The sequence below is a fragment of the Ammospiza nelsoni genome, chromosome 1, assembly GCF_027579445.1.
Source record: "Ammospiza nelsoni isolate bAmmNel1 chromosome 1, bAmmNel1.pri, whole genome shotgun sequence".
Lineage (NCBI taxonomy): Eukaryota > Metazoa > Chordata > Aves > Passeriformes > Passerellidae > Ammospiza > Ammospiza nelsoni.
This window is the reverse complement of record NC_080633.1, coordinates 88,949,069-90,102,501: the sequence shown is the minus strand read 5'-3', so window position 1 is coordinate 90,102,501 and position 1,153,433 is coordinate 88,949,069. Positions and strand designations below refer to the sequence as shown.

General features: G+C 39.5%; 15 protein-coding genes and 2 long non-coding RNA genes across 31 annotated transcripts; 10 read left to right on the top strand and 7 right to left on the bottom strand.

Annotated features, from left to right (window-relative positions):
• Positions 1-123,042: 123,042 nt before the first annotated feature.
• IRX4 (iroquois homeobox 4) lies at positions 123,043-131,706 on the top strand. The gene is made up of 6 exons (XM_059482339.1): positions 123,043-123,115; positions 127,352-127,510; positions 128,451-128,702; positions 129,295-129,401; positions 130,309-130,631; positions 130,822-131,706. Exons 2-6 carry the CDS (start codon positions 127,466-127,468, stop codon positions 131,586-131,588), a joined length of 1,494 nt encoding a protein of 497 aa, XP_059338322.1. The 5' UTR covers positions 123,043-123,115; positions 127,352-127,465; the 3' UTR covers positions 131,589-131,706.
• Positions 131,707-189,157: 57,451 nt separating this feature from the next.
• NDUFS6 (NADH:ubiquinone oxidoreductase subunit S6) lies at positions 189,158-196,231 on the bottom strand. Its single transcript, XM_059487335.1, has 4 exons — positions 196,015-196,231; positions 194,998-195,051; positions 190,378-190,500; positions 189,158-189,304 (listed from the first exon to the last, which is right to left on the bottom strand). Exons 1-4 carry the CDS (start codon positions 196,144-196,146, stop codon positions 189,239-189,241), a joined length of 375 nt encoding a protein of 124 aa, XP_059343318.1. The 5' UTR covers positions 196,147-196,231; the 3' UTR covers positions 189,158-189,238.
• MRPL36 (mitochondrial ribosomal protein L36) lies at positions 196,226-197,073 on the top strand. Its single transcript, XM_059487349.1, has 2 exons — positions 196,226-196,272; positions 196,392-197,073. The coding sequence occupies exon 2, from the start codon at positions 196,402-196,404 to the stop codon at positions 196,717-196,719; it is 318 nt and encodes a 105-aa protein (XP_059343332.1). The 5' UTR covers positions 196,226-196,272; positions 196,392-196,401; the 3' UTR covers positions 196,720-197,073.
• A 109,069-nt stretch (positions 197,074-306,142) lies between these two features.
• LPCAT1 (lysophosphatidylcholine acyltransferase 1) lies at positions 306,143-371,862 on the top strand. The gene is made up of 14 exons (XM_059487322.1): positions 306,143-306,484; positions 312,044-312,186; positions 313,641-313,855; positions 323,432-323,544; positions 324,898-324,958; positions 327,345-327,403; positions 332,132-332,166; positions 334,651-334,705; positions 338,561-338,643; positions 349,200-349,325; positions 354,978-355,131; positions 355,981-356,079; positions 360,003-360,141; positions 364,409-371,862. The coding sequence occupies exons 1-14, from the start codon at positions 306,368-306,370 to the stop codon at positions 364,591-364,593; spliced, it is 1,584 nt and encodes a 527-aa protein (XP_059343305.1). The 5' UTR covers positions 306,143-306,367; the 3' UTR covers positions 364,594-371,862.
• A 1,954-nt stretch (positions 371,863-373,816) lies between these two features.
• LOC132082906 (uncharacterized) lies at positions 373,817-377,010 on the bottom strand. The gene is made up of 2 exons (XR_009419892.1): positions 376,938-377,010; positions 373,817-376,588 (listed from the first exon to the last, which is right to left on the bottom strand). It is a non-coding gene; the product is annotated as an uncharacterized LOC132082906 (long non-coding RNA).
• Positions 377,011-379,446: 2,436 nt separating this feature from the next.
• Positions 379,447-405,918, top strand: CLPTM1L (CLPTM1 like). Its single transcript, XM_059489145.1, has 17 exons — positions 379,447-379,647; positions 380,507-380,607; positions 381,950-382,139; positions 382,913-383,055; positions 384,965-385,043; positions 388,849-388,966; positions 390,356-390,450; positions 392,010-392,094; positions 393,452-393,555; positions 394,907-394,972; positions 395,993-396,043; positions 396,661-396,743; positions 398,526-398,560; positions 398,850-398,905; positions 398,988-399,032; positions 402,319-402,434; positions 403,651-405,918. The coding sequence occupies exons 1-17, from the start codon at positions 379,465-379,467 to the stop codon at positions 403,727-403,729; spliced, it is 1,629 nt and encodes a 542-aa protein (XP_059345128.1). The 5' UTR covers positions 379,447-379,464; the 3' UTR covers positions 403,730-405,918.
• TERT (telomerase reverse transcriptase) lies at positions 403,929-442,878 on the top strand. Of its 2 annotated transcripts, none has more exons than XM_059489131.1 (16): positions 403,929-404,165; positions 415,147-417,028; positions 419,267-419,462; positions 423,646-423,835; positions 425,143-425,325; positions 426,705-426,866; positions 427,260-427,355; positions 429,295-429,380; positions 431,206-431,319; positions 433,042-433,113; positions 434,888-435,073; positions 436,266-436,392; positions 436,684-436,745; positions 438,138-438,262; positions 438,610-438,747; positions 442,464-442,878. In XM_059489131.1, exons 2-16 carry the CDS (start codon positions 415,267-415,269, stop codon positions 442,565-442,567), a joined length of 3,603 nt encoding a protein of 1,200 aa, XP_059345114.1. In that variant the 5' UTR covers positions 403,929-404,165; positions 415,147-415,266; the 3' UTR covers positions 442,568-442,878. The 2 variants fall into 2 exon arrangements, with proteins under 2 accessions (XP_059345114.1, XP_059345107.1); XM_059489124.1 differs by lacking the exon at positions 403,929-404,165 and adding an exon at positions 413,724-414,163.
• A 3,497-nt stretch (positions 442,879-446,375) lies between these two features.
• LOC132082125 (sodium-dependent neutral amino acid transporter B(0)AT3-like) lies at positions 446,376-470,667 on the bottom strand. Of its 2 annotated transcripts, XM_059486222.1 has the most exons (13): positions 470,502-470,619; positions 466,346-466,433; positions 461,537-461,677; positions 459,806-459,943; positions 458,623-458,804; positions 458,108-458,218; positions 453,207-453,319; positions 452,763-452,891; positions 451,989-452,145; positions 450,515-450,719; positions 448,774-448,933; positions 448,143-448,305; positions 446,376-447,062 (listed from the first exon to the last, which is right to left on the bottom strand). In XM_059486222.1, the coding sequence occupies exons 4-13, from the start codon at positions 459,927-459,929 to the stop codon at positions 446,850-446,852; spliced, it is 1,557 nt and encodes a 518-aa protein (XP_059342205.1). In that variant the 5' UTR covers positions 459,930-459,943; positions 461,537-461,677; positions 466,346-466,433; positions 470,502-470,619; the 3' UTR covers positions 446,376-446,849. The 2 variants fall into 2 exon arrangements, with proteins under 2 accessions (XP_059342205.1, XP_059342197.1); XM_059486214.1 differs by lacking the exon at positions 466,346-466,433 and having other exon boundaries at positions 470,502-470,667.
• A 2,364-nt stretch (positions 470,668-473,031) lies between these two features.
• On the bottom strand, positions 473,032-494,316 carry SLC6A19 (solute carrier family 6 member 19). The gene is made up of 12 exons (XM_059473738.1): positions 494,056-494,316; positions 485,674-485,814; positions 484,087-484,224; positions 482,990-483,171; positions 482,119-482,229; positions 481,238-481,350; positions 478,664-478,792; positions 477,769-477,925; positions 477,427-477,631; positions 476,688-476,847; positions 474,293-474,455; positions 473,032-473,730 (listed from the first exon to the last, which is right to left on the bottom strand). Exons 1-12 carry the CDS (start codon positions 494,255-494,257, stop codon positions 473,524-473,526), a joined length of 1,908 nt encoding a protein of 635 aa, XP_059329721.1. The 5' UTR covers positions 494,258-494,316; the 3' UTR covers positions 473,032-473,523.
• Positions 494,317-502,958: 8,642 nt separating this feature from the next.
• Positions 502,959-508,679, bottom strand: CCDC127 (coiled-coil domain containing 127). The gene is made up of 3 exons (XM_059489149.1): positions 508,205-508,679; positions 507,770-507,898; positions 502,959-506,530 (listed from the first exon to the last, which is right to left on the bottom strand). Exons 2-3 carry the CDS (start codon positions 507,888-507,890, stop codon positions 505,857-505,859), a joined length of 795 nt encoding a protein of 264 aa, XP_059345132.1. The 5' UTR covers positions 507,891-507,898; positions 508,205-508,679; the 3' UTR covers positions 502,959-505,856.
• Positions 508,680-508,723: 44 nt separating this feature from the next.
• On the top strand, positions 508,724-523,895 carry SDHA (succinate dehydrogenase complex flavoprotein subunit A). The gene is made up of 15 exons (XM_059489036.1): positions 508,724-508,846; positions 511,531-511,617; positions 511,898-512,059; positions 512,827-512,970; positions 513,101-513,265; positions 514,318-514,466; positions 515,725-515,849; positions 518,072-518,240; positions 518,808-519,003; positions 519,802-519,973; positions 521,287-521,405; positions 521,776-521,887; positions 522,451-522,581; positions 523,104-523,217; positions 523,552-523,895. The coding sequence occupies exons 1-15, from the start codon at positions 508,778-508,780 to the stop codon at positions 523,636-523,638; spliced, it is 2,001 nt and encodes a 666-aa protein (XP_059345019.1). The 5' UTR covers positions 508,724-508,777; the 3' UTR covers positions 523,639-523,895.
• A 1,299-nt stretch (positions 523,896-525,194) lies between these two features.
• Positions 525,195-541,169, top strand: FH (fumarate hydratase). Its single transcript, XM_059466033.1, has 10 exons — positions 525,195-525,414; positions 531,822-531,956; positions 532,687-532,797; positions 534,244-534,420; positions 535,213-535,395; positions 536,357-536,522; positions 538,293-538,496; positions 539,735-539,862; positions 540,279-540,432; positions 540,966-541,169. The coding sequence occupies exons 1-10, from the start codon at positions 525,286-525,288 to the stop codon at positions 541,106-541,108; spliced, it is 1,530 nt and encodes a 509-aa protein (XP_059322016.1). The 5' UTR covers positions 525,195-525,285; the 3' UTR covers positions 541,109-541,169.
• Positions 541,170-542,432: 1,263 nt separating this feature from the next.
• On the top strand, positions 542,433-551,878 carry CHMP5 (charged multivesicular body protein 5). Its single transcript, XM_059466045.1, has 8 exons — positions 542,433-542,656; positions 546,516-546,620; positions 547,359-547,405; positions 548,995-549,088; positions 549,172-549,243; positions 550,152-550,260; positions 550,639-550,751; positions 551,286-551,878. The coding sequence occupies exons 1-8, from the start codon at positions 542,588-542,590 to the stop codon at positions 551,334-551,336; spliced, it is 660 nt and encodes a 219-aa protein (XP_059322028.1). The 5' UTR covers positions 542,433-542,587; the 3' UTR covers positions 551,337-551,878.
• Positions 551,879-551,983: 105 nt separating this feature from the next.
• Positions 551,984-569,047, top strand: BAG1 (BAG cochaperone 1). 2 transcript variants are annotated; one of them, XM_059466057.1, is made up of 7 exons: positions 551,987-552,211; positions 556,010-556,138; positions 556,273-556,355; positions 557,066-557,179; positions 557,657-557,764; positions 563,207-563,269; positions 565,670-569,047. In XM_059466057.1, the coding sequence occupies exons 1-7, from the start codon at positions 552,169-552,171 to the stop codon at positions 565,757-565,759; spliced, it is 630 nt and encodes a 209-aa protein (XP_059322040.1). In that variant the 5' UTR covers positions 551,987-552,168; the 3' UTR covers positions 565,760-569,047. The 2 variants fall into 2 exon arrangements, with proteins under 2 accessions (XP_059322048.1, XP_059322040.1); XM_059466065.1 differs by lacking the exon at positions 557,066-557,179 and having other exon boundaries at positions 551,984-552,211.
• A 1,150-nt stretch (positions 569,048-570,197) lies between these two features.
• On the top strand, positions 570,198-581,373 carry ZNF830 (zinc finger protein 830). The gene is made up of 10 exons (XM_059487838.1): positions 570,198-570,320; positions 570,413-570,512; positions 571,553-571,673; positions 572,248-572,281; positions 573,470-573,681; positions 574,046-574,136; positions 574,806-574,869; positions 577,851-577,931; positions 579,241-579,317; positions 581,049-581,373. The coding sequence occupies exons 1-10, from the start codon at positions 570,199-570,201 to the stop codon at positions 581,230-581,232; spliced, it is 1,086 nt and encodes a 361-aa protein (XP_059343821.1). The 5' UTR covers position 570,198; the 3' UTR covers positions 581,233-581,373.
• LOC132082512 (poly(rC)-binding protein 3-like) lies at positions 576,689-1,072,795 on the bottom strand. 12 transcript variants are annotated; one of them, XM_059487243.1, is made up of 17 exons: positions 1,072,370-1,072,795; positions 987,432-987,571; positions 968,276-968,413; positions 874,877-874,933; positions 747,544-747,629; positions 637,462-637,612; positions 624,788-624,811; positions 624,660-624,692; positions 621,802-621,918; positions 615,784-615,915; positions 612,984-613,112; positions 612,028-612,171; positions 607,324-607,380; positions 606,764-606,839; positions 604,935-604,987; positions 596,548-596,717; positions 594,868-595,288 (listed from the first exon to the last, which is right to left on the bottom strand). In XM_059487243.1, the coding sequence occupies exons 6-17, from the start codon at positions 637,537-637,539 to the stop codon at positions 595,192-595,194; spliced, it is 1,110 nt and encodes a 369-aa protein (XP_059343226.1). In that variant the 5' UTR covers positions 637,540-637,612; positions 747,544-747,629; positions 874,877-874,933; positions 968,276-968,413; positions 987,432-987,571; positions 1,072,370-1,072,795; the 3' UTR covers positions 594,868-595,191. The 12 variants fall into 12 exon arrangements, with proteins under 12 accessions (XP_059343617.1, XP_059343700.1, XP_059343226.1 ...); XM_059486931.1 differs by lacking the exon at positions 987,432-987,571; XM_059487391.1 differs by lacking the exons at positions 968,276-968,413; positions 987,432-987,571; positions 1,072,370-1,072,795 and adding exons at positions 788,233-788,268; positions 957,892-957,952.
• A 34,579-nt stretch (positions 1,072,796-1,107,374) lies between these two features.
• On the bottom strand, positions 1,107,375-1,114,395 carry LOC132082349 (uncharacterized). The gene is made up of 3 exons (XR_009419790.1): positions 1,114,232-1,114,395; positions 1,109,333-1,109,479; positions 1,107,375-1,107,765 (listed from the first exon to the last, which is right to left on the bottom strand). It is a non-coding gene; the product is annotated as an uncharacterized LOC132082349 (long non-coding RNA).
• Positions 1,114,396-1,153,433: the final 39,038 nt, after the last annotated feature.

Here is a 1,153,433-nt window from a genome sequence, read left to right as displayed (position 1 = left end):
AAATAAGGTCAGAGGGACTCTTACTTCAAATATTGTGTCCCGTGGAACAGAAGCCCTTAAATGCAGTTCCCCTTATTTGTATTCCCAAAGCCTGTTTGGCAAAATCATTTTAGAAAGGCATTTAACATTGATTTGAAGAATTTATAAGGTGTACAAATCATCAAATCCACTGGTAAACTGTGCTAGTACATCCATGTCCTCACTGTTACAAATTACCACTAATTTCTTGTTCAAATTTGGGTACCTTTAACTTCCTACCAATAATCTTTTCTTTCTTAAATTACAGAGGCAAGAATATTCTCACCATAAAGGCATTTGGGCATTATAATCACAGCACTTTAAAATCTTCTTTTTCTAAAAAGGGAGAGATTAAATTCCTTAAAACTCTCATTATAACTTGTATTTCTCAGCGCAAGAGTTACTTTTGTGGCTCCTTTTATCAATACTTTTAACCCTTTGCAATTCTGGAGCTGCAAGGGGTTGTTACTCACATGGATGTGGTTTGCACCTGTGACCATCTGGAGATGAACTGATGTCATTTCCCCGATTCACAAGACTTCAGCACCTTTCATGCTACTGCCAGTACCAGGCATACCCATGGCTACATGCCATGGAATGTGTGCCAGGTACAAACTAACACTGAACCACAAATCTGTGATTCAGTATTAGTTTGCACTGTAAAAACATTATGTTGATGTTTTTAGCAAATGTTGATATTCTTTAAATTGGACATGCTGCTTTCATTTGCTTGGCCTCGTTTTTATTATCGTGCTTTTATTTCCATTGAATGAGAAGCAGTGCCAAAAAAAGAAGAAAATAAACTGTGTTTCATCTTTGAAGGATGGTCACAAGAGTCTTGTTTAGGAAAAAAACGATAGTAGAAGTAGCAGACCAGTTCTAGGCATCACTGGCAAGGTAAGCAGCAGCCTTGATTTTCAATACCTACACTTCACCAGCTGCCAGCATGCTAAAAGAATTATGAACTTTCAAATACTCCTGAATTTTATATGTACATTCTTTTCTGCGATAGGATTTTTGTTTTCTTTTCCCATCTTTTCAGTCTCTGAAAGGGTTATTCAAGAATAATAAATGCAATGCAAAGAAATATGTATAATTTTATACAAAATTATTTGTTACTACATCTCTGAATAGTCAGAAAATCTATTAAAATAGGGGCTGTAATTAAACTCTTTTTCTTACAGTAGCTTCCCCTTTGCAAACTTCCCAAGTTTAAAACACATCCATGCCATGACCCACACCAGCAGAACACTTGTTCCTGAGGTCCCCTTCTCATGGGACACTTCCAATTACTGAAGAAAAGTGAAGTGCATCATAGCCAAAGTTTTCATAGCTTTCAGCACAGTGAAGCAGCTGCCTGAGCTGTGAATCCTTCTCATAGCATGGGCAACCCCCAGTTCCACCACTGAATTAGAACCCCTTCATGATGGGGACACAGCACACAATTTGAAACATAGTCTGATTAAAATGCCAGTATTTGAGAAGGCTTACAACTAATTTTATTTGCTTGGCACAGAACCACAGAATGGAAAATGCCTTTCCACGGTCTCTTCATGAAAAAGCAGCTCAGTGGTAAACAATATTTCAGAAGCAGAATCTGTGTCTTTCCTGTTTGTTTTAATTTTTAAAAGCCAAATAAAATTGTCTTGAAGTGAGGGCTATTAAGGCCAACCTTTAGCAACTTAAATGCTCTGATAGTCCCTAGAACTTTTAGGAAAAAGGGGGATGGTGCTAAATGCACTGTGCACCGGAGAAATACAAACCACTGGATTAAGTGAGCAAGACTTTTGGATAAACACCTACATTGATAAATTATATGAGCAGGAAATAACAAGTCTTGCTGAAAATACACCTTTTCCAATATACGCTGGTTTGTTCTTGTTCGTCAGGCCTCCCAAACATACAAAAGTTGTTTATTTGGATATTGTATGTGCTATTTACTACCTGGACTTCTGAATTCAAGCCCACAGTTTAAGCCTATGGAGTCATGGAAAAATTCCACCAAGAGCTCTAACTCTGGATTCCTTGTACTTATCTTTGCATTTTTATGAAAACATCTAGACCTCAAAAAACATTCCATGTAACCATACTTCTTAGACATAAACAAAATCCTATCTACTATTTTAGCAAGAAATTGCCCTTCCTATTATTTTCCTTAGAAATCTCTTTCCTACTCTGACCTCTAATGATTAAAGCAAATGCTTTCCTTCCTTCCACTTTCCTGCAAAAATTAAGAGAATTCTTTCTGAACAAAAACCAAATAAATTAAAACAATCCCTAATCATTCTTAAAGAGCTTACAAAAACCACAATTATGAAGGTGCAATTCAAGGTTTCTATATGACAACTTTATCTTATTTATCTGACTAGAAACAATTTAAAATTACATTTATGTTCAAAATTCTTGGGGGAAAAAACCACACTCCACTGATTTCATAATTTAATGTTTTATTTTTCCATTTCAAGTGTGTGATTTAGAACATGGCAGCTATACAGAATATTTCACGGGAGACTACATCTTTACTCTCTTCCTGAATGTCCTGGTTTTGGCTGGGATAATGTTAGTAAAACTGAGTGCCTGTTCCAACTCATCCAGTACTTCCCTCCTTCAGAGTCTCCTGCCTGGCTCACTTTTCCCTATCTGCTGACATAACATCAGTATTGAATGACAACAACCAAAACATTCATGACAAACTTATCTTGCTCAGCCTGTGCAGCCATTTGTCTGTTTTAGAGACAAGTTACTCTTATGAAAATCTAACATGAGCACAACATGCCTGCTGGCATTTTTCCTTTGCACCAGCACATCATAGGAGCATAACAAGGCTCATCCATCATCTGCACTAACCATGGACTGAGGTGAAAGGTCAGGAGTCAGGGACTGGAGAAAGTCAACTGCAAGGGGACAGAAGGCATGCTGATAGGTAAAAGACTGTATCACTGTCATCTATGGCAGCAGTGATTGACAAAGACAATATTGTTTAGTAATACATAACAATTATCCATTTATTTCACATTTTCCTTTTGCTCTTCACAGCTGGGGAGATGCAATATCTTCTGCTGAAAGTTCATGAGAGACTTTTATGATTTCTGCCATGTCTGTAGTGCACAGCATCTGCTCAGCTTTTAGAGGTGACCCCTCAGTGAGAGGCTCATAATTTTACGTTCCAGGTTCAGTCATTTTGCCCTACACAGATAAGATTTCTTATTCCTCTAGAGGGCTCAAGAAAGTAATGTGAAAGAAAATGGTCTTGCAACTGTCAGATGTTCCTGATAGCTTTGTTCTGGAGATTTTTCTCTGCAGGGATGTTCTTTTTAAAAACCCATCATTATGCTAAGACTTCCTTAAATACCACAAGCTTTACAAAATAAGCCTCTCTCTCTCTCTGAGCAGGGCTTCTCTTTCACTCCCAGCTATCCATTCTAGAATCTCAGCAACGGTTTTCCAGTTTCTAAGACAATTATTTTCCATTATTCTAAATCTCTTATGAATCATAAGATGTGACAGCCTAACCAGTAAAAAATCACGCTGCAGTTTTTTTAATTTCATTTTTCCACAAAATTAAGAAGCAAAGTAACAGTATATTTGGGATTATTTTAAGAAGAGAGAGATGTTCAGACAATTGCATGTCCTTCTCACTCAAAAAAATTTATGTTGTAAAAGCAGTAAACAGTAATATAAAGAAAGTTTCCTAAATTACTTGGCCTTCCTTTCAATGCTTCACAGTCCAATGAGCAAAGGATAAGACCACTGATCTCAGAGGAGTATTTTAGGAAAACATCCCTACAAAACATTTGCAGAAATATGGTAGCCTGGATCTAAAGGAAACAGTCTCCATGTCTTAAATTTCTGATAAAGATAAAAATAGAACCAGAATCTGCGACTGTCTTTTGAAAAGCCCAGGTTGAAATGTAAATGTCTTCAAAATTTAAATGTCCTTCAAGAAATAATCAGGGTTTAATCCTTGAAGGGATCTCTTAACCAGTCAGCCTGACTTATTTTAACATTCATTATGTACCTTTCAACTATTCTGTGCTAGACTGAAAAACTTTATCTTAGCTAAAGAGCTGTTTGCCCAACAATTGCAGAGACTTTTGCCCTAGGACTTGCCAAGATGTGTGAGGTGAAGAAGCCCCTGTCCAACCCACAGGACATATCAGTGCTTGCCCCTCCTCGCTGTGTGGTAGCAGCTTCCAGGGAGCCTCACTCATTGTGCTTTCCAGCCAGAATGAAGAGCTCTTCCACAGCTGGCATCTTTTTTCACCTCAGAAATACTTACATGCAGCAATCAAGTTACTGCAACCCTTTGTTTTTCCTTCTCTCAGCCTAACAGCTGGAGGTTTCTAAGTCTGCCTTTCAAAGGCCTTTACATCATCTTTGCAGCTCATTTACGCACTGGCCCCACATTTAAAATATGATCACAGCCAGACTGTGGGGAACAGAACCATATTTAGCTTCTCAATATCTGTCTCGCTGACTTGGTTTAAAGAGGTAAAAATCACCTACTTATTGATCCTCTGTGCTCATGCCTAAGGATCACATTAGCCATTTTGTCAGCACAGCACTGAACTCAGTAGTTGAAAATAATGCTGCAAAAATGCTGTTAATGTTCCAGTATGACACAGTTTATAGACAGAAATTATGTCACCTATTATATGAATGTCAAAAATATCACTTTCCTTTTTCAGTATTCCAGCCCAGAATTAATTGGAGGTCCAGAACCAAGAAGGTGAAAGTATACACAGTACAGAGTGCTAGTCTTTCTTTCAGTCACAGCCTTTCAATGTTTTAGATGCATGTCTTCATTTTTACAAAAAGATAAATATTTATTCTTTCATAATTTTCCATCCTGTTTTATTCTGTTTCAAATAGGATTTATTCTAGCAGAACTACCATACAGTCTTGGAAATGGTCAAATCACCAGAAAGTTATTAATCTTAGGTGTATACAGCAGGAAAACTCAGTATAAAAGATAAAGAGTAACTTCAGGATTTTAGTCTTTAGTGGAACATTCTTTTTATGTGCCCAGATGCTCAAATCTTACATCAGCCAGGACATTAAACTCCCAGAAGGCAGCAGAGTAAAGGTTCATGTGAAAAAGCATTTGGCTGCTGAAGGAGACACTCCATAAAACTATTAATCCTCAAGAAGGACAACCGAGCTTACACTGAGAGTGAAATATGTGCAATTGAGGGTGCTACCCATTTCATTATTGATTACTAAATGACCCAACACGCAATCTGCTGCAAGGAAGCAATGGTTCCACTCTTCTCCATCACCTGTTTCTTAATGCTGAAGTTCTGAGGCCTCAGATTTTCACATCATACTCATGCTGCTTTTTCTTAAGGATTTCTGGGTTTTGTTTTTGCAGGTACATTAAGTCAAGACTATTTAAATGACAATGCCTGACTATGAAACCCTAGAGAAAAAAAAAAAGGGGGGGGAGAAAAGCGCCAACAAAAAAAAAACCTTGCACCAAAACAAACCTACCACTCATTTAGAAATATTTTTTATTAGCAACTGTATAATGCATTTAGGTATTTTTAAAATCAGCATGAGCCTTCCTTCTGAATTCAAACTTCCCCATGCTGGGAACAGCCCAGAACCCTTTCTTCTTCTGAGAAAGGCTCTTTATTACTCATCAGGCATAGCAAAATCTAATGTCAGCATAAGGCTGGGAGGTTTTTCTCTTGTTGCTAAACTCGAGGTAGCTGCAGGAGCCGATGAGGCATGCTCAGAGCACACTTAGCCATTCTGCCTCCTCAGGGAGCTTAAAGCTGCCCAGAGAGTAAGATCTTAGACTGCTGAGACCAAATGTGTAAAATAAGGGCAGAAATATTAACTTAGGAAATAGCTCAAATCTTCTTCCTCCTTTTATCTAAAAAAGTTGTCATTTTCTTTTGATCACAACAGAAATTCCAGGCTCATTCACACCATTTAATGCTAATCCCTGCAAGACCATGGATTTCTTAGCTGTCCTTCTGACTACATAAGTAAAATTTTCTGTTCAAATACTATTAAGCTTAGAGTCTTGAGTTTCTCTAACTCTACTCTCAATTACCTATTCACTTCTGGTTGTACAGTAAGGTCATCCAGATGACTCAAGCTGCTTCAAGCACAGTGTTTTTAGCACCTCAGAAAAATCTCACTAGGCACTTATATGTCTACCAAAAATATGTTTTGGTGTTTTAAATCTGTCCTTTAATGAAGTCTCTAGGTAATATCTGGGCTTCATTAAGTGCTTAATAAATAGGTACCTTTGAGAAAACAGTATTTTGACATAATCTGTAAATGGAGTTATTGGAATCCATGTATAAAAGTGGAATTATAATGCAATTTTATTGATGGAAGTAATATAAAGATATTTTTCCTAATTCAGTTTCAGATTTACAACATTTGGTTTGTTTAACAGAAAAACCATACTTTTAAGGTGTTAACTGAATTTTACATTTCTCTTTATCTGGCTTTCACAATGACTCTCTATTTAGAAATGTGGCTTCCCTACAAGGACAGTACAAACATCTGACCTCCACAGATTCACTTACAGTGAGAATTGCTGGGTTTTCAAGCCCAAATAACTGTCAATTCTTATGTATTGATGGTGTGCTTCAAACAGTGACTAAAGAACAAGAAGTGGGCCCTTGTTCGCAAAGGGATAAAATCTATGACTCAGCAGCAGAAAACTGACAGTTTAGATATACAGAGAAACACAGAAAGACAATGAAACCTTGGTTTGTGTGATTTATCAGTTAAATAACACAATGTGGAAAGGTAGATGGGAACCAAGTAAAAGAAAATCCTGCTTTTATCAAAGACTTCCAGTGTCCAAACTGTAAGCAAGTCATGCACCCTCCACCTGTTCAAATGAGACATTGAAGTTATTGGTTTGTCATAAATTTGTTTTCACTTGACTGCAATTTGGCTTTGCAAGGTTACTTCTGATTCCTACTCCAAAAACTTAAAAGTTCATAGATTTGCAGGGGCAAAGATCCTGTGTCAAACTACTAACACATGACATTATGTCAGATTACTTAAAATATTTTGGAACAGCAACTGCCAAGTATTTGAAGGCTAAATTCCATTAGTGATCTGACTCAGAAGAACCTTTCTGTTTCCCTGATGTGGGCCTGTGGCCTCCTGACATATTTCCAAGTTCTTTTCCAAGGTGTGCTTTCTCTCAATATTTTCTGAAATCTCTAAGTCTCCATTTGATGTGGAAAATAATGTCTAGGTAACCCCTCTGTGAATCCTGTGACATTTCAGTACTGTCCTTGGTTAGCAGTTACCTGGTTTTGTTTTGCAATGAAGGATAAAGTCAGCAAAGTCTAACAGGATATACTATTAGATCAAATTACATAGCACCAACTATACAAATAAACTCTTTGTCTCAACATTTGGTTGCTCTTTTCAGTTGACAATGGGGTTAGTAAGACCACTCCATATGTAAATCTGTCTCTGTGCAACTGCCAACCACACACTTCACCAGGTTTTAGCATTCTTCAGACTTTCTGATAAGCCTTAATTTAGATTTCTTTATGCTACACTTTGTCTGATGTGTCACTTAATGCAACATTTTTTCCTAAGAAAAAAAAGCAAAGACAAAAAAAGCCCCAACCTTGCTTGGCAACAAAGAAATAGAATCAAAGAATATTTCAAGTTGGAAGGGGCTCATAAGGACCATAGACGTAGATATTCCTATGGATTTTGAATCTACATCTACAGTCTCCTTTGGCAGGGAACACCATGGATTTCTGCATCTGTAACAGAATGCATTACATAGCTTTAAATATTCTGTATTTGATCCTATAATATTCTAAACATTTTTAAATACTCTTATCTGGTAATAAAATCATACATAATAAAACAGCATCAAACTCTACTTTGGTCTACTCTATCTCTCTATTATAAAGTATTAAATATTAAACAATTTAGATAAGAGAAAGATGAAAAAGAGGTACTCTTCCTATCATAACTTAGCATTAATATTTCATTAAAGTCCAGATGTGACATATTATTAAATAGTGACATTTTTCTTCAGGAGTTTTTCTTCTTATCACTGCATTTTTAAATAATTATACTAAATTTTTTTTTTTATATGAACTGTTTAAATTTTGAAATAGAAAAGTTAAAGGATTCTGTATTTTTATGAACTGCACAAGACTGAACCATGGCCAAAATCACTGTATTTGACAGATTCCAAATATTTTATTTTTTCAATTACTTATTGGAAATTTAGGGTAACACTGAATGGCATTCTCTTCTACTTTGCAAGAAGAACTATATTTTGCCACAAAGGTGTAAAACTTCCAAATACAAATCTGCTCAAAACACAAGGAATGAGTCGTCATTTTATCTAGGGATCTGAATGAGAGAAAGGCAGAAAGGCACTCTTTCATTCAAATGTTGGGGAGATTTTTTTTTTTTTTCAAAATATATGACAATAAACAAATAAATTCAGTTATCAAGGGTTTATTTCCTTCCAATTGCTGAGCATGCCCTTCCTACTTCTCCTAGCTAAAGTTATTGCCACCAGGTTTTCCACAGGCTTTTGGTGAGTGTGCAAAGCATGGATGGATGGATGGCTTTTATTTTTTCTCCTAAATACATGATCTGTAGCCTGTTCCCACCTCTATTTATATCACCATGAGCTCTTTCCATTCTATACTTGTTAGTTCCAAGGCTGTGCTAATGTTCTGTTGAGATGCTTTGTGTCCTGTTACTCACATATGCTTTAGCCAATGCGACTCCAGCACTTAATTGCTGTTTTATCCTCTCAGGCCAGGAACTATTCAAAAAATAAGAATTTAATTAAGTTGTAGCTGAAATTTTATCTCACTTAAGTGCATTATAGTTTATATGTACTTTCTTCATCCTAAGGCTGGTTCTTAATAACTCTAGCCTGACAGTAAATAATGCAGCAATTGCTTGCATCACTTTCAGTGTATTGTGTAGGAAAGGCAAGTGACCCTTGGAGCCTGTACTATTCTGCTGAGATAAATGCACAGTGAAATAGCTCGCAACACATCACAGACACACAAAGAAGAGAAGAGTTGGTAAGACAGGTACGTGTATCACATAGCACAACAAAGACAAGGTTGAGATTAGTGATGATGTGCTTATCATCCCTGGGCAGTGTACATCCTTGCAGTTGATGATCAGGAGCTTTTGGGTACACACACATCATACAATAAAAAATATTTCAAACTTCATGGCAGAGAATCATGGCATCATCAATGCTGGAAGAGACCTGCAAGACCATCCAATGTGACTGTCACCCAGCACCACCACTGTAACCCCTAAACCACATCACCCAGCACCACACCCTGATGCCTCTTAAACACATGTAATGATGGTGACTTCACCACTTCCCTGGGAAACTTATTCCCATGCCTGACCACTCTTACAGTGATTTTTTTTTCCTACTATCTTATCTCCTCTGTCTCTGCTTGACAAGAGGTCATTTCCTCTTGTCCTCTCACTGCAGTCACAACAGAAGAGGCCAGCCCTGCCTCTCCACAGCCCTCTTTCAGGGAGCTGCAGAGAGCAGTAAGGTCCCCCCTGAGCAATTCCTTTTGCAGGCTAAACAACCCCAGATCCTCATCTGCTCCTCATAAGGCTTGTTTTCTAGAGCCTCCATGAGCATTGTTGCCATTATCTGGACATGCTCTGGTCCCCTCAATGTCCTTTTTAAAGTGAGGGCTCAAAACTGAATGTAGTTCTTGAGCTATTGCCTGACCAATTCTACAAATAGGGAGACTTTTTTTCCTTCAGGGTAAAAAATGCATTTGTTTTTGCTGCCACTGTCCACTGCCTTGGTCATAAATGCTTGACTCACACTGTCAGGCCCTGTTCACACACATATGCACACATAACCTTGGCACATAAAAGCTCATGGACTGTAAATACAGTAGGTCGCTAAAGAAAAAAAAACCAACACAAAACAAACAAACAACGACCAAAAAAAAGACAGGAAAAGAGCAATTGGAAAGATTATCAGTAACAGATTTGTGTTATCCCATCCTAAAAAAGTTCTTCTAAGAAAGTGGGAAGCACTTGTTAGTAGATAAACAAACTGAATGGGATAGGTAGTGAGATTTTTCATCTTGTTCCCTTTGTTTATTCAAGTGAGAAAAAAAAAGATCAATATTCATGAAGGTAAAAGCACAAATATCATTGGGGCAGGATTACCACAAGCACTGCAATTTCATACCAATTACTTTCTACACAGACAAAGTGTAAAATTAGTTTTAGCTACTTTTGCTCTCTGTGGCCACATCAAACAAAGCCACAGAAGTTGTTTGCTTTCTTATGTGCTCATTAATAACAGACATTGATCAGCCTAATTGCAAGTGCACATTTATATATCACTGCTGAAGTTATTTATCTCTGAAAAAGGTATTCACCTTTTCCATTAAGTTATTAAGTCACAATTGTTTTCAAGAACATTTCACAAGGGCTTCCATAAAATTACAGTATTTAGAAAGAATGCTGCTTGACATCTCCCATGTAATTGTTTTCTGTAGAAGACAGTAATTAAAGATCAACTCCACAAAACTAAAAATGTATTATAATCCATAAAACTTATTCATCATAATGTGGACCTGTGATAGAGTTTATATTGCCCAGGAAACATTTTTGTATATAAACACAGGAGAATCTATCACTTTCATAACTCATCATCATGTCACTGAATTATAGTGCTCAGCTTTTGTACAAGATGGAGTTAATCAGCATCCTTAATTGACTGTCAGAGGGGAATCTTTCTTTTCTTCACTTTATTTTCATGTACATCACAGACAGCAGGGGAACTGCTGCCCTTGTCATTTAGTCAGACACAAGTTCACAGGTAAGCTTAACTAAGTCTGCCAAATTGATTCACTCCCTGGTTTGCTGGAATGAACTAATACCATAGCCAACTTCAACACACACAACATAATTTATCCCTAAATTCCAATATGAAACAAACTGACCTGATCCCTTGAGAGACAAACAGATACATATGAGACACAGACAATATGATTATGAACCATGTCACACTACAATCTGCTAAGACGGTCTTTCAGCACTATTCTTGCAACTTCATAAACCCCAAAATACCTCATAAAAACAGAATATCCCCTTGCTGGCATAGTGTAAAATCCCAGTCCCTGATGAGTTGACTAATAAAAATTGATTACAAAAATAACAACAAACAAACAAAAATAACCATGTCAAATGGCAAACCCAAAGCAGTATTTGGGGTGGTAGAGTATACGAACTTGATAAACATCTGCAGGGAACTGAGCTGAAATTTTGATACCAGAAAGGCACCATGGCAAAGAAACAGGGGAATTGTCTGTCAGCTTGGAGCTGCCAGCTCCCAAAGAAGCACCAAGAAATGCAACTTCAAAGTGAAAGATATAAAATCTCTGTAAAAGTGGTTACCAGTAGCATTCTGAAGCAGCCACACACATGTGCCTGCAATAACTGGAGCTCCACAGCATCACTAGCCAGGAAGCAGCAAAAGAGTCTTTCGTGTTCCCTGACCCTGGCAATTGTATATTTTGGGGTTTTACCTCAATATTGCTTTCAGTCCATTTACCACTGTTAACATTACCTCACGGCTCAAAGAATCTCTGAAGATCAAGACAGAAACACCTTCAAGTCCCCAGAGCAGTTCTCTGCTAGTGCAGACTTTTAAACCTACAGCAAACCACCTGTATGTACCTCACCTTCATGCTCTTGGCAGTTTCTGCCATGGCCAGTCCTTGTCTCCAGTGAAGGAGATCACTACCCTGGCTGTGGGTGTCCTCTGCTTGTGTAAACACCTGCAAACAATGGTGTCCTTGTCTAAACTGACCAGGAGACAAAGCAGTGCAGAAGGTACTAAAAGGGAGGCCTCTCTTCAGCAGCATAGGTTTCACAATCCTCCACAATGGACCATCAGTGGGAGCCAGAGATGTCTAAAGAGTTGCTGCAGCTGTGCAAAGCTTGGTGCTTTGTACACCACTGATGAGCTTCCTTGGGATGGCACTTTCCTAAAAACTAACATAACACTGAAAAAGACAGGCAGTCTATTTGCAGTTTGCAGGGCATACCAAATGATTTTCAGAGGCTTATGTTATAGGCTTGATCTTCTGACTCCTAAGATGACTGTGTAGAGCAGCAGATTATACATGCATATCCCTCCTGGTATATTCTTGCCCTTTATGAATTATTTTCTGATCATAAGGCTACAGAATTAAAAGACAGACTGTACAATTTTAGTTGACCTTTTATATCTTCTGTATGTTTGAGCAATCTTAATGTTATTCTCCAATAACTCACATTTAATATTCTCAAATTACATTTCAGAGGATTTATTTTTATTTTTCTTATTAAAAGGAGAGGTTTAAAAAGTTTCAGAATTTAAGTAATTTGTGAGTCTTCCTTAATTTAATCATTTTACTGATTGCTAATAGAACTCCTGCAGAACTGGGTTTTGCCATAAAGTTTATGAATTATCTTTTAGATTTCCTTTAATCTTTTACTTACCGCCTTTGCCCACCTCAATTCTTCTTTGCTTGCCTTATTTTATTCTTTACTTTCTCCATTATTATTTAGTTCATTCCTACATTGCCATTGAAACAAATATAAATGCATCATTTCAAACTTTTGAGAAGATCTTCCTGAAATCCTTTTCCTTGTTGAGGACATCCAGTTTACTGAACATTGAGACTTACCACATTGTTTACATTGAGACTACCTTTGAAGTCACTGACATTAGGGGTGTATGGCTGCTGCCAAATAGAAGCAACAAGCCCTGTTTTGGAGACCTTAGGTAAAGGTCTGGAAGAGATCTGAACTCTGGAGACCAACAGGAAAGCAGCTGTGAAGGCATCAGAACTGGCAATGAAATCAGTGGATTAGTTGTAATAGATTATCCAGACTGTCTAAAACCTATTTCCCATTTATGTATGGGTTGAATAAACAATATTATAGGTAAAATATGTAAAAAATATTATTATTTCTTACAACTCCATGTGATGATTTTTAAGTCCAAACAACCTGTCAAACAAACAAGCCACTTTTATATCTGAAATTGAAGCACCATTTTTTGAGCTAACTACAAATCTAACACAACTGCTTAGTCAGAAAAAGTCTACTACTTGTACACAAAACGAAATGCTTTCTCATCCCTTCAGTTACAGACTGAAAAAAATCCCAGTATCCCATATAGTTTCCCTATAACCTTTTAGAGAAAGCTCTAGCAAAAGTGAAAAGTTAAATTTTCTGACCGTTCAATGTACTATAATCTTCAGCCTCCTTCATGAGTTGTTGTAGTCAATGCCTGGACCTACATTCTGTCTGTTTCAAGCCCCAGCTGGAAAGAAGACTGGAAATACTTTGTCAGCTCTGAACCACTGGAGAAATCCACTACAAATAAAAAATTTTCCACCAGGATTTTTGTTTATTTACTTTCCATCCCGCTTACAGGTTTTTCATTCCTTGGGAGCAACATGAAGCCACTGGATCATGTCAGTTAATCATGCCACAATATACCTAATACTTTTAAGTATAAAAATAGAAAAAAATCTAATCTTTCTCATCTCTGCCTCCCCTTCAAATGGCCCAGAACCAACACTTCATCAGTCCTTCTTAAAGCATCATAAAGTGAAATTTAAAAGGCCAAATCTACTGTTTTTCCTTTCCTGTCAAGTTAATGCTGAGAGTTTGATACAGTATTATTTTTTCTTTATCTAATTTCTAGCAAGTGCCTTTCCTCAAAGAAAGAAAGATTTGGGATATATATTCAACAAAAATTAATTCCTCAGGAAAATGGCTTAGACCAGATGTCTGTGAGCTGTTAGCCACATGTTGCCAGTTGAGCCTTTTGTTGTCATAAGCTACACACAATTCTTCCAAGTATCGTTCCTTCCTTCTAGTATCACCAACTAATCTGATTGAAAGACCAGACAGTAGGTTCCAAATCCCCAGATGGGGACTGCCTGTAGCTGTTAATAATTTTCACACCAGGAAAAAATAAAAAGCTCTTTTCATGTTAAGGGTGTTTTATTTTATTTTTAAAAAGATACCTCAGATCCACATCTTTCCACATACTCATTCAAACCACTTGCAAACATTCTTGCACATTTTCACAGTCTGTTGCCAAAATATCTAAAACCAACAGCATCAAATTACCTCCCCATCTTTTAGATTTTCAGACTCACACTTTTTTTTGGCTAGTGTGATGGCTGAGGAAATTGCAAGGTGCTAAAACAATCAGATAAAACAAAACAGACCATTACCTCCTCTTACTGGCATATCCTGCTCTCCTTATGGAACTTTCATATTTGAATAATGATAGAATTGGCTGCCTTCTAACCACCTCTATTATAAAGCCAATGTACTTACAAGAATGGAATTAGATGGGAAAAATAAATAGGAAATATCTTGAACAAACATAAACCTTCAGCCAGAGGGAGCCTGAGCTAAAACACCACATCCAAAATGAACTTTCTCATGCAACTTTCTCTAAACTCCTAACGTTTGCACTGAGCTGTATATGTTTTTCAGCTATATACAGTATCTAAATATAATACACTTACATAAGCCTTTTCAATTTTACTGAATTCATTTATCTATTAAAATTGAAATCTCAACACAAAAAATGTAGATTTTTTTCCCTCCAACAAGCACTCTTTTTTTTTCCTTGCCATATCACAGGACTGGAATATTTGAGACTTCTAATCTGTCTCCACAGAACTGATGTCAAAGTATAGTGCAGCCTAATTTTAAAAAACAGAAATTATAGAAAATCTCCCTTCCCAAACTTCAGCAGCTGAGCACTGAGGACCATCATAAGGCAAAATGTTATAGGTTATTTTTCCCTTGCTATCTCTGAAAATGCAACAACATGTAAAATGTGTTATCTTTCCCATTAATGCAAAATGAAATGTGGTTTTGCATGCTGTCTTATAGAGATCTGCAAAACAGGAAATGATTTCTTGATGGGTACAATGGCAATCAGAAGCATCAACTGTGTTACTATACAACATGGAAGTTATCTTTTATCTTAGAAAGCTGCATTTGCTTGAGTTGAAGCATATTCATTGACCTGGAGGCCTGTCAGGAATTATATCATACCTAGAGAAACTCAGTAAGATCAAAGATTATTTTCCATAGTCCATTTAAATTTCCACCTCCCCTACATCTTCATGCTCTTTGTTCAAAGCCAAAACTTCACAGATAAATTTGCACCTCCTTTTCCAAATTCTTTTTCCACATACCTGTATTTCTCTGTGCAGACAGAAATTAAAGGATTTAAAAATTCTGAGTATTTCCACTTAACCACGAAATTTACAACCCTAACTTTAAAACAGTTCTATTCCTCTACTGTTTGCAGTTCCAAATCCTTTGCTGTTTCCAATCAAATTTACAAATGCTTTCAGAATGGTTGTTCTTTAGGGAGCATATCATATCCTCCAGGTTCAAGAATGATCCATCTCCCCCTGCAGGAAGTCAGGCAAAGATTGCAGGAGACCCATGTGGTTAAACAAGGAGCTCCTGACTAAACTTAAACAAGAAAAGGAGCCATGCAAGGGAAGGATGCAGGCTCAGGTCACACAGGAGAAATATGTAGGTACTGAACACCCAAGGACATGATTAGGAAAGCCAAAGCCCACCTGAAGGCAAATCTAGTGAGGGACATGAAAGGCAGTAAGAAGGGCTTCCAACAGCACAAGAGACCTACCAACAGGAAAAGGACTCACAGGTGAAAAAGCAGGACTGACACTGAGTGGGGCAGGGAACCCAGTGACAATGGACATGATTAAAGGCCAAGGTGCTTCACCTAGAACTTCATTAATAAGACTTCCTTCAGGAACCCCTGGACTGAGTCTAATGAAGGGGCATGAAGACTGGAGCATATAAAAATGCTTGAGAAAGCTAGAGCTGTCCAGTATACGACAGAGAAGGCTGACAGTAATCTTAGCAATATGTGTGAAAAGGTAGAAATAAAGATGATGGAGTCAGACTCAGTCATATTCAGTGGCATGGTAAGAGACAAGGGGCACAAACTGTAATAGAAGAAATTTCATTTTAACATCAGACAAAAAATTCATTATTCAAGCACTGGAACAGGCTGCCCAGAGGTGTTATGGAGTTTCCATCCTTGGAAATATTAGAAACTTAACTGGGCACAGTCCTGAGCAACTTGCTTTAGCTGCCCATGCTTTGTGCATGACTGGTGGAATAGGCCATCTCCTGAGGCCCTTCCAAACTCAGTGATACTATGATTCCAGAAAGGGCTATAAATCATGCATCACAAGTACCTCAAAAATAAAAGCTAGGAACTTCAAACATTTGATTTGAAAATGTGTTTCATTTCAAAATGTTGTCTTATGTGACCACATAAGACAGATGTCAGCAGTGGAAAAGCAGTCTCTGAAAGATTTTTTTTCAAAGGGACAAAAGAATCTAGCATTTTGTTCTGCTACACAAAATCTCATTATTCAATAAAGATCTGAACAACTCATGGAACTTAAATAGTAATTATTCAGTGATGTAAATAGTCACTAACAGTCATCAAAAGGTAATGATTTTGTGTGTTATAAACCTTGATGCCTTTCAATACTTTGTAGATGGTCTGGAATTAAGTAAAAACTGACTCATAACCAGATTTGTAAATCCACCAGAGTCTGCATATTAAGTAAGGTAGACAGGGAAACTGTGCAGAGGGATCTGGAAATTAATTTAGCAAGTTTAAGCCCATTCTTACAGCCATACCTTAATACAGCCAAAGAGACACAGAAGCAAGGAATACCTGTTTGAATTTTACTGAAGGACTCTATCCAGTAAAATAGTGACTTCATCCCTTATGACTCCTAAATAATTGTCAAACTGTGAACAAAAACTTCCAGCCCAGTTCTGCCACCCAAAATAAAGGCTACTGTGCATGTGTGTAAACAGAAGAACAGTATGTGAGAATACCAAGATACATTTTACCTCTTAGCGTCCTTGATGAGAACTACAGTGAAGATACTGTAATTCTACTCTCGGAAATAATATGTAATTATATATAGACAGAGGAAGCACAGAAGTGATTTAGACTAAACAAAGCCTCATGTTAATTTCAAGAACTGCATTGGCTTAGTTTACCAAAAGATTGAGATTTTGAGTGAATGACTGTTTTCATTGAAACAAGCAGTTTAAAAGGGTGTTTGGTGGAGAAGAATAAAAGCAGAACCGTAAGTGATCACTAGCACTAAACAAATTCAAATAGAATTAAGTTATCATTTTTTAACAATGAGAAAGAATATTGAATCACCTCTTATAGGTTTGAAATTTAGCTTACCTACACTTCTGAAAAAGTAGGATAGATTATGAGTTGTTAAGCCCTATGCATGTAATGATCTAGGAGTTTGCTACCTTGCCATCTGGAACTAAATGATCTAATGGTCCTTTCTAAGATCAATTACTTTGTGGAAGTATCAAAACAGTCACATTTAATTAAAATGCAATTTATCCTTCTCAAAACTTAAGTTCATTATAAGGACACCTGTGTGACATGATTTAAATCTGAGGGAAAAAAGCAGGTAATCAGTATCCCCATGATCCAGTATCCTCATTTTAAGGCATATCCTCCAATAAAAGCTGAACACTGACCAGCAGTCTATGGCAGTATAAAACATTTCCTATATTTTTTCTATGCTCCCTGATTGCTCAGACAGAATTTGCTAATGTAAGTTTTACACTTCTACTGATCTGCAGAATATTTATAGACTCCTGATATTTTTCCAATCAGAAGCATGCAATTTTAAAAAAGACATAGCAATTATCTATTAACCAGTATTAAAAGTCTTGTGAATAAAAATATTTCAATTTATATGTTTCTTATTCCAATTTAGCTGGTTTAATTACATTTCAGTGAAAGGACCATGTTATTCCTTTTACCCTCTACACTGTCTCCACTACAAGAAAGCATCTGTATAGAGGTGGACATCGTTTTACACTGCACTGAGTTCAGCAGCATGCAGGTGGCCACAGTCCCTTCCCCTCTGGTGTGTAGGGCCTCAGGGCACATATTAAAGTTTAGCTCTTCATTCTGCAAATGACTGGGGAGCAGATGATCACTAAGAGAGAAAGAGCAGAGCTGAGAGAACAGTGGATTTCTGCTGAGAGAATGAACATTAAACCTGACCAAGCAAAACAAGAAACTCATCTTGTCAGTAGCAGATATGTTTGTTTTCTCCTCAATAATATGGGAAAAAAAAGATACTTCCATTTTGGAACAAACCAAAATGTTTCATTTTCCCCGGCAAGAAACATTTTATTTTTACCGCAGGTGTTGCTAAAGCAAGCAAAGCAATGGATTGGAGAGTTAGAGTTAAGGCACAAAACCAAGATGGGAGATGTCTCTTTTTGTCTTCAGAAGCCCTGGGTTTAAACCAGCCAACTCATTGCATGCAACAAAGGTACTTAATTGCTCTCCTCCTGAGGAGATCTGAACTCAGTAACTGCTCTCTGCAGAATGCCTGAAACACAAACCCCTTAGTAATTCTGCTGGGATGTTCTGCTGCTTTTCCTCTTTAAACTATTCTAATCTGAAATATCTATTGAAACAACAAGAGAAAAACATTCTGTATCTTCTTGCCATGTTCAGAGTCAAGAAGCCTGGCAAAAGCACATTTTATTTAATGCATGAGATCTAACCAATTGGCTGTAGTTTACAAGAGTTTCTACACTGCCCAACAACCATTTCCAAAAACCTCTTGCAAAGGCAGCTTGAGGAATTTTACTTTTATCTTTCTTCCTCAATAAAACATTAAATAACTCACTATCTAACCCTCTGAGACTTCCTGTGATACTATCACACAGAGGTAAGTTACTGTTCCATCTCCATTTCAGAAAACGACACCCTAAAATAGTTGCGGAGAATTGTTTCTAACCTGTAGGTCTCCTCCTAGCCCAATGACACCCTACCCACTACATCTATTTTCTAACATTTTCTTGATCAAAATGGCTGGTTGAGTGGCTACGAATTCATCTCCTGCTGAATGCAGAGCAGAAAATATCTACTTCTCTGCAGTACATGCTGATAGGTAAGAAATTATGTGTTTTCCAACACAGTGTTTAAAACTATATCTGTTTCTCCAATACTAGCTGAATCATTCAGTTCTGTAACATTATAGCACAGCATTGTTTTTATGAATTATAGGTCTCTCCTGAACACCAAAATGCTGAAGTTTTCATTTTGCTCTGCCAAGATACACCTGCAGCTCAAATACAACAATCTAACTCTGCAGACATGCATATTTTCAGTTTTCTGAGCTAAACAAAAAAGCAAATCAAGCTTTGTTTTGTCCACCTGTGGCTGAAATACAATGTTGACTGGACCCCGCGTACCTCTTCAGCTCCAGGAGGGGCTTTACTCTCTTCACAATCCTGGGGTGGAATAGCTGTATGCACACTTGGCTGAATTTAACAGCCTCATCTCCCAATAGGAGCTATTATTAAATTAAACAAGGGCTAGTCCAAATGGATTTGGTTTTTGGTGACCTTTTTAGTGACAGTATGTTCAGGGAGGGCTTCCTCAGAGGAGTGAAAGAACAGATGGGCAGCCAAGGCTAGCAACTCTGTTCATTTTACTGTGTGGGCTATTTTTCCCCCTGCACTCCCCAGATGTATTTTCCTGCTTTATTTTTTGCCTGTGGTGTTAATACATTTTAGAGCATTGTTTATACATATATTCTTATGGTCCAAGACCTAACAGCACAATAATAACACTGTTTATCTGAAGCCTTTTTAAAGCAAGATTGAGCCTTACAAGAAGCGATATTAGACATGACAGTGTGTAAGTTTCCTTCATTCACTTCAGCTTAGGGCTCTGCCTCGTGAAAGCCTCTTTTCTGTAGCCTCTAAACTTTTGTTCTAAATCAAAATTCAGTATACATGCCTTGGTGCTCACTCCAGGACTAACTTTTTATCACTCCTGATTGTGGAATGCATTGGATGCCAATGATAACTAATGGAGCACTCTGAAGAAACAATGTTTTCCAAACAGATTGCTGAAAACATACAGATGTTTGTACAACACCTCTTTCTCCCAGGACGCTTACCAGACATCTATCACTGCATCGAGAAAAATTTAAAAAACAAAATAAAACACAAACAAACAACAAAAAAACTGGTCTCAAGCATTGCCTACCAGATAGCTCTAACTGCAGTACTGAAAATAATTTTCTTTACATAAATAGTTCTTAAGGATATATGAATCCAAAAACCATTTTTTCATGTGAGGGTTTTTTCCAACCTTACAGAGAACAGTAACTGCACTCACACTATGGATTATTTCCCCTAGACCCTGCAGAACAAGAGGGTTATCACACTCTGCTGTAGGATACATATCATGACAGAATTGAAGGAATTTATCTTTTGTGCATGTTAAAACTTCCTTTCTCTTTCCAGGATGGAAATATTTCCTCATGTGTCTTCAAATGTTCTTATTCTTCCAGCTATTACCCCCTCCTGTTGAAAAGAGTTTGCCATTATTTTACTTATGCTAACATCTTTTCAAGCTAATCCATTTACATATTTTCACACAGTTATTGCATATTCAAATTGCTTTTCTTCACATACGGTTGTTTTTACCACATTCCCTTAGAATATTATGTTCAGAATCCTGTGTCCTGAAGTGTATCCATCTTCCTTTGCTACATCTTTCTTCTGTTTCAATGCTTGTCCTTGGCCTCATTGTGGCTTATGTCACAAGGCTCAATTCATCTAAAAATAAAAAAAAAAAGAGAAAAAAAAATCCCATCTGATATCAGATTACTATCATATTATTATCCATTTTCTTTATCAGGAATTATTTTAATCTAGCAGTGCTGTTGGCATATTCACGTGAGTTTTGAGGTCTTGTAAGCTCTTGCAACTTGCTCTCGCAAAAAGCTTGCAAAAAAGCTCTTGATACAATTCTACCCCAATTCTTATCTCTTCTCAGCCTGTGTGCACTTTTTTTTGTCTTCCAGACACCAACATTCTTTCATCCTTGCAGTATTTTGGATCCTCCATCATGAATGGCAGGATCAGAGGACAATATCTGCACTCCACATATCTATGCCTAAACCTGCTTCCTTCATAGGAAAAAGTCACTTTTGTCAAGTATAGTCCTGAGCAACACAGTAGCACATTTTTTGATATTCTGATTTCACATTTTGCCTATTAATTAATCACAAAACGGGGGGGGAAATGAAAAGGAAAAGGAAAAACAGGAAGGAGGAGGGGGGAAGAGAAAGAGAAGAAAAGAAAGAGAAGAAAGAGAGAAGAAAGAAAGAGAGAAGAAAGAAAGAGAGAAGAAAGAAAGAGAGAAGAAAGAAAGAGAGAAGAAAGAAAGAGAGAAGAAAGAAAGAGAGAAGAAAGAAAGAGAGAAGAAAGAAAGAGAGAAGAAAGAAAGAGAGAAGAAAGAAAGAGAGAAGAAAGAAAGAGAGAAGAAAGAAAGAGAGAAGAAAGAAAGAGAGAAGAAAGAAAGAGAGAAGAAAGAAAGAGAGAAGAAAGAAAGAGAGAAGAAAGAAAGAGAGAAGAAAGAAAGAGAGAAGAAAGAAAGAGAGAAGAAAGAAAGAGAGAAGAAAGAAAGAGAGAAGAAAGAAAGAGAGAAGAAAGAAAGAGAGAAGAAAGAAAGAGAGAAGAAAGAAAGAGAGAAGAAAGAAAGAGAGAAGAAAGAGAGAAGAAAGAAAGAGAGAAGAAAGAGAGAAGAAAGAGAAAATGCCTCTTCAGTCACATCTGAGGCAAACAAGTTCATATTTATTTTCTTCTCTTTTCAGTTCTAAAATGAAAACTCAGATACTTCATTCTTACATCATCCCAATCTCTTTTTCCTTTCTTTTCAACTGCTTTTTCTCATTTGGTAATATTCTTTTTAATTTGAGAAACTAGCATTCCATACTATATTCACAATGATTTTACATGATGAATTTGCAAAGTGGCATAATGAGGTTCAGATTTGTTCTCTGTTCCTTTCACAATAATTCATAATATTCTATCTGATTTTTGACTGCCACTCAGCACTGCTCTCCTGTTTCCATAAGGATATCTATTACCACTCAGAATGAGATTTAGGGCTGTAATAGTCAACTCACAACCCATACAAGAATACATCAAATTAGGACCATTCTTTCCTTGTCGTGCCCCTTCCCCCACTCCCAAGGGCATAATTATCTATTAATCTACATTGAATTTAATCAGCTGTTTTATCATAGCATTCTTGGATTGCTTTGCAGCTCTTTATCATGAGTAGATGGTACCACGAGCAAACTGTAGCCTCAGTATTCTTTCTTCTTCTGATCATTTAGGAATATGCTAAAGAACATATTGCAGCACAGAATAGTTGACTGTGTTGGCAAATTGTATTCATTGTGACAAATGATGGCTTACCGTAGTTTATAATCCACTGCTAGTCCATATGAAAACCTTCCCTGTTATCTCATGGTCTCTTAGTTCATAGAAGATTCTTGCAAGAAATCACGATAAACTGCTTTTGGAAATACATTTACTTAATCCAGAAATAACTGTCAGACCTGATTTTCTTGTTTTGTTTTTTTTTTAACAGAAGATTAATCCTTATCCCAATATATGTTTTCTACTTTTCCATCTAATATGTACATTCTTCGAAAAAGTTTTCTCTAGCTTACCTAATAGTGAATTTACTTGCATGTAAATTCACAACATGCTTTAGCTGTTTCATCTCCAAGTTTCTTTAAAGCTCCTAAGTGAATGTCATCTCTGTCTGTAGATGTATCTTTTCTTATTTGTCCGTTTGGTCAGAAACTTCATCCATCCAAATAATTAGATTTCAAAAAGATTCATCAATAAACAGATTTGAGAAAGATCCTCCAACATTTTTCCCTATCAAAAAGCATTACCATTTGAAAAATCTCAACTAGTTCTTCCTAAATGTACACTAAAAGTTTCAAGGCACAAGTAGTAACACACAGGATCATGATTACATCATCCTTGAAAACAACAAGTAATTTGTCAATTCAAAATATCCAAGTAGTTCAATAAAAAAAAAATAGTGCAAAATGAGTGCAGATGAGTGACCACATCTTCTGGTCACAACTCCAACTCCAAGAAAGGAATGGTTAGGTAAAGGCAATTAGACTTTATTGAAGGATGATGATTATCCCTGAATTGCAGTAGGATAAGGATACCAGGTAATGAAAGAGTGGGATCTTTATTATCATTCGGTGGGACACCTGGAAAACACACACAAAATGAGCTCATAAGGGCTCAGAAGTCAACTGATGATGTTAGAGACAATATGTCTTTTGGAACAAAGGGGAAGAAAGGAACATCTCTATGAAACCTTCAGTTGTAAACCAGAACAAGAAGTGAAAAACATTGCTTGCTGGGGATAACTGCCAATAGAAGAAAAAGACAAGGAGAACTTAAAGGACTATAGTAACTTGTGACTATGAAACAGAACAGAAAAGGAGGTTTGATGCCCCAGAGGAAAAAAAAGTAAAAAAATAAGGGTAGCATGAAGGAACAAAATACATGCTAGCTCTGAAATAAGACAACAAGAATATCAGGTATTGGCAACTCAAGGAGAATCAAGTCAGTAAAAAGGAACACAAAAAGAAAAAAGAAGGGACATTCAGAGTTCCAGATGGAATTAAAAATTACACTCATAAGTAAAGGCTGGAGAATCACAGAAACATGTGGAGAGGCAGGTAGTATTGGTTTAATCTTCATCTGGGCTTAAAATCACAAGAGCAGGCCTGTGAGATCACAGCCTCCTTGCTACTTGCTACTATCTCCTCATGGAAAGGGATCAAAAAACCAAAATGGCATCATGTCTGTTACTAGCCATGTGGACCTGCAACTGGAAAGCATCACAAGGAACCTGAGAAATAGTTACAACACCTCAAAACCAGTACTGCCCAATTCCTACTGGGAAAAAAATATAGAGGACTAACTCTTTCAGGGAATACTTTCAGACAAATAGATATTTGTGTGAACTTCAGGGGCATCAAGCCACAAGAGGAGTAAAATTTCTATTAAGAGATTGGACTAACCAATAGTTAAATGATGAGTGGAATAAGAAGCATCTGGAGTGTTTGACTGTTGAGGTGCATTTATTGAAGGAAGTAACTTGTCAAGAGATAAATTTGACTTGAACATTCCAGGGAATACCTGCCTAGGATCAAAGCTGACACAACTGTTAAGAAGAGCTTCAAACTAAGAAATTATAGATCTCCAAACACTAGAGGAAGGAAAAAATATAGGCTAAATGAGAATCAAGGCATGGATTAAGTAATCCTGTAGTAACAGAAGAACATATGGTAAAGAAAAAGAATTGACTGTGAACAGCAATCAAGTAAAAGAAGATGACATGCCTGAGTCTGCTCTATAAAATAATGGAGTAAGAAGCAAACCTGATGTGTAAAGCTTTCTCAACACAATAGAAGATCTCAAACTACATTTATAGGATGTAAAAAAAAAAAGTTAAGGAAAAAAATAAGCTTTACAACACAGAATTCGGGACTGGAGCACAGATATAGAAGGGCAGATACCATTCAGGAAAATAACACTAAAGATGATAGCTGTGGGGCACTCACTAAGCTATAGGGCATTATGAAGGAAACACTTTTTATGACATCCACGGTCAGATATAATCTTGGATAATGATCACTGGAACATCATTGGAAACTGAAATACTATTTGCTATTGTGACAGGAGACAAACTTCCTGACAAAGACTAGAACTAACCACATTTTCAGGCAATGATTGCAGTGCAGGTGACTCACTATGGGATGTTACAACCAACAAACATGCATAACAAATACCCAGAGCTAACAAAAACTTACACTGCTTAAATTTTATTTTGCCATATAATGAAGACTTAAATTTTTAAAATTGAAAGCTGAGTTAGTATAAATTAAAGGGCGAAAATAATAGTTTCATAATGCAACTATAAACTTCAGTCAACCTAGGGGCCTCTTAAGGGAACCCAAATGAACTAAGGAATTTAGGCACTGAAGTATCTTTCAAAGATAGTAGGATACATAGGGAACAGAATTCCAGACAGATAGAGCAGAGTCCCAATCTAATTATATGAAGAAATGTTACAAAGTAGGCTATCAACTACAACTGAAGAGCTGAAAAATGCTGCAAGGAATATGAGGGTCATTTAACCTCAACAATAACATGGAAATTGAATGGAACTTGCCAACTTTTTTCCTGGCACAGTACAGCAAAGTAGAGCCAAAAATTAATAAAAGGAAAAGGAAAAGGAAAAGGAAAAGGAAAAGGAAAAGGAAAAAACGAGAAAGGGAGAAAGGCATATCATGATTTGGTGAGTTTGAAAAAAAAAGGTTATATAAATTGGGCCAGGAGCTGAATTAGTGCTTTGCATCTGTTTTCAAAGAGACTTCGATGACAGACTATGAAGATTGCCATGGATAGCAAGAGGAATACAGAACAGAAATTATCACAAATGAGGTAAAAGTACCAAAAATTCAAAGCACTATTATACCCTGGGTACCACTGGGAAAAAGTTTTACTTTATTTAAAGTATTTACCAACAAATACGATAAGAAGGAGGTTGCAACCTCTCCCTTTTTTTCCTCATCTGAGGATGATATTGCTGGCAAAACATAAGAAAAGGTTTGAAAAAGACTCAAGAGGTTGAGCTCTGATTTTCAGGCGGCAGAGTATCTCAGATCCTTGCCTTTGCAAGACAGTTCTGGCAACTTTTTTGCCACTCCATAAACTCCACAAGGAATTGGACATGTCAGTCCACACTAAGTGTGGCTTTCCATCACCGCATGGAAATACAGGTGCAAAAATATTTGGGATATTGACAATTCAGCAGCTTCAGGATCACCTTTCACTCATGCTTTCACCTACAGGCATGCTTCAAACCTAAGTTATGCTGCTGAAAAATTGACTACAATCTGCGCTGTGACTTAGCAGTGATCTTCAGGCAGATCTTTTAAAACAGCACAGCTCTGCCAACAAACAAAATACATAAATAACAAAAAACTCTGAAGCTATCAACAAGAATATACCCAAACCTAATGACAGGACAAACTGAGGAAATGTTCAAGAATTTCAGGAAGCCATACCTTCTAAACACCTCATTCCACTAATGGTCCAACACTGCTGATAGGCAGCACCACTGGTGGCATCTGACCATGCACTCAAGGCACAATAACCCAGAGGCTTAAGCAGCAGAAGTGAGTGCAGAAGTTTCCATGGTGAAGAAATGGGATGAAAGGGCAAACAGGAAAAAACTCATCATTTTATTTCATTTCCTGTTCTTAGGAAGTTTCTAAGCTCATGCCATCTGGGTTTCAATCTTTCAGGTACAGGCTGTAACTGGTATGATGTCACACAAATTAGCCACATTTAAGTTAATTTTCATACTTTTTTATCAAAATGGCATCTATATATCCATGTGGTAATACTTACATTGGCATACTCTGCAGTGCAGCCAGTGAACAGGCTGAGCCACAGCAGGGTTCTAATTTCAGTTTAAATGGATCTCTAAGCACCTCTTCAGCATATCTATACATCAGTTTATGTAATTTTGAGTATTTCTAAGAAAAAAATAAGCTATTTCACATTCTATTTTCCTGTAGAACTCTAACCAAACCTGCCACTTGCCCTTGCAAGCCTGGATATACATGTTAAAGACTCAGGAAGTGGTCATCCTGATGAAGAATTCTGGCTTATAAAGAAGGTCTTAATTAGGGGCACAAACTAGCCTGTAAACAAAATTTCAACCACTTGCATACACAACCTGTGTAATGAGATCAGAGTTCATGCCTTATTGCACAAATAACATTTTTATTACACTAAAACAGTATAATACTACTTCTTTTGTAAAGTACACCTATTACATAGTGAAGTCATTTAAACTACAGGCAACAAATACCTGAATAAATGCTCTGCAAATAGCATGAATATCATGTTGTCAAATATCATCATTTTTCCTGATTTGGAAAATGATCCCACTAAACTTATGTTTTGGTTCCTCTCACTTTAATCATGCCCAATATTTACAACTTGTAAAATTACACTTACTACTTTCTATAAGTGTGTGTGTGCGTGTGTGTGTGTGTATGTATGCACATTAATGTATATTTTAGCAGAATTTAACAAACACTTCATTTTCTTAACATATCTAAATCATTTTTACAATATGCAGTACAAAGTACAAAAGAACTGGTATTGCACTATTTCTTTAGGCTAGATTCTCAATGGAATCAACAGGGATTTTTAATTAAGCAAACAGTAACACATCATATAACAAAAGCATAACATGGATCAACCATTGAGGGTAAACTGCTCCTAACTTCATTCTCTGGAGCTGAGCTCTTTAATTTTACACTGATCTCTGCTAGTCCCAGTACTCCATAGCTCCTCATTCTTACCCTGTACTAGAACTCTGAATTCTTACAGAATCTGCTCAACATATACACCAAATATTTATGAAATGCTTCATTAACCAGTATTTCTCTCACAACATAGTCCTCAGGGAGCTTTAAATTTCAACACGGAATAAATAGCAGTGAAAGGACGTCACATTTGATTTCTATATATGATGGATATGTTACAAATTTCTTAGAATGATTTTTTATTTTAGATCTTGATTCTGCCAAGAAGACAAAAACAGACAAAATAGGCACATAACCCAGTGATAAATATTTATTGCAGCTATATTTTATCCTGAAAGAGAGAATCACCATTTTTGCAGTCAGTTTTCAGAGCCACTTTTATATCTGTATTATCAGTTAGAATAACAAAAAACTTTCTGATCTCACTTACAGCAGTCACTTCAGTCCCAGATCCAGAAATTAAAGGTGGCCTGCTGCCAAGTGGGAAGTCCTGCATACCTTCCTAGTCCTCAGCCATGCTTATATACGATCTGCCTTGCCCAGGTGTTCATACAGCTGCAGTGTGAATCAGATCAGGGTCTGATCTCATCTGTTTTCCTCTCAGGTTACTTTTCCCTCAGGTTGCTACAGAATCAGCTCACAGTATTGCTACCTGAAGACTTTTGCCAGCAGAAGGGATGGGACAGAGCTGTATGCAAGAGAAGGCCTGGGTCTAAGAGACAAAACCACATCTAGTATTAGCAGCATGTACTTCAGTCATCTAAGAGTGATTATAGACACTTCTTACTCTAAGGTACTCCGTGACACTTTTCACAACCACACCATTAGATCCCTGTCTCAGTAATTACTATATTAATAGCTATTTAATCTTTAGTTCATGCAATCAGAAAAAGATTCTTATCGCACACAAAGTCGTTTTGTAGTGCCAAAGACAAAAAAGCAGTTACAGCACTTCTCTCAAAGCACAGGGTGATATTCAGTAACTGCAGACTGTGGCACGATGTACTGGACCCACATGTAGCCTATTCCCCACCTTTCTGAAGGTGACAGAATCATCTCTGTGAGACCCTCTGACTTGTATGTGCACCCACAGATGCTGAAAAAACACAACAAGCTCCAGCTGCTGAATCCACTGGCATCAGGACTGAGACACACAGAAAAGGATGCATGTGCACACACAGAGAAACACACAGTACAAAGTAACACTTATGCAGCAGTATGTAACTGCTGCACTTCTACAGTATTCTGAATTTACCCTATTTGTGTATTTATGAAATTATGCTCTCCTTATCAATAAAACTCTATTCCAGAAGTGTATCTTTATTGCATGAATATGTGTGTAAATACAAAATACATATAGAGGCTATATATCTATCCAGCATCTCAGCACAGAGATCTTTACATCACACACACACACACACACACACTCACAAACTTATTTTTCTTCAATATGCTACCCAAACATCTCTTAATTTAGCAAAGGATAAAAATTTTATTCAAAGTTTTAAACCTCATTAAAAAAAAGTATTATTCTTTTACAAAAAATAGCGTTGAGATATTGATTTTAAATACCATAAAAATAAAACTTAGATCTAGTTTACTTTCCATAGATATGAGAGACTGAAATGTTAATGATTCAAACAATCAGCCACTTAAAAAAGCAGCAGGATGTTTTACTGAGACCAGGTTTGAATTCCCCCAACCTAAGGAGAGACTGTGTGTTGGAAAAACCTCTGATCTGCATAAGACAGAGGGGCTGCACACCCAAGGCCAGAGGATGACCATGACAAACCAACCTCTGTTTAGCAACAAGCAGGGGTTTGAGCCAGATAAGAAAGAAGGCTGATAACAAGCAAATCCTTCTAGGTGGGATAGTGCTTTTTATCTTGCCAATGTCCTCCCTTACAAGCTGGCTCAGGTGAGTAAACTCCCCCTCCTATTCATACATGAAGGTGTTCATCTCTTCTGATGAGGCATGACTGGCCCAACTACCCTGATGTGAGAGGCAGCTGTCATGTCTTGGAGAGTGTCACAAACCATCAAAGACCCCCAAAGTGCCCCCAGACTTGTTTCTGGGGCCTTCCACCTGAGGACTGTGCATGATCCACAGCGTTTCAGCAAAGTGTTGAATTTGCCCCTAGGGGAGGTACCAGGGTCAGAACTCCCCAGTGACAGAACTCCCCAGGACAGGAAGCTATGTCACTCCCCAGAAGACAAAATAACTTCAAATACCAATACGAACAACTTCAGTTGCCAACACAGAGCTCACACATTAAAAGGCCATGAGCAACCATCCTATCCCAGGTCTGGCTGCAGAGGCAGCTGACTACAGCAGATAATTCTGCAATACCTGGGAGGAGGTACCACGGGCTCAGCCAGTTCAGGAGAACCTATCAATCTTCACTGTCTCCAAACTGAACATGCCTCATTCAAGGCTGAGATTCTCCCTTCTTTCTCACGGGACTGCATTGAATTAGCTACCTCTTGCAGATGGTCACTTTAGTGAAGATTGATTTTAAAAAACCACATTAATGACATCTGCCTCCTAGGTGTGATTTGTCCAAAACAGCCAAATTTGTCTCTCCACAGATGACAATTTCCTTGACTTTTCTCTTAATGCTAGAGCTGTTAACCGTCCAATTTGTTTCTTTTTTGTGCCATTATCTTCCTAGTTTTGCTCTGCTTCTGAGAATAACCTGACCTTTTATTTTCCTTTCTATGTCTTCCTTTATCTGAAATAAAGAACAATTTTTAAAAGCTGCTATCTTACTATATTTCTTATTTTTCATGCAGAATGGAAAATTATGTATGTCCTTACAAATCATGTATTCAACTGTTTATACAGAGTCTGCTTAAAAAAGCATTGAGAGGGTTATGCAGTGTATTTTCTAAGGACTATAATTGGTCCTTGGAACAAATTTCAGCATCTCTGAAGTGATTCACACACACTAGACTCAAGGAATAAACATCGTGATAAAAAGCACATAACATATTTCAGATCACATTTGCATAAAGAAAGTCATTAATCAATCACAATTCATAGAAGATACTAGTATCCCTATGTAAGAGGCAAACAGAAGTCTGGTTATATTCAATCATGACATAACCATGGAAACTCCTTTTCAGTTGCACCAATAAGCATGCTAATCAATAACTAATAATTCCTAGTTCTTAAAACAATTATTTAAACTATAGTAAAATCCAAACTTTTTGATTTTGTCAAGAAGTCTCTAACTATGCAAATTATATCTTCTGTTTTTCTTTTAAACATATGTCTTCTGGTATCTCTTTTCTCAGACTTTACATTTATTTTTTCTTATATCTTTTATTGTGAATTGTAATAAATACTTAACCACCACTCATTGTCAAATCTATTAGTATTCAGACAGCCATCTCAGGTGCCCTAGTATTACATATGTTGGCTCCACGTGGGCCCTTGCACCTTAATTTAAGGTCATAGACAGCTTCACTTGAACTTTATAACTGGTGTTGGGTTCTGGCTGCTGCAATTTTATTTGCTGCAGCCACAGCCAAACTCATCAGTTACTTAAAGTGATCAAATCCCATTTGTGCTACAGAACCTGCAACCATACAGACTTTCAAAGAATATATGAGTACACCTACTGCAGACCAGCACCTTCTATCCAACTTCAAGAAAAACCCAGCCATTAACTTTGCCCCACACTTCACCAGTGCCACATCTCTGTCTGACGTCCATGTCAGATGCCATGACATCATCACCCTGCAGATTTTTCAGCTGGCCAGGGGTCCAAGGATTGCTGATTCCAAGGAGCCAAATGCAGACAGTGACTTAGTCGCAAAGATTCCTTATACTCCTTAGACTTACCCAATACTCAGTGGCGCGTTTACTTCTATTTTTATAGAGCTCAGATTTTCTGTTTGAGCCATTGATCTTGTTAGCCTTTTTGTTTGTTTCAAGACCATCCAAGCTCATGAATGCAAGAATCTGTTTTGAAACCCAAGGAGGCCAACACAGATGGTTTTAACCGTGTCAGTGTCAAGTCACATTCAAATGGATTTCCTTCTCCTTGCACAAAAGCAGCTATTTTTAAAAACTGTAAAACTGCACACATCTGGGAGTGCTTACAGTACTAGTAATCCCTATATAGTATATGTTGTCATCGCTAGTAGGAATTCCCTCTTCCTTGACCACAGGCCAAAAGAACACAACTTTTTGAAGCAGCTCCAGTTTATGTGGGCTTAATTTCAGATTTTTGGCCATACACTTATCACAGATTATTCGTAATGTTTCAGTTCTGAAAGTATCTGCTACACAACATAGTCACCATACTATGCCATAAATACAGAGACAAGTATGAATACAGACCCTGTATTCTTTATTACCCTACCTGTTTCAGCTCGTGCTGAAGACACAAACTACAATGAGCAGTCAGAGATAGTGAACCTCCATATTTTTGACAGATTTTCAATAACCTCCATCAACTCTCTGTGATAGCGTTACTTGGTCAGAGCACTACTGAGTGGTTCAGTATGCATCAGAAAACAACTTAGGCTAACTCCATTCATTACATCTATGTTGGCTTTTTTGGTCCCTTTAGAAAATTTTAGCAACTTTCTAGAACAAGAGTTTCTTGCTCCCTTTTGTGCTTTTTTCCTAGTCCCCTTTCTAACACATTCATAGTTTCATTCTATGCAGCAACCCTCCCATTTGTTGAGTATTTGCTAGTTTTGCTATTTAACAAAACTGTCAGGAAGTTTCTATTTCAAGGAATTCTGCTAATTTCATCCCATTAAGAAAGGTTCAAGACAAGACTAAACAAATCCCTCCACTTTACTGAGCTCCCACTCATTATGTCTAGCTGCCATTATGGTTTCTATCCCTGGAGCCAGGAAACAAATTCAGTGAAAGAAACAACTTTGAAAGCATACTGCTCTCCTGCAATTTACCCCACCTAGCCCACACCTGCATGAGGAACTCACATGAAACTTCAGGATGTTTTTTCTGACACTTATTAAGAAGTTATTTGTCATACAGGAGTCCAAGCTAACTATGTTTTCAGCCCTTGTATTTTCACTTTCCAGCTTTCTCATCAAATTTTACAGGTAAAACAGCCAGGCTGAGTTAGCTCAGTCTTGGTTAAATGCATGTTATCAACTACCACCCAACTGATTTCAATGAGTTAGAAGGATTTACATTGTGTCAGGAAGCAGCAAGTGCCGGCTGCTCCCTGAGGTGGTGCAAACCCCAAGGTGAGGATGACACAGTACAGGCAGTGCCTTGCAGTGACCACAGCAGTGTCCCACATCTGAACCCAGGACACAGATCACACAGGGAACAGGGCCCTCTGGTGGTCCCAGAGATGGCAAAATGATGAACCAGGTCCAGAGACCATCCAGGCTCTCCAGCCTGTACAAGAGATAGAAGTGGAAATGAGGTTAAAGACACAGGTCTAAAGTCAACCCAGACAACAGACACGACAGAAGACAGGCAACAAAGAACATCTAAAGGCATCCATTTGGGAGACAAACTACCTACAACACAGGTCTGAGGTCTCTCCAGGAGTTAGGGTCACACCAGTAATCCCAAACTGGAGCTGAAGGGAGGTTTCTGGGTCCATGGACATCGTTGTGGACCCATGGAGCCTGCTTAGGGCAGTCAAAGCCTATTGGAGCTCTCAGAGTCCTGATCTTTTGCAGTTTCTATTTATTTCCTACATGTTTACTCCTTCAATTTCATTTTTATCACATCTACTACTAGGTTTCCTTGCCCAGTCACCATGCCAATGCACTTTATAGCCAGACCTGTGTTATTGCTCTCCAGCTGTCTAGACCAGACCTAAAACTTTAGGTGTATCCTTGCAATTTTATTTGCTGCTTCTTTTTTATATCCTTCCATTCCTCCAACAACTGAATAACTTTTCATATCTGACACTTGTGAATGTCGGCTTTACCCAAATTTACAAGTATGTTTTTTGTGTCCAGGTCATTGTTTTCTTTTTTGTTTTTTTTTTTTTTTTGCACAAAAAGGCCAAATAACTGGGTTTGGGTTTTTTTACTCCTTCATTTGTATAATAGTATGATTTGATTGCTCTCTGAGCTTCAACTGAAGCTCCTTTCTGGTTAGTGGCAGCACATTAGCCATTTGCTACCATGACTGCTCCAGCTTGGTCCCACAGGAACAGAGATCATCAGTTTTCACCTTGGAAACTGGATCCTGTTTGAAGCACCTGCACAGGATCCGCTCACTAAGAAGCTGACATTTATCTATCTGTAGGTTGGCTCTATTACAAGTCACAGATGAGGAGCTCACAATTTGTTTAATTAGGAACAAACATGTAAAGTAAAATGGCATGAATTAATATCTTTTATCTCAGGCTCAAGTCTTTTACAGACCTTTGCTGCAAATGTTTATGAAAAACTAGCCTTCCCATTTAGACTTATGGCAATTACCAATTTTTCTTTCACATGTCCTTATTCGCCTCAAAGTCAATTTAGCAAACCAGCCATCTTGAAACTTCCTGAAAATGCTTTTGACTTGCATGTAAGTCTCAGGTTTAGGTGTACCACTGCAAAAGAATTTAAGCCATTTACATGCCTCCTACATTCAAGACTGGAAACAAAAATGTCAGTAAAGCTCCACCTGACTCACTACAATAATTTAGTAGAAAATAAAGACAACAATCCCAGAATTCATGTCACATAGTTGTGAACCTATTCATAAGGCTTAGACTAATATTTTAGTATTTCCACAATTCATGTTCATCGTTTGAAAACACAGATTTGTAGAATGGTTTGGGTTGCAAGAGGCATTAGAGATCATGTAGTTCCAACCTGACTGCCATGGGCAGGGTCACCTTTCACTAGACCAGGTGGCCCAAAGCTTCATCCAACCTGGCCTTCAACACTTCCAGGGACAGGTTGTCTGGGCAACTGTCTCAGCATATTCACAGTAAAAAATTTCATTGCTACATCCATAAATCTCTCCTCATTTAGCTTAAAACCCTTCCTCCTTGCCCTATCACTATTTCCCTGTGCAAGAAGTCACCCTCTCTCTCATTTAAGCCCCTTTAGATGTGTTAACTACACTCCAAGCTGGAAGACTGAGCTGTGATTGCAACTCGTGCCTTTATGACGCTCCTTTCCCACAGGTGTCTGAGAACCCTCATTTCTCCTCCCTCTCCACACAAACCTCCAGGACAAACCCTTTTAAAAACCATCTCAGTTGCCCTCTCAGGGGTTCAAAGCCACCATCAGTGCTGCCTAGCGGGCGGCTCTGAAGGCCAAGATCTTTACCTGTGGATTTATTTACAGCGGGCTGGGGGGGCTCTCCGGGGTTAGTGCCAGCCTCCCTCACGCCCTCCTTCCATCCCCTCTCCACTCACCCCGGGAGCAGCACAAGCAGGCGGTGCCGGCAGGAGCCGCTCCCGGCCCCGCTCCCGGCCCCGCTCCCGGCCCCGCTCCCGGCCCCGCTCCCGGCCCCGCTCCCGGCCCCGCTCCCGGCCCCGCTCCCGGCCCCGCTCCCGGCCCCGCTCCCGGCCCCGCTCCCGGCCCCGCTCCCGGCCCCGCTCCCGGCGGCCAGCGGAGGGCGCCCGCCCCGCTTCCCTCCCTTCCGGCCAGCCGGGCTCGGTGCCGGGGCCGGGCCGCGGGCGGCGGCGGGCCGTGGGGGTGAGGGGGTGGCAGGGCATTCCCCGGCCCCGGCCGCCGCCTCGTCCCGCCGGCCAGGCCGCCGCCGCTAGGGAGAAGGGGCGAGGGCAGCGCCGTGTCGCCCCCCGGGGCTCCGGGTCCCGCTTCCCGGGGCGGCCCGAGAGGCAGCGAGCCGCCGGCCTCGCCCGGTGCTCGGCACAGGCGGGCGTCGTTCGCAGCTTCGCGTCCCCCTTTTTTCCTTCCCCCCACTCCCCTCTGTCTTTTTTTTTTTTAAACCAAGAATGCCCCCGTACTTTATTTGGTAATTTAACTGCATATGATTTAAATCAATATAAAATTCAAATACTTTTGTGCCACCTGTTGGATTTTGCCACTAATTGCACGTAGCTGGAAGTGCTACATGTGCTGCTGTGTTCATCCTGGGAAGTGTTGCCCTTAGTGCCACCGGGTGCCCTTACGAAAATACTACTTTGTTTGTTATTTTGAAATATTTTCTCTCTGGGCACGTAGATAGAGCTGGCTTTTTCCTTATAAAAATCTAGCCTATAAATTACAGACTTCATTCAATGAAAGCACTGCATGATGCAGTGTTGGAGTCAGGGTGACTTTTGTGATAATGCAGCAATAATTATTTGGGAATTTTATTAGCAGAGGAACTCCAATCTGAAGGCCTGGGAGGCAGAAATGGCTGGTTCTACATACACAAAGCCATAAATGCAGTTGGCAGTATCCATGGCTCAGGAAAGAGAGGAGTACTCCAGGCCTGTGCTTTCCTCATGCGTGTGAATACGCAAACAAGCACCAGCACTACTGCTCAGACTATCAATCATGGGCAGTCACACAACACAAAGCATGCCAAGTGTTATACAGCTGAGACTCTCTCAAAAAATAATTTTGTCTGACCCTTCTTCAATAGCTGTCAAGTCGTAATGTCAGGACACATTTTGTCATATAAGAATAAGCTGATTTCATTTCACATTGCAGTGGACAGATACATTCATTATAGAGCAATATTTTTTAGAATGACCAGGGATAAATGATAAGTAGGTAAACGATACATTCCTATAAGAACCGGGAAATTAACCAATGACTTTATCTGGATTTCACAGGATGAGAAAATTTATGACCTCTGGGTTATCAGCTGCCTTACTTATTATTCCTTATCTGCCTGTAATCACACCACAGACACCTTAGAGTTCTTTGAGATCAAGAGGTGGAGAAGCAAGTGGAGAAATGCCTGGAGAAGGAGAGGCCACTTGCTCTTCTTCCCAGTTGTAACTGCAAAAAACTGGATGTGGGAGTCTCCATGATGACCCTTCCTTGCAGCGGCTGCTTCTCATGACTGCTGAGTTACAGCCATCTCTTCAACAGATAGGTAAGTCCATTAGAACCAAGAAATATTCTTCCATGCCAACACCAGAAATAAGTAAAGCCCCAAAATTGCTTAATTTGCCTCCATTTATATTTCCTTATATTATTTTCCCATTTTTAAGCAGAAGATATGCAGAACAATGCATAAAATGCATAAAACTGGGAATTGTCACTGGTTTTGGTTTTACATACAACTATCTCTTCGGTATGTATGTTTCCATAGTGTACTCTGCTTTTATGTTAAAATGCAAAAGTTTAGAAAGATATGAAGTATTGTTTAATGAAAATATAAATGCTTTCTAAATTTTTTGTGCTGTTTACCCCATTTAAGGAGAAAAACTACAAAACTAGATTACAAAATTAATAAATTATGTCAGGATGTAGTGTGTACAATACAGTATCTCAGTGCTGACATCTGTCAGTCTGATTCAGAGAAGGCTTTAGTGATATATTTGTATAAGTCTTCTATTAGCAAAGAGTGTCTTTAAACTGTTTCAATTGACCCCAATTTTATTGACTTTGGTTTTTGTAATAATCCTTCTTCAAAATCTTCTGTGGTGTTATGAGAACAGTTTTCCACTGTTCAAACAGTCATAAATGCCCACAAAATTTACAAGATGACAGAAGAACACACCAATTGAAATTAAAGTGTTTACGCACCACACCAGTACTTTCCTCTTGGCAAGTGCCTAAGTGACTTCACAAGATGCAAATCAGTGCACATTACATATTACACATTGTCTTTTTAGACCAGTCTGTAGGCAACATGAGCACATCCTGGGGCCCCAACACTATAGCTGGTTTTTTGTTCAGTTTCTACAGGCTCATAAATAGCATCTCAGGCTTTAGCTCCTAATGTGGTAAAAAAAAAAAAAAAAAAAGTGATGGCTTGCAATAAACTAATAAACTGAAGTCCAGTTATTTAAAAAATGCCCAACTGACTTCTTTGCTTTCATTCCCATCAACTTCTCTGTCATGTGGATTGTATTAATTATTTCTTGTGAATTTATTTCTATTTATTCAAACAAGCCAAGAGGCAAGAAAAGCAGTCTTATACTATTTAAGATCTTTCCTACAAGAAAAAAAAAAAGTTTAAAATAAGTAATTGCAGTTCCCATTTAGCTAGTACTTTTAAAACCAATTGTAAATAAGTTGATGAAATCTCTTGTGCAGTGGAATTTAAGGAGCATTTCTTGGACTGAAGGAGTCAGTAAAAGTTTAGTCATTGCAAACCAAAATCCAAACAGAAATACATTAGTTAAAGAGTAAAGAGTGATTTTTCTAATCCTCTTTCTTAATAAGCGTGAGTAGATTTCTTTGATGCAGACAAGGTTAGGAGATAAACACTTGGCCTGGTATTGATACCAATCCTTTTTTAAGGATTGAGGGAAGAACTATCAAAGAAATAAAAGTGGCACCCTACAGTAATGTCAGAGACCTGCAGAAGTCATGACACATATGATGCCTCAGCTGCATAAAGTCCCAAGGAATGCAAATGCAGACATTCAGTGGGAGTGAGGGAGGCCAGGAGGGAGGGAGGGAGGGAGTCTTTCACTCACTGGCTGATCCCTTTGCAATTTCAGCTGCAGAATGAGGTAGCCCTTTCTTGTGACAGATGTGCCTGGAGGCGAGCCCAGAGAAGGAAATCTTGCACTGAAAGAGGAGGAAGGGAGAAAAGAAGGAGGAACGTTAATGGTTCTCCTTCAACCAGGAGAACCATAAGGACTAATCTAGGAAGCCATCTTAGTTGGGAAATGGTTCCCCTAGCCTCTTTTTCCTGGCAAAGAGCTTAACACTACCTAGGTGGTGACTTCAATCAATAGACATCCTTTCCAATTCTTCCATGACTTTTATTGCTGTGCTATGATTTCTCAGCTCATAACATAATTTTAGTTTTAATGCCTTTATTTTAAAGTCCACTTGGAAGGGAGTAAAGTTCCTTTGTTCTGTTCCTCTACATTGCAAAAGCCCTATGCTTTTCTCTCTTCCTTTTCATTTTTTTACTCTTCTTCCTTATCTTATATTCCTTTGGTTACCCCAGGAGCACCAGTTTTGTTGATCTCTGTGATACATTATTCAATCTGTTCCTTGCTTGTAAAGTAGATATAAAAATAGGCTAATTATGGGGGCAGAAGAGTTGAAAACATAGAAGACTAATACTTATTTCCTGGAATACCAAGAATTACAACTACAATTCAGGCTTAATTTTGCCTGGAGAAATGGTTCTGCAATGACTTCAAACAGGCTGTAAAATATTTTCAGTAGATGTGGAAATATACTAATGTGGGCAGGTTTGGAGAAATGTACACAGACCTTGCAGAAACATATGAAATGTTTTCCTGGTTCATAAGGGATGCATTTTAGGTGATGGTCTCTGTGTTTCAATAACTGTGGGAGGAAACCTGACATTAGAAAGTGCATTCATCTTCCTGGATAAAAGAGAAGATCAACTTCCCAGAAACTTTTGTCATGGAGTCAGTTCTTACACAATGATGTATAATGCTAAATAAATCATTTTTTGAATTACAAATTGAGAATCCGTCACCCTGGATAAATGTTATTCATCGGGGGAGGGCAGGGAAGAATCACTTAAGAATAATTGTGTACAAGTATTCAGAAGAGAATCTGATTTGTCACTCCCATATTGAAGTGCCAATGCAAAAGTTGTTGCCAGCTTTTAAACTCTCTCCTTTAGCTTTCAAGTAATATGTGTATGGTTAAAAGCCAGTTAGAGAATGGTGGTGTGATTTGGTGATGTTAGGCAAATGGCACAGTTTAAAGTTTTGTTAAAATCTGCTCTCTTTACAGACTTAGATAAGGCCTTTATTTGTTTTAGTCAGACTTTGCTGACCTATTCAGCATAGTTACCAGACTGATATTAACAAGATTCAATGTGCAAAAGTAATGCCATAACTTTGAATTTTGCAACACGGTCTCTTCAAGGTAAGTTCTTTTTCAGCTGCTTAAAAGGTACGGTGACCGACTCCACATTCAAGCAAAAGCTGTGCTCTCGTGCCAAAAAATGTGACCATATCGTCCATCACTGCCCTAGGTACCTTTAAGCTAAGGTTGTATTCGTCTCTCCAGTTCACACAAGCAGAATTTATCTACAAGTGTCAGCAGGAAACACTCAATTTACCTGACAAATCATAAAACAATATTTTATGTTGTAAAGAAACTTTGGACTCTGCCAATGTGCTAGTCAATAGGTATGTATGATGCATCATCAAACAAATATTTCAGTGCATGGGGAAAAAATAAATCTGGGTTCAGCCCACATGCCAATCAATCAAAGATTGCCTGAAGAATCATGGAACACATTTGGAGACAAGTAAAAAATTTCTAGGCTCTGCCAGGATGCTGGTCCAATCAATCACGGTGTGGCTGATGAATCATGAAACACACTCCGCAGCATGTCAGCACACATACGTGGTTGGCACAGTTCTCATCATCCCGAGTTTGTCTTGCAGTTAAATTGACTGAAGGTGAGTTATAGGACTGTTGTTTCTCCCACCTACTGACCTCTGCAACCAGCCACTCTTAAATCCTCTTGCCCTGCACTTCGTTAAAAGTGCAGATTCAAGACGAAGGTTCAACACAAGAGCAAACATGGTTTCGATGTCAGACGAGTTGTTAACATGCTGCTGAAAGCTGTTTAACACATATTTTGACAACAGAACAGACACCTACAAGGGTGTTATTCTCTTCAAAGTTTGCTGTGCTGTTTACATGGAAATTTAATTTAAAACATAATAAATATGTAATAAATTGCACAATATTAAAAAAAAAGATAAAAAAGTAAATCTAGACTTTTTAGTCACTGTCCCATTGGCAATCTTTTTACCTAAAGAATTGCTAGCTTTACTGGCATTCATTCATCAGGTGAAGGTGGGAGGGCACTATGGGACTGTGATAATTTTGTCTCCTCTCTCAGCCAAAGTTGTTCAGCATAAAATATTTCTCCTATGTAACAGTTCAACCTTTTACAACTTACATCAAAGTCATCCATGCGAAATTAACATTGTCTACAAGTTCTTCTCCCTTGTCTTGTGATTAACCCCCATTACAAATATTTTAATAGTGTGCTGCAAAGCATTTTCCCTGATTACATTAATATTCTTCTTGTGTGATATTCTCCACTTAAGATTTCTGAGTTTAAAAATGTAGTTTTGAAGAAGCAAGTTTTTTACTGAATCCCAGCTCTTGCAGAAATATGCTCTTGCAGAGGATCCTCGTTGTATCCCTCTATGTAATATTATTTAAAAGCACAATTTTCTAGACCAAGGCAGAACTTAACCACAAGAGTAGGAATAACACTTCCATAAAAGACAGTGTCAGTCACATTTCAAAAAGTAAATAGGAGCAAAGAAAAACCCCATACTCACACTGCATTTTTCCATAGTAAGCAAGGCCATGTGATGAAATAGTAACAGTTTCTAGCAGGTATTTCATCAGAAGGTGTTCCATTTTTATATTGAAAAGGAACAACCTGGGCCCTGATTCCACCTGAGTATGCTGATCAGTACTTTATGGACTCTTTAACATCATCATTGTCATAATCATCATTTTAATAAACAGATTTCTGGAACTTTCCTAATAATTCTTCAGCTTTCATGCAGCACAGCATGTACAAATGTCATAACACAGCATTCAGAAATATCCCAAACTGTGAGAATTTTAATTTTTAATTAAAATTCTCTTGTTCTACCACATATAACATTATAATCAATTTGATATAAAGAAGTTTGATTCCATATGACAACAGACAGATAAACCATTACTAATTTCAGAGGAGTATATAAAGAAAAATATTTTTTAATAAAAACCTCAATTACCAACTAAGCAAAAATTTGAATTACATTTTATGTAACTTCTGTTACTTCTTAATACCCATTTATAATTTATTTTCTTTTTTTCTAATGGTTATTAGATCTCTATTCTTATTCTGAAATTAAAAATTTTGGTAGTGACAGGACAACAAGCCATTTAAGTTGCAAAATGTTCTATTTGGAAAAATATAATATGCAAGAATTATAGTGTTACACCTTAAGTGTAAGAGGATAGCTATAATCAGTTCCCTTTGATATAAAGGTGGTGGTAAGCATGGTGCAAGATTACAGCTATGAATAATATAATACTACTGGAGGAAGTGCTGGGAAAGGATCATAGGTTCTGAAAAAAATATGCATGTATATATATTCATTTCCATGTATATTCTGAACACAAGTGTATATATGTCAGACGGTTCATCTTTTAAGGAATCAAAGGATAGCTGATACCATTCTTTATAAAAATCAACTCTTTTCACCATTAGAGTGTGCCTAAAATTTGCACATCCAGTCTCATCTCAATTTAAAAATGTGCTGAGAGGAATAAATAACAATGATAAATAAATAATTAATGGACAACTTACATAAAAAATACTACTTTTGATTCTACAGGTTTAACTTCACTTTTCACTTTTTGGAAAAGTGTATTAAAAATATATTCTTCCCATGCTATGCTGGTAATATCAGTCAGATAATTAAATAATACAAATCACCAGGGCTATGTCCATTGACATTATCAAAGGATACAACCATTTATATCCATTATTTTGAAGAACAAGTACTTTTCCTACTGTGGTCAGTAAATGCCCATTTCTTTATTTCAAGGTGAGTTGTGCCACATTGTCAGCCTTGTTTACTTATGCTTCACTGAATTAGGCTGAGGAGGATGCAGAAAAAATGACTATAATATTTATGAAATAAAGACCTCGTCCAGTTCTCTCCAGGATAAAAATATGCTTTAAAGACATCTGCCAACTTCAGAAACACATTGATTTGCCAGCCAGTGCTTGTTAGAGCCACCACTGAGAAATAAACAACAAAACTTGGAAAAGTGAATCCTTCCCAAACCCAAATGTTGCAAGGCTTATTGTATACAGATGCTGGATTATTCCAGCAAATGTGTGCCAGATATGCACAGCTGTCTTTCTGTCACTTTTGATCCACCTCAGTATGTCTCCCCTGCTAGTTTTGTCCGTACCTTGTTGAAGGTGTAAGAAGGGAAAGAGTTCATTTCTCATTTCAAAACTTTCACTTCTCTAGTATCCATCCCCCTCATATTTCTGTGGGGCTTTTATGTGTCAGTTACGTGGAGGCCACAAATGGATGAGAAGGTGTTCCAACACTGATTGGATATAAAAACTCTTATCTGAGTTGCCCATGAAATAGAGGCCTGAATCAATAATAAGGTAGAGGTGCTGGTCCATCTTCTAAAAAAGCTAAATACTGATAATTTTCACTTAACTGCCTGAAGCTTATGATTTAAAGGCTTGTTTTCTTTGCTGATAGCCCCAAGCCATGCCCAGTTTCTCTGCAGACAAAAGGATAAGAGATGTGGTGACAAGCACACACCCCTTTTATGAATCAGAGAAACAGTGCTCTTCTTGTTCCCTAGGCAGTTGAAACCTGAGCCACAGTTTTACAGCTTAGCACTTACCAGCTGGCTTTCACGTGAAAGGCTTTTAAAATATATGCATACGTTCATGCACACACATGCACAGAGTAAGACATTTTTGATTCTGATGACAGTTACAGAAATATAGAAAAAGTTGTCTCTAAATCATGTTTTTTGTTGCAACTGAGGCTCTTTCTATCTTCTCCTGTGCACCTTGGACAGGAGGAACAGATTGTGCCTCTAGACTTTTCATTAATCTTTTATGTATTTGAAGGCTAATGTCATATCCCCGTTCAGATGTTTCTTCTTTAGGATAAATTACTCCCAGGTTGTTCAACTTCTCATAGCTGATGTTTCCAAGTAGCCCAGGCTGGATATTTTGCTCTTGCTATTACTTGGAGCATGTTGATAGAACAGAAGGTTTACTTGTGTATCTTGGCATGGCATTTCCATGTTTTATCATCTCAGTGAGGAGTTTGCCTTTCTTTGTTTGTCTGGCAATGCTTCCTACCCAGTTCACCCAACAGTCCTATACTTGGTGGAGGGGATGAATTCTCAGCTGTCAGCCTAGATTGAAAACGGGGAATCTGACACATTGAGTTTTCTCTGCTTTGTAGATTTATTTGGACAAAATATTGAAATTGAGTCACTCTAGCTTTGTAGAAACTTGTATCTGAACAAGTCATCCAGTAACCCTTTGTGGTAATGGCAATAAAAGGAAAGAGGCGATTTATTATTGCAAATACATAAGATTCTGTATGCATTGAGACCTTCTCAACTAAGCAACTTAACTATGCACATGGATAATTCTCAACAGCAATTGAGAAGTAGAACTTTCTGTAAAGGAATATAGCATGCCTTTGGGAAGAGAAAGTTGTTTTGTCATGGCAGATGCAGGGAATAGAAATAACAAATGGATGCACGTAGGAACCAAAATTTTGGTGTTTCTGGGTTGGATACTGATATGTGAGAAAGAGGAAGAAGCAGAGAAGGGAGGAGAAAGTGGAGCAAATTGAGTGGAAAGGAACCAAAATAAAAGGAAAAGAAAAGCAGAGGAAGAGACGTGTGGAGAGGGAAAGGCAAACACAAATCCATGTCTAAATTATATAAAGAAAAGCCAGTGAAATAAAGTTGAATTAGTTTTGTCTACCTTCAGGAAACAAAAAATTATACTGGAGAAGCATTGCTTGGAATTATACTGAAAACACGCTGTTGCAAGTCACTTTTATTCTTCATGGGGAAACAAACCAAATAAATGTATTACAGAAAGACTTTTGTACTTGTTCATCTTGAAATATCCCAGAACAACATTCTACATTATGATGTATCTTTTTCAAGATGTCTTAAGCAAATGTTTTAAGTGTTTCTTACTCAAACTAGTCCTTAAGTAAATTAAAACAGTAGAAAAATATATGAAACCATTGTAAAAATTGTTTCAAGTTCTATGCTTTTATTACTTTAAACACCTTACCTGAAGGTTTTTTTATATTCTTCTCATGCACAGAAGAAATTGGCCCAAGAAAAGAAACATTCCTGGATAATGGGAAGCAACATGTGTGCATTTCTAAAAGCAGAGAAACTCTTTGAACATCTTCCAAAAAAATCCAAGTATATGCACACATTCTTCCAGCTGAAAGGAGAACCAACACTTGCTGTCCTCTTACACATTGCTTCATTTTATCTTTTGTATTTATACAACTACTGCTTATATCCTGCAGTCGAACTATTAAGAATAGTTTTGGCTGCATGCTCTTCCTCCCCACCCCCTCCCTGGTAGATCTTAAGGAGGAATTTTATCTCAGGGGAGAAGAAAGAAATTTATTTTTAGGTAATCCTTTCAGATGGGAAAAAGGGCCCTGCTCATTATAACATATCATAATCATACAGTCTTCTACCTTGCCTTCTGCTTCAGCCCTTGAAAGTGGAAAGCAACAAGAAAGAGAACACTACCTTCCACCTTCCACCCTGCTCCCCGCTCTTGGTGTTGCTCACATCTGGAGAAGTTGGAAGGAATAGCTTAAAGAACAAGGAGATATGAATTACAAAAAAAAAAAAAAAGGAAAAGAGATAGAAAGCAACTACTGCTCTCCTTTCTCCTTTGCTTCTGCAGTCATTTCACACTCACAGTCTCTCACTCAGTGAATGTGAATGTGAATGTGAATGACTCTTGGAAATTAATGCCAAGGTGTTACCTCTCGACAATAAGTTGTATGTCCTTCCTCATATCAAATTATTTAAATTAAATTATCCTCATATTAGCTGGTAAAGTGTAACATTGGGCCACAGTTTAAGGAAAGAAATTTTGTGACATTTGAAGTAATCAGAACCAAGCTCAGAAGTATCCAAAGAAAGGGGAGCTACTTCAACCTAAATAAAGCATGAAATTGAACAAGAAGTAGTTCTACTGAGAATGGGCAGTAAGGGGCCAGATGATGGAAGCCATGCTCACGTGGCTCCAAAACTTAATCTTGTGTCCCACTGTTTAGGATATTTAGGATGCAAATATTCCTTATAAACATGTTAAGGAGTCAAGAGAGTAGTGAAACTTTATTAGTAAGCTAAGTAAGTAATTCATGGAACAGAGAGCTTCAGAAACAGCACAGTCTGCTTTTCTCTTCATGCCTGTTATTATTTCAGCCTAATGAATGAGGAAGGCAAGCCAAGGACCAAGACCTGAAATGGCTCACTTTTACTTCCTCTGCATTTTGCCTCTGCATTCTAGAAGTGTTTTTCTAGTGTTATGAACTGGCAATGCAAAAAAGTGATACTCATGGAAAGCAACATGGTACATATCATGTACATTGACAGTGGTGGTTGGAAATTGGAAAGGTAATGAGGAAAGGTGAGAGGGAATTTGGAAAGTCAGTGAGCAGTATCTCATAAACAAATTTAGTCAGTGTTGCCAAAGAGACCAACCAAATGTGGTTTTGTTTATTGTGGGGCAAGGATCTAAGTTTTTTAAAAAGCACATATAACTGCACAGAAAATTCCAGAAGAATTAAATATCGCTTGTATCATGCGTGAAACCACTCTTTCCTTGGAAAATGCAGTAGATCTGCAAAATGTATAGAAAATCCCTCTTTTTGTACTCAACAGCAGACTCAACTTGAACCTAACCTGGTATGTAGAAATAGACCTAAGCCTACAAAGCCCTCTATCTTACTAGCTGAATTCTGTCTGGTGAGTTGCTCTGCATTTTGATTTTCAGAAACACCCACATATCCATTTCTCCTCTAAATAGAGGATGAGACAACAAATGGGTCATGTGTCATTGAAGGGGTCAACCTAGTGGTGTTCTAATGTCCTGAAATAAATCACCTTATAAAGCAGAGACTCCTCACAGAGAACTCTCTGTCAGCTTTCCTAGTTAAATGAGATGCTGACAGACACTGTAGGCTTTCATGTAGATGGTCTCATTAAGGGAAAAAAGCAGTCTTTGATGATATTCAGTCACAATCTAATTTACTATTTTGTTTGCTTATTACAAATTATTTTTATTTCCTTGCATGAAGTCAGAAATGTAATTCAAGGCAATATGGTTTTATATGTTTGCTCCAAGTGTGAACAAAGCCTCATATACTCATTCAGAAAATAATTCTATAAGAACCTGTATGAGCAAATACATCATTTTATGTACAACTTCTGTTTGGGAGGTGAATTCTTTAGAAAATCAAGTGTTCTTCCAACATGGTTAGGCAACTCTCACACTTTCCAGTGTTTTGGACAGAGCCTAGAACAAAAATATTTATTTCATCTCTGCCATTAGCGTGGGAATTGATTGACAAGGAGCATTGCTAAGGCCAAAAAATTAACAGGCAGGTATGCCAGAGAGAATGAAAAGAGAGGAGCTTGAGCATCATCTTTCACTCATTCCAAGTCTCACCTGCCCACTGGTGTGGAGAGCTGGCAGCAGCTCTTTCACTGATCTTCCTCTGAACCACAAATCTGCTATCAAGTTGCCCAGTTGGAAAGAAGGGGTTGCACCAGTCCCTTCTAGAAACAATCCAATACACCAAACAAGTTGGATTTCAGTTTTGAGAATTTTCTGGTTGCTGTTATTGACTTGTTACCATTAAACTACTACATTCAACTTTTTTCTAAACATGGACATGTTTTGAAGCAAAAAATAAACATTACAGCCCTCATTTCCTTGTGAATAAAATAACCTTTATGCTGAGGTTACCAGAATCATTTAGGTAAAACAGACACATCAGAACAGACCCATGTTCTGTTTAATCCAGTATTGCTTGCCAAGAGTGCTAGTACAGGACAAGCAAAGTGGGATTTAACAGTCTCTTCCATAAAACTGTCCAAACACCATTCAAGCCGCGTGAACTTTTAGCACTCACAGTGTTCTCTATCAGGGAAATCCACTCTTTAATTTAGTGTTAGGGAAACTACAGCCTCTTGTCATCTGCTTTGCACTTACCAGTTGGTGGTTTTTACTCCTAGGTTTTATAGAGAAGGAAAACAGAGGACAGGCAGTTCCCCTTCTATCCTCTTAATGGCACTCAGCATTTAGGCCTCTGTTGTGCACCCCTCAGACATCTCTCCAGACATCTCTCTGCTCTGTGGTTCCTGTGTGACTCAGAGCCATCCCAGACTTTTGATTGTCCTTTTTGCCCTTGTCTGAGCCCCTTGCAGTTCTATCATTTTATTTTTGAGATGGAGCAACTAGAAGTACACAGTGTGTTCAAGCTCTACATGCCTCAGGGATTCATCACCATCAGGTGGTGGCAGAGTAATGTTAGTCTTCTCTTCTGTTTTATATTGCTTTCCTTAAAATCCCTAACATTCAATTTCTTCTTCTCTGCTTTTTTCTTTTTCTTTTTTCCTACTGAATGGCTGTGTTACCTCCATCTTTTCAGAGCACAAAACCTTTGTTTCTAGGTGGTAATGATTAGCTCCTGATACATGCAAAATTAGGATTCTTCTACCATGTACATTATTTTATGTACATCTATGCTAATTAGCATCTCTATTTTGTAATTCAGTTCTGTGAGATACTTCTACACCTCTCTTACAGCTAACTTTCCCTTTTCACTGCCATAAATTATCAGCAACAAACTGTCACCAAAGTGTGACCTTTTCTAGATCGCTTATAAGTTGAACAGCATCAACCACACCTCAGTTGCAACTGTGTTCATTCTGAAGTCATCAAGTTTCAAGCCTGAAATTTTATCAAGTCTGTCTTTGTTTATCTTTATTCTTTACCGTACATGAATTAGTTCTAGCTTAAAGAGGCAGGTTGTCAGGTGTGAAAGCAGGCACTGACAAGCCCAATCTTCATTCTTTTGGGATTCCTACAGGCATCACTTTTCGGTCTGGGAGGTCAAAAGACAAAGGCACCTGCAGTGAAGCAAGAAACAAAGTTGAGAAACCATCCGGGGAGATAGACAGCAAGAGATAATGACTTAGAGGAGTGGGACACTGAAAGAGAAGAAAACCTGGACATAGCCTGGAACTGCATGGACCATCAGAATTTCAATTCCAGAAAATGGCAAAGGGGAGGTAGGGAAACAAAAACAAAGAGATAGAGAGAGTCTCCAGAAAGATGCTCAGTACCAAAGAACAGAAGAGAAAATCATCCTCCAGAAGCAGAAGAAAAATCAGGTAAGGAAAGGAGGGTTTAGTTTAAAGGACAACTGCCCCCAGTATTTCCACTCAAAACAGTAAAGGATGCTATTTTAAAAAATTTTTAATAAGACAATGTGAGAGAAAAGTGGAGACCTACAGGGTATAAAATCACCAATATTCTATTTGCCATTATAACCTGACAGAAATCTCACATCAACTGACAATGGCTTTGGTAGAAACTGCAGAACAAATGTGTGTGTAGCTCAGCAGTGCTGTAAATTTGTGAAAATAATCTGCAAGTAAACAGCCTGTAAAAGAAAATGGTAACAATCTTTACTAAATCATCTCCAAAGGGAATTGCTCATGCTGCATGTACAGACACTGCTTTATAAGGCAGTACTTGTTAGATAACAGTTTTCTCAGCAAGACCCAATGGATAGAAGATGTAATTGACACTGTCAAAAAAACCTGTTGCCACATTTCTAAACACAGCAGTTGTTCACAAAGCACTGAAATCTGTGCATCTCACAAAACCTCCCTCTGATTTGTAAAATTTGCTCACAAACATTATGCTGATGTTTAAAGTCTTGTTCTTAATGCAGAGCTGTCTCCAAATTGCAGATGAGAAAATCATTTAAGAGATGGCAAACTCCAAGTTGGAGCATGCTTCACATTTTGGTTTTTGTTTCTTGTTAGCTGAATTGATATTTCTTGGCTAGTATTTTTATCTGATTAATTACCAGTGAGCATCAGAGTGATAACTCTAAAGCCTTTGCATCATTCACTGTACAGAGGGTTGTGCCAGAAAAAAACAAGATTTCCAATTATGAGCTGCCAAATTCCTTTAGCCTTGTTACAGGAGATCCACTCAGAATGACAAATTAATTCATTTTCATTGCCAATCTAGTCATTGTCATCTCCACTGAGACTGTCAATAACTGCCAATTGTGATGCTGAAAATTGTGATATTTTATGAGGCAGTTGGCTTGCTTGCTGGTGTCAAGGGATAGGAAGTAGATTTGTCAAATTCACATTGAATTTTTGCCCTACAGAACTGGTAAAATCTTACACCCAAGGAAGACTTTCATGTCTAAATATTGAACAATGATCCCAAAAAATGGATCTTGAGAATTGGAAATAACTCTCCAAGAAATAAAAATATGTCTTTTAGAGGTCAAAACTCTCAGGATAACATTATAAAATCACTGACAAAAAAATATGCTGTGATAAATTTTTGCAAAGAAGATTTATAAAACAAAATTCTTTAACTGCATGAATTAAAAAAGAAAGAGTCAGGAAAAAACCCAAGAAACAATAAGAAGTAGGTGAATAGGAATGGAGTAACAATGAGATGGAGATTAAAGATACCTGAGATATGGTGCTCAAACTAAATCAATAGTCTCCATTAGTTTCTCAAAACTTATGGAGTTAGCAATGTGGGGGATGGTGAGTGAAAATGGCGTCTGTGGAAATAGAAATTAATTCATTTTTAGTGGAAGAAAGGTTGTCATATTTAGATGGGGGCAAGAGTGGGGAATAAACAATAATTAACTTGATAATCTCCATCCCGGTGTTCTGAGAACATTGATACTCACAATAGCTTTTACAGTGTCACAATGAGTTTGATACTTTATCATCTGATTGAATTACAGTGTATGCAATGCATGCAATGTCTGCATTTAAGCAGAAAGGGGGAAAGAAGTGCTCAGACAAGTTTGTGTCTTGTCATACATTATATCATTATACCCTAGACATTAGGACTGAGTTTGAAGTAATTAGTAATTAATAAAATGAAGATTGAATAGAAAAGGAGATAGAGTGCAATATGGATTTAGCATATTAGACTGTGGCAAAGCTACAGTCTTTAATCTGGGGTATAATGCTTTAAAAAAGAGAATGGGAATGAAACATACCATGGTTACTCAAATTGCTATAAAGTGGCTGGCCCAGCTCAAGAGGGGAAATTATTATTTAAATGGAAAATGGGAATGATGTCCAGAAAAACTATAAATGGAGAAAAGTAGTAGGTGAAAGAAAGACATCAATGAGTGGTACTGAAAGAGGATGTATGTGGCTAAAGTGAGCATTAGAGTAAGACTTTCTTATGGATTGGTTCTAGGATACTTTTCTATTTATTCAGCATTTTTATTCATTGTCTTGTCACAAGAAGCAGAAGTGAGATAATTAGATGTACCAGTAACAAAATATGGGGAAGAACTGTCAATAAAGAGAAGAATTGTGAGTTTCCGTAGGAAGTATTTTAATATAATCAGATGGAATTCAATAGGGGAGAGTCAGAGCAAGGCACTTAATAACTAAGACAAAGCATTTCTACTAGGACCTGGTTATTTAAAAATAAGTGAGAAGCAGAAATACCTGTGTCTATGAGGGAATCACACTGATCTGCTCAGGAACATGACGCAGTTGTATCAAAGAGAAATGCAACCACCAGGTGTTCTGGTACTAATGATCTTTAGTGATGAATGACTATTGATAAAGGCAATGGGAAGCAAATGTTTGTCAAAACAGAGATGTTTCAGGCAAAAGTGACTAGAATTTTTTGGTGAAATTAGGTTTGGCTAGCGAATTTCCACCCAGCTTCAGCAGTGCCACAGTCCTGAATTGTCAAAAACATTCTCTCTTGGGTTATCTCTCAGCTTCTTCCTGGTACTTTTAAGTGACTTGAGATAAATGGCATCCTGTACCCAGTGGCCAGCTGATGGGATGTTTTCATTTTCCAAAGCACTCTCAGTAGCTTCATTTTTGATTGTCTTTTTGACTGCCATAGTTGCCAATACTTTTATTAGCAAGCACAAGCTGCCAGTTCTGCATCTGGGCAATTTCTACATTTCTTTCTTACCCCTTTTCTGAAGCGTTGTAGCATATGATGCTCTGAACAGCTGGGCCTGCTTGGAAAGAGCACAATATCTAGGTATTTTTTTAATTCCCAAATGTTTGTAATCAAGTACTAATGTGAAGATGGATCAAAGATTGACAGGACTTCCAGCACAAAATTTTCCTGTAGCTCAGCTCAGTAGGTCCATGGGCTTCCTTCAGACCTTTTGACATGGTCATTTCCATAATGGCTCTTGGAATGTCTGGAGCTGTATCTCAGAAGACGATAGGAACTCAATAGAGGAGGTTTCAGTCCCCAGTGCCTTCATTTTTCTTGCATTTGGCATTCTTGCTATCTGCCTAAAGATAAGCACAGTATTCTCTGAAGAGTGTCTTAGAGTAAAAGCGACCAAAACTCCGAAATCCACTTCCATGAGAAAGATCTCCCGCATCCCAGACACTTTATGCAAGACTGACAATGCATTGTAGTTCAGGGCTCTAATGCAAAATACATTGTGGTAGGGCAGAAAGGAGATTTTCTTTTCCTCAAGGAAAAATTAAAAGTTCTCTTTTTCCTATTACTTGAACAATATGGAATGTAGAGCCATCCTAACTCCTGTGAGTTCTTTGTGCTTACCTAGAATCTGAGGCAGCCTCTCAGGCAATCTCCAAGGCTGGGTGAGCCTTAGAAGCTCCCTGGAAACACAGGGATAACCCTCCCACCTCAAAGTCCTTGGATAAGACCCTGAAAGCTGTGGCAGCACCTTTACTGACAGGGCAGACACTCCAATTCACAGTAGACTCAAGTTCTCTGCCTTCCCTCTGAAGGGTTTGAATGAAGTATTGTCTGGAGGTGGTGGATTTTTCAGCCTCAAGAGGGTCATCAGTGGCTCAAAAGTCAGGCATCTGTTTAATAAGCCTTTGTCTTCAACCTCACAAAAGCATTTCAACAGGATAATTTACCAAAGCCTGGCTTGATTTTGTTGAATTGGTTTTAAAACATTTTATTTTAAAAAATCCTAGGATTTTTATTGCCTGTAGGCAGCATCTCTTCCAAAACATAGATAACACTGATAATATGAAGATATGTTAAAATTCATATAATAATATGAATGGCTACTCATAGAACTGACTTTGTAACAGTACCTGTGAAATTATGTGCCACAAGTTGTCAGAGTTGCTCTGCAAAGTTTAAAGGGAAAAACCCATTCTTAACATAAGCAGCAAAATTTTTTTCCCCTGAATAAATCAGGTAGCCCCCTGCACGCATGTGCAATGTTTTATATCTATTGCCATTACAGTGCTTAGCAGTTTGGGTTCAGTGCAGATCCCTGGCTTATCTCTAACCTCTGTTTATCTCTCATCTTGGCTATGCAAAGATTAGTTTCTGTGAACATTGAGATGGATCATCTCTGCAGACTGCTAGCTTCTTGTCGCCAACTCCTTGCTTCACAAAGGCTGAACTTTAGAAATTTTGTTGGCCTTTTTCCATCTCAAGTTCCTTCACTCACAGTCTGTCTTCCTAAAAGATATTTCGTGCTCTGTCAGGATCCTGGACAACAGAGCTGCTTTTCTCTCGCACTGAAGAGGATCTGCTTGGCTGGCACTGCTCGCTGCCTAGCAGTGGGAGACGATATTGTGTGTCTCACGTATGGAGCTGTCTCTAATTAACCAAATGTCTGTGGTTCCAAAGATAAATGTGGGTGCTGGGAGCCTCAGCTCTATGATATAAGTCTGTGTGCCATCTTCAGCATCTTGGTTCTGGGCTGAAGGAAAATGTTTTTCTAATTTCGCGTTCTCGGTGGAGTTTCAATGCTTGTCAAGCAAGAAGAGTGTTTTGTCAGTTGTCCTAGTATTTCATTATTTCTCACAAAAGTTTCTCACTCTTTTCTCAACAAGAGAGTCAAAAGCTTTACCTTTATAATCACATCTGTATTTCCCAATATCAAGATAATTATATATGCTAAATATCTCTGCCTGGGAGACAAGTATACTTTGTCACTGAACTTCATGCTAATGGACAAATTCGTTCAAAATTTAAAGCCTGTTTTCCTGTTCAACTCTCACTTTTTTTGCTGTCCCAAATCCTCATTATCAACCAGTATTTCACATGACAGTGAGAACTGCATGTTTCAGCTAACTGAACCAATGTACAGATTTATTGAGGTAAGAACTCACAGCCCTACACACTTCTATGTGGATCATCATACATTTCTGTGTGTAACAAAAGGCCATATCTAAACACACACATCATTATCAAGCTGTGGAAAAGTGGGTCAAGACAATCATATGGGACAAGGACAAACTGATGCATCAGTCAGTTAATTAACATTCAGCATTGAGGTGTATTTTCCCATCATTTTGTTTCACTAGGACTCTGACATTCCTCAGTACAAATGCATTTATCCTGCAGAATAACTTTTCCATCATTTGGAAATCCGAACTCATTGCTTCAGCTACTGATCCATTCAACACATTTCTTGTTTAGTGCACCTTTGTCTGCCCATTCAGGTACCTTCCTCCTCCTTTCTGTCCAGCCCTCTGCTGCAGTTGTCACCAAGGCCATGGAGGCAGAGAACAGCCAAAGGCTTACACCACTGGGTATCACATTCCCATTTTCTGAAAAATCCCTTCACCCAGAATTTTTCTCCTGGGAAGCTGAGAAGCTTTAGAGAAAAATGAAAACAATAATTATCTCATTGTCTTCTCCTCTGTTTTTTTTCATGAAAAATGTGTTTGGAGATGGTTTTCCAACAGGTGATTGTTTCATTGGTTTCTGGTGTGAGTGTTTTGACCCACTGGCCAATTGGGGCCAAGCTGTGTTGAGACTCTGGACAGAGTTACAAGTTTTCATTATTATCCTTTTAGCCTTCTGTAAGTATCCTTTCTGTATTCATAAATATAGTTTAGTGCAGTATTCTTTAATATAATATAGTATCATAAAATAATAAATTGGCCTTCTGAGAACATGGAGTCAGCTTCCTCCATCTGGGGGCAATGCAAATACAGCAACTGAGGCCTCTGCATCCCGCTTGAGGGCAGGATCAGGACTAAGAATGTACATGGGGGCAGCTGAGCTATGACCCTATTTGCCCCTTTTGTACTTCACATAGGACAAAGAGGGTGCCTCTAATGGAGAGTTGAGCATTATAGCATCTCAAAGGTCATTCATTAAATATTTCCTTGTAGGCATCTTTCAGCACCACTACTGGGGTGTTTTTGAAAGGCTATAGCACAGCTTTCTGTAGATTGGTAAATTACAACTGAACTGAAGGATCATAGAGAGAGCAATGCCAAAAAGCTTGATGAGAACAGCTATACATAGTAGAGTAAGGGATTCATAATATTCCATTGAAGATACCATATGTCCTTCCAACAGCTAGTCATCTTTAATAAAAGAATTTAAAACAAGAATAGTTCTCAGTGTTAGTCTGCCAGATTAAGTGAGAACCTTCATTGTGAGAACAGCATTTTTAAAACATTCAGAATAGGAAGGAAAATAATACAGTGCTATTATAAAAACTAGCAATAACAGGAGCTAAGAAAAAATTCTTAATTATTAATTTTGTCCTAGGAACAGTTCTTATGAAGTGTTAATAATACCTTTGAGCTAAAGAGAGGACTGAGAAAAAATGCTGCATGTCTAACTGCGCATGTGATATCAAAAATTATTCTATCTTTATCATTTCAAAATGCCAGATTCATCAAACTGAAATCATTTTCCAGAGGTGTTTTAATTGCAGAATGTTTTCCTTTCGAATTGGGATTAAATTTTTGATCCAAATGAGAAAGACAAGCAGAAACTATTCCCCAAGTGACTGTTGAACTGGGACGTGGAAGCCACAGGTGCAAGTTCCTGTCTGTATCAGACAGAAGGAATTTCACTGTGGAGCAAGTATTTCATTTCACATGAGTGCCTCCAGTATTGCTATTCTGAGAATAACTCTTTTTTTATGTTTTACATCAAGGGAAAAAGTGTTTCAAACTCTCTTGTTCTTTTTCAATATGGAATGAACACAAATTTCAAAATCTCCCACTTCTGTTTTTTTTCCCTGAACTTGATTTCTCATTTTTCAACTAGCTCTACAATCACATGGTCCATCTTATATTTTACTGCCAATCTTACACATGTCATAAACAGAGTCTCCAGCTACAGAATGAATTATTTATATGAAGGGAGTGAATCCCAGAACATTGCAAGTTTCCTGCATGAATACTTTTGTGCCTCTCATTTGTCACACACTTCATCCCATATTTGGCTCTTGTCAGATTGAGAGCAAAGGCCACAGAGTTGCTGCCCCAATAGGTGCATCTTCTCTTCCCCTTTTTTTTTCAGAGCCCAGAGGACATAAAAATATGACACTGCTATACTAGGATTGCTTTAATACCCCCTTTGTGTCTGCCCTCTCCCTGTGCTTGAGGGGAAGTAGGGAAGATGGAAAGATTTGTTCTCTCTTAATGTCTTTGCTCATGGGTAGGGTAACTTCTGGCACATCACCCACATCTGCCTGAACATCATGCTATGGTTTGTAAAGGTGCTATGTGGACACAGAGACAGTAAGTGGAATAGCTTTTACATTTTCCACAACTTCTATGCATTTTATTTCTATAAATGGGAAGGGGATTTTTTTACAATTTAATAACATTTTACTGTTTGTCGTTAAAAGTCTTTTCATTCTTAGTCCTATAAAATTATCTGATTTAGCGCTCAGAGTGCTCATGAGGTGTGTGGCTTGCAGAAAGACCCCAAGGTGTCGGTTCTTCGTTGCACAGAAAGACAATATGTCTGAATTATCCCTTTTGAATTGCAGCATTCTCTTCCAGAACTGCAAATCTGGAAGGGTCTGTAGAGAACAGGAAAACCTGTGAGCTATAAAAAGAGTTCCTAATGAAAAGCAGCGGAACTGCAGAAAACAATCTTGGAAGATAAATACCAATTATGGAGGGTACCTCCTTTCAGCAACACCAGGAACAAAGCAATATAACCTACACACAGAGGAGAAATAAATCTAACTTTAATTAGGTCAGAAGTTCATGTGTCTGTAATAATGAGCTTCGCAGACGCTGCTGCCTCTTATGTTCTACCCCTGCTGCACCCCAGCTCCAGGATGTGGCTCCAGGTTTTAGATGTGTCTCACCAGGAGCTCCACAACCTGTTGCCTGCAATGGCCCTGGTGCATCTCTAGAAGGCTTTGAGTGCTTTTTCTGCCTTAGCTGGCAGGAGCAAAGCCTTCTGGGATAATTAGTGCTGCTTCAATTGGACAGGTAGCGGATGGGAAATAAACAGGTTCAAGAGCTCAGGGGACATCCGTGTTGCTGTAGGCAGGGAGGCAGTGGAAAATAAATATAGCTAAGCAGTTGGAAAAATATTTATTTATTTATGCTCCTTTCCTTTTGAGATGTGAGATGAGGACCAGCCCCAATATGAACTAATTTTTTTTCCTAAGCAGTTGCCAGCTCTCTCCAGCCCTTGAAAATCGCATCCCACGTAAGTCCATGGCACAGTGATGACCCATTTGGAAATGCTTTTCCTTATTGTTAACTGTGAAAGGAGATAATTTGTTACATAAATAATGAATTAGATGTGTATTAATTTAGAACTGCTTGTCTGAATGGCTTGCAAAGCAGCTGTGTGATTTTAGGCAGTCATATGCTGTCAATTAACAACTTATTCTAAGCCAAATCTGTGTAAGCTTATTATGTGCATCACACAGTGTGGAATTTCTTCATAGGTTTTACTAATTCTAGCTGTATACTATTGGCTGCATAGTAGTTTTAAACTGCTAAAGATTAGTCAAAATCCCAGTTAAATTACTGACGGGCAGAGGGAACTTCCAGTTGCATTCCAGCCGTTAATCTGCTAGTGATACTTTTCATGTTCCTGAGAAGTTGGGAGACCTCATTAAAATCCCCAGGTTTTCTTTATAGAAAACTTAATACAAGCCCAGAAAGGCAACATTCAGACTGAATATTCATAATACATTACCAATATTTTATTCAGTTAAGGGAGGGATCTTTTAAGATCATAGTTAGACAAGCAACATGACTTATACTTACAAGCCTGATTGCTATCTGTCTTTCCAAAAGAAGTATGCCCCAAAATTTCAAAATATTGATCTTGTATCTGTAGAGAAGTTGGAAATATCAAGGAGAACTAATTTTTTTAAATGTGCTTAGAAGAGATTTCTTGAAACCTCTGACAATTTTCTTTTATTTTTAAGTGTATTGTATATGAAAACAATAATTCCATATTTTGATCATTCTGATCCTATAAAATAGCAAGACTTTTAATCAGTCTTGAGGGCTGCCTCTCAGCAGTAAAATTATTGATAGCCTCTCTTAGCAATGCAAATTTTCTCTACTCAATATTTCTGAAAGGATAGCCCCAAACTTCATCTTAGTATTTGCAATATACAGCACTGTAGAGTTTGAACTGAAGTACACAAGGATGATCATATCTGGGTTTCTGCAAAACTGTTTCTACTCTAAGAATGTGGTCATTGCTAAGGAAAAAAAAAAAAAAAAAAAAAAAAAAAGACAAGCTTTTATGTAAACTTCAGGGCCTTTTTTTGCCACAAAACTTTGGCCCAAGCTTGTGGAGCTTTAAGCATTTTCACAGGAAGAATTCCTTGAGCTGTGTACCAAGTCCTTAATGAAATCACTTATACTGAAACTTGTTCCACTAGAAAAATGATGCAAAAGTTTGGTTATGAGTCAGGCAAAACTCAAGTGCATCAAACCTGTGTATTCCTGTGTTTTCCAGTGTCATGGCTCCCCAGCTTCTCACTCACTCACATCATCTGGGCACCTGACCCACAGTTAAGCAGCAGAATGAAAAGCTTTGTGTCATTGCTAGGAAATGCATCCTATTGTAAAGAAATTTTAGAAGTTTCCCTATTAGCAAAATTCTGCTTCTCCCCCCAGTGGAAGGAAGCTCTGTCTTCCATTCAACACTTTCTGAATATGCCCAGTCCTGACTGCTTAACTCTTCATCTTGATGCTCTTTACTTTCTCCATTCCCTCTCTTCTCCATCTCAGGTTTTTCTTCTATTACCTATCCAGCTCCATTTTTCTCTCCAAAAAATCTATCAACTCCTTCAGAGACAAATCAAAATCTTCAGCCCCAAAATTCAGTGTTTCTCCTGTCCAAACACATGGAGAAAAAGAATATTCCTCTCAAACAAACATTTTAAAAAAATAGAATAGAAAAGCCTGCATAAAAGTTTAATCAAAATGTCTTTGAGATACAGCTGCCTGCAGACCAATTTAGTCAACAAACTTAGTTTATTTAGTGCCAAATTTGGTGCCAATGTGACCACTCTGGTCGCTTCCTTAGTAGAGTAATTCAGCTGCAGTTAAGTGGGCAAAATTGCCGATAACATGATATAAGAGTAAACAGAACTGCCATAAAACTGAGGCAACAATTTTTAAATTTTATAAAAGTATTTTCTTGTGCAGAAAATGTTTCACATACAGTTTCCCTTGGACTGATATAACATCGACACCAAGACCTTAGAGCCAGACAGACAAATACTGAAATGATTTCTACATAGAGTGTGAACATCCAATTACTTCAGACAGAATTCAGATCAAGACTTCAGTGACTATTACCCGATCTATCAGAGTCAGACTAGGATACAACTTTCTTAACAGCAAATCATTTCATAATTTTCCATAACAGAACTTTCTGAACCTTCTGCTGAACCGTTTGGCCATTCGTATAGATACATAGAAAAGGTAGTAACTAAAATAATATTATTATTTATTTTACTGTAACCAAAAGAAGCAGCCTCATATTAGATCACAGGTGGATATTTCATGTATGTTAGGAAAAATCCCAAAGATTCATCATGACTTTTTCAAGTCAAATTCTTCTTCGTAACTAAAATGAGCTACTCATGCATTGGATTTTTTTCTTTCTGCATCCTTCTTTTCCCAGTTTGCATTTTCTGCCTCTCCCTGCCTCTACCTGTCTAGTATAAGCACATACTCTACTTCTCCCCTCAAACTGGCAAATTTTGATTCCTCAGCTAAGTTTCTCTAGTAAGCAAAGCAGCCAGTAGAATTAATAACATTTCATAGCATTTCTTTTTAATTCATTCTGTTGCTTAATTTGCTTATATGATTCTGCAGCTGAAGAAAAGGGATAAAATGTCAGACTATTGTACAGATCCAAACCAGCCCCTTTGAACTGTGATTTTACAGCAGAAGCATCAAAGAAGAATTGCTACTCCAAGGCTTTTTATCAATAGAAACTGTAAGAAAGAAATGATAAAAGAACATATTCACATTCTTACCTCAATTTCCCATTCTAACTTCAGGAAGCTCCTATTGAATTTGATGCTGTAGGATTAAGCCTTTGGGCCCAGATCCTCAAAGGTACTTAAATGTTGCAAAGCTAACTTTTATTCCTCCTGTGACCTCATGGATTTCTCAACCCAAATACAACTTCCCAGGCAATGAGTATTAAGAGTGATTTTTTTCTTTCCTTACTGAAAAAAAAAAAAAAAACCCAAACTCAGAAATCACCAGAGCAAGGATCTGCTTAAATTAGCCGTGTCTGAAGAGCAGACAAGTGGGACTAGACAGTCACCTGCCTCTGCAGTGGCTCAGATTGACCTACATAGCATTCACCTCCACCTATTTTCTGGTTATTTTGGTGTGCGAGGGATGATTGATGTCTATACATATGTAAGAATGATTGACATGCCCCATCTGACTCCTAAGCAAACAGGAGGAGTTAGAATGGAAGAGGATGGGAAGAAATGAGTAGAATAGAATAGAATAGAATAGAATAGAATAGAATAGAATAGAATAGAATAGAATAGAATAGAATAGAATAGAATAGAATAGAATAGAATAGAATAGAATAGCTGTCAGTTGGAAGGGACCTACAATGATCAGCTAGTCAAACTGCCTGACCAGGGCCAATTCACCTGGGTGATTTGATGCAGGCATGTTGATTTTAGAGCTAACTTACTTAGTTGTTGCATATCTGTCCACAGAGTTGCACTGTTCAATGCAGCCCCACCAGGTCTCCTGTGGAGGCCATCCCACTGTCTACAAATCACGATGTGTACATTGCAAGAGAGCAGACGGCCCATGATTAGACACTTCACTTGACCAGTAGGAAGGTGACACTCAAGCCCTTGCCTTGGAGATTAAAATTTGATCCAACCTAAAAGCCAAGTTTGGGCTGAGGCAGGGATCTCAGCCACTGTTAATGCTCAGGTTGACCTCAGCATTTAGGCTGCAGAGTGTCTGGTCACTGATCAGCCACCTACAGGGTTTAAACACCCATCCTGTCCAGTGGCAGCTTGCCAGAGATTTTGGGCATTTCACTGGGCTGTGTGTGCATGGGGACACTGAAGAAATACCTTTGGGGATTTGGGCCTCAGTTTCACTAACCTGGAGTACTTGTTTTCTGTCTCCAGTCTCCCGTGATAATTCAAGGGCAGGACACTCTTGTCTTGAGTGTGGACACACATCATCATGATGGAGACTGTGGGTTACCATCATCATCCTTGTTGGGGTAGGGCAGGACATCAGCCCTCAGTCCCTCACTCTCCCCTGCCCTTGCAGAGCACTTGCTTCTCTGGCTTCCTGGTGTGAGACATGAAATAGTGGAACCAAGTAGCATTGCAGCTGCAGAGGGATAAAGGATTTCCAGCTGTACCTAACCTGCTGCTGCCTCAGATTCCCTCCCCAGCTGCATTTGTCAGGCCCACCATCTTTCACTGTGCTCCATCACCTCTCACCCTTCTCTGTCACTCCATTTTTATGGAAATTCATTAATAAAAGGAAGACAGTTATATTTATAATGTAAAGCATGCTGGAATACTTAATCTTTCACTTCATTTTTTTTCAAGTGTGCCTTACTCAGACGTGGACTGATAAGACGACAAGTGCTAAAACAATCTGTGAAATGATGCATGGACTTTTAAGCAAATTAATAAGTGCCTTGGAGCAAAGATATATAAAATCACAGAAAAACCTGACTCTTTTCATAGGAGATATATCCTTGAAATACTGTTTTATCTGGTTAATTAGAGTTAGGGGGTGGAAACACTGGCTTTCTCGAGATTAAAGAGAAAACTTAAAATATTCAGATGGGAATTTGTTTTATATAATCTACTACATACACACTTAAATATGAAAGTTTGATCCTTTAATATTTAACCAATGGACAGTCCACCGAGACATCTCTTTCATTTCCACTGGGGTCCTGGTACAAGCACCAGCTAGTTTTAATAGACATCGCACATTTTAAAAAAAATAGGTGCAGTTAAGACACAGTTCAGCTAAGAGCCATGGGGCACAATATGTTGCATGGGTCAAAAGCGCACGTCCTAGAGGAACTAGTGAACTAGAACAGTGTCTTTGTTATTAATCCGGAAATTGCATTTTTAGAACATATATTGCTGACTATATAAGTCTCCTTTTTTTTTTCTTTTCTTACAGTAATTTCTTTTTTCACATGAACAGAGCAAACATCTCTCTTTGTTCCTTATAAAGATTTTTTAACTTTTCTGTTCCAGCTAGCCAGTAACAATCCCCTATGCATCTTAACATTTATGTTTATGCAGGCTACAAATGTCTGTGCTCATACCCATGCCAGACATCCTTAATACACACTTCCATCTGCCAGCGACCTGCCCGTGACCTTCTTCAGAAATGAAAGGTAACTTGGCTAGCTCTATTTCTGGTCCTTCTGAAAAAGGATTGTCAGGTCAAATTGTGACAGTTTAAGTGTGATGTCTGATATTGACTGCTGTCCAGCAGGGACTGTAAGCGCTGCGTCTCCCACTTCATTCAGGACCTTACTATTGACTTGCACTATCGTCTTAAGGTTAGTCTTTTATCTCCCATGCTTCCAGGCAAAGAAATAAGTGGCACTGGAGCAAACTGCTGCACTGCAGCCCTGGGACACTGCTCTTGTGGAGCTAGTGGCTGCATGACTTTAATACCCACAATTTAGATGACCACTCCACAATGTGTCAGAGACAGCTGTAATTACTATTAAAGCATGTTTCTGTAGCTCAATTTTAAGTAAAATAACTTTTCCAATATACCTATTTCTCTGTGTATCTCTGTTTGTGTGTGTATACCTTGGACAAAATGGGACAACTTCTTTAAAAGAGAAGTCCTTGTACAATAAGGCAAGACAGTAAGAGAGATACTAAAAATCAAGAAAACAAAGCAACAAAAATCTAAAAATACACTGTTGGATGCCTTTTCTAACTGTATGTTATTGCTAAAATATACATTATTATAGTATATAACATATATTATTTCTCCTTTTTCTTCCCCTTTCCACCCTCCAGGCTAATCAAACCATTTTCCTAATGCCATATTTGTGCTTGCCAATCCCTTCCCAGAGCAGTGCATATTGTCATGGTTATTTCACTTCCAGCTCCAATTTTTTACGTAAAAACTAAATGTGGGACATTAAGATATTTGAAGTGGTCCTTCTAATGGAGTAAAACGTGAAAGAACTTGCAGATGCAGAGGATCTCTGCTGGTTACTGCCCAGGGTCAATAGCAAAAGTAGAGAGAGGAAAAACATCTTTACACACTTATCTTTCTGCCTTTTATTTTAGTGGATCTTCCACATAAATAAAACAACTGGATTTAAAAACTGAGTCCTTCTAGAATGACAGAATTTGTTTTGGTCTTTTCTTTGATACAATTCAGCTGAACAGTGGAATACTGGAATACCAGACTCTTCAAAATACATAAGTTATTTCTAATTCATAAATGTCTTCTGAATAGACACCAATTGAAAAATAGTTTGTAAATCAGCTGCACTACTATTTCTATTGAATTTAATTGGAATTATTTTTATTTGGACTGCAGATACAGCTTCAATTTAAGTGGGTGACATTGCACCATCTGCCATATTTTATCCCAGGATAAAAACATATTATTTAATTTTTCCTGTCCACTTTCCAGGTACAGTTTCTCACTTAGATTATTCCATAGCTGGTATTTTCTCTCCTCTCCTTCTCTCAACATGAAACTCTACCCAAGCCTTGAGGAAATCTGTGCTGAAACAAATAAATCAAATGTGATTTTTTTTTTTTTTTAATCTGGATTTTAGCAAAAGAAAAGTTGAAAACTCCTGCCTCATTCCACAAATGAAAACTTTGTTCAGTGTTGGCTTAGAATAGCTCAATCTTGTTCAAAAAGATTAGCAACAATGGGTTTTCAGTTTTTACAATGTTAATCCATGATTAATCTAAACATATTTTAATGCTCCTTGAAGCACAGTATTATTTTCCTAATCCCAAGTTTGCCTCATTGATCCCATCCTTGCTTATTTTTCCCACAACGATGCAATTTATTCAAGATTGTAGCTAAATTATTTATATTTAAATCAGAAATTTATGATGATAATGATAATGAATGTAGCTATAAGAGTCAGTAAGATAGAACGGTAGACCTCTTTCCAGGCCTCCAAACATCACCATCACCCAGAAAAAGTATTGAGAGCTAAAGTGTTGCTGTGATAATTTTCTACTTCCTTGGGATTCTTGAGTATTTACAGATGCTGTACATATGCCATTTCTTATTAGTGAGGAGAAACACGGTTACCAAGAGTTCATAAGGTACCAGTTAAAAGTTTTGCTCACTAATGTGCCATATGTAAAAAAGAACAGTATTTCAGAATGATGCAGAGATTTTCTTGCATTTTGAATTATGCCAGGATATTTCCAAGAATACATGGTCTTTAAATACTTTTTCATTTCTTAATGAAGCCTAGTTTCTATTTCTGAGTAGACCTCATTATCTGAAACAGTAATGGAAAAGAATGTGATAGTCACAAAATATACCTTCAGGTTCACAAAGTATCTCTAGAAATAAAATGTTTTCTCATTATTTTTTTAACATTTAAGACCTATATTAAAAAACAAATGTATGTTAATGCTAAGGGTTTATTCATGGCTCCTGTTCAAAATTAAAAAGTTTAAATGTGTTTGTTAAATGTCTCCTATGGCTGATGCCTCCTAATATCTGCAACATCCACCAAAACCACTGTGAAGGTCAGGACACAGGCACTGTTTAGTTTCTGTTTTTAATGTACAGGTTGTAAGCAAAATCAGCCTCATGAGAAGAGCTGAAAGTTTCAGAGATTTTACTTTGCATTAAATTTTCAGTGGTCCTCAGTAAAAACAAATCATATTCTTATCTGTTAATGTTCCTGCTTCCAGACTGCACTCCTTTCCATACTGCACTCCTTTACCATAAGTTATCTTTATTGCTGCTAAAGGCTTTATACTCCCCAACAATATTTAGGGAACCCAAAACATATTTTTTAACCTTTCTGTGTAAATGTAATACCTGTTCTACCCACCACTGCTCCTCCAGTGACTGTACAGATTGTTTTAGCAGGCAAGATGTTTTGCAGGCAGGATGATTTGGCAAGATACTGTCCTCCAAGATTGAGCACAGCCGTGCTCCCTGTGGCCCCAGGTGGCTCTCCAGTGCCATGGTCAGATGGATAGGAAGGAGCTCCTGGCTTTGGGGTGACTGGAGCAGGCAGATGCCCAGGCTGCTCTTCCCTTCCCAGGACAAGTGGCAGCATCCTCACACTCCATCTGGTCTGTCACCAGTTTGCTCCGTGTCAGAGTCTGGCATCTCTGTGACTGACATTTCCCTCCTTTGCCCATGGACCATGTCAGAGTTGTCATACCACAACAAACCTCCAGTGACACTTGAGTCAGGACACCTGATAGGAAAAAAAATGCTGCCTACATGGAGTAATACCCCATATCCCACCTACATGGAGTAATACCCCATCTCCCACTGGTGAGGACTCCTCACTTTTCTGGGGACTTTTTACACTGAGGTGAACAAGGACACCTCTGTACATCTGCTCATATTCAGGGAGAGGAGTAACCCTCAGGGAGCTGTAATACCCTCCCCCAAGGCTAACAGTGGTTGTGGGAATGCTCTGGAGTTTCCATTCCCTGCAGGAACAAGGAGGGTGGGGATGCAAACCAAACTGCAACAAGCCAGGCAGAGCGCGGGCAGATGGATCTTCTCTTTGTATATCCAGAAAGGTCATGCTCACTCCCAGTTATCCCAATAAACACATCAGCTTTCCAATCCATAGAAGAGAAATTCCAGCCAAGACATTTTAGAGCTGATCAAATTAAATTTGAGGGTATAAGAGGTTCAGAGGTTTTAGAAATAGAATACATTATTTACAACCAGAAGTATTTATTATTCAAACCATTCTATCAATGCTAAAAGAATATTTAATAGCTAATGTATTAAATCCATATTTTATGAATAGTCAGATAATTTTGATTTCTTTTTTCCTTTTGTCAACTCGTTTAAGTGCCATGATGAGAAATAGCTTATTAAGTTCATGTCACAGATAAGACTTCTATTTTCTCTTCACAGCTTGGAAGCATGCCAAAATAAAAATGAATAAAGAATATTTTTCATACCTTAACGCTTTTATTCTTAAGGCTTAATGTAGTGTTTGTGAAAATTAAAAGTAAAAATATGTTTAATATTTAATTACTGCATTCAAAGTTCATATCTTGTTTGGCCATTGAGAAGGTAAAAATCTATTCCACTCTAATATCAGCTGTAAATGTGAGCAGAACTGCCAATATTATCAACTTCAAAAAAAATTTGTTAAATATGTGAATGATCAAATCTTTGCTGTCCTGAAAAGAAGAAGTAGCAACTATTTCACATATCAAAAGAATCTTGTAGGAGATTAGAAATCACAGAAATACCAAATAGAAATAGAACGCAATAATCTGAAATTATAAACTGGATATGCTTTTTGAAATGCTTTACACATTTCACAAAACAATGCACAGAACCATAGAATGGTTTGGGTTGGAAGAGACCTAAATGATCATCTAATTCCAACCTCTCTGTCATGGGCAGGGACACCTTTCACCAGACCAGGTTGCTCAGAGCCACACCCAGCCTGGTGTTGAACGCCTCTGGTGATGGGGCAGCCACAACTTCTCTGGGCAACCTCACCAGCATCACAGTAAAGAATTTCTTCCTAGCACCTAATCTAAACCTGCCTTCCTTCACCTTAAGGTCATTTACCCCTTGTCCTGTCTCTTCAAACTCTTTTAATAAGTCCCTCTCCAGCCTTCATGTAGGCCCCCTTTAGGTAGTGGAAGGTTCTTTAGGTTCTCCTTGGAACCTTTCCTTCTCCAGATTGAATGTCCCCATCTCAAACAGTAAGAACAGTAAGAACAGTAAGAACAGTAAGAACTGGGGCTGCAATATTTTCCTGTTTCTATATACTGCAGCATCTGTTTTGTTTGTTTCTTTTTATGCTCTCTTACAACACTTGTTTTCTCTTTTTCTTTTATTTGATTTATTGCACTCACCACTTTCAATTTTCACTTTCATTTTTGTACTAATATGTGAAAAATTTGCGACTGCAGTGTCTTTAGCCTGTCTTTTCTTCTGAAACAGACAGGATGCAGCTTGTCCTGCCAAGTGGACCTAAAGTTTATTAAATATGTTGTATATATAATATATGTACTATGAGATAAAGTTCTCTTTGTTGTTGCAACAAATAGTGCTTACTTATTCCAGGAACCATTTTATTAATAGTTCTCAGCCTGATTGAGCATAATGGTTCAAGGAGTTAGCAAGTGAGTATTCTGTGAGCAACATTTACTGTGTTTTGTTAAAGAGTGCAAGAGGGCTGTCAAAAGGAAAGAAAACTATTTTTCTTGCTTTCTTTTTCTTACTCTGGGGACCCTCTGGAGGAAGAACACAAAATGCTTCTGCGACATGATGGGGAACTGACATGGAAACCTGCAGAAGGAGAAAGGATTTGGCACAAGGATGGAGCCTTGTGTTCAGAAGAAAGCAGACCTCCCTCTGGCATTATGGAAAGAAAAAGGTTTTCCTAAGCAAGGAGCTTGACCAAATTAAGGTCCATTGACTATTCCTGATCTGAAAGACAATTGAAGGGATCACCTTGCACTGTATGGGCATGACAGGCAGGAGAAAATGAATTCAGATATTTGTGTTCAAGACTTATTTAGTATGTGTTAACTGACAGATCCATGATCTCCCTCTACAAAGAATTATGTTTTTCTAGTGAAGCAAATTTGTTCTCTGATAAAATCTGTCTTTAGAGCCAGGGAGATATTTAGTGCCCCTGAATGACTCATTGAGGAAAGGGTGAGATTTCCCACAGTCCAAGGTTTCTGGCCAGTCCAAGGTTTGGCATGTATAGTTCTGCGTTTATTCCCTGCAAATTGTTTGCCTGCAGTTAAACCTGGATATAATTTTGCACCTTACACCTTACTTCTGAACAAACAAAAAGTTGGACAGCAGCATGTCTGACATGCCTGTGATGATCTGTATGGTTTGAACTATAGCACAGCTTGTGGTGGAAAAAGGTGATGTGAGTGACATAATTCTGGTAAGCTATGTTATTTATCAAAAGGTACTTTTAAAAAAAATTTTATGTAGATTACACCAAAAAGGATGGCTGTTACTCATTTAGACTGTCACAGCACTTACTTTTACTCATCTACCCACCTGCATAAAACCAGCAAAATTTATCTGATGTTATTTGCATCAGACCCCCAAATTACAATATTTCTTACTTCAGACCTGAAAAATATTGACCAAACTCGAGGTTAAACTGGAGAAAGATATAGGATCCCACCTCATTCCTAAGCCCATTTTGTGAATGACTACTTACAGGTATGTCAGGAAGCCCTGTTCATGGGGAGGAAGCAGCCTTGGGCAAACATAGTCATATTTGGGGTTCAGGTTTGTTTCTGCTTATGTTAAACAGAAACAAACAATATTAAACACATTATGAGGTTGCTCCAAATTTGATGAAATGATTGAGTTCAAACTGAGTATTTTACCCTCTTTTAGCAAGCCACAAGACTCAGTATCATATGCAAATTTTGCATGCATATCTTACATGCTTTTCTTAGTAGATTTTCTTCCAGAAAGTTGATCAAATTGCATGGGTCACACAGAGCTGAAGAATCAACTGGGAGTCAGTAGTCCTTCATACTTCCATAAATATGTAAAAAAAAGCAAACTTTTAATGTGGAAGAATACATGCTCAAAGGCTCATAGTAACAGCTCTTACTGAAAACATTATGCTGCACCAGTACAGTTGCTTTTATCAATTGGATTTTTGCCCTCTTAAAAAAAAATACACTAGAACTCCACTCTAATATTTTTGAGGACAATTAACATCCACCAAGAGGATTTTTAGCATTTTCAGTTCTGTCCTTTTCTTCCATGTGCACAAGGTTCAGTGTATCACCACCACCAGGAGGATGGTCAGTCCTATCCCTGGCTTTGGTGGCTCTCTATTAGGGCATTGTGGGACTAGGTGCATTGTTCTGATGGCCATCACAGCATCAGAAATCTCCCAGATGACTCTCCATCACGTCCCTGTGCACCTGGAGGGCACTCTGCCTTGTGCCTCTGCTGGACAACCAGCATGAAGAGCATATGGTAGTTTGTAATTTTCTTATTTATATTTGCTGTTGTTTATATTCATGCTTATTTCTTATTTTACTTTTTAAATTTTTTTATACCAGTTACCATATTAATGTTACTTTAGTTTATTGAGGTTGCTTTAGTTTATTTATTGCCCCACTGCATAAAGTACTTGCAGAAAACCTTTCTGAATTCTACCAAGAAAAGAATAATAAACCAATATTTGCTGGTACATGCAGTTTCTAATATAGGCTGGTCAGTGCAGAAAATATATGTAATAGGTGATAAAATCCTTTGATTCTGCATTTCTGAGGTTTTTCAATCTGCAAGTTGTCTTTTGTCCTTTGCAAGACTGTTGCTGCAAAAAGGATGCATGCATACATGTTTCCTGTATTCTTTTTAATAAAATATGTCAGAACAGGAGATGATTGGTATAAGGTTGCCCTGCCAATTTACACATATCTTGGACAAAATATTTTCCAGCCAGAGCTGTTTAGGGCTCCTATTGTTTGTTACTGTACCCTGGTGGAAATACACATCTGTTTGTGCACATTTGTAGTTACCAGTCAGTATCTGTTTCTCTGCTGTTACAGGATGTTTTGATGCGATATTTTTCATAATCTGGATGAGTCAATGCTGTTTCAATCAGAGCCAAGAAGTGTATCCTTTTTTTGAAGAGTATCTTTTCCTATAATATTTATTCTCTAGTTCTCATTTAATTGCACACAATTTCCTCAAAGCTTTTTCTATGCTTGAAGTGTCTTTCCACCTAAGATATGCCTTGCACCTATGATGCATTCAAAATAACTAAATTAATGTAAGTTCTTATCATTTTGGTTGATTCATTTGTTCAGCATACACTAATTTAACTGCTACCATTATATTTCAAGAATTTATGTTATAGTAAGGCACAAATATTTCTAAAGAAACCCTGACATTTTACAAACCTACATGCTTCTAGACTTACAAAGAAATTACAAAACCATCACAAACACTACTAGAAAATACTCTGCTATAGATTTCTACTACTTTGTTCACTCCTAAACGTTCTGTGGACCATGTTCAGCAATAAATAACTACTGAGACTATCTGTTCTTTTCTGATTGAAATTGTGTAGAGCTCTAATTTTAGGAAGTGCATTTGGCTGTGTTAGACTAGTATAAAACCAAGCAGTGCATGACTAGCATTCTGAAAGACACTGATAATAGTGGCTCCAGTATAATACAGCCATCACGTGACGTCCAAAACATACAGTCATTCACAAAATACATGTCTAGGATTTGGCTATTGTGTTCAGACTATAGTTGCAAGTCCCCTCAGAACAAGGTCAGGTTTGTAGAGTATGAGAGATCTCCTCTGTCATCTGGCCAGTTTATCAAGCAGAGGATGTTATTTTTACTGCATTTGCCACAGGTTCTGCTGAAATCAATGACAATTATACCTGAAGTCAAGGAACAGACTGTTCCCATAGTATTTATGAATCATGATGGAAAGAAATGAGCAGTATGCACTGCAATTGCCAGCTCTTATACCTGAACCAGAGCAAAAGCCTTGTCACCAAGAAATGTCACTGCTGGGACAATAAAAAGGATCATGCATGAGACTGCAGAGCATTGCGGCATTTTGCACTCTGTAAGTAATTCAGAAGGATGTTGAAAAATATCCACAAAAGATAAATATCTTAAAAAGAGATTCAGAAAATTTTCAGCCAAGAATTCCACAAGAATTAGCTGAAAGGACCTGCCGGCTGATACTAATCTCTAGTACAGCTTGCAATAGCAGAAAGACTTCAGATACCTAGAGAGCATTAATTTTGTGAAAGTTTTCAATAGAAGGGCAAGCAGATGACCTGCATAACCGAAGACCAGAAATCCTGGTATTAATTCAGGAAAGATTAATGAAAAAGTCATGTAGGAATTACATCCCAAAGTATTAAAGGATACATTAATACTGCCACCAGTCATCAGAGCATGTCTTGTCCAAAAAATTACTTAATTATTTGAGGATAACAGATCACAAACTAGTTTCAAAAATTTGAGTATCACCTATAGCAGAAGGTATTTCTAGTAGGGTCCTTATTTAGCCTAAAGTTAGTCAACATTTTAACCAAATTTGTAGCTGTCACCCATCCAGCTGAATAGCAAATGGAACTGAGATGAGGGCAGGCCAGATATCCTGCTGAATTCTAAAGTCAGTCATCTGCTGCCCATACAGGCTGGGGGATCATGGAATTGAGAACAGCCCTGCAGAGAATTTAGGGGTGCTGGTGGATGAAAAACTGGACATGAGCCAAGAGTGTGTGCTTGCAGCACAGGAAGACAACCACATCCTGGGCTACATCAGAGGGAGCATGGCCAGCAGGTCAAGGGAGGTGAGCCTTCCCAGCTACTCTGCCCCACCTTTACTGCCTCCAGGTCTGGGGTCCTCAGCACAGGAAAGACAGGGATCTGTTAGAGCATGTCCAGAGGAGGCCATGAAGGTGATACAGGGGCTGGAGCACCTCTCCTGCCAAAACAGATTGGGAGCAGGGGCTGCTCACTCTGGAGAAGAGAAGGCTCCAGGGAGACCTTAGAGCACCTTCCAGCATTTAACAGGGACCTACAAGAGAGCTGAGGACAAAACGTTGAGCAGGGCCTGTTGAGAATGAAATGAGTAATGGTTTTAGACTAAAAGAAGTTCCATTTAGACTATATGTAAGGAAGAAAGTTTTAGAATGACAATGAAAAAACACTGGAACTAGTTTCTCAGAGAGATGTCCGGGAAGGGAAGGGAAGGGAAGGGAAGGGAAGGGAAGGGAAGGGAAGGGAAGGGAAGGGAAGGGAAGGGAAGGGAAGGGAAGGGAAGGGAAGGGAAGGGAAGGGAAGGGAAGGGAAGGGAAGGGAAGGGAAGGGAAGGGAAGGGAAGGGAAGGGAAGGGAAGGGAAGGGAAGGGAAGGGAAGGGAAGGGAAGGGAAGGGAAGGGAAGGGAAGGGAAGGGAAGGGAAGGGAAGGGAAGGGAAGGGAAGGGAAGGGAAGGGAAGGGAAGGGAAGGGAAGGGAAGGGAAGGGAAGGGAAGGAGAAAAGAAAAGAAAAGAAAAGAAAAGAAAAGAAAAGAAAAGAAAAGAAAAGAAAAGAAAAGAAAAGAAAAGAAAAGAAAAGAAAAGAAAAGAAAAGAAAAGAAAAGAAAAGAAAAGAAAAGGAAAAGGAAAGAAAAGAAAAGAAAAGGAAAAAGAAAACCCAGCAGATGAAAGCCAAGCACAAGGAAATTCAAAAGGGAATATGCTCTAGCTGTTAACTGCAAGAATGATTAATCCCTGGAGCAAGGACCAATGGACACCCAGTTTCCCCACATCTTTATTCCTCCACATAAAGATTTAAAGCTTTTCTGTAAGAGCTACATAAGTCAGATGTAACATAAGCACTAATTAATAGCAAGTTGTTAACCTCATTACAGAGGTAGGTGCTCATGTTACACAGATCAGACCAGATGATTCTTGCTGTCCTTCAGTCCTACAAGTTCATGTAAAGAAATGAACTGCTCTTGCTCCAACTCAGCTTTGGTGAGTTACTGACGTGTGGGTGTTCGGTGGCTCCTTCCTTCTCACAGAAAGCGCACTGCTGCAGTGACCATGCATGGATCACATGCAAATCCTGTGCCATCTCCTTGCTCTGAGGTGCAGACCACGATGGTCCTGATTTAAAGCAAGATCAAAAAATGGTCATTAGGAACTTAATGTAAAATATTTTAATTGTAAACGCAATTAAATGCAATTTCTGCAATGTGTTTGCTCAGTCTGTTCTGCGGCTGTCACTTAAGTAGTTCAGAACATCCAGCACAGCATTATTTTTCTTTTGTATGCAAAACCCTTGTAATATAGCCCATGATGTGACCTGCTGGCAAAATAACTGTGATTTCATGGAAGATATTGTAGAATTTGGTACAGGGGAAAAGAGCCAGCATGAAGAATGTCTTTTTAACTCCCAGGTAGAACTAATGATGACTGACTGTCAGGAAAGAAGTATGAAGATATATAATTATTGGCTGGCATGCCTCAGGCATCACCCAGGTGTTAACAATACATAAAGGCTGGGCATGCAAGGACTAACCTCCTCCAAAGGTTCTTTGGTATCTATCTCCCAAATATTTTAATATGTTATTTGCTTCACTGTATTGTTGAACTAGCAACAATTGGTTAAAACAGGATAGTAACAAGAAGCACACATGCACATAGGGATTTTTTTTGTCAGATATTATGAATTCACACCCAAGATAATTCAAGTTATTACCGGAATTGTACCAAAAAAAAGTGTCCCTGCCAAACTACTGGTGAGTGGTTCCTAAAAGCAATTCTTCTGCTTTAGTAGCACCACTCAAATGAGCAAATGTTTGCTTACATTACAGAAAGTATGCAATAATTTCTTCCTTTTACATGAAGACACAACAGAAATTGAACATCAGATCCTTTAATTGTGGTTAAATTCTGATTTAATTGGATATTCATTGCTCAAGTGTCTTAAAAGTTCTAGTTCTCCAAAAAGGAAGTTGAAAGCTTTCACTGTAAAATTGTTACTCAAGTACTTTATGAACAGCCGGTGGTGACTAGCTGCAGAACTGCAGCCATAAATTTACAGACGTTCTGTAGTCTGAAAGTTAATCACCCGGATTATTCAATTTATGCTTACAAATAATAATGCAATAGGAGAAATCTGGATCAGTTTCTAAATGATTCATAAACATGGATGGAAAATTTAATCCCAGTAACTACCTGACGAGCTCTGACACACACAAACACCCACAGACTGGCACACAATGCGAAACAGTTCATGCGGTTGCAAAAGAGTTTCCGTTTATTCCTCGCTTTGCAAACTTAAATCTTTCAAAAACTTTTCAGTCCAATAATTTCTGATGCTTGCTCTTCAATGGGTTCATGGTATTTTTTGGTCTAGGATTTGGTTCTTTAGAAAAGTCTTTTAAAAATACATAGCTGCTTTGAAATAAAAATAAGTGAAAACATATTTTTTGCATCATTAATAAAATAATATGTGGAAAGGAAGTTGTCCTATTTCCTTTAAGGCCTGAAGCCAAAGAAATATTTAACTTTAAAATGTCAGCTTAGCAATAAAATATTTCTCCATATGCATGGTGGGCTTCTCAGAAATATTTGGTTAAGGGCATTACTCACTTCAGACTGATAGTTACTTCAAAGGTTTTCACTGAGGCCCTACAGGTACATTTGGACAGTGGTGAGCTTCACCTTGCATAAATCTTTAGTTAAGTACACAGAGAAATGCCAAGTCCAATTAATTACTCCAGCATGGTCAAGGTAATTTTTCAAATGCTTCAAAAACACAGGAGTCATCCAAGAGCCCTTCATCTTCTAAGTTCATCATCTTCTGCAAACAAGGCTGTCCTGAGACCTACGGGGCTAAGCGCTTGAAGGCGTCACAGCCTTTATTCCTTTTCTCCCACTGCCAACTGAGCAAAGCAATGTTTCTTTCCTTTCTTTACCCTTACTTTAATTGAGCCAGTCTAGTGAAATTCCTGTGTTGAGCCCAAAGGGCTGCTGGGGATGTGGCTGAGCTGAACAGGCACCATGCATGAGGAGGTGCAGTTGGGCATTGACAGCAGCACAGCCTTGGTGTGGCTCTGCACCTGGGCTAAATGCTGTCACTTCTGTTTGCACGGATATACCGCTCCCAGGTCTGGACCCATATGGCCAGATCCCTGGTCCCTAAGGAAGATCATAACTCCACATGCATCATTTCAGTACAGCATGGCTGGATCATCTCAGCATGCATCCAGACGTGTGCACTGCATAAGGAATGTTAGCCAAGCCAGCCTGTGACTCACCAGAAGAGTGGAGATGGGGGTAGCTTCCTGCTCATGCCTACAGATACCAAGTAGAATTCTGCCCCAGGTGCTCTATTTTTCCTCACACACCATCTTTAACCCCTGCAGCACATATGACTTGCCAGATGAAATCTGACATGTAGAAAACAACTTTACAAGAAACAATGTCCTATATGTTCTGCTGATGGAGAGGCACGATATTCCTCTGAATGTTCCTTAAGTCTTCAGATCAGATATTTTTTGAAGTTTCACTGTTCAAAAATGGAATTTAATCTGCAAATTCATTTACCACTTCCATTTCCAAGTAATGGCCTATTTGAAAATGTAATTCCTATGTATGTCATCACAAAAGTGAATTTTTGGAAGAATACATTAATTTGTTCAAGTCTCACATAGATCATGCATCAGTTAGTTCAAAAGTGTTCTCACTTTATTTTAGAGAATTGATGAATTCTGCTTTCTGAAGGAGCTTTGTCTCATAATAAGAGCTGATTCTGAAGCATATAATCCTTTCTGTAATGATCTAACTATGAAATCTCCAACATCCTTAACTACAAGTTTTATGTTTCAACCAAATTTTCTGTAAGTACTTCTGTAGCTGGCTCTATTTGTCAATGTTTATTTCATATTTTCTACCAAATATTTTATTGTAACAAGATGCAGAGGTCACACCAATTTCCTTTACTATTTTTTATTTTGTGACTATCAAAGCTTGCTTTCAGGCACAGACCTTACATGTAATGTGATTGAGAAGTACCAGACTCTTACTGTTAGAGTCACACTATGCCCTGTTTCTTTTTCTTGTTGAATTTTAATGCGTATAAGTGCCTTGGATTAGATTGGTCTTTGAGTTTCATTCAACATAATAAATTTTTGGCTGGTAGTTTACGCTTAAAATCATAGCTCTTAGATACAGCTTAACCACATGACCTTTAACTCTCTTTCCTCAGGTCTGTTCGTGCCACCCATGCACCCTAAGGCACCAGTGTCTGTTGCAACTCCTTAATTGCTGTCACTCCCTTGCCTGTTTCTTCATTCTCTCTTCTACTTTCCCCCTTTTGCACCCCAGAAGGGGTGTGGTGCATTTCTGCAGCAAAACGTCTTCAGAAACAGTGCTTCTTGGCATTTCCAGAATGGGTTGCAAATGTGCAGTGCCAGATTTCATTCCCCTGTAACTCACCAATCACCCTTGCCGTGTTTTTAATCCCAGCTGGAGATTAAGCATCACGCAGCCTCTCACTTAACCTCCCCCTTTTCCCACCACCTCTGTGGAACAGGGAGGAGAATCAAAGTAAAACATGTGTGTTAAGAACAGTCTAATAATTGAAAATAAAATAAAATAAAATAATCATTGTTGATGATAATGGTGATGATGACAGCGATGATGACAACGATGACGACGACGATGACAACGATGATGATGATGATGATGATGATGTGATGATAATAACAACTGATGCACAATGTTATTGCGCACCCCCTCCTGACCAATACCAGACCCCCCTTCCCAAAACTTTGTCCACCCTTCCAGGCAGATGTGCTATGGTGTGGAATATCCCTTTAGTCAGTTCCAGTCATTGTCTCAAATGTGTTCCCTCCCATGTTTATGTGGGTTGGGTTTATTTAATGTACCTCCCCGCTGGCATGTGACAAGGGACAAAAGTCCTTGACTTAGGATAAACATGACAAAGCAAAAACACCAAAATGTCAGTGTGTTATCAGCACCATTCTCATTCCAAATCCAAAACACAGTGCTGAAACAGCTACTGAGGAGAAATGAACTCCACACTAACTGAAAAGAGGACAGCCCCACATCACCTCAGCTCTTTGTTCTGCACCCCTTCAGCCACAAATGTGAAACTTAGCCACGACTGAGAATGCCTCCAGCAGTCATAAAGGCAAGGGGAGGCAATTATGTTTTCCCAGAGTGTGAGCAGCAGCAGAAGGAGCTCATCCTACAGGTGTTCAGTGCTTCACACGTGGGGAGCGCCTCTGGCTCTCGGTGTATCCCCCACTTGACAGCTGGTGTCGAAACCCAGGGTAGCACAAGCCTGCAGAGAACAGAGGTGGGCAAACTGAGAAGAAGCTCACGGCTTTTGCGTGCCTGTAAGGGGCGAGACAGCCTGTGGTACACCAAATCTCTGCAGGTGCTTTCTCTGAGGGCCAGCTAAATTGAACCATTACAGAGCTGCCACAGGCAAAGAACACAAAATTGGGCAGTTAGCACAGTTCAGCTGACACGTGTTAACTTGCTAGGCTGTCTGTGTAAGACCAAATGTTTTCTTTACCTTGCAGGGCACTTTTACTACACATCAAAAATTACCTTGCATCATCTAAATTATCAGACTTAACATTAAAAAATAATTAACCCAAAACACATTTGTTACAAATTTTCACACTGTTTACTTGTCTATAACAGAATAAAGGAAAGCATTCGTGGAATATATTTGGGATCATGATCTCTGCTGTCTGTGGTGAGGACAAACTAAGGTTTAAGAAATTTATTACAGAAAAGAAAGAGAGAGCAGGAATACAGTGTAGTGGCAGCTGCAGCACTGTGCCCAGATGGCTCCTGCATCAAGTGAGGGATGTAGTCATGCTGCAGAAACCTCTGTAGCCCAGCAGAACCATCATGATCCCATCAGGTCTCTTCAAGAAAAAACACTTCTTTTCACTGTACAAATTCAGCATCACTACTTAGCAATCATGTCTCTCCAGGGATGGCACACATGAAAAAATACTCCTGGTATTTCCCCACCATGGAAATCTTGGGAAACAACCCATTTCAAGTAATTTAAGACCCGAGGCCACATCAGCAATAGCCCACTGAGTTTTACAGTGCCAGATCAATAGGATATGGAGTACCCAGAAGCACGACTGCTGTGATAGAATGAACCATCACCCAAGTTAATTTGCCTTGTTTCTCAGAGGTTTGGCTCTGGATGATCATCTTCTTTACCCCTGTTTATCAGAGGCTGTTTCAAAGATGCTTCAAGAATGCTATCTCTGGCAGCCCAGTGCCAGCCCTTTGAGGATTTATGAAATGAGGGTCATGATTTCTGCATCTATTAATAACAAAATGAGCAACTAGCATAAGACAAAGCCTACTGATTCCAAATTATGTTCATTAATCTTTCTGCATTAATCACCCTGCTGCATGCTGCACCTTGTAAAGCTTGTATATCTTTTTGTAACTAGCCTCAGATCCCTTTGTAGTAGTCCAGGCTGGATAGGAAAAAGGCATAAATGACAATGTAACTGCTTTGTAATCCATTTATTCCATTTGTTAATTTGTCATCATGCTAAGTAGCAGCAAAACGATGTTTTTCAAATGCCACATGACTGCAACACATCAATCATGACTAGACACAGGACACACAAATATGCTTTAGGATGCTGACTTCACTGCTCTGCTGCTTAGCCTCTGGTTTGGTTGGTTGGTTATTTGTTTGTTTTGTTAATGGGTGTTGACTAAAAGATTATTTTTTTTTTTAATCAGGCTATGTTTTGCATTGCTGGGAAAGTCTGGGTGGAGTTTTTGGTCCTCTCCAAACATTTTTCATTTCCAGAATTTCAGAAAAATAAATAATACACACATGCAAAAATAATTAGATGGATTAAAAGACAAAAGGTTTTTTTTTCCAGTTGTGCGCAATCATTTCAGGACAACTCAAATGGCTGTATAGAAAGTATATTTTCCAAAATTTCTTTCCTATTAAAGCAGTTTATGGTTTTAATAAGGAGTAGAAAGAACCTGTAAATAATCTTATAATTTCAAGGGATGCAATTTTAATACTAATTTTCCAGAATTTTAATTAATTAGGTAGTTTAAATTTCTTTATTTATTCATTACAGTTTCATACTTTACCTCACAGTTTGGGGTGAGAGGTATTTGAAGCCTTAGGGGAACAAGTTGCAACACAATCCTACTCAAACCACACAGACCAAGTTTCCTGAAGAAATGCATTTCATTGTCTGGTCCCTACTTACATTCATAATTACCACTAGAATAAACAAGAGTTAAATAAAGCTACTGTGGGTTTAAGTATTTGGCCATTATAAAAAAAAGGGATGAAACTGTCCAGACATAAATTGTGGCTGTTGGCATTCTTTGCCTTCCTAATCCTTCCTGCTCAGCTCACATGTCTAAAGCTAGCAGGCATTTAATGGCTATGAAATGTGTTTTTCCTTCTCATGCCTCCTTCTCCAGAAGAGGGGTTCAGATTTGTCTTGCTTTGGATTCATCAGTGCATTTAATAAGCGTTAATTTATGCACTGCCTTCTCATGTTGGCGTGATGGCAAAAGGAGGAGGGTATTCAGAGCCTGGAACACAGATTTCAAGCTGAGAAATTCCAGCTGAGATTCACAAACAATCGCTCGGGGCAGTGCAAGATCCACTGCAGTGAGATGGGGCACTGCAGCGTGCTTGCAGCAGGAGCCAGCTGCCGGGTCCAGGTAGGGTGGGCAAGCAGGCAGGGTCACCAGGCCAGCCTTTGCATGGGCACAAAGGGCTGCATTTCACAGCTTCTGTTCATGTTTAGACTGTATAATATAATAATAATAATAATAATAATAATAATAATAATAATAATAATAATAATAATAATAATAATAATAATAATAATAATAAATCTGATGTGAGCCAAAGTACCTGATAACTCAGTGTCTGAGAAAAACGAGGCTGGTGTGTTGGTGCTTAATGTTGTCCTGTCCAATCATCAAGCATGTCATAAATGTTCAAAATGGGAAGTTCTTCTAGCTCTGCCCAGCTCTTCTTGCCCACTGCTGGTCTTGTTGCTTTCAGTTTTCTTTCAGGCATTATGACCCATATTCCAGGCTATGCTTTAGACTCTGGAGAGTTACAATCTGGATCGCTACGGAGATGCATAGGGAACTTCAGAGGTGTTTTGAAAACATTTAAAATATGGTTTGCAAATTCAAATTAAGGTTGTTGTGGGATGTGTCACATGGCATCTCTACAGAAGAGATGCAGCAACTTAAATTGCAGACAAAAGCCTTGGGGAAGCAATTGTTCTCTTAAGTGATTAAGGACTGAAACATTTTTTTTTCCAGAAGCCTTGCAGCAAATGCTAAGCTTGCCAAGAACACTAGCCAACAGCTTGTTTTGAGCAGACAGAAGTCATGGCAGGAATTTTCAAGTCTTGCCAAAACTCTCATAACTGTAAGTCTGATAATCAGATGTACCCACAGGTGAGAAAGCATTCTCACAATGCCTTGTAAGAATCTTTTCCTGTTCAATTTGCTCTTGATACACAATGGCTAGATTTTTGCAGTCAGACAGGGTGTTTTCCCAGCTTCTAACTGATACCCTTAATTCCTGTATGGATCCATCTCCTGTTCAGATCTGTGGAAGCAGCCTCGTTTGCACAGCATTTGTACAGTTTTGCTTGTGCTGAAAATGCTTCTCAGGAAATTGAGACTGTTTCACTGCCGAGTTCACCAACCTTCAACACCATGTATTATGAATCATAAAATATTAATCTTGAGCCTTTAACAGCATAAATAAGAATCTTGTTTAAACAAGAACAAACAATCACCACACAGTTATGCTGCTGTGAATTAATTTCCCATTACTTTGATGGTGTCAGATTTCCTGGATACTTTCTTGCTAATTCTTGAACTTTCAGAAATTAAAATCACAGTAAAAGAGTATAAGAGCATAATTCTGTTTTCATTTTCATGATAGACATGCAGATATTACCCAAATGCCTAGATTTCAAGTTTACTTCAGTATTTATTAACTGACACTAAATAATTACATGCTTCTAACTAATTGCTCTATTTATTTAACTAATAACTTGAAATAATTTCAATATTTCTCTAATTTTAAGCATTACCTAAAACAGCAATAGCAAAATAAAAGTGAAGGGACTCTTTTAGCCAGCAAAATACATAACAAAAGGAAATGAATTAAATTTAAAAGGCATCAGACTTTTAACACCTCTGCTAAGCATCAAATCCAGAGAAATAATAAATAATGCACTATAGCTCATGTTAATTCTAACATTATTCATTCATGAATGAACAGGAATAGGTTGCAAACTCAATAATGGCACTTTTCAAGTATATCCTGGTAATGTAAAAACTGTGTTGGCATTTTGGGTTGATTTTTTTTTCCATAAAATGCAGGTATCATAAAACAATGTGCAGGGAACTAACTGGCAGGATGGAGGGCACCTAAAATAGAGTGATGGAGTTTTTTAGTGAAAGCATGTGGGGGAAAAAAACCCCTGTATTTTCTACAAGTTTGAATTCCCAAAAGAGAGAGTGACAGTATCTTTATATTAGGTCACATTCAAACCCAGCACAATTTCAAGCAAGAAATATGGACATGACATAAGATGTTTCCAAGCATTTAATAAAGGGGATGCTGGTGACATAATTTTTAAATGAGTAGGTTGTCTCTCCTTTTTTGTTAACAGAATTGTGATCCACTCTCAGAAGGGTATATATAGAATGCTAAAATTGTAAAATCCCAAGAATTCTAAAATGTTTAGTCACTTGGCTGCATCTTCAACATGAGCAGCATTTACATGAAACCAAAAGATCTATTTACTGAATGGGTTATGATGAACAGTGAAGCTAAAATATGAGGTTTGGAGCATTTTAAAAAGTCTTTCCTATTTCTTTCCATTCTAATTAGGTCGATTGAGGTTGGGGTTGTGTTTTTTTTAACTGTATAGAATTTTTTTGTTAAACTATTGACAACCTTATAAGGTTAGAAGTCCTTATTTTGTCCCCCAGTTATTACAACATTATTACATGAATAAGAATTGAACTTTCTTTCTCAGTAACGTATTTCCCTGACCAAACAGCTGTTGTAAAGAGAAGAAATAAAATGTACATGCATGAGCATACAAAACCCCTACTCATATCCCACTATACTATCATTCTATTTTCTTTTACCAATATATTTCTAGGTTCTTACATTTTCAGGACATGTGTTCAACACCTATGCAAAATATAAATAAAAAGGAACAGTAAGAAGAAAAATAATTGTGGTCTAGACACTTCCATGGCTAAACACAATTTCATTTGAAAGACTTAATTAATAGACCTTCAATTAAGCAACATGCAAAATAGTTATTCAGTAATTTCCAATGTGAGGTTTGCATACACCTGTGTGTCTACAGGTTCATAATTGGAAAGTGCATGTTCATCTACAGCTACTCTTAAGTCTAGTTCAATAAAATTTGAATTATTTTATATATCCACATTCCTGTTAAAAAAAAAAAGTAAATTTAGCAAAACTAAGGAGATTATTTCTTTGAGCAAAAGTGAATTGTCACTTTTGTTATAGAAAATGCTATTATTGGAAAATGTCACACTAAGCACAGAAAAGTAAGCCCATTTTATGGTAACTTAGTTTATATTTGAAGTTCATTATAGCAGTTTTCATATCTTATAAGGGGTTCTGTCATTTCTAAACTGTGTGATTTAATGGCCTAGAAGATTTAAAACATTTATTTAGGCAGAATAAACATTCGTATTTTACAGAAAATGGTGTTCCAGTTCACAGAGAAGTAGAAATTCAACTTGAGCATATAAAAATCACTTTTGGTAGCTGTAATTTAACTTTACAAAAATTAGCATATAAAATTTTATTCAGACGAGAAAAATCCTAAATTTTATGTTCTGGTGCAGTAAACCACAGGCTGACAAATATCTTTGAGTTGCTCAAAAATTACTGTGGTTTATAGTTTTTTTTTTACTCAACCTGAGTGCAGTAAGGCTACATGCTCTGTCTGGAGAAAAGAAGAATGGGGCTTTAGTGTGAAAGATGAGTCTGGTGAATACTTTTGTGAAATAATAAAAATAAATATGTCAGCTTGTCATTAAAAGAAATAGGTTGTCATTCTTTGTATATTAGTCCTGCCTGCAACCCAGGGTTACCTACTGTGTATAAATAGGTTTGCTAGATAACCTGGTTTCCTGTTTCTTTCTAAAAACATTTGGAGCAATTTGCTCATTTGTAACTCTTGTTAGGTGAAAAGTTTGGGGTTGCATTGTTTCCCTTAAAATCTGTACATTTTATATAATAGAGGAGAGTCTATTTTAATTCTGGTTTATCCTGATACTATCAGTCAGAAAAGTAATAACAGTGCAGGAATAGCTGAAGTGTTGGGAGAACTTCATAGCAGAACTAGAAGGAGCCTAATGAGCACATATATAAAAGGAAAAAACACATTAACAAAACCAGAGAAGGGTCGGTGGTCACAAGAGCCACAGAATTGTTGGATACACTGTAGGCTTCTCCTGAAGCCTAATATAAATGTCTCTATTATAGCATACACCTTACAGTGACACTGGTCCCTTTGTTCCTAAATACAACCTTGTGTAAAGATGGAGCACTGTAATTAAAGAAAATAACTAAAGTAAATTACTATTTACAACAACTCGAAGTAATACAGTGCTTATTTTTTAAAATGTGCCTGGCTCGGGTGACTTTATTTAATCATGCTTTCAAATATTTCTGACACAGACATCTATAGGTTTGATGTGCTTGTAAGAGATGTTTTGAGAGCTTGCTTCCTGCCTTTGCTCATGGCAGACAGGGAAACTTAATAAATTGAGGACATCCATTGAAATTATCACTTTCTCCTCTACATGGCCAAACAGGCGAGATATATCTCATCCAATTTCCAAAGCCAAGACAAAAGAAGGAAAGACGACAAGCCCCCATAATGAAAGCACTGAAAGGTGTTTATTTTTGGGTACTGTGTCCCAACCCTGGGACTCTGTCCCTGATGAGATCTCTGTGTGAAAAGGCACAGTGCAGCTTTCAGGCTGCAGCCGTACCTTCTGGTACGCTGGAAGAAGGTAGATTTTGATGCCTCAGTGACCAGATCTCTTTCCAAGTAGTTTGCTAAATTCCCACTGGCTAGGAACAGCAAAGCTGGAAGTGCACTAGATGGAAACCTGGGGCTGTGATAATTGTACAAAGGCCTGCTGAGATTTTCCTGACTGCTTCCAGTAAAAGAAAAGAGTCCCCTACTAGCAGCGGTAAGTCCCACAAGAAGGAACAGTACAGTATGTTCACTCATAAATGAATAACACTTATTTTATAACATGAAGTTATAGATCCAGGTGCCCTAATGGAAGGAGGGCTTAAGAAAATACATCACAGGGTAAAAAACTTGCCATTTCCCTCTCAGATATGGCTTGACTTACAGCCCTGCTATTTGTCTAAAAGAAAGGGTGTTCTGTAAGCAATTAGAATCAGGGAGATTGTTTTATTTATTTTACATTATAACTGATGCAAGCAGGATTCTATGAATTTAGTCTTTTTTGTTTCCACAATCTGGAAAAAAGGAAATCAGCTTAAAGGGATTGTGATTGACCAAAAAAGGTAGGAAATTACATTCCTGTGGCAGGAGATTAGGAAGGAAATCCTGAGCGACCAGATTTTGATCTTCCTTACACCTTTCTGTCATTGTGTAATCATCCCAAGAACAGGTATAATACTAACTATTAAGTGATAAATCCAAGTAACTTCCTGATTTTTTTTTTAGAGTTTTCATTTTTAAAGACTGTGTAACAATGCTGAAATAACATTTTCAACAAAAATGCTGAAACCCTTTGACCATTACCTGACTTCGCAAACATTTCCGCAGCAGTGGAGAATCATCTGAAATCCCAGGAGCACAGAAGTAAAAAGCTACTGGAGGTGAAAAGCTGTGCAGAGCTAGCTGTGGGGATTCAAGGCACAGCACTGGTTAACCAGGAAATGCCACAAGAATGAATTGTTTCTGTGCTCATAGAGTGCCTGATTTTGAGCCTGCCGAGCATTAGACAAAGCAGAACTGCAGCTGTAAGTTAGTCTGCACTTAGAGTGTTGCTCCAAGATGAAGGTTGAAAAACATACCATAAAAATGTTTTATGAATTCTCAAACTATCAAGCTTACTGTCACACAGGTAGTGGGAAAAACTCTGGAAAAGGGAGGAATTGAACCATTCTGTGTTCTATCAACATAGTTCAAGTACCCCTGTCTTAGGGTAAAGAAGGAAACAGAAAGTCGTGATGTCTTTTCTAAGGCAAAAACCTGCACCTGGACTAAAGAATCATTTATTCTTGCATCACCTTCCTTAGAGTATCTACCTGAGAAAGGCCATGTGAACAATGTACAGGTGTGTTATGTTCTCCCTACTTGCTCTCCGTGCAATTTCTGCTACTGATTTTGAAGGAGGATGAGGAAAATTAAATATCCAGAGTGAACCTCACCACAGGATCTGTAGTTTTGCTTGCCCTTGGCTGCAGAAGAACCCTCAGCCTTGAATAGATGGAAGTGAACAGGGAGAAAGGTGCCATCCATAGCAGCTGAACACTGCAGGGTGATGGTGGAGCAGAACAAGTGTAGGGAGGTGATCACAAGTGTGGGGAGATTAACCACTGAGAGTTTAAATCTGATGAGTAGGAGCAGGTGTCTTTAGAGTAACACATAAACTGGACATTTGAAGAATTAAATGAGTGACTGGAAGAGATTGTCAGTAATCTTGGATGACTGCAGAGCTGCCATGTCTTCCCTGAAAAGCAGCAGGTCAAATGCAATGCAATGGTGCTGGTTAGCAAGAGGCTGGAAAGGGAGAACCAAGCATCAGGAAGAGCTCTGGGGTAAAAGGTGGGGTTGGCTGCATACGGAATAAATGTGATACTGAAACTTTGTCCAGTTCTGCCTGTGCCCCAGACATGAAGTGCTGTATTTTGACCACTCTTATCTGTGCATCTTGGAGGGAAGGGGCAATTAAAAATATTTTTTTATAATACTTTATCTATCTGTAGGCTACTTAGAAGAAATTAGAGATAATAATAAAAATTTTACCTAAAAAATTATTTTGGCTAACATTTATTTTCAGAATAAAATTCCTGGCACAGGGGAAAGCCATCACATATAAGCCCTTCAGGATCCAAGATTGCTAATTACTGGCACAGATCTCCAGCTAGTGTATCCTTTAGCATCCTCCTCTCGGAGTCACTTAAAATATTTTATAAGAAACACAATATAATGCTGTAAAGCATAATTATTTTAGGCATATTTGATTTTGACTATGCTTCCTCTTCCTGACCTATCATTAATCAGGAACCTTTGCTTCCACAAAACTTTACTTTCTATACCTATGCCTTTCTTTTATTATTAAAAGACATGAGAACCATGAAAGCAACTTCATAGAAAATCTTCTTTTGCTACTAAAACATAATCAAACTATTTTCACTTTTTATGAAGAAATTCTTACTGTTCACCTACACAGTCAGTCAGTGAAAGGCTAATTTTAAACTCCTGAGATATTGACAAATAAAGTGACATATTCACGTTTGGATAATAAGAGCCAGTAGTGGTAATCAGTCTTTCAAATAGCTTTTTCAGAAACATTTTCATTCAAAATATTTTTATCTCTCTCTGAGAAAGGTGGAATGATTATAACTAATAAGCCTGCATTTCATACAAATCATTAAGCAATTAGAAAGTGGATGAAAATAATTCCCTTCTCAGAAGAACTCAGCACATGAAAGGAATAGCTTGGAAAAACCTTTTGGATTATTTCTAAAATCATCTTAAATTTCTATATGATAAACAGCATTATGTGCTTTTGATACTTTTTGAAGAAAGGGAAAACAATAAAAGCCATTCAGACTGAAAGTATATTTTGATATTCAGTCCTAGAAGCATGTAGTGAGTTCTGTAAATCAGGATTTAAGGTGTTCTGATCTAAATAAAACACAAACATTAATATCACATTTTGGTTTTTTTTATGAAGGCAGAAGACTGATGAAGGACAAGAGCTGCAGCAATGAGCCTCTAGGAGAAAACTCAATGGAAAAGGGAATAGCAAGGATTGACTGATTTCTAGTAAGAAGTCAGCTCCAGCTGGACACCTCTGTGATGAGAGAGATGATTTTAAAGGGTCCAAAAGGCAGAGAAGTCCAGGGGATGGCAAAGGAGACAGTAACTGTACTGATGATGGGACACAGAGGGAAACCGATAGCCATGGGAGGGCCCAGGAGAGGACAGCTATCAGAGACAGGGAAACTGGGGGGATAGGTGGTGAGGATCAAACAAAAAAACACTGAGTTCCTGTGGAGGAAGAAAACTAAAAAACTGCATTAAAAAGTCTCAGGTGGTCAGAAGGCCTGGGAAGTGGCAGTGAGAGTTGCAGATCCGTGTTTGGTCAAGGAGGAGAAGGAGCACTCCAGCACCGAACAGCAGTGGAGAGGAGCAAGGCAGCATGAGGCATTGTACCCCCACCTGCCTCTGCCCTGTGGAAACCCAGGGCACCAGGAATATTTCTCTGTCTGCTCTGGGGTGCCCTGACCCCCAGGGGAACACTGACTTTGACCTCATTCATGGAGAAAGTTTCCTAAATTTTAAGATAGTCTAGAATCCACTAAATTGTGAAGCAGGTTGGAGAGAGTAGTATAGGTATATCACATAGGTGTGAAATTTAGGTTTTGGGATTTTTAGTATGTTGTGGATGGAAGCAAGATGGAGGGCACAGAGTGTCATCCTGGGCTTCTTCTTCATGCTGCTTCTTCTTCCTCCTTCTTCATGGGTTTGGGTGGCATTTTGTGGAAAAATCCACATTGTGGGCTTTTAGGGATCAGTTATTAAGTTAAAAGGGGAAATAATCTGGTGTCAGTTCTTAATTGGATAGCTTAACTTTAAAAGACCTTGTAACAAAAGATTATTAGCCATTTTTGCGGTGCTTTTCCAGCACTCTCAGCCTGGTGTGGACAGCGTGCAAAACTCTAGATAAGATAATGATAAACAAGAACATGAAGACTGAAAAAATCCAGTGTGTCTCTCTTTCCTGACACAAGACCACTCCAGGAGGGTCTCCCCAGGATAGGGGAGGCCCCTGGGAGGACTCAGCCTGAGTCCCAGAAGTCAGAGGATGGACAGGTACCCTGGCATGCCCCGGTCGATCCCTGTGCCAAGAGGGGAATCCCTGTACCCAGCACTGGGTGAGCCAGCCAGAGTGGGCAGGGAAAGGCAAAACAGCTCCATGCAGGGCCTGGCAGTGGAGTGGAGGGTGCTCCACGAGCCCTTCCAGGAGGGTCATTTCTGAGGAGAAGCCAAAGAACGCATCAAGGCAATTGATGTGCAATGATAGCCAGTGTTTTGTTCAGGGCATCAACCTTAGCTGTGGCTGAGCCTGGGAGGAGGAAAATGAAAGCAAGAAAAGAATATGAATTATTAATATTCCTGCATTATTGTGCTTAGAAAGCAATAGACAGGGAGCTGGATGGAAGGGATAGGCCTTACAATGGGGAAGCTGAGGGTTAAATGCACCTCAAAAAAGTTGAGGTGGAGAGGTGGAATTTTATTGTTATTCTTACAGCTCTGGTTCTATTCTATTCTATTCTATTCTATTCTATTCTATTCTATTCTATTTTATTCTATTCTCACAGCCCCAATAATCACTGATCCTGATCAGGAAGAAAAATGTAGAAGTCAAATGCTATGGAACTGAAGGCTACAATTTAAATTTAAATTACATCAGAAACACAACAGAGACTTCTTTTGTCTGGAACATTTTGATCTGTGGCAGCCACAACAGCTAAGAATTTATTCAGACTTAGTTGATCTACCTCCTGGTATTTTGCCATTTGTGATTTGATTTTCCTTGTGTGCATTTAATAATAGCTTAAACGCCAAATTGTTTTTACCTGCCTTCCTGACACTTGAGTGCAACCACTGCTTTTGAACACTGTTCAGCAGCCTTTGCATTTCTGTGTGCCTCTGTATAAACTCACCATCTGCAGTACTGAGACACTCTTAACAAATAGCACACTGCTGTTTCAGCCAGCCTGGGACTCGCAGGCCATCAGTGGGAACTGGGCAGCCACCACATACAAACAGGAATTCTTGAGAAAGCAAGGCACTTGACAAGCCTGCTTGCCTGCCTGCCTGACTGTTGTTTGGCATTCTAAACATGGGCTGTGGAGAGGAAATATGCCCCTCTGTTTCTCCAGAGAATTTCTGTGGCAGTAGCTTCCTCTGCTCACTGTGCAGCAACTTTTCACATAAGTGAAAAAAAAAAAAAGGAATGCAATTTATAATATATGTTTTTCACAATAACTAGTAATACGATCAATAACTGGCAATAGAAATGTTCTGCTAGTGGCAAGGAACATTTTATGGTCTCAGCTCCATCAGCTGACATTACTGAGAAATATACGCCATGGTTTCCTTCACAAGACAAACAATATTGCAGCAACAAATTCTTTGTGTTTCTTACAGGCTTGTTGTAATCTTTATTTCCTTTCACATTTTATTTCATAGGATATAAACATATGCTTTGTCCCATCCTGCGGCACATCTACAAAATTTAACATTTTAATTTATGTTTCTGCTGAATCACTCCAGTCCAAACTTGCTAATGATGCTTAGGGGGTGTCTTAAGGAAGAGATATTTGCTCCCAGCAATATTCTGTAAATCTAATTCCTCTCTGGACATTAGAGTCTAGCATTAGAACCACAAATAATTGCTTTTGTCTTTCACATGGGTAAAATCAGAGGTCTGAGGACTCAATCACAATGTCTGATGCCAAATATTCCTACAGAAAATGGGTTTGCCTCAGGCAGTCAGTGCCCAGACAACACAGAATCTTGTAGAGATGAGCCCAGAACTGCTTTAGGAAATAAGGGGGCATGTGATCCCCAGACAACCTAGGTAATAGGCTTCCTTTAAAACATTCTGCCCATGGTCTCCAGGTCAGTTCAAATAAAGTTTATAGAGGCAAAGGTCTGGAAGTTACCTCAGGAGGCCATCTCGTCCAGTCTCATTCCCTAAAATCTACTACATTTATGTTATTCTTGAGAAATATTGTCTAGGCATTGGCACCTTCATCACTGGAGGTCTTTACACACAACCAATTTATTCCTCTGTCTTTACCACAAGGAAACAAGTTTTAACCTGTGCCTTATATATACCTTTGTGAATTTTAAACCCATTACTCCCTGAATTACCCACCACAAATTAAAAAAGGTGTTTTGTTTTGGTTTTTTTTCAATGTTCCTTTAGTCTTGCCAGAAGCTTTTTGTATATTTGAATCCTGTTACGCTTCTGTTCACCCCCAACTCCCAGGCCAGTACATGCTGTGGACCAAACATTTGGGTTTCATCCCTTTTGTGGACCTGGCTGAAACACCACAGACCTCTGTCAGTTTGCAAGATGGTTTTCTTTTGTGGGAGTGGAGGCACCTAGGTGTTGACAGAAGGCAAGGGGGAAGGATGTGACTTTCCCACGCAGCCCACAAAGGCCAAGGTCTGCAGCCAAACCCTGGGGTGGAGGAAGGACTTTCTGATTCCCACCATGACCAAATGTGACCTGCAAGAACACACCCCAAAGGCACCATCACACAAATTGCTCTGGCAAGATCTGTATTTTATTAAATAAATGCTACTTCTAGATGCTATTGAGGGAAAATAATAGTTTTGTCCCTCATTCATTAAATAAGGTTTCCTTTGTCCAGTTCACTGTGGCAATCACAACGGCTACACGCAAATGAGTCTGACTCATCCACCTGGCATTAAAAAATAAAATAAAATAAAATAAAATAAAATAAAATAAAATAAAATAAAATAAAATAAATAGACCAAACCATAGCTTGTTTTCCTGCATTGGTTTTCTTTCATTCCCATTACCTGAATTCAGCTGACATAAGGAGAACAGAAGGGCTCCCAGGCTGGAAAAGGGGCCTGCTCCTTTCAGTGCTGCCAGGATACTGGATTGACTCCAGAGACAAAGAGCAACATCTCAGAGGCTCTTCCCCTGTTTGATGGGGAGATAACAAGTGCCAGATAGGGCAGGGCACCTCATAAAGCACAGGTCTATATATCAGTGGCCATTCAGAAGTCAGGGCCTTGGTGCTGGGTGTCCCAGCCCAGAGCTTCAGTGGACAGGAATCCTTTAGCTGGACTGAACCTGGAATCCAAAGAAGCATTGATGTCCCTCAGCACAGCTGACTTCAATGAAAACTACAAATAGTTTTGTGAATCTTATTTCCCTCTCTGCTTACAGCCTGTCTATTTGACACTGAGGGCTTTTTTAGTAGTTTTGTTGAAGGAGTACCAAACAGTTGAATAGCAGCCACTGCTGACATGAAGAGGGGAGCCCAGATTTGGTATATACACACAAAATTTTAATTACGAAATTTTTGCCATATACACTGATTATCTAAGGGAATTATTACCAAGCACATGCAAACAGATCAAGGGAACCAGCACTTGAGCAACAAGTGATTGTTGATCTTTTAATGCTGAGAGGAATTATATTAAAATATTTCCCAGGAGGTTAAGCATGATGGAAAGTGGATGGACTGAAAGGAAATTGGAGTTCTGTCATTTTTGCATGATGATTTTGAACCAAAAATATAAGTAAGAATGTACAGATTGAAAAGTTGCAATAGGAGACAAGTAACAGAATTTTTTGTGAGTGTTTATTGTTGACTATGTTATTGCGACACAATTCTTTTCAATGCCATATGCAAACCATGCATGACTGATAGAAATTAGATCTGATTACTCTTGTGTTTCTGGAACTTATCTCAATCTTATTTGGTTCATGAATAATAGGTCCAAATATGTGGAAAAAAAAAAGTTATTTCTTCAATAAATTCTGTTGTTTCTCTAGAAAAAGTACTCCAGCTATTAATAGGTACAGCTACTTTTTAGATACCAAGGACTTCTGATGAAACATACAGTCCATACATGGAACAAGGCTCTGGAAGTATTCCATTACATACACAGTCATTAATTACATACTTTACATTGTTGTTATAAGACAAATACTAGGAAAGCAAGAGCAAAGATATTGTTGGAAACCAGGCATCCAAAGAAGTGCTGAAAAAAATCCCATGTGATTGTCTGTACGTAGATACATAGCATTACAGCTATAAGCATTAATTCCTGCTAAAAGGAAAATTCCAAATTATTTGTGTAGTGTCTAGTTTTATACACAGCCTTTCTGAAACTATATCCCTTTCAACTTGCTCCAATAAGTTAGAAAGGTGAGAATGAATAGAAATTTTTACTTTTGAACAAATATACTCTCAATAGTCTCTCTTTTATAACTCCTCAAAATATGCTTGTCCTTCTGAATGTTTTTTAATCTTACATTTTGCTAAACTCAGTAAGAAACACTTGTACATGCTGAACATCTTCACAGCTTTCATCATTTTTGTTTCAAGGGAGGAGCATGATGGAGTGTTGTAACTGTCACTGGAAGAGAAAAATAGAGTAAGAAAATAAACATAAATCTGAAATATTCATATAGGTTAATATACTAGAGCAAAAGAATACCTGTCTCAGGCTTCTAAGCCCTTTGCCTTCACTTAAAATGCAATAGAGGAAGTGTATCAGCAGAGACAAAATACTGGCCTCCCTTTTAGACATGGAAATTTTTTCAGATGAAATAAGTAAAACAACAATAACAAAAATAATCAACCTTGTTTTCTATAATCAAAGAAAAACTGTATCTCACTAACAGTGAAAGACTATTTTCTCAATACGTTCTCAAAAACAGTTGATTCTTTCCTTTTTTTTTTCTCTTTTTTTTTTCAAAGGTTAGTTTTAAACTAACTGGCATTGAGGTTCAGAAATATCTAAGGGTTGAATTTCCCTGTGCACCTGTTTGCAAGGTCCATTTTGGTTATCCTGAAACTCTAAGGGGCATGTCCATCCTCTTTCTAGGTAATTACACTTAATAAGTTTTGTGCTCTTTTATTTTTATTCAGTAAGACCCTCATTTAAAATAATCACCTAGATCCAGCTATCTCTAAATAAATGAATTACAGAACTTATACTTGCCAATATAATGCTGCAGAAAACTAGAAGCCTTACTTGCAAAAAGGACTTGCATTGGACGCTGCTGCTACAAAAGGATCAGAATGATACATCAACACATTTTTCTACAAAATTATGACTAAATTATTGGAGCAGAACGCAAAATGTTACTTACAAGCCCCATGAGTGTTGCACACACACAACCCCAGGAAAAAAAGTTAAGATTAAGACCAGAAGTAGCAGCAAAGTCTGATATTCTCTGTTGCATGCTATTTACTCATCAGCATTCTTGAATGCTGAAAATAAATACCACCAGCATGAGTTATTACCCAAATAACTATAATTGGCAACTGATGTTTCTCATCACAATTTATATTTTGTCCCAATGCTCATGAAGAACTTCAATGTCCCAGCAAGGACAACAGCTCTTTCTCCTTCATCTCAGAGGTAACTTCATGATGCACTTGAAAACCTCTTCCAGGCATCTCCACATGTAATCTGCCAGATCTCCCTAACCTGCTATTAGAAACTCACCAAATCTTACCACCAGTCCCTTAACCTTATTCCATTGTGGCTTTCAGCACAGAGATGCCACCACTACATCAATTCATAGATTTTGAGGCTGCAACTCATCGCTGAACTACTCTGATATCTTGTGAATGAGAATGTATGTCACAAACCACATTTGAAACCAGTGGCTCCCTATGGAGAGAATAAATCAAGATTAAGCATTGGACAAGTGGCTCAGTCTCTACACCAGATTGTTCTCCTCGTGATTATTTACCATTCAGTTAATCTTTCAGCAGTGATCTCATGTGAGCTTTACAATCACTGAGACATGTTACACCATGCTGAGCCTGGTGTCTGCACAAGACCATGAGAAGCACCTACACTCCAAGACAGCTTTCCATTGACAGCTTCCTGCATTACCTGTCAGCCAGAAAGATCTTAATCTATTGAACATGTGTTTTATTGACATTGTATTGTGACAGGAGTTTTTAAAGTTAGAACAGCATGCTGTACAGAGTCAAATGGCTTTTAAATGCCTAGGTACCTCACACCTATTTGTTTATCCACCGTATTTATCATCATCAAAGAGTAGAAGCAAGTTTCATTAACAAAGATCAATTTTGCAAGCAACAATTCTGGCCAGTATTAATTTTATGCTGAATGTTTTGTTTATTTAGGAATAAATAAATGTAAACACCACAAGATGTTCTCATAATTTGCCACAGCATGAAACCCACCCTATCATTTCCCAGCTCTTGTCACATGTCCTCTCACCTTCTCAGAGTTACAAGAGGGACGCTCTTTTTCCTGGAACTTTTGCTATTTTTCTAAAATTTTTTACAAGCAAACACTGCTGAGGGCACATAATTTCTCTTCTCACTTTTTCAGGTCACTTGCATGTCAGATTGGAAAATCTGAGAGAGGTGTGATTTAGGTTTTGGTTTCTTATTTTGTAGACAGAATTTGACTTTATAAATTACAAATCACAGTATGTACCACAGCACACCATCATTTCTGCTGTAGTCTATCTGAGAAACTAAGCCAATTTTCAGAGCAAAATTTTTTTGGTTTAGCAAATCATGGGGAATAATTGAAAGCAAAAGCATGAACTGCTTCTGTATGTAAGGTCATCTGGCACAGCATCTGTTGAGAGGGAAAAATGTCCACTCTTCCAGTAAAGCAAAGGAACTGAGCAAAACAGGTCACTATTGGATTTCTTCTCATTCTCTGGGACGAGGAAGCAGTGCAACAAGGATAAATCTGTTCCTGTCACAAAATAAGCCTTTTTTTTAACATGTATGGGAAAATATAACCAAACAAGTTTTATTTGCTTACAAATTATTTCTCTTCCCTGCATTTTACATGAGTCTTACATAATTTTTTCTCATCTGCAAAATCTCTGGTTACATAAGTTGAACTTTAGAATTGAGGCAGACCAGCTAAAATAAAGAAACTTTTGCAAGAGAAATAGTGAAATACCTGCACAATTGGACCAGTGTAGTTAGTAATTAATTTTTATCTTCACTCACAAAACAAGAAGGAAGGATAGTATTATGTTAATAAGTTAATACAGAGGAGTTTCTAAATTCTAGAATTATGATTCTATGCTGCTGCTCAACCTTTAATTACCTGAATCTCTTTTTTTTACTCAGTTTTCACAGTTTTCTATATGAAAACAGTTTCAACATGGAAAACAAAGATTATCTGAAAACATTGAAATGACTCCTTTTTATTTTTAAAGAAATCAAATTTTGTGAATAAAATTATCTCAAAATCTCTGCTACCCTTATTTCCTTTGAAAGGACTCTATTTGGGAAAACGTTGGCTATTGTTTACAGAAGACTCAATTCACTATAGCAACAATTAGCATGAGAGCATTGAAATCCAACTGTGATATACTTTCTCTATGAGCAATACATTTCTACTAATCAGCCATTATAGCAGCTGATATTTTCCACTGCAAATTCTCACAATACATCCCAATTTGGTTTTTGTGTCCTTAAACTGAATTCATACCCAGCCTTTTACTTGACAGAAAAGGACTCTCAGAGACTATATTTGGCAAGAAACAGTTCAAGTCTCTGACTGATTCATTAAGGTTTCAAATGAAATCTTTTCAAGAGGAAGCATGGCTTTCATAAAGATCTGTCATTCAGTAGATGCAATTTTTAACATCAAGTCAGTTTCAGAATATGAAAGCTCAATATGCAAAAGGAGCTCCCAACCATTTTCAGTTTCACCAGTTTTAGAGAAAATATATTATTAACATGAAAAACATTAGTACCAATGCATATTTTCAAAAGCTAGAACAATTCCCAGATTTCATTTTGCAATACCTTTTCCAATAAAGTATATTGTTCAAATGTATTTTTAAAAAGAAGCGAGGACCAATTCAAAAGGTTCCTTTTCTCTCCATGAACAAAAAATGCAAAACAAATACCATTTGTAATCAGGACTTGTAGTCCTAAGAATGTCTCTATTAATGAGCAGACAGACCTGCCATGCATGAAATGCAGACAGTCCAAATCCAGAGATGCACACCTTCTGACAAAGAACTACGGCAATGTCTTTGTTATTGTCTTTGAGCTTGCAAAATCACCCAGTTTCAAGAATTTCCTATACATATTATAAGTGATGCTATTTTCAGAAAAATTACATATGTTCTGTTATTAAACTTTAAATTTTGGATGTCTTGAAAGCAAATAAATATATTTTCCTCTTTCTCTGAGAAAAGAATTTTTTTAAAAAGACTAGAAGAAAATTGTAAACCTTATTTAGGTTCCTTGGATTTAATTTTTTCTGATTTCATGGGGGGAGGGAGGGGAGAATCCCACTAGCAGTGGTAATTGCATAAATGCTATAGAAAAAAAAAGGAATGGATGAATAAAATAATTCAAGCAGTGACGTTTACTACCTGGACCAGATTAGTTTGCTGCAAATCTAATTTGCATGAGATACCATTAAAAATAGGGGGAAATGTAGCTTATGCCCAGAACAGCTTATAAATGTATAGCTCAACTAAAAGTAAAACTGTGTGAATAAATGGAAATAAGGAAATTATAATTTATGGACTTCATATTAAAAAAGAAGTAATTTTGAAGATGTTACTTTTCATCTTCATTTAATTTTCTTTCTTGGATTACTTCTAAAGTGTGGAAGTTTACCTCTTCCAGCATGATGATCTAAGCACCTTGTGGGCACATATTTTGATCTATTATAAAGTTCTATGCCCTTTATTAGAAATTAAAGTGTTATTATGAACAATCTCAATAGCAGCAAAATCTCAACACCTCTAAGAGATCAACCAAGGTGTACTTCTGATGCTCTTATAAGATTACTTATTCATCATGCTTCTATTGAATACAATAAAAAATAAGGTGCATTATGTTAGAAAGCATTTTATTGTCTTCTTCTGTATCTCATTTTATGCCTAAACTAGTAAATGGACTTCTTTCTAATGACATTGCCATGTTATTATCAAAGTGCATATTGTACTGCCCAAGATGAAAGCAGCATGTTTGGAAATCCAATTACAAATTCTTTCAATCAAAAATACTGTGAATGCATTTGAATATTTTTTGACCTAAAAGAATTAAAACTACAGGTATACTATGTATTTAACATGTAGCCTTTTTTTTCAACTTTCCATTTATTTCTAGGTTCATCTGAAAACACAGCAAAGTCAAATTCAAGTAACTCTGGCAGTTTTGAACATAACATTACTTTTCCACAATAGAAAAAAACTACACACTTTTTGCATATGGTGCCCATGAATAAAACACTCGAGACACTAACTGTTCAATCCAGAAATTGAAATTTATCTCCTCTTGTCAGGGTTCCTGGCTCTGTATTGCACAAATCGAATAAGAAAAGGAATAAAAGAAGGGAGGCATGAAGGAGGCTTGCTCTTCTTCAAATGCCAACATGCAAAATTAAATCTGAAGTGAACACCTATTTGAGGAAGTAAAGGTGTAACAGTAACCATTTCAACAGCTAAAGTTTCAGGCTCAGGTGATGGCCATATCACTGTTTTCAGTCCTAGAGAAAAGCTACAACCTTCCACCTGCCAGCCCTGCCAAAACCAAGCAGGATGGACAGACAGGCCATGCTCTTCTCCTTACCAGTAACAATGCTGCTGCAAGCCAGATCAGTCTCTCAGTTGCATTTCTTCAGCCCTCCAAAATGCTTTCTATTAGATTCTTGGTAATACCCTTGAGTAATTTTGTGCTATCACATTAAAAGGGAAAGAAAACTCTTGGTCATGAAGATGGTAGCAGCAGACTGTCCTTTCACTTTTCTATTCCTACTCAAACTGGGCATAAAATAAGGCATTTTAGTCAGGATTCACATGACCTACTTTACAAGGATCTGAGCCCTTAGAGGTACAGATTTTTCTCCTCTAAAAGAAGCCAGAGATGAGGACTGCAAATGTCTACAAGAATACCACCCCATTTGCCTCTGATGATATTCAAGAAGGATGATTCCTACTTAAGGAGTCTTAAAGGTTTATAAGAAACAGACAAATCATAAAAAGCTAACACCCAAATCTGTAAAGATCATTAGTTACAGCATGGAGCAGGCAGGAGGAAGAAGGAGGCAAATAAATGCTGTTTTGCAGACATTGAGATTTTCAGAGACTCCAGAGGAATTCTTCATCCAACGGACTCCACAAAAAAATTACTGGTTGCTGTTAGATGGTTTCTTCAGCCCAAGTCCCATCATGGGCAAGGCACATGAAGAGGATATGACAGACAGAAGTACATGCCTCACTCTGAAAAATTTGATTTCTGGAGAAAATGAGGGAATTGGACCACCAACTCCTCAACAATCTGAAAATCCATGAAGTTCAACCAGGATATTGACTAGAAAGATGAATCCACATTTTGCTATCTAAAATAATTAAAAAAAAAAAAAATCAACAACAAAAAATCAACCTCTTTAAGAACAGGGCATAGTTGCTTACATTTAGGATAGCTTTCCAGGCTGCAAATCCTTCATGAAATATCTGCCAATTCTTCTGACCACAAAGCCAAGAGAAAACTTCAGACCCTCTGTGTTTTATGCCCTCAGCACTGGCATCCTGAGAAATTTCCTTTTTGCTTCAGTGGAACAGTTTTTAACTGCTCCCACTAAGATTTTTATCTAAGGCAGGTGTAGACTTCTTTGCCTGATCTGCAAGGAAGACAATGGAGCATCCAGGCTACGAGAGCTCTCTGGTTCCTCCAGCTGTGGTTTACCTCAACTTCCTCAACTGCTCCACAGCTCACAACTTACCTGGTTTGTCATGATCCTTCCTGAGAGTACCTAATCCAGATAACTGTCTGCCACAGATGCTATCATCTCACTACTCACTAGCATAAATTAATTTGTTAAAACAACACTGACCATTCCATTAAACCCGGGGGCACCTCCCTGTTCACCATATTCCATCAGAGAAACATGCTATTTTTACAGTCAGTTTAGCTGATTTCCAAGCCAAGCAGTGTAGTTTCCGTAGCAGAACTAGTTTATCTCTTTAGCAGTTCATAAGGGGTTTTTCAAAATCCAAGGAAAAAACAACTGCACTTGATGTGTGAAATCTACACATCAGAATCTGAAAATTCCTTTTAAAATAAAAATATAGATACATTTAAAAACCATGCAGTGTAAATGAATTCTTGCTTTCTCCAAAAAGCAGTATCATAAATTTTTCTTTCCCTTTACCCACTACCAGTAGGTGCAAAGGAACCCTGTAAGTCAACAGAACCAATGTTTAATTAACATAAAATGAGCTATTATGTTGCACACATCTCCAAGATTTTTCTCTCAATGTCTGCTTCCTTCTGGACATAAAAGCCAGCTACACAGCTGACAGAAAATGATGTTTGGATGGACCATTTGTGTCAGACCTGAAATTTTCTACCTAGTACAATGTTTTCTTGAAAATTGCCACACCTGGCTGTGGGGCTTGGTCTGTTCTTTAAGAAGAAGGATGAAAGACATAGCTGTAACATGGTGTCATAGCTCCCTTATGGAACAGACACAGCATCAATGCATTCAGCAATTTTTCAAGTCACCATATCTCAGAAATTAAAAGTAGAAAATAAGAATTGACAAACACAATTAGACATTCAGAAACAATCCCATGTTCTTCTTGAACAAGCTCATTAAGACCTTCAAAAACAATCCAAGCTCTGCTGAGGGCAGTGATGTCAGTGAGTTGCAAAAACTTAATTCCAGCACCTTTTGTGAATTATGTTTTTAAAGTATTTCATAAACACAGAATTCCTTAAATGTTGTGTGGCAGTAATGCCATTCTGACACTAGCTGTATTTGGGAGATATTAGGATTAAACATTTCTACTATTTTTCAGTATCTGAGCAACAGAACCAGTAAAGCATCATTGGCTCCACTAGAGAGAGCTCTTGTGCTAACATAATTATATTAATAAACATAATTACTTATTTGAAATCAGTGGAATTATCCATGGAGGAAGATGTGTTGTTGCACACACACAAGAAGAGTGTGGCCAGTGTTCCTCTGACTTACCAAATACATGCTGCACTATGTTCCCTTTGTGCTCACCTTTGGGAAGTGTTCCTGTATAGATTTTTTTTCATTTGCATGAAAACCTTTCTACATTACTCTGGCTACTCTGGTTCTGAGAAAAAAAAATCCCAAAGCACAAACTCCAGCCCAGTACCAAATTATGTCCTCCTAACAGGAGTTTGCAGCATTATTGACTTGGAGGCCAGTGCTCAGGGAAAATTCAGGTATTTCTGAGTTGTTAGAGTGACTGTAATCCTATTGAAATTCCACTGAGAATAAGCATGGAATGGGGCATAATTGGGTACAATATGCTGAGGTGGGTCCTGCAAAGCCCTCAGTACACTTGTGGCACACAGGACTGAGAACCCCACATTGGGTTGTTTCAAGGAAAAACACACAGAATGTTATCACTGAAGGAGTAGGAAGAGATTAGGAAAGTTTTGACCTAATCCCAGTGGGGTTTAGATTTTAGCTATAATCACTCATCTGTCCTAATCCTACAAAGTGGCTTAATACAGAAGGATGGAAGAACTACTGGAGCATGCACAAAAGGTACAGAGAAGACTATTGATTGAAGGAACTAAGCTTCCTTTTCTACTCTGTTTCCCACTGCAATTGCTGTATCTAGGTTTATGCTTTCAAATCTTATTTTCTTTGTTGAAAATGTGCAGAATTGTTTTGCTATTTTTAATGTATATTTTTGGAACAATAAAAATGGAATTGTATTCTTACTTACCTGAAATATCCTGACTTCAGTAATAATTGGTGGAGTACTAGATCTGAGACTGAACATACGTGGTGTAAAAATCAAAAAATTTTGAATAGATTATACAGTGCACCAAAAGTCTATCTGAGTGTCTCCAATAAATCTGTAACTTTTTGATCAATAAGAGAGCACTGTTCTATCAAAGGAAGCATTAAATTACCAGCGCACTGTATTCCCCCAACCCCCACCTTCATCAGTGCTTCCCTGTTCTCACTTGCTGAATATCTTGGAGTTGAAAGGCTCCTTAACCCCTGGCATCCCACTCGCTCTGTTATTTGTTCAGCTCCTGCTTACAGCGATGAAGACTTTGGGGAGTCATCATATCACAAGCCTGTCCTCAAACTTAAATACACAAGTGCTTTGGGTATCCTATTTCCAATCGAATCTACTGTGTTTCCCTAGTAGGTACAATCACTGTAAAACAAGCTCTCTTACTACTTTTTTTTTTTAAAGGAGTCATTAGAGATTTCTTTAGTGCATTGGCATAAAATAAAAATTTATTTGGCTGATTGCTTCTGCTCATGTCTCCTCTTTTAAGAAGCATTAGCATCACAAATATATCAGTCCAGTACCATATACATTGTATATATCAGTCCAGTACCTTTAAATTTATGATTTGCAATCTAGTATGCAAAAACAGAGGGCTTTTTCTGGCTCCACAAATGAAGGTAAGAGAATGCGACAGTAAATCACTTACATAAAATTATTCAATAATTCAATAATTACTAATACTTTTAGATTGCTCTGTAAGAAATTTTCCACAAGTATCCACTGATATTCAACATTTATTTATGTTCCTGAAATATATATCACAGTGTCTTTCATCCAGATTAATTTGACATGTTCTACTAACTTAGAGATCAGAAAAGAGAAACCAAAGTCCTTTTCTTTATGTTGCTACTGTGCACTAAGCTGCATAATCTTGTTGTCACGTGAAATTAGCAGCAAAGAGCCCTGTGCAAAACAAACACTGACATGTCCTGTACATGTGCTGAAGTAAGACAGCTACCTAATTACAAAAAAAAAAACAGGTCATGTATCCCCAGCTACTATGCATAGCTAAGACGTTCAGGTAATTCCTCCTTCACAAGGTTGCTTTGTTGACAGCTGTTACACAGCCAGAATTTGTTACTTTCTTATTTAACATAAGAGTTTTTCTCTTTAATACCTTTAAGTGTTAAACAAGTTACATAAAATAGTAATATTAAATGCAACCTGAAGTAGAGCTTCCGACAGAGCGTTACCCACCTGAGAGCCAAACATGAGAAACTGCCAGCATATCATTCAACAGCTGGGTTAGTCCTTCATTTCCCAGTCCTAACAAACTGTTCCATGAAACTGCATGATAAAGGATTGCAACCTACATAATGATTCAGTGCTTGCGAATGCACTGACAAAGAGGGCAAACCAATAACAAAATACATTCAAAGGCAACTACCATTTTCTTTAGACACCCCAAATAGGGATTTCCCTTGTGTCCTGAGTGTTTAATTCCTCAGCGCTACCTCAAACTTCAGTACAAGAATCAAATGCTGGTACAAAGAGAGCAGTCAGTGCGCTTGCTAAACTGAGGTAGAGCAGCTAATGTTGTTCCAAAGCCACTGAAGAAAAATGCTGATACCACATTTGATAAAAGTGACAGTACTCGACCTCTTCCAGAACTTTGTAACACTGTCATCCTTTATTGAAGATAAAAGTGGGAGCAAAGCACAATACAGAATATTAACGTGTCAATTCTCTCAGCTTCAGACAATAAAACATTTTGTTCTAAGGCTTAAGCTTTTTGGTTTGTTTTTACATTGTGAATTACAGTTTATCTTGGTTCTGTCATCTTTTTGAAGTGTGGTTTTATGACCAGCCAGTAAGGCTGAGCTGTTAACTTCAGCTTTCCTGATAATGTGTTGTTATGGAGCGGCTGTTCACGAGTTAGGCAAATAGATTTAGTCCTCAGAGAAAATAGCTAATTGACTTCACTGCATGTCACGTAGATGGTAAAATTTATCAAATCATATTTCACTAAAATTTACTTGAAAATAAGCAAGTGGTTTTACTGTTGTTTTTTCTCTCCATCTGTCCTCAAATTTTTAGCAAAACTTTATTTTGCCATGGCAGCTAGTGACAGTGGAAAGTTATTTTACCTAAACATTACATGTACTAAATTCTGAGATTCACACTTATATTTTGATTCTTAAAATATCAGGATATTTTAAAAGTAAAGATCTATTTATAATGTGAACTAGATACAAAAAGAGAAAAGCTATTGGAAAGATTTGCTGAAGCATTTCTGTATTTAAATGTTCATCAAACTGTTAAAAATAAATCTTCATTTCTTTTGAGTGTGAGTACTGTGAGCATGCCATGTCATCTCTAATGGAAAAGTCAGGTCATTTACTCAGGTATGATGCACTTACTACTGAAAAAAACATGATGATTTGTCTCTTTTTATTACATATTATTCAGATAATGCTAAATAATTAAGGTATTTAGAATCATGGAACTTGAGACATTACCAAAATAAACAGAGATGGTAATAGGAAGGGATTTGGAATACTTTCACTTAGTTTTTTTACTACCCCAAAACATTTCCCAGAAGTTGGAAAAATGAAAATCATTTTCAAAACTGTAAAAATCTCATTGAGTTAAACACTAAAATGTTACCATGTTATTCTAAGATCGCTGTAAGAGAAAATACATTTTAATTGCAGATCAGAATTAATTTCCGCATCCTTTATTAGCTGAGGGTTTTTTATAATCTGTAGATGACTTTATGATTTAACTACAGAAATTACCTTGTCATAGAAAGATTAAATGAAACACACAGCTGAGGCAGGTTGAGCTGTGGACTCTGAAGCATCACTTTGGGTGTTTACAGTGGGTGTCTGCACATAAGCCAGGTGTGGGGGAGGCTCAGCTTCCCCGAAATTGGAGGAGATTTTGCCAACAGGGTTGGTAGCACACGGAGCCCCAGAGCAGGTTCCTGCTACCAACACCTGCCCTGCCCAGTGGGGCACAACTCTCCCCACAAGCTGTGCTAGATCTGTCAGACCTTTTGGATGGCAACTGAGATGACAGTGAGTGAAATGAACAAGTCCCAGAGCCCCGAGGATTCTGACAAGACTTAGATTCCCACTCACATGTGAGCATCTCCACTATCAATGCTTCTGCTGAATCTGGAGCTGAATCCCACCCAGCCTCACCCGGCACACGTACCACAGCTTTTCTTAGAAGGAATCCTCCCTTAACTTAAGCTTTTAATCACTAAACTGCTTCACAAACTGAACTCTTCATATACCTGCTTTATTTTCTCTTCTCACTTTCATTATATTACTTATAATTGTATCTTCTTAACCCACATGGATTTCCTGAAGTAGAAAACCTTCAGCCACTATATTCTATTTGTATACTGCTCTCTCCTTCCACCTTTCCTTGTATACTGCTCTCTCCTCTCTCCTTTCCTCTGCAGTCACCTCTTGACAAAGTTGTGTATGCCTCACTTTTATACTTTGTCCCAACAAACCAATTTTGTCTCCCATTGTTTCCATCTGGATTATTTTTGCTGTTCCCTAAGTTTTTCTCCCAGGGTCTTTTTAGTAATATGAAATTCAGAACTGAAAGAATATCAGCTGCCACCAACAAAGCTGTGTAAAATATTGTTTGTACCTGGGAACTCTTCCAGGGCAGAAAACAAAATGCAGGAATTAGAACTGACAAAAGTTACTGATAGTAACTGATGTGCCAACTGTATTACAACCACCTGAATCTTTTTCTTTCTAAATGGGTGGGGTGTATAAGAAAGCAATTTTCTTCCTAAAAAAACAAGAATGGATTACCTGAAATGTGACTTCTATCTACTTTCCACAGAAAATCCATTAATTAATCTTTAATATGTTCAGAGATAATTTTCCCAGTTTTACTCAGTTTTGTTTACTCTCATAAACTGAATTCTCTGTCATGGCAAAAAGAGAGTCTTCAATCACTGTCCCACTAAAGTGGGACAAGGTAGAAATTTAAAAGCTTGTAAATAATTTAGAAACTGAAGCAAAAATGCAGAAATTAATATGACATTACCACTATTTCAACACAGGGACATGCAAACAGATGCTTTGTGGATTTTTAGAAATTGCCTGATCTCTGATGCTTTCCATAGGAATTCATAAGCTTCAAGCTTCTGAAACCCACAGCAGTATGAATAGCCCCATGAGGCAATTTAGAGTGCCACTTTCTGCATCAAAAGGCTGCTACTTCAAAAATAGAGATTCTCTGCTATTTGAATATGTAAAATAAGATACTTTGACCAAATTCCTTTTTTTTAAAGTTATATTTTCCTAAGATGTAACCATCTTACCTCTGAAATAACTATTACTGCTATTACTATTAATATTAGTCCAGAGCTAAACCTGGCATTTCTAAATAAGAATATTGCAGTGAAATCCATCTAAAGCCACATTTTTAAATTTATTCTCAGAATAAAATAGCACTTATTGGAGCTTTATTATCAAATGCTCTCCTTGCTCTTGTCAATGATTTGCAAATCTACTTCTATGTGAATTAAGACTGTTTTTCACCTGTGTGCTGAATTATCTTTCCTATATGAGACACAGTTTTTCCAAGACACATTCCTGCATTTGATACCTGCAGATACATTTTATTTCAAACAGAAGAGGTACAATCAGCATTTTCTCTCTAAAGACATTTTCATTTTGGCATTAATATTCCCCTTTAGCTCAGAATAACCAGAGTCTGCAACTTCCTTCTATTTAAGACAAACCTGGAACAAGAAATTACCTCTAGATTTTATTTAGCAATAATTTCTAATTTCAAAAATACCAGCTAAAGGTTATTTTTACAGGCAGTAACCCAGGAAGCAGGTTAACATTTTGGCTTTGTGATTTTCTCTGTACTGTGCTCCTCACATAAACAATAGAGCTAATATTGGAACTCTTTTAAATATGCAGGGAAATGATTAATTAATGTGTCTATTAATTATTTGGGAAAAGGTGAAGTCCAAGGTGGCATATTCACAGATGTCAAAATAATTTAGGTTACTGAAAACCAGGAAGAACTGTGTGGAATTCCAGAGGCACTTTAAAAGACAGACAACTGTGCTGCCTGACTGCAGTTAGAACTCTGTGTTAACAAAGGCATGTTAATGTACAGTGGGAGGTAAAACATTCAATATGATTTGAGCTGACGATACACCTTCATGAGCTCTAAGTGAATTGCAATCATTTGGGAGTGGAGCACAGGAGACATTGAGTCATTGTTGGCATCTCCTTTAATATAATTATTAACTGTTTGGGGGACTGACTTTTAAAATGTATTTAAAAATTAGGTTAAAATAATCCCTGAAAAAATTATACAATGCCATCAATTAGATTAGTTGGGCTTGCATTTAATGCTCATAAAACATTTCATTCCCTTTCTCATCTCTGTAATTTATTCACCTTTTTAACATCTGTTTTAAAATTTCATTGGAAGATCTTCCAAGCAAGAGCTCTTCCGTGTTTGCACAGCACAGAGGATACAGCACAAAGGAACCTAATGCAGCCTGGAATCTTTTGGACACCAACACACCACAAATTAATGCATACCACTGAGAACCAGTCATTTGTTTTCATTTTGAATGTTGTTCTTAGGTCTAACCACTTCATTTGAAACAAATAATAAAGTGGAACTGGAAGGTGTTCAGAGAATGTAAATGCTACTATAATATAAGATTTTCATTAAATGAGGGTGGCTGAGGACCAGGATCCTTTCCTTTGGACAGGAAACATGTAAGAGACCAATAAAATAATACATGCAAAGCAAGAGCAACTTGTGAACTCTTGTTCATCTCCTCATTGCAACAAAAAAAAAAAAAAAAAAAAACAGCACAAAAAACCCCAATAAAATGGAAGGCATATTGATGACCTAGAAATGGGATTTCATCCTTTCCTTGTGTGAAGGGAAGCAGAAGAACTCACTGTGATAGATACAGTTTAACCCAACAGATCAGAAATGAACAGGATGGAAGAGGGGTGTTCAATTGCCCGAAGATGGCACAAAGAGACATTTAACATGATCTAACAGTATCCAAAGAGTGGCAAATATGACAGAAAACCCACAGGAGACATGTACTGTGCTGAAAGCAGATGAAAACCAGCAGGGACACTAAGGACATTTCCACAGAGTAAAAATTCCTTAAGGAGAGACATCATTATTCAGTGTATTAACCAACAGGTGTCTGACTAAAATTAGAATAGACAATTACCTTCAAAGAAGCTTGTTCTTAAAGCTTGCATTGATAGGTAGTGGCCAGTGCCATGAACAATTTGTTCATGAAGAAGCATAGTGCTCTTATATATGATTTCCTGGGGTTTCCCTAAGACCCTGATATAGGTTCCCTTAAATCCATCTAGAGTTTCTGTTTATCATACCTCATGATATAATTCTGCCCAAATTGTAATCAGAAAAGTAGAAAGTTATTTTTCCAAATGGGAACTGAACCTGATGTTGCCATCAAGGATCTGAGTGCAGAACTTTTCTCAAAACCTACTCTGTCTCATAACATTTTTCGTTGTTATTTTTCAAGAATAATTTTGGATATGGTTTAGTGTCCTTCATTACACATAGAGACATCTCTTTCTTGAAAAATGGTATCTCAAATTCTTATTCCCCAGTCTTATTGTGAGTTGAATAATAGGAGTGACAGGTTTTTTTCCTTACAAACTCTACATGGTCAGAAGCCTGATCAGAATTTATTGTGATTATCAAGTCACTCATAACAGCAGGGCAGAGTGAAAGAACATGCCTGTAAATAGAGCCTCCTCAATGGGTGCATAAGCAGCCAGGAAAAGAAGTGGTAATTTTAGGCCTGAGAATTTTCTCCCTGGATTTGCCACTCAGTCATGTTGGTAATGAGCAATGTATTCTGCATTCAAGCTACACATGCACCTAGTCTATTTTATTTTTGCACACAAAGCCTGCCTTTAGCCCAACTGTACCAGAGTCTTTAAAAGAGATGGAAAATCCTTTCAGAAACTCATTTAGGGAAGATCACTGGACACTACTGCAACAGAAGGAAGAATGGCATTTTCTGTCTTGGGAAGTGTGGCAGCTTTGAGATTTAACATGACCTCAGTCTAGCCTGTGTTGTCTTAAAGGGAAATATATTACCACCCTGATTTGTCCTGATACAGTAATCTCCATTCTTTTGTCACTAGATCCTGAGTGTACTTTTCCAGTGAATGCCAGCAGGCAAGAATCACAGCATGAAATCAGCATGTGGCAAGTTCAAAACAAGGAAAAGATAATACTTCAATCAGTGAGCACACAAGTGTTGGAACTCCTGGCCACGGGATTGCTGAAATTCAGAGCAAGTCAAAAGGAATCAGGAGTCAATGCAAAGGGGAAAAAAAAAATCAGAGCCCACTAAATATAGAGGTGTTACCTTTATCAAAGATCCTGATCTGAGGATAGTTGTAGCCTGAGAGAATTTCACTATATTTCTTCCCTGGTGCTATATTTTAGCACAGGCATCCTCTCTGAGGCTCTTTGAAACAAACCTTTGATGTCAACTTATGGCCTTAATATTTATTTGTAAAACACTTAATTTTCAAAGCTGGTCAGGATGTTAAAGTAAGCACAAGTTTCAAGCAAAATAATTTCATGCATATTTTCCAAAAAAATGTATTTCATGAAAATATTTTACCACATGTGGTCAGTATTCCCTTTGTTTCCCTTTTGTTATCAACATTTCCTCTTTTTTCTTTTCTATCTATAACCTTTTCTACTTTCATTTGTCATTGATCTTTTCCTTATTACTCACATAGTAAATCTTTCATTGTTTGTACAAGCCTACGTGCAGGCAGGCCTTGAACTCTGAAGTTCTGTAGGCATCTCAATTTGCATAGCAAAAGATTGATGATGACAAAATGTGATGTCATATTGGTTTTTTTCCAACTGCTTTTATACAAAAGTTTTGAGGAAAAAAAATGTTTCAATTGAAAAGTAACAAGAAAAAGAGTCATTTAATAACCATCATTAAATAGTGTCTCAGCACTATTCTTACTGTTTGGTAACAGAATATCCAAATTTAAGGAGAAATGGCAAGCATTGCTTACACAGAGAAAGCGCAGCAGTGAATTTTACCCTGTCTTGCAATGGGAAAATCCATCTCAATATCTAAGGGAAGGGCAGATAAGGTCTTACAGATATAAATCCTTGCTCTTAAGAAGACTAAAAAACTGTTCTCAGTGATGGGGAACAATCTCCCAAACAGATACATTTTTTATTGAAAATTTGCAGCAATTTCTGTAAAAGGGTTGTACATGATTTAGACCCCAGGGATGAAAACAATTTTCACCCAGTTTTATGAAGCTACAAACTAAAATCATGATTATAAAACATTTCAAGAAATAAAAAAAGTAAAAAAAAATTCAAAATCTTGATTTGTCATTGTACAAATCTAAAGTGAATCAATATGCTGAATTCTGCGTCCAGGTCTGATTCTGCTCTCCATCTCAAAAAGATGGAAAATTAACAGGGCAAGGTGAAAGAAACACCAATTAGATACAATGGAGAAGTGGGAACTTTCGGGGCACTTCCCTGGGGATGGGCTGAGGCTGAGCAGGATGTCAGCCCACACAGCAGGGTCAGGCCCAGTGACAGTTCTGGTTAGAACTTCACCATCTTCGACCCAGAGAGTCCCTGAACCACAGACCTCTGGAAGCTGTAAATTCCTGCTATCTGTTCTGTTCATAAACACTCAGCAGTCAATATCTGCCACTACTGAAGACAGGGACAGCCCAGACCAGCCATCCTTACACTATATTCTTACAATGAAAAAAGATGGAGAAGGGATGGAAGTTGAGCACATGACTCAATGCCTTGGCTGGAAATGGCATCAGCTGGACTACACATCAGGCAGAGAAACCAGAATCATTTTAACTAGCCTGTCTGTTTTCCAGATGGAAAAGGCTGCCTTTATCTGGCCCTGGTGCAGTAAAATGTTATTTTTGCGTATTTTTAATGCTGAAGTAGTCAGTTGGTTTAACCAGGGCAAGGTGATTAACTAGAGTGTGAAAAGGTACAAGAAAGGGAAAAAGAGCTTCTTAAGTTGTATAATGAAGTTATCCATCACGTTGCCACATAGGACAGCTCCTCTACACCTCAGTATAAAAATTGGCTGGCTCTAGAGAGATGATTTTACTTGAAGGTAAACAAATTAGTAACTTACTAAGATGACTGTAAGTCGTTTCCACAGAATCACAGAGCTACTTTTCTATGGAAATAATTATTTACAACTAATTTAGTCTCTCATAATCTCCTCCTGATTTTCAAAGTCCATTTTTAAAAAATCACGGCTTATTCTTAGTAGCTAAATTACAGTTCCATGGTCAGGAGACAGGGGGTACAAATGACTCCAACATAGCTCCTTGTCCATCCAAAACTTTCTTCTAACCAAAAGGTCTAAACCAAATATCTGGCCCAAAGAACCTCTAGTTATGGAACCAGAAAGGGATGTAAAATAGGAAATGGGACGTAATGACAACAAGATGGTTAGCAGGCACCTCCTTTTTCAAAAATTTATCTTACCTTTCTTATCTCAAAACACCCACAAGTCATGCCATTCCCATTGTCTAAAGCAGGCATATAAAAAAATAAAATCCTTCGCATTAAGCTAACAGAGCAATGAGCAGCAAGGCAGCCGTAAAGAAAACAAATATCCTCTTTATGTAATTAGAAAATTTATTTTCTGTAATATTAGAAACATTTTCATGAGTATAAATCCGTATTCCTCAAAGAGAATGTGTATGTTTATACTTTAGCAGCCACCTCTTAAAAGGCTTCACAAGACTTTTCACTGGGAGAGAAAAGAAATTCAACCAAAATATTCTGAAGCAATGATGCAATAGAAGTGGTCCAGAACTGTTGCTAGGAAAAGTGAAGGAAGGAAGCCCAGAAAACAGTTGCCAAAGCAGCCTGTTCAAATGACTGCAAGAGTCTTGGAATAAAGACTTACAAAGAAGGGACAAACACCGCTGACCCGAAAGGGGATGGTAAAAAAGAGAAGGTTAGTCTGATGTTCTTCAAGATTGTAGGGAATCCACAAGCCCTGATGAAAAGAAAGTCTTGATTGTAGGGTCTGTTTCAACAGCCAGAGAAGGCAAGTTACACTGATAAAAATACTCAGCATCACAAGGGGGAAGGTGTTCTTCCTATCATAATAGACAGACAAGTTTTGGGGACTGTTTATGTCACCCAATGAACAGGGAATTAGTGCCAAAATCTCTGTGGAAAACTTATCAAAATTTTATTGAACAACTTTCTGCCTTTGGTGGCAGCAGCTCTGGGCAAGATAATAAGTCCTAATCCACTGGAACTGAATGTTCTCCATTCACAAAGGAACATATGTCTGTCCTAGTCCTCAGGCAGATTTTTAGGAGCCAAATATTCTCAGTGCTAAAATTTTATAAAATACAGATGCCCTCTGATATTGATATTGGTATTGATAATGAGAATTTACAAAGAGCAATATTCACATTTATTTGGATATAAAGTTATTCAAAGGGTTTTTTTTCTCTTGCAATTTTAAAGCAAAGTACATTCTTGATTTTTGCAAAAGCATTCTAATGCAATTATTAATAAACTAGCAAAAGTTGAAATAGTGTTGTGAAAATTACACACGCTGTAACATAATCCATAACAGAGTATACAAGAAGAACATTAAAGAAGCAGCCCAAGGAATCATAATTTTTCTACATAAAGAAACTGGAATCTGTAGAATGGCATATCTGTGTCTACAGAAATAAAAATCTAATGGTCACAGACTACATAACCAAATAATAGATAACAATGCCTGGGTCAGCAATTGAGAGGAAGCCTCTGTCTAATTTATAAAAATCATGGATCAAAGAATATGAGTTCAAAGGAAAGCAGGACAAAGTTTCTTTTGTCTGGTCTGCTTGCCTACAGTCCATACTACTAGGATTTATTAAACAAACAAACAAACAAACAAACAAAAAACTTAAATTGCAGTAAGCATTCAAGAGGTTTTCTCAACCTCCCTTCTAGGAATTCTCTGTTATCTCTGACATGTGTGAATAGATCTTTGTCTAAAGCATTGGCCTTGAGTAAACAACAAAGATTCAGAGAATGTAATGATAGAGGGACCAAATGTTAGACAAAAACTCAATTTCTGGTTTTTGGTCTTTAGTCAGGTGCATATCATTAACCTAATCTAATTTGCTACTGGACACTTACAGGTGCAGAAGAATTTTTTTCTTCTGTCTACATACTAGGTATTTATAATTTTTGAAGCATTTGCAACAATGTCCGGTTTTAGTAACTGCAACCAGGTTTGCTTTCAATTTAGGGCAGGTTTCTTTCAGTTTAGGGCAGACTGTACTTTCAAAGAATGAATATAATTTTCTGAGCATTTCCATAAAAGATTAACTCATTTAAATTTCTTTTAAGTCTGTTGCATTCTAAAACTTTTAGATCAGTGTATTCAAGGACTGAGAAGAAAAATAGTCTTTCTTTTATATATATTTCTCTTATATCTAATTCCTCAATTATTTCTGGATTTCAGAATAAAGAAATCTTCTGCCACACAGCTCTCCAGTCTACCTTTCTTTTGTCTCTTTTCAGACCCTACAGATACTTACAGACAGCTCAATATAACTGTAGAAAATCGGGATGCATTTAGTGAAAAGTTCCCTGAAAGGACGAGTTCAGGTCTACCTCTACTCTAAAGGTTTCCAATATGCTAAAAGAAAAAAAGAAATTACTGTAGAATTTCTAACTTGGAATTAAAATCTGAATGGCTTGACTGAGGGACATTATTAGCATATGTTCAATCAGACTCACAGAAGACTTGAGTTCAGGTTCCTCTCCTGCTCCTTAAGACCTAAATTTTACACGACTTGCTCTGTTTTACCTGCAACAGGGAAGAATTACAAGAGGTTTTTGTGCTTCTATATCTACTGGCTTACCAAATCTTACCTTAATTTTGTATTTGTTAAATCTCTAAATAAAATTGCCTTCCTAAACATCACTTATGCATCTCTTTCTGCAAATACAGGCATAAGGAAATGAGTTCCATCCCTTGACAGATAAAAGATTTAAGAGCTTTCTCCAAAAATGCTACCTAGTCAAAGAGATGCTGAGCATCATCTGTGACTTACCAGAGTGGAAGCTGCTGTTGCTCAGAAACCCTGGTAAACTTCCGTGGGTTCCTAAATGTGTGTTTTGACTCCTGGTTTGGTTCAACAGCTAAAGAAAGAATTAACGCTGACAGATTCCCAAAGAGATATTGCTGCCAGAAGGGCAATTTCCTCTAGGCTGGTTAACAGCAGTCCAAATAAATCTGCCTTCAATGGAAATTTTAAAAACGAGACCATGAGTTCTGTGTTGAGGTAACTATCCTCAATAATCTTGGCAGTCAAGAAAGGAGAAAGAACAGGGGAATCTGGAAGAAACATGGGAACGGCTATTCTGAAACAGAACTACAGTATATCCATCAAGTGTCCTGTTTCTAACATTGACTGGTACCATCTGCTGCAGAGGAAGGCTAAAAAACCCTCTCGTAAACCAGCTTGAGTTCATCAGTTGGCTTGTGCCCCAAGATGGATTTTGTTTTTACAAATCTTGTGGGTTGATAAAGTAAGAAGATCCTGGGCATTTTATTTACCTGTAGAACTGCCCTTCTCTGGAATCCTGGAAAAGCCAGACTGCTAATTATATGTTTAAAAGTGTTTTGGGACAGGCCACGTAATTTTACTCATTTCATCCATTGCTAACTCCATGAAGTTCCACCTGGTAGAGGAAACAAGACCAAATTTGTTACATGCACAGGACCTGTACCACTCACACAGATCTATACACTGCTAACACAAACCTTTACTTCCAAGGAAAAGAAAAATATTAGACTTCCATGGGACCTTTGATGGGATTCAGCTGCACTGGCACATGGTTTCTGCAGTGCACATGTAAAAAAGAAAAAAGTGTTTGGTGGGAATGTCCTAGGACTTCATCTGTCTTGCTATTTTTTACCATAAACCTTTTTCTTATCAACTTCTGGGAAACATCTTCAAAGTTTTATTTCAGCAAAGCTTCTATATTAGGCTGCTTTAAGTTCCCTCTAGCATTTACTCTGTAGTGTCATCCCTAGTTGGGAATGCCGTCATTTGCTTGAAGGTAAGTTCTTTGAACTTGATTTTGAAGATAAACAATATTCTTCTCACTCAGCTTTCCAAAGCACTTCAAAATAGCTTCCAGATCTAAAGTAATGAACAATTACTATCCTTAGCGGAATTCACTAATTGCATGATTCATATATAACACAAGAAACATTCTTTATTTGTATTGCTAAAACTGACTTTCTTTTTCTCCCTCTATCTATAAAATATTCAATTTTAAATTGTACTATTCAACAAATTTTCCTAGGTGTGTGGACTTCTATACAAATAACAAAACAATAGAAAGTGGAATTCAAAATTTTAAAAAATAATTGTCCTGTTTCTCAGTGAGTTTCATGTGGATTTTTAGTGCAATCAAGGCAAGACAAGAGGAAGCCTGTATGGCTCAATGAAAGAAAGAAATGAAAGGACAAGAGAATTGGGACTGGACTCCTAAACTGCAGTTTAATGGCTGTATTTTTATAAATTCATAAATTCCCCTCTGCCTATGTCTTTTGGTAATTCTGAAGCACCTTCGCAAAGCTGATCTGAGTGTGTTTAAGTTCTCTAAACTGCAGGCGATCAGTTCTGGGGATTGTTATCTACCAAGCCACAGCACTTTGTAGTTCCAGAGAAAAAATGGTGGGTGAGAGAACCTTATACATTTATCAGTGATTACTGAAGCTAGGATCCTTTAAAGTAAATACATTTCATTAAGTAGGCGCAAAAAAATTTCCTTTGGTTTTGTTACTTCTTCTACAAAGAGGTCAACTACTACAGTCACATGACTCTCAATTTGCTCGAAAAAAAAAGCTGTTTATGTCACCCAAAGCTGTTTATGTCCTGACATATCTCAAGGAGAGTCATAACACAGACCAGAACAACAAGCTGCCCTCCCAATCTTCCCGTGACCCTTTCTGATTCCAGGATTGACTGCGGTTCCTCCGTCTGCTTTTTCCCACCAGTGTAATTCACATAAAATACTTTAAATAGGAAAAAATATGGTTTGTAAGAGCTACTTACATTTATGGAGTCTACAGCATCTATCTATAGCTTTTTCATTTTCAGATCTTCTCATGTTTTACTCCATTGTGCTTTCTGTTTCAAATCTTTTATGTTTCATGAAAGAGCAGTCAGGGATTGATGTTTCCAGCAAATCCTCCTACAAATGCTTGGCAAGCCTAGAAAGCACCGTCTGAGGCCCAGGAGCTGACAGAGTTAGGAGATCTTGCTGTACACATCGATGTAAGGTGGCTATCTGACTTTGGGAAAGAAAATCTGATCAAAAACTGCAAGCTGACAACAGTCAAACAGGGAACAAATAAAATAGATTTGGCCATTCAAGGTTTTAATAGTGAATTAAAGCTAGAAGTGACAGCGGGCAAAAAAGCAAGAAATCAGCTGAGCTCCCACTTTTGAGCCTGGGCAAGCCCCAGGGTGCCTGCACTTTGGTAATGGGAGGGACAGATTTTCTCACGCTTGTCCACTCTGACTTCTTCATTTGGCTGACCACGAGCAGCTGGCACAGGCACCTGGCCAGGCTGGTAATTGTCATCCCTTCATACTTGTGCAGCTTGGAGCATCTGGAAATGCCTGCAGTGCCACGGGCTGTCAGTGACCTCTGTCTCCGTTGTGTCGCCTCAGGTGAGTGTTCCTCCAGGTGATGCACAGCAGCTGCAGTGCCCAGCTCCACCAATGCACTCCTGGCTCTGCTACATCCCCAAGCATGCTGGGTTTGAGTGTGGTACTGACATTTCCTTGGTTCCTGGATAAGGAACCAAGTGCAGTGCTTGTCCTACTCTGCTCTGCTTCCAGCTGAAAAGCTGGGCTGGCATAGGAACAGAGCACATTGGGGAGCCTTGTGCAAGGCCTAAATGTCAAGCAGGACACGCTCTCCGGGGACACATGTGTGGCTGCAGGTGTCTGCTCTTTGTCTTTCACCTCCCACAGCTGCCTCTGGATATGGGCAAAGGGAGGAATCTGAGTCATCCTCCCAAAGCAGGCTCTTCCTTCAACATTAATGAGGATTTTGCAGAAATCCCTTGTCTCCCACTGTCTGCATCTTTAGGACTGAGCTCTACCTGCTATGAAATCAGATGTTTGGGAGAGGAGGAGGAGGAGGAGGAATGTTAACTGGAAAAGACAATGCAGAGGAAACAGTGCCTTGCAACAAACATGATTTCATTTCATATCTTGTCTGCAGAGGCTCTTGCGAACCTAAAAAGTAGACATATGAGCATACCTTTTCCTTTGTGAACCATATTCAACCTTGTTTGACAGGTATTTGCAATGAAATTATTCTACTTTCTAGACAAGTTATCCCAGGTTTACCCAGCTTTAATCTTAAGCCAATATTCTGACTTGTTTTAACTTCATCTCTTCTGTATGACTGCCACCATTTCACCACAGGTTAAAAAAAAAAAAAAAAAAAAAGGAAAGTGTTCAAGCATTTATTGAGTTTCAAAACAGGAGGGAGAAGAGGGAGAAATGTAGGGTTTCTCCACAATTTCTCAGATTTTGTGGAGTTATATTCGTTAATCCTTGTGTTCCTAATCAGACAAACTGCCCTTTTGAGATAAGTAACCTTAACTATTTGGGAAAAAAATCTTTTGACTGCAAAGTCTCCAGAGAAGAAAAGTTCCAAAATACTTCTTAACAGTAGTTTGAGTAATTGGTGGAGCAAACATTTAACAGCGAGTTCAGGCTTTTTTATGTAGAATTGACTTTAACCTGGCTGCAAATCACACGTGATAATTTGGTGGATGCGTCTGTTACAATTGTTATGGGTATTTGCTGTCAAAATAAACCTATCAGGCTGACTCTATGGCCTGCCGTTCCTGATTAAAATGGTTTTTACTGTTCTATTACTCTGATGAAGCAGAGTTCTTTGATGAGACCTGAGTTTTGTGGGTGGTTTTAGTGTTGTGTTATGTTTATCACAGTTTTAAAATTACTGTTACACTACACATGTATTGTCAGTGACTGTATTTTTTTCAGCTGCAATCTGCTGTGGATGTTTCCAAGGCTCAGTGATCCTCCCAGCCACCTCACACCTGCAGGGTGGGGAATTACTGCATGGAGCTATAGAAAATAGTTACATGGTCATGACTTAACAAAAATATTAAATGCTCAAAAATTCCAATGATGTTTATGATTTCAAATGCTCAAGGAAAAGAAACAAAAGGGATATAGATACATTTATCCCTACTGTCATTTTTTTTATTGTCTCAGTTTAAAGTGTTTTAAACATGGAGAAAATGTTAATGTGCTACTAACAAAATTATCAGTGAGTATTGTAAGTAAATACCCATTGGAAAATATTGCAATTAGTCTTTAGTAGAGTGTTTTCAGTCTTCTCATCAAATATAGCTCTGCCAAGCAGTACAGACACTTCTCTACATGATTTCTCTCTGTGTACATGCAAGTGTACAGACATAGATGTACATGAATGCACATGTGTGCGTAGTTCTGGTTTCTAAACTTATTTCTAAACTTTCTGCACTAATAAATAATACATGTGTAGTTTACTGTGACACAAGTTTATAACAAACAATAATTTTGCAAAGGTTAGAAGTTAACCCTTATCTCCATGGTACAATGACCATGGCTCTGTGATCTATTTTCAAAGCTGGGTGCATGGTGGAGATACAGAGCAGAAGGAGGAGCCCTCCTGCAGAACAGAGCACCTCTGCCAAAAAAAAATTGGCTGGTAACAACCTCAGCCTCTACATATTTCTTAACACTTTCCTGCTGTTGAGTCACACTGCATTATAAAATCACCTTGCAAATCAGAAAATGGTGATTGTTTAAACACTTCTACTTTATGACAACCTCAGATGCTCATGAACTACAGGCCAAATGTCAATGTATTTACTCATGGAGGTAGATCCCACTGAGCATTAGCTGGCATCCTGCGTCAGAGGGTTGCCCGCAAAAGCTGAAGGCATGCCATAACAGCTTGAGATCTTCAGCACCTTGCAAAGCCATGTGGGTGTTCAGGGTACTGTGATTAATCCTAGGAGCAGGAACAAAAAGGAAAAAAAAAAGAACAGATTTGGCCCATAATCAGAGAGCCAGTTAGGTGCACACAGCTGTGCACAATACAGATTGCAGGGTGTCACTGCTGCTATTGAATTCAATAGAAAACTGCTTACTGGCCTAACAAGGACAGATTTAATCCTAGACCCTGAAATATCTCCACAAACCAGTTAATTTTCAGTATAAAATGTCTAAATGTATGCTTTATCAAGCCACTTTTATGTTTCGCTGGCCCCTTTATCTTGTGTCAACCAAAAATTCATAATACCAATTTTGACTGAAGGCTGGCTTTAATTACAATTTCTTTTACAGGTCTCAACTGCTTTTTGTGTCCTGGGAAATGAGAGCAATTCTTTCTATCATATTCAGAAAGAAAATGAAAAGGTTGGTAAATGTATAAGTAATTTTAACTGATTCATTGATCTGAATACTTTTAAAGTAATACAGTAAGTATTTCTGTCACACTTTGAAGTTAAGCTTGGAGCTCAGTTACATCCCTTAGGGTTATTTTATAGCCATTAAGAATGTGTACCTTTTATCTGGTGCCTTCAATTAATTGAATTTCAAAAATATTCTCAAATGTTTTTAGAAAATCATTTAGTACCTGGAGGACATTCCTGTGTGATTTATTGTTACAGTAATTAAAAGCAGTGAGTATTACACTGGTCACTGTTGGAACTCCTGTCTGCCTTTGGCTATATTTTGGTTTAAGTTAAAACATATAGTACACTTGAGAGACTTGTGAAGGGAGGTAAGAAAAAAATTAATTCTTTTCAGATTGCTTCAGAATTTTGGCACACTTAGAAATAACCTCTTAAAGTGATCACAGTGATATTTACATGATAATTGTATGCAAGCACAATTAAACTTCTATATTAAACAATTAAATAGTGCTTTTCCTGCTATGGTGAATTATTCCTGACTACCCATATTAGTATTCTGTAGTTCTAATCATTGCCATAAATAATTTTCAGTTTTAGACATTCTGCTCTGAAGCCATTATTAAGAACTCTCAGGAAGAGTTAAAACAGCTAATGAAAATAATTAGCAGGGAAAAAAATGATGGTTCATCCTGCATTGAAAGATAACCCTAACTGAAAACTACAAACGCTGCCTTAATTGCATCTTTGTTTTCTGAGGCACTCACAGCTCTGTTCTGTGATCCCTTTTGTGCAAGAAGTGGCGGCTCACGAGCAGTTTTGTACCTGCAGTTTTGCAGAACTCCTCACTCACAGGAAGATCCATGGATTTACACCCCTGGCCCACGTCTCTTCGCTTGCGAAACACAGAGGAAGGAGCTTATTGCCGTGCTCCTTCCCTGGAGCCCCACCTCAGCAGCACGGCTCACCTGGCCAAAGTCTGCAGCAAACACTCTGTGCAGGAAGGAGAACTTGGTGCCACTGACTCACTTGGTGTCTTCTGCCTTTTCAGCATCTTCCAAGAGGCTTGGTTCTGCTTCTAAGTCTATGAAATTATGGTCTTTTCCTACTAAAAAATAATCCTCTCCACCCATCCAAATACTGAGCCCACTAAAACATCTTCAGCTATTTCTCTAAGCGCATCAATTTTTTTTTCTAACACAAAATAAATATATTTTCAAAATCATGGGCTCACAAATGGAATTACAGTAATATTTGCTTACAAAATTCCTTAAAACATAATCTCAAACCTACATCTTTGTGTATTCCAAAAGACGCTCAGATGGCCATACAGGATCTGAAAATAAATGTGGTTTATTAGCTTAGGCATGCATTTATGAATAAAAGTTTAGTTGCACAGATTCTGGCCAATACAGGCCAGTACCAGATAAACATTTCACATTCTAACATACGCACTGAAGTCATTGTTCAAAGTAATAACCTATCCTTTTAATAAACCATCCCCGTTACACAGAAATGCCTAAAGGTTTTCTAGTGCACATCAGTCTTTTGAACATCACATAATGAATTTAATGTGAGAAAAGGAAAAGAAATGTACCTGTATGGATCCCTGCAAATTAAGACAAACCTTGCTGCTCTGAGGCTACCACATAACTTGGCACCATATAACCAGATGAGGACAAAAATAGTTTGAGTGAAAATCTGATTTCTATCCGTGTATTTACTACATTCTGAATTATATTGGCTTTCCTGTGAAATTATTCCAGTTAAGTAAATTATCTCAGAGGTTTCATGATTAAGCTAATGTATTTCTAGGACCTTCATAGTGAACATGAGTTATGATACATGCATTAGTATATTATTCCTTGACTAGGTGTGATTTAGTAACCTCCACAGGAAAATAAAAGCCAAAAAAATAAGAGATCAAGCTGCTGTTTTCTCCCATCTGGTATCTCAGAAAGTAGGTCTTCAAAATAAAGCGATAGTGCCATATGAATTGAAACTGAAAATTATATTATATTCCCTTTCTGAATGGAAATATGTGGTGCTATCACCAGTGCTGTTTGTCTAATGACATGGAAAATTAAGGGTTATGACCACTTGCTATCATTTAATAATGGCCTTTTCACAGCAGAGAGGGCATTGCTCTAGCTACAGAAATGGGAAAGAATGCCAAAGAATGCGAGGATAGACAGGACCAACAGCATTGCTACAGTGAAAAGAGCACCTTTTAATAGTTGAAACATTAAAAATGGTTGAAACCTTAGCATTATTTGTCATTTAAACAAAAATAAAAAAGGAGAAAGACAACCTAACAACATTATGAACAGCATTAAGCAAGATCTACAAATGCACCTCTGGCCTTGCATTCTGGCCCATGGTTTTTGGGAGTGCTGCCCAAAAGCTTTTGCTCTTGTTGCAAGCATCTTCCCAGATTTATCAGTGGCCAGTGCTCCCTCAGTGTCCATCATGTCACTATGGTTGACCTGCCTGCACGTCTGCTGGGATTCCAGCTCCACTTAGCCTGGCTGCCCTCCTGCCTGGCTAGATCAGTTTCTGACAGAAAGCCACCGAGCTTTCTGCTACCTAGGTCAGAGTGGCAATGGATGGCAATTTCCGAGATGTGCAGGTCGACGTGAGCAAATTGGAAAAGACAGACTCGAGTCTGCTCACTTCCTTTAAGCATCACTGGAATAATTAAAAATGTTGATCTCGTGGACCTGAGGTTGTTATATTACAAAAGACTCATATTAATGTACTGTTACTGGTTGTAGTTGTTAATATAAAAGATTACTCTTTGAACGATGCCTCCTGCCCTCGAACATCATATTTCAGGGCAGGGAGGCAGCTGAATCCAGCAACCCCCAGCACCTCACCGCCGGAGTTTTCCCGCTGTAACTCGGGAAAAGCGGGGGCGGCCTCTGTCCGAGCACTCGGCGCTGGGACAGGGAAAGGTTTGGAGAACAGACAGGTCCCGGTCCCCTCAAAGCACACTAGGGCCGAAGGGCGGGTGTCACCTCCATGCGGCGGATGGTGCCACCCCGCCTGCAGAGCACGGGCTCGGCCGGACGGGGTCCGGGGGCGGCGGGGCTCCCCGGCACAGGCGGGCGCTGCCCCGGGGCAGCCGGCCGGGCTCAGAGGCAGCCCGGGGGTAGCACAGAGGGACAGGGCCCCGGGGCACGGGAGGGAAAGTCCAGAGCCGCAGGGCCGGGACTGGGACGGCGCACAGGGCTCCTGCGCTCCCGGGGGCATGGCAGAGCCCTCGTCCCGCCGGAGGAGAGGCAGCCTGGGCCGGCAACCGGGGCATCCACGTCCCTGTGGGTTTGTTACTTCGCTTTAAAATGCAAAGGCTCGTGGCACGATTGGCTTTCTGTTTACAAGCGCAGAGGGGGAGAAGGCTCACCTTTTCTTTCTCCGTGTGGCTTCCCCACATTTAAAGCTGCAAGGGCAGTCCGAGGAGGGAGAAAGGGGAAAGAGAAGAGGATTTCCCGGTTTCAGCATTCATCAGATTTACCTTGTCACTGCACTACAAGGTGCAGCGTGTGTCTAACATTACGAGCACGGGGCCATGCAAATGACACAGGCGTGAAAGAGCCCTGGCAAGAATAAATCTGTCGATGTACAGATGTTCCCTATTAACGTTACTGTTCAGCCTTGGTGGTTACTGTGGGAAGACACCGGATTAAAAATTCCTATTGCCACCCCACCTCTGCTGAACCTTTCTCCCCACACCTCTTTGTCTTCGCTTAATTAGGTAGGATATAATACTCTCTTTTTCTCCTCCTCTGTCTTATTGAGACGTCTGCCCAGGCTCACGCCTTTAAACAGGAATGATATTGATCCCTCCTCCCCCTTCTGTCAATCCCGATTTGTCCCTTTTCCTGCTGAACAAACAATTAAGAAAAGAAAGTACGGGGCGCGCGGTGGAACTTGTCATGCACGGGCTCCCGGGGGGATCCCGCGGCCCCGGACACCGGGCCCGAGCCCGGCTCTGACGGAGGGTGGCGGGAGGCTGCGCACCGGGAAAGGCATTTCGAATTGGGAGCTCGCCGCCCGTTCGCCCAGCCTCGGGCCCGTGTAACTTCTCCTCGGGAGAGAGCGGCAGCCCCGGGCTGAGGCCGGGCGGGACGGACGGCCGGACGGGCACGGCAGGACGGAGAGGACAAGCGGGAACAAGCGTTCCTGCCCCGACCTGCTTTCGGCTGTCCCCGCTCCCCGCTCGGCCGCCCCCAGCTCCGCCCGGAGGGAGCCCCCGGTGCCCGGGCAGCCTCTGCGGGGCTGGCAGGGCGGGCAGGGCGGCGCAGCCCGCCTCGGGGGCGCTGCAGGGAGAGGGTCCCCGGTGCCGCGCCGCCCCCCTGCCCCCTCCCCGCGGCTGGGCCAGGCAGTCCCCGGCAGCTCCGCGTTGCCCGGCTCCGCCGCGCTGCCCCCGGGCTATGAATAAAGCCGAGGCGGCCGCGGGGACAGGTACAGGTGCCCGTCTCCTGTGCGCAGGGCTACGCCGACGTCCCAGCCCGCCTCCTCCAGCGGGAGGGAAACAAAGACGGCGAGAGAGGCAGGGAGAGTTGCCTGTAAGTTTAGCACCTTTCAGTCGTGACTCGCGGAGATAAATGATAGTTTGGAGGTGCGCGCAGTTAATCACCGCCACGGCTGCCGTACAGCGTGTGCAACCCGCAGATCATTAGGTTAAATGGAGGACATTCGTGTCCTTCCAGAATCAATGCAATTATTGCTGGCAACAAGGACAACAATTGGAGTGGCAGCACTAATTTTACTAACCTGCTATTAATTATGGTGTCCCCCACGCCCCAGACGGCGTTTATAACCCGCGGAAGCAAGCGGGGCTGGCTGCTTCTGCTTTAAAACGGGAAAAGTTGGAAGTGGAATGCCTGGTCGCGTTGGAAAGTGTTAATCAGTGGGAAAGAGTGTGATCGGTGGAACTATTCACTTGAGCGTCACTCTGGTGCAGGGGGTTAGTGAAGTGGCGGCGGCGCCTGGGGACCGAAGGCTCCGTGCCGCGCCGCGCAGGTACCGCGCACTGAGACATGTCTGCGTTAGCTCCCCGCAGCTCCCTGCCGCGCCAGCCAGCGCTCGCCAGAGGAGACAAGCCCTGCCATGGCACAGCCATCGCTACCAGGTTTTAGCCGAAGCCTGGCGTGATCGCAGGTAAAAAATTTCTTCCTTTAGTGGTGATGCCTGTGAGTGTGTGTGTGTGTGTTTGTGTCTCTATGGAAGCGGCGGGTGGAGGGGAGCGGTGGGGCTTACCCCCCCCCCCCCCGCCCCCCTTCTCCTTCGGAGCCTGCTTTAGCAGCAAGGCAGCTGAAACCGAACTGCTGGAGGGAAGAGAAACTATCCGTGATGAATCATTTGGCTTTGTGCAATCTTTACCTAGGACAGAGGGTAAATGTATTTTAACATGCGTGTGTTATTTCTTGGGAAGGGGGTGTGGATATGATATTCAGCGAGCACTAAGGTAAGGTACTGAGACAAACTTTCTGGATTTTAAGGCAAACTTTAAAAAATAGAATTTGACCTTGCAAGCAGGAAAGTTTTACCTTAGCAGGGAAGTAAGTTGAAGCTGTTGGCTGCCAGAGAGCTCCAAGGTGGTGGCGTCTAAATGCCTGCGGATCTGCAGCACTGGGGGTACAGGAGCTGGGAAAGGAAGTCTTATACAATCTTGCTTTGCTAGTGAAGGCGTAGTTGCAATGCTCTGCACTGAGCAGGTAAATGTGAGCATGCTGTAGGGTCCATCTATTGCCACAGAGCAGCTGCCCAGGTCGCAGCATTTACTTCTCTTGCTGAAAAGTTTTGTGTGTGTCTGTGTGTGTGTGTGTAGGTGTCCATGTAAGAGAGAGAGAGAGAGAATGAGAATGCTGGCTCTAGCTCTTAAGTGTGAAAAGTTAATAAATACAAAGAACAGAATGAGCATGTGAGGCCTTTCTGCTTTAATCTAGATTGTTTGCCAAGAGGATTGAAGATTTACAAAATTAAAGCATTCAAATGGATAGCTTTGAACAAACTGATTTTACATGTAGTTGTAAACTGAGTAAATTAATTAGCAGTGCCTTCTTATGCAACTGTTCTGTTGGTCATCATGGCTCTGCCAATCCCAAGCCATGGCATGGGTTTGTGCAGGTCGGAAGCATTGCCTCCTCGATTCAGAGTGCAGGAGGTGCAGTTACACCTCAAATTGGCTCAGGGAAAATAAAAACAATCATGTTTACTGCCAATAGCAAGTTTCGGGGAGCTAACCTACGTTAAAATGCTGTAGGCTGCCCACGGTTCCATGTCAGATTCCAAATGGGCAACACGTAGATCTTCACAGCATTTATCAGGTGGTGTCAATGTTGCTTTAAGTCTGTAGCATGAAAACAAAGCAAAGTCGACTGGAAGAGCTCGCTAGAGTCTGTTTAGCCCATAAGCAAATTCCGTTGCTGAAATATTTCCAGGAGTGGCAATAACCCCTCCAAAAGAGAAGGCGATGAAAATGCAGATAGTAAGTGTAGCTGCATTAACTGCCTCTAGATCATGTCCCTGAAGACGTCCATCAAAGCCTGAGTCCTGAAGAGGTTCTGTTTTACCTGCTGTGGCCTGTTCCAGCATCACACTCTTTCATTCTCATTCCATGTTTTTACAATAAAACTTGTATGAGCATTGGCTCCAGGTACTCAGAGGAAAAGCTCATAACCCTGGGAGAGAGACCTGGATGGGCTTTGGATGGGAAATACCTGCTCGCCGGAGCAGGCTGGTTCTGAGCAGAGGGGAACTCTCCAGAGTTTCCTATTGATCGTGATGGGTTTCCTTGCTCAAACTTTGGAGAAAGCTGTGTGTGTTTCTTTCTCAAAAGCTGTTAACTGCATTGTACAGGAAAGGGGCTTTAACGAGGATCAATTTTTATTGCACAGCAAAGACTTGCATTTTCCAAATGCTTAAGGATATAGCCCACAGCATTAAGCGTCTTTGCTTGGATTTGAACAGTTACCTTGTTTATGTGCAAGAACCACAAAGGTTATTTTAAATCATTGTGGGGCTTAATGCATGTTTGTGCTCTGGCACCAAAAATTCAAGATGAAATATAATTGTGTTGAGTTTCTTATCAACAAAGGGCCATTATTTGTAGACTGTAAGTGAAACAACACATCAGCATTGGGGGAGAACGTAATGTCAGCTTTCAGCATTTAAGGTTATTAAGTTTTTTTGTCGCTTTTTCTTTTTGTTTGTTTGTTTTGGTGGGGGTTTTTTAATGACTGCTTTCTAGGGAATACAGATTGGAACTGACACAAAGCTGACCGGGGGTAAAGTAATAGAGCAGGCAGGCTGCAAAGAAAAATGACAAATAATTATCATGATTAATACAGGAAAGTTCAGTGCAAAAATGGGCACCAGAGTATTTGCATGGTGCAGTGAAAGACAACTGTGATATATAAATAGACAAGGACTATAAATATTGAATTTCTCCTTGTATTTTAAAGTTTAATAGACTCATCTAAATATCAAAACCTGTAGTGCACTGTGGCCACTGCGGAGTTGACATCTGCAGTGGAAAAAAGAAATAAAAACTAAAAACAATAAAAACACCAAAAAACCCTCAACTCCAGGACATTTCCCAAACTGTAGCCTGGAAAACTGGGAGGACTTCTTCAGGCAGTTCTCCAGATCTCCCAGCTAATTATAGTGCTTTACACCGAGCCGCTCTTGAGATAAGTGCAACTATTTTCTTCCCTAGCACCGGTGAGTTTTATTCCGGAGCTTAAACAAACATCCCCCAGCGCAATGGGCACAGGAGGCAGAGGGAGCAGCACGGAACGCTGCGTGCAGACCATTGTGTAAACACTGGGTGTCTTTTCTTCCCAAACAATGCAATGGTCCATCAGCACTCCGCACCAGAAGGAAGCTGCTGGTAAAGAGTGGCTAAAAAGTATGATTATACCTTGGCAGCACCCGGATATAGTGCAGGAGGAGGGATAGTGAAGCCCTTCTATAAAAGAAACCCAATGGCAAAGTTATTAATATTCTCAGAAATAAAAAGGAATTCACATTTCAGGTGAGGAAAGAAAAAGCTCTTTCTTCCCATCCAAAAATCAATACAGAATTCCAAACCGATTATTTATGTCATTTGATTCCCTTTCTTTATACGTTTCTCCCGGCTACAGATACTGAGCTGTCAGGATAATTTGCATGTACTGTATCTGATATCTTTTATTTGCAAACACTCTAAAGCGCCATAAAACGCCTCTCGTTGTAGTCTAACTCGATCTGAGGACTAGTATTTTCATCTGTAAATTAAAGCAATTACGCAGCAGATATTATATTATGTGTACTGTGGTCTCCAGATAGTCATCAATCACCCTCAATCGAGCTGTCAGTGTGGGCAGATTCGTTTCTGGGAGGCAGTCTTCCAGCTGGGGAGAAGAAGAGAATATCATCATTAATTAGAGTGTGACCCTGGGGCTATTCACATGTCTGAACCCAGGAATCTCTCTGAGCAAGTCTGCACACCATGGAGCAGCGTTCGGCTGCACCAGCAGCGCAGCTTCAGCCTCGGAGCTGCCTCCTCCGCCTCCTCCGTCCAGCCGGGGGCTGCCTGCTCGCCCTGCCTCGGCGGCAGCGGCCGTCGGGGAGAGCCGCTGGGGCTGCCAGCACCTTCCCCCCTGGCCCGCTCCCTCCGAGCCTGCGGCAGGGGGGGATCGCTGCCTGCTCGTGTAGGGGGGTCCCAGACCCCCAGAGGGTAGGCAGGCTGATGGCAGCCGTGGGATGGGTCGGGAAGGAGGGCGTGTTGGAAGTTAGAGATGGGATCAAAGTCTTTTTAACGTGAAAAGTCACATCTTTTCCATCATTCCCCCGAAGACGCTTGTAGGGTTTTCTACCTGTAATCACACGCCTGGAATAAAAGCCGAAAAGAAAAGGAGGCTTGCTTATCATGTGCTTTATTGTCAGCGTTAGCGCTAATTTTAACTGTTGATTAAATCTTAAATGAAGACTCAGTCGTGTGTCCCTTCATATGTCTTGTTTGTAATTGAGACTAATTATTACTGTGGGGTGGGAAGAAGCAGCTGCTCATTAATTAATTTCTAATTAAAAGTGCTTACTAGCCTTTCAGAGACTAAGGAGGGTGGGGAAAATAGCTGATACAACATTGATCCTTCAGATTAAAAACATCCATTTCCTTCCCTTGCCCGCAGAAATATATGTGTTGCAAGCAGGCGTTGCCGCCACCGAAGAGCTTCCCAAACTTTCCTCCCCTGTTAGATAGGCTGAAGGCGATGCTGGAGAGTCTATTTTCCATGCCAGGGGAAAGATTCCCGAAAATAAAATGAGCGTTAAACTTACAGGCAGGTTAATTTCAGTAGGTTTTGCGTGACGTCAGAGGTCTCGGCTCTTTTAAAACAACGTGCTTGTGAGCTGATGCATTTGTATCACTTTTCTTCTTCCCACCTTGTATTTTTCCGTGGGTGCAAAGTATTTGTTTTTGCCGTCACGTCTGCCAGCCTTGGAGCCTACATGTAACAATTATTTCTGTGTCGTAGCTGTAGCGGGGAAGGTGCTAAAATCGCCGTACATATTTAAAAAGAAAAAAAAAAAGTTTAAGTTTTCATGTAAATAAATTAAATGTGGTTTTCTGCTTCGTCCTATAAGCATCTAGGGACCTGTGGTTACCAATCAATTGGTACAACAGAGCAGAGCCAGGCTGCAATAGCGTGCAGATCAGACGCCTCGCCTTGTTTCTAGATAACTGGGAGCCTCTGTACCATGTCCTATCCTCAGTTTGGCTACCCTTACTCCTCTGCACCCCAGGTAAGACTTTTTGCCTGCCAACGTTAATTGATTGAATTTCAGTCCTTATCGATGCCTTCCGTCCGGGATGAGGGCTGCAGGGATCCTCTCCGCCTGCGGTAGCGGCAAAGCAGATGCTGTTCCGCAGCTTTACAAGGCACCCAAGTTCTGTGTCGGGCACCAGTTTTAAAATGGGACGAAACACGCGGGATTCGGGGTGTTTGGGGGTGATAAAGACGCGTGGGAGATGATTACAGAGATGAGAGAGGTGAGAAGGGGAGCTGGAGATCCCCAACCCCCACCCGCACCTCGCCCCCCCTCCCGTTTGTTTTTTTTTTTTCCTTTCACGATTAAATTCACAGTTTATCAATTAAACATGGATGTACAGAGGTCCGGCCCGTAGAAAAAGAATGGGATATTCTAAACCAGCAGGTTAATAACAGATGCGTGCGTGGCTGCTACAAATCTGCAGTCAAAATAAATATGCATGAATGACTTCGAAAAAAAGGGTTTAAAAACGCAGATGGGGATCATTGTGCTGCAAGAGGAGAAAACGGTGTAAACCCCAGTCTTGTGAAAACACCCCAGGAAAAGTTAGCTTTTAAATGCAGAGGGCCTGAGGAATGTATTATAGAGGATTAAACATCCACAGTCACGGGGCGTTTGGTTGTTGTTGTTGTTGTGGAGTCGTTCTAAAAAACTCATAAAATACTTGCACCTCTGCGCTTCTGCAGAGCGTTTCTATCACGATTGAAGTAAAATACTCCAGAGGAGGCAGGAGGGCGGGCGACACCCCAAAGCTACGACCTGATTTTGGGAAAAAAAAAAACCCCAAAACCAAACCGAACCCAAACAAAACCCTACCAAACCCACACAATCCAAAAGCAACCGACCCCAAACTTGGTTGCACTTTGGGAAGTTCCCCCCACCCCGCCCTCAGCGCCGCTCTCTTTCCCTGCAGTTCCTGATGAGCACCAACTCCCTGACGACCTGCTGCGAGTCCAGCAGCCGCACGCTGGCGGAGACGGGGGCGGCCGCCTCGGCGCAGACGCCCGTGTACTGCCCGGTGTACGAGAGCCGCCTGCTCGCCACCGCCCGCCACGAGCTCAACTCCGCCGCCGCCCTGGGCGTCTACGGCGGGCCCTACGCCGGGCCCCAGGGCTATGGAAACTACGTGACCTACGGGACAGAGGCTCCCGCCTTCTACTCCCTGGTAAGCCGCCCGGGAGATGCTCGCTCCCTCCCTCCCTCCCGGGCCCCGGGGGCGGCTGGGCGGGACCCCCTCCCCGGGCGGGGGCAGCCCCGGGCGCTTCTCCTGCGCCCCGCCGCGCCCCGGGCCCAGCCCCGCGGTCAGCAGCTGCGCCTGCCCGGCGCTCGCCCCTCACGGTAACGCAATTAAAAGTCGCGCCTGAAGAGCTGCCGAGGGCCCGTCCGGGCGGGCAGTTCAGGGCGACCCATACCCAGGCTTGCAAAAAAAAAAAAAAAAGATGCGGTCTTCCCACACAGCCTTTTTTTTTATTTTCCTTTTTTTTTTTCTTTGCCTCTTTTTTTTCCCCTTGCACCGTAACAGCGCGAGTTAATGTCCCTATTGATGTCGCTGGGCGCCGTGGCCGAGGGGCCCCCGCGAAGGTCCGGTCGGGCCGCGGGGCGGGGGAGCCGGGCAGGGGTGCCGGGGGAGCCGGGCGGGGGAGCCGGGCAGGGGTGCCGGGGGCTGAGGGCGGCGGTGCCGAGCGCGGTCCGGGCTGTGCCGGTGCCGGGGCCTGAGGGCGGCGGGGCCTGAGGGCGGCGGGCGGCGTCTCTTGCAGAACAGTTTGGAGGCGAAGGACGGGAGCGGCTCTGCGCATGCGGGCATCGCCCCCGCGGCTGCCTACTACCCCTACGATCACACCCTCAGCCAGTACCAGTACGACAGGTAAGCGCCGTGCCCAGCCCGGCCCCGCTCGCTGCCCCCGGCCCCGCCACCCCCGCCCGCCAACCCCGCCCCGCTCCGCCAGCCTGCCCGCTCGCCTCTCAGCATCTCCCGGCCCCAGCCGTGTCGCCTCCCCTTTCCCGCACCCACGCGGGGTCCTCCGCCCCCCGGGCGGGCGGTAGCGCGGGGGGCAATCCCTCTTTACCGGGGCCGTAATTATCTTTCCGTGCGCGGAGTCAGGCTTGGGCATCCCGTGTATATTTATTAGTTTTAAAGCAGCGCAAACCCCCTTACACGCCGCTCCCAGCTCAGAGGCCCATTGGGCGCCAGTGACCTTTCCTGGAGGATGTGCATTAAATATTCAGTCGCAGCCCAGTGTCATCTGCGTTAGGTTCCTACAATTTCAGGAACAAAAGGGTAAAGGAGATTACTAATAAAAGGAGTAAGAGGAAATATATTTCTATTAACACTTATGCCCAGGGGTCACCCCGATGAATTTTGTTTGGGGAGGACTAATAAAACGAGAGGAAAGTGGTATTTCTCTGAGTTCGCAAGCTGCTAGGATTTTCCTGCTGTCCGAAATGTTGACATTGACTTTACAGCAAATAAAAGCAGACGATTCCTTCCCTCTTTCTGCCACCACCGCCAAGGCAGAGTGGAAATTTGCACTGCCCGCTGCTGCTGCTGGTTGAACCCTTCCTTCTTGCTGAATTTTCTAGGCTGGTCTCCCTCATAAAGCTGAGCTGTCCCCATTCCTCTTAAAACCGAGCTGTCCTCATCCATCTCCCCCCTCTCCGGTCCAGCTGCCCTCCTGGGGTGCCGCAGGCAAGCGGCGGGGCCGGGGCTGTGGGCAGGTGCGCGAGGGGCGACAGCGAGCTGTCACATCCCGGGGGCTCCCCTGTGCCCGCAGGTACGGGACGATGGACGGCGGGACGCGGAGGAAAAACGCCACCCGAGAGACGACCAGCACGCTGAAGGCCTGGCTGCAGGAGCACCGCAAGAACCCCTACCCCACCAAGGGCGAGAAGATCATGCTGGCCATCATCACCAAGATGACCCTCACCCAGGTCTCCACCTGGTTCGCCAACGCCCGCCGGCGGCTCAAGAAGGAGAACAAGATGACCTGGCCGCCGCGGAACAAGTGCTCTGACGAGAAGCGGCCCTACGAGGAAGAGGAGGAGGAGGAGGAGGAGGGTTCGCAGGAAGAGGCGATGAAGAGCGGGAAAGCCGAGGGTACCCTGCTAAAACCAGGCACTTAGCGGTGCGGCCGCGGGGGCTCGGCCGGCAGCTCGCCCCCGGGGCGGGCCTCGCTGGTGGGGGCGGCCGCGGGCCTCGCTGGTGGGGGCGGCCGCGGGGCAGTGCGGCGCCGACAGTGACCGTGTGTCTTGTTTTTGCTGTCCCTTCCCCCGCCCCCGCCCCGCAGAACCCACGGGCAAGGAGGAGAAGGAGCTGGAGCTCAGCGACCTGGAGGACTTGGACGCCGCCGAGTCGGAGAGCTCGGAGTGCGAGCTGCGGCGGCCCTTCCCGCACCCGCTCCCGCACCCGCACCCGCTCCCGCTCCCGGGCGGCAGCCTCCCGCCGCGGCCCGCCGAGCTCCCCGCCAAGATGCCGCCGCCCGCCGCCGCCGGGGAGGAGGAGGAGGAGGAGGAGGCGGCGGCAGAGCGAGCGCGGAGCTGCCTGAAGACGGCGGCGGAGGAGTGCGGCCCCGACCCGCTGGGCGCTCGGCAGCGCGGCTGCGAGTCCAAGATGTGCTTCCAGCAGGGGCAGCAGCTGCTGGAGGCGAAGCCCAGGATTTGGTCCCTGGCGCACACCGCCACCTCCCTCAACCAGGCCGAGTACCCTTCCTGCATGCTGAAACGGCCCGGGGGCTCGGCCGCCGCCGCCGCTCCCGCCCCGGTCAGCGTCATGGACAGGCACCAGGATTCGCCGGTGACCAACCTCAGGAACTGGGTGGACGGGGTGTTTCACGACCCCCTGTTCAGGCACAGTACTTTAAACCAAGCCCTGAGCAACACAACAGTTTCCTGGGCTACCACCAAAGGAGCCATTCTGGAAACGGGCGCCTTGGGACGCGCGGTGGGGAACGGCGCCAATGTGCTCAAGGGGCAGCTCTCAAACCTGGCCCACCATGACTCAAACAAAGAGTTTCTGGCGTTTCCCAAATCAGGAAGCAAAATGTTTTGTTCCTAACAGGCCCGCCGAGGGGCAAAGGACTTTCTAACGCTTGAAGAGTCAGCTACACTGAAAAGAGACTTGCAAGAGTTTAAATTTAAAAATAAAAACTTTTTCTTCCTTTTTTTTTTTTTTTAAACACAAACAACATAAACGAGGATTTAAAGTTCAGTTTGCTCAGTTCAACGGAAAGACTTTGCTCATTCCTGTTCTGAACATTTTCTCCTGGCTGCGACTTTAAGGGATCAATGTCGTGAAAGTTATTTAATTCCATGTCCAAAAAGCACGTACTATAGTGTAGACCTACTTAAAAAGTTTACATCCGAAAGTTTACAAACGGGAAATTTTAATTCAGATTTAATTTAAGGCATGCCGACATTAGTTGTAAAGACTTCTCGAGAGTTTTTCCTCCTGATTTCCTTGTTAGCATATAATTCACAAACAGCACTTCTACTAAGTTTACACCTACTGCACAAATTTATCTTGACAAAAAAAAATATGTTAAAGGGTATGCTCACTCCAATAAATTGTCTGTTTCAGAGGTAACACAAGTGGTGGCGTTTTGCATTGGGCAACAAACAACTTCTATGTTTCAAATTCCCCCTCGGAGCCGACTCCGGTAATTCCAAGGACTGTCAACAGGCTGCCGGGAGAGGGGAAGAGAGGCTCGGCGCAGCGCGGCCGCGGGACTGAGGACGGAGCCCGGGGATGCTGGGATGCGCTCCGCGGGGCAGCGCCGGGCCCCGGCCGCGTCCCGGGCCGGCAGCGGGGGCTCCGGCTCCCTTCCGAGGCCCGGCGGGGCGGGAGCATCCCTCGCTTCCCCCTCCCCTCCTTCCCGAGCTGCGGGCGGGCGGGGGTCGGCCCCCAAGGGCCGGGCTCTGCCGCGGCGTCGCCTCCGCCGTGCGCGGAGCAATTGATTCACATGGAAAATTTGATCTTTTAAAGAACCGTTTTAGCTTTCCAGCTCCTCTGCCAGTGCGGAGAATCGCTGATCCGCCATGAATATTTCAGCACTTCAGTACAGATGCTTTACCGTTTTGACATTAAATAGAGTGCAGCCAACAAAAAGAGAGAGGGAGGAAGAGCGCTCTCGACGTGTGATTCAGGAGCACTCGCAGCCAATTTACCGCTTAGATAACAGGCGCTTAAAAGATTTCCTTTCCTTCCCCGGAATGGGAACAAACTTGACTGATCCCCGGACCGGGAGACAGGGAGAACTGCTGGAAAAGGAACTGCGAGGCAACAATAGATACCGGCTTACCCGGGCCGGCCCAAAACCCCTGAGCCTGGGCGCCCGGTGCGACGATGAACCGAGAGCACCCGAAGGACCAAACTGACATCGGCACAGGCAGAAGAGCTTTCCTTGCCTCCCAGCATTCTCGCCCATCCCACCCCAGCGGCTCCCCGTCGGTCCGCCCCTCTTCACAATAAATAAATAAGATTACAATAAAGGGGGGAAATATACAAAGACAACTATAAACGCAACCGAGAAAACACTCAGCCAAAATATAACATACTCCAGCCTGCGAAGTTTCTAGCGAGACCTGTTAGTGCAAGGACTGAATAAAGGAATCCAGGTGCGGAGATCAGATCAAGCCCTTCCCCTCTCTGCGAGCAGCCGTAATTGGATTGTATCCAGTCATATTCCCTGTCATTGTATTGACTTTCGCTCTCTTGGATGATATTATCGAGATCACTGAACCCCTCTGCTGATCTGGCTGTCAAAAGGCTCAGACAGGAGCCCCCGGCCTGGAAAACGTGCATCAGCCGAGATAATTTGAAGTGAAATTTTCATTTTGACAGTAAACCCCTCAATTTCTAAAGGCTCTGCACCCGGAGAGCTCGGTGGCAGGGGGAGGCTTTACAGAAAGCCCACGTCTTAAACTGAAAAGGGCAAAAGAACTCGAATTAGTTGTAATAGATAAAAGGGCAAAAATAAAGAGTCAAGGGTACTTGACAGTAATAGCGAAAGTGGAGTCTCGGGGGAGCCGCGATCTCAGCTAAAGGCTGGGCCGGCAGGAATTTTAATGCAGCCGGGGCGGCCGGCGAGCTTTGCCTCTGAAACCCTTTAGACAAAGCAAATTATTTTCAGCCAAACTAAAGAGACGGGGATGAGGGAGAGGGAAGGGGAGGAAGGCGAGCGTTCGGGCTGCCCTCAGACCATTGGTAGAGCCAAGCGGGATGGGGCACAAAGCCCTCAGAGTGCTGCGCGGGGGATGTTAAAGCGGGGAGGTTTGCCTGTGCCAGCCTTGCTGGATGTGCAGGGACTGGAGGGGACACGGGGGCTCCCGGTGGGCTTCGGTTTCCATGCGACAGAGGCTCTGTGGAGTGGAAGGGAACTCCATTTTTTCTCCTAACACAGAGACAGCCGAGTGTGTGTGTGGGTTCTGTGTGTCTGCCTGCAAGGAGAGGTCTCGTCCAACGAGCAGCCAAAAATGCCTCTCAGCCTGAAAAGCTCCCTGACTTTGAGGAGTGCCGGTCCCCGCCGGCCTCCCTGGGCTGGCTCTCGGCGGGTGACCCCGCAAGCCACAAAAGTCATTTTACAAGTCATTGCTGGCCGGATTTGGCTGGGTGCAGGATTCAGTTCGGACATCCCGCTGTTTGGGAGGCAACACTCTCCCTCTCCCCCCACTCCTTCCCTCCTCTGGACTTAAAAAGAAGGTGATAACACTGTGGGCAAAACACAGGCGCACTGAAATACCATAAGCCCAAAGAAAAACGGATCAACACTTTATCCCTTCATTTTCGTGTTATAGTTGTTATAAAACAAGTTTGAGTAAGTTTATGACCGCTGTATAACAAGAGCAGGGCTCTCTGTACCAGGGAGCAGGCTGTATCTCGGGTCTGGTAAATCTGTGTGTGCTCACACCAAAACATTGCTCATTCCTGAGAGGAGACGTGCCAGTTAAGGGGGAGGCAAAAAGTTTCTTGCTTTAATACACAAACCTTTTGATTTAGATCAGCCATGAAATGCAGAGGTCTTTCAAAAGGGTTGGGGTTCTTGTTGTTTGGTTGTTTTGATTTTTTTTAAATATGGACAAAAAAATGTGAGAAATTAATTTTGCCATTTGATTCAATAGCACAAGTCAAAGATCAGGTTCTGCTGCTTTAGAGGAAGCTGCAGGGCTGAAAGGGAAAGCCATGCAGCTCGTATGTCTGTACAAAGCAGAAATATAAAGGCAGGCTGAGAATATAAAGGCAGGCTGAGAAAGAAGGAGGAGGGGAAAAAATCATAGAGAAACGTCTTGAAACTGAGAGACTCTAAATCATTCAGCCATGGCAAATTCAAACACACAAAGGAGGGGATGCTAAATTAACAGTGCTTTTTACATAGAGCCCAAATAAAACTGTAATCAGCGACGCGTTACTTTTCATTAAGCGAGTTTGACAGGAGCATATTCAGCCTCGACAAGGGAACAGGAGCAAAGAAATATACGGCTCTCCCAGCCCGAGTCATAAGATAATTCCTTAAGCTCCATTAACAACTCTTAGCCGCAGGAAATGGGCTCCCTGAAAACATCTCCAAATCTAAAAGCTTTATCGACCTCTCAAACCTCTGCTGATGGTTCTATTTTTTTAAAAAAACTTAGAGGCGAGACGTCCAGCAAGGTAATAGACTTTGACACAACACCTTCTTAACTAGAGAGAGAGAGGCAGAGAAAACGAGACCTTAAATGATATTTAAAAGGCAGCCAATTAAGATTTAAAATGATTGTCTCCTGAGATCATGCATGCGATTTATGTCATCTACTTTTTTTTCCCAGACATGCATGCAAAATTGCAATGGGGCATATTGCCTGATCCTTAAATGATGATGATGATGGTAATAATACCAATAATAATAATAATAATAGAAGAAACAGTAACAATTAACAATCTGCAGCTATCGCACGTAATTGCATATGATGATCCAGGAAAGGACTTGTGTTTAGATAACCCAATTACAGAGCACCTTGCAACAGCCAGCTTATTTATAGGTGTCTAATTAAAAGACAAATAGATGAAATTATTCACACATTATCCACTAATGTCCAGGAGCACATTTCTTTTCATCCTGAGTGAATATTTGACTATTAAATTCACATAATTAATTTGCAGTTAAGCAACCCAGTGTAGCAGCTCCTTCCCACTGGCCACACTAAGATTTTTTGTCCAAGAAGATTTTGTCTTGACAGGACTGACTATATATTTTTAAGATATAATGGTTCAGAAGGAGACTCTGACTTACTACAGTCTTTTTGCTACACGTTTGCCTTTTCCATTTAAATCTGACCTTCAAATAATATGAAGGCTTGCATGTGTGAAAGTGTATCCAGTTAAATGCCAAGAAAAGAGTTAATGCTCACATTGTACCATTTCATGCAGAAATTCTGTGAAATGCAAGAAAATATTATAACTTGCTGGTTTTGTGAGAGATCAGAAATTGTTTCAATGAGTGGGACTTCTAGATGAATGAGGTGAAAAAGCATCGTTCAAACACCACTGTGTTTTGGCCAAAGGTCAAAGTGTTTTGGTCCCCACTTAGATTAAGTTAGTTCAGTCTATGAAGCAATGAGCTTGGACCTGAGTCCTGTGTCTCTTGAGGGTTGAGCATGTAACTTAATCCTTTTAAAAAGTGAAGAATGAAGGAATGTTAATGGTCAAATTATACATTTTTATTTGTGTGGTAAAAAAATTAGTAATTGTGCTTGTTCTTAAAGAGGAAGCTATTTTTAATAGAATAGCTAATGGTCAAAGCACCAGCCCTGAAATGTGACATCTGGCATGTTTCAACTCACATTTAATGTCAAAAAGTCTATGAGGTGCTTAGGATTTTTGGGAAGCGCTCTCTTCATCCTCCTTGTGAAATGGCATCACAGCAGGTAATAATCCTCAGTTTTTAGACTCCCCCAAAAAGCCACCTTAAAATACACACTAGCTGTATGTGTTTGGAGAAGTTTAATACATAAATCATTGGTCTCCTGTACCATATGAGTATACAGCAAAACCTGAATTTGGCTTAGAACTTGAAGACACATTTAAGACATAACATGAAGAACCAAGGGATGAGGAAATGTTTGGGAGCAATTCAAAAGAAAATTATAGTAATTGCTTCCTAGTGTGCCCCCACTCCAATGAGAAATGGGACTGTTTTCAGGGAGGAAAGAAAGAAGCCTCTGTGCGACCTGGAGAGAGTGCATATATGCAAGCCCTGCTGGTATCCTGCTTCCCACAGTGGGGAATGTGGTCTGGGCATGAGAACAGTGATTGACCTACTTACAGCGCTCAAGAGCTATTTCTTGTCCATCCCAGTTTAAGGAAAGCATGAAAATGAAAGAAATATCTTGAAGGAAAGTGTTCTCTTAATGTTTTTGGGGTTTTCCCCAGACATTAAAAAAAATCTTTTATTCATTTATTTGGCTACATAAAAGTGAGGGCATAAAAATGTTTCTCTTCTCAGTTTTACCTCCATTTCCTTTCTCCAAATCAGCATGTCATTATTTAAATTTTGAAATGGGTTTCAGTAGTAGTTGGTAAGTATTTTTTCAGTGGTTTATGTGGAATCATAATCAGGTTATTTTTCAAAGACTGCCTCAGAAATCTTTCTGAAACACTGCAAAGAATGATCGTGGCAATGAAATGGAACCAAGGAAGCACCTACTTTCAACAGTATTTCTTTAATTTATACTACTCCTATAGAATGCCAAAAATCAAACAATTAAAAAATATGTACTTGACATTTCATCAGATATTTTTCTTATGTGCATTGTATTGTGAAACAGAATTGAAACATTTGCTAGAAATATAGAACAAAGCTGAATAACCAACACCTTATCTGTCATGACAGAAGAAGTGCTTCATCAAAGGCTAATGTGTGTCCTAAAGTTCTGCTCTCTATCATGGTATCTATTGATACTGGGCTTTAACGACCTGAGAAGTCACTCAGAATAAGTTCTACTCTCCTCAGTATGAAGGTGCTCAGCTAACAAACAGATTCACTATATCAGTAATTTTGCCAAGGGGAAAATTACTGGAAAGGTAGAACAGTGCTCAGGGAACAAGCTGAGGTAGAACACTTCTATGGTACAAGAAATGAATAAAGAGGGAGGTGATTGGGAATCCTTTGTGAGTGCGATTCCTTCCTTCCTTCCTTCCTTCCTTCCTTCCTTCCTTCCTTCCTTCCTTCCTTCCTTCCTTCCTTCCTTCCTTCCTTCCTTCCTTCCTTCCTTCCTTCCTTCCTTCCTTCCTTCCTTCCTTCCTTCCTTCCTTCCTTCCTTCCTTCCTTCCTTCCTTCCTTCCTTCCTTCCTTCCTTCCTTCCTTCCTTCCTTCCTTCCTTCCTTCCTTCCTTCCTTCCTTCCTTCCTTCCTTCCTTCCTTCCTTCCTTCCTTCCTTCCTTCCTTCCTTCCTTCCTTCCTTCCTTCCTTCCTTCCTTCCTTCCTTCCTTCCTTCCTTCCTTCCTTCCTTCCTTCCTTCCTTCCTTCCTTCCTTCCTTCCTTCCTTCCTTCCTTCCTTCCTTCCTTCCTTCCTTCCTTCCTTCCTTCCTTCCTTCCTTCCTTCCTTCCTTCCTTCCTTCCTTCCTTCCTTCCTTCCTTCCTTCCTTCCTTCCTTCCTTCCTTCCTTCCTTCCTTCCTTCCTTCCTTCCTTCCTTCCTTCCTTCCTTCCTTCCTTCCTTCCTTCCTTCCTTCCTTCCTTCCTTCCTTCCTTCCTTCCTTCCTTCCTTCCTTCCTTCCTTCCTTCCTTCCTTCCTTCCTTCCTTCCTTCCTTCCTTCCTTCCTTCCTTCCTTCCTTCCTTCCTTCCTTCCTTCCTTCCTTCCTTCCTTCCTTCCTTCCTTCCTTCCTTCCTTCCTTCCTTCCTTCCTTCCTTCCTTCCTTCCTTCCTTCCTTCCTTCCTTCCTTCCTTCCTTCCTTCCTTCCTTCCTTCCTTCCTTCCTTCCTTCCTTCCTTCCTTCCTTCCTTCCTTCCTTCCTTCCTTCCTTCCTTCCTTCCTTCCTTCCTTCCTTCCTTCCTTCCTTCCCTCCTTCCCTCCTTCCCTCCTTCCCTCCTTCCCTCCTGAAGGTATATAGATCACTCCCTCCTTCCCTCCTGAAGGTATATAGATCACAGTATGATATTTTTTTCCTCTGTCCTGGTTAGATTATAGCTCACATGAACACTGTATGTGAAGATGATCTCACATATGTCAGCCCTCATGACACTGAGCTTTGGTAGCCTTGTGAACAGAATACTTTTCTTTTGAGCCTTCATGCCATTAGGTTACCCTCTTTTTGGACATACCATCATTTTCTCCCCAACCTTGTGACACAAGTGGCAGAAAAATCACAGGATCACAGAATATTCTGAGTTGTAAGGAATCCACAAGGGTCTTGAAGTCCAACTCTTAAGTGAATGACCCACACAGGGATTGAAGCCACACTCTTTGTGGCACCATACTCCAACCAATAAAGCAAAGGAGATAGGAGCTGGGAGATGTCATCTTTTAGTCCAATGTCAAATATGTGATAAAGTATTGATAGCATTATGTTTTGGAGTCTTATTTACCACAAATTCCTGTATACGTGACTTAATTCTTTGGTTACAGCCTTCAGAGAGAAACAAGTAGAAACCAACTCATTTAAAGGAACAATCTCATAATCTTACAGGTAAAGGTAAACTAGATCTGAACTAGCCTGGACAATCTTGTAGTTTGTTTACCACAGGCAGGTTTGGCACACTGTAGCTGAAATAAATAACAACAACAACAACAAAAATGTATCCATGTTGATTTCACTGGGGAAGTAAGGTGAGAAAGTCCCACCATGCCAGAAGGCTGGAGGAAAAGGAACAGGGGATGGGAAATTATTGTGATAGGAATTGGAGGGGTTTAAAATCCATTTTTCAACCCAGTACTGATTTCTGCCTTCATTTACATCAGATTTAGTCAACTTTAACTCAGACTAGCTTCATTGGAGCTTCTCCATATTTATGATAACATGTCAGACAACAGGAGGGATCCTTGTATGTGAAGGGTAAATTTGGGGGTTAACAACACTCACAAAGCACATAAGTGGAACCTCACAGTACGTAACAGGTTTAGATTAAGGATTTTAGATATATAAATGGAGTGCTTCCATGAATCTGGCCAGTTCATGTTATGTTACTTCTGTATTAAATTGAAGCAAATGGAATAAACAGATATGGAGGCCAGAAGTCAGATTCTCAAACTTATTTCCAGGTTTAGTGTCAAACATTCCCACTAAGCCCCTTTCCTCTGACAGTGACACAATAGAGAGAAACATCAAGAGTTTTCATCTTCCCATCTGAGGAAGCCTCTCTTGGTTGACAGAACTGCTCTTTTCCCCTCTGCTGCCACACAACCTAGTCTGTAAAAGGTCTTCAAACACAACTATGCTCTTGCTTTGCACAAATCTTTGCTGTTGCTCTTCCTTTTCTTGAATTTTCCTTTTTTAGGAGAAGTGATGAAAAAGGAAGAAAAATCAGGTAGGAAAAAATGTCCTTCACTTGAACCTGTACTCACAGATGCAAACTTGTGCCTACCACTGTGCATGGGAGGCATTGTCTGTACTGGGCTGAATTCTGCAATTTTGAGCAACTGTGTAAAACAAAGGTAATCCTGGAAACAGCCACAACACATCAATTTCACACATTCACTACATTTAATGAAAAAAACTTTGCCAAGATCCTAAAGTAAGACTTTTGAATTGAAATGAAGGACATACAACACTCAAATTATAATGTACTAACAAAAAATTAGCAAGAAAAAGAGCCAATTTTGCAAGTAGACTGAAGAGAACTTAAAATACTCATCTGACTCTGAGAAATGAGCCCTGTTCCATGGTAAGAGCAAAACAAAAGGGCACAAACACCAAATCCTGATCCCAAATCAATGGATGAGCAAGATGCACACCATATTTCATCTTATTCTGTTGTGAATCTCCATTACAAAACAGAAAAAGCTGAAAAGCAAACAAGCAAGAGAGAAACTGAGTTGTACATCAAGAAAATAAAATTTCCTAGTTGCTGGAAGTGACTGCTAGAAAACTGGGAGAATGGGACTGCCCACATACAGTATGAATTGGAAGAAAGAAAACAATAAGCAGATAATGCTTCAGCCTCTTGAAACATATCCACCAGTGCTTCCTGCAGACACCAAATCTTGCTTTTAGAAAGGCTTTAATTAACTCTTTAATTATTCCTTCATGCCATCCTTCTCCAGTTGATAACAATTAAAAAAATATGATATATACAGAACATGATTTGTGTAGAACTAATTTACAGCTGCCACTATTTCAAAAGTATAGTTTCTTAATCCTGAAGATTAAGAAGATAACTGAGCCAAAGATATCACTGAAAATGCCCAGTTTTTAATTCAGACAAACAGTACTATAATATCAGTCTGAAACGGACTATGCATGGGAGAATCAGCCTATTTACTTACTGTTCTCTCTGATCAGCCTCGTAAAGAGATGATTTGGGCTGAATTTTAGCCCTGTGCTCTGCCTTTCAGGGTAATCTCCCAAGCTGAGTACAGATACATCAATATCCCAACCCTCTGCAAACATCCCAAGCTCTTCACAACCTAACTTCAGGCCTAGATGTCGAAGAATGAAAAATGTTACTCTTGAGTGTGAGGGACCCACGGGGTGGGGACAGTGTGATGTGTCTTGAAGTCTCCTCAGTTCTGCTGCCAGGATTGCTAGAGAAAGGATGCTGCCAATTCTTGACAGACTGTGAGCAACTGCTGACATTCTCCTCTCTCAAATCCCCATGGTAGGGCACATAGGGACAGAGTGGATCAGAGACATTTCATTTTGTGATGCATCACTTTCAGGAGAGTGGTGAAATGCAATGTTCTGCTCACTGGAGGCATGTTCCCAAATTTTATACAAAGTCAGCTGAGCGCAGGAAGGGGTTCTGCGGACCAAGAAATAACAGCAGCTGGTTTTTCCCAGTGCATGGCTGCTGTGTGAGGCTATGGGCATGGGAGAGGTACAGATGAAGAAGGATCCTTGCAAAGACAGCTGCAGAGAATCTTCCATTGGGCATACTTCATTTCAGCTGCAATGCCCCTGGGGATGTTATTTTTAAGCAGCTGGCACTGTAGATGGCCAGGAGAATAGGATGGGAAACATTGTAACAGAGCTGTGATAGCTGCTGTCACTGAGGCAGCTGACTGGTAGAGAGATAGCTCTACAAATAGGACAACATGAAGAAGAAGATGCAAGGAAGTGTTTTATTTTCATTCCATTGCCTTTAACTACTATAAATTCTTCAGGCAATGAGATGTAAGGAGACAAGAGTCTGAGCCTTCCTCTTGACTTATCCTGATTAATGCTCTGCCAGAAGGAAGTAATATACTAATTGTTTGTGATCCAAAAAAGGATAAGTTCCTGACTTTGCATATATTTCCAAAACTGAGTTAGATAAAGCAGTCTTAAAGACAGGCTTTGGCACATTTCTCACCAGTGAGACGTGTTGAACTGAAGAGGGATGTGTGGCCATGATTATTGCATCAAGCTTCCAAAAAGGATGCCTCCTTCCTCAAAGCCAGAGCAAAGAGACTGAATCCACTCCACATGAAGGTTCAAGTGTGTGATAAAAACTGAAGGTACTTTAGTGTGTACCCCACATCACCAAATCTTTTTGTGGCAACAGTAAGACTAATTTAAGACTGAATACGTTCCGTGGCTACACTCTGAAAAGAACACAATATATGCTGTTAATCAGTAACACATTATCTAACAGCTTCAGCAATGACAGGCTGCCACATGTGTTGGGGCTTTTGATTAAAGGCTGGGCAATTCTCTGAGAAATGGGAGTTAATCACTTTGGACCAGTTTGCTACCTTCATTTCAGAGCTGTTTCTGCAGCACATTTCACTCTATGGGGTTGTTGAACTGCAAAGTGGTTAAGCAGGTTCTTTATCCTTCTAGATCTGGGCCTCGACACTTGCATAAATAATACTGATGGAAAAGCATTGCTCAGGCCAGTCTAGGGCATCCCATTCCTCCTTTCTTCCTCTGCAAGGTCCTGAAGATCCTGGTTGAAGAAACTGGCAATTACAAAGACCGTATTGATTTTAAATTTGCTTTAAAAGCCTGGAAGCTCGGTATCTTGGTCCTCTTGAATGCTGATTTCTCCCATGTTTTGTACCTGCCACTAGGTTTTGGCCCTGCCCCTTTGAAGTGCACAGGAAGAAACAAGTATCACAGAATCTGCTTTCTCTCACTGTGACACATCATACATGTAATTTGCTTTAACTGAACTGGACTGAACTTTTTTACCAGGCAGATACATAAATGCCAATCATGATCTTTGTTGTTTAGTGCAGTTTGACAATATTAAGACTACAGGTTAGGAAAGAAGTGAGCAAGTAATTCAGGGTGCGATTGTTGTGCTCTAGGAAGCTGCATGATAATTCATGCATAGTATTTTGTATAACCTTGTCTAGTTTAAGTGAAATCAATTTTTTTATTACCACAATTATTCTCATTGTTTATATAAAGAAAAAAACCCTACTTGAATTGTGTCAGATATTAATATATCTCTGAATATCTCTCAGCATGAACATAAGTGAAAAAGGAAATGTTTCTGATGGGCATACTTCTGATTTTTGTTCTCGTTCTTTTAAAATAAATATTTGGGCTAGTTCCCTAACAGATACATGACAGCAAAAGCTAAATTAAATAAACTGCATAAGCTGCATACTTTAGCTTTAATAAAATTCAGTACATTTCATTTATTTTTAATAAATTTAAGTATGGCATAAGATAAAAATTATCTGTATACTTTAATACATATGGACAGACATATATATTTACAAACCTTGCTTAAATAGTCTTCTCATTTCTTCTTGTTTTCAAAGGCCGCAAAGGATTCAAATGACATATGGCAAGAGTTCTTTTAAGGTAGTCATACAAGAAAAACTAAGCAGATGGAAATACCTGGTCATTAACTATAAAATCAAACTACCCAGTGAGTCTGTTGTGAACACCCAGTCTATTCTGAAATGGGGTTTTATTCTTCCTAATCTGCATATTGTGTTTTCCCTTTTAAAGGAAATGTACACATTGAGTCATAAAGTTTATTTTGAAAACCGGGTTGGAGTAAAAAATCCTATTTATAAGTTTAGGATCAGGTACTTAAAAATAATTATTTTTCTATTAGCAACTTCCAAAGTTATAATTGGAATACAATTTAAATTCAGCCACAGTAGTACCACCTAAAAGTAAGATATCAGCTAATTCAACTGAAAGTTGAGGCTCTCACTTTTCACAGTTGATATACTTGCTTCCAATTTTTGATTTCTTTGAGTATGTAAAACAGTTTTTAAAAGCAGATGGGCTTTTATGCTGTCATTTTTAGCAATTTTTCATTCATTACTGCTTGTGTTTTAATTATTAGCACAATTCATATATCGTAATGGTTTTAAACACTGTGGGAAAGAAAGTAAAACTAAAAAAGTCTTAAATACTTTAATTATAAACCCAGTAAGTACAGTAAAAGTTCACAGAATTTTCACATGAAAGCAATTTTACAGTGGACCAGTAATATCTTGGACTCCACTATTATAATTTAAGGGATTGGTGATGCAATTCTGACCAAAATTCTTAAGGATTATTTATTCTTTAGACCTTTTCAAGTGTACAAGTGATTCATAATTAACCTATTTGTCACAACAAGTTTGATTTCCAAAGCCAGGAACTCAGAAATTGCCTGCAGTTTTGGTAGGAGTTTTGCTGAGCTCTGCAACCCCAGCTTCATAGGATGATGCAGCCCTGGGTAGCCAGACTGTGGTTTTGGTTCTACAGAACAAAAATCCTCGATAAAACATTCTTTGAAATCCTGGCCCAAAATTTTATACATACAGCTTGACAAGCTAGAGTACAGGAGTTTGGGAATCCCAGGAACATGAGCACCCTGAAAAATTTACAGAAATCAGCTGGAACCTCATATATTGTTGACTTTTCATTACAGATATTTTGTTATTTGACAGTTACATACCGTACATAATTAATTTGGTTCTTTTCCCCATAATGTGCATGACCTGACTGTAATTTTCACAAATTGGATCATTTTTCACAATTATTAATCATATCATTTATGTGAACAAATGTCAGGTTATGGTTTGTCTTCAAATGCAGAGCTGCATCTTCAGCTTTATCATGCAAACCCATAACCCTGGCCTCTTCTCTGCATACTCTTTATAAATAGGAGCAAAGCAAAAAATATTTCAAAGGCTTTGGAATTTTAAGAGAATGCAGAGAATGCTTTAAGCAGAAAAAGGCAGTAGACACAGGAAAATTAGGCCAGCTTGTGCTTTTCCTGTTATTATCTCCAAAACTTTCCTTTTTCAAAGGATTGTGTTTGATTACACTCATAGGCAGAAGATTAAGAAATAGTTTTTGTGGTTTTTTAACACATCAAAGTCAACAGAAATACAGGATTTTAAACATTTCAAAAATCCTGGGTTTCTTTGCAGTAACTAAAGTGTCTCATCCTAAGCCAAAGGATGTGGTTTACTGACTAATCTTAGATTCTTATTTTTAAAATTTCAAGTTTCTCATTGTGCCCCTCAGAGAATTTATTCCTGCATAATGAGAAGAGCAGGGAAACTACCTGAAGACAAGTGAAAAAATAAGCTGTTTCTCCTAATCAACTTCAACTTACTCTACAGCCAGTGGACAGAAATGCCTCCTATGGCAGGTCCTCTGATCTGCAGTATCCATGACGGGTTAGAGGAATCCTGAATTCTTGCTGTGAGTTTAGGAAAGTACTTTCCAGGGCTTTCCTATTCACTGGCTGTTGCTTCATTCTAACATGCTGGTCTGTCTCAATACAGATCTGTTTATTGAAACTCTTTTTAGCAACACTCAGAAGGAAGTCCCAGGAGCTGAGCTGGACAGGAGACCTCAGCAGAATTGCTGCCACTGAAGTTTTGTCTGAGCTGAAGGCTTGTGCCTTCACTCTCCCAGCCCCAGTGCCTTTACTACCGACAGCAAGGGATTGCTGCCGCAGATCTTGACTCCTTCCTTGCTTGTTCAGATTTCCTTCAAGGGCAGAATAGGGTGGACAGAAGAAACAGGGATTGTCTTGGCATTCAGGTGTGGTCCCCTGACATGGCTGCCAGGACACATCCCCTATGGGTAACCCAGCCTGGCTGGAGCTTCCTCCCAAGCTGTTCCAGCAGCACTCTCAAACTTGTCTTAATCCAAACACAGAGCTCTCAGCACTGCTTCAAATAAAATACCTAAGTATGAAATAATCTGGACACGTGGTGGCCATTTCTCTGTCTCTCCCTGAACAGCACTCTCTGTTGAGCTGGTTTGTGCCTTTTGATCTGGACTTTCCCCAAAGCAATAGTTAAGAGGGAGCAGCATTAATCTTCACAAGTAAAGCCAGGAGCTAAATACCTCTCACACCCGTTGAAATAAGGGAGACATTGCTAGCATACCTCTCCACCCTGCAAGGCTGCTATCAGCATCCTGCAATCCTAACAGGCGTGCTGCTACTGCTTCCCTTTCCTGCTAGCCTGCAACTGGGGTGGCTGCTCAGGCTGTGTGATACAGCCCTTGCTTTGATACCACACTAAAGGTTTCAAAGTGGAACATGCCACAGAATTAGGAAGGGTGAATTGGCTTGCTTTCATGAATCATAATCTTCTCTTTCTTCTTCTCCCTCCTTTCCCATGCCCCTTATCGCTCATCCTAGCTCTGGACTGGCACTGTTCCCACTAGGTATGCTGCTGTTCTTTCTTCTGTCAGTTCCTCACTGTTACTGTTCTACCTCCTCTTATATCCAGAGAAACTTCCCTGCCTGAACCTCATTTGCAGCTGCTCTTATTTCCCCCCAGATTCCATTCACTCATAACAGTGGTAGCTGTAAATAGCTCCTCAAAGCTGAGTGGCTTCTTAAGCAAGTAATTTCCTTTAAATGGCCCTACAATAAAGAAAAAAAAAAAAATCTATGTTTTTACTGTTCAGTACCTGAGGAAAAGGGGTGTTTTGAACCTGACATGAGGACAGATGAAGGCAAGCAATGATAAGCAGAAAAAGCTGATACCAGCTCCTGACTGGCCATGCTCCCTTGTGACAGCTTCATGCCTCCTACTCCTCCAGAGTGTGAACAGCTGCCCACTGCTGCTTATTGTCCACAGGCTGCATTTGATCTGCACACATCTGTGCACTGAGGCTTTGGGAGATTGGCCAGAGCTTGTTGGGGGCATCTCTGAATGTGAGGAGACAACTTCATTGACCCTTGGGTTCTAGACTTGGCCCTTAAGGCACATTGTCCTGGTGTGTTGGCTGCCTTGTAACTCTGCTGAAATGCAGGGTTTGTTTGTGAGGTCAGTCCAAAAGGAACAGAAGTTAGCTGAATGCTGCACAGTAATGAGCAAAAGCTGAGAGCAAAAGGCAGTACCAGGACCAAGTCAGGTTAACTACCAGGGATTTTTACTTTGCAAACAGAAAGCTGTAGGAACCCCAGAGCAGAAACAGTGACAGGATGGCTCCTGTGACAGGAACAATGCAGAGACTTGCAAAGCTGGCAGGAATATTTGCTGTCAAGAGAAGCCTGAAATTACAGCTCATTGGCCACTAAGGAGAGCAGCTCTATCAGATCTTCAGGAAAAGGGTCTCTGCACAGAGGGCTGTGATGGATCTGCCCTGACCACTTCCTCTAATTGCTTCTGGTGCTCTGCTTAAACAGCAGTGCTGTCATTTGGAATGGCTGATAGAAGGAAGACCTCAAGTTCAAATGTAGCCAGGGGTTTTATATAAAACAAGGGCTGAGCCTACCCCCATCCTTCAGGTGCAACAGAAGGAGCAACCAAACCTTTGTTAGGCAGTGGAAGGACAAGGAGCAGAAGGCACAGTGCCCCAGCCTCTTCTCCCACTTTTGCAGGGAGATAGAAGGGTGTTGCTCTAACTCAGCTGTCTCTGTGGGTCAAAATACAGAGGCCAAGGGTGCTCTGGCATCAGCTAATTTAGTCCACCAAAACAGTGGAAAGGTAACCCATGGGGGAAAAAAGGGTTTTTTCCTTTTTTAGTGAGATGATGTGTATCAGCACAGGAACCAAAAAGAGCAGACACTGGAAGATGAGTCAGGGGAGGAAGAACAGGGGAAAGAGGTTAAGAAGCCAGGATGGGGGATACCAGATTTCCTCCTTTTGCCTGCAGTAGGACATTGTGGGCCCAACTGCCTGTGAAGCTAAAGCCTTGGGGTGAAGTTACACATTCTTTCAAGCTGAAAGAATTGTTCACTGACACAAGAAGGGAATTTCCCAGCTTCAAAGCTCCAACATCTTTGTGAGATCCTGCCACATTGTTGTTTGTAACCCTTCTACTCCTTTCCTTCAGGTTTTTTTATGGAAGACATATTTTCAGAAGTCAGACCAGAATGAATTTAGTAATACAGACTTTCAGAAAAGGGTCTTGTGGATGGGGTAACCTTGTGCAACTGGGGTTATTAATGACTTAATAATTTTGCCCTGCTTGCTTTGCTATGAACAGACACACTAACAGAAGATCATAGAATCATAAAAGAAGACCAATAGGAGAAAGTGTAAGGGAGCTAGCAGGACTTTCAAAGGTATGCTGGTTTTATAATTCAAATAGAGGCAGAGACCTCTTGTACCATCACCTGCCAGTGATGATACAAGGTAGGAATCATAGAAACATCATCAAGGTCCCTAGGACATCTCTTTGTGTATAAACCTGGATCTGATTTTTGCAGTTTGGGTATCTGTCTACATTTCACTGCTTTGCAAAGGTCTTTATGGTCTTAATCTGAAAAGTAATGAAGCATCAGAAACACCTGTTCTTATTCCATAAAATGCAGTCCATGGCTGTGTTCTTGTTCCGCTGCTGAGTTCCCAGCACAGGGAGGGAGCTGGTTGTAGTTTCCTGGTTATCTGAGTCAGCTGCTGCAATGTATATACACCAGATGACAATCATCCCACAAGAGACTGTTCCCCAAGCTAAGAATAGCTGGAGAAGTGAAAAGAGGGGACTATAAGGGAGGAAAGCTGTCCCAGTGTCTGCACTGAATGGACCAGGTTGCAGCTTGTACAGCTTTATCATAATTAATAACAAAAGTGATAGGGACAAGGGGCCTGTAATCTTGGCAGCCCTTCAGCATCTGATCAGCTTCATTTGATATCTTCAAGTAACCCAGATCTAAAGCACTAGAGCAATCAGGCTCCTGTCAGAGGTGGAAGAGGGTGTTTCTGAGTCTGATCAGAATAAAAAGTTTGTCTCCTTGGAATAATGTCAAGTAAACCCACCGATTTCTGGATAGGAAGAACCCACCTCACCCTTGGGAATGGGCTCACAACAAAGGCTTACATTGCACACCAAGACCCTTGGAATAACCTCTTATTTCCAGGGACAAAAGGGACAGAGTTTGGGACTTTTGCCCACACAGGAGCTTTCCTGCTACCATCTCTCACCAGCAACAGGAGATGCCTCCTCCTTTGCCAGCTGAACAGCACAAGCTCTGCCAGCACAGACCACCCCATGGCACTGGGTGGCCGATAGCTGCTCCTCCTGCTCCCACACGTTTTTCTCTGTTTCAGCTGCAGGACTACCTGCTAAAAGCTTTTAAAAACCTGAAGCAAATACACATTTACATCCAGGAAGCTGTTTGATAAGCATCCCTTGTTTTCTCTTGATATCTTTTCCTGTGTAACTTTCTCAGTAAAGCAACATGCACCACATTCAACATTTTGAGTCACACCTGTAAATAGTTCTTTCCTCTGTATACTTTAGATAGTATGAACGCTATGCTTAGTTGCTAGTGAGAATTGTCATTGGAGTACCTGGGCAAGACAAAAGACAACAAGTTAGAAATAGTAAACTTGCCGAGTCTGATTTTCCATTTACTAAAATAGGTTTGCATGGCCAAAGTCTTCTTTGAGCTCCATTTTCAATGTGTAATCATTGTGTGACACATAAAAACTAATTTTCTTCTTTATCATTCTCAAGTTACTGGATGATACCCAAACACTTAACAGGAGTATGGCAAGGCCTTCTATCCCACCTCTTCATTCCAAGGTAACAAAGCCCGTAATTTCATACTGAGGTGCAATTGAGGTACAGCTACTGGAGGCTTTCTAATCCATAGCCACCTTGAATTTATTTCTACACCAGTAGTATTAGCTGTAGAATAATTTTACATATGGTTATATACCTTCTAAACTGTCCAAAGTTGCAATGTCTGTCCTGGGGAAACTTCTGCCTTTTTACAGGATATTCTTACTGAATTGCTTGTGAAACATGTGATGTGGCTCTTTAATACTTACCAAACAAAAAAGCATTTCATAGCATTCTCACTAAAGAGGAGTTGTTTTCTACAAAAGGCACAGGAAAGAAGCCTGAATAAAGACTTTGGAGAATGAGAAAAACAGGCAAAATATCTTTTGAATTACGGAAACGCTTAGCTCTGAGTATAAATTCAGGTCTGTGGCAATTTTTAAGCCTCCTCTTTAGAGGCTTGAGGAGTTATGGCTTGGGTTATGTTGCCAGTGATCCCAAAGACCTGGACTGGCCTTCTTGCAGTAGGTCAAAATATGTCCTTTGTATGCATTTGAAGTTGGAAACCTCTTTTTCTTTCAAAATGACTCATTTCTATCCAAAAGCAATAGTAACAGATAATCTAGGTTTCACTTTTACGGCAGCATTATGATTCATATCCTTGTATATCTATTCTATGTGTATGTTTTGTTAAATAACCTCAGTAATTTAGGCATGAAACAATACACTTTCTGTTCCTTAGTAATAGCAGTGATACTATTTTTCAATCCTATTCTGATTTGATGGCAACAGGCTCTTGTGTTCTTCCTGCTAGCAGTCAGCTAGACTATTCAATTTGTATCCACTTGAAAAAGTTAATATTTGTGCCTAATATGATCACTGTACTATCATATATAAATAGACTGTCACAGTCATTTCTCAGGAAAGCATGAAGACTGCAGGCAACATCTGCCAACATATTTCTCCTTCTGAAAGTGAATTCTTTATTACTCACTGGAATTTACTCATGAGATCAGTGATACACATGAATTAAAATCCCTGGCACATGTGTTTATGATAATTTTTATTCGACTTCACTCATAACTCAGACATCACTGTTCTTTTCAACAGTGCATTATATTTTCTTTTCCATTTTCTTTTCTTGATTTGGTTTACTTTTCACAGGTTTCCAGATTTGTCATGTTCCATGTGGAAAGTAAATATCAGGATTTCTTTATCCTGTCTTGGAATTGCTCAGGTGACTCATTAAGATGAGAGCACACTCATTTTCTCAGAGGGAGGAAGACCACATTCTAGTTTTGATGTTTCCAGCATGAAAATCTCAAAGTGCCATTAACAGCGCTTCCGAGCTCAAAAGCAAGAACTATTAACAAAATTTTGACATTTTTGTGTTTCCTTTTGACAATTTCCTATTTAATTGATCATTAAGGCAGAGATCACACTTGTGCTCTGTCCTTGTCCCTCACAGACACACATCTCTTTACAGCACAGCTCCCCACAAGACACACACACACAGAATCTCTTCAAGGCTCCTCAATCCCTAAAAACCCCCACACTGTATGAACCATCAGCCCTGGGAAAGAAGGAATTGCCTTGCCCTCCATGTGGCAGCTGTTGCATTGGAGGGAGCAGATGGACCTGGCAAGTCCACTTGGGTTCTCCATCTACTTCAGTGGGTCAAGGTGGATGCAGTGCTGCAGGGAACCAACATTAAAGTCTTAAACAAGCACAGGAGCACGGGCTGGGGCCCTGGCATGGCCCAGTGTCAGACAAGGAGCCTATGCTGTGGCTTGCAGGATGCTCCTGAGCATGTAAACCCTCAAGGATAAAGGAGGGAAGGTGATCTCTTTCTTACACCTGGTTGTAGGTTTTCAGCACGAGTCAGACACAGGATCAAAAAATTAGATTTTTTCATTTTTTGCAGGTTACAATCCTACCTTTCAAGAGAAGGTTATATTCTTCAGACCCTTTTTGTGCCCAGGCTATAGCTTTCACAACATTCTCCTTGAGGAGAGGTAAAATTGTTACTGTGCTTTACCCATCTAAGGGAAAACCTCAAGGATTAATGGCACAAAATTAGCTTTCTAGCACTTTTAATTTGCATCACGGTATATTCATGATTTAAAGTTCACGGACACATAGAGAGCTGTGACAAGTGTCATGTCTGAGCGTGGCTCTGGTGCCACTGTCAACCAAGCTAGTTTGCAGTGGTAAGGATATGGCCCTGTGTTTTGCATGCATTTGAGTTATTTTTCACATGGAAGCTTCCTTTTATAAATATTGGCAGGTCCACACAAAATGCACAGAAAATACATACACAGAAACCAGCACGCACACATCCAGATGAGTAAATTTCCCAAATAACTAAAATCTCCTGCTCCTTTTAGAAAATCATCACTACACACGAATAGTATGTTTTGCACACTCAGTGATTCTAAAATATCAGGTTAATGTGCTGTGTGCTTTATCTATTACTGTGGTTTTAACAAATAGATTATTTTCACCATTTTTGTTAAAACAACACAAACCTGGTTTCTTCGAAGTCTGCAATTTTTACATTTGGAAGTAAACATCCCTTAAAAACAATCATCTTCTGCAATAACCTTATATCATCTTACTCCTCAGTGGGATGAATTGCTCATGCAGCTGGCAGCATTTAGCTTTATGTTTGCATAGCCAGTGATGTGCCCAGGTTTCATAATGCTGTGAATACCAAAGCATAAAACCGCTTTTCAAAAGCAAATTCATAAATGCACTCATGCATACCTTTTTGAGTTATGAGGTGGCTGCAGATTTGGCAGTGCTGACTTGATGCAGTTTTGACAGGTTAGGTTAAAGGATTAAGTCTAGTCTGTCTTCACTTTGCCCTGGCTCTGACACACTCTAAAAAAAGTTGCAGGCTGGCTCTGTGCCTAGTATGACCTCTACATCTCCTCAGAGTGACAACACTTCCCTTTAAGGCTCTCCAAAGGTCAAGGCAGATAACTTGTTGAGTCTTCCAGATACTTTCTTATCTGTGGCTCTTCCTCCTAACCTCACACAGTGGAAGAAATATGCAAAACCTTGGAGGAAAACAAATCAGGCTTCATGAGGAATAACCAGCAGTAGATCAAATATTTCTATCAACCCTTTCTTTATTATACAACCCTTATTTACAACAAACATCTGAGATCACAGGTCACTAAAATCAGATGTGTGTTCCATAAAAAGAGATCTCAGTGCCCATCTTCTTTTTGCCCTGGTAATTTGCAATTAAAGCAACTTTCAAGCACTTAAAAAGAGAGAGCTGGGGAAATAATGATATGATGACAGAAGAGTACACTCCAGCAAAAAAAGCCTGTGGTATTTGTTTAACAACTGTTCACCTTTGAGAAAAAAATAATGTGAACAAATACGGATGATAAGCTCAGCCCTTTATTCTGGCATTATGCCAAAGACTTTTACAGAGAAGTGTTGGTGTATGCAAGATTCACTGAGGTTAATAGATTTTAAAAACCAGAATACCATCTGTTTTTCTCTATGATCTATCAATTTAATTTCATCTAGTATTGTGTTGTGTTTAAAGGCTTGTGACTGACTGCAAAATATCACTTAGGAAGGAGAATAAAACCTCAACATTCAGTTTTGATGTACAAGTTAAAATTAAAAAAATAAATAGTCTTTCTATATGCAGTGTTATCACCTTATATTCTGATTACTGGAATGAGTATTTTTGTCTTCTGAAGTGCCTTACTGAAAGGAAATACTTCTGGTAGTTAGAGAACTACATAAGGGCACATTCATCTCTTGAGTATGATTCTTTATGAGAAATTAAAAACTTTAAGCTTCCTGTTGGTTTGGTTGCAAAGTGGAATTTTCTGTCTGTAAAATCATTCCCATAGCACTAGTGTTCCTTGTCTGAGCACTCAGTGAGATTTTAAAATCTTTTTTGAAGAATAGATACCAGACTGCATTTTGGCAACGGTGTCAATACTTTGTGGACAGACAGAACACAGCTCTCTTCCCTTGTTCCATGATTTCTTGTTTGTAAATCCACAGACTTACACTAATCCTCTTGGCTGTAGCGCCAGATGAGAAAACATTGCCACTGAAAAAGTATTATTACCTTGCCAGACTCAGTGCTTCTCAAAGTATTCCCTCCCTAATGTTAAATATTCAAATTTTTTTTCCTGTGTGGGGGTCTTACATTTGGCTATATTAAAATATGTCATTTTTTCCCTAGTTTGTTAAGCAATTAAGAGGATCATGTACAGACAAACCAGCTTCATGAATTTTTTATCAGAGGTTCTGTTTCTGTGGCACCTGCAAACCTTATCAACAATTCTTTTATACTTCTTGTATGCTTTTTTAAATGATTTGTGGCTTCACTAGAGCAAGAGCTGGTCTGTGTGAGGCCTCAGTGGAAGCATACTTGATTATGATACTTTGGTAATTACTCTGTTGGATATTTATCATTCACATATCACATATCATATCGTCTCATGATAGTGAGAAATTTGCGTAGTAATATGTGAAAAACTGTACAGATATTCAGCCTGAACAGAATAATAAAGGAACCTTTAATCAGCTCATCATCTCTTAAGAAAGGAAATGAGGCCAGCAAAAACTGCTTAATGTTAAAATAAAATTAAGTCAGCTGAAAGGAATTGTAATCTCATCCTTTATTTTTCATATCAGTTATCCTATTATTTCGATAAACTCCATGTCATCTTTACAGGTTTATTGTAATGATCATTTTAAAGTACAAATTTACCTGCCATCCTTTAGAATTTCCCTGCCATTCTGAAATTTTAAAATGCTACCAGGAACAACCTTCAAAATTATTTGAAAACACTTGGATTTAAATGACAAAGATTCCTTTGTAAAAAGCCCTCATGATGGATGCTTAATTTGTTTCTGAAGCTCATTTATTTCTGACAATGCAAATGACTTTGTGACCAGGGATTTTTTCCATTACAGAGCATCTGAAGTAAGAAGTTATAAATCCAACTTAGAACACAACTATAAGCCCAGCTACTGACACATGGAATCCCTCATATTTTTGTTTGAATTTCAAACACATGACTTCAGACTCAGGTCAGTTTGGGGCTGGGTTTCAGTCCCTTTATAGAAGTGCAAGGAGAGGGGGAAGGAGTGAATACTGTGAGGCTCACCATCTGAGGTTTTGGTTGCTTTGTTTATTTCTGTAAGTATTGCCAAACACAATGGTTGCTTCATGGGCTGAAGGAGTGTGAGGATAAGAAGGAGTCAGCCAGGGCAGGGGCTGGGACAAGAATGCCCAACTTCCTGCAGTGCAGGGACACAGGTGTGCCCTGCTCCCAGCAAGTGTGAGCTCCATGCTGCCACAACGGGCTCCACAGCAAGGGGTGCAACCCAAAAAGCCCAACATCTGCATGTTAAAATGCAAAGAGGGTAGATTTAGATTCCATATTAGGAAGAGATTCGCAGTGACCCTGGCACAAGTTGCTCAGAGAAGTGGTGGACATCCCACCCCTAGAAGGGTGTACTTTACTAAACATGTACCAAATACAGCAATGTATGCAGACTGTCCTCGCAGTGGACAGCTCTTTCTTCCTTGAGTACATGTTGGAGCCATTACCAGCAGGTACATTGATGTTTAGCAAAGTACTGGGGCTCAATACCATATATTCTGCTTGTCAGTCTACACCCAGGAAGATTCAGAGCATGAGATTTAAATTTTCTTTCTAAGGAGTTTATACATCCTTAAATCTAATTATCCTATGAACCCGAAAAACAGTTTGGTGAACTTAAGTACCCATCAATTATGATGCAGGAGTAGCTTTAAGCAGGCTAATTTCTACATGGAGTTGTTATCCAGCATGGATTGCTGAGAGTAAAGAGGACAATGGTTCAACAAGGAATAAAAATGAATTTCATGTTTTAACATTAGAAAGAGTAAATAAGATCATGTATTAATTAAATAAAAGACTAAACAGGACAAACCTTTGGAGCAACAGACATAACATTTAAGAATAAAATCAACATGGCAGGGTAAAGGTCGGAGAAGATCAAGTAAGACGCTAATAGTTGTGCTTTTTCCATTTTCTTATCGATCAATATTATGTTTTTCCCAGTGAAAATGCAACAGTAGAGTTATTGCTGACCTTTTTCTCACCCTTCCATTGTGTATAAAATCACAGCAAAATAACAAACAACTTCATAAGCTGCAGAATTTTTGAGTCAAAAAGCCTATGTCCAAAAACTAATTGTTTAAATGATGCACAGTAAAAAAATGCTCTTTCCATGGGAAGAAGTAATCTACCTCTCTCCTAATTACACATGTGAAAAACTTTGTGCCAGCTTAAAAGTCAATAGGTAAATATTTTTGGGGGGAAAATTCAGCAATACACTTTGCCAGCACTTTAAATAATTGACAGGTCAAATACACTTTCAGCAACAATAATAGGAATTAAGTATATGTTTCAATAAGAACTAAGGACCTATATATTTCACTTATTATAATATGGGGGTTTTTCCTGATGCTTAATTCCTCCATCTCACTTTAATGTAGCATGGATCAAAATTCTGTTTATTAACAATGATTACTCATATTGCCCTTTACAAACTAAGAATAAGCTTTTGTAAGAACTTTACATTACTTACTAATAAGGACATGGATGGCCGCAGTGAGCAATTCAATCAGAAAATTGTATGTTCTGTTCCAGCAAAATGACACTTTCCATTTTCTGCCTCTGCCACTGCCACCAGGAAGAATGACACAGAAACTGAGGCAAAGAAAAAGAGAATTTTTAAAAAATAGAAAGAAATAATTTACAGTGATTTCAGTTAATTCAGAATAATACAGTGAGTGCTTTATCCCATTTAATATTTTATTTTAATCAGTTAAGATTAGGAGCAGAATAAAAGTTTACATACGTAAAGCTGAACTGATTTGGGAGTGTCAGAAAAACACAGAGATATTATGACATACCATAACCACAAAGTTTCTTTCAAGTGAAAGAAGAAATGCTTATATTTTTCTACTGTAAATTGTATCTGCAGATTCTGTAGATATAATAAAAATAGCTGATTTATTGAAAAATATTCACAATTCTCCTTTCAAATATAGATACTGAAAACACCATCAGAAGATAACAAATGCCTAGTAAAAAGTTTATTCTCATTTCCAGTGTGCAGGTAGTGAAGATATAATTACTTTACATAAGAATTAGATGATCACAGGATTATCTACATACAAATGTATCTTGGTAAACCACACGGTCTGGTGGTCAATGATACAGTAAGGATATGTTTTGTTGCAGAAGGTTTTACACTCACTAGCTGTCCCTTTATGTGACGTACAGGGTGTGGTGACTTCTGTAGACAAAGGAAGCCTCTTTGTCTTCATAATAATTATAGCTGCTTTCCTAATTAAAAGCCACCAAAGAATAGTAGCATATAAGGTAATTCAAGAATCCATTAAAATCTCAATATTACATGTTAGATTTCAAAATCTGAACAGAGGCTACAACACAGTGAAGACCTATCATATACACATAAAAAATGCTTTGTGGGAGATTGGAAACCTTGACAGCTATCACAGCTTTCTCTTGAACCGTGATATTGTTGAAATTTACTCTGAAGCCATGACCTATAAAGATATGAGATTATTCGGGAATTTCTGCTTTTGTTTAGACAAGCAGGTTGCAGCCAAACTTGTTTTTACGAAGGTACTTGAAAATGAAGCCTCACAGTATTCTATGAGTATTTTCAAAACACAGATGGCAAATGCAGAGACTCCAGATGCATTATTTATTACCAAGTCTCATAATTCATTTAATGATGTAATTGTTTTACAAGCCTGGGTCGTCGTTTGTGAATATCTGAGTGTAGTGACATAGAAATTAACCTAATAAAATGCCACTATAGTGCTTTACTGTGCCACAGCAATTACTGTAGGCAGTACACAGCTCTGCCTTGCTATCTTCCTCTTCGTTATCCTTGCCTTCCACACTAAACTGAGACTAATGCTCCTTGAAGTTACAGAGAACACCATCCAACAAGAGAGATGTGTTCTTTTCTAGCTATTAGCCCAGTCATTACAACATTTCCTCAAAACACTGGACACCCACTGGAAATGCTCAAACTCTGGAACTCCAGACAGGTTCTAGCAAAAGCTGTGCAGAAAAGAAGAAATCTCAGTACATTAAAACACTGTGATGGAGACATGGGAAAATGCAGAACCTTCCGTACTACTTTTCTGCTATTTCTTGCTGTACATTTAGAGCTTCAACCCACGTGGTTATGGGGTAGTAACAATCTCTAACAATTGCTACTACCCCATAACAAGTAAAAGCTGAATTGAGAAGCATGTCACAGTTTTCTATCTGGTGAGACACTGGCTTTGAGCAGGATATTGCTGTAGGATATTAGTGTTAGGATTATCAAATTCCCACGGGAACTTTGCCCGGTCTCGGAAAGGCTGATGTTTAGGGACACTCCTCCCAGGGTGCCATGGCTTTGGAACAAGAACACTTGCCTTTTTACTGGCCAAGACATGCAAAAAGGCATTTCCTTAGTAAGGAACTACCATATTTCTATTGCAGAAGAGGATCTTTGGATGCCATAATACTGCATGGCTTGCAGCTCACCCTGCTTCTTCTCCCCTGCCTCTTCACACATCTTTTGGAGGGGTTTTAACTTTCATTCTTTTTCTTCTTCCTTCCTAATTTCTTCATGCAGGTCTCTTCTCTGTTCCTGTGTTCTTCTCATTCTGCTTGATTGTCTCTCAAGCTGCCATTGTTTTCATCCATTCCCTACCCTTTTTCCCTCAGCTTGCCTTAATTTTATCGTGAATGTGATGATACACATCTAAATTTAGATGTATCTCCAACTTGGCACACATATTCCTTTATTCAAATTGCTTGATGTCTCCCATAATTTTCTGTGGGACTTGGACTCCAGAAGGTCTCTTTGGCAGTGGCTGAATTTTCATGCATGTTTAGGTGACACTACAAATGTTGCCTGCCTGGCTAAAGATGGATTGGAGCTCCTTTTTTTTTCTGCCTGAAAGGACTCTTGGAAAGACAACTGTATTTGAGGCCTGCACAAAAGCAGCAGAACAGACAGTACATTAGAGAAAATGTTTTTCTAAGTGGAAGAAAACCATGAGTGAGGGAAAGCTATGTCACAAGATATTTGAGAAACAGAACCTCAATAACAATAGCAAAGACCAGGGATTGTCTGCTTCTGTGTTTCTCAAAGATGTGACAGTCGGACCAGGAGTCTTGACAGGACATGGGCAGTGATCAAGGAATTGACCTGCAGTGACAGGACAGTGCAAGGCAGAGCATCACTAAGCCTGTGAAGCTTAGAGAGATACGAGTCGACCCAGCTGGGAGACACCAGCTTACTTTCAATGCTGATTTTTCATCCTTCATATTAATTAGATTTGTGAATACAGTCGAAGGGGATATGAGGACTGTGCTGTTAAAAAGTCTGGGCCTTAACCAAACTATTCATTTATTTAGTGGCCCTATATTAGCTTTTCACATTTGCTCTTTTTTTTTCTGTTTTTTGGTATTTTTATAGGTATGAGGGGGGTTTTTTTCCAATAGATATGTGATTTTATATTTTCGTGCAACTCCCATCACTTAACAGAGAAATGCCTGCCTATGAAGATCACTAGGAGATTCAAATTCCTCAGATTCTGAAGAGAGTAGGGCTTTACTGGGACTCTGAACCAAATTTTATTTTGAAAAGGATCTCTTAAAGTAATTGAGAACTCCAGCTCTTCTTACTGCTGGTAGTTTCTGTCAGAAGGTTAGAAAGAGGCAAGTTACAAAGTGTGTCTTGTATTTAAACCCTAAGAATAAAGAATAACATCTTCTATATGGGAGAGGGAGGAAGGGGAAAAAATTAAAAAAATAAAAAGCATCTTCCAAGAGCAGAAAATGCAACGTGGCTGTTTGAGCAAGAAATCTAGCACAGTTGCTGTGAGCCCATCAATCAGTGGCTGAGATGAACCCATTTGTAAAAGTTAATAGAGCAAAGTATAATGAAAGACAAATTGGTGTTATTAGTCTAAAGTTTATGGTTCAATTAAACTAATAATATGCAGTAAAGCAAAAAGAATAATTAGAAACTATGATAAATATACATGGGATTGTAAAAATATGACAAAGCTTTACATATTTTGTTCTTTTTGAATACAGTATCTTTTTGATAACTTTATACACAGTTGCCCTAGGGCATACAAGGAAACTGCAACAGTAAGATTTAAAACAGATAATTACTTGAAGCCAAATAGTATTAAATATGCAACATAAAATTTACAGAAGTTATCCTGGGAGCTGAACCAATTTGAGATTTTAAAAAATAAAAGGACAATTTAAATTTGTTTCATGATATTACTTGTTTATCTGCTTTATAAATAGATAAACTATAAATATTTTATCGCTAAGCATTATTATTCTGTTCTCTGAACCCTCTAATATTTACAAAATACATACAATGAGCTGCTCTATTCTACCATGAACCAAGCCTTCTACGTCCTCCGTACTTCTCTTTGTGGAAATGAATAAAGGAAAAAGATCCTTTGTCAAGCACTCAGCGCTGTCCCTCCCTCCTTGCAGGGAAGGGAAGACCAGGAAAACTCAAACCATCTTTTCCCAGAAAGAAAGGAAGACCAGGAAGACCAGGAAAACTCAAACCATCTTTTCCCCAGAAAACCAATCAGAGTTTGGAAGCCAGGGCAGGAGATTGGTTTCCTGCTTAAAGTGGCTGCTCCCCTGACAGCCCTAACCCCAGAAATATCCAGAGAGCTGATGGGATCCCACCAAGCCTTTTGTCTCTGCCAGGCTTTCCAGCATGGCCCTGTACCCTGCAGCACCCTGATGACCTGGGGGTGCAGGGCTCTGCTCTGCACAGCAATGATCTCCTTGCTCAGGTGAACAATTGTCCCTTGCACACACATGTACCTCCAGCAGCAGGGCAGGCTGGGGGCTACAGCCACAAGCACAGCCTCTACAGGCATGGCTGGAACCAGCAGGAGCAGCTGGAGGTGTGACTTAGAGAACGAGAAACTGTATAAATATCAGCCCAATCCATGTTACGCGCAGCCTCTCAGCTTCAAATTTACCGTACAATTTTAAAATATTTTTATTTTTAAAAAATAAAATTTGAAGTTTAAATTTGAAGTTAAAATTTGAGTTTATTGGGATGCCAGCCAGGTATTTTGGCCACTGAATGATGGATGGGGAATTTGCATGAGGAGAATATCAAAGGCAAATCCTACAAAAAAAATCCCAGTTTAAAAAACCCCTACATTTAATCTATACCTGACTCAACTTGCAGATGGTGAAACATCATTTCCAGTACAACACTGGAAAATGGCTGCAGGAGGAAAGTGGAAATTAAGACAGTAAATGTTTCAGGTTCATAAGAGGACAGAGATCAGTTTTGAAATGTGGTGTGAATGCTCCTGGGGGATTTTGTTAAGTAGACAAAGAAAATAAATAGAATTTTAGTACAGTAAAGCAATTACATCAATTTTAAAAGCCTCCAAATACCAATAACAAACTATTTACTCAAAATTTTATGAAAAAAAACCCCAAGCAAGCCGAAACCTGTTCAACAAAATATTGTGGTATCTTTTATAGGCTTTGAAAGGACTGTCATATCATCTTCTCAGAGAAGTTAAATTTCATACACCCTTAATCAATCAAATACCTTTTCTCAAGCCCCAGGGCTGTGACATTTCAGTCAATCAAAGGCAGAGGACAGCAGAGACCACGACACTTCCAGGATGGGAACCTGATTAGATGTGTATGCAACAAAAGCTCTGTTCCCCTCACAGCAAGGAAACAGTATTGTATTTCAAGAAATGCCATCCAGCTTCAGTAGGATCTCTGGATGTTTGTGTCAACAAGATTGTAATCCCCTACTGCCAGACCTATTTTCCACTATGAAATTCCTTTTACCAGTGATCAGGTTACATCTTGATCTTCTTTCAAACAAGCTGAGCAAGATGAGCTATGAATGCCTCATACCGCAGGGCCAGAATATTTTGATCTCACATAGCCAAATAATTTGAAAGAAAATGTCCTAAAAAAAAAGTTTCACACTGTTTCACAGAAAAACCTACATAAAAAATACAGCTTCCATGAAAATTGACTTAGACTAGATATGTTTTACTGTAGTTTAGCCTAGAAAGAGGTGAAAGATTGAGGTTCTTACCTTTATTCAGCATTTCCATTTTCTTGCCTTGCAGTTGGATACATTAATTAATTATTTGAAACAACTTGATTCCTACATATTTATTTTTAATGTTTATTATTTGAACTTTTAACATAGCTTAGGCAAAGGTATTTCTACCCATAAAGTAACACTTACCTACTGCAATAATTGATTCAAATATTGTCTTACTCAAACTTCTAATTTCCACCTATGATTGATTACTGAAATACAAGAAGATGTTTGGGTATTTCCCCCCTTCCTATTAATTGAAAGACTTGCAAATTTGCAAAGAGTTTCCTACAATAATTTCAATTAAAACAGAGCAAATAGTCTCCACCTAGCAACCCAATAAATGCTTTATTATCTTCCTTCTTGCTAAATCTCTGGGGAAAGATCCTCAAATAAAACTGATGCGTTCCTAGTGAGAGTTGTTGTTCCCCTTCTTCCCTCACTCATACAGTTTGCAGATTACATCCCAGTTCTCTGGAATTTTCAATGTTCAAAATTCAAAGTCTTTTGAATGTTGTCACTAATTTTCACAACCTCATTATAAGGCTGAATTGGCTGAACACAATGCCCAGTCAGGACTGGCACAATCAAAGATCTGACAGTGAGAAAACTTTAACCAGCTTTTCCCTCCTCCTCCTCTCTGCAGCATTAGCACAGCAGGACAGCTTAAGGAGCACATATTTGAGATGACACTTGTCACTCTTTCCAAGACGAGGCAAACCACTTTTCATGCCAGCTTTGGTCTAAGCGGTGACGGTCACTTCAGACACCAACGTGAGAAAGAAAAGGAAGGAAAAAATGAAAAGTGATTTCTTTGTCTGCTTATGCTTGGAAAACACAGAAAATTGAGACTTGACCTTTCCCAGGATCACCTTTGCTGGAGAATCACTAAAAATAATGCAGAAGTAAGATAATGTGAGCCATAGACATGTGGAAAGTGGAAAACTGAGCCTGGAGAGAGGGAGTGACACTGAAACAGTTTTTTCCTGCAGAAAGAACAGTCTGTGGTCTTCCTCTGAATTAATTTATTTTAATGAGGTTTTGATTCTGCCTTGGAAGATCTCTTCCTCTTCCCAAATTTCTTCTTGGGAGAATCCACACACCATTCCAAGATCAGGCCTCTGTTGCCTTTGTTAGGATAATTTGGCTATTAGAAGATAAAATAGACAGGAGAAGAGATTAAGTTTTCCTGCTGGTAACTATCAATTCCTTTAGAACTTTTGCAGAGAGCATTACTGAATGGAGAGAAAAGTTTCCTGTTAGGTGAGCTTTTATTTTCATTTAAGGGAGTCAAAATTACAATGCTCTACCCTTGGTCATCTGGGACAACACAGGCACACCTAGGTTGTCTGGAAGAAACCTGAAAATTCACAGCTATCTCGTCCAGGTCTCTGGTTCTATCCCCACTGCCAGTCAGAGCTAAGAAAGCTCCTGAGACTTCTTTGGGGATCTCTGAGAGGCCTGAAATTGCCTCATGCTACACGGAGTTCTCCACCAAATTCTTGTAGGGCCAGTTCCACCTTCTGTTTTCTCAGCAGGGGGAGGACTCACAGGTAGCTGGAGAGACCAGGGCTCAGTGATGCCTTTTCCTCAGCCACCAGGAAGCTTCCTGAATGCCAGGCTTGGAGCTATTCTGGAGCAAAACCAGCCTGAGCTCATATTTATAAAAGGGGTCAAAATCTGAATGGTAGTACCATCAAATCTGGATTAGGACACACAGAAGTTGTGAGTGTGACAGCCCAGTTTTGCTGTCAGAGGGTGGGCAGAAAAGAATTCTTTGATTGTATTAAATGGCTGCTTGGTTATTTAAAATTTTTCTTTAAGCAGAAGTTTTAAGTCATGCCTCCCCTCTTCTTGCCAAGTGTCCCAACCCATAGATTCAGGAATATGCCCAGGTCACACACCATTTCCATCTGATCCAGCAGACATCTTTTTTTCCCAATTCAAAGCATCAGGGCATAAATGGGAAGATATGGGATGCACCCCCTCTGTTCAAGGGAGCACCAGCCTCCTGCTGGAGGCCCTCAGGTGCCTACTTCTATTTTCTACAGGTAGAGGAAGCATGTCACGCCAGATGCCCTAAAGATTCTGTCCCCAGTCACACCAAAAACTGTCAGAAAATCCTAGCTTGGACTAGAGTAAAAGGAGTGTTTGATGGACAAAGAAAACTCCAGTGCATTTGCACAGTCTGTCTCCTGACAGGTCCCTGCTTTATGCTTTCCCCTCTGTGGCAGGAGGCTCAGGGACCTGCCCGACCTAGGACACAGCCAAACTGGAGATGTGGCTCAGGACTGCATTGTACCGCCAGAAGAAACAGAATTCCAGCCAAGGCTGAAATGCTTTGCAGCCGTGGAAAGTCGGTCACTGATTTCCAAATCAGCAAATATCCTGAAGTCTTTGGGAAGCCTGGGAAAACATCACAGCCTGGTATTCCTGAAGTGACCATGAAATTAAATCAGCTGAGGGAAAGAGCGGGCATGTCTTGAAGCCAGGCAAAAAAATATATTTAGTAGGGCTAATCTTCATACTGTCCTGCATTTCACTCCTTGTTCCTTTCCTGCATTTCAGCCAGAATCCAGGTCTGTACAATCTTTTCAAACAAGCCACAAATAATTTTCCCTCTTAAATTTGTAGCAACATCATTTTACAGCACACCAAGAATTTTCTGAGTTTTTTAACACTATCACAATACCTCACTTTTAATTACTTGAACAAAAAGCTTTCAAGTCCATCAGAGTGCCTTTCAAGGCCTGCACAGATATTAACTGATTCCATAACCAATTACCTACATTTTCCTTTACTTATTGCAAATGTGACCTTTTGTTAGAATTTGATTGCGAGTTTCCTGCTGTGAGTATATAACTATCTGTGCGTCTGAGAATGGCTACCCTCCACTCATGTGATGACTGCTGTTAATTTTAATACACTTTGATGGCTAGAGAACAAATAAGTGTCTGTGACACAGAGCAGAGACGTTTGAAGGTGGATGAACTACCACTTTAATGAGTAGAAATCAGCAAGTAAAGGGGCCTTCCAGTGACAAACCAGAAGACCTTCAACCTAAGCAAAGTATTTTTCAGTCTGGAGGGCATTTTAAAAATGCTTCTTTCTGTGGAGGTGGCATAACAAAACACGCCATAAAAATGACACAGATTATAGAAAAGAAGAATGCATAAATAAATGCATTCCAGAGATCATCTATTTTTCTTATACATTAAACTACATGGGAGAAAATATTTTAGTGGAATTATTGTAGTTATATGTTTTTGTTACCTGTTGATAGTAATTCTCTGAGATGTGAAACAAGAAAAATAAGACCACGTTTATAGACCATTTTATTTTTTCCATAGTGGCACTGCATTCATCTTGTTTGTATTAATGTTTGGGGTTTTTTTGTTCAATCTAAAGACAATCTTCAGGCTAGAAGGAAAATACACTAACACTTTTTTTTTGAGTCCAGAGGAGACCAAGAACCAAAATTAGGAACCTGGAAGGATTTCCTTGCAAGATAAGATTAAAAAATGTTACTTACCCTAAGTAATAATAAAGGTCAAACATTAATTCTTTATAAATATTTGAATACTATGAATCCTTAGGAATGAGAGAAATTAATTAACAATATGTAAAGGAGTACTGGGATGTTAGAAAGCTTGTAAATACAAAAATATGAAAATTTGATTATCTATTGTAAGGAAAAAATATACAAATTATTAAAAGTAAATGAATAAAAAATACTGTCTGCTTATGTAAAATGATATTGCACTAAAGTTTGACTCTTCAAGCTCCATTCTTTTCCATACTGTTATTTCCCCTAAAAATGCACAACACAATTGCACACAGAGGTTCCCTTGTGTAAAATCAGGAGACAAACAGAAAAGCCTTGCACGAGGCTGTTTTTTTCTTCCTTTTCTGTACAATAATGAGAAAAACTTCAGCTTTATATGAGGACTTAAGGCCCTCTATAGCATTTTAGTTTCACAGCCTATAGCTGACTTCTTTTCTGCAATCACTCTTAATTAAATAAGCAGAGATGGGGAATTGCCTTTGCAAAATACTTCTTACTATAAAAGTATTTTTCAGTGACAATATTTTGTGTCAATATCTTAAAATTTTTGTCTGAAATTGTCCATATAGAGTCAGATCATCTTATCCTACTTGCTAGAAAAGAAAGTTTCTTCTAAGAAGACACGGGTTATTCCAAGAGTCAGATGAGCAAAATGATTATGATGCTTATTCAAGCCCCTCCATCCAGTGATGGTGCCAGGAGATGCACTCCTGTAGCTGGCATTCTTCTCAGAAGGTAGGAAAAAGCTCTTGGTCTCATTCCCATCATGACTAGTTCATCCTTGATAAGGTAAATTTTAATGATCACAGAATGACAGTGTCATAAGGTTGGAAGAGACCTTTAAGATCATTGAGTCCAACCCAGCCCTAACACCTCAACTAAACCATGGCACTGAGTGCCTCATCCAATCTTCTTTTAAACACATCCATAGATGGTGACTCCACCACCCCCCCTGGGCAGACTATTCCAGTAATTTATCACTCTTTCTGTAAAAAAATTTTCCTAATATCCAAACCTATATTTCCCTTAGTGCAGTTTAGGACTGTGTCCTCTCATTCTGTCATTTGCTGCCTGGAGAAAGAGCCCCCACCTGACCACAACCACCCTTCAGGCAGTTGAAGAGTGATAAGGTCATCTCTGAGTCTCCTTTTCTCCAGGCTGAACACCCCCAGCTCCCACAGGGCTTGTGTTCCAAGCCCCTCACCAACCTCCTTGCCTCCTCTGGACGTGCTCAAATGTCTCAATGTCCTTCCCAAACTGAGGGCCCAGAACTTGACACAGCACTCAAGGTGTGGCCTCACCAGTGCTGAGTACAGGGGAAGGATGACCTCCCTGCTCCTGCTGGCCACACCGTTCCTGACACAGGCCAGGATGCCCTTGGCCTTCTTGGCCACCTGGGCACACTGCTGGCTTATATTCAATCGACTGTCAACCAGCACCCCCAGGTCCCTTTCCACCTGAGCACTGTCCAGCCACACCATTCCTAGCTTGTATCGTTGCAAGGGGTTATTGTGGCCGAAGTGCAGGACTCAGCACTTGGACTTATTGAACTTCATCCCATTAGATTCTGCCCATCCATCCAACCGTTCCAAGTCCCTCTGCAAAGCCCTCTGTCCCTCTAACAGATCAACACACATTCCCAGCTTAGTGTCATCTGCAAATTTACTGATGAAAGACTCAACACCCTCACCCAAGTCGTCAATAAAGATATCGAACAGAACTGGCCCCAGCACAGACCCTCAAGGGGCACCACTGGCGAGCTGCCACCAGCTGGATGCAGCACCATTCACCACCACCCTCTGGGCCCGGCCATCCAGCCAGTTTCTAACCCAGCACAGAGTGCTCCTGTCCAAGCCATGGGCTGCCAGCTTTTCCAGGAGTGTGCTGTGGGAGACAGGGTCAAAGGCCTTGCTGAAATTCAAATAGACAACATCCATAGCCTTTCCTGCATCCACCAGGGGGATTCAATTGGTCATAAAAGGAGCCCAGGTTGGTTAAACACGACCTACCCCTCCTAAACCCCTGCTGGCTGGGTCTGATACCCTGGCCACCCTGTAAGTGCTGTGTGAGGACACTCAATATAAACTGCTCCATTGCCTTACTGGGTACTGAGGGCAGGCTAAGTGGCCTATAATTACCAGGATCCTCCTTCCCATCCTTTTTGTGAATGGGCATCACACTGGCCAGCTTCCAGTCATCTGGAATCTCACCAGTGAGCCAGGACTGTTGGAAAATGATGGGGAGTGGCTTCAAAAGTTCATCTGCCAGCTCTCTCATCACCCTGGAATGGATTCCATCTGGTCCCATAGATTTATGAACATCTGTCTCAGAAGCTCTCTGACTGCCTCCTCCTGAGTAACAGGGGGACCAATCTGCTCCCTGACACCATCTAACAACCCAGGAGGACACTTGCCCTGAGAACAAGCCATCTTCTCACTAAAAAGAGAGGTGAAGAAGGCACTAAGCACTTCTGCCTTCTCCTCATCTGCAGTTACTAAGCTCCCTCTCACATACAGTAGAGAACAAAGGTTGGTCTTATCCTTCCTTTTGCCATTAATATAGTTGTAAAAACATAATTTTGGCAGTCCCATAGTTGACTGGATATTGTACTGTTGGCACATGCCATCAACACAATCATCCAAAATTCACAGTGCTGGTCCCTTTTTTTTGCTTTTGCTTTTGGTTCTGTGCAGGTCACTGGGAGAAGGTTTTCTTTGTCCCATTACCTGAGTTGTTCCATGGTTGGTAGCCAGCTGGCCCTTCTACTCTTCTAATGCCAGAAGTCAAAAACTTGCCATGATGCCATCTCTAACTCACACCAACCTTTTATTCTTCTGAACCCTGGGAGTGGTTAGCAGTAATCCACACTCTGCCATTGTTCTCTTGCCAACTTCTCAATGAGTTTCCTAAGCCTCCTGCTTAAATTTTGTGTTAGAAAACCTTTTTCCAAGGCATTAATAAATACTCTCTTTCCTTTAGAGTGCCAGACTGGAGCCCTCTGTATATGTGGTGCACCTGTGGCTTTTTTCCTGGAAAAGAAATCCAGTTTCCAAAGGGCTGTATTAGCTAGAGGGCAGGCAGGGATTGAGCTGTCAGAGCTGTACTGATCATAGGACAGCACTTGAGTGTAATGTCATTGCCAGCCAGTGTCCAGACTTGGCTTTCTCCTGCAGAGCAACTAGCTGGCTCACTGCACAGCATTTTGGAACACAGACTGACAGCCAAGCGTTGAAAATGATGCTGAGAAAGACAGGCGAGGTTTGTGCTCATCAGTATCCTCAGACTGGAACAAGCTCCTCAGCCAACAGACTCAGTCAGAAGAGATCTGGCACACAAGCCTGAAGGCCTGGGTGGCATCTCCAAGAGGAACCACTGGTAACAAGTAGTTCCACACAACTTCTCAAAAAATCAGTGTTCAATCCATGTTCACACTGAATAGAAGCAGAGCACTTACTAGAGCACTGCTCACAGAAAGGCTCAGTCAGTCTTGCCTTTTTGTATCAGTGTGACCTGCAATTTTTGTCCCTGATTCTCCGTATTAGTGAACCAAGCAGGAGGGAGGAAATGCTAATATTACAATGGGTATATTTTTTAATAAAATGTAATTGATATCCAGATATATGTCAGTCAAGGTCAGACACCCAGACTGTGAAATCCAGTGAGACAGCAAATCTTACCAAATCTGATTATATTAAGGGCAAAGAGCATCTCAAATATAACGCAATCAAGATGAATTAAAAATCAGAACAATATAAGATGCAAAGCTGCATATCTTTGAAAACAGAAACTGCTTGTTACCTTCACACATTGTATTACACAACACCTTGCAGAATGTTCCTAGTCTGTATCTATCTCCATTACAAACTTCTCTGTGTTGTTTTTGTCTTATTATTTTTCAATGGGAAGTTATCAATACATTTCAGTCATTTTTGATATTTTAGAACTGAATTTGCTGGGGATTTTTTACTACATCATAACCTTCCAAAATTAATCACAAAAATATTGATAAAACCACTAAGAAAGATATTAATAGCAAATAAAACTACTACAAATTTCCAACAGACACCTCTTAAAATTCAGCCAGTCTTTGCAAATCATGTCTTAAAAGGTGTACTGTAGACTGTGAGGTTACTTTTAAGCAATAAAAAGGAAAGAGTGATATTTTGTATCAGTGAAAAACTGGACCAGCTACTCCATGACAAGGGCGTTCAAAATTATTTTTTTGTCCTTCATTTTGCAAGATCAGAGCAATTTTAGCTATTGAGGAGATTGAGACAGATTTTCAGATTACTAGTCACTGGTCTTGCTGGTGAAGCAGAATGACAAGACAAACTCAAACGCTAGAGAGACCAACTTTGCGAGATGGACAGGATGGGTGCCATTCAGTTGCATAAACATTGTCACCTCAAGCTTTCTGGGATGCCATGGGCAGCCTGCAGGTGGCTGGCAGGTCTGAGGAAGGAGTTTAGGGAGATCTGCTCCCTTGCAAACCAGTAGGAGGCCAGACAAGTTTGAAATGTCAGAGCCAACACCAAAAATGATACTTGGCCTTCCCGTTTCAGCAATTGAATCTCCCTCTCCTTGAGTATTCCTTAGCTTGACCTCCTTGTAGGGCCTGGGGCTGTAGTTTGCCTTTCACTCCATTCCTAACAGAAAATCGAGTTTCTCCAGAGACTTCACTGAAACTGAACCTTACCCAAGAAGATTTTGATTCCCCAGTCTTTTATGTGGGAAAGGACCAAGAAGATTTTATCTCTGTTTTCCTTCTTCCTCTTTAGGAGTTCATATAAATTATTGAATGTACTACTTGTGTCCTCACACCTCACTTCTGGCCACCTTGGCAGAACACAAAGGAGCCTATTCTGGAGAGGTGAGTGCTTACTAAAAATTCTCATTCTCTTTTCAAATTAAATGCCTAAGACCTGTGACCCATCACAAAACTAAATAAAAACTACTGAAATCTTTTCTGTCTTCTAGATTTGTTCAGTAGTGAGTGCTTGCAAAAGGTGAAAGATCTGCTCTGAGAGACCTATTAATGTGGAAACAGGGGGCTCAGTCCAGTTCTCCTACTAGCCAGAAGACTGCCTGCAGCACAAAACCAGTAGTACTGCAGGTGCAGCCTACCCAGGCTTGACAGAGCTGTTCCATCTCATGTTAGTAATTAAATATTCATTGGAGCATGGACCAGAACCTGACTCTCCCACTTCCCAGGTGATAGCCCTAATTATATGCCTATGTCATCAATCTCTGTCTCTGCTGTAATGAATTGTCATTATTTGTATATACTGGAAGAGTTTTAACAGGAGATAGCTCTCCTCCCTCTGCCCCTCCCCTCTGAATATCTGACAGCCAAGAGGCCACAGTACTCTTTCTGGCAGAGATGAAGAGACAGGTTCAAGTCTTCTCTGAATTGCACAGAGAATCTGAGAAGAGGTGCATGGGGAATAGCCACAATCACTGCAAGGTAGTCCTCGAAGACTCTTCCTTGGGCTAAGCTGAGGGAAACTAATTCTGGTAGGAATTCAACTGAGGTCATTAAGAAGAAGGATCCTGACTGGGTTGGCTGTGGGTATGTGTTTAGGCATGCCCATTAGACACTGAACTAGGGCTTCAACATCCCTGCTGCTTCCTAAAGACGAGAGCTGTGCACCAAAAAGAATACGTGGATGCTTAAGTCTTTTCATACACCTAACACTTATTATCTACAGGATTACCTGCAGAGGTATACAGTGCCTCAAATAACCTTCTAATGAAAGACAATATCAATAATCAATATAGTGGCTCTGTGCTCCTCTCCTTTCAGGTGTCATTACACAGTCCTTGCCACTGACTTGAACAACATAAAGATTTCACATTAAGACTCACACAAAAGATCCTTCAGACTCTGTAATCACATATTGCCTCTCCAGGGCATTTTCTACAATGCAATACCATATTTTCATATCCATTACTCACATTCTCCATAATACTCTCAGCACTAACACTGCTGAAATTACTTGTGCAGGCTTTAAACAGGCTGGTTATACTGCACTAAGCAGGTGTTTCCCCAGAGTTTTCCATTGCTAGATCCTTCCTGAAATGCAGTGCAGGAGAATTCATTTATCACAAGTTAAGAGTCTGTTAATGCTTACCTTTTCTTTAGGAAAACAAATGAGATTAGAACAGATAAACTTAGCACTATTTATAATAGACTCCCTAGTTCTGTTCACCCTCTGTGTGTGCAGAATTACTAACTCTACATCTAGAAAAGCTTTTTCTATTAAACCCTGGTAAAAAGAGAGCATGGAATTTTTTTTTTTTACATGACAGCTTTACACATTAACCTCTTTAATATTGTAGCCTCTCTCTTCAGAGTCTGAGTGCTTTGCCAAGCCAAGCTGCAGCAGGGGCAAGGGCAGTGCCCACATGACTGGGAGAGGCATGGGGCTCAAGATGAGCTTTTCCCCTTGCACACCTGATCCCATGCTGAGGCATGATGCTTCTTGCCCCAGCACACAGTACCCAGCACAAGGCTCCAACTCGCCAGCTGCTGCATGGAGTCACAGATCCCCTTCAGTGACCCACATCTGCCTCCTGCGACCAAGATGCCAAGGAGAAATGGCAATGTAGTGCTGTGCATAACCAGTCTCCCGTGCTGCTGCAAGGACTAGGAGGTGGAGACTCCTGCGCTCTTATCCCCCTCTGTAAATCTGTACCTGCAAATATTGACAAAATTCTACCACAGAAAACATGTCCATAGCTAATCCATGCTTATACCATCTGCCTTTGGTCCTTCCCCATTGCATCTGTCGTTTGTTTTAAAAGCAATTACTGTGTAAGGCAGCAGCTATGAAAACATCGCTTTCTAAAATCCATTCAAAACAGTAATTTTGAAAATGTTCCCATGCAAATTTTTTGCATACCTGTTGTGCTTTTGCTGACAGCAATTACAACAGTGTCACCACAGTGAGTTGTTTAGAATTACTCTTAATTTCACCTTAACAGAGTAGCAGTAGAACCAGACTTTCTGAATCAAGCTCTAACACACTCAGAGGGAGAAAAACACTGAAGGCAAAACTGAATACTTGCTTTGTTAGTGGGAGCATTGAAATAATATGCCCTCATCCCAGCATAGTCTTTGTGAAGCCAAAGTGAAACGTGCAGCAGGACAGTGTACAGTGATTCATAAGGTCCCGTGGGACCAGGGAGAAAGTTTCACTGGCAGCTGGCTGTGAGGGAAGGAATGGCACATTGCTAGAACTTGGATCACACCATCTCTACAGCAGGAAACACAGAAAAAGCAGAGAACATCTATTAGGGCTCAAGTGTGCTTTATGAAATACAGCTACAAGCAGTATTGATTTTATCTCCTTTAATCTATATAGGAGAAATAGAACTTTACCTCTGCTTATAATTGCTTTAATAATTAAGAAACTAAAAGCTTAGCTGTGATCTCCCATATATAAGTAAGAAAACATAATGAAAATATAGGAAGGAAAAGGGAATGGAAAAATGTTGGCTGAACATCTCTCTTTGCTACTGCACAGAACATACCAGTATATGTGCCTTATCACATTATTATTATTGTGGTGGCTTGCCATGCCATCTAGCAGGGACTCAGGGAACTACGAGTTCTGGGGAAGAACTGAAAAGGCAACACAAAAACAAGACCAGGAAAAAAGTTGTGGAATATATATTTTTGAAGAGTAAATATAAGCGTTTGCATTTTCCAATAAAACAGCTTCTGAATGAAGAGTAGTTTCTACAAAAAAGAACTTCTGTCTCTAATTCTTTGATACTTATTGAGCACTACCACAAGTGCATTATACATTGTGTGCGAAAATATTTTTCTTTCACCGTTAAACATCTCATGTTTGCTCATTTTTTCTAAGATTAACAATGAAAATCTGCAGCTAGCTTTCCATACATAATGTGTTTAATCTCTGGTGTGTTCATTTTCTTAATCCCTTCTCTGATTTTTGCTTCTGCTTCTGTGAGTTGAACCCCACATGCTAGTAGACCAATACTGAGACTAAACTGAAAGTGGTCTGAGAACATCACTGATGACCCCATGCACCACACACCAACCTCTGTCCAATGTAGTTGTACTTTACTGCACACTGGCATGCAAAAATGACTTGTTAGCTTTCTCTTTTTTTAAAGGGCTAATGTGCCTGCTTTTAGAGTTAAAAAAAAAAATTTCATCCAAGAAATTACTAATCCTCACCAGATATGCCAAATCAAAACAGCACATTAGTGCAAACTTCATTAATTCAGGTTCCTGCTTGAAGGCTGTATTCTATACTGCATGAACAAAATCATATTTCTGTCCTCTTTTTAAGCATTTTATGAAACAGTAAGTTTGAATGAAATTTTATTTGCTCTTAGTGTAAAGCTACAGCTTTCTACCACTTAGCCACACAGAAAAAGCCTTTCCAAACCTTTATATACACCAATACTATGTTTGCCCCAAGGAATTCTTAAAAGGACATGAGAATGTCTGTACTGCTGTCCCTCTAACTCTCACTGAGAGATCGAGCCTCTTAGAATTTTTACAGGCATTGATAACTTCCACATTTCTCCTTCATTTTCCCTCCCTCTTCCTCAACTTCTACTGCATCTATCTTCCTTCTCTAGCATGAATGCCTCACACTCCAGCACCTTTTAACCCATACGCCTTTTCTCCTCACTTTAGCAGTTTCCTTTTGCTTTCTCACTTGTAGCACACAGCAGATCCTACCAAAATGTGGTTTTCACCTCCCTTGCAAACAGATGGACTTTGACTCCATTCTCCTGATTGGAGCTGTCAGTATCACCACCATCCCCACCACAGACAGTTCAAAGAAAAAATTAGGACAGGTGAAGATCTGCTGTTGACTTCATCATTGTACTTCCTCCAGGCCCCTCATCCAGAAGAATGGAGTGATGGGGAGACAGGGACATAAGCTGTGGATACAAAACCAAACACATCAGTGCAGCTCCACCCAGCCCTGTTGCTGGCCATGCACCTATTTCTTCTTGGTCTCCCTGTGAACACAGGGGAATCAGTTCCTCTGGTGTGCAACACATGTGGCATGTTGGTACCTGGCAGAGCCCATATGTGCAGTGACACCTCTCGACAGACCATCCAGAAATGCCAGGGTCTCTCCCATCCTTACACTGGATCTGTGGTCTCCTGGTTGCCAGAGGTTCCCATTTGAAAATGGATGCACGGGAATTACAGATAAGAACTTTGGTCATGGCAACACTCTCCAACAGACAGAGATGTATGACTTTTTTCCCCTGGTACTGGAGGAGCTCTGATAGACATGGTGGAGAAGTGGAATCCAGTTTTGCAGTCACCATTGACCCTTTGAGTACAAGGGCAATCTATAAATCCTACTACCCATCTGCCCCAGGATACTCATCTCCCACTGGGCTGTACCACCTTCACACTCTGCTACCTGCTCTCCTGCCATTACAAGTTACAGTGGCATTATAGACAATATCCTGGTTGGAAATTGGTGTCTCAGAGTCTGAGACTGCACCAACACCACCAGGACTCCCTCTACTAGCTGCATTTTTCCACTGAAAAAAACAGTCATTTTCTTCTAAATCCTAAAGTACATTTGTAGAAACTGGTTTTGGTCTAGGGGTGAAACCAAGACTCATAAAGAATTTTCACCCTTTTCTTTCATGATGCAGTCCAACAGGTCAGCGTATGTCCAGGCTGATATTTCCTGGCAAAGAAACAATGCCCGTTGCCACCTCAGATAATTACAGTGTCAGGCACTGTCAGGAGGCCTTTGCTGGCATCCATATGCTCTTTATGTGCTTCAGGCTTTTTAGCCTTTTTCCAATCCCTTTGTTTTCAGCTATCTTCCATAACAACCAGCTGATTGTCTTCTTCTGTAGCCCTGTCATGTCCTCTCCCACTCATCTTTCATCTAGGCCAAAGAGTCAATCTGTTTAGTTTTGCTTCCTGCGGAACATGTGTACCAATGATCAGTGCTGCTGTGAGATGCCTTGGTACAGGGCTCTGCAGAACGTTCAAGTTTATACAGGATCAAAACTGAACTGAACACAGCGAGGGGGAAAAAATCTGTTCAGTGCTACTAATTACAAAGATATGGCAGCAGGAATTTGCTAAGCTGAGTGAGTGAAGCATCACTACATGCAGCCTAGCATCTCTCTTGTGCATCCACCATTCCCAGCTGTGAGAAACAGGTTGCTAGGTCTTTGGCATGTCCCATCCAGGCAGTTCCTACGTTTTTATGTCTTAGTCCTTATTTTCCCCAGTTTTATTACATCATCTTTTCAGAGGGCAATGGGAAGTAACAATAGTTATTGTCAGTATTCCAGAGACAAGTGCATCCATTTTATATGGAGTCACAATGATATTTCAGTTTTCCCTCTCAGTCCCTAATTAATCCTTTTCAGATTTTCTTACTAAACATCACTAAGCACATAATTAAATTTTTAACAGAATTATCTGCCAAGTTCTTCCTTGAATATGTTCTCCCTTTGTTTGCATTAATTTTTATTTACCAATATTGAATTCCTAAACCATTTTACAATTCTGTTAATATGTACTTTGAAATTATTCTGTGAGTCTTAACCCTGCCCTCAATAATTTTGTATCACATTGTTTTTCACAATAGTTTTAACCTTCTTTTCTGGACGTTGCATGCGTACACTGAGCACAATTACAGAATCCTGATGTATCCTGCCACAAAAGTTGATCTCTTAAAAAAAGAACTTTTCCCTCATCCCCTAGACAATTATTAGTATACTAGAAGACCACAAAACAAATTCAGCAGTCCAGAGGCCTGCACAAGCAGTTGGAAGAGGACACAGCTGGGACATGGCCAACCCCAACTAACCAAAGGGATATCCCACAGCAAATGTGGTCATGCTCCACATACAAAGTGGGTGGAATGAGGAGGAACGGGGGAGATTTGGAGCAATGATGTTCTGTGTTTTCAAGTAACTGTGACACGTGAGAAGGCCTGGGGATTGCTGAACACCTGCCTGACTGTGGGAAATGGTGAATGAATGCCTTGTTTTCTTTCCTGGAGTGTGCAGCTTTTGCTTTCACTATTAAACTCTCTTTATCTCAACTCATGAGTTTCCTCACTTTTAGTCTTTTGATTCTCTCCCCCATCCTGTTGGAGTGTATGTCTGGCTCCCTACTGGTGGCCAAGCCTCTGACCCTTCACCACTGAACAATAAACAACAAATGGAAAAAAATGTTTTCACCTTCTTTTCTCTGGCACTTTGGGAACTTCTGCATTCCCATGTCTCCTCCCGACTCTCTCTTTGAAGAGGAGGAGGAGGGTCTTTCTGAAAAATTTGCATTTCCAAACCCACCTTTGTGCTTTGGTAGTGGTTTCAGACTGCAACATCAATAAGTTGATCATAGTTTCTTAAATGGAGTAAAATTATCATCAGAAAATCCATGGAAACCTAGGAAACTCTTGTTTCCAAAGACATTTATCTATTAAGAGGTCCGGCTAGTAGTTTTTAAAAATAAACCTGGTTGCATAGGAAAAGGATGCAATGCAGAGGGATTTTGACCGCCTTGAGAAATAGGTCACTGAACCTAATGAGGTTAAACAAGGCCATGAGCAGTCTTTCACTCATGTGGCTGCAATCACCAGTATCAGCACAGGCTGAGAGATGAATGGACTGCAAGTAGAGCCGAATAGAAGGATGTAGGGATACTGGTGGATATAAAATTTCATATGAGCCAGCAACGAGCTCTTGCATCCCAAAATCACAACCATGTCCTGGGCTGCATAAAAAGTAGTGTGGCCAGAGGTCAAGGGAGGTGGCTCTCCCCTTTATCCCACTCTCAAGAAAACCCATCTGAGGTACTGCATCCATTTCTGCAGTCCCAAGTACAGGGAGCCTGTTGGGGTGGGTCCAGAGGGGAGTCAGGAAAATGACCAGTGGGCTGAAACACCTGTCTGGTGAAGACAGGCTGAGAGAGACAGGCTGTTCAGCATGGAGAAGAGAAGGATCTGGAGAGACCTTATTGTGGCCTTAGAATACTGTAAGGGGGCTTTTAGGGAGATGATATAGATAGATAGATAGATAGATAGATAGATAGATAGATAGATAGATAGATAGATAGATAGATAGATAGATAGACAGACAGACAGACAGACAGACGGACAGTTAGTTTTTATCAGAGCCTGTAGTGAAAGACAAGGGCAAATGGTTTCAAATTTAAAGAGGGTAGACTTAGAAAGATATAAGTAAGAAAATTTTAATGATTGCATTGCTTTGACACCAGAACATGTTGCCCGCAGAAGTTGTGAATTCCCCATACCTAGAAATGTTCAAGGCCAGGTTGGATGGGGCTGATCTAGTGGAAGACCTTCCTGACCTTTGAGGGAGGATTGAAACTAAATGATCTTTAAAGATTCTTTTCCATCCAAGCCATCCTATGATTCCATGACTAGAATCACTAAAATAGCAAACAGATTAATAAGAGGGGACACATAATCAACCACATCAACTTGCATGCGAATGACAATGTCAAGAGGCTGTTACTGAGAAGTGAAATACTCAAAAGAGCAATTCCACTGCTGCTCACAACCAGCTTTCCACACCTGCATGTTTTTACTCTGGAGTCTAAATAAGGCAAGATTAATGTGGAAAAAATTGTACATGACCATGCAATTCAGAATCCAAATGCAGACCCAAAAAAGACAGGAAGCATATGCAGATGATTGAAGGCTCTAGATTCTGAGTGCTTCAGAAGATTACAAAAGACACATTTTTCTAATATGATTCTTAAATATATATATATCCTTAAAATTGATTTGCTTGTTTGAACTTTAAAAAGAACACCATTAAAACTTGACAGTACTCCGTAGAACTGCAGCAGCAGAAGCCACTACCTCAAGTTCTACTACAGTGACATGTCAGCATTTTCAGCACAGAGGTAGCCACTGCAGCTGCAGCTTTGGCTGCTGTAGCAGCAGCTGTTACTCCCTTGGCAGTAGTACAACTTGGGTTCTTCAGATGTTCATTGGATTATGACAGACTGGATATCCCTAAGAAGGGCAAATGAAAGGGGAAGCTTACCACTGTATAGGAAGAAAAATTTCCAGGCAACTAAAAAGGCACTTCTACAACAAAAAGCATTTCAACGTGAAAAATATCCAAAGCTTTATTTCACATACACAGTAACAGCATGTCATTTTCAGATGAATATTTAAAATTCATCTCTAAAATCTCAAGAAATAGCTATCTCAAAATACAGGTTATTGATCAATTCTTCTTGGCAAAGTTTATACAGAAGATCTATCAGGAGCTATCACAACAAGGCAGTCAAGACACAAAAATGGAAAACACAATCTCCCAAAAATACAACTTTTCCCCATAAAATGTGTGCAGATTGAGGAAGTCACTATTGCAAGACACTACTCTTTGGTCTTAGCAAGTTTCAAGGAAAATACAGAAACAAAAAAGGACCTATAGCTTTAAATAATAGTTAAATAAAAAACACTAGGTATAAGATAATGATCTTATTCTTTAACATGGATTTAAGTCATGATTAATAAAGTCTTGTGGGATGAGGGGCACTGATCATCCCTACACAGCACCTAAATAGTTTCACACCTTCTGCTACTAATTGGAGTTACTGCTATGGAAAGGACACAGGAAGGGAAATCTCTGAGGCTTCTGCTTTGGGTTCAGCTTTTGGGGTTTTTGGTTTTTTTTAAGGCTATGCAAAATGCTCAGGAAGATCAGGTTCCAGGCAGCCTGCCTGTTTCAGTAGTTTCAGTAGACAATGCAAAAGGAGAGCAGTTGACATCACAAGTGTCCAGTCCTAGAAAGGAATGATGGGTCTTTGAACAAATATGACTTTTCACACCCAACACTTAAATTCTTTAACAAGCCTCATGCATTATGTAACCAAGATTGAGAACTACAGATCAACCTTTCTGTGTGCCATTATTTGTTATTGGGGGGATGTGGGGGTGGTAAAAGTGCCTCGACAGTAACTGAGGTACTACTGCCAAGAAAATTAAAGCACCTGTCAAATAGTTTTTGTGGAAATAAGAAAATAATTCTCTCCCACTTAAAAATTCACTACAGGTCCACAAACTGGTATTTTCATCTACTTGTACTCATGGTCTGTTCAGAAGGTATATCTTTGGATGTGCGTGTGTGGAAGAGGTCATAACATTACATTCTGTTTTGTTTCATTTAAACCAAGTAAACTCACATGGGGGCAGTTATAATGTAAGATTAGAACAAATTCTGGTTTTGAGATGCTTTGAAGATAATAAAACTTTGGAAGCAGTTTTCAAGAAATATTTTACACCTGAGCAGACACGGCAACACTGCATGAAGTTCTCAGTAGGAGCTTTTGGTAGTGGTACACCAATTACAGAAATCTTCAGTAAACAATTTGTCCTGTGAAAGAATTTACCCAGGAAGTGATGTTAAGGATAGGTAATGAAAAATTTATATACAGAAAGAGCATAAACATGTCCAGAGAGTATCAGAAAGAAGATAAGACACAAAGGAAGATTTGGTTAACAATGAACATTAAGGGCAACGACAAGCAGTTCTACAGCTATACTGGAAAAAAAACAGAAAGTAAAAGGATGTTTTGACTCATCTGTAGATTCACAGTTAAGACTTTCTGTCCAAGATTTTATTATTAAAAGGAACTAGTTAATACACCATCTCTTTTAAGCAGAAGGTTAGAAATGTATAGATTCCAAGAAGACCAGATACCTCTGGTCTTCTTGGAACCTATACATTTCAAATTGCTTCTGGTTCTGGTTTGGTCAGGCTTTTAAATGTAAATGGGAGGCTTCCTTCAGTACTTGAGAGGATGGTTTGTGCCTTAAGGGCAAGGAGTACAAGAGGAGAGCAGCAGTCCTCTCTGCCTCTAGCAGCTGCCTGATTCCTCTCCCATTCACTGGGTAACAGATCACAAAATGCTAATAAATGAGTTCCATTTTGCTTGGCCAATTATAAAACATAAGCTGGAAAAGAGTTACTAAACAGATACTTGCTATTGACACTTTATGTATGTGTTGCTGGGATTCATTGGTTTCACATCCTTCTGTTAGATGTCTATTTAATCTGTTTTGTTCTGCTTATATCAGAATCTTGCAGAGAGGGACTGTTAACAGTGATTTTTTTGATCACAGCCCAAGACACTACTACCCTTGAAACTGTCATTTTTTCTACATCTGCACAAAACTACAGTATAGTTAAGAATAGATTTTTTTTGGGCAAATTCTATCTAAATTAAGTGTTTATTTTCACTGTCCATTTTTTTTCTCTTCTGATAATGAAATTTAAAAGATATATGGAGAATGAATGCAATTATCCTTCTAGGAAGTTCTGAGGCATTTCATTTTTAAACAGAGTTCCCATGTTCTTCTATTTGTACATGAATTGAATGATTTCTAAAAACTCCTCTATGAAACATATATAAATATTTTCCATATTACAAAAAATAATTAAAAAAAAAAAAAAACAGACCAAAGTTTTCTGCCTCTGAATTTCCCTCTTTTCCCCAAATGTTCAGTAGCTCTCATCTTTGCTTCACTACATCTTTCCCATTAAGTCCTACTGCTTCTAATTCTCCTTTGTTTCTGCTTTTATGTCACTTACCAGTGGCTCATGTCAAAACTTAAGTGCTTTTAAAGTGTAGCAGATTATAATGAGGTACAGATTATCTGATTTAAAACACTTTTTCTTTGTTGCCATTGTAAATGCCCACATAAATATACAGAAGGTGAAAAGGAGCCATAGATGTACATAGAAGATGTATATATCTGTACGTTTCTCATATACCCAGACACGCATACATGTTTTTCTTGGCATTTTGTATTCAAAAGTAATAAAGTTGGACAGAAAATATTTCACAGGTGACCTGCTGCCAAGAAGAATTTGAATTATTTTCGGTCATTTTGAGTTATAGGGTCTCAAGATAAAAGAAAAGAACATTAAGAATAAGCCATTAAGTCACTTAACCAAACAGTCCTAAAGGAGTTTCCTGCTAAAGTGAACCACATTTCACTGTCCCTCTACCTGCTGTAATGAATGATACATGAAGCACTTCAGATGGTACCATGGGGTTCAGAGTGATGAGCTGACAGTGTGACTTTCCTTGGCTTCAGTGGCAAGCCATCAAAAGGAAGTATTAAATCATTGTGGGTTTCTTTTTTCCTCCCAAATTTTCCAACTGTCTAATACACCCATGCATATTTTTACTCAAATGACACGAGGCTCTGTTCGCTTACCTTTCATAATGAAGTACTGCCTCATATTTGCTCTGTAACTAATTTAAGATTTTCCAACATGGAATGGTATCCATATATCTTGCAAAAAGACCTTAAAGACCTGTTTAGTGAAATCCTTGTGTAATGAATACAACTCGGTGAGGACTGTACAGAAAGCAAAAAGTAGGGATGAAAAGGGGAAATAATCTAAGCATATCTCTCACACAGACTAGTTTGGTTTCATTGCAGACACGTCAGTTCTAATTCCTAAATTGTATTAAGTAGTTGTAAAAGGAAGGAAGAAAGGAATTTTTTTCTATACTTCTTTTAACCAAAGCACTGATGCCTGTGCCCATTATTTCAAAGTTTGCACCACCATCTCCTTGTATTACTGCAAGGGTGTTCTAACTGTAGGGAAGAAGCCATGTCCATCCTTCTGCTAACATTTTGACACCAACTAATCAACTCAGCAGAAATTCATGCCCTCAGAAGAAAACAAGCAGACAGAAAAAAGGCAGATGCTAGCTTAAGAGTCTAATTGCAAAGAAAAAAAAAAGACACAGAAAGTTACTATTGTTCTGAAGCTTTCAGCACTTTTCAGTCAGTTAACAACTTTAGTTAAGAGCCTGCTTTAAGAGCAGACCAAGGCATTGATATATAAAATCATACCAGAAGAACTGAAACAAAATATTAAAACCAGAAAAAAATAGGGAATGAAGAAAATATATAAATTTATCACAACTTATAGAAGATAGAATATCGGGAAAAATTTATACTGTAATATGTAAGGCTCATAAATGTTGAGTGTTTTAGGAAAAGTACTATGCTGTTGTGTATTTCTATTATTGGGTGAAATTAGGAATAGGCAGGTGGCAGATTACAAAAAGTTGTTCCAAATGAGGAAATTCTTCTCAAACAAGGATGTTTCTCATTAGACAAGGCCTGACATCAAGCAAAACTGAATTTCCCAGAATTAGAAAGAAATACAAAACTGTGTGTGGTTATGCAAATATTTTCAGAGGAATGTAAAAGACAGAGATAGAACTGCTTACAAAGTGATTTGAACCACTCAGCTGAGCAAACTCAAGCTCAATGAAATCTCATACCCACAAGTGAAAGGTCACACAGTAAGGAACAAACGAGCATCCAGAACAAATCTGCAGCACACGAGACACAGCAGACAACCAAGTCTGCGTAAGTTTCCAACACTACACTATCCAAGAAGGTGAATGCATTCCCTTGAATAAAAAGGGGGTTCCCTCTCTGCTATTTTATTTCTGCCTGCAGCAGCAATGTTCTTAATGCTAAGTTATTATATTCACTGTTGCTAGCAATATTTTAATGGGTTGAAAAATTGCTGAGGGTTGAGTCACAAAATAAGTAAAAACTTGTTCTGCGCATCTTAGCAAAAGTAAACCAAGGTTTATACACAGGACACAGTGTACAAAAAACTTCATAGAGGTAAATTAACAGATGCCAAACACTCTTTTAATGGAGCAGGAAACAGCCAGAATAAGCAGCAAGATGGTGCCATCAACAGCATCTTTAAATATTGTTGTATTAAATATATTTCTTGCAGTTTTCTGAATGCTCACCTGTGTTCCAAGAGGTAAGATCTATCAATGGAGGTAACAGGGAATGCTCTTCAGCCAATGATTCTCAAAGTTATCCAGTCCTGCAGGTCTAAAAGTCTATACTGGTATTATATACCTAATATCCTTTCCATTTATCATTGGAACAAAACATATTTCACCACTGTTTAATATAAATATCAGCTCTTTTCCAACCCATTGGACATAATTAGTTAAATATTTTCTCTCTTTTGAAAATGTCTGGGGTTTCTATCACCTTAATGCAACCACTATCAAAGATCATTGCTTGGGGTGTTTTAAGGCTTTTTTTTAGGGGGGGAAGAGGGGAGAGGAAGTGTTGGGAATTTATTTTTTGTTTTTAATATGCTTTAAAAATCCTTTCAATTGTTCTTAGCATTAAAAAATACTGATGTTTTACTGATAAGTACAAATTTTCCTAACATTGTCTCAGGATTGTCAAAAATGTCTGAATCTGATGTCTAATTTATGCTAATTGGCATAAAAATCAGACATTTCATGATTAAACAGTAAACATTTTATTCCATGGCTATTCTTGAGGAAGATGTTATTATCCAGCATGGGAATTGCTTCATCAAAGCCATGGAAAATGTGAGAAGCCACTGGAATCCAGAGTTGCATTCAAATGGGTAAGCAAAACTTAGAAAAGGACAAGTCTCTTCAATCCAGAATCTGGTATAAGCATCAAGAGCACCACAAAAGCAACACTGCCAAAAATAAAATTACAATAAAACTTTGGACTTCAGTTTGAATGGAAACAATCCTTATACATTTTCATCCCAAAAGGTAGTGCAGATTTCACACATGTTCTCTTAAATGAGAAAGTGAGAACAGATCTGAAGTCCTCTAATTATCCATGTCCTGAAGCACTGACTTTTTTAATTTTAGTTTTTTCAGCTTTGTTAGACATTGAGTAGATGATGACAATTCTTAATTATGATTAATATCAGGATTTGAAGTTTGGTCTTTTTCCACATTACTACAAAGCCAAATATTATTTTGCATCAGCAAAGTTCAAGTCCCCACCACTCAGACCACTAGAATACTTTTTGTGGCAAAAAAAAGTTCAAGTCCTTCTTGAATCTTATTCAGAAAAAGGTCTGGAAAGCATTTTTAACAGCACCACTGTTGAATGGAACCACTATCTCTGGCCTGAGACATCCTTCATTTCAAAGACTGAGAATGGACCACTGCAAGGATATAATTACCTTTGGAACACAGTCCATAATGGTTTTCAGATTCTAGTCTTGTTTCAATTAATACGCATTTTAGAAAATATCAAGCTTAAAAAGAGACTCCGAAATGCTTCAGAATTTACTGCAATGTTTGGTAAATCCCAAACTGTGAAGCCTCCTTTCCCTGGTCTGAATCTACTTGTCTATAGCTTCCAGCTACTAGAGCTCATCATTTTTAGCCAGACTAAAGATCCCATTATCAAGGTTTTGTTCCCTGTATTTGTACTGGTAGACCCTGATCAAGTCATTCTCTTAACCTCATTTATAAGGAAATGCAAAGACAAAGCTTGTTAGATCTTTCACTACACAATACATTTTCTACTCTTTTAATTAGTACCATGGCTTTCTCTGAACACTCTCTAACTTAGCCATATTAATTAATGAACCACAGATTTCAAACTGGACTTGGTATTCAAGTAACAAATGCACTCATGTAAAATTCAAAAAGATGTTCCTGCTGAACACATCTCTATTTATCCCTCCCAAGTTCATAAAAGTTATTTAAGACATGGAATTGGGCTGGAAATTCACAGCATTTGATGAGCAACAAAATCCCCCAGTCAAACGCAGCAGTCAGTATTTCCTGCAACCTGAAGTTATTAGGGCTGCTACTCACACAGGATAAATTGCAAATCAGGCTGATACAATTATCACTTCAAAGAAATACATTTTTTACAATAAATATGGACAGCATTTCATTTTTGAAACACATTCAGCTTTGTGCTAGTCTTGGCTAAGTGGCAGTGAACAGAATCACTGCTGAATCCTCTCCCTTAACAATGCTTCAACCTTTCAATCCTCAGCAAACCATCAGTAGCTATTACATGGTTTTTTTAGGACACTCCTAAGAAGCTAAGTGCCATAGGACTGAGAAAGGATGCCATGAGGGGGCCAAAAAGAATGTATCCCTTCACCAAGGAGTCTCATTTCACACTGACAGTTACACACCTAAGAATTATCTACCCTTTAACACATGTAGAATATGTGAAGTGTTACTTATTGATTACACAAGACTTGCCTTTCTGAATCAAAATATGGACTACTAACTCTAATACTCAAATAAATCAGAGGATATTACATTTACACTTTATCAACCACTTTTCCTAATTTCATCAAAAATACATCATGCTAACTTGACATGGTCTGGCTTTCCTATAACTCATGTTGATTGGCACTAATTATACAACACTTCTTTAATTCATTATTAATTAGGTCCCTTATTATTTTGCCCAGAAGTGATGTCAAACTGACAGACATGTAATTATCCAGGTCATGCCTTTTACCCTCTTTGAATGTTGGCACATTAGCCATTTTTGTGCTCTTCCTCCAGTACTTCAAATCTTATAAAAAAATCAGCATTAATGCTCCAGGAAGCTCATTGGTCAGCCCTGTTGAAATTCATTATCTGAGCATTCCAATTTAAAAATGGCTAAATTTAGCTGCTACTAAAGAGCAACCCCTTGAGTGCCTATTACTGGAAATTACTGCATTGACTTCCTATTATACAATTACATAATATAACACATAGTATTAGATTTACATACATCTTTTCATTTGCCAATCTTTTTACACCACTTTACAATTCCACCACATCCCTCTCATGTTAGACCAACACATCTGCTTGATTCTAAAGGAAATTCAGTGCTCCATATTTGCCTTAGTTTTGCCTACTATCAGCCTTCTGTTCTCATTTTCCTTTAACCATTTACAATGTACATTACTTAACCATATACAGCTCTCCTAGCTGTTCACCAAACATGGGGATAAGTTTTTAACCCATGTTGCCTCTTTTAGCGCTGGCTCTAAGCCAACAAGTATTGCCTCTCAAAACAATGTGCACTAGCAGGGAACACATTACAATGACAACAATGTGGATATTACAGAAGCAAACATTTCTATTGCTATTACAGCATGCTGTATTTTGTCTGATACTTACAAGAGCATTAAATAAAAAGGGCAAGTACTAATGGCAGGTCAGAGGGTGAGAAATTTAGGGATACTATTTGCTGATTTGGAGAAGAGTTTTACAAGAGCAACTTCTAGAGCACAAGCAGATGCCATGCAAATGAAAAATTTTAGAAAAAGTGCTTTTACGTATTGTGCCATAGTCATAATAATGATTTGTGCTCTTGTAAACAGAACGTGCCTCGTTAATACATTTTAGTTAATTTTTAATTAGAGGACAGAGAGCTACCAAGTAATGTGGGGAAAAATATGGATGGTCCTTATTTATTTTGGGAGTTTCAATACATAGTGACTTTCACTTTAATAAATGCAGCAATAAAGGGGGAAAAAAACCTATCTGGTTTTACTAGGAAAACAAGATGAACTTGAGACCGTTATCATGTGTTGGTACTTTCCATTCCCCTAGTGACAGAGTATAAACTATGGTTTGTACTCCACTAATCAAAGACTGTAGTTCCAGCCTGGGATAAATTATTTATGAGGAACAAAACAGTGACTAACAGAATCTAAGTCTGAAAGTTTTATTCCATATAGCTTTCATGTCTGAATTTGTGGCCTAAGAACTGCAAAGCTGCTTTGATACTTACCTGGTTTAGTCCACCCTTACTTTGATATGATGTGTTCTGGTCTATCCTCACAGGTCCATTTCCACATGCATCTGCTTGGTGCAACCAGTAAAGTTTAGTTCTTGCTTTCCCCCTCTTCTTTTTCCTGCAAATCAAGGCTGGCCTTTCCACAGGTATGTGGATGGCATAGTTCAAAGTGCAAGACTTCATATAAACAATCATTCCCACGTAGATACATGAACCTAGCACACAGGAACTGATATGAAGCAAAGTCTGAAGTCTTCCTATGGAGATCACTGCAGCAAAGCAGAGGCCATCAGGGTGTCAAGAGCTTCACACAGCACAAGTACTTCAGGGAGAACATCCAAGAACAGCATTCCATAGTTCAGACCAGTGGGATGGGATTTGTCTGGGTCCTCAGCAGATGCCGCACCAATTTAAACATTGTTAATTTATTATGAGCAGCAGTGATCCAAGCAGATATATTATTCATTAGAACATCAAATGTCCAAGGAAGAGGACTGTATACAATTATTTGTTTCAGGTCTCTTTGAAGAGATGATTGCACCATGAGAGAACTCTGCCAGCCAAAATACCCTACAAACTAGTAGAGAGCCAGAGTAAAATGCAACCAGATTTATGCTTCAAGAGGGACACTGATAGTTCAAGCATAAGATTTATCAGAAGACTGTTCATAACATCCCATTTATGCTGTTGACAGATCATTTGCATAAGATTGCAAATTACTGGGTTTCATGGAAGGTTCTGTTGCCATCTTTGTATGTGCTCAGGCGCTACTCTAAATACAACATATGTTAACTTGGCCACTGCACTAACTTTACAAAATGACAGCCTTTGTAACAGAGCCCGGCCTTATAGAAAGGTCATGCTCAGTAACCTACACTGCACAAGAATGTATAACTCTAATTAGTTCTTCTAGGTCATTACAAAGAATAAATTGACGGCCAGACGATCACTGAAACCAGCAGCAATGGAAAGGAGAAAAAGTGAGGGGAAGACTAAGGGGAAAGAGACAGAAAGAGATAAAGCTTTTCTAGGTGTAGTGAATGAAAAAAGAGGAGGGGTGTCCATGCAATTACTTACATGCAATACAGCCTCTATACAAATGACTTCTACAGACAGAACCATTCAGACCTTTCTATAAGCCTGAGTTGGTCCATCTTCATCTATATATTGACACAAGCAAGTTAAGCAGCTTTAGGCCCACGTGATTTGGTTCAACTTGATACAACCACATCAATCTAACTATGTAAACTGCAGGTTTAGAATCCTACCCTGTTAAACTTTAGACAAGCAGCAAGTACTCACTAGGACCATGCCCCACCACCAGCATTTAAACAAAAAGTAATTTACTGACAACAGATTAAAATGCTTTGTGAAGCAAACCCAAACTCAGACCCTTCTGCTCTAGACAGAGGCCCTGTTTGAAAGCCATGCTCACATGATGGAATGCTACCTAAGTGAAATTAAGCAAGTGGGTAGATATGTCCCACAACCAGCCTCACGCAGCCTAGGCAGATGCTCTCAGTGTCAAATTACATGCATTAAAGAAGCAGAAGCTACCATCTGTAATGGAGCAATGCCTGCTTTGAGTCTGACAAGACCCAGTTCCTACAGAGGCTTTGGGTGTGAATCCCAATCAGAACAGATACACTCTTGCCCCTTCAAATGAAGGGCATATGGTTTTGTCCTCACCTTTCACATGTGCCAGCTTGGATAGCTCTCCAGCTCACACTGATTACCATTCCAGGCATTGGTGGCTTCTTTTAAACAGGTCACAAGAGCAGCTACTTAATTCAGGGCTGACAATCTTGCCTCCAGGAGTGAGTGCTGTAATGCTGAGTATCATAAAATCTTTGTATTTCCATTTGTGAATCTAGCTCTAGATACTGGACCATGAACCAATTAGGAGTGTCACACAGTGACAAAAGACAAACACCTAGGATAATTAATCACCCAGTAAACAATTACAGCTCATTCAGTGTTGAAAAGAATACATATCTACCCAGTACACACCAAACTTATCTACAGCCAAACACCAATTCTAAGCTGCAAGAAGCCTGCCAGACATGAAAACTAAATTCAGTACAAAGCAGATATTGTAATACCATTCAGCTCTCAAATACCTGACAAGCTGGGTTTTAAAAATGTACAGACTGGACTTTCCATAGTTAAGATAAACACAAATCTTGGCTTTCTAAATATATTGTTTATTTATAGTTGAACATTAACATCGGAACAGAAATCTGCAAGCACACAGGGATGATCATTCAGTGATGCTTCTGTTTAAACTGAAGTCCACAGTATCCACATGTTCCGGTCTTTGTCTCTTTGTCCTGCAAAAATATAAAAATACAAAAGCTCCAGTTTCGCTTTATAAAATTACAATTTTTCTCTTATTTATTTGTGCCATCTTAAAACCAATCAATATTGCCAAAGTACAGATTTTAGTCTTTTTTGAAACACTGGAAGCAAATATTCTTCAAGGGTATGGTACATGTCAAACGAATCAACATAAAAAGATCAGGAGTGTGCTACAGAAGTTAAGGCTGAAGTGTTTCCTAAGTGTTACAAATCAGAACCTCCAAACATTTGACTTTGGATAAAGTAAAATGAATTATTACAAAATTATTACTTTGTTCAAAATAGAAATGCTTATGATTCTAATTAGGAGTCATAACAACACTGACACTTAAGGACACCAGCCCTTCCCCACCATTCTTCCAGGCATTACGAAAAAGTTTAGGTGAGCAAAGATTTTAAAACATCTGCAATCAGGCTCTACCTGAGAACAGGACCTAAGCAACAGCTCATCAATTAAGGTCATAGGACAGTAGCCTCAATATTTTTACTCTCTAGAACAAGAATACACTGGAAATTATCACTGCTGTCAACAGGAGGATAAGACAACATTTATTCTTCATTCTCTGGCCATGACTGAAATATCTAGTCTTCAGAACTACCAAGATTCCCAAAGACTGAAAGAGGATTTGGTTTGTTTGGTTTTCTTCCTTCTTTTTCCCTTGAACTTGCAAGATTGAAAATAAACTATATTCCTGAAAATACTGCAAATGTATGGTCAAACTACATGGTGGCATTTAAATAATTAGAGTTCCAAAATGCAGCAAGGATGTTAATTTTTACTCTCAGTGGTTGCTCTTACTATTTCACCTGATTTAGTTTAAAAAATGTACTGTCCTACTAAACAAACTAAAATTTCAAAAAGGAATCTCTATAACTTCAAATGGAAGCCCTCTAACTCTTCTGACTTATATCAGGCACCAAATAAAACGAGCACCTCAGGTGGTTACTCATTTTATTTTGTTAAACTAGCATTCAAAAAACCAGATAACCTTACAAAAAAAGAATGCACAGGCAAAACATGCTACATGCAGAATAATGACATTACCAAGTTGATGTATACTTTGGGATGTCCCAAAGCTCCACCACCACCATCGCATGAGATCACTCTGCTTTCAACTTGACTCACAGGCTGCTCTGCTATCAAATCAATTGCAAAATTCTTGTTCACCTGTAAGGAAAAGAGGGAAACTTTCAGATACCATCCCCACTCAAACAGAAAGCAACTGCTATCTGCTGCCTCCTCAGGCAGTTCCACTACAGCCTTTTTGAAAAATTCCTGTTTAGGGTTCCTCCCAACTCCTCCACCATCTCTAAGGCTCTGCTATAAGCCAGATCAAGGAACTATACACTAAACTCTGCAAAAGTAATCTCTTTCCCCTGATATATAGACCACATCAGTGCTCAGGTTTCAATAGATTCAGCAGAGAGGTGAGCAGGAACAAGCAGACAAGAACAGAACATATTTAGCCAATACTGTATTCTGCTTTAGTGACTACATGATAAAATTGCAGAAGAATCTCTGCTGATAAACTCAAAAATAATAGTGAGACAAGTAAGGTCAGGCGTGAGATAAAACAACTGCTGGTAATTTAGAGTCGCTAGCCATGTACCTTATTCTATCACTGCAGAGGAATCTCATGAAAACATGAATGTGGTGCATAACAACAGTCAGAAAGACAAATTGTTTAGCATCAGAAAAAAGGAAAAACCTCTAAATGCCACTACTCCACTCTGTAAATCCATCATACACACTTCCTGAATATCCACATCAATGACAAGTAGGGCTTCTTCCTAGAGCACACCTGCATGGCCTGGAAAACATAACCGTGTCTGGGCAGGCTGGTGACACAGCAGCTTGTCCCTCAGCAGGACCTACAGCAAGCCATCCCTCTCCAAGTGTGCACTGAGGAGACAACTACTGCTACAATTCAGGAAGAGGTATTTCAGGAGGGCCACCTTTTTCAAAGGCATATATATGCATGAATATCAAATAATATGCACAAAGGAGGCAGTATCTACTGCTCTGTGTATAAACATGCTGGTATTGGAATAAAGACGCAATTCTTGGGAAAAAATGGCTATGTGTCCATTACATAAATCCCTAGGAACTACAATGGTGTTTTTATAGAATCCTAATATGTAACAACTTAGCATCTTCCAGCCAAGCCTCCCATTAAGTCTCTGCATTTTTTGGTAATGGAAAAGTCAGTTTTGTCAACCAAGAATTTATCCTTACCAGAAGAAGATGATAGCTAAAAAAAGTTAGAAAAAAAATTAGGTTCTGGGACTGAAAGAAAATGGAAACATCAAGAACCCCACTGTCTCGGGCTGCGTCTACAAGTCATGTAATTTTCACCAAACAGCAAGAACTTTTACTGCTGTTCTTAATAACACTCAAAATTGTGCATCCTTCATTTTGTGCTAAAGGAGGAGGGAGATAAAGCCATTATACACCTTTGTTTCAAGATCAGAAGCAAGAACTCCACTCATCCCAGCACTTCTTAACCACAAAAGGTACTTGTGGGGAAAGAGAGAAGTAAAGACCTCTCATCTACCCTATAGCTAAGACTTGTCTGTGGTTCAGCCTACTAAACAAGACACAGTCTAGGAATTCACCAGGAAAACACTCCACAAATAAGGCAAAGTGGTTGCAGTTAAAACATAACCCTTTGACTAAAGCACAGCAGCACTCAGCAGGAAGAGGCTGATTCCCTCAACACATCCAGATGTGCCTTGCTCCAAGCATAAATCAATGGGCTATTTTTTTCCTGACAGAGTGGCAATTTGGCAATTTTGTTGCTGCTTCTTCCCATCTATGCATCTGTGCCAGTCCATGGTCTGGGAAACCAAAGAGATAAAACCAAACTTGGATTTGATCTCACTCCAAAGATGTAGAGGGAAGACAGGAGAAAATATTTAAAACAGATGAGCACTGAGGTGAGTCCTCCTCACACCTTCAGCTGCTGCACCAGCCCAATAGAAAGGGCAGAGCTGAAGTGGGAATAGCAGTGTTGAAATAGTTCCTGCTCTACCTTAGGGATTACAGAAAGGCAGGATGACTTGGTTGGACTGTGGCAGATGCAGTTTAGCAGTTGTCATGATCACTTTTTGTTGTCATCTTATTGCAGGGATTCCATACTGTTGTCTCCTATCACAAACGTTTCATGTCTTCTCAATGTTTCCTCACACACAGCTCCTCAGAGCACTGACTCTTTCTTCTTCACAAAGCAGCCAACTGAGTCCAGGTCCCTTCTCACCCAGCCACCCCACTCTTTTATAGCATCTTCTTCTCACTGGTTACAGCTGTGGCCTGTTAAAGTCAGGCCTGCTCCTAATCTTTGATAATTGGCCCAGCTGCAACTCCTGGTAAGATTACTTTCTACACTATCTTTATTTTCTTATATTCTGTCCTCCTACAAGTTTTCTCACAGCTTCCTGCTTTAGGCCCTTGCCAGAAGCACTAATCCCCGGGTCTCCACAGAGAACCAATGATTTTAGCTAAAGCACATGGATGTCACTAACAGTTAGGTAGGTAGATCAGAAGGGACAATAAGCACATACTCTAGGCCATGCCCCTGGGCACACAAGCCCAGACACCCCGACTGGGGGAGAGTCCAGAGGCTGTGTCCCCCCAAAGAGGAAAGCCAACATGGCTGGAATGGGCTGATCCCAAGCAGGACTCAACCACCTGGACCTACTGATGGCAAAGGGAAGAAGCGACCGAGAAAGAACAGTCACTAAGACAGCTTCTGCTTCAGAAACATGACAACATTCAGACTACAGACACTGTCAACCCTAATAATGGCAGCTGAAACACACTGTGGGATTGTGGGGGGATAGAATATAAGCAAAAAAAAAGATAGTGCAGAAAGTAATCTTATCCCTAAGGAGTTGCAGCTGGGCCAATTAGCAAAGATTAGGGGCAGGCCTCACTTTAACAGGCCACAGCTGTAAGCAATGAGAAGAAGATGCTATAAAAGAGTGGGGTGGCTGGGTGAGAAGGGAACTGGAGTCAGTTGGCTGCTTTGTGAAGAAGAGTTAGTACTCTGAGGAGCTGCCCACAAGTAACACCAAGAAGGTATGAAACTTCTGTGATAAGGAGACAACAGCATGGCTCCCCTGTAATAAGATGACAACATGGGATAATGGCAAAGCCAAAGCCCCTAGAGAGAGATCCTCTTAATAGGCACAGACCATTTAAAGTATTTAATGAGGAAGTTTGTCCCAATTTCACCATTAAAACTTGCTCAGCAGACTCAGAGCTTGGCTTTTGCTGGAGAAGGAAGAACTGGGCTGAACTGAAAACCTGGGATGTTCCACCCCACATAAAGCCTGAAATTACCTGATGGCAAGGGCATGTTAGAGGGACCACTGCCCCATGGAGAATTAGGATTAAGGAGCATTTCCTACAAAGTTACAGAAGCAGCAGAGATGCTGGCAGTATACTTGGGAGAGACCTACTTTCCCAACTATCCTCCCTGAAGTAAGCTAATTCAGCATTTTAAGTGACATTTTCATTTAATTATTTCACATGTAGAATCCCCACTTTTGCCACACAGCATGAGTTAAATTGTGTCTATCACACAGTGAGGTAAACTCAATATGAAACCTCAGAAATTAGTGTAATTAGTTTAGGTTAATTTAGGAAAAGAATAATTATGCAAAATTACTTTAAAAATCTACCACATCTTACATTTAATGTCTCTGCTGAACATAAACATTTAAAGCATTAACACTAGGGCACTATTCAAAAGCTCAGGCATTGAGCAATACATTTTAGCTGAAATAATTCTATAATTTCTATCCCAAAGGCAAGCAGATCCCTCCTGGAGCTGTGCTGCTTGATCATTAGAGAAAACTCAGTGCTAAAGAACTTTTCATACAGTGGGTATGTGAAATTTTAAGCAGCAGCAACAGGGCCATTTTTACAGCACTGCACTTGGATGATGCTGGTATTACTACACTTTGCATTTCAGGCTTCATTATTTCAGAATAGTCTGTGTTTTACTTTTATTTGTTTCATCACTCTTTCAGTAAATGCTTCTCAGGCTCATTAAAAATGTAATTTAGGTAAAGATCAGAATTTTAACTACACAGAAGCAAACTGAGCTTCAAAACAGATATAAACAGATGAACAATTCAGCAGAGTATTTAATGATGTGATTTTTTTGAATATAAATGTGCTAAAAACATACAACTTCTTAAAACACATGCTTAAAACAAAAACTGTTTCAAGTTTAAGATGTTCAAATGCCTAAAACTCTAACAGCCTAAATGCAAGCACTTAGCAAATGTAGAGCAAGTCTTGAGTTTTTCAAGTTTAGCAAAAGCAGGGAGGTAAGGTAGAAGCAACCATAAGTTGCCTTAAAAAAATTTTTCATCATAGTGAAAAAAAACTCCACTGAAACCCCAAATCCAAACCAATTTGGTTTTGGTAGGGCTTGTTTGGGGGCTTTTTTGGTTTTGTTGGGTGTTTTTTTTTTTTTTTTTTTTTTGCTCATTGGTTGGTTGGCTTTGGTTGTGGAGCTTGGATTTAGTCGGTTTCTTGTTTGTTGGGGTTTTTGGGGCTTTTTAATGACAATGAGGTTGAGGACATCACTATCAGGTAAAGAAAAAAAAACCATAAACTACCTCCTTTCCCATGAAAAATAGTAGAATGAGTTACCTCCTTTTGTCGTCCAACAAATCTAACTCTTCTATAATCCTTCTCCTCATATACCTGGAATGTAAAATAAACTTGATCTTATTTACAGAGCAACATCTATAAACATAGAACACAAAGACTTAGAAAATAAAAAAACTGACATATAGAAAACTGAAATAAAGAAAATAAACTGAATTGCACAATGGAAAGTACAACAGACAAGGAAACTGGTGGTGTCGGGGCTGGCATGAAAGCCAGTAAACAGAAGAGCCTGATCACAGAGATGAACACAAATGTATTATTTATAACGCTGCTCCTGGATCACACTCAGGTGGTGAACTAAACTGGGAAATTCAGGTTTTGTATTTATTTCTGTTCCGCTAAGTAACCACAGTGCCAGCTTTCCCAAGTCAGCTCCACCTGCCATCCTCTCTCCCATCTCAAGGCACTACACCAGCCTCAGCTTCTCCATTGGAAAAGAGGTAACGTGGAGTTTGACACAAGGGTGCCCCCCCATCTGCCAACCCTTCGGCCGGGTCACAAGCCGCATTCGGACCGGAACGCTCGGTAATGGCCAATGACCATTGGTTGATCCTGATCAACGGGGGTTTTTTTTTGTTTTTGTTTTCTTCCGAAACAGCGCGCACCTCCTGTATACGGATCACCCAGGAGCAAGAATTCCCACTGTGCGCGTTGAACGGAGAATCACAGAATAAATCAGCTTGGAAAAGCCGTCTGACATGATCAAACCCAACCAGTGACAGAACGCCACAATGTCAAGCAGACCGCGGCACTAAGCGCCACATCCAGCCATTTCCTGAACACCTCCAGGGACGGAAGCGCCACCGCCTCCCGGGGCGGCCGATTCCAGTACCTAACCACTGTTTACGGCAAGAAATCCCTCTCGGTGTCCACCCTAAGCCTCCTCGTTACGTTACATCACATTACACCAGCGCGCTGCCCGCGGCCCCGGAGGGACGCGCCCGCCGCCCTCCCGGCGCAGCGGAAGGGGGGCAGCACCGGGCCCCGCGCGCTCACCTGCCCGGTGTGCGTCACCAGCTCGCCGGTGTCGGAGGCCCGCACACCGTAGGGCCGGGCGGCAGTGGCGGCGGCCAGCAGCGGGCGGCTCCGCGGCAGCAGCCAGCGGAAGGTCGCGGCGGGCGCCGCCATCTTCGCGCCGCCCACGTGACTCCCGGGGGGGCGGGCGCGGGCCTGGCCCTGCCCCGGTTCCTGTCCGCGCTTCCGGCGGCGGGAGGGACGCGTGGCCGCGGGCGGGGAGCGGCGCTTTCCGCGGGGGTGAGCGGGCAGCGGTGTCCTCAGCGGGGCGGGTGTCCTCGTCGGTGGGGGTGGTGGCGGGAGAGGAGGAGGGGAGCGGCAGCGGTGCGTGTGTCCTGACCGGCGCGCTGTCCCCGCAGGTTGCCGAGCATGCTGTCCCTCCTGGTCAGGGCCGCCGCCACGGCCGCCCCGCTGCGCTCGCTGTGCCGCTCGTCCCTGTGCTCGCTGGCCCCGTGGGGACGCGCGGCGGGGCTGCCCGCGGCCTGCCCGAGCTGGGCCCCGCCGCCGTGGCGGGCGCCCCGCGGGCTGCTGGCCGTGCCGCCGCCGCCCGGCCCGCCGCCGGCCGCCGGGCTGAAGACGAAGACGGCGCTGAGGAGGCGCTGCAAGGACTGCTACATCGTGCGGCGGCGCGGGCGGCTCTACGTGTGCTGCAAGAGCAACCCCCGGCACAAGCAGCGCAAGGGGTAGCGCCGGCCGGAGCCCGCAGCGCGCTGAGCTGGCGCCGGGCCCGGAGCCCCCGCGGTCACCGGGAGCTGGCAGCTGGGGACACGAGTCCCGAATCGTGACAGTGTGTCATCTGTGGAGCACCGAGAGCGAGGTGCGGTCTTGACGGCCCTTGCCGGAATTTCAGGCCTTGGATGCGGAGAACTGAAGTGGGAAACAACAGGCTTCAGGATCTCTTGTCGTCGTCTTAATCGTGAAGCCTTAAAATCACCGCGCTGTTAAATTAGGAAGGGTGAAGCTGGATCACTGGACTCTAAGGTGTATTTGGGTTTAATTAAGCAAAATGAAAATAAACTCCATTGATTTTCATTACTATAACACACTGCGGTCTTTTTCTTGAACACCCTTCCCCCCGCCAAGATGTTGATAACAGAACCGATAGTTTCAAACTCAGGTGGGCAATTTCAGATTCCATCTAACTTGCCTTAAGATTCTGCCAAGCTTTAGGCTCACTCTATTAGATTGGTGAGGCATAAGAATATTTTTCTTTTCTTGTGTCCCTTGAAAGAGCTCTCTCCTAAGAGGTGTGGAGAGAATGACTGAGAGCAGTAATGCCTCAGAGGTCATAGAGCCAGGCTAGACATTGAATGCAAACTAGTGGATTGGTATCCATTAATTAATTAGAGCCAAAATTACTTCAGTCACCAGTGGTATTCCTACACTTCTCAATATGACTCTGCTTGAGGCAGGAGTTTTAGATCATCCTCTGAACTGCAAGTTCTTAGCAAATGGTGCGAAACTAAACTTTCGGAGATCTGTCCTGTTACAGCTACAGGTTTGCCAGAGTACTGTGAGAAAGTGTCCCTGACTTGAAAGAGGTGAAATTGGTTGAGCGCTGTATTTGAAGTTGCTGTAACATTGGATAGTATGATGACTTGAAGACCTTTTCTGCCCAGTTATAATTCCACAATTTTACATTAACTTTTATAATTTATATATTTTTGCTTAGTGCTTGTAGACAATGAGACTCTAAGCCTGTGAAGCTGTGGCTAAGCATTCCAGAGGCAATAATTGTTGGTTTTCCATTGGTTGGGTGGTTTGTCTTTTCACTCATCTATCTCATCACTGGAAATGAGGATTTGGAGAGAGAGGAGCCAGGTTAGTTAACATACACATCCATCTTAGGGGGCATTCAAATGAATTCATGGCAGTGGGAGGAAGGAGAACAGGCTGGCTTCATCTAACTAGAGAGACAGATTGACTCAAAATGTGTAAGGCTCCTCAAAATCAAAAGACCCTTGAAGTAGTGGAAAACTTGCTGTACTTTGAAAGGTTTGATTGAAATTTGGATGCTCATGAAAAAGAACTTCTACCTTCTAAATACCTGTAGCCCTGTAGCTTGTGGATGAAAGTAAAATGTAAGCAGAGAAATTTCTTGGAAATATTTTACACTTTAAACGTGCTTTGACAGTTTAGCTGTCTTAGGAACTGAAGATTTTAAAAGCTCTGATTCTCATTGTTAATGGTAGACATTTGTAGGTGTGTGCTGTGCGTTTTGTTCCAGCAGAAGAAAAGGCCTGTGTGCTGTGAATCTCTGTGATACCTTGTGAGTTTAGCTGTTAGTACACCTTTAAAGTAAACAGCACATGACCAAAAAAACCAGTGTTTTCCAGGCCTACCCACTTTTCCAGTGGAGAGTAAGGACTGACCTGTGGATTGGGCATGAGATGAAGTGAGGGTCTGTTCGTTGGTTGGGATTTTTAGGAAAGAGAGTTGGCAGGTGCTCTTACAGCCTCACAAGCAGTTCATCCAACCCCTTGGTTCAGTCAGAAAAAGGCAGCTCACTGGTACACAGCAAACTGTGCTGGTGGGTTGCTGAGGAGGTACCCAAACATTTAAGGGCTCTCCTAAAGGAGCAGTGTCAGAGACACCTGCAAGTATGAATTGCCAGGTCGAGGAGCAACAGTCATTACCTGGGAAGACTTTCTGAATTCAGAGGTGTGTGGGACCCTGAGACAAGTTCACTCTGCCAGGCTGGTGTGAAATACGGTCTGCACTCAGAAATGGAGTGAAATGTAGGGCTAGGATTACTGTGCAGCAGAGAGAGGCACAAGTTACTGTTTTCATCTCCCCCTTTGGCCTGAAACAAGCTTTTATACAGTGTTGACTCAGCATCTTATTTCCTCAACTTACAATGAGGAAAAAATTTTTCTTAATTAAACCCTTTGAATGTAAGGCTGCTGGTCAGAAACTTGAGATGTGAAGTAATTTGAATTAAAATGTTTATTATGGCTGTAAACAGTTCATGTGTCATTGTCTGAACAGTCAGTTTGAGGTACCTGGCGTGGAACGTTCACGGCCATCACTGAAACAGCATATTTGGTTGTGCTCAATAGGTTTTGGAAAGAGGATTATAGGATTAGAAACTAGGAGGTTCTGAATTGTAATTGTACTCTGCCACTGACTTGCTATGTAATCTTGAAAAGGTAATTTTGCCTTTGTCTCAATTTTTCCATCTGTTAGGCAGGAGTATTGAATCTCACACTTGTAAGCACTTTTTTTTTTAGTTAATGTCTACAAACTGTTACAGAGGTGTTCTAAAAAAATCAGATTCTATAGCTTTCTGTAATTTGAATGACATGAGAAAAGTGACTGTAGCTGGGGGTGATGCATGATTATTTTAGGTTTGTTTACAGCAACTGCAAAATGAGCAGGTGAAATAATTCAGCCAGTAGCCTTGTGGTTGATAGCCACGGATTCAAGTCCTTCATTACAGACCTTCTGAATGTTGTGCTCTACCTCAACAGCTGTTGGCAAAGGAGGGGGTACACAACAACCACTGAAATTGCCCAGGCCAAAAATTTAGTCCTGGAATACTAAAAATACCAATCTATGTTAGTTCCTTAATTGTATGTGTTTTAATTTTTATTTCTCCCCCTGGAGGCTGAAAGGGAGGGGAATAATAAGGAGAACACAGCCAGAACATAAAGTGTTTTAGGGAGGAAAATAGTACCCAATAACACAGGAAGAAGAATCCATACACTGAAGACTGAAATAAGACTCAGGTTCAAATTACATTTTTAGCTTTTGGCTTCCTACTGCTTACATATCTAGGTTACCCCCTCCAGAAAATCTTCATTCTTTAAATCCCCACAGTGGAGTGGGAATGTGACACCTGATGTCTCTTGAGACTGTCTCCATTGTACAATTATGAAAATCATTTGCAGTTGTGAGTGACTGAACTTGCTTAACTCCTCAAAACTGTTCTAGGGAATAAGATTGTCAGATTCCTGATATGCAACAGGTAGAGATGTATTTAGGTCAACTACAGGATAAATCTTGGAGCTCATGTATATTAATGACTGTCAGACTTTGTCTGTGGTTGTGTGGATGGGAATTACAGTATTGGTTGCTGAATTCAGGACAATAGCTGTTCAAAAATGACAGGTGAGGGAGAAGTCTTTAGGAATCACAGTGCTGAGAAGCCGTGTCTGCTCGGATGGAGGCAGTACACCCTGAGGTTAGCTGATGGACAGGTGACTGTTCCAGATTCTGACACCACCACAGTCGGTTTCCTGCACTCAGTTAAAATAACAGCTATTTTTGAGTAATGTAGACACCACATTGTTCTTCCAATTATTCTATTATACCATCCACAAAAGAAAAAACAAGAAAGAGCGATATTTCAGAGCAATTGCTAATGCATTTGCCAAATATGAACAGTTGGATTTTTTTTGATTATTTATAGAGATGAAGTAGGTAAAATTAAAAAACAAAAATAAAACTATAAAACAAAAATAAAACTATAAAACAAAAATGTAAATAGTCTTCAACAATGAAAAAGAAAGTAAGAAGCCAGTCTGTTTTCTCCTCTTTGTTTAACAGTGCAAACAGATACAACATACTACTGCAGGCACTTATCTTCTGTGTAACACCAAGGTCCCGTCATGGTTTTAGTGAGCTCCATGCACTGAAACTGATTTATGTTGATCTGCAGCATCACCCTATTGCAAAGTTCTGAATCAGCAAGTGTGGACACACCTTGATACACACTGCTGAAAACTATCAAATTTTTTTAAAATGGAAGTTAAGGATAAAGTAATCCCAGTCAGTTTAATAAAACTGATTCTACATTTAAATACTTGCATTCTTTCTATTACGGCTCACCAGATTATTAATTTGGAGCTTGAAATCTGTGCCAGTTTGTCCCCAGAGGCTGAGAAGGGGCTGAATTCTTTCCAACTAGCTGGGACAGTTTACCTCACCACACCTGTGTTGGGGCATGCTCTCACCTGTCCAGTGACCTCTGCTTTCCAGGACTGAATTTATCTTCCTGTAGGAATAGGTGAGCTGCCCATGAAGCTGTTATTGAACTGTCACACTTTACAGCCCAGTTTATTTAGGTAAGTGGTGGTGTTTTACTTCTATACCTCTGGGAGATAAACTGCAGCAGTTTCGTTATTGCTCTGTATCCCACTCGTAGTGGAGGCAGCAATCTTTATAAGAGCTTCATCACAGTGAAGACACTGAGCCTGATCTAAAAATGATGAAAGTTGGTACAGAGAGAATATTGGCACCCAAGATGAAGCTGTCACTTGCTGGAGTTATCCACCTGCCTCCAGGAATGAAAAATTTGCCATTTCATCTAGAAGTTTGTGCATCAGTCTTTGAAATCGGTTGTCTGTAAATATGAATAAACTGTTGAAAACAAGGAGTATTTTTCAAGAAGCCCCCTGTCCTTATGTGCCACATTGTGCAAGAAGGAATAAAAAGTGAACTTTGCAAAGTCATTTGATCTAAAAATACATTGATTCCATTTAGTAGTTGAAAGTACGCAAAAGAACAGTCAGGGAATAATGCAAGTCTCTGTTGTACATGATTAAAGATTGATAATGAACAGTGCCTAAATGAGGAAAAGACTGGGAGCAAGCAGTCCCAGAGTCTACACAGTTTTAAAAGGGATTCATACTAGGAGGCTAATATTTATAAAAGGGATATCTAAAATAGGTCACTTTCATGGCTTTAGATAAGAATTTTTGCAGCTACATTGTGTGCCATGTACTTCAATTTTGATTGCTCATCTAGCTATTAAACAAGTTGGTTTTATGTCATCTGGTCATTCATCCTGATCACCACTTGTGTAGTCACAGAGAAAAGGAACTTATTTGATGTATTTAAATGAATGAGAATACAGTAAATATGAAATGGTGACCTGGGACTTGATCTGTCAGCTTCAGAAGTCTGTTCTACCAGAGGTAGGACATGAATCCTAAAACATGGCTGCAGTCAGAGACCACAGTTCTGGAGTTGGATAGATGAGTAGTGGAGAGATGAGCAGCCAGTCACACACCTATGACTATGTCATAAAATAGCATTACTTCACTGTTAAAAGGTGAGCGTGTTTGCTTTAATTTGCCGTTACCAAATTTTGTTAAGCCTTTCATTCTTAGCTTCCTCTATTTTTCCTTCAAAAGGCAGTCACTAAATATGAGTAACCCTTTTAATATTTTTTTACAATAATCAGATATATATATCATCTTTCTCAGTGTAAAATATTTTGTCTAACCTTTGGATATTTCTGTCCCCTGTACCCTCCTCTCATTTCTTTTTAAAAATATGGACACAGGAGCTATAGGTAGAATCTACCTTAGTGATGCTGCGTGCTGAGGTTAAAATGCCCCTGAATTTTGTTCTCAGTAATCTTCTGCTTCCTTCATTTGAAGATCATGTCATTACTTTGGATTTTGGTGAAGAATTTGTTTGCTGACAGTTTTTTATGACCTGTAAAGGATTTACATTGCTTAATACTTCCCCTCTGCTTAACACAACCCTCTCTTCTGCAGGTGTAGTTGCAATGTCTGATTTCTAGATGTATGACTTTGCACTTGAAGGTAACAAAATGAAAAATGGTTCAGTGTGTTAAACAGCACAAAATTTTACCCATTGCTCCATTATCATTATTACTACTTTCCTGATTTTTTTTAACCTGAACTTATGGATGTTTGGTCTACATAACACCCAAATCACTCATAAGAAAAACCCAGGGTATCTATCATTGCTTTAATACCCCTGAAACCACAGTGAAAGACATTCAGATTTCATGGTGGTTCCCATTTGCAGTTGTGTTTTGGCATATTTCTCAAGCAGTTGTGAATTCATATATGTAAATCATCATTTAGGGTCTCTTTAACCATGGTATAGCTGTGCTCTCTCCAGGCATGGAAAGGTGCTGCCTTGAGGAGTATGGTCACAGTCAGCTCTAGCACACTTTGGTCACTGAATGGTGATCAATGATAAAGTCATGAAAGCAGTGCATAAACTCCAACTCCCTGTTATACAGGCAACTACTTAATATTATTTAAACAAATACATTAAATTCTGCATTGAATATTGTGTCTTCTCCTAAAAGGACTCTTCAAACAGTCTAGGACTTCCCTTCTCTTCCTAATCTTCAAACTCCAGCTCTACATTTGTTCACAACTTGTTTATACTTACGCCAAAATTATCTTTTCTGTTAAATAGTGCTTGTGTTCCTAGAGAATTTACTTGCTTGATATTTATTTCTAGGTAGATCCCATGTCTTTCCTCAAATCTTTGTTTTCCTAAGCTGAGCAAGTATTTCTAGTATTTTCTAATGAAGCAGATTTTCTGCTCCTCTCATCATCCTAATAACACTTTTGTGTAATGCTTGAATTTGTAAGAAAGGTAATATATGTTATTGATCGCTGATATTGTTAGAAAAAAATAAGAAAGCTTTTGAGTAGGCAAGGCATTCTCACATATGCCAAAGCTTACCAGCTTTTTTTCCAACTGTCTCAATTGTCTTTTAAAATATATTGCCTTTGCCTACAAGCATTCCCTCTACTACATTCTTGGAGATTTTTGTCTACACCACACACCTTTTGAGTTAATCTTTCCTGAAATATTTTACATAATTCAGTCCTCCCAAATATTTTTGTGTTTGCCACTATGGCAGATGAATGTCTAGCTTATGTTTCTTGGAAACATACCTCACACTACTTATTTCAGGATTGCCTTTGAACAACTCACTGGCCATTGGAGTGACTTTGAGGAACAAGATGCCATGGATATGTCCTCCTCAGAACACAGCCTGTCAGAGGTCTTCCCACAGAAGAGGCAATAAGGAGGGAATAAGATGGGAGCTGAGATGTGTGAAACCTGTCCAGTATTCATGCTTGTGCAGAGCAGCTGATCTAAGGGCTTGGAGAGCCCCTCAAGGACACACACACTGCATTTGTAATACCACTTTGAGTGAAGAGGATTTCCTTCCCAAAAATCTTGTTCTCAGCTCCAAATAATAGATGATCCTGCCAAAATCACATAAAAGTTAGATGTCTCATCAAGATGAATGGTATGCTTTCTGGGATACCAAGTGTATTTTTACCAAGCAGTCTATTTTTAGCACTTTCTTAAGAAATTTTGTGCAGGTTTGTATATGTGAAGGTTTGACTGGACTCACCAATCTTCCTATTTTTTAATAAACCACCATAAAGTAGAATTTATTTACATAATGCAATGATCCATGAAGGTTACCATAACATCAAGGGACCATATTAACCGCTTGAATGGAATTCATTAGAAATTAACTACCACTTAAATTAATTTTCCCACATTCACAAGGCTGTAATGGTGGAAAAAGGAACCGTCCATCAGTGTGTACTGACAGGAGAGCTGTCACTGCTTTTATTTATAGGTGAATACATTAACCCATGAAGCAGCCTTTTCAGACAAAATCTTGAGCTTCTGTACAAATCAGCTGCTTCAGAAGACTTTCAATAAGTATCCCAGCCTCAGTTAAACAGGAACATACACTGCTTAATGCTTTTGCTGCTGGCTATATGTATTGCAGCCTTTTCTTAAGCACAACAGAAAAATTTGCTCATAAAAAATGTAAACTTCACACAGTATGTAATGTATTTTCAATGAATAATATTATTGGTTAGATCAAGTTATAGTGATATTATCAGTATTGGTAAAACTATACGAACAAAAGATCATCCATTGGTTCTTTGTCTTTTGCAGCTTATTACCTGGTTTGAATTTTTTAACTCCATTAAAAGTGATTATATGTACAGGTCTTCAAACTGTAGGATGAAAGCAAATGAGACTTTTACTCATATGAGATCTAGATATATTTTGGGCAAATTTACTGTAGTGCATTGTGGTAATCATTTGCATAAACTATGACAGGAAAGAGCTTTGTGTAACCTGTTAGATGACCCTAATTGTCACAAAACAATACAGCAAAAGAGGTATCTTTTGTATATATAAACATCATAGCTGAAATTATCTCAGGACAACTTCCTGTACAGTTTAATCCAAATAATTTTTTTCATGTGTAATTGTAGCTCAGTTGAAAGCTAGCCCTTACCAACCAATCAACAACATTTTGTATTTTAATAGTGTAAGTTCAATAAGAAAGGATTGTTAGCTTTAAAAAACATCCCCTTAAGTATTAAAATAACTAAATAAAACAAGTTTCACATCATTCTCTCTTGGGTACTACATTATGTAATAAACAGTGGTAACACAACACCAGATGATCCTGTGTGCCAGCAGTGGTGCTCACTGAAATGTTACAGTCTCACTGCTGTCCAGAAAGAGAAAATACAGAGGTTACAGTGAACCTCACAGCATTCTGAACACTTTCTCAAAAGCTCCTCCATGATTTCCTAGCAGTGTGAAAGGAAGTTTCAAACACAGGTTCTCATATGGGCAATTCGCAGGACAAGTGGCCTTTCCAGGTATTTCTGTGAGTTTACTGCCGTTTTCAGACACTTGACAGGCATAGAAAATATACAGGCTTTTTCTGGGTTACCCACAATTCCCTCAAAGGGAACTGAAGGCTGCCCTGATACTCCAGTGATAAAATTACATGCTCTTACTTTTTATGTTGTCCCCTCTGAACAGATTATTTTCAACAGCTTCTCAGAGGTATTGAGATGTTATACGCTTAGGGCTAAAAATATAAACTCTGTAAGTGAAGAGAAAATACTTTACAAGCTTAGCTGTCTGATAGTGTATGTAGTTTTCCATTCCAGTTATTTAAATATGGCTATATTATCATGTTCAGCTATGCTGAATTAAAATATCAGTGTTGGTATTACCAAAAGAGTCTATGGTTGCAGTTAGGTCAGCCTCAGACTGTTGTCACATATCTTAACAAAAAAAATTTGTGTTCACCTTTTTTTATAGTTATACTTTAACTTGCTAAACGGAAAATCTGGAAGTACTTCTACCAATGTCTTGGGATGCTATTTGTTTGCAATATAGATAAGTGATTCTCAGATGTTCCCACGGCAGCCTGAGGAGAGCTGGTAGCTGGCAGCAGATTAACCACTCTCCTTCAAAAGTAGCAACTGTCACCGGTACAAATTATGATTTATTTATTATTTAATGGATTTAGAGCATTTAAAATTCTTGCAAACACTATTTTGTTTAATTCTTCCACATTTTATGTGGCACTGCTTTTTAGTTTGTCTGATTTGTACACACTAATGTGCACACATAGTGGATAATGGGAATGAGTCAGACTAACTAGAAAATCATGCCATTTTACTTAGTTCTCATTGGGGACTACGGTTAGTTTGGTTAATTGATACAATATTGACTAGGTAATGACTCTCACTTCTGTCAACATTTTTACATTTGTTAAATTCCCCTGCCTGATTCTGCTTTTCTGCTATATTTCCTTTTAAAATTTAAACATCTTAAAAAAGGCTCTTCTCAATTAATGCATTTCATGATTGAGGAACACTGAAATTAACTTTTAGCGAATTAAATTTTTACGAGTATTTGCTATTGTCGACAGTAGTAAAAACTTCTGTTTCAGCCACATCAATAATTAATTTAGAAGCACATGCCTGAAATACTTCCCCACATGCAAAGGAGTTGTTATTCTCCCACAGCTTCCCTCACAGTCATCCTGGTGACTCCCTTGGCACTAGTACGCCATTATTTTGTTGGCAGCATTTTGATTTCTGCATGGTTATGATTAACCTGTACAATGTGTTCCTCTTAATGCAAAGCTGTTTTCTTATCCTTCAATTCTACAAACTGGAAAAAGCATATAGCCGCAGGCCACACAGAATAATACCAGTGTCAAGCTTTAAAAAACATATTTGTTTTGTGTCCTCTAAGGACAAATGATAGACATGTAAAAATGTTTTCTCTGTTTCTCTTTCATGGAATACTTACTTTAGAATTAACTTCTGTCACAGAAAACATAATTTGAAGCATCTACTTTATATGATTTCTGAACATTTCTGCTATAAAGAGGAAAATAGTACATTGTGTATGACATGTGCGATTACAAGGTTATAGAAACTCTTTATGTTTCTCTAGTTGTTGTGGTTTCCCCTTAAGAAAGCTTGTCACAGAAACATAAGAGCATCCTTCCTTCAGAAGAGGCAAGTATATAGTACTATAGTACTTGATAGAAGCAGTAATTAATGTAATTTTTAATTGCTTTACAATACTTTAAATTTTCACCTTCTGAAGCACTCAGTGTTCTTCATGCAATCCAGTCATGCGTCTGTTTTGAAATAGGTCAGAGGAGAAAAGATATTTTTATGATACATTCTTAAGTGTTCTGATGATTACATGTACTGTAACCCATTTCTTCATAAACCCATTCTGTCTTTAATTTTGCCCTCTTTAAGTTACAATCACCCCAGTGTCCTTTTATTCATAAAGATTGTTCTTTTACGTACTTTCTCTGTCTTACCTATTTGTTAATTCTGTTTCTCTGTGATATCAAGCATACTTCATTTCATGCTTCATTGTCCAGGTTTTAGTTTCAGCTCGAGTATATTAAATGTTCCCACCCTTTTGCTCCATATTTTATGGTCAACAGTACAGAAGTGTTAAAAGCCTTTCCTGAGCAAAGAGAAAGATGAGTCTTCTTAATGTGGAATTCTCTTCCTTCAGAAACTTTGTTGACCCCAAATCTTATGACTCCAGTGTCAAGAAAAATAAAACTCATTCAAAGCAAAAAGTATTTCAGAAACACATTTCTGAAGTAAAAATAGTAGAAATTTTCCCTTTTCTCTCTATTTCATTCCTGGTAAAATAAAGAAAGAACCTGTATATTAAATTTTTTATTTGAAAAAGCAGAAAGTTAACTATATGATTTTTGCTAAAGTCTACATGTTGTTAGGCATTTTATGTATCCGTGGTTTTGATAACAAAATGTGTTACTTTATTAGATTAAAGACTACTTTTTCTTTACAATCCTTATTTGGTGGCTCAGTTGTCATAGTGAACCTGATCATAGAAAAAGATTTCCAGGACTGAGGAATTTCTGATAATAAAAATGAGTTAGGTTGGAAAGAATCACAGATGTGGTCAGGTTGGAAGTGACCACAGTGGGTCATTTGGTCCAACCTCCCTGCTCCAACAGCGTCATCTTAAGCACATGGCACAGGATTGTGTCCAGACTGTTCAGTTCTTGAATTTCTTCTATAAGGGGGACTCCACACCCTCTCTCATCAGCCTGTTTCAGTGCTCAGTAACCCTCACAGTGAAGAGGTTATTCTTCACATTGCAGTAAAACATCCTGTGTGTTGGTTTCTGCCCATTTTATTGCTGACACCACCAAGAGCCTGGCTGCATCCTCTTGACACTCTCCCTTCAGATACTTCTAGACATCAGTGAGGTCCCCTCTCTGTTCTCTTCTTGAGGCTGAACAGGCCACGTTCCCTCAGCCTTTCCTCATAAGAGAGATGCTCTTTTAATCACCTTTGTTGCCCTCCTCTGGACCCACTTCAGGAACTCCATGTCTCTCTTGTCCTGAGGAGCCCAGAACTGGACACAGCACTCCAGACGTGGCCCCACTAGAGCTGAGGAGAGGGGCAGGATGACTTCATTTGATCTGCTGAAAATTCTCTTCCAAATTCATCCCAGGAAACCATTGGCTCTCTTGGCCACCAGGACACACTGCTGGGTCATGGACAACTTTTTGCCAAGGCCCCCAGGTCCTTCACCACAGAGCTGCTTTCCAGGGTAAGCCCCCAAATTTATTGAATTTCAGACAGTTCCTCTCTACCCATCTCCACCCTGTTGAGGTCCCTCTGAAGGGCTGCCCAGCCCCCTGGGGTGTCACCCTCTCCTCCCAGCTCTGTGTCGCCAGGGAACTTGCTGAGCAGGCCTCTGCCCCTTCCTCTGAGTCACTGATGAACATGTTAACACTGGCTCCAGTGTTGAACCTTGGGGGACACCACAAGTGACAGGCCTCCAACGCGACCCTGTGCCACTGATTACAACCCTTTGTGATGTGCCATTCAGGCAATTTTCAATCCACCTCCCTGTCCACTCATCCAGTCCGCACTTCCTGAGTCTGCCTACGGGGATGCTGGGAGAGACAAGTGTTTACAGCTTTGCTGAAGTCAAGGTAGACAATAACCACTGCTCTCTCCTCATCCATTCAGGAAGTTGTTTCATCACAGAAGTCAATTAGTCAAGCACATTTTACCTTTATAGAATCCATGTTAACTGCTCCTGATCACCTTTTTGTCAGCCATGAGGATGGAGATTGCCTTTAGAATGAGGCACACCATCATCTTTCTAGGGATTGAGATTAGGCTGACAGGCTCCTAGTTCCCTGGGTCCTGTTTCTTGCTCTTTTTGAAAACTGGAGTGACATTTGATGTCTTCCAGTTCTCAGGCACAACCTCTGATCATCATGACCTTTCACAGATTATTGTGAGCAGCCTCTCTACAATCCCAATAAGTCAATTAAAGATCTTGGAAGCAGCATGGATCATCAAAATAGTGGTAAAGACAGTACAAGTTTGACCTGAATGGATCACATCCCACAAACTGGATCCACACTGTAGTGACCTGACTTCTCTATGCTCTTAAATGTCATGCCAAGAAGCCACATATGGCAGCCAGTCAGTTCATGAAGGCTCGGCTTCAACTGCAGGGTGAGCACAGCCCACCTCCTTGGGAGGAGGAATGGGCAAAATAGAGAGGAATTAGCCAGGACATGAAGAGCTCAGAACTGGAGAGCCACGGTCAGCGCCCTGAAGAGGATCTCCAAGCCTTGAGAAGGAAGTTGTCATTTCAGGTAGTTCTGGTCACGTTGTGTCACTGAGCAACCAAGAGCCAGCAGTGAGAGTCCTTCTTGAAAGCTCACTCTTCACAAGGACTACAGCAATGGGCCAGCTTGGCCTGGTTGATCTCACCATGGTGTGTGGCAGAGGGCACAGTAGCCTCAGCTGTTGTATAGAATAATTCTTTCCCTGGTGTCATTAGAGCACAGGCATCCATGGGCCAGTGCCCTACCACATGCTTTTGGGATCCAAGAACTCCTCTGTGCTGGTCCTAGCCAAGGAGACACCGAGAGGAACAGCACAGCATCCCTCTGCACTGGTGGTATCTCCACGGACCTGTCTGCCAGGGAGAAGCCTCCTGCAGCTGATCTAAAGACCTCTGGAAGGTGTACTTGTCAGGGCAGTTCCAAAGGATCCTGCATATTTTCTTCCTGGAGTGGAATTACAAGAAATTTTTGAAAGTATTTGACACATTTGTATTTCAATTAAATGTAAAATTCCAGCAGGTATTATTGAAATACTGTCATCTGAGTTTTGTGAAGCATGCTGGAAAACAATGACAAAGCAGTTAAACAAAGAAAGGAAAATGAAGAATCCCAACAGGTATTGACTTAAAGAGAGAGAAAAGTTGATAATGACAAAAGTGAGGATAAAAAAAAAAACAACAGTGTTAAAAAAAAAAACTAAAATAAAACTATTTTAATACAGCAGATTAAAAAAAGCAAACCAGCTGTATGGATCACAGTTCGCAGTTGAAATGCTTTGAACAAGACTGTAGAAAATGTAGATTTTATCTTTATTTTGCCATGTGAACTAATTGCTTCAGAATTAAAAGAAAGTGGTAAAAAGGAAAGATTATTCTGTCTGTAACAGTTAGCCTTATTAACATATCAGCTACTCCTGCTTTGGTTTAATGGAATATCAAACAGGTTGTGCTCCCCCTTGCAGCCATGGAGGTGCTGATTGCTGCACGGCCAAGGCCTTCGGCTTCTCTGCAGCACCCTCATGAGGAATAACCACAGGTGTCTTTCCTACTGTTCAACAGCTGCATTTGAATGTGCATTAAAAATCTGAATAATTCATCAATGAACAAAACTGGGCAGGTTCATCAATTCATCAATGAACAAAATTGGGCTAATTTCTGGGCAGGTTCAAAGATTATATATGTACACACACATATATGTATACACTTTTAAAAATTCCTAGGTCAAAACCTCTCTACATAATATATTAATTATTTAAAGCCAAACTTAAACTTTTTAGCACACTTTCCTTCCTGCATACATGCTTGAAAATTCTTATGAATAAAAAGATGAGGTTTCACTGAAAGGTCAGCAATGGATCTCCATTATTTTGGGAGATATTTGGGAGATTCAGCAACTATGAAATTGAAGGAAATAGTTTATTATATTTATGACTGCCCTTAGAAAAGTATAATTTATAATGGAATTTCTTTACAGATCTACTACTTCATATGGGCTACTCCACTGTTTGCTCTCCAGACGTTTTAGTTCACTTAGACAGGAAGTATATCACCCAATCTGGATGCAAAGTATGAGTTACTCCCCCTTAATAAAAGGGCTTTTGTGGGATCTCAGCACCTCAGGACTGAGGTGCAGAGGGACCGAGAACACCCTTGGGGGGCTCGGGAGTCCTGGAATATTGCCAGAAGTGTCTGGTGGCTGGACTTTGATCCTACACAGGAGATGACACCTGTATGAGGATGGGAGGAATTCACTGGGGTAAATGGTGAAGGGATAAGTTAATTAGAGTGTAAGACACAGGGTTTAGGATTTCTGTACAGGGGGGTCTAAAGAAGTAAGATGGAGGAATTGGGGCGTGTCCTGTTCTTCTTCTTCTTCTTCTCGGCCTCCATCTTCTGTGGTGATGTTGGCACTTTGGGATTGGTTATTACTAAAAGTGCACTGGTTAATAAGGGTAAAAGGTATTGGGGAAAAATGATAAATATTATATACGTAACTTTGAGTATAAAGATAGGTGACCGCCCCGGGGGCTCGCAGTGTGCTCATAGCTGGCTGCTGTGCAGACCTCTGTCGGGCCAAGAGAAATTCTTTTAGATAAACAATTAATAAACACCGAGACCAAGAAAAGATCTGGAGCCTCTTCTCATCCTTTGAAGCACGGGTTGTCCAAGGCCACCCCGGGCCTTTCCAGGTCACCTAAACAGCCGAGAAACCGACAGGCTTTGAGCTTCGTTATGATGTTTCTGTCATTTGTAAAGTGACCTACATGGGACACTTCATAGTTTCTACTTGGACCAGCACACTGTGAGGTGTGACAGGCTTTTCAGCAGTGATGGTCACAGGCAAATGCCTGCTGATGATCATCATCCGTCAGTGGCCCTTAAAATACCCCTTATTTGGAGGCACAGTAATCTTTGTTGGGGACCCAAGGAGCTCAGAACCCAAAAATACCTTAAAGCCTAACTCACACATCTGCTGAATGCATGAGCAAAAGAAAATTGGGGAAGTGCTTAGGTGGTGTTTTCATTTGGCTTTTATGTGATTGCAGTGGGTCAGTTAGTAATTTTAGAGAATAAACAAGATGACAACTGCTTAGCAGCAGAAGGCAGAAAGAAAGAACTCATCAGTGCTGCCATACTCCCACTCCCGTCGTGCCCGTTCACATTATCTCAGTCACACACCGTAATTGGAAGTTAAGGCAGCAGTTCTTCTGTGCACAGCATAAAGATATACAAATAACAAGCATTAAATAAGAAACATCGCACCACATCAAGATTAACAAAAGTAATAATGCTGACCTTGCTAGCACTCAAGTCTTTTCAACCGCAAATAATCTTCCATCCTGACAGGGAAGAGCAAGACACCTAATCCTCTAGCATGTTCATGATAGAAGGATTGCCACTCCTTCCCAATTCATCATTATCAGAGACAGTTCCCTTACACTCAAAAAGGTTGTTCCTAAGGCCTTTGTCAGCTGAGACTTCCGTTGTACAGAAATGAGCCAGCTAGAGGTCTCTTAACTTTGATCCAATAATAACCCTTGCACTTGAGATCTAGCATTTCCCATTTGCTCAAATGCTTCTTAAATGCTTATTGGGTGCCCTTGCCCCAGTATCTAAAAGAAAAAAAATCTAAATATGATTGAGGATTTCTATTGATCAAAACCAATGTCTGTTTGCATTTTTTGTAAACACAGTTTGGGTAGGCTTTAGCACTGTATGAAGATTAATGACCCTTAGAGGAGTCCTGCAGATTTCATTTGTATTCTCCACACTATGTTTTCACACTTTCAGAGAGCATTGCTGAACTTCTGAACCTCTTTGTCAACCTTGTTAATTTGACAGTGATTTACATCTCTCTTAATTCATACTGGAATATCTTCAGCTGTAGCTGTTTGCTAGTTTTTCCACTCAGGAGGGAAAATCCTGGACTCCTTGCCTCAGCACAAGCTGTCGACACATCTAGCTGAGGAAATGACCTGACTAAGAGCACCCATTTTTTCAGCCCATGTTGGTACCCAGGAGTGTGTGTGTAAGAGAAGTTAGGTGCACTGTATATTGTTTCCATTTCTCACTTAGACCTAGAGCTGCAAAATCTTTCTTTTCCTCCCTGAAAGAAGAAGAAAAAAGATTGTCCTTTACAGAGAAGTGTACATGTACAATCAGATGAGATAGTCAACAGTATTTATATCTCTATTCATGTCTTTTTTTTATATGATGACTAGAAAAAACACTGGAAATTCAAGGCTATGCCTGATGAAATTATTGCAAAAGCTGACACAGTTACACTTGTGGTTAAAATTATTCAGTATACTCTGACAACATACACAAACGGCAGTCAGCACCTTAATTCTGCCAAGTTCTGCTTGCTTTTACCTGTAGGTACTGACAGTGTCTGTGGAAGGACAGGCTGCTAAACCAGCAAGCTGCAGAATCATTTGCAACTGCTGCAAACTTTGCTGAACTGCTTTTCATATTGGAGAAAAAGCTGTAGCAGGGACTGACTGCCTCATAAGGCACCACCAATTTTACAGAAGCAATGTTAGATGGTGTGATCTACTACAATATTGACATTTTTTTAAAAATTTAGATATGCTCCTTTAGATATTATTAAATTCTTTCACATTTTTTGTCCTTAATCCAGTGTATCTAAATGTATTTTTCTTTCTTTTCAGAGACTATCAGCGTATATACTTTCCCTTCCCACATACTTTTCCAGGTGGTAGGAGAACATCTGGAGAGGCATAAGCTGTGGACAAGGATTTTGGCATTTCAGTTTCTATCTATACTAATCTATGGCACCTAGAGGCCTGTAGACTTCCATGAAGTTTGTCCTTAGAAATTACTGTGCCTAAATGCTTACGAGGATAAGAACTGAGGATGCACCTGTGTGAAATAATTATATGAACTTCAATTATATCTATATCTAGGGCAAACTATGCGTATATCTAGGAGGGGGGTGTTGATATTTAAGTTTGCTATTATAGATCTGCCACCAAGCTCAGTAAAGATCCTTTGATGGGAAAAGATCAGCAGTAAGTTTGATAGAGGCAACAACAGTCTAAACTTCTAAGTCTATACTTTAAGACTGAAAATGAGAATTGCAGTCATTTTACTGACAGTCTCCCCACAAAGGAACATAAAATTACTTCTGAGTTTTTATATTTTTTCCAGTTGAATTTTCACAACAGAGAAAATTCAGGTAGTACTACTACTGAGACTGTCACATAAAATTCATGGTGTGGTTCACAAAAGTGCCTTGGAAACTGAGAATAAGGAAAGGACTATGGTTTGGATAAGGACATCACCTTTGTAAGGTAATAATTCTTATTCTTTGAAGGAAGTTGCTATGTTTTAATGAAGACTTTTTGATAATGAGAATGTTTGTTGAAAGGAAACTGGTTTCCATATAGACTACTGTCTTTAGTAGTAGTCTTTACACTGTCTCTTACCTAGAACAAGAGTTGTTTAAGTTAAGTTTCTGTGAGACGTAGGCTTACTAGCACTGTTAATAATTATATGAATTGTAACAGAAAAGTAAATTTTCATGGAATACACTTTCCGTGCCTGGATTTTTTTTTAAATTCTATTGATTGTCTAAGTGAAAATTATAAATACTCCTACATATTTTTTCTTTAGTCACTGGAAGGGACTTGTACATAGAGGGCTTAGCTACATTTTCATATCCTTATACTATAAAATAATTCATTCTTTAATAAACGCTTTTTCAAAAAAAAACAAAATCCACAAAAGCATTAGGAGTTTCATGTGCTGTATGTATTATCAAAACTGTAAATGTATGTGAAGTTGCTTACACTTAGCAGTTTATGCCTTAGCAAACTTTGCAGGATATTGAGCATAGAGAATACTGCAATTTTGGTTTTATTTTAAAAATTATGGACTTTCATATTAGTCTTAATCAAGCATTGCACAAAATCAGCAACAATTTGAATTAAGAAGTTAGATATCAGAACAGAATCTCTGTAAGAACCCTTTTCATCAATAGGAATCTGAAGACATTGTCTGGTATGCAAAGAATAACAGAGTTATTCCTTTGTTGATTTTATTTATACTTTTTTTTCAATTTGCCAGAAAAAGAATCCTAGCTTCAGAGAGACTGCAAAATAGCATAAGTACCTATTACTAGAAACTGTGGAAATTTAAATAGCAAAGCAAAAATACTCATCATTTTAGGAAGTTTCTTTGCATACTTTCAGGGAGAGGTGAAAGGCACATCCTCAAATCGAAAACAAAAATCAAGGTTTCCAATCAAAATCAAAGATCAAATCATTATTATTCTAATTTTAATGCATCTCATCAGCTAAAGCCAAGGATGGATATAAAATGCTAAAATTGGAGACAACACTGTAGAAAAGGCAGAAGGTTCAGCATGTATTTGTTACCTTGTCTAGCAGGTGGGGCATCCCAGCCTGCCTATGGTTAGTGTGGAGACCCCTACAATGTGTCCTTCTTTAAGCTCCTCCCTATTTCTCCCACTAGCCCGATGAATTTTTTTTGGGGGGGGGTAGGTTGCCAGACCACTAAAATAGGGAAGTATGTACGTCAGTCTTGCACTAAATGTTGATTTAAATCCTCCTCAGCCACTGCAAGTACTGAACCCAACTTCTATATTCTGAGTAAATGTTCTATTTACCAGATTAAGAAAAGGTCTATAACCAGGCAGGAATTTTTCTCAAATGTGGCTTCTTTTTGTTTCACTGTGTTTTAAGTGGATGTAGCTGTATTTTTGGCTGCCAAACCCAGTCTACGAGAGGCCCCAAGACTGCTGCTGACCAACCATGTGATATGGACAGAGAAACAGATAATTTCAGTCTTGCTTCAGCATGGGCATAAACAAGCAGAGGAGGAACAGAGAAGTCCATCCTGCCAGAAGCTGCAGAAGACTCTCTGCTCCTCTGAATTTTCTGAGTCATAGACAGAGGCATCAAGGAAGTTTCATTGCTTCAAGAATGAAGGACGCCTGAGCAGTTTTTGGGATTGCAGCTTGACTTGTGATCTAACACCTCTTCCCATCTTCCATCCTCCTTGTGTGAGTGACCCAAGCCAGCAAAGCTCTGGGTGCTGGAACTAACCCTGTTACACTGAGTCATTCACAGTACAGCTGCTGTGGCCAACAGACAAGGCAGTGCCCCTCCATCAAATGGTTTTCAAATCAAATGATTTTCTTTTCCCTTCTAGAGGTTTTGAACTATACAGATGAAAGTCTTGCACAGGAAGTAAGTCCCCATTTTAAAACAAGCCTGCAATATTATTTGCCTGCAAAGAAACAAAGGTTACATGTTTCAAAAGTTTGCACAGTAAGTACTTACAAGCTGCACATTGTTTTTCATTACCAATGATTTGTTTTCTTGCAGAACAACTTCTTCTAAAATATTAAACACAGTCAAAGTGACTAATGCATTTTTTTAATCTAAGAACTGCTCAATTAAAAATTTACAAGGCACGCAATTTTGATTTCTGCCGACAATAGTCAAAACTTGTGTATAAAGATTAATTACTTATAAAGTAAAACACATCTTTTAAAAACTGACATTAAAATTGCATCTGCACTGTATGTTGGATTTTATTCTACTCTCTCTGAGCAAAGGACTTCGGATGGACTTTTGGTAAAGTTTTATACTGCTGATAGAAATGCACTGTCTGAATTGAGCAGTTTTCAAACAAGCTGAAACTGAGAAGCGAACCATATCTTCTTGTGCTTTTGGTCCTGATACATTCGTTATACCCCATAGCTATCCAACTAAACAATATTAAAAATACATGGAATTTTAAATTACATTATATTATAGTGAATTATAATCTTACATCAAAGGATACTCATGTTTCAGCTAAAATTAGACAACTTCATTAAAATAATCTTCAAAAATATTTGTGGTTTTTTTAACACTAACATTTAGTACTGACTCTACATGATTGAGGTTTCTAATGACAGTAAAATATATATTTCTTTTACTATACCAAGACTGCCCTCTAGAGTCTCATTGGGCCAAATTAACCTCTCCAGAGTATCTTTGAAGTGTACATATTTTTACAGGGCCCATTATGCAGTGCTGCAATTTGAATGATACAATGGCTGCTTGAAAAAAGTAGGTAATGCAGTTTCATGACAAAGATGCAATTTTTTTCACTTATTGTGAGCTCTGATAACTCATTTCAAAAAATAAATACCTGTAAGCTCTTTGCTGCACAAATTTCTCATTTTAATTGAGTTGTAAAATATTAGAAAAATTATGAAAAAGAGACTAGTTTTAATGTCTTCCTAAAACCACATGAGAAATGAGTTTTTCTTTAAAAGATGTCAGAGGGAATGCATGCAGAGGAACTGAATTAGGCTGGTACTTGTTCTTCCTTTGCAAGTCTTAAAAGGCAGTGCTTCTCCCCTCTGAGGCTTGGATTAAGCTTCCACTGGAGCCAATGGCAAAGCCTAAGTAATCAAGGAAACAGAATTATTGCACTGATTGCCAGAAGCGTTTGTATTCAGTTGTTAAATTAATAATGGGTATCTGGTTCAATAAACAGTTGTGTTTCCCATTAAATTGTAGCTGTAGTGCTGCTTCTTATTACTTACCAATATATTATGCAAAAAAGGCAAGGGAAAGAGTACAAATGGGAGGGAAACAGACCCACACAATAAGGTTTTACATTAAATGATGCAATGAAACAAAGTTTTAGTGCACATTTTCAACCACACATCACCTCATATTACTAGAACAGAGGCTCATTTTCAGATTAAAGGAATATAATTTTTAATTACAAGTGTAATTTAAATTAAAGAACATAAAATATTTTGTTTTTCTTCTCTCAAAGAATGCAATTTTCACTTATTTTGCTGGTTCCTTGCTCCCAGTAGGAATGGCTTGTTCAAATCAGATTGCATTTTGTATTTTTTTATATATTCTGGGGCAAGTCAGGAATAAATAGCCTCATCAAGGTGACAGAAATTGGCTTCATTGGTTTCAGATAAAGTCAAAAGGATTTGGCCCCCCATTGATATTTTCTAGAATCTGTATTCATTCAATAATGTTTTTCTTTACTCTCATCATTCTATAGGAAGCAACAATAAAAAAAAAATCAGTCAGGATCACAATAAATGACACAGAACTAGAAACTGATTTTTTTTTACTACAGTTTCACTGAGAATAAACTCCAGTTCTGTGTTCTATGATCCCAAGTTCTGGAAATGTAACTGCATTTGTATTTTTCTTACCAGGGAATAAGTCCATTTTCTTGTGAGGAGCTGTGCAGTTATTCTTGATAATTGTGACTGCCGTGTGAAGAGTTACAGCCTATCCTTTAGGACATCTAGGGCCAGTTTCACATAGCATGCACAGAGCAAGCAGCAGGAACACTGCACACACAGAACACACAAGTCTTGTCTTTGTTTGAGTAGGTTGCAGGCAATCAGGGAAATATTTCCTTAGTGAAACAAAGCAATAACTTACAAACATTGTGTTACACATCATAGATCTAAACTGAAAAAATATGCCTACCAAGTAAAGTTTTTTTTGTTTCAAGGAAAGGATTGGAGTTTAATCTGACAGCCACTGCCCTCAATGGAACTCTGTCCGTTGAGATGAGTTGGCTTCTTACTCATCCCTTCTTATCCTCTGTATATTGAAATAGCAAGAATCAATTTAGACCATCTCCTAAACACATCTACACAATCTAATGATCACCAAATACCAGATGAAGAATAAAAACGCTTCAGACATTTTTCTGTTATTGCGGAATACTATTTTTAATGCCACTTTCCTCCTAGGGTAAGGGTTAGGGTTACCCCTAGGGTTAGTGTCTCCAAAACCACAGAGCCCACAGCTCCAGGCACACCGCACCTGCCAAAGGCATCCCAAGGGGAAATGCAAACCTGCCTATTTCCCTTGGCAATAATGGGGAAACATTCTACATTTTTCATTATCTCTTTTACATTGGAATAATTTTCCTTTTTTATTTTTATTTATTTTTTTTTTAATTTGGATCCTCTTATTCTGACTATGCCTTGAAAATACTTGCAGTCATTCCTAACACCAAGATATGCTTCTATCTTTTAGGGAGTATTGATTTTTTAAATCCTCTAATTTTGTTGCCTTCAGGCTGACATTTTTCACTATTAGGCCACTTTTTCACTAAAACAGAAACATAGAAAAAAGATGCATTTTAAGTAAAATAGCTTACTACTGATTTATCTGAGAGTCACATCAGAGATTTTTCTCCACCTAGCCCTATTAGAACTATTATTTCAAAAAGAATAAAAGAATAGATTATTTATTGGATTTGGGTGCTAAACAAAAGAGTTGCTGTATTTGCACTGTTTAGGAAGAGATGAGGCATTTATATAACCAGCTGCACACACGAAGGATGTGAGCCAGAGCTTGCACTTGACTGAAGAGCATCATAACCATTAACCTACAATTTGCTTCGAGGCATCGCTTTCCCCATGTCCCCATCTGGAGATGTTCCACTTTGTCTGAAACCACTGTGATAAAGAGTGAGCTTGTGACAATGACTCCACTGCTTGATATTGATGTTGCTCACCTGCAGAGTGGAACTATAGTGTTTATGGCATTCTCACCACACTACAAAAATGTCTGATTATGCTAGGAAAGGAAATATTGTAAAGAGAAGAAATCAGGAATTTGTCCTTTCATCACTTTCCAAATATTCCCTCTCCCAGTGATTAAAATAGTTTTTAAGGCCTAGAATTGTCTTTCCTCCCCACAGTAAGAGAAGGGACTTGTGTGAACCAATTGTTGCCAAAGTGAACCACTGAACCACTGAAGATGGGGCGTCCATGGACCTTTCCATGCTCTCTGGTGCTGATGCAGAACCAAGAGGACATGTCTGCACTGTCCCTTGCACTGGCGTTAATGCAAGCAGGTGAATAGCCAGTTCCAACTGAAAGCTTAGAAAATCACTGATTAAGTTTTGGTGGCAAACCAGCTTTCAGAAAAGGATAGCCCCTGCACATGCGAAAGGGTAGAAGGGAATGTATGACATATGGCCGAGTGGAGGAAGGTACAGTAGCCCTCAGAGATGGCAGCTTTGGTATGATAGTGCCTGACAATAATATTTTAAGAATCAATAGCTTGTGGTTGGTATAAGAGAGGATCTAGTTCCCGTTCTTCAAAATTTTTGCCCACAAACAGTCTTCTAATCTCATATTTCCAAACTGAGATTAATAATTTGCCTCAAAAAAAAATGCTGACAATTCCAATGTCTTCAAAGTAATGTTTAGACTACACTAAAAATTTAACCAGAAATTTCAGCTAGAAATTAAACTGAAGGTTTGGTACCTGTGAAGAAACTGCACCAAAATAGTTTTCAAATAGGGAATTCATACATTTCCCCATATTATAAGCACTTGCCCCCACACTCTTCAAGATTTATTAGATTTGTTTTAGCTATTTCTTCAGGAAGTAGAGGAAAAGAAGAGGAAAATAACTTGAACACAAGGAATAGAATCTTAGTTAATTTCTGACAAAACTTTCATTCTTCTACTTATTTTCTCTTTCCCTTAACCAAACATGTTTCTTTGGCCCTACCAAATTCATCCTCTCCCTCTGACAGCTATTATATGTGTAAGAACTGTGTTGCCTCTTTTAGAAGGAATTTTTTTCTCAGTGTTGTGTGACTGGCAAGCAAATTCCACTTCATCTCTAGTTAGCTTTTTAAGTTGCAAAAAAAAAAATCTTATTTCCAATCCTGAATCCCCACAGTACAATAAAGGAAGAATCACACCATTTAAAATTTCTAAACATATAATGGTAAAGGTGTCATCATATTTAAGCTGGTGGACAACACTCAATTTCTGTGGCTTCATGTGTGGGTATATTCATTCCAAAAGATATCCATAGAGCTAAATTAAGAAAAAAAAAGGTCCATGCAATTTTTCCCCTTCAGTCTCATTTTCTTACTCTTGCTACATAACATTATAGTCAGGTAAGGATTAAAGATGCAATGTTCCTTCTGTGATGCAGAACAAGAGTGCTCTACTTAATCTGAAGTTGATTCTGAATTTTGGATGAATTCATCACACATAGCTATTAAGGGCACCACACCATCCTTCCTGCTGTGATAAAAATGAAACCAAAGTACAACCTGAATTCTTGTCCCTGTGTGGCAGATGAGTCATGCTGGTTCCCAGAACAGGAGATGCATGTGGAAGCCTGTCTCTGGAAGCAATGACATGAGCTGCATTGCGCTGTGAAGTCTGCACCAGCGGTGCTGGAATTAAGGCAGATCTTGGAGTGATTTGGGCTTATACATTTGAAATTAGTTTTTCAAAAGTAGCTTAAAAGAGCCCTTTAGAAACTCTTCAGGTTCTGAGACATTCTGTTGAGCGAGCATGGTCTCATTCTGAATTTACACAGTGTCCCCTGTATATCTTGAAATTGCCCAGAACATCCTTCAGGCCTTCTTTAGGGACCTTTCTGAATTCTTCCCATACTTTTTGCATTTCTTGTCCTGTTATTTGCTGTATCCCAGAGGATGTGCTGCTTACCCTCCTTAGCAGTTTTTCACAGCTGATATCAACTCCATAGTCCCCACAACTTCTCACAATACCTTCATTGTGTGAAAAGCAAAAAATCCTGAGACTGTTGTTTCTCCTGGTGCTTTTCCACAGGCTTTAGAACTAAGAGTGTCCCAGGCCTGTCTATACTAAATACAGAAACAGCTTCATCACCCACAGCTGGCCCCAGAGCTCCTCCTTCCTACCCAATGTATGTCTGTACTAAATACTTCCATCTGATATCACATTTGTGCTCCCCAGTTCAGTCTTAACTTTGGTCTTTCTTCATAGGGAACAAATTTCTTCTACTACAAACCACTCCAAAAGAAAAAATACATTCATAAGCTGCCATGGCAGAAAGCGTGGCAGGTAATGCCTTTGGTAATAAATGCACTCTTTTTATCCTTATTCCCAGCCTGGGAAAAAAATCTACTTTTTTCCCCTCAATAATTGCAGATGCTCATACTCCTAGAAACACAGGGAAAGGTGCATATAAATGCTGTCCTGTAGACATAATAGTGCTGATAAAGATCTTAAATACAGTTCAGTGAAACATAAGACTAGGACCTTCCTTGCGTCCTGGCTCTTGATATCACAAAAATTGTATCCTAAAACTGATTTAATAAATGTATTTGGTTTAACTTCAAAGTTAAGTCTTTTTAACTGCAATTACTTCCCTGGAAGAACTAGAATAGTGCTTAGGAATCTCATAATTTCAGATCTAAATGCATTTACAATCTTTTTATCTCTATTTCTTCTTATGCCAACACTGCCTTTTAATTAAAAAAGTTATTTCCCCTCACTGTGTTTACACACTTGATATATTTATAGATTGCAATTATAGCCTACTCCATACTACAGTCTGCTCATACAAACAAGTCACTCTTCTGCAGTATCCTTTCCATAAATATGGGTTCTCTGGATCTCTGGTCTTGCTAGCCTCTCTGTGCACCTGATGCCAATTCAGTCCATTGCTTCTGAGCAAAAAGAAACACCTCCACTGCAAAGCCAAACAACATCTAAATCCAATATTGGTAGCCCTTCTCCATCTCTCTTGCCCACCCCTGTAGTATTCTGGAAATCTTTGATATTGATGGAGCTGTTGACTTTGTGCCAGTATCTTCTAAATAACTCCACCACAATTTTGATGCTCAATCAAGAAAATATTTAAAAGGATTGACTCAAAATTTCATGAGCCTTACTAGTAACATCTCAACTTTATATTTCAACCTCTGCCTTTCAGTCCTTACTACCTGTTCCTGTCTTTGCTCAACTATTTCCCTTCCTTCCTACCCTCCTTACACTTTCTCCAGTAAATCCCATTTTTCTCGATTTTGATTGAGGGCACTTCTTCAGGCCCACTGGTGCAAATCAAATTGACAAAATCTACTCCCTCTGTCAGCCCAACAAGACTGGCTTTTATTTGTTCTTACTGCACTTTGCCTAAATTTCTTTTTTCTTTCAATACTTGATCATCTTTCCTTTCAAAAATATTATATAACCTTGAGGTTCCAAGGCCTGCAACAATTTTTATCACATTTCCCTTTTCCAACTCCAGTTCCTACCCCAATGTTGTTCTCATCTGATTGCAAGACTGTTGAAAAATCTTTCCTGCGGTGTTTGAACTGGACATTCCCTTGCCAGCTCTTTGAGATTGTTTGATTTTCCCCAGCTGGAATTCAATAACATTTCTTGAGTGTTACTCCTGTCTCAGTTGAGATATTTCTGTTTCAATAATCTTATTAAAATTTTCCTTTATTTTGCCCCTAATAAAGCATCACATTATTTGAAACTGCATCAAAGTATTCACTTAATTTTGACACTAAACTGAAAATGCCTTCCATCTAGAGGTCAAATAGTCATGGTGTAGCAGATTTACATCTTCTTTAGTCTTTGTCATTTGTCATGCTGTTCTCTGCAAGATCTACTTCACATTGAGTCTCTTCCTGTTGTTAACATCCTCCTTGGAGTTCATCCAGTTAGCTCTGAAGTCCTTCTCCACAGTTTTTTTTATTGACACGAGACAAATTTTAGTAACATCAGCATCTTTGGTTTAATGCTGAAGGCTCTGGGATTTCATTCTACATGGATTCAGGATCCAGTTCTCTTTATTTATTCAGGTTTACCTTCTTACATAGCTATAGGTCTTTTCATATTTAGCCTTACATTTAGCTAATGCTGAATTTACTTGTGATCACTAAACTAAGTTTTCTTTCTATTTTCCATTTCACTTAAATGTCTTTATCATTAACCAAAATTAAGCTTAAAATGGTAACATGCCCTGTTTTAGCAGTGAAACTTTGGTTGAATAAATAATTTGCTTCTATATAATATGGAATATCTGAGTCATACCATACCTCTGACAGTTTATTTAGCAATTTCTATATTTTTGTGTCTCCTACAAAACTGTTCAAACCTGTTTCATCTCTCATCTGTATCATGTTCTTGTTCCTGAACATCTGAAATCACCACTGCTATGTTGCATCAGGACTTACACTACAGCAGAAGTGAGCAGATACTGTGCTTCAGTAAAAAAATCTTATTAAAATGCAAACACGTGTTTAATTTGCAAATGTAACCAGTAATGCTTTTTAAAAGATTCCTACTTCAGCTGCATAAAAATAACAGAAATCTTCAACTTTATCAACTCTATCAATCTCAGAAATTACAAGGCTATAGGGAACTATATGACGAACGAGTTTCTCCCCCTTCACCTCTATAACACATAAAGTGCTGACTCTCTCTCAAGATGTTTCCCATGCAACAACAGAATATTTTTACAGAATCTGCAAATTTTGCATGTGAAGATGGAGAATCCATTGCTTTCCATGGTAACTTGAATTTGCCTATTTTTAACTTGAATTTTTTAATACAGAATTATACACAGGATTTTTCAAAATCCTCTACTATTGGATATTTTCTCTTTTCTACCACACTGTCTTCATATCACTTTTCAGCCTTCTTTTTGATAAACTAATTGTGTGTTTAAAATTTCATATTTTACTGGTCTTGTATTTGACTGTCCTCAGTTTCCACACACAGTTTCGAAAATATGGACAGTTCTAGTGAGGACAATAATTTGGAAGGGTCTTAGTGACACTCCCATTTCTAATGCAATTTGCTCTTCTCCTATTCATTTATACTGAACACCCTTATTAATTGTTTTGCTTTTTTTCTGGAAGATTCATAGGAGATTAGCAAATAATTACCATTATTGGCAAATGTGTCACAGGGGAGCGCTGGAGTTGTCAGCTCACCCAGATAAAATGAGTGATGTTATTTCAGCCTTGTCCTCAGACAAAACACAAAATATCAGTCACAAATGGTGCTGCTGTGCTGTGCCCCACGCTGATCCAGATTCTCTCAGGTTTTTTTCAAATTGGTGAATGCACACACACCCATAACATGCAGAATTTTAGATGCACACACAAGCACAGATGTTACTGCTGCCTTGGGGGAGGGAAGAGCAGAGTGGCAGGGTGAATAGGGAGGGATTGTCTCTCTCTGTAGTACAGCCTGAGAGTAGAGTTAAACATTAGATTAAAGAATTAGAGATTGAAGCCCCCTGCTGCTTGGCTGCACTACTGACTAACCTTAGAAAAGAAACATTAATGTGGTCCCTGATAGGTGACTCACCTGAATGAAGGGAAAATGCTGTGACAGTAACAGCTAGTGAGTGTGAGTCAAGATTAATATTGCAGGATGAGATGCCTACTTTCCTGAATTTATAATTGCATAGCAATGAAAATATAATATTATAATTGTCAGATACTCTGCTTTTCCTGACTTGGTCTTGCTATAATTTTCAATGGTCACAATTTGTTTGAAATTGAAGTTCAAGAAATGCAAAACTCAAATGTCAATGGAGTTTCAAGCTATCCTGCTACTAACACTATGTGAACTGTAATTTTAAGAACACAGTAGGTAAAGAATAGCAGAATAATCCTACCAGAAAGCCATTAATCTAATGACTCCGACCAGCAGAATATCACTTCCAGATATACCAATTTCTGTTAAACAAAAACTTTTAAAAGAGAACTACTACTGGCTTGTGAGAAGACAGCATTTTGAGAAGAGAGTTTAACAGGGTAAAATTATCCATATATGCAATAGTGCTTAATCCTTTTGCAAGAAAACTTTATTTGCCTCATGGATTTTTTATTGACCTACGGTTTTTGTTTCAAAGACCACAAGCTCTGTATACTTTTTAGTACTTAAAACATTGTATTTCCATGTTCTGGACACTACAGAATGGTCTCTAAAGGGCTTCATTTTAGTCTCTAAATGCACTCATGCAGCCTCAGGTTTTTCAGGGGCAAAGAATTGAAGTTCACTGAAGAGCCCTTTGAAGTTTGGGTGGAATATCGCTGTTCCAGCAGTTAAGTGATGCATGGCACCTTCATCATTTTGCAGCTGTTGGAAAATCTCAGAAACAATAATGTTTTTGTCTGCTGCACTTTTCTATGTTTTCAAAGAAGCAACATGACTTACCTTATGTTTAACTGCAAAGTATAAGTGCAGCCTGTAACAAATAAATGTAAGCGGTGTAGGCTGGAGCCCTGGGACACATATTACTTATACATATCTTGTTGGTAACAGAACATAAATACTTCACTAAAGTCTCCATTTGTAATTTGTGCTGAACGTTTCTGAACATATGAAATATGAATTACATTTTGTAATGGCCCTTTGTGTTGAGGTCTAGCGGGAAAATATTGTTCTCCATGAGACAAAGTAAATTGCAATGATTCCTGAAGGGACTTGACTTTTGTACAAGAAAATACATTTAATCTGACATAGTTACTCTAATGATCTCTCATGTTATCTTTTATTGAACACAAAATGAGGTACAGCCATCAAAGTTTAGCATGCTACTGAGTGCACCATCATTAGAATACCAATATGGGGCTAAAGGGAATTTACTTAGTTCTACACTCTTTTAGGGGCTCACAAGTTCAGTGCAGTGCTCTGTGCCACCTGGTATTTAAGGGAGGGAGGCTTGCAAATTGTGGGTTTAGAAACATGCACTCAAAAGAAGTTAGAAGCAGTCATTCTGCCTTCACGTGTGTGAGGCATCAAGGGACCTTTTGAGAGGAGAGGGGTAAGAGGGGAACGATCACTGACTTCAGCTACGTACCAGGACATGCCAGAGCAGGCCAGAGGTGGCCAGCAAAAGAATGATGGCAACAGGCTTGAGAGAAGGAAAATCCCAATTAGATATTAGGAAAGCTATTGCCCAGGGAGGCAATGGGATTTCCTTCTTTGGGGCATCCTCCAAACTCAACCAGAAAAGGCCAGATACAACATGGCCAAACTTCAGACCTAGATCTCCCTTCACCCCTGGTCTGAGCAAGGGCTTGGGCCAAATGCCACCAGAGGTGCTTACTGACCCACCTGATTGCATAATTCTATGACCTTATTTTATGAGAATGTATCTATTATGTAAAACCCTATTTCATCTATAAAATGGAGTATTTTTATCCATGAAAGAAGAATATTAATACAATACAGTTCCGTGTGAAGAATAGAAAATTGCTATTGTCTTGTATTAGAAATATGACTAATAATAATTTTTAAAAGTTAAAATTAGCCTCCAGCTAGTTATATAAGACTGAATCAACTTCAGCATAGGGTTATATTAGCTTTTTAAAATTTTAAAGATATTCTTAATATACAAATGATTGTTATACATAAAATTTATAACTATTTTGCTATGTCCATGATAGCTCTTTGTGCATCTGATTGCTTTTTCTAATCTCAGCATAGGATGAGACAGCACTGTGGAGAAATGGCAAGGTGGGAGGAGAATTTAAATGTACGTAATTGAAGCCTGCTAAGATGACACTTTGGAGACTTTTGGTTCTTTTTTCAGTTGGGTTTGGTCTGTATTTCTGCATAAAGAGGGATAAGACATTGTTCTTTTTTAAATATCTTATTTGCAAAGCTTTTACCAACAACATTTTTTTACATAGAAATATCACTCCAACATCAAAGCAAGCTCGGAAGAAACAGCTGCTCCCTGTACATTGATTTTAGTCAAAATAACACAAAGTGTTCCTGATACTTGTAAAGGCCTCTTGCAAAGCCCAGCATCACATACTTGATAGTATACAGTTTCTCTCTAGGATTTTGATGTTTGAAAAAAGATTTGGGAAACTGTCTGGCCTCCAGTGATATCCATCATAACATTAAAGATTAATCTCAGTTCAGTAGTGATACTGTAATTCAGAGTCCAGCAAATGTTTGTGGCATTCATGTAAAAATACCTGTGCCTTCACACATTTGACTTTATTTCATATATGACACCAGCAATTAAGTATTTCAAGTACATAGTACTTGCTTGTTTTCATTATTATCGCCTTTCAAATGTTAACTATACTCTCATCCTTAACTTTTCATGAATGTGGTTTGGGGATAAGATTGGTTTGGGGTCTTTATTTTCATTCTGGAAGATGAGGACATGAATAAAGTAAAATTTTCAAGCACAGAATTTGTAACTTGTGCAAGACTCTGCCTTACTCAGCTTAGACCTTCAGAGAAGTTGGGAATAGATAAAAACTTGTCCTACGTAGATTGACATCTCTTTTTGTAGTAGTTTCTTATTCTTAGTTATTTTAAAGCTACTGAAGAATATAAAATATTTGAACATTGAATCTAAATATGCAGGAAGCAGGTGTATAATTTAAAGGGCAGTACTTAATTGAGGAGATGCACAACTCTTACTCAGTTCTGGGTTTTAGTATAAATATATTCTCTGGAGAAGATTAAGGAAGGTCAGAAATATTTCTATCTATATTGCTGTCACTTTTCATTAAAAAGCTGTTTGTATACTCTTTGCAACATTATCTTGGATTACTTAACTTAATTAAATGCTGTTATTTCTTAATCAGAAAGCAAAAGTGGGAGTTTTGCATATTTTAAAAAGAAATTAAGACATAGAATTCTGGTAATTTTTAAATGCTATTTCTTGGAAGAATTTTACTCATAAAAGTGCTCATTAATAATTTTCTGACCTTTTAATATAAATTGCAATTGTCATGGAGTCACATTATTGTAGCATCCTGTAATGATGCTTCCCCCAAATATTTCCCTGGTATCTTATCCGTAGCTTTGGGAGCTAGAAGTCATTAATTTTTTTACTTTATAGTCCCTGTGAGATTTTTCTTTTGTGACTTTGTCTGAAACTCTTTTGAACCTGTACAAAATTTTGGCATTTACAACATCAATCCATTTACACCACATGGCAATCAGGCCAGCAAACCTCAGCATCTGCCTGGTAACTGACTGCAGAATTCATTTGAAAGTTGAATAGGTTGTCTTTTCACATGATGATCATGAACCATTTACTCCCATGGTCAGCTCAAAAAATATTCTTCTTTCTCATAAGTAATGAGATAAAATTAAAATGCTATTAAATTGATAGTTTTATAAGTATTTAATGCAATTTGACAACCAAAAATACTATTCAAACTCAAATACCATTCAAACTTTAACCCTAACAGCCTAACAGTACAGGCAGGACAATGTTTGTAGGAATAACATAGACAAATTAACCTAGACCCCCTGTTCTAACAAATGGTGTTACAAAGCTTACCCTGCCAACTGAACTAAGGATAATCTAAAATTTTGCAGCTCAGGTCACCTCTAGAAATGTTTTTGTAGCATCTTGTTTGTCTCCTATTTTAAAACTCGACAGATTTTTCTGCCAATAAAGTGTAATAAAGAAAAGTAATAAATAAAATATTTCTTTTACCAAGAGTAAAATGAAGCATAGCTGCATTTGAAACACGTGAAAGGGAATCCAGAGGACTTTTAGGGTTTTTTGTCATGCCTTTGTAAATAGAAATAGAAATAAAAGTTTGTTATCTATCACACACCATGCAGCAAAAATCTCACAGATCTTGAAGTGCCTCTTGCCACAGAAGATATTAATTATCCACCAGAGATTTCACCAGAATAATCCCTATTTCTCAGCCTGGCCTAATTTAGCAGTCCCTCTCCTTGTCCCTAAAGCATATATACACTCAGCTTCACTTACATGTCAGATTATGTAACTCAGATTAGGCATTAAGCATATGTTTAAACCATTGGGGACTTTATTTAAGCAACTAGTGAAAAAGGCTGGCATCATAATGCTAGAATTCATTTTAACAGAACAGCTGAGAAGCAAGAATTCCAGCTAGGTAGTATGAAAGAAAATTGATACCATTAAGTCCAAATACCATCAGAAAACTATAATTAATCAGTAATAAATTAGTTCTGCTGTTTTGAACTACAAGATCAGGAGTGCAATTAAAAAGAAAATAAACAAAAATATATATTTAAATATTAACATTGGGTTTAAACTAGAAAATTTATTTACTAAGGAAGATAGATATACTAAGAATGTATCAATTAATGTTTTATTGCAATCTGGTTTCAGGCCATAAATTTATAATTTTAACTATCCAACAGTGACAAAAGAAATCCCAGTAACAGTTATAAATCTGTTTCTATCAGTTAACAGAATTTGGAAAAGTTGGTAAATAGTCAGTGGTTTTATTTTAAGAGCAGAAAATAAATACCGATCAAATTTTTGAGTTATTTCCTTATTTTTAACTTTATCTAGAGACAACATTAAAAATAGTATCTACTGAACTTAATCATTAAATCAGCAACTCTGCATAATTTTCACATAGAATTTCAAGGCACTTCCTGGAAAGCCATTACTGACATTATTTTAATAACTGTAAAAGGTGCTGAAACTGTAACAAGAGTGCTGGGAATGAACATAAAGCTGCCCTTGTGTCATTATTTTTAAAGGGAATTGTAATGAGCAGACTAATAGTCAATGGCTGGTTAATGGAGGGGTAATGAAAACATCAAGCAAATTAAATACCAAAATAAGCAGAAAGATTCAATTTGCAATTTAACTTCTTTGGGGAGTTTCAAGACACGTTAACTACTAGAAAAGAGAACTTCTGATTAAATATCACAGGCACAGAACATAGTTGGGTCTCTAGATATTTGGTAATAACTAACATTTCTACAGATGTTCTTCTCTTTCCCCCCACCGAATTCTACTAACAGACTGCAAGGTAGCTGTTCTTGCAAAGGGAAGGATTTGAGCTGAAAACACTTCCAAAATTGTTCTTTTTTCAAACAGGCAAAAAGTAGTGCAAAGTGATGCGCTGTCTTATTGTACCTAATTTTTTCTTATTTCTCTATTTATGATGTTCATATAGAAAATATGCTTCCAAAATTATTGAGATTAATATTGTTCTGTTGCAACACCTCTTTTTTTCTTTTTTTCTTTTTTTTTTTTTTTATTTGAGCTGAAAGAAATATTAGGCTGCCTTAAAATTCAGTTATGTTATTTGGGAGTAATGCAAAAAATGCTTTAATTTTGGAGGAAAACTGAAAAAAATGTACAGAATTTTTAGATTACAGAAATATCATAAAGAAGGAAAACAACTAAGAATTTCATCCCAGTGCTGCCACTGGTAGCAGGGTTGCTATAGACAAGCATTTTTTTGAGCTCCGCCTACTGAGTTATGCATTTAAATCCAAAAGTTTTGACCATCACTTTCCCTTATTGCTAACAGAAACTTTAAAACAATATTGCAAATATTAACAGAATATGAATTTATCTCAAGAAACCAGTGTGACTTGTTCAACAAGATATTTGCAATGTCTGCCCACCCTGAATCATATCAGGCATGTGGCTCATGGGGTTCAGTTCAGCTGCAGAAGTGTTCAACAGAGTAAGAATTTGCTTATTCTTTGTGATAAATATGTATTCTGCCCGTCTGTTGTCTGGCAAAACACACAGAGGATGGATAACATTGCATGTAAATGCTTAATGACAAGTGCCAGGATTAATGTGACCAGGCCTGGCAGGGAGATAGACCTACTTGCTGCATATTCTGCTAATGGATCAAAAGAAGAATTGTACTTGCACAACGAGTTGCAGCAGAGGTTAATATATCTTGTAGGGAAAGACAAGATCCCAATCTCCTAACAACAGCTCATAGGAAAAATCCCTCTTCAGCTCTTCCTAGGACAATTATATCTAGAATCTAATTGTTGGGGTTTGCTTTAGTTCAAAATATAACATGGCTGTCTATATGGTTTGCAAGCAGTTCCTTGTTCAACAGAAATATCACTGTTCTATTAATTGCATCTCATAAAAATCAATGTTAACTGTACTGTGCATTTATATGTACAAGAATGTTTTCTTTTATGATTTGACTTGTTTACGAGAAGCCTTCATATGCTTTGTGTGAAAGAGGTGGGGTTTGGTTTCTTTTTAATTTTTTCTTTATTATTTTACTTTTTAAAGAATGATTATTCAATATTTTAATATAAATATAATTATAATTTTTTTTTCACCTTAACTTTTTATTCAGGAGATGATCCATTTCGGTGAGAGAGAACACTTTTTACATTTAAAATTTATTGACAGATTCTTTATGGGAAACAAACCCTGCTAAGAAAAAGGCATATTGAGCTCATGCCAAATCTTTCTGTCTCTTTCTACCTCGCTCACCCCAGAGGAAGGATGAGAAAGAGTGGCATCCTGCCATGGCCATGCACAGAGGTTTCACTCAGGAGGGGCAGATGGAAAATATCACCTTCCTGAAGGGAGAAGGCCTGTAAGGATGGGGATGAGCTGTGCAGGGTTGAGGCTGTTAGCATGGATTTTGGGACATTTACTGCCTTTGAGCATGCTCACGCCTTCTTGCTGCTGTGCTCAGTGCCCTCAGCTCTGTGTCACAGCCTGCTTTTCCCACATGCCCTGTGCCAGGCTGAGCTCAGGAAAATACTGACACTCCATCTTTTGTCTTCACCCATCCTGGAGGTTACTGTCCCACAAAAATTACTCTGAAGGACATATCTGGGCAGCTGGCAGCCTCCTGGCAAGGAAGGTCTGTCTGTCTGTCTGTCTGTCAGGAGAGGAACTTTCAGGATGCATTGCAGGGATGTACTGGACCTCCAAACACCAGACTGCCCCCATAGGCTGTAGCCAGGCTTCATGAACCAGCTAACAGAGCAAGACAGAGATGGGCAGGCCGAGGTGCCATGCCCCTGGGAGTCAGCCCTACACAGCCTAGACACTTCTTGTTATGTCAATTCACTTTCCCTTCTTTGTCCCCTGGACTATAACATCCTTCTGGCCTGACGCCACTGACTTCCCCAGATTAAAACTACTCCACCAATGCTGGTGTTAACTGCTCTTTATTTGAACACTTCTCCTCTGCTCCTTTCAGTTTCAGGACCATCCATGAACTCACAACCCTCTAGCCCAATTCTTTTCTGTCATGGCATTTGTCAGCCAGTTATGTTCTGCTGGCATTTGCTGGCACAAGTGTACTCCAGCATGTTCCTGTGACACTCTTTCAGGAGCTCACATGGCTGACCAAAGGCTGCATTTTCTTGTGGCCTGATGAAGCTTTTTTACTGCTGGAGCTCTCTGAGAGATAGCATCTGCTTTCTCCACAGCTGAGTGATGGCAGCCCTGCTCTTCAGAGGAGAACCAGCCATCACCTTCAGCTTCTCTGGTCTACCCAGCTGGCAGAGGGAGCCCCTGTTAGATAACTGAGGATTTGGTCACTGTATATTGTAAACAGTTCTGCAAGCCCTGGTGCTGTCAGATTGCTCTACCACTTTCCTGTACAGAGCAGGATGCACAGAGAGTTGCACTTAGGCAACAGGATGGAAATTTATCCTGGAAGGAGGCCCATTGGCACCGCTCACAATATCCTCAGCAGCTACCAGATATTCAGCATTTCCAGAAGGATTCTTAAGTTGCTACCACTGAATATTCCCCTTTCACAGCAACCACATTTTGATCCAATCTCTCACATTATGAGAACACACATGAACATTTCTCCCCACACAAGAGGAAGGCTGTGCCAAGAGACATTCCACTCATAAGAACATCTGCAGAGGTTCAGACCAAAGGCCCTTTTCATCCTGCATTGTGTTTCTAACTGTGGGTCTCTCTCTGGGTGCTTAGAGAAAAAACATCAAAGGAAAGCATGGAGCAGTATCTCTCTACAGTATCTCTCACCTTCAACTTTCAATAATTTGCAGAACAAGTCTATTTAATCTCTTCTTGTACAGGAATCGTTCCTTATTTCAGATCCCCCTCCCGTTCTCCACACATTTTCTAAGTTTTTAATATTCCCTTTTTTTTTTTTTTTTTTTTTTTTTTTTTTTTTTTTTTTTTTTTTTTTTTATGAAGAGGGCCAGAGCTGCGCACACTGTCCCTGGGTACAGCAATGTTTCATATAATGACATGATAATGCTTTCTATGTTATTCTCTATTTCTGTCTCAACAGAAATACTACTTGTCTCTTGATGACAGCTAAGTGCTGAGCACGTGTTTCCAGAAATCTTACCAAAAATCCTTCTCTCACTAATACATATTCAAAACATAAGCAAGAACCTCCTCCCCTCAAAAAAAAACCCTCAGGCAAAACAAAAACCTTTATAATTTGTGTAATTATAAAGGTGCAAATGTTGTTTTTGCCAAAGAATAAAAGGAAAGCCTTGCACAATACACTCCTTACAATACAAACAAGTTCATATTCTTTCTGGAAATTTTTTTCTGGCCGTTCTAATGTTGAGTGAATTCATTATCTCCATCTACTGACCTCTAAGTCTTAAGGATTCAAGACGTCATTCTAGATATTTCCAGTGCATTTTCCTCTGTGCACTTCCTGCTCACACTCGCAACTTACTGAAGTGAAAGTCCAATTATTCAAGAAAGACCCTTAGTTGATGTTCTGTGCACATGTATTATTAGGGGTGCTGGTATTAACTCCATACTTATGACTTTCCATTAAAGAAATATTCAAAAACCTTTTCTTGAGAACTCAAAAAATCCCAGTGTTTGCAAGACACCTTCTTTGTAATTGCACAACTGAGGTAGGGAAGATGGTTTTGGAATAGGTCAATGTAATTAAATCCAATTGGAATAGGTCAATGTAATTGACCAATGTAATTAAATCCAGTTTTGAATGACTATGAAATACCAAAAAATTATCAGTCAAAATTATCAGTGACTTTGAACAGATTGATAGGTAAATCAATCAACAAGGTAAATATATATACATACATACATCTATACATACATACATACATAAATACATACACACACATATATATATGTACATACACACACACTCATACATATATGCATGTATAAAAATGTCTTGTTACTCAGATGAGCATAACTGTGAGAACAGGCAGAGATTCATATTTGTGGCTCCAAGTGAACTCAGAGCATCCCCTGTATTGTATTTGCATGGTGCCCCTATGAAGAAAGGAGTGATGAATCTGACTCCATGTTCTCAGAAGGCTAATTTATTATTTTAAGATACTATATTATATTAAAGAATATTATACTAGTCTAAAGACTATTATACTATACTATACTAAAGAATACAGAAAGGATACTTACAGAAGGCTAAAAAGATAATAATGAAAACCCGTACTCTTTCCAGAGTCCCAGAGACACAGCTTGACCCTGATTGGCCAATGAGTGAAAACAAGTCACACCAGAATCCAATGAAACAATCACCTGATGGTAAACAATCTCCAAACACATTCCACATGAGTGAAACACAGGAGAAGCAAATGAGGTATGAATTGTTTTGTTTTTTCTCTGAGGCTTCTCAGCTTCACAGGAGAAAAATCCTGAGCAAAGGGATTTTTCAGAGAATATGAATGCACACTCCTGTACCTCCTCTGCATCTTGGTGATGTCATGGGAAGTGGATTGAAGGGCAGTCTTGAAACTCAATTGAGGACAACAGCATTTATCAGTGTTTTCAAGCCCAAGCTGACTAGCCTCTTTGCACAATTATGAAACATCCAGGGAAGCCTGGTAAGCAGAGGACAACCATGAAAAAAACTGCATAAAACAGGTAAGATATTACTCATCATATGTTTTTCTGATCAATGAAAATTAAGGAAGGTAATTGCTCAGCTCTGTAAACTAGATGTGTAAGGTGCGACATTAGTTGTAAATTAGTATGTTTTGTATGGTTAGGGATGCAAAGTATCTTGATGAAGTATTCTACCTCCACTAACTTTGACTTCAGACACAGAGAGACTGCTGTGATTATGGTCTTCTCCATGCCAAAGAACCAGGCAGAGGACCAGCTCTTATGGTTTCACACTCTGAAATTCTATGGCAAACAGACGTGAGCCTCTTTGCCTTTTGGACTCAGCTTAGATTTGTCTGCAAATATGGACAGTTTAGATGAATCTTTGGCCAAAGATTTCCAGCATAATATAGCTCCTCATCTGCACCAGAAATTTATCCAGTGGGAGATTCATCCAGTAAAGATAATTTAAAGAGCTCAGCCAGAGAAGGTGATGACTATACAGTCTGTGGCTATGTGAGTCTGCCTTATCTTCATTTTATGAGACCTTAAGATATGACTATGACAATGACTCTTTCTGGAGAGAGGTCTCACTCCTTCCTCCATCCACTCCTTGTTCCTCTAAAATACCAACCACTCTTACTTGCTGTCTGTATATTTTCCATTTAAACAAAAAGGAAAATAAAATAAAAATATACTTATTCTACCTTCAGTCAAAAGCTGTTTATGTTTTGCTGCACAATTATGTTTGTCTCTCTTCAAGGTCCCATATTTCTGCCTTGACAAATAAGACTGCTCTGAACTAGAAAGGCTTTACAGAACAGGTTAACTCTCATGGAAAATATCCTATTAGGACCTCCATCTACAGTATACAAAAGCAGTAGAAAATTCAGCAAATCATTTAGAAAGTACATAAAAAAACCCTTAGTCTAGGCTTGGCCAGGAGTCTGGAATGATGAATATCAAAATTCTCTAAGATTACCATAAGGAAATACTGAAGCCACCTGAGCATCATGTAAATTCACACAGTTTTTGTCCCAATATTTACATAATGTTTGGGTCCAAATCAGCATAATCAAGGTGTGTGTGTAATCAAGAGGGGTGTGGATTTGCAAACTAACAGAACACCAGCTGCCAAAAGCCACAGAAGATTGGACACTTCAGTGTTCTTTTTCTGACCTTCAGTTTAAACTTCTGTGTAACTCACTGTCATTACATCTACCCTGCTTGTAAAGTATGGGTAGATAGGAAGAGAAGCTGGCACAGGAGACCTGATTTTCTTGAGACCTCAACCCAGTGCAGAACCATCATTGTACAGATAGGGACACTATGAGCCTTAACTTTAAACAAGTACATTTCTCTTCCTCATGCTGTGGAGAATAAATTCAATTTGTCCTCGACTCACCCTAGAGGTTCAAAAACTGAAGTGGTAGTGAACTCCTGATTTCTCTTTCATCCAACCCCTTACTTTTTTTAAGCCAAAGTCATTATTTTTGAGCAAGCCAACTCATTATTTTGGATTTTTCTTGTTAACACCATATCACAAAAGGGCTTGATAAGGAGCCTTTAGGAACTGAGTAGAAAACATCCCCAAAATAACAGCAGCAACAGCAGGAGGAACCAAAGCAGTTCCACAGAAATTAGCGGGATGGTAGAGGGCAATTGCTAGGAATCATAGGAAAAAATAATAGAATATGCTGAGTTGGAAGGAACCCAAGGGGATCATTGAAGTCCAGCTCCTGGCCCTGCACAGGACACCCCAAGAGTCACACCATGTGCCTGAGAGCAGTGCCCAAACACTTCTTGAACTTTGTCAGGCTGGGGCTGTGACCATTCCTCTGGGAAGCCTGTTCAGCGTCCAGCCACACTCTGGGTGAAGAACCTTTTTCTAATATCCAACCTAAACCTCTCCTGACAGAGCTTCAGGTTATTCTGCTGAGTCCTGCCACTGTCACCTAGAGAAGAGGTCAGTGCCTGCCTCTCCTCTTCCTCTCACAAGTTGCAGACTGCACTGAGGTCTCCCTTCAGTCTCCTCCAGGCTGGACAGACCAAGTGACCTCAGCTGCTCCTCACACGGCTTCCCCTCAAGGCCCCTCACCACCCTTGTTGCTTTCCTTTGGGTGTTCTTCAATAGCCTAATGGCTTTTTATATTGTGGTGCCCAACATATAACGGTTGAGTTTTCCTTTTCTCCTTCTGTATGAGACTATATTCCTAGAAGTGGGATCATGCATTACAATTTGACCCATGGAGACCAGATCACCTTCTCAGATATCCTGAATGGACACAATATCCAGGGTGACAATTCACAGTGTCACAGGTTACAGATCCTTTTAGGGCTCTGAAATTTAAACAAAGATCGCACCACATTAAAATGTCAATTAAATCTTTGTGATCCAACTTGAGATGAAGAATTCTTTAATAAAAGCAGATTTCCACTCAAGAAAATAAGAAACTTTTAAAATTTTCCAGGGTTTTTTTGTTTGTTTGTTTTTTCAAGTCACTATTTCCATTTAATTGATGGAAAAAATTTTCTTATCAGAATTGAGTTACTTTTGCCAAATTTTTCATTTTAAATGCAATTTTTTCCAAAATCACATGTAAAGATTCCAGACAGATGTACTAATTTGGTTTTTTGTCTGTGATAATGTTTATTGGTTCTAACTACATTGCTGTAAGCATTGTTCACACTCAGAAATAACAGTGCTCTCCCCAGGCTGCTCTTCAGCTCCCCCCTTTGCTCACCTCCGCTCGTGATCATCCTGTGGAGACCACAGCAAAGCAGCCCTCCAAGACTATCCAGCACTGTCACAGTGAGACTGGGCAATAACAAGAGCAAAATGTGAGAGGAGCAAAATATCCAAGATTCTCCTTATCGTTTAGCTTCAAACATTCAAAGAGACTTCTTAGAAAGCTTAAAAAAAGGGATGAGAAATACCCCAAGGTAAAACTTGGTAGCAAGAATCTCTAGATTATTTCTTTTTCTGACAAAATGAATGATTTAGTGAAACATAAAACGTGTGAACCCAGCTCAAGTCTTTGGGAAGAAGTATTCAAAACTCAATCAGGCTTGGTGCAGACCAACAGAGAGAAAGAATTGTAAGAAAACCACACCATGATAATCACAGTTATCATACTGAGGACTGGACCCAAAAGACCTAAGAAGTAAAGCTGAAGTTAAGGTTTTGAGACTCATCAATCAATCAAAGGCCAGGTTCCAACCCATACTGCATTTGGGAGATCCTCAGTTGAATTTTCTGAGGTATGGCTAGGTTTTATGACAGTATTGGAATGATGTCTGCTGCTGAAGAGGCCAGCACAGCCCAGAGTCTGTCCTTTGTTGGTGATCTTCTCCCACCTTGATCTTCTCAAGGCAGAAGAGCACAAGACTTTACTGTAATGCATAGGTCAGGGAAGAAACAAAACTGCTGTTCAAAGGAACCAGGAAGCTTTATCCATAAAAAAGTGATACCTCAAAGGAGACAGCAGCCCTCTGCAACTTTAAAGGACTACATTTGGGTGGTGAACAAAACAGTCTGACAAAAAATAGTAAGCAAAAGCTGGAGGAAAATTACTTATTCATAGTTTTGTTACTATTCCTTAGATGCTTACATTCAGAGACATCAGGCAAAACACCTGTTCTCACCTGAAGTATTCTGATTAAACAAATTATTTCTGATTATGTAAGCAGTCTCTTTATAAGGTAGGGAAGACTGGGAGAAAATTTTCCCAGCTGGAGGAAATGGCAGAATTAGGGAAATTTGATGTGAAGCTTAGAAGTTTCCTGAGTCCTGAGAGGCCATTGAGAGATTAAAGCTAATTGCTTTGGCATACAATATTCACTTTATTAAATTCAGATGACTGGAGAGAGAAAATCTGGGGTTTGATACCTACATTCAACCAAAGAAATGTCTTAAGAAAGGGACAGCAGCCAGATTTAAAGGAAACAAAGTAAAAACAGCCATCCTGTACATGTAAAAATTCTGATGAGCCTGGCAAATAAAAAAAAAAAAAAAAAGAATGAAAGAAAAAAGTCCAATACATTCTCCCTTGCATTTGTTTAGTTGAAGCAAATTCCCTAAGCATAGCTTGAAAATGTGAAATGGTTAAGAACTCCATTATCATTCATGCTTCAGCAACTTCATTATGTACACAGGTCGAGTCTTTTACAGGCTAAAAGTGCAATTCTGATCCTTGCTGCATGCCATCTATAACGTAGCCTTGCTGAAATACCAATAACACTAACATCTGTCTTGTGCAATGTTAAAAGGGAAAAAAAAGGGGGAAAGATTCCCATAGATAAAATGCACATGAGGATGACAATAAAGGAATATACAGAAAGCTATGACAGACAAATTTTATTAATGGCTCGACCATATGCATTCGGGGCATAATTAACTATTCACAGGTGAAATTAGCAGATAGGAGTGTCTGTCGTGAGCAAATTGAATAGGCCCTGATTATATCAATAGTTTTCAACCAGTGTCCCTGGTTATCAAACTATCAAATAAATTTGTCCACTCTCTCCTTCTCTGGGAGGAGGGGATTAGAAGGAAGGGAGAACTTTAATTATCCGGCCACGGTATATGGCAGGTCATTAATAAAACCTAGTTATCTGGCTGCAGGTTTTATAGTTTTACTGTTATCTATCTTTTATCTAAATAAACATTTGGAAAATGTCCTTAAAATTACTGGAGATACTTTGCCACTTCTCCACCAGATATTTGAAAATGAAACTTCTGAATTTTACTATACGATGCATGGCGCCACCTCAAAGGCTCCCACATTCTTCCTCCTACCTCTATAATGGAATTACAGAGTTTGGCTGTACATACATTGATGGATCTAACCAACCTGCAAATGCAGATAAGGGTAAAATCACTTGATGGGTTAGTTCTCCTTAATGTATATTTACTCAGCCTTTATGTTATGTATGCATTTTTTACTTTCATGCCACATATATCAATGACAAATGTAAGAATTGAAAAGCCAGTAATAACATAAAAGAACAGCTTTTTTTTTTTTTTTGTCTGTGGTGCAATTGCCAGAGACGTTATCTCTGCATTTGAATAAGGAATAGTACGAAATTAACATTTTTGGGGTCCTGGTCCTGATTCTGTTCAATGTACATCCAATTTCTAAACTCAAATGGACTTATATGATACAATAGAGGCTTCCAATAATAAAAGCCTCACACTTCATTTACACTGTATTTTTCCACAAGTGGTATAATGATTGTCATAAAGGAATGTGGATGTTTATTTTATATGCATTTATACAATATTAGTACTGAAATGACCCATGCAAAAGTGTTTCTTTGGAGGAAAACCAACTCATAGATACATATTCCAATCTGACAATTTTCAGTATCTTCTCTTCTGTCTACAGGATATATTTTTTTGTTTTAAAATTACATATTTTCTTTTCCTATTGACCTTCAGATATGTGATGATCATAGCTTTCTATTAATTAAGACATATCTTTGTTATCCAGTAACTTAAGAGGGGGTACGTATCCCAATTTATTCCAGTTTGGGTTGAGGGGGGTTTTTTGGTTGGGTGGTTTGGGGTTTTTTTGCATGTATGATCTTTCATAATTTTGGGAACATTTTTCTACAATTTAAGCTTTTAAGCTTAAAAAAAAGCTTTTAAGTTTAAAAACAAAAGAATCTCAATCAAATAAAGGGTTGGTGAAAGCAACGTAATTCCCATTTTCAAAAACTGTAAGCCTCAAGCACAGAATTATTAATTCTGATGAGTGTTCTCCATGTGACCAGGAGCAAAGTGACATAGGGCCCACTGCTGGGATGGGAAATGAAAGGAAATTTGTTGTACTGAAGTTCCTTTAGAAGTAGATTAGGATTGCAGAAAACCCCTATGTAAATGTTTCATTAGACAGAGGGGAAAAAATGGTGAGACTATTTTATGATTTTACAATTACACCAATGAAACTCCCTTCAATACAATAGAATTACTCCTGATTTAAAGAGTAAAATTATTGACAGAGGAGTGAAAATCTCTCTTCCTGATTAATTTTTGTAGTGACAAAACCTTGTGATCACAGCAAGCCCAAATTACTTTGGTAGGAGCAGAAGAGAGGATCTACTTGAAGAAGTCAACCTCTTCTTTTCAAGTAGAACTTGGTAGAGGATTTATATCCTTTTTTCCAGGTGACATCTAATGGTTTCTACTTAACATCTAAAATACAGACAAATAAAGATTATCATTACATTTGGAGCTAATATCGTTTCGTTGAAGTCAGAGAAATTATCAACTTAGCCCTTTGGGAGTTTTTTTATCTACATATTAAAGAAATGCAGAAATTTGAAAAAGTACATGTCTGTCACAAAAGAAATTGCAAAAGCATCCACCAGTAAACTAATAATTAATTATCTGCAATTTCTAAAAAATAAGTTTCTGTTCAGATGTAATAATCTTTTAATTCTGTGTTGGTAGAGGTAAATTAATCCTATTCCTTTACTTTTTAAAAGACATTAACCCAAAATATGTCTTTCAATAGTGATTGTATCTGGGAATTCACCTTTATATCAGTTTTTTTTTTAATTATGCATTAGTATTACTTTTCTATTTTTTTCTCTATTAACTGTATAATATAAGCAAAAATTCCCTTCTTTTGCAATTACAGTTGCTCCATTTTCCTTACATTGAGCTTTGGTGGTCATATAATTAAAAAGTGGTGCTTTGCACCGGCAGTATTGCACATGGTGAAAAATGGTAGCTATTTCCACACTTCACAGATCCAGCTGCTATGAGCATTAAAAATTACTTAAAACACAAATTTATCGCATCGTGATTACAATGAATTGTGTTGTTATATATTAATTGAATTGTAAATTGCTGTTTTAAATTAAAACACAGCTTATTAGGAATGGCAAGAGAATAATAAGAGATGAAGTAATGTTTCATGTAATTGCCAAAATAAAATAAAAAATCTGAAGAGACAGAGGAAAAAGTATGTTCCAGACAACTACCTCTTGTGAAAAATTGCCCTGGAGCTATTGATGGACTGTGTATTTCAGTGTCTTCAGTGAATAACTGCCTTTAGTCTCAGAACTTAAGGAACTTTTGCAGAAAAATAATATTATTAGCAATAATAATAAACCTGGAGAGGAAATAGCTGCAGATAAAATACTGTTTTTACAAACATGTTTTTTTTCCCATACAAGTTGCATCTCTATTGAAAAAAAAAAAAAAAAACAGAATGACTGGATGGCAGATACAGCTATGGAGGAAGTTAGGAAGATTATAGGAAAGTGGGTAAGAAATACCAGCAGAGGTAAGGAAAACACATGAAGTAATCCAAGAAGAATATGACAAAAAAGAGTGTCCAAAGAACAGCTAAGCTGGGGAAGGGGCTGGAGCAAATATCTTATGAGTGGCTGAGGGAGCTGGGGTTGTTAAACCTAGAGAAAAGGAGACTCCGTGCTTTATCCCTCCCTACAACTACAGGAAATGCTGCAGCAAGGTGTGGGTTGGCTTCTTCTCCAAAGTAACAAGAGATAGAACAAGAGGAAATGGTCCCAGGTTATGCCAGGCAAGGTTTAGATTGGACATTGGTTTTTGTTTTTATTTTTCTCAATGTAAGAATTATCAAGCACTGGAAAGGGCTGCCCAGGGAAGTGGTTGAGCCACCCTCCCCAGAGGTATTGAAAAGAGATGTAGATGTGGTGCTTAGGGACAGGGCATTGGTAGACCTAGCAGTACTGGGTTTGTAGCTGGACTCAGTGGGGCTCTTAAGGGTCTTTTCCAACCTGAATGATTCTTTGCTTCTGTACATGCTGTAAACGTGGGGAAAAGAGAGACCCAAATCAGTAAAATTCAAAAAGAGTGTCAGTGAAGTACCTTTTTATTAGGAAACATAAAAACAGACAACTAGACTAAGCTCAAATATGACATATTGCTATACAAATCTAAGGCAAGTGAGGGAGATGAACCAGGACTGACAAACTTTAAACAATGTGGTAGAAGAAATGCCAGTAGGCTCTTGTAATTAGCTGGATATAGCTCAAGTTAGCTTGTGAACAAGTGACAGTCCAAGTTTAAAGTGTAGAGTTAATAAGGCAAAGTCAATAAATATATAATTAATTATCATATACCTAAGGAATTTAATTCCACGTCTTTTTAAAATCATATAGTATTGAACTATATTACAAGTAACCTATCAGCATGGTCATGAAAATTGATGTGTTATGGAAGGTTAGGAGAGTTCTAAAGGAGATAACCTAGAAATAATTTATGAGTTCACTTGCTTCTCTGCAAACTGGATTAATTGTGTAAGTAGCATGATGTCTTCTGAATTTTGGACACAAAGCAATGACTTGTTCTTGGTGCTTAGTCATAGAATGAACAAGACAGAAAAAGGCCACATAAGGTATTCAAATTCAAAATCCCAAAGAGCAAACAAGCCTCAGAATTCCAGAAAATAAGAAGGCTTTTAAAAAGGAACTTAAAACAATCTTCTAAAGAGACAATTTGCAATAGATAGCTATTCCCATCTCTGGAAGTGTTGAAGACCAGGTTGGATGAGGGTTTAAGCAACCTCATCAAGTTGTTCCTGGCCATGGCAAGGTGTTTGGACTTAAATGAACTTCAAGGTTGCTTCCACACCAAGCCATTCTATGAGTCTATGATTCTATATTTTTTTGAGAACATCATATTAGAATTCTACTGTAAAAAAGGAAAATATCAAAAAACTTGAAAACCGTTAACATGCTTTTCAAGTAGAAACTTCTAGCTTCCTCATCATGAGCAGGTACATCTTTTCCTAGACCAGGTTGCTCAAGGCCCCATCCAACATGAAATTGAACACTTCCAGGGATATGGCATCCACAACTAATCTGGGAAACTTGTTCTAGTGCCTCAAGACCCCCATCAGAAAAAACTTTCTTCCTTATGTCCAATCTAAATCTACCCTCTTTCAGTTGAAAACCACTCCCCTTTGTTCTGCCACTACAAGCAGTGTCTTGCGTGCCACTCCCAGTGAGCAGAGCAAGGATGCCCTTGTGCTTGAAGATCCAATCATTCTGTGTGCCTGTGGTTGCATATAAACCTGGACCTGATTTTGACAATTCCTGTAGAAAATCCCCAGATAAATGTGCCTTCCTGAGCTACTGCTGCAGGAGGGCTGCAGTATGAAAGCATGTCCCAACAACAAAAGCATGAGGAGTTTGGCTCTGTGGGCTTGGCTTGATCAAAAATCAGGCATGCCATAAGGTTTGCAGACATAGATCAAAGAGCAACAGCATTTAGGTAGCTCTTTGTCTCCATTGTGACTTAATTGGAAACAGGGCTGATGGGGACAAAGCCTGCTTGGAAGGCAGGCACACATTGATGGAAACTCCTCCAGAGTGCCAGGACCTTGTTAACCCCAGATTGAGACTGCAAAAGACTTCCCAGTGTTATGTAGCTCATGTCCCCTTACACAGCTCTGTTTGTCCTATTTCATCAAGTGTAAAAAAATAAGACACTAAAGTGAAGGTAAACTCTTATTGCCTCCTTGACAGTCTTTCTTTGCAGTGTTAGAAAGTTGAGTGTTGAAATATAATTGCAGAGACAAGGCAAAGTGACATTGTGGCTTTTTAGGAGTCGAGATTCCCAGTCCAGGTACTTGTGATTCAGTGTTTTGGAGAAACTGAAAATCAATACTAAGATTCCTGGGGTGGCAAATGCTCTTCTCCTATAGAGACACAGACCAGACTACACCTTCAATAGTTGCAGGACTGCTATGAGTGGTACCTTTCAGTATCTAAGTGTTTGCCACAGTACCTCACTTCTGTGATGATGAAGCCTACACAGAAGTGGGCTTGATTCTCACACGCTAGAGTCTGCCATGGTAGCTGTGAGACAACTCAGTTGCCTTTTGGGCAGGGTTCTAAGATACACACTGGTACAGAGAGTGCAGAGCAATGACATCCTCCCTCTGAGCCAAATAAAGCAATCTCGTTTTTACTAAGAAGAGCCATGGTGATTTCTTGTCCATTTCAGCCAGAAATAAGGATCCAGATGGCTCTCAGCCACTGAGCAGCACTCCTTAACACCAGGGTGGGACATTCTTTTTTATTATTGGAGGAGTTTCATGACACTCACTTAATGAGGTACAACAGCTTTACAATGCAAACATTTTACCCTGGAGTCCTCTGGGTTTTGAAGGTCACCTGACTGTTCAATTTACCATGATGTAATCACAGCCAATGTCCTGCCAGTCATAAGCAGGAAGACAGAATTAAAGTGATTTAGTGACACACACTTTGTCCTCCTGTTTAAATATATTGCTCAGGATCCTGCTAGGACTCTGATATGAATCTCTGAACACTTGGTCTCTGGGTTATTGTTCCATAGAGATGGCTTTTTGAGTGGGCAGTACCTCAGGACAGCAGAGAAAATCCTTCATATTGAGTCTTCTCACTGACTCCATAGAAACAGTTTTTTCCCCAGAGCTGCTGCTGTGTTTCATTTGTGCCAGATGATCAGTGTCCTCAGAAATTTTATAGGTAAATCTGAGCTGTCACATGCTGCAGGTGGAAAAGAGTTTCACTTTCCACTGACTCAGGAAATACTCACTTATATAACCTCTCATTCATCATTATCTAAAACCTCCTAGAGCCCCACATTTCTCTGCCATGATGGAATCTGGCAGGATAATTAGGTTTACCCATGCAAAGACCCCTGGCAGTGTGGGTTCCCTCTGCCTGATCTCAGCCTTCCTTAGGGAGCCCATTAAGAACAGCTCAACACCAGTAATGTCGATATCAGGGGGTGCTGCAAAACCAGTCATTCATACGTGTTCCAAGCATTAAACTTTCACAGGGGTGTCTAGGTTTGATGCTGTTTTCAATCAGTCAGGCTTCTGCTCACCTGCACACTTTAAAATCCAGTTACAGATAAAGGAGAGACTATTTTAATTCCCTTTAAGATGACTGTTCATCTGTTGAAAAAGAAACTTTTAAAGGTTCAAGACTTTATAGAGATCAATAACATCCTGCCCTCTACCCCCCCAAAAAAAAAACCCAAACAAAATAAATAAATAAAAATCAAACTAAATCAAAATCTAGACATAAAAGCTATCTTAGACAAGAAAGTGATACTGAGATGTGGTTGTCTTTATGAATATTCATTAGCTATCCTCCTTCCCACTCCTTCAGAGTCCTTATATACTAATGGGAGTTGCATTTTTGCAGTTTATGAGTCTTCCTAAGCACAGGAAGCATTAGAACCATCCATCATCCCTTATATTTTGTGCTACTTCTTCAATAAAAAAGATAGTGCTTTAGATTTTAAATCCTTCATGGAATTGATTGTTTGTTTTACTGTTCCTCTTACTTGACAATGCTCTAGCCTTTTTTGCCATTTTTTTTCCAAAAGCACTGCTTTACTAAACCCCTTTGGCTTAAGCGTCTTTTTTATGCCATTTCACACAAAAATCTTTAAAACAAGAAATGTCTAGTTGTTTACTGAAATAAAAAAAGATTTTGTGTAGTACTAGCTGTGTTTTTACACTTTTTAGTATAGAATAAATACTGGAGATTCCAGTAAAGGGTGTTGATATCAAAAATTCTGGTCAAGGAATAATTGTGAAACGAGATTGTGTCTTTACAAAAAAATTAGTGGCATCAATGCATTATATGACATAGGAGGCATTTGTGTTGATGTTAATGGGATTTTAAAACATTTTTCTCCTAATCTTTTAAAAGTTAGGTCATCTTTGTTTAGTTCACCTTTTTCCAATCAGTTAGTCTAAAGACCAAGCCAAGTCACTTAATTCTTTTAATTCTTGTTGTCTACTAATGTTTGGTTTTGGAACCAGAATCAAAGGATATACATTAAAGATGCCCTATCAAAGACATTCCAAATAAATTAATAGTTTAAGTTTCTATATTTTTTCACCAGAGTATATATCTAGCTCTGTAATCACACAAGTGCACAAAGTGATGGTTCTATAGCAGATTTTTAGAACAGAGCTACTTTCAAGGACAGCACTATTATTGTCAGAATATGGCTTCATAATTTTAGGGGACTTACACTCAGCTGTACTACTCAAAACCAGGATTCTCTGCATTATGAGACGAACAGGAAAAGAATGAAAAAAGGTAATTTGCCAAGCCAAATCTTTTTTAAATATTAATTTAAATATGAATGTATTATATAAGGCCCTGGTGAGATCCTAAACAAATTATTATATGTATTTCTGACCACTCAATGGGGGGAAAAATAGTGGTTAAAAAACATAAACATTTAAACACATAAAAGTGCAAAAAAGATCAAGAAAGATGGTAAATTGAGCAGGCACCCTAGAGTACAAAAGGAAATACAAAAGAAATTGTCTTATTTAGCCTGGAAAAATGGAAGGCAAGAGGAGTTAAGACTGTGCTGTATAAATTCAGCAGGTGGATATATGCCACAGAAGGAAATGAGCTATTTAAGAAAAAGATAACGTTGGCAAAGAACAAATTAGTATAAACCAGTCATGAATAAAATTAGACTGGAAATTAGAAAAAGATTTCTAAGTATCAGAGAAGCAAGGTTCTGGAACAGCCCTCTAATAGGAGTTGTGGAGGACAAAACACCTATATAATGTTAGAAAAGAGTTTGAAATAAATGTTAATAGAGGTATCTTGTGTAGTTGTCTGCAGTTTGGAGGACTCTCTCAGTGACCTGTCAATTTTCTGCCAGCTTTATCCTGTGTGGCTAAATTATCTGCTGCAAGGTCAGGAGGAAATCTGGGTAGATCTTGGTTCCTCTAGATCAAAGGTCAGCATTGCCAACTTGTAATTTTCCTTTTTGTTCCATTACAGCTTTAGTTTTAAAGCTTCCTGTTACAGAGGCTCCAAAGTCATTTGGGATCTTCCTTCCTTTCCTGGAGAGAAGAAAAAGAAGATGATTGTTTCTAGCCTTTCTGATTGCAGAGGAGAATTTAAAATCTACATGTATTTTAAAAGCTTAACAAAGCATGGGACTACAAAACACCTAATATTCTTTAGCTAATCTTACAGTTTGGGGCTATAAAAAATTTCTCATCGACATTCAAATCCAGCTTCCTTCCCAGAACAGTTACTCTCTTCAATAATTTATAGAATGCTCTGAACTTATTTTCCCCCCAACACAGAAAACCCTCTGTGAACCACTCAAACTACGGCCCCTCATCCTCTCCCACAGAAAGGAATGAGCTCTGAGATTTATTTTGGTGGTACAGGTGTCACCTGTGTCACTATGTTCATCCTTTAAGGTAGCTCATTGACAGTTTAAACCAAAGGAAAAGACAATTTTAGGGACAGTCTATGAGGAAGTTTAGAATCATAGAATGGTTCATCCATTAAGGATCATCTAGTTCCGATCCCCCCCACCATGGGCAGGAACACTTCCCACAAGACCATCCAGGCTGCAAAAATTTGAACCATTCCTTCTTATTTTGTTACTGGGCAGGGAGGGAAAAGACACCACTTCCTCAGCAGCTCTCTGGTGGCACAGTCTCCACTCTGGGGGCACCACACTGCAAAGGGTCCCGTGTCACTGGAAGCCACTGGAAGCCTCGTGGCTGCACTGAACAAGCCAGGGATGTTTCTGATTGGGTTGCTGGGTCAGCCAGCTTCCAGCCACTCTCCTGAGCGCTGGCTGTTCTCAGGTCAAATCCACTGGAGTCACAGGCACCTTTGTTCCTCCACCTTAGACAAGGGGCTTCCTGATAATGCATCTGGGATTATGTGTTTTTTACAAAGTCCTTCAGCCATATGGATCTTCTCAGGTTACATATTTTTCCTCTCAATAGTGAGACAGAATTTGAGATAAGCCATGTTAGTCAACTGTTTTTCTTCCTAGCATCCACAACACATTTTCAGCAAGTTAGAAACACAGTGACTTGCACTGTAGCAAATCTTCCATGGCTGCTTGGTCTTGCTAGTTGGAAAGACTGCGTATAAGTTTGGTATAATGGTCAGTGCTGGGGTGTAATATCTGAGGTGTTGTCTACCCAGCAGAACTCCACCATGTGTCTTGCCTAGTTACCATGATTGACCTCAGCTATATTTTTAATTCAGTGTTGTCCCAGCACAGATGATGGAGCCTCTATTGTTCCAGCACCCCAGCCACAGATGGAGATGTGCTATGAATTTCAGTAAATGCAGAATGCCTTACAGTTCTGGGGTAAATCCTTCAGCAGATTCACTCTTGGCATTCTGGGGAAAAAAAAAAACAACCAATTTTCCATAAATAATGTCTCCAGAGGTCGAGTATTTTACAGATTGTTAGCAATTCCATGCTACAGCTTTGCCTCTCTAGTCACCTGGTTTCAAGCACAATCTCACCCCTGAAAAACAGGGAAGTGCCACTGCTTTCCTCTGCCAGTGAACTCAGGCAGCAAGTCTGGAAAGAAAGAAAATCAGCTACCCTTTGAACATTTTGAACTGTGTACCTTTGCAGTTCGAAAGGGATTCTTCCCAGTTGTTTTCAAAGCTTTGTCATCTCTGTGATTCCCATGCCATGCTGTCATCCTTTTAAAGACACTTACATAAAACTTACCTGCACAGTTCTATCTGTAAAAACAGCACTTATTCAGGGAGAAGATGGTGAAAAATAGACTTGCACAGAAAAAGAATAGGTAAAAATAGAAGTAACAGTGGTTTTAATATTATATTATGAGGATAAATAATAAAGTATTTTTAAAGACTACTATTAGAAAATTGTCATATGGTTATACCACCTATTAAGGAAATTCTCCCACTCCTAATTAGAATGAAAAACAGTAGAGCAAGAGGACTACTGCTACTAAACTGGAATCCTTCAATAACTGGAACTGACATTCAAACAACTAAATTAAAATGGAGCTTTGACTCTGGTGACCAACAAATGAAGGACAAAATAGATTGAAATATAACATTAATAGAAACTATATTTAATTAATAATAAATAATAGCACATATATAAAAAATTAAAATACTTCAAAAAAATTTCAAATATCTACAGCAGGGAGCTTACCAGAGAATCACCTTTCAATAAAAGCACTCAGAAAATGAGGTTGGAACAAGAAGAAAATATATTCTTTGCTTCAGTGTTCATTGTCAAAAAAAAGAATGGTGTGACAGCATGACAACCTTTCTTTTCAGGAAACATGCAAGAGGAGTACCCTTACTCTGAAGGAACTTAGAAAAGATTTCTGGTAAATCAATGAAATAACTAATTAAAGGTTGTCAGTGGTAGACAGTATTCACTGCAGAGGTCTAAGAAAATTTAAACATGATTATATTGTCCTATCTGTGATGCAATAAACTGTGCTTAAATTTACCTCAGTATCAGAGAAATGAAAGATGACAAACATGGCATCAGGTTTTAGAAAGGATTCCAGGTTGATCCAAGAAACAGCAGGCAACACTTGTACAAGAAGAATTGCAAGGTACAAAAAACTAGAATTGGCAAATACATTGATAAAAGCACTGCAAAGTGAAAGGCTCCACCCTTGCAAAGACAAGCCATGGAATCTGCATTTGGTGGAGTTCCTTGAAGGAGCAAAACTCCTGAGATTAGGGCTATCTTGAGGACACAGGGATTGAGATTTCAAAAATATTGTTGTCAAAGTCCTGTTGTCAAAGTTTGTCAGAGATCTAACTGGTCAGATTTAATGCACTGGACCATTTTGAGAGGTAGCTCAGAGTCCTCAGCAGCACAAAGAGCTTTGAATGTTGCAAGCCACCACAGCTGTCTGGTCAGCTTTGGATGACATTTTCCCCAGGCACTGAGGCCTCAGATGTTCCCTGTAACTGAACCCAAACCCTTCACCTTCTCTTCTCCAGATCTTCCTCTTCCTCTGAAAGGTGGGCTCAATAGACCTTTGGAAAACAGAAGACATGGGTGTCACAAAGATTTTTAAAAATTCTCTCTTTACTTCTGCCTATCTCTGGCACTGGTAGAAGAAATTTGGTAGTGTTCCTTCCTCCAGTGCCCCAGCTGTAGCAGGTCTCTGTTGCTGGAGTGATGTTGGATTTGTTCCCAAATGGGCAGGCACAAGAGCAGGGTGCACACACTGGGAGCTTTTACTGCCCTAGCAAGTCTGCTGGCAAGACACTACCACTACCACCTCTGCGAGGATTAAATCCAAAACCTAAACCCACCAGAGCAGCTGTGATGATGGCTCATCATAGGACAAAATGAGTGCAGGTAATGTGCTGGTTCTTGCAGCTCTTGAAAATTGCAACAGGAGAGCAATTTTGCAATGACAAAAGTACACTCAAGGTGATGAGGTGATGAGCTGGTTTTTGCAAGGAGCTAGTGAATGTATTTAGAACTGTAAAGGGTCTGCTAAAAATTGTCTTCCAGAAACATTTATTGTAGCCAGTTTTGTGAGGAAGATGAATCATTCCCTTATTGCCACATTTAAATATACATGTTGAATGGTGGTGGAGGGGAATTTCAGAAAAAACACCAAAAAATTAAGGCCTGCCACCATTCCACATTTGCTTCACGTCCAGAAGTACTGGAGTTGCAGGGTTGAGAATGTACCAGCTGTGATAGGAAGAGAGTGAAGGGAGAGCAGTTTACATCCCTCCACTGAAAGCTGCTAGAACAAGGCTCCTTCTACAGGGCTATGAGAAACCCTGATGAAGGATCTGCCTTTTCCAAGGAACACTAGTCCTGATGACAAGTGCCTTACCAAAGTGTTAAGGGCTGTATACAGGAGCTGTAGGCAGGGAAAAGTCTTCCTTTATGATTCCTTTTGTTTTTCTCCTTCTCCTTCTCCTCCTCCTTCTTCTCCTTCTCCTATGTGAATTGCAGTACTCTGTGAGCAGCAGGTGTTTCATCTGACAAAGGCCCACCACTTTGTTCTGCTGTTCACATTTTTTCTGTGTACTTTCTATTTGGTGAGGCAATATCTGTTCCACTCTAGTTGGCTTTCCAAATTTTGCTTTCATTGGTGCTCTCTCATAGACAGTTCTCTGATGTGTACCTGAACAGATAAAATGGTTAAATGTGGCCAAATCATTTCAAGAGAAAGCATCCTCCTGATCTGCATGTGATACAAATCAGTCTTTCTACAGTTTAATGTGTTAGAATGATAATACTGCAAGATAAATCATCCATATATTATTAGGAGAGAGGTAAAGAGCATCCAGTCTTTCTATCCATGTTCTATCCAGGATTCATGTCACTTATCAGTGCATTCCCACCCTGGAATCTGCATTCCTTCTTTATCAGCTGTTCATTCTTCTGCTGCAAATCAGCAAATACCACATAAGGAAAAAAGCCCTGATGATTTGATAAAAGATGCCTTGTACAAAGTGTAACAGTAACCCAAATTTTTCTACAGTATCATTTGTACCTGAGCAGCCAAACCTCTGGTTAAAATATTCATACTCACAAATCACCTCACTACTTTTTCTAGTGTGTTTCTGAATTAGAGTTTTATCTCCTACAATCCCCTACAGCAATACACTCTAAATTATGTGTTATGAAAAAAGCTTTCATTTATTTTAAATTCTTATTAATAACTTAGTTTGGTTGTCAATGGGTTACTTGGATGTGATAAACCAATAGGTTTTCCCTGTTATTTTTTGTTATGTCTTCTGTTGTCTAAGCCTAGGAAGCCTAGTTTATTTTTGTCTCCCTTCACGTGAAAGCTGTTCTAAACCACTGATTTGGCTTGTTACATTTCTCTGGAGTATTTCTGGGTCTCCTGGATCAGCTCCAGTATGTTTTTGTTGCCACCTTCCTGCTCTTGGGAACTCATGCTCTTAAAAGCAAAAGGAAGATGATACAGTCATCTCATATAATTTTATTCTGTAACCACAATCCCAAAGGATTCTAAAAGCAACTTTGAAAAATACCCACAGGCTCAGCAAGTCTTGACCACATGGCTCCCAAGTGTTGCTGAAGGCAAAACTAAGGAACCTCCTGGGTATTCTCAGCAGTAGCTGAAAGGCAGCTTCCTCCCAGTCCTCCAGCATTTCTAGTATTTTACTGCGCTTAAAAATGAGAATTCTGATAGATCAGTTAACAGGCCTGAAAGTCTGACCTTATCCAAAGGAAAATAAAGGACTGACTGAAACGTTCTTTTGATAAAGATATTTTAAAAGTATGCTGCTCTGAACAAATTTGCTCCAGCTCCCAGTGCCATTCTTGCACCTCTTTGTTAAAAATTATCATTAATTTTTATGTTTTAGTTGTTGCTATGTGCCATCTTTGTGAGTTCTGTTACATCACCATAGGTGAATTAAAAGCATTGTTTAAAACTGTGCTGGTTGAGGATACTCTGTGACGTCCTGTTCCAGATATCTTTTCCTATTCAGAATTTGTCAAATTCAAGAACAAGGAGTCAGCTGTGAAATCTGATCACAGACACAAACACTTAACAATATTTGAGACATGGCTTTGGTCTGGACTCCTCTTCCATGTGAAAAACTGTCTGGGGAGCCGTGGTCTGCAGTAAACCATTTTGGGTGGGAGGATGGTGAGGAGCCTTCAACCACCAGAGTTCCTGGCAAGACATCTCTCAGCAGTTTGATTCCCAGAGAGGTGGCAACAGCCTCCCAAGCTCCAGGCTCGGTGTGTGCCAGGGATTTCTTGGCTGCTGTGGCTTTAGCAGAATTCACATAAGGTAACTCACCAACCAGTGGTTAAACCCAGTGGCAGATACTAATAGCAGCAGCCTCTTTCCATTTCTCAAGTCCATTTTAAATTAATAAGAATGTTCCCCTTCTGTTTTTCATCCACAAAGAGACCCCCTTCGCATATTAATTTAATGTTAAATTGATGGATTAAATTATACCAAGCTCAAAATCAATTCTGCACATATTCATTAGAACGGACTAAATCCCTTAGTAAGGATAAAGCACAGAAAATGCATTTAGAGACACTGATAAGTCCAGGTCCATTATATGTCATTTTAAACAAAGAGCAAAAAAAAGGCCCTTTGGAGACGCTCTATCAGCTATTAAACAGAGACATTGCATGCACAGGGAGATTGATGATTAGCATTTCCATTCTCAGGACGGCTCTCCCTGGGCTGATGATAACAAGTAAATGCCTCTTCATGTCTTTGTCACAGTTCACAGAGAAGCAGATGCCCAGACTAAGCTTTTCTCCTTTGTCTTTCCTCTTGTGCAATCAGTTAACAAGTGCAAAAGCACAAGAGTATCTGCTGTTTGCTGGAATTCTTTGATCTCTGGTAGGATCAGGTGGCAATTTTACATATTTTTCTTTTTCTTTCTCATACTGGCCATTGCTGTTGCAAAAGCCCCCCTGAGTGTAAGCCCAATTACACCACTCACTAGGATGGGAGGTTTCTCATTTGGTGACATGGGACAGACCATCTTTCACATGGCTGCTGTCCAGGAGAACCCTTCTGGTCTACAATATCAAAGCCCAAGCTCTAGACTCTCTTTAGGTTATTTTTGGCATTCCAACACTCAGCTTTGAACCTGAATCCAGATCTCATAGATGTCCTGTTTCTAAAAAGGAATAATCTAAATCCAAATTCTCTAAAACCAAGAATTTCAGAAACTTGCGCTCACCTACATCTGCACCTAAGATATGTCATCAATTTCTGCTGTAACAAGATTGGGATTTTTCTTGACACTTTGCTTCTTTCTGAAGACAGCATCTACCACAGAAGAAATGTTGTTCTTTAAATGAGTACTAGGCTTGTTTGAGGGAAAAACCTTCATTTTCCAGATGGCTGGGTAGAAGCAGCTATCTAGACTGCTTAGGAAGGGCAGTTCTGCCTTTCTTTCGTTTGGCACCTAGAAGTGCTCTCACTCAATGAATGGAGGGGGAGGAACAGCACCCCAAGGTTCATTGGAGTCCTGAGCTGGGCATTTTCCAGATACAATCCCTATGGACTACTCTGCCTTGGGATGAGCTGTAGAGGTGGAGAACAGAGCCTGTTAGAACAGATCTGTTAGGCACAAGTAAATCAAAAGCAGGCAGGACTATCTCATGAAGAGAAGAGGGAAAGGGAAAGATAAAGTAATAGGTTTGGAAACAATTATATTTATTTTTCACTTCACTTTTTTTTTTTTTCAATTTCAAGCTCAGATTCACAACATTTGATGTCATGAAATTAACATAGCTTTACCTATAGTCCAGATCATTATTCTAGTCCCTGAAGCTTCTCCACAATAGGAGGCTGAGGATCATTACTAGAGGTATAATATCTGCTCTCTATTAATATTTTTTAGTTTAGTCTGCAATGATTTCTAACTCAAAAGTTAAGAAATTATACTGTTGCTATGTAGAAATGGAAAAGAATTATAATCAAAGTATGACAACATTCCTAAAATCCCGTATGTTTTCAGAATGTCTATAAATTCAATGGATTTGATCCCATTTCACAGATACTGAAGGTCATAGTGATCAGCCTTTCAGCTCATTCTTCGTAAAAACAGATTTGACAGGAAAAGGCACAGAGTATTGTGTGCCTTATATCAAGTAACAAAGTAGTTACAGATACCTTCTAATTTTATGCGTGATATGTTAAATTTCTGTAAGAAAAGGCACAACAACTTTTTGACTACTGGGCCACTTTCTGGAAAATTGTGTGGTATGCCCAGAGTTGACCATTACATTAGGTGAAATATCAAAATTGCTAACACAATTTTATGCCTAATCCCTGCTGTGGGAAGTGAAATTGTGACAGATGGTTGCTGTACTCATTACCCCTTTATTCAAAATGAGTAATGATTCACCATTAAATCCCACTAAAAAGAATGTATCTATTCTTGTAACAAGGTTTATTCAGTGTAACCAAAGAATCTGGTCTTTATTTTGTCAAGAGCTTTACATTTCAAATCCATAAAGTTGAGCTAATAGTACTCATTTACCTTTGCACCCAAGGCTGGGGACGACTTGAATACAAAACATTTTTTCCTGTGGTAAACATAATTGCCTGTCTTTTTTATAGAAACATATTATAGGGCATATTAAGTTTGTTGTTAGGTAGTGAAGATCCCTCTTCTAGGCCTGGGTCTAATGTTAATTTGTTATGAAATAAGATGTAAGTTTCTAAATTTGACCTCAGTGAAAGAAAAAAAGTGAACTTCTGTCTTACAGCTAAAAATTTATCTATAAATTCTTATAGCTAGGAAAATTCAGCATAGATTTTTATAGGCTGGGAAATGCTCATTCAAAAATATTATTTGTGACAAAGACAGGAAAAATAAACTTATTTCCATAAAAAATCCAGTAGATCACAGGGTTTCATGGCATGTCTGGCTTTATTGAATTGAAATGTTAATGAAGAAAAAAAATCAGTTTCTTTTTCTATTGAGAAAAAAACATATTTTATAATATGTAAAGCACATTTGGAACTTTCCAATTTTTTATTTTGAGAATTGGCTAAAAGCTAATTCACACATAGTTCATGCTGTGTTGCCATAATATTTAATACTTCTATTAATTATTTTTTATCAATTGAAGTATAGTGGGAAAGCAATTACTTTTGCTAGAGGGTTAAACTTTGATTTACAAGCAATAGCTACTTCTGATTTTATGTCTTGCCATAAATATTTCAGTGTTTATTCTCAGTGGGTAAATATATAATCTTTTTCTAAACATACAGGCTTTGTGGCTACGTTATAAGGGCTGTTAATCACTTGGAACCAGGTGTGGTTAAACAATTGCTGTATAAAAAAAGTTTGAGTAGAAAAATTTTCTTTCCAGAAACCAACTGGAAGCAGACACATCAAATCTTAAATGGTGTAGGAGAGGGGAGGTTTTTATTGTTAGGATTATTAGTAAGTACCTGGTTCATTTTTTTTACTAGATATGTTCGTTTTAAATTTAGTATCTACTTTGAAAACAAGTAGATCAATGAGTCACAGGAATTGAAAAAACAATCCCCTTCCTCCCACAAACTTGGTGCTGAAGAGGCATCAGTTTGTTTATTCAGAAAGAGTAGTATTTCATGAGCAGATATTTCATCTGAAAGGAACAGATTGTGCATTTTCAATTCCAGAAATCAGATCAATATTCAATGTGTACAACGGAGTGTATCTTCAGATATTCTATTTGAAAACATTGTGGGTTGATTCACAAGGGCCCTGGGATGCTGAGTGCTGCAGCATTTAGCTTCCAGGCAGTTTTGCCTAGTGAAGCTCTCAGCTGTGAACTAGGCAGGACCAGGTTCTTTGCAGAAAACACAGTCAAACTAAAGAGTCTGGGAATGGGATTTGCAAAAACCAGCACACCACACAAGAAGCTACTGTTGCTGAGGGAGGCAATGCTGGTAGGAAGACCATAGGTTAAGTCCTATTCCTCACAGGATTCTTGATGTTTGTCTCCAGTTGGTGTTCATAACCAAGACCTTTCTCCTGGAATTAGGCACTGAGGCTTTCTTCCAAGCATTGAGGGTGGTGTGGCCCTTACCTTCACAACAAAGAAGTGGCAGAGCTAATATTGCAATATCCCCTTCTTCTCTGCTCCATTTCCCTTCCCTCTCTCAGTTATTCTAGTATGCTTATGGTTAAATTATCTTCCATGATCAATGTAAGCCAGGTTCAAGCCTCTCTTCACAGGGATATGTCCAAGTCCAAGTTAGTTTATATGAGCCTGGCTAGCACATGTCATGAGCAGAGCATGTCTCACTTATAAATCTTGGTGGCATCCCAAGCACCACCAAGAAGTTTGGGGTGGCTTGCTTACCTGTGCACATCACTCACATTTCTGGTGATGCAGAGTCTGCTATTCAGCCCAAGCAGGTAACATGATTTTAATCCCCTACCTGTTTTTCACTCTGAGCTCAGTTAATTCCAGTTTTCTTTCATCTACCTAAAGCTAAATGCAGACATGAATATTTATGGATATATTTATGGATATTTGGCTAATGTGGTAATTTTGTCATGCTTTAATGCAATAAGTACCCAGTCACTCATTAATGAAAACAGTGTTTGTTCTTGTCTTCATGTTGTGGATTAGAGGAGGATGGTTGGCTCTTGCCACACTCAGTGGTCAAACACCATATCAATAAAATCCCAACTCTTTCATATATTTACACCTTTAATAATACCAAGTAATCATGTATTTGAGAGGTTTTCGTTGAGAATTCAACATTTTATTGAAAAATAACTGAGACAACTGTACTTGCATCCTCTGTTGAGGTGGAAGCTTCTACTTCTTAGTGTAAATAGAACACCTGCACCTTTCAATCACTTCTGAGCAATTTAACACTGAAATAAATAAACATTTCTTTTCTAAAGTTTCTTCTTTTTCCTTCAGGCTTGTCATGTGATGGTAGGTGTGTTGAATGATGATTTATTGATCAACACTTAGGTCCGGCAATGCCTTGGGCGCATGGTTACCTTGGAACATTCTTAGGAGTTCAGCTGGAGTCTGCAAGACTGCTTGCAGTCAGTAGAGTGACTGCAAAATTGGTGTCCTTGGTGTGATTTGCAAATCCTTATCTTCTTTCAGCTTTGGTCCTAGTTTTTCCTCCTATAACTTCACCAATAATCTTCATGAGAAACTGGTCCCATTTCACCAATTTTATGTAAAGCAGTCATAGAACTGGAGAACTGAAGAACTTAGCCCAACACATACTCTTTCATCAAGCAAGTGAGCTTCTAAAAAGTTAGTTTGAGTGTAAGATTATTCGGCAGGTCATCTGAATCAAGATTTGGGAACAAAATATTAAGACGCTGCTTTTGATTAAAAAAATAGATTAGTCTATGGGTCATGTAAACATTTTATACTATGAAGATACATATGCAAAAAGGCCCTACACTCCTAATACACTTAAGACCTTACACTTAATATACTTAAGACTAGCCCAGCCTCTCACAGGAAAGGGAGCATAGAGGAGATTATCTTGAGATCATCTCCTGTGATGATCAGTGAATCCTAATGCAGTGTTCCTCTTTGTTATTTGAAATGTCTATTTACAGACATTTCCCCCTACACAAACACCTCAGTCATAACTCAAATCTGGGAAAGTCTAACAGTAAATTTTCCCACCAATATTTAATTTTTGCATTGGATTTTTCCATGTTTTATAAGTAATGTGATTCTATATGCAGTGGGAGAGGCAGGCAATACTTATGAGCACATTAGCCTCAATCCCTTTCCTGATAGTTGTTATATTGATCCCACTAGACAGTCCTTGAGATCCACACATTAGTTTTGCTGGTTTTTTTCTGATATTCTAAGGTCTATGGGAGGTAAACAGTGTAACATTGCTTAACAAAAGCATTCTAAACAAAATTCATGATGTTAGTGCTGAAAAGTTCAAGTTAGGTGTTGAACACTTGCTACCTCTACTGCCTTCCTCTTTCACTCCTATATTTTCAGCAATGTCATGCTGCTTGATACAGATCTCTCTTCTAACACACTCTACAATAATTTATTTTTTATCCAACAGGTGTCTAACATAAAACATATACACTATCAAAGGAAAAGCTAACAAATTCCAGGACTTCCTGCTTCCAGCCAGATGCCCTAACTTCCAGGGTATGAAATCTCTTCCTGCCATTCAACTTAACTTTCTGGAAGACAATGTCCCAGCACCAATGGGAGTGGATGACTGTGCTCTACAGACATATGGGATGAAGGTCTGGGCACACTGCTGACATGCAGAGGAATTATAGTTAGGCCAGGAGATCATCTCAATCCTAGTCTGATGCAAAAAATAGTGATTATTTTTCCCCTGGGACAATGCTTGCACTTTGGTGCTTTGGTGATTCACTGTTTTTTGAATGTACTCGGATCAACACAGGACCATTACATCCAAATGCCATCCAGGTTGTCAGTGATACAAGACAGCTTCCATGTTTGCAGGACCACAGCAGGCTTCATCATTCTCCTAGTCCCTGGAGCTGTCTCCTCATCAAGCTTGTGTGACCTTGGATTCCCAAAATTGTGCCCTTCCTTCACCATGTGGCTTCCCTACTAAAGACATTCAGCTGGCCCGTCAAGGTCTTTGCTTGAGGCTCCCTCTCTTCTGGCTTTCCCTTGAATAAGTTTCAGCAGCCAAAGTGAAGAAGCAATAAGGGTTTCTGCCTCTTTCTTGCGGGACAGCTCAATGATTGGTGATGAAATAAGCTCCTTCTTCTCCCTAAAACCTTTTGGCTCCACATCTCATGACTCTGAGATGAGCGCTGCCCCCACAGGTCTCTGTGCTGTGTGACTGGGGGAGCACACCTGCTTGAGACAAAATAGAGGGAAGGAAAAATGGACAGATGGAGTCAGTGATGCAGCCCATCAGTTGTAGGGTCACATCTGGGAAAGAGGAGAGAGTTTCCATTCTTTGCTCCAGAGTTTATACATGCCATTTGTGCAAGGTAGATGTAGATTAGACAGCTGATTCAGTTATTGTGGCCCAAATTAGTACCCAGTACTCACTTTTATACATGAATGCCACATCATTCCTTTCAGAGTCATATGTGTCCTGGCTCAATTAAGTCCTGAAAAAGTCAAAGAATTATGGAGCAGCCCTGGTTAGAAGGGACTTTCACAGCTCATCTAGTCCAACCTTTCAGAGGAAAAGGAGCATAGAGAAGGTTTATCTAGCACCCTGACCAACTACATCTTGAAAACCTCCAACCATGGGGACTCAACCAAACCCCTCTGCTGAAGGCAAGTCACTTTAACAGGAACCAGTTAACAAGACAGAGCTGATAGGATGAGTGGGAGAACTAAATTCCTGGAAGAGGGAGAAAAGCAAGTGAGGGCTCCCCTGAGCTTCTGGATGCAAGCAGTATCTCCCCCACCAGTCATAGTCACAAAAAAAGGAGTTACCCAGCTTGGAGGACAGTATCTGCTTTATTTTCTTGCTCTCAGTTTTTAAATTTTGTTTATTTATAGGAGCAGAGTCCCACTTGCCCTCGCACTAGAGCAGCTCTCATGCAGTGGGATGTGGCAGGGAGAAGAGGGGTAGGACTGACGCAGGACCCAGCACAGCAGAAGGTTGGTGAAGGAAGCAGGATGGCAGCTGGGCATGTCCCAGAGACAGCCCTTTCCAGCGTCTGGAAGGGCCTGATTGAAATTTTCTGCCCTTCATAAAGCCACCACATTGACTGAAACAAGGACTGGAGACTGAGATTGCTGCTGCAAAGACACACTGGAAATTCTTCCTCATCCTTGTATTTCTGTTCAGCTGTAACAAAGGAGTAGAGAGGAGGTCCCCCTTTGGTTGGTGTTTGAATTTAATTTCCCTCCTTGTGTAAAAAATCTATAATGCCTTGAACCATTGAAGCTTTCTAACATTTCCTGGCAATATTCTAATACTTATTAGAATTAGAATGATCTATTACATAGACTTCTGGCAAGTACCTGAGTATTTAGACCTTAACAGGATTTGGGATCATTAGACTTTGCATTGGGAAGAAGCATGGAACCCATCTTCATTTGTGATGATTTCAGAAGCAAGATATATTAATTTTCTGCTGTGTTTCTTTCCCCATTTCTATGCTGGTGATTTACATGATGGATTTATTAATCTAAAAATGCATTTAAAACCAGCTTATATTACAGTAAATCATACAACATTTCTGAGAGTGTGTTTAGTTTCAGATCTGTGATTTTTTTTATCTTTTGAAACTCATTCACATTTATTGGCCCACACTTTCAAGTCCATTTTTGACTGATGCAACTCCAAATTTCCAAAAGCAGGATAACCATCAATTGATTCTGACAGTTCATTTCCTGATTCAATCCTGACTGTAATCATACTGATTTGATGCATCACTTGTTGGCAGGAACATGATTCAGTATTCAATCATAATGCAGTGTTTTGATGAAAAGTTCTCCACACATATATAAAATATAATTGTAGTACAATGTATTTAACTGCCCATTGCTGTTGCAAGCATATGTTATCCCAGGATTTCTCCCAGGAACACTACCCAGACATACTGAATGATAATAACTGCCACTAAATCAGGACAGAGTTAACATCACTGTCACTTAATGTGGATTAATTTAACTGTGCTAATGCATGTAAAAAAATAATTAACCATAAGTTCAATATGTAGAAAACCTATGTTTTAGCCTTTACAACAGATCAGTTAAATAAAGATAAATTTTGTAAAGTTCACTCATTTTTCAATAGACCTCAGAGAAGGGATTTCTGAGGTTCACTTTACAAGGAGAGCCCATGAGCATCAGTCTGAAATTTTTGTTCATCTTGGGGATGAAAACATTCATGAGGTTTTGTAACAATCTTTACCTGCATAGACAAATTCCTTGTCTTTTATTTTCACTATCTATGAATACGTATTTGCGAGAGACTTTATGAGAAACAATTAAAAAGTAGTGCTTGGGGATATTGGTTACAAAGATGTAGAGTAGCTGAGAGTGTGAAAATAGGACATACTATTCACATAGTTCTGTTTCTGAAAAATATTCTGTACAATAACAATATCTTCAGCAATGCAGTGTGAAAGTTTATACAGCCCATGATGAACATTTTGATATTCACTAGTTTTGAGGGTCTTAATTTACAGTAACATTTTTCCCGGCATAAAGAGCAAACAAACTAGATACATGTATAAAGCTAGCTTATGTCTCCTCAGTGTTGGTATTGCATGTAGAAATTTTTGCAGTGTTGATATTGCATGTAGAAATCTTTGCCAATTAATCTCTTCTTTGGCAGTCTATGGGGCTGCATTTTCAGCTGGAGCATGCTACTCACTTTGCCTCAGTGTAAGATCAAGCCCTGCATATTTTATTTAGGAAAAAAAATTATGAAGAGAATTATGTTAATAAATGTTGAAGAGACTGGAGGAAGATGTATTAGGGGTTGAAAAAGCAGAGCTAATGAGGTTTGACAGGTTAACTTTCCTGGAATTTGCCTAGGGTATCCCCTCAAGAAGTAGATGATTTCAAAATCAACATCCTTGAATGAGCTTTTGCATGAGCTTTACCTTTCTCCTCCTAAGTGTTACAGGGGGAAAAAAGTTAAGTGTCTGTAAAAGCAAATAAAGAGAAATTTTAAGGGAAGATAAAGAGATCCAACAGCACGATCCCAGGGGAGATGTGAAAGGAGAGCACAAATGAATTTTTCTGTAGGCAAATGGAAGAGAAATTTTGTCTGGCTTAACTAGCAGTGGGTATAGCTGGTACTCATAAGAATAGCATGGTGCCAGCTTGTCTATAGCTATCAGTACATATATATTGCAGTCAGTATGAATGTGACAGCCAGGGAGTGCCCTGTGGTGGAAAGAAACCTAAGCCAGCTGCAAACTAGTTAGCTTAGTAGCAGCAGGCATCTATTGTGACAGAACAGACATGGATAGAGTCTGCAAAACCAACATTGCAGGGAGGGAAAATTACCCTGAAATCTAAAATAACCATAGAAATTAAAACTTAATAGAAATTTAAATGGAAATTGTGCCTGCTGTTAAGGAGAACTGAACAATTCAAGGTAGCTGTCGGTCTCAAGATTCTGTGGACCCTAATAGCCTAGAAATGTTTTGGTGCTGGCCACCAGCTGTCAGCAGATGGATCTGGCTGAGAACTCCTATGTGAGAAATACATGAAGATATTTGCAGAGATACTGGGCTGGCAAAAGTTGAACAGCTTTCACATCTACTTGTTCTGCTTTGTAGCACTGCAGTATCAGTTAACTTGCAGTAGGCAAGTTAACCAGCTGTGTCCCATCTCTCAATCATTTGCATCCATTGCAGGAAGTGAGTTAATATGCAGAATCCTGTTAAAATAATTCATCAACCTGAAATCAAAAGCTCAACACAGTCTCAGAAATAATAAGACATGCTTCAGTTTAATATAAATTGCACTTAGCTGCATTGAAAACTTCATAATCACCTAATTTAAAGCACAGCAACACAGGGGGAAAATCTTTCTAGACAGCTATTTAGACTGGTTTTCTCTGACATTAGCAGAGATGGAAACTGATGGAATGGATCTAAATGCCTCCTTCCAAGCCACTGACTCTAATGAACATCCCAAATCCACTTCCAACTAAGCACCTTCCTGTTATAATATTGAATTACATTTCAGTCATTTTTTATAAAAGATGAGAAATTTAATTGAGGCATTTTATCACTGCAGTACACTATCTTATCAAAAGAAGTTATTAAAACCATAGTGCAGTCTGCTCCAGTAGAAGATTTTGAAAAATTAGAAATTTTGGAGCATCTGAAATCTGGAGAGCCCTTGAGAGTCCTCCTCCAGCACAAAATCTGCTGCTCCTAAGACCAGCCTGGGATTGCTGCTTGGGAATTCTGCTGTATCATTAGGTTTGCAAATACAAGGAGGGTTAGCAAAAGGGAAGTTTAAATGCTTTCCAAGCTGCTTTTGTGTGTGAGATATAATTTAAAATCTTTTGTCACAAGTTCGTTTTAAGAGTGGCAGCATCATTCTGAATCTACCCAGTTTTTTTAGAAAGGATTCATCAGTAATTTTCAAGTTCTACATTTGCCCACCCAGCTTGCTGGCAACATCAGATCATTTTTTTTAAATCCTATCACAACTTTTATAGAACATTTTTTCCCCCTTTGCTTCAGGAAACAGTCACAGAAGTAACAATTAAAGTGCATTGATTGATCAAAACTGGTTTGTGGCAAGTCAATTACAGGCCCAAACAAGTATATCTATTCCAGTCACCTTCAGATCAGCGCTCAGGCTAAATCACCCAGGCAGTCACTTCCAGGGGTATACACTGTGTGCAAACTGTTATCTGACTGGCAAAGGCTGCTGTGCTGTGAACCCTGAAGCCCCTTTAAAAATGAGCCCTTAAAAAATCCCCACACCTGTGTTCATGGCCTGCAGTAAGACTAAAGCACAAATTAAATGCTCCTTCAAATAGAATGGCTTTTCAGCAAGCTGTATTGGTAGATCCTTTAGGGTCTGGGAAGACACAATGCTAACAGCCCTTCCATTGCTCTTGATGAGAAATAATAGAGGAAGGCATTATTTGACAACAGGCAGTCACTGTCTCCTGGAGAAAAACAGAAGGGCAGAGGAAGAAATGGAGGAGGAAAGCTTTCCTGGCTGTCCAGCTACTTCCATATAGCTCCTCCAAACCAAATTGTGCTGAAATACTTTATTTGGAGTTTTCTTGCAAGTTGGATGGCTGTATTTGAGGGTCTGTGCAGCTTCTATTTTGTTTTGGGGTTCTGCTCTGCAGAACAACTTGCAGTCAATTTATCAAGCATAATACGCAACACAAAGGCTGGGATATTCTAGTTTATCTGCCACGTAATTAGTGCCTTACTAACTATCACATGGTGGTTTTCTATCCCAAGCATCACTTACAGGCATGTGAAAGATATTTTGGCCCCAAATCTATAAGACTATCAGTAGTTGGGGGGGAACAAGCCAGAACTTGGGCTGTGACACTGACAGTGTAATGTATGTATTGCAATGATGGGGAAAAGGCTTATCTGGGATATTTTCCCACACCAGGAAGATGTAACTGGATGTATATGCAAAGCTGGGCACACACATGTATTTCCCACAAATATATGTATTAGCAATATTTACATGTAAAGATAAAAAATATCTCTAGCAGTCACATAAAACATTATTGCCTATGTTCCCAAACACTTGTCTGTGTGGGCCAAATTATTCTTTAACTCTTTTAGTCCAGTGAGTGTGTGTCATTTGAAATGAAAAAAAAAAATCCCAAACTATTATATTTCTTAGCAACATATCTATAAAAAGTATTCAAATAAAGATTTGTACAAAAAGTAATCCTAGGAAACCTAAAAAGTCTGGTTTGAATATTACTATGAAAGTTAATATTCTTAAAGTTAATAAAGTTAATATTCCATAGGAATATTCCTATGAAAGTTATTATTTGTACCATTTTTTTCTGACATTGTTTTGTAACATTCTAGTGAGTGATCTGAATTGTTGTGTTGAAAATATTACAAAAAGTGCATTAGAAAATCTACAGCCTATTTTTTCTTTACCTTTTAGGAATTAATACTAAAATATAAAATGGACTTTTTTTGTCTTTAAAAAATTAAAACTTTAATTGCTGTACATAAACAGAATTCCTAAATAAAAAAAGTCAGATGAGCTACGTTTAACTCTGTTTATGCCTCTTTCAGAAAATGAAGATTGTTGAATCAGGAGCATCTTTTAGCTACCATCTCTAAGGTAGCTGCTCTTAAAAATAAAGGAAAAAAATTAGTCTTTTTAGCCATAATGCATTCCTATTCTCCACTGGCATCCATCTAACAGACAAAACTGGTCCTTCAGCAGTCCCTCAGTTTAACACCGGTACGGACTGGGAGCAGTGAAATTATCGTCCCCATTTCCCAAAGCAAGAGCTCCACCATTTGTTGGCCGGCAGCAGTGCATCCTTCCGCACGCTGCCAAGGGCGAGACAAGGAGAGGGAGGCCGAGGTTTGCCGGGCAGGGTGACATGTCAGAAGCGATGCACATCCTCGTTTGCTAGCCTTGCCTTGGCAATAAACAGAGAGATGCAGAATTCCTGCTCCCAAGATGCCGTCACTGCAGGACAGTCTCATTTTTCACAGTGCTGACAAATGGGGATGCAAAAGTCTGAAGAGGAGGAGAAGGGTGCTAAGATTTGTGCATGGCTAAGCAGCACATGGTTCAAGAAAGAATCAACACCATCCTTGCCTGGCACCAAGTGAGTGGAACCATGCTGTCACACAGGGACAGGCTGCTGGCACCGCCGTGCCTGAGGTACCATGGGACATACAGAGACCAGTGCCAATGGGAATATCCCAGTTCTATGGCATTTTGAAGTTTCCTGTTTTCAGCTAGGGTAGATTTGTTTTCTTCTCAGTAGCTATTACAGTGCTATTTTGGGGGTTTGGAATGAGAATGGTGTTGATAACACATTGATGTTTTGGTTTTTTGCTAAGTCATGTTTGTCCTAAGTCAAGGACTTTTTTCCTTGTCTCATGCCAGTGACGAGGTAAATTAATTTAAAAAAAAACCCAGCCCTAGCTGTGAGGGAGCATATCTGGGACAGATGACCTGAACTGACCCAATTTACTTTATTTTCAATTATGAAACTGTTCTTACCTCAACATACAAGTTTTACTTCAATTTTCCTCCCCATGCCACCAGGGTGGGCAGAGGGGGAAGAAAGGGTGGGTTAAGCAAGTGGCTGTGTGGTGTTTTGTCTTCAGCTGGGTTTAAAACATGACAGTTCTTTTTGGCATCCAGTGTGGGGCCTGAAGGGTTGAGATAAGGACAGATCCAACCAGAGTGTGTTAAAAGAAAATTGTTACAAACATTCACTCCATTGGTTTAACAGCTGCTACTTACAATTTGGACTTATTTTCTCTCATACTCACAGCATTTTGTTTGTATTAACCAGTCAATTATACTTTATTTGCATTAGGGGTTCTCTGTGGTGTATTTTGTAGGACGGGCTTATGATGTGACAGTGTGTCTGTTTGGGACACCAGTCTGGGTTATGTATTCAGTATTGCAGGCACCTTTGTGCTTTGGGAGTCATCTACTCAAAACAGTTAATAATCACACCTTTGGCTTTTTCTCCTCAGAGAAACAACCCACAGGGGAGACAACTTCCTATCTTTTTCTCTTCTCCTTTTCTACTTCCTTGTTCTCCAGGCTGATTACTGTAGTCAAGAAGTTTAAAGATTTTCAATATCTTTTGGCTACCCTTGAAACCAAACATGTTGTTCTTGAAACCAGAACAAGTGTCTGTATCGAGCAAAAATTAAAAGCCAGCAGATGTTTCTGATTTTTTTTTTCTTTACAAGTCCATTCGGACTTTAATAAAATGTCCAGGTTGCAGAAACTGAAATCTATGATGTTTTAAGTAGAAATAAGCAGAAATCTGGTGTTGCACTGTTTCCAAGAAGAGTGAACTCAGGATAGGATCAGAGAATGGCTTGAGTTGGGAGGAACCTCAAAGATCATCTAGTTCCACTCTCTCCTGCCGTGAGCTTGGACACCTTTCACTAGACCAGTTTGCTCCAAGTCCCACACACCCTGGCCTTGAATTCTTTTAGGGTTGGGGCATCCACAAATCCTCTGGACAACCTGTTCCAGTGGCTTACCACCCACACAGTAAACAGACTCATATAATGTAAAATTAGTCTCCCTGGGGTAGTAAATGTGACTGAAAAATAACACGCAAATGCCAGGTTAGGCTTTGAGCAGTTTTCCAAAGTCCTGACAATGTTATAATTACCAAACTACAGATTTTGTAAATGAAATGGTTGCTTTTGAGACATAAGGAAGAAATTCATTCCAGAATAGAGGACCCAAAGTGCACTTTCTACCTTTCCACAGTGTTTCCAGGTCTTGTGCATCTGTATTTCAGGACCCTACATTTATAACTTTGTACTTTCATGGCAGAGCAGGAGTTGCTGCAGTGATCTCCTCAGACAGCTCCAGCACCAGGCACCGTCACTGCAGTCACTCACAAATCCAGAAATTTGACCAACTAACAAAACTGTGATGTTTACCAGGCCTGAGTCACACTACAGGAGTCACAGGTTTTCATGCCCTCAGTAGCTTTTCCTTTTGTACACCAAACATACTCCTATCCATCTTAGACACTGCAGGTGTGCATAGAGCTCTGTGCATATTACTGTGTAAGGATAGATACCATAATCTACTTAGAGATCATGGCTTACCTCAGGTATTGCATGTTATATGCAACAGGAGATGTTATTCGAGTCAATCCTCAAATAAAGACCACAAGCACCTTGAGTCATGTCTATTTATAAAGCCCAGATTTATTTACAGGGGTGAGGGGCTGCTTGAGCCTGGCAGCACTGGTGGCTGCTGCCCCCAGGCTCCAGCTGCCTGTGCTGTGACTGAGGTCACAGTGCCAAGGGAATCCCCACTCTGGCCAGGATTGTGTCCTTTTCCAGGTGACAGTCTCCCTTGAGACATGAATAAATAATTAATTTATTCATTCTTCTTATGACATTGAAAGCATGTCTGAAGCCCCATGAATGAGAGATTCAAAAAGAGTATTTTCAAATTCAGAATAAAGCCCAAAAAATTGTGCTGCTTTTGGAAATCTGCTCCTCCTCCAGTGAGAAGCTGAAGAAACTCCAAAGAATTGCACAAGTTTTTCAAAGAAAATTAATGAGAATACTCCTACTGAACTATCTGCTCCATAATTTATAAAATGAGAAATGCTTTCTTTGGGCATTGAGTTATGAAACAAAATTAAAATATCAATATAATCACAAAAGATTGTAATACATTACTAATTCAGAAACTTTAATAATACTCTATAAAGGAGACAAGTGTGATTAGCTTAAGAGTGCTTACAGGTTTCTAAATTTTTAAAATAATAGTAACTCCTGTGATAAGAATGGAAAAAAACTCTTCACATTTTAAAGGGCGTGCCAAGGCTTCCTGGAATCCTGGAAAGGTTTCTAGATGCCAACAGCTTTTGAATCTGTGTGGGGCACCTAAATTGTTTTACCATTCTGGTGAGGAAATATATAGCAATATCATCCTAGATTTCTCATTTGGACCTTCAAGCACAGTATTCTGCATTTTTTATACATGGTGAAGATTCAGAATTGCTCTCACAAGACTGGCAGGTCACTTAAACTTGCATAATACAATATCAGAACAATGCATTTATTACCATAACTTACTAATAAATAAATCAGAATATTTCTGGAGTCAAATTTTGTTATGCTTTTTTTTCCTCTTGGGAGAAGGAGAAGGGTGGAATGTCACACTGTGTGACAAATGAAAATGACCTGAGCCCTTGTGTTTTTATGATCTGTCAATATCTTTCTGGTAATAAGACGCCCATAACTGAACACAGCATTGCAAGAGCATGTTTTGCATCCTAAAACCACATAAAGAAAGATTATTATCTTCCTGCTCCAATCCAGGATGATAGGGTGCCTGGTGGATGCAACCCAAAACCACATTGACCTTTCTTTCACAGGCACAACATATTGGAAGCTCATGTCTAATTTGTTACTTACTCTCCCTTGGGATTTTTAAAATTGGACTGGAAAAGGTACAAGGAAAACTATGAGTCTCACTTCAGCAAATGGATGGAATTTTTATTTCAGAAAATAGTTTCCATTCTGGTTTCTCTTATCTTTCATTGTTGTTTCAAAGCAACAATTTTACAAATATAAATCCACACTGAATAACTAATTATTCTATTCCAGTGGATTACTTTATATGACCCAAATCCTGATTGCTTTGGTAATTAATATGAGGGGAGCCTTAGAATCAAAGTTACAAGTCCAGTGCATGTAGCAACCAGGAGCTGGCTGAAGGCTTGCAATAAATACAGAGGTAAGATGTAAGGAGTGAGTAAATAATATTTCAGTAATCACAATTTCTATTAAGTATGTAGGTTTTTTAAATCACAAATTAATTAAGGAGACAAGTAAGATAATTAAAGAGACTGTATTTTTATAAATTTAACCAGCTGAAAGCTTTTATTCAAATGAGTGTTCATCTCTATTAACTCCTCTTGCTGAACCCTGAGTGTTCAAGGACACGAGACGGTCCCCTTGTTTAATGTTAGGGGAGCCGGTGCCCTAACTTTGTGTCCCTGAAGGCAGTGTGTAATGCAGCTGGAATGCTAATGGGTGACATGCTGCAGGAAAAAGGAAGCAGGTTATCATATTTGGGACATCGACAACTCAAAGTGTTGGGTGATACTGAACAACAATAGTCACTCGACTAACATGATAGCATTAGAAAAGCCAAGTCCTGACCTGTAACTAAGATATGTCATGCTCAGAAAGTGGATTAGGTTCAAGATGAAATGTCCTGAATACAAAAAGAAAAGCTCCCAAACAACAAGATTCAGGGTAGGCACTATAAATATGGAATGATGAACCAATCTTATCTCTGCAGTTACAAACGCAGCTCTGCAATGGTCAGTCCATCTCCCTTCTTACTGGTGGTGTTGTCCATACCTTCCTCTGAGGAAACAGAAAATAAAAGGCACACTTCTACAAAGTATGTAAAGCTGCCAGGTGTTGGTTTCAAGCATTTGTGTGCAGACAAAGAGGAGAGCAGAAGCAGAGGCAAGCCCCTGTGAGCAGCACCCAGCAGGGCAGGAGCGCGCTGGGACACGGACAGGGCAGCACAGAGCAGCTGGCAGAGCTCAGTGCCCGTGAGCTCAGAGCTGCCGCCTCCTCCGGGAGCAACTCCCCACTGAAGGGACTAAAGAAAGCTCTGGGAAGGAAACAGCTGCAGTGACCCATCTGCCCCTTGTTGTACCTGGGAATTTAGAGCTCTGTGACCATCCTCTGAAGATACCACCAATGTACAAGAGTGTGCTAGACACACCTTAGATTGCAATTGGCTTTTTAATATTGATCATCCATAAAGAAACTGCACAAGCATTAGAACACAAAAGAATACATATTTTAACAGAACAAAATTCCAGTTTGGGGTTTTCTAGTATGATCTTTTTATTTTCTTTTTTTTTTTTTTTTTGTTTTTGTGAGATAATTCATTGTCCCACAGAGTCAGACTAGTGTCACTCTGTGTGTACGTGTGTGTATGTGTATGTGTGTGTTCCCTTTTAGTTGGTTTTATTTTAGTCTTCTAACTTCATAATAAGTATAAGGAAAGGAGCAGGACACAGATAATATGAGCAAAGCTCTATCAGGAACCTGTGATTTCAAGGTCTGTGCTAGTCTCACACTGCCTTAAGCTTTCATGTTTGAACAGCTAGGAACAAGAGTATTTGATCACACACTTCAGAAGAGCATTTTGAGGCTAAATCCATTGCATTCTCTAATATTTTGAGAAGTCTAAAAATATACATACAGAAGTTATAATGGCTCTAGGCTAATGTACTTTATATGTATAATATGGATACAACAGTTCCTTTTTCATGAGACAGGAGTCCAGATTTTTAGTTGTTTTACAACAAAAGGTTTTTACTTCATCACGGAACATGCACACACCTTTTATGCTACCTATGCTAGCATTGATCCCGACTTCAACCACACTAGCACCTGCTTCACATGTCTGTCGCACAGGGCTGAAATGCACAGCAGCAATGACTACTTTGTGCAATGACTACTTTGTGCAATGACTACTTTGTGCAATGACTACTTTTTACTATGACTAATTATCATTAGACCTCAGCAGTCATTAATGGGAAAATAGTCAAACATTTACTGTTCTCCCAGTAAAGTGAAAGAAGAATCACTTCTAAGTCTGATACTAATTAACATAGTCATATGCTTAAAAAAGAAAATCAACAATGACAAAACTGTGGTGACAGCTTGGCAGTGTGATAGGTGATACTGAGGACCAGCCAGTTGCACAGTAATCCAGATTGCTTGGCAGGATCATAAAACTCAGCACTGGCAAGTTTTTGGAATTGCCTTCTAGCATGTTCCCCACTCCCAAACCAAAATTAGAGATGCTTGTGTCAAATTCATAGAATTTTGCATAGTCTGAATCTAAATACCTCCCAAGAGAGAGATTTACTGGCACACTGGGAGAATCTCTTCCACAGTTTCACCATCCTTAGGGCACAGAAGCTTCTTCTAGTGTCTCAGCTGAGTCTTCTGATGGACAATCGGATTGGTAATTCCTCAGCAGTGCTCCATGTGCCTGCTATCTTCCCTCTAGCCACCTTTATCTTATTTAACAGTTGCTAGCCAAATTTAATGCTGCATTCTTTACTTCAGGCTACCCCTCTTTGTTCAGATTTCCTTCCTTCACTGAGGACTTTTTCCAGACCTATGATCATTTCCGGTTTCTTTCCTCAGTTTTTCATTGCTCTTATGATTTCAAACTGTGCCTGCCTTCATAGCCCTCTCCTCCTCGCTCTTTCTTCCATGCCCACAAATATATTCTTTATCCCATACTCTAGGTCCCTTATAAAAATACTGAGCAGCTGTAGACACAAAGTGGGTTCTGTCTGTTTTGACAGTGCTATCAGTTGTAAAAAATCTTTGAGCATACTTTTCTGAAGAATTTCCAAACTGCAGTTTGTCCAGAATGCTCTTCCCTATCTCAGCTGTCATTGCATGACATGAGGCAGCAACCAATGCCACCAGCTGCTGCTCATCTGTGCAAGAGATTTCTCATCTTGCTGAAGAAATTCAGTAAATTACCACAAATTCTTTCTGACGAATCTACACTGTTTGTAACTAATTTTATTGCTTTAATAGGGGGGTTCACAGGTATTGGTACCAATGCTTTTCTTTCTGTAATTCATTTCCCTGGGCCAGGGAGGGGCTGTGGGGAGCTGGAGTCTGGCCTGGGTCCTGAGCAGGCTGGGAGAGCTGCAGGGGGCTGAGCAGGGAAATCCAGGGCTGGCTGTGCTCTCATGTCCCTGACAGTTTCCTTACTTTGTTTGACATTAGGGAAAATCTTATCATTTGGCCACATCGGACTCTTCTCCGAGGTAAGCAACAGGACAAGACAAAAGGAACTCAAATTACATCAGGGAGGTTTACATTGCATATTAGGAAAATTTCTTCACTGAAAGACTTGTCAATCACTGAAGCAGGCTGCCCAGGGAAGTGGTTAAATCACCATGACTGGAAGTGCTCAAAAAACATTTGGATTAGGCACATTTTAAGTGAATTCATAATGCAGCAAGTTGCTCCAGAGCAGCTAAGTATGGTAGTGAGTAATTGTTTCTTTGTTAACTGCAGCAAACAGCCTTATGCCTAATAAATCTAAGAGAACAGAAAAAGTCACAGTGCTCAGTTACAGCAAGAGATTAGCCCCCACTCCAGAGGCACCACATCCTGCCCAGTCACCCAGATCCAGCCCTGCTCCCCAGCTCAGTCATGCTCTGTCATTTGGTCATGATTTATTTACCCAGAGTGTTAAGTTGTCCTGGCATTTCCACAAGAACTTGTAATGGATATGTAGCTGGCAGAGAGCATGTGTACACAGCACAGCACAGAGCGTTGTCAGAGATACCCATCTGCCTGGGAGGGAGCCAGCACACCTATGTGGAGCAGCAGAGCTCTCTGCAAAAATACAAACCTGAATTCCCCGGCCACATTCAAGCACAGAAGCGAATTAGCTCAGCTCAGCACTGCACATGCACAGCTCACATCTCCCAGCCAAGCAGGATCAGGGCCAGCAAAGAGATCTGTGTGTTGATCTGTGCTGTGCAAGGCTGGCATTCCCCACAGAGGTGGCTGCGCTGCCTTCTCCTCCTGGTGGCAAAACCAACTCTTCCCTCAGCATCTTCTGTACAGCAAATGCAGGAATACCATCTGCTCTTTCCTCCCCTTGTTCTTCCTGAGCACTGGCTACAGCCAAGATGACCTTTGTCAGAAAATACTTATCATACTATTTATGTCTTGAATTGTTGACATACCTTGTCAAACAATGGATTTACATCCTGCCTAGTTGATGTATGAAGTCCAAACCTGATTTATAAGTCATGCCTCTTTGCTACCACATTCATTTAAGGGTCACTGAGCTGATTTATGGCTTGAGATTTGGAATGATAAATCACAACTGCATTCTGCATTTCCTGTACCTGATTTTTAATCCAGCACTTTTCACTTCCATTATAATATTTGCTCTGCTAACTTGCCTGTACAAATAGTGAAAAGATGCCCTGTTTAACAAGCTAGAGCTCCAGGGAATACTTTGCAATGCTCAGGCACCTTTAGCACCGCCAGGCTCATCAGGCCAGGAAAACTATTCTAGTCCCTGTATAACCACATCACACACAATCCCCCCATGAACTATTCTGCAGCCTAACTCAAACCAACATATTTGAGGCTGGTGTGGTCTGAAACACAGTTTTTATAGGTGTCTGCTTGTGTCTGACAATGCAAACAGGCAGCATCCATTCATAAAGGCTCAATACACATACTCTCAGATTTGGGATTATACAACAAAAAGGCTGTGAAACCAGGAGAGCATGGGCTGGGAGGGCAGATTGGGCTGAGTGCTGAGAGAGAGTCCAGCAAAGCAGGTCTCACAGGGAAAGGCTAGCAAGCCCAGTTGGGCACAGGGAAAGAGTATTAACAGAATCCCAAAAAGATGGCAAGGTGCTAAATGCAGGAGTTTTCCACAAGAAGATGGTCAGACAACCAATACTACCCATACAGCACACTTCAAACCTTAAAAGTGTGAATTACCATCTGCATATTTTGGCTGGTCCTTCTGTTCATGAGTATCTCATGATATTAACAGAGATGGAATAAGTAGTAAAGTTAAAGAGAAAATAGAAAAAGAAGTGCTTGCTGCCAACTCAGGTGCAGTTAACTTCCCTAAATTTTCTATTTAAAACAGATGCAGAGTTCAGCATGTTACTGGAGGAGACGTTTTTGATAGCACAGTATCTCTTGGGAATTAGGAGACGAAACCCAGACGTATTTGTATATGATTATTTGTATATTATTGCTATATATATTAACAGAGATTTATTCTGCTGTTGTACCATGAGTCTCTATACTGGTCAGGTGTGTTCATTCAGGAAAAATAGCTTGTGTCACTAATTTTTGGCTTTGTCACCTATAATTCAGAAAAATATGATAGATTTTAACACCTGCAGATTACAAAATCCGGTTCAACTACAACAGCTCACGTTCATAGGAAAGGAAAGCTCTCTCGCTGGTTCCAGTAACAACTGGGTGTTTCTTCACACAAAGTATAAAAATGTAAACACAGATGAGAACTGCCAAAGTCCTACAGGGAGGTGCCTACGCCCTGTTCCCTTTGCTCCCTCTGTGCTTGGCACATCACAGGGCCCACAGCTATCCTCTTACAGGAGGTGTTGTGACCCAGTCCTGGGGATTGATGCAGCACAGTAAGACAAGTCACAAAAAAATCTTTAAAGAATATATATTCATCTCTTTCTTTGGATCATGTGACTAAACCAGATGTAGAGGTACTGACCAAAAAATAAGAAGGGTCAAAGGCTTCTGTTCCAAAAAGCAAAATGATTGCCAAAAGAACATTATTGTCACCATTTACGTTGTGACTGACATTTCTATTCCTGCTGGGCATTTCTGTGAATGCTTAATTCATCTGTTGAGTGTCACAAGTTCAGAAATAAGACAGGTTGCATGTGACATGCAATAGCATTCTATATGTCTCTGTCATGCACATAAAAAAATAAGGAAGTTGTTTTAAGAGCACTGCAGGACCAAAGGAAAAGCTGCAGAAGTTACTTCAGGGCCATACTGAGGCTTTTCAGCAGAAACCAACCAGTGCATTCAAAGGTGGACAGAGGAATCAAGGGACTTCAATACACAAAAAGCCTCTGTGTGTAGCATGTTTGCATGAGGGATTCCCACCTAAGGCAAACATCTGTTTAACATCTTTATGGATTATTTGGACAGGGCAATTGAGTAAGTTCACAGATGAAACAAAGCTGAGTGGGAGTGTTGAAGTGTTGAAGGTGGAAGGTCTCCACAGACAGACCTCCACAGAAGGTCTCCCCATTAACAAACTATTGATGGGCTGAGAAAAATGGCATGAGGTTCAATAAAGTAAAATGCCATGTCCTGCACTTTGGTTACAACAACCCTGGCAGCACTACAGGCTTCAGGAACAGCAGCTTGAGAACTGCTCAGCAGAAAGGGACTTGGAGGTGCTGGTTAACAGCCAGCTGGATATGAGCCAGATGGGTGGCCAAGAAGGCCAATGGCATCCTGGCCTGTATCAAGAATAGTGGGGCCAGCAGGACCAGGGGAGAGATTTTGCCCCTGTACTTGGCACTGATGAGGCCCCACCTTGAATACAGTGTCCAGTTTTGGCCCCTCACTTCAAAAAGGACCCTGAGGTGCTGAACTGTGCTCGGAGAAAAGCAATTGAGAGGGTGAAGGGTCTGGAAAACATGTCTTATGAGGGAACTGAGCTGAGGGAGCCAGGATTAGTCTGGAGAAAAGGAGGATCAAGGGGGAACTCATTGCCCCCTCTAACTACCTGAAAGGAAGTTGTAGTGAGGTGGGGCCAGGCTCTTCTGCCATGTCTCAAGAGGAAGGATGAGAGAAAATGGCATTAAGTTGCACCAGCAGAGGTTCAGATTAGATATTTTAAAAAAACCTTTAGTGGACTGAGTGGTTAGGCATTGGAGTAGGTTGCCCAGGAAGGTGTGAAATCACTGTCTTGGGAAGTATCCAAAAGGCATCTGGATGTGGCATTCGGGGATATAATTTATGGTTCTGCTATGATGGCAGCTGGACTAGATGATCTTGAAGATCTCTTCCAACCCTGATGATTCTGTGATTCTGTAATTGCCAAGGAGGGGATTTCCAGACTAGAGGAAGAAGATCTAAAGCAGAAGCAGCACAGACTTGGGCAATTCCCTTGATTGCAGCAAAACCAATATTTTATAATTCTGTTTCTGAAACGGTGTTTGGGAATTTTTCTGGTAGGTATTGACAAAAGGCTGAATGGTTTGAATGAGAAAAGGATTTTAAAGAAATCTTCCTCTCATTCATTTCTCAGCTACCATTTCAGATTTCTTTTATTTAGGTGCAGATGGCAGTACTTGTAGGTGAGGAATGGTACTGACATCAGATTAAGGGTTGTGAGAGGCTTGTAACTAACTGAAGCAGATGTTTAAAGTCTTTTAAGAGTAGTTATTCTGTCAGAATAAATGTATTCTTTAATAATCACATTAATAAATGTTATTATCTACTCTCCATTTATACAATCACAGTTTGAGAAGTTCCAAGTAGAACTTAAGGAGTTGTTGTTCCCTGGGAAACATACATTTGCATGGATCTAAGATTTTTTTAAAGAAACCATTATCCAACATGCTGTTTAGTTACCAATAGTGCTGAAAAGGTGCCTGTGGTTGAATAAATCCAGCTGCAAACAGGTTGCAAAACAATGTTTTTCTTCTTTGGGAGCTACCTGTAAGGATTTATTTTGTGTCACCCTGACACAGAGGAAAAAAAATAGAATTTTAAGGTAATTTCCTCTGTCCCTAAAAATCAGAGGAAAAGTAGGAAACAGATATTTAAAAACAAATAAATTGCAGCCATTAATATTTTCAAAACCAATAATTTAAAATTACTCTTTGCATCTATTCAGGGCTACTTGCAGCTGCTATGACCTATGGGCAGGTTAGCTCTTCTCTCAGATTTGTGGCAACCAGCAGAGAGAAAATGGGTTATCCCTATGCTTTGACACAGTATTTTTCTGCTATATAGACATGCCTCAGAAATAAAATTGTTCCAGGTGTTCTGCTGAAGGTATTTAACTCTCAGTATCCAGAGACAATGACTGCTTGCATTACTGAATGTCGCTGTGTGGAATTTTAGGTGTTGGTCACTAGAGCAGAGAAATGGACACACTCTCAGTAACACTCAGTTCATTTCCTTGGCAAACCAAGGTTAGTGTCCTTGTTTGGAGATATTCCATCCTCTTGTGTGAATCCAGCAGGATGCAAACTATAGGCAGTTATACTCACAACAATCTCCAGGCCTGCTTTGGAGTTTGCTTGCCTGCCAAAGCTGGAAGATCTCAGTTAAAATATTTTTCTTCACTGCTGGCTGACAAGATCACAGCAGCCCTTCCTATCTACTGGCTGTAGAGTGAGGTGGTAATTAAAGAAACCAAAGCACTAATATTTGCCATAGAGGTTGCATCATTAGCCACAATTACACTTGTATTTCCTGAGAAGGCACCTGAACCTCTGAAAGTTAGAAAACTGTGCAGACAGCGCTGCCAGACTGGGACTTTCTATTTTCAATGTAAGAAACGGGCAAGCACTTAGCTTTTCCTTGTTCCAAGTGCAAATCCTTTTCTCTGCAGGTCCCAAGCTGCTTTCATTCACCTGTCCTACCCAGATGGGCAGTGTTGCTTTGCAGTTTCACCCAGTGCAGTCTGTGGTTGTTTGCTGTGCTCAGTACTGATGGCGGGACTGAATCAACCAAAGCCTTGAGGTACAACTGCTCCACATAACTCTGAAGGGAGCAAACCAGAAGATACCATCTGCCTCCAGCTTTTAAAGAGGGATTTATTAGAATTCAGCATATTAGTGCAGAGTAACTTTTCAGGTAGAGAAATGTTATTAAGGGAATGATGTAAATTCACAAGTATTTAAACAGGTCTCTTGTTCCCTGAAGCATTGCAGGGAAGATCCCTCTCTCCACCCTGCTTCCTGCCTCACCCTGTCCCTCTGTCCACCTGCTCTGCCCTCGGGGCAGAAGCCATCTCCCCTCCTTGTTTAACAGAACCACCATGGGAAGCACAGGCTGTCCCAAACTGCTCCATGCAGCAGCAGCACAAGCCAAACAACAAATGCTCTGAGAAGCAATGTGGTCCTCATCTCTCAGTGACACCTGACTGTTAGCTGACATTTTTATAAATAAGACCTGTCTTTTCTGAAACATAAATATTCCCAAGGAGGGATTAAAGGAGGACTGAAAGAAACATTTCCAACCTTGAACCACTTCCTCCTCCAGCAGTCCTATGAGTTCACCAGGGTCTTGCTTCAGCAAAATTAATCTGCCTCAGTGAAAGTACAAAGTGCCAGCAGCAGGACAAGAAACCTCACTGGCAGACCTGGCCAGCCTGCACAAACTCCTGAAGAAGCTCATCTCCATGGGATTTCTCAGTGCCATACACTTTTTTTTCCAATCAGATCAAAATGTTGCTTGGTTTTGCACCAAGCATAGCATCAGGAAGCTTTTCTAACTTCTCAGAAGACCACGAAAGGACATGTTCAGCACACTAAATCCTTGCAATATATCAGATGGCTTATCTGCGGGTATCTCCTGTTCAGCTTCCAATTTCTTGCTCAGTGCCAGACTTAGATAAACCTTTCCACTCATCATTGTTGCTGTTAAAAGGTTAAGTCTTTAGCTCATATCAGCCTGCTGACTGCTTGCCATCTGACTTAATGTGGCCACTGACATGGGGGCTTTAAATCCACAATGTGTCTGCAGCCTGTAAACCATGGTTAAGCTGACATATTGGTCTTCCAACAACCAAGAATTCATTGGGAGGAAATTCCACTGTTATTTAGTACGTGTGCATATCTGTAATGACAAGTTCTTCTTTAACAAGTAACAAATAACCCATTTTTTAAATGTACAAATCAGAAGGGTTGTAACAGAGACAAAGAATAAGGCAATAGTGATGAGTCATCCCAGAGACAAATAAACCAGATTTTCTATAAGTGAGTATGTGCAACTTCTCCTGAATGACTTCCATGTCCTGTACTGTACAGGTCAGAAGGGCAAGAGAGCTGAAAAGTAACAGTAACTTTACAGTAACTGCAAATTGGGCATTTTCCAACCTGTGCACAGCAAGCCAGAACTATACTTCTAATCATTTTGGCATGTGAATTTACTGATTTACCCTGACAACCTGCATTTCCCTGGGGAATGCAAGCTTGGAAATATTCTTTTTGTACCATTTCATAACTCTGCCAAGTCTGAATTCAATTTGGTAAGACAAAAAGAAAGTACCAAACTTAGAAGTTCTCATCATGTGTCTGTGCTCCATCTGCATGAGTCTGTGGTCTCGCAACTGCAAGAATTTGGGCAGTGGTTGCGCATTTGCTCTGTGTTGGGAGACTGAGTGAATGGATGTGTGTGTTTACATGTGGTGGCCCCCTGGCTGGCTATCTAGGTCTGTCTGGGAAGGGAGGGACTTTTTAATAAGCTTTCTGATTAGCAAAAACCTGAGGGATGGTGTAGCTGTGTGGAAGTGTCCTTGCAATGATTCAGGATTTTCATGGTACAGGAAGCTACATCAAAGCCTTCTTCATTCCTGGTGGGCATGAGTGGGGAGGAATGTGGAGAATTGGCCTTCTGCAAGTGGACAAAGTGTTGACAAAGAGTATGTATATTCTGCACAAGGCACCAAAGAACCAGTGCCCTGGAGCAAACCAAGCAGTAAAACATGTCAGAATAAGGAGCAGGCAGCTGCTTGGGCAGCAACACACAGTTAGTGGGAATACAGCTTCACTGAGCTGTGGGTCAGGACCTTAAAAAAAGGTCTAATGACTAAAACAAGTGACACAGGTAAAACCACCACAAAAAACTCTAGATGAAGAGATTTGGTTCTATCACCCAGCCACAAGGCTGCAGAGTGTTTCATAAGAAAACATAAGACACCTCAGGCAGTGACTCTACCTGAAACACCTTGTTTTCTCTTTCAGAGTATGAAGAATCACATGTATATTTATGGATATGAAGGATCAGGTGGTATCTTTCAAATACAAGTCCTTTCTGGGGTATGGAAGTGTAGATTACAGATCGCTCTTGAACTGTTATTTCTGGGTCTGGAAAAATAACCTTACCCAAGCAAAATAAGTCTCGCAAGACAGGAAGTAAAGAAGGAGAGAAAAACATAACTTCAAAAGGTGGTGATGTGGTGCTTGTAAAAGAAGAGGGGGAATGTGTGAATCTGAAGGAGTCTTAGAGAGTGACTCAAAAGAAAAATTATTTTCCTAGAAAAAGTAGACACCATGTAGAATTTATATGGGAAAAGGATGTGTTTCTATCACAGCATTGGATAATCATCTGTCTTTGTTTATTACTGTTAAGTAGGGGAGAATGCACTGGCAACTAATAATGTATTCAGTGCCTGAAACATGATCAAGCAACAGAGTTAATCCCAAGTTAAAATTTAATAATAACCTTTTTCCCCAAAAATCTGGATGAAAGTGCTTGATCTGAGTATATGTAGGAGTATATTTTCAAACAATTGTTTGGAGATCTGGGAAGCTTGGTTGCCATGCACTTAATGCAGGGAATATAGCAGATTCATAAGGAAACCCTGGAGCAAAACAGTTAATAATGTCATGTAAACATTTTCCATGCAGAGGTCACACATAACTGACACACAGCACTGCCGATTTGATAAAACACTTTTGTAGACTAAAACAACATAAGCCAGCCTGTCACTCATTTGAGCCTTAGCCTCAAGGCTTATTTAAGATATAGAAATGAAAACGAAGTGTGCTTTTCTCATACTCTCTCCTGTTTCTCTTCCACTGGTGCTGGAAGGACCAGTAGAAGCTCAGTACATGTTGGAGGAAATTGTGGTGCCTATTGGTGAATGACACTGCTATTTGTACTCTATGCCCTACATGACCCAATCAATTCCTTGTTGCAATAAACACCACTGCCTGGCTAAAAAACTTAACCTCAGAAATACTGAACCCAAAACAAATGTCATTTGAACTGAATTGGCTTTTTTTTTGTTTGTTTTTTCATTAAAATTGTTCATAAGATTCCATTTCCTGAGGCAAACAAAGGGCAATAGAAGCAGAGATACTGCTAAACATAATCCTTGATGATTTTATGTTGAAACATCAGTGCTTGGCTACACCCATACATCTTAATTGTGCTGCTATACTCAAACATTGAAATTAACAATTACAACCAGGAACCCATAAATATCAAACTTTATTTAAAAAGCCTACCTTCTATGTTTATCTTTATTGTATTGCTACCTATCAGGCACTCTACACCAGATCAGGATTTAGAACTCAAGAGTTTGCACCTGAACTTAGAATTTTGATTGATTTGACAGCAGACTACTCCTGTCTCCTCATGTCTCTTGTAAAAAATACCTGTTCCCTGAGGGAAATATTGTGCCATTGAAGTTAGCTATCTGGCTGAAGAGTTTCTTCGCTGTGGCTGCTATAATCAGCTTCTCAGGATGCTTTTTCTGATTCAACATTATTACAGAGATAATAATAAAATATTACTGAACTTGAATGTGGCTGAGACTTAAACAAGAGTATTTTTCTTACTTTTTGCTGTCATGGGAATCTAAAAAGGTTGAGAACTCTCCCCTTGATATCATCTTGCAGACTGGTTGTCTAACCTACATCAGTGAAGAAAGCCACAGAGATGGCTGGCTGATTTGTGAGCAAAATAAACATTTTGTCAGCCTCCTCCAGCTGCCTGAAGGACCATGAGCCCAAAAGACAATGTTAGGTGTCAGTTCTAGAAAGCTAAAAAAGTGCCAAAACCTTGCCAGAGAGAATAAAGCATATAATGAAAACTGTTAGAAAATTATAGCTGAAGCTGGGTAGTGCACAGAACCCATAATTCTGTGGGACTAATCCTGGAATAGCAGGCGTATTCCCAGAGACACAAGAAGGATGTGCAAGGGCTGCCTACACTAACGCCACTAAGAAGGGAGCAATGCCTACACCAGAAAAAAACTCTTATAAGGTAGTAAGACCTGCTATAAGTTGAGTCAACTCCCTCTCCAGATGAACACTCAGCAATATTTGTGTCAGTGAAGGAAATCCCATCATAGGACTGAAAGAAATACCCTGAACATTTGACAGTCAGTGAAAATATTAGATTACATTGATGCAGATGAAATAGTCTCTGCAAGGAGGAGGTATGTGCATAAATGGCACGCACAAAGATTTTGGTTTTTTGGTGAAAGCTTCTAGAGAAAGTGTATTTGTATGCTATATCAGGAGACTGATGATTCCTAATACAGTTTTTTATTGTATGTTTCAGTCTGTGCTAGTTGCTTTGTCATCTGTTGCATTACATCATGAGGACTTTCATAATTTATTTAATGAAAATAAGGAACAATGAGCAAGTATGCTCCATTGTAGAGCTCGGTGATTCTCAGAAAGAAACACCATTAAAAAGTCTTGAAAAATGAGGAAATTTGTGCTAATGTATTTTGAAAAAGAGTACATTTGTCAGTGATGCCAGTTACTGAAAGACAAAGGCTGGATAAACAACTTTTCTTTATAGACATAATGTTTTATCTCAGACAAAGATTATATTGCTTTTATAGTCAAAGGACATTAGAATGGCAAGATATGTAATCATCATTCTTTACTAGACCAACTCATATTTGAAAAAAAAGTTAGTTTTTTGGTCACGGAGGGCTCTTGTGTACATAAAACCTTGTCTTTATTTTCCATTGCTTGATAGCAATGTGAATATACACATTAGGAAAAACACAACAATGCAGTTTCTTCAATTTTAGGCTCTTTGAAATCTGTATGTGAAAAGTCTCAGGCAAAAAAAAAAAAAAAAAAAAGGAGGAGGCTTTTTTTTGCCATCCTTATCACTGCTACAAACATTGTGGTTTACTCTAGGCTGTCAGTTCATTTTGGTCTTGGGGGTAGATCCAAGTGAGTGGTCTGAATCCACTTTGGAACAGGATTTGATATCATTGTAAAAATTTGTCATGACAATGGATTAGCCTTCACTTTGGCATGCATGATGAAATCATATTTGTGTTGTGCATAGAGCAGTGTGATTTTGAGTGGGGACTTCCTTACAAAAATGTAGAATCCCACACTCACAAATTTTATATCTTGGCGACTCTTTATAGGGTGAACAAATCCAATTTCTGGTACCAATGACTATTTTGGACAAAAAGGACAGAGAAATTAGCCTTATACTTTATTGCAACACATTGATTTTGTCCAATTTCAATCTGCATTGAATTTCATTATATTTTTATTAGTACTAGCATTAAGTATAACTATAAAAACAAGCTTTGTCCTGAAAGATTTCTGTTTAGTAATGCACATAATTTTAAGTAAAAAATCACTAGAGATGTCATTATTCACATTAGACTGGTTGTAAAGCCACTAAATGATGGTTGTCCAAACATAATTACTAATGAGGACTTGTTGATAATAAGTGTTTTCCCGATAAACTCTCTCAGGGATTAGCTGCCAGTATAATGTTCCTCAACACTCCCATGTCAGTTCTGAAGGAAAATGCAGGTGATTATAACTGGGCAAGGAGCTCCAAGATCAACCAGCAGTGAAAAGGAGCAGTCATTTGCACAGTGGGGACAATTGCTGGGTCAGAGGGTGGAACAAGGAGAAAAGGGCTGTGTTTAAACTGGGAATGTGTTCTCCACAGATTTGTATGTATCTCTTAGCCCTGATCACATTTGTGGCTGCTTGGAGCTCTCCCAAGCAGAAGGCCAGGACAGACTTCTTGGCTTTCTCCTTCAGCAGTCACCACCGTGGTCAGCCTGCAGGAATGGTGTGGGCAGCAAGGGGAAGGGTGGCAGCCTGGAGAGTGGCCCTGGGTATGCACCAAAGGGATGGGCTGAAGGAAAAAAAGCTGCTGCTGAGGATGTGAAACACTGATACCTTTTTTCTTCTTTATTGTCACTTCCATCTCAACCTCAAGGCCCAATATTTCCAAGACATCTAAAATTAGCAACACTTTTCCTTGCTGGTGGTCTCAAATCTCAAAGGAGGATGTATGAAGAGGACAGAGACTTTTCCAACACCCTCACAAGGGGAAGTGGAGAGGCAGGTGCTGCTGATCTGTTCACTCTTGTGACAGGACTCAAAGGAACAGCATGAAATTGGGTCAGGGGAAGTGTGGTTTGGATATCAGGAAAAGGTTCTTCACCCAGAGGTGGATGCACACTGGAACAGGCTCCCCAGGGAAGTGGTCGCAGCCCCAGCCTGACAGAGTTCAAGAAGTGTTTGGACACTGCACTAAGGCACATGGTGTGATTCTTGGGGTGTCCTGTGCAGGGCCAGGAGTTGGACTAAATGAACCTGACAGGTCCCTTCTAGCTCAGAATATTCTGTGATTTTAGTAAGATTTTAGGGCAGAGCTATCAGTAACCAAATGATGTCAAAACAGCAACACTCAAGTCCACCTTGAAAGAATAATGAGACTTTTAAATCCTTAGCTGGTAATATTATAGCATATTGTGGCTATATCACAGTGATTTAAAACATTAGAAATATGTGTAATTATACTATACAAAGAAGTTAAAAAAAAATACACAAGCAAAACCAAAAAACCCCACATATTAAAAAAAACCAAAAACAAACAAAACCCAAAAACCAAACCAAACCAAACAAACAAACAAACAAAAAAAAACACACACACAAAAATATTGCAACATTTTAAATAGGGGTTGTTTTAATGTAATTTTGTATGATGTTTTGGCAAAAAAAAAAAAAAAAGTTATTTTTACTCATGCAAATGATGAAATTCTACAATGGTTTTCCAGAAAAAGAAACCTGTAAACATATAAAAGTTCAAAGTTAAAAGAAACAACAAATATTTTAAGCCAAGAATGAAAGTAGATACAGTATAATTTTGTTTGCTGTTGATAATCATCAAAGATCTCCACTTTGCACAAAATCATTTGGTATCAGGGAATGGGGCTCTGAGGAGCAATTGAAATCAAGTATGCTTCACTAACAGCAATTAACAGCATGCAAGGTGCAGTAGCTGCTGCAGTGAAACAGGGTTAAGCAAAATGAAGGAACTCACTGCATTACTTTGAGAAAGATTCCACTTTCTTTTAAGCCTTATGTAAATCTGTGATTACTTCTGTCACTTTTGTGAAGTCCCTATGGCCACTGAAGGCCAATGTCTTTTATCAGAATTCACTTCTCATGTATATTAACCTAATGCTCATTTTCAGAATTACTCTTACCAAAATAAGCAGTAACTGACTGCATACGAGAAGGTTTGTGCATGTGACTGTTCCATGTATTGTTTTTCCTGTGTATAAATGAAAGTTAAAATCTACAGAAAGGGGGTCTTTTGCAGGTACTTATTTACATTTGTTAATAAATGTCTCTCAATACTAAAATACTTTTTATTTCTGAGAAGACACAAGGTCAGACATCCAATGGAAATATGTTTGCTAACAGACCACATAGAACAGGATAAACATTTAATTATGTAATTTTGAAACTCCAAGAGAATCAGCAAAGCTATAATTTGTCACATTATTTTGAATACTTCACACTAAACTATTTGATTATATAAATGCATGTTGACTCTCATGTTAAAGGCATTTTTTCTTTTGAGCAAAAAAAGACAATTTTTTTCTCTAGGCATTGGAGGGTGGAAATTTTTCTGGGGAACCAATATTGCTTTAGCAAAACCCACCACTTTACAAAACACTGCAGGAGATTCTACTGGGAACTAGTTTTGTTTGTCAAAAGACTAAAGTATTTCCATCTGCCTTCAGCCAGTGAGAAGTTATCCTAGGAATTATTTTATAGGAGACTGAATTGGAAATGATAGAACTGTTTGCTAAGGAACATATAACCTATAATTGATTTTACTCCCCTCAGTTTGAATAATACTTTCCTCTATCTAAAATGTATGAGCACATTTACATCTGTGGCTCATTTTAGCACAAAACTACATTAAAGCTTCTCTCTGGAAATGAGCTGGAGTCTGCCCACATTGTTTACTGTCTTATCCTCCTTCTTCAAATATTAAATCAGTACCACAATCAATTTTAAACTATTAAGTTATAGACTTTGGTATTCTTGATGGATTGTTCGGTCATCCTGCTCAAAAGTGGCGCACAAAACCAAAAAATAAATAGACATGATAAGTAAAAAAGTTGCGATATAGTTATGCAAATATGCTGGTGGGAGATGTGCTCAGTTATCCGTTATCCATAGGCTTTTTCAAATTTGTAATCATGGCTGACATATACAAGTCATAGAAAACTCTAATGAAGATTATAATCTGAATTATATGTGCTAGTTTCTAGATTATTTTTTTTTTAGCATTTTGGAATTATTACTGATCCAACATGTTTTTGGAGGTTCACATTTGGCACATGAAAGACCTGGCCTCACAATAATGAAGAACTGCTTTTTCTCAAAAAAAAGGCACTGTGTGCAATCCCCTTGAGTTCCCAGTCTTATCCAAAAAAGATGTATGAAGTTCATTTGTGGAGAGAAGAATGATGTTACTGTGCCCTGTACTGCTTGCAGATCCTGTTTCTTACATACTGCTGAAGATGATTAGGGTTACTCTAACAAAGAAATTAATAATTAATACAAGTTAATGGCAGAGTGGAGAGAAGAAAAAAGAAACAAATAACCCCATAAAAATGAACCCACAAAACCCCAAACACATGAGTTCAGTACTAAGGTTCTCAATAAAACATTACATGTCTTGACTGAGCAGTCCTGCTCAGAATTCTGAATGCACAAACACTGTCACAGAACAGTGGGTTCAGTATTACCACGAGATGCATCTGCAGCATGCATGGAAGTACTGCACCTTGCAAAAAAGGTGACTTGTTTGTGCTGGTGCCAACAAAGACCAGGGAGATCTGTTACCTGTGAGAAAGAGACCTCAAACTGAATTGAGAGCAGAAAACATTTTATAAGATATCCTTAAAATGGATAGTAAAGAATCACAAGGACCACACTTCCTTCTAATCAAAGAAATGCAATGAGAGTATTGCACTGTCATTAGTAGGGCATGTGCAGATGCTTCAAAAAGGTTCAAAAATATTCATGAACAGCAAATGTCTCTAAGAATAGAGAGAGAAAGACTTTAAGACCTCAATCACTATAACATAACAGAAGACTGAGAGGTGATTACACAGTATAATCATCTCTATGAAGGAAAAATACTAATACAAGAATTAAGAAGTTTTTGAAACCAGCGGTGCAAAGTGCAACTTTCAACAACAAGGTTGAAAGCTAAAACTTGTCATCCCCATTATTAAACAGGCAGAATATTTTAAAGGGGAGAGTAGTTTACCTCTGAAAAATGGTAATAGAGGAAGTAGCTGATTATCCATCTCTCATGGTCTTCAAATTAACTATTCAAATTAACCATATCTTGGGCTGCATCTAAAGTAACATGGGCAGCAAGGGAAGGGAGGTGATATTCCCCCCTGTTCCACTCTCCTGGGATCCCACCTAAGTACTGAGTACTCTGGGGCCCTTAGCAGAGTAAAGACATGGACCTCTTGGAGAGAGTCCAGAGGAGGGTCATGAAGATGACCAGAGGGCTGGAAAACCCCTGTGGTGGAGTCAGGCTGAGAGAGTTGGGGCTAGTCAGCCTGGAGAAGGGAAGGCTTTGGGGACACCTTATAGAACCTTTCAGTGCCTATAGGTGGCCTACAAGAAAGCTGGAGACAGGGTTTTTACAGGGGCATGGACTGACAGAACAGGAGGGAATGGCTTTATGCTGGAAGGTTAAAGATTAGATATTCGGGAAAAATTCTTTACTCTGAGGGTTGTGAGGCACTGGCACAGGTTGCCCAGAGAAGCTGTGGATGTCCCATCCCTGGAGGTGCTGGGTGCCAGGCTGGATGGAGCTTTGAGCAATCTCTTGTAGTGGAAGGTGTCCCTGCCCATGGCAGGGAGGCTGGAACTGAATGACCTTTAAAGTCCCTTCTAATCCAAGCCCTTCTACAGTTCTATCCTGCACTGAATCACAAAGGAAGTGCAGCTTCCTAATGAAGTAATTATAAGGAAAATGTTAACAGGTACCAAACAGGCTTCTTCTTGTAATATCACTCTGGGAAATGACCAGACTGTTTCAGGTGAAAATCAAACATGCACAAACATGGAATCAGTTTGAAGCAAGCTCCTTAAAGGGAAAGGTTTGCAAGGCTGTAGACAAATTAAATTAAGCTTTAATTATAAGTAGCAGTAAGATCTCATTTTTTTCAAACAACCTTTGGGTCTGCCTGGTCTTCTGTATGGAAGGTTAGGCAAAAACAACCTTCATATCTCAGTACTAAGCAAAATTATTAACAGTATCTAATCATTGCTAAAGTGACTGCTTTCAAATATACACAGAATTAGTGGAGCTTCTGGGTCATATTCAAACATATTTCTATTTCTGCTTGATTACAATTTAAAAAACAAGAAGATTTTAGATTAAAGAAAACATTTTGTGTTTCATGAGGACACTAACCTTTTAAAAATGCCACATAGCTTTAAGAAAACTACCTGCTGTATATCTTAGGCCAAAAGCATTCTGAAAGATAATGCAATAATAGAGATTGAGAACATATTTTTAAATAGTAAAAATATACTTGGTTGTGAGAGTTCACAAGTTTTTGAAAACTTTTTTTTCAAATATTTTTCATCAGTTTTGTATAGAGGTAAAGTGCACAGTAGCCTTTACCTGTAAAACACAGAAATAGTCCTTAACCATGCCAAACATACCCACATGCAGTTAGAAATGTGCACTCATACACATGGATAACATGCAAGTAACAGAGTTTGGCTTCATGCTTGCAAATTGCATTTTTTCTTCCCTTCCCTCCCCTAAAATTCAACTGCTGTAATGAAAGCCTTATTAGATTTTCTACTTATTATTAACCTGGAGACCCTCCAGCCTCCTCCCTACTCTCCTTCTTATTCGTTTTTAAACTTCTGACCCGATGCAATCTGCCTGCAGGGGCAAATACAGTTATCTCCTTCTAAATTAAAATTGTAACTCATTTGGTACAGTTTACACAAGGCCTCAGCTTTGACACATGCAATTACTATGAACATAGGAGGAACATGATTGCTGAGAGCCACCAGAAATAGAGTTTAATCAGAAAACATGGAGTTGTTCCAACAGATTTGTAATTTCACCACTTGCTATTCTTTTATGTTCCTGAGTGTTCAGATAATTAGATACACTATTTTTTTGCTTCCCAAGAGGCCAGCGAAAGCAAAATTCCTTCTTTTACATTAACAAGATGAAATTATAATACACAAAATCTATAACTTTTCTGTTGAAATGACAAATTCATACAACGTTAATTTTAGTACTTACAAAATGTTACAAATAATTTGTTCTGTAGTATCAGTGTGTATCACAAAATGTAGACTTAGGTGAATTAATCACCCATTCAGATGGATTGCCCAGTCAATCAGCTTTTACTCACATAAGGACCCCGAGGTAGCTCCCTTTGCCTCTCCTAAAAGGCAGGGTTTTTTAAAAAGTCTTTCAAATATAAATTTCATATTTCGTGCCACTATTAGGGAAGGATCCTCTGAGGTAGCGGATCAGACTGCAGATCCATTTTAAAAAATGGAGATATTGGGAAGCAGATTCATAGCTCCCACTGATCTCTGTGCCTCCAACTCCTCTCTGAAAAAGGGATTTTTAGTATATTTGATCAAGTTTAGTGAAATATAGACATGAATTAGCAATGAGACATCACTCAATGTAATTAGAAAGGAAGATGCAGACTTCAACAATATGTTGAGTGCCTTGCATGATGGAACCACATTCTTTCAAGAATAGGGCTGTTCATGACTCAATTGCTTTTACAAATAAAAGCATCTGAGCAGTAAATATAAATGAATAGACAAGTGCAACATTGCAGGGTTTCGGGGTCCTTTTACTGGGGTCTGAACATTCATCTTAATAATACTTTAATATCAAATTCCCCAGGCTGATGGATGGGCCTCTGGGAGGACTGTAGGTCAAGTAGGGAATAAGGTTACAGAAAAGGGCTGCAAAAATACTTCAGGTAAAGAAAATGCATGGCTGATGATGTGCTCTGCAGTACAAATGTGGTCCTGCAGCTCTGGCTGTTTTTTCAAGAGGCCACCTGCTTTCTATTTCTCCTTTTATGTTAGCCATTAATTTTGCTGCCACAGGCACAATTCATACTTACAAGGTTGGAGGCTCAGACAAAAGCAGCTGCTGTTTCAAATAGCACTGCTCCATTCCCAAGACAGCCAACTCAGCTGCAACAACATCAATGACATGGATTCACCAAATTCACCAAAAGATAGACTTTCCCCATCCTTAGCACACTCTTTCATGCTGCATACATAACAGCAAAGCAAACCCATAAGGCTGGAAGGAAACAAATTGTAGTTAAGGAAGGTTTATGGAAAGAAAGAGTCTGGAAGAGCAACAGAGAAGCAAAGCAAAAAAAAAAAAAAAAAAAGAAGAAAAGGATTTTACAAATACTGGTGATGAGGTTTCCAGCCTATCTCAAGCAAACTTCTTGGTATAGAAGCTTTCTTGGTTACTGAAAACCTAACTTATTTGATAGTAGCAGTTGCCCAATTTTTAAAGAGATGGCAAAATAGGGAAATGTTCTATCATCCTGCTTGTTTAAGTGTGGGATGTGCCATTGGCACACACTGCCTTTCTGGCAGCCTGTGCACACCCAGCCCCCTCCCCAGGACCCCACACTCAGCAGCCTCTGTGGGAGAAAGCAAAGCACCTGCAGAGTTCTCTCAGGCCTTAAAGAGTTTTTGACCTGAAACAGCCCTGGGCAATCTGTGCTTTTCTGTTTAAAGCCCATTTGGTTTCGTCTCAGCCCATTCTGAGAAAATCCAGTCTGGGGATCCCTGCACCACATTTTCAAAGCTGAAAATGCAAGCAATGCAAGTCAAAGCATCCCAATACTATCACAGGCACTGCTCTTGAATTGCATTGATGTTGATACAAGGAGGCAGGAGCCTGCAGCCAGCAGCAGGATCAGGGAAGAAGAGGAGGAGAGAAAAGGAGCACAGTAGCCCCAAGCAGTCTGCCTTTTGTTGCAGATAAGAAAACACCCCCTGAAATCTGGAATTTAACCATGCCATTGTACACCAAGGAGAGTTAGAGCTTGGGAGCAGCCCTCCACTAACATGTGGGAACAGCAAGGGCTCACAGTGAATGGTTTTGCAACATCCTGAATGGAAAAGAGACTGATTGTTCCCTGTCTTGTCCATTACAGAAGCAAAAGCCAAAAAATTTATTTAGTAGCAGCCATGCTCAAAACAAACAAAAGGAAGTGGCTCACCACATGGCAGATGGAGAGATGAGAAACTCCTCAACTCAGAGGCTGCAGCTTCAGGAAGTGTGATAGGCCTCTAAGAGAGTCTGCAGGAGGATTTAAAAAGTCCTAAGTGTTGCAAAAGAGACCACAGCAGATTCAAGAAATACCCTCAGCTGGGAAAGTTTTAGAAGGGAAGTATTTTATAGATTTGTTTTTATTGCTCCCAAGCCACAGGCTTTTGGACACTGTTGGAGACAGGATAATGGATTAGTTAGCCCATGATTTGTACCAATCTAGCCACTCCTCTGCTCTTAAGTTTTATATGTCCTACCAGCTTACAGTTAGCAGCAGCTGGGATATTTGATGGCTGCAGCTAAACTGATGAGTTTGACAGCCACATCAGGCTTATCCTCCAAAAGTATGCTTAATCTCATTTTTTAACCTGTTTCTGATCTCCATATTATCTTGCAACAATAATCTTAAACTCTGTTTAGAAACTGTGGATAAAGGCACATCATCTTTGTTACTTTTAATAGGTCACTTGGCACCTTCATTGAAAGTGCTCTACTAACCACATTATGAGAAAACAGTAAAAAATTGGGAGATCTTTACCATACGTTCATACAGATCTTTTCTAGCCTGAAGCAGTTCATCTACTTATTTTCATCCCTCAGTGCAAAATTATTTTCATAAAGTGTTAGAAAGAACATATTTTAGGAGGTAGTTTTGAGAGTTTAATGTCAACATTTACTATAGATAAAGCATAGGAATTTAAAGGATGTTTATTTCTATAGATAATTTTCAATTCCTATTATGGTCTTCTGTTGTGCTGATTTTTCATGGAATACAGACTCTACCCTTGTACCAGACTCTTCTGCACCCCTCTGTCACAGTTCAGATATTTACAGGCACATGAGCTGACTCTGAGGGAACTGTGAGGACACTGAGTACTGTAATATGAACATGAAAACATCAAACACTAAGTATAGCAATGGAATTATCCACAGCACTTAAAGGAAAGGACTGTCTAAAGTGATATTATATTCTTATGATGGCCATGGAAATTGATAGTAACAGTGGCTCAACAGGAATAAGGATAAAATAGAAACATTTTTGTAGTTCATTTGATTTGTGATGTTAAACCTAAACTTCTCTGCTGGGCTTGTAGACAGAGACAAAAGCAAGTGTATATACGTCAAATGTAAAGACAAAATATCTGCTGTCCTGGAAGAACAGGTTTATTTGCTGGAGCAGCACAGCTTTCCGCTAGATGGTGCTCCTAGCCTTGGGAAAGCCATAAACAGGTTCATACCTGCTGCACTGTGTGGGGAGGAACAAGTTGTTTCATGAGCTGGTGAACCAACAAATGCAAAGTGGCATCTTGCAGATCTCAATCCACATTTCTAGAGCCCTAGGCAGCAGTAATTTTGTCCTTTCTTCATACTTGCTAAGGACTCACAAGCATATTTTCCATTTCATGCTCATGTTCCAGTCTTCTCATCACAGAGACTGCCCCAGTCTTCACCCACAAAAATTCACAAAGCCTGTAAAGATGCCTCTAAAACATTTTCTGCAAAGCAGGTTTGTGCAGAAACCACATCTCTCAGAAAGCTGCTTTAGGAAAAAATATCTATATGCACATATTATGCAAGCTCTTTATCTGATCATCTTCATTCTTACTGCTATTCTTTTTATCTCCTCCATTATTTCCTTAAGGGTTACCATCTTCTTCATTTTTGACAGGTAAAAAAATAAAATAAAATCCTAAATAATGCTCTTGACATACAGTCACTGCTATTCCACTGGCAGATTGTATAGATCCACATCACCTCTCCTTGCCCACCAACGGCATTAATTTTTTTGACTTGGGCAACACTTAGAGATACCTTCTCCTGTATTCTCTTCCATCTGGTAGTAGAGCAGCCATTTCATCAGCCCCCTCAGAATAGCAACATATCTAAAAGGATGTTGAAATACTGGAGACTTTTCAGAGATGAGTTGCTGAAATGATCAAAGACAGGAAAAAAGTACCTCCTAGTGAGGGATTCAAAAAGTTCAAATCTGTCCACTTTAAAAGTGTTTAAGTACAATCACTTCCCAAGGTAGGAAAAGAAAGTTAACAATTAGTACAGAATCAAAAATACAGACATAGTTCAGTCCAAGTTAGCACTGGTGTGCAGCAGAGTTGGGTTCATGTGCATCATAAGATGAAGAAGCTAAAACTGAGCAGAGTATGAAGCCTTCCCAAAGAGAGTTGTGGGTTGTGGTTGGTTTTGGTTTGGGATTTTTTGTTTGTTTGTTTGTTTGTTTGTTGGTTGGTTGGTTTTTTGCTTGGGTTTTTTTCTCCTTGCAAGTACTGCCTGTCTTTGGTTCAAACCAGCTTCCTCTGGTGGGTGGAACAGCCCAGCAGCTGGCAGCACCATCACAATTTTTGCGTCAGAAACATACTGCCACAGTCCACTAAAGTGAGATTTCTATTCAGGATGCAAGATTTTCCTGTGACATCTGGAAAATCACCATTTACAATTGCTGTCACTGGAACACTGCTGATAAACCAGCTGTTGTGACAGTAGTCCACACTGCCATCATGAAGGAGCAGTCCACAGTGCTGCAATGCTTTTGGAAAGACCACATGGTCATGTGGGCTTCTGGTGACATTCATGTATCCAATACACTGAGTGCACTCATGGAAAGAAATATTCCTCTGTTGTTTGATAGAGTTACAGAGAAGTCTAGTTACAGTAAGACTGGTTTATCACTCTTAATAGAGAAAGACAGTTTGTTTTCCTCCCTAGGCTTCAAACCCCTTCAATAATTACTTTGCTTAGAAGAGAGAAATGGCTGACCATGGCCCTAGGCAGATCAACAGGGAAATCTGTACTGACAGGCAAATGAGAAATATGAGGCTGAGTCTGACAGATCCATTTAACCTTTCCTGGATGAGCAAGACATAGAGAAGAAACAGAGAGACAGAGCTGCTGGAAGTTTGAACTGCAGATGTCCCTTCTGTGAAACTCTGTGACTGATGGGGGAAGCCCACTTTGCCTTATCATGTAGAGCCTTGACTCCGTGCTAGAGACTGCCCACCTCTGCACCTGGAAATGATTCCTTAAAGGAAATCATCATGGACAATGAGTGCAGAGAACACTACCCAAAATAAGAATATCTACACATTCTCTCCCAGATTGATGGCCCTCACTATTAAGTATCGCCTCCTTCGCCTGCCTTTTCCTGCCCCATGCCCCAATGCTACCTTGTAGAGCACCTGGTAGAGCAAGGAGAAGTGATAGCAGTGGTCAGAGGGTCCTGATGTTCCTTTCCACCACATGTCCCTCACAGAAATAGGCTGCATTCTCCTGTCCTATGGAACAGAAGTGGCATTGAAACCACTGTTACAGTGCTATATTTCTGATTGCAGAGATGGCAATAAAACACCTTGCATTGTGGCAAACAGGGGTGTCTTATGTTCACCTCTTCTCAAAGGGGTTTTGAGACAGCTTTGGTCTCTATTTCAGAGCAGAAGCCCTTGGACTCATTCCATTACTTACAAAGGCATCGGGCTCTCTGATGTGTCTTCTTCCACCAGACATACACTTGTTGGATTGACTGACCCTGGTTTGAAGAACCTGTGATGAAAATATGGCATAAGCCTACCACACGTTACTGAAGCTGAAAGTGCTCTCAAGGGTCTCTCAAGGCAGCCTCCCCCCATGACTACCAGGTCAGTGTGGGTGGGTTTGCAGCCTCCTTGATGACTGCTGCCAGCTCACTGGAATTGGCACTTACTTGAAACCCATCCAAGAAGGACATATATGCACTGTGTTACCCTTTCTGGAATCTCCTCCTTTCAGGAGTTTACACATGCAGATGTAGAATTCAGCTCCTTCATTCATTGCTAAAGAATAACACTACCCCAACCTAAACGGTAATGGAGGAAAACCAGTTTTGATTTGGTTATCAAAAGCTGCACACTCCATGACTTAAGATGAAACATGGCTGAATAGAAAGACTGGCTACAAAATTTACCAATAAAATAAGTGCCTACTGTACAAATTGTCAAAATTGTATTTACTGCAAACTACAGTGAAGCTGACCCTCTTTGGATTCTTTTCTTTAAGGAAAGAGCCTTAAGCAGCAGTCTTGAGTGAAGAGTAACATGCCAGTGTAACAGAGGTTTGGGGATTTCACAGAAGAGCACAAGACATTGTGGGTTAATTGACCTGTATCTTTTGAAAGGAGATATGAAATTATAGTTCTTGTATGTGGTCTGTGGCAAAAAATTACCTGCATGCAACCAGTTCCTATATGGTAAATTATGTGAGACCAAGGACTGAAAATACAGTGTATGCATCTCTGTGCATGAATAGATATAAATTGTTGTTGTTGTTGTTACATTACTGTTTAGTATCTTTTTATAAATATGATGCCGTTGCAAAGCTTCAAGCTTCTGCTGACCTGAACAGGAGAATACTGAGCTATATTTCTTGCAAGTCATAGAATAAGCCAATAACTAAAAATTTGACATTTATCACAAGAGAGAGAGCCAAGCCAAGAGAGTGCCCATGGACTGTGGATTCTAGCATGGTTCAGTTTTGGAAAGCAGTATAAAAGATTCTCTTCATCATGTCAGATATCAGAAGGCAGTAAGTTAATGGTTCAAAAGAGACACAAGTAGGGGCATAAACTTTTCTCAAGCTTTCTGAAAAATCCCAAAGAGTAGTTAAAAAGGAGGAGAAAAAATGCTTTACACAATAGCAGCAGCGTATCTGAAGAAAAAGGTGTTTTCTGAGAAACCTCCATTCCCTGACTTTCACAAACACTTCGCGTGACAAAAACAGTCTCACACATGCTACAGATAGTGAATTTGAGATTTTTAGGGCAGATGAGCCTTGAAACATATTGCAGCTTGGCTACCTGTCACACTTTGCTTTTTGTCTGCGATACTGCAACCATTGCCCAAGTCCCTGGCTGCTGGTAGATTTTCTGTGTAGTTCATTAGTTTAACTCACTAGTCAAAGAGGTGAGGTCCACTTCTGGAGCAATGGCTATTCAGGCAGAACACCACATGATGCCTAAAGTGATCTCTGTAACTTCTGCCCCCAAATCCCAGACAGCGACTTTTGCATGAACTTCCAATTCCATTATGGAAAATGAAAATATTTACTACAACAACTAATCTGAGAAATGTAAGCATCTGAAAGGAAACCTTTGAATGTTAAATTTATTTTTTCACTAGTCTTTTCCCAAATCTGCTCTTCTCCAAATTAATTTCAATCTGGATGCTTTCAGCTTTCTTCCAGTCACTGGATCTTGTTATGATATTGTTTTCTGCAGGGTTAGAGTCATCTACCATTGGAAATCTCCTTAAGTGCCTGTAATTATGAATCCTACAGGATACATCAGACTTCAATTTTCTCACCAGCCAGGCTTTTTTTCCAGACCACAGAATATTCTTTTGTTTTCTGGCTCAAATCTCACTTAAACACTAGCATCATTTATGAAGCTGTAATCCTCTGGTACCAATCTCACTCAAGCTGCAAAGGAATGTCCCATGCTCAATCCAAACAGGAGGGCCATGTCAATACATGCTTGTGACATGAGTTGGAGCCTGAACATTGTGTAGGGAGGATCAGCTGATTCTGAGCTGTTGATCTCCTTGCTCTCTTAATAAATTCACCATCTCTGAATACTGTTTCCCTTCTCTCTGGCTCACTGTGATGTGAGCCACAGAATTACAGCACATGAATCAACGGACACAGATAGGGCTGCAGCCACCACACAGGCAATGCAACTACCTCTGCGTCCTGGGGGCAGCATGTGAGGAGCTCTGTATTGGTAGCAAGGCACAGGAGCAATAATCTTCCCTTGGCAAATCCTCTGCTGCCTGACCTGTGATTACTGCTGGTTGTGGGTGGAGTTGTGTGAAGTCACACAGAAGAGCTTAATGTCTTTAAGACATTTTGTTTAACAGGCGCCGCTCTGTGGACCATCACTATGACTATTTTTCTCTGCCGCTGAGTAGATTTTCTAACATCTATCCATCTTTATCAAAGTTCTGGGAAAACGGTCTGATCCAGCCAGCAATAGCACACTAGAAATGAATCAGAAGTCACTAGCAGGGAGCTCCTGCAAACTGAAAACTGGATACTTAGTGCCATCTTTTTCCACTTTATACAACAGACATTAAAAAAAAAAATCAATTACCTTTTGGCAAAAGCCAATGAAAAGTGTTAAAATCTAATCTATACAATATTAGTATAGAACAGGACTGTGCAATTTACAACTGAATCATTTCAAGCGACTTTTACTACTTCACAGGGTTTAAGCTTTCACATCAAATTAATGCACTCTGTATAGCCAACCTTACTGTTTTTCATCATGGCTCACTGTTGTAAAATATTTCTTTTGAAATGTTACTAACACAAAATGTTCTATTCAGATAATCATCCTTTTATTGGCTAGATGATCTTGAATTTAAGAAAAGCTGTAGAAAAGTTAGGCACAATATTAACTAACCACTCTCTTCTCCAGCACCAAGAAATTGTTCATAGCATGTGGAACAGCAAAGTAATTCTGAGCTCACAGAAGAGCCTATCTAAATTTAACTGCTGTATCATGGTAATGAGAGATAAAATGCCCTGCATCCACAAACAGATGGTGCTAGCCCACATTAATAAACTCACTGGAGAACTTAATATGCTTAGATTTAGATAGGTTATTCCACTGGATGACGCAGTCCATGACGCATCCTAAGGCAATGTATCTGTATTTGGCAGTTCTTCATCATCCTACTTGGTTCTCCAGGCTACACTGTCTGCTGTCCCTGTGTCCTGTCCTGCCTCTGGGCTATCCTCACTTGCAGACATACAGGTGCAGCCTTTTGTGGTTCTTAATCGTGGAAGCCAAAAACACTCACTGTGGCACAGCCATATTTTGTATTTTTACTGGATTTTTACTGACTCCATGGAAGATCTGTGCATCCATCAGTATTTGGAGAGCAGTTAGTGCAGCCCTGCTCTCCTCAGCAACATCCACACACACACTCCTTTCCCCAGCACAGCAAAGGGAATATACAGGTATGAAAGATGTGGATGCCTGTTTCTGCCCTGCCCTGCTCCATCTGAGGCCTGCAGCTGCCAGGGATCTGGCAGGGGCAGGGGCATGAGCTGGGCATAAGGCTGCTGGCACCACTGTGACTCCCATATGGGCTTCTTATGGCTTCAGGCTGTGATTCTGCCTTCCTAAAATCCAAGGAAACAGATTGAATCTGGGCATTTTTGCCCAGGGATCTTCTGGCAGCTCATCCTATTTGCACTTCCAAAAGCATAAAATGTTTGTATATTATGCTTTGCATATCTAGCCACTGTTATTAGCTTATAGTAAATAGATATTTAAAACATATTAAATATCACACTATTTCAGAAAAATTAAGAATTCATGTGATTGGAAAACAGTATTGAATGCAATTGGATTGTGGTACTAATTTCATGAAGGCTGCTTCTGGTGGTATCATTTATGTGAATTTGATTCATCTTATCAGCAATCTCTATTCCTATTTGTGATGTGAATAATGAACAAAGCTTCCAAAAATAAATCTTTGGATACCATTTTCCTCCTCTTCTGAATAATGTTAATGTAATACTCCTTCAATAAACATTGCCTAATACTAAACTTCTGTAAATAAGTACAATAACTTAGAAATGAGAAATCATAGGAAGTGGGTGGAAGAGAACAAGTGCAAACTACAGTTCAAATGTGTTGGAATTCAAAAGGTATTTTCATAAGATATTGCAATATTTGCACAAAGACACAAGTGGAGTACTCAGAAAACTTTAGATGTTCCTATCTACTTCGTATAATGTGACCTGGAAGAGAGGAAGCATTTACTCTGTGTCCTAACCTGCAGAAATTATCATGACAGTCATTGAGCTTTAGCTGCTATATACCTGGGCATGGGATTTACACGGGGGCAGAGAAATACTCCTTCTTTTGAGTACAACTGCATCTGTAGAATTTGGTGAGCATGTATAGTCTACTTGCAAATGACTGAGAAGGCACAGATAAGAAGTTAAGGATTTCATTCCCTACCTTCCAAGATTATCTTATATCAAGGGCATACTTTTTCATTTCCTGAGTATTGCACTTTCCTGACAGAACTACAGACATAAAATGGTTTTAGCCAAGACATTGAGAGAGAGAAGAGGGAGAAGGTATATGAGCATGAGAAAGAAATGAACACATATATAGAGGGCTACAATGATAGTGAAGCACTGAAAATATTTGCTACTTCATTTTGCTCCTAATTCCCTTTATCTGGACTCTGTTTTCAACTTTCTACACCTTGTTTGTGCAGCTGTTTACAAGGATGTGGTTTTCCAAGTAAGAACTGAGAGAAGTTCAGTCTAGATCTAAACCATCCCTAAAACCCAAATATTTTAAATGTCTCTGAGATATTATCAGAACTAGTATGGACTCCTTTTTCTGTGTTTCAGTTTAAAAAACTAAGAGAGAAATAAAATACATGGGACAAACTGGGATACTATTGATCAATTGATCAAGTATGAGGCAGATCTTAAATTGCACAGCAATTTGCTCCACAGTCTTAAATCAGCCTTTGAGTGAGGTGAGCAGAGCTCCTGCTGACCAAAATTTATTTTCCTCCACGGGGAAAGGATGAAATCAGCACACACTGCACCTTAAATTCCCTCACTCTCATGGGACTGGGTATTTCCAGTAGTGTGCAGGGGCAGGTTTGTCCACCAAGTGTGGAGAACTCAGCACCTGGCAGTCTGTGACACCCAGAACATCAGCCTGCTCCTGCCCCTCTACTGAGAGGCCATCATTGGAGGGGATCTAAAGAGTTTCTTTGCCATGCTGAAGCCAAGGTCATGTGTGAAATATAATACTGCGAATCCTGAGGTAAAACATGGGTATTAAGAAAACAATTATTTCTTGAAAATTCTGAATTATGTTAAGCTATGTTTCCTAATAATTTCTGAATGAGGGAGGTCTTTTTCTTTTTTTTAACTATCAAAGCAAGAAACTGCTCTTCTTCCCATAGACCTGCCACTAACTCCAGCCATTCCTTTTCTGATTCAAGAAAGTCAGCTGGATTCTGTTTCTTCACAAAGCAGAAGAAAAATGTTCATGCATTTTCATTGCAAAAATTTGTACTACTTCTAGTAATTCAACATTAATTTTTCCCTTCACAAAATACTTTTTTTATCAAATATCTTTTAAACCTTTCCAAGTTTAAACATAAAACAGATTTATGATGAAAGCCATAAGGGAAAAAATAAGAAAGACAAACACCCCTACAGAACATGTGAAATCAACTGTAGAAAAATTGTTTTAAGGGTGGAAGTGTACCAGAATCATGCTTGAATAGGTATCAGCTGATTCTACCAAATGGCCATCAAGGTCAAGGATCATCATAAAAATCAAAGCAAGGACTTTTCCTAGGCAATAATTTTTTTAAAAAATTTTGAAATAAAGTTCAGAGCTGCGGTCAGTGTATTTGCTTTTTATGAACACCTCTTTGATTTATCTTCGAGAAAACCACTTCAGTTTAGCTGTTAAATATTGAATACTCATTTTCCTACTTCAAGGTTCACAAAAGCAGATTTCATAATATTTGTATGCTTTTTATGCATGAGTCCTCTTATTTATACAGCTCCTTATAAATCACATAAATTAATGACTGAAAGGACCAATTAGAGCTTTTTCAGGGTGGAATGGCTCTTAGATGGTTTTGCAGTCTCATTTCAATGGTTTCAGGTTCCACAGTTTCCCTGAGGAGATTATTTGAGAGTTACTGCAATTTGTTCTCACGATAGTCAGCTTCAACATTTCCTTTTCCAATTCACAATACACTTACATCCAACATAATGTATCACACCTCTTGTGCTGCAAGGTAGATTCCATAAATCCTGCAATAAATTCATCACCTCTCCTTATGCCCCTATAAGCCTGCATTACTGAGTTATGTAGCACATGCCAGCCTTGAAAGCAACAGCACAGTTATGCCTCTTTAGTGATTTGCACAAAAAAGTAGCAATCAAACTCCAATACTACAGACATACTTTATTCAAGCATAAAATTAAATCACAAAAATTATCCAGATTTTTTAAAATAATTCTATGGTTCTGTGTATTATAAGTATAAATTTCTGCCCCTTTTTTGTGCATGCTTGAAGAGTCTTAAGCTCATCTTCCTAGGGTCATATAATAAAATTCCAGGAACAAGTTTTTTATCATGTGTCTCTGGAAGGATTCAAATAAATTTTCCAGTTCACTACCAAGTAAGCAGTGCTGTTGTGTGTGGCTGACTCTGCCCTGCCATGAAGGCTGGTCCCTTCACCCCTCTCTTTATCACGTGCCAAACTGGTTTGCTTCCAGATTCCTAGCCTGCCTTTCCCATTCAAGTCCTGCCATGGGATTGCCCCTCTTCCGGGGCTCATGCTCAGTTCCTTTGCTGCTCAGATTTTATTACACAAGAAACAGAGCTTACATTCATCTTTTTACAATTTCAGATTAAAGGGACTACAGAGAGAGGGAAACACATTCCTGCAAGTTTAAGACTGCTAGGTTGTACATTTTTTAAGTTATCTGTCTGCAGTTATACTGATCAAATCAGAATTTTGAAGAAAACAAATGAGAACCAGAAACTTAACATCCTAGTAGTTCATGTATGTACATATTCCATGAATTGTAATTTGATAACCACTTCCTAGCTTGTTTTAGAGGCTATATTATCCCTACTGAACAAGTGAGTTCTGTAAAACTACAAAGTCTCCTGGAAACTCTGTCAGGTGTTAATGTGCTAATTAGAAAATAATTGACTAAACCCATGAAAGCAGTAATAAAAAGTTAGAATACTGCTCATTCACTCAGTAATACAGAACAAGTGCTCTAATAGCAAAGGTTTAAGAGCCAAAGGACCAGACAGGTGCCTAACACTTTATTAGGGTTTATAACTGAGGAAGATGCTACAAATACCAAAAGTGAACATGAATAATAATAATAAATCATTTTTGGAAGCTGGCTTTAGAAAACAAATAAAAGACAACCAGCAGAAATGGAGAAGCCTGATTACATCTCACAGCTGAACCCATTCCAATACCCTCATTGTGTCCTACACCTACCAGACGGGGAAGAAGAGCGTGCACTGGAGCGCTCTGACGGGCCATGTGCTGGGAGCCAGAGGCCACCAGCTCCTCCCTGCTGACCTGCAGGACAGCTCTTACTGCCTGAAGAGCCTCAAGAGCCCTGAGGGAAGCTGCACTGAACTCCCTGGCTACGTGGCATGTGGGTCCTGTTAGAGTCTCTCCTTCGTTCTGCAAAAAATCTGTCATTCATTACTGAAACCAGCCCCATATGGCTGAACCAGCAACCGGCTTGAAGTTACTGGAGAGGGAAAAAAGATGAGGGCAGCCAAATTGTTTGGAATGCAGCTAAAATACTTCAGAGAGTGTAAGGTTAAAAGGGATCATCGGATCACATACTCTGACCACAGGCCACTAAGTCTTACTACCAATCCCAATCTGAGCCAAGGAGCTTGTTTTTGATTAAAACCATTACGTTTGCATTACATTATCTCAGTTCCTGGCCACTGATTTTTTTTTTGTTTCTCTTCTACCATTCTAAAAAGCTTTAGCACAGCAAATCTTGCAGATCTTTTTGACAAATTGATAATGGGTTCAGAACGTAATCATTATAAGAGTTTTTCTCGAGTACTACAATGTTCTGCCAGGTCTTTCCTGCACCACTTGATGTTTAATGTCAAGAGCCACACACCTTGTTCTACTCTCAGTTCCCATTAATACACACTGTAATGCTGGTAGTACATCCAACAGTCAGACTGGACACGCCGTACCTTATCCAAAACAGCTTGCTTGGCATAATTTTTAGACAATTTTTTCTAAGACATAAGCTCTCATTCCAGAGGCATGGCTTGTATTCCTGGAAAATTTGGCAGTAAATTTGGCCTGCATATTTGGCTGTTTGAAAGTGTTAATTTTATTAAGCAGTCCAGATGACATTGCAGTTGCTCTCACAGTAGTTTACTAAGTTACCATTTAGCACATCCACAGATTTCATTAACAGTGACTTGATCTTGGGTCTCTGATAAAAATCTTGAAAATGCTGAGGCTGCAGAAACTTGCACACCCCCAAAACCACGAAGACCAGCCTCTGAAAACTCTTCTGATCTTTCATAAGTTCATAACTATTTCTCTATTTAACACATTGACCATTCAACAGCATTAGTCATTAGAAGTACATAGGGTATTAACCAAAAGACTCAGAGACCATTTTGCAGTTCTAAGCCTACTAGACTAAAAACAGAAGCCATGATGTTTCTGCAATTACTTTTATCAATTTACCTGTGTTACTGAATAAGGCTATCAGAATTGTTTTATAAGCCGAGGTGATCGAGGTGATTGACACTAAGGATATCTTACTCATCCCTTTATTAGGAGATAAACTTATCTCTCTTGTTTCTTATGTTTTGCCTGTGGTTTATGTTAAAACAGTAAAGAACAGTACAGGACACCCAGCTTGATTTTTTGAAAATGGACAGAACACGAACGATTTTCTTTACTTCTTAATAACTTACTTTTCATTTTAAGATTAAACCCCAAACTTAGCTACTTCCTCAGCCAACTCTGTCAAGATCCCACGGTGCAAATTAGCCAGACTTCATTAAAAACTCTCTAGGTTTGCTTGGAACAGAGCTTTCCCCACGGACCGCACAAACTCCAGCCGCGTGATGCCAGCAGCACCCCTGGCTTCTCCCAGCTAGGGCGGCGGTGCCCACCCAGCCCCACCGCCTGGCGCTCCGTTACAGCCGCGGCACCTCACACCATCTCCAGCCCGGAGCGCTCCCCTTTTCCTCTGAATCCCCCCTCGGCTGCCGTACGCCCAGCGGAGCCCCCGTTCGGGGTTCCAGCGAGGTGCCAGCACCTGCGCGGCGCTGCCGGCAGCTCCCCGGGGCCGCGCCCGCCTCACTGCCCCCCCAGCCGCGGGGGATGCGAGGCGGGCGGCGCCCCTCATGCGGCCGGGCGGGGCCGCGCTCCCGGCATGCCCGAGGGGGACGCTCCGAGGGTGGGTAGGTGGGCGGAGGGAAGGAGGGCGGGAGAGTGCGCGCCCACCCCGCCGCCGGCGCTGCTTCCCATTCCCAGGCGCTTCCCATTCCCACCCGACGCGGAAACCGGCGCGCAGCCGAGCCGCTGCTGCCGGCGCTCAGGGCGCATGCGCGGCCGGCCGGGAGGGCGGGGGCCGGCGTTCAGCGGGGAGCGCTCCGGCCGCCGGTGCCGCCCGCACTCCGCGCTCCCGCCCGCCGCCGCTACCCGGGACCGGCGGCCACCTCCGCGCAGAGCCCGCGCTGTTCCCGTGTCCTCCCGTCGTCCTGCCCCGCTATGAAGTTGAGCAGCCGCGGCCGGGGATGCTGCGCGGGCGGCAGCCGGGAGCGAGGGCCGCCGCCTCGGAGCCCCTTCGTGCACCAGCTGCGCTTCAGCCCCCTGCAGAAAGCCAGGGTAGGGGCGTGCGGCCGCCGGGCCGCCCTTCCTCACCGCCGCCGCCTTCCGCGCGTCCCCCGCGGCGCACCGGCTGCCGGGCCGCGTCCTGCGGCGGGCGGGGGCTCCGCTCCAGCCGGCGGCGCTTTGTGAGCCCGGAGCCGGGCAGCGGGCGGTGCTGGGCGTGTGCGAGGCGGCGGCCGGGGGCGGCCGTGCCCGGGCCGGGTGGGAGGGAGGGAGGGAGTCTGGGGGCGGCCGTGATGCTCGAGTGCGGGGCGTGCGCCTCAACTTGTGCTCCCATGCCTCCTTCAAAGGAAAAAAAAAAAAAAGCTGCTGGTGTTTTTTTTTGTTTTGGGGGTCTTTTTATGGGCTTTCTTGGCGTTTTGAGATTTGGGAAATTTTTTTCGGTTTTTCTGGTTTTCGGGGGTTTTTTTGTGTTGTGTTTTTTTGGTTTTTTTGTTTTGGTTTTTTTTTTTTTTTTAATGGGGGACGGAGGAGCAGCCCTGAGGAGCCGCTCTTTTTTAGTGTTAAGTCAAGGTTTATATTAACCTGGGCCGAGGCATCCCGGTGCGGCTGAAGTTTTGCCCCTGGATAAATAGTCCCTGCGGCGTAATTTAGGTATTGTATTGTGCAGGTAGCGGTGAGACTACGGGAGGCGGTATTAAAATGCAAATTTGCAGTTGCGTGGCGTTTTATTTCATTGTTTAGTTTTAGGGTTTTTTTTTCTCCCCTCCGTGCCTCTGCCTCGCCTCGCACCTCGGTGAGCAGTAAGTGGTTGGGAATTCAGAGGGCATGGCCCTTGTCTTAGGCTTTCGGTAAGATCTGGGTCACTGGCTGGAGGAAGAAATACCGTCAGAGGCTCACCTAATGAGGGAATGTGGCCATTTCTGCCACTTCCATCACTGTAATGCTTCATAATGCTGCTGTTTTGGGTGTCTGACAGACAGCCTTCAGTACCTGTTAACATTGGAAATGGTGATTCACTAATATTAAACCTCTTGGGTCAAGGCGCTTTAGATCCAGCTTTGATTTGCATTTGAATGAAGTTCGTTGCTGCATTGCCCTGTTGCTGCCCAGATGCTTAACACAGGATATGTATGGCCTGACTTAAAAAACATCAGAATGCGCCTCATTTTTCGGACAGCCAAGGAATTTATAGTATACTCAAGCAGAAAAGGTTTTCACTTCTTATTAAGTTGCCCAGTATGTATTCAGTGGTTGCTCATTAATTGTTGCTTGAACTGGAAAAGGGAGAAAAGGTTTGTGTCATCTACTTAATTTAGTTTTTATCTAGAGCTTCCTCAATAAATTGCATAGTTGCAAAGATTTCCTGTTCTTTCCAAACCATACTTTGTTCCTAAAGTCATGATTAATGCAGTTAATGAGGTAAAAGTCTTTCAGGGAGCAGAGAGAAGCAGAGATAGCACATGTTCATAGGGACTAGGATTGTCTCCAGTTATAACAACTAATGTCGTTTTCTGCTTGGCTATTTATAAAAAATTTTAAAAATACTGCTGGGAGAGGAGAGCAGACTCTGTTTGACAGTTTTTGCAGTATTGAGTCTCACAGGAGCTGCTAGCATTGCTAATATTAGTCCTGACAGACCTTGAGGTGCTGCGTCAGGGAAGTGTCTGGCTGTAGAGCACACCTGCTTTCTGTGTGGGCTGCCCTGTTCCTAGGTGTGAGATGTGAGCTTTGCCAATGGATTTCAAGGATTTGTTGTTTTCAGTGAAGATGAGGAGATGTGTTTAAGCTGCTGTAGTTTGTCACAGTGCACAGGCCAAAGGAGCAGCCTCCTCACCAGACTGTATCTCACTTGCTTTTTAAGCGAGCAGTCTGTCACTGACATACAGCAGCACAGAGTTCTTTAACCCAACCTCCCTTCAGTCTTACTGTTGCAGTTTTATGCAGGAAAAAGTCCATAAGCTGGAATACAGAACTGTGGTAGATTTTTTCCTTTGGCTTAGTCATGCTTTTCCAGCCTCTTCACTGATTAAAAGTTGTGCTTGAGGCAGAAGCTGTTAAAGCAGAGCTGTGGAACCGCTCCACTTGAGAAGAAGTGCTCCCCAGGTGAATTACAGAAGTGACAATTCTCCTCTGAACAGCCTTGGGAGAGCCACGGACGTCTCGGTGTGAACTATTGCAGCTGAACTCACTTCCTGTTCAGCTGCAGGCATACATTGTGTCACAGGCTTTTCTGTGTGTCCTGAGAACCTAACGGGGTTCCTGGGATTGCACAGGCTATCGAGGAAGGTTAGGAATGTAGCTACACAAAGTAGGGAGCCCGGGGGACTGGGAGACAAGGCTGCTTTGTCCCATGGTCTGGTGTCTGTTGCTGATGGTGTGCCAGATAGCCCCATTATCTTCGCTACAACCTCTTCCTGCACTCTTCTTCGAGAGGTTAGATTAGCTTTTTTATTCATCAGTGCCGCTCAGAAGTAGATGCTTTTTAGCATGTCCCAGCCTGAGACTGTGGAAGGGAAAGAAAGGTAGAAAGTGAGAGGGTAAATAACCACGAGGAGAAAGAGCAATCCTTCTGACCATCAAGGAGCTGTTCAAGTCATCTTTCATTGACTTCAGAAAAACTGGGAGATTACAAGAGCATAAAAGCAGTAAGGCTGTTTCAGAACAGTCTCATCTGTAGAAATTATGGCTATTTTACTCTGATCTGAGGGTAACAGTAGGGGTTATTCTTGAAGCTACCTGATTTCAGTACTATAATAAAAATATTCTTTCTGTGAGAAAGACAGACATGATTTTATTAACCATGGATTTTATTCATACTAACATTTTCTGGGCACCTGTCACGTAAGTCCAAGCCCTTGATTCTTGTTACCACTGCAGAGCAGGCAGAAGCATTACTGGAGCTGTCAGTAAGCATCTGTAGCTTTTTTCCCTGCTGCTTCAAAACACAATACAGTGCCATTTTCCTTTCTTCCAGTGTTTCTGGCCCTTTTATTTCACCAGTACTGGTGTTCATTTGGTGCCTTGGTGAGCTGATTTGGCTCATTAAACCAGCATATCATTGTGTTTTTGTGTTCTGATTATTTTCTTTTGCTGGGATGGCTGTGTTTTTTCTCACTAATGAGCTATATTGGCTCATTGGTGGCTCACATAAGTGCTAGAGCTGACTCAGGGGGAGGATTGAGGAGAGAGTGAGCAGGACCACTCTTTCACAGCAGCGATCTGTTAGATTGGCTTAGCTGCACAGGAAAATATATCCTGCTGTATTTATCTCTGTGGATGTGTCTGCTGGGGAACTTGCAGAGAGGGGAAGTGGGTAGTGAGAGAATGCTTGAGGGATTAATTCCTAGCTCCTGCACTGCCACCTTTGGCGAGTTGAGCTATAGGGTGATAATAGTGAGGAAGTGTAAGATGTAATTTTTATCTGATAAGTGTAAAAGAAAAATCAAAACATCTACTGTGTCAAATAGTATTTCCTTTCTCAGTGTTGTGACTGCTACTTTGTAGCAAGTCATGGAAATTTTGTTGGGAATAAACTGGTTTTAGTGATGTTTCTTATGGTATTGGTAATTTCCAAGTTGCATTTTTTTTAGCTTCCCTGTGCATGAGAGCTATGATACTGGTTTTCAAGATAGGAAACAGACTTAAGAAGTAGAAACAAGGGTACTCTGTGATTCTCTTGCTCAGTGCTTAGATACATAGCACCAGATATTTTGGAGAACTTGAAACTTGAATTCAAATTTTGTGCCTTCATTGTGAGGTCATACTTAAATCTGAATGCAGTCTCTCTAAACAAGGGGAACATATGATACCTATTTAGTTTAAGTGACTTGCCTTACATCAGATTTAAGCCCGTCTGATGGAAGAATGGAGATCAGTTTCCCAGGGCAGCCTTCCATTACAAGCTGTGCATAGGTCTTTCACAGTATGCACTGCAGTTTCTGAAAAACTCATTTGGATGCTGTCGACCAGCAAATGTTAAATAAGCTGTAGTCAACCCCCTCTTGAGATTTCTTTAGTCATGAGCTGAGCCCTTCAAAGTACAATTCTGGATGGACCTTTAGGGGTATTTAAATGTATCTCAAAACACAGGTGTTCACACATTACTTGTTACCAAACAGACTTCGTAATTTCAATGGAAGACATGTCTCTATGAACATCCCAAATATGTAGGAATGTGATCACCAAAATAGTGTCCACATAAGGTCAGAGCCAGAGTGTATTTCTCCTGCATTCTGATCTCTGACAGTGGCCAGTGGGGACAGGATCTTCTCCTCCTTTGTCTGACACTGACACTTGCTGTACATGGGTTTTACAGGATAGAAGCTTTCTTACCTGGGAAGGTGTCTGAATGTAGATACAGACTGAGCTACTTTTCACATGTTAGCACCTTTCTTGATTCCTAACCTTCTTCAGGAGGTAGACATACTTTTCTCTTCAGCCAAATTTCTTGTGTGAGCAGGTACTGAACTACTGCCTGCTAAAAAGAGGCTGGTGTCACAGCCAGACCCTGTACATTTGCTTTTGCTGGCCATTACTATCCCTGCTGTCTCTGGAAGACCAAGAGGCCTTTTCTGCACATTTATGCCATCTTCTATGGCATTATGGATGTAACTTCTGCTTTCATTCTGTGATATGGCACTAAAATGATCATTGGTACAGAGAGTCAAGGGATGGAATACCTCACTGCCAGTCACCTGCCATTCACATTTGCCCTGAGCTAGGAGAAGACTTGGAGGAGTGGGAGGGAAGGGGTATGAATCCCAAAGGTCTGTGTCCTCACCTGCATTTTACTTCTCTTATTTCTTAGTGGCTGGTCCTTCTCATTTTAGAAACTTAGAAGGCAGCTGCTCTCATCTCCAGAATGCTCCTTTATTTGCTGACAGGCATGGTGGTCTTGTCTGTGGATGCAGAGTTGTGTGAGTTGGTGTAACTTTGATGCTTATCTGACCATTGTAGTGTGTGAAGTTTTACTGGTTCATCTGGGAAACTAGCCTATCTAAGAAAAAAGAATTCCTTTTTCTGTCAGTTCTGCAAACTAAAGCAGAGTCTACATAGGGACTGGAATCCTCTTCTGGAGAGTGAGATTGTGGTTGTTATGAGACGATGGTGCCAGTCTGAACCAGCACTGTAAAATCCAACTGCAGTGGGCTGGTAGCTTAGGGCTTGAAAGTGGTATCTTGGGCTTTTCTCCTGCTGTGTGTTCCCTGCACCTACCCTAGATTTACAGATTTGTGCACCTACAGAGCGAGTTGGTTGTTGAGCTGTTTTGGGAAGTGAGAGGAAGTGGAGAGTGAGCTGCATGATGACTAGATCTGCATTGGGGAAGAGAAGAATGTGAGTTAATCTTTCCAGAGCAGCCTGGAGATGCATCAGATTAAGCACAGAGGCAGCACCTTATGCATTGTTACTCATCCTTGCCCAGCTATTGTGATATTGAAAAGTGTGCTTTTTTTAACCTTATCTGGCATATCTGGAATTAAATGGTATTCTGCTGTTTCTACCATTAGATATTTTTTAGTTAAGAAATGGTATCAGTTTCTAGGAATCACTGACCTTTTCAGTCTGAAATTATGTTGGAATAATGTTTTTATTATTATTATTTTTATTTTGCAGATTGCCTTCATGACCTTGACTCTGTTTCCTATCCGACTCTTTTTTGCTGCTTTTATGATGTTGCTGGCCTGGCCTTTTGCGTTCATTGCTTCGATGGGATCTGACGAGCAAGAGCTTGAAAAGCCCCTCTCCTGGTGGCGAAAGTGAGTCACTGGTGTGGTGAGATACTGAGAGGATCATTATAAAGTTCAGCAGTTCAGAATAGAGGGGGTGGGAAATACCTTTTACCTGTCTCAGAGATCTACTCTTCTCTTCAAAAGAATAATATAAAAATTATTAAACACTCTGCTCAGAAATGCCTCAACTCTTTGATTTGCCAGGAATTACACTGGTAAACTCTGGCTTCTTATCTTTATTGAGGAGGTAGTGTGAAGCTTTATTGTGGCATCTTCCATTGCATTTATTCCTCTAATGTCAACTTCTGGTTATGAAGATTGACTCTGTGGAATGTGCCCAGATTTCATATTCTGAATTGTTGTTTTAAACTGCTTCACCCCACTGTCTTCTACCCTGTCATGAATTGACAAAACTTGTGTTGATTCCCTGAGGGCTTGCCCATACTTTGGTGCTTATTGAAAGTCTGTGGTTGCTTTGATATTGCAGTGCTAATTTAGGTAGTCTTCCCATCCATGAAAACTGCCATTTGAGGAGTAGAAAAGGAGGGACATAGCACCTTTTCTATAGACAACTTTAAAATTAGGAGCTGGCATTAGCATGAAGGAAGCTGATTGTTTTTTGCATCACAGGAGGGAAGGAGGTTGAGAACCACTTTACATTTCATTTGGAGTGATATCAATACAATAACTAATGGAATAATTGGCTGCCTTCAGTCTTGCATACAGTTATTTTGAATCTTTTTAGATTCTCCTTCCTTATTTATTCCAATTTTCAGTGTTACCCTGCTCTCCAGCCTCCAATCCCTGTAAGTGTTACAATTTGTGGTATTCAGTTTTTGTACTCTGTTGATTCAAAGTTTCTCTTTTCATGACTGTCATATAGTTTAAAAAGCCAAACAAAACTCCACAAAAAAACCTTCTCCACCCCAGCAAAAAAAAAAAAATCCACAAAAAACAAAAATCCAAGTCACTTCAGGAGAAGATGACGAAAGGGAAGAAAGTAAAATATTTCCAGAGCTCTCATATGTATCCTGTAGGCCTCCCTGTATTTGAGACTTTTTTCCCTACATTTGTCCTGTTTTGCTTGGGTAAACTTGAAACCAAGAACCAGGGTAAGTGCATTCTGGCAATATCCTAATAGCATATTTTGGGACTGAATTTATTAGAGTTTTTTAGAAAACCTTATTAGGCATTGTGTAGAAAAAACTTAAATCATAGTCCGAATTGAAATTAATGATGAACTAAATGATGATCTTGGAGACTAGAATGAATTAGTGTTCAGGTATAAATGAAGCTGAACAGCATCTTACCTAAAAAGTGGTTTTAAATCAGCTGAGAAAGAGAAGAACAAAGTATGTGCAGTGCTCCAGCTCTGTTTTAAGTATTATATCCTATCTGAACTTTTATAATGTATGTCATTTTTAATTTGATTATTTAAGGTGTTCCTGTGGCAACATAACTGTTTTCCCAACTCTTTACAGGATAGTGGATATTTTGCTGAAGGCAATAATGAGAATGATGTGGCTTGCTGGTGGATTCCACTGGATAAATGTAAAAGGCAGACGGGCATTGCCAGCAGAAGCAGCAATATTAACGGTGGCTCCCCACTCTTCCTACTTTGATGCCATTCCAGTGACCATGACCTTCGCCTCCATTGTGATGAAGGCAGAAAGCAAAGATATTCCTGTTTGGGGAAGTAAGTGGGTAGATACTTCATTTTTCAAGAACAAATTAAAAAAGATTGCTTAGGAAGTTCACTGGATGTGTATGAGAAGGAATGAAACAGAAAGGAAAATTTGGTATAATATATGGTGAGAATTGTTTTTCTAACTGGTCAACTGTGAATGCCAATAGAAAAAATTGGGGCAGGAGGGGAATGTTGTTTTTCCACTTTCTCTGAAGTCAAATCCCATCGAAACTCATGGTTTAATTTGCAGTGAACTTGTAGCATTTTAAGACCTTCCAGATGGAAAAGCAAATTAGGATGGGGCTATGGAAGCAAAGACTTATGCTAGAGAGAAAGTCTACCAAGACTTGGTGCCAGCTGGGGTGCCCTCCCAGAAATGTGTTTTAGGAATGTGGTCTGCTCTGAACACTACCCTGCCTTGAGGGAGTGCTGCTAATCCTTTACACATCACTAAGTTTGTTTCAGGCAGAGTGTGAGAGATGAGCACAAGAGCAGATTGGTGTGCACTTGGGTTTAGTCATTACAAAAGCAGATGCCTGAGTCAGTAGTGCTTGAATACTATCTTTGGAATTATTCATATATGTTCTCACAAATATTTGAGGGACACCTGTGATTTTTGGTGCAGTTGTGACAGGCAAAAATTGTGTAATCTTGTGGGCTTGTGGACTTCTAACCAAAGTCTGTGTGGGAGCATTTTGGAGAAACCCAGCATCTTGTGTCTAGTGACCAGCAAAGTTCAAAGAATATCCCTGTGTCTCATTATGTAGATTTTTATTGGTAATATGAAAGTGACAAAAGATTTTACTTCAACCATGGGTAGGACTCTTAAATGTAAAAGTCTAAACAAAAGCTTTGAGCTCCTTTGCAACTAAGAGGAATCAGGCTATTGGTGCTGACATCCTTCTAAAATTTAATTTGACAGTGTGTTTTTACATTGTCACATTCAAAACCAGAAGCTGAGACATGGCCACAAAGGGTGAGTGGTTGGCTATGGAAGTTTGATTTATGGAATTTTGTCATAAAAGGGTCTGCCTGTATGAGGTAAAATTCAGGCCAGATCCGTAGTTGCATCTTAATTTCATTGAATATATTACTAATGGCATTTAGAAAATTGTGGCAGTTAAAAATCTATGTAAAAATGAATAGATGCTTTGGAAAAAAAAGGAAAAGGGTGCAGGCAGGCATGTGTTTCTGAAAACAAGTGTATGCAAACAACACTGTGTGAAAACAAAAAGAAACTGAACTCCCTTGTTCAGTACTGAAAGAAGATACTGTTGTGAGACAGTATGTTGGCAGTCTTGTACAGCACAGGTGTATCCAGGCCAGCTTGGGCTTTAGGAGCAGTCCAGACATAGAAGCAGGGGCTGATTTATCTTCTTAGGTGACTCAGTTGACTGTTTAATAATTGCTGGCTCAGCAAAATAAAAGTGGTCTGTGTGGAGCTCCCTTTGATTTGAAGGTGGTCTGTCTGGAGGACCCAAATTAAATGGGGTAACTCCAGTCCATGTTGTGCTACTGCAATGGGATGAAAAGGCAGAATGGCATTTGACAGTGCTATGATGACTACTGAAGTATCCCACATATTAGAGTCAGTGGGAACCAGGAGAATCTGTAGGGATATGGAGATTGTAGTTCCCCTGAAGGTAGCACAAATAATGTGTATTAAGAAGATCAAATTGTTTTCTAAATATCTAATTTAATTTTGAGGTGACTTTTACAGCATTCCATTGAAAGTCTACACTGCCTACAATACATTTTAAAAGTTATTCACTTCATTTAGTTCATGTGTGAGTACAACCAGTTACAGAAAAAGAGAACATGTAGTGATTTGATGGAATATTACTGGAATGTACAGTGCAGTCATACAAGTGAATGTTTTGTCTTGTATAGCTGCATTTGCTTTATGCTGTGCAACCACAGAAGTTATGTAGTCACTTGTGAAGTGTTCACAAAAATGCCACAGAAGTGAGGCATACCAAAAGTCATAACTGGGATTGAGAGTTCAAAAACCATTTTTGTTTTTAGGGGTGGACTTTTATATGAGTAACATTAATTACAGTAGTTTGTGTTCTTTAGGTAAATGGACCTTAATGGAGAGGTAGTAATACTATATTGATTAGTTTGGCTTGAAAACTAATTCCAGTGAAACTGATTTTTTTTAAATCTCTTTTACTGCTTTGAGAAGTTTTCTGTGAAGCAGATAGTGCTGACTATCCTCTCAGTTGATTAGTATTGTAATCCGAATGTTATTAACACTTCTCTACATGCACACACATAAAAAAATACATTTCATGTTATTGGACCACTGATATTTCTCTTGTTCTTATGTGATAATATGCTCATGTTTTTGTTGGATTGCCTGGTGAATTGTCAACACTCTAGGCATTGATCCAGAATTATCCCAGAGAGGTCAGAATCATATTACGTGTTCTTTAGTTTTGTAAGTCCTGCAAGCTTGGTATACCATCTTCAGTAAGGTTTTGGATGTTCCTAAACTTGTTATCTCTTGAGTCTTGTGAATGGCTGTTCTGAATCTTCTGGGAAGCTTTGAATAAAGTAAATTCATTTAAGTATCTGAGCAGACTTAAATATTTAAAAAATTAAAGTGGCAGAGGGAATTTAAAGGATTAATTTCCAAGGATGAGGACTTTGGGTGAAGAGTACATCCTCATCCTGTATATTCAAGTATGATATAAATAAATGGCTTTTTGATGTAATGACAGTGTTTATTAAGACATTGTACACTGTATACCAGAGGGATCAGGTGCTTTAGCAGGCGCAAAATGATCTGATTGCTAAATGGTTACTAAGATTGGTTCTGCACGCATTTTAATAGGTTTCTGGAACAGCTGCCTATATTATTGTACTCTTAGTTAGTCATGGAATATTAAGCTTCTGATCCACTTGAAAGTCCAGATGACTAAAAGCCTGTTCTTTATGGGATTGGAAGTACTCCACAACTGTATTTGTGTATGAGGGTTTTATTGCTGTCTAACTTGAAGGCAGCTCTCCTGGTTTGTAAAGTCCAATTTCAGAAGCAGACTTGTGTCTTGTGACTCTTACAGATATCTTCATCCTTTTAAGGAAAACAAAGAAAACCAGATTTAAAAATGCCCTTTGGTTCTAGGAGAAGAGTTGTGAACTCTTCAGTCAGTGGTCAGTAGTGAAGAAAATTATCCATTTGGCACACACACAAGGTTAACAAACTCTGGGGAGGAACTGCTTGCCCAAATATAAACAGTATTTCAATGATCATAAAAAAAAAACACCCAGTATCTGGAAGTAGAGAATGCCAAACAGATGGAATATGTCATGATGCTGAAGGAAGATGAATGTTTCTATACAATGACTTGCCAGAGTTTTGGTAGATTGGAGATGTAAACTTTGCTGGAACACTTCAGTCTTACGGTGGGAAAATGGCATGTAGGATTCTGTTATACCTTACATGGTCTGAAGAAGTCAGATCAATTTATCAGTACAGATCCTTAAACATCCCTGTTTTGTCTGCTGAATCCCACTTCAATTCAGTACAAGGTTTGTGCATAAATTTTGGATAGTTCACTGTCTTATTTTTGGCAGTTAAAGCAATCTGGATGAAAGTAGTTTTTCATTGCTGCAGTGATTGGTCCTGCTGCAGAGATGCTTCAGTAAGAAGGACAAGGAATTTATCAGTAAATATGAATTGATGGAGACTTGTGACCACTTTTATGATTTGAGCATTTTCAGTGGCCTGAACTTTTAGAAACTAAAAATAAGTGAAAAGTTAATTTAAACTTTAGGCAACTTCTCAATATCTCTAACACCACTCTCTGAAAGAGAGGGAATTGGTACCTGTGAAATGTACAGGATGATATGTTACCTTAAGTTTATAAAGGGGAAGGAGGTAATTTGTGTTTGGCAGAACACAGCAGAGCTACAGAGAAAGGGAGAATCATACAGTGCTATAAAACTATCAGTTCTGTTGTAGATGGTTTTTTCTGCACCTAGTAAACTCATGAAATTTTGTTCAAGCTCATTTTTTGAAAGTGCATTATAGGCCTTTCTCAAGCATCATGACTAAAAGATGAGAATGAAAGTAATTCAGGGGAAAGCATTTATGCTTGGGTAGCTGGCTATGTTTTCATCTCAAAACTTAAAAGGTGCCAAATTACCCACCAGCCTTGTTGTGCAACCTAATCCTTTAGTCCTGCATCCGAAGTGTCTCCCCACCCCTTCCGTACAACACAAGGAAGAGAACTGTGGTAACCCCATAGTTCTTCTGTGAGAATCCCACATTTAAACACTTAGGAGATTAACTAAAACAGTCCTTAAACTCTTTATGGAAAAATCTGTTCTAAGGTGAAGGCATTACAGATTTCTTCTCTTTTATACACTGTAAATCAGGGGCTTGAACGCTGAGGTCACCAGGATGAATGCCAGCATCCTATGCTGTGTTGGCGTTGTAGCCTGCCTTGAGTACACACTTGAGCTCCCCATTTCTGAACAGCATCTTGAAGTTGTTGCCAAACTTATCCATTTCATCTTCTCCTTTAAAACCCTCTGTTTCAAAATTCAATGTTTTCTTCAGACTGGGGGCACCCAGATGGTCCTGCAAGATTTCAGTCTCACAGAAGCTGTCTCAGAGAGATTTAAAATACTTGCATTGTCACCTGTGTGTTATAGGTATGTGTTTATCATTTGCCTTGGAGTCCTGGAAAATTCTGTAAAAATTCCTTCTCATTTAAACTGCTACTGGAATGCTTTTAAACCACCACCATTAATATCATTTTTTGAAGGTACAAACTGCAGTATATAGGAAACCCTCAAACCAATACTGCTGCCTGCCTTAAATACTTTTTAGATTGGCAGCAGAAAGCTAAAACATTAAATCATGTCCTCATAGAGGCGTTGTAGGTGTCTCTGAGATAAAAAAGAAGTCTTTGTCCCTCAAGGAGTCCTTAAAGGAAGTGGGTCACGTTTTGAAAGACCAACCCATATACCACAACTTCTTCTGTTAAAGCTAAAGAGGACACCAATTATTTACTTCCCACTGCTGACCTTTCCTTGTCCTATAGGCTGCATTGTTTCCTGCCTTTCTCTTTGGAAGCAGGGAGAAGAACTTTCCCATTAAATGCTGCCTCCCATTCATTAGTGCCGTGAATACTTGGCATGCCTGCAGTCAGGTGGTCCATCTGCTAAGCATTTAGTCAGACTTGGACACGTTTTCTTCACATACATTTATCTTCAGTTGTTGATTCAGACTTGAGTCAAATAAGAATATATATTAGATGTAAGTCTGTATATAAAATAACATACTACCACCAGCTTTACAAATCTCTTACAGAGTATCATGACTATAATAACCCTTCTTTTGTAAGAACAATGTAATTCCTAGTGCAAAAGATCCTAATTTTGGTTGAATTAAGCTTTGTGCATTGATACACTTTTTTGTATTTGGTGTGTGTTATGTTTCTTGAGTTTTTCCATTTTTGAGGTCTCTGTCTGTATGCACAGGAAGTAATTGTAAGAAAACCTTAATGATTTTCTTCCCCAATAACTTTCAGAATACTTTTGAGCTTCTTACAGATTTCTTTTCTTCTTTTCTCTACAGAAAAGAGCAGTTTTCATATAAGATGTTACTTCATTAGAAAAGTTGTGAGTTTGGAACTTTGTGGGCATGTAGAGCTTTTCAACCTTTATCCTCCATGGGTTTTTTACCCCTAAATACAGAATGCACAGCATGGTGACTGCTGTTAGAAAAATAACTGTATTTTTTCCATACTAGAGAAAAGCTGTGGCGTAAATACTGTAAGTGGATATCCCACTGCAGGCCACTTGTACAGCTTACCTCCAATGTTAAAAGCAAGCAGAGCCAGTTGTGCTGCCTCTGAAGGATTCTCTTGGAGTGTCAGGGGAATGTAGTGGTGGGGTTTTGTGTTGTTTGGGAGAGAGACGAAGTAAAAGCCTCAACTTCAGCATTCTCTGCTTTTGCAGCTGTCACTTTGTTTATTGCTGATTCTACAGTGGTGAGAATGTAACTGCCCACTCAAAAATGTGTGTATGGATACATTTAGAAGAACTGTATGTAGTGCCCCGTGTCTGTTCCATAGCTTTGTGTGTTCTCTGGTGCCTTGTGGAACCAGTGGCGATGTTGCCGGTATAAATGGTTTGCTACAGTACTTTCTGCTGTTGTGTGTTATACAGCACTTTGTGTCTTGAATTGAAACAAGGTTTCCTCATGCATACCTGCCTGTAAAGAGACATGGGAAATAATTTTTTCCCTGGTGTTGTCCCAAGAAGTTTAAAGACACCGACTGTATGTGTTCAGCTTATCAGGAAGAATGATAGGTTTTGCTTATGCATTGAGCTGGTGCTGAAATTGATTGCATGGGAGTCCTGAAATCAGTTGGAGCTGCCACCCTGCTATTAATTAAAGCAATACTGAGGTTTTGCAGGCTCTCTTTAAAAAGACTGTTTCAAGCAACTTTCAGTTGGTTAGAATGTCTGTGGCATTCTGGCTGCCCTGAGAGGCAGAGGTTTTAATGATTTACTGGCAGCACTATTTAAATTGCATATTAAATTCCTGGCTAAGAAGGTAGAATACAGCATGTCAATGTCCTCAGGACTCCTTGTATGATCTGAAATTGGGAATGAGAGGAACTAGATGAAATGGGACTGACATGCTAGAGAAAAAGCTGGAATAATGGCACTCACAAGATCAGTTTTGTGAATTGATGGATTCTCTGTCATTGCCGACTAGATTTGATAATTCGAGGGTGGTTTTAATGGAGCAAGAGGAGCTGGGCAAGCACATTTTTCAGAATCTCTGAACACTTGAGAGGTGTGGTCTTCACTATCTGGTTACAGCCAGTCTTGGACAGTTAAATAGCTGAGCAGAGAAGGATATGATTATGTTCTGTCTATTGAACATGTTGCAGAGTTCTACTTGTTTCCTTTAGTTGCTCAGCGTGCCAGCTGTCTGAAGCATTTTCTGCTTTCACTTCTGGCCTGACTTTGCCCTAGTCCTGCCTATTCCTTGCATCACACACTACCTTAGGTACTGTCTCCCTGTATTTCAACTTGACTTCTGACCACAGTCTCATCTTGGCTGCCTATTTGGTATGTTTTTCAGCTTCTCTTTACAGACCTTTGGCCCTGCTCCGGACTTTCTTGCACAGGTCAACTTGGTACAGCCTTTGAATTTTCAGATTTGTGATGAAAATATATGGTGAAAATAAAGGTCTGTGTAGCCTTGTGCTCTGTTTTGAGAACTGGTTAAGAAAAGTAAAACTTAGCCTACCCTTGGTGTGTATTTTCAGCTTTTTACTGATGACTGAGAGTTTCAAGTTCACTTAAAGTGTTGGACTTAACCACTAAGGGCCTGGTAGCTGGTGTCTCGCAGGATCTTCAGTTTCTGTTTAATATTAAAACAAGAATTCTGTCAGCATTTTTAGTCCAGTGTATAAGAAAGTAAGGCTTAATGTAACTACCTTCATAGGCTAGTTCAACAGGCAGGACAAATCCATAGGAAGCTCTCAGTTGCCTCTGCCTTTCAGCATACCAGAGTAATTTTCCTTTGCACGGGGGTGTGTTGCTGTTTGTGGTGCTGGTTATTTGTAAGATAGCTCACCTCGTGTTCCTCTGGAGCTTAGTAACATTACAGTAGCTTGTTTTTGGGGAGGTTGTAGCAGTAAAGCTCCCAAGTTTGCCCATCTTGCCTGTACAGTTCTCAGATACTGATGACATCAGTGTAGTCTGATGTTTTCTGTCACATTGCCCGAAGAAAAATCTGTCTGCTTGCTTAATTTCATGCATCATAAATAAGACCCTGCTTGCAGCATGTCCTCAGAAAAGAGCCTGGGAGTTCTGGAATTATCTTATTCATTCTTTGGCCTGAAGTAACCTAATTTCTGTCATTTGGGCCTAATGTAAAAGAAACTTCCAAGTCAAGGCTGGAGATGTTTGATCTTTTGCTTTCCTTTACTTTATGTTTTTGCTATGGAGCAGTAAATTGCAAAAGTGGGGCAAACTTAGGAGTAGGATCACTAAGAAGAAAACAATTATGATACCAAGTATGGTTTCCCTTGTTGCTTGTTCTGTGTTTGTGGGGGTTTTTCCCCCTATTCTTTGTGTGTTAGTCTTTTTGTGGTTTATTTTGGGGCTTCTTTGTTTTTACCTCACCTTGACAGTAACCCCAGCTGGCCAAAGATGATCTTTGCCAAGCATTGTTCTATAGATATTGTCTAACAACAGGCATGTAGGAAAAATACAAGAGTAAGGTAACTTTCCTGATACACTGTCTCCTGAGCTGTGACAACTTAGGGGATAAAAGTAATATTTCAGAGGCTGGCTGAATGTTTGGGAACTTGCTGTAAGGTTTTACAGATTAGTTTCTCAGAACCTTCAGAACTGAAGAATTTCGGTGAGTTAGTGGCTAAATTTCCAGTGGGATAACACCATAACCAGCAGCTTTTGCTGAATACAGGGCTGTAATTCCTTACACTGTTTTTTTTCTTCACACTTTAAGCACTGGCTGATCCGTTAATGTAGCAAGTCTATCCCTGACAAAAGCAGATTATACAGTGTCAGTGAACTCTTCTCACAGTGGCTGGAAAAATGAAAACTGTGTTTAAGGCAAGTAGAATAGCTGATGTTTTAGTGACTCTTGAACCTTCAAGTAAGATTACATGATAAAAAAATTAAGAGGTTTTGGAAGACAACCTGCTTAAATAAAGTTCTGAAGCACTATATTTGAAGATGCTACTCTTATAGTGCATTTGGACACTGCAAAAGGGCTGTATGGGCTTTTTATTATTTTGAAAGTATTCTTTGGTGTCTTTGTGACAAACGTCCATGGAGTGTATCTTGTGGACTGATTTCTGATTTTTTGCTTGTGTTTATTTTGTGTCTGGCTACATACAAGAGGTTTCCCACTGAGCTAGAAAGAGCATGTCTGAGATCTAATTAATCTGCTATGAGGAACAGGCAAACAAGTGACAACTGAGAAAATGAGCATGCCTTTTCTGTTGACACTGATTCTTCACAAAAAATAACATCAGTGTATATAATATCCTGGGTGCTGTACCTTTAGTGGAGCTGAGCTTACATAGAAGACAAAAGCTCTAAAGAGAGAGACAGTTTGACTGTCAGGATGTCTTTTACAAGCACTTAGGTAGCAGAGAGATTCCTGCTGCTTTGCTGGTTTGGGAGTGGATATAGACTTTCTGATTTTTTGTGGAGAGAGGAAATGGCCTATTGAAAGCCACAGCTGCATTGTTGCAGAAAGCTGCATAATATGTACCATCATGTTTTACATGATCTGTGTTGTATGTATAGATCTATTAAAAACTGCAACATGCCAAAATTTTGAAAAAATTCTGTTTTCCTCAGAGAAACTTATGAAAATACTTCAATGAAGCTGCAATAATTCAGCTGAGTATTCAGTTTCGCAGAGTAATATAGTTATGTTCTTCTAACAAAAATTTTAGTCTAGAGGACTAATTGGTGGTGGGGTGGGAATGGGGATGTATGAAGGGAGTGGGGGATCTTTTTCCAACAAAGGGAAAATAAAGGCTGGTCCTTGTTTTTGTTTTCCCTCCTCTTCAGCTCTGATCAAATATATCCGGCCAGTATTTGTATCTCGGTCAGACCAGGATTCTCGCAGGAAAACTGTTGAAGAGATAAAGAGGCGTGCCCAGTCTGATGGTAAATGGCCACAGGTACTGTATTCTGCTGCTCTCTGAGATGCTATTTGGCATTTCTAGGCTTTGGATATGCATTTTGCTTTCTTCCTTGTGGGTGGCTTTAGGTGGTTTGGGGTGGTGTGTGTGTGTGAAATTTCCCCTGCCCCCTCTTTCTAAAAGATAAAATGTAAGATTCTCATGTATCTCTTACTGCCTTGTGTTTTGAGGGAAACTGGGTGAGTACATGGCTAGACAGCTCTTAGCTGGTACTAAATGGACAGACCACAGCAGATGAGGAAGTCCTCTAAGAGGAAAAAAATGAAGTGCTCAGCCGAATACCTGGGAAAGTACTGTGTGTTCTTGCCCCTTGCAAGATTTTGGCATTGCCATTATTGAAGATGCTGGGCAAGGCAGCCCAAAAAAATTTGGATGTTCCAATAACCACCTCTGTTAAAACACATGATGAAAACCTGGACAGAACAAGTGGCTCGGGGCTTTTTTCTGCACCTTAAATGTGGCTATTTATAATGTGCCTTGAAAGAGAGCAATGGGAAGGAAAGGATGATGTAGAAGATCTCAGATTCCCAGAAGCATGTGATTATTTTGCAAATTTGAAGCATTCCGGTGTTTTTTGGGTTTTTTTGAGATTAGGACGCTATATTTTTTATGGGACTGTTGCTGCTAACAGTGGGTATACCTCTGCTTACTGGACTGCAAAAATGTTATAAACAGCTACAAACAATGTGGCAGGTGATTTATAGCTTTTGCATTGTGACTTTGATCATTAGATTTCAAAGCAAGCTAGGACAGAGTGGGCAATAAAACTAGTAATGTTAGTCCTAGTATGGATGGGGGAGGGGGGTTTGGGGAGGGCTTTGTTTGTTTTTCTACTTTCTTCTGATGAATTGGTTCAACATGAGTGTTTGTGCTCTTTTTTTTTAGAATTCTGTTCAGGTATTTTCAGTCTCTGTCATTTGGGCATCTGTGCACATGCCAAGTAATAGCAAAGAGAAAATAACTCTTTTCTTAGCCTGTAGGCCAGAGTTTTGTTCTGTTACACTACAGACTATGATACTTTTTCTAGCACCAAAATCTTCAGTGAAAATACTCATACTTAACAAGTGTTTCTGGTCATTGTCAGTGTTCCAATAAATAGAATTATTATTGGAGGGCAAAAAAGAGGCAAAATCACAGATGAAGAAAAATGTTTTTCCTATTAGGTAGAACTTTACTTGACATCTTCAGCAACATTTTTTTTACTCTAACTGAACTGTTTTTCCCTGAGAACATTTTTGCTGTAATCAGTTAATAACAGCTTTGAAAATATGTATTTGTAAATAAATTCACATTGAAATAGTTCTTAAAAGTCAACTTTTTTTTTACTTCAAGATAATGATTTTCCCAGAGGGCACTTGCACAAACCGATCCTGTCTAATTACATTCAAACCTGGTAGGTATTATGCTCATTTCTCTGTTCTCTACAGAATGTCCTTGTATCTTCATTTTCTGAAATACCAGTTGCATTTTAATTTGCTTGCTGTTGCAGAAGTTGAGTTAAAAACCTTGCAGTGGGGTGAAATTGGAATATAAATTTTGATGCTACAGGAAGATTGTAATTCTACTGTTGATCAAAACAGTTTCAATCATTCAGGTTTTTTCTTGGCTTCTGAGATGCATATGAACTGGAGGAATAATGTTTCTTCCTGGATCTGTGTTTGTGTCTTTTTGCTTTTGTTTTTTTCCCTTGCCCCCTCCATTTCCTATTTTGGGTCTGTCATGCAGCATTTAGATACTCCTGCTACCTTAAGCTTTGTAGTGTACCTATTTCAGGCTGCCTAGCATTTGTTGCTGTGTTGTATCTGGCTGATCCCTCTCTAACTCTTCTGTGGAGTTGCATTCTGGTGAAAAGTGCGTGAAAATGTTTCCCATGTAACACTGTTACACAGGCTGCCATTTTTTACATAACATCAATGTTCTAAGCTCTTTTCAGTAGGATCACCCTTTTAGTTTATCAGATTAGTAGAGGGTGTAACACTGAACATTGATGCAGCTGTAAATTGCATTTTGTGGAGGGACAAATGCCAGTACTGCAGTAAACCACTAATCTTTAATGTAAACTTGCCTTTGTCACCTAGGTAGGGAGATGGTCAGTGAAGAAGCTTCAGTGAGCAAGGCAGCTGTGAATGTGTTTTTGGACCTCTTAGTTTTCTGCCTAGTTTTTAGTCTTACTGTGTGTTTTGTGTTTTGTTTGGCTTGCAATTTAAATATCACTTAGAATATCATGCAGTGAGTCAGCACTGTGGTTCCTTGCACTGATTCATTTGGCTGAAGGTATCTCAGACTTTTCTCTCAGCTCTTACCTTTTTAGATGACAGAATGGTGATTAGGGAAACACCTACTTCTGTAGCTCTTTGCTCTCCTTCTGTCTCCACCTGAATCCTGACCATGCTTTGAAAGCTGGCCTGAATCCTCCTTGTGAAGCCCTGATTTCCTGCCCTCCCTCTGTGCCATAGAAATTCCAGACACCATGTATGTCATCCTTACATTCTCACTCTATCTTCCTCTGCTCTGGTCTGGTACATGCTGCTGTCTGCCTCTTGACTGTCTCACTTTTACTACTGAAACTTGCATCTGTATCCATGCACTCTTCCAGAAATCCTTTGCTTCAAAATTCCTCACTTATATCATGTTACATCATGTTACTTTAGGTCTGTATTCAAGTTATTTCTATCAGGATGCCTTTCTGCATTCTGGTAACATGGCCTATGCTCCTTACTCTTACTGTACATTTTCTTGGTTTTGTGTTTGTGTTTAAATGGTAGTGTTGTCATCTACCACTCAGCTTTTGTCAGCTTTGGATTATTTCAAAAGTGGCTTAGACTGTTCTTTGAGAACGAGCAGAAGGTACTGCTGGCCTCCAAATCTCTTAAGGATTCTATACAGACCACCTTAATTTAAAGATGTTTATACTCCATAAACAATTATTCCTTTAAAGTTTCAACAGTTATTTTGTAAAGCAAACGTTATGCTGAAAATACAGTGTACTTCAATTATTCAGTTCTTCATTTTAATTGGAATATTAGGGAGACTGTCGTAAATTGTCAAGAATAACATAATTTGAGTGAAACTCTTAATTTCTTCATGAGAGAAAGAGATGTTAAGAGAAGTCTTGGGCAAGATACTTATTACCCTATCTTTTTATTAGAAACCAAGAAAATGCTTAGCAAATGACGTAGAACTTGTGCTGCTTATTTATCAGAACTGTAATTTTCCCATGGAGTGAAGCAATGCTTCTGAATAATAGCTCTAGTTCAATATAGCTCTAGTTCAATTTGTAACTATTAGTTTTCCCATAGCTACAGAATAGAAGTGACAATAATTCTGTTATTTCAGAGATGACAAATTGCTTATAAATTATTGTTGTTCAGATAAAAATAGAAAGCTTCTTTTATATAAGAAAGCCCAAGGTCTTTACCAAAAATATTGTTGACCACAGGGAATAAATGAATTTAACCATCTTGTGCATGCTCATATTTTTTATATTCATTTGTTGAGCTGAATTTGGTACTAAGCTTTGACTTGTTTAAATAACAATATGTGTAAGTGGTAGAGGATAATTTAGATAATGTAAGCAAACATTTTTAATTAGAGGATATACATTATCATTCTCCAGGGTTTGCTTTTTTGATTACTTTTGAGGCTACTTTCAGATCCTGTTTTTTCACCATCAACTACTTCCTATCAGTCTGTTAGTTGTATAGTTTTTTCTTGCTGCAGTAAATTTCATCTCTACCAAATGCACTGTAAATTAATTATGTATTGTATGTGCCTTCTAGGAGCGTTTATTCCTGGGGTTCCTGTGCAGCCAGTGGTTTTACGTTATCCAAACAAACTGGTGAGTTCAGCTTGCAGTGTCCTTGCAATTCAGGGCATTTTCATTGAAGTGCATTATGCAACCTTTAAGGTTTAAAAATTAAAAAATCATTGCTAAGTTATTGTTCGTTAAGCATTTATTCATTAAGCCTCAAGCCATATTAGGGAGTTTTAACTGAGACAGTTTAAATGTTTCTGCTTTGAAAGTTGTTCAGGTTGTTACAAGAAGTACTTGCCAAATGATGAGACAAATGGCAATTTCTGTCCAGGGTCTGTGTTCCTAAGTGCTCCCTGTTCCTGCAGTGTTTGCTGGAGAGTTTTCCTAATGTCATTTATTGCTGGAAGATGTTTTTTCATCTCCTGCCTTTGGGGGTGTTAGTCATGAATTACTGTGACTGCATGAATGGTGTAGGATGATGTGTTGAGGACCTCTGCACCTTTATAAAATCTCATCTTGTCCATTTTACATTCACCATGCCCTTGGCTAAGCAATTAGCCAGTTTGGACTAGTCTTCCAATTTAAATTATGTTCAGGTAAAATGCAGATTATTGAAAGTTTATTTACAATAAATGAAGTTTGTCCCCTCTGAAGTGGAAGTTACTTAGGGAGAGTATGAAGAGTGTCAGAAGTAAAATAAGGACCTGGTCTCTTTTAGTGATGCATGTCACATCAGAAGATCTCTGACTAGTCCATTAAAAACCCCTTGTTCTAAGGAAAGATTTTGTTTCTTCTTGGTACCTGAGTAGGTTACAAATATTTCCATCCACTGTTCTTTCTGTCATTTACTGATGAAACATAAAACATATGCTTGATTTAAAAAAAAGAATCCAAGCAAAGTTAATATACACAGACCACTATTTGCTCTTGGCTGAGTCAAGATGGAATGGCAATCAAATAGTTTGCAGTAACAAACCCAAAAATTATCGTGGCAGATGCTGTGACAAGAGTAGCAGCCTGATATGCTTACATAGTATCAAGTGCATTGTAGCAGGCTGCCTGGGATTTTTCATTACGTAATTGTTGTATTTTCAGGAAGAAAGATTCTTTTCTAAAAATAGTTTGAAGTTTTGATGGCACTGCCATTTAAAATGGCAAACATGCTCATGGCTTATGTCATATTAATATGCCTTGTAACTTTTTGTTAATGTTAAGCCCACAGCAATATAAAGCTATCAAATGTTAATTTGTAAATATCTTCAAAATCCAGGTGCATACTGAAATGTCATTATTGCCTGTAGTACATAATATTCAATGTTTGTAATCTGATAGTGAATGTTCCTAACACTTTACTAACAGAAATTTGTGAGCTTCTAACGTTGAAGTAAAACAATATAAATGTAAATGAAAATTTTTATTTTTATGTTACTGCAAAAATGTCAAAAGAAATTCTAACTATTTATATAGATATCCATTGTGAGCTGGCATGACTTTGTATATGGGACTTAAGTTTTTCCTACTACTTTTGCTTGCTGTAAAACACTTTGTTTTCAGTGCCCGAGTCATTTAGCTTCCTATGATCTAGTTCCTAGAGACCTTCCAGAGGTCTAAGCATTAATGACAGGAGTGATAATTGGTATTACTGCTTTATTTTTACGTTAGCTTGGGGGTTGCAGAAGAGTTGCATCAGAGTTAGAAGGAGGAGAGGCAGAAGGAATATGATGCGGTACACAAAGGTGAGGTTTATTTTGGTTAGGAATATGGAATTAGATTGTTTTGTTTCAGTTATTGAGCTATTCTTATCTCAACCTACAAGGCAAGACTTACTTTTTTTCCCAATTCTCCTGCCCACCCTGGGGGAGGAGGAGTGAGTGAGCAGCAGCTGTGTGGTACTTAGTTGCCAGCTGGGATTAAACCACAACACATGTAAGAACAGAGTAGGGAATGAGAATTGGTTTTCATACGCAAAGATGACATTTTTAGCAAACTTTAAATCTCTCTGGCTTTCTACTTGTTGCCTTGGTTGACTGATGCATATTATAATTTTAGATTTAAAAAGGAACTTCTTAAGATCTTTGCTTAGCCAGTGAACTCCAGATATACCTTGTGTGCAGTCACCCCACTGTGTTTTGCTTGAAGTGCCTGCTCTGATCTGTGCTCAGAGCTTTGAGTTCCACAGTATGGATGAGAACAGTCTTGGATTTGAGTGCACCTGGCTGTTTTGAGAGGTTTTTGGAGATCAGAGCCTGGGGTGAATGTAGGGTTGCACTCTGGAATGTTTATTTCATTGTAGTCTGTTGAAGAGCTAGGGAAAGCAGTGGGCTGTTCTGCAGTGGGCTGAAACTTGGCAAAAGTGAAGAAGTAAATTCAGGGGGTTTTTGCTAGCAAATAAATCTAGTTCTGGTTGCTGTGAAGAGCTCTGTTTTTATATTTTTTATAGAGTTGCTCCCTGAATAGCAGTCATCTTGGGGCTTGTGACTGTTTGTATTAGATGACATCTCTGGTCCTGTATCAGTGATTTTTAGTAGTAATATTTTAATGCATTTCTCTTCTTGATGCATGAGCAGAAAGAACTTTTAAGGCTTAAAATGTTGTTTAGGCCTGACATTCCAAATTTTGCTGCTGGTTGTCTAGATTGGTAATATTTTAGGGATTAGATGCCTGAGAGGTATTACCTGTATTCTAGTTAGAATAAATGCTCTAATGTCTTCACCCATAGGTTCTCTACTGCAATCTTTTTTACAATTTTTTACTTCTTTCCCTTGTTTCTTCATTTGACTTTTCTGTCAGAGTGCTGTTACTTATGAAATGATGAAAATATATAAACTATATACCTGTTTAGATATCACAGAGCCCTTTAAAATGCATTTTATTTCCATATGCCTTCCATGAATAACTGTGCTATTTGATAAGCAGTTTAGCAGCAGCTCTTTTACAGTTTTGGTATATCAGGGTAAACTGAACCTGTAAAAACACAGCCAGTCTCCTGTTTAAGGTTGGCATATGATTCTCAATATCTTCATGTGTCAAATACAAATTCTATGGAAGATGGCTCTTCTGCCTGTTTCCTCCCATGCTGAGGGGAAGTAACAGAGGGGAGAACATTCAAGGTCAGGTTGGATGGAGCTCTGGCCAACAGGATGTAGTTGAAGATGTCCCTGCTCATTGCAGGGGAGTTGGAATAGATAGCCTTAAAAGGTCCCTTCCAACCAAGCTATTGTATCATTTTATGTACTTCCACACAATTTCAAGTATTCATTACTTGGATACAGTATTTTCAAAGAATGCTGTCAAAGGGAATGTTGTCCAGAAGCGCAAGCTGGTAGCTGTGGTAAATATAAAAGGTAAGTTAGTTATGTAAGGAAAATCCTACTTCCCTTTGTATGTTTTTATCATAAAGATATTGGTTATGCTGGTAGAAGTCTCTTATAACATGGATCTGCCTCTTGCAGATCAGAATCCCTTTTTCCCCTAGCCATTGCCCTGGCCATTATCCCTGATGCATCCTGATGCTTCAACGAAAAAAAGCATGCCTGTCAACTATGACATTTTCATTGGGAATTTCTTGCAGGACTGTTGATGGCTTACTTGAGTTTGACTTGCCAGCTAGCCAGCACGAGGCTGCATTCTGAAAATACCTGTGCCCTGTTCAATGACCCAGACACTTTCATGGAGATCACATTTTTCTTTATCTCACTCTGTGCCTTTGCAATTTAGAGAGCTGGATTGGAGATGTGTAGTGCCTGGTGCTCTATAAGGCAAATTAGTCTCTAGATAAGTTATCAGCTATCTACACTGGTTTCTCATGGTTTGTAATGAAAGTTCCTTGTGGGAAAAAGACAAAACCCATAATACATTTACTTGCAGCATTATCAGAGACATCAAAATAGCCAGAAACTGTGTAACAGTAAAACTACCCACATTATAGTTCTAAAATATTACTACATGGAGGTGTGGTTTTTTTAATGCAGATTAATTGATTGCTACAGATAGATTCATCCTTTATTGTATTTTGTTTGATTGAAAATAATTGTTTAATGTCAAGTTTTAAATTTTTAGTGGATCTTTATGATGTGCTGACCCTATTCTCTAAGCTGTTGTTCTATCATTAATCACGTTTTTCACCTTTTATGGATAAGTTTGTTTCCTTTTATTTTTACTTTAGGTGGCTCTAAATGGTAGTTAAAACTTGAGTTAACTTGTTTTTTTTCATGGTCATGGCACATGTGATCACCTGAAATCTCTAGAATGGGTTTGGATGGTAGCATAAAACTGAACTGGAACATGTTCAGTAGGTTGAAAAAATATTTTTCTGATCAGGTTTTTCAGAAACCTGAATTTAATGTGTCTTCTTGTCTTTACAATAATGACTTGAACTCTTTTTCCAAGTTAGAACAGAACTAATTTTTAGGTTTTAGGTCCTTTTTTGTACATTTAAATCACATCTCTTAAGTACTGCAGTCTTTTTCCTGTGCCGATCTTGATATTAGTTAAAAATGGGATGATTTTTACCGTCATGTTCCTACCTGTTATATATTGCTTTACAGGTCTATGTTCCCTTTTTTGCTATTTGCATCTTGTTCACTTCTTTTACTGTGATTTGTCCTCTCTTAGTGCTTCACACAGTGTTCATTTTGGCCATATAGCTGTATAAAAGATGGGCTGATCCCTAACAGGGTTAAGAACTTTTGCAAAGAGAGCATAGAAGTTTCCATGAAAGTTTCTTAGTAATATATTGTCAGCTATGCTGTGTGCAGTGTAAAAAGTTGAATGCACAATAATTAATTGCAAATGTCACACTTCTTTTCATAGGACACAATCACATGGACATGGCAGGGGCCAGGAGCGTAAGTGGTTGATGTTTTATTGCTTTTATCATTGCTTTCGTCACTTCGTGTTTATTTATATGACTTATATGCATATATAGTCAACCAGTTGCTGGTTATTTGATTATTTTTTGAGATTAATTTGTCTTTTATCTATTATTCTCTAATTATACTAATAGTCATTAAGCAGAATCCAGGTGTAAATATTGTACTTCAGCTGCTATGATTCTCTTGGTTTGCAGAAAGAATTTTAGGTTTTTATTTGAAATTTTTTTTAACCAATTGCCTGAAGTAAAACAACTTGCTTCTGCTTTACGCTTGCAAGTTGATTTGGTATCTTACTGTATAAAATCTATGGCTGTTGGTTAAAATTGTTCTACTCTCACAAATATAGTTGACTCACTCAAAAAATTTGGAGATACTGTTTCCATTATCTTGTCTGAATATAATTTCAACCTTTTTTTTAAACAAAATGTTGTTCTAGAGGTTTTTTAGCAAATTCATGCGATATAAGATATTTAAAAAGGCAGTTCTTGCTTGTTTAAAAAAAAGGTTAAACTTTATTTTCTCATTGGGATGTGAATAAAAATTCCAAAATGTTTAGATCAAGAGGAAAACAGCAAATTTTAAACCCTAATTAAAGGAGTGTTGCCTTCTGTGGTTAATGCTTTGTATTGTTTTGAATGTCCTATGTGACATCCTATATTTCAGTAATAATGAGGAAACCATGGGAATTAGCCAAGATTCAAGTAATCTAGAATTTTGTCAATTAAGTTTTGCACTTAGGAACCAGGTCTAATTAAGGACGTGATTTTGGGACTTGAGGAAGTCATCGCTCACTTGCAAAGGTTCAGCTTACAAATGGCTTGTCACTTTGGATGTAGATGAGTCCATGGTTGTGTATAATGTAAACAGACACTGCAGCATTTGCTGCATAAAGGGATTTCTGTTCTCGTGAGCTCCTGCCTCTTCCCTTGCATTTGCACTGCAATTCATGTGAAAAAGTAACTCAGCCATAGAGGAGAAAGGTGAGCAGCTTACTTCCACCTTCGTATCCTAACTGAGGACTCAAGAACACAGAGGAAGACAGAAGAAACCTGTACGTGTCTTGCCTCAGCTCACTGTAGTGTCTAGAAAACCCTTATTCCGAAGTGTTGATCTCTTCTAATGAAGTTAAATTAAATTAAAGCTGAATCAGAATCTGCAGCAGCATGTGATGTTATGCAAATTGACTGGGTCAGTTTAAATTACAGCTTGGCTTAATTAGAATTAATTCTCCTGGGGACCTAAAATGTATTTGTGATGTCTTAGCAGAAAATGCTGTTAAAACTGATAACAGGCTTCCTTTTCTCAGCAAACATATCTTTATGTTTTGGCCTACACTAAAACAGAAATCTGGAAATGTTTCTGTATCTAGGAGTATTCTGTTTGTTTAAAAGTGCTGTAGCCTGTCAGATGGATTGAAAACTTGTCACATGCAAATTTAGTCATTGAAAGTAATGTTTTTACTGCCTTGGCAGTGTTCAGAACAGATCAACTGAGTCTACTTTGATAGCAAAGAATGACCATAGTTGAGCTAGATACAGATTCTGTCTGTTTTAAATTTTCATTTAAATTCAGTGTTCAATCTTTGAGGATTACAGAGATGGCAGAGAGAAAAGTTTACTTGTAACTTATTGGGGGTTTTTAATGCTCTTGAACAAGGACCTAGAAACCAGACTTTCGTGTTTCTCTCAGGAACATAAACTTCAAATTACTCCATTGTTGTTCCTGACTCTTTTCTTTGCCTTGATGTGTTGGAAGCTCAATAAGAAGAAAGCAGGGGGGAAATGTTTTGCAGCCCTACATGGGTGTATTACAAAATGAGTAGGGTTTTGCTCCCGGGGCTGCACTTTATCTGTGTAAGAGGATTTTGGCCTGCCATCCCCTCACAATGATTGACTACTCTAACTACCTAGATACTGTATGAAAATGTGGCTACTTGACACTGCTCCTTAATTTAGGTTTACTAAATCCTTTCCTGGATTTGAACCTTAATGCTTTCTAAGGTCAAGTTGATTCCAGTTATCTTGTATCTTAGGCTATTAAAACACACATACTGCATTTCATTAACAGACTTTGGAAGTATAATGAACTTTGATTCCAAACTGAGGTAATGATAAAATCTCAGTGGTTGCATAATTAATCTTGCCAGCTCTGTGCTGAATACTGCATTTTCTAAAACAGACTTACTCCTCTTTTAACATGTTATGCATATATTACCTTTCACTGTTTGTCTTCCTGTTTTTGAGTATTTTTTAAGATGCCAATTCAGTGTAAACTTTTGTTCCACCTTACAGAATGTAATATATAGAAGTACTTTCAAAGGCCTTTTCTGTTAATTTTTATCTGAATATGATTATACTACAAGTAGGATGCTATGTGAAGACTTTGGAGCATAATGTATTAAAGTTTCACTATATATTTTTTTTTTCTCCATCCTTCCCTATCTTTTTCCCCTTTTAGGTTTGAAATTCTGTGGCTTACTTTATGCCAATTTCACAATTCTGTGGAAATCGAGGTCAGTAAAAAAACCTCCAATGTATTCTGACCAGTTGTAGAATACATAATATTGTACATAATTCTGCAGTAAAAGTTTGTATTCATAACTTGTGTGTTTGTGAAAACAGGTTAAGATACTACTTGTATTTTATACAAATGGCTTCTGTATCTGAAAATACAGTCTAAAAATGGAATAGCAAAATACAATTTTCCTGTTGGCATAAGACTTTTTTTTTTAGTGATTTGAATTGAGTAGATAAATTTCTAGCTCACTTTAAAAAGTTTTTTGTGAACAAATTTCTTGTCTTCTAATGGCCTGATTGCTCTTTCAAGTAGTGTACCAGCTTTGTATGTTAGACATTCAAGTGTGTGAATGCTGATGTATGAACTAAGAAATGACTTGTAGAGAAAAATTGGAGGTAGTTTCTTACAGGCCATATAAGTTATTGAATGTCTGGCTAATTTTTTTATTAGGCTGCACAGTTCAGAATGTGAAATAGGAAAACACAGAAAATCTATCTATATTCTTAACTTTATTTTGAGGAAAATACTGTAATTTTGAAGCTGAACACTATTGTAGTGAAAACATGGAAACAATTATAGCCTTTCCTTTCAACTTGTTGTCCCTAATGCATTTTACACAGAGTAATTACATTTTTGTGGACAATTACAGTATTTGAAGTGTGTCATATAGGATGTTTGACAGATGTTCTGCAATTCTTTTGCTTTTTGAATAATGAAGCAGCTATTTAGGTCTGACAGATGGAACTGATGGCAGGGTAAATCAGTAGGAAGAACTATTACATGTTTGCATACACTGTGTTACAACAGTAACATATATTGCATGCTGATCACTGTTCTCTGATCATTGCTCTGTTTGCTTATTTTTGCAATCAATTATTCTTAAAATTAATGAATATGCAAAACACCAGCCACTCAATAGTTGTATGTATTGTAGAAATTTGTGGTTTGTGTTATCAATTCAGTTGGACAAAAACAAATCTGATTTCCAGAACAGTGGCCTGTGTTTTGCAGAAGGGCCAGGGAGTGACTTCCTCACTCAGAGCTGAGACAAACCAGCTTGTTGGCAGGATTTTTACCCTTTCTCAGGAGCATGGTTTTCTGCCCTAGGCAAGTGAAATGGGTTCTTTCACACAGGAGTGAACACTGCGGAGTTTTCTTGATTTTTGAGGCAGCAGCTGCTAGCAGATGTTGGGTTTCTGTAGCTCTTACATAACAAGCTATGATCTTTGGTAGTTCTTGGGGGGGGGGAAAAAGCAAACTAACTACCGACCTTCTGAAATACTCCATACTGAAGCAGTAGTTGGCAGAAGATAGAGGAGTAGACCTGTTTGCAAGGTTGCTCTCAAGTATGAGGCAGAGTAATGCCTCAAGGCAAGTATGAGGCTGTGTTAATGTGAATGGCAAAACAAATGTGTTTGGGTATCAAAGTTTTGAAGTTAAAATGCAGATGGGAGTGAAACAATGTTGATGCCTGGATGACATGGATACTACCTGGATAACTGTAGACTAATTAGCATCAACATAGTTAAAAATTATTTACTTCTGACCACTTCCAGATGCCTCCTTCTTGTGTCAGTTCTCTAGACTTTCCCAGGTTATGCAGCTTTTGGTACAGGAGATTCCAGCTCAAATGCTGTCAAGGCTGTTCTGGAGCTGTAGCAGTTGAATCTGGTTTTGCAAGGAAGTGCAGTGAGGACTAGTAACATATGGGAAAAATTGGTTGTTTGTGTTCAAAGTCATATTGTTCCTCTGGTCTCTGAATTTTGTTGGTGGATATTCCTGCTCTGTTCAATCAGCACAGATACTGGCAAAAACCTAGGAGCCTGGATACCAGAGTTACTGCTGATGATTCAATAACTCAGGGAGACCTATAACAAAACAACACAACGTCAGAGGTTTGGGGTTTTTTTGATTAAATGATAGCCAGTAAGATTTACCAGCCAGCAATCAGGATCCAAATTTAGCTAGTCTGGCTTCTCTGCATATAATATATGTTCTGACATGTTCTGTGTGTCATCCAGTGTCACTACAAAATAAAATCTATGTAAGTTTTATAATAGGTTTCTGTAAATATTTGCCCATCCTCCCATCTTGTACTTAAAAATGGCATGCTGGCAATGTGAAGAAGAAAGGATGTGTGATCATCTGCACATGTAGTTTGTTTTGGCTCATGTCTGTTTGTTTTACTGACCTGTCAACTTCAGTGTTTGTATATCCATGACAGTCTGCAGCAGCAGTTCTTCTCTTGGTTTTGTTAGTGATATTGAAATGATTATGTTGTTTATGTTGAGTTAGGCACAGACATGCAGAACACCTCTGAAATCACCTCATATTCAAACTTCTGCTGTGTTTGGACACATTACTTAATAGCCATTTGCAACTCAAATAAATGGAATGAGGTTTGGAAGTTGAAGGAGCAGTCTTTCCATCTCTGTTAACTGCACAGTCTTTGTGGTTTTGTGTATTACATGAGGCTGGTGTACCTGCTTGTAATGTAAACTTAAAAGACAGGAGTCATGTGTTTTCAGCTGCAGTGGTGCATGTAGGAAAAACTCCAAAACTCAAAATAAATTCAATATTTGTCCTTTACATGAAACAGATGAATGTCCAACAGGAGTGTTTGGGTACTGTTGATCATACAGTTATGATCAGTAACTTTAAAAACACAGCTAATTTTAAAACACAGTAATTTTAAAAACACAGCTAGCTTTGTGGTTATTGAGAAGTGTTTGCTGAGATTATGAACTTTAAAATAAAGACTAACAACTTTACCCAGTTGTTACTTTCTGGTTTAAAGACCAGTGTGAAATTTCTGGGTCATAATTTCCATTTTCCCTTCCCATAGGTAATTATATGTACTGCATCTAAGCTTCTTGCAGCTTTTTTTCTAATACAGAAGCTTTACACAGGATTGTGAGCATTTTGCTCACTTAGTGCATAAATTATCTCACTGTGCTGCACTACTAAGAGTTGTGTGTCTGGTACTGACTAGGAGTGGTGATCAGAGTGATCCTCTCTTGTTCCTCCCATCTGGGAAGTTTGTCATTTGGCAGAAGGAAATGTTTTGAAGGTTTTTATTGGTGAGATTGGCCGTGATCTTGGGGCTTACATAATTTTTCAATGGACACTTAAAAACAGCTTTAAATACTGGAAGATATTTTAATGTAGGCCATGCCATTCTGAAAGCTGCCCTTTCTGTGGTGGGTCTCCAGCAGCTCTGGTTTAATTTTCCACTTTCCAACATCAGCTATTCTGTGGTTCTCTGGTCATCTGCATTCATTTAGATTTTTTTATTTCAATGGAGCATTAATGGCTTATGTCCAATTAGAAGGAAAAAAGTTTCAAAACATCTAACAGCAGAAAATAAAAACACTTTTCCTGTGTATATTAGGCAGTCGTACATGATTTCAAAATGTGCAGGGGGAACAGTAAATACCTGATGTCCTTAAAATTTGGATTCTTAATTTTTAAGTTATAAAACAATATTCCTGTTGCATGTGCTTTTTTTTGGTTATCTGAAAAGAGCTGAACAATACAGAAGGTAAGTGAGGTTTATGCAAGAAAGTGCTAATATTTCTAAATTATTTTAAAATTCTGAGTCCCACTTAGGAAATGAAGATAAAACTCTACTTGGATTCCGTGTGGTGAGAAATGAGCAGAGTCAGTGTTATATGAATTTCTAGAAGTATGACATATGCTTAAGCATTTAAAAGTTTAATTTTTAATATTTTCTGTAGTCTTAATGTAATTTTCTGAGTAACAACAAACTGTATACAATTTTCACGATAGTGCTGTAAGAAATTGTTTAAAATGTTAAATATTTTGGTATAATTCAGTTCTCTGTATGCAGTTTCTACCCGTGTACATTCCTTCAGAAGAAGAAAGAAAAAACCCAGTATTGTATGCCAATAACGTCAGGCGTGTAATGGCAGAGTAAGTATGTTGTAATTCTGTGTAAAAATAGATCTGTGATTTTAAATTTAGAAAATATCATGAAATCAAGTTGGTGTGGTTGTCTGCCTACAAAGAACCTTGTAGTCTGCAGGAGTGTCTGCAAGACCTTTTACATAGCAGTTACTTTCCCCTCTGAAGCAGGCCAGGGAGCCACAAATACAGCAAGAACTGTTGGAGTTGATGGGTTTGGAATATTTCTTTTTCTGTTGGTTCTTTTGGGGGTTTTTAACATGCCTTCATATAAAAAGCCAGTTCTGCTTGCTCCAGTGGGTATTTAGTCTTTTGGGGAAAGGGCATGGTGGAATTTTAGGAAAGTTATGTAACTGAATTTTGTGCTATTGGGGTTGCATTTTAAGCTGTGACTGTTTTAATGAGGTTAAGAATAGTTTCATGTATTCATTGTTCGCCAGTAGTATTTCAAACAGTAAAATGCAGTGAAGTGGCTTTATTTCCATTGGAAACAGAGAATTGATACAATGTAAATTATTTGAAGTTAATGTTTATGTGAAGACAGTTAAAACACTTGTCCATAGGGTATAATAAAGGCAACATTTAATACTTTCACTCTTGTTGCATTTTTATTCATGTCTTTTTCATTTATTTTTTTGTTCTTTCAGTAAATCTTCCATTAGTCAGTAGATAACTCCTTTCCATATTTACAGTGAACCCTCAGGCTTGTGATCACTAATAACTCTTGAGAGGTTTATGTATCTTCCTAATCCTGATTTTGAAAGAACTTGTGAAATCATAATTTCCTTTGTGTAACTTCTCTTCCGTTTCCTATTTAAGCCAAAGGCCAGTTTGTAGGTAGTAACTGAGAATTCTTGTCTGCTTGAACCCAGGTCTGTGAGTTTCCTTAAGGATGCTGAGACAATAATATAACAATAGATCCATTGTACAAAAGGACATTTCTCAAAGGAGAAAAGAACAAAAGGACCTGTTTGAATCATCCTGTCTTGGAGTCAAAAATCTTTGAGGCACTGGCCTCAAAGACTTTTGTTGTTAATTAAAGACCATCACCTGGCAAGTGCTGTCCTCAGACTTAGTGTGGAAGGCCAGATTATTAAATCTTCATTCTGAACTCTGCTCCAATCACATAACAGAGATTGTGTGCTATAAGGAAAACTTTTGAAAGCCTACAAAAGTTTACAACAACTGGCATGTTGCAAGCCTTCCTCTCTAAGTGTGCTTAGGAGGAAAATCATGATTATGCTTCTCCCTCCCACCCCTGAAGAATTAAGCATTTGTGGTCACAGAAGAGGAGTGCAGATCTAACAGGAAGACTGTCAGAACGAGATATGTCAAAAATTACTTTGGAATGAAGCAGGGGCTGTAGATGCTGTGTTAATGTGAATGGGGAAACAAATGTGTTTGGATATTAAAGTTTTGAAGTCAAAATGCGGATGGGAATAAACCAGAATGTAGATGCCTGGATACCATCATAACTGTAGACCAAGTAACATCAACATAGTTAAAAATTGTTTACTTCTGACCACTTCCAGATACCTCCTTCTTGTGTCAGTTCTCTGGGCTTACTCATGCAGCTTTTGGTGCAGGAGATTCCAGCTCAAATGCTGTCAAGGCTTTCTGGAGCTGTAGCAGTTGCAACTGAAGTACCTTGGGTGCTGTTTGGTGGTAGCATTGCACTCTGCATTGCTGGATAAAGGACAATATTACTGTTTCATCTAGATTTTTTTGAGGATTGACTTAGTGGCAGTGTAGCATCTTATTGTCAAGAGATCCTTCTGGCATCTCTTTAGGTGTCTTCTTACTCCTCCTCCCCATTATTTTTCTCAGGCAGAAGTGCCTAATTCTACTGGATATTTTACAGCATCAAAGGTGGCACTCCCAGGTAATAATGTATTTGTGAGTCTAGAACCAGTGTTGTGGAAACCTTGTGTCTTGCTCTTGGTTTCAGAGGGAGTTGATAGAAGTTACTGAGTGAGCAATAGATACAGTTTCTCCTCTTGAAATTGTTTGTCTTCACAATAATCTTAATTTGTGAACAGCTTCTATTTAGCATTGAACGCAGCATTTGACAAGACATCTGTATCTTATGCTGCTTCTGCTTGTTGACTCTCTGAAGAATTTTTGGTTTATCCATATTTGACTAGCTTTCCTGTGGGTGGCCACAAATGTGAGTGATGGTGGTCTCTACTCAATTTTTTTTTATATATATATATATATGTAAGTGAACACTAAATATTTTGTTAAGGAGGTGCTGTCATTCATGGAGGTTTGCTTCTTTAGCAAACTTTGCACATTGGATAAATTTACTTGCCCAAAAAGTGAATGCCAAAGTGTGCCTGTGGTATCAGAACTGGAATTATTAATACAGGATAGCCACTGTTGCTGAATGTGCTTGCCATCCTTTGGGTAATTTTTTTAATTTGCATAAAAAGTATGTGCAGAATAGATTCATCTGCTGTTTAAAATATTGTCCCTACTTATATCTTAAAGATATGCTTCACATTTAATTTTCTCATAAAACTCATTTTTGAGTGAGTCTGTCTTGTTTGGGCTTTCTGGCCTTGTTCTGGCTCCTACTCAGTTTAGTCAATGCTCGTGTCACCCACCAAGTGCTATCAGGAGCTGTGTTTAGAGTCACTTTCAAATCACTGAAAATGTTGAGTGCTTTTAAATATGGCATCAGTCACACCTAGTTCTTTAAAATCAAAAAATAAAGTGTTAATTCATTTCATAAAGTGTTAATTCATTTCATGTGTTCTTTATTGGCTCTAACAAAACTCTGAAACCACCCTACTAGTAAGTAATGCCATGTAGGTAAATATTATATTGCCTTACTTTTGTATTACTTAAACAAAATCATCATTTTGGTCTTCATGTGCATAACCTATTATCATCTTATGTTGATGGTAGCCAACCAACTGTGTTTGGTCTGTTAATTTCTTGAGTTCCACAGTTTCTTCTATATTTTCTACTGGAGTGTCAAACATTCTGGCCCGTGGTTTTTTTGGGGGGTTTTTTTAATCTTCAAATTAATAAGTAATAGTTTACTGGAACTATGTTAGTGTTGTAAAATTGCCAGCCACTTGAAACTTCAATCCCAGCTTTTCCAGAACTATTAGGAACAAATCTCTTGACCTTGTAAGCACAAGTATTTATTTCTAAAAATTTCTCAGTGCTAGAGGAAATATCTCTATCGCTCTTAGTGCATTGGGAAATACTTTCTTTTATTCATAAGATTTGTTGTCTTAATTGTTTCCTAATGTAATATTGCACGTGACAGAAGAGTTTTTTTCCTGATGACAATTTTCCTATCCTTAGCTAGTAGTTGGTTACATTATTTTTTGTATTTTCTCTTATGCATTAAAAAGTCTTACGCTTCTTAGCTGCATCAACTTCAAGTTTTTACCTTTCTATGTTGTTTTGCTGCATCATAGTTCTTAATTTACTGATAGCTATTTAAAGAATTATTTGTTTTGTGGTTTGTTTGGAGTATTTCCCCCCTAAAGAAAATATATTAGTTGCCTCTTTTTATTGTGGGGCTTTACCCATTTGCTACTGTTCTTAAATGCCTAATTTTCATGAGCAGCTGTACTCTGAAAGACATCTCTTAGTTGTACTCAAAGTACTATTTAGGGTATATAAATTTGGTTTGACGGAAAAAGTAGATAACTTTTACTGCCACTTTGAGGGGAAAACCAAGTTTGTTACCCTGCTGCTCTTTAGGACTCAGATATGTTTGAAAGAAGTATGTCAGCAGCTTAGCTTTTAGTTAGCTGCAAAAATTCATTTTGTACATAGATAAGCCAGTGGTAGTGAGGGCAGCTGATTGTGAAAATCTGCACTGCAGGTTCTTTGTGCAAGTCTAAAGTAACCTCAGCTGTAATTACAGATATAAGCTGACTAGATGATGATACACAGACCCACAGGTCACTTAATTACATGCAAACACAATTTTCCTTTAGTTTTAGTTTCTCTTAAAGACTGTCTTCAAAATAGGGAAGAATTTGGTTAGGTGGTACAGTTGGGGGGAAAAATGAAAAACAAATTATTGCAAATTTGTTAGATTTTTTTTGCATGTGGCAGACGTTAAGCCTGAAACTTGATGGAAACCAGAAACCTTTGGCCCTTTGTTTTTCAAAACTGTAAGCACCTCAGAACTTAAGTTCTTTCAGTACTCCTGATTTGAGCATTTTGTTTTCCTAGGTCTTTTGAGTGTTAAACTGAGCACTGTAATAACATGTGTGTGACACTGTCCAGGAGTTCTGAAGTTTCATTTTTGGTGAGCCCAGAAAGGCAGCCTTCCTGTAGAAATAGCAAAATGTTACAGTCCAGTTTGCATTTTTCCAGTAATTTTGTCTGTCTTCCTCACAGAAACATTTAAAGACATATTTTTATATTTGCAGTAGCTGCTGAAATTGATTAAAGTGCAGCATGTTAGACATGGAACTTGAAACATCTGCCTTCCTGATGTTTTCTGTCAGGTGCTTGCCAGGATCACTTTCCCTGTGTTGGAGCATGTCATACAGTTAAAGCACTGACTTAACAGCTTGACATATGAGCATTACATTTTGCTTTTGAAAAATGAGTACTTTTATCCAGCATGCTGGTGAAGGCAAAAAACAGAAGTAGTCTTCTGTGTCCGTCTTCCCTTTTGTCATCTTCTACACAGTCAAAATCAGGGTTTTTTTTCTTGCAAGCTCTGGCAGCATCAAAATGTGTTCTTTGCCAATATATGTGATAGAGTAATGCTAATTGCAGAAGAGTAGCCTTGAAGATGGGAGTTTGCAGTAGCTTACTGGTCTGACTCATGGCTATTTGCTGTATTCAGTGGCCTGTTGAATCCACCTTTGGAAAAACTGCTGTGTTTTGTGCCTGTGCTGTCTGAAATTTCCTTGTGTGATTCTGCACAGGTTCTGTTTGGATGCTCAGCATTCAACTTTGAAATCCAAACTGGGTTTTTGGCATTTTTATACCATTAAAGGCATAAGCATCAGTATAAGTGGAATTACTGTAGTGCTGGAGTTAACAAGTGTCCATTGGAAGCATTGATGGTGAAGGGTCTAGAGAGCAAATAATGTCAGAAGTGGCTGAGGGAGCTGGGGCTGTATAGCCTGGAGAGAAGAAGGCTCAGGGGGATCTATAACTGCCTGAGAAAGGAGGTTATTCCAAGCTGTAGATTCGCCTCTTGTCCAGCACAGCCAGTGATAGGATGAGAGAAAATGGCCTCAAGCTGCTCTAGGGGAGGTCCAGGTTGAACATCAGGAAGAATTTCTTCATGGAAAGTGTTAAATATCAGAATGGGCTGCCCAGGGAGATGTTTAGGAAACAACTGGACGTGACACCATGGTTTAGTTGAAAAGACAGTGATCAGTCAAAGGTTGGACTTGATCTCATAGGTCTTTTCCCAACCTAAAAATTCTGTGCATTGTTTGGGTTTCACGCCATAAACAAAAATGGAGATGAGATACATTGTGCACTCTGTTCATTTTTGTGAATACTATGAGTGTGGCAAGTGAAAAACATAGTCACAGAACAGGGTTAACTGTGCGCCTTCTTGCTACATTTAGTTTCTCAAGGAAGAAATAAATTTTTTAAATGTTAAGTAATACTTTGCAACACTCTGGTTTTTGAATGCTGACAACACCAGGAGAACCTCCTCTGTTTTTTAGCCCTTGAAGATTTGTGATGTGCAAGTCTACAAGGTCAACAATTACAGGACCCAATTTCAAACAACATCAGGCAGAAATACAGTCATTGGCAACTTCTTTTTCTGTCTAAAAATTAAACAGTTATGAGATAATAGATTCCTTATGTGAACTTCAGACTCATGACTGGACCTTCTTTTGCCTGGAGAATGTCACAAAGTAGTAGTCTGAGGAGAGAAAAGGGACTATCTTCTCTGGCCTTCCAAAACTAAATAGTTGGCAGCGCTTCAGTTGGGAAAGGATGGGAAAAAAAGAGAGTGGAGGGTTGTTTTGAAGGTTAGGAAAATCCCAGTGTTCTGAAAAAGCATACTAAAGGAAGTCTTAGTTTTCATAGCAGGAGAGATGGAAAGCACTCAACAGTAGATCAGCTAAAAGTAAAAAGAGTAAGTCTTTAAAATGTGCAAAATTGTGGCATTCATTACCAGATAGATAAAATTACTTCATCAGAGCTGAGATATACTGTGAAAAACATGTGGTTAATGAGTGATTCTAAAACATAGTGGTACAAAAGGTCTCTGGTTCAGGAAGTTTGTGTACTACTGATGACTAGATTAGATGACTACTAATAATTGGAGTTATTTGTCCACTGTGTTTTGTGTGTCTTTTTGCTGAACATCCAGTAATGAAGAAAAATACCAAATTACATATTTGGTACTTTTAGATAGAATCCTAATGTTTTCAGCACGCGATAAAGATTATAGCTGATTTAAGGGAGTTTTTCTGAGCAGCCTGTGGAATGTTCTCTTGATTAGTTCATAGTTCTGCTTATGAACAATGTAAAACATTTTGAGAATCTTTTTGTTGAAATGTAGATTCCAAATGTCACAATATTGCCTGTACTATTTTTTCTCACTTTACATAATATTCCAGCAGTCACATTCTGTTTTATGTTTGGCATTTTGCATGCATAGTGGATTGGTATGCAGAAAATGAGGAAGTTAATAATTCATCTTATATTATGACTGCACAAATGTTAGACATAGAGAGCTGTTTGGTATAAGACATCAGGATATAACAAGTATAACTTGTGTTTCTCAGATTGGGTTTGCAGGAAAGCTTTTGGGGTTTTGTTTCATTTGAGTTTATTATTTTCAAGCAACTTGCTGACTTGGAAACTTGATGTAGTGTGATGTAATGATAGGTAAACAGCCAGCATCTTGGGGAGGGCAGGGAAGGGAAAAGTCTCAAGGTATGTCAAGCGACACATTCGTATCAGGCCATTTAAATCTGCAGGACTTTTTAAAAGGCTAGGCTCACATTAGCTGAGTGTGAAAGTAGAGGTAGTTTGAAGAAAAGAGGGGGGGAAATCTTTCAAATGAAGATATGGGAAAAGTTGTTTTATTTTTAGTTTATTAAGAATACGGGATTGTACGTGTGATTTGCATCTCAAATTGAAATGATCTTTTTTTTCCCCAATTGAAGTAGAAAAAGATTGCCCTGGAGGATGAGTTAGAGTAGTTTGATAACTGGTTCTGTAGAAAATCCTGTGAGTTGCACTTGTACCAAGGCCTTACAGTGAACTCTAATAAGCCGGGCTTCATTCTAAGAAATTAAAAATTTCACAAGTCTTAGCATAAATAATGAACTTTATATATTGCCCAGTTTCAGTTTCTTCAACATTCTGAGCTGAAATCAAGGTCCTTTAAAGCTGCTAGCTCTATACAGCTTGTGATTTGTCTTCTGAACACAAGAGCCCCTTGAACTCTATCTGGCCTTGGCTGATTCTATGATTGAACTTTGCTTTGAGCAAAAGTGTTTCTTTCCTTCCTCACTTCTGACCTTTGTTATTGTGAAAGTCTGGATGTATATGTACTCTCTTTAAGTTCATTTGTTTGGGTTTTTTTTAAGTCCAGCAGCTTGAAAATTACAACAGATGAACCAAAGAAGCTGCTTTTGTCCTTCTAAATCCCATTTTGTGTTTGTGTTGGCATTGAACGTACATGTAGGTATTAATTGTAGTGGGGATTTTCCTTCACTGATAGCAGCAATATAATTCTGGCCCAACTACCATCTCTTTTATAAGGGGTGCACAAAGCTATAAAAATATGCAGGTTGTGTTTCCCCTTGTGGTTTGGCTGAGTCTGAAATTACCCTGGCTTTTGTTTGGAATTTATTTTCTATCTTAAGTTTAGTTTTGATTTTTTTGTTGTTTGTTTTGGGCTTTTTTAAAAATTTCTCTTGGCTAGGCTCCTTCAACATATTCAAGGGCCATTATTTAGCAGTTATTTAAATCTGGCATTGGTGCTGGGCTGGCAGTCAGTCAGGCTTCAACCCTCCCCCCAGGCTGAGTGCTCTGATCTTTGTTAGTCATCTTTCTTTTAATGTGTTGGAACAGCATCTTGCTTTTGGTTTTAACAAGCTATTGTTTCTTGCTTTGGCTTGCCACCTTATGGTTATGTTTTAGCTTATCCATCTTCTCTATTTCACTTGAGAGAATGCTTGAGTTTCTTCTGTTTCTTTAAAGCCTCTCTATTTTAATCGCCACCTTTAATCATTTTCAATTACACTATTTTTTTCTGTCCTTTCAGAATTTAAGTGTCTCACCACTTCTCTGATTTCCTAATATGTCCAACAGAGGAACACTTTACTCTTTCAGTTTCCTTATTTTTAACATGCTTCCCCTTTTGCATGTAGTTCCCCTGTGCTTCAGCTGATGGCCTGTAAGTTCCTGTATTTCTGTTACATGCTATATCTAGCGTGGCCTGGAGAACTGATGAATTTTGGTGTAATGTGCTTGGCTGGGCTAGATCTTTGTGTCATTCTTTTATGGAACTGCTCTGGGTAGTACTGTCTGTAGCATGTCCTTGCTGGAGACAGTTGACATGGATGTCTGTAGGGATGATTGAGTGCAAAAGATGGGAATAGGAAGTAATCTCAACTGGCTGGATAGACTCTGCTTCTTTCATCCACTTCTTTCTCTTCTTTTGAGGAAAATTAATTTTGTGTTGTAAAATACCAGTGATTTCATCTTGTATAATACAGATTACATATATTAATACAGATTATTATAATACAGATTACATGTATTACATCATATATTGCATCTTTCATAATACTGTATGGAATACTATAAAACAGAAGTCTTGACATGCTCACAATACCTGATCTCTAACTCAGGTTGAACTTGGAAATGGATTTAAATCCCCACAGCATGGGGGAGTTCTTCATCTGTATTTTACCATGAGTCTGTGGGGTGAGGTATCACAAAAATCTTGTCCATTCTATTAAGGTGATTTACTGATTTACAAATACTGCTGGACACTTCATAGGGGGAGTGGATTGGTGAAACAAGAACAGATCAAGCAGAGAAAATTTTAGAGGAACGGGATTTAATTGCTTAGATTACCAGTATGAGGCAATCTAATCTTCAACATTCTGCTTGTAAGATGACTTTTCTCTGTACCTAAATAATTTGGTTTAGTGGGCTTTGTCTTTTGTTTCTTTCTCTTTGTTTCTTCTTCTTAGGAAGGGGGAGGCTATTCAGCCAGGATCACTACCTTCAAATTCCTTGTTTTGTGCATAAATAGCTTATAAGTACTATCTGTTTTTTTACCACATTTGGTACTTTGGAGCTTGAATATTTATTAGTGAGGTGTTCTTCCTAAGTGTTTGCCTTTCTCAGCCTCAAAGAGAAGAGAGAAGCCCTGATCAGTACCTTTAAGGTCTGGTGCATGTCCTATATGTCAGAGTCCCTGTACAGAAGAGAACTGGCTTATGTTATTTACCTTGCTATTCAAAGGCCTTGGAATGAGATTCTGAGGAAGAGACTGTTTGACAGAAATTGATTGCATAAGAGGTAACTGCTATTACAGATCAAACTGCTTATAGTAAAGCAGAAAATTGAATGCAGAGTTTTCATCAAAGCCAAAATTAGTGTGGCAGACCTCAGGGTTTTGTATCAGTCTTGCCATTAGTGTATATGAACTTCACATATGAAAAATATTGTTAGTGGTATGGTAGGCAAACTGTAGATGAAAAGAATTAAGGTAACTAAACAAATTTTGTGAAGATTTCATCAAACTAGAAAAAGCTGCATAAAGGAGATAATGCTCCTTACTATGATAAGTAAAATCAAGTATAATAAAAAATGTGGCAGATGAGTAGCTTATATGGAGCTATGTTGGCTTTCTAAATTGCATCTTATGTTTGTACACTGAATTCTTAAAGTCCTCTTTCACACCACCTCTTTCTGTCAACTTTGCTGCAGCAAATACGGGGCAGCTACAATATCAGAATTTCCATCAATTATCTTTTGGAGCATCAAGTTAGAAGTGAAACCAAAACCAGTAATGAATTGTTTAGTGTATAAAGACTTGGGAGTATTTTTTCCTACCTTAATGTAGAAAATATTTAAAAATAACTTGTTTGCCTAGAGTTTAACTCTACTTGTTTTTATATGTTGTGTTCTAGCTGTTCTTTATAGAGAAATGTTGCCTTTTGTGTAATATTAACATTAGCTGAAGGTATAGCTATTCTGCTCAGGTGATTGCGCTAACACATTAATAAATCAATAATAAAAATATTGGACACATTTGTTAACAAATATATATTTGGGTTCTAGATTAAGCATTTTGAAACCCTAGATATTCACTTGTATGAAATTTGTCTATGAAAGTCTATGCACTGCCTAATTTTTGACTTGTGTTCTTGCATATTTTCATGGACTCAGTCAAAGCAGATGCTCTGCAACAGATCAAGTGCCATATTTCATTCTCTCTGTATAAACTTACTTTGTCTCTTCCTTATAGTTTTCCAGAATTGAAAGCATAATTGTTACAAGATTTCTTGCTGTGAAAAAAGTGATTATTCTGCTCAGTTTTCTTACTGTCTTGTTTACAGTGTTTCTTTGGTTTATTCAAGGGCATTAGGAGTTCCAGTGACAGACTACACGTTTGAAGACTGTCAGCTGGCTTTGGCTGAGGGACAGCTTCGTCTACCTTCAGATACATGTCTTCTAGAATTTGCAAAGCTTGTGAGAAGCCTTGGGTGAGCATATACAATATTTATATGTAACATATTCATATGTTTATATGCTTCTTTATTATATATCTGTAGTTTTTCCCATCATGTAACAATATTGCATTTATGAGTATAAATGGAGTGTTGTCATCATACAATCAGGGAAACACAAGTGTAAAATTAAAACAGTACTCCACTTGCAAGCAGCACCCCTGAATCCTAATGAATAGAGTAGGTTGTAAAATTCTTATTTTCCATCTGACAAGTGAGCAGAGTCTGAAGCATTCATTCCTGAGCTAGAAGACAGTTTCTGAAGAGGATCAGGAATACTGTGGGTTTCCTAATATTTGATACAGTTGAGAGTCAATTGTCTTTTCCTGTGACATCTGTGGAGGGAAAACAAATGCTGCCAACAGCAATCTTGCGGCTGGATTAACCTTGTAATAGTGAGGACAGAGGGGTCACCCTTTCCTGAGAAGGACAAGGTGGTGGTTGATCTTTTGAGCACGTCACTGCCAGATGGACTTTCTAATGCACCTGTAGCTCAGTGCACGCAACATGGATGCTCTCTTCTTTCTTCCCATAGTGTCATTTCCTGCGAGCTCTACCTTTCAAAAAAGCCTCAGCAAACCTGAAAAATTTACATTTTTACTACATTTGTACATTTACTACAATTTACATTACTAAACCAAGTAGTAGAACTTGCTGCTGTTTTTCAATTTTTCTCCTGCTTTCCGGTGGTCTTATTGAGCAACTATGAACTAAATGTACAGCCTCATCCTATTAACTCTCAATATGCAAGACCTTTTTTCATTTTCTTGTCTCATTACTTGAAAGAGCATAGTCTAATGTTTCCATTGTGTATTTTATTTCCTTTCACTAATTTTTTCCTTCATCTTCAGCTTGTGTACATAAATGAAAATAAAGAAAAAGCTCTGTTGGATAATAAGGAATGTAGGACATTCAATAGGACAAGGAATTCAGATGACAAGCATGTACTAATCTATTGTCAGGGCTTCCATCTGAAAAACTTCCATTAGGATAGGAGAGACTTATAGGGGAAAATAAAGATTCTCACTTTGTTTAAAAGGCTCTGAATTTACAGTACTAAGGAAGAAAAACAAGTGAAACAAAACAAACCAACCACCCACGTCTCTTATTATGCAGTTGATAATCCTGGGATTCAGTTTAATCCTCTTGTTAAGTTGTCTGGCTTCTGTCTGCTCAGTTTAAAGCTGTTCTTTCAAATTATGCTTTTGTTTTGGCCTCTGAAACAGTTACATGCATATGTGAGGGAGGTTCACTGCAGCCCAGAAGTTCTCTCTCTGGTATGAGCAATTAATCCTTGGCAAAATATAATCCTCTCTGAATTTGGGCATGTGCCAATAAGAAGGATATTATGCTGGTATTTTTCTGGCACAATTGGATGAAGATTGTAATATGACTTCATCTCTAATGCACATTTGATAATAATGTAGTCATTTTGCTGTTTATTCAAAGGTTTTGAGGTCAGGGAGGCATTAAGATCATCCACTAGCATCCGTAAATAAACTGGAAAAGTAAATTTTATCCAATGGATTTTTCATCCAGTCTTAACATTTATTTTTGAGCAATGACATACTTTCAAGGTAAGATCCAGTTTTAAAATTCCTATAGTAAGGCAAATTCAGAGTTCTTTTTGGTTTTGATTTTTTGAAATCAACTTACACCTCAGTTTGCTCTACTGAAGAGTTACTTCTGTGCACGTTGTGTCTAAGGATTCATTATCGTTGTCTGTAAAATTTGCTTAGCCTGTGCTCAGCTGGATGGGATCCAGTCCAGAATCCATGCAGGCACAGCAATGAGTTCTCATGCTTCATCTAAGGAAGAGCTTGGGCTGTACAGCTGGCTTGTACCAAACTCTGTGATAAAATGACTGCTTTATCAATGACATCAACTGATCATAGACTGATCTTCTCAAATTGCGCATTTATTGCTCCTCAAGGAGTCATGTTTCTCTTCAGTCTGATAGTTTATGTCTGACCAACAAGCTAATTGCTAAACTATGTGCAGTCTAAGTTAAAGCTTTTTTTTTTTTCATACATTGTAAATCCTCTGCTTCATTTGATGACTTATTCTGTAAGTGATGTTCCTACTGTGTAAAGTGAATCTCTGTTTTTATTTGAACTATTGCCATGTTGAACTATTGCCACTATTGAATCTATTGCCATGTTCTGGACATTGAATCTTGTTTGGATTTTGTGCCTTACTAAAGCCTCTTTGAATATCTTCTCCTTCAGGAAGTGTTAATACAGTTAATTAAGTCTAGTCTGTCTTTTTATGAGATGCTTCTTATGAGTTGCTTTTGGGTAGTTGCCTGCAAGGAGATCCTTGAGTTGTGGTTTGAATTTATTTGCTCCTGTTGTTTTAAGCTTCTGTTTGTTCTAATTGCCAATATTACCTCATTGGGTTGACCATAAGGATCCTTTTAGTCAGTGCAGCTGTAAGCTGCCAAGATCTGCAAGGACCTCAGGCCTGGTGCCTGTCTATTCTTGCTCAACAGCCTCTACCATCCAGACTACAATGCAGATTTCTGCTCTCCATGTGTGTCTGAAATGGGCCAGACTGTAGGTAGAACTTTGTGTCTCCAGAGTAATAACCCTCACAGCTAACTACCTGTGCTGTGACTTCAGAGTGCTCAGATGTCATCTATAACAAGGAAAAAAACCTCTGGAGGATGTTTACCTTCTGCATTTGTGATAAAAGCAATGCTCTCCAATACAGGAGGTGATCAAGGATCAGGCATGACAGCAGATACCAGCCATGGCAGACCCTGCTTTTGTGGATCAAGGCAGGGTGTGCCAAGAGTATTCAAGAGGGTCAGTTTTGCAGTTTTTCAGTATACTTGCTCTATGATGGCAAGAAGTTGCACATAAGTACATCAGCAGACATAAAGTTGAATGTCTTTTCTGGCTTAGGGCATGTTTCTCTGTGCTTGCAGTTTCCAGTAGCTAACTACAAAATCCAGCTGTTCTTCCAGCTCTCTGAAAGTTTTTTGCAGGTTCCCAGCATGCAAGAAATAAGCTTATTTTCAAATAGTCAAATATAGCTAAAACTAGCATACTTACTAAAAGTAGTGATAATTATGCTGTAAAATATTCTACCTTGAGGGATCTGGTTTTCCTTGTGAAGTCTGCTGTGAAAAATTTGATGTTCAGAGCTGTTAATCTTGAAGAATGTCCTTTCCATCTTCATGGACTCAGGAATACTTCCTGTTCTCTTTAGTATGCACTGACCTAAAAAATGAATCAAAACACCACAACAGCAAATAATTTTATATGTCGTAAAGCCTAGATCCTGCATGGAAACTATTAAGCCAACAAACATGATTTCATGAGGGAAGACAGTTGTTGTGGGCTTTCTATAATTTATGGCCTCCATTGGGATAAAAGTAACAATTTTAAAGCAATTGTGACATTCAGGCTTTTTCACATTGGTTCAGAACTTATTATGAGATTTGCACTTGGCTTCTGAAGAGTTCAGTTTAGCAGCTTATGGTCATCAACATATTAATGACTTCCTGATTTTGAAAGGTTAGAGGGAAGTGAGCCCACATTGGATGACCAGAAACACAATGCTGTCGTACTCAAGTTGAAGCAGTTTGCCTCACTGATCCACATACTGCTTTTGAGATTGCCTTACACCTCTTTCTATATTTACAAAAACATAAACCACAAGATGCCTGTAAGATTTGTGGTGAGCTGTGTGACTTTCCATAAGAGATTTTGCCTTCAAGCTTCTATAACTGTTCAGTCTTAATTACTGGTGAAGAGGAGATCTTGCAAGTCTTGAGTGCTACCCACCAAATGAGTGCTCCCTCATTTCTAGGTGAATTTTGAGACAATTAATTGCAAACAAAATCTCTGATTTAGAGACACATGATACACTACATATTCTGCGTCAGTGGGGGCTTATCTCAAGGGAGGATTTAGATGCCAGCTGTCCTCGTGCTACTGTTAAAATCCAGTGCAGCCTCTACTCTAGGATGTGTTATCAGTGGACATTTCTTGCATATAATCCTACACGTGAGAAGATGAGTTCTGTGTGCATCTCAAATCCTCTATGGATTTTTTTTGTTATTGTTCCTTCTACTTTTCTACTTGATCGTGGAAAATTAATGCTTGCAGAAGGATGTCTCACTCTTTTTTCACTCTCTAGAACTAAATCTTGAGATAAGTGCTTTAAAGCTAGGATGGAGAATTTGTGAATTTTCTATAGGAGCAATGGGTTTCTGGAAGAATTCTTGCATGTTCAAGTCTTCTAATTCAGACATACAGGTCTTGGCATGGTTTAGTTAGTACATATTGATAAGTCATATAGGTCATGACAAAAACCATGGGAGTTGTACTTTTACTCAAGAGTTGTGATCTTTAGGAAGGGTCACTACAGCAAGCAATCAAGTTCTGGAGCTGATGTATCAGATCATCTTCCTAGCAGAAATGCTCTTATCTTTTTTCAGAAGCTCCTCAGAATGCTGATATTAAGCATTTTATTCATTCTTGTTGCTGAGAGGAAGCTGCTGAAGAGTCCCAGCTGCAGTCTGGGAACAGTTCTGGTGGAAGCTTCTGAGTTGTGTGAATAACTGCTTTTCTTTGTCTGCAGCAGCAAGCAGCAAAACAGGCAACTGCAGAAGGACATTGTAGGAGACTTTACTGGCATTTTTTGTCTTCTGAGTAGAAAGATGCCCAAGTTACTCTGAATCAGTTCAGAGGAGACCTGATCCAGATCTGCTTGATGTTATATTTGGGGGGAAAGCTGCTTTTCTTTACATCGTACCTGCAGCACCGTTTATTTTATTCATAGTAAGATTATTCAGTAGGGCTTTTTTGGTTGGTTGGTTTTGGGGTTGTTCTGTTGTTGTTGTTAGCTTTTTTTTTTCTTTTTCTCTTTTTTTTTTTTTTTTGCAAACCCAAAACAGGAAGCTTGACTTAGGCAAAAAAACAGCCAACAGCCATACAGCAGATATCTATAGAGGTATAAAAGATATCTATATAAAGTTGTTCATCCATCAATGTCTGGTTTTGCAATAGGGAAGGACTAAGGAAATTCTGTAGCTGTAGGAACTACAAGAATTTTGTTTGGGTTACCTCATAATGGTGTCCAACTCAAGACTGAATGTGAAAAATGAGGACTGATAAACAGGATTAACAGTATAATCACTATTATGTAATCCCTGATTATTTTTTTTTAGGTAAGATGCATCATGTCCTTCCTGTTCAGTGACATTAGTAAATTTGGAAACATAATTGGTTTATGTTAGTGTCCTACAATACAGCCATTTTCAGGTGACCTAAATTCCACCTAGTTTTCCATGCTTGGAATTTATTAGCTAGTTCTAGACTGTGTTTCTTCCTGTTGAACTGCTTGCACATATGGCTTGTCATCAAGGTAGACTAAATGACATGAGTTTGTTCAGGGTTCTTAAGCCCTTGCAGTAATTCCTGATACAGCTTGAGAACTAATGGGAGCTTTAAAACTACATAAATACATTATTTGATAATAAAGTTGTGTAATAATTCTGAAACCAGACTTTTTAATGCTTTACACCATAATCATCCATTTTTTCATTTGATATTTTGAAATACATATTGTTAAAACTGGGTTGATTTTTAAAATGTGCAAAAATACTATGCTTTATAGGCTGAAGCCAGAAACACTTGAAGATGACCTTGATAAATATGCTGCCAGTGCCATGAAAATGAAGAATGAAAAGGTTGATCTCAAAGAATTTTCAGCCTACTTGGAATTTCCAGTTTCTCAGACATTAGAAAGTATGTTTGCACTTTTTGATGAGGTAAGAAACATTAAGTTTTAGAATTTTACTGCTTTTGGTAAACTCCACTTTAGTCTACTTCTGTTTCAATTGAATTCACTGAGGTCTGATTTCCATGAAATTTTCTTACTGCACTTCCCTTTCAACAAGGTAAGAGCACCTATCATCAGCTAAAAGCATTCCTTCAGCTAGAACTTAGAAGGAGTATCAGCTGGACAAAAACTATCTCTTTTCTAGATGCAAAATATGAAGAGGAAGAAAGGTAGGGTTGGGCTAGACCTCTACTGCTGCTCATAGCAGATGAATGCAGTGTCTGTTAGCTGATATTTCGTTTACCTTGTAAATAAATTACTTGTTCTTCTATGAGTCTGAAACCTGAGGGATCTTGGCAAGTGAGCCAGTTTTTCATTCCTCTGGCAATCAGTCAGAATGGGGAAATGATGATTATCTTTGTGTGGATGAGGTGCTGTCTGGACCAGGAGGTGGATATGTCCACAGTGTTCTCTCTTGGAGCAGATGTCATGTATTCAGGGCTTAAATTAGGGTATGTTGTCCTCTGGTTCTCTGGTTTTTATTTCAGCCCAGTGATTCAGATGGAAAAATCCTAAATATGCAAGTGAGGGGTGACAGTAGTACTGCTGTCTTTCAAGAATATTTAAACTGTGACTTTTGACTGAGACTGTGAAAAGAATCTGCAGAGCTTTCACCCCGGTTCTTGTCCTCATGTGATTTCATTTCAGTGAGACTGTTTTTTTGGTCATGGTGGATGTAACAATCTTTCTGAGTATTCTGCATTTTTAGCAACTGTTAGTTATTTATGAAACTTCTCAGACAAACTGCACTATTTTGATGAAAGGTTTTTCTTCACAGAATGAAAATGGTGTAATTGACATTCGGGAATTTGTCATTGCTCTGTCAGTTGTCTGTAAGCCATCCAAAACTCTGGAAACAATTCAGCTGGCATTTCAGGTAAGCTGCATTTTCTTGGTCTATGTAGTTTACTTATTTTTAGAAATTACTAATACCGGCATTAGACTCAATAGATGTTTCCAAATTTCCTTTTGATACTTGATTACATTTTAAAACAGTATTAATGGAAAGTTAGATTGAGTTCTTGTTAACGGGAATACATTGCAAGTGTAAGTTGTGTAAAATTATGAACGCATGCTGTTTGAAATTCTCTGTAAAACTCTGGCAGAATCCTTTTTAGCAAATTAAGTTTCAAACTTCAAGTCCATTGTACAGATTCCTCTAAACAAACAGTCTGTTGAGTAGTACTTACTAGTCTTAGAATGTTTCAATCAAATCTAATTTTTCAAGTTAATAAATATTTTTTTTAATTTCCTACATGTTAATAGAGATTTTACTATCTCCTTTTTTCTTCTTTTTAAAATTTTCTTCCCTCTTAGTCTTACCACGTATGTGTGGTGGTCCTGCAGTCTTTGTCCAGACTTGATGCTTCCCAGAAGTGCTCCTGATCTTGCTCTAGCCTCAGTGGTTTGTTGTGGCATCACCATAGATTGTTAATGCAAGCTTTTTGGGAAAGTGACAGCAGCCATGCTTAACCAATGGGTTTCTGACACCTTGATTTATTACTTTTCAATTAATTTCTTTAATATTACTGTTTCAACATGCAAACTCTGCTGCATCCTGCATCATCTTTTCCCTTTGCCTTGAATTCACATGGTCTTCAGTGTTACTGAAACTGAGAAGTGCTAAGTCTTGATGCTGTCTTCACTATTGAATACATGGAGCTCAGAGCATTCAGTTGCATGGTGCTACATTGCAACCTTATTTTCTGTGTAGTTATATTCGGGTTCTTCAGCATGGTGACTTTAGATAAGTGCTGCTGAAGAAATGAGGCTCCTGTCCTGTGAATGCTTAGTGTCACATGTATCATTCTTAGCCTTCAGCCAGAATCTAATAAATTTGGCAAAGGAGGATGGAGCAAAAATATTTATTTCCTACAAATGTTGTGGGAAATCTGCCTTTAGTAGCTGCTGTTGTTTATTGCTGCTTCTGAGGGAAAAGCAGAAAGAAAAGTCTCTGTCCTGACTCAGTCCATTTCAGCTATAAAATGGCATAGAAAAATAGATGCTGTTTGGTCAGCTCTGTATCTTCATACTAAAATGAACAAATTTGAAGTAAATGTAAAGGGGGCTTTGTGGAAATATTTTTTTTTATTTAGCTGTAATGCTTGATAACATGCAAGATAATTTTATCATTTGAGAGGAAAAAAAGCTCAGATTGGATGGTTATTTTCTTTCTGGAAGCACTTGAAGTTAATTAAACTCTGTCTTTGGAAAATTTCTGTTCTTCATTATCTGCTTCACTCCCTGACTCATAATACATAATTTTGAGTCACTTTGTTAATTGCAAAATATAAAGTTAGCTGTAAAACTGCAGAGAAGCTTTATGCATTTATTAAGAAGGGGAAGTACTCAGCAAGGGGAAGCAGGTATGGCTCATTTTATCCTGCTAGTGACGATTGGAAGGGTTAAGAAAAGTGTCAAGCTGAGGAAATTTTGCTTCTTCTGGGATTAAAAAATAAGGAAAGAGAACCTTTTTTAATCCTTTTCTACCTCCTGTCCTGACTTCACCTACAATAAGATATTAATACATCTTACCTGGAGCCATTGAAAGACCTCGTTAATTCACGAGTGTATGACTCTGAGCAGGTGCTGTCCTCTGCCATGTGCTACTTCTTTCAGGAAAAGTGCAACATTTCATATAGCTACAAGTTTTCAAAGTTAGTGTTTAGTGTATGACTGAAGAACTTGAAAAATAGTATCATTATGTGGAGCTGTTACAAAACTGGGGGTAGTGGGAGATACACCTGAGGGCTGTGCTGCCATTCAATGGCACCTCCATAGGCTGGAGGGTTTGATGGGGAGAAACCCGATGAGGTTCAGCAAGGGCCAGTGCAGGGTCCTGCATCTGGGGAGGAAAACCCCAAGTCCCAGCAGAGTCTGGGCTGTGACCCACTGGAGAGCAGCTCTGCAGAGAAGGACCTGGGGGCCTTGCTGGATGGCAAGCTGGCCGTGAGCCAGCAGAGCCCTTGTGGCCAGGAGGGCCAGTGGGATCCTGGGGTGCTTTGGGAAGAGTGTGGCCAGCAGGTCAAGGGAGGTGATCCTGTCCCTCTGCTTGGCTCCAGTGAGGCACATCTGGAATGCTGTGTCCAGCTCTGGGCTCCTCAGCACAAGTCAAGGAGGTAATGGAGAGGGTCCAGCAGAGGCCACAAAGATGATTTGGGATCTGGAGCATCTCTCTCATGAGGAGAGACTGAGGGAGCTGGGGATTTAGTTTGGACAAGAGAAGACTGAGAGGGGATCTCGTTAGTACATATAAATATCTCGAAGGTGGGTGTCAGAACAATGGTGCCAAAGTCTTTTCAGTGGTGCCCAGTGACAGAATGAGGAGCAGTGGCCATAAACTAAATAACAAGAAGTTCCACCTCAAGATGAAGAAGAACTTATTTATGTTGAGGGTGGCAGAGCCCTGGCACAGGCTGCCCAGGGAGGTTGTGAGTCTCCCTTTCTAGAGACATTCCAAACACACCTGGATGCACTCTGGTGTACCCTGCTCTAGGTGACCCTGCCTTTGCAGGAGGTTTGGACTAAGAGCAGCACTCCAGTGTAAGTGCTACACTTTCCCTTCCAAACTGCTAAATAAAGGTAAATCTCGTCAATATTGTTTTTATACTGGCCTCCCAATATTACCTGCACTACTTGTTCTGTGAAAATGTAGCAGGTTTTATTAAAGAAATGTCTTGGTCTTTGCCCTATTCCTGTGAAACAGTGTGCATGTTAGGTGCCAGGGGGGCAAAAGGCAAGATTCTTGATTTGAGCATATGTTTTCTTCCATGGAATTTCAATATTTTTATTCCCCTTTTGGAGAGGCAACCCCCTAAGGTGTGCTGTCTTGTGGCAATTGCTTCTGCCTGTGTGAAAAATAGATACTTATGCCTGTTTTGTTCAATCTCATCAGTTTCCACCTTGTCAATGATATAGAGAAATTAAAAGGAAGTTTCCTAAATGGCACTTTTTACATGGTTTGATATTTTCAGTGTTGTCATGCTTGAAAAGGAGAGAGAAATATTTCAAAACCTCATTTCTCTCACCTCACATTGTACAGGCAAATTGAGTTATTTTAAGAAAGCTTAATGAAGCTGTATTTGGTACTGATGTTTTGAAGTATTCAGGTCCACTTCTCAGGGTAAAACACTGTACGTATGCAAAAATGGAATGAGACTATGAGCAATTATTCATAATTATCAATCTTTCAGTAGTAAAGCTAACTCTTTCTGAGGTAGCTCTTTAGGATGTAAGAGTATGCAAATGATTGTTTTCTAGAATAAATGCTTGTAGAAAATTGTATGCTCATCACTGGTGTATGGGGTAGGAGTCTCCTGATTAGTACCATTTAAATACAGACATTTAATGCAAGCTTGCTCTTGGATTTTGGTCAAAGGAATCTTGAGTTTTACACCTGAGCAAGTGGAAATGGTATCTGATTTAGGCTGACCTAAATATATCTCCCAATACTACAGACTATGTAGCTCAATGGGCTGAATATTGTTCTCAGTTATATGTTTGCAAAACATGTTAGTGTTTGACAGTCTTGTTGCTGAGTATCACGGTGATTCCAGTGGTTAGACATGTAAGCACAGAACTTTTTTCTGATAATAGCAAGCTTTACTTTCTAAGCATACACATGTGAACTGATGATATTTTTTACCCAGACTAATCTGGAATCCTTGATACATCACATCAGTCTGAAGTGACTAGAATTTCTAATACCAACTTTTTGTTTTGCTTTGCTTCAGTGTAGTGCTGTTTATAGGAGCTGGCATTCAGCTTTGCAATGATTTATCTTGCTGTCTTGATTCATAGCTGTACCAGTCAGAAGGCGGAACTGTAACAGAAGAGGATTTAGCACATATCCTGAAGACTGCCATGGGTGTGTCACAAATTGATGTTACACATCTTTTTAGAGCTGTAGATGAAGAGGAAAAAGGAAAGATTACATATGGTAAGCATTCTAACGGCATCTGAACTGTCACAAAATGTCCAAGTTGCTTGCACTCATATTGACAAACAAAGCAATCACATTTTTATTAAACTCTACCTTTTTTAGTTGGCTTGGTGGCTTCAGTACTGACAACAGCACTGCAAATAAAGTAAATTTACATTTTAAAATATGAGTTTCATCTTTGGTATCAAATGCCATGTTTGTGTGTTTTCAGTTTTCCCCTCCTTATCAAGTCACATAATATGAGGATTAGCTCCTTCAAAGTATTCTATTCTATGACTTCCATGTATGTGAATGTGTATTTTTAAAGAAACATGCCTTAGCTCTGTCTTGTTGTTTTGTGTCTTGTGTCTGAGAGCAGGAAATGAGGTGGTTAACCAGGCTGCCTATTCTATAGTCTGCACTGTAGGTGGAATGGAGGCGAGAAAATTGCATTTGAAAAATTGAGACCTGGGTGAATAGATTGTGCTGGGAGTCAGAGTATTTACATGCTACTTCAGATTATTTATGTTTTATTCAGTAAGGTTCTACATTTAGTTGTATCATTTGAGTATGAACTGAGTTGTTGATAGCCAACATATTAGGTATCTCCAGTAGATGTGCTTATGACATACCCTGTTCTAATTGTTTTCCCTCAGGATAATCAGTATGTACTTAATTGGTAAAAATCTTACAGAATAATACATTAGTGTTAGTAAATCATAGTTTCTACATTAGTAATTCCTCTGTTTCAAGCATACAATATGTATGTAAAGCTTCGAATACACAAATATTTTAGAGTTACTGAAATCAGTATCAGGACAGTATTGCCACTGTCCTTTCCTTTTTGTCTGACTACTGTCTTCTCTCCTTGATTCCTGCTGTACTATCCCTTTCCTTTCTGTGCCTCTCTGTGACATCCCCAGCATTTCCACATCCATCCTGCCCATTGCCTTTTTCCTGCTTATCACTGTTGCTCCTTGTCTTCCAACTCATAATGTGCAGTGACTCAGCTCTTCCCTCCACCTCCCAATCACCAGCTTCAAAAATACCAGCACAAATCTTAAGCTGGTAAGTGCAGCAGAATTTTAATTTTGGCACATTTCATTGTTTGAGGATAGCTAAATTTATAGTCATGTACAAGTGAACTCAGACCCCAGGTCATGTGAGTTGCCAAAGAATTAATGTTTTGATATTAATCTGTAATTGTTGCATTTCATCTGCACTTTTTCCCTAAGTGGTCATCATATGTTCCCATTACAAGAAAATCTGGACCACCAAGCCACAGCAGTGACCACTGGAGTGCTTGGCCCTCATTTTCACTATTTTATATCTTACAGTCAAGAATAGTCTTTTGTGGTGGAACACAAAGCAGATAGCAGGATGATGTTTACATAATTTCTTTGAAACTTTCCTTAGGGATTTTTCTGAGAGAAGTGCTCATTTTATAATAGAAACCTGTCATTTTGACATATCTGAAAGTTTAATAGTGGGAGTAAATGTCCAAGTTACTAGATTACAGAATTAGAAGTTGCAAATAAACTTTTAGTATTGCATTTCTGTCTTGAGAATTCCTGCTATAAATATTCAACCTCTTGCCTTTCTTGAGAATATGTGGAACCTCACACATGCTCAATTTGTTGCACTTACTTACTAGAAAGAAGAGGTGAAAAAACTTGCAGACCACACAGTTCTGAGGATACTGTCCAGACAAGTTCTGAGAAATCAAAGCATTGTAGCTGATGGAGCTAATGTTATTTTGGATACACACAGCAGAAGTCTACTGCCAATCTCCTTTCTTGGGTGTTGGAATTTAAAGCAGGAATATTAGGTTGAGCCTTACTTGTAAGAACAAAAGATAAAATACCTAAAGTATCAAACCTAAATTGCTGCATACACAGCAGAGTCCTTGAAGACACAGATCTCATCTCAAAGGTAAAGCTCAGATTGCAAGTAAACAGAATAATCAAGAGCAAAATTGAGGTTGTGAATCTGAATTATTGGAAATCTGAATTTTTGTTGCATGGTTGAAAGCACTCTGGTTGCCAAAGATTTGTGTATCAGTTCTCTTGTACAGTGTGCAGGTGACTTAGTTGTTCAGTTGCACTTTCATTGTGGTGCTTTTCCTTTTAGTCTAGCATAGACAGAGGCAAGATTTATCAGTCTTAAGACATGATTCTGGAGAGTTTGAATAAGTTCTCTAGGAGGGCATGTCAAATTGTAGGAAACCCTCCACCAGCTCTTGATAGACAATTCAGACTGTGAACATGTTCTGATGACTGCCTGGCTTGCTGTAACCAGAAAAAAGGGGGAATTTGCCATATTTGGAGTATGTGTATGGATAAAGAATCAGGGAAGGAAAAATTATTTGCTTAAAATAATTATATATTAACCACAGGATTATAATGTTATTTAGCTTAGTGGAAACAAAAACTAGAGAAGATTAATGAGCACAGAGCTTCCAGGAGGAATATCAAGTGGTAGCAGGGTGTTTCAAGGGTAGGACAAAAACCTCTTGAAGTTCTTGTAGTACATGTGCAGACTTAATGCAAAGACATAGACACGAATCTTAACTCCACTTTGGGTTCTTTATTCGTCTCTTTGTTTTTAATGGAGGTTTATAGCAAAATCACCTTCTTTCCCCAAATTAATGACTGAGGTGACCTTTTCCTTCAGTCTAATGCTTCAGTTGCTTTCAGTTTGAACTCCAAGATGAAACCTGTGATTAGATGCTGGAATAGCTGGTTATTTCTACATGACCTTGTTTCACGTTTCTGATGAATAAGGCAAATGGGATTCCAAGCACTTTTCATTGCACTCTGCTGACTACAACTTCAATAAGTATTCCTTAATACTTTCAATACTTATTTCAGCAGGAGCCAAAATGTCAGCTTACTGAGATGTATCCAAAATGTCACTCTGTTCAATTTGGATTGCCCTTTCCTCATGAAGACTATAATTTATATGATCCATCAGCCTGTTGTATGTAGAGTTTTTCAACATAGATGGTACTGTTGGTTTTCATGACCTAAACTTCATCAACTTTTGTTGAAGTTACAGGTCCAGAATGCTCTAGATCCATATAGACTGTAGATAAAAGAATACCCACTTTTTTGTGAGTGGAAGGATAAAGTTATGTTTATTGCCTTCTCCTCACCTATCCCTTTACAACAGTTCAGAGGCAGGGTTGCCCTACAACTTCAGTGCCCCTGTGAGCCATGTGGCATTCCCTTGCTCCCTTGCCCTTTGCAGTATTGGAAAATCATGTCATCTCAAACAGTGGCAGAGAGGGAAAGCTGCAGTGTTTCCCTTCTTCCATACCAGCCCAGTTGTAGGAGGAACTGGGCTTCACTCCTTTGAAAGGCTTCTTTGGGTGTCATCTGCTCTGCACACCAGGGAATTCACATCATCATCTGATCATGAGCTCTTCTGGGATTGCACAGTGAATTGGAGTGGGAGGTGTGTGATACACTGTAGGTGACTGAATTAGTGAAAACATTCACATCCAGATTTTTCTAGTGTCAGTTTACATTATAAGAATAGTTTCTTGTTGCTTGGTTCCTGTGCAGTAGCTGTGTTCAGATCACGTCTGGATAAAGTCATGTAGGCAAATTGAGACAAAGTTTCAGTGTCTGATTCTCAACACAGAATGTTACTTGTTGATGTTAAAGATTCCCCACTCCACCAAGAACTAATCTGGCTTTTCTTATTATCGTGTTATTATCTAATATTAAATTCAGGAGCTCTTTCCTGTGTTATAAATTATCTCCTCAATATTATTCTCTAAAATATTTAGACTTGTAAAATGCTGAAATCTTGAAAGCAGAAGGCAGCAGTGACAGCTGCTGTTAGGTTGAAGCAAACTATGAGTGCAAAGCATTAAAGGGCGTGTTTGCAAAAGAGTTTTAAGAATTTAAGAAATGACTGCTCTTGATGTTCAGTGATCTTCAGCTGGAGGGCTTCTGTACTTCCCCAGTGAATAGTGAAATGCTATGTCAGGGCATGTGGTGCTCATCATGCATTTTAATGCAAATCTGAGTCTGTTTGCCCCTTCATACAGCTAAGCCTGAAGTGTTTTCAGAGAGCTTAGATAACTCTTTGCAGCATCTCAGCTCTGCAGATGTGATCAAGTTAGGCTGAAAGCTAAAACAAGCACTGGGGATAGCATTATGTTAACTGCTGCTATTTTCCTCCAAAGAAATCATGTGATTATGTATGTGTAAGTATTCAAATTTAGCATCCTTCTGTTTCAAAGAGCTGATTCTGTGCAACAACTATTTTTTTTTAGATGACTTCTACACATTTGCTGTGTTGCACCCACACTTTGCAGAGGAATATCTCTATGCTGATCAGATGGGAGCTGAGAGTGGCTTGAAGACTTCATCTCTTTCTGCTCCTAATGGTATCTGTACTGACTTCAGCCCTGACAGCGCTGGAGATAGAAGGAGGCCCTTGCAGAAGAAACTGAATTAACACTACAACTGTTACCTTCCTCTCCTGGTGAGAGGGTTGTATTTTCTTGGGATTTTCATAAGTCACTCCAATTATACAGCAAATACCAGTTTTGTGTGTGAAAGTTCTACCTGAATACCATCCTTTGAATCATATGTGTTATGTTTAACAACATGTTCCAGGTTACTTTGGGAAAGGTGTTTTTTATTTTTTTTAAAGGTCTTTGAAAGGCAAAAATGTGAATGTGCTTCATTATTAATGTTCATATTTAAAAGGAAGCGGCACAACTTATTTATATTCCATTGGCTAGTTCCATGTACCGAGTGTCGCACAAACTGTGCATGTATAAAGAAAATGTAGCTACTATGGTGTAAAGTGCACTTTGGTGATTAGTGTTTTCCCTAGTTATGGGGATGTTTATTTGGGGCCAAACTTTGCTGTCCATATCTGAATAGTCAGTCTTGTTGATTTTGGTGGGAATTATTCTCCTGAGTAAGGCAAGCATACTTTGGCCCTTTGTTTTGGTTTCAGTGAACAGTTTGGAAACAGTAATACAAAAACTTGCTAAGGATTCCTTTTTTTATTTTTATTGCTGAATGACAAAATTGTTTCTCTTTCCATGGTAGAATGAAAAGGAGAGGCTCCTTATCCCTCACCCCAGCACTTTTCTACTGTAATCTTCCGGATGCAATTAAACATGAATTCTTTCCAAACTGACATGCCACATACTGTTTGAAAATACATAACTGAACTGTTTGTGCTTTTCTCTCATAACCAATCCAAATCACATCCACACAGCATTTTATGGGAGATGCATACAGAGCTATATTTGATTGAGATTTATCAGGAATCACAGGTGTGTTTTGTAGCAAGCCTATACAGATGACGTAGCATGGAATACATCAAGGAAACTTTGGTGTATCAGCACAAGTTGGAAAAGGTTGCAGTCACTTCAGAGACCAAGCCAGCAGCAAGTTGCAGAACATCCTGCAGAAGTGCTAGTTAAATCTTTATAGCAACATTACATATACTTCATAGAATGTATGTGAAGCTTAGAATAGTTTAGAACTGTTTAAAACAACCACCACACTTGTATTAGTAATACATATGTTTCCTTTTGTAAAGCCAGATGCCTTAACTGCTAGTGGAGGTCTCGGAGAAAAATCTAGATTATTGTAAAACCACAAAGCTTCATTGATTAGGAAATGTGACTGAAGGCTCAAGGAGTAAGAGGAGGGAGGACTCTGGCACAAAATAACTGTGATGGCAACTCTGCTTCCAAACAAAAAAATCTTTTAAGTCATTTCTGACCAGTTTTATAGGGTTTTGTGCATGGAAAACTATTGAGATTAGAGTCTTCCACGAAGGAATTTAAAACTAGATTTGAAATGGAAGAATTTTAGCAAAGGATGTCTGTTCGTACCAAATGCTTTTATAACTATTTTTTAAATAGCAGGTGTTTTAAAGCTCGTTAGGGTATTGGAATGTGTCCTTAGAAATCCTCAACTGTATGTGGCAGGTCTCCAAACTGGAACTGGCTTTAATAAAGAGGGTAAGAGGAAAAAAATTGAAGAAAATATGCTTTATGGGGGTATGTGGAGGTAATAATTAAATTTTTGATTTATCCAGGTAACAAAAGCCAAGCTCACAGGGCAGAAACAGACTCACTGGCAAGATATGAATTAAAATTGATCATGAAAAATAGGAGAAATTGATTGGAAAAAAATAAGGTGTATGAGAAACTACATTTAAGTAGGAATAGTCAGCTGCACAGAGGAGGAGTATTACTGTGCTATATCTGGAGGCAAGGATGGCACAGAATATGTCAAACTTAGCACTGTTAACTCTTTGCTGCAGAAAAGATGCTCATGATGGAGGGGTGCATCAGCATGTGGCCTGTGCAAATACCACCCTGAAGGAGGGTGGTATTTCTTTGTTACCAAGATGTGATAAGGTCTTACCTGAGGTACCTGTTCATATTGGGGCATCTGAGAGAGATGGGCTGTAAATTAATAAAGTCTGGAGGACAGAAAGTACTCAAAAAGAGATCTAAAGTAGCCTTTAATCCAAAGAAGAGGAGACTGAAGGAAGAATGTGAACAGTCTTTGAATATGGAAAAAGTTGTTATAGAGGAAATAGGAACACTGTTCTCCACAAGGATGGTAGATGCTAGCTATGAACTGAAAAGACAAGCATTAGGGAAAGTCTCTTACAATATGCTTTATAGCCAAGGAGAAGGGTTTCAGGTGGGGTGAACAGCTTGCCTTCCTTCACTGGAGGAAAGAAGTTTTTGAAACTGGAGTTTTTGAAAACAGAAAAGACAGAGAATTCCAGTAGAGACACTTGATTTTGCTGATGATGCCCCAGGGTTACAGGGAGATGTCCCTGAGGTCTGTTTTCTGTAGTTACACAGTATGTAAGGGAAGGCAGGTGTAGTCTGGACATATTGTATCTCTACAAGACTATGGCATGTGGCTCGAGCTGGCTAAGGTAGTTATCTTTTCCTTTGTATGTGAGCTTGGAAATGTGAGAATTTCAGAATGCGGGGAATGAGAGAGTTCCCCAACATGTGTCTGCAAAGAAGAAAGAGGTAAGCTTAGAATCCTGTGGACAACTCTGAAGTGAGAGAAGCTCCAAAGAAAGAGATCCATTGACCACATCTGTGAAAGAGCAAAGAAAGCTGATTGAAGCTGGATAAATACAAGTGTGTCTAATTTGCATGTATGGTGTGAGTGACTTGAGGATCTGTTTGATGAAAACCCATAGGTTCATCGACTTCTTTTTTTTTATTTGTGAGGTGTTTTGTAATTGTGTTGAGTGCAATAGCTGTTCTTGTGTGCACCTAAGCTGTACAGAGTGCCTTGGAGAGCACTGCAGCCTGTAGCAGATGGGCCCTTGAACAGGCTCCCCAAAGAGGCACTGAAAGTCCCATGCACCAGTGAGCTCAGTCCAGAGCTGCTGCTGGAGAAGGCTGTGACCAACACAAGGCACAAGCAAGTATTCTTGGTGGATTAAAACTCATTTAAAAATTGGTGGATTAAATCATTAAAAAGAAAAAGGCATAAGACAAAACAACAGATTCTGGAAGGAAATGTGAATCTCCCTCTTCTGAGAAATTACTGAATGAGATAAAGACATAATAGGAGGAATGACAGGATGAAGGATCAGCCTGCATGGAAACATTGTTAGATCACATATCAGGTCACAAAAGTTGAGATTAATTAATATAATTCCATTAATTTTAGCATTTGTAGTATATCATATTAGACTGCCCTGTAGTGAGAGGGACGCCACATCACCACAGGATGGTAAACTCAGGCTCTTGAGGGCAGAGGCCTGTAACACATCACATGGCTGCAGCCATGCTCTTGTTACAGCTCATCCATCAAACCCCAGCTGCAGAAGTGTTTCAGTAGTTCCTGATGAAAAGCCTTTTTAGAGGCATTGACTGTGGAGCAGCTGGATTGTGACAGTTAACTTTCAGTGACCTGATGCAAAGTCAGAGTAGAAGTGAAAACTTCCTTTCCCCTTCACCAAACACTGACATGTAAATGCTTTCCATTTAAATATTACTGATTTTATAGGCATATTGGTATATTTCAACAGGTACTATCAATACCCCCTGAATTTACAAGGGGACATAAGCAGACTTAGCAACTATTTAACTCAAATGATCCTTACACAAAACATGCAGTGATGTGAAGGCATTTGACATTTCTGATGAACATTTTTGTACTCTTATGTAATACTGCCATCCCTTGCCAGTAGAGTTCTTGCATCAGCCTGAATTTTTACATACTGTATGAAATACCCAGCCAAGGCTCTGGGTATCTCTTCTCATACGCCTGAACAAGTATTAAAAGTTACCCAGAAAACCACCAAATCCAAAATATCTGAAGTTTGGGGGGCGTTGTTTGTTTTTTTGTTGTTTGTCTATTTTTTCAAACATAATGGAACCCTACTAAAACCAAACAAATGCTTGTTAGATGCAAATCATGTTTAAACCACTGTCTCTAGCACGGTATGGCAAGTGTTATTACAGATTTTTTGGGGAGTCTGTTGCTGTAACAGATAAATTTTAAAAACTTCATAGGAAATTTATAAGCCTGATGGAGAAACCAGGCTGTACTCTTAGTTTTATCTTAATTAATTACTCTATATGTTTCAGATGCATTTATTGTAGCTAGAATGATCTAGGTGTGAGAAATAGCAACCAGACGTGTGTGTGTTTGCTAATCCCATTTTCAAGGTATAAATCCTTAGGTCACAGGGGTTGAAAAGGACACGTGTGCCGTGAGGAAGTGATGCAACCTCTTTAGTGACATAGCTGCCAGAAGTAAACAGCTAAGTGTCACACAGAGCTCTTTATTAATATCTTCGTGCAAGCTGAATAACTTTGTTAGCTAATTTAGGCATTGGGCTGGTTGAAGTATTTTTTGTGTTCACAAAATGCAGTAAACATTTTCCTGTAAAAGTCATTGCTGCACTTCAACATCTGATAAATTTATAAAGCAGGTGTGGTTTTATATATTTATGAGTTCCCTGATAAGTTTATCTTTGGTATTGCCAGTAAATTATTCTTCCTATTTTTATATTGCCATGTGGTACCTATAGCTTCTCATATTAACTGTTTTAGTCACCTTCTGCTCTCTGCTCCTTCAATAATAGCATCCTCATAAAAGGACAAATTAAAAAAAAAAAAAAAAACCACCTGCCATGACTTAAAAAATACTAGTTGCAGATCTCCAGTAGCATGTGCTGTAGATTCTGTGATCTCAGAAAAAACCTGTAAGCACAGCTTTGCATATATTATGAGACTAAACTAGGCTGGAGAGAAAATTCTGGTTTGAAGTTCTGACCAACTAAGTTCAATTTTTGTTTAGCTCAGAGTGTGGGTCATAATACTTTCTGAAATGTTGCATTTTACCTAATGTGAACCCTCTGTTTTTTTCACTAGCAGAGCTTTCATGAGTGTTCTAGAAACAGGAAATGACAAATGCACTAGCCAAGAGTTCTACATTAGCAAAATTCAGATTTGGCTCCTAAAGCTATATTGAGGCACAGAAGTTCCCTGTGAATCAGGCATTTCAAGTAGTTGGCTGCTTTTCAGGTATCTGAACCTCAGCTGATTAGGAAGACTTAAATTAACAAATTATTCTGAATAAATCACTAAAAAAAAGCCCCAGAAGAATAGAAAATGGAAGTAAGTGTTGTCATCAGTGCCATTGGTAATTAGTTACTAATTAATTAAATTATTAATTGATCAGCTCAGCAAAACTGAAAGATCTGTTTCACATATGAGCAAGAAGGCTTACATTCAGGTAATTTTGCTGTCCTGACTAGGTAGAATTTAAGCCAGGTGGTCTTTACTCAGAGGGTGACTTCTTGAAGGTACTGCAACATCCCAGTAATGTCTTGCTCACTGATAGTGGAGATTTCATCTTCTCACCCTGCCTTTTTTTCTTTGAATTATGGAAAAAAGTATTCAAAACATGACAGGAACCCTGTCATTTTTTTTTAGTTTTGTGGAATAGTTATGGTGGTGAACTGGATATACAATGCTGGTCACCAACACCTTGTGGTCAAACCATGTCTAAATGATAATCCTGAGTTAAAACTACTGAGAGAACACAGCAGCAAACAGGACATCCTTTAGATGTGTTTGCTGTTGGGTCTGTGAGTATTTCCTGCGTCTCATAGTGCTCAAGTTGAGAGAGTTTCTTTCTCTGGGAAACAATGAAGGTTCTTTCAATATACTAACTACTTGGACTACTTCAAGTGAAAGTGATTTGTTTTGTAGAAAGCAGGTTCTTTTTCCCCAGATGGTGTGACGTGCTTTATCATGTGTAACGTGATTAAACTGAGGTGGGTGATACCAAGAGAGCAGAGGATATAAGAGGCTTATAAAATAGAGGGTTTATGTTTCTGTGAGATATGCTGACACATTTCTGCACAGTAGTTGACACTACTGAATGGATTGTCTTGCAAGTCCATTATGCAAAATCCTTTTACTAGTTGTGTGGTGGCAGTGGCTGTTTATTCCACTTTCCTTAGCAGGGTGGCAGAGCAGAATACTCCTGTACAGACCAACTTTGGGGTAGAGATGTATTTGCAGTTTTAAAATGATCAGTGTCTGGGAACAGAAACAGTAGAATCACCTTAGCATGATTGTACCTCAGTTATTCCTGTTACATAACTTAGCTCTTTGGGATATTTTTTTATTATCACAATTATCATGCTTTATTCTGAGCTAAGTTGAACAGAGCCATATGAACATCAGCGCTCACTTGAGATAGCTTGGGGATCTCAAAAAAGGTGCTGTATGATAATCTGTTGGTAGGGTGTTACATTTCAGTTTTTTCATTTTGACCAAAAATGTCAGAAGCAAGGGAAAGAAGTCATGACTTCTGTAATACTCTATTTTTATACTGTCAATGGGGTGTTATTTAAGAGTACCAGTTCTGAGCCAAAGTCAGCTGAAGAAAAATCAGGCTGAACTCCTGATTCCAAACCAGCAAGTAGAAAATCCCATCCATGCCCAGCATGGCAGCTGGCCTTTTCCCACAGTAAAGAAGGATCTTTTCTGCCTCTTGGGCTGGTGAATTCAGTTTACTGTATCCCTAGTTCTTGCTTGTGCTGTCTGTTCTTTGTAGGTTTGTTGCAGCCAGAGGGAGACCCTGCTGCCTCCTAAGCTGAAGTGACATTCATGGACTTTTCTCCCTGAGCCGGCAGCAGCAGGTGAATATTTGAGTCCTGTTCTGGTATTGCTACCCAAAACTAAACTATTTTAGTTCGTGCCTGCCATTAGGTACAGAACTGCTTTTTCTTTTTATACACTTCAACCGTTGCAGGTGTGTCCAGTTGACAGCAGGTCTGAAAGAGCTTATGAGATTGTCCTTGTTCCTGTGAGCTACAAGACATTAAATTTAGAAGTATTAGAAGTTTACAGTGAAACCTTAAATTGGATTGACTCCTGACTCGCTATATATACATCTATATCACTTTCAGTGTGAGCCTGTTCACTTCCATGTTCCACATGCGGGATCTATAAATGTGATTGCAAACAAAGTCTCCTCATGGATACCGAAGAAAGCTGACGCTCAGATACTTTTCATCCTACCATGGTACTGGAAATGAAATTCATCTGACAATAGGTTGTTTCTAAGTCTATGAATGTATATGGGGAAAACCCAAATACATGTCTTTTATTCACTATCCAGCATGAAGACAATTTTGTATTTTAAATGCTAAAGAAATAAACTTTGAAAGATCTTTTATGGCCTAAGTATATATTTTTTGTCCTATGTTTTCTTTTATAATGAACTTCGAGCAAAATATTTCTTATCTTTCAAAAAGGACATTTAGGTTAGCCAGTGCTGTATTTTCCAGACAACAAAAGCAGTTTTAAAGTCAACATCTAAAAATGAAATTGTATTTTTAAATATGTGAATTAGAATTCCTTTAAGTTAAACATGTCTCCTTAGCAACTGTATATACTTAGACAAAAAGCAAACCCATTGCAGCTGCTTGTCTCTATAGTTGCTTGTGTTTGGTGATTTGTTTATATTGCTTTTTCATATTGCTGTAAGGGTATTAAGAGTCCATGTAAATCAGCAATGTTAGAAATAGAAGTCAGAAGTAAATTTCTTTAGAAGTGATAGAATTTGTTTCCTGGAAGAGGACCAAGAGTAAGCATCAGCTAACCTTGTATTATGTACTATACTACTTAAATGTTGCAGCATTGTGCTGAAAGTATTTGACATCTGTTCAATGGGACCACTTTCTAAATCTTTTTGTAATCCCCAGCATCTGTCCAGGTGTGTGAGACATTTCTAATTTGATGACAGATACTAATTCATCTTTTTTTGGAAAAATAAAATTGAGTAATCAGCAAGCTGAGAAATAACTCAGAAAAAAAAATTTTGATCACTGTTGTTGAACTTGCATTGAGGATATCATTTTTATACTTTGGGAGGAAAAAAAAAAAGATTGCTATGATTTTGAACACACTTGAAACTTTAAATGCACAACCGAAAAAGTTAACACTGAAATTATCACATTTTGGAATTTTCTTGTACTTCTACTGAATCCAAGTTAGGCACTGCCATGAAAAGGATGCTTTTAGCTGGAAACCTGTGTTGACAGAGCAGGAAGCTGTTTTGTAGGGACTCACTTGTGAGGTATCACATGGTTGATCCATCAGTGGTACAACTTCTCTTGCTGACTTCAAGGCTGCTCAAACAGAGCTGGTGTTTAAAGAAAAAAGGTTTTTATTGTAAGAGCCCTTGGATGTGCAGTGTAAATCTGTAACAATATATAGTGCTACTGGATAATAATGATCTAAATGCATATTTTCTGCTGTAAATTTCCCTCATGTGGCTCCAATGATATGTGTACATAGACTATTACCTTTGCACTGAACTGACTATACTTCATAAAATGAAAAGCAAAAACAAGTATTGTACTAAAGATGACCATACCTTGTGGCTCCAATTGTGGAAATACTTTTGCAGAACAAAAGGTATAGCTTCAGTGTTATAAATTTGATTTTTATATTTTTTATTAACATGCATGGAAGACTAAGGATAATATTTTTTAAAAATGAACTTGGTTTTTGTACATTTTTTCAATGTTTAAAACTATATGATTTAACATTACCTCTGAATGCCAGTGATCAGTAAATATTTAAAGGAAATACCTCAATTTGAGCATTCTTCTCTTGTTGCTTGTCTGATAGGTTAAAATGGACTATAGAGTGTGATGAAGTGAGCATATGATATAGGTGCTTAAACTGTGCTATAGAAGGCATGTGATGATTTACTGAAAGGGACCTAAATGATACACTACAAGTGTTGAGTGCAGTTACACAATCATGGCTCATTCTGCCCAACTGGACATTTTCCTCGTGAATGGCTTGTAAATTTTAAATTTTCAGCGTGAAGCCAAATTAAAAAATGAAACAAAAAATACTTGGTTTTCTCTGGATTTTTTTTTTCAATTTTCTTTTTTTAACCACAGGGCTTACAATAAGGGAAAAGATACAAACCATAACTGTGAGTAAGACTGAGTCTGTATATGTTTAGGCATGCTTTGTGGATGGGTGTTCTCTGTGTCAGTGTGTGTAGGAAAAGAGTGTTTGTTTACCTGACAACTGGGAGGATGAAATGCAGAGATTCAAAGGGGGAGGGAGGGGAGAAAAAAAAAAAAAAAAGAGAAAAAACAATGTCCCTCTGTGACAGCAATATTGTCTCCAGTTCTATTTTGTGTGCTTAAAGAAAAATACTGAAAGATCAAAATTAGACTGAATTAGCTCTGGCTACATTTTTTTATTTTTTATTCAGGAAGCAGACAAGAAGGGATCCAACAGTCCAGACACTGATATACCTGAAAAATTGATAATGGAGGGTGGAAAAAAGGCATCCTCTGAGGTCTAGTGGGTGCAAGCTGAACCATTAATATGAACAATATCAAGAATAAACGTGAACCACTGGGGAGGCTCACCAGAGAAATGACAGACATTCAGGATGATATGAAGACCTCAAGGGAAGACTTGTTAGTGTTTTACTTAATGTTATTCTCTAATTTCAAGTGATGGAGTCAGCTAGCAACTAAGTACCATGTATCCACTTGCTCACTCCTCCCCCACCCCTGGGGAAGAGGAGGAGAACTGGGGAAAAAAAGGAAAAACCTGGAGATTGAGATGAGAACAGTTTAATAGTTGAAATAAAATAATGAAAAAGGTGACAACAAAGAGAGGGATAAAACCCCAAAGAAACAAGTTATGTACAACATAATGACTTACCAGCCTCTGACCAATGCCCAGCCCCTCACTGAACAGTGATCAGCCACTCCCAGCAATTCCCCTCAATTTATATACTGGGCATGATGTTCTATGGTAAAGAATATCCCTTTGGACAGTTCTGGGCAGCTGCCCTGGACATGCCCCCTTCCAGCTTATTGTGCAGAGCATGGAATTCATCCCACAAATGGGTTTGCCTTTGCCTGAGGGAGCAGTAACCCAGATTGCTTTCCCCAGCATATTTTTTACATTCATTACAGGAACTTTATCACCTTCCACATGAAAGTACCTGGAAGTTTTGATTGGGCATGGCCAGCCAAAGTAGCAGATCCTCTGGTCTTGATTAACCACATGGCCTTTGCTAAGTGTGTATCCCAGTGCTGGAAGATCCCACTTTGTTCTGCCTCTTCCTCACATTCTTGTGGTGACCTCACTTTGTTCTCCTTTACTGAACAAGGTGACTTTTGCATCTGTGTTTTCTCCTGTACAGGAGCAGCTGACACCAGCATGGGTTGGTTCTCAGGGCCAGGTGCTGTGCCTGTCACTGGGGTCAGAGTAGCTGCAGGGCCTGTTCTCTTGTCATCAGATCCAGAGACGACTTCTCCCCTTGAGGGTAATGAATAAGGTTGAAGAGGACCCAGCAGGCCTGGGCCAGGCCCCAGCATGTTGCAATCATCTGTGTCTCTCTGGAGCAGCCAGGGCACCAGCATACTTTTTCCAGATGTTTTACTAGTTTTTCCACCACCTGCACTTGTTCAAGGGTGAAGTTGCAATGCACTGGAGGATCCCACTGTCCTGGGCACCTGCCCATGCTATCCCACTGTAGTGGGTTGGCTTGGATGGATTCCAGGCTCCCACCAATGCCTTTCACTCACTCCCCTCCACAACTGGACAGTAACAAAAGGTTTATGAGTTGAGATGAGAATGGGAGCGATCCCTCATGGAATACTGTCACAGACAAAACAGGCCAGAATTACAGATATTAATTAAAATTATCACTAACAAAGTCAAAGCAGTTTAATAAGAGGTTAAATAAAACCTTAAAAACACCTTTCCCCCACCTCTAGCTCCTCCCCCAGTGGTGCAGGGAAACAAGGAATGGGTGGAATGGTCAGTTCATCACCCAACATTGTCCCGCTGCTCAGAGAGAGGAGCTCTTCCTTTGCTCTGCCATGGGGTCCCTCCCAGGAGACAATTCTCCACAAACTTCTCCAGCATGAATCCATCTCATGAGCAACAATCATCCCAAAACTGCTGCAATGTGGGTCACTCTTGTGCAGGGTGCAGTCCTTCCAGGACAGGCTGCTCCAACATGGGCTCCTCCCTCCATGGGCCTCCCCTAGAGTAACAGCTTCCTCTCAGGCATCCATCTGCTCCAGCATTGGACTTCTCCATGGCCTGCAGGTGGAGATCTGCCTCCCTGTGGATGCAGATCTCCATGGGCTGCAAGGGCACAGCTGCCTCACCATGGGCTGCCAAGGAATCTCAGCTCTGGTGCCTGGAGCACCTCCCTTTCCTTCTCTGCTGACCTTGGTGTCTGCAGGGCTGTTCCTCCAACACATTCTCACCACTATCCTCTGGCTGCAATTACAACTGGCCAAAACCTCTTTTTTGTTATTGTTGTTTTTCTTACATATGTTATCATAGAGGTGCTGCCATTTCTACTTGGCCCTGCCTTGACCAGCAGCATGTCCAGCTTTGGGACCACCAGGGATGGGCTCTGCTGGACATGGAGGAAGCTTCTGGCAGCTTCTCACAGAAGCCACCCCTGCAGCCCCCCTGCTGCTACCAAAGCTTGGCCATGCAAATCCCATACACCTCCACACCCTGCCACTTGGGAAGCATCCAATCCCACGGCAAGTGTCTGGGATTTAGGTAAGATTCCTAAATAGCTGTTTGACTTTAGGCCAGACCTGGAACACATGCAGGAGACCTAGCAATAGGAACTGGTTCAAACTACCAATTCAAAACTTTCAAAAGATGTCTCCTCCACGGATTGGTTCTCCAAGGATAAAAGGTAAAAGCTGTAATTATTAATAGTTGTCCACAGATGGCTCCCAAAGTCCAGAGCTGACAGCAGTGCTGAGCACAAACACCAGGTTAGGTCCATGGCCAGCCATTCCAACATATCATAAGCCAGAGATGGAAAATTATAACCTTGGCTCTGTTGCCATGGGTGATAAACAGCACAACAGGGATTATTTGGAATGGGAAATCCTGCAAGTAAGGTAACACATAATGCAACATTAAGAAAAAGCACACCAACTCTGAGAGCAAACAAATCAACATTGTGACCAGCAACTATGAAATTAATATAATGAATACTTGTATTTGTTCTAATGCATTCTAGTCAGATTTATCTTTATTGCTGGGCCCCATATCAGATGCTCAAAAGAAGTGCTATAGATTAACCCTGGCCAGTAACTGAGTGCCATACAGCCCTTTCTTCTCCCCCAATAGGATGGGGAGAAGAGTCAGAAAAAGGGAGAACCTGTGGATTGGGATAAGTTGTTGTCTTATTTCAGGGGTTCCATACCATTGTCTATTTATCACAAAAGTTTCATACCTTCTTGATGTTTTCTTGTGGACAGCTCCTCAGAGCACTGACTCTTTCCTCTTCACAAAGCAGCCAACTGACTCCAACTCCCTCTCACCCAGCCACCCCACTCTTTTATAGCATCTTCTCATTGGTCACAGCTGTGGCCTGTTAAAGTCAGGCCTGTTCCTAATCTTTGATAATTAACCCAGCTGCAACTCCTTAGGGGTAAGATTAATTTCTACACTATCTTTATTTTCTTATATTCTATACCACTACAGGGATAAGTAGTAGTAGTAGTTGTTGTTGTTGTTATTATTATTGTTATAACTGATACAAATAAAAGATAAAAGAGAAAGAGGAATACAATGCAAGAAACACAACTGATGCATGATACAGTTGCTCACCACGTGCTGACTGATGCCAGACCCTGTTCCTGAGCAGGGATCAGCCCCTCTCAGGACCCCCCCCCCCCCAGTTTATATACTGGGCATGACATTCTGTGGTATGGAATATCCCTTTGGAAATTTGGGTCAGCTGTCCCAGTGGTGCTACCTCCCAGCACCTCCTCACTGGCAGACCATGGAATGCTGAAAGTCCTTGACTTGGGGTAAGCACTGCTAAGCAACAACCAAATCATCAGTGTGCTACCAACTTATTCTTGTGCCAAACCAAAAACACAGCTCTGTACCAGCTGCTAGGAAGAAAATTAACTCTATCCCAGCTGAAACCAAGACAGGCCTGAATGCCCTTCACCTACCCAGGTGTGTGTTTTCTCTCATCTGTGTTGCAAGGAAACTCCTTGCAGCTGAGCTGATGGGCAGTTGGCTGTAACTCATGCTTATTCCTCTTCTGACCAAGCCTCTCAGCTGAGTGTACTTGAGGTAAGTGCTTGCATCATCACTTTCTCCTGGCTGACCCACACACAAGCAGACAAGGAAGAACCACAAGAAATGCTCCTTTTTCAATCCAAGCACAGGGCTGGAAGAGTCTTCCCAGATCCCTTAAAGGATAATGTTTGGCAGCTCAAGCCTAGGAGAGTAGAGTGTGACTGATGGTAATAATGGTGATAATGATAATAATGATGGTTATTGTTAAAAATAGGTTAGAATCTGTTGTAAAATAGTGGCTAGATTGTTAAGCATGTAGTTTGGTAATTACATTGTAAAAGAGGTTAAAAGGGTAACTATAAAAAATACAGTACTCAAGGTACCATAATACACCTAAGTAAACTGCAATACCCCCCAAGTGAAATGAGAACTGTAATGGGCCAATCAAGGGCCTTAAACCTTCATGCAAACACAGGATCCAAAAAGAAACCAATCCAAAGGGACAAAAAACAGGATAAAAAGGGGTTTCTGACCCACTGAATCTGTGCTGCTCCATCTGGGACATTGCTACATGGCTGCTCCAGGAGACCCAGTGTCAGTGTTGCAGCATCCTCAATACTGGGAGCCTGCTCTCGTTTTTATCAGTTACCATAGAGTCACACACAATCCATTCAGGCCTCTGAGATCATCCAACCCATGGCATCAGCTAGACCATGGCACAAAGCGCCAGGTCCTGGCTTTCCTTAAACACCTCACAGGGATCCATCATCCAACTCCACCTCACTGGGCAGCCCATTGCAACATCAAATCACCCTTTCTGTGAGCAAACTCCTCCTGAAGTACAACCTAATGTGCAGTTGTCACAGGATTTTATGAAAAATCCTTAGGATTTTTTTCTCCTGAGAAGCTAAGAGGCCTCAGGAACAAAATGTAAACAATGATTATCTGCTGCTGTGGAATACAACAGGTGGATCTGTGATTGGTCTCCTATGGTTGTTTCTAATTAATGGCCAATCACAGTCCAGCTGTCCGGACTGTCTCGGTCAGTCACAAGCCTTTGTTATCATTCCTTTTCTATTCTTAGCTAGCCTTCTGATGAAATCCTTACTTCTATTCTTTTAGGATAGTTTTAGTAATATATATATATCATAAAATAATAAATCAAGCCTTCTGAAACATGGAGTCAACATTCTCGTCTCTTCCCTCATCCTAAGAGCCCTGCGAACACCGTCACATGCAGTTTAAGACTTTGTCCTCTCATCCTGTTACCTGGGAGAAGAGGCCAGTCCTCACAGGTCCGCAGCCTCCTTTCAGGGAGCTGTAGAGAGCGACAAAGCCCTCCCAAGACCCCATTTCTCAGGATGAACACCCTCTGGGTGCTGCTCCACATGGGATTTGCTCTCCTGACCCTTCACCAGCCCCAGTGCCCCTCTGCGGACTCTCTCCGGCAGCTCCGGCCCCGAGCGCGGCTCCCCCGCTCCAAGCCCGGAGCGCTCCCGGCGGCGGGCCCGGCACACAGCGCCCCCTAGCGCCTCCCGGTGCCGGCGGCCGGGCCGGGCGGGGCGGGGATGAGGGGGCGGTGCCTCCCGCGGCCGCCGGAAGTGACGGACGGGCCGCCGGGGCGGGCGGCGCGTGGGGGATGCGCGAGCGGCGGCGGCGGCGGATCCCGAGCGGGGCTGCGGCGGGGGGCGGGGGCGGCCGCCGCCATCGCCATCGGCACTGTCACCATGCTGAGCCGCAGCTCCTTCACCAGCCTGGTGGTGGGCGTGTTCGCCGTGTACGTGGCGCACACCTGCTGGGTCATGTACGGCATCGTCTACACGCGGCCCTGCCCGGCGGCGGCGGCGGCGGGGGACGGCGCGGCCGGGGGATGCGTGTGGCCCTACTTGGCTCGGAGGCCCAAGCTTCAGGTGAGCGGGGCGGGCACGGCCCGAGGCCCTGGGCACACCGCCCTTGGCACCGCCCCTGCCCTCGGTCCCTGCCCTCTGTCCCTGTCGGTGCCCTCTGACCCCGCTTCGCTCCGGTCCCTGCTCCCTTCCGGGCAGCGCTGGGCCTTGCGGAGAGCTCCCTTGGCTGCTGCGCGGGCAGGACTTGGCTTCCTGTGGTTTTATTGATTTCGTATCTCTGCTGTCACACGCGTACTGGTTAGAGCAGCGTTGCGGAGGAAATGCTGGGCCTGTTTAATCTAGAGAAGTCTTCATTAATTCATATAAATATGTCAGAGGATGGGTGCCAAGGGGATGGTGCCAGGCTGCTAAGTGGTGCCTGGCGACAGGATGAGGAGGAATGTCCGCAAACTAAACCACAAGAACTCCCACTTCAGTGTGAGAAAGAGCTTCGTTGTATTGAGGGTTGCAGAGCACCTGTCTGGGGACATTCCAAACCCATCTAAATGTGTTCCTGTGTTACCTGCTCTAGGTCACCCTGCCTTGCCAGGGGCATTGGACAGGGTGATCTCCAGAGGTCCTTTCCAGTCCTGACAGAGACCCTTTCCTTTATTGACAGGATCTCTGGTTCTCTGAAATGGATCCACTTCCTTCAACTTCCAGAACAGGCCATCCCATTAAAACGTATTTAATGGCTTTGTTTCTACCCCCAAAAGGAGCTGAAAGACTTTTTTTGAGTACACAATTTTCTTTCCCTGTGTGTACCACCTTCCTGCAACTGGGAGAATTAGCGAAGCTGAAAGACAGACCTGTACTGTAAATGTAGAGATGCATGAATTTATTTCCATACTCTTAATTTCTCTGTGCTGTGTTTTGCTTTCAGTTAAGTGTGTACACTACCACCCGGTCAAGCATTGGTGCAGAGAGTAATATAGATCTTGTGCTGAATGTGGAGGATTTTGATATTGAGTCCAAATTTGAAAGGTAAGGATCTGGACTTGTAGTATCCAAGGTATCAGAGTTCTTTGTTGAATTCTGAAGTGTGCATCCAACCTAGGAGTTACGTGGATGGAAGTGTGCATGAAGCCAAGGTAGATTTCACTATTGGTTGGCTTGGATCAGCGTGCTGTTCTCAGACGTGTAGGCAGATGTTTTGTAGAAGTGTGCCTTGCTCATAATAGGAAAAATTAGTTTCCATTGAGAAAATCTAAAGACAAATGTACCTGGGAGTGCTTGAGACTTGCCTCTAATCACATAGGTAGGACAGTGGCTACATGTTTTGTTTTGTTCTTAATTGTTGGGGCTTCAGACCTGGAACAGGACTTCGACATCAAACCGTGTTCTCCTTTCATGTATTTGAGCAACATGCTCTTCCATAACTATTTCTCTGCTAAAAGTCACATAGGAAAACCTTATTTTCTGATAGTCTAGGGTTTGGGGATCTTCTGAAGCAATATTGGTGCCAAGACTGTGCCCTCAGAGAAATTTTTCAGTAGAACACTGCACTCTGCAAATGCCTCTGAACAATAAAAATGACTGGAACTGCTTGTTTCGTTCTTCAGATTTGCCGTCTCACTTTTGGTTTCTTTGTTTGTTTAAAATAATTGCCCAATTCTTGACTCTCTTATCGTAGTCTCCAAGGTTACTTCACTCTCTTCATTTTCTATGACTAAAGAACTCGTTGGTTAGAGTTTAGGTCATATTGAACCTCTTCTCTGACAGACCTTATAAGAATTGTTTTACTGACAGGGTCTGCTAAGCTATTGAAAGTATTCAGAGCAGAATAAGCTGAGCAAGACTACAGGAATAGAGGAGGCATTATGCAAGGGTGCAAGTAGGATGATTTCTTGGCTACTACAAGGGGAGTGACTTCATGGTTTGGGGCTCCAGTTTTAGAGTTCTCTGCTTGGCATGCCTTAGCTGAGAAGATATTTTATTAATGCAAAGTGCAAGGCAAAACTTTGTGATTTTCTTTTTAAACTTTGTATCATGTATATGATCTGTGATGCATCTTCAGCACAGGAAGGCTGGTTTTTTACAAATGCTGTCATCATTTTGGCCCTGTGACCTATCAGTAGAGGAAAGAAACAAAAGAATTGATGATGCAGTCCTGTGTTATCTAGGGCAATAAAGCTGGGAGTGGACAAAGGTTAAAGTATCTTAATATAATAGTAAATCTTTGGAAATGCGTATATTATGATATATTGTATAAAAAATTACCTCTCTGGCCATGGAACAGGTTAGCCAGAAGTAATTGTGTCTAGTAATAGCTAAATATTTCAGCATGTGCTTTGTCATCACATAATATATTTATTTTGTATTTTAGGACAGTGAATGTCTCTGTACCAAAGAAAACCCGAAATAATGGCACATTATATGCATTCATATTTCTTCACCATGCTGGCATTTTGCCTTGGCATGATGGTAAGCAGGTGCATATAGTAAGCCCTCTGACCACGTACATGATCCCCAAACCAGAAGAGATTAATTTGCTCACTGGTGAATCAGCCACACAGGTAGGTGTGTGTCCCATCTATGGAAGAGCATCTGCAAAATAAGGAATTTATTTTGTAGACATTTCTGTTGTTAGTATCTGCTGTGCTTGCATCTTTAAACTAAGGATGATAAAACAGAAAAAAAAAATCAAAATCCTCTTCTTAATTATCTTGCCAATAGCAGACCACTCAGCAGAGCAGAGGCAGAGCTCTTTAAAATGCTGGCTAGTTATTTAAACACCATCCTAGTTAACAGTAATTGCTTCAAGGATTCATTGCTTTTGGTAGAAACACTGTATTGCTCTGGAACAGCATGGTGCTGCTTTCTGTAGTGAATTGAATTCATTTGAAATAATATGCTTTGCTGTTGTAAAATAGCAGCATAAGATATGAGGACAGATAATGTTTGGTTGATCATCCTTTTGACTGTTTTGAAGTAACATCTGATTATTGTATAGTCGTGATTTCAAAGTGATTTATTCTCACTAGTATCCACAATCCTAAGGTATGAAGGTTAATTAGATGAATATTCCTTCTTGATGAACAAGGCTGAACTTCAGTGAATGGACACTGAAGTTTTTCAGTAAGAGATTGTGGTGGGCCTTTGAAATCCATTCTGTTGTATTTGAGCAAGAGACTTGATCTGGTCAAAATTAAGGTAAATTGTTTCTTAGCAGGCTTCTGGTTTATGATATAGTTAATGGCTCTCTGGATTCTGTGTGTTAGATTATTACCTTGTTCAAAATTGTGTTGGTTAGCAGTATGCATTTTTATTCTTTTTTTTTTTTTTTAAGCAAATTGAAGCAGAAAAGCAGCCCAATGCCCTGGATGAACCAATCTCTCACTGGAGGTCAAGACTCACCTTAAACGTCATGGTGGAAGATTTTGTGTTTGATGGATCATCGCTCCCTGCTGATGTTCACCGCTACATGAAAATGTAAGTCAATGACTTTGTTTTGTCAGATATGGTATTTATAAACTTATGTCACATTTCTTCAAAAACCCTTAACCTTCTGTAGTATTTTGTGTTTAAATGGGCACAAGAGCAGATGCTCTTAATGATTGCATTTTGTAGTGACAATTTGCTGCTAAGATACTATGTACTAGAAAGCCTTACTGCAGACACCTGGTTCCTGGACAGCTCAGAGCTTACAATACTTTTTCTGTGTGAAGCTACCATAGTAAGGCAAAGCAGGGCTACAAAGACACAGGTAAAATGCTATAACAGACCTCAAACCTATTTGTTGTCCTGTTGTCCTTCTGTCCTTCAGAGCAGTTGCCATCCCTTGACCCTTTCCAGTTTTCCTTCATGTGCAAGTTACTTGTACAAACTGGAAGTGCTGAAGTGGTACAGCTGATCTCCTAGGATACCTGTTTTCCTCCCTTTATGATTCACTTTATTTTACTTTGACAGGGCGTGTTCCTATGTTATGTCATTTTTCTCAAGAAAATTCTAACACACAGGGCTGGGATTTTGGGCCTCTAGGTGCAGGCAGTAGCTTCTGCTCACAGCTTGCTTCAGTCACTTCCAGTATCAAGCATATAAGTAATGCTCTGTAGGCTTGTGCTGCTGTATGTTGATGCCTTTCTCTACCAGTACCCTCTTAAATCCAGAAGTATTAACCAGCAGATCCCAGGGTTCTGGGGTAGCTTTCCAGCCAGAATAGGTAGAACCATAACAAGAAGGGGTTGTTGGACTGGTATTGATGGGTGAGGAAGCTTTTTCTGGTTGATTTGCATCAGTGCTGTTTAATTATGGCATTATACAGGAAAAGAGTTTTGATATGAAATAACCTGCTGCAATTTCAGTAACAATAGCTTTAATCATAGTTACTACATAGAAATCAAATCACTTCAGGTAAATAACCAAGCACTGTTTCTGAGCCTCAATTTAGTACTTTTCTGTGCTACTGTTGCACATTGTGTGTTTAGTATGTGTCTCTCAGCATGCATGGAGACTCTTCTTTTGTCAACAGTTCAAGTTCAACTTTCAGGCTTTAAGAATCTCCATGATGCTGCTCCATAGATTTTTACCAAGAACATCACAGTGTAGATACCTAACTGCCTTTCTAGTGAAGACTTGAAGAATTTGTCTCTGTTAGGGTATTGCGCTAAATAATTTTCTAAGATGCTGACATAGCAACTGCATGTAGGTCATAATTTACTAAATAACTTTACAGTAACCAATTTGATAGAGGGCTTGAAGGCTAGGAAGTGTTTATTGGATTCATGCAGCTTGGTCAGGTGGTATAGCAATCCAAATGAGAGCTTCTGTAGATGGCAGAGAAGATTTCTGCTCCTTGTACAATCCCTGCAGTAGTGTCTGACCTTCTCACTTGTGCATCAGCCAACATCACATCCATGGTCCCGTGTGGGTGAGAGCATGAGACTGATGTCCTGCCAGGCACCAGTGAGGGGGGGAGATGGGGGAGGGGTGTCATGGTCACAGTAGGAGGGGGATATTTGAAAGGACACAAAAGGACACAAATACATGGCAGTAAACTTCAGCATGTTTCTCTTCCACAGACTTTTAAATTTCCCTTGGTCATTCAAAAGCTTCAGCATCATCACAACCAATTTCGTTTGTATTTTTATTTGCTTATTCTGCCTTTCTACAGAAGAGTGAAAACAAACAAAATTTTTCAATACCTGTATCTTTCAATGAAAAATTGATTCTGGACTAGTGGCTTATTTCTTGCTGTGTGTTAAAAGAAAATGTTCTTGAAAAGATGGTGGGACATTTTTACATGGGTAGATTGGAAAGTGATGAATGAGTGCTAATTTGAATAAAAGTAGTTTTCTTTTTAGATCACTACAGTTATAAAATCCATGTTTAAACATCCTAGGGTTCAATTGGGGAAGACAGTGCATTACCTTCCAATATTATTTATTGATCAGCTAAGCAACAGAGTGAAAGATTTGATGGTGAGTAATAGAATACCTTTAATTACATTTAACAGTTTTAACAGTAATCTTCAATGTTGTTTTAAGATTTTCTCATAGGTTGTTTGCTGTAATGAAGAAGTATAAATGCACAAAAGGACTCAATGACCATTTAACTTAATGTGACCTAATGTGGTAATTGCAGAGGCTGGATCTGGGTTTTGAGACTTCTGTCTGGCAGAAGTATCTGTCAGTCACTGTCTTCTATTCCACCAAAGATGTTTGGATTTCATTGCTTTTGCCTTTTGGGTGGATATGGAGGACTTCACTGCAGCAGCAGTAGTGGCAGGACCAGTCTCTTCACTAGTTTGACTCCCTAATATGAAAAAATCCCAGAGTAGATTCTCATACCTTCTAGGCATATTGACAATATCCACAGCTGATAGTAGAGCTACTCTTGAGATAAGTCAGTAGCTATTCTCTTATCTCCTCAAAATTCAGATGTGAGTAAATTTCTTGGTACTGCTGTCTATCATGTTAGACTAACTTGAGCACCTGAAAGTTTGGTGTCACAATACATCCAATGATTTGGTGCACTTAAGTAAATCAGTACTTTGAAACTTAAGTAAAAGTTGGATGAGATTTCTGGAGGTTGCTAGTCCAGTGCCTCTTCTTAGAGTAGGATCATGTGGAGTGAGTTTTTCAAGAGGTTTTCCAGTTGAGGTTTGGTTATATCCAAGGGTGGGGAGGCCACAGCCTGTATGGGCAACCTGCTTTAGTATTCAGTCACTCCAGCAGTAAAAAAAAAAAAAGAAAGAATTTTCTGTATTCAGTTTTTGCCCAACTCTTATCCTGTAGGACATCATGCAGTCCCTTTGCTACAGGTTAGACATGGCAGTCCCATGTAGCTAAATCGTGTTGATCTTAGCAGCTCTTAGTTAGGCCTTGCAGTTCTTTTCAGTTGCATTGACTGGAATTTGGTACTTGAAGTTACTGAGAACAGCAGTCTAGGGGAACGCCTCAGAACTGTTAAATGAGCACATCTGAATTATGCATCTTCTAGCTGGAAGCCTTTGTAGATGTAAACGTCCCATAAACCTCTAAAATTGTCTCTCCAATTCATTACTTTAGCTCAGAGAAAGGGTTTTGTTACTTAGTGTTCAAGACAATCTTTACAAATTTGTGTCCCTTCCACCCCAGATTTGTACAGCAAAATAAACTCCTGAGCATTTGTTACAAGTCCTGACAGCAGATTGTTTTGTCCAGTATTTTTTTAGATATGTATTTTTTTAGATATGTAGATTTCTGTATTAGTGGCCATTGTCCTTTGTTTAAAGTTTTATCACAGCTCATCTGGTCCAGTTCAGTACATTCGTGTGAACTTTTAACTGGTCAAGTCATGTACCCTGTTTACAAATAAATTCAGCATTCCCATGTTACTAATGACATTCCTGCAGTTGTCATGCATGCCACAGTTAATACTGTTGTAACTTACTGCCTTACAAAGGCATTAAAGATCCTGGGAAGTGCTGCAAAGACTATTCCATTAAAACCTGCAAACTTCCCTGTCAGCACTGCTTATGTGATGTCTCAGCAGTGATTGGCCAAAGTGCTCTCAAGCCCTGCAGAAAGAGTGGTCTTGTAGTAAACATTCTGTGAGAGACTAAGTAGTAAGTGAAGAGCAGGCATGAATAAGGAGAGAAGGTGGTACAGCTTTTGTGGAGCCAGGTTACTATTTGAGTGTGAATAGGGGCACAGACAGTATCTGTTTTCTATGCCTGACCTAAAATCATGGAGCTGAAGATGTGTTTTTCCTGCTTGTGCTGGGCTGTGTAGATTGTTAACTAACTCTCCTTTTCATCAAGATGTGGGTCTTCTGTGGCGAGTACTGCAGTCTAGAGATTGTGTTCCTCATGTTCTTAACGTGCTTAAATGCCATGGGTCTGGGATTGCACAGAATTTAATAAAGAGATAATTTTAAAATTCATACCACTGAATTTATTTGCAGTGTTTGCACACTGTTTGGTAGTATTGACTAAGTAGAGTGCTAGAAGTAATGATGCTCTGATGCCATACTGCAGGAGTAGGTGTATTGCAAGGATTTCTAGCTTTCAAAGGCTTAGCGACCATCACACTCACATTGAGGTTGTGAGGCACCACTTGTGCGTTTTAAGTTGTTTGTTAAGAAAGAATTCATTCTTCTAATCTTACCTTTATTTTAGTTTGCTTTTGCGGTTGGACAATTCCAATCTCTGTCTTCTGTTGCAATCCAGTTTCCTCCCTACAGTCCCCCTAATTCCTCCATAGTAATTCTTTGTCTGTGGAGAGTGCCACATTTGCCACATGCTGCTTACCCAGGCATTTGCAAAAGTTTTGTTTCTTGTCCGTCCTCCACAGATAAAATTTCTTTTCCCTTTCTGCTGTAAATGTTAACACTGTCTTTGATAGACTGAGAAATTGAAATTAGACTCACTGAATTATGGGAATCCTTTGAAAAGGAGAAGCAGTGTGGAAGATGTTCATATGGTTGTTGGTAAATGGCTGTAGAATCTTGCCAGTGTTCTCTACAGTCAGCTGTAACCACACTTGATTTTTTGTTCCATTCTGTTCAGAGATCCCTGACACTTGTCTAGTTTCTCAAGCTTTTCTCTCTGCTGTATTCATAAAACTTTCTCAGCTTCCCAGCTTCTCCTTCATGTGCGTGCATGTTCTGCCCCTGTCTGAAAAGCTTAGAGAGTCTTGGGAGGGTGGTGAAATTGAGATTTGTTTGTACTCACTGGAGGAAAGAGTGAATGGGGGAATGAATGTAGCCCTCAGTTCACATGTAAATGATAGCTGGGGAGCCTAAAACCATGTTCTGTGTCACAGGAATCAGAAGCCAATTCACCTCAGTTAGGTGTCAGCTAACTAATTACTGTAGAAACAGATGCAGAGTAGAGCAGCAGGTCTGAGATGGGAATTATGATTGGGAGTAATTAGGAGCCTGGAGCAGCAGATCTTGAACTCTTGCAAATAGTGCCTGCCAGTCTGTCATCCTGGGCTGTCTTTGGAAATGTAAAACAGACTGCCTGAACGTGTTCTGAGATATTTGCTGAGTATTCTAACATCTTAGAGGACAAGGGGGTTTTTGTGGTTTTTTTAAACCTGTTTGAGAGGTGGGGAAGGATAGCTGTCATGCAGAAGGAGCTGAGGCAATTTAAGATTTTTGTTTTTTCAGCTTAAGTAACATGTAGATGATACAGTAGGATTAGCAGAGATTTAATTTCTGGGGTGCAGTAAGAAAATTTTTGTGACACTCCAGATCCCAAAGTTATCTTACTTAGCTTTAGGTGTGGTGTTTTCATTAGTCTGAGCTAGTGGTATCATCTTGCTTCCCCACCCTTTCAATTTCTCTCAAAATCAGACTCAATGAAGTAAATTTCTGACTGTGGCCTTTGGGATACAATTTGCTTGTTGGGTTTTTTGGGGTTTTTGTATAATATTCTAGTTTAGGTAATCTTAGCATGTACATTCAGAGAAGAACTGTCAAAAGACTTATCTTAAGCACATGTTTCCCACTTTATGCTGCCATCTCAGAGGCATTTGTATACAGGAACAGTGAGGTTGCTATAGGAACTGGAACAGAACAAACTGCTAATTTAACATTTCTTGGAAGAAACACAAAGACTTCAAGCGTGATATAGAAGTCTGAGATCTTATTCCCTTTTAAGGACAAACTGAGTTCATAAAATTGTGTGATTAAATTACAGTGTGATACAATCACTTTCTTTATTTTAAAAAATATTAATGGAAGTAATTGTTGCCATTTTTCTGCTTTTAAGATGAAACATGTCTTTTTGAAATGCAGGTTATAAATCGTTCAACAACAGAGCTACCTCTTACAGTGTCGTATGACAAAATATCTCTTGGAAAACTCCGATTTTGGATCCACATGCAGGATGCTGTGTACTCCCTCCAGCAATTTGGTATGCTTACCTTTCATGACTTTAGGCTAAAAAACCACAACTAACCCCTTAATTTGTTTCTTTTATGTACATAGATGATACTTTTTTTTTTTGATAGCTGGTGAAGATGCTACAAACCTTGTGTTGATTCACCTTAAGTTGAAGATAAAAATATATGTTGACATGTGATAGGGAACAGGAATACAGAGGTGAATTAACCATGTTTAAAATAAATTTTATTTGGATAGTACTCTGTAAAAGCATTGTAGGACATAGTCAAGAAGAGCATTTTCACCTTGGGTTATCCCTGTCATCCATGGAACAGAAAAGTTGGATCAGTGGTACATAGTCTTTGATATAAGGTATACACAGCTACTCACTGTAGCCATATATCTGCAGTGAAATACAGGCAGGCCATACTAAGTAAAATCCAACTGCTTCTCCTTAGTTCAGGCCAATCTGTATTAAAGACAGTTATGTCTGCTAAACATAATTGTCGTGAAAGAGTCAAGTAATTGCTTGCTCAGAGTTTGTGGAGGGCAGTTGTCCACCATCAGCTCTTCATAATTTTTTGTGAGCCTCCTCAGAATCAAAATTTTCATATTCCATGCCGTGGTTGTTGTGTGATAGACACAGATATCAAGACCTCTCATCCCGAGTGTACCTCCTGTGCCTGGAAAAAAGGCCTGTGTAAGGTGCTGCTTGTTCCCCCTACAAATGTAGATAGTGAAACATGAGGTTTGAAATTTTCCTATTGGAGTAATTTCTGGAGCAGTCAGATTAGTAGAAAAACTCCAAAATCACTTGAGAATGGCCATGAACTTGCTGTGATGGCAAAGTGTGTTGATGCTGCACTCAAGCACCATTGCCATAAACGCAACATTGTGTATTTTCTGAGAGCTGTGGACTTCAATCATGTTGCATCCATGGCCATATTTCTCACTGACTTTCGTTGACCGTTACTGTGTAGTCCTTTTCTTATTGTTCAGCTTTTGATGTGAAGCTCACTCTTCCTGTGTATCAAACTAAAGTTCAGAGGCCAATGTGTAAAACCTTTTTTATTTACTCTCTGCTCAGGCCAAAATGATTTAATGTGTCTTCCCATTTGTCTGTCAGGTGGTCAGCTTAGGTTGTAATTACACAAGATGTTAAAGGCACATTACAAAACACATCGTAATTACATAAATCAAAGGCTTGTAACTGGTGAGGTTTGGGTTTGGGCAAGACAAATAACTTGCCAAAATACAGGTAGATTAGGATTTTACCTATAAAGCTTCCATCATGTTTTGGATTTATGATTCCTTAACAGCACTTGTGCAGGTGACATAAGATTCCTTTCACACTGGACTTGAGCATAACAGCAGTGAACTGTCAGGTACTTCTTGCACAATGACTTGTTCTTTTTTGTAGGGTTTTCAGAAAAGGATGCAGATGAAGTAAAAGGAATTTTTGTTGATACTAACTTGTACTTTCTGGCTTTGACATTCTTCGTAGCAGCGTTCCATGTAAGTGGTTTTAGTTTTTAGGCAGTACATAATATTGGGGGAAAAAAAACGGGGGAGGTGTGTCTGATTTTCAGGTGTTCCATTTATTAAGAATTATTCTTGACCATAGTGATTTCAGTAGAGCAGTGGAAGCATTATCTGGTACAAAAGTCAGCTATATTTCCAATACAGAGTTAATATAAAAACCTTAAATAAGGCAGAAATTTGAGATAATTATACAGAAATTAACAGTCTTGACTGAAATATAAAGTATTACCATCATTATCACTTTTTTTTCATTGTAGGTGAACCAAAGACCCTAGATTTAATATGCCTGTCAACACTGGTTTAAATTTTGTTGACTTCTCACAAGGTTTATCACTGCAGTAGCATAGCTGGGGCACCTGTATTAGGGTTTGAGTCTCTGACTTCTAATCCATGCAGAAATTTAGATCAGATGATATTTTCTGAAATAGCTTCTAGAAATGTTCCTGTAAAGTGTGGAGTGCTCGTGATTATTTTTTTGTTTTTGTTTGTCCCTTTTTTTAGCACTGGCTTAAATCTGAACCTTGATTAACAACTTTTAATGAACAACTTTTTTTAGACACTGGGAATATTTTTGTAATCCACAGTTATAGTCAACACAGTTCCCATACTCTGGGAGAGATAAGAACTTGCCTGGAATGTTATGTTTCTTTATACTTACATTGCACACAGTTAACTTGTTTGGAAAGCCTTAGACTTGCATGGCATATTAATTTAATTTTCCCACTCTGATCATCAGATTGCAAGGTATCTGTAGACTAGGACAAATTTTTCTGATACTTCTTTCTTTTGTATATCATTTTCCCAAATAATAAAAAAAACCCCAAAAAATCAGAAAAAAACCCAAACAACAACCCTCTTCCACAAACAAACAAACCCCACAAAAACAACTGAAAATTTCCTCATTAAAATCTACTGACCCAAGAATTTCTGGAATCTGTGTTTGATTTTTTTTTTTTTAGACACTGAAGTCTTAAAGGAAATACCAAAAACTATACTGAGTGAAAATACTGAAAAAAATAAAAAAGCTTCCTACAAATAAATTGAGTTCTAAAATGTTCTGGAAGTTTAGGTCAACTTTGTGACAAAATACAGAGGAAACCTGGCTTGCTGTATTGTAGGATTTTTTTTCCTAAACTTTTGATATTAACCAAATGTAAATTGACTATCCAATACTGAGCATTTTTAGTTTAATTTACTATGCTTTTCTCTGTGGTGTGTGGTTCCTCAAGGTCCTTGTTCTTCACCCTCAATGATGAATTTCCCTGTATTGGGTCTCTGGGTTGCTTTACAGGACACTAATCTGGGCAGCATTGCAATGGTAGTGTTTGAAATTCATCCTGCCATTTTGCATTGCTTTTAGAGCCTGGGCTTCTACAACTTTTCTTTTTAGGTTTTATTTGTGAGTCTTAATTTTTGAAGCTTCTAAAATGGGGTTTTTTTTAATACCATGTTGAATGCATTGTTAGCATTTTCAGTCTCTCACTAGTGTATATCTCAAATGAGCAAATGAGTATGTTTCTTCCTATTTGCAGCTTCTCTTTGATTTCCTTGCATTTAAAAATGACATCAGTTTTTGGAAGAAAAAGAGGAGCATGATTGGGATGTCTACAAAAGCAGGTATGGACTAGAATGAAAAGTGTTGTGTATGTGCTGTCTATTTTATGGTGTGTGTTTTCAGTCTTGCTCTAAGTTAACACTTTGTAGGTTTATAGAAATAGCCAAATGAGATGGTTTGTGTACAAAAAGATGGCTAACAGGCTACAGAGATGTAACTGTTAGTTACATCTAACTTTGTTCTAACTTTGTTAGTTCTGTGCTCAGGTATCACTTGAGTTTAAGCACTTGTGTCGCTACTGAGGTTTAACTGTCTTGGAGTTGGGAATTAGATTAATAGTGAGTCAGTTACCATGTTTTCCTTGCTGAAGGAGCAGAGAAGTACTTTGAGAAAAGAATGAAGAGCAGAAAAAGTTCTGTGGGTGGAGAGAATGTGCTTTCATGAGTAATGCTGTTCTGCAAGTCCCTTGTGTTCCTTGTAGATAACTGCAGGTTCCAAAATATTTGTGGGTGGAAAGTGCTGTATTGTAATGCTCTTGCTTGATTTGGGCTTTGATGTAAACAGGAGCAATGGAGGCTCCTGGGGTAGGGGGAGGGGGAGAGCATGGGAGGGTTGACTTGATTTGTTTATAGGAAAGATGAGAGAAACACAGTGATCTGACATCCTGCCAAGCCTTCCTAGAAACAGATGAATTGCTTTTTTTCCAGTCTTGATTATGAAGCAAAATTGTAAACCTGGAGTCACTTGACCTCTGTGACTATCCCTAATTCTATCATACTTACAGATAGATTAAAACATGTAAGGAATATCAGTACCGGGGGGGAAGGGCATTCTAATTGATGATGAACAACATGCTTTATCATGTGGATAATCCATCTATCATTTTTATGAGTGCATTTGTTTTTTTAAAGCAGTTGTACTGCTGTTGGCATGTGTATGCCAAAATGTTTATAAAAATTCAAAACCATCCATGGAATTTCAGAAATAAGAGTCAGTTGCCAGATTTAAGTCTCAGTAAAGTCAAATTCAAAAGACTTTAACATTTACAAACAATAAATGAGTCTCAAATACTGACATTATGTTCTCTCACAGCCTTTCAGCTTCCAGGAGACAAGCATCATGAATGTAGCTCCTAATTGTACTCACATATTGCTGAATTGCTTCAGTACAGAAATCTTCATTAAATGTTCCAATTCTCTTTCATCTCCTGTGATAAGGATTGCATAAAATGTTCTTGTTCCCTATTTGCCCAGAGATCATTGGCTGTTTCTAGGACTACTAGATATATCAAGATGTACACAGAAGTTCATACCTAAATTGTGTAAGACAGAATTGTACCAAATAGACCATCAGTCTTCTGTCATCTCAGCTGTTCATTTAAATATTAATAAGCCTTCCATTTTCATGTTTTCTGTCTAGTGCTTTGGCGGTGCTTTAGTACTGTGGTAATATTTCTTTTCCTTTTGGATGAACAAACAAGTTTATTGGTACTGATCCCAGCAGGCATTGGTGCAGTGATTGAGGTGAGTTCTTAAAGCTGTAGCACCAGATACCAGTATTTGCAGCAACATCCATAGTTTACAGTAGAAAAATAATGCTAAACCAGTTACTGGAAAATTCTGCTGTAGCTTGTGTGTCCTTGGCTTTCAGTGACAGAAGAGATGGTGTCCCTTGATCAAATAACTAAACTGGAAGTATCTGTTTTTTCTGGGATGGACCAGCTGATATTGCAAAAACCAAACAGAGTGATGCTGAGGTTCCACTTACCACATCACCCAATAGCCCTCACTCCTGGCCAAGCAAGTTTACCCATGTCAACAAGCCTGCATGGAAGCACTGTCACAGAGCAGGCTGTGTGCCCACACACAGTGCCAGGACTGAGGTGACTGGGGAAGGAGGACAAGGAGGAGAGTGCTGCCTGTGTGCATGATTCCAAAAGTCTGCATCTAGTCAGTGGGTTGCAGGTAACACAGCTGTCTCAAGGTGACGGCACTCTCAGTGACAGTACATCTCAGAGGAATTTGTCTGCTAGGAAGAGCTTTTTCACAGCTTGGATTTAACTCCTGTTTTTCATGCAGTGCTAATAGTGACATTGATTCTGTAAGAAATTATTTTCTCACTTGTACCAAAGATAACAGTAAAGGATTGTCGTTACACGATTCCCTTTTTTTTTTTTTTTTTTGTCTGGAATATATGGTGGGTAAGAAGAGAATATTGGTGTGTCTAAAGTTAAGCAAATTAACCTTGTCCACAAAAATCTTCAGGGAGTGCAGCTCTCCTGGGGACCTGCATTGCCTAAGTTGTCAAATCTGTATAGCAGTGTGGGTACATGAGTAAATTTTCAGGTGAACTGAAACTTCAGGTTTACGTTAGGGTCAGGCTGTTACAGCTGTACTGTAAGTAACCAAATAATTCAGCAGATTCACTGATTTTTGCTTGTAGTTCATTACTGAAATGTAATGACTGTATAAGTGCCAACTTAATTCCTGTTAGGAGTTCTGAGGCACTTTCATCAAAGGCACATAAAAACTTGCTTGGCAAATGACTACTGGAATTTTCTAAATGCCTGACCTGGGGTTCATCTTGGTGCTAACCCCACTTAGGCACTACCATTCAGATATCCTGGAATGACTACATTACTTCACTTAAATTACATCATCTGATAAAGAGATTTAATAGTGCAGGCTCACAACGTTGTACTTGTTTGATTACATGGCATTTGGTTTGTGTAGACACAGGCAGTGTGTGCAATCAGGATACTACTGCTTTATGTAGTGGGTAATCTGGATTAAAATAGGTAATCTGGAATCCTTCATAAGATGCTCCTTTATATAATAATCTTTTATGTGCATTTTTTGGTTTTGCTAATCACAGCTCTGGAAGGTGAAGAAGGCCTTGAAAATGACAATCAGGTGGCAAGGTTTGAGACCCAAATTTCAGGTATAGTATACATTGCTCTGTTAATGATTTATACTCTTGAGTCATCCATCTGTTTCCAGGTTACCATGCAACTTGACTTCTAGTGAAATGAAGAATATTTTTTAATTATAAAATTTTCCTGTGTGCATCTCTCTATGAATGGCTTAATCCAATAGCAGGATGAGCATTTGCAAACCTGTTTCTTTCTTTGAGTTCTTTAGAAGAAGCAGCTATTTGTATGTATTTGTGGTGCAAGAAATTTCAGAACTTTTCTGTCAGTTCTGCTTAATCTTTATAGGTGGGCTGTGCTGCTGCCACTGTGTTGGAAAGGCACTCTTAAGTGACATCATGTTTTGAAATAAGAAACTGGCTTTTTCATGAACCTGTAGTGTGACTTTTCCATTGTGGAACTAACAGAAGATGTGGAATGTTGTGGGGACAGTACACTCTTAGATGATTCTTTTGAGTAAAATGAAGTGCTGAGATTGCAGAACATGCAGTGGCAAAGTGCAGTCTGCACTGAAAGTTTATCTTGCTATTAGAAGAAACAATTGTCTAATATTCAGTGTTTCTGCACAAGAAGTGCTGGGGGTTTGTGCTGCTTAAAGTCTGTGTCTGGAGTGACTGGTGGCTCTACTTGTTCCTATGTCAAGGAACTGTGTTGAAGCAGGCAGAATTTCTGGACATGTGCAGGTAATCCATAACAATGATAATCCATGACCTCTTCATGGTTATGGCTTTTCATAAATGCTTCCTGTATCTGACATATTTCTAGCTACTTGACTTTGCTCTTGCCTTGTGAATTCTGCTGTTTCAATGGCATTTCTCTAAGCAAAAAAGTCCTGGAAGTTTGGTATAAAATATGAGGCTAAAAGTTAATCTTTTTGCCTATGCTATATTTAGTATGCTGCACAGGACTAATATATGACTCTCCTATACAGAAGCTTTTAAAAGCTTTGTTACCTGCTTAATGTAGAGAGTTGGAGAGCAAATGCTTTCCCCAGTGTTCTGATGTGATTATGATTTTCATATGTGTTGCAGTTTGGTGCGTACAATGACTCTGAAAAGAAAACCGAGGAATATGATGCCCAGGTAAGAGGGAATCCTATGACTTGTGATCTACAAAGTCTGTATATGTCACCTGTTGATTGACTTGTTTTGCTTTTTTTTTCTACAAATGTATTTTCCACATCTTCACAGTTGTCAAGTGGATCATCACTGTGTAGATGATCAGGTAGTGAAGATTCATTCTGATAATTTATGAAAGGAAACAATGAAATAGTTCTTTTGGTTGTTGAATCTGGTTGAGACATTGCTCTGAGAAGCATTACCACTCAAAAATTTGAAAGCTGATATTTGTACTTGTTATTTTTACTGAAAGTAAGTTCACATGGTTCCTGTTTTTTGAAAGGAATTGAGCATGAGTGACAACATTGGTGTTAAGTAGGAAGCTACTTGTAGAGACTGATCTTTGCACTGTCTCTTGGTGTCAGCACTCTGAGGTGATTGTTTGTCTGAGTTGGGCTTTGGAATTTTCACCACCACCACTAGAAGTGGAAGCATAGTAGAAATTATAGCAGGCATTTGGGAATAGGAAAATATTTTCAGGAAAAACTTATGTGGCTGTCTTCTTTTCATGGCTATTTAATGCCATGAAAAATTTGTCCATATGGAATGTGAACTAACGAACTATTTTTCTTATCCATTAGGCTATGAAATACTTGTCATATTTGCTCTATCCACTGTGTATTGGAGGTGCCGGTTACTCCTTGCTGAATGTCAAATACAAAAGGTACTGTAATTCTGTAAAGGATCTTACAAGGAATTGAAACATTCCCCATTTTTTCTATATGGTTATTGAAATCGGTTGTTAGTTTGATGCATAGGCCAGGAACTAGAAACTTCCTTGTCCTATCTAAAGTTGAAGAATATAGATGTTTTTTTAACATCCTGTAAGCAACAGGCTGTTGTATTTCACAGGTTACCTGATAATTACTTTAGCACAGAATTCAATAGCTTGCATACATGTCAATCAGAAGAGGAGGAAGAAAGCTGCCATTCATGTTCAGAGGGCCAGTTGGTGATAGGAGAGATGAAAGGAATTCAGTGGTTGAACCTGTCCAATAGCAAAAAGAAGCAAAAACCTTCACAAAATTAGTTGGTTTGAACAAGAGGCTTCTTTGTTTCTAGATATGATAGCTATGATGGCAAGCAGGCAAAAGCATTTTTTAGAAAGGGCTCTTTATTCCTTTAGAGCCATGAACTTCCTGCAGCATAGTAATACTTCAGCAAGAGCTGGACACTCAATATTTCATGAACAAATTAAACCCTTGTCACCTTTCACTCAAAATAGCTGGTTCATTTTTTTGTTGGAGAGATGCAAGCAAGTGCGTAGCAATGAGACTTTGTTGTAGGAGAATCCTGCAAACACAAGCATGGTGAGGCCATGTAGGCATTTTTTAATAGTCCTTAGGCCCAGATGGGATGGGAGAAAACAAGCAGTAGTAGTTTTTCCTAATGTTATTTTAAGCTGTTGCTGCATACATGAGCTGTAACACTCATACTAGAAACTGGGGCAATTTCTGGGCTATTAGAAAAGCATATTTTTCAAAAGGTTCTTGTCATAGTAAGCAGCTAACCAATATGCAGCATTTTAAAATTCTGCTTTTCTGACAAAATTCTTGAATTTGTTTAGTATTTCAAAATACTGTATTTCAAATATTTTATGAGCTGCAGCTTAAGGAAGTGAAGGCAATTCATATTCTAGAAGTCTTGCCATTGTTAAATCAGTAAGGAAATGTGCCAGAACAAATAATTTTAGCAGTGGATTATCCTTTAATCTTGGAGGCATTTTCTGATTCATTCTTTAAATACTTGTGGATTACTGAAATGCTGCTACAACTGTAATGTTGCCATTAATGTGACAGTAACACAGCAGTGCAAGTTTAATTTTAAATTATGTAACCAGAGTGTGACAGTTATTAGCTGTTCTCAGAATTGCAAGCAGGAGTATGGGATTCTGTCATTGTCTGTAGCTCTACCGTTATTTTGTTAGGATTGTGCTCCATTGAACATCTGGGAAGGTTATTAGATGTAAGGAGGGAAAAATCTAGATTCCTTGTATTTACTTTTTTTTTTAATACCTACTGTTATGGTTTGCACTGAATGGTACTTGTTAAGGCCTTACTGTGCCATATTAAGTGACTCTTTAATATTTAGAACACAGTGTTATCTTGGCAGGCCTTAATACAGTCAGGTTTCAGTGAACAATATTACACACACAGTGCACATATCTCATGTCAGTTATCTAATTATCAACACAGATGTCTTAAAATGGTGTGTAAAAGTATAAAACCAGTTGATAAATCTGTCAAATCTTCTTGTATGGACTGATAAGTATCATTTGCTTAAACTGCCTTCTCTGGAGTCCCTCCAGAGAAGGAAGATGTGAGGTATTTAGTTCTTGTGATGGAGAAATTTATAACACAGCTATTTCTTGGAGTAGTCATGTGGTGTACAGTGATGTATAGGATGTGGCTAAAGAGAAATATAACTGTACTCTCTTTATTTGTAGCTGGTACTCCTGGTTGATTAACAGTTTTGTCAATGGTGAGTCCCTTTTGTTCTCTTTTCTATACATATCTTTTTAGATGAAGGCCAGGACTCAAAAGTAGAATATTAACCTCTGTCATTTGGATCAGTGTAATACAGATAAGCAACTTATTACTAAATTATCACAGTGAGTGAAAAAGGGAGAAGAATCAACCCAAAGTGAACAAAAGAATTAGATGCATCTTTGTTCTTCAGGGGGAAAAAATGAGTAAAATTACTAATTATGGAAGTACAGTTGTTTGATTAACATCTGTGCATTTGTTTGTTTTCCATATTTCATCTTCAGGAGTGTATGCTTTTGGATTCCTGTTTATGCTGCCCCAACTATTTGTAAACTACAAGGTAAGATTGAAAAGTGATGAAAGTCTACTTTTCTTGTCTCTTCTTCCAGACTTGATTACAATTTGATACTTTTTATTTCTAGATGAAATCTGTTGCACACTTACCATGGAAGGCTTTCACATACAAAGTAAGTAAAGCTCTAATTTAAAGTTGTGTGCAGTCATTTTGAAAATTATTTTCTGTAAGAAAAAGCCTAATAATAAATAGCTTAAGGATGGCTGTACTTTTTTTGTTTTAAGAACTAAACTTGTTTGCAACCATCCTTAAAATAAAAAACCACACTGATTTTCGTTTTTCATAATGACTTCCATATGATGAGAATACTTGCATCCTAGTTTTTATGATGATACTGCTTTTTGTACTGTCAGCTGTCTTGCATGAGTGCAGATGTTGCTCCTGCAGGTAAATGTATCAGTCTCAGTTAAATGCATTATTTTGAGAAGGTGTCAGTGCATCACTGACAAGGAATAGTTGCCAAGAAACAGTTAGGAATGCTAAAAGACCTTATTTTGGCAGGTTCCAGGAGCTACCAGAGGCTGAAGTAATGTACACACTGTTCTGTGCCAGGGTGGTAATTGTGAGCTTCTGGGCAGATGTGAGGGGGATTGTTCCATGGGGGAGGAGCAGCTGCACTGTGGTGTCCCCACTGCCTAGACTGCCCTGGTAAGGCAAGGCAGTGCTGCAGCCAAGCTCAGTAGCAGAGCTTGGAGTGGAAGGTGAGCTTATTTAAAACCAAAATCAGCTCACTAACCCTTTGATAGCTGCATACACACAAGCACCCACTCATGTGTCCAAGTGGTTTGTATAGTACTCAGACACCAAGATGATGGACACAAGTATCCCAGTCAGCTCTCACATGCACAGAAATGGATAACAAGGGACACCCACTGCCGAGTTCCCACATCCGCTATGTTCTCCTTCATTTAGCAACTCCATGCTAGTTTTGTTCTTGTACCCCTAAAGAGGTGATAGTGATTTGGCTATCATTTCCCACCAATCCCAATCATTAGAGTTTTTGTACTGTGCTTTGTTTTGCTGATCTTTGTGTCCTGAGAAACCCTGTCTGGATGTGCCGGGATCATCAAGGCCCTGATGCCATCACCATGTACCCTTTTTACTTGTGCATCCACTCATAAATGCTTTCATTTTTCTTGCGCTGATACATTACAATTGTCCAGAACATCTGTACTTTAAAAGGAGCAGTGTTAAAAACTGCTCAAGAAATGGTGTCCAATTCTGAACAGAAGATATGGGACAAAAGAACTAAAACATACACACCTAAAGAGACTACAAAGGCTTTTCCATTTCTATGAGCCTATAGCAATTGTCCAACTTTCTAGTGCCTTCTGTTTTTAAGGAAACAGGGTGCATCTAGGAAAACAGATTGAAATGTAGCTGGTAGCAGAATAGCAACTAAGCAGTGTTTGATGTGGAAATAGAGACAAAAATAACAATAAACACAGGATTTCAGGCATATACTAGGCAAATCAGCGTGTTTCTTAAGAGGAGGGAGCAAAAGGTATATTACTGAAATAATTTCACAATTTTACTTCACCAAAGAAAATAACTGAACAGAGACATCAGCAGTTAAATAAGCAACAGAGGGAGGTTATTCAAGCAAATTACCTTTAAATCAGTACAACCTTGCCTTTTCTTACAGAGCATTTATAGTTTGTGTTTAGATGTCGTAGGCTATCCACAACAAAGGCTTGTGTGTGTGGAGAAAGAAGTTTATTTTTGTTTTCAGTTATGTTTCATTTAGACATTTGCTTGCTCTCTTCTTCACTTCAAGTGGAAAGAAGAGTCTGAGGGTTCACCTGTGACCATTGTTTTAGAGAGCTTTGTCGTCTTTTTTCCTTAATTTGAATTCTGACTTTCCAGTTTCTGTGGGTTTTATGTTTCATTGTTAATAAAGAGTACCTTCAAGTAAGGTGATCTCAAAAGAAAATTATCCAGTCCAAACACTATTGAATGGATTGCCTTGGTGCATTCACTTGCAGTGCCTTGTGAAGACTGCCTGTGTGCCTGAAGGATGGAGCATTTAGCTTTTTCTTCCCATTATTATTGTAGGATCACTCACTTGGGTGTTGACTTGGAAAGGCTGTCTTTTCCAGCTTGTCAAGGTTTTTATTTTTGTTCCATGACAAACCTTTGCACAGACTTGAGAAATGCCAACCATATTCCTCATTCACTTCAGACTGATGGATTTGTTTTGACCTGACAGAAAGAGCTCTCCTGTTGAAACTAATCTCTGACTGGAGAGAGAACTCTCTCCTGTCCAACATTTTCTGCTGGTATTTTCTTCTATCATATAAACATTGGTTCATTTTGTAGAGTGAGTTTTGTGCTTACATCACTTGCACCCTTCTTATGGTATAGATTAGCATACAGCTTGCTAAACTGAAAGGAGCCATGTTACTGACTCGGTTTGTTAACCTAACAGTGAACATTCTTTGCTGGGTTTGTTTCCCGATGTTTTCAGTGAGTTGAAACAGTTTATTGAACATGAGTACTAGAGCTGGTGCACGGTAAGAGTTGTACACCCTTCCTGTAGCCAAGAGCCAGATCCAGAGGAGTTGCCTTTTGGTTAAATTACTTTTCATTATTGCTGCAGAAATAGAGCCTGTAGTACACCTAGTTGACTGGAATTGGTGTAGAAAATTACCCATCCGTTATTCAAGACATGGTTACTTCCAGGAAAGCACTGAAAATATTTTAAAGTCTTTCCAAAGCTATTAAGTTAATCTTCTTAAAAGCAATATATTAACAAATTTTTACACAAATTTCTACAGAAAACGAAAGTGAAGTGACATTTTGTACATCTTGTCATTTGAGTAATGGATGAACCAAAGTCTGGGGGTTTTTCCAGTTCCTTTTGAAGTTTTCTCTGAAATTGAGTATGTGTTTTTTCCCCTCCCATGACAATACTCTCACTTACCTGAAACAGTCCTACTTCCTTTTTGCTTGTAACTTCTGGTCTGTAGTAGACAGTATGTCTTCATTAGAAGAAGGAATTTTAAAGTTGGCATTAATTAGTTTTGCAGCATAACTTTTAAGTGTTGTTATAAATATGGAAACTAAATTATATATTAACTAATTATTTATGAACTTTCTAGTTGTGGTAATGACGTCAACTAAAAATGTGGTTCTGTATTTGAACCAGCTCATGCTAGATAATCAGTATTTTAGAATCTGTTTAAGTGTCCAATATGATGGTGTTCACAGGGGTCTTAGGATGAGGGAAGAGATGAGAACGTTGGCTTCATGTTTCAGAAGGCGTGATTTATTATTTTATTATAAATATGGAGGAAATCTGTGTTCCCACAGAAAAATATAGGAAGCTTCTAACTTTGTATAACTGATGACTTCCTTTCTTCACAGCCAACTGAAGTATACTTTTCTTTTATTTGTAGGCATTCAACACCTTTATCGATGATATATTTGCTTTTATCATCACTATGCCAACATCTCATAGGCTGGCATGCTTTAGAGATGATGTTGTGTTCCTGGTCTATCTCTACCAAAGATGGTATGACTTCCTTTAATATTTGTTACAGTTTTTACAGTGCTATAGATGGTTGCATTAAGAGGGTTGCTTTTGTTGCTATAAAGAGCTGTAGATTGGGCTGGACTTGGAGCAGAATCTTTACACTATAATAATGTCTAGTATAGTATGGGCTGGATCATGTTAGTTATGTATATGCTTAGTAAAGGGAATGGTGAGCAGGGCACCCTGTAATGGAGATCTCAATACAAATAAGAGGAGCTAAACCATTTTCCCATGACTGACAATAATCCTGGACATGACACAGAGTAGTAAAAAGATTCCTCTTCTCACAGTACTCAGAATTTTTGTCAGTTACCCCTTTTCCCTCCCCACAACATCCTTCTTTTCACCGGATTTGGAAGTCGGAAATCCTCCCACCCCCCAAAAAAAAAAAGAATAAAAAAACCAAGCAAAACCTACAAAAAAAAAAACCACAAAAACAAAACAGAAAAAACCTACAAATCAAATGTGAGACATAAATACCTGAAGTTAGGGAAAGGAGAGAAATTTCTAAGTTTGTATTCGCCTTAGCAGTTTTGGGCTTCCAACCCTTGCTGAGGGCCACATCTCCATATGCTCAATGTCTGAGGCATGTTCTCCAAGGTGCTCTGCAGGGCAGGAGTGAAGGGTGTTGTGTGATGGGGGACTGCCCTGCTCTGCCTTTCTGTTAACCTGGTTTGCAAAAACAAGTTATCAGGTTCTCTTGGAAGTTGAGTACCTGCTGAGTTTGAGATTCTTTGAGTAACTAAAATCAGGTAGGGAAGAAAGCTATATGTACTACTTACGAAATATTGTTCATAGTGACGTTACAGAAAGTGTATTTTTGTTTCCAAGAATAAGCATTTTTGTTTATTGTTATTTTTGTAGAAATTAAGTGGTCAGCAGCTTCTGATAGGGGCTGGGCACTGGTTTCAATCTTGAGAGGTGTCCTGGATTGCTTGAGAAAAGACTCCAGCCAAGCTTTAAGGGAGCTAGTACATCTCTTAAGAGGTTCTGTTATGAGACAACTGGTTGAGTCATATTGTGAAAAAGCTGATATGTCTGTACAAATCTTTAAAGATGTTGGCGTTTGCCACAAATGGGAATAGAGAATATGATGACAAAGAAATTAACTTTTAAAATTAAGCACCATAGAACTACTTAATTCCTTCAGATAGGAGGCTATAATGTAACTAAAGATTTGGGTTTTTTCTGCCAGGCTTTATCCTGTGGATAAGAGCAGAGTAAATGAGTATGGAGAATCTTATGAAGAAAAGTTAAAAAAAAAAAGCTCATAGAGAATAACTAAGAACTGAAGAAAATTCTGACCCCTGGACTCTTCCTCGCTTTGTGTATTACCTGGTCTTAAGGAAGGAAAAACTTATTTAATAAGAGTATTTTTAAAGCTTAAGACAGAACTACATGGACAATACATCTTCTATATTGCCAAAATCTAGTTTTGATACCCTCCTCTTTCAAGACCCTCTTCATCCTCACAAGGTCTACAGTCTGCCAGATTACATGATATAAACTTCCTGCATTTCAGCTTCTCTTCAGTGAAAACCTAAGCATCCTGACCATTGTAATTAAGATCCAAATCTGTGTTTTTAAGACAACTCATGAACTGAAACTGTGGTGCCTGTGCCACTAGGCTATGAAAACTGAAAAAACAAGACACTGTGCTACAGCAGAATCAAGGATTATTGCCAAACTGAGGGCTGTCAAAAATAAAAGGTATAATATTGGATTATATTCTACTTACAAATCATTCTCATTTGATAATGGAGATAATGGAAATTGTAGAAATTGTGAATTCCTAGCTAAAAAGATGTATTGTTGGAAATATAGGATAAGGTAGGTGGCATTGTTAAACTTCAAATTCTGCCACGTTCTTGGCCTACAATATGGCAGAGGGTTTCAGTTTTCTTAAAGTGAATGAAGGTGTGAAAAAACTGTAACATTATTTCTTTTAATATGTATGCAAGTTTATAGAAATCTTTCTGCATTGTTGACAAACCTGATTTCTTGGCATAGTAGGTATTCATGTAATGCAAATCATTGTTATGTGCTGGGAAGGTCTCTTAATGCTTCTTAAATTCTTCATCATTTGGTACCACAGTGACCTACTAGACCAATTCTGTCATGTTTCTAAGGGAATAATTCCTCAGTCTTTTCCTCTCTCCCTCCCTGCCCATCCTATTTTTTAGATGAAACACACATCATTCACATAGAATTATTTTGCTCAAGTTCAACAAACTACATGATGCAGAGAAAAAAAATAACCTGGTAAAGAACAATTCATACCTTTCAATTTAAAATCTGTATTCCATGGGAATGAAATTCATTAAGAGTGGTATTTTGATCTGTTTCTTTCAAATTTGTAGAAAATAATCAGGTTGAATTATTATACCAAAATACAAACTCCACAGCTATATCTAGAAACCACTTCCAAAAATGGTTACAAAAATTTTTTGAATCTCCAAAGATTTTTAAAAGCAAGTTTCTTAGTAACAGTAAAGAAAATAGAGTGCATTCCTTTCAACAGCAAAAAAAATAAACTTTAAAAAATCCAAAAGGCAGAATTCTAGTTTCCAATTCTAGTTTTGCTTTGGCCAGTAAGTTCGCAAATAAACCATAATGATTCTTAAGTTTATTAAATTGCATGCTGTTTGTGCAAGGCTGTTTAACTTCAATTTGTCATGAACTGAAAATATTCATACAGGTCGGCTCCTGTGGTCTGTAACTACTTGGTGAAGTGGATTTTATCCAGTACTGGTACTGCAAAAGTCTGAATGTATAAATATTTGGGTCCAAAAAGATAAAGAAGTTTGCCTATTGTGTTTTGCTACAGACTACAGCGTTTCCTGTACTGAAATCCTCCTTACACACTGTTGGCAATGGAAAGGACTCTTGAAGTGAATATTTATCTCCTGTTAATGTTAAAGTCTCTTTATGCTGTTAATTGTAACTACAGATTATTGACTTTAGCATTAAACACACCTAAGTAAGTCTATGCAAAACTGGGACTGCATTTGCTGTATCTTGTACCTGTTTTGAATTTATTTGGAGTGAGCTCTTTACTGTTAAGCAAACTAATATTTCACATTAAGATAAATGTGTGTGAAAAGTTTTACTGATGTAAAGAATGCATATAGCACATTCCCTTTTTGTGCCATTTCAAAACAACCAAGTCATTGGTTCTTCTAGAGTAGCTTCTCAAAGTCCAGAATACTGTATTTGGGTATTTCTGATGTTTCCTGGCTCGTTTTTGTACACAGAAAGATTTCTCTTGCACCTGTACATACTGTGAGTTTCCTGGTCTTCTGTCTTGCATTTCTTGACACTGACCTCATGATATTCTATACAGTAGTCATAAAGCATATAAAATTAGAACGTATTAAGTCTTTAAGATGAGCAAGACTTTCCTGTTCAAGTTACTGTTTTATGCATTCCATTTCCAAATAAAAGACTTGGCGTACAGGATAAAGAGTTAGCTTTTTGTTACTGAAAAGAAAGGTGGTAAAAAAACTGTAAGTAGTAGCTTTGGAGAAACTAAATTATATATTAACTACTTATATATAAACTTTCTAGTTGTGGTAATGACATCAGCTAAAAATGTGATTCTGTATTTGAACCACCTCATGCTGGATAATCAGTATTTTAGAATCTGTTTAAGTGTCCAATGTGATGGTGTTCACAGGGATCTTAGGATGAGGGAAGAGACAAGAATGTTGACTCCATGTTTCAGAAGGCTTGATTTATTATTTTATTATATATATTATATTAAAACTATACTAAAAGAATAGAAGCAAGGATTTCATCAGAAGGCTAGCTAAGAATAGAAAAAGAAATGGTAACAAAGGCTTGTGACTGACCGAGACAGTCTGAGCCAGCTGACTGTGATTGGCCATTAATTAGAAACAACAACACGAGACCAATCACAGCTCCACCTGTTGCATTCCACAGCAGCAGATAACTATTGCTTATATTTTGTTCCTGAGGCCTCTCAGCTTCTCAGGAGAATAAATCCTAAGGAAAGGATTTTTCAGAAAATATCATGGCTACAGTCCAAGAGTAACTTAAAAACTTCCTCTCTTCTAATGGGATTTACTGTTGTAAGCAACTAGGTGACCATCTCACATTCTCATCTTCATTAGGCTTGTAATGGGTTTGAAAATTATAAGATTACTGTGATTTGGGGTTGGGGCTGTTTTAGAATTAATTCAGAAAACCATCATATGCTTCTGGAAGATGCTCTTGCCCAGGATTTAGCACTGCAGTCCTGATTCTCCAAGGACATAAGTGATAAAAGGCAGCTGGCTGGACTCTGTGGGTGCAGATGGCCCGTGGTGCAGTGCCTCCGAGCTCCATTCCTGCACAGCTCTTCACTTCCATACCCTTCTGCTTCCTGCTCATCATTTCCTGCTGCTCTTCTCCAGGAGGTGACCTTCTACCCTTTGGACTTTTTCCCCAGGAGCCACAGGACAAATGGATTTACAAAACAGCAGCAGCACAGGCAGGTTTTTCTTACCAGCAGAGCTCAAGGAGTCTGCTCTGCTGTGCTTCTGTCCATCTGGAGCTGCAGCCTCAGCACCAGTCATGACACTCCAGTAACTCAGCTACAGCACATACAGCTCAGCAACAGAAGCATTAAGTCACAGAATTCTGTAGTTTGTCTGCAAACACCATGCTTTCAAGTTTTTTTCCATCAGAAGATAAATCTCATCTTGAAGAAGTAAAATGTGGCAATTTATTGGTAATACCCTGTATGTTACAGCTTTTCCTTATAATACAATCTAAATGGGGATGAGATGGGATTTCAGGAGGCTGCCTGCTACCAGCACAGCCTCTTACCCTTCTTATAACACTAATTATGCTTTCCTGATAGTCCCTTGTAAAGCCCTCTGAGTGAGTAAATGTAACAGTAGGTATTGAGAAATGGAGCCAGAAAGAGCCCAGCCTTCCCAGGTGCCTAGTGATAGTCTCTGACTGTTCCCCATCTCCCAGTAAGAGAAGTTTGGCCCTGTGTGAGGATTGATGCATTTTTCCAGTGGTTACAGAAGGATAGAAAAAAGACATTAAGCTGTTAAAGAGCATCAAAGGAGAGGAGCAAGGATGGTGAAGGGTCTGTAGGGGAAGCTTTATGAGGAACAGCTTGAGGTCACTTGGTCTTTTCAGGCTGGAGAAATGGAGACTGAGGGGAGACTTCATTGCAGTCCAAAAATTCCTTGTGAAGGGGAAGCAAAGGGGAAGATTCTGATCACTTCACTCTCATGACCATTGACAAGACTTGAATAAACAGCATGAAGCTGAATTTAGATCGGGATTTTACTAGGGAAAAGTGTCTCACCCAAAGGGTGGCTGGGCAAGGGAACAGGTTCCCCAGGGAAGTGGTCACAGCACCAGCCTAACAAAATTAAAGAAGTGTTTGGACAATACTCTCAGGCACATGGTGTCAGTCTTTGGAATGGTGCTGCGTAGGGCCAGGAGTTGGATTTGATCATCTAGCTGGGTCCTTTCCAACTCAGCATATTCTATTTAAGAATTTTCTCTTAGTATAAAGGAAGAACTGTGATGTCTGCTTTTTAAGAATATCTGGAGCTAATCAGTTTGCTTCAGCTATCTCTTTAAGCTATTCTATTTCTTACTGCTCCTTTTCATGGGTCCCTAAAAATCCTGGTTTGATTTGGATTTTTTAATTATTCCTTTTAGAACCTCCCCCCCTCCTCCATCAGAAGGAACAAAATAGATTCAAAAGGCACTTTTAACACTGGGGCATTGTGGCTCACACCTGCCTGGTCAAAAGAGTAGGATAGCTTCTCCTCTGGTGCTTCCAGGTTTCTGTTTAGTGGTACTCTGTCCTTTTAGTCCTTGCCATATGGTACTCATAAAATGTCTTGCAAGCTGTTTTGAGTCTATGTATGTGTTTGGGTGTAGTTGCCTCTCAGTTTCTGTCCCCTAAGGTTCTTTTTTTTTCATCTCCAGCTCCATAATCCATATTAAGAGAGAGCTCTGATGGTTGCTTTTATGATGATTTGTTCTGTTTCTTGCACACCTGCAAAGACTTGTGGACTATCTTTCTCTTATTTTGGACTTTGAAAAGTTGATTCTGAACATTTTTAGCAGGCATTATTTGCCTGTAGCAGTCTCTAGCCCAAGGTTAGTCTGTGTCAAGCAGCCTAAAGCCAGGTAGGCGTTTCATTGGTGTGGTTCATCTGCGTGCTTTGGTCCTGTTAATCACAAGCCAAATGTGACCAGGGAGCAACTGGGAATGAAAAATGCCAGTTTCCCCACTCATGAGATATTAAAGAGGGGATTATAACAGATTGCAGGTCAGTGAAGAAAATAATTTTTTTTTTTTAATTTTAAAAATTAAATAAAATGAGGAAAATAATACCAAAAAAAGAAAAATTATGCAAATTTAAGCAATTACACCACCAACCAACTGCTGCCCAGCCTCTCCCTGAGCACCTTCTCCCCTCACCCCCAATTCACTCCTCAGCTTTTTATGCTGAGCGTGACACCATATGGTATGGAATACCCCTGGGTCAGTTGGGGTCAGCTTTCCCAGCTGTGTCATCTCCCAGATTCCTGTGCACCTCCAGCCTCCTCACTGGTAGAGTGTTGAAGGGAGCAGAAAGGGCTCTGACACTGTAAACATTGCTCAGCAGTAAAAAAGCCATATCTGTGTTATCAAGACTCTAGCACAAGTTCAAAACTGTAACTGTAATAGCTCTGTAATAACTAGTGCGAAGATGTTTAACTCTACTCCAGCCAAAACCAGCACATGGAAAATTAATTTCCCCTCAAACTCACTAATACTGAAAGGCAGCCTGAAATCTGAGGAAGAGCGAAGTGTGATGAACTTGGGTGTGGCTGGCTGCCAGCCAAGAGTCTGAGATAAGGGTCAAAGAGCTTGGGGAGGAAATACTGGGACTGATGTAGGAAAAGCAGCACTGAGCATTTATTAAACAGAATAGAAAAGCTCAGTGTTTGATGGGCACAAAGTATGTCTGATGCAATAAGACCTGACTTCAAGGAGGCAAATGTGGGAGGAAAGGAAGGGCTAAACATCTGTTTTAAGGAGTGATAGTCAAGTAGGGAGAAGCTGAATCAAACAGTAAGTCTGGGGCTAGTGAGTAGAGTGATGCCATTCAGGGACCATCACACAGTGTGAGAAACACACAGTGGCCTGGAAAAAACATTTAAGAGGTGAAGGGACCACTGAAGGAGGGTCCCAATCCAGAGGATTGTGTGGACAGCCATGGGAAGAGCCAGATCCATGTAAATCTGGTAATTGTGATAATAGCACTAAAAAGGGCTTGTTTCCCCACACCACATGCCCTCTGCACAGGGCAAGCCAGAGAACCAAATCACGTCTCCATTTACCAAGACCACTGTAAAGAAAACAAAGACTGCAGATGCAAGGCAACAGAGAAGAGAGCAAGTCACTATCACACAGGCTTCATTCCACAGCAGATAGAAGCCATGGCATGTGCCAGATGCTCTCAAAAGGGATTACACTGAGCAGCTGGTTAGGCTGAAGGGATGGCCTTGATTAAAGACACATCGCTGTATGATCTGTCTCAAGCAGTAGCCTCAGGTGAGACTGGCACCAAGGCCAGCCACATTGGCTGAAGGTTCCCTCATCAGTGATGATTGATGGATATGATGGCCCAAAATGGGGTCTTACTGTGATAAACTGTACTGGGTCTGGCAAGGACAGAGTTACCTATCTTCAAAGCAGTCTGTTTGTGCTCTTCTTCAGGCCTGTGACTAACAGACAACATGCCCACATCTTGGTATTGCTAAGCAGCGCTTGGAACAGCATCGGGATTTCTTTTTTCCCACTCTGCCCCCAACAAGAGTAGACTGGGGTGGGCAAGAAACTGAGAGTGGATACAGCTGGGACAACTGACCTGAACTGACCAAAAGGATGTCCCCTTTTATCATATAATGTCATCCTCAACAAATGTAATGTTGACTGCTCCAATGTGCTATAGTTATCCACGTGTCCACTAGATCCATTCTCTATTACAGAGCTAGTCAAATTTCACAGCTGAGCTTTCAGATTTACTGCTAGGTAGTCCCATGATATCCTTCGGGATTCTTGATGTCAAGTTACATATTTTCATAGCCTGTGATACAGAAACTTTCTGTCTTCACATGGGTAATCCCCGAGTTCCTTTAAACTCACTGGTAATTACCATCTAATTATAGTGACTCGCTGATTTATGTATTTTTTCCCTCTTTCTTGAACAACATAATTCACAGTACTTTGACCTTGAGACTGTTCATGCTGTATGCAAAGATTTGACACAGGAGCCTCCCTGAAATTCCTCAGTATTGCCACAGCTATCCTAAGTGTTCCTTCTCTATTTTTGCATGATAAACTTCCTGGCAAGCTGTTCCACTTCTCATGTTTCATGTTTCTTTCAAATTTGAGAAGTTATAAATCAAACTAATCTGATATTGTTTGATTTATTTTTCACTTTACTATTTGAACACAGCTTCAGGTTTTTGAAAGATGCCTTACTTCTTCATCTTGTGACATTTCTTCTAAGAGTTTCCTTTAGCCTTCTCAAATGCATCTTTGAAAACAGAGGAACATTTGCAGAAAGCTTGCCTCTTTAAATGACCATTACTGAAGCTGGACCCAAACATAACATCTCATTTCCTTTAACTTTGTTGCTTGACCATAAAAACAGTGCTTTATTTTTATCATTCCACTATCATCATCCATTCCCAGGGTAACCCCCTTTCACAGAACTTGGTTGTAAAGCAGGATGTGGATAAGGTTAAAATATGCCTTGAAGCAAATTTTGTTGAGAACTGTGGCCTCATTATTTGTCCAGATCAGGGGTCCCAGTAAAAGAGTGATATTGTAGTAAGCACAGAACTTTCCACTGAGGGTCACTAAAGTAATTAGGGAACGGGACAGTCTGACATATGAGGAGATTGTGAGGCAGCTGGAGGAAAGGCTCAGTGGGGAGCATATCAAAGGAATTGTTTAGCCCAAGGAGGAAAGGCTCAGTGAGAATCATATCAAAGTGAATAAATACAAGATGGATCCAAATTCTTCTCAATGGTATCCAATATCAGTATAAGAGGCAGTGGGCACAAATTAAAATAGAAGAAATCCCATTTAAACATGATTTTTTGTTTTTTAAATGTGATAAAGCACTGGAGCAGGTTGCCCAGTGAGGTTGTAGAGTCTCCATCCTTGAGGGTATTAAAGACTGATTTGACATGGCACTTGGCAATCTGCTCTAAGTGACCCTGCTTTGAGCAGCAGAGTGGACTAGATACCTCTATAGAGCTCTTTCAGCCTCAGCTATTCTATGTCTCTGTGATCCTATTTTCCTTATTCATCCTGCCCCCTCTCCAAAAAAAAACCCAAAAGCCAAAAAATCAACCTTACTCTTTTTCATGTTACTTCACTCCCCCTCCTGAATTCTCTCCCCAGCCCAATGGCAGGCACACAGAAAAACACGGGGTACCTGTGAAAAGAAAGAGGAAAGAGCCCCCCTTAACTTGGCTGCAGAAGCCCTCTCCCCCTCCACCACTGCTGTGGTTATTGCCACCAAACAGGCATCAGGAAGAGGCACAGGCTGGGACCTGCCAGCAGCTGCTGGAGATTAATGAATCCCTTTTTCTTCCTTTTCCTCTTACTTTCTTTCTGAACATGCTTCTCACAGGAAATGGTGAACCTTTTGTTTGCCACAGGCAACATTCTACTTTAAGGGTGCTGTCACCTTTGGAGCAACAGAGATATGGGGGGAAATACATGTCAAATAGATCCTTCAGAGGTCAGACCAAGGGAATCAGCTTTATCACTACCCTAGGTGCAGATGCTGATGGACTCAGACTGTCTGCAAATGTCCTGCCCCTCAGTATGCAGTGGCAGTGCAGTATTTCAGGTACAGCCTTGCTGAGGTGCCATGAAGCCTGGTGTTATTGCTCTGCCTCCCTTGGGAATGCCAGCTGGTACCTTCTCTGTTAAGGGCTAAAAGAGTCTGGCAAGCCGCAGCTTGTAGGACACAAGGTGCCAGGGATTTGACTCCTCAGCCATGCTGATGTTAGGAAATGAGCTGCTTTGGTCCCAGGAAGAAATTAATTGTTTTAGTAGGAAAGGAGGCCAGTACTCCATGAGTGGTGGGACGCTGACCTCACTCCCTAGTCTGTAAAGGCCTCACTAGAGGAAGGGAAGGTACACATTGCTCTGTCTCAGCAGACCCACAACTTCTGCACGTCTGTCCCTGCCACTGGTGAGAATTGCCACTGCATGGCACCACCTCTGCCAGGGACAAGACTGTCCATGACCACGGGGACACTAACATCTCCCTTCACCTAGTGACACACCTGGAAAAATAGCCTTCTCTACAATGGGATCTGTTGGATGATTTCTCTTAAAGATAAGGCACTCTCTAATCTTTGAGAAGGAGAGAACTCTGTTATTTTTCTGCAGGATACTCACAGCAACCTAACTATGAAGCCTGGGTAAAAGACAGTCAGTCACCTCACCCTCTGTGGTAGAGTGCTAACTCCATGTTGCCCAAACATTTATGCAAAAGTCCTGGGTTTGTTGAATTTATGTGATGTGTCATGCCACATTTTCTTGCAAAGGTTTTTGGAAATTCAAGTAGCATATATCAGCCAGTTGACCAGATAATTCTCATAGCTTTCCAACACTTGACAGAACTCAAGGGCAGGATTCCTTATGGGAGAAATGGGCTGAGCAATTTGTATTTCTCCCAGCACCACCTAATTCTGCTATTGCACAGATATTTCACATATATTGTCCTTGCCCATGCCAAGGGGTTTGGAACTAGATGACCTTTGAAGTCCCAACTCAAACCATGCTGTAATTCTAGGATTTCTACTCATTCACCTGGATGACACATGGGGCCTAGAGACCTGCACTTCCCCAGGACTCTACTGCAATCTCTTTCACAGTCTGGCATCAAGTATTCTATCATTAAATAGATAGAATTGCCTTCAGATACCAAGGCAAAGTTGGAATAGGAGGTTACATACTACCGCGAGCTATTTGGCTTCTTCATTCATGAGTTTGATGAAAAAGTACGAGGTGAACCACTTCGGTATTTGTAGGGCTTAGTGTGTTCCTCTCCACCATAATCTCTCCTACAGTTGCTCTTATCTCAGATGGATCCTCAATGGAGGGAAAAAAGGGCTCTTCTCAGAGGCGCCTTGCGGCCGTGCCCCCGCGGCGGAGCTGGACAGCGGCCTCCGGCCCCGCCCCGGCCGCCCCGGCCCCGCCCGCCGCTGCTCCGGGCCACGCGGGGGGCACCGGTCCGCCGCGCCAGCGCCGCGCTTTAAAAGGATGCTGTGGCCCCTTCCTTTTTCTCCTGCCTCGCCAATGCGTTTATTTATTTATTAATTCATCGCTGAGCAGCCGCTCCGCGATGCCCGGCGGGCGAGCGGCGGGGTCGGAGGGGCGCCGCGGCCGCGCCAGGTAGACCCGTGCCCCCTTTGGCCGCAATATGGCGGGCAGGGAGCCCTTCACGGCCGTGCTGTCCGCGCTGCGCCGCTGCTACGCGGAGGCCTTCCCGCTGGAGACCTTCGTCCGGCGGCTGGGGGACGGCGGCGCCGGGGACGCCCAGGTGCTGCGGGCCGACGACGCGCCCGGCTACCGCAACTTCGTGGGGCAGTGCCTCGTGTGCGTGCCCCGCGGCGCCCGCGCCATCCCGCGGCCCTTCACCTTCCAGCAGGTAGGAAGGGGCCGGGGGCGAGAGCCCTGTCGGGGCTTCCCTGGGACGGCGCTTCCCGCGCTCCGTGCGTGCGCGGGGGTGGCGCGGCGGCCCTTGGCCCGGGCGGGCCCAGCCGGCTCCCTCAGCCGTCCGCGCTCCATCCTGGCCCCGGAGCCGGCGGGGCGCGGTGGGAATCACTCCCTGCCGCTTGTCGGGGGTGGGAGAGCGAGGCCCAGGTGTGGGCGCAGGGCGGGCGGATAGCGCTGCGGTCTGCGTGCCTGCGGCTCCCTGACCCCATGTGGGTAGGGATGAACGAGCCGAAAGTGGCCGGGGAGCGACTGGCGATGAAGAGTGCCCCAGTCTTGAGAGACTAAAGAAGAAGCGGGTAGAACGGGCTGCAAGTCGGTGTTTAAGCGGAGGAAAAGCTTTTCAGAGAGGGAAGACCGCTTTTTTTCTAGCGCCATAGGAGCTAAACTGTGCTGTGGTAGGAAGCAGAGTTTGCGAACCCAGGACAACTTGTTAAATGGGTTTTGGAGTTGTGTGCCGAGTCGTTCCGTTGAATTTTCTTTTACATAAAAGGAAATGGAGGCCTCAAGAAAATTAGTGCTAGTTCCCTGGAGGTTGGAGCCTGCGCGAGCACGTATGCGTGCCTGCAAATGTGGATCTGCGAACACGGATTCACTGGAGCCAGTGGAGTCTGAGCTGCTGAGGGACTCAACGGGAATAATGCAGGGCGTTTCCTGGGCATAAAAGCCAGGATCAAAAGGGCAGATGTTAAAAAGACTTCCTTCAAGCGTCGGCTTACGTTGCTACATATGAACATCTTGCATTACGCTTGGAAAATCTTAATTTTTGGGTATGATGCTTGTGAATAATTAATCCTCCTTTGAAAAGTGGTGTTTAAGGCTGTGTATCTTTGCATGTGTTTTTATGTAAAGGGTATATTGTGGTTTATGGAGGAGTGAGCGAAAAAAGCTAATTTTCTTTTTTCTTTGTTTCTTCAGTTATCTAGTCAGAGTGAAGTCACAGCGCGAGTCGTTCAGAGACTGTGTGAAAAAAAGAAGAAGAATGTCCTTGCATATGGATACTCCTTACCGGATGAGAACAGTTCTCAATTCCCAGTCATGCCACTTTCCAAGATACACAGCTACCTACCCAATACTGCCACAGAAACTCTTTGCATCAGCGGCTTCTGGGAGACACTGTTGAGCCGCATAGGGGACGATGTGATGATGTATTTATTGGAACACTGTGCAGTCTTTATGCAGGTTCCCCCTAGTAATTGTTACCAAGTTTGTGGGCAACCCATTTATGAACTTATTTCACATAGTGTGAACTCATCCCTGGTATTTGTTAGACAAAGGTTCTCAAAGTATAAACGTACTAGCTTGCTTAAATATATGCGAAAAAGGCTTATGTTTCATAGAAATTATCTTTTAAAGTCATACAGACAAAGATGTGAAGTTAATGTCTCCAAAATGAGAAATGAAAGAAAGAGACGAAGCTTAGTGCCCACTGACCAGTGTTCTGCAAAAGCTGTTTCTAAAGCAAGCAAACAGATCAGAATGGTTACTGAAGACCAGGAAAAACAGTGTAGCTCCACTTCATGTGTTTCAGCCACAGCTCCATCTCTAAAAAGGAAGATTCATAGAGAGCAATCTGAAATTCCAGCCAAGAGGGCAAAAATAGGGGAGAAAGTGAGAGAGGAAAAGGCTTGTAGTCTTGTTCCTGATGTAAACCAAAGTAGTTCTGAGAGATCTGAAACTGAGTATGTAGCACCACGTTCTGAAAGCGTCATTAAAACCCCCCGCATTTCTGAAAGAAGTAACAGTGCTGTGTCTGGTCCTTCTTTAGTTCACACATCTCGTGGCAGGAGGAAGTTTGTGGCAGGCTCTCTTCTGCAGAGATTTCGGAGTAACAAACCTTTAGAGTCCAACACTGAACTGCAAACAGAATCCCGTAGGAAAAGAGTAGAGATTCGTACGTATGAATCTCAGTTGGCTTCAGGACAAAGCAAACCTGTGGAGGGTGCTTCAAAATGCAGAGAGCAGGAAAGTCCCCCACCTCATTTATCAAAGAAGTCACCAAATAGACTCCTGAGTTCTGCAGCATACATTGGGAGGAAGTCTCTTCTCTATTCTTGCAGGGGTTTCCAAGAATGTTTTCCTAAATCATTTGTATTGAATCGCTTGCAGGGCTCTGAGGCAGGTGGAAGACGGCTTATAGAAGCTATATTCTTAAACCAAAATCAGGCGGAGCAAAGGCATAACCAAAGTCTGCCAAAGTGCAAGCGGAGAAAGAAGACGTTGCCCAAACGCTACCGGCAGATGAGGGGTACATTTCAGGAGCTGCTAAACAACCATGGGAAATGTGCTTACTTAGCTCTCTTGAGAAAAAATTGCCCCGTTTGGATATCTGAAATCAGTATGAAAAATATCAAGCTGTTTTGTCAGGCAGCTTTGCCTGGGGAAGCAGAGGTTCAGAAACAAGCAGAACAGTTTGGGAAAGAGCCTGCTAAGTGTGTGACAAGCAGCCGATGTGAATCTGGTCGCACTGATGTGCCAGACAACTTGGGTGCTCCTCTGGCAGAATCTGTGCGCGGGGAGCTGCCACCAAGTGAGGAGCAAAACCCACGGGAGGCACGTGATTCAGCCCTCATGGAGCTCCTCAAGCAGCACAGCAGCCACTGGCAGGTGTACATGTTTGTGAGGGATTGCCTGGAGAAGGTCATTCCTAAAGAGCTTTGGGGTTCAAACCACAACAAGTGCCGGTTTCTAAAAAATGTCAAAGTGTTCATTTCCAGGGGGAGGTTTGCTAAGGTTTCGTTGCAGGAGTTGATGTGGAGGATGAGAGTGAATGACTGCATGTGGCTTCGTCTAGGCAAAGGTACTTCTTATGTTACAGAACTAGGTGGTGGGGCTGTCAGATGATTGGTGTTTATGGTTAAGGATATTGAATCTGGACTCAAATTGCTGAGTTCATTGGTAATAACCATAGGTGAGAGAGCAAACTGTGCTAGTGTTTGTAACTGGTGGTGGAAGGACACTTGAGCTTGTTGTCCTTTCAAAACTTGTTTGCATTCGTGCTGTTTGTATTTAATAGAATGATGTTTTCATAAACATGAATTCAGAACCTGGGCTAAACAAAAACCAAAACTCTTTCTGTCCACTCCTACTATCCAAATTGCAGTAACTCAGAAAATTCGTTGAAGTGTGACCTAAGGAGAGGAATAAACACTTATCTGTTTGTTACTGTAGGAGTTCAGAAAATTAAAAGCAAATCTAGACACTTGCAGTGGCATGAGTTCCTCTGCTATGGGAGTGAAAAAAACCCAGGGTTTTTTACTCCCTCACCTCAACCCTGTGAGAAAGATGTGAGACCTATTCAGTACAGGGATTGCCTATTACAGAATCACAGAATGGTTTGAATTTGAAGTGACTTTAAAGATCTAGTTCCAACCTCCCTGCCACGCTCAGGAACACCTTCCACTAGACCAGGTTGTTCAGAACCCCATTCAGCCTCTCCTTGAATCTTCCAGGGCTGGAAGACCTGGGCAATCTGTTCCAGCTGCCTTCCCACCCTCACAGTAAAAGATTTCTTCTTAACATGTAATCTAAACCTACTTTTTTTCAGTTTGAAACCTTTCCCCCGTGTCCTGTCATTACATGTCCATGTGAAAAGGGCTGTCATCATCTATCACCTTTTCTAGATCGCTTCTCTAGGATCAAGAGAGTCTTACTGAGCACAGCTTCAGCCTGACTAACTGGTGGTGCAGAAGTCCCCAGGCTAAGCGGTCCCTGGCTAAAAAGCTCTCATGAGGGCAACAGCTGATTGCTCCAGATTGTGTATGAATCCATTTCTCTTTAATCCTCTTTTCAAATGACAGGTGAATCTTCCTTTCCTTGAGCTTGTTCTTCAGAATCTATCCCAGGATTTAAATCTAGGCTGAAGCCATTGTTCTGGGGTTGATTGCTGCAGGATCTAGTTTTTAAATTTTCTAGTTTTTAATTTTTCATATTTTAATTTTTCTGTGCTTCTGTTCTTCATCTATTGCAATATGGATTGCACTCCCTTAACTGGTATGCTTACAGTGTTTATTCTTACCTGGTATTGTACTTGGATCCTACAGTAATATGAGCTGAAAATGGTATTCTTTTGTTAAAAAGTGCAATAAGTTTTGAGGCTGTTACAGGTTCTTTCAAGTGTTGGAGGAAGATCAAAAGTCTGATGTTTGAGAACTGATGTCAAAAGTAAGGGAGGTTGCACTACATAAGAAATTCTTAATTCTAGGAAAAAGTATTTCTTTATTCAGATACTGTGGTTCAAAAGCACACTTTCCAAAATGCTCAGGAGTTAAATATTTTAAAAGGCTTTATTGTGAATATGTGTGTGATTCATGGTAATTTGGAACATCCGATCTTTGAAAAATTATTTAGACATAATTACAGATATATGTGGCCTTAAATTCAGCATTAGTTAGGAGTGCTATAGGTTCATAATTGTCTCATCTAAATGTTGGAAGTACTGATAGACTTCAGGTGATTTGTATTTTTTCTTTATTTTTCTTTGACTGTGACAGTAAGTTTTATATGGGTGTCTGAAATAAAGCCTAACCCTATAAAATCCTATAATTAGTTAATTTTCATGTAATTGGGAAATCTGAATATCATTCTTATCCCCAAATCACCCCAGTTTACTTTTGTTAATTTTTATAGTGTGCTTATGTTAGTTTCAGTCTTTTGTTTCCTTTTATTTTAAGTTTTATATTGTAGTAGACTTGTTTCTTTTCGTTTTACCTCTCCTTTCACAATAATCTTGCCTTTGTGCAATTGATGTTGGAGTAAGAAAGTCTTTGGGCTACAGTGGCATGTATTTGTATCCTCTATGTCAGTTTGTCACTGCAGATTAGTTCCTGTGTTTATCCTTTAAGCTTGGGTCAGTTGCATTATTTAATGCCCTGAAAATTTGGAGCGTCACCTCTGTAATTGTTTGTACTTACCTTTTTTCTTTCTCATGACCTCAAGCTAGGGCAAGAATGTTATCCAAGTTGTTTGTGTGTTCTGTTTCTTTGCTCATGCTAAGAGTTGATAGTTACTATAACTACCTTTGAATTATTTATTGAAGGTGATCACTTTGTTCCTGCCGATGAACATTGTTTCCGTGAAGAACTTTTGGCCAAATTCCTGTTCTGGCTGATGGGTACCTATGTTGTTGAGTTGCTCAGATCATTTTTCTATATCACCGAGACCATGTTCCAGAAAAACATGCTCTTCTACTACCGAAAGTTTGTCTGGGGCAAGTTACAGAACATTGGAATTAGGTAACACTAGAAAACTAATTAACCTTTAATGGATATGGATAGAAATCATGTGTTTTGTTGTGTAAAGGTGAATTCTGCTTTAATTTATTGTCTATTTATCTTCATTTTATTTGCTTCATTTCTCAGAGGAAAATTCAACCTGTGATTGTGGCATGCACAGTTAGTAATTTCAGAAATATTTTGTGTGAGAAAACTAATGCAAATTGAGACTTCTTTATTAGAAATCTTTGCAATACTAAAATCCAGTATGAAGAGGATTTTATAATAAGTTCAGTTTTTATACCTTTTAATAATGAGTAAAGCTTAGTGATAGAATTCCAAAGTAACCTTTTAAATGAGAGGTCATTTAAAAAATAGTCAATTTCCTTCAACTACTTTAATTTAGAAAAAGAAAAAACAAGGCTCTGCTGAAATGCTGTAATACTCTATTCATAAAAATCAGAGAATAGCCTAGTGGGTTTAGGGTTTGTTTTTTTCCAAAGTTTAAGGGTTTCAGAAGCTCCAGCTCATTTTTTAGTATGGGATTCCATGGTGGTTTTTTGGTCTTAAAAATGCATGCATTTAAGTTAGAGCATTATTTAAGACAAAATTTTAAACAATTAAATGAGAAAATAGAAAAGGCAATTTTAATGAACAGTGTTGTGCATCGATCTCCTTAGTTCACATCTTTCAGGTTTTCATTATAAATTGCTGGTATCTGAGAGAGCTCTGGAGCTGTGAAAAATTAGCATAATGTCTTGTGTTTTAGTGGCTGTTTTGTAATATTGAACCTTTTGCTTTTGCCCTGATTTTTTGGTCCACAGTGTTATATGTGTGATTTTTCCCCTCCTGCCCCATCACTCCCTGATTTCAGCATTGATATCTCAGTGCCACTCTTTGCATTTGTGTTTGCAGTTAATGGGGTCTCAGTCTTGTTTGCAGTTGTAGCACAGAAAATGCACTTTGAATCGTAGTAGAATGTAATTTTCAGTCCCCCACATTCTGTCATGTCTTCCAACTAACAGCTGTAGTGTTGCAATTAGTGTTTTATGGAGTTTCACTGTACTTAAAGACTATTTTTTGGCACAAAACATGATCAAGTACTGACTTTCACATAGTAGAGATACAATGAAAAATAACAGAAGTAGTAAATAATGGATTTTTTGTGAGGTTTGTGGTTAAAAGCAAACAACTCGGGATTTAGCTCTTTTGTTTGTGTTCCCAGCTTCCTAGAAAAACTCAATGTGTAAGGTGCTTTGAACTCAGAAGACCTTAATCTAGGGTCTTGTTTCTTCTGATTTCCTCCTCACATATTTCCTTACCATGCAGGAAGCCCCTTCTCACCATTTCCTTGGAAAGTCTCTAAAGTGCAGGTTGTTGGAAGCTGGAGAAGAATCCAAGGAAATGCTGCTGCGTGCTTGCCAAAGGCGTGTCCTAAGAACAGGATGTTTGCTTCTGGCTACAGGAATCATAGTTTATGAGGACTTTAGTCCCATTCCAACGGCTGCAGTTAAGCTTCACTGACAGGGCTTTCAGCACTGCTCTTTCATGTGTGATTGTTACATGAGGTCTGCCACGAGTCCGCTTCCCGCATTCATAGAGGTGGCCAGCTGCCAATTTCACATAGGAGGAAAGAAATTGGAATAGGTCTTTGGAGATACTGGGATACAGGGTGTTTAGGACAGCCTTGGCCATTTTGAGGCTGTTCAGACACTGCCTGCTCTTAACCAGCCTGGCACTGCTGGTGAAGTCGTGCCAAAGGCTGTTGAGCTGCTTCCATCCTCTCTGGAGGAGGAGTGTCTGGTGACTTCATTTGCTGCCTTAATGGATGTTCTGTGGTTATTCTGGTTCTCTTCAGCTGGAGCTGCTCAAATCAGTTGCTCTGAGCTAGTTTGCAGGAAGGCACTGGTAGCCACTGATTCCTGTTGAGTTCTTCTGTATCCTCCTTTGGAGGAAGAGAATGGATGGAACAGGCTGGACTGGGGGGGCCTGGACCTTACATGTGAGCTTACCTTTGCATTGACTGCATTGTCATTAGGGAGTAAATCCTCATATTGAAGGACTGTCCTTTTGAGTAGAAGATCCTGGACAGAATCCCACTCAAGGATATGGAGCAGGGCTCTGAGAGGGGCCCTGGGTCTGTATATTAGCCTTGCTGTATTGGTGGAGATCAGTGTGTGCTGTCATTGTGAATGGACAGCTTTCTATTAATTTTTGAAGCTATACCAAACTTCGGTCCCCAAATTAAAAGCAGGATTTGCCAAGAAAAAAATCAGTATTTTGTGATACAGTTGCTTCAAGTTAGATAGCCTGCAGAATGTAAAGTTGTGTGTTAAAATAATGAGCACAGTGTTGTGGTGAGAACATCTGTTTTTCTAAAGCTCATGCTGTCCCTGCCCTTGTCACACACAGTGGCTGCAGAGGATTAAAACCTGCAGAAAGTCTGAATTTTCCCTATCAGATTGAGGTGAGATCTCAAAAGACAACAGGACTATCTACTCAAGTTCCTTCAAGTTTCAGTGCTTAACAGCATTGTGAGTGCCAGTGAGAGCAGCATGCTGCAGTGGCTGCTACATGAGCACACATTCAAAATCATCAGCACTGCTCTAAGTGCCACAAAATAAACAATGAATGTTGCTGCAGGCAAAAAGACATCTCCAGCTGGCCAGAGGGAGTAATGAAGATTTGCCAATATCTGGCCTTTGTCTTCACTTTCAAAGGAAGCCATATTTTTTAGTATAGTGATAGAGGTTAGTTGGGGCTTTTTTCTTTCCAGTCTTGAGTGTGAGGTGTAAAGGGAGGGAGGGAAATCTGATCATTAAGTTTTGTCTGTTGAATTGGAGTGACTTGTTTTATCCTGGTTATCCATTTAATAGTATAGTAGATGTTGTGTTCAGCAAAGAATGTAATTTTATAAAGAGTAGTGATCCCTCACTGTGGAAAAGCAATCATTTCTACTTTCCTTTGGGCAGCATCTATACCAGGAATTTAATTTGAAAATTTGAATATTAATCCTCAAAGCTCTCTTTTCAGTAGCTCAACTCAGCGGCCCTGCATGCCACTATACCTTCTGGGTGTCATGCTCTGTATCCCTCAGATGCTGAGAGTCCCAGGCAGACAGATCATGAGCTTCTATTTGACTTGCATAGGCATACAAAAGAAGTATTTGTGTACCTCCCTTACCTGCATTCTTGGCTTCTCAGGTGTCTCCTAGAGCATCTTTACAAGGTTTCCACCATTCACCCACTCCCTTTTGTAATAGTATGGCCTCCTTTTGCTAAAGCAGCCTGTTGGATTGTATGGGATGTAAAAAGTCTTCATGCAAATTTAAATTGATGTCCAGTCTTTTGTGAGGACTTGAATTGCCTCCCTTACTTCCCAGGGTAATATCATAGCCATTAGTCTGTATGGCACATTTTGTCCATCTGAACAATACCAGCAGTGCAGGAGATTTATCCAGGTCTTTTATTTTGCAGGTAGGGTACTTTAACTCTGCATCTTAAGTAAAAACAAGGGTTTTTACTCCACCACTATTTTCCTGATTCATTGTATGGAAAAGTATTGAGTTTAGTTTTTTCATGGAACTATGAATCCTGAGTGGGGGAATCTGAGAGGAAAACATATTTCCCATTAAGGTGAACTTGGGAAGTCCAGAACCTGTGACTCAGGTGCCTTTGGTTCTTCATTATTTTCTGCTCTTTGTTTCAACTGGCTCATCAGAGTCCTGGATACCTAAAGCCCTTGTGTTGTCAATGTATCCCAGCACCTAATAAGTGGTAGATCCCCTAACTTTTAGGAGTAGAACAGCCATTACAGTTTGTATGTTCTTTCCAGGAGCTGTCTTAGAGTAGTTTTCAGAAGGTTCTTTTCAAATCTGTTAATGCCTTTCCAACTTCCCATTTCTTGTATAAAACATATTTCAGAATGTTCATATGTACTCCTCGAGTCTGTGCTTAAATTTTAATTTGTGTTAATAAGGGTTTTTATTTGCATTAAGCAGAAATATATGGTTTCTTTTTGTATTACATTGTCATTAAGATGCTGTGATATTGTTTTGAAATTCAGAATTTCATGTCACTTTCTGTAGAGGTTGATATTTGTATTATCTTAGAAAAATATTTGGCCTTAGTTATCCTAAAGACATTAAATGTTTTAGTTTTCTGCCTTTCCTATTGCTTACACTAAGTGTATATTTGTATTTTAGAAACCATTTTGTCAAAGTCCAGCTACGGCCTCTGTCTTCAGAGGAGATTGAAACTCTCCGTCAAAAAAAATTCATTCCTATGGCATCAAAGCTCCGGTTTATTCCAAAACCAAATGGGTTGAGACCCATAGTGAAAGTGAGCGGTGTTGTCAAACCACAAGCACTCAGCAAGGAAAGCAGAGAAAAGAAGGTTTTTATTTACTTAATTGTTTTATATGCATTTGATGTAGGTAACTGATAAATGGAGTAAGGATTTTTGTTACCTAAAACTAGGTTTAACATGGTGGACTGTAGCATTCTGATCAAAATGGCTGAATGGGTCTGTGGGAGCCTAGCTTCTCCCTTTCCAATGCTTAATTACCACAAGCCTCCGGTTCCAGGATCACAAACTTCTGTTTCCAAAGCTGCCTTAAGCAAATGAGCCCAATAGAATAACATGGCTTGTAAAGTAATCCTGTTTTTTTGATACGGGTGAGTCTGGCCTGTTAGGATTTGCCTTAATACTGATGGTGCATGTTGATTTGTGAAGTTGCCTGTGGTGCCAGTGAACAGTGGTGAGCTGGGTGTGTTACGGAAGAGGGTTTAAGGAAGGGCAGGGAAGCTGGAACAAGCACAATAGAGAGCTGGGAAGGAAGCTGAGAGTAAATGCAGTGTGGGAACAGACAGAACACAGAATAATCTCAGTGCACAGAATAATCTGTTTGACAGGGTAGTTAGCCAGAAGGAATAGTTGACAGCCCAGTTTCACTGTCTTGCCCAGCTGAATTAATTGCTTTTCCTTAAGGCTGAGTCTCGTTCCCAAGATTGAATGTTTCCCAAATGGGTGAGGTGTCAACAGCTTAGCACTGACTGTTCAGACCATGTGATCCCAAACCAGGTGAAAAGAGCATCAGCTAAAAGCTGTTCTGAGCTGTGGAGTGTTATTTCACATAATATTGCGCATTATGGTGTTTACAGAGCTAATCAAACTGCATGGCTTCAGTGCTGCTCTGATGTACTTGACTATCCCCACAGCTAAGTCTTTGCTCAATTACTTGAATAAAGTACCTTGAGAGGCCCAGCTGATGGTGCAGCTGGAGTTAGCATAAAATCTCAGAGCACAACTTCTCTTTGCTGTTCTTTGTTGCTGTCATTATCTCCAGCAGAGAGAATTAATGATATTTAAGAAGTTATTTTCAGATCAGTAGTGGATTTGTTTGCTGGCATTAATCTATTTATCACTGTATCTATTACACCTTGATTTCCAAGAGTCAAGTATAGGAGCAAAAACATTTTCCATAGGATTTAACTGTACCAAAAGAAAAGCCTCTGAGACTGTTTTGTCACTTTGAAGTAGTTACTGCAGTGATAGTCAGGCTTTCTGAAAAAAGTTGAACAAAATAATATAGTAAATACATCAATTTAATCTCAAACTTCATTTAAATTTGTAATCTTTGTATTGCAAAGAATTTAATGTGTTTCAGCATAATTTAAGGTGATTCTCTTTGATCTCTGTAGATGAATCACTACAACACTCAACTAAAAAATCTGTTTAGTGTGTTGAATTATGAACGGACAATAAACACCAGTTTTATAGGCTCTTCAGTGTTTGGGAAAGATGATATCTACAAGATATGGAAGCAATTTGTTACAAAGATTCTTGAATCTGGAGGTGAAATTCCTCATTTCTACTGTGTAAAGGTATGTATTTTTAGTTACATATTCAAACTAGCTTTTCAAAGCTAGCTTGTGCAGATACTTTTATAGCTATATTAGCTGTAATACGACTGCATAATTATTTTTTTCTAAATAAAATTTTGTGCATACTTTCCAGACTCTGGTTAGTTTTTCAATGGGGGTGGTTGATTGTTTTTTGTGGGTGGGTGACCCTGCAGTAGAGCTTCCTTTGCTTGCGTGTTTTTCTGTCCATCTTTCTGTCATGCAGGAGCTCCTGCTGCTATGCATGCACTGAATTTTTTGCAGTAACATTTAGCTGGGTATAAAAGTGGGAGACAGATAGATAGAAGCTCAGATAGCCTTTTGAGCCATATGAAAAGTGGAAAAAAATGTTTGATGTGCTTTTGAATAAATTCAATGTCTCTTAAAAATTGTTTCTTCTATCTCACTATCATTAGTTTCTGTTGAAAATGAACACATGACTTCTGGTTGGTGTCTTTCCAAGAAGTTTCCTCTCCCACTTTGAAAAAAAATCAATGCTTGTGGTAGCCCATTTTTAAAGGAGTTTGTTCTTCATCTTCACACTTCTGTCAGTTCTGTCTAGCAGGCAACATTTTGTGTTTGATTTCAATTCATAGCTTTAAATTAGGGCAGTGTATACAGAAATATGTAAATTAGACAGGTTTGTATGTGTTGCAGGGGGGCTGTGTTCTCGTCTCTCATATGTCGCTTGTCATCCTGCCCTGAAAGAACTTTCATAATTTTGCCTTGTTATCAAGTCAAGGACTTGACCCTTTCTAGCCAAAGGGTCAAGTCCTTGACATAACCTGTTTTATAATAATCCTAAAATTGTTGCTTCTACAGAAAGTTTTCTCAGTTTACTCCTGAAACTTCAACAGAAAGTTTCTCCGAGTTTACTAGGACAAGTAAAAGCAGAGCTAGGTTTCCAATATGAAAAGGAAACAAAAGGAAAGGAAGGGAAAGGTAAAATATGTAGGTTTGTAGCTTTCCAGAAGTCTAAAATGCCATCTCCATGGCCATATGGTGAGGCAAGTTTCTTAAAATATTGAAACATAAAAATACTAGTTATTAACTTAAATGATTAGAGGTTAGTGTTAGAATTAAGGTTGCATGTGGTATAATCTTGTGTTAATAAGAAGAATTATGTTAAAACTGATGATTTGGATATTCCTTTCTAAGGGAATACTTGATGAATGGGGAAAGGTCTTTCAGATAAGCAGTGAGGTTTTTTTTGTCAGGAATTTGGCCTGAATGGTGCAATAATTTTACTCCTATGTGATCTGTCCTTCTGCCTTTCTGGCATACTACAACGATAGAATGTTACCAGAATGTTTAAAGCAATATTGCTGAATATGTGGTGGAAGATATTTCTTGTGTTTCAGGCTGATGTGTCCAGGGCTTATGATAGCATTCCTCACAACAAACTGGTGGAAGTGATTTCGCGGGTCCTGAGGCCTGAGAAGAGAACCGTGTACTGCATACGGCGCTACGCTGTCATTATGATTACCCCAAGTGGAAGAGCCAAGAGGCTCTATAAGAGACATGTATGACTTCCTGATTTCTTCTCTTTGCTGTTATAAGAATATTTTGGTCCAAGGAAAGTTTTGCCTTCATAGCTTTTTTTTGCCACCCTTTGAAGTGGTTAAGTACTTAATAAACATTTTTTAATGCTGTCAGATATTTTCCAGGGGTAGAAAAAGCTTGTTTTTATTCCATACCTTTTAAAGTTTTTACTCACTCTTAGTAAAAATAAAGATAAATGTGTTGTGGAAATAGAGATTTGTGGGTGAGACATTTCATTTTAATGGTAGAAGAATTGTTGGATTAAAATAATGTAATAAGGCTCGTTCTTTGATCTTCACTGAACAGTAAAGTCAGTTACTGAACATTTTATTGCTTTTATCATTTGTTTCTTTACAATTTAAACAATTACACAGGTTTCTACTTTCAAGGACTTTATGCCAGACATGAAGCAGTTTGTGTCCCAGCTTCAGGAGAATGCCTCATTGCGAAATGCAATAGTAGTTGAACAGGTAAGTATTGTGAGGCTTCTTTTCAACTGAAAAAGAAAGCGGCAGAAGAATTAGAGGAAGATTGGGATTTTTACTTGTATGTATATATTATGTGGTGCCATTACTTCTCATCTAGTTAACCAGCACCTTCTTTCTTCTGTAGAAAGACTTTTGTCATCTCTGATGTTTGTAACAGGCTCTGAGTGTTCAGCGGGAGGAGTGCACCAGAAATCTGACTAAAAGTCCTTCTTGACTTTTCTCAGATTTTCTCATTATTTTATCAAACTTTTATTTTAACCAGTGTTTTCTTTTTCCTTTCCTAATTTCATTGTTTCTTGCAACAGTCCTCAAGTGAGAAATTAATTATTTATAAAAGCGGGTATCAACACTTCCTATCTCCAAAACGTAGGGAAGTAAGAATGAATAAAATTAATTATAAGCCAGATAGCTAAGGATGTGATATCTTGACTTGCAAACTGCACAACTTTTTGTCTGTTGTTTGTTTTAAGATCTTATTTTGTGCCTAATTAAAAATTTAAAAAACTTATTTTAAGCATTATCTGTCAAGGTGGATGAGAATGAACTCTTCTTTGGGGAGAGTTAAGTACAAAGCAAACAAGATCAACTCTTCCAAGTTTTTGTTTAAAGAGATTTCTTGCTTTTGGTGAATTAACATATGGTTAAAAATTACACGTATTTTAACTTTACTCCAGCTGATGCTTTGTTGCAAGAAGCAAGCATCCTTCTGTTTTCATTCTTGTGATAGAAGTGTTTGTTCTCAAGACATAGAAGTAGGTGATAGGCTCAGACAGTTTGTCATCATGCATTTCCTTGCTTGTAATCATGGTGTTCCATAATAACAACCTACAAGATTTCCTGAGCATCCAATGAGCAGACAGGTATGTTCTTTCAGGCTAGTAATTCCTCTTCAAATTTTTCTTCTCTAAACCTGGCAGTGGAAAATGACAAGATTGGCAAAAGGCGATTTCTAACATACACATGAAATGATCTTGTGTATCTGTGGAACATAGGAGTAGAATATATGGTGTGGCTGGTGTACAATTCCAGGATCCTACAAAAATAAAGTCTAATGAGTACCTGGATGAAAAGGGAAACTAGTGGATTGCTGATGTATAAGTACATTTTATCTTTTTCAAACTGATTTAGAGAATTAGACTAGATATTGCATGAGCAGCAGTGTTCTATTTAAAAATATTTTCTGTTTGAAAACAATTTGTGTGCCATTATCTTAAAAGAACAATGTATCTTGAGAAAAGTGTCATGTCAGGCTGGGTGTCTGTACCACTGGTACATCACCTTATCTTTTCAATGCAAGTAACCATGATCTTGCATGGTCTATCAAAGGCTGGGTGCTTTTGTCTGCTGTCTAATCTATGCAAGTAGTAAGTAATTTTAATTTGAATTAAGTCATTGTTAAGGGTATTTAAATTGTTGTAAATGAATTTCTTATCTTATAATTTTTAACAAAATGTTCCATAAATATTGGGTGGACAGCAATGCATGGAAGTCTTTGTAATGCATGAAGAAGTGTGTGTTTTGCAGCAGAATGGGCAAGTGAGTGTGTCAAGACTTTGGGAATCATAAAGATTGTGACATACAGAATTGTCCTACAGGATAGAAAGTGGCCAAAAGAGCAGGGTGTTGTACCTTGTAATAATACAATATATTATGCCAGCACTTTAAAAAGTGGGTTTAGCTGTTATATTTGATTTCTGCTAACACAAAACAAAAAAAAAAAAACAACATCCAACAAAAATTAACTTGTTGGATGTGAGCAACGTTTTAGTATGTATATTCAGATCTAGGGTTTTGGGTTTGTCTTTTCACTTACATAGGGGTTTGAGCTGCTACAGTCTACTTTTTTAAAGCTTTCTATGTATCTTCAAAGTTACAGTGTATTTTTCATTTCAAATCTTGTTTTGTTTTGTCATATTTCTAGAGCTTAACTTTTTATGAGACAAGTTCCAGCCTGTTTAATTTTTTCCTTCAAATGATACATAACAGCATTCTGGAGATAAGGAACAGGTAAAAAAGAAATTTGTTATTCTATTATAGTATGCTTTGTTTGTTTATTTCTTGTTAATTGATAATTGATTTCGGGGACTTTTGAATAGCTGTCTTTTAAAGATTTTTTAATTTTGTGTTAGTGAAAAATTGTGTATCAGTTTAAGCTCCAAAAAAGCATGAAGAGTTTGGAGTCAGCTTTATATTTAGTAAAATTTCTCTTCCCTACCTGGGTGATGTTAATTATTTACAATGCATTATTCCATAGAATGGGGAATAACCTTCATAACTTATATTATTCAATAGCATATGCAATAACCTTCATTTAAAACTGCAAGTGTAATTCAAAAGGAATATACTTTAAAATAGTGGGATCCATAGTGGTGAGCAAAAGCAAGAGTAACATCCAAGCAATCATGCAAAAGCCTTGTTAGTCATTTCCCTGAAGTGCAATGGTTTTGCTCTTTGACAAGTTGCAATAAAAATAAAAGGCAGTAGCAATAGGAATTTAAATTATTAGCAACTCCAAAATTAAGAATCACATATTTAAGAAAGTAGTAATGCAGATTTCTTCTTGTGTTGGTAGAGATACTGTCTTGGTACTTATATTTTGCCTCCAGGTGGCAAATGTGTACCATGCCTAAAAAAGGAAGTACTTACATGATCATTATTTGTAAATTCAGGGTGATTTATGTTAGAGTGAATAGCTTCTAACTCTGGAAAAAATACCTTTGTTTTAGCACACTTATTTTAGAATCTCACAGGATTGAGGGAGAGTGAGAAATGCTCTCAAAGAGTCACATAGAAGCATGTTTATATTTTTCTAGCATTGATGTTTACACTCCCTTTGGCAGGATTGTAAGAATGCTCTTGTGGCATACTTTATTAATGACTAACCAACGTGAGTATGCTTCATGGAATTTTAATGGTTTCAGAGAAAGCACACCCTGACAAAACCACCTTCACACTTTCAATTTCTGTCACAACTTGACTGAAGAAATACTGTTTGTCCTGAAATGAACTTAGTCCTTTTAAGTAGCTTGTTCTTGTTTGTCAAAAAAAACCCCATATGTTCAGTAAATAAATAGAAATGTCTCTTGTCCTCATGAAAAAATCACAGTCAACACTAACTTGATGTTTTGAAAAATGCTGATTATTGAGCTGATTATCTAAGCAATCTTTTAATACCATTTGATACATTTAACAAAAGTCTGTAAGAAAATAAAATCACTGCCAGGAGTGTTTTCAGATGACTGAAAATACAGGTAGGATCAGTGCTCAAAAGTAATATGTGGTCTAAATTTATTCTCTTCAGCTTCACCAAGCTGTGAGGTGTAATAGTGGGGAAATGGACATTGTAGTATCTCACTGCTTCAAAGTGTTGTGAAAATAATTCCCTTGGGTTTTGTGAGCCATACCCATTTGGTTGATGCCAGCATAGAAAATTCTTCCAGTGCACTTTGTTTTGTGTATAAGAAGACTTCTCTTGAAGCTGTCACAGTAACATGTAACATAAAGAATTAAAAAACTTGAATGAAGGATGTGTCTGCAGCAGAAGAAGGCATTGTGGTTTGAGATCAGTTACGCAGTTTCTTTTTTTAATGGCAGTTGTCTCCTGGAGTTTAATACAAAGGAAATATGGGAATTAGTGGGGTTTTTTTCACTGTTAAAATTAAAACTTCTAGATCTCTATGTAGATTCTTAGAAGAAAGAACAAAAAAAAAACCTAAGGCTAACTGGCAAACATGTAGCATATTTCTTATGTTATACTTGGAAAAAATATTTAACAGCTATTGTGATCTTGTTACACGATTTGATTTTTTTGTTTTCTTTTATTCTTTCGTAGATACTACTTACAGTGCTGTGGAATTCCACAGGGCTCCATTTTGTCAACCTTACTTTGCAGCTTATTCTATGGAGATATGGAAAACAAATGGCTCGCTGGAATAAAGCAGGATGGGTAGGGATGCTTTGTGCTGTACCCTGTTACAGTAATTCATAATATGTAGTACATATTGTTGGAAATTTTCTCTGACATTTAGTTTTGAATTTCAAGGATTTCCAACTTCATTAGGAGTATGCTGCACATCTCTACAGCTTCAGTGAAACTGTGGTTGTTTTTTGGGGAGAATTTCCCCATTGCAAGACTGAGAAGAAAATGCAGAGAAGCTTTTTTCTATCTTTGGTAGGAGATTTATTCTTAGAAAGGACACGGTAAGGAGTCTTACAAGCTGCTCTTGTACTTCTGAGAAGTTTGTCTCATTCCTTCCCACATCATCTGTGGTCTTTCCACCTCAGACAAGATGAGATGTTTGTTACATACTTTCTGATACTGATACTCCGGGCTTCTGCCTGAGGGCTTTCCAATCCACTGTCAGTAAATCTTAACATTTTATCAAGGTCAGAGCGTTATAGCAGATTTTTATGGGGTATGTTGGTTCTTGTTTGAAGCCCTGTGTGATTTTTGGTAAATCTTCTCAGTCTTTGTGCCCTGCATGTGCTTGCTCCTTAGGAAGTTGACAGAAAACTAGTCTGATAAAAACTTTACCAATTTATTAGCTGTAAAATTTTTGAGGTTCCTTTTACCTTTGTATGAACAGATCCCCAACTGAATCCTGGGTTAGGGCATATAGTCATGAGCTGAACCCTGAACCTTGTGTTCAGACATTTCCCTTCATTGCTGTGAATTCTTCCCCCCCCAAAAAATAAAAAAGAACTGTGGGAATATTCCAGATAAGTACATGTGTCTGGTGTCTCTTCTTGGGAGGCTTGCTGGGTGTCAGAATTTTAAACATTTCCCTATAAAAGTAGTACTTCTTACAGACTTGAGGGTGTTCTGATGTGAGTGTGAAAAGCTGTCTGTTGATTTCAAAGGGTGTTTAGAAAGGGGAAATTATCAAACTGATTCAGAAGAATGCACTCTTTAATGTAGTGACTGTCGTTATTTAGAGCAGATTTTAGAATGTTATTTAAGTGTCTGTTGAATGATCTTGATGATTTAATTTGTCCTTTAAGTCAGAAGAATAAGGTAGTTATTGACGTGGCTGGGCCAAGGTGCAGCTGATCTGGTCATAGTGATGGCAGTACTCTTGCTTTGAAGACGAGACTGTACATCATCATCTCCAGAGCTACCTCTCTGTGATCTGCTAGGCAGGATTTACCAGAAAAATATGGGCATGCTTGGGGTCTGAATTCTGTTGGAAAATTTCACCCTTTGCAGTGCTAGATGGTACTCTGGTTTACAGTGAAGCTATCGCTTCATAAACAAGTTATTACTTGGTAAACGAAGAGAGCTGGATCCCACCAAGAATCTACTTGTGTACCTGGTCTGGCACCTCTTGTCTTGTCAAGAAAAATACTGCAAATTCTCCCTTAGAAAAGTGTAAAGCCCTGTATCCAGGGAAGCCATTGTGGAATAGTTTGTATGTTGTAAATTCCTTCATGTTTCGTCTAGCCAGTCTCACTTTTTTCCTTTTTTTTCCTTTATTTATTTATTTTCATTCATGTTTAGGAAAGAAGCAAAACAGAGAATTTCTTAATGGGCCTCAATTTGGAGTTCATATTGGCCTCTACCATCTTGTGAATTAAAATAGGCAGGCACATTGTTGCTCTGAAATGTATGAGAAAACCTTGAAAAGATTGCGTATTAAAAAATCTAAGATTGGTTTCTTCTTGATTACAGAGTCCTAATACGTCTCATTGATGATTTTTTGCTGCTTACACCACATTTAATGAAGGCAAGAACTTTTCTAAGGTATGCTGTTAGAGACATAGTCTGCAAATTATTTAGTGTTATTATCTTTTATGTAATTGTTTTTCATCTTTATGCACATAGGTGTATTTGTTTTATGAGTTAACAATCAAGGGCTGTTTTGGAGTCCTTGGTAGTAGCCTGTGCTTGGGAAGAATCCTAAAACTGCATTCTTGGTTGCCAGTTAACAAACTGTTGCAGTTCACATACTGGGCAATTCCTGCTAAAGTTTAAATTAGGGACCTACCTACTAACCTTGGTGTAGCTTCAAGCAAAAATAAGTATTGCAGCCTAACCAAAGCAGATGACAGTTGTCTTTGAAAACCATTTTCCCTCAATTTTTTTAAGATGCCTTATTTACATTCTCAAAATATTTTTATTGGGAACTCATGCTGCTGTTTTCTGTTTCCCAGGAAAGAATGCAGCTCTGGTCCAATCCAATATTGCTAAGAATTTTCAGGTCATTAACATTCCATGATGAGTATCTGAAGATACCAATAGCATGTTAGTATGCAGTTCACACTGAAGTTTTAAAACAGTAATTCTTTGTTGTGGTTCAGAACTACCTTTTCTTTAAAAATTGAATCCCAGGAGCTCCTGGTTACTGCAGATAGGAGTGTACAGTCAGTCCTAGGGGAGTTCTGCTGATGCCAAAATCAATTTAAAGGATCCACAGGACAGGTCTTGAAGAAAAGCTTAGCATCTGCAGTGTTGTCAGTTGCATCATGCTTTTCAGTAGTCACAAAGATGCAGCTCTGTTGTGAGCTTGAAAGGTAATGGAGCAATCCGTTAAGTACAGTATGAATTGTATGAAATAGTGGTAGTGTGTTTTGAAGACTTCATTTATCCTCATTTCCTTATCAGAACAGAAAGCAATTTCTAGGGATCTGTGGGTTTACAGATAAATCAAACTAACAGTGAGGGCTTAGAGCTATTAATCTCTTATAACATCTTTTCAGCACAATGTCACCTGAGTAGCAGTGCAGATATTGTCCTTCTTGCCCTTTGAAGTTGTCTGCATCTTTGTTCTATATCAGCTTCTCTACCAGATATGTTGATTTTCTGTAGAGAAGTAGCCTTTTCTGTGAGAGATTTTCACAACTGTTTACAGATCAGATCCTATGAGAACCAGGTTTTCCTAATGTAGTATTAGAACTGGGGGACTCAGTAAATTAATTTTGAGGAGACAGCATTAAGACTATGACTCCCCAAGAAAAGGAGCCTAGCTCTTCCTCTCTTTAAAGCCTGCACGTAAGTACGTTACCAAGTTAGGCAAACTGCTTCTTGTCCATGACACTGCTGATCCAGTATGTAGCAGGTAATCTGGCAGTGAAAACATTCTTAGGGAAAATGTTCCCCTTCAAGACTTTTCATCAGATAAGTGAGGTTCCTCTTATATGGATTCTCCTTGGTTTTGTTAACTTCCAAAAACAGGAACTTGTCATCTTTTACCAGTGATTTTTATTTCAGAGGTTTCTGTGAGTGTGGTTCATACAGCTTGTCTCAAGCGTTGCATGGCTGATGTGCTTAATTTGCATTAATCGGTAAATTTTTTTCTTCATTATACTCAAGTTTGTTCATTTTATATATTTATTTGCCTGTAATGTCTTCTCTTTCTTTATTTCTAGCTGTGTTCCTTAACCTGAAGAGTTGGCTGTGGTTCCCTTCATTCTTTGATTTCTGCCCTTTTGTTCAAGATTTTCTGTCTTGCAGCATGGTGCCAGTTTTTGTCTGCTTTGCTGGGGGGGCTTAGCCTAACTGTTGATATCTGTTTTAGGACTCTAGCAACAGGTATTCCTGAGTACGGCCTTTTAATAAACCCAAATAAGACAGTGGTGAATTTTCCTGTTGATGATATCCCAGGATGTTCCAAATTTAAACAGCTGCCAGATTGTCGTTTGATCCCATGGTGTGGTTTGTTATTAGATATAAAAACACTTGAGGTTTACTGCGATTACTCCAGGTAAATAGAGTTGTGCACTCCAGTGGGAGAAGCACAAGGGTGTGTTGGGAATGGTGTAGTTGAATTAATTGCAAAATAGATTGGGATTAATTTGGTATAGACTACAGGGGCTAGCAATCCTTTCAACATCAGAAGTGTTCCCTCTGATACACTTCAGATGGGCAAGAATGTGTGGGATGGGGAACTTTTCTTTAAACTAGCAACCTTGACCATTTAGACAAAACAATCTGATGTGGCATAGAACTCCAGAGAGGATGATAATGTATCCTACTGAAAAGTTCTGTAGACCCTGAGCTACGAGATTTTCTAAAGAACAAAAAGAAAGACTGGTTTAAACTCAAGGAAAATGTTGCTTCGTTAGCTTCATTATTGACCATTTTTAGTATAAGCAGCCCTTAAGCATTTAAGTGGAAAATTAGGAGGAAATTTTCCATCAATAGGGTGGTAAAGTTCTTTAGTAGTCTTCCTAAACAGAAAAGCTTGGTCACTTCAGGAAAGGAATTTATATGACGTGGTTTCCCGTAGCGAAGGGCCAAACTCAACAGCCAAAGAGACTTATTCCCTAGCTGAGTTCTTGAAAGAAAAAGTTTGTTGAAAAGGGTATTATTGATGCTACTGGTCTAGGAGGCACTAATCAGAATCATAAAATCATGGAATTCTTTATGTTGGAAAAATCCTTTAAGATCAAGTCTAACCATTAACCCGGCACTGCCAAGCCCACCAGTGTTTGTTTCAAGACTTTGCTTTTGATAAGTGTGACTTAAGTAGCTGGAACATTAGGGTTGTTCCAGTAACTAAGGTGGCTTCAAGCCTAAGCTCCTACATTGCATGGATCATAGATATAGATAAGATGATTGTCACTGGAGTAATTAATAATGTTCTGGCTAGACAATGTGGTTAAGAAATACATTTAGTTTGTTTTTAAGGTTATCAATTTAGCTTTTTTTAGCAGGCTGAATTTTTCAGCCCTGAGATATTGAAGTCAGCCCTTAGCTAAATACCCTTAATGCCACAGGGCCTGGTCTCTTTCAACATTTAATTTAATTATGGTCATCTTTTAGCTACTGGTTCATTGATTAGCAGGAAATCTCTGTAATATGGGAAGTTAAATGAGGCTTAGGCTTACTTTAGAGAATTTAATTTAGTCTGTTAGCCCATAAAGTTTAACTACTTTTTTTACTTTTTTTTCTAGTTACAGCTGTACTTCTATCAGATCAAGTCTTTCCTTCAATTCAAGTGTAACAGCTGGAAAAAACATGAAATACAAATTGAGTGCAGTCCTCAAACTGAAATGTCATAGTTTATTTCTTGATTTACAGGTGGGAATATGAAAATGGATGTTTGGCAATATAGTGATTAGTGATGAAGAGCATTAAAACTGCTTTGAGTTCTAACATACAAGTTTATTTTGAGAGGAAATCCATATAATCTGGGAATGTTGACATCAGATAAAGTGTAGGGTTTCAGAACTAATCCTTCACAACATTGTTAACTTAGTTGCATTAAAGAAATCTTTTAAGTTTAACATAAAATGGTTTTTGTCTAGATCTTCAACAAATTCTATTATGCCACTAAAATATTCTTATAGCTCTGTTTCTGTTCTGTTCTAGATCAACAGCCTTAGAACAGTTCTCATTAACATCTACAAGATATTTTTACTCCAGGCTTACAGGTGAGTGACTGTCTTCTGAAGTGTCAGTATTTCATTACTCTTTCTTGCCACATGGAGGAGCTATGAATCAGAAAACAAGTGTGTCTTGAAGGTGTGCAGTGTGTGTGTGTGTATATATATATATATATATATACATATATATATGTATAATGTGTGCAGTAGTAAATGTCAATAGTGGGTCAAATTATTCTTGTTTCAACACTGTTCTTAGGTAATACTGTTAGGTTTAGGATACAGAAATATATTTGATTTGTGTGTTCAAGTGATACTTTGCCAAATGGATTTTCACTGTCTTGGTTTTGACAGCTGACCTCGAGATAACCTGTCTGTTTTGATTCAGGAGTATGATAAGAAGCCTTATTAACCATTTTATATTTAGATTAGTTAAATATTAGGCAGTTTATATTTAGAACTTTGTATCTGTTAAAGTCATACAGAACTTTGACCAGTATTACTCCAGGTAAAGAGAGGTTTCATTATACAAAGTTAGTTGTAGTTTCTTATTGCTGATAACATTTTAGTTGCTCCTTAGCTGGTAATATCTTGGCATTTGTGACCGTGGCTTGATGAGTAGAGAAAGTGAATGTTTTAAACAAAGATAAGGGAAAGAAATCAAAACTGATAAGCAAGTTGGAAGAAAATGCTAAATTATGTAAATTGAAAACTTGGAATGATTGTCAGCAGCAAGTAATTGGGTTTTTATTGTTTTAACACAAAAATGTGAAAGGAGTTCTTCACTGTTCACAGAAATCAGATGTTGTTCTTTTGCTATGCTCTCACTTGTTATGAAGGGACATTTTGGTTTTGTTCTTAAGTTCATCTTGGTCCACATTCAAGCTGTATTCCTTGTCCAAGAAGTGTAATTGAGTTTGTCTAGTACAGCACTGATGTGTCCAGCTCTTAAACTTTTGGCTTGAGTTGGCTTCCACATAGTCAAAGGAGTGAGTGTCCTGGTCTGTGAAATCATTTGGAAGTCTATTTTCTTGCATACCTCAACAGAATTTATTGTGGGGTTTTGCTTTGCTGCTGCTTCTCACTCTCTCTCATGTGAGTGTTCTCTGGTGGCACAGTCTGTGATATGGAATTGGTGACAATGGGTAGTTTAGTTTTCCCTGCACATAACACAGTTATGCTATCCTCAGAGGAGAAGTCTGCTACCAAGGCAGATGGCTTCAAGATCTTCTTTCAGCATAAAATTTAGAAACAAGCATGATTTACGTGTGACATTCCAGGATTGTGTATATATGGGAGAGGTGTCATGCAGTGACAGCATTGATACAGCTAAAGACTGTTGTGTGCATTTACATGTTGTATAGTGTATAAGCTATGTAGTCATAGTTTCACTTGAAATTGCAAATGACTTTTTATTAAAGAGGCTGTTTTTGTGAACAGGTTCCATGCCTGTGTTCTCCAGTTTCCATTCAGCCAGCAAGTTAGAAAAAATCCTGATTTCTTCCTAAGGATTATCTCTCAGACTGCATCATGCTGCTATGCTATCCTGAAAACAGTAAATGCAGGTATAGGATGTTAATGGCAATGAAGCAGTGGGTTTGGATTTGTTTGGGGTTTTTAGACAAATAGAATGTCTTGAATGTGCAGTCCAATGGTGTAATTTTGGGATAAAAATCAGGAATTAATATTGAGAAATGTATAAGTATCACAGTGCATTTTCTTCTAAAACTCAGTTTTCTGAAGATTGTGTTTCAAGTACCAGTTTCTTAGTTTTCTGCTGATGCACAAGACTTCACTGACTGCACAGGTTTCTAGTAAAAAGTCCTGGGGTGATTTTATAGAAGGAGGAGACCAGATGTACTTGTTAATGCTCATCATTTTCAATTACATTATTTCCCTTTTCTATCTCTAGGGGTTGCTAAAGATAACAAAGGTGTATCTGGCATATTCCCTATTCAGGTAGCAGAATGGCTCTGCTACCATGCCTTCACTGTCAAGTTGTTAAATCATGAAGCTGTTTACAAATGTCTGCTTACATCCTTAAAAGTCTGTAAGTATTCAGCTGTTTTTACAGTTTTGTCTATGGTTCATTGTAATTAAACTTATTTAATGAATAAAATAATGGATTTTTAGAGTTTTCTAATCCTAAAATGTTGTTCTCAGATGTACATTAATGATCTTCCTGATTTTATTCAAATTTACTAAAAACTTAAAATGCTTTCCAGCACTGCATTTTCTAGAGCCTTATTCTCACAGGACAGTTGATGCTTGACACTCAGTAAGCTTGTGCATTTCAGAAGGCTTAATAAGACTGTGTTAATCATGTATGTATTGTCAGCAGGTTTAACTAAATGAAATACAAACACTCAAGCTTCTATTTTTAAAAATGTAGATTAACTGGCAACTAAAGCTCTTCCCACAATTTAAACTTTTACCCAAAAAAGTGCCACCAGAGTCACTTGGAAACAGAAGCACTGGCTCCGCTGCATGTGTATTCTTGCAGAATTGTATTCTTACACAGTTGTGATGTTGGTGTTTCTTTGACACTTCCATTTGGTGAAAGATGCTGTCTGTGTCCCTGGGCCCTGAGGAGCTCTTTCCTTTAACAGTTGTTCAGTCTGCCTGCAGGTCAGCTCCAGAAATAATAGAATTTTCAGTTTTAAGATACTAAAAGTGGACAGCAAGAGGTTTTCCTGAAGCAGCCAGTGCTGGTGATGAATTTAGCTGCAGTCATGGCCAGACTCTCGATGCTGACTCTGTAATTTGCGCTCTGAATGAGTCATTGCTTGGGCAGTTTTGTTATACAAGAGCAAGAAATTCCTGGGTCTCATTCCAGAGTAACACCTATTTGATTTGAAAGATATCATAAGCTTCCTTTGATAGCTGCACTGAGGTCCAATGTCCCAAAAAGAAAGCAGCTCTCTTTTAAGGAAGCATTTCCTTCCCATATCAAAGGCTTGCAACAATGCCTGAGTGCAGAGCCTGAGTTTTGGTGGTGCAGTGTGAATGTATCAAGATGACACTTTCACAGGAAGCAAACCAATGGTTGGGATCTTGATAGCCACATTCTTGAGAGCTATGGACTTTGTGAGTGGAGCAGAATTCCAACAGCCTTTCCCAGAGGAACTCCTTCTCTGAGTTACACACTGACACCAAAACCAGAGGCCCCGAGTCTGCTGAGAAGCCAGGGCAGGGCTGCTTGCTTCACTTGGAGGGGACAGGGACTGAAGAGCTAAGCAGAGAATGCAGTAGATAGAACCAGTAGGACAGTGGCTTCTCTGGGAGCTGCCTCACTTCTTTAAGATCCATATAGGGCACATTTGAGTTTTCATCTCTAATGCTGAAGGTTTTGCTTTTGGGATCTTGGACTGGCAGACCACGATCTAAGCCAAAGTTCCTCCATCCTTCTCTGTGCATGCTTTGCTGTTTAATCTGACAGTACTTCCAGGGTGGATATACAACCCCAGACAGCTTTACTGCTCAGCGGAATTTCACCTTCCATGGCTGTGTGCATCAGTAAGAGTGGTCTCTGCTGTCCACAAAGTCACACCACCACAGATGCCAGGAAAATGGGCTGGGAAGTAGAGGTGAAGTTTTCTTAGTTTGAATAGCAATTGTCACTAGGTTCCTTCTACTGTACCCCTAGAAGTGCCTAACTTGCCTGACTGCAATACTGACCTGAAACTTGCACGTGGTCAAGGCCTAACTCTGTGAACAGTTTCTTATCCAGGAAGAGAAAGCTGGCCACCTGTCAGCTGGCTTCTCTGTCAGTGAGAATTGCCCTTTAGAAAGGTTATTCCCTTTCTTCCTAAATTCCTGGGGAAGCCTATTAATGTTGTACTTCCTGAGTATTGTGGAGGTGGAGCAGGAAAAGTCCAAAGGTCTGTAGAAAGTCAATGGTGGCGTTCTTTTGAAAAGAGTAATTTTTAGCTATTCTTTCATAACTCTTACCTTCTCTGAGGCAGAATCTGTTCTTCACATCCATAGTGTTAAGACAATCCACTTTTCTTGTCTACGGACTCCAGTTTCTTTTGGAAATATCTGAGACTTCAAGTACTCTACTGAGAGATCAAGGTTGCAGAAATCTTTGCTTAACAGCTGCCTGAACAATTAGCAGGCTGTGACTTGTGACTTTACTATGAAACTTTTAAGATGGAAACTTTCACTGTGATTGGTTGACAGATCACTGGGGTCCAAGTAATTCAAATGGTATCTCTCCATTTGCTAATAGCCAGCTTAAAATCTTACCTGTACTTGCACTAGCCCTGTTCCACCAGTGCAGCAAGGGTTGATGCAATAATCGGTGGTGTACAAAGACATCTTGTGGTGACAAGTCACATGCATACTCTTGGTGTGAATGGCATCGTTGTCTTTGTATCCCCAAGGCCTCTGGTCATAGGTGAAGACTGTTGCTCAGTCCCTGATTGTACATGATGTTTGTATTTGTGTTTTCTTCTGAATTTGGTACTATACTAAGTGTCCCGATCCTTTGGGCATGCACTGAAATCCATTTACAGAGATGTTGATAGTTTTCTATGCAGTTACAAATCAGTTTTGTTTGCCCTGCACCAGACCTCGTCCTGGGCAATGTTATTGTAATCAGAACATCATCTTGTAGAAAAGATTACTTGAGAGCTAAACATTATGTAGAGATGTCAGAGCTAATTCTAACATGGTTTTTTTAGTTTTGTCTTCTGGAAATCAGGTAGCATGTGTGGATGTTATTAGTCATGACAGGGATGGGATCCTAGAAGTTTGCTCAGTATCTCTACATGCTGCAGTAATCTTTAGCACAGAGATAAACAAGGCTGGTGAAAGCCCCTGTGTCGACTTAACAGCTGCAATTCCTGTTGTCATTTTGGAGTTTGTATTGGCTGTATAAAACCTACTACCTCTGTAAGATTATGTTGTTGACAGGACTTGATATAAATGTGGTTTTCCCTTGTGTCCCTGCATGTGCCTTTCCATTGCTCTCCCTGGGAATCTAAATCAAGCTCATAGGTTTTGGGGAGGAGGTTCTCCCCACTATTTCTAAACCTATTGAAAGTCAACATCAGGGGCTTGTCATGAGTTGTCATCATTCTTCAGAGTTAAGTATTTAAAACAGAGTTATTGTTTAACATCCCTCCTGTTATATTACCAGTGGGGAAAGGAGCAAGAGTCTTTCGTTATCATGATAAGATATAAATACATCATCTGTCTCCTTTTCAGATACAGGGCAAATGTTTATTGAGTACTTCTGGCTTTCTGCATCATTGACAATTTTGCTGACACTGTTTAGTGACAGACTTAAACTGTTGCTAGGATTTTACATGTTCTTCCTAATCTGTAAAAAGTCCTTTTTGCTGTCTATTGTATTTCTATTGATGGCACATTCAGTCTTTCACAGTAACTGTGGTTTAACAGAAGGCCTTATTTGGTGGGTAAAGTTGTTGAACAAATGGGCTTACACTTTTCAAAATGTAATGAAATTTTCAAATCTGAAAAAAAAGTCACAAAAACAGAAAGTAGGAGGAATTTTCTCCTTGATTGTCTTTGTTAATATTTTCACATACAGTTTTGAACCTTTTTATTTGTTAGCCTAATTTAAGTGTGGAAGAGCAGTAGCATATTTTATTATAGCTTTTTTCTCCTCATAATTCAGATGTTTCAGCTTTTTAGGTGGTTTTAGCTAGTATTGATTTCATTGCTTCATTAGCATTTTCCCTAAACCAGAATGAATAGTTATTTGCAGTTGTAATTAATTGTTTCTGATATTTTTGGTAGGTAAGAGGAGGCTAATCAGGAGGATCCCAGAAGAAACTGTGGCACTACTGCAGGCAGTGACAGAACCATCTCTTTGTCAAGATTTCAAAGCTATCCTGGACTAACTCATTGAGGTTTATTTCATAATTTTCTCAGGTTTGAAAATAAATGCTATGTCTTTAGGTGACTTCTCTGTAGTTTATGTTGGTAGAGTGGGCCAAGAGCAAGTTCACCCAGAAGTTTTATGTGTCTGTTTCTCAGGTACCCTACAAGGACATAAAAAGAGCAGATAGTTTTGTTAATACCTTCCTGTTTGGGGTTTTTGTTTGTGGGGGTTTTTTTGTAAATTCACAGCTGTTTGAAGTAATTTATGTTCCATAGTTCTTATCTTCTTGATGAAGGAATCATTAAACTATATTTTGTACAAAAATGTTAACTTTCTTGTTTCAATGAGTTGTCTTGAAGGGCTGTTTTTTACTTCTCTGTGTTCCAGTCAATTTTGTAATAAATTGCCTGGTTAACTGCAATAACACATATTTCTTTCCAGGTCCTTTATTTTATAGTAATCTTTAATATGCTGGTTTGAGTCACAAAAAGCAGTGACCTGCACAGGGCAAATGCATTTCATGGCAAGCTGTAGAGGCTAGAAATTTTATGCTTTGCAGGTCACAAATAATGTATGTCAAAATTTCACTGTCCAAGCTGATTATGTTTAGTGTATGTTTTATTTATTTTGAATACTTAGGATATTTTTAATACAGTGTTGTACAGAATGATGCTGGTGCATTTATACCCACAAAAGAAAAGTTCTTGATTAGATAATATACCAAGTATATTGCTTTTCTATTTGCATATCTTTGGCTCTCCAAAACCAAATTTTTTACAAGGACATATAGTGGTAGAAAAAGGGAGAATGGCTTTAAACTGGGAGTTGGTTTGCATTCAATATAAAGGAAGAAATTCTTTACTGTGATGGTGTTGAGTTGCTGAAAGAGGTTGCCCAGAGAAGTCACGGTTGCCTCATCCCTGGCAAATCCCCACTACACAGGGACTGGTGGTTGAATTGCAGTATTGCAGTCTGTCCTTTAACATCATAACTCAGTTGAAAATGTACAGTCAGTCATACAGGTTTGGGTTTTTTCTGTCTGCAAAGTGGCACTCTTAAAATACATTTTTAAAAAGCCACAGAGCAATTGTTCCTACTAGAGACGAAGAATAACACTCTTGCTCTCCAGCCAGCAGCTCAAACATTTAAATACCCCCATGCCCCTCAGTGGTCTGAGTGATACTGGATGAGGGAGCACTATCAGGAACAACATTGCATAAGAGAGGCTTGGCAGTGCAGAAAGCTTTATTTCATGGGATCGTGTGGCAGGAAGAGACAGCAAGATGCACCAACATGAAGAAAGGAGGGAATGTAAACTTGGCCCATCTTTCTCTGTGAGAACATAAACTTATGATGTAGTCTCAGCTGAAAGTGTTTCATAAAAATGAAAACAGGGTAATGCTTGCAATTCTCCGAGCTGATGTTTGAACCTTTCCCAGCAATTACTGGCTGAGTAATCAGTTTTAAAGAGTATCTGTTTGTAAAGAGATACAAGTACAGTGTAGAAATCACAAGCGAAGATTATTTCATTAAAAATATCCTTCCCCCAAAAAGGCAGGGGAAAGTAAAGTGAAACTGGTATGTGTTTTCATAAGTGAAGAATTTGGAGGTTTGAAGAAGAGCCAGCAGTCTGTACTGGAAACTTGAAGTTGCTGCTGTGGCTTACGTTAACTGGAAAGAAAATACTATGGAATAGCTTAACCATGGCAGAGACATACAGTTTTTTGCTCTAAAAATACATGTTTATAATGTTGGGGAGGTAGAAATTTTCCATAAAGCTATTCTGGCACAGAACTGTTCTAGAAGAAATAGTATGATCCGTTGTGGTGGTAAAATATATTCTACTTAATTGGTAGCAAGGCAGTGCGTTAAACAGCAACTGCTGACAGGAAACATTTGGGTAGAGTGAATAACTTGAATCTAGAAATATTAAATGAATTACCTTAGGAGCGTTCTGAATCTGTAATGTGGATTTTCAATAATCATTGTACAGCTGGGAAAATTTCAAAATCTTTGAGAGTTGTGGTGAGGGTTAAGGTCTCAGTATTTAAGAGAAGGTAAGTGGAGGGATTGAGAGCCAAACCACTGAAGGTAACTCCCTGCACTGCAGCATTGCAAACCACTCAGGAAGTTGAGCTTGCTGGAGGCTTTAAATGGGGTGGGGGAGAAATAGGGCTGAACATTGTTTTTAGTATGTTTACAGAGCTGTAAGGAAGGAATTTGACAGAAGCCCCTCTAGGGGAGATCACAATATTTTGGATGCTTCCATCAAACAAGTCCTTCTCTCCACTATTGCCTTTTGGGAAGGAGATATGGACTGGGAATCTCAGGTTGAGGTAGGTGTCAAATTTCACAATGTAGGAAACTCCTCTCTGTTCCAGAAGGATTGTGCTTTTCTTTCTGCAGCTGTTTATTGTATTATGATAATTTGGATGTGTCCTCATTTATAGTGCTGTTCCAATGCTCCTTCTGAGGCTTTTTCCTTTAATAGGCAATTTATCTCCTTGTTTTAGGGCTGTGGATTCTGGCTAAGGCTGAACATCACCATAGCTGTGTTTGTACCTTTTACTGATTTACCCCCAAAGAACCCAGGTGGTTCTTGCAACCTAGACAATCCTAGGCAAGTCTTGTTTGTTGGAACATTATGAGTTCACAGCAGGGTATTAGAGCAAAGAAGATTTGATGGAACATGGAGATAAAAGATTGGGAAAAGAGTGAGTGGAAGGTGTTTGCATACACGTGCTCCCTCAAGTAACGCAGTCAAGCTATTCAGGAGAAAAATGTATCTATAGGATATCATCTTATTGTTCATGAATAAGAAGGGGAACCTGTAGCACTAACTTTTTGGAATGAGGTTACAGTTTTGGAATTTTGGTAGAGGTAACATCAGAAGTGCACTGACAACAGAAAAGCAGTGTTCATGCAAGAGTTGCTCAACACATTTTTCTACATGCCTACTTGAGCTAAACAGTAACTTCAGCTTGTGTTTCCCAGCCATCATTTGTAGTTAGTGGAGCTGAAAATGTCCTCCCCCAGAGTCCTGTCCTGGGTTGAACTGCATGTCTGGTGATCCATAAAGCCTTCCTTCTGCTGAATGGAAGGGACAGCTCCAAAGTCAAGTCTGGATAGCGTGACAGTGACTCAAGATGGAGTTATAGATTTTAAAGTCTTTTAGATCTAGTTTAATTATTTTCTTAGCTTCTCTCTAGATTAGTTGGATGTGTTTTTGTTTAAGAACAGAACTCTGACTACTTAGACCTGCTGCATATAGTTGCCTGTAGGATTTTAATGAACATTTAGTGATGTGTAGTCAGAAACATGAATATAAAACATATGCTTTAGTTAGTTAAAAATTCTTATTGATGTATTTACAGCTTTATAACCTTAGTCCTTTCTCTTTCTTGACTCAGTTACTCAGCCTGAAGGCAATGTCATACTTTATCCTCACTTACTTTCTCCGTATTTTTTCAGAGGCTGCTGATTCCTTAGGTATTGTGACAAGAGAAATCCTCATCTCCCAGCACTAGAGAGTGGCCAGGATCTACAGCCAAGTACAGGAAATCCTGTTTTTCAGTAAACATTAATTTTGTTGTCATGTCCTGTAAGGTTGCAGCTCACTGAAAGGCTGCTATACATCTGCATTTTTGTTATGCTATTCAGCTATTGTGTTTAGTATGAGAAATAAAGGGGGGGAAAATGGGGATTTTTTTTTTTTACAGTATTTTCCACTAAAATAAATTCTGGAATCTGCTAAGATATTTGTGCAGAATTAATTGCTCAAATTTCCTTAACATTCTTTTATCTGCTGATGCTTTATCTTTGCTCCTTGCAATGCTTGAGAATATGAAATAATCACAAAATGACTGCTGTTTAAGTGTGCATAGGGATTTACAAAAATTAGAGTGTACTGGTAAGGAGCAGTCCTTATTCTTAGAGGGCTCCCATTCTCCATCTCCTGGAGCAGAGGGGCAGGGCAGTGAATAAAACTGTGCGTCCTTGTGTTCCAATTTATGTTGCTGGTCCTTGGGAATAGACCAGTGTTTTAAAAGTGAAGAAAGACAGAAGCCAGCAACAAGACTTAACAGGCTTTCCAAGTTGAAATTCTGGCTGGAGAGATACATGAAGCTGAAAAATTGGTTGAAATTGAAGGAAATGCAACAGCATTGTTTACAGAGTGTAGTGATTGCTGTAAGTCTATGAACTATGTATCCCAGGTTGGTTGGATGATACTAAATGACAGCTAATAATGTCATAAGACAAAGGCTGTCTTATTTTTGCTTACAGACAGGTACAATTCATGGTTATTCTTTTGGATGAGAAAAGTTGCTGTTAGCCCCCTGACAGAAGGAGACTTCTGGTGTTACAAGGCTTGGCTCCTTGCTCCTGCGCTTTTGTTTGACCAGGTGGAAGAGTGCTACCAGAGGTACACACACACAAGGAAGGGCAGCCAGCAGCACACAAATGGCCTGTACCCAAGGTGGATAAACTTTCTCCTCTTTCATGGGGAAGCCTTCCTGTGGAGATAAAAAAGCAAGCAAAAGAAATAATTCGTAGGTACACTTAGATTTTGCTATGATTTCTATTTTTATTTTCTTACACTATCTTAGTAAGGATAGCAAGTTTTACTCTGTCTACAGTAGCAGTCAGTGGCTGTGCCCTCTGCAAACCCTTCTTGTGGGTCTAGAGTCAGCTGTAAATGTTTTACACTTTCAAAGATGTATAGCTGGAATTGCAACACATTCCCAAGGATGTGGGGATTGCCCAAGGGTTATCAGATCTTCACCCTCTCTTGGTTAAATTATGTTCGTTCTTGTTGTACTCAAATCTTAACTGGTTTCAGCAATTACTGAGTATGTTCTTTGTCAAATAGGGAAGTTGTATATCAGATTTTGAGGGAATGATGATAGAGCAATTCCTGCAAGTCTGTGGGTATGAGTTTTATTTGGGAAGATGGATACTTGATGGCATTTGGGGGGGACACTGCTGCTGTGTAATCCTCATATAGTTTAGGAACAGAATCAGTCTTCAAACCCCCACACAAGGGTGTACTTGAGAGGGGTCAAAGAAACTGCATTTGATTTGAGACAGTGACATCCAGATGAAATGTTCTCAGCATGCACGTCTTTTTTGCTGAATTAACCAACACTGTACTCAGACCACTGCCTCCCTGTCTGCCTGTCTAAAGTACACGCTCCTATATCCACCAGGGCCCCAGTGATACTGGTAGCTCTCACTGAGAAATGCCTGCATCCCTGACATCTGTTATGCAGCTCTAAAGCTCTGCTCAGGCATTTGTTCTACCTCTGAACGCCCTGTGGGTATGGAATGTCTGTGACATGTTCACTTCAACACTTCTGATCATTACACACATCCATAAGAAATATGGAACATGGAATAAGCAGGACACCTCAAGAGGAGACAGGTTTTAGTATGTGTAGCTGCTTTGCACACTTGAGCCTTCTCATTCTGAGCACTCTGTTACTTCAAGCTATTTTCAATAGGTAAGCAGTAGATAACAATAATATTAAAGGATCTTGTAAAGGAGGAAAATAGATAATTCTTCCTTTAAGTGCTGAAAATATTTGAGCACATACATATTTAGGATTCCAGGCTGTGTAGCTTGGTGGCTTCTGCATCTGAAGAGTAACAAAGGCCATGAAGACAATTAGCAGGAGCAGAGGGCTAATAAACCTCCATGTGATCTGCCAGAAGAGACTGAGTTTTCTTCCAGTCATCCATTCCACATCTTCACTGAACCTTGTAAAAGAGGGCATGTTTATGATGATGTCAGAGCTAGAGTGGTAACAGTTTCCCTGTTTTATAGCTTCCTGTAAGTTGGAAACACAGAGCACAGCACTGTAAATCTTTTCTATTCCACACCATTCTTTAATAACACACTGCTTGCTTGAGTAAATAATCATATCATCCAAGTAGGACTTTACTGAGCCATACCAGAGATGGATGACCAATTTACATTGTCAGTTAATTACCTGAGCATCTAGTGTAATGTTTCTGAGCTTAAATAAATGATGATAATATTGCAGCAGTTCTGTAAACTATTCAGATATTTAACATAAAAAGACAAAATTGCCAAGGGAACAAACAGCATGCTAGGAAAATGTCTCAGTTACCAGCACCAAATCAAATCGGGTCAGGGTCAAGGTTACTGCAACCTGAGCTGCATTTATGTCTTAGAAGAAAAAGTTCCGTCTCTTTCCAACATACCTTTTAATTTTATAGATGTACACAACTCCAATCACTTCAAAAAAAGCGATGACTAGAAGAGGCACTGAAGCTGCATATCTGTCAAAAATGTCAATCCAGTAACTCCCTGAACCCAGTGTAAAACACAGAGCAATGAGGAAGCTAATTAGACATATTATACCTGAAGAAAAAAAGATATCTTTGTTACTGGAATACTGAACTTGGTAGGTTTCTTTTTGTTCTAAATTGCTTTGTTCTTTTTCAAATAATTTTTATTCTCTCCCTCTCTGTGGAGTTACAACAAGCTCTTTTCTTCTTAGGGGAGCTAATACCACTTCCCAAACTCAATTTTCCCCTGTGTGTTGGCCCAGGGCACCACTATTGAAGGAGGAATGCATTCATGTGACTCAGAGCATACTTCAGTCGTTCATACTTTTTCCATCAGACAGCCTGGGCTGTGCTGTGAGCCAGGGTTAATTTTTGACTGCTGTGGTGAGTTTCAGGTGCCTCATTTCCATGCAGCCATAGGGTTAAACCGCAGGCACGTGGTACCTCAGAAGTGTAAGGGCCCCCTGGATTTCTGTCCCCATTTCCTCAAAGAGCCCAGAGCTACAAATGTGTATGGCCCTTATGTTCATGCCTGTGTCATTTGGGTTTCAGCACACTTCTGTACAGCCAGTTCCCCTTTAGTCAAGATTTAGATTTGGGATAATTGAGAGAACAAGTGGGAAGGAAAGGAGCAAATAAAGGTATTGCTGGGCATAGACATTGGCTGCAACTCAGTTTGTACCTCTTTCTAATGTGTTGCTAATTGCTTCTAACTCTGAGATGGCCTTTGGTTCAATTCTGTAAAATGCTGGCTCTAGACTTTTTTTAAATGTTTTAAAATTCACAATTGGAAAATCAGTTTTAAAATAATATTTTTAACTCATCAAGTTGGGAATAAATGTTTTTACATGAAAAATTTTAAAATTAGGGATGCAATTTAGATACCATAGGAAGACTCTACAAAAGGCATAACGGCAATATTTCCCATAAGAATTTAAAAGGGCACATTGCAGTAATATTAGTCGCAATTGTCATAGATATTTCTGGACCAATTTCATAGTAGGATCTCTCAGACTCTCGTTGAGTCTGGTTCTTACGGAGCAGGTTTTGTTCAATAACTATGGCTGGTTGAAAAGATTCCAATTTTGGTGCAGAACAGAATCACACACCTTCATTCCTCATTTTTCAAGTGGTAATTTTCTACTCTGACATGTTCACAGTAAATGTGAATCTGTAGCAGCATAAACCTGGGTGAAATAGGTGTGAATGACCTCTCTTACAGTGGTAAGTTCAAGTGCAGGTAGTTATGGCAAACGAGCTGATGTCACTGGGTGCCTTAAAGTGATTTGTATCAGTGCCAAAGGCTTAAGGGAGAAGGCAACAACAACAGCTGATGACAGCAACAGCTCAGAGTGGACTGGACTCCAGGAATAGCAATTTAACAAGATTTCTCAGACTGGAACAGCTTAATTTGCAAACTAATTAAAAACCAGCCAAGGCACTATAATATTGTCAGCTGACAGCTTCTGCCATAACTGCTACCTCATCTCTCTGCTTATCTTCTGCAAACACAATCCACTGCCCTTACTTACACTGTGACATTCAGCTAAATTAATGCTAAAAATTATTAATTCCTCTGTGATATTAATTAAGCAGTTAATAGTTTGTGCATCTATAAGGAAGTCACCTTCTTTGAACAAAGCAAATACCTTACCAGATAATAGCTCTTTAGGTGCTGATTTAGGTAGAATTTGAAGCTCTAGAAGAGGAGTGAAGACACCCTCAATGTTTCCAAACATGGAAGAAAGGCCCAAGCTGAACAACATGATGAAAAACAGGATGGCCCAGGCTTGGGAGCCTGGCATGAGGATGATAGCTTGAGTGAAAACAATGAAAGCCAAGCCAGTTCCTGAGACACTCTGCAGCATTCACAAACAGATAAAAACACACATTACAATGTCATTTCTCATGCATAAAGTAACTAACACAGTGCTGTCCTTTTCTGGAGTCAAGGTTGCTGGTCACCCTGTGCCCTCTGTGGCAGCCAGCAGTTGAGAAAATGGGCAGTAGGGAGTTTAATTTTAAGTATTCTAAGGATATCTAGACAATCAGAGCAGAATTTTAGCCTGCACAGAGAGATGGGTTCAGAGTAAAGTAGACTGGAGAGTTGTAATTGTAATAGAAGTTGTTTTGCTAATACCATCCTAAATGTGCTTTTAAAAAATCTATGCTGTAGTAGCTTCTGGAAAAAAAGAGGTGTAAATAAAAATATGATTATCTCTCTTAACACCAAGAGAATTTGTGAATCATTGGTCACAAAATCCCCTATACTGGCCAAGGCAGAAAAGACTAATATGGAAAAAGCCAATTTCAACCAAATTTCTTTTGGTGTAGTCTCCCAAGGACAAGGATGTTGAAATCTAAGCATTGAAAAATGCTAATGTTGCTATAATTTGGAAGTAAAATATTTCAAAATGTAAATCAGAAATGGATGCCATCAGAAGAAGTGAGACAAAAGAAGCTGACTTGTACCAGGGCTGAATGTTGTCCTGGGATTTCTCCATCATGTGAGTAAAATAGCTTACTTTAGCTTTACTGTATGTTAGGCCTGTTGTGCATTAGCACACACTGACTGTGCCAAACAGCATTCCTGGAGCAGGTGCCATGAGGTAGGACAAGAAAACAGACAAGAAACATCTGTGTTTAGTGGTAGGGGAAATGTTACAGGTAGGTTGGAAAATAAGGAGAGGCTCATGATGCACTTTGGTGGTGAAGAGTGTACATTGTAATGGATTTTTTGATACTTTCCTAAATACAGATTTAGAAAATTCCCATTCAGTAACCTTTTTCCATAATCTTTCATTTAGATGTGTTCCTCCATTATGCTTATTTCTGTAAACTGAACAAGGACTGAATCTAGTGTCCATGGTAGACTTCTGGTGGGAGCACCCTGGAAGATCAGTTTTGTGGTAGTAATACGTAGTTTTGTTTGCCGTAACAGGCAGCTGTGCATTCTGACTATCCTGCAGCAGTATTGTTATTTCAAATGTTGAAAGATTGATTTGTTGCATGATTATGTGTAATATATCATTGCAGGTAGAACAGAGTACATGTATAAGAAAAAGGAAGACAGGAATCCTTCTATGTAACTTTGTTTAAGGATTACCTGTTGTAATCAATTATGGTACCTGATCAAGAAATTCTTGAAGATCACAGCTTTTCAGTTTGAGCCCAGCAATTTTTTCTGGATATGATGAATTCAAAAAACTAATCCAGGATGTATAGTTCTGTCGCATGATGCTTTCTTCTGGAAGATCAAATTCATTGATGATATTGATAATGTTCCTGCCAGAGAAGCCAACATATTTAAACTTTAGTTTAAAAGTTTGCAGATGATGTGGCTGGAAATGCTATGCTGTGTATTCAGGTGCTACTTCAAAGTTGTGTTTACTTTCTGTGCTGCTATTTACAATATAAAGGAAAATATTAATTGACAGCTTTTATATATAAAATAGTAGAAAATACTCAGACTATTTAATGTTGTCTCAGACAGAAACTCTGACTACTTTATGCAGATTCAGTCTCTAAATAATTTTTGTTTTATCAGATCTCCAGACCATTTCTACTACTTGTGTTTAATAAGTTAGTGAAATAAATTTCTAATGAAATAGAAAAAGGAGGGGATTTTTACTACTTCTAATGCTATCCTGAGAGTAAGGTGCAAACCTTGATGCACTACTTGAAATGGGTTGTTCTGCAATTTGTCTTTATTCTTACAAATTATCATCCTTGACTCAGTCCCATAGTACTTTATATTTTTACATTAAACTTCTCCGTACAGATGCTCTTCCTTTGTAATGAAAATAAATTCTCTAAATACATGTCTTTCAAATAACACATTATCACATTATCTATTTAGGCACTGAAACCACAGTATAACTTTGGGAGCACAGCTTTCTCACCTGTCCAAGCAGTCCCAGTAGGCTGTGGTTGCTTTAAATCCCAAAACAGAAAAGACTGGGATGGAAGCATAGAGGGATGTCATGCTGTTCACAATTGCTACTGTCACAGCATCCTTTTCACAGTCATTTCTAGAGATAGCATTCAAATAAGTCAAATGATTAGGCAGGTTTTCTTATCTGTCATTAAGTTATTTCTGCAAACTTTTAAAAAATTTTTTCTCTCCCTCCCTCCCCTTCCCCCTCCTGTTAGAAAGTCTAGTGGGAAAAAAAATCTAGATTAGAAAGAAAATCTTTCTAATCTAGTTAGAAAATTTGTCTTTTAGAAAGAAAGATACTTTTCTAAAGATGCATTAGAAAAATTAAAAAAAATAATTAAAATTTCAAGAAATTGCACAAAATGCAGCAAGAATTCAGCCAGCTAATAAAGGTTGTGGTTCTACTCACTTTGCTGGATTGTAGCTCGCAAATGCAATAAGCCCTCCAAAAGCCAAAGAGAGAGAGAAGAAAATCTGTGTAGCAGCATCAAGCCATACACGGGGATTTTTCAAGGTGTTCAGCTGAAGTAGTTGGAAGAAATTCATGTATTAGGCTTAAATTAAAATTTCTTTTTCTCTTGCAGTTCTCATAGCTCACCCGTTCTTTCAATTCCAGAATTCTGCGCTGTGTTGCCATCTAAATACTATGAAAATGGGAATAGGTACTAAACAGGTCAGTAAAAGAAGTGTTTTCAAGAGTATTATGGAGGCTATTTAAATATGTGTAAGAATTATAGAATCTTTTTTAATTGTGCATTTTGTCTGTCTGATGATAATGTTGTTCTAAGTGATAAACACTAGGAACACAATAGAGAAAATACATTTTTCCTCAATTGCTTTCTTTTTTTTTAAATTCACCTACTTAACCTGCAGTTAAAGAATATTGTCTTCCTAAAACTCTATATACAAATACTAAACCTTCACTGTTTTAAGACAAAGTGATTCTGTAGCTTCCCACATTTGCTTAAAAACTAATTTAATAGAAGTGACTAAAAGCACAAGCAGGCAAGAAGAGAACAGTTATTAAGAGTAGCATCTGCTATTCAAAGTGCTGTGAAAACAGCAATAAAGATAGAAGGTCAGCATAGGTAATACAAGAAAAAAGGAGAAACCGACGATGAAATTTGTATTTTTTTGTAAGGGCAGTATGATACAGGAAGGTAAATTAAAAAGCAATGATTGGTGGATTACAGAGAACATTAAGCAGTTTTAAATAGCTTCACTAAGGAGTTTTGATGTTGAAATCTTTATAAAAGAAAGAGATAGAACATGAGTAATGTGCAAAATGTAAGTGTGATCAATGAGTATTACTTTCCTGCAGAAACTACAAAGTGGTGTGTTATACCCTACCATGTGAATTGCTTTCTGATCCATTATCAAGGACAGAGAATAGAAGAATGTTTTGCTGAGAATGTTTTAAAAGCCAGATAGCTCAAAAGTGATGCTGGGGCTGTAGACTATTTCACTTTGTTTTACAACAGTCTGAGTTAAATCTGCAACCCAGTCATGCAGGACAACTTGTGTGTTTTGTGTCTGTGTGCCTGTGCTTGTGATTCAAGCCCATGACTGGGAACATATGTAGGAGTGAGAGGTAAATATGCCAAAAGACCCTTCCATAGCATTTTGGGTTTCTCTGAAGCTGGCCTGAGCTTGAGGAGCAAGAACAATGGGTCCACCTCGGTGTGGATGGATCCAGGCAATGCCATTACTGCAGGTGCTCTTTCCTCAGGGAGCCCAGTGCTTTGACCACAGCAGAGCTGTGTCACCTCTTGTACAACACAACACAGCCATCAGATTCATGGAACCATTGCTGGCTGAAGTGATTCAGCAAAGGCAAACCCTTCTGGAGGTTTATTTTGAAAGATCACAGTCAAGCCCTCAAAGCCCAGAGTGCTCACTGCAGTGCAGAAACTTGGCACTCACGTGGCTCTGTGGCCTTCACACTTCGATTAAGTGCTGCCAAGTCAGTTGATGCTGACAAAGGCGACTCCTAAAAGTCTGGCTTTCTCACTGGGAACTTTGGCAAATGAGTCTGGAGGTAGTTTAGACTGGTATTAGGTGCAGTGCATTTATTGACTCCAAAAGATACCGATCAACCCCAAACTTGAAAAGATAACGGGCAGGCATGGCAATGTCATTATCTGGTCTTCAGCAAATTGTTGAAAGTGTTATTTTATATTTATATGGCATACAGGTTTTATAAGCATATGTTCAGAAGAAAAAAATGTGCTGATGCCAGAAACATGTGGATGAAGATGTACGATCAGTGTTAATGAATAGTCCCCTGTTCATTCCCTGTAAGGAGGAAAGTAAATATAATTGCTCTCTCAAGAGTGGTAGCATGTTTGGATTTTTGAATATATGAAGCACAGACAGAAACAGAATTAAAAATTACTGGGGTCCTTGTGATGTGTAATTTTGCTGTAAAAACAGCTATTGGTTTTGTGAATAGAGGATTTGGGGGCCTGTGCTGCCTTTTTTTTTTTTTTTCTTTTTTTTTTTCTTTTTTTTGTAAAATAGCTGCTGAGTTCTAGGCACAGGCAACAGTTGCCCAACCAAGTTCTTGGAATTGTTCATTGCCAGAGAACCTCCAAATATTTACAATCTCTGAAGTTCTTTCAAATGTGAAAGAGACTGGAGAAGGAGACATTTGTATTCCTTAGGTGACACAGGTGTCCCCTGAAGCTGAACCATGCAGACTCTTGCTGATGCTTGATGTAATCTTGTTTCGTTGTTTCTGCTGCCTCTGGTTATTTATTTTGCAAAATCCTTTCCAAAAGTCTGTTCCAGCTCCTGTGTGGCTTCATTGTTGTACATTTTCTGCTTTCCCCTCAGGTGTCACTTCAGGATACTTTTTTGTTTTCTTGGCAGCTTCATTTTCCAAGTAACCAAGAATTTTGAGAAGGTGAGTGAATCATCAGACTTCTCTATATCTGAAAGTCAATGAAAAGAAGTATTGATTATTTATTCTGAAATTTAAGGTGCAAAGTGTGTCAGATGACAAAAGCTGATTATGAAATTTTGCATGAAAATAAAAACACAGCCTCACATAATTAAAATCCATATGCATGCTTTTATTATTTGTAGTACTTATTAACAAGAGCTAAAATACAAACTTGGAAAGTGAATAAACTTTAAAAAATTGTGGTTTAGAAAATAAATTAAATTCAGTTAGGTGGTTATGATGTGGAAACTAGGTAAGATGGGACTTTTTGTGCTAGGTGTTACTTTCACAGACTTTCACAAACAACAGTGAGGTGTCACAGTTATGAGATAATGGATGTAGCAGCTGTTACAGAGAAACTACAATTTCTGCTGCACTGCGGAGTTGGAAAGAAGTTGGAAAATATTGCCTCCAATCAGGGAAGAATGTCAAGAAGGTTGGTTTTATGTATTTTAAAAGCAAGCAAAACAGACAGTAGGTGATTTACTTCTTTAATTTGCTAAAACTTTTTCTGCAAAAAGACGGGAAAAGAAGAAGAAGAAAGCACACATTTGAGAAATATGCTTTACAGTTTTGTAAACTGATGGGGTCTGGGTGGGCCAAGTAAATCTCTGCCTAACAGCCCTCCTGTACAACTCACTTTGAGGCATCCCCTGTGGAGAAGTGTAAAAGAAAAACCAGTGTTTGCTCATGGGGAGGGTGGGAATAGCCTAGCAGCAAAGGCAGTACTGGTACTGCAGTTGTGGGGTAAGGGGATGAAGAGAGAAGGGCAGTATTGAAGCTGTGTGCTTACTGTGCTTTTGAAGTCCTCAAAGTGCCACAACCCTGTGTAGCAATTGGAAGGTTGGTTTAACAAAGCCATCTGTCTTACACTAACTTTCTGTGCAATGGCAACACCAATAGCAGGTATCACTTACCAGCCTGTTCCATCAGCTTTTCCACATTTATAGGTAAGCACATCACTAAAACCATCTTCAGATGACTTTTCAAGGATGTCCTCAGGATCTGCATCCTCAAACCAGCAAACCATCAGCTGCAGGCTCTCTGCAGGTGGATTTTCATTCTGACTTCTGTTGCCAGTGTACAAATCCGTCCGGCTCTTTTACGATGATCTGCTCCTCCTCAGCACTGCAATACCTCCAGGCTTTGTGAGTACACACAAATCTAGCTTCCTGCATTCAGTTCAGGATCATTGCAAACTAAATTCCAAAAATGCCTGAGCTGTTCCAGAGAAACCTGACAGCCTAGCTGAGACCAACTTATGGCAGGCCGAGGCGTGTTTTGTTTGTGTTGTCAAAGCTGCTTTCTTCCCTAAGACATTGCACCAACCTCTTATAATCCTGCCTGGCCCTTCAAAAATGTAAGTGAATATCCTAATCTGTAAAAACCAAGCTTGTCCTTGAGCTCTGGCAGCATTTAGATGGGTGTCTGTGCCACTGGGCTTGTAGAAAGAGGGATAAAACAGTCTCATCTGAGCTTTCTCTTGCTCTTGTCCCTTTCCAGCCTGGCATGTAAAGTATCTCTGAACATCTTGGCTTATGTTTTCTTTAATATCTGTGTTCTTGTTGTAGGAAAGGAAAGGAAAAATCCAGTGCTCCAGTGTTTGAAGCACTTCTGTGGCTGTGGAGGCAGCAGATGCTTGAGAATGTGTCTGTGAGTGCTGCTGTTCCTCCTCTACACCCACCACTTCAGGGAGCTTTTTAGCCATGAAGGCAGAGTTGTGAGGAGCCTCTAGTGGGTAGCAACCATTTAGTGGGACAGTTTGACTTTGCATTTGGGAATGCTGCCAAGGACAGTGTAGGAAAGGTGCTTCTGAAATGGGCAGCATGTGGAGGCATCTGGAACTCGTGTCCATATGAGAAGTTAAGAAAAATGGGAGAGGGGCTGTTGTCCAGCAATTCTGTCTTTTAGGAAGAGATATGGGGAAAGGGAGAAATACTATGAAGAAGCAGGGGCAGGGAAAAATTACTTTAAACCTTCAAAAAAAACCATCACTTTACAGTGTAAATTCTCAGTTGTTGTCTTTGTGAATTCTTAAAAGATTAAAGCTGTGTAAATTCTGTGGCAGTGGCAGGGAAACTCCATCTTTCTCATGTACTTGTGAAGTACATCAGTTTCACTTACACAGTAAAGACTGAGGCACCCATTACATTCTTAAACTTAATTTTCCAGTATTTTCTGATAGGCTTACTACTGAACTGGTAAATTCTTTGCTGCTTATTTTCTTGTGAAAATATATTAAAATAATTAAGTCACTTCATTTCAGAAAAAGAGCTTAGCTGAGCTCTTTGATAGACATCTAAACCAGGAGTTGTTGGCAGATGGTATGAAATCTGAGGAGGAGTAAAAGGAAAATTAATACTTACTTTAGGGGTGAAGAGGTAAATCAGACCTTCAGTGGCTCCTGGTAGAGTGAGTCCTTGAATAAGGAATATAGTCAGGACCAGATATGGAAATATTGCTGTGACATAAATTGCCTAAAGTAAGGAGGTCAGAAGACAGAGAGTTACTGGCAGTAAATTCAGTCAATTCTATTTAAATTATTGCAACATTTAACAATAATAAGATCAGACAGCTACAGATGAATACAGCCATCTTTCAAATAAGCAGGATGTACTTTTGTAGAATATATTTGTAACAAAATGGCTCTTAAAACTGTGTGAAGGAAGGCTGGTAGGGCAGAAGTGTTTGCAATGGAAAAAGAGAGAAGCATCATTTTAAGCCACTTGTACTGCTGTTCTCAATTTGTTGGACAGGGAGCATACTGAATGGTGCCAGTGTGGTAAATGGGGTAAATGGGATTTTCCTTATGGTAAAACCTCGGTGTCTGGAGGGCAGGATTTCAAACTGCAGCATAATCACTTCTCTACCCTTTCCATACCTTCCCTGTGGTTTCAATTCCTCGGATGGTGCAGAGATAGACAATTGCCCAGCAAGCTGCTAAGCACAAAATGAGCCACCACTGGAACGTGCCACTCTCAGCAATATCGGGTGTTATGTTCAAAGTTTTCCTGTACCAGAAATAATTTACTGCAGTGCTTTCATAACATTCTTCATTAAACCCTGAAAAAAAAAAGTGGCTAGTGTCAGAATAAATTGTGGGCTGCAAAATCTAATACAGAGATGGACTTTCTGCACTTCTGTAATGTACAGCAGGACAAACTCTCACAGCAGGCTGAGACTGACACTTATGTGAGACCCTCACCAGAACACCACCAGCATTTTACACAGGGAATAACTTCCTGATTAGAAGCAGTGTTGTACTCAGTGCAAGGTAAAATCTAAACTAATTGTAGTGAAAACAATGAATTTTTCTAGCTGTATAGCTACAAACTGGTGGAGCCATAGCAAACTTCAGGCACCTGAGAACACATCTAAGTCCAGGCTCCCCTGGCTATATCATGGTCCTATGGTGGGGAAAGACCCAGGCATTGACCTCTTTGGTTTGAGTTTCCAGGACTTCTGTGAACAGCAGCTTCAGGCACCTGCATGCAGGGGAGTGGGCATTCCCCAGCCAGGCTCTGTCCCTGAAGAAAAGGGAACTGGCAACCTTGTGTATACCACAACCTTTGATGTCTATTTGTCTTCCTACTCTAGCCAGCCCTAAGGCCTCCAAAAGAAAGTTTAATTCCACTTTGTTTTGTCTTTTTTCTTAGCCTTTTACTCAGGTGGTATTTCTTGCTGTGCCCTAGAACTTGTTCTCTCTCATGCTCTGAGAAAAAACAGAAGCTGAAAAATAGTTTTAAAAACCTGAGAGCATTCTTCCTTATTCTGCTTGTGTATACTCTCTCTCTTTAGTCTTAGTAAAGGTTTGGTAATGGATAACAGGACTTGCTCTTTATTTTGTTTCCCATTTTAAAGTCAAGCAAAAGGACTCATGGACTTTCTGGTTTTGGTTGTTCCTATGAGGATGATGACTTTGAGTAAGCTAGCATGACTCTTGTATCATTTTAACAGCAATTCAAACCAGGACTTTTTCATAATTCAGGGCAAAATAAAGTGTGGTTTCTTGATTAGCCCAGAGTCTGATGTTTTGCTTGCAGTGCTCATGGAGGTGTACTTACCTGTTCTGTTTTCATTTAGAGGACAAACACTCCAAGGAAGAGGTTCTTGGAAGGAGTTTATGAAATACCACATCACCCAAGTTAAAACAGTGTTGTAGAATAAGCTCACCAGAATCGACACCATCCATGAACCAACTCCTACAGAAAACACAAGATCTCACTTCAGAAAAGTTTTGGAAAAAGTTATCAGTCAGTCACTGCACTAGCTGTTTGAAGCTCTCATTTCCTAGTTTTTCAAGATTTTCTTCTCCATCCCCCTGACCCCATCCTGAGATTTTCCAATGAAAGATGGGCATTGTGTGTCCTCAGTAGCCAAACGCTGGTGCACAATCCCCCAGATCACCAGCCCTGCTCCAGGAATTCTGAGACTCTCTACTTACATAGAAGGTTAGGGTTGAAATCTTTGCTCTAGTATGTAGTCCATTGTTTTCTACAATACTGGACAACTGTAATTGCAGAGAGCAAAAGAGACCAAAGTTCTATAGTGTGCTGTAGCTGCATGAGACTCTTGTCCCAAATCATGCACAGGTGCCCTAAATTTGGCACTTTTTTACTCCTGTGATGAGGAGGGGAGAATATCAACACCACAGTTTCTGCTTGCTTGCATTTTTGCAAGGGAGTATGAACATGCCTGTTTGTAGGAGATGGGTTTAGCTGGAAGCACCACCTGCAGCTTGGTATTTCTTTCTTGTTGCCCTCTGGCCTTTAGATGACTCCTGTTATGCTCCCCTTCTCCTCCCACACAGCCCCACAGGCAGGGCCATCAGTGCCAAGCCCATTTCAGGCACCTGCTTAAAGCAGGTCATGATCCAGCAGAGCTGGCTGAAGCATGCAGGAGTTTCCCCTTGCCCTGCAGGCACAAGGGTGTTATCTCAATTACCCAGGAGAGTCAATACCTTAACCTTCTTCTGGTGGCCATTCTGGATCACTTTTTGCAGCCTAACAGTGGTGGACGCAGGGCACCAGATGTGTTTTTTCAGATATTAAATAAGTAGAAAAGAGCTGGCAGTAGAGGACTGCACACCAGTCTGATGCGCTGTGCTGTGTGGATTGTCCCTCATGTCCAGCTGTGTTGATAAAGTCCTTTCAGCAACCCCACCCTCTTGTGGAGGGAAGCCTTCCCATGTGCTTTGGACTCATTAGCAGGTACCAGGATCCTTGATTTCCTGTCTTTCTGTCCTTCCTTAAGTCTGCTATTTATGGACAGAGAAGACTGGATCCCTGAGGGGCTGTGAGGGAGGAACAAGAAGCACTGTGGGCAGGCAGCTCTTGTTGAGCACCAGGGTATGGTTGGAATGGGGCAGTGTTGAGGAGCAGAGCCCATTTCATTATGCTCCCCACAGAAAAGGTTATTAGGTTTGCATTTGAGGCTCTTCAAATGATCCTGAAATGTGCCTGGAGTAATGTCTGGTGAGAGCAATACACAATTACAGAATCACAGAAGGGTTTGGGTTGGAAGGGGTATTAAAGATTATTTAGTGCCACCCCCATGCCATGGGTGGGGACATTTCAACTATACCAGGTTGCTCAGAACCCCATCCAACATGGCCTTGAATGTTTCTAGGGAAACCACCCCTAAAAATCTCACCACCCTCATTACAAAATATTCCTTTTTAATCCGAACACTCATTTCTTTTTATATCCTAAAACACATCAGGCACAGGTCTGTGGGAAGTGAGTGCTGGGTGGGAGCTGTCTGCAGTTCCTTGAGCTGGGACTGAAGGGACGTACCAATGCCTCCAAGGTAAGGAGAGATGGTGTTCCAGGCTCCAATGCTGCCTTTCCTCAGGCACTGCCCAAGGGCCAGCTCGAGGTGTAGCAGTGGGATTCCTTCAAAGACAAGAGCGATGAAGTATGGGATCAGGAAAGCCCCTGAAAAGACATTTAAGTGTGATTAAGCCATATGATTTTTCTGCATCTCACTGAAATTACTGGTTTATAATTAATGTGCTTTATCAGCCTAACAAAGTCCTTGTAGGATGTGTTGAGAGAGGGATCATTGCTAGGGCACCTACAAGCAACATCTGTTGCTGGTAACTTTGGTAGTGAAGATGGAGGAGGAGGGACTGGGATGCTTAGTGCTGCAGGACACTTCCCTCAGGTGTTGCTACAGCCCATTATAGGTAATCTCACTATTTCATCCATTTCCCTTTCTTTTAAGCATCTTTTGTCCTCCTCATAAAGCACAGGGGTTTGCCTGTCCCCTATTCCATCTGTTTTCCCTTCAGTGCATTACCTTGTTTCATTTCTAAAGGTTCTCAGGCCTGTGCTCCTCCATCCTGCTCTGGAAAAGCAGGATTATGTGCTGTATACCCCCCAGAGACCATGGTATTTTATTGTATGAAGCTCTGCTCAGACATCAGAGCCTCTAGCTCATGAAAAACTGGAAGCAAGGCTGAAATTGTTGTCTGAGACATGTGAGCCATGAAACTTCATTTCTTCCCAGTTTGTGTCATTTACATTTGTCTGTTTTCCTCCAAACATCTCCCTTGGGCTGGAAGCAGTGTGTCCTGTTGGTTGCCTGTGGGCAGGGACCAGTCCTACCAACAGCCTGGCTGATTCCTGCTAGACTGTGTGCAATGCCTCTCTTCCCCCACCTTCCCCCACAAAGAACACACATTTGGGTCTCCCTTCTTTTGCACAGATGCTGTTTTCATGAGACAAGAAGTTTCTTCAGTGTGTTTGTACCACCTGCCCAAATGTCCAGTTAAATTGAAATGGTGGAATAGATTGAAGTTTATTGCCATGACCAACAGCCACTGTGACCACAAACTCTCTTTTCTCCAGGGAGACAAAGACAGAAATTCTGCCTCAGCCACCTCCCCATCCTCCTACAAATGTGAACAGATTCTCTGTTCCTCATAGCTTTGTCAATAAACCTGTACCTTGTTCTATAATTTCTGATTTGCCTCCAGACCTCATATCTAGGTCTGCTCAGCTCTGCCCTTCCAGCTCAGGAAACTTTCTTTATGCTCTGTCTTCGGCCCTGAGAGAGAGGTGGGGGAATGCACAAGGATTTCTGGTCTCCACCTGGAATGGCGCCTAGGTTCTGCAATCAGTGGCTATTTAGAAAGGCTGGGCAGATAAAATCTAATCTCTTGAGTTAGTGTTGTATTGCAATAACTTTGCTACCTCTTGTTACATGCTGCAATAAATCCATACAACACCCAGAGAAGATGTGTTGTTGGATGGTTTAGCCTTTTATCAAGTTATGCGTAGAAACAAAAATCACAAAGCTCTTCTCAGCAAAGAACTGGTCATTCTTTGCTGAGAAACTGCCAAACTTGGAAATAAATGTCTCACCTTAAGGTCTCTATTCTTGAAATGCTTTTAACTGGGAAGCAAATTTGAAAAACAAATCTCACAGTTAATTCCCACTATGCTGAATCCTCAGTCTGAGGTCCCTTCAAGAAGAACCCAGTAACTTCTTGCCATGCTTAGTCCTGTGGTCTGTTTCAAACCTGCTGCAGTATCCCTCTCCACAGCACATCTGAGGGTGCCAGCCCAGCCCTTCTGGCAGTCTCATGCCTTGGACTGTCTCCTGAGAAGAGCAAACTATTGAGGCAAGTGACCAGAGCACGGCAGTATGGAGTGCTCTACTTCTTCATCCATCTGCCTGGTTCTCCACCAGCTCTGGGAGCAGCTGCAATCCATGCTGCAATCCCTGCTGAGCCCTCGCTAGCAGAGCACTCCATAAGAGACCAGCCTATCTGCCATATCATATCTCCTGGGAAATAACTGGGTAATAATTAGTGCAAACTGTTATCTCTCTCCCCTTTTCTGTTTGCTAGTTGAACCACTGGCAGCAGACCGTGTTTAGACATTCTGCTGATAAAAGCATGTTTACTTTGTGCTGGCTTGTGTGTATCTTCAAGCATATTTACAGAATGGCAAAACATCGTGTCACACTTGGAAAAAAATACTGGTTTTCCATGAGAATTATATGAAATAATCTGCTATCTGCAGATATGAAAATATGGCAAAGGAATGGTTTAAAAATAAATAGTTTATGAATCTAACCTTTCTCAAACCTAATTCAAGTAAATGGCTTGTAGTGTAAAGTAAGTTTTTAGTTATTCATTCCTTTGCATTACAATATTTTTAGTCAAAAAGAAAAGAGAAAAAGAACAGTCTGATGAAGCACTTGAAGCTTACTCTTCCACAATAAAATCCCCCACTTCTAGAAAAACATGGAGAAACATTAACAGTAAGCTGTCAGATACAGAATAGTGAGTAAGACCCCTCAAGCAATCTATAGTTGAGGGCTCTGATTAATAGATAGAGGAGGATGTGCCAGAAGGTAAAAAATAACTACCCATTTTAAAAAATGCCACAAGAAATCTCATCATGAAGAAAGCAAGCAGAAAATCCAAGAAGCAGAGAACCTAAGACACAGCAGGTACCACAAACCAGAGCATTCAAACATAAGCACAGCAAAACCTCAGCAGAACCCATGTGATGTTACGCCCAAGCACAGCAGAACTCTGTAGATTTCCATGTAGGCTTCCATGGAGGATGGGAAAAGGAAACTATAGCAGAAAAAATCATAAAGCACAAGCAACAAATTATCTTGTATCTGTACATTGTACCTACAAAAAAAAAAAAAAGAGTTTAGGGTTTTTTTTTCTTCTGGAAAAGTGAAAAAAGAAAATTATATAGTGGTGAAGCATTTTTAAATACTTTAAAAGCCTGGAGAAATGCCCATAAAAATAAAAAGTATTGCCAAAGCATGATTTAGTTGCATCCCTGGGGTGTGACTTAGGAAAATTTTAGTTTACAACATTCCTTCTGTCAGAAAGACACTGAAGATTCATAAAGCATTGATCCTGCAAGTAGAAACATGTGGTACTAAAAGAAGGTTGAGGGAAAAAACCCAAAACTTGCAAGAGTCAAAAGTTATTTTGGAAGGAATCCTGCACAAGGATAACACAAGCCATGGAACAATCCCCTGCACATGAGAAGGCACAGAAGGCTACAAAAGCTTTTTCAAATCAGGCTATCAAAAACTGCAACTACTGCACTACTGGTAAGCTGGGGTCATTTACAAGAGAGTCCCAAGTGTGGGGGTGCACCAGTGTGTAACAAGATTGCTGAAGGACCATTGGAGTGGGGACAGCTCCACAGCCACAGCAGTAGGAAAGGAAGGAGCAGGTGCACTCAGATCCACAGAGGGTTTTCAAACCTGACCCCTCGATGGCAGTGCACGGGCAAGTCAGGTCAGGACAGCAACTGCCCGACCGTATCCAGCAAAATGACACTTGAAGGGCACAACCTTTGTTGTGTCACCTGCACGTGACAGTCTGGGGGAAAGTGCATGAGCCTCTAGGCAGCCTGGGGAGAGCTGCCAGTGCTCCACGGGACAGAGAGACCAGGAGGCTCCGGAAGGAGTGCAGTCTAAAGGTGGCTGTCAGCAACCAGCAAAGCAGAGTGAAACAACCAAATTGGGTTTGTCACTTGGAAACAGAGACCAGCAGATTGTGCTGGTGGAAATGTAAAGCAGTTTGAAGTATCAGCTGGGCAACCTCCAAATCTACATGTACTAAGACCTGCAGAAATTGATGTGCCTTAGTGAGAAGCAGAGAAAAAGACCAGTAGGTGTGCTTGATATTGGGATACTACAACTTCCTAAATAGTGGAGAAATACTGATCAAAAATCAGGAAGGACTGATCCATGATTCAGTCTTGCATCTTACCAGTGCCTGTGAATCAGCTAGCAGAAGAAAAGCAAGTGACTTGAAATTATGATTCAAAGACAGAACAACATTTGAAGTACCAGAACATGAATAATGCTTTTCCTTCAGACAGAGCTTTGGGAGTAAAAAAAAGAAACAGAATAAAAACTCAAATGACCTGGAAAGTGGCAAAACAGTAGTTTTGAAGGAAATGCATCTGTAGGGTCTGAAAAATTCAGAAAGCACATCTCAATGTGATAAAATGCAGCAAGCATTCAGAGATCCACTTCATTAGTTCTGTTGGTACATAGGAGGAACGGGGATGGGTGCACTTTTCCAAAAGACTAAGAACTTAATGGCAAGATAGCTGAGATAATTTATGCAATTTTATGCAATAGGCGGGAGCTACTTGTTCAGATACAGATACAAAGATATTAGCTATTCAAAGGGGATTTTCAGACCTGTCCCATTCTCTCCATGGCACTTCAGTGGCTAAGCAGTGTGGTATAGTCAACACAGCAAGGAATTTACATCAAGACATCAGATAGGAAAAAAAGGAACTTAATCACACTCAGCCCTCTCTCTAGAAAATAGCACTCCGTGACCTCTTTTATGTCTTCTCACATGCCTCAATCCAGATGAAAAGTATGAGTTACTTTAAACATTGTATTTGTGCAGCACACTTATGATGGCACTGATAGATCCTTGCAGGCCACATTACACACCTTACTGACTGAAACTTGGCAGAGTTGGATTTCCCACATAAATGACTGTATCCCCTTGAGAGACAGTGAGGGAGCCAAAGCCATGTCCAGAAAACCAAAGGGACAGTCAATGGCCATTTCAAATGAAGATGGGTAACACTCACAGAAAACTCTTAAAATAAGCTTGGCGAACTCCCCTGTGAAATGTGATGGATGCAAGCAGGCAGCTTTCAAATACGAGCATGCACCAACCTGAAATATAAAGGGCAATCAAATATAATAAATTATGAAATAATTGACTCCACATGTCACAGCTTTTCACCAAGGGTTTAGGGAGGATATAGCAACAGATCGGAAAATGAAGTTTGTTACTAGCTGTAATCCAATTTTTCTGTCAGACAGTGAATAGTTCTGCTCTTCCCAACATACTGCGTTTGTTTGGGCTGGTTTTGGGTTTTGCTTTTTTTTTTTTCTCCCCAGTATTTTTCAGTTATACAATTTGTTCCTCCTAGGTTTTGTTTTCTTTTTGAGGACACAGTGAACCAGGCATATCCCAGCACGTTGTAGTTCAAATTTGAGCAAAAGGTCAAGTAGGCCATGGGTTAAGAAAGTCTGTAAATGGTTGTCCCAGAAGCAAACAGTTCTCCCCTTGTAGCATGACTGTAGTGTGTAGCAGTGTGGAGTTTAGATATGGTTGCTGCTACCTATAGTAGGGCTTATGTGTATTTCTTTTCCTAGAAAATAAATTTTAATTTGTATTTTATATTAGAGATATTTTCAGTATTTTTATAGGCCCAGGCTCTATACACATTTTTAGTACCCATGGGTTAAGCAAGCATGTATATATATGACATATATATATATATATATATATATATATATATACACTACCTATAATCCAAAGTAAACCACTGCAATCAGTTCCAGCTAGAATTGAATTGGGTTCTTTAAATGTGCTCAGATGGCTCCCTGTGTAAACATATGGATGTATGACTTGTTAGTTGTTAGTGTCTCAGTTTTAAGTGACAAACTCTGTACTGGGCTGTTTAGAGAATTCTTTCCAATCCCAGTTGCCTGGAAACGTTTGTGTTTGTCTCTACCAACTGTGGCAAACAACCTTCATACCCATTAGTCATGAAAAGCAAATAGCTAACTTAACTCAGGCAATAAACCCAAATAATCAGTAACGGCAGCAGGAGATAAATGTCAGCAGAACTGATATTATATTAGATCTGAGTTACTGAGTAACACTAATGTGCAATGAATCAGGGCCAGAGGTCTGATGGGAACAGCTGACATGAGACAAATGTACAAGCACTTGTTTTCATCTCTTGTTTTTGCAAAGATGCAGAAACAATGATATCATCTGAACCAGCTGTAAAACTACCCCAGAAGCCATCCAGCCTTCAAGCATGTCTGTGCCATATCCATACCTGGCTTCTCCATGCTTGTGATTATGGCTGCATGCAGAAAGCCATGGCACTTCTCAGGGCTCCCAGTTAAACACAGTGCTGCTGGTCTCTCCCATGTGCACATCTTCACAGGCACCCACGCAGGATTTATGCTCCAGTACCCCTGAAAATCTGTTGGGCTTTTGCACCTGAGTTGTTTGCTTTCAAAAATGCAAACCTAAGCCACGTCACTGCTTTAAATTAACAGAAGAAAAATGCAGCTACCTTACACACAGATGTAAATGCAGGAGCTCTGTCTTCTCAGTGATCTTCATAACTCACTCAACTTTTCCAATGCCAGCTTTCTATGACAGATTATTCACAAACCTCACAGCATTCTGTTACAGAGTCCATCCTGCTATTGAGCTCTTTGAGCCCTTTGTTGAAGGGGCCAATAATGACCAAACACTGGCTGTCCATCCATACGTTGACCTTAATTCACCACTGTCTTGTGCCACTGTTGGTGGTGATGCAAAGTGGCTGTTTGCCATTAGTGAGTCTGGTGGCTATTTTAAGCTGGTTTCTCACTGGCAGCATTACTACTCAGGGAGCAAAGGAGCAACTCAGCCCTTGCCCCTGCAGCATTTCTCTGGTTTTTACTCTCTTTAAACCTGCTCTACACCCTGTCTTTTTTGTCCCTACAAGTTCCTGTGGGAAACAGTGGAGTTCTGGAGCTGGATGCACAAGCAAGCAGACTTTCTGAGCACTGCTAAGTCCATTAGAAGGTGACCTCCTTGCAGTCAGACTCATGCTTCTCCTGGGGCAGTGAGGACAGGGATGCAGGGGAGCCCAGAGGGGACGATGGAGGGGAGAGATCAAACCTCAGGGGCAGATGAGCACTGCTATCTTCTGAAGTGAGGCTGGGATCTGAAACACCACTGGCCACAGCTGGCCACGGGTAAACAACAATTGGTGCTTTATAGGAAAGTGTGAGAGCCTTTTTATGGGCAGTAGAACAATATTTCATCTCAGTCTCAACTTTACACAAATTTTGTGCAGCCTCTTGCATCTGGTGGCTCCAGAAGCTGCTCTGTGCAATGAAATGTGTGGAGGAGCTGCATCTTGCTATCATCCTGCCTGGGATTTTCAAACTTTCCACTGAGCACTTTGTGTTAATCATTCACTACATTATAAAAACATCACATTATGTTTGCTTTTTTATGTTGTTTGTTAATCCTGAATGCTTTTCCCCTTGCTTTCCAAGATAGAAAGATCACCTGAGATGCTGCAGAGCATTTGACCTACGGCTCCTGCTCCATAAGAATATTTTCCTTGCAGGTCTCATGCCATATCTGCTAGGGGATGTCTCTCTAAAGATGTTAATCATGTCTCATTAATGCCAGTATCATTAACTGAATTGACAGGTTTTCCCCCAATAATTTCCATGGACAAATACAGAGAAACAGTGTGTACTCCTGACTTTCTAGCCACCCAGTGATGGTACTTTTCTGCAGGAGTTTCACATTTTAAAAATAAATCATAGAAACCATCTAGTGTCCTGGGAGGAATCTTACCTACTGCTTCTTGTCTTATCTCCATTTGTGTAACTCTCAGCTGTCGCATATTCAACCTTAAAAAGCTCCTTGCCACCAAAATAATTTCCATTTTCTTGTTTATAGGCTATGAAAAACATACTCTTTAATTTTCAATTTCATGACCTAAATAGATTGAATTCTTAAGCTGTTTGTGTCACAGAAGTTTTCTAACCCTTGAATAATTGCTGGGACTTTATTTTGTCTTTAAAAACTTTGTCTAATTTTTAAAGTTGACTTTAAAAAGTGGACTTTTAGAAAAAGCCAGAGACTCAGAAGTTGTCTAACCATAGGCAGCAATATCTCTGCCTACTTCCAAGTGTTCTGTTTACATCTGCCAAGGTTCTTTCTCTTGATACAACCTGCTATAGCTCATTCATTGAGCTACTTACAAAGTCCCTATCTAAGTGGCTACTTCTCCCTGAAACACCTTCCTTTACAGGCTACATCTATTCTTGGTTCCTTCGTTGATTGAAATAGAAGTAGTTCATCAATACAGACACCTCAGTAAAACAAACTTGGTTGTGATAAAATTTTCTGTTACTTAACATTTTGTCCAGGTGTGAATTTTTGGTTTCTCTAATTAATTGAAAGATAACAAATAATACTGGGCTGAAACAATTTGCTCACTCTTCTTTAGACAGCTTACTGTGGCAGATTTCAAAAGCTTCTGTGAATGGTGAGTTACCAAGCGCTCTTTTCAGATCCATTTATATTTACCAAATTGTCTGCTTCCAAAGCAATTCCTTGTGGAACTGGTGCCCAGGCACAGGCTTAGGCAGCTGTCCATGACACCTGGCAGGCTCCTGTTGCTGCTCCATCAGCTGAGCATTTTAAACAACCTCACAGACAGCCAAAAGCACAATTTAGTTTTGTGCAGGGACAATTCCAGAGCATGAGGTAGCTCCTAAGAGCACGGGTGGGGAATGGCTCCCTCACCATCCCAAAGGGAAGTCCAGTGGCCATTTGTCTAGGGGCCAGTTCCCTCAGGCCTCCCAAGGACTTCTCATTTCTCCTTAAGGTAGCCAGCTGCAGATTCAGTTTCCTGCTTCCATTGGGACCTCAATAGCAGTATAAAAACTTACATGTAGATTTGTTCTATCATCAGTCAGGTCAGCATCAATCTGGTCTTCCTAATCGAACGTATCATTTTATAATTAAATATATTTCTATGGAAAGAGCTAATTAACTGGTGCAAGACATTAATGACAATCAGTATTTTTTAAAAAGGGATATAACTGATATAAATTATGTAATTTCCACGCCCATCAGAGGATTAGTATAGCTGCATGAGAATTGCAGTGCAGTATTTTGGCGAAGTCCCGTTCCACTCTTACCGCCTCCGTGTATCTGACACAAGTATGGAAAGCGCCACACGTTCCCCAGGCCAACGGCAAATCCGATACAGCTCAAAATGTACTGGAACTTATTGTCCCACTTGGGTCTGCCATCTTCTTTGGGGGTTTCAGGTGTTGCTGATAAATCTTGTGGCATTATAATGAAATATCCGTGGCTTCTCAGCCCCTTTCCCTAAAAATGGGAAGATGCTTCAAAACCTGTCTCTCCCACAGGTTTTATGCAGGGTGACAGAAGGATCTTGGAAGAAAGGTGGAGCTTTCTTTTTATCTGATGCAAGCGGCTGTGTCATTGCCAAGGATGCAGTTTAAAGACAAAACCAGGAATTATTGTTATATAGAGAGTTAGCACTCTTGCCTTTTTTGCAGCTCCTTCTATAGTTAGACAGCTTGGGAATATGTTGTTAATGGGTAACTCAGGATCAAACAGGTTTTTATTTTCTGTTCTCCTTATTTTCTGTTCTCTGTCAGAGAAGTGTGACACTGAATATAATTAAAAAAAACCCGTTGCAGTGAACTAATTAAAATTGCAAAATACCTGTAAAAATCTGTGAATAAAACATTGGCATTTCCTGTCTTAGTTTATTAATAGAAGTAAATAAATGAACTCATCTTTTCCAAATACAAAAATTCAATTAGAAAAAAGAAAAAACAAGAAAAATTAGATGTTGTGTGTTCAGACATTAGAATTTGGTCCATTTTCACAATAGTTGCTAGAAGTTAATCACTTCCCACCTGTCAATGAATCCCCAGTGACTATTTTTATTATTCATTAAATAGTTACTGATGAATGCAAGAGCTGAATGCTTTCCTTCAATTGAAAATATGTGAGAATATTTTTCTGTTTTCTTTCAGTCATACCAGGGTTTTGCTGGTATGCATGCCAAATCAGTTCACACTAAACAGAGCAGCCAGTCAGCTTGCTTGCCCTCAGTAAATCAACAAACAGTTTATGCCTGGATTCCCCTCTCCAAATGGGAAGAGTTTCTAAGTAAAGGTGAATTGTTTTCCCCAAAATAAAAGGTGAATTGTTTTCCCCAAAAATTCCCCTGCTGTGCTGCTAAGCAGACAAATGGGATCAGGTTGCAGATCATCCAGCCAGAAGCCAGTTTGAGATCAAGGCTGCATGATTCTCCCTGGGCTGTCACAGCTCATCTGCTTACACCCCTGCAAATATCCAGGCTCACAGATAGAGCAACTCAACTTCCCAGTGTCTTGTCCAGGGCTATCTCAGAGCTGCAGGTGCAGTTTCCTGCTTCCATTGGGACCTCAGTAGCAGCAAAAACTTCTGGACACGCAGGGTGGTTTGGCAGCCCTTGCACAATGTCAATGGTCCCAGGGCACACACCACCATCACTCCTTTCCCTGCTGCTCTTCTGATCAGGAGATGCCTTGGGCTGGGCTTGGGCCCTTCCAGCAACACCCCAAATTCCACACCTGGCACCACAGCCAGCCACCTCACACATGGTGTTACTCGTTCTGACAAAAAGTGTTCCTCCCATTAAAGAGTAACATCTTCAAATAGTTTCAATAGTTACTTACATTAATGTAATTTTTTTAAAAATGAAAATTAAATGTAAATTAATTTAATCATTCAGATTCTGTGGCATGGGTTGCCCAGAGAAGCTGTGGATGCCCCATCCCTGCACGTCTTCATGTCCAGGCTGGATAGGCTTGGAGAAACCTGGCCAAGTGGAAGGTGTCCCTGCCCATGGCAGGGGGGTTGGAATTGGATAATCTTCAAGGAATTTTCCAACCCAAACCATTGATTCTATGATTCCATGAAGTACACATGCAATGTGTACTTTACTCTCAATTTTCAATGCAATGCACTTTACTCTCAATTTAGAGGAGATAGACTACCCTAAAGATACATTCTTGAGTAAATATACCCTAAGTGTACCTATTCCTTTTAATAGAGTACATTGATTACAACCAGTATGAGGATCTAAACTGGATCTATTCTGGTTTCAAAAAGTGTGTGTAGGAACTGCTGCAATGTTATACAAGTGTATGACTGTCCATGTACACAGACAGTTGGATGGAGAGGATCACCCATCCAGAGGGGACATGGACACTGCTCCAGGCACTCTGCCTGCGTGCTCTAACGGTGCCCCTTTCCTCTCTGGTGGCCACATGAGGAATGGGATCCCTCACTGAGCTCCACTGGGTCACATGGAAGGAAGTTAAAAAATTCAAATAGTTGTCAGGTGTGTGTGTTTGTGTATGTACATGAACATGAACCAGAGCCACCTACCTTGATGGCAACAGGGAGCAAGATTTGCACCTTGGTGTGCCTTGGATCTCCCAGCAGCACGGATCCCCCAGGCAAGTGGTGCACCCCTTGCTCACAGGTGCCACAGAAGGCAGATTTTGCTGTGTCCTGAGCTGCTGCTGCCCCACTGCAAGATTACCTCTCCTGTCATCAGCAAATGCAGCACTATCTGCTAGGAACTTGGAAGTTATAGGCAATTTATAAAATATATAGAATTCCAAATTAATCAAGTTGTCATTCTCATACTTAGAAATGTTTTTATTAAATATTTAAACTTCTCTATGAAACAAATAATATTAGTCGCTTTGTGCAACACAGTGCTATGTAAAGTAAAAACAATTTAATGTGCAAGAGAGGACAGCATTAAGTTACCCTTCATATTGGCCACCCAACCCAAGAATGATTACACATGGAAGAGTCACTTCATGCACAGTGCATCCCCAAGCACAGGGGATAGAAGCCAGTTTCAAACAAGCTGGCTTCAGAACCAGAAAGGGACAAATTATTTGTCCTGGTGCCCCAATCACTTGCAAATGTCACTTTTTTTGCTTCCAGAAGCCAGGCCATCAACTCTTCACAGTTCATTGCCTGGTTATGCAAATGTTTACCTGGAAACAACACATGGTTACCCTTCAATGAAAATAAAATTAACTCCAGATTCATAAAAATATATTTTTTTTACTTTCCTCACTGACAGGGCATCCTTCCACATTTGAAAAAACAAAAGGTTTATGATGTATACTTTAAGTTTCCATTAATGGAAGTCTCAGACGTAGCGATAAGGCCAGCACGATCATTTTTTTTCTGACAGTGGCTCCTGATGGCTTTGTAGATGGCAAAGGTAGGGATGGTCAAACTGGGCACTCCAGAAAGGATTACAATGATAGCATACACCCAGGGGGGATATTCAACCTTCTCTGTTTTGGGGAACTCCTCCTGAAAGAGCAAACAACCAAGTTGTAGAAAGTCATGAGGAGCAAATATCTGGGACCATGCACACATTCAGTAATTCAACAGATCAAAAATGTAATGAGGACATTGGCCAGCCATAATGGCACAACAGTCTGCCCATTCCACAGCAGCTTTCAGCTCAAGGGTTTCCAGCCTCAGCTGTTTTGGGCTTATTTTTACTTTCAAGTGATGTAAAGAAAATGGCATGAAAGCAGTAAGAGCCAGGAAGGGAGACGGGGGACTGGAACTCTTCCTTGGCAGAAAGGAATGTGGGCATGGGGGGCCTGAGAGGCCACCAGGGCCTTATGGCCAATCAGCCTTTTTGTGGGAAGGCTGAAATCAAAGGGTGAGGGAGGGCCGAAACATTAATAGGAGGGAAGTGAGGTTGCAAAAGAGGAGAAAAGAAAGCCGTCCCATTTCCATATCTTGTGGCAAGTTTGCCAGAAAACTGTTTCAGATGGAAGATGAATATAACTGACAATGACTATTACATTAAAGAAGAATACTTAAAATAATTCTAAATAAATATTTTGGTTTACACACTTACATAGTTAGGGTCCCAAACACTGTAGAGCAGTTCTTGGTTGACTTTCACCACAAAATAAAAGAAAAAGATAACTAACATAATGAGAGGACTGATGAGTCTCCAGGTAACCTGCCAGAAAATGTTGGGCTTATGTCCAATCATGAACTCAATATCCTTGTTAAACCTAGAAACAAAAAGCAGAAGGTTCAGACTACAAAGCTGGCCAGGATAAGAGAATGCCTGCTCATAAATGGGGAAATCCAAACTACCCCTTACTGTGGTTCCCAGGAATTTGCTAATGTCAGTTTGAGACCAGAATTTACAAGATCAGGAGTTAGACCTCACTAGTTCAAATTAAGGCACATATCATTGCAAGTTTGGAAAATTATTTTTGGAGATGTACTATCTTGGAGATATCTGTGAGGCATATGTGAAATAGCTTCAACAGAAAAGAGTCAGTGCAGATGGATTTTCCCCAGAACATATTGCTTCACAATTTTTTGATAAGTATCTCAGAACTGCATAAATTAAAGGGAGTGATACAATATTTAAAAAGAACAAAAGCAAATAAAATAATTTACTAATTAGATTATAATACAGTGTTTGTCTAAATTTGGATATCTACCAGTTTTCTCAGGCTGAATAATGAAACATTTTTTAACTTTACACATTCTTAAAAACACCTACATTGTGTTATTTGGATAATTCATGGAACATGGAGTGGTCAGTGGGGCAAAAATATTTCCACAAGAAGAAACAAGCCCTGCATTGAGAGTGGTAATGTCTGCATCATTCCCGAACTAATTTATGTCTTCTACATATAATGCAACACCTTGTGCACACACATCTTAAAAAATAGTTTGGAAGTTTCAGGTTTCTGCTTTAGTCCTTTTGTCTGGATTTCCTGCATGTCCTATGGGAATAACCCTGAGGGAACTATTCAGTTGGTCCTTCAACTATGAACAACACACTGAATCCACTAGAATCTCAATTACTATGGAAATTTATTTTATCTTTTCATCTCTAACTTCTGAGATCTGAGTGTCTTAAAAGCCATGGAGCCCCATGTCCTGACTGCAGCGCATGTTCATGTGTAGTTACGAGTGTCATGGATGACACACATGTTCTCCTTCAAGCAACAGAGCCATCTTTCTAACAATGACCCTTTCTCAGAAAAAGGTCACAGAAACTCATCTGGAGCAGATAACACCACACTTGGGCAGCCCTGAAAAGCTCTGCTCTCAAAGAGGGCTACAGTGGTGTGTACTGGCCAGGAACATTAAAGTTTGGTATGAGGCATTTTTCTGAATCAAACACAAACACACACCTTGCCCCCACTTTATGGACTCAACCCATGCTTGTGTCCTGGGAATTATTTTAATTTACTTTATAAGGAGTTCAGAGATTTTAAAGGGAAGGAAAAGTGATCTACATAGCTTTTTCTGGCCTTAACAAATTAAAATAAGCCTTCTTTCTCAAGAGTACACCATCTAATTTACCTTACCTGATTCATGCTTCCTTAAGTAGCATAAAAGTATGGGAAAATGGGTCACAAGGGCATTCACCCCACTGCCAGGAGCAGTAGCTGAATCTGGCACAAGTTCAAGTAAAACTTGTGGGTGATTGAATTCCCTCTACTTTATTTCACATTTCTTGTGTTTTTATTACAAACATAAAGATGTTGAAACTTGATTTATTACACCTGTAGAAAGTTGAGAGGATAATTTCTCACTGTTCCAACTGATAAAGTCCTGGATTTATCAGCTAAGAACGTATCTCAGTAGCCTGGATTTGCAAGCTGCTGTAAACTAATGTCTGCAGCATGCCTGGAGATCCCTGTACTGGAGAGCATCATTTAGCACTCCTTGTAAACACTCCTGGGATATAACTCTGGGTTAAACTTTCAGCTCGGTGCCAGTGTGTGCGTACTTTGCTTCTGCTAATTAAACGTTTGATGCAATTATCCTGAAGAAGAGTTATTATAAATGTCACCATATTAAAAAGGCAAATGATCAATAGTGGCTCTTATGTAACTGTTGCAAATATCTACATTCTGATGCCTACTTTAAAAATAAATTATTTGCATTCATATTAATGCACTCCATTGATGCCTAATATTCTCTTGCAATATCTTAGGGATACCTTTATTTGAACTAGTTGTTAAAAAGCATTATTTATTATAATGTATTAATAAAGTGGAAAGCTTTCACATACAAATACTTGGCAAGCATTATTTCTTTTCGCTGAGAACTCTTTAAAAAACCTGAAACATATAAGAACCCTAAATTATAGCTGCATAATTTCATTGATTTCTATAACAGAAATTCTGTGCGCAGAGATGCAGTGAGATTGTAGCTATACAACAATAATCACTTTATGCATTGATATCAAGTAATGGTTAAGCTGTATTTCATACCTGTCTATTCCATAAATGTAGACGACTGAAAACATCTCACAAAATGCAATTATCAGCAGGGGAATAGAGCCAGCATAACCATCAAACAGACTCAGCCAGTAATTACCAGAGTTCAGCACAAAAATGAAAGCTATCAAATAACACACCAAACAAACGAGACCTGTGGGAAAAGGAAAACCAAAAACAACAGCACACTTAGGTGTGAAAGTTAAAGCAAAATGGGAAAGAAAAGTATTTCCCCAGTAGCTATAAAGCTTAAATAGTAACTCTTGCAGCCTGAAGGCCTCCACTTTATTTTTTAATGGCACTCTGGGGAGGCTGGCTTCTGTTTGGGTAAAACTCTCCTAACATTACACAGGTGGCAGATGTGGCAAACAAAAAGGGAGAAGGCTGAGGAGAGAAAACAGGTTCTCTTCTCCATAGATGATGGGATAATGTTGCTCTGAGAGAAATCCTGCCTGGGTGAAGGACTCAGGTCCTTCAGCTTCCCAATGGAGGCTACAGTGGTCATCAAGAGCAGGCTGATGGGCAGGCCTAAGGGTTAACAGCTGCCTGCAGGCTCAGAAGGAACCTCACACGAGCTGCCCCACTGGGGAACACGAGAAAATCTTCAGTAGGTTATCTGGGAGTCTTATACCATTCCAGATCAGAAGGTAGCAGCGGGGTGGGCTGCTTTTTCAGCACACAAGCTGCTTTCTGGGGAGGATGGGGAGGCCACAGTGTCTAAAAATGCACTTACCAGTAATAAGTTCCTTAGGCACTCTGGGGGATATAATCTTGAGATCTTGTAAAGGTACAAGCACACCTTCCATGTTCCCAAACATAGATGACAAACCCAAGCAGAAGAGCATGATGAAGAAGAGGATGGACCACAAAGGTGAGACAGGCATTTTGGTGATTGCTTCAGTGAAGACAATAAAGGCTAGGCCAGTTCCTTCAGCTCCCTGGGGAAGATTTAGGATCATTAACATCACACAGCACTTAAATTTACATTGGTAGTCAGTAGACTTGGCAATTAAATAGTTGCTATGCATGCCCACCATATTTAAGGTATCAATATCTGTTAGGTTGTTAAACTTACATCATTCAGGAAAGTTTCCAGATCACAGGTTTCAAACTTGAGGGTCGCAAAAGTTGCTGGATCAGTCATGTTGCACAGCTGCTGCATTTGTTCGAAGTTATCTTGGGTTACGTTACCTTCTGGCAAATCGAATGCATTCATCAGAGTAAGAATATTCCTGAAAAAGTGAAATGTAAGGAATTTGAAATTATTAATTTGTAAGCATCATCAGGATTCGTTTACATCATCAAACAAGTTACTAAGAGTACAATATCAAGATTGGATTTGACATTGGAAAGTCCATCAGATGTGCATGTGCAATTTTCTTTCTTCCAAGGTGAATATAACACTATCTCTCATGGCATAGATGATTCTAAATGGATGGACACTCTAGAAACCCATGCAGGATTTAGGTGCTTGTGTTAGCATTGCAAACTGAACACCAGTCCCTAGACTGGGTGGTTTATGGGAATATCTAAGTTGTCAGCAGCTGTGAATCATGCAGTTTCACAGCTGAATGTGGAGGAACTAGACTGGAAACATCAGAGTCTGACTGCCTGGGTAAAATGAGGCACCTCTGATGAGACCTGAGCTTTTGAGCTCTCCAGGAGGAAACCTAAACACAGAGCTAACACAGGAACCAGGGAATATTACATTCATGCCCTATGTCAGCATGGAGAATAATGAAAAACATATTTATGTAGGAAATAAGGTGACTTAAACAATTATCACTTTCTATGGGGTTTGTTCCACAAGATTCTGTATTTTTATGAGTAATGAGTAATTCTGATGCCATGTGAGTCAAGAGCTGCAGTTATTCATAAATGATATATCCATTGTCAGCAGGCTAACAGAGCTGCCTCAGACAAACAAACACCTGCATATTCTGTGGGGTTTTTTTCCCCCAATAACTCACTTGTCAAAGCAGTCATCATATCTTGCTGTGGCTCTGAACCCAATGATGGAGTATATGACAGTGGCAGCATAGATGGATGTGAAACCGTTGATCACTGAAACGATCACAGCATCTTTCTCACAGTTGTTGCTGCAATTCAAAGAGAAGAAAGAATGGATTCCTAAATTTACACATTCCTAAAATTAATAGTAAAACACATTCCTAAAATTAATAGTAAAACTGGCTACCAAGACTTAACAAAAAAGTAGTCGAGGATGCATAGGTACATAAGTATACTCTTTAAAAGCACACAAGTAGTGCTGTTAGATTTAGTAAATTGAAACTTTGTGCCTTAAACAATTTAATAGCTATGGGTTTGGTTTCTTTCGGTGCTTTTGGTGTTTTTTTTTTTCCTCTTCAAATAACCTGTTCATAAGGAATAATTGCCTGAGCTGTTGTCATGTTTGGTCCATGGGAAGAAAAGTATGAGGGGCAAAAGAGTCTCCTCCTTTTCAAGCTTGTCATGGATGTGTGCAGAAACACATTGCCACGGGCTGTGCCTTCACTGCTGGTGTATTGTGCTGCAAGATGAAAGGTTTGGGCTTGAATCCAAATATCAGACATGAAAAGTGAGCACAAGTTTACTTTTCATAGCACTTGGGTATGGTGAAATTGCAGCAGCCAAGAGCACTTGGGAACAGTTTTATTTGACCCTTGAAAAAAAGATGGTGCAAAATGTTCCCAAGTTTTGGAAGAACAATGTAACAATATGCTGAAAAGATGGACAGAAAAACTCTTTGTAGAAATGCCTCTGCTGCAGGCACTTCTTGCTAGTGTGCCTGTGCTAATGCAAAGAATTTGCAGAGCCAGAAACAGACTTTCATCTGAGGGACAAGATAAAATATCAATATTAAATTAGTTAATCATTGTAAGAGAAGACTGTAAAACTGTAGATAACTCATTTTTCCTGGGCAAGAGAGGACTATTGAGATAAACTTGATATTGTTTTTCTGAGCAGGTTCAAGAGGAGAGACAAGCTTGTCCAACCAAGACCTATCACACTGTGTCCTTTCCCCATTTATAGCATTGGAAATAGGCATCTCCTGGATGTAGGACATTGCATGGAAATTCCTTGCTGTAGTCTTGTGTCAGTTTTTGCAATGTAACATGAGATTCTCAATGACAAGAGTAAAAAACATTTCTTCTTTTTAGAGAAAGTCAGATGCTCAAGCTCCTTCTCATTGTGAATTACTGAATCCTTGATAGCATTGAAACCTTATTGTATTTTCTGATGTTTTTGTACTCCCAAACCATCTAGGGGCAGACTCACTGACACCTGGTCCAGCTGGTGCTGGATTGCCGGTGGCCCAACACCACAGGGTAACACTGTGGAATTTGCATGGGAATGTTCTTACTTATATTCCTTGGGAGTTTGGTGACTTTGTTCAGTTCCCTCCTTAAGTCATGAATCATTGAGCATTGAATGAACATGGCCTGAATGCAACTGCCCAGTGTGTTGGAAAACCCAGAGGACACTGCTCCTTTTCTTTGTGTCTTTTGGAAAGGTGGATGCTCCCAGGTCTGACCCCATGGCTGTGGGACATTGACTTGGACCTTAGGCAGGACTTGACATCTCACATTGAGACTTGTAGACACCAAAAATTCCAGGTGATCTTTTCAAAAACACCTGAAATCAAGAGTGGTGGCAAAGAACTTCCTCAGAGACTGAAATGCTGCTGTGGGTAATTGAATCCAAGACAAAACTGAAACACAGATCTTTGAATGCATGACCAAACCACATATCCAAAACTTAATTCAGAGATGTCGTCCTGTTTTGAAAAGGAAGTGAGATTTTGGGAGTTTGATGGTCAAACCAATAGGTGCTAAGATTTGGTAACATCTCACAGTAGACACTAGGGAGAATATATTTTCATGGGGGCACTGGCATTGCGCCAGCGTCAAACCATGACAGATGTTTATCAAAAATATTACATTTAGTGAATTCCAGACAGTTTTTCTTTCAAGAGTTCGGAAGGGATGGCAGGCACCAAGAGGCATTGGTAGTTGCTGCAATATTTTATGAGAGAATGTAGAATATAGCATTGCATCATAATTTGCAGGCTGAATCAGTCTCTGGGTGATGAGATTTCTCACTCCCTGGCCCAAAGCACACATATAAAGGAACGGAATTTAAATTTCAAGATTAGATATATCTCTTCATCTCAAAACTAAAGTTTTAAACTGTGTTCTGTGAATTGATTTGAAAGATGTGCTTTACCACCTGCTCTGAGACCAAGGGCATCACCATGCACTGAGCACTCCCAGAGAGGAAATTCCTGCTCATCAGCTGGTGCTGGGCAGCCAGTCCCCTTCTTCCTATCCTGCATCACCACATCTTTCTCTAGGAAGTCAGCCAGAGCAGGGACCTGAAATCTTGTTTTGGGAGGGCTAGGAGCAGTCAGAGGAGATGCACCTTTTATCTGTGAGGGGAGGCTGGCACAGACCCAAGCAGCACAACAACAGGGCAAAACAAAGATGTTTCATTTGAAAAAATTAAATAGTCATATGAAATTTTGGTTCTCACTAGCTACTTACTGAACAGAGTTGTAGCTGGAGAATGAAATGAGGCCTCCAAAGGCCAGGGAGAAGGAGTAAAACACCTGAGCTCCTGCATCCAGCCATGTCACTGGGTTCGCCAGCTCACTGACCTGAGGCATCAGACACACAGCTTTAAGCACATCCAACATTGCTATTTAAACTAAGTATGAGAGATTTAAAACAACAATTAAAACAAGAACATTAACCATGCAAAACTCATTGTTCTTGAAGAATTTCAACAAATAGGTCAATATTTTTGTCAAACTTACTTTTTTTATATAAAAGAAAACCTATCTGAAGGTTTTATGTATTTTGAAAATTGATTAAAAAAATGCTTTGCATAGCTGACAGCTGCCATGCCTGGTTTCAGAAAAGGTGTTTATTATTAAGCATTAATAATGATCATTCAGAGATCTGCTTATGGAAATGATCCCTGTTTTAATTTTGTTTAAATACTGTTATATTATTAAACCTTTCTCTTAGTTTTGTTTTTTTTGTTCATATGTTTTGTTCATATGGAAATTAGGTGGGTTCTACTTCCAAATACATGATTTATGCTTTAAATTTAGGCTGGTTCTTAGGTAGAATACAAGAAAATAAATCAAGCCAAATAAATTACAACCCCACTGCTCTGTGATGATCATTCAACTCATTAGAACAGCTCTTGATGGAGGATGGAGAGACAGAGAAAGTATTTGTGTGTATGTATCCTCTTCATATCCAATGCAGAGGATTCGCCTCACAGAATCAAGGTTTTTTAAGGTGCCTGGGGGATAGTTAGAGAAGCACCAGTGGGGAGGACTAATTTTCAATCAGTTGTTAATCACAGAGAGGACCACAGCATGTTTCACTGAGCAATGGCCCAAGCAGTGGCTTACATTAGGGGTGAAGAGATACACAATTCCGTTGGTTGATCCCTTCAGCGTCAAGCCGCGGATCAGGAAAATGGTGAGCACCACGTACGGGAGAGTTGATGTCACATACACAGCCTGCACCAAAAACAAAAAGTCAATAAACCATTCAAATGAAACAAAACACTTGAATTTTTTTTTTTTTTAAGTAAAGAAAATAGGGAAATAATCAAGGTTTTCCTCAGTAACAATAATGGCAAGTTTCAAGTGAGCCACAATTAGCATACTACACTAAAAATGTTCAATGAAGTGATATTTGTAGTACACATGGATAATAAACACTTTTTTTAGCAAAAGTGGCCTATTTAAGAGAAATTGTCATTGTTGAAATTCAACTCAGATCATTCAAAAGCAGCATCAAAAATAATGTACACTCTGAGACCAGACTGATTCAAGGATGGACTCTCAGGACTTTGCTGAATGTTGGTCCCTCTTTTGTAGAAATAATATTTAGGACTTGCACAAACACAAATAAATCTGTATAGGTATGTTTTGAAGAGAATAGCCATAATAAAAAGAGAGTCCCTTGATCTTACATTAAAGATTAATATTAGTTTTGAAGTGATAATACCTAAAAATGTGTTACTAGGACCTGTAAAGACAAGGAAGACACACAAAAAGTTGATCACAAAAATCTCTACATAAATCAAATCAAGCTAGATTCCATTTCATTCACCTTCATTCTTCAAAAAGCAGTCCCAGTGATGACACAAAATTTTGGACATGCTTTCACTCAAAAACCAGACAGCTTCTACAGCATTATTAATTCTGTATAAATAAGGGGTCACAATTGTAGGATTAATATCATGTCATAAAAAGTTCCCCCAAGACAGAGTACCTTTCCTGTGGTTTCAATGCCTCTGATTGTGCACACGTAGAGCACACCCCATGCACATGTTAAACACAGCAACAGCCACCACTGGATGCTGCCAGAATCCTCAATGGAAGTGGAGATGTTCAGTGTTTCTCTGTACCAGAAGTAATCTACAGGAGAGCTCTTGGAACACTCTTCTATATAATCTGTAATGACAAAATGCTTGTCATTCTGTACATCTTTTATTTACTTGGGGAAAAAGAAGCTAAATAATTAATATCAGTGTTTTAAATTGTTCCACTTCATGCCAATGGATTTGTTGTTGGCAAAATTTCAGATTTTTGGAGACTAGTTTCATGGCAAAATAAGATATTTAAAAGACAGCTGTTTAATAGGTATTTTAATATAGTAGTTCTTCTCCTCCCACACCTCCTTCAGCAATATCTTTCCTTCTGTTCTGTGGGGCATTGTTCAAGGTCTTGTCAGCTCAAGTTGAATCCCCAGCTCCCTGCCCTGTGCTGGCCTGTGCAATATTCTGCCCTGGCCTGCCCTTATATGAGGCTTTCCATGCCTGCTGTGGGAGGAGAGGGGCTGAGCACTCTGAAGAGCTGCCCACAGACCCAGCAGGAAAACCTGCTTCACACAGTGTCATGCAGGGCTGACTATGGAAAACGAAGCTGCTGTCACCAAGCAGTCTCCAAGGAGATGTAGACTTGTCATACTGAGAGGTACAGGTGTTTCAAATGGATTATGCTTTTTTTTCTCCTTTTTCAATGTGCTAATGGAGGGCTGTTGAAGAGATGGATGACAGACATTGCTTAAATCTGGAAAATGTTAATGTTTATACTAGGTCTGCACTTAGTGAATATTCTGAATATGAACACATCTGTCAAAATCTACCAGGAGGTTTCATAAAAGAAACCAAAATTTGCCTCAAGGATTACATGCTGGCCACATTTCATTTAATGTGAATTTGTACAAAACACAAGTATCAAATAGTGCAATGTGCCTCACAGGACTGCCATGCCTTACTGCTGTTTTACAGAAAGGCTCATTTACAGTAACTGATAGAAACAAAAATCTGTGCTGTGCAACAAAATAAAATGTTTTATGAAATTTACCTGTTCTGTTGTCATTGAGAGGACAGTTACTCCATGGCAGGGGTTCTTGGAAGGAGTTGAAGAAATACCACATCACCCAGGCAATAATAGTATTATAATATAAGCCCACCAGGAAAGACACAAACATTGATGCTATGCCTGAAAAAAAAATCAGAAGACTGTGTGAATTGCAACACTCTTGTCTTCAAGATATATCAAAGCACACAGTATCAAACCCAACATTTCCCTTCTCAGTTTGGATGGAAAAAATCTGGCACATTTTGGATGTAGGTTTATCACTGTGAATTTTTTCCTAAAGGTTGGACAGGTGAGTCCTACGTAAAGTTACATCCTAAAAACTCTCTCTGAGACTGAAGGTGATGCCCGCTTCAGAGCCAACCTCATGAGAGGACAAATTCCCTACAGACACCACACAATCCTGCTCACAGCACTGCCAGCTGATGTCCAGGGAGTTTGGGATGCTGGGCACATGTAAAGCTCAGCTGACTTGGAATTTTGGTTAAATGAGACTGAAATATCTCCTTCTCCCACAAGGTCCCTGCAAAGTCAGCAGGGGTGGTGTTGTACAGGATGGATGGCTGCCAGGAGTCACAGTCTGTGACCAGGTACAGAATTCACCCTGGTATCTGTCCTTCTCTGCCTGTTCCCAAGTAATCAACCTCTGGTGACTTCTCTGGTAGACAGTAAATGCTAATCATTAGCTCCTGAGAGCTCCCATGCTCTAAAGACTCTTGAAAAATTCCAGATGCAATGAACAATTATCTTTTGTAACTCATTTACAAATGCAGTGGGTGCCAAAGCAGCCCTGTTCCCTCCCTTTCAAGTGTGTGGTTGAGGTTGGAAGGGATCTGTGGAGGTCACCTGGTCCACCAAAGGTGGTTGCCCAGACCATGTCCAGGCAGTCTTTGAGTATCTCTGAGGCTGGAGACCCCAGAGCCTCCCTGGGCAGCCCGTGCCAGTGTCTGCCCACCCTCACCATATTTCCTGGTGTTCAGAGGCACCTCCTGTGTAAGGAGGCAGCTGTGGAGGTTTTTATGTCATGTGTACAATGCTGCTTTTACAACATTATCAAATGGACTGTTGTACTCAGAAGTTTGGTACCGTGGTGAAAAAGTGTTTCCTGCAAAATACTGTTTCTGTGGCTTATGGAATGGCAACTCTCAAAAGCAAAAAAGTAAAATTAAGTGGAGCTGAAGACTATCAGATAAAGATTTGAGTAATATTTATCCACAGAACAGTTACAGAACAATTTTTGGCACACCTAAAGATTCATCCTAGTGGTAAAAACCATATTTTCTGTATTAACCATACCCAGTATGGATGATACAGAAAATATCTCTGAGGCCTGAAATTGGTCTCAGATTAGGGAAAAGTTTTAACAGGACTCACAGGACTTGGGAATGTGAACACAAAACTGTCATTTTGCTTTATCGTGATTAGTTTGACCTATCAATGGAGAGCTACGAAGAGGGGAAAACTAATAGATCCTGAAATCTCTTATGACACATCAAAATAAAACCCAGTAGATTTGTTTTTTAGATCATCGGTTCAGAGACTTGTGCTTTCTCAGGCAGCTTTTTGACTCACCAACCCCTTTCAGGGTAGGGTGGATAGAGCTCCATACGCCCACACTGCCTTTCCTCAGCCTTTGACCAATGGCAAACTCAAGATGCAGCAGGGGGATACCCTCCAGGACCAGCAAAATCAGGAAAGGGATCATGAAGGCTCCTGGAATGGATAAGAAAAATAACAATTCCAATCACTGAAGTAGTAAAACAAAACAAAACCATTCGGCTTGTGAGATGTGATAAGCAGACCTGTAAGCAGCCTGTAAGCACTTTTGACATGATAAGCAACCGTAAACCCTTTGTGGAAACCCTTCCCTGTTTTCTGAGCAATGCTTTTCCTGATTGCCCAGGCAGGGCACTCAGTTACATCTGTAGTTTCAGGTAGCAATTCTTATTCTTCCCAAGTGACACACATAAACAGAAATTATACACTCTCAAGGGTAAAATTTGAAAAAGCTACCTTTGTATCACAAGTGAGGGAAAGATAGCTACTGTCCTGGAATGACTTCTCCTTTTTTTTTCCTGCAAAAAATTATGGTTTTATAGCTGTGACTCATGCAAAGAGTATGAAATAGCTGAATGAACTAAGCAAAGTACCCCTAAATATTAGGCAGGAGCCTTGGGCTGTCTGCCTGAAACAACAAGAAGTTCTTGGCATCTGTTCTCAACAATGTTTGGGTTTGATTAGAAGACATCTGTAGTGCAGGGTTCAAACCCTGTTAATGATGATAAAGTTGGTTAGTATAGGACAAGTATTCTTAGTTTTTTCCTGAACAAGGTGTACCTTGGATATGGGAGGTACCCCAGAGCAGCACACTGAACTGTAAAAATGCAGAGACAAATGCGTGAATATTGCTGCACATTAGAATTATTGTTATCTGTCATCACAAAATGGCTTTATCTCCCTAATCTAGATAGGAGCAATTAATCTGAAAGCAATGAAAAGAATGCAGACCAGAATGTTAAGGGTTCAGGTCTGAGTATTTACTGACTTTTTCCTCATGTGTGCAATGAAAATCAGATAGCAAGTGAAGGAGGAAATCTGAAGACTGAAAACCATTCCAGAAACTGAAATTTACTTCCTGGAGTTCCAAGCTATCAAGCAAGCTGGTGAGCTGTGAGCACAGAGCACGCCTTTTTAGATTTTTTTCCTTTCTTCTTTTTGTGTCTGTGCCAAGAGAGTCATGGGACCCCTTTATCTGACTGCTCTGTCATAGATATGTCATACTTAAAGACTTCTTCTGCAGCATCTTAATAAAGGGAACTCCATAAGCACCTGGAGGAAATCCCCTGAGGCTGATACAACACTCTTGCCATGTCCACCACAGAAGATGGCTCAACTCTGAGAGTCCTGCAGCAAATCTTGCCCACTGTGCTGTCAACAGGGAGAGCTGTGGTGTTGGGACTGTGCTGCTGCTGAATCTCCCTGACTTGGAGGGACAGCCATGTCTGCCCAGACTGCTGGAACTGCATGAGTGGAGGTGAACTGTGCACTTTAGTGAGAAAAAATGGATCCTAAGTCAGAATATCAGCCTGGCTGCTGTCTGCTGAAACCAAATGGTTCAGACTACCTTTGAATGCTCTCTAAAGCTGCTCAGAAACAGCCTGGTTTTCTGCCAACAGAGATGACAGCTATGAAAAAAGATTTTTCTTTGATAGGTATGATAAGGAGCAATTGGTCATAGCTTGAAAAGACTATAAAGATTGTATACTTCCTTCTTCAATAAGATCTTTGACCAGGGACCTAATTTCTAATCAAGTCCTCAAGTGATCTTACTGTGACCTGACCAAAAAAGGTGATGTGACTCCATTAGGAGCACTCAGCTGAACTACCTGCCAGTCCATGCTGAGGTTTCAAGGTGTGATCTAAAATCACTGCAAGCTGAGTTTCAAAGGGTGACAAGGACTTATCCTCAGTGTAAATGGGGAGTGTTTGGATCAGGTAGCTGTATAGATCCATCTTCTGGACTTGACTGTTACTGTTGCTCAAGAAGGGCTTTACCAGAGAGAATTGAGAGTGTGGTGTAGCAGAGACCATATGGCATCCGAAAGAGCAGGTAGCAAGAAAAGACCCAGATGAGGCATCACACAAACTCTGCAGGGTCAGGTTTCACACTCTCATGAGGTGTCTTGCTTGAGACAGAGAGAATGCTCTGGAATTTAAAACTGTTGGCATAAACACAGTGATTGTGTGCTGCTCTGATTTTACCCTCATGAGAGCTCCTGGTCAGTGTGTGACATGAAGGAACCTGTGTCAGGCTGGCATGGGGCTGGAGCCAGGGCACATTTATGGCTGCTGGCACTTCCATGTGCTGTAAGTAACTCTGTGAAAAGCCTGAGACTCCATGTGTGGAAGTTGTCCCACTGAGCCTCCCATCAGGAGGGGGAGGATGGAAAGGAAGTCATCAGGATGTAAGGGGATGGAATGCGGCAGTGAGGGAGATCTCATTGCATGCACTGCAACAATCTTGCTTACTATGAAAATGAAAGTAAAACAGTTATGAGAAGTGTTATTCACAGAAAGAGGGTGGAGAATCAGCAGAGAACAAACTATTTGAAGCCAAATTTGCATGCATTGCACATCTAATCAGATGAACAGAGGCCCTTAAGTGCACATCACTGCATGTTCCAGCACAGCTAAGGAAGTCCATAAAGACAAAATGGGACAAGCCTTTAGAAACTGAAAGGACAGACAGTCAGTTCTTAGCAGTGACTGAGTCTGACACAGTTTCAGTGAGTCCCGGACCTTCTGCCAACGTGGGCAACAGCTTTGCACTGTCAGCAGTGATGCCAGGCACAGGTGCATGGGGAGTCCATTGCCATTTCTGGCTTAGATGCCTTCCAGGTGACAGTCAGCAAAGCATGGAGAGAGGGCTGCCCTGTTACATCTGACAGCAGTACCTCCTGCAGTCAGTAAATTTTAGAAGTCCTTGGAGTGGTGGGGAACAGAGGAAAGAGCCTTGTTTTGGAAGAGATCCTAGGTACTCAAAAATTGGAGTAAGCCCTGTATGTTTCACAGGTTTGTGACACGGAAATACATAGTCAGAAAGACGTGAGTCAGGAATTGTCTGCTTCAGCACTGAGACCATGTCTAACAATATCTCAACTAAGACCACAATGCTAAATTTGAATCTGCAACTAGGGGAGTTCACTTTCCTCGAAACCAGGGTGGATCACCATAGTTCCCTCCTTCCTGGCATTACAAAAGAGCCACTTCTCTCCAAAGTGAGACAGCAGCAGCCTGAGGGTCCCAGATCCACCCAGAGCTGCTCCCCACTAATGCAAGGCTGTTCTTGCAAGGACTAGATGGTCTCCTGAGGAGGGGGATGTAGCTGAGATGGGAGAAGTGAGGAAGAAAATAAATGAGATATTCTTCTTCTTGGAGATGATGTCCACAGAATCCTTTTCCTGAAGAGATAGACTGACACACAAGAAAGAGAGGAACAGTCAGCAAAGTTGGAAGTTTAACAAACATCTCTACAAATAAATAATAATGAGTTCTTCAGTCTTTGACTAACAAAAAGTATGTCTCAGTTTTTCTTCTGGCTTTCCTCTGAAATGGTTTTAGTTTGTCAGTCTACATTTTTACAGTAGTAACTAGGTTTTAATGCAAGTAACATGAACCATACTGATTTTAAAAATTGACAATTTTTTAGTAAGGTTTTTTGTGTGTGGCTAAATGACATGCTATATAGAAGTCTGAGAGTACCATGTCTGTAGAGCTACCTTTGGCAACTGGCTTCAATAAAAATATCTTTTTTGGTGCACTAATCACTTTTCAGTGATTAGTCATTCACCCTGATGTGTGACATGTGCCACAAAGGACTCAGCATTTTGAATAGCATTTTATGTATTTGAAATGACCAATATTTAGCTGTAGGAATATTGTTATATTTTCAAGAGAAATAAAATTATAGCTCTCTATGATATATAACACTTTTCTCTTTCTTGGGTTCTTTGGTTTCTAGGGTTCAATTCTAGCTGCCAGCTCAGAAATCCATCTCTGCTGCTTTTTCTCTTTCTCTCAATTTCTCCTCAAGTTTTCTGAAAGAAGCCAGAATGGAAAAACAATAATTTGACTTGGCAAAGCTGCCATATAGAATCATAGAGTTATTATGGTTGGAAAAGACCTCTAAGATCATGGAGCCCAATCACCAACCACAGCGCCCACCACTGCACCCTGTCCCCAGGTCCCACACCCCCACACCTCTAGAACACTTTCAGGTACACATGGGACTCAAAAAAATAAAGTAATAATAATAAACTAAAATACTTTTCAAGCTGCCACAATTTTACCATCCTAACAAACGAACCAATAATCTGAAATCAGACACCGTATATATGCACACAAACGACTGATATTCTAGTCTGAAAACCTTACAACTGAGCTATTAGATTCTCATCCTGTTTCAATACTGTATTTCAAAACAAATAATATTTGGTTTGAACATCTGTAGAGCTGTTTTTCCCTCTCTAATCTAAGAGCTGCTTATGACAAATTTAAAAAAATCATTATTGCTTGCACACAGTTCATCACGACGGGAAGGCTGGCAGGCTTCAGATGGAGATGTTTTACTGTACTAACATATTCTGAGACCTCAGCTGTAGCAACATGTTATTTCATCATCTGCTAGGTGAGGAATTGCTGATGTCATTGCTGTCCCTTCTTTCAGTGTGGCATGCAGAGAGATAAAAAAGTTCTGCCTCGTGCAGTGGCAAAGTTTCCATATGCAAGCTGTAGAGTTAGAGACGTTTTAAAAAATCAATGGTTTAAACATTAAATATGCATCCTCTTTTTTATAATGGTCATCAGGGATAAAATGAAAATGTTTAACAGTTGATTAAATGACATGTTGCTCAATAAAGATTAAACAAAAGCTATGAGCAATGTCAGAGACAGCTATCAAATGAAGGGAAATTTCAATCTCATTAAGCTGGTGAAATCACTGAGGCAAACACCACACCTTTTACATAATGTGCATATTGAACTCTATTTTGCCTTTAGTAATGATGGATTTGACAACTTTTAAGACATTAAAGGATAAAATGTGCTTTGCTCCACTAAATTTCACTGGAGTAAATTTTCTATTTTAAAAAATATAAACTCATTATCTATGACAACAAAAGTAAGTAAATTATGTAACTACCAAATTTTTTATGTGTATTTGGGTATCTCAGTGTGACAACACTATCATAGTGCTGTGCTTAGGAAGGAGCAGCTCTTAAATAATTCCAGATTTAAGTTTACCATCTGAAAATAAGCATTACTTATAAACACAGTGTTCCTAACTACCTTCACTGCGGACAATTTGCAGAGAAAAAAAATCCACCTTTTTTGAAGTCCAAATACCACACAAAGGTAAATTTTATGCTTTACTGTAGTCCATTTATGTTTCATAAGGGATGTAACATGTACAACCACTGGTTCACAAAGTAGGTGGACACCCAATCTCATTCAGGAGTGTCCTTGGCTGAGGTACTCTCCACACCATTGCTACCAGACCTCACCCATCCAAAATGATCCAAACATTCATCCATATAGTCAAAAAGAAAGAAGTTAAGATAGCAAAGCCAATCTTTGAAAATTAGAAACAATTTTCAGGAGACAATCTATGTAACCTTGATTCTGCACATATCTAATATCTGAGATGTGGTCACACAGGACTTTTTCACATCCACCGCAGATATTTTCTGCACAAAATATAGCTGGTTGGTTTGGTTTTTTTTTTTTTTAATCTCTTAATTGACAACCATAATCCACCATCATATCCAATTTGAGCTTTAGGACTCTAAAATAATCACTCCAGGAACAATCCAAGGAGGAACATAATCCCTGTATCCAGTGGGAGAGCAGGAACAGGGATTCCTGCTGCTCTGCACTCAGGATTCAGTGAAGACATATCTTGAAGACACAAAGAATGGGGACCAACACCATCCAGGATAAAGGCACTTGAACTACTGTGGCAGAATGGAGTTTCCTCAGTGAACTCATGTTTGCTTTCTAGTGGATAATTTGGAAAAAGGTGCATAATGTTACAGTTTTACCCCGCTCTGTTATAGAGGCACATCTGTGCCCCTGAATGGACCACACAAATCTAAAGATGAATGAATCACCTTGGCCACCATGCTGAGGGGCAAAGACTAAGGCAAAGCTTGCCCAAAATGCCCAGTAAATACCATTTCAATGCCCAGTAAATACCATTTCCAACTGGATGTGGGTGAAGCTGGTTAGAGGGAGCGCAACTGAGGCTGGGCGTCATACACAGTGACTACCACAAGCATCCTATTCTGGAGTGGTTTTATGGTGTCAGGGAGTTTCCTTCAGCAATCTGACAGCTGCAATCCCAGATGTTGCAGTGCTGCCTCCACTGGGTGCTTGGTATGCTGCAAACACGGCTGAATGGGAATTAGAGATGCAGGAGCCACAAAACCTCATGAGGCAGAAACTGTCCCAACACCAAAATGTCTTCAGAAATAAAACTTTGAGTTCTGTTTTTACAATACAAATAATCACGTGTTCAAATTCAAAGGCATCCATCCAAAAAGCAGGCAGTCTTTTTTTTTTTTTTTTTTCTGATTTAAAGGAGAAGTTTGGGAAGAGAAATTGTCATGGGAGGAGGACAGTGGTGGCAAGAGCTGGATTTAGACCTACCATGAGAGGCTGAGGTGTACAGCAGAGGAGGAGGAGGAGGGATTGCACAACAGCTCTCCATCCTTACGTGCGATGAAATTAGGGAATCCTTTCTAAAAGAAAGGCATTCCTTGTGTTTATTGATATGAATCACAGCATTTGGTGCTGTGCAGAAGAATATTAGAGAAGGTAGCAAGTCTAGCTAGAAGGACACACGTCTGTGTACTAGCTTGTAATTCCTTTGCTATGTGCTCCCTTTGAGTAAGAGAGTCCCAGGGGAGAAAGAACCCAGGGTTAACTGCTGTCAGTGTTCCTGACAGTGTTTCCTGACAAAGAACAAGTTACAGGATGATGAGAAAGAAAGAGAATTGCTGCCAGAGGACTGACACACACACAAGCAATTCATAAATCTTCACTGACATCAGTGATAAAACCATGATCCATACCAAGTTCTTTGTATTTGCTGGGTGCTTGCTTTGCAGCTGCGTTTCACATGACAATGGAAAGAAAGACCAAAAAGATAGGAAGTGCCTATACATGTACCCTGGAAATCCAGGCATGTCCACTTTCTAAAACTAAGTTTAAAACCCTGAGAAGCCAATGTGTGCCATCAGTTCTGGAGATATACATCCACTTTTTTCAAATTAAATTGTCAAATATAGAAACATTTCTAATTGTGTGTGTGCTGTAACTTTTTTTGCTACAAGACCTGACTCTGCTGCAAATGACCTCCAGTTTGCACTGCAAACTTTAAACATCAGCCCATGCTAGAGAAATCTTAATGATAACAGCATCTCTTCTTGCAACTGCTGTTGTCCCTGAGTCTGTGTGAGCAACTCCCCACAGAGCCCTAAGTTGTCCCTACTCTAACAAGGAAAGCAATTTCTAAATATCTCACCATGCAAAAGAATATTACTTTGAAATACTGTTCCTTAAGCCAAAAATTTTCATTCAAGACCAAATATTGCAAAGGAACAAATATATTTTACACATATCCCAGAGTGAAAAATGGACAATAAGCAGATAGCAGACAAAAAAGTCAGTAAGAAAATGAAAATTTATATTGTTGTATAATATTTAAGCAATGGTTCAGCTCAAAGTTACCTTTCAAAAGAAACAGCAAAAGAAAACAAAATTTCTAACATGGCCATTCAGTCCTTACCTAAACCTTAAGGAGTTCCAGTAAATTATGCAGTAAATAATATATGCTTGGATTTTAAATGACTTAATAACACCAACTAAACAAATATTTTTAATGTTGACTTCATTCAGGCTGTTAATCCTAGAACAAATTATACAAACACTCACTCTACAGGGATCAGTCCAAGCCCAATGAAAAACCTATTCTAAACCTATTCTAAAAAGATCATTTGGTATCATGAACAGAATAACAGTCCCAAGTTTATTAATATTTTAAATACAGTATCTATCTATATCTATCTATCTGTCTATCTATCTATGGAAAACAACATTGGGTTATTTGGTTTAGAATGAGAAGCTAAACTATGTACATGACAGTGGAAGACTCCCTTGTTCAATCCTGTGTCCTGAAATAAAAACAGACCCTTCCTTTCCTTCCATCAGTAACGTGACTTCAGAGTGTGATCACAACCTGTGAAATTACCTTCTGTGCTATACAGTCTTCTAGAGAGATCATCCCTGTTCTCACAGCACCTGAACAATTCTAAACATATTCCACAATTTGCTTGCCTAAAGAGAGATGAAACCTGGTTTATACCCAAAGTTAGTTAAGATGTGTTAAAGACCTACCTCCTCCATGGCTCTGACAGAGATAGGGGAACCTCCAGACATTTCCCAAGCCCACACAAAACCCTACACAGGTCAGCATATACTGTGCCTTGTTGTCCCATTTTGGTCTGGAGTCTGCCTCTTCTTTCTCCAGGACCTCAAGTTCAGCATGGGAGGGTATCCTGTCCTCCAGGCCAGGATTGGGCAGCTTCAGCTTTACCATGTTTTAAATTCCCTGCCTGAAAGTGCTGCCAGTGAGGGGTAATGAGAAAGGCAGCTTGTCAGAACCCTGCTCAAAAAGAGAGCATCTATTTGCTGCCTTTAGCTATATATACTGAACCTTTGGCACTGGACTTGTAAGTGCAGGCTTGTGCTAAAAAGAAGCGTCAGCAAATCATTCAATTGACCAAGTCAGCTCTGACACTTATTAATGCTTTATCTGCCAAGGTTTTATGGAACAGTCTGTTCATCCAGTGGAATACATTGATTTCAGCTAATGTAATTCAGGAGATAATTTGACTATAAACCTTAATCACCTGTAAGGATATGTAACACCCCTTGCCACTCCCCTGTTTAAACTCACTTAAATACAAATATAGCTCTAGCAAATGAGGAATAGTGGGATTCCACTGGCCTCAGACTAAATATGGAGATTTCATATCATGTTTTACAGGGAAGATAAACTGATTGTGACTCATCATCACGTTCAGTTTCCAATTGTGTATGCCTACAGAATTGTATGTTTCATAATGAATGTTCCTCTGTAACAGATTGTACCTTACTAAACATTCTGACCAAAAGGATGGAGTATAAAATTAGGGATTATAAAATCTGACCTTTAAAGTCATAAGCATAATCTGCTTACCCCAACACTTCTAATCAGTACAGAACAAGGTCTGAAGAACATGTCTTTTTTATAAACGGGCTTGAAATCAAAGGTCCCTTCACCTTTTCAGTGACCCTAGATATAGTGGTCAAAATTAAAAAAAACCCCACTACGTAACAAATATCACAGATACTTCTCCTATCCTCTTTATTTCAGCACAATCATAACAACACTGTTCCCTTTGAACCTTGTTGTTTTCAAAAGATAAGTCACTTGTCACTGAAGACTATATGTAAAATCTAACACTGTATATGTAATAAGAAATGTTGCCAGCTGCAGGCTCATTGCAGTGATACAGGGTGGTCAAAGTAAAGAGCTAGGAGAGATCTTGTAAGTCCAGCCCCTGGAAAAAGAGGTGAACACACCATAGCATCCCTTTGCAATCTTGTCATGTTTGTTCAAAGTTGATTCCAGAGGCTGTTCAATATCTTTGGATAGAAAAGCTACAAAACCAAAAATCTTCATCCTTCACATGGACAATTGCATACAGTAGCCCATAAGGATTTTTCCTGGGTCTTGCAATAGGTATTACTATTTCCCTAATGTGAGCTGAAATATGTCTCAGTCTGCCTTTTTCAGGACCCTGTCAGGTCTGTGGATGTGCTATCTCCTGATAAACCACTGGAGCAGCACCTTGCTTCTCCTTTACTGATTCTGCTAAGGACTTCCTAGCTTGGCAGAACTTCCTTTTCTAAGTTGCTGAAAGCATATGTTTAATTTCACTCTGTTTCTGCTACTCCAATGCATTAAGCTGCACAGCTCTTCCTGAATGATACTATTACAGCATTCCCAATCCTTCTGAGAATGTGTCAGGAACATTTAATTACCACCCTACTATTTTTTTGTCCTTAGTCATTAGTAGAAGAATGACAAAACATTCTTCCTAAACTGATCCTTCAGGATCTGCCTTAGCAGCCTCCCCTTAGACCACCTTTTCTTCTCTCAAGTACAGCTTACTATCCTAATTAGATTTTTACCTAGTTCTTTGTTCCCGGAGTCATCACAGAATCATAGAATGCTTTGGAAGGCACCTTAAAGGTAATTTAGTTCCAACCTCCCAGCCATTGGCAGGGGACATTCCACTAGACCAAGCTGCTCACAGTCCCCACCCAGCTTGTGGATGGGTCATCCACAACTTCTCTGTGCAACCTGTCCCAGTGTCTCACCACCTTTGTAGTGAAGATTTTCTTCCTATTATTTAATCTACACCTACTCTATTCAATTTTGAAGCCATTGCCACTTGTCCTATCACTGCACGCCCTGCCAAAAGTCCCTCTCTGGCTTCTTTGTAGACCCTTCAGGTACTGGAAGGTGCTCTAAGGTCTCCCTGGAGCCTGCTCTTCTCCAAGCTGAACAGTCTCAGCTCCCTCAGCCTGTCTTCATAGAAGAGGTCCATCTCTCTGATCATCTTTGTGGACACCTCTGGACTTGCTCCAACAGGTCCACATCTTCCTTGTGCAGTGCCCCAGAGCTGGATGCAGGATTCCAGGTGGTGACTTACGAGCGCAGAGTACAGAGGAGAGTCACCTCCCTTGGCCTGCTGGTCACGCTTTTTTTGATGCAGAATTTGGTTGATTCATCTCCTGGGCTGTAAATGCACATTGTTGGCTCACATCCAGGTTTTTGTCCATCAACATCCCTACAGTCCTTCTCTGCAGGGTGCTCCCAGACCGTTCAGTTTGTGCTTGCAGTTCCAAGCACAAATACAGCCTATATTAGTGCTTGGAACTGCCCTGATCCAGGTGTGGCACCTTTCCCTTGGACTAGTTGAACCCCATTATGCTCTCATGTGCCCACTTCTCAAGCTTGTCCAGGTCCCCATAGATGGCATCCCACCCTTCTGTTGTGTCAACTGCAACACTGTGTTCATGCTATATCTTCTATTTAGTTCAATTAATACATCTAGTTATGGTCACGTGGCAACTGGTCTACTGAAAATTTCTCTCTTCTAAGTTTCCTGAGCAAGCAGCTTCTGTCAGGATCCAAAAATTCAGTCCTGATTGCCTTACATTGAAAAAAATCCTCCTTTCGAAGAATTTTATCTTGCTGTGGTAATGCAAAGTGCCAGTGGTTGTTAGTTATCTATCAGTTGTTAAATATTTGCAGAAGCAAATACCCTGGTCCAGCATCTAGCTCAGAAGTCTTTATCAGTGTAATAGCATGGCTAATGTCCTTGGAAGGCACTGTGCCTTTTTCTGAAGTACTGACAGCACCAGCTCCAGGGTGATCCTCAGGTGCTCGGAGGTGTTGTCTATATTGCCACCCTGTGGACTGGAACAGGCAATTGGGGCTGCCCTGCCCTGTCACAGTCACTTATTTATTCAACAGAGCCCTTTCCTGTGCTCCTCCTTCAAGAGATGCTAGGCTTATGTTTGGCAGGTCCCACAGGTCTATTAGGGCCAATAAATCTCTATGAAATTCATCCTTTCATGATATAGGTGACTACACAAGAAATGTATTGCATACCGCTAATTATAAATGTAGGATAAAATGGATCATACATTTAGATTGGATTACTTGTGTTAAAATATTTCTAATGGCACGTTTGGTTTTTTTGTCTCCTACTCCCACATTTTTAATGTACTACTTTTTCAAAAGTTAAAAAGTGCTATAAAAAAAGTAAGCCAACCTGTCTGTAAATAACACACAATTTTACAAAAACCCGATTAAAAGGGAAATATTATAAAAATGTTATAAAAATCCTATATTTTACTGGAACATACACACACAGGCATTTGTGGAAAAATGTGGGCATACTCCTTTTCTTAGATGAATATGTCTTTCATCTCACAGGATGATGATGATGATGATGGTGATGATGATGTTATGAAAGAGTATGAGACAGTGGCAATAAAGAAAAGAAATGGTAGCAGAAAGTTATTTGGGATATAAATCAAGGCCAAAGGAAGGATGGAGCCACTTGTTTCCTTTTGTAGGGCCAGGTCTGATCATAGTGTGGTACCAGCTGGGCCAAGGGACACCTGACCACAGGCAGCCCCCAGAATGCCATGGCAGCCTGGCTCACAAGGATGTTCCCAGCTGGGAGAGAAGCTGTCCTTCCTCCCCTGGAGCTCAGGTGCAGCCTGACACACTTTACCTGCTGGGCAGCTGCTCCTGCTGTGACCTCCCTGTGACAGCACAGGCACCTCTGGGCCAGCACAGCTTCCTCCCAGCCCTTCAGGAAGATATCCCATATGGAGAAGGGCTGAAAGGTGCTTGCAATGAGGTAGGAGGTGGTCTCTTCTTCCAAGTAACAAGTGACAGGACCCAGAGGAAATAGACTCAAGTTGTGCCAGAGGAGTTTTGGATAGATAGTAGGGAAAGTTGCTTCCTGGAGAAGATGGCCAGCCCTTGGAACAGGCTGCCCTGGGAAGTGGTGGAATCACCAGTCTTGGAAGTGCTCAAAAGGTGTGTGAATGTGGCACGTGGGGACACAGAAAGGTGGTGAACCTGTTTGGGAAAATGATTGGACTCAATGATCACAGGGGTCTTTTCCAACCTCAGTGATTCCAAGGATGGGTTCTTCTCTTCCATGAGGGAGTGGAGGTGGCAGGCTGAAGGACCTGGCTGAAGTGCTTGTCTGCAGTGCCTGACCCTCGCCTTCCCCACCATGGAAGGAACCACAGCCACCTCCAGGATATGCACGGTGGTGCCAAGGGTGCCAGGAACCCTACAGGTGCAGGCAGAGCTGAGCCAAGCCAGACCAGGGCTGGCCAGAACTGTGGCAGCAGCTGGAATTGAGGTAGCAACTGCTCCGTGTACAGTTTCCACCTCTGGAACTTGTAGTATTTCATCATACTGTAAAGCAGGATTTGAACAGAAAACAAGGGCTCATGCAGCTTGTCTTCTTTTAGGTGCAAATCCATCTGCTGACAAGGACAAAATCAGAACAGCTGACAGAATTAGCAGGCTTTTGAAATGTGGATCACCAGAGTTAGCAGCAAAAATAAATTAAGCAAAAGACTGGAATCCATTTCTAAAAACTGAAGTTTGAAGCTTTGGGTCCCAAAAGATTCAGCAGATACCTTGTGCAACAGCTTTCAGATCAACTTCCTCTGCACAGTTTCATAATAGTGTATTGATTGTTCCTATCTATTGTCACAAAAAAACATTTGAGATAATTTAAAAGCCAACTGAAATCTTGTACAGTTATGTAAAGCTGTGTGCAACTATGCTCCTGTGAGGAGCAGGTAGTTGGAACTGATTCTGTGCTCCTTCCAATTCAAGATATTCTATGATTCTATGATTTTTCTGCCCTCCATTACAGGCTGCCTTGGGGCAAGTTTTTTAATCTGGATCCTATGAAGGGGAGGACAAATAGGAAGAAGAAGGACAGGACTATTCTTTTGGAAAAAAAATCCTTTCATGTAAAGCTACTCATAAAAGCAGAGGCCACTGGCAATACACATTGTTTGCAACTAGGTTTCAGGTTGCAATCAACAGTTTCAGGCATGAAATGCAATATGATCCTCTCATTGTGAGTCTGTCATGCCTGCTATGACATAGGACAAATCTGTAACTCTCCAGGTATTTTCATCGTTGCTTGCAATATACCAGGCTGTTAGGATTAACTACATTATTTTCTGTCCTTTTTAGTATTGCAGCAGATACTGGAGTGAAATCTCTTAATTCTATAGCAATATCTTACCAACCCTAATCCCATTTTCTTTCCAGTCAGCTTCTACTTAGTAGTCAAAGCATCATATAGCGCAATACAATTACTCTTGCTTGTGTAATGAACCTAAACTGGAAAAGGATGGAAATATAAAGATAGTGGAGAAGGAGAAGGAGAAGGAGAAGGAGAAGGAGAAGGAGAAGGAGAAGGAGAAGGAGAAGGAGAAGGAAGAGAAGTTAAATGAAATAGTGTCTGTGACAGCCCATCCTTTAAAATAGGTGGTCAAAACGAAAAATCCTTTTACAAGCTGCCAATGAGTAACATTGTTGACCAGGTGTGCAAAAAAGGGGCCCCAGGCTCAAGAGCAGACTCAAAATCTGCAGCCTAGGGGATGATGATGACCATTTTAGAAAGGGAGATACACAGGCAAGATATTTCAGAGTTGCTTAGTTTTAAGGGTAATAAACAATCACAGGTGGTCATGCAGTTTATCTTGCCAATAAATGATCTGTAAATCTTTAACTGGATCTAAGTTTTATGCTCTGTTGTTCTCAAACTCTACCTGATAAGTAACCAAAAGGCACAGCTCTCACAGCTCCTCAGCTGGCATGATTGGATTTCCTATGTGAGTGCTTGAAAGCTGCTGCCACCAGCCCACAGCAGTTCAAGCAGGAATACCTAAAGACTTTGGAGCCTAAATTTCTTCCCATGAGATTGTAAACTTCTACAGATTGGAAAGAAGTTCCAACTTGTGCCAACAACTATCATTGCAAGGGAGAAATAAGGCAGCACTGAGCTGTTGGAACTCTGTCCCAGACTACTGGGAACACAGCAGAGGTAGGATGTCACACACAGTGACTTCCACATGCATCCCATTCTGGAGTAGTTTAATGGTGTCAAGAAGTTTCCTTCAGCAATCTAACATTCTGAGAAACTTTCAGTTTATGTTTATGATAAAAGTGGCAGTGTCCCTAGCCACAGAAAAATAGAAGGGAACAAGCTATGAACAGCATGTCTGGTGTAGTACATTCAGAACTGAGCTGACACTGATGCCCATGTGTCCTCTTTCTCCTTTTTATCTCCCAGAAAGAGGCACAATCTTTATGTTTGTCTATACTGGTAGTTTGCCTAATATTTACTTCAGTGTATATATAAATATTTAACGGAAGCAATGTCAGCTCCAGCAGCAGCATGCTTTGTTGTTTTGTTCTTCTTTTTGACATCAGGGAGATAAATGTGCTGTCTTTAATATTTCACTATATGCAGTCAGAAGATCACCAAAATATTTTTTCCACCTTTGGACACATCTCACCTTTGGAATAACTTTGGGAGGAAATACAGGTAAGGAGCACAGGAGTAGAAATACTTTTGTGGACAGCACCAAATTGATCTCATGATCAGAGGGCTGGAATGCCTCTTCTATGAAGACAGGCTGAGAAACTGGGGATGTTCAGCCTGGAAAAGAAAATATTTGGGGAGACCTTACTCTAGCCTTTCAGTACTTCAAGGGGGCTTATTATGAGTAGGAATAAATTTTTAGCATGGCCTGTTGTGATAGGACAAGGGATAATGGTGTTATGCTAAAAGAGAGTTGGTTTAGACTAGACATAAGTTAGGATTTTTTTACAACAAGGGTTTTGAAACACTGGCATAGGTTGCCCAGAGAGGTGGAAGGTGTTTCATTCCTGGAAATATTCAAGGTCACGTTGGATGGGGCTCTGAGCAACCTGGTCTGTTTGGAGATATCCTTGCTCAATGCAGGTGAGTTGGACTAGATAAGTTTTAAAGGTTGTGCTTCCAACCGAAACCATTCTGTAGTTGTCAGTGTCCCCCTAAATTTCTTAGTCAGTGAAGTGCTATTGCTTGGGATTTGTCACACCTCAAGTGTGTCTGCTCCCGCAGGCAAGAGAATATGTTGACAGTTGTAGATTGCTTCTTGCCATCTTCATTAAACAATGAACAGCCTTCTTTAATCGAGTTTGTTACGGTTTTCATTTCCAGTGCTGCAATATACAATGAGGTACTAATAGGTTACTGAACTACACCCAACGCCCTATGCCTCCTGCCTTCGCACAGAGATCTGCCGCAGCACCCAGCTCAGTGGAGACAAGTTCATTCCTTTGGTCACCGAACACCTCGGCTTTGCTCACCTTTCTTTTATTACCCCCAGAGGTGTTTGGGCCAGAGAGCTCTGAGGTGGAGCATTAGGAGATGCGCTGCTCCAGCGGAGCCATGGGAACAGAGGATGCAGCTGCTGGCTGGAAGAGCTGTCAGCCGCAAGGGGGAAGCAGCATCCAGCGACACGAACACCAACCACAGCAGCCGAGCATTTTGCTCTGATTGCGGTAAGTTTAGAGGTGAGGTATCTCACAAATACAAACCTGTTATGAACACAAGAGTGAAGGGGCATTTTTCCAGCAGCTGGACAGCCCGGTGATCTCGGCACAGTGCTGTTGGGGTGCATGGCTGTGAACAGCTGACATCACTGATCTCACAATCCACCAGCTCTCCCCAAACTCTTCATCCACAGACTCCTTGATCCAGAAGCACATTTACTTTCAGTTTACTTTCAGTTTTTGTTGCAGCAATCACTCAGCTGTTTTGCTGTGAAGTGGCCCTTGCCTCATTGCTGGGCTATGCTAAATTTCAGTGAGTTACTTAGCACATCCATCTGCTGTCTCAGATAGGCAGTGACCAGGGAAAGCTCCGGGACCAGGCATTAAATTAATGCCCAGTAAATGTGGCCCTTGGCATGCAAACCAGCAAAGCCTTCATATCCAGCTGCATCACAACTGCAACTATAAACTTTCGTCCTCTTTTCACAGCAATAACTCAAATATCTTTGATTTCACCACAGTACCTGAACCCTTGACCACTGTTTCTGCCTTGTATCCTCCATAGAGGAACACTCAGTTTTTTCATCCTCACACAGGAGTGCTCAAACCCAGGCTTTATAGAGCCAGAGGATGGGGAAGAATGTGCCAAATACAGATAGACTGAGAATCCTTTATTACAGAACAAGGATTTCCAGAGTGTCTGAACGCTGTCCTAGAGCAGCTGAATTGCAGTTCTTCACAGAGAGCAGGAAGGTGATGGAAATGAAAAGCAGCTGACATGCAGAATGAGACATCTGAGGGATTCTGGAGGAGGGCAGAATACCCTACACAATATTCTGTTGAAGGAATGTCCCCAGTTTTTCAGAGGGATGGTCACCTTTAACTCCACATCTTTAGTTAATGCTCAGCACTTACCTGTTTAACAGTGTCCTTTCCTAAGAAAAAAACTTTGTAACATATTCTTTTCTCAGCACCAAGACCAAAACTTTTTACATGCCAATTTAAAAAATTTACAATTTGGAAAGTCTGAATAAAGTAGTAAATTCCCGTTCTCCCACCCACCTTGCTCAAGTTATAAAACAGTGCAGAAATATTTAAAGGTTTTTATTAATTGTTATTGTTTAATAGCTGAGTGACAATTTTATAATAAAAATAAGTTCATTAAATACTTTGAAAACAAATTATTCTTGCATTCTACATATGTATATGGGCAGTTCCAAACTATTAATCGATTCAGAACAAGTGCTGGGCAAGACAAAACTTACATTAGAATTTTCAGAATAACAACCTACAAAGGAGGAACATTTCAAAAATAAATTGCATTTCCATAAACATGAGTTTTGGAAGACACTAACAAGACCAGTGATTCTAAATCAGTTATACACTTTTAAAAAGCCTTCTGAAATAACCCGTCTGTCTTGACACAATGATCTTCAAAGTGTCCATGAACAATAGTTCAATTAGCTGTACAAATAAGTGACACATCTAAAAAGAGAAAGTGAATACCAAACCTTTACTACATTGCATCCAGCCCTGTACATTCAAGTGTGCAAGGCTTGAATGTACATATTCATACTGAAAAACCAGTATTTTACCCTTGATTACATTTTCTTTAAACATTTTGAGTGATATGCATAACCAACTATGAAAAAATGAAAAAGCATAACACCTTTGATCTTTTAAGGCTAACTTACACAAATTCAAGGCATCAATCTCAAATACACTGGCACTGATTCACTGTCTGCTCTCAGTCAGCTGAGCAGCTCAACTGCCTGCAGGGACGTGTGAAGTGTGCCACAGCCCACATCCTGAAGGAATTACACATGGGCTGTTATCCAAACTAGTTTGTTCTCCTGGGCAATCAGACTGTGTGCCTGTGTCCAGCTGCAGCAGCTCGGCTCAGGGCATCACACATGATTAGCAACTCAGTTGTGTTCTCATCTCCCAACACAAATATGCTTGGTACCCTGACAAACTGTGGCCAACAACATTCTGGTGTTTGTGATCTCTCTTTTATCCTCCAAATTTGTCTCCTAAAACTTCATTAAAAGATCATAATGAAAAAAGGATTAATAAGTCAACACAACAGTACAATTAGTACTATCAAGGTGAGCAAAACCTCAACTGGAAAACCGAGTAGTTGGGAATCATCTATTCTGCTCAGGAATTTTGTTTCATGTTAGGTATTTCTACTTAGGAACTGGATTAAGTTGTGCATACTGTTTCAAAAGATTTATCTGCTGTCTTCCGTGCTCAGACTAAAATGAAACCAGGAGAAAACAGTAAGAGAAAACTCCACATCTGCAGGAAGATGGGCATTCACTTAGCTTGGATTGCTTCCAAGCCATGGTTCTGCATGATTGCCTAGTGCAAACACATTTGTCAAGTCCAGCCCTCAGTAAATAATAAACTGCTAATTAATGAGCTGACAACCTACCAGCACTAATCAAAGTCAAGTAACAGAGAAGACTAGATGCTATAAACACAAGGGTAAACACTGCCCCTTTGAGGTCAAAGACGGGATTAGAAAGGGAGAAGAAAAAAGTTCTTACTATTTTGAATACATGGCACGTTTGAAAAAAGGTGGTTCCTACTGCTAAAGGACCCAAAGCATACTCAAAGTTCTAAGAAATTGAAATGCACTTGGTTTTAAAGCTTTGTTTGTTGTGGGATTTTTTTTTAATCTTAATGTTTATTTTAAAATCTATTATTTCACTGAACTTGTAATTTTATTTTTTACCAAATTCTTTTATTTTACTAGCTAAATTGAAAAGCTCCCTTTCTTAAAAGCTCACAAAGCTTGTGTATCTGTAGGCTTTCATGGCCATGTGTATGTAAAGTGGTGAACCACAAGCACAAAATTCCAGAGCTGCAGAAAAGGATATGTACTTCACGTCTGGGAGAAGGGAGACAGGTGGAGAGAGAGCAGTGGCTACCAGTGCAGGCTGCATTTATGTTCCCATGTGCAAATAACAAACAGGATCTGCCCAAGGAACAGAGCCAGGTGCAAGGAGGTTCTTGCAAGCAACCCAGGAGGCAGCCAGTGCCCTGAGAGGCAGAAGCAGCAGCACAGGGACATCCATAATGGTGGCACATGGTTGGGTTACAACTAAAATCTTGACTGAGGAAAAAAAGAAGTATTCTTAAGGTATATCCAATATATGAAAATATAACTTCCAGTTTATACATTCCTGAGAATTTGATAATGAATCCCAAGTGCCAATGAGACATCAATCTGTTTCTTTATGTGTTATTTGAACTAGCATCTTTTGGATGTTTCATTCATAAAGCACTATTTGTATATGAAGCTGGAAGACAATGCAAGACTGACTAGTCTGAAACATGATCAATCTATTCCACCCTCAGAATACTTCCACATACACTTACACACTCACATACATTCACACACATATATGTATATATACATATGTATATATTTTTATATATATATATTTATATATTTGAACACACAGACATGAAAGATTTACATGTCAAGCAGCTGGCTCCAGCACCATCTGTCCCAAACACCTGCCTCAAAATCAGTCTTGCTTAAACACATTTTAAAAAAATAATAGTAATAAAAAAGACAGTGTTGAGACACCATGTAAAATGTCAGAGATAAGGAGCACAACACGCTACCACACCTGGGGGAGACAAACGACCATTCTCTGTTGCTTGAGTGTGACCATCAACGAGGCAAATCCCTCTAATCTGAGTTCTGTTTTGCTGCTTCTGACACCTGGGGAGTTGGCATATCTCTGTACTGCAACACACACACTCTCAGGGAGTTCAGGAGCATGCACAGCTCACCAGAGCATCTGCTATTAGTGAGAGGAAAGGCACCAGCACAGCACACATCCCATGCAAACACAAGTGCAAGGAGGAGAGATGGCAACACAGCAGAAGAGTTTAACAGCTTCGGACTACAACTGTGATTGTCCCTACCATGCATGGGGATCACATGGAATCCCTTTGCTTCCCCTACTTAGCGTTTTCCTAGCATGGCCTTTTCTACTCTCTTGTATTTCTGCAGCTCAACAGCTAGTTCCCAGTATCTCAGATACAGCCACATAAGCTTTCCATTTTGACTTCTGGTTCTGTTCAGCACATTGCCACAGTAGTTATCATATTTGAAAATATCTTGTAAGCCACTCTCCACATGTAAAGACACAGCAACAGGATTAGTTGCTGCTTTAACTAGCAGATTTTTCTCTATTTCTAGTCTCTGACTTCTGGGTACTACAAGACTACAGTAGATGTCCTGTCTTTCCTTCAGTCCCTCTTCAAATTCTTTCAGTAAAATATTGGCTCTCTGCTGCCACTCTTCTTCCTTTGCCAGGCAACTCTGGTACAAGGAACCTTCTGCTCCAGAGTGCAAAAAGACTTGTTTTTCTCTCTCCAACTTCTCCTGCTCCTGCTCTAGGAGCTTCCTCTCTTCCACCAGTTTGCGGCTCTGGGACACGAGCGCTTCCCGGTAGCTCAGGGTCCTGTTGCGTTCCTTCTCCAGCTCCACCTCCAGGTGAGCCAAAGCGCGGCGGTTCTCCGTGATTATATCCCGGTATTTGCCTTCCAGGTCTTGTTGTAAAGCTGACTCTTTCCTGTAGTACTCTTCTTTCTCTTTTTCTATTTCTTTCTGACATTCTCTGGTCCAGATCCAACCTATCACACATAAATAATATTTCAGATGCAAGTGTAACATGTAACAGTGAGGGGTATGATTAATTAGCTATGCCTGAAATGAAGCTACTAAGTGGTAAAAAGACTTTCTTTCCTGCCCTTCACTTCTATTTACATGTCCCCACAAAATGTATTTCTATGGTCCCTATTTCACAGTGAGTCACTTTACATGATCATGCTTTCTCTGAAATAAAATACCTCTACTCTTTTATTGTCTAAACTGGCACTACTTAGATTAGAGAAGGAAAATAAAGTAATGGTGAAACAAACTGGAGGTTTCTGACGTGGATACTGCATGGAGAACTTTCTAGGCCCAGTAAATAAATACATCACCAACATCTGGTGTTGTTACCTCTGGGCTCTCCAGCACATCCTGCGTCCATTTTCCTTGAGAGAGCTTTGTATATTGGATATTAAATATTATTAATCCATATTATTAAATATGGATTCATCTTTGTGTGTTGTGAAAAACGCCAATCACTTGTTTTTAAAATTTTAAAAGTTTAATAGTAATAAAATGGCTATAAAAATAGTAATACAATTAGAGTAATAGTAATTTGGACAATTTGAATTAGGACAATATGAGACAATAGAGACAAAGAGTTATGGATGTCCAAGTACCTTTTTCTGGGCATCACAAGCCCGAAAAAGGACTAGAGGATCAGGATCCACATTAACAGAGGATTAACCCTTAAAAACAATAGCCTGTTAGCATATTCATACACTTCATACATGATGCATAAATTCATTCAAACACAGGATTCTGTCTGGTCATCGTCAGTTTCTTCCTCTGAATCCTAACAGCGCCTTCGAGGCGGGAAGAAGTTAGTTTCTTCTGATAAGAGAGCAATAAATTCTCTTTCTCTGAAAGATTTATGTGTCCTGGGACTGCCATCTCGCTGCAAGTCCTTTCTTTAAAATAAGTATCCTGCATAGCATAGTTTCTATTTTAACATTTTTTATAACCTAAAACTATATTTAACGCACTACTTAAGAGAATTAATACAGCGTTACTTTCTAACACAACGCATATAATATTAATTTTAATATTTGCGAAAAGTCAATCATAAAATAGGCATTTTTCACAGTGTGAAAAGCAGTCTTTCCCTTAGCGATACCCACAGCGCAGGCTGCGTACAGCGCTATAAGCAAGGAGGGGCCGTGCCCAGGCGGGGCATGGCTCCAGGAGCCCCCTGGGGCCGGGGTCCCAGCGCTACTCACGGAAGGCGGCCAGGCCCAGCATGGGCACCAGCAGGGCGTAATTCCAGCGGCTGCCGTCACCGCCGGGATCGCGCCGATTGGGCAGGATGTTCCAGTTGGGAGGGTCATTTAAGTTATTCATGAAGGCACCTGCGATGCACAGAGGGAAGACGCGGCCTCAGCAGCGCGCAGAGGGGCGGGGGCCGCTCCCGCCACCACCGCCTCCTCCCGCTGGGGGACTGGGAATTCTGCCCCAGCCCCTCGAACGGCGGCCCCGACACTTGGGGGCTTGGCCGCGCCATGAGTGGCAGCCCCGGCCGCGACACAGCGTGCCGGGCCCATCCCCGCTCCGACTCCCGTGCCCTTTCCCATTCCCATTCCCGTCCCGCTCCCCCCACGGCGGGACCCCCCACGAAGGAGCCTGGGAGCGCGCGAGCCCCTGGCGCTGCCACTCACCTGTCGGCCCCGCCCCCTCCCGGCCCGGCCCATCAGCCGGGAGAAAAAGGGGGTGGACAACAACAGGGCTGGCCCGAGCCTGAGTGCTGCCGGGCGCTTTTTATTCCATTAACGCCGAGGGCCAGAGGCAGCCGTGAGCAGCATCTGAATTCCGCCGTCTGGAGCTGCTGAGCGTGCTTTCTGTCCTAGAGGGACAGCACGGTCTTTCCTTCACCCTTCTGTCCGAATCTCGTGTCAACGAAATGGTCTTTCCCACAACTTCATGATTCTGGCCTGTTTATTACGCAAACTTTCAGGCGCTGTCAGAGAGTCAAAGAGGCTGAATCTTACAGTATTGTTGATCACCAGGGAGAAATAACGGCAGTAACACAATTGTAGTTTTCGAGTTTTAAAAAACGTTCTTTACGCTCGAAACAGGAGCTGTTTATTAACCTTCCATCACGCAGCTCTTGGGCGGGGTGGGATCACTCTGCGGGGCTCCCCCTCGCGGCACTGTTGGTCTGTCCCGCCGAACCCCGCGCGTGCGCCCTTCACGCCCGCTCCCCCCTCCCCACACCGAGTCTGCGGTGCGTGATGGCGGCGGCGGCAGCTGCGCGGGGGCTGGCGAAGCGGTGGCTGCGCCCGGCCACGGCTTCCCGTGCGGTGAGTCCTTGTCCCTGCCCTTTCCCCTGTCCTTTCTCCTGTCCATGCCTTCTTCCCTGTCCATGTCCTTGTCCCTGTCCTTGCCCTTATTCCTGTCCTACTTTCCCGCCGGCGGCGGCCCGGCTCCGCTGTCTCCTCCGTGACCTTGACTCGCCCGGTGATCTTCCCACCCCCGGTAGGTTCGGTTCCCCCAGTGCTATTTTGGAGCGGCACCGATCGCGCATTTCGTGTCCCGGGGGCAGGCAGGTTCCTGGGAGTAGGTGGCTGTGGGCATGGCTGGGCCGCGCCTCCCGGCTCGGGAAGCGAGCGCCGTAGCCTGAGGCCCTGGCGGGGTTTTGAGGGAGGCAGCGGGAATGGGATGTGCTGGGGAAATGCCCTGCGGGAGCCTCGCAGGTGCGGCCCGAGCTCCGGCGTGGAAAGCTCGCCGCAGACTTATTCTGTATGGGCAAAAAGTGCGCACAGGGAGACCAGGGAAGTGATTGTGCTCCTCCTGTACTGGGCCCTGCTGAGGCCACACCTCGAGTGCTGTGTTCAGTTCTGGGCTTTCACTTCACGAAGGACATTGAGGTGCTGGAGCGAGTCCGGAGAAGGGCAGTGAAGCTGGTGAAGGCTCTGAGCACGAGTCCTGTGAGGAGCTGCTGAGGGAGCCGGGGGTGTTAAGCCTGGAAGATGGGAGGAGGTTTAGGGGGGATTATAGGGTTTATCACTCCCTACAACTGCCTGGGCAGAGGTGACAGGAAGGGAGGAAATGGCCTCAAGCTGCACCAGGGGACGTTCAGGTTGGCCATCAGGAAGAATTTTTTCACAGCGAGGGTGACTAGACATTGGAATGGGCTGCCCAGGAAGGTGGTGGAGTTACCATTCCTGGAAGTGTTTGAGGAAAGGATGGATGTGACACTTAGTGCCATGATCTAGTTTACATGCTGCTGTCTGGTCATTGGTTGGACTCGATGGTCTCAGAGACATTTTCCAGCCTAATGCATTCTGTGAGTCTGGACGTGTGTGGGAAGTATACTTCCCACTGAGTATACTCACTGTATATCTGAGTTGCTTGAACCGGGCTGGTGATTGTGCCCAGAAAGGGCTGCTGAGCAGTCTGGCAGGTTTGTGTTAGGAAATGGAAGTTGTGCATGAAGGCTTCTTCTTCTCCATGGTCAGGTAGGAGTTTTCAGTTTCTTCCCACTGTTCTCATCCTGCATGCCCATAACAAGCTTGGGATTACAAAAGTGGGCTGTAATTATACTTGTGTTAAAAGCAAGTGCAGAAAAGACAACTGCAGAGAGAGGGAAAGCTTTAAAGAGTGTCTCCATATTTTAAGTGGCAGTGAGCTGGCCCTTATTGAACCTTTGTTTCTAAAACGGCCATGATCTTCCTGATGGCATAAAAAAATCAGGATTACTGCAGTCAGTGTTTCCTTCAGACGTAGTGTGTCATCTTTTTCTGCTTTGTGGGTTTTTGTTTGAAAAGCCTGGTAACTCAGCAGCGTGGAGCAGGGAGAGAGCAGCTGCCTGGAGCAGAGTACTGGTGGAGCTCCTTGTGAATAGGTGATAGGAACTGATCTCCTTCCAAGGTGATTGCAGAAACCAGAGATAGCAAGTGTGATGACGCAGTAGATTTGCTGTTATGCAAGAAGATAACTTTGAGGAAGTTGGTATGAGAAGTGATAAAACTAGGTTGAGGAAAGTGTACTGGAGTTCACTTCAGAGATTCTGGAAGAGGTGGACATTTGGGGAGGGAAGAGGCACTTGTAAGCATATTGTAGAGTGGGGACCATGAATGTAACAGCTGCAGATATCACTCCAGTGCCTTTTAGGTTATATTTCAAATAGGGAAGTGCTGATGTCCTCGGACAGGTCCCTGATGTGGCTGTGTGTTGCTGCTCTCAGTAATCATACATGCTGAGTTAGGCTTGTTTTTTGAACTGTGTGAAGAAGGAATACCAGATTCTGATACCTTGGAGAGGTGGAGACTAATTCTTCTCAAAGCAAAGACTGCATACTCAGTAGATTTGGGTGTGGTGTTTGTTGCTTTGGTTTGGTTTTGAGCAAGTCAGGGGGTAGGAAGTGACATCCAGAAGGGTAAAACTTGCATCCTTGTGCTAAGTTTATGTATTAATAAATAGTTCTAAATTGGTCACTAATTTCATAAAGAATAAGAGAAATATTTTGGACTTTTGAAGCAACAGTCAGCTGGAAGAGCATTCCCTACAGCCTTTTTTAATTTTCAGTGCTATGACCACCTGAAATAATTCAAATTCTGAGGATTAGTTGACAGGAGAATAATTTTCCATTACTTCCCGTGGTTCCCACAAAGCTTCATCTTTGCTTAATTATGAAAGAACTGCAAGAATATTTCAGCATTAATTACAGACATATTCTTTTGATGCAGCCTGAGGCAGGTCTGAGGTGCTGGTCACTGTTGCTGGAGTCCATAATGGATAGTCTGGAACACCCTGTTAACTGCAGGCTATTCTCTCATCAGTCAAACCTTTTTTTGATTATATAGCATGATTATAGGAAAGTCAGAACTGCAGTGCAGGTAACTGTAAAATCCATTAATACTCTTGTGTGTGTGCTACCAGTGGTGAGTGTAGATTTGTCATAAATGTGGGGTAGCTGAGAGTGCTGTAAGTCTGTCCTGTGGAAACATTTGTTCCATAACGTTGTCTTGGCTTGTCTCCGTAGTGGCCAGCAGCGTGCCAGGCTCCCGCACGGACCTTGCACTTCACAGTGTATGGGAAGAAAAACGCCTCCACCAAGGTGTCTGACTCGGTACGTCTGTGCTGCTTGTGTTGTGATTCAGTCAAGCACTTAGTGCTTCACAGGCATGAGGCTTTTACTGGAGTGCTGTGTTCAGGTGCTTTGTGAGACTGAGGTGCTGAAGTGTGTGGCTCTTTTTAATGACAGTTTCCAAGCAAGAGAGTATTTCAGATGTGGCAATTGCTGCAAAACTCTGTTGACAACATTATACCTATCCTGCTTGTGTTTTTATGAAACTTTTTTGACTTACCTTGAACTATTTTGATCATAACAAAGTGATTTATTTTTCCAGATCTCTACACAATACCCAGTAGTGGACCATGAGTTTGATGCAGTTGTTGTGGGTGCAGGAGGAGCAGGTCTGCGGGCTGCCTTTGGTTTGTCAGAAGCTGGGTTTAACACAGCCTGTGTTACCAAGCTGTTCCCCACCCGCTCCCATACTGTTGCTGCACAGGTGAGAAATGAGGCAGAGCAATGTTTAAAAAATGCCTGCTGTCAGAAAGCTGATTTGGATGTAATCATAAAATGGTTTGGGTTGGAAGGGACCTTAGGTGTTACCCAGTTCCAGTGGCCCTGGCATGGGCAGGGATTCCACACATTAGATGAGATTGCTCAGGAGCCCATCCAACCTGGCTTTAAAAACTTCTAGGAATGGGGCACCTGAACATCTTGTTTCAAGGCCATGCTCTTTATTTATAAATATCACATATTTAGTTGAAACATTTTTAGAGGGTAGTATTTAATAAAATCACAGGATCAGTAAGTTTGGGAAATACCTCCAGGATCATAAGAGCTTAACCATGAACTTGTAACTGCCAGACTTCATATTAGGTAGCAGGTACATTTCATTTTGCTTCCAAACTAATGCCATTGCAAGACACATTTTTTTAATCTCACTTGCAGTTGTTCTTAAAACCTTTATTTCCCCTTATGTTTTTATTTCATTATACTGCCTCTTTTTTCTTCCCCATTTCTAAACATTACCAAAATGCAGTGCTGCTTCTCTGCCTGAAGTGTAGCTGTGATTCACTGCATTACAGAAAAAAAGAAGGACAAGCCATTGTGAAACTGAGGAGTTTCACAGCCACAGTAAATCTGGCTTGACTATAGTTCTTGTACACAGGAGCATATCTGGTATGTGGTTTTTAATGGAAATGTGGTAAACCTACAAAAGCTGTATTTGAGTAATGTAATTCCAGGAAAATGGGTTTTCATTTTCAGGGAGGTATCAATGCTGCTCTGGGGAACATGGAGGATGATAACTGGAGGTGGCATTTCTATGACACGGTGAAGGGGTCGGACTGGCTGGGTGACCAGGATGCCATACACTACATGACTGAGCAAGCCCCAGCTGCAGTGATAGAGGTGAGACTCATGGGATTTGATGTCAGCTGTAGTTATAAATAACACAGGCTGGCTTCCAAGGCGATCTCCTTAAAATAACTCGTTTGTTGTGGTGCCCAAGAGTTTCTGTGCTTGTATTTGGGTTCAACAGCTGGAAAATTACGGGATGCCCTTCAGCAGAACTGAAGAAGGAAAAATCTATCAGCGTGCATTTGGTGGACAGAGTCTTCAGTTTGGAAAAGGAGGACAGGCCCACAGATGCTGTTGTGTTGCAGACAGGACTGGACATTCACTCTTGCATACTCTGTATGGCAGGGTAAGCAGTTGTGAAGTTAACTTGGTTAGGGTTTTTATGTTTACATTTACTGTTTTTTTTTTTCCCCTTCTCCCCCCAAAGTTGGAAAAAAGATAAACCTAAACCAAACATGTAACTGGTCACATACAAGTGAGGATTCCAGGGGAATGGCTTATAGGAGTTCTGGGTTATCTTCCTTCCTGAGGCAATGTGGAGGGATGAAGACAATAGATGCTAATTAGTACATTAGTACAGTGTCACCTTTGTGGTCTGGACTAGTTCTGCACTGTTAGTACTTTTTGTCTGTTGACTAGACCCAAAGAGAATTTATGTAAACTTTGCCCCAAAAGCCCCTTTTTTTCCAAAATTTGACCCAGCAGCATTGGGGAACTCTGAAAGAGGTACAAGCCAGCATTTTTTTTTCACTCATCTTCAAACTGGGAGGAGGGGGAAACAAGGTGTAAATGAATTAAGGCCTCCTGTGCATTCCTGAGCTTATTCTGTGGCAAATAAGTGACTAGTTTTCCAGCATGTCTGCCTGTTAATTCTACAAACCATAATTGAGGGAAGTGCTGGCTGTTTGAAAATGTTGGTGAGCTACTTGCAACCAGCAATCCATGTACCTGGTAGCTACTGTTTTTTATTTACTTGGTAGCCAGCTAATTGCTCTCCTCCAGGCTAGCAGTGTGTGTGCTGCTGCAATACAAATGCTCTGTGCTGCCAAACACTGCTCTGATCCCCGAGGGCATGAAAGAATGCTTGACTCGGTGCCTGCTGCTCCTGCTGGTTTATTGGGCTCCTGGAGGTGTTTCTCATTTCTCTGGGAGAGCTTAAGTGCAGCACTGCTGCTGGCTGATGTGTTGCCAAGTGTAGACTGAAATGACAAGTCCTGACTGCTCAGAATTCAATGCTTTTGCCACTACTTGTGTCTTTTAAAGCTAGAACATAGTTATGAGGAAACTGTCTTCCTTGCGAGTTGGTGGGGATGTTTTTTATCTTGATAGAACCCATGTGCATTGACAGTTTTGAAGAGAGGTTTCCTCAGTAAAAGTTCTTTTGTAATTTTCCTCCAGTCTCTACGATACGATACAAGCTACTTTGTTGAGTATTTTGCCTTGGACTTGCTCATGGAGAATGGAGAATGCCGTGGTGTTATTGCCCTCTGCATTGAAGATGGAACCATTCATCGTTTTAGGGCAAAGAACACGGTCATTGCCACTGGGTAATGTAACGTTTGTGGTGAAGGACCAAAACTGGGGAGTGGTAGCAGCTGGAAGTTTGTGTGCTTGGACATGTGTTTGGATTCAGTGTGGAGAAGATGCAATGACAGAACATAACGTGTGGGTTCATTCCCCCTACACTTAGAGGAATATAACTGAATTCAGTCATTCCCTCTGAAAAAGGCACATGCTAATTTTGTGACCAAGTATAAATTTGGTATGAGGTCTAACTTTGAATTCTAGAACAATGATGTTAAGTAAGAATGTGTAACAGTAATATATATGATTCAGATGGTTTTCAATTTTTAAAACATGCTGTTTAAAACAGACGTTTTGGCAATGCTGCCAACATGTCTGTCTGTAGAGTTCTGAATTTCCTGGAGGAAACAGCTTTTGTTGAAATTCCAGAGATTCTGTTTCATTAAAGTACTGCCACTGTAATTCTAACTGTTTTAGGATAAAATTATCATATTATGAGTGTAACTTAACATTACTGGGTTGCAAAGTTTGTATATGTTTGTTAGAATGCTATATGCATTAGTCTTCTGCTTCTTATGGCACTCTCCTGTCTATTTCAATATGAAAAATATTTATAAATGCATCTGTGAAAAACATACTTATAAATGAATTTATAAAAGGTTGCCTGCATAATTTGTCTTTCTGATGTATTTTTCATGCTTGTGTACTTTGAGGTAGATGGAATATGTATGTGCTGTTTCTCCTGAGAGTTTGTCCTGAAATTGGGCTGATTGGCTGGTTTCAGTAATGTTGGAGGCTAACCTAGATGTTTGCAGCATAATAATTCATGTTGAATATGTGGACAACCAAGTTTTTAAATCTAAGAATATAAAACCATGACCATATGGGCAATCTAAACCATCCTTATATGCTATTTTTATAAAACTGCTAGTGATTGTTCAAATGAAACTGAATGGTATGGATTGAGAGAACTTTCTGAGATAATACTTTTTTTTTTCTGGCAGAAAGGCTTCTGATATTAACCTTACAATCCTGCTTTGGCATTGGTTTTCTTTTTCTTCAACCTTCTATCACCAGCCATTCTTCAAGTATGGTTGAGCAAAACTGAGATAAACCAGTTTTGTTTTCTTTTGGTTGAAATAGTACAGGAGATGATAAAACTTAAGCACTTTTCTTATTAACCCTTTCCACTGTTGTGCAAACAGCATAGCTAGTTATATGTTGTAGTGATGTTTTAATTTTTCTCCCTGTTAATTCTTTTTTCACTTCTGTGTTCTGCAGTGGGTATGGCCGCACTTACTTCAGCTGCACATCTGCTCATACCAGTACTGGTGATGGCACTGCCATGGTCACACGAGCTGGGCTCCCTTGCCAGGACTTAGAATTTGTGCAGTTTCACCCTACAGGTATCGATTATGAAATAGTGCTTACAACATTATTTTTAATGAGTTGAACAGATTTTTTATGTTGTTTTAAAATGTCACAGAATTACACAATATGCTGAGTTGGAAGGGACCCATCAGGTGTATCGAGTCCAACTCCTGGCCCTGCACAGGACACCCCAAGAATCACACCAAGTGCCTGAGAGCAGTGTCCAAACACTTCTTGAACTTTATCTGGCTTGGTGCTGTAACCACTCCCCTGGGGAGCCTGTTCCAGTGTCCAGCCACCCTCTGGGTGAAGAACCTTTTTCTTATATCCAATCTAAACCTCCCCTGACACAACTTCAGGCCATTCCCTTGGGTCCTGCCATTGATCACCACAGAGAAGCCATGAGTGTGTCTGCCCCTCCTCTTCCCCTCACACGGAACTTGCAGACTGCACTGAGGTCTCCCTTCAGTCTCCTGCAGGCTGAACAGACCAAGTGACCTCAACTGCTTCTCATTCAACTTCCCCTCAAGGCCCTTCACCATCCATGTTGCTTTCCTTTGGACACTCTCCAATAGTTTAATGTGTTTCTCATATTGTGGCACCCAAAACTGCCCCCAGCACTGGAGGTGAGGCCACCCCACTGCAGAGCAAAGCAGGGCGATCCCCTCCCTTGCCTGGCTGATGCTGTGCCTGATCCCCTCAAGGACATGCTTGGCCCTCCTGGCTGCCAGTTCACTGCTGACTCGTCTTCAAATTGCCTGTGATCAGAACCTCCAGGTCCCTTTCCATGGCACTGCTTCCCAGCATCTCCTTCATCAGTGTGTCCATGCATCCAGGGTTCCTCCATCCCAGGTGCAGAATCCAGCAGTTCCCTTGCTGTACTTCATACAGTTGGTGATTGCCCAGCCCTCTTAATTTGTTGGGGTCTCCCTGCAGGGCCTCCCTGCCTCTGATGGAATTAACAACTTCTCCTAGTTTTGCAGTGTGTGCAGACTTGCTCAGTATCCCTTACAGTCCTGTGTCCCAGTCATTTATGAAGATGTTGAAGAGCACAGGCCCTAAGACAGAGCCCTGTGGAGCCCCACTTAGAGACAGGTTACCAGCATGATGTCACCTCAAGCATGATGGGCTCAAGTCAGTTTCCACTTTTCTGCAGCATTTGAGAAGTTGCTTGTGACATGTGCTTAGCCTTGCCTGCAGCTGTTGTTGAATATAAATTTGAAAGTAAGACCTATAATGTGGGAAAGGTCTCAACTGTTCTAATTTAAAGACCAGTGTGTAATATTTTGAGGTGTTGTCCTTACAATACTAAGGAAGAAGTTTTATGAATTACAAGCTGAAACTACCTCTTAAACTTACATTTCCATTGTCCTTAATATTTTAAGGGGTTTAATGTTAGAAACAAGAGCAATGGGATAGGTGCAAATGTTAGGGAATTATATACTAGCACCTTCAGTGAAGTGAGGTAGTTGAACTTAATGTATATATATAGAATTGTGGTTTTCTAGCATGTGATCAGTATCTGAACTGTAGATAACAGTGATCACAAACTAGATTTGTAGCTAATTAAATGCTTCCTTTTAACTCATGATGCAATTTTTGTAAATGGTTTGTATAATTTTACAATGTTATTGTTATATCATAGAGATCCAATGTTCCCTTGGTCTTAAAGTTTTTCTGGTTAAATAAGCTTCACTGCTTGTATGATAATTCTGTAGCTTTTAAGATAATTGTCAAGTGAAGTGCATGAGTTAAGTTTGCATTTTTGTTTTCTGTGATGACCAGTGCTGCAGAATAACAGACAGGCCTTCCTTCTCTAAAAGAAAAGGATGCCAAGTAAGCTCTTATGTTCCACAGGATTTGAAGCCATCTTGTCTTGTACTGCTTCAACACAGAAGTGGGAACAAAAATGAGCAAATGGACCTTGAAATAATTAACTTCTGGTTTATTAAAAATCTTAAAATAATTGCTGAAAGTCTGCAAGGTCTTAATAAAATTCTCCTGATATATTGATAAGTGCAGATCACTTCCAGTTTTAATATTTGAAATTCTGTAGGTGTTTCAAATCAACTTGCTTACCTTTTGGAAAGAGTGTTTAAAAGGAGTAACAGCATTTGAGGGACAATTCCTAGAGGTATGATTAGGGTGGAATAAAATAAAACAGGGGCTTTGAGAAGACCTTGTTTATTCAGTGTTCATCCTGATTGTGAAGCTGTGTGGAGAAACCTCCTTTGATGGTGTTTTCATTCTTGAACAGGTATCTATGGGGCTGGCTGCCTTATCACAGAAGGATGTCGTGGAGAGGGAGGTATTCTGATCAACAGTCAAGGTGAAAGATTCATGGAGAGATATGCACCTGTTGCCAAGGATCTGGCTTCCAGGGATGTAGTGTCTCGTTCCATGACCATAGAAATCCGTGAAGGAAGGTTAGTTAAATGCTCTTCACAAAGCTGCAGAATGAGCTCTTAGTCATGCTAGACTGTGAAGTGCAATAGTTCATTTGATAAGCACATGGTAATTCTTGAGAGTGAACTTTAATGACTGTTAAGCTGATCTCTGTGTGTAAGGCAGAAAATCTTTCTTGTTAATTCCTAATGATACTGACAGAGAACAGATAATGTTGAGTCTCCTGTTTGAATTCAGTGTGTCTAGAGACACTTGCTCAGACAAGCTTAATGTATATGCTCTTACTCCAAACAAAATAATGTGGTGCTGTTCTCTTGGCTGATTACCAAGTTTTACATATTTCTGCAGAGATGTAATAGTTGAAAATCTTAAATAATGTCAATTACTGTGAAAAGGAAGCTGAGGTTGGAAAATGGCCTCAATTCATCCAAGTGCCACAGTCTAATTAAATATGCTAGATATTAATTTTTGTCAGATAACATTTGAAAAAGAACCTGTTTATTTTCACAAATGGAACAAAGTGGATTAGAAATGCTACTAGTGTTTGTAAATTCCTGTTATGTATTTCAGTGGGTTTTTTTTGCTAGGGGCTGTGGTCCTGAAAAGGACCATGTGTACTTGCAGTTGCACCACTTGCCCCCGCAGCAGCTGGCCACCCGTCTGCCAGGCATTTCTGAAACAGCCATGATATTCGCTGGAGTCGACGTCACTAAAGAGCCTATCCCTGTCCTGCCTACTGTGCACTACAATATGGGAGGTATTCCCACTAACTACAAGGGACAGGTGAGGAATACACGTCACTTTTGGGCTGTATTTTCATCATCATACTAGGAAATTCCTTTCCAAGTAGAAAAGCATTAAGAATGTTTTTTTATAAATGTAAGGATGATTAGTACAATTTTTAATAATAATATAATAATGATGTCAGAGTACTTAAAACACACAATCTTTTTGGTTTTTTAAAATAACTTGATAACCATGTTGCAGTCCATCTAGAGATGGGAGTTCCAAGAAACATCTAAAATGAAATTACTGACAATAATTCTCTGTTAGTTGAACTGAGAATAATAGAATTGAGCATTGATCAAAGTAGGCCTCTGTTGCATTCTGTAGCATGAGTTAATGTGTATTATTTCTCTGTAGTTCATGTAATCTAAACACCAAAGCAGATTCTCCAACTGGCAGTAGTTGGAAATCAATGTGGTGGTGTCACCTGAATTCTTCTCTTTGTGTACTTGTTAAATTTCAGTGTAAAATTTTGCCTTAGAAGCATGTGCAGATCAAACTGCATTTCTGACTTGCAGCAGAATTGTGGTGAAACAGAACTATGCACTCTTCATAAGAATATGTAAGGAAATCTTGGGGTTTAGCCCTGTCTGTATTTGCATACAGATGTAAATGTATGTATTTGCATACATTTCTCCTTACCCTTTAGAGCTAAGGTAATTCCATGTTTAGAGGCAGAAGAAACTTTAGGTGGCTGTGTCCCACCCTTCCATGCACGTGGCCCTTGCAGATGAGGAGGTTAGCACTGTGTCCAGGTGTTTTCCATGGCTGAGTACAGAGCGTGTGCCGTGGCAGGTGATCACACACGTGGATGGACAGGACAAGGTGGTGCCTGGCCTGTACGCCTGCGGGGAGGCGGCCTCTGCGTCCGTCCATGGCGCAAATCGACTCGGAGCAAACTCCCTCCTGGACCTGGTGGTCTTCGGTCGTGCTTGTGCCCTCACTATTGCAAGTACATGCAAGCCTGGTAAGTCTCACTTTGCTAGAGACATTTGCCTTTATGATGTAATTTCTGCCCAACAAAGAGATGTTTCTGCCTGATTCAAATTTAGAGTGATACTCATAGGCTCTTGTTAGAAAAGGAAGAAATCGGTGTTTATGCTTTTGGTAGGCATGTTCTGTGCCAGGCAAATGTTTTGATGTTACTATTTGCTTTGTAATTGATCCTTTGAAAACTAGAATTGGGCCAGTGCTATTGGCAACAGCAGTTATGATTTTTGACAAATTAACACAGACTATTGAATGTGAAGACTATATTTTCTACATACTGCACCATCTTCTACATCAAAATGTAATCTGTCTTACACTTGGCACTTTTGTGTAGTGGAATTTGCTGCCACCTTGCTGATTTATTTATAAGAAGGACTGATGTGCAAGTGGTGAGAGAGGGATACTAAAAACTGCAATATCTCATTCACTGGATTCTCACTGCTGAATCTTATATATTTTAAAATAATCTGGTTCAGACACAATTGTTGACCTGAGAAAGCAAAGAAGCAAGCCCTCCCTTCCAACCCCCACCAAAATACTGGATGTGGCAGTTACATTGCCAGAGCAGCTGGAGTTCAAAAATAGTCATCTGTCTTCTTACTGCTTAATGTCCAAACTGCACCAGCTGCTGAGATTGATGATTCCTCATGGAATCAGCCTAGATCTTGTGGTGCCCATTTGGTCTGGCTTTGTGCCAACATTTTTTTTTTAATCCTTCTGTGGCTCTTTAGAGTTAGAAATTGTAGAAGAGGGTTTATTAATCTGAGTGCAGAGCTACATGTGAGATGAACTGTGCTGGTATGATGCTGTGTTTGCTTTGTTGCCCAGTAACTTGTGGCTTCCAGTATTAGAGGCAAGATGCAGAGCCCATGTCTAACTGCCAGGCTTATTGACTGCTCCTGGTCCCTTACACATCCAAGAAAAGGTGGGAGGTTTGAGACTGAGGAGACAAGGAAAGCACAGCAGTAGGTGGTAAGGACCATGGGCTTATTCCATAGTTTAGAAGAATTTTCATGCTGCTTTGAAGGAATGAACAGCAGAATTTTGCCAAACCTATAAAATCTTTAATGATTGTTGTAGGAAAGAAAGGGATTCATATTCCACTGAGAACTTTAAATATATGGGTACAGTTGGTGGGACTTCAGGAAAGTTACACTTAATGTGCACCTCAGAGGAAGAAAACAGATTATGTTTTACTTAAGTCTGATTTTTAGTAATTGATAGTGTCTGAAACTGCCAGAAACCAAACCCAGGCCTGACTACCAAACTTACTGAAATTTTCTTATTTAGGAGAGCCAGTTCCCCCCATTAAACCAAATGCTGGTGAAGAGTCAGTTGCTAATCTTGACAAGTTAAGGTTTGCTAATGGAAGCATCAGGACTTCAGAAGTGCGACTGAACATGCAGAGGGTAAGCCTGGGGAAGCTCTCAGGGATAGGGTGGGACAAGCTGCAGGCAGCTCTGGGGTTTGGTGACTTGCCAAAGTGCACTTGAGGATTTGCCATGCAGAAAAAAAAGTGTGCGAGAAGATTCTGTGTGCAGCAAAGGTTATATCACTTGTTTATTCCTTCTTCCCTTCATGTCATCCCCTTGAGTAGTTTACCTGCTGTATAATAGAGTGGGGTTTCAGTTGTTTGGGGTGAATGGAAGAATGTGGGGTTTTCAGGCTGCAGACAAGTTTGAGCTCAGAACAGCTCTGTATCAAGCTCTCCTGGAGCTAAGGAGGTTACATGCTTTCATATGCAGCATATCAAACTGATTTTGTTTGACTGTGTTGCAGGCAATGCAAAACCATGCTGCTGTATTTCGTACTGGTTCTGTACTCCAAGAAGGCTGTGAGAAGCTTAGCCAGATTTATGGTGATCTGGCTCATCTAAAGACTTTTGACAGAGGTAATTTGATAGCAAAGAACACACCTTGCCCAGAGTACTCCAGGAAGAGTGTTGGTGGCTTTTTTTTTTTTTTTTTTCTGTAAACCTAACGTGTTTCTTGAAGTTTTGGCTGAAAATTTTGACCATTTTGAATCTTTCAAAATATTTTGTAGAGACCTTACTAAACATGGTAGTCAGGTAAAATACTTAACCTTTGCAGTTGTTTTCTGGTTGAAAAATCTTTCAAAGAAGCAGAGACTGACATTGGATTTACATGTGTAGGGTACAAACTGCCCTCAGAACATGATGTGAACTTATCCAAATACCAAGAAGAATGATGAACTTTGTCAGAATCTTCTGAGAGCTAGGAGTTGCAGAGAGATAGCAAGACTATTTGTAGGCTGAACACTCAGTTTTCATTCTCCAGCTGAGCAGATCACAATGCAGACAGATACTGCCAACAGATTCTGTTGATCTTAAGAGAACTTGGTTATTTAAGTGCAGCTGATGATGCACCTATGGTTCGCTCACACCATTTCTCTTGTTTGTAGACCATCTTCCATAGTGTTTTAATATTTTACCAGGTATTGTGTGGAACACTGACTTGGTGGAGACCTTGGAGCTGCAGAACCTGATGCTTTGTGCTCTGCAAACCATTTACGGTGCTGAGGCTCGCAAAGAGTCCCGGGGTGCCCATGCCAGAGAGGATTATAAGGTATAAATGTTTTCTGTGGCCTGAATGGAGGATTGAATCTCCTTGTTATGTGCCCTCAGATGGATTATTTTAAAGTTGTAACATCTTCAAATACAATCTTCAGTGTTAAGATTAATGTAGTATTTGTTTTGGGTCCTATTTGTTCTGCTCTGTCTCTTTTTTGTTATTTATAAAAGGACCAACACATGGAACACTGGGAATGATCTTGAAAAGAGTTGCTCTGTGTGCACATATGAGTGATTAGAGACCTCTAAATCGGGACTATAGTAATAATATCATGGATGCATAGGCAGGATGTAAAGATGCATAAACAGAATAATTGTCCTCTGCAAGGAAAGTTACCTTAGAGCCCTTGTTAAGCTGAGCATTTCAAATTGGACACGGGCAGTGTGAAGAGAAAGCTTGCTGTCTGTTCAGAGAGATGCTGGGTTACAGGTTGAATTGAAATGCAGCTGATGTCATGGTTGTAGAGTGATTTGCAGATAGAGCTTCTGGTCTGTACTAATCTCATTTTCTCCCTAGTTACGGGTGGATGAGTTTGACTATTCTAAGCCACTCGAAGGCCAAAAGCGGAAGCCAATTGAGGAGCACTGGAGAAAGCACACCCTGTCATACGTGGATATCCCAACTGGGAAGGTACTTTGAGCTTGGTGCTTGAGGATCTTTTTTGCTGTTAACATCTGTTCTCATAAACAGCCTTGGAAATTGTGATAATCCTGCACTGTTGATCATTGGGAAGTGACTTTGCTATTTGAGCTGGAATTGTGTTTCCCCTTGTGTCAGACTAGTTCAAAAGTTTTTTTCTTTTAATGGTGACAAAACGTGTTGTTGGGTGTTTAGTGGAGCAACTTTATGGTATGTCAAAGATAGAACTGATTTCTGACCCTGTAAAAATCTTAACTGTTGGGGTTTTTTGGATCTCATTCTTTAATCTTGTTGTCCTGAATTTCTTTATTCCCTTTCACTTCAGGTTACCTTGAAGTACAGACCGGTGATCGACAAGACTTTGAATGAGGAAGATTGCCAGACTGTCCCACCAGCCATCCGCTCATACTAGCAGCTTCCATCTCACTTGAAGCCCTCTCCCAGAGGGGCCAGTGTACATAAGCATAGCACAAGCAAACCAAAATAGTGTTAGCACTGAATGGAAAATGCTGACAAAACTTTTCTCCAGCTTGTATTCTGCTGTGGCTTACTGTACGTTTATTAAAAGTGGAATGTAGAACAGCTTATGTTCTTTCACTCATCTGTCAAAAGGGACAGCAAAAACACAAAATGTGTCTAAATAAAGTCATTACAAGTCTTGTATTTGAATATGCTGATCTGTATATAATTACAAAGCTCTTATTGTGAATGCATAGCTATTTCCATATTTTAAGAGTAAAAAATGTGCTCAGTGAGAGGACAAGAGGCAGTGGGCACAAACTGAAACACAGGAACTTCCATCTAATTATTGGGCAGATGATTTTTATTTTGAGAGTGGCAGAGCACTGGAACAGGCTGTCCAAAAAGGTTGTGGAATCTCCTTCTCTGGAGATACTAAAAGCCTGCCTGGATGTGATCCTGTGCAACCTGCTGCAGGTGAACCTGCTGGTGCAGGGGGATTGGACTAGGTGACTTCCAGAGATGCCTTCTAACCCCGGCTATTCATTGCAGAAGTTTTAGACAAGATGGAGATGCTGAATTTTGTCATGTGGGGACTTAAGCATCTTAGTTGCTGACTTAAAGTAATACTTAAAGAATGATATTATAGTAGTAGTTACAACTTTTCATTCTCATACTGTTTTAGTGACTGAAAAAAGAGACTTTCACTTACTTCCTCTGTAATCTAGATAATAATATCATTACCCAATCTCTATTGTCTCTGGAATTTCTGAAGCCATTTTCGTGGCATGCCTTGTGTATTTCCTAAACTGTCTCTTCTCAGAGGAGCCAAGGGGCAGAAGATTTGCCTAAAAATTGAAGCTTGCAAGACTCAAATTCAGTGTGCTTTTAGTGCCAGGATGTAACTTGTAAGGCATTAATAGAGCAGCTTCTGGCAGCATTTCTGTGAATAACACAGTTCTTGTAGGACTGAAGGGTACCTATGCAGGTTGCAATGGAGTGAAGCGTTCTCCATGTTAGGCAAAAAAATTGTTTTCTTAACAGCTGAATGTTGGCTGCTCTTGGAAAAAAAAATGTTGGAAAACCTGAAGTGTTAGAATGTTTCTGCTGGTGGGTGGAAAAATGGAACATACTTTCTTTCACTCTGGAAGGGTTTCTGCCCTTTGCACCGGGATGTAGCACGTCGGAGCGCTCTGCCTTCTTGGGCGGGAAGTAAGGAGGGGGCTGCACCTTGACTTAGCATTTTTTATTAAAGGAGCCTTGACTGTCCTTACGAAGGCGAGAATAAGGTTTTATAATCTTTAAAAGGACTACAGTATACCAGAACAAGCTCATACTTCTCGCCCCCCCGCTCCCCGTGCAGAAATCGCTGCTTCAGCGCTTCTCCCGCTGCCCTTCGCCCGGGGCAGGCGGGTTTTCCCGGCTTTTCCCAGGCCGGGCGGACCCGCCCCGGGACCGCACTCAGCGCTCGCCGCCGCTCCGGGAGCCGCCGATTGGCGCGGCGGAGCCTCCGGGGCCGAGCACGGCGGGCACCGTGACGCTCGTCCGGGGCGGTCCCGCCGCGCCTCCCGCCCCCGCGGTGCTCCCGGCCCCCGCCACCATGCATCGCTCACTCCGCGCCTGCCGCCGCCTCGGCCGCTCGGCCGGCCTCCTCCTGTCCTGCCCGCCGCCCCCGCTGCCTCCCGCCGCCGCCGGCCGCTGGATCCCGGCGCCGCCCCGCGCCGCCATGGTGAGCCCCGTGGGCAGGGGAGCGGGACCGTGACCTCTAAGTGCCACCGCCGGCCGCCCTCGCTCCGCCCCGCCCCGCGGGCAGCGGGAGCGGGCGGTGACAGCGGGAACCGCGGCCGCCGGCTGCGTCCGGGCTGTAATCCCGCGTGCTGCTCGGTCGGGAGCGCGCCGGCACCGGGAAGACGAGTCCGCCATCCTCTGCCGGGCTTTTGCGGCCATTTCCCGCATCCTTCCTGCGGCCCGGCCCGGCCAGGCTCGGCTCGGCTGGGCGGGCCGGGATGTGCAGCGCGCAGCTCTCCCTCTGCCGTGGCGCTGGCCCGGGCAGACTGAGGCCCTGAGCACGGCCCTGAGCCGCCGGGCAGCAAAGGTGTTGGTGCGGGACCCGCTGCGCAGAGCCGCGCTGTGCGGCGCTGCTTCCACGGGAGTTCTTGGCGCTTTCTTGGAGCTGTTGAGGTGCAGATAATAAAAAGCTGTATCCTCACAGGAATGGGAATATTCGTCATTGGAATAGTTTTGGGGCTGCCTGAAAACTAGGGAGCTTTCAGCTGAGAATTGCCCGGTGCTTCTAGCGAGCATCATCAGGAAATATTCGTGTATAATCAGTTGATTGTCCCGCTCGGACGCGAGTGGGACTCGATTGTTGCAAGCGGTTCAGCATAGAAACAGAAACACTGTTTGGATACAGAACTTCAAGTCTCAGTTCTAACGCGCTGGATGTTGCATGGAAGCCTTAGTCTCTGGTGTATCTTTGTGAGTTCACGCCTTAAAACGAGTTAATGTAAACTGTGAGAAGAATTTCAGCAGAAGATGCTGTGTTAAGGATTTTATCGATTCCTTAGTTTACTAAATTTACTAAATTATTAAATTAGTTAATTTATCTAGAACAGCAGTTTCCAATCTGTAATATTGATGAAGTTGTAGGAAGTAGCATTTGATAAAACAAGCTTTCCGGTGAGTGAAAAAACTTTATGGTGGGTGACACTTAACTAAATAAGAAACCTGGTGTCAGAGTAGAATATGTAACTCAAACCACTGACCTGTTGGATAGTTCCCTTTTTCTATTTTGCTGTTTGGCATTGTCTGAGAAAAACATTGTAAATCATGGCCTTCGTTCATTTGCTGAAAATCTGGCGTTTATAAGTCTGGTTTGCAATCTTACAAGAATGAGATGTATTTTGCTCTTTGCGGGTCAGAAATGTGACCAGTCCTGTGTGTGTTGTGAGTTCCTGGAGTTTAAATAACAGCACTGCTTAAAACATCCCTCAGTGGACTAGGAAGTCAAGCAGCTGTTGAATTCTTACAGGAAAAGTTCTGTATGTTTTTAGGTAAAAGAGGAACCACCAAAAAAATGTACTAACCAATATTTAAACTTAAAAAGCCAGCTACCCAACAAACCCAAGACATCAGTTTTTGATGTTTGTAGAGATTTTCTCAGTAGCAAGAGTTGTTTTAAAACACATTGTGTATGTAGATACAACCAAATAGTCATGCTGTCCTGGTATGTTTATTGTCTTGCCTTTACTTGGAGCTAAATTGCACAAGATGTTGTAAATGGAATTGTCATAGTGGTCCTTCTGTAGCTGAACATTGTAAAAGGTTTGGGTTGTAAAGGGTAAATTTCAGAATTTGTGACTGAAATTATGTTACAAAAGAGAGATGATGCTTAAAAATGGAAATATTGTTCATCTGCTGAAGGGGAGCAGTAAAACATAAATTCCACATGCTGATGGCCTCAAAAGACTGCTTTTGACATGCTAAAATGGATGTTTCTTTGAATTGAAATACTTATGTGCAAAAGTTGCTGCATCCATAAATGAATGTAATTTTCCACAGGAAGCATTACTGCAGTGGTTCTGCTGTTTGAGTCTTGCTGGTGTATTATGGTGCAATCAGTTCTGATCGGTGCCCTGCAACAAGGCAAAAGTACAGTTCTGTTTGCATAACTGTAAGCCTTGGACTGTGTTTGGGTTCTAGGGATTTTGGAGGGCTGACCACACCTTGTCAGGCCTTCTAAGGAAAAAAAAAGTTTTGTAAATGTGATGAATAGTAATTGTGAGCAGAGCCTTGCTTGTAGCAAGGTTAGAAATTAGGTGAGCACAGGAGTTTGCTTTGGCTACTGGCAGAGTTTCCAAGTCTCCTTTTGGCCTCTTCTGAGGCCCAGGGATGATGGAGTCTGCCACTGATGCCCCATTTTACAGCTGGTCCATGGGTCAGGGCGTGACTTCAGAAACCTCTTTACACACAGGACCTGGGACCTTCAGCTCATAAAGCTGCTCAAGGAGTTGAATTCTGCCCAAGGAGCGAGAGAATGGTGTTTGTTACAGTTACTGCTGCAGGCTGAGGGTAATGCTGCAGCTCAGTTCTTCAGTCTGCATGAAAAACATCACTTTGCTCTTTTGCCCAATAGCACCTGTTACAACAAGAATCAGCAAGTGACATTCTTCTTAAAGCACCTTGCCCTGTTCATTGAAATTTATGAGTGTGGAATTGGCTAGGAAAGTTGGTTTTGTCTTTTTTTTTAAATAATGATTTCATTGTTGAAAGGTACTTGTACAAGGATGTACTGATCCTATTTATCTTTGTTTCATCATTGTTGACATTGGAATTATGTAAGTTTGAGGAATCAGTTGTGCAACTGCTAGCTTTTTTTGTCTAAAAGGTTACAGCGATTAAACTTTTTATGTTGTTTGAGGGTGAATACTTTGGGTTATTAAACCACTGATGATATTGAGAGCTGGGTTTGGAGCTGAATGGCTTCTGCTTATCCAGCTCTGTGAAAGCTTTGCATTGTGTGCTTTTACAAGGTGTCCAAATGTCAAAAGCAGGGATTTTGAAGACAGTCAATGATCCCAACCAATGGAATACTAATGTGCTCACATGAAGACCCACAAATATCCCGATTAAACATTTTTGGTAGTGATATACTAAAGAAGCATTTACTGTGTTCTGTTTCTTGGTAGCATGTAAATGAATGCTAAGTGACTCAAGCAGGACAAAGAGGATTAAATAACATAGGAATTAGTTACTCTTCCACAGTAAGCTTTCTATTCTTGAGGAGTCAGTGCCTGGGAGAGCATCAGCTAAAACACAAGATGTGGGGAGCAGGATAGCCATGTGAGAGCTAACCCTTGTTTTGAGCTGGGCTGCAGTTTCCCCCAGTTCACAGGCACCACCTCGTCCGAAGTACTCTAAGTGAGCAGGGCTCGTGTCTCTGGTATGTCACTGATGATACCTGATGGCAGAGTGTCTCCATCTGAGAATGACAGTAGAGAGGCTGGGACATTTTCCTCTCTCTGCTGCAGCTTGCCATCCGTGGTGATGCAAACCTGGGCAGGCAGAAGGTCAGAGGGTGTTCTGGCCAATACCCAGCCGTGCTTCTGTCCAAGAGCACTGAGAGAGTGTTCTCTAAAGTGTTCACTAAAGAAGGAGCAAGTAAAATGAGCAAAGAAGAGAGAGGAACAGTCTGACTTCAGAAGTGGACTCCTGAGGAAGAGTAAGAACTGTGTGAACATAGATGATGCTTTCCCCATTTTCTCACCCAAACTCTTTATGTACTCAGCACTGCTAAGGCCACACCTTGAGTCCTGTGTCCAGTTCTGGGCCTCTCAATTCTGGAAGGACATTGAGGTGCTGGAGTGAGTCCAGAGAAGGGCAATGAAGCTGGTGAAGGCTATGAGCACAAGTCCTGTGAGGAGCAGCTGAGGGAGCTGGGGGTGTTTAACCTGGAGAAAAGGGGTCTTGGGGGGACCTTATCACTCTCTACAGCTCCTGAAAGGAGGCTGCAGCCAGATGGGGGTTGGCCTCTTCTCCCACAATGACCGGAAATGGCCTCAGGCTGCACCCCAGGGAAGGTTCATGTTGGACATCAGGAAGAACTTGTTCACTGGAAGGATGATCAGACATTGGAGCAGGCTGCCCAGGAAGTGGTGGAATCACTGTCCCTGGAATTGTTCATGAAATAAGTGGATATGGCTCTTAGTGCTGTGGTTTGGTTGACATGGGGATGTTTGGTCAGAGATTGGACTTAATGATCTAGGAGGACTTTTCCCACCTTAATGATTCTATGATTTTCACATCAGGGAGTTTCCTGAGTCTGTGGGATAACCCAGTTTAGATCTTTCTTCTGAAGGTTTGTCTCATTTTCCCTGAAGTCTGGTGGACTTCTTGCATCCTCAGCATCAGCTGGCAAGGAGTTGTGTCAGTCTGTGACTTGTGTGAAGGGCTGCTCCCTTTCCCTTGCCTTGAACTCGACTGCTACAAGCATGTTAGGGCTTGAACCTGACCCCTACAAGCATGTTAGGGCTCCTGTATTTTGTATTGGAAGAGACAGTGAGCAGTTAATACTGGTTATACCTCAGTTTCCTTCAGTCCCCAGGTTTCCTTTTTTTCTGAACAAAAAAGTAACTTGTCTTAAGAAAGCTGTTCCCTACCTTTTGTCAACTTTATTGCCTTTGAACTGTTTCCAGTAATACGTATTTTGGGGATGAAAGAATGAAATCTGCACAAAGACCTCAGACTGTCAATGAATCATGGTGGCACAGCAGTGTTTCTCTTTGTATCCTCTGCTTTTCTTGATAGTTCCTGGCCTTTGATTTTCTTCTTTCACTGCACTAGAAGACTGACTTGACTTTATTGATAAGAGGTTTGTTTCCCAAAGACTCAACCCTGAGTCATGTCAGTCACCCCTGTTTATGTCAGGGACCCAGCATTGTAAATGTATATTCCCTGCCTACAGGGCTGAGATTGTTTTACTCTATCTGTGATAAAGAAATAAATAAAGACTTCTCCCCCTTCCTGAGGACTCTGAAAGAAGGTAACTTCCTCTCCTGGGAAAGGATTAATACCTTTCTCACAGAAAATTGGGACTTTTTTAACCAAGGTGTGGAAAGAGGAAGAGTAAACTGTTCTCACTTCTTGTCAGTTCCATAATCTTTGTAGAGCTGCATATGAATGTGATCACATCATCACAAATTATTGGGCTGTTCTACAAAAAGTAATAAATTACTGTCAGCTGAAATGAATTTAGCCGTGCCTGTGTTAGATAATAACAGATGCTAGGTGGATACATGACATAGAAATGTTACCATACATAAATATTACATAAAATAACACTTAGGTATAGTATATCTACTATAGATGTAGTAGATATATATCAGGAGGGGTGATAATATAGAGTTCTTGAAAGACTGTTGAAGGGAAGAGAAAGGGAGGAGGAAGAAGGAAAAAGAGAAGGGGGACAGTGAGAGAGTGAGCAAAAAGGAGGAGTGGTTTACTAAGAATAAGGGTATTAAGTTGAAAACAGAGCGATGAAAGAGAAGGCTTTAATTAAGTGTTGCATAATCATTATGTTAAACTTACTTTTGCCTATACCTTCTACTCTTTACATATGTCAAAATGAATTTCTTATTTGTGTCCCTTTCACATTTAATCTTCCCATTGAGATTGGTTAAAGTCACAAGTTTAGCTAAAATTATTAGTTCTATAATTGTCATTGTTAATTGTATTTTACTGTTCGTTATTATGTCTCTGTGAGCTCCTTTATGAGTTGTGGCAATCCCTCTATAAGTTATCCCATAAGTATTAAGTAATTTAAGTTTAAGAATATTCTAGGGCCCTAACTTAAAGATTATTCCCTGTTTCAAAAAGAAATAAAAAAGGGGGAATTGTGGAGCGTCCCTGCCCCAGGAGGTGAGGATTCTACCCAGACACAGACAGCATCGGGCGAGGGGCGTGATTTAAAGAAGATTTAAAGAAGATTTAAAGAAGATTTAAAGAAGGTTCTGCCCCTCCACCCTGTGGGGCGTGCCTCCACACCCCGGGGAAAGACGCTCCGCCCCATTTTGTCAAATGAGGAATGGCCCCAGAATATTCTTCTGTTCCTGGACCCTCATTGGTTTCAATCCCTCTGCAATGTTCCTGCCTTGGCTTTTGCATTGGTTGTCTTCCCCGATCCACCCCTTTGGAGTCTCCTGCTCCTTTTACTATTGGACCCCGACCCTAAACTCCACCCATATAAAACCCTTAGCCGTATTCCCTCGTTTCTTGTCTTGGTCCCTGGCATAATGGAGGACCCTGGATTTTGGTAAACCAAGGCACATCCTGTTGCCTTCCTTTCCCTGCTGGCGGTCGGTGGCTGCCTGGGATCTGAGCCTTGGGGCCCGGGGAGTTGTTGTGCCCCTCACTGCAGCAGGACGTGACAATGGTACGTGGTTTGTACTTGTGACTTCTGGTGAGACAGCTGCTCAAACTAGGACAGTGCCAACTTTCCAGATGTAATTAGGGACACCTGTGACTAGCTGCATGTCTTGGCTTTGCAGTTTTTTCCATCTTCTTTCTCTTGACTACTTGCTTTCAAATAGAATATACTGATTGCCTGAGTTTTTTAAATTTTTTTCCCCTTTTCTATAGTCTTCTCAAGAGGCTTTCAGGATAGAATATGATACCTTTGGTGAACTGAAGGTCCCAAGTGACAAATACTATGGTGCCCAAACTGTGAGATCTACAATGAACTTCAAGATTGGAGGTGTTTCAGAAAGGATGCCAGTAAGTAATTCAAATCTGTGTTCTCTTCTTCTCTAGAGTATGTTTTGTATGTGAAAGTGAATACCCTCAAAATACCTTCTTCTCAGGCTTTTGCTGGAAGTGTGAACAACTTTGAATTTTAGTTAAAGGTAGAAATTTTATAGCAATATATTATTGTGGTGGAAGTATTTCTTCTTGTGTTTAAATAAATTAAATCTTGAATAATTTTATGGTGTTGCTTTATTTTTTAATAACCAGGATGAATAGAAATATGTCTTTCATCTTTACAAAGATGAAAAAGCAAATGAAGTTATCTAGTTTGTTATTGAAGTAGTCTAGTATAGCACAAGTTGATATAAACTTGTCATGTGTAGCTGTGCATAGGCCATTAATGTGCACATGCTTTGTCATACACTGAATCTCCATGTAGTGAAATTTGTCAGTTTTCCTTCAAAGGGCTGTTTTAGAAATGGAACGAGTTCAATTCGAATGCACATGACTTTGGACACACAGAGCATACCTGGCCTTGCAGAAAGAGCTGTGTGCTGCCCTCGGGGCTGTTTGGGTCAGTGTTGTTGTTGGTGGGAACATAATCCCAGATGAGCTGATTGCTCTCTGGCTTGGCTGATGGATTGCTGCTGGGTTTAAGATCAGCAGCAGTTTGGTTTAGAACTAGACAGGCACTATAAATTGATGACATATCCTTTGGGGGGACAGAAACTGTGTGTTTAAACTTACCCTTGTGTCTCAGGTCCAGGTCATAAGGGCTTTTGGCATCTTGAAGAGAGCAGCTGCTGAAGTAAATCAAGACTATGGTCTCGACCCCAAGATTGCTAAAGCCATTGTGCAGGCAGCAAATGAGGTAGGAATGAGCTGTTCAAAATGCTGCAACTGCCACTGTGTTTGTGTTGAGCTTTTCTCAGGAGGGTGGGGGATTGCTTTGCTCAGATTGTTAGAGGAAAGCATTTCCTGTTAGTAAATCTTGTTCTCCAGAGATCATTTACTGAGTATAATATGTTACTATTTTCTTTCTTGCATGTAAAGAAATGATAGAATGTTCAAATGCATGTTGATAAATGCCGCCCAAGTGCAGAATTGTGAGTGATAGTTATTTGAGGTGTAATAATAACAGGTGTTTCGCTTTGAATAAATCAAATCAAACAGATTTGTTTATCGAGAAGCATTTTTAACAGAGTTTTCTTGTCCTGACTAGCTTAAAAATATTTCAGTGGTGGCAGAAGCTGTATCCTTTTCCTAACAGCTGTATCACCTAAAGTCCGAACACCCAGTAGCTTTGGGGAACTCCAGAATATATCCATGCTCTTCTGATTTTTAGGGTTCCTCTAGTTAAAGGGTAATTAGAAGATTAGAAGATTCCCCTAGTTAAAGGGGAATTAGAAGGGTGCATTAGAAGATTTGGTGGATTAAGGCTCCTTAGTTTAGATCCATAAATTCTGAAAGTTGTTTATGGCTTTCTTTATTGTATTCTAAAAACACCCTTGCTGAGATACACTTTTCCTCACCTCCAAAATAATTCTCTAACACGACTTAAATAAAAAGAGGAATCAAGTTACTCTTGGAGGTGGGAACGTTGCTCCTGTATATGATGGGAAATACAGAAGATCCTTTCTTGAGCATGATTCCAGGAGGACTCATGTATCCTGGTAATCTGATTGTCAAGCCTCAGAGTTGTGACTACAACTCCTTTGTGACAACAGCTCCTTTTTCTGAGGATAATATGTGTGGGGTGATACTTCTGAGCACAGATTTTGGTACTATGCAAACAATGTTTAGAAAACGCTCTGAATGTGCCTTAAGATTCAACAGGCTCCAGAAAATGTTGATCAAAAACGAGAATGCCTTAAAAAAAGGAGGTGTTTGAGACTGACAGCCATCTGCTGGCTTCATTGATGCAGCAAGTAATGTCTGCAGGTGTAAGAGCTGTAAGAACTTCCCTGCATGAAATTTCTTTATTGAGAGATACCAGAGTCCAGTTACTGAGAGAGAAAATGTAACCAAAAGTACCTTTGAAAAATACTTTGTCTGTAGATCATGAAATCAAATTCTGTATATCTCTATATATTTCACAATTCAATCTTCAAAAAGCATAGCAAGTGTTTTTTTATCTTCTATTATCTGATATTACATAAAAACATCTTAATTATTCTAGTGTAAATTCACTAATTGCTATATGTAAATGAAAAAAATATAACTGAGAGCATAATTTTAATTATGGCAATAAAATTTTCAAGTTTTGTTGGTTTCTTTTTTTCCAGTGGAACTTTTTTTTCTGTTTTTTCGATTATAGGTAGCTGAAGGAAAATTAAATGATCACTTCCCTTTGGTGGTGTGGCAGACTGGGTCTGGAACTCAAACCAATATGAATGTCAATGAAGTCATCAGCAACAGAGCTATTGAGATAATGGGAGGGAAACTGGGAAGCAAAATGCCAGTGCATCCAAATGATCATGTTAACAAAAGCCAGGTTGTTAGACTTGTTTTATACTGCTTTTAATTTCAAAAGTTTTGTGTCTTTAAATTGTGAATTTTGAGTTTTCTTGTATCCACTGTTTAGGTTAAAAAAATGTTTGGTGGACAAGGTTGATAACAATTTTCTGTTTTTTTTCAGTTCAAATGAACTTTAAGACGTTTTTCAGTGACAGTATGAGCTTTTCAGATTAAAAACTTTTAATTAATTCATGATAGTTAAATTCATACATAATGTATTAGGCAGTGGTTGCCTTGTGAGAACCACTGCTACAGTCTTAAAGATGTTAAATATACATCCAGTTTCTAAAAGTTGGATCATGGTAAGCATTTTTATTATGCTTCTCTCTTAAATGTCATCTACTTTGAAGGAAAGGTTAAGCCACTGACTTGGTTGTTTCCCTTCCTGATCCTTTGTGCTTACTCAGTATTCTGTGAATGATGGATTTAACATTATCAAAGCAACATGTGTATTTTAAAGTCACCTACAACTCCTTTAAAATCATCTGTCCATTTGTTAGCCATCTCTCCTAACTACTATAGTAGTTCTTTTTTTTTGTCCCAAGGTTGTTATGAACAATCTATTAAATTTAACTTTCTGTGGGTGTATTCGTAAAAAGTTGATTTATCAAGAAGAAAAACTGACCTTGTGGAACACCCCTAAGTTGCTTACTCTTAGTTTAGTTTCTAATAATTTATGAGATAACGAGAATAAAGCCACACATGTACCTCTTACAGCAGCAATGGTGAGAAGAGCTTGTAAATTAATATTCTTGATTTTTTTCCACAGAGTTCAAATGACACTTTCCCAACAGCAATGCATATTGCTGCTGCCCAGGAGGTTAATGAGGTCTTGTTACCTGGATTAAAGAAGCTACAGAATGCACTTGAAGGGAAATCCAAAGAGTTTTCCCAAATCATTAAAATAGGGCGCACTCATACACAAGATGCTGTTCCACTTACACTTGGGCAGGTAAAAAAAAAATTTAAATTATGCCTTTCTTTGGGAAATTCAAACTTAAGGATGCCTAAATTAAATTGATAGTTTAGGATAAAATATAGGAAAATGGCTGAATCTCAGCCTGAGTATTTTCAGTTTGTACTGGAGTTTGCTGAATATGCTGAACTGTAATATATGCATCATAATTTTTATTAATTTTTTCCCCATATGTATTTTATTTCTAACAGTAATAAAATATAAATTATTTTTCAATTATGTTTCATTACCAGATGCACAGCACAGTTTTTGTTTCACTGACTTTGCAGGGAACAGGTAGTTGTTGTCTGTAATCTGTAAATTTATGTAAGTTATGTTTTGCCAATACACAAAACTACTACATATTGTGAATGAAAATTTTCAATGCATAAACTTCTATGTATAAATATGCATATATATATACAAAAGATGGCAAATGATATCATATTGTCAAGAATGGCTTATATTACAGTAATTTAGTAATTAATTAAACTGAATCAATAGAACAGCAGTAGAATTTATGGACTTTTTCCAAGAATACACAGGTGGGGTTTTTCCTAACTAAAATTAAGTGATCAAAGCCCAAGATCCATTTCTCTACTTGTTCTTTGAGAACATTAATGTAATGTTGGAGCTGATTTACTATGGAATCACATCCTGCTAAGTACGCAACTAAAATAAAAAGTGAGAGAAGGATGCATCATGTATAATTGTGTCTATTATGTCTTTCTATATTAAGATTGGTTTAATGTATAATTTTTTGGTGCATGGGACCAGTCCTTTAATAGATGTATACTTTCCCTCTTAATGAAAACATGCTTAGGTTTAGCATTTGGGTGAAGCTCAATGCTTTCAGGTTTTTAAAGGAATTAGTCAAATCACGTTAAAAATCTAAATAATCCGGATGCTTATTCTTGCTTGTTGCCTTTGTTCCTTAAACTTGTCCTTTCTTTCAAAGGAGTTTAGTGGCTATGTGCAGCAAATCAAGTACGGCGTGGCCAGGATTGAATCCAGCATGCCAAGGGTGTACCAGCTGGCAGCTGGCGGCACTGCAGTCGGCACGGGCTTGAACACAAGGGTTGGCTTTGCTGAGAAAGTTGCTGCTAAAGTGGCTGAACTGACGGGTGAGAAACAATATGTGGGAGTGAGGTATCAGTAAAGCAGTGTGTGTGATATGCAGTCAGATTCAAGCTAAATCTGCCCAGTTTCATACTTCTCATAAGATTAAACTCTATTTATATTTTAATGTGAAGCTTTTGTTAATGCCATGTGTTACATGCCTTCTACTTTGTGCTTTTTGTGTAATTTTTTAAAGTGTATTCAGTGCATTGAAAGTGACTGAAGTGATGGTGTTTATGCAAGCAAGGCTCTCTGGATATGGATACAGTTTCAGACTTCTATTATTAGCCCAACTATAATGCTTCTGTCTTGATCTTTGCTCCTCTGGCTCTCTTAATTTACAGCAACTTGGTGCAAAAGAAAGAAAAAAAAATGCTTCCAAAGCCACTCTGTTTTTTTCATATGAAAGAGTAAAAGTTAACTGATTTTTTTTTAATTGTGTCTTTATAGATCTTACAACTTAATTTACAGTGCACTTGAGATTTTTGATCTCTAAACCAGATCTTTTGTGTTACAGTATCAGTTTTCAAAATGCCCCCCCCCCAACAAATGTGTATATCTGTCATTTACATTTGCTGTAAAATCTGAAGTTGCTTAGTGACAGTATTTTTGATTTAATGGGTTTATTATTCACTGTGTTCCAGAGGGTCAAGACTGTCTTGTACCCTGAAAGAGAAGTAACTAGCTGTAAACAACAGCTGTCAGGAGCAGTACAGGGCATGTTTTGGTGGTGTTAGGAAGCTCTCCCATGTCAGTGGGTGTTTTGGATCCTGTATGGGCAAATTGTATGAGTAGGGCAGACTCCTGCAGTTCCTTATGCTCTTATAGAGGGTGGCTATTGGCAAAAACAAAAGGAGAAGTTTGGATAGACCTCTCTAACTAACAGAAGGCAGCTGTGCAGTTCACAAGTCCATGCAATCTGGGTGGGATTCGGTGTTTGGCAGGAAGTGCAAAACACTGGAAGTTACAAGAATCATGCTGCTCTCCTTTGAACTGGTGCTGAAAGCTCAGATCAGTCGTTCTGGGGGACAGAAATCCAGCCCACAGTCAGTCCTTAGTGATGTCTGTAAGTTTTTTACAGTCTGATTCTGCTGGGACTGCCCCTTCAGGGCAAAGTCCTGAAGGAATGTTTTTCATCATGGAACCTAGGCTTACATCTCAGGCATTTAATTAACATAAACAGATCTGTTCTTCCATTGCTGTACTCCTGTGCTCTTGCTGTTGCCAGGCATCCTCCCAAGTCTGATCCAGCTTTCCTATGTTCTGGCTGGTTTATTGTTCCCTTCCATTGTGATTACTGCTTACTTATCCTAGTGCCTTCACCTTACCATAGTGCCTTCACTATGCTGCAGAAACATCTATTTTTATAGCTGAAAGCATCACAGCAATTAACAATCTAAAGTGTCTAACTTGATTTAATGCAAGAAATGCCTAAGTTGGGGTAACTTTCGAAAGGTTATTGACATCCACAAAGCACTGTGGTGCAGAAGCAGTGCTTAGAATGCAACACACTATGAAGGGTTGAAATTTGTACCTTTGTTGTAGGTGGATGCTCAAATTTTATACTCCTCTGTATTTTAATGACTTTCATTATGTCTTTTTGTATTTATTTTAAGAAATATATTTATGAAGAAAGCTCTCGTGGAAAGAGATGCTCTTACAGGGTTGTTAATTTTTAATTTTTTATTAAGCCAGTTACGTGTTTGATTGTCTGGTTTATGTCTGCAAGGAAGTGCTTCACTGGTTTAATGTTTACACCCTCTGTGTCCCTGTAGGTTTGCCTTTTGTCACTGCTCCCAATAAGTTTGAAGCTCTTGCAGCTCACGATGCCCTGGTGGAGCTCAGTGGAGCCATGAACACAGTGGCGTGCAGTCTGATGAAAATTGCCAATGACATTCGCTTCCTGGGCTCGGGGCCACGCTCTGGGCTGGGGGAGCTCATCCTGCCTGAAAATGAGCCAGGGAGCAGCATCATGCCAGGTACAGAGAATACATGCAGAGAAAAATGACCTGTTCCTTTTTTTTATTTTTTTTTTTTTTAGACCACTGTCTTTTAACAGATGTTTACCAAACACTGTCACAAATGTCAGTCAGTCTGTGATTCTCTCAGGTTTTATCTACTGCCCTATTTTACCAAAACCCCTGTTCATAAAAATGCTTGCACAGCTGTGTGCTGGCAAGTGTATGGGGGAGTGTAGTATCTGTAAGAATATGGCTTTATTAACACAAGCATACTTCTCAGAGCTTTCTTCTAGAATTGCAAGATCTCTACAATTTTTAGGTAAAGGCTTTTCTGAAATCATCTTTAATCTGTGAATTGTAGCAATACTGTCGTGTAACTTGACTTTGGTCTCTACTTCCTGGTATAATTAGTGTTATGCACTTGTATTTTCCCTTCTGCAATGATCTCATTGTATGGGAGGATAAGGAAGAAAGGAATAATAATAGTAATCATTCCTCTCCTAAAAAAGTATGTACATGTGATTATTGTATATCTGTACATATGAATATTGTATATCCAAAACTATTCTAAGTTGTTCCTCCTTTATATCATAAACTATAAAAGAAATAGGTCATGAACATACCTGTCTCCAAAAAGGCAGACAGTGAATGTTCTTACTAGGATTGTGTCTAAAAATTAAATGATAAAACCATAAAACAAATTTGCTTGGAGACCACTCTAACTTGGTGTGTTTGGTTTGGCAGGGGATTGATTTTTGGGTTTTTCTGTTTTGCCTTTTTTTCTGACAGAGTGTACTAACTTTGTCACAAAGTAATTCTAACACATCAGTAATACTTTCCTTGAGCTGAGTAGGATTTGGTAGGGGTCTCCCAGAAATGCCAACTTGCACATGTAAAGACAGGTGGTAATCTCTTGACTGTTAAGAACTGTGGTAATGAACAGCTCTTTAGCTCATGCACATTGAGCTGTTGAGCTCATCCTCAAGCTGTCAGAGTCTTGGGAGACTGCTGAAGCAGCCATAGCTGTTTTACAACTCCTTGCTGAAAATACTGGAATAGTACATTCAATTTAATATTATTTGTGGGAATAACTTTATTTTCTGTGGTGCACAGATACAGAGGAGTAAGACAAGCTACCTTTTACAAAACATTTTCTATTGAATGTGATTCAGTAAAAGGCTGCTGGCCTTGTTGATTGGTTGGTTTTTCCCCATCCTTCTCCTTTGGTAACCTTTTTCTCTCCCTTTCACAACCAGGAAAAGTGAACCCTACCCAGTGTGAGGCTGTGACTATGGTGGCAGCCCAGGTTATGGGAAATCATGTTGCTGTTACTGTAGGAGGAAGCAATGGACACTTTGAACTGAACGTGTTTAAGCCCATGATGGTAAGTTCATAAAGTTTGACATATCTAGGAGTTTTTAAGGAACTGTTTGTACAGTCAGATAGCTTACAGACAGAAAAAGCCCTCAGTGAATACTGCCAAGGTTGGGGCACCCGCAGCATCCCTCAGATACTGTTCCAGTGTCTTACCACCCTCATAGTAAAGAATTTCTTCCTGATATTGAGCCTAATTACCCCTCTTCCAGTCTATATCCACTGCTCCTTGTCCTATCACTACAGGTCCTGACAAAGAGTCCCTCTCTGCCTTCCCTGTGGGCCTCCTTCAGATACTGGAAGGAAAAAAACCTGTTAAATAGATTGAAATTGCAGGGAGGGTTCTGGTTATGAGCAAAGGTGCCAGAATGTGCAACTAGCAGTATCTGAATTAAATAATTGGTATTTCTTTCTTTGTCTTGTTAGATTAAAAATGTTTTAAACTCTGCAAGACTTCTAGGAGATGTGTGTGTTTCTTTCACTGACAACTGTGTAGTTGGAATCCAAGCCAATACGGATAGGATCAACAAACTGATGAATGAATCTCTGATGTTGGTAACAGCACTGAACCCACATATAGGTAGGTTTAAGGCTCAAAAACTTCCCAGAACATACCAAAATATTTTGTGGTAACAGTATTTTGCACACTTCATTTGTGTTTTCACAATGTTTGTAAGGCCAAGTCAGGTCAAAAGTTAACTTACTTGAGCATCACCAGTTGATGTTGTAAAAGCTGTGTTCTCCTTGCAGTGGCCAGGCCAGGGTGTTAGAAAAATAACTGATTAGAGTCCAAAGGAGACTGGGAGAATTTATGTCCCTGTTTTCCTAAATTATCATTATTAGAGGTTGAGTGAAAGATTACAATAGGAGGTTTTATTAAATGAGAAGTTCCCATATATCTTTGATCTAAATTAATGAAGACAAGAGTAACAAATCTACTTTCAGTTCAAGTAAGGAGTAAACATTTTGTGTGCATTTCCTGCAAATTGAGTTAAGCAGTAATAGTAATGCCTAGCAAACAATTTTCCAAAGACTGTGTCCCATTTTTCTCTCACCTCTGATGAATCATCTAAAATTGCAAATGGATAATTTGTTGGTTTTGTTTTGTAACAGGATATGATAAAGCAGCCAAGATTGCCAAAACAGCGCACAAAGAAGGGACAACGTTAAAAGAAGCTGCTATAAAGCTGGGATTCCTTACATCAGAGCAGTTTGATCAGTGGGTGAAGCCTAAAGACATGTTAGGTCCTCAGTAACTTCTGTAAAAAAAAAAAAGTGTTCTTAATATAAAAAAATGAATAAATATGATATAATCCATTAGTTGGAAAAATCCTCTGAGATGGCTGAGCCCAGCCTATGACTGAGCACCAGTGTGTCAGCTAGACGATGGCACTGAGTGCCCTATGCTGTCTTCCCTTAAACACCTCCATGGACAGTGACTGAACTGATAATGCCTCAAGAGGCTCACCTGGAACAGAGGCTAGACAGAGTTAAGAAGGAATGAAGTAGGTATTTATTAAAAGGCCTTCAAAGGATACACTTTGGGCTGTACAAGAGCCTGGCCACAGCTCTGCCCAAGATGGACCCAAGTTGGACACACGAAGGGCAACCAATCATGAGTTTTCACACTTTTATAAGTTTTGGTCCATTTACACATTGGGGTCAGTTGTCCAATTACACCTTCAGGTTATGACGTCCTGTCCTCCCAAATTGCTCTTCTCATCTCTGTTTTTACTTTTTGGGGCTGAAGCTGCAACAGTGTCCTTGGATCTTGCTGGAAAAAGATTGTTTTGTCAAACTAAACTGAAGAGAACTCTGAACTTCATATAAAGTGTTACTGAGTTACACACTTAAGGCAGTACAGCATCTGAAAAATACAAAAGCTAAAACAAGCCATCTCTACTACCTCCCTGGATGGTCCATTCCCATGTCTAAGCGTCCTTTCTGTGAAGAAATCATTGTAATGTCCAGCCTAAACCTCCCCTGGTGCACCTTAAGACTGTGCCCTTTTGTCCTGTCACCTCTTACCTGGGAGAAGAGCCCAACTCCCACCTGGCTACACACCACTTTCACGTGGTTGTAGAGAGCGATAATGGTCTCTCCTGAGCCTCCTTTTTGCCAGGCTCAGCACCCCTAGCTCCCTCAGCAGCTCATGGCACCTGTGCTGCAGACCCGTCATCGGCTTTGTTGCCTTTCTGTGGGCTTGCTCCAGCGCCTCCATGTCTGTCCTGAATTGAGCACCCCAGAACTGGACACGGCACTCCAGGTGTGGCCTCAGCAGGGCCGAGTCCATGGGAGACAATCCCTGCCCTTACCCTGCTGGCCCCACTATTCCCGATTCATAGCGCGGTTTTGGTACACTTCGTATGTTTTCCTGCCATTTTTGACAGATCAGCTGAACTGATGATGAACATTATGGGGGTGATCCTACATTGCCAGCAGGCGGTGCAGGCCCAGCGGCTGCCTACGGGCTGTGCTGAGGGAGGACAGCGTGTCCGTGAGCGGGGCTGCTGCGGCTCCGTGCGGCCCAGGGCCGCTGAAGCTCGGCGCCAGCCAGCGGGGTCGGCAGCTCGGCGGGACGGGCAGCTCGGCTGCGCCGCCGGCACAGCGCTTCCTGCTTCCCTCGGCCCTTCCTCCGCGGGGCGGAGCTGGCCCTGCGGTTCCGGGTCGGCCGGGAGCGTCGCCGCCGCCGCCGCTGTTACCGAGGCAGGGAGCCACTCGGAGACACCGCCGCCATGAACCGCTTCTTCGGCAAGGCGAAGCCGAAGGAGCCGCCGCCCAGCCTCACCGACTGCATCGGGAAGGTGAGCGCCCGCCCCGGGGCGGCCGGGCCCGCTGGGCGCTGCGCGGCCCGGCCGCCGCCTCGGCAGCGGTGTATCGATGTGTGTGAGCGTGTGTGGGGACACTGCCCTGCTGGGCACAGCCTGCGGGTCCGTGTGTGGGTATGGATGTCACGGAACCACGGAATGTCTTGGGCTGGAGGGGATCTTAACCCAGCTCCAACCCCGGTGCCATGGGCACCTTCCACTGAAGCAGGTCACTCCCGGCCACACCCGGCCTGTCCCTGAGCTGTCATGTCCGGGGATACGGAGTGTTGTGGTGAGCGTGTTGGGGTGTCCGCACACGTACACAGGGATGTACCTTTGTATGTACCTGCGTACACCCATACCTGCGTTTGTGTCCTGTGCCTGGGAGCGCATCCCACAAACGTGTAAATCCCATGAATGAGCGCTCCCTGTGTGCACAGGGAGCCTGTGGAAGGCATGGCTCTCCTTACATCCTTATAGTTCTCAGCATTTCCATCTGGGGACTTCTCCGGTTGCACTATCTAACTCCTGCCGTGACAAGTTATAGCAAGGCAGGGGCAAGGAGCAAGGAGATCAGTCTTGCTGTCCAATACAGGAGAATGTTCTGTCCCTTCGCGGGGAGAAGGGTCGCTCTAGGGTCGATGCCAAAGGTGTGTGCAGATGGACAGATGAGCAGGCTCAGACCAAGTAAGAAATGCTCAGGAAACACGTGGCAAAGCACTTTACAACTGTTGTTGTGTTGCCCTGCCTGCTGAGAGGGTTAAGAAAACGTGTTAAGATTTATGGTAATTTCATAGTCTTTTTTTGACTTTAAAGTTGATTAAGAAAACTGTAGCATGGTTTTGCAATTATTATTTTGCAATTAAAATTAGCTTTTGTTGTAAGCTAATTTTAAGAAATGAAGAAAGGAAATGGAGCTTCTTGAGCATTTCTGTCAGTAAACAAAAGTCAGTAAATGTTGTGTGACTAAGCTTTGTCATTGGAACCTGACAACGAACAGTTTCCATGGAAAAATCACAGTTTTCCTCTCAGAAGATTTATTTTGCTGCTCAGTGGAGAGACTAAATTAAATACCTACTCGGAGAGACTCTCTAAATGAAATACCTAATATTTATCAGTGCTACCTACACATCAGTGTCTTGTGTATGCCACTGGCTGGTATGGGGAAAGAGAAGTGCTCATAATGTTTGTCCTGGTAGTTTATCTTTCTGACAAAAATCTGTATTGCTTTTTAGCAGTATATTAAGCCCAGACAACTCTAAATATATTTTGTTAGAACAGTGAATAAAGCATCTGATTGAAAATCAGGATTAATTTTCCCATTGTTGCCAGTAAACAACAGTAAATTTGGTGGATGACTTGAACTCCAAAATCCATCCGAGATAATAAGTGCTTAAATTTGCTATTTTGGCAATATAAGTGGAAGAGCATGAAGCCTTGGTTCCCTCACAACAACTGAGACTTATCAGTCTGTTAGATTTTTCATGCTGCTTTTGCCAGTTCCAAGTAATGTCCATTTTCTAATGGGCAGGTAAATCAAAAGAAAATTTACATAGGTCAGCAGTCTGTCTTCTGCTAAGAGCTTGTTCAATCTTAGAGGAGTTTTGGGATATAAAAGTGTAATTTAAACAGATGTTTTGATTGGCAACACCAGGGATTTTTTTTTTTGTTCAAAAACTCCTGCTGAACACAGTTTTGATCCTCTTCTAGTTGTTTGTAATTGCCCTGTCTGAAAGTTTGACTGTGCAAGACAGCAAATTAACTGAAAAGAAGAATTTTGGATTTATTTTATCCATGTGATGACTTTGGCAACCAGTGATGAGTTACAGGGTGGTTACTAGTAAGCATGGGGAGAAATGCTTTCTTTGAGTAATTTGAAGTTTATGAATTGACTCTTTGTGCCAAGGTATACGTAGTAATGTGTCTGATTTGTGGAAGACTTTTCACAATAGTGGAATTTCTAGGATAGGTCCTGCTGAAACTACAGACATGATCAGATTATTTTAAATTACATGTGAATTATTATTCAAGAGAGCTGTATGAGATATGAAAAAACTTTTATTATTTCTTTACAATGTTAAATCCAACATTTTGGAGGCTCAACTGCTGTTGCTTCTGGGTTGTTTTCTGTCTTAGACACATTTTGCTCTACCTTTTGAAAGAGCCAAATTGCTTTGTAAGATCTCTTAACCATGTTAGTTCAGTGGTAATTATCTATTAAAGAGCAGTTTGAAAATTTATTAGGTGAGCAGTGATTAATGCAACATTTGTTAAAAGCATAGACAACTCTTAGGCAGTATCATGCCTGTGTTTTGGATGTTCTTTCCTGTGTAGAAAAGTTTAGTTAGCTAAAATTCATTGCATTTAAAGGCATGGTTTTTATGCTTGCTGGCAGAGCACAGTGAGATGACTCAAGGCTGTCACAAGGCCTGTAGGACGAAGGATGCACCAGGAAGTAAAGCATTAAGAGTGTTTTTAAATTTTCTTCTTTGAAAAAGTACTTTAAACTTATGTTTTTTTCAGAGTAGGAAATAGGAAACATAGGAACAAAAGGCTAATAGTTGTGAGAACAGTGTAAAGACTCAAATTCCCTTTCTTTTGTGTCAGTTGGGGCTCTTCTGTAGCAATGAAATGTTCCTCAGTGTGCCTTATTTGTGAGTAATTGACAGAAGCTCTTCAGGTCCTAATGCAGGGGATATTCTTGTTTTTTGGATAGATTGGATCCATTCTCCCCTCTTCTGTCCAGTGTCATTTTTAAGAGCTGAGGTCCTGTGTCATGTGTGTGTGAAATTTTTACATAGTTAGTCAATGTGGGAGGTTCTGTCTCTGTTTCCTGCTAATACTGCTTGAAAGAATCATTATATAAATAAACCAAATACTTCTTTCCCCTGTGGAGGCTGATCTGAAAGATGCAGTTACCTAATAAAGATCTTGAGGAGGTGCCATGCTTTAATTTTACAGGAGTCCTAACATTGCAAATTTTTCTCTTTCTTGCTATTAGTAAAATATTTGGATAATAGAAAGCTTAATACAAATTTTTCAAAGCCAGCTATGCCCAAGCACTTTAATGTCTTGTGTGGAACGTTCATATCAGATGCTCCCCTCAGGATGCCTCTGGCAAATGCATATTGCTGTCATAGAGCAAGGTGTTAAAAGGGTCACTGAAATCAAAATCCACATAATTGTACATGCCTAGCCACACCATTAACAAGGCAGAATTGTAAATTTGCACCGATCTGTCTTATGCTATAATTGGAATGTCATTATAATCTAATCCCTAGGGAAGCTTCTTGGAATGAGAAGTTAATAAGCTTTATTTTGTCGCTTCCAGAGAAATGCTAGGGTAGTCAGTTCATTTTAAAAAGGCTTTTTATGAATTTTTGTATACTGTTAGAACTACCTGTGCCCATGCTTGGTTATGTAATTGTCATATTTAACCCTCTTATGGTGAAGGGTTAAAATATATCCCAAATGAGAGCTCTGTGGAGTGCCAGGAGGGTACAGCTAGAAGTTTTCCATTCCACTTTAGTCCCTGGCACTGCATATGACCAGAAGTTCTGGAATGGAGAACTTGCTTGCGTGGCTTTGCAAGGGAGCATCTCAGAGTGATGAGAACATGTTACAATGGCAGAGCTTCCTGCAGCCTCAGAGTTGTTTCTTGTGCTCCTTGTAGAAGTTTTTTCACTTGACTCTGGCTCTGGATTCTCGCAAAATCTAAATTGTTTAAAAAACCAATGAGTGAATAAACAATTCAGTTAGAAACACAACAAAACAGAGGCTGTTCTTTTTTTGTTCCATACCTGAATAAAACCTCAATGAATGTTGTTTTCTTTGTTTTCCCCCTCATGTATGAAAGGTGGATAGCAGAGCTGAGTCAATTGACAAGAAGATTGCTAGGCTCGATGCAGAACTAGTGAAGTATAAGGATCAAATGAAGAAGATGAGAGAGGGACCTGCAAAGGTAAGAATCTTCTGTGGAATTTGAACATGCTCACATGAGGATGTGACTCACACTTCTTGTCATGTGATTCAGCCAGTTCATCAGGTTCTTAAAACTCCATCTTGCCCTATGGGTGAGAGATAAGATCCTGCTGGATTATTTTTATTAGACATACATCTTTGAACAGTGTTTTACTGGTTTTTATTTGTTCCAGGGTGTAATGTAATTCCTCTGTGAGAAGAAACTTGTTTCTCTTCCTCGTTACCTGAATTAAGTCTGGCAGAGACACTGTTTTGTTTCTCATCCAAAATAAAAAGCTCCACACTATGCCTAAAGGGATCAAGGCAACCTGTTTTTTAAGGGGATAAACTTAGAATATAAAATGTACTTGAAAATAAACATATATGATATAAACAGCATTGTTCAAGTACCTGTTGCAGTATTATTTTATGCTGACCATTAAAATGTGTTAATGAAAGGTAGTTCTGATGGACTAAGTTTGATGTTTTGTTCTCCTTACTGAAAACATATATCAGAAGCTAGAAACTGAAAGTATTTTCTATGAGAAGCTTTGTGTACTCTCCTGTTTTGTTAATCATTAATGCAGGCCAAATGCTGAATGTAACTATTGTTAAACTCTTGGCACTAGTAACTGAGGAATCTTTTGGAAAACTTAAATCCAATGCATTAGGTTTAAACAGCATAATTGAGTGTAAAGTCAGATATTTTATCTAATATAACACTATTGTGTCTTTTCAGAATACAGTAAAGCAGAAAGCATTAAGAGTGTTAAAGCAGAAGCGAATGTAAGTTGAAATCTTTCTCAGTTTGTGGTTAATAAAAGGTTCTTTTCTTTAGGAGGCGGTGGCACACTTTTATTTCTCATTCCAGTACTGTCCTGAGCACTCTTTAAAGCAAAATGCTGAAGAGCCCTTTCAGAAGTATCTCCTTACATATTTTGAAACAGCATACTTATGATTGATATTCCAGTATATGAATTTGGATTGGTACAAGATGACCTGAATCTGCTCATTATTACAAATGTGTTTGGCTCCTAAACTTTCTGAGAGATTGCCTCATTTTACATTATTAATTGATTACTGTAAATTTTGTATTTGATGACCTTGCTCTGGTTTACTGGAAATTTACCTGTTCTCTATGGGCACCTTTGAGGACTTGAGCAGATGTAGTGCAGGTTATTGTGTCTATGCAGAAATCTCCAAATGGACAGGATAGATGATCCTGTGGTCTCTGCTCTTGTCTAGTGTACCATCTTGAAAGTGTCCAGCAACAGATCCAAAGGAAAGAACAGGGCAAGTGTTCAGGAATGTTTCATTGGAATGTCTCATAGTCTATGAACTGCAAATGTTAGAAGCTGTCTGAGCCAAAGCTCGCATCATCTTGTATTTCATGTCCCTCAGATGAATTGTACCTTTATGGACTCACTCAATTTCTTGTTAACTGTGACTTGATGCAGTGTGATACATGGCAACAGTTAAGTATTAGTAAACTTTTACAATGCAAAATATCATATGGCAAGGAGTGTGGTACTTCAGTTAGATGTTGTGAGGAGGTCTGCTTGATTCTGGCTTTAGAGGTTTTTTTTCCAGGTTTTTGACTATGCTGCCTGCTAATCTTTCTTGGTGGGATTACTGGGCCCCTCATAATAGGCTATTGTCATATCCCTCAGTCATTTCTTTCTGACCTTGTGGAACAGAAATAGACGCACTCATTAGTTGTCCAGAAGGTTTTGCATGTGGATCCTCCTTTTCTTTCAGACCTCCTGCTTTGCATGTTAGAAGGACTCATGGTTCATTTTTATGCTTTCATTATTTTGCTTAACTTGACATAGTTTACATTCTTGATTTGATACAAGTTTAGCTTTGAGAAAGATGATTTCTTAATTTTTAAAGTCTCTCTTTTCTCTGTCTAGTCTTATAGGTTTCCATTAAGGTATCCTATCCTCCTCCTCCTCCCTGCCCTGAAAAACTCCAGTGTGGAGTCACTGTGGTTTGGATAATCTGCCAGCTCTTCCATTCTCTTTACAGCATCAGTGAGCATGGCATGCATGTCTGCCTTATGGTGATTAAACTTGTGCTGTATCCTCACCTACTTTGTCAGCCCAGGCAAATATGGTGTTGCTGTCATTTAAAACAAAACTTAGTTCAGGAATAGCTTTGTCAGCTTCAAGTGCACAGAAATGCATAATGGCTAGATTTTTATGAAGCTGTTTATTCTGCAGTTGTGTATAATAAGTGAAAAAAAGAAACTCAACATATCTGATCCTATCTTTAGACTACTGCTGCTGGTTTTTCAACTCTTTATTAATTAAGAATGTTTGTGATAATAAGTAGTGTAGTCTTTTAAAGCCATTATTTGCCGTTTTTTTAAACAGGTATGAACAACAGAGGGATAATCTGTCACAGCAGTCTTTTAATATGGAACAAGCTAATTACACAATTCAGGCACTGAAGGATACAAAGACAACGGTACCAGTTTGTTTATCTCACACTTGTTTAATTTGTTTAATCTGTGCTACATCAGATACAAGCCTGATGTTTGACTCTTCCAGGTGGATGCAATGAAACTGGGGGTGAAAGAAATGAAGAAAGCTTACAAGCAAGTCAAGATTGATCAAATTGAGGTGAGCTTTTATAGTTAAATAAATAACAAAAAAAAAAGTACTGAAATAATGGTGAATGGACTATGAATTTCAAGGCAAGATGACTATTTTTGTTTACATGAGTTTGTCTGCCTTTTTTTATGGGACCACCATCATAATTCCTTCCTGATTTTTCTGGTATTGCACAATTAGGGGTTTTCCTTATTGTCATGATTATTGTTTCCTTGCTGAGCTAATCTTTAATCTCTCCTTTCCTTGCACTTCAGCATAAATGTTAGTGGATACTTCCTGCTATGGCTTTTTTTGTCCTTTTTTGTTTCCTTATACTAGTAACATGCAGATTAGTCCTTTACCTGCCACTCCCCCCCATTCATCATAGTGCCTGATGAAAAAGAACAAAACCAAAAAAAAAGCCACACAAAAAAACACCAAAAAAGCAAAAAACCCAGCCCAGACAACAGCAAAATACAACAAAGCAAACAAAAACCCAATCCACTAACTAAACATATAATTTCAAGTGTGCTGCACTTAAGCTCTTACCCAATGCCAGTGCTGAACTCCTTTAAGTTCTCTTTCCTATTCTGTCTTATTTATAAATAGCCTGCATTGTAAACCTTTAGGCAAGTATTGTTTCCTTACCTGTACTCAAGTACAGTGCCAGTAAATATGCTAATGTATCTTCTAAATTCTGCTGTGGCACAACTCAGGTTAGTGCTTATTTTCCAGATGGTAGCTTTGTCTAAATTTCATAAATTTTCTGCTTTTCAAGTACTCCTGTCCTGAATGTATGTGCTTTGACTTCTATGAATACTGCTTCAAAAAAAATGGTTTATTGAAAAAGAATTAAAACAACGGAGTGCTTTGTATGTTGGAATTACTGAATTGAATTTGAGTAAATATGGACCAATTGAAAATTATTCTTGCTTCAGGACATACAAGATCAATTGGAAGATATGATGGAAGAAGCCAATGAAGTCCAGGAGGCACTGAGTCGTAGCTATGGAACACCAGAGATTGATGAAGATGATTTGGAAGCAGGTTAGGAAGGGGGAAGATGATTTTTTTATGGTACTGAACATAAAAACCATAGTACTGTCATGCAGTGATTTTTTAAATTTCCTTGGTCAAATGCTTTAAATGTTTTAAAAATATTTGATAGCTTTTTTTAAACATTAAAGCTGCATTTCCTTTAAGAGAGCATAGACAAAGATGAGATTCCAATGGAATGCTACAAGGCAGGGAAGAAGGTTCCTCTGTGTGTGTGTGTGTGTGTGTGTGTATTTCTGACTGATGACTGATATGAGGTGAATCTGAATGTAAGCATTCAGTAAGAATCATGAGTTTCTGTAAGAGCAGCTTTTCTCTTGCAAAAGGAACTTCTTGTGTAATATTTCAGCCAACACAATTCAATTTCAGAACTGGATGCGTTAGGCGATGAGCTTTTAGCTGATGAAGACAATTCCTACTTAGATGAAGCTGCGTCTGCTCCAGCAATCCCAGAGGTCACTCCTACAGACACAAAAAACAAAGTGAGTCCTTTGCTCTTTAACAGCAAAATACATTTTTGTTTGGTTTGGGTTAATCACATTTGTGTTGGTTGCTTGATATTTAGGATCCTTAATATTTTGAACAAAAAGGTGTGCTTAATGTTATGTATGCTATTTATGTATTATATGTATGCATGCTAAATACAGAGAATTTGAGAATACAGTGTACTGAATGCTCTTAACTATGTTTAAAATCACTAGAATGACATTTTATCACTCCTATCAAACACTGTTGGACTGCCAGTGGAATTTAAGTGTACCATTACAGCTCCAGTCTTAAAACCATAACAAAAGCTTCTGTATGTTTGCTTTTGGGGCTTTAATAGAGCTTTGTAGTGAGGGAGAACTGATGCTCTTGTGATTCCAGCTGTCACACAGTGGCAATTGCAGATAGAGACACTTTATAGAAGTATTAAGGAAGCTTATGGAACCTTTCTTAGCTTTATAGAAGTAGTAAGGAAGCAAAATGTTCTGGTTGTTGGAGACTTGTTAACCCATCATTTCTTTTTCCTACAGGATGGCGTATTGGTGGATGAATTTGGGCTGCCAAAGATCCCTGCAACATAAACGTTTCAAAAGCACAATGGATACAATGGAACTATACTTTTCAAATTGTATTAAGAATCTTTTTTAAAATTCTGGAGAACTTGTCTTTCCAGTGTAACTTTAATATCACTACATCCTAGAATGCAATATGAGTGGCTGGTGGTGCTCTTTCTTTGGAGAAAGTTGTTTTACTACTGAATTCTGTTCATGGAAAATTCATCCCAGTTCCCTTCAGTGGAAGCAGCCAGCCTGATAGGTTTTGATTTCGGTATCTTATTGACAAAGTAAAACGTGAAGACTAGTGGTGGCTGTCGATAGCTGAGGCTTATTTTGACTTTGTATTATGCTTCTCTTTCTTGAAACTAAGACTATACGTTGCTGCTTGCTCTGTAAAATAGCTCCCTTATTACTACTACGCCTGTTTGATAAAAGAACTGAAATCAATTTTTAAAACTACTGCAGTCCTGAGACTTTTATGCGATTGTACTTGTAACCTTCTTGAAAACTGCTCGGGTTATCATTATCATGTATTCCATGGAGACATAAAATCACGTAGATTAGCAGCTCCCTTTGTGTGGCGTTTTTGGCGATGAATCCGGTCCGGAGCGCGGGGCAGGTTATCGGCGTCACGTGCACGGGCTCTCCAGAGGCGGGGCCTGGTTGGGGACGGGGAAGGGCCGGTCCCGTTCTCGCCTCGGCCGTGTCCGTGTCCCTGCTGCTGCTGCCGGGAGCGGCGGGGCGGTGGGGCCGGGAGCGCGGCCGGGATAGCGGCATTCCCGTGCTCCTGCTGCGGAAGTGACGCGCTCCGGGCGCGCCCCGGCAGCGCCGCCGACGGTTCCTGCGGCGGGGCGAGATGGCGGCGCCCGGAGCCCCGGTGACCGTCACCGTCACTTACAGTAAGCGCCCGGGGCAGGGGCAGCGGGCGGGGCTGCAGCTCCGGCCGCTGGGCCGCTCCCGGCCCTTCCCCGCCCCTCTGCCCGCCATCCCGGCCCGGCCCGGAGCGGCACCGGGCACTGCGGGCGGGCGGGGGCGGCCTCGGCGGGGCGCGGCCCGGGCCCGCTCAGCCCGGGGTCCGTCCGGGCTGTGCCGTGAGGCTTCGCTCCTTACTGGGCACGGCCTGCCAGGGTCTGCTCCAGCCGGAGCGCGGGCGTAGGTGGGCTGCGAGGGTGGTGGGGGGAACAGGTGGCACGGCGGCCCTCGCACAGGTCGGATCTTGGGGGAACTGCAGCAGCATCTCTCCTAAAAGGAGGAGGTGAGGGAGCCGGGCCTGTTCAGCCTCGAGGAGAGATGGCAGAGGGGATCTCATTGATGTGAATGAATATCTGAAGGGGGGATGCCGAGAAGATGGAGTCAGGCTCTTCTCGGTGGTACTCGGCAATAGCACAAGAGGCAATGGGCAGAAACTGATGCATACGAAGTTCCACCTGAATATGAGGAAGAACTTCTTTATTGTTGGAGTGACTGTGCCTTGGTACAACTAGCCCAGAAAGGTTGTACAGTCTCCCTCACTGGAAGTATTCAAGAACTCTCTGGATACAATCCTGTGCCATGTGCTCCATGTGGTCTAGGATGACCCTGCTTAGCAGGGAAGTTGGGCCAGATGACCCATTGTGGGTTCAAGCTGATCCATACTGTGATTCTGCTGTTTGGGTAATCTTCATTTAGATGAAATATATTGCTGGAGTCAGCATAGGCATGTTAAAAGCAGGTGCTACCCAAGTCTGTCTTCTGGTTGGTTGAAGAGGCTTGGATGTTGGCACCTGGTGAGCTGCGAGGCTGCAACAGAGAGTGGTTTCTTTGGTAGGACAGGTGGGTGCTGACCTGATGGAATGGGTCACTCAAAGGCCAGCTGAGGTGGCTTTCTTCCCCCCCTTGAAAAGAAAAACCAGAGGAGGGAGAAGAAGGTGGAGGGGAAGATGTGTCTATAAACAAATATAAAACCTTACTGTAAAGGACTGAGAATAGCTTGGACTGTGCAGTTCTTAAAAATAAGATGGGAAGCACCGTGGTTAAATTTTGAAGTGGATCTAAGTGAGACAATAGGAGGAATGAAGAAGATAGTAAGGTATTAAATCAGCAAGATGTTCTGCTGAGTTTTCTTAGCAAAACTTAGTAATTTTTCATTGTATTTAAAAAAATTGAATAATAAATTCTGCCTTTGTTTCTTTTGCACTATGTTGGTAATGTTGTTTCTATCTCTAAAGCTTATTGTTTATTTCTGATTGCTCATTTGTGTTTTCAAATTGTGTTTCAAATTGTTTTGTTAAAATGTTTCTTTTATCACCTGGCAGTTTTATTTAAGAGCCTTTGGTGAGGAATTTGTGGAATAATTTATTTGAGTCATCACGATTCATGTGCTCACTGGTGCCTTCAGAGAGTTCCATTTGATCTGAGGGGCTTTCATTTTGCAATGTCAGCAGTTTAATGGTTTGACATATTTATAATTGCAATGTCTTGCTGTTTGGCAACAGTCTGAGAATGTTTTTGTCTTTCCAATTGTTTTCTTAGCTGATAATGACTTTGTCATTAACTGACAGCAAACAGAATTCTTTGTTCAGCTTGGGCTTCATCTGTGTGATTTACACCTGCAGCCGTCAGATGTGGGGCTTGACCACTTTGCACAGAACATTTTTAGTAAAGTTTGGTGTGCACGTGTGGAAGTGGGGAAAGATGGGATTTACGGCTGAGAAACAGAACTGACAGTAGACCCACATGTGTGACTTGACAGTCTGCAAGTGAGGTGGGCAGACATCACACCACACTTTCTGTCCGTTCTGTCACTGCCCTCCTCAGCTGGGCAGGGGACAGAAAAGACAACAGAAGGCTCGTGGCTTGAGAGAAGGGCAGGGAGAGAGCACTCACCAGGTCATGAGCAGAACAGACTTAACTTGGGGACGTGTAGTTTATTAACATTCAAATCAGAGTAGAACAATGAGCACTAAAAGAGAAAAAATGACTTTTCCCCTGGGCTTAACTTTCCTCCTGAATTCTCGGATTCCTCCTGCCTGAGCAGTGCAGGGGAATGGGGCTCTGGTCAGTTCATCACACTTTGTCTCTGCTGCTCCTTCCTCCCCAGGGGGAGGGCTCCTCACACTTTTCCCCTGCTCCAGCATGGGTTCCTCTTATGGATTGCAGTGCTTCAGGAACAGACTGCTCCAGTGTGCATCCCCCACAGGGTGACAAGTCCTACCAACAAACCTGCTTCAGCATGGGCTCCTTTCTCCATGGCTCTGCAGGTCCCCAGCACAGGCTTCCCACAGGGTCACAGCCTCCTTCAGGCGTCCACGTTCTCTGCTGTGGGATCCTCCATGGGTTGCAGGGGCACAGCTGCTTCACCATGGGCTTCACTGTGGGCTGCAGGGGAATCTCAGCTCTGGCACCTGGAGCAACCCATGAGTTGTTTCTTATGGTGATTTCACTCTGCTGTGAATTTACAGTAAAATTTGTTTACAGTCTGTACAAAGTGGTGCTCATAATTTGTAATTAAACTGGTTCTATTGTTACACAAGCTTCATCTGTTTTTTCCCTCAGTTAGTGTTTGTTTTTTTTCTTTTTTCTTTCAATTGCTCATGGGCAGAGCCCTTATACAAAGCAGTTGTATATATCAAAATGACCTTTTGAAATGTATTGAGGTTGTGTTTTTTTTTTTTTTTTCCCAAAACAAACTGATAAGAAGGGCTGTTTATGGAAAGTGCTTGGGTGAGAGGGGCATAATGTGATTTTAAGCTTAAAATTGTCTTGGAATAACAAATTTTGTTGAAGTTTTAAAATATTTGAGGATATAGTGTCACTTGTCATGTGACTGTGGGAGTCTGGAGCATTTTAAAATCAATTTTTCTAGCACTCTCCTTTTTAAAGATATGTGCATTTTAAATTAGTGGTGTGAGTATGGTTTTTCTTCTGTTGTATGTGTTAAGTTCTCTCTTCCTGCAGAGTAAAAAATGTCTGTTTTGATTTCCCTTGCAGCCAGAGGTGGTTGATTCCTGTGGGTGCTTTCAGATTGACAGACTTGATGTGTGTGGGAGCAGAGGGTGGTAGAAAGGGTCTGTTGCAAAGCAGAGATTAGTAGGCATACTCCTTTCTTCCCCTAAGAACTACCTCCTGTTTGCATGCAAGTTAATCTTTGGGAGTCTGAATAGGAAGTGGAAGGTGACAGATAAGCTGGGACTTCTACAAGTGGTTATGTCTGCTTATCAGTAGTATATGGGGAGAAGCAGTTTTTGTACTCTGAGAATTCTCTCTGCTTGGTGGTGGAGATGAAACAGGGTAGACAATGATTGCTTGTTTCTCATGTTTGAGAAGAAGGGAGCAAAGGAAGTGATAATTGTCTCAGATACCAAAGACTCAAGTAGGAAATGGGATACATCAGGATGGTGTGGGCTTTCATGCTTTAGCTTGTGAGATGTCTGCACACCATCTGTACTTCTAAAAAGAAATAGGGAATAATATTTAGCAGGACCTAAATTATGCCAGTAAAATACACCCCATTGAACTCTTCAGATTATTCCAGTGTAAACCAAAATTTTCAGCTGAGGTCAGTCACTTCAAGAGTGTGGTAGAATAATTTGATTCTACATGAGAGCCTGTCCTTTGAGAACTTTCTGCATTAATGGTAATAAGTATTAGAGATGGATTCTCTCTGGAATATTTTCTAGGTTACAATAAGTGTTACTGTTACTCTGTTTTTCTACTAGGCAATGAAAAGCACAGTATTCAGGTTGCTTCCCAACGAGAAGGTGGTGAACCTACACTACAAGACATGGCTGTGCTTATTGAACAAGTCACTGGGGTTCCAGTTCCTTTTCAGAAACTGATATACAAAGGTAACTTCTAAATCTGCCATGTTTCTTATAGATTATGAGCTTTCATCAGGTGTTCATGTTTTGAATGTCTTAAAAAAATTCTTATGCCACCAACTGTACTTAAACTGTTTTTTCCTCCCTTGTTCTTCATTTAGGAAAGTCTCTGAAAGAATTGGAACAACCATTATCAGCACTTGGTGTTAAAAATGGTTGCAAAGTCATGTTGATTGGGAAAAGGGTAAGCATGCTTTTGGACCTTTTTTCCCCTTAAGCTATCATCATTTTTGTCACTAAGTCAGCTGCTGGACACAGAAACAAGCTGGAGCAGTAACTTAATTTTGTATACCTATCCACAAAATTGAGTTCAGTCTCATATTACACTGCAAACAACTGCAGTTTGTACTTTTCTGAGATTACATTATTGACTGCCTTCTGCTTTACATTATTGACAGGACTCTGCCTAATCTGTGGTCAGTGCTCATGAGCTTTCTGTGCACTGATGACATTATCTGCTCATCTTATTTTTCTGGTTTAAAAAACACTTTCCCAACTGTAGCTACTGAGCCTTGATCCTCTAGGTTATTTCTTGTGACATGATTTGTTGCTGGTTTTGCAAATTGAGGATGAGGTAATAATCTTATGATGTAAATATTGCCTATACTTTAGAAATTATAAGTTGACAAAAAGAAACAAAAATTGCACTTCTCCTTTTTCCTTCAAATTAATCTCATTAATTGTGTTTATATACATTGCTGATTGAAATGTATTTGTAATTAAGCTTTGGAAGAAGCAGATTTGGTAGTTATTTAAATATGGAAAGAATAGCCACAGTGTAGTGTGTATTCTAAAACCTCAGAAACATTTGTCTGTATCAGCACTGCTATTTTTTAGCTGCATTGTATCTTTATTTGTTCCTTAGTTGTGAATGTTGTACTTTTGAATACACAGAATAGTCCAGAAGAAGAGGCTGAATTAAAGAAGTTAAAAGATTTGGAGAAGTCAGTGGAGCAAATAGCTAATAAGTTAGAGGAAGTTAATAAAGAGTTCACAAGTATCCAGAAGGTATGCCAGTTTTGTATCACTTTATATCTTTACAAAGCAATTTAGTAGGTATTTCTATGTAAAAAAACCCAGACAAAACAGTTTGGAGGTTTTGAGTAGTCAGTAATAGCTGCCCGTCCTAAATGTCCAAGAGTCAGTAATAATTCTTAGTGAATTCCAAATGCCATTTATGAGTTTGCAAAATAGAGACATGGCAATGTTTGGAAAAAAGTAAATATTGTTTCATATGGGATAACTTACATATATCTGGAATAAGAAGGTCTATTAGATGTTTATCATTTTAGTAAACCTAACAGATCTTACATTTACTGTGTCAAGAATTGATAAAATACAGAAGAATACAGATTAAGATTGGAGTCCCTATCATGCTTGGAAATACAGAAATAGTAAAATATGTTTTCTGCTCTTGTGGATTGACAGTTTTTCTTAGATGAGTATTGTGTAGGGTATAGAATAATTTTGTTTTTTCTTCTTCAGGGATTTTTAGCTAAGGATCTCCAAGCAGAAGCACTAAAACAGCTGGACAAGAGGATAAAAGGAACTGCAGAGCAGTTCATGAAGACCCTTGAACAGATTGATGCCATTGTAAGTAACTAACCACAGAAGAGAGTCAAATCCCAACAGAAACTTACTGGATATTTTAATGTACTAAGAAATTTCTTTTTGACTATCCAAATGCTTCACAGTCATTAGTGGATCATAACCTTACATTACATTTCCAGAGTACAATATATATCTTCCTGTGTCATGTAGCTCAGAGCTAGATGAGAATAAGGTACAGAGATAAATAGAAAATTGCCCCAGCCAGTGTATTTCCTTACTTGGTTTCTCTGTCTGCTGGTTGTTCTCTGTAAGCCTCATTATATAATTATGTTGCATATCAAGATCATAATAGTCTGCTATGAAGGAGAATGCTGCTTTTCTGTGGTAGTCGTGTCTTTGGGTCTCCTCCTTGGTACAGTGACTTTCTATTAGGTTGGTTTTTTTTTCAGAAATATGCTATGCAAATACCTATAACTGATGAAACAAATGTAATTTAACTTGATGGACTCTTTGTAAAAGTTCAGCAGTGGACTAAATCAGAGTGATAATTTGAACTGGCCATCATCAAATGCTATGTAATATGGATGTGTTCCTGGGAATGGTGGGAAGCTTACTAACTAATTTCCTGCTTTTGTATTGTGAGCCTATGATGATAATATAGTCTTGGCTGCTTGTTATAGCCAACAGTTCTAAATACTTTTTTAAAAATTGCTGTATTCTAAGTATTTTTAAGTCTTCAAATTTGTTTCCTTTTGTGCCTCACATAAAGGAGAATATTATGCTGACAGTTACTGAATGCTGTTAGACATAAAGACTTCATATAACTGATTTCCTGCTTGAAGTGGCAGGTCAGATGTGTTGTCATGAAAATATCGGTAAGGTGACAACAGCTGAACTGTCTCAATTGGATGGAGTTAAAGCTTATTTCTGATCCCTTCAAGTTTTGATACCAAATCCTATTCAGAAAAAAACTCAGTACTTGTATTTAGGTTGCAGCTCTGGAACCTAGCAGGCAGCCTTGTAAAACTGTTTCACTGCTTTCTGAATAATCCAAACTCAATTTCCCAAGTTTACTTTTCCTTCTGTTACCTTTTTGTGTGGTTTAAACAGAAAGCATGCTGTGCTGTATCTCCTTATCCAAAATACCCTAAATAGTACTGAACAAGGAATTTTAGGTCTAGTGCCATGTTTTAGAAGACTTATAGTCAGTGACTTGGTGTTTAGATTTGGGAAATAATGGAGTTTTTGTACTTCATTTCTTGAGAAAGTGGAGCAGCCACAGCTAAGACTAATTACAAGTAATTCCTTCCAAAATCTGTAGTAATTGTTTCATCTGACATTTTACATTGAAAAGTTGGGTTGTTTTTTGGGTTTTTTTTTTAAGAAGTAAAGGTTTGGATTGCCAGTGATTGCCGTTACATTGCACATATTTATTTCTTTTAATATATAAAGCTGACTGTGAGACTTGTCATGAAAACTGGACTAATGTGCAATCTTGCAGATGAAATACGTGTAGGTGGATGGAATCTTTACATAAAACGTGGGAGTTCAGAGTGCTGGTGTCACACCAGGTCAGATGAACAAGCACCAACTTACTGAGGCAGCCCTCAGCTGCACTCTGGTTGTGCACTGTATGGAGGCAGCAGTACAGACTGGTAGTGAGGGATGTGTATGAGCAGTAAATGACTTCCACTGAAGTAGAAAATGGCAAATAGAAATGCAAAGCAGTATTTTATCTTATTGTAAAATTGGTTTATACAAGTAATTAGCATTCTTTCCAGCAGCCAAGTAAAAAGCTAGTTGTGACACATCTGTGAAATGCTACTGAGCATGTAGAGGTGCTGTTGATTGAGTCAACAGCATGTTAAAAAATTCAGAGGGAAAAATGTGACTGACTGAGAAGAATGGATGATGCATTGTAGAAATCAAACATACCAGCAAGCTCGCACTATAAATATTCCAGCTTTTTTCTTTGGCAGAATTGTCACAACTCATTAAGGTGTCTCAGCTGCTGTGTGTTATTTGGATCACTCACATATGCAAAATGAGATTTGGTTGCTTACAGAGAGATAAGGGTGAGGAAACCTGCATATTGTTTTCTTTCTGTTCTAGGAATATGACTCTTACTGGTAGCAGACAAGCTCATTAATTAGAGGAGCTGAGTTTGGAACTAAATACTTTTACTAGACACCATGCATTCAACAATTGTGAATTTAAAAGATGGGATTTAGAAGGTGGAGAAGTAACTTTATAATCTTACAGTAGGGGGTTGTGAGAGAAAAAATACAATGTTGTCACTGCCAGAGGTGTGAAAGAAACATCCTGAAGGGATGCTTTTGGGTAGAGCATCTGTAGCTTAAGCATTGTAACATAAATGTGTTTAAATAGCTATTGCTTTCATGGCGTCTTACAAAATTTTAATTTGTCTGACACAGTCAGACATTACCATAAGCCACAGATCTTAGAAGCTTTCTTCAGGAAGAAGGCAGTTGAGTCTTGTTCAATACTCGAAAATTTGTTTGTGTGCATTCACAGACGTGCTATTTATTTCATCAGTTAAAACAACTGGTCCAGGAATAGAAGTCAAAGTACATTACTTATTACAAATCTCAGTGAGAAGAATATAGGTAATGCTTTACTTGGTCATCTGGACCAGTTTTTTAAATACCTGAAAGGCTTTTTCAAGAAAAAACAAAGTTTTTCTGAGATCAGTAGGAAAATTTGAATCCACAGTCATGACAGTAAGTACCTGTGAACCAGCTCTGTTTTCACCAATATTGCAGTGTGAGCACTCACTTTGTCCTCAAGATGGTCTCCTATTAAATGGCAGATTTTTTAATCTAGAAAGACAATATTGCAGAGAACAGATTGTTTTAAGAATTGAAAAAAGCTTTCTCTTCTGAAATACTAGTCACTGATTTTGTTAACATAAATTCACAACAAATCTGTCAAATTGCATCTATCAGTATTGAAGACATTGATAGCACTACTGACTCATAGTTGTGCTCTGGTGGCCCATCCTCCTTTCCTGAAGATTTTTTGAAATTCCTCTGCAGAATTTACTTAAATTAACAAGGTGTTCTGATGAAATTTCACTGTCACCTTGTGTCTGCTATACTTGTTATTGGATAAATCCATATGAAATTAACATTTCAGGGATTAAAAGACAGAAGTATTCTGAAAAAACCACACCACTCTTCCTGTAACAAATATTTTCCAGACATCTGGGAAGTTTTTCCACTTTCAATAAGATGAGATCCTATTACTAAACTTTTCGAATTTATCTGAATCAATAAAAATGTGATAAGCATTTCTTACTATAATACTTTAATCTCTTAGTATGAATTGTAAACATGAAATCAGATCTTCAGAGAAAGGTATTTCTAAAGCTCAAGGACATTGTCATGTGAAAGGGGAGGTTTCCTCCAGCCCTTTCAGTCTGATTTGTGTGTCAGTGCCCCAGGTTACCTGAGACCCTTGTGCCCCACCAGTCTGTCAGTGCCCTGTTACCCTTCCCTGAGCAGCCCGCTTGATGGGAGTGTGGTTCAGCTGACCTGCTTGGGGTCACATGCAAACAGAGAGGGCCCTCCTGGACCCATGGATTCAGGGACAAATTCAGGACACAACAGCATAACAGGGACCCCCTCCTGGTTATCCACAGTCAAATATGTTACCTGCTGCCAATGACTCTAAGTGCCCTTGAAGGACTCACTTTACCAGTTTATGGAATAGCCCTCCTTTATTAATACAATAGAAAACTCTTGACAGGATTGCTGGCTGCAAAAATGTACTTAAAACAATATACTAACCAGCTCTAATCCCCAATAATGGAGTCTTCCCTCTATTTATGCCATTTTTAACTTACTCTTACACTATTTTTATGTTCAGGTGGAGCTAGAGTGACTCTAGTCATGCATCATGTTCAGTGGGGGGTGGTTGCATTTGGAGGTGGGTAATGTCAGTATTACATCTGAGGTGACCTTTGAGGCTGGAGCCATACATCAGTCTTGCATCCAAGGTAAACTTTGGAATGGAGGTGGGCCTGTGGTTTTGCCACAGTTGCTGGTTCAACAGCAGGAAATCTTTTTCCTTCCTTGGCTGACAGCTGTTACATGGCTTATCAGCCATGTTCCCCCTCTTGCCCCAAAATCCTTTCTTCCCCCAAAATCCTTTTGGACAGACCCTGGCCATGGTGTCTCCAGTCCACCCTCTCTTTGGGCCCCCTTAGTGTGTATCATTTGTGGGAAGTCAGGCATGCTGTCCATATTCCATCCAGGGAGCAGCAACTGCATTTTCTCCCTATAATTTTCCATACTTTCCACCCTGCTCCATCCTCCACTTCATCCCCCCTTAGCCTCTGTGCTGACTACAGTTTTTTGTTACTTTCCTACCCAGTTTCAGTAATAGAAACTGGGTTGTAGTAGCTTTGTACTCTAGCCATCATGCTGTTAGGGCTCAAGAGGGAAACACCAGTGGAATACCTCTGAGGAGATAAGGAGTGTTCCCACAGGGAGGTGACACAGCCCACAGCTCAGCTGAAGTGCCTCACACCAGTGCACACAGCATGGGCAGCAAACATGGAGAGTAGAATCCATTTGTCTGAACAATAAAAGAAAAGAGCACCTTTTGTTGTTGTTGTTGTTGTTTGTATTTTGATTTTTACAAAGGCTTATGTATCTAAACCTTGCAGCTGTGTTCACATTTTGGTGAAATGAAACAGATTAGGTTAGGAAAACCTGTTCTTTGTTTCCCTGTGTTCTTGGTCTGGAGTTAGGATGGAAAATAAAAGGTAAACTAGTGAGAAACTCACAAGATTTTTATGCATTTTCACCAGTGAGAACACAGTGTTTATAAGAACCATTTATAAGCACCATTCCTCAGCAACACCCCAGTTTCACATAGCTCAAAAAGTACAAAGCATGTAGCACTTGCCAGGATGACATACATGAACATAATGGGTGGCAGGAGTACAGAAAATGATGCAGTTTGAATTTAGTGAAAAGCTGACATTGTGTAACACTTCACATCTGTTGCCTTCCCTCAGTACATTGCAGGGATGATCAGATGTACAGCTCAGCCTGGCAATGGCTGCATTACTAATGATACATTCCAGTGATGGCAAGTGATTGAGTAAATGTATTTGTAAGAAATTTGTTCATGTTATAATCTCTGAAAAAGCTTTGAAGAACAGTTAACACACACCACAGCAGAAAAAGCAGTGTGTATAGTCTGTTGCTGTATATTCCCTAAAGACACATGGTAGGTTTGCTGTCTCTGTTCTTTGCAGTCAGCATGCTGCATCCCTGGCTTTTTGATAACTTTTTCTTATATATTCTTTGCTGTGTAATCATCCTTACTGAGCAGGCATGGAATTTGCAGGATATCCATTCAGAGGATTCTTTGATAATTCCAGTTCTTGCTGTAAGTCTAATTTGTTCATTTCAGCATTAACCTGCATCAACTTGTTTGCTTATTTTACTGCAGAATCTGCCAGAGAATTTCAGTGACTGCAAACTGAAAAAGAAGGGGTTAGTGAAGAGGGTCCAGGTGAGTTTTCTTACTTTTTTTTTTCTTCCATAAATGCTGGGCACTTGTATGCCAAGAGTTTGTGAAAGTGAGCTGCTTAGATTTTTTTCAGTGTTTGCTCTTACATCGGTATTGTGTATGACCTTCCTTTGAGAGGTATTTAATATCTTTATAAAATAGCACACAAAATACAGATTTTCATAGGTCATGCTGTTTTCAGATAATCTTTGTCATTTACATTAATGGTTTGTCTTATGGCTGTCTGATGATATGAAATAATCCTGATAATTTGTAAAGACAATGGGATTGATCATTCCTCCTTTTTTGAATCTTGATGGACTGGAGTAATGACTGAGGTCTGGGCACAAGGATGCAGCTAACTGTAACTCCTGCTGACCTACTCCTGACCTTGCCAGAGGTGTTCTTTGGAAAATTTAGCTTATACTGCAATGCACCAACTTTCTTTGGAGAGTAGGTCTTTGAGATCTGTACAGCAGAGTAGCTGTGCTGGGCATGGAGGATTTAATGGCTTTGCTGTGGTATGATGCTTGTAAATTCCTAGGCATTGTTTTCTTAGAGACCTTGAACTGAAGGTTTGTTAGTAAATACTGGAATTCAGCTCCCTCCACTCAAACTTACATAGATGAATGGTAACGCTACATGTATTACTGTTTTTATTTCTGTTGTGCTAACGTTAGTGCCAGGATGGGCTCCTAAAAATTGTTTGTGGAACTACTTTGCATTCATATATAGAGTTGAATGATTTTGTCTTTTACTGTAACCTTATTAAATACCTCCCTTATTAAATACCACCCATTTAGAATAGCCATCTATTTTAGAGGAAGGCCCACCAAGAAATACTTTATAGGAGAAATGGTTTTAGTTACTGCTTCAGGGACAAAGCACTTTGTACTCAGTTATTGTGATAAGTTTGGGTAATGCAAATGGCAATGAAGGTGATTGCTGGCGTGGCTGTATTATGTGGGGGTTCTGAACACACTCTTGATTCCATGTGCCTAACCAAGGCAGCAAAACTTGTAATAGAGTGATGGCTATCAACTTTGTGGAAGCTACTGGATCTCCACTCTTGGGTGAAGTTACAGCAGAAGTGGGGCTTTGTTTAAGAATTGCTGTTAAAGCATAAAAGGGGTTCTGTTGAGCAGAGATCAGAATTATTTATGTGCTTTTATGTGCACAGCATTGTGCAGCTCTGGGTTATGAACCCTTTGAGGACTCCAGAAGAGTCCTAAGGGGTTTAAGACCAGAGCTGTCAACAGCAGTTTGTTTTTCCAGAGCAAGAACAAGAAAACAGTGGCAAGTTAGGCTTATTATTCTGAAGTATCCATGAAAGCAAGGGGGAGCTATTAACTGCCTTCTACTGATGGCATCTTCAGGGTGGGAAGATAAATATGAAAGAGTAGCAGCCCTCAACTGCAGTTTGTTACCACTTTCACTTTTTCATCCCTCAAGTTCTTACCGATGTGAGTTGATGGATAGCTCGAGGGATTGGTTGTAAACAGATGATTCAAAGCAGTGTGATGGTTGAGGAACATTCACATGGCACAGCAGTTTGCTGCTCTAGAAGGAAAGTGCTTTCTTACTGTCAATTTAATAACATGAAATGTCTCGTTTGACTGTCAGAGTGTGGTGCAGACGTAGCAAAAACAAAGGCGAGACATGAAGAGCAAATGGGAGAATCTTTCTCAGGAAGTGCACTGTACTTGCATACCTTGGGGCTGACCTAAAACAGTTTACTGACTTAAAGTGTTGTCATGTTGTGCTGTGTACAGGCCGAGCAAAGTGACCAGGGGCTGCTGGCTGCCAGTTCCTCTCTGTGTGTTACTCTACTTGTGAGAACTCGTGGGCAGGTTCTAAGAAAGCGTAAGGTTCTGTGGACTCCTTTTCTTGGAATGGAGCCTTCTGTCTTTTGAGGAACACCAGCTACTGATGAAGATAAAGGTTCAATGATGCCTTGTAGTCTTAAGAAGTAGAAAAGATCTTGGTTTAATGAAAGCTTGTTTTAAATTTGACTGAGCAGGTTTGTGCCAGCCTTGGCCTCAAAAGGATGTGTTAGAGAGGAGCTTAGAAGTCATGTTCCAAACTGAATGAAGGACTAAGTTGTCTGAACCTTTGTGTTTCCTATTGTTGTTCATGAACTTTGGATGAAGTGAAAATTCCTCAGCATCAGGACTGGTGGTGGTGGGCAGCCATGCTGTTATCCTTATTAGCCTTATCCAGTGTCATGTTTCTGTTGGGTTCCGGGTAAATCCAGGTGTGCATAAGCTATTACCAAAACAACTGGAAAGTGGCTGTTGAGTTGACATCTTCAAATTCACTATGGAAACTGCACTTTCAGTTCTTCAGAAACACTTCCCTGTGCCAATTTGTATCCAATAATATTTGTTTGTTTTTTATTCTTAGGTTTTTCTTGCCCAGTGTGATACCATTGAAGGGAACATTGGCCAAGAAATGGACAAGCTGCAGTCAAAGAATTTGGCACTGGCAGAATGAGGCGTCGCCTTACATAATTAGGAAACATAATTGCTCTATGAGCAAGAAGAAAAGTTTGCTCTTTGTTTTGGAGCACATATCCAGCTTCCTTTTTTTTTTTTTCCTCAAAGCCCAGTCTGTTAGACTGGCACCAGTCAATCATTTCTTGCTGGTTGTCGTTTGCCTCTTGGTTAGAACTATTATTTTGAAAAGAAATCCTTCCTGAAGAATGGCTGAGCTAATCTTTGTGAATTGTGTATCTTATGGACAATAAGATAGTTTAGTTAACTAAGTTATGAAGTTTTCAGTGGTGGGCAGTTTTGTCTGATATATCTTTGAATTTATTTACAGCTCAAATCAAAGAAGGTCTATAATCGAACAAGTGCCATAAGTTGCAGTTGTAGGACTACAGCTAGATTGAAAAAGGCAAACTGAGACAACATCTGGAAAAGCTGAACATTCTAGTAGACAGTTCAGAGCAATAAAAAACCCCTACACATTTGTATCTACTTAATGTTTGTATGCATTTATAAATATAAGAAAGCTTGACTATAAGGGAGTCGTACCTATTTTAGCCTTAAATTGTCATAATAAATGGAATGTACTGTAACATGTATGGTACTTAATTTTGAGTGGTGCTTTAAGTTGTTACTGAGCTCCTTGATACAGATGTATGTTTTTTACACAGATTTCTGATGTACTGTGGTTTTTATAGATTATTTGTATTTTTATTATTTGTGTTCTGTCTTGAGTTGAGAAATTAAATGAGATTACTCATGCTGCTCAAATACCAAGGGTTCAGTTCAAGCAAGGTATAACTGAGGAGCTATTTTGAAAGGGTTTTTTAATACTTTTTTCTGAATTTACTGAATTCATGATGCTATATTTAATGGGAAAATGCAGTGATTATTCCAGTCTGTTTGGGCAATCAGTGAATTTTTATAACATGTTGCAAAGAGACACAGGTTTATTTTAGCAATGCCGTCTGTGTGAGGGTTATGGCTGAGTCTTGCAGTCACATATGCACTGTGCTTAACCTTCTCTGCTAGGTGAGGAGTCAGCTTTTGCAGGAGACACAAATTTGAGTGGGTGCAGCCAACTTTGCAGTGGTTGCTCAGAGGCTCTGAGCAGACTGTGGAGCATGTCAGCCTGTAGGTAACATAAATGTACAGGAGCTGCTTTTTCACTGATGCTCCTCATTGGGAGGTCAGCCAGATACACAGCAGCCAGCAAAGCAGGGACTGGGAAGGAACCTCTTTCTGTGCAAGAAATAAACTCTTTATCCCAAATGAGTCAGACTGAGAATGTTTAGAATTGGCCCTTAGGTAGTGAGGCATTATCCATATGTTTTAAGGCTAGCTGTCCTTTCAAGATAAAAATAGATGTATGTAAAAAAATCTTAACTTGTTATAAGCTATAAAGCTTAAATAATACCTGAAGTGTTATTATTACATATTATTAGTATTGTCTTTGATGTTCGTAATTGGAGGAACATTTTTTTAGTGAAAAATGCCATTGAAAGGGAATGAAGTGATAGCTGTGCATTACAAAGGGTCACTTATAGTCTAAAAATGCTGGTTGACCATACTAAGATTTGAGTTGCCATGTTTTTTGCTGTTAACCAGTTACTCCAAGCTTCTGTTTTTTCCCTCTTCTCTTATCAGCATCTGCGGAGGATTTCATAGTCTAAACTCCTAGGAACCTTATCTGTCATGATAGGATTTGGTATGGTAGGACTGTGGAAGATTTTTCCCTAGGCTGACTAGTCTGTCATGCTGCATTTTCTCAGCACTTTAGGGTTAAGAGGAGGAAGCATCAGTTGCAGTCATTTTTGTGAAGTCCTGCCTATCCTGTGGCTGCTTCTGGACCAGATTCAGCTTACTCAAACCACCAGCAACACTTGTCTAATTCAGGGAATGCAAAATCAACCACTTTCCTATGATGGAAAGGATCCTCACCCTCCCAAATGTGGGCTCTCTAATGCATTGAGCTTTCACAGGTGCACATACAATAAGCAAGAATGCCCCTGTGCCCATGGAGAGAGCTGAGAGCTGTGGTCATGGCCAGGACTGTGTCCATTTCTGCTGTTCCTGTGTAGATTTCTCTCTTGGGTGAGAACATTTACAGGCAGACATTGTCTTCCCAACAGTCTTTCCCAGAAATTGCTGCTTCCTTGGATGTGCTTGTGTGAGTACATCTTCAGCCTGTCTCAGAGCAAGGTGGATTAACTTCAGGATGTTCCAGAGCAGATCTTTTGAGGGTCTGGTACTCTGAGGCAGAGAGGGTTATGGTGAACCTCTCCCACCAGCACATCTGTATTCAGCAGAGGGTGGGTGTCCTGAGCCACATTTACCTTGCAGTGCTGAGCAGTTTGGTCTCCAGGACAAAGTATGTGTATGAAGACCAACTTCTGCAGTATAAATTGTTTTGTCTTCCAAATATAAAAATGAGCTGATTTGTTTTGGAGAACAGATGGTTGTATTTAGAATTATCCAAGACATTCTAGAGTGAATTGACTTTTATACTTAGTTTTGGAGAGGGGAGTCGAAAACATTTTTTTGTCAGAATAGCCTTAAATTCAGTAAAAGCCAGCGTCTATGCTTTTCAAAAGTGCAGCAGACTGCAATTGTGGGAGGAAGGGGAAGGAAGATGTGATTTTAAATATTCTTCAGAGTTTGTAAGTATAAATAATCAAGCTTAAGCGATAGTCTCACTGATTCTGTAGTTCAGGTGTACTGTGATACCTGTTTTGCTACTGAATTGTTTCCTCAGCCCAACAATCTGCCATGATCGTGTCAAAACAGAAGTTACTCCCTTTTGCCTTAGTTGCACTTATCCCATCGTCTTCCTCCAGTTGCTGTGTTGCTCTGGCTGTGTTTACAGACCTTGGATTTGCCATCCTGGCAAAATGTACCATAGGATTTGTCTTTTATCAAAATGGAAATTGAATTGCACATGCCCGTGGCCCCTTTTCGCTCCCAGATCCCGTGGGCTTGTGTGAGAAGAACCAAACCCGACTCAGGGAAATGTGGAGTCTGGAGCCATGGGATGAGTTGCTCTCTGGAAACAGCACAAAATTATAGTGGCAACCTCCATGACCAAGTCCTCTGGAAGGTAATGTCACTGTAAGCCTGGAGCAACACTTTTTGACTTCTAAAGGACACTCATGGTTTGGAGTGGAGCACTTGACACCGTGGAAGTTGGCACTAGATTTTTTTTTTTCCTTTTTTTGGTTAACTCACATTATTGTACTGTGATAAATGAAAAGATAAAAATAAAATATGGAAAGTTCTCTGCTCTCCTTGGTGATGATGTAGTCACTAAATTCTGTATTTGGGCTGTATTTTAGTGGAGAAGGCACACAGGGCTCTGGCTGGTGCTGCCGTGTGTGCTATGCGGGACAGTGAGCGGGGCCTCCTGGAGTATGGGATTCACATTCTCTGAACAGAGAGAGACAATTCTCTCTCTCTCAGGGTTTTTCCTGAAGAAGCAGAGAAAAGAATGATCAAACCAATTCTTACCTCATTTACTGCTCCTGTGTTTGTGTGCAAGTGGAATGTATTCTGGAGATTGTTTACCCAAGGTGACCAATTGGATCCATGTGTGTGGGTCAGGACTCTCGAGCAGAGTAGTAGTAGAAGTAAGTAGTAGTTAGAAGTAAGTTAGAAGAAGAAAGTATGATGTAGTACAGTATGTATCTCTATAGTATAGTATAGTATAGTATAGTATAGTATAGTATAGTATAGTATAGTATAGTATAGTATAGTATAGTATAGTATAGTAATTAATTAGCCCTCTGAATCCATGGAGTCAGATGCATAATTCTTCCCTGCATTGGGGGATCTTCATAAAAACTATACTGGAGGGTGCCTGATTTGGGGCCTCCAGTGTTCCCAGGATTGGCAATGGCACCGAATTTTTAAAAAGCTGGGTTGTTGGTTTTTTTTTTTTTTTTTTTTTTTTTTTTTTAAATAACATGAAGTACTTTACACGGTTGTGTTGCACACCGTGCACTGGAACAGGTTGTCCAGAGAGGCTGTGGAGTTTTCCTCATTGAAGATGTTAAAGAGCCATCTGGACACAGTCCTGTGCCAGGCAGGTTGGACCAAATGACCCACTGTGATGCCTTCCAACCTGACCTACCCCGTGATTCTGTTTTTTCTGGATCTGGACGTATGGGATGCAATGTTTATTATCTTTTACTTATCTGGGTGGTTTGGCGTGAGGGGTGGGGTACGTTTCAGGCAGCTTATTCAGAGCCGTGTCCCACAGCTGGCCTGCTGTGTCCATGGAGCTCTGTTGGTGCTCCAAAGGCTTAACTAAAGAACATCCACTATGTTCTTCAGTAACACACTAAAGAACATCCTGAGGAAGGACACGGATCCCTTCCCGCCCCTCCCTTCCCGGCGCTCCCGGCAGCGTCACGGTGCGCGCCGGCCCCGCCCTTGCGCCGGGGGAAGATGGCGGCGGCCGGGGCGGGCGCGGGGCGGAAGCAGGTGCGGCAGGAGGAGCTGCGGCGCCTCATGAGGGAGAAGCAGCGCCAGAACGCCGGCAAGAAGCGCATCGACTCGCCCTTCGCCAAATATCCTCGGCACCCTAGAGCTCGGCTGGGAGGGATGGGTGGCGGGAGGGGGTCCGCGCCCCGCTCGGTGCTTCCCTTAACGCGGCCGGCACGTACAACAGCCTGGGGCACCTGAGCTGCTCCCTGTGCAACGCGCCCGTGAAGAGCGAGCTGCTGTGGCAGACCCACGTCCTGGGCAAGCAGCACCGGGAGGTGAGGGCGCTGCGGAGGGTCTCGGCCGGGCTTTGCGGTTGGGAAGCGCCGGGACAGCGCTTGGGAAGGGGAGGCGCTGGGGAGAGGCCGCGCCGCCGGAACGGGGCCTGCGGTTCGCTGCTCCGGGCTCGGTGCGGCAGCGGGAGCGGCGGGGAGCCCGCCGGGATGAGGGGGGAGCCCGCCTGGCTGTTCCGTCTGGCCTCTGTTCTCTTAAAGCCCGGGTGGGGGTTGAAGGCCAGCCCCTAGAATGGGGGTCCCGTGTCCTTCAGGGGTCCGCTCCTCCGGTGAAGCAGTTCCCACCGTAGCGACAGCCTTTGGCTGTCACTTGTCTGCAGCTCGGACTTGGACCCATCCCCTCCGCCTCCCCGGGCTTGCTCGGGGATCTGTGAGCTGTCCAGTGACAGCTTATGCGGGGTTAAGAAAATGCACTTTTTTTTCCTCTTTGTAATTCAGCAGTAAAGATAGAGAACTTGTGAAGCAAGTCAGGGAGTTTGTAACTTGGATGCGACCCAATTTTTTTTCTTATTCTTTAAAGTTCTGTTGCTACTTCTTAGCAAAAACTGAAAGACTGTGTTTAATTTTACAAGTACTGAGGAAAAGACCAAAGGAACAGAGGGGTTCCAGTTCATTGCCTGTATTCAAACGAGATGACTGTGGCAAGGCAGGGTGACGTCTTTCATGATGTTAAAAAGTCATGTTTTATTTTAAAACACTTAATATTCCAGGACTTTAGAATAAATCCAGCCTTCCTGCTCTTTCCTCCAGTGCTTTACTGCTGTCAGTGTCACTGCTCTGTTTTTTCTACTGGTACAGCCTCCCTTGTGTGAATGTCAGTTCCTCTTCCTCCATGTCACATCATTCCAGAGGCTGACAGAAACACTGGTCTTTGTTTTGGTACCTGTGGTGTCTATTTCAGTGATACTGTTCTAAAAAGGTATCAGCTCACTTTGATGAGCTGTTGTAAAAGTTCATTCTGTATTTTAAGCTGCAATCCAGAAGTTACTGCTAGTAACGTGCCCCGAATTTTTATTTCTTTACAGAGAGTTGCAGAATTAAAAGGCACAAAGCAGACAGCCACTGGCTCAGCTGCTGGCACATCCTCTCATCCTGTCAAGAGAAAAACAGTTGAGACAGAAAATACAGACCTAAAGAGAGTAAAAGGTAATGAGAGGGAAATACTTGCCAGAATCTGTCCATTTTACGCCTTGAATGTTTTTGGTTTGTTTTGTTCTTGTGGAAGTGAGTATGAATACACCAGACTGTTGAGTAAATGAACAGTTAATGAATACACAAGACTGTTCAGTTAATGTCAGCCCATTGCTGCTGAAAAGGGGAAAAGTTTGTTTGCTTTTTCTCTGTGAGTTCTGTGTCAGGAGAAAACAGTGCTTTTGGAAGTTTACCTGGTTTTCTTCTGGTTTATTGGGTTAAATTAGGTCATGGAACTGTGGGCTTGGCCCAGATAGATCGGGAAGCAGTGTAAATTAAGCAGTAGGAGCACTTGCCCAGAAGTGGTGTTACTCCTTTTCAGAAGAATCAAGTCACTGGGTTTCCTCAAACCATGCACCAAAATTCTTGCCAAAGGAAAGACAGTTAATTTTTTCCCTTGGTGCTACCAGACATGTAAATATATATGTTAAATATGTATGCATTTGGGGACTTGGTGCTGTCATAGAAGCCTTAGGGATGTTTCTTTTAAAAGCATGGATTTTAAGAAGTTCTCTTGGCTGTTGTACAGGTACAGATGAAAAGCCACACACATCTTCATCAGGGTAAGTAGATCTTGTTATTACCTAGGAATTTTTTCTAACTATCACTGGCTGCATTCTCATCCATCTCTTCCTTGTCTCTGCTTTCTGTACAAGGGCAAAGGTTCAGAGAGTCAGCAGATCCCTGCTTCTTCCTGTTCCCTAGCACAGTTGTATAGTCTTGAACATGGCAGCATCTTCCTGGGTGGAGATAATTGTATCAACTCTGAAGATTCCCTGAGAAAACAGGAATTATTTTACTGTCACTGACAGACTTTAAAGGATTGACACGTGGTGCTATTACACAGCTTGAACATAACCAGATTGTAGCATGTATTCTAATAATGCTGACATCCTAAAGAAGAGGTGTCAGTCTGAAATTAAGACAAATTTTCAATGTATAATTCAATGATATTTATTAACAAAAACGACTAACCAGTGATAGATCTTCATTAGGATGGTTTTTGTCACCTAGAATTCATGTAGGTGCATATGCTGCAGTTGAACTTGTACAAATAGAGGGCTGTATTTGACTTCAAGGGGTTGGGTTAAGCATCTCAACTGCCCCTAAAAGTTTCTGATGGTATTCAGACATCTTTGTAGGGTGGGCAGATGTCAGGTGACACTTGTGGGTCTCCTCTGCACTTCACAGGATAAATTACTACCTTTCATAGGTACCACTTGCTGTTTCCTTGTACGAGTTTGAGTTTGTGTGCAAAATTAACACTTGAGAGGTTCGTCCATTTTTGAACTTGTTGGTATAATTAGTTTAAAATATAAGGTGGAAAAATGTTTGGCTTGCAGGCTGCAGCTACTCCAGCAAATCTGTGTTTTCTCATTGCTGAGCCTGTGTGGCTGTTCTAAATTGCAGTCCTGGACAGCACTAGGTACCCAAAATAAGTAGCAAATTACTTAGTAGGTGGAAAAAGAATTACTTTAACCACCATTCCAATTTGTTACGGGTTATTTTTATTAATGTGAATATGCAAATGGAAAAATGGATCTAAAATACGTTTTCAGAATTAACCTGGGCATTTCTGGGGAACTTTAAATGAGAGCCCCAGGTGTGTGCTGCCTTCAGACAGTGGCTGTGTTGGCAGCTGTGCTGTTCAGGGCGTTGCTCAGGCTCTCACAGAGGGCCTGGGCTGCTGCTGCTGGGCTGGAGTCACTGCTGTGACGTTTCTGACAGTTGTGTTGTGGGCTCTTTACCAGGCTGCCAGCAGATTTTTTTGATGAAGCACACCCAGACAGTGCCAGTGTACAGCTTTCCAAGGGCCCAGGTCCCAGTTTATTGTCAGGGAATTACGATGATGACGATGATGAAGAAGAGGAGGAACAAGAACAAACAAGCAAATCTTCTGTTGTGCGTAAAACTGAAATTCCACCTCCAACTCAAGAAGTCATAGCTAATTCTCTGCCTGCAGGTAATGCTGACTGAAATAGTAATTAGTAATTCTTAGTAATTAATAGTAATTCTCTGTAAGGAGAAGCTGTGATGTAACTGATGATGAAAGGTTTTTATTTTATTTTTCTAATTATTGCATTAGGTGATGGTGAGGGTGTGTAATACTGGAAGTAGAGATAAACTAGCAAAGAATTTTGTGTTACTGTGTGGTGATTGCTCATTGATTTTATGTTCTAGTTGTTTGAGGCTGCCAAGGGAAGTAACATAGGTCTGTTCTTCCCTTGATTCAGTAAGGTACTAACTGAAATTCCTGTGTAGTAGGAATTTTAGAAAATGCCTGAACAGCTGTTCTTTTTGTCATAGACTTCTGTCCTTTCCTATAGACTTTTTTGACACCAAAACTCCAGCTGCTCCTATAGTTTCCCATTCAGGATCCATACAGAAAGCAGAGATACATGAGAAGGTAATTGAAAGGTAAGCAGTCAGATCAAATATTGATAGTCTTAGCAATTGTAAGCAAACATTTGTCTTCCAGGAAATAGAGACTGTGATCCCTTAGAACCTATTTTTATCTTGCATTCAGAATAGTTTGTATATATGTGAGCCTCAAGCATTATTTCAGACAGGTATCTTGCACCCTAGGGACAGGAGAAGAGATGGAGCAGTGTCATACAGAGTCTGTTTGACATCTCTTTGCAAATTTTAACACAGGGTACTGTGGGAGCTTCATGCAACCACTGCTTTCCTGTTTAAAGGAAAGTGCTTGTTGTGTGGTAATGGTTCAGCTCACCTGAGCACTCCTTCAGACTGTGCTGTAGTCTTTCAGAAGTAGCAGCTGTGCTGTTACAATGTTTAGGTGTTCAGCACAATGGAAAGAGCAGTTTAAGAAGCATAAGCTACAGCTCTTGTTTTAACAGTGAGATTTAAACCTTTCTGTGCAGTTCCTTCAAAGCAAGGAAGGATCAAGCTGAACGAGGAGGTTTTGGTGGTTGTAGATTAAAAAAAACTAATGGCTAAAAAAACCTGCTGTGTTTCTGCATACTTACACAAAGGATTATGAATTTCATTTTTGACTATTTTTAACTCTGCAATGAAGCAGATTGTAAAGTGTTAACTTGGGCTAATAGTAATCAAATGTTTCAGAAAAGAAAACACTGCTGAAGCTTTGCCAGAAGGTTTCTTTGATGATCCTGAAGTGGACGCAAAAGTAAGTGATCTCCTTGTTTTATGCTACTGGATTTATTTCTGCCAGTTGTAATGATTTGCTGAGTAGTAAGGATGCTTTTCCAGGTAATCAGTCATTCTGGAATGTAAGAAAATGACTGAACTATTTAGACTAGAATAAACTATTTCAGTTGGAAGTGACCTATAATAATCTAGTCCAACTGCCTGAAAACTTCAGGGCTGAACAGAAGCTAAAACTTGTTCCTAAGGGCTGTGTCCAAATGCCTTTTAAGCACTGACAGGCTTGGGGCATTGGCCACCTCTCCAGGAAGGCTGTTCCAGTGTTTGCCCACCCTCTGGGTAAAGAAATGCTTCTTCCTACTGCCCAGTCTGACCCTCCCCTGGTGCAGCTTTAAACATTCATTCTGTGTGAATGAGAAAACATGAAAAGGGATGGAGGTGGGCAGGAAGAGCTTGTTAAGGCCATCTCTTGGAAAGTATTTTTGATTATGGTTCCTCTGTGACTCTTAAAGAAATGTCATTTGTTGGTTGGAATACTGAACTGACATTTGGACAATGTACCTTTATTTCTGTGAGTCATCTCAGGAAAAGCAGTTCACTTAATTTGTACATTCAGTTTTGCTTTGGAATTGGGGATATAATAGTTCTTGAATGTCCTTTGTGAGATCCTGCTGAAAAGTGTTGAGTCACTGTGTGACTGATGGGGTGCATCCTGTTGGAATGAAAGCAGCTCTGTGTGGCACACCCTGTCATCTCTAGTGCTGGTTACACCACAAGAGGGAACCTGGTCTTCAGCCCTCTTGTCTTTTACCACCTGGGGGTTTTATGATGCTCAGAAAAGAAATGTGGCTATTCACCTTCAAATTCTCAAACTTTCTCAAAACCCCCCCCACAACAAAATATCTTGAAATCCAAAACCATTCATGCTTCCTTCAGCTTGCACGGTGCTAAATGATGACCAAAATAAAACACTGGTATTTGAAATACAAACTTTTTTTTGTTTCATTTTGTCAAATTTGCTGCAGATTTGATGGCTTTCTTGCTTTCTTTATTGAAACACAGTGCTGTAGGCCTAAGTCTTTTTTATTTTCTTTGAGTATATTTTCTTGTTCACTCAGTGGAAGGCTGCTGGTGTATTTAAATGGCATTGTGAGGCCAAGCCATGACATCTAATTTGGAGACCTTCCAAATAATGCTCCTTCATCTTCATTTAGTCCCACTGGCCCAGCTAACAAGCTTAGGTGTTTTATTTGCTCTGGCAAGACTCTTTTGGCACTACTCATGCCCAGGTGTTGCTATATGTGAATAGTTTTGAATAATGATATTTTGAATATTGAAACATGTAGCTGAAAAAGCCATCCTTTGGCTGTTTTTTTGCGGTTTTTTTTTGGTTTTTTTGTTTGTGTTTTTGTCTAATTGAAGTAGTAAATTTTTCAAATACTTAGTTTCATCATAAGTAGGGAATGCAGGAATGCCTAGCAGGAAAGGAGAATCTGCTTTTATCTGTGAGGACACTGGTTAGTGACCTTTGTTCTGGTTATTGCCTCTACTGATAAATTTACAAGTGATTACTTGTTCCATTGAATTGCTTGGAGAGGCTCTTCCTTTTAATGAGCCCTTTCTGAGTGTAACTAATACTCAGAGGGAGGAAAATGTTTGTGACATCACTTATGTTGAGGTGGCTGCAGTGGTTCTGTGTTGGAATCATACACAAAATAATTATTTGAAGAATTAACTGGGTGTTTGAAAAGGAGATTGTGGGTGTGAAAAATGCTTGTTATTTGCATCAGGTACTTAGAGCACATAAATTCTGGGTTAGATAAATATTTCAAGAAAAATAATAACTTTAGTGTTTAAATTTATTGTAAGAAATACAAATAATTATGAATTACAAAAGACAACCACAATGCATAATAACACAGTACATACACATATGATAGAAATAATAACAGAACAGAAAAATGAAATGATGACTATTACTTCCCAGTATGAGTTTGCTTGGAAGCTTCTAATTTATTCTATAAACTTAATTCATACTACTTGATTTTGTATAATCACTCAGGAACAAAACACACCAAACTGTTGTCTTTACTAAGGTGATGACTGACATGTCACCAAAAGAGCAGAATGAATAAAGGGAAAATAAAACTAATGCAAAAAGATGGTATCATGACTTATTATGTTCAAACTGCTTAGTTCTCCTAGCTATATAATTTCTACCCAGTCCTGAGTCAGGCATAATCTGTCCTCTAAAATACATTATATGCCACATCTTCCAGTCCTGAATTGTGTAGGTTTCAATTACACAGGTAGACTACCTTGTTTATTTATTTGCATTAAAAGCACAATCTGGCTTTGATTACCTTGGCTGTAGATCTTAAACACATTCTTGCCACGACTACTTTTTCAGACTTCATCTCTTAGTACTAAATGCCATCTACCACAGAATAAAAAGCTTTGCATGTCATTAAAATTGGTTTGTAGCTGTACAGTTTCTTCTGTTAGCCAACAAAATTAGACTAGATTTGAAATACAGTCAGGCTATTTAACACCAGCAGACTAGTGACTGAAAGGTTTGATATTTTATGTTATGCCAAAGGCAAACAATTCACTGCTTTTTGGCTTGAAATGGCTACTGTATGCAATTGTACAGGCAGCTTACAGAAGAATTCAATAATTATCACCTGACACAGTGAAATGGCAGACCATCAAACTCACTTCTGTTACTCCAGACATTCCACACCAGCCACTTCTAATCAATAATTATTCTTTAAAGCTGCAGTCATGGATGTTGTTTAATCCAGGAGCAGAGTCAGATTTTTCTTCCAAAACCACTGTGCAGCTGCACTCTCTCACTCATATCCATTACTTAAACTGAGATACATCAACCAGACTTCTCTGATAACACAGCATAATTTTTCATATTTCTCCTGGTTTTTTTTACAGTGCCCCAAAGAGTCATTAGACTTAAATTGTTAATTTATACATTTTCATGTTCTTTAGGTGAGAAAAGTTGATGCTCCAAAGGATCAGATGGACAAAGAATGGGATGAATTTCAAAAGGCAATGCGACAGGTCAACACAGTAAGTAATGGAATCTATATTTATTGATTCTAAATACTATACACAATAAGGAAAACAACAGTTTCATGCAGCTCTGCAGAATGGCTGACATCTGCATTTGTCAGCTGGTTGTTTCAATGCAGTGTGTGGTTAAATGCACTTTATAAATGAGCAAAGGGTTCTTTGTATTTTCCACTTAAATGAAATTAAGATGAGAACTTTAATCAAGATCCAGTCATATGTATCTAGTTACATTTGTTACACTGTATTTTATTTAAATACTGTTTAGCTAACATATACCTCAGATCAGTGTCCTGTATTCAAACAGGACACAACTGTGGGCTCTTCTTTAGCTCTGTATTCATACTTTTAAAAACACTACCCATTTGTCTGTCTTTTTAGAAAAGTATCTATAAAGTGTAGGTAACCTGGATTTCATGTTTAATTTAAATGCACTGGAAAGAAACTCCAAAATCTGGGAAGGTGACAAAAGAGTTTTGAGACACGTAAATTGGCCAGTTTTTCTGTACTTCAATTTTTTACTGTTTACCATTGCATGGAAAGTCTTCATGCAGCAGGTGTTTATCTGCCCTTGTGTACAATTTAAAGATTACCTGTGTTCTCAGTCTTCCCCTAGAATATTTGCTATCCTTTTAATTATTTTAATTGTAAATAGTTACTCATATGTCAACGGCTGAGAAGGTGGTGCAGAAAAATGTTTCATTGCTCATTTTAAAGCAGTCAGCACTATAAACAGAGCAAATGTTCATACAAAAGCAGTGGTGGATACATTTTGCTAGCATAAGCCATTCAGATAATTCTTCAGCTTAGGAGGAATCTTCTCAGTTATGCGTGGACCATTGATTGCATAGCATCTCCCAGACATTCAGATTTGAGAAAGTATATGCTGAAAAAAATAACAGGTTAGAAACACTTCGGGATCCAGTGGGAATATTTAAACAGTATGTTCAATAAGTGGTGTGTATTTAAGTCCCAAGCACTGGGCTAGAGCTCTTGTTTCAGCCTCAGACTGTGGGTATGTGTCGTTTGCTTATGCTCAGTTTCAAATCATAGAGTATTAAAAATTTCTAAAGGTTAACCCCAAAGCAGCCAAAATTCTTTTGATTTTAAGAAGAAGCATTTCCATGTCAAATTAAACCAGACCCTTTTTTTTTTTTTCTGTATTTGCCCTTTTAAAGATGGGAATATACATAGAGGAGATTGACACTAACTTCAGGTGGAGGGGAGCAGGGGAGGACACAGACATTGTAAAGGAGTGGAAGTGGAATTCAGGATGAAGGTGAATTTTCTCAGTGCTTTTCTGGTTTAGATTTCAGAAGCAATAGTGGCAGAAGATGATGAGGAGGGACGACTAGATCGCCAGATTGGAGAAATTGATGAGCAGATGTAAGTAGATCAATTTTTCCTCAAATTCTCTGTCCTCTAGCAGTAATGGATTGCTCTTTGACTGGAGTGATAAAAACGCTTCTAATCTGCGATACTACCTTTCATTAATCATCTGAGTATTTGAAGGACAAACTCCCTCAAACTGCAGAATGATACCTAATAAAGACACGGATTTTGACACAAAATTTTGTAACTTTCTCCAAAGAGAGATTGCACTGGAATCACTGAAGGTACCCAAGGCAAATTCTTGGAACAAACTGTCCTCTTCCCCTGTCAGGTGGCTTAATGTCTTAATTTGTATTTCCCTGGGAGTTTTGATTGATGTAGAATATGTGTGAACATTTTAAAGGAACATTTCCTGTACTGAAAATGTCCTGTGCTGTGGCAAACCCTCTTTAATTCCTAGTAGAAGTTTAAGGTTTTGTGGAGTGATGCACTTCATTACATGAAGCAGTTTGTTTGGTTTTGTTTAGCTGAAATGGGGAGTGTGGTGGTTGGATGGGCATTGGTTTAAACTCAAGCAACCTGAAATACAGCTCAGTGGAACAGTTTGTTACCATTTTCCTGTAGCTCAACACACTGATATTAACAGCGATAATGGCAATGGTAGCAACTCAGAAAGAAAGGCACTAGAAATTTCAGTTCAACCCTCTGGGCAGATGTACATGCTGCACATAATCAGTGTATGGTAACAACAGCATTGGGTTCAAACTGAACTTTGCTATGACAGGAATGCCTTTTAACAATGTTAGTGTAATTCTGAAGAGGGCTTGAGCTAAATTGCCTCTCTTTAAGGACTTATTTTTCTCACTAACTAAGGCTGTTGTAAGTACATAGAACCAAATTCAGAAATTTGTAGAATACTTCAAGTTTTAATTGTAATTATTTTTCCCCAAAATAAAAGTTCCAAACACATTTTTAAAAACGTTTTGTAACGTTTGACTTCTGAGTGTATTCAAATGCAGGCTATTTCAAATTAAGTTGAAAATGAAATAAATTCCTTGGCCTTCAAATCTTCAGCTATGTAAGAATCATATTGGTAATATGCCAGTGCAGACAGGATCTAGACAGTAACCCCTCCATATTGACCCTTCCGAGCAAATAAGAATGAAAGGGGCAAAGGAGAATTTAAATCAGTCTAATACTATTTGGCATTTTCAAAAAAAATCCTATTTGAGGTGGCTAGAATGGTTATAAAACACAATTCAAGGACAGAACTTTTAAAGTGAATAGTAACCTGAAACTTTGGGATTGTGTTTACTTAAAATGTTCTGTTACAGCAGAGAGGAAGCAGATAAAGAATCTGAACACTTTGTACTGCTTTTTTTATTTTCAGAGATGCCACCACTAGATTATCAAAATTGATAACTGATGTCACACCTTTCCCTCTTGAAAACCATAAATGGAGCAAAGAATGGCATTCCTTTTTGTGTGGAAGTGGATATTGGTTCTGTGCTTTTTGAAAAATGGTTTGTGACTGAATGTATTGCAGTTGTTAAGTATTTGGATCAGGTCTCACTGCTAGAGAATTGACCAAGCCTCTCCTCAGTCTGTTTTCACTTGAAGAATACTGAGAAGGTGCACTAGCATCTTGAAAGCTTATTTCTTTTTCACTGTTGGGAAGCTGTAAAGCTTCTTTGTCCAAAGTTGTAGAAGCAAAATCCGGCATTGGAGGTGATGCCATTGACGTGGAAAGGCCCCAGATGTTAACAGTGTTTCACTTTCCAACAGTGAGTGCTACCGCCGTGTGGAGCTTTTGCGGAACCGCCAGGACGAGATAAAGGAGAAGTTAAAGGAAGCCATGAGATTAAAAGCAGCACAAGAGAAAGAGGAGGAGGATGTTGGGAGTGAAGATGAAGAAGAACTGCAGGATTTGCTGTCACAAGACTGGAGGGTGAAAGGGGCTTTGTTGTAGCATTTTTGCAATGTGGTTGACACTCTTTTTATCTGTGGTCTTGGTTCCATTGTTAGAAGGGAGATTCTTTTGTTAAATATTTATTTAAAGAGGATCGTAAGCTAAAGAACCAAGCTTATTAAAAAAATTTTTGTAGATCTACAGTAGTGTATTACTTGTTGTAAAAACTGTATATTGCAAATGTTTTACAATACTGGATGCACCTTTCCTATTAAAATGACTGGTTTCCTACCAGAAGTATTTTAGTGGGATTAATTAATCTGTAAAGAATCTCTAGGTTTTCAGAAGCATTAGCTCAGTTTGGTAATTTTGAGAGTTGGCTTATTGTCTATAGAAGTACATAGTCTACAGATTTTTCCCAGATTGAGGGTTTAGGGAAAGGGAAATACTATTCATTTATGTTTTCTTAAAATTTGTAGGTGGCCTTCTGTCCATTGCCCCAGCTCCTAATAAAATATGTACATTTTTTTTAGGGTCTGTTACAGTTTCTCTGTGTATATAAGGACTAAGCTCAGAAAGGCTGAGATACAGCTTCTCCACAGTGTATAGCCTGTAATGTGCCATAGCATTGCTGGATATTTTTCTTTATGGTCTCCTGTTTTGCTTAGTGCAGCCATCATGTAGCGTATCTCACACTTCTTGAACCAGAGGGATGAGAAGGCAGTGGTTACATATCTGCATCACTTAATGAAAGGGTGACAAAATGCCTGAGAGAAAGGTGCTGCACTGAAAACTGAGGAGGTAAAATAATAATTGCAAATACTGGAAATTTTCTTAAAATATTATTTTAGGCACAGAAAGCATCTTAAATTGATTCTGTTCTGATAAACACAGATTAGGTAAAATCAAGAACCAACAAACTTGACAAGACTGGGACATGGAAGGCAGAACTACCTTTGGTAAGTGTCTTTTTTTAACTTTTCTGAATCTTCAAATACAGATTTACTGATGACTTGTTGAAAATAAGAGGGACGTGTGGCTTGATTGATATCAAAAAGTAAAGTTGTTAAGAACAGGTTAACCTTTCTTTAAAATACTCTAGATTTAAAACTAGTGAGATTTTAAAGGGAAAAAACAAGCTTTGCTCTTATGAAAGCATTCCAGTTCCTTGCCTCAGAGATTATTATCAACCAAGCAATAAAGATTAGAACAAAATTTAGATGTTTGATTTGCCTGTTTTTGGGGAAATATCTGATATGCCAGAAGCCCTATCCTTATAGTGAGATGCTTTTTTATCACTCCCAATTTTTGTGATCCTTAGGTTCAGCTCTTTCTATTTATAAAGCTGTCAAAATTCAGGCAATGCTCCGTAGTGTTTTATTGCATCCACACTTTCCTACTCACATGTGCTGGCTTACAACTGTTAGTAAGAGGAATTGTAAGTAGCTGTTGCTGCTGAAATGTTTGATGTGACACTGAAGTCTTACATGAATTAGGACTGTCACTGAGATAGCAGCATTCAGAGAGTATTGAAATACAGAATCAGTGTTCAGAGAATATTGAAATAAATAATGAATGTTTGGACAAGTTGGAGAAAACTCCGTTGGACCAAAACTGAAATAAAATGTCTTTGTATACATGAAACATTGGAACATCAATGTCTAAGGTGCCTGTCATGCTGCACTGTAAGATCTCTAGATCCATTTATCCCTGTAAAGAGAACTTGCAGCTGACAGGGTGGTGCAGTATTAACAGGACAGTCTTTTTCAAAACAAACCAAAGCACAGTCCCTCAATTTCTCTCTGAGAAAAGCTAAGCTAAGTTCCTGATTGTTCTTTTGTTCTTTGCTTTTCACTGACCCCACTCACCAAAGCACACAAGCTTGTTAACACTTAAACTTCAGAACCACTCTGCATTTGGCTTAATTTCAGAGAAACAGATATAATGCATATCAGGTTACACTGAACATCATGGACATGCATGTTTTGACAGTATAAAAATGCTAATCTTTGAGTCTGTAAATTACACTTCCTTTTTGCACATTGTTCTGTAATTTTACTTTCGTCTTGCACAGAAATCTGCAAATCATGGTTTCAGCTGTGGATGAGTAGGAAATTAACTGAGCATTAAAACAGTTCATCTGTTTTAGTCCAGTTGCCTTCATCTTTAGAGGTATCTCTAAAGGCAGTGAGTTTAGTTACAGTGCAGGATCTTGGACATTCAAATCCAAACCAGTGCACCCCATTGTTATGAGGAGAAGATGGCAGGAATAAACACCAGATCACTCATCATTCTATTTGTTCTCCTTGCATAACTTGCTGAAAGGGAAACATGGACCAGCCAGGGGGCGTGTGCATTGCTGGGGAAGTGACAGCATCCATCCCTCTTGGTTGTGTTTTGTTTAGGAGTTGGTGCTCTTTTCCTTGGAGCAATCTCACAGATCTCCAAACAGTTTTATTCAAGTTTTGTACACCTTACTGCATACAACTGTACCTTTCTTCAGCACTTGAAACAAAGCTTTTAGAGAGCTTTGTGAAGATAATGGGAGTGTCTTTGTCCCTTGTGACCACTGACGTGCATGTCACATGACGTGCTGTCATGTCAAGAGAGCAAGAAATCATCCTGCTTTTTAGCAATGAAAGTAGCGTGGCTATAAGAGAGGAGTATCCTAACCTAATTTAGTAGTCAGGCCAATTTATTAAGGGAAATAATCTCCTGTATCTTAGAAAAACATTGGGATAATTAATTTGTAATCTTAAACATGTCTTCAGTTTTAGAAAACAATTTTATGTACTTCTGATGAGCTATTCAGATAGCTTATTAACCAGAGGAAATGCTTGTTTTTAAAAATGTGTACTTAATTTCTTTCTCACTTCTTAACTTCCTTAAATTCTGTTTCTTAACAATAAAGATGAAAGTAATCCTAATAACTAGCTATGTCAATAACCACTATTAAAAATGAAATTTTAACTGGAATTAGGAAGACTGTTTTAATTCTCTGATCTTCAGAACTTGCAGAAAACTGAAATATTGGAGTTAGGGAGGAAGACATTTGTAATCCTTATTTACTCATATAATAATGGAAACTTGTCCAAACTTAGGAATTGTGGAATTTCATGCCACCAAAAAGTAGTTGAGATTCCCCAGCTCAGTGGTTTTGGAGCTGCTAAGTGACTTCCAGGGGCAGAATGTGTGTGTCTGCATGTTTGAAATGGAGTTCCAGGGAGCAGCTCACCATTGCTACAGCTGCTGCTGGTAGTGAGCTCTCCCCTGGCAAGGCAGGCAGTGCCCAGTGGTGACTGCTGTGCTAACTGCTCTCCTGCCCTGAAGAAATAAGCTGCTGCTGGCATGGCTTAAATCTGGAACAAGGTCTGTATTTGGTACAGAGGAGCCCAAAAGTGACCATACAAAACCAACAAACCCAAATAACAGCAAACCAATGTTCTCATTTGCTAACATGATTATTTTTCCTCCACTACAGCATTTAATTTTAAAATTTGCTTCAAATTGCAAATACTGATTGAAAAGAACATTGACGTCAGCTTTGGCCAGGCCCCCTGCAAATAAATTCAATTTGAAGAGAGACAAATTTTGCTTATTACATTCCACTATAATTATTCTCTGCATTTTATCATCTTAAAAACACTGAGCTAGAAATGAGAAAAGCCATATTACTAAAATATTTTGAGCACTTAAAAATACTTATTTTCTTATAATCCATAAAGGTTGCTCTAGAAAATCAGACATTCAGCTGCATGAATCATGTAGCAGGTGTCATTAGAAACCACAATGTGAGTATGTAATGGTACAGAAATTCCCTTTTGTTAGGTACCATCAAATGACTTTGACTCTTTAATTTCAGTTACTGTCCTAAGACACATGCCAGTCTGTAGGGGGACAGGACACATGCTCTGATGCAGAAACTGATTTAATTAACCTGGATTCCTGGAACCAAGGAATTAAGTACACTTCAGTGCCAAGAAGGGCAGCGTGTACTTACACCCCTAGAAAGCGTGGCTCGGGCCAAGAGATGGAAATTTCAGGTGTGAAGCAGGTTTTCAGGGTCTGCCTTCATTTGATCTTCTGTTCATCAGTTCATTAGAATTATCCTGGCCTGATAGCTGGGAAAACAAATGTGAGCAGTTCCTTTGTGTAGACATCTAAACCAGGTCTTTCTTCCAAAAATACAGTGGAGCCACTAATACCTTGCACCATTGGTGGCTGCAGAAGTTACAGGGGATAGGAGAGATCTCTGTTCAAATCCCTCCTTTGGATGCTGTCCTTTAATAAACACACCCTTTGTGTCACTCAGCTGAGCAGCCTGACAATGACAGTGCTCCCTGCAGAAGCTGTGCCACTGTTGAGCCCCTGGAGCAGTGAGCACTGTGACTTTTAGAAAATCATGACACTCACTCCAGAAGGGGAAGGTCCTGTCCCAAGAATACAAACAATGCTGAAACACATTCAGCTGGTGTTAAGGCTGTGGAAGAAACTGGATTTTCAGACTGTCTGTGAAACCTGACAAACAGCACCTTGCCTGTGCAGCCCTCTGAGGCTGAGGCACTTCCCAGGTGCCTCTGTTCATGGCACCACTGAGACTCTGCTGCTGCCTAGGAGCTTGACTGGCCCAAATGTGAACCTTGGGCCCACAGATGCCCTCTGGCTATGCCTGAGAACAGAAACCACTCTGTATTAGCAGAAGACTAACTTTGTTTATTTTCCTTCTGGTTTCAGGTAGCATTCATGCTGTCAGTGTTTTTTCACTTGAGAAACACAACAGAGCTGCTTGAATTCATTTGAGATGTTTCCAGAACCTAATTCCAATTTGATGACGCAAAAGCCGAATTTGTGCTGTCTTTCATCTGGAAACTCACATTTGTGTGGGCAGTGACCTTTTCACAGTGAATACATGCTTCCTCTTATCTACCTTTGGGCATGAGTGGTTTACTTTTCTATTTCTACTTTTCTTACTATTATTCATTACCCTTTCCCCCCCCCCCCTTTTTTCTTTACCATCTTGTCTTTTGTTTGTCTGTTTTGTATATTAAAGATATTAGGAGCTTTTTCTTGCCATTCAGAAATATTTTCCAACTAAACTAATGAAATTAAAACAAGCTTAGATTTTATCACATTTCTGCCTGTATTTTTGCAAAAACCCTCTCAGAATACTTCCTTCTTAGTATATATGTCTTTATTTACCTCTCCTCATTCCTCACACAAATGTGCCCCAGCACTAGTTTGTTTAAATCTTTCACTTCTGCGAGCCACATGTGAATTATTCATGTGAAAGATACTACACACCCCAGAGCTGCTGCTGCCCTTTGCCTGGCAGCTTTACTGGGAGAGCAAAGCTTTGACCTACTTAGTGTTGAGCTGCAATAATATATATTTTTTTTCATTTACAGTAGCCAGGCTAGCCATAGAAATAGCTTTTGCTGTTGAAGAAATGAAGACTTATGGAGGTCTCTGCTGTGAAAGCAGCTTCAGCTCTCCTTTAAAGAATGAGAAGTTAAATACATTTCAAGTAATAAAAATGTATTTTAAGTAATAATAACAGACAACTTTATCAAATTAGTATCACAGCCTATAGTTTTTCTAAGAGCTGGAATAGCTAATTGTCAACATTGGGTCAGGCCTCCTGGGTGCTGGGGTGCAGTGAGCTTTCTGTAAGGGTGCCCCTTGGCACCCTTCATCATCAGGGGGTGTTGTGTGGCTGCATCTGTATTGAGGAAGCTGTTGATTTCTACAGGTCTCCCTGTCTGCATGTACGTCCTGGTCGTGCCCCGATTCCAGGCACTGGAGAGCTCTCTGTACCCTGGAGACCACGGAGGATAAATCGTCGTGTAAGCTCAGAGGGGCAGGGAGGGGAAGCAGGACCCCAGGCTCAATCCCTGAAAGCAGGTAGGGACCTTTAACAGAGTAGGGAGATGGAGATTGCTGCCAGAAAAGCTGCTTTCTCATGAGGCCAGAGGAGTACCTGTGAAAGCACTGCCAGTGCTCTAAGAGCAGAGGTGGCCAGAGCACAGCCAGGGGGGCTGTAAGGCAGCAACAGCTTGGGGCCAGCCCCTTCCTTTTGCTTGTGTGTGAAGAGAGAACTCAGGGCTGTGACTGCAGCGCTTCAGCAGATCCAAAGGAGCGTTTGAACAGCTGGAGCAGAGTGTCAGGGCAGCAGGAGACAGCTCCTGGGCCTGCTCAGCTCTCCATTCCCCGTCCTACTGCACATTGCCGTGCTCCTCCAGGGCCTGGGCTGGCTCCTGGCAGGGTGGAAGGTGCAGGCAGGAAGCCTCTGGGCAGTGCTGCTGGGAATGTATTACAAAGGGCCTCAGTAATACAGTACTCAGCATCCAAGTTCATTCTTTCATTCCTGTTTTCCTTTCCCCAGTATCTGATCTATAGCTCAGTCTGGGAAAAGACCAGAGATACAAATCAGTGGCTGCTTGTAACATGAAGCCAAATTTGTCTTTTCTATGCAGTGTGAGAAGTTCTCAATGAGCAGCTTTGTTAAAAACCAAATTAAGTTTTGTAGAAATACTGCTGACTCTACTAATTGCACAATCTGGCTCCCTCTAGTCCTGAAGAGACTCATCATGCCTGACAATGAGCTAACATCCTTACTAAGGCTGCCAGTCTTGCACAGATGTTACACTGTTTCCCAATGAGCACTGGGACCTTAAGCGTGATGATATGAAACCTTTAATCATTAATTGAAAACAAGCAATTTGTCTGTGATCTCAGTTTGACAATCCATAAAATAGTGCTTCTTCAATGACAAGTTAGCAACTCGGTTACAAAGAACAAAGTTTAAACAACACAACAGTTGTATGCACAAAGCTACCACGTCTTTTTTTTTGTTTGTTTTTTAATCAGGAAAAAAATTTATTTATAAAAACGTCTCATTTAACTTACTGTCGAGTCTCTAGCTGAATAATACAGTGGTTTAGAACACTAACGGCCCATGCTTTTATACAGATTAGCCAAAGCATGAACATCAATGAAAATCAACCCCCGAAAATAACTTTGTCTCTGCTTTATGTTATGAGCCACAATAGTGTTAAAACTGGAACAGTAATGAAAGCAACACAAGAGTTAGGAAGCACAGTTGCTTAAAGAGTAAAGGAAGTGTTTTCTTTTGATGTCTCAGAATAATAAGAAAATTAGAAATGGCAGAAACTCTTCTGTAGATTAGTCCATAGAAAGCATTGTCTCATGGGGCTTTGGAAAAGTCCTGTCTGGTGGCTAATGCACTAGGGCATGATGAGATACATTACAGAGCCCCCAGGCCAGTAACTTCTGAAGACAGCCTAAAATGTAGGAACAAAAACGAAGAAAAGAAAAGGAAAAAAAAAGGCAAAAAAAAGAAAAAAAATCTTCTCACTATTAAAAAAATACCACTTGAGTACAACCAGCATAGAACAGCATTTCAGTGCAGGCAATTTTTCTCACACAGAGGTTGGTGGATTTTTTTTTTCCTTAAATGTCAATTATTGAAACAGTTACAATATTCCAGAACAATTTTACAGCAGTTTTCTAGAGCTTTTAAATAGCTGTGGTATCTTGACATTATTCCCAGTTTTTCCTTCAGTATATGCAACCAGAAAAAAAAAGAAAAAAAAAAAAAAGAAAGGAAGCCACAAACGAACAAAAAACCACAAAACCAAAAAAAAACCCAACAAAACCAACCAAAACCCCCATTTGGATAAGTGCAAATTGTAACAATGGCAGTTCTACAAATAGTTACAGTGACAAAACTTAGTGCAAAGGTGCTAAGGTGAAGAAAAGCCCACAGAATACAGAAATGACACAAAATACTGAGATAGTACTTAGCCCTATACAATAACACACTTTGAAATACCATGTTTTAAAAAGTATTGCATTTGCATTGTGTTTTTAGTTTATATTAAAATGCACTGAATACAGTTCAATTGTTAAAGCTTTGTGTCCAAGGAGTGCAGAGTGGATGAACATGGCGGGCTAATGGGAATCTGGTTTTGGAAGTGGTGAGGAAAACAATATTGCATTACTGAGTTATGCAACAGAAATTAAAAAGAAGGTGGATGGACAAACATAAAATGCAGTTAAGAACTAGTTCCAACAGCTGGCAACCAGCCACTCCATTCCCCAGCTCTCTTGTCTTTGGCTGCCATTTACTTGTCTTGTTTTAGTTAATCTGAGCATCCTGAAGTACTTGGTAAAGGGATGTGATCTGTCCAGGCAGCAGCCTTTGAATGACCTCTAAAATGCTACATGTTTTTCATGATTACCATACAACCTGACTGCATGATTAGTGGGGAGTTAAACAGGGATGTATTTTGTAGAGAAATCTAATGAAAAATGGTCATTTTGGCTGAATAAAACATACATGAGAGGAAATATGAGATAGTGACGGCATCTGGCTTGTACTTGCTCTGAAGTACTTACAGGAATAAGTACTGTGTTGGTGTATGTAAAACATCTGAGTGCAAAGGGAGGAGCCTCCTCTCTCTCTCTCTCCCTCCCTCCCTCCTCCCTAAAGCAGAGTTCTTAAAATTACGTTTTTCCAAAGTAGAGAAAAATGGTTGCACCCTTTAAAAGAATCATGTGGAAAGGCACAGGTACCTGGTATTTTTTCCTTACTGATTTACAGTAATTTTAATTTAGCAGTTTTTCTCAGACCAGAAAGCTTCATTTGTTGTATGCACAAGTACCTGAAGTTGGTACCTCCTAACTGCCATCTCCTGCTCGTAGGAGGATTTTGGGATGGGGGATGGGGGTCTCCAGGCCTTTTGGGAGCAGCAGAATGACTGAGGGGGCCAGCAGCACTTCACAGTGCATTGCAGGGGCACTGAAAAGTGCCGGATTTGCATGTGCTGGCAATAGAAAAAATGCATCAGAGATGCCAGTTTGCCACGAGGAATTGTTCTGCAGTTGGAGGGATCCCTGCACATGGATCTAGGTGCATTTTTAGGCCGGGCAGCATTGCCGGAGCAGGACCCGGCTGTCACCATTTTGCCGCATTTATGTTTTTTCCCTTCTCACTGTATCTCCCTTGGTGGGCTGGGGGCAGCCCTGCCTTGCCGTGGGGCTGCTGAGGGCCAGCCCTGGGACAGTATCTGGGGAGAAGGAGCCTGGGCTGGCACCTGCTGGCTGTTGGAACTAGTTGGAAGGTGGTGCCTGGTGTTAGGTGTTATGGAGAGTGGAAGACGACTTGAGTCAGCAACAGTTAACACTAGCAATCGAACAGAAAATAAAAGATGCCGTATTGTTTCCTTGATAACTAGGATCTACCACAGACTCTTGGCAGAGCTGGCAAAGCTTGCATTGTGTCTCATCCCTTCAATATGGAGCAAACTTCTGGCGGTCAGATTTCTTAACCCCGCTCGTCGAAGGAATTTTGGCAGTGTAAGCGGACAAACTCCCCGTGGCCCCCGCGGCGGCCGCGGCATTTAGTGCCAGGAGTGGGACAGTTTTCATGCCAAGCAGACTGGAGACAGGAACGGCATAGTGGGTGGTTGGCAGAGTTGGTAGGGGAGGGGGGGTACTGACGGAGGCGGCGGAGGCGGCCGCCAGCACGGCCATGGAGGTGGGGGTGGAGGTAGGGGTGGCAGACTGAGAGAGGTTCATGTTGAGGTCAACAGGGGTCGTGACGGAAGCGGTCTGGGTGCTGACTTTAGCCATCTCTAAGCTGCAAACGAAGAGAGGAAGAGGAACAAACAGGTTGGGAGGGTTCAGCCAGGGCGGTGGGGCCGGGAGAGGGAGGAGGAGGAGGAGGAGGAGGGAGGGAAGGAGGGAGGGAAGGACAGCAACCACGAAAGGGCAGGATCCAGGATTAGATTGGTGGACGAGGGGGACAGACGAGTGGGAGGGAGAAAGGGGAGAGAGAGAAAAAAAGGGAAAATGAGGGTCAAAGGAGGAACATGTTATGTGTTAAAGAAGAGAAATAACAAAAGGGTTTTCCATGATTTGATGGGAAAACATTACTGAGACTAAAGTTCTTTCAGAACAGAAAAAAAAGAAAAAGGAAGAGGGTATGGGGTTGTTGCTAGTTCATTTCACATATGAAAAAAAGAAATCTAAGGAATGCAGGTAATGGTAAAAAGATGGAAAAATGAAACTTAAAAGAAAACTTAAAATAACTATGAAGTTTACTCCCCAGCACTGGTATGGTGAATTTTGCTTTTCAAAATTAGGGTATTTTTGAAAGGGGGACGCGGGGGGTTTTGGTAATTTTTTTCAATTTGTCAGTTTTGTGACACAAATAGTACATTTAATCATTTTGCTAGGATGAGAGGAGACTGAGCAGCAATTTGCTGCTTCCATTTAAGGCATGAAGTTTTGGTTGTTTTGGTTTTTTGTTTTTTAAGTGAGTTAGTTTTTAATTTCATTCACTGTGAGGTCAATGTGCATTTTTCATATAAAACAAACCAGATTAGCCAGTGTGTTCACTTCACTTTATACTTTCCCCAGACTTTTTTTTTTAATACCACAACAAAATATTTATGCAATCTAATCATAAGTAAATTAGTAAAAAGGAACACTGAAGAACACCCCAGCTTGCACAGCAGTGGTATCATTCCTGAGCCTGCACAGTGGTTACAGTGAACATGACAAAGCTTTCCAGCTGACACACAAGGTACCACATGGATACAACAGACACATCCCCAGACAGACCCCACCAGCACCAGGAACTTCCAGACTGACCTGACCTCCAAGCCCAGGGCAGTGATGGGCTCTTGGGAGGGTGTAGGAATCAAACTACTCTCACTTTAATCTAACTCCACCCATTAGCAGGCAAGGTGAGTTTGGCCCATATACTTCTGCTTTTCTGTACATTTTCAGACATTAAAATACAATAATTCCAAGGACACACTGTTGTCTTCGTATGCCAAAATGTTTGCCTAGATAAATCCTCCCTTTGCCCATTTGCCTGTTGCAGCTTGTGCACTGGCTTTTGGGTTGGCAAATGACACAAATATTAATTTCAGGATGCTTTTTGCAGGTGACCAGCTGGGAGCTATGGCAGCCTAGCATAGAAATAGGACTATGGGTTAGAAAATCTTTGCTAGCTGTGATTGCATGTGTATTCCTAGTCAGTTTGGGGTTGTCTTCTTGGCAGTTACTAACTTGTCAGGCTCCTGGACTTTCTCCTGAGATGAGCTGAGGAGCTGTAGCAGCTCCTTGCTTCCAGAGTGAAGTGCCAGCAAGCTGCTGGCTGACCATGCAGAGGACTTGGTGCTTTCTTCCCACACCCCATCAGGCTCAGGAAGGCTTCCCAGCACAGGGTTTGTTGGGAGCTGGGTAAGCAGGCTCGGAGAGCAGCTTACATGGAAGGAAACATGGTCACCCCACACAGGGCTTGGAAAGGCTTCTCTTTTTCTCACCTTAAAAACAGTTTTGAGGGTAACAGCCCCATGGCCATCCACTGCCAGAGAAAGGCAATGACCAGCATGCTGCCTGCCTCATGCAAGGATGCAAGGATCTACCAGGATACACAGGCAATGGGGACACTGGACTAGAGCTTCCCAAAGCACTGCTGATGATGGCGAGTCTGAAGGACACCTGAAGTGGGTCTGAGATAGGGAGAGGAGTGTGGAGGAGAGAGGGAGATGTTTGAGCACCGAGCTCCTCTCCTCCACAAAGAAAAGAGGGCTCTTGGAGCATAAACACCTCAGCAGCTTTTGCTGGGAAGCTGGAAGGAGCACATCTTCTGTGAGGAGCTGGGAGGGAAGGAGGGAGAGTGTATGAAATTCAGACTCCTTTGAGGGAGGTGAAGTTTTGATTTTCCTACCCTGAAGTCTTTATCTGTCCCCATGGATGAGGAACTCAGCTTTTCTAAGCAGAGAGAAGTGCACCCTTGTGCTGCTTGCCATCTACTCACACAGGGGCTTATGTCAATCAGAGACTCCAACTCCACTGTACATCCTCAACTTGGGGGTGTAGGAACTACATGTGATACCTTAGTACGTTTTGAAAAACTCAGTTTATACAGTTGGATTTTTTAGTATTACTCAGTATTATTCTGGGATGGAGGTCCATAGAAAGGTACTGCAGGACTGTTTCAGTGACTCCAAATTTGTCTACTGTGCATTTTAAAAAACCAAAAAAATCCTTACTGGTATGGAGGGGGGGGGGTGTTTGAGCCTAAGCTTTTTCCTGCACTAGCAGGGAGAACAGATCCCACAGGCCAAAAAGCTGGTGTTGGTAGCAGCCATTCCAACTTCCTGTCTCTGGCTTACTCTCATAGGTATGACTGTAGCAGTAATTTGCCTTCTTTCCCATCTATTACTTGTGACAACTTATAAGGTGGGATTTCATCAGGTTAGCTATCATCTCTCCCATACCAGTGGCAATTTCCCAAACCAACTGTGGATGCAGCAACGTTGCATATGAAAGGGGATGAGGGGGGTGAGGCAGCCTTCATAGAGAATTTCACAGTGACAATTTTACACTGTCCCTCTGCAGGCCTGCACCTTCTGAATATATACACTGAAGGCCACATTCTGCATTACCTGAAACTGGTGAAGACAAGAGAGCAGGTGTGGCTTTGGCAGTCCTGTTGGGTCTGTGAATGAACTTCTCATATAAAAATACCTTCAGGAAACTGCCCTTCAACAAGGAGCAAGTGCTGCTGACTAAATTCATTTATAATCCAAAGTCAGATAGTACACAGAAAAACTAAACTGCAGTTCAATCTTAATAAAAGCAAGAATATGGAATTGGGTAATGAAAATCTTGTTACTACAGTGGAGACCAGTTAAAGAGACAGAAGGCTTTACAGAAAAAAAGACATTTCAACTGCAAACAAGCTAGGACACGCTCTATTCATACAGAGGCCAGCGCTCGGGTAAGCAATACAGAATCAAACCAATACTTTATAAGATTTAAATCTCTGTCTTGATAAGATATCAATATATTTATATATCTATAATTTAGAATATACTATGTACATATCCAACACCAGATTGCAATAAAAGTCTTAAAGCAAGCTGATAAATTATTCTATAGACAGCAACTTTGGTTGGAGGATAGCTTAAAGATACACACAATATGTTTCAGGAATACTGTGGATAGATAATTTTGGTTTTTTACATCTTATGTTGCTGAAAGACATGGGTTTATGCAGAAATACTGGCCCCTGGAAACCAATTCCCACAAACAATAGATCTTACAGGGGAGAAAAAGATCTACCTTATGCTGAATGGTTATATAGCTGTTATTTCTTGTAATTATTATTTTCACATACCAGACCACACTTTGGGCAGTCTGGGTGCTGTATTCGTCTCTTCCCAAAGCTGTTTTATGCCACTGTCTTTGAAAGAGACAGGATCACCTGTGGCAGGTTTAGGAGGTGGCTCCTAGCACACAGAGGCAGCAGCAGCAGCAGCCTGGCTCTGCACCTCTGTCCTGCCCCAGCCCCTAAACCTCACTAGAGCAAAGCTCCTGCCTGCCTCTCAGCTGCTCAGCCCTCCTCCAGTGCGACTGAACTCACACTGCTGCTGTGGTGGCACCTGGCTGGACAGCAATGTCTCATGTGAAAGGACAGGTCTGGAACAGTGTCACTTTTTAAAATGAAAAAGCCACCTTAATTGCCTATGTTAGCTTACAGCTTAATTTAGTACACATTACTTTAGGAGTCTTCATTACAAATGAAGTCACTTCATCTAAATACAGTTCCAACACATGGTACATAGTAATATATGATGGTTTATTGTAGATGATGGTAACATATGACTTCTATCTAGAAATTTAACAGGAACAGAATACTTTGTTTCTGGTTTCACAGGGTATAGATAGAGATCCGTGGTATGTGACTGCTGAGGAGTTTTCTTCTTTGCGAAAGTATGTTAAAAGACCTCATATAGATCCCATTCCACCACAAGAACCATTAAACAGTGATCAACAGAAGTGTGAGAGTTCACAGATTTTTCTAAAATGAGTCAAACAGTTTTGTTCACTAGAGTTTCTGTCTCTGGTGAGCAGCTCACTGCAACTCCATTAATAAGTACATTATTTTATTTGCATGCTTTAGCTGTCTTCAAGATCCTAAATTGTTATCTTCCGAGATCCAGATGCATGCCATATGGTGTTTGTGCAACTAAAAATGAAGGGGTCTATTCTCGTCTCGATGTGTGGGGAATCCCTGAACACCAAGAGAAGAACATATCCTTAAGGGTTAAAGGAGGGAACACATTTTTATTTGATTACAGGGCTTACGGAAGTGACTTATATTTGCTACAAAGAATATAAATCAAAAGAGCTGTAGGTTGTTGTTTTAAGATTCTGGAAATGGTTTATCTTAGTTTTCACAGTGCCACCCCTACATGTATCTTTTCCTAGGAAGCTGCTTTCAGGCTAAATTATGAAAAGCAGTGTTTTTGTCTGCTGTAACACAGAGCTGCACAAACATCCCATTCCTCCACTCCAACCATTGCAGTGGTGCTCTACAAAACTGGGATGGAGAGGAGGCTGGACCACAGGAAGCCACAGACCTGCTGTGACTGCAGCTCCCACATAAATCACATGTTTTGTACTACCTTAACAGCAAACATAGTTAAACACAAAGCTTGATTCATATCACAGCAATTTTGTGGGGGGAAAAAATAAAATAAAATTAAAAAAAGCCATAAAATACATAGCTATTCCCCTCCCCCACCATATGTTGCTTCAGTCCAGCATTTACAGGGAGATCTATGAGACAGCACTATATCCATTACACTTTCTTCTCTACATAATTGCAAATAAAAGTGGGATCAATTTTAATATTTTTCTAAATAATAATATAAAAACTGTTAAGAGACCTAAGCCATCACCATGGCTTAGGTAAACAGCCAGTGCTTTCATTAATTCTGGGACCAGGAAGGGGAGAAGCAGATAGTCTCACCCTGTCTCATTAGGGAATGCTTCTTACAGATTTGTGGTGCTGTTTCTGAAGAAGTAAATCCTGTGCCTCTTCAGCAACCTAAGGTCAGTTTATCAACTCTGAATGGCAATTTCCACCTGGTAAATTAAATGTATTTTGCAATCTGCTTCACTATATTTGCCATTCAGGATAGTAAAATGGGTCTGTGAAAAGTGTTTTTCCTCTAAACAATTTATGATTTTCATTTAATTTAATTTATCCACTGATATTTTAGGTGGATGATAATATGAATATTCAGATTTTGCAGCTTTTTCATTCAACATGTAGCTGGAATTGCACTGGATTACGCTCCTTTTCATGTAAGCCAACATCAAACCCAGGTTCTAATGATTCAGGCTTTACAAACCATTAGGAATTGAGTAATACTATGCAAAATGGACACTGCAAAGCAACTTTCTGGATCTACCCAGGACAGACATTTGCTGGAGAGCAGACAGAGCAATCTCGCAGAAGCATGATCACTTACAAAGCCAACTTACCTTGCATTAATGAGGTACTGTGCTAAGCTGATGTTTGCAGGGGATCCTGTGATTGTAACTTGTCGTTCTGCGGAGCCTTCTGTGGCATTAGCAATCTTGATCTGCGCTCCTGACATCTGCCTGATTTCATTTATCTTACTGCCTTGTCTGCCAATAATGCAGCCTATTAACTGGAGCGGGACAAAGACTGAGATTAGTGCCACAGACACAAGCAAAAACCACTTAACTGCAATCTGTAGTATGGCTAAAAAGATAGTTATGAGCAGCTCAGTAGCTAAACAAAAAGATTCTTGCTCTGCTGTTTGGAAGGAATCTCTAGTGCAATCTATGGTCTCTATAGTCATATGCCTCTAGATCCAGTTTTGCTGCTACATGGTTAAGTCAGTATCTTATTTCTGCCGTTTCAAGAATATTTCACTGTCTCCATGGCAGAAAATGGCAGCGTGCTGTGATGTGAGAAAACCAAACCACTTGCCAGTGGCAGCAGCAAACCAAGAGCAGCAGCTGGAAGCCAGGCTGACCATCCAGAGCTGCTGTGTGTGGCTCTGCACCTTTTCAGAGCACTGACAGCCCTACATCTCCCTGGATACACGTGGCTCTTGCTTGGACAGGTACTGTGCATTAAAGTCAGTGGGATTTACAGCTCTCTGACTGCAGGCAGAAGCAGGCATAGGAAGATACTGAAATTTGTCTGCCTTCCTTTACAGAAACTTACCAAAACTCTTTTTTTGTGAACAGAACTGAACCTGAGCTCTGTGTGTGTGTGCATGTGTGTCCCAGGGTGTTTCTGCTCCAGCATGGGGAGCCCCCAGAAGCAAGTGGGCACGGAGCCAGCAGCTGAGGCTGAGATGTTTTGGTTTCTGTAAGGGTGAGGAGGGGAGTTTTGTTCTTTGTTAAGGAAGGATGGGCCCCGAGAAGCTCAGCCATGTCCAGAGTGAGTAGAAAATGGAAACTTTGATTTGCAGGTATGTTGATGCTGGGATAATGTTGCCAGTTTTGCAGAAGGATATGCCAGGATACAGAGACTGCCACTCTCCCTGCTGCTTCAGGCCCTGATGTGTTGAATACCCTTATGGGGAACTGTAGCACTTGGAGTAACTGGCCAGAAACAGATTCACAGTTGTCCACATGTTTTACCAAGAGAAGAAAAACCTCCCAATGCAATCCTTGCTTCACACTCAGGGACAAACAGAAAGCCAAAGTGGATACCCAGGTGGCTGAAACAAAGACCAAATTTTGACAAGCACAAGAGGAGCAACCATGAGGGGGGAAAAATGGGGTGGCAGGAGATGCACACAGGATTTCCCATCCTGCTACAACAGGAGGGCCTTGCTGAGCTCCCTGTCCTCATCCCAAGGAATCTCTCTGAGTGTGTGACTACATGCCAGTGCAGAGGGCTGGTGTGTGCTTCTCCAGGAAGCTTCTGGTCTGTCTGTGTGCACACCAATGTGCCCGCACTGGCTGTCTGTGGGCAGCACAGGGATCCCTAAGCCTCTGCTTCTGATGCGTCAGTCTCACTGGCCTCCATGGTCTGCAGGGAGTGAAGCTGGTGCAGGAGAGGAGAGCACCAGAGCAGGCACCTGCTGGGGTCACTCAGCAAGTGTATTGCCACTTGTATGTGCTGGGGGTCCTCAGTGATGCCCAGACTGTCACCCAGGTGCAAAGAACATGCCATCTCCTAGCTGAGTTTGAGTTAAGTAGTGAGGATTCAGTCCACACTGGTCAAGGACACTGGTGATGCTGGTGTCTGGAAGAGAGGTTTGGTAACCTTTGGCCTGAAGCTCTCCAAAGTCACCCTTCATTGCTGTGACAACAGGATGTTTGGACACCATCTGCAAGCTGTGACAGGGCCTGTGGTTTGTGCAGAGCACACAACTCCATCTGCCATGCAGGAAGGATAGCAGTGCTGGGGGCTTGGGCTCTCTCTGGGTTGCCTTTCTCATTACATGTTATTACAATGAAATTTGAGCAGTATCTGAGTATTCAAGAGCTGATGTGTTCTAGAAGAAGTTCAAGGGGCATTTAGTTATGGGGATTTTTTTTTATATAAAGAAACTTGCCTGAGATGCCTTGCTCTGAGATGGAATCGTCAAACTGCATCCAAATTCCTCTGGCCCATTTGGGAGAGGAGCCAAACCTACCACAGACTATACCAAGCCTACTACACACTGTAGTCTAATACTGGACGAACTAATAAATGTAATCAGCAGTGGCACAGGGTCCTGTTGGAGGCCTGTCACTTGTGGTGTCCCCCAAGGTTCAACACTGGAGCCAGTGTTAACGTGTTCATCAACGACTCAGATGAAGGGGCAGAGACCTGCTCAGCAAGTTCCCTGGTGACACAGAGCTGGGAGGATTGGGCGATACCCCAGGGGGCTGAGCAGCCCTTCCAACCCTCTTGACAGGCTGGAGATGGGCGGAGGGGAACTGTCTGAAATTTAACAAATGTGGGGGCTGACCTGCTGGAAAGCAGCATTGTGGTGAAGGACCTGGGGGTCTTGGTGAACAACAAGCTGTCCATGACCCAGCAGTGTGTCCTGGTGGCCAAGAAGGACAATGAGATCCTGAGGAGCATTAGGAATAAATAACACTGCCCAGATCAAGGGAAGTCATCCTGCCCCTCTACTCAGCCCTGGTGAGGTCAAGTCTGGAGCGCTGTGTCCAGTTCTGGGCTCCTCAGGACAAGAGAGACATGGAGCTCCTGGAGCAGGTCCAGTGCAGTGCCACAAAGATGAGTGAAGGACTGAAGCACCTCTCTTATGAGGAAAGGCTGAGGGAACTCAGCCTGTTCAGCCTCAAGAAGAGACAACTGAGGGGGGACCTCATGAATATCAGAATCTGAAGGGAGAGTGCCAAGAGGGTGGATCCAGGCTTTTCTTGGTGGTGCTGAGCAATAGGACAAGAAGCAATCAATGGGCAAAAACTGATGCGCAGGAAGTTCCACCAGGATGTGAGGAAGAGCTTTTTCACTGTGTCAGTGACCAAGCACTGGGACAGGTTGTCCAGAGAGGTTGTGGAGTCTCCCTCACTGAAGATGTTCATGAACCATCTAGACACAATTCTGTGCCATTTGCTCTAAGATGACCCAGCTGGAGCAGGGAGGTTGGACCAGATGGCCCTGTGGTCCCTGCAACCTGACCCACTCTGAGATTCACCCACTCTGGGAATACTTGTATTTTAAATATCTATAATAGAAACATATGTACATACACACACACACAGTATGTACATGTACATGCATCGATATTTTGACTCTCTCAACACTTGGGTGGAAGAGCTCACATCAGATATGCATCAAGCCCAGTAGTCTGTCTCTGACTGTGGCAGTAACCCACCCTTACAAGAAAAAAAAAAGGTAAAACCAGTGTGAGGTATAAAATAAAATTTCTGCTGGTATTTCAAATTCCCTCTCAAGGCTTACAGACCATCTGAGCAGTAGGTGCTATCTCTACCTTTATGCTCCATAGTCCATTTGCCTGACAATTTCTTTTTGAACCTGTTTCTCCTTTTGCTGTCCAAGGGCCATGGCAGTGACCTCCAGAGCTTGCTGATGTGTTAAGTATCACCATTTGTTTTTACACCCAAAAATTTCAGCTGGTGTACCCTCCTTCTTGATCTGTGAGCATCAAGTAAAAATGGTTCCCTTTCCACTTTCTCTACACCACCTCTGTCTGTCTTGCCCAAACTCAACACACCTCATTTCTCCTTGTGCCAAAAAACTCCAAACCAACCAACCCTAAAACATACGTTCTGCTTTTTGCTTTTTTCTAGCTTTGCTCTGTTCTTTGATATAAAGTTCTGCTGGCACAAATGGAAACAGAACTGAGTCAGGAGTCTGGACTCTTAAAGGGTGGGATTCGAAGGTCTCCTATAATTTGTCTCACCTCCAAATTACTGATGCTGATAGTTTCTCCCAATATGCTATGGCATCTCTGGTTCAGCTACCTCTCTTCCATTATTTTATTTTCCCCATAATGCTAAATAGAAATGCTTTACACATATATATATATAAATAAATAAATAAATTTTCCTGTAATGCTGAAGCACTGACAGAGTCTAATGAAAGAGTTCAATGCTGCAGAGCATTGACTGCCACAGGAAATTACATGAAGATTTTAAGCACTGGTGAAAAAGAATCAGTTTCCTTTCTTATAATGCAGTGCTTGTAAAAAGGGCCAAGAATTAGCCTCTGTAACTTGGTATCTGCTGTCAGGAGCAGAGAGCTTGACCACAGGTACTCATGGATCCCCCTGGTTCCCTGCTGCCAACACAGCCAGTCCATTTGCTTTGGCAAAGCCTCTGCATTAGCTAAGCAAGCAGGTGCTCATCAGGAATGAGACTCTTCAATCTCTTCTCAGAAAGATACAGGCTGAAACTCTTGGTTTCAGGTTTGGGTTGGTCTGTTTTCTGTTTTTTAACTAGAAGATCTGGGGCAGAGTACTCTACAGGGGGAAATATCTCCTGAGGCAGATTATAGTTCTTTACAAACTTGCAGCAGGGCCTGGAAAAAGAAGTCTAAATACTCTGTATCTCTTGAGAACAAAACAATAATAACTTTAAGAAATTTCCTTGCCACAACAATGCAAAATCTGGACCATAATAATTGCACAGACTTTGTAATAAGCCATATAGAAAACTGAGAAAACGTGGGCAGCTCTGAGAACATTTTGCACATGTGGGTCCCGCTCATTGGCAGGGAAGTATTGGAGGTACCATAGGGAAATAAAGGCAATTCTTCAAGTCTGCCATATCCATTTTGGATGGATTGACACTTCTGTTTCTATGGCATAGTGATCAGATTTACAGCTGCCCTAAAATGTTCTTAGTGCTTTCTGTGGGGTAAGTTGCTTTCCTGTTGCTTGTCCCTGCCTCTCCCACATATATGCAAAATGTGCCTAATTTTTATGAGATGGATTTTTAAATTATTATTGGTCTGTTAATTTACTCCCAATGGATGTTTTGGGGTATTGACTTATGAAATCTTAAGACACCTGTTATCTACACCCAAGGGTGTCATCTCTTCTTTCTTTTAAGGACTTGTTTATGCCACTTTATTCTGGGATTTAGGTGAAACACACTTATACTGTGTAACTTGGGCAGCAATGGAAGGACAGACAAGATCCCAGCAAGGAAAGAAAGGCAATCAAATGCCCCTGTAAGAGGCTTTGATGATCAAAATGAGATGCTATAAAGACCACGGTGACTTCTGAGATGGACTGGGAGAAGTGTCCTCTTTGTTCTCTTTTTGGAGTTACACAGAAGTTATGAAAAAACCTAGAAAAGCAAATCTTCTGAATTCATTATTTGGAGGGGAAGCCTCAGCTTTTAGCATGTGAAAAATTACTTTCTGTAAACTTTTTTTGTTCTCCAGTATCTCTTTGTTATTGAGCAACAGGTTAATTGCAATTGCCAGCATATTGCATGAAGAAAGCAGCATGATGTTTTTACAGAAATTATTAATAACAGAAAAATAAATTTCTGTCACTGCCTAAATGCCAGAGGGAATGAGGAAATTTTATTTTAATATGAAGTGATTGTAAAAGGGTATTAATATCTATTTGCTGTACACTAGGCTAAACTCCCATCTCCTCATTGCCTTTATATCTGATTTTGCTCAATCATATTCTTACTGAGGTATGCTTATCATTATCTTGGTCTTTAAAAGTATATAAAAGTGTGTAGCACATGTAGCTATACACTGGTTTCTCTGGTAGCAGCAGAGCATGTGGGTATTTGCAAGTCCCATGGTGTTCTCATGTGTGCTGGACTTTTACACAGATAAGCACAATGGTAAGAAAGCTGTGGAACTCGTGCAGCACAGGGGATCCCTGGAGCTGGAGCAGGCAGGGGACAAACCCCAGGCAGGGGACAAACCCCGGGCAGCTTCAGGACTGCACTGCAGCTCTGGGCCAGGGCCTGCAGCTTCCTTCACCTTCAGCCAGATAAACAATCCCTGTGCCATGCTGACAGCCTGTCCATCAAAACTGGACTAGGAGATATTTACTGGGAAAGCAAAGTCGAATTGCCACGCAGGCTTTGTGCACAGCTGCTGCTGCCTCTCCCACCCTGACCTCCCTCCACACACAGCATCTGACTGATGGTGCCTGTGCCTTCCCACCCTGCTCCCTCATGCCTCATTTCTCTCTGTCTCCCTCATATCCTCATTTCTCTTTGAATCATTAAGGCTGTACATCACCTCTAACATCATGGAGCCCAATGATTAACCCAGCACCATCATTTCATCCTAAACTAAGTCCTCAAATGCCACAGCCACAATGTCCATTTGAACAATTCCAGATGTCCTTTTGAACACTTCCAGGGATGGTGATTCCACCACTTCCCTGGGCAGCCTGTTCCAATGTCTGACCATCCCTCCAGTGAAGACATTTCTCCTAATATCCAGTCTAAACCTCCTCTGGTACAGCATCCTAAGACCACTTCCTCTTTTCCTATCATCCACTTGGGAGAAGAGAACAACCTCTACTCACCTACAGTCTCCTTTCAAGTGGTTACAGAGAACAATCAGGTCCCTTCTGAGCCTCCTCTCTTCAGGCTGAACAACCCCAGCTCCATCAGCAGCTCCTCATGGGATTTGTGCTCAGACCCTTCACGAGTTTCATTGCCCTTCTCTGGACTTGCTCCAGCACCTCAGTTTCTGAACTGTGTCTTTCCTGAACTGTGGGGTCTAAAACTGAACACAGCATTTGAGGTGTGGCTTCACCAGAGCCAAGCACAGGGGACATTCACTGCCCTGGTCCTGCTGGTCACACCACTGCTGACAAAAAGAAATACATTTTTGGCACTGGGCTGCCTGGAGAGCAGCCCTTGTGCAGCTGTGATGGGGCACAGTATGCATGGCCACACTGGGAGACCCCAGGGAAGGCACCTGTGAAATTCCCAAGCAGCTCCTGCTACCTGACAGGACAAGAGCCAGTTCTCCCCTCTGCTCTGCAGCCCTGGGCACGCCCACACAGAGAGGGGCACACAGGGCTCAGGTGGCAGCACTGACCTGGTCCTCTAATGCACACCTTGACACCATACACACATCAGAACTCCTCTCACCACCTGGAGAGCTCCTGCAGGCTCTTCCTAAGCCTGACCCCATTTTAGCCTTGGCTTTGCTCCTTTAGCAGCAACAGCAAGACACGTGCTGTGTAGCCATAAAAACCTTCTATGAGAATCATCAGGCAGATTTGTGTTTGCTGTTCATGGAGAGTGCAGAGCTGGGCATTTCACACCTCATGGTTGAGAAACTGATGGTTTTAAAAAATTTTGTATGGCACTACAGGACCCAGGGCCAACCTTCTCCCTCCCTTTTTCTGCCATGAACCCCAAAAGAAGAGAAGTCAGAAGAGTGACCTTGGATTTACAACTCTGATAGCAAGAACATTTGTCTGAAATGGAAATTATGAAACTTGTGCTGTAAGGATAAAGAAGGTGCTCCTAAAAAATTCTCAGCTTAGTATGAATTTGGTTGTGAAGCAGGAACTGATAAATCAGCAGGGAATTTTTTACGTAACAGAAAGTTTAATGAATCACAGCACTCACACCTCCACTTTGTGGTTCTGTATCTTTCTCTTACTGTAAATCATTGCCACTGAGTTTAATAGGGCTTGCACAATATTGCAAGTATCTCTAAGTAATATAATTGCTATTGGTGATCCCACCCATGCTTCAAAACTCTTTTTACTGGAGGGGAATACTTCCATTTTCCAAGTGACTCATTTGTAATGAAAATGGAAAAAAGACCCCAACCCTGTTTGCAATGAAATCAAACTAAATGGGAAGGCGTTTTTATGTGATGCCCAGCATATCAGCTGGGCATTTTGAACTGTTTTAAGGTTCAGCACCATGTTGCTCATGGACACTGGCCCTGTTGATCACAACCAACCCAGAGCTGCTGGAGCAGGAATGTTCCTAGCCCTTGTTTTTTAAATAAACCCTTATACTGCACCTTTACATTTCCAAAGCAGCTTTCTGGCTCAGGAAAAATGCCATCTTGGGTAAATGCGTGGTTCAGTGGAGATGGCCATGGAGGACTCCAGCCCAACACACAGCACACAGGGCTGCACATTGTTCCAGCCCCTTTGGCCCCTCTGCTGAGACCACCCGTGCCAGTGCCACCTGAGAGATGAATTTTGGGAGCCCAGGCTTTCCTGAAGCCAGTGCAGCCCCGTGGCACTGTCACCAAGAGGCACGAGAGGGGACAGCCACTCCTGCCCTGCCATCCAGCATTTCAGCAGCCCCTCAGGCCCCTCCCCACAGGCTGAGTGCTGCACAGTCTATCCTGGGGCTGGTGTTTGCACATCAGCCAAGGTCAGACGTGTCCCCTCTGGCGGCAGAGGAGCGAGAGAAGAGAAAGAGATACGGACTATTGGTCCACTTACATCATTGGGAATTGTAAGTTCATGGGAACTGGTTGGAGTAGTGGCATCCAGTCCTATTCAGGGGACAGAGGGAAAATGTTACGCCAGCTGTTTGCAAGAAGGGCAAGACACAAAAATGAAATTTTAAAGAAGGAAACATACAGAAAGGAGAGGGGAAAAAAAAAGAGAAAAGAACAAAGAAAAATAGAGAACTGATAGTGAAACAGAAAAGAAAGCAAAGGATGCAAAACTCAGAGGGCTGGGCTAATTTTAAATGAGTCTTATTTTAATTAACCTTTAACCCATCAAAGAAACAAATGTCACATGAGATTCCAGAGAGTCATCACAAAAAGCTTCTAGAAAATGAAGGGCTTCCTCTAAAAACAAGTCTCCAAATCTTGTTCTAAACACATCAATTGAGAAATTAATGTATGGCTGAAATTAGACCTGTCTACTAGGAACTCTAGAATATGGAAAATTAAAGTGGGTGTCAAATGAACAATTAGCTGAACAGAGTACATGTTCATGAAAAATAACAAAAAAAAAAAAAAATAAGGACAAAGAAATTAACCTAAGAAAATCTGGAAATTATATGTGGGATTAGTTGCTAAAGAAATGTTGGGAAGGGTAATTTTGGAAGGGGAATGGACAAAGTACTCTAAGCTACATACATTTGTTTGTAAATTGGGTGGACAAAAGGAAAATGCTCAGGAAAAATGGAATTACTGTTCTAACACACAGTAACATTACAGAAACGTACATCTCACAAATATATCCAGGAAAAGATTAAGGAGCAGGATGTTAATGACAAGAATAAGGAAAACACAAAGCTAGGAAAAGCCATTTAGTATTACTTGTAGGTATTTTATCAGATACATCACAAAGAAACAAAAATATGTTTTGATGTCATGAATCTTTATCCTATTTTCTCTTTTATTGGTGTTTATTGTATTATCTGTAAAGATATGCCAAAAATAGTAATTTCTAACTAGAATATACAAAAATAAATAAAGTGACTAATTGTATTTGTTTATATTCAATTATGAATTGCATAAGCTTGTTTCACACTGAGTATCAAGTAGTCAAGTTGCTCAGAGAATTTGTGATGTATGTGATAAAATGTTATTTGCCATACAAAGCATGTACCAGTACAGATGCACTTCTGTGAAGTTTTTAGATGCCAAGCATGTATGTTGTGAAGCACAGTATAAATGTTCATTTGCAGGCTTATCTCACTCTTCAATCAATAATTCAGCCTCAGCTTTATTAAGTAGGGAGCAAATTTTAAGTCCTTAACTAAATTTCCATGGCATTTTGTAGCTATATCTGAGTTATCTAGTAGGAAGTGAGGCACTTGTCCCAGCAGTGATGATTGCAGATGCTCTCAAGACATTTGGCTCTACAAGAACTCAGCTTTCAGCATGCCATGGTTTCTTTAATTGGTGCTTCTGCGCCATGAGCACAAACTGTTTTCCCACGTTTGCTTCTCTCTGATCCATGTCACCAAAGCATGGACAAGAAGCACGCCCAGGCACTTCCCTCAGAACCAACTGGTACATACTGTATGGTCCATAATAACTTTGCAAGGACTGAACAGAAGAAACTCAGGGCTTTTAGCCAAGGGCACAAATGAAGCAGTTGTGATTAATAAAAGTAACAAACTAAGCACATTTTAGTAATAATGATGAAAGGAACAGTAACAGAGGTACGGGAGGGAAGAAGAGAGATTAATGTGTAAAAACAGAAGGATTGCTGGTCATTGACCACATTTATTATTAAAATGATGTAATGACCACGGGAAACAAAGCTGTTAAGAAGAAGGACATCTCCAGGGGGTCATGGGTACGTACCAGGGAAACCAGGGGTGGTCTGCCCAAGGGGAGTAAAGGGGGGATGCTGCATAGCCAACTGGTGAAGCTTGGTCAACTGCAGGGCAGGATGGGAAATTAGAACTAACCAATCAAATGGAATTATTTCAGAGCAGAGAAACCATCTTACGTGTTCTAAAACTGGATTAATTAAAATTATATTGAAAAATAAAAGGTTTAATCATTCATTCTAATCTACCGTAGAGAAAAAAAAACAAAACAAACTGGTTATAAATGACATCTCTACGGTTATTACATGTAATGGCTATTGTTAATATTAACTAATTACTGTAGAATTACATATTAAAGGAACTCAAATATATCACATGCAAAAAGACCAAGATAACTGTCATTTGTTCCTGGGCCATTGTACTTTCTAGCGATTATTACACAAGGTAAGAGATGTAGCTGGGCTAACACTTGGCTATAGACCATGTTGGTCAGGAAAGGTGCCCTTAGGCCATGTCTTTATTGCTAACTGTAGAAAGCAAATGCTGCCCAGAACAAATAAGAGGGAGAGGAACAAAAAGGGAATAATTTACATGTGCTGGACTCACGTCTGGATGAGGGATGGCATACTGCCCCTGAATCGTGAATGCCTGGGAACAACAAGCACAGTTAAGACAGGGTTAGTCAGGTGGGACAAGCAGCATTCCAGTTCTCATCACAAAAGCTTCTCACGCCCGCCCCAGCAAATGCCACCTGCACTGCTTTCCACACTGAGTGAGGTTTAATTGTCTTGTGCTGCTTGATAACCCCTGGCACGGCACAGAAAAGTCTCTGTCAGGCTGCCCATGTACCCCTGCAAGCAGAGAACCCCAAGCCACTGCCCGAGCCCTGATGCTCTCGGCCCTCAGGAGCTCTCTTTAGTCCAGCTCTGTCTGCTGGGAGCAGGGCTGAGGACAGAGAGGGGGTCAAGGAGCACAGGGGGTGGCCAGTGACACCAAGGCACCTGGGGAGATGCAGATGCCGGAGCAGCCAGAGGCACAGCGAGGAGGGGACAGGGCTGCTCAGGGGATGCCCTGCCCTGTCCTCCAGCTCCTGACCGCCACGTGTGTGCAGGGCCATGTGCCAGCCAGCTCTGAGACACCTCATCTGACAGCAACAGATAACTCATGGGGCATCTCATGGAGTTCATGCCCTGGCTGCCATGCCAGTGGGCAGCTGAGCCTGTGTGCTGATGGCAGCCTGTCCTGCAGTGCTGGGGCACAGGGCCAGCAGGCCAGTTTGGAGACAGGAGCATCATGGAGACCCCCAGCACAGTGGGTGGTCTTATCTTCCACAACAAGCCAGATGTCCTCTCTCCAAATCCAGCCACTCTGCACCACAAGAGCAGTGCAAGGGATGTAAGTCCCTTGCAAGTGTCTGGCATCATTTCTGGCAGCACCGGGGTGAGGTAAAAAAGCACATGAGTGAGGAGGGATATGGTGGCATGCCTGGCACCAGTTAGCACAGCCCTTTGTCTCTCCTGCTGGTCCTGTTCAACTCTCTGCAGTGGCCTACAAAAAAAAAAAACAAACAACAAACTACAGAGAGTTTATGATTTTCTATTATGTATGAAAGGAATAGCATTTCAGAAAAAAAATTAATGTGCTTGTGCTTAGACAGGCAGGAAAGCAGAAGGACAAATTATAACATAAATATTTGTAGTGGGAGAATTATAAACAGGAACAGAGCTGATTAGCTTAGTTTGCAAAATGCTTATTTGACAAAAGGCCTCTTAGAAAGTAATGAATCCTCTGCAAATGATAAAACAATTCATTTAATGGAGTTCGGATATTAAAACCTTTAATGTCTCAACTGCATGATGCACATTTCTGTAGCAGAATTTCCCTTTTGGAGAAGAAACATTTAATTTAGTTTTTAAATTAGTTATAAAGCCAGGCCATAATCTGGAAAACATTATGCACATGAGCAGTTTTCAGGGAAAAAACTGTGTGTACCAGGCTCAATGGGAGGCTCATGGGCAAACATGCATGTGCATCTACAGGGAATGGGCATCACTGATGAGTTGTATATCACTAAGAAAGGTTCTATTCCACAAAAACAAGTGATCACCGTCATCAGTGGGTCTAAAGAAAACATGTATTCAAGCAAGTGAAACTTTTTAAACTGTTTCACCAAATGAGGACAACCTCAGTGGGAAGGAGTGGTGGTGGTGGGGGTGCTCTGTGCTCAGCCAAGCCCAGCAGCAGCTTCAGGGAGGTTACAGCTGGGACTGTGGGCAAACAGTGGGTTTGGAAACCATGCTTTGGTGTCTGAGCCTCTGTGCTGGGTCACAAGTGTCTTTTCTGGTCTCAGCTGTACTTCAAACCCAGCTGAGAGAACATCTTTTACATGGCTGTTTTCCAAGCAGTGGTCAGTAAACCAGGAAGAACCCATCACAAAAAGTCACCAGCAAACCAACAGAAGCCACCCCTTCCTTCATCATTCTGCTCCCTCATACTTCCATGTGTACATAGGAGGAAGCAAAAAAACTGGAGCGGTAATAAAAACAATGAATATTTAGTGCTCAGACCAGGTTTACTTGGTTGCTTGGTAGTCCATGAAAACTATCAAACCAGAATGGACATGATGAGCCTTGAATTTTCTTTCCCAGAAAAAAAAAAAAAAAGAGAAAGAAAGGTTTTCATTTCTTAGGCTGCCAAAAGGTTATTTGATCGATTTAGCTTGAGAAAACAGTATCTGCTTTACCCTTTGTCAGGGGAATCGTGTTTTTGGGGCTGAGGGCTGGGGCTTGCTGAGCTCAGGCCTGATTAGAGGCTGCTGACACATCTGTCCTGTAATGTTCCACTGAGCGCATGGGCTATGGTTCTGCTTCCATCACAGTCAAGGGCAACTTCCCTACTAACGTAAGCAACAGCAGGGATGACCTGGTCTGCACATCTCCCTCAATTTAGACCATCATAATGGTGACAGATATAAAGCAAAGCTGCACCCTCTCAGTACCACCAGTGCAGCACACAGGGTAGAAATGTCCAATTTAACCATTGCACATGATAAATAACAATAGGAGAAGAGCAGGGCAGTGTGTTCAGTTTCCTTTTAGTTTTGTTATGCAATGCAGTATCAAAGAAGCACAAGAGAATTAAAAGCAATACTTAGAGTGGAAGAACCCCAACTTCTTAAGGAAAACTAGAGATTATATTTAGCTAATGTTACTTATTTTACTAAGTGTTAAACAAACAAAATCCTTTCAAGATAGCAATGATGTAATTTAGAATAGAAAAATAACTTCTGATAGCTTAGCTGAAAGGTTGAATGGCACTAACAGTGCTAATAAAGTTTTATTTTTGGTATTAATTTCCACTTATGAAACCTAGCTAAAATGGCTTTCCACTTTAACACACCTTAAGCATTTTCTTAAAAATTCTGCTTAGTCAGAGCAGAGAAATTCAAAGCACACAGAAGGTGTCTGCCTCTTCCATTCTTTCTCACATCAACAAGGTTGCATTAGAAAAGTGAGAACACTTTAAACTGATAAAACTGAAGATGACAAGAGCTATTAGACCTGAAAATAGGATACTTTCAATTATTTATATGAACTGCTCAGCACCCTCTAGCAAACAGTTTCAATGATTTTGAGTAATCATATGCAGTCTTTGAAGGCAGTGGCAATTACAACACTGATAGAATGGGCTGCTGCATATATACACACATATTTCTTAAAGGAAAGCACTGCAGTGTAAACTTACATATATGGAGTATATTATTCTGAACTTTCAGTCATAGACCAGTTTCTGGCTCATCATTTTACATTTCAATTCAGATTTGGTCACTAAAGAAGCAGATTTCTTATTTTGATGACAACAAATAACAGAAGTAGGCTCAAACACATTGAAAGCGACTACATCCAGATTATAAAAATCTGGATATCCAACAGAACAAATCATTAGAGAATAGAAAGTAAAACTCTGAGACAGAAAAAATCAGAGACAGCTCATGACAAGGGCTGTCAGAAGCATTTTGGCATTTGCTTGGGAGGTGTGTGCTCCTGTGCAAGAGCTTCCTTACACACCAGCAGATTGTGGTGGCACAGGTTGTCACACCAACAATGCCAGCAGCACCTTGGGCACTCAGCCCCACCAGGAATTCCATGTCCAGCTTCTCATATGATCTCCAAATTGCCCGAGGTGGGACACAGTCTGTGCCATCAGCCCACACCCTGTGACAGGTGTTCCACTGTGCAGGTAATTGGGTAATTGCTTAAAAAGAGACCTTGGCATCACCTTGGGGAAAAGATCTGGTTGGGTGGGGGTGCCTTGCTGCCAGAGCGGCTTTACATATGCTAATCCTGAGTAGATGTCTGCCTTCCTCTAGGCTGGGTTTATGGGGTCGATTTCCCCTTGAGTCAGGCAGGGCTTGCAGCGTCTCACTCCTCCACCACTGCTTGAAGCTTGGAGGCTACACAGGTCCCCTTGTGACCCTCCCATGGTGTTTTTAGGGGATTTATCAGCTCTATTTATCATTGGCTCTTCAGTGAAAGCTGCATTCCCCCTGCAATAGATGACGGCAGAGCAATCCTGCTATGCTTCTGTCACACACTGCAGACCCATTTCAGACATTACTAAAAGACACAGAAGAACCAATTGCATGTGGGTTTTTAAAGGCAGATGAGATACAGCCTGAATGATACAGCTTAAGGTGAAGGAGGAATCATCAAAACTTCTTTACATGAAAAAGAAACAGGAATGGTGTTCTTGGGTTATCAATCAGGCTGTTCCATACCATTGCTGGGAAGGTCTACGCTTCCATGTAAGCAGTTGCAGCCACTTTGGAATTCCATTGCTACTTGGTCCTGAGGGACTACAAGCAGTGGAAATTATGTGTGTGTAAATCTTTACTGCAAAAAGCACTATTTGGTCCCAAAAAGTATGAAAACTATGAGAAAAAAATTACACTTTTCATTAGCAAAAATGTCCCGCTGTTTCATCATCTCAAAATTGACAAAACTGCTTATACTGCTAGTGAAGCTGCAAGTTAAGGAGAAAAAAAAAAACCCCAACCACTACAATAAGCAGGGTTGCCCCACTCAGTGAGCTCCTGATCTGGACACCTCTCAATCTGCAGAAGGGAGAACCTTTCTTAATTACAGAAGTCAATGTTAAATCTTGGTAAAATACCAGGTCGTCACAATTTTGTGTAGAGTTTGCAATGCAGTGTTCTCCTGTCCTGCAAACAGTAAGCACACACAGCAGACAAAGCACATCCATACTATACCAGGCAAGAAAAAGTTGAAAACTAACAGGCGCTGGCTGAGGCTGGGCCAGGACGGTGTGGTTTCCAGCTGAAGCCAAAATGGTGTCTGCTCTTACCTGGCCACCTGCAAAAATGATAGGTGCAGAGGCAGGTTTGGGACGGTAGGGGATGGTGGCACCTTTGGGTGGGGACTGCAGACAAAAACACAAAGCGGTCAAAATGTAAAACAAAGCAGAGCTTGTATTAAAACGATGTCTCTTTTTATAAACACTGGTCACCTCAGACAACAAGGCATGCAGGTAACCCACCCAGCCCACCCTGCCCCCCACCCCATCAGACCAAAAGCATGCTAGAGGCCTCCTGTCTGGGCTTCAAGGGAGGAGCTGAGGACCTGAGTGCATGGCCAAAAGAGGCAATGGTGACATCTGTGGTTTCATTACTGCCACTGTCAGATGAAGCTATGAAGCTTCATTACACAAGTTAAGGCATTTCATGAAACAGGGGCATGGTCGATGCCTTGGAAATTATGGGCATTTTCAGTAAGGGTTAAAAGGCCCAGATTTTTATATAAATTTATTTTGTGTATCATTTAATCTAAGGGCTAAAAAATTGCCATCAACATGAAACTTACTGGTCTGATGCAATGACCTGACCCTAAGGAAGCAAAAAGTCCTGGCAGGTCAGAATAATTTTTATTTTAAACAAGACCTGGATGTTTTCTGCCCTATTCTACATCAGAACAAAATGTGTTTCTTTCAGAATGCCTGCAGCTCTGTTCTGGACCTGGTTGTTGTTCAACAATATCATGACAGCCTTTGACTGCTAAATCTTGCTGCAAGAGGCCCTCAAACACCAGGAAAAGCAGAGTTTAACTGAGCCTCTGGAAATCCCTGGCTCAGGAAGGGCAAGCAGCACCTCAGGGGAACCCAGGGCAATTGGCAATTATTAATAATGTGTTTGAGCATCTCCTGAGTGAGAAGGGACGCGCAGGGTGCCCACTCACCTCCAGCATCACCACGCAGATCTGCTTGACGCACTGGATGATGGCGTCGGGAGTGCCGGATATGGTCACGGCGCGCTCCGTCGAGTTGGGCAGCATGTCCCCTGCCACCTGCACCTGCGCTCCTGTGGACTTGAGCAGAGACAGGGCAAAGACACTGTCATTGCCATGCAGGCAATGGCACCTCTCCAGTCATTCACTGAGACAACAGAGGGGGTGCACCCCTAAACTTTTTGTCCTTTCTTTGCTGGATGCGGTAGAGCCCGTATGGAAACTCCTACCCTGGACATGGATTTGGTCATTCAAGCCAGCCTGCCAACACTACCACCCCAGGGAGGTTAGTCCTCAGCAGATGAGACCTAAACTTCATGAGAAGCATTTTAACCCTCTCAAAGACTGACAGTTTCAATGCTGACTAAAAAGTGAAAAGGGCGAAATGAAGTACTCTTCAATAATAAAAAAATAAGAAGAAACAAACCCCAATAATTGAAGAAGCTCAGCTAATCAAATGAGTCACTCTTTAATCTCCTGATAAATGGCTCTTTAATCTACTGATGGCTGACTTGTGTCTCTTGTTGAAATTCAGGCTTCCTTATGCTATATGGTACAGAAGCACTTCTAAATCATAATTAGTGTTGATTAAATTAACTTTTAGCTCATTAATGAAACCAAGAAAGTAATGAGCCACTTTTGGGATTCTTTTTTGCACTGTTTTGTAAATTTCATCTTGGCACTAGTGTGTTTTAGTTTAAAAAAAAAAAAAAGGAAGCCCAAACAACCCTTGACATTACTAAACAAACACAGAAGACCTTTTCAGTGAATAGAGAAAAACACAGGCATTTGATGTTGACCAAGCTCTTTAACATATTGCACAAAAGATCTATTCCTGACTGTTATGCAATGCAGCATTTGGGCTTTAAAATACAAGTATTTTCAGTAACCATTGCCTTTGTGTCAGTCAGCAAGGAGTTAATTTGTTTTCCTGCTAGTTATACACAACACATGTTATCCTTCTTTCCAAAGACTGATTAATGTACTGATTTCATCTTCTGTTCACTAGTGCTGTTTAAGGCCAAAGTATCAATTCCATGCCCCATAACAGATTTTGGAATTTCACTGTAATTTGATTAATCCCTCATGCTTTTACTTTCTTTTTTTTCATAATCTTATCTCAAAAATAGTACTGTAACCCTACTGTTTCTGGGTGCATGACTGAACACAAAAGACCCCTCCTTTTGCAACTGTCCAGTATGTTGTGTGATGATTACATTAGATCACATCTTGGGCTGGATGCTCCTTGATTTCCCCCTCTTTCCTGGTATTTGCTTTTTAATGCACATTCCTGGGTATCTGTGCATCCAGCACAAAAGACTGCCAAGTACCAGAGTGATTTATGCATTTACTCCCAGTGCTGATCTTGTTTATTCTCTGACTTTGGTCATTTATCAGTAGCAAAAAACAAGTAATATTTTGTCCATTATCCTTATGCTTAGGAAGATGTGCAGTGTGACTTCTTGCTACATTAACCTTATCAAAACACCTATTTGGCCAAAACCTATCCTTTTACTTCCTTGTACCAGACTACAGGCAATTGCTCCTGAAACTATGCTCACCAGGACAATCACTTCAGTCACTTATTTAGCCAACAGACCAATCTCACCTTTAAAAACCTATGTCTTGGGCACATTCTCACAGTGCTCTGAGTGAAGTTACCAATATTTAATATAAAATCCAAAGTATGGACAGCTGTAAAACCTAGAGCTAAGCAATCACTAGCACACAGTTCACACTCATGCCTGCTTCTATTTTAACATAACTAAGAAATCAACTTAAAAGCTCCTTAAACCTACTGTCTTGGATCCACATTTTACTTTAAAAAAAACAGAGTTTCAACTTCGTAGAACCTGTCAAAAGCTTTTGTTTTGACATTAATTAATTAATTAATAATACATTTTGATGCAAATTAAAAAAAAGTGATCAACATGTTATCTTAGTATTCAACACTTCATCCCATGTTGGAATGAATATTGTCCTCCAGAATAACAATCCATTTTTCTGAAATGTCCTATTCAGATTTTCTCTATAAAACTGAGCATGTACCTGATTTTCTTGTATGAGTGGTTACAAACACTAGATCCTTGGCTTGGCATGGGCTGTATTGTTATCAATCATGCATGGAAGAGTTAAAACAGGCACTGTATGGTACTTTTTGCATTTTTTGGTTAGACAAAAGAGTGGCTCCTAGCACCCTGAATGAATACCTCTAGATAAATTCTGGACTAAGAAAAATTCTGCATGTGTTTGGAATGCATCAAATCAGGTCACCTGTGGCCCAGTGACATTAAGGAGAAACAGAGAAGGAGCATGAAAATCACACTTTTCTAGAAAGTAGGTCTATTAGATTGGAATCCCCAGTGCTGCTTGGGCTTTTCTCTGACTGTAGGGGTGGTAACTAACTTGGAAATGGCTGCAACTCTTTGACTTGGGGTCCCCTGAGTATTGATGGGCAGGGACCTGTGCTGGAAAAGAAACTTGAAAAGCCATTTGCCACTGTTGTTTTGCTTAATTGTGCATGAAAGACTTTATACACTGTAAAGCTGTTTCTCTATTTCACATGTGGTCTTTAGTGTCCAGAAAAGTACAAATGCAGCTGTGCTGGACCCCCTGCTTCTCCCAGACCAAGGCTTTTTGACACATGCTCATGTTGGTGTGATCAGCAAAGTGCAGTGGGTGATGCTGGCAGGGCACACTGCAGCAGGATGCTGAGCTAGCCAGTGTCCCCACCACACATCCCAAGACTTACCTCCCTGATTTCCTTGATTTTGGAACCTCCTTTTCCTATGAGGGATCCACACTGACTTGCTGGGACGACGAGCCGCAGTGTTACGGGCGGTTTGCTTGTCACCGAGCTGTTTGTCATCGAAGCGTTGATGTCCTGTAATCACAGTGCCAGCCAGCATTAGCGGGGCATTTGTCACTCCTGGTGAGCACTGAAGGGCTCACAGCAAATGCCCAGGCAGTCTGTGGAGACCTGGGGAGTGTGCAACCAGCTGTGGCTGGTTTTTGTGGTAAGGAAAGCCCACCACAGCTCTGCCGGTGCTACACTGTAAGCTTGAAGCTGCCTGTGCCAGAGGAACCCTTCGGATGTCTGGCATTGTAAGATCCTTGCTGTGGCACCAGAGGGCAGGACTAGGAGGAGGAGGTGGGGTCTGCCACTAAACCAGCCAAAACAGATGGAAAAGGCAAAGAGGATTTTGGACTCACAGGCTTCCAAAACCTGTTTCAGTCTGTTTTGGTCTCTTTTCCACCACCTCAGTTAGAAAATTTATACTGTGTAATATATCTCTACATTTCATGTCTCTTCCCAGATTGTATTCAAAGGAAAATGGTTAAAACAAGGAATGACAAAGAACATGTGAGTAATCTGAAGCAGAGAAAATCAGATGATTTTGATAAATCTTCTGCTGCCCTCTAGATTTAAATTCTCTTTTGTAGCAGGTCCATAAATATTTGTATACAATAGTTATGTATTGTACTACACAATTTCTAAAATATTTTCCATCATGGTTATGTAACCAAAGTACAAAAAGCTCAGCAGAACAGTAATTGCCTGTGTCCAGGTAATGAAACACACCTGTGTATCCCAATGTCCAATGAGACTACATTACACATTCCCATAAGCACTTCAACTTGTTGCAAGGTTTAAATTGTTTCAAATATATTTTGTTTGTTCAAAATCTAGTAGGCAAGATAAAGTAATCCCTCTAAAGATTTCATCACAGAGGAAAAGATAAATTTTACCTTTCCACTGATCAGTGGGATGCTTTGAGGGAACCTAGGATGAAAAAGTAAAAAGCCACAAGCTGCACTGCAGCTGCTCAACAACTCATGAGAATTTCAGAGAGTTTTGGTAACACTAGCTATGAGCTGAGAAGACTCATCTGTGAGGTGGCACAGCACAGCTATTATACTCTCCACAGGAATGTTACCAAAGACTAGGACAGGGATGAGAAAATATGCATTTCCTATTAAGTCACTTATGATGCAACAAGAGCTCTGTCAGACAGATCTGATGTGATTTCCTATGCTTATAAAGACTATCACTTTAACAAAAAACAAAAACCCCAACCAACCAACCAACCAACCAACCAACCAACCAACCAACCAACCAACCCTGCCAATATTGTGCAATCAGGACTCCAAATTATAAAAAAAAAATCTACAACACAACTACTCAGCACTTCAAGCAACTCTGCACATCTCACTGAACCAGCGTGGGAGCCCTGTGACACCAACACTGACTCCTACGGTATGTTCCCAGTTTTGATGGCAGCACTCTTCCATCCAAGAAAAGGCTTAGTATGACCTTAATTAGCTTAAAAGAGAAGAAAATAAAATCTTGAATGGAACAAGGCATTGCTGCAAGTGACAAGATAGCTACTAAATCATTCCTCTGCCAGTCAGTAGTAACTCATACTCTGTTTAGTGGCTGTGTCAGTGAGAGACTGCAATCCAAAATAAAGCCAGAGGGATAACAGAATTTTGCAGTACCCATGTATCCGAGATGAAGTTAAGCTGATTTTTCAGCTGGAAGATGACATCTCTGTATCATGTTTGTGTCAGGTGGAGGCACGTGTAGGTGAATAATTCTGTTCAGCCACACAGCACGAACTCTCCTACTTCCATATCATATGCAGCCTGGCCTCAAAGCCTTCACTGAAATTTCTGCCTTCAAAAGCACTTTGCAGGAACTGGAAACCACTGCTCTCTTTATTTTGTCCTCACTATTTAAGAAAAGCAACATCTAAACATGGGGGCTCAGCAGCATGGAGTGCATACAGGAATTATTCCAGCTTAAAAACATGACAAAGGAGAAACAAGCAGAAAAAAAATCCTCCTCAGAACTGTAGGCTTCTGAGTAGGGATGGCTCAGGACTTTCCCACAGAACAGTCATCTTTCAAAGTGGGAGATTCTTATTTATTTAACTCTTAACTTTTTGTGACATTGCATCCATTCCTCCAGAGCTCAGGCAGACACTACAGCTGGACCTTGTGTGGCTTTCTCCTGGCTTGCTGGGCTGCTCCTCAGCAAGACAGACTAACTGGGAGCCTGGAAGTGCTGAAGAGCCAGCAGAAGCTCTTGGCATCCCCAGGTCATAGCACATAAGGCTTCCCAAAACTAACCTGGCAGCTCAGAATTCTACCACACCTCCAAGGAAAAAAAAAATTTTTTTTTTCTGGTTTCAAAGAAAATGTTAAACTGTCCAATTTCCACAGCAAGGAGGATTCTGTGAGGTGGCTTCTCCCTTGGAGATGACCAGCACAGCATTGATCACAGTTGTACTGGCAGGAATTTATGTTTGTCAGAAAGGTATCACCCTAACTGCTTTTAACACCTTTTCTCTTCTTCTTCTTCCTAGAGCCAAACAAGTGCTTCATAGATGTTTACAGAGGAACAAGGATTCCAAAATTCCTTTTCTTACTCATCTGGAGAAGGTCTGACTACCGAGCTGTGCCTGCTGGCTTTTCCAGTGCTTCAGTATCATGTGCTTTCAGAGTATTATGCAGACCTACAAGCAAAGCTAGAGCTGCCCCACTGAAGTTACAGCTTCACCAGTGAAGTTACAGCTACATTTCGTGGGTCTCAGCCTCCAGTCCAAAAATGACTGCACTAAAATGTCTCCTCTTGCAGTTCCAGGGGTCTGCCTGGGTTAATGTCATTTTCTAACAACTCTTTGCCCTGCAGTGAACACTTTAGGTATTCATTTAAATACCTACTTAGCTTGTAAATTCATCATAAGACTGCTTGAAAAGCAACTTCCATTAGGAAGGCTGTCAAAGCAGAGTCATATAAGGCTACAGAAAAACCAGAAGATAAACCCAACCTTTCTCATTTTTTTGTCTCTCTGACATATTTTGAAATTTTTACTAACATTACAAAAGCATTCCAGGACTTCCTACACCTGCTTATCTCTAGGTATACAGCTGTAGGGTGGAAATTAAGGGTTCAAGGTCTCATGTGGGTGTGCATGACAAATACCAAAACAGTCCCTCAAAGCAGCAGTCTTACACATGCACCTTTTTTCTTCTGTTTCAACATAGCTGCAATAACCAGAGCTGGACTGAATCTTCATATGCTGAAGAAATCTCCAGCATATGCATGAAAAACAGCACTTGGTAGCTAGCTAATTTGTAATTTTTGAAACAGCACTTTATTTTGCCTGCAGAGCATTACAGTTACCTCATTTTATTGGCAGGAAGATTTATAGGAAACCTAACTGATTTTATATCTATATATATATAATGTATTATATATACAATATGTATTATATATACATATTTCTTTACTGCTGTTCTTTTAAATAAACCACAAACCAACTATGTTAAAACTAAATACAGATATTTCAGAGCCGTACTTGATCTGCAGAGATTGCCAATACTCCTTTGCTAATGCCCATTTGAAGAGCCCAGGCTACCCTCTAAAACCTGCAAGTGCAAATAAGTGCAAAATACAGCCAGACGCCTGAATTTCAGCTTTCTTTGCCTATTGCTACCTACAGCACTTTCAAAGACTACGTGGTGTTGGGTGGTGGGCTGGGGATCTGATGCCATGCAGTGTTTGATGTTTGAATGAAACATGCATCATTATTTCCACTGGGTACTCATTTTGGTGGGAACTGGCAGGGATTATCTGTGCTAATGATTCTCTCAGCATTTTACAGGATGAGGAACATGTTTTTCCCATAGAGAGCAGAGACACTGCTCTCTCCAGGATTCTCTGGACTGGAGGGTATGGCACTGTGCACCAAGCTACCTCTTAAACTTAGGAGAAAAAGGGATTGATCCACGATGGGTAGGAGATGAAGAGGAGAAAGAGATCACAATAGGAGGTTTAGAAATTGGGTTAGATAGAATTACTTGTGGTTCTGCAGGCTTAAACCTCAAAATCATTACTATTTCATTAATAACTGGCAAAAACCTCCCCAAGCATTCTTATAAAATGTGCCGAGCCACAAAAGTAAGACATTTTATCAACATACTGAAAGTTTGGAATATCACGCAGAAGATCTGAAAACCCATGAAGGACTGAAGAAATATAAATGGGATTAACACCTGCAGCATTAAAAAAAGTCATTTGTCTGGAGCCTGACAGGAATGTTTGCCAAGACTGAAGAGGTGGAAACTCCTCAGCAGGAGCTGGGGACACCCACCAGGCAAAGCACGGGAGTGTGCAAAGAATTAAACTAGGAGGAGGTGAGCCATTTCCATCAGTGGCAGGGATATGACAGTGTGATAAGTAGGATAGGGGACTGTTAATACTGTTAAATAAGCCTTTGTGGAACTTCATTTGCAACCTGTCCACAATTAACACAGACATTCAAGATAAAATGTAACTGGAAAAAGGTGGAAAGGGACTACTAGAGTCATGAGAGGGGTGGGGAATGCATCCTCTGAAAGACTGGGCTTGGATCACTCTCTCTGGCAAAAGCAAAGGTATGTGGGGATAAAATCAGCTTCTAAATACATATCTAGAAAGGGAAACCTCAGGGATGGAAAGGCAAGAATTATCTAAACTAATGGCCAGAACTGGCATTGAAACAAAGCTGCATGAGCTGTTCATTAATAAAGTCAGGTGAGGAGCGAAAAGAAGGTGTCTGATTATTAGACCTGAAATTGTGGACCAGTATCAGGAAAAAGACTAGTTTTTGATCATGCTGTGAAGTTACAAGTCCAAGCCATATAGTTGATTCTAGAAGATAACTGCATCTGGTGACTTATGAGCTCTCTTCTAGTTGTGTTGCTCTAAATTGGAACATTTGCCATGTGTAAATAAAGGCACATGTTGACAATTCTCATCAATTCCACCATCTCCCTGTGCTATGGGGAGATGTGGAGACTAACCTTGCTGACTTGGAGAAATGAGAACTCTTAAGAAAGGGATTGACATCCCTCTGGTTCAATCCATCCTGGAGAGACCCCGCCCTTTGCTTCAGCTGCAGGTGACTCAGTCTACCTGTCGGCAAGCTCCTCCATTAGGAGAAGGGGAACTGCTTCCTGCAGGGGCATCTGCCTCTCCAGAGAGGACAGGAGAGCTGCCTGGACTAGACATATGGTTTTCAAAAGTAGAGGGAGTTAAATCCTCTCCAGAGTGACCAGGGTTCATGTTCTGTACTCTGCTGCCTTTTCTGCGAGGTTCTCTTTTAAAATGGTGACCATATCTAATTGTAGCTGGTCCATGAAACTGAAGGAAATCTCAGCAATTTAGATACAGATCTGCACAGAACACTTACATTCACACAGAGTGAATTGAACTCCTGCATTACTTACTCTGAGTGCCTTTAATTGGTTTTAAAGGACAAGCCTTAAATGTAGTAATTGGTAATCATATAGCTTGTTTAAAAAAAAAAAATTCTAGTTAAATGAGTTATATATTCATTTTGACATATATAACATTTACATCAATACCAACTGGATTCATACAAACAGAGTTAAAAGTTAGGCAATTATTCTTTTCAAATCAAACCCACAGTGGGAAGAGAATTTTTCCAAGACATTTTTCCTACCATTAGCACACATTACTAGAAGCAATTGCTTTTCCCTGAAGCCTCCAAAAAGCAAAAGAAATGATCAAACATCTTGTAAATTTACCCATTATTTTTCTTCAGCATTGCTGCCAAAAGCATTTATAAAAATATAACCACTTTCATCGCTATTAAATAGAACATTAAACAAATCCTATTTAACATTAAAGCAAACATGAGAAAATTCAAACAGTGTTTGCATTTCAGCTTGAAGAGAGAAAAAAAAATTATTTGCTTACCTCTTCAAATTTTAGTGCAATCATAGAAAAAGCTTTAAAAATTGCATCTGTTGGGCCTGTTATTGTCACAATTCTCTCTGGACAAGTGCCTTCTGAAATATTGATTCGAGCACCACTCTGTCAAAAGGAACAAATATTTTTCAAAGTTATACTTCCCAGGGAGCAAACAAAGTAGGATTAGGAATATAGTTTGAGAAGGAATACCTTGAGGCATCTAATTCCCTCCCTTGCAACTGCAGACCCAACATCATATAATTTCAGCATAACCTGATCACATTCCAAAAATTCATGTAACTGCAGGAAGCCGGATTCTGTCTGGGTAAATACTTCTGTAGCCTTCTTTGCAGCATGCAAATAGCACCTCTGTAACTCAAAGTTGCAAATAATTGCATAATCAAGCCTTTTTCCTTCTTTCCTTCAGGATTAACCTTAAGTAGGACTGGAGCTGCAGAATTTAAGAGAAGGTGGTTGTCTCCAGGGAGCACCAGCACTTCCCAGGAGTGATGAACCTCTCTGGTTTGGAGCCCCAAAGGTGAGGCTTGGCTTCTCTGCCTCTCTGCTGGGGCCTTGCTCCTTGCAGATGTGCCTCATGTGAAGGCAGCCAGGCAATATGCACTAAGCATCCCTTTAAAGGACTAGTGGTAGGACAGGAAACACCAACAGTACTGTGTCCATAGGGCAAGGAGCCTGTTGGATGGAGTCAGAAAACCAGAAGTGACTTAGAGAAGTCAGGCTGCTCTCAAGTATACTCGGTTCTCTATGTCACTGTGGTAGTGCAGAGAAAATGTCTCTACCAGGGGGTTTTATATATTTAGAAATTTATATACATATTTAATATATATTGAAGAGGATCTTTAGTGTAGTAATGATCAAATCAGCTTCACATAAGAGCCACCCTATGCATTCTCTGAGATTTCAGTCCTGGAAATGTGTGAATGCAGCCTAACAAGACTCTGGAGCCTCAACTCATCCACAGGCACTGACCTTCTTGGGGATCAGGGCCTGAAGCCAGTGTGAGACAAGCTGGGTTAGTTTGGCCCTTTGCCTGCAGGGTCACCTCTCAGCTGCTGATGTGCTGTGTCCAGCCCTTACCCACCCCATGCTGCTGCTCTACTGCAAGAGACTGTGCTTCCCCACATAGCAGCACCCCCACACAGCATGGAAAAAACCAAGGCTCAACACTACTGATAGAGAAATTTTCCTGCCACAGACCTGGGCACAGAACTGAGAGTTCTGTACTTTTCTGTAGCCCTGAAGTTGTCTCTGACATTTCCTCAATGACAGAATTTTCTCTGACATTTCCCCAAAGACAGAGCTACATTTCACACCATAAAGATGGCGTGCACGCTGCCACATCTGCCAGGGAAGTCAAAATAAACGTTGCATTTTGCTTTAAAAGAAGTACTGAAAAAGGTAATAATTTAAAGAGTGACCAAGTTTTCATCATGTGGAGATACAGCCTCTTAGTCCTGTGCTGATACAAAGATGCATACAATTCCATTATTAAAAAAACCCGAAAACAATAAAGTGTCTTCTGACCACGGATCCATGACAGCAGGGGTGCAAGACTGGAAGAACATTTGATATTTATCTTGAAAGACAGACCAAGCATCATAGGTATTCTCTAAGATGTTTTACTCAGAAGTCAGGAGCACTGTCCAATGATGGCTTCCCTTCTGTGCATACAATTTATATACAAAGATATATGCTCATGATCATAATTAATAATTACACTAAAATGTGTTTAATTAAGTTCACCTAGTACACTGCAAAAATTTTTTCTTATATTTTTTTCTTTAAGTCTTACCAAACATGTGAAAATATGGGTGAAAACATGTCATCAAAAAAGGAGCTCAGAACTCAGTCAGCCTGACAATGAAATCCATATTGTGTATATTTAAAGATGGATGTCTGCCATTTTCTTTACTAAAATACTTTGACATTTCCCTGCCACAGACCTTCTATCAGAATAGAAAACAACAAAGCAGCTGACACAGTAATGTACTGCAGCTTTACTAGAGCCAAACTGACTTTCCTTGAGGCATCCTCTATACACTGCACTCCTAAAGTTTAAAACAGTAGGATTTCTCTTCTGACTTATACTTTTAGTGGTGGCTTCAAAGCAGAAAAATGACATGGATCTCCAGGTAGGATGTGCTGCCTTGCCGGACCAGTGTGGGTCTGCAGCTTCCACCTGAGCACACTCCTCTGAAGATAGCACAGCTTGCTCTGTGGCAGGGAAAGAAGCCTGCAGACATTGGGGAGGCTGAGATTTATGCAGTGCCCTGTTTAAATTCTATTTGTCTTTAGCCTTTTCAAAGGATTGGAATGGCAGGTGTGCAGGTCTACTCTGCCCACATCCTACTCACAGCTGCAAATGAGGAAAAGCTAAGGCTTTGCCAAGACATGGCTGAGAGATGCTCTGGCTTATACACGTCTGGCTCCAGCTCTGCTGAAGCTTGTATCTACCCTCAAACTTGATGTGTGTCAGTCTAACACTGGGTTTCAGATTTTTGGAAACTCTACCAGGAGGCCAAGCCATGTGCAAGACTGATGTTGATATGCTAATGAAAGATACAGTGGGTCTGATGCACAGAACCATGCTGTGAGCTGTTCTGAGATAAGGCAGCAGCAGGCACATCGCTAGGGGAATGAAAGACTCCAGACTGCTGCAGTGATAAGGAGGTTACATTAACAACAATGTTTAATTTAGGCCAGCATATTTATACCCCAGTGCTTGCAAAGAACAGGGATGTTGAACGATCAGCCCACTTGATGGCAGCATCGGTCTGCACATGCTGAACTCACTGTTTCTGAGCTGGAAAGGAAGCAAGTGAAGACATCAAAGCTTGTCTTACCTCCTCCCTCATCTTCTTCACTGTCTCACCTTTCTGTTAAAGAAGCATAAAAAAACCCCGTTAGGCTGGGTTAAGAAAAGAGAAATGATATACAATAGTTTGACATGAATATAAAGTTATTTTCTGACCTTTCCGATAATGCTTCCAACCTCCTGCAACAGAAAAAAAAGAGACACCGTGAATGATACGATTTGTTACAGAAGAGCATTTGTGCTGTTCCTAAGCTATTTCACTATCATTTATTTCAAACCTTCAGTGTGAAGCATAGCTCCCTTCCATTGTTGCTGTATACAAATATGCCATGTTAGATACAAAGGGATGGACTAAAAATGCAGCTTTGCAGCCAAGTGATCGTGCAAGAAAACACTTTTAACAGAAACCAATCTCATGGTTACAGATCCATCTGTCTACTATAAACACAGACAAATCCCTACCAGGGAATGAAAAGTTAAGAAATAACAGAACTGCACAAGCTAGTGGAGAAAATGAGGTGTAATACAAGCATCAAAATAATTGCTGGTTTCTCCAAGGGCAGGTATTTACCCTCTTTATGCCTTGTAACAGTGAGACCTGAATTTCCACGCTACCAAGTGTTATTGTGTAAACACCTGGTGGCCTGTCTTAATCTCCCTATTAAGCACTTAGAGAACAATAATTGCTAATCACTTTTTAAGGATTTGGGAATTGCTACTGGCCTCCTACAATCTTCCACCAAAGGAAAGAAACTACTGAGAAGTGAGGCTGTGAACATACAGTAGGGGAACAATGTGGCAGTTCTGGCAACATCCCAAGGGTTAAAATCTTGGTGAATAAAACCAACAGATAGCAAAAATGAAACTATTAACACCAAAATGAATAGTCTGGACATGTTACACAAATCATGCATCTGCGACATCAGACTGGAAATCATGTGATGGAGAGACCAGCTAAAGGAAAATAAACTCCTCTTCTATACTAAGCTTGTGAAAACTAATTCTACAGTTAAAGACTGCCTCAGATGGCTGAGCTGTCTCAGATGTATGATACAGCACTTCCCCCCACCCAGCCCACACACTTCAGTGTGATCCATCCTGGAACACAGTCCAAAGTGTAGAATTTTTGAAATTTTTGTCCTCCAACACTCTATCCAGTGATGGACTCATGATAAAGTGGTACTGACTTCACTCTGCAGGAAAGAACTACCTGCAGTGACCTTGAGTTATTTTTGCCAGTTGTTTATAAGCTCAAAACACGAAGCTGTTTGTGCTTGCAACTCATCACATCCTGCACACCAGACATGAAGACTTTCCAGTGAGACAAAGTTACCTACTTCAAGGAACTCTGGCACACCGTTCCTTTATGCTCTCTGCAAGTCTGCACACAACACCTGACTGAGGAGAACAGTCAATACACTGCTGGACAGGCTGGAAAACTGGGCTGGGAGAAAGCCCAGGGAGTAGAATGAAGTCAGAAGAAAAGCCCCATGTCTGTGATGGAAAAAGCCCATGCAGCAGGACAAGCTGGACAAAATCTTCCTACCTTAAAACTGACTTTGCAGAAAAAGTCCTAATGGTCCTAACTCAAAACTTCAACCTAAATGAATTTGAGTGCACCCTGCTTAATCAAAGGCTGGACTGTATTAGCAGGAGGGCAGCCAGCAGGCTGGGGCAAATGGCTCTTTGTCATCCTGTCTGTGAGAGCATGCCTGCAGGGTTGTGGCCTCTTTTGGGCTCCTAGTATAAGACAGACAAGGACACACTGAGGTGAATTCAATGCAGGGCCACCAAGCTGGTCAGGGGACCAGAGCACAGGACACATGAGGAGAGATGAGAGAACTACATTTGTTCTTAAGAAGAAAAGACTTGACAGGGAAGTCTTACTGTAGTGTACAATAAAGAAAGCAAGCTACAATATCAAATTCCTACTCAATGTGAGGAAAAAAAAATTACCATGGCGATGGCTGGACATTGAAAGAGGCACCCAGAGAATCACCATCCTTAAAAGTGTCAGAATCCAGCCTGGGCAAGGCCCTGTGTAATCTGGTCCAATGCAATCTGCTTGATTCAGGAGGTGAGACTGAAGACTTTTGTGGGTCCCTTCCAACATTCATTGGTCTGTTATTCTTCAGTCACAGCCTTATTCCCAGTGAAGTCAGTGCCTTAATAGCCACAAAGTTCCTCAATCCTGTGAGGCCCCTTCCCAGGTTTATTTTCAAACTGTGCTTTTCCTGTATCTCATTTCCCTTTTTTATTTCTCTTCCAACTGCTCTTTCAAGATGGCATTCTGCACTCTTGTACACACTGACCTGAGAACAGATACTGTCCAGAGAGGAGTGCAAATCCTCCAGTGGTATGTGCTTTACAAATCTACAGTTCTTCTGGCCAGTGTTGAGTAGACCTTTACACTTGACACAGCTGTGTGAGTGCTTTTGGCAAAGCTGCTTGTGTCCATTTGGGACTATGAGATATCTGCACCTCTGTACATACAATGTAGAGAAGCAGCTCTGTGAGAATGGGCACGAAAGGGCTCACTGCAGTTTTCTATTTTGTAACAAAATTATTGTAATATTCTCTTAATATGCAGGTTTAGGTCACCCCTCTTCCTGTGGCTGAGACAGCCATACCAGCATGATGTGTAGGTTCCCAAATGAGATACAGCTTTTTTGCCAGCAGTGACACAAATCTGGGACACCCATCCCCCCAGATTTTTAAGATCTTACTGTTTTTTACATTTTCATTGTAACTGTCAATCTCACAGTAATTGCTGAAAGGGCACTACAGGGAGCAAGGCTCTCAGTGATGACAAGGCTTGGGAATCTCCCATGTCCAGTAGTTCCTATCTGATCACTTAGCACGTCTGGCAGTTTTATCTTAAAAACTACTTCCATTCTTCTCAGTTCTAGCTTTCAGAAATAATTACTTCCACAAAACAAATTCTTAGAAGGACCTTTTGCTAGGGGTGAGAGTATTCTGTTTCAGTTGCTATGGGCAAGCAACTATATTTCAGTCCATGGTACAACTTCAGGTTTTGTATATCTGAAGTTTCATTAGAATAGGTAGGCCTAGTCTTGAACCTCCAAGGCTCTGTCAGTATAAAATAAATACAAATTTGTCCCAATCCATTTGATCATCTTGAGTCTTAATGAAAGATGCTGTTCTTTCAGAAACGAATGGATGGGTTATGGGAAATAAATGCAAAAATATCTTCCTTGGAAACAGGAGAACATACTTTCGTTTATGAACAGAAAAGCCATGTACTGTTTGTAGCATTGGTAAAAAAGATGGTCCATTTCTAACACAGAAATTAGGAGTATTTAAACAAGCAAAGGAGAGCATAGAATAAAAAGATTCTCAAGCTGATTGTTTCACTGAATTCTCTGTGAGTTTTTCTTTGCATTTCAGTGGGGACAGGATTCTACATGACCAAGCATTACCTTGTTATTTATTAACAAAGAGCACAAGCTACCAAAGAGATGAGTGGAAGAACTGTGTGTATACCACTGAGAAAAAAATGTTTCACTAAGACTGGTGACCAGTTCCTTGGAACATGCCAGCAAATGGCACTGTAATCATATGGACTATTTCAAATCTCCCCCTCATCAAAGGGTGACTTTAGAGCTTATTTTATAAACCAGTTACAAAACATCCAAGCCAATGCCACCTCTCCCTCTACTCTGGGAGATGGTATTCTGCTTGGCCATGTGAGGTAAGATCACAGGGGCAGAGAGAAGCACAAACTTTACACGGATATTTCAGAATTTTTACAGAGTTTTGCTTTATACAAATTACTGGGAAAAAACCCAAAACAACAGAATGGTTTTAAATGGGTCACTTCAAACTTTTCTGGGGCCTTAGCTTTTTCTAGGAAAGCCCCTAGAAAGTACTGGTGACAACAGATCATGTCTTAAACTATGATGAGAAATCCATTACAGCCACACGTTAAATCAAGAGACTCTTTTCACCTCATTCTTCAAACTACCAAAGCTACTTCAACAAACCTTTAATGTTTCTTTATACAGTCCAGTATTTGTTTCATACAGTTTCTCATATCACCATGAAATAAGTTTACTGCTAAATGAGATACCTAACACCATTTTTATGACCCTCAAGTTTTAGCATTATTTCTAACCAAGGTTACTTTAATGGCTTTACCTTCTTCAGAAAATGTTTCCAGATCTGCCAGACATCAAATGTGCTGTAGTTAAGTGCATAAGATGTCTGTCACCTACATTGGCTCATTACAAGTTTGGAGTTCAGTGTAAGTCAGGCAACCAACCCTCACTGCAGTCCAGGGAGAGATAATGGAGGATATTTTGAAATCCAGATGCTGATTTCAGGTAACTTGAAGATAATTCTCAAGCCTGGGGGACAGAGTGGTCATTATGATTTTCTTAAGTAGGAAATTTCTAATCAAGTAGATAAAACAAGAGCTGGACCTCACCAACAAACCCTGGGAGACTGCCTAGCATCAGTAAAGTATATTGATAACCAATCAGCCAATTCATTGCAGATGACTTGAGGAAAAGCAATGGTAAAAACAGGGGATGGCTTCTTTCACGGTGAAATGTAGCATATAATATTATTTGCATACCTTATTCACAAGAATGTGATGAATTTTGTTCTTAATGAACACTTGGGAAGTGCTCTATTTATAGCTAAGAAGCTATTTCTGCAGATTGTGCATCATCTGTGGTGAAGACAGGGCAGCACAAAAGGGGCAGCAAAAATTCCTGTGAGTCAAGGCTTTTGCAGGGCTCTTGATGGTAAGAATGACTAAACAAAGATATAAAACTAGTTGTAGAAGAAACCTATTTCCTAATCAATTATCTTGTGTGTCCTTTGAATAGCAAGAGAAAGAAATCAGTCATATTAAGAAAACAAGAGGCTTAACAAATGACAACAAACCTTGGTTTAAAGATTAACCTTTGATCTGTAAACATAAAGTGTGAAATTCCATTACTTTTTCTGAGTGTGAGGTTGGTTTAATAATTACTGAGTCCTGGAAAATCAAAACAAAAACAGGTAGCTGTTGTGGGACCATAGAAACACACAGGTCTTGCTCTATTATCATGCAGCTTTTATTATCAGTGCTATGGGGGAAATGGAACAAAAACTTCATAGGATCCCTGAGATAAAGCCATGTCTAGAAGGAAAATACATTTAAGAAATAATATAGGAATATATGCTTTCACCTCAAAACATTCAACAAAGCACAGGCTCCATCCTAAAGCCTGAAATTCCTTCAGGCAATGCTCTGATTGCACGTGCTAACCTGCTTACTATAAAGCAAGGACTAGGTGGAACCAGTAGGGCTGGAGTCTACAAACAAAAGAGCTTTGAAAGGAAAGGAATACAGCCTTCCATGGTGGGGAAACACCCGTCATGGGACAAGGAGGGGTCCTGGCAACAGCACACAACAGCTGTGCTGATAAAGTTTTCTAAACCCTGACCAGTTGTCTTCCTCCCATCCATAAGGAGGCATAACATAACTCTCTCTCTCCTCACCTTAACCTGAGGACGGAGTTGCCAACAGTCACCTATGCTCATGAATATGCTTGCCTGGAAGACCCCAAGATCATGTTCCACAAAGCTGTTCTGAGCAATGCGCTTGCGTGGAGCATGTGGGGCATCTGCATTTTTCAAAGACTGGAAGAAAAATCAGTTTTTGGGAACATGACAGCCTCAGAGAAATCTGTCAGCCTCAGAGAAAAAAAAGGCCACCTTGGGTAAACTGAGAATCTGATTTGTGTTCTGGGATTACGTGGGATTAGCCTCACTGCCATGGGAGATCTCATGTTCCTAGGTGATGCTTCAGTAGTCAATGTCTGATGCCCACAGCCCTAAATTAGAAAGGCATTGGCGGTCCCAGGCCTTCCTTACTGAGGCAGATCTTTTGCTAACAAATATGGTAGTGTATGAGGAAATCTGAAAATTATGGTTTTTCTGATGGAGATTCCAGTATTATGTATCTTCTGCAAGTACATCTAACATTTTTTTGGGCATCTGTGCCAATGGGCATTTTTCCTTTGCTTTTTGACAGCAGATGGGTAGCCATCTTACATTCAGTTTCACACCTAAGCTCCCAGCTTTCCCTGCTAAAACCAACCCAAAACTCAGTTCTGTCCCTGTGCTTGTCCCTGCACCTGTGATGCTGAAGCAGCAGCACTGAGTAGGGCGTGTACCTTCTGCAAGCTTAGTTCATTAGTCACGCACTGATGAGGAGATTTTGTTTGGTAGAAGTGGGAACACTCAGCTATGGAGATTGGTTTTGGGAGTAGAGAGTGTCCAGGGGCTGGGGGAACTCTCCCTTTCTGCTGATTTTTGATTTTTGAGGCTATTGAGAGTATCTTGGCTGCTCCTACAAAAACACTGAGAAGAGGTCCATCCTGTGTGGTGCATCTCCATGCAGAGCTTTGTTCCATGACTAGGGCTCTCAGGTATCACAGCAATGCAAGCAAACAAAACAGGAACTATAATAGCAATAGGCAGGACAGTCAATCCTCATAATACCCTGACAGTGTTTGTGGAAACTGGAAAGAACAGAACAAACATTGGTTTGATTGGCATTTTACGGCTCAGATTGTATTACTGACAAGGTGATTCTTAAAGTTACTTTGTTGCATTCTGTATTTCAATAAGTAAAAAATAAAAAATGGAAAAGGAAGGTCATTACCTTTAAGATGGGGAAAATTAATTTCTGTACTTGCTTTACGGTCTTTCAGGGAGGCAATTAAGCAGGCACCAAAAAAGTGGCCACTAATAGAAATCCCTGATGCTAAATGGTATTATCTGAACTAATGAAAAAGGCAGTTTTTCCTAATGATTTTATTCTGTATTTGAGCTGTTAAGTGTAAGCCATTACTTTATGAGTCTAAATTTTCTTTTTCTTGTAAAAATTCTGTATGTAGCATCACAAAGTAATTACCAACATGTCTGAAAGCCACCACTGAAACTGGATGTAGGTCACTGTAACCAGTGCTTCCAGTGCCACAAGTCCCTCACTGATCCTGCTGAAATAATTTCAAACTTAGATACCTTGAGTTCCTGAGGGAATTTAAAATTACGCTGTAAGTACTAAGGCACTCATAGGGTTTTGTCCAAACCCAAACATTTGACTGCAGATACATCTTTTCTAATTCACTGCTGCTGAATGAGAAATGCATCATTGAGCAAATGGTATCAGGGAAAGAAAAGCTCCACTCAGTCATCATATCTTTCCTCCATCAATGCAGATAATACAATCTAATAATACATGTGCTACTCGTTACTGGACATGTTTAAAATTTGCATAGGAGACGTATAGAACATAACAAAAGTGTCTATACCAGATTTTTTTCTTGGGATTCCCTTATTAGATTTATTTTCAAAGTAGTATTTTATATCATTATTTCCAGCCACAAGCACTTGTGGCATTCAAAATATCATAATATTTGTATTTATAATATGTATTTATGAGACTGTTTGAAGAAAGCTAGGCATAGTCTCCTCAGTCTCCTAAAACTTTTGTTATTTTTCTGTGAATTCCCCCTCTGTCAGTCTTCACCATCACTCACGCACGTGGCACCTGCTGCTGAGCACAGAACTGCAGGTGTGATTCTGCCAGAAGAACAGCAAGGTAATTACCTTCTCCTTGCCCCGTGATGCACCAATACCATACATCCAAAATTGCACACACTTTTGCTGAAATAGCTTTCCTATCCAACGTAGCATATCCCAAATGTGCCACTCTCTAGACACTGACACATCTGATGCTTTTTAGCCTTTTATGCTTTCCAGATTTCCCTCTGTCACTGAACATGTATCTTCTAAATTACCTTCTCCAGTTAATTGCCTCACCTCTCCAATTTACACCTCTCAGTATTTGGCAAGAGTCCTACTTTCCTGCCAGTTTTCCCTTCACTCCTTCATCCCACCTGTAAATTATTTCCTTGTTCTTCCTAACCATCTGACTTCATTAATCCATTTTGGTTTTTATTGCTGAAACTCCATTCTCTTTCTCTAAAAGATTCCTCAGGCTCAATACATTACTATATTCTACTCTGGCTTCTTGCAGACTTCACTGCACCCAATATGATTTCATCAATGCACACGTTCACACAGCACCTTTGAAAACAGTGCATTATTTCTCCTGCAGGTTTGTACTGGAGGGAGGAAGCAGGAAGCAGAGATTCTTGCACCGCCACTATGAGATGGAGGTGGATCTCATACTGGATTTGTGACCTGCTGCCCTTTCTAGGCTGGCCCATTTAAACATTCTCTCCTGTTCCACCTCATAGACCTGGCTTGTAAATCTCCATTAAGCTGCTTTCCTGAGATTTAAGACCTTTCTACTGCCACAGTCTCTTCACTATCCACATCTAAAATTAAACTTTAATGCTGAGTCTCCAGAGTCTTAATCAGCCTCTTAACACTGTCTGTATACAGAACCAAACTAGTCCAAAATCATGTAATCATTATCCAATATAGTTAAAATAGGCACTTTATGAAGTTATTTCTTCCTGAGCATGAACTGACCAAACCTAGTTCAAGACCACTGCAGATGTCAAGTGTCATACATTAATATGTTGGCAGATACCTGTGGGCAAGGCTACAATTTTCAGTCTTTCAACCTCATTACCTGAGGCAGTAAGCAAGGAAAAATCAGCCACAAGTCATGGGAATAGAAAATTCAGCAAAATATGAGCAAGGAATGGTAAGAAACATGGAGGTCTACACCTATACACTATGACACGCAAAGAGCCAAAATAATTTTTATCTTGACAAAAATTTAGAAAGGAAGAAAAAGTAAGAGATACAGTTCTTTTGGGGCTTGAGCTTTGCTTCTCCATACAGAGGGCTCTGATGGCTGGGGGCTGTTTGCCCATGAATGCACATACACTTCATTTGTCTTCCTTATGCCCTTCAAAACCAGTGATGTGGTCTGGGCAAATAGTGCTATTCTTGCCTTTGCTGGAAGCAGAAATCTTGCAATCCTTACAGTACTCCAATCTTGTCCAGAAATTACAGTTTTGAAGTAGACAAAGATAATAAAATACCCACATCCATTCACGTCTTTTTCCTACACAGTGATTTTACTTATTTTACTTCAAGAAACAGCAAGAATCAGATGGAAAATACAAAAGTAGGGCACTGTAAACAGCCTCAACTCATATTCCCTGTTTTTCTCTACTGAAATGTATGAAACAGCTTTATTTCTTAATGTGGTGCATCTTTCTCATTAATAAAGGATGAAAATGCGTATCTGCATTATTTAGCATATTCTATATTTCTAACTGCATGTCCTTCAAAAGACTCTTCTGTTTCTGACCCCTCTGGATCAGCATTCAGGTAACTTGGTCAGAAAGGTGCTGAGCAGCAGAGGCTGCAGTGCCTGTGAAGCACAGCTTCACAGGATGAATTCAGTTTTGTCTGACTTGTCCTTAGAAACCTTCAGTGATGGATGGTGCAGCACGCCCAGGCAGCCTCCATCCCTCCTCACATATCCTCGTAACAAGTTTTTCCTAATCTTGCTTTTGAGATTTCCCACAGACACTGACGGTTGCTCCTCTGCGGATGCAAGGAATGCCTAAGCACTGCCCTTACAACATCCTCACCAACACCTGCCCTATAATTTGTCACCAGAAAATGTGACAAATGTTTTGTGTTGCTCATGATTTCTCTTCAGGGCTGTAGCACCATTGTAGCTTTTTCACTGATGTAACACGGCACAAGATGAAAATTAGGCCTTTCATTCTACATGGCAAAAGATGAAAATTAGGCCTTTCATTTTACATCATCACAAAATCTCTGAAAGTCCCAGCTCAGGAGGACACCTTTCATACCAGGCCCTGGAAACACTGAGGTTACCCTGAGGTTAACCTTTCATACCTCGCAGTGGTTGGCTTTTTGCAGGGCCTGCACAAATTCTTTTTCCACTATCACTGGTAAAAAAATTGCTGCCCTCCCTTAACACCACGTTTTCTGCCATGAGAATATCAAGGCTGTGCCTTGCCTTGCTGCCAGCTGGCTGCTCCCAGACCTTGCTATGCTGTGGCTGAGTGGCTGTGCTCCCAGGGGCTGTCCCAGCCTCCTCAGCCAGAGGCTGCAAAAGGCTGGCAGGAGCTCAGCTGGATGCACAGACACTCCTTTCCCCAAAGCAAGATAAAGCAAAGGTGCTGATCAGGGGTGTCCTACCTGCACTGGGGAGACACTGGCCCTGGTTCTCCCAGGCTCAGGACTCTTCCTATTTCCTTTAATTTCACCACATGATAATGTCTTTTGTTTTTGCAACACAATTTGTTTGTTGTGGTGGTTTTTTTATTCATTACCATCTTGAAGAGGTCTGGCCACTCGTACAAATCCTCATTTTTCTGCAGATATAGAATTTACCTTAATAGCCTCATTAAGGTGGCCATTCTTGACTTAAAGCCTCTATATAAATCACGTTAAAAGTACATGCTGAAAATTTCCTAAGTCTGCAGGACTTACAGGCAAGATAAGCAAGCACAGTAGCACAATTTATGGATTTCCAATCAAAATGCATGCAAACAACTCAAAGCACATTGGTCTTCCCTATGCAAAGGTACACTGGTAATAATGGTTTAGACATAGAGAGTTAAAGTTAGTAGGAAGAGGTCCTCATTTTTCCATGCAATACAGTAATAAATAACATTAAAATTATTTTACTTTAAAAATAACTGAATCCAGTTTGCTCCTGCTATTTTAAAAACCTTTTTATTCCTCCACTTCTCTCTGAAGTTATTACCAATTATTTACAGACCAACTTCTGCTTCTTGACAAACTCTTTTGTCTAGGAATATTAATTAGAGAACAACAATTTCCACTGATGTCTTTACCACAACAAATCTCAAGGAAGAGCCTAGAAATGTGTTTCTTCTTTTCCAGAGGCACATACAGCTTTCAGAATGCTTTCTCACATTGAGTTCATATTGATTCAGACATCCTTCATTCCTCTGTATTATTTTTAAATCACAGAAATGACATCAAAGAAACGGAAAGCGTCTGACTTTAATCACCAAAATAAATTCTGATTTAATGTACTCTTTCCAATACTTAGGTACAATAGGATACATGATTAGAGCATAGTGGAGCTAACAGAATACCCATCGTGCCTTGTTAACTGAGGATGCATGGTATAGATCCAGGTAAAATTTGAACTTTGTAGCTTTTGTGGCTTTAATTTAGACCCTTGGGGCTACATATGCACTGAAGGCTGGACACATAACATGCATTATTGTTAAAAGTAGTTGCACACAAAATCAATGATGTTTAACAGAGAAAATGAACTTTATCTGATTTCATTTCTGATTTAAAAAACTTCAATAATCCGAGCCCACAGTTTAAACAAAATGTCCTGAAAATTACAGACACTTCATTTTTGCTTTAAAGGCATGATTCTGAAACAAGTAGAGCTGTCTGACAATGATTAAAAAAGCCCAAAACACCTTCACTTAAGCACATGGGAATGTGACTGCAACCAGTAGGGCTGCTTATACCCACTGGGATAAGTATGTGCTCAAATGCTTTCATGCACTGCGACCAGAAACCAGTAGAATCAACCCTGAAGACCTAATTTTGAGCACAGACACGTGTACAGATTTTAGGTGAGTTTTGTAAGAGAGAGTGTTATTAAATTTGTTTGACAGATCCCTATTTAAGATGCAGATTTACACACCAGATGCCTGCCTGAAGCTGAATATTTCAGGGGGAAAAAAAATCAAAATGGTTAGATCATTTCTGAGAAAAAAGATAATTTGATCTGACATAACCTAATTTCTGAGGGTTTTAATTTGCAAACTTAAGCTGTACCCCCTCACACTTCTCCATAAGTAAAATAGAATGGGAGATACCTTAGTGTCCTATTTGTGCTATGGGTTTATCATATGCGTGTTCATACCATAGTTTGAAAACATCCACTATGTTAAAATGTATAAGTATTTTAGTGGTGAAATTAAACTAGGAGTAAAAATATTTTTTTAGATTTATATATACAAATTTGATCTCCAGAATAATATGCATTATATATTCACTGTTCCCTGTTAAGGATGAGACTTAACCACTTCCTTTCTATAACATTCATTCATTAAGCCTAAAAATGCCTGGAGTTGCCTGATGCAAATAATACAAACAAACCTATGAAATGTGTTTTTTAATTAAAAGCCCACTTTATGATCTGTTATGCGAAATAGGCAACAGCCAGACTAAATCTGACAATACTGAACTGGCACTTTGTCTGTGGCACAGATTTCCCACTTATCTGCATGCTTTAAGTGCTGCACTGGACAGAAAGGAAATGAGAGTCAATCTTCCGACCCAAACCCACAGGGACCTGGGCGAACCCCCGGCATATCAGGGGGCTCACTCTGATGAGATGTTACAGCAGAATAATGAAGAACTGGACCCCATTTGCATTCAACAGAAATAGACACCAGCTCCGTGGCAATTATTTCACACGAGACAATGTTCTGGTATCCTAAAAAAGCTCTGCAAAACCCAGCAAATGCTGAGAAAGGCGAGCTGTATGCAGGTCAGCCTCCTGCAAGGGTCTGCCCAATTTGGCTCACTATCAATGGAAGAACTCCTTTTTTTTTGCCGCCGGATCCGCTCAAAATGGGTTTGTTACGGGCAGGGCTTGTTTCAATGAGCTTGGGCTGCAGCATGAACTTCAGCAGGACTCCCTGAAAGGCAGGGGGTGATTTTTGGGCCGTGGCAATGGTGCTTTTGACTCAAGGTGGAGGAGGAGCAGACCCTCTGTCAATGTTAGTGCCAGGCTCTGCTGGTAGCTGCACACACACTCAACACACAGGCAACAGGAAATGCTTCACCTTGCCATGCATGAGAAGGCGTATGGTAAGAGTGACATTGAGACCTCCTTCGGACACTTTTCCGTCCTTCGTGTTCATCCTGGCCTTGTATCTTCAATACTTGAAAGTAGCTTCGTTTTTTTTATTTTTTTCTTCTATTCACTTAATCAACCTAAAGGGAGAGAGAAAGAAAAAAAAGAAAAAGTACCATTGAGTGGCTGAAGCTACTCTGAACTGAGAATATCATGTTGTACAAACCAATTAACATTCCTTCCTTTGATTTTCTGGACTACAGCTTAGTGCTGAAAAGGCTCCTTTGATTATTATCCCTCCCCATCCAACTCTTTAGCCCTTCACCAATTACAAGATAAACTCCCTTTTGAAACCTTTAAAATTTTCTTAACTTCCTGTATTTCAAAGTTGAAAGTAGAGAGCACAGCAGAGTGAAGTACAACATTTTCTTCTGAAGAGCACTTTGTTAACCTCTGCAGTGTGTATATGCTACATACATATATCTATACATGCATTTTTTTACACATGCCTGCTGCTGTTTTTATTTCTCTCCTTGTTACTACATCTTTCTCTTTTTGCTCTTGCAGAAGAGATATTTTTGTTTTCTCTCCAGCTAGAGAGAAATTAATTCTGAGCCTAAACACTGATCCCTGCCAGCAACAGCGGATGACACATTATCAAAGACATCTGAATAACTAAGAGCCACTTGCTGTTGTAAATCTGGGCACTGTCTGACTGTGTTTTTGTCTATGAGGCCCAGAGGTGGCTCAGTCCCTCAAAGGCCAAAGCTGAGCCTCAGCCCTAAGTGGAAGGAAGATTTTTCTTAATTCCTAATGACAAATTGCAGATTTCTAGTCATTTACAAAGCCATAAATATCCTAAAATGCTAATGAAAGCTGCAAGGGCTGGCTTTGAAGGGATAAACAAGCTGCATTATGAGTTTATTAATGCAAGGACATTTATCAGCACATACAAAAATGTGAGCAGGAAGGAATATTACCAAGGGCAGACAAATTCTGTAGTAGAACAGGCTTAGTGACTCCTTATTTAGTTTTGTCCTTTTCAGGCTTATCTTAGATAGCATAAAATCCTTAGACATTATGCCTCTCAGTAACCATCCTTTTTTTTTTACCCATCCTCTCTAACAACCCTATTAGCTTTGCATTTTCAGGCTTCCCAAATATTTACCTTGCACTATATATAAATAGGGCACTGGCTAATGAGCACTCCCATTTTGTGTTTTGGAGTGGCAGGCTGCTCTCCCCTCACCAAGATTGCTCAGGCATGGGACTACACAATTGGAAGGGCCTATGGGATCATTCTCCTAAAAACTCTGGAGGAAGTATCGTGAGGCTGTTTCACCATTTGATTAAGCTCTGTCCTAAGAGCCACTAAGCACTTTACTAGACCAAAGTGAAGCCCACATTGGCTGAACATGTTATGTGTGAGAGACGTCAACAGCAGTTCTTAAAGGAAGAGCCCAAGAAAAGGGTGGAGAGATTGCTGATGGACTTGCTGAGCTGCCAGCAATCAGTGATTCATGGCACTCTGGGAGATTGCCTCCAGACCTGCATTTCCCATAGCCATTGCTGGACAGCTTCATGAATTTGTTTAGTGCCTTCTTGAATCCATACATCTGGTCTCCAAAAGTGGTGGTCTCACACATTTAATATTAGTGTGGAAAAATGTTCTCCACTCTTCGTGGCTTAAATTTGCTCACTGATATTTCCCCTTGTTACACATTTTGCCCTTTGTGTGTTATCTGAAGACTGCCACATCAAGTCACTTCTCTGAAGCTGAAACGTCTCATTTCAGCCAAGGCCTGTGAGTGACCAAGCCACTCCTTATTTTTTTGCCCCTGGGAAATACACTGGAAGAGTTTTCTCTCAAGCCTCTACAGGACTAGTAGGGCCACAGAGAGCTCCTGTGCCTTCACTGCAAGAGTAAGTGGCAGACATGCCTAAGGAGAGATGAAAAGAAAGAGTGAGAAAGAGCAGCTTAAACTCCTCATTCCACCTTCCTGATTTCCCCTAACCCAGCACGGACTAAGAGTATTTAGTACCATGTCCTTCACCACCCAGACCACAGCTGCTGATATAAATCCATTTATTTCACATTTCTAGGCTTTTACCTTACACTATATATTCCCTATCACACTGGGGAAAGGGAAACAAGAAGCCAGGTGCCTGGGTGAGACGGCAGAAAACAGAAGCAGCCTGGCCATGTCTCTGATGCACCATGAGTGCAAGAAGGTGACCGGAAAACGTTCCAAGGCAGATCTCAGGGAATGGCAGAGAAGGGTATCAGCTGTACTCCACTTGCTTAAGATTAGACCAGGACTCAGGGGAAAACCTGCAACTGGATGACCATGACAGCCCCTTCTGAGAAGTTCAGAGTGTGGAGCAGAGGAGATGACTGCGGTTGTTCCCAGGCTGAGACAGGAAATGGTCTCATGCTGCTCTGCACCTGCTCCTTGCTGAGGCAAATGTCCTGGCTCTGACAGCCCAGCATTTTCTGATCGGCCAAAGATAACCCAAGCAAACCCTAAGTGCCAAACAGGAGCACTTTGGCACATAAACAGCAGCCTAGACCTTGTCATCCTGGACTGTACGAGAGCAACACTGGCCCTTTGAGACCTCTAGAAACCGATGGCAGCTTTAGGGCAGGCTTGGAAGATTTCAAGAACAGCTGTGTTTCAAGTAGAAGCGAGGTATGTAAGACCTCTGTGGATCAAAATTCAGTGATGATGGTACAGTTGTTTCTAATGAGATGTATTCCCATGTGGGAAAAATAATTCCAGACTAGAAATAGGTTTACAGGTGCCATGGCCTCTTACTACTGGAATGCTGCAGCATCACTTTGGAAAAGAAAAACGGAGGAAAATCTTTACCCCAACAAGAAACCAATCTCCACCCAAGCCTGACCTTTTCCAGATAAAACCTGAAAACATCAGTAGTAAAGGCTAACACCTTTTGGGTTCTTTTCAAAAACCCAGAGATTAGAAATGAAATTCCACCACAAATATTGTTTAAAAAGCCACAGCTATTTGATTTTATGAAGGATTTTGTCACTGTCCCTCCTCCCAACAAGCTTAAACTCTGGCACCTGGCACTGAGAATCAGAACAGATGTCTGGGGGAGGGCTGGGAGTGTGGGTGCCTGCAAGGAGTTAGGCAGCTGTGTGAGACACAAAAGGAATTAATTCAGAAAGGCAGTCTCACATGCTAAAGAAGAATATTTAAAAGCTACACATACACCACAAAGAGAGAAGACTTTTTAATATGCCAGGTCAATCACATCTGCCTCAGTTGTCCTGAGAGTGCAAGTATTCTGGGTAAAACATTTACAGCTTTACAAAGTAAACCTACAGCACTGTTAATGACCTGGGTGTTTTGGTTTTAAAGACAGATTAAAACAAAATGTGTTGTTGTACTTCACTACTTTTAACTTTAAAGGAATTGATTTTTACTTTTAAAGCAATTTTTTTTTTCTGCAGACAATGTTGCAAACATGCTGATCTCTGTGTACATGCAGATGTCAGATCATCACATTCACAAGGAAGAGAATGGCTACCTCCACAGAGCCTCCTACCAGACAGCGAGACGTCCATGTATTTATAAACCTACTGCTGTCATATACAAGTGCATTGTGAATATTTAATTGGTAAAATAATTTCCCTCTCCTTTGCAGAGTCAGCATTTTGAACAATTTACTATGTTCCAGCCTTGTGTGTGCCTCTCTGTGAGTGAACACAGGCAGCTTTCCTTTCTCAAGCTCTGTGCATTGAGGTCCCATGGCTACCCTGGGGGCTGGGAGACCTGAGTCTCAGACTGAAAAAAAAAAAAATAAATCAGTGTTCCACAGTTTTCCTGACACCAGAAGAAAGTCAGAGGACTCCACAGGTGAGCAGAGTGTGGCACAGCTAAATGTTAAGAGTGAGGGTATTTGCATTTTATCCTGTCTTCAGCAGAATGCTGGCAGTGACAGGAGGACAGCTGGACAAGATCCTCTTCCTGACCTTGGGACTCTGGACCAGAATGCACAAAGCCCAAGATCTGGGGCTCTACAGCTCCAGGTAACAAGTGAAAAATATCATGCCCACAGAAAAAAGGAAAGTAGCTCACATCAGGTAGTTCCCAGCAAACTGCAGATCTTTACTTCCTTTGTGGCTTTTCCATTCTCCTGTGGACATTTCCACTGCTGTTTATCACGTAAAAAGCAAACATTTTTCTTCAGGTAGAAAAATACATCCAAATGCATTTTAAAAACCACAACCTTTTTAAAACTCCAACAAAATGGATGTGGAGTCATATGCAAATGCTTTTTATCTGTAAGCATATGCTTCTATACATTTTTAATATTAGCTATCTCAAGCTGGCATGTACCCACAGGTCCTACATGCTCAATATTTATTACAGACAATTTTTTAACATGGCTTTTCTGTAATTGTGGGTAGATTAGGCAAATAAAGCAACAAGCAGCTCAGCCGCACGTTCATCGGACTACTACAAAACCCCAACACAGTTCTTGGGGGTTCCAGTGAATTAATAAAAGCTGAATTAATAAAAACAATACAAGATGAACTATAAGCTGAAGGGCAGTGTCACAACCCCCGCACACGCACACACATAGAGGTCAGGAATCCTTGTGGCTGAGGGCATAGTGTGAGATGGCTGCCTGAAGCCTGAGACATGGAAAGCCAACCTCCTGACCCCCTTTCTTCCTACCCCTCAAGCCTGCTAATTCCCTCCAAGAAAATAGGCAGGCCGTTGCAGAGAATATGGCTGCACAGTGCTTTATAAAAGATATCCATGTTAAGGCAACCACTTCAGGCATGCAGGGTAAGAAAGCAGCAGGCAGGGATGCCAAAGATGAATAAAATCAACATAGTACCAAGGTAGACATCAGGCAATTGATCTCTGAGTTTAAAGCCCAAATAAATTATTTGACTTCTGTGAATCTGCCAAGAGAGCTACTCATCTCAAAGATCCAGAGGGATGCAAGGGAGAAGCGAGAGAAAGAGAGTGTGCACAGGGTGAGGTGGCGTGGAGCTGCACAGTCACAGAGGCGTGCTGAAAGCAAAGAGATGCAGAGAGAAGAGAAGGAGGAAGGGAGAAATTTAGCTTCAGATAGCTGATACAGGGAACAGTGTGAGAAAAATCAATGTGGAAGCAAGAACCACCTGGAAATATTAAAGGAGGAAGCCTGCTCTGCTGTGTTAAATCTTGATTTTACAGTTGTTAAATCTGAGCTGTTGGGAAAGAAGAAACTGGCCAGAGCACCCAACACAGCATTCTCTGTGTTTGGGCCTCAAAATCTCTTGAACCTAATTATGATGCTTCATCACTATGAACTGAAAAATGCAATCATGAAGAAAGCAAGGAAGAATTCACTGATAAAATTGAAAAAAATTCCAGCTGTTCTACTGGAAGAAAAAAAAAGGTAAAAGAATGGGGAAATGATAGTGACTGACATTCAGGAGACTCTACTTCTAATTCACATGAGGATGGTTAAACTCAGTCATATAGTTTCCATGTATCTGTAGGTTTAGAAAAAGATAACTTCTTTTTCTTAAAGGAAACATGAGAAAATCCAGTCTCTCACAGTAAACATGTGATTTTCACAATATAAGGAACTATCCCAAAGGAGGGGTAACAAGGCAGATAGCAAGCCATAGACATGAGGGCATGAAAAAGAAGACAGACATCAGCAGAGTAGTGTGAAGATGAACAAAGAGATTTATCATGACTTATGGAGAAGTGAAAACTGGACAGAAACACACCACTTATGAAGAAGTAGCTCAGAGTTTCATCTATTTAGCAAGAACTCAATAAAAAAGTACTACCAAAAAAAAAAAAAAAAAAAGAAAAATAAGGTAGCAAGAGTGAATAAAAAAGAACAGAGAAAACTGAAGCACAGGAAGTCATGAAAAGGCTGTAGCTAAGTCATCTTGATCAGAAGACTTCAGGTGGAGAGAGAACTCCCAGGAATCTGAAGAAACACACTGCCAGGGATCACGATGAGAACAAACAACCTGTGCTTTCAGCAGAGCACAGTTCTTTGGAGGCAGATTTATGCTAACTGACATGATTTCAGTCTTTCATTTAAACTGGAGGGAATACAGGAGGGGATAAAGAACATAAGAAAATTGCCACAGGACAAGAACTGATGACATTATCAGCAGAGTCGACATATTTGGCCATACAGTAAGGTTTAAAATTAGGAATAAGTTTTCTGCCACAGACAGGTTGGTGCTATCAAACAAGGAGATGACTGCTTTGCTTACAAGCTCTTTGATAAGCTAGGCAGCTGTTATCTATGGCTTTTCACTTGAAACTAACATCTCTGGATGTCAAAGGACTAAACACTGTAATTACCCAAAAAAAACCCCAGCAAAAGCAAACCACCTCATCCCCCCCCACTGGCCAGAAACCAACAACCACAGCTACAGGTTAAATCCAGAACAAAACCAGCTCAGCTGCAGTCGTCTTGATTTGTTTCAACTAACGTTTTTTCAAAAATTATTAAAAGAGATAATGATCTGACAATATTTACAGTCTCAGCTGAAGCAAAAGAAGACAACTGGATATTTGCTAAACATACACTTCTTCCCTTTCTGTGTCAACTGAAGGGTAAAGACATCCACTGTTACTAAACCATATTGTTATGAGGTTACTAAAAATGCTCAAAGGAAGCCCACAATAACATAACAGTAATAATAATGACAGTTCTTAAAAGGATTTTTCTCCCAGTAATAACTACTTGCAAAAGGAGAAATCAGGCTTTGGAGCACTCCAGTTTTGCACAGAAGCCTCACCAGGAGAACCTGATTAATGAACAATAGCTAAAGAAGCAGGTGCAGTATCAACCTTTCTACTTTATCCCTTCCATCTCCCAAATTACTAGAGAGGACTCTACACAAAGGAATAAGATTATACATTTTATTCACATCCTTATAATTTATATCCCCAAAATAGATTTAATGCTAATCTCTAACTCTTTCATGACGAGAACAAGATCTGCAGATCCTGGCTCCCTTAAATTGTTGTATCATGGCCCATCTTAAGTAGGGGGATAGTTGGTGTGAATCCAAAAATCCAGAAATGAGAAAATTAATTACTTGTGTTACCAGAACAAAGCCTGCATGTGTCAGTTGGCACAATGGGTTTTTGCTAAAAAGGTAAAATAAGATAAAACAACAGCTCAAGAATGAAATTTAAACAATAGAGAGAAGAAGGATTAAGGAAATTCATAAATTACATGCTCAAGGAGATAACACCTAATAAAAGTAAGCTGAATATGGGCTACTAAGAGAGCAGTAATTTAAGTACACAAACAGATACAGAAAATTTGTTTGTGGGGGGTTTTTTAAGTGGTAACATATTAGCTCAAAAGTCAAAGGGGATTAAAGACCAACACATTCTTCCACCAGCTAACAGCCACTAACAAAAAGCAGTCACACAGCTTAGCAGGCCCTGTGCTTTTACCAATTATTGTAAAAATCTCTTTATCTGTCATATGCTAAGCTGTGTAGTTACTACAGATGGCTCGAAGTAGTGGTTTTGCCAAAGATGTGAAACTGATAAGGCAAGAAGAGGATGAAAAAATAACAGGACAACTTTTATAGGCAATTGAAAGTATAAAAACTGGCAAGACTCCAGGCATGCTGCCTTTTGAATGTAATTTTATGAAGTATGTGAAGTGACAGTAGTTTTTCCTTGATATGTTTGATGATGTTTTGCCTGAGGAAGAACCTATCCTATCTATAGAAGAAGCTGCCTTGTGTTCTCCCTGCAGCTGCCTTTGTGCTCTCCCTAAAACAAGAAATGCCCTCACCCTGTACAACTGACATCTCATTCGCTGAAGATCACTGCATGTCAAATAATCTTTGAAGAGAACAGCAAAAGATTAGAGACTGATTTTTTTCTATTCTCAACTGCTGAATGTTCAGCTACTGAACTTCATGTATGAGTCCTGCTCTTAAAATGGACCACTTTTCCTCATGCTAGTCAATAAGGATGAGCTTTAGGCAATTACACTGGTTGTTCCCTTTTTGATTTATTAAAGGAAGTAAACAGCAACATAGTTATTGACTCTTCTGCTAATAATGTTTTTTTGTAAAGCCTTTTGAATAAACAATAAGATGCTGTGGATTTGTTGCAGGAAGAAAAATCATAGAAGCACAATAAAGACTATTGTCTTGTTCACAAATTTTCTACTGTCAACATTTAACGACAAATTACTTATTTAACATAAATTAGTGTCAAAATATTATTCTGTGTGTGAATAGACAACTACACACTGCCAAAATATTGAAAGTTATCCCATTAGAAAGCATCACATGCCAAACAGGTAATAAATGCTATCAAATGTCTGGAAATGAAGTATCAAGAAATCTAGAAAAGCTACATAATGATATTCAGCAAATGCCAAACAGATCTGGGACCTGATGGAAGTAAATAATGGAATAACACAGTAAAAAATGGAAAACACAGTGATTCTTTTGCCAAAGATATCTTCCATCTTTCTAATTTTTTCCCCTTCTTTCTGCAGTTATTCCAGCAAGAACTACCTTGGCAGAAATGCAGAGAGCATCTTTACAATTCCCCATGAACTACAAGACGAGCAGCGGAGCGAGCATGCCAATACTTTGTACAAACCCAGCAGCCAACTAGTGCTTCTGCATCTGTGCAAAAGCCAGGCAGATAAAAGCTCCTGTAGATAGAAGCTGACATGCTGGACTAATGCAACATAAATGCTTCCACAAGGAAATTGTGGCAGCTCACTATAAATTACTCTGTACAAATATTCTCCAAAAGGATTTGAGGATGAGCAGGAGGACAGAGCAGGAGGTGCTTTCTTTCCTTTCCTAATGGCAGCAATGAAAGGAACTATAAGCTTCATCACGAACCTGCCAGTTTGCAACATCAGGGAAGACAATTTATGCATATGGTAGACCAGTTATTCACCAGACTCTAAAGCTCTAATCATAGCTTTAAGCATAAAATCAGCTTTTACTGCCACTTTATCCCATGGCTCCAAACGCTCAAGTAAAGCACCACATTTCTCAGACCTCTGGGACTTTTTATGCTGCTTGTTTCAAATGGAAATTTTGCCTTACTCACTTATGTTTGACTAAGAAACTCCATCTAACTTGGATTAATCATTCCATATGGTGTGAGATAATAAATCTAATAAAGAAATGTACACGTAAGTCCCAGGGAAGGTACAAGTAGTACAAGTAGCCCAAGTGGTCTGTCCAGCACAGAGTTGCTTACAAGAATGGCCTATCATATAAGAAGATATTTTTGGTCCACACCTATTCCTGAAAAAAAAAAAAAATCTATGTTCTGATGACCTAAACATTGTGAATGTGTGGTATATTTGTTAAATAATCTCTGCCCTCTAAAGTCAAATGCACGATTCTGACATTTCCTCAATACATAATTTCATTCTGGAATAACGCTTACATTTTAAATTTACCTTAATATAATTTAAAACAAATAAAGCAACAGCTTTGCTTGTTGATTTAAAAGTAAATGTACTTGTAAGAAACACAAGTCAAGCCTAAGTCTCTTTCCCATTTTTTAAAATGTATAAGAGAACAGAGAAATAGACACAGTCTATTTCCAATCTATTTAAAGTAAGATTTATGTACATACATGAAAAAAAAAATGTTTCAACATAGTATGTATATATGTACAGAATATGGTTAAATAATGACAAGCAAGTAAGGTATAATTTTTTACATGACAGATGTGGACAAATTTTAAAACATTATGCACCACATTGCTGGGGTGTAATCTAATAAACAAATATTAAGAACAGAATGATTTTTAAATGAGGTTCTTATCTTCAATAAAAACAGTCTCACAGACATAGAGATCTGTAATTTTCTTTGCCAGTACATATAGGAGTAAGGACAGCTTCTTATTGATCAAAGGAAAAAATTCCCCAAACCAGAAGAATAGTTAAGGAAATACAGAAGCTTCTTTAATAGGAAACATTAACCCATCAAGTATGTTCCCACTGGGCACAGAACAAACAGATATTTAAATATATTTGCGGTTTTATATTTCCATTGATGTTGAAATTATATCTGTCCTAGAATATATCTTTGTCCAATTTATTTGTAAATTAAATGCTTTCAAGACATATCTGGTTTGAAAAAGTCAATTGTTTCACTCAAACCACAAACATGGCTGTTGGTCAGTGAAATGAGGCTAATAATAATGATGATACATTTAACTTCATTAAACATAAAAATATTACATACTGATATAACCGAACCTCTGACACAAACAAACAAAAATATCCCTTTTGTCATCACCTTCATGATGTTATTTACAAGGCTGTGATTTGAAAAGCCATTCAAGCTTCCCAGATGAATAAAAGAAATACTTATTTAAAGTAAGGGAAACTCACACAGCCTCTCAGAAAGGGAAGAGGATGAGCTCCAATCCTTCAGTCGCAAGGGGATGGGTACCAGCCTCTGGAGTGTGAGTCAGGCTCCCTCCTGGGATGCCACACTTGTGCTTGCTTGAGGCAAAGAGGGAATTGTTTTAGACATCAGTCCAACAGCAGCACAGCTGTAACAGCTGCAAATATAAGAGCTGCAAAGACTTCCATCGTTCATGGGATAAAAGAGGAAGACAAAAAGCAATGTTGCAATGTCCTGCCAAGGCATTGGAATTGTTGCCTTCAAAAGCCACAACCTGAATATTTAAGTTCTCAGCCATTGATTGTTAGTGAAAACATACAGCATTACACAGATTTCACTGTGAAATTAATGACTATGGAGTAGGTATGAAAATCCTGTAAGTTCCAGAGCCTCATCTGAAAAAAGATTTAACAAAAAAACCCCCACCCAATCAAAAAACCCAAAACTCAGCCCACAATAAATGACTCTTTTATGGGCAGTCAATACTCAGACTAAAGAGCCAAACACATCCCAAGATTTAAGCCACTTAAATCAATATTTCTGTCACTGATTTAAACCAGGAGAATCTTTAAAGCTCAAAAGCCAGTCTAAGCAATGAAGTATTCAAAACAAAAAAAAAAAAAACATAAAATAGTTTATAAGTGACTTAAAAGTGCCAGTTGTAAAGTGAGCCACTATATCTTGCCCTAGCACTGCATTTGGCCCTAGCCATCCATTTGTTACTTTTGTGGAACCTTTAGAAAGCAAAAAGCCTCCTTTTGAAGAAACAATTCATTTTTTCACCAAGCTGCTCAGCTGAAACAATGCTTCCTGAAATGTCTGTCATTTTGTCCATCCTTCAGTCTCTTTCTGTACAAACACATGAATACACATGTACCTGCATATATGTCCATGAATGTAAACAAGCCTCCCTAACACTTTGAACATTTTGAAGAGTTAACAAGTTCACACAAGTTTCACTGAGACACAGGCTAGGAAGGTGCAAGGTCATGGTTCCACTGCAGGCCACTGGGAGCTTCTTCTCTCAGCGATAGCCTTGAGTGAGCAAAGTGGAAGGAGGGGACTCTGAAAATGAACTAATACAATAACTTTAAAAGCTCCCAGATTCAGAGAAATTCCCAACAAGAGGTGCTTTAAGCAGACACAGGACACACATTCCTTTTTGTTTTCTCACAGCTGCTCCAGTAGCCTTGTGGCTCATACACAGTCCCGCTACCTTTAACAGATTTTCATAGATATTGCCAGTTGTGTCATTTAGAGCTCTACTTTCTTTAAGAAAACAAGACAGGACCTTTGCTAATGTGAATGATTTTATGGTGCCCCTACCTTCCCACCTTTGGCTTGGGACCACAAAGTGATCCATTAGCTCATTCAAAAGAAAAAAGTAAAGGTCAAGAGAAGATAATTGCTGACTTATTGCAGAAATACCAGATATATACTGTGGATTTACACCCAGGAGTGGGTTACTAATGAATAAATAAATAAATTAACAAACAAACAAACAACCCAAAATAAAATAAAATAATAAAAAGCATTACTAAAGTTTTGGTACTGTCTACATCAATAACTAGAAGAAGGTACTACCATCACATCAATGACTGTCACTTGGACGGACTGCAGACACTAAAAAGAGAAGAGCTCAAATAGGAGCAGAAAGACAATAATCCAAAAAGTAACCCAGTGGAAAAAAAGTGACAATAAATCTACAATACAAGCAATAATACAAATACAACAACGGAGAAACCCAGTTCTTATAAATGAGTCACATCTGGAAAGCCCTGATGATACAAAAGACCTGGGGATGACTCAGGCTTCAAATTAAAGATTAAAAACTTGTACTTTGAAGCAGGGGAGTAGGAAGCATCTACGTTCTCACAACGAACTCCAATTTTGTATTTGCACAGGACAATGCATAACCAAAGCAACCCAAAAACCCTCAATCCAATGCAATCCAAAAACACAAACAAAAGAAAAAAGAAAATGAAAAAAGAAAAAGGAGTTCATTAACAGGAGAAAAGGAAAAAAACCTACTTACTAAAACTGACAGAAAGATGGAGGTGGATCCTAGCTACTGTTCAGTCTAATGTAAAGGAAACAGAGGCAAATGAACCCATGAAGTCTTATTAATCTCCAGTTCTCCAAGACTTAGTACATTTTCTGTTTCTTTTTCATTTATACTAGAGCACTGGAATTATTTTTACTGAAGTTGGGGAGGGATATTTTAGAAATTTTTTTACTATTATTTAGTTAATAAGCAAGTTAACTTGGTAAGAGGAAAAGGAGGTCATATAGTATTCAAAGAGATACAATACTTGTTTTCTTTTTTCCCCTCCAGTGCTCTGCATTGAAATCTGAAAAGCCCGTTTCAGATTCTGCACGTTGCTATTGCACACGTAATAATAGGACACACTGGCCTTTGATACAATTCTCTTCAGGGAACAAAAGCTTCCTTTGGCACAACTACAGCCACTGCTTGTTGTAGGTTACACATGTCTTTCCAGTCAAGCATGATTAATAACTGTTAAAAAAAATGCTCATGACCCATGGCAAGTATTCTTTCAACTATAATACCAGCATTATGGGCTCTGAATCTCAGTAATTTTAAAATGTGCTTCTACAATGGAACTATAATTTAATTACTTTTTCTGCAGCCTGTTCCATTTTGTTTCATCACTTTGATTGCACCATGCACTTGGCAGCTTATGGAAGACTGCATCTGCCTCCAGGATTATTTCACTGGGCTCTTTCGACATCTGTTTCTGAAAATGACTTTATTTGCAGTGGCATAAAGAATAATCAGAGACTTGTTTAATCCAGATAAATTGGAAAAGAGAGAGACACAGAGTCGGAGTTGGAGACAGGGAAAAGACCGGGGAAAAAGAGAAAGCAGATCTATGCCGCATGCTGCAGAAGACATCAAAATAATCTCTCCTCTTCCTGTGCTTCTGCAAATGTTGTTATCTGATGGATGATATGATACATGAAAAGATGAGTCACTAAGTCAGTTCCTTTTAATGTTTGGGGGGAGCTCATAGATGCAATACATTCTAGCTAAAGCTTCGTGCTGTGTTTGATCAGTTTAATAAAATTTTCATGAATTACATTTGCAACCTCATCCACTGAGAATCACAATGCAGTCTGAAATGATCCGTAGCAGTTGACAAAAGTCCTTGTAATAAATAGCTAAATCCAGGCTCCAGCCTGACCTGACATCCTTCCAAAGGCAGCCACAGCCAACACCTGTTGCCGAGTGCCACTGCACAGCTATGGGCCGGGCACGCAGCCCAGCATAACTTCCCAAATATCAGCACTCATGAACTGGGTCACCTGTGTATCAGATGACCAAGTTCAAGGCATCTGAAACATGCCCATGCCTGCCTGAGTTTTGATTCAACACAATGGAAACCAGCACTGTTGACTCCTGTTTACTTTTGCATTATAGATGGATTTGTTAACCCACAAACCATTTAAAGCAGTTAAAGACGTGCCCTCTAAGAGATCACAGGTGCTGGCCAGGTTTTATTTCATTTTTTGGTTCTCTTTGCCTGGTTTTTTTGTGGAAGGTGAACATATACAAGACACATCCACTGCTTCCCTAAGAATGCTGCAGGAAGGCAGCTCTTGCAACAGAAGCAGACAGCAAGGCTTTAGGGACAAAGCCCACTAAGATTCTAAGTGCTAGAGTGCTAGACCATAAGGATAACAAGCAGAACAATTCCTAGCATTGTCTTACTGTTGAGAGTTTCAAATCTTGCCTGTCTTATGCTCCATTCTTTTTGGAGATTTTTTCTGTTATTTGCTGGCCTTCTGGGCTATATTGCTGCAGCAAGCACATCAGAAATTAACTGGTTTTGACACATATATTTCCTAGGAATTACTTTAAGACAACTCCAAGAGAGGCCCTGCTGTTCTCAGGAAAACAATGAAGAAAAATCATCATCCCCAGAAGTAACAGGTATCACGCAAACACACAATAGCTGGACATGCTGTTAAGTGGTGGCCATGCTCTTTGCTGTTGTCCCTTTGAGAAGATCACAAAAGGGAAAGACAAAAAATGCCTTCTCTTTCTTCTGTATTGCACTGCCTTGCCTTTCCTCAGCAAAACACAACAGGTGAGCTAAGGACATGAAAAAAATCAGTTTCCACATTGTTGATCTACTTACAGGCAATACAGGAAGCAAAACTCCTCTGGCAACCAGTGTGCTAGTAACTTGGCAAGCTTGACAATCTGCATTTGGCATCCTGGTTATTTTCATAAAAGACATAATCCCCAAAGTAAACAACTCAAACTTTTGGAAGGAAACAGACCATACCACAAATTTGCAGTTAGCAAAAAGGAAAAGAATCATAAGTGTATTTTGCTGATGAATTACTTGAAACACAGTAGAACAAGGTTCTCTCTGCTCCTTCCTAACCAAGGTCCCTGATAATCTCTGGTGTCTGAGGATGAGGTGAAGATTTGATAGAGTATATTAGCTATTCATAGAAATTTTGTAATCAGCTAATCAGGTAGGGAAGCTGCCCTGAAGAGAGATACGTTCCAGTGACAGAGCATGCTGTGAAAGTCCTATTAAGAGGCTATTAACAATTATTTTGTTTCTTATTTTTTCCTTTTAATTTAGACAAATTTAATTCCTCCCCTCATTTTCCATCTCACAACCTTTGGCTGTAACACAGCAGTTGCACAGGGCCAGTAGCCATGCAAAGAAATTACTCATTGCTTTTCTAGAGCTTCAGTGTAAAATGTACACAGCATAAGAGACAGAGAGTCTGACAAGACTTTGTTGTCTTGCCGGTATTAGCAAAGAACAAAAGCCATCATGCTTAATTAGCAATTCTCCCTAAAGAATTTGTAAGGATGTACTGTTAAACAGCCAAGGTGAAAATTGGTTTTCCTCTGAAGCACCAGCTAGTGACCACTCCTGGACAATGAATAGATGCCTGTGCTGTGCTGCTGGTCAGATGTGGCTCAGCAGCAACTCTTCCATTAAAAAAATGCTCTTAAGGACAAGGTAAGTGTTTGAACACTTACCTTAGCTCAGCCACATGAACTGGGAATGAAGCTTTCAAACCACTGGCAGCAACTGAAGAGAGAGAAGCCAACGCACTCCCTTAAGCAGTTTATAAGGTCAGGGTCAAGTCAGGACAGGGCAGCATGGGGGCAAGTGGCTCTTTATCAGGTTACTTAAGAGAACAATAGAGGTGTCAGCTTGTTGCATGTGGTGATGCCAGTCTGCCCTCTTAAAACCAATTTTTTACGAGGTAGAACTTTAGTTTTGAGCAAATTTGAATAACCAGCTTGGAAAGAGTGGAAATTCAGTGGAAATTGGTTTGGGTCTTATCACGTGACTAACAGTCCTCACCGGGGAAGAGTTCTTCTCCTGTGACCAGAGGTTCCTATCCAGAGCACTTGAGACCTATCTCAGGGAGTGGCAGGAAGAACAGCTCATGCTCTAAGACATTTCCACTGAACTCCAGCAACAAGAGGAATTCAGTTTATGCAGAAGCACAGCCTGCCTTTAACTCACCAATCCTGTCTTAGGCAAAGCACAGAAGCAATTTTTTGAAGATGCTACAAAGGCTTCACTATAACAGGGAATAGCTTCTCCAAGAGTGAAATCTTTGTGCGGCAGCAGCAACAGCAGAGATGCCTCCTGAGCATCTTGATACTGGCAGGTCTGTAGCTACTTAGCTGACTGTAAAATGGAGTGATTGAGGCTCCTAATTTCAAGCACATAAAGGATCCTGGAGCCTGCCCAGTGTGGACACAGACATGAAATCTAGCTGTCATGAAACAAAATGTTGTAGCTATTCTATCTTTCAGTACTGAAAGACAGAAAATGTTCAGTCATTCTATCTTATGTATAGGACAGTTACCTCCCAGCAGCTGCCCACAGACACCGCCCAAGGTTCTCTGGAATCAACTAGGTACACTCAACAATGCATCAGAAGAGCTGCTCCATGTTATTGCTCTTAGGCCAGCACCAAAGGAGGGCCTCTCTACAGCATACCAACTGTTCCTCATCCCTTCCCCCTTGACATGCTCTATCAAAATTAACCATTTTTTTGGTGGCATTTAAGAAAATCTACTTAAAACTGCTTTCTGATGGAATGGATTTTTATCTACAAGGATCCTACTTGTACCTCCTTGAAGTGAAATCATTTAAAAGTGATTGAAATGAAAATGGACCCTGTTTGTCAGAGGCAGACCTAGTTTCTGTCTGTGGCTATTCTTCAGCTCAGGAGAGGAGAAGTTATAAGATACAAAAGGAAAATGATCTGTGTGGGAGACTTCACTGTGCTCTGCTTAATTAGCTGATGTTCCATATGAGAAACACAGCAGTGTGCACCCTCATGTCCACACATGTGCTTGTAGAACCAATGTGCACTTGGCAACAGGGTTGATGTATCTTCTATAAATTGGAATATGGCACCAAAACATAGCCAAGAGGAACTAGTCTGCATTACTTTATAACACAAATCACAATTTTCCCAGACTGCAACAGCCCCAAGCAGATCATCTAAGTTTTCAATTGCTTCTGTAAAGTGGAAGCTCTGTCTTTGCAACAGCATTCAGTCACGCTATCTAGAGTCTTCCCAGACTGTAGTGTAATGTAAAATCAAGATAATTGAGAGATCAGCCATGCAATACACATATACATATATATCTGCTCATTCTGACAGAGTCCTACACGCATAAAACTGCTTGTATCAGCCCCAACACTCCTCCAGCGCTCAGAGATATTATTCTGATCACATAAAATGCAGCAGCAACCACTATTTCCTCACACAGTCATTCTATACACAAATGTCAGATTATGTATTGTTCTTCCCAATGCAAATGTCAGTTTGGATCGGCCATAGGCTGCAGACGTGCCCCAGATTTTTCTGGGTCCCCTATGGAGCTGAGGCACAAATTCTCAGCACCTTCACAGGATGAAAAGCCTTTGCCATAGGAACAGGCAAGGGTACACGTGTCTTGCCTTTCGGCCATGGAAGAGGCACAAATAAAATATTAAGCCCATGCACTTTTGACCCCTAAACTGCAGCACCAAACAAAAGCAGGGCCGCACTGCTGCAGAAGCACAGTTTCTGTGGATATATAAAATTAATGATCAAGCTTCCCTTATCTGTGAGCACAAGTGAGTGCAGACTGAGAGGTCATAGGGATGGCTTTTCTGGGCACTAACTGGATCTTTCAGGAGGATATCAGGCATCTAAAAACCATGTAAAGGAGAATAGCACAACACTTGGTGGCTGACTTCTACAGAGAAACACTCCTTTACAGTTTCTACAACAACCTGTTGATAATGAAAGGCTGATGGTAGATGTCTGTGAAATAAGAGGGTGAAAACCAAGGCAATATAGGAAAGAATATATCAGAGATACCTCATGTGTTAATTGTTTCCTTCTGTTTCCCTTGATTTCCCTGTGTTCTAAATGGGAAAGGTGGTGAACCAGTCTGAAGGATTTACTGGGCTTTTCTGATAGCCTCCTCAAGGCTCTACTACACAATTTCTAATTGTGACATATTTGGTTAATGGCAAAATTGAAGAAAAACTATGGAGACAGTCTGGAGATGCTGAACCTAATAATTTTAATAATTTTGTGTGTTTCTTGGCTTTTTTTTTTTCTGCAGTCTGAGAGGCATAAATTCTGTTGAAACATTAGGACCTTGGAAAAAAATTACGCAGGTAGTTTGTTATTATGGCTAGCTAAACAAAAACCCCCAAAACCTCCAAAATCACATCACTGCCTCCCAGAGTATTTCTTCAAGGATATAGTTTTAAAGTCTGAGGCACCATATTTTATATGAGGTGGATATTTGTTAATAGAGGGATATCTGTGATGACATCCCCAAGCCCCAGGCAAACTCTCCTCACTCTGAGCCATGTTACCTGCCTTCTTCCCTGCTCTAGGACTCTGCCAGCTAGTTCAAGGCACTCAAAGCCAAATATTCCCAATTTCTGCAAGGTGCTTTGTTAAGAATTCCTAAAGGAAAATCTAGTCTAAAAGTCCTGTTTCTGTTACCTAAAAATATGTCAAATATCAATTGCAGCTGAAAAACAGTGGAAGCCAGTTTTTCAAGGAGTACAGACAACCAAGATAACTGCAATACTGAAATGTTACTGTACTCTTAATAGTAATAGCAAAAATAATAGCAAAACAACAGAGAAATGCAAAGCTGACTAAATACTTAAGAAGCAGTACTTTTCAGGTCATGCAAACACATAATCCAAGTGTTTTTATTCTCTGAATTCACAGAAGCTGATGTAGAAGAATATTTACAGCTTCCATGCTCTCCTCCCTCCCCCATACAACCCCTCACATCACTCCCCTGTTGCTTGTTGACATCCTGGCACTTCTGAAAATTACTGCTTTGCCATCTAACTTTTGGAGGTAAATGCAAAACTCAGTGGATCTTACCTCCTCCTTACCAATGGACTATTAACACAATCTAGCTGGTTTGACTTTTAAGTGCAGACTGAATACACTAACAGCTGCATTCTTTCAGAAAATGAGATCCACGGTTATTAATTTTGTCACCAGTGTCATCAGACCAGTTTCTTACTTGTGGCTATGAAATTCCTTTCAGATGACATACTTACAAAAAAATTAGGAATCTATGTAGTGGAGGATAAAATGACTCACATATTCTAGGAAAATATAGGCTTTTAACTGAGACATGTAGGTTTGGCTGGAAGCAAATTCGTGCACAGCCTATTACAAAAGGCATCTTGTTGGTCTCTCCCTTAAGTAACTGAGACAGGCTGCTTGCAAGATTTTCATGAAAACAGCTCTTTCATGGAAAACTGAGTTATACTATTGCTGTTTCCTTTACAATTTTAAACAAGAGTCTTATTTTTTGCAGGAAGGACATTCCAAATCCTACTTTCCAATTTTAATCACAAAACAGTTTTGCAGCATGTATTAGAATAACAATGGCTCTTCCCAGAGAGAGGTCTTTGCTGGATGAAGTGGCAGCTAGCAAATATCATGTAGCTGGTAGAATACCAAAGCAGGAACCCATGGCCACGCTCTCTCCCCTTCCTCTTTTCAGATCTTGCCCAGAGCAGTTTCAGTCTGAGCTTTGAGGGACAAGTCCCTTTCCTTGGCCTGTTCTCTCCTTGCCTGAACATAAATGCACTTCTCTGGACTGTGAGAGGAATGAATTGTGTCTCCATGTGGAAGAGGGACACTGTCCCCTGTCCCTTCACCCCACAGCTAGCAATGACTGAAGACAGGCACAAAGCCCTGCACATTACAGACAAAGGCAGAGTTGCCCAGGCCAGGCTCAGATGGACAAAAGCCCATGCCCGGCATTTCCTCTGCTGGGTGCAGCCAGAACACACAGAAACCAGTCCAAGCTCTCAGGTGAGGGTAGTCACCAACCAGCTATGCCATTTCCTACATTGCTGCTGTCCCCCAGATCCTGCAGGAATTCTGGCCAAGCCCAGGCCTGCTATTTAGACCTATACATCCTATCATTGCCAGCTCAAGACTCAAAAAACTAACAGCCCTGTGTTGCAAATTCTGCAGCCAATGAAGACAGTACCATCCCACAGACCATCTGGGGACTTACTGAGCTCAGACCAAGGGCCCCAAGGCCTCCACAGCTACACAGGATCAAAGCAAATGGAAACTACAGCAAGTCCTATATGTAGGCTTAGCAGTGAGAGCGTTAGTCTGCCTTCTAGCAAGGGTTAACTAGATCAATACTGCAGGTTGCAGCCAGCATGGGCTATGGAGGGACAGGAATATGCAGCTCTTGGGTGCTAAAGCTCTGCCAATGCAACCTTCCAGGCCAATATATGGCCAGAGCCACATACCAACCAGAAGGAGTTCACTGTGCTTACTGTGTACAAGCTATAATGTGTTCACTTGATATTCAAAGCTGTAAACACAGCAGGTGCCCTTAGTTTCACTATGACTGGAAGTACACAGAACTAGGTCTTATCCTTGTAATATCACCTTGAACTCTGCAAGGTGAGCAGCCATTTACATCTTTAGTAGATTAAAAGTGCTGGCTTCATTTGAGTTTGTTTTTCAAATAAATTTAATTTTGAGGATTCCGTGTCCTTTTTGTTCTTGGTATGTAAAAAGCTAATCCACTTATTTTCGTACACATCCCTGCTTTAAGGGGCTTTATTTTGACACAAAACTGTTGCACATTTTTTGTGACAGAGTTACAATTTATCATATACTGGCACCAAAGAAGATTAATCCAAAACCTTGCAGTTCTGGAGAAGTTAAAGGGTCACTGTGAACAATGGATCTAGATCAACCACTGCATGTCAGCAGTTAGACAAACATCATGTTTTTGTCCTGTTGGTCTGTAAAGAAAATAAACTTTTTCCAAGTGTGTTTGCCATTCTCTGGCACACTGGGTTTGATTTATCTAGCTCCAGGTTTATCCTGAACTGTTCACAGTGAGTAACAAACTGACTGGACAACATACAGCATCTGGCATTCAAAGATGGCTATGTGTGCACCCAACTTGATGGTTTATCCCATCATAGGGCAATCTGGCTTGAATTAACATTACAAAACAGTATTAATCAGTTTAATACAACCTGGTTTATATGTACCTGAAGCACTGAGAGATCAAAATAAAAAGTTTCTAATTTAACAGTTTGTTTAGAAGTTGCTGGTTTCAAACTATGGCTTCATGCATAATGTAATTACCCTTCTAAACACTGATAACTCTTTAAATGTGGCCATGAAGCTGAATTAAAATTTCCATAGCCACAGAATAAAAAATAATTTCAAATTAATCAAACACACCCCCTCTAGGTATATGTGTATATATATGTGTATATATATATACACATTCTCTCTCTCTCTCTCTCTCTCTCTCTATATATATATATATATATATAAACTGTAAGTGACCCTGAGCTACTTCCAGCTCAGACTCCCAAGCTCCTGGTGCCAGACCAGGCAAGTCCACGTGCACATTGTATATCCTTATCTCCTGTACACATGCTATTACTTTCACATCCTCAGCAGACCCCTTCCATAACCTGACAGACAACAAGGAATATTTCATTACAAGAAACTGCTTTGTTTCCGTATACTATTTGGGAAGTGACAGATAATGTTTTTTTTTTTTTCTGACAATTCCCCTTCCTCTTTCATTAGAAAACTCCTAAAAAGGTGCTGTCACATCAGAACAGTGGCACTGCACACCTTCACTCTGCAAAAATGAAAGCAGAGATACAGAAACATGTCATGTGATGACAAATGTAGTTTTAAGAAGTCTTCACACTTTTTTCTTTCTTTTTCTGCTTCTTTCATGCAGTCCTCCATCCCCTCAGTCATGCTGATGCAACCATACACTATACAAACAAACTGTATTGAACAAAACTGTACTGAAGTGAGAAAAGAAGATTAGAAAACCAAACCAAACCAAAAAATAAACATAAATTCTGGGTCTGGTTTGGAGGACAACCCTACAATTAATCATCCAGTACATTATTCACCCACAGTGGAAGTGGGTGAAAAACAGTGCAAGAATGGTGCCTCATTAAAATAGCTTTGCTGGCTGAGAAAACACTGGTGTAACTACACTTGTCTATTCAGAATGGATGGTAGTGAAGAATCAGATCCCTAGTCATTTGGCCCATTTCTAGCTGGCCAGGGTTAAAATTTTCTGCTGTTTTCATGTGACCACACAACAGCTTGCTATCTGTTTGTAATTCCTTGCTGGTTCTCAATCATGCTGACGCCCTCCATGAATGGGGGAGGACATTCTGGAGCTGAATGTCTCAGCAATGTGCCATGACCTGCCTTTCTGCTGGCAAAACAAGGAGTGGTCATTTCTTACCACTGCCACCTTCATCACTCTTAGAGCTGCAGTGATCACCATTAACCCAATTGGAAAGATCCATCAAATCACAAGGCTAAATTAACCTGCAGATTTTCTTCAGCAATTCACACATCAAAACATAGGTGTGATCTCTTTTCTTTTAAAAAGAGCAGCATAGATTGTTTTCCAGTAAGCTGTGACAGCTAAATGAACAATATGGGCTGAAAAGTCAAGAAAAGAAAAACATATTTACAGTGCTTTCTTATATATTAATTACAGCTCTCTAAAAAAATGAAAGCTTTATTGCAAACACATTTTGATTACTGAATGAAAATGTTCTTTCACATTTCAAAAATGTTTCAAGATCCCCAGGAAGAAGACAAAGTGTAAGCCTTGCTGTTAAAATTACCACCTGCTCATCCTTAGAGAAATGGTACACAAAATGCTTATAGTAAATTTTAATGCAGTAGAAATGCCAACACTATTTCTCCAAGACAACTTTTTTCCCCTATTTTAGAAAAGGACTTGGACCCAGATGTTACCAGGTGAAATTCAGCAGCAGATGTCCTATCAAAGGCATGCCAAGTAACTTGAATTTATTTTAGTGATCTGCTGGCACTCCAGTGTAAATGGCTCAGTGTTATTAACTGAATTCTCCTGGCTCACCTGGAAAGGATTTAAACCCATTTCTGTCCTGCAGGAAGAACCACACAAGAGTAATCTGATTAGTTTAGACACTCCTGGAATGAATAAAGATGATACTTACATTGAAGTGTGTGGCAAGGAACAAGTACCAGCAGCAGGTTTCCTGCTTTTCCCAAAGACCCAAAAGCAAACTTTACCACCCTGTTTCTATGCCAGTATCCCAGCATGTCCTTGCACAACCATCTTATTCCAACAATTTTGCTAATGTGATTTTTAGAAATGGGTTGAAATCATGACCTGAACTGGGAATGCTGAACTCGGAAATGTTGCTTCTTCCTAACTCTGCTGACAATTAGAAGTATTTCCACCAAAGCCCAACAGAAAGATTTAAGCTTCAAACGTGGGCCTTAACTTTATTTCTATTTTTATTCTCCATCAAACAATATAATCACCAGGACTATATTTTAATAATTTTCAGTGCCTTTCCCATTGCAAATAAGGCTCTGCAAAATGTTTGTTAGCTCCTCACTAAGCATTGCTAGATCAGGAACGGAGTGTTACTATGGCCAGTTGGAGAGCACATGCCAGTAACCACAAAGCCACAAAGATCTGAGCAGCTAAGGATTGCATGCTCCTAACATCTCCCAGTGGTCCTGCTGTCCTCAGCAGCCCTCTGATCCAGCCTCATGGCCCACATCCTGCCCACTCAAACAAAACCTGCATTGACGCTTGTTCCCAGCTCGTGGCTCCAAACTTTCCCGTGCTGCCTTCGGCAGGCATGGTAGCCTGGTGGCCTTCTGCCAACACTACCTCTGGACCAACATGAATTTTTCCACATCTTCAAACCTGGACAGACACTGCCTCTCCCTGCACAACAAACCAGAGAATGATCATTATCCACCACTGGCTTGCACCCTCCAGACTTGGGACAACAAAACATCCGAAGCTGCCCCCCAACCCTGCTTGCTGCTGTCACAGTGTTGGGAACCCTGGGGACCAGAGCAGTCTGGCTTGCCCATGGCCAGTAGCCAAGAGGGATAGACAAGCCTGGCTGCACTTGTTCATTCTCACACTGCTCAGAGTCAGTTCCTGATCCCAGCACTATCCTTCTCCCTGCCACCCTGGGGCAGTGCCAGCAGCACTGTCTCCTGCCTCCAGTTCATCTGATTTACACACAAGACTGTCATTTCCTTTCCTGAAGCCATCCTTGCTCTTCATCACACCATTTGCAATTCCTAGATTAACTTCTCTGACAACATCCTCATTCATTAGACCAAACTGATTCATGTCCTGAACACTGCTCATCTCATGCTCAAAGGGACTGCTGGTCCTCTGGAAAAACGGCTGCAATGACGTAATTTGGGACTGTAACACAATATGTATGAATAATAAGGCAAATCGGAGGCACAGAAGAAGCCACACATCTGGCTTTTCCTAACTTCTAAGAGCTTGTTTCTGCCACTTTAAAGTTCTTTTCATGTTGGTTTTCAGGGCAATGCTACATACTCGTTGTTAAGCACTGACAGTGGGTTAATGCCACAGTGAAAACAGATATAAAGAGAGCCTCTGTCTTGAGAAATATCCTTTCAAGCAAAAATAGATGCAGAAAGAAACGAGACTGAAACCCTGTGGTCTCAAAGAACCTCATGATCACCTCCCACGACCAGCCAAGGGAAATCTACAGGCATCACAACCCTGAACCACTACTAGGGGACACACAAGAATTCCTTCATCTGGAAATAAAGCTAAACACAACTTAAGTCTATATTGTTACCAATCAAGTGTGGCAGCTTTTGCAGCATAGATATTAAATCCCTAGTGTTCAACCAGCCTTCATTCATAAACACAGTCTGGATTACTTTGGTTTTCCTTCTGAGCAAAAACTTGCACTGTAAGCCTCCTCAGTATGGAGGCTATGCCCTAGCATTTACTTCATTAAGCTTCATAATTCTAATCAATAGCACATCCACTTTTGTTCTGCTTTACAATTACCATCACATAACATCACACACCAAGAGTTTTTAAAATGAGAGTCAGAGCTGCATGCAAAAGACCAATGCAAAAAAAAAAAAAAAAAAAAAAAGCAGCACTACCTTTGGTTCTTCCCTCTTCTTCCTTGCAAGCCTTGCAACTGCTATGCTCACTGTTTCCCTTTCTAATAAGTGCAATTTAAATATGCTGAGAATTTTAGGCACTCAAAAAATTCACAGATATGTTTGAGCTTCTCAATATAAAGGGTCACTCTATGCAAAATTAAAAAGAATTGAATAATCATTTATTTTGAACAAATACTCTTTTTGTTTTCTGAAGTTGTTGCTATGCACATTCATGTGAGAATATAACTTGATCACAGGAAACAAGAAAGCTTTGTAGTTAGCATTTTTTTGGGTTTACAACCACAGTCCTGTTCAGAGTGGTCACAAAGACATCACTTGATTTTTCACCAATATTAGTAATGAAACCATCTTTTCTTGCTAATGTTTAGAGCTGCACAATTAATATACAGCTGCAATACAAGTGACATGTCTTTATGGGTCTGGAAGCCTGTTTTTTGTACAGTGTTTCTTGGTGTTTCAGATGCCAAGCGGTGCCAGCCATAGGCAGTGGGTGAGGGTTTACACATTGTGCAGCTGTGCCCCTTCACAGTTCAGAGTGCAAGCCACATCCCAGACCTGCCCCCAGCAGCCTTTTACTTTTGCATTTTGGACACAGCATGATGTCCTCCATAGCATAAGGCAAGGCTGCCTCACAGAAACCATGCTCTCAGGGCAGATTTGTGTCATGAGTGATACAGCTGGGGGCAGAGCAGACCTACTCCAACCTTGGGAGACATCACAGTGTGCTGCTGCCATGCTGTGCAGTTGTGAGCATGCACCAGCAGCCAAAAGAGCTCTCTGGCCTCAGACCAGACCTGGGACAGCCCTGGGCATTTCAGCAGCACAGGGTGTCTTCATCTGCAGTCATGTAGGTTTAAGTACCCACTTATAAATAGGCCTTCAGCTAAGGAAAGTTAGCTTACAAAGTGTACTTTGCTTAAGAAAAAATGAAACAGAGACATGAATACATGAAGTCACTCTAGAAGATGAGGCAAAATCCCCCATACATTTTTTGCTGTTGAGGGTTTTTTAGTAAGACACCAAAACCTGGGAACAGTATTATGTCTTCTTTGACCAAAATGAACCACCATCTTCATTAATGCTAGAATCAAAGAAAAACAGCTATCACTGCCTTTACCAAGTTACTGCTGGGCAAACATGGGGATCTGAGGCTGGAGAGGCAGGAAGAATTCCCCAATCCTCTTCCCAAAGAATCTGTGCTAAGAGTCTGCTTTAAGGTTCCCAGGATGTGGAAGTATTGTCTTGTTCTCTACTGGAACATGAGCATGTATGATGTGAGGCACCAAAGTGGCTCAGTAGCTCAGGAACAGCAAGCAATGCAAATAATTTCATAAAGCAGCACATGCAGAGAGAGTCTTTTTGCCATATCACAATATCAATGACTCTGTGGAAGAAGCATTATCATACAGTTTAACACTAAAAGCAAACTTCATCCATCAGTTACCCTCATCTGACAACAGGATGTGGTAATATTGCTTTTTACATGTAAGAAAATAGGGTATCAATAAAAAACTTGGAAAGGACTGCCTATCTGAAGGACTAGATGTGTTTTTCTGGCATTGTTAATAATAATTTTCACTGAGTGTATGTATTTAGTGACGTTGTCTATCAGATGTCAGAATGCACCTAATTTGTTCACAGTATTTCTGTAAAACCTTGAGAACATGCAGACCACAACAACCTTTGTTGGGTCAGTGGCAAAGTAGTGTCCACTCAGTTAAACCTGAAGCACAAATCCAAGTGTGTCACAGAGTGTGTGTCAGGTGAGCATTTGCACATGAGTTTGCTTGTGCATGTACAAGAGAGGTTTAACATGATGCCTTTACTCTGTGGAGACTCTCTTTCCTTCCTATTCTGCTCAGACTAAAACATGGATAAAATTTCCACTACATAAAACTGCTTTGTTCACTTCCAAGCTTTGTAACAGCTAGTAATAATGTCAGAAAAATTGAGGAACCTATTCCGTAACATTTGGAAGCTTGAATTAAAACGAGCACCAGTATTTTCTGCCCCTCAAGCCCCCTGTTTCCAGGACAACAGGGAACTAGAATAATGTATAAAGTGAAATTCTCAGGATGTAAAAAACAACAACAAGGCTCTTGGTTGCCTGATTTTTTGGCTGTTCAGTTTGGTTCTGCTCTGTTAAGCTAGGATGAAATCACAGCAAACACTACACTAACTCTTCTGTTAATCAACAGCCTGCTTCCCAACTGCACTTTTCATTCCCACAAAAAGTGCTGCATTTCCACAAAGTATCACTTGTAGTAAGGCATTCAAACATGCTAATCGCAGCTTTGCCTCCCAGGGAGATATATGAGCTTACTCTGAATTAGTTAAAGGCTTCTGAGTTGATTTCCTTTTGTTGTTGTTATTACAACTTTGAAAAAGTAGAATTTGTTTTACTTTTGCCAACTTGCACAAATCCAGCTCAAAAACAGTGATGACACTCCGATACACTTTACCAAGTTACACATAACCCAGTTAGGTTAACAGTGTCACAAAAATGCAGAGAGGAGGGGGCAGGGAAGAAAATTTCTTCAGAAGTCTGTTTTTTTCCACATTTAGGCTTGTGTGCATTGGCTATGATGGGAATGGGATACAGAAGTGACAGTGGACTGTGCAAAGCAGATGTGATTGTAAATTGCAACATATGCAAATCCTCCAGTATAGCTTCCTATAAACCATTTTTTGAAATGATCCTCACTTGTATTTTTATTGAGTATTTCAGGCTTTGTTCCTCTGCTTCATTTTTATTCTGCTGCTGGGTAGTTATTCAAAGATTGAAAAGTTCAGTCACAAGACAACAGGATTCAGCACTTGGTTATTGCAAATTCCTGTTTACTGCAAACACTGACGTAAGTGAATAAAGAATCTGGGTCAAAAAAGCACAACAGAGGATGCTACCTGTCTTTTACTGAATAGCAGGCAGCTGGGAAATTGGCATGCTTTAGCATAAAACCAGTGTGAAACTGCTTCAATGAGATGAATTTTTTTTTTATAAAGACATTTTAAATGTTCAGTCAAAGTACGGAAAGTTCGTGTTTCCTATTGAATTAAGATTTCACTTTCCAATAGAGCTAGGCATCTGTGGCTTGTATTTTTTGTATCCACAGAGCAGTGAAATTCATCTTGCTAGGAACAGCAGCACTGATTGTGTTGCTAAACAAATTAGCAGGGGACTGGACCTGCAGATCTGGGAAGAAGCACTCTTCAGAACAGTTGTCCACTGCTACACAGAGAAAGAGCAAGAAAAGATGCTGTGGAGAACACACCATTAGGATACTGCCTGGGAAGAGATGCCCCAGGGACATTGCTGCTACACTGATAACGTATGATAATCTGCTTGGAAGATTCTAGGGTAATATTATAACAAGAATAAAATTGATGATGCAATTTTTGACCATATGTAAGTGGTGGGAGATTGTACAATATTAAGTAAAAGACATAAACCAGGCCACTGCATGAAGAGAATCTCTGGAGTGCATGAGGAGTAAGTTAACAAGGCAAGGAGAAAAGAACACAAAGGAAGAAGAGAGCCCCAAACCAATTTACAATGAGTCACAGTTCTCAAAAATAACACATCAACCTAAAAATATATCCAGCTGTCATCCAAACAGTATGGCACTTTCTGAACCAGGTCTTGAAAAGAAAACATTGTCTCCTGAAACAATGTTGGATAAGCCTTTTTTCAATGAAATATGGCATTAATACCTTTAAAACCAATTTCAACAGATGAACAGACATGATGATATGATGTTGCCTGTTGAAGGTGTTGCCCTCTCTGAAAATGTCACGCATCGAGAGCCAAGGGCTCTTCAGAAGTTCACACCCACAGAGCACATTATGCATTGTTAATCTGCTAGTTATATTTGTACACAAATTTGGTCAAACAAAGCCAGCAGAATTGTTTTTTTACATTTCTTTCCTGAAAATACATATCCAAATTACATATACAAAGCCTTTACTACCTCAATCTCACTAGATATTGTTTTCACTGGAACCAATAAAAGCCTAGAGTAACTTAATTTATCTTATTGGTATTACTGCATAGGGATGGGAAAGGCAGATTAGGCTCCAATTTACAGTACTAAAAATAGTCAAATACACTTGCTGTAGGCATTTTAAAAATAGAAACTCATTTTAAAAGAAAAGAAATATATTTTAAGAGTTCCTCTAAATCCACACCTTCTTGCAAATTTAGATTTTGAAAACATGGATTAAACCCCCAAGACTGCTCCAGTGGAAAGCACCAGGAACTCAGCCATAAGAATAAATGGTAGCCACATCAATGGTAATGGAAATCGTAGGTAAATTAATTGCCTACAAACATGCCTTTATTGTAAAAAAAGAAGTCAAGATAAGATTGATTTGTTACAATGTAGATGTTAGGTGTTACAGAGTCCATTAGTGAAATAAAAAGTTAGAGTAAATCCATCACTGTCAATTAAGATGCATTAAATGTAAGATTGCTTCTGGCGTTCTTACACATGTAAAGACATTTACCTTTAGGCTACTGTTAGTCGGCCTCTGTGTGTGAGCATCAGCCTGCCATCACAACGCTCAAATAAGATTTTTTCTCATTTAAAGATGAACTGCTAAGCAAAAAGCTATGTCCCTATTGCTGCTTTAGGATGTATTAAAGAACTCAGCAGCAGGACTGAGCATTTTTGCTTAAACATTGTGTGCTAATGTCTTTTGTCCTGCTTTCTTCTCTGGTCCCTTCCCCAGCGAGCAGCTCTGGGCAATGAATCATCTCGATTCGTAGAAGTTTTATTGTTTGCTCCTTTTCAGAGGCACATGCTGTTTCATCTTGTTCTGGATCTAGGTGTTTCCACCACCTCCAAAAAAAAGGGCAATAGGTTTTGGGAACTCGCAGAAAGCCGGGATGCCTGTCAGCTCCCACTCCCACACCTCAAAGAAGGGCTGTGTCAGCCCAGGCTGCCGCACTTGGGGGAAGCGCCCTCCCTGCCAGCTCGGATGGAGTGTGTGACAGCCCAGTGTGAAGAGGGACCCTGACCTGCTGCTGGGTTTGACACACTTCTGAAATTCACTAAAACTTCTCTGGATGACTCTGGGCCGTCATTGTCCTCATGAATCCCAGTCCTCCTGCTGAACCAACAGTGACAGACAGACTGTTCCCACTGCATGATTACATAGATACAGGAGCAGAAAGTAAAGAACAAGAACCCACCTTTTCCTGTAGGAAACCAGGCCCATTATCAGTACTATCTCTGCTATTAGAGGCATCACCAAACCTACATAGGGAAAATAACCAACACTGTGGAGAAAAAAAAAAGTATTTCTCTAAATGCCACCCTCCTGTCCTCTCCCATTCCTGCCCACCAGCTTTGAAGAGGGCAAGATACAGCTCTTTGTGAATTCACTGGGCACACTTTCAGCCATCTCAATGAATGAATGGGACGGCAGAAATAAAAGAATTGTAACATTTTGTTCCATATGCTGAACCTCAAAGGTCTTGATCTCAAAATGTCACTGGTCAGAGATGTCCAAATAAATATGCTTCAGAAGAATTTTAACCTTTAATAAAAAGGTACAAGTACTTTCCAAGGATATATGTCTTCAGCACTAATATAATATATATAAACAAAAACAAACCCAGCACCACAGATGGTCTTTAATGACACCTAATTTACATTACAAAAGCAGAATTGGATGTTTATGGACCTGGCAAAGGATTGAAAAAGACTGCTTTACCTTCAAACTGCTACTAAAAAAAGCCTCCATTTCCATAGATGTGTCCCAATGCACTACCTTTTCAGTAATGAGCGCTGGAAGATCTAATCAGAGACAGGTGCCTACAGAAACACAAATCCACATCCAGTGGCTCTTTCAGACAGCAAAATTCACCTCAGTAATTTCCCTTTTTGCAGAGAGCAAGCCAACTTTAACTCCCTCTTGAACTTTTAAACTAGGGTTTAAATGAGACTTGGGAGAGGTATTGTTGTTACGTTGACCACCTGCCTGAATGCTTAACTTAGGTATGAGGTAGATCATACAGCACACGTGTCAACAAGCCTTGTGATCAGTGGTGTCAAAGGCTGACAATACATCTAATAATAACCAGCACAGGCACCTCCATATTCAGCACTCATTTTGCTAGGAGTCAATTATCCACCATCTATTCAAGGGCCTTTTGAAGTCCTTCTTGTGTTACTTGAAAATGAAATTACACCAGGTCAGGTCACTTGAAATGGCTGAATTTCTTGTTGGCTGAAGTCCACATCTCCTTTTTTCTTTTTTGGCTGTATGTCAATGCTAGCTGCAAACTTCTAGTAAAGCTGCAGTATTGTATTTAATTAATTAATTATTGATTAAAAATAAGTTTTTAATCCAAGCTAGCATTCAGAGCTCAGAACTCCTTGGGATCAGTCAGTTTTATTTAGTTTTGGCACCAGTGACTCTACCCAGAATTTCTTAAGCCCAGACTTCTAAGGGCAACTGCTCCTTGAGTGCCCTGTTACAGACCCTGTTTTCAGAGTACTGAGGTCTGCCACAAACCTCAGTGAGATGGGAAATTCAGAACCCTAACATCTGAGCTCCAGAACAGGGAGCACCGAGTGAGCTGCCTCAGAAGTGCTTTCGCCCGGCCGTCATCCAGGTTCTTCTAATCTTTTCAGTTTCAGCATCCTCCTTCTGCTATAAACTCCACATTATTCCTCTACTTTTCTCTCCTTACCCATTTAGATTACAAAACTGGCTTTTCTTTTCAGCTACCTATAAGCTGATCTGACATCACTGTCAGAAATTCACATTCCACATAGAAAATCATCACAATTATAAGCTTTAATATTTCTTTGATGAAGAAAACAATCCTGAGAGATTAACTGCTTTGTTAGGACATGTACCTGGAAATATCTTTATGTAAGTAATCATTCCATAAGGAGTGAAGAAAGATTTCAACTAAATAAAGAAACAATGGTGATATTCTACCAATGAGCACAGAGGTTTGTGCCCAATCCATACATGGTGAAGAAAACATGATGTCAGAAAAGGGTAGGAAAGCCAACTGAAGGAAATCTGCTGCAATTTTACTCTGTCACTGATCTAGGTGATCTAAGGTGACCACTGCTCAATGTCCCCTCCTGTAGGCATGGCTACCAGACTTTTCTGTTCAAGGGACGGAGACATCTCTTAGGGACACATACTAAGAGGTAAGTTAGGGTAAAGATGGAGATGTTACAACAAAGGTTCAGAAAGAGAAATGCTCAGAAATATCAAAGCCTCTCCATGACATCAAGTGATGTCTTGCTCTGCCTCCTGGTCGAGGCCATTTTGCTCTGACCAACAGACAAGCAGTTATATCAACATCTTTGAAATGAAGTAATAAATTTTGGGTCAATCATCTCATTTCCTTTCCTTCCAGCCAGGAAGGATCAAAATATCAATGATAAAATTTAAAAGTATTTTATGTCCTCTTCCATTGTACCCCAAGAAAGTTTAAAACTGAGTCTTAGATGGGTGGATGATGGTTCAGTTAAGAATACATTTGTACTGAAAAACAAAGCACAACCTACATTTACAGTAAGAAAAGTTACTCCACAAAGCTGTGAGAAAGTGAAACAGCAAGACCTCATTGGGGAGCTCATTTAGAGAAAGCACAGCAGGATGTGTAGCCACAGTAAAATAATATTCAAAAAATCTGACCTAGATAACAGTATTTCTTAGTGACTAGAATTCATTAAAAATAACAGATTAAAAATGCACTGCACAGAATTCTTTGAAGCCTGAGTGTCACACTCAGATTAAATAACTGAACTTATGTAAAAATGAAAGCAACTTTATTTTTTCCCTTAACATAAAAATAACAACAAAGAAAGCTGTGAGTTCTGCTATTAAGAAGAAGTTAATAATAAGTCAGAATACGAAAAAGAGCTCTGACTTTGTAGGGTTTTATATAAGTGAACACTGTCTTTGGCTATGAGTGGAGGTGACAAGCTCACAGACCTAAGTGCTGTGGGATACCAAATACAAAAGCAGAACTCAGCTAAGTCTCAAAGTTTCCATACTATAAACCTAAAGTATTTCCAGATAATTTTAGTGAAAAATATGATGATTAAGTTATGCTGTCTCAAGGTAGTAGTGTATCAGAATGTGCTAGGAAACGTCCTTTGCTACTTCCCTGCTTCTCCCTGAGTGCTACAGTAAAAATCCTTAGAAAAGGAATCTTGGGTGTGTCTCCTCACAGGGAAGAAAGGAAAATCAAGTCCTTTACTTCTTGAGAAAGTTTCTAAGTTGTGCTGAATAAAGCCCCAGGTTACTGCTCCCTTTCAGCTTCTGGACTCAAAGTTAACATGTGCTTAAGCACTACACTAATGCCAAAATGCCTTTCTACATCAAGTCTATATTAACCTTGCAAGTAGAGATGGTTTATTTTAAATGCTTTACTTTTGTATAAGCATGAATAAGGATGAGATTCATGGACTTACAGATTATTTTTTTCTCTAAAAATAACATGATGCATCACAAAATACCTTGTAGTGTAAAGTCAAAACTTTAGATCCCTGCAGAAGGTCCTCTGGAAATCTGAAAGATACTCTCCCAAACCAACAAAAACACTAATCAGATCTCTAGTTCACAATTTGCTAAAAAAGGGGAAGAATTACAGAACAAAAACATACCTTCATGCTTACCACATTTGACAAGTTTGACAATTTCTTAAAGATTACTTCAGAATCACCTTTGAATTGTACAACTCCTTTACAGCTGCATGGTTAGTCATTTGTCATATGAGAGTATATACTTTTGCCCTAAATCAGTTACAGGAGCAAAACTAAGATATTATCTCTTAGAAAACACTAAAACAATGTAGGTAAATGGGTGTGCTCCATATTTGTTGTTATTTATTTACTGCTTGTATTTAGTATTAGCTTTCTAATTAATCATCAAGGTTTTCTTAACAAACTCATTAAAGGAGCTCAATCAGAAGACGACTACAGTTACCAGCTAACAGAGGGCTCCTTCATTCCCTGAAGATAGCAAAGCACTGGTCAACCATGTTGCAGGAAAGGAATGGTTCACTGCAACTTCTCCACTTGGGACTTTAAGCCCTCTGCAAAGCAATTCCTACTGGATTTAACAGTGGTGACTGAAGAGGTCGCTGGTCCTCCCATCCAATTCCCACACCACTCCGCTGCCACAGTTAAATCTGATGAGTTAGTGACTCCAAGTTCCCCGCCGCCTCAGCTTACAGCTGCTTCAATACCAAATAAAACCTGAAGGTGAATCACACTGCCCTCAAGCTGGGAGCTGCAGTGGCTGGGGAGCAGGCACACTGCTTTTTGCTATTTTTACCTCAAGGATAAGAAATTCCAACAGAGGCAGGGCAAACTAGATGGCAGTAACTTCTTAAGCTGCCTCAGCCTGATCAATGGAGCTCTTCAATCACAGTCCACAGAGCAAAACCCAGCCTAGTTCCCCATCTGCTCCATGTAAGTCACCTACAATAGGATTTGCTAAAGTATATTGGGATTTGCTTTCTTTTGTTGGCCAAATCACTGACAAATCTCTTGAAGTAAACTTTTTATAACTCAGTTTCACCAAGCAGATGAAACTTCTTGGACAGACAGTTCTGCTCAGTAAAGCAGCAACGTAGATGGCTTTGGATCTTAGGCAAATTTGCAGAACCATCAGAATGAAATCTGACTGAAAGAACTTTGTGTGCACTTTGTAACTGCACTCTTGCATTTTAGAGCTGCTATTATGAGCCCTCACAAACTGTCATCTTGCAGGGCCAGTAATCTAGAGAAAAACTCGGTATTTTGGAATGAGCGCTCTTCCACCTGGCATTTATGCAGATTGTTTCAAAAGTCCTAACATCAACTGGCACCTGTTCAGGTGTCTCTAGTGACAGCTATTCCCTGGCAGTCATCTGCAAAATCTCCCTAGCATTTTCATTCTTACCATCCAGAACCATACATTATTTCACTGTGTTCAGACTTTAGGTCTACATATTAGGTAAAATTGCTACAAGGTCCTCCTGTTGCTTCGGAAATCTCTGGCAGCAGCCTTTTGCTGGATGCTGATTTACTGTGTTTGGTATCTGGCATTTCTGCATAATTTCCCTCATCTGGAAGTTCAAACCATGGTTAACAGGCTGGATGGCTAACACAGGCTATGCTGCTTTCCTAATGTCAGAGTGCACGCTGCCTTCATCCCCCTGCCCAAGAGCGGAAAGGTAACGCTGCTCCCAGTTTTTACCTGATTTCTTTCTACTCCAGAAGCTTTGGAAAAAAAACTGTTCCAAACCATTTTCCTGTTTTACTGTTCATTCAGAATCATGATGCTTTTTTCCTAGATGGGTGTTTATTCTGGAGGTAACTGATGGATGTTTCTCCACTGTATAGTACAGAAAAAATCATTCCTCCCTTCCTGATGTTCCAAATAGCTGATTTGGGCTCTACATTAACCTTTGTAGCTGAAACTGTCCAAACTATTTAACGCTTAATAAGGAAGTTTCTTCTTTCATGCATGAATATGAGGTTTCTGCTTTTAGACTCTCGAGCTCCAGAAAAGAGCACAGCTTGCCGTTCCTCTATAATTATTTACTTCATTTCACTTGAGGCACTTCTGTGAGGAACACTTCAGTATGACTTAGGATCTTCAAAGCTAATTTACAGGTGAAACTGACAAGAGCACTAAAAGATGGGCAAGCCCAATATGCCATGACACTCCAAGTAAATGGAATTATATTAGGTAAGGAGAGTGCCATTTCAGCTCTGGAACAGGAGCTTGTTCTTTGGGAAAGTGTATCTGATCTCTAACACACGAGGGGAAAATCAGGAGCAATGTGAGGACATTGGATGGAATGGATTTACATCAGTGACAGAGGAGATGATGACTGGTTTTATAGAATGTACCTAAAAAACTGAAGCAGCCTCTAAGTCTCCTCTCCCCAGCCCTGAGCCCGCCCTGACCCCTAGGATGTAATTCAGAGGGAAAACAAACAAACCAAAACTACAACTCTCACCCGCACCTTTTGTTTATCCAAAGATTTTGTTCTGGTCCTAACAAATAGCTAGTTTTCACACAAAGGTCAGCAAACAGATAGCCAAACATCTGCATTTCCTTGAATTCTCCTTTGTTTTTTCCGTTGGGAAATACAGGAAAGTCTGTCCTTACAAAGACTTCCCAAAATCTGTACTTAGGCTGTGACTAGGTGATTCTTTGGATCATGCAAGCCCCAAATTCAGTAAAGCAGTTCAACTTATATTTTCAATTTATATTTTCAATTTATATTTTCAATTTATATATTCAATTTATATTTTTACTGCTGAGCTAAAAACTCACCTATATGTATGAGTCTCATTGAAACCAGATGGATTTAAACACATACTTTTACACAAGAGATACAGACTTAAGCATTATGTTCAACAGCTCTTCGGAGATGGGACTTAAGCAAGTCAAGGCAAGTAATATATTAAATCCATAAGTACTGCTCTCTGCTGCTGTGATAGCACAATAATTAAGATGTGGCTGCAGAAGTGGCAAATCATACTCTGTACCCCACAAAAAATATAAGTTAATGTAATTGAGGTACTTCAGACATATTGTTGGTTGCATCATGCTCCCGACCCTGTCTTTTGGGATTATTTTGTCTGATTTACTTCACCAGGAACAGATGAGTCCCAATTTCCACATGAAGAATTGCTCCTGTAATTGGGAGAGAACAGATTTTCAAGTTCAGATAAGGTAAAATTAATGTGCCAAAATGCAGGTAACTCACCTGAGGATGAGCCCCCTCAGACTACTGTCATAAATCATCATTACTTCAGTCCCTACTCCAGACACTGGAAGAGGCTGTCGTTTAAGCCATTGTCTGAAACACAATTTTGGTGACTGTAAAATCTCGTCTGATCCACAGGTATAAATCCAAATTAGCCACAGTGACTGACAGTTGTATTGTTCTCAAAATCCTTTATATTGAAAAAGTTTATATACGTAGAATTTACCATCAGAAATAATATCTTAAAAAAAAAATAAAATCTCATTGCAGATGGAGACAAGTAAATGACTTTCAAATGATTTTAGAAAAGCTCTTTTGCATTTACTAAAGCAATGAGTTTTAATATCCACACTTCAGGCTTGAAAGCCCAGAAATACTTCTTTAGCAAGGTAGAGTAGCAAGTGGAGACCAAGTAATAAACACATTTATAACCTAATTCTGTGATGATCATCACATGATGATCTCCACATACATGTATATACATACATAGATTTTTAACTTTATAATGTGTGTACTTTAAGAGGACATTAAAAATACATACATGAATTATTCATAACAATATAAAAATTGAACCAATATTAAAATTGAATTTAATTGAATGTGCATCAAATCAATGGAGTTTCCAATTATACAAATCTTAGTACTTCTTCAAAAAAAAGTAGCATGAAGGAATTACCATTTCCTTTTAATCGTATTATTTAAATTAAAAATATACTGAAATATACCTTAATCAAAACACAAAAAAGCACCAGTTTAACTGGTAAAATATAAAATATTTTATTTTATAAAAATACTGGTCTCTGTTTTGCTTGTGGTAGTGCTCCTCAGACTTATTACTGCAATTCTCTTGCAGTTTGGTTAAATGTCAATGCTCCAATTACTTTAATAGTCAAACTGTGCGCTATTTTCACCACAGAGTCATTCAGGCTTGTCATGTTTGACAAATCCAGTAATTGAGATGAACTCTTGGAGAATACTGACATGTAACCAGTCATTTCCTACAGCAGAACATTGACCTCTGCAGCACAAATCACAGAGGATTTATTCAGCAGCTTGAAAAAACAAACAGGCTTGTTAAGTTTAAGATCATAATTTCATACATCTCCATTCATTTCCTTGTTTATTCACTTTCTGTTCCATTGGGGTGGGAATTAAAACATTAGGGGCACTTTCAATAAGCACAAAAAAAGGACTACATCAAATATTCTGAAAAACTATTGTGAATTAAAAATGGCCCAGTAGATTATTAGAGGCTGAGTGCGCCGTCAGTCTCAAATCCCCCCTCAGTGCTCCCTACCCCCAAGCAGCTGCACCCCACCCCAGCTTCAGCTCATTAACAGAAGAAAGTATTATACTAATTACATAAAGTATTTATCAACAGTCATCATTTCAGTCCTTCCAGTACATTAACCCTTGCTGGGGCCCTTTTTATTTCTACTGTACCTCCCTGATGGGATTCTGCAGCTGGTGTGTAACAATGCACCGAAACCTCAGGCTCTCCTGATTCCCCTTGGATTCACTGAGCCAAGCACAAGGAGTGCAAAACCTACCAAGTGTGAGCTTGCTGGGCTGGCAGGTCCTTGGGTGATGCCTCTGAGACAACCATCAGTGTTTTGACAGGCCTGAACAGCTACAAGCCCATCACGTTCGCATTGAAAAACAAGTATTTTGCACTGACAGCTTGTTGCAAAGGTAAAATGCAACAAAGGTCTGCCATGAGGATGCAACCCAGTGCAATTGGAATTCTGAAGCTTCCCTGTGATCTACATTAACTGGAGATGTGATGCTACTTTTTTTATGAAAGACACTACAGACCTTAGAATTCAGAATTCAGCCCTTCTTTGGATGAAGCACTACCATTTCATATCATTAAATTAACTCTCCCTCAAAGCAATATAACCCCAAAAAGAATGAAGTGTGATCAAAAGAAAACGAGGAATAGAAATATAAGAAGATAAAGTAATTGACACAGACAACACCAGCTTCCAAGAAATTACCTTTGCAGCTGCCAAAATTAAGCATCCCTTTGAATGCTTCTGACTGCCCTCATCAGAGACAGTGGCTGGTCTACCAAACAGCCATTACCAAACCAGGCTTGTAAGAAACATTGCTTCATGTCCCCTCTCCCAAAGACTTTTTGCTTGATCTTTGTCAAATGAATTCACTTATCTATTTTACAAGCTGATAGATTGCTCTTCCCTGGAGTCTTTGTAAGAAATGTATTAACTATCACAGGTCACTTCGCTTCTGCAGGGGATAAAGACCTCTTACATACTAAAGACAGCATGTCCATATAATTTTTTTAATGCATTCTAATTCACAAGCAAGTGTATGGCAACCACCAAGATGACAGCACATCAGAAAACATCTGAGAAGGCAGAACTAAGAGAAAAAAACAAAACCCTTTGTAGGAAAAAAAAAAAAGCTAGAAATTACTTGTGCAAAATTCTATTTTCAGGAAAGTGTTCAAAATCCCAATAAAAGGCGAAAGAGAACAACTAAGCAGTTCTCTGACTAAATGACTATACATTTATTTCCATCCTGTTTCTTTCCAACATAATTTTTTCCATTAGGTGTGCAGTGCCCACCTGAGAGACAGAAACCAGGAACTACTACAAGGCTACTTGGAGTACCTGGCGGTGTACAAAGCCTTGGAGCTGGGGAGCAACAACAATATTCCCCCTCCATGCTGAGGTGATGTAACTCACATCAAAGGAATGCAGTTAACTGTCCCTTCAGGTGGGAACTGCAGATTCCAGCCTTTTCCACAGGAATGCACAAGATCTTCATGGAGGATGGTGGTTAGTCACTCACACATCACGCACCCAAACAGAAATCAGCCTGTGATACAGGGCACAGCTGAGTGAAGCAATTCAGTGCATTTGCCCTGAGGAGTCTGACTCAGAGAGCAACAGGAGGATTCGCTCTCAGTACCAGTCCTTTCCAGTCTCGCAGTCCTCGCCATCTCCGCTCGTCACGCAAGCTGTGTCCATCTTTACCCAAAAGTGCATTAGCTGAGATCATGAATGAACTTTGTCTCTCGCATGACACAATTCCAGTTGAGCCTTCTAACAAGGAACAATCGGCACCAAGAAGGTCACAGGGAGGACCAGGTGCTCTCCCAAGGTACTGCAGGCTGGATAGCAGCATTCCCCGAAGGCACCACAGTCTCTTGCACCATCTGCATGCGACTGCAGCTGCCCAAGGGGTTCCCCTAAGCGCCAAAGCACCACAGAGTCCTGATCCACAGAGCACCTGTGGGCACCACCACAGTGCAGAGAGGACAACTCCTTGAGTTTAGCTACGAGCACTTATGGATAATGTGCATTAGGAGGCAGGAGGTTGCTACTCCCCAAGGCAGTGCCCCAAAGAAGAACAGCACATGTGCAACACAGTGGTCAGTGCCCTGCCCTCCACTCCACCATACAAAAGCTCTCCACCCACCTTACCAACTGAGGGAAAACAGGTTGTGTCCCACTGCCAATGTGTGCTGGGCATTTATGAACTTTTAGATTTATTTACTTCCTTCCTCCCCATCCACCTGCTGGTACATGACCACATTACATCACTGTTCTGGACAACCTCACACCCCATGCTCCTGAGCTGATGAAGCTTTTCCTTTCAGATACACCAGCCTTGCTACTCATGCCCCTGGCTTCACCACCTCCAGCAACAGTGGGACTCTGGCAGGTATCATTGCCTTTCTGTCACTGTGGAGAAAAGCAACATGCCAACTGAGCACACCAAAGACTGGAAGTCTGCATTACGCTGCAGGCAGAGCTTGAGATGTTGGTTATTGTATATGAAGTTATGAACAGGCATCAGACAACTGCTCAGCCCAGCTTTGGGAAGTGGGGAAAAAGGTATTCTCCTGTCACAAAACGCAGTAAATCCAAATCTCATCCCCCTTCCTTCTCCACTAACTTTGAGCCAGGTCTGATGTATTCAAGTGACTATCCCTCTTCCTGTACCTTTTTGCCATAGCTACAGAGTAGATTTGCAATGTTGTACAAAAACCCCCTAGGATAGCAATTCCCAGGCTTTTCATGAGGGCAACAAACTGTAGACCACAACAGGGAGCAAATTTTTCCAACAAACTGGAACATGATGACCTTCAGGATATGATTAAGGAAAGATGATCCTTCTGACAGAGGGGCTGCACTAGATGCCCTTTTGGGGTGCCCTGTAGCACTCTGCTTGCAAAGCCCCATTTATTGGGCAGCATTTGTGGCAGAGCTTGCATTCCTAGGTATTACACTCAGTATTACTGGCCTGTTAATTTGTTATTTACACAAGGTTATCTATCTCATCTGGTCACTAACACACAATTCAGATTATTTTCCATGACTGTTTCAAATTTTACTCATAGGTAAACAGGGGCAAAAAGCAACACTTATTAGCTGGTGGCTAATAAATCAGATATGCTTTCCAACATTTCACTTACACTGCCATACAAAGAAACCTACTGTACAGGAGATGGTTGCTAATGATTATATAAAAAACATGCTATACAAATCTCCAGACTTACATGATTTTTTTTTTTGTGCATAAACATCTGCTGCCTCATGAAGTTTATATTTTCTTTTAATAATCAGTATTTCTCAAGGAACATTTTAAGGTCTCAGAGATGGCCAAAGTCAGTTTTTGCTGACTGATTCAGAATCAGCCATATCTCTTCTGACAGTCTGAAAACAGATTATAACATCCTGTTTGGGTTTTTTTGAGGCAACATCCTTCTCTGCAATCAAAGTCCCAGTGAGTCAGATGTTTGCATACCTAGTGTGAAAAAAAGACTGCTCTTGCAAAAAGAGGCAACAGTGAGGGAGGAATAAAAGGGCAGAAAGACAGCATTATCTAGGATTTAAAATTGGGAAGGCAAGTGACTCAGAGGAGCAAAAATGCATAGGAATAAATAAGGAGGGTTGTGGCTTATGCCTTCCAAAGCTGCTACATTGCAGGGTGGCCTGCATGACAGGCAGGCAGGTTTGTTTAATTTCAGAAGACTCCAGGATGGAAGGAGAAGAAAATATTACTTGCAGTATATGTTTAGGGATATATTTTTAATGCTGTAACTCTTTGGGGACAAATACAGGACAGACATCTTGCTGCTGTTTGGTGGAAGAAAAAAGACTCTATTAGGAATATTTGCCCAAAGCTGTAACAATTTAAGGAAGTATCAACAGCCTTACATCAATAATTAGATCAACAAGGGGCAATGAAAGGCAAGTTTATTTACAGACCAGAAAACAAATGTGTGTTGTGTGCTATTGATCATATTCAAATATTTAACTACACCATATTAAAGTGTAATTTTTTTCTCAGTTACAAAATTAACACTCATTTTCTTAAAAAAAGTGGATTTTTCAGAATATTTTAGGTTCATTCACCGGGTTTTGTTTTTTCTTTTTTTTTTTTTTTTTTTTGATTCACAGATAGTTGATGCTATACTGGCTTACAAAAGTTAAAAATACCTAAACATATTCTAAGTGTAATGGTTATATCTGTAAAGCATATAATAAATTGCTGTTAATAATACCTAATGAAGGACTTATTAACACATCTGGAATCAAAAGCCAAAGGGTCTAACATTCCCTGAACAATAATATATTCCTTTAAAATCACAGTAACCATTTCAGTCTCAGAAAGAATTAGTTTTGATTAAGTTCTGAATACATTTGCTCACATTAATATAAGTGTTCTTTAATATTCCTTTTATATTTACACTGCCAGCAACCGTACTAAGTTCTCTACAGAAGAGATGAAATCCTTGCCTTGGCAGGCGGCGGTGTTCAGAGAGAAGAATGAGAGCAGAAAGCCAGCAGGAGCACTGCACGCACGTCGCTGAGCACACCCGTGTGCAGCGCTGGCACGGAGCGTGCTCTCCCCAAGCGCCACTCGCAGCCTCACACGCAGGAAGGTCTGCTCACACCGGGCTGCAGCCCACAAGTCACAGGAAAAAGGGAAGACCTTCAGGGTTGGTCCTAACAGGATACAAAGGGCACAAAGTGGGTGATTGTCTTCTCCTGGGAGCGTGGCAAACTGAGATGAAACACCCTCATTTACCCGTAACACTGCTCTCACAAACTTAGGGATGCACCGAATAATGAAAGAACATTAAGTAGTCAGGGCTTTTGGTGATACTAAATGAGATCTTTTAATCATATTTGCTTTATGTGGCTCTGGTAGCTATGATGCTTTTGGCAAAATCTTGTTTGAGTTGCTAGAGCATAATATAGAAACCCAGACTAAGATTTTTTCATTTATTCTGGGAATTTATACCATTTGGGCCATTCTAAGACAACACATCCTATGGCACTTTTTACTTTTTAGCCATAAAATTTGTGGTTATTGTATAGAATTTTTAACATGTAAACATGCACAGATAATTGTAATATGCAGTCTATTTTTTATAAGTACACTTGTATATAATTTATATAGTATGTAATATATTTAATGTACATATATACAGTATGCTGTACTATGCCATTTTTCCTTAGGACACTGCAAAACTCTTTGTACTGGCTAAACAAGAGGAAACAATAGAAGATGTAATTTATTTATTATGCATCTTGGGCTTGCTATGTAACTATTTTTTTTCCTCTTTTACATCTATTTAATTAAAGTGAGAGTGTCACACAATTCTAAAAGGGGAAAACCTGAACAATGAACTGTACAAATAGGTGTACTGCACCACAACAATCTAATACCTAACCTCAATATCATAAAAGCATTTTACAGACTTTATCTGCATATTTATCTGTTCCTCTTTCAATCTGGAAAAATGGAGTAGCTGTTGAAAATACACTGTTAATTGTTCTCAAACATCTGTTGAATAACTCTTGAGAAAATATGAAATCAAAAGGGTACCTTTAATAGACAGTTTATTTTTTATATCTCCCTCATATACACATTCATAAATGTATATTACATACGTCAACCCCTAAAACTAACAGGAACCTTCAAATCACTTTGAGTAAAAATTGAATTTTTATTCCTAAAGGCACAAAGTTGCAGATACTGCCTACACTGAAAATGAAGCTAACATAAAAGTTTCCAAATGAGAAGAAAAAAAAGAAACAATTCTTCATACAATAAAAATAAATAATAAGGTGCAAAAACATATGCACACACACACAGACAGAGAAAACCTGTCTACAATAAGAAATTATTTAGACTAATGTTTCTGGTTGGTTTTCATCCCACCAGAACCCTATCAACAAAATTATAACCATGTATTACAGACTGCCTACTTACTGTTAACACACTTAATCCTGCCAAGGCCAGTTCTACAGCAAACATTATCAGTGTGCAAACCACAAATGAACAAAATTACCATCTGCACACTGAAGAACAGAATTGCTAACATAATTATATCTCTTACATGTAGTAAGTACACAGTTGTTTAAAATTTGGATTTACAACCTGTTTTTCAAATAATGGCTTCAGTCTGCTTCCAAGTCACCAAGCTAATGGCTGTAATAAATAGCTATACCTCTTAATCAGAGAATGTCACAATAAGCATAGTGCATCTATCTATCTATCTAAGCTTTTTTGGCCATGTTATTATGGTTTATGAGCAGTTTTACCACCCATATGTTATGCTGTCATGTTCTTCTAAAAGCTGGTTATTAGGATTAAATGGAGAAAGTGAAATATGAATGCCTGTATAAATTGCAGAGATGAATGCTGCTAAAAGCAAGGTGTCCTAGGTCAGAGGAAGACATGTCATATGTTGCAGGGCATGCCACTTATTTCAGCAGGACACCCACACAATTTGCTTGAACTCTGTCAGGCTTTCTGACTCATTGCCACAGTTTGGTTTCATATGGAAAACAACAGCTGATACTCATTTGTTTCTACCCTAACATGTACCATGGCCCAAACACTAGAATCAATCCTTCTTTTCACCAATTTTAAAGCCAGATGCTGTGATGACTGTGTTATTCATCACATTAAGACCACTATACCTCATGAAAAATTATTGATAACCCTTTTTGACCTTAACAATACATCAAAATTCAGAGGACTACTTTCATTAGAACAAAAAGTTTGCAATGAAGTCTGACATCCTTAGATGCAGACACCTTCACGTTTGGTACAAAATACAAGAGATGCACAATGGGGTATAACCAGAAAACAAAAGGAAACCCCAAAAACCCCAAATCCACAAAGAACCTTGGCTGTGCAACTGACAATGAATTATGACTTGCATAAGAACGAACACTGTAAGGCTTAATTGATAGAGGGACAATTCTCATTCTGTGACATTTTAGCAGAAAAAAAACAGGCAGCAATTAGTGTGCTCTGCTCAGCACTGAGGAGGCCACATTTTGGTGCATTGCACTTGCAGGAGGTGTGGAGAAACTGAAGAGAATGTGTAAGAAAGCAACATATGTAAGAGAGCTCCTGAAGGCCTCATTGAGAAGGAGAGACTGAAATGTGGGGTTTCCTTGCCTTATTAAAAGATGAGAGCTTTCCAAGAGAAAAAGGTTTTTATAAATGAGGACAGTGCTGGTTTTCTCTGTATCTGGACAAAAAAAAAATCATTGATTTAACTGGAAATTTTAAAAAAAGGGTAAAAAAGGGGAAAAAGGAATAATGCTGTAATTCTGATTAGTAAGAGAGCAGACCTTCCAACTAAAAGGATCACAAAACAGAGAAACAGACTACTGCATGCAATCCACTTCACTGCAGATCTTTAAGGAAAAAATTCTGTAAGAGATAAGGTAGCCATAAATAATTCATCCTAGCAGAAGTAGATGACCTTTAGAGAGCCCTTCTAGCAGAAGCAGTGTAAGAAGCATGGTGGTCCTCAAGGCAAATGGGAAGAGATGAGCCCCTCTCCTTCTGTACCATGGCTTTCCATCCCAGATGAAGAAAAAGGACTGGTAGAGGTTGGTGCTCCCATCCAAGGGCCTAGAGGAGTCACTCTCACAACTTCTCTACCCTCCAGTCTTGTATTTCTGAGACTGACAAGATAGGGCAGCCTAACAGAGCTGAATGACAGAATTTCCCTTTCCTTGCACACAGCAGAGTCAAACAATGTAATTTCTTCAGAAGTCCCTCTGTCAGCACATCATCCAAAAGCCACCTGCCATTTCCTAGAGCTGCCTTCCTGCAGCCCTCCTGATCCTTCCTGCAGCCTTTGCTGTGACCCTCTGCCATGGCCTCCCAAGCCTTCTCAAATCTTTGTATGGACAACAGCTCCCTTTGGACTGTGGGGAGCAGTCTCCAGCTCCTGTAGGAACCAGGCTACACAGAGGAGCTAGATGACCTCTTCATACCTATCCTGACAGCAAGACTGAGATCCACCCATGGTACACTATGGTGTATTGATCAGTAAAAACAAGCTAAAGCACTTCTGCGACATTTTTTGCTACATCACTAGAATGGCAATGTCATAACTGGAAGTTTGTGGACTTCTCTAGGGTGAATTCTACTCTGTTCCCAAGTTTTACAATCCTTCCTTTCAAACGTACACATCTTTAAATGTATCTGCTGCTACTGCAGGAGGAAGGATTCCTTCAAAAGAACATAAAGGCTATACATTGAGAAGAGATCTTTTGGGGGTTTTTTTGTAGCTGCCTTTCATTTTGTGGAAAAGGCCTTTGGCCAAAACTGGTCATGTCCAGTTCCAGGGAGTTTTAATTCTGCGCATGATGGGCAGCCCTGTACCAGAGGCAATGTGGCAATGTGTAGACAAACAGCATCCATACCAGTGTTCTGGTGACCTTATGTGCTGAATGAGCCCACAGCTGGCTGCTGAACTAAGTGGGATGCCAGCTGATGAAGCGCAGCACCGGCGCTGTGCGCTCGCGGTGCTGCACCTACTAATGAGCTAGGCTGCTGTGCTCTGAGGTAGCTCAAGTTTCTGTGGAGCTTTTATCTTCAGCTTCAGTGAGTTACAATAATCCAGCCTGGTAGTGCAGAACGTGTTCATCACTACCGCTAGATCGACGCCAAAGAAAAGGAAGCATAGTTTCTTCAAGAGCCAGAAGCAGAATAATTAATTTCTGACTATTTCTGGCATCTTGGTGTTGAAGTACGAGCTAGATTAGAATGCTGCACAGAACTCATAATGCTTTGAAAAAGGAAGGTCAAGTGCTTTCCCAGAGAAAAGGGGTCAGTGCCTGTTCTACTTCCACCAAATCACTCACAATAGAAACATTGCTATGCTGTGGCTTGGATACACTGCAAGCCAGCCACTCTTGCTGAGTAATTTAACAGGATATTGTGATCTACACGTCAAAATCAGTAGGAAGATCAAGTATGGATGTTAATATGATTTAAAAGGTACTTTGCAGTAGCAACAGCTAGAGACACAATTAGGTCCCTGTCTCTGCTAGTCAAGGAAATATAATGGAAGATTAGTATAAGTAATTACATTACACTGGTCAAAATAAAAGAGCTAAGCACTGCATTTTCTTTCATGTCTCTACTCATTTGCCTGCTTGAAGTGGCAGTTCCTTAATGCCTTAGCTGTGATATTACACTGTGGAAGCTTTATTACAGGTGTACCTTTACCATTTTGTTCACTTCTTGTGAAACAAAACTAAATAATGGCAGCACAAAATGGTACTTTGCAACATATGCTGGAACAAACACCTCTCTGATACAAAACGGCCAAACATTATCATGGAGATGTAGGAGAGGATGGGCAATCTTCAGCACCCTGCTGGTAGCTAAGTACCTCCTTGTAGTGATGTGACAGCCTAAAATGCTCAATATAAACCATCTTGGCTGTTGGGGAAAAAAAATCCCATCCCAGAAAATTAATCCTTAAAGCAGTAAAACCCCTACATTTTCCAATTTCCAATGTTCCGCTGAAACAGCCTGCCTTGTTAGTGTATACTAAAGCAAATAGAGGTTTAGCATGAGCCAGAGGTAGCTGCTGGCTTTTCATCCCAACTGGAGGGCAGGAAGAGAGGGAGGGAAGGACTGTCTTTTCCCAATAACAGAATCTAGAATATGGGTTGTGGAGGGGCACATGTGCACAGTATTAACAAAAAGCCATGATTACTAGGATGCTTTTCCCTCTGACATAGGGCAGTGAAAAAGAGTTGCACATACAGCAGGATAAACATCTGACCATCCATGGAGACCTCAAGACCTGCAGTACTTCATGCAACAAGGTATTACTATACCTTGTACTGCAACAACCTCGAGTCAGCGTATGTGACTGATGAGCACATGGTGCTCAAACAGCCAGACGTGGTCAGAGCATGAGAACTTTTATCCAAAGCCATGTGCCAAAGGGTGCCTCTCTGCCTTACTCATACAGGCCTTTCTGGGATAAAACTGCCTCACAGTATTCAGAGAGAATACAGGAACTTTTCCTTTCCTTTTCCTTTGTCCCCCTACCGTGGCCTCCTGCTTTCTGTTACCAGCCAAAACTGCAGTGCTGGTATGAAGCCACAAGCAGGCTGGCAGGGTGATGCCCTGCACAAGATGGCTGGACAAAGGTGAGCCAATACAGCATCCACACCATTCCCACTCCAGGGAAGCAGCAACTGTGACTTGCAGCCATCTGCAGGCACAGGCATCAACACAGAAGTCCCCAAGGAGCAATTCAGATTTTAGAGATCTCGGCCATGTCAGGAGAACACACACCTTCTTCTACACCCCTTGGAGCTACAACACACAGTAGTGCGATGCAAACCTTATACCTAAGAATATCCTTCTACCCATTAAGGCTTATAAATGAGCTCAGCATAATCCAGTTCTACTGGTGATGGTCCACTGGGCATCACTTTTTTAAATACTGACAAAGATTAAGAGTTCAGGTTGCTTCCTCAGCCCATGAATTTCATATAGCATTACCAAGCAGTACTCAGTAAATCTTCAGCTGCTGCTATAAAATGAAATAAAATGACCAATAAGCACTATTTTTAACGACAAAACATCTTACTCATTATGCAAGATATCCTTCTGCCATTCTCTGAGGGAAAAATGCCTAATTACTTACATTATATCTCACTGGAAATACAACAAATAAAACAAGAAAGGCTATTGAAGGATGAAAATAATGGTACCATGTGGTACAGGGCCTGACCTTAGGAGAGAGAGGTATTTATCCAGAAGATAGAGAGTTTTGAGAAAAGCACTGCCAATTAGGGAAACTGTCTGTCTCCCATCAAGGAATACTCATTTACCTAAATAATATTTGCTTAAGCTTAACCCATACTGTTCTGTTTGTGTGTGCAGGGATGGAGAACAGTGGCATACAAGATGGATGAAATGCTGACTTCTCACCCTCAGTGTAACTTCTGCTCTTTGGGACTATAGCTCAGTGCAATTCAGAAAGGTATTTTTCTCAAAACTTTTAGTGGCTCTCACTTATGTCTGAACATATGGTCAGTTTGACAAAATCTTTAACAGCCTTATGGCTTAATACCTGCATACATATATATGCTGGTCTTACCTTAACAATGGTATAAATCCCTATACTTCTTCCTTTCTGCTGATTCCCTGTCACTTGCACACATTTACACAAAGAGGTACATACTGAGAAAAAATAATAGTAATAATAATAAGTAATGACATTACATTTCTGCAAACACAATGGACAGCCATTTCTGAGGAAACCTCTGTATCCTCCTCCACACAAAACCTGTGAATGTCCAGAACAGCTGCTACCTACTAGTAGTCCATAAAACTGCATACCCAGAAATGTGCTGGATGTGCTTGGTTATCTATCAGATATGCATAAAGGTAATGGTGTGGCACACATTAGAATTCATTACTGCACTTTTTGTGGTGCTGTTTCTTTTTTCCCCCCAGAGGTATATTCAGGCCAAATCAATGGCCTCCAGAAAGGGTAGATGATCCATTCATGAGGGAGAGTGACATGAAAGATGTATTAGATAGCTGTACTTTCTGGGGCCACAGTTGTCATTTTTGTGGAGAGGCACCTGTTACAGCAGAAGTGCTTATCAGATTTGACAAAATAGGGTGTAAGTGGACATGAAGCCTTAAAAATCTATACTTAAAATTGAAAGAGCAATTGTTTAAAGAGCACCACAGCCATCATTCCTACACAAGCCGTACAGTACTGGGAAGAACACTGATGCACTAAGATTAGTGTGAAAGGTTCCTAGCAATGACTACCTGCGAAATACAATGCCATTAGAGAACAATTTCCTATTAATTAAATGCAAATACTTTGATATGTGACTGAGCACATTACATTACCTAGTATTAGCATATTAAGTACAATTTAAGCCCTGTTGTCAAGCATCTGAATTTCTACCTAAAATGGCAGTCGGGCAGAATACAGTATTTCCACACTAGGGGCAGGAAGGAGGACTGGAAAACTTGGTGAGGCGTGAACAATTGAATTTCAGCAAGGCAATGGAAAGGACATTGTTGGGCAATTACAGAGCTCCGGCGTTTGCCATCCGCAAAGGCTGCAGTCATCTGCAGTGACAGCGTGGAGCACGGCTCCCCCAAGGCACGGCACTCCAGTTAAATCAATTTGTCAGGAGCGGGGCTGCTGCCTCCCTACTGCAGAGGAGGCCCACCGGAGCGGGGGACAGCTGGGGCACACAGCTGTCTCTCTGCAGCAGATCAATTAGAACATCAAAATTTGTCTGCTAATTAGCAGGCATGTACAGAGGGGAAAGAAACCTCCCTTAAATGAATCATTTCCATGTATTAATGAATTCCGTGACATCCCCCATTTAGAACCCAGCCCAACAAGAAGAGACACGGCCACAAGAAGCACCAGCTAGCACGACAAGACAATTTCATTATTGGAGAAGGTGATCCTACTACTGAGGTGAAAATAAAACTCCCTACAACTAAAAATTTGCACTTCCAAATATCAGTGAAAGAAAACACACATCTAGTAGAGCTAATAATGTTTGATCACATTGTAAACACGGATCATAGTAAGACTGCATTGAGAGCAAATACAAGTGGGACCAGGAAAAGTACAAAGCACGGTCAGCTTGACATGCTGCTTGCTTTAGAACATGCTGAAAGTCCCTTGACTTCTGTGATTGAGAACTGGGCTTCAGGTCAGCAGTTTTTATCCTTGATTTTATTTATTTTTATATTCAACTTTTGTGTTGCTATTAGAACAACATTTACTGTTTATTCACATGTTGCAATGTTGCTGAGGGTGTTTTTACAAGAGAACTTGGCCAAAGTCAGCTGCTGCTCCAATGCCATTTCAAGACTTAGCAGGACAAGGTCACTAATTTTTTTTTTTTGTCTGACAGCTTTAGCTTGTTTGGCACAGATATGAAAACACAAATCAACACTAACATACTACATTTTTCATCAGATCTCAGAGCGTAGCTGTTAATTCTTGCACAGAGAGCTCCCAAACCTAGCAGAAGCCAGATACATTGACTGGTATTACACAGAAAATTGATTTCTTCAGTTGGGAAGAGCCCCACTAACCTCCTTTGTTACTTCCAGTGCTTCACCCATCACAGCTTAATTGCAATGGACTTGAGCAATTCATCTTTGGATACAACGCACAAACCTTTATTCTTCAAAGTTTGTCTAAGAATGATTGTATAATGCATATTATTGTTGTAAGTGCTCAACGAAAAGAGAACAACGGTGTGGAGAGGACTAAGACAAAATGACCTCCCAGAAACAGCAGCATAGTAAAGGAAATTCTAATTCTGGCATCTGCAATAACCCTACTGCTCATCTGAGCAGCTGACTCACTAAATTCAATACATTTTCCCAAGGAGTTAACTTTTTTAAGCTCTGTTTTCCTACAACTGTATATTGTACATGTAGGAACCCACAACTGTAGATTTGATTTTCAGGCCATTTGGCATCAGATAACCAACTGCAAATCATTATTTTGAAACAGATCGCTATAATCTGCAGCTCGATGAAGCCACGACACAGAATTCCTACTTGGAAACTATATTCTTTAACCTGACAAACAGGTGCTAACTGCTTACCTTGTTCTCAGATCTCTAGTTTCTCACTAAGATCTTTCCCCTTTTATTCTTTTAAGGACGCTCATTAAAACCAGAAGTGTGTTAGAGGGCTGAAAACACAGAGACACACAAGACTGTCGGTATGTGAGGAGCTGAACTCTCCAAGGGAAGGCTATGAAATGTTATTGCCAGCTCTGCTGCAGTAAGACAAACTGCCACAGAAAGCCACGTCCATTCTCATCTATTAAGGGAGGTCAGCTGAAAATAAGTCACAGAGGAAGTCAACCAAGATAGTAAAGTGCCCCCACTTGCCTTGCAATAACGAGGAGTGTGTATGAAAAATGTTTAATAATATGAGGAAGCTTTATCACCACCCTCACTTCTTTTTAAATCCTTCACTGGACTTTCATCTTGCACAATTTCTACTACTCCCAATGATGCTAATGCATGAGCTGGAAGAGTGTGACCCACCAAGTATTACAGCTTTAAGCTGCCATTTAGTATCAAATTTCTTTCTTAAGTGAGGATTGCTGAATACGTGAAGCACAGAGCTATAATATATACTCCATTAAAAGCAGTCCAGAGAATGTGACATTCTTCTTATCATATTACCTCAGTTACTGACAGAATAATATAATTATGATTCACATTGGAGTGGCCTACAGAATGGATTTAATCAAATTTTAATATAAAATATGGCCACTTAGAGCATATTCCATTCAGTGGCTTGTGCAGTCAAGCTTCTGGGTAGGGAGAGGAAGTGCAGCTATCATTCCCAGTAACAGGACAACAATTGCTTTTAAGTCAAATATGGCATCAGGATGGTTAAGCACACATTAGAGGATGCACTGGTGTCACTGCTATTGTGCTGTACTATGTATATAATTCGGCATGGATGACTGCTGTGTCACTTTCAGTCCCTTAAGCTTACAATACAAAGACCTCAAATAAATTGGTATCTCAGTGTGTCTAGCAAGGAATACGTAATTCATTCACTAAGAAAAATTCCTAAGCTTGTACATTCAGGCAGACCAAGTGGCTGGATTCTGTTCTGAAGGACATTAGTGCAAATTCAGAGCATAGTCATCAAAAGCACACCAGTTCTGACTGCGTTGGTATCTCCTGATTTGATTATAAACAGATGACTTAGAAGTTCAGTGTATTCCATTGATTAGATCTTGAGCAACTCCAGATGCAAGGAAATACTGTGCTAAGTGTGTAAAATTCTCACCTCATGGATAAATTTTCAGAGAATCCACTTGGGAACTCTGGTTTGAAGTGTTCAGATATGAAGCTAAACTCAGAAAAGGCACAAAGGATACAAGACATGAGAGGTGCTAGATACAAAAGGCATTTTGCATGAGCTTAGGCTCATTCTGCACATCTTCTGCAGCACAGAAACTCAGATTTGCTGCTATTCAGTTTTAAGGCTCTAGCAAGTCATTCGCACTCTGGTAACAGGAAGAGCTGTGCCAAGCTAAAATTTCAGTGCCAGTTACCTTTTACTTTTCTGCATCCAAGTCTACTCATGCACTTTACAACTATTCACATTTTATCCATTTGACTATGATATCCTAGCTGTTTATGAGTTTTTCTTCCTGAAGGTAGCCCACGAATTCCCTGAATATCATTAATGGGTTTTGCTGTTATTTTGTTGGAGTTTGGCTTTTAGGGTTTTTTTGTTTGTTGCTTTTTTTAAAAATCCCAGTCCATCTGCTACTCTCCTAGGGCTCTCATCACAACCCTCAGAGCATCTGTTTCCTTTATTCTTTCCTTACAATAGATCCAATTGCTATTTTCCCTTTGCTTTCCTCTGTTAACTTCTTGTTCGTTTCTGTTTGCTGTCTGATCATCTTTGTTCATCCACAGAATTAGCACACAGTTTGGCTGAAAGACACATCAAAGACCATGTAGTTTCAATCCCCCTTCCATGGGCAGGGACACCTTCCATGAACGAGAACAAAACGAGAACAGGCTTCCCAAAGCACTATCCAGCCTGGGATGAGGCATCCACAACTTCTCTGGGTAACCATTGGAACCTGGGTTCCAGGGTGTCACCACCCTCGCTGTAAAGAAGTTCTTCCTTACATTTAATCTAGACCTACCCTCCATAAGTGTAGTATCACCACAGAGCCTTGTGAGAAGTCCCACTCCAGATCACTTGTAGTCCTTTAGGTACTGGAAGGCCTAAGTCTCCCCAGAGTCTTCTCTTCCCCAGCCTTCTCCATCTTCTGATCTCAGCCAAAACAGAGCAGCAACCGCTCCTCCCTGACATTAGAAGTCTCACTGTTTTTCAGGTCATGAACCCTGATGTCTTTTTGCCTGTTAGAAATTTACTCTTACATTCCTTTGCCTCTGTGCATGCAGTTGAAGATCATCCTTCTCTTCCACTTTTTTCACTCTGAATTTACTAGTTCTTCTCCCTCATTACAAAGTATGGGAATTGCCAGATATCCCACTTCCCACAAGCATTTTTACAAATACTGTTTCAAACCCTCCATTTCCATTTTTAACCTCTTGCAGTCTGTCTTTTCACTAAAGGCTTTTACTATCTTCTTTTTGGTGAGTTTTTTTGTTGTTTTTTTTTTGGTTTTTTTTTTTTTTTTTTTTTGGTGTGGTATTTTTGCTAGTTTTTACAGCTGTCAGTACACTCAGGATTTCAAGAATTGGTATCTTCTTGTGTTTATGACGGACCCTTCTTCAGATCATTCACATTTCACTCCCTACCCCTACCTCAGCAGTGAAAGAGGCAGGCAGGTGAACAGGAAGGGACAGATTCAGCCACACCAAGTGCATGAGACATCAAGTCCTTTATCCCATGAGGGCAGGAAAACATGGAAAGGAAAAAACAGAAAGGCAAAAATAAGAAAGATATGGAAGTAAAGAAAAGGACAAAGAATTCTAAGAAATTCAAGCACAGTTAGAAGACAAGAATAAAGGAATGAAAACTGTATGCAGTAAAGGCTGAAACAGAAAAAGAAAAAAAAATAATAGCGGGGGAAATATTTGAAACTTAAAAGGATATTTTAAAACCCCTAAGATTAGGTGGGTAAGCTCAGTTACAATTTTAGGAAAAGAAATACAACCCCCTAATACAATGAAATGTCAATGAAAATCACTTTGTCTTAGCAGAAGGTGTATAAAATTCAAAATATTTCTCAAGTTTTTACTAATCCTTATCTTTTTCTTGAAAACAGGGAAGGAATGGGCTTGGTTTGATCAGCTATTCCAAGTCAGTGGTGCAGCTCTACAACCATGGCAACAAAGAGCTGACTCCCTGCTGCCAGATCTCACATGGGAGCTGCAAAGCAGGGCAGCACTGGGATCATGATCAGCACTGAGAGAAGCGCTGAGGTTTTAGAGCTCTGTTACAGCACAGCTACTTCTTGTGTTTGTTACCACACGTGCCAGTCACAGCAGGCCTCACTTGGTTGAGGATTATTTTCCAAGGAATTTACAATGGTAACAGCTTTTTAAGTCTATCAGTATCATACATTAAAAATAATTTTTTTCTCCTCAGAGCTAGACAAAAAGCTAAGGAAAACCTGTTTTGTTTAAAAACATGTACCTTACCTCCAAACAGAATATTTCTTTTTCCCAGGTTATTAAAAATAAACAAGAAATCCACTATATTTTAACTGAAGAGTGGGTTCAAAGACCAACTCAAAAGTACAGATAACTTCAAACAAAATATAACCTATTGAACTGATGTCTACATAAATTCTATTTGATTAAAATTATGCTTAGTTGTTAATATATAAACATAAAATTTATAATGAATACAGATGTCAATATCTAAACATGCTATTTATAATGAAGATGGACCATTAAACACTGTGATAATTGTCAGAAATACTTCAACAAACAACAGAAGTGTGTTATACAGAATTAAAATATTAGATAGTCATCTTCAAAGTTAATGTAGGATATCCCAATCTCAAGATCATTCCTTTTTCAGGTAGAAGAATGAGGTTTTGGTTTGTTTCCTAATTTACATGTTTTAGAATAATCTACAATATAACTATGGTACTTCCATCAGTTCCAGAAATAGGCCCTTTCTGTACTACTTTTCCATTTATCAAGGCCATGATGAATACAAAAATCAAAACTACTATAAATTATCACAATAAAGCCATTGAATATATCAGAAGTGGAGTAAAGAAAGATGCTGAAGTAATCTGTCTTGCCAAGTGGAATGACAGAAAAGGAGAGGCGCAGGGGGCAATGCTATGCATGGAAGAGAAATCAATGGAAGGGTCTCTGTTTCCCTGACTGCTTGGTATATTATCCTGCCCAGTTCTATCTGCTAGGTTAATACTGTGCTGCCACAACCATGAGAGCCTTGATGATTGTATTGACAAGAAATCATGATCTACAGCAGATCTGCTTTTACGGAATGGCCGGATAAGCCCTTCCATTAACAATACTAATCAGATAAAGTATTCCTAATGGATGACCCAGCATCTGGTTAGAGTGAACTGCTCTGTTTAGTATCTATATGCTGTGTTTTTCATCCGAGATCAAGATGTCACTGCTAAGAATTTATACACTAGGTTTGGAAAATTATTTATAATTCTCTCTACATCTGCTGCAGCTTTGGAAAACAGAGAGCTAGTTCTTCATTGCTGTCATTAAATCAGATTATTCTCATGCATTGCTAAAGGTTTCCATGACCCAAAACCAAACAAGGGTCAAACCTGTAAAGACTCATGAGGAATTTATTTTTAAATTTATGTATTCACTTTTTGTTCCTGGTGTAAAGGAGTTATCTATTAAAATGTGTCCTGATAATCACACTTCTCGGTAAAACATATTATGAAACTAAAGGTATAACAGCCATTTGACAGATAAGTTGCATAAAACCATAGTGCTCTGAGCCCTAATCTCTTCATGTAGCTATAAAATATTTAAAGTATACACTGTTTACAGGCAGATAAGAGATAGCAGTGATAAATCCCCTTTCAGAGAAAAAAAAACTTGTTCTGTGAGATTTATAGAAATGAGAAAAATCTTAAGAGGTGCAACATCCACAGAATTTACTTGCCAAGAGATTCCCCATGCTCTTCTCCATGAAAAGAATGGCATCTGTGCCAAAGTGAAGATAAAAACGGTTTTCCTTCAGTCCTGTGATGGGTTTACCACCAGCTAAAGCTTTTACAGCAGTTGTCTTCAGTCAGTGAAAATCTCCCTACTGGCAGCACAGATAACAGAACTTGTTTGGCTTTTTTCTCTTGCAGTGTAACATTGCAAAAAGAGAGCAAAACATCATCAATTTGTATCAGCATGATTTTATACCTATCTTGCGGAGTCAGTCCAAAATCTGTTACAGTCTGGACATCAACAAGAAATTGGAACTGAAGTCATATTGTTTTGATCCTTCCCACTTTAGCATGCTTCATAGAAGTGTATCGTCGTCTCTGCAGACTGTAGCTGGCTTTAAATTCAAATCAAAATTTAGGGCTCTTCCAATGTGGCCCAGAAGACAAATTTTTTGCTTCAATATTGCAAGGTTTACAGTAGAGACACAGGGGCATGTCTCTCTACAGGCAAACACAGAAATTAAAGCTGAAAACTGTTCAAAGGATTTATCCCATTTCAACTTACTGGCTCGTCTCCTATAATTTCTTTATTTTTCCTATAGATCAAACATCACCTGCTACTCTGTTGGGTCAATCTAGTAAGATACTCTTAAAAAGCCAAGTTACAGAAAAACAAACAGAATTCTTAAACCCCCATGCCCAGGCAAATCCCCAGTTAAAATCTTCTTTTCTTTAATGAGGGTGTTGACTACTGAGGGACAGTTTCTTACCAGCAAGGGCCTTAGAAAGTCAAAAGCTTCCCTCCACCCATGGATCTCTTCTGTTTTAGATGCAACTGTGATGTGTAACACACTTATGAAAGAACACAAACCATGCCCTAAACTTCCATTGCTTTGGTGTTAAGAACTTGAGCTGCATGAACTGGGAAGAAAATGGGCTTTTAGAACCCCAGTGATTTTCAAACATGTTTTACTCTGGCCCTCACAAAGTTCTGGAACCTAAATTACTTATACCCAGCAGTACAAGCAATGCTGCATATTGCAAGGCTAACTCATAGAGCACGCTTGTTTACTCACATATTGTACAAAGAAGCTAAATGACATTTTCCTATCAGGTTACCAATCTTCTCTCTATAAAAAAAAGAGACAGTGCAATTTCATCCCTTAAAAGTGGCTTTTACCAACCTGCAAATCTCAATTTTACTTTCAATCAATGCAAACCTCGGGTTTTTTCAAGAGTTATCTCTACCTCCCACCAAAACAATGCTATGCCAAAGCTTTTACAAGGATTACTTGATCTTTTTTAGGTGCAATAAGGTTTGGATGACCTTTCAGCTTTAATGCTTTGATCGAAATATTGTCATGGCCTAAGTAATTTTGATGTGGTCTAGCGCCACACAGCAACAATGCCTGGGGTTATTTCTGTGTATCTTTTTGCCAAATTATGCTGCCTTCCACCTGTGGCTGGAAACAGGTGCCAAGTAACTCTAAGTGAACTCTCATGTGTCTTCTCCCTAATTCATCTGTTTTTCTTTAAACTTCAACAGCTTTAAGCCTTACAGAACGCAGCTCTACGGACCATGCCAAAAATACAATAAAGCAGATCTTAATCCAGCACAGTTCATTTAGCTCCTTTAAGGACAGAGACAGTAAAAATGTTTGCCCTTAGCTTTATTTGGTACTTTTCAGCCCCAAAGCACAACAGGAGGGTAGACAATTCAAGAAACAGGAGAGTTTTGGTAAAAGGAGGATTTGAGCTGTCAATTTCTACAGTTTCCAAGGCTTTAAGGATTTTTTTTCTCCCTAAAATAGAAATAATAAAGAAATGAACCTTTTATAAATAAGCTAGTCTTGCCTACCCTGCCTTTATGAGGAGCATCAAAAAGCACAGACTGTAAGAAGGACAGAGGGCAGCTGCAGCTTGGTGTCACCTCAGCCATTCTCACCTGGGTTTCTGCCTGAGCACTGAGCCCAGGAGGAGCAGATGGCAAAGGACCAAGCAGTCCCAGGAGGACCAGGCTGGAGAGGGCAAAGCAGTCCCAGACTTTTTACAGGGCGATGGGTGGGATCAGCTCCAACACACTGACTGCTGCAACCATGCTCTTCCACGAGTGCTTTTCAAAACTAAGGTCATACATACAGGAAACAGTTTTTCACCTGTGGCTTGTGGGTCATATTGATGCTGTATATCTTTCTGTAGGGATAGGAAAGTACACAGTTGAAGAAGTACCTCTCATTACCAATAAGCACCTTCTGACCATTGCTTAAAGGCAGGTGCTTTCATGAAAGAGCTGAAAGCAACATTTGTGTCAATAAATTCATGGGAGTAAGTTGTCAGGAATCCCTCTGACTATTCTTACCAGTAATATGGCATCACAGTGCATCACAGTAATATGGCATCACCTGGCTGCTGCTTCAGCTCTAATAGGTCTGTGATTTAACTGTGAGAAATTCTCAGCCTCAGTCATTCTGCTCTCCTGGCATCATAAGCATGTACCCCAGAGTTTAATTACTCAGCTAAAATGCTGCTGTCAACCCTATACATATAATGTAAGGAAAAGGTGATTTTCACTAAGGAATTCATCTATTCATTTCCTTTCAGGGTCTTTCCTTTAATTTGTTGCTCAGCTGTCCTTTTATTTTTATTAGACTCACTTGCTGTGTTAGCAATTCCAAAATGATTTGAGGTTAGCATGGCTTCCCCCCCACTCCCCCCAGAAAAAAAAAGATAGATTGCTGGGGGTAGTAGTGAAAGGATCTTTAGGAAAAGGGGACAGTTTTGCTTTGAGGCTGGCATTATTTAGGTTATTTAGATAACCTGCTGGCTTCAGGCAACATCACAAAATGAAATTATATGGTTTCAGTAAAATGAAAGGAGGAAGGTCACCAATATCACAGCAGTGCTCCAGTAAAATGCAGTACAATTAAACTCCATGAGCTGCAGTTTCCCTACCTGCATTCAGAGTGGTCTGCGACGCCTACAAGCCCCAGTCACCTGAACTGAAATAATGTTTTCCTGCTCAAGACTGCTGCCAAAGGCTATGATCAGACATGAGCATATTCCACGAAGATGACAGTTACTTGAGATGACAGCTACTTTGAGGGAAACAAAAGTCTGGGCTGATGTCCACTCCAGGCAATCCCAGTGATTTCAGCGCATAATTCAGGTAACAGCAACCTCCTATGAGCTCCATGCAAAAAAAAAAAAAAAAGACAGCAGGGAATCCCAAATAAAATAAACCAACAATGCCACATCGCCAAAAACACTGTGTTCTGTCACAAAAAAAGCCAAATTTCACCCTTAACATGTCTTAGTGCTGACCTCTTCCTATAAACCTTCAAGCAAAAATATCACATGTATACATAAAATAAAAGACTATAAACACGTATGAATGAGCTCTGACCTTCCTTCTGGCTTGTCCATATGACTAAAATAATGACATCTGCTTAAGGTCAGAGGTCCGGAATATTCGAATGCTGTGCCTGTAGCACATGTGTTCCAAAGGCAGCCTACACTGTCATGGATAATTATGACATCTAGGGTAGGCACATCTGTTCCATTTACAGTGGTCAATTTTGGGTTTTTTTGAGTATAAATACAAATAAACCTTGATCCCAGAACTACAAGACATCTTAATTATAATGGGAGATCTCTTTGGCAAGACTGATCATTTAAAATTAAGTGGAAAACATATTTTTTTTTAACTAATCAAACTTTTCATTTGCATTTAAATTTGCAGTACATTGGATAATTATGCAAGCAGTCTAGGAAAGCTCCATGCTGATGTTTTAACACAGAAAGATCTCATTAGAGAAGGACCATAAGAAATGAACGGCTATACTCTGGTTACAAATCATGTGATCCATTAGTAGGATGGGGGCAGGAGGGAAAGACATCAACATCACCATAGAGAAATGTTCTGCTAACTCAGTCTCGCTGGTTTTCTGAAAACAAGGAAATATATTTTCAGGTCAGTGATTTTCAACTGTTTTCAATTCACAGATCCCTAAGTATTTTCCAGCAGATATGTAGACCTTTCAATAGCAACATTAAGCCCAAGGCAAAATGCTTGCTTTTCATCTTTACCTGCCATGGGTTTCTGAGATACAGTTCACATATGGGTTGGCTAAAAAACATTTTTTCAAACACATGTTTTTATCAGATTTTACCTGTTTTGCTTAGAATACTTCTATCACAGCCTTCCTCAAAAGGAAAGGGAAGGAAGAGACACCTTACTCGTGGTTCTGCAGACAAGATTTCTTTGAACTAAAGCCACAGATGCTTACATTTTCAGGTCTCTTTGCCCTGGATGGGTTTAGCTACAAACTGCATTGCAAACCTTTATTGTGTAGTTTATCAGCCTGCCCTTACACAGGACAGCACCGGTGTCTGTCTATCCGAGACTGACCTTCAGCACGTGAGATCTGCACCTGGTCCTGGTTCAGAGCCAGAATGTCTGGAGCTAATTCACACACCAAATGAAATGCCAGTACACAATCTAGGGCCCAGGGAGACACAGACCTGCTACCCTGGAGAAGTCCTGCATATGTGAGTGTCCTGAGCATCACCTCCACTTGTTCAAGATTTACCACACGTGGAACCAACCAATAGAACACTTATTTTTATTTATTTTAGTTGCCTGCAGAATTTCTTCCTTCCCTCAGTTCCACTGGAGCCAGGGCCTGCTGCTCTGGCAGATGTATATCCTCTCCATATTTCCTTTGGGAGAATCTCATGCACCTATTTAGCCACAGATACGACTCACAAAAAGGGGCCTGCCGGGATTATGTGGTCTATGAGGAGACTCTTCTACATGACAGATGCCCCCTCAGGCACTTGGAAATAAAAGCATCTTTCTGCCCACTAAGCATTGAAGTTCCTGGAACATTTAGTTCAATCCATGTTTTGTACACATTTTGTTTTTGAAGGCATGCATCCCTACTGCTCTTCATAGAGAGTTCTTGGTGAAGGCATTTAAAAGAAACAATAATTTGAACAGGGTTCTTCCTGGCTATGTACTTCCTCTTTCCTAATCTCTTTCCAAATTCTGACTAAAGGTTTGAGCTCCAGCTCTAACTCTGGTGATTGTCAAAGGCACCTCATGGCTGCTGGTGATATACTCTACTACAGAGAGGAAAGGACAATACAGTCACCAGGCACTGGTGAAGGCCCAACCTAGATAATTATGCAGGCTCTTTAAAATAGCAGAAACACCTCCCCTTAATATTTTATACAGAAAATAATAATTCAAAAAATACTCAGAAAAATTCCTATATTGAGATAGTAAAATTTGATAGAAAACAGGAAAAAAACCTTGATAGGTTGACAGAATCACCAGAAAGAATTCTTATGTGTTTATATGATGCAGGCAAGAATAATCTCATTTTTTCCACGGTGATTTTCATGTTAGCCATTCCCCCATCTACAGAGTGTTAACAGTTCTTTCCCTTGCTAACACACTGTGGAAATCCCTTTCTTGGCAAATATCATCATCAAGGGGACAATTTCCCAGAGAAATCTGGCTCACATTCAAGATTCTTTGTGAGGATCAAAAATGGATCAGAAGTGGGGGGAGAGGAATTCATGAGCGCATCAACCAGGAAAGCCGTATGCATCTACTCTTGCACTTGATCAAGAAAAATAAAATTGTTTTCTTTTAGTCTCTGTCTGACTGTCTAACATTGTGGCTGAGTCAACATCTCTCACTTGCAACTGGGTGCAGCCATGACATCAGAGACATCCTGATCAAGTACATGAAATAACACCAGAAATCTTCATTGAGAACAAAAGATGCAGAACAGAGACTGGTACACTTTTTCCCCCCAAGAAGCTATAACATCCTAAAACATCTAGTGTTCATATCTGTATTACTATAAATCTGCAAAGAACTCAAATAAAAATTTGACTCTAGGAATCTGGTCCAGAGTGTCTTCAAGGAATAATTGACTACTTCAGAAAAAAAATCTTTCTGATTTTTGGATGAAATAAAATGTATGACTTTCCTTTTTGTGGCCATGAAAACTTATTGAGTATCTTTGTTGCTTGGCAATTGGGCTGCTTAGCTAGAGAAGATCAAAAGTCATGTCAATAAAACTACTAAAAAATAAAACAACAAAAGAAACATGCTATTGAAACTTGCACTAAAATTTATTACCCTTGGTTTACAATAATGAAGTCAATTTGAAATATAAAGGCTTGCCTTTGCAAAGAATACTGCCACACATAAAGTAACTCAGATCACACCAGAAAGGGCCTCCTCACCATTGGTAGCTGCCTGATCGGTGGGCACAGAGAAGAAATAGAGAGTGAACCCCAGACACACAGCCCTCCCAGCAGTATGAACTAGTACACTTTCCATTGGTCCTAAACTGTTGTGGAACTGACTGTTCCACAGCACTTTGCAACTTAACTCTCCTGAGCTGGTCACTTTTCTGATATCTTAAGTGCACAAAATGATTGTTACTGATTTGTGTGTTACATTTTCTTTGGCAGACAAGGCAAAAAAAAACCAAAAAAAAGAAGGGTGGGGGTAAAAAGCAGGGAGGCAGGGGCAGGGGAGGGGAAAGAGAGGACAAGGAAGGGACAGAACAGCTCCTGCCTCTCTAAGCATTCCCTGTGCCATTCCAATTTAAAGACAGACTTTCTGACAAGCACCCTGGTGGTCGCGTTCATTGCAAGCCAAAGGACGAAGCAATTAAGGTGCAAGGATTACCCAGACACAAAAAGCAGTCAGGATACAACAACTTTAAGTCCACAGTGGTGCTGCGGTATCACCTTCTGATGCCCTAACTCTTCAGAAAATCATCCTTTTCCAGTTCTGATTCCCTGTCAAAATGAATTAATGCACAGTCAGTGGGTCCCAGCTGCCTTACTCCCAGCCCAGTGCCAGCAACGTTTAGGGACTTCATGTCCCAAATGCAGCTGGGTCCCAGCTCAGCCCGGGATTCATTCCTCAGCCTGTGAATGAGGAGGCACAGGCTCAGCTGAGGGAACAGAAAGGGGAGTGTTACATGCAGCAGTCACTCACGTCCTATGCCCACCTCATCTCTGGATCCTCTAATGGGTACAGACTTCCCCCTGCTCCCAAGGAAACTCTGTGACTAGGAGCTTGTTTTCATATTTAACCTTGCAAGGGTAGCTGAGTACAATGCAAGTGAACCTACTACAAATTACGGCTCAGATCTCCAAAGTCTGGTTTGTTTGCAAAGTAATCCTCCCCAAAAAACAAATGCTGACTCAGGAGAAGACGTAGTTGGATTTCCAGTGCCTGTGAGGTGAAGCTGTGGAATGGCCACTTCTGCTCATCCCAGAAGGTACAGACATAAGACAACAACCAGTCCATGCAGCACAACTGCCTGCTGTCAGCAGACTAACCAAGCAATGTGGTTTTGTTAAAAAAAAAAAAAAAAAAAAAAAAGAAAAGAAAAAGGAGAGAAAAAATTTTAAAAGCCCCAAAATGCAGAAAAACGAAAACCCAACCAAACCAAAACCCAACCAAAATCCACAAAATAAGAAGCTCCAAAATACACCCCTATTCTCTCTCTCTGGCAATTCAGCCACAAGCAGCATGGTCACATGCTCCCCACCCATGCCTTGCCTCCTAACAGTGCTGTAAGTGCCTATAAATACCATGGGGATGCACACTTGTGGTGTGGAACCCACTCACACTTTCTGCTCCCTGGCCTCACCTCCAGATGCCAGACAGACCTGCAGGGCTGGAAGGACACTCCCAGGCTTTTGCCCCCGGCCACAGTAACATGGCAGCATCAATTGTTTCGGAAACCAAACAATACAGGGAGTTTCAGCTGTACAAGTAGAAACCAAATGGCTTCTTTTGATCTGGAGAACGTGTTATCTCTCTACATGTCTGTCTTTCACCACACATTTTTCTTTTGCTATTTACATACTACAGCACAAACCTCCTAGGCAGGTCATTAATCTGAAATGACGTCAAGTAGATACATGAAATAAATAACTAGCCCCTTCAATATCCCAAATCCAGGCACTCATGAATGCACTCATCCTCTGGAATGCCCCTCCCCACCCTTCTGTTAACAGCAATGCCATGGGCATTCAAGAGCCCTGTTCTACAGATCAGGGAAGCAAACCAGGAATAACCATCCTGAGCTCCTTGGCTCCCAGCACAGTCTGGCAAGACAAACTCCCATCCAATAGCCCGAGACAGACTTTAGGAAGCAGCCACTCATTTACTGAGCAGATGGTAATCGAAGCCATGTCTCTGCAGATTCAGTAGCAATAAGGTATAAGACTCCAGTACTGGGGTTTGAAAACTTTCTCCAAATGGCTTAAATTTTCTCCCTGAATCCTGTTACTCTCTAATTCCAGTTCAATTTTTGCAGTACTTCCCTTTTTGGGCTTCCTTTGGACTGCATTTCAACTTTGCAATACTAACACTATTCTCACAGATCTCAGTGACTGCAAACTTCAAAAGGGAACACACTGGATTCATTAGACTACTTAATGACATTCATTCTGGCACTAATCTTAAAGCACTTTAAGTATTTAAAACTTTTTAAACTACTATATTAAATAACCAGTATAACCTAGCAGTCAAAATGGATTTGCCAGAATTGGCAAGGACCTCCACCACAGGAGGAAGCAAGCACATTTTAAAGACAGCTTGCCTTACTCAACCTTCCCCTGAGTTAAAACAAGAGTCAGCCCTGCAGCAAAATATTTCTTAAATATTACAGCAATGTTTAATTTTTTTCAATTGAAGATGATGAAATAAATTAATCTCTGGCACAGACTAGTATGAAAGAAAATAAGAAATGAGACCACTTAGGACAATGCTAAGCCTGGATGGGAAGAATAAGAAACCAGTGGTGATATAATTGGCACATAATCTTTTAAGAGTTTACACCTGAATGGGTAGATGAATTTGTTAATCAAGCAACAAACTGATTTTCTACTAGTTCTGAAATTCTAGGATTCACTCAAGCAAGTATACAAGATGCCAGTAGTGTGAGCTTTTCCACAGATAAGCAGCTCTGGAAGGAAGTAAAAGTTTCTAAATGTTACTCAAGGGAGGAGCAGTAGCTGTAGAGAAAGAATTAGACAAGTAGGATAAATTTAGCTGAAAAAGACTACTGAATTGGAAAATGTACACTACGAGTAAATTACAGTAAGCTAAAATAAAGATTTTTTAAGTATAAAAGTTAATAGAGATGTCATTAATAAAACCACATGGCATTTCTATGTAATTTGATTTAAGAATGTAGTTCATTGTTGGTTCATACAAACTGAAAACATTTTGAATTCAAGATAAGATAAATTAGACAGTTCAGAGGTTTGATGCACTGAGGGCATAAGTGTGGAATGAGGAACCAAATCAACCAAGCATCTAAAAATTTAGAGGCCTCCTAAGCACAGAAACTGAAGTTGATTTTGTGGGAGTCCTACCAGCAGCTGGTCTTATATGCAATTCATTTCTTTCTATTTTAGAACTATTATTTTGTTGCTCTCTTGAAATAAAAAAAAAAGGACAACTACACATGATAATTAACCAAAACCCAAACATATTTCCAGTAAAGATGAATTTTTTTTTTTAAGCATTAAGCTCATGAACTTTGGGGGAAATATTTTCCACCTTCTCATTTGATTTGTCTCTGTCTACAAGAGAACAGTAATCCACGGACATTTGAAATGTGTGGAAGCAGAAAACAAGGAAATGTTTACTCACAATAAGTAAAGCTATTCTTGCTTTACACTGGAATATAAGTGATATCAAATGTTTAGAAGCACATGATGCCATCTGAAAAAAGGTTCAATATTTGATTGGAGATTGAAGATTATTTTGCAAATTTGATCTGTTTGCAGGAGAAGCAACTGCTGGTCTTTGATGTGCATGTATCTCATATAAATCCAAGGAGGTAATCATTCCAGAGTACAAAGTCATGATGTGACCACAAATGGAATGTCACATGCAGCTCTTATCTTCACATATTGCAAAAAAAGATATAACTAGGCATGTACAAAGAAGGCTAACTTAAATGATATAGGAATTGGAGGATAAGACACTCAATATGAAGGCAGACTAAGGAAGCTAAAGTTCTATAATCCAGAAAAGAGGATTGAGCAGAATATGATCATAGTCTATAAATAACCTACAGGTAACAATATAGATGAAAGAAGAGAATTATTGAGAGTCCTGGTACAGGGTAAGATGACAAGCAACTTCCTTGAGCTAAAGAAGGAAAAACTGAACAGAAGAATGTAGGCTAGACATTTGCAAAACTTAATACCCCACAGCAGTATGCAAAATGATTGCATTTAACCAAGGTGGAGTCACTTCACACATGTGGCAGTTCCAAGTAAAACAGGTGAGTCTTCAGCCTCACAGGACACAACCCAGTCCTGTGGCCATCTGCCAAATGAACTGGGGTTTGTTTTGGCTTCTGGGCGCCCAAAAACAGAGATTAATTCAAAGGAGACGTCGAAGTTGAGTATAAACTTAGAAAACAGGTGTCTACAAGAAGTAATTTTATTTCCTCCTCCACCTTACAGGAGGCAGGTGGTTAAAACTAACCACAGACAGAAAAAATGGCATTAACATGGAAAATGACCCATCATAGCACTTCAAGACTGGGTACATTGGGTGCCCAGGATGTGCCTCAAACAGCAAGAAAAGACTTGCTCCCAATTATTCCAACTTGCAAATTTTCAAATAGCATCAATATAAGACATACATTCTCATATCAATCACAATGAGTAAGTCGAGATTTACCTCAAAACTGAAAAAAAGTGGATACATGCACACAAAAGATCAGCTTCTCCTGTAAACACATCAGGCTTCCAAAATAATCTTCCATCTCCAATGTGACTTTTCTAATACATTCAACAGACCACCAGAGATCTACAAAATGACAAGAAGCTGGCCTTATGATTAACATGAGATCCAGAAGGCTGCTATGAATGGGGAATGAGGGGGAAAGTCTGCCTAGAATATGATCTTTTAGTTATTTCACTGCTGAACATTCCAAATGGTTGAAATGAAAATACACAAGTTTTGAAAAGTTTATTCCTACTGAAGCAAAGTGATGATGGACACAGTAGTGTTCCTGTACTAACCACTAAAGTTTCCTACGTCAATAAAAATATTATCTCCTCTCAGGGATGTGGAAAAAAATCCACACACCAAGGTAAGCTTTTTCTATCCACACATACTGCAAAGATTTTAACTCTCCATTTCCAATCTCATGGACATACCACACTCACTTTCCACTGAGACACTGTATCTTTGCAAACTCGATTCTCTCTCCTTTTACCCCAACAGAAGGAGCCATCCAGGTTTAAAACTCAGAAGCTCTGAAGAGGGCAGTGAAAGTTAGGAGAAATGGATGGAGAAGACAAAGCCTATGAAAACACAATTTCCACGGACAATAGAAACACAGAATCAATAAGGCTGGAAAAGATTCTTAAGATCATTGTGTCCAACCATTAACACAGGATTGCCAAGACCAACACTAAGACCATGTCCCTCAGTGTCACATCTACATGGCATTTAAGTACCTCCAAGGGTGGTGACAAAACCGCTTCCCTGGGCAGCATGTTCCAGTGCCAGATAACCCTTTCAGTAAGTAACTTTTTTCCTGGCAGCTAATCTAAACCTCTCCTGGCACAACAGAAGCTGATTCCTCTCGTCCAATCACTTTTGACTTGGAGAAAAAGTTCTTATCCAGATACAAGGTAGAGCAGAATTACACATCACTTTCACAATGAGATGCCATTTTGTAGCCAAAGTCAGTAGCAGAGTCTGGGAACATCATTGTGTCATCATAAAAACTGGATGTAGGAGGACAGAAGATCCCAGAAATCCTCAGGGATTAGACAGCAATCTGTTCTCATTCTACTGCTTCAACAGATTAATCAAGGAGAAATTCTGTCAGGGATTTTGTGGACATCTCATCCTCAGCATCTTTCTTGTTTGTTACAACTGGGCAAGGCTACCTGGCTACAACTGGGCAAGACTTTTATCATGCTTGATCTTCTGTACACATGTTAAAATTCAGGAAAACCTTCACAGTCTGTTCCAAAGATGTAAGGCAGCAAATCAACGGAATACACTGAAATAGCTGTTTCAATTTGCAAAAACTAACCAGGTAAACCATATTAAAACAGAACTAGTTACAAGCACAAGATCATTTCTGTCTAGGAATACAGATCAATGACACTTCAGATTGACAATAAAAGGAAGATATTTATGACTCAGAATCTCCTTTAATACCATTTTTGTCACAAAGTCACTATGCATATATACAAACCATAGGTAGGTATGAAAATTAGGTGCTCAGTGCTTGTACAAAACTATTGAATTTGACCAAGTATTACCTGAACAATATAAGGTTATAATTAATATAGATGATGTCATACCTTGCTGATTACACATCATAAATTAAAAAAGGTATTTATTTGAACAAACACATGTCTGTAAGCCCTTCTTTTGTATGAGAATTATAGAGAGACTTTTACAGGCAGCAGCTATTCAGGGCTGCAGACATGAAAGCTTGCCTCAAACATGAGCCACAACCCCATTTTTGTTTATTACCATAGCCTATCCATTTGACATCCACCCTAATAAATGTTCTTAATGAAAAGCATTCAAGTACACACCCTGTTCATTGGCTTTACCCAGAGTGCTGAGGCTCATTAGACAGATTATCAGTTTTCTGCAAGAGATGTCTGCACACTTTTCAAATTTGACTAATAATCTCTTGAAATAAGGTTTGCAGCAGAAGACATGCTGAGCAAAACTCATCACTAGACTGAATCTATGCTGATGTGATTTTAAAAAAATTCTTTGCCCTTAGCTTTAGACATATTTGCGGGGACAAAGTGGTTTTATTCTGTGGCTATTCCCAACCCCCCAAAAACTGCAATTACTATTTGGAAAATAAAAGTACCAATCCAAAACAACTTAAACTGAAACATTTCTGTGGTTATTCCAAGCAACAAAGTTTCTCAAACTTTTTTTCAGAAAGCACTAGTAACAGTGAAAATTAGTTTCCTTTTAAACTAGGGCAAACATAAGACAACATTTTGCCCAATTTGCCCACATGCTAGAAACAAAAGCACGCGAAAAATTTAATGTAGTATAAAATTGAGAAAGTTGTAGTTAAAGATTCTGGTTAATTTTTTTCAATTGAGTAAGAATTAATATATTTGAAATCAACACAAGCAAGAAAGGATTGTGCACAAAGCTCACACTCTTCATAAGATAATCCCCTCATGTAATAAAATAAATGTATCTGAAAAATGTGAATTGCATTAGGAGCATAGGAACTAGAACTTAAACTGATTTAAGGTGTATCTGCAATCTTTCAAGCTTATATTGTATATTTTAAATATATTATTTAGAAATAACATTATTTTCCTGGCAGCTCAGCTATATTTTAATTGAGAGAATTGCATTTTGACGTATTTTTAAGAATGATCTCAGAAGCATTCACAACTAAAATGTAGGTGACATTTTATTAGTAGCCATAGGCAACCCTCATTATAGCCACTTACATTTTTATTTATCTCTCAATATATACATGATCTGCTTTTAACTTTATTGACTAATAATAATATTATTAATAATAATAATCACTGGAAACTGGATAATTCATGTCTAGGGATGGGAAATCAGAAAGGTCACAAGGTAAAAGAAAACTCCATTTTGCTAGGAACTTTAATGCATTTCTCCTAGGGAAATTCAAGTTGCTTTAGAAAGGTTTAGACGTATATTGGCGGGCCCTTTACACCTGAGCCAAGTAAAAGCCCATCCATCTGTGCAGAATAATCTGTGTTTAATAAAAGCACAGTAAAATAGATTCCTGTACACTTTTTTTGTAAGGCCTCTCTTGCATTTTATTGCCAGCAGCCCAGTAACTCCACACACCCACTCAAAACATGATTGGGGATCTTTCTTAACCAGAAGTAAAACAGGCAAGGAAAGGTCACGGTGCTGGGAGATTTCTTTTCAGATGATAAACAGGATTAAAAGTGAATAGGTCCTGGTTAGGAGATCACCCTAAAAGGAAAGCCAGGAATGACAAAGCACAGCCCAAAGTCCAAACTGTGTGTCAGCAATCTCCTGCTAGCAAGTCTGGGGTCACGAAGTAACTGCCAACAAAACTGGATATATACATGCGTATATATATGTATATGTACACGTATAAATGTAATCCACCACAAGTGGTGTTCATACAATTGCTCAGTCAAAAACCAAAGTAAACAAAGTAAATGTAGCTAAGGCTACCATTGACCGAAAAAGGGTAATAACAGAAAACATGGAAATATCAAGATAGGACACTTAAATGGTCATACTTCTGCCTTTTATCATCTTCTCACTGAAACTAGAAACCAGGAAGAGAGGAAGGATGGTTCTGAGAAATCAGAAAGTGTCATCCAAGCACAATAAAATATGTTCACACTACAAGGATCTTTTTTCACCCACTAGCTAGGAAGTACCACTGAGAGGTATCACTCATTAGCTGGAACTCAGCAACTGGCCATGATGTGATCCTACTCTGCAGCAACACAGAACAAAACAGGTGAACTACTCTTACACTCAGTCATGACAGTCTTAATAGCTGCAGAGAGAAGCAATTTGCACTTCCAGTGTTTAAGCTGATGCATTCTGCTCTACAGCCAGGAACAGGAACAGGTATCCCTGAAGTTACTGTGCCACAGCTCAAGATCAGTGCTTTCTAAAAGCATGCTATTCAAGACATGGGGGAAATCACTCCAAAATGCAAATTAGCTACCAGTAAGAGGAGGAATACCACGATGTCACATATTAAGTTGTAACAGGACACGCCAACAGATTAATTGGTACTGAAGCTCCTAGAGATATACTGGCAATTCAGGTTCCTGTAAGCAAACAGGAGGCCAACAGCAACACTGGTTGGAAGTGTGGGAAAGACACCTCCAAGTGCAGCCCCATTTCTGTCAGGACTGGGGGCTGCTTGGGGATCTGCTCTAGTCAATGGAAAAATAACAGCTTTAGGAGGTTTCACTATCATGGCTTATGCTGGAGTCTTTTGTCAGAAAAATATCATTCCTACAGAAAAAAGAGAAGCTTCCAAAATTTAAGCAGCATTTCAAAACATAGGTTCAGATTCTGGGAATCTTACTTATCTGACATTAGGAACACTGAAGGGACATTGGACTTTGTTACAAGCCAGTTTCAATAGCACTTATAATTTTTATTCAGCTTCTTCCGCCCCACCCCAGCCACTGTGGGATGCTCACAGTAAATTAACAGTGACAGCCTCTTCAATACCTAGCAGGCATCTCCACTTGTGCACTGTGAATGCTGATGGGAAAAGGAGGAAGGGGGAAACAAAGTGCATCTCTCTCTTGGTGTCTGCACAGAGCCCTTGTTCTTCACAGAGAAATCTAACAGTGTAACTTTTGATGTTCCCTACTGCTCAATCAAAATCCACCTATCTAAACTTCTCTGAATTAAAAAGACTTGGAACTCCAAAGCTGATTCTCATCACTGTGAATGAATACTATAAACCTGTCTAGTAGAACAAAGGTAGAACTCTCACGTCTTCCTATCTGCAGGAGCAAAACATTTTATTTTAATTTACTCTCACAGGTACAGCATACACTTAGAAAGAAAGAGAACAGTTTTTTAAATCACTTTGATCATATGTAAGGAAACCTCCACCAGATCCATGCAGATCAAAGACCTATTTAATCCAGTACTATATGGCAATTATTGAGCCTATATAGTAATTATTGAGTGGGATTGCAGCATTTACAAACGTTGCATTAGCCCCCAGTGTTTCACAGTAAAATCTCTGCTGTTACTCTATAGAATGTTTAATATTAAAACACAGCCAGTGATTTTCTGTTTGCTCTTCTGGGTTGATGCTGGCATGTAGCTAGAACTATGCTAATGAGATCCTTAAGGTATGCACACGGTTTCATTAACTGAATAAAATCATATAAAAGACATTTTCTGGTCTTCAAGTCTCAGATTCTGTCCTTCTAGTTGTTTAGGCTCAAATGCTGAATAGGTGCTTTATTGCCCACTGACAAGAAAATATATGCCAACAGAGGTAAAGCTAATAGGCCACCATAAATACAGGACTAGATGATGTGGACATTGCAACAAACACTTCATTACCATGTAGATACATCTAAAAGTATTCATTTTTGGGGGGGATGTATCCCTCTGCACTTTTCTGTAGCATGTTCTGCAGGTGGGATATATGCTTCCCTTGTTGCCACTGAGACAATCAGACTGTTGAGATTTCATTTAATAAAATCCTAAGATCAGCAATAACATCTGTATTTGTTTAGCAACAAACATATACTTATTTGTATATAAAAGATGACAGAAGTGTTTTCCTAGACCTCCACATTCTCTGTGCGCAGCTGCCCAGACTCCTGCTGCCGTGCCTGGGACTGCTGCTCTGACACAGCCACCCCCATTTTCTAAAAGTTGGCTGAACATTCATAAAGCCCTGCTGTAAGCATCACAGTCAAGTCCTTCTGTTGGATTGCTTAATTTTTATGAAATCAAATTCTTTCTTTCTTATTACAGATATGTGCCTAAACTATTCCATACAGTGTTTTCCTAAGCATTTTCACTACTTCATTTTTAAATTAGGATTTTAAAATATTTATCTTAAAATGTTTGTTAGATCAAAAAAATCCCCAAAAAAACCTCACAACAAAAATCACACATTCAAGTTTTTCTCCAGACCATTTTGTGAAAGTTTTCAGGTGTCACTGCAATAAATCCTGCTAAGAAATATTGCAGCACCCTTCTCACAGAATTGCATTTATAGGCTGTCTGAGCAACTAGATTATGCCAAGAACAACAGGTACGTTTATTAATTTTGCAAACCTGCTGCTTATTTATTTTATACTGTTAGTCAGACCCTGCTACCGATGCCCACATCCTCCATAGGAGGAAAGTCTGCTGAGGTCAGTGGCTGAGCCCTGACAGTGTGATTTGCTGCTCACTGACTCCCAGCAGTGTTGAGATACTATGGTCAAGCACAGACATCCGAGGAGGTGCACAGGAGAAAGAAACTTCATCCGACTCTAAATGACCATTACAGCTTTGGGGAAAAGAAGGTCTGATCCAAGGGGGAGCCAGAATTGGAGAACCGGAGTTAAAAAACCCAACAAACTAACTCCCTTGGGGGAAGAGATCAATTCACGTAGGTTTGCAAATTTTTTTTTTTGACATATAGATAATAGCCCTTTCTATTTTAAATAACAATGACTTTCTGTGCTAATTGTTTTTTGTGTTTCTGTGCTGAAGGCTTTCAGGGCTCAGAAAGCAAGTCAAGATGCTGAACAGCATGTGTGTACACAAGATGACAGCCTCTGGCAGGGGACACAAAGGCTTCAGAATACGGGTGAGCACAGCGAAGGGCCACCCGTGTGCATAGGGGATGATGGGCTGTCTGCTAGAAATCTGGCAGAATGCTCAAAAGGGAGTTTCTTAGCCTGAACTTGACTTCTGTGCCTCACTGATGAATATTAACACACAATTGCTCTTGCTGAATATCCCCATGGCTCTATGGCCACTTCAAGGATGCTTGCACGTATTATTACCTCCATCTTCCCTCCTACCCAGCTGATGGACACTACACCTTTAGGGGTAAAAACACACACCCTTAAGACCAAGTAGACATCTGTTACAAAGATTTTCTGCTTGATTTTAATCCAAAAGAGCTGGCATTGAGCTGCTGTTTTTTAATTAAAACCTCCTTTGCTGAGTTGTTTTTGTCTTGTGGAGCATCTATCAATCAGGAGGAGTCACCGCAGGATGCACTTGGTGGCAGCAGGCTATTTCATCCCTTCCCCCAAGCCCAGACACCGACTTTTTCCTTCTTCCTCCCCTCCCCAACTTCATTAACTAAATGCACTGAATAAACCTTAACATCCCAGCTAAATCCTATTGGCCCTGGATTTGCTGCTTAATGCTAAAACCCAAGCGACCCATTTTTCTCCTGTTGATACTTCTATTGCTGATGGCAGCCAGCAGAGAAAAATACCCAACTATAAACTATTTTCATGTAAGGAACAAAACCAAAAGTATTCATCACTCACTCTTTCTGCTGCTGCTCACAAACTTTATGTAAGCTTTACATGACGTGTCAAAGCCTCCCTTGCTTTTGTGCTTCATGGGCAGCACAGTGAGCCTGTTGCTTAGCAAATGATTACAACAGAGTGCATCTGTTATTAAAAGTGCAACTAGGTCCCTTTTAAAGGAAAATGATCTGGAAAAGTCTATGAAAATTAATTTCTCTGCATTCTACAATCCCCAATCACGATATTGTTACAAACATCAGAAGACGGAGATCCCACTAACTGAGAGAAAAACAAAGAGAGTAAAAAGCTTCAGTGCTACAGAATCATTTTGGTTGCTATCCTTAAGTTTTGCTTTTTTTAGCAGTTTGCAGAACTCTAAGTTTGTCTTCCCAATTTCACATATGCCACAGAAAAGGCTAAAGATTATTCACTGTGCCCCTGTCTCCTGGCTGTCAGCCCTTGTGCTGCACCCCAGTTATAATTACTGCATGTCATCTGCCCTCAGCTCAGCTGCCCAATGCTTCCTCCTTGGTCCATGATGACAAACAGGATCCTCAATGGTTCTTCCCAGCTCCTGACTCACTCTTTCCAAAGCACCCAAATTGGGTCATCCATCCAGCTGCAAAGCCTCCCTGTGGCAGCATTAAGACCTTTGGCTGCTGGTGTCATCCGCCTGCCTTTACTGCTTGCTCCACCAGACCTCTGATCTCTCTTCCACCTTAAAAACATGACACCATGACCACCATGTGTTTTGCCACAACATCTGACACTCCAAAACCCTTCCCTCCCACAAATACCTCTTTTCCCTTTCTGCCACACAACTGTGGCCGCAGTCACGTCCCCCATTAACTCTGCAAGCTGCTCCACAACTTTCCAACTGCAGTGATACACCCTCGTCCTGCTGCAGGGTCCCTCTGGAATTGTCCTTGCCAAGCAGGCCTGGACAGGCTCCCAGCGCTCCTAATAGGAGGGCCACCTCACCCTCTGCTTCCCCATGTCCTGTCCTTCTCCCTGGGTGCTGAGCATGAGGGATGTGAACCCCTGTCCTTTCACCAGGACAGCCTCTTCCCCTGGGATGGATCTGTGGAAAGTGGCTTCCCACACAGAGAGCTAAGCGCTTTCCCTCATGGCTTGCAAAAGTCGCTCCCTGCGTTTTCACTTATCTGTCAGAGAGGCTATTCCAGCTTGCTCTTGGGTACCCAACCAACACAGCAGTCTTCGGATTTGACTTATATTTTTAATACCACATTTCACTTGACTTTATTATCAGACCTCAGTGTCCTACAAAACCGAGGCTGGCTTCTGAGAAGTGCTGCATCCTGAACTGCCTATCCCACGGACACCCAGTCCTTTGCCCAGCAAATTCCTGCAGCATTCCAAGGCTGCGAAGGCTGAAAAGGAGCAAGGAGCCTGGGCATTTGGTGAAAATGCAGCTATTCTAAATAAAAACTGCATTTATAAACAATCTAAAAGCAAATGCAATCTAGCACTAAAGATATGTGGCACAGGTTATGATTATTAGTACGCTGTCTGGTACGAGAAGGCTTTCAAATAAAAACATTTTCCTACTGACCATGCACTCATGTTAATGTATTCCTTACCAATACCACTAATGGAGCATTCATCATGTTTCTTGCTTCTCTGAAGTAACAAGAGAAATAGATGGAACCATGTAAGAATAAAATTAAATATATCCATGGCGCTACACGTTATCATAGCGCACACACTCTACAAATGTGTTTAAACAGGGTCCTTGAAGGAAGTAATGGCAACTGACTTCAATATTACAAAAATATTCAAACCAGCATAAATTGGAAGGCAGGAGAGATAAGGAATATAACCAATAAAACAAATGCTTATATTCTTGAGGACTTGTTTTTTTGCAGCAAGGACACAGCTGAAAGACAGAAGGCAAGGTCTTCTGTAAGAAACCAGCTATTCCAGAATAAAGAAATAAAAATATTTTTGTTCGCATGATTATAGATAAGGATGGTATGGAGCAATATCCACATATTGCCAAGGTTTTCCCTTACCTTGGATACAGGGAGTAGCATACTAGATAGAGGACATATTTCTTAAGAGGTTTATGAGGAAGCAAACCTCAGCTTTTCTGCTCATTTTTATAAACTCTTGACAGATTTCAGCAAGGCCAATTCCTGGACTCGGCTTTGAACCATTCTCAGTGATAGTTCATGAACTTTGCACCAGGAATCTTTTTAGGGATAAGCAATGGACAAATGGATTACCAGCTGCTCAACTCCACTTTTCACTATTGTTCTACTTCTAGAGGCATATACAAAAGAAACAAACAGGGACTACAGCTAGACTGAATGGTACGCATACATCTAACAGATATTTATTTATTTATAACACTTTAAGATAAACATGCAAAGGAATTGCCAGTTATGCCTGCATTTTGCATATAATTTATGCCTGAGCTGTTAAAAAATATGTTTAGGTAATGTGCGTTAACTGAGTGTTTATTTTTCCTGTAGCACTAGGAAGGTTATCAGAAACACAAACACAAGCTGTACACTAAACATAACCATATTCACTAACAGGACATTCTAACAGATGCATAAAGGACATTAAAACATCATTTTAGGCGCACAGGAACAATTTTTCTTTCATCTTCAAAAATAATAATATTAATGATCATAGTGATGAGATATGAAGCCCAGACTCCTCCATTATTACGGTTATTTAAAACTACTGTATATTTTCGAACTTTTCTGTAGGAAACACACGCTTCGAAGTTCACTTTTCCCCCACTGCACAACTCGCTGAGCGACGACCCGGTTGTTTACTCAAGCAGTTTACACAGCAACTTAAAAACAACAGCAAGAAAAGCCTCCAGAAACATTAACACTTGAACGAAACGCGAAAACTTCCAATGCCAATACAAATTCCAAAATATGGGACAATATTTCAAACTAGCTGCCTCTGACAGTGATGTTGGTTTACAGCACGTCAGAAATTTACTAACCTCTGCCTTCCTAATCCCTCCGCAACCCCTGTGGTCTTCCTCGGCCTCTCCGCGCTTCACGTTAAACTTGCAGGAAACCAAGAACCGGGGGCACACAGCGAGCAGGCTCCCGCTAATGTCATCGCCTTCGAGCGCCGGAGCCCCGGCTCAGGCGGGGTTACTCACCCGAGGGAAGCCCACACTTCCCGACTGACAGTCCCTGACGGATCTCCCTCAGCGCCGCTCACTCGTGCGGCGGATAACCCAGCCCCATCTCCGCACGGAGCACTTCTACCGCAACTTGTTGTGTCCGCGCTTGTGCAGCTGGAGTTTTCCCGACTTGGCCCGGCGCTGCCCGTCCCGGCCCGGCGGCGCGGCCCGCTCGGCTCCCGCCGCCGCGGCCGCGCACAAAGAGCCCCCCCCGCGCCCACCCTGCGGCGCCGGCCCGCGCCCCCCGTGGGGCCGGCACCCACCTGCGGAGCGGCTCCGCTCCCGCCTCCCCGGCGCTGCTCCCGCCGTGCCGTCCTCCGCGGACAGATGGCCGGCAGCCCTGCAGCCCTCCGCTCTGCCGGAGCCTGGCAAAGCCCGGCTTTTTTTTTTTTTTTTTTTTTCTTCCCCTCCTTTTTTTTTTTTTTTTTTTTTTTTTTTTTTCCTTCCTCTTTCCTCCCTTCTCCCTGTTTTATCCTCTCTTCCTCCCTTGGCTTAGACCTTGGCAGATGAGCACAAGTGCACTCACAACACCCCCTCCACCAGTCACTTCAATTAGTGCCACACGAGAGGAGCTTCTGCCCAAAATCTGCTTAAGAAAGGGCCAGAGGGCAGGGCAATCGCCTTTGCTCAACAATGACCAGAAGCTGCTATAAATATCCTAACAAAAGCACTGGCCAGGCCAGGAATGTCATATCCTAATGTGATAAAAATTGTAAATATCCAATGTATACCAGCAACACAAAGCAAGAAAATCAGGTTGTTTTTGATAAAAGAGACAAAGATTAAAAGCAGTCGCCACCTCCTTACCCTCTCCCCCCAGTACATGACCTTGCAGTATGTTATCAAAGTTGTGTATTTCTGGGTGCCAAGCTATTATGTTTTCGAGGTCCAGAGCAGCTCGTTCACAATTCCTTTGTGGCAGCTGCTCACTAACATTTATAGGTACCCAAGTCTGTGCACCTTATATAACCAAGTCCACTGACCAGGGCTGGGCAGAGGTAGACTCCAACCCCACAGATATGGTGCCTCACACAAATAGTACAGGCGGTGGCTTACCTTGTTAATTAAAACATTAACAAGAAGTTCCCAATACACCAATAAGTAAACCAATATATTAATATAGTACAGACAGGGGTGTGTTTATATGAGGACTGGAGGATTTAATGTAATTTGATTTAGACACATTTTACACTGACATTATTCCAGTGCTGTGAGTGAGGAGAAACCACAACCTGAGGTTTCTAACTATACAGTGAACTAGAGCTGAAAACTAACTAAAAAAACGCAAAAAACAAACAAACAAACAACAAAACTCACAAAAAGCCAACACACACTTGGTCAAGCACAGTGCCTCTATCAGCAGTGCCTGGACCTTGGGCTTTTGAATTGCTTCACAAATGTCCAGTTCACACTGTGCACGTAGCTGGCATGGGGAGGGCAGAGTTGGAGAAGGGAGTGGTTTCGGTCCCACAGGACTGCTTGTAAACTCTGCAGTGCCTTCGAGATAGTAATTTCCAGTCTGTTGATGGCCGGATGACAACAGCTAGGTTCATCTGAGGGGAAGCCAATAGCCACTGTCACCTAATTCTCTCTCCAGACGTTCAAGAATGTAATCATTGCAAAGGGAGGGCACTCAGCTCATGCCCAAGTCTCGTGCCTCAATGTTTATGTACAAATCTGTGTAAAAGTAGTTAATCCTATTGACCAACCGCATGCTCTTTTAGAACCGAGATAACGGCCATCTGAAATTAACCCTGTATTTCCTCTGTCGGGTCTCCATCAACTCAAAAATCAACTTCTCCTACAAATACATGTTATTTTTTCCATTTCATTCCCATGCCCTCTTCTGATCACACTTGTTTGTCATGCTGTAGTGAACACTGCTTTCTCAAACTAAACCAATTCACATACAGATTTATTCTCAAAGCACCTTTATCCACAAAGGATGGTCACAGAGGGGTTTTGCTGCTTTATTAATTCCCTGAATTTGAGCATGTGCCCAATGTAACAAAGAGTGTACTTTTAGAAGATCACTTGATTTAAAAGAGAGAATATTTAAGTGAAGCTCATATGAAACCCTAGTCCAAAAATCTCATATGCAGGCTTGCAAGAACAAAACTGCCCACAAGATTTCCAGACTTCCTAGATTCAGCAGAGAGAGAAATATTCTTTATTTCAACAAAGAGTTGTGAGCAACCCCGAGTGCACAGATGCAAAACAACACCAACGCGTACAACACAGACTGAGCATTGTTGGGCCAAGGCTGCCAGCCCATGGGCTGACAAAGCCCTCCCTGATGATGAGGGACAGGGGAGCAGAGGTCCCCACTCTGGCACAGGCATGGTGCAGGTCTGTGCAGCCCAGCCCAGCCAGGGTAATGGAAATACATCCAGCTGAATTTCCAAGGTGTTCCATGTTCCAGGCTAATTAACCCTGCCAGTTGCACTGGCTGGTCTTTACACAGGCTCCTGCCTCTATTTCAGCCAGGGCCAACTGAGTGAGTTGGCCACAGCAGCAGTACAAACAAGTGTTGCACTGCAAAAGAGTGGACAGAAGTCTCACTGAAGGAATAAAAACCCCCAACATAATCCTCAACAACAAACACCCCTCCAGGTAAGCAGGAAAAAGATTTTTAGAATAATAAGCTTACTTGGCAAAAACATGAGCAATGACTTAAATAACTGCATAGTTGTGACTGAATAACAAGACAGAAAAAATAAATCACTAATGGCGTGAAATGCAAGCCTGTGTGCATGGTATAAAAATTTAGCCAGCCAGGCAGATGAACAAATTGGTGGAATTGAGTTACTGATGCTAGAAGTGACAGAAAAAGATGATTGTCTCTGAATTCTGGGTGAGTTTTGTATCTTTAATTTTTGTGTATGCCATTCCCAAGTTCAAAGAGGGAAAATAAAAAGTGTTATAAAAATAAAAATACAAAAAAATTCTCCTTTCAACAAAAGACTCTGTATTGATCTGTCTTGATCTGCTCCTTTTCATTTTGCATGCTGCTTTCCTACACCAGCTTTTCCAATCTATGGATAGAAATGGTGGAGGAATCTTACAACCTCCCTTAAGGACTGATGAAAATGTAGCATAAGAAAAACTGCATGTATGGATATATGCCTCACAAAGGGATATTCAGAAGGGTTGTCTTTGCAAGTGTGAAAGTATTCCAAATGCCATTTGCTTTTCAGATCAAAATGCTCCATTTTATGATAAACCTAAGAGACAGATGACAGAAATCTCCTTGACTGAGCAACGTCCCAAAACTAAAATGTACAAAGCAAAGATACTATTTAGTTTATAAACAATTTAATGTATATTTGCAATTTTAAACTGTAATAAAATATTCTACCAACAAAGCACTCATTTTATGGAGAATTATGCATTACCTGGAAGTGCTTTAAGTTAACTCATTATGGAAATAAAAACCTGAATCAGATACATTGGGTCCTTGCATTTGACATAATTTCCTGGAGGAGGAAACCTGTGTACAGAAAGCTATCCTCAAGCACTGGTTGAAGTTTTCCCTTAAATACTGTTTTATTTGATAAGTGAAAACTGACAACACCACCAAATCATCCAGTATTAGTGTTCTTTTCTTTTACATGTCCCTGCCCTTGGACAAAAAAATAATAATGGGTTATGCTATTCCTTAGCCTGAATAAAATGTTGCAGTTCCGGAGATAAAGACGTATTGAGCTGAGCAATTAAATAGCTAAATAAATGAATCAGCAGAGCAGAAGTGACAGATTTAATTACTGCTTAGAGCTAGGAAGGGGAACTAATTATGGGGTTCATGAACCTCATGCCATTCTTTTCCTTAAGCATGGGCTTCGATTCTTCTGGATCAAACACTGCAAATGCGGTAGCACCATGCACTAGATTTAAAAAAAAAAAAAAAAAGAGAAAGAAAAGCACAAAAAGCTATCCAAAATTTGGAAATAAAGTCTAATGTTTGAAGAAAGAATAGTCAATACTCTGTTCTAAAAGCCCATGTTCAATTGACTCCATACCATAAGTTACAAGGGCTTGCTTTCAAATAGATAAACACTAAAAATTTAGTTCACCAAAAAATGAAAGCACAGTCAAGTTCACTAGATGTGAATAAACCAGAGATTGTAATAGAAAGTGTGGTAAGTGAGGCATAAAGCATACAGCTCTATTGAGTGGTTAGGAGCCCTCTTCATCAGAAAATATCTGTCACTGGGAAGCCTGAGCAAGCTTTTGATCCTACTACCTCTCTCCTGCTTTGGTCAGCCCACCACACCAAGCAGAATATCTCACAAAGATGCTTTTGTGGCCACCAATTACAAAAACACTAACAGTGGAGAAAACCTGCACCTCAGTTTCTGCCTTCTGTCTCATTTCTCTAGGTTGCATTTACTTTACCATTCTAATTCTGTTCTTGTTTGATAAAACTGTCAATGCCAATTATTTGATCTTCACATTAAACTCATGATCCTAGTGGTATAATCCCCTAAACATAGAATTCTTTTCCTTATTAGTGGGAGGGAGAAAGGGGATAAAAGCCCACATATACAGCATTTGCATCACATCATTCAATTAATTGAATAATTTTGGTTTACAGCTATCTTGTACAGATAAAGAGAGAACAGGTATCATTTCAGGAGAAAAAAGTACCAAAAATGGGTTTTTAAAAATGAATTAGGGAAGGGAAGAGAGGAGAAGTCTTTCATTCATAGCCAGTTGTTTTCTAAAATTTTAATCTCATTATGATGTCTGTTTTAGCACAATTTTAAAATTCTACACATTTGCCAGTTTTCCTACAACTGCTACAAAGAGAAAAATATCTCTGGACAGCTGATCTCATACACCATTCTGAAAAGAAAATCAGGCCTTTTACTCCACTGACTTAAAAAATTCTAAAAATGCAGGACATGATGCAAACAATAAAACATCTTATGGGTAGGAAATATGTAAATCTACCCCAGCTATAGTTGTGATCTCCTTCCACACCACGAGTAATTTTGTCAGAATGAAGATAATTGTGTCCAAACCCAGAGCAGTAGGCTGATCCCTTGGAAGGTTCACTGAACAATCACAAATGCCATCATCATCCAAGATTACAACATCAGCTCTGCTTCAATGAAATTCTGCCCTCTGAAGGCAGCCAAAACCAAGGTCTATTGCCTCAATAAAGTCCAAAATGAACTCTATCTTCAAAATCAGTGTCTGGGTTTCTGTATCAAGGGAGACTGTATCTGCAGGGAACCAGGAGCACTGTACACGCAAGATAAGATAAAACCAAGTTTGTTTTTTTTTTTAATGGAGTTATGGTATAGCTCTATACAAGTGATATTCTTTGCCTGGAATTCTCATGCTGTTAGATCAGTAGAAAATGCACTTTCTACATATACATACAGCAAAGCAGAGAGGAGCTGATCTTCCAAAAGGATACTATCTGAAACACTGGGTACAAGTTGCATTAACCCTCATACCATATGAATTTCACAGCATCAGATATCCATGTTATTAAAGTGTGAGGTGTGTAGAATGTCACTAAGGTAACAGTGGTCATGAACCTTGCAGAACACACACACACACTCACACACAACTGATATCTCATAATAGAGGTATGATGATTGTATAAATAACCTCAGTGGAGCATGATGAGAATTAAAGGATCTCATGGGCAGGGGCAGCTTGTCAGCAGACTGACAAAGGGTAAAAGGAGAACATGCACTCTTGGTGCATGTTCTAATCTCAGGAGGCAAAATCAGCAGTATTTCACTAACAGTTCCCTGCCAGGCTCAGATGGAAATAACATTTTAAGTGTCTGAGGTGTCCCTCTCAAGACAGGATATGATCAGTATTTGCCTGCGCTTCCAGAAGCAAAGTCCCAAGGGAATACAGGGCATGTAGGGATGGAAGCCATGCAGAAGTGAGCTCATCACCTGGGGAGAAAACTGACTATGAATCCACCATCTTCTGCTCTCACTGCAGAGCAGTGCAAAAGAAATCCCTCATGGGATACTTGGAAGTGGAGTAATGGTTAAGCATACTCTGGAAGCGAATTTGTCATTGCTTTATTTATACCCTTTTGCTCTCAGTCTTGCACTTGGATGTCTGCCCTTAGGTCTTGCTTAACATAATTTTGCAGTGTCTCACCACCCAGCCAGCCTGGTGAAGTGGAGAGACAAGATGAAACAGAGTGAAACCAGTAGATTATCAGTAGAAAACAAAGAAGGGTGCACAGGGTGTCTAGAGACATGAATTTCTTTTCCAGCAGGGTCATAGAAGACCAGAGCTGGCAAGTATTCCTTCCTATTTTTAAAGGGTCACTGGCTTGGGATGACTTTACTAGCAGGGAAAGGATTATCTCTAACAGCCATGAACTAATTCTTCTCCTGCATGCTGGCAAAGCAACACTCCACAGTTCTGGGTGAGCCTTGGGTTTTCAAACAGCCTCTCACTGTGTTTGGTTATTACAGGGAAGGTAGCAGGTCATTTTTCACATGCATGGGAGTGTGCCATTTCATCAAATCTGCCCTTGGGAAGTTTGCTTGTGCTGATTTGCAAAAAAGTGACTAAGTATACCAGCAGGTGTAAGGGGAGTTGCTAGTTGTCTGGTACAAAGAAGAAATTACTGTTTTATTGCATGAAGTTCAAATAACATTTATACACTACTAATCTCAGACCTAAAAATAATTTAAAATCACCTACCATTTTCTTCTTTAAAATCTCAAAGAAGTATTCTTTTTTGGAGTGGCTTCCTAGTAGTTCATTGGAACAGCAAGTATCCAGTCTTTACTGGGGACTAATATAAAAACTAATCAAGCTCCTTGACAGTAATGACAACTGAAATAATGGGAGCCACTGTCCAACTAAAAAGCTGAAGTAAGCCTTCAGCCACAGTGCTTAAAGGCTTTTCACAAAGAAGGGCAGGGATCTGTGCATACAAACATCAGAGCTTGCTTACTCTTGGAATAAGTTCCATCTGGGAAAAAAACCTGCAAATAACCAGAATTATGCCAGAAACAGGAAGAACAAGGAAGCCTGTGAAGTGGCTAGAGTGCAGCCCTAGACGGAGCCTGAGCAAAACTCACAGAAAGTTTCTCCTCTCTCCTAGGGCAGTAGTATACGAAAGAGGAAAAAGCCATAAGGAGAATGAAATAAGGAGTGAGAAAACTGATCCTCATGAGCCTCATAATACAATCCTTGATTTAATAGAGATAAAAAAAGAGGTTTTATAATATGTGGTAATGTGTTCACTGTGATGCTTATGAACAATTATAAAAAGTAATTAATTAAACAAAAAGTTATCTTGATTTGTGAAACTTGAGAAGCGGTTACTTTCAAAAATTCTGCCACTATGAAAAACACTATATGCAACATGAGGGGATAGCACAAGCCCAGAATAGACCAAGAGAACAATTCAGAAATCTAAAGGAATGGTTCACTTCCATCTCTTGAAGTCTGAGGGTCAGTTAGAAGGAACAAAGCTCCAGGGCACAAAACTCAATCAGACAGTCTGGAAGAGACTTGGGAAGTTCCACGTACTATTTCTACTTTAGCTACCAAATTGGTAATGTCTGGAAATTCCATTGGTAGAAGGTATGGAAATTACCAAAATCTTCCAAACACAGGGAATTTTGAAAGTCAAACCCGAACCTTTGTGATTCAAATTTCAAAAGCAGACAGTGATGGTAGACCGACCATCCATCCATCCATCCATCCATCCATCCATCCATCCATCCATCCATCCATCCATCTCCTCCATCCATCCATCCATCCATCCATCCATCCATCCATCCATCCATCCATCCATCCATCCATCCATTCTGAACAAATATTGGTTTTAATATTACACTGCTGAATTCACAAAGAACTTTGGGTAGAAAAAGAAGAAGTGTAGATAGTCAGAGATGGAGAATCAAACACTGATAAAGTCATCTGCATTTTGGAATGAGTAGCATGCTATATTGAGACCAAGGACGCTCCCTGTATTTCTAAATAAAAGTAATGCCACGATTATTCCTCATTTAAAATATCCCTCACTATAAACGTTTGAAATGCCTTTTATTCTAGAGCCAGCACAAGACTTTTCAACAGCTCAGACAAAACTGACAGTCAATCCTCCTAAAATAACAGATGGGACAGGGCCACCTCTGCCTGCCACAGAGAAGTGGGGAATTGCAATGGAGAGATCTGGAGGATTCATGCTGTTAATCTGGCTGCCTCCAGGGACTGATAGCAGTCAGCTATCACAGCTGCTGGCACTGGGCATTCTACCAGTAGTTTCCACTCCTACTTTAGGGGCAGCAGCGCTTTCAGACAACCTGGTTTTCCCTGTCCTAATATGGACAAAATTAGGGTGGACAGATGCTTAGGGGTGTGCACTTTGTCTTTCCAGGAGCCTGCCACCTTAGACAATTACTGCTTTGCTTGTGCTCACAGCCAGTCCAGTTTGCTGCTGAAAGCTGAAAACTCAGTGCTTCTTCTGCATTCTCAGAAGATTCAGCAAAACTTATGTTCACTGGTTTCATAATGCTTCTGAGAGTCAGGGGCCTTGACCCTGGTATGAAATCCACCTTTTGTCAATCTTAATTCCATCTCCAGAGTCATCAGGATAAAATTATGCTCAAAAAAGCAAATAGTTCATCTCTAATGATTAAGAATATTTTTAACATGCTGTCCATATTGTGCTGTTCAAGTTCCTTATGAAAGTGAAATTTCAGTGAAATTCTTGATGTAAAAAGCTACTGTGAGATATTTCAATATGCTGGTGCAACATAAGAGTTATCAGAGTTATCAGTGTGTCAGGGTAGAGCATGACTAGCTTGATCAGGAAACTACTGTGGAGAGCTGTAGCGTAAATGATAGATGTAAAATCAGAAACAGCTTTGAAATGTGTATTGGCAGCTTTTCCTTCTACAGGACCATTGGACCATGTGTTGCATTAATATTGGTGATAACACTCAAATTTCAGTAAATATTAGTGTTTAAAGCTGAAGTTATTAAATCCTTATGGAGGTTTATTTGCTGCAGCTTTTCTGACAGATTATACTGTATCAGGGCAGTTGAAAATACTGTTGTTGCCCAGTAGAGTAGCAACAACAGGAAAAAAATTAGAACAATAATTTTGTTCAACATAAAGTCATACATTGCTACACCATAATGACTTTTTTATATCAAACCCAATATTTAAATTCCATTATATTTTTTTAAAATATGAAACTTTTCTAAGGAGGAAATAATTCAGTGATGCCCAGCAAATTCAGACCCATTCTACACCTGCAGATTTCCACTGTGCCCTCTTGAGATTCACTTTTTCAGTGCTTTGTTCCAAGAACATAAAATAATAGTCTTGCCTGCCTCACAGAACTACTATTAGCACAGCCCATTTATATTCCATAGCATTACAGCACTATGGGAGAAAAATGCTTTCTGTATGTACCATTCTATGCGTACATTTTCCACTGAACTTTTTTTGAAAAAAAAAAAAACCACAAAACCTAAATTTGTCTCCTGATCATTTTTTTCCATTTTGTTTTCTAACTTCCATCACCTTGTTTTGCTGTGTACTGTGTTGTGTCTCCTGGTATAGTCTCCTCCTTGTTTCAGTCACTTTTCTGTGTCATCTAACTGCGATGAGGTTTCTGTCAATGTTTCTTTTCTCCACTGTTGCAATCTTCTTATTTCTCATATATATTGCCAGTCTCTCTAGATTGAGAATAGGTAACTATTCTCAAACTTAGTTGGGTTTTTGTATCCCTCTTCTTACTCTGAGCCTTTCCTTTCCTGCCTGTGAACCACCTTCAGGAGCTTTGGCTCCTGAAGGAATTGTCTCCCTTTATAGGGGTAAAGGAGAGCACTACACCCGCAAGCATTCATTGATGAGGAGACAGGGAAATCAGAAAGAGGGAATGATCAGAGAGCTTTTATTCCGGATACGTGAAGGCCTTTAGTGATGTGTAAAACACCTCAGAGACAATGAGTGCTTCAGGGTAGGGATTGTATCTGCCTGAAATAAGGGTTTCTCCAGTGCTCAGTGCACAGAGAAGTTGCTAACCTTGCAGAGGCCTTCAAATTGCTACAGCTCAACCCCAGGAGGCTTTACAGGTTAAATTTTACATCTTGAACTCAATTGGGAAACAAACTCAAAGCTGTTGCATGCAACAAAACACGTGGTTTGTGGAGTGATTGCAGCCCAGCTGCTGATGCCTCCCAGCTGCTTGTTCCCTTATCCTGTGCTGTGGGTTCTCAAGAAGTGCAAGACAGAACCAACCAGTGCTGTCATTACCTTGATTTCAATCATTTGGAGGACCTAGATCTGTCCTTAGAGACATAAATTAAAAGTCTCATTGTTAAGCCTAGTTAAAAAAAAGTGTTTACAACTGCAGCTGCAACTTGGCCTTTCAAATAAGAACTCTGAATCCAGCAGAACTCTAGGGTAAGAATGGATATGTATGTTATTTGTACATAGAATGATATTCATTTTTGTATTACTTCCCTTCAAGGGCTGCTAGGGGCATTTCTAAATATATTTGATAATTGCTCAGTTCCAAAAGGTAAGGCATCTTCTCCCTGCAAATCTGGAGAAACACTGAAGTTGCCAATAAATTGCTGGAAGGCCTTACCTTAGAGTTACAACCCTAAACAGACCCAGCATTTTTGTGCAGAGCAGCTGCCTCAGGGAGAAATCAGCAACTCTCCTGGAGTGGCTCATGAGGAAAAGCTTGAAGGACTCAGTCCTACAAAGGCACTGACATAATCTGGTACCATCCTTGGCTTCTTCTGCAAGCGTGCAGTGCTGGGCTGTTGCCAGAATATAGCCAGGAATCACATCTGTACACACCTGTTTGCAGGAGACAGATCCCCCTGCTTGGAAACTGCTGATGAAGCCTCACAGGTGCTCAAGGATGAAGTTTGCCTCTAATTTGGGGGTTCTGCTTGCTATTCAAATCCCATCAAAGCCAGTGGAAACCTTGCTGTCTCAGTCTTCCTCACTTCTGAGGCAGAACATGCATACACACATGCATATATCCTATATACACTTCTATCTATATGTGGGTACAATTTTCAGAAGGCACAATTTCATAGTTTCAGAATATTTCTAGGACTCATCTCACTGAACTGTAAAGCAAGATGCACTTGAAATTGTTAGCATTTCAGAAGGGATTATTATTTTGTTATGATCACTTTTTTTATTTATCTAAGTTTTCCCAACTTTTTCTTTCTGCATTCTGCTCCCTTTTCTATTCATTTTTGCAAATGTTTTCTCTTTTTCTTTTTTCCCATGGCTTGAATTTTATGAGCATCCCCTGCATGTTTTAGGGCCTTTTCTGAGGAGGCCCTAAAATAGAGAGAAAGCAATTCAGAAAAAGAACAGTAAAAAATTAATTATTTTAACTACATAAAATCATAGAATCATAAAATGGGTCGGAAGGGCCTCAAAGACCATCTGATTTCAAACCTCCTGCTGTGGGCTGGCCTACACCACTAAACCAGGTTGCTCAGAGCATGATCCTACTTGTTGTTAAACACAACCATGGACAGGGCATCCACAGCTTCTCTGGGCAACCTGTGCCAGTGCCTCACCACCCTGACAGTAGAGAATTTTTTCCTTATATCTAATCAAAATCTTCTTTCAGTTAATGTCAGGTCATTTTGGAGGGAAAGGCAGGAAATGTGGAAAGAGAAACTCCCCAGAGTTCTCATTTATTCTACACCATTTCAATACACAGCACAGTAATGGGGATTATTAGAAGGTCTTCAGAAAATGGAAGTTTCCCAACCAGAAAAATATCAAAAATATCAAAGAATATCAACTCTGGAAAAGTAAATTTAGTATGTTCAGCCAAAAAAATTACTTTGAAGAGCAAGTTACCAAAGGCATAAAACTAATAATAAAATATTTTGAAAGCACTTCCAAAACAGGAAGTCTGCCAGAATGTCTGTAGGGCTGATAAGTAACTTGGATATGAAAGGGGAACCCAAATAAGATCAAACTCTACTTCAGCAAAGTGAAAAGAATTCTTTATATAGGTGTAAAGAGCACTATGGAATAGACTTTGGAGATTTCCAGACTGAAACTTTCTTTACAGGGCACAACCTCCTTACTGGTTAGACAGTAGGAAACACAGAGCAGAAAATCAAATGGTCACTCTTCACAATTCAGAGAGATTTTGAGTGTAGGGAAATGCACTGTTCAGCATAGTCCTCAGTAGTTTGGTTAAGGCTGAATAGTGAGGTGAGATTAAATCATACCGATTATTTAATGGTAATAAAAGCCAAAGATGTCTGAAAAATTGTAGAATAATCTGAATTCTTTGTGATTGGGATAAAAGTGTGGACCAAGAATAAGGCTGATAAATATTCAATCTGGAACAAAAAACCCCAAAGAATCCTAACTATACATACACAGTGATGAGCTGTGAGCTGCTACAAATCTGAAATATGGCTACTGCCACTGGTGAAACTATGTACCATTCTATAAAAACACCAGCCTACTGTAAAAGGGATATTATGAATAATTAGGAAAATGAAATGGAAGAGAGATTATAAGGTCACAAAGAAAATACACCTTATCTTCTAAGCCCCAAGGAACTCACCTGAAGTAAAAACATATAAACAAGGATCTACAGAAAAGATAATTAATGGTAAGGGACGGTATCTCTGTAAGGAACAATAAGTCAGTTGGGATAACTGACATTTTTTGTTCTGTTTAATAAAAACCCACAATCTCTCCTAGCATCCTGGTGTACATGATCACTCCTACAATATTTCTTAGCAGTAATGACATACATTTTTGTAATAATAATGATCTGCGTTTTCACTGTTCTTTTTCTTCAAAATACAAAGTATCCCAGGAATATTGTTTAAATTATTCAAGCAGCCATTTAAGCAAGCAAAACCAAATTCTGTTGGAAGTAGCAGGTTGAAATATGTCTTTGGGGCTCATCTGGGCCTACCCAAACAAGATTAGCTTTGAAGTCACATCCAAGTTCAAAGGTTGCCCAGGAGCTTGCACAGAGAGCTTTGTCTGATCTCCAAGAATGGAAATGCCACAGAGTCTCTTGATACCTGCCAGTATTTCATACACATATATACACACACATATACACACAAGAAAGGAAAGATTTTTCTGATATTTAGACAAAATTTCCTATCTTGTGACTTGAGGCTGCTGCCTCTAGTCCCATTGTGTTGCACTACCTAGAAGTGTTTGACTTCATCTCATCTGTAAATTGCCAATGGGTAGGTGAAAACAGTTAAGTTCTCCCCTTATTCTCATCTTCAGCCAGAAGGACACTTTCTGTCAGCTTCTCCTTGTATGTCATGTGCTCTGGCCACATGATGCTCCAAAGGACTCATTCCACTATGTCAGTGTCCATCTTGTACAGGGGAATCCAAAACAGAGCACAGTCCTTCAGGTAGTCTTACTAGTGTCAAAGAGAGGGCAAAGAATCACTTTTCTCAACTTGCTGGCTACTCCCTTGCTCGTGGAGCCCAGGATGGTGCTGATCTTCAGGATGCACTGCTGACTGACATTGGGGTTTTTTTGTCTACTGGGACACCCAGGACTTTTATGCAGTGCTGCTCTGGAGCCAGTTGGTGCCCAGCCTGTCCTTCTTCATGATCAGAAATTTGCATTGGCCTGTGCTGAACTTAAAAAAGTTTCTGTCAGATTTATACTCCAGCTTGTTGAGAATGCTCTGAATGATAGCCCTGCACATTAATTGCTCCCTTAATCAGGTATCATCTGTGAACTTGCTCAGGGCTTTATTTCATCCCACTGGATACATCTGTAGTGAAAGCATGAATGAATGTCCACTCTTGTGTTGGTTCCTGAAAGATGGTACTAGAAGTCACCCATCAGTTGGACTTTTTACAGCTGATCACAACTCTTGCAGCCTCAGGATATGGCCAATAGTGCGTTCACCTTGTAGTCCACTGCTCAAGTCACTGCCTCAACACTTTGGCGGTAGGAATACCATGTAACAGGCCTTGCAGAAGCCAAGTTACGTCATCTTTCATCCTTCAAGCCAGACATCTCCTCAGAGCAAGTACTCAGACTATTCAACCACAATTAGTGGTTTGTGAATCCATGCTGTTCCAAATTTCCCTCTTGTCCTCCTTGGGACTGCACATGGTTTTCACAAGGGTTTCCTCCAAAATCCTGGTGGAAGCTGAAGGGAGCTCTATCAGCAAATAGTTCCCCAGATCTGCCTTCATGCTGATATACATGTAACACTTGTCAGCCTTCAGGATCCTCTCCTGATTCCTAGGGACTTTTTGAAGAAGATACAAAGCAGTCCTTCCAATGGCCTCAGTTCCTTCTCTCCATATCCTTGGATACATTCTCTCTTGTCCCATGGACTTCTGTGTGTGTCCAGTTTGCTTACTTGGTCACTAATGAGATATTCCCAGATTCTTCTGGGAGATGCAGGGACAGAACTGGCCATGAAAGACCAAGGAGAAGATGCTGAGTTGCTCAGCCTTTTCTGTGTGCTTCAAGTCTGCTGCCTTGCTTCATAGCCCCTCATCTTCCTTAGACGTCCTTTTGCTTCTACTTCTATAAATTCTTCTTGTTGCCATTTCCATTCCTCACCAATTTCAATGCCATCTGAGTTCTGACTTCCCTAATTCCCTGCCTACATGACCAACAATGCCCTGCTCCTGAGTAGCCCTCTTTGGCCTCCACTGCCTTTTGCACCTGAGAGAAGATGGAGCTCCCTGCCTGTCTGTTGCGCCTGTGTGACTCATGGGCTGTGGGCTGGGCTGAGCCCAGGTCTGGGAACATGGTCCTCACAGAGCAGCATCCTTGCATGATTTCCTTCCCCTTCCCCTTCCATACAGTCTCCCATGGGAACTTGCTGAATAGCTCCCAGAATGAGCTGTTGAACCCTCTATTTTCATTTGCTGTTATCATTCTGAAAACTTTGAGGTTTTGATCAAAGTATTTATTCATTTCAGACAAAAGATTCTCAAAAAAATAAAGTGTAAAAAAAATTAAAATGAAACTTTTTTCTCTATCAAAGTAAATTTAGATGCAACTGAACTTTTACAAGGAGCCATAGTCACTTAATTGTGTTCATTCACTAAGGTGAAATGAAAAGTAATGGCGTAGAGATGCTAAATGCTTATTGACTATAAATAATTTAGATTATTTATAATATTAAATACTAATTGGTAAATAATGATCCATGAATAAGTCTGACAATATGGCTGGAAAATAAAATCAAGAGAGATTTCAAAGAACCCTCCCAACTCAGCATCCCATGAATTTTGCTTGCTGCCTATCAACATCTGTTTCACTTTTCAGCAACCTTGTCTTGCCTGCTTTGCACCTCACAGCAGTGCCTAATTTAAACATTCTGTGATTGTGGTTTTTAGTCATAAATGGGGTTGTGAGATGTGCAATTACTGCTTCTTTCATTTTATTTACAAAAGACAAGCAAGAGGGAGAATACTGGCTTTTTGCTCCCACCTGTTATGCTAAGAGAAGCTAAATGAGTGTTTGACAGGTAAAAATATAAATGATGAACCCTCAGATTAAAATATGATTGGAATTAAATTAATATGTGTTTGTGAGAGTCTGGGTATGTTTCAGAAACTGACAGCATTTTACTTTTCCTTCTGCAACTATAGTATGCTCAAAATCTTCTCTTAAAATGCCCTGTAATTAACCTAGGATACAAGAGAGAAAACGGTGAGCAGAACAACAAAGACAATTTGTCATCAGGATTTTCATTAAACCCCTCAGTATTATAGGAATTAATTTCAGTAGTGCTTTGCCCTGATTACTGCCTGTCGGATAGGATACAGGCATCCAACAGGATATTTGAATGGAGAGCTTTTGCTCCCATCCTACATCAGCATTATGAAGGTAAGTATTTTATCTACACTGACTGTGATTCATCATCTATATTTTAATATTGCAAAAACTGAAGACAGCTCTAATTTTAACTTCCCCTAGCCCTGCTTTTTTCCAGTAAATGTTACATTGATAATAGCTCACATTGCCGTCCCCATCTTGGGCAGGGAGCAAGATCAACAGACTTTTGAATCACAATAGCCAATAATTTGTCACTTTAACTTCCCAGACATTATAGTTCACTACATATTGTTATATCACACAGGCACACAAACCTTATTGGTCACAGAAGGGGAGCAGCTCTCATTTCAGATTCTGAATTGAGCTGCAACCTGTACAGCATCTAGGCAGAGTTCTTATCTAGCCTTTCCATTTCCAGTTTTTCAAAATGCTCCCCTTGTAAAGCAGACCACTTTGGAATCTGCAACACATTTTAAAGTAATGATTAAACAGTAATCCACTAACATACTGAAGTGGCACTTGAGAATTTGGCAGTATCACTTTAAATAATCTCTTAGCCTACTGATGGCTCTTTCAGTATCCTGTGTTTCCACACATAGCTGATGAATAAAATGATTTGAACTAATCTGTGCCTATACTTCTCACACTATTTTTTGCATGAAAAGCAAACAGTGCAGCATGTGTGCCCTAAAGTAAGGAAACCTGTAGGGACTATAGTAAAAATTTCAGTTTCTATAAAATTTTCAAGTTATATAAAAGTATTTTTAGAAACAATCTCAACTTAAATCTGAGAGTGCCATTAAGGACTGTATTACAGAAATTACTTTGGTAATTTTGGCCAAAGCAATGCAGTTAAATGTCACACATGGGTGCAGGGGGAGGGTAGCAGATAGAGAAATCAAATTTACCCCTACAACATAAATGAGATATGAAAAATTACTGAGGAAAAACAAGCTGCAATATTGTACAGCGTCTTATAAAGCCACACTAAATGAACACAAGTAAATGGATGCTGCCTTAAGTTCTTTTTGCTAATTGTCAGGAATTTATGATTTTTTTCTCTGCAGAAAAATTGACTGAATAATATCTGTGCTGCACCCAACTGCTTATTAGGTGAGAAGGCAAAGTATCCTTTATGGCTAAAACATAATTACAGGATCTAGATCTGCATAGCTGCTTGAGCTGAAATGTGAATAAACCCAGAGGACTAAGCTATCAATTCTCCCTCTTTGAGTTGGAAAGTGAAAGGGGCTGTGTGTGTGTGTGTGTGTTTGTGTGTGTGTGTGTGTGTATGCGTGTGCTGATCTTTTAGTAGTATTTCAAACAAAAAAGCAGCTTTCTCAAGCATTCTGCTTTAAAAGTTGGGTATGTTCACTGACTTTCCATCTGTTCCCATCTTTCCTAAGAACTGTCCCTATATGCTACAGATACTGGGTTCAAACCTGCTTTGCTTGCATCTTCTGTCATAATCACATTATGAGATGACACATACATTCATCTGGATATAAGGGAATGCTTAGAGAATTCAGGTTAAGAAGATGACTCAGTTGCTGTATTTAGATTAAAAATTCTTCTGATTACCTGGCACATTAGGCCTTACATTAAATCACAAAATGTGCCTTCTCTTTTTCTTCTCTGTTCTCATTTTTCCATTAACAGTTTTCTGGCCCTTAAATCATTGCGTGTTTCCCTTGCCCCAGTCTACTGATCTCTTTTCTCCTCTTTGAGGGCTACTCATATAGTTGCCCTCCCTCCTGTTCATCTTCTCTCTTCCCATAGTCTCTGCTATGCTACTTCCACATAGCACTGCCAGTCATTCCATGCTTCTCCTTTTAATGCCATCCAGACTCTGCTTATGCTGTTCCTTTTGATGGAGCATATACAAAAGGGTGAAAAACAACAACTTTTACATTTTCCAGTACTTCATGTAGGGAAAATCTTTGTCATGTAAGAATCACACATGGTGGGATTCTTAAGGTGTCCTGTGTAGGGCTGGGAGTGGGACTTGATCTTGATGGGTACCATTCAACCCAGCATATTCTATTATTTCATAATTAAATATGATCTAAACAGACTCTACAGTAATGTCTGCTCAGCAGGTGTCCCAGAAGCAAAGGGCCAGCATTCTTTTGATTGTCCCATAACCTACAGAACTGTTCTAGCCAAGAACACATCCTGTGACATGCACAACTGCAGCTCCATGGTAAACAGTGGGTCTTGCTCATCCCTAAAACTCTTCCAGACTGATTGATGCATATTTGGGGTCAAACTTCACAAAAAGTGTTTTTCCCCTCCTCTGCCAGTGCTAGATTTGGTTTTAAGTTATTGAAGCATCAGAACTAGTTCTACTGAACAAGGCCTGGGGCTTCAGAATACACTTATAGCACAGGCATAAAAGCATCCCTTTTCTGCCACAATGGAGCCATAGAGTGGAATCTGAATAAAAAGCAGAAAATCTAGAGACAGAACATTAAGTTTTTCTTTTTGATTACTCTTAGATTTAAAACCCATTAAATAGACCAGTATATAGGCAACCTCTAACTTAACTAGAATTATGGCTATTGCATCCACTCCACATGGAAATGTATAAAGTACTTACGACTACATATTTCAGTGGATTCTTTTTTTCAATAACTAATTATAACTCCCAAATATCAGTTATAACCTCAATCTTTAAAAATATCAATAATTATTGCTAAAATAATTAGTTACTTAGAGTAGAAATTATACGCATTACGAGAGCAGAATTATTTAAGATTATATTCCTGTTCTGCAACACAGAAAATTTATTAGCCCACACAGACTAACAAGACACTTTGTGTTTTCAGTCAGAGCACCATGACAGTCTGTGACTGGTAATCTAAAACACAAAAAAAGCTGTGAATTTGCTGTGCTAAAGTGGCACCTCTGATATTCCTACATTTCCCATGTCTTCCATTAATAAACCAGTCCAAGAGGAAGGCAGCTGAGTGACACTGGCTTGCATTTAGATATTATTCTTTATACCAGCCATCAGCCATTGTCACAGAGTCTATATTAGAACACTAGCTTCTGCATCTAATTCTTTCCTCTTAATTGACTTTAAAACTTTAGGTAACATCTGACACAGGAATTTACATGGAAATTAGGCCATCTGAATATGATTTTCTTCCCCCAACTCCTTCTCTCAGCCTCTCCTCAAGGCCAAGGAATGGGACAGGTTTTAAGAACAACCCAGCAGCTCTCTTTGTGTCCAATTAACCTTTTATTCACAAAGAGGGTATTAAAGATTGGAATGTACTGCCCAGGGAGGTGGTGGAGTCAGTGTCCCTGAAAGTGTTTAAGGAAAGACTGGATGCAGAACTCAGTGCCTTGGCCTAGTTGACATGGTGGTAGTGTTCAGCCATGAATTGAACTCAATGATCTCAGAGGTCTTTTCCAAACTAATTGATTCTGTGATTCTGTGGATGCAGACGACAGCTAAGGGATATCTAATAACCTGGGTGCAGAAGACAGTTAATGATGATCATAAAATAAAATACTGAAATGGCTATTTAATTCCTATTCTCTGGCAAAAATTATGATATTGGTTGTTGCCAGCCTTTTGTGCTTCAGTAAAAGTCTTTAAAATACCATGTTTGACTTGACGGATGTGCTTTTGAAGAAGTTTCTTGAATCAGAATACCTCCACTGCCAGTGTACTGCAGAGGTGTAGTGTACTACCTTCAAACTTCCTGGATTTTTTAATGACAAGGTTTCTTCTGGTGATATTTTCCTCTCTCCTGTGGGCAGGGTTTTTGAAATGCTACAATGCAAGGGAACAAGGTTCCTCTCAATGATTTTATTTAACCTCTCTTATTTAAGATCAAAACCCAGTGGGTTTAATTAATTGTCATATATTACTTCCAAGCTGAGAAACTACATTTCTTCTCCTGCTTCTCCTGTTAATTCTACTCCTAAAGGTTATTGTTATCTATTGGTAGAGAATTTAAACAGAAATTTTGTTGATGATACACCTGGCAGCAGAGAATGGATCTTCTTGTTGTGACACTGGTGCTGACATCCTTCCGTGGTAATACACAATAAGGCAGACAATCGACTTAGATATTGCAACAACAGGATTCTGACTGAGGTCAATGAAACTAATCAATCCTGTTCAGCATCTGGGTTCCTCCTGGGTGTCCAGGCCATGTTATCTTCTCCATATACTTAATTTTTCTTCTGGAGTAATGATTAGGGATTTCCTAGTAAATTACCAAACTGAACTCTTCAAACTCCTTCGGCCTTTCCATAGCTGGGATTATGGAGCATTAGCTGTCTGCTGCCAGGTTAAGCTTCATGAGCTGCTGAGAGCACCTCCTAATCAACTTTTATGTTTCTAACTGGTTGAGATGATGTTGTGGTCTAAATCAAAGTTTTGTCTCCTGAGTAGCAGCAGTTCGACGCATCATCATTGATCTCTACTTACTCAAATAAATGAACAATCAATTAATGTGAAGTAAAGAAAACCAACCTCAAAATGAAGGCATAAGCCAGCTCTAGTCTTAAGAAGGTTTACTTATTGCTGCATGCTCAGCATCATGCCTGAATGCAAGTCTGCTGGACACAACCAATCTGCAGCCACTTCTGTCACCTTCTCTTGTGTTTAAAGTGATTCAGACTTAGGGAATAGCAAATTTATCAGTGGTTTGACAACATTACTTCTCCCTGTTTTTCACACCCTGCCCCACAGCTGTGCCAACAGAGGGGTTTGCATGAACACTCTCTAAAATGCTCAAGGCAAAACGAGCCAGATTATTTAAAGCAGTGTGAACTGTGGATCTGAACTGGCTTGGCTGAGTTGGCAGGTTTCAGGCTAAGGAGTAGTTATGCAAGCCACTCCACTAGCACAACCAGAGGGGCAGCACTGCCAGCTGCTGGGTGGCTGTGACACAGGAAAGCAGGAACATCTTTAGGCAGAACAGCTGGAGCATAGAAGATGCCATCCCTCTGCAGCTGTAAAAATTTCTGCCTCAGTGTCCCTTAGGAGTGGGGAAGACCATCCACAAGAAAAACGTCTTTTGGTATCTGGGGGGAAAATGTTACAGTGTGTTACTTCTATCCATTTGATAGAAGTGGGATAGAAGTAACACACTGTAACTGAAAAAAAACTGTACTTGAAAAAAAACCCAAACTGTTTTTTTCATGACATAAGCCTTTTCCCCGTCTTTGGCATTAAAATTCTCCAAACTCATAAAAACCTTCAAATTTCAAAAACTAAATCTAACCCTAAATGTTGTTTCTGTACTGGCAAAAGTTTTCAGCAAAAATTTAGTTCAGAAAAAACACCATTACTATCACTTAAGTGTGTCTGTGTGGAGTTAACAGCTAAAGCATCAAGCAAATGGCATGTCTTAAAATCCAGTGATGGTTTGATGGGCACTTTTCCCTGGCCTGCCTGAACTGAGCCAGCTCACTTCCCCAGGAGGCTTGTTCAATTGCACGAGAGCAATGATTTGGAGGCTACAGTGCAAACCAGACAAGCACTTTGCTCTGCCTTATAAAGGATCTTGAGAAAAAGAAAGGAGATGGGGAGCCTTCCAAGGTTACTAACCCAGTTCACAATTCAGTCCTACAAAAAACTATGCCAGCACAAAGGGAAGGAAAGGGGCAGAGATAGGTGGAAGGCTGTGGGGAGGAGTGGGAAGTACTTAAGTTGAATTTTGCCACCAAAAAATACACACAGAGAAGTCTACAGAAAACAGTGTTCAGCATGAGTTCTGTGCCCCACCCAGAACCATCAATTAGCAGATATTTATTTATATTAGTACTAATATGCACATACCTTAAATAATTATAAATTAAAAATTAAACATACTAAATAAATAGAATTAGAAACCTTGATTTAATAGTCCTATAAACTGTAATGAAGTAAAACTAAAATGAAGACATTTATCAGGTATTTGTATTTTAACACCTTTAAAGAACTTCACCTAAAAGTATAATATGCATTCTTATGCAGGAAAACAGTCACTTATGACAGTCACTGTGATTTTTCTGTTGCACTTGGAAGGAACTGTAGGGTGGCATAATGGAAATATGTTTTCTTCTCATTCTATTAGACATACAATAAGGCTTTCAGATTATTTTTATTTCAGACACAATCATCAGCATAGAAAATGCAGTTTTCTGCACAAATATGGAATATGGACTTCAAGCAATGGCTGCCAAAGCACACGATTAATGAAAGTAAAGTAAGAGAGCACTGAAGAATATCAGCTAGTAAATTGCTCAGGGTTACTCATGCAAGACAGCATCATTTTCTGCAAACACACAAACACACAGTGCCAGTCAAAAGCCATGTTAATCTAACATTGAATTAAAAGCAGTTTAACCTTCTGGACTTCACATCATGGGCCAGAGCTCAGAGCAGAGGGCCAGATTCTGAGTGCCTAGAGTTTCACTAGGCTGCACCACAGCTTGGGTTTCTATATTAAAAGCACCTGGCAGCACTTCTGAGGATGTCTGTGGCATATTAGGGCATAAAGGTCAGGAGAGGAACTGACAATGATTGCCCCAAGGGCCATCCACCCCCAAAAGTGTCAGTGCGCCATGAGAAATGACATTCTAAAGGACAGCCAGTCTCATAATCAGCCTGCCATAGGGGCAAAAATCAGTGCAACTCTTTAAATGTGATTGTTAGAAGGTGCACAAGTCTGATCTAAAGAAGGACTTACATGCTTGAAACTTGCCTGTGTCTCTAAACTGCTCTGGTCCACACCAGAAAGAACAGTGCCCCTCCCCTACAACCCAGCTCTGTCATCTCACCATCATATAAAATTAAAACCAGCATTTGATGTAAAGAAAAAAACTGTTTCTAGATAAAAAATTACACAAAAACCTTTTCAAACATTGAATTGAATCAGTATGAGAAAAGCATGAATTGTAATTAAAGTTCTACCTCTTATTATTTTCCGTAGTGAAACGTAAACTAGCTGTGTGGCTGTATTTAATTCTTCTTGCAAAACTGTAAAACTGGGTGTTTAGGTCTCAGCTTTAATCAAGGAAAATTAAACTCTTTAAGGGTTAAAAGTTGTAGGAAGTTGCTGTTACATTGCAGAATTACGTATCTGGCTTGACTTTTAAAAGAACTGATTGAAAGTACAGGTGCAACAGACTGAGATACTGTCTTTTATCATTCAGTGGGCAGTGTTGAAGAACAGAGCAGAAAAGGGTGTGTGTTCCACTCAGTTGCAGAAGAGCAGTTGTACTCATTTTATATACCAATAAGACATTAGGACAAAGATTTTAACAACAGAAACAGTAACTGAAATAGTACCAGGCACAATTGTATACACAGTGGAAGCCTTTGCAGCTTTTGTTTTATCAAAAAACTTCTAAACAAAGAAGTTTTGCCATTTTTCTTTTTATTCCCAAGTATTTAATGAAAAGCACAGCTCCAGAAAATATATCTTATCCTTCTAGAGTCTGATTATTCATGCAGAATGAGTGTATTGAGGTTTTAATATTAAATAGTTTACTCACAGCACTTTCATTTCATTCAGACTCACACGCTAGTTTTCCTCCTTCATAAAAAGGCATTTTGGATACATGGCTGAAGAGCCAATCCATGAAGTTGCCTTCCAAATGCAGCAGCTGAGCACATCACACAGTCCCAGAGTTATCCCTCTCAATACACTCAGGGGAACGCATGGGGAACACTCGGCACCTCGTTCGGAGCACAACGGGAAATGCCAGCCGCACCAGCAAGGCTGGGAAAACCTTCTTCCTGATTGGCTGCTCATCCCAAACTGCCTGGCAGAGGTCTGAAATATGCAATGCAGGGAAGCGATATTCTGTGGCATTCATTCAATTTACCTGCACTACACTCCAAGGAGCCATGCTATTAAACAACAGCTCCAGTGTGTCAATAAAGTTAACTTAATTAAATTCCTTCCCCTCCCACTCTTCCAACTAGCAAGATTTAGGGCATAGGGACACAGTATTGCTTGTAAATAAAAGGATGATTTAGCTAATCATTTGCAGAAGAAAGAAATATTTTCATCAATGATTCTATGCACAAAGCAGGGAGCTAGTTTGAATTAAAACAGTCATGTAGGAGAAGGGGAGAGATAATACCAACTATTGAAGGGCTGTGAATATTCTTCAAGCAGTGTCAATTAAGTCCACTATTTAAATCTCAGTGATTGCACTCTTTGCTCCATAAGACTGAAATAACAATTGCTTAAATGTAATGTTGTAAAACATACTATCATTATTACAAGCATAGTAAATACACATTCTTAATTTGCTGGGGACTCATCTTGTCCCTTTCTGGTCATTTTGATAGGTACACTCTCACTGCCTTACAAGAGTCCCGTTTTAGGAGTCTCTAGTCTGTCCTTTTCTGTGACAATACATGGGAAATATTACCACTAATTAAGGATAAAAAAGACTACAGTTAAGCCAAAATTAACAGATTGTTGGCAACCTTATCATACTTTCAAATCGTCAGTATGAAAGCTCTGAGGCTCCTAGTCTTTTTGAAGTTAGGTGTTTTGAAAGGCTACAATTAAACTGATGTAGCTGTTTTGCAAAACAGTATTTATCTATTCTTATTCCTTTTTCCTCAGAAACTCTTCTAATTTTGACAGGAGCTCCCTGATGTTACATGTGCAATCTCTGCTCTGCCTCTTGAGTGTTTTCAGCTTTGCCCCAAATCTCCTTTTGCAGACACTGAGCAAAAGCATGCCAAGCACTAGCAGATAGACTCTCTAAAGATTTCTCCTGTGCTGTTTATATCCTATTCCCTCTGAGCTCTTACATGCAGGTAATAAGTCTTTCTTGTTTCTTTTCTTCAAATATGCTTACTGTTTTCCATTAATAGCAAGATCTTGGAGCTGGTCTGAGTTTTTATAAGCAAGTGAAGAGAGAGAGGGAAAGATTCTTGTAAAGGCACACAGGCACAGTTTAATTTAGGAAGTATGAAAATACAAGCAGAAAAAAAGTCCCTTTATGCCCTCACAGCCATTTCTTGCAGTACAGGCCATTGCTTCATAAATGTGACTGCCAGGGGGTCTGAGACTGTGTGCTCCTCCTAGAGCTCAAATCCTCCTCTAGTGTTGGGCTTGCTGCTCTTTGTTCTACTCTGGCTCAAACCATCCAGTGCAGCCTCTGCTCGCAAACCAATGAAATCACCAAGTAGAGCCCTGTCTCCATTTCATACTGGTTAATTAGTCTCTTATTTCTTCACAGCACAAGCTGGAATGGCAACAGCCTTCCTGCATGTCCTCTCCCAATATCACAGAAAACAGCCCAGAGCATTATTCATATAGACTTGAGTTTCACTCAATAAGAACTCCTACTGAATACCATAAGACAAAACTAAAATGAAGTGTAATTACTGTGATTAGAAATGTCAGAATTCAGTTGGAATGAGCAGCCCTTTGACTGCTTCAAAGGGCTACTACTTCACTGCTTAGTTGCAAGATGTGTTACTTCATCAATGCCTTGTCAAAGTCAGGATTACATGAAGAAAAATGTGTATACAAATGTTAAATGCCTAGGCTAAGAAATTTAATATAAAGTAAAGATTATGTATCTAGGGAACTATTTATCAAAGAGACTGAATTAATTTACATTAATGGCACAGTGCAGTGGAAGGGTTATCAGGATGCTGAGTGCTGCAGGGTCAGAGCCAGCAGGGCTGGTGGGGCTGCCCATACCTCTCCTCCCACAATTTCTGCAGCACCCAGGGGTGGCACACTTGACCTCCAGGAGGGGAGGGCAATACTCAGCTGCTCCCAGTGCACCTTCCCATTGATAGATCTCAGCCTCAGAGAAACAGAACCCTATTCACAGCATGCAGGAGTGACAGGAAAGGGAGGGAGTCTCTCTTGTAGGACAACAGTGACCTTTTAGCTAGGATTGAATACACTGAATAAGACCCTTCTGGAAGTAGGAGGATGAAGAAAAGGAAAGTTTCTATTATAAAACAAATAGCATTGAAATGAAAATCTTCTCTTTTTTTTTTTTTTTAAACCAGTTGAACTCCATACGGCAGCATAAAATAATTCATACTATTACACTCACATATTTTCTTTTTCCTTTCTATTCAATATATAAATCTTCGTGAATAGTAAGAACATTAGGAAAAAAAAAAAGAGAGAGAGAGAAAGAAAAAAAATTACAAAGACAATTTTCTTAGGATAATTATATGGCTTAGTTCTTTCCTAATGAACTGTACTTCTGGCTTTTTGCTCATTTCTACCCTGACAAGACAGGAAAATAATGTGTCTGTATCAGCCTAATAAATGTTGTCTTTTAACTGGTTATTGCTACTATAATATAAAAATACTGTGCATGTTGAGCTACACAGGACTGCATTTAGCCAAACTGCTCTTAAGCTGGACTGAACCTGCCCTGTCCTATCAGAATGGAGAAATCATATATCAAAAATGGCCCTCCTGCTTAAAAGGACACCAAACACCCCCTCTCTGCCCCAGATTCTTTGGTCTGTCAGGAACTTGCAGCCCTTTGGCAGAGCCCCAGGAGGAGCTGCTGTGGGCAGGGTGTCACAGACACACTCCGTAGCCCCAGGGATCCCAGCTGCAGCGACATCGATTTCTCCTATTTTTAATGTCGCGAGTGCTGCAGCGCCGTTCTTCAGCCAAAGGGCTGGCACAGGCACGCTGGCCCTGCAGAGCCCTTCAGCCCAGACTCCTGTGCTCACTGGAAGGGCTGCTGCTGGGCCATCCATGATTTGTGTCGAAGGAAGTGGCAGAAGAAAATGGCGGAAGGAAGGAAGTGGTGAAAGGGGAAGTGGTGGAAGGAAGGAGGTCTGGGAGAGCCCAGACCGGGGAGGCTCAGCTGCCTCTGCCCACTGGAGAGCAGGAACAGAGAAACAGAGCAGCAGAGCAGCAGGAGCAGAGCAGCATCCTCCTCCAGTGCCCTGTAAGCAGCTGAGGCCACTCTTCACTTACAGCAAGGAGGACTGAAGTTCACAGTGATCCTGCCTATGTTTAGGCACTTATCCAGAGCTCCCAGTTCTGGAGAACAGTTGCTTTTGGCCAACCACATGAAGAAACTAGACATGTTGGAAGGCTCACTCAGCCCTTGAAAGGACCAGAATCCCTCAAGGTCTTGCCCCCCTCCTCTGTGTTGGCTGGAAGAGTGAGAGATGGTGGCATGAATTAGGACCATCCATCAGATGCCAGAAGTTAGACAGACCTGTGTTCAAGGGATTTTTGAGAAATGAGAATCCATGAGGATGAGAGCAGAGACTATGGCACCAATATCCCAGCAGGGCCTGCCCACTGAACTCCTCCTGTTGCCACGTGCACCCTGCAGAGTGCCCCCTCAAAGGCGGGATTACACAAGGGTCGCCTCAAAGGGTCCCCTTGAGGGATCAGCATCAGGCCTGGGGCCACAAACACGTTTCTGGGGAGGAAGGGAGGGCTGTGAAAAGCTTCCACTGCTGCAGGGAGGGAAGGTGCTGCTTGTGGGTTCAGCATGAGGTGGCAAAGGCAGGACAAACCTGCTCCAGAACAAAATCTTGAGGGCACAGAATACAATTTGAAATCTGAACTTTTGCTTTTTTTTTGTGTCTGGTGCCACAGGCATTTCTTGACTGATTAGAGGCTCCCTAAAACTGATTTCCTCATTCAGACAGCCCCTCTGCTGCCCACCCCACCCCCAGCCAGGTGACTGTGACCCTTCATATTCACTCTTGCATTCAACTGCAAAAGTCTGAATTAGCAAAGACAAGTGTCATAGGTGCTCAACATCTCCTGTTGAGCCAAGATCTTTATTTGTTATAGCTGTCAGCCAAGTCAATGACTGCTCTATCTCACTGTGGGCAGGCATATTCCATCCTGCTGGTGTCAAAAGCACATCTATTTATTCAGTGTTGCTCTGTGCTGGGCAATTGCCACACTGTGGGGAAAGAGAATTGTGATCAGCACCATTTGTCTACATAATTGTGCTTGTTTCTGGACAATTGTTGGGTCAGAGGCTAATGTTTTTTATTTATAGTCTTTCTACACTCATGTGAATTTTCCTGTGCCTTTTTCTGCAGCAAAGAATTCGGTACCATTTGGCTTCTACTGCAGAAATTCTGCTAGCAATCTGAGAAAAACTATCTGAAAGTAAATCCATTACACTCATTGGAACAGAATTTTACATTAGGGAGCTGCAGTAGTGCCTAAGACTCAAGGTGCATTTCTAGGAAGAAATCAAAGATCAAATACACATTTAGCTTCTTTTTTTTTCATATTGTATAACTAATAAGAGAACTCAAATATATTTGCCTGGATGCTATCTTTAAAAGCTGAAACAAAAAATATATGTTCCCTTTACATCTCAGTGTCCATTTCATCTAGTTCTGAAATTCCCTAAATAAGAAATAATATTAGTTTTCTTTATGACAATAATTCTGTTTATTTTCACTAAGATATTTCATTTAGTATTTTGCCTTTTTGTTATGCTTGTTAAATAAACAAATCAACATCGAAGTTTAACACAGTTGTTGCCTTAGGCAAGCCACTATTTCACTTCTTTAACAGCTCAAGGGTTTCCAAATAGCCATACAAAGTAGAGCTGCTTGCTTCATTTTCTATTGTACTGCAGGCAGCCTGCAAAGGAAGTCATGCATAATTTTTTAATACAAGAATGGATTTTGCTGAAACTGCTGTTTGCATTTTTTTTAAATAGGTGCAATTTTTCAATTTAAATATATATTTTTATTTTAAATTATCCTTTCATTTCAAACTAGATAATTTAAAATTAAAAACGAATTTTTACCAATGTGGTTCCAAACTTGGATTTACATTAAATAACATGCAATACTCAAGTATTATGTGTCTGTTGGTAAATATTTGCTGACCATCAAACCACTGAACTGGGAGAGTTTAAGAGACTAGAGAAAACAGCCTCTGACAGAAGTGCTTAGTCCAAGTTTGATATCTGTAGCTTTGCCTGCATGTTCAAAGGAGGTATTTTCTTCACTTTATTCAGGTTAGCTTTATGCAATATCTAGTTCATGCACAGTTATCTCTTGAGAGCTGATAAAGGCAGAAAATCTTACTTTCTACTGAAGGGAAAAGCTCCATGGCAGAGACTGAAATTTGCTAATTCTAAAAACTTTCAGGGCACAGAAAAAAACACACTGATCTGTTTACTCAGTACAAAGAATGGCTAATTTGACAAATAAATCACCTTAATATATGTAATAAATAAATAAACATAAAATATGAAATGTCATTCATTGGTTTCTAAGAAAACAAAAAGCAAATATCAAGAATCTGAATAAATGTATCAGGAACTTCTATGTAATTCCCTAAATGCAACAATATATGTTCCAGTTTTACTAATATAAGTACCTAATGTAAACAAGTATCTGTCAAACTGATCTGTCCTATGGTATACTCACAGCAGTGGAACAGGAGTGATTATAGTGATCAAAGGTTTTTCTCCCATCAGTATTTTGACTACAGGAATTATACTGCCAGTCAACAATACAGTAACCAGGGAGAAGATGATGTAAAAGGAGGCTACGCACTCTTTTTTTTTTTTTTTTTTGTGGTAATACTGTTCTTCCCAGTTTAGATTATCAAACTAGTGAGGTCAACCACCATTTTATTTATTGCTACACTTTGGCAGAAAGCCAGAATACTTTAATAACACCAACTGAGGGGAACAAACCCTTTTCCAGAAAACTAATTACAAAGTAAATGCACAGAAGAAAGATGGAGTGATAATTTCTTCTGACCCTCTATGTTTTTTACAGCACCCTTTCTTAAAGCAGAAGCACCAAAACACAGCCTTCTGGTATCAGTCTCACCAAAGTCAGACTTACAACCAAAACAACAACCCCTGCTCTATGTTATCAATTTTTACAGTGAACTTGCTTATCTGCTGTGATTGCTGATATATTTCCCTCAAAGATTAGGATCCCTTAGAACACAATTCCTCTTTCTCTCGATGAAGAGAGAAACTCTTCAGCCCTAAATTCAGTATGTTGCTATGCATGGATGGGCTGAGGTTACCAAGCAACCCAGGTGCTTGATGGAGCAAGTGGTCCGGATTGTTGGTATCATTTGCAAATTTCATTGACAAGGAAATTCTGTCAGCTTCCAGGTTGTCCACAAAATACCGAAGACATCTAATTGTGAACCTTGCTGAAATCTTCAGCAAAAACTCTCCCTCAATTATGACTCCTCTTGCCCAGTATTTTCTATGGTACTGTCATTTAGCAAGTGCTCCATTCGTATTGTGTAGGGATAATGTTTTATGAGAACACTGAATAGTTTGAAGTAAACTCTAATAAATACTTTGCTGGTCATACTGTAGAACCAAGGAAGCTGATAGAAACTGTGATCAGAGGTGAGGGATTTGTGTTCCAATATTATTTAGTAGAAGAGGGGATTTACCCTGTGACTATTACAATGTCATACTACAAAATAAAAAGAGATACCACCACCACTGCTTCACCCATAGGCCTGTCCTTCTCCTTTGCTTTTGTAGCATTTGCCTCAAAACACAATGCTGTTAATGAAAACAAGGTAATTTGTCTAAGCAGAAATGGAGCCTCTTCCTTAGAACTTGCCCCTCTGTTTCATCTCAAAATTAAACCCTCCATTTTCTCCATTCAGACTGACTCACAGTTTATTATTTATTTCCTGGGTTGATGAACCGATAAATCAGTTTCGTGCACAGTCCTGACATGCTTAATGCCACAGAGATTCAGTAATTCAATTATTAAGCTTGGATTCATTGTGCCAAACAGCCTCATTTTCCTTACGGTCTGCTTTTCAGGGTAAACAGGACAGAGCTTCAAAACTGCGCCTCACTGACAAACCCAAGAAGAATGGAAGCTGCTGGCTCTAGGCTGTCTGTCCTCTTAGCAAAATACAGCTGAGTGGTCACTAAAGTAGGTATGGCAGCTTGTATTGTTGTCCACATCTCTGGTGTGTTCTGTCCCAAATAGGAAAGTGAACCACACAGAGGTGCAGACAGGTGGATGGATCACTTAGTGACAAGTGACATATTCAGTACTTCTGTTTCCTGGGAAGAGAGAAATAGAAGCCATGACCCTGGGATCCTTTAAGACCCCAAATTAGACTCAAAACTTGGGCTGTGTGCTTATAGCTAAAATGACTGAAAAGCAACCAAACAAGCAATAAGAAAGAAGGAAGCTGTTTTATAAATATAAAGCCAAAGATTTTTATTCCCATGGGCAGTTATTAAATTGTGCATATTCTTTATATCACTTTTTTCTTCATTTATAAGAAGTACTACATCAGAAGACTTTTGTTTTGAAGACTGCTGTAGCTAAACATGCTTAATTATGATATACAAGGTCATGAAATATTTGATGCTGTATGAACTAAATTCAATGTATTCACTTCTTTATCTCAGAAATATGCAGTGGCAATAAAGAAAGAAAGTCCTAAAATTTCAATACCAATCATCCACAGAATAATAAAACATGATTGTCAAAACTCAACCAACCTGTAACCAAGAACTGCATTTCATAAAATCTACTGGATACACAGAAGTGAAATAAGTGAAATATATTCCAAGATGTAGCAAATAACATAGTATTTACAGTAATTTTATGAAAATAGAAAGAAAGATGAAATTTAGTAGTGCTGTAAGAATTGCCATTGACATTTTTGGAGCAGCAGCCTCTGGATATATAAGATAGCTCACTTAAGAAGTTAGGATAAATGAACTTCATTGTTTAGAATAACTTTCTGTTTTAAAATTCAGTCTCATGGAAGTTAAACTTTATGCACAGGAAAACTAAAATTTTAATACGTTCTGAAGCTCTCCCTCAACAAGAGCTGAACAGAAAGGAACTTTCTTTTCTATTCCTCTTAGTAAGGAACCTCTTCCTCCTCATTCCAATGTAAACCTTTTTCCTCTCCACCTTTCTCAATCCTTTCCAGTTCTTCTAACACTCTTTCCTCTAAATGAAGAGTGTATCCTCAGACACTATTATTTCCAGAAGTTTCCAAATTCTTCTAGCTTCCTTTCCCTAAGTCCAGCAAAAACATACAAATATTTAATGATTTAATTTTTCCATTCTAAAAATATTTTAGAGAAAAGGGTTTCCCAAAACATCCAGAGATGTCACCAGAGGTGCATTGGCCCTTCAAGTTGGGATAAATAGGTGAGTCAGTGCTTTATCTCATCTCTATCTGTAATATTGATAGGTTTCATTCTAGCTGGGAAATTTAAGAGCAGTTCCATACTATTCAATTTGCACTCATGTTTACTTGGCTCAGAAAATTAATGTAATAGTCCATATAATAAATACAAGAATAAAATACAAGTCAGGAATATTAGAGAGGAAAAAAAATCTGGAATGGAGAACTTACTTGTCAGAAGAGCAGTGATATTTAAAAACCTGCTGTCGGTGGTCAGCTTTTGCAGTCCCAAGATATCTAAAACTGTTGAGTATGCTCTGGAAAGGAAAATGATCAAGGATTTAGTAATTTTGTCACCCATCACATACTAAACCAAAACTTGTCCAACATTGATTGCTTTCCCATTTTATGAGGTTATTAATTCATAAAATATGTTTTTATTTCCCTGCTGGATTTGTAGGGATTTCATGGGCTTGCAGATGTTTAACTGCTCAGATCAAACTTCCTGGAGTGCCTAGGGAGTCAGAACAATGAGAAGAACAATTATATAATTTATTATCTTGCATACCTACATTTACAAACTCTTACAGTTGAGAGAGAGCAGTGAAAATGAAAGAAGTCTGACCCTTTCATTGTTTAAAAAACCAATATGCTGGAGTAAATGACTTACCAAAACAAGCCCAGAAAATCAAGTTCCTAAATGTCTTTCAAAAAAACAACTACAAGTTCATTTGCTATCTTTTGGACTAGCTAATATATTTGGCCTCCTAATTTGTGGTCTAGTAGCTGAGACTATCCCTTTGTACTGAAACACTACTCTACATTAAAGTCTAGCTTTGTAATTTCCAATTGTCTTTAACAGACAGGGGAGTTGATTGTATCAAGAAGCCCTCATAGCTCTCAAAATCAAAATGAAACTGAAAGACTGGGATGAGTGCTTCCATCTATGCAGGCTGTGGTGGAAGGAGTTATGGGAGTTGGGAATTAGGGAGTGGAGTTGACCCTATGAAAAAGAATGTTAGAGGGAAAGTGGATTTAGTGTTGTCTTTGTTTCTCACTTTCCTATGCTATTTTTAATTGGCAAAAAATTAAATTTGTCTTCCCAAAGTCATCTCTGGGGATTTTTTTTGCCTATTATTATTATATTTGCAGGGAATGCCCCGATGAAGACAGGAATGATGCATCTGACTCCATGTTCTCAGGAGGCTAATTTATTACTTTATTATACTTTATTATATTAAAGAATACTATGCTATACTAAAGAATACAGAAAGGATACTTACTGAATGCTAAAAAGATAATAATGAAAGCTCATGACTCTTCCAGAGTCCCAACACAGCTTGGCCCCACTTGGCCAATGAGTCAAAATAACTCACACCAGAATCCAATCATGCAATCACCTTTGGGTAAACAAGCTCCAAACACATTCCACATGAGCAAAACACAGGAGAGGCAAATGAGATAAGAATTGTTTTTCTTTTCTCTGAGGCTTCTCAGCTTCCCGGGAGAACAATCTTGGGTGAAAGAATTTTTTCAGAGAATTTGAATGCCACATATTATGGCAATCGGGCTTTTTTTTCCCCCTATTATGGTAATCAAGAATTATCTTCTTGTCTATATTCCAATCTGTAGGATTTTCTATTGTATTTTTCAGGAGGAAGTGAGAGACTAGATGGATGGGTGCCTGGCTGCTGGCCAAAGTCAGCCCACCACAGCTATGAAATAATGTTTCCACTGTTAATCTTTCTAAGATCTCCAGGACTTAGACTGGAATGGAGATATAAAATCCATACTAATGAAACTCTGCCTATAACACATAGGAATAAACAGAATTAGTAAGGAGCAGAAATGTTGCTCAGAGAAAATTTCAGTAACAGGAAAACTTCATAGATCTCTACCTTCTGTACTGTAGTGCAGTCACAAATTTGAAAATAAAAGCTTATAGTTACAAGGACAAAGTCTAATGACTACTACTCCATGAAAGGAGACAGTTGAAAACCTCATTTTAAAAAGATGTCTACTTGTGATATGATACTGAGGTGTCTTTGGCCCATTAAGGAATTTTTGACAACAATAATTGAAATATAACATAGCAATTTTTTTAAAGTCAGAGATGAGACTGATCAACTTGCAGCAATGTATTTATTCTGTCAGCACTCTTTTAGAAACAACTATTTAAAGTTCTTTCACAGTTAGGTTTTTACAGTCCTAAAGTGATTTATTTAATTTCAGATTTCATTAGGCTCCAGAACTCCATTTTAGCAATCATTATGATACTGATAGCACATTTCAGCTATGAAAAAGATTGAAATGCTATGCATCTCTACCTGATATTGAAGGGTGTGGGATAAAATCTCCATCGAGTCAATACTGCAGAGGATTATGCATTTGTTTGGATTCCCTTGCTTTTGCTCAGGATATGCCTTACAGCGGCAAAATCAGCAAAACCCTCTCTAAAAGTCATGGAATGAACGCTTTCCTGAATGAGTTTTCTGTTAGAATTAATGTTCTGTTAAAATAATCAACAGCCCACTGAAATTGTGAGATCCATGGCAAACATTTACACTGCCTCACATACATGAGAGAAACCTCTGGTATAACAAAACCTAGAAGAATAAAAGTAGCCAGCAGAACTGATCAAGTACAAAATTCTATCAACAATCTCCCATTTACAGCCCAACACTTGTAATTTAGTTGTGTTTTCAAGGCTAAATGACTAAGCTGTCCTACCTGTACCCTGGGAAATCTATAAACACACAGTGAAATTAACTACTAGTTGGGAAAGAGAGCTTGGAGACAGCCTTATGAAAATGTCACCTAAATCCTCATCAACTGTCAAAAAAAAATAAAGCAGTATATTAGGAAATACTAGGAATAGATCAGAAAACAGAAGAAGTAGAAATACGATAATGCTGCCAAAGAAATCCATTGCCCACCTAGTATGTTGAATATTGAATACAGTTCCAGTCATCTCATCTCAAAAATGACAGGATAGCAATAGGAGGATAAAGAAAATGGTGACAGGATGATCAAAGGTATTTAATGGTTTCTGTACTAGGAAAGAAAAAAGAAAGGCTTTAGGATTTTCATATGGAAGAGGGACAAATGAGGAAAAGGATTGTGACAGAGCCCCAGGACAATAATGAAGAGAACTGAGAAAGTGAATAAAGAATGGTTTTCACTTTATTTCATAGCAAAGGAAGCAGTCACAATAAAATTAGTAGTTAGTAAGTTTAAAATATGAAATCCAAGAGAGGATGCTTTCCACAAGGATCATAATTAAAGGGTGGGAACTCATTGTCACAGGATGTGGTGGGAAGCTCCAAACATGTGTGGGCTTCAAAAAGCAAGCCACTGTAATGGTGAAAGAAACATTGACCAGTACTAGTCCGTGTTTTACCCAAAGCTGCATGCTATAAACTTTCAGGTTAAGAAGCTTTACAGAGTGCTGTAGGGTGTTACCAAGGGAGGTTGTCCTTTGGTCTGGTTTAAATACAGCTGTTGCAATTCTTGTCATTAATTTTGCTTTTTTTCTGAGTTCTTAGTCATCTCTTGCAACAGGCAGATGTTAGAGAGCATTAGTGCAAATATGTGATTTTATATTTCTATAAACATATCTAGAGAGGGGCTTATGGACCATTTTAAGTTCAAATAGTGCAGCCTACTCAGGCAGGCAGGCTTTAGGCTAGGATTTTCTGAGGATCCTCAAGTCTGGCATCCAAGCATCCAACTGCTACTGAAGACTAAAGGGATTGGTAAAGAAAACTCTCATTTTATGAAAAAAAGAGATGATACTGAATTTTCTTCCCTCAAAAAAGAAGAAAATGGTAATACCATTCCGGTGTAGTTAGTGGTCTTCATCTTAACTGTTTCATGTGTCTCATAAAGGGAGGCATAGAGATTTTCCCAGACACACAGATAGATATAGGATATATGGAGTTGTCACTTTATTGTGGTGATAAAATACTATTATTTTAGTGACTAAGCAAGGTTGCTTGAACTCTGTGTCCATCTTCTGTTCATCTGATGAAGATCTATTAAAGACTTCTCTCTGGGACACTTGTGCTACAAGTGAACGGCTTGTGACTTCCACCATGGGATGGCTGATGCTTCTGATCAGATAAAAGGCCATGGTTAGGAAACACTTTTAGAGGACTTTGGTGGAAATGTTCTGACTGATTTTGGCAGACTAGATCTCTATTGTGTAGTTGGCATACCCTAAGCTGTAGGGTATGTCTGGCCCTACAACTCTTGGTTGCCCAGATCACTAACCTTGGCTGCTATCACTGTTCCCTTCTGTTACTTACCCATGTTATTTCATTGAAAACCAGGATGTGGGTGGAGGGATGGGGCATAGCTTGGTGTGACCCCAGTCACTGGGGAGTGAACCAGAAAACCTGAGGAGAATTTTCTTCCAGTACTTTCATAGCGGTTACTCAATGTCTGTTCAGGACAGAAAATGTTTGCATGGCTTCTTGGAGTGTTAAATATCCTGAAAGCTGAATATGTCATGCTAGGCTAAGCTGACTTGGTATTTTGGCTGTTTTAGGTGGGACACTGGTTTAGGACACAGACCCATCTGACCTAATGAAGATATTTTTAGTAGCTAATTTATGCAAAATTCCAAAACACAAAAAGGTTATCAGATCTGTACAGAGGATTATTACAATTATCATTGTATTAATTTTTTATTTCCTAAAATATAGATGGTCTTGTAAAGAACTCTGAAAATAAAACCTTTTGTTTATTTTAATTATCCTAGACTGTGAAGTTATACAAAGGTACCAGTGAAACTCAGAATTTTCTGCCCTCAAAACTTTTCTTGCACACCAGCTAGAACAGTTCCTAAGAGCCTTGCCCAAAAAAAGAGAAACCAGACTCAAGAGATATTGCAGAAAAAGCTGCTTCTAACTACCTGCATTGGAACAGTCAATGCTCTTAAAATTTATATTCTATACTGAGAAATAGTAGCTGTTCAAAACTGATGGGAAACAAATGAGGTTTACATACAAATCAGTGTGCCTGCATAAGTTCTTTCAAAATTTACCTCAATTAACATGAAATTGTTATTCTGCTCAAGCAAAAAGACTTTTCTATGCAGGCATGTACTTACTCCAACACCTGTCCACTCTAAAAGGTCACAGCTCAGGTTGATTGGTGTTTCAACTAGCAGGATTGTGTTGGTCTAGTGCAAGGGACTCAAGTCCCCGAGCTGAGTTTATTTTCTCTGTGACAGTAATTGGTAAATGATCTAATTCATTCTGAGTCATGAGATTTTTGAGTTCCTCTTCTGAGGAGAGGGATTGAGAGAGCAGCTAGATGGGTGCCTAGCCACTGGCCAAGATCAACCCAATGGAGCAGGCAACATATTTATGCAACTTTGTTTTCAGTGAACATGTCCAGACTGGGTTTTTTGCACCTCCGTTATACTCACTAATTCCATACCTTCAGTTAACTTAAACTGAACTGCTCTGAGAACCCTTATATAGACAAAGAATGATTCTGTTCTCTAGGAGCACAAGGATGCAGCCCTACTCTCCTACTACATCCTACAGTCTGAAAATGCATGATCCAGCCCTATTTTCCACTTGGACATTGTTAATGGGCAGATTTCTGCAGACACATTTGTTAATTATGCATTGAATTGTTTGGACAAGGCACTTTTAGCATGTGGGTGGTTTGTCAGCTGTTTTCTATTGGCCATGCATTGTTAACAATTGTTTCTACTTTTGCCTTATTGCCTTATGTTGGAGGAAGAATGATACTGCTCATGAATGGCCACCTCAGACTAAGCAGAATGTTTCTTCTTGTTGAACAGGTGAAAACAACTTTCTGCAAGGTATAGGCAAGTAAAAAATAACTGAGTAACAAACAGAAAAAATTTACCATGCTAGTTTGCACCTGGATTTGTTGTTTGTTTGATTTGTTGTGAGTACAAAACAATCAGCATGGCAAAGTACTTCCTCACACAGGTGAGCATTTCTCAAATAGCTGTTTGGATCTAACAAACATTTTTGTCACATGTTAAACCAGAAGTTAATCAGACTTTAAGAAAACAAGTTTATTGGACCATCATATAATCTGTAATGGAAAGGTTGCCATATTCCTCAAGGAATTTTGATTAAAAGCTATGGAGCTATGCAATCAATTAAAATAATTATATTTGCTCTAAGTTTGGACAATCATCTGGAATGATTTCATTTTCTTTAAGCTTGGTCAACCAAAGTGCATACATACTACCTGAAAAGATCACGTCTGGTAGGGTCAATGCTTTTTCTTTGCCCTTCCAATACCACACACACAACATTTTTTAGATCCCAAAGGCCTTTGACATTGCATTACAATGGATCTGCCACCTCTAATATGCTGAGCAAAATAAGGCATACTCCCCAAGAGAGGGGAAGCAGAAAATCTGCCCTGAGGCTTCCCTATTGTTATTTCATTTAGAGAGAGAGGCAATATCACAGTATCTATGACAAGAGTGCAAAAGATTTCAAGTCCTCCCAGCTGTCCCCTCCCTAATTCGATACTGATTGCTCTGTTGGTCCCCACTGTCCATAATGCTCTGAGATTTCTTGTGGCTGCTGTGCTAGAGAAAAAACCTACTTCTGATGTGCTCCTCTTCTAGAGGCAGCAGACACTGTGCTACCTTATCCAGCAGCAAGCTGTTTTTTTATTGAAGATTTCCATGGTGTGTCAAGAAGCGATACTTAAATGAATAACGTTTCCTAATTGCCTCAGCTTAGTTTCATAAGGACACATGCAACACAAAGATGTGTGTGAGTAAGCATTGTCTTGGGAGGGATGGACAAAAAAGAGTGCGGTGGCCAGTACGGTATCCTTGTTTGACAAGCTTAGACTGACACTTAGGGAAAACTGTGCAGATAGCAAAGAACAAAGGTTGTTTCCCTGCCACACTCTCTAGGAGATAGCCTCTTCTCTATGCAGTAGACACTGATCAGTAATGGTTAAGAACAGGAAATCTCTGAGAGACTGTCTAGTTCATGCACCATCTCAATTTGGCATGCTTATTGAGCCTTACTTCTCAGTGGGAATATTAAAGACTTCCAGAGTGATCATTCTTCTCCACAGTAGGTATCAAATTCCTTTACTATTTGAGATGCAGTATTGTGCAAGCACAAAGAGGCTGTGCCACTGCCTCAGGTCTCTCAATGAAAGGGGTAGAACTGGAAGTAAAATTTATGTCAGCTGTCCTAGGTGCTGTGCAAGCAGCCTCACTGCAGACTGATGGCACATCCAACAGGTGAGGGCAGAGAAATGACAGAACTTGACACATGTCACATAGGTAAGGCTTACCCAACCTTCATTATCTGATAAATTGCTCTGCCTCTGGAATAAGCTAAGGCTAATGAAATGGTGATGCTATCAGAAGACAACAGAAAATAAAAGTCCCACTGTGAATTGCTGAAAGTTACTGCTAGCATCACAAAAGTAACACTCATTAAAGTACCACTCTCCAGCAAAGCAAAACAGGACAATCGTAACAACTTGCAATTTGCACAGAGAACACACTGTGCAGGAGATATAGGAAGAAAAAACTGTTAACACAGTATCAATCTAATCAGCTGTTTTTATTGCAGGACTAGAATAAATGAATACCTTGTTAAAAGAATCTGTGGGCACAATCCCATTTCATTTATATATTAAAATGGTCTTGCTTTATAGAAGAATCTCATCCAGTGACATCCTTGAAATAATTCACACGATTAAGATGAGGAAGATTTCACTTAATATGGTCATCTGACATTCCTGATGCATACCACACATCACCAATTATATTGTTATGTTATTCTTACTCAGCACTGCAATACTTAAAATGATATTTCATCCTTTCAAGCATCAGTATTGATCTCTGGCTACATTAAATAATTCCAGTTAAACAGTGTGAAAAATCCCACTTTTTAAGCTATGGTTTCAGTTAAATAACTCAGCTGAAAGTAACAAGAATAATGCTTATTCAGATTCCTCATTTCACATATGAGAATGATTGGCAGTAATCTGTCTCATTCAAACAGTGAACTCCCATTGCTTTCCAACAAGATATAAATGGAAACAAATAATCTTGATCAATCTACAGCTTATACACATAATAAAAAGCATGTTGCAATCAGCAAGCAAATCTGTAAGGGTACAGTTTATAGCAGCAGGTCATTTCCTTGTACTGCAATTCAATTTCAGTTTTCTCATATCTGCTTTGCAATTTTACCTGCTGTGTTTCCAGAACACTGTGGTGATCCCATTGTTTAAGGCAATTTGACCATGCAGAAGCACAGTGATGTTTCTCTAATTTAACTTGCACACAGAAGTCCACCTTACCCTTCCTTGTGCCAGAATGAAAGGCATGGCTGTTTCCATTGCTTAAGACCTTCTTATGGGTCCTCTTTGATCACTAAGTGTGACCTCCTGCAGAATCCCACTCAGTCTGCAAATCCCTGACTATGAGCCTAAACTACTCCCCTCTCACGTCTATCTTGCTTTTCAACAGCAAAGCTGTTTTGTTTTAGTGTATGAAAATAGGATTCCTCTTATAAATTGGGCTTTCCCTTCTTCTCTTAAGAGGAAACAGAAAAGAAAAAGAAAAGCTGATAGAGAAAAAATGGCTCTACAGACTGAAAGAAGGTCAGAGAAAGTGTGCTGTGGAATTAATGCTGGCCAGTTCTCCCATCCAGCTCCAGGGTAGGTTTGTCTGTAAAATAAGGAAGTGGAATCTATTCCACCTACAGCAACATCATTACCAAAAGCACTAAATAGTTGGGGGAATTGAAAAGTTGCATACTGAATAGGGCTCAGTCAATGATTTCAGGTCCAGGCACTCCTGGGAAAATCTGCAAGATAAGCAGGGGTTCAGCAAATTTGAGATAGCCTAAAATATTGTCCTGGGGATTGGGCCAAGTGGTCTGCAGCACAGTCAGCTGGTAGGCTGAGGGTGGAAGCACAACCCAACCCTCTGTGCAGATACTGGACAGTAGCTTTCATTAAGCACAGGAGCTAGGAAACACCATGCCTTAGTGTGGCAAAACACCCCCTGCCACTCCCTGCTGCTGTCCTTTGGGAGAGCAGGGTGCTGCTCTGGCACGATGAATGCTGATGCAGCAGAAGGTTAAGCAATAGATCCAGTATTTCTTTTCTCCCTTAGCTGTGCAGTTGGCATGCACTGAAGTTAGCTGGACCTTGCTTATGTCTAGCAGACACAGTGATAGTTTACCTGCTCTTTGTTCAACTTTTCTCTGAGGGAGAATGAGGCATAAGGGAAACCTGACCCTTTCTGTACCAATCTGCCACCATTAAACCTCACATCTTTGTGCCTACATCTACAATAACGTCACAGTCTATGGACTGAGACAGGTGCTGAATTTTTTTTTTTATGAGTAGCCATTGCAGTTATAGTGAAAACTCTTCAAAACCATAAAAGTTCTTTGAAGCACTGCAGTGTTTATAATGAAAAAAAGAAGTAAGTCACTATAAATATTTAAGTGTCTTAAATAAAGATTCATTAAGGACTAGGCAGGAAACTGCCTTTGCTTTTAAAGCAATAAATTTTTAATTGCAAAGTATGCATTAGTAACAAATTGGTGTTTAACGGTGATATAAAAACAGAAATCTGAAGGTCAAGGATAAAGATCATGTACCTGTGTATGCATCTGCGTGTAGAACACTGTACTACACTTAAGCAAATATTGCAAAAATACATTGAGTAAAAATATATATTAATTTGAGTAAAATGATACTTAAAAAAAAGTATTTACTGTATTTTTTACTTGTATGACTTTATGGTCATATGGAAGAGCATCCCTTAAAAGAATACAACCTGCAAATACCTACTAAAGAGTTCCATGTGGCTGACATACCACTTAGGAGAGTAGATTAGGAAAGTACAGAACAAACAGAAAGATGCCAATTAAAAGCAGTGAAAACATCTACTTTTAACTGCATGGAAGAAGCCACATCTATGGAGCATGAACATAACCAAAGAGCTTCAGTTTTTAGGTATTAAACAGCATGGTTATCCATCTGAAAATAGATGCAGATATTCCACGTGTAATGTCATGGCTTCTTTTAAGGTATTGTCAACCTAATTGAAAAAAAGGTAATTAATTACTCTCTGGTCTTTTAAAATAAATAGAAGCCAGAAAGGCACCGTGAGTTCCATTATTCTCCAGTACTCTGAGAACCTGGAAAAACTGGCTTTGGAATGCAACAGGCAAGGCACACTTTGGTTCTGTTTCAGCGTAGTGCCTTGGTTTGTTTTGTTGACTCACACTTCCCCTGTTGAGTGAGCTTATTTTGTTTATTTGTGCTACTGCACACGTTGAGCTTTACACATGAGTGAGGATATTGCTGTCCATCCAGGTTCACAATGCTCAGTTTTAAATGTTGGGTACTAGGCTGAAGAAGCAGCTCAGTACGTTCACCATGCACCAAGTGAAAGTTGATTCCTGCTGTAGCAGTTGCATAAAGGTAATTCTGAAATGCACTTTTATGATTGGATGAACTGAACTGAGAAAACCAACAAAACTTCAAAAAGAATCTTACCTGAACTGAAACCAGTTCTTCATACAAGGAACACATACCAAACTGAAACCATGCAGTCTCCCTACATACAAGTGTGGCCTCCTAGCATGCACAGAAGTTTCTTTCCTATACTATTATTTCCCTTTGCACATTCAGAGCCAAGAACATAAGAGCTATAAAAACAAAGGGCCAGAGAAAACCTTCTTGTGTTCCTTCCAGTTGCTCTCCTGGTAGGATGTTCATCAGAAGGCAGCTTTCATATTTTTTTTCTCAACTGTTTGAATTTCCTAGATGCAACTTTTCAAACAGAGCCTAGCCCACCTTCAGTAGGATATAACTATGATTTTTTGGGTGCTGATCAGCTCACCCCAAATACTTTATTCTAAGTTTACAGTGGAGCAGAAGATATGAAGCAATGCACTAAAGTGAGGGACTCAAAACCAGACAAAGTGGGCAGATAAATAAAAGAGATTTTGAACTGCATGGTCAAGACATAGCTGAACACACTGAGTCACATCTTTAATTGGTAGAAATAACCTTAAGACCATTAGTATCAGAGCTACACTGGCTGTTGCCCTGCTTGCGATGTAGCACAAGGAAAAAAACCATCCAGTGCTAGGCTCCCACATTGCTCAGCTTTGGTGGTTTGCATATTTTATAAAACAAATTGTGAAAACAATGATATGGGGTTGCTAGCATTATACGAGCTGCACTCTTAGAGAATCTGAGCAATTCAGCTGGTGTGCAGTTCTGGAGCTGCTCTGTCTCTCCACAGCATGGACTGTGCACACTGGCAGGACAATCTGGGATAGCTTCCACTGCCTCTCCCCAGATGTAAACACATTGGGTGAAGGGATTAAGTGATGCCTTCAGCCTTCCCAGTATTTAACAGGGCAGCTTTTTGAGCACCAAGGAATATCATCCCTGAGATAGTATAAAATCTTCTAAAAGGATTATTAAAAAAACATTTGAGATTAAAATTATTGAGAAAGCAAAAAGATTATTAAAAACATCTTTTTGCCCCCATGAAAAACAAATGGGGGCAAAAAGAAGAATATTTTTTCAACAATTTTGGGCACTGATTTTTCTGGGAGGTGTACTGAGCTATGGACTAACATTCTCAAATACTTATTCAGCTCTAATGGTCTTTCTTTTAACCCTTGTCAATTTAAAATATTAATTTTAAATTCTGTGATAGGGCTATTTTTCACTGCTGATAAATTTACTTATATCCAGCACAGGCCATAGTCTTGGTTGCACTAATGAGAAACAAGGCCAAGTGAATTTGACATCATCTGTAAGAACAGGCTCTATTTTTCTGTTATAGGCTTCCTCCATTCACTCCAATATAATTTGTCTCCCATAACATTTCAAGAAGCCACAATGCTTCTTTCTTTCCTCAGTTGTAGGTGTAAGATTTTGACAGAGGTCACATTTTAGGGATGCTTAATATTAAGAAATTATTGGCCCTGATAAATGTATCAAGACATATATTGATTAAAGTAAGATCTTGATCTGTCTAGCTTTGCTAGATTTACAAGATCAAGAAAGAATTATCAGAAATGCATCTATCTATATCAAGGTACATTTGGAAATGAACACCCCTGCTGGAAAGTAAAACCGCAATGCCTTTCACAAAGATTGTTTTGGTTGCCCAGTATAGTGGTTTGATACCAGCATTTTCTACTGAGGATTCCCTGCTGGAGCCATAACGTGGTGCCACACCAGCCCAGCTGAGGGCAGAATCAGGACCCACACAAGTTTTGACCACCAGAGCCATGGTCCTTCCTCCCCTTGCCCACACAACCCCTAGTCACTGACATTTCCAGGGACTTCAACTAGTGCTCAAATCTGGCCAACAGAAACCAAGATACAGTCTTTTCTATAAACTTGTAATTTGTCTACAGCACAAATGAAGCAAGCATGTCCCTTATAATTGATCTTTTTCTATAATTTGAACAATGAATGTGTTGAAGCACTGCTGTAAACAAGGTGGGAAGACTACTCCTGTGCATCAGGAGTAAAACAAATAAGAAAAGACTGTAAAAAAAAATAATTATTGCTTAAATGGATCAAATCACAGCATGGAACTCTCAGAATCTGACAGCAAAGCATTAACTTGCTTCTTTGAATGATGCAGATTCAATCAATAAATCTCCAGCTATCAGAGCAAATCCTTCAGGACAGACCAGAAAATCAGAATTAGCTCTTCTTTCCACAGAACATTTGAAACATTTAACCTTTTTTCTCCTGTACATTATTTCTAAGGTACTGAATCCATATCTAAGCCATGTTTTATTTTTGTCCTGTGATCATATGAAAGTTTCCATGCTCACATTCCTTAAAAAAAAAAAAAAAAAAAAAAAAAAGCAAATAATCAAGCTTCAGTGAAACAGTGACAGTGAACTCTTCCTGCACAGCAGAGATTCTATCAGGTACTTCAAGGTACATGCCTTGCTCACTAAGGTCAGTTTGATGCCAGTGCCATGAGAGATACGCAGAGCCTGAAAAGGAATTCAGGGGCAAGCAAGGAAGGAAATTATAGCTTCTGCAAAAGAATATCAAAGGAAAATGAACTGTCATCATACCTCTGTTCAAACAGAAAGAAATTAATTTATGTAATACACCTGAAAAGTTAGAAATTAAGTAATATGGGTCACTTTAAAAAGAAACGTTTTTTTTTTTCAAGATGGCATTACCTTAAGCACAAAATATTAAATGTTAATATTCCAAAGGAAAATATTTTAAAGACTTTGCATTCTATTAGTCACAAGAGTTGCAGGAGGCTTCCTAGTAAGAATTTACACTTCTAGAAATTATTCCCTCCTCCCAGGTCACGTTGTGCCTAGTCCTGTTTGTATAGCTAGTTGTGTTAACACCCTGCATCCCAAAGACTGCTCTTGCTGGTTGCTGCTGCAGAATTTTGCATAAATAAGTCATTTTAAAGTAATCAGTATAAATTGTTCCTGTGTAAATGGTCAGGCGGGACAGTATTTTATGTGCAGGTAAGATATTTAAGAGGAGTTTCTTATGTAGTTAAGATATAGAAGTAGCAATGAATTAAACAAGTGCTGGATGGTGCCTGGATTACAAGAAGTGAGCAGAGGAGGGGTTCAAGGGCTCATCCCATACAGCTGAAAATGCTGCTGCAAGTGCCTTTACAGCAGAGACTCCAGTCACTACCAGATAAACACCAACAACTTTGCTAAGGAGATTTGATCCCCCTTGTCCTGGATGGCCAAGCAAATTCTATTCTATTTGTATGGCAGCTGTCTTCTGTTAAGTGGACAGTTTTCCTTATCTTTTCCAAAACTACTCCTCCCTCCGAGGAGACATCTGCTGATAACAGGCTATTCAATGTCACTGCATGACTGATAAGAACTACAGCATCCCATTGTGAGATGCTCTGCCCAGAGGGAGGAGCCAAACATTCCTACCCAGATATAATCTGGAACACCAGCCTGGCTTTCTCCACTGGATTTCCCAGAGGAGCAGCTGCCTCTTCCACTGGACCTTCAGAGGAAGGCTACACACTTCTACAGGATCCCTGCTCCAACAGAACACTACCTGACACTCCAGGACGACTGCAGCTTCTAGTCCAATTGCACTGCCACCAACACCCTGAACAACAGGGAGTCATGTTCTGTTCTGACTCTGACAGTGTTGTTTATTTCATCTTTTTTTATTTTCTTCCCTAATAAAGTACTGTTACTCCTGCTCCAATATCTTTGCCTGAGAGCCCCCCTTAATTTCAAAATTACAACAATTTGGAGAGAGGGATTTTACATTTTTCCGTTTCAGGGGAGGTTCCTGCCTTCCTTAGCAGACACCTGTCTTTTCAAGCCAAGACACCCCTCTATGATGAGATCCTCACAATTTTTTAAATTTATCAATCACTCTCTCTGAGTGTCTATGCAACAGCAGTGTGGAAAACTATGCCTATGCAAGAAAACAATGGAAGAAGGGTATAAGACTCATAAAAGATTGCCGTTGATTTTCACTCTGCTGTAAGAAAGGCAAATTCTGTCTGGAGACACATAGCATAGGAACAGATTGCAAGAGAATTGAAAGTATCCTTTGGCTTCTCCCAGTTCAGGAAGACTCAGATGAGGGTATAAAACAAAATTGGTTCTTCATGCGCACAACAGGTAGGACAGGAAACAATGAACATAGACCACAACAAGGTGGATTCAACTTAGAAACAAAAAAAATCTTTCTTTCAAGAAAAGATCCAGGACAGAGGATTTGTCCATCAGAAATGTTACCAAATAATCTGCAACTAACATGGGCTTCCTCATCATTTGAGTCCCTTTACAGACTGTAAAAACCTTTGTTCAGTTGTATCCCCAATGAATTCCATGGTACACAAAAGTAAAGAAAGTGTTGAAACATATTTCTGTTACTAATAGACCTTATAAGACAATTAAGTTCCCTGTAACTATGTTGTTAGAGAGTTTTAATGCCTTGAGACACGAACTAAGTAAATGGGCATTTGCACTCCTAGACACATTAGCAGATGAATAATCAATCTGATAAATGTGTAATGAAGGAATAACTTGTCCCAGTCCCTGGAGATAACACACAGGCTTGATACCATAATTTTCTCCTTTAGAAGTGCCCATTTCAGGAACAAGGCTGGGAATTTCCTGTGATATGAATTGGTACCATCATGAAGTGTTTATCTTTACATGCATCTGTCTGCAGCAGGAAGCCCCTTTTTGTTTAGATTGAGACAGCTGCCAATTGTCATGTCCCTTGTGCAACACCCAAACACTTGTCAGCAGCACTGGTGGCCCCTGCAGCCTGACTGCTCAGAGGTAGATGTAGGAAATGCCTTACATTGAGTCTCACATCAGGAACCTGTCAGTCCTCTTGCTCCCAGCTCGTGAGCAGCCAACAAGAGGAGGTACACAGCGCCAGCAGAGAGCTGTGGAATAAGGCAAACTCCTTCAAATTCTTTTCCAAAGGGGGCAGGAGCAGGGAAAGCAAAGCTGCCAAGGGGAGAAAAATTTATCAGCAGAGATGACAGACAGGTGAGCTGTTCCCTGTTCCCAGGAAGGCTACAGCAAAAGTGGAGGTGAAATCAGACCTTTAAACACAGTATTTAATCAAACCATCCTGCCCCACAGAGGATCTGTGGAGTACATGCTGGTGCCTGTAGAGCCATGGACTTACTGAAAGCACTGACTGCACAACCTGAGCCTTAGAAAACCTCTCGCACCATTGCAAGTTCTCTCCTATGGAAAGTCAGTCCCCCCTGAGCTCTTCCTTACCCTTCAGTTTACTGTAAAAAGATTCAGCACCATCTGTGGCATCACATTCCCTTCCACCTGCACCACAGATTTCACTATGTCCAGTATCTCCCTCCTTCAGACTCCTCTAGGCTCATGTGAACCCACGTGAACACCATTTAAATTCCTTCCCAGAGATAAACATCAGCCTTTCCCACACTGTTTGGAGGAATATAGCGATCAGCTTACCTTTTTAAACACAGATTCAGCTGCTGAATTCTTCTTGAATAATTATAACCAAAATTATATCTTTGACTTGTAGAAAGCCATGTGAGAAAAATCAAGTGAATCTTGTGAGAGTCCAAAAATTCTGAGTGGCTCTCAAGAAGTTATTTTTATTAGCAAGTGCACATACAACCTCCCACTCATTAAAATAAAAAAAATATAAATCCCTAAATAGTCATAAATTAACTATATATTAAGGTTCAACACATGTAACCGTCAGGTTTAAGGAAAAGTGACAGCATGCAATACAGAAAAAGACAACTCCATCTTCAGCAGCTATAATCACAAATTAATTAGCTCTGATATAACTTCAGAAACATTTTAATAACAGCCATTCTAATTTATGAGTTAAATGCTTTTGTTGATGGGAAACATTACACCTAAGATAGCAGAATATAAAATAGCACCTATCAGCTGCTGTGTCTTTTGTGGTGGTGTCCACCCACCTTACTGAGGAAAATTACCAATGAACCTCAGAGAGAAGGAAGATGTTGCATGTGGGTATTGGTGCAGAGCCTGACAGCATCAGAGCCCAGTGCTCTCATGGCACGTGAGAGACTGAACATTCAGAAGCAGAAATTGTGTTGGGGAAGGAAGGGTTGTTTCCTTGGTTTTGTGAGTTCAGTTTTTTACCTCCTGATCCGTCTATGTTTTTCTCTAAGTCATAGAAAATAAGTTTTGTGATGGAGGATATTTGGAGGAGAAAAGGAAACCGGTGTTATTTTGTCTATTCCTTCACTGACCTGTGTCACTCACTATTCCTTGTTTTTCAGAGCTCAGCATCAACATTAGACTCCAATTCAGCATGGCTGCATTCCTATCAATCACCCTGTTCTCCTTAGAAGAAAAAGACATTTCTTGAGTATAACAGCTACCTATGTTGGTTCTTCTTATTACAGGCAGATGACAAAACACAGCAGCTGAGAGTGTATGGTGTAATCTGACTGACCTACATTTCACTAAGTATCAACCTCCATAGGCTTTAAACACATTATTTCCTACTTTCAATCCATTCCAGCATTTAAACTAAAGTTTTCCAAAAGTCTTCTTACAAATGAGGAATTAAATGAGGAATTTCATTTAACAGTCTGTGCAATCAAAAGCATTACTTTCTGTGTTTATTTATAAAGTATGCTGTATGTTTGACTCACATGTCATCTAACAACTGCACCAAAATCCCATTTTTTACTCTTACACCTCATCCTAAAAAAACTAATACAAACTCATAATTTTCTTCTGAGTGGATCATGTTGAAAGGGTTGAAGGTACTAAGGTTTAGTATCTTACAGCTCTGAAGAATTAAATGGATAATATGGAATTGAAATACATTTTTTTCTGATAAGAGTTTTAATAAAACATTATTGTACCATCTCTGAACTGTTGACGTGTATTCAGAAATATCAAATAAATCCCAACCAGAATGAAATTCCATTCATCTTATATTATGGCATCTTCAGGCCAACTAAATAATTATCATAGAACACGTACTTAGTTTAGAGGATAGACAGATAAATAGATAGATTGATATGTATAATAGATATATAAATAGATAAATAGATATATATGTGCAGGCATGCATATGTGCAAAACAACATTGAAATAGCTCTAACCTATTCAAGTACAATGATTTTTATTAAGGACATGATAGAAAGGCTGCAGTGTCCTAGTTAAAGGGACACAGGTCCATCAATATTTCTATTTATTGACCTTCCTTTAAAATATTCTTCTGTTAAGATATTGTTAAAGCATCTCCTTCCTCTAGGAAGATGGCAGTCAAGTGGAGGCAGACAAAACCACTTTGGCGACTGGTATTGATACTACAATAATTATTCTGAGGAACAGAGGGTTTTAGACGTTTCCATTGTGTGTGCCAGTTTCCAGGTGCACTGGCAAACATGAGAACAGTGGTGGCAGAGATCACAGGCCTGGGCTGCAAACCAGGACAAAGCTGGCTCATCTGATTTGAAGCCCAAGAGGTCTGATGGCATCTTGTTGGCAGGAGCAGGGAGCAGGCACAGAGTGGGGAAGGTGGCCCTGCAGGGCTGCTGGGTGCCCACCCTGTGTTACCTGCCTGCAGCCACAGCCCACAGCAGACAGTGCAATTCTCTTGCCAGGCAGAAATACACATTTGCATTTTAATTATCTCCGAGCCACTGCAAATGCTAAAACTTAGAGAAACCAAGGCCAATAGTGCACATCTCCTACACTCTTCTGCAGCGACTCTCATAATTGCTTCACCACTGTTCTCCACTGCTGTTCATTTTTTTCTTTAAATTGCTGTACGTTTATAGCTTCTAAAGACAGATTATTTTCTTGAACTACTCTATAGCATACATTGATCTTCTTCCTTCTGCGTGGATGTAATAATTATGTAGCTTTCCAGTAACCTTAATTAAAAAAGAAAAGCCCCAAATCATACTCCACAGTGCTGATACCTTTATTCTAACCTGTATCTGCTCTTATTTTCAGTGACAATATTTACTACTGTTGTGAAGAGCTGCAGTTCTGTATGTGAAGCATCTTGATCTGAAAAATAGTCCTGTATATCCCTGACAATAAATTTTAAGGTATCTAACTTCACAAAACCATTTATTATTTTTCAGACTCTGAGAGCCAAAATATTATTCCAGAGCACCTTCTGTGGGCATGTATCAAGACAAGAAAGCAAAATCAGAAGACACTGTTATTACCCTGACAATTATATTTACCAGGCAAGGCTGCAGAGACGGAAAGACAGAATTACATCCTAAAATCACTCAAAGGGATCACCTATCACTTGATCCAAATAGGTGCTGAGAACTCATTTTATCAGCATTTACTGATCACGGCAAAAGACTGTTGGTTAAAATGATCCTTCTAGTTACAACTCCATGCACCAGTTTAATTCAGACAGGCTCTCATCTGCCCATTAACTCACATGCTGAAAGTAAAAGCTCATGGTCTTGGTTCAATGCACTTTTCAGTCACTGCTTGGCACTGTTACAGGTATTACTTAAATATCTCTCCTTTTGAACATCCAGAATCTGACTTCCAGAATATTTTTGTTAATGAAAGCCTCAAGTCCACATGAGATGTGAAAATACACATGATCATGTCTCTTTAAGAACTTAGAAAGAAAAAAAAGTAAAAATATTAACTTTGGTCTATTTCTGTGTGCCATTCCAGGTGTTGATTTAGCCTCTCTTTTGAAGTATGAGACTGGCAGAAGTCCAACACTCAGCAATTGTGTTTTCCTCCTGTCCCCATCCAGGAACACATTGGGCAGGAACAGAGCTGCAAACAGTTTGGGGTGCTCTCTTCCCTCAGCTCACATCTTTTTGAAGGTGCTGTGGGCCAGGGTCCCTCATGCTACAGACCAAGCTCCACCATTCATCATTGTTTTTCACCCTGCCTTTGACAAGCTGCATGGCAATATTAATTTGGTCTGCCCTACCATCACAGCCTGATTTGTAACCAGGCTGCTCAGCTGTCAGCTCCACTGCAGGTTGTGTTTTATTTTAATAAAACTGTGGGAGTGAGACAACTTTGTACAAGCGTGGCAGAGGCCTGGAGCTTGCCTAACTGAATCCATTAAGGATTTATATATTAGGTGGTCTTCAATATCTATTTAAATATGAAGTGTCAGTGATCTGACACAATGCTCAGAATAAATTTAATTGACTTTTGTTATTTTTTCTTTTTTGGGGTCAGAAGAACTGAGTGGTGTTAATGCTTTGCTACTAGAAAGGCTCCTCTACCCATTAGTGACTGCACAAGAGAGTGCAAACCTACCATACCAACACACAGGACTAAACCCCACCCCGTCGAGGACATTCACACTTCATATTAAAACCTAAACATTGCAAAGTATTTAATTCAAACAAGTGAAGTTTAATGAGGAACAAGCTAATTGATGGACTATTTTTTTCTCAAATTTCCAAACAATTGATACAAAACACCCAAATGCTTTAAAATAGCTTCCACATCCTCAATAAATAAGACACCTGATTAGTCACTCCTGGAACTACACTAAACTCACACCACTTGTGTTTCTCAAAAGGAAAATGCAAGCTCGTGGGTTAAGAAAAGACAAGGTTCACTTAAATGGGAATTGAGGAATGCAGAATCTTTGCAAAGTTTAATTAATAAAGTAAAATAAAGTAAAAGAAGTATAGCTATATATACAGGAGACAAGTAGAATTAGATTCCCAGGGTAGCAACATTACTGGTTCTGACAAGGTGAATTTATCCAAGCTTTCCAGGATGTCAAATTTACCTAAAAACATGCTTATATTTTTCTGTTCCATCTTTTCAATCTGATGACATTTCACAGACTGCTGTGCCATTAGCAAATAGGTTGCTACTTTTAAAAAGTGGCTTTGTCAAGCTCAGAATTTAGCAGAGAAATACAGTTCTGATTCTGACACCTGTGTTTCAATTCACTATCAATCATCAGGTTAATTATTGCTCTGGAAGTAAATGTAAACCAAGGTGCAAAATAATCTGAAACAACTTTTGCACTCTTTAATGCCCTTTTCTGTCACACTGATGTAATCAACAGAAGAATAAGAAAAAGGCTGAGATTTTTTCCAGTATAGAAAATAACTTTGTTCAATAAAAACCCCTTCACAGATCTTCGTTAACTCCATAAATTCTTTTAAATGACATTTTGGTCTGATTGTTGTTTTCTGTTGACTTGCTTGAAGCTGCAAATCATTGCCTGTCTTCTGCTTGTAACAGGATATATATACAGGATATATTTAACTGGGTATTTTATCAATTTCATCTATCTGGAAGAAAAGCTGCTTTTTAAAAGTAAGAAGTAAGATACAGGTCCAATTTTGCAGCCCTGACCTTGAGTTCCATTGTCTTATACTTAATATAGATAATTCCAAGGAATGGTATACAGTCATTAATTGACTTCAATGAAGATTTTTTTGCCTTTTTAACACCATTTCAGAAATTGAACATAGACCAATAACAAGAGTGTTGGGTCAATTTAAAAGTATTTTGATTTGCTTGAACTTCTACAATAAATAAACACAAGAAAATAACTGAAAGAAACATGTTTCAAACCTCAGTAGGGAGGAGTTGATTTACTGTCAAGATGTGCTTTCTGTGTCCTGCACTGCCCCTTGCTGGAGTACCTTACAAATGTGACAGTGTTAACTCTAATAGCAATACTAATTAAAATGTTTTATTAGTATCTGAACTATGAAATAATTTTTAAGATACAATGATTGCACAGATAATAACGTGGCCTAATCAAGAGCTCATTATCATATATGTGGACTTTTCTGTAAAACTATTGACCATTCCCACTTGCAAATACTAGTTTTGATCCATACAGAGCTGATGAACAGTGATAACTTCTTGTGGTTTTTTTTTTTCTTTTCTCATAAACAATTACTATTGAAAGAAGAAAATAGTAAAATAAACCACACAGAAATATTGATGCTTTGCTCCTAATGAAAAGTGGTGAGGAATTCAAGTCAGGCAGATGCATTTCTATAAAACATAACATGTCTAAGATGTACAATAAATGTGAACATGATCCATATATAGAAATGAGAATAAGGAAAAAAAAAGCAATATTTCTTATCTGTGAAACTCCTTTAGAATTTCCTGTTATCTTTCCAAAATACATCTGAAAATCCAGTGTCTGTTCCCTTTGTGTTTGTGTTACTGGTCATGGATGCATTCATTCATTCTCACAATTCCAAGCTTGACAAAATAAATGCACTTGATTACCTGTGTCTTCAACAGCAATTTCCAGCTTTATGGTTCTGATCATTATTTGATTTCTTTTAAATTTTCTGTCATGGATAATATCCAACCTCAAAACTAGAACATGTTTTCACAAAACTTTGAAAGGTCATTTGTACAACTGCACAAATGTATATAGAAAATCTGCGTTACATGTTAGAAGCTCAGGGAACACTTTCCTGCATTAAAATAAATTAAAGAAAATGCTACCTCAATGCAACTTGTAACAAAATTATTTGTAATATTCCTCATGTGCTCATAATTTATTCAATTGTGCTGGTATTTTTACTTGGATCCTATCTGCAGAGCTTTGAAGAAAGGCTCTTCTATGATGCCAGATTCATGTAAGCTTGATGCAAATTACTCTATCCTTGTCTTTCAATGGGAACAATCCTTTGTTGGTGCATGAAGCCACGGACTGACTTTCTTTGAGCTCTCTCTGAAACTATGCATTCTTATTTGTCAACAGTTAGTAAAATGCTCTATTGTACTGCACTGAGTGACATCACTGCCCTGAAAGATGTACACTGAAAATATTGCCTTCAATTTTAAAATGCACAGGAAAAAAACATAAAAAAGAGCCAAAGGCAGTTAGTTACTTAAATGCCATTAGGAACCACAGAGAAAGCCTGAGGGAAGAGCCTAGCCCTGGCCATACTGACAGCAGACTTCCTTCTGACTTTCTCAAACTTTGATTTCACCCTCAGACTTATAAAGCAACTTGGGAAATTGGCCCATAGTATAAAGGGGCCAAGTGGCAACAACAGGAATTAAAATGTACCCCTTAAATGTACCCCTTCTCTATGCTGACAGATCTGTGAGTGGTAAGAATTCTATGGGAAGAGAAATCACTAAAAAATATGAGGCACTATTGGAAAAGAGCACCACCAACCACTGCCATCTCTTTAAGAACTTAGAAAGAAAATAAAGTATAAAATATGAACTCTGGTCTGTTTCTGTGTGCCACTCCAGGTGCTGATTTAGTTGCTCCTCTCTTTTGAAGTATGAGGCTGACAGAGGTCCAACACTCAGTAATTGTGTTTTCCTGCTGTCCCCATCCAGGAACACACTAGGGGCAGGAACAAAGCTGCAAACAGCTTGGGGTGCTCTCTTCCCTTAGCTCACACACTTCTTGCTATTTGAGAGAAGCCCAGTGTGGCAATATAAAATGTCACCTCAACTGCCAGAGCTGGTTATAGGTCTTTAGAATGGAATGTCATCAACGGGAAAAAAATCCATGTGTTTTTCAGAGTGGAGAGTTCTATGTGAAAGCTAGCTTTAAGCCTGCCAAACACACCAAGCCCCTTCCCAGGAAGCCTGCAGAAGAGCAGAATTTGGATGCTACCACAGACCTAGCATGACAAAAAGGATGACAGTAAGTCTCAAGGGTAAGACAGTGTCACTGTGTTTCATCTGTATGAAATGAGGCAGCCCAACTCCCAATTTACTCGTCAGGCTTGATTGAGGGGGACAGAAGGACAATATATTACTTCTGTATTTGGCACCAGAGTAACTGTGGCTGGAACACTGTGCCTATTTCAAGCATCCAAATTTCAAGAAGGATGCTGAGAAATTGGGCAAGGTTCATAGCAGAGCCTAGGGAATGATTACAGAATTAGAAGAAGTGCCTTCTAATGAAAGACTCCAGAAGGTTAATCTACTTAGCTCATCAAAGAGAAGGTGAAGGGTTGGGTCTTAATCATAGTCTCACATCTAATATGAGAAGCAGAAGTTTGACAGTGAAAGAGTTTTTCTTCTACCTAATTTTCAGAGGTCCAGTGGTTGAAAGCTGAGTATAAATACATTCAGATTCAGAAAAGACCAGGAAATGTAAACTTCTGGGGGGAAAAAAAAGCATGCTACATTTTGCCAGTAATGTCAAATCAAGATTGATGCTTTTCTAAATAACTGCATTGTAGTTCAAGTACAGCTATTGCATATAGGTTGTGTTTTTTCTTGAATGATTTAAATAACACAGAATGTACTTACAGAAACAATGCTACCAACATATTGTACTGAAGAGATTTCTGAATGTAGGTCCTTTAATTCAAAACTACTTCTGCCTAAACCTGATTTTAAAAAGATGCCTACAGAAAACTGAATTACTAAAAGGACATAACTACCAGCAACTTGTAGGTAAAATGTGAATTTCGCCAACTGCAAAAAACATACACAATCTCTACTTCATTAAGCGCTATATTCTGAGAGACTGTTTTGCCACAATGCTCCCCAAATAATTCCCAGTTATTGATTTGCAATGTCCAAGTGGATGAATGTGACTCTGATAAGGATGATGATAAGAATGAATGCCTCAGAGTTGAATGATTGTCCATAGCTGTCTGACAGATAAGCTTCTGAACATGTCTGACATTACTGGGAAAATACAACATAAAAATTGAACAGCTATTGCTCTAATCCTAAAATAAAACTCCCTTGTAAATGCCTTCACCTTCACCAATTACCTGCAGGCCTAAATTTCATAAATAACAAAGTGTATCCTTTACAACATATTAGCTAGTAAACAACATTTTAGTAGACCAAAGAAAACATTACAGTAATCTGACAGGCCTTAATATTAACCTGGAGGTATGCCAAAATCTGCCTGTTTCTTATTCAGATTGACTTTTGTTGTCTGCTTATCAGAACCTGAAAATATTGACTGCAGAACTGTCTATTCCTTTTGTGTGTCAGGCTTGGAGAAATGGTTGTCAGTCAGGAGTCAGATTCATGCTGCCTTGACATACAAAAAGTGGATTTTACTACAGACAGCCTAGCACTTTCTTCATTCACCGAGCGATTTGGCTTCACACTTTGTTGCCCTGGGAAAATAATCTAAAAATACAATACAAATACATTATCTCTCATTTTAGCAGGCATAGGTTGTTGAATGTTTGCAGTATTTTCAGCATTGTCTTAGAGTTAAAGGTGAGAGCAAGATTCTTTTGTCCTGTGAGCTGGGATCACAGGATTAGTGAGCAGAAAGGTGCCATGAGCAGCAGGACAATAACATTGCAACCCAGCACTGCCTAGGGCTGATGCTCTATTTGAGTCTCCAGAGCCTTTCCAAAAGGAAAGGGAATGGACACGATGTCCTAGGGCTCAGAAGAGGTTCGTGGTGCAGGTCCATGCCCCAGATGAGCATGCAGAGATGGGCATGACTGCATGTAGTTTAAACAAATTCAGCCCATGCAATGCTTGTCCAAAGCATTCAGACAGATATAAACCAACTAAAACATGGTCAAAACCAACTAAAACACCTAAAACGTGTCCATGTTCTGAAGGAGAGTCCTTTTTTTTCTTTTCAACATATTGTGTTTCTTTTTAGGCGATTCCTGTCTGTTGATTTTATCTTTTTAGGAAAGTTTAAATCCCTTTGTTTTTCCACATACTAATAATAGGATAGTCTTATCAAGAGAGACATTAAAACAGCCAGTATTCTCAGAGCAATCTGCATCAATCCAGGTTAGTAAAAAAAAAAAAAAATACAGGTTAGTACAGAGCTTAGGAAATGAAACATTGATCCTAGGCAGTAGCACTAAGAGCTTTACAGGTTTAATGTTTTACAGCTTGGGAGGTGTATGTTTGTATATCTCTAAACTGCTTAAATCAGTGGGATGCAATACTATAAGCCTTGAGGATCAAGCTTATTATTGGAAGTTCAGAGGACAATAACAAATGATGACACAGATTCTCTATATTATTCTGAGCTATATTTTTGAAACATAAGGCGAATTCAGAATATTTTTACATTAGATAGACTCTTGCAGACTTTTATCTTCAGGTAGGTTTGGGACAAATGCTTACATTTTCCTGTCTTGCCATATTGTGCTATTTTTTTTCTCACCAATTATTGTGGGCACAACTCAGCTCCTCAGCATCAGGGCAAGGGGAACAAGGCAACTCACCAAGGGTCAGGAACCTTTTTCTGATGTTTTGTTCACAGAGGGATACTTACTGTGCAAAGGGTGAAGTTGCAAGGTGTGTCTAAGCATATTTTACCAAGTCATTTTTGTGCCATTTCAGTGATCTGAACTGGTTTGCTGTAGATGGCACTCAAGTTGGCAGAAGGTGGGTGGTGTAAGCAAGACATTGGGCTTTGAGGGGCAAGAAATGAAACTCTGCATCTGGGCACTAAAAAAACATATGAAGTCATATCCTGAAACTCAGTCTAGAGGAATTGTTTTTTTTGTTTTTTTTTTTTTTTTCCCCTGCTGTTTAAGGGAACTGAGGGGTCCTCCTGAACCATTAAAGGAACACCAGAGCCAAAGCAAGGGAATACAGTCAGCTCAGAGATGCCATGTGGCAGAGCCATAGCATAGGAATGTGATCTGGCAGATAAACAGTTAAAGAGAAATAAGCATTTCATTGCAAGATTTTTTTAGAGGTTTCTGTTTAGCCCTACCTAGCAATAGCAACCAGAAAATCCTGTTAAGCCACAGCATCTGTAATGTACACAGAGACATACTTCTGTAGAAGGAAAAATGTGAAGTCAGTATGAATTGGGGCCCAGGGACGAAAATGTGTGACTGGATGACACTGCATACATTGCTACACAGCAAAGAGATATGCTCATCCAAGTTGCATAAGATGCAACAACATCACAGGTCTTAAATTCTTTCCCCACCAAGTTACAAAAATATGCAAATTTAACATCAAGTTGTTGATTTTTAATCATTTGTAGTGGAGATATTACAACCACTGTCCTCAAACAAATGCTTTGAAAACCATGATTACTAGATTATAGTCAATAAAAAGCCCACATACAAATTTTTGTGCCAAGAGGGGCAAGCTGGGTATGTGTGCGGCAGCACACCATATTACTTGTTAAAGCCAAAGTCTCATGTATAGTGTGCTCACAGGAAGCCTCATTACAGAGAATAAACCAGCTACTACCTAGCAAAAAATGTATCTGAAAATACACTGTGAAGAAGCTGAATATTGATATACTGCATTTAACTCCAATGGGAAAAACTGCCAAAGATTCCAAATTTCAGTAATACCTGTGTTAGCTGAGTTAATTGGAAGTCTTACCTATAACCTTTTCTGAATATTTCCTCTTCTTGTAATGATCTGTTATTTCCTTGCTTGTTAATGGAAAAACAGGTAGAAATTTCCCAAGTGACAGCCTGCTCTGCAGGCTGGCTTATAAACACAGAGGAGTACATTGTTGCCATCCTCTGTTAAAGCTATTTTTCTGGGGACACAATTTGCAATCCTCCTAACCAACTTGAAACAACCTCAAATGCCTTGTTTTGCTATTAGACAAGCAGAAAAACAGCACATCAATTTGTTGGGGTTTTCTTTGTTTTTTTTTTTTTTTTTTTTTTTCCTTTGAAGGAATTCTTCGATACTACAAAGACCCGTTTAAATTTTTCTAAAACTTCAATAATCTAAAAATTGAACACTTGGAGATACTGCACTGTAGAGCTGTTACTGAAGGGAATATAATGATATAGTGGTAGAGGGAGAATACACTGGTAGGGAGTAAAAATTATTTCATTGGGAGATTTTCTCTGTAAGGTTTCCATTCATTCCTATGCAGGAATAAAAAGTAGAAAAGATTGTAAAGGAAGAGTATACATAATATATATAAAGGGTAGAGACCTGCAGTCCTTTTTTTTTAATTAAACAGGGCAGAGCATGTAAACGCACATATATTAGCTTTCAATATATTACTGTTTGTTTTCCCTACTTTTTTGGCAGAGAGGTTCATTTTAAAAATAAGAAACATGGCAGGATGTTTTTCTTTAATTTAAAAGAAGGTCTTGTCCTTCTCAGAAATCTTACTCGATTTTAACTCACAGTAGGAGTTTTTTTTAGCTCCTCATTACACGATTCAACAGAGGTATAATGGGATCTCTGCTTCACAAGAGGAGAGGGAACACGACACAGGAACATTCTACAAGCTCAGAGCAGCATTAAAATCCTGGTGGAGCAGGCAGATCAAGTTTCTTTATTGGAAGTCAGTTCTGGTCCCAATTGTTTTATGTTTAAGGTGAAACTTGTAAAACAAATTAAAACTCAAGCATCCCCATCTAAATTATAAATCCTATGATTTATCATTAGACCTAAAACTACCAATGGATGCATCTCCAATGCCTAGGAATTATGGAAAACCTGCATGATCTGTCATGCATATCGTTTGCTATTTAAATTTTTCCCGTGTTTCCCTTCTTAGTTCTATCCCTAACCCTTTCATGTTCTTAGCTTACAATACTTATATTCCTTTAATGAAGTTTGTCTATGTGAATTAAATTGTACTTGAGATCTGAAGGATTCAGATGCTCTGTTATTTTATCCTGTTTTTCTCTCTGGATTATTTTTCCTGAAACAAAAACGCTTCAGCAGGAAGGTGTTGCCACTAGCTCTCAGCTGCATGAAAAAAAGATGTCAGAGCAGCACTAAATTGAAGCATACAATTTAGATATGGGTAATTTCTGTTTGGAAAATTTGTGAGAATGCTAGTAAAAGTAAGTTATCTGCTGACCAGCTGAATTACAGTCAAGAAAATGTAAGCATCCTTCACAAAGGATGGTTGTATCAGAGAGAGTGCATTAACCAAATGAATGAGAACCTCCTATTCAGAATCATTTACAAAGTTATTTTACCAGATAAGAAACAGCTAGAGTTCAAGAGTGTATCTTTTATCAAACATTATTAGATTTCTTAATCTTAAGAGTGACGAATATTTACTCTGGAGCTCTTGAATGTATCTGAAGATTTACATACATTTATTCCAATAATTTAAGATTTGACAAAACCCTGATACAGCTTGTAAGCCTTCCCTTGTGGAGGCACAGCTGAACTGGCAAAGCAGCCTTCTACCCGTAGAGCTGACAGTCAGTACATCAAGTCACACAAAAGAAAATGTGGGAGCATCTCTTTTTCTGCTAGAGTCACTGCCAGAACTCCTGCTCCTGGGGAAATTACCAGAGAGGCCTCACCCTCTGCTCCTTGTGCTCTTGCTGGGTGGGCCTGCTAAAACCTTAACACAGATACGGGGTCTCAGCACAAGGAGCTCCATGAGCAAAGAGACCAGGACAGCATGGTCTCTGGACCTGAGGCACTGGGCTGACTCACTAAGGAGGTATGAGTTCCCATCCATGAGTTCCCATGGAATCTCCTCCCAGGGTGCAAGCACCACAGGGGCTGCAGTCTTACAGGGGTATCTCTGCTGCTTGGTAAGTTAGCAGGAATCTATCAAGTCTCCCACTTACAAAACAAGGATAAATGAAAAAATATAACTGTAAATGAACAAAAGGAAAAGTAACTGGCTGTACCAAAACCAGAAAGCAAAGAAACTGAACTTGTGACACTCCCACTGCCCTCCCTAAGGAGGGATTTGTATTACTTGTGAATTCCTACTGCTAGGACTATCCTTTCCTACTTCTTTGATTATGATGATTATTGGAATGTATGTATATCATAAAAAAACCCCAAACCCAGTGTATGATATGTAATTTACAGAGAGAAGAAAGTAGAGGAAATTCCTTAACTAAAAGTTATATTCTTAACTCTTATTCCAAACTGGGCCACTTTACCAGATAATATGATTTATTCTTAGCTCCTCTTTAAGAAGGAAATATGTGTCCAGCTGCTCCAAAGACAGTGCATTGCTTCTAGACCTCTATGGTGAAAAATGATCAGTAGCTTGGTAGTTTTATGCAGTGAGAAAACTGCAAGTTTGCTTTGCAAACCAGAGGCTTACTTGGAGCCTCCCTCATCTGAGTTACCACTTCTGAAGAGCTCAATTCCTTGCAAGCAGAGGAGCTTCTCCTTTCTTCTCAAATACCTTCTCTTCTGTATTTTATAGTATTGGGGTTTTCTGCCTCCCAATTACTGATTTTGATGTAACACTTCTCAAAGTGTGAATACACATCTGTGGGCATAAGAAATGCTAACACTGCAGTATCTACATTTTAGCAAATGTTGCTTTCAATAAGCATGCTTCATTGGAGAGAGCAAGAGTGTGTTTGTGTGGAACTAATCTTCTGGAAAAATGAAATTGAGCCATTTTGATAAGATAATTTCCACCTAATATTTTAGATGTGCGATGAAGATGTCTACAGTCAAACTAATACCCTGCACTTTCATTAGAGTCAATAAAGAGAAGTAAAAATTTGGACTATATAATTTATGTGACCATTTTTAAACACATAATTTAAAATGGACATTTGACAAGTGCTTATTACTTTCTATGAACTAAAAAGGTGCTAACTGAGAAGCTTGGCTATGTCACCGTTTACACTGTAAACATTTATTTTGGCATTGTGAATCTCACCTTCTTTAGAGCAGAACAAAAAAAAAAGAGGGAAAAAAGAAAAGAAAAAAGCAATTCATGAAGCCAATCTGATTGTCAGAACTGTGTCTCGAAGAGTTGGAAGGTTGTTAAATTCCTTGCAGTTCTCTAGCTGTGCTGCACAACTTCATAATTTGAATCTTCCTTCCATCTACAACTAGATGCTGTTGATTTAATTTCACACAGATACTAATTCATTAACAATCAATTTAATCAACTAAGCACAATCAATACATCTCCAACTACAAATTTGATTAGTTAATTGTACTAGTCTCTTGTAATCAGTTTTGTAAAAGAAAAAAGTTTACAGGTTAATTGATTTTTATTGTACTGACTTGTTAAACTTTCATAAAATGCTAAAAAGAACATTGAGAGCTTCTGCCCCCCAAAAGAAACACAACTTGTAGCTCTGCAAGAATAGATATAAAGCAACTGAATCTTTTCCAACTTTGCCACGCTACCAACTTAAAACAATCACCTGCAGAAGTTCCATAAGTTAAAGCACTCTGAAATGATAATGAGATTCTCCCACCAGCCACTGGGAACTGTTAGAGGACAGGTGAAATGTTATACAGAAGTATTTGTCTCACAAAGAGAAGAAAAACACCTGTGTGAAAGACCTAACACAGAAATCCATTTTGTGTTTCAACTGGCAAATACATTTGAAAGTTCAGAGCTCACAGCAGAGCACCGGAGCCCTTCCTTTTTCCAGACCAGAAAATGATACTGGGAAATTACTTATCCTGGAGTTTCATGCTCTCAATTTCCACTATTTGAAATTATAGGAGTTTTTTTTCCTTCCTAGGCAACAAATCATCTTAAAGGGACAACAGACAACAAATTAGGGAGGTCTTTTGACTATGATTGCCAGATTAAGGTCATTTAGTTTTATGTATCCTGAACTACAGAAATAAGAAAAGCCCTTCAAACCACCAATCTACCAAACTCTATTCCTGAAAAAGTGGGAAGAAATTTGAGCTTTCTGGAAGAGCAAGAACTGCTACCAAAGGATACTGAGATACAAGAGAGATGAAATCTTTCTTACATTTCCAGGATTGTTCTACCAATGTTTATGGTCCCTCAGCATCAAGATATGCAAGGTGAGAGATGTAAAAATGCTCTTGTGGGCAGTGGGTGTAGTACCAGGTTATTGATACACAGTGTATCCATTCTGTGTGGTTTTGTGCACAATTATCAATGATGGCTTGTCAGCTGGGCATGGAGAACTTAAAAATGTATTGAGGTTGTGATATGATCCAAACTGGGTGTTCAGCTGCAATTTGAACAGTATTTTCTCTGTACTGGGGATGAAAATCTGTGAAATTGGTTACTTTATGTAGTGGGTTAGCCCTGGCTGAATTCCAGGCACCCACCAAAAGCTACTCTTTCACTCTGCTTTATCAGTGGACAGAGGAGAGAAAATATAACCAAGGGTTCATGAGTTTAATAGGGACAGGGAAAGATCACTCACCAAATACTGTCATGTGCAAAAAGGGCTTGAATGTGGGATAGTAATTGAATTTATTATTAACAAAATCACAGAAGGATAGCAAGAAGTAAAATCTTAAAGACACTTTCTGCCACTCTTCCCTCCTCTCCTACAGTGGTGCAGGAAGATGGGGAATGGGGGTTATGGTCAGTTCATCACATAGTTTGTCCTGCTGCTCAGGGAGGGGGGTCCTTCTCCTGCTCCAGTGTGGGGTCCCTCTCAAGGGAGACTGTTCTCCATGAACGTCTCCAATGTGAGTCCATCCCACAGGCAAGAGCTCACAAACTGCTCCAGTGTTGGTCCCTTTTTCATGGGGTGCAGTTCCTACGGTACAGCCTGCTCCAGGGTGGGACCCCACAGGGTGATGAGTCCTGCCAGGAAACCTGCTCCAGTGTGGACTCCTCTCTACATGGGTCTGCAGGCCTGTGTGGGAGCCTGCCCCAGCACGGGCCTCCCACAGCACTGGTCCTTATTGGGGTGGGGAATACATTGTGTTGGCTTTAGGGAGTTTCAAAACAATAGAATGTAAGAGTTTTCCAAGTAAAAAGATTTTGATCCAAATGAAAATAAATTCCCCCCACCCCCCGCAAAGTCCTTGTGCTCAGCTGAAGTAGCAGGAATAGGAAAAATCACCAGATCTTAGTGATTAGCTTTGTCTGTATTTTCTTTCTCCTAGATTTTCCACACTCACACAGGTCTGTTCCAGGTCTTTTAAAGGATATAAAATACAACCGTGGCTACCTAATTTCTGAGAGCATCACAAAAGAAGAGAGAAAAAGGAAATGAAAGGCTAAGCCACTAGCTGGATTAAAGCAAACTGTGGTCCCCATGCTGTCCCAAGGACAGACAGAGATCGTCAGTATTTCAGAAAGGAGGAAATTACTTCTGACCTTGCACTTGTGATAGTCTGGCTATCTGGTCATTACAAAAAAGAAATTTACGATCCTCTCTGATCTGATGTGGAAACTTGTCCTGCCTTGAATTAAGTTGAATATGGAAATTTAACAAGGGAGATTCCCTTCTATCCTTTTCACAGTTTTTTGAAAAATCTAATTTATAAAGCAGTGCCCTTAATCTGCTTGTAAATTTGTTTCTAACTGTCAGAGTTGTGCAGCTATGAGGGAATATTGTGCACATTTTAAACAACTGCCTAACAGTGTATTTACTCCAGAGATATAGCTGCATCCAAAAAAGGTATTTCATCTTCACAGGCAAATATTTTCAATTTTTATAATTTAATAAATGATTTTAAAAGAGAATTTAAACCTTCAACTACTACTCCTCAATAGCCACTGAGAGAAAGAAATGGAAAGTACCACTCTGTCCTTCAGTGCCTCAGCAGTGCCCTTGTTTTCTATTTTATGGCAGTAGCTAATATCTCACTTGCTGGTTCCTCCTTTGTGTCATACACCAGTCTGTCTTTTGTCATTTCTGTGACAGCCATTCTTTTATTTAAGCATATCTTTCCCTTGCATCTAATATAATCACAAGCTTATCTGCAAAGCAGAAGCTGTGTCTTTTCATTTTACTTGGGCAAAACTCTTGTGAATTTCAGTAAGAGATGGAAATCCATTTGCTAAATTTCCAACTGCAGATGTCCTCAGCAAAAAGGAGACACACAGCAAATTTCAGAGGAACATCCTTACCAAAATCTGCCTTTGGCCACAGACAGAGACAATTCTCTCCCAGCCTGTGAAGAGGTGCATGGAGACATGACTTTTTTCACTGCAGAGTTAGCTTCAGTTAATGTTTGTGTTGTTGATAACTCAGGTCCCATTCATGAAAAAAATACCAGTATTAAAATTATAAAAAAATACCCACCAACAAACCAGTAACTCTCATTCAAGAATAGTTACACTTTCAACAGGAGTCATCTTAGCCAACAGTGGAAATCAGCTCAGGAAACTGATCTCCTGAGCTGATCAGCTCAGCTATTCTGCATTGCTATGGTGTTAATTTACAGGGTGGCTTTTCTCATTCAAGCCACATTAACTTAAGGGGCATTAGCTTGAGTGTATGCAATTTAAACTAATTCTTTAGTAAGAACAAGTTCAATCAAGTATCTTTTAGCATAACCTTATAACCTTTTTTCTAGTATTTCCTTATCAGTGTTTCATTTTAAAATGAGAGCTTTGTCCCTATTCCTAATGGAGTGCTGCACTGGGAAAAACAACCAAACATTTGCCAGGTATTTTAGCATGCTGAACTTGCTGCTGTCACCTACATCAGAATAGTCACAACAGAGTAATTTTTACTTCACTTCTTGTTCTATGAGCTTTGACCCTCAGGTTTTGTCATTTTTACCAGTAGGACCCATTATCATGAGTGCTTTTTGCTAGCCAGTGTAAATCCTTGGCAGCCAGTCCCCTCAGCCTGACTGAAGCAATCAATCTGCCAGAAAATCACAGCAGTATCATGTGCTATGAATATTTTATAGTTTACTTATTTTAATTGCCCAAGCACTAAGGTCCTTCTGGTCACACCTGTTAGGATATTTTGTCCCCTATGAAAAGCAGGTCAAACCCCAGAATATTCTCATAAATTGGTTAAAGAAATATGACAAGGACTAAGAAACAGATGAATGAGCTTCTCCAGTGCCATCAAAGCACTTTCATGACACTTAACCTCTTTTCACCCTGCCCACACATCTGTCAGGTGATTTGCAAACACATTCTGAGTCTGGAGCCATGCAGTGACCATTTCGTTGGTCTGTACAGTGGGTTCTGTGGTACATGCTGAAGTGGAAGGCTGATAATCGACCTCTGCTTCAAAGTGAGATGCTTTTAGGCCCAAAGACAAGCTCCCCTCAGGAGAAATGCTAACCAAAGTAAAAATTTACTTTAGCAGCTTCGTCTTAAATCTTCTTTATCAGTAAAAATTTACTTTAGCAGCAATCCTAATTCTTTTAGGATTTTTGTATCACAGGACCTGATTTGCATACCAGCCTCTGGAACACCAGACTACTCCAATACACTTACTGAAAATGTAAATGTGAAGGTTGTCCTGCACTGGATTTTCCTGCATTCAGGTTTTCTGTAGAAATACCTGCACTGTATCACAGTTCCTGATTCAAAATGTTTTATGCAGCTGGAAAACTTCCTCTCCCTTCCTGGTGAGGTTGATATAGATACCAAACATATATGGAGCATGGATGTATCATAAAGATTCTCAGGAAAAATTTAAAGAATTCTACTACAGTAGTGTATCCCACAGAAGGCAAGCAGAAGCACAGTGTATTAGGACACTAGGGACAAGAGCAATGCTCAAGAAAGAGACAAAAAACTGTCTTGTCTACCACAACACGAAATGAACTTGATTCTGGTCCTCTTCTCCTAAGACAGGCTATATAGAACTGGAGAAATCTAAGTGGCTTTGTTTCAGCATTGCGTCTGGGCTTACTGTTTAAAGACAAGAACACCTTCACAGGTAGACTCAAGTTATACCTCTATATAATAGAGGTATATAGATATATATAGATAGTTCCAGCAAGAAGCACATGATGTCTGCAGCACGTACTGCTGTGGTAATGCAGCAGGTGCTTAGACATTCACACAAACCCATCTTTCTGTGCAGGCTGTCCTGCTATTCCACAGGCTGCGATAAGAGCTGCTGGGTGGAGGTCTGCTTTGGATGTATAGCAGTGCTCCAAGCACCAAAAGCAGTTGGGAGTCCTGTTATGAACCTCTGGAATTTGGCATTGTGGTAAAATAAGATAATGGCCTGCAGATTCAGAACAGACATGATATTCCTGCCAGAAGCAGGAAACAACGACTGCGGCAGCATTCATGTTCAAGAACAGGCAGTTCTCAGCTGTCGTGCATATTGAAAATTGGCAGGAATCCTGGAAACAGAATGTTTGCTAATCATTTCTGTCCAGGTCTAACCATATTTAGCACAGAAAGCAGTTTACCAGATTCATTAGCATATTACATCATACACTATCTGTCTCTCTACACCTCAGTTTCTGCTGGGGTTCATCATTAGAAATTAGAAAAAGCAGAACAGAATAAAGAAGCCATTACAATTCAATGAATCCCATGAAACTATTACTGGAGAAGTAGCCTAAAGCAGAAATGCCATGTATTAGGTTTATTACATATGGTGGTTTATGCTTTTAATGGATTTCCTGTAAAGACTTTGACTTGGCAAATTCATGGTGAAAATAAAGCTGCATATAATGTTTTGCATTTTTTTGCTGATTCTTCTGCTGGTGAATGACTTTTGATATGTAATGCAGTAATACACCAAGGCTATTTCTTAGATATGTTAGTTACTGTCAGCTGTTTTCTAGAATAAAGATGTCATCAGAAAGTTCCCTACCTGATTCCCCTATGATAAGGATTCTTGTAAGCACATATAAAGGGAAAATATGCTCCTTTTCCTAAATAAATCCATTACTATGCTTTAGCAGCTGTTGAAATGATTTGAGAAGTGTAGTGCAAACCTGAACTGGCACTTATATATACCCAGAACAATCTGTTGAGGCACTAAGGTTGTGTGTCTATAACATGTTCCCTACTGTATTGAAATAGATTTAGGATTGTTTAAGCACATTTACCTTAAAGTGAAGTGAAAGCCCTTGGCCACATATAGAATGTAGGTCATACTATTTTTTTCTAGGAAAATCTTTTACACAATCTTCTTTTCAGGAGAAAAATGCCATCTTGGATAAAGCATTGAAAGCTTGTTTTTCCTTTCAACAACAGGAAGCCAGTGATCGATTTGGCTCGGTGGAGGAAGGTGCAGGCCCCATTAGCCTCACACGACTGCATGAGTAATACTCTGTTGAGATAAGACCAAGGAGGAACTGCTATCAGTCAAAATCTGTGAGAAAAGCTGCTACTGATAAGAACTGTTTAAGTAACTTCATTTCTCTGGAACTTCCAGGTCAATCTCTTGACCTGGAAATTCTGGACCTGGATAAGCTGCCCCTTCTCCAGGCATACATCAGGAATGAACATTGTTTCACTGCCTTGGCTGAACAAACTGGTAGGTGATCTCTGCAAAGAGACTAAGTCACACCACCCAGCACAAACCCGCAAGAAGTCACTCTTCTGCCATTTTTCATTAGTAATAATACCCCAAAAATGCCAGGTAATTGTCATTTCCAGTTTATAGCACAGAACGTCTTAGAGTCCTAAAAAACATTTACATCAAAATGTTCTGTTATCAGCAGACCGTCACCATCAGCAAGAAGAGTCACAGCAGCATCACTATCGTGGATACTGCCTGTGTCCTTGTAAATCAAATCAGAACTTCTTCAGCTTAAGCAGCTTGCTCTAGAGGTAGCAAATTAAACAAATATGTTGAAGATGCTACTTTAGTGACAGCGTCTGTACTTGCTAGAGGAGCTACAAATGTGAGAGAGCATTGCTGTAAGATTTTCAAGTGTTGCCAATGGGGACATCTGCCTACAAGCAACACAAATCACACCACATTTTATTTCATTACTGTGCAAAGCTTCTACATTATAATACTCAGCTTCTACACATGGGACATATCTGATAACAAAGATATTTTGCTTTTGAGATGTGCTTCATGTTTACTAAAATACTCCATCACCCTGTTATTCTTCCCTAAACAAACCCACATCTTATTGCTTCAAACCAAGTTTCTTACTTTTAAGTCAATCTTACAGTGAGCAACCATGCCATCCTCTGATTTTGCTCTGAATGGACAAACAAGACTGAGCGTCAAAGAACCACTGCTGTCCTAATGGCAAATGGACAGATGTACAGACAATGACTGAGATCTCTACTGTCCCTAATTGAACAGAGTAAATACAGTAGATTAAGAGAGGAGTGGACTAAAACTTTTGCATATTTGGTATACAGGGCTTGATTTTCTCTAAATGACATTTAGTTTCTGAGAGTTAGTACTGTACATCAAACTGAACATGACATAATAGTTATCAGTTAGATTAGGCAGACTCTGCTGTGGGCACTGGGCATCTGAAAAGGAACCTGAAGCAGGGAATGTGGGACATAAGGAATACAAAAGCCAAACCAGCCTTGGATTTCCAGGTCTGGTGTTTCTTCCACTGTCCCTGAATACTGGGTGGTATTCAGTGGTATGGACAGCGAGATGCCCAAAGACAGCTGCTCTCTCACCTATGATTAAAAAAAACACATAGTACTTTTTGCTTCTGACAGCTGATTTCAGATTGAAGGCTGTGTATTGTCCCCATGATGAAGTACACCTTTGAGTAAGATTTGAGATCTGATTTTGTGTTTGTTTAAGTGGAAGCAGTGGACCGCAAACACATCTGTCCTTCCCTTCAGCAAAGGAACAGCAAAACCTTCATTAATCAAATACAATAAATGTTAAACACAGACTCTATTAACTCAGAGTAAATGAGCTACATGATTATAGGCAACCTGGAGGTCAAGCCCAAGGGGATTTGTCAGAGTCCACTTCATACCAGGCCACCCCTCTGCCCTTGTGCCACACCCTTTCCCCTCCCCAAATAAAGCACAGAAAGAAACAGGCACAGACCAAAGAAGAGCCAGAATATGAAGTCCAGGAGTAATTAATCTGGATTTTGGTGAACTACCTTCTGTCTGGAGGCTTGAGGGAGTAGAGGAATTCACCCTCATATGAATAAATAACTTTTTCCTCACATGTGTAATGCATCCCCACATTTACAGAAAAAGAAGCATAAGAACATAGTAAAAACAACTGTAAATTTTCCAAAACATAATTACTTACAAAAATTACATTCTTAGTTACAGAAATTCCTTTAATACATTTGCTAGCAAACTTGTATGAAATAATATGCATATTCACAAATGCAATGAGTACACTTCTCACATTTAATTAGCATGGCAGAATTTCTGCACCAATAATTTACCTGTGAAAATTATGTTAAAGATTTTGCAGATGATATGAAGACATTATAGTAAGAAACACCTAGCAAAAAAAATGAACTAATTACATAATGAACCTTGAAAAATCAAGTTCTCACTTGGTACGTCAATGGTGGTATATCAGATATCTACATCAGCAGCACCCAAAATCAGTAATCTGCTCTATAAACATTGGTGATTACACTTAATAACTAGGTCTTAATTTTGCTGAACTGACTCTCTAGGATTAGGTGTCTTCTGATGCCTCCAGTGTTTGGAATGATTCATTTATGTCAAACCAGGACAGGTAGCTCCCTACAGGACATATTTGTTTTTTAAAAGTGCACTTCAAACAAACCATACTGCAAGTCTTCCTTGCTCTTCCTTAGCCTATAGGCAGCTTTTAATGTCAATATATGCCTATATATGTCTATATGTCCTTTATCCCAGCATATGTGGGAATTAATAATTTTCTAATACTCAGTGGAAATTGGGGAAATCTCTGCCCACATGTACATGCTGCACACCTGAGGTCACAAAGGCTGACCCACCTTATCCTGTTGTGCACACCAGCAAAAGCAGCTCTCTGCAGCAAAGCACTTGTTACTGGAGATCCCACATCTGCAATTTTCCCAATTTGCAACTTTTCACTGCAGAGTATCCCTGATCTGATTCCACTAGCTGAATACTTGTTTTCAGCTGGAACATACTACAAACACCTCTGGAGAAATTCTTACAACTTTGTTTCCTTCTAAAAGAAAGCATCTCACATATTTTGAGACAGCTCTGCGCCACAAACCAAAGAACAGAGATAGTTGTGTAGGGATAGTGTGGGGATAGTTGGGAGTGTTGCATTGAAAAATGCCCTTCTAATTTGAACTAAAAGGTTAATGTAGACATATCCCATCTCACCAAACCATGCCTGTGCTACAGGGTGAAATTCTCTTTCCTCCATCTCACTTTTCTCTTTCCTATGTCACACTTTTCAGGAAAGCTGAGGAGTTACAGTGCCAGGGAAGTTTAAATGCAACCACCAATCTTCAGCCAATGAAAACATATCACTTCCATATGTAGCTGCCTCTCCCACAAAACCATGGTCAGAAAGTTATGGGCTTTTTCTGAGTGGCCTTCCACAGAGGCAAAACTCTACGTTAATCCAGGATGATGTGAGACAAGGTTTCTAAACGTGTGTCCTGCACAACTGTTTACTTGCAATATGCACTCAATGGTAAAGATGATTTTCTTTCTATTAGTCATGACTAGTTTGTGGGTCAAGGTCAAGCAAATTTAGAACAGATGTTTGCATGTGCTTTTGCCTCCTTACTCTGATTGCAGGCTGGTTTACACCAGGGCAAAGACTGGAGGGCCTGCTGGAAGCTCCAGCAGATGCTTGGGTCTGTGAAGCAGACATGCCTTACAGGTGCAGATAGCTTGCAGCCAGTGTGAAAAGGATTCAGTGCTCTCTCTGACTGTGCATATTTTAATTTGATTTAATAGTCTTTTAATTATAGGAATTATTTTTAAAATTATATATTCACACAACTGTTCACAAATAAAATAGCAAGACCTTCTCCATGGGAGAATAAGGAAAACTATGAAAAAAATAAACGAAAAATTTGATGTCCCTTCATGGAATTAGCACTGAAAGAGGTAAAGCAATTTGCGATTGATTTTATGTGGCTTAAACTGTACTGAGTAGAGCTTTGGAATGAGATTCTATGTGAATTTAAGGTGTTTTAAGTTACATAAATTGATCACTGTAAATACTTCATAGAATATGGAGATGGGAAGGACTCAGTGCTCTCATTCACCTTATATCAGTGTTCCCAAATCTAATGTTCTTATTATTCACAAAGCTGCCTTCAAAGAAAACGTGTGCAAAAATAAACTATCTCTACACATCAGAATGAATTCACAATTGATAGAGGACAGCAATATCATACCACACCACTGCCATAGAGCTCCAGTTCTGGCTTAGTTCTGACCCTCTAGGAAGACACAGGAAATGGATCTAAGAGCAAAATAACTGGGAATGAGTTTGCCTCCATAAGGAGCATGTTTTGCTTTCCAATTTCTCTCTATCCAGATCTTGTTCTGAAAGTGGCAAACACTTGTCTTCCTGTCCCTTCCAGAAAGAATAATCACTGTCATATTATCATTTTGCTGCACAGGCACCAGTCATTTTTGTCTTTTAAATGATCTTAATAAACAGTAGAATTAATTTAAATCAACATAAATTGCTCCTAATCTGCACTTGGTGCTGTTATGTCTGTTTTCAGCCTAGAAAGAAGAGTTTTTCTTCAAGTTTGTTTGTATTTTGTTGATCAGATGAAAGATGCTTACTTTCCTCTGTCTCATCTTGCCTCCCTTGTACTTGTAAAGGACATTTCCTCATCTCTGTAACAGCTCCAGCCTTCAGCTGCTTCCTCAGCATTCACATAGTTATTGATTTCTATCTATAGCTGCTTGCCAGTATTACACATAAAAACTTACCAGTAAAAGAGAACCATATGACGCTGAACTGAAAACCTGCAGCAGAAGTAAATTAGGAAAAATTCAGAGAGTGATCTAAGGAATTTCAACATACAAATATTTTTACTTCTTGCTTCTTCAGTCTGCAATAGCCCCTTACAAATTTCTCCATTCAGACCCTAGAAAAATCCTATGCATGGTTCTCAAGGAGATTTACTAAGTGCATGCCTGAAATTTGGAAAGGCAGTCACAACTCTATGTTGCCTTTGAATGCTTTATCTCTTTCTGATACTGATAATAAATAGATTTGCATAAAATTTGAAGCTTTTAAAATGTGCTTTTTTATTTTGAAGTGCTTTCTTTCTACTTTTTCTACTTTCTCAGTAAAATTAGGAGCTCCTTGGAAATGCCAAACCCTCCTTTTGGCATGCCTATTATGCTCTTTAAAACAGCTTTAATGCCTGTTTTAGAAAAGTATAGGGAAATAACCAAAAATGGAGTGCTGTGAGTGTAACCTCACCACTGTTCAAAGGGCTTAAGCCATCAATATGATCTGAAGTGTAGCACATTCTTGAAGCATTTTTTGCCATTGCTCATTCTATTTAAAAAAGCACAGGGATATGTACAGAAATTAATGTTATGCTGTGCAGCCAACATTTGTAGAAAAATTAGAGAATCTGGCATGCCTTGATTTATTGTCCAGTGTCATGGATTGACATAATCCAGGTCTCTAAACAGTCTAGAGCAAGAGATAAGCATCTATTTCAGAAATAAAACAATAACTCCCTAAAATTTACCCGCTTCTCTTCTCTTATTTCATCCCCATTAAGTCCGAAAGAGAATGCCAAACAGGAAAAAGAAAAACAATATGAGCGTGTGTTACCTAGCTGGGATTCCTTATCTAAATGCAATTTCCTCATGGACTCTCTCAGTCTTCATCCTGAGTGCTTGTGCTATTTTCAAAAATTATTATCTTTTAATGAAAAAGAGCCAAAGCACTACAGTCATGCAATGGGAAATCCCACTGTGCAGGTGTTTATAAACAAAAAGACCATTTTGGCACTGAAGGCTTTATGACTGTTCCCATTGTTCTAATTCACTGAACACTTAAACTTTATTATGCAGCTGGCTTTATAGAGCTTCTGACTCACCACTGCTCTTCTTACTTCTTGGCAACCATTTAAAGAGTAAAGCTTGACCCTTAATCACATGTGGGAAAACAAGGACCTGCAGAGTGAGTGTCTGAAAATAATGTGTTACCAGAAGTTCAGAGACACAATCCATTAGGGCTCAGCGCTGAGAAGCAGCAGGCACTGTTAGAGCAGCTGCTCTATAGAGATAAGATAAAGATATAAAACAAAGATAAGCCCAGAGGCACATTCTAGGGCTGATAGGCAGCTCCAGGAACAGAAGACAACAGTGATGGCAAGAGAAGAAACCAAAGATGGGAAGACAAACTAAGAAAAGAGGTGATGAAGAAAGGGGCTGAAGACAATGTAGAGAAGAAGCAGCTGTGAAGCTGTGTGAGTGATCTGAGGAAAAGTGATGGAAAAGCAGATGCAACATGGTTGAGGCTGAGTGGAATCAAATTCTGATGGAGGTAAGCACAGCCCCTCTCAAAGAATGCATAGGATCTTGGTGATAACTGGACCATACTGAAAAGATCTATCAGATCTCTCAACCTAAAGTAGTTCTGGAAGACAGCGATGGAAAGAGTGCAAAAGGACTTGTGATGTATCAAATCTATTATATCTGTCGATCTAGCAGATCTGAGAATTATTGAGCCATGCCACCATGATTTCCAAAGCAGCTATCATGACAAGAAAGAATGGAATGGCTGCCTTTGAACTCCTCAATTTTTCAGAAAGCTATCTGATCAAAAGTACCAAAAACTATGCCACTGCAGTCAAGGCAAATCTCAATCCCAAGCTCAAAATGAGCCATTCTGTGCCATTGTCAGCCTCTTCCAGGGTGTAGAGTAGGATTTTAAAAGGATGAACAGTTCTGCCTCCTAGAAACTCATAAGAAAGCAATGTAAACTCTTTGTTTCCTGAAATGCTGCTTCCTGCTTTTCATTTTCACTGTGGTAGTGCCTCAGTGTTATTTTACTGTAATAAAGACTAAAAATCATATGCTACTGATTCGTACGGGAGAGAAGACCACACCTGAAGTATTTGTGACAAGGTCACCAAAACAGAATGTGGCAGGAACTTCAGATTTAACAGCTGTATAGTCAGAATTTTGCAAGACAGCAAAGCTCTTCATTCTCTAAGTTAGACTTAGTGTTGAATTCAAATCCATTTTACACCTGCAGTTTCAGAAGCCATAGCAAGGTTTTATCTGCTACTTATAATTTGATTTACATAGCAAACATGTGCTAAAGATTACTGAAAAGGTTTCTCGCATTGATAACCTTAGTGAAAATAATATCCAGGGAGCAAACCAGAATTTTACAATGCAGACTCACATGGATGATAGAATTTCTTTTAATGTACTTAACCAAAGTAAAGCTTGGCAGTAGTCCCCTGCCAGAATAAAACTTTATCGCATGAAAGCTGCCCACGTAGCTGAATAGATGGAAATCTTTCATACTGGTTAAATAATATATGCAGCTTCATGCAGAGCAATAAAGTGACTATCATCAGAATTTCATATTGACAATGGAGAAAAAAGGAAGTAATGGGCCTCATTTATTCCTAGTATGGTTTTATTATCTACAGTAAGGTTATAGCTTACAATATAGTTTGGAGGCTGCAGTATGTCAGCTTTAGTTTGACTTCTCCTTTTCCGACTATCTGGGCTTTGATTTGATAACCCATTATAATTTCGTGTACTCAAAAGGATTGCCTTACAGGTCCTGAGGTCCAAGAGGTAAAGTAACATCAGGAACTATCGAGTCAGAGGGATCTTTGTATTGGCTTTGAGTTCACATAGAGGTGTTAGCACTGTGCTCTCTATTAGATCAGTTCAGATTAAGTTTATTCACATTCAACCCTCACAAAAGTTGAGTAGGGAGACCCACAACACAAAGAGGCTTTGTCTCTGAATAAAATACTCTGTGAAGAAAAATGCACCCTCCTACCTTATTAAGCTAAGTGTCATGCACAGAGTAACAAAACTATAATAAGATAAGCTTTAGTATACCAACTGGTGGGTGCCTACAAAAATGGAACTAGATATTTCAGCTGGTACCTGATAGACTATCAGCCATTCATGTATTCCCAACAAACACTAAAAGATATCTGAAAGGAAGAATTTCCCACATGAAAATTTTGTCTTTTGAAAAGAGTAATGCTTTGGTTTTGATTCTTAACTTCTTTTATTTCATTGCCACAAGCCTCTACAGCTTCATAAAGTGTCTGTTATCCTAGGCAAGAATACAGACAAAAGGTGCATGCCAAGATTGATGTCTGAAAGGATCATGAATACTGGCAAAATATTCATTTCAGAATGTCCTCATTTTCATCATGGAGAAAATGGTAGATAATCTTGAATTCCTGCATGAAGTGAAGATAAAATTAGGGATCTCTGCTTCCAAGCAAGCAGTGAAGGAAAAACAATCACAACATCTTGGATGCACACGGCTGGTGTCTAGATGGCTCTGAAAGAATAGGATGTACTGCCGCCAGGATTTGCAAACACATTGGCATAAATCCCCCTTCTGATTTTTCCTCAGAACAGAAACAATACAAAGTGGCATCACAAGCTCTTCTACAATGCCTGTTATGTTAATTCTTGAATACCCCTCAATCCTTCTCTCTAAACACTTGCCATCTGTACTAACCCCATCCTGGTGGCATATACGTGGGATATTCCAGGAGTGCACACAGTGCTGAAATAAGGTTTCTTTGGATAACAGCTGTGCTACACAACTCTCTCTGAGTCTGATCACAGCTGAAATGCATTCAAATGGAGAAGGATGCCTTAGTTCAAGGTTTATCTCCTCTGGTGTAATCTTTGGTATAGATGTCCCTGTAGTTTAATGGTTTATTTAATCTTGCATTAACATGTAAGCCAGTAGCCATAAAAAGATCTATAACAATGGAAGCAGTAACATAAAACTAGTTGTCATTTGGCTTCATGAAACTAAATAAAGCGTGATCAGACAGTTCTGAAAGAATCACAGTAGGAGACAGCAAAGCCCAGAATCATCAACTGAAACACATCTGAATAATTTTTGGATTGTGTTGCATTGTAGCAGGTGAGGATCTATTACACAGATTTATTGATTCACATTTACCCCGATATAACTCAGTTAAAACAAACGGTGGAGCAAAAGGAATAGCTTTAATATATTATGTACTAAAATTGTTTATAGCTTTGCTGAGTGAATAAATTATGATAGATAGGTTTTGTTGTCTGCTATGGCACTTATTTTCTGCATTGTATATTTGTATTCACAGCAAACATACTGAATGTGTTTTAAGAGAAAGCAATCATAGAGTTGCACACTAAGTTATATATCCAGTGTGAAAATTAAAATAAAAACAAACACATCCCAAAGGATATAAATGTTTCGTCATGATCTTATAAGCAAAAGAAACAAATTGACCAATGTTTCCAAACAGAGAATATGATCTCCTGCAGTGTTCCCACAGACTTATTCTGTGGGATTAAAGTGCTGAGGTTTAAGATATTACATTCTTGGACATCCACCCTCTTAGCAATTACTGTCTTCACAGCAAGGACAGCAGAAACAGCATGAAAAAAAAGGCAATGGCTTTCTGGATGCTGGAGTTCACAAGTTCAGTGAATTAGTTTAAACTACACTCAGTCTTTTGGATTTAGCTGCAGCATTTGACCAGTCCTCAGCAGGATGCTGAGGAGAACAGAATTCCCTTGTGCCACTCCACCACGTACCTCCCGATCTCTCTCGGCTCAGGCTGCGGACACCTGGAAGCAGTAATGTCCTTACTGCTGTAGCTTAATCCGGCTCAGGCCATCCCTCTGAAGCCTAAAGTCTCTGAAAACTTCCCCAGAGGAGGAATATAGGGTTTTACAACACATTTATATTGTTTGCTCTCACGGTACGTACAGCTGAACTTTAACGATCTCCAACCCAAAAAAAGTTTAAGCATCTAAATTTAGAGAGTTCATGGAGTTTAGACAAGGTGTGAGACACTCTGAAGATCCCTTAGGCAATAACATTTTGCAGAGATTAGATAAAAATCTTAATACTTCTCTGCTCTCCTTACCAAGGAATTAATCCCAAAAGAATAGTGGCAAGGTTTTCTTTTACCACAGGCCACTGGGATCTTGCACTAACTCAACACTCAACATGTTGGCAGAAACTTTTGATTTGAAGCCAAATCTTATACCCAAATAAAGTAATCTGGCTCACTGCTTTGCTCCACTACAGAGAAGCCCACTCCTTGTGGCTCCACAGGGTGAGAGAGACAGTGAGAAACTCCCTTTCACTTCCACAGGAAGAAAAGTAGGGACATAGCTATGGTATGTTCCCTGATGTAGTTTACCACAGGGTGTCCTGTAGTACTGCACAACCATGTGACTTTTATTGCACAGGGCAGACAAATGCTAGCTGTTAAAATATGATTTCAAAAGTATTACTAATTAAGCAGGTAATGAAAATTTGCTCAGAGTAATTCTCCTTTGCCACAGCTAAGAATTCAACCCCTCTTGCTTTCAGTCCAGTTGAGAGAGGGATGATATATTTTTTTCTTAAAGTGAATTTAATAGTTCATTGCACTAGATTAAAACAAACTCAGACAATATCATCAGTAGTACTGTATTTTCATATGTAAAGCTCCTGTGCTCAGATAACCACACACATCTCTAAAAGCACTACTCCTTAAAATACACTTTGCATCCTGGGATAACAAAAATACAAAGATAAGGAAGGTGAAGGTGGGGGAGAGGGGACAGACAATGGAGGGACTCCAAGGAAAAATTTTCTTCCTTTTTTTACTCACACACATACACAACCCACTCTGCTGCTGGATGACATTCTACTTTTCAAGCAGATAACCTGCAGGTTAGACACATACAAACACAGGTTGTGATTATTGTTTGAGCTGCAGTATACTCAGGAATGGACTTGCACCCTAGTGTGCTGACTGGATTACTAACAGAATTTATTTTTTTGAAAATGTTTCTGTCCCAGTAGACCTTCACAGTCCTGTAAAATTACAGAAAGGTCAAATCTTGATAGTAAATTGAACCCAACTCCTTTCTGGTTTCAAGTCACTTGGAGTGTTTTATATTACACCCTTGGGTTCTCTGTAGTTTCTTTCAGTCACAAAAGCATTTGGCAATCTCATTAAACAGTTCAGAAAAATTCAAAATGCAGGAGCATAAATTACTTTAGATACTCTCAACCTTTAGAGAGAGAAGCAAGAAGAGGGGAGAAAGAGGTAACATGAATGTGAAATGGGGGACAAAGTAAAAGGACTAACAACATTTTACTGCTAAACTTTTTTCAGGCATCCAAGTAAGAAGGAAGGAATAAAAGAGAATTTCTCAGGAAGTTCAGCCTCTGAAATATCAAATGGGAGCCATGATAGCGATGGAAATCATCTTCTTGAGCAAAATTTGCCACCCTACCTATAGGTGCAAGGACTGGATCCAAGGTAGGTTGGACTGCTGCATCTAAGCCTGTTTTTATCTTACTCCTGGTGAATAGTATGTGCTAAAGTTGTCAGCCATGTATGCCCTCCATGCAATGTGCTCCTCACAGATGCACAGGAAGGCAGAGAAAGTTCTCAAAGGTGAGACTGTGATGCAGAGGAAGAGATAATGAGCAGGATTTTTTCACCAAAAAACATAAAAATGCTCAAAAAGGCATGAATAACAAATTCTGACACTCCCAGATGCCAGGATTACATTGACATAGGGAAGTGATTGCTTCATTTTTTTCACTTATGAGCTTGAACATTTAGATTCTCTATGTTTTTGAGACAGCTGAGATCAAGCTATTGAAATTCCACCAGCCTTCACATACATCCTCCATAACACTGATTTTATTAATCCTATCTTGTATTTAAAAAGAAGTCTCACTAATGAGTCCCTCTTGAAGTAGGAGTCCCATTTTTGAGTAAATTGCAAAAGTAACAGATAGCTGTCACTAAAGGAAGAATTTTCAACACAAAAAGGCAGACAAATGAAGAATAATTGCTCCCACAGGCACAGAGAGATGAAGAATTGACTGCCATTGGAAAAAAGATTTGGAAAAACATGGGTCTTGGTGAGTCATGTTTTTCTGATTCCAGCTTCATGGCCAAAACAGCATGTCTTATTTTTCTTATAATCAGATAAGTAAGCAAACCAGCTCCTTTTAACCACCTTTTCTTACAAGGTAAATGCTCATCTGGAAATTGCCATCTCATTTCATCTCCCTACATCCCATATCTGAGCAGCGGTAAGTATGAAAAAATCAGAGAATTTTCTGGATTGGAAAGGATCTAATTCCAAGTCCCTTGCCTGTGGCACGTTCTCTCCTTATCTCCCTTTTTTTCATTCATCTTATTGAGGTACATTTCTCTGAAACAAACAATGTGTTTTGTACCTTTTGAAGAAAAGTAATACAGTGACCTATCTTTACTATAAGCTCAGAGTTACAAGTGACATTGGCCACCACTAATACAGAAGAAAGAAAGATGCATGAATGTTGCCCCATCTTGGCTGCTTTTGATATTTGAATGTTGAAGATGCTACCAGAGATGATTCAGTTCACATCTGTTAGTGAAATAGAGATAGTAATAATATGTCAAAGCAAGTTCCAAATCCAGAAAAGTGAGGGAAACCAATCTGATACAATGCACTGGAGTGTCTCTCCTGTGGCTCTGGATGTCACAGGAGCAGCAGCTCATTACCAGTATCATAGCACGAAAGTCTACAGAAGAGGATCACAAAGGAAGGAAAATTTTTTTTACAACTGTAAACCAAAGCATAAAGACATGGCATGACAATATGTTGCTAAACCACTCAGAATGCTTGGTTTGCACACATAGAGCATATCTGAGATTAGCAGCCTCTCCCTGGATTTGTTACAGAGATCAAAGACTTGTAAGTCCAAACACAGAGCTTTGAAAAACAGGTTGGTGGATGTGATGACATGGCACTTCAAATTCAGGCCAGGAGCCTTGACCTTGGCCCACATGATCTGCAGGATACCTTCTCTTAAACTCTGCTGATGGTATCAGGTCCTTTGGATCCAAACCACAGAGGCAGAGTTAGACAAACACACACAGATACACACCCACTGGGTGTTTGAACAATAATTTACAGGTGACTGATGAGCAGCACTCATCAGAATGAGTGAGTGATAGAAAACTATCTTGTGACTACTACCTGCTTTAGTGCTTCACCTGAGAGACCACTGGCTGAGTTAAGAGAGGCAGCAATTACTCAGCCAGCAGTGGGAAAAGTGGGAAGGAAAGGAAAGGGCAGTGTAACTGCTTCATTGAGGACATGAAGAGGTTGGGCAGGGGACTTCTGTGTTACACTTTGCTGGCCTTTTCAAGGATTAGTGACAACTCTGAGTGTCATTAGTTTTCCTAAGAGCAATAGAAAAACATCTCACCAATATCTGCACAGTTACAAATAGGTTAGGCTTGGCTGTGGTCTAACAGTCAGCACCAATGTATGTAGCACAGTTGTTGGGCACTAGATTGCTTCAGCACTCAGCTGATAATTTGTCAGATGGCACCCCAGAAGTGAGGTCAGTCTGGAAACAAGGATGTTCAAACCTCACTGCTGTCAAAATTGTAAGGTTTTGCTTCCTATCTCTCTTCCCCTGCTTTCATCTATTCCACAGCCAGTCCCAAGACTTCTCTCCTTTCCTTGGACTCTGTCTGTCTACCTTCCCTTTGACAGGTGAATATCCTAACAGGTCAGAGAAACAAAGCATTTCCAGGAGAGGCTCATCAGGCACTAGAGCTGGCCCAAGGTACTGAACAGAACTGTGTTACCAGGAGAGCCAGGGAAGATGATGGGAAGAGATACAATCACATCCTTTCTCAGTGGCTGTGGGAAGTTGTTAGATCAGCTCAAGGCTTATTTCTGTTCACACCTTCAAATATGCTCCCATTACAATGTAAGGGTTTGACTTGTCTCACTGAGTTGACCCCGTTTCAGGGCTCCAGAGCAGGTGATGCCTGGTTTTAAGCAGGTGGGATAAGGTCAGGAGAGGGCTAGTAATCTATGTGTCTGGGCGTGAATTTAACATGCAGTATAAAGAAAGGTACCCTAATTCTAGCAGGGACTAGAGATACATGCAGAGCTAATGGGAGAAATTCAGACTACAGATGTATACCTGTACAAGAAACTGATCATATATATCTGTACAAGGACTGATCAAGAAGTGGAGGAAAGAGATGAAAGTGTAAAGAGAAATAGCAAAGAGAAAAGCATTACAACAGTGTAAATACACACAAAGGGGAAAGTAGAAAGAACATCTGAAAACTAACATTTGTGTACCATGACACTTTTCCCACCAAAGTAAACTTTCAGGTGCTAATGCCTTGCCCTCCTTCTCCTCATAACAGCACCAGCAGTGTGATGAACCTGAACAATGACTGATCCCGTTGAAAAGTGAGGCCACTCCCTTCTTTAATTTCAGCTGGATCCCTCCCTGAATCTAACAGACCACATGGTATTGTGATCAATTGTACTTAGATGAGTTCAGAGCACCAATTACCCTGCTACCCTACAACACATCCACAGCACCAAACTGTGCCCTCTGTCCTGGACTCCATAAAGCAGGTCTTTGAGTCCAGAGGAGCTGGCCAGTTATGGAGTAGTGGCTCTCTGCCTTTTTAACACTTGCCACTGCCTCATTAAGAGAAAGTTGCTTTAATTCTTTTGCTTTTCATTTTCATTCAGAGCAAACTGTTCTAATTAGGAAACTGAAGCCAAAGGATGAAATGGAAAGCAGTACATAGGCATGGTGTGCTTACACAGCTGTCTACGCTAGGAAATAAGGAGAAAACTGATGTCCTCCAGAATCTTATCATCTTCTACTTACCTACATGTCAATAACTGAATCCCTTTAAGGCCACAGAGACTTGGAATAAGCAAGGCTAGAGGAAAAAAAAAAAAAAAAGAAAAAAGTATGCAAATATAAAAGGCTAACATTTCACTGGTTTTGTGAAACAGGTCTTAAATAAGTAGCTTTTTACAAGACTTACTGGAATCTTTAATGACCACAATTAAGAGAGATACTGTTCTTGCAAGGGGTATTTTGAGAGACAGGTAGTTACAGTGTACAGGAGGTATCTGAGCCACTGGTCCAGAACCATGGACTGAAGGACACCATCTCCCTTCATGTAAAACACAGCTTCAGCATCTGGTTCCTGATGGCAGCTCATTTACAGAGCAGTAGCTCTGATGTCATAATTACAACATTAACAGGTAGCAAGCTGTTAAAATGTAGAATTAAAATAAATGTGGCTGATACCTAAGGATTATTTCTCAGATGAAATACAAGGGAGGAATATTCATGTTTCAGTAATTACAGTGACATTGTATGAATAGCTTTCCTCAATTAATTACATACATTCTGAACCAAATAAAGCCTTAATGTGGCTGATGACAGCAAAGCTGAATATGGTCTTTTTCTGCCTAAGGAATAATGGTTCTGTTCACATACTTGGCACTTCTGAAAGGAAGATGAATTCTGGCAAGCAGATCTGTTTTCCTTAACAGATGTTTCAAAATATGGTAATGAGGTGTGGGTTTCCTAGGCTGTCAGCTGGAATTCAGTAAGCAGGAAACAGGACAAAATGGATCTGACGCAATTAGTCTTTTCACTTTAAACCTTTAAAGACTATGTTAGATTTTATATTAATTTTACAAAACACTGCTTGCAATTAATTATGTAATACTACATGCACCTCTGCTAATGCAATTTACCCTGAACCTTTCCTTCACTAAGTCACTAATTCATAACTATGTGTGACAGACATGTCAATTTGAAGAGTTTCACAGTGGCTCTGGCATCCAGAATACTACCCTCAAAAAAAAAAAAAAAAAAAAGAAAAAAATCCCACAAAAAACTAAAAAAGCAGAAGAAGCACGTTTTCTGTGACATATTCAAACTCCAGTTTGAAAAATGCAACACATTTTTAGATAGCAAACAAAATTCATACTGAACTCTAATCTTAAGTAATTTCTTAAACACAGCTTTATCTTCATACTGATGAAAGCTGTACTAATGAAGGACCAGCTAGAATTATATGTCTAGCTCAGAGATGAAAGAGAATTACTCTCTTCATTAAAAGCTGAATCACGTTTAAATTTTCCACTTGCAGTAGTTGACAAACTCTGCTTTCCTGCATTTTTCTAGAATAACTCTCATGTGCATCCCAGTACAAAGAAGCAAACTATATCATGAGAGGGGATATATTAATTGTTCACATACATACAAAATAAACAAAACATTCAACTTCCTCCATTATTACTAATGTGAGTAACAAATTTGTGTGCCAGATGTTATATGTTGGGCATTATGAAGACTGGTCTTTGGTTAGGAGTTAAAATACCCCACACTGAATCCTGACAACACAGAAAGAAGAGCACCAGTAATTTTTAGCCAGTGTGCCTTGCTAGAAAGTCAACAACATTGGTAGCTGTATCAATAACATTATCACTGGCAGAACTCATGGCTTTGCCAGTCTTCTTACAGAGCCATGAAGGGAAAATAAATAATGGGGTAGTTATTTCCTGACAGTCTGGATTTCCTGTACATGATCACATCGCCCAATTTCAGACACAACTGCTCAGACATTTCCATGACAGAAGTTAAAAAGCCCAATGTTCTGCAATTTCAGACAATTCAGGTGATTGTTCCCTGAGAAATTGCAGCACCTCATGCACCGAAAGAATAAGTTGCAATTTGGAAGATTGGTGGGTAAGATTTTGTGTCAGAAATATGCTCCTTATTCTTATGCAAATGATCCCAAAGTTGGCCAAACTATGAAAATGGGAACTACTGTTAGGAAAATGCTTATGCACTTAGAGGAGGTTTCTCAGAGCTGGATAAAATGCCTGGAGCTCTTGTTCTTGCTAGGAAAGCGCCATTTGTTCCCTATCCCTCTCTATGACTGAACTCACCACCAATCACCTGCCTTGCAGAACTCCACCAGGGAGAGAGAGAGGGATAAACTTCCTCATCCCCTTGGGCTGCAGCAATGCAGGACAGTGTAATTGAGGGCTCTACCTCTTCATCTCCACCACTCAGCACACAGAAGCTGGTGGACTTAAATATGGGTAATGAACAAAAAGTAATGTTGCTGGAGGTTTATTTGAATCTCATTATAAAACTTGTGTTCTTCATGACAATCTTCCAGGTACCCTTTTTTATGGTGCCTGGAGGGTGTTACTACTCAATAAACTACTCAACATTAGGGATTCAAAGCACCCCTCCCCAAATACCAGTTGTGTTGCACAGCAGAAAGTGAACCCAAGTATCTGACTTTTTCTACTTTTCTTCCAGCTTGATGAGAGACTGTGGTAGGAGGAGAACGGTGACTGGGGCTTAGAAAAAGACTAGGACTAATTTCTCTGATAGCCTTTGTCTAGTTAATTGCCACTTGTAAAGTGAAAATGTGTGTTTTTCACTGTATTTAGGATCTATTGTGAAGATAAATCCATTGAAGAATTTGAGGTCATGAGATGAAAACTATATAAATAAGTAAAATGTTCTAGCAGACATGTGAGTTCTATGGCGAATATGACTTCAGCGGAGTAGTGTTTATTTATATGCTAAAAAGAAATATTTTGCTTTCATTTTGCTTTTTTACTGACTCTATAAAAGCAAGCGTAGGTGCACATGTGTACCTAAAGACAGAGGGGGATAACATATATCATAAATTTAATTCTAATAAAAAATGTTGATGTCAAGTTAGTAGTTTCCCTCAGACTCCCATGAATCAATTCCTTCCACTCCCCACAGAGTTATACTTGCCCTTATAGGAAGAATTTGAAAGACAGTGGCAAAACAGGTTGGTTTTCTCCTCTGCTGCTTTTATAAAAAACAGTAAAATGCAGCTGTATTATCATAAGCAATACACAATAGCCATTTGCTGCTGAGGCATTCCTGTATTGACCTGGAACAAGCAAATAACCAAGCTTATGTCTTAAGTTTGCTGTCTACAATAAATAATGGATAACTGTAAAATACACTGATATATGCCTCATAAGCAGCTCTTTATTTTCTCTGAGTGCTTTAAAAACTATTATGTTAGTATTATTGCTAATGGCATAGCTTATATAAAGTAAACTGTTTTTGCATCAGTTTTTGCCACATGTTCATACCTCACAGCCACTCTCTTTTTCAGATATGTTAAATTGTTAATCCCGACCCAGTTTTGGATAGATAATTTCCCATGCACAACACCTCAAGAAAGCACAAGGCATTACCTACAATGACATCAAAACAGAGCATGGGGAGGCTAAACCAGCACACATTTCAATTCTATCACATATGCAGAGGTCCTTCTCAAGAGAGAGAGTTCTTAGAAAAAGTGTCTCATATTTCAGCGAGAATAAAAATATGCTTTTTGGACCTCATAGTCCACCATCTCCTGCTATCATCACAACATTTATGTTGAGGAGAACTGCAAAGCCTTCATGAAGAAACCAGAAGAAAACTGGGGTTTTTATCACCTCCTTAAACAGCAGTCCATTCACTAACAAAACTTGTTCATATTTCCCAGCTACCTAGCATTAAAAACCAGTAAAATAAAAGTAAAGCCCCTTGACTTGAGCAATTTCAACAGTTACCACCACAAGACAAACCACAGCAGGACTTGCTTAAGATCTGAAATCAAGAAATGCTGAAGGCATTAAGAATTTACACCGGTGTCACCTTTTGTTTGCTATCCCCATCCATATTTCACAGATTCATCAACCCTGTTTTGCTTCTGTGGCAGCTGCAAGTTCATGAAAACACTGCAATGAGCTGACCCTGTGGTTCAAAGGCATTTCTTTTTACAGGGGTTTTACTACCATTCTGGAGTTTCACTTACACTGCTGCACTCTCCTCTTCACTATCGTGAAGCTTGCAGTCCAAATATTTACTTTCACATGCTCTCACCTCAAGCTTTCCCAGCCACACTCTTTCCTTGACCATTTTAGCAATAATTAATTAAAAAACTCTCAGGAGTTTCTTGCACCTGATGATCTGTGATATTTGAGACTACTGACAGCTTGTTCCATGCTGCTCCAGCTATCACAGAGCAGCCTCCTGGTGCCTAGCTCAGTTCAGAGCGGGAACTAAATTCAGATTATTTACAAAAAGTGTTTGATTTCCATCACTAATGTCACGTCACAAACAAACATCTTAAATTCAGTTTTGTTGATTAATGAACAAGGATTCATTGAAGTGTCACTACCTTGCACCTTGTTTTAGACAAAAGATCTGTTTGCCTCTGCCTGTCCTCAGCCTTTTTGCGCATCATCACTGGTCCCTGCTGTGCAAAGCAGCAGTCCTCAGTGCTCTGTATGCCAAGGTGTGAAAGAGATGGTTCTTGTCATTCTTTCCCCAGCTGAAAGTGAGATATGATCCCTGTATTAGCACCCTACCCTTGCAGACAGGCACCCTGCACCACTAACAGTGGTGCTCTCTCAATGTTATTGCAAATTTCCAGCTGCCAGTGGCCATTCCAGTGCCAGAATCCCCATGCTATCACACAGATTTGTAACAGCCATAGCAGTCAGCACCTGGTCTGCAGGATTGTCTACTCAGTGCCTTTATGTCATATTACAGCACTGCCACTTCCTTTTTCCTAGGGAAGGATGATCATCCTGACTCTATGCTCTCTTCTAAAAATTTAATCCCTTCTTCCAGGTGAATTTTGATTTCTTGGCAGTTCTCAGGGACATGTCTCACACCTGTTGTCACTTCCTTTGGTTCAATGGCAACTATGACCCAGTATTTCTTGTCTTATATATATGGTGTGTGCCATGCAAGTGCACAGAACCCAGACTTTAATATCACAAGGCAAGCAAGTGTAATTCTCAGGTTCACATACTCATTGTTTTCTACAGCAAACAGAAACCATCCCCATTCCACAGCTGAATTTGGCAAAAGATTTAACCATGGCAGCACAGTAGATAAGGAGACTTCTACCATAATTCTGAAATCTAAAGTTTAAAACATGATTTAAAATTAACTATTTCGTTGTTCTCATCCACAACTCTGCTAAAGACTTCCTTGACAGTGGCCATAAATATTACAGGGAGTTCAGGCAGATCATTCATTTCTGATTTCATATGTGGATTGAAACAACCAGATTTTCATACAGAAAGAATATTTTATTTAAATTGCTACTTTATTCCTGTATGTAGGACAGAAAAAGAAAATCGGAAGCTTGGTTTCCATGTTTGGCACTGCAGGCCAAGAGGGAACTCAGGTGCAATGAGAAATGAGAGCAAACGTACAGTCCTTCTTTAAAGTTATGATTCTTGCTATGTACAATAAGATCTGACACAGGTATCATCCAGTACTGATTGTCAGTGATAACCTGCTTTGTTTTTTTAAAAAAATCAATTAAAAATTTAGTTTCAAATAACTTGACTCTGAAATGAATTAAAAAACATTGCAAAACATGCTGCCAACACTTTCCTACAGTGGATTAAATAACATCTTATATATGCTTTTCATTAACTTATCATCTTCCCAGCACAAAGGGGTCCCTAGCTCAGAAACGGTTTTTCTTGCTTTAGATAATAATAGTACAATAGGCATAGAATTCAATATTTTTTTATTAGCAAAAGTGGTGCCAAAGACACGTGTCTGTATCTGGAGTTGAGAATGATTATACTGTGATCATTCTCACTTCTTAAGAAAGATCAGCCAAGAACTGTTTTCTTCCAAATTCTATTTCATCCATTTCATCCACTTCACCCATATTGCCAAACAATGTTACTCAACCAGTGATTAAGAAGATTTTGGAAACGGGTCCAAATACTAATCAAAAACACCTTTTGCTTTTAATCAAAGATTTAAAAACATGGAATGTACATTCTCATTCATTACAAATAAACAAATAGAAACAGGGAAATAAAAATAACGTAAATGACTTATATTTTTCTTTTTTGGTTTTAAATTTAGATAAATATTGCAAGTAATACACTGTTAATCTGTTGTTTTCAAAAAAATTGTGTGGCTCTTGTATTTGTTCATGATAGGGCAAGTTATCTACTTTGATTTCAAAGGAGTGAGAAATTGCATCACAAAGAAACAATAAGATACACAGTTTGAGACAGGTTCTTGTCCTAGGATGGAGCATCCCAAATGCCTCCAGGGCATCAATGCAAGAGAAAATGATTGTAATTTTGAATTTGATTTCAAATTCTCAGCAAAGCTAGTAGAAGGCACAGTTTTAATTTGCACTTGGCATAGCTTGTACCATTGAAGAATAAAATCGAAGCTCTATGTTCTATTTATTGATTTTCAAGAGTTTGGATTTTTGTTCTAGTCTGAATTGCAATGCTGAAATAGATATTGAATTGCCACAAGCTAGTCAAAAGAGGAATCACGTAATCAGATCACTTGTTAGCTATATATGTTCAATGAAAAGAACAAGGGAAAAAACATGCTGGTTGGTTGTTTTTTTTTTGTGAGACTACACAAAAGAGAAACTAATTGCTACAGGGAATTTTCATGACTAGATTTATTCTGAAGATTAATTTCTTTAGATGAAGTGACACAAAAATTGGTAGCAAAAATTTAAATTTAAGCTTATGGTTGCCCAGTACATATTTAAGCCCCCTCAATTCACAACTTGCCTGATTCGGTATCCTCAGGCTTTTATTGATTAAAAGGGCCCAGAAAACTTCTCATTGCTTAGTCATTCTTCTATGGTCTCCTACTGTGATTCTTAGTAGAAATGCTTCCCCAAACCCAGCAGAATGAAAAGCAACCATAAGAAAAGCAAATTTTAAGGAAAATTGCTTCCTGTCATTAATGGTGTGGTAGTGGGATTGTTCAGAAATTGAGAAGTTCTTATCAGGGCTTGAACTGAAAGGAAAGAAAGAATGGGTGTGTTTGACCATCACAGCAGAGAAGCTGCAAGTCCTTGGTAGGTTCTTCTAGAGGTGGAATTGCCTGCCGAATGACATGTTGCATGTTCATCCAGTCATGCCCACCAGGCTGCTGGTGCTCCACTGAGAAGGAGCTTTCATTGTCCTCTCCAAGCCCAGGTCCATGAACACTGCACCAATCAGAGCATATAAATCACTGTCTTGAGTAAAACTGACCCAATTCCACAATTCTTGTTCTCTGAAGTACTCTCATTGACATTGTTATTCCATTGAAACCCTAACTTTTCCATCATAGACAAAAAATGAAAATAGTAAGAATTTAGCTGAGATGAAAAGGGGAGCATCCTGTGAGATAAAGTGACTGGACTTATGGCCAGCACAGAAATTTATTAATAAGCAACAAGCTGAATGGATGACTTCTATGTCTTTGAAAGATACATAAACACACACATGGTGATGAAATATAAGAGCCCTAGTCTGCAATATTAATTCAGTTTTCAGCCTATAACAACTTGTATTCCTCAATATCTTATTTCTGTAACAGCTACAAGTGTAGATTCAAATATGAGAAAATAATGCATTTTGAATACTTACATTCAGCAAGACAGTCAGGAGTGACAATGCTCTCAGCAAGATGGAATCACAGTCATTACATGGTGAATGCATCTGTCATCCTGACATCTAGCTACACTTAATTACTTATATCTTTATGGGATGGTCCAGAAATATCCCATCTCATCCAAACTACTGACATTTTCTCAGAGTGAGCCCGTACTATTACTATATGAGAAATATAATAAAATGACAGCATGAGAAGCATTGCTGTTATAGGATGTTATTTGGGGTATAGGTTCATTATATCTCATTGTCTGTTAATTCAAGTGACTCTTCATACATTTAAAAGTAAGAAGAGACAATCTGAAGCTATATCCAAATAGCTGTATTTTGAGTTGAACTGACCAATAAGCAGAACTTCTGTTCAGTAACAATACAAGTTTTTGAGATGGAATCCCACACCATTTTAATTGAAAGAAGAGCTGCAATAACTCACTTCAGAAACACTAAGGTGTGTTGGTGTGTTTATTTTTTCTCTTTCATTCATGAATGGGATGGGACTGCTGGGGTACATTCCTTGAGCTTTAATTGCAGTATCAGCCTCATTACATGGTTGAGACAATAGGAAGATGGCAAAGCTCAGCCAGCAGCAGCCAAAGATTTCTTTGTTACAGAGCACTTCAAAAACTTTCTAGACAATAGCATATTGCTAAAGCTTACAGACAATTGTTTTAGCCAATCACTAAAAGCACACATACACCTGCTTCACACAAAGCTTGCTTGTCTTACCAGTACACAATACTACATTATTAGGCTTAAAACCTGCTACTATCTTGCTAAGCATATTTTTCTGCAGTCGTAAGGTCTATCTTAGCCAAGCCTAAAACTCAAGCTATTGTTAATGGCTTGCTATACCATTGTAACTTTTTCTGCTTTCAGACTTTGCAGTTACAGCTAGTTCTACATTTCTCTGCTCTTTCTGTTTCTAAGGCCTGCTTTTCCCAGCTTTCTGGAAATCCTTTTTCCTTGACTATTTCCCACACCAAGGCATTGCCCAAACTTGGAGGCAAAGGTGCAAATGGCAATGATCAAGGAAAATAACATCATGAAAATACTTCCAGGTTTCAAACTGTCTAATCTGAAATGCATATGAAATTTCATGAATATAAGCATGATAGGGTAGTCTAAAATATTTTAGCTGATTTATACCTAATAGAAAACTGAGACCTGAGGATTACTACTTTCTGAATATGAAGTTAAAATGCTCTATAAATTTAAATGGAATGCGAGTTTCAAAACTGAGTAAGAAGTGTTTGACTTTATATCTTTCCCAATAATATATTTACAGGCTGTTTTATCTTGCAAACCTGAATGCACAGCTTAGGAGAAGAAAAAAAAAAACAGTTCTAGAGCAAAGGCAAATTATTCTCTGTTCATTTCTTTTAGTTACATAAGACGAAACAAGACTTAACTCCCAGACTTTGATGGAAGTATTTATGTGGATCCTCATACAAGCAGAATTTGATACTCCATTACTTTAAAGAGTATTCCTAGAAGTTATATATGAGAATGCTCATTAAAACAATACATTATACATAATTTTTTTTACAAGTAAGAGAAAATAATGATATCTCAAGTAATGGGCACTTTAAATGAGATACATTAACATTTATTCAATTGCTTCAAAAATATAAACATCAGTAAATACTTGGGAAGTGCTTTAGCCATACAGGCCAAACCATTTGAGCCAGGTGAGCAGTGCTGCTCCCTCAATAATGCTGATCAGACAAGTCACTGCCTTAGAATCCTGATTCTCAAAGGGATTACAGTATTGATGACAAGAACCTTGCAAGAAGCTATGCTTCAGTGCCTTCAGAGTTCTATGATCTTTTATCAGGATCCATGTTTGGGATTCTCACATGCAGCTGTGCAGAGCCCCCAGCCCTTGGAGAGCCAGTCCAGATGAGAGCCATGGTACGACCTGAGCCATTGAGCCCTGCCAAATGCTCCAGCCAGAGGGAGGCCCATCCCAGAGCCCAATCCTTAAGCTCTGCCTCCAATTAATTCATAGCAATCCCCCCTGGGACACTGTTCTTGCATTTGTCTCATTTATCATATACCACTGGCAGTTCCCAGGACTCTGGTTTAAACCACCTCTTCAAACATACCCCCTGTGTTTTTCACCTTCCATTTTGCCCACTCTTCACTAGGTAAAAACAGATTTTTGCTCAAATACTTGGGCTAAACCAAACCAAACCACTGATTTATACCTTCCACTCATCAAAATGTTAAGTCCTGCATGTAAGAAAACCAGAAACTTTTGAGGTTCACATTGTCCCTCACAACTTCTGTGCAATGAATCCAGAGGGGAAAGCTGGGAGTGGTTTGCAAAATCCTCAGCAGCAAAGATGTCACTGCTGGAGCTTGCCATGCTCCTGGCATGAGAAACCCCACAACAAATACCACTTTTCTGATGAGAATTTCACCACAACTGCTGCCATATAACTTGGAGGAACTGCAGGAGGACACTTCTGTCAGCCCATTCCTCTGAATGGGAATAGCTTTGGTAAAAATGGGTAGGAAACCACATTGGACTCCACAAGTATCCATCCACATTAAGCTTTGCAATCAGTGGCACAGTGCATTGGAGAGAAATACTGGTGAGGAGTAAGGGAGAGAAAGCAGGTGACATTTGCTTTATGTTTTCTCTAAAAATAACCATAAACCCTAGAGCTATTAAACCCCACAGAGAGATAAATAGCTTTATGAAGAATGAGCAAGAGTTGAGTCTTTAAGGCAGGAAGGATGTTAAATGACCTCCTGGGTAATATTTCTGGCATTACTTGTGCTCATTCTAGAGGTCCAGTGAATCTCAAGAATAACTTTATGTCTCCCTGATTTTCTCCCAGTCTTACACTGTCCCTTTTACTTTCATAAAACTATCAGCTACTACTCTGCAGAGCTTGAAGGAGGACTCTCAGAAGGCTGTGAACACCATCTTATAACGACCCAGAAAATCAGTTTTATGGGGTGTCACAGGGTGCTTCTAAAGAAACTGGAACTGGACTAGGAGTAAAGCATGCTAAAGACATTATTTTCCAATGATGATGCAATTATTTGTCTCAAAAACTAAGACTTTGGTTAACAAAAGGTAATTACCATAGATAGAATACACCAACAGATGTTAAATTATCTGTGATACATACCAGGATCCTACTATTTTCTATTTAAAGCTATATTCTACACTTGTAAGTCTGTCACCGTGGAATTTTCGTTGGCCGATTCAGCAAAAGGACTTTAGTGAAAACAGCAACAATTAATAATGGGGAACTGCCAAAGGACTGGAAGCAAAGCCTGAAAGCCCCTGCTTGCTAACTGTTAATCAAAGTCTGCTAGAGCACACTCTGAAACTGAGCTGCCATCTGCCATGCTTGAGGACAAGAGTCAGAAAGCAAAACCTTTATTTTTTCCAAATACTTCTGACCACACACATATGTAGGGGAGACAGGGAAAGAAATGAAATGTGATGAAGTGCTGACACAACACAGACAAAGCCCTGGCCCTGTGCTGAATGCCTTCATGCCTGCAGGACAGCAGAACATGACCTGGCTTTGTTTCCCATCCAGCTCTTTGGGGAAGCTACAGGGCAGAGCACATGTGAGCAGGGAGTGCAGTGTTTGCACAGCACCTCTGAGAATTCCTGATTCCCTGGTCCATAGATCTTCAGTAGTCCAGCACTGTAATATTGATTTCTCATTGCTGTTTTAATTCTGTTACTTGTCTCCTTTCTCCTGAACTCTGAGAAACCCTAAGCATGTTTAACTGTGAGTACTTCAAAGACCTTTGTGAGAGGGTGAAAGTAAATGATAAAGTCATTGAAAAGATCAGACATGAAAAATATCTTCTGCAAAACTACCTGATAGCTTGAGACAGTGAACATCATTTAAGAAAAAAAGATGCAGTATCAGATAGAGTATAATTTAAAAGTCTTTTTGTGACAACTGTTCTAATATTAAAAGTATATGAAGAATAATGAAGATGATCCTGCTCAATGACACCTTTGAGAGAAAGGAATGACTAGACACATGAAGATAATGTTATTTCCCTTCTGCATACCTCTTCCTCTTTGCCTTGGTCTGGATCATGGATTGACTCTGACCACTGAAGAACATCAGAGCATAAAATGGTTTAACTGCCAGGGCCTTTCTGATGACGCTACATACCCCATTCAAATCAACACTTGAGCCTAAGCCTGTTTTTCAATTATATGTGTTTAAGAAAATAGTTACAGGCTTCCTTTTTTAAAATTCTATTTACATTTCTGGTTCTGTGATCTAAGATATAGATAAAATTATACCTTTCCTGCAAACAGGCTATAAATTGTAGGCATATTTTGATAACTATCAGAATTCTGTAAAATTTCACTGGGGTGCTGTTATATGCACAGGTAGCACAATCATGTTATAGGTAAAATCATAAACATGTAGGGGACACATATGTTGAAGATGGTATTGAAAAAATGAAGCTATTAGAGGATGAGGTTCTGTCAGACAGAAATAGGACTGTCTTCTACTTTCACTTAAATCTTAGCCAACTAAAATGATAGAAAAAGATAAAACTAAAGCATAACACATCTTGCTAAATGCACTTCTTATTGCCCACTCATTTGTATATTTGACGTACATAAAAGACCAAGCTGCCAAAATCCTGTCCATTCTTCTGACTTTATTAGTGATTTAATAGAAGATACTAACCCTGCCTGGACACCTTGCATTACTGATCTGTGCTACAAGCATACTTTCAAGCTTACTTGCTTGAAAAAACGCAAAATGCTCAAGACCCAATGTAGCAGCCACCCCAAATTTAAATATTTAGGTATTTTGAATAGTTTCAAATATTTTTTTCCTAGTTTCTGAGCTTACTTCAGACTTGGGGACTAAAATAATAATAGATAGATATAATGAGCATGTTCATCCACAGAGAAAGGCCACACACATCCTATGGTCAGTGCAGAAAATATCTCTCTTGTCTTCTCACTGCTCAGACAGCACAAGGAGAAGAGCATCTGAGAAGGAGGAGTACTATGAAGTCCCGTAACATTTGAGCAGTTCAGAGACATCAGAAGGATTTCTAGAACCAATGAAGATAACTTTTACACCTACCACTCTCTTTTGCTATCTCGCTTTGATCTAGTTGCGCTTTGCTGCAAAAATATCTGAGAGACAGTGAGCCTCGGGCTGTTATCCAAATGGGAATCCACTGGAGGGACAGTCCCAGCTGATGAAGTGCTACACCACACACAGCACATGTTCCCTTTTGCCTCACAGAAGTATCAGAACAGAAATTTGAATTGTTGAGGCTGGAGAAAGCATACAGAAGATATTAACAGTTAAGTGCTTGCTTAACTGCTCCAAATGGATCAGGTTCTGAGGCCCAGGGAAGTAAAGCAGGACCATGGCAGGACATGCTTGAATCATCAGCCTTTCCCTCTTTCTGGGCATGTATGGAGTCACATGGCATCTTCCAGCTGCCACTTCTGTGTGAGCAATAAGCATCAGCATCTTTATTCTGCTTAGTCTGTGTAAGCAGCTTTCAATCAAATGAAAAATAGCACCAATTACAGGTATTAATGTAACAACATTTATTTGAGAATCTCCAATGGTAGGAAATGGTGAGGGATGAAGAAAAGTAGGTGACACATCATCATTCTCATCCCTTCTATGTGCTTGCATTTCAGTACCTTTAAAATTAATTTAAAATTAAAAATTAAATATCACAAGGGAGTTTCAACCACTGTGAAATTTTCATACTGTCTGGGAAACTAAAATTAATAAAGACAGCAAGACCCATTCAAGTATATGTCTCTTTATACAGAAAGGATAGTTAAAGATGCTTTTATCACTTATTTGTTTCCTTATTTATCAGGACATCTGCTGCCATTCAGTTTACCTAAGCCTGGTCACAGCTGAGAACCCCTTTTTCTATTGTTGTTGTTCTGTTTCTGATGTGGAGCCTGATTCTTAAAAAAAAAAAAAAAGATATGAAATGCACTACTCGCCCACAGCTGCACCTTCTTAATCCCCAATAGCTGTGTGATTGTTTGATGTTAATGTGATCAAGGCCTGTAGGAGGTTGCTTGTTACCACTCTCATAAAAAGCAAAAAAGCTTCTCCTCTACAGACAATTCATATTGATGGGTTGGCAAAACTACTTACACTGATTTTTTTCAGTTGTTGCAATTTTTCTGGGCCTTTTATCATTTACATATCTTTCAACAGCAGGAAGTCCTGCTGAATAAAGTACCCGAGGAATGTATTTTAGTGACATATTAAAGTATACCAGAGCACATTTTTATAAATCAAGATCTAAGTCAATCTTCTTCATTTTAGTCTCACATCTTTCACATGCACCCAAGCAATCCAGAGTCTCTGTGAAGTCTCTCTTTCCCCCATTAGGTCAGGCCTGACCATTCCATTTGTGGACAGAAAAGCTGCCATTCCCCAAAGGTGGAAGGATTTGTATCTTTTTCCATCTGCTTTGTGAGAAGTAGTGACCTTGGAAAACATGGAAAAAGGGTAATTGCTGGACCATGATTGCCATGGATTGGATTGCCAATAAGCTGTCATTGCTTATTTCAAAGTTGCAGTTACAGCCCCCATCTGCAGCTGAGGCTCTCATTTCCATTATCAGCTCCAAAAAGCACAATAATTAATAGCGAAACATAAGTTGTCTAATGATAAAATAGGAAGTTTTAAATGTGGCTTTGAACCTCCAAAACCAAGCAAGGCCATATTTTTCCACTTTCCCCTGCAATCATGAAGACAATCAAATTTCTTCTATTGGCTTCTCACAAGAACTACAGATTTAAGGAAAAACTACAACTACATGTCTTGCAGTAAACCCTCCCAGAATCAGCAGATTTAATCACTAAAAGTTTGGGTATGAGGGATGAACAAGTCATGCTGTGTCACTGTGGCCATATAAATAGAAAACACTGTGCAAAAAACATGTTCAGTGTTCTAAATGGTGCACCAGATACACAGACGTGGTGAACTGAAGAAAAACTGGCAGGAACCCTTCATCTATATAAGTGCCCAGCACTTCCAAGGCTATGGCCACTTTCTGAAGAGCCACAGCATTTCCACAGCTTCTAGAGGAGATCTCATGTCTGCTGGAGGCATTTCTCTGACTATACACATCATTTTTTCAGGATCAATAAAGCCAAATGCTAGCTTAGGTAAGGTTTTTCATACAGAAATTCCCTTTTAGTACTGTTGGTTTTATTTTTTTCCAACAGGCTTCTTCAATACTCCAGGAAGTAGCACCCTATCCTCTTTCCCTACCATCTGAAAGTTTGAAAGTTGAGATTTCAGGCTGGACATGGACAAATTAACTATGCTCCTGACTAAAACATGATTTTGTCCTAAGGAAAATTAAACTGGGCAAGAGATCAAAACATATGATGACATTTATCTCCCAGAATCTTCTAGATGCATTTATAAAATTTAAGGCTGAAGAACTAATGCAAAATGTCAGATCTAATTTAGAAAGTTTAATATCTAAAATGTTATTTTTATCATTTCTCAGATGTTCTGTAGCTCAAGTGCATTCAGAGAAAATGGTCTTTGCTAATGCTAGTTTCTAACTGAAGTCACCAATGTCAATCCAAATGATCATCATTTTACATTTCAACTATTAATCACAAATAACAAAGCAGGACCTTCTGCTTGATTTACTAATCAGCAACTTCAGATGTGTCCTTGCAATAAAGTATGAACAGAAAAAGCTTGTCCTTGAAAAATGCATTCAGATACCTTGTTTTTTGTCAGAGTTGGTAAAATAAGACATAAGAGTAAAGTATTTATGCAACCCATCCTCTATTCTCTCCAGATGAAGCATACAGGTTCCTTTTCATGTCTACTCTGGAATAAATGAACTTCTACCAATACAATGTAAAATTATTCCACAAGGTATTGCTTTTCAAAGTTCTTGAGTTTCATCCTGAGTTCCTTCTACCTACAACCCCAAATATTATCTTTTAAATCTGAAGGAATATTCTTCCAAATTTGCACCAAGGGACAGCAGCAGATAAAATTCATGAATGTATTTTATCTCCCTGTATTCCTTTGCTGATCTGTTTCTTACTTCAGAAATTGCCTTCAGGTGAATCAGTATCTTGTGGGAAACTAAGATTCTGCATCTCATAAATAAAAGAAGAATCTGGTTCCATGCCTGTATCCATGCACCTTTCCTCCTCATATAATCCAAACATTAATATAACCCATTATAGACAGCCAATAAGCATACAGAGGTGCTAACACACTTGCATCTTTCTTGCTAAGCAAAGCCTGTGTATTCTAGAGGAAAGGGGTTTTGGATACTGGTGGTCAATCATCATATTCTGAGCATTACAGAAATTAAAGTTTGAGGTTAGTCAATGAGTGTTCCTGAGTAGTACAGTCAGCATGTGTATTGGTTGCTCTTCATCATCCCCATATTATATTTTTTAATTTTTATCTCATATTTTGCCCTCTGCTAGAGCAAGTGGTAGCCAAAAAGTAAACAACTACCCTCCAGGAGATGAAGACTCAACATACTAAAAGGATGAACTGAGCCAGTTGTATTTTCAAATGTTTCAGTCTGTTATATACCAAAGTATAAATGAATATATGTAGCTTATACTTCACCCTACATATTTTTTTCCCCAGTAGTCTCTTTGTCCTCTCAATAATATCTATTCTGTAGTCAAGCAGATCGCAGTACCTCCATACTGAACAAATTTCACTAGCCCTCTTCTTCAATTAGCAGCTAGTGCTTTAAAATACAAGAGTTTTTTAAAAAGTGTTTGGTGTCATCTTGCAGCTCTCCTTTTTAAAAACACTTCTCCTCTGCAATTTCTACCTGCACCTGCAGGCGATAACTTTTCTTCATTACCAGACAAACCAATTTAGGCATTAATCCCACAGGAAGTACCATAAAATTGGTTTCAGCCTGCCTTTAAATTTCCTCACTATTTACTTCAGCTAAATCCATGAACCAATCTCCAGCTTTGCGGCGTTGCTTCCTCAACTCATGTATTAATGATATGTCAAAATCTAAAGCTCCCTGAAGAAAAGAGGTTGCCATGGGATACTGAGTGTTTAGGAGCAAAGCGTAGAAAGATGTATCCTGCTAAGAAGGGCTCCAAAGACCTTGCTGTGTCAGGCAGTATTGCTTTTTATCTCTTTAGATGAAACAAAATCACTGCTTTGGGAGGCACTGGGCATCTGTCAACCCTCATTGCACCATCACACTGACCATCTCAACAGGACTATAGGAATGCATTTGTTGAATGGAAAGACCTCCACTTCCTCAAAAGCTCTGAATCTGCTGCATGGTATCAGGATTGCTCTCTGGAAACCCAGACAAAGAATTTTTCCTCAACAGTACCTGTCTGTAATTACCCTCTTCCCTCTTAGCTTTTTAAACAACTCCAAACCCGTATGCAAAGAATTTGTGTGCTAGAGTTTACTGATGCTTACAAGGGACAAAAGGAGAACAAAGTGTGAACAATTTGGGTGGGGCTAGCTAGCCAAGTAAACATCGTTTATTCAGAGGTAAAGATGACTTTCGAAAAAGATGAGAAAAAGAAGAGGTGAAGACTAGAAGATGTGATAGCTGAAGCATAGTTTCCAACAGGAGCACAGCTTCTGTGAAAAGTGTGTGCTTAGTGAGAAGTCTGAGATTTCTGAAGGGCTAACAAGAGTGAATGCATTTATGACAAGTCCTCTGTGTGCATCAAGGACCTTGGTAACTGATGTACTGAGCACCATGGAATCATAGAGTTGTCAAGGTTGGAAGAGACCTTTAAGATCATCAAGTCCAACATTCACCCAGCACAATCACTGTAACCCCTAAATCACTAAACCATATCTCCCAGTGCCAGATCCAGATGGAACACCTTCAGGAATGGTTACTCCACCGCATCTCCAGAAGGCCCATTCTAATGCCTGGCCACCCTAATGGTGGTTTTTCCCCCCCTAATACCTAATCTGAATTTCCCCCATCTCGGTTTAAGGTAATTTTTTATTGTCCTCTCACTGCAGTCACGGCAGAAGAGATGGGCCCCACCTCACTACAATCTCCCTTTAGTTGTAAAGGGTGATGAGGTCCTCCCTGAGCCTCCTCTTCTGAGGCTGAACGAACCCTGGTTCCTCAGCTGTTCCCCATAAAACACCCTCTAGTCCCTTCATCAGCCTTGTGGCCCTTTGCTGGACATGGTCTAGCTCCTCAATGTCCTTTATAAAGTGAGGGGCCCAGAGCTGAATGCAGCACTCAATGTGCAGCCCCACCAGTGCCATGGCCAGGGGCATGGACACTTCCCTGCTCCTGCTGGCCACACCATTGCTGATACAGGCCAGGATGCCATTGGCCTTCTTGGCCACCTGGGCACACTGCTGGCTCATACTGAGCTGAATGTCAACCAGCATGCCCAGGTCCCTTTCTGCCAAAGAGCTCTCAATCCACTCTTTCCCTAGTCTGTAGAAGCATTTATATATTCCCATAGCAATGTAGTCAGACTAAAATGCTTAAAATTTCACTTTTTTGGAACACAAATTGCTGCCACAGAGCTACAGTACATACCCAGAAGGGGCTTCTGACACAATCTTTAGTAACAAAGAAGTTTAGAGAAATGCAGTTCTGACTAAAAATTATTCACAATAGAGAAGAAAGGCTGAATTTAAGCAAAAATGTGTGCCCTTTTCCACCTCTGGCAGCAAAGTTGCTCTTTGTAAAGGTAGCTATAAATATTTGATTGCAAATGTTGTGCATAGTGTGTTCATTGTTTCAAATCTCTGCCTAAGGAGATAATATGCAACTGGTAAAACCAATTGTGCATGTTGAAAACAACATGTTGCATGTTTCTAATGAATTTCTTTGAAGGAAAACTTAACAAAATTAAAAAATTATTATCTGTGGATCATCACTGATGTTCAATTGACTTGCAGGTGCTATTGGAAATTTCTATGGACAGGTATCTAAAGACACAGAGCTATATCTTTACAGCTATCTACATACAGCTAACATACAGACTCAAATCATCTTCTTTTGCAGTCATTTGGGCAGAGAGAAGTGAGGCAAAATGATGCTCAGGGGACAGCAAGCTCTCCAAAAACAAGTGCAGTGTGCCAGCTTCACCAGTGGCTGGTGGTGGAAAGAGAAGTTTCCCTATCACAATGGTTCACAGCTGAAGACCATGCTGGATTCTGTCAGCAGGATTTATTTTATATCATAAGCATCCAGTGCTAACAAGAAAAGAAGTAACAAAACACTTATTTTAGCTGCACACTACAAATAACATTTTATAGTAGAACAAAGATTTATTTACCTCCAGCGCAACAAAACCCCAATGAGTACACCACTGAGACAACATCTAAAATATTGTGTTTCTGTTTCTGAAAAGTCTGTATCATAAAAAATACAGGGAATTTTTAGAAAAGAGGAACAGATTTTTAAAGAACAGGACATTGTGATTTATGGGTAAAGATTAAAAGATTAATGCATAGTTAAATTAAAGCTATGGAGCTAGGGGGTATGAAAATCAATTTCAAGTATTGGAATGTCATGAGCAATGAAATGGGAGAGAAAATATTTTCCCTTAATGCACAAAAGTTAGCGATAATTGAATGATTATAACAATAAGCAAATCTGGGGTAATAATAGATAAGGAAAGATCTCTCAACAGGGCACTTGAGTGCACCACACTGCTCTTTTTCAGAAAATGTTGAGGCTCACACCTTGTAATATAAATGCACATGATAACTCATCAAGTTAGACAATGGGCAAAATAGCAATCTAGGGGAGCGTTCTCTATGTCAGATTTCTCCTGCAAACTTCCAGACTAAATTAAAAACAAAGAAAAAAAACCAAATTGTACAAATTGAGTTCAGAACAACAAATGAGGGCAGATTCTCTAAAAAGATGAGCTAAAAATGATAATTCTTGTTTTTATTTACACTTTTTCTTATGCTGGAAAGTGCTGAGTTTCTTAAAAAGCCCACAAAATATTACTAAAATATTACAAAAATTGCCTCTGGTGAAAATATCTCCCTGAAAAAATCTTTTTAGTTCTACATTATTTTAAGGGTAAGAAATCTCCTAAAGATTTCAGAATCTTTGGAATCAGAATTTTTTGTTTTGAAAGCAGCCATAGTGATTTTCTGTCAACTGTATTTCTTAATAAGCATGAAATCTTATTTTTTATTTTTTTCTCTATTACCATAAATCTACTGACCCATGTATTTTTAAATTTGAGAAAATAATAATTAAAAATGCAAAAATTAGAGACAAAAATTATTGAAGCAAGCAAAAAAAATTATTCAAGATTCAACTAGTACCTAGCTCCCACTGTCCAATTTTGAAAACTTCATCCTCCCTGGTGCCCACTGGAAGCCCAATGATGCAGCACATTTGGGTTGGACTGGTGGTCCAGATAACTTGTGCAGTTAATTACACCATTGATCCCCATCCATAGACCAGGATAAAACCCACACAATGAATACTTCATTTAGGCAGAAAACAGCACTGGAGTTGGTGTTCATGAAGAGTTAACTGCATCCTCATATATTTGAATTTAACTTTGCAAGTTGTCACTGTCAGGTGGGTAAGCGCGAGCAGGGCTTTGAAAAGCTCCTGTTGTATGTCGGTGGAAAAACTTCCACTGACTCTTGTGAGCTGCTATGAGCTTTTGTGGGGAAAAAATAAAAAGTCACCAGTCTGAGAGACTGAAGATAAAACTTTTGGGAGGCACAACACTGTCCTGTTTACTCAGAGTGGTAAAATGATGCCCGTAACTCTGCAGTTCACTTGGAGAGTAGCTCGTGTTTGGGCCATGTGATGCCAGCCAACTGGTGCTGACATTTAGTTTTCCTAGACTCATTCTATAGTCAAGTAATAGTGATACATAACAGTTGACTCCTATTGCTCTCACATTTACCAAAATAAAGATTAAAATTTAAAAATTTCAGCCACAGTCCTATTCCATTTAATAAATAACCCAGGATAGCCATTAAAACTAGGTAACCCCTAGCTTTAAACGATTACTGAGCCTCATAAAGGTTGTCTTTGTACCCTAGCCCAAGGATGACCTCATATAGCCCATGGAAAAGCTAAAACTACTTTACTCTTGCCCCACTGTCATAGTAAAGCAACGCCTCCACCATCTAAATTTAATGCAGTGTAAAGACATCCCTTTTTTCAGTGGAGACATGGCCTGAGGCTGCTGCTTCTCCCTTCTCTCTGTGTGGGAGCATGGATGTCTTTTGAACTTCCTGAAGTCAGCAAGATCCCCTGGGTATTATCATGTTTATTTTAGAAAAGGCCTATTGTTCTGGAGACTAAGACCATTTCTGAGGCTATTTTGAAACTGCTATTTGAAACTGTTAATTGTTCTAACCTTCAATTTTAGGGACATCAGAGAAGAAGTGATTAAAGATCCATTTCCCCAAACAGAGACACTATTTTTATTCATTTCTTATGCCTTATTTGTCTATTTATTGCCCTTATTGTTTCTTTTGCTTGTTGCTAGGGAGAGAAGATTAAAACTCAATGTGCACACAGCTCATTCTAGGGTATAATTTTTCTGGTATTTAAAATAATATATGCTTGATAGTAGATATAAATTACTGTGTTGGGCTTAAAAGAGGATGTTATTGCGCCATATTTAGTTTTATTTTTTCCTAGTCTTCAAAAATATGTTTCCTGAAGGATGCACAGGAAGAAGACAGATATGATAAACGCAAACAGATTTCCTCTGTGAATGCAAGAGGAGAAACATAAGCCCCCAAACAACTGCCTGTTTTCCTCTACAGAACAAAGAAGTTTCTCTCTACACACTTTAATTATATTTTTTGTTACTGAAGTATGTGCTGTCATGCATTATTTGGATTGTACGACATAATTCTACGAATAAAAATGATTTCCTAATATATAGCCATATTATTGATTCACCCATAAAATATGGACAAATATCCCCCACTTAGTGGTCAACTACATTGGGCAGGGCAAATCTCAGGGTCTCTCTTGGAAAAAGCAGAAAGTTGGTTAACCATTGTGTTTTGCTTTCCAGTTTTTTTCTGGATAGATCTATTTCTTCATGAAGATTGGTTTTTCCAAACATGATCAGCAGGGATGCAACAGGTTCTGAGGAGACTGCAGGAGGCATCAGCTTCATTGATAAAGGTCATCTCATGAAACTGAAGCAGGAGCATTTCCATATGAGCACTGCTAAACTGAGGTCAGTGTCCAGCAGAGGAGTGATTTGCCAATCCCTGAGCATTTCTGGACTAGATTTGTGGAAACTCTGGAGGGAGAACTGTCATGTGGAGATCTGCACAGCTAAAGCCAGGGCTGAAAGAATGGCTGTGCCACCCAAAATGCACTACCTGGCTTGTGCTATTTTTCAATTTAAATGAAAGAGGAAACAAGTTTTATCAAGCAGGAGGAAAAAATTCTTTCAAGGTGATTGACAGATTTTTAAAGCTCTGAAATGTGGGAATGAGTAGAAACTTGTGAGTCAATTTGGACAAAGCATTTACATTCTCTTAGAAGCAATATCTGAAACAAGATGGTTGATTCCTGTTGCTGACACTTGTCCAGAAGAATTCAGAGAGGAAATTCTCTCGTGTATGAAAAGAGAAAACATTCCTGTGGTCACAACCTCCTCTTACCTCCTCAGGCTCAGTTTCTACATCTGACTGCCTTTGGGCACATGTCTGTGTGCTGCTCATAGTTTTAACAGTGTCCCATGAGAAGGGGAACTTGGAAAGAGCAAGGTTTCATTCCCAGCACTACCAAAGGGTTTCTGTGAGCCCTGGAGCATCTCATTTCATCTGCACTGTTCACATAATTCAAAAATAAATACATAGAACTTACCTCTTCTCCTGTAGACTAAAAAATAAAAACATTAATGTACATATTTGTTCTGGTTCAGAGCAAATTTGGGACAAGACAGCACTGAAATGTTGCACTAGTAAGCATTACACAGAAGCATCCCTAAATATTCACAGTGAACAACAGTAAGTCACATGAAAGTGTTTGGCTGTCTTACATGATCTTTGGATCTTTCTCTCACAGGTATTACGGTATGTCTCAACTGTATGATCAGAACTTGTAAAAGTTACCAGTGTCACTGATTTAAGGGAAAAAAAAGTTTAAATAAGCCCAAAACAAAACAAAATGAAACAAACTTGAAAGAGCTTTGAAAGACTCCAGATTGGGCTTCATGACTTAGCCTGTGATAGTTTCAGTCTATGACTGTTGCATTGGACATTTTCTGATTATCCAGAACTCTCAAGTAATATTCAGAGTGGCAAACACTGGAAGTAGCAGGAAAACTGTTTATATAATAGAACTTTAATTCAACAATTTCCCTCAAGATCAGTGACCTTAGAAATTATATTTTAGAAGAAGTTACAAGACCCAGTGATAATGGATGCAAGACAGAGTTATATAAAATACTAACTCATCTGCTTTCTTCATGGATCCTTTAAAATCTGTGATCCCTGAAATTAAGTATTTCTAGATATTATGAAGTGTTCAATTTACTAGTGCAGTTTGTATCCTCTGTCAAACACAAAATAAAAGATTCCCCGAGTTCATAAACTTGTCAAATGCAAGAGCTGGTATAGATATACGTGGGTTTCTTCTGACTATCGGGTTCTAGAGAACTTTCATTTCTGAGAACATTTTTCCCCATAGCTTTTTATCTGCTCTTGTATGTGCATGCTGCTCTGACTCAACTCTACTTTTGTTGATATAAAGCCTAAGATATATATAATAGAGCAACAAGAAGTTCAACCTCTGTATAACCTTTGTATAACCTCTGTATTGCAGGGAGGAAGATGTTTCCCTTGAAGTAACTTTGGTTTTATAAACATAAACATTAGGAAGCTGAAAAACATGGGGAACCAAGTGAAAATAATGATCATGCAGAGGTCAAGTGATAGCTGAAAACATGACTGATTGCACAGCTCCACAAGAGAAGCAACTCAGGACACAAAAAAAGAGGAAAAGCTTCAGGGACTGTATCTACATGAAAGTCAAGATTTAAATTAAAACAAGAGATGTTGTAGGAAGTAGGTGAACAGAGCTGACATTTTAGGGAATTAAACAAAACATTAAAAATGGAAATATGGAATAAAAAAGTAATGCAAAAGTATGGTTCAAAAACAGTTTTAAAAGAAAACTAAGAAAAATAAGGTGAACTTTTAGTAGGTTTGAAGATCAGCTCTCAAGTGAAAAATAAAAATATTAACATTTAAGGAGATGATGAGAGCTACAAAACACGACTCCCAAATAGTATGGACAATGTTAAAAGCCATTAGGAAGATGAAAAGGACTTTCCTGAAGGTGTCAAATGAAAATATCACTATACTACAGTAGCACCTTAAGTAAACAGATGTTTAGGGTCAAGTATAACAATGACACCAGCTACACCATTTCAACATTGTCAGATAAACCATTTCTGTGTTCAGATATAACCCAAGTTGGGACAAAACCAAACTGTGCAGAACTCTGATTAGTGCATATGTGTGTTACTGCCAGTTCCCAGAAGGAAGACTTAAGGGAATATTTGCAACTAAAATCTCCCCAAACCACAGAATCAGAGACTATGCTGAACTGGAAGGGATCTACAAGGATCATCCAAGTCCAAGTCCTACCCCTGCAAGACCCAAGAGTCGCCCCATGTGCGTGAGAGCAGTGTCCAAACACTTGAACTCTGTCAGGCTGGGGCTGTGACCACTCCCCTGGGGAGCCTGTTCCAGTGCCCAGCCACCCTCTGGGTGAAGAACTTTTTTCTTACATCCAACCTAAACCTCCCCTGACAGAGCTTCAGGCCATTCCCTTGGGTCCTTTCACTGGTCACCACAGAGAAGCCATGAGTGTGTCTGCCCCTCCTCTTCTCTTAGTAAGGAAGTTGCAGACTGCAATGAGATCTCTCCTCCATCTGCTCCAGGCTGGACAGACCAAGTGACCTCAGCTGCTTCTCATCTCCAGACCCTTCACCATCTTTGTTGCCCTCCTTTATATACTCTCCAATAGTTTAATGGTTTTCTTATATTGTGGTATCCAAAACTTCCCCCAGAATCTGGGGTGAGGCCACCCCAGTGCAGAGCAGAGCAGAGCAGAGCAGAGCAGAGCAGAGCAGAGCAGAGCAGGACAATCCCCTCCCTTCCCTAGTGATTTTGTGCCTGATGCCCTCCAGGACATGCTTGGCCCTCCTGGCTGCCAGGGCACTGCTGACTCATGGTCAAATCTCCCTCACCCAGAGCCCCCAAGTGCCTTTCCATGGCACTGCTTCCCAGCATCTCCTTCCCCAGTCTGTCTGTACATCCAGGGCTCCTCACCCCAGCTGCAGAATGCGCCATGTTCCTTTGGTAAACTTCATGAGGCTGGTGATTGCCCAGTCCTCTCATTTGTAAGGAATTATAAATACATATATATGCAGTGTACACCCCTTGGACAACCATAGTAGTTTAATTCACAGAAGCAGCAAAGGTTTCTTTTTGCAGTCTAAGATATTAGATAATCTCTTTGATATCAGGTATGTTCAATCAACATCTGCAGTTTCTATGAAACATATAAAATACCAGTGTGATATCACTATGGATGCACATCTTCTGTTATGCTTTATATTTTCACTATTGTATTCCAACTTCAATTCCACTTAAGCATTCTGTTTCAATTTAGAAAAAAAGCCATATAAATAACCTTTAATAGGCTTAAATACCAACTTCATTTGAAGGAGAAACTAGTATAAAAACTCCTGCAATGGATATTTACCACAAATTTTTCAATAATTATTTAAATGTTTCAATCAATATGGCTTCAGAGCATGTCCCTAGTGAGACTGATAGTGGAACCCTGGAAGAAGTTAGATAGAATCTAAAATGTTAGGCTTTGTGCTTTCCCAGATCAACCGCACCTGCGTAAGCAGTATGATAAATTATATAATTGCTAGATGTGATGATTGTTTAGTAATTAAATGTAATTATTATATAACCATAAGAAGAATAGTGAGAAACTATGTTGGAAATTCAGAGAGGGGCTAAATTTATGTATACAATAGAACAATATAAGTTTAATAATTAACATGAAAGTTATGTAACGATAGAGTATAAAACATGATCATTTCGGATGTATGGTCGGAGTCAGATTTGGGTTGAATATACCCCAATTCCCAGAGCTCTTAATAAAAAGCACCGCATATAATCCCCCGTGATTATGTATTTTTGAACGCTAACAAGACCATCAGCTAATTCAGCACTTCAAGCTCATCTACAATCCTAAATGAAATCACATGATATCTAAATGGAACCAGTCCCATTTTTTTAGCAAATAGGCACATTGAAATTTTCAAGGGAGAAGAATCAAGTCACAGCAAGAATAGTTCAGAAACATATCAAAATGAACTCCTGATTTTAAAATCAGACTGTCAGAACGAGCAAATTTGAACCTGTTTAACTATAACCCCAGACTGTATTGTGACAATGCTTTTATTTTTTAAATTCCCCTTTGTTACAGTAAATTCAGATACCAAGATGAGAAAATATTCAAAATTTCTCAGGTTCATCTTAATTTTATAACCAAAATCAAGCTCAAGGCACTTTTAGAGAATCTTATTACTCTAATCAACTAATGATGTCACCAACTACAACACAGACACAGGGCCAGTACTGAAGCTGCTTTAATTAATTACTGTTTGAAGCTCCCAGAAGATGTGATAAAGCACTAACAATCCAAGGTTTCCACAGCCTTAAGTGATAATCTGCAAAGCTCTAAAAATTCTCTATGTAGCTACTCCAGCATAAAAGCCAGAAAGATAACACCAAGATTTTACAGAGCATCACTTTTGAGTTCTATAAATACAAAAAAATTCTCATACGTTTATGATTATAGGCACAAGTTATTTTGCTTAAATTGGTAAAAAAAATCCCACAAATATGTAAATTCAGAGAATAATAGGTGAAGAAGGTTAATAATGATCTTTAATTGAAATTTTAGTTTTTCATTTTTCAATTATATTTTGCATGAGAAGGTATTGCTGAGAATGCCAAATAAGCAAAAAAGACATTAATTAGCTAAATAAGACTACATAGCAAGATAAACAAAAATGAAAATGAAATGCTTCTAAACTTAATTTAGGCAGAGGGCATAATCATTTTGAAACTTAATAAAAGGTAAACAGAGTTTTAAGAGTCACTTTTCAATTCAATTGACATGTAATATGCTCCATTTACATGCAAAACCTATCTTGGCTAAATAAGCTACCCACACTTGGAAGAGGTTCAATTTTCCAGTTATAGCTAATGGACTTTTTACTGTAAGTTGAGAGAAGAATCACAGCTTGTGATGACCAGGTAAGCTGGGAAGGAGCAGGTCATCAATAACAAGCAAGCTCTGGAATAGAAAGAGAAACTGGTTTTTTCAAATGGAGGAAAACCATTGCAGGAGAACTGCAGGGACAGATACTGGGAGCTGCTGGTGCCCATCAGGTGTGCAGGGTGGGGATGGGAGAAAAGGGACAAAATCAGGTGGAAATCATTTAGCACTCAGCTACAGCTAGGAAGGGGATGTTCTGCTGTTGCATTCGACTCATGTAGAGGCACTGAAACCAGAGACACCATGTCAGGGTAAATGAATGGACACAGAATCATATTCTGATTTTTCAGATTTTAAATGCCTATTCTTGGAGAAGGCAGAAGTCAGAAGCACCTAAGAGGCATAAGATTAAATTAGCCTTACTGGAGGATTGCTTATCAAACTGTATGAAGACAGAAAATCATGATAATATTCAAATATATCTTTCTGTATGTTACACTCTTTAACCTTCACTAAAAATACAGGTGTTATTTCAGCTCTTCTACATCATTACAGGGATTCTTCAATGAGTTTTGCTTGTCAAGGGCCCTAATTGGATAGTCAGGAGGAGTCTGGTTGCTTCGTCTGGGCGGTGCCGAAGTGTTTCTGGCTCTGGCTCCACCACAGGCACACATTCCAGGCCCTGGAAACCCTTCCTTGTACCAGCCATCCTTATCTCCCTGCCTCAAGCTGAAGCCTCACAGATATGTTGTGCCCAGAAAATGCAGGAACAAACAGAGACAGGGAGCAGTCCATAGGGCATTTCAGGCTACAGTCAGCTGCTCCTGGCTGAGCAATATGCAGAGACCTCCAGAGGGACAAAAGCCTCCTGCACACACATCCACAGTGTGTTTTAATGGAAGGCCAGGCAGGACTGGCACTGTACTGTGATAGGATTTCATAACAGGCGAGAAATGCAGATTTTCTAGAATAACCTTAATTATTAGCAGTGTTAATTGTGTTCTGCACTATTGTCACAAGGGAAACCTCTCCCGGCAATATCTTAAAAACAATTAATAGGAGAAAAGAAAACTTTGTTTTCCTGCTACTGTTGCAGGTGCAAGTGCAGAATCTGTGTAGAAAAGGAAAGAAAGGGAGAGAAGAATGGTGTTTGCAAACAGAATAAACCATCCACAACTAGCTTTATTTTGTGTAATAAGTAATTTTATATTCTTGTTGGTTTTTGTTTAGTTGTGGGGCTGTCTGGGTTTTTTTTGGGGTTTTTTTTTTTTTTTTGGTTGAGATTTAAAGAATAAAATTGAAATATGAAAAAGATTTTGAAAAAGTTATTTTACTAGCCTGTACAATTCATATATTCAGCCAGTGTAATGATAAAAGAATGGGAGAAGAAGCAGCGATAGAGGTAAGAAAGAACTGAAAATACATGAAGGAAAGAAAAGGTAAGTAGAATGAAATTAAGGCCAGGCAGAGCACTGTATCATACTATGGTACTATCTTTTGATCTAAAGGTTTCCACTATCTACTTCAACAAAAGACTGTCTTATACAGCCTAAGAAAAGGTTAAGTCAGAAGGCAAGGGCAAAAGTGGAATGTTAATACAGGCAAAATATATTCTTTTGTGAAAGGTATGAAAAGCTTTCCTTCATTGTTCTAACCGAACTCTGTGAAAAGCACATTTTCATGTGAATTCAGAATTTCTTCTGCAGCCTGTCAAGTGTTTTTCCCAACATTTAACATCAAAGTGAGTGTGCAGATAGAGTAGAAGGTCACCCAGCCTAAACCAGGATTTATAACTGTTGGTAGTTAAATGACTTTCTTTTTTTTCTTTTTTCTTTTTTTTTTTTTTTTTTTTTTGTGTAGTACACCTTGTATTGGAAACCTGAGGTTTCCAGTATTCAGTCTTCACCCCATCTCTGATCTCAAGGGTAAAGAAACCTTCATGCTCACATCATGGGCAGATCAGAGAGGTGATGTGGCCAAGATTAAAGGAAGTAAAATTTCAGAGTGCGATCTGAAAAGCTCACAAAGAATTCCTTCTTTCAGATACTGACATACTGACAGGAGGCACTTGACTTTTCTGCTCTGCTGTTCACTCTGCACACATGGACAGGGCCCTAGACTTGGGATTCTCCCAGGCTCTTGTAAGGTCCAACATCACACATGGGTGTACACATTAATATCACTGCTGACTTTGCTTTGGCAGCTGAAACACTGATTGAATGAAGGTGTCTTGGTTTCCCTTTCTTGGACAGTACTGTATGAGATCTTGCAGGTCTTTATCAGAGCACTCAGAGGAGCTGAAAAAAACCTGGTCCATTGGCACAGACATCTCTAGGAACAGCTTCTTCCCAGTGGCCAAAGAACACCACAAAGAAAAATACAAATACTAAGAAAATGGTTCTAAAAATCTTGCCAAAATTTGACATATTGGATTTGCAGATTTTCTTGTAATTACTGTATTTTTTGGAAAGATATTTATAAACACACGTACAGTGAATGTACACGTGTGCATATGTATTGCACACATTATTCTGTGTGTGTATCTAATTACATGTGTTATATACATATTTATATAAAATAAAATGAGGCTTTATTATTGGTGAGCTACGTTGCCAGAACTTTAGGGTGCAATTTAGAGCAGAAATGACAGGAAATCATGAGGTTACCAGCACATTTGCAGCATATAACTTGACCAGGTCTCTTCCAACTACTGTTGCAAATAAAAAATGAGATCGACAAAACACAAATCCATTACCAAGCATCTTTCAGCCCATTCTGTCTTTCATCCTGTTTTTCCATTTGACATATTTCTACTTAAAGGCATGACCCAGTTTATGCTCTTCCAACATGGGGTATAACTAACATGCATTGTTTATTTTAAAAAATTACATTAAGGGGAAGGGTGTGGAGATCTGTGGAATGCCATCCAACTCTCACTACAGTTAAACACATCATAAAGTCCTGTTCAATTTTACTATTTTACAACGCTCCTTCTCCAAACTGCTGATTATATACAGAATTCCAAATCTACTGCTGTGTGCTAGAGGCTGACACAAGAGCACACAGGAAAAAAGAATTTGAGAAGCCAGTCTTGGGCTGAGATTATAACTAAATTTGAGCTGGCACCATGCTCAGCTTAGTTACACAAACTGAAATGAAGGCTAGAGAGAAAACCAGAAGAGCTATACCAGTGGCTGTACAAGACAAAGGCAGTGCCCCTGCAGGTCAGGCAGTGGAGGAGAGGGAGTGGGCACACAAGATTGAGGAATACCCTGGAGACAGCTTGAGTGATCCCAAGTCCTGCTGAGACCTGGCCTGAACTGCAGCTTAAGGTTCTGGGTAATAGAAATCAGTTTATTTATCTCACTTAAATAAAGCTATATTACCTTATGCCTGTTGAGAACCCAGTCCAATATATTTCAGTTAATAGCAATGATAAGTTGAGAAACGGATTTAAAATCATCACTCTTTAACTTGATGAATCAGTAGTAATGAAAATGCAACCAGCTGGGGAAAATATCCCTTCAAATGAGAGCTTTACAATGCTACCATTATGTTGCACATGTTATTAAAAAATAGTCCAACAGGTTGATTAGCCCTTTCTAATGCTGCCCCATCTATTATTAATAAAGCAATCATATTCTTAAGGCCTGATTCTCAATTATTTCATTAAATTAATGAAAAATTAAACCAAGATGAAGAGAGAAACATTTTAGCTTCCTTAGCAGCCCTGGAGAGAAGAACCTTTTTCTCCCACAGAGCACTTACAGAATTGTTTGACAAATGGAATAACCAGCCATTACCGCCAAGGATTTTGGCTGGTGAGCATATGCCAATGAACCTACCAGGCTTGCTCATTAATTCTGACTTATGGAAAGGCTAAAAGAGTACATCATCTCAGCAGCAGGAAAATGCAAAAAATTAGGTGCTTTGTTTGTGAATTGGCTTCATAGAAATGGGGATTAATGCCTCCTGTAAAAATGCTTCATCTTCTGGAAAAGAGCAAAAAAAGTAGCTTTCTTCTAATACAGCTCAGTAATACTTAATGCAAAAATCCATTTTTTTTCTTATTTATGTGAAACTCATGATACTTTTTTCCTATTCAGCAAATAATTCAGAAACAAAAGAGAGCTGTTGAGGCCAGCTGTCTGAAATGAAATTCTTAAAGAGAGCAACAGAACTTCAAAGAAGAAGTCAATATTTAAAACTCAAGGTGCTTCCCATTCTTCTGCTCATCTTCCCTCTGCTTATACATACTTAGCCAACACATTTCCATTTTCTGACAGATTGGTACCCACTACCCTATGTGAGAGACAGGGATTCAGTGAATGTCCTGCCATTCGTCAAGAGATGCATACTGATTTTTGTAGACCAGATTAGTTCAGCCTATCAAATTATTTTTACATACACAGGCAGGAAGGGACACCAGCCTATAGGTTGATACTCAAGCCTTGGCTTGAGTAAGATGTGTGACTGAACAATGGCCAAAAGAGGATGAAACCATGTTTATCTCTGAACTCCTTGAATGTGTCTGCTTATTCCTTTGCAGTTCCTGACAGGCTCTGTGCACACTGCAGACCTACTAACAGCTACTCTGAAACCAAAACTGCCTGCACAACATTGCCTATCCGAGACTTCTTCCACAAGGCCTAGGGGCAGGACTGAAGGGGAGGCAGGCAAGGGCTGAAGCAGGGAGAAGTGCAGCAGAAGATTTCCCCAGCAGCCCCCCAAGCTGCTCTTGCTGCATCCTGGCAGCCAAGGCACTGTATCTCTACTTTAGGGAAAGGACTTATGGGACACTTCCTTCCCACATTCCTTGGGGTGCCTCCCAGGCTAGGGACACAGGTGATCAGCAAGGCATGCCTTTGTGTCAGAAGTGAAGTCACCTTACTCACTCCTCCTGCTTAAACCACTTCATTTCACTTGAAAAAGGAGAAAATTGAATATTTTTTTCCATATGCAGTGAAGGCAGAGCATAGCATTCAAGAAATATCGTTGCAGGAACGGTCAAATAAATACTCATTTGTCTTGGTGTTCCAAATGTCTTCTTTTCTTTTTTTTAAATCTTTTTCTTTCTTTGATTTAAATGCAACTCTACAGTATTAAAGTTCTTTTTTATATTCAAGGCTCATGAAGAGAGGGAATAGCTGCAAAGTGAAATGAAAGCAAAGATGCAGTGAATGGAATTTAAAAGTTTGCCCTAACAACACAAAGCAACAGAAAACAAGAGATGTTTCTGGGAAAAGATGATAAAGTACATGGTGAGATTCACCTCTATGAAAAAACAGACAACCGGAATATTGTTATTATTATTTTTTTTAAATAATAAGCCATAGAATTCTTCCAAAAGAATTTTGTATCATCAGACTAAGCTTAACATAATGTTTTCTTCCTGCTGTTGTCTGAGAATAGCCTATTAAAGAGTTTATACTATTTCTTCATACTATGAGTCTGTAATACACCCTCAAGCCTTTGCTGGAGCCCAGACAATGTCTCTCCACATGTTGAGGCACAGACCCAGGGCAGAGCAGTACATCAAAACCCTTCCCTTCTTCCAGGCTCTAAGCCACACTGGCAATAGGGAGTGCTGAACACCCTAAAGCTTATCCATCATTGTGGCTCTCCCTGAGAACTGTGTGGATGTTGGATGCGTGTTTCCATACGTTGTTGAGAATGGAAATGGCACGGCTCAGAGCACACTGTGTACACACAGCCCTGCACCAAGTGGAAGATCACACATGCTAACCAGCAGCCACCTGAGCAGCCAGACAACAAGCAGCCCCCAGGCTCTGGGAAAACGGCAGGTTGTGTCTGTTCCCTTGTGTATGATGCCTGCTTCCATGGCATCCTTTGATTACTGTTCCTGTAACTATTACTACTAAAATTTTCTGGACTGAATGAGGCATGATGGCCACATCTTCCCTGCAAGATTTTTATGCCCAAATTTTTTATAGAACTTGTTTCCAGCATTGATTATAAACCAAAAATTTCTGGATCCCCACTGGCAATGATGGTAATCATTCAGGCTGACTAAACGATTGTGGACTGATCAAGATGTTGAAGTCATAGGAAAGGAGGAAAGGTTTGCTTCTACTGGCATTTTGTTAATGTGCTTCATATTGCTAACCCTTGATCTCAATCTGTGAATACAATATTTTCAGATTTGGAGCACTGGGATCATTTTTGAGGTCATCCATTCTAATGCTGGAAATTCAATTTGGGCTTACAGTAAGTGACAGAATTAAAAACTGATGAGATGATAGTAAAGCATATTATAATATTAGAATATCTGATTTCTGATTTACTTTTCTCAATGCTATAGAAACACACTAATGTGCAGAGGTCAGAAGTCTGAAAAGACTGGAAGAAAATATCCATATTCAGTAAATAAAAGGCTTAGTGCAACAAATACTCACTGATTACCTGTTAGCAAAAAACTAAACTAAATTAAAAAAAATAATGTTTTTAATTTTAATAATTTTTTAAAATTAAAACATTAATGCCACACACAATGTGGCAGGAACGGAAGTGCTGTATAGCAAACATTGATAGCCCTGTGAAAGTCAAAGAGATGCTGTGTATTTATGAGCCATGCCAGTAGTGATTCTTTGTAGCCATATTTTGAATTAAGTGATATATTTGTCATTTCAGTATCTCAGAAAAGGCTGAATTAACTCACTCTCTGCTATTATGAAAGAACTGTAATCATAACTCCTGCATCCTTACATTATCAGAGAACTAGATTATGAATCGTAATCTTTCCACTACAGATGAGAGAAGTTTTGTCATGAGATTTATGCAAAACAGAATCAGCCTGAATAGTACAAATCAGTATTTCAGCTTGATAAAATGGCCTTTGTGTAAATGTTGACAAGCAGAAAGTGTTGGTGCTCCTGCATGTTCAGACAAAAAGTGGATGAATAATTATTAGAGAACATATTTAGAGAACAGGAAAATTTGAAAATTATGCAAAATTTTCTTTTCTCCATTAAAATGTCTTCTGATAGTAATCAATATATTTCTTGTATCTAAGCAGTAATCACTAAAAAAAAAAATTAAGATATGTGCAGATAAAACCAAGGGGGCCTACAACAAACATTTGACTTAGAGTAGCAGTCCCTGTTTCAGTAAGTCTGCAGAAACTGGATGCCCTTCTTTTCTTATCTCTATCAATGCCTTGCTGGGGAATTAGGGTAACTACATATTTTCCCCATCTACCCAATGTATTTCTTGGAATATTTTACTATCCAAGGCTTCTAAATGATTTGGGCAACATTTACAAAGAACTTTAGTACCTTACTGGTGTAAAAGAAAGACTATGAGCGTCTGTTTTTTTTTTTTTTTTTTTTTTTTTTTTTTTTTGTTAAGGTATTTTTTCCATTCATTTTCCTACATCTGAGAAGAAGTTTTGTGTAAAATTTCTTAATCACAGAGAGCTTTTTGGAAATCAGACAACAGTTGAAATTTTTGAAGTACAAAACACTCTGACATGATGGAAAAATTCTGCATCAAGCAAAATCTTTCTGAACCCTCTTCCAAAGATAAGACGTTAAATCAATTATTCAAACTCCTTTCACAAGATAAAGGTTTGCATGTACAGACTTAACAGGTGAAGTAACTTTTTTTACATGGGAGGATTGTTCATTGGTTCTTCTTTTCAGCTGTTGTTTAGTATGAGGGAGGGATTTTCACTAGTTTCCAACATTGACACCCTTGGGAAGTCAAAACCTGAGGCTTCCTCTAAATAGGTATTTTCAAGTCTAATAACTAATTAAAAATTAAAGCTTCTCCTGCCTTTTAAATAATGCATTGAGAATCCTTTGTAGCTGCATCTGGGTTTTGAGTTTCTGTAATTGCTTTAAAAATTGCTTTTTACAACCACAGGGGCTATAGACCAAGATCATGTAAGTCAGTACATGGCAATGAGAGTGTGGGAAACAGAGCTGTAGGCTGGGGATAAAAAAAAAACCAAAAAAAAAACCAAAAAAAAACCAAACCAAAAAAATCCAAAACAAAACAGTGAAGAAAATCTTACACAGAAGCTGATTTTTTCTTATAGGGCATCATCGCTTCCCTGATAGAAGGATCACAACAATGACAAAATTTTTTATGCTCCTTACTTCTTCCTCCCCCTTCTTTTTCTTTTTTTTTCTTTCCCTTTCTTTTTTTTTTCTTCTCTTTCCTTTTTTTTTTTTTTTTTTTTCTTATCTACAGAAATTTCGCTAAAGAATAGAAGTTTATCGATGCATATGACAGGCCAAGCCGCTGTGAAGAAGCTACTGACTGTCAGTGGTACAAGAAATGGAAGGGTTGTAGGCAGACACCTTCTTTATAGCACCAGGGATAGAAAGAGGCATGTGAATAAAAACATGCTTCCCCCACATTCTTTTAGTGACAACAAAGAAATTTTTCCTTTTCAGAATAGAACACTGTCTTTCTCCTTCTTCCTCCCACACTGCAGCATTCTATTCCCCTAATTTCCATTATTAAATTTTGCTTAGACATAAAAATGCCAATGAAAGAGCACAGAGACAAACATTATAAAAAGAACTCCTTCTGGGAACTACAGACCTCCTAAGATATGGATATGAGTAAATGGAAATTTGAATCTGTGAAAAAGAAAAGGACCTTGTTATAAAGCACATTAATAACTCAGGAGAATCAAGACAAAGCTACAAGAAAACAAGCAGTGCTGTAACCCCAAGAAAACTTTATGTGATGAACTTGAAGTAATAAAAGTTGTATTCTTCCTAAGTGGATCTGATTGTATGCTACAGGTTCTATGCAGAACCTGCACTTCTAAGGTGCTGTGAGGACACAGCTTTGATTTCACAAAAAAAACTCCCCAAAACCCCCCACCTCAAATCCCCTGCATGGTGCATAAGGAACTGCAGGTCCCCCATAAGGAACTCCATTTCTTTATAACACAGCAGTCACAGTTGTTATTGTGGCTGGTTTAGTGTAAGGATTTTTTCAGGAAGTTATTGGTATTAGAATTTTCTCAGCCATCCATAAAAAGTGCTATAATTTCTCAACTCAGTGTCAACATGTCTTTTTTTCTGAGACATTTGACAACTCCCTCACCCCTAGATCCAAACTATCATATTTTATATTTGCTTTTTATATTTCTGCACAATTTTCCTCAGAAGCTGTTACTGCATTTCCTGATTTACTCAATTTTAAATTAATCCATTTGGCCCTCCTCTTTGGGCAAGAGCAAGGCACCCTCAATCTTAAGAACAGCTAAAATTTATTTGAAAGATAATGAATTTGTTTTTCTAGTTGTACTACATACAATTTTATTCTGCTTAAAAATGCCCTTTAAAACCCCAAAATGTCAGTTGATTCCCAGATCCAAAATTATATAAATACTTTTCAGCACATTACAATTATATAGAAGATGAAAATTTGAATATTAGGTTTTGATCTATTTCTACTACAATCAAATCTAGAAATTTTTTTTTCAATGAGGACTAAGAATCTGAACCATATCTACCACATTATAAATTAAAAAGCACTTTACATCACCCCACAGAAGGTTATTAAGAGATGTAAATTGGAGAGCTTTCATTCTGTCTCCTACAGGAAAACTTCTTGCTTTGAGCAGTTTCTTTTAAAATCAGTGATCAGTCTGATCGTCACTAGTTCAACATCATGTTATGTGGAGTTCTTCTTCCAGTTTTATAAAGCAGGAGGAAATTTTTAAACTTGTGGTGAAGTGTATAAATAATGAAGGATGTACTCTGCAAAATGCTGATAATCCATGCTGAGACACAGCAGAGCTGATGTAATGACCAAAATGTCAACAAAAGCAATCTCTGACAGGTCTCTTGTCTGAGGGATTTTCCAATTTCTGGTCGAGTCTACATTTTGCATTTGTAAAATCCTCCATTCAGGAGTTGTACATTTTACCATTCTGGTCAAGAAGTCATTAATGAAGCTAAAATAATATATTCTTCCTGTCCACACCTGGAATTTCAGTCCACATTAATTCTAATGTTATAAATTGCAGTAGTGAGTTGACTACCGTAATTAAAATTGTATCTCCTTTCACTTATATTAACATTAAATCTTGTACAAATATTTGGCATTAGTGTCTATTTGATTGTGTCCTTTCCAGTGAGATGTGGATATTCACTATTACATTCATGTCCTCATTTAGTTATGAATTCCAAATCCACCTTAATTCTTACACTGACACAATTTCTTTAGAGGTACATATCCCACTGCCCTGTTCCTTTCTTGGCAACCTCTTTAAAAGACACTCCATTTGTTTTTAATTTCCTATACATTTGGTAAAGAAAATAACCACTCACTTAAAGAGGTGAATGTTTTCTATCCTGCCTTAGAAGCAGTACCCCAAACTTCTATTCTTGTATGCAGTAGAAATGTCAGTATCTCAGTTTGTGATTGTCCTCTGGACATCCCAAGGTCTACCTGGGGCAAATCTCTGGCTATTTCTGGTTTTCTTTGCTAAAAATTGAGCAGTGTGTTTCAATGAAGGCATAATTTTTCAGCCTGGCATACTGTGTTCTCCAAACGCTACAGCTGGAGTTACTCACTGCTGTGTACATCTGAATAGGATATACTTATGACCTGAAAAAGGTTCAGTTCTTCTGTGCCTGGTATAATTAGCAATTTTGCAAGTAATTTTACAAAAGTTAAACAAAGCTTGCTACAGCTGTCAGCAGTAGCTGTCTAGAATAATGTGAGTAAAGGCCAAAAATACTTCTCCTGGACTCCAGTAACTCAAGGACACCCCAAGCCAAAGGTGTTATCTTCTATTTGGAAAACCTTGATGTTCTTCTTCCATTGATTTCTCCAATCTGAATCCATGTAAAGAAAAACTAGCAAAACTGTAAATGCAAAAGTTTTCATCCTTGGCCTGCTTTGAGTGCTCTCTCAGATTTTTATCATGAGCAGTAACTACATCTTGTGCTGGAGCATGTGTGGACCTCAGTTATACATAAAAGACAAGTGGAGTTGTGTTTTATCCTTCTGAATTGACTAAATATAGAATAAGACTGAGCTGCATCCCTGCTGAAATGAAACATGGCTTTAATATTTATGACTTCTTTATGGAGCTGAAATTTGGGAAAAAGAAAACAAAATTTTTCCTAAAATGTGATGTCACATCCTCCTCAATAGGAAACACAACTCCTCAGAAGTTCAGTGGAGTGACAGTTTGCAGCATCTCTCTTCAGTTTCTGCCTCCACCCTCAATGCACTGCCAGGTACAACACACCCCTCACAATTAAAGACAAAACAAACTTTTGAGTTTGTTGAGCTGAGAGGCTGCATAATGGAGCTTAAGATATAAAATCCATACCTTTAGGGGACACTTAAAAAAAAATAAATCCACCATCTGTTTCTATATGAAAGAGAACACCAGACTGTACATTCTCTTTTTCATCAAGGCTACTTCAAAACAATGTGGGAGGTGAGAAATGCTCCTTGCCCAAGCACATGGTTCTTGCTTAGCTCCCATGGTCTTTTGAAAGACTTCTGACCTAGCAAAGCTCAAAGGCTTTGAACTCTGTGTTGGGCATGCTCTGCAGCTATTTCAATAGCCAGGAGGTGTACCCTGAAATAGAAACATGGTGCATTTATGAGCAGCTGTGAAGTGTTCAGCTTTCAAAAAGTGTAAGAAGCACCAGATACATTTGCCCAACTGCTTCCTCCTAATGTATAGCTTATCATTTGCTCTAGTTCAAAGCTCTAAAACAATGCATCTGAAAATGTAGATGTTATACACATTTAAACCCAAGCTAATGCCTCAGAGTCTCATGAGAGCCTAAATTAAAGCCTAAAGCCTTTACATCAGCTGGTCTAAAGAAAGACCAGTAGTCTTTCCTTGGAGGAAATAGAGAGAGCAAGAGAGAGAATGGAGAGGTAGCTCTATCATCCTGAGGATTTCTTTAATCACATAAATCAAATTTGTATATGGATTTCTATAAATAAGCAGACATGCAGAGAACTACGAACAGAATCTGTTATTTATCCTGAAATTACATGAAGTAGTTTCTTTTATCATCTGAGACAAAAGTTGCTTTCTAAATCAGCTGGCTAGTATACAATTAGCATTGTGCCAGAACAATATCTAAAGGCAGTTAATCTCGAGAACTAGGACTTCTTTAGTTTTATAGGAAATTGAACTTCAATCAAACTAAACAGTTTATGATTCTGCTGGACCAATATCTATTGATGTGAGAAACAGAAAAATATTCAGGGTTCAATAAAACATGGAGGGAAGAAAAATGGCTTACTTATCTATCATTTTAACATACAAACTGCTTAGTAAAGCTCTGAGAAATGACACTCACTAGGCGACAAGTCATAAGAATTTATTGGATGTCTTCTGCTTGATAAGCTCTTTCTTAGACTTTTCCCATTGTATTTAGGTTTTTGAAGCATTTATATTGGAGACTTAAAAAGAAAATCACACTGAGATATTTAGGTTCCTGCAGCACCAACTTCACTAACAATGTCTGCTTCTCTGTGTCTGAAAGCTGACCTGCCACAACAAGATTTACTTTATAAATTGAGTCACTTGTTCCCCTTCGTGCCTTGGAATTCCATGGAGGCATTTCAGTTCACACAAAACCAGGGAAATCTAATAGGGAAAAAAACTTCACAGGAAGTGCCTTTGAAACACATATCCTCAAGGGAGCAACTATCTATTCTAATTTTTCCATGATGCAGAGTCCACACTGGTTTTACAACAGCCAGCCTGGAGACAGGAGGGATAAGTAAAAGTCTCTGACAGCAGAATGCTGAGACATTTGCAGCTGGAGAAGGGATCCAGCAATATCAGCATCCCATGCAGCTTCTCTCCCCTGAACAGCCCTTCAGTTCTGCTGCTGCCACAGAGGGGAAGGCTGAGCTGGAGAACATGGTTACTGTGAGAGAGGAAAGGTCCCACTAGGCAACTGCAGCTGGCATCTTGCCCTTAACAGCATCAGGAGCTCTGTCTACTCTTTCCCAAAGACTTGAGCTGGCTCAGAGAGAAAAGTTGATGTATTACTTACTGGTTTAAGGTAATTATCTATTCTTTCCATCCCTGTACTTACTTTGTAATCAAACTTTCAGCAGATGAAATGAAACATCATTCTGATTATAAGTGCATCTTCAAAACATCACTCCTGAGCATAATTTCCCAGTGACGAGACAAAGAAAACCTCTGATTTACCATCTGCTTTTAATTCCTTTCTGAGTGAAGATTATGAGCAAACAGGCCATCTTCATGTCTCCTCAGTTAGTCCATTTAGATTCCCTGAGTCTGCCCACACATGACTGAAGGGATTACACACAGAAGCCATGATACCTGGGGATGCTGGGTGACTTCTTCTCCAAGTGCAGTGCAAGACAGATACATTAATATCTCCAGCAAATACCTATGCAGCATGGCATTATTACATCCTGCTAGGACTTCATCATAACTGCATAAGGATTCTGAAAATTATAATTTAGTCAAAGATTATTTTTTTATATTAAGATGCATTAAAAAGGAAACACTTAAAATTGCTCTCTTTCAAACTTTTCACATTGCTTTCTGCAAGAGCAAGGTTATTAAACAGATGCTTATTTTGACCCTTTGAAATGACCACAATTTAGTAATGAAATTACAGTTCTTCACCTGTCACCATACACCAATTTGTCAAATGCTTTGAAATGAATTTCTGCACAAATGAAAATGATTGTCACCATTGTACCAACCATAAAGAATGAGTTCAGTGTTTCTTAATAGGATGCAAATTATGTGAGTTTTTTTCTGATAAAATAATTCTCTGCTAAAAAGTAAAGAATTTTAAAAGGTAATATGAAGATGCAGTCAGCAAGACAGCAAATGTTACAGAAGGACAAAGCAGTAAGGGTGGACACAGTAGTATGCTAAGAGTACAGAGAAATATCAAAAAGTGCAAGAGTATAGAGTCTTTTGAAATCAGTATCAAGCTTCTCTGAAACAACCTTCCAAAGTTTCATTGCATTTTCTGACAAGGTAGGGTAGGAGTAATTTAATTGTTTTTTTGCAAACTTATAATTTTGTGTAATTCATAGTTTCACATTTTGGCTTGCAACACATTAATTGCCAGTGAGAAAACTGTGGCCCCAAAACTGACACCTGGTCTGTTTAATCACACTATTTGCATTTCAAACCTGTTCACACCTAAAAATCCTCAGTCCATTGACATCCCAAGTAACCTGATCCTGTGAGGACTGGTGCATCAGTGTGCTATTCCAATGCTTCACTAATATATGTTACTGTGTTTGGTCCCTTTCTGTCTCAAAAGGACTTGACAGCAAACAAGGAAGATGAATCTGACCCAAACTTTGTCAACTTCTGCCTAAATTGCCTTTAGGAAGCAGCCAGAAAATATAGTACCTAGATCATCCAGATTTTGTTCATATAGCTTTTGTTCAGGTGTACATTTTTAAGTTTAACTGTCTACATTTTTAGATTATCTTAAATGTGGCAAGAGTAGAATATGGAAAGGGGACCCAGTCTGCCACGAGATGGCTCACAGGATGTTTTAAGATTGTCTCCAGATATCTTCTATTTTACAGGCTCATAGGACCAGTCCAGCTGGGAGGGACCTCAGGAGGTTTTTGGACCAATCCCCTGCTCAGAGCAGGGTCAGCCATAAGGTCAGACTGGGTTTCTCAGGGCTTCTTCTAGGCAGGCCTTGAAATCCTCCTACAATGAATACTTCCCAGCAATGGTGTTCCCATGCTTAGCTGTTTTCAAGGTGAAATAGCTTTTTGCTATATCTATCAGTCTAAATCTTCCCTTTTCAGTTCACAGTTCTTGCCCTTCATTTTCCTACCATATATCTCAGTGAAGAGCCTGGCTGTGTTTCCTTGCTAACCTCCTCAATAGGTGTTGACTGGTCAGGGTTAGCTTTCCACTCTTCCCCAGGGTGAACAAATGCCTCAGCAAATGCACCACTTTCCCAGCCATCCTGGTGATTCTTCACTGAATGTGCTCCGGTTTGTAATTTTCCTTTTATAAGCAGCCCAAGAAACACAGGAATAATCTCCTCCTTTGACCTAACTGCAGTCCTGTTAATCTCTACCCACATATTACCTGACTTCATTGCTGCCATGGCATGCTGCTGACTCACAAGCAGCTTCCTCTCCCCCAGAATTTTGATCAGTCACATATTGCTTAGTCCTCCTCTATTCCTTTCAATGCTAATAGCTTCTTCCAAGAACACAGGCTGAAAGTTTGGTGCTACTGAAAGCTGTGCCAAGAACAGCAGAAAGGTAGCAAACCAAGTGATTTCCTAAAGGGGATCACAAATAGTTTAAATATACTATGTCACATATCTCTACTATAGCCATTCAAATCCTATACTTAAACAATGAAAGCATATCTCAGTCCCAGGCAGGTTAAAAAAAGACATAAATGATAGATTAATTTGATCCATATTTTCAATGGAAGAGATGTGCAAGAAGTAAAATAACATCTATATCCAACTGTAAGAAAAATAAGCTACACTAACTACAAAGGAGGGAAACCAGATAAATAGTTCCTTATTTTAATCTTCGGTATTGATGTTCTTTTTCTACTGACAATTACTCTTAAGACCTTATAGCAAACAGTAGTTGAATATTTCAGCTGTTTCAACAGGACAAGGAGGAAAAAAAACCCTTATTCACTCAGCATGCCACAGAATTATTATGCTGAAACTGGTATCTATTGACCTTTTTTTTTCTTTTGAGAGCTCTAAATAAACACAAAAGGCATTGAGGAGGGAAGGTAATAAAACTGTTTAACTTAACATCACCGATTCAGAGGTCCAGGCATCTCAAACTCCCTGGCCCTGGTCATCTTTAATGAATGCAATTTTAAGAATCCTCAGGTTGATCAAAAGCAATGCTACATAGGAGTTTTTCCTTACATAAGAAAATTTTGTTGCTTAGACAATCACTATGTATCTGCCTGCTAGTAGTAAAGAACACTTTGTAGGACTGGAGGGTTCAGCATTGATTTTATCATATTGTAAGGCTCAGACTCTTACTTAGATCTTTTAGGACTTCTAAAACCTTGTGATCTGCACAAAGACAGTACTGAATATTCCATTTCTGCTAGGTTAAAGCTAAGCTAAACCCAAAGTGGGTTGATGGTATCAAAGTGGGCTTTCATCTGAAAGGTCCTTGTTTAAGGTCATAGCAAACAGGCAATTTCTTATGTGGCTTTTCTTACTTACTGAACTCAAAATACCTATTTGATTGCATGGCTTTCTTCAGAGACTTCCACATTCTTCCCAAGTCTCTGCATGCTCTCTTAAAAGCATGTCCATTCACTGGTTACAGCCTCAGAATTACATTAACTTCTGCAGGAAGGTCACCATTATTCAGATCTCATCCTTTTAGTGAAGAGAAATTAATTCCAAATATTTTCACCTTCAGTGCACATGGCATATATTGAGTGCATCTGCACCTTACTATACTGTGTCAGACTTCTCTCCCTTCAGAGATCTTCCTGAATTTTCTATTCTGTTCCTGTGTATCTTTTCATGGGCTCCTGAAGAGTCAGTTGCTAATGGCCTCTGTATACAGGGACACAAATTTGTCTTTTTTCTATTTAATGTTTCTAATAAAGTGCATTGTGAATCATCATCATCTCAGACCAAATTGCTTTTGAGTGAAGAAGGAAATGAGCAGGGTAAATCTCCTATCTCCTTGTGTGATTAGATGTATGCAAGTTGCAGCAGGAGGAATATGACTTGGTTATGACAAACATAATGAAGATTCTTTATTCAGGACATTGGAGACTGCCAAATCCCCTGCTTCTTCCTCAGTCTTATTAAACAAACTGTCCTCTCTACTGTTACCATTCTAAGAACTCTTTATGCCCATGCACGCTGTGCAAAGCTCCAGAACAGAACTTTGTCAACAGTAACTATAGCATTTTTTTAAATTAATTGCACTGTTCAGGATAAATACCTTTAAATTCAGCAGCAATGAAAACTCAGTCTATCTTCATTAATAATTACTTATCCCTCAATTATTTTCAAAAGCTCACATAATAGTTCCTATCACTTCTATAGAAGATAGGAAGATCTTCTGGCACTCATTTTACTGTCAATACCAGTTTGCCAAATACCTATCATTTTGAATGCCACCATTCTTTTAAAATTGTTAACATTTTAAAGCTGTCCTGTTTATATGCCCTCAGTTCAAAACTAATAAAAAATATTTTTCCCTTCATAATGTAGCTCTGCTTTGAAGATATAGGTGTATCATTTATTGCTCACAGAGTTCCAGTAAAATCTAGAAAGAATCCCTAAAGCAAACACTAGATCTAATCACTACTTTTCTTCAGACTTTGTGCTATACAGATAAAAAAATTCCAGCTTGAATTGCATTACAATTATTGCCGTTTATTTGACTAAAGTGCCAGGGTTAGTGGAGTCAGATTTCAGTCATATGATATGTGGAGAGCATCTCGAAGGAAATCTAGAGTTATTCTACTCAAATATGTGTCAATGGAATCAGAGTTTGCTGGCACTACATCTGGAAATCCTGATTGTTATGGTTTGCCAGAAGTCCCAATTGTAAGATAACCAAGCTGGCTTAAACATACTGGCTGGCTGGAAGCTGTACAAACATAAATTAACAACATCAACTTTCCAAATGCTATCAAGAGCCATTACATCATCCACAACAGGATTCAGTGCAGCTTGACTAAAAATGTCATTAAATAGATTTTCTAAGTACTTCAGCCTTCAAGTAATACTAGAGGTGGACTGACATAATCATGCATTATTCATGTCCAATCAATGGCGTTGTAAAAAAATCAGATACCTTGTCTGAGAGACTGACTAGTCTTTTGAGAATATAATTTGAACAGCTTCTGCATTTTAAGAGAAAAACCTTTCAATGAACAAAAAATACAAAACTCCTGTAATGATATCTGTATCTATGTAATATAAGTCTATGTCTACAGGCACAAACCCTCAATTTGGTATAATGAAAAGAGTATAAAGTTCATAGTCTTGAAAAAGAAGAGAATTCTATGGATGCCCTGAAGTATCAGAGGGTAATAAGTCCTAAAATTCTCACAATCAAATGCAAAGGGCCCACACAACCAGAGGCATTGATATTTATATTAACAGGAAATTTCAAAAATAGAAGAAAACAACCCAAATATTTTATGCTATTTAATTATATATCAGTATAAAACCAGGTTATTAACTACAACAAAGTGAATCTAACAGATACTTAACGTTAATGTTAAAGAGGAATAAGCACTCAGCAGACTATGAAAGCTTATGTGCAGAAGTTAGTGCAGTCAACTAGTATGTCTAAGCAACATCAGGTCCACAAGATTCACCCTTTATCACAGTCAAGAGTCCTAGCAATTCTGCTCTGCAGCATTACACAACAGCACTCATGATCAAAGCAAGAAAAGCAGACTATTTATCGTTCTTCATGTTCAGGTACAACTTTAATAAATATATGGCACTTCATGGTGTAAAGAGAAAAATTAATGAAATGTTGAAGAAGTATTACTATACTGAAACCAAATCTGTCACCATGTAATAAGGTATGACTTTAACCTTCCCTCTGTACTCACTCAAACCAAGAATGTACAGCAATACATAATTATCTGGGGTGCTAATATCCAGCAATGCCTGCCTGACCAAAGGGCTGATAGACTTGTCCAATATGGTAAAGTGATTCATGAGTGGGGCATCTCTGCACCCACAGATCTAAGGGAGAGGGTGTAGTAACCTCAGCCACCCAGCTGGAATTGCAAGCATAGAATTTACTATCCCCCATTAATTGTTCTGCAGAGAGAAAAAATTTCATACAGTAGTTCCTAGGTAGTCCACTTCGGGGAAAAAGCAATATCTGGTACTCATATCTCATACATATCTTATGTTACTTTGCTTTTATAAATCTTTTTACCAGTTGAAGAAAAGAAAGTTCTATTTTTCCCTATTGCTTCCTATCAAGTAATGAAAGATCTATTTTCCCTCCCACACAATTTTATTTTTCCATGCATTGAGAAGCAGCTCCCTTTGAAAATCTCACAGATTGCTCCCAGCTTCCCAAACCTTCCAATCCGACACTGAAAATGACGTTACCATTAAATCTTTCGAGGTCACACACAAATTGTAGTTTCCTATTTGACAGCTGAGAACAACTTATCCTTCACTGTTACTAGGTAAACACAATATTGCTTTTCAGAGAAAATCATAGCAGGAGAGCAAGTGAAGTAGGTAGGAAAGGAAAAAAAAATATTCTATCAAAACAGTGACAATGTTTTCCAAAATAAAACCAAAATCGTCCAACTCTTCTACAGTATTTACTCATGTAATTTTTCAGAGACTTGCAAAGGAAGCTCACTATCTTAGTGAGGCTTCATTAATTGAAATTAGAAACCAGCAATAATTTGGGTTCAGGGCTTATTCAGAATCACTGCTTTAGCAGTCTGCAAGTGAGGCCAATGTGTTACCATAAAAACCAAACAGGGACCACAGTATCTTTAGCACTTGGTCAGCACACATTTAATTTCTTTTTATCCTGCTGATGAAATGGTTTGTGTTTCTCTGGTCAAACTGGGAGGTGCCTGGGACAAGTGACAGTGATGGCACCATGCTCAAAGGCACAGGAACTGTTGCTACTGTTACATCTCAGCAGAGTCATTCTGATCACGTCACGTTCAAGCTGTGACCACAAACAAGGTGACAATAAATCTATTGTAACCTTGAAAAGAACCCACTACAGATGTTTCAAATCTTGAATGGGAATCTCTAAAATGCCTGTAAGAATTAACTACTATTGAAATGAAAACTGTCTGCCTGTAGGTAATTTTGCATATAACAGGCTAAAAACTAGAAAAAAGACAGTAACTCATCTGTTGAACAAAGGCAGTGGGGAAAATACTGCACTTGCTTTTCCCAAATAATCACCTGAACATCTACTGTGTCACATGAAGTGAAATACTGGGTAAGACAGAGCAAGGCATCCAGTTCAGAACCCATCCCTGGTTGGTATGATATGCTTTAGTGGAAGTGTGGTGTCATGCAACAGCAAGCTAGGAAAAAGAGAGAGCAGTCTCAGCAGAATAAAGAGGTGAACAAATCCTGCAATGAGAGATTCATTGTGAGAAGCCTCACAAAAGCAGAGAGAATTTATGTGTAGCTAACCCAGGAAATGGTTGGGCTAAGAAATTCTCTAGAAGTGTGAGTAACAATAGCAACCCAGTTAGATGAGAGATCATGTTGGGGAATGGAGAGACATTTTATGTCTGAAAACTCATACTTCCAAAATGTCTTTTGGAAATTCATCCTAAGGCAGCTCGTGGGAAAGGGAGCTCTATATCAAAAAGCCCACTGCAGCATCCTAGTACCATAGTCACAACTCCATAAACAGAATACAGCAGGCACAACTTGCAGTCCTGCTTCATCAGCCCTTCCCTCTCCGTAGCCAAAGATTTGACCCTGCATCCTGCTGGGGAAGCCAGGCCCATCTGTTATTCCAGATTCACTCCCCAGAGTCTGAGGAATTTCTGCTCCCCAGAAATCTTTCCACAAATCTTTCAGCTCATCTGGTTGAGCATCCTCACCCACCATCAGTGCCTTTCAGAGACAAGAGATTTCCCCAGCTGCCTTCATATCAACCTGGCAGCTCCCTGGCTATCCTGACACCTCAACTGCTCTCTGCATAGAAAGGTACTAGAAGTGACAGGAAAGGACAACAAGATAATGTCAGAATGAGGAGACAACCTTATAAAATTTAAACAAATATTTAGATTACCAAACATTTTTGGTAAATCCTATTTTGAATCTTGAAACAAAAACCAGTTTTCAGGTGGCTATGTTACTACTCCATATCCCAGAAAGGAATAGTTTAAAACAGAGTATAACATCATCTAAAGTAATCAGGTTTCAAGTCATTTAAACATATATTGGTGCTATTCTTACATTAAAAAGGAGTATCTCTATCCATGGCTCAAAACCTTGCTGCTTTTTAAATAATTCCTGCGGAGCAATTATTTAAAAAACAGTCAACAGGGAGTGCCACAATTATAGAACCACAATTATAGAACCTATGAGGTGGCATACTTAGGAAAAACTTTACTTCCTGTAAAGAAACACCTGTAAGAAACAGCTGTGCAAGCCTGATGTGTGCAGTCTGTCAGACAGCTGCCCCAGAGGCTCAGAGGCTGCACACTACCTGACAAGATGGAAGCTTGAACTGGAGAGCAAATATCAAGCTGTTATCCTGTGCCAGGGAAGGCAGCAGATCTGTGGAGAAGATGAACCCACTGCCTTCGTGTTGCTCAACATTCCCTTGACAGCCTGATTTTTCCACTGGAATTTGCATCAGCTCTGCAGGGCTCTGTTCACCTGCTCTTGGAGTTCTAAGTGCAAGTGCTGAGCGTGACAGTGCTTGCTCCTGCATGCAGAAAAGGAGAAAGTGGTCCTGAGAGAGGATGAGATTGTTTCAGGCACAGCAAGTTGAGGAAACTGTTCTGTACATGAAAAAGACTAGTTATTGTCTGATGTTACTTTAAACTGTAAGTTTGAAATCAGTGTCACGGAGATCACATTATAGCTTGTGAATCTGTATTGTGTTTGGAGACATAGACTGTTTGATTCACCATACCAGGGCACGAGCTTCTTTAAAAACTACCAATCATTTTTTGCAGACCTTGAAATTTCTGGTTCTGCAAGAGGGATTCAACCAAAGCTATGTAAAATAACACCCTCCCTATTCCACACATACTGGTTGCCCTGAGTGTGGGCACAGTCCCAGAAAAGCAATGCCTCTAACTTAAGAGATATAACAGGTACAGCCAAACCCTTTCATTTCTGTCTGGGGCAGCACTAATGGAAGTCACAGTCAGAAATCTTGTAAAGCAACTCTACCACTCATTAATGCAAGAACACTGACTTAACATTGTTAAGTGTAATTGCGTTCAGCCAGAAAATTCAGAAACTGTTAAAAAAAACTTCAACCATAATCTTCCATTGTTAATTAATTACAAATAAGAGAGATATATGCTAGAACTACTTTGTTCACTGCAGCAGATGTTCCCATGCCCTTTGATATCTTTCACATATGCTTTTCAATGAAAAAAAAACATGTAACATAATTCCAACTACTCCATGCTTTGACAGATACCAGACCTTCCTCAGTAAACTTGGTGCTTTTCTTCTCTCTTGTAAAATTTCACCTCATTTATAACCTTTTCATTTTGGATACTTTTAGACAGTGATTTTTTGCCCTACACAAAGCAACTGAGCAATTGCTGTGATTACTTAGATGGGACAATTATGAGGCAAAGTGGGAGAAGTAAATTCCATGTCTAAAACATATCAAATTCTGCCCAAGTTTATACCTCTCATGCAATCTTCTGTATTACACTTTAGTTCAAGTTGCTAGAAGGTGACAAAGTCATGAAACATTTCAGGAACACACAAATCACTGCGGTTTTACATCTGCTTGTAAAACCCAACCAATATCCATGCATGCATGAACCTGCTTACTTTCCTTGGAAAACATCTGCCATGAATCAGCTGTAAACCAGGGATGCAACAATGCTGAAAATTGAAAGGTTTTTGAAGCCATTTTCAGTGTTACAACCTTTTAATTTTTTTTCTACAAACAAGAACATTAATATTTGCTCTGCTTACTTTACCGTAAAAACAAAAATATAGTCTTTGTGTATGCACACACAAAAACAATTTTTAAAATTATACAAAAGTAACTCAAACTGTTCCACCCACCAATCACCCAAATAGTTTGAAGTCTGTCAAGTCTCATATTTCTTTCCACAGAAACACGACTTCCTGACTGAATACACATCACTGATTAACAAGTCAAAAAAAAGAAAAAAAGCAGCATATTTGAACTCTCATCCTTTTCCAGAACACTTTTCTTCCTATATTTGGCACACTTGCCTGGCAATTCACACAAACAAGTTCCTACTCTTTTTAGAAATCTTGGTCCTGAAAATACTACCCCTGGGCTGTATCATCACTTTTCACAAACTAGTTCTGAGGTAAAGAAATTATGTCAGTTTACAATCAGCTGGAATTTAAAACCAGAGTTTTTCTTTTAGAAAAAAAATCACTAGAGAACATTACCTAATATTAGCATTACTGCCACAGGACTGCTGCCAAAAAACAAGCCACTCAGGTCTGTCTCCACTCAGTGCCCTGAGCTGTGCTTGCAGACCAGACAGTCACAGTAGGTACCACACAACCTACGCATCCATCTTCTATCCGAGATCCAGAGGATGTGCATGTGATTCTTCCCCTATCCATTGTTTCTAAGCGTATTTCTATGTGTCTGTGCATCTTGCAGAGGGTTTTCCAGCTGGCCCGACTGCCAGCCCCTGTCCCATTTCAAGCATCCCGCTTTTATACTTGCAAATGCAGCCTGGCACACATTCCCTTGCACTAGCCAGGAGTGTTAAGAGCAGAACCCAACCACATCTAACTATTTTGATCCTGATGGACACCACTGCAGTTAACAGACTCAGGTCATTGAGCTGCTTGCACAGTTCTCGCCTCCTTCAGTCCATGGCTGCACATGCAGCTGCAGCTCCCAAGATGGTGTCAGCATGAGCACTTTGGACATGGCAAGGAGAGCATTAACTGTGCTCAGCAATAGGCCAAGGGAAAACAGAAACAGACTGTCGCTGAGATTCAATCCAGAGCTGGGAACCTAACAGGCAGGAATACAGCTTGGTGTGCCACTGCATGCAAACCTCCTGTTAGACATCAAGGGAGGCCCCTCCACAAAAGATCTTGGGGACATTTCTTGGCGACAGTTCCAGAGAGTTCTTTATTCAGAACAAGGAGCCCAGTGTATTGCTACAAATACAAATGATAAATTACAACAGTCTGTTCCTGAACATGCGTTGTTCCTGACAGGCTGCAAACGAGGAATTTTCAGGTGACTGTTCTAATGGAGCTCACATCTATTCTTAAAGATTATTAATTACCTTTCAAGCTCAGCACCAACACAGTACTGAGTTAATTCTACCAGAACTGCAATATAGGCTGAAAGACAACAATTATTTCAGCTAAAAAACGCTACAAGGCTTCCAAGAATTCTCTGCCGTTCAGTAAAGTCTTTACTGAGTGAGAACAGTTTTTCAACGGTTGAAATGAAAGAAGTTGTAATAAATACTGCCATCCCTGTAACTGTTTAGGCAGTACTTCAACATCTGAATGAAGTAATAAGGGCAGTCTGTCCAAATTTAAGTGTCGGTGGTGGTTTATTTTATTTTTTTTTCCTACCACCAGCACTTTTTTTCTGTGAATATTTCTGTGTTATTAGCCCCACTTGCCAAGAACACAATACTTCAGTCATTGTAACAACATCCGTCAGAGCTCTTCACACGGAACTAGACTTAAATATGTGTGGTGAAAATAAGCATTTTCTACTCAAAGCAGTTGGGCCTAGTATTGGGTTACCCAGTGAGCTCAGGGAGAGCTCATTAGCTTCCTTTCAGCCTGGAAACTAGAAAATTAATTAAGAGTGTCTGAAGTCACAGGGGAAAGAGGATGAGTTCTCCTGATTTGGTTAGGAGACATATATACACATCTATGTATGCATATATAAAATACTATATATGTATAACACATACCCAAGACTGGTGTAAAACTGGCAGTTTGTCTGCATCAAGAAGAAAATGTCCAATGCAGTTAATAAAAACCCAAAATAATCAGGGGAATCACTACCAATAAGCATAGATTTCTCAAGGTGAATGTGCATTACCTAGTGTTCAATATATTTTGATCTTTTTTAGTTGTTTTTACTCAGTGAGGGCACAAACGTAGCCTGGCTGCCTTTTCTTGTGGCAGTCACTGTTACTCAAGAGCTTTAGAAATCCACCTCCCTATTAAATTTGCCTTAAGCTGTTTTAAAAAGGAGACAGCTTTCAGACACATCCAGAGAATGGTCATAAGTGTCTCGTTTCCTTAGGAAATTAGGTTGAAGGAGGGGAAAAGATTATTTTTAAAAAAAGGAGGAAAAATAAAAGGGAAAAAAAAAAGATGAGAGATATAGTTAGAATGAAACACTACAGAGAATTTCTGATTTTCTGACTCTGAATCCTGACTGTATATTTGTAGACTCTTCAGACAGTACAGGAACAAAACCATACACAGTGACCAGACTGTCAGAAAGTGGCTACATTTCTGTAAAGCAGAGGCAAGTCAATCACACATCCACACTACTGTGCTTCAGATGCATCAGGCTTTCATTTTGGGAGGGATTCAAATTTGCCCAAAGTTTGAGGTTTCCCTTGAACTTACTAATTCTGCATAGTGTTGCTCACTGCCTCTATTTTCAGCTGTCATTTCACCATCTAATTGGAAGTATTACAATTACTCCTAAGGGAATACTAGACTAAATAAGACCTATGCAACAAGGGGGAAAAAAAGTTATTTTTGCTTATGTTCCATTTCTTTCAATGTGTATCATTTAAGAGAGATGAAACATATTTTAATCTCAGATTTATTTTTTTGTTTCCTGTTGCTTATGAAGTGAGAAAACAAATACTTGATTTTTAAGTGGTCAGTAAAAAATATATATATTCTAGGTAAGTTTTTTAATATTCATAAAATGTTTTCAGTAGCATCATTTTTTATTACACCACATGCAACTGTGATAGAGTGTACGAGTAAATAGCTCATGGAATTCTTTGAAAAAGCCTAATAACATTGCACAGGATTATTGAGGGCTCACAGGTCAATGTCCAAAGAGACAGCAGATATATTAATGTACTTTTAAAGAAGTAACTTATTGCATTGGTTTCAGGGAAGATACTTATCAAAATCACCACTCATCACCACTGAAAGATGCCATTGTATTATCTGTACCACAATTATTGTCTTATAAGGGTCCTCAGAAAATATAAAAACTTTTATTTCCAACATAAATAATAGGTGATTCTAAAATATGTTTTTGTGTACCCATGCAACTAAGTAAAACCAGTATGTGTGGGGAAAAGAAGGTAATTTGTCCAAACAGATTAATATATATACTCGATATTTTAACAGCTCAGACTGAAACCATACCTTCAGAAAAAGCCCAGCTCAGAAAATGCATTTAAATGTTAATTTTATTCACTCTATAAACTATTCAACATTCAAATTGGTAATTATGTCTGCCTCCTGCTTTTTTTGTTTTAGAGCAGAAATAATTTTATGCTTTGAAAGCAGAGTATTTTGCTTGCCTTTTCACACCTAAGGAAAGCTGCATATCATCTGTTCAGGAAAAAAATTAGTTTTCTGAGAGTATGAACTACTAATACTGATAATAGTTTCCTGTCTTAGAAGTCATTAAAAAGTCATTTTGCAAATGCCACAGAAGGAAAATTTGGAAAGAAAAGCCCACCCTGGTGTCATTAAAATTTACTTTAACAAACATTATTATGAGAAATTAGGATTCTACATTTAATAAGCAGCATGAGCAAAGAATGGAAACAGATTTATGCAAGCGTCCCACAGTCAAAATGCCACGGTCCTAGGAGCTGGATGTGTGCACTGTTGGTTTTCTCAGCAGTAGGAGCATGTTCCAAATCAGGCAGCACTGAGGCTGCAGCACTGACTGCCCTGAAATTCACCAAGGCACACTGTGCACTGTGGATGTGTTTATGCTGGCTGCAGAAGAACAGATGATACACAATGAGGCATGAAGCCTGCTGGAACAAAGCTCCTGTCAATGTTTTGTGAGCTGATCTAACTGAGTTCAGAAAACATGTCATGTGGTTGCACTGGGCTTGATCTGGCAGAAGACAGAAAGAGATATTCTGTACCAGTTTTATTGAGCATTTCTGGCACAACTTTCAATTCAATTTTAACTAAAAGGTTCGTCCCAATTTTTAGAAAGAGTTATTTACTTTGCTTTCCTTTGCACTGTTTCCCTCAGTTCTGATCTGGTATAATAGCAAACGTAAAGGGCCTGCTTCTGATGATATTTATGCTAACAAAAATCTAGGGGGGACTCTTTCCATACATCACCTTAGTTTATCTCATGACCACTCCTAAGACTACCTGATGGGCAAGTACTTAGGGACCTTTCAAGTGAATCCGTTAAGTGTCTGAGATGGACCTACAAAAATGTCTTGATCTGAAACTTGTCACCCTGTTTTTTTAAGATTTTCTAAGCCTTCTGATGTTGACATTCTTGTAGTGAACTTTCGCACACACTTTCTGTAAATAACTCTTTGATTTGCATTCCTTTATAGAGGAGGAGAGAGTTGATGGACTGTTGGTTTGACCAGTGTCATTGGAGAGGTGTCACTGTCACCCTCCAATCCGCTGTCACTTTTGGAAAACTATAAATGTTGGAGTCAGAAAATAAACTTCCCTTTTTTCTTCACCTTGAGAACAGCAGTGTGAGCTTGTGTTCTTTCATGTCCTATAGTGACAGAAACTCCTGAAGCAAATCTCCAGTTTGTACTTGGTTCATATCACAAAAGGACCTCGGAAGTCCTGAGCTGGATTCTTGGTCTTTGCATCCAAAGAAGAGCAATGAAGCTGGTTAAGGGTCGAGATAACCAGGTCCAGCCTGGAGAAATGGAGGCTGACAGGGCTTATGGCTCTCTACAGCTACCTGAAAGGAGGATGTAGTGAGAGGGAAGTCAGTCTTTTTTCCAAAGGAAGAAGATATAGGATGAGACGAAATGGCCCAAATTGCATGAGGGAAAGTTTAGATTGTATATTAAGAAAGATTTCTTCACCAAAGAGATTGCCAAGCACAGGCACAGGCTGCCCAGGGAAGCACTTGGGCCCCCATACCTATAGATGTTTAAAGGACGTGCAGATGTGGCACTTCTGGACATGGTCCATAGAGGTGGACTTGGCAGTGTTAGGTTTAATGGTTGAGGGTCTTTTCCAGCCTAAATTACTCTGTAAACCAAAACATGTGCTCCACAAGTGTCTAATGCACCCCCCTGCTAAGGAAGGTGCAGCCCAAGGAATGACACTGGAAGAAGACCTCAGTAAACCTACAGATAGCTGCTGTGACTGATATTCAGTATGTTCTGGTTGTCCTGACCTGTCAGCCTGCTGTTGAGTCTTCAAAAATGGGAAAGCTTTATGCTTTTTCTACAGCTAACAATTGAACTATTGTCTAGATAAAGCCACAATGCCTTAAAGACTCTGGAAGAAGATTCAAGCTCAAATTTAGACAAGTGGTAAATTGTGAGGTAAGAAATGGATGCCAAATGCACTAATTTTCACCAAATCTATATTTTGAGTGCATACAACACAAATTTAAATTAAATAATGCAGAAGGAAAAGCAAAGTCAAGCAGGATAAGGAAAAGTTTATAATCTACAAAATTTTATGTAAGTGATAAACCTGTAATTCCAATGCATGCACAGTAAGCTGACATAGCTCAGAAAATTAAAAACTATAAGAAAAAAGGGTTTAAAATAGTCTTGGAATATATTTGGTTTGAGGGTTTTTGCTTGCTTCATTCATTTTTGGGTTTTTCTTTTGATTTTTTTATTTTTTCCCCACGTATGACTCTTTTTCTGAGAGACAGAATATAAACATTATTTTTCTGAGCACTAACATTATTTCAAAATAGGATACTAAACTCTGGTTTTGATTGCATTATAGTAAAACAATATTGCAGATGTTGCTATTTGGAACTCAGTCAAATGGTCTAGGCACTGTTCAGGAAAATATTTCCTTATTATTTTGTCTCTTGCCCAGATTTTACCTCCAAAACATATTGAGAAAACTTGGTGTCCAGGAAAATCTTGACAAGATGATCAAGGATGGACTCATTTGGATGACACCATTCCTGGGACTAGTAGATGACAACTTGGTCATCATCCAGATGATGTTAGACAAGAAATCCACCACAATAAATTTTGAAGAAGACAGAAATAATAGACATTTTGTAGATGGTCTGAGTAACACAGTGTAAGTCTGAAATTAGTACCAACTTTGAAGTTGGCCTTGTTTAGAGCAGGTGCTGAGGGGGACAGTGGATTGGACCAGATGGCATTCAGAGGTTCCTCCTATCTTAAATAATTCTATGACTCTGTGATTTTTAATATTTGCTGCCACAAAATTGCAATTTTTTTTTTGCTGTACAAAAAGTGCAATTACTTAATAGGGAACACACAACCCAACTGAGGCCTTGTCTTGTTTCAAGGCTCAGTGTTTTGTTCAAAGAGCATTTCACATCCTGGAGGAAAGAATTCCTATGGTCAAAAGATTACAGTACTTCACTGCAATGAAAACACATGAGTTTTTATACAAATAAAAAAGGTTTATCCCAGAGCTTGAGCCTTTAATTTAAATAAGCCTACACTACAGGTGAACTAAAATTATTTAACACTCACAGAGCCTTAAAATTACATGGAATAAAGAAGAAAAAAAATTTGTTCCTAGACTCCTTCTGGACTGTGTCATCTTAAGCAAACTACTTTAAAAAATAAAATCAAAACATCAATATTTCTATAGATTTGAATTTTTTGTCACTCTAAATAAATCAGTGAGCAGTTAGGAGCAAATAAAATTATGAATTACATGTATACCTAAAGCCTGAAAAAACAATTGATTCTCCTTGAAGTTTTCCTTAGTTCTCCTGTTGGTGACAGAAGCCATTTAAGTACATAATAAATAATGTTCCTACCTATTTGATGGATTGGCAACTACAGATAGAAATAGCATAATCAGGTCTCTAGTTTCATTATTAATTATTTGGATGCACACAAACACATACACACATATTTATACATATATAAACATTTGATTAAACAAAATTTACATTTTTGAAGCACTAAGATTTTATCTATAAACATGTGCATTAGCTAATTCTTCTCAAACTGGTAAAGTAGGGAGATGAATATTAATATTTCTTTAGCTGCAGGAAAATCAGGAGACTGTGATGAGCAGTAAGTGATTTTTTCCAAGACCACGTATCAAATTAACATAAGAACTTAGCTGCTGCTTCAGTGCTCATTCCCTCACTTCATGTTGCCTCTAACTTGATTAGTTTCTTATGACTAACCATTAATAATTCTGCATCATGCAATCATGCCTAGGTAAAAAAGAAGTTTATTCTTAATAAATGTCAGGGAATCAAAACAATTTTAGAGTACCACAAAATGTACATTAATCAGATTAATTAAATTGGACTCTGTTTGATCATAGCTATTACCTGATATACCCAGCCAGTAAGTCTCTCATAGGCTGTAATTGCCAGACAAAAATTACATTTCAAATGTATCAGGCAAAGAGAATATTTTCCTGCATTTAGAGTAATTGTTTTTCTTCTCTGCCAAAATCCCAAATAACTCTTTCTACTTCCTAGTAAGCCAAATAAATAGTAATAGCAATAATAAAATACAAAAATCTGTGTAATAAGCAGAAGCCTTGGTAAAAAAAGGAGTAACAACTTTCAGTGAACAACAAAAACCCCTGTAATTTGACAGTGAGGTAGAAGGAATTCAATGTAAATACATCTGATCACTCCACACAGCTTTTAATCAATTAGTCTAATTTAGCAAAGTGCACGTGTGCATGCTCAGTATTAATTCGGTACCGCCTTCACGGTCAGCAGGGCACGAGGACCTGAGCAGCCACTGAAGCTGGGTCTCTGGTGTTGCATCATGGCTCAAACCAACAGTGAAGTAAATGCAGCATGTGAGAAGGTACTGGGGCTCTGCCAGCCTTCCTATAAAAATGGGCAATTTCTAACTGGTTAACCCCACAAAACCATATATACGGCAAGCAGCTTGAGAGTAGATGCCAGCTATAAGACTTCCCACATTCTCATGAGAGATGCACATAAAGCGCATCTACAAATATACGTTTCAAAGATGACAGAATTCCAGGTTCATTTATTTCAGGCACAACCATCACTTCTACTTCTTTGGTGGTATGGCAAAGAGATTTGCCTGTCCACTCCTGAGTTGCACTGACTCTGCTCTTTCAAAATCCTTAAGGAGTCATGGTGGGAAAGCGTGGAAACTTTGAAAAGCTAATAAATCTTTACAAACAGCACATCATGCTGGGTAGCTTAAGAGGTTTCACATCTTAAGCTTAAAGGGTTTTGGAAATCACACAGTCACACAATAAAACACCAGTTTCTGTGTTAGCACTATGAACTCCACCAGCTCTTAAATCTTTTCAGCTCCATGTGCAAAGCCCCCTACCCCTGGGCAATTTGTGTTTGAAAAACCCAACAGCAGCAACTCTACAGTGCCAGGCCCTGCCCCTGCCTCTTGACCCCTCCTGATGCCACGTGCTTCTTTGCCCAGCCTTCTCTGAAGTGGGAGAGGAAGCAACCTCCAAGAGGTATGGATGAGATCAGATCTGAAATTCCAGGGACACTTGGAAAACACTATAGCTTCTGTAGGATTGTCCGGTTAGGAAAGAGAGAGGATGAGTCTCACATTTGCACTCTGCCTCCTGGCCCCAGGATAAGTAATTCTCTCTGCCTTGAATGATCTGGCCTGTCACTTATGCAGATGGCAGCAGTGATGGACTGCTAGCACTGCCTGTCAATTAATTTCCAATTAACTGTACTATCCCCTTGATAGACGGTGCTAACCCCCTCCTTTCTCACTCCTGTTCTACTGCCTGTACCAACAGAGACTCGAGGCACCAGCTGCAGACAGAACATCAAATTAGCCCTTCAGCCTTTTCTTAATTGCATTCTCCTGAGCTTGGTCTCAGCCTCAGAAGCTGCTCCAGCCTCAGCACTTCACCTTTGACCAGTGGGCCCAAAGCTTTGGCAGTCCCTTGGAGACCCCTCCACTCCATACTTGTGAGATCCCACCTGGAGAATTTCCTCCAGCTTTGGGGCCCCCGGCATAGGAGGGATATAGAATCACAGAATATTCTGAGCTGTAAAGGACCCACAGGGATCATCAAGTCTGGCTCCTATGTAACTGGCCCATATGGGGATCTAGCCCATTACCTCAGTGCTGTTAGCACCATTCTCTGCCCAGTTGAGCTAATCTGTGAAATCTGACAAGGACATGTGGGTGTGAGTCCAGAGCAGAGCCATGAGGGGATGGAGTACCTCTTCTATGAGGAAAGGCTGAGAGTTTGTTCACCCTAGAGAAGAGTCAGCTCTGGGGAGACCTTATGGCACCTTCCAGTACCTACAAGTGAGCTGGGGATGGATTTTTCACAAAGGCATGAAGTGATAGGACAAGGGGGAATGAACCTGGAGGAGGGTAGGTTTAGATTACATATTATGAAGAAATTTTTTATTAGAAGTATAGCGAGAAACTGGAATAGGTCACCTAGAAAGGTTGTGGATGCCCCATCCCTGGAAATTTCAACAGATGGGGACAGGTTGGATGGGGGCTCTGAGTAACCTGATCTAGTTAAATATCTTCATGTCCATAGCAGCAGGGTTGGACTACATGACCTTTAAAGGTCCCTTCCAACCCAAACTACAGGAATTTATGCCTGCACTGTGGATCAATATGTTGATTTTTCAGTCTAAAGGCACTGCTAGCATTGTACCTCCATTGAAATCCAAGGAAAAATTTTCTTCTGAAAGCATCCAGAAGCCAGTACACACTTTTTCCAGTAGACACATTATCAGTAGCACATATCTAGCACTTCACCTGTACCTACAAATTCTCAAAACACTGTGGCACAAATTACAAAGGAAAACCACAATTCAGAAGTTTTACTAGGAAAAAAAGTACTCCCTGATTTCAGGTGGTTATTATGTGAATAATCTGTTATCCTAATATGTTGTTTACTCTTCTTCTGCCATACAAATTAGCTTCTTACTCCAAAGGCTTCTATCCAGAGTTCCTGCATAGTTGCAGCCCTCAGATGCATTTTTGGACAAGCATGGAGAAAGAATTCCCATTATTTTATAGAAATCTGACTTTCCAGATAACAGCAGCAAATCAAAATGAGCGTGAATCACGAAAGGGTAAATCATGTAAGACACAGGGGTATTTGACAAGAAAAATGAAATGCCTTTGTAAGAAAGGAATTTCCATGTGTTTTTTGATCAAGTCTCTGAAACCTCTGAACCTTTTCACCAGAAAAGTCATCCCAGTAAATAGGTATTCTTGCAGTGACAGTGACTCAGGAGTATGAAAAGCTTTCAGCTGTTCCTTCTTCCACTCAATACCAGTACCCATCTTAATTTACACAATATAATATAATTCTGTACTATAAATATTAGATTGGACATCCCAAAAACTTGGTATAATCTGTGAATAAATAAGAATGTTCTTCAAGGACAATTACTATAACTGGAATGAATACATCAGACACAGTCCTCCTCCTTCCACATTTAACTGACTCAAAGGTCTAAGCACCAACAGGAACTGAAAAAGCTTTTCCTGGAAAATGTTCAGTGTAGAAAAGATAGCCTACACTGCAGGTAACACAGTTCAAGAATAATGAAATCATATTCCAGGAATAGACACAGGTTGCTCCAGGCTGAGATAATGGAAACAACTAAGGGCACCATTTAAACTAAATCTAAATTATGTCTGTGTGAGAGAGCTATAAATTCAGGCAGAAAGAGAAAGGAGTAGTTACATGACTGTGGGTTTTCAATGAAGCTCGTTGGATAATTGTTGAACCTGAGTTTTTAATCTATAATTGAGGTGATTATTTAATTAGAATTTTATTAGGAACCATGCACTGTAGCAACATCCTCTTTCAGTTTACAGATATCAGCTGGGTAAGACAGGTGTGAAGACCTAGAGTGAAACAATACACCTCACTGAAAATTCAGCATGTCTAATTAGTTACCTAAAGGACTGATTAATTAAGTTTGGTGTGAGGGTTTTTTCCATCATACTAAATCCTTCCTGAAAATGTACAAATATTCCAATAAGAGCAATCAGAAGGAAACCAAATTATAGAAGATTACTACTAAAATTTCTAAGCTTGCAGAAATGCTTTTCTGGATGCTACATACCACAGTGAAAAACTGGAATTAGATCTAAAAAGCATTCCATCTCCAGTTTCATATATCAGAGGAATTTCATTAAGTCATATTGTATATCCTTATAGATAAGATATTAACAGAAAGAAAAAATAATAGTTTTCAGAACTTGTATTTTTGCTAACACCTCCTGTTTCTAAAAAATGCCTTTTATTTTAATTGCAATTGAATATTTGCAGTAAATACAGATCATACTATCTAGCAACCATTAAATACTTTTAATATTTTTAATGGTCTCTTACAGCACTTAAGTTTCTAATGGATTATAAAGTTCAGACACAAAACTTGATAGGTTGAGAACCAGTACTATGAAACAAATTAAATTTCTATGTACTTATTTATTCTTTCCTTAAAACAATAGGTGAAATCTCAAATGTAGCCTTTATTAGAATCAAAAAAACTGCCTATTTATTTTGTTTTTGTTGCTGCTTCCCTTCTAAATCTGGCACACTCAACAGACTCTCAGACAGCCCTGCTTTTAAAAAATAAGACTGTCAGGTTGCATCTGTATAATTTTCAACCTACTTTGATTTTCTGAGCATCAGCCACAAGGTCTTCCTGTAATGGCATATTATGTTTTCTCTGTTAGTGTTCTGCAGAACAGGAACAGAGTTCTGATGTTCTTTCTTCCTTACTCGGGCAACATCATTCTGACTTTTCAAAGAGCCTGCCTCAGCAGGGAAAGCTGACCTCATCCATTTAACACAAGAAAGGGCAGAACTGGGAAAATATTAGCTGCACATTCAACTCTTGTTTAATATCAATAATGTGCATTGCAGCATAACCTAGCAGCCGGACAGTGCTGTGCTTTCATCTCCTCATACCACACCACAGACAGAAACAGGGAGTTTGTAACCTGCAAGGAGGCTTATAACCTTATAGGAGTTCTTATAAATACAACTGAGGGGAACCATCTTGGACTGAATAACATACTCAGGATCAGGTATCCATGTTTTTTCTTCTGTCGCATAAATTTATAGAATGAGTAATTCATAACGCCACATAAGCTGTAGCATTATCAGGCTTACAAATATAGCAGTACCTGAAAAATGACAGCCAAAAGATACATGAGCATTGGCAAAACTGCATGGGAGGCATTTGTTTCCTGTAAGAGTTACAAGTTGGTATTTTTCAAAATGTTGCAAGCATTTACATTTTTGGTACTAACTTTTTATAAAGACAATTCTTATGGTATCCTTCAGGACTTCTGCCTTTAGCTTTCAGACTTAAATGTACCAAATTAGATCCATTTAATTAGTTATAAGGAAGAAGGTTTTTACAAGGAGGGTGGTGAGACACTGGAACAGGTGGCCCAGAGAGGGATGGTTTCCCTGGAAACTGTCAAAATCAGACGGGAAGGCACTCTGAGCACCTTCTGATTTAGTTGATCTTGGTCATTGCACAGGGGTGGGACTAGATGACCTTTAAATGTCCTTTTAACCCAAACTATTATATGATCCAAATTGAAAGCCTCAAATGTCTGGACAGAGAGAGGCACAATTTTGAACTACTGTCCTCACACATCAGTTATCAAACTCAGCTAGGAGGTTTTTCCTTCAAAATACTTTTCAGCTTCCTATCAAAATTTTTTTCCAAAGGAGAGAAAAAACATTAACAAACAACCTTTCTCTCTGTCCCTTGACACCTTCCAGGGGGAAATATCCAAACATATTTTCTCAGACAAGAAATTTTTATGAAACAGTACCTTCCAGGCTGCTTTGGTTTGATCAATATTCTACTTGTTTTTCTGTCTTCCACTGCAGCTATTCCACTTGGCATAAGCCACTAAATAATCTTCCAGCCATAAGCTGAATTCTCAGAGAAGAATAATCACTACCATAAATTCTGTGTTTCTTTCCTTTTCCTCTCAAACCCCCCAAAAAATTAGGGTTTTTACCAGTGCAAAAAACTGCTGGAGCCACCTCCAACTTTCAACTCAAATACCATCCAACAACTTCCCAAATAAGTAAACACCCACAGGACAACAAGTCATATGTGGATAGCTGGAGAAAAATTTTTCCTTCTGCTGCACTACGCAGAACATAACTCCAAGTCGACAAAATCTGATTGGATGAAATAAAAGATATAACCAGCCCACCATCTTGCACCCTGAAAATGATCAGTAAAAGGAACAAAGTTAACTTCTGAATAGCATCTGTACCTGACAGGAATATTTGCAAAGAAGCAAATCACCATCATCAAGAGAAGGTGGGGCAGGTCTTCAGCAAATTCCCTAGACATCAGCACCCACAGTGGAGCTCCACGATCTGCTGCCTCTCAGCTGCAGCATCATCTTTCACCAAGAGCTGCCAAGCCACACCTACACTCTGGTGTAGGCGACCCACACCATACAAAATTTTAATACATTTACTGCTCCTATTTCAGGTCAGATAAGCACTGGAAACATCCCTGATTAGTAGTGAAATATTTCAAAATAAAGAATCAGTGATGCCATATGTGACTTGCTGGCACTGTACCCCACCAAGTCCAAGATGGGTGAGGATGCACAGAGAAACAGAGAACCCCTTTGCTACTTCTTGTCTAACAGAACTTTGTCACTTACTGGGAAAAAACAGCTGAAGACAGAAGGTGCCCAAACTCAATTTTTCCAACCATTTTGAGATTAAAAACCTTTAAAAATTCCCCAGCAGAAACATTGTGAGTTCAAACTAATTGACAAGAAACGTGATGTTTTCATTTAGGCTTTAGTAGTAGCTCATGGATCTCCATGCAAGGTGTATAATGAAACACAATCCCAGTGAATTAGAAGTATTTTTGCTTTCAAGCCTTGTCATATGTGTTCTGCTGTTTATTAATTTCAAATGTACTGTAGTTATACTACTAATGAAATAAAATATTTTTCTATGATACATGCGATTTCTTTATCCAATTGCTCCCAAATCAGAATAAAACTTCAGTTACCTCACTTTGAAGCTATGAAACCATAATCATGATTATTTGCTTTGTAGAACTAGAATAAAAAAAATTCCTATCCTCTAATACTGAAAGATCTCTTTAAAACCCACTGTTTTCTTACAAGGTTGTCTCACAGACAGTATTTCTTCAGTTAAAAATTAACAAGGCAGATAAGCCAGCAAGCAAGTTCCTAACATACACTGCTTCTACCTTGAACATGATAATTTTGCACTGCTTTTTTTTGTTGTTGTTTTTTATTTTAAGAAGGGAAAAGGCATCCTCCAGAGATGGCTCTACACCCAAGTAAGGGATGCAATTAAAAATCAGTCTTGTAAAACATTATTGTTTCTCTCAGAAAGGATAGCAATCACAGCCTTGTGCAACCTGAAATTGAATGAGCTCCTTCTGTATCCCATGCAATTTCACCCTTTTCATCAGAACTGCTGGTCCCTGTGTGCTCAAAAGGTGAAACTAGGATAGTGAAGCTGATAATAAAAAATATCAGCACCTAGACTGGCAGACTAATTACACATATTCCCTATATGTTATTGTCCAGACAATAACATATAACTTCTGTCTGGACATACACTTTCAGTGTGCTTCTGATTTTAATAATTTTTCATGTGACATATACAGATATTATATTTTAAACAAAACCAGTTCCCTTCATCTACTAAATCAAGCACATAAGCACTGCAAACAGCCCTTAAAAAACATTTTTATTTTAAAAGACTTCTGCATGGGCCATGATATTGGTAGGGAATACATCAGTCAGATGCAATGTCTATTTTTCACTGCTCTGCCTCTGACTACCACTATAAGCAACTGATGCCTAAGGAAAGAGTAAATAAGCAAGGCAGCAATATTTCCTCAACAGCCAAGGGACTTCCCAAGTCAAAGTCTGTGTCTATACCTTTGCTCTGATAGCGCTTCAGGGGGATTTTGCCAAGAATAAATTAAATTATTTCACAGGCTGCTTGTGTAAAAGAATGTCCAACAGCTTTAAAATTTTTTGGAATCTTTCAGGTTGAAAAATTGTGTTTGATACCTGATTCCTTGCACCATAAGAAACAGAATAAACAGTCTGCACTCTTTTCCACACTGTTCAAGGTTATATAAAACTGGGATATTGTTCAGATATGTTTCTCCTAATGTGAAATCTGTCAGTGAACTTCATCTCCTCATAAATGCAAGTTCTGCTGTACTCTTCATTGCTGGCCTTTTTTCTCTTTTTAACATCCATCTTTCTCTTTTGAGAAAGAAATCCAGACCAGCATGCAAACTTCAGTACACGTGAACACACCATGGATTTTGCAACTGGATATGCAGCACCATAAGACATTTTCCATTCATTATTCTTTCTTAACAGTGCTTAATTTTGACTGTTACTAAATTTGAAGAGAAATTTTCAATGAATGATATACAGCTCCAAGACCTACTATCTAAATGCTAATGGCTAATTTCAGTATCATTAATGCAAAATGTGTAGTCTAGGTTGGTTCCAAGTATGAAGTTTTTTATTATTTGAATCTGAAATTTCATCTGCTATTTTTCTGAAAGATCACTCCTAGACCTTTTTGCCACAAGAGTTAGCTCTCACTGCTCTTAATCATTTGGTCCAATCATTTGGCCAGTTCTGTGCAATCCACTGATTTCAATACTTTAATGAATGTAGCGAAAAAAAAAAAAATTAAGGCTTGAACTAGAGAACTAAAAAAAAAGAACTGGAGTACTAAACATTCCGATAACATATATGAGAATGATTTTCTTTTGTCTTTGACATGCCAGCACCTGATTTCTGCCACTCAAACTGTAGAGTAAGAAAACCACTCATTTTTTAGTATTACAGTACTTTTACAACTAAGAAAAACAGGAAAAACTGAGAATAACATTTTCCAGTGATTTGCTTAAAGTCATAGAGTACTTAATCCTGCATAAGTAGATATGCAGAAGGTAAATTAAAATAATATTTCTAATGCTCATGGAACTATTAAATCAGCAGAATAGTGTACCTGTCTTTTACTGTAGGATCATTTATACATTCATATTAAATAAACCTCTGAGCATTCAATCCATGTGGTTTATGTGCTAAGAAGAATATTAAAGAATTGGCTCCATGCTGCCCTTTTCCTACTCTGAAATGGAGCATTTATCTTGTTTCTGCCATGATGGGATTGCACACCTTAGAGAATGTGTTTGTGGATTTTAGTACTAAAGAGACATCTCCTTCTGTGCAGAAGTGCTAATAACTGCATGTGGCTATTTTGAGCAGGTGAACCAACTATGCTCTACCAAAAAAGGAGAAAAAAATCTAATCATAATTCAGAAATTAAATTTAGAAGCTATATCACTCTCCACGCATTTTTCCATCTTATGTTTCCAAATGAAGTCCTAGATGGCAAAAAGCAACTGAGAAGGTAAACATGCAGTCCACTTATGTGTGAGTTACAGCACACAGTAAAATCAGCTGTGAGCATGTGGAGACCGGGTGGTCTCAGTCTGAGTGCAGCTCTAGCACGCAACAGAACAGAGAATTTAATTGATGCACACAGTAAAAACCATCAGCTTGCAGAAGGGGCCTCACTGATTCTGCCATTTCCTCTCCCACAAATAATTCTAGAGAAAGATCCAAATTAACCCGCCAAGCAAGCACCAGGGAAGGATCAAGCTGAAACACTAGCTGGTATTCCTGGTAAATACAGGAATGGCACTGCTGCTCAGATCACAGTGTGTAATTGCACTGGGAAATATGAAAATTCTCAATAATAATGTTTTATTACAGTTAAGTTTAAAAGCCAGAAACAGCACATTTTGGCCAGAGAATGATGTGGTTGCAGTCCAGATCTGCAAACAGAGCTAAACACTTTGCTGCTATTTTACTCACAACATGAGATTGGCTCATGAATGCTTTTGTTGGAAACAGTCTCAGTGCTCCCAGCTTCCAACACCTTCTGCTGGTCCACATCTCCTACACAGCTGGGAAATTTCATTCTACTTAGCAAAAAAGACTAGAGCTAATTAAAAGCAATGTAGTCTTTTGGAAGGCAGAGAAAGGAGGGTATTCAACCTCTCCATCACTTCAAACAAAAATGCTCACATTCAGTTCTGCCAACAATTTTGGAGTATACAAAACAACACTGACTGTGAAAGGCAGGCTTTAAAAATATTTTACATGCATTGAAATAATTGATATACTTAAATATTGCTTTCTTTATTTTTCCTTAGAGCAGCTCTACAGATATTTCAAAAAAGCGTGCCACACACTGAAATATCTCCAGCTTTTGCAGTACCTGTGCGAGACAACTCCAGCTAAGAGAAATGCTCCTGGTAAAGGCAAGCATACATTTAACTACAGTTAAGGTACAATACAACCCTTCTTCAGACAAGGAACTGTTGCTTCCCCCAATGATCATTCCCAGATATGGGGTTTTTGCAGGTGCTCCCCTGCAGGTACCCAAGTCAGAACAAAAGACACAGATATTCATACTGATGGGATGGGATGGGATGGGATGGGATGAGATGGGTTATGTTCTTCTTCTACCATTGCATTAGTCTTAGGTGAGTGCTACAAGCAATTAGGCTTGACTTATGTTTCCAGCATCATCCTCACCCAAAGATGTCAGAAACTTAACTAAGGAAATCAAATAACTGCTGTCAACCACTCAATTTTATCAAACTTTACTTCAAACTTTTTTCTCCTGCAAATCAAATTTATCAGTGCCCTCGGCCTTCCTCAAATCCTTACACTGCTGCATTGCCAGTCACTATAAAAAGGTTTTTCAAGACTGCTACTGTGGTCCCACTCAAGTCAATGGGTGTCAGTATGGGAGAGTTAAAGGACTTAGCTCTTATTCAAATGCTCAGGCAACCAGAAGAGCTACATATGGGAAAGACAGTCACCAACATGTAGACATTGTACATGGAAAATACTGAAACTATTTTTAATTGCTGGCTCACAGATTTGCACTATTATACCAGTGGAGAAAACTACTACATTGCAAGTTCAAGAGACTGATAAAATGGAAACTCCTGATAGATAGCAAGGAAAAAGTTACACTGTTCTCATGCTTTAATTTTTAATATATTTTTTTGCAAAAGCTAATCTGAACAATAAAAAACTAGTTCTTGTTTTATAAATAAAGGCAACATTTTCAAAATGAAGAAGCTCATTAACGTACTGATGACAATGCTAAGTATTTCAAGATTTAAAAGAAACATTGGATTAATTTAAACAATTATCCACCTTTGAATTTCCACCTCTTATTTTCATGCAAAAGAAAACAAAAAAAAGCCTTCTAGAGTGTTTGAGACTCCACTCATAAAATCAAGAATGCCATAACTAGATTCTGAAAAAAATAAATCTGAAAGGATACATTTTGTAAATCAAAAAATGCTCAAGGATGTTTCTTTTTTGCTGCTTTTAACACATTACATAATACTGAACTAAAATGATATCTTCAACAATGTGAAAATTTGAAGGGGGAAAAATGTCCACCTTGAACGAGGCCTGACTGTGACTCTGCATTCATGTTTATTCTCTACAGAAAGAAAGAAATGCATACTTTTTTATTTTTATGAGAAAGTACATTTTTGGGAGGATGAAACATCACAAAAGAGTAGCAAAACAGCACAGAAGAGTAGCAAATGCTTAAGCGAGAAATCTCTCAAAAGCTTTTTCAATTTCACACCGCTCCAGTACCCTTTTTATCTGAACATCTTGTCTGTGCATTTTACAAATTTCCAAGCTGTTATAATGCTCCCAGACTGACAGTGCCCAGCAGAGCCAGGTAGCAGTGGGGCCTCATTGTGCCAGGCACAGTACAAAACACAATGGCACACGCTTTATCTGCCCCCAATTGCTTCAGCAGGGACACGTGGCCGACGGGTGATAGCACAATCACAGCTGTCAGCCAGGCCCTTCTCCAGTGATGTTGTCACGATTTCACACACGGCTGTAAAGTAATATTTATCAATGCCATGCATAAAGGTTTTATTCTGAAGACAATTAAGAATTTGAAATCTCTCCAGCCACCGAGTTTTCAGGAAACCCCACGTTACCCAGCCTCCAGGCCCTTCTCTCTGCGGCACAGCACACACAGAGCCAGCATGCTCTGCAGCCCTCTGGAAGCTGTCTAGCAGAGTCCTTTTAGACACAGCTATTTCATTTTGAAAAAGCAGCTGAGGCTTTTTATTCCCTGTGTGGTATTTCTGCTCCCAAATTGCAAGTGATCATAATTTCATGAGAAGCAGTTTAGAAAGGGAAAAAAATAAAAACCCAAACAAAATAAAATCCCAGTTGGCTACTTTCCCTATGTAGAAAATAGTAAACTTACTACAGAAGTTGCTTACTAAATATCTGAATTCAGTGCCACACTACAGAAATGTCCTAGTTTTGCCTCTACTTTCCATTTTAAAAATGGTATCAGAATTTTTGAATTCTTGTTCATTTGCAAGGTTGGGCTTGACTGATAATCTTCAGTTTGAATGATCTGTGAACAACAGCCTCTGATACACCGCTGCTTACCACTGGCTTGTGGTCAAATACCGCTTATCCTCCAGGCATAACTAAAAATGGATTTTAAATGGCACTGGTGTGGAAGCAATGCTGTTTTCACCTATACCTTTCACTCAAAGAAGGTATTTGCCCCTTCAGGCTGCATTCAGACAAAAAAATCTAAGTGGTACTGCCTAGCAAGGAAGAAGCTACTCCTAAAACTGATTTGATTAGAAGAAAACTTCTGGTCTGATGATGGTTGGTCCCTTTCATAAGATTTTTCTCCAATTACTCAGTTCTGTGCTTGGGCAGCTGGAGATGATGATCGATCAAGTCTCTCTTCAAGCAGTAATAACATTTTAGAATTTGTTTTATCATACAAAACCCAGATACATGAATAATAGGTTGCTTCTTAGCACCTGCTTAATTATTACATTCAGGCTATATCTCTTCTACAGGCATTTTTAATTTATCTCTAAGAGGATTTATGGAATGGAGACGCTATTTAAAAAACAGATTATGAGGTCAGTGCAGCCCAAGGTATTTCATTTCAGCTTTTACAATTAACATGCACACTGGAAAAGCTGGAAAGGCCTCTGAAGAGCAGTGGATTTGTCAAGTGCTCTGGCTGTCTCCCACAGGGATTTTCAAGGGGAGGTAATGGAAGACCAACAGCAAGTATCAGAAAGCCATCGACAGCTTTAGGAGAGAGTGCTAAAAAAAAAAAGACATGCCACAAAGAAGCACCAGATACAGAATTTACTTATTTATTTATTGCAGTAAGTTATGCCAGTGAAAAAGATCAGCTTTGCTAAATGGACCTTGTTGAGAATGAAGCGAGCTTCACTCTCCCTTGATAGTTAACTTGCAACTGCCACGCTTTGGTGGCAGAAGTCATTGAACCCATCTCTGTTTTTAAAAGAAATGTGCCTTCAAGCATTACCCTTTGACCAGTATTATTATTTCTGTCTGCCTCAGGAAACACAGAAAAAGCAGTTTTGATGCTGTCTTATTAGAGATAGGGCTGTGTAGGTCAAAGAAGGAAAATACTTGGACATGCTATTAAACCTAAACTCCATGCACTGACCTGGAACCAGGGCAATGCTGTGAGAGCTGGCCCTCTCTGGGAAAACCACTGCTGGTTTGAACTCAAGCTTGGAAAAAGTCTCTAAAGTGAACTGAAAGGATATGAATTTGAACAGAACTACTAAGACATATATAAGCTATACTATATAGGATGCATCCTGAAGGAAAGATGTCATTATATAACTATTACGGAAAAAGCAGCACTGAAGGGGAAAAGCGGAGAAGAAGGAGAGAAAGGAAGAAAAAGAAATCTGGAAAGGAGAGACCCAGGGGATGAATTAGTAGAGAAGAGTCAGTGGTTTCATTTTCACTTGTCTCTCCAGGCCTTGGTACTGCCTATAGCTCAGCTTACTATATTTAGAAATGAATGTCTTCCTGCAGGTTTATTCAGTGATTTGAACTCGAAAAATTTCTCTTGTTGGGGGAAGAGAAAGGGAGGGGGTAAAATATCCTCCTGTGCCACAAAGACTGAAATTATATTTCAAATTCAACTAAGTCTTCAGTAGAATAAGACACCCAATTTTGAATCAGAACTTGGAGGCAAATACACTTGTATAATTTCAGCATTAGTTGTTGGATACAAAAAAGCAGTCATTTATTTCTCCATTTGTTAGCAGCTCCAGTCTCTGAAAGATAACTTGGTTTCCCAGACACAGTTGGCAGGAAAGTCAGATTTTCAGTTTATGAGATACCATTATTTTCCTTTCCACCAGCCCTGCCACATATTTACATCAGAAAAAAACCAGCAACTCTTTGAAAATTACCAATAAACAGAAAGTCAAACAAATTTTGAATTCAGAAGAAAAAAACCAATAGAGTTTCTGGCATAAATCACCATTTTTTCCATTATTTGGCTGGGCCATCTTTACGCCAGCTGAAGAAGAGAAAATTGGCATCAAATTGAGAGGTGCTCTCAAATTCAAAATTCTCTACCAATTCAAAGGTAAAGCATGGCTGGAACAGATGACTGCCTGTGAAGCCTGTGGGAAGGATGATCAGGCGATCCCAACCTATGGAAAAGATAGCTGTATTCTGAGGGGGAGAGGAAGGGTTACCAACAGTAAATCAGAGTGGTCTGCTGGAAACTTGCACAGGGAGAGAGCTGAGCAGCAAATGCTGTCCCAAATGGATACAAATATGTTGTCAAGTTTATGTGACAGATCCATTATGGGTGAGAAGCTTAGCAAAATGAACTCGATCTCAACTGTCTCACAATATAAATGCCACAAGCTCAGAAGGACCTGAGCTTCCAGTTCCCCCATCCCTTACTCTGAGGTCTGCAAAGCGAGTTGGCATTCAGGAGAAGCAGCAGGTCAAGGAAAGCCTTATTCACAGGAACAACCACTCTGGGAGAGACCCTCCTGTTACATGCCAAATCTGCCACACTGTGAAATTACACATTTTCAAACACATATGCTCCCACAGTTGCTCTCTTCTTCCCCAGCTGCAGAAAGCAAATTTCAATGCAGTTACAGAAAACAAGTAATATATCTATTTGCATATTCTGATTTCTCAAATTACACCAAAATGTCATAGCACGTGATATTTTTTTTTCCTGCCACGAACTAATGAAAGAGCACAAGAAGGATAATTAATGATCAAGGGGTGGTAGCAACTTGTAAAATGACATTTCCTCATGATGTATGCATGGAACATATATGTGTAAATGAATGCTAGAGCTTTTAAAATGTTCTCAATTTTCAAAACCAGAATATTTAACACAAAGTTAAGTTTTACAATACCAGTTAAGGCCACATTACAATCTTTGCTTGTGCTTCTGTGATTTTTCACCAAAAGACATTTCAGCACATGTTTAAGTCTCATTAGGGTTTTAAGAATGAGAGCCTTTTGGTTTGCTGAACCATGGCATGAGCAACCAGCTGAACTCAAAGGATCTTCAGAATAACCACAGTACCAAGGCAGCAGAGTGGGCACTGAGAAAAGGTGAAATTCACTATCTCCACTACTCAGGAAGATTTCTCTAGCACTTTGGTGAATGTAGATGGAAATGAAATAATCTACAAGATCTGATGTTATTTCTTCCCTTTAAAATTACTGCTAGAGGACACAACAAAGTTTCATAGAGGACCTCTTGCTAATTCAGTATAGTACAAATACTGTATTCAAACGTGACTCTTAGCTAATTCAGTACAGTACAAATATCTACAAGTGTAGATCTGAGTGCAGGGACACGTGTAAGAATTTATCAGAGAAAAGCCACAGTCAAATATGTCCTCCTAACCAACAAGATGAGAGACAAAAGTACTGTAGATGCCCTCATTGTAGAAAATACTGACAACTCCACTTGTTTATTAATATCTAACCCTGGCCGTGCTCCAAAATCGATGTTTGATGCCACAAAGTAGGAGGAATAGCAAGGAATCCCTCCTGACTGTGATCACCTAGTTTAGTATGTTACTCCACAGGATGAGATACTGCTGAGAAGACACAAGAAGTTTCATGCACAAACCCAGTCATGCAAGAATCACTTTATATCTTTTTCTCTTTCTTTCTGCACTCCACTCTTCCCCTTTTCCAGAGCTACAGCACAAGAGCAATCCAGCTACTGGTGAGGTGTTACTGTTTTTCAGTTCTGCTCAATAAATGGACTGAGAGCTGACACCATGGCTCCTGACCTTAGCCAAGGTCTGACAGTGAGCTTCCTGCCACTGCAACTCAGCCAGAACTGTGTGGCTCATTCATGGGGTAAGGATTCCTCACTTATATCCAAGAGTCAGCCAAAATCTGCCATTTAAAGCATGTAGTCCAGTGTTTACTACAATACAGCTTTTTAAGACTTATGTACCTCAATATTTGCAGCAGGGAGCATACTGGTGCCAGTTCTAGCTCTCGAGATTTCTTGAGATGAAGAAGGGCTTTTGCTTTTCTTTAACTGGACAAATCCTCACTGGTCATGATTTTTTTGTTTGTTTTGTCTGCATTACTTTTTTTTTTAAACAAAAACAATTATATTGTTGTCATGAACTCTAATTAGATAGCCAATCTAATAGACTTTGAATTTTGCGTTTTAGTCTCAAAAGACTGCATTTTATTAGTACAATTTGTTGAAAGTAAGTGATTTTCAGTTTTTCAGTGTACCCATATAAAATGAAAAGAGATATTAACTTATGTAAACATCTACCCTAAGTTACCATTTCAAATGATGACCTTATGAGACTGGATAAAGAAACAGCCATTAACATAAGCTGGTAGACTGCCATGAAACCAAAGGAGAAAGATAATGAGCTATCAAGCAGATTAGCATGAACTAAAACTGAAACAAACAACCCACACATTTTAAAAAAAAGTAATAAACCAGCCTCCAGTCTTCAGTATTTACTGCACATATAATGTCAGGTTGTTATTTTCACTGACATCTCTCAGCCTCTGCACGTTGCAGTACCCTCTATTAGAAAGAACACTGTTAGAACAGAAATAGCTTCATTTTCAGCTCTGTGTCCACTGAAAGTTTATTTTCGATTTTTTTCAACTCCAAATTCATCTTCAGGGGGAATCTTATCCAATGCTGAACCACACATAATGGTATCACTGTAATAAATAATTATATTAATTAATTTAAAAGCAAAGCAATATGATGCAATATGACTGATTTTTAAAGGTGTTTGCTTGAGTTCTTTAACATATAGTCCATGTTCACTGCACAGTTTACCTCTCCTGCACTTGTAAACTACATGTGGATGGTACTCCTTCATTTTCTTTACACATTAGTTACTGGCATTATTTCTTAACAGAAAAGCAGCTTTTCCCAAATACTTTCAGCAGATTTTATTCTCTTCTGCCAACCTTAGAGGACCTGTCTGAACCTGGCCATTATGACTCCAATTTCATCTCCTTTGTACTTTTGCTGTGTTCAAGCCATGCAACTGATAATTAAAGCAGAATGAACCAAGGTAGGGAGTTGCCATCACAACAAGTAACTAAGCACTAGCAATGAGAGAAACCCAAGGTACTGAACCAGGGATAATGAAGGGTGTTTTTAACTGTATTTGTTCAGCTTCTCACTGTAGCTCCTCCGCTCTAACCTCTGCCACCGAACTCTCACTTTTGTGCTCTCCATTTCCCTCTCAGGTCCATATTTCCAACTTGCTGGAACGTCATCTCCTGAAACAGCTGCCTGTGTGCCTGCCTCTCTTTCTCAGCAAAGTGCTGCTCCTCCTGCAAGAATAAAAGTCTCACTATCCTTCTACACACATAATGAACAGTATACACATCAAATCCACTGTCTGCCATCTGTTTTCCTGGTGGATTTTAGGACATTAATTATGTTACTATGAAAAACTTTCAATGTGTTTGTGGCTTGACAACATTGTCTGTGTTTTACAGACTGTAATTCTGTCACTCTGTTTCTGGTTTAAACCTGTGGTACAATCTATATTCCATTTCCTCAGGATCAGACCTTCCAGAACATTGGACACTTGTTCCTGTCAGTCTTAGATCTTAGATTTGTCCTCTTTTAAGGAAAGATCTTATCTATGAAATGCATTGATCTTTTCTGCTACATAACAGATACTCATACACACACACAAACACCAGGAAGCAAACCTATGAAAAGGTGAGTTCATGCAGTTCTCTGATATGAATCCTTCTCATTCTGCAAGGAGGGAGAGATCCACATATTTCTGCAGCACCATTTTTTCCTTTTCCTGCTTCCCACAAGCAAGAATGGATTTATCCAATCCATGATAAAAGGCAACATAGCAATGGAAAAATATATCAGTGTTCTCAATCACATTTACATACACGTGTGCAACACTGATTTCTCTTAAGCACTCCTGCAGTATGAGTGCACCTCTCACTTGAGGCATTCATGCTCAGACCCCATTAAGTGCCTGCCTGTATAATAAATTGCAAGGTATTACATGCACACAAAATAAACTTCATTTTATCTGGGAAAGGACAAATTTCTGAGCTCTAAATCACAATGTACTGACATTTTAGAAGCTGCTCAATTCATGTGTGATATATAGGTCTGGGTGGCAAACTGTTCTGGTGCTAAAAATATTATAATATATTTTACCTTCCCTGTAATTTAATTTACTGTCATTTCATCATCCCAGTGCTAGTCTGGTGCTACCAGTTTGCCTCTGATGGTCTGTATCAATTTGAATGAAAACAGAAATTTTTTCCCTACCTTCATTTCTAAATCCTAACTATAAAAAATTTAATGTAAACAACAATAAACAATACATACTGTAAATAGGACTGAAAATCCTAACAAGAATATATATATATATATATATATCTTGTCAAGATTACTTCAGAAAAAGTTACCTTGCAACTTGAAAAGTTACATCATTAAGCAGTCTCCTAAACTGGTTTTCAGAAATGGCAAACTTTTAGCTATTTATAATTTCGCTTTTTTTCTTTTATATCTAGAAATTTTTATTGCAACTTTAAGTTGCAGTCCCAACTTTTTCAGCTCAACTCTCCACAATTAAATACACTTTTCTACAATGCATCAATTTGATTGACACAAACAGAGCAGGACACCATTTGCCTAACTGCTTCTGACTGCCAAAACTCTTCCAGGAATCACTTCCCTAGTGGATGTTCCTGTGACAAAGTGTTTCTAGAGCCTTATGCAACCTTAACTCAAATCCTTTTACATTTTCTTCACTATTTCTCTAGCACTGGGGCAGCCTCACATACTTCAAGGTAAGCAAAACTCCTGCTTGGTCCCACCACTGTTTCATAAGACCAAACAGATCTGTAACTGCATGCCTCAAGTATTAAACAATTCTTGTGAATAATAAAATTCAGCAAAGATCACAAGATAAACTCTACCCCTACTTTAATTTCACTTTAGTGACATGCTTGGACCCCTTTTTTAAACACTGCACAATGATTAAATAGCCAAAGAGGAAACAGTGCCATTAAGTAATGTCGTGCTGTTGACCATTACTTCACCCAAACAATTGTCTATTAGTGTATGAGCACATGGGCTGTACATCAATTGCACCAGATTTTCTGAACTGTCTTCTCACAAGCCCAAATATCCTTTTTCACAATAGAATATCTTAACATCTTATTTCAAGAAATAAGGTTTGTTGAAGGTTTTTTTTTTTTTTGTTTAACAGCTCCTGATGTGTATTGTTTCTAAACAAAATAGTCATTTCTAACAATTTAAACCTTGCTGTTGAAGTGTCATTTGGGAGAAATGGAAAGAAAGGCAAATTTTCACTGCTACTTGTAAAAATGCAAAATAAGAAAGATAATAAATTGCACTTACACTAGCATATCAATTTGTCATTGGTAATAATGCAATAAAATACATAAAATTCAACTTACTTATCACATCAGATGTCCATAAGCCACAGTTCCACCTCAATCCAGAGAAAACTTGACCTGTTGAATATGAAGAAAACATTTTCACTCATGATAAAGTCTTGCTCTCTTTAGAACAGGCTAACAAACCATGGATTTGGGGAAGGATGAAAAGCAGTTTAGCTCCACAGACAACTTCGGATCCCAAAACTTTCTTTTCACTTTCTGTTACAATTCAAATATGAACTGATAAATCACTGATTTCCCAATCAGTGATTTAGCTTTTTTAAATATTTATGCAGTGCTTACTAGGGTCTAGCATTGGGCTCTAAGAAGTATCTCAGAAAGATGTACAAAACCTGCTAGAGTGACTGAAAAATTAGAATTGGTATGCACAAATTCTTATGAATCCCTTTGAATAAATCTTCAAAGATCAAAAAAAACCCCACATTTTTCTTCCTTTATATTGTATTTGCAGGGATGCACCAACGATGGCAAGAATAATGCATCTGACTCCATTGTATCAGAAGGCTAATTTATAACTTTATTATACTATATTATATTAAAGAATACTATACTATACTAGAGAATACAGAAAGGATACTTACTGAATGCTAAAAAGATAATACTGAAAACTCATGATTCTTTCCAGAGTCCCGACACAGCTTGGCCCCAACTGGCCAATGAGTCAAAACAACTCACGCCAGAATCTAATTAGGTAATCACCATAAACAATGTCCAAACACATTCCAAACTAGCACAACACAGGAGAAGCAAATGAGATTAGAATTCTTTTCCTTTTTTCTGAGGCCTCTCAGCTTTCCAGGAGAAAAATCCTTGGTGAAGGATTTTACTTCCACTTTTCATCTTTGCTCCATTCTACATATCCTCTCTCTCAGAGAAAAACCAAAAGAAGGGGGTGCAAAAGGGAAATGAAAAGAGACAATAAGGACTGTCAGGGAGACAAGGGGCTCTTTTCTGCCAACAGGACCCTTATATCCACTGCATTTTTATAAAATCGGCTCTTTAAAAATCATAGCCGTCAAGTATTTAGTCCTCATATATTCAGCCTAAGATCTTGAACAATTTTGCTGATATTTCTTGAGCTATAAAGCAAGACAAACAATACTCCCTATCAGCCTGCATTCACTAGAAAGCAAGCAGAAATTAGAGGTGTCCAACACTCATAAATGTGCGTAGGACATATTTATAGTGCTAATATTCTTGAAAAGAAAGCAGCTTCAACTCTCTACCAGCATGAAAGCAGTAAAGTGTGAGCTTGAGAGGATACAGCACACAATTTCCATCTTTGGGTGAACAGAAATGTAAGTTCTCAAGTGAAGAACAAAACATGAATCCACCATTGCTGACTTGTTTTGTTTCACTGACTCCACTTAAGCAGCACAAGAAATCTTGTTTCAGAGTAGGCTATGAAAAGATACACAAGTCAGGATCATTTAACCTATGACACCTAATACAGTTTTTTTAAGCAATATCCATTAATGTTGGCCTTCCTGTTTTTCTGTATGTGATATGGATGCAGGAAACTTGAATCCATCAGAATGGGATCAGTAAGCAAAGGCTTAATCCCATTTCTACTCAATTGAGTTGCAGAACTTCCATTAACTTGATAGGGATTTAGAGCAGTTACTGAAGGGCAAAAGATATCCTCCAGACCCCCTTTTCTTGCCTTGGGGTAGAAAGATATCCATCAATATTTTAGGATATAAGAGGGAGGAAAAAATTTTTAAAATATAGTTTTTGGGAGAGTTGAGACAGCGGCATTATTTCCATTGTTTGCTTGTTTTGTGGTGAGCCATGTTTGCACGTAGCTAAGTGCAAACAAGAAAGTAAAATTTAACACTGTTAGATGCTGCAAGGTTCAAACCAGCAGTCTGGCCTTATAATGCATCAGGAAATTTCCTCAGGAATAATTCTGTCACAGCATACTCGGTATGAAGAGGTAAGAGATGCAGACCACCAACTTTCTGCTATGGCCTGCAAGCAAATTGATTTGTCATGTGCTTACACGAGAGAAGAGTTACACATTCCTTTGTGCTGATTTGCAGCACTTGTTTGCTATTAGAACAGTTTTCTAGGGAACACTTCAGTAATTAAAAGAGATGAGGTTTTAACCAGTTGGACAGGGCTCTGCAGTTCAGATTAAATGTATCCACTGCTTTCAAATGAACGAGCCAAAGCTGATTCTCCACCCCCACCCCTGTGGATTACACTTCACTTTGCTTTACATTTCCTGTGCCTTGAATATCTTTGAAGTAATATTTGCATTAGTTCCTCAGAAGCAGTCCAACCCCTGTCTTTGCAATTATTAGCAATAATAAATGAAACCAGCTCCTTCAGGCAGGGCCCTGCTGATCTCAGAAGGATCCCTCTACATTTCCCTGAAGGTGCCCAGGTCCTGAGGGTGGTCCAGGCGCTTGAACTGGCTCTGCCATAGGAAAAGCAATGACTGAGAAAGGCTTTCACAGCCTCTTTCTATGAGGATCTGAAAACATTTTAAAGGTGAGTGGCAGGATAAACACTGGCATATCTATTTCATCTTTATAATCTATTTGCCAAAATCTGAAGGGAAAAGAAATAATTTATGCTGCAAGATCCATAATTTCTTTGAGAATTTTACTCTTTATGTTTTAAATCTATAGTGTCTTTCTCTTTATTTGCATTTTTTGCTTAGAGGAAGATTTATGAATCAAAATCAGTGTAATGGAAATATATCAGCAATATATTCAATCATTGATACATATGTTTATCTAGATTTTTAAAAATCAGCTTGAAGATTCACCAGATTTAATACACAGTGTTTTTCTTTTTTCAATTTCAAACGTATTTCCTTATATGTAGAGCTGAAAGCATTTCTTTTTTACATCAAGATGGAGTTCATGTCTCAATTTTCTCTTTGCTTCCTTCTTTCAAAAGACCATCACCTTTCAGTGCACAAAACAGTTATGCAATACTAATGATGGAAAAGATCTGTGAGTGAATCCTATTAGTTGTGCTCTGAGCTGTTTGTCTGCAATATGGCTGTTTACAATAGGGAATATTTTATCTTTGGACTAACCTTTCAGAGTAGGAAATGCACTATATGAAAACTGATACAAATACAATTGGAAAAATGTGGAAGTCACACAAACCAATATCCAATTTCTCAAAAGAGTTAAAGCTTCAAAAAAATTGCAATTTTCTCAGTGAGCAAACTATTTGGCATGGAGTGTAATTCTGTTTTCCTCTTAAGGTTGTTTTACACTTACTATATATATGTTGTTAAGTATTGTTTAATTCTCCCTCAAGTAACAATTTTAAGACCCTCAGCTCTAAGTTATTACTCCCTAATGTCTGAGGCAAGATAAAAATTTATTGTTTCAAGTATGGGAAAGAACAACAGCTCAGGTATCACAGTGCCTCTAAAGATGAAGGCTTGTTTGGCTACTGCTCTTTGCCTGTGCAGAGCTTCCCAATGAGCCAGCCATGATGGGATAAGCAGAGCAAAACTCCATGTCCTGAAGAATAATCTGCTCACCTTCATGGGAAGGACACACAGACAGCAAAAGTCATGCAAGACAAAGACAGTGTGGGATCCCTGTGGTGGAGATGCTGTGTCTGTGGCTCCCAAGGAACCAGGAACCTCGGGAAGATGTTGCCAACACAAATTTTAAGGGAAATCCCATGATGCTGCTTCTCTTTTCTGCCATCCATAGGGTGATCAAACCCTGTGATACAGCAATTCCTGTTTCATAGCTGTAGTACATCAGGAAAGAGTACCTCAAAGCCAAACCACTTGTAGAAAGATGAGTTCTTGATTTGGGGTCAATATTTTGTAAATCATAGAAGCCTGCACACTATACTATAGTGATTAACCAAGATAAATTTCCACATTGTACTCTTTTCTAGCCAGGAACTTCTGTAAAGCATGAGATAAGGATTGCTTCTTTCATCCAGAGCACCAGGAGACCACTGGCAATTTATTTTTGAGAGGACTTTAGATAGAAACAAAAAAGGCAGTGTTAATTAACATAACTCAGCATTTTCTTTTAAAAACAGTTTAATGTAACTGAGAAATTAAAAGTTTGGGGACCTAAGTTATGCACTGCTTGTGCACTCAGAAGATACAGAATTAACAGGAGCAGTTCGGCTTTTCCAAGTCTGTTTCCAGCTAAGGTTCATTATCTATGGACTTCTGAAACCATGGAATACTGAAGCCATAACACAATGCACAAACCAAGTCAACTACCTAGATTACCTAGTTAGATTGGGTAGATTTGCATAAAGGAGAGGGGAAAAAAGCAAAAACATTTCTATCAAACCATTGTCATAATGTTGTGAGACCATTTTACAATGGAGCCAGTGAAGACTGCTTCTATGCTCCTTATGCTCCTAAGAAAATATACTTTTCTTTTTTTAATGAAAAGCAAAAAATATTAATCTACCAAGAAACATTGAATTTTATGGCTGGCATTTTGAAACACTTTATCTCTAAACTTTAAAAATAGTGCTACAAGAAGTTGGACCTTGTTAATTCAGGAATGTGAACCTGAGAAACCTTGCAAGTTAACGCATTTAGATAAATGAGCAAACAAGTCTGAAGTGGGGGAAGGAAAACAGCTTTGAAACAAGCACAACTCTATATCATAGTTACTAAAGGCTAAAACTAAGATATATTTGCTAAAGGTATCAACTGCACAATGCTTTACATGCATTCCAAACATCTATCTACAATAACTGATACTTGAATAATTAACATTTTCCAGTATCGTAGGTGAATTGAAGTAAACTGCAATTATTGCGCAGACATGTTTCTGACCCAGCAAAGTGAAAGCCAGTGATGCAAAATGCAGTAAGCTGCTAAAAGGCTGGCAGCCACAAGCTGCTGAGGTCAGGTACTGCATTCTGGGAACAGGGATGCAGCACCAGCACCATGGCAGAGATTTGTGCAGTCAGAGGCATGACAAAACTCACAGGAGCCTTGCACCTGTCAGACCCCCCCAGATCACTGAGAGAAGGAACAGCAATGAAACACTGAATGTCAGGGACACCATTAAAATGAAGCATTTAAAAATTCATGTGTGAAATGATAACAAATGCAAAACTCTCTTGAGCACATGTGGGCCAGATATTTGGTAGTGTGAAGCTGCGCTCTCACAGGGCTGCACCCAGAGAGGTGGTCTGCAGGCTCTCCTTTCAAGTACATGTCTTAGTTTTTTATATAGTACTTTAACAACTCTGTATAAAAATCAGATAGACTTCTAGATACTAAAAAACCTGAGAAAAATATTTAAACACCTAAATTTCAGTTTATATATAGAAATATTTAAATACAACTTTATGTTACAAATTTCTGCCAACTCTTAAAAGGTTGAGTGAGACTGGACCAACACATGTGTTGTAGATCTCCTCATGGTAGGATGTTATTAGTTCTGTGGCTTTTCTTCTTTATTCATAAAATTCTTATACATTTACATTTTTAAATAAAACTTATATCAAGTAATAAAACTAAATTCCTTGGGATAGGAGCAACAAAATTTTTTGCTTCTTAATTTTCTTCCCCATAAAATCATCATTTCAGGACTACAAAATATTAAAGGGCTAAAGTAAAAACAAAATATAAATGACGTCAAGAGATCTTTGTTACCCTTCCAAACACTTTACCATTTCTATTGTCCCTGCTTGTCAGATTTCAAAATCTCAGATGACAGATGTACGTGTGTGTAGGCTCTTTAGCTTTCCAAACCAGACATACAAATAAACTCTCAGAAAAAATGCCTCAAATAAAGGCAAAGGGCTTGGGATTGTCATATCTGCTGAAAAACCTCATTCACAATCACTGAGTAAATCCATTACAGACGTTGACAGCTTTAGATCTATGCATTACATTTTAGGGAATAAATGCCACCACACAGTTAGCCTTTATAGAGCAAAGCTTTGGTTTTCTATATAAATCTGTGTTTAATGAGCCTTGAAAGAGATGATTGCTAAATAACAGCCTGCTGCATTCAAGCTCAACTGCCTCCAATTATATTGTTTATAATTATATAATTGTACAATATAATGTGTGTCCAACAATCCCTGAGTTTTATTACTGCACAACACTATGACACCAGCGTAAATCACCTTTTCACTTTCACAGTCAGCCTCTTTCGCTTTGCTTAGTCAGCCAACACAAATGCACAGAGAACTGCACTTTTGACTGCTGAATGCATCAAACCAGCTTACCAGCCTCAGCAGAAATAGGAAAGTAATAGAAGTGGTCAGCTCACAAAGATGAAAGGGGAAAGAAAGGTACTGTCTATACAAGGAAGAAACAAAAAGGAAAACAATTAACTAGTTAAAAACTCTATATCCTGTTTGTGAATTCTGCTTCTGAGGGTGCTTCTTGTTGGCAGATGCTTCCAGATATTGTGCCTATCCAAAATACTCATGAGAACAAGTGCAAAGCAGTTAACATTAGCAGGTAATGTTCTTTGTATTATTCTTACTCTTATATGTATACTGCAGCATTTGCTATAATGCCACTAAAATTAGCAAAAATCTTATTAGCAAACAAACCATTATGCTGTTAGATACCTACACAAACGTCTCATCTTTCTCTAAATTCAAAGAACAAAATTTGTGCTTTTTCTTCCATCACTTGAGAACTAACCCAACTTCCAATCAGCAATTAATACACTAGTATTCAGCATGTAATTATAACTCCTGCCACAGAAATTTAGGCCCCAGTCATTCTAAAACTCCATTTTGACTTATATAAGGATGCCTATTCTTTGTTTTAAGAAGCGTTGTTACACACACCTTCCAAAGTAATAGAATTCTTGTTTTTAAATGTGGGTCAAAGCCCTCTGTCTCCTTCCTCTCTCCAAGCACACTCTCCACACAGGAATTTCTTCTTTTCTCTTTAGTCCTTTAGTTCTTACATCCACACCACCTGGCCTTGAAATCAGAAGCTCCAATCCTGCAACCCCCTGTCAGAAGGGCTCCCATCAGCACACAGCTCCCTGCTACATTCACCCTCTCTTCTCTTTGCTCTTGGCTGCCTGTAAAGCACCAAGAATTTGGAACTGGCCTGTGCTGACTTTTGAAGCTTGCAGCTTTGTTTTACTCCAAATCAATACACTGAATTTTGACAATCTAAAACTTTGATCTTTTCAACATTTGAGTCATTCTGTGGCTAGTAGTTTAGCCCTTAAAAGGGGACTTTGTGTGTAGGGCTTCACATCTTCTAAACTACTGCTGTTTGTCCTCCTCCCTCATCTTTAGAATTACTGCACTGGCAGGCACTTACAGCAAGATGCCTCTCCCTGTGCTTGGTGATTCAAATCATTGTCTTTTGAAATCCATTGCTATTTTTATTCTAACAACTTCAACAATTTACTAAATTGGGGGAAGCCGTTTTAAAACTAGGATTAATTTTTTCTGCATTATCAATAAAATTACTGCAAACCCCTTTTCAGGTCTATTAACTTCAATATAGCTCACCAGCTCCTAAACAGTCCCTTAACTAGAGTCAATGACTGCAGAAAAGCAAGGGATCTGAACTTCTCTTCTGTTTAGATGGTGCTTGGGAACTGTAGACTAAATTAAAAATCAACATGGAATTATAATAATGTAGTTATATTAAAATAACTGCATCACCTTCTTCGATCTTCAGGAAATGTTTCACCATTTTTTATCAAACAACCCACTTTGATATGACATTTCTTATAAAGATTTCTCAAGCTGATCTTAATCAAAGGGGTGTATTGGGTTAAATAGAAAAACATCAGGTAGTGGAAAACATGATCACTGTCTCACAGTTTTGTAAAACTGGTTGTCACAGTAGGACATCCCACGTTAAAGACAGACACACCAATATTAACAAGCATTTAGATTTAGCAGATCATTTCTAGTAGCCAAGCAAACTTGTTAAACAGAATCCAAGCAGGAGCCAAGCAAAGGAACCATCCAAGGGCAGAAGGGAAAGGTGCAGTGAAGAAGTGCCAGCCCTCACAGTGTCCCCCAGTCACTGCTCCTCTTGGCCACTACACCAGCTAGGCTGATGAGGAGGCCACAGGGAAAAGCAATGTGCTGTCAGCAAAGGACATAGGAACACTTTTGTTCCCAGCACAGAGACCTCCACAGCTTCCAGATCGCCGAAACTACTCAAATGTTTTGACCCTATTTCCAGCTGCTGTGCTGCCCTAGCTAAAATAACCAGCAGTTTCCTTCCCAAATGTTCAGCCTCTTCCTAGGTGAGCATCTGCACCTTGCCTTGTACCCTGGCGCTCATTGCAGGAATGATAATACTCATAGAAGAGACACTTTCTGCTAAAATCTGAGAACCTAAATACATCTTAAATTGTTAAAGCTGTTAAATAAAATAGGGTACTTCTAAAATTCAGAGCACTTTTATTCGCCATCTGCTTTCCTCTGGGATTTGCTCTTCTACATTTACAAGCTTTCCTCTGCAAAAATAATGGCTGCAGGTTTTGGTTTCTTTGAATAAGTAGAAAGGTTTCAAGTGTCCTCCTCATCCTTTTTGGATTTTGCTGCAGGGGAGGGAGGGCGAGTCTTGTATGATCTGCATTAAGGACAAATGACCATTCTGAGTGTGGAACCTTGAGGATGTTACCTGGGAGCAGCTCCATAAGAGCCCACTGCTCATGATCAGTGCCTGTTGCATGAAATTATGATACCCCATGTGCTTCAGTATTTTAAATAAACAGACATCTGAACTCTTCACCTGGCTTGTTTTCAAGCAGAAAATTAGGTCTCAGCAAAAGGGAGAGGAAGCATTTGGTAGGAGATGGGAATGTAGGGCAGGGGCAAATTTAAAACTGGCAGGGGAGGCAGAACAAAACAGGTAAAAATTTGTTACCAGCAAAGGAAAATATAGATATGAGGAAAAAAACCCAAACCAAAGCAGGCTATATCCTAAATTTTTGATCGGTTTTCTTTCACACATTTAAACGTTACCTTTAAAAGGCTTTTTCAGTAGATGTATCTGCACTTTTGCAAATTCAGAACTGTCATAGCGATTTGGGTTTTTTCCACGTTCTTTAAAGGTTGTTTTCCTGACTGCTAGACATGGGCTCCTTGGACTCCAGAAACTACTGAATTGATGCTGTTTTGCATTTTCAGAATATCCATGTAATATAGGAAATTGTCTGCTGTAGATTAACTGCTTCAGAAGATAAATTTTCCTTTTATTTCCCTTTTTTTTCAATGTTATTTTTTTTACAACCCCTCTCTGGAGAAGTGGTGTCATTTACTGAAGTAGTCATGGCTTAAAAATATAAAAAGTGTTTGTAAGAAAGAACGTTTAAATAAGAATGTACACTTCAAATACAGAAGGTAAGAAAAAAAACCAGACAAATACATCAAATTTAAGAGAAAAGAATGTGTCTTTGTGTCCTAACCATTGATAAAGGTCATTTTCCACCACTCAAAGGTACAAATTGACAGTAGATAAGAAAGCACCTGAAAAGAATATGCCTCAGATATTAAAATTTTTACTGAGAAATAGAAATCCCGCTACTATATAGATGATAGACATAGCAAACACTTCAAATGGATCTCATCTAACTATATATGCATTTGTGACCTGTTGCTTCCACAGGCACTGCTACCAGATATCGCAATTTTCAGGTTGGCTTTTCTAGTTACTTCAGGAAAAAAAATCTTCCTTTTCAATATGCAAAAGTCCAGGAAAATGTACGTTTAGCATGTCAAACTGTATGTACTTTAAGCCCTGAATTTGTAAAAGCTTAAAAGAAGTCTGAGCAACAAAAGCCTTCTAAAATTCATTATTTTTCCTAGACTATGGGGGTTAAAATGCACAATTGAAAGACTTCACACAGTTCTGTACACAACAACTGTATTGCTGACAAAGAGCTCTTTGTTACTTTGACTTCCATCTGAAACAATATTTGAAAAAGTGTTTTCACCCAGCTGTTACCAAACTTTATATACGTTAGCTTCCTGCACAATGTTGAAGTATTACAAGAGTGTAAAATACTCTTGCTTCAACACCTTAATCAAAAGTCGATCTCTATTTAAGGAAAAAAAATTATGTTAGTGCATGTGAATTTAAATTTCTTACTCCTCCTCTCCTTGAAACATCTTGTTCCAAAAATTTGCACCATAGATTGTTTTAATTGATCCAGTTTTACAAAAAGCGTTTTCAAACACATTTTTCCATCTCTAACTTTCAGGTGACCCAGAACAACCGAAGGGAAAATATATTCTGTTTTCTTCCTCTATTTGGTGGATATACATTGATTGAAACAGAAGCAAAAATAGAAGTCTTTATTTATGGGTTCATCAAACATGGTATGCTTTAATCTGATTCAGAAAAGAGCCTGTAGATGCTACAATGTATTTGAATGCATAAAGGCATAGGTGAAAGAAAAAAAAAAGAAAAAGTAAAATAAATGCGGTACATTTTAACAGAACACACTAAAATGTTTCCTAAAAGAAACTGAAATGAATAAAAAAAAGTCAAAGTTAGGAGTTTTTCCATTAATATTAGATTTTGTTTTGTACTGAGGTTCATGTCCCTGCTGACAGGTAAATATATTACTGCAGATAACCAATGTATATATCCCTTGATCAAACACTACAAGTCCACATCAGGAATTCAAATGTTCATGTCTTCTTTATAAAATAATTTTACACCTGCTGAAAATCCCCTTCTCTCCATGCTTTCTCCCCATAATCCTTTCTTTCCTTGAAAAAATAGTTTCATTACCCAGTGAAAATGTTATTAGCATAATTTTTAAGGCTATGGAGTATCAGGCAGTCATTCATGATATCACAGATATAATATTACATAGTTCATCCATTGGTCACACACATTTTGACTGCACATGTCAGGCAGGAATAGGTCCAAATATTGTAGAACTTGAAAGTGAACAGCTTTCCCATCCCATGTAAAATCCATGGCTGATTCCAAAGCCTGAATTCCTGGGTGGTACACTGATATCAGGATCAGCTTGCTTTCCACATGGGATTCATCTGCAAGAAGTCTCAAAGCTTGTCAGCATTGGCATTCTAGAATCTCCATTTTCCACAGTGGCATATTTTACTTCTGTTACCTAATAGGAAAGAGGGACTCTGTCCTGCCTCTGAAGCACTAGGAAGGGCTGTTCTTTGGCTGTGCTTTTGAGCCCTCTGCTTGTACCATGAACAAGGAAGATTACTTCAAAGGGCAATGATTGCTCTTAGAAGGTTTTAAGAGTAATTTCAAGCTTCACCTATGCCATCAGATCTTGCATCATCTGGCAGCTATTCAAGAGCCCAAAATGCCAATGGCCATATGCCTGGAACCTATGCCCAAAAGGATCTTCTGCTTTTTGGAGGAAGTGCTTGCTCTTGCAGAAACTGAGATCCACCCCTGAATGCTTCTCTCTCCCCTCATGTTATTTATTCCACTCTAAAAGAAATTTATTGGCTCAGTGGGAGAACAGGTAACTCCCTACCTGGCAGAAAGGAGACAGGACAACCTAGTTACTTTCTGTGAATTCACATGGCCCCTTTGAACTCCTCACAAAGCTCTGCTGGGAAGCTGCTCTGAAGAATTTTCAGGACTCTGGGGTGTTGCTCTCCTTTATGGAAATGCTGACATTATGGCTGTGTCTTCTTTCAAAGATTTTGTCACAGTTAAGACAGGCAGAGTTTCCCTTCTGGGCCTGCCAGTAATTCTCTGGGCTGTCAACCAGCTCTAAAAGCACAAGATAATATGAAAAAAAGAGGCATTTGCCTTAACTGTCTCTTACTTTCCAGAAGTTGTTAAATTCTTATACTTCTTTTTCACCAGCCTACTAAAACCATTCATCTGATGCTTTTTTTCCCTTCCTTTTCTCATTTTAATAGTACAGATTCAGTTTTTAGCTCTGCCCCCTCATACAAATGCTTCCCTGCCTGAGGTCTTATGAATTCTGCTTGGACTTCTTAGCAGGATTCCCTTGTATGAAATAGGACACTTCATTTTTCCTTTTTTTCTAACTGCACAGCATCTCCTGAGCTAACAACCAGGGGATGCAGCCTGGTTTTGCATAGGAATTGAGATGTCCCATATACCCACAGTATAACTGATTTCATGAATCAAATAAATTAGCAAGGACCAGCAAAGCTAGGAAGGATTATGCCTGTGTACTGAAATAGCTCTTTAGGAATAAGACTGGGTCCAGTCAAGCAGCTGGGGTGGGCAAGGGCTGCACAGGACCATGGCTCTCTCCACAGAAGGCCACCTCAGCCTGTACTGACTTCTGAAAGCAAGCGCAGCACAGACACGCCTGCCATGGATGTGCATGGAACCAGCCTGGGGCCCAGGGAGATTTATTTCCCCAGACTTCAGACTGCAAGACCCACCCCAGAGCTGGCCCTGGAAGCAATCTATCAATTTACACACATATTTGAATGGCATCTGTCTAATGGGAGCTGGCTCCTGTTGCCTGCTCTGGGCAATGGTGCCAGTGGGCAGCATTGCCTCCCTGGGGAAACACAATCCCATGCCATTGACAGATTAGCAAGAGTGGGGATGTGCACTTATTCTCAGCCTTGGTGGTGGGAGAACATCATCAAAGTTACTGGAACTGAAACTACACCCACACTGATGCTTCAGTTCCAAGTCCCATATTTCCAAGAGGAAAGCAGGATGAGGGGGAGTTCAGTCCTTTGTATCTTGTATTTTCTCTATGAACATTCAGAGAAAGAAAATATGAAATGGTCTGCTGAGGCCATAGTACTCATTAATTTATTACAAAATAGGACCAGATATTCTGTGTATTGAGGCAAACTAAATGGAAAATGATGATGCAGGATAATGTAGCACAGTTACAGTACACTTAGAAATTCTAAATACAAGTATCTTTAGGGTTTTTTTAAAATGTCTTGGCTTAAGGGGATTCTGAATCCCCTAAAAACGTGCTTTTCCCCCTACACTTCATGTACCAACCTAACTAATTCTATTTTGAAACATATAAATGGATCACATTTATTTTAACACACAAGTTCTAAGACAAACAAGGTTTCATGTGTCTCAAATGCTTATATATCAGGATATTTCTTGATGGAATAGTTTTGCTGGCCCCACACCTCCTTCTTCAAAAGATGATTATTAAGATAATCTTTAGCAAGACAAAATTTGGAAAGAAGACCTATACAATGTCAGGAATTTCTTACTATCCTTTCCAAAAGAAATTCATTCTAGGAATGAATGATGAAGAAAATCTGGCATCATTAACATAAAACCTTGTACCTTGGATTAAAGATGAAGGTGCTTTAACCTGTATGATGACCTGCCACATGAATGTTATTCAAAAAGCAAAGTTGAATCTTTAACATCAGAACAGAGTTTTTTGTTTGTTTTTTAAACTGAGATGACAGTGTATTATAAACCAATTCATGAGATCAATATTGAAACTGTTAGAATAAGAGTTATCTGTTTTCCTTATCCACATAACAATTTAGTTGCTCAAATCCCATTGTCAAAAATTATAGTTTTGATCTCTGTTTTTTCTGAGATTGGCGAAAAAGGGAACAAAAGCTGACAAACCATAGGCAACATATGTAATGCAATAATTTTTTAAAAATTTATAATATCTTATAGGTTTTATATCCTTTCTAAGTGAAAGAGGACTTTGGATAGAATACAAGGATATTTCTGTTCTCAGTTTACAAAACCAATTTCTTCAAATCCACAGGGCTCTTGTCCACTATTTTCCTAATGTGACTTCTGAGATGATTAGTGATGATGATCTACTATTTATGGTGCCATAAAATATCATTACTTTTATTTAAAGTTAGTTCAATCTTTTCCTCTGTCCTATCTATTCTCTAGCTTACATTTGTATTGGTTAGTATAGAAAAAGAAGAGAAAAATGAGAAATCTTTCCAAGCCTAAGGTCTACAACTCTATAAATTCTCTCTCAGAAGAACTACATAGATGCACCATAAATAATAGTTATAAATCTAATAAAATATCTCCTGTAAGAGAAACCTTCACAAAAATTTTCAGAGGTCACAGACATGTTTGTGAAAATTAGGTGGATTTTGATCTTATGCATTTTGAAAATTGTAGGTGAAAACGTCAATTATAATAGCCTTGGTGACAAAAATACTATTCTATTTGGTGTAATTTTAGACAGCTACAAGATGGACATTAGAAAGACTTTCCATAGTTAAAAGTGTTTGATTATAATTAGTATTTTCTAACCCCCCTTTTTTCCCCCTAATACACATTTTCAACTTTTAGCTTGTGAATGAATCCCATGTCAGTTCCTGGTAAGTGCATAACCCACCATTGCTGCAGAGCAATGAGATCATGATGATAAAACCTGAGTTGGGAACACCAGGACATTTCACTGCTTTCTGGCAGTGTCCTGGGTGAATTTCAACATTTTGTTCAACCTCACAGTGCTCACTTGCTTTGGGATACAGAGTTGTAGGTTTTTATTGTCAAATCCCATTCCATAAACTTTAAGACAGACTCTCCCAGCCCAAACATGAAGATCTATCTATAAATTAAGCATGGAGATGGGAGAGGTTGAAAATATGCAGTTCTTTACCTCGTCACAATTTCTGACAGGTTTCCATTAAAACTTCAAAGACATGCGTAGCGGAAGGGAAATCAAACAATGTGTGTGATGCTACTAGGAAAGGTCTGAATTTGCAAGGATCATTCAACAAACCACAGCTTATGTTCTGTGTTGCTAAGGAGAACTCCAGAGTAATAGATTATTCATTAAACAAACAACAACAAAACAACAAAAACCCCAACAAAAAAACAAAGACATTAATTGGAATGGGAGTCATAAGAACGAACACTGTGTGAACATACAGAGTAAATTCTGAAACAGGTAAACCTGTTGTGGATATTCTGGTTCAGGCGCTTACAAATCATCACTGGGCATCTATCTAGTTCTACCTCCAGACAATAAACATTTGTTGTCCTTTGATTATGTAGCATTACTGTTCTTGTTGAAAAAATGTTATGGTTTTTCCATGCTTTCCAGTTCACCTGAAATCTGCTCATTTTTCCTAAGTTCTTGATTTTAATATTTTTTACTTCAGAAAAAATGAAATAGACACACAAAAACTTCCCTAATTCCATGTAAATTCAAATTATTATTCAGAAAAAATTAAGTTATGACTAGTTTGTCTTTTCTTGTGATTCCTATTAAATGAGAAAAAAAATTCACCATAGCTACTTTAAAAAAATCTTAAAAACATGGCAAGCAAACCACTGGATATTATTCCGAATTACTTCAGCCCCAAACCTTTTAAACCATTTGAACACTTCAGCATGGAGTCAAACTGATCCACAGATTACTCTATATGATAGAACTGAGACTTAAAATTAAAATACAGCCCCAAAGGGAACATTTATGCATTCCGGTGGAAGATCTTGCCACTGCACTGCAGTCACAGTCATCACCAACACCAGGTTTGACTGGGCAATGTTCTTTTCCCGTAGTCCAAAGGAGCAAAGCAAAGGAGACCATTTCCAAAGAAATCACCCTGCCACAATCCATTTCGCGCTTGGACTTGTCTGTCAGCCTTGCTCTGTAGCCCCAGCTGCATAAAGGCAGGAAGGGAGCACTTATGGCTTAACTCCAGACAGCAAGGAGGCCCCCTGCAGTCACTCATTCTCTTCCCCTGGGTGGGATGGGGGAGAAGATTGGAAGAGTGGAAGTGAGACAGCTGGTGGGTTGAAATAAAGACAGTTTAATAAGGGAAGTAAAACAAGGAATTCATTCACCACTTCCCATGGGAAGGCAGATGCTCCATCCACAGGAGAGCTGGACACCATCACACCCAATGGTGACTTGGGAAGAAAAATGCTGTCACTCTGAACATCCCCTCCTCCCATATTCTCCCCCCAGCTCTGTAGGCTGTAGCATAATGCTGTGTGTATGGAATGTCCCTTTGGTCAGCTGGGTTCCCTCCCAGCTCCTTGTGCACCCCCAGCCTCCCCTCTGCTGGGGTGGGGTGAGAAGCAAAAAAGGCTGCAAGCACTGTGCATCAGGAACACAACTACCTCTGTATTATTCTGAAAGAAATAGAAACATTTATATGCTTTTATACTATGCTGCTCTCGTATATTTTTGCTTTCAGTTTTGAAATAAAAATACTCCAGGCAAACAAAATTAAGGAAATGATTAATTTGGTTGTTTCAATTTCATGACTATATCTCCACTGTAGAAGCCAAAATGTTTCAAGTCTCTTTGGATACATCAAGGCCCTAAGTACATCTCCCATGCAAGTCACACCTTTTGTCACAAATTTTCCATTACTTTAAAAGAGTAAATGAATATAGGAGATACATTTGTAATTTACCCTAGTTCAAAAACTGCAAGTACAAACTGGCATGTTTGAGCAAACAGAACAAAACCAGTCTGAAGGACAGTGGGCTTAAATTGTTCCTAAATGCCTTCTGAAACACTATTCTTCTGAGGTAAGAAACAGGAAACAGTAAGAATTAAATATTTTAGCCATGCCCTTCCTGAGTTATTGCAGTAGTAATTAATGCCATGGTATTACAGTATCATCTTGTAGTCAGCAAAGCAGCAACAACTAGAGTTGAATCATCACAGCACGAGTGAGCTGCAGGAGATTAACACTTTTAAAAGTGGCAATGTTCAGTTCAACTAAACTCTTCAGTCCTGAAAATGTCATTCACTCCTGTGTGACAACACAGAATCAAAGCTCCATAAATATCTCTTACCATCCTCAATATATTCCTGAACAGAGATGCTGAGAGTACCTCTGAGACAAAATCAGAAGTTTGACTGGATCCTGAGATGCTGGCAGTCTGGACTAAAAATAAATTAGTCCACCTGTAATTTGCTGCAGCAAATTGCTCTCACACAAATGCAAAGACACAAACAAATGTGTAAATGTGGTTTGACTGTGTCCCAAAAGAGCAACCAATGTCATCTGTGGACACACTTAGCCTAAGTCAGGTATGAGTAGCCAAACCACCACTGCAGCAAAGCTTAGAGCGAGCAGCAGAGCTCTGCCAGAAAACCCCAGCTACTTTATAGGGGACAGCAGGCACTGCTGCTGCTAGATGACAGCCCCAGCCTGCCCTAGCTCATACTCATTCCTCCATGCTTTGATGTGCTGCTTTTCACTGATGCATTTTGCCTGCAGCTGAGCAGTAAGGCAAGTTTGTGCTGAGCAGAGAAATGCCCACAGCTTGTATGTGTGTTTTCTGTTTTCATGCAGACCAAGCATCCTAGTCCTATTTCCCATCAAAACTGACTGCAAGACAATCAGGAACATGGAAAAGTTTTTTGTTCACTCTGTTCCAGTTCTGAAAGTTGACCATGTGTCAGTCACAAATGTTGTTCAGGACCTTTGTAAAAATCAAACGACCATTTTCTGCCTTGTGGTGCTGATGAAGCTGATAAATACAGGAGTGGGGAGAAACTTGAATCTCTATATTTAGCAGATTATCAGGAGTAACAAGGGGGTAAACTCTACCACTTACAGGAGTACCTAGAGAACCACTACAAGGACCCCAATTCAGCATTCAGCTCCTTTAGTTACACAGTCCCACCATCCTGACATACCAGCTCTAATACTGAAACAGCCTGCAAACACACAAACACCTTCCCCAAGACACCATTGTTTCTTCAGGCCTCATGGGAGTCCTTGCAGCATTTTTCACCTTCCATCTTAGGCTTTAACTCACAACAGTGCACTACTTCCTCACAGATCTGGTTCTTCTGACCTTGCCCCGGAATACATGTTCATGCTGAGGCCAGTGTGGATAACACAATGAGGCCTCAGCAGAGGAGTAAGCAGGTATAAAACAGATAATGTAATGAAATGATAAATCCAATTCTTAAAATCTAGTAATTTGAAGAGTAAATATAGCAGATAGGTATCAGCCTTTGAATATTAAGAGTCGGTGTTAACATTGCTACACCTCAAAAAAGGTAGAAAGTGGGAGTATATACATTTGTGTTGGGAAGAGCAATGATGAAATTAGGGAATGTATGTAAATATCATGGCCTAGAAAGGACATATTACGGTAGGATGAGGATGGTAGGAGAGTTAACTATGAAATACACAATTGATGGCTTGTGTAAAAGCTTACCCATTTATTTGATTTGGGCATTCCTCCAAAACCACAGAAATGTCACAAACAGATTTTTAAACAGTGTAGGTGTCTTCAGAGTTTGGTGACTGCACACAGCAGCTGGACAAGTGATGGGAATTTATTCTCTTTCCCAAGTCCTTTGAAAAAACCTGCCTTCATATTAACATCTCCCTGGTTGCAAATGACAGGCAGATTACCAGAAGTGAGGGTTTCAGGTTCTTAGCAAATTGCAAGGATTTATTCCTTTTATGATTCCTATGCCCACTCCAAACTTACAAGTAAGTAAAAGTTGCAGTGATGAAAATGACAGCATGATCCCTTTACCTCAAATGAGTAAAACAACAACAAAATGAAAGATCTTCAGAAATGGGCAAGTATTTCAGTGGAAACCCATCTGACAGCTGGCCTCCTGTAGCTCCAATAAATGATTATTTCACATGCTGCTGTTGACTTTCATTAGCCAGTTATTCCTCCCAAGACATCATGCTAATTTAAAGATTCAATCCCATATTTTTTTTTATTTTTACCTGATACACTTAAAAGTCATAAAAAAAATTCTTTAGGACTGAACATTGATGAGTAAGCCACAATTTTACATTCAAATTATGTACTTAGAAACCTTCTTCAATTCGAAACGTCATAAATAATTATATAAAATAAAAGTAATTACTCCCAACTATTTATCATAAAGCAAGGAAAACAGAGGTCTAACCAAAGCGTTTTGATGCTTTTTAATGTATATAAAGTGTATTCTTTGCTTTTGCAGAACTCCTTTACATGGGAATTTCTGAAAGCATTAAAAAATTAGTATTATTATATATCATGGATTAGATACTTGGCATTATAGAAAGATAGTTATTCATCAGCTTCATAGTCCTCTAGGGTGTATTGCACACCTACATGGTACACCTGACTGCTAGGCCTGATTTTTCTTTTTTAAGCTAGCAAATGAATAAAAAAGCCCACGTAAATCCAACAACCCTCAGTTGGATAAATTTCTCAGGGGTTTTTACAAAGAGAGTTTTATTCCCACTAAGAGCTGAAAGAAACACATATCTCATTAAATTTTTGCTAGATAAAGAGCCTGTCCCCTCTCCTGTCCCTCAGATTTATCATAGAGACAACGGCTGAGTCAGGCAGAAAATGATATTTCAAAAAAAATTATCCAGATGCACAAGAAGGAAAAAAGGAGTATAGAGACCTGCAGGATGCAGTAAAAAAATGTATAGCTTTGAGTATGAGTGCCTTGCTCAGTAGCATTAGGGAAAGCTTCTAAATATGACAAAATAAAACATGTTATCTACACTGTCCTTCTGGGAGCATATGCCTGCAGGTCTGCTCAGAGGTTGGTATTTCTACCTCCTCATTATTATGTTTGGGTATTTTTAAAGTCCATAAGGAGGTTCTCACAAAAATTCATTTCACCTTAAAAGGACAGAGTAACCACAAGCTCAGTACAAACAGTCCTGCATGAAGCTGTATGAAGTCATGGTCCACTCTGAGGGGCACTGGATGTGGCAATTTCCCTCAGATGGCTTTAAAGAGTTGCAAAGTGTCGGCTCAGTAATCACTTCTCAGTGGTGAGGCTTTAACCATCACTATTCTTTGAAACATCTTTTTACTAAAGGCTGTTACCATTTGGAGATCACCAACTGGCTTTCATCTTGTTTCAAGACTGGAATGTGGCATAAAGACAACTGTTTTCTATTGATTGATGACCTTCATCTGCAGAAGGGCAAATGTGAAATGAATGAACATGAATTTCAGCCTACCAGCAATTCTCTGGGACAGTCTCTTTTGCTTGAAGTAGCCACAAACCCAGAACAAGCTCAACAGCACAAACCTCTCCCACTGTGGGGTTAGCTTGCCATGTGTGGAAATTTAGGGTACTGAGAATATTTTTTGGTTTTCTTAGAGTGTCTTGACTCCTAGGGGAGTACTGACTTTAAGTCTTATTTATGGAGAAAATTTCTTAGACTTTAAGATAGACTAGAATTTATAAAAGTGTAAAATAGATTATAGAGAGTAATGTAAGTGTAGTGAGAAATTTAAATCACTTAGTGAGACATTTAAGTTTCAAGATTTTTAGTATGTGGTAGATAAAAGTAAGATAAAGGGCATACAGAATCACTTTAAGTTTCTTCTTTATGCTTTTTTTTCTTTCTCCTTCAATCCAGACCCAAAGAAACCAATAACCATGCCCATGACGTTTCAGGAGGGAGAATACAGCAGCCCTGACCAACTTTTTCTCAAATGGCAGAGTGGGATTTTCCTAATGAAACCACATCCGTGTCAGGAAGAACTCCCAGCTAACACCAAGCCCCAAGCTAGCAAAGGCAGTGCCTGTCAGCTCTCCACAGCCGCTCCATTTCAGGGGCAGCGCTGCCTCCAGCTCCTCCATGAGGAGATATTTTACCTGGCAGCCCACACTGTCCATGCTTCTCCTTGCACCCTGGGCACCCAGGAGGTGCCAGCCTGGGGCCTCATCCCTTGTCCCTGCCATTCCCATGCCCCCATGATGACTGGACACTTGGGACATGCCATCACAGGTAGCCAAACTTACGCCTCTCTCCCACTCCAAGCAGGCCTGGGCCTTGCACGCCAGTGTGGCTTCTGAAAACATTGGTCCTGGAATGATCTTGCCAACTATTTACTTATTAATTTTTTCAAATGAAACATTATGATCCTGATGTGGGGTGGAAGCATTTTGACACTGTGGGATGGGAAAGGCGTTTGTCTGGTTCGGGTCTGTTGCACACAGCCTCCCACATTGCATGTCCCATTGCCCCTTCATTTCAGCCCTGTTTTCATTTCATAGTTACCACCATCTCTTCTGATGCCCGGACAAAATGTAAATATCAGAAATAATTATAATATTTACTGCAGTTAGTATGAAGAAAATAACCTGCTGTAGTGGCATTTCTCCTACTTTAGGCAGGATATGCCAGCCATGGTTATTTAATGTCATGGAATGTGTAACATTTCCATGTTATTTGTTTCTCTATCAGTCTTATCAATTTGAGGAAAATGGAATTTATTATTTTTGTACCCAAAACCTGATTTCTGCCCACTGTCTGTAGAGCAACACAACAATACATCAGAAGGCAAGGAGGACAGTCGCTCAGTGACAAAATAAACCAAGAATATATAAATGCAACTGGATGTGAATTTTTGCACCTGTAAGCATCCTTTAGGATAAGTTAAATATGTGAGAAGGTGATTGACAATTTTCATCAGTCCTAAAGACTGAATAATTTAAATGCAGGGCTTCTTCTCATCTAATACAAAATGCTGAGTACAGAATCCTAAACAAACAATGTTGAATTTAAATCTATTTGGCACAAAATCTGAAACGGAGAAAACCATTTAACCCCATGTGAGCCTGCATGCTCTGTGACTGCAGTACCATCTGTTTACTGGGAAAGTGGAAGGAAAATCTATTCTTACTGCAAGGAAAAAGGATAGGGCATCTGAAAAAAAAGCCAAGAAAACATATCCCAAACCCTGTAACTGTGCTAGTGTTAGATGATGACCTCTGTTTGCCCTGTCTCACATTAGAGCTCATGTTAGTGGGAGACAAATCCAGAAGCCTGTGCATTCCAATAGTCACCATATTCTTGAAAAATTGAGTAAGAGCCTGATGGACTTTACTGTTATTTATAGAAAGCCTCAGAAGAGCTTCAGAGCTACAGGAAAATTGCAGAGCAAATCCTTTAACTGGTGAAGGAACCTAAATGCATGTGGCTAGGCCAGCTAAGCTCAGGAATTGGTTGGTGGTGAGGAAACCAAGGGAGACCTTCCTCCATTGTTGCAGACCGTTCTATGCCATGTGAGCTGTTATTCCACCTCTATCAACCAGTCCTTTCCAAAAGCCCATGCAGAAGTCAGTATTTTCATCTGAATTTCCCAGCAATATTTACGGAAATGAATTTTCATAATTTTACCTGATAATTAATCCTAAGGGTGCCTTATATAGGCATTTTTTGACATAATCACTGTCATCAGCCAGCAACGTATTAACTCCGGTGGTGGCATGCTGTGAGAGTCGGTCACCTCATTCTGTTCTGTTATATTGTAAAACTGGGGCAAACTGCTGAGATTTCAGATTACTGTGAGTTTATATTTTTTCTTTCTCCATCTTTCTTCATATCTGCAAGACTCTTGCAAAGCTGACACGCTTTTCTCAGTCAAAACACCTCAGCCTTCATTCTTCCAGTGCACTTAGCACAGGCAGTGATAAAATTTGATTTTATTTGCCTTATACTGTGTTTTAACACAAAACACCGATTGATATGTCACTTGAAAAAAAAAAAATAAGAACCTTAGTACTGTAGTGAGCAACCCAACTACTTGTTATATTTGGATTACCCTTTTAGTTTTAAACTTTACAACAGCTTGCTTAAACACGACCTATATTTTTTTCAGCTTTACAGAAAAATGTATCTATTACAGGCAGCTACTACTTCTATGAATGACAAAGGTGAGAAATATGCTGTTCTGGGCAAGCTGTCCAAATAACCCTAATTGCTTTTTTTGCCAGATATCATTTTGCAGAATTAACTCTGACAGTCCCATTCCTGCCCCTTCCTTTCCTCACCTCCATCAAACTGACATTCCTTATAATCTAGCTATGATTAGCTAGAAATAGCTAATTTCCACAGCTATGCTTTTGACAAGTGTTCAGGAGAGGGTGTTGGCAATCATACAGTTTCTTCTAGGTTATCATTCAATTTGCAGGCACCAATGTGCTCTATCCTTGGTGAGAACAGGACTGCTGATCAGACTCCATTTAGGAAAGAGAATCAATTTCAGCTGACTTAACCTCCTAAATAAAGATAGGAACTTTTATTTTCTGATTTTCTGCCCAGATTACTAATGTACACCTAAAGAACATTCAGTTTTTTTCAGACTAAGACAAAAAAGCCACTGCTCAATTAAAATCATACTGCTCTAGGATGTTGCATGAGTGTCTTCTTAAGACATGATCACAAACAAAACTATTTTGTGCTTGTGACTTCCAGACAAAATAGTCTGTTCTTCCATTCTGATTTTCATATAAAAACATCAAAAAGCATGAAATTCTTATGAGGATGAAAGTATTTCTAAATATGAAAAGTGACTTATGTGAACATCTCTAATACTTGAAATATCTCCAGCAACATTAACTTTAAAGCACATATTTAATGAATATAATTACTGCTTAAATAACTATTATATCCAAAGTATGAAGCATTTATCTGATTATGAGATTTCACTGAAGCCAATAAAGCCTGTCTTTTTCTTTTCACAATGTGTCACTACATTTTTCTTCAGTTTTTAATCCAGATGCAATCTGGCATGAAAAAAACTGCTGGCTTCCCAGACACAGTCTGATAAGCCAAATTCCATGCTGATTCAAACCCTGCTTCAGTGGGAGCATGTGGGTTTCAAAGGTAGCATGCAACAGTTGCTGCTGTTGAGAAACTTCTGAAGAGATATGAATCACCACAGCCAAAATAAAATTGAAGATATCTGGGATTTCTTTTATGAATCAAGGCTCTTGCCCATTTCCATCTTTGCATCAATCTACTGAATATGTTTTTCTGTTTGTTTTTTTTTTTTTTTTTTTTCTGATAGTGCATGAATTCACAGTGATCAGTTCCTGCTTTTGTTGCGTCTCTATCCAACAATTTAATTTCCATGCATACAGCAAGTTCTACTGGAAAACAAACAGCAGACAAACAAAAAGTTTCCAAAATCACACAGACAATTTTTCTTCTGTATAATCCTAAATGGAACCAATGCTTTCCTACTGTATAATCCTAAATGGAACCAATGCTTTCTAATCTTCTTCCATTGCTATTAATGAACTGTGTGTGTTTCTTTGGGGGTGGGGGGGTTTGTTGGTTTTTTTTACATGAAATTCACATTTCTATTTTTACTGCTGTAATCTGGACTAAAGTTCTTTTCTCTATTACAAATATAACACAACAGTAAAACAGATTAAGGTGCATAGCCTTTGTCTCTATTTCAACTGTGAATCTGATATGCAGTGCCACTGATGCAAACAGAATTACACAGATTCAGACGTACAAGAACAACAGACAGAATAATCTAAATATAAATTTGGACCAAAAATGAGGCTTACCTTAGCATAAAAGCTTCTGATAGTATTGCAATTGGGAAAGCACATCTAGCTAATATACATGGGTACAGATAAATATGTATATAGGCTATTCTTGTAGCTGCAAAAATGCGAATAGAACTGAAACCTATTTAACTCTGTGAGATAAGAAAGCAAGTGGGAAAATCAAATTGGAATCAGGAACACTTCCACAAAAATATTCTTTTGCATCAAAAAATACCCTTTTATAGACAGACACTCATGTAGGCAGACTTACTGAAATCTAGATAATATTGCTTCTGTCAGCACCTGATTCAACAGCAACATGTGCCTGTTTATCAAGGAAGATTATTTTCCCCAGTAAGTTAATGTCCTCAATTATAGTTTATCATAAAACACTGTTGTTAATATTTACTCTGAGTAGAAGAATAGCTCTGATTATGTCTTCATCCATTTGATTTTTTTTCTACACACATGGTGCACATTGGCTTACTTTGTTTGCTGCTGATTAACAGAGAACAAGTCTTGGAGATAGCAGTCTATTTTAAGCATATGTTTCAGAGCCACTAAACAAATCTGAAAAATAAAAGAAAAAGTCAAAACTGTGGTATTTCCAGCATCTATAGCAGAAGATCCCAACAATGCAAGCTGAATCTTCAAATTCTCTGTTCTGGAGTCATGTTGCTCAGCTTATCCTTTAACACCAGGGCAGGAAAAAGACAAGGGTGAGGTGTAAAGCACCATAGTGTGGGAGGGTGAGAGAGAAGGTGGGGAAAGAAGGTGACAATCCTCTGAAGTCTTAGAATAGTAATCCAACATCTGCTAAAATGAAGCAGATGATAGGACAGCAGCTGATGCACTTAGTGAGCAAACAACCCCTTGGATAACCCCTCTTGTCTCCCACCCTTCCTCTGTCACTTAGAGGAGCAACACCTTCTAGTGACATTGAGAAGAGGGAATCACTAATCCATCCTTTTTCCAGTGGTCTAGGGAGACCCATAGCAGGAAGACAACTCTTACTTATCTCAGTAGGGTAAGAAGTAGCAGAGGGCATAAAATATGTCCTGGGTGCATTTTATATCAGCCTGAGAAGAAGACAGGGGCAAAAATTTCAGGTTTTTTATTTCTTTTTGGTCTTGTCTGACTATTGCTAGGTATACATGCATGTGCTGGGAATGGAGAAGAGAAAGGAAACTCATTCAAAAGCATGTAGGGGGAAGAAGAAAACTGACAGAAATTTAAAGCCCAACTGCATTATGAGCCTTTAAGACTATGTCTAAGAACACCATTCAATTTAAAAAGAAAATCCATGTCCCTCCCAAATAATAGCTCCTCTAGATTCAGAGGCTTGTCATTCTAGTCGGATATAGTTCAGCTGGACATTAGACTTCTATCTCCACCCTCCTCACCATATAAACTACTCCATTTCAATATGCTGATACCACATTATGTAGCACCCTTTGGGCTAAACTTTTCAAAGCAATTTCAAAAGCATTATTTTCAACTCACACACAAGAAAGGCAGAGGGAAAAAAAAAATTTAAGTGGTCTGTCCAGCACAGCTTCTCAAACTGCATCTGCTCCCAGTACAAGCCAGTCAAAGCTGGGCACATCCATATGTAAGAGAGTCAGATGAGAGAGTTCAGATAGCCAAGGTAGACTTGAACATGCCAGCAGCAACACTCCCAGCACTATAAAGTTATCAGCACAACACTCAAGACTATGCTCACAAACAGGGAATAGCAACCCCCAGAGCACCACCCTAACATAACCAGGCTGGGAAAACGTGCCAGCAACTTGAGCTTTGGGAATGGTGCTCGCATAATGCTCCCTGCGCTTAGGCACGGCATTGATTTGACTGTAGGTGGAGCCCAAGAATCCCTATCCAGCCCTGCTTTTGTGGGATGAATGCTCTCTGCACTCGCTCTCATTCCCTCTCCAGAACCTGCTCTAGCCCTACATCAAAAGCTAGCACAGCAGCTTTTAATTGAAATGGCTACAGAGGGTCAAAGCCACTGAGGAGTATTTGCAGAATGACACATAGCTGACTGAAAAGGTGGGCTATTCTCACTCCAAGTTACATCATCAGAGTACTTGTAACTGACCATGCTGATAATCTGCTCACAGAAGCAACCAAATCTCCCAGAAACTCCTTTCTTTCCTTGTCCTCACCTAGATTAAGCCTGTTTCCTGCAAACATTACCAGGATCACCCTCCCCCTAGACCAAACACAGGCACTACTAACCAAGTCTCCATTTCCATTTATCCTAACTTTACAGCAGCAGTACTGTGTTCTTTAGGGGGCCATATACCATGAGCAGAACTAGATAAACAGCCCTTGTGTTTGTTTCATTCACTGATACCAGATAGGAGTAAAGCCATTAGAAACATAAGCTTCATCAAATAATATTCTCTCTCATTGAGAAGTGAAATCCTCTTTATTGTTAATTGCTAATGTTTAACTTTTCAAACCTGAACAGGCATTTAAATAATTATTATTTTATTCTTTACACACACAAAATATAACCCATTATATGTTACGAAGCTTACAGATAATTTGTTAAATATTTCAAATGGCATTTATTAAAATAAGTTTCTCAGTCTTAGTCATAGGACAGTACATCTCAGGTTCTGCTCCAAATTATACCTATTGTTGTCTCTCAAGAATGGATCCAAATATTGTTACAAGTTACTCCTCTACATTGCTATCTGAGCACAGCTGGGAGCAAAATTTAGTGTGTGGGCTAATGCAACTTCACAAGGTACATAAGCTGGGATCATAGTTCCAAAAGCAGGATCAGCCTGCTGCAACCTAAAGGAATGTTGTACATTGTCAGTTTTGAAGTTCATAACACAAATGTGGTCGGAGTGTTCCCACCTGAGAAAACTGAGCACCTGTGAAATTCCTATTAATCTAGTAGCACCATTTAAGATGTAAGGTCAATGTGCAACTGGCCCAATCCTGATTCCATTTAAAAACAGGGTTAATCTGTATTAAAGCCACTAATGGATATAAAGAGATTCTGGATTCATACCAAAGTTTCAGCATCATTTTTGACAGAAACAATGAATGAATCCCAGGGTGGGCATAGCCACAGAACCAGCAGAAGAAGAGAAGGGATGCGTAGCAATCCACTTCACACTGGCCAGTGCAAAGGGAGAAAGCCACACTGAGGGAATGCACACTGCAGGGTGTTTGCTGAGCAGACTGCTTGATTAGTTCTATAGCAGTGAGTGGGCAAGTCAATGCCTCCAAAAAGGTAAAGAAAAAACGGGAAAACAATCACGGCAGCTGGGAAGTGAAAAGGTGAAAGTCCTGGAGGTTCCAGGAGTCTCAATTTTAAAAACAAAACTGTGACATTCAAAACTGGAATGGCAAAACAGCCCTCAGAGAGTAGCATCCCTCAAGCTGTACTCCCAAAATTCAGCATCCAGTCTTGTTGTTGCTGTTATTTTTACAAGATTTTTCTGCATGCAGTTAAATTTTTTTTCAACATTACTGGCTCAAATAAATACATACAGTGCTCTTCTAAAATATGTAAATACCAGGTTAAAAAAGTTTCTTCTTTTGTTTATCCATACACCATTTACAATATTGACACATTTTATGACAGAGCTGTTTTGCATAGTAATTACCTGATTTTAAAACTCTCAATTTTATAGAAGTTGAAATAGCTAGAAATGCAAAACAAAGTGTAGAAAAAGTCCTCAAAAGTACACCAACTGATAACATGGTTCAAGAATATTAAAGAAGATAAGCCCCTCCAGTTCAGCAACAGATGCAAGACTCATATATAAAAATATTAGATTTTGGGTACACTGCAATATCACTGTTTTTCCCATTCCTTAGTGGCAAGGATTGCAGGGACTGCAGTAATCTTTATGAGCTAATAGAATAAGCCTATTTTCTAGTTTCTGCATGCCAGTACCAGCACAGGGTAACCAAGAGCAAGGAAGGCCAGGGAGTGGGCTTAGACCATAGTCACTAGCAATAAAAGTCTCTGAAGCCTTCCCTCAGTGTACCAAGAGGGGAAATGGGAGAACAAACCAAGAACAGGAGTGGGAATTGGCAGGAAATGAGCCTGGCACATTAGCTGAAATGCTATACCCTATGTAATGCTAAGTGGAGCACTTATCTGTGCAGCCCTTCAAGTTTTGCTTTTCCCTCTACACAACAGTAGCAGCAGGACTTCCATTAGCACAGGACTGGATCCTCCTTAACAGCCTTCTCAAAATTGGAAACACATACTCATCATTCTGCATTTTTGTCAGGCAAGATTAAGTTTTCATGAGTCAAAATGGAGAGACTCAATTCCCAGACAAGTTGCCAGTAAAGGAATTAACAAAGCATGAGTTGGCTCAAAATAAACAGCACCTCCCTCACTCTCTGCAAAAATCCCTGTTCAGCATTCACTCCATTGTAGTCTCTTTGCAAGAATTTTGATGCATTTTCTCTCTCCTGCCAACTTTAGGCACTAAGATTGATCTGTACAGTATGTCAAATATGTGCTAACTCATCAAACTCAACATGTTTCATGCCAAACACTTCCATTTTGAGAATGCTTTCAGTGAAATGACTTTTTAGGAACAAGAAGAGCAAACTAAGACAAATATCACAGGCTAGGAAGTGGGAAGCCCAGCTTCAAGTGCCTGGGCTCTGTCTCAGTGAGTGATAGAGGATGCAAAACTATTTTGAATAGAGCAGAAAGAAAACCTGAGGGGAGGCACCCCGTATCCTACCAAACAGCCCTTACCACACAGACCAAGATTCTATTCCCTAAACTGAGAGTCATGTACTTTCTATTTGAAAAGGGAAATGTGTTGACATTCAGAGAAAAAATTAAAAATCTTAAAAGTGTTCCATTTTCTCCATGTTACCTGTGAGAAATGAAAATTAGAAGCCTTGGGGGATGAGGTAAAATAGCAGTAAAAATCCCCCAGCCAGCCAGCGCCTGCCCTTGCGCTGCCAGGGGTGCAGATGCACAGAGACTGACTCTTTCATGGGCTTTGCCTATCCCATGTTATGCCAAAACACACAGACATGAGATGGGAAAAAACAAACAAAATCAAAACTGAAAAGATAAATCCTTGGGTTTGGTCCTGCTGGTGAAGATCCATTAGCTTTTCATCAGGCTCAAGAGAAAAGAGCATTTAAAATGAATTTCCAGACGATTCCTCAATAACTAACTGCAATAAAGCTGGAAATTCTAGCTGAATTCATTGAAGACAATGAATACATTTTCAAGTTTTTTAAAAAGGCTAAGGAGGTCTATCTGTAAGTGTCCCTCAAAGCATCCTGACAATGAACCACAATAAATCAAGTTAAATATATCAAGGGAGCTGCAGTATTTGGGGGATTGTTTTAACATCTACTGCAATCATAATTTAAATGACAGAAACAGCTGACCAGAAAAACAATGCAGAGTTGAGTAGTCATTAAAATAGCATTTAACTTATCAACCACATCACAGCCATCACTTCTATTTGATCCACTGTTCAACAGCAACAGGTTGTTGGACAGACAGAGTAAAAGAAAAATAAGTAAGGAAAAATTCAAATTGTATATGTTTCTGTTCTCAATTTTGTAGAAGTCAGTTGCACTAGGCAACACATCACATGTTATATTCTTCAGGGAGCACAGTTTTTTATCTAAATTGAATCAAACCAGTAAAATAAGTGTAACTTACTAGGCATCTAGATACTCCATGTGTCAACGTCACAATTTTTCTATTGTAAGAGTTCTATATCAAAGCATGGTGCAAGAGTCAAGTTTGCTAAGACTAAAAAGAGGAAGACATGATCAACAAAGGATGTCCTCCTGCCCTGAGTTTTGAGAGGAAGAAACTAAAAAAGACAAAATCAATTTTGCATTTTCTAAGAATATTAAGACCTATCATTGATATCTAGGGGTAGAATTGAAGGCATAAGGAAATTCACAGCTTGCATTTTTTTAAGCAGGAAAAAGAGGAAAAATAAATATTTGCTAAAGAGCCTATTCTTGAAAATGCTAAAGATAAAGATCACAACCTTTGTTAGCTGCTTCAGTTTACAACATTTATCTGCTGAATACTTAGTTACTCCAACACAAGTCCTTTATAGGAGCTACTTGCACCTACTGTCACTTACTTGAAATGAGGAGGAAAAGAGCATTTACTGATTACATAAAAAGACAGCACATTTAATACTTTTTAAAAACAAGGTCATAAAACAATTGAAAACAAAATATGTTTCTTACACCAGCATGCCTACTCACGAAGGCAAAAAACATACAGGAATTAAATCTGAATCTGGTACCTGGTCCGCAAGTTTTGCTGTAAGACCTACTTAATGCTGTAAGCACACTCGCCAACTTCGATGGGAATTGTGGTTCTAAGCACCACTGAACATTAAGCTATTTTTAATTAGTAATAATTTATGAAAGTGCGGTTTGCAAGAGGTACTGACTTCCTCAAATAAACTCGAGCTGAATTCAAAGTGCATCAGAGATGGGAGCAGCAGGTACCTCTATCATGCATAATTTATCATAATGGGACTTCTCCAGCATCCAGCAGCAGTGCTCTGCAGGCTGCTCCTGCAGGCAGCTGAAAGAGCTGCTGAACAAGTGGCCTCTTAGAAGGTTTTTGGGTATCACAGTTCCCCCGAGCTAAAAGCTCACTGCGCAGCTGGCGAGGACAGCACAGGGGCTTTCATTCCTGTTTGATGTCATTTTGGCCTCTGAATTAAAGGCAGAATTGGTGGTGTGGGTGTCATATGAATCCCCTTTGAACTCAGAGTTGAAGTAAGAAAAGGAGTAATTTAAGTAATTCCCTGGGAATATAAGCCGCTTTTTGCATGAGTTATTAAGACTTTTCAAGTCACTTGTAGAACCCAGCTGGAAGTAAAATCTGTCCTTCTGGGAGATCTTTTTATTGCTAGTGATACTAAAAAAGACACTGAAACCTTCTGGGAGAACCAAAAGTAAAATCTACTGGGAAAGCCAACATATAACAGAAAAAAAGTGTCACATGACAACACTCGTTGGCAGCTACAGATAACATTTGTGAACAAAAACACAGAGCCAAATGTTGCAGCATAAAGCACAGATTCTTTTCATCTATTTCACACCACTTTGGTTACAAATTTTGTCTTGGGATAGTGTAAGAAGCATAGTAAGAAACAGAGCAAAGATTCACTCACTTTAATTATAAAGATATTAATTAAACAAATTTTGCCTTGAGATGGTTTCTTCCAGTACTACTTTCTCCTGCAGTAATTGCACTCTTTGAGCCAAATCAAAGTATGGGGTAATTAGTCCTGTAAACTAGAGACCTTATTCAGCATCACTTGCACAGTCAAAGCTCCTGCTGAAATCCCAAGGAATTGTGAATAATTAAGGTGCAAAGAGGGTGGCTCACAAGCTGCATCTGAAGAAATCTGACTAAGATGGGCTCTCTTGAATTATGGTAGTTGAAATATTACCAGTATCCATCTCAAGGATGTGTTGCAAATCAGAATGTAAAGTTTGGTAGATCAAGCTAACAGGACAAGCAGTAGGCAAAAGAGGACTTAAAAAATGTTAAAGGTCTCTTTTGGGGGAGATCAGCACTTTTGAAGTAGGACAGAACTTTCTGTGTTCAAATCCTGGGAAATGCTGCAGTTCCAAGGGGGATAGACCAGCCCACCTGCAAGCTGTTACCCTGCATCCTCATCTCTGGACATATGCATTTATCTGAGCCAAAGCCTGGTCATTTTACCTCAATAAATTGGCAAGAAACAGTTTTTGGTTTGGTTTTTGAGGAAAAAATAAAAGCCATCATTGTCTGGTTTGCTGGCAAAGCATGCTGGCTGAACAGCAAGTAGCAGAGTCAAAGCGAGAGAGAAGATAAGGCCAGATAGCCAGCTTGGGATAGAAGTGTAAACAGGATTACCAGTTTAGATGACAGCCAGCTGTTAGATTAGATCAGTAAGTTTTTGCAACCTGAGAAGCTACTTCAAACAGTAGGGGCTGCTTCTTGAGTGTCACTGTTGAAATGTCACCCAGAAAAGGTTAGGAAGCTGGCTTAACCTCTGCAGGACTAGCAAAGGCATGGTGATCTCTTGACCCCTCTGTGCACTTTTAAAGAACGTGCCTTCTGCTGATTTATCTTTCATTTCAAAATTGCATAGAAAAAAATTATTTTAAATAATGTCCTTTTAATTTGAAATTTTTTCTTTTTAAATCTGGGCACAGAACAAGTTTGAGAAATAAAATTAATTTCAGATTAGGCACACTTCAACACTTCAATTCAACACTTACAGAAATGAGAAAAATAATAAAGGACATCTTTCGACTAGCCTGTAAAAAAACAAGCTTTTTCTTATATCTGTATGGAGTACACCAGCACATAAATGGAAGAGAGATATCAAGCCTGCTCAAACACTCTCACAATACATCTGAATATAAAATATATATATAAATATATATATATAAAACCCCCAGCAAAATCCAAACATCCCTGAAGCTGAGAGCTTCTCTATGCACTGAATTTTCAAAAGTATGAAACACATAAATATCAGATATTTCAGAATTTTAAATCATTGAAACAGGTGAAAGACATTTAAATGGTAAGTTTACAACCGAGATTTTTATTTGCAGGAAAAAGACCTGCAAAGTTTGGCCATGTATAAGGAAAACGTACAAAGGCAATTGGAAAGTGAAGAATGTTTTAAAGCTGTCAGCATAGTCCTTCAGTTGTCTAAACACATTCTAATGGAATGAAGCCATGTCAGGGGTGGTTCAGATGGGACATTTGGAAAGGTTTTTCACTGAAAGGATGGTTGATCACTGGAACAGACTCCTCAGGAAAGTGATCAGAGCCCCAGTCCTGCCAGACTTAAGAGATGTCTAAATGATGATCTTAGATAGTTTAGCTTTAGGCAGCCCTTTGAGGAGCAGGGAGCTGGATGGATGTCTTATGGATGTCTTTCAACATGAGATATTTCATGACTCTATACACATTTCAATGAAGTTCTTATATAGAATTTTCATTATTGTCTCTAACACAAATATGCTGGAAACACAGGGAAATAAATGAAGAAGTAATTTTGATATTCAAAAAGTTGAACACAAGAGTGATGTGTTAAAATTTTTGTTACCAAAGACATTAAACACAGCATGAAGAAAAAAATCCCATCACAGTACTTCTAATGTAAATGACACATTCAAGAGGAAATCTGTATCACAAGAAAAAGTATGAGAGAAATTCAGAAGTTTTAACAGCAACCTTCAACTAATCCCAAGTTCTTGAGTATTAAAAAAAAAGTTATATATAGATCTCACTAGACAGAAGAAATAACCAGACTGACAGGTTATTTCTTTTCAACAAGCAAAACAATTTTACTTTTCATAGTATTTTTCATAGATCCTTTTCAAATACAACTTGCTATACACCAGTTTAAAACATGGGTAACTGTATTTTATTTTAAAACTAAAAAAATATGTACATAGGTATACACACACTTCTGGAAAACCTGCAAGACAGTAGTGAGTTCTTGAGATAGAAATCTCTCAGAATGGAAGAAGGGGGTTACTGCTAATTACCAGTTTTATCATGCCTGATTACACTTACATAATAAATCCCAGTCAACTGGTGAAAGGCAAGTGGCAAAAAATTTGTGTTGCTTAGGCTAGAAAATACAAAGGGCAAGGTGAAAGCAAACTATATATAGCAGTTTTATGAAAAATAATGCTTCCCAATATGTGTTTAATGACAGTTAAAATGGTATGTAAAGATAAGAAAGGTTATGGAACACAGAGAAATGGGAGGGGCTCTAATCACATTAGAAATGTGAATAGAAAGCCCACCTCTGTGCTATTTTATTCTAAAAGGCAAAGCTCCTGTCTTGCTGCCAACAGATGCACAGAATTCATTGCCTTTGAAGTTAATTATAGCTCTGCACATTACAATAGCTAGTGTTCTGCTGATGATTCTCATATCAGTTTCCAAGGGCCATCATTTTCTTCTATTTTACTCCTTTAGAAAAGAGCAAGGTTTGAAATGTTGACACAAATAGTTGACTTCTGCTGTTTGTAAATGCAATCCAGGTTCATTCCCCTTCATTTCCTCTTAGAGCAGACCATCCCCTCAGTCTAATGCTAGCAAGTCTCCTGGTTGCCTTTCAAATAGATTCATTTTGGTCCAGTGCCATGTTCTGGTGTGAAACATTTCCATTTAGAGTGTGGTATATATAACCTGTTGCATGTCAACTGAGCACACCCAAAAAGTATCTATCAGGAAGAGAGGCATGCTCCTAAAAGTGAAGATTGATTTATGCCTCTTCCCTTCATATTAAAATGCCATGCATCTCAAACAGGGTAGAAGCTGCATACCTAGAGTGCTTATGGAAATGATATGTTTATTTTGCATGAGTAGACAGCAGGCATTTGCCAGGAACCCTGCATAAGCAAGTGCTTCTGCCGCTTATTTTTGGGTAAGGGAGTATATGCAGACTGACTCCACATCCAAAATTCCTACCCCTCTTGATGACAAGAGGATCAACTTGACAAAGAGCTGAAGCTGTACACCCAGGAACATAAATAACTGTGATGAGCCATGTTACTGCGGTATTTATTAATAAAAAATTAAAAATACTGGATTCCTTAATTGACATTACCAACCTATACAGGATGATGGATACAATATGCTAATCAAAACCAGCATGCAGTGAGTGACCATTAATTAGAGACTCCTCTTTAGGAGAAACAAATATTTGAATAAGAAACGTCAAAATAAAAGCTTTAGATAATATTCCTAGTTCCATTAGGATAGTGTAAACAGGTGCCAGTTGAAAATATCTGCTTTATTAAGTGAGTGCCTGTACTGCATGCAAGTAAGAAAAAAAATTGCAGTTACCCCAAAACCTTTATTTTACTATCTCAAAAATGAAAACAAATTAATCAGAGCTCCTAAAATGGTAATGTTACAGGACAGCTTTCTTCTTTGTTCAAACAGAAAACAATAGAACAAAAGTCTGATTGGGGAATATTTTGGAAGTGATTAAAAAAAAATAAAAGACAAAAGTGGTGCCCTAATGTTGCTGCTTCCATGGAAATAAAAAGAGCTCAAACAACTTCAGCTCTCCTTGTATGTCCTTGTCCATTTTCTCTGATTATCCCAAAGAGGGTCACCAAATGCATAATGTTCCTGAATTCTCCTTAGTGTAGAAGGCACCTAAAAGTTCTCTCTGGTTTTATACATGAATTTAAGTTCCTCCTAGGACTGGTGAAGCCCTGCATCGTCTCAGGACTGCTTCCTACTCCCTTTCACCACAGGAATAGTCTGAAGCGATTTTTTTCTCCAAAACTTGCAAGAGAGAAGCACGGCCAGAGCAGACCCCTAAAGTTTTACTAAAGGTTACTTTGAGCTCTTATGCAGTCAAAAAGCCTCCACCCCAGAGTGCAGGGAATGGACCACAGGCAGCAGTGCAGACCAGCCACGGTGGGACAGCATCCCTGCTCGCTGCTAAATGGTGGCAGCTGCTTCCACTTAGGAGCTACAAGAACAAAATAGCTGAGCTGTGTTATGAGCAGCATATTGAGGCCTGAACAGTGCTGACCTATGTCTTGTAGCACTGCTAACCAACCTAGGAAAAGAGGTTACAAACGTGTGAGAGACGGCCTTCCTCAGAGCAGAGCTACCTCAGAGGACAGCCACCAGCCATCACGCTGTGCTCATGTGCACTGACAGCAGCAGAAGTTTTTTCTCAACCACGAGGTGATAAATTGTAGGGCCTAGGGACTGGATGTAAGGATCACTGAACCCACTCTGACAGAAAGCTGCCATCAGACGGCCTCCAGAAAAAAGACACTGTGGGCAGCTAAGGCTGTAAAGATTACAACTTCTCCAGCTGTACCATTTGTCAATGAACAAGCCATTTGTTCATCACCAGCGGAATTACCTGAGCCTCAAATGTTATTCACTAGCAAAGTCTCTCCAACAATCTCAGTTTAAGAAATGATCCCCAATGAACATTAATGTAGAAATACTGTGGTTCCTTCTACCATATTAAAAATGGTCATAGACACTATGCAAAAGCAGAAAAAAAAAGTGTATCAGCAACAGAAGAAACTGAACTAAAAAAGACTATTATGGAGGACTCCCAAATATAGTGTACAGCTCTTCAGGGACAAAAAAATTCAATCCATACATTATCTTTTATTGTTGTACAGCAGATGCAATCCAATACTGAATTCATTGAAATTGTTGAGGTACAGGAAGATATAGTGAGAATCAAGCACCTGGACTTAAATTTGGTGAAAAATATTTTTCATCTGGTGTGACAAACTTACTTCAGAAAGCATAACAACTTGCCTGGTTTCTCTTTCTATTCCCTTAGCATCAAACTTGGTACCAAGACCATTACCAATGAAGGCATCCAGAAAAAGTTATTTTGGGTAGCTTTTGGCATAACATAAAAGAACACCCACTGGTTTTTTAAGTCTGATTCTTATCCTTGAGAACTTAAACATCAACAAGAAGATACTGTCCTCTAATCTGGTGGGGGGAAAAAAGCAGTAAGATCACAGAAGAGGGAATGAAAATTAAGAAACCCAGGACAACACAGAACACTTGTATGGAAAACAATTATAAACTAAAGTATAAGGCTTTTGGTATTTTCCCTTGATATGAACTTTTAGAAAAAAAGACAACAGACAAATATAAATCCTATTACTTTGAAGAGGCTTAGTTATACCCTGTATTCTGCAATGCCAAACTCACATTTTCCCACATGCCAAAATAAATTCTTGGAATGAAGAACTACCAGAACACTTAAAAGCCTTGAGCATTATTTCAGCATCAAACAAGATTTTTTTTCTTTCCATTTTTTGTAATCTGAAATGGTAATATCCCCTGCATTTAACTTGGGGGGTGGGGATACTGAGAGCCAATGCGAAAAAAAATCAATACTTTGTGGAAAAAACTTTTTATATTGCTTTGTAGTTTAAAAAGAAAGAAGCAATGGAGTCACACAACAAATGACACATTCCTACAGGTCTCTCTCAGATGTTGCTGCTGAAGTCCCATGGAAAGTGAAAATGGGACAGGGTTCAAGCAGGCTGATTTCCTGCTGTCTGCCCCAATTCTGGTGATTCCTTAATCCAGTGACTGCAAATCAAACCAGCCTTTAGATACAAGCATCTGTTGGATCTGATGCTCCTCTATTTCCCAAATCAGCTTTTTCTAGGCACATCATTTGGCTCATACAGAACCTTTGAATTTCCACCTAATACTTCCCGTTGCTGAGCATAACATGTCTTATGCTCAGCAACTCTTCAGTTTCAAAATTGCAAGGAATACGAAAACAAAGTTTCCTTTTGCAACTCACAAAGTACACATTTTGTCAAAATTATCCCAAAGCCATAACACAAAACCTCAAGATCTAAACCCTCCTTGAAAGTCACGGGAAAAATTAACAAATATTTTAAAGATAGGAGATCTGTTTGTCCAACTTAGTCTAAATTGCAAACACAGTTTTCACTGATCCTTGCTCATTTGTGAGCAAAATAAATGGCTTTTCAACATTATAATCAATCATCAAGTTTGTTAAAAATTACTTCCTTAGAGGATCACAAACACTCTTAATTAGTGAGACAGTCAAAATTAACACCAGATAAAGAGCGCTCTATGTTAACTCTATCTCTCCTCTACAAGTCTTCTAAATATAAATATCAATGACTTCCATCCTAAAATACTGCCATGGTATATATGACACACTAGTCATGATATCTCTGTCATCTGAATAGGTAGAAATAAAGGCCAAAAAAATCCTGCCAGGACTTTTTAATCCTCTATTTACACTTCACCATCTTCTCAGAGTTGCTGTGGTGTGAAATACTCCAAATCTGAGAGTAGCTGCCTCTGTGGGAGACTTAGGCACATCATCGTGCCAGAGGAACGAAGGCATGGTGTCAACAAAATGTGCTGTGGCAAATACTTTACTCTTTCTTGACAGGTGTTACAAGAGAAAAACTCCAGGCAATGAAGGCACTAGGCACAGGAAAGGTAGATGTTGAGCATATGTAAAAGAGAAAAACAATGTAAGGGTATTATTTTTACAGGTGACAACTACATGATGGTTTGGCACCTTTTTACCCTTCATCGTCTGTTACATACATTTCTCCTTTAAATTCCTTGCTACAGTTTCATCTGTGAACCAAAATGCTGCAAACAAAACATTACAGAAATAAATCAACTTACCCTAAAATCACCTCGCCATGAGAGCCTTGCTATGCACATTATATACGCAAGGGAACTGAGAGCATAAGGATTAAGAATCTCAAAATAACACTGATGGCAGAAGTAAGAAATGAACCTTGACTTTGAGTCAGCCTGTTGTGTCATGATTACTGAATCATCCTACTCTCCCCCAACAAATCTGAATGCTAAGAAGGGATCAGAGGACTGTTAGATCTTTCTAAAATAAAGTAAATAAAATCAGAAGCTCATTCTTCACTCCCTGTTCACTATATTATAGTCTTAGCTTCACACTGCACAGTTCATGTAGCAAATAAAAAAACCCCAAACCCACGAGGCAATGGAAAACAGTCTGCACCATTACTGTACATTAAACCTATTAGTGAAATCACTTCCCATGAAAGCAACAAGATGACAATTTTAACCCAACTGAAATTGTGCAGTGGGTACAATACAAAGCTCAGATTGCAGAAGGATGATGGCATGATCTCATTTTTACTCAGAGTTACTGATGTAATGCTACAAGGTTCATTGGAGAGCTCTTGGTTTAATACTCCCAGTCAATCAAAACAGAGTTCCAGTTGCTAATAACATCAGCTCTCAGAATTGCTTTTAAGCTGTTTATGAGCCTGCAGAGCATCAGCAAAAAGGTTTATTTTGGGTTGTAAAAATAAGTATATTTTCATGCAGGCTTATAGAATTTTGAAAACAAAATACTAGAGCAAATCTTCAGTTGGAACAAGTTGTTCATTCATTTCAGCAGAGCTGCCTTCCCATATTTACATATTTTCAATTGACCCTGTCAGAGATGTTGGCAACTATTGCTTTTAAAAGATAAGCATCTCAACCTGACTTTATACTGAAAAGAGCCCTACCCTTCCCAACGAATTCCAGTCCCCAATTCCCCCCAGTTGTTGGCATTTTGGCAACAAAATGCCAAACAACCAAGATACAAAGAAACCAAAACTCCCTACACAACCCCCAAAACTCATAATAGAGACAAAATATTAGTGTAAAGCAGAATAGTTGATTTTAATTGAAATACTTTGTGAATACATTTGTAGGTCAAGTATCTCAGTAATTATCCTTCCATGACAATTGAGCAAGCGGCAGGGAAAGGAAGAGTAGGAGAAAAAAATAAATTTGAATAAATGAGTTAAGATAAGCTTCATTTTTAAACCTCTCACTTCATAAACCTCTTGCAAAAATTGCGGGCATCAGAGCCTGCAGATTTTTTTTTTAAGTCCCATTTTTAAGTCATGCCCTTGCTAGTATAAATTTAGAATTTACCAGACACAAACAAATTCCTGTTTTTCTGTCACATCCAAAGCCCATAAGAAGTATAGAATTCCTGTTCTGGGAAGGATAAGCTTCTAATTTTGCTGGCTTGCTAAAACTTCATTACACAAATGTCTTGCTGTACCACCTGAAGAGGCTTAGTCTGGTCTTTTCACTACTGTAAGCCAGTTCTTACTTAAGTTGCACAAAAGCTTAAGGGATCATGGCTCAAATACTTTAAATTGACCATAGCAGGCCACAGGTGCCATTCAATATCCCCAGGAAAGCAAAAATCCTTAATGGAACTTCTGTTAAATATGATTGTATTTATTTCCCTCCTTGTGCTTCCAGATCTCTTCTGACCTCAGACTTACATGAAGGGGAACTACACAAAAAATCCTCTGACAGCTGGGAGTCTCTGGCCCATCCCAGAACTGCATGGCCAGTGAGCCTGTCTTGGTTCTAACCTGCATGTTCTCTAGAAATATATGTTGTAGTACAAAGATGAAGATGCTTTGAAATTGGGAGAGGAATTTGAGATACCACAATCATTGTTTCTGCTGTTAATTACTGGGTGGATTTACATATTTTTTAAAAGATGGCAATTAAAAAAATAAAATTACTATGATACATTTAAAACAAATAGATTAATAAATAATTCATTAGTGTATGGATGGTGTAAAAGCATACTTCCACTTAAAGCAGATTAACTGGTATCTGAAATAAATTATTACAATAATATGCAAATGAGTTTTCAACTGCAAAAATATTTTATTCACGTTGTTTGATATTTATAGCTGTGTTCATAGAGCAATAAATATCTTTATGAAAACAAAGGAATTGAGATTAATTCCACGCTGCTTAAGTGGACTTTAGGCTGTCTTCTAGACATATATGCAATTTTTAGAAACACTTCTCTCTGTAAAAAGAAAAAGCAAACTTGACAGGTGAAGATAAATGTCTTCATTTTCAGTTTTTCACAGGAACCTTGTCTTTGTGATGCCTACAGATAGCCTGCTAGATATAAAACTAAACAAGTTCCTGAAATTGGCTGTAAGGCATAAAGTTTTACAATATTGGATATATGTTATTTTGAAGAGATAAAAGACGTCCAAAATCAAAATAAAACCTCCATGAACAAAAAGAGGACTTCTGCTCCTAAGATGACTTTCCCCCACACCAAATTCCACTAGCTTAAATGAAAATGTGACTTTTAAAGGGGTCCACATCTTCCATAAAACATGACCCAATTATCAGGCACTAAAACCAAAAATCTCCCCATTTTCTTCTAATAGATAATAAAATAAAGGCTTGGGTTACTTTTATTCATCTCAGATATTTCAATTCACCCACAAAACACACATCCATTTTACATTTCCTTCTCTCTTTTCTAAAACTTCAGTATCTGAAGCTTCTTCTTCCCAGTTCAGAGCCAGGGAAAAGTGCAATTTCAGCTAAATGATTTTGTGCCATCAGGTCAATGTGGATGTTCAGTAGAAACCCTGACAGAAATCCCTCATCACCAAAATGAGGATTCTTTAGTCACTGGGCTCTCTGATACTGCAGCAAACTGATCTCTGTTTATACCTGCATCTGTTTATCCCAGCTTCCCTATGAGCCCCTGCATCTCCCTTCCCCAAAATTTAAGCTGAATTTATTGTAGCAAGCCCAGATATGAGCCAGTTCACTCTGGCACACCTAGAAACTCAAACCCCGGTCTTTCATCCTTACCTACAGTTAATTCCATGCAGGATGACAGATCAAGTGTAATAATCTCCCCAAACCTGTTGAGGCCTCATTATATAATGATAGTAAGGATTCTCAGTAGCATTCAAGATGCATATCTTCAGGAAACACAGACTCAGGGCTTTTTTACAAATTAAAAAGAAGCTAAACAGAAATTATTTTGTTTTCATGGTCCCCCCAGTATATTTGGCTAATTCCTGAAAATGTAAGTTAAGCTTTGCACCTCCTATGTTTCCAGTGTTCCTTCATCATGTTTGACTGAAAACATAGATTGCAAAACAAATTTCTGGGCATAATAAATCTGAAAAGATATTTACTTGGTGCTATAATACATATTTTCAGTATAAGTTTTGACATAAATTATAGCATTATTTCATGTGCATACTTTGTTTTATTTTGATGATTTATCTAATTTTTTAATATAATCAAGTATTTGGTACTACACACAAAGAATCTGTTAAACTGCATGAGCATTCACAAAGCATCACAATAATTTTTGTCCCTTTCAGATTGTAGTCAAATAGATACTTTAAGAACACATGCAAGACTTTAGAGGCATTAAAATGTTTACAGAAATCATCTTACCCTGAACCAGTTCTTGTCATCTGAGTTCTGAAGTGGGGAGTTCACAGAAATTGAGTAAGGCAACAAAACCCATGACTCTCAGAAACAGAAGACTCTGCCTATAGCCAAGAGAGCAGATTTAGCCCATCTCCTTTCCCAAAAGGACAGAAAAGTAAGAGGATATTTGTTATAATGGAGACACAAGGACTTTTAGCCTTTCTGCACTACCTACAGTTTGTGCTCTGTGATCAAGAGCTGAATCTTGAATAAACTCCTTGAAAACAAAACATCTGCTATCACTAATTGTATTCAAAATATGTAGGAAGTTTCAGTATCTGGATGAATACCTTTGCCTTAGAAAGAATAATAAAGAAAAACTTTTTTCATGAATGGTGCATATTTGGAGCAGTGACAGAACTACAAAAACTCATTGACACTTGCCTCAGCTCTATGTCAAGAACATTTGGCTTCTGGTATCAGTGGCAGCAGAAATGACATCTTTAGGGCTGAGTGAAAACGTAAAACCTCTGCCAAAACCTTCCTAAGAAAACAGCCTGGGATGCAATAGGCAAAGATGCTAACAGGAACAATGGCATTGTGCAAAAAAGACACAACTCCAACTCTCAAGCATGAAATAAGTTAATGTACACCCTACAATATAGTATGGAAAAACCACCATTAAACTGTAAAGCAAATCAAAGCTCCTTACAATACCTTTTGATGAAGCTAAAAATTCATTGTATCGCTGAAATTATCTAGTCATCCTTTCTGAATGTAATATCAGAGAATGCCATTTCCTAATTTTTCTGTTCAACCTTAATACTCTTAACAACAGTTCCTTTTGAATAAAAAGGTTCAATAGTATGAAAAGTATTCTTCCCCCAAACTGACACTGACCTAAAAAAGGGCCAAGAATCTAGAAGCGCCAAGTTACCCACACACTTCTGCATTCTACTTGCAGCCCACCCTCACTATTGAGAAATTACACTGCATTCCCAGTCTGAAGTTTCCTCAGCTTCCAGTAGCCAGACCTTGCTTTTTCCTGATGATACAGAGCTTGCTCTCCAGCACCACCTCTCTGTGCAGCTACCCAGAGGTTTAGCTTTAAAGCAATTTCCAAAGTGATTCCAGTATCAAAGCACCAGTTCACTTAGAGTTAACTGTGCAAGATCTTTTAAGCAAAGTCACCTATAAAGAACCATGACATCCCACAGGCCAGGCAAGCATCATTCTCAATATTTTTTCATCTTTTCAGCTGTAAATAAGCTTGGGAAGAACAGTATGGAAGGAGTTAGTGTAGGCAAATTTCCTTCACTTGGCTTCAAGGACAGTTCTGCACCACAAAAATAAACATGGCAGCCTTTCTTACATTTTCATACACTTCCCAGATAGGACTCCGCAAAACATTTTTGTCCATTTGTTTGGTTTCAGCAAGAATGCACAATCAAAATGATTTCAGCATTTTTCAGAAATCCCAATTTCTGTTAAGTATCAAGAGAGATGTCCTAAAAACCTACATAATGCCAGATTTTATTTTTCTGTTGAGCAGCAAAGCATTTTATATTTATGTGCATCAACATCAGGATCCCAAGGACTTTGCATATACATAAATTGAACAGTCATCTGTTAAATATTGACAGTAATCAAATCCTGTACTTCCAACCCTTGCATATGAGAGTTGTGAAAGTTTTTCTCTCTATCTTAGGACACCAATTTTTACACATATCAGTTGTTACTGCTCTGGGATACAGACATACAGTCTGTACTTCATGACCATTGTTTCTCAACTAAATCAGAAACTGGAAGATGAAAGAACTTGAAAGATCTGTCATTAAAATCTGAGAATTTTTATGACTCCCTGATAGATGTTTTCTTCTTGCCAAATATGTCTTGTCTCTCACAGAAGTTGTATCATCTTATGTATGACTTATCTGTATTAGAGAGAAAATATTTATGTAAGAGAAAAGGCAAAATGTACTGCAACTCTACTGCAAAAACCCCAAAACTTGCAAAGAAACAGGTTTAATCAATGGCCTTGGATAAAGCAGTAATAAGGGCTAGTCATCCCTCTCCTTCCCAAATCTATAGAGTGTTTGAATCATGCCTAGTTTTATACACCTACAAAAAATAAAAATATTTGCCTTTTCTGCTCTTAAAAAACACAACACCCTCCCCCCCCCCCCAAAAAAAAAAAAAGGAAAGAAAAAATGGATTGAGGAAGAGTTTTATTGTGCAGATGTGGAGGCTTACTGTAGTGGTCACATCTGCATAGATGCTTTGGAAGTGATACCTCTAACCTTTGATAACATCCTTTAATTAAACTTTCCCCTGAAACCTCTAAACAAATATCACTGAATGAAGTTGTGTTAACTCCACTGGAGACTCTGTTGAGGAGCAGACATATCACAACCAAAATGTCTCATGAGACAGAAAAAAGCCTTCCTAATTTATGTATAACTTACATTTCCTGTTCACGTCATGAAAAACTTGTTTGTTGTTTTTTTTCTTTTAAGCAAAACAAGAAAAGGAAATGATCACCTAGGTATTCTTCGAAAAACATGCATGATAAAGGGCATAGAGGAAAAAAGCTCAGTGATCAAACAACATGATATTAGCCCAGAAAAAATGTCAAAATTACATGAGCCACACAGGTGCGACTTAAAGAAGATACTTCTGTGGCTGGATTTTGTTGCTTTGAATGTTACTATTTCCACAATCTTTTCTTGGAATATTGTTCCCATAAGTGTTATTTCTTATGTTTTTATTTTCTCCCACTAGTTTAATTAGAACACAAAACCAAAAAAAGCAAACACCTAATATTTTGAAACTTTTTTTCCCTCACTTCAAGGAAATCTGAATACAGGGTTCATTCATAGCTACATGTAGTAGCCATTTGTTGTAGTTACCACAATTAACTTATTTTCTGCCTTTTATTTCCACAAATAGATGGCATTATGGCTAAACAGATCTAGTTTGGATGAAAACTGAAAATTAATCTGTACAATACTTATTTTTCTCTCCCACTTGAGGGCTTGGTTTCAATAGACAGCTAGTAGCATTTTCAGAACTTTAAGATGTTCAGCAAGTCTTGTAGCTCTACCAGCACTTTGCCTTGTTGTCATATCCCTTGGTCTATGCAGTTAAAAATGTTCCTGACTTATGCTGCAAACTTGAGATAACATTTGTGATAGGAATATACATTACAGGAAGTGGAATGCAGCTGAACTCCTTAAGTCCACTAATCAAAATGACAACACACCCATAACAGCATCACTGCCACTGGCTGAGAACTTGATAAAGAGGCACTGGAAGTCTAATAACCCAGAAAATTCAAAATGTTTCATAGATGTGTAAAAACTCAGCTTTACAGTAAGAAGCTCTTGTAGTTCAGATTGAACAACAACAGCCTCGCACATGCCATGGCTGCTTGCACCACAATCCTGCTTGCTGTAATATTTCCAAGCAGGGATCAGGACCTGGCTCAGAGTAAGTCCCTCTGAGCATCCCACATTCAGGCTGCAGTTGCAGCATTTCCTAGAGGGATGAAAAGCTATTCTCTGCCTGTTTTCCACCAATGCACAAATGCAGAAGGAAAGAATATTATTATTAAAAAAAAAAGAAGAAGGAAAGGAAAGGGAATGGGATTAAAACTACACCTAAATGGAGAAGAGTCTGTTCGCTCTAAAAACTTAAAGCATCTGCCTCCTGTCAATCTCTGTAGCAGGACAGGAACTGTTTAAAAAAACCTGACTGAGGACTTACACAGTGGAGAGGTTAACAACTTACAAGCAAACAAAAAACTCCCACTGACACAGTTCATTTTGAAACATGATTACTTGGAGGTGAAGACAGGTATTAGAACAAATAAACCGAATATTTTAATTTTGAAGCTTTAAATTTTTTCCTGAAAGGGGATTTTTTTTTTTCCTCAGTGGGTGTCCAGAAGGGACTGGCAAGTGTCCACCTGTTGTAAGAGCTGGCTACACTCAACTCTGTGCTTAGAAACAACACTACAAAAAGAGAGAGCAGGCAATTGAGATAACTGCCTCCATTTCTTGTGCTTTATCTTTTTAGAATTTCCTCTGCTCAGCCTTGAAGAATCTTACAGGTACAAACATAACCCAGGGCATTTATATTGCCCAATTCTACACAGCATGGTACCTTCAGATACCACAGATAAACATCTTTTAAATGGTTAAAAGCCTTCCTAATTTATGTATAACTTACATTTCCTGTTCATGTCATGAAAAACTTGTTTGATGTTTTTTGTCTTTTAAGCAAAACAAGAAAAGGAAATGATCACCTAGGTATTCTTCGAACAACATGCATGATGAAGGGCACAGGGGGAAAAAAGCTCAGTGATCAAACAACATGATATTAGCCCAGAAAAAATGTCAAAATTACATGAGCCACACAGGTGCGACTTAGAGAAGATATTTCTGTGGCTGGACTTTGTTGCTCTGTTTCTAGGTTGCTGGGTAAATTAGATTGTAAGCACATCCATATTTGGAGCTACTGAACATACCCTACCCTTTACCAGAAAAATCTGGTCATTGATAACTCTGTTGCAGATATTTCATCTCCATAAATACTTTGCAAACCTGTAAATAGTCTAAACTTATGAGGAAAAGAAAAACATCTCTCAGAATTTAATGCTTATTGTTGGGGGTGTGTCTGTAATAATACTGCTCTGTTTCTTTTATTTCAGCATTCTAGTGCACTGCCTAAATGTAACCTGGAATAGAAAAGTATCACTATGATCAGAAATAGCCAAGGATTTATATCCTAAACAGTATTATTCTGCCTGTAAAGAATTGCTTCCTGGGCAGTATCATCCCTGCAGAATCCTTCTCAAGTGTTCCCTCTCATTGCTTTATTTTTGTGACTGTTAGCAGCACACACACCAGAGCTGTCTGCCAGCAGACTCTCACAAGCACACACACACACACATCCAGATGTTGCAGATACATCTAAGAAACAAATTCAGCCAAATCCATACACGGACAAACTAAGAGGAAATATTTTTTAGGATGAAGTTTGCTCTCATTTTTCTGATGTCAGTTGGAACAACTTCTAATTGACTGTTGCGCCCTGAATAGAGCTGGTGCAAAAGAGAAGGAATTTTGCCAGATTTAGCTACGGATGAGAGAGAAATAGGATTCTGTTTCTGACACTGAAAGTATTTTAAACAGTGTGATTGTGCAAATATTTCTAGTGGATTTGGGAGATCTTCCCCAGAGTTTTCACAATTAATTGTGGGACCCACACACACTGGGGGCACAGCTGCAGCTGTCCAGCCCTGCCTGGCAATCCCACTCTGTTACCCAGGGTGCCACTTTCAGCTCTGCCACCACATATTTTCATCCACTTACCTTAACGGGGGAAAGTAGATTTACCAATGTATTTTATTGCTTGATTTACAATGCTATTCTGGGAGAAAAAGCTGAAAATTTGCACAAACTGTTAGGAGTGTGTTAATTGCAATACATTACAATAAGCTTATTAAATAGAAGTCTGTGATTGAAGGTGATTGCACAGCTTCTGTTGTCTAGGTAATTAACAGCAGTGCATGGAGGGACCTGCTTGCAATACATTTTAAGATTTTAAATAATCACAAAGTATTCCCCTTCTTCTTACCTGCCCAGACCTAATCAGTTGTTATTGCTGTTCTTTATTACTTGTTAAGCACCTTCCCTGCGCTTGGTGCCTGCAGGATCCTTCCTAGCAGAGCTAAAGCAGTATTTGAGTTTTAAGGAGTGTAAAGGGAATTCTTTATTCAGGCTGTGGGAGACAGAGACCCTCTCACCTCCCTGCTCCTTCATATGGCCAAGCAGGGCCTCCATCCATGGTCTGACCCCTACACTCCTGAAGGGGCTGGAGCACCACACTGTGCTGGCTGCCCATCAGCAACAGGACATCAAATGCAGACACCAGCTCCCCTCTGGCCCAGCCAGGCCACAGCTGCAATTCCCTCATCTCGCAAGTGTGTCCTGGTGGGTGCAGCTTCAGGAATGAATTTGGAATTTAGCAGATAACTATCCCCAAAGTGATGTTCATCTCACATGCATTATAGTCCTACGTATTCAGATTTTTTCTTTTCCACTTCATTACCAACACAGCTGACATAAGACTTAACTGTCCAGATTAAGTTCTGAGCATTCATCTTTCTAGTTTTCTTTCTACATATCTAATGGCGTCTTTGTACACTTCCTGAGTTGTGTGACCCTTTTTCCAAAGATGATACACCCTGCTTTTTTACTTTAATTCCTGTGAAATCTCCCAGCTCAGCCAGTCCAATCTTCTTCTCTACCAAATTGTCTTTCAGCACATTCAAATCTTTCTGATCTCTCAGCCATTTTTTCTGGACATATATATTTCAACCCAAAAGTTTGTTAGCTTGAAAAACTTCATTTTCCAAGAAAAGAAAGCTTTATGGACTTCCATAAATCTCAGTACTCCTGGGTCTTTGGTCCAAGACTGAAACAGATTTCTTAATTTGTTCAAATAAATAATCAATCGGACATTGATAGAGATTTTAGATTTGAATATTCCCCAAAAGGGCTATTTCAAAAATTTTTATTTCTATCTTAAAATCAGAACTATATGGAAATATATTTGCAGAAAACACATTTATTTTTAAAGCTGATTAGGGCAATATCAAAGAAGCTTTATTTTTGATAGCAGGAATAGAATAATCCATCAGACAACGCTGTAGGAACACTGCACCATTTTGTATGCAATGCTGCTACATTGAGAGTGGTGTCAGGGTCAGAGTTTCTGGCAAAGGAAGCAGTAGAAAAGATTCAGGCAGACAGCAGAGGAGAGTTGCCTTATCTTCAGAAAGAGTATTTGCTTCCTTGACTCAGAGGCAGAGCTCAGTTTCAGTGTACTGTAGGTATTCCTGCATGCATGGGGGAAAACTGGGTCTAAGCTGGCTCAAATAAATAACCTGCCTAGATGAGGTTTTTCCTTGCACAGGTGTTAATTGAAAAGGGAAAAACATCTGTCAAAAACCTAATCACTGCAAAGAGATGAATGTCACAATAAATTAACTAGTACTTAACAAAGTACTCATTCTCTGACAGTCTGTCACACACCAGTACAGGATACACACTTGACTGCCATAGACTGAAAAATACAAACCTGAAATTTTCCTTTGACACAAGAAATTCCCTAGGATTGTCACTTTTCCAAGTTTTTCAGCATAATGGAAGGCGAAATAACAAATCTGTATTACAACTTCATTAGAAGATTAAGCAATCTGCTTTGTCACAACCCAGGAACAATTAATCACGTTGCTCATCTTTTTGTCATATGTTGATAGAGACACAGAAATGTAAAACAAACAAAATAGGATGGATAGAACATACTTTTATATTTTTGGAACATCCATCTTCAGAACCCTTCAAAGACTCCTCCTTTGTCTCATCACCTTTTGTTCCCTTCTAAAATGCCTGGTCCTCTTCCCTCCTGTTACAATGCTTCACCTTGGCCTCAGCAAAAGTCCTCAATAAACACTCTAACCTGTGCTCAGCTGTCACACAGCAGAGCTCGCACCCTCTTTCGCTTCCCAACCTCTTCCCTCCACAACCATTTCCCATGAAAAAAGCTGTTGTCAAACTGATGCTATTTATAGGGCTACCAGCTGTGGAGAGAGAGACAGCAGACAGCATTTCTGAGTAGACTTTGGAGGAGATGCTGAGACTCTCACCTATCTCCTCTTCACCAAATTGCATCTCTGAGACTGTTCCCAGTCCTGGGCATAAAACCAAAGATACTTTTCTTGTACATGTGGAGGGACAGTAAATTACTTATTAAAAGTATTACTCAGTACCTTTACCACAGGCCGTGCAAAAATAGCTGCTTCAAACACCTGACATTTGTGACTGCTACCCTTCTTGCAAATGGCTTTTCAAATGGGATTTTATCAATGCTTTCTTTTCTAAAAAAGGTTTCAAGTCTCTCACATAAGTTTCAGAGTAAGTACTAGGTACACCTAGCTACTTGTCTGTGACCTCAAGATTCCCCCAAAATGCCCTATAGAAATGTTTGCAATATGCAAACAATCACACCTAAACCCCATGAAAGTTTGAATTGAAATTCCAGAGAGCCTACAGGGTTATGCATAAAAACATCAGTATATTGGACACATCAGAATAAAGTTCATCTGTCTCCAACTGGAGTGTTTTCAAGTTGTGTCCTATTTCTACACATTGCATTTTTATTCTCTTTTTTTTCCCCCCTGTAGTTTGATATATTATGCAGCTTCTTTCCCTGGAAAGGATTGATACCAGCAATCAAGTACAACAACTGTCCCACTGTTCCTGCTGTCATATGCATTCTGCTATTACTGAACATACTCTACCCTTTACCACAAAACCTTCTTGAATCTTTCATGCATCTTTCAGTACAGTTCAATAAAATCATCTCCAAACAGGGAGTGTGAAACAAGCTCTGCAATATTCTGCTTCTCTACATTACCACAAGTTGGTCATGGGTCTCAGTTGTTCCAAATAATTCTTTCAATTTATTCCTGTCTGAAGATCAGTGCAGCCATATGGCTCCCATTACCTATTTCCTCCACAAAACCAAGCATATACACCCATTCTTGCCCTGCATCCATGTGCCCAGTCATGTTAGAGGATTCCAGCCACCCCATACACTTCAGCAGTCTTGGCTTCATGCGTAACACAGATTCCAGCAATTCTTCCTCTCCTTTTTCAGCACTGGAACAAACTGCCGTGCTAGAGCTTATTTGCTTCTCTATTTGCAAAAACAATGGTAGTAAACAACAGCCTACTTTAAAAAACGGAGCTCTGTTTCTAGGTTGCTGTGTAAATTAGATTGTAAGCATATCCATATTTGGAGGCAACAAACAAAGAACAGAGCAACAGCAAGTGAAACAAAACAACATATCTGGCCCAAGTGCTAACCTGAATAGCATTAATGCCTGCAATACATCAGAAAACATTCAAAACCAGTTTGTTGTTTCTCAAGTGTCACTGTTCTATTGTGGCAAGGATCAATAAGTCTCCAAACAGCTTGACAGCTGCACAGAAGAGACAAGCATGGGCGTTAGTTTCACTTGAAAGAAGACCACAGAAGATTAATTTGCATCAGGGACTCCTGTGCACCTTCACGTTTCAGAACAAGAGCCCAAACATAGAGTAGAGAGCAGAAAAGTATTCCCCTTCAACAGAGAACAGGAATTTCATCAAGGTAGATAAAATAACTTGACCTACAGCTAATGTTACTTGTCTGAGAGCTAACAGATGCATCAATTAAACATGTTGAAGCACTATTTTAGATGGCAGCTGTGATGCCAGTGCATGAACTACCTGGGTAATTTCCTTAGTCCTTCATTAGGATCTCTCTTTCTGATTAGCAAAAAGTGTGCGTTTTGTCTAGCTGGGGTCTCAGAAGCAAAGTTACGGGCTAGAATGCAATTAGCTGGCTTGAAAACTAGTTCCTTTTATTAATTTCTTTGCAAAAGTGGTTTTCCATCAAAAATAAAGGATTAAATATTTTACAACTTTAGGGTACCTGTCCCCAGACAAAACCCAAAAACAAACAGAAAATTCTAACCCCCAAACTTTTGATGAACAAGTAAGCATTCAGCTAAAAAGAAATATAAAAGGCAAAAATTAAGCCATAGTGCTTTATTTAACCAGGTACAAACTAGGAGGAAATTTCAAAATGTTATTCCAACTTTTTATCTCTGAGGATATATCATTTTTACCAGGTGTAGAATTTAATTAAGTAACAGTTAAATTATCAGTAGATGCATTAAAATTTGCAAAGCGGAGCTTTTGTGATTTTTTTCTGCCTGCAATTGTCAGCATTTCATGGCATAAATCATCCTTCTTTCTCTGTGTGTCACTAAATGGATGACAGCTTCAGTCACTGCATTCTAAAAATCTGCTCTTAGTAAGAATACCGGAACACCAGTAATTCTCACAAAGCAGAAAGTCTATGGAGAAAGGATCCAATTCTCTGTGTTCAGCCTTCCAGTTTCCCTGCTGTTTTCCACCTGATTTCTGATCCCATGACATCAGTCCTTCCAGCTACTGGACGAGTTAGAAATGTTCAACAACCACCCCTACTTGACCATGAAAGGGAGTTACAGGCTACTTTCAAATTCCAGAGAAAGTCAGTCCTACCAGTCCTTCTGACACAAAGTACTGGACAATAAAGTCCCCAAACATCCCACCTTGAATTTCTGCATGGGGTAAACTTCCTCAGGACCCTTCCCTGTTTCTTTCAGGACTTGACAGGAGCTCTAAGCAGGCTCATTTGTGTATGAACACAAAGTGTGTATGAATACAAAGCAAGCAGTTTTAGTGTAACCAAGTCTTGTGCTAGAGCACCAGGACTGAGTGTTAATAATGCACTCATGATTCCTCACAGCATCTCTGGGCTATAACTCTGTTGTGGGGAGAGAAAGAGTAGAAACTGTTGGGTTTCACCTTTACTACAGATTAAATTTGTTACAAAATAGATGTTTTATGGCTGCTTGTGCCACGTGGAATACCTAATGTGGGCTTCACAGTGCTGCAGAATTCCCCGTGATTGTAGAGGACTGGATGAGGACTGATATGAATGTAGTGATGAAAGGGACTGCCTACAACTATTGGTATAAACAAGCCAAAGAAATAAAGGAATCCATGAGTTTTACAAGTTTTAATTTATAACACATGGGTGCCACTAATGTAGTTGAGAGCACAGAGTGGCTGATTTATTTGTGGAAGACTAGTGAGACCTACAGAGAAGTACCATGGGTACACTTGGTTCAAAGGAGAACAGGAGAAGTTCTGGTGCCACTATTCACTGCACCATTTTTGACACTGCCTGGTGCATACCATACAGCAAGTTAAATATGGTACATTTGCATGCCCTGCTAAAAAAAAAAAAAGGATAAAACAGTCCTTACAGACATTCCCTTTTCCACTGTGGTACAAGCAGTCACCAAGACATTCTGGGAGAGATACTGAACAACCACTCTTCCTCTCCCAAGACTAAGAGACTATTTGAAATGGTGGGTACATTGTATTTTAGAAAATTAAGGCATTAGTTTGAGAATATGGATTTTCAAATTCTCTGGGTCAATTATTCACAATAGAACAGTTTGTCAAGGTTTTCTTTTCAATGGAAGGATCAACAATACCAGGAAGTCCCACTAGAAGTAAAATGCATCAGAAATTATTAATCTGTATTCAGAAAAATCATAAATGAAAAAGTTTAGAGAGAAATCTAGTTCTCTGAGCAGGCAACTAAGACCCAGTTTCAGCCCCTTTCCTAACTCCGACATCTTTCTTTCTCTGGCAGAGAGCACTACATGCATCTGGTGTTAGAAGTAAAAAATATTACCTCCAGGGAAAACCATGTTCCTTTATTTTAACATATGGCCATCAGACTTCAGTTTTGGAAAATGTACAGAAATACAGTATATATCGTACTGTCAGGTAGCATTTTAGTGCTGCTTTAGCACGTTAAATATTTAAGTAATGCAGATATCATCCTCTGCATTCACAGCAGACTGTTTGTTATCAAACTCAAATTTTCCCAGAAGACACTTGTCAAGTATAGACACAAAACAATAAGATAAAGGAAAGTCTAGCAGACTTCAGTGTGTGCTCTGCTGTTTTTCCTCATATATATGCATGTATTGCATACTACAGACCCCCAATGTGCATTGGTTAACTGACTCCTTCCTTTTGCATCCACCTAGCTTGTCCTCCCTGGCTGCTTAAACAACAGGATAATGTGAAATTTTCAGTTGGAAGATTTTTTTCTTCATGTGAAGTGGTCCAAGTGGAGACCAGCAAGAGGAAATGTTTCTCAGGGGTTGATATTGGTACCATCACTGTTCAGCCTCTCCACTGGCGATGTGGACAGTGGGACTGAGTGCTACCTCAGCCACTTTGCTTAAGACACTCAGTTGTGCAGTGGAGTTGATACACTGGAGGGAAGGGATGCCACCCAGAGGGACTTTGGGAGGTGGACCTCCATGAACACCATGTAGTTCCGCACGGCCAAGGGTAAGGACCCACACAGGTGTCTGGGCAATTCCAAACACAAACACAGCCTGGGCAGAGAGTGGATTAAGAGCAGCCTCAGGGCGAAGGACTTGGTTGTTGATGAGAAGCTCAGTGTGACCTGGCAATGTGGTCTCACAGTCCAGAAAGCCAAGAGTATCCTGGGCTGCAGCAAAAGCAGCACGGCCAGCAAGTAAAGGGAGGGGATTCTGCCCCTCTGCTCCAGTGAGTCCCAGCTGGAGGGCTGCATCCAGCTCTGAGGCTTGCAACATAAGGACTTGGCCCTATTGGAGCAAATCCAGAGGAGGACCAAGAAGATTATGAGAGGGCTGGAGGACCTCTCCTTTGGAGTTGTGCTGAGAGAATTGGGACTGTTCAGCCTGGAAAAGAAAAGCCTGCAGGAAGACCTTATATCAGCCTTCCAGCACCTAAAGTGAAGGAAAGCTGGAGAGCAAGCTTTGACAAGGGCATATAATGATAGGATAAGGGGTAATGGCTTCAACCTGAAGGCACAGTTTTAGATTAGATATCAGGATGAAATCCTACACTGAGGGTGATGAAGCACAGGAACAGGTTGCTCAGAGAAGCTGTGGATGTCCCATCTCTGGTAACATTTAAGGCTAAGATGGATGGAGTTCTGAGCACTCTAGTTGAGTGAAAATTGTCCCTGCCTGTGGCTGGAGGTTGGAGCTAGGTGATCTTTAAGGTCCCTTTTAACATGGATCATTCTAGAGCTCTGTAAAGAATCATTATTACATTGCCAAATAATTATCAAGTCCTCTATCTGCTGGTACATCCCTCAGATACTCTCCATCAGCTGACGTTCTTGCCCTGACAGGCACATGTGTTATCCTGTATTCTGCTGTCTCTTGAAGAACTGTCCCCAACCCAGACCTTGCAACCATCATCACTCCAGCTCTCTGCCTGCAAGATAAAAATTTCTCCAGACTCAGCCCCAAGGTGGACAAAGATTCAAGTTGTCTCTAAATTATATATCTATATTGTATGTTTATTCTGTTACACTAGAATATTAGCTAGAGCTTTAATATAAAATTAGTAATTCCATATTCCATACCTATGCCTTTCCCAAAAGAGACATGGTTCTCTCTCTTCTCCTGATTTGAAAACCAAAAATATTAACATAATCATTCAATTAGAACAAAATCTCTCATTGGTGAAATATTAGTCAGTCTATGGACACCCTATCCTATGTAAAATGCAAACATTTTTACATTCTGATCCCTAAAAAATGTGCCCTTTTCCCCCTCACTGGTGTACACAAAGCAGATGGAAGTTAAAAGGGGACACATTTAGATACAAAGTATATATCAGTGCCTCTTACAAAGACTTAATGATCAATTAATATTTTATGGCTTGGGACCGTTTTCCAGCGTGATTCACTTTTTTAATAGCTTGTATTTGCAAACAGTACTTTAAACATTAAACTGCCTCGTGCACATGTTCTATTCCTTTGCTTCTTTCTATAGACCAAACATATTCTTTATTGGCTACAGACTGCAATTAAAGCCATACCTATAGGTAATTATGCAGTCGCCACAGTTCCCTAAATGAATCCTTATCTGGAAGCTACTCTTCAATAATTTTAGCTCTGCATACAAATGAACTGATTATATTCACTTTGGCCAAACTGTGCTCTGTCTACAACAGAGCTGTGAAGCACGTGCTCACACTTGGGCTATGAAGTGGGTTGTTCTTTGCTTGTTTTTCTTACCTCGACCTAAATGGGTGACATACCAGAGCATAAAGCAACACAATGAGTGACATGAGTTATGTGTCACAAAACTGGACCCATGAGCAGTACCAGCCTACCTGAAAAGGAGTAAAAAGTCTGCCACTTATGTGATGTCTGTTCAGGATCAAGCCTCAAGTGACTTCGGAGGTTGCAGCCCTGGCCACTGCTTCATCTTTTGTTACTGGTCTTTGAAGGCAAGAAAACAAATCCCAAGGGTATGACAGCTACATATTCCCTATGCTATGGCCAAGAAATAGATCCTTTTCTAAGAATATGTAATCCTATTATTTTCCCCCTACCATTAGTCATATTCTCTCCATGCCAGAGCCAGGTAACTCCAGGGGCTGCAGCAGATGCTGTCAGAGGGCAAGAAAAGATACATGTTCCTTATAAGGAGAGTCATCAGGAATGTACAAACCACTTAAACAAGAATCAAAACCAGAGTATTTGCTGTTACACGTCATTCTCCCTGGGCTACTGAAAAACTGTCACTCCTGTGTATTTTCACAAGGCACACGACTGCTGAGGTGACTTGTCACAGCTGAAAAGCTTATGGTATTCCTTTCATTTTACTTTGAGGCATGCTATGCAATGCAGTAATCCCAACTGCAAAATACCATCACAGATCCCATACATTGATCAAGCATATAGTGTTACTGGGCTACTTACAATTGCAGCAGCCATGAAAAGGCTGAGAAACAGGGGGAGGGAAGAATATCCATATGTCTGTACTTTTTAGGTCACACATATGGTGGATTAGCTGTGTTTGGCATGTGAACTTTCAGCAGAAGGTTGCTTATTTCATGCTTGCTGTTATGTTAAGCACACTTTTTTCTTATGCCTACTAAAGAATTGTTTAAAAATCCTCCTCCTGATTAAGCACACAAACTGAGACATAGGAAACCAGAGAGCTTTTACAGAAATCTTGATATCAAGAGCACTCAGGTGTCGTGCACAAGCTAAGTACAAAGAGAACAAACTCAGATCTCTCTTTAGAGCCACATAGAAAATCCTGGACTTGGCAAGTCAGTGATGGAACTCCTGTTAGCATCACGGATGCTTTAGATGTGTTTGTGCAAGGCCTAAATTGATGTATCCCCAGCACCCAACAGGGGAATGCCCTACTGCTATTAAATCCTGGCACAATTCTCCACAAAAGACGGCACTTAGCCAACACAATTATCTGGGGTAGCAGAATAAGATGCCTCCAAAACCCAAAAAGCAGCCCACCATCCACACTGACAGCACAAAACACAGCTAGTGTTAGGCATGAGATACGCTTAATACATTCACATTTGGAATTATCTGTTTCCAGCCATCTGTAAATAACAAAGGAAACATCAAGTGCAACCAGGCAAAGGAAGACTTGATGCACGCTGTGCTCCAAAAAGCGAGCAGCACAGCACTGCAGCTGGTGCTTCTGGGTCAAGGCTTAATGAATTCCTAACCTGAGAGGTAAGAGAAAACTGGCTAGTTGTGTTAGACTTTATCCCTACTGTACAGCTCTCAATCCACACCTTCCCTGCTTTTTAGGAAAGAAGCCCCTCCTGGGTTTCTGCCAACATCACTTCCAGTGTGGGTACCTTTTGCTGTATCCAAGTCCTCCCAGGAAAGGAGAAGGGAAGAGAAGAAAGCAAAGTGAGAAGATTTTTAAGTCCTCAGCAAAGGGATTGCTGCAAGGAGTTTTGTAGGCAAGAAATAATATTCAACCCAAATCAGAATCAGTTTTTACTCTGTGCCCTGTTCTGCAGCATAACACAAAAGGAGCAAAAGTATTTTCATGTTCCTGACCCTGAAGTAACCATTTATAAAGCCAATACAAACAAGAATAGCTTTGCTTCTTTATCCTAAGACATTTATATTAGAATGGGAACACATAGTAGATTCATCTGTCTCATATACAGATGCCCCATCCTCAAAAGCAAATAGCAGCTAGCAGGCAACCTGTGGAAGAAGTGATACAGATTGAAGAAAGGGAAAGAAATATCACAGGCATAAAGGCAGAAAAAGCCTAGACTAGCAAGTGGAAAAGAAAAGAAAGTAGAAAAGGCAGAGGACAAAGATGTGGAAAAGGTCCTCTTTTTTTCCCACAGGACTATGCAGGAGCTGCAAGCACCATGGGGATAGTTTCTACATGAAGTAAGGATTAAATCTTAAAGGCTGTCATATATACACACTTTGACACATAAACCCAAACTTTTTGCAAAAATCTCACTTTAATGTTGAAAACCAGACTCTGTTACTATGGTGTATGAAAGCTTTAGATGGCTTACATCCTCCCTGCACAGAAAATCTTCCAATAAAATACCGACAGAACTGGCAGCAACCCTGTGTCCTCAAACAACACCCCCAGACACCACATCTTGCCATCAGAACCACTTCACTATCACTGAGCATGCTTGGATGAATCACAGCAAAATGAAGAATTCCCTGCTCATAGAAGGACTTCTACACTTTGAATGAAACAAACCAAGTGCAAGACAGTACCATTGAATCCCAAGAACAGTATGCAGGCACAAGTCTTTGCCAAAGTCTTCAAAAGTAGGGCAGGAAAGATGTAGAGGCTTTTAAAGAGTTCATATTCACATATTTCAGCAGCTTTTCTAGAAAAGTTACTAAAAACCTCAGACTCAAGCTATTAGAGAGGAAACACCCCATCACCCAGCAGCCCCGAGAAGCAGCATGCACCACCATTGCCTAAGAAAAAAAAGCATATGGCTCCTCCAGCTACAAGAAAAAAATATAATTCAAGCAATCTTTTTTCTTCTAAGCTCCTCTTAAAAATACTATAACAAATATATCCTTTAAATTACAACTGTTCCCAAATATTTTCAGGGAAAAAAAAAGAGATTAACAGACAACTACCGTACATTTTTACACTAATGAATAAATATTCACGACTAGTTATTTTTCTGTAATGTTACAAATTATGTGCACAGGAATCTTGTGGAGTCCATACATGCTCTTTCAAGCTTAGGAAACATGCATGAAGAAAAGGTTAGAAGCATCTCATGCTTTACTTAAACTTTGCAATCTTTCAGCTACTGTTCCTAACCAACAAAAGCAACATTACAACTACAAAAGTTGAGAGATTATAATATTAAACTTAAGGATTCTAACTCATAGATTCAATCACTTTGAAAATTAATCTAAGCAGACACAGGCCAATCCAAAAGAAACATAGGGTGCTCTTTTTTTGGGATAACAAAAGGACCAATGTGCCCCCTGGCAGGAGAGAGCCTGCAGCCAAGGCAGGCAGGGAAAGGCAAGACCCCAGGAGTCTGGCCACCCACTTCCACAAGCCTGTTAAGTGCCACTCAGATGCAGAGTGACAGACCCACAGAATTTCTTTGGTTTGGTGCAGCATCCCTGTTTCTTTTTGCTCTATTGCAGCAAGGTCACAGATCCTATACACAGCTCAGGGGGACCAGACCTACCCATAATCATTATCTATGATGCAATAGGGACATAAATGTAAGCTCCACTGAAGAAACAGAAATATGTTGATGCAATAATGCTTCTTAGTTTAATTTTACATCCAAGTATCACTGACTGTGACAGTAAAGAATGAGTTTTACAAGCTCCGGTATAACATATTAAAATCAGAGTCACACTCTCCCACAAGTCTCAAATATGAATTTAACTGCAGCATCCCAAGCCTGAATTATTCACATAAATTCTAGATAAGATTGAAAATATCCTTGAACAGAATTCGAAACATCATTAGGTATACTACTACTGTCTTGCTTTTCTTTTTTTTATCAAGGAAAAGCCCCCACATTTCTTAAACCAGAAAAAGTATGTAGCACAAAGCAAAATGATCAAGAGAATGAAAACTTTAGCTATTTTCTTGCGTGATTTAAAAGGTATAAAAAGCAAGTGTCGCAAGTGCCCCAGTTTTACATTAACTGGGGTAATAATCTGAAAACACTGTCACTAGAATTAAAAAGCAACAACATAATGCAACCTGTGATGTGGTTAATGTAGGAGGTTGCCAGTAAAAGACAGCTAAAAAAAGACCAAAAGGTGGACTTCTAGGACTGAATTGAATCATAGAATAGTTTGGGTTGGAGTGAGCCTTTGAAGCCCAGGCAGACCAACCTTTCTGCAAAGAATAGGGACATCTTTAAGTAGATCAGGTTGCTAGAGCCTCATCCAACCTGACCTTGAATATTTTCTGGTTTGTGCCATCTACCTCTTCTCTGGGTCACCTGTTCCAGTGTCTCACTATCTTCACTGCAAAAAAATTTCTTCAGTATATCTAATCTAAACCAACCCTCTTTCAGTATGAAGCCATTCCTCCTCATCCTCACACCCTTGTAAAAAATCCCCCTCCAGCTCTTTTGTAGCCCCATTTGGGTACTGGAAGGTCCCCCTGAAGCTGTTTCCTGTGTGGACCGAAAAAACCCAAATTTCTCAGAATTAAAATGTCAGGTGTTTTTGCATGTAGGTGTCTCATAGATGGTGCTTCAATAGCTTATATTTTTTCACGTGTACATTTCCAAAAAATAGAAATGGTGTTATTTACTTATAGCTTCAGCAGCATAAAACACAGCTGAAATTCGTCAGCACTATATGGAGATAAAGGAGAACTGACGAGATTACTTTGATGAATCAATTTTAACTACACTATTAAAAAAAATCTCAATTCTATAGATAGATTTATTAAAACTTCCTTGGAAAAAATCTGAGCAGCTAGGAGCAGTGACAGGATGTGGAATATTACAGGCCACAAAGCTGGTCTAAATGGTCACTCATAAATCCCTGTTAAAATGACTGGTTTTTATCTAAGATAAATCTTACCTAAATGACTGCTCAAATACATCTGATTTTAGCAGATTACTTCAAAAAATAAATAGTTTTGGCAAAAGTATTCTCTACACTTTAGCCTTTGCTACAAATCTCATATGTCATAAAGAGAAACCATGTTAAGCTTTAAATAATTAACGGAATACTCAAAATAGCAATTCATATACAATATTTAGTAGCTGCAAAGGACAATCAAAACAAGTCCTGTGTTCATTCTTACACACAAATTTACAGAGAGAAGCAAATCAGAAACTCCAGCGAGTTCCACAGCTTCACAGTGATACAAAAGTCAAGCAAGAGTGACAATGCATCTGGTATAAACAATCCATTGTAAATTAGTAAAAGTTATTGTTTCTACATTTACAGTTCCTCCTCAAGACATATATTTCCTTCTTGGTTAAACTGCACATTGATAAACACCTGAAACTCCTCTTTTGCATCTGGTAGAAGAAACATAAGAACAAGCTCTTTAGTTTTAGGGATTTGCATCTCTCTGGCAAGGTACAGACCCCAGGGCATTGAACTACAGCACTTGGAAGTATTTATAGATCTCATGTTAAACTCTGCAGGACCCTAAACAATAAGCTAGAGTTTCACATAACATAGAAACATCTATTTCACATTCCTTATTAGGTTTCCAATATGAGCCTATAAACACAAGGTATCCTTAAAACAACAGCTGGAGATGCTGGAGAAAACCCACATTATTATCAATTACATTTATGGGTTGAAAAAAAACAAAGGCAAAAGGAAGACTTTATTTAGCCATGTTTTTTTCTTCACTCAGCAGAAAGAGAAGCAGCCTTTATTTTGGGCAATTTAGACCCTTTCCTCCTCCTTGTCCAGCACCAGAGCTGTAGCAGCTAATAGGGCCAGTTTTCCTGAAGCTCTAGGGCTGCTTTGATGTATCCTACCATGGATAAATCTGGCACACACAAGAACAGTGTAGTGTCTTCCCATCTGCAGCATATTCTCCATGAAAGCTGCCTCTCCTTGCTTATCCCAGCACCAGAGAGATGCTGCTGTGTCTCATAGGTGCTTGCTGCTGCAAAGGCCTTTCAGAGCTCTCTGAATCCTCCCTCCAGCCATCGCTAATGTGTGTGACAGGAACAGTCTGGCACTAAGAAAGATGAGGAGCCACTAAGCACAAAATCACTTTGCACAAAACACCTCTCCCTAATCTGTTCTGAGCACTTGATCTGGTCTGCATCCATTTCTGCTCATCCTTTCATATTTTTCTTGGTGCCCTACCAGCCTGTGGCATTTGAAGAGTATGTATGCTTCTTACATAGATGCAAAGTCTGTAATTTGATGTGCACTTCTTCTGAATAATCAATATAAATTCAGTCACCTAAGAAACATTCCTGAATATATCCTTCTAATTATACATCAGACTGTGTTTCCATGCTACTCTGACACAACGCTGACAGTATAATCCTCTCCACGGCAGCATATGTTATAATCACAGATCCCGAAAATATTAAGAGCAGCCAATACTTAAGCAGATGCTTAAGAGCCTACTACACATCACAAGTATGTAAGTGACCCAGAAATAAAACATCATAAATTCCACAAGTGTGGAATCACATATTACCAAAAGATTAAATATTTCATACAACCACTCACTATAATGAGTGTCTGGAGTCATTCATCTGCCTTTCCTAACAAGGGTAAGTATTTTTTTCACTGTTCAGGAAAGCAGCACTCTATGAATAATTGATTTTTAAATAATTGGTATGATGTCCAAGTTCATGTAATTAAATCTCCTTTTGTCAAGACATACCACCAGTAAATGATTCCTAAAAGGGAATTAGAAAAGACAACATCATCAAAACTGAACCTCTGAAAATCACTGAACTAGAATATTCTCCACCACTAGGCCAGAGAGACATTTTGCTTACAAATTCCATCTTCCCTCATCCAGCCCTGATCATGTATAGATCAGTCTGTTCGAGTTCCCATAAAAATTATGTGAAAAAAAGGTAAACAGAAATGCTGTCATCTAAATTCTATCCCAACTGGAGTCAGTGGCAAGACTCCCATGAACTTCAAAGACAACGGGATTTGGCAAGGGTTAAGCATTCTAAATGGCCTTCAAACAACAGATGGACATTTGCTGCAGTTCAAAGGCATGAGTTCAAAGGCATTGTGCCTTACTTATGCTAAAATCTTACCCTGGTTTATCTAATTGTGGAAAGGCCATTACGTCTACAAGTGAGGGACTGACCACTCAGAGCATCATGCACGCTACCATCCATCTGCTCCAAAACTGGGTGGAAGTCAGCTTACTATGAGAAAAACTAAACAGTAAAAAGTGTCTGTAGTGGTCAGAGGATGCCTATGCTTGGCAGCAATCCAGCAGTTTGCAGCAGATGCTGGAGAGAAGGGATGCATTGCCTCCATCCCACATTTCAGTTCACTTCAGTCAAGAATCTATATGGAATATTTAACACTACAGAAAGACATATACTCATGATCACAGCTAATTCTTGCTTGGCCTTGGTTTATCATTAAAGGACTGCTTTTGTTTTGTTCAGTTTAGAAGACTTATCTTATTCTACTAAAATCATCTATGGGGATCTACATATTATTAATGACAATTTGATGAACAATTAATTCACATCCAACTAAAATGAGGAATTCAGAAATTTTTTAAAAAGCAATTAGTTATTGATCTCACTCTTCTGGCATCTCTCCGACTTATTTAATTAACTTTCCTACACAATCTGACAACACTGTTCATGGGTTCATTTCCTCAGTTTCCTCCAAATAGTTCTTATATACAGAATAGATCCTCATATCTATTCAAAATTGAAATATTAGGATGTCACCATCCTGTAGAAAGCAATGCCATGGGTTTCTTTGAAAAGCCACAAATTTCAATTCAAAGACAGGAAACCCTCTACCAAAGAGGAAGGGTTTTTTAGGCTAAAGAGTGGGTTAAAAACACTCAGCTAAGGGCAAAAATATCATGCAAAAGGACCTGGTAAAATTTGAGAAAATATGTTTGCATCAAACTCAGTCAACTGAGTTTACCACAAGCCACAGGCAGAGTACTCAAGTGCTGGACTACACAGGCTGCAGGTACAGAGGCATCTGTGCTGGCTGGAGGCATGGCCAGCTTTGACTCAGAACCCACAGAACTGGGCTCACACGGCCAGTGTCCAACTGGCTCAAGTGAGTATTAGCTCTCTGACATCTCATCTCAGTGTAAGTAAAAGTTACAATTTTATAGCATAATTTCCATGTGTTTTGTACTATCTATATTTGCTTTCCACAGCCACACGTGTCACTGCCCTTCCCTGCTCTGTCCCCTTCCACCACTGATAATTAGGAGACTCTTGCATCAATTGAGTGGCAAATTGCAGAACAAAGGGGATGTGGTTGAAGAAAGCTCTGTAACATCTCCATGAAACAAAAATACTTGATTGAAATTGAGAACACCATTCAGTGAGCATAAATATGAACTTTAAGTGGTTCTTTGCTCCAATACTCACATCAGCTTTGCTGTATCCTCTTTTGTAAACTATTTTTATATTCCCAATGCACGGAAGCCAGTTCAAAGATACTTCAGGCTTACAGAGTAGTCCAAACTGCTTCAGAGTTACCATTCAACATCTTCCCAAAAACATAACACAAAAGGATCCTTTTGTTCTGGATGACTCTGACTGAGAAATGACTTGGATTTACCCATCCCACTATTCTCTCTGAGCATCCACAATTTGGAATCAGAATGATCTAAAATCAGGCAAGTTATTAAAGGCTCTTTAGCAAACTGACAAACTCTATACAACAAGCCTTGACAGCAAAACATTTCACCAGCAATTTGACAGTTACACTATGGAATTGAGGACCAAGGCAATTTCTCATTCACAAAGAGTTACTCTGGGCATTTTCCTTACAACAGTATATTCTAAAATGCAAATTGAAGATTAGTGTTTACAGGTTTATCATGAAGTCATACTTCCTGTCCTTGCAGATAAAGTATGCCTTAGACAAGCTGTCCAATTACATATTTTTAAGATGTAATAAAATTATTGTTAAGGTTCATGCCCTTGTGCTTAATGTAACATGGATCTAAGCCACCTTTTGTCCCACAAGCTATCCTGCCCTTATCTGGATCCACACAAAAACAAGGGATGTGTTGCACTAGCTTAAGATGTCCTGTACCTGTGGCTGGTAGTGAAAGACTGCAGTGAGAGAGCTCTCACATTTCCCCTGTATTTCATGACTGTCCCTGCAGAGAAAGTCAAATGTAAGGCTGCATAGATAACATTTCTTGGCTTGACCATTGAACAAAAGCAAGCATGAAAGTACAAATCACAATATTTTTGTTTGCATTCATCTCAAATGCAAGTTTCTAACAAATCTAACAAAAATTAAATATACAGGTTTAAGCACTTAGAAAAATATGAAGGATCCACATAAATACAGAAGTAGAAAGCATCCAATGTTCTATTTTAACCAATGTCCTATTGGATAGAGCATTTCTTTAGTCATAGGTAAGTTAAAGCCATTACATTGCAGGAGAAATCTCACTGCTAGCACATCAGTTTTTCTAGAGTGGCATAAAACTTAAGACAGAATTGCTAGTTCTGCTATTATACATGCACTGGAACAGATGTGTGAATCAAAACCTTCAGTCTTTCAAACAACATACACTTGCTTACTTGCTTGATAACTATCTCAGCTTTGGGTGACAGCTGCAGAACTGGAAAGCTATGCCATCCTTGAAGTCCACAGAAAAAAGACAGACAGATTCACATCTTTCAGGAGAAAAACATTATTTCAGATAATATCTTATGCAACTCAGAAGAAGGGAACAGTCTCATAATCCTGATATTGTTTGTGAAAACAAACAAACAAAAATATCTCCCTCCACACTTCCAAAAATAGGCGTCCTGCATTTCCTCTGAGCCAAAATTGGGATACATTCAGTCTGACTTTAGAGGTAAAACACAAGTCATTCAGCAAATGTTCAGACTCCTGAACTGACTTTGCATCCATTAAGTCAAAGATAAGCAATATATCTTCTCTTTCTCTTTTCTCCAAGCATTGAGAGAGCAGGAAGCAGGGTATTCCACTTCTTTAAGATTATATTATTAGAGAAAGTTAAAGTCTTGAAGTTCAGAGATGAAGATGGAAATCACAGATCTACAAAGTCCACAATGCCATAATTGCATATTTCATGTTTCTTCATATAAGCAAATGAAACCTGAAGATTTGCAAGAGCAGAAGCATTAGCAAGCAGCCATTAAAATGGATTTTCATACTGAGAACAATAAGCTTGATAGTGGGGTTTCTGCAGAGGAACTTAAGAAGCAACTGTCCTGGTTGCAGCCAGGACAGGGTTAATTTTCACAGTAGCCAGGAGGGAGCATGGCTAGGACAGAGGTTATTCAGTATCAGCCCTCATCATTTTCTGGGGCAGTAGCAAGGGAATGTCTTTCAGGGAGGTGGTTTCCTTCTGCCTGGGTGTTGTGCGGCAGAGGGAGCGGTCAGGTACTGTCTGTTGTTGAGGGGGTTTCTGTGCGAATCGTTCGCCTCTTCCTTGCACCCTCTCCCATTAGGATTGCTGTTGTGCAGTTTATTGTTTTTTGTCACTGCTGTTTCCTGTGAATTGTTCTTATCTCAACAATGGTAGTCTTAACTTTTTGTGCCTCCAATTCTCCTTTGTGTTCTGCCACAGGGGAGGGGAAGGGGAGAGAGTGGTTTGGAGAGCCAGTGGGAGAACGGTATCATGCAGTATCACTCCTAAACCACAAGGCAAGTTAGGCAAAACTGAGCAAAACAATTTCCATCTGTCAGTGGTTAAACCAAGTTTTAAGGCTCAGAAGAGAATAAAGGTTAATATTTATGGCTTTATAGAGATACAGTACTTTTCCTATGCTCACTTCCTATTCTGTCCTCAGTAAGTGACTGTTGGAGTGCTGAAACTTCCATATATCTACTTATCCTCTTTAACTTGGACAGAACCTCAGTCCCTTCAGACCATCAGTTATAGTTGCAGTACAACAAAGTAAGGCATATTCTCCTATTCAATCCCTAATCTACAATTATTTGAGCATCAGATCATCATTCAAAGAGAAACAGTTTTTGCATAATTACAACTGAACTCTCTTATGCCCTTTAGTTATTTCAAATGGCCCTTGGGAACTGAAGGATAATTAGTATGACCAATATCAAGAGGAAAGCAAGCTATAAAATTCATTTTTATACAAAGGCTTTAACTCATCACAGGCACATACAAGCTTCAAACAGCAATGACAGTACAAGGTACATAACTGTAAATATCAGTCTACATTAACAGGTCAGTACCATTTGGCTGTGCCAGAGCATGTATTGTGTTGTACATGGGAGAAAAATAGGAAATTGTGTCTGCATTGAATGATTTCTCTCATCTTCAGATATCAATATTTGACCTCATGCAGTGTTCTTGTTCCCTAAAGCACTCTGGAGGTTAAGTACTCCCTCATCAAATCTCACCCACAATGGGAATGAAACAGAGGTGCTTTAATAGCAAACTCTCTGAACAGTGAAAAGTTTACATTTGTTTGAGACGAGGCTCTAAGGACCCTAAGGACCTCATACCCCTCACAGAATATCATGAAACTAAAAAATAAGATTTGCACCCATGAAGAAAATTACTCATACTATTCTAGACTTTGCTTAATTTCTCCTACTCCTTCTTATCATACATGAGAAATGCTGGAACAGAGATTGTACTAAGCAGAGCCAAAATATATGTAGAAATAATTTATGAAATTTAAAAAATTGAGGGTAGGGAAAGAAATAGAAGATCTAAATGACCTGCAAAAGGCCTTATATTGTCAGTAGTCAGATTCAGCATGGCAGTGCTCTCTCAACAGCACTCTTCTCAACAGCGATGGAAAAGAAATGTCAGAGTATTAGAGAAAAAGCAAAGGTAATGAAAGCTAATGCTAACAGTGCCTTACAGTGAAGGGGACCAAGTCTACAGCAACATTCATCCCTTTGGACTAAACAGAGCAATCTGCAACTCTTGGCAATAATCACCTGCTTATGATGTGCTGTGTACATTCTGCTTGGGCAGGGAAAAGCCACAGAGCTGAGAAGAAGAGAATGCCAATGGAAACTCTCAGTGTTTTTTCCATTTCAGCAGAAATTTCAAGCTTAAAACTGATTATTTTCACAGATAAACATTTTTTTCCTGAATTTCAGGTTAAAAATAAATACAAAAATAAATCTGGCTACCAGTTACTGTGGATCTTATTTTGAAGCACCAGATTGTTTTGTTTGATGCCTGTGAAATTCCCTTTCACAAAACAAGAACTTATGGCACTAGAGTAACACACCCACCTCCCAGTAAAACCATTATTTTTTAGTATCATGGAAAGCCTGTAAATAAGCTCATGTTCGGATTATCTTCTGTATAATCAGTATAAAAATTAGACATTCCTTTTTCTGAACTACTTGCTTAACTTGGGTCAATTTCCACTGAGTTGCTTTGCCAAAAGACATCTCCATAACAAGAGGAAGCTCTCTTCAGTGGAGGGACACCCTGTCCCTGGAATTGTGACATGAAACACCATGCCTGCCACTCAGGATATGTGAAAGCCACATGGCAGTTCAGGAACACTCACAATGCTTCTGACCTTGGCTATTCCACCAAAAAGGCTTGGCATCAGATGCAGCATGAAAAGAGTTCATGCAGCTGCATAGCTTGAACAGGTTGTCACCTTATTTATCCCTGTTCAGCCTCGCAACAGCAGAACACCTGCCCCTGCAGCCACAAAGACCAGCTATTGTAATTCTCTCTGTATTGAGTTTCCTTACAGGGTTTTCCTGCCACGCACAGTAGATGTGGCATGCCACCAGTGTGTTGGCCGTGGGGACAGAGCCGCAGTGATCACATTACAGCCACCCAGCACGGTACTCCACACCCAGGCCAAAAAAGGCTTTTCAGAGCAAGGCTTTGTACAGATTTGTTTACCAGTGGTTGCAAAACGATATTTTTTTAAAGCCTCCCCATTCTTGCATTTGAGTTAACACAAAGGAACACTAGGTAGCCTCTCCTCCAGATAAGCATGCACCTTTCCTGCTAGCAGCTTTGTGTGCCTTGGCAGGTCACAGCTGCCCTATCCACAACTCCTGCATGCTTAGCCAGCCCTTCAGTCCATAAACACTTCTGCCTTTCAAAGGATTTAACTTCAGCCTTTAGAGCTGTACCCTTTCCCTTCAGCGTCATGCCTGGAAAAACCCTTCTTGCAATGCTTACACATCCTCTCTTCTCCTAGGCCTCCTGCCTGCAGGACTTGGCTAGAGCAATTCTGTAGGTCTATTTGAACATGATGTACCCTCCCTATGTGAAGAACAATATTTAAATAGGTATCAGACCCATCCAAAGCATAATCACCATTAGTTCTGGATTTGCTGTGATGAGCTAGTTCAAGTGAGTCCAACAGTCATGCAATTAGCATCCAAGGCACACAGCAGCAAGTGCATTATCATCACACAGAAATTAAGAACTGTCAGTGCAGCACTCTTCACTCCTTTGAGGACTCAGGTTGGAGTGCTTCATAGAGAAAAGTTGAATCCTGCTCCAAGGGCTCATCTACTTGAAATAATCTGCTTCCACAGGCCTCAGGGAAAAGCCCCAGCTCGCAGACCATGTCAAAAGCTAAACCTCCAGGCAATCTCTGTAGTGCTCCCTAGGTCTGTTCAAAGAAAATTAGTGCAAGAGGAACAGATTAGTACATTGAAGCAATTGCCATCAAAGACACAACATCTATCTGCAGCTGGTGTATTTGACTTGAGACTACATTTTGCCTGGTTCCCTGGATAGGTGTTCCCAATGCAGAAGCAGTACCAAGCTGCTGAAAGAGACCACCAGTGTCTTCCATCCTCACTAGAGGTTGAACCACACTTGGAAAGAAGTGTTTTATTTACAGCCTTGCTTCAAATAATTGTGTCTGCATACATGAAAACTGCTTTGTAAACAATTATAAGTGAAGACAAGATGGGGATATTCAAACATCTTTTGTTTTGGTGGGACCCCAATTCCCCCAAACTTTTGCTCTGGTTTGGGAACCCCCAAGCCTTGACAAATGACATCTGCTTTCCTAGGCCACTGCTACATTTCTTTCAGAAACAGATGGTTGGAAAAGGCACTATTGTACTTCCTCTCTTCAGCTTCAACTCACAAATCATAGGTTTCACTGCTGTTTAAGTGTAAAGCTTCAGGCTACTGGAGGAGAGATCCAAACAGCTACCCAAGCAAAGTGCTTATATACTGTGGGAACACAGAGATCTCATAGTGCATATAAGGAAACAACTCCAAAAAGCAGCATGGGTTTCTCCTCTCCTGGGAAAAGCCAAGTCCATTCCTAGAATTGCCTTCTGTCAAAAACCCAGGTGCACTTGGTAGGAAATGCAGGAGGATGAAGGAATTCAGTGTGTGCCTAAAGAACTCAGCAACAGAAACAGGTAGAAAGGAGGACAAAGGGGACACACATACATTCACAGTTGTGGTAATTTTCCTCCTTAGCAGATGCTATACATCCTGAGGCTCTGCTTCTCATGAAGTGAATGGACATGTGCCCAGCAATGGGAAGCAGCGGATTAACTTCTCCTCTTGTTATGGTTGTACACACAGCTTTCACTTTCCCTATTAAACTGGCATTTTCCATATCCAGGAGTCTTCTTGCCTTCCTTCTATTTTCTGAAGGAGTGGAAAATAAGCAGGTGGCTGGGTGGCTGTTGACCCATGTCAGCCCCCCACAGCTGTATCATTTTGTGCAAATAGAAACACAAAGACTGTAAATGGTACATGTTAAGGGCCAACAAGTTCCAATGATAAAGGTATTTTGAAAAAAAAAACAACTGAAAAGTATATTATTTTGCTTTTTTTCAATCATATAACATAAATCATTAGAGACAACAGCAGGTATGACATTTAAAGTGTGTATATATATATACATATATATACACACACATATATATATGAAATAAAGCAAAAACACTAACTACTTTCCTGAGCAACTTGGCGGCAAAATTGTTCTCTCAAAATCTAGAGCTGGAAAAGCCAATTGAAATCAATGGCTGTGAGCCTGCCCCATATCACTGATGGGCCCTTCTGCACAGGGCCCCAGGGTGCTCCCAGCGGGGAGAAGATGAAGGCCTGGTGTGCATGTAGGATATTGTGAAGGCTGTGCACAGCCACTGGCTGGGTGTGCTGCTGCTGCAATGCCTGCCCGGACTGAGCCCCTCATCTCTTCTGTCGTGGTGCTGTCTCCATTTTAAGCCCTGCTCTAGCAGATGCTGCCCCAAATCCCTACACTTGCACACCAATGTGAAACAGCAGGTAAGGGTCAGACCAGGATCCTTAGAGTCAAACATCTCTGAATGTTCAGCTTCACTGGGAACAGTTCCTATGGTTGTTTCCAAACCCAGTGATATTTACTTTGGTCCATGACGTTTGCTAGTCTTTCTACCCAAATGACAAAAAACAAATATGGTCTATTATGCCAAAATTCAAATCTATTATTGGTATGGATTCATTTATTATAGAAAAATTATCCAACTGATTAAATTAAAATCAAAATATGAAACTGATTTTAAATTTTACTTGAATATGGTTAAATAGCAACTAGAAATTCACCTCTGTAGGCAAAAATGCAAATAAATGAATTCAGATCCATGTACTTTGTTAATCTACCATCCATCTGTTAGACAATTACAGCATTATCCAATAAAGTCTTGACCATGTAGTACAGACAAACAAGACAACCACGTGTCTAATAATTAATATGCAGGAGGGTTTTTTTGCATAGAATAAGCCAGATCATTTTATTAGTGGTGGTCCTCTAAGGAAAGCAAGTTTTATCATAGACTGGAGGCTGTAAAATATTTATAGGTCAGGAAAAGAGCACGTAAAGGCCTTAAAGAGAAAAATAATATTAATCAGTACCTTCATTAGTTGCATGCAGATCATAGATCTTCCTGATGCTAATTGTTAAAAAGTGGGGCATAACCGACTCAGTTGTAAATTCCCCAGTGCAGACACACAATTTTTACATTTGTTGGAGGATACAGAACTCATTAGAGGCAATGAGTCAACAATCAATTTCAAAAAAGAATTTCGACAATGATTTTGACAATAGCCTGCTATTTTAATGTTAGAATCACTATCCTTATTAAACACAACTCTAAAAATGGAGCAACTGTGGCAACACATTAAACAATAGAATCCTTATTCTCCTCCTCTCCCTTCAATCATCAAATATGGAGGAGAAGCTTTTGTTTAAATTGCTTAGTTACTGCCAAGTTGTTTACTGACCTCTCAAATTTTATGTTCCAGCATGCTGCTGTGGTAAAACTGTGAGCACAGATGAAATAGCTGCCTTTAAAAGCTTCTCCCCACCCCCACCTGCCCCTCATTGTATAAGAAGCACAATTCTCCAGAAGACTACTAAATTCTATATTTTTAAGACAAGGAACAGCTGCAATGGGCTAGAAATTAATTATAATGAGGCACAATGCTCCTCCTGAAGGGAAGCTTCCTTCAAGTACATCAACTTACCAATTACAGTTGCAGAAAACATTCAAGACTGAGATATGGGAGCCAGAAACAAAGAGGGAAAAAGAAACTTCACTGACCCATTGCCATCTCTGCAGCAGAGATTATCTGCGTGCTTAGAGGTAACAACACATAGGGCCAGAGTGTCAGAACAACCTGTTACTGTTCTTTTCTCTTGGAAGAGGAACATGTCATAATGAAGACATGAATAACACCTTTTATCACTGATGAAATCTGCCTGCTTCTCATATATGCTGGCAAGTGCTAGGAACAACCATAATTCCCTTTGTAGAGCGCCTACCTGCTGCCAAACCAGATTGGTCTGCAGTGCTGTGTCTCAGAGCAGAATCACCTAGCTAGAAAAACAAATACACCTAAATACTTGATGGTTATTACTATTCTTATGTCAAAACACTTGGTGTTATCTGTGCTTTGCATAGAGAAGGAAATATTTAACACACTTGGGAGTGGACTTGGGCTCAGGCTAGTCAGCTTCACTTGGGAAGGTGACAGAGTAGCATCTTGGAAACCATTTCCAAACAGACAAAGGGCAGGAAAGTGGTCAGCCTCTATTTATGCAGAGGAAATTATGCTGAGCATCTCATCACCTTCTGTGAGGTGACCAGTTCAGTGGATTCTGTTTGAGCAGTGGCTGCTGTTTGCCTTGACCTTAGTGAGGCTTTTGACACAGTCTCCCATGACATCCTTAGACATGTTGACAAGGTGTGGGTTAGGAAAGCAGGCAGTGGGGTAGGTGGGAACCCGGTGGAGCTTCCAGTGCCAGAGAGTTCTGATGAGTGGCACAAAGTCCAGCAGGAGGAATGCCACTTGCAATAATGTATCCCACAGGTTTACCCTGGAGCCATTAGAGTCAACACCTTCAGTAATAGCCTGGATAACAAAATTCAGTGTACTCTCAGAAGTCTGTGGTCAGTACTAAACTGGGAGGAGTGTCTGGCACACTGTAAGTCTGCTATTCAGCAGGAATGTGCTGCCATTCAGCAGCACCTGAACGAAGAGGAATCTAATCAACCTCAACAAGGCAGGGCATAAAGTCCTGCATTTGCAGAGGCATAACCCCACCAGTGCATGCTGCAGACAAAGTGTCTGGACAGTGGATTTGCAGAGGACAGCCTTGGGGCTGTGGTGAACCACAAGCCAGCAGTGTACCCTCATGGCAAAAATTCCAACAGCATCCTGTCCTGCTTAAAGGTGTGAGCAGAGCTGGCTACCTGCTCCTACAAACTTTGCTTGAGCCAGGGAATTGGAACAAAAGATCTCAAGAAGTTTCTTCCAGCCTCAACTCTTCTGTGAGGCTCTATGTGAGCAGAGGTCAACTAGCATTGGCTTTATTTTGCTGTTTGCTGAATTACTTTGAACAATATCATGAGTTGTACCTAGAGGTTTTATTCAGGTTGTAGGGCCATACTGGACAAATAAGATGACTAAGAACACCTCATTAGCTACAATTAAAGGCATCAAAGTTAGAAGCAAGTAATAGGGGTGAATTTTGGCACTCCAATGAGTGTCACAATTCAGACCACATTGAGGCTCTTTCATTGCTCAGGTCTGCAATAAACAAGAGGGAATACTCAATGTTTAATCTGTGCACCTACAACACCACAGGAGCAAAATCAAGATTGATATATTCCATTCCAGAAGTGTTTCCAAATAATTTATTTGCAACAACAGAAAAACACTTCAGCATCAGCACTATTTTGTTCTTTATAATCTAGTGGTTTTTTGTCTCCTATTCTGCAAGCACCCAAGCTACAATTTGTCAAGAGGTTTGTACTAATACATTGTTATATTCCCTGAAATGGTTCAAAATTACTTTTCTGGAAATTGCAACATTGCAGCACTAAGGAACCAATATTTTTCTCCCTGTTTGAGATGGAAACGAATACTCTGCTCATCAGTGAGACTTGTTGTAGGTCTGTAAAACACCTGACATCCCATGCCAGCTACAAGAGAGGCAAGAAGAGCAAGATAAATAGCTATTGTGATTTATAATCCCACTGAACCCCAACCCAGGCCTTGTGCTCACAGCTGAAGGCAGAATCAGGCTGTTACTCTAGGGCTAAGCCCTTTAAGAAGAATGAGGATGGAAAGTGAGTGGATAAAAGCCAGGCTTTTTCTTGCCTTTGTGTTTGTGTGAGAAGCACACACTTGTTCTTTCACTGGAATTTTAAATATCAAGTTCACTGGAGAAGTAATTGACTGCTATGGTTATAAAGGAGTCAAAAACTCTACACAAAAATCACAGTCTGAAACCTATTTTCGCTGCAGCTTACATCAAACACCGTATCTTAAAATTATTGTTAAGACCACATAATTATTTAAGAAGTGATGGTATGTCCAAGTGACACAGAGCAGATGGCTCAGATCTCTGCAGGGGCAGCAGTGCTGCACGTCTGGCTAGAGCAGATACAGCTACTGAGGGGAGAAGAGGGAAGAGTCTATAGTGGTAGGACTCTAGAAATTCATCCAATGAAGTGAATTGAGAATAAAATTACTTTCTTAAGGAATGACAGCATCCCACTCCACACAAAATCTGGCCTTAAAAAATGCATTAGAAAAAGGCAAAAGCTAGAGTGGAATTACTCAATTTACTAATGGAACACTAACTTGAGAAATTCAATTTAGAAAAATAGTTTATTTGGTTTCAGTAATACTTGCATTACTTCTTTACAAAACAGTAAGGGTAGCTTTAAAGCTTCCTGAAATGGGGATTATTAGTAAAATAAAAGTTTCCCTTGGAGAAATTCAGCAAGTATCTTTTTTCTCAATTGTAAAGGCAGAAGGGAACAGGAAAGCAAGAAAATCTGGGAGATAACATTGAATACAACTGTTCAGCTTGCCCTAAGGAACTAAAGCATTGTAATAAAACATCTGTGAATCTGAAGATGTAAGATGAAAAAACCCAAAGTCTTAGGGACTTCAATTAAAAAAAATTAGCAGAGATGTTCATGTTTGCTAGGGACATATTTTAGTGGACCATGCTTTTTAGGAAAATGTTTAAGTGAATAATGGATATGCAGTGTTTGAAGATAAAGCAGGACTAAATTCCTCATCTACATCCTCATTGTACTGCTTTGAAAATCACATCATTGTAGTAGAATTAATGGAAGGGAAAAACCTCACCAACAGAAGAGCCTCAAACGAGCATTAGATTGTTTCCTGTCTCCAAAATGTCATAATCACATTCATTGCATTATGCAGAGTAATGGGCTAGAAATAACAAGTTGCTTGTGGTAGAGATGTGCTGAGTGCAAGTGCAGAACAGATTCTACTGATAGAATAGGCTTTAAACAGCACAATGTGGAACAAAGTCTAAGCTTAAACCAAAGCCAATAATAATTTACAATACCAGATACAAAACATGATAGAAAACACCTGTCCCCTAGACAAGTATCAAAATTAGCATGGAACAGCAAAGATAGTATCAATTTAGTCCTATTCTAAAACCAGAAGAAAAAAAATCTGTTACGCTCTTAATTGTGCATATGTGAATCTAGAGCTAGAGCTGACATTGATGTTATTTTGTACATTGAGGCTTAACAGGGAGTACTATGGGAAAATAGAATGTGAGAATTTTCTATACCTCTGATAGATTTTGTAGTTAAAACATGCTCTATTACAAGGCTGAAAATGTCCAGACAGGAACAGCTATTTCACAGTCTTAGAAGATTTAATAGCTATGTGCTAACACTTGTTACATTTATCTCAGAGTTTGCCCAGGAAATTTATTATAATGCCAGAAGGGAAGTCGGAAAAAGATTGCAATTGTTTTCTTGGTATTTCAAAATAGGAACAAAAGTAGAAATGCGAACACTTTATTGAGGCCCTGAAATATACTATATAGCACCTGTTAGAAAAACAAAACCAAAAGAAATCAAAAATACTCATCCTTTTATTTCCACAACCTGTCCACATACTTGGTAAGAATTGCTGTCTTAACTAAGGTTGAAATAGATCTGCTTTTTTCTCCTTCTGTCTTCTTTCAGGGTCCTCTAGGAAAAATGTAATACATTTAACATTAACATCATGTCCCAAGCTCCTCATTGAAAAGGCAAAGATGCGGCAGAATGGCTGGAATTTGTATATTAAAAAAAAAAACCAAAAAAAACTTACTTGTTGAGGCCTCTCATTCCCTCATTGTAAGGAAACAGGCAGTGGCTAGTTTGAGAAAGGCCCCAGACTGCCTGTTTGGTCTGAAAGAGCTGGAAGCCTGCTCTCATAGAAGGTCTCCTTTGCTTAAGGTCTGTTGATTGGCACTGAGCCAGTCACTCACTGTTATGACCTAAGCAATATATCAATCACATGTTTGGACTTCAGAATCTCAAGGATGAACACTTTCAATGCACCAAGCCACTAGGAATGAGGCTAAGCTGCAGCCAATTTGGGAATTTCCACTCAAACCATTTTTGTTTATATACCACAGCATTTAGGCATCCTAATCACAGGCTCAGACCCCACAATATTTGATCCTGTGCAAACATGAAACAAAGGCATCCTTAGCAGCTGAGTTTCCAGTTCTAAGAGCAAAAGGTGGCTCCAGGTTCTGCAATGAAGCAGACGTATCAATGTTTCTCTTTTTCCTAGCAAAGCAATGTGAATCTATTTCTATTCAGCAGAGACTGTAATTTAAAAAGCATTTCCAAAAGTACAGGTTTGAAATTTAAAACTGGCATAGAATCAGACCACACAACATAGAGGGATTGCTCATACAACAACATTTATGAACCAAAACTCTCACAGTCCCTAGGGTCACAAAGACTTGGAACTGTTGGAAAAGTCTTCCCTTACATTAACAGTGCATGCTGTATTAATTGTAGAGAGAACCAGGTGCTAACTTCCCACTGCCTGGTACATACATTCTCAAGATATCACCTTTTCTTGTGAACTGACAAAAAAAAAATGAGAACTCCAGCTCCTAAGTGTGGGTCACGGGTCTTCCAAAGGAACAGAAAAATATTACATCTTTTGTTTGTGCACGTACGTCTTTGACTGATCTAGGCAAGGACATATGCAGGTTGTGAAACTTCAGAAAACACCTTCTACCTGTCCTAAAAGCAAAAAATACACATTTTGAGGGATTCTATGGCTCAAAAAATAAATATACACTATGCTACATCAGCCTTTATAAGTATATAAATATACTTATATATATTATATATACACTATGCAGCATAGTGTATATATAATACATATATATATATATACACTATGCTGCAGCAGCCTTTATAAGTTAGAAGTGAGGTCTTTTTTTTTTTTGTCTCATGAATTGTCTCCCCAATCCACTGAGGGCTAGTGAGTGGCTGGGTGGGGCTTAATTGACAGCTGGGATTAAATCACAACAAGATTCTGGCAAAAATCTTGTAATTTTACTCTGATAAAACCTGCATTTAACATTTCCAAATTTGTGATGCCTTGATTATAACAAGCAAGTAGCAGATACATATTTTAGTAAGGAAGCACTATTCTTGTTTGGAAATTTTCATAGGTAGATCCCACACTCCAATTCATCTTGAGGAGATAAAAAAACCCTTCACAACAAATAGGAAAGAAGTGTAAAACAATAGTTATACCACAATTTCATAAGTAGTCTCCCATGTGGTGATCTCAGAAACTTGAGAGTACACATGGGAGTTTCATGTACTACAAATAACCCAGACCTTATCTTTTACTTTGATATTAGACTTACTTTTAAAATGTATTTTTCTTATTAATACTTAATGTACCTTTTCAGCAAGGGACTCATATTGTTCTCAGCTGATGTACAGTTTATGAATAATAAATCCGTTTAAAAGTTAAATTATTTTTGATATCCAAACTAACACTTAAAAGAATTTTTATATATGCATTAAAAAAAGGGATTAAAATTTATTTACATTTGTAAATCAATCAAAATAATCTGAGTAGCATGTAGTCTAATCAGCCTAGACTGTTAGCAACAGTTATCTCACATTAGATAGTTCATCTTATAACCACGAGGATCTGGGTAGAAATTTTGCAATAAATATTCTGCCAAACATAAAATGAAATACTGAAGTATTTCAGTTTTACAAAAGCTGAAATACTTCAGTAATATTATAATACTTTGACAAGTATCTTTTATATTTATTCAATAGGACTCAGGACAGAAAATAACTGACATGAACTAATTCTGAACTGTCCAAAGGTTTGTTTTTCTTTGAGCACAAAATGGCATATTTCAAAACATCTAATGGTTTCATAGAACTCAACTATAATAATCCACACTACTCCACCATAAAATGTCTGGAGACCTTGTTGCAAATATTTTTTCTATTATATCTCCTTAAACTCATCACTTAAAATCTTCAGTAGTCAAAATATTTTACACCTGAAGTAGCTATCTTCGTTCCTTGTTCTCATCTCTTTCAGTAAGAAATTATTACTTATATTTTGTAAAAGAATGACTCTGTGGATTGGCTTCCTTCCTCCTTCATAGCTGCATTAGTTTTCACAATGTTTTTGTCTGAGTATTGCCTGAGGAGTATCAGCACCTTTCCAGCTATTCAAAGGGAAGAAAATGACTCCACAAGAGAGAAACAGAGCACATTGTTTGTGGGGAAGCTGCTAAAGGACTAAAAAAAGAAACTCACATGGTCAGACTTGGAATGTCTTCAGAGATCTTCAAGTAAAAGATGGATCAGTTTACATATCTAGCCTGTGTTTTTACATATGTGTATACCGACACATGATTCTGAACTTACATATGCATAACCTGCAGAGAATATTTTAAATTGTTGAAATCCCAAAAGTTTGAAATTAGGCAGTACTATAGAACCTATATAAGTACATCCTGAAGTATACATTTTCAGCTTTGATAGTAGCCAATTCCCTTTTTCAGATATCTGCTGTGTGAATTTTTTTCCCCTTAAAGTGACTTTACATGGATGCATAGAATTTGTGGTGATTCCAATACAGCAAGAAGCCCAAATTGTTATATTTGTCCATGGGGTGAGAAGGAAGCCCCTTTTGGCACACCATAGGAGAAGGGGTATGACAAAATCGCACGATAGGGCTGATCTACATAAAGCAAGGAAAGCATTTCACCTTGGCTGGTCAAGGCAGAATCACACAAACCAGCACACAACCATAAGTTGGATTCACAATGAGTAGGATGATTCTAGCTCAGAGTCTAGAGCTTGTTTTAAAACACACCAAACAAGTTCACTAATAAATGCAACCCTTCCCTGAGTTGTTTAAAGTCCAGCAAAACAAAGCCAGTATGTTCCTAACACAGTGTTCTAGGTCTGGAAAAGGGCTTCAAGGTCAAGGCTTGTCTTATCAAAGACAAACCTCAAAGGTGGTCTTCTGAAGGGTAGATGCTTTGACTGCAATATAGGTAACACTAGAAAAAAGATGGATAACACCAGCATTATGACCCTGGAAGATTCCAATCCTTACGTCACTCATGATTACAACAGATATTATTCCCAAGGTAAAAGACACAATAGCACTGAAATCCCACAAGCCTAAGTTACAAATGAATTAAACAGTTCTCTCTGGCAGTTGCTGAACAGTTACTCCTCAGCAACCCATAAAGATTTCATGCAGGGACAGCCAAATAAGACAAAATGACCTCTCATGATTTTTAGTTGGCTTAAAAGTCATTAAGTAAGCTGCCAATAGAATGACTGTTACAAGTGTGGTATGAAGTGGTAGTGAAATGTGATTTGAATGATAGTGAAAAGACTCATGTGAATTTGGTACAACATCATTAGACTACATGGGTGGTGATGGTAATTAACAAGATCCTACACAGGGTCTACAAATTGAGCAGAAACATAATATTATATGAACCACACTACCCTAAAAATAATTCCTCAGTTCTACAACTACAGGAACAACAAGGATAAAGAAGCAGAGAAATGCAGCAGTGACATGAGAAAGCTCTGGCAGCTGCCTCTAAGTGGGAGCACAGACTCTGAATGGCATCCATCAGCTCTGACCCCACAAAAACAATTGCACAGCAAAGCCTATGCATGCCAAGTCAAACAGCAGAGTGACTTGTGAGTTAGGATGACTCAATAATAAAGTTGGCTTTGCCCATTCATAAGCCATCAAGATGATGCTTAGCTGTCATATCAGCAGATGTAAATTAGATGAAAGTTATCATTATTTCAGAAAGTGCAACTCTGCCTGAGAAATAAACAAATCAATATTTCAGAACCTACAATGTGGCATGACAACACTTCATTTGTACCTTGGCAGACAAACCTATCAGTGGGACCTCGACTTACATGGGATGGTGTGAGCAAGACAAAATATCTAACCCTAAGGTCTTTCAACACTGGCCATGGAACTTCATTCCCTTTACATTTCATGGCAATAACAGCATTTGCATGCATTTTGAATGCACGTACCACAGAATTGTCTGTCCCATCTTGGGCCATAGGCTCTGGGCTGTCTCAGCTGCATTTGCTCCTCTTATCCATCTTGTCTCTGTATCAGAGCAGCTCTGAACAGACATTGTCTGCAAATGAAGGAACATGCTTTCCCTTTCCCCAGCAAAGTGAAAAGTGTAACCTAGCCTGAACTGCCCTCTAGCCCTAAAGTACTAATATTACTTGAATTAAGGACCAGTCATTCCTCTGGGCAAGGAATTCCACTTTGAGGAGGGGAAGAGTGGCAGGCTAGACAAATTTCAAAGTACAAGTAGACTCATTAGGTCCTATGATCACCACTGACTACCAGGACACTTGTTGCAGAAGGCACTTTTCATAGCTTCGTGTCAGCTTTGAGCATCTTCCCTGATATAGTGCTTACAAGGCTTGCAGACAGCTGTGAAGCATTTCCAAGCAGGCTGTTACAAATAATTCTGAGTAACTGTCATTCAGTAAGACTTTACAGACATTGTTGCCTCCTTAGAAAAAAGATTGATGGAGAACATTAAATCAATACAAGTCCAAGCTTATCCTTAGCTTCAATGTGAGATTGAAAACCAGGCTTCAAGCATTTTGAACACCTTTGTACTTTCTTCAAGGTCTGCAGAGCACTGACCAAGCTTGAAAATTCTTGAGCTGCTCTATATCCTCAATAATATTACTTGGATATTATCTAATAGGTGAGATAACAGAAAGCACTTTTCTACTAAAATCATTAAAGAGAAAGTTTAATGCTGTCTGGGGCCCTCCATCTGCCTCCCTATTCCTTGACAGCAGCCAAGTCCCACTGCCCTGTCTGACATGTAATAGATGTCATAAAAACACCCAAATAGATTTCTGGGAGATTCCTTTTGCCAACACTGAACTCCCACCTTCAAGTCTTCGAGAAATTCAAGGTTATTTATCTTTTGCGAGATTAAGAGCAGAATAAGCCCTCCAAAGCTACAGATTCAGAAATATATGAAAAATAAGTGCATTTAGTACAAGCAGGTATTAGCCTTTGTCATACATTAAAACCTGAAATGTAGTAAGATTGTATTCTTGTGGGTTCCCATGCAGCCATAGACATCAACAGGAATTACCACTATAAACCAGGAGCTAATCTGCCATTCAGAAGAACTAAGATTATTCTGATAAAATACAGAAGTTCTCATCAACACAAACCACCTTAGGCTTCAATGGTTCTGAGATTTAGGGTGCAATTCCTTTTATCTGAAATTGAATGACTAAAATAAGTCTGTTTCTCTACCTGTTTCTCTCTAGTGACAATAGACACAGCCCAAGGTGGCCACTTCCAACACGGATACAGGAAGAAAGATGAAACTCCCCTTACTCAAGAAATTTACAAGCTAACAAGCTCAAGTCTACAAGTCAAATAAGCTCTGTCTCCATAGGAGAGCCCAAGATGTACCAATAAATGTTTTTATATTAGGAAGCATCAATACTGTAGAAACTCTTGGAAAACCCATTTTGAAATGCTGAGTGGTAATAGTTTTACACAGCCTAAAACAAGAACAATTTAACAAACGAAGAAAGTAGACAGAACACCTAATTGAAATTACCAAGCAACAAAACCTACCTCTCCACCTCACTTACCTGAAAAGACACATTACAAAGACCTTAGTTTGTCAACTCTCACAAAAATAAAACTTAAGAAAGTTCCACATGCAACAAAGAGGCAAAACCATTTAAGATAAAAGTCAATAAATAAATATGGCAGTAAAATAAATAGATAGAGGCAGTAAAATAAATATGAATAAACTGTCTTTGAACTTGCCTTAGTAAAAAAAATTAGAAGGTGTCCAATTTTGACAGAAACTCATCTACAGAATAGCCAGCCTATAAAAGGGCAAAGAACCCTGTTAAATTGAAGATATATTATAACAACCTTCTCAGAGATTTGTATATTACAGGAGCTGTATTAGCAAGAGAAAAGGCAGGATTACTAAGGAGGTCCCTTCCAATCCTATGCTCCTAATTTGAGTTTCTACTAAAGAGCAGAGTTCAAGCTGATCAAAGAGGGACAGCATCCAGGACTCCAACATTCAAGTAAATCTTGAACAACTTCAAATCTCTCCTTTTCTTTCCCCATCTCAAGCCCCTCTGCCTTCACCATACCCTAGGACACTAGTGCCAGGGAACTAAGCAGACCTGTTGTTTTTCTGCAATTAAATCACCTCTGTCGTAATAGAAAAAATGAAGAAGACAGCTTCCAATCCCTATTCCTTCATTTAACACAGAAAGAATGCTATACTGCCACACAACAGAAAATAACTTAAACATATCCCAGCACAACCCTTGCTAATGCACTACATGATACCTTATTTCAAAGCTGAAGGACAACACAGACAACCCTGGTAAAACACTTCCTTTAGGAAACTATACACTATTATATATATTTACCATAACTAGCAATCAGATATAATCTAGGAAACACACTAGTTTCATTTGCAATGCAGGTTTACCTTAGCAGAAGAGTTTGCTTGTCTCCCTTGAGCAGAGCTGCACAGCATAAAAACCCAGTGCTGCCTGGTAGGACCAGCTAAGAACTGGCTGTAATGAGAAGACACATTTCACCTGGGCCATACAGGGAGGTTCTTCTCCTCTTTGGGAGGATAATCAAGGATCAGAATTAATGAAAGTAAAGCAGCAGCATCTGAGAAGGTCGCACTGACATTCAGAAAAATGGATCACTAAGGAAATTTTCTAGGCAAGACTGTATACTGTATAAGAGTATATGTTACCTAAGTAAAAACAATATATAAAACAGCTGCGATCTTTGCACTGAGGTCTGGACTACTATAAGAGGAGTAATACAAAAATGTTAAAAAATAAAAAGGATGAATGTTCGTAGAGCAACTTTTTTATTTTAAACCCCAGAAACCTCAAACCTACTCCCATATCTGAAGAGCAGACAGCACCCAGAAGCATGCCTAATCTTCAGATCCAATGTGGTTAACTCGGGAGAGGGCTGCCATGCCACTGCCACTCCTCTTGGTACTCCCTGCACTCTGCTCAAGAGGGAAGAGTCAGGGGCTGGAGGTGCCTGTGGCTGCATGAAACCTGCACAGGGAGATGCACATGCAAGGGTTGCTGGTAACAGGGGTGGAAGATGTTCTTCTGTATGTCAAAATGCAGAAAATAACTCAGCGATGGTCTAGTGGGGAAGACCAGAGTGTGATGGGACCAGGGCATTGTGGGGGGCTGCTGGTGGGAACAGGAGTTTGTGTGGTGTTAAAGTGGTGGACACCACCACCAAGGGGATGTGTTTGAGCAGTGCAGCTAAATGTTTAGAGGGTTTGGACTTCCCATTTGACTGAAGGGCAACTTTCTTCAGGCAATTGCTGATGGGAAAATTCATTATTCAATGGAGTAGGAAGTGACTCAGGACAGCAGTCATATATTTTAACTATTTTGGGTGAACGCAGATTGATTTCACTGACCAAAGAAGGTCACATCACTTTTAGCTAAACTCTGTGGCAGAAAGCAACAAAGATTCAACCCGTTTTGTAGCTGAAGCCTTGACTCAGTGCTGCTGTGAGGAGATGGTGGTGGAATGTTTGTGTGAGCTGTAATTGCAGGGGGAGTGTGTTTGGATAACTAACCTCTCACTAAGAGGTTCATGGGGGCAAATCACTGAACCCAAGCAACTTGCCAAAATAGAAAAGATGAATAGCAGTGGCTTTATATGATCCACTCATAGTTTGAAACTAGTCCAGAACTCAAAGAAGACTGTACTGACATCAAGTGAATCTCATTATGAAGAAAGAATATGATGTTATAAATAGGAAAGGATGTGGAAAGTATCCCCTCCAAAATGTTCCTGAGCCTGGTGAGTAGGTGTACAGTGAATACATAGGCTATTGCTGAACGAATGATTTTTCAAAAATTACACATATAATATTTTCTGAGAGGCTAAAAGGAATCATTGCTGCTCTAATACAAGTTCTTCCTCCCTATTTGCAATACAGCTGCTATTAGCCAATTCCCCTGGCCCCACAAGCTCTCACAGTAATCTGAACCTAGTATAATGTTTTTCATTTTGGCTTTTTCTGTAGACAAAATCAGGAGCATTTCCTTTCTGACAGTATGACACAGGCTACAGACAGCCTGGCGCCAAAGCTTTCTAAAGATCAATATATTTAATGCATTTAAAGTCAGTAAGATCTCCTAGGTTAGTCCTGGGTTGCTTGAGGAAAAAGAAAGACAAAAGACTAGGGAACACTGAATATATAGATTTAATATTTCATTTGCTTATTTAAGGAGCTGTCCATTTTAACAAAAAACTATTTAAATTACTTTGGGTTTCAATTTAGAGTATTTTTCTCAAAATGTTTTGGTAATCATGGAGAAAAATTTAATGCATTAAGTGGGGTCAGATACATTGAGACACAGGCTGGTGGGAGGCTTGTTTATGTGCATAAAGACAAAAGAGTGAATAAATGCCAAAGACTGTGGGAACAAAAGTATTATCTGTCCCATCATACCAATTTTCTTTCTTCCCATCTCCCAAATTTTTTTTTTTCACTTGAATATTGCTTCAGTCACTCTGGCCCTTCCCACTGGCTTTCCTCATTTACTTAAGCTGCTTCCCATTTTCATTAACCTCCAATCTTTATTGCTCCAAATGATTATTTTTGCTTGTTTATAAGTTTACTGCCTGCTAAATACAACAGCCAAAGGCAATCACACAAGTGAGAAAACCAGTCATTGTCCTATGAAGTTCACCAGAATTGTTTTTCTTTCATTCAGCCTCAAAAATTCCATAGGGACTTCCATTTACCCTACCTACTTCCCACTTTCCACTCCAAAAAAGTGTCTAACAGGAAAAAAGGAGCCTCACTAAAAAAGCTACCATCCTTTTGAGTTTCTGTTCATATGCATTAAAAAATATATATTATATATATTAAAACTTAAAAATATAATAGAGAAATTGCTAACTTGCTGTCAATCTTCAAAAGATACTAAACAATGGTACCCTAAGTTTACTATATGTCTTGCAAAACAGAAGCATTGCTGTTGCTCACAATTGGAAGAGCAGCTTAATAAACTTCAGTTCTGTGCACAACATTGGGCTGCCAAAAACAGTGAATGAAATCACATTTTCCACCTTAACATGCTATTAACTACAAAGCTCACACACACACTGCTTTAAATGCAAATATTACTTATTTCATGCTAATATTTTAGCAAGAGTGAGTGCAATTATTTCATCAAAGTAGATGCAGTGGGAGGTAAGCAAGAAGAAGTAGCTATTAGTGGTTTGTGGGAAATAAATTTAGTCTTCTCTTGTATGGAGTAGGTGTTTAGAAAGAGAAACGTTGCCTTTCTGTTACATCAAAAGGTATGTGACCTTTTGGTAAGTTCCAGTACACTTGGGCTTCCTCCCTAAATCCAGATTAACTCAATAATATTTGTGAAGTGTTTACAATATTTTCAATAGGGTTTTTATTGAAAATCTGGACATGAGATTCAAGGTACTTCACACAATCTTTAAAGTTAACACCACTTATTTTGCTCTCCGAGTGCATCCCATTCTGCTAAAAGTCCTCAGCCTTGGTTCTGTTATAGTACTACAAAAAAGTTGGTCCTTGCTATGAATTTCAGGACAGTCTGACTACAGCAGCTCTTGGGAATAGCATTTTATTCCTTTGTAGCAATATATGCTATATATTTATTATATATGTATAATCATATAAATTATATCATCTAGACACAGAACAGTAGAACAGGAGCAAACTAGAGCAACAGCTTCAGGTTTTCTGCATTGTTGTCTTGTGCTTGAAGTGGCAGAAGCCAGCTGTGAATATTTCACCCTGGGACCAGGTCTGCCTGATGCCATGCCAGAGGTGTAGGGCACAGCCCAGCTCCCTGCGTGTCTTTGCCTATCTAGTCAAATGGCACATGCTCTGCTTCACCCAGCAGCTTTATGTGATACCTATCCAAGTTCCTAAAGAACTCAGTGATCAAATAAAACGATGATCCCCTCTCAGGAAAACTGTCTGCTTTGAGCCCTGAGGCTTTTGTGCCTTGAGGTTCTTGTGATGGAGAAATCCAGCCTGGAAACAAGTAAGCAATAAAAATTTTCACATTAATTCACTTCACAGTGCTAACTCTCCTCGACATAAACATCTCAGTGAATCAGCTCTTCCTAACTGCTTGCCCCCTGCTCTCAGCAATGCACAACAGAATATATGCATTTTAGAAAACATGCACCATTTCCCTTGTGGCTATTCTTCCTTGGGACCTAGAGGAAGCAGTTTTTGCCCAAGTTTTCTGAAGGAATGGCTGTAGTATAACATAACACTTCCATGCTAAAAAAGCAAAAATATGTACAATGAGAATAAAAAAGGACCATTTCAAAAGGACTTCAATCTGAGCTGCGAAGTTTGCTTTGAACTTGCATTTTCAGGGATCTCAGCTGTAATTTTTTGCATCTACATTACAGGCCTCAAACTTCACACAGCATTTCCTAGTCAATGAAAATATCTGTTCTAGCTCTGAAGTTTAAATATGGCATATGTAACACTGTAGCACCTAGGGAGTGCAAACAATATGGCTATAAACTCCTAAGAAGGGATAGGCAAGGAAGGAGAGGTAGTCGGGGTAGTCCTGTATGACAGGAAGTGTTTTGACTGTCTAGAGCTTTATGATGGGTTAAATGTTTACGAGTGTTTAGAGGGAAGGCCAACAGGGCAGATATTCTGGTGGGATTCTGTTATAGACCACCCAAGCACTTATAGAATATAGCAGGAGTGGTTTACGTTGTACACTAGGAACATTTTTTCACTGAAAACACTGGTGCAAGTTGCCCAGGGAAGTTACCATCCCTGGAGGTATTTAAAAGACATGTAGATGGGACTCTGAGGGACATGGTTTAGTGGTGGACTTGGCAGTGCTGCGTTAATGGTTGGATTGAATGGCCTCAAATGTCTTTTACAACATAAATGATTCTGTGATTCTAATACTGAGTCAGGCAGACAGCAGAAAGTATACTCTGCCTCCAAATTTTGTACTCTTTTATATGCTAGTACTGTATGTAAAAACTCCAGTACATTCCACTGGCATAAGGACCAGAGGCCAGTTTCCTTTCTACTGTATATTGGGATGGCTCAACCCGTTGACTTCAAATAGCCCATGCTCTTTCATTCCAGTAAGGAGTTTGCCCCAAGGGTCTTGCTAACACTTTTGATTATAAACACTAAAAGGGTAGTAATCCTCAAGCTCAAATGAATTTACACACTAGATTTCTATGGCTCAGAAGAAGCAAAAGCTGTTCAATCTACTGTGAAAAGCAGGAATTTGTCTAAAATATGAAAAAAACAAACAAATAGTGTTGTCAAAATATGCATGTATATGAGGGTTCCAAAATATAAATTACTCTCTTCTAAGCACAGAGCTAAATATTATGGATGGCAGCCTATAGCAGTGCTTCTCTAGAAGCTTCTCATAAAGAAAGCAAGACCTGAAATCTTTAAACTGTGACTCATGCAAAGCTAAAAACCCACGGAAGCCACCAGGACCATTCACCTTGCTGTGGGGGGATCTCTACCTCTGCTTCACAGTGCAAGACTAGAAATCTCAAGCATCATAAGGGGTAGCTGATACCACACGTTTTTTGTACTCATAAAATGAGTTACAGCAAGAGACTTTAAATAACAGCAAGATGTGAATCACAGAATCACAGAATTGTTAAAGTTGGAAGGGACCTTTGGAGACCATCCAGTCCAAGCCCCCTGCCAAGGCAGGGTCACCTTAATCAGGTTATGCAGGAATGCATTCAGTGGGTTTGGAACATCTCCAAATGGGGCGACTTCACAGCCTCCATGGGAAGTCTGTTCCCTGGGCAGAGGGTGCTCTGACACCCCCAATGTAAAGAAATTCCCCCTCATGTTGAGGTGGCTCTTCTTGTGATTTTATTTATGGCCATTGCTCCTCATCCTGTCAATAGGAACCACTGAAAAGAGACTGGCATCATTCTCTTGACACCCACTTTTGAGATACTTATATACACTGATGAGATCCTCTCCCAGTCCTTTCTTTTCAAAATTAAACATCCCCAGCTCCCTCAGTCTCTCCTGATGAGAGAAATGCTCCAGACCCCAAATCATCTTTGTGGCCTCTGCTGGACCCTCTCCATTACCTCCTTGACTTGTGCTGAGGAGCCCAGAGCTGGACACAGCATTCCAGATGTGCCTCACTGGAGCCAAGCAGAGGGACAGGATCACCTCCCTTGACCTGCTGGCCTCACTCTTCCCAAAGCACCCCAGGATCCCACTGGCCCTCCTGGCCACAAGGGCTCTGCTGGCTCACGGCCAGCTTGCCATCCAGCAAGGCCCCCAGGTCCTTCTCTGCAGAGCTGCTCTCCAGTGGGTCACAGCCCAGACTCTGCTGGGACTTGGGGTTTTCCTCCCCAGATGCAGGAACCTGCTGAACCTCATCGGGTTTGTCTCTGCCCAACTCTCCAGCCTTTGAATGGCAGCACAGGCCTCAGGTGTATCTGCCACTCCCCCCAGTTCTGTATCATGAGCATAAGATGGTACAACACAGTACTTCTGTAGGTCTAGATTTATTGCACATATTTAATGGTAATTCTGAAGAGAAGATAATAACCAATCACTAATTAAGTCAGATATGACGAAAGCTGTTCTGAAATTTTGAGTGACCTCTGATTCCAATGGGGACTGCAATAGCAGGGAAAAATGCCAGACAGCCAATTAAAGGTCTGGTGATTAAGTAGAGCAACAGGAACTTCTCAAGTGGATTGCCAGATCTTAAACTAGCTATTATAACTCAGGGAAAAATCACAAATTTAATGTGAACAACTCCTTTCCCAAAACAAATGCACATCGGCTCAAAAGACATCAATATCAGCCTCAAAAACTATTAAGAAAGTTAGTACTGGAGTTATGGCTTCTTATAACTTCCTGAAACAGCATTTTCTCACTGGTTACCAACCTTAAAAACGAACCAACCAAACAAACAAGACCCAAACCCCAAACCAAACCAAAACCAAAACCAAAAAAACCCAAACAAACAAAAAACAGCAATGAAAAAGAAGCAATAAGAGCTGAAAAATATTACGGCAATGAAAAATTTGCTTAAAAGACAAAGAGACATACTAAAAACAAAAGACAAGACAGAAGTCCTTTTTTTACAGAACCATTTCTTAAGAAAAAATATTTTTACACTTTTTATTCAGCTACAATTTTGTAAAGATCTCATGGAAGTTTCTACTGTAATCATTGGAGAGCGTTAAAAGAAATGGCCCCAGTGTTTTCAATGAGACAAAGAATATGAAGAAACACAATATTACAAAATGGTGAAGAGAATGTAAAATACAATACTTTCCAGAGCATAATTAAACTGTGTTAAACATTGCTGTAAAGAACATCTCTAAGTCATAGTTAGGTTAAAACAGTGAAGATAACATATTTTTTTCTGCTCACAGTAACGGTACTAGGTGAAGTTAAACATGAATGTGAACTCAAACTCCCAACCAGAATTAAAATCTAAGCTATTTTCATCGTGCAATACTCAGGAAACAACACTTGTGTGAAGTTACTGTAAGACAGAACTCTTAGTACCATATGTTAGTAAGAGAATAAATCTTATTTCTTTAAGTAGGTCCTTGATCAAGAGGAAGTTACTAGCACATAAAAATTTACACATCTACCTATGAAAACTGCCACCAAAAAATTCAATTCTCATGCTATCTTTGAAGTCCCACAAACAACTCCACCTCAGCAACAAGGTGTTCCAAGTTCAAGGGCCCTTGTGAGCCTGAAACAGCACCTATGTCCAAAATCTCAGATCTGACTTATTTTCTATGGTGCAGCTGGAAGAAGTAATGTCCTGTACTACACAAGCATAACTTGGAACACTCACTTGAGTGTGAGGAATCCCACTTCCAGGCTCTTCCCATATTCAGGCAGTGTGGACACCGCCTTTCCAGCAGAACTACAAGCTGTTTTGGAAAACAGGATCTGGGACTGTTTTACTAGACATACTACAGCCTGGCCAGAGTGAAGTTGCAAATTTCATGCAGCTGGAAGAAAGGAGAGAGAGGGTAGCATAGCCCAGTGGCTGAGCAACTTGGAAAGGGAGGGAAAAACCATCAGTTTCACAGAAGCAACAAGGTCCCACATCTCTGCTGGGCAGCTGTGGTGAGCACAATTCCTGATGAGTCCTTTTAAAAAAATTCTGCTATGGGGACCTACCTCAGGAGCAGGGCCCGGACTCCACAGCCTGCAGGCGATGGACTCTGGTCAGCCTTTGCCAAGGGCTATTTCAAGGCTGTTTCTGCTGCGTTTGCAGGTTTCCACCCAATTCTGGCATGCACTACAGAGGGAGATTGGGTGTCCCAGCTCCATGACTTTATTGAGCCTTCCTGGACTAGCTACTGAAGACACCTGTTTCAGCCCTAAATATGACACAGAGAAGCACAGAGGCCACATCCTGCCCTTTGTTCTCACCACTAAAGCATTGCTGGCCCAACAATGTAAACACGTCACACTTCTCCCACCAACTGCAGTGGGAAGTGTATTGCATCTTCTGTGCTTTGATTTAACTCTCCTCTGTATCTTGCAGCTGAGAACAAAAGTACTGTCCTTGTGACAAATTTCCTTACTGTAATAATACAGACACCAACAACAATGAAGGGAAGAAAAAACACTAGAAAAGAAGTGCATTACTTAGACAAAATAATAAACCATAAATCAGTACAGTGACAAGATTGAGTGTGAAACCTCTAATTACACATTTAATCATTTGCCAACGTCTTATTTTCTTGAAGCAATGTCATGAAGCTTCAACAAGATTTGAATTTGAGGCTTATTTTATGTGTGAACTGCAAAAGCAATGCAAATAGAAATGGTTTAAAGACTCAAAAAAATGTATTAACTTTAATCTTCAGCTATGCTGACATCTTACTGAATGCCTTTATTGCTCTCAGTCACACTAGCCCTCATTTGTGTCATTTTGACATATCACTGTGTCAAAACACATCAAACCCACCTCTATTGCACAGATGTGATATAAAATAAAGTAGAAAATTAAGGGGCAAATAAGTGGTTACTTAAAAAGCTGTATTAAAATATATACTTAAAATACGGTATTAAAACAAGAGAGTGTAATACCATTGTGGAAGAAGACACTGTTATTTGTGAAGTATGGACAAACCTGTGCCCCCAGGCTGTATCTGCTCCACTGCCTTTTCACAAGGAGGCAGGAACCAGCTGCTAGAGCAGAAAAGTGTCTCATCAGCATCTGAACACCTTTTCCTATGGATTTCAGGGCCCAGAAACAGAGAGCAGGGCTGGTTGTTGCTGCTGGGTTCAGAATGGCCGAGGGAATTGCCTGAATTCTGTAAAAATTCTGTGTACCAAAGTCATCTTCCAGCACACTCAGAAGAGTACTTACTAAAAACAAGGTAACCCAAAGCAAAACAAAAATAGCAAAAATAGCAGAAGTCTCCTTCTTCTAACTGGAAAATAAGGCAAAGTCCAGACAACATTTGCATTTAGACAGATGCCCTCAAAGAATAAGGAGTCAGAAAATGCAGACTTTCACCAAAGTCAGAATATTGCTTATATGCTGAGAAAAACAGCCCAATACACTGAAGACATCACTTAATATGAATTACAAAGGCACTGTTGTACTGCTAGGTTTTGCTTCCCCTAGAAGAGAGCAATTGGAGTTGAAGGAAAAACCCTGGAGTGCCTTTTATTTTGTTTTGTCATGTTGTAGGCTTTGGTAAATTGGTAAATTTTTGTCTTATGGTTCCTAGCCAGGGTGGATCTTCACACAGACAAAACTGTAATTCAACTGCTTTTTTTTCCTTTCTAAGAACGAACTGAGCCTGGGTTGCAGGGAAGATGGGTTTGCTCTACTCACGATTTTCACCCCAGCAGAGGGGACCAGAGCACATGGGGCCTGGCCAGTGTTTTGGGTGCAGATATGCACAGGACCAAATACAGAGGAGAAGCATCAGCTACTCCAGTGGAGGAGGGCAACATTTTTATTGTCTTTTGTGGAGACAAAAACCACCAGACAGAGAACTCTGAGGTAATCTTTAGGTCATATTTTCTTCCGTGTTTGTCTATTTCTATTTGCATCATCCTTTTGAAAAATAAGTCATCCTCTGTACATGTGGATCTTGATTCCCTTAAGTTGGCTGCTGGTACTTGACAGAACCTCTGACTCACTGCTGTGAACTGGAGGAAATGCTCCAGAACCTGCTACAGACTCTGCTTCTGCCACCTTTTGGAACAGGCAAAGCCAGAAGGAAAAGGGCATAATTTAATCAGGTTCTATTACATAAGGCTACTGCATGTTTGCTTCTATGCTAGGTAATTTTTTGTTTGTTTTTATTGTGTTTTGTAAACAAGAAGTTACTTATGAGAACCAGGGAGCACAGGCCCACATCCATAGCAATCTAAGTACAGTTGGCACTGGGAAAATGAGTTTTCTTCCTTTCTTTTCTTTTTTGGATCTATTTATGAATCATGAGGAGTTTGGACTGATTCAGCAATAGATATTGCTGTTTCACCTACCATATTTGAAAATAGCTTCGACAGCATAGCACACATTAACCCCCTCCTCCCTATATAGAACTGCCTACCTATAAAATCCACATAGAGTGCTTAAACTGAAAATATGGGAGGTGTTTGGCTTAGTACTTCTGAATGCATGTGAGGCACCAACGTCAGAGTCCTGGAAACATGACAAATTTTGATCCTCTTTTCCCCAACAATTATTGAATAAATAATTCCTGAGGCAATGCTCAAAGCAGGCTCACTCCTTGTGTACCTGACAACATATGACTGAGATGACAGGACATTTACTCACCCTGCCAGCCAGATGATCTGTAGGTCTTGGGAGTTTTTCTCTCTGCCTCTTCTCTAGTCCACTCATGCATCAGGTTCCTTACAGATATGGGACAGCCAAGGGAATTTACTTTTCTTGCTCTGGGTGTAAGATAGTTACCTGTGACAGAGAGGATAAAGACACCAAATGTGGAGTATGAAGGCACTTGGAACAATAATTTCCGTAATTCAGGTAATTCTTACCTCCCGCCTTCAATAGTAGCCAATATTGAGGAATAAAAACCCCAAGAGTTGATTCAAAAATAAGCAGCCTGGAGGAATTACTGTTTAGTAAGAGCCCCAATTTTTTACGCTGCCTTTTTTAGTTGTAAAGAAATTATATGTATGAGGAGAGTTTTCAGTTAATTCTACTGGTTAACAGATCAAATTTCAAATAGATACATTTAGTTAGATGTATTTACTTTTAGTTTCTATCCCACTGTTCAGATACTACAATGATTTTTCTGAAATATTCAGTCTCACCATTCGACAAATATTCTCTTCCCTGTAGTTTCTCTTAGCTATTTTTTCTACTGTTTTTCACTCCAGAATGTCCAGAATGAAGATTATTCACTGGTATTATGGCTTTTTTTTTAATACCTATAGACTTTTCCTCTTCAAGGATGAACTACTCAGACCTAAATATATTTTAAAACTGTGACCAAGCATTTCTGTTCCACTCTTTTCCTCCTTGTATCACCAAGTGAGCTGAGAGACACCAGTTCAAAGCCAAACATGATCATCATCTATGTCCTGCTCTATTTCCTGCTCCATTTCCTTCAAAAATACATGTGGTAAAGAGGTGGAAGAGGAGACTTTGGAACGCATGAACAGACATATCCTCTACAGCCACTGGACCTCAATAGGGCAAGGAGAGAAAAGCAAACATGCAAACCCCAAACATGCTGCACTTAAGAACACTCTAAAAAGCAGAAATGGGGAAATGTCTAGCTTTGTAGAGCTCCCCTGAATAATTTTTATGTTTTGTCAACTGAATAGCCAAGATACAGAAGCAACTGAGGGAGAAAGGAACCAAGAATAGGTCATTATTTAATTGTCTCACCAAGTCTAAAATACAAAGGACTTTCACTAGGGGTTACTTTGGAGGTAAAATTGGAAACTTCTCTTCAGAGAGTTTTCTATTAAAGGTCATGGGTATCAAAATCTATCGTCTCACTTTAGATCAGTTATAAAGCTACTATAAATAAAGTCTCCTATATGGCACATTGTCATTGATTCCCACTTCAGTGTAATCAGCACTGCAGACACAGGAAATTCCTAAAATAAACAGCAGTATTCTCTACTTACTGCACTTAAATACAGAGTCAGGAGCTCTGTATTTATATTGTAAGATATTCATTACAATAAGTAATTCATTGTAATTTAAGATATGCATCATACTTGCTGTACAGCAAATTATTTTATTATCATTTCAATGAACAAATGTACTGTATCAAAATACAGCGTAGCTATGACAACAGTAATTCATAATTTACCACAGTCTTTACCACTAAGCAAATTAAATAATTTGGCTGAATTGTTTCTTGATAGAAAAAATGTGATAATTTGCAAGCAGTAGTTTTTGCATTTACTGTTCTTAGACCTAGGCCAGTGTCTTCTTTGACAATTGTAAATACATCAAAATATCTTTCTTGGATAAAAACAGACCATACAGCTGGAAAATATAGTGTCTATTCTACTGAAGCTACTGAAGAACTCATGTGGTAACTGTTCCAAAGTTCTGGGCAAAATACCGCAACAAAAATAAGATTAAAAAAATCAAAATACTGTAGTAATTTTACTTACATGCAAATGAAAAATCATGCTAAAAAAGTCCCTTGTGGAAATAGATTGGTTTGATATCTTTCACCTTATCTTTTCTATCTCGCTGAAAAAGATTTGGGAATATGAAGATGGGAGTAGGAAGAATGACATGAAAAATATAAAACAAATATTTGCATCAACTTTTTTGACAGCTCAAACTGAAATGTGTCTCCTGAAACCCAAGACAGCAAGAGGGGCCCAGAAGAGGAAGCTGCTTGCTGAAAACAGCTCCCCCAGTGCACTGGGCCTTCCCAGGTTGCCATTTGGGATGTCATGCAGGCACAGCAGATGGACAGCACAGGATGGAGAGGCTGGGAGGGATACTTGGGAACAATGCAGAACTTCCTTGTTCTGGACTGCTTGGATGAAACTGGGCAAGCCAGTTCTCAGCTGGATTTGAAACTGGTGAGCAACATGAGAAACAACCAGATGAGCTTGTAGGGGAACAAAAGGAAGTCTGAGAAATAGGTTGTTGGGAGAGGCTGGCAAATCTCCATCCTTGTAGATACTCCAAATTCAACAGAACAAGGCTGTGAGTGATGTTACCTAATTTTTTCTTGCTTAGACTAGGACATTGATGATACCCTCCAGCACCCTCCAGAAGTCTATTCTAACAAACAAATTGCTGTGATTCAATGACATTATTTAATTTGCCTGCAGTTTTCTTCCCTGTGAATAAAAGAAGGGCGAACATAAGAAGAAAAGCCAGAGGGAATAAAAAGTAAAATTTATCTCATCTTTAATAATTATCTCAAAGAAAGAATACTGAATTTGAACAACAAAAAAATGCAAACAAATTATTAAACCGCTACAAATACAGATTTATTTTCTCTTTCACTCTCTATCACCTGTATAATTCTGTAAGCCCTTCACCCTGTTCTGCTTTTTCCCTTTCACTGAAACTAAGTGGCAATACACAGGACACGGAGATTTTGAGTCCAGCCTTCAGAATAGGACTTGTAGGAGCCCTTGGTTTCATCTGATATTTCCCTGAGCAGAAAACTTCCACTGTACCATGGGGTGGCACCAGACTGTAGACACTAAAATTTTTCCAGGTGCATGGTCCATCTGTTTCTGCCTCTTTGCCTCTTCATGTTTACCCAAAAAAGCGCAAGAGTTTAGCACCATACACTTTTCAAGCCTGAGTAAGCAGCTTAATTATTCAGACAAAATAGCATTGATTTGAAAGTGTCCGAACAAATGAAATTCAGGCTTGCCAACCTCATTGAGAAGGACAGCCAACCTGCTGAGGGAATTTCCAATTGTGTTACTTACAGTTCTTGTTTCTTTCTTTTATTTCAGGGTCATTTTATGCAATACAGAGCAAATTCTGGCAAAGCAACCACACAGCTGCTTTTGAAATTAGAGGAAACTTTGCTAAACAGACAGACCTTCAGCTTCCTCTGAATTCAAGAGCACCCAAAGACAATACATGAATCAGGGAAGTTGACAGCTGACAGTGATAAAAAAATAAAATAGTAGGCTCAATTCAGCACCCATTAAAATGAATGGGACAATTACATCTGTGAATGAGCTGCCCTTAAACATGAAGTAAATATCACACTCTATTGTTGACTCCTTCTTGGACCATAAATTCAAGTCTCCTTAATGTCATTATGTCATTCCACAGGCTCATTTTTTAATAAGCCATGCCTTGTTTTCTTCAGTATTTCCAAGGGCAAGAATTTAGAGAATAGACAGTCATCTTCCACAGTAATCACTTTTATCATAGCAGTTATGCTACAAAATAGAGGCCCTATTATACTCCATTTACTAAATTTATATAGGAATCAACTTCTTGGGCTATAAATGGACAGTATTACTCATTATGTTATTTCCTATAATAGTTGAACACCAGTGACTTGCAGATCCAACAAAAATCCAAAAATGGCTATGCAAAAAGCCCTAAAATTAAGTTCTTGACAGATAATAACTAATGCTGTACACCCCTACTTTTTATGTTATGAACAATATGCACACTGTATTTATGCAGGAGAAACCAGTATTTAAAACTCTTACATTTATCATAAAAATAGATTTTATTACAGAAAACAGTGCCTTGCCATAAGAGATTTACAACTGATTAAAAAGGATGGCTTGTCCTAAAATACTTACATGATTGCATGCAAAGAAAACAGATGGTCTGTGTAACAGTAATTTGATTACTTCCAGTAAACATTACTCATGATATAGAAAATGCTTATGCTGATCTACTCCAGAGTGATGTGTGCACTTTGCCTCTCTCTTTAAATGAAGCCTGTAATTCTGTTCAAGAAACAACACTGCAGCTCTGGTTTCCAAACAAATCAAATAAAATCAGGTTGTCTAATGTATCATTCCTCACTTAAGAGCCTGACAACACAAAGATTAATTTTCACTCTCCCAAAAGTGCTTAACATAATGCCATGCTCCCTACTCATTTAGTCCTTTTTGTAACAGTTCTTTAGGACAAAGAAAAGAATGTTATTTCTACTTTCATCTCTGAGAATAAGCCAAAATTCAATGCTTCTTCTCTTCTGCTGCATCTAACATTCTTCTCCTTTATATAACTGCAGGTATACAAGAAGAAGGGAAAAGTCTTACTGGTAAGGCTTCATCTGTCCACCTCAAATTTTCTTCTATCTCTTGGGTCACACCAAGAATGGTGCTCAGGGAAATTCAGCAGCCACATTTCCCCTACCCAAGCTTTCCCAAACACTGGATGAAAATCTGCTTGCCTTTGTAAGGCAGACAACCCTCATAGGGTTGTTTAAATCACTAAAGTTCTTGGTAACCAAACCATGGATGGGAATTCTGTCACTTCTTCATACAGGATAGAGGTCTGGAGTGATAAAGGGTTTGTGTTGCCTTTTACAGCTCTTTTTGCATGGGATGAATACAGACAGATCTTTCTCAAAGGCAAAAATTTAACCCCTAAGAAAGCATCCTTATATCTTTTCCTGTATTTCACAGGGACTTCACACCTGAGTATATTTCATCATCTGCAAGTAATAATATTCCTGCTGGAATGTAACCCTATGTGTCATTATCTTGTCTTGTTTCATTACTGTTGCTTCACCTGACTGGCCTGGACTTATCCCAGCCAAATGAAGTAAGGGCACAATCCTATTAAATGCCTGCTGGGAACACCCTAAGCTGCTGCTCTTGTCAGTGGGAGTTAAGGGTTCTCGGCACATTGTAACAGGTACTCAGACCCTTGAGAAATTGGACCCTTAATTAGATATTCCCTCATGACATTGTGTGATTATTTAATGTTCTGACAAGATGCCTCAGCAATCTCACAGGCCCTGAATTAACTATCCTAGAAGAGCTCTTTGCCAACTGCAGTTCTGTGAAAGCTTTGTCATGCTTGGCCATGGAAGCAAATTGCATTTTGTGGAGCATATGAAATGATTTACCCAATGAATTGGCTGAATTATATATGACATGAGCTATTGGCCTGGCTTGACATGTCCAGTTTTAAATAGCTGTTCTTTTTTTGTCCCTTTCCTCTTCCCTTGTGTGTGCCCTGCCCTCCACTCTTCCATGCACACTTTTTACTGTCCCACTCGCTGGCAGAGCTCAGTAGCAGCAGCAGCAGTCCTTGTGGCGACATGGGATGATTCATCACACAATCTACACGAGGCAGATTAATATTGCCAGAGCAGACCCTTATTATGAATTTCCTTTTCTGTGTCTGGCTCATCTGCACTATAATATTTGTTACTCACATGTAAATTTTCAGCTTAAGCCTATCCATCCAGGAGCTGCTGAAGTTTTTTAATCTACATTGAAAAATTTAAAAAAAAAACCCCGACAGAGTAAACATTTCTGCCTTGCAGCTGATGCCATGTTATCAAACACATCAATAAAAGCTACAGTAAGCATAAAAAACAAAGCATAAACAGAGGAAGTGCTCAATAACATAGTATATCTCAGACAAATGTACAAAACAATGGTCATCTTTTCATCATTCCCTATGCATATCATCTTTAGGCACAATCACCTCAGGGAAAGGACATAGATTTAAATGTTTTCCATAGGATTTTAGCATTCTGATTACTAAAGCCTCCTCAAGTGTGCAAAATTATGGTGATTAGAAATCAATACTCATCTCCCATCAACTTTGTAGAAAAGGAGGAGAAGTATTTCACCACCTACCCTAAATCCTGCAACACCCAAATACCCACCTCAGGCCCAAGGACTGTAGTCAAGGCATATCAGATACCAAAACTGAAACGTGTGTTGCAAGTAAAAAATAAGAGAAACAATGACTGTCAAGAGAGGCATTAAATTACATTCCGGAGGTTGTGTTTTTAGGAAAAGTTTTATTAAACTTTGAACTTCTCTGCCCCTGCTGACTTGCAACCCACTTTATGAGACCACTATGAAGATATAGCAGCACTTTTAGTTTCTTTGCTAGCAGCTGTTTTAAGAGGTGTATTCAAGTTCACTTTTTTTGGTCACAGTTTCTATTAAGTCTAAATCAAATAATTTGCAGAAATGCAGTCTCACCCAGCCTTCCTCCCAACCCAGATATGACTCCTGCTTTACCTGCTTACATTTAAGGAGATTTTTCATCCTCATATTGTAAATATTTCCATCACAAACACTTTTTCTTTTTTAATGAGGCTTCAACGCAACCTTAAATTGTGTCTCACAAGCAAAAATCCACTTCCACAATGAGGAATCAAACTTCTGATAAATCATTCTACCAATCAGTTTCCATGATAACAAAACCAGGTCCTTGAGTGCTTTATGCATTCTGGCAAGCATCTGCTTTGCCAGGAGTGGATTAAATAACACTACCTCTATTATTCTAATAGTTTGGGAGATCATATAAAATATTTATATTGTGATCTGCAGGCAAAATGCCTACTCTAAATTATGCTCCACAAGCTCAGCAAGATATTCTATTGATAGAAAAATACCTCAGTTTAAATAATTGGGCAATTTTAGTTATTCCTTATTCTATGAATCTCATGTAATTTTGCTGTTTCCCCCTTGAGAATGCTATCTATTTTAGGAAGTACAATTTTCCATGTTCAAGGGTTTCCTGTGTATTAGTACAACTATCTCACCCACATAACACTAAATCACAGGGCAAGCAAAGAGGTAACTAGAAAAAACACGAATGCTGTCAGTGCAGGTCAGTGTTCTGCCTGAGCTTCTTTATCGCACATCTATAGGCTACCAGACAGTTTTTACTAAACAGCCAAGAAGAAATTTGCTTAAGGCTGAATTTTGCTTAAATCTGACTTCCAAATTTCCAAACAAAGAAGAATTTTAAAGTTATTTGCAAAAACTGTATTCACAAAGCCTCTTCTTTGTGGATCCGAACTACATTGCAGGAATAATGGTTGTAAATACCAAATATCATCTCTCTTCAGAGTTGTGTTTTTTGCTTTAGTTAGGTTACTCCAATTCTCTATGTGGTTATGTAAGACCACTTTAGGATCACAAGCTCATTCTCAAAGAAGTCACTTGTTTCAGCTGGCTGAAGTTCTAACTTGAATTTTGAACACAAAAAGCACTTTATTTTCCCCACATTTCATGATTACATAGTGCAGGACAGTTAGCATTAGATTCTGCATTGAGCTAAAAGCAGTGTATATGTGCTCGTGATGTTGTGTACAGCCCCAGGACAATATGGTGTAAGAAAGAAGGCCATGAGCCATTCCTACGCAGAGTGTTCCCTGGGTAGGGGCATTTCCACTCAGTTTGGAGCCAGTAATGACAGCTCACTGAATCTGCATCTCTAACCCTCATGGTGCTTTGCTGAGTGTCAGCATCCTGGAGAGGAGTGCAGAGGGAAAGCAAAAGTGGCACACTCAGACTGTGCACTGTGCCTCCCCCTTCATTGGCAGAAGGCATCAAAAGCAATCCTACTGCAGGTCCATGCAGCCTTTCACATGCTATGGGCAGGCATGGTTTTTGAAGATTAGTATTGCCTCTAACAGCTGAGGTCATCTGTAAAGGAGATGTCCAAGTTAATGGCATTTTTAGTGGCCTGGGGGAATCCTCTCCACAGGCTGTCTTGTCTGAAGTTAGATTCAATGACTGCTGTGGGCTGGTCTTGCCCAGCTCAGTTCCCACTGCGCAATTTCTCTGACTAAACCAGCCTTACAATGCTGCTGCTGATATGTAACGTTCACCTCCTCCAGTGAACGCACGTGCCTTGCCCTTCAGCTTTACTCCCATTGGTAAGGGCAGGCATGGACAAGGGCAGCAGGAGGAAGGGAAGCTGGAAGGGTTTTCCTTGGCCCTCTTGCTCTTGTCAATTCTGCCTCATGTCCAGTCACACCACTCAGCAAGGACAGAGACATGGCTGCAAAGCCCATCTTTACCAATGAGAAACAAGGAATAAAGAATTGCCTGATTTTCTTAATGCCTTCTCACTGGGTGAGTTTGCTCCTTTATTTTTGTCCTAGAAGGCCATATGTATTCTCTTTGCCATCTGTTAGAGGTGTGGCAGTTATCTTCTGTTAATTGGGCAGTTTTTCTTTATCTCTTCCACAAACCAATCCACCCCCCAGGGGGACATCTGCTGTTAATGGGCTATTGAATGTCACTGCATGATTGGTAAAAATTACAGCATGCCATTGTGAGATGCTCTCCCCAGAGGGAGGAGCCAAGCATTCCTAACTGGATATAATCTGAGATTTTGGGACACCAGAACAGCCTTTCCACTGGATTCCTAGAGGAACAGCTGCCTTTTCTACTGGATCTTCAGAGGGAGACACCTTTCTACAGGATTCCTCCTCCAACAGAACCACACCTGACACTGCAGGAGGACTGCAGCCACCATCCAATTGGACTGCTACCAACACCCTGACCAACAGGGTGACAGGTTATGTTCTGACTCTGTCAGTGTTGTTTTATATTACTGCATTGTTTATTTTTTTATTTTCTTCCCTAATAAAGTACTGTTATTCCTGCTCCCATATCTTTGCCTGAGAGTCCCCCTTAATTTCAAGTTTATAACGATTCAGAGGGAGGGGATTTACAGTTTCCAGTTCAGGAGAAGCTCCTCCCTTCCTTAGCAGACACCTGTCTTTTCAAACCAAGACAATTTTGTAGGCACCTCTTACTGCAGGGGCTTCCAGCACTTCCCCTCCTATCTGTACCAACATATGTGTGAGTAAATATTTGCATTTCCCCTCACTGGTCTGATTTCTTCCCACTTTCTCGACCTCATACTGCTCCTCATAGTGACCCTCATATTCCTACACTCCCACCAGTCCTTTTCTCCTTTTACTGTCTCCAGTAGAGTAAAGAAATAAAGCTAGAAAAGAGATCAATGAGCATCCATAACCCAGTAAGAACTCATTCTATGTATTAGGTTTTCAAATGATATTTCAATACAAATTTATCACCTCCCTTCCAGTGGCTAGTAAAGCACTCAGGCAAACAGCACCCTCTCTAGCCTACTGCTTTAATGATGCTTAAAATTCTTAAATAAAACAGAATCAGTTCTCAATCATTCCAAGTATAGAAAGCAGTTTTACACTACTTTTTTTTTTTTCCCAGCTACCATCAACCATAAATACACAGAAATTATCAAATTAATTTTGCTTATGACTCAGTAAATACACACAATAATACACTTCTCGGTACATAGTTTTTATTAAAGAAAACATAATGACAGTAGAATTATCCAAGTACTTGAAATAATTCATTTTAGACCTGTTACATGACTGGGACCCTAAAAGCCCTTCACTATCTTGGACACTTAACAAGGAACAAGAGAAAACCCTCCTGCCTGCTTAAGCAAGCACTTGCCCTACAGCAAAATGAGAAGAGCTTCTCACATTAATGAGGGAATGCTTCCCAGCAGTCCTGCAGAAGTAGCAAGATGTTTGATTTTCACTCCATTTTACTCTAGATATTACTTCCTTCACTTGTACAGACACAACCTTAGCATCAGTCACACTGTTGACTCTTTCATGCTGTTTACCCCAGACAATAAGAATCTCAGGGTGTGGCTGGACTGCCCATAAGCCTGAAGCCTGTGTAAGAATTGCATTTAGCATAAAATCTCAGGTAGACTCCAGTAGTCTCATATTGTGTAAGTGAAAAAACAGCTGACCTGAGAATGTGCAGTCCCACAACAGGATTGCACTCAGATGTGAAGCTGAGCTGTACATTTTACATTCAAACAGCTTTTTTGACATTTGGATGCTTTGCAGACCAAGGGGTCAGATATGAATCCAAGTCAAGCCAGGCACTCAGTTACTTTACAGCATGTCCCAAGACAGAAAGGATGGTTGAAATTTTGCATCTGCTCTTTTGAAGACCTGGTCAACAAATACAAAGGAGAAAATACAGACCAACCGTTTGAGTAAGGACAGGTGTGTCAGACTCAAAGAGGAAAGGTATTGTGCTTTGAATGTCTTTGCTCTTTGACCTTTGGTGACAAAATGTTGCCAGCAACTGGCAAAATAAGAACAAAGTTCCCCAATTATGAGTTTAATATAAAAACTTGTTCAGAGAGAGGTTTTTTTTCAGGTTCTCACTGAATGTCGTGCTTGGCTTTATGGCTTGTCACAGCTGAGATGATTCTTAATCAGAGCTCCTTTAAAAACACAGTGAATAGATAATAATATCTGGAAAACTAGGACATTAAAACTTTGATTCACATAGCACATCTCTCTAGTCTTATCATGCATTATGCATAGCTGTACTATATTTTGAAGGAAACTGCTGTGACGTGTTTTCAGTGTGAGATATATGCATGACTACAGTCCACAGCATATCAAGAAAACAGGATTCTGATCTGTGGAAGACATTCACATAATTAGGCAAAACTGCAATACAGGAACATTTTGCCCCAAACCAGAAATATTTTGGGCTGATAATGAAACAGTTGGATTCCATATTAACACAAGCATATTTTGTGAGTGTGATAGTTTACGTGCCTCAGCAGCCCAGTGTCAAGGAAAATTAGCTTCCCTAAAACTCCAGTTTGCCATGTGAAGTCTGTCATTGGAATTAATCAAACTCCTGTTAGTATGCAATAAAGATCCATAGCTGCCTCCTTTTATTGTGTTAGTTTTGCTTTTTAAAGCAATGGTAATTATTGACAAATTGGTATTGACTCTGATCTCTTTAGCTGTTATGTAGATAAATTTTCATCCTTTTAATTTACTTGGCAGTGCTAATATCATATCCCCACTTTAATGATGTGCCTGAATTTAAAGATTCATAAATTCATTACTACAGTACATATCAAGGTTAAAAGAGGGAGAATTCCCTTATCAGTATGAAGGACCCGTACAGTTTACAGCAATGCTAGATGAAATTACCCTTTTGTCTTTCAATAAGCAGAAATCTCCTGCAGTGGCAAATGTTCATAATGGACTGTTTAATCTTGACAATCATCTGAAAAGCATCTAATTCAATTAAAGCTTTAGGCCAAAGCGATCTCTCTTTTAACAATTAAATATTTATGTTAACACACATATCACTTAATTGGCATAACATATCAAAGGATATTAAATGATTCTACAGTGTGCAAGGACTAAAAAAAAAGGGTCTAGCACAGGTTTAAAAGCCTTTTCTCTATTAAACACTAAATAAAAAATTGCAACTGTGAGAAAGGGCACCAAAGATGCAATCATAAGCAAGAATTAAGAAAACTGAGAATTTAATGACCATTAGCTCTATGCTATGCTAACTGGTGGCAGTACAAGCTGTATGATGAGACACCAGAACTGCTGTGCTCACAGAAGCCACATTAGCTAATGCTGGAAATTGAGGGAAGGAACAGGAGCAGAGATTAGAGAGCTCTTAAACTCAACAGTAGGCCTGTGTATGCTTGGTCATTAATCATTGCTGAACACTCAATTCCAGAGCTGTGCCAAAGCTGCTATAAGCGGCACAATGCAATCTATGTCAACATGAACGGTATAAGGAAACAATATTTAACAGGCTACATCATCTCAACAAAGATCAAAAGAATGTATCACATTTCATTCCATTATCTGGCAGAGCCACACAGAATTTAAATATGAGAAAGCCACACTAATTGGAAACATCATTTTCAGGCTTTTTTATGCCTTCTTCCTAGGGAATTAGAACATATCTGTGAAGGGGAGGAGGTGAGAATTTGTCTGAATAGTTGCTAAAATTAACTAAAATGTGCAGTTACAGGACATCTCTTCAGTTAACAAGGATTACTGACACCATTTTATTTAGTGAGAAGTTGACTTCTACACTACCAAGTAGCTCAATGAGGAACATTCAAGCAATTTAATGGGCAAAAATAATAAATTAACCTCTTACATGCTACTTTTTTGGGTCTTACAGGGTCTTCTGTTAAAATAGTTCTGTTTTTAAAATTTCTCTATCAAAGGCAAAATATAAAAAAAAACCCAAAACCTTTTGTAGCAGGTCCCTTCAAGGGATTAGCTGTGATGTAGATATGTGTGATTACCCATTTATACAGCCATTGGAAGTGTAAAAGCTGTTCATCCATGTTGCAAATATTAGCAAATAAAGCCTGTTTAAGCTAAAGTGTCAACACTTAAAGCTGGCATGAACAGATGCTGCTACCAAATGTAGCCCTGGATCTCTCAGCTAACATTGCTGCCTTTGTGGGTGTAACCCAGGCTGGCTCCTTCCAGAAACACTTGTGGTAACACCAGAGAAAACACAGGCTAAGAAATAAAGCTGTTGGGTGGAAGGAGGGCAGGATCTCATCCTTCAGTGGCAGTAGAAGTTTAAAGTTCTTGATCTCACGTCCACCCTCTTCCCTAGAAGCAGAAAAGCAAGCAAACCTAAAACCAGGGGAACTCTTCATTTTACATTCCAGAATTATTTGCCACAACCAACCAAGAGTGTACTTCCAATTATTTGCTAGTGAAAGAAGAAAATATGACACCTTGTCTGAAAGCACAGCAACAAACATTTTAGAATTGAAGCCCTTCTTAGAGGAAAGCATGCCAAAGGATAAGTAACAAATATCTGGTAAATAAGGAGAACTATGTGAGAAGATAAGGCAATTTTAAAAATGGAGTTGTGCTATGCAGAAACAATAAATGGAGATACAAGGTGCAAATCTCCTAGGTGTAACATCCCAAAAATGAAACACAGTCATGTCATTACTAGTCATTACAAGTTGTTTTACCATATACTTCTCAGAAATACAGTCTGTGTACTCTACCAAGGGTTTATCTTCAAAATTATGTCAATATCTAGTATTTATTTCAAACTTCAGTGAGTTTGAAAAGCTTGCTTCTTATACACAGCCTGATCACTACTACACTCACACGCACTTTTTCAGGAGCAGCTGTTTATGAATCTTTCCAATGCATTTCTTTGCACATTCCTTTGACTATTTGCAATGAACTTTCTCACTATGAATTACTATAAAACAGATTATATTGTATTCATCAGGATTCTAGGGTCACGTTCTACAGTTAAGAAAAACAGTTTTTTCCTCTGGCCACCTTTAGAAACAGAAGGAAGTATACACAAAAGATTTATTCAGGAAACTCCAATCTAAGATGAACTGAGCAGTGGATGGTTTCCTCAGAAATATAATGTGAAATGGCTGTACTTGGTCACAATGTATAGTTCGGTACTCTGTCTTTGATAAAAGGTAACAACAGATATTCGTGGTGATAAAACAATTAAGAATCAGTCAAATATAGAAATTTTGTAACCCTTGTGTTTGGGACTTTCTGAGCCTGGACTGTTTTATTCTTATTCAGTCTTGATACATCACTTTAAAATATATTTTTAAAATAAGCATTGAAACCATACATACTTTCAGCAGCTAAAATAGTGTAGAAATTAGAGTATTTCTGTATGTTCTAAAAATTTTGCAACTTCTTTTCATGACTTCTGTTTCTTGTCTTATCAAAAACACTGAATACTTGGCTATCTTTAACAATGCAATTTCATATTCAATCACATCATATTAGAGTTTTCTTTTTTTGAAGGTAGGTGAAAAACTAGGCAATAAAATAATAGGTGATATTCAGTGTCAATAAATTCAAATTAATATGTACAGAAAAGAAAATGCCCTCTTTACAAATACTCTGCTAGGTTTGAACTAGCTATCACTGTTGATGAAACAGATCTCAAAATCAGCATGGACATTTTAGTGAAAACATCTAGGTAGTTTCAGTGTTGATCAAAAAAGCAAATAGATCAGTATTGACAACCTGCAAAGGAACAGAAAAAAACCCAGAAAACAGATTTTATCAACTAATATTAAAGAAACAATAAACTAAGAATAATATTAATAATAAAGATAATATAAAATTATATCAAAATAATTTTGTATTATTATTATTATTATTTGTTGTTGTTGTTGTTACTATGCTAATGTAAGCAAATAGCATGGCTCCATGCCTCCACTGATTCAGAGTTCTGCTCTACATTCTGTGAGATAAAACAGAGTAAGACACAACAAGGTATATATTGTACACTGCAACAAACAGGGATCTCAACAAGTTGTAAGACTGGGCCAACAGGAATTGAATCATATTTAACAAAGATCTTTATAGGATCCTGCATCTGTGATGGAATAATCCTGAATAGCAGTCCAAAGACTGAGCTGTGCATCCTTGCAGCAATGAAACCAACCTGGGGCCTTGACTGCAGCAGCCAAAGTAAACCCAGCAGATGAAAGTTTGTCACTGCTTTGTTTGGTATTTGTTAGGTCACACTTGGAATATTGTGTCCAGTTCTGGACTCCCACCTCAAAAGAGACATTGAAGAACTGGAGATGGTTCAGTGAAGGGCCCCTAAGCTGATGCCCGTTGAAAGGTAAATGGAATTCAGTTTAATCAACTGGAAGGGAGGGGAGAGTCTAATCACATACTTTCAATGTGTGATTATAATATTTAGAGAGGGAGATAGCTATGGAGAAAATAGAGATACTCTTTTCACAAGGACACAGCAAGAGGAAAAGAAGCAATGAGCATCACTTGCTTCAAAAGGCAATTTCATCAGACTATGGGAAGAAGTTCTTTGCTGTGAGAACAACCATACATTGGAACAGGTTGTCTAGAGAAGTTGTGGAACCTCCCTTAGTGGAAGTAATTCAAGACTTGTCTTGTTGGACCAATGGATAACTTCATCCAAACCCCTGCTGTCAGCTATAGGTGGGCTAAATGACCTCCAGAGGCTCCTTCCAATCTAGAATTTTCCCTGCTAGATGGGAGGGCAGCAGGTGCAATGAAATTTCTGAAGCAGCTTCCACAGCAGGCAAGAAGTAGCAGACCAGCACTTTTTAACAATGAAAAGACAGAAGACAGAAAGAGGGGAGACTGAGGTTTACAGGATCATGAAAGACCCAGAGAAGATAAGTAGGGAACAGAAACTCAGCCTTTTCACAGTACAGGAAGGAGGGGATATAAAATGAAATTTTCAAAGGGAAGGCTTGAAAGACACCAAAGTACTTTTACCCACAAAACATAACTGACCTGTGAAACACACTGATTTATATTTTTTGAGTATCAAAAGAATAAAGGGAATCAAAAAGACATGCTAAAACTAGTCCATCAAGGCTGTTAATAGGAAAGCTGCAGAATCAAACACTGGACAGGATGTCACCAAATGCAGAAGTGACAGAACACAGAGATTATACGACAAGGCTCATGGGATGGACTCAGGCCTTTTCTGAAAGGATTTTATATATTTGGAAAACAGAAGTAAATTGGAAAAATGATTCTCATTTTACATTTAAAAAAATTAATTCTGATGTCTTCACTGCCATGTCTGAATCAGGACACGTTTTGGTGGTGTTGTTTTTTTCTCTGTGGTTTTTTTTTTGCTTGTTTGTTTTTGGCTTTTTTTTTTCTGTTTCCTTTCTTTTAGTAGTATTTTTTAATAAGATTTCCACTAAAAAGCTTAATTCTTTTCCTGAGGACAAAATTAAATCCCACAAAATAAATGAAATTTCTGAGCTCTTGGACAGCTGACTACATGACAACCACCATTTGCCCTATTTTTCCTTTTTTAACTGATGCTCGAAGCACTGAGATGGAAGAAGGATCATGCATATGATTACAGCAACAGTGGGAATTCTCCTGGCTTTACAAATGAGAACCATGGCTTACCACAGGGAAGCCACAGAATGCCTTAAGGCCCTGACAGTAGCAGCCTGTCTAAACCTGCTGTGCAGCAGGATTTGTTTCTTAAAATCCACAATTTACATCTTTTTGCTAGAAGGAAGCTTGCACATTTTCCTATTAAAAATAATAATAATAATAAAAAAATGTAGTAAAAGTGTAGATTTTGTCAGTAACCTTTGCTAAGTGTTTATTTCTTTCTTCTAACTGAAAGGCTCCAAGGGAAACCTGACTCGTTTACAAGTGAAAGATGAGCTCGCATGCATTTTGTTGGTAGCAAACAGATCAGAACACGATGCTGCAATGCTGCCCCATCAGAGCAGAGCTCTGGTTGGTTCATTTTCCCTGTCACACAAACTCACAGGTAGCTAAGGATAGCTAAGTTGCTCAGCCACAGCAAGAAGGGTGCAGGACAGGACAGCCATAACACATACCTCCATTGGGATCAAAGTAACAATGTCAACTGGTTTAATTTCAGCAATAGTTTCCTATTCTAAATGTTTTATGAACTAATGCAGGGCAGAAGTACTGATATCCAAATATCCTTAGGTTTTTACATATTGCTAACATTAAACGTCTAGATTTCCTGCTTTTTTTTTTTTTTTTTTTTTTTTCCTGTAGTGAAGTACCAAAATCAAATAGCGGTATTTTAGGATGATACACGACTTTCTTTAACGCTGTGCATTACAATCATTCTGTCAAAATATTGATAAGAAATTCAAATCCAGATTTGAGTCATTACAGCACATAGCTCAACCACTTGCTTCCCAAAATAAATAGCAAAGAATTAAACTTCTTTCAGGTTTGCTTTTTGAAAGTCCTTAAAAAATCAGAGGTCAATCAATGTGCCTGTTCATATATAAAGGTCTCATTTATCAGATCCATTGTGAAGTATCATTTCATTCTCCTGTGATCAAGTGCTGATTCTTGAAAGGACTCAATTCTGTTAATACAAAATCTCTGTATATTCAATGAAAAAGAAACAGATTTTTTTTTTTGCAGATGGTTGTAAGCAATTGTCTAAAAGTGCTGAAATTTGCTTTTATTTCAAACCACTTAATTAATTTCCTATTGTAGTCATTTGCAAACTGTAATTTATCAATTTGTTTTCATTTGTGACAATCAATTGTGAACTTCAGCAAAGATATTCTTTGGGTTGCCTTGGTTTCATCATAGAAGGGATACATTTCTGTTTTCTGGTGTGTTTGAATAGGCCAAGGAACTGGAGCAAGAATATCCAGCAGATTATCTGGACTTTAAATACAAAGAAAAAAAAAGAAGAGAGCCATCCAACCATCCAACTCTACACACTTGAATAACAATGTTAATCTGGTGGGATTTAATGTAGAAGTAGCAAATATTGAGTTATGTGGATGATCATGAAAGATTGGTGTGTTGGACAATGGATTTTACAAGATTTTTTTAAAATCTAGGACAGAAAACCTTAGAATCAATAGAATAATTAATGTTAATTGCATGCATGCATTGCTTTAAGATGTTCTTCTCACTTGTAAAAAAATGAAATTATGAGTCACTGATAGAATAAATAAATATACTATATCCTATATTCTACATAAATATAGGCTAGATAAATATACTCTTTAGAAAAATGAAGAGAACAACTCATTTAATCTGAAATTACGATCCATTTAAATTGATCACAAATTATTCTTTAAATAATTTTTTTCAGAATAAATAAACCAGATTAGCATTATTCTAATACAGTTTCAAATACTTTTGCCCCCATTTTGTTGTTATTTGGCATACAATTGACAAAGTGGAAAAGGTTTGTTGATCTATTTCATTGAGATGATGAGCTATTATAAGCAGATAATCAATGAGTTTCAGATATGGTTGTCAGCTTCTTAAACACAAACAGAATATTAAACTTTGAAGAACAGAACTGATGTTATTATACTGTGATCCTAAGTCAAGTTTTTTTTCCAGTCACTATGAATATAAAAAACACAAAATAAAATTACTGAGTGCTCTACAGCTGCTGCACTTAAAATACTCCAAGGTGCATTTTTTTGTCAAATGGCTTTTAAAATCCATCTACGTTGCAGTAATGGAAGCACACAGCAATTAATCACAAGCTAATTTTTTAAATGGAAGGCCTAGAGGATAAAATACCGACTTTTCCACTAACATCAACCCTGTGTACATATTGGCAACCACCATCCATAAATTCAAAAACTACAAAATGCTACATTCTCTCATCATTTTTTCTCAAGCTGGCAATCTGTGCCTAACACAAGGACTTATGAGTCAGCAGTTCATTTGCATGTTACCCCAGAAGACAAAAAAAAATTGTTATTTTTGTTTGGGTTTAGAGTTGTTTGTAAGGAGACTAAAAAGGGAAAATTATAATCAGGCTTGATTACTCTAAAACAACGGGTTCATTCAGATCACACACAATCAGTTTATCAGACCTGAAATGCTAGCATATGAAAATGTATGCATGGTTAATGTGCAGTATTTCTAGCTATTTTACTTCAACTAGGACACTATATTGTGAATGTTGAAAGATTTCTGCAATCAAAATTGCATTATCAAAGTGATAAAATTCTGATCAGCACAAGTTAAATGCCTTAGTACATAGATTAGTTTGGTTCCTTTATCCAGCACAACTTCAGGAGCTAATCTCTTTTCAGGACAGATCCTACCTGCATGCATACAGAAATCTACAGCATCTAAAATTCTACCTCGTCCTGGCCTGTTTACAACTCAGTATTCTGACATTTCTTATGGGATTTCATGTTTTCAAACATGATAAGGTCAATCCCCTCACTCCATCCATAAATCAGAGGAACATATGAAGTAAAGAATCCGAATGGGAGCACTCTTACTTCTCTGACTCCTGAGCTGGTTCTTTGCAGTTTCTAGCACAATTCAATCCAGTCTTGCTGCACAGCAAGAAATGACCGTATGAAATAATGTGGTGGCACACTGTCTGGGAGTGCACCATTTGGAAGAGAAAATAGTACAGTTCCCCAGATCTCCCAGTTATTTGTTGTTTGGCTGTGCTTTTTCTTCAGCACTTCCCTTCTCTGGCAACCTGAGGCTGGAGCAAGACAACAGGCTAACTTGGCCATGGCTATCAGAAATCACACCAGGACTCAGACCACTGTCTGATATATAAGTAAATTGTTCTGATCAGATTTTCCTGCCTGACAGTCCTTGCTTTGTTTTGAGATCACAAAATTTTGCTCTATTCCTGTTACAAATACCTTTTTGGTTACCAATACTTACAGCAGATCACTCAATGCTCTGGAGTGTAAACTCTTGCTTTTTCTCGCCTCAAATCATATCATGCCATGCTCTCTTAGCCAACAAATTTGCTTCAAATTCAGTTCTACCCTTCTTCCATGGGCTGAGCTTACTTCCTCCTCCTACAACAGAGGGAAACACCAGGGAATTGTTAATTTCCTTCCTTTTTGTATTAAGGGACAGAAAGGAGAGCAGGATACAAGCTAGCCTTTGGTCCCAGGATGTGGGATATCACAGCAGGGCAGTGTTAGGTTAAATGCAGCTTCTCGTTCATTCTCTCTAAATACATTTTGCTGCACAAGGAGAGAAGAACACCTACAATGTGATTTAGATAAATTATTCTAAATACTGCACTGTAACTCAGTTTTGCAGTCATTCTGAGCCCTTCTTCCAAGACAAGAGGTGATCCTCAGAAGCGTTTGGGATTTACATGCTAAAGTCAGTGACCTCCTGCTTGTCAGCAAAGAGACCAGGTCCCACTTCTTCACTTTCAGATTCTTTTCACAAGCTGGCAAACAAGCTCTCTTCTATGTCTGTTGATAATATGCCAGCAATATCTAAAATTATTTTAATTCTAGGTTAGGGAGCCACTGCACTTGTGTTTTAGGAAGAAAAATATATTTCAATGCAACCCAACCTGCAGAAAATGGTTTGCTTGGTTAATTTTAATAAAAACATCATTTATCTTGTCCCAAGCACCTCACACTCTACTAAGATGTTCTCTTCTATATTAATGAGGAAGAGGAAAAGAGGGATTTTTCTTCCTTTGAAGTAGATTTACTTCTCCACAGAGAAACAAGCAACATATCAAACAAACATACCTGCTTCCAAAAAGGTTACTGACTGCATCACCTTCCTTTGTCATATAATTAGTGAAAGCAAGAGCAAGTGTGCGAGATAAAGAGTAAGCCCTGAGAGAGAAATTTATCTTTCAAAAAACAAAAAATGGACTATATGAAGCTAAAAGCAATGGTGAACCATGAAAGTTGAGTGCAAAAAACTGACTGCCCAGCAGACATGGAAGCAAAGTGTGAACTATGATAAAGGTGGAATTGTCCACTTTTCAACATTTTGTGGCCACTGATTAAACCATTTCTGTTGCTTCCCATTAAAGTTGATGATATGGATCAAATAAGAAGGAGAAGTTGAGTTAGGTCATAAATATTACATTCCAAAACAGAAAAAACTAACAACATTTATTACCTCTATTTCAAAAGTCAATAACCATAATTTCACCTATGACAATGTTCAGGATTATGCTTCTAAGATTTGATATAAATGTCCTGAAACTGCCTCAAATTGCAAGTGAATTGTTACAGAGATAAAACCTCACTGAGATTTCAGGATGGAAGTATGGCAAGAAAAGGTGTCAGAATTGAACCCCTCACAGTCATATTTAATAGGATATGGTGAAATCAGTGTTTCTATCAATAACTTCAACCAGCTTATAAAAAAGACAAAATGAATAATACTTATTCATTTTCCAATGGCAGTAACACAGAAAAAAGTTTTGCTTGAGTAACTAATATCCCTGATTTTGCCTTCAATATACTACTAGAGCTTTAAGGCTTCCTATTTAACAGGATGTGGGGGTTTTTTAGTAGTGACATAAAAAACATTGGAATTTTGTGCCATTTAAAAATCTAATTTCAATTTGGATTTTATTTCCTGCTAGTAAATCCAAAATAACACTTTTATGTTGTTTGACAAAACTATAAAACTGCCCATATATATATCAACTGCTCCTCATTAAGAGGTGCTCTCACATCAGCATTCCTCTCTCCCCACAAAACAGATGTAATGTCATTTTACAATATATAATTCTAAGTTAGCAACATCAGTAAGGCTGAATTACAAAAACCAAGCAGTTGTTGGCAGACAACATAAACAATTTGTCTAAACTGTTTTCCCACAGATACATTTCTAATTCCTTTCTCCAAAACCCCTCAAACTTATTCTGTGATTTATTCTCCAGACTATGGCTTTGAAAACAATGTATTATTCCATTCTGGGAACAGGAGGAGGTGAAGCATTTTTTATGGAGTTTCATTTAAATTTAACATTTTAGAGAATTTAGGTCTCAGTGCTGCTTCCACTGAAGTCATTGGGAGTTTCAACACTGATACTAGTAGGAAAAAAAACCCGACAGGATTGAGATGGGACAGGTTTAGTTTTCAGAAATTATATCCTTTAGTCCTGATGAATACAGGTAGAAAGTGATCAGCTCATCAGAACACTTCCATTGCACAGCAACATACAGGGATATTTACATACTAAACCCAGAGATGGCCATGAACAGAAAAAGATTAAGTATTTATTTATATAAATATTTCTGTGCACTCCTTCTTCCACCAGATTTGTTTTAGGGACAGAATGACAAAATGCTTGGTGTTGTACTCTGTTTTAGAAATTTAATTCCAATTGAATATATTGGAATTACTGTGAAACTGATATTACAATTTCCAAAGCATTCTGGAGAGGAGTAAGTGCCATAAAGGCTTTGCCTTGGACTGTTACTGCCAGCCAGTTATGTTGGAGAAAGAATTACTAGAGAGGCAGAATTGCATGTAGGAACTCCACCAAGACCTCATCTGAGCACAAACTGACATTTTTACCCAAAAGTACTTGCCCACTCGACATCAAGTTTAAAATAAAGATTCCTCTTTTGGCTTTTCCAGGCCTTGGATGATTTTCATATCCAGTAGAAAAGCAGTCAAAAGTCACTGCACAATCTGATAGTCTTTGGTATCTGTCTCCCCAGGACCTTTTCTTAAATTAATTCTCATCTGTATATGCATTAAAAGAGATTTTTTAATATTGTCCCCAGATTCATGATAACTATGCAAATATGCAACATTATTGCAATGTTTTTGTTTTGGCTTCTGATTGCAATCAATTGTTTATCTTTTTCATTCTCTGTTGAAGCAGCACGTACTCGACCTAACAAATGTTTCTATCCAGTAACAGGCAACAATCCACTACAGGCAGATTCAATTTTGGCTGTCAGAAGCAATACTGCACCAAATTAAAGCACTCCCCATGCAATTTTTAAGCATAATAAAAAATGCTATTCACTGTTTTTTTTCTTTTCACATGTAGATAATTTTTAAGTTCCAAACTTAGCAGGGGTGCAGATTGTGACCAGGGATGTGCATACGTTAATTTGGAAACAGTTGTAGATCTCAGCTCCAGAAAACAGAAGAAAAAATCCGGCCTTCATCCTCAATAAAACAGGAAGGCTCTTTCAGTATTTCCAGAAGGGAGCAGTGACTGGCCCCATAAGCACCTCCATCTAGGTAACACACAGACAGGTTTTCATATCCTTGTGCCAGGCTTCTTCTTTGGCCCATAAGTCAAATTTGATCTGTGGGAAAACGGCCCCTGTTACGATCACTGCTTATACAAAGATGAACTTGGAAGAACCTATGGAGATACTCATCACAAAATCACAGAATAATTTGGGTTGGAAGAAACCTTAAAGATCATCTTGTTCTAACCCCACTGTCAAGGGAAGGGACATCTTCTGCTAGACCAGGTTATTTAAAATCCCATCTGACCTGGCCTTGAACACACAAACATTTGAAGGATTGGTCCCTGGCCTAAATAGAGCATATATTCTTTCCCATCTGCCTGTCCCTCAGAAACAGTCCTGCACTCTGCATTTTTCTTCTCACAAATCAGCCTGCCTGTTTCAGCTCTGTTCTCCAATTGCTTTGATACTTAAGTGATGCCACTGTAAACTCTAGCACGAACACCAGGAGTGTTGCTTACTCCCTCTGTCTGCTCCTATTTATGTCACCTCTGAATTGGACCAGTTGTATCTGTTAAGCTCTAAATGCTATTTTGGGAACATCCCCTACTTTGCTGAGTTCAAGAAGCCAACTGTAAAGTATCCACTGTAGAGAATGCTTCATTCACCTTTCAAGCAGAATTTTCCCACCACGCCTTCACTAACACATTTTGCAGTTCCCTACAATACATGATTTCTGACAGAATCAGTTCTTACCTTTAAAGGCAACTAAGTGAAGAAAGGTCTAAGAGGCAGAGAAAAAAAGCAGTTTTACTATATCATCCATGATGATTACAGTGTTTAATAAAATATTGAGGATTTCTGCAGGTGTCTGACCTAACCACCATGGGAAAGGTATGGACAAATCCTGCTAATCTAGTCCAGCTTCACATAGTTCTCTTCTGTATGACTCTGAGTCTATAGTGTTGCAGAACTACAGGAGTAATTAATGAATGATCTACTGTAAGACTTAGTGCACCATTCCTTTTTCCTCTCTGTTATTACCTCCTATGCTGAGTAGCACAGGGAATATTTTCTTTCTGGAGCATTATTTTTAATGAGTGTCATGTTTGTGGCTTAACAGCATGTTTTGGCTAGTTGATTCAAGAGGAAAAGAAAATCAGTTTATTGTGCTTCATTACTCTTAAACCATGGCACGCCACATCTGTGATTTTTTTCCCCCTAACTCCCAAGGTCTACTCCTCAACTGATAATTGATTATCATTATTATAATTGATTGCTCCATTTTGTTTTCATTTAGACAGCTATTGTGTATATGTTTGTATAAGTTTGTCTGCATGCATGTCTGCATCTGTGTATGCATTTATATATAACAATAAATACTGTTCTTAAAACTTATGTTGTTAGCCTAGGTTATCAACACGCTTTTTTAATACGGCAATATTTCACAAGTTTAAAGTAATGACAATTCTTAAAATAGAAGTCACAGTGGAGGCATTTTTCTAGCTCTGTCAGTCTTGTCACTTGTGTAAAGGGGCAATATCATGTTTAGTATGTCACTTGGAGGAAAGAGTTATTATTCATTAGTATGTATTTGATTAAAAAGTTGGAATTTTTAAAAAATAATAATTGTACTTATTTTAAATCTCCTGAAGCCAAAAATATATTCATTAGAACACCATGAAGGTATTCCATGTGAACAATTACATGCAGTGAGCATTTCATATGGCCAAACCCAAGGAGAAATAGTTGACGCTGCTGTCAACAAAGGTTTTTGGGGCTACTGTTTATCCAGTGGAGGAACTTTCTTTCACCAGATAATTTTTACTAATTTATGATTACCACAACCATAGCAATTATGGAACCTAGTCACTGGCTTTACTTCTCCTGAAGGGACAGAACGACAATTGGGTTCATTGCACATGGTTTTGAGTGCTTTGATGTGCAGAGGTAAAGCTTATATTCTTTGTTAACCAATTCCTGGAAAAAATGGCATCCAGCATTTAATGGTCAGAACTGGCATAAAATGCAGCTATTTCTCTCACAAAACGGTGAGACAGCACATATCAGGTTCTTTGATGCTGTGGCTCCCTGAGGTCACCTACCCAATCATTAAAAAGCTTTTTTGGATACTTTAGATTCCCCTTGAAGATCTCTTGTGGAAGCTGTAGTGAAATCTGATCTTGGCTAGTTAGTAGATGGATCAGAGCCCAAGGTCACGTTTAATGTTTGAAGGCCAAGATACAGATGGATAATAAGACATAACATGTAATGAGATGGACCCAGTAGGGCAATTAGGAGTTGACTGTAGAGCACGTACCTCCTCCAGGTTCCCAGGAGTGCTTTTATAGAGGCTTGAAAAGCAGCAGAGACAGAGAAATGGATGCACAAAAAAATGAAAATAATCACGTGGAAGGTTTTCAAAGACCTAGAGGAAACTCAGGAGCCTATTCATTGGACACATCATCTCAGTGAAAATCAGAGAGGTCTAATTCATCCTTCTGTCTTTGAAAACCTCCCACAGTAAGCCAAAAAACCCCCAACCTGAAAGTCCAGAAGACATACTACTTGAATGAAAAAAAATTCTCCTTACAAGAAAGAAAATAATTCTCTGGACTTTCTCAGTACATAATTTTCTATGGGAAATATCTTTGATTCACAACAATGAGAATAATGTCTAGCCTTCTGGTCTCATGGAAAAAAAACTGGCCTATGACCAAGACCTGAAAACTGTGAGGATAAATGCCTGTAGTCACACTAGCTAGAGAACAGACTGCTACAGCTGGGCCACTTCAAAAGGCAGGTTTTAAGTGGCATCTAAAGATTTATGGAAAAGCACTGCATTATTCTGGTTTAGCAAAGAACCTGCCTTTCAAAGATTTTAGTGTTTCTCTTCTGGTGCATAACTAAACTGCTCCCTTCAAGAAGTGATATACGGACTTTAGACAGAAATACAATCTTAGAAAATAATGATTTATAAGAAATGCCATGTATCAAGCTTATATTGACAGCATCAATAGCCAAGTCACATTGGTAAAGAAGTCTGCTATAGAGCAGTTCAACACAGAATTGCTACTGCCACATAAATTTCTTAGTCTGACACAGCAGCTAAATCAGCAAAGACTTTGGTCTGAAAGACACCATGAAGAGCAATGATAAAATGAATGTTCTGCATGAGTAACTCTACCCTCAAAATCCTAGGAATTGTGAAATTTCAAAGGCAGTTTTCATTATATTATCTTCCCCTTCCATCTCAAAAGAGTAATTTATTTGAGAAGCACAGTAGTATACAGGTAAGATTTTCTGAACAAAAGCATCCCATTTCAGAAAATTTGACTTTGAAAGAAGATGAACTGGATCAAGACTTTTGCTTAGGCTTTAAGTGTCTGTAATTGTTAGCAGGAGATCAGCTCCGAAGTTCATTAATGAATTTTACAGAAGCCAAAGAAAGGAAGAAAAAAAAAAAGAAGATGGGAAAAGTATGCTTATGAGGTACTCCTCTGCTTTCTGGAATTAATTTGTTAATGTAAAAATATAGATGATGCATTAGATGCTGGAATAATGTATAATAAGTGGAAGAGATTCTGCACATATATTTATCCACAGTATCCTTTCAGTTAAGTAAATACTAATACAAACACCATAAACATATGTTACAGATGGAAATATATAGAGAAGCCCTTTGAGAATCTTTTTTATCAGAGAGATTCAACAAGGTGCAGGAACTCAACATTATCTTTTCTTTGACATGTGACAGAAAAAAACCCCTGGCCATTTACTAAAGGGAACTGAAAATTTTCATACTCCAGAATTTGATACCTCCAAAAGATTCTCCTGAAAACTATGCTAAGGCACATAGAAAGTAAGGTGATTTATGACAGCCTGCATGGTTTTCTAAGGGCAAGTCAAGTCTGACAAAGTTGGTGACCTTCCCTGATGGGAATAAAGTATTGGTGGATGAGGGAAGAGCTACTGACATCATCTAACAGGAATTGTGCAAAGAATATCACTATTCCACATGACATCCTGTTCTAAACTGGAAAGACAGGGATTTGACAGACAGGCTATTCAGTGATAAAGAATTGGCTTACAACAAACAGCAAACTCAAAGACTTGCTCTTTGTTGCCATCTCATTGCAGGGGTTCCATACTGTTTTCTCCTATCAGAAAAGTTTCATATCTTCTTGATGTTTTCTCATGAACATCTCCTCAGAGCACTGACTCTTTCTTCTTCACAAAGCAGCCAACTGACTCCAGTTCCTTTCTCACCCAGCCACCCCACTCTTTCATAGCATCTTCTCATTGGTCACAGCTGTGGCCTGTTAAAGTCAGGCCTGTTCCTAATCTTTGATCATTGGTCCAGCTGCAACTCCTTAGGGGTAAGATTACTTTCTACACTATCTGTATTTTCTTATATTCTGTCCCCTTACATCTGTTAATATCTCCATGTCCAAGTGGAATCCACTGATGAGTGGTATCCTCAGGGATAGGCATCACGACCATCATTGTTCAAGATCTTTTGATGAACAACTTGAATGCTGGCAGCAGGGACAGTGGTATCGAGTGCATCCTCAGCAAGTCTGCCAGTGTCACCAAGCAGCTGATACACTGATGGGAAGGGGTGGCAGCCAGAGGGGCCTCGACAGGCTTGGGAGGCGATGCCTTACAAACCTCATGAAGTTCAAAGGGGCCAAGTGCAAAAAGTCTCATTAACATATCACATGATTCTGGGAGAAAGGGAGAGAGATGTTTGCACTGTGAGCAATGCTTCAAAGATAAGACAATAGAAGTTCCTAGCTCTGTGTGAATTGTGAAAGACTTTGTTAGCTGGCACAAGCTTGAGTCCCAAGAGCTTTTCCTAGCTAAACCCTGGGGGCTTTGTGAAGCTTAAATTGCTCCTTACTTTTGAATGGAGCAAGTGAATCCACTTTGTGCCACTTGACACTTCAGTAGCTAGAGATAAGCTTTCACAACTCTCTGAGATTTTAAACAATTATTTAGGTGTTCTTCTTGCTTTCTACCCAAAGTGACTGTAGACAGTGGTATATCATTGTTGAGGGCCAAAGACTGTACAAGAATAGACAAGAATATAGGAGACAGATTAGGTGTACTTTACTATAAGAGAAAGGATGGTCCTTTCGCTCTCATTTGCATTCCAGGGCAAAAAATTCTATTAACTTGCTAATGGTAAATTGGACATCTCTCCTCTGTGCAATTTAACATGGTTATTTTATAAAATAAAGAAGATGTTTCTTCACTCTGAAGAAAAAACATCCTTAAGCTGACAGTCCCATGTGGATCAAATAAAGTGTTTTTCTAAGTAATGAACTTCTCAGGTGATAAACACTGCACAATGAAGTCGGTAACAGATGCTATGTAACAGAACAAAGGTACAAATCACTTAGCCATACAAAGAGACAAAAAAGAGGAAGTGAATATTGATCAAGCATTCTTAGCACTGCTCTTAAACAAAGCAAAATTGATTTGGCTCCCTTTTACAATGGTCTGACAGGAAAGAAGCTACTGAATTTGAGTTGTCATCTACCCTGGAGGAACACAACAAAAGTCATCCTGGCTCATAAGCGCTGTTCTTGAACTATTCATTTTCTGCATTTGCCTTTCCAGACATCCAGTTCTACTCAATAGAAATGCACACTGTACTTTCATACTCTCCTCAACCCAATCCCACTGGATTAGTGCATCTATGGATGGACATTTCTCTGTTTTGGCTCATGTTTCTGAACAAAATGTAATCTGCTTGTGTTCTCCCAAATAGACTCAATGCCCAAAGAGAACAGTTACCAATGGTTACCCTGGCAGGATTTCAGAGAGGTCTTTTGCCACCTTACCTTATCATAACATTTCACAACAAGGTCCAAAGGATGTAAAAAGCCTTCCTGACCAATCTGGAGGGGTGTGAGATGCTAGTGAACAACCACAAAGCTCTGGAACTTTTTTTCAGATGTGTTCTGTTAATACCAGAGTATTCCTTTCAAAGTGGGGCACAATGCTTGGCACAGATCTATACTCCAATTATTAAGGAAGATTAAAGAATATATTTAAGGAACTTAGAGTTATATACAAATAAATATTGGGTCTTCACAGTTTTCATCTTGGCCCAAAGGCTAGCTAACTTACAGTCACTGAGCAGCATCTACAGTCAGTGACACTATTTAGAAGCTAACATTTTTCAGCCAAAGTTTTTCAAATGCAGCCCTTGGGGTTTAGCTATTGTATAGACATTCCTCACCTCAGAGGCTTACTCCTAGAAGGAAGAACTGGTTCCATTTTCTTCAGTAAAATTCTAACTTCATTCAATACAGGCTATTCAGATCTGACCATAAAACAGATGTTCACAGATGTGCAGTGGACACAAAAATAGTACATTACCCAAAACAGGGGCCTTTATGATGCTTTATCTCCTAAAGTAAGCAATTTGGTGTGAGTGTAATGCTGCTTACATACACACAAATGGGAAAAAATTAAAAGATAATTCCTGTTTCTCTGAATGCAGCAGGAAGACATGAAGAAAAACAAAGAGTTGTCTTTGGTTTGATTCGGTTTTCTGTTACAGCAAGCTCTGTGTCCAAGATGTCTTCCCTCTTCTTGTTTCTGAGAGTCAGTCACAGATTCTCAGACCATTTTTTTCCATAAACTGCAACTGGCATTTCTGCTACCAAGCATGGGCTGCAGTCTGGGTAGTTTCTCTCTAACTACCCATTCATTCTGCCCAGAATGTCAGGTCAAGGCTTCCACGAGCATTGTTTAGCTGCATGAGGGGCTGTTTATTCTTGCTTCCACTGAGAAATATTTCTTTGTACATCCACACGCTAGTGCATAGGTGCACAATTGCACTGGAATATCCTAGAATGCCTGCCTAATGGCTGGCAATGAATTCCCTCTGAGTTTAATCTCTATCTGTCTACATCTTCTTGAATCACCCAAAAGCGCGATTTTTCATGTCACACACAACACATCTGGTCCCCTGCAAAATTCTATGTATGTTTTTGTTACCAATTTCCACTTTGACATGTTCATATATGAACACAAAGAATAAAATAAAATTATTGAACAAACTATTTTAAATTAAATTTCATTTTCTTATTTGCTGCAAGAACAATATAGCCTATATATCTATCATAGAAAAATATTTGTGGAGCAAATATTTGTGGATACTGTTAATGAAGTTAAAAACTCCAGAAAATGTTAAAAACCCATGAAAAATTCTCAAACATCCCAATGTCCATAGGAATTGTGGGATATGGAAAACTTCTTGCCATCAAAGAATTCCTTATAGTGCACATATCATGTGAATTGTTTATTCACATAGTGAAAGAAATATGATATGTGAAATCCCAACGTAAATACTAGGGGGGGAAACTCAAACCTTCACACAGACAAAAAACCCCTCTCTTATTCTAAATCCCATTTTATTTTCAAAGAAATATTTAGAGCTATTATGTGTACCAACCAGGAGCAAAACCCCAGCTTCACAACAACAGGAAATGTAGAAAATGTGAAAGAAAACAATGATCTGTACTTTTATTATACTCTATGGTTTTTTAGATCAAGGTAATGTTCACATCTGCAGGTTTTTATGTCTCATTTCCATCAAATGATCTTGTATGCATTTGAAGACTATTTCTTAAGTTTAAAAAAAACCCTTAAAACTTATCTTCAGTCTTAAGCCATAAGTTGTACTACATTATTTAACAATTCCTAGCATGGGAATTGCTAAGAGCACTGGAATTGGCTGCTAGAGAGGTTGCAGGGTCTCATTCTGGGGAGATACTCAAAACCCAACTAGACAGGGCCCTTGTCAGCTTGCTCTAGTTGAGCCTGCTTGAGGAGGAGGTGTGTACAGTATGATCTCAAGATGCTCCCTTCAACCTCAATTCAATGATGCTGTGATTCTGTGAAATAAAAGTCTGCATATGTATTGCCATAAACCAGGTACGTCCTTCAGTATTCCTTCTTTTTAAAAAAAATTTAATGTTATAAGCAAAGCACAAGACAGCTTTTTGCACTTTAGACAAGTGATAAAATAATTTTATATATCCACTTATTTCAGTGGGGTGATTGAATCTCCTTCACTTCGGTGATGCATGGAAAAATCCCAAGCTATAATATTCCCTCAAAACCAAACCTCATTAGCTGCCATTAAACATGGCCAATAATCAAATACAGAAAATTTTATTCTTAAACTTACCAATAATCTCTGTATGACTACACATAGATATAGGCTTGGATAAACACCTACTTGTAAACATGTATATATTTTGTCATAATGCAATGTGTGGCTGCAACCAGTAGAAAGCAAAAAATATTTTTGGTGAGAACTTAAGCAGCTTTGACTGAACACAGTGAAATAAAAAAAAATTAACATACTGCAGTCAAGTAGTCCTTCTAAATATTTACAGAACAGGCTGTATTCTGTAACTCATATAACTGAGCTGTGGCTGTGCAACAAGACAGTTGCACTCAAGAAGCTGCCTGTATAAATTGGGCTGCTTTATTTGGACCCCAGCACCCTGCCTTCTTCACAGAGGTGCCCAAAGGTGAAAAAAATGTGCACTGTAGAGCTCAATGGAAAACGCCTTCTGACTCAAGTGGATTAGCACAGGAATCAAATAATTTTCCCATCTAGCAGCACAGAAGTGGAGGGACACAGAAATAGAAATTATCTTTGGATTATTGTTTGTACTTGGATAATTGCTTTTACTGTAGTTACTAAGGCTCTTGTTTGCTTATTTTATTAGCAGAAAACAGCATTATTAGAGTGTTTAAAAGAAACACTCATGTTTCTTCCCTAAATGGAAAAGCTTTCAAGTAGTAAGCCCAGTACCTTCATGGAAGCCAGTGGTATAAATACCAGAAAGAGTGACAGCTAGTCCACACGCACTCAGAAACAAAAATGAAAAGGCCAGTTACACGCACTTGTCAGTGCTAGTCTCATCCACACCTGCTAACTTGCAGGACCTTCAGATAATCAGTCAGTAATGAAATGAGTAGGAGGGGGAGAAGAAGAGAGGAACAGGACAGCTAAGAGATGGAACATCAGCCAAACATCATTCTTCATTAACATAAATGGGAATGGGACATTTTAAATTGAGTTTTACTAGGTGGTTTAAATAATTTCAGGACTAAATATATGTTTCTACTATATAAACATCTCAGAATTACTGTTTGTTGAGGTTTTTTTGCAATCTTCTATCTACTTTTCCACCTACCCTTTCCTACTCCCCCATAATTGTCATCGTTTCTGTCTTGGCAACATCAGAGAAAACAGAGAGGGGACTGAAACAAGAGAATCACATAGAAGAGATTTTTTTGACAGGGCTGTGCAGGGCTGCCTTACTAATCCAGCACACACAAGGTTTTAGCGATTGTATTCTATGAAAAAAATATTAGCAGAGTGAAAAGCATCCAGTGCCAAATCCAAGGGCTGCTGAACTCCAAGGGAAGTTCTCTCTTACATCGTTCACCTTTCACTCTCACCCTGAAAATGCAATAAAAAAGGAGAGGACATAGATCTTTTTTCTGAATACTAAGTTTTAAAAGGGAAAAGGCACACAGAGCCAATGTGCTCAGTAATTTGATCAGCCATGCCTGCCTGACATACGTGTTCCAACAAAGTGTGATTTAAGTTATAGAGCATTTATGCATTAAAGAGGAGCTTTGCTCTCTTCTCCAACAGCTATGGGGATGAAAATACTGATTGACAAGATAATTTTATACAGATAAATCAACAAGGCACTTCATTCCTTTAGACTCTTTGGAAAATCTCTTCTGAACATATTCTTTAGAGGAACCTTTCCATAATTACATATGAGGGATTTACTGATTTTTCCATTGAAGATTCTGAGCTCACCCAAGGGACACTATATGGCCCGTAAGCTTTTCAGTCACAAAGCTTAGCAGTATTTTAGAAACAGCATTTTCACAAATCTTGTCATGATGTCAACATCCGGGAACAAAGATCAGCATGCTGGTATTCACAAAATGAAAAAAAAAAAATCCTGCCTTTGGTGAATTTGATGGAGAAAACATCATTGTATTATCATTTTACTCAAGCAGGCTAATACAGTGAATCTGAAGGCTAACATAAGAGTTCCAGAATGGATTTTCAAATCCTCATACATTTATTGAGTAATATCATACAGGTAAGATAAAGATTTAAGGAAATATGTAAGAAAAGCTAAATTGTGTCATTAACATCCGATGTTCTGTAAAAAACCTGCTGCCCAATACTATGTATGTCCTGGGTACAATGCTTGGATTGGCAGATAGTGGGAGTATTTTACAGTATATTCACTGTAAAAATAAATTGTCACTGCATTCAGCATTAATATATAAATTCTCCTCTCTTAAAGCATAATGGACACACATTTTCTATTGTAAAAGATTTGTTGCTTTATTATGCACTTTTCATGCTTGTGGGAATTATTGCACTTGATAGATATTACAATTTAGTTATCCCTGATGAGTGCATTTTGCAGCCTTAAAGACTATAGTTCTCCTCTAGCTGTATATGAAAAAAAACCACAAAAGATTCTTGTGGCATCGGATTTTCTTTCTAAACAAGCAGAAGTCATGATAATCCAAAACCTGTTAGTCAGCCTTTCTTGTGCAGAAGCAAAAATAGGGAAGGAAAAAAAGACGAAAGAGGACATCAATCATACAACTAAATTTCAGCACCAGGCTTATTTTAGTCTTTGGTCTTCTACCAAAAGCTCAAGAAAAGAGGAACAACAGATTTAAGATGCAACCATCAACTGGTTGAACCCTCTCTCTTTTCCCACTTTCGCTGGATGTTAATCTTCCTGCAGCAAGCTGGCTGTTCCTTAGAGGCTCCAGCTGACAGCCTGGAATATGAATGCAGAGGAGTTGAAGTAGATGTGCTGGGCTGTGATTTGCAGTCAAGAAGCTGATACATGCTCTCTTCTGATATTTCTGCTCCAGGGCCTGCTCAGCTGGAGGATGGACGGCACAGCCCACAGGATGCTGTAACCTTTTACACTGATGGAGCGGGATCCAGAAGAGCTTGATCCACTTGTGACCCCATTTGATTTGTTATTTTAAGCACTAAAACCTACAGCTGGAGCAATTGTATCTTACAGTTTGTGATGGAACCCTCCAAAAAGAGGAAAAGTCCCTGGCTTGAGGAAGATTTGACCTGCTGGCAAGGACTTGAGTAAGTATTGACAAATGGGTTGCATTTTGCTTTCAACTAACATTTTGAGGAAATGTACTTGCTTGAACATAGTATAGTTTGCTGCAGGCACAGATCACCATGAAATTATGACCCCTCAGAAAGCAAAAAAAAATATTTACAAGATGAGCTAACCAAGATGACAGGACATATCAAATTCATACTGACTGCAATTTCTCTCAAACTCTGCTAAACATACTCAGCCACTGACAACATCAATTATTCTTAAGCTCTTATCTTCTTTAGATCAGTCATCCAACCTTTTTCCTAATTTTTAACAGGGTATGTGGACCTAATTTTTTTTCATATGTATGTGACACGAAATACTATTTATTCATATTCAATGAAGAAAAAAATTAATAGAAAATACTAAAATACTACAAACACAAGACAGACCGTGTGCATACACATGTGCTTTTTTTTTTGTTTTGTTAGGGAGATGAGTCTCCTGAGGAAAATAAAGATATTCCTATGAAACAACAGTGATTTCTCCAACATAAAATTTTCAATGCAATGTATGAGCATCACAGATAGCCAACTGCTGTACAGAGAAATGCAAAAGAGAACAAAATATGGTTTTATAATATAGTTTGATTAGTCTCAATGGCCCACATGATGAGATCATATCAGAAAAATATTTGCTTTTTTTTTCTTGCAACATGAAACAAACACTGTGTTGCAAAATTAGTCAGCATCTTTAAGCCACATTGCAGAGAAACCTACAGTAATATAGCCATCTGTTTTAACAGAAAGGTACTACTGGATATTGCACTACTGAGAATTACTGGAACAACTGAGATTATTGAAAAGAAAAAAAAAATTAGTCAAAGGATAATAACAAAAAGCTTTTTTGTTTTGTTAAAATATTTACCCTCTTTGGGATGCTACTTCCTATTGGTTAGATAGCATTGCAAGATTTCTACATTACAATATAAGAACTATTTTCCGGCTCATTTCAGCAGGAATAAAGACATTTTTCATTCAGTATTTTTTTCAGTTTATTTCCAAAGTGGTTCAATGCCCATGTAATTAACGCCACTCATAAAACACAAGAAACAAAACATAAATCTGCTTGTCTAATTTAGTGGCTCAGAGAATAGTTTGATTTTTGATTCAAGAAAGAAAATAAAAGCATCATAGTTAATCTTCTACTTTCTTCAAAATAATTCAATACTTAAAGCATTATATTCACTCACTTGCTCTAATCCATTAATTTACTTTCCTTATTTTTATTGCTTATCAGTGTGATGACTAAGAACTAAGCTGGTAAGAAAGTATCAGTGAAGAAAACTTGGCTTTTGTTTTGTATCAGTGTTTGGTGCAACATCCCCTTTTTACACATCAAGAGTAATGACAGAAACAGGTTACTCCATCTCTATGACCAGTCCAAATCCAGCAAAAAGTGGATCTGTTTCATTTATGCCTATTGCTGTCAGTCAGTAAACAATGCTCTATTTATCTATGCAAAATACCAGTAACTTCTTCATAATTATACCTTTTGCTAGCACAGATATTTGGGCTAGATACCTGAGAATCAGATAACACCAAGGCAAAGGGAATCCAGCTCCCATCTTTGAGCAGAACTGAGGATTCAAACCCCTTAGAACACTGGATGCTCACAGGTCCTAGCAAGAAGGCTAACAAGGGAACGAGTTAGAGTTAGTCATAATCCGCTTTCCATCGTCTGGGTATTTCTTTGCTAGAGACCAAAAGAACTGTGTCAGATCTCACAGGTCCACTTTACAGAAGAGCACATTCAGCTCCTTGCATTTCATGCTCCTGGTGTCCAAAGCAAGTTCATTCTTCTGAGGGTGTGACTGTGTGAAGGACACTTTCATTCAAGTTGTCAAAAGAAGGGCTTCACTTTGCTTTCATTACAGCCACTGTACACCCACTGAAACTTACTTCCCTATTCTGAGAAAAGTGCTTGCTTGTTCATATTTCACCTCAAAATTATAATTTTTCTTAGTTACAGAATGCGTTTTCAAGGGCTGAGGGCAGCTATGACATTGATCAGAGGCTATACTGAAGAAATGAAAATGTAATGCTCTCCTAGTGATGAGGGGGTGTGTAACAGAGCTGTCAGTGCCAACAGGAAGCTTGAATGGTGTATGTTCAGCCCAGAAACAGCAGTGCAAAGGTTAACATTTTCAGTTATCAAGCCATTAACTTTCACTACAACATTTTTACAAGCCTGTAATCTAGGTTCAATAAGACAAGCATGCTCTCCCCAGCATTTTGCCAACACACCCAAAGTTTGATATCTGGGAGGCTATCTACAAATGGTTAACTTTCACATTTTTTAGAGAAAAAAATATGGCTTCCTCTTCTAATTTGATTTTAAATCAAAGATTTTGTGCAGCATTACTTTACTCAGATGATGTCTTAAGTGCAAATCTTTTGATGCAGTGTAATCTTTCTGAGAGAGAGTACTTTAAAATGTAAGTGATGAAAAATCTCTATCTGGTGTAGGTTTTCTATCAACACTTAATAGATAAATGAATTTTCAAAGTCTTCATTATTCGGATCAGATGACACATCATATTTACATTCAGATAATCCTGAACGGGAAGCTTTCTTGCATAGAAAAACAATCTGGGTCATCACAGTTTGCTGTATGCTTGCAATTTATATCCCACAGTGAACATAAATAATGCCCACAATATATTCCAGGAGAGGAACCCTAGGAAGCAACACAATGGAAAATGGAAAAAAAAGCAGTCCATTTTTTAAAGCTGTCCAGTAATTGTATCCTCATCTGGGCGGCAACACCTAATCTCTTTCCCTCCATTTAAGCTTGAGAATGAAAACAGGTCTGGTTTTCAAACAGAGGTCTGACAGTATTTTTGCCCATAATTTGCATCTCACTTTATTTTCTGATAATCTAAGGCAAATTCATCTTGGTAAATGGCTGGACATATCTTGTGAAATGAAACTCTACCTGACCAAAGATGCTGGAGTTGGTAAGGTCACCACACTTTCTCATGGAGCTGGAGTCAATAAATATCCATGTAGGAACACCCATTGTGGGGCAGCAGGAAAATCCTATCTTGGTGGTCTTATACAGAGCGTGAAAGAATTAAATTAGGAATGAGAAATGGCAGGCAGGAAAATCACCCATACGGTCTAGGAACGCACCAAGCTGGTTTGGGAAGTCCTGGCACAGGGGACAAATGAAACTAGTAGCAAACTAATGCAAACTGTTACATCTTCTGCAGTTGACAGTAGATGTCCTGTCTGAAAAGAAACAGCTTTTATGGATTTGCAGTCCAGGACCTCAGTGAAATGAGTACTCCATGGCAGACCTACATCTCAGCAATGACATTGAGTTCCACAATCCAACAAAAGAGTTGGATTCCAAAGATGACTTAGGACCCTGAAGAGGCACACAGATGTATGCACAGATTTCTGCCACTCAAATCTGCCAACTTTTTCTTCCCTGTGCATGCAGCATGAAAGCTAATTTCAAACAAATTTGCATTAATGGCAGTTCTTTAATTAACTCAGGATGGGGAAGCTTTTACATCTCAACTGAACAAGACACAAGAGTAAAGTACAAATCCAGGGATCTCATTTCAAGCCCAGTGACTCAGTGAGTTGTAATACATTGAGCATAAAGATTTACTTCCTCTTGCATTTTTTATCAATGGGGTTCTTTTGTTCTCATTCCTGTTTTTATTTTCGTTCCCATTGTTACTGGCACTACCTTTAATGGCATGTTGAAAACTCTGGCAAATGAAATGACAGACAGCAGGATACATGGTGTACCCTAATGAAATAAAAGGCTATTATTATCCAGACAGGAGAAGCTCTTATTTCCAAGGAAAGAATTTGAACCCTTATATCTCTCAGTACTGCCTAGCAAATAAATGGCACCCTAAAAGCAAGTGCCTGTAGGATATGAGGAAACCAAATTATATCCTACACGAGGTAATAAGGTCTACTATCTCTCCAAACTTCCAAGATGTTGTGTGCTCAGGTATCTTGGGAAACCTTGTAAAACCCACTTCCACCCTTCTTATAGGTCTGGCAATACAGCATGTCCTAATATTTAATATTTAAGGTGTCTTAAAAAACATGGAATCATAGAATGGATAAGGTGGGAAGGGTCCATAGTGGATCACCAATCTCTGTTCAAGCAAGGTAATCCTAGAGCACATGGCACAGGATTTTGTCCAGATGGTTTCTTGAGAATCTCCAATGAAGGAGATCCCACACTCTCTCTGAGCACCCTGCTCCAGTGCTCAGTCCCCTGCACAGTAAAGTTCTTCCTCATGTTCAGGTGGAATTTCCTGTGCATCAGTTTCTCACTGTTACCTCTTTTCCTATTGTTCAGCACCACTGAGCAGAGCCTGGATCCATCTTCTTGACACCTAACATCTCTGTTGTCTAAGGAATGAATATTTACAAGTAGAGGAGAGCTCAAAATGTTAGAAACCTGTTATATTAAGCATCTAAAATTATCAGTAGTGTGTAAGTAAATAGCATGCACTGCTCTTTGAGTTTGACAATCTGGCAACACCTCTCTGCAAAACTTTCACATACTGGCATGAGAGGATCTCTGTGTCAGTCTCCATCCCCAGTCATTGGGAAGTCATGGGAAGAAGTCACCATGCTTCAGTTACAGTCTGAATTTATGTCTCAGAAGTAGCAAGGAGGTCAGTAGTTATTTAAAGTCCACCCACAGGCAGACTGTGGCATAGTGAAAGAAATGTTGTAGATGTTGTACTCTTCAAGTCCATGAATATTCTGGAACCCATCCTCTCTGGAGGGAAATATTCCTCAGGAAATATCTAGGACCTTGCCTGGAGCAACAAATAATTTGGCAATACTGTATGCTGAGTCAGGACAACTTTCAAAAGATAGCACAGACTTACATAGTCTTCTTTACAATGCATGAGAAACATCCATAGTAATTTAGTGGCAAGTGCAGTTCCAACATTCTCACACAGAAGCAATCTTTGCTGCAGGCTAAGATATAAAGTACCTATTAACAGCTGAATGCAATTTTAGACTCCAGCATTTCTGTTCCTGCTACCTGCTGCAAGATGAGACAACACAGAAAACAGATTAATGCCAAATGTAACCATGTCCTAATGAAAGAACTGGACAACAAATAGTTATTTTTTCATTTGTGCTCTAAATTTTATGTGGGTTAAGGTTACCAATGCAAACAAGAGCTAATGAAATTCAAGATTTAACATTTAATTAATCGTAGCCATGTGGTATTTCTGTTAATGAAATTGTGAGCTCAAGGTTAGTAGGGGAAAAAAAAAAAATCAAAGCGATCCATCTTCTTATCAATATATAGAAACTGAATGCTAACTGTATGAGTAAAATGCCATGATTTCAATACCATGACACCCCTGTGCATTTGTCTCCGCAGAGGAGTCACACACATCTTTAGAGAGCAGCCCCAGGCTCCAGCTCTGTCTTGACAGTACATTGCTGAAACCCCATGTGAGAGTTGACCCCACACTAGGGCTGCTGGCACAGAAGATAAGCTGCAGAGAGCTACTGTGAAAGCAGAGGATGTCTAGAAGGCATGCATAAAGGACAAATTTCAGATTTTTATTGCTGGGAAAGAAATTTAATATTCATTAGCAATAGATGTAGAAAAAAAACCCCCTAGATATAGGAAAAACCTAAACAAGGACATTGTTGGCCTGCAAATAAAACCAGGGAGAAAACTAGACCAAAGTCCTGGGAACTGTTCTGAAACCTGATGTAAAATACATTATTTTTCAATGATCCAGGATCAATCTGAGTATTCTTTTGTAGATATTGTGCTAATAAATATTTTGATTGATCTTTTAAATGTAAACATTGGGCTACTAGAGAAAGCAAATATTGTTACTTGGAGTCTGGAGCACTTTCCATTAGCTATCTGATCATTGGTGAGGGATTTATTGAGTAATACATTGTCTACTGGCAATAGGCTTGCAAAAGCTCAATGCATCCTTATTAGTGTCTCAAAGTTCTGCAATACAATGATTAGACTTTGAGTGAAACAGACATTTTTCTGCATTCTGCAAAGTGTTGAACAATGATTTTGTGAAGTTTTGGTTGCAGTATATCATTTGTTAAGATCCATGGGACCCACACTTGCAACTCTTGATGAGTTTAAAAGGTCCACCATGCAACATAATATAAAAAAATCCCCAAAATCTTTTTCATAAAAATGTAGGATACCTCATACACTCGCTTAAAATGATAGTATTTATCTTTGTCTGTCTGCTATGGAATAAAATAGCACATTGCACGAAGCTTGAACAGCTCTGAAAAAATGTCTTGGCCAACAGAGTGAATGGGGACCATAAATCCCATCTCTAGCTACCTCATAATTTTCAGTAAGTCGTTGTCTCAAAATACCCAGATGGGTAATGCTGTGTTTGAAATTCAAGTTGTAAATAAATTTAGCACACAAAAGGAATCATTCTGGTATTACAAGCGTGAAAACATAAAATCTAATGTAGTTCCAAAGTTCTACACAGTCCAGCCATAGATTACTACTTCTTCTATAAGGACTTATTTTGGAGTTGCTGGTAGGTGCTGAACTAAAGTAAAATGACAAGACATAGCTAATTTCATGAAGAACAAATTTCCTTGAAAGACACAAAGAGCATCCATAAACATATTCTGACATATACAGTTTTTTTTCTGCTACAACTTAAGCCTAAGTAATTAAGACTATTTGGACTCAGACAGCAATTGGTTGCTTTCTAGGTGGAAAAATGCCTCCAGTTACCGTATCAGCCAAATGAGGATAATGAATAGTGATCTGATGGCATTTCCTGCAGGACTCTTGCTTGTGCCTTAAATCACCACACAGTATGATACCATAGAGGTTGTCACTTGTACCTGAGGTATTTTACCACTCTTTTGAGAAAAAAGCTACTACACACTAGCAGTGCTACAACTAGCCACAACTAATGTCATCCATTCATAATTTTAAATAAAAAAAAATCAATGCATGCTGACACCACTTCCATCCCAAACTAATCTGACCCCATCCTTCCACCCTGATTCTGTATCTCCACTGAATCTTTTGCAAACTATTAAAGGTTAAGGGAGGGTGCACCTCTTCCTAATTACTCTACTCCATAGCATTCCATTTTATCACACACAGAGGCATGCAGTTCTGGGTTAGAGGATTTTACTTCCTGAATCTTCCTCTCACCCCTTGATTTTCACTGTTATTGTAAGTACTATATGGTAACCTTAAGTAGAACAAGTGGGTAGGCAGTGTGTGCAAATTAAGACCTGAAATCTCTTGCTGCCTTTGACCCCTGCATCACGCAACTTCTCTAAGCCTTTTTTTTTTCCCGAAAGACAAAATGTCATTCTCAGTAAATTGGTGTGACAGGTACAGATGAGTCATGCTATTTAAAAAGCAAAACATAAAGAAGGAGCCATTGAAAGATGAACAACACAGGAAAATGATGAGCAAAGGACACAAAATTGGAATAAACTGCTGCAAGATCAAAGTATGTGAGAAAAACTGGTTGGTATCTAACTGAAGCTGCAATATAATAAGGGAAAAGGTAGAAGAACATGTTATAGAGATGGTTTTATTTCTAGAGATGAAACTGTAACTGTGGCTAGGTAAAAAGCTAATTCTGATACTAAGAAAAATAAGTTAATCTTCTGAAATACATGCCATGTTGCATAAATCTAAATCAATCCTCAGGCAATGAACACTATGGAGCTATTCTTTTCAGATTTATCTTTTCTTCATTTTAGGAAAAATAGGTCAAATAGACTATGCACTACCTGCCTCATATCTGCAAGTAAAAGACTCAAATTATCATTTATTAGAAATACTCTCTCTTGCTTTTAACACAAAATTGTTTGCTAGCTGTTCCCTTATCAACTTAAAAGCCTTAAAATAGTTAGGGTAATAGTAGTCTGTGTTAATATCTACAACATTAGCATCTACTCATTTTTCCAGTATAAATTTCATCCCATATGAAATATTAATAATGGTAAATAATTTTGAACAAATCATTACTTTCTTGTGTTCTATTCGATACCAGTGCAGTAAAGAACAGTTCATAACCAACACTCAGTGTCACCTGGGAGGCAAAAAGCAAGTGATAAATCCAAATCCATCACATTTTCAGACACTAAACGATGGCGAGGCTGGATGCGCAAGGAGGGCAGGGAAGCTTTGTGCTGAACTCTTAAAATAGGATTCAAGGTCATTCTGGATGACCGTCAAGAGGGTGAGCAAAGAACATGGAACCAGAACTGCCATTTTTTCCTGTTTCTTTGCCTTGTGCAACAAATAGAAGAGGTGAAAATATTTTGTGTTTTCTTTTTGGCTTTGTGGTGGTGGTTTTTTGCTGGTTTTTGTTTGTTTTGGTTTTTTGTTTTTTTTTAATCTTTTTTTATGAAGAAGGATCTTTCCTTTTTGACACTTAAAATTCAAATATCGCTTACCTCAGTAAACTACAATGAGAAGGTAACTCATCAAAAAAGGACAGCATGGAGAACAGGAAAGAAAAGCTGGGTAAATAAAAGAATTTGCTGTTCCTGTTAGACACAAAAAAATATTTTTTTCTTTAATATTTCTGCAACTACAGTGACTGACAGTTCACAGGACAAGAGATTTTTTGCTAACACTTTTGTCTCGGCTTAAGTGTGACAACTCACGATATACATCTTTAAGATTTCCAGGGAGTATTCTAAAAATAAGAATCAGAACAGGTGCTTCCAACATTCCTTATTTTTAAAAAGTGCAAAAAAATTCAACATTTCAAAGAACTTTTCCAATCTATCCTATTCACTGCAAGAAAACAAAGACAGGAAAAAGTTCAAATGGCTAAAAATCACCAGATGGTAACCTTGTACTGTGTGAGCATTTACAGTAAAGAAATAATGCATTTGTTATGTTAGCCTAGAAATGGATTTCCAGCAAAATGCACAGAATACCTTGAATTTCATCTGACTTCTGATCCTTAGAGTAACACAGCTATAGCAGAATTAGATTCTAAATTGTCATTGTCAATATCTGACTACTTTGTCAAATAATAATTATTACAGCAGGCTCTTTTAAAACAGGCAATATGTTAAATGGAAATATAACTAAATGACCCAATTTATCCTGTTCATAACTCATCTCTAATGATACATGAATGAACACTTGAAAACAGGGGAAAATATGAAGTGATTAAGCTGAACATCAGTAAGTAATAAGAAGTATTTCTTTGACTCATCCAAAAAGTACAGATATTCTTCCCAAAGAAGAATGGTGACCAAAGAATGGTCACCCAATTAAGATCTTGCACCTCCCACTCTCAAATACGAATGCAATACTTCCCTTGTGAGGCTTTTATCAGGCCAAGGGAAACAAGTGCCTATGGTTTTATTTGTTCTGGTAATGTAGGAAAACAGCCGTTTTCCACACACATTATGTTTTCCAGTGAAGTCTTTAAAATATCTATATCACATTTAAAGGGGCATGATGATCTTGTAAATGGTCTTTTAAATTATCCTAAAAAATACCTTCTGGAATTGCCTACTTAGCAGCAATTCCTTAAAACCACTGTAATTTACAACACAATGACAGTTCTCAAGGTGAAGGCTTTTGCATAGACCTGAGGGTCAGGACTACAAAAAAATCTCAGTTTCGTGGAGTATCCATATGAAATGTGATTATTCATCTCTGAATACAGATTCATATGGCAAAGTGCAAACTGAAGTAACTTCCAACAATCACTGTTATGCTGAACCTACTGAGTCATTGTTTATTCAACCAAGATTAAAGTAAACCAGACAAAATTAATTTGATATTATGCCTTTGGTTGCTCAAAATGATACCAACACCCACTGCCACCACCACAAGCCAATACAAATATTCAGCAAATTTGGTGTATGCCCATTTATGCCATGGCAAAATGCCAAGCTATGTATTAAGTCAGCCTATTATTTCCATAATGCATGTACTATCATCACACCCAATTCAGGTGGAGGAAAAACACAGCAATTCTCAACACAGTGTTTCAGTCTTTAATGATCTATTATAGGAAAGGAATGAAGGCATTTCTGGAATTTTTTATGGCACTAAGCCCAACCTCACAGTAAACCATGGAAGAACAGTGGACAGGACTTGAGAAAAAAAATAAGTTAAAATTCCTTATTTAATGAATGGAACTTGTTCTGAAGGGGCTAGACAATATTCTTAGATCCTTAGATTTCAGTTGAATCACTGAAAACATGAAATGTCACTGGATGCTTCTTCATTTATACTTTCTTTTATTGCCTTGCTCCTCTCTGGTAAGAGACACAGTAAAAGCAAAAAAGAACTGAACAAAAGTCATCATCATTTTCAATTGAAAAAGCAAAGAAATTTAGAGATCTGCAAATTTAAAATAAATACAAGAGAATGCACTGCAAATCCAACTTACCAGTTTATTAACTGCTCAAGACCTTGAGTGAAAAATTCATCATCTACTTCCATACTGATAATAAAGTTTGACTGCAGTTAAACTTGGCACTTGGCTATAGCTCCACATTTTGAAAAAATAACAAGCATTGTGGTACGTTTGAAATGCCAGGCTGCAAACACTCTTTTTGTCTGCAGGTTATTCTTCCATATCCAGCTATAACAGTTTCATCTGTAAATTTAAGCCCTCTAGGTTACATATTCCCTACCTTTAAAAATTTCTTTGCCCTAAAAGCAGTTTTCTCTAAAGCCTCTGCTTCACCAGAAGGAAGATGTAAGGGTTGCATGCATCAGGACTGAGATGCCTAGAATCAGTAAAATCATAGCTTTTCATCCCTACCAGCTTACTACAGATAAAATAGATTACACAGAGCCTGCCCATGTGTGAATGCATCCATATGTATTAAAAACTGCATTCCCTGCTTGCTCTGCATCATTTTTCTTGAGAGGTTTATGTCAATATCTTTGGCAAAATTCCTCCTCTTTCACACTGTTTTGCAGTATGCTATGAAACTGTTGCCTACTGCCTGTCTGTAATGTGGCTGAATTTGAGGAAACTTGAAAGGACAGACTGAGCAATGTAAAGCAATGAATGTGATAGAAATTTGAAAAATGGCATATAAATTAATGATATTATTCTGCATTTTCATTTACTAAGCCACATGATCCTATTTCAGCCAGAAGAGCTTAAACCTTGCTTTATGACAACTATATTTAATTTGCTATTCATTACTTCCTGATACTGCTGATCCTCTGCATTTACTTTGCTCTTCAGATCTGATTGAGAACATCTCCAAGTCAAATCTTCTTTTGCCTTCTGGTATATATAAAATTATAATTTTTTTTCCTATATGCCATGTATCTTCAGTTCCACAACGCTGGAGCTCTGTTATGCATCTGAAAGGTCTTACAGGGAAAAGATAAAAACAAGAACTCTAATTCATGAGCTGAATGAATCAAATGTAAATATTTCAAACAAAGGTTCCCAGGCCACGCTTAAGCTTCAACTCAAAAGGATTTTTTTTACTTAGGTGCAATGAGCAGAGAAAGCCCTTTCAGTGACTACAGGGAACACTGAATATATTGCAGATGGCACTGCAAAGGACCTGACCTCGTGACAGTAGGAGTCATTTTTCATAAAAGAGAATAAAAAACCAGCTTCGCGTAACCTTAACAAACAGTCTGCTCCGTGAGGCTTTGACTGGTAGAGACAATTCTTCCACAGCCTCCCACAAGTATGACCCATATTCTGTCTGATCAATACCTGTCTGAAAACATCAACCTTTACCATTCATGCAAAAATGCTCAATGCCACATTCCTGGCTACTAAGTACATCTAGTGCTGTTTGAAACCTTTCATAGCAATAACCTAAGTTTGCATAGTGTTATCCAGACATTTTAAGTAATAATTTGATCCAGATACCATATCAGAGAAGAAAGTGGTGCTAGAGATCAAACTACTCCATGGGAATAATTTTGCCCTATTCAAAGCATTTAATGATTGACTTCAGTGTCTGGGATTTCATCTGTAAGAGTGTAATGATTGCAGTGGTTAGAACACAATGGAATTTTATTTTAATAATTATTACTATTAGCCTCCAGTTATTCACTCTGCATATTTAAAAAGAGAAAATGTTCCTACCTCTACATTATGAGACCATGGCTTCAGACTAAAAGTAATTTATTTTACTTTTATCTCTACAATGTCACAGTCTTTTCTCTGTCCTTTGTTTGCAATGAGAACATACTACAGTTAGATATAACCAAGCAACTCTCCTCCTCCTCTCCCATCCCTCTACTCCACAATCACTCCCCATCCCCTCTCCAGAAAAAAAAAAAAAAAAAAAAAGAAAAAAAAAAAGAAAAAAGGAGAAATTAACTTTTTTTTCAGCGCTGAAATTCCTAGGAGAGCCCTCTGGCCCTTGGTAAAATTTTGTATCCATGGAAGAATATGAGTTGGAGGTTTTGCAAGATTAAATTATCATTTCTCTTGCATGAATAGGAAGGAATTTACTCATCTCATTCCTTGTGACAATATTTCAACATTTATTTCAGGACCATGAACAACAGAGAACCATGTCCCTGATGCAGTAACAGATGCACTACACACAACTTAGGGAAGGTTAAACAAATGTAAATATGAATAATCTGTATTGTCTCCTACTGTAGGTACATGACGAATTTTACAATATGGAAATGTAAGAGGCTACCAATTCCATGAAATATTTTGATAACAGAAGAATGCTGTCCAGTAATAACATAAACCAGAATGTGGTTCATACATTAAGAAACTACTTACAGTAGCTGCTAAAATGCACATTAGATTTGGTTAGTTTAGTAGTAAACACCCTTATAAAAAACACCTGCTAGAATTGCTTTCATTTTAGCTTTCCCCTGGGTTCCTCTATAAGGAAAACTCTACTAGAAGCATAAACTGAATAAAATAAAATTTTCTTATGGGATTTGGATCACAATATGTCCTGAATTAAAGCTTCCTGTTTGTTTTTTTTTTCCTCAGGGCCTCCAGGGGCCCTTTTGCTGAGAGCCTCACAGGGCTTTCCAGCAGGGTCCTGCTGTGGCAGTCAGCCCTGGGCAGCAATGCCCACCCACCAGGCAGCTACAAGGCTGAAACCCTGCAAAGGACCAGCCAGAAACAGGTCACAAACTATCAGTCCCCAGTCTCTGTCCCCCACAGCTACTCCCTGACCCTTCAGCAAAGGGACCTGGTACAGTCTCCTCTCTAGAGAACAAGCAAACTGGCTACAAACATCCAGCCCAGGCTATGGTGATCCTGAGATAAGTGTGCATATTTACATAAACAATGCCTTCTCAAATATTTTTCCTTCCCTAAAAGTATAAACGTCTTGAAAGGAGGCATTGCTTCCTGTGTGGAACCTGTTTACTCTATTTTACACACTGACAAATATGCAATACCTAAAATACACAAGCTCATTTTGACAGCTAGACAGGCATGTTTGAAAATTATTTCACATGTTTCTTTGGCTATCTATCATGCCATTACATTTATTCTCCACAGTCATCCTTTTTTGTCATTGTGGGTTGCTTACAGATGTCACTATTTATTTAAGATTCTACAATGATTTTGACAGCACACATGCACATCTGACAATCACAATATGAATACTGAGGAAATATTATATTGCATTCTGTAGACCAATATAAAAGTAAACAAATACTTTGTTTTCATAAAATTTAAAAAAGTATTCAAGCTGAAGTACTACTGTTGCATTCACAAAATAGGATTGTCAAATAAAATGCAAGTTGCAGAGTTACCAAAACAATTTGTAGTATGAATGAATTACTTGAGGGAGGAAAAAAGGATTCTGAAGATCACTTAAATACACAGTTATTAGCACCATTTTTCTTTTTGATGTTCAGATAGTTTAAAGTCATTAAATAGTGCTGCATTACAGTTCTTAAGAAGAACACACCCCTCTCAACAAGGTTTTTCCATTGGTTTCCAGCTTCTGGTCTTTTCAGGGTCAATTTTCAGTATTTCATATCTCCAAATCCAGTCACTGTTTGGGGGTAGCATTAGTATAACCAGTGATAAAGCTCATTCAGAAAAGTAGGCAGGGATTAGCAGTGAAGGAGAGAAGTCATGGGGAACCAAGTTGCTTCACTTATACATGCCATGGGAGTTAAGACCATACTCCAGGGAGGATCTTATATGGCCAATCCACATTATTACAGCACTAGTGGCTAATGGATGTCAAAGAGGATTAAATCCATATGGAAATGGCACTGAAAAGGTAAAAGAAGGAGTAATAAGAAAAGAAAAAGAATAAAAAGGAATAGTAATCTCCTCTTAAATAATTTTATGCCTCACTCCATCTTCTGAGTAAGTCATCCAATTTGCCATTGCACATTGAATATGTTGCACAACTGCAAATAATGTGCTCCCAGGAAAAGTGAGTACCCCAAAAATCTGCTAAACTCATCCACTAAGGGAACAGCTTCTATTAGTGCTTAGCATACTAAATCCAGCTCAGTTCTAATGCCAATGGTCAGGGGCCCTGATCCAACAGCTGATCTCTCCTTTTCATTCCTTCTTTCAACCACAAATGCTTGGAATACCCTCACATCGAGAGGGGTTGCTGCCAAGTGAAAAGAGTAATTAATAAAACCCTCCTCATGGCAGTCTTAAGTGATTGCTCAGGCTTGATGCTCCAAAACTTTCTAATATATCTAAATCCATCTATTCCTAAGCTTACAATTTTAGTAAATGTGGAATTATTGGTAGGACTGAGATAGTTTGGGCTCCTCCTCTTCTCCTCCTTGTTCAGGAAATAATTTTTCCCATGTTCTCACAAATTCTGACCTGCCAGAATGGAGTTGCAGTGCATGGAATTTGCAGAATAATTTTTAAAGTGATTTCAAAATGTAAGAAAGGAGAAGTTCACTTGCAGTGTATTACCAGTGAGCACAAGAGCTACTGTTTGCAACAGCACTCAAGACTGGAAGTGCCTGATATTTCACCTCCACACCCCAGTAAAATATTTGAGTGTCACCCACAAACAACTAGAACCTTGAATCAACTGGGATCCTACTGTTTTACCACAGGAAATCAGGAGGCACAGCATTTATGATTACAGCCTCACATCACCCTGAAATCTCACAGATAATAATTACTATTTCTAAAGGGACTGACTTAATAAAAGGAAGAGATATGCCTTTCCCTGTAGCACTGCATTAAATGTTATACTGAAACAGAGGGGAAGAAACAGGAGATGCTGGGGTAAAGAGGAACACTGCTGACTCAAGTTATGAAGAGCTCTCTCTTTATCCAAGGAGCTGGCTGAGCTCTCTATTGCTCCCATTTAACTAATCCCTTCATCTAACAGATAAACAGTAAGGTTTTACTTTAATGCAGCTGCCAAAGATATGATAGGCCATTTCCCTTAAGGGCTTGAGATGCGAACGTACAAAGAGGTGTCTTAGTCCTGGTCAAGGGAGCAGCTTAGGAAACAAAAATACTGGCACATAACCCCATGGTTCTTCTATTTCCCTAGGACTAGGATCCAGCTGGTACCACTAAGCCTCACAGATACCTGAAAAATCCCTCATAGCTCATGCAAAGCACCACAAAGTGAAAGTGGAAAAACAAGCTCTGTAACAAATCTCCAGATAAAAATTCTGGATATCAGATCTTTTGAAACTTATAAATTTGAAGCCAGGACTTTGAGTCACATCTGCTCATACTGGAGAAGAAACGGGAAAATTTTGGATCCAGGGATGTCAAGTTGGCTGCGCTGAAATTTGCCTTCAGCTTAGAGGTTGGCAATGACGTACATAGTAAAATGTAAACATTATTATAAAGTAAACAATGTATTAAAAATTGAAGCAAAGACTGGAGAAGAGCACAGAATAAGTGTGATGGGACACCTAAATGTTAGAAACATCAGGGACTTGTCATCCCACTAATACTGGTATTGATTGATGGCTTACAGATACAAAGCTGCTACCTCCAAATACCTTGGCAATTTGGGGAGGCTCTTATTTTTAGGAAGGTTTGTGCAGAAAGAGCAGCAGGTTAAGCACAGTGCTGTCTTTCTGACTTGAAGCTGTACTGTCAGCCTGGGTTCAGAAGCGCATGGCTTCCTCCACTGACACAGCTGGACTCTCAGATCAACCAGGGATGGTAATCTATGGCTTCTAAAAATACTCTCACCTCTCTGTACTCCTGTCCAGTATATTTTACTGCTGAATCTCTCTCTTTTTGCCCTCTAATGAGGGCCCAGTTTGGCACAGTCTGGGAAATGTGTCCTTGTATTGCTTCTGTGATAAAAAGGTAAGTGAAAACCAACACTTCCATCTGATTCTCAGCCACCAACCCAGTGTTAAATTTTTCTCAGCTTAAAGTCACACTTAGTATACTGCCACCATACCCACCATATTCTGACATTCCTGGCAAAATCCAACTCTGACTCACAAGACCAGAACATAAATATTTCTGTTCCTAGATTTTTGTAACACTCTAAAATGCCATTTTTTCCCCCTAGATACAGTTCCATGTCCTGTTGAAGAAGCAAAAGTTTGATTTATAACAGCAAAAGATCACCACTAGGACTAGATTTATGAGTAGACCACTCCCCCATTCTATGGACACAGAGAGCTGCAGGGAAGGACTCTCTCAACTCTAATCAATGTATTTGAGAGAGAAGTTCCTTGAATGGCTGTCAGCTGCTCTCCCTTTGGGGAATGGTGTCAGCAGTTGTGACACTGACTTCTACAATAAGCTCTGATGCAGCTACACTTTTGCTTTAAATGTGCTTTTTGGGCATCAGATGATGTTGTACTAAGCAGCAGAAACTCCACATATTCTGAAAAAGGAGTTATGACCCTGAGCTCTGTGCTTTTGTGACAAGACTGCATTGACTAATCAAACTAGATATTTAAATATTTCACTTTAGTATCTCTGCATATCACTGAAATCTAAGGTAAAGATATGCTCAAGTCTTCACACCAATCAAGCTCTCCCTTACAGGCAAAGCTGCTCAACATAAACTTTTTTCACCTGTGAATAACTAGTTAAAAACTCTAAAAAACACCCAGGATAAGGCAGGCATAATCTGGTTGTTTTATACAAAAGGACCTCCCAAATGAGGTAAAGAAGGACAACACTCTTTCTTGCTTTGAAGGCAGCCAAGAAAATCTGGAAATCTGAAAAAAAAACCAAACCCATGGCAGGGACTTGAATGATTTACTAAATAATAAACAGCTTTTGTTTTGTGTGTTTTTTTTTTTAAATTATGACACAGAAAAAAATATGCACAGCAGGCAAGTTATTATATCACCCTTCATTTTACAGGCTACTGCAGTCCTAGAAATTAGTCTGTTACTCCTGAGCTATGCTGGTGTGATTGAGATCAGCAGCAGATGCATAGGAAGTGAAGCCATCTATGTTCTCTATTTAAAAAAAGACAATGCAGTAGTTTTAATATTTAAGAAACTCCAATCAAACCATCCTTACATTTCAACATTATGCAATAAACACTTTGGCAGGTCAGAGCATTTTAGATGTAAAGTGGTGACATGCTCAAAAATGAATAAAGGGAATTATATTAGAGCACTGCAGAATCACAAATGGCCCATAATGGCTGAGGTGGGAAGGGACCCCTAGAGGTTCTCTCGTCTAACTCCCTGCTCGAGCAGGGCCACCTAGAGCAGGCTGACCAGAACTAATTTAAATGCTTTCTAAAGATCTTCATTAAAGGCTTGTCAGATGTCACACTGGTTTACTAGGTAATACATAAATAGCATTTTGCTAACTAAGAGTAACAAGAAAAATTATCCCTGAAACTCCTAAGGAAGTAGCTGCTTATTACAATTATCACTGTGTTTGGGTGGTTGTCTAAAATTATCCCTGTGAGTAAATATTACAATCTGAAAAACTGTGTACAACAGAACGGCAGAGTTTATCCAACATACAATTTAGACATAGTTTATTTTTAAACCACATCTCAATTAAGCAAATTTAAAGTTTTTACTATCCCAGTCAAAGCCACTGCAAAGGGAAGACAAACAAAACCAGCAAAATAAAATAAAAATAAACAAGTAAAAAAAACCCAGAATCAAACATAGGTGAAACAGGACTTCCCAGTAAAATTACAAATGCAAACCATGAATAGTCAGTTTTGACCCTGTCTGTCTTGTCTAATAGCTACCTTAGTATGCACTGCTCTATACACACAATGACATGTTTCAGAACATTACTGATTTTTCCATAATCTAAACATAAAGTCAAAGTCTGCCCATGGAAAAGGATGCCTCTGGTTGTCTCCATTCTTCTTCAGATGCAGCTCTGATATTTATATTTGCTATAGAGCATTTCTTTAAATGGTCCACTCCAGCACAGGAAGCAATTACAGCTACTAATGATGCCTTTCTCTGCAGGATCAGCATGTCTATAAAAGGTTGCCTGATAAGGAGCTGAGGCTGAGATAAGGCTGCAAACAGATTGCCTGCCTCTCCATCACTGTGCTGCCGTATGTTGTACCCTTCACTCAAGAACTGCACTGGATCTTACACATCCTGCTGGAAGTACTTCATGCCACCATCTATATAAAACTGTGTGATCCCTCTATGATTATTGCTTTTGAAAGCATGTATCTCTAGTAAAGCACTTAATTCCTCTCATTTGGATAGGGAACAAATGTCCATAGCAAATTTTTTTTATCTGTGCCTCCAGGGTACCTGGTGTATGTGCAGAGGGCCAGGGTGGTGAAAGAGAACAATGGAAACCATCTCCTGAACGCACTGTTTTGTTCACATGTGTATTTATAGTGGGCTATAAAGACTCGGCTAAGTCACAAATTATCTGATGCATGCAGGACTTCATGACACAGAGCTGCAGCACTATCTCCTGGGATTAAGGGTGGGGCACAAAGTATTTCTCAGCACAAACACTGCAGTTGCTCTGAGAAAGAAAATACCATCTCCTTTTCCCAGGCTTGTGCATTTCAATGCTATCTTGTCCCAGTTACACTCGAATGTGTTAGGCAATAAGAAATATGGAGTTGTTGAAACTTTTATTTCAAGATGAGAAAGATGGCAATTCAAAGTCAAGCTCAAAATAGAAGGCATGTTTATTCCTTCAGTGTGGAAGCATTCTTGACACTGCAACAGAGATTGCTCTTACTTGAGCAAATCTTATTGCTAAAGAGCCAGACATGCCTTTGGTTTACAGCAGACCCTGTTATGAGATCAATGGAGAAGGCTGCTTGAAAACCAGTGGTATGGCACGGCAAAGCAAAGATATTCCTTACAATGAGTTTCCCATCTAAGTGTAGGAAATCCCCTAGTGGGGCATTTCTGGAATGATCCTGATGGTTTGAAATCAATGAGGTGGAGCACTGAAGGAGAATGGGAAGATGCTGACTGGCTCAGGGAATGAGTTGTTTGTGAGCAGCTGTGCTGTGGCCTTCCAGCTGTGCAGGGTGTGCTGCTAGCCCAACCTGCCTCACTTTCAGACAGAAAATCATTAGCAAGTGGTGCTTTCTGGCTGCTGTTGAACATAGACACAGTGGCTGTGGGTTAAAAGAAAGAAACATTGGGCTAGACTGCTAGCTACTTTGAAAACAAAATCAGTCATCTGAAGCAATTCCAAAGTCTTGAACACTCAAATTAGTGCTGGGGAAGATAAACTGGTAATATATGAAGAGATGAGGCAATTTGGTAAAAAAAATAGAATCACTTACACAGGTCTGTAATTTGTCACCTAGATCAGCATGAACTTCCAAGGCAAGTAGCTAGGAACAAGGGAGGGAGGGAGATGATGATATACAACACACTCAAGCTTCAGGTGGCTATTCTCTCAGCTGTCTGCAGTCATCCACAGTTAACAGAGATGGACACTCTTCTTTGAAGGACTGTGCTGGCCACCTGGTTAGATTTCTGCTCTACACGATAATCCAGAAGCACAGAGCTGTGCAATATAAGCAGTGTAAAATACCCTGTCCTAATTTTCTCTTGCTGCTGGAGAGGGGAAGGGAATGTGACACAGCCTTCCACACTTTCATCAGAAGCTCTGTTCTATTTCAACAGAGTTGCTATGGAAAACAGTAACAAAAAAAAGGGCAATTTACTACTATGAATCCTCTACTTCTGATAAGACCTCTGGTTATTTTCCTGGACTGTATGTCACTCCAGACTACTGCTATAACTACATAGCACCAGTTAACCAAAACATAAGACAGGAATGCTATGGACCTTCATCTCTCTAGATACAAAAATGTTATTATTGTGATTCACACATTATTCACCTTGACACTCCATAATGCTTCCAAAATAGCAAAAAGCCAAAGAAAGTAATATAATATTTTGAGCTGTTAAGACATTTTTTACTTGCTAAAACATCAAAAAATCTGATATCTAATATAATATCATAGATATAGAGGTACTTTGTGGTAATTTTAAAAATATATATGTGGAATCAGCTTGGCAAAACTTTTTTCTGTAACAGAGATGGCCAAAAATGTGGTGCTTTTTTATAAAGAAACCTGATGTTAAAATGGATGTCAAAGGAAAAATAACGAAACAAGGCAATACTATGTCAGTTTAGAGTACTTAAACACCTCTGTTGTCAACAGGAAGGGGGGAGAACAAACAACGCAGTACCTTGGCAAAAGCTGCAGGCAGGAAAATGGTAACAGTGAAAATTAGGAAGAAAAAATCAGAATAGAACAGGCAAAAATAAGATGTTTGACATGGACCAAAAGTATTTAAAAATACAGTTAGATGCATTAAAATGAATTTTTTTTTTCCTTTGCATTATGTCAATGGCAGGTTAAAAAAAGGCGAGAAACAAAGAAATCTGCTGGGCTGAGGTGATGTTTTGCCTTTGAAATTTTCCATTGGAAACAGAACTCAAAAGAAAACCTTTTCTTATCATGGCTTTTTAGCTGATGGCCATGGATGAGACCTCCAAAAGTAGCTTCTCTTGACCCTGTTGTATCACCTCACTTCTTATCTCACACTCTTCATTGCATACAACAAAGAGTGTTTAGTATTCAGCCCTTACCCTGTTATAAAAGATTTTTTACTTCAGCGCACAGAATTTATGTCATTTTTTTCAGTGGGCTTTGTACAAGATAATGTAATGATTCAGCAAGTGAAAGAATCTGTCCCACTATATGCCACAAAGAGTAATTTTGACCATTATTGTCTGTGATACACAAGGACATGATCTTTCTGTCTCTACCTAATTCAACATCAGGCTGCTGCCCCTCAGGAATTCTGCAGATCTCTTCTAAACATAATAAAGTACATAAGCATGTTTCCTAAATCTGTATTAATCAAGGAGTTTTTAAGAGTATTCCAGAAAGCAAATATGCTCCAGACTATTATGGAGGTACATGAGTGGAGGGCTAGTTGGAGTGTGGACATGTCAATCTCTTTACTCAATCATTTTGGAAAAAAACCCCTAAATCCCCAAAGAACTTCCCTCCCCCCATAATATTAACAAAAACTTAAATCATATTCTCAGAGGTTGCTGTAGTGATGATTTCTCAAATTTCCAGAAATTTTGGAACAATTGCTTTGTAGTCTGAACATCCAAAATTCTCTTCATAGATACCAACTCTGATGCAAAGTAAACTCACTCTTTTTTTCATTCAGGACTTGTACAATGAGGGATGAAGAAAAATAACAATGGCAAGTACTCATAGGCATACGTAGAGCACTGACTTGTGTTTTCTTTGTATGCATCTTTTCACACACTTATAATATTGTGATTTTTAGTACTGCAAAATATTTTTTTTCTTCATCTTTTCCTTGTTATTAATGTAGATGATTTTGGATTGTGGCTCTACCATCATGACAGCATTTCTCACTAGGTGTCCAATATGTACATTCCATATTGTATGAACATATTCTCTTTTACTTTTTAATAAAATTATTATTTTCTCTCTGTCACAATTTGTTCACACCTGCAGGGTTTGTAACTACCAAAAGAAGTAGGTTATTAATATAAATCACTTCAGAATTTCAGTCCTCTTTCTGAAATCATTGTTTGACTGAGGACCAGTAACACAACTAAAAGATACTTTGTTCCCCTTCTGAGTCATAGGTTTAAGTAAAATTGCAGTAATCTTCTTGGACTACAAAAAGAATTTTTTAATCTACCAACGATACTTGAAAGCTTGCTTAAATCAACAAATCCTTTTTACTTCTGAGAAAATAGTCAAAAACTGGGTATACAACATGAAATGCCATTGTGTTAAGGTAGTTCCTGAGCAAGTGTTTACTTACTTCCAATATATGAATGAAAGAGAATAAATAGCAGTGCATCCAGGAAGAAGGAGGAAAAAAGAAAAAACATGGAAAACCCCACAAAATTTTATTGGGGGAAGGAATAATTTAGAAAGTGCAATCAACAAACAACTACAAGGCAAACAATCAAGGCATATCAACCATAACAGAGCAATAACCAGATAAAATTATCTGCTGGATCTCATAGCATCTTTCAGCTGATGAACAGACCAATTTTGTTGCGTTGCACCTACCACAACCAGTGGGCTCCTAACACTGGTATGTTGAGCATGCCCAACACAAAATTGCTTATTCAGCAGAGACAGCCAAGCAATGACTGGAGAGATCAGTGACTAAAACACTTACAGGCCACAGACGCCACACACCAGAAAAGCACACTTTGGAGGCCTGAATTACATTTATAATTTTCCTTGCAACATGGTAGATAATCATCACACAACAGGCAAGGATAAACCTTGAGGTCAGTAGTCCTCAGTTCTATCCATCTATAGAGATTCTAGTGATGAGTACATATACAGACATTCATCACATTCAGAAGTACTCACTCCTCTTTAATAACTGCAAATGTGATAAAAGTAACATATGAAAAATTAGTTTTAGCCCCTTGGAATTTTCCTTAAAAAATACACCATCTGAAATTTTCATGCATTTTGATTATCCATGTTGCCTTCAATATAATGAAGGTGCTGATAATAATAGTAATGACAACAACAATCCCCTCCAGAAACAGGAAAAATCTTTTTTTTTAAATTAAGATAGCAAAACTGTCCTTAAACACTACCTAAGAACTGGCATTATTAACGCATTTTAAAGCCTATAGTACAGCATGTAAAGTATTAAAAAGTCTTCAAGCATTATAGACTCTAAAAAACTTTTACTTCTCTCCTACTAGGACATCAGTTCTGCCAAGTAACACCAGATCAAGTCTTCTAAAAATGCCATAATCTTTATGTTAGAACTTGCTGGATTTTTTCTACCCAGATTGAAAAGCTTTTGCAGAAATACATTCCTCTAATAGCTAAAAACCTTTTCATTTGTTTCATGTTTGTGCCCACTTTTTCTTTGTGCCAATGCAGTCCCTTACATCATTAATCTCAAATGTTTACCTACTTACTGTTATAACAGAGAATAATACTCTGTTAAAATAAAAGTGCTCTTAGCATTTGTTTTGCTGGAATAAGAAGCCATGATCTTTAAGTTGCTTCATAGAATATAGCTCTATCCTGCCACTTAGCCAAATGTCTCTTTAGGAAAAAATCAGAGCTTTTTATGAAGCCCTAAATGCATAACCTTCCAATTCTCACTGTAAAATTCCATTCTACTGATATTACTTCACCCCTTAAGGTGATTCCATTTTCCTCCTGTATTACAATCTTTCCCTTTGTTCTTAATCTCTGAAAACTTTGAGTATCAAAATTTCTCTCTTTTGTCTCTCTCATAGATACTTAGGACACTCCTTTGTAGTTGCTGGAATTATTTTAAGAGGCATTTATTCAGAAAAAGGCATTCTTTTAAGAGGCATTAATTCCATGCCAAAAGAAGCATGTAGGTACTTGCTAGAATTTTTAGCAGTACTTAGATACCTAACTTGGAGACTAAATTCTGTGACTGTTGTACTTTTGGATTCTCATTATGGGCATTCCAGCTTCTCTAGGTACTTAACACATCCTTACAGTCTGACTGGTTGTAACTTGAAATTTCCCTACAAAGAAATTTTTAGACGTTGATCTTCCACACACTTAGACTGTGAAAGCTCAGTGATCACCCACCTATCTGAAAAGTTGATCCTGAACATCTAGAAAATCTTCTTTGAATACTTCCAAAAAGAGCTTCTTTTTTACCCTTATTTTTAAATTATACATTTAAGAACAATGTAGGAATTTTCCCTGTCTACTGTGACCAAGTTATGAAACACACTAGTTATGAAACTAGCGTTTCATAACTTGGTCATCCAAGATTCAACATGCACTGTTTCCAAGTGATTAGTCTATCGCACACAGCTTCCAAATACACAGAAATTACTTCTCTCTCCAACAATGTATGTATTCTGAAGGAAAGCCTTTCCCTGAAGGTTGCAGCATGCAGAAGGGAGGCCTATCACAGACACTGCTCAGAAGCAAGAGGAGCCCTGGTACCACAGAGACACAACAGTAAAGACAGCAGCTTTTCCACAACTCAATGAAAGACCCTCTTCTCCCCTCCATATTCTCAGGATTTCTCTGTGAGACTGAGATTGAGTCCCCTTGCTTTTAGGCATCAGAGTGGTACATCAATCTCAGTCTTGCTAAATGGATTCTGGATTTAATACAAAATATGACTAATACCTTGTTATCCAGCAAACAGGTACTTCTGTTTTCTTAAGAAAGAATCTGCCTTAATGGCCTCTAAATAGAAATATACTTCGCCTGGTCAAAACCCAGAGGGAAAACAGTCAAAGACTGCAATAGGAGAACTTGCATGAGTATCACTACTTTTCTTGTTAGTACCATTCTTACTGTGATGGTCATATTTCCATAAATGCTCAATTCTTCTTGAAGACTGCTTATATCTGAACTGCCACCAAAAATGCAACTGCAATAAAATACTGCCTTTTCACCTACTTTGAATCTGCTACATGAAAAATTATTCATATATTTTTGTTCATCATCTGTTCTTCACTTAAAGCCAAAGTGCCCCAACAGTGATGCTGACAAATTGCAGTCTTGAAATTATGCCAAATCTGAGTTTACCAGAGAGATTTCTTTAAAGGCTCACTAACAGGTAGGTACACATGAGGAGGTCAGACTGATATTCTTCCTTTTGGAAAAGTGAATTGCTTTGGCTTTTCATCTAGCTGATAAACCAAAACAGTTTCAACATGGTTAACTCTTGGCTGGGAAGAAATGTTACTACCATGGTGCTTGTGCCTGTGTCAGAGTTGTGGCATTTGCCTTTCAAAAGAAGCCCTTCAGCATCCTCAGAGTGGGAAGGGTCAATGTTTCTTCTATTTAATCTTATATCTCAGTTATTTGGTTGTTTGTGGTTTTGACTGATAGGACTTTGAGAGGCTGAGAGTGGTGGAGAGTGAGAAGCATAAAAGTCAAAGATCTATTTCTTGTCTGTATTAACTATATTTGGTCTGACAACTCCTTTTCACATTTGTCTTTTTTTTTTTTGGTCAAAGACAGATAAAGCCACAAAACATTTTGGATACAAAGCAGTAAGAGGGCGATAGGTTTAGTGTAAAACTTTTCCTTTTTGTGCAATTTCCATGGAAATTTTACTCAAACACCATGTTTATCAGAAGTATATATATATACTTGACCTGAATTTTATTCCTCTTACTCTTGTGTCAGCCCCTGAGGCTTCAAGTAATAGAGTTTAAAAAAAAAATAAAAAAAAAGCAAACCAAAAAAACCCAGCACCAATCAAGCACACCAAATCTAGGCTTTTGTCTTTTCAGCTCACAAAGCACTGGTCAGTTGTGTCAGAGGTCTTTAAAGGAAGAAGAGTTAAAGAAGATGCATGTACCATCATTATGCATGCCAAAGGGAATGTTCTTTGCTCGGAAATTCTTCCTGCAGTTCTGGCAAAACTGCTTTTTCTCTGCCTCTCTATTTCCTCATTAAAAGAAAAAATAAACTTGGTTTACAACTCTCTCCTTCAATTTTAGTGAAAAATGAATAGATCACATAGGTAGTGTACAGAAAAGAGTAAGAAAACAGTATCTACATTAACTCTGACTCTGCCACACTAGAGAATTGCTGCATGAATTTCAGATATCCAGTTTAGATTGACAAATTAGGTTCCCTCTGGGGCCAGTGGAAATGCACAGGCTCCTCCAAATGATTCAGAATATTGTGTGGAGCTTCTCTCCCTCTTTTTTTTTTTCCAAAGAGATAACTTAAATGTCAACAGCTGCAATGCTCTGTTTGTGTATGTATCACACAGCCCTGTCCTTATCAACCAGTTCCCAGTGATCATCACCAGTCTCCTGGCATAGCTTTCATAAAGGACATGGTGCCCTGGTGATCAAGGAGCCTTCCTCCAGTAGGTCAGAGAGGCAAGTCTGGAAAGGCATCTGGTATTTTAGATCACCAAAAGGAAAAGGATACAGACCTACCCCTACTATGTGATTTAAAACAGAAGCAAACTAAAAACTCGTGGGCTCAATCAATCTGTTTACTCCTCTAGCTCAAAGGAGCCTGCAGCTCTGGGGAAGCTGGAAAGTTAAGAAAAAGTCTGATAACAGCTGCAGATATCATGAGCTGGGGCCTAATTTAAAGATCAGTATATCTCAAGCAAATAAAAGGACTCCTGAGAGCCCAGCATTTTTTAAAATAGAGCCATTAAATTAGATGCTTAATTATGAATTTGGAATCCACCATGGGCACATGTTTCCATTGCCGGACTGCAAACTGCTTCAGCATCTCCAATCCCTTTTTTAGTGCTCCATAAGCATGTGTAAAAGTGGATAACATACCAATTCTGTTACGCAAACAAAATACTGCACACATGTAAATTAGTTATGCCAAGACAGTAGGCAGATATTTGGAAAGCCAGAGCTTAAAATGCAACAGCACGACTCTGTCATTTATAAAAAGAATTCTCGTTTGCTATCATTATCCATGGTTACTTGCCAACAGTCACTTGATAAAAATCTGAGGTACTAATGTATACATAGCTTGATTTAGAAAATTCAGCAAGTCATTAACCCTAAGCAATATATGCTTATCTTTGTGGGTGATGCTGTCAATGTTTAATTTCCTGTAGATCATAAATTCAATAGAGAGTTGACAGTGCTGCTTGGAGTAAGAAGGGGAAAACTTCCCTTTTAATATCTCATCCTATTGATTATTTTCTTTTCTAGTGAAGCTCTCTTTAAGCCATTCGGACAGTAAGATCATTCCTGCAAGTCGCAAGAGACGTGTAATTCGTCGTGGCCCTCTAAACAAAATAAATGGGGGAAAGAAGGAAAGAGGGCTTTCTGTCCTTTCATCTCCTTTCTTAGATTCCTTTCCAGAACTTTTTATTCCAAGTCCTACATTCTTCTGACAGATCTATCTGTTTAGGAAATGCTTTTCTCTGAGAAATCAGTTTACTCCTTCATGATTAATTATTAATGTGGCATTATTAATGCAACATGTTGCATTCTTGGTTTTATTCAGACTGTTACCCAAACAATCACTTATACTCTGCCCATTTTAATGGTCCCTTAAATACACAATGTCATGTAAGACATTATCCTATTCTCAAATAATCAGATATCTACTACCAATATGGGGAAAAATCCAACAGATGGTGCCTGAGCAAAAGTCTATGGTGGTAAACAGAAATCACTCAATCAACTCAATCCCCAGGAGACATGAGCTGTAGTCTCCTATCAAGCATGTGCTCCACCAAAATATTAGGGAGTGGTGCATATGTCTGATGCTCCTATGCTGGAGATCTTGAAATTGGCATATGGCTTAACTTTGACAGTGGATTCAAGTTTCACACAATGTTATTTCACACATTGTTATTTATGGATATCCTGTAAAGTCTGGCAACTTGAGCAAATAGCCTTAGAGTAACTTATTTTAGACTTTTAGACTAAGCAACATGCATCAGTCCTCTCAAATTCATATTCAACCAGGAACCGTATGGCTACTTTTAAGTTGATATATCTGTCAACAGAAGAGAAACATCAAATAAAAAAAATGCTGTGTTCAGAGAAGTATTGTCACATTCCTACAGATCCATGTTTATAAACCTATGAGTAGTTTTTATTTAGCAACATATTTAACATTTATATAAAACAGCACTACTACTGCTACAGTCTACTTCAGTATTCAGCACACAAAAGATCTCACCTATTTTGGAGAGGCTCTGCTTTGCTACAGCTCAGCATCTCTGAGGTTCAAAGGCTTACTGTTAAAGTAAAACTTCCTGGACAGCAGCAGTCAGCTGCCCTCCATGGGCAAGGTCATACCACATTGCCTTATTGGTTGATGTTCTGTATTCTTTTGGTTGTTTGAAATGAAAATCTTAGTGGAAATTCATTGAGAGGAAATTTGGACCACTTTGTAGTTTGTTACAAAAGTCTACAATCCAATCATACTCCTGGGGAGAAAAATGTATATTGTCAGCTTCAGGGCAGGACAGCAGTGTTTAACCAAGAGCAGCCCTTACTGCCTCATCCCAGTCTGATTAGCAGTTCCAAAACTTTTAGACAAGATCAAGATTTTCACTGCAGGAACTGAACTGCCATAACGATCCAGCCTGAAGATGAAATCCTGCAGGGAACCCCAGATCTGCAGATTTGCCTCTGAAGGTACACTTACCAAGTCCTCTGCTTCTGACTAGAACCAGAGTCATCAAAACATTTTATTCAGGTGAATGAACACCACATCATGACTATGTTTTAAATAAGTGGTTCTCACAGCATCAGAGCAATCACAGCATGCCTCTTGCAAATAGACATCATCCTGGATAGCTTTGCATGGATCTAGCCACTCCAGCCCTATAACTGGTACACACTAATGACATTGATTAGAAAATGTTGACAGATGACATCCACACAGACAGATAAAAAGAAAGAAAAACTTTTACAATATTACATCATTTTGTTGGGGTTTTTTTCCATCAGAACTTATAAAAACTGACACCTAGGAACCGGAAGACCAGACAACCTGGAAGAAAAAATGTTCATTGACAGGAGAACATACTTAGAGGTTCTGTCCCTCAAAAAATTCAATAAGATTTACACCTATTTTTAAAAAGGGTAGAATTCTAGAGTCAGTCTAAAAATTAGGGACAAAATTTCAGATTTCCAAAAAACTCTTGGAGTAAAGAAAGGCAAATGCTATTTATGTTACCTAGCTGTTGGAATCAGGAAATTGACAGCATAAGTACTAGTGCTGTAATAGCCAGCAGTGGGGAAACTGTGTCACTTAGAAATGTCTATTGTAATCAAGCTATGCCTGTTTAGGCACTGCAGATCTAGGGTCACTGCTTTCAAAGAAATAACTGAGCAAAGGGATTGCACACGATGGGAACTCTCCAGCTTGGAAGATGCCTGGAAATGAAGGACAGGCTACGTCAGCCAGAGAAATGCCTTTCTCTGAGGATTCTTCAAGAACAAAAAAAACATTCATAGAGAACTGGGGAAAAAAAAAAAAAAATTGACTGTTTAATCCATACTCAGCATTACTGCTGTTCCCCTGCCCATGAGGACAGTGGATTGTGTGTACTGCCCTTCTCAGTGACTCACCACAGCTGGTGATGGTTGTGAAAGAGCTCTGTTCACTGCACAGGCCCCACTGCCCTCTGATTAGTGGGTGAAGACAACAGTAAGTTTCAAAATCCCAGAGGCTATAGAAGATAACCCATAGCATGACAGATCACACAGGCAAAGATTTACTGCCACAACAATAGAAACATGAACAGAAAGAGTGATAAAAATTAATGTAGGAGTGATGCTGCCCCTTGGTTTGTAAGAAAAGCCATGTACTTCATTTTTTTAAAGTAGTAGGTGAGGATATATCTTGCTGCATGACAATTTGTTTTGTTTGAGAGTGATTTTTTTTCTCCTGCTGTTTTTATGACACTAAGGTATGAAAAATGGAAGTTACGTCAGGAAAAACATCTTCTCATGGCTCCTACAGCACTTCTGACAAGGGGATTTCAGTTCTGCAAAGCTAGAAGGGATGATCTACATTATTACAGAACAACTGACTAGTTCTTGTCAAAACCCCCACAAATTCTACAGGACCTGTAACAGAAGGGTTTAGGACAAAAAGCCCTGGCTGACCCTACCTAAAAATAACACCACCTGGCCACACCCCATAAAAGGATTATTGTGTTCTCATTTTATCATGTCATTCCTCATTTCTCTTCATCAAGCCAATGCAAAAAATCTCCTTACAGATAGCTGTTTTGTAGATTGTGTGAATGATGCAAGCTGAAATAGGTAAACATAACAGTAAAATGAGGAATAGCTGTAGTCAAGTGGAAGCCACTGTATTTTAACAGAATCTGTGTGTAGTGCAATACGTTATGTACTTGGTGACCCACTCATCCACTTGCTTTTCTTTGTATGGGTTCCAAAACTGACACTTCTGTATGTAAAAAGACAAGAATTCTCCTCATCCTGTGAAGAGCAATTGCCTCTTCAAAAAAATAAAGCAAAATGATGGCCTGGCCCTCGCATATTTTTTGTTAATTTTTGCGAGGGGTTTTGAAACTCAGGAGTTTCAAAACACTCAGGGAGTGTTTTTCATCACAAAATGAATTAATTTAATTTTAAATTTACGACTTTTTTGTTAATATTACTTTAACTTGTTTCTACTTTATTTTTTTATTTTTTTGCTAAAAGCAATTGTTTGAACTCCTTACTCATTTCATATGTCCACTTCTTTTAGTATCAATAAGTTATATTACTAGCACACTCATTTACAAAATAATTAATCCTCTAAGAAGAAAATTGTTAGCAGTTTAATAGCTAAAGAGTCTGTAAATCACAGCACACATGGGTCTTGTTAACAAACTTGATCTGACCCACTACTGCTTTAACCACTTCTGGAAAACCTAGAACTCAACAAGTCTAGGTTTTTCTCTGCTCCATAATCACAAAGAAGCAAGTGAAATAAGAATTGAATTCCATCATATCCAAGGGATGGTAAGTTCCTCCTACAATTATATTAGTATTGTCATTATTAATTGAATTTGAAAAAAACCCTGGCTACTGTTCCCATAAAGAATGCTGACTCTTCAGCCTACAAAAAATCTATTTTTTTATAATGTCTGAAAACTCTAGCCCTTTCAGCCCATTAACAAATTAGCATTGATTCATGGACATCCACTGAACATAAGCAAAAATTACTATATTTGGAACATATTAGAAAACCAGCAAGCTATATTACTATTATTGTGATGTTCAAATTTTTAAAAGTAGCAGAAATTATTTAAACCCTCTTCCCCTCCCCCTGCCATGGTTCTGTCTTCACAACGTATGAGACCTGAAGTATGTCTGATGCTCACAAAATGCAATAAAGATGACATTATGAGATATATTCCCTGGGAGTAATACCTGTGTCACTCACACAGATTCCAGTAAATCTATTTTTATACTTCCCTACTCTCCAAGCTGGACCACTGAGCTGGAAATGTCCCTGACAGAAATATGGGGTTCTATCTGTATGATTAACTAAATGAGCTTATTGAAATATAGTAAAATCTCTCCACATGTTTTGCAGGAAAAAATAGAATCAATGAATTCTGAGCACTCCTTTTAGAACTTCTCTAGTACAAAAATAGAGTGAAAGTCTATCAAGGCATTGAAAAGGAATTCTGCTTACTCAGTGCAATTTCTATGGCTTGTCTAGGGGTACTGAAAAGAGGCAAGATATTGCAAAAATCTTTGACTTAGGGGCAAACCAAGATTTTTAGCAAAGCAGTTAGTATCTCTGTTATTATAACCTCTCAGCATGCTCTCTCTGCTTATCCATGGGCTTCAGGACTGCTACACAGCTTTGACTCACTCCACAAAGGCTCCTGTGAGGCAGCAATTAAGTGACTCATGGAAAAGATCAGCACAAGATACAGAAGATGCAGTTTTAAAACGGAGAATCCTCAATCACTGAGAGAATGTGAGGGCTTTTTATGTCACCTAGAAGGTCAAAATGCCATAACTAATTGGTTTTTTAAATTTTTGAGAATATACATTAAGTATTTTCCTTGATCTTCACACTGTACTTTGAAATGCAGGTCTGTTTGTGACCGTGGCTGTTTACAAGACTACACCTGAACAAGCCTAGCTCTGAGGGCCAGCCATCATGAGCAGTCAGGAATGACACATCTGCAAACAACCCTGACCCCTGCCTATCATCATCTTATTGCAGCAGGTCCATACTGCTGTCTCCTTATCACAAAAGTTTCATACCTTCTCGGTGTTTCTCACGAGTAGTTCCTCAGAGCACTGACTCTTTCTTCTTCACAAAGCAGCCAACTGATTCCAGGTCCCTTCTCACTCAGCCACCCCACTCTTTCATAGCATCTTCTTCTCACTGGTTACAGCTGGGCCTGTTAAAGTCAGGCCTGTTCCTAATCTTTGCTAATTGGCCCAGCTGCAACTCCTTAGGGGTAAGATTACTTTCTACACTATCTTTATTTTTCTTATATTCTATCCCCCTACATCTGCTTACCTGAGGCTCATGTTTTTGATGGTGTTACCAAAATACATTTTGAGAAAAGGCTAGGATATTTTCAAGCACCAGGTTACTCTGAGTCACCATGGTCTGCTCTGTAAAGGGATTTTAGATCAGGACCAACTAGTACTAGAAGACCAAGGGCGAGGACTTTGCATGTATTTCAGCAGCCCTGAGCCTTGGCACCTTGAGAGATTCAGCACAGACGGCTCCCAGGTCTGCCTGGGATGGTCAGATAGCAGTGGTCCTCTCCAACATTGACAAGAAACAGTCCTTCCCACCCCAGGTGACCACCTCAGGACAGCTAAATTCTGACAAACACCCTACTGGTGAGAAGGAAGCTGAGCCATGTGTCTCCATCGCTTTGAAGAACTTCCTCTATATTTGATGAACCACAATTGTTCTTCTTTTCTGTTTCTAAAGGGCTCATCTGTCCTTTAGGTATTTCTACAAGCTAAGCATTGAACTAGAGTTCCTCCTTCCTACATATATTTTGTAAATTCCATATTTACATACTAAAAAACCCCATTTTCTCTCATGAGTGGAAAAACATCGCAACAGGAACACATATTGCTTCCTGCTGCTGTATGAAATATATCCTTAAGCATTTTAATAATAACATTTGGTCTAGCCATTTAATGGCTTTATGAAATCATCATAATGCACTAATTTTCACAGAAGCCTTTGAAAACAAACTAGCTTCAGATTTTACATATTTCTTAAATAATATGTGTACTTTTTAAACTATATATGGCTGATAATGTTAGATAAATTAATTAAACCTTGATGGCCCTCCACTTGGTATTACACTGATCTCAGTCCTAAATGAAGTGAGCTCGTAACCTGCTTTGTCATTTGATTGGCATAGATTCCTGGCTACTCCTTTGTATCAGCTATTAGAAAATCTCTTTGTCATGCACAAAGAGATGAAGTTTGACACCAAAATACACCTAAGCCATTCACACAAGAGATACTATGCAAAGCTATTAGATGCTTTTTGTGCATAATGCTTTTTATTTCATATCCAGCTTGGTCTTTTCCATTTACCAACCAAATCAAATCAAAAGAACAAACCCAAAAATCTGAACTTCTTAATGTCTTATTTTGAAGAAGCTCCAGTTTTTGTGCTATTTACAGTGGTAGCTCTAATTGTGACTTTGCAATGCGGCCTGTCACTTTCCCAAATTTCCATGTTATTTATGCTAATTATCTGTTAAAGACACAATAGCCCTTAAGTACATTCCTTGAATAGATATAGAAATGATAAATCTTTCTTTTCCTTTTCCACACTAAATTAATTTATTCAAATTTTAAAAGCACTTTATCATTCCAAAATATTTAACTCTACTAAAACCATTTTCTTTATGATTTATAACAAAAACCTTTTGCTTGAAACACAGTAAATGGCAGTTAAAGCGGTACAAAGCACAAGCGTGCAAGTTTTTTCTATCCTAGAAAGCTGTTTCTGTTGAAAAACTGAACAGTCTCAATTTCACACATAGGATCCACAGACTTTCTGACTACCCTCTCCCAGCTGTGATGCAGATGGGAGTGACATTACCTATTGAGCAGAGCAAAGTTGGTTCCACAGAGAATGAAACACAAGAACCAAAGTTTTAACAGGGACAAATTTACTTTATTTTCTAGTAAGGAGTCTGCTGAAAAGATAGCTGGGTGGAACACCTAGCTCCTCCATTCCCCAAAGCACATTAGCCACCGATCTTGAATGCGCACAGAGCTCTTGAGTAGCAGTTGAAAATGACAGATGATGTCTTTAAACCATAAAGCAATTTGTATTTGCTAGTATAAAGGTTGGCATGTCTAAAAAGGACAAACTAATAAATTAGTTTTAAAAACCACTGCTAAAGTAGCTATTTACTGCAGGTCTGCAGAGCAGTGTCTTTGTAAGCACTTTAGAAACTAGTCTTCTTCCCAAGCTACCATACATAACCAATTATCCACAGCAGGAGCAATGTGCATGCCTGAAAGGAAAAAAGGCCCTGAACATGGATTTCACAGTAATGACAGCACTGCATCAAAGTGGGCAGAAAAGTGCTGAATGGACTGTGGCAAATTTCTCACACCAGATGAATCCAAAGGTTGCTTTGCAGGACCAGAAACAGGATGAAAATTACAGGTCCTGTTTTTTCCAGTTTTCATGCTCGATTGAGAAGCTCATTCGATTGTTTGACTTCTAAATGAGGTCCTACCTACCTATATGTTTCTTTAAATATCCTACCTAGGAGACATAATGAAAGGCAAGGAAATTTGTCTCTCAAAAACAAAACCAGAAAAAAAAATCAAAAAACTACCAACCAAACCAGCTTACTGTAATGCAATAGATTTATAATAGACTGTTAAGTAGGCAGTGATAGCAACACTTTTCCAAACACTTTTTCTGTGAATTCCCACAAGAACAATAACTTCTTCAGCACTAAATGATACCATAAACACTCGAACACCAGATTGTATCACAGAACTCTCCACGTACAAGCACAAGAAGAATCTCTCAATGGCACACAACAATTAGTTAATAGCCAATACCAGAACTGAGCTGTTTCTTGCAAGACATACCAGTCAGCACTTATCTCAGTCACCTCATACTAGATTTTATGGAAAAAGGAAGGCAGAGAAAGGAAAGGTTTATTAAATCTCTTATACAGTCCCCAGAAAGTGTTAATAGGAAAATCTTTCCTTAGGAAATTGTTTTGATTCTGAAAGAGATTTGGTGTAGCATGGGAGAAAAAAGCAAGGTTTCTACTTTTCAGAGCCATGTGACAGGAGAAGTGGCACCACTAGAGCTGGACATCAGGCATAGTGGGGTGTTGGATTGGAACCACTTGCACATTCAATCCCTTGCACTGCAGAGTGCAAAGCAAACAAGCTCTGGTGCAGCTACTGGCAATTACTGGTGCTTCTGCCTCTCCAGAGATACCAGCTGAAGTGCGCTACAGAACAGAGTCCTTCTCAGGCCCCCTGAGAACTGAATGGATGACAGCAATTTCCAAGGATTTTATGCTCTGGCTTTGCTCCAAATTACATCAAAACTGGAACACTTCAAATAATCTTGGAAGGAAAATTCCATGTCTCCTTTGATTATTTGTTTATTGTTCGCACTTATTTCTAAATAAATCAAAATAGATTAAAAAAATTAATCCAAAGGATCACTTCAAAACTAAGAATTCAAAAAAATGTATTCCAAAATATTAAAATGTGTTCTGTCTGACAGTCTATTTCTATTTTTTTTTAAGCAAAAGTCTACTGCAGTTGACCTGCTTTGTAAAGTATTTTGATTTCAACAGAGCTGCATTTTCCAGGAGAGCTTTCACACCCTCAAAATTTGTAGATTTCCTCCATCTGTCTCTCACTTAGCCAAGATACACATTTAAATTTTATTCATTTTTTATCTTCAGCTCATTATACAACCTCTGTCATTCCTCAACTGATTCCTACTTTGCCATTCCTCACCACCAATCTATTTATTTCCTGCTGTGTGAAAGTGCACGGGTACAGGGTCTGCTGGAGTTTTCCGTGAGATACCACACCTTGGCCTAACAAATACAGCAACACATGTAGCACATTTACAGTTCTACACATGTCTTTTCAAACAAATATCAAGGGTCTAGGTCAAATAACTACACTCCTTTGTCAACACTGCAGCTGGCACAGTACAGAAGAAACCCCAGTGAATTAAGTTCAGTGTGTGCTGTCTATTGCTACATCCCAGCTAGGTCAAATCAATCTGATCAAACTCCACCCTCACAGATCTGGGCACAAAATGTGAAGCTTTTCAGACAGCTACTGAAATAAATCAGAACACTCAGTTTCTGAGGTCTCCCCCATCACTGCAAGCGTGCAATGATTCTTCCATGAGGGAAAGATCAGAGCACCAAATACAGAAGAACTCAGATTTTACTAACAGCACATGCCATCTGAATCTGGCATTGCCTGCCACTCACAGGAGTTTGTGACTCTCTTGAGATCTCAGTCTGCTGTGGAACTGCAGGAAATGACTTCTCACACCATCTCAAACTCGTTAAGAAGTCACAGGAAGCATATAAAGTTAAGGACACCTGTGATACACAGTAAAAAGAATGACTAATACATGATGAACCATAGAAATAACGGTTGGAAAAAAACCTTGGAGGTCATCTACTTTAGCCTCCCACTCATAACAAGGACTATCACTAACACAAGGTAATGTCAACTTGCCTGTGCTTGGCTGACTCTAGAAAAACGTCAGCCAAGCACAGGCAAGTTGACATTACCTTGTGTTAGTGGCTGAAAGCAAATTTTAAAAAAGGAATTGCCAGATGACAAAGCCATCAGACAATTTAAAGTTTAAAAAAGGACAAAATATAGAGCATAATTACATACATTCATGACAAATATACAATCCCATTTGAAATAACACTGCCAACATTTAAAATTAGGCTACTTGATCATCAGCACACCTGAAACTCAGCTGTCAAAAAACCAAAATGCTTCTAAAATGTCTAAACCTAGGAAATGTAATGGAGGAAGGCAGAATGTGTTCAAGAAAATAACAAAAGTTATAAAAAGGAGACTGAGTGGCTTAGGTATGGTAAGATGACACACACCTCTTTTTATCTAGGTCACAGTTTAAAGCCATATAAGTATAAACACATTTTTCACTCAGGAATAAAGATGTGATAATCCTGAAATAAGGTGAACAGACCTTCCTTTCTCTTTGCCTACCTTCAGAAATAATCCACCTCATGGAATTTGCTTCGGTATAGAAACACCAGTGCTTTGTGAATACAGCCAAGATACCAAAAAAGTTCAGTCTGGAGTTACATCATTCTTCAATCTGCCTGGAAAATACTTCTCCTAGAAATAAAAGGAAATCTCTACCTCTGTATATCAGTCCACAGAAAGTGATCCAGATGGGAGAAGGAAAGACACCAAGAGCAGGATTTATAGCTTGCTATGTATCTTCTCTTTGCCATGAGATCCTGAATATGCAATTGTTCTTATGCACAATTCTGCCTTCTCATGCTCATCACATTTCAACGATGTTTTATTTGTCCACAGGTTTATCTGTAGGAGGGTAGTAAGTGAACAAAACCCAGAACGTAGCTGTCCAGTGGCTACTCTTAGAAAATTTCTCTAGGGAACTGCTGTATGTACATTTGACAGTGAATTGTAGATCCAGTGTTGCGAAACCTTTCCAGAAAAAAATGCAGGTACATGTACAAGTCCAAAGATAGAAAAAAAAAATCATTTTTTTAAAAATTAAAATATACTGGTATTTTTTTTTTATTGAGAGATGGATCCAAGTATTGCATCTTGCAAAAGATGTGAACTAGAGGTCTATGCTGTAGACTGAAGGTTCTTCAATAAACATTGCAGAAGGCAATGTAGTTTGCAGGATCTGCTGTATTCCAAAGCCTTCAAAATTCCTTTTATTTAGTTTTGTTCCTCCTGTTTGCTTGATGCTCCTGATGAGAAATACTCAAACCTTTACGCCAGCCTCTGTCCTAGAGTCCCAGCTCTTCAGCCACATTAAAAAAATTGGTGGCCAGCCCATTTCTTAGCAGGCAGCAGCATCTTGTCCTGGCTTGGCGCTGCATGAACTTCAGGCTTATGGCTTATGTGGAGGAACAGCCTTGTGAGCACATGGTGACACGTGCCTATGGGGCTGCAAGGACAATTTCTTGCACTTGGAGCCATGAGGCACCAGCACAGACATGCCTGCACAAAGGCTTGTAAGGCAGCTGGTGATCCTACCCTACCAACAGATCAAAGATCATTGCTTTCATCGCAAAAAATCCCCAACAAACCCTGAAAGTTTTCAAAAATCAAGTCTTTATAAGAGACTAAATAAAACTAACTTCCAAATAACAAAACAGAATCTAATAATATCACGAGCAATTGTCTTGAATGTGATAGCACATAGGGTGTTCTGTTATTTTTCACAGCATTTTTAAATGTATTCCATTTTCTTCTGATTAGAATAGAAAGTTAAATCACAGGACTGGGAAGTGTGGATCGTATTACATCTGCAAGAATGCAGCCATGTTCTTCTGAATCATCTCCCAGTTTAAAAAAAAGCTTTTGAATATATTTATTAAATCATCCTTAAGAAATGCTACCAATAACCAATGTAAATGAAGAACTCTCTTGAAGACACTGAATCATAATGATATTTCATTTACATCCACAAATGAAATGCTTTTCTCCTCTCTACACTAATACACAAGTGTTATTATGCCTGATAACATTTTCAGATTTGTCCCTCTCTTTTGTTCCACTACTGGACTGTCTGTTTTACAAAGGGGTTTAAGCAAAAACAGTTAACATTTGCATCACATGGGCACTCATTTAATTGTGTCGGGGTCATACATTTGTGGGTTGACTAAAATGTATATGGCTTTGCTTAGCAATGCAAACTTACTTGATCTGCTTGAGCACAGCACAAGACACAATAGTGCTTTTGTTCTGCACTTTTAACGAAGACAAAAAAATTAGACGGATTTAGGTCAAAGAAAAAAGCGTGCTAAAATGCTGTAGAGTTAAAATTCAGCTGCAAGAGTAACAACACATTCTAAATAATTATGAACTTCATGAATACTGATTCAAAGATAATGCCAGTTGCCACAGCATTTGCAGCGTTTTTCTTCAAAATAGTACCTCACTATTCTTGGTGCCTAATACTGCAGTGAAATTTTCTGTTTATCTTTCCTCCTAACATTTTTTCATTTTCTCTTTGTCACAGCGAGAAGGGAAATTTTTGTAGTGGAGCTGTGAATATGACCCATTTTCTGCTAGTCACAATGAAGCTGAATTCAAACATCAGGGGCTATAAACTGAAAATATTTATCCACTTCTTGTTCCATTACTACTACTACTACTAAATTCCAAAGTATTTTAACAACAGTCACTGCACATGCCAACTATTATACCAGTTCTCCCACAGAACATTCTTCTGTTCAAAATTAGTTAACCAATGACTAGTCTCCACATTCCACAGTATAAAATTGTGTTATAGATAACCACACAAATGATGGTGACAAAAAGTAAACTGAAAATATTTGCCTGATTTTTGGATCTGAGATTTGTTTGTGGGAGAAGGGAGTTGTACCATACATATAAGAAAAACAGGTGGAAAACAAAGGAAGGGCAAAAGAACATTGATCAAGGAAAAGTGTTTATTCAGAAGTTTTTGATGGAAAATACCAGCATCATTGTTTCCAAAAAGAAAAGCAAAGAAGCCATTAGGGAAACGGAAAGGATCTTGTTGCTCTGTGTGACACCTGTGAATCATCCATCCTCCAGACACGTGTCTGGGCATCTGGGTTGCCAGCAAGTGGCACATGGACCAGAACAGGAGGTCATAAACTGCATGGCTTGTCATCTTAGAAGTTAGTATGGAGTTAGTGCCCTGCTGTGGCCACAGGCAGGTAGCAGGAGAGGCAGGAGGGAAAGTGCACCAAAACAAGAGGATCCAAGGGCAAGGCTTCCGCTCTGGAAAACCATGGAAGAGAGGAGCTGTTGGTGAAATGTGCTGGGATGCACTGCCTTCACCAAGGTGAGGATGACTGTGCTAGAGAGGAGGAACTTTCCCTCTGTTCCTTGGGAAATGGTGAATGCAAAATCAGAACTTGCTTCCTGACTCCTTACCCAAATGCACTGATTGATGGGCCAGACTTAGTCCAACCAGCCAAAGAAAACATGTCTCCTGCAATGTTCTAGCCATAGCATAGATTGTATCCAAGCCAAAATTCCATGTTTTACAAATAGAAAATACATAGGAAATCGAAACATTATTCAAATACACTGATTAATTAGAGTTAGAGGGAAAGAAAAAAAGAAAATAGAGAATTCAATGTTGTTCTGTTTCTCCCAAGGTACTCTTCAGATCTCCAAAGACACTCTCTCATGTGTGACATCAAGGACTGCTGCATGCTCCTAATCAATCCAGCTGAGAACATTAATTTCGGGACAAACCAACAGAGAGGTAGAGTTTATGTTATGCTGTACACCTAGCAAACTAAGTTGCTAGTGGTTACAGTAAAAGTACTAAATCCATGAGATGGAAAGGTGTTGCTATTAACTAAACTGTACTGTGATGCTCCTGAGTTTCAAAAGTGTCACTGATGAGTTAGGAGTTTCTCAGCATGGTAGAAGAAGTGCTCCAAATTAGCGTAAAAAAACCATCAGGAAGCAAAGAGATAGGAGATGAAGGATTAAAGGGGGGCTATGGTTAACGTTCGGTCATTCATTTCAGCAGAATGTTAAGGTTTCAGACAAAGATATTGAAACTCCTAAATCAGTCAACACTCTATCCAATAATAAATCTCACAGAGGCTTCCTTCAAGAAAATACCACACTTTCTAGATCATTCAAAGCAGAGGACATTTGTAATAACTTGAGCAGAGCAGGCAGGAAAAAAAAGAGCTTGATACAGCTCGTGTCAGAACTTCAAACATCTGTTTAATAGTTAACTTTTGTACTTTTGACAAACTTGTATAAGGATACCAACTTCCTCATACAAGTCTTAGTTCCAGTATAAAACTTTCATTATTTCTCATAAAAAGGTGAAAAAAGAAAGAAGAAAATCAAAGCAAAACCACATGAAAACAGTAACCCTACCTGGATGCATTTGTTAGGGGAGCTAATGTGAACCAACACAGGGGCATTATCAGCTAGCCACATGAAAGAGGTCAGTGCATCCAGCTCATTTATCATCACTCAGTTCCACCCTGTGGTTCATCTAAAATACTGTTTCCAGGCTAAATCATTCAACCTAAAGTATTGCTTCATAGTACTTAGATCATATCTAGCAAAAGCTGATTCTTAACCTACAAACACACCTTAGGTAATTGATATCGTCACTATATCCAATAAAACAATAAAAGCATAAATACATATAAAAATAATTCATAAAAAGTCTTTCAAGTTGAAGACACTCTATGTTTCTACACTTTACCCCAAATCTTCATCTTCATACTTAGCAGGACCTGATATCCTATTATATTAAACTCCTGTAGGGTGCAAAATTTCTTTGGAGTCACTGGAATGGTATTTGGCAGCACAAGACTAATGCAGGAGGGAGACAGGTTGTGAAAACTCAGGTGTGATATCTGACCAGAAGTTAAATAAAACTGAATGTTCTTCAGTACCCTAAAATCCATATCCAATAGTTCTTCTTGAACTGTCAGTAAAACCTAGCCTTAGCATCCCTATTACTGAATCGTTCTCCCAAGTCAAATGTAAACCAAAAGAAAGGATGCTGGCATGAATTATTCATGGTCAAAGTGGTGTACTAATACACTCTGTAAGTAAAAACTTGGGAAATGTAGTTATGAAGAACAGCTACTTCTCCTTTGAACAGAGAATGGACAGAAGTTCAGGACCGAATAATACCTAGCTGGACTATGAGAAAGACATTATTTTTAAGAAATAGTGGTACAAAAGGTGGAGGAGAAAGCCCTTGATGCAGAATTGCTCAAGGGTTACTTTGGGAAGTGAAAATTCAACTTATATTTACATTCAGTCAAATTAGGCTCTTCCTAGATGCTAAAAATTAGAAGTTTATGAGCAGGAAATATGCTATTCAAGCCAATGAAATATTTTTAATGTTACTTAATGAAAAAAAAAGTAATGATTTCCATCATCATCTTTTTTTGACAGTAGCAGTCAACAGGACACATACTTATCAATTTGACTGACAGTTCAGGACTGGATATGCAGCTTTGGTGCCCCACAAACCTGAGCTATCTCAATTATACAGAATTGAACATGTGAAAGTATGATGTTCTGATGTAAAGCAAAAAAAAAAAAGAAAAAAAAAAGAAAACTCAAAAAAACCTACCCAAACAAAAAAAAGCATCAAGGCCCATATACATCTTCTACAGGCCACTTCAAAACATATTTAACCAGATGTCTGCCTAGCTCTGTTCTCTTTATGATCTATATTACCCTTCAAAGACTTCAAGACAAAAGTTTTAACCCTTCTCTTGGAAAAAAGTTTCAAAACTTCTAACTTCATGTATGTACACTATTTCAAGGTGCAAAAGTATTCATCAGCCTTGACTTTACGATAAATTTTCTTTTTACAAAATACTATGAAAGAACAAACAGAAACCTTTCTAGGTAATATGAAGTATGTGATGTAGGTGTCATTTTCTTCTTACATGTTTGTTTTACCAGGTTGAATAAATTCATGGTTCTTATGATCTAAAATGAGAATAAATTGTAAAAGCACCAAATGAGAACCAACATGAATTTATTTGAAGATTGTTGAATAATAATGATTGAGCAATAATTTTCTGAATATACTATTTTAAATATTGTGCTGAATGTATTGGAAGATAAACTCTACAATGTTCATGTAGAACTAAGGACAGAAATACTGCCTTTCTTCATTAATTTCCCCAATCGGTTTCTTAAACTTGCTATAAATAATTATATAGATTTTGGTAACTACTTTAAACCAGCCTCTCCCCCTAAAAATACATCATAGAATCACAGAAATATTTAGATTGGAAAAGTCCCTTAAGATGACAGAATCTAATCATTAACCTAATACGGCCAAGTCCACCCCTAAGCAATGCCCCTAAAGTGTCACATTAACAACACTTTCAAATGGTGACTCAAGAACTTCCCTGGGAAGCCTGTTCCCAAGTGCTTGATAACCCTTTCAGTTAAAAAAATGCGAATTATTGTTTTACTGCTAGAAAACTAAGACATGATGCTCATAAAAAAAAAGCAAACAACAACCTGTGACAAGGGTAGAGCTCAGACCAGTAATCACACATGCCAAATTTCAGGGTCTGAACCATGAAACCATCTCTGGTTATTTATGACATATCCCTGATGTACCTTCCCTCCACTAAAGAAGCAGAAGCACTGCCACTATCATAATTCACTTCCAAAGATTTCTAATGTTGAAACATAATTCATGAAGAACTTCTCTACAGGTGGAAAGATTTAATGCTCTAATGGTTAATGTTAATTAGCATTGACAATGACCTTAATTCAGTGAATCTTGGAACTGCTGACTGAAGTGCCTCACTTGATTGAAATATTTGTATTAGTTGTTTGGTCTATAGTGAGCCTTCCCTTTGGGTGAAACCAATTCCAAAAACGAAAGAAAAATCTCATCCTTTAAGATGCTCATTGACTTTAATCACACTTACATACAAAGCACACATGGGTCTCAAAGGAGACTCTAGATCCCAAACCAGAGTAGGATTTGCTCAAGAATAGGGATTTTTGAACGATGGATGAACAGGTAGGTTCATTATTTAAAATGTTAGCATACTCCTGATGTCACCTGAAAGCTTGCAATTGCTTCCACAAAAGCTGAATACCAGCAGCCCAGTTTCAGTTTCGAACGTGAATGTGGAACTCCTTGCATATGTAAAGATCAACATGTGGCAGAGATCACTATATATTTTTACCTATCAGCACTCCAGTGTAGCAGCATGCCCATACAAACATTTTTGTAGGATAGAACCCTAGAAAATTATCTCACAAGTATGGAGATTACAGAAAATTTCAGGGGAAATAACAAATTACTTCAAAGAGATCCCATTTTATAATCTGTAAACATAGGGATAGAGAGGAAGTGAGTGACATGAACTCTGACTTCACTGACTCCTTTTTTTTCCAGTATTATATATTGATGCTCCAGAGAACTGAGAAGGCATATTGGTGAAGAAGAGTCCACTGATTTAATAGCTAACAGAAATCACTTTCATGAAATACCTAATGGGTTGTTAAAGGGCTACCCTAGAGGGAAGATCTGCCTCCTGAAATTTTCCTGCATCTTGTTCTGCAGAATCAATCTACAGAACATGATTTCATACCATGTGAGACCTGAGTTCTACTCCTCACTTTTATGTCCAGCTTTTTATATAAAAGCTCACCAGAGTGAGCCTTGATCTTAGCCTGTGACACATGAGGGGGTTTTAGGTCTTAAACTCCTTTGAAAAACTGACCACATACACTTAAATACTCTGACACAAACACACACATCCACCCCTTGACTTATTAACAACTTGCTCAAAATTCAGGCCTACCTGATGGCAAAATTTTCATGGCAAAAGGGAAGATGAAAAAAGTCACCACCAAAATGAGAAATCTCCCTGTCACTCTTTATGTTAAGAAAATTTGAAGATTTGCATCATTCTCCTTACCTCCATCAAAAGTCATACTGCTCACAGATAATGCAGGTTTACTCCCAGAAGTGATTTCTGAGGAACTCAGAGTAGCTGATCAACATTTAAGGGAAGAGATTAATAACCAGAAGAGAAGCTGTTCCAAATGAGCAATCTCATCTTTAATCTTTTTCTACATACTTTTATTCACATAACTAACTAGATTTTATAAAAAATAACAAGACTACTCCATGGTGTTTGGTTATTATCAGATTATCATGCCCTAAGAGTATTTTATGGACAAGGCAGTATGGTCTTTTTGCATAATTTGAATGGAATTTTCATGTGCTAATAAGACAAGATACTAATTTGAAGTCTTTATTTATTTCTGCACAACTAAATCGCCATTTACACAGCCTGACTCAAAGCTTGACACAAACTACCATATCAAACATTTCCCATTTTCCAGTTACTAGGTGTTTGACTTCTTACGACAATGAAAATCAGATCAGAAAATGTTTTCATGTTCCTGAAGAAAAAAAAGAGGAAAAAAGAATCACAGACCTTTTCAAAATTAGCATTTTTCATACTCAAACACTACAGATATTAGGTCTGGGCATGCTCCAGAGCACCTAGAAAAAGAGCCTGTGGGCCTGCCCTGGCAGAATTCACCATGAATGAATAAATTCAGTTAAAAGGCTTGGGGTCTTTTGGTCTGTAAATTGTCCCTCTTGCTCAGTCATGACAACCTCAGGCAGGGTAATTTGCACATATCTGAATGAATACAAGTAGGAGAAAGGGAAATACTCTTCAAATGCTGTTGGGCAGTAAACAAGGGTGAATCAGTGATCCCCTCTCCAACAGTACGCCCACAACACAAAAACTCCTCCAGCATCTGTGTAAATGTTCCTGTTGCTTTCACTGGATGTGGTCTTTGGAGGTGAACTGCCTCTGTCTTTTTACATAGCTTTCTATTTGTGTTCTTTGCCATCAGTGTGAAGAGAAAGAGCCCAAAGAATTGGATTCTTGCAAGGTCTCACTCTTTACCTACTTATAGCAGTGCTGTGATGGCCCCGACGAGGGGAGAGAATGATGCATCTGACTCCATCTTATCAGAAGGCTAATTAATTACTTTATTATACTATATTATTCTTACATCTAAAACTGAATCTGCCAAGCACTCAACCCTACACACAACTGCACAACACTGCACTGAATCTCGCGACTGTCACCTGACAGTCCTGACACACACACACTCTTGGCCCTGATAGGCCAAGGAAACAAAGCACCATCACTTTGGGTAAACAATCTCCATATTGCATTCTACTTTTGCATAAACACAGGCACAGCAAATAAGATAAGAATATTCTTGGGAAGAATTGTGCCTTGCTTTTCTCTGTGAAGAGAAATGTGGGGCTACACCTACTGGGCAAGCAGACATTACAGACAGGCACACGGACAACGACAGCACTGCACTTCAAACATCCCTTTCTCACTCACAAATATAAGACTGGAAGAACTGACTCAGAAACACAGACCTATTTCAGGATGATTGCTTTTAGGAGAAATGAAGCTTCAGTGCGTCCTGTGAAAATACAGTCACATGGAAAATGGAGCTCCCAGGAGGAAGTGGTGTAAGATAACTATTGTCTCTAGATGTATCAACAGAAACCCTTATGATTTTGGGATATTTAAGAAGTATCTTTGATTGTATCATAATCTGGCATGCCAAAATCATTTGGCTGTGACAAAGCAGCTCTCTGTGTTTTTCAGGTTTTTTTTCTGTTTATATTCCCCAATAATTTTATGATGAATGCATGGATGCCTAGATAACAAAATTAAAATTTTTAATAGTGAGTTGTTATTGTTAATTACCTTTCACTGATCTCTAAGGAGGGATGCCTGGGGGTCTGTAAGACCAGAGCTGAAAACCATTATGATGCTTGCAACAATTATTATTTATGTTCCTACAGAAGTATTTCTTAAGTCTTTTCAGGACAAATTAAAACACTTCATTTACAAGGGAGTGATTGTCCTCTTAAAACTAAGGGAACCTTGATCCATCTAGTAGCTCAATGGCCCTCTGGAAATTCCCAGCTCTCTACATTGACTAACAGGTATGCTCAAGGGAGATGCTCAAGAGCTTAAAGGGAAATGCATGGTATTTATAGTCAATGGTTCTGTGAAGATGCTTGTCATCCTAAAATTCATATCTGATTGAAACTAAAAGAAGCCTTATCATGATAGATGTTGATTCACAAAATAACATTTCGGCGCAGTAGTTGCTTCAAGGCCTAGATACATCAGGTAGGATTATCAAAAGGGCAAGACAGAGATCCTCAAAGGTACTCATGTGAAGATTCACAGAAAACACTGCGGAAGTTTGGTGCCTTTGAGAGACTGGGTCCTGTGCACATCCTCCTTAGGGCACTCTAGAGGGGCAAATACAGAAATTTCTCACATGGGTTATGTTTAACACAGATTCACACAGATTCCTGTAGACATTAGGTTAATCAAAAAGCAAGCAGTGTATTTTGTATCAGAAGATTCAAAATTAGTCAAGAATATTGCTGCCTGGACACCAGTTTCAAAATGGCAGCTTGACTGCTCATGGCACATCCTTTATGAAAATTCTGCTAGGAACTCTTACCTGGGAGGAGCACAGGGCAAGAGCAAGGGTATGGAAGGCTACAGCATTTGAAAGTGCCCCATGTCCCAAACTACTCATTTTTAAGCCTTAAGTTTGGGTTGAGTTTTTCAACATTTGCTTCTTTTTGTAAAAGGAGAAAAGTTCTCTCTTTCTCAAAGTCTTTCCCCCCGAGATTCCCAGAGATGCTGAGCACCAATACATAGCAGGAAATGGATGCTGAGCAGTACGAGTAAAGACTCTGGAAAGAAGGAAACTGGGGTGCACTCATGCTTAAGTAAATAGTTATCAGTAAATCTGTATTATGCACATATTTGTATTGATTAGACATTTAATTGCAAATATTGTTTTAAAATGGGAATGAGAAGCTGCACTCTATCTGCAGCAAGGAAAACCTTTCCCAGTGTTTGTCAGCTCAGTAAGTATTTTCTTGTGGAACTAACAATATATACTTTGGAGTGCTAATGAGCTCTCTCAATTGTTTTTCTTCCTCCTGGTTCTATTGACACTTCTATTGACAAGATTTGTGTAGCACTGCCATACCCCAACAGTCCTTATGCAAATAATTTTTTCACAGTCCCTACCTTAAAAATAGAAAGTTATCTCGAATAATATATGCAGATGTAGCTTCTTTGCTAGCTATCATGCCACCTTTAAAAGACCAATTAAAAATTTTTAAAAATTAATATGTAGCGAACGGAATTTTAGCTGCAATTTTTTTGGTCTATATCCAGGCAAGGATTCACAATGAAAACAAGCATCAAAACAAAGTTATGTAAGCTATCAGCAGTTCTCACTTATGAACCCCCTGGCTTCTTGAAGGATTAGTTGCCAGAAATAATGCAAACAGAAATGCGGAGTCCTAACTTCAATATTTATACAACTATTGCATTATTCAAACAGAGACTGATCTCAGTAATTGTTTTAAGTTGTTGTCCTAGATTTCTTGCATTCCTATGATATTCACAGGAATTTGGGCTGGGAAAGGCTTAAAGGATTAGGAAGACAGTTATGGAGAGGCAATATCTTCATTGAGACAGCTTACAAGGTGTTTTGTCCTTATAGTAAAGTTGACAATTTCAGTGACCAAAGAAACTGCAGTACATTAAACTGTAAAAGAGCTGTGAAAAGTTGAGCCTTCTTTATGTTCAGGTACAATTCAAAGGGAAAGATGTAATACTCAGATTCTAGCTAAATAAATAGCACAGCAAGAATATTTGCTCCTACCTATGCACTACGAGGCAGATAAAATTGCCACCACTGCACCTGTGAAGACAGATTTCCACAACCAGAGTCAGATTGCTGCCCCAAACAAAATCTGCAGTTGTGCTACTCACTGCAGCTAAGTGTGAAATACCTCCTTCATGCTGATGATGGAACAGGAAGGAATGAAAGCCTGGCAGAGGAAGGAGAGAGCTATGAGTGGCTGCCCTGCTGAATAGCTTCAAAATTAAATATGAAAGGAACAGCATTTAGAAAGTAATGATTCTGAGCAGGGAATGCCTTCTTGCAATACTAAAATTCTGGTTCACTAACACACAAAAAGCCTCATGACAAAAAGCCTTGAGCTGTCGTTCTCCATGTAGGCATAGGAGTTTTTGGGAAACCCTAAGGGTGAGCTGCCAGGGCTCAGAGGGTGAAAAACCTCACTTGGTGTGGAGCACTTTGGGAGGCTCTCTGAAAAACTGTAGGATGAGGACAAGTGCAAACACAAGAGTACTTGTTATCCTTTCATGTCCCATTCCCTCTCTGCTCTTGTTTGTGTTAGTCGAACTTGTGGAATTTTTGACAAAAGCAGGTGTTACTGAGTTATGGGAATTGCTGTGTTCACTTTCCCTCAATTTTCTCCACAGTCTCCTAAATGCAATGAAGATCTGTTTGTTGTATTTGCTGGGGAACACCACCAAGACTTCAATTCATCAAGTCTGAGGCAGAGACTACCTGCCACCTCTTTATATTGCACAACTGGTGCTACTCAGCAAATGTCATCTGAAGGTACTTAAAAGAAAAACTGTAAGTCAGACGTGGCTTTTCACATCTTACTAATGAGGAATGAGACATACACTGCTTATGGGGAAAAATAAAAAAAACCCTACTCTCTGAAAAGAAAAAAAAAAATAAAGGAACTTCCTAATCTATGCATCAAAGCCCCCCACAAATCTATTTGATGAGAAAGTTTTCCTAGTATCAAAAAGCATTGGGTAGAACTGAAGACTTAAAATATACAGACCTGAAAATTCAGACCATCTTCAGGCTTGCTGTGACTTTTTTTTTTGTAGCAATCAAGCATATCTTTGGGACAGCAGCAGTTTCCCTGATTTATGAAGCTGAGGGTTTGGTCCACTGGTTTCAGAAGAAATTGATGGTGACCGAGCAATGCACAACAACGTGCAAAACTGAGCTTTCAGAGGAGTGTTGAAATATACACCAGCGAGGATGATTTTTCACATTGCCAAGTATCCTCTATCTGTAATCTTTGCAAGCCTGAGGCTGCTCTCTTTCTGGTTACAGAAGTGCTTTCCAACTGGCTGGAGTTCTGAAGTCAGGTTCACAGGAGAGAGAGCAAAGGTTGGTCACTGAGCCATGAATATGTCTTCTAGGAATCAAATCCCACAGCATGAGCCTGAGGTTCAAAGTGCAGCTTTTCCATGGATAACTAGCTATAAAGGCTTTTTTATGAAGAGCACTTTCACTGGATCAAAGTTTGGGACCATTCCCAGTTCTAACTTATCCTCTGTTCTTAACTTCTTGAAGTGCTGAAAACAGAAATGTGAAAACAAGAGGGTCCTGCAAAATCGAGTGCTTTCTAATGAGTAATAATACTTCTGTTTAATCTAAAGATATGTTGAAAGAATTAAGCAAACTGCTGTAGGAAATGCATTGAGAACAGCTATACACATCTAACAAGAATCAAGAGCTTTGATAACTATAACTTGAATCTATATGTAAATTTTTCATCGCTTGCTCACAAACAGCCATCTGTGGTCATTTTTGAAAAGGGCTTTCTTAAGCAATAAAACCCATCAGATCCAAGACAGAACACCTCAAACAAACCTTAGTTAGCTGCTGGGATTAAATGGTCACTTCCTGAAACAAGCACTTAGTCTTCAGGAAGGTGTCATATTTTACTTCCTTAAAGAAATGCATTCAACAAAAAATGCTACAACCTCTGAGTTAACTAACAAAACTGGTGAGGTACAAAAATCAATATTTATACACTGAAACTGAAAACTCAAGGGTTTCTACTGTGCTGAACAGCAGAATATAGGTCCTTCTTATAAACAATCCCTACTGAAAAAATGACAGCTCTGGCACAACTCACAGTAGGAAGGGGAAGAGGTAAGACACTTTTTTTTTGTTGCAGAGAAATGTAGTCTTGCTTTGAAGAATGCATGTCAGAGAGATCATCCTTTGAACCTGCTCTAACAGAGCTATTTAAAATATTTCTGTGCAGCGAGAGACCTTGTGGTGGAATATGTTAGTGTTCAAAATGGTGAAATAAATAAGAGGGATTTCAACACTGAGCTTACCCACAGAGTCAGAAACCTCAGTGCTTCTGAATGTTAGCTATTGGGGTGGATTTTGAAGAAAATATAAATAGTAGACTGAATCATGTTGAACAGCAATATCTTAGAAATGTTTTATATTTTATCCCGCAGGTTGAACTTTCAACAAAAAGGAAGCTCAATATTACTTTAAAATTTTCAGATGAAAGTAGGCAGAAACAGATGAGACTAGCAGACTACCATGACTCATAATAAAACACCAGTAAAGCTGTCTGTGAGAAGTTCTACAGTGAAAGTCAAAACCACAGAGGGCTGTAACTACACTGGGCCTGGAATAAGGAAATACAAACCTGATTCTCTACACAGAATACACAGATGCATTCCATGCAATATCATTGCAGAAAAATAAAGCACACAGTGACTACACACCTATGTGCATTTCTTTGGGTTGAGTTTTGTGGAAACTCTGAATATCTAGGCAGACAGCAGATTTAAAAAATCTCAGTTGTAACTAAGCACTGAGCAAATACTGGCCTGGAACAGTCTTTAGTCTTCCTCATAATAAATCTCACAAGAGCAAGTCAGGAGGAAAAATTTCTTTAAGCATCTGTATGAGGCACTCTTATTCATTAAGTCCCCAATTCATGTGAATGTGACTACCCAACCTATTCTCCAACCAGCAGAAAATATGCTTCAAATATGGGAGGGACTCTGTAGGAGCCCAGGCAGGATAGCAGCTCTCCTTGAAAGAAATGATAATGAAAATATATTGAAATGTCTTCTATACTCTTCCATACATAACTGTATTCTTATACCAAAGAAAAGGAGGTACATTTCAGAAAATGATGTTTATGACACAACAAATAGTTCAGACCAGGGCAGGTCTCAAATTGTACAAACTCAGTCTAGGTATAATTTGCAGCAGCGTGTGTAAATAACAATAAAAACAAACTAGAATAAGGCAACAAGGTTTTTTGAGTGATCCCCCTGCATCTCCTTCCACTATTTCTGTTTGAGAACTACTTTACTGAGATCTTAGCCTTTTTCTTAGAGATTATTCCAGTCTGTAGTCCAGCTCTGTAGCCTGCAATAAGTTGCACTGCAAAAAAGTGACAGAGCTTTAACAAAGCTCTGTCACTGGGCACTTTCAAAGGATTATCAAAAATCAGTAGTTTCAAAATTGGTACTGGTTAAGACAGCGTGCCTAAAAAATAAGTATTGTAGCATCCTTTCAGTCACCTGACAGCGCTTTTATTTTTCTTCATCCAACCATTAGGTCATCTGGCATAAAAAATAATTACCTTATTTTTTTTAATAAGCACTGTCTTCTTTTCTGCCTAGAACACCACATAAAATCTATGTTCTTGAATTTTTTCCATATATGTCTCTGTATGAACACATACATAACAACTTAATGAGATTCTCATTCTGTGAGTCCCCGCTGCCTGCTGGCATATAGTTCTATTACACTCAAAATATTTAGTGCTTTTTTTTCCTTATTGTTTGCAAGCCTTGTATTTCATTCAGCTCTCTGTCACAACTACAGATAAGATCCAAGGAACTTTTGGTGTCTACTAACAGGTGCCCAAAAATATGTGTAGCTGGGGTTTTGGCTGCTCCTCCTTCTTATACTGATCATGTAGTGCTATGACAACATTCTGCCACATCCTGCTCATGTGGTGCTGTGGCACAAGATTGAATACTTGGTTTCAGAAACTCGTTGCTTTTTTTTCGCCCCGTGCTGGCAGAAAAACCTGCTTCTCATGAAAATATCTGACCAAGAAGCTTTTCCAGTGTTAATCAAAGCTTGCAAACTTGCACTTGGAAGGGACAGCTTTCCCACATGTGATGCGAAATGTATTCATTTCTCTGGCTTGACGAGATCTTCCATGACGCTATTTGCCATCAGATTCCCATGATCTCCTAGATAAGGAAAAAGGCTTCTCCTTATACCTTATATAGGTTGGTCAGGAAGTCAAGTTCATAGAAAGATGTAAGCCCCCTGAACTCCCATGGAAACGAGATACCATGGAAATATCTCTAAGTTGTCACATTTTAGATTTTAGCCACCTTTGCACTTTTTGACCATCAGCTTCTGATTCTTTTCTTCTTGTTTTTCTTTTCTTCAGATTTTATTTTTGAAGAGTGATTATTTCTGAAACAAGAAAGTGATTTGAGCATGAAAACTGCCTCCTGTTATGCTTTTGGTGTAGTATCATTGCCTGGGGACTTGAGAAGGGCAGAAAAGAAATTGCCTGTATATATGGCCTTTTGGGCTGATGAGGCAAGCAGGACAAATGAGAATGGAATGCATCTTTGCTGCTGAAATACCACTCTGTACTTAATTCAATTTTGTTTGTGTATCAAGAGTGATTGAGAAAGGATATGCAAAAAGTCTTGGTGTATGCCCAACATGAACAAGTCTGTAGAGTACCAGTGCATTCAAAATGTTCCTCATTCTTCCTAATGTTCTTTTGGACACTGCAATCATTGATAAAACTTGTACCAGTCCCAATATGAATAATGCATATGTCAAAAGTTAGTCCACAAATGAACACAGCACACTGCATAAAAGCCAATGACCCGCTGAAAAGGAAAAATCATCTAGAAGGATAAGAAAGGAATTTTATATAGTTCTCCCTTATGAGATCCTCCCTAGAACAATATATTTCAGTTCAGCAGAAATTAAACTTTAAAAACCCCCCCAAATACCCATAAATAGAGCACTATAAGTATGCCTGCTAGGGAAAATAAACTTAACTTCAGCTCCAGGTGATCTAAAGTCTCTCATCATTCCAATCAGATTTCTTTGATTTTTGGTGTTTGCTGCTGGGGGAACAAATAAATGACAACAACTTGTAGGTTCCTCTCCTTTTTTCCTTTCTAATTCCTCCCTACATCCTGGAACAAAATCACTTTCTTTTGATCATTTAGAAAATTCCTAATATTTCCTGGAAATAATATAAAGACTTTATACTTTCTATCCACAAATTTGTGAATATGTATAAATATTCTATATACTATTCTACCATCATCATTTGTGGTCTTGAAAACAAGAAAAATACTTTTGTAGTTACACTGACCATTGAGTTAACAGCCTACATAAATACTTGAGTTAGGTAAAGCATAACATTGTAGAAGAAATAAAATGATTTCCAGTGGTAAGTCAGGCTGTGTGTCTATAAATGTATGTCAGCACCATAATGCTTCCTGATTTCTTTGTAAAGATTTGGATAAGGAAAATTCAAAATAACCACAGATATTAGGAAGTACACCTTCATCTCAGGTTGCTACACTTCTCCAATTTCTGATATTGGATTTTGCTTTCATAAACATTTCATCAGCATATCTGAAGACCTGCTCTGCCTCTTTGCTGTTCAACAATAGCATAGTATGAACAGATAATTGGATACGTGAAATAGAGTTTCATATACCACAACACTTTTCCCTGGCTTTAAGACATTTATCTATTCTCTGAAACATTCTGATTGGTTGATAACAGGGAATTTCATGTGCCTGACTACATTTCACTTCCTTCAAAGCACAAACATTTTTGGCATGATTTCTTTTCTTTAAGTTAAATTCCACTTTGCTTTATTTTCAGGGCCCTTAAAGTTCCTTGTACTGGAATTATTTATTGACTTAAATGAGGTCTAAGGAGAACAAGATCTCACTCTCTACACTCTCCACCAAGCCTAGTAACTTTCTTCAGAAAGCTGCAATAAATTATAGTTCCATGACACCAAACTCCTGCTGTGTGTTGTCATGGAAGAACACACATGATATTTGCTGAAACTAATAATTTTCCAGGAAATATTCAGTGAATAGATAAATTAAAATCAGCAACGAGAAATGCCAATCTTACTTGTACACTTCCAGTTAATTCTTCCCATAACAACAGTTTGTTTTTTTTTTTTTTTTGAGCAGAATGCTGTTCAACTGGACTAATTCCAACCCCTCCAGTAAGAAGGGGCTTGGTTTCCAGTGCTGTTTGTTCCCTGGTTCAACAAGATGTGCTTGATCATTGTCTCACAGCAACTGCTTTTAGTCCCAGCTTAACAAGATTCCCTCCAAAAATATACAGCTATCACTGGGCCACCAAAACTCATTTTAAGCTGTTAGTCCTGATTTTCACTTTCTCTGTTAAAAACTCATAACTTGAGAGCCTACCTGGAATAAAGGGACTTAGCACTAGGGCTGCTGGCTATTCTCTGTGGTTGGAGCTACTGAAAGCCTCTTGGCAGACTCCTGTAGGAGACAGCAGCAATGGTCACAAGGGTCTGCTCTACAGAAGACAATAAGATGGTTTTTTGCACTGTGGAACAATGCACTTGCAGGCCCTAAATGTGGCACACTAAAGTGGCATTTGCAAGTAGGCAGCCCATTCAGGTAAGGCCAGTACTGTCCTGCCTGTATAAAATTTGCTGAAATGGTATCAGATTGTTCCAGCAGAAGTGAAAGAGTTAAACAGACATCTTGTATAAATCAAATTTTGCAGGAATCACTCTGTTACAACAGATTGTGGAGCACTATTTTTTCCCACTCTTTCTGATACAAGCACCCTAGGCAAACTTTCTAATTAGAGCAGCAGATGTATGCAGTGCCATGTCTCTGTGAAGTTATTATGCCCAAACCAAATTTTGTCACCAGCAGCCAATAATTCGTTTGTCTAGCAAGGGCTTGAAGTGGCCGTATCAATTATTTAAAAACATACTAAGAAGAGGAATCCATTTAAAATCTTCTGGGAAGCCCAGTTATAAAAGAGTGCATGCTCAGGTTTCATTCACAATATTGTCTTTTTAAAAATACAATATTACTAATTAAGGCTTAGTGCATTAGGCCATTAGTACTTGAGTGATTCATGACAGCATGACGATCTTGCTTATAATTTGTGACTTAATTTATGGGATACTAAGAAAAAACAGAGGGAAAAAAAACCTAAGCAATTTTCAAAACTGAAACTCATCCAAAAACTGCTTGCAGTAATTTCTCCTGAAAAGTGACTTTACTGTGTGTAAGTGCTATGCTGGTAAGAAAATGCTTCCTATCAATAATTAAAGGATAATGAAAGTTTCATGTGTCAGAAGACATCCTCAAAACAAGACTAGAAAGAAGAACATTCCTTTTCATTCAGACCGTCCACATTTTAAACCTCAAAAAAACACCCTTCTCAGAGAAGCATTTAAAATAAACTATTTGGTGAAATATATGGCTATCCAAAACTCACCAGCAGCTGTAATAACAATGCAAATTAGCGCAATTCTAAGAAAAGTTGCAGCAGACAACAAAGTGCCAAGCACAGTGCCAAGCATCCCTGAATGCCATGGTTAGCCATGAAGGATGTGCATGGTTATCATGTCAGGGTTATGAACAAAAGCCCTACAGAGAGGGTCTACAAGCTTCTGTTGACTGCAAGTCTCTCAGATGTCTAAGAAGGTCCATCCCTGTCTGACCCCTCTAGTTGGAGTATGCCAAAGGTCTTGAGCTGTCACGCCTTGGAGCCCATCACAAACAGTCTGCTTCTCCTCATCTGTACAAGCACACATCTGAAAGAATTTCTAGGGAGTGGATTATGTTTTGAACTTCACATTCTCCTGGCAGATGTGGCTGATGTACATCAGTGAATGTACACAAGAGTTACAGGTGATGGGAGGAGGAAGGCAAGAAGCACATTGCCAACAGTGCTTCGGAAAAACTGTCTAAAAATAATAGTAATTCTGCTCTCTGATCTGAAATATCCACATCTAGGACTGACAAAGACAGAAGCTTAGCAGGATTTTCAGAGAGGTCTTTGGTGCAAAATCCTCTTTAATACTGATGGAAGTTAGTGAGTGATTCTAGAATGGGATTTTCCAAGAAGTCAAAGTTTTTGGACAGCTTATCCTCCTGCTTCCTCAACTCTGGCTGTTATTGAACTCCACTGTCATCATAGTGTGTGAGAGCACTTATTCTTACAGGCAGGAGGACCAAACAAGCAGCAGCATTCCTCGGGAGAAAACCAGGTCCTCTGCTGCCAAGAAGGCACCTTCACCACAACTTTGCTGCTCTGTGAGTCTAAAACCCATCCTGCAAGTGAGATCTGGTATGTTGGATCAAAACATCAGCTAAACAGCAGAAAGCCAACCCTTGAAACACATGGGTGGGTCTGAATGAGGTTACTGTGAGCAAATTGCAGCCAGGACATTTGGAGGCAAGCCTGTCACATTGCTAAAACACTACTGAAGTGCAAACTCTGCATGATTCCAAATGGATGCTGGGCTTGGCATGAGGCCACTGACTGCAACTGAGGAGGTATCTGCTCAAAAAATAACTGAAGTCATTGTAGTCTGAAGAATTAACTAAACCCCTAACTAAACATATTTTTTTACTTTCCATTTCAAATGGTTTAATATTACAGAGCTACTCTTCTACATAGCATTTAGGTGGCAGTTTAGAGCAACATTTGGATTGATGGAACCATTCATATTAAAAAAAAACCCCTCAGTTTTATGGTGATAAATATTTAATTTGGATTAAATTCCCTTGGTCAGTCTCCCTATTTCTGCCTATCAAATGGGGAAGTTGGGTTGGAGTCTCCTATATCCAAAGGCCAAAACTATGGAGGGGATCAGAAGCCCACTCATGGATTTTTCTCCAGTGTCTTGTTGTAGGAATTGAAGTTAAAATTGTTGTGTGGCAAGCTCACTCTCTTCTAACAGTGAATATAAGGATTCCCTTTGATCTCCTGACCTTCCAATAGAGTCTTGCATCCCATGTCTTTGGCTACTCAGAGAACTTGGAGTCTCTAGTCACCTCTCCACCTCTTCTCATGCATTTAATTAATCTGTACCTACAGCTGCTATTTTAAAAGTACAGCCTCATCTCATGATAAGCTTATTTCACCTCATTTTAAAACATAGGTAACTTCTGTTCAGTAAATTCAATTCTCTTCAACAGGGTCTCTGTTTAGCAGGCTGTGGTACACAAGTACTCTTGGTAATGGAGTTGCAGCAATAAGGTCTGAACCATCTGAAGATGCCACCTGTTTTTCAATACTCAACTACTTTGATCAATCTTTACTACATAGGAACTTGGCATGCCACAGCTGGTATTTCCACGTTCTCGTACTCATCCAATTCTATCATGACTTGATTACTAAAAGTCAAGTTGAGAAAACCTTGGTTTACATAATCCCTCTCTGCTCCTCCTCCCCCCCATACTTCCCAGAAAAGCTGAAAATCTCTGATTTTGCTTTGCTTACCTTCATCTCTATGGACCTATCATATTTCCTTTTGGTTTTTTTTCATATTTTTTTATTTTATTTTCCCTTCTTGATTTCTAGAAGACCTAGTATTTTCTAAAGAAAGTAAGAATTAATTTGTAGTTAATGTAATTTTATTGATAAAACGGTTGAATTTTTTTATTTGCTTTGGTCATGTAAAAACAATCCCTGAATAATGAGGTGCCACTCACAGTTGAAAACTCTTTTGACAAGGCTTCAGTAATAACTCCAAACTGTGGTCCCTATGCTGTCCCATGAAATACAAAGCTCTTATAGGTTATTTTTTATTACATTATTTCCTATGACACCTCTCCCTGATGTGCTGATTCTTACCATAGCAACAGTATGTGGAAAAAGAAATTTGAAATAAAAAAGCATCCGAAGCATCCCAGAAAAACTGGTCAGACACTGCCATGACATATAATTATTATATTTTTTTCCAGATCTATAATTAATTTTTTAAGAAAAAAATCATGTGGGCTTTTTTTTCCTGTTTTTTTTTTCTTTAATAATAGCAATGTAAACAACACTTCTGTGTGCACTGCTGCATTCTTCTAAGCCAGCATAAACATCCTGGACCGATGAACAGAGTTAGTGCTAAGGGCTCTAGGCTCCTTCCCAGCCCCAACCTTTGTGCACGCACACACTGGAAATCTATTCCCCTACATGGATTTTGAATCCCTTCCATGCCCAGGTCTGCAGGACAAATATGACTCAGAGCTGACTCCTACAAACACTCCAAACCGCAGTCCTGCTAGGTTAAATGGGACAAATCCAACGAGGGAAGTTATTTGCCCACACAGGTATACAGAAATCTTTATGCTGTGACACACACCCCTTTTCCAGGAAGAGGACATCTACACCAGGATTAAAGGTAGCACATTACTAATGGATTAATGCCTTGCAGATAACATGCATAGTCATTCTGCAGGCAAGGCAAATGTCAACGGCCCCAGGAGAAAGCTCAAAGGAGTTTTTGGTGTTGGGCAGATGATATGAGTTACAGTTCCAGCTGCTACATTCACTGTGGAATTTTACTGTTTCAGATCCTGCTTCTTGTTGTAGTATTATAGCACTGACACAGTAAATACTACTTATTGTGGTCTTTAAAAAATATCTGATAAATAGAACTGTATCTTATCCATCCATGTCAAATTTCCAACAGAAACATAATGACAAATAATATGCAAGAAGTAGAAAACTGCAATAATTCCATTTTAGGTAAACACTAACTACCTGTAATAATAATGTATACAATTGCTTAAAATATTTCACATATAGGGGACTATGACTTTAAAGTTGCAAATGATGTAAAGCTTCGACATCACAACTTTACTCCTTGGTTTTTGAAAAAGAACAGAAATAGAAAACTGAAAATATTGTGTATAGACAAAATATTTCACTTCGAAGGAACCTAAAATGGTCATCTAGTCCAACCGCATGACCAATTCAGGGCTGACCAAAAGTTCAAGCACATTATTGTCAGAATACCTCAAACACAGGCTTGGGGCATCAATCACCTCTACAAGGAGCCTGTTTCAATGTTTGACCATCCTCTCAGTAAAGAAATGCTTCTTCATATCTAGTCTGAACCTTTGCTGGTCCAGTTTTAAACCATTCCCATGTGTCTCATCACTGGATACCCAGGAGAAGAGCTGAGCACCTCCCTCCTCATGTTCTCTGTCAGGAAGCTGTAGAAAGGTCACCCTTCAACCTCCTCTTCTCCAAATTAGACAAGCCCAGAGTCCTCAGCTGCTCCTCACAGGACAGATCTTCTAGCTTTGATGCCCTCATCTAGACACATTCAAAAACCTTCACATTCTTCTTAAACTGCAGGGCCCAGAACCCCCAGCACACAGTGCTCAGGGTGAGGGTATGCCAACATTGGTACTCACAGCTTTTTGAAAGCTATTTGAAATAAATTTTTGAAACATAAAAATACCAGCCACTTGAATTTCCTGCCCTCTATTTGCATTATACTTCAAGGATCACAAATAAAAAATACATCTTCCCTTTACCAGTAATTTTAAAACCAGAAGATGTGCTCATAATCAAAAGTTAGTAATTTCTGGCCTCCCAAATGAAGTACTTATTGGTAACAGAGTGCCAAAGCTACATGAAATCCAATGCATTCTTGATTAAGAATATTAGATAGTCCAATATTAAAATAACTTTGCTTAGAGCATAATGGCTACCTCCTATTTGAAAGACTGACTAATGCTTAGAATATTGCATCTGTGTAAATGTTAAGAACTCAACTCTCACCAACTGAAATTTAATCCAAAAGGGGAGCAGGACTTTTTTTCAAACTACAAACAAAGATTCTTTCTGTTTTACTTGAACTATTTATAGTGAGAAACCAGAACTAAGCCAAATGAAAATGAGTCTGCAAAAAACCCCATGGAGCACTGCACACTGGAAGATCAAACCTCCCAAAAGAGAAATGTGGCTAAGGCTCTTGACATATCATTTACACTCTGAAGGTCAATAGTGAAATCTGGTTTAAGGTTAGTCATCCATAAATGAGGAGCATGAAACCTATTGTGCCTAACTCTACACCATCATCTATCCTTCACAAGAACTCAGGAGTCATCACTCTAGCTGGCCTCTGTCCAGCAAGAACTTTGCTTTTAAAGTCCAGCAGTGAGCAGGACTGCTCCACGCTCTTAGTCAGTAAATATCTTACATTGAAGCTCAAGTACAACAGCTCAAGTAGTCCAAAAACAAAGTAATAAAAGCAGGCCATGAACATATTTAAGGGGAAAAGAAACCAGAAAACTGGAACAGCCTCCAAATGGAGTATGGGAAGTAAAAAACTCCCTAAATAGTTGTAAGAAGGAGTTTGATCAGTACATGAAAGGAATTATATGACATCTTGGCTGCAAAAGCAAGGGACTGAACTGCATAACCCAGAAGAATCAGTCATATCTTCTTATGAGCATGCAATTCTCTATAGGTATGTTTAAAGGGAGAAAATAAAGGTTTTAAAAATGTTATGAAAAGGCACCAGAACCCATAGAACATGATCAAAGCAAAATCTAAGAGAATCATCTAGCACTTACTTCTTAGACTTTCAAAATTTTTTATTTAAGTAAGTTAGCTAAAATTTTTAAAAATACATCTTTTATTCCAGTCTAGACAGCATGACATCATCTGCCCGCATCTTATTTCTCACAGGGCTGGATACATTGCTTTTTTTCAACCCTCTCTTCTAAAGAATGGAATCCATAATGCGGTTTAGCATGTGTCTGTGTATTCCTGCATAATCTAATGTCCCCATTTAATATTTTAAAACAAATCATTGAAAAGATAACCAGTAAGACCTGGGAGCTTTCTATTTCATTCATTACAAAATATATTCTAATCTTTTCCTCCTTTTCTCTGAAGGCATTTTATTCTGAATTTACTTTTATCCTTCTATATAGTTTCTTATTGCAAGAGAAACTTGAATCATGCATTACCATTTAAAAGTAAGCGTAACATATTCTGCACATGTATGGCAGACTGCAGGTGCAGCTCTGAGATAAAAGGGGCAGAAAAATGTTTTGTTTGGGAGCCATAAACGCTGGGTTAATAAAAAGCCAGGATGGAATATGCTGGGGGCCTCTGACGGGGAGGCACATGAAGGATGTGAGATGGAAGCCTGAAGCTTCCAGCAGGACTGCTGAGCTCTGGACTCTGTCATTCATAACAGAAGGAGGTGAAGCAAGCCCCAGGTCACAGGCACTGCTCGGCACAACCCTCTGCTCATGAGGGACAGGGCAGCTGCTTGTGAGGAGTAGGAAAAATGCCCTGCTTGATCATGTAATTAAAGACTGCACAGCAGGTGTGCCCATGAATTCAATACAAAGACAACATAAATACTCTCTTTTTGTGACTTTTAAATGCTTTATTTTGCCTCTTAGATGTTTTTAACATCTTTTTTCCTTTGCATGCAGCCATTTTAACTGCTCACTCTAAGTACTGTCCCAGGTGGCTTCTTCCTTCCATTGTGCTACCACTCCATGTCTTCCTAGCCAGACTCTCTTCTAAATAATTTATAAGTCAGAATCTCACCAGGACTTTCAGACCAAGAGCACAGATCCATCGTCAGCCTAAGTCAATTTTATGCTGCCTTTTCCTACGCCTCCCCTCCACTGTGCCTTGAGGCAGCTGTAGTGTTAATATGAGCAGTTAGTCAGATGGATCAAGGACCTGACTTGGCTAAATATTTTATTTTTTTTTATATTACCAGTTGCAGCACACTATTCAGAGGAAAGAAGGAGGATTGTGCAGAAGCAGTTGGAATTTAGACCAACTTAAGCTGATCTTGAAACTATACTTTAAACTGTCAGTGTACAGCTCCCTTTCAGCCTGCAATTTCGCCCTCTAACATTAGTTGTGCTTTCTTCCAATCCAGCCTCCAATCTCTGATATTTGTTATGTGCCTTTTATCTCACATTCTGTTAAATCTTATTAATCCCATCCCAGAGCAATGCTTTTCTCTCTTCCATCTTCTCTTAAAGACTCCACCACACTTACTTTTTTTTTTTAATTTTTGCTTATGCAGGTACTTTGTTACCCTTTCGTTTAAAAATTTCTTTGGTTCCTTATATTCTACTATCTCTCATTCTGCCTCACATTGCTTACACCTCTAGACTGTACTTGTATGTGTCACACACAAGCAAAATCTGCATGAGAGTGCAAATTTAGAACCTGCTTTTAAGATTTCAGCCTTGATGATCAAGCGTGAGTTTGCCTTTGCAATACATACTGGAAAGATCTCACAGGAGTGAAGGATCTGATATTATCCATATGGCACTGCAGATTTCACCTTCAGACTCGAAAGAATCAAAATCCTCCTCTTCCCAGATTCTTCCGTATTGCCAGGCAGGAGAATTCTGCCAATCCCAAATACTAACACAGGCACCTATCCCCCCTCAAAATACAGCTTTAAAACTAAACTGGTGGCTAGGAACAGTCACATTTACAATTCTTTTCTAGTCTCTACCCCACATTACCACTGAAAACTAACCGTAAAAAGAGAAGGAAAATAAATTACCTTCTCCTGGTCTTTTATTTTACTATCATTGCTGCTTAATATTTTGTCTGTGCACTACAAAACTCAAGGGTGGGGTTGCTGAGATGACTAATCAGTTGATGTCTGTGACACAGAAACATAGAATGGTTTCGGTTAGAAGGGATCTTTAAGATCATCTAGTTCTAATCCTTGTGCCATGGGCTGGAATGCTCAAAGACCCATCCAACCAGGCTTCAAACACTTCCAAGGGTGGGACATCCACAACTTCTATGCATAGCCTGTTCCAGTGCCTTACCAGTGTCTCGTCTCTGACATGTAAAGAGTAACCAATGAAGTATCCACCTGCTTCTAGAATTCAGAAAATATTTTTATATTAGATGAAAATCCAAATACAGACAAAATAATTTTTTGCACGTAGAAGGACAACCAGAAACATAAAGCTAAAAGACTGTATTTTTTATCATACAGAATTAATATATTTAAAAGATTCCTACACTTAACATGTGCTTTATTTAGACCTCAGATTTTAGAAAGAACTCTCAATTTATTTCATTATTCATGGAATCAAGCAGTGTCGTGTTGCAGAAATCAAATGAAAGTGCCAAGTAATTTTGGTTTAGCTATGCAGACTGCCTGAAACACGAGCCATCTCATACAAGATAAGATTCTCTGAAGTAATAATAATAGATACTTCACACCTTCCCCGTTGTCAGTGTTCTACCAGCCTGTTTGGAGTCTCTCACTTAGGCAAGAAATCTACTGAAGTTAAGAAATTAACAGGAATAGGAATTGCTGAATTTAGTCATAGCTCTGCTATCCTGTTTTACAGGTAGGAACAGTATCACACAAACCCCACATTCAGTGCCACTTTAGGAGATGTTTCTAAGACCTGCAATGAGAACTCCTGGGACCCTGACCATGCCTCTGTAATGGTTAAGTGAAAGATAAACTTAACTTTGAACTTCCATACTTTTACAACCTAAGTGGCTCCCCATTGGATACTATAAGGCAAAATGTATAAACCTTTTCAAAAGGCACACAAATGAAACAGAACACACTTCTCCATTGATATCACAACAGGAGAAGGAACCATTCACATCCTTATTTAAATACAAGTATTTACATTTGCTAAGTTCTACCTTTCCGTTCCTGTTACAGCCTCAGCTGGGTTATACAAATTTGAAACCTGATCTGCTCTGAGCTGTGCCTGGAAGGTGGCCATCACAGGGCTTGGAACCAGACGATCTTTAACATCCTTTTCAATCCCAAGTCATTCTATGGTTCTATGATTCTACAAAATTTCATTAAGTTTCCGCACTGCTGATAAACACTCTGATTTTATCCAGCAAAGAAGTCCAAAGAAGCTTGGAAGAACATCATGGCCAGGTACTTACTTGTCTTCTCCTTCAGAAAGACAGGCTTTTCTGTTTATTTTTTTGTTTGTACTGAAAGGTTTTCTAACCCCATCTCAGGATCCTATTTCCTTCCCAGCTCATGTTCCCTGTCTTTCACCACATTGTCTCTGAATACTGATGTACTCAAGGTTACTGAGGCAGCCATCATTACCTAAAGATAGTGCTTGAAACTGCTAAGGCTGGCTTGTAGATGTTTTATGAATTCACCGGGTGAAAGAATGACAATGGTATGACCGGTAAGAGAATCATACAGCCACAGTGCTTTATTCTACTAGAGCTCAAAGAACTCTATCACTTTGATTTGTACAAATTTTCAAATTTTGATTGCAGATTAAAAAATCTTTATGGGAGCTGCAGATGCCTCATTATAAAAGATACTGTTGTATGTAAAGTGCCAGTATCTTTGAAACAGACTGTGCCACTATATACCTGTGCTGGTTTTAACTGGGATAGAACTAATTTTCTTCACAGGAGCCAGTATGGGGCTGAGGTGTGGATCCTTCCTGGAAACAGTGGTGATAAGGCAGGGATATTTTCATTACTGCTGATCAGCGCTGGCAGTGTTGAGGCCTTTCCTGCCTCTCACCCCACCCCACCAGTGAGGAGGCTGGAGGTTCACAAGAAGCTGGGAGGGGACACAGCAGGGAGAGCTGACCTCAACTGATCCAAGAGATATTCCTTAGCCTACGGCACCATGTGCAGCATATAGAGCTGGGGGGAGGGATGTTCAGAATGATGATGTTTCTCTTCCCAAGTCACTGTTAGAGCAGACAGAGCCAGGCTTTCCTGGGGATGACTGAACACCTGCCACATCAGAGGAAGTGATGAAAGAATTCCTCATTTTGTTTTTCTTGTGTGTATGGCTTTTGCTTTACCTGTTAAACTGTCTTTGGCTCAACCCATGAGTTTTTACTTTTACTCTTTGGATTCTCTGTCCCATCCTGCTGGTGGGGCAGTGAGCAAGTGGCTGTGTGGGACTTAGTTGCCATCTGGGGTTAAACCACAACATGTCACTTAATTAATGAAATTTAATATTAACTATTAATAAATAAGAGGACTAATTTCTCATCAGACTTTTGAGGTTGGCCCTAAAACCTTGCTATAAAACTAACCACTTTTTAAAATGCACACAAAAGAGCTTGTCAAAAATTATTAATAGTAAATCCTTCTGCAACTATTTTAAGTAAACCAAGAGCCAAATTGTAATCAAGAAATGTATAGTCCTGAGCCATCCACACCTCAAAAGGCCAAATGAATGAACTAATTAAAGTATTTTTTCTGTCATTTACAGAAGACAAGCATTTTGCTCCTTTGGATTAAGTGTTCACAGCATCTAAATATATCTAATGCATAGATGAGAAAGTCAGATGTTGCAAGATCCATAATCAAAATTATTGGATTCATACTCTGTTAAAAGCCTTGCAGGCTAGCAGGAATCAATAGTGCATTATGTATACCGCCCTATAAACAAAATTTAAGTTTTGTCACTGATACAATGGCGGTGCTGGCACAGGCACCATCTACCAGCATGGAGCTGCAGAAGTGGATGGAGCAGGAGGAGCTGCCTCACCCCACTTTAACCTGTAATCACTTGGGCTGCTCCTAGCAGATTCTTTGGGACATGAGTGATCACTGGGACTTACAGTAAAACTCATTCTGAAAAATGCATTCCCTTTGAATTATGTTTTAAAAGGTGTCTCTCCTCATGAGACATGAAATATCATATTTATATCAAGCAAATTCTGAGCATTTTAGCTCCAGTGCCACAGCTCTTCTTGCATTTGGTTGGAATTGGTGGAACAGTTACACTTTGCTGTCTAAAGTTAGCAATAACATTCTTTCCCCATTCCTACAAACACTTTCTGCACACAAAACAACCTCCAGCCTACGCCGGCAAGTAGGGCAGAATAGCTGGATGAAAATCCAGGGAAAACTGGAGTAAATAAAAACACACCGCAAAGAAACACTGTAGCTGGAGACCCCTCTCCGGAATTACCTTTCACTTGATCTCCTACAAACCATTGTCATCAGGAAGCTGTGTTAGCATTGCCAGACTGTAATCTTCCCTAACTAATAAAAGGTAAACCAAGTAGACTGATGAACGCAAGCCATAAGACAAAGGAGTATATCACTGTTAAGGGTGAGGGAGCGCTTTGCTCTCTTAGCCCTGAACAACTCAGCCACTGCAGCACCAGATCATCAGACCTCCTGCTTTGCAGAGAGACACCCTCCTCCTGTCCCTGCCATGCCTGAGCACTTGTTACCTCTGACACTCATCCACATGCACCAAGAATGGGAAGGGAACTGCGAGTAGGCTCTGTTCAGCATCTGGTTCTTCAGAGTAACACATTTCTCAGGAGGAAAATACTAATTTTCTTCTATGCATAAGCAAGTACAACAGAAGAAAAATACCTATTTTATTATAAAGACCGTATTTCCAGCAGACAGAATGCAAATAAATAGTCGTCTTTGCTTAAGGTAACATCATTCATCTAAACGCGTTAAAATTACAAATATACACTCAGACGGAAATGCATAAATATATAGTACCACTTTAAACTAGTAAACAAAGAGGTATCTAAAGTGAAAAATGGATTTTCAGATGCTACTGATTTTTAATGTATACTGTAATTGCATTCTGCATGGATACAGATAAAACCACTGCACCCCAGCCCCAAAATTACCAGGCAGCCCTGTAACAGTTCTCATTTACTTCGTTAAAACTGTAAGAAAGTCTGTCATCAATACGGTTTCCTCGATAACTACACCCAAATGAAACAGCAACTTTGCCCTGCAACAAAATGTCACTGAACCTGATGGGTAGTTGCAATTTAGGACAAGACAAAATACACATGTTCTTCTTTTGTGGAACCACCACATCCACAGAATAAAAACTGCTTTGACTAAGAGTTTCAGACTCACATTGCAGAATAACATGGTGCAATAATACAAGAAAATAATTTCAGTTTGTGAGCAGTAGAGAGAAATCCCACCTTACTTTCACAGCAATAAGGTCCACAAACTTGGAGTGACTTATGAACACTCCATTATTTTGTTTATAGGAGTTCACAGCTTTAAAAGACTTGTTTCAAAAACAAAACAAACAAACAAAAAAGGCTTTAGAAGTGAATAAATCCAAGGTTTGATGCCATATCCAAATCTCAAAATATAAGTTAGAGATGTTTAATCTAGGTTAGTACATGACAGAACAAGCTAAGTGTTGGTGTGTTGTCACTCATGCCAGTGGGAACAACCCCCAGATCAAACTCAACATCAACCTTACTTCAACACTGTCATGCCCAGCTGAAAGCACTCCTGTCTTTCAGTTGTCATAAAAAAACCCCAAACACAACTTGCTCTTTTTGTGTACAAACATTCTTTTTTTTTTTTTTCACCAACAGCTAAGCAACCAACTAAAGGTTCCTAGTGTGTAGATTTTGAAGTGAGCACTGCTTTTCCTGAAGCAGTGAAAGGACATTGGGAGAATTCTCTTTAAAAGCTCCTGAGAAAAACAATGTTAAGAGTTTTCCATTTCCTGATATATTTTAGTGTTGTTGTGGTAAAAGATAGTGTCTACCTGTAAACACACAATATGCACCTAAAGTAAAATCTAAACAAAACGAGATCTGCTGTCAATAGCATCCTTTGGAAATATCCTAAATCCTGATATGGTGAGATAAAAAACCATGAAGAGTGCTGATCACAGGTAACTCCTGGTGACTTCAGTAGGAGTAGTGGATATTTCAGTGGATTAAAACGAGGTGGCACAATTTTTATCTGCAGAACAAGAACTGTTCTGTGCTACATGTGATTTTAACAGCAAACTCTATCAAACCAGAAAAATTGTATCACATTGCAGTGCTTACCAAGAAAATATGTTTAGCCAGCAGTCAGGGTTCAGCAGAACCACAGATGACAAGCTAACATGCATCCCCCATATTTATTTATCTAAACTGCCAGTGCACTGTGCTCGTTTTCCATCCCTTTTTCTTACCCTGCATCCCTTCAAGAATGATGTACACAGCACATCAGGTGTCTCTCCCCTCACAGCTATCAAGCATCAGGAATGTCACATCTCACTCAAAGCAGGCTTCCCACTTTCACAATCAGCCAGCCACAGCAGAAAAAAAAATTCCAAGGCAAACTTGTGTAAAATATTTTAATTTTGGCTAACAAGAAATGATGAAATGTCCCTTGATAGCACAAGACTATTTCCATGACTGCTCATTTTTACTGAGTGCTATCTATGCAGCACGAGGAAAGACAGGATGTTTTGGAATTGCACCAACTAGACAGGAAACATTGATGTTCCTGTACCCATTAAGGCCTCCAAACACAGATCACAACAACCATTTTAGCTCATTTGTAAACTTTTAGATACAAAAATGATTCAACCTGTTAGAAAACCATGTATACCAAGTGCTCTTTCACTTTGTATTTGTATTTTATAATTAAATTCAGGTCTCACAGCCAGACAAGTGTTAATACTTTTGAGCTAATATCTGAAACTGTGTACCATTGTGAAGCCAGTTTTCCTTACAAGTTCTTAAGCAAAATCGCCGCTTGTTTTGAAACAAACAAGAGAGATGTGAAAAATCCATGAAAAAGAGCTAGAGGCTGTTATTTTGTTTCATATTAAGTGACACTTGGCAAATGGCACCCTGCAAGTTATGCCTTAACACCTTGTTAAAATGCAACTAAAATCTATATTACCCGCTTCATACACAAAGGTAAAATACATAATTGAAGGCACACTAAAAGACTTGGGGGAAATCCATGAAACATATAAATTACTTGATTGCCTCTGAATAATAAATCATTCCCCAGCAATTTATAATAGACTGTTTTACCATAAAAGCACATTTCTGCACTCAATAGGCACAGTTTTCTGAAGAATGAAAAACAGTCTAAAACAACTTTGGAATTGGGAAGTAAGCTGGACTCCAATGCTCCTGCTAGCTGACCAAACTGATAATGTTTCAAGTCTCTTTTTCTCACTGAACACTAATATGTAACAGCAAACGATCCATTTGCTCTGGATCACAACTCTTATTTTCCCCACTCATCCCTGGAATAACACTGTCTCGGGCTGCTGGAGGAACAGAAATGCTATCCCTCCTCATTAGCTGTAAAGTTTTCCTTTCCTGCCCTCCTCTACTGAGAAGCCAGGAGAGGAATGGGAGCCATCACCTTGAAGGTGCCAGCAATGATCTATGGAAAGATGTTCTGGAGCAAGGGTACTGAACTCTGGGGAGAGCTCTGTAGCTTTCCTGCATCCCTGACCAGCTTCTCCCTCAGCAGCCCCTGCTGTGCTCCTTGCTCCATGTACAGGGACTGTTTGGTGGCTTTAACACTCATCACCCCAGGAACACGAAATACAAATGCACTTTGCACACTCACCCACACGCTCACTCGCTCTCAAGACACACGTGCACACACACACAGAGCTCCCTTGGCACTACATGCAATTCATTCCAAGTCCCCTGTGTATTGCTTCAAAACAGAAACCAAGCATACACACAGAAAGAAAAAAAAACAAAAAACAAAAAACAAAAAAACCAAAAAAACCCCAACAACCCAAAAAAACCCACCCACCACCAAATCCCAACCAAACATCCCACCAAAATAAAATAAAAAAAACCGAACAAATAAACGACACAGCAAGGAGGAGGGAATGAGGAAGGGAGTGGGGGGTAGGACGAAAGGAAAAGGAGAAGCTTGTTTTTTGTTTTTTTTTTTTTTTTCCTGCTGTTGCTGTGGCTCCCAAGCATGCAGCGCTAAGGAAGAGTAGTTCCCCACTTTCATCAGCTAGCTACATCCTTGGGATAAAAGGGAGCAGTCCGGAATGATGCTGAGGCTGCAGAAGGCAAAATAAGGCTTTGCCTGACTCCCCGTGAAATTCTCTCCTCCACATCCCCTCCTCCCTAAAACCTGCCCTAAATGGGGAAAAAGCAAAACAAACAACAAAAAAAGGAAAAAGAAACGAAATCAAAATACCAAAAAAACCAACCAAAACTAAAAAGAAAAAACAAAACCAACACACAAGGAAAAAAGTGATGAAAAGACACAACTCACCTTAACAAGGGGTGTTGGATGGGGTCAGAGAGGAGGAAGGGTATAAAAAGATCTATTTTTAGCAGAGGTTGTGATAGTATTGAAACACACAGACACAGGGTTTGGAAGCAGGGAGAAGAGTATAAAAAATGAGGGGAAGAGAAATTATCAAGAACGTGTAAGTCAGTCTGGCAGGAGAGAGGAGAATCCCCAAGAAAAAAAAAAATTAAAAGAAAAAAATAAATTTTAAAAAACACCCCAAAAAACAACCACCAAAAGCCGAGAGGAGAAGGAGGGAGAGCGTGGCGGTGCCGGGGTTGTGTTTTGTTTCTCTTCGCTGGGGGCGGGCGGAGGCGGCGGGGCGGGGGTGTGGGGGGTGCTGTGTTCGCGCTTTCGCCGAGGGCCCCTCGCTGCCTCCCCGCGGGGCTCCGGGCGGCTCCGGGCGGCCGCGCTCGCTCCTCGCCCGGCTCCGGCGGCTGCGGCGGGCGCGGCGCTCCCGCGGCTCGCTGGGGCTCTGCAGCCGCGTTCACGCCGCCGCCGCCGCTCCTCGGCCACCCCCGCGCCCGCGCTCCCGCCGCCGCCGCCCGCGGGCGCCCCCCGCCGCCAGCGCTGAGGGCCGGGGCGCTGAGGGCCGCGCCGGGGCGCGCCGGGCGGGCGGGACGGCGGCGGGGCGGGGGCTGTGCCTCCCCGCGGCCGTGCCGAGCCGAGCCGAGCGGCTGCGAGGGGAGCAGTGCCCGTGCGGGGCCGGGGGAACCGCGGTGCCCGCCCGCGGGATCCGTGCGGGACCCGGGCTCGCCCTCCGGGCCGCGGTGCCCCCCTCCCGCGGCGCCCGGCAGGGAAAGGGAGCTCAGGGCTGGGGAGTGAAAGTTGGGCATGCTGGAGGGCAGCCGGCGTTTTGACAGCTGAACGCCGCTTATCTATCAGCGATCGCTCGGTGTCGTTGGGGAGAGCATCTGTAAGAGCCGGGAGCTGAGGATTGCGCTCATTCGTATCAAAAGTAGTAAAACCGCGTTCAGCCGTGCCTTTAACGCGGAAGCGTGGCTCACAGAGAGCGGCGCCAGCAGATGATTTTCCTTCCTGGTCCAAATGGAAGCTACTCGCAACATTCTGCTGATGAGGACCATCGGCGGGTCACATTTATCTCAAACAGCTGACAGAATCCAGAAAACATGTACATGTCACTGAAGGAAGATTTTTACCGGACTTGATGCCCTCAGGAGTACTTTGCAACTAAAAATAAATCCTGTTAAAGTTGTTTTTAAGCAGATAAATATTAAAAAAACCCCAAAACTTTGGTCACCTTTTTACATTTTCATTCCTTAGACTGAATGAAATAGAAAAGAACCAAAAAAAAAAGAGAACTTCAGTGCAGATAAGTGAATGAGCTTTTAAAAGTACTTTATTTCTATCTACAGCACTATTAGCAACTGCAAGTAAATATGTCTGTTTATGACTTGTGATTTTGAATTGGCATTGTCCCATAAATGATGAGAGCAAATGCAGACCAAGCTGTTGGATCCACAACCTGCAACTGATCTACAAGCTGTGCTTCAGCACCACTGCTGCACTGAGATAAGCATATGTAGTAAATAGTAGAAGGATATGCTCCAATATGCAAACTCTGTAAGTGTACATACTTACTCCATAAGCGCATATAGTAAATAGATGTAGTAAATAGTAAAAGGGTATGTTCCAGGATGTAAACTGATGCTAAGAACGATGCTTACTCACACTAGTGTTGGCTGTTGATAGCTGGCAGTAGATAGAGGTATCTAGAATGTGGAGGTACCAGGGTATGAAGTGGTTGCTCCTAAACCCTGTCCTGGGTACCCACCGAGAGGATGCTGTGTGAACCAGCTGCCAGTGGGGGGTCTGCAGGCAGCCTTGATGAGCAGGTCATGGTGGCCAAATGGTGGGGAACCAAACCATCATCAAGGGATGTGGAGTGCCTAGTTTTATTTGCTGTTCAGCGTGGCTCTGGCCTCACAGGTGCCTTTGGAGCACTCCCACAGGAGCTCTCAGAAATACAGTAGTTACCTCTGTGCTCTGGCTTACCACTCACTATCAGCTGAAATAGAGGAGGAGGTAAAACAATTTGAACCCAAGTCTTGGTTAGAACCAGATTATCCTTGCACAATAAAATAAAAAAATACATCCTCAGAATGAACCAAAAAATTGATTATTCTGTATTTTAACTCTATTTTCCCCCTCCAGATTAAAGGCACTTGCTCTGGGTTTACAGGAAGGAGGAACTGGAAGAATAATGAACTTTCCAAACCTCTCATATGAAATAGAAATAAAATAAGAGCTTGTAGTTACTTAAGTGAGCTTCTCAGAGGAATCAGAGGAAGAAGATCCTCTTCTGTCTTGTTGTGGGCTCAATTTCTTCCCATTTCTTCTCTGGTTTCTTCTTGCACCAAATTGTTCAGGAGTATAAAGGATGAACCCAAGAGTTTACAGGTTTTGGACCATGTCTCCCTTTTTTAAAAAAACTAAATATATACAGGATTATTCCTAGCCACACTAAAGGGAGTAGACATTGGAAATAAACTTTGTTATACTTTGGGTCTTGATTTCCACAATAACTAAGTTGGGAAAACATTTTATACGTTAAAGTATAATGTTTTATACATTTTGCTAGTAAATATTTTCTTTAATTTCAGTTCATTTTCAAGAAACTGCATCTCAGTTAGCATGTATTTACATGAACTCTCATAGCTTTTTAATATTTATGAATCATCTTGCACTGTTACAAAAGCATCAGTTTACTGTAAACCACAGGTCCATTCAGCATGCAGTGTGAGGCTGTGACCATTACCAACTCCCTTAGCTGCCCTGTGCCCAGCAATATCAGGGTAGTACTTATTGTCAATTATAACTCTGTGTCCCTATTGACTTTCCCAAATTTGCACAGAGCTATTATTTTTTATTCCAACTAAAAACAAAACCAAAAAGCTAACAAAACCAAAACCCCCTTTTGATGAGTGGCTTTATAGTTGAATGATGAAAAGCACACACACTGGTGATGTTCAAGATCACCCAAATACAAAATGTTCAAATGCCAGCATATCTTTGTAAAATGTACGTTTCAGTTTCCATGTCACAGGATCTGCATATTTAATGTCTGATTTGCAAGCATAACTTGGCACTCAAGCCTTTTGCATGCTGGGAAACAGTTTTACAGTTTAAACATACATTTAAGTGGATGGAAATGATGACAAAGGTTAAAATCAGGGATTTTTTATTGTCTATAGAACTTCTGTAGAATTTCTTGTTTTCCAGAAGACAATATGTCTGCATTAGAGATAATTGTCTAAATTGCTCAAATAACCCAAAGGTAGTCAGAAAGGTTATTGAGAGAACAAGACAGAACATCTAAACTGACACAAACAAAATCCTTCCTCACAGGTCACTATATTGCTTTAGGGTGTCACTGTTGCTGCAAACAGTTGCTGCCAGGCAGCTTTCCTCTGGTTTTCATTCATGCTGTCCAGAGGAAGACAGACTTTCTGTTTTGTTCATTATGAAACACACAAATCTTGTATGCTGACAGAGCAGCAAAGCAGAGAGATAAAAACTTCAGTTTGGGTACTGTATTTGATGTCCTTGTACTGCTAAGAGGTATGAACCAGGTCACCATGACCCCTTGTGAGTCTCTAGTACCCATTGGCAGAAATTTGATCTTCTGCAGGGTAGACCCAGCCACAAAGCACCTTGCTTCCATTGAACCTGTTGTAGATGCCTGCAGATCTCCACTGCTGTCAGTACTGCTCCCTCAAAGCCATGCTGCAGACAACATGAGGTGAACCTTTGGTGCAGCATCACCTTGACTACTGCGTGTGATTCTCGGCTTCAGCTTTTAAGAAGGATGCAAAGGTCCTGGAATGCATCCAGAGGAGGGCAACAAAGCTGGTGAAGGAGCTGGAACACCTGTCCTGTGAGGAGCAATTGAGGATTTCAGATTTGTTTAGTTTGGAGAAAAGAAGGCTGAGGGGAAGCCTCATTGGTCTCTACAGCTTCCTCAGGAAAGGACTTGGGAGGGAATCTTCCTTGGGAGGGAGGTGCTCAGCTCTTCTCCTGGGTACCCAGTGATAGGAGACATGGCAATGGTTCAAAACTGTGTCAAGGGAGGTTTAGACTGGAAAATAGGAATAATTTCTTCACTGAGAGCATGGTCAAACACTGGAACAGGCTTCCAGTAGGGGTGGGCAATGCTCCAAGCCTCTCAGTGTTTAAGAGGTATTTTGACAATGTCCTTAATAACATGCTTTAACTTTTGGTCATCCCTCAACTGGTCAGGCAGTTGGACCACATGGTCATTGTAAGTCCATTCAAAATGAAATCTTCTCCTCTCCTCTCCTCTCCTCTCCTCTCCTCTCCTCTCCTCTCCTCTCCTCTCCTCTCCTCTCCTCTCCTCTCCTCTCCTCTCCTCTCCTCTCCTCTCCTCTCCTCTCCTCTCCTCTCCTCTCCTCTCCTCTCCTCTCCTCTCCTCTCCTCTCCTCTCCTCTCCTCTCCTCTCCTCTCCTCTCCTCTCCTCTCCTCTCCTCTCCTCTCCTCTCCTCTCCTCTCCTCTCCTCTCCTCTCCTCTCCTCTCCTCTCCTCTCCTCTCCTCTCTTCTCTTTGTAATAAAAAAATTCTAAATCATCAAGGATCAATTGAATGGTGCATATTAGTGATATGTCTGAAAGAGGCATGATGCCAGTCTTTCTGTCCTTGTTGTTGGTATGTGCAGATGCTTGTTTTATCAGTGTAAGTTAGAAAGGGAATTTCAGGCCAATAAGTAGATTTTTAAAATAATATTATTGCACATAAATGGAAATATTTATTGTTTCAGTCAGTTTGGGATTCTCTGACTGTCCCTGATGTCTAGGCTTTTATCTGCTTCACCTGAGTATGGTAAGGTCTGTCAGTCATGCCCAGGTGTGATAACCACTTCACAGATTATGGACATTCTTGCGAACTTTTCACAGAGCATGTCAAAATCTTCATTTAATGTACAGTCTCAAATTTAGTGTGGATGTGCAAGCAGTAGTACTTGAAATGATTAGGAAGTCCCAAGAGATCACAGATATACCAATTACTTTAGACTATGCTCTTTAAGAAATCACCTTCCCATTACCTATTATTGTGTGAGGGGTGTAGCCTTGTGACTTTACTTTCTCTTGTACAACACAATAGAAGCATGAGCTCCTTGGGTTTTACTAGTAAGATTTACTGCATTTATGAAAGAAGGTATTTCACAAGCAAGTGCTGTTAGAATTCTGAAAATGAGACCACGGAATAAAAGCTAAAATAGGCTCTTGAATTTAAAAAAAATAAAATAGGAAACAACATTGAAATGGAACTAGTCTAGTCTAGTCTTCGGACTAGATCACCAACCTGAATAGTCTTACAACAGCTTATTGATTGTTTTGTTAAAATTTTTATGCATTCGCCAATTATAATCAAAGGCTTCTTTTAAAATGCTATTATTCTAGCCTACGTGTCCTTAAAATTATAAACATTCCTAATTCTGTGTAGTGTTGAGTGAGTTGTTTGCTAGTTGATTGCAGTTTGATTCAAGTGACAGCAATTTTAAATATCTAACTACATATTAATAGAAATATGACATGCACTGTCATATTTTTGCTCTAAAATTATTAGCATTGTGATAGATCTGGATGCGATTTTACATAATTTGAATTAACATAAACCAGGCTAATAATGTGCACTTATGAGCAAATCTTTTGTTCCAGACTGAGGCAGAGCAGTTGAGCTGGAACTCAAGCAGACAAATGATGGAGTTATGGAGAGAAATCCCTTCTCCTTCAGCAGAGAAGGAGCTGTTATCTTAAGTTCCTTATTAAAATGAAAGCTTCTACCCTCTATCAGAGAAAATGCCTGTTGCGATCACTAGCCCAGAGTCACAGCTGTATTTGAGTGTCTGCTTCCTGTCAAAACTGCTTAAACTACTAAGGATTACTTGTGATACTTTGGCTTGTATGGGGGTTTGTGGAGGGTTGTCATACCTAAACTTTCAATATTCATTTAAACTGCCATCCCATCAGTCCTTTCTAGGACAAATTAGTAAATACGTGTCTTCAGATGATGGTGATGAGCACTTCCAGCTCCTATACTCCCACCAATTAATTGCTTTTTGTTATTGAGTCTATTTCCTGCATCCTTGCGAGGATGTCGCACAGACCAGGACTATTTGACTTTTGTGAAAGTTGCACTACTCCCAATCACTTTTTGTGTTTCAGCAGGTATGTCACACACTCAGCAGCAGCAATGCAAGGGGATTTGTCTCTTACCACCACACATACTTCTTCCAGAAAACAATCAGCAAGTTCTCAAAATTACATTCCATTTCAATTATTTATTAAATGACGATCGCATTTTAGAAAGTGAGTAATAGAATCAAGAATGGCTTGGTTTGGGAGGGACCTTAAAGGTCTTCCAATTCCAACCCTCCTGCCATGAGCGGGGACAATTTTCACTAGACCAGGTAGCTCAGAGCCCCATCCAGCCTGGCCTTGCTAGCACCCTGTCCTTCTAACATTTGCATGCCATCCCAGAGCTTGCCAGGAACAAGCCTGGTGCAGTTCCCCGCTCCCATCACATCTAGTTTAAAGCTCTGCCAATGAGCCCCACTAGTTGTGGAGCAAAGACTCTGCTCCCTCACTGAGAAGGGGAGTTCTACCTGATGCCAGCATGCCCAGTGCTGCGTAGGCTATCCCATTGTCAAAGCCCACAACATTTTTGTGGTGACAGCAGCTGTGGAGCCATGTGTTAACAGGCTCGGTCCACCCATTGCTTTCAATGTCTCTGCCTTCAACTGGAAGTATAGAGGAAAAAAACCTTGTGTCCTAGATTCCTTTAGCAACAGTCCCAAGGCCCTGAAGTCCTTCTTGATCATTCTTGGACTATGTGTTGCTACTTCATTGTCCTCTACATGGCAGAGCAGTAATGGGTAGTAGTCTGAGGGCTGCACTGGGCTAGGAAGCTTCCTGGTGATGTCCTTAACCCCAGTCCTAGGGAGGCAGCAGAGCTCCCTGTGGGTTTGGTCTGGTCAGCATATTCCCTCCATGCCCCTTTGGATGGAATCGCCTACAGCTGTTTCAACCCACCTTTTCCTACTCTTGGAAGTGGTTGTAATGAGGTGGGTTAACCTTTCTGATTGTGGTGACCCCTCTGGTGTAACTAGACCTTCATCCTCTTCCTCCTTTGGCTGGCCTTCCATGCACAGAGCCTCATGCATTTTGTGTCGAGGCACCTGGGGAGTGAAGTGGGTGAAAAAGGATTTCACTTGCCACCCCGAGTGAACATGGACTACCCTCCATGTACACCTTTCTTTACAACTTCTACCTTCTCCTTGCTAGGGGATGAAGAAAGGACCCCTTGATCCTGAATTATTTCTCATGTCTGCTTCTGTCTCAGGGAGGCCAGAGCTTGATTACACCAGTCTATCTCCCTTTTTGATTCTCTAATATTCCTTAACCTTTCTACCTCATACTGTAACTGATACCATGAGCAAGTCATGCACCTGCTCACATTTGACACAGCAGCTAGTCCAGTGAAAGGCTCAGGTACTCCCCACAGCCTGAAACCTGAACAGCTCCATGTTTTTCTGGGAGCTGTGCCTGGGTCACTACATGTGTCCTTTTTGGTGAGTGTAAATGTCCTGTCTCCCCTTCAAGTGGACACCGTACCCGAGCTCTCTTGCCAAGGGCCTCCACCTAAACTGGCTGTTTGAGCTGCATTGCCCCAGTGCCTTTCCTGCTTGCCCTGCCTGCGTGAAGTGCTGCACCATGCCCTGGATAATGCACCACACCCTCTTTACCCATGAGCATGAGAGCATGCTGCTTATTTCGGCACCTGGAACCATACACACAAGGCTGACCTCTACAAGCTCTTTCCAATGGATCTGAATGACACTGGCTCTTCCCCCATGCTATTAGCTTATTTATTAAACTTTTGTAGGCTATCTGTTCAGACTTATCGGTAATTCTTATCTGACCAAGAAGATTACTGACAGGTTCATTCATTTTAAAAGGAGACTAGAATGGATTTCTCATTTGCTGTCAGTCCATGTTCTTCATTTGTCAGAAAAAAAGTCAAAGCTTTCTCTTCATTTGTCAAATCTGTCTTTCCCATCATATACAATGAGTCAGAGATTACAGCTCATCTCAACTACTTATAGCAAATACATTGTGAACAGTAAGAATGAGATTGCTTGACTCTACAGTGCATGTACATAGCTCATAGCATGTAGCTATGCTGCAGGACACCATTGGCAAGATCAAGCCAGGAAAATAGAACAGCAACATATACAAGAGTCCTGCTCCACTCACAGCTACCCAAGCTTTGTCTTCTTGGTCTCTCTTGTCTCTGATGCTTGTGACAGAAAGACATGACGTCTTCTGCCATTGTGCATGCAAAAAAGCGTCAGCAGGATTCTCTTAAGGAATCAGCTGATTCTTTTGAATTCCAGTGAGCTTCTCAAATTTTTTGCATCCCAAGCATATTAACACTCAGAATCACAGAATCTATCACAGCATGGTTGGTGATCAAAGAGGCCTCTGGAGATCACCTAGTCCAACCCCTGCAGGTTCACCTAGAACTGGTTACACAGGATCACATCCAGGTTTTGAGTATCTCCCGAAAATGAGACTTTGGGCAGCCTGTTACAGTGCTCTGTCACCATCACGTTAGTTTTTCTTCATACTCAGATGGAACTTCCTGCATTTCAGGTTGTGCCCATTGCCCCATGTGCCCATTGTCACGGGGCATCACTGAAAGAAAGTCTGGCCCCATCCTCTTGACACCTGTCCTTAAGATATTTGCGTGTATTGACAAGATCACTTCTCAGTCATCTCTTCTCCTGATTAAACAGGCCCAGCTCCTCAGCCTTTCCTCCTCATCAGACAGATTCTCCAGTCCTGTAATCTTTTCCATAGCCCTACTCTGGATCTCATCTCACAACATCCAAGTAAGATGAACAAAGCAAGACTGGAATTCATTGTCAGGTTCAAGAGAAAATCCAGATCATCAGACAAGTCTGTGTGAAATCAATCTACAAGTCAGGGGCAAGATCAACTCCAGTGATTTCTGGGCACATCCATTGTGACAGAGGAGATCTGAGATTAAGCTGGAAATTCAGACTGCAAATCTCCCAAAGCATAGCCAAGAAAGAGATTAAGAGCTTAAACAAGCCAGTGTGTCCATGGGCAGTGGTGTGAGTCAAAGGCCCTGATAAAGCTGGTTAGTGCCACTATGGCTCATTAATGCATTCAGAGCCAAGAGATGTTGGTGAAGTGATGGTGAAAGAAACAAGGGAATTATCTCTGCTCCCTTCTTTGTCTGTTTTATGCTGACAGGAGGGGGCACAGAAAAAGAGAGGAGATGCAAACTAGATGTGTAGTAATAAGCCAGTTTAGAAATAAGAAAAAGAGGAGGATGGAGGGGATGGGTGATTACAAGCTAGAGAAAAAGGAAACAAAAGCAATCTGTGTGAGAACTGAAAAGAGAAAAGAAAGGATGGAACAAAAGAGTAATGAGGAAAATTGTGGCTCCCATAAGCATAATGCAGTTATAGAACAACAGCACTTCTATGGAAGTAAGGGAAAAAGCTTGAGTATATGTGTTTATTCTATCTATTTTGTGGCAGCTGGAGCTTTGCCCTTATGACTGTGCCAAAAAGAGATAACGTCTTACAAAATCATTATATTTCATCTCTTTATTCTCTCCTTCAAGTTTCCTTCATTTTTACTTTACATCTTATTCTGCTCTGATGAAAGTATCTCTGCTTGCCATGGGTGTCTGTAGGATTTCCTATGAAGATGTCTATTTTTTTCCCTTTGTTTCTACTTTTTGTTTTCCAACTTCTGTCTGTAACCTGACCTGTGCCATCAATTTCCTATCACCTAAGTAGCATCAGGTCCATAGCTGACCATGTCTTGCTCTCTTTCCTTAGGTATGTATTTAGTTCTCTGTTTACTTTATAAGGAAGGGACTACTTCCATTGTAGGGGGATAGAATATAAGAAAATAAAGATATTGCAGAAAGTAGTCTTACCCCTAATGAGTTGCAGCTAGGTTAATGAGCAAATATTAGGAGCCGGCCTGACTTTAACAGGCCACAGCTGTAACCAATTACAGACAGTGCTATAAAAGAGAAGAGTGCTAGAAATGTGTGGGTTGAGGGGGGAACCTGGAGTCTGTTGGCTGCTTTGTGAAGAAGAAAGGGTTAGTGCTCTGAGGAGATGTCCATGTGAAACACCAAGAAGGTATGAAACTTTAGTGATGAGGAGGCAACAGTATGGAACCCCTGCAATAAAATGACAACATTCCATTGATTTAGAATTTGAATTTGCAACAATGTGAGTGTAGATTTACACCAGGAGAGCTTAGATCAGATCATCATTAGTTGTGTCTAACATTTTTTCAACCCATGTCAAAAATGCTTCTTTCACCTTAATGATACTACTTCTAATTTCATGTATCTTTAGCCCTTCAATTATCAGTTCTTCTGATATTTCTCTGTCAACTCAGATTTTCTTGCTGTCATTTTTCTCTTGCTTCTTAATCATAGATTTGGGCACAGTTCTCATTGTCCTTGTCAACCTTGGACTGATGAACAATTTTGCAAAATGAGAACCAAATGTATTATCATTTTATGCTTGCACATTTGGGAGTATTTTTTAAGATAAATGTAAATTCCTATTACTTTGTTGTGTTAAAATACTCCACAGTCCTTTAATATTTCACAGTTTTACCTTTTTCATGTTTCATGGTTTTAATTCAATTAATGACCAGAATATAGGGGAAAAAAGTAGAAAACTTGCCAAGTCTTTTACAGTTGTAGCTCTGATTCTTTTTGCAATGGATTTCGCATCCTGCTTTCAGAATAACTGAACCACAGCATGAATGAAAATGTTACTTACCTGGACAAGTGAAGTGAAAATACAAAAGACAATAAGAAATATTTCAATGAAACATACATATTACTCCATTGTTGTGTAGTTATATTGTGGATGGTAACTTCTGACTGTATTTGGAAAGAGATAGTTATGTGTGAATTAATCAGAGTCAATTCAACTTTATTAAGTGTAGTTTACCCTTATGCTTATAAATCTGGCCTGTAATCCAATTTGCTCTCACTTTTATATTTAAATTCATGCATGATCTGACATAGTTGATAATCTCAATTACCACAATTAATTTCTCCTTTCAGAAAATAATACATGAAGCATCAGATTTATTGAACTGACCTATATAGTTTAAATCAAGTCTAATGTAAAAGTTGTCAGGAAAAAAACCATGCCTTTTTATTTTTTAAACTGACACGTAGAAGGTGTTTTACTGTTTCTGCTATGTGATAACAGGATCAGACAAGATGTAGTCCTTTAGTATGGAAACGGGGCCCATACTCAAGTTACTTTAATTTTAATAAGAGGAAATTATATTTATTACTTGAAATTGTTAAATATTGAGTGTTGAACAGGGAATTTGCCAAATTAATTGAATTAGTGCGTGTATTCATTTGTATTATTTGATTATGTCAACTAGGAAGAAGCAGGCTCCTTCTGTGAATAATTTGATTCTTCTGTGGTTTTGCTTCAACCAACAATGAAAATAATTTGTTTCCCATTTGACATATCAAATCCTATCAATATTTCAAGAATCTTTTCATTCCAAGCCCCATTTTACCAGAACCTTAAGTCATCAATCTGACCTTCTTCAGGAGGTTTTTTCCTGGCACTCAATACCAACTTTTTGGTGGCTCCTGAGCACAAACATGCCTCGGGCAGATGAATCAAAACTCCAGTGTCCCTTGAGACAGGGATTGTCCTGGATCATTTAGCAGTGCTTTCAAGAGTCTTGTTTGCACTAATAGTCTTCCAAACCTGTCCCAGAATTATTTCACCCTGGCCCTGAGCCTGGGGCATCTCCAGTTTGGGGTGACAGGGGGTGGGTGAGGAGCCACAGCCACCAGCAGCAGCGGTGAATTCTCCCAGTTTGCTTCAGGCTAGATCAGCTGGGTTAATGTACACAGTTTAAATACATTTTCTTTTCAGTGAGGTAGAGCCTGTGAACTTTTCCTCCTCCAGATTACTGGTTGTAGCAACCTCTGACAGGGAGGCATTGCCTCACAGTGAGTGTTAGTGAGGGACAGATCCTTCCTTTTAGGCCAAAGAGGGATCTAAAGTTTGTTTGGTAGTAAGCCAGTGAATTCAGGTTGGTGCAGTGCAGTTGTGCAAACTTCTGGATAGCATGGAATGGCTCCTCTCCCCTTACCTTAAATTGTACTAGGGTTAATGAATCTGCCCTGTGGGATTTTGACATCCAGTTTCAGAGATAAGGAACAGGAAGCCCAACAGAGTCTCAAAATTACTGCAGATAAAGATAAACCATAATCAGCGTTTAATCTACCAAATTTGGTAAAACTTTGAAATGGAATCACCATTCTAGTTTGCCTTTAGTCCTTTCTCAGCAAGTAGTAGGGGGGTATTCTTTTCTCTTGCTCTGTGTGGGGTAATAAAAAAGAGATGTTAGCTATCTCCCTTCTTTGGGAACATCAAGGGTGGCAAAACATCAAAAGCCTCTGAGAACAAGCAACACCTCAGCCTTGAATTGCAGTGACAATTTCTTATGTGGAAAAACCGTTTTTGAATTTTCTGAATATATAAATGAAAGCTATTACAGGAAGTGGGGAGAGGGAAGCCACGAGGAAGCAATAGGACAAACTGATTTGGAAGTTTTCTTAAGACACATTTTTCTGTGAAGTTTCCATGCCTTTCCTATAGGAAATATGTTAGTGGTATCAATTGAGAGAGTAGTATTTGAGGTGAAGCTGTTTTACTGCTTTAAAAAGCACCTCCAAACAGCATAGAGATCAATTCAGAATAGTTTTGGGTGGGGGGGGGAAAAAAGGGAGTAAAAATGCAGGAGCTCCTCTACTACAGAGCTTGTAGGGACCCTTGGAAGTTTCTGGTGTTAATTGGTCAGAGTGCTGTTGTTTTATATCAAAGTCCATAATATTAAGTGCTGACCTGTTAGAATTTGGATGTGGTATGAAAAACTTCTTTGTTAAAATCCTTGGCTCATGATGGACTGCACGTGGTGTCAGAGATTAGAGGGATTTAAAAAGTGCCCACCAGCAGTAGAAGGCAGGTAGACAGGTGGAGGTACTCTGTTTCTTGTAATAGCAGATTCTGAAGCAGCAAATTTTTTTCAGTTTTTAGGTATCCCAGAAAGAGGAAGCTGACTATGAAACTATATTACAGAAATCTGAGGAGTATTTTGTCCCACCTGAAAACATATGAATATATACAGAAAAAGATGGATTTTGGCAGAGATTGTGTGAATGGGAGAAAAACATAGAGGAGCTTCTGACTGATATAAGACTGTAGAGCTAGGCTTGCAATTTTCAGTACCTGTATCTTGAATAAGAGAACAGATCTTGAAAAGAGGAGACACAGAATTAAGCTATGATTAAAGCAAATAGAATTCACCAATCAAAACAAGCAATGTAATACAAGCCTTTAATTTGTGGATGGTTTGCAATCTGGACATGACATAAAATTCAAAACATTAAAGGAATGGAGGGTTCAGCTAGAAAGGCATGAAAACCTCAAAGAGAGACTTCACAAATAAATACCACAAGAGCAGCACGAGCTGAAAGCAAATGGGACATTTCTTATTCCTAACTGCAATACAGGAGACCAATTAATGAGCTGTCAGAAACAGTTACTTCCCAACTGGAGGAAAAGCCATAGGTAGCAGAAGGTAAGGAAGTGAAATTAAAGATTTAGGAAGGAGGATTATGTCGCTAAGTGATTTTTTTTTTCCTGGATGTATGGGTAAAGAATTCTCAAAGATACAGATTTTAATATTACAAGGAAAACTTAATATGCCTTCTCTAATAAAAAAGACATGATCCCTTAGCTTATGCCTGAATTTGTTATGAGCAAGGTATCGCACAAGAACTCTAATGTTTTTGTACAGCAGGATTTTTTCTTCTTTTGTTTGTTTGGTTGGGGTTTTTTGTGGTCTTTTCGCTTTGTTTTTGATTTGTGTTGGTTTTGGTCTGTTTTGTTTGGGGCTTTTTTGGCAATAAAGCATCTCAAGACCTTTGACCTTAAGTTGGTTTGATACAGACTGGTGTTTGCCACAGCCTTGGGAGCTACTGGGTAATTGCTAAAGTTGGGATAGTTGTGTTCCTGCTCTGGTAAGTGCAAAGCCCAAGGAGGTGGCATGGGGCTGGGCAGTAGGAAATAAAAATCAAGGCCAGTAGATAAGCAGGGTCATTGCAAGGGAAACTCTCACAGCTTCTATCACCTTTAGATCAGTGGCTTTACCTGGATGCCTTTCTTGGGTCCATGGACACAACCAGGACTGCTTCTCCCCTTCTGCACATCATGCCATATTTCTTTCTAAGGATGGGGGGATCTAGAAAAAGGGAGTATTTACAGCTACTTCAGTGTGTAGAAAATGGCATAAGGTCTTTGTCAAGACAAACATTTTTTTAGTCAGCATCATTTTCTTTTGCAAAATTAGTGGTATATGCCTTTAATGCTGCTTTCCAGGTGTTTTAATGCTGCTTTCCAGGTGTTTTGTAAACAAATGTTTTAATCACGAATAGGGTTTTATAAACCCTTTATAGTCTGACAGCAAAATCTATGAATAAATTCAAAACAGGACCAAATATTCCTTCATGTAAGCTGAAATCAAGCCTCAAACCTATGGCCACCACAGAAGGAGTCAATGCCAGAACAATCCCAAGATGTGAGTGAAGGTGCATGTGGCCTGTACATAGGAGGGATGCAGACCACATGGCTTCCAGTTACAAATGGGCTGGTGGAAACTCAGCAGGCTTCTACTGCATCTGTCTGTGCTCAGATGTGAGCCAGTCCTGTGGTCAATCTTTTGGCAAGTCAGTGGAGGACACAGTCATGGAGCTGAGGAGGAGCCCAGAGGTGGCACATCTGGGACAGATCACTTTGGAGCAGTTATTGGCAGCAAACAGAAGGGCTCAGACACAATGTTGCGGGGAGCACAGCTTGCAAGGCTAGGGCCACATATCAGGTTATTAACATCAAGAATGGCTTTAGTTAATAATTCAGCGCTGATTTAATTTAGAAAATGCCAGAAGTGCCCATCAAATCTGAAAAAAACCCTGAAATCTTGTTAGGTTGCTGGAGGAGGATGGACAGATCCAGGCAGGAAGCAGGTCTCCCATTGCACAGGGAAGTACATAACGATGATTTTGACCTAAAATAGCAAACTGACTACCTGCATCATAAAAGCAATCCAAACTCCCATTCTGACTCATTGATGTTACTTCATACTTAGCATAATTGCTAAATATGCATAATGTGAGGCATTTTCAAGGTCTTTTTTTTCTCATCTGGTTTTTCACTTTCTAATGGAAGGTGAGGTCCCTCTATCCTCATGATCCCCTTGTCTTGAGGATGTGAGGCAAGGGGCACAAACTGAAACATATGAAAATCCTCCTGGACATCAGAAAATACTTTTATTTTGGTAAAGGTGATTGTACACTGGAATGGTATTCAACAGAGAGGCTGTGGAGTCTCCATCCTTTGAGATGTTGCAAAGCCATCGGGACACAGTCCTGGATACCCAGCTCTAGATGGCCTTGCTTGAGCTGTGACATGGATCAGAAAGGTGCTTCATTTCTAACTTCACCTCAAGCTATCTTCAGTCCATCCCTTGATCTAAGCTGGGAGTAGTATTTCTTACATCACTGCAGTGCCACTGTTATGGATCATGGGTTTTCTTAAGCAAATTCCATTCAAGCTCCAGATAACTATGTTATTGCTGCAATTCATTTTGGAGGGTTTTTTTTTTTGTCAAAATGATGATTTGAGCTTTATTTTTAATCCACATATATATTTTCCAGAAGTTACCTCAGCTCCCTCAGTTTATAAACCTCAGTCAAGTGTAAAATTAAACAAAAGCAGTGAGAAAATTATGCTCAAAGAAAGAAAAACAAATCTGGAAAAATAAGTCACTGTATTTTTCTTAATGCATTGTAGTCAAAGGCTGAGAAGTGGATAATAGAAATCCCATTCCATTTTGTGAAAGCTCTTCTGCTGGCAGAGGTGAAACTAATAAGGCTGGAAAATCTTTATGATAAATATTTAATAAAACTTCATAGGTATGATTTACTGCATTATCATTCCTCAAAGAAAGGAAATAAGTAAGACCCTATACTTGCAAAGACCATGCATTTCCTTTAATAATTGCAAACCACAAACCTCCCCACTGGTCACAATTGTGTGGGTGTGAAATGGAATTTTCCTCTATTTTTCAGTTGTCTGTAACCCATACCTGGCCAGTACTCCCTAACCTTAAGTGCTGAAAAATGGTGAAAATTTACCCAAATTGGAAGGGAATAGAAGCAGTTTCTTGGTGGAGAGGACAGCTCCCTAGTAAGTCATAAATCATAGTGTTCTTCTCAAAGCAGTCAGAGTTCATGCACTCAGCATGGGTCCTCATTCTCATTTTAGTAGGTATTCTCTGTGCATGAGAATATAATTTGTCTAGATAACATTTTATTCATTTGATGTGTATATAAACCTGCATACTTTATTGCATGTAATTAAAGAAATCAGTGAGTGTATTTATTAAAAAAACCTACAAGGTTCTATATCTCTAAGTAAAGATGTTAGAAGTTGCTGTTTTAAGCTTCATTAAGATTTTTATGAAACAGAAAAGTGCTTCTGGCATTGTATGGCTCTGCAGAAAATCTTTGATATGCATATTAGCATCAATTTATGCGTAGGTTTAGGTGCCTGTTTAATTAAAGGGATATTTCATTTGCTCTTTTGGTGGGGGGAGAGCCTGTTTAAAAGACTAAAAGGGAATTTTGAATGGAGTGAAAGATCATTTGGTACCTTTGCAGGACAGTGTACCTAAAAGAGACAGCTCTCCATAATGATTAAGCACATGAAATTGCCAAAAGTGCAGTGATTCATGGAAATAGCTTGTATTACTTTTTTACCCTACCATGAATTTCCATGGATTGATTTACTGATGGTTTTAAGCCTGTTAATTAAGATGTTTGAAAATTAATGCCTTCTGTGTATTCACATAGTATGTCTCAAGTAGGACTAAACTCCACCAAAAAATCATCCTCTAGTTCCCAGCAAGATTTATCACATTCTTAAACAGTCAAAATGCTGTGGGGAAAGTAAAAAATACTATAGGGAAAAAAAAAACTCTACAGAAATCTAACCAACCAAAAAAAACCAAAAAAAAAAAAACCAAAACTAAAAGAACCAAACCAGCAAAACCAAACCAACGGCCACTTATTACTTTTTTTGTGTCACAGTGTTGGTGAGGAATGAGATTCTATTCTGCTGAACCACAAGATAGTGAGAGAAAAATATGAGAATTATAAAAATAATCCCAAGTGACATTTTCTCCCAAATTCCACAATAAACGTGGAATGATTGTGCAGTAAATACACCTGTTGTTGAATAGCTGGGTAGGACAAGGATATGTACAGTAGTTGTCTGCTATTAAAGAAAAGTCTATTTTTTGCCCTATAGAATGGAGAAACTCTTCAAGAATAGTTCATCTATGTGAAAATATGACACAGGAAGGCCTAAAAAGCAAGGTCTGTGCATGCTAAAATAATTTGTTAAAAACAAATGAGCCCTAGGGAGGGTAGAGCACCGAATGGCACAGGGCATGAGTAAGCAGCAAGTCATTTCTTTGTCTTTAACTGGCAGTGACACCACCCCATTTTATTCCAGAAAGTTTTGTACATTGTATTGGCACAAAGAAGGAAACAGAAAAGGTGTAAAAGAAATCTTCCAAAAACCTTTCCTGGTCTGAGATGTTGAAGGCCCAGGCCTAGGTTTTTATGAGAATACCAGATTAATTGGACTCAGAACTGATCTTTTCCTGAAGTTTGTTTAAAAATGTGTTCCCTGTGCTGATGCATAGATTTTGTTTCAGCTGTGAAAACTCACATTCTAATGTTTAAATATCAGTCTATGCTGGCACTTGCAACAAGGCAGTGGTTTTGGAACAATGATACACTGAGTTTCTTTTAGTGTTGAAGCAAACCTTCCCCAAGAATTGTGATGAAGTGAAGGACTGCACTCAGCAGCAGGGAGTCACTAATGACCATTTCTCCTCACCAGTAAATAGCACAGCAGTTAATGGAAATTACTTTTGAGTATTTCTCAAGACAGTTGAATGAAGAAACCAGCCCAAGACATATTTAAATCTCCTCTTGCTTAATTAACATGCATCTAGCAAGCACATAACATTGTAAATACCATATTATCTCAGATACTGTAAAGGAAGAACAGTGAGTAGATTGATACTGATACAGATAGGGAGATAAATTAGCTTGATAGATGATCTCCTGGTGTTTGTCACTCCCAACCATTGTAACTACAGCTACATTTAAATACTTGGCAGTATTCAAATCACAATTTAAAGTAAATAGTTGAAATACATGTGTCTGAAGGATTGGTTGAAACCATATTTCAAGAGAGAGATAGGAAAGGGAGATTTGATGCATTCTCTAAAAATCAATTTGTTTTTAAAATGGGAGAAAGTGTTACTGTAGGGAAAACAATCTGATATTGGCTCTTAATTTTTTCTTTTTTTTAATAGTTTCTTCTTTTTGTAAGAGTTGATTTTTTAGGCAAATCCTCAGGAGTTTCAGAGAAAAAGAATTCTTTATGGCCTTTTTGATTAAGCACCTGTAAAACTGAAATTTCCAAAATAACATTGCTTTTGGAAGCACAGGTCTATGATTGCTTAACATAAAAATCTTCAGATGTGACCTTCAATGCAATGTAGAACTGCACTGATTTTCCAATCCAGCATTGCTGAAATGCCCTGGGCTTTAAGAGAATTAAGAATGCTACAGCAAAGCTGGGATGGTGTGTTTTTTTGGAAGACTGTACTGTGAGTTTTAGTCAGGCAGATTATGAGGAACTGTGCTGAAAACTTACCTCTGGCATGGGGCTCACAGTGGTGTGACAATTGACTTTGTGTGGTTGGAAGAAGTCCTGAGAAAAGGAATGGCTTGAAAAGGTGCTGATCATTCCCAAATCACAAGAAGCATTGCCTACAGGTGGGTATAGCTGCACTGACTGAGGGACTGAAACTTTGATATGAGACAGAGTAGAGATCCATTCTGTATTAGGTGAAGTGTCTAAGAGAGGTGAAAAGTCTGTGAGGCCAAAGCTGAAGGAAAAGTCAGATGCCAGAGACAGCAAGATGACAGAGAAAGAAAAACAGAAATGACCACAAGGTCATTTGCCCCCGACCTAAGAATTCCTTTGATGTCACACAGAATGAATATGTATGAACCTATTGTGAAACTTTATGCATATGCATTTGGAAGGGGGGATAAAAGGAGACCTGAGATCTTCAGGGACACGCATGCCTTTTGAGGAGAATTTTCTCCGTATACGTCCGGCGCCGAAAATAAACATACCGGGCTTTACAACTTTTATGAAGTTGTGAGGTTTCTTCTTTTCTCCGCAAAACAGATATGGGACTAAGCAAAATCATAGGAGCAATATCATTCAGGAGAAGGAACAGACAGTTTCCATAAAAGTCATTTCAAAAAGCTGTGGACCAGAAAGAACATAAAAAATAGCTGGCTTCTATTTGGTGATTTTTCTTTTTTTTTGTGTCTACCAAACTGCTTTGGATAGAGAAATCCTTCTACCATTTATTTATGTGTAGCATCTATCAAAAGGGAAAGGTCTCGAGACCTTATTATTGTGGGATATAGGGTATGTCTGAAGAGTATGTTGGTAGGTACAGTGTGATAACTGTGATGACTTTGGAGACCTGCTCCCAAGTCCCTGTCCAGAATTTCCAGGCAGTGCCTTCCTCTGGCTACAGATCCTGCAGAAAGCCTTCTGACCTCCTGTTTCTCCCGTTATTCTGTAAGCACCTTGCCATTTCTACACAAATGATGCTGCCATACCGATTGATGATCCAATGGGTGACCCCAGAGCTCCAGCCTGACTGAAAAATTGTCTGGGGCATAGTGACCTGGATGAGTGCATTAACATCCATAGATGCTCCTGTCTGTGGGACTAGGAATACCACTCCCACTGTATTTTCCCATCTTCAATAGCATACTTTTGATATGCTGTTTTCTTCCACCTCACACTCCCTAAAACTCCTTTTTGTCCTGTGCTAGGATGTTTTTTCCCTTCCTCTTCCCCAACAGAGAAGCTAGAGCTTAAGTCATCTCCATTAATATAAGGTGTCCAAGGCTTCCTCTTCCTGTAGCTGATATCAGGACCTGTGTAGATGATTCGCAATATATTCACTTTCAGAGTAAGCAGTCAAAGCCCTGACAGATGAAGAAGTCCTTTTGGAAAAGGAAAGGCCAAGAATCATGGCTCTGGAGCAGTTCATGTAACTCACTGACCCTTAACTGAAGACCCTGTGGCCCTTGCTTCTCTTAGCTCATTAGCAGACTTCGATTCCCAAGAGAGTTTGTAATGCTAAAGAGCAAGGTGCTGAGGAGTTTGCAGGCCAGTTATCTTTGAGCTTCTGAGATTCTGCCCCTCCATCATTTTGTTGGCAGGTGATGAAGGTTCTTTGACAGCTGCCTGATCAGCATGCCATAGGTGAGGTGAGGTCCTCTTCACACAGACTTCCAGGGAGTCTTCAGAGCTAACAAACTAACAAAAGGTTAATACTTAGCTCCCAGTAGGAAGATCAAGACAATTGTACATGGTTGACCCTGGCTGGATTCCAGGCACCAAAGCCTCTCTCTCACTCCCCACTACAGCTGAACATAGGGGAGAAAATATAAGAAATGTTTAATGAGTTGAGATAAGGAGTCTAAGAAAGCACTCACCAAATACTGTCATCACAGGCAAAACAGGCTCAAATTAGATATTAATTGAATTTATTACTAACAAAATCAGAGCAGGATAATGAGAAGTAAAATAAAACCTTAAAAACGCCTTCTCCCCACCTCACTCCCCCTTTTTCCCAGCTATGCCTCCTCCCCCAGGGATGCGGGGGAGCAGGGAGTTGGGATCATGGTCAGCTCATTGCACATTATTTTTCCTTCTGCTCGGGGAGAGGAGTCCTTCTCCTGCTCCAACATGGGGTTCCTCCCGCGGGAGACAGTTCACCATGAACTTCTGCATCATAAGTCCATCCTACAGGCAACAGCTCTCTACAAACTGCTGCAACCTGGATTGCTCTTTCATGGACTGTGGGTGGTTCTCTGCACACCTGTGGATCACCAGGGGCTGCAGAGGAATCCCAGCACCTCCTTCTCCACTGACCTTGGTGTCTGCAGGGTTTTTCTCACATGTTCTCACCCCACTGTTCTCTTGCCAAAATTACAATTGTGCAATATCTGTTTTTCCTTCTTCTTAAATATGTTATCATAGAGTAGTTGCCGCCAGCTCTGATTGACCCAACCTTGACAGCTGCATGTCCAGTTTTGGGACTGCCAGGGATTGGCTCTGCTGGACATGGAGAAAGCTTCTGGCAGCTTCTCACAGAAGCCACTCCTGTAAGTGCCCCACCTTGGTGGGCATAGCCCACATAGCCAACGAAAGCTTGGCTGTGCAAACCCAATGGAACAACAAAAATCAGCTGCTGTCTAAAATATACAGTTTATATGGATGTGCTCCTTTAAAGCAGTGAAGTAGAAGTGACCAGAGTGTGACATGGGAACTATCCCAGTGCCCTCATCACCACTGGGCTTAGCTGCATCACCCCACAGCTGGAAGAGAACATTTCTGACAGACCACTTTGCCTTTCTTTCCTCAATTAAGTGGAATAAGTCTACCACCTCCTCCTGCATGGAGACTGTTGCAGTGGAGTTTTGAGTTGAGCCAAGACAGAGACTGGAACTTCTATCTATAAACAATGGAGTGGCACTGTTTTCAGGGTTTCTTTTGTTCCTAGTTTACTTTAAAGTCTGATTTGCATTGTTTTTAACTCTGCTGACTAGAGGTTTTTCATCATGTTTCTGTTTCTTCCTTCTATATATTTCCTGTAACTCTTACTTTCTAACTTATTTATATTCATTTCATTCTGGTCACAGAGAAATGTGCCTCACTTAAAGGCTTACTTTCACTAAGTAAATGCTTATTTCATAAATATTAAACAAGGAATGAAGAGTATTCTCATCAAAAGCTTATTATGAGCACTATGTTGAGAGTTTACCCCATGTTTATACACATTTTAAAATAATGAACCACAGTCAGAACACTTTGAACATTTATGGATAAACTCCTCATTTCATTTTAAAAATATATATACATACATAGATAAATATCATTTTGCTCCTGCTTTTTTCCCTTATTAAGTTGCTTTTTAAGTGGTGTGGATATTTTTCCACTTTTTTAGACTTTAGATTTTGAATATAATGTGAAATAATTCCAGTCATTTCTCAGATGCTTCTGTTTATATTTTTTTTTCCGGTTGATTTGACCAATAGTTATTTTCAGCATTTCTAAGTTGGCCCTATTAAAGCACCAAGTCTAGAGCACGCTGGTTACACAGTTATATATTCTGTTTCCACATAAGAAATTCAAATCAGACTTCATCACTCCCACTGAATTAGGCAACACTAGCCTGATAATCAAGGAATTTCTGTAGTGTACCATGTCCTCAGGGTCAAACACTGTTACAGGTCAGGGAATATTCACCTATAGTTTCACAGGTTCCAGGGGCAGAAGTGTAGTTTTTGCTGAAACATCTGTCAGATGGAGAGAAAGAACCCATGGTAATTAACTTTCCTCCCTGCATGTTATTAAATAATACTTTTGGAGCTTACTCTGCACTCAGATTTGATGGAAGGAAACATAAGCACTCTATCCATATTGTGATTTTTCTGTTGGAATAGTGGTACACAATGAGTGAAAACCTTTTGGTTTCAGGCATTCAATGACTTGGGAGTGCTGGATGAGCAAGATCATCCTTCCTCTCTGGCTTTTGTTGCATTCCTTAGTAGAAATATATTAGAACATATCAAGTTTTAAAAAAAATTATTAATATGCCCCCTTCCTGCTTCAGTAAATAAATTAAATATGGAAGGAAGCAGTCTGAATATCTCTCACCTGTTGCCCATACATCAGCATATAAAGAGTCTTCATGTCTTCTGGTCTTTTGATTTATTCTTTCCTCAGCATTTAGATTTTGAACAAAATAGGAGCTGATTTAATTTCTGTCTTCTTTTGCTGCCCATGTACCACCAGTGGCTGTAGCTAGACTATTCTCTTGAAGATAGTTTCCTGTGCCAAGTAGACCATCCTGACTGCTTGGTTGCCTGTGCATATAAAAGGGAAAACCGTGCTTCATAAACCCCAAACCTTCTCCTTTCCCATGTATTAAAATATGTTAAAGTAATTAGTGCTGGTTTGCCCAAAAGTCATAAATATAAAGTATGCTGGTATATATGTATACTATTTTTACTCATCTGCATAAATGTGTGACTTTAGATCTGTACTTACTGTGCTTCCCAAATATGTATTGTAGAATCATAGAGTTATAGAACGGCCTGGGTTTGAAAGAACCTTAAAGGTCATCCAGTTCCAACCCCCTGCCATGGCCAGGGACACTTTTCCCTAGACCAGATTGCTCTGAGCCCCATCCATCCTGGCCTTGAACACCTCCAGGGATGAGGCATCCACAGCTTCTCTGGGCACCTTATTCCAATGCCTCAGCACTTTCACAGTAAAGCATTTTTTCATAATAATTAATCTCAAACTACTCTCTCTCAGTTTGAAGCCATTCCCCCATGTCCTGTTGCTACATGCCCTTGTAAAAAGTCCCTCTCTATCTTCCTTGTAGGCTCCCTTCAGGTAGTGGACTCTCTCCTTATAATTTATGTATCCAAGAAACAGGGGCATAGTTCTATGCAAAAAGTGCAAACTGAGCTTCTGGAATTCAGTGAACTGAGCAAAAGCTGTCACTGTCATATTTTCTGAAAAATCTGTTTGCCCAGGATTTTCTCCTGGGAAGCTGAGAAACCTCAGAGAAAAAGGAAAACAATATTATGTCATTTGCTTCTCCTGTGTTTTGCTGCTTTGGAATGTGGTTGGAGATTGTTTACTGGAAGGAGTCACATGTTTTCTTTAGTATCTTTTAGCCTTCTCTCTGTATCCTTTCTCTATTCTGTAGTATAGTTTTGGTATAGCATTCTTTAATATAATATAGATCATAATAAATTAGCCTCCTAAGGACATGGAGTCAGATTCTTCATTTCCTTCCTTTAGTGGGGGTCTCAGAAAATACCACACAAAAGGGGCACACATTTAAGACAGTACACTAGATGGAGAGCAAATTTAAGATACTAAGCTCATATATTTCTTAGAAACCAGAATGTTTTATACTTGAGATTTTTTAATTAAAATATCCTTCAAATGGTATACAAGATGTCTTCCTAAAAGCAATGAACTCAGTGAGAATGGATAATGAAGATCAGAGACACACACAGTGTTCCTCTATGTTGAAAAAATGTTAAGCTAAAACTAATTTAATTCACAATAGCATACTGTCTCTGTTCATGAAAACACCTTAATCATTTGGCATTTTTGTATTTCTTCATACAATAAAGATCCTTGCAAAATTCCAATTATTTACGCTTGAAAGATTTTCATAGCTCAGCTCAGATAGATTAACATTGTTGATTTAGAAAATATTAAGCATTTCTGGTGAAATTATGTAACATCTTGCAGTCTGGGGGCCTTCTTGTGGGGCATTATTTTAAAATGTGTATAAGCACAGTAAATTCTTAACATTACTCAAAATGAGAGTTTCGTGACAATTTTACAATATATATCAATCTTAGTATTTATGAAATATGCATTTACTCCATAAAAATAAGTCTCTAGGTAAAGCAGTGTGGTGCAGTGGGCAGGATGCAGACCTATGAGTCAGAAGTTTTCTTTCTATTTCTGGACGTGCCAGAAGGCTTTTCCTATAATTATCAGCATCTATATTTGTCTCTTTTTTTCTCGCTCTCTTTTGTCGTATATTTGGAAACTCACAAGAAAGGCAAGAAATTATTTTAGAGAGGGTGTCACCATGCATTTTGGGTTGTATGCTGACGCTAGGAGAAAGTTGCACAAGTGCTTTCAAATCTTGAAATATTTTTCATTTTTGAATCCTGTTCATTGAACTCTATCCACACAGAAACACAGTATCAGTGAAGACACTCAACACACTGGCTACAGATAAATATTTTTGAAGATATTTAGCCAAAATATAGGGAATTCCCAATTTTACTCATTTAGTTCTTCTACTGCATCACCATTTTGGACAAAATTAATCAATTAACAAAGCAGGCAGATTTCAGATGAAATTTTTCTTAAACCTGAGAGGCCTTAAAAATTTTTATACCAGGAAGATTCTGGGAACCAGTGGTACAGTATTTCAAGTGGGAATCTAAGAAAGTTCTTTTATAACGTGAGACTTAGGAATAGAGTGTTTTCACCACTTGTTTAGAGAGGGAGAAATTCGTGTCTGTTCTTATTCAGGGTGGAATGAATTGCTGAAAACAATGAATTCAATTAAATTCTACTAGGGATTTTTACAAGGTAGAATTCATTCAACATAAAGGAAGTAATATGATTATGATTTTTAAATGGAATATCTGGTGGTATGAGAATAAAAATCAAAAGATCAGCTAAAAGCAATAAACTGCATGGTGCTAAACTGAATGAAAAATAAAAATCTCTATGGCGTTACAACAATGAAATATCTTTCCAATGATGCCAACACAACAAGAAGAACATTATTACCGTGGTTGCATCAAATAACACAATTTATTGAGGCAATTTGTCTTCAATCTGTGTTGTATGAATAATATATCCATAAAAAGATAAGCATAGCCAGCATAGCTTTAGCTATATTTTAGAAATTTGTAACATCTATATTAGGACAGAAGAACAAGAAAAGAATAATTTGCTGTGAAGCATTTGAATAGCTTGCCTTACCTTTGGTATGCTAACCATCATAAGCAGCACAATTTTGAAGATATTAGTACTAAAACCAAATTTAGTTACATAGGTTGGGGCATGGAAAGGAAGACCAGAGCCAATTTATATAACCTGACAGAATTTCATTTCACTTAATTACCAGATCTCAGGTGTTCCCACTAGAAGTAGGCTTTTCAATGTAAAATGTTGGATTTACCACCTGTGTTCCACATGACTTTGTTTTCTTTTCAGTATTTAATAGTAATTTTGATGTGTAACTGGACTTAGTGTCTGCCATCCAATTTGAAATTAACACATGCTCTATTTATATTCGAGGTACTAGTCAAGTTATTGGACCTAATTCTTCCACTAGAAATCCTTAGTGATGCTACTATAATGATCTTGATTGTTCCTGAATACTTTTCTTTCTTGAAAGTACATACACAGCTGTTCTTATCCGTTCATTTTTTTCTTGTTTAGTCCCTTTTGGAAAATTATTTTGTTTCTCACTAATATAGCAATGCTGTTCAAAAACAAATTTCTGTTTTGGTCTGTATTTTCTTCCACACTCTGGGTCTGCTCTGTTTTCATTTTGCATGTTAAAACAAATTATCATTCATTGCTGCGTCTCTACCCACCACCACAAAGATCCCAGATTCTTGTTTGGACCTTTCCCTTTTTACTTCTGCAGTTTTAAGTGCTCTAAACACATTGTATTCCTTAGTTGATGCACTGTTTTACTGTCTTTGCTTTTGTTTTTCTGTTTCCAGGTACCAAGAGTAGTTCTCCAGTGGTAGATTCTGAACACTTTCAGTTCCTGCAGTAAACAGGTAACACCTTCTAGAGAGACAATTGCCTTCTGCGCCCATGTTTTGCTGATCTTTTTATATTTAGTGTTTTATGGATGAAAGAGCTTTAACTTCCTTTACCTTCCATAACATAATGTTCTTCATTTTCTCACAGCTAATAAGAAATATCTGTATTCTCATTAGCAGTGGTGACAACCTAAGAGATTGTCAACTTCCTACTGAACTGTATGAAAACATTTCTATGCAATTATTGCAACCATTCCCTGAAACTCTGTGTCATCAGGCAGGGATGTGAATTTCTTTCTAAGGCTTTTGAAGTTGTGTTTTTAAAAATATTCAGCAGAGCTTTTATAAGGGCAATTCACTGTGGGTACACCAGACACTGGAGTGTTTAAAACCTTATTCTTTAGCAGAACATCAGAAGAAGTCCTAACAAATCATATTGTGGTCCATTATTTGTCACTACCTCACTTGGTATGCCATATTTAGCAGATATTGATTTTACATGTGAGAAGCTAGTGCAACAGCACAGCAGTAGCACTCAGAGTGCTATTTCTGGATAAAGAGAATTAATTTCAAAACAATGTATAAAATTTTCCAGTGTAAGCAAATAAATTATTGCCAGCCCTTTACACAAATCAGGTTTCCTTTAATATGTTCAAATTGCAAGCAGAATTTCCATCTTCAATGTCCTCCTCTCTTGAGTCATTTATCGTTACATTCTGTCAAGTTTTTAACTGTACCACAGCGCTTCAATTTGTATACTTTACGGCATTTTTGTTGTTTTTTGAGGAATTTAGTTTTTCTTGTGAATGTCTTATATTTCTTCCCTTCTCTCCTTTTTTTTTTTGTCTTTAGCTTTTGGATGCCTTAACTTTTCTCAGCCTCTTACAGTGTAAATTATTTCAGCGACACATAGTGTATGTGTGAATGCAAATTGTTATAGTATGATGGGTACCGGTGTAGACATGCTCATTCTCTGAAAATAACCCATGCTTGGTAGTGCAAGAGTTAAGTCCATTTCTCTGTTTACAGCAGCATTTAAAAGTTGTATGTAAAAGAAAAAATATTTGCAGCAAGGGATGAATTAACATTTAAAGGTAATTACTTAGTTGTATTTTAGAGTAACCTTGATAATTAATAGATGCCACAATAAATTACATTTATTTTTTAAAAGAGTCAAAGTACTCTTCATAGGGCGATAATGGATGCCTTTAATGACAAGTCATATAACATGTGCATTCACAAATGAATATTCATGCTGCAAGTGTTCACAGATACTGTTAATATTTCACTTATTCTATGAGGGAGCAAAGTAATAATGTACCACATCTACTGAATAATCAAAAAGCAAGTAGATCAAAGACAACTCAGGGGATGAAACTTTTTCAGATAAATCATTTGTTAAACAATTACAGCTAATGAGCATATTCATAAAAATCAGTCTATTCATCGATAATACATCAAGTGACTAAAAGTCTCTGTTTGATGGCTACATTATTTGCTATGAATAGTTCATCCATTTTGAACTGTAAAGCTTTAATTTTTCTTTTAAAGCGTGAAAAAATATGGCTGAAATTATCTCTGAAATTTGGAAAAACTGAGCTTTTTTTCCTTTTTTGTGCCAACAGGTTTCCTACTTGACTTTGAACAAATCATCTGTAGTCAGAGCCTGCTGTACTGCTTCACAATGACCAAGACATCAGCAGTATTTTGACTCAATTTGTGGTTTTAAAGGAGGCCAGAGGTGTGAGATGTTCCTCTGTTGGCTGTGCAGGGAGGTAGGCTTGAGCTTCTCTCAGAGGAAATCTCCTTTTGAGCATGGCCAGTGCCAACTGCTTGCCAGTTCAGCTGTCAGACTTGCAGCACATCCCAGCCCTGCTCCCTTCTTGGAGAGCCAGCTGGCATGGGCTGGATTACAAATCAGTTGGCATGGGTGCTCAGCAGGTTGTGGCTCTGGTGTGTGTCCTGGCCCCAAATTAACATGATAGCATTGGTGTCTCCTTAAATCACACATGGAAGACGCATCCTGCTGCCTTGAACTTACTTTTCAAAGCATCTTCTTGTCCTCAGTTTCATCTGGTTTCTCTTAAGTGCCAGATGGAGAAGCCACCCTAGAGGGCCAGAGCTGAAACCCACATCCTTCCCAGCTGCAGTGCTGCTAGCCTGTCTGCCACTTGCATTGAAACATCCTCGCAAGCCATTCCTATGCACAGCAAATTAGTGGTGGACTGGGTGTACCTAACTTGTTTGGAGCCCTGGAGCCAGTGTGCATGAGAGAACAACAACAGGCAAGACTAGCAGGAGAGCTGGGCCATGTGGGGGCACACAGAACCTTGGACTGAGAATCTTGGGTTGAGGAGAAGTTAAATAATTAATATATCTGCCCTTGGGAGTGGGATTCTCTCTCCTTCTGTGTGGAAATGATTGCCAGCTGGGGTTATTCCCTTCTTCAGATCTTATTGTATCCTTTTTTGCAGATGTGCTGAATATTTGGTGCAGCAGGTGAATTAGTGGCTGTTGATTTTGAACGTCAGCAGAGCTAGCTAATAGATATAAGCCTCTGTAAGAAGGATAGGGTGTTTAGTACAGGGATGAAGTCAGGAAGTGCAAAAGAGGTGATAGTTTAGAACTTCAGATAAGTTCATCTCACCTGGAAACAGTTTGCAAAGAGCACAGGGTGCATGAGCCACAGTGGTTGGATACACCATGGGTTGCAGAATACAGAATGGCCTGACACATGTGTTTGAAAGGTTCATAGCAAGGGGTTTGAACAGAATTATTGTGGGTTTGGACCATCCGACAAAATGGCAACAAGCACAATAAAAATATTTGAGAGGTCTTGGGGAGGATGGGCATTATAACAGAGTCCATGTGTTTGGCCTCCTAGGCATGGTATGACTTTGCAGAAATGTTTGTGGGGAAAATAGCTAGAAGCATAAAGTAAGTAAAAATGTGATAAAATATTACTTGATTCTGCTGAAAATGTCTCACACCATACTGGCTTCAGACCCTTCTTTGTTAGGGAATTTATTTTACAGACAAGAGATACTGCATATTCTTTGTCTTTTCTTCACTCTAGTGTCATGTAGGCAGCTTTAGTTTAACTGTAGAAGATGCAATTTTTATAGAAGAATGATAAGATTAGTAAGGAAAAAAACAGAGAAAGAGCTCTAGGATATGCTGAAAAAGCATTTATCTGGCTATAGAGTGATAACTCCTCAAAGATCAGCCTTGAGACAGAACTCATTAAATATTTTTATTAATGACCTTGACACCAAAAGTGGCACTGTGCTAAATGTGATAACAAGCAGTTGTGAGGCATTGACAGTATTCAAGACGAGTTACAATATAATTCAGGGTACACTTCAGAGTATCGCTGACAACTGGAGTGGCAAAAGTAGAGTTCAGTACTGTGGCTGGAAGTGGGTTTAGCAATGAATAACACAAATTTCATTGATGAATTTGGAACCTGTCAACTCTTAAAAATTGATGAGGCTAAAGCAACAGGAATTCTAAATCTATTACTGGAATATATGAGACATCAGTCTGACAGGCACAGCCTTAAAAATGTATGTGAAAACTTAAGATGTAGCATCTCTAGTACAGAAAAGAAAGTATTAGTGCTAATGTCTAAGGCCATGTCTGCAATATTTTGTTCTATTCTGGGTGATTCTGTTTAATTGAGATGAATCCAGACACAAACAGGTGGAGAACAGGAGAATTAAAATCAGTGGGTAATGGAAAACTTTAGCTGGAGGAAGGGGATTAGAAGAGCAGAATTTATTTAGTTTAGAGCATATATGATTTAGTTTAGTAAAAATAAAAAAGAGGACATTCTTGAAATTTGTAGGTAAATCAGCTAACATGGGCTGTGGAATACTGGCACAAAGGAAAGGGGCATAAACTTATAAATTGTATCTGCTTAAATTTGGTCTGGAAGTTAAAGGACATCTAGAGAAGACAATATTTGATTTTTTTTTTTTTGTCTGAAGTTTCTTCTGGTTTCGGAAGCAGTTTCCTACACTAAAAAAAAGAATGTCATCTGGGCTGAAAGATTCCTTTCTTTTGTTCCTGTGGGAAGAACACTAGATATAAAATCCTGTAGGATGCCTAGTTTGGAATTGCAGAACATCAAGATTTAGTCTGGGAAGGCAAGGACTTCTCACAAGGCTTTAGGAGGGATATTTTTGTGAGGTGCTGGCAAAGTTAAATAGGGAAATACAGCACCTGTATAGATGTAACAACACATGGAAGGTCGGATCCTGGAGGTATGGAGAAAAATTGAGATGACAACACTGGTTGTGTGGAATGAGGATGTCAATGAGCAACATGAAGAAAGAAAATAAAGAACAAGACAGGGGAAGGAAACAGGGACCAAGAGAGAATAAACTATGGCCAGTGTAGATCAGCTCTCCTCAGAGCCCAGAAAAGAACCAGTGATTCCTGAATCGTGCCATTCTTCTGTTGATGCAAAATATCCATGAAACCTCGTGTTGCTTTATGCTGGACACGCAGGTCTGTATCTAATACTCCCTTAAACCCAGAGATCTGGGCAGCAGCCCTCATTATCCTCTCCCAAGTGGTGCCCACAGCTGTTACCACAATGCTTATGTTTAAAAATATTTATCTGGCTGATACAAAATCCCAACAAAAGCTAATAGGAGACTCACATTAGAAATTGACACTAGAAAACCTGTAGTGACCCAGTGAATAGTTATTTCAGTTGCTCTAAATTCAGGAACCTCTGAAAAAATCCTGGAGGCTGGGGAAAATCAGATATAAGAAAAACAACTCTCAGTTAATTTTGGTTTAAATAATGAACTGTGGAAAATATCACTTTATTCTTAATTGTGATTATGTTAGTTAAGGATATTTTCTACAAGACTAAGAGGGCTTGACATTTTTGTTACTATTTTGTTTTCGAAGAAAAAAACTCCACTAAAATTATCTAGGTTTTATTTGCACTATTTAATATTTAGATTTCTTGAGCCCTACATTATGTCCTTAGTCTGGGGCTCCAAAACCAATTTCAATTAAAACCTGCACAATTTTCATGGGGCAGTTAAGTTCTATAGGTGACCCAAAAGTCTGAATTCTGGCAAAGAATAAGGTCACCTGCAACTTAGTTCAGGATTGTGCACAAACCTGCTGCAACACAAAATGCCCAAGATTCAGTATAAAAATGAGATAATTGGAGAGACAAAAATATGCTGTAAAAATTCTGAACATTCAGTTTTTATTGCATTTTTATTCACTGCTTTAGAAAAATTTTGAGATGTGTAAGGAAGTTGGGTTTTGTCGCCACAGGGAAGGCAATATCAGAAGGTTGGTAAATCTTTCTAAATTTCAGCATGACTAGAAATAGCCACAGGAGAATTACTGAATATCTCCAGCAAAATGATGACAGTTTATCATATGCCATCATCTACCTTCCTTTTATTTTCTGTCCTGTAAAGAAACACAGAAGCTTTAGCCAGGTAAAACTGATGAGATGGCCCTTTGTCCATGGGCACTTCACCCAGCAAGGCAATTTTCTGTTAGAGGGCAGAAAGAAATTACCATTTTTGAGATCTAAAGGAATTCTAGCATTTGTGCTCAGGCAGACCAGGTTCTGATATTAAGAATCAACTTTATGTATTAATTTTCCTTTGAAGTTACTTAATCCCCTTTATAATCTGACTAGGACTTGACATCTTGCATAGAGGGTGTATTTAAAAATAATTTTATTTTACTTCTATTTCTATCTTTGCACTGTTGCCTTCCATTTTAGTAATCTTCACATACTTATGTGAGATGGTTTTAATTTTTCTAAATGATTACCTGGAGCAGAATGAGAATATCTATGCCATAGGTATCCACATTACCTTTCTGTGATTAGAGAAACATTATGGGTGTCCCTGTTTTACATAAAAAGGGCCTATCTGTTATCCTTTTTTTCTTCAAACTTATCTTTATGGAGAGAGACGCTATTTTGATACTGCTGAACACAGAGACCACACGGTACACTTGTATTTCTCCTGGACACCTGCTCTCATGCAGTCTTGCTAGAATGGCTTTTCAGCCTTTGATTAAAGCAAAGTAAAACTCAAAGGATCAAAGGGTGGATCAAAACCATTGCTGCTTTTATGCACGCTAAACGGAGAGACAGCAGACACCTGACATCGGGGTTAGCACAGAAAGGAATAAAGTGTGCTTGCAAGTGTGGTACTAAAGGGTCACAGAATGCCATAGGGGGCCCAGGGTAGTGTTATTCCTGAAGATTGTTACCAAAGGTGGGATACCTGTGATATCCTGTGAGTGGCACAAACATAACTAGAGGCAAAATCCTGCAGATATGTCAATGAATTTATTACATAAGGTCTTAAATATAGAGAGGAGGGAAGAGACAGGGTTAGGAAACCAAATAGGCATCTATTCTGCTTTTCTTTTGGAATTATATTTTCATGCTTCATGTTGAAAATAAGTGTAGGAAATAGAGGTGTAATGGCATAGCAAGTAGAGCAAGTAGACGTGCCCGTGTGAGCTCTGGTTCATGGGATGTAATAGTAACAATGTACTGTAAGGGGTTGCTCTGTGGCTTGGCAAACTGAATATAAACCTCTCACAAAACTTAGACTTGCACTTTGCTTGCTAGCCTGTATCTTCTTTAGTGTGGCCTGTGCCAAACAGATAGGGTCTGTTTAGTTGCCTTCGGCCTGAAAACTGAATGAGAAATTGAAGAAGCTTTTTTTGAAGTAACTTTCCCTGCTCTGCCCTGTCTTGCTCTGAGTATTTATGCCTGTGTACTAAATCCATATAGCTTGGAAACACTGTCTAATACAGAGTTGCTCTGGTTCCTCTCTCTCTTTGTTTCCTTATGGCTACAATATTCAGTGGTTTAAGAGCAGGACATTAATTGTGTCATTGACTCCAAGAAGCAAGATCGGTTCCTAAAATTTCTTATTCCTGGCACTAGATTGTGCTGCTTTCAAACACGTCTTCCTTCTACAGTGAGGTGATTAAAAAGTAAAGATACCCCTTCTGTATTTAGGTCATGAGATTCAGCATAAGTATTTACAGATAGTGCCAAAGGCACAGAAAATTGGATGGGAAGGGCATCTGGGGAATTGTCTTCTACTCACTGTGTCTGTGGCTCTGGTGCTTAGTGATTTGCTACAGCCATGATTCCTATTTTTCCCATTTCTAGTTGTGCATGGTAATTTGGGGTGAAAAACCACCATGCCAGTACTGTTCCCAAGGAAGGCCTGGGAGAACTGATCACCTCTGAAAGGGGTGGTGAGCCCTCTTCCCTGGTGCCTTCCATTGCTTGCTGCAAAAATTCTACTAATGCAATGTTAAAAAAACAATAACAGAAAAAGCATATAAAAATTTCTGTGTATCTGATGACTGATCAGAAGAAAAATATATATCTTAACAAGGTAATTATTGGCAAAAACAATTCTAGCAATATTTATTCTTCAGTTTAAAAAAATTTGATGTTCAGCTCAACAGGTGCCAATATCTATGTAGTATTTAGACTCATCAGTTGATGAAATCCAGTAAAAAAGAAAGCATTATAGAGACAACAGCAACAATCTGTTTTGTGTTATCATTCCTGTTGCCTAATTTTTCAACAGTGAAAGCTTTAACAAAGCCTTTCAAAAAATTAATCACTACTTCTATTCTGCACATAGATAGAATGAGTTTGGTAAAATTAAACCCTGTGAGTGTCCAACTGTTTAAAGAAGTATTAATGAAAGGAATGGGATGGAAGAGGTAGTCATGTCAAAGGAATACCCTTATCACTACTACTCTCTTTGTAATCACATGTGGTATGGAAATGCAATTAGCCATTGTGAAGTTCTGGGGTTTTTTTGGTCAAAATTATTCTTGTTTTCCAAGAAAATAGTACACATGAACCCTATTCTTAGATTCAAAATATAAATTTCAGTGCAGTGGAGGACCTTTGAGGATAGTGGTATTGAATGAGTATTTTTACTTCCACTTCTTTTTAATAGTCTCATTTTCTTGCTTTTAATATTGATCTACATTTTTATGTTATTTAGCCTGAACCTAATTTCCTAATATTATAGGAGTTTAAAATTTTAACTCTAATAACTTTAGAAACGTTGGGGCCTGTATTACGTTGGAGATCAGACTACAAATTTAGAAGAGATGACTTGGCTTTTTTCTGGAATAAACAGGGGTGTGTTAAATAAACAGAGCATCACATGCATCTGGCCGTTTAGCACAGTGATGTTGTAAAAAGAGAAAAACCTTCAATAACTCAGCTGCTTTCAATGCTTCTTATTCATATGAGCAAACTCTTTAGTGCATGCCATGAACCATAAAAACCTGGAGACAGTAAGATTAATATACCTTAGGAAAGTAAGCGTTAACAAAATGTTTTATATATAAATTGCAGATTCACATGCATTCATTCTGCAATACACCTCGCCAGACACCCACTGGAGTAGGACAGACTCTCAGTATGGCCATCAGTAAAATGCCATCAGGGGCTGTTTTTTTAGCAGTCAGGGATCTGTTTCACTGTTCATCCAGCACACATGGCCGGGTCTGACTGGAGGAAGCAGCAGTAATTCAGGAAGTTAGTGACAGAGATGGAAGGACTCTCTCCATCCTCCTTCAGTATTTAGAGAATCTCCTCTTGAAAAGTCCTGAACAGAAGCAGAGCAAGGAGTGACAGGCATGCTCACAGACACACATTTTATAGAATCCAACTTCATCTGCAAGGGCTGAAGCCTAAGCATCTGCCTCAAGACATGCCTCAGAATTTGAAAGCCTTAACAGCATTTAGCTTGACCCTTGGCTGGCTAAAAGACATACTTGAGAAAAAAACTTAATCTCCTTTCCATCTATGCCCTCTAAGAAACAAATTCACAAAATTAATTTCTGCTGTTTCAGACTTGAAAACAGCTTTTCAATCCTAAAACAGTCCACAAAACAGAGAGCAGATATTTTAAAACATGAGGCTCCCTACAAGATTGCACCTTTTTTTCAGTGTAGCTGTTAAACTTTGTTGGATGCTGTGTTTATAAACTAAATTACTGAGGTTCATGCAAGCAACTTAGTAACTTAAAGAGCTGATTTAATGAATTTATGAATGAATGCATATAAAAGCAGTGGTGTAGCTTGGTAAATTCACCTCAACACTTAAAGTCTATTTTTGTTAGGCTAAATGCTTTTGAGAAAACCACATGACAAGCCAGTCTTGGATTAATTATCTTCAGCTGAAGAACCCTGCACCTTGGCAAGACCATGGTTCTCTAAGGTAAAAGGAGAAAGAAAATAATTTTCTATAAGGAAAAAGAAATACTGATCCCAAGCGAGTCAGATACTCCCAGTGTAGTTGCAGCACCATGAATTATTTCCCCGTTTCAGCTGTCCACACAAAATAGCAGTGTCCTGTGTTCATGCAGTACAGTTGCCACATTCAACTCATTCTCTGATAAACTGTAATGTCACATCTCTGTGGAAAGCCATAAGGAGCGTGTCATGGTCTGAGCAGAGTCTGAAGACTCTTCCAGCTGTCACTTCCAAGAAGGTAATGATTCATTCCCAAATAATTCAAAAGAGGTGACCGCTCATTTATTTTTTAATCATAAATTCTGCCACAATTTTAATTTAAGTTGTGCTCCAGGCCAGAGCTTACAAAGTTCTATCTTAGTTTGATAGGAGTTTAGCAAAGAGCTTTTTAAGACTGCTGGAGCAGTGCTTGGTTTTGGATCAGAGTCTAATTTGTTACTGAGTCCCAGTTGACTAAGGGTGTCCAATTCTGTCTTGCATATTTAGATTTTACCCACTTGCTTTAATTTTTGCAAAAATTGAAAAAGTAGCAGACAGACAGCCCAGGTATGCTGGTGTACTTGGGTTGTGTCTCACAAAATCTGGAATGATGCTTTTAACCACATGAAGCTATTTTTCTGACTATCTATCTTTCTGCAGAAGGACATAAGCTATTTTTCTGACTATCTATCTTTCTGCAGAAGGACATAGCACACAGTTCAGGAGGACAATGTGCTGCAGTTCATTGCTGAAGTTGAAATAACACTGGAAGTTCAACAGCTAATTTAGCTTGCTACTAGTTAGGAGTAATATAAAGTTCTTGACCCCATTTTTTAGCAATTGACGTAGCATCAACAAGGTGTTTGGGCAAAATGATGGCCATCCCTACTGGAAAAAACACATAAATGACAGATGTTACTTAGATACATAATCTTTTACCTGGACAAGATGAACTGTTAGATGAGCGACGTTCCATGCTGAGGTTTTGCACTGTGCTGGGCATGAGGGGCAGCTCTGAGCTCCACACAGCAATGCAGTATGAACAGCAGCAGTAATACACTTCCTTTTGGCATTATAACTTCAGATCTAGAATGTGAAAAAGTCCAGTTATTTTCCAGGTCTGATCCTAAAGCAGAGCATCAAGCAAGACTTTCCAAAGTCCCAGTAAACTTAAGCCAATAGCGAGCATAGCAAAAAAAAATCTCATTCCTTATTTATATATTTATAGCTTCTTATGCCTAATGTATAAAGTAAAAATCACTTTAAGTATAAGCAATCACACTCAGTATTAGTGAAATACAGATCCAACACACTGGTAACATACCTTCAAAGTAAACTCTAATATGTGTAGAAGTTTCAGGATAAGCATCAGAGCAGGGATGAGCTTTGCTTCATTCTGAAAAGTCATCCCTCTAATGGCTGTGTCTCTGAATCAGATATTTTAATCCTCTTAGAAGACTTAAAATGATCCACTCAGAGAGTTAGTTTGCCATTTCTATATTTAACTAACAGCAAAACTTTGACAGGAAATTAATTTTGTTCACAAAATTCTGGTCATGAAATCTCTCTTGATGAGAGAAATTTGTCCATACTGGCAACAAGGAAAGAAGACTTCTAAAGTTTAGGTTAAGATCTTTGAAGATGGGTGATGGATTTCCCTACCTTTGAAAATTCCAAGGGATTTGATATGTATGTAGGACAACAAAACATAAACCTGCATGAACTGCTCATTCAGATATGCTTGACAAAGCAGGCCCCTACTTTTATAAGCTTTTTAATTTTACTTGTATTAAAATTCAGTAATAAATATTGAATAATTACTCTGGCAGCCAATTCCATGATCATCTCACTTTGGTCCCAGAGTCAAGTGATAGTTACTAGATACAAGTAGTGCTATCTTGCTCCAACTCACTGGATTTTCCTCAAGTCACTTGCTGCGCACCTCTTGTCATGTCCACCTTGCTTGTGAACATTTACATGGGCATTTTTTTCTTTTGCCAGAATAAATACATAGCAAGTAGGACAGATTCACCCTGCAATGAACACGCAGCCCTGGAGTTGAAATTCTTCTTCAGTCACTGGTGCAATAGACCAACATTCTTTAGAAACTTTTTCCTGATTATACTGTCACCATGCAGAATTTACTATCACTTAAAATAGCAGTGAATGCCAGACTTCTGACCTACAAACCAGGACAGCGGTCCTTTGATTTTCCACCATTGATACAGTAATGTCATACTGTTATTTTTAAACACTTGGAATGTACCATGCCACCCAATCTGGTATTAGCAAATCTTGCCCAGGAGATTTCTTCTGCTGCCCCAGTGGAGCAGTTCATGCTGATTTTGCCTGTCTGTAGGTCAGCAATAGCATTTGAGATTCAATCAGGAAAAAGGAGGTTTTATTTTAAAATGTGCTTGGTTTCTAAATTTTTTTTTAACATGATCATGAATGATTATTAGAAATAGCAGGTATATTTATGAAGATGAAGACATATATGAAAGAAATAAGGTCAATTAAGCTGAAATGAAACCAATTTTCCTCTGTTTGAGATAGTATCATGTTATCAATGGAAACAGTATTGCATTCAAAGAAAACCTGTAGCTTTTTTATGTCCCTCACTGAAGCCTGAAGATACTACAGAGATTTTACATACCAGTCTTTGAAAATAAAGTGCATGATCATTCAAATACTTTCCCATAATGCATTCACATAATTTGACTTAAATACTTACATAATTTGTGATTACTGATTCACAACCAGATCTGGTTAAGCTAATTTTTAGTGACTTTACCCACAGAACTATAATTTACAGCCCCACTTACCCTTCAATTAAAGAAGTCAAATAACCCCAACACCTAAAACTAATGTATGGCTGCTAAGGCTAATGCTACGCCTGTTTAGTAAGCCTGACATCAGCCTTGGCTCTGGCACAAGCAGCACACTCAGCTTGGTTTCCTAAAGTGGCATCCTCAGACACACTGAGTCATCTCTGAACCTGTAGGTGAAGATGATAGTGATGACAGTGCTCCTGGAAAAATTTCTAACTTCCCACTCAGTGAACAAAGCTCCCTGTTTTGTTTGGCAAGCACTGAGTGAGGTTACACTGAACCTCAGGGGAAGAAGGCTCTGAAAGACTGACATCTTCAGCAAAGATGTGAGCTTTTCTTGCCATTTCAGAGGGGTTTCAAAGCAACTCTGCTTTCTGGCCTTAAGTGACAGAATGACTCTCACTTGTTCAATGAGAAGTTAGAGCTACTGCTGAAGGAACTGCTGCTGTTTGTACTAATTTATGCTCCTGGTGGTGAGCATAGCAACTCCTGTGCAGTGGCTTTTTCTACAGCAGCAGTTGTTCCTGTCCTCCTGTCTTGAATTTCTGGTGATGCTTCTGCCTGCTGGGCTCTCTAGAGGATGGCTCTCTAATGCAGCAGTCCCAGCAGCAGCAGTTCCAGTTCTGTGCTTCCAGGCATTCTTGCCAGCAATATCATGGATCTGATTGTCTCCCTACAGACAAAAAATACTACAGTTTGAAAATCACCATCGTAGGTTTTGATACTGAACTCATGCCACTTGCAAACAAGGGATTTCTAAGTGAATCACTGGAACATGGTAAAACCTCCAGGGACTGGAGAAATCTACACAGGAACTGCAGGAATAAAAAAAAAAAAAAATCCCATACTGTGTCATTTTTCAGTCTGTACAGTTTTTGTGACATGGCATAATTCTTTAAAAATGTTTCCCTATTTTTGTAAAGACAGACCAGTCACAGCTCTCACAGGTTTTTCTTGTAACAGAGCTCCCCAATGAATCTCTCACATTAGCTTCACCTCAGCTATGTTTGACTCAGTTGTGAATCTTAAAGGATCAAGTCTCTTTTTAAACACCTTCCCAATCAAACAATGGAAGCGTATGAAAACTGCTGCAAAATTGATGTTTAGGTCATGCATGGCTCTACCATGTCAGTAGTTCAGTACCCATTGGTGAATTGACAATGGTTATCCAAATAAATTGATATAGAGATGTGCTCTGCTTGCTGAGACGCTGAACAAAGTATTTGAGCCTGTGCCTCCTGTCTCTAAAGCAGGGAGCTTCTCACACTTGCTCCTATATTTAGCGCAGATGGAGGATTTACACAGAACACTCACAGTAAACAGACTTATATGGCAGCAATAATCAGGGTTCCCAAAGTAAGTGTTGGTACTTAATGTTCCATGTGAACTGCAGAAATGTAGGTTACTCCAGAGAGAGTATTCTCTGATGTTATCCACTATTTGCAGAAACCCAATGGATGAAAGAATTTCCACTTCACAAAAATAAAGGAGTGGAGGACATTGTGCTTAGACTCCCTTGAGAAAATATGACATGGGTATAAAATCTCTCACTGCTTGTGCTTTACCCACAGGCCTTAATTAGGTCTGATGAAGGTTAATGACTACAAAGAGGTAAATCTCAAAGTTTTCAACAGCTAGATTTTATCTGAAAAAGCACCTTTTACTTCAGAGGCCAATTACTCTGTTCTCCTCAATAGAGCTTAATTAGGTGACCTGCTCCCAGGGCAAGCAGCCTAATGACCCCTCTGCTCAGCTTTGAAAGGGCTGTCTTCCAAGAGGCATCAGGAAATCCCTAACTCATATCTGCTGCTTTTTAGTTCTCAGAAGAAGGATTTCACTGCATTGCTGTGTCTGGTGAGTTCTCTCACACCCCTAGAAGATTTTAAGCATATTATTTAGATGACAAGGGCTGCTGTGTCCCTCTGCACCAGAGAGATTAAATGAACTGTCTTTTTTTTTCCTTTGTACAAGAAGCTTTGTCTTTGAGCATTTTCAGGAGTGTTTTCTTTTTCCAATCAAATTACTTCTATAATATCTGTTTAAAGTAATTGCTTTCCCTTGCATATACACTGCAGAATGCCAGAAAACAACTGGTGAGAGTGGCCTCCCTTCTGGACATTTAGCACTTTCATCCATAAAACACCTCACACATAAAAGCTATTCCTCAAAATGTTCTTGGAGGTAAAGCATTAGAGCTAGGTAAAAAACTCACTACCAACAGTTTAAAAAATTAGACCCCATTTTGCCTGTAAACTATTTCCAAGTCATTTCGATGTTTGCTTTTTTCCTTCCAGTCCCCATCTCTCCACTGCACTGTTTCCATGACATGTGGAAGTGGGATTTCTTGTGCTCTTCCTTAGGACATGTGGCACTCTATGATCCCTTGACCACATACAGAAATTTCATACATCAGAAATGGATACTGCTAGTGGTTCTTGTTAAAGTTCTTTGGTAAAACTGCATCATCTTAAGCGTACAGCTTGGTGGATAAGTTAATGAATTGCATGATGTTCAGTGAATGACTTCCCACTCCCAGAAACCACCCTGCTCATGGCCACACATTCCCACCTCTCCTTTTGGGCTGGCTCTGGTGATTGCCAGGCCTGTCTGTGAGCTGCCATGGACCTGCCTGGGAGCAGAAAGCAAAACCAGAGAGCAACTCTGGCTGGCTGAGTGCTGCGTGAGCAGGTTAAAGTGACTCATGGAAAAGAGCGAAGAGTGCCAGAGCTGGCACAAGGGGGAATGGTTGATCTGGGCAGTCAGGAGAGAGGCCAGGGAGTAAGGAAAGCAGGGCCAATAGTGGACAAGAAGACAGTGCCTCTTCTGAACGTGTCTCCCAGTCAGTTCTTTATGGTGATGGGGAAAAAATGACACTTTTCAGTTGCTTCCTTTGCACTGATAGGGGTGAGCGGTCTTAGTGTTGAAAGGAATGATGGATAAATAGGGAAATATAGTAAGAATATATAAAAGAAAATTTTTTATAATATTTTACCAACAGATCTCTTACCTCCTTTGCTAGAAGCAGGAAACTGTGTATTGTACTTTCTCATTTATTTGAGGAATCTTTGTCATCTGCTATTTTCCATGACCAGTCAATGCCCTCAAGGCTTTGCATTGCACCAACTCTGGTAGTCCTGAGACAGAAAATTCATGAATGCAAGACAGATGGGAAAATCCAGAGCTGAAGAAAGAAGCTGAAAAAGAAAGTAGTGAAGTGGATAATTTCCCAACAGCTCCTCATCATGTTGTGGATATAATTGAAAATCCAAAGTGTGGTTATGCATAATGTGAGGCCACATAGCTATCTATTGCTCTCTTTAGGCTTTTGCATGAAATTTTATTTACTTTTCTAGCTTATCAGCATAAATGCATGCAGAAAATAATTTTGTAAATCCTAAAGCAATTGCATGACAGCAAAAGTACTCAGTTAATTATATATTACTGGAAATATGTTGCTCTGGATTGATTGCCCTGTTTTGGAAAGCACTTGTACATGAAATATTTGATGAAGAATAACAATAGGAAGCAGGAAATCCAAAACCCAAGAGAAGAAATAAATCTGAAGGAAATAGAGTGAGGCAAATAAAAAGAAAAAATAAAAGAGCTTTTGTCTCCAGAAAAAAGCAGTGATTATTGTTTGTCAGTTGACTCAGACCAGGTTGTTGAGGATTTTGATTCAGAAGGTTGCTCAAACATGTCCCTGTGCATCTGAATAATTCCACTGGGACTACTTATATATTTAATTTAAACATGTATTTAAAATGCTTGCCTTCTGAAAGATATAGTACATAAAGACTGATTAACACTTCTTGGTGCCATGCTAAAACAGCCACATGTTCTGTGCCAGATGCAATTCTTAGAATTGCAGCATCTGGTCACATGTATATGTTCTGGTTTTTGTCTGCATTAGCAACATCTGCAAGTTTTGCTCCTTTTAGCTGGCAGTGAATCCAGTGCTCTATTTTGGGAATTACTCTGCTGCCAGAACACCCCTAGCAAACTACCTCCATTCATAACAGGAGAGTTCATAATCTGTTCTTCTAAACTTTTTCTTAATTATAAAGAGCTTAAAACTGTGAATGGTACTATTAAGTCATTGAATCTCATTTTTTTTAGCTAATTACTAACATTATTTCTATTTTGGGGGGGTATATTTTCATCTTTGGAATTCAATCAGATTTTCTCCTACAAAGCCAAGTTTCATCATTATTCTCTGCTAAAGGCTGAATTTTAAAGCATGCCAATACAGCTGGCATGACATTGGCCTTCCTAATTCAAGGACACAAAGGCTTACCCTGAACGATAAGCAGAAAAAAAAAAAATCACATTTGTTCTATTAATCAAGGTTTGGGTAGGGTTTTTTGTCAAATATGATTCATACTTGCCTCACAGCAAGGTCTCAGGGCAACTTGGTGTTTCCTGGAAGCCCTTTGGTCAGTAAGAGCTGAGCATTGAACCATGCAGTTTGTCACCTGCCACACTATTTACAGAGCCAATGGATGGGAACAACATAGTGTAGAGCAGAAACTGTCAATAATTCACACTCAGTGACTGCTGATATATAAGGTGTTGGCAGGAAAACTTCAGCAAGTCCCATCATTTCAGTTCATAAGCACTAACAGATTCTCTTTCTTTCAGCTCTTGAATCCTCCACAGATAATTTCTCCAACTACACATAAAAAAATTTAAAAATAAATAAAAATAAATAAGAAGAAATTTTTGGAAACCAGGAAGTACAGTGTTCCCTATAAACCTTGGAATTGTAATAGTTGCTGTGGCAGGAATGATGGAGCTCCTGCCTTCAGGAATAGAAGTTAACAAAGGAACAAGCTGTTCCTTGGGCAGAGGAAACAAAAAGCCTGGATTTCAACATATCTTTCTTCCACTCTTTCACTCTTAGCTCTTTGAGTCTCTGATTACCCAAGAAAAATAAGATTGTCATTTTATTTGTCTTCTTTTGCAGTGGGAACTAACAGCCCTTTATCTTCTCACTTTGTTTTCACCAAACTCAGAGAATCTTTGTCAAATCTGATTGAAATTCAGCAATGGATTAGAAATCCGCTTGTACATACATGTGCGGAATGAGTGATGAAACAAGCTTCATTTCAGTGGGAGATCAAGCTAAAATCATCCCACTCAGTGAGATATTTCTGAAATTTTACTCTAGAAACCAAGGCAGTTCTGTCTGCCACAGAGAAAATGTCCACAATCAAAAGCAAACAGAAAACATCAACTAAGGCAACTCTTTATTTCATTAACTCAGTATGATGAGTATGAAAATTAGGGGTGAGAGGACACATTGCCACCTCACAGCACACAGAGTTTGTGCCATAAAAAAGTAAGCACGACTTAGCACAGCTGAGGGCAGTAGGCCCCATCCTCTAGGGTTGCCCACAGGGGATATCTCATACTCCATATGAGACCCAGAGTACGAGTGCTGGGATTGTTTGAGGCTCTGTGAAAGACCACAGCCTCATATGTTCACACAAATCTTGTCCAATGTCATCCTCATTTTCTGACAGTCTTAGCTTAATAATGACTTTTAGACAGGGCTTGAATGAAAGATGCTTTATAATATCCTGCCAAGTCCTGAGTGACTCCACTGAAGGTTTCCTCATGTCTTTGATGACAGATCCCTGGCTATGTAAAAATCTTTCTTGATTAGTGAAGTCAGCTGCTGTTGGGATGATTTGGGTGGATTTATTTCCTCTTTTAAATTCAAATTACCTCCAAATAAGTTTTCAAGGCACTGCCTATAGATTAAAGGATAGGAGGAATGTGACACAGAATATTTCAGTAGAAGATTTTCCACAGAAAACTAATCACTTGGGATTCTAGTTCTGTTAAATGAGTTATCCTAACAAACTCAGAAGTTTTAGCTGCAGTATATCTCTGACCCAAAAAGTTACTGAACACATTCAGCATTCCATAGAGGGCAGCTCAAAAAGGGCACCCTGTGCCTCATAAGGAGCATTTAGGATGTTGGAAGTCACACCTTTTGTGCTCTCATGCCTTATCCATGGTTCAGCTTTCCTTCTGCCCCATCCAGGAAGTCTTTTCTCATTAAGACTTGGGCAGCAGGATAGGTTCAGCAGGACTTGGGAGGTCTCATAGCAGGTTAGTGAGGCTGACTGCCCATCAGCAGCTCTGAGTCCCTCACTCCCAGGCATCTGCTGGGGTGGGCAACTAAGCAGGTGGGCTGAGGGGATGGCTGAAACCAAGAAAGATCCTTGGCAGATGTAAGGAAACTGTGATGGCAGAGGAGCTACACTGTTGTCATCTTATTGCAAAAGTTCCTTACCTTCTTGGTGAGTTCTCACAGCCATCTCCTCACAGCACTGACTCCTTATTCACAGCACAGCCAACAAACCCCAACTCTCTCCTCACCCACTCTTTTATGGCACTCATCCTCATTGGACACAGCTGTGGCCTGTTAAGGGCAGGCCTACTCCTAATCTTTGGTAATTAGTGCAGCTGCAATCTCCTCAGAGATTGCCTTCTGCACTATCTTTATTTTCTTACATTCTATCCCCCCACAATACACATGTGCCACAGTGGCAAAGAAACTAAAGGAGAGAGGTTGGCAGCTGGAGACCTGACAGTGAGAAGATCAGGAAGAGGAACAGCAGAGGTTCTCTGCAAGCACATGAAAAGGAGAAAGCAGGTTTAGATATTCACTTTTTCAAGGACCTGTATATGCGAGTCACAGGCTCATTTTGTTTTTACATCTTTTGGAAATTCAGAGCTGTGAATGAATTGTTATATGACACTCTTCTAGCCTCTTGGTTTATTTTGTTTAAAGAACAGGTTTAAAAAGAGGCATCTCTTTTGGCAGTTTGAGAATAAAGAAGGACTGCATTTAAAATATATATTTTAACAGGAAGGAGGCAGTAAATAACAAACATATCCATTGGTTTGTGCTCCCATACATAATAGAAATATTGAGTACATTTTTGTATAGGTTAAGAAATAGTGAAATTTCTTCTATCGTAAAATTTTCTCATGCCAGTTTGAACACGTTTTATGAACTAACTTTAGGGCTCTACGTAAATCTGCTCAGTATTCTGAGAAAGGAGAGGTTTATTAATCTGGGAAAAGTGTCTTTGCTTAGAGCTAACTTTAGAATCTGTTTAAAATAGGAATTTTTAACAAATGAATAGTATTCCCTCAGTTGCCCTTAGATTAGCTCTCTTTCATAGGTACTGGGCACAGCCAGTACATTTTCAGTCCTGAAAAAAAGTTTTTACATCCCTGAACAGATATTAAACATGATCAGCATAACATCAGTGAATCTGACAAGATTCAGCCCACACAGTTTGTTCCTCCAGAGCTGACAGAGCTCTTGCCTGCCCTTATATCCCAAACTAATCAAAAAGAAAGACTGAATGAGCTCTCACGACTGAAGCAAATGAAGTTAAATACTGGATAATTTTAACAAAAATAATAAGGTTTCAGTCATCAGTGAACATACCAATTCTGCTGAAATGAAATTTCTCAGTGAGCCAAGCACAAGGCATGTTTAATTCAATATTATTGCCAAATCTTGACTGGCTGTGGAGAGCCCTATCTTCATATCATAAAACCAAGCATACTCCAGCCTCATGTAGGGATTCTGTCACTTGCATAATCTTGCAAATGTACCTGCTTTTAAAGGGTGCTGCCATTGTCAGGTTTCAAGAAGGGTTTGTCATGAATCTGAATGCATGTTATACTGATTTGGTGATTTAAAATTCAAGCCTATGGATATGCCTAATTCTTTTACACTGTGGCATGATTTTAATTGTTTGATTTTTTTAAATTTTCTTAGTGAAATTGAGTAAATTAGCTTGATACTATTTTAGTAGGAACATAATGTTAATTGTGTAATTCATAGAAGACTGGCGAATTAAGGGCCTTTAGCTGTTCCTTTGGATCTTTGCCATTTGAACCCACTGGTTTCCCAGTCTTGACAGTCATGCAGGTGGGTTATACAATGTTGGCTGTTGTGTAATGCTGCATTTTCCTTTTAGTCTTCCCCAAGCTAAAGCTAAAGGATATGCAAGAGGCAGAACCTTACCAAGTCATAGCTCATCTCATGCTTTTGTCATGCCAGACCCACCCTGATCCCAAAAGTCATCATGTAGTGGGAAGGCACACAGACTTCCTATTAGCATCATATCTGCAAAATCCTGTGCAGAATCCTGACAGACTGGTTTGTGCTATGGATTTCAGCACTGGCATTAAGCTTGATAATAACACGTTTGCATAAGGCAAGGGCAAGATGCTTGCGGCTGATTCCATGTGAGACCCAGGTCCTTTTGTCCTTCTTCTTTATCTCTCATGGCCATGTGTGCTGGTTTTGGTTCATTTTCTTCACAGTGGATGGTATGGGGTTATGCTTTGTATTCATGCTGGACACAGGATTGATAAAATAGAGATGATTTTGTTATCAATGAGCAGAACTTAGAGCCAAGGCCCTTCATGGGTTTCCCCACTGCTGATGAGGAAGTTGTGGCTGTATGGGGTGTTGAGAGGAGTCACATCCAGGAGAGGTGACTCAAACTGACCAAAGGAGCATTCCAGAACATATGACATCACACCTAGCATATAAACGGGGGGGGGGGGGGGAAGAGGAAGCACAGGGATGTGTTTGGAGTGATGACGTTTGTCTTCCCAAGTAACTGTACCATGTAATGGAGCCCTGCTTTCCTGGGGATAGGTGGATACCTGTCTGCCCATGGAAAGCAGTGAATTCCTTGTTTTGCTTTATTTGTGTGCATGGCTTTTGCTTTGTGCATTAAACTGTCTTAAGCCACAAGTTGTTCAGCTTTTCCCCTTCCTATTGTCTCCCCAGTCCTGCTGGTTGGGGAGTGAGTGAGCGGCTGCTCAGTGCTTGGTGGCAGGTTGGGGTTAAACTCTGGCACCATGATTTTCTATGCCTTTGTAGAGCTCTCATCCTTCATACTTCATGCTGAACCAGAGGAGCCACCATGGTTAGCCTGTGTACAGCCATCAACCTCACTTTCACATAACCATCTTATACCCATATTCAAAACTTTCCAATGTTTTCTTCTCCCAGTGTTTTGGTGTCTTCTGCTATTCTAAGACATTTCATTCAGGTATCACTTTCTGTTCCAGTACCACAGTGGTGATATCTGAGACATTTATGTATTTACTGTTTTAGCATTTAAAGAAGAGATCTTATTTTGTGTTGTGTCAACTTCAGAAAATGTAAAATCTAATTGCTTCTGCTCTATGGCCCCTCTTCCTTTATCAGATCTTTAAAAAGGCTATGACTAACATATTCCTCCTTGCTGTCAAATATATCTGGATATGGTTAGTAACAGTGTTGTTTTTGTCTGTGTTATACTTCAGAAAAACTAATTTTAGACTGGTGCTGCATCTATTAGTGTTAGCATTTCCCTTTCTACTAAAAACCATGAGCAGGTTATCATCAAATCATTAAAGATTTGCATACTGGACATTAATTTCTTTTTTTTCTCCTTTGTTCACAGTTGTAGTATGTCCCTTTATGAAGGCTAGGTCAGGTGCAGCCCCTTGGAGGGTAAAGCAGATGGCTCCTGTCTATCCAGCAGCTGGGCATACGTGGGTGGAAAAACTTTGCAAGACAGCTGAGTGTAGAAGAGCTACAGCAGAGAACTGGGATCCTGCATCTCAGGAGGAGCAGACAGACAGATTTCAGATGGTGGTGGAAAACACTACCTAGGATGAGAGGGGATTAGTGAAGTTTGTGACAAACTAAGAAAGACACTGAGTTGACCAAAAGCAAACCTGTAACCAAGGAAGACATATTTAGGCAACCTTCTTTATTTTTAATCTGCTTGAATTGGTAATTTTGTGCTTTTTCTTTTCAATCTTTAGGTTTTGATTCAAGGTCTAATAAAAAATTGCTTTCTGAGTTTCAAAGTTTTTCAATCTTCTTTGGGGATCTCATTATAAAGAAAAGGTTGAAGCAGCTTCCTTGCAAAACCTTGGCTGACTCTGGTTTCTGTCATAGTTAGGTAGTTGGGACACTAAATATCTCCCTAGCTCCTGAGCTTCAAACTGCTGATCATAATGAGTAAATTCAGTGCAACAAAAGACAGATTTCCATGAAATTCAGTATTTGTACCATTTGCACAGCTTAATGACACCATCTTACAAGGCCCATGTGAACTGAGCTGTATTCAAAAACCTGTGAGTACCATGCTCTGGGGGAGCCTGCTTGGGCAGGCAGGTTGGACTAGATGAGCTCCAGTCATCCTTTCCAGTCCTCCCTGTTGTGTGTTTCTGTGAACAAACAGTAAGTACAGCAGCACTACTTTTGGACTATTTGGTCTGTTCGGAGTTTGGAAGCTTCTGCAGTTGACACCTCAAGAGGAGCCTTAGTCAATCTATGTTCCTATCCAGATCACTGGCTCCTGGGGATGGTGGTAGCAAGCCTTGGCTGTCTTCTCCCAAATAGTTGAGTGTAGGTAAACCTGATCCAGGTAGGCATTGCCTAGATGGTGCTTGTCTGTGCCTTCGGACTGAAAATTTGTACCTGACTTTGTGTTTGTTCCTTGTCCTAAATCCTGCAGTGTTGATTCAATCACCTGGTATTTGAGTGTTGGCCGCTCCTTTGTCTTTTTTTTTTTTTGTTTCATATAGTTCCTAATATTAACACTCCATATTGACAGTCAAGCCAGCTTTCTTATTGTCATAGAGACCAGTGTCTCTGCAAGGGTGTCAGGATCTTGGCATGCAACTATGAGGTTTACCCTTTCCAAAGGTAGTGGAACTTAAATAAATTTAAAAAAATAAATAATAAAAATAAACACAACATAGTAGAAGTCTGTGCTTTGTTGCACATGATAGTGAAACTTCCTCATCTGATCCATCACGATATTTATGAAACATATAAAGAATATTCTCAAAAATAATGCTCATTTCATTATGGTTTCCTCTCCTCTTTGGGGCCTAAACCTAATGTGGAGTTGCTGATTCACTGGGAGAAAGATCACATATCGAGAAATTTCCAAACTGTCAAGCCATCCCTTACGGGTTGACTATTGTCTGAAGTGCTAGAGAAAAAAGAAGTGACCAGCCCTGATATAATTAAATCAGTTTGGTGCTCAATATGTCAGCAAATTATAAGAAAGGTGATCCACAGAGACTTTGTAAACATTTTGTAAAGAAAGAAATGCAATGGCACAAAAATGGGAAATGATAACAGCAATGAAAATATCCAGGTGGCTCATCTAAAAATGATATGTTTGCAGTCGGCTTTTATGTGTAGCAAACCTTAACTGAAGGAAAAATAATCCAAGCTAGGTATTCTGAGGAATAAAAGCAGCAAATGGGCCATGACTGGAAAGAAAACAAAACTAAACAAGTAAGCTCACCTGCAGAATAAAGAGCCATAATTGGTGTTTAATGCATTCTGCATTCTGAGATTGATGCTGGTTTGGATAAACAGAGGAAGGAATACATATTTCAGAAAAAAAAAGGATGGGCTAAAAATGGGTAGGTAGAGAGAGGGATACAGGCACATGCATACATGCATAGATATTTATTTATATGCAGATATACATGCATACATAAATACACACAGTCACGTGTGCACATGCAGATACATCTAGCTGGATTTCTTCATGAGATTCTGCTGCAGTGATGTGTCAATAATCTGTACTGTGGCAATAGGGTCATTGTGAGATCTGTATGCGTGCTGAGAAGCACAAGAGTCCCCATATGCTTAGCTTGTAAGCTTCCATATCCTTGCTTTAGAAAAACAATGCTTTGTAGGGTTTTCTCATTACTCCAAAGTTTATGAAGAAGATCTGTGCTGATTCAGACCAGAGTGCTGTCCCAGCAGTGAACATTGGTTGATTCCTAGGGCAAAGAACAGGGCAAGCACATGACATTTACCCTCAGACATAACCAGCAGCCAACTACTTGCATCTCTGAAGATTTCATAAGCTTAGTTGTGACAGCAGTCACAGGGGTTTTCAGGTGAAGGACGAGACGAGAATGTTGACTCCATGTTCAGAAAGCTTGATTTATTATTTTATTATATATATATTGCATTATAACTATACTAAAAAGAAATAGAAGGAAAAGGTTTCCTCAGAAGGCTAAGCTAAGAATAGAAAAGAAAAGAATGATAACAAAGCCCGCTCTCTCGGACTGTGTCTGAGATAGCTCGGTCCTTGATTGGCCATTAATTATAAACATTCAAGATGGCCCAATCAAGGATCCACCTGTTGCATTCCACAGCAGCAGATAACCATTGTTTACATTCTTTTCCTGGGGCCTCAGCTTCCCAGAAGGGAAAATCCTAAAGAAAGGATTTTTAGTGAAAAAGATGTCTGTGACAGTTAGTCGCCTTCAGTGGAGTTTTATTCAAATACTCATATATCTTCTGCTTGTATCCATGTAAATTTTTTGGCATCCAAAATGGATTGGTCTTGTAGAAAAAGTTTGAGTGCTCTGATGCATTTTGTGGGAAGAGATATCTCCTTTGGTTTGTTTACATCAAACTTGTATCAGCCTTGTTTCATGACATCAGATACACCAGTTATACACAATAATATTATTATTGTGTCTGTATATATTTACACATATATTACACATATGTATGTACATATATAAAATATAAAAATAAAATTTATTCACTTATTTATTTACTTATTTATTTGCTTAATTATTTATTTGCAATAGCTTTATGTTTACATTAAAAGCCTGAACTGAGTGAAATTCCCAGGAGGAAGAGGAGTTTGATATAGTGTTGTGGAGAACTGAACCTGTCTCTGGGACTGAAATATTTGGGCCCACTGTGAGTGGCAGAAAAGAGGATGCAAGTACAGAGCTGGGAGCCAAGCTCTCCTGAAAAATATCCCAGAGATCAGGAGTTGCTAGGCGGATTTTGCTGCAATTCAGAGAGTCTCTGAGCTGTCATTGAAAGCAGGTTTGAGGAAATGACTCACCTGCAAGGACACAGTGGGAAGGACGAGTTATTTATGAGCCTTTTAATTTAATTGTTGATATTTAGACTCCATCTGGCATAGTCACTTCAGATTTTTTCTTTTCAGACAAGTTAGGGATCTTAGTTAATACTACAGTGAAACCTGACTTGTCTGACTTTAAAGGCTTTTATCTTGGAGGAAGAGTTCATTGGAGATGAAAGCTTGGACAGATCAACCTCAAAGCTGTGGTCAATATTTATTTCCTCAATTATGTTTATTAGTTGTACCTTGCTTTATCAAAGATTACCTTGAGTTCCCTACAAAGAGATCTCTAACATCTGTTGCTTATATTTATGTGGTGTCTGTAAAAATCTCCTCATAATAAACAGGTTGTAAGTATTTATAAAAGGCCAGTGATCTTTTCTCTGTGACTACTAGGATTTTTCAAAAGGCTTTTTTTGTGCAGAGTAGGCTCGCTCTTGATACTGAGAATAAATTCCCTGCTCATTCATTTCTCCATCAGTGAATCTGATCATCTGATTAAAGATTTAGAAGTTTTATCTTTTTCTGGCTTTTTTGCCTTCCCCTCTTCTTTCATAAAATAATGCAACAATTTCATGATTTTTAGGGGCTAGCAGGCCTTTTGTGTCTAGCAGGAAAATGATCTTTCTCATCTGTGACCTACCAATTATTAAAAATGTCACTGTTGACAGTTTAGGGTGGCACAAATATTTTAGTGAAAAGTAACAATTAGGTGGTGCCTAACAGAAATTTTTACTGGTCAGTACCAGGCTGCTTCCAGAATTGTTGCTTGTCTCACACAAATGCAGTTCCCACATTTAATCTAGAGGAAGGTGAAAGGCCAGGCAAAACGTGAGAATTTAAAAGTGGAAAATTCACAAAAGATGAAAAATTCAATAAAAATTCCAGAAAAATGTCTGCAACAAATGATGCTTTGTTGCATAGATGGGGAAATACAAGGGGTTTCAGTGCTACTTCTGTGTAATGGGAATATGAATTAACAAGTGGCCCACAAATGATGCAGCACTAAGAGGTTCAAACCAATCTGATACCAACCAATATTTTTTTCATTTTATTTAGATGAATTGTATCAAAGTGATACTGTTTTGTATATTTTTTTCATATATTTCCATAATGTTTTCTTTGTTACCATGCTTTTCCATAATGTTTTCTTTGTTACCATGCTCTCTGAAAGTTGAGAAAGCTGTTTTCCTTTATAAGGCTAGTTGCTGAAATCATGGCTATTCTTTCCCTTTTTTAAATTTGAATATCCATGTTTGCTGCCCTATTGGCTGCCTTCCCTTCTATGAAATAAAGTGTAATTGGTAGTCAGGGTAATATATGTGTTCAGCCCAACAATTTTGAAACAATTCCAACCCTTTTGTTTTGAAGAATATGTCTTTCCTATATGACCCATCCACATCCACCCACTCTCAGAATAATTTCTGCAATGCATCATTGTTATATCTTTCCTTATGCCTGCATTTTCTCTCTAAATCTTTCACTCTGACTTAAGATACCACACTCACTTGTGAAGTCCCTGGAGTGTCAAAGCTTCTAGACAGTATTCCAGACAATGGATGTGACTGTTTCGAGCAATTTCTACAACAAACTAATGCAGTTCCTTAGACATGTGCCTTTTTTCCCTTTGGTGCTGTCACTGAGGCTGTGTGGTAATGGCTTTATTTCTTTAGAGAGAGAGCAACTCTGCCAAATGCTGGTGAGTGCTCAGTTCTGTGGTTATCACTGTCCTCTTGACATTCTTTTTTCCAGTCTCTTGCAGGTTCACCTTTATTTTCCTTCCAAATATTCCTGGGTTTTATTTTGCTTTTAAACCTAGTCTGATACGGCACCAAGGAGCCTAAAAAAGAGAAATCAAAACTTGTAATCTGATCTGAGTATGTTCTGCAGGCTGGAAAATTTCAGTTTCTTATTCTGTTATATTTAATGCTATTTTCAGAAGTATTTTTTATCTCTGTTCCAGGTCTCCGAGGCTCACCACAATCTGATCTTACATTAGAGATTGTACAAACCCAAAAAACAGCATGTCAGACTTGCCAAACTGAAGTCTGCTATAAATGCTTCAATTTTTTTTTTTCCATTTCACATATGAAGCCAATTATCTTGAAAACAAGTTGTACTTTCTGGGAATGGAGTATTTTCTATATCTGTACCATGGTTTGTTCTCTTTCACTAACTTTTAGGCTGATGATTGAATATATTAGAATAGATATGTCCCTATGCCTTTCAATAGTATAATCTCTTTTTAGAAGAAAACAAATTCTTGTCTAAATGAATCTTACCTTCCAAGAGTCGGTTGTATCTGCAGAAAATTCTAGATGCATTAGTACAATATTTTGCTGTTGCATTTTGTCATTTGAGAGCTTTTGTCTTGTTTTGTAATGCTTTTCTTCCTCCATTGAGCATACTAGCTGATAAATATTGGTGGCAATTTATAAACAGCCAATATCAGACTATACAACTAACATTAACAGGAGCTTGGGCTGGAGGCTGGGCTGCAGCTGCTTTGTGCATGGATTTGTGTGGAGCTCACAAATCAGAGAGGATGCACCTCTTTGTCAAAATGTACTGACATCCCAAAACACACCACAATGATCTCAAGGGCACAGGCACTGATGACTGCATTAGTCCAGAGTCAAATACTGCATTAAGAGCTATCCTAGATCTGTAATTAGCTCAGTGTGAAGAGTGAACACAGAGAACCTCATGCAAGAAACCCCAATATATCCCCGTTTCAGCCAATTTTAAAAAGAACTTCTTTTATTCTTTCTTCTTTAAAAATAAAAAGACCAAAAAAGGAATAAAAATGTTTTGGTTTTTGGGGTTTTTTTTCTGAACAGCTGTTAACCATTGTCTCATAGCCATGATCAGCACAATGGCTTTGATGAGACTAAGCCCACACAGTTTGTTCCTCCAGAGTACACCAAGTTTCCTGCCAGCCGTTTTGTATTCGCTACAGCCCAAGCCAATAAAATAGACTGAATGAACTCTGATGATTGATGCAAATAAAGCCAAATGCTGCCACAAAAGACACAAGATTTTTGTCATTATCAGTCACTTTTGTGATGCTGAAAGGGAATATTCTCAGCAAACCTCATGTAAACTGTACCTAAGCCACGACCTTTCCCTCTTTAATTTTTTTTTCTTTTTAATAATTGCTGAGGAGTAATACTGTGTTGGCACCTCTTAAAGCATCTTTCATGAACTCTGTCCAGATGCCACATGACACAAACTGTTTTATAGTGTGTTCTGCTCACTGGCAGTATCAGTATAGCCAGTTTCTTCATTCCTTGGGTGATGTTTTATTGGGATTTTCTTTATAAGTTGTAACATCAATACCTAGGCATTTTAGCCTGGCTCTGTACAGGTCAGCTCAGGTTGAAACAGGCTCACATTACCACTGGAAACTCGATCATACACTTGTGTGATTTGAGTGGAAAAAGGGCAAGGTAACTTTAGAAGCTAGAATCCTCTAATTCAATCCCAAAGCATGTTGTCAACTTTTTTTCTACTACCTTGTAGGTTTAATGTTGCACCAGAAGGATTTGACTAGAGGGAGACTAATATCTGCTAACACTGTTGCTAACATACTGCTTTACTCATGGGTTATTTCACTTTGTATTTTATTAGCAGTGGAACAGATAGCACTGCCTGCTATTAAAACTGGTGAATGTTGCCCCTGAAACTCTCCTTAGTTTCTTATAACTTTGTCTAAGTTTTAAACTACTGATCTTCAAAATTTCATGCTGATAAGGTGTCTGACTCTCTCTGCTTTTGTTGGGTTTATTTAGGTATAAATTTTCAATACATTCCAGCTGTTTTATAGAATAATGCCTGAGAACCTTTTTTTCCACACATGTTGAAAAACAAATGGTACCAGATAGTCCTTTGCTTTAAGCACCAGTAATTTTTTATTTGCTATTCCACATTACCTGAAGTAAGGTCAAGAAGTTTGGTGAGGAGAGACTGTTAGGACAGGGAGGTAAAGCCTGTTTGTGTGCAAGGACTAAGCTGTTTAAAAAGACTCTTAAAATATGGTGATTGCTCATGGATAAAATTCCCCAAACTTCCTATCTCTGTTGAGTACAATCCAGTGTGATGCCATACAACATCTAGCAGCTGTAAGCAGCAGCATTCTCATCTTCATTTGGCAACTGGACTATGAGTAACAAGGTTGTTTTCAAGCTCTCCATGCTATTATGATGGAGCCCAGGAAAAGAAAAAATCTGCTTCCTCTCAGAGAAAGAGAAGAAGAAAACAAGCCTGTGGGAAAAAAAGGAGACTTTGTCCAGGAGCTCCTTAGGAAAGTGAAATAGGAGTGGAGGTTGGTAAGCAACGGGACAAAAAGATGCAAAGAGAGGGAAGGCAAAAAAACCTGGGAACAAAGACCAACAGAAGTGGACAAAGAAGGTGTAGGGGGCTGGAAAATAAATACAGTGAGAAAAGTGGAAATTTATCAGAAAAGAAGCAGAAAAAGCTCACACTGCCCAACTTGAAAAACAGACCATATACATGTCTTAAAGTGCCTCGTGACATTTGCAAGATATAGTTTTACCAGGTTGTATAAAATTGTAGAATTCCATGATTGGGACTGGAGGGTATGTTCTGAAAAGGCAAAGGAAATCAAACATTTTAAAAAAACCAACCAAACCCAAACATTTTGCAGACTAAATTGTGAAAAAAGAAAAAAAGTCAGGTGGCATGTTTCTTATTCATAGTGTTCAAAAATTGAATGTAAATTTTGACATTTATCTCTTTAAGCATTTTTACCCCATAATCTAAAAAAGTGATTTTGAATTACAGGTATAACTGTATTATTCTAAAGCTATTATAAGCTAACATTTTGTAGTTAAGAAAAAAATAAATTCCAAGCATTCATGCCAGCACATTCCTCAAAATTATTTTCTTTTATTACATCACCAATTTAGAAGAAAAAAATGCTCATATCGGAAAGCATCAAACTAATTTTATATTCAGTTTTCAGTTTGCTGGTGGTGTGCAATTTTTTGGGAATGAAGCTTCCTTTTCTGTAGGATAGCACTCATAGAATTTGGGAGACATGCAGGATTTGGAAGAGGTGCAGCTAATGAAAAAAGGCATCACAGAAGGAAAATGCAGAAAAAGGCATTGAAAATCCTATAAAGCAGGTATTTCACTTGTGGTCTTTTTTACTGTGTTTTCTTCATTTTCTGGATATCTAATTTGATACCTCAGGGTCTCATTTGCAGAAAGAGTGATAACTTTCAAATGCTGCTGAAATCCATGGAAACTGTCTTTTGATACAATTGCTGTATACAGTAAATCCTTTGAAAAAGCAGGTTCAAGGTATTTCAAACAGAGCAACCAGAATTAGAGGATACTTTTTACCTTAATCTCTCTGTGCTAGGATTTCCCATCTGTAAAAGGGTGATACTGATACAGTGATGCTCACGTGTGGCAAATGTGATGATGTCTGCCTCTCACTGCTGGAGTGCTGGACTGTACATCTTCAGCAGTTTGCTTTCAGTGCAAGTTTTCTTTTCTGGACTGGGTAGGAAAGAGTAATTGCTTTCATTCTGTGGTCATAATTCAGCAGGAGAAAGTCATGTGAACAATCTCAAACCTCTCAGAGAGGAGAATTGGAAAATATTTTTAAACTACTGAACTCAAGTAATTTAATCTTTCCTGCTTACTGCAGCATATTGAATTTTTGAGAACAAACAGTGTAGACTTCAACTAGCTTTATAGCCTTGCCTCTTTATAGAGCATTTATATTTAAAAAAGAAAAAGGTAACAGGATGTAGGTGCTTCTTAAATTTACCATAAAATGAACAAATTTACAGGAATATTAAGAATGGATATGAGAACCTATTGCATAATGGTTAATCATTCTCCATGAGTGACTAACACTCATGACCTTTATTCTTCAATTAGGTTTATAGATGCAGAAAGACAAAATTGCAGAAGACATTGCAAATAAAATATTTGACTTAAATATGAAATAAAAACCTTCCAGATGCCTAACAATGGAAGTTAAGAATCTATTCTTTGAGAATATGTAAACCTGAAACATGAAAAAACATTTCAGCATTTTATTTCCACCCAAATAAAAGCTTCTGTGGGTTGATAAAAATAAATTATACCAAATGCCATTGCCATAATTTTTCTTCTTATTCCACCTGTGTAATGCATTAAAACTATCAATTTTGACTCTCAAATCGTAAGAAGCAAGGCTAATATGTGTTTATCAGGCTTCTCGGTTGCACAAATTTCTGAGATACAACTTTAAGCTTTTCCAATGACAGCCCATATTTTCTACAAAAAGCAATGAAGCTGGAGGCCTGATTGCTTCTGACTTAGCTCCCAGCCCTTATCTTTTTCGTCTGCTGTATCTTTCTGGTTGGCTTTTAAAAATCTCTTTTGGGTTTGTGTCAGCACTCCTGGTACCAGGTAAAAGTCAGTAACAACTCAGAGCAGCTGCGTTACTGCAGCAACAGTGAGGGCCAGCTCTTCAGCTCCCATCAGCCAGGAGGGAACCATGTGGTGGCTGCACTCCTCCTTGGAAGTGTTTATCTCTTCTGGGAAATTGATGCTCAGTACTATTAAATATACTCCCCATCAACTCCAGGGCAGAGTTAAGGAGGTTGCTCATCCTTTCTCAGGTGATGGAGCCATCCTGATTCACTGATGTGGTCAAGATCTGTCTTACTCTGTACGTACTGTTCCCCTGGAAAAAGTGCACAGGGGAGCCTGGATTTATCCAATCCACTCCTGAGTTGCTAAAACACTTTCCAAGGTACACCATTTATTACTGTTGTTTGTTTATCATGTAGTTTTAGCAAGGACCCAGAGGTGCAGACTCATTTGGAAAGAAGAACATCCAAAGAGCATCAAGGAAAAGGCAGTGTTTGCAGGCAGAAAACGCACAAAGTAATAAAATGACTTGTGTACAATCCCAAAATAAGTCAAGGTCAGGGACAGAATCAAGGCTGTACAAGAGCCACCACTTTTATTTATCCTCACTCCATCACTCCACTCTACCACTGGCTAGTTTCAGAAGATTTGAATTTCTCAGTGGTTTCTTACGTAAAACGATGGCAGAGCAGGGCAAAGCTGAATAATTGTATCTGGGCACAGAATGTTAGGGCTGACTGCTGCATTTGTACAATACCTACTGCAATTGCTGCCTGGGGAGAGTGTGTTGCAGAGTGTGGCAGCAACAGCTCCTGCAAGACAAAGTACTGCACATTTGACTGCTATGGTTGGCAGTTTTTCTGTCAAGTAAGCCCTGGCAGAGGATACAGGGTGCACCTCTGAGACCCAGACTTTAGACATTTTGTTCCAGTTTCAGTGAGGGTCTGTGTTCCTCCATGAGCTGTTCAACGCAGTTGTATTGAAATTTTCTTCCATTAGGCCACCACCTGTGCCCAGTAAAAGCAAAACACAGTGCAAGTTCCAGCTGAGAGGCAGATGGGCTGTTTAAATTCACACAAGGACCCAATGTAGCAGCCCAGCACTGCTAGGAAGGTATGAACACATTTATTTTTTTCAGGTGCACTCTGATGTCCATCACACATGAAGCAGAATATAAATCAACCTCAGGGTAAATGAGAATGAGGGTCATTCCCTCTGTCTCTGACAGTGCCTTTGTGACTCTCACTTATTTTTGGGAAGTCTTCATGTACCTCAATGATTCTGGCAAATAAAAGGGGACTTCTCTTTCTGCCAAGAGAAGGCTCTGTAGTCATCACTGTGAACAAGGAGAACTGGTTAAGACCAAGTGATTCTTTTTTTCCCCACATAGTTTGGTCTGGCTGAAGTATTTTTTTGCAAAGGTGACTAGCAACTGAAGGGTTCTCTCACTAAAACTGGGCTGGAGCCATCACTAAGGTGAATCTTTATTACAGTTCCAGGGAAATCTAACAAGTCAGTGAAGCAGGGATAGGTGAGGGAGAAACAGAGGATCCAAAACTTGCCCCCTCCTTTGGCAATTTCCACCAACTGACACAAACAGTAGCTGCTTCTGACCCCAGTGCTTTGTCTCTCACGTGGGAGCTGTGGAGGCAGAGAGCAGAAAAATGAGGGTGCCCCACAAAGGCACTGGAATCAAGGTCAGTCACTTCTAAGCACAGGGCAAGTACTGTTCTGTGAGCTGAGCTTGCCCTGGCTCAGACATGGGCTCCTGGCATGCCAGGCTCTCATCTGCCCCCCAGGCACCCATCCTTGCTGTCACTGGGCTAGGCTTCATTTGGGATCCCTTTCTGAAGAGCTGCTTGTTTGCAATTCCTGATGGAGCTTAGCACTCGTAAGAAGAAAAGTATTACTCATTTTTGAGCAGCCTCCCAGGGTAGTTTAGATTCTTTGGTCTGTGGAACATGAGCTAAAGTTTCAGTCTCTGTAAGGACTAAAAAAAAAATGAACTTATCTCAAATTCTTACAACAAAACTGTTGTTTTGGGCTGTTCTTAACAGAATTTCAGGGGCTGATTAGGCTTCAATGGATATATTATAAGTAGGACAGTGTTTCTAAACTACCTATATGTATGCAAAGATCACTGAATGTTTTTTAGCCTCTTCCAATTTTTCTGTTCTGTTACTTTAGCCCATCAAACTTCTATTTCTGCCACTGTTCTTCTGCCTCTTTCCATCATTTTGACATGTCTAGCTACAGAAAGGAATTGAGTAGGACGCTTATCTCTGAACTAACAGCATTGCAGAGCTCTTCTAGTCAATTCTACTTTTTTACAAATGTATTTTATGGAAAACAATACAGGAAAAAAAATATGCAGGTGTACGTTTTCTGCTTCCATATGAGAAAAAAAAATTACATTTGCATGGTGTATGAATCCTTCCAAAGGAGAATACACCTGAACACAAATATTAATGATGGAGGAAAACATCAGAATAATTTCTTTCAGATCCTTATGGACCTCCCCCCTTTAGGTCATGCCATCTTTCTCTGTCCGCTTCTCTACATTAATACAGTTAATAATCCTGATCTCTCATTTATCTTTTGTAGAAGGGAGATCTCAAGGCTATGCCTGCACAGAGGCACAGCTGATTCATTAGCAGGGTTTAGCCAAAGTACTTCCCCCTGAAAAAGTTTCCTGCAGTGGTACAAAAGGAATGGTTCTGTCCCCTGACAGTAGTTGATTACCTCAAAGTTGTTCTCATATGAGCTTCTACACTTGGCACAGAAAAATTGAATATTCAGTTTACTAAGGGGTTCAGACCTGGTCCTGTTTTTTAGCAATGTAAACCATGGAAACCTGAATGCCTCTACCCACCAAAATGAAGGCTTTATTTAGTTGAAAACTGAGTGAAACAGTGTAGCTTTTCGAGTTAAAACAGCATCCATTGCAGCCTAGGTATTTTCATTATGTCACAAGCCAGGGAGCAGTCCTGCCAGGGAAGATGACTAATGGCTCTCTGATTGTCTACTTTTTGGCATAATGGCTCACAGGTTCTTAGAGGTGGACTCAGATCCCTTCAGAAAGAGGACTGAATTTAACTGAGGTCTCCTACGTTCAAATTTTTTAGCTGTAGAGCTGTTTTCCCCAAATGTAGAGGTGCCTGACATCCCCCCTCATTCTGTATGGAGAATCCAGGCTTGCAGATTGGGGCTGCTCAGGCCACGGCTGGGGGTTTGTGGGACCTTTGCCAGAGAGAAGCTGAGCACCTCTGGGCTGGTGAGTTACCAACCCAAGCAGAATGTGAGGAACATCAGTTAACACTGTAGGTGCTTGGCAGACCCTTTTGTAGATTGAACAGCACCTCGACCTTGAGGGGCTCACCCACTGGTGACCCCAGTGGGATTTAGGACATGTTCTCACGTCCAGGCTGTACCCTGGGGCGGGCTGTTCCTGCTGAGCTTGTGGGCAGCCATCACATCAGGGCAGCTTGTCCCTGGGTGAGTATGAGGGTATGAGCTCACACCCTCTGCCCAGCTGCCCTCAGGGCTGCAACATGGTGCCTCTCCATCCAGGCAGGCTTGAAACTAGGAAGCAAATTCTGAAACCATGCAGTGCTGTCCCTTAAGCTTCAGTCCTTCAAAGCTCTGGTCGTTGTAGTTCAGTGTATTTGAGTACCCATATCCCTGCTCCCAGGCATAAACCAGCCAAATCAGCCAACAGGGTAGATGCTGTTAGTGGATACCGTAACTCCAGACACAGTGGGAATTTTAATTTCCTCTTGATCGTGCAGATCAAGGCCTCCAGCTTGGCTGTACCATGAGTAACATGGAACAACAACAATAGTTTTTCTCTCTAGGTAATGAATGTGCAACGCTTTGAACGATTTAAATCAATAATTTTATTTTCAGCTTTGTCAGATGCATCTTATCCTTCAAAGACGCATCCTCACATTTTATGTTTTCCAGAAAAGTTGCTCATCAGGCAAGCTGCGCCCAGCACAGGCAACCTGTGACAGGGAGACACCCATTGAGCTAACCAGATCTGCAAAAAAGAAATTGAAGAAAAATCCCTGACCCAAAAGGCTCATTACAAGAGAGTGGTTAGGCAGGAACCCCCTTTTTGCACATCCCAATGCTGCAAGTGCTCTGTGGCACACAGGGAGGAACTGCTGAGCTGGGCAGCCCAATTTTATCTGACTACATCCAAAAAGATTTCAAACAAATACCCCACTTGTAAAAGTTGGCTCGACTTTCACTGATCTTAATAACAGCTACACAAGAATATCAATAAAGCAGAATTTGGCCCCATGAAAAGCAAGAAATAACCCATTTATGAGTCTTATTGTAAGGTATTAGCAGTTTAAAATTACAGTCATTGTGTGTCACAAAGAACATTCTGAACAATTCATTCCCTTATGGATGTGATTTAAAATGAATTCATTCTTCCGCCTCACTCCATTATTGCCAGCAAACCAGTGATGTGGAATTACTTACTTCTAAGCCATATGGTCTTCTGAGGACAGATACCTCTTTAGCCTACTCTAATTAAAACATTTCATGTATAAGAAGTTCACTCTGATTTTTAATTTTTTGTTAAATAACTGAACAATAGGAAAAGTGAATTTTGCAATTAGAGGTTAGGGATGCTTTCTGTTTTTCTCATTACCCATTTATTTTAAAATCAAAGGGGATGGCATCTCAGCATGTCAGTGCTCTCTAGCAAAGTATTAGAGTATTTTGGAGGGGAGATCAAATGGCTTTAAAACCCTATATTTGATTTTCACACTTCTACCTAAAAATGTAATTCTTTAACAGGATTTCTTGTAACAGAGTAATTTTAGCACATGATTTTGTGAAGAGCAAGGATCTAGACCTTGCTGACTCATTTAGTAAATATTTCTTGATTCGCTTAACAGCTCAGGTTTTGATTTTGTTTTGTTTTTTGTTTGTTAGCTTTTATTTTCTCTGCTGCTTTGGTTCCTGCTGTCAAGAATGGAAAGAATCTAGTTGAGTATGCTTCATCTGGCCTATAGCCAGATGAAGAATATGGAGAAAGGAGTGGTAAGAAAGTCAAAATATTACATTAGCAAGTTCATTTGTAACATTTTCTAAGAGCAAATTCAGTGTCTTGAAGTTAGGAACATTTTAAAACTATTTCCTGCAATGTCTTTTTATGTGAAAAAAATAATAAATCTACATGGTGCTTGGGTGGAATTTTGTATTACAGTAATCAATCAGAAGTACATCCTGTTAAAAATCACTGGATGTGTAAACTACATCAAATAGTCCTCACAAGAATTCACATATTCTTTTCCAAATGTATTTTTGCTACTTTTCCACAATTTTATGTTACTGATTATTGTTTCCATCTTCCTTTTTCTGTGCAATTTCCCTCTATGGCAGTATATTGTTTCACAGAACACCTTTCCCTGCCACTGGGTAGAGATCCCATTTTGCAGGTTATGCCTACAATTAGAGGGGGAAAATGAAAGGTCTTATTGGAACTGCACACGGACTGCAGTCAGGATTCCCTCCACTCTTTTCTTGCCTTTAAAACAAAATCAGTTAAATGCTTGTGTGAATTAATAACAAAATAGAAACTGGGAAAAAACCCTTCCATGCAATATCTGTTGACCTGCACTGCCAGTGAAAAATAGAAGTCCTCACAGGGCACAAGAAATAAGCAGTGGTTCGAATGTGCAGACAGACATCTTGGACCTCTCCATAGTCTTGCAGCAATATTTATTTATTCACTTATTTACTTATTTTAAGGCAATGACAAATTCTGCACACACAGATAAAACCTTGAATTTGTGACCGACGTGAAGGCATGAGATGTTGCTTAATGGTCACTTCCCCTAACCTTGGCAATTGCACTGAAGAGGATTAAGAGCATCCACTCAGTCTGTTAATGCAAGCCCTCCTTGCAGCTCACAGCATCCTTCTCAGGAGCAGTGGCAGCCCATATCACTCCCCCTCAACCCCCAGCAGCTCTTCTGGTTAATCCCATGCCAAAAAATTCTCTCTTACTTCTGAATATGAATGCCTGCAGAGAGAGTCAAAGGAACAGAAATAATGCAAGTTAAATTTCCATTGTACCTGATAAAGGCATGACCTCCTGACACAGACATGGCCCTGTAACATATCCTCTTCTTTTCCTGCCAGCCCTGTGCAAAGATTTTACACCCTGTGCCTTTTGGCTATCATGCCTGCCTCTAATAATTCATTCTCCCATGAGGTCTAAGAGAATATGGATGAACTCAGTACTAAGACAAAAACCTGTGAAAAAAAGTAGGAAAAGAAATCATACAGTTTAATGTTTGCATGCCCTAAATGACTGTAACTTGGTCCCTCTCTTTTGCTGCAAACAGGTTCATGTTCCTATTTGTTAACATAATTCCCTTAGCTGTTTAAAGGTTATAGTTAGTGTTCCACATTTCTTTATCGAATGATTTATTTCTAGACACAAGACAGGCTCAAGAAATAGCTGACAACTTTCTGTATATCTGCAGCACACTTAGATCATAATCCAATTTTAGGAAGCATCTTAACCAATCTCAGTATGTTCATTATGATGAAATAATTATGTCAGTATTAAAATTCATCCTTTGCCAGTAACAAGCTGCAGAACTCTTGAATGCTCCCTAGGCTAAGGTTCACAATCTGTTTAAATTGGCCTTTCATTGCACATGTAAACAGCTTTAATTATCTGGGCAAATAATCAAAGTATTCTTAGATCTGAGGCTGAGGTTATATTAATCATATCCTACCTCTAGAGAAGGTCCAATCCTACCAAGCACTTCATGAAAAGACTGAAGTGCTTACTCCATAATAACACTTATTAGCCTTCACAGTTTATGAAAATATTATGTGTGTCATAATGTCAGTTCTGTGAAGCTAGAGCTTCTTAATAACAAATTACTGAGGGTCAGTTTATACCACCCAGCAAAAAGAACTGAATATATATGTGTACCACTTGCATTTTTCACAAATAAGAGCTGCCACTGAACAAGGTGCCTACAATATATGTGTCTATATGCACATCACATGCCAGAGGAAGGCAGAGCCTCAGTATAACTGGTTAAGCAGCTTTGGACTTACCCTGAGTCATTTGGAAAAGAGAGAGGGCATTGCAGCACTGAGATTAATGGCTGGGACTAAAACCCCTTTCTCAATTCTCTCCTTTTGCCTGTAAATCTGCCCTAGAACTCATTTGCACAATACTTAAGCAGAGGAAATGACATTGGTCAACAGGTGCTATACCAGACCTGAGATTTATTGAGGACTACATTTATGGGTTTGCCTTGTCAAAGGCTTCCAAACACCTTATGCAGTGGCGTGTTTATTACGTTACAAGTCTGATATAGCTTTCCAGTTATTTCTATTATGTGAACTCAGAGGAGAAATAAGGTAGAAGTAAATATACTGTCACTTTTCCAGATGAATTGTTCAAAATGCTAAACTTGCCACCTGAAATTTATGGCACTGGGAACTAAATTGCATGATGATATAAATTTGGCAACATGGTGTCTTTAACTTTATGTATTGTGATACACTGCCTTGACAACATCCCTGTGGAGTTAAAACAATGACCGTGTTGTTACATTGCTGGTAACAACTTTGAAAGGAAATGAAGTGAAATGTAAATTCACTGTGTTTGAATTACCTTGATTTATTAGGAGATACCTTTGTGATTGATAAAAAAAAAAAACTGGGTGAAACCTCTTTCCCAATCACAATTTTTCTTGACTTTTCCCATGGAGACACTGTGGGACAGTGCTCCTTATTTGCTTTGCACTACATTTTTCAAAGGACTTGTATTTTTTGTTAGAGGCACATTTTTCATAGTATTTCAGAACAACTAAGACAGAATGGCTCTTTCACAGGTCTTTCTATCTCATTGCTTTCAATTGTGGTGACAGACAACATGTGGAGATGGGAACAAGCATGGATTTAAGAGGGTGTTGCCCAGTCCCAAGGATGCACATCTTTGCTGTGCTGAGCTCTGTAGTCTGCTGCTTCTTCCTAGATTTTCAAATACTGTCTCCCCTGGTGTGTAATAGGAGCATGCACAGCCTGTGTTTCAAGTCAGACCCGATGGTTCAGGTGTGTTTCTGGTCCATGTGGCTGTTCATGAGCTACTTTCTGTTTGATGGACAGTCAAATCTAGTAGAGAGCACCTAGACACCTTTGGGCATCTGCTTTAGCCACAGGGAAGAGAAGTAGGAAGCAAAAAGACCCAAAATGGGTCTGGAAGACTCATTCCCCCCAGTGTGACCATCAAGTGCCAGGATCCTGGTGGGATAACAGCTACTTTTGGGTAGGCTGGGCTGCATAAGTAGAAAGAATTGTGTGTAGTCAGTCCCACTGCTTCTGTTTCCTTGTCCACCCCAGCCTAGGGTCTACAGCAGCTCATGGACACAGAGTAATATCAGTCCCTTTCATACCACTGGGGCACTGGTTGAGAATGACCTGACTCAGGTTGTCAGGGGTGCCTTGTCCCCTCCTCACTTCCATTGGCTATGTCCCCGTGGAAGTGCCACAGTGGTAATGGTTTCAGTACAGAAATAAAAGCTGGTGAAGTTCTGAAATGTCAAATAGTCTGTCCTGCCTTCTTGAGGTTTTCTCTGATTTTCTTCTTGATAAATACTTTTTTTTTTCAGTAAACATGTGAATGTGTCTTAAGTATGAACCAGAACACCTATTAGTTTTGGACAGCAAAATCTTAAGATCTAGCTCAAAGCCCCCAAACAGGCAGAGTGTGTTTATTAAGATAGGGATTCTCTTGCAACAGGCCTTGTCTTAATAGCTTAAGGTTTGTTAAGTGCTTCATGATGTTGCCTGGGCTCATGATATTGCTGGTGTTTCATAAAGCCCCAGTAGCAACACAAGTGCATACAAATGCCCACTTAAATGTATTTTAACCCCCTGGGTTTTAGTTGATTTGTATTCTCATGATTTCAAAAACCATCTCATGACTAATTTGAATCCCTTGGCATTTGAATGTACAGGGCTGGAATTTACTTGGGTCCTAAGCAAGGTGTCACACAAATCAAGAGAAGATACCTAGGAATTAGAAATAATTATATTTCAGAATGATGAGAACACAGCTATTAAATTAGTACAAAGCAATGCCCATGTCAGACATGGAAAACAACGGCATAAAATAGACAGTTTATTATTAATCTTCTGTCTTGTTCTAATGACTTTGTCCAGTATCAATCCAACATGAACCATGCTGTTACTTCGTAGTCTTAAACAGTGAACTGTCCTGAAGCGGAGGGAATAAAGAAATTGAGGCCATCTATATAATACATTTCAATAAAGCATGAAGGTGTTATTGGTTCTGTCACCTGCAGATTAAAGTGGCTAGTTTCATCATAATTTGATAGAATTTTGCTCTTGTTCTATTATTTCACTGTATTTTATTTAAAAGAGAATGAATTGAAGATATTTTAAAATACATTGCCATTGTAGAAAAATGCAATTACATTAGCCTTCTGCTGATGTACTTCTCTATCAATGACAGAATTTGTCAGTTTTAAAGTAGGTTTTACTCTCCATTTAAGAAGAGTGGATATAGACTTTCCTTAAATCACCTATGGATCCTCCTCTTGTTCCTGTGTTTGTATGTCACCACCACAGGAAATTAGTCTCAAAACCAATGATGAAATGCCCATTTATTTCAGTGGAACGTGTCTTGTCTGGGCTTAATGTATGCTGCTTGACATGCCCCAGGTATCTGAGTTTTGCAAAAGGACAAAGTGGAGACTAAGCTGATGATTTGGTTTGGGTACTTTAAGCCTCTTGAGAAATGTCACAAAGGGCCTCATTAAAAGGCCTGTTGAAATAAATGGCAAGACTCAACTTCACATCAACAGATTTGAGCCCACCCCTCACATCTCTTAGAAGCTTCAGAAACAGTACTAGACCCAAATTTACAAAATCTGGCATTTCAGAATCACTGCAGTGTATCTCTAGTTACCTGCGTTGATTTGTTTCCTGTGGGGCATATGAGAAGTTGAATCGAGCTATTGTCATTATCTATTCCTGTAAATTATTGATATCTGAAATGCTGATGCTTCAGGCTGTGGTTACAGTAAGCATTAAAGCTTCCTGAGTATTATTTTTCTTATTGGCTCTTGTCCCATATTCTGGCCTTGCTCACTTCCAGAAAAAGTAGGGATGAGCTGTGATTGACAGATCATTCTTGCTTGTGTATACATGATTATTTGCATTCCTTTCAGGAATGTCAGAGAAATGCAGTGCTAAATATTGATTTCAAGCAGCAAAAGGTAATGCTTTCTTTTAACCACAAACCTCTCTGTAGCTACAGTTAAATTTTAAAGCAAAATTTTAAAGAGTGTGTGTTTACCTACCTGCACAAAGCCATAAATTCTTTTCCTAGGGTTCAGCAGTAGCTTTCCCACTCTTTGCTTTTCTGTTGGCCATAGAAAAGCAGCAGCTATGGCATTCAGAGAGCAGAAGGTTTGAGCTGGCTGACCATGCCCAAAAGGAAGGAGCAGGATTTTGTTTTGCTAGGAAGAGAATGGATGCTGCAGACCAAGGAGGATGCACCCTCTCACCAAAAAGCAAAACAATTACTTCAGAGCCTAAGATGTGTTGTTGACCTCATATGCCAACACCAGTGCCCTGATAGAGTGCATCAGTTCTCTTCCATGGTGTGGAGTACTGCATGTGCCAGAGAAACCTGAAATAATTTACAGTAGTAAATTATTATGTGTAAAGCTTCTGGGACAGATTACTCAACCCTATTTTCCCAAGGAATTTTATTATCTCCTGTCAAGGAAAACATATTATAAAAATCAAGGGCTCTGTGTGTCTGCAAACCTCTTCCATAGATGTTAATACTGAAACTTTGGGGAAGGTGTAGGATACCAAGCAACCCATTTCACTGTTCACATCAACAGTAATTAAGAGTGCTTGGATCTGAAAAGCTTTAGTTGATTTATTTGAGGTCATACTGAAGCCTGTAGGTGAATTGATCCATGAGGTTTTTATGGGGCTAAAGCTGGTGTTAGGTTAGGCTGTGCTTTTCCTGGTAACCATGCTCAGATGGCAGGGAGCACTGGCCCCCTCCCAGCAAAGCATTGAAACACAGTGTGGAATATGAGCATAAAATCCATAAAGACAGTGCTTGACTTAGTAATTCCATGGGGATTCAGGTTACGTGTGAGCTTTGCTGGAATGGGCATGTGATGGGATCTCTCTGCTTCCTGGTAACAAATGGAAGGAGAGATATTTGTCCTCCTAGGAGAAGGCATGAAATTGGCTCCAGAGCGCTGATAATCTCCCTGGAGGTTTCAAATGTTTTGGGGGTAGCACGTTGCCCATGTACACTCCTGAAGCACCAGCAATGTCCTTGCAAATTACAGCAAATACTCTCCATATTTTCCTTGTTTGAAGCACACTGCTGCCAGGACAGTTTGGATGCTTCCCTTGGCATCACCCTGCCTCCTGCTCTCCTGTATCTCTGTGCCATCTATCCTGATCCAGAAACCCAGTGAGCTCTATCCATGGGCTGCGGGGGAAGGGGAACATTGCTGTGGAAGTAACAACTCTTGACATTCAACTCAAGAAGTGGGAAATCTGTCACCACACCTTCTGCTAACACAGAGAGAGCTCTGAGGCTTGAATTACACCCTCTGTCCTGAAAGCCAGGCTTAAGTGTCCTGCAGGAAGCTGACCTGGACTACCCCATGGGCACTGAACAGGAGGATGTCTCACAAGGCAACCATATGCTGAAGCTGATGTAGAGGCTAGTGAGACAGGCTTCTCACCAAGGACAGTGGCAGATGTCTAACAGTACCCAGATTTTAACTTATAAACCTTCCAGAATACTCATTAAGTCATGTTTTGCTTTATTTGATGTGGTGCAGTTAGCTTTTAACTAACACTGCTGATGCCAACTGCGTATGCCAGTCTACTTTTTGACCACTATTTAAAATATTCCACGCTGCTCTTTTCCTATCTTAACTCACTCATCCTTGCTCCTGTATATGATTATAGAAAGAATTTCCTTCATCTTCTATTCATCTTTTAACTTACAAGAGCCAAACATACTTACAAGGATCTGGGTCTTTCAACACTGAAAAGGGGGGAAAAAGTGATTATTATTTACTGCTCTTCTGAAATCAGAATTAAACTGTGCCTTGCCAGGCTTGCTTAGCTGGCACTAGGAAGATTAATACACCCACATTTGGCTTACTCAAGTTACAGACTGTTTACGCTAACAATTTGGAGAAAATGACACCAGTGGTCTCCAAGAAGTGAAGTGCCAACACAACAGATTTTAAAATCTGCAAGAAATAAAAAAATGGGCCTCAGTAAGAAATGAAAGCCTTGTATGCTGGATTAATAAAGAGGAAACTGTTCATGGTATATAAAATACAATGTATGTCCAGGACCTGCTTACTAATCCAAAGCTATACCGGAGCTAAAAAGTTTGGCTTTTTCTGTTGCTAAATATCTGGGAAAGCCAGGAAAACCAGTGTATTAAAATGTTCCTTAAAAATGGCATTTCATTGCATATATAAAGGTCTTTTTCCAATTAAATCTGCATTTAAATCCACATACTTCAAATGTTCCTGCATATATTTAATTCACCTGGTATAAAGAAATTCTTGCAAGATGATGGCCTGAAAGTATAATCTTTTTTACCCTTTTAGTCCTGACCTTGCATGAGGGAAGAATGGGATATTCAAATGTGCTTAAGAAAGCGAGTATGCAGTTCTCTTTGTTTTTCATATTGGGGGCCCAATTCTTAAAGATATGTTAAAAATGCTGACCAGAATATTTCAAGGAGGAAAAGAGTGTCTACAGCTGCAAGCCTGACAACACACACAGTTTTTAAAGAAAGGTAAATGTACTGAAGGAACCATCAAGAGAAAAATGGCTTAACAGTTGCAACTGCAAGACAGAGTGTACTTGAGCAAACAGCATAATTGTACATGCCAAGTACTCCAGTGCAGAACATTTATTTCTATATCCATGTGGGGAGGGGAATATGCAGAAAATGACTCACCCTCACTACCTTACAGTCCTCACACCGTGTTGTCTTCTAAATTACTGTGATTTTCAAATAGTCTGTAAAGAATTTATTATTTGTACACAAGAATACTACTTCAATAGGAGAATGTAAAGGACAATTATAGAATTAAAGACCTGCAGTAAGCTTTCATCGGAGCTCCAATGACCCCTTTATCAATAGTATCAAACTCATTTCACCCATGTTTCAACACAATTTTTTACTTCTGGCACAATCTTTAGCCCATTGGAGCAGTGAAAAGATTTTCACTGAGAACAGCATAGGCATGCTCAACTCCTAGTCTTCCAAATCAGAGGCTGAGGTATTTCCTAAAAGAATTTCTAGGTGAGGTTCTTGGAATAACTTTACTCTTTTATATAACTCCTAAATTCTCTCCTCAAGACCATGAAAACCATAGGAACATGCAATAATATTCTGCAAGCCTGTTTCCCAAATTTCTGAAAAAATCATGGAAATCCATGTCTCTTCCAAAAGCCACCAAAAATTTTTCAGTTTATCAACCTGCACTGTCAGCAATTACAGCTTGAATGTCCTCAGGTGGAAACTTTCTTACAAAACCCTGTGACTTCCAGCTCTATCATGGTCTCAGTCATTTCTGAAAACTGCCTTCAGTGCCCCACCACTGTGCTGACCTCAGAGCAACAGTGCAGCCCAAACTGGGCATCAATTGTCCTGGCAAAGTACTGCTCAGAGCTACCTGGGCAAAGGGAGTACTTAAAAAGAAAAATTAAAGCAAACAAAACCAGATGTCTCAATTATAATGGCACAAGCTGCGATGCTTGATGAATACTGATAGGTGGTACCGAATGCTAAGTGTGATCTCTAAAATCTGTCTCTAATCTGAGCATGTCAAGTAAATATCAGTAAAACATTGGCATTATATACAAGAGCTGTCAGAGAAGCTCAGCAGGGATATGTTGGTTGAAGTCCTTAGCCACACTAAAGCACCATAGGAGACAATATTTCCCCATAGTGCATAATCTGTGACATGGTAATAGGTCATGACAAATGATCCTTAACAAGAAGCAGATATAAAAGCATAGGTCTCAATCTCTCCCTCGTGTGTTGAGGCTTCCAGGAACTTTATGGAAAGATTATTTCCAATAAACTTTAATTTGAACTTTAAAAAAGCCGCTCTTACTAATCCTCTTCTTGCTGACACAGATAACTCATGCTGTATGAGGTGGTGGGTCTCCAGGCACTGACAGTCTGTTACTGTGACTTTACCTGCAGGAAACACTACCAGCAAACTCTATTATCTAAACATACATGGTGGATAGCCAAAGGATCTGAGGTGTGACTCTTCATGTTGGCACACCTGAGCAGTGAGCAGAGTGCCCAGATGCTCTGACATCCACTGTGCAGAATAGAGAGCGCAAAGATGACAGAAAATGAACTCCAGTTTTATTTAGCATCATCAAAACGAAGATACTGGGTGTCTCTCTGTTTAAACAACACCAAAGTTGAAGAGAAAACACTGAGAGAAAAACACACAGCCCCTCAATTTCAGCAGCATCTTACTGAAACACCAAGTTGGAGAACAGAATGAGGGCTGAATACAGACAGAATACACATCAAGAAGGAGTGCAACATGTTCTGGGAATGACTTAAATACAACCTGTAAGATAAAGTAAAATGAAAGTGAAATAAAATCTCTAAGTGTATTTTTATTTGGAAAAATAGGAGCCTAAAGTACTCTCTCTTCCCTGGATGTGAATGCAGATCTTTGCATTGCAGTCTCTATCAGTTATCTTCACTAGCAAAAATAAAAATTGCTTTATTCCCATAATAGTCTGCTTGGGCTGGGCTACACTGCATGTCAACAAGACTCATTGACTTAGTTGCAGCTATAAATTTTGCTCAGTGTCACTTAGAACATAAATTGAAGATAATGGAAACTCTGTGGATATAACAAACATCCCAATTTATTCCACACAAGTTTAATTTCCTTGGTTGGAAACCACTTGGTTGGAAAGCTGACTGGCTTTACAGGACTGGGATTTAATACCAGTAATATGAGAGCCCAAAAAATATAATTTGAGAGAAAATAAACACAGATGTCTCCCATGCCATGTTTGGAGTTTATTTTACAAGTGCATGAACTCTGAACTCCACAGGAACAATCTTATTTATCTATGTAAATACAGGAGTGAGAAGGGATATTGGCAAATTCGGATGGAAGTTCTGGGGAAGAGCCTGTATAATTTGCATCTTATATCCCAAACTAAATTTTCATTTTTCACCTGGCTTAGATTTATTTAAACTTTATTTTTTCCATTGGGTTTTACCCTTCCTTCTTCACCTGTCTTTCCTACTTCCTTCCAGACCAATCTCACAGTTAGAAGGGCCTCCCACACCTTCATGGTTCTTGAAGAACTGCCTTCGTTTTTCTACCACCCTTTCAGTTCACTTACAAGACAGAGACTGTTTGCTCTCTCTAGAATCAAATCCTGACTACCAGTTGCTCTGACAGCTCTACCTGCAGCACACATTTGATACCTTTTGACTTTCAATCAGCCATAAGATATAGTGACAAGATGTTTGAGCAGTGAGGATGATAATGGATCTAAACAACACATGAATTCTTTGTCAGCATAATATGAAAGCAAGAGTGATATTACCCTACACTGTCACTTTTATGAGTAAGAACTCATTACTCTCACAGATTTCCTTGCTTGATTATGGGTACCACATTTTGAAAGACAGACAAATTGAAAACAATTTAGAGATAGCAAAGTATCAATAAAGAGTAAAATAAGATTGTACAAGGAAAAAATCAGAGTTAGGCATGTCTGGTCAGAAAATTAGTTGATCAAAATATAATTTCTACATTAAGCATGTTACAGTCATGGTTGATTAATTTAGAGAGGAAGATAAGAAACCAAAGCTTCAAGCAGAGAGGGAAAATGTAACTTCAATATCAGGGAAAACTTCCCAGTACAAAGCAAATTTGACAAAGGATAAACTTTCAGGAAAGTCTGCATAATATCTATCATTGCAGAAGCTCAAGGTCAGATGAGAGACTCTGATCTATTTAATTGTCATAGGAAGGAGACCAGGACACCAGCTGGTTCATCACAGGTCCAGTTTATTGAAGAAAGCATCAAACACTTATACAGCAAATAATAAGCTTATGAATATTCTGTAAGCCAGGCAATCTATTGGTTAAACTACACCATGAACTCTTCCTCATTCCTTAGGGGTTACATCTCTCTTTTCTTATGTCTCTTTCACCACTTGTTATCATACTACAGCTAGGCCCAAGGACACGCTATCTAGCAGGTGCAGAACTTGGAATTAGCCACGGTTTTGTATTTTTCCAGTCTCTAGCAGCTAAATTCCCAACATCTCCCCTGTTTTTATTTTTTAGAAAAAACAAAGTTCTATGGGCTGTGTTACAGTCTTTGCAACATAAGAATAGGCAATTCTAATAACTAAACAGTATTTTCAGCTAGCAAGGTTTCTCTCTTATAAGGGATCTAAGCTAGGAAAACAAACCAAAAAGGCTATCACTATTTATAGGATATGTTATACAACAAATACAAAAAGAATTTTATGTGCTATAAGGCTCAAACCAAACTCAGGTGTGCTAATACAACCCACAAAAATAAGCTAAAGGAATAACATGTGCGCAGGTTTCATCTGCATCGTTTGCTTGGTAAGTTTGCTTTCTATTCTCAAACAGCAGATATACTTCCAACAGAAACGGCTTTAATCACAAATGCTTCTGATTGTCTCTTTTAACTAAAGTTTCTCTGATGTTCACAACAACACTTTGCACACAAGTCATAAAATAAACGCCTATCGTAAAAGCATAAATCTATCTAACATCACTTAAACTTAATAGCCCTTATACTTAAAATACTTAAACTTAAAATATTTAAACTTAACAGAATTTACCAGATTTTTAAATCAACAGAACTTAAATGTAAAATCTCTTAATTCTAACAAAACTTAACTATAACAAAACTTAACTGACTTTAAATTCTACATAACTTAAACCTAATATAATTTAAACTTAACAGACTTCGAACTTAACAGTATTTAACATTTAATGGCACTTAATAGATAATTTAACTTAAACTACTTAGCAATGGATAAAACTTACTATAGAAATAATATATAGCATTTACTATAACTTACTTATAGGCCTGATTCTAAAATATTAAGCTAAAATAACTTTCTTCATGTGTTTGCTGCAGCATTTTTATACTTAAATACACTTAAACATAAGAAGTTTATTCAAGGTATACCTGTGAAAAAATTTTTTTGAATTCAGTGCTTGCTTTTACATCTATTACATCTAAACAAAGCTTAAAAAATACAAAAACCACAGTCATTACATCTTACTTCTACAATCACTTTAACACATCTTTAACAATTTTAAATTTTTCAAAATATAATTTTAGAGTCTGATGTTCCACCAACTGAGTTATTTGGGCTTCTGATATTTAAAGTCTCTTTTAATACAGGTGATTTTAAGACAGCATAACGGATGCTAAGCCAATTCGGCCGAAATTTGACTCCCGCATTCACTACGCTGATTTGTCTTTCACAGTCTCTGCGGCGGGGCTGAATCACAGCGTGCACTGCAGACACCGTTGGTCGGGTCGCTCCCCCCGCGGCTGCCTCCGCTCTCCCCGCCGCTGCAGCGTAATATTCCAGGCGGCCGCTCGCCGCGGCTGCTCCCCATGGCGGAGCGCCCACGCCGGGTTCAGAGCAGCACAGCCCCGCAGGCGTCCCGAGCCATGGCTGCTGCTTTGCACTCAGAGACCATCACCCGCCATGGCTTGCTTGGTTTCTTTGCTGACTTATCATCTTCTAACACTGCTTCCCATAGTATATCCCCAAATTTTGTCCATTCCGAGAGTTCATAGACCATATGAGGGTTAAGGAAAATTTCTTCAGCGTATCTGTAGGCTAATAATGAATCTATCCCCTTTACCCCTCGCCATTCCAGATACGCAGCGAATAACTTATGTGCTGTTTGCCTTTTCATACCTCTTTCGTGAGTGCTCTTGCAGCTTTCCAGACTCCAGCAGCACATAAATGGCTTGAGTCACCGATGTGAACCCCGAGGGTGCTTCAAAATTCCGGCACCGTCCCGGCTGCGAATGGGACCCAGCTCCAACTTCCTCGACCGTGGCATGTTCTCCCCCTTTTTCTTTTAGTCGAGACGAGGGGTCAGCATTCAGGGTCAACCATTTGTCGTGGAAGGAGACCAGGACACCAGGTGGTTCATCACAGGTCCAGTTTATTGAAGAAAGCATCAAACACTTATACAGCAAATAATAAGCTTATGAATATTTTGTAAGCCAGGCAATCTATTGGTTAAACTATACCATGAACTCTTCCTCATTCCTTAGGGGTTACATCTCTCTTTTCTCATGTCTCTCTCACTATTTGTTATTATACTACAGCTAAGCCCAAGGACACGCTATCTAGCAGGTGCAGAACTTGGAATTAGCCACGGTTTTGTATTTTTCCAGTCTCTAGCAGCTAAATTCCCAACATTTAATATCAGTTAAGGAGAACTGAATCATACCTGCAGTTTAGGAGGATGACCCAAACCCCAGTCTTCTACCAAAAGGTTCTCATCAATAATCCTTACAAGTAACATATCTTAAGCTTTTGTCTTAATATAAGCCACTAGCTCTGTTTAGCAAAGGATTAAGTATCAGGATCTGTAAGGCTTAAGAAATTAGAATATTCTCTCTATAGGTGTGCAAGAACCTGTGACATTCCAATAAACAGAAAACACCTAAACTTAAAAAGAACATGCAGCAGTTAATGGACAGGACCAATAGCAATTTCTGAAGTTGCTTTATGGTGTTTAACTACAGACAGCCTTGTTGACAGATCACACCTGACCATCTTCTTAGCTTTTATAAAATGCAGATGCCTGAAAGAGCATTATACATGCTGGTGGTGCTCTCCTTTACCTTTCCAGCTGTGTGCATCTGGCATTAAGTTTTGTGTTATTTGGATGAAATTGTTGCTCTGTCTTTCCTTAGCACACCAGCTGCCTACCTGGATATTTGGTTTACTGCTGGGATTTTTGTCCTCCTTTAGAAGGTAATAATTATCCTCCCAAATATTTTTCCTTGTTAATTATTGCCTGACTTTAACAAACTTACAGGAAAAAGATAATAGTGTCTTCATGCATGATTTCAAGTTTTCTGATTCTGCTTGAGCTTTGTGACCTATGTTGTATGGTGCTGTCACGCTTCTGAGTTTCAGATAAACTTTTTAAAAGAAGAATACAGAGAAATGTGCTCTTATTGAAGAAAAATACATAGATGAAAATGTGATGCCATAATTGAAATACACATAACAACTTAGAACACAGCAGAGGAACTGGTTAATAGCCTTTGCATAAATTATTGACAGGGTTTCAGATATCTCAGATAATGTTACCTCTGTGCATTGAAAGCTTGTTTACATAAAAAAACTAATGTAAACTAGCTGGACTATGCTTTCATTTAAACTGCTGTGAACTTTTAGCTCATTAGCACAGTCTTTCTAGCCCTGAGGCTTATCTCCATTAATCTTTCTGAAAAAGCAGAAGTCTGGCCTGTGTCAAGTTAAAGCAAAAGGCCATATGTATTCTGAATGCTGCATAATGCTGTCCTAGTGTCCTTTCTTGCCATTATGGAAAACAAGTTTCTGTCTAGCTTTTTGCTTTATATAGGCTTGAAACCCTGAGTCATGCAACAAATGGTGCTTCGGGTCTGTATGGCAACAGCCAGCTACAGCAGAGTGGAAAATAAATCCTGTAAGGACAGGAGAGAACCACAAAATGTGAATGCCCCAAAGATGTATAGACCCCCTTCCACTGGGTCCTCTTGACCTTTTGAATGAAGATAGGAAGAGCAGGAGCAAGACAGGTGATGCTGAGATTTGTGATGAAGAGGAATGAATGTGGATTTTCCTAATCAGGTGGCTGTGCACTTCAGCTGTAGAGATTGTTACAAACAAGCTGTTAAAGGTTATGCAAAGAATTAACTAGGGGTAAATATTTTGTGCTGAAGGAAGCATTTTTAGATTGCAAATGAATGGTTTGAATCTAAGTTGTGGTGTTGTATTTCATGTGCTCAGCCTTGTTGCTCCTCCAGCACTCTTCCTTCCCTTTTGGTATTCAAGCATCTTGCACATAATGCTGTGTCAGAGATCAGGGCTGCAGTAGAGGACATCTAGCTCTTTGCTGGTAAAACACACTGCGCACCTGTAGATGTACATCTATAAGTAAGGTAAAAACTTAGTGTGGCAGCAATTGTATGCAAACACAAGACTCAGACCAACTATTCTATTTCCTCTCCAGAGAGAAAAAGGCATTTTCTCTTCAAAGCTCTCAGAAATTTTCTGAGAGCTTTTTTTGTTGGGTTTATAGGCTGAGATCTTTTCTTTTCCAATGCACTTTTATGAACTCCAAGGTGAAATCATGCAGGCTGAATTAGATAACAGTGTCTAGAGAGAGGATGACTCAGCTTATTTGGGTGGCACAATATGAGCTACTCACAGTCCCAAGAGTTTCTCTCAGCATGTCAGGGATTTGCAGGTGATATTACTGCTTGTCTGCTTCCTCTTGAAGATTTTCATACTGTAAAAAAAAAAAATTAAAATAATCTAAATCACATTCACCTGGTTTATTAGGGAATAATGTGTGAGATTTAAGGAGATGCCTATAATGAAGGGGAGAGGCTTTTGTGTTCTGGAGGTTTAGGATTTCTTTTATTTATTGTTGAATATTTTATGTACATATTTGACATGTAACGTGTCAAAAATATTTCAACTGTCTCATAGCATCTTTTGAGGAGTGTGTGATGGAGACCTTGGAATGGTATCAGAGGTAGTGCCAGGTTGCAGAGGTGGATTGTGGCTTGTAGTGAGGCTCCCTTGGGCTCAGCCTTTCCAGGTGGGGGATGCAGTCCCGGTGGGAGCACAGCCACAGAGTGCCTGTCCCACACCTCCAGGCCACAATCCAAACTGGTGGGAGATGGGCTTGCCTTCTTTGGGAGAGGTGGCACTGTCCTTCAGAAGGGACTCAGCAGGAGCCACCTTGGATAAGAAGTGTAGGCACTCAGTTTGTGTTAATTGAGAGTGGGGCTGGGGTGGAGCCTCATCCCCAATGTGCTGCAGCTGTGCAGGACAGGTGAGCAGCACTGAAGGGACATGGAGTGCTGAGGTGTGCTGACCAATCACCAAAGGGTGCAGAGGGCACACAGGTGTAAGGCATGTAAGGTGAAGGGTATAAAAAGTTGGGCTGAAGAGCAAGAGAGAGTATGTGCTTGAAGCATTCTGAAATTGTGTTGTGATAGTTTGTGTATGGTGACCATCTCAACTGTGATGGGTGGTGCATGCTGTGAAGAACAAGCACATCAGCTACATTTACTGTAAGTAATGTCTCCTTAGCAAAGTTTGTAATCTGCATTAAGAGGAGCTAAAGTATTTTAGTCTTGTTTAGGAGGCAGAAGTGAGGTTTTTTTTTTTTTTGGTGGCTCGTTGTTGCTAAATGTAGAGCAGAATTCAGCTGTCTTCTTGCTCCGGACAACCTACAACTTTTTTTCTGCTGAAACTAATGTAATTGTAGAAGCTTGCTGACATTTTTGTTAGGAGACAAGCATCCCGATAAATAATCTGAGAAGTCGCTCTTTGATAGACTGAGTCACTGTGTTCTGAAATAGGACGAAGATCATCTAATTTATATGCCTGATCTTCCATCCAGATGTCTGTAAAACCCTTTAAAACTTTAAGAGAAAATATGCCTGATCTTGTCTCAGTTCTGAGCAAAGAGTTTTGATTCCTGGAACTGGTTATGCCATTAAAAAGAGCATGTGAGAAGATGTGAAAGGAGGGAGAATAGGGCATAAGCTTATTGTCACTTTTTTGTTGTTAAATCAAGAAATGCACATCTGTTGATTTGTATTCACAAGTTATCTAGCCATGAAAAGACTAGGTGAAAAGAGAAAGCCTGGTAATTGAATAGTTCATTTTCAACACCTTATCAATGAGACTTCAAATCCCCTTTTCCACAACTGACAGTATTTTTTCTTGTGCCTGCAGTATGGTTTCCCTTGTGATTTAGAGCCTTAGCCTGGCTTGAAGTTTTTCTGAGTCATCAGTTACACATTCTCTGTCTCATATATTTATTGTTGCCCTGTGACTACCTTTGTCTAAAAGGGTTTTAGAATGAGATTTTTGTCAAAGGAATCTTTCATTAAAATTTCTCCAGACTCTTTCTGCAGAAACTTCTTCAGCCTGTCCTGCATTTCCTGCAGGAGCTTCTGTGATCTTGATAGGCTCATCATGAGGGATTACAGGTTTGGTTGGTTTCTTTAAAAAAAAACCCACAACAACCTGCAAGTTTCACAAGCTTTGGAAGTTTTGTGTTTGAAAAAGACATAAATAGTCTGCTGTGGTTGTAATATTTAAGGCTCTTTCCACAACAGCCAGTTCACATCCTTCATATCTGACTCCCATAGGGGTTTTATAAGTTTAGATATATTTTTCTTATTTTGAGTTGAAACCTATAAAATAAAGAAGTGTCCTTTTTTTCATATTAGTCAACACTGTCATGCTTTGTCTTCCTCTTGAAGAATTTACTTTTCGCTTTTATTTCCCTGCTGCTTGTTTGGGGCTTTTTTAGGAATGCTAATTTGAAATGTCTTTTCATGTATTTTGAAAAAAATGTTTTACTTATAAGATTTTAAAAATCAATCTGAAAGAAATAATTCTTTGAAATCAGCAGGTTTTACAGCATTAATAATGGGTGTGCTACATTAACA

Bases quoted from the DNA above. Each gene is read 5' to 3' on its own strand.
- IRX4 (XM_059482339.1), top strand. From the start codon at position 127,466: ATGTCCTATCCTCAGTTTGGCTACCCTTACTCCTCTGCACCCCAG. The intron at 128,703-129,294 runs GTAAGCCGCCCG...CGTCTCTTGCAG, and splicing joins CTCCCGCCTTCTACTCCCTG to AACAGTTTGGAGGCGAAGGA. The intron at 130,632-130,821 runs GTACCCTGCTAA...CCCGCCCCGCAG, and splicing joins GAAGAGCGGGAAAGCCGAGG to AACCCACGGGCAAGGAGGAG.
- NDUFS6 (XM_059487335.1), bottom strand. From the start codon at position 196,146: ATGGCGGCGCCCGCCGCGACCTTCCGCTGGCTGCTGCCGCGGAGCCGC. The intron at 195,052-196,014 runs GTGAGCGCGCGG...TTTACATTCCAG, and splicing joins TGGTGACGCACACCGGGCAG to GTATATGAGGAGAAGGATTA. The intron at 189,305-190,377 runs GTAATGTCATTA...ATATTTTTGCAG, and splicing joins CCAAAGTATACATCAACTTG to GACAAAGAGACAAAGACCGG.
- MRPL36 (XM_059487349.1), top strand. From the start codon at position 196,402: ATGCTGTCCCTCCTGGTCAGGGCCGCCGCCACGGCCGCCCCGCTGCGC.
- LPCAT1 (XM_059487322.1), top strand. From the start codon at position 306,368: ATGAAGTTGAGCAGCCGCGGCCGGGGATGCTGCGCGGGCGGCAGCCGG. The intron at 327,404-332,131 runs GTGAGTTCAGCT...TTCTTTTCATAG, and splicing joins TACGTTATCCAAACAAACTG to GACACAATCACATGGACATG. The intron at 334,706-338,560 runs GTCAGTAAAAAA...CTCTGTATGCAG, and splicing joins ACAATTCTGTGGAAATCGAG to TTTCTACCCGTGTACATTCC.
- CLPTM1L (XM_059489145.1), top strand. From the start codon at position 379,465: ATGCTGAGCCGCAGCTCCTTCACCAGCCTGGTGGTGGGCGTGTTCGCC. The intron at 382,140-382,912 runs GTAGGTGTGTGT...TTTTTTTTTAAG, and splicing joins CTGGTGAATCAGCCACACAG to CAAATTGAAGCAGAAAAGCA. The intron at 394,973-395,992 runs GTATAGTATACA...TATGTGTTGCAG, and splicing joins GTTTGAGACCCAAATTTCAG to TTTGGTGCGTACAATGACTC.
- TERT (XM_059489124.1), top strand. From the start codon at position 413,936: ATGGCGGGCAGGGAGCCCTTCACGGCCGTGCTGTCCGCGCTGCGCCGC. The intron at 426,867-427,259 runs GTATGACTTCCT...ACAATTACACAG, and splicing joins AGAGGCTCTATAAGAGACAT to GTTTCTACTTTCAAGGACTT. The intron at 438,748-442,463 runs GTAAGTATTCAG...TATTTTTGGTAG, and splicing joins GCTTACATCCTTAAAAGTCT to GTAAGAGGAGGCTAATCAGG.
- LOC132082125 (XM_059486214.1), bottom strand. From the start codon at position 470,658: ATGCCACAAGATTTATCAGCAACACCTGAAACCCCCAAAGAAGATGGC. The intron at 461,678-470,501 runs GTAAGAGTGGAA...ATGTCTTTTCAG, and splicing joins GTGTCAGATACACGGAGGCG to GGGCTTTCCTGATCCCATAC. The intron at 448,306-448,773 runs GTATGTTGGAAA...CTCTTTTACAAG, and splicing joins TACATCTATAAAATTAAAAG to GTTCAGTGAAGATGTGGAAT.
- SLC6A19 (XM_059473738.1), bottom strand. From the start codon at position 494,257: ATGGTAAAGCTGAAGCTGCCCAATCCTGGCCTGGAGGACAGGATACCC. The intron at 482,230-482,989 runs GTACTCTGTCTT...TTTTTGGTGCAG, and splicing joins GCATTGAAACCACAGGAAAG to GCTGTGTATGTGACATCAAC. The intron at 476,848-477,426 runs GTAAGTGCATTT...CTTTTCCCACAG, and splicing joins GCCTAAGGAACTTATTACTG to GTCTCGTTTGTTTGGTGTGT.
- CCDC127 (XM_059489149.1), bottom strand. From the start codon at position 507,890: ATGAATAACTTAAATGACCCTCCCAACTGGAACATCCTGCCCAATCGG. The intron at 506,531-507,769 runs GTGAGTAGCGCT...TATGTGTGATAG, and splicing joins GCTGGGCCTGGCCGCCTTCC to GTTGGATCTGGACCAGAGAA.
- SDHA (XM_059489036.1), top strand. From the start codon at position 508,778: ATGGCGGCGGCGGCAGCTGCGCGGGGGCTGGCGAAGCGGTGGCTGCGC. The intron at 512,971-513,100 runs GTGAGACTCATG...TGGGTTCAACAG, and splicing joins CCCCAGCTGCAGTGATAGAG to CTGGAAAATTACGGGATGCC. The intron at 519,004-519,801 runs GTGAGGAATACA...GTGCCGTGGCAG, and splicing joins CCACTAACTACAAGGGACAG to GTGATCACACACGTGGATGG.
- FH (XM_059466033.1), top strand. From the start codon at position 525,286: ATGCATCGCTCACTCCGCGCCTGCCGCCGCCTCGGCCGCTCGGCCGGC. The intron at 531,957-532,686 runs GTAAGTAATTCA...CTTGTGTCTCAG, and splicing joins GTGTTTCAGAAAGGATGCCA to GTCCAGGTCATAAGGGCTTT. The intron at 538,497-539,734 runs GTACAGAGAATA...TTTCACAACCAG, and splicing joins AGGGAGCAGCATCATGCCAG to GAAAAGTGAACCCTACCCAG.
- CHMP5 (XM_059466045.1), top strand. From the start codon at position 542,588: ATGAACCGCTTCTTCGGCAAGGCGAAGCCGAAGGAGCCGCCGCCCAGC. The intron at 542,657-546,515 runs GTGAGCGCCCGC...CATGTATGAAAG, and splicing joins TCACCGACTGCATCGGGAAG to GTGGATAGCAGAGCTGAGTC. The intron at 549,244-550,151 runs GTGAGCTTTTAT...TTCTTGCTTCAG, and splicing joins TCAAGATTGATCAAATTGAG to GACATACAAGATCAATTGGA.
- BAG1 (XM_059466057.1), top strand. From the start codon at position 552,169: ATGGCGGCGCCCGGAGCCCCGGTGACCGTCACCGTCACTTACA. The intron at 557,765-563,206 runs GTAAGTAACTAA...ATTTTACTGCAG, and splicing joins TTGAACAGATTGATGCCATT to AATCTGCCAGAGAATTTCAG. The intron at 563,270-565,669 runs GTGAGTTTTCTT...TTTTATTCTTAG, and splicing joins GGTTAGTGAAGAGGGTCCAG to GTTTTTCTTGCCCAGTGTGA.
- ZNF830 (XM_059487838.1), top strand. From the start codon at position 570,199: ATGGCGGCGGCCGGGGCGGGCGCGGGGCGGAAGCAGGTGCGGCAGGAG. The intron at 570,321-570,412 runs ATATCCTCGGCA...CGCGGCCGGCAC, and splicing joins ATCGACTCGCCCTTCGCCAA to GTACAACAGCCTGGGGCACC. The intron at 571,674-572,247 runs GTAATGAGAGGG...GCTGTTGTACAG, and splicing joins AGACCTAAAGAGAGTAAAAG to GTACAGATGAAAAGCCACAC.
- LOC132082512 (XM_059487717.1), bottom strand. From the start codon at position 637,539: ATGAACACGAAGGACGGAAAAGTGTCCGAAGGAGGTCTCAATGTCACT. The intron at 621,919-624,659 runs GTAAGACAAGCT...TCCTTTTGACAG, and splicing joins TGAAGAAGATGAGGGAGGAG to AGTGGTGCTCGAATCAATAT. The intron at 590,834-596,547 runs GTAAGTTGGCTT...CTTCGTTTGCAG, and splicing joins CAGTACCTCATTAATGCAAG to CTTAGAGATGGCTAAAGTCA.